At 39.8% G+C, this 1151111-nt stretch overlaps 19 protein-coding genes and 5 long non-coding RNA genes across 45 annotated transcripts; 12 read left to right on the top strand and 12 right to left on the bottom strand.

Moving 5' to 3' along the window:
• Positions 1 to 6466: 6466 nt before the first annotated feature.
• Positions 6467 to 9738, bottom strand: LOC134220532 (uncharacterized). Its single transcript, XM_062699612.1, has 4 exons — positions 9482 to 9738; positions 7579 to 8941; positions 7325 to 7519; positions 6467 to 7022 (listed from the first exon to the last, which is right to left on the bottom strand). Exons 1-4 carry the CDS (start codon positions 9580 to 9582, stop codon positions 6903 to 6905), a joined length of 1779 nt encoding a protein of 592 aa, XP_062555596.1. The 5' UTR covers positions 9583 to 9738; the 3' UTR covers positions 6467 to 6902.
• Positions 9739 to 14458: 4720 nt separating this feature from the next.
• On the top strand, positions 14459 to 15896 carry LOC134225003 (actin-related protein 10). The gene is made up of 2 exons (XM_062704732.1): positions 14459 to 14658; positions 14723 to 15896. The coding sequence occupies exons 1-2, from the start codon at positions 14588 to 14590 to the stop codon at positions 15792 to 15794; spliced, it is 1143 nt and encodes a 380-aa protein (XP_062560716.1). The 5' UTR covers positions 14459 to 14587; the 3' UTR covers positions 15795 to 15896.
• An 88-nt stretch (positions 15897 to 15984) lies between these two features.
• On the bottom strand, positions 15985 to 17440 carry LOC134225004 (cytochrome c oxidase assembly factor 7 homolog). Its single transcript, XM_062704733.1, has 2 exons — positions 17228 to 17440; positions 15985 to 16925 (listed from the first exon to the last, which is right to left on the bottom strand). The coding sequence occupies exons 1-2, from the start codon at positions 17325 to 17327 to the stop codon at positions 16225 to 16227; spliced, it is 801 nt and encodes a 266-aa protein (XP_062560717.1). The 5' UTR covers positions 17328 to 17440; the 3' UTR covers positions 15985 to 16224.
• A 7310-nt stretch (positions 17441 to 24750) lies between these two features.
• LOC134220531 (uncharacterized) lies at positions 24751 to 25380 on the bottom strand. The gene is made up of 3 exons (XR_009981942.1): positions 25317 to 25380; positions 25039 to 25255; positions 24751 to 24979 (listed from the first exon to the last, which is right to left on the bottom strand). It is a non-coding gene; the product is annotated as an uncharacterized LOC134220531 (long non-coding RNA).
• Positions 25381 to 28827: 3447 nt separating this feature from the next.
• LOC134225000 (zinc finger protein 883-like) lies at positions 28828 to 49076 on the top strand. The gene is made up of 8 exons (XM_062704728.1): positions 28828 to 29081; positions 29140 to 29647; positions 29711 to 29844; positions 29919 to 30098; positions 30157 to 30538; positions 30598 to 30711; positions 30818 to 31107; positions 48556 to 49076. Exons 1-8 carry the CDS (start codon positions 28953 to 28955, stop codon positions 48712 to 48714), a joined length of 1896 nt encoding a protein of 631 aa, XP_062560712.1. The 5' UTR covers positions 28828 to 28952; the 3' UTR covers positions 48715 to 49076.
• LOC134219708 (uncharacterized protein K02A2.6-like) lies at positions 36875 to 41257 on the top strand. Its single transcript, XM_062698546.1, has one exon. It carries the CDS (start codon positions 36875 to 36877, stop codon positions 41132 to 41134), a length of 4260 nt encoding a protein of 1419 aa, XP_062554530.1. The 3' UTR covers positions 41135 to 41257.
• Positions 48773 to 62188, bottom strand: LOC134225001 (protein DDI1 homolog 2). 2 transcript variants are annotated; one of them, XM_062704729.1, is made up of 6 exons: positions 61935 to 62188; positions 60701 to 61040; positions 59285 to 60024; positions 59012 to 59213; positions 49953 to 50015; positions 48773 to 49516 (listed from the first exon to the last, which is right to left on the bottom strand). In XM_062704729.1, exons 2-6 carry the CDS (start codon positions 60978 to 60980, stop codon positions 49248 to 49250), a joined length of 1554 nt encoding a protein of 517 aa, XP_062560713.1. In that variant the 5' UTR covers positions 60981 to 61040; positions 61935 to 62188; the 3' UTR covers positions 48773 to 49247. The 2 variants fall into 2 exon arrangements, with proteins under 2 accessions (XP_062560713.1, XP_062560714.1); XM_062704730.1 differs by lacking the exon at positions 49953 to 50015 and having other exon boundaries at positions 61935 to 62185.
• Positions 62189 to 68312: 6124 nt separating this feature from the next.
• LOC134220530 (CD2 antigen cytoplasmic tail-binding protein 2 homolog) lies at positions 68313 to 70229 on the top strand. The gene is made up of 3 exons (XM_062699610.1): positions 68313 to 68634; positions 68712 to 68860; positions 69445 to 70229. The coding sequence occupies exons 1-3, from the start codon at positions 68492 to 68494 to the stop codon at positions 70194 to 70196; spliced, it is 1044 nt and encodes a 347-aa protein (XP_062555594.1). The 5' UTR covers positions 68313 to 68491; the 3' UTR covers positions 70197 to 70229.
• Positions 70230 to 77536: 7307 nt separating this feature from the next.
• On the top strand, positions 77537 to 80052 carry LOC134222606 (uncharacterized protein K02A2.6-like). The gene is made up of 4 exons (XM_062701764.1): positions 77537 to 78124; positions 78246 to 78458; positions 78672 to 79200; positions 79250 to 80052. Exons 1-4 carry the CDS (start codon positions 77537 to 77539, stop codon positions 80050 to 80052), a joined length of 2133 nt encoding a protein of 710 aa, XP_062557748.1.
• Positions 80053 to 80987: 935 nt separating this feature from the next.
• Positions 80988 to 81848, top strand: LOC134222605 (uncharacterized protein K02A2.6-like). Its single transcript, XM_062701762.1, has one exon. The coding sequence runs from the start codon at positions 80988 to 80990 to the stop codon at positions 81846 to 81848; it is 861 nt and encodes a 286-aa protein (XP_062557746.1).
• Positions 81849 to 84064: 2216 nt separating this feature from the next.
• LOC134224994 (probable citrate synthase 2, mitochondrial) lies at positions 84065 to 117195 on the top strand. Of its 4 annotated transcripts, none has more exons than XM_062704715.1 (6): positions 84065 to 84203; positions 84548 to 84663; positions 91903 to 92061; positions 106182 to 106308; positions 114095 to 114786; positions 115136 to 117195. In XM_062704715.1, the coding sequence occupies exons 2-6, from the start codon at positions 84616 to 84618 to the stop codon at positions 115508 to 115510; spliced, it is 1401 nt and encodes a 466-aa protein (XP_062560699.1). In that variant the 5' UTR covers positions 84065 to 84203; positions 84548 to 84615; the 3' UTR covers positions 115511 to 117195. The 4 variants fall into 4 exon arrangements, with proteins under 4 accessions (XP_062560699.1, XP_062560700.1, XP_062560702.1 ...); XM_062704716.1 differs by having other exon boundaries at positions 84182 to 84287; XM_062704718.1 differs by having other exon boundaries at positions 84183 to 84258.
• A 12550-nt stretch (positions 117196 to 129745) lies between these two features.
• On the bottom strand, positions 129746 to 133677 carry LOC134224992 (kinesin heavy chain-like). Its single transcript, XM_062704713.1, has 5 exons — positions 133519 to 133677; positions 133120 to 133451; positions 131611 to 131771; positions 130170 to 131551; positions 129746 to 130108 (listed from the first exon to the last, which is right to left on the bottom strand). The coding sequence occupies exons 1-5, from the start codon at positions 133534 to 133536 to the stop codon at positions 130001 to 130003; spliced, it is 2001 nt and encodes a 666-aa protein (XP_062560697.1). The 5' UTR covers positions 133537 to 133677; the 3' UTR covers positions 129746 to 130000.
• Positions 133678 to 134030: 353 nt separating this feature from the next.
• LOC134224993 (vacuolar protein-sorting-associated protein 25) lies at positions 134031 to 134797 on the bottom strand. Its single transcript, XM_062704714.1, has 2 exons — positions 134617 to 134797; positions 134031 to 134558 (listed from the first exon to the last, which is right to left on the bottom strand). The coding sequence occupies exons 1-2, from the start codon at positions 134664 to 134666 to the stop codon at positions 134087 to 134089; spliced, it is 522 nt and encodes a 173-aa protein (XP_062560698.1). The 5' UTR covers positions 134667 to 134797; the 3' UTR covers positions 134031 to 134086.
• Positions 134798 to 145108: 10311 nt separating this feature from the next.
• LOC134224991 (uncharacterized) lies at positions 145109 to 176132 on the top strand. The gene is made up of 3 exons (XM_062704712.1): positions 145109 to 145744; positions 146550 to 148503; positions 174725 to 176132. Exons 2-3 carry the CDS (start codon positions 146602 to 146604, stop codon positions 175379 to 175381), a joined length of 2559 nt encoding a protein of 852 aa, XP_062560696.1. The 5' UTR covers positions 145109 to 145744; positions 146550 to 146601; the 3' UTR covers positions 175382 to 176132.
• Positions 154543 to 157659, top strand: LOC134224989 (uncharacterized). The gene is made up of 2 exons (XM_062704710.1): positions 154543 to 156227; positions 156762 to 157659. The coding sequence occupies exons 1-2, from the start codon at positions 154739 to 154741 to the stop codon at positions 157517 to 157519; spliced, it is 2247 nt and encodes a 748-aa protein (XP_062560694.1). The 5' UTR covers positions 154543 to 154738; the 3' UTR covers positions 157520 to 157659.
• LOC134219703 (uncharacterized protein K02A2.6-like) lies at positions 161013 to 164193 on the top strand. The gene is made up of 3 exons (XM_062698539.1): positions 161013 to 161810; positions 161885 to 162193; positions 162799 to 164193. Exons 1-3 carry the CDS (start codon positions 161013 to 161015, stop codon positions 164191 to 164193), a joined length of 2502 nt encoding a protein of 833 aa, XP_062554523.1.
• A 13393-nt stretch (positions 176133 to 189525) lies between the features above and the next one.
• On the bottom strand, positions 189526 to 192284 carry LOC134224987 (uncharacterized). The gene is made up of 2 exons (XR_009983129.1): positions 192145 to 192284; positions 189526 to 191961 (listed from the first exon to the last, which is right to left on the bottom strand). It is a non-coding gene; the product is annotated as an uncharacterized LOC134224987 (long non-coding RNA).
• A 23142-nt stretch (positions 192285 to 215426) lies between these two features.
• Positions 215427 to 1064254, bottom strand: LOC134224978 (solute carrier family 12 member 7). 11 transcript variants are annotated; one of them, XM_062704686.1, is made up of 26 exons: positions 1064141 to 1064254; positions 1063614 to 1064055; positions 975992 to 976370; positions 453491 to 453561; positions 423521 to 423641; positions 422674 to 422807; positions 398225 to 398307; positions 383665 to 383767; positions 343949 to 344054; positions 323497 to 323626; positions 323182 to 323303; positions 322982 to 323064; positions 322541 to 322676; positions 311662 to 311818; positions 311038 to 311430; positions 300196 to 300315; positions 299219 to 299581; positions 298929 to 299118; positions 288392 to 288607; positions 253121 to 253228; positions 247755 to 247814; positions 245619 to 245651; positions 230644 to 230772; positions 230026 to 230222; positions 229589 to 229728; positions 215427 to 216114 (listed from the first exon to the last, which is right to left on the bottom strand). In XM_062704686.1, exons 3-26 carry the CDS (start codon positions 976086 to 976088, stop codon positions 216023 to 216025), a joined length of 3384 nt encoding a protein of 1127 aa, XP_062560670.1. In that variant the 5' UTR covers positions 976089 to 976370; positions 1063614 to 1064055; positions 1064141 to 1064254; the 3' UTR covers positions 215427 to 216022. The 11 variants fall into 11 exon arrangements, with proteins under 11 accessions (XP_062560670.1, XP_062560672.1, XP_062560671.1 ...); XM_062704688.1 differs by lacking the exons at positions 1063614 to 1064055; positions 1064141 to 1064254 and adding exons at positions 1040440 to 1041166; positions 1062406 to 1062496; XM_062704687.1 differs by lacking the exons at positions 1063614 to 1064055; positions 1064141 to 1064254 and adding exons at positions 1040440 to 1041166; positions 1062145 to 1062471.
• Positions 904318 to 905626, bottom strand: LOC134220516 (uncharacterized). Its single transcript, XR_009981934.1, has 3 exons — positions 904964 to 905626; positions 904838 to 904907; positions 904318 to 904755 (listed from the first exon to the last, which is right to left on the bottom strand). It is a non-coding gene; the product is annotated as an uncharacterized LOC134220516 (long non-coding RNA).
• LOC134220517 (uncharacterized) lies at positions 905724 to 906498 on the top strand. Its single transcript, XR_009981935.1, has 3 exons — positions 905724 to 906020; positions 906078 to 906121; positions 906181 to 906498. It is a non-coding gene; the product is annotated as an uncharacterized LOC134220517 (long non-coding RNA).
• LOC134220515 (uncharacterized) lies at positions 907889 to 908737 on the bottom strand. The gene is made up of 3 exons (XR_009981933.1): positions 908565 to 908737; positions 908439 to 908508; positions 907889 to 908355 (listed from the first exon to the last, which is right to left on the bottom strand). It is a non-coding gene; the product is annotated as an uncharacterized LOC134220515 (long non-coding RNA).
• A 6109-nt stretch (positions 1064255 to 1070363) lies between the features above and the next one.
• LOC134220503 (uncharacterized) lies at positions 1070364 to 1071691 on the bottom strand. Its single transcript, XM_062699570.1, has 3 exons — positions 1071479 to 1071691; positions 1071173 to 1071383; positions 1070364 to 1071108 (listed from the first exon to the last, which is right to left on the bottom strand). The coding sequence occupies exons 1-3, from the start codon at positions 1071619 to 1071621 to the stop codon at positions 1070548 to 1070550; spliced, it is 915 nt and encodes a 304-aa protein (XP_062555554.1). The 5' UTR covers positions 1071622 to 1071691; the 3' UTR covers positions 1070364 to 1070547.
• A 9907-nt stretch (positions 1071692 to 1081598) lies between these two features.
• LOC134224985 (uncharacterized) lies at positions 1081599 to 1149871 on the top strand. Of its 8 annotated transcripts, XM_062704705.1 has the most exons (6): positions 1081599 to 1081797; positions 1083860 to 1083875; positions 1146134 to 1146410; positions 1146479 to 1146705; positions 1147549 to 1147659; positions 1148957 to 1149871. In XM_062704705.1, the coding sequence occupies exons 1-6, from the start codon at positions 1081771 to 1081773 to the stop codon at positions 1149004 to 1149006; spliced, it is 708 nt and encodes a 235-aa protein (XP_062560689.1). In that variant the 5' UTR covers positions 1081599 to 1081770; the 3' UTR covers positions 1149007 to 1149871. The 8 variants fall into 8 exon arrangements, with proteins under 8 accessions (XP_062560689.1, XP_062560683.1, XP_062560684.1 ...); XM_062704699.1 differs by lacking the exons at positions 1081599 to 1081797; positions 1083860 to 1083875 and adding an exon at positions 1111691 to 1111916; XM_062704702.1 differs by lacking the exons at positions 1081599 to 1081797; positions 1083860 to 1083875 and adding an exon at positions 1111949 to 1112182.
• Positions 1081804 to 1084880, bottom strand: LOC134224980 (fibrous sheath-interacting protein 2). Its single transcript, XM_062704693.1, has 6 exons — positions 1084475 to 1084880; positions 1084280 to 1084408; positions 1083451 to 1083581; positions 1083235 to 1083384; positions 1083070 to 1083172; positions 1081804 to 1082996 (listed from the first exon to the last, which is right to left on the bottom strand). Exons 1-6 carry the CDS (start codon positions 1084799 to 1084801, stop codon positions 1081809 to 1081811), a joined length of 2028 nt encoding a protein of 675 aa, XP_062560677.1. The 5' UTR covers positions 1084802 to 1084880; the 3' UTR covers positions 1081804 to 1081808.
• Positions 1149872 to 1151111: the final 1240 nt, after the last annotated feature.

The raw sequence follows: 1151111 nt of genomic DNA, 5'->3' as shown, positions 1-1151111 counted from the left end.
GTCGTCGATATCTGGATCTCGGGGAACTTGGGACACTTGGGCATTTCTCCTTCTTTCTCTTCTTTTCACTGGGAAGAGCTATAGCTTTACTAACAATTCACCAGCAAATTTGTTCGTCAGTCGGTAAGGCCATAGTAACGTGGGCCATTGTTCCAGGTCCGGGGAGCGGTACACTAACACGCGCGATTACGAGTGGTCCTTCAAGCGAGCATGCACGAACACGGACTATATAGCCACAGACTCCACTAAAACATTTGTTTTTCAGCACTTCTAGCTAATTTTTGTGTCTGCTCGACCACTGTTACTTAATGTTCTTTCACTGCAGTTTTTTTAGAATACCACGTTGCTCGCTTGATCATTGTTCGAATGCGTATAGTCAAAAAGGGAGATTGGTTCAGTTAGAGATAACTAATGGTGCACTAATCTAACCGTTCGTGGTAATTTTCCCATATGACATGCACTTATTATCAACTTCGGTGTGTTTTAAATTTCAACGGTTTTCTTGGCTGCGGTTTAATTTAAGTCATACACCTCTTAAATAATTAACAATTATTGTAAGATTTACAGTAGATTTAATTGTTCACTGTGTGATAGTCCTACTCACTTACACGGAACTTAAGACGGTTAATATGGTAACGGATTAACACGTCTACCGACACTCACTCTTCGCTCCCTCCGGACCAAATTTACTAGAGACCATCCCTATCTGGGGAATCCCTTTTATATCCTTCCTGATTACTCATTATCATTCGATGACTAGGCAATCCCCAGACGACGATGATGGCGGCCACGAAATAGATCATGGTTGTAGTTGCGATGATGAATGCACGAACACTAACAGGAACCTTACACTACAAAATATTTTGGTTGATATCCTATACTAATTTACATGTTTACTCCGACATTGGCTGCATGCTAAGCCCTAACAATTTAAAATACCCTAACACTTGTTTCCGCACAATAATTAATAAAAATAAACAAAATATGGATGAATAAATAAGTAAAGAAATAATTAAATGCACAAAATAAGTAAATAAAGAGAACTATGTGAACAAAAAAAAATGAATATATAAATGAATGAACGAATAAAATAAATAAATAAATAAATAAATAAATAAATAAATAAATAAATAAATAAATAAATAAATAAATAAACTAAAGTCGGAGTAAAAGAAACGAACAAAATAAATAATAAATCTGAAGACATCAACCAAAAGCTACTGAACACAAAATAAATATCACTCAAACACTACAAAAAGTGGAGACAGACATTTATTGAATATTCAGACATTTACAACAACACAGGACATTCATAACAATGTTTTATTTGGGCTAAACCACTAACTGGCCTTCCCACCAAATATTTAATTGTGACCCGAAAATGAACGGTCACAAATTTGAATAAAATGTGTCGAACCAAGTTCGACCCAAAAGAGGATAAAAATCATTATCACCGATGGACCGATGGTCCAGGTTTATAAGATTCCACTATGTTTACTGTGTCTCGATTCAGATTTTTCAGCTTAAAACACTTTTTCCTTATGTGCCCTTTTACTCCACAGTAATTACAAATTGATTGGGAATAATCAGGTCGTTACCATTGACGTTGTCCATATGCTTGATTATCCCGACGGAAGTTGTCTGTTCCGGTACCATAGCTAACACGACCGCCTCGAGTTATTTGTGATGCTCGTTCGTATGGCCCAAACCCTAAATGGCTCTTTCTTCTTCTTCTTATTGGCATTACATCCCCACACTGGGACAGAGCCGCCTCGCAGCTTAGTGTTCATTAAGCACTTCCACAGTTATTAACAGCGAGGTTTCTTAGCCAAGTTTACCATTTTTGCATTCGTATATCATGAGGCTAACACGATGATGCTTTTATGCCCAGGGAAGTCGAAACAATTTCCAATCCGAAAATTGCCTAGACCGGCACCGGGAATCGAACCCAGCCACCCTCAGCATGGTCTTGCTTTGTAGCAGCGCGTCTTACCGCACGGCTAAGGATGGCTCTTTACTGGGTCTCTATTATTCACATTGTTATTAGGTGATTCCTGATACTGTCTTATTGCTAGTTCGTAAACCCTGGATAATCTTCCCATACTAGTTCCTTGGCTCACTGGCCCATTATCAACCGCTGCTACCAAATTAGGAATTTCCCTATTCTGAGATTCAGTAGTCCCGGCATTTGCCTTGGCTACTTCCCATGTTGCAATTATTTTTTCTGCGTTAGTCAAAGACAGTTTCTCTTCGCTCAACAACCGTTGCCTAAGATTTTTATCCCTGAGACCCGCAATAATGCGATCTAGTATTGCGACCTCCTTAAAATTATCAAAACCACAAAACTCGTCTTGGAATTTCAAACTCAGAACGAAGTCCTCTGTTGACTCGTCAGGGTTCTGTACCCTGGTACTAAATTTGTACCGTTGTACGAGATCTGGCTCTATTTTGTCCAGGCGGTTTTTGAGCTAAGAGATAAAGTCATCTAAATGAGCTTCCTCGAAATTTCCGGCAGGATATAAGATATAAGGATATAAGAGCTTTTCCGCAAAAATAACTGGCCCACTCATAGTTATAAAAAATGCCATTTTGTCGTCATCATTCACTTTGTTCACACCGAAAAAATATTTCAATCGTGTGAACCAGTCACTAAATGATGTTCCTTTTCGGTATGGTTCCAAAGTGAACGCCATACTGGAAGAAGCCATTACTATTACAAAATATACCCAGAAGAAATAAAAATGGTCAAGTTGAATGTTAAGAAAAAAGTTTGCCCCAAAAAACAATACCGTATTGTTTTAGGTTTATAATGAACAATAAAAATATGAATATTGGGTTTATATATTGTTTTTATGATTTGAAAATTAAAAAGAAGAAGAAAACAAATGAAAATATCAAATAAGATTTTATCACTTCTTTACTGATTGAATTGTTAACTTTATCATAAATAAATATCAAGATAATTCACTCACCCTTAAATGGAACTTATTTCAAACCTACACCGGTTCACGGTTTCACTGTACGATTGTCGATCCGAAAATACGACCCTCGCCGATGTTTGCTGTGGATGAATATTAACAAGAGGACCCTTGCCACGCTGTTCTGGTTGCTTAATAGAAAAAAGAAAACCCTGATTAATCCACCTAGCGGTGATGGTGGCTTTCTCGTGCATTATAAAAATAGTATTTTGGCCATTACTCATGAGCCCATAGTCCGATCTGGCCAATTTTCAATAGGAAACAATGGGAGTATTCTGCGTCGAATGCAACTTGTTGCGAGTAAATCGGTTAAGGATAAGTACCTGAAAAATGAGTGACATTTTTTTTGGTCGAGTGCGCACACACACACACACACACACACACACACACACACACACACACACACACACACACACACACACACACACACACACACACACACACACACACACACAGCAGGGGCAGCAGGGACTTTGTCCAAGGGCTTGACGACCCCTCCCCATGGCCACTGCGAGTTAGACCGGGACCACCGTCCCTAACCCCTAATCCCAAGGCGTCAAGCGACCCGTGCCGAGGGGATGCATGGCCAGGGGGTGAAATAATATGCTAGGCCTTTAACGGAGCCTGTGGGGTACCTGGGCACCCTCCACAGTAATTGTCCCTTACCGCGTCATGCTGGGCTCTGGCGTGGTGGACCTCTTTTCCCGAGCAACTCGTGGGACCAAAATGGAAAACCAAGTCAATTCTTCAATTAGTGGTAGTAGTGTAGGCGACAACCCCTTCGCAAGAGGTGGGTTGTTCAGGTCTCCGCCTAGGAAGCCAGAGGCAATAGTCGGCAGCTCAGTGCGCAGCGCCAGCGTGGATCACTCAACCTTCCTCTCGGCTATAAAAACGCCGGTAGGGGTTATTGACGGCCCATGGCTTGTGGAGGCGATGAACCGCAAACGCGATGGGCTTTCGGCCTTCGAGGTGGCGACGGAACAGCTGGACGCCATTATCGACTTTGCGTCATCGAAGCATAATATCAGCAAGGACCTCAAGAGGAGCTTGCAGAAACTTCGAAAGTCGATGCTGGACGCCAAGCTGGAGAGGGCGGTCGGGACGGCCAAGTGTAAACCCGTGAAATCGGTGGAGTCGAGGTCTACCCAGACTGAGGCCCAAGGATTCGCGGACTCGGGCAAGGTCGAATCGACCGAAGGCGTGCCAGCGAAGACGGTGGTGCCAAAGTCTACCCAGACTGAGGCTCAAGTATTTGCGGGTACGTCGGGGGTGACTGCTCCAACGGAGCAGACACAAAAACGGGGGAGACAGTCTCCAGAGGATGAGCTCCCTGGGGGCCGCTCCAAAACGCGTAGGGTTACTACCCCGAACAAGGGTAGTGGGCTGGGAAGCTGAACCCCGGCCAGGTACCTCCAAATCCGGGGGAGGAAGGACTTGGAAAGGTCTATCCACCAAGGAAAGACGGTGGTAAGGGGGTAAGGGGTTACGGCAGGCTGAGAGCTCTCAGCCGCCCCAGACCAGGGAAATAGAGGGGGATGACGCCTCCTGGACCCTGGTCAAGAACAAGAGGAAACCGAAGACGTCAAGGGCTGAAAAGAAGGCCCAGGCGAATGAGGGTAGCAAGAAGTCTAGGGTAGGCACCAATCGCTCCAGGGGCGATGCCCTAGTCATCAAAACGGACGAGGGTAAATACTCGGACGTCTTGAAGGCGATGAGGAGTGATGTCAAGCTCGGTGAACTCGGCGCCGACGTACGTCGAATAAGACGTAGCCGCATGGGCGAGATGATCCTCGAGCTGAAGAGGGGCGACTCGCAAAAGGGCGCCGCCTACAAGAAGTTGGCGGAGGAAGTCCTAGGCGAGACGGTCAAGGAGAGGGCACTCACGACGAAGGTGAATCTAAGGGTTAAAGACCTGGACGAGATCACCGAAGTCGAAGAGCTCGTCACGGTACTGCGGCGACAGTGTGAAGTGGAGACGCCCACCACAATGTTACACCCGCTATCAATCTACGCACTTGACTATATACTGCCGATCTGTTGGACATCATTCGGAGCAAATGTTTGTCTTTCCGTGTGTATGTGTGTGTACGTGTGTGCACAGAAGCTAATAAAACATTAGACAACTTTTCATAGTAATTTTTAACCGATTTCCTCGCAACAAGTTTCATTCAAGAGACAAAGCCTAGTTGATCACTATTTGATAACAATCGACCGTTGTGTTTAAAAGTTATGTAGAAAATGGTACATTGAACCAACCATATTAGCACCATATAATGTTGGTGTCTCTCATGTCCGTTTGTTGACAAAAAAGAACGAGCAGCACGGGAACAACTTTTTTTTTCTGTGTAGGGTAGGACGGGGCAAGATGAGCACCCTAAGAATGATACTTAATACCTTCTCAGCAAGCATACTTTTCTATATTACAATACAACAGTTCTTTTTTGTTGCATCTCATCTAACATCTAGACTAGAACGCGAATTTCAAAAAGAACGGTAATCCCGATAAATGTGACTTAACTAAGACTCTGTTTTTGACTGGTTCAAATACACTAAGGGGCAAGATGAGCATCCTTACGGGGCAAGAAGGGCACCCTTCTAAACATCATTTTTCTGACTGAAATGTATTAGAGCACCAATATGCACACAAAAATAATAGCTTTTAATGCGCATTGGCCATATTAGAACAATAAAATAGTTTTTGGGATCGATATGTTATTCATTGATATCATCAAAATTACATTGACTAACAAAAATCAGTTTAAATTTTCAGTAAATTTGATAATGTACGTTACTCAACAGATTCAGCGCATAGTAAATCATCATTGTAAGTTGTTCAAAAGAATTTTAGTATTTTGTGTATTATTTGATTGTTTCAAAAGGTGGTGCTCATCTTGCCCCATATAAGATAAATTATTTAAATCTTTTTAAGCTTGGTCAGACATTTTACTGTGAATATTTTAAATGGCTCTAAAATATTCTTTGAAGACATATATGTAATTGATCAAGATTTTCATTAAAAAAAATGTTTTTAAAAACCTTATTTTCTAATGCTGATTTCCAATAAATTTTTATTTTTTTTTTATCTTTATTTAGGTGTTTTTTTTTAATTCTAGATTAAGTTCAACACCGAGATTTCTCATAAGAAAATTCATGTTTTCACCAACTTTTGCTAATTCATCTGTTTTTCAGAATCATTTTATTTTTATAATATTTTCTCAGTGTCAAGTCTTTTGTTGGACTATACTTTAACGGCGTGCGGGGTTATTTAGAGAGAAAATAGCACAATAGCGGTAAAATTATGGGGTGCTCTTCTTGCCCCGGATGGCGATCTTGCCCCGTCCTCCCCTACGGGAATGTATTTGGTGTTATACCAAATCCAATATATTCCAAATTTTGTGAAGATATGGATAGTCGCAGGGGAAATTACCAGGTTTAAAGAAAAAAAAACATTTTAGTATGTGGATTACTAATAATATAGCTGCTCTTACTTACGAACAAACAAATATTACCAATTATTATTTATTGTGTCTTCAGTCGTGACTAAATCGAAATATATTGGTCATGGTATTCGGAATCCGAAATGCTCGCTTTCTAAAACCTATTAATACATTAAAATTACAACAACTTCCTGATCTTATACATATTGATAAATCGAACACATCGAAGGATGCTATAGCAATATTTTAACAATAACGAAATTCGAGCAATACATAGTAAGTATTTAACATATTCTAATAAACGACTTATTATTTTCTAGATTTTCTTCAAATAGAAAAATGTTTTTAAAAACATTCATAGGAACTTACGATAAATGCGTATATACGATCCGAAAACCTAGTAATTTTATGTTTAAATATAATGTAAAATCAAGAATTATTTCAGACCGATTCTACACAAATCGATTCACACCACGCGCGAGGCAAATCAATGCAATCGGAAATGTTTGAAGGGAGCCACTGCTTCACGGAATTCATCCGTTATGCCCGTTTTATGCCACTTTTGGAACATATTTTGAAAGAGGACACCATCAAGGTAGCACTCGTCCTGCAAAACAAAGATTAGGTTGATGTAAAAGTTGAATATTTTGTCGTACGTACCAAGTCGAGTGAATAGAAAAATATATTACAAAGGTGCAACAATTGGAAGAAAAAAATAGGACATGCAAGATAAAAAACAGTAATATAAATAATATTAAGAACAATGTTTTATAGGAATTTAACAGTTTAAAAAGACACTGATTCTAATTTAAATGAATACCATAATCATACGAAATTGATATGTGCAATAGAAATAGAAAGAAAAATATGACAAAATATTATGCTGTTTTTTCCTTCGAATAAACCTACCATGAACGTATCATCCAGTCCAGCACCATAGAAACTGTGTTTCATCAAGGCTCGCATTTTGATGTACGTAAAGTACAGATGAAAAGCCCGTAGATTTATATTATCTGGCAGTGGATGTGGCTGTGGGGCTTCTCGTCGACAACGCTGGATCCCCAGCTGGAATATATCCGCCTCAAAAGTGTCCATCATGTTAATCTGAGACAGAAATAGCGAATTAGATTTGGAACTCCCAGAATTATGAGTTTTGAAACTACCTTCACCATGTAGCGTAATGTGAGACTGTCCTGCAGCTGCGAACGCTGGTCAGTCGTCCAGAAGAACTCCAAAGCCGACCGATCAAGGTTCATCCCTGTTATGAATTCCAACAAGCGAATGTTGAAGTCCGGCACTATTTTTGACGGTTCATCCGCATTCGAGAAGATAGATTCCAAAGAAGGGACGTAAATGCCTTCCGGGTATTCCGGTTCCAACTCAACGGTGCTGTATGGATCGTCATGATTCCGTTTGATATTTACATACCGCATCAGAGTGGGATCCTTCTTGTGCTGCAGAATTACACCGCTAATGCGCCTGTAAAGACCCATGCAGACCTCGTAGATATCAACTTCATGCTGTGCCCAATACCGGTAGTCAACAAAAGTAATAGAAAATGTAAATTTAATCCCATGATAGATGTCGTAGTTGAATGAGTCCTGTTTCTTCAACTGGACGTTGACGGAATCGTTGTTTTGCTCCGTCGACAGTGTGATCTTATTGATGTCATAACTCTCGCAAACCGTCTTAAACTCTTCGAACTTCTCTATGTATTTCTCTTCTCCGAAAAGATCCCGCGCAATTTTGAGGTAGTCCAGCTCCTGCAAGTTGCCAGCCGTTTTTCTAATGTAACATACAAGGTTTGAAAAAGCATTCCGGAAGTGTTGATTGAATTTCATTCGTTCTGCAAAATTGAGGAACGTCGGAGTGGCATAGTACCGATCCGAGAGAGCTGCCAGCAGTCTCATCTGTTTGGTGGAAAAACGCAATGATCGTCTGATGGCCAATGGATCAAACTCATCCGTTGTCATAGATTCTTCCGAGCAGTTTACCAATGACCACAACTTGTACCGTGGAAAGGATAATCCACTGTACATCAGCACGGCAAAGTTCTTCGATATGATAGCGAGGGCATCGTTAACGGAAGCGAACTTCACAATCTCCTGATGCCGAGTGTTGTCCCAGGCACACAGAATTCGCCCATACCGTCGTGCAATTTTCGTCACCGACTCTGTCCAGATGCGTTCGATCGGAATGAAACGAGCGTCTTCGGCGGCCTTGCTGTAGTGGTCGTTGTTCATGTAATCAATAATCGCGCACTGCAGCTCATAACGCCAGTCCTTGCTGCTACCCTTCGAGTCGTCTTCGTCCGGAATAATCTGCCCGCTGGTGTCGAAGTACGGTCCATTGGTTATGAAGATCAGCTCCCCGCCCCAGCTTTTCATGTTCGCCACAAAGCGTTCCAACTTCTGCAACCGCATACGAGAAATGCCGCACAGGTCACTCATCTTCACCTCGGTACTGGTTCGCATCAGGTATCCCTCGAGCTGGTCGTAATACATCAGATCGATGATAATCATCGGGCTGTGGGGAATGCAGATTTGAATAAGCCAGTTGAACTAAAAACATGTTTAGAACAACATTATTTATAATAGGTTCCGAGGAAATTCGAAGGTTTTTCCATAGGAGCAAACGACAGCGTGTCTTCATGTTTTGTTTCGGCAGTGTAATAAAAAATGCAAAAACAAAAATAATTTAAACCAGTTTTAACTGCTATGCTATATGATAATTCAAGACAAAATTTTCAAAACGACTTATCTGCTTTTGTAAACAAAAGTTCAAACGTCGATTTGACGAATCTGATAGCACTCCCACGCAAACCAACACGACCAACAGGTAGCAGAAACCTTCAGCTACCCGTTGATGAAGTTGATTTGCGTGGGAGTGCTATCAGATTCGTCAAATCGACGTTTGAACTTTTGTTTACAAAAGCAGATAAGTCGTTTTGAAAATTTTGTCTTGAATTAAACCTTGTTTTTATATTATTATAAATACTTTAAAACAAAGATTATAGTAGTGATATTACCGTTATCAGATCACAAAAATTATTTCGGAAAACATTACCTTTTTCCCTGCAGTTTGCTCTCCTTGATCCGCTGTTCAATGGAAACGGTCGTGGAATATCCATTTTGTCGCAAGTAATGAGAAATAGCAGGGGAACTCATTGTAAATAAAAACGGATCACTTTATATTTTAAATTAAACTGTTCCACAAGTGTCCACAAAACTGCATAAAATAATTTTAAAATAACGAAAAAATTAGAAACGTGCCTCCATCTTTCACTACCAAAAACACGACTGCTTTTTGCTTTTTTGATAAATATTGGTCGAAACAACAAGAATGTATCGATCAGGGTGGCCAGACCTACCGAATTCTCGGTAGTACTACCGATTTTTGACTCACTTACCGATTCACAGACGAAAGATCGAAAACTTTTTCAAAATTCCTACACGTAAAAAAATTTAATGTTATATATTTATTAAAATTTAATTAAAATTCAACTTAACTATATCGATTTTTCTCATTTTTCTATAATACAGTCAAGCTCAAGGCACATACTCAAGGTCAAGCTATATATCCAGCTTTCCACGCTCGGTAATGGCGGCTTTTCGGCGTGTGAAAATCAATCGTCACTGTACTTTTTGACACTAGCTGGAGGAAAACTCACTGGCGAAAAGGCTTTTTTTCCCTTCCCCTAATCCAGGAACGCCAGTGAGCTTTCCTCCAGCTAGTGTCAAACAGTACAGTGACCGATTGATTTTTACACAGCGACAAGCCGCCATTACCCAGCGTGGAAAGCTGGATACTTATTAGAGTGGAACGCAGTTGTATGGAAAAACGCAAACTTCGTCCGATCAAGTGAGATCAAGGTTTTTCGGAATCGTTTTGAGACCCCTATCAACTGTGCAGAATATGGGCCCGATTGGTTGCGACCTCGCATGCCGCATCGTGTTTTAAATTTACATGGAGATTAGTCTAAGAAAAGTTACTTTTTCACATTTTTGCTATTAGCGGTTTCAATTTATCATCAATCACGTGACTCAATACGTTAGCATATAGTCTGAAAGATGCCGCAAGACTTTGCCGAAGAAAGCTCGGAAGAAAGTACGTAGCTGGAAGGTCTACAAAAAATGTTATTACGTTTCGAACATTGATTGTTCAAACCATATGCAAGAAATCAATATTTCTGCCAGCACTACCGGACGACCTATATGGTTATCGAAAGGCAAAAACCCATTTTCCTTCTTGACGGTTTTTTTCTTTGTGAAATGATTCAGGATAGCTCCCATGAGCTCTAAAACCCAAAAAGAACAATTATTTTAAAATAACACTCAGTTAAATTCAAGACAAAATTTTCAAAACGACTTATCTGCTTTTGTAAACCAAAATTCAAAGGACGATTTGGCGAATCTGATAGCTCTCCCACGCAAACCAACACCATCAACAGGTAGTGAAAACCTTCACCTACCTATTGGTGGTGTTGGTTTGCGTGGGAGACCTATCAGATTCGTCAAATCGTCGTTTGAATCTTTGTTTACAAAAGCAGATAAGTCGTTTTGAAAATTTTGTCTTGAATTATTGGTCTACGTAGTTCGGCAGTGCTGGCAGAATAAACGAGTTTTTGCATACGGTTCACTGCCAAAAATATCTATATAAGATATATGTGTCGCCGTTATAGATTTTTGCAATAGCGTCACCCTAATATAATCGATATAGAACCACACATAAATTAAATAATTGCCAATTCGAGACCACACATAAAGTTTATTTGGACATATATTTTATTAGTAATTCGCGTGGAGAATGGTTATGTGTGCGCTGATATACATCATAAGTTAAATCTATGGATTTTTGCCAATAAATATGTTATAACTTTTTTCGTAGACGTTCCAGCAACGTGCCTTCTTCAGCAAAGTTTTTCGGCATCCTTTGGGTTATACTTTAACGCAATGTGCCACTTGGTTTACGTTGAACTGAAACATCTAGTAGTATAAATGTAAAAATATACGTTCTCCCATACTCATTTCCATACAAACTTCAAACGCGATGCGGAAAGCGAGGAAGCAACCAATCGGTCCCAAATTCTGCATAGTTGTTCAGGACCAAGAATGACTTCGAAAAACCATCGATTTGAAAAAATGACCATGACGCCCCACTCTAATACTTATTTCTCGAGCAACATATGATTAGGGCCGAAAAACCAACTATGCTGAACCGAGAAACATGAGGTTCAAGTTTTCTATGACTAATTTCATTCATTTATTGAAGTAGAAACTCATTTCATTGCCAAAACAATGTCAATGCTATACGTAAATGGTTATATTATAACAGCAGATTGAGATTAATTGAAAAACCATTCGAAATTTCTACAAAATTTCAGCTAAAACAAAAATCGCGCCGTTTACTCGCATTACCGGCAACAGGTCTGGTTTTTAAGCCGTTTGCTCAAAGCTAGTAACACCATCGGATTTGTTTAGATTTGTTAGCCAGAGCAGTTCTGCTATGCGATATATCGAAAACCTAGTAAGGACATACATTTTAAAACAACTTGAAGCTAGTTTTTCTAAATAAACAATATAAAGTGAATGGCCAGCAATCATTCCGCATGGTAGCTAAGGGCGCCAACAAAGGACTTAAAAACCACTTATAGTGCAAATGGTTCATGAGATGTTGACTCAAAATAGCAATAAATGTGCTTTTTAAGAGGTATCAAGTACGGCGTTTTACCTCCGATGAAGGATGAAGAATCATTTACAAAGCAATCGTTTCTGCTAGAAAATCTATAATCATCGTTTAGGTTTATAAGCCGTTATCGTATGTTACGCGAGTTGATTCAAAAGTATAAGATTGCTAATGTCGTTCTTGTTCGCGTGACTATAAGAACTAAGTTACTCCGACCTGGCAGCCAAAGTACCGGCACTACAAGTGTCAAGCCCAGGGTTGTTAATCGTTAATTTATCGTTATCGCCGATAAAGTTGATTGTGATCAACGTTATCGGTTGCTACGATAACGATGAATCAACTGAATTATTATCGGAGTTCGATAATTTAACGTAAGTTAACTCGATAATTTTGCGATAATGGGGTTACTAGATTACGCGAATGAAGTTGGTGTAAAATTTTGACAGAAGCCGAGAATGAAATAAATTGTTTGCAGCTGGTTGATGAGAGTTAATTTTGATTGAAGCGGGGCACTCTAAAAATATTGCTTAATGCCTACTAGGTACTCTACGAAACGATGAGAAGTGAGGTGCTCTGTTGGTGGTTTAGAGTTTTTTTTTCACTATGCAGCATATATGTTGCAATAAGAAGATCGCAAAAATTTGCAATTCCCCGGGCGGACTTAATTGTCTGAGACAGTGACACTTAAATATAAATACGCTTTTAATGAGAGAGCATGATGACTTTTCTTTGCTAATGCTTATCGTATAAGCAAGAATATTCACCTGGAATCGGAGCCCCTCGGCAATATATTGGGATTCAAGTACTAGAAATTTATTTGATGCAGCGATCTGTTGTGGTGCATTCAAGGCAGCACCAGTAACGAGTAAACATTCTCTCAACAGTTTGGTGGACTAACTTCGTCACCTTTTTAATATGATTTGGTTGGACTAAGCAGTTTAGTCTTTGAGTCATAAAATATTCATATAACTGGATGCTCCGGATCTTCAAAACAGAAGTTTTGTTAATCATGCTAGATTGAACAAGTAAGGGTAGACATTCAAAATGCTCTCAGATTCTCTACTATGAACAACTGCGACTCTGTAAGAACTTTAATGATTAAATAAAAATGATTAAACCAAATTTTGGTCAATTCGGTAACCTCCTTGAATCCCAATTCAATTCCAGAATTTAAAGGCGTTTCTGAATATTTTAAGGCGATACAATATTTGTTAAATAGATATTGCTAATCCAACTTGTGAATATTTGTACTTTGAACTATAGTACATTTTACAGTTAACTCGATAATTATCGATAAATCAACGAATACTCGATAACGATAACGTTAGTTCAACGCTCACTTTATCGTCAACGAAGCATTATCGTAAAAGCGTTATCGTTATCGAAGTTGGCGTTAACTTAAGGACGATAATTTATCGATTAACAACCCTGGTCAAGCCGATGTTGGTGATGGATTTAAACATGCACTACAACATGATGCATAAATTATGGCCAATTGATGCTTGTTAAAGCATAATTTGGCAAAATAATTTAAATGAATACAGCGCCACTAGCATTCTAGTACTTACACTGCCAAAAATATCTATATAAGATATATGTGATGGCTTTATAATTTTTTGCAATAGCTCCACCCTAATAGAATCGATATAGAACCTTATAGAACAACACATAAATTAAATAATTGCTCATTCGAGACCACACATAAAGTTTATGTAGATATATATTTTATTAGCAGTTAGCGTGGAGAATGGTTATGTGTACGCTGATATAAAAGATATTTTAGTTACTAGATAAAGATTGTCGCTTCGGTTCCCTTTGTTCTGCTGTCCGAAACATGTGTGGTACATACCTGGTCAAATCGTATGGATTTTCCTTCTTTGACATTTAGCTCCCCTATCCTCGCCAGCAAAAGATGTTTCGGACAGCGACGACAGCGACAATCTTTATCTAGTAACTAAAATATCTTTTGCTGATATACATGATAAGTTAGATCTATGGATTTTTGCCAATAAATATGTGTGGATTTTTAGTAGTGTAAGCTATCAGTACACTGTTTGTCATAATGACAAATATTTGTCAAGTCAGCCTGATATCCATGTCGATTTCTAATCGGTTTGATAGATGTCCGGATCAACTTGACAAATATTTGTCATTATGACAAACAGTGGACTGCGGGCTTTATGCTTCTACTGTTACGCGAGATTTATCAAAATATAATCTGGCCACCCTGATATCGATATATCAGAAAATATCGATTCTTGTCACACGGAACATATGAAATTTGCCACATGGACATCAAATGCCATCAGTAGCGTTGCGTGCGTGTCGCGACATGCAACATCATCATCGCATGTCATCGATGTCATCACTGTTGTTTTGTTTCCTATAATTTTCACTTCGAGACTTTTCATAAAGATTTTTTAATTAATCTTGTAAAACATAAGTGATTTTTTCAAAGTTCAATAACTTGATGCTTAGCGCCTAATAATGCCGCTATTTGACACGGTTCTACAAGAAAAACCAGCAATCGTGCTGGAAATGGGTTACGCATTCACCAAGTAAGAAGTTCTACCGAATGGAAGAACGCAGAACAAAATTGCTCATACAAGAAATTCATTCCAGATTGGGATTCGCTGGCGAGCCGCATCCCCGTAGTATTATACCATCGGAGGTGCTGGACCACAAGACGAGAAGTTCGAGCCAAACGACACCCAACAAGAAGCTGTTTGATTATGCCACAGAATCGGAACTGTACGATCAGCTGGTAGAGTTTCTGAAAACTATTTTCTTCAAGTACGTCCTCGTCAGCCCGAAGGAACGCAAAGTAGTCATAGTGGAGTCGGTTCTATGTCCAACACAGATACGGGAAAATCTTGCCAGGGCACTGTTTTGTCACTTTGATGTCTCTTCTGTATTCTATGTTCCGACGCATTTGGTCGTTTTGGCAACATTGGCAGTGGACACGGCCCTGGTGGTCGACATCGGATACAAAGAGGCGGCTGTTGTTCCGGTTTACAGTGGAGTTCAAGCCGTGTTTGCCTGGGAAGCACAACCCCTGGCCGCAGAAGCCGTCAACGAACACATCAAAGGGGAACTGATTCTTAACGGTGTAGAAGAGCACTTGTTGACGGATTACGTCATTGAAGACATCAAAGTTCGAACGTGCTTCGTGACAACAAAAGAACGCGCTAGGAAGTGGCGTGAAGAGGGAACATTCGAGGCATGTCCCGATGTAGATTATCCCATAAAAGGCGACGAAGTGATTAAAATCTCAGGTGCACTGCGAGAGACCGCGTACGAAGTTTTGTTTCCAGAGGATAACGACCATCTTAACCTAGCGAATATCATACTCAATTCGATACTGAAGTGTCCAAAAGATATGCGAAAAGCTCTAGCAGAGAACATTGTGCTCGTCGGAGGTACAACCATGGTGCTGGGGCTGGCATCGCGTCTCAAAGCTGAACTGTTGGCACTGTTGCGAACTGAGCAATACAGGGATAAACTGTTCTTGAAAGCGTTCAAATTCCACAATCCACCGTCGAAGGCTAACTTTACCGCCTGGTTAGGTGGATCAATCTACGGAGCGACGGATTTAGTATTGTCGAAATCTATCGCTCGGGAAACCTATTGCAAGAATCAACAGCTACCAGACTTTACTAACTACGATGAAACGCGTTCTCATGGAAGAATTTAAGAACATATACTATATGAAAGATCAGTTAACCTCTATAACTATTGAATTAACTCTATGCACACTATTGGTATAATAAATTATTATTCATAAGTACTAACTAAAGCAATTCCATGTTATCGTTGATTATGCAAGAGAAAAAAAAAATTACAACTTTCAATCACTTACCACTTGATAGGATATAAAAAAAACATTTTTCAAACTGTTCTACGTTTTTATTAAGGTTATTCCATTGAGTCTGGACAACCGTCAATTTTTAGTTAGTTCCATTCCTACAGTCACTTTTCTCAGTATGCACCTTCCGACGATTTCGATAATAATATATTTATGATACAAATTAAAAAACATAAAGGATAGCTTTGCCAACATGAATGCCTTTGTGTTTCTGTCTAGTCTACAAGTCAGCTACATGCCATTAAAACAGTTGCTCATTTTAGGACGCATTAAGACCTTGCTGGAAATTGAGCTGCTGCTGTTTCTTGATCTCGTCCTGCATCTCCATTGCCATTTGTTTGTACTTCTCCGCTTTCTTCTCATCCTTGGCTGTTCCGTCACCGTTGGCATACATCTGACTAAGATTGGCACAGGCATACATATTCCGCAGCTCGCACGCTTTGTAGGCAAACTCGAAGGCCTTATGCATGTCTCTTTCCACGACATACGCCCCCGCTGGAAGCGATGATCCGCTCTTACCGGGGGCGGCTTTCTCCTTCTGTTCCAGCTCTTCCTTCACCTTGGCCGTATTGAACTCGTCTCTGAGGACTCCGGAAATGTGCATCCCGGACAAGTAGAAGCAGGCATTGGCGTTGTTCATACTGCAAGCCTTTTTCAGGTATTCAAACGCCTTCGGCACATCCCGCTTCATATCCTTAGGAATGGACTTCGAAACCAACAGCAATCCGGAATGTAAGCACGCATCCGGGTCGTTCAGTTCGCACCCCTTTTCGTAATAGCGGAATGCCTTAACAGGATCACCTTTGTCCGATGCACGCCCCTTTCCTAGAAAGCTATAGTTTCCGTACTTGAGACAGCTCTTCGCAAAGCCATAGTCGTCGCAGTTGGACCGATATACTTTGGCAGCTTTATCGAAGTCCTTTTTGATTCCCTCCAGATAATCACCTAGAAGGTGGCACACTAAAATAAAGTGGGGATAAATAAGCACATTTAGATAAAACTAAAAAGGATTGTAAAAACAGTAAAAGGAGTTAGCTGCACTTTTACCCTACTGTTTCTTTCCATCGAATTACAAGAATTTTTGTAAATATATCGTTCCGAACAGTAGAGTTTATCAAAAGAAATCTAACCAGAATGTCGGTGTTACGTCTTGTTAACCATTCCATTTTCGAAAAAACAATGGAAGCAATCTCATGTTTCCGATTTCATGTCCCGCCATAGCCGGGTGGTGTTGTGTAATATTTGTTTTGTTTTACACTTACCTTCTGGTTTTTTCTCCGAATAGCATCCGAATCGATACTCAATTCCCAGATTCTCCAGGTACTGCTTAACATCCGACTCGTTTTTTAAGTCTAACGACATTTTGCACTGTATTCAATTTTATATATATTTTTAAATTTTCGGATCCTTCCTCCGGGAAAACGTGAAACGATCCGACCGCAATATTGTTTTGCCTACTAGTCTGGTTCTCAATCAAAAGCACACGCGTTCCATCGGTTTTGCATTCCTTTCATCGAGCTTTTTGACTTATACAAAAAATGTCGTGCAACATCATTATTCCCAGGAGGCGCTTTTTACTTTTGTATTGCGATTTGCAACAAAAATTAACTTATTGCCGATTTCACCAATTTGAAGAGTTATGCACGGTAACCGCAAAATACTCAATAATTGGTAAAAAATGCGCATTTCGGTGACCAACTGGGACTACCCAATAAATGGGTAAACCTCTTCTACTCATAAATGCGCATCATAGCTATATGTCAAAAATTGCGTACTTTTAATCCCTCCAAGAAATACGCTCATGAGTGAAAGCTTCTCAAAATTTTCCTTGTCCAGAATTTTCGACAATTCCTCCATTTTCACCTCGATTTTCACTGCGTGGTTTCACGGAACAAACCAAATCAAATGCAAAATGGCGATCACACTACGCAATCGAAAACGGTTTGGTACTATTTTTTACGCATTTTCAGGTTGATGTGAAATTTATGAAAATGCATATTTTCTACTCCCTATTGATGAGTAAAAAGAAGTCATTTTGTGACGTATACAGGGTAAACTAAAAATTGTGTGAAATGTACTCATAAAAAGAGTATTTTGCGGTTACCGTGTGTGTAGATTGTGATTTGCCCGCTTCTTTTTCTCAAACTCACTCTCATTTAGAGTTGATCGATTTTTGTTACTGAAATTTACCCAATTATAACCCATTACTCGTGAGTCACATGTAAGCGTGTACACTAAATCGATTCCCGCCATGATTTGACGTCCGTTTGTTTTCAGATTGAGCACTCACACACAAATATTATACACGGAAAATCAAACTTTTTTGAGTGTATTGAGTGTGAGAAAAAGATGACTGTGAGAAAAAAAATCTCGCAAAACTCTTATACAGTGAACGTTCGCTGGTTGGGGCACTTTTTAGTTGGGGGTTCGCTAATTGGGGCGAAACCCAATTAAAAAGCACCTAAACGTCAGAATGTGATGTCAAAAACGCGTTGACGTTTTGTTTCCGTGTTTGCACGATCGATATTTTCTGGCGCGTAAAATTTTCTTTTGTTCAATGCAAAAAGTAAACAACATTGACGCTTGTCAAAACACCCCAATTAGCGAACGGCATTCGCTAGTTGGGGTGAGGTCGTGCCCCAATTAGCGAACGATCACTGTAAAGTGAAAAAAGCGCAATAATATATAAATCTTTTACCCGCATAATAAAAAACAACATGTTATATGGTCAGAATCATTATTACGATGTAAGATATAGCTTCACAGTTTACGTTGCGGTTATCGAATATTTTTCGATCGATTCAACCATAACTGCTCGCCATCATCACTAAATGTCAACATATAACATGCTGTCTCTAAAATGTTCTTTATTTCCTGCACGGCTTTCCTGTTCGGTAATTTTTTTTACGGTCTTCGAACCGTAAAACGTAAAAAATACCGAAAACTCCAAGGGGTAAACCACTCGGCACAATGTGCCCGCGGCACAGTACGGCACACTTTCGGCACATTTGGGCACCCTTTCTAGTTTTGACAGTTAAGTTGTCAGTGTCAAGCAAGGATGTCATGCTTTTGAAATGAAACAAGAATGGCATAAATAAACAAACACAAAACCACTCTGCTGAGGGTGTCCATACGTGATTCCGTGAAGTTAACTAGTACCCACTTTAGTACCTATATAGGTCATCCTGGACATCCTGGAATACGACATTTTACTGTCTTCCAAGTCGACAGAACAAAGCAAAAAGACGGACATGTCATACATGTGCTTGCGGAACCTGACAAACTTTTTGGAGCTGTTCCTTCTGCTGCCAGGCACCGACGTGAACAAACCAAACATCGAACACAACACACCGCTTCACAAGCTGGATCGCAGACGTTGTGAATATGTTGACCATACAGTGCCGGAATTTGATAAATGACCCAAAGAGCAATCCAACAATTTTACCTTAGCATGAAGACTGTTCTCCAAGGAAGAACTCGATGTGCCAAACTGCTATTCGCTGGGGAATCTCCGGTCGAGAGGGATGCCGGCAGGAGCTTTTGGACTGAGCACTAATAGTGGGCTCGTTTATGCGGAAAACACACGTGTGCCATAACAATAGAATAGTGCGCTCGTACACGGCTGCTGGATATAAGTAAACACCCTGTGGGTAAGTGGTCACCTGACATTGTACTTCCCGAAGAAAGCAACGCCCTGCGACCAGGAGCAGCAGCATCGCGGAGCAGACAGCTTACCAAAATTGGCTTCGTTCCTTATTTCCATTCATTTTTCCTTAAAAGAACAGGTCAAGAAAGTGTACGAAAACTACATCAATAAATTGATCCTAAAGTATGTCAAATCGATCACAAGCTACGTCAGCGGCCTGGTCTTCCAATAGAATTTTTCATGCGCTAATAATTATAAAGGCGGTACCAAATAACAATAATGCGCTAATCAAATACATAGTATGCAGCTGCTGATTACTATGGAACGAAACCAATATTGACGACCGACAGGATACGATGATGAGTGTATCAGTAGGCTGAGTTCGGATGGTTCGGATGGCATCATGAAACAAAGTAAATAATCTACTCTACACCGTGTATACCTATTAGATATCTAACCATGTAGTTGAATACGAAACAAAGATGATCCGTTTTCCTAATAAACAACAATTACAATTACAATTACATATCCGAAGAATTAAACCTTTACTTAAACTGAAAAACATCGCTAACATTTCATTCACAAATTACATAACGCCAAAATTGACCATTTGTAATCCTTACCCTCCCCCATGTTAAATTTTATTTGTATGCAAGGTTTCAAAACTATGCAGCCGCAGACACAGTGACAAAACGCACGCAAACGTATCCATTGTGTTTGACCCATTAAAGCGTTATTTTCTTCTTCTTCTTCTATGCCTTTACATTCCCACTGGAACGTGGCCTGATTTTCAACTTATTATTTTAGCATTTCCTCAGTTATTAATTGATAACTTTTCTATGCCCGCCACTACATGAGTATAAGATACACTATGCTCAGGGAGTCGAGTATGTTTCCCACCAGAAAATATCCTAGACCGGACCGATAATCGAACTCGCCATTCTCGTACTTGCAATCCTACGCCTTTGCTTGCAAGGCTAACTGGAAATGTAATTTGTGAATTACCCTAAGGGCCGATGTCCACGTAGCGGTATTTTACGCTGCGTGCACGCCGCGTTCACGCAAGGTACCCAGCATCAAATGGAGCAATGCACACGTAATCGCGTGCACGACTACATTTGATGCTGGGTACCTTGCGTGAACGCGGCGTGCACGCAGCTTGAAAAAACGTTACATGGGCATCGGCCCTAAGGAGAACAAATTTCCTAATGCTTATTAAAACGTTTGCCCGTCAGGAAGCATTTCACATTGGAGTTGCATTGGGTTTTTCAAGGCTACGTTCTTACTCATCCGGTTTCTGATGGAGGCGACAATAAGGGCCGATGTCCACGTAGCGGTTTTTTAAGCTGCGTTAACGCTGCGTCCACGCAAGGTACCCAGCATCAAATGGAGTAATGCACACGTATACGTATACACGACTACATTTGATGCTGGGTACCTTGCGTGGACGCGGCGATAACGCAGCTTGAAAAACCGTTACGTGTACATCGGCCCTAATGGTAATAGTTATAGTGGTATGTATTCAATGGTCTAATCAAGTCATTCAATCGTTCATCCCACAATGTATTGAATAGCTTTATCACTAAATAAAAAGCATGTTTATGTCAGGGATCACATATCTTATTTTCAATTATTTAACATGAAGGTAGTAAAAAGGTCGGAATTTGAACAGGATGTATAAATAATACATGGAGGATTTGCATTTGTCTTTCACCTTCCACGGTCACCTAGTGCTAGTACCCTAGTCTGTGACCTAACTTCATTTTCTATAAAGGCAGTTTTATGTGGTTTTATTTTCACATTCTTATTTTTATGCTGCTACTGTTAAAAACAACGACTACGTCAATTGTTCCTCACCGGATCCTCTTTGTCGTCGGATCCTACGCTTATCTGCCACATTGATATTTCCTTCTGAAGGTGTTCAAATAGACCAGTGCAAGATGACGTAGGTTGACAGTTCACAGAGCTTGTTTACAGGGACTTAGTCTCTGGAGCAGCTTCCGGAAAAACTGCTTTGCGATTGATTAAGAATATTGATGTCTTTCGTGATTGATTTATGGTAGGAATTAAAGCATATCACTAGAATATTCGGATCAAAATGATTTTGAGCGAAAATTACGGATTTTTATTTCCGGCTGATCGATTTTAATTCTAACACCCTGTAAACAAGCTCTGTGAACTGTCAAATAAGTGAGGTTAAGTCAAGATCTTGCATTGGTCTATGGTTGCTTTTGGTCAGAAACGATAATCAAAAGTGTTAGTTTCGGTTGTTGATGCTTATTGGCGCATTTAGACAAACGGTTCCGCATAAGTCGACAAGGTTTACTCGGCGATGGATCGTTCCAGAACACCTCCGAAAAGAGTAGGCATGGAATTCCGGTTGGACGTGGGGAATAAAAGACGCTGGCACAGGATAATGCGCCACCACAGGATGGATGTGCTTCGTGGTATAGATATAATGTCCCGTATAATGCATTCATACGGAGAGGCAGCAACATATTGCCTGCTTATTCCGGGTTGTTCTGATGAATGGAGACTGGTTATTAAACTGTACGGCGGATTAATTCAATGAAACTTACTTGTGGGAATAGTACTATGCCGGTAACTTCTGTGATGAAACCGAGGATAAAACCACCCGCTTTCGATGGCCGCTATGATCCACTTGCAAAATTCCGTTGTGTGTGGTGCGTGTGAGGCCAAGGGTAGCGAAAAATTAAATATATTTCATGGTCAGTGAAATGACCTCTACGGAGCTGAATGCGGTTTTATACGGAATAAATATGTTATTTAACAGTTATGATTAATAATTCCTTTCAAAGGTTCGAAGCTTTTCGAAGGAGTTCCTCTTGTTTTTGTTATTTATTTACATTATTTCCCCCGTGATGCCAACATTATGAAAGCCAGTGCCGCCAAGCTTTTTTTCTCGGCACGTTTCGGCACACTTTCGGCACAATTGGGCACAATTAGACATTTTGAAAGTGTGCCGAGTGGTTTACCCCTTGGAAAACTCAGTAATTTGACAAAATATTACCGATGGTCAGATACATGTTTCATGAATTACTGAATTCAGTAATGATTGATACCGACTTTACTTTAATACATGATTGTTTACTAGTGTTTACTGAATAGATTGAAGAGTCAGCATATTGTTATTTGTCAAATAACCGTACCACAAACTGTTAAAACTTTATATGAGATTGTTCATTTACAGTTGTCAACAGTAAAGGATACTGTTGTCGACCGCACGGGAAAATATCCATGTACAGTTTGTAATTATGCGGGCAGTCATGATTCGTAATTCTCACTATCACGACTCGTCGGAATACCAAAGGATTCCCTTCGGAATCCTGAAAGAACTCCTGTCTGAATCCCGAAAAGATTGTTAAAGGATTCCCATCGGAATCCCCAAAAAAAAGTATTCCTCCAAAGAACGACCATCGAAATCCCCAGAAGCTTCCTGTCGGAATCCTCATGAAATTACCGTCAGAATCCCCAAAGAACTCTTGTCGGAATCCCCAAAAGATTCCTGTATGAATACCGTAGGTATCTCGTCGCATGGGTCGTGATGAAAATTGCATCTTATTAAAGAATGTTGTCGTTGCAAGGTATAGGATTCTGTATGTGCTCATAGTTGCTACCGGAGGAACTGGCGGGACATGGTGACTCGCAGCCAGCTCTTCCACCGTTTCCGGATAATACAAATCGCCTTTTCTCGGAAGTAATGGTGGAGATTCACTCTTGGTACGTAGTAGGCTTCGGATCCACCGAAAATTGAATTGAAGTGTCGCCCAGTTTGGCGGAATCGTTTTGTTGCCGGATATCTGCTTCCCTGTTGACGCTGGTTGCCTATTTGGCTAGTGGTTGCACTAATGCCGCGGATTTCCGGATCTCTTCCGCGAAATCCCGAGGGGCGATTCACTGTTATTGAATAGTGAATCGAAAATACGTATATGAAAATAATACATGAAAATACAAATAATACTCAAAACTCCAAATAATACATCAAAATACAAATAATACATAAAAATACAAATAATGCATAAAAATACAAAAAAATGCATAAAAATAAGAATAATGCATAAAAATGCATCATTACACGTGAAAGACAAAAATCATATATTAATGCAAATAATGCGAAAAAATAGCCACATTACGGATGAATACGTCATTAAATCAATATTCGGATAAAAAACATATCTATTTTAATTTGAATCCGATATTTGTAACACGTTTCGGGGACCTGCCATTTGCACTGCATTCCGGATTATAAAGATAATCTAAGACCTTTGATAAACTACGTTTTGAATCAAGAATTTTGTTCCAGCCTTGGTTCCAGCAGAAATCAGAAATGCCCACAATTAAATGCAATGCGACAGGTGAATTATCACCAAGACGTGTTCAAATTTTCAGTGTGTTGCAGAGGAAAACATATAAATATGCACCATATTGGTTCGATGATTATAGAATAAACAGGGATTCACGTGGATTTCTCGAACCAACCTACATAGGGATATACGGATCTATGAAATTTTTCACAGAATTTTAATTTATGTGACTTATTCGGTCTAGGTGGTCTATCCACTCATTGTTTTATTTAACGGGACAGTAATCCAAGAAAGTATAATATCGGAGACTAGCCAGTCTCGGGCTGAAAGTCTCCCTAATAAAGTCAATAAAAAGGTTAAATATTAGTTTTATCATTGGGAACAAAGGCGTAGCAATGCCAATCCGGAGACGGCGAATTCTTGGTCCGGTCTAGGATGTTTTCAGGTGGATAACATTCTCGACTCTCTGGGCATAGTGTATATCCATTGTACTTGTCACACAAGATGCATACTCATGCAATGGTGGGCATAGAAAAGCTTTCAATAATAACTGAGAAAATGCTAAAGAATATTGAAATGTAGTTATACAAGAAGAATAAGAAGTTTAATCATTGGAATGTTTCATCCATGTATGTAAATATAATGTATTAAAGATTCGTGGCAATTCATTCAGTAAAATTATATTTTTACAATTAGAAAACAATTTTGGTTTGATGTTCCATAAATTTATTATTGTTTATTTTTTTGCCAGAATATTGCAGATTTGGGAACCATGTAAGAATTCTGTTTTCACGGATAAAACACTATCGCCTGATTAGCGACCGCCTGCCCAACGATGATACGCTTTCGGAGCGCACATTATTCCTCTCGAGATTCCTCTATCATCTGGGCTAAGTTGACGGTGATGCCTTCAAACTTGATCGGTTGAGACATGATAATGGCAATTTACTTTGATTGCTCACCCATATCGTCTAGCAAAACAAGTTGATTCCGATTAAGTTGACTTTCGCATCTATGTTGGCATCGCTTCGAATCCGGTGCTCCTGTTGGAAGGAATCATCAGTGAAATTAGATCTTTCAAAAAGCCTTCGCGTGTTCTTACCTGTCACTGCACCGGTATGTCCGGGTAAGGATCACCTCCGATGGACGTCTCCAGCTTGAAGTAAATGCTGTCAGGATACATTTCTATAAAACCACTGACCAGAGCGGCCGTAGGCGTAGGATCTTTGGCATCCTATTCTGGATTTCATTTTACCTGCACGCATCAGGAGTTTTTGAGGCCATGATTTTCCGATCAACATGCTCCATAGCAGCGAAATCTGCGGAAGTTTGCTTTAGATTTTTAAGCTGGAAGGGAATATTTGTTTAGTGTTTGGTTACCTGAGACAACTTGTAGTACGCAGCAGAAAAGACAACGGTAAAAGCAATATGTACTATTTTTTATTATATGAACCTGTCTACAGCTGAATAAAACAGAATAAAACTTGTGGAAAATGTCTGTCCACTTCCTAGCGAATTATGTTTAACAAGCCTGACGAATAAATAAACAGCTAATAATGAAAGATCGTAAATAATTTCATAAATAATATGGTAAATTAAATATTTAGTTATTATTTCTCCGAGAAAACACTTGTTTCGTTGAAAGTCAAAATCGATGTCAACATGTACGAATATTCGATTTTATTCCGTTGAAATTAAAAAAATACACTAATACAACATTAATGCACAAAAAATACTTTTATTCAACTTAATGCATTATTACATCTAATACGTGAAAATACACAAAAAATACGAAAATACATCATACAATACGTCAGACTGAATCGAAAATACACAAGTGAATTGCCCCTCGCGAAATCCTTCTCCTCGTGCTGGTATACCGCATGACTTGACGTTTTTCGACGTTTCAGAATCAAATCAAACAACATTCTTCTTTGAATTATTTTTGTTTTGATAAATTTGGAGCGCAGGTCGAATTCTGGTCCAAATGTGAAAAAAAATGAAACAATAGTGTATGACAGATTCATTTATTTGAAACGAAACTGTTCGAAAAATAGATTTAGACCGCCCCGGTGGAAATGGGAAATTTAGATTTGGTCTATTCTACTGTCAAAATTTGGAATAGACCAGTGCATGATGACGTAGGTTGACAGTTCACAGAGCTATTTCACCAGGACTTAGTCTCCAGCGAAACTTCGGATAAAATTGTTTGATCATTTTATTCGCATGTAGATGTCCTTTGCGACTGATTTCATGCTGAATGCAAAAAATATCACTGAAATACTCGGATCACAGCAATTTTAAACTAAAAATATGAATTTTAATTTTCTCCTCATCGATTTTTCTTCTAACACCTTGTAAACAAGCTCTGTGAACTGTCAAAATAAATGAGGTTAAGTTAGAGTTTGCATTGGTCTATAGAACGCGACCAGTGAAAACGTCCTAAATAATTTCTAATTAGGCTTTCAGCGATCGTGTACGTACACGCACGTTTCACTCACACTTTTACTCGGTTTGTTTACAACCACGAGCAGCTGTCACGGCAAAATCAAATGGGATTGTTTGCAACCACGAACCTGCGTTCGTGTTGGTGAGAAATGTCGGCGAGACCCTAATTGGCGCTTTGATGTTGCATGAAGAAGAAGAAGCAGAAAGATGATAATCGAATTTTTTTTTTTTTTATTTTCTTTATTAGAGAGGCTTTCAGCCCTAGGCTGGCTCACCTCTGGAATACATATATTTAAATTTAAATTATTAACTCTTAACGTTTATCAGAAACTGGTTGAGAAATGATGCGAGAGCCATGGTTCAATTTCTTCCGCTCCTCTCCATTCTTGGTTGACAATCGTCGCTTTTTAGTTACTTCGCTAGTGTGTGATGATGTGCTGTTGTTCCCGTCGTCGTCGTCGTCGTCACTGATATTTTGCGGTTTGGATCGGTCATCGGTTCGGTGTTCGTCGATTGCTGTTTGCTGTATAGGAATGGTTGTTCTCTGCAACAAAATAGCGCACGGTACTATCGGAGGGAATGCGCTTGGATCAGTTAGACAATGGATCTCTTCACTATGAACTGCTAATTGATGCGAGGTTGGATCGTTCGTTTGTTTGGTTTGGATATCAGTCGATATGATTTGTGGTGCTTGCGTATCGGTGATAGCTGTTTTCGAAACTTCCGAGCATTTTTGATTCGGGTGGGCAGCGTTGAAGCAATAGCGACACGACTTCGGCTGATTATGATAAGAAATTGTTGTCTCATATCCACCAATAGTGACGAATGAAGGGATTGCACTTTTGACCTTCATGTGTAGGACTCGCACTCCATTATATACTCCAGGAAAATAATGTTTCCAGCGTTCTCTGGTAACGGATAGGATCTCACCATACTTCGACAAGGAGTCAAACACCGTGGTGTGTTTTATTGCCGGTGGTAGATCATGCACCCGGACGGCTACAATATCACTGTCCACATAAACAGGTATTTTGAAACCTTTATCACCGTGGTATATCAAATGCCGATTATTGTTAGTAAGCTTAGTAAGAGTCTTTGATAGCGAGCTGCTGTCTCGCTATCTTTCACTTCGATATACACACAGTTGCGAATATTATGCAACTGTATACTTTCGGTCTCGGCCAAATCGAGCTGGATCTCCTTTTCTAGAAACTGATGCACTTTAACAGCATTAGGCCGCACTGGCAAAACGCTGAAATCGATTATCACCGTATTTTTTCTCAATACACTCATATTAGAACGAATGCTTTTCAAAAGCGAGGCGAAACTGGTATTACGTCCGACGTCTATGAGCGATGAATGTCAACTGAATCGAAAAAATCTCCACGGGAAACCATACGGAGAAGTTTTTAAAACTCTTCTCAAAAATTCTAGACGCAATTTAATTAAAAACGGTAAGCAGTATGGGGTTGGACTTTTCTTATACTGTGTATTAAGTGTAATATAACAGAATAAAATTTCGAATAGAAATATTGTGTTTATTATACAGTAGACGAAAAGTCCAACCCCGTACTGCTTACCGTTTTTAATTAAATTGCGTCTAGAATTTTTGAGAAGAGTTTTAAAAACTTCTCCGTATGGTTTCCCGTGGAGATTTTTTCGATTATCATCTTTCTGCTTCTTCTTCTTCATGCAACATCAAAGCGCCAATTCTTCATGGAAATTTTATTTTGCTGCCGTATAAAAACGCTACATGGGATCGGTCCTGTGACATGCACGGTGTGACAAAATTATTGGTTACATGTAACATAAATCGGGACCGCTTTGCGATTTGGGCGTAACTTATTTTGTAAACAAACATTGGAAGGCTAATTCCTGCTCCAGGAGGCATTTCCCGAGAAAGCCACGGTGTGTATTCGACAGAGTAGGCTTTCCTCTATCACATAGGGGGCCGTTCAAAAATTACGTCCAAGGTTTGAGGGGGGGAGGGGGGTCAGAGTTTTGTGACAGTTTGTGACAGGGGGAGGGAGGGGGGTTCGTCTTATGTGACGTCCGTTCACAAGAAAAAAATACTGAAAGCATTTTAGAAACAACTTGCATTTTAAAAACATTCAAACTGTTAGTAAGGGACATAACTCACTATGTTATTGTGAAAATAGTGTACGAAAAAGATAAACCACAGTAATCGCTAAAATATAAATGAGACATGTACGTACAGGGGGAGGGGGGGGGTCAATTATTTGTGACAGTTTGTGACAGGGGGGGGGAGGGGGTTGAAAATGCCGAAAAACGATGGACGTAATTTTTGAACGATCCCTAGGGGAACTAGTTTTGGGGAGAATCGCTTGCATTCTGCTGAATCCATGAAACAATGTTTGTTTACAAAATAAGTTACGCTCAAATCGCAAAGCGGTCCCGAAATGTTATTTTTGTTTAATGTAAATATTTACTTATTTATATAAACTCGCAGTCTTTCATTTCTTACGAACATTTTTTGTTATTGTAGCTTTAAATTTTAAGTGTTTAGACCGTTTAGACTTTCTTAAAATCTGCTGGTCGCTTACTAACATGAACCTAATTCCGGAACACATTAACTTCGACGAAATCTGCCGGAGTTGTATGACCAAGAAGGATCGCATGCGGCCTCTGTTCGGTTCCAGTTTGGATTCGATGCTGATGACAGTGGCAAATGTTTCGGTAAGTGCAATCAATACTTTGAGTTGAAAAATTTAATTTTGATTTTTACCTTCGCAAGGTCTCTCTCAACGATGGTTACCCCGCCCAGATGTGTGTTCAGTGTGTGCTGCAGGTCAGCAGAGCTTTCACATTCAAGAAACAATGCGAGAAAACTGATACAACTTTGAAGGAGTATCTTAGCCGAATTCTCCAGGAGCCGGCGGGCACTGTGGACTTCATACCAGCAGATGAGGATAATCGGGAAGAAAGAGTACAGCTGATCTCAGTCACGTCGCGAGATCAATCAATGGCATATAGATTCGATGGACATCACCGGCAGGACGAGTGTGTTCTAATATTGGATACCGACGACAGAGATTTAAAAGATTTGTATCAGGGCGAACAGAAAGAGATGGTCGAATTGCCAATGACCTCAGTTGTTCCCGGGGTGGACGAAAGCGAACAGCTTGATACAGTGGAAGAATGTAAGCAAATTGAACTTATCGACACTTTTGACCATTCACAAAATATTCTGGAGTATGGCTCAATGGCCATAGATGATGATATTGTGGAAGATGATCATTACGGTATAAAATTGAAAGTGGATCAACATTAAATTTAAGTGACTTATTAGCCTCTTTGAATTGCAGATGAAGCATACGAACATATGAAAGAGACACAGGAGATTTCATTCGAAATTAATGGAAAATCAAATTTGTTTTTGATAAATACATTCAGGTGTCAGGACTGTCAAAAACATTTCAGAACTAATGTGGAGTTGAAGGTATGCGGATGCAGAATGTTTCGTTTGATTATTTAGATTTTCATTGATCTGTATCACTCACACACATCTAACAGGAACATCAAATCACCTGCTTGAAAAGCCTCAGCAGCTTTACACCTGATCCAAAGCACTTGTCGGATAAATCAGAAAAAATCAAAACTTTAGACAAACCACCTTCGTACGATAGTACCGTTTTGTTAAGATTTGAGTGCACTATCTGTAACAAATGGTTTTCGAACACCAGCAAATTAAGGGTAACGCTCGAATTGACTGATAGCATGTGCGTTTGTATTCATTCATTTAATGTTCCAGCGCCACTCTCGAACTCATCTAGTGGACAAACCTCACGTGTGCAATGTTTGCGGTATGTCATTTGCGGAAAGCTCCAACCTGACGAAACACCACCGCAAGCACACTGGTGAGCTGCGAAACGTGGTCGGAAAGCCGAACCTCTGCTCGGTTTGTGGCAAACGGTTCAAATGGGCCACCTCGCTGTCGAAGCACATGAAGCATCACACGAAACGGAAACTGTTCACATGTCCGTATCCCAATTGCGACAAGTACTACGTGGAGCAACGCTCGTTGGATATTCACATTTACTCGCACGATGGCAAAAAACCATTCTCGTGCAGTTATTGCAGCAAAGGCTTCACGCAGAAGTGCAATCTGGAGAAGCACGAACGAGTGCATACTGGTTGGTGGTTGTAAGTAAAAAATATCGGCTGTTGGAATTTAGCGTTTGCTATATTTCAGGTGAAAAACCATTCAAATGCAACGTTTGCCACAAAAGTTTTGCCCAAAGTGGATATCTGGTCATACACCAACGAATTCATAGTCAGGAGAAACCGTACAATTGTGATGAGTGTGGTGAGTATAGAGAATAAAAAAATCGCATCCCAAAAATAGCGTAAGCTGATTCGCAAATAAAAAATAATCTTGTTTTAAATAATTCCGTTTTATTTCTCACATCCAGGAAAACAATTCGCCGCATCAAACGCCTTGACGGTGCATCTGCGATCGCACAGCGGAGAGCGCCCTTATGCGTGCGACATGTGCAGCAAGCGCTTTTCGCGCCAAGAAACGCTCACCATCCACAAAACACGGAAGCATTTAAACGATGCGTCGCATCCGTGTACGATGTGCTCGGATAAATATTCCACAACCGAACAGCTAACGGAGCACCTCAAGAGCCAACACCGTGATCGCTGCTATCACATGTGTCCAACGTGTGGGAAAGTGTTCGCATCCATGCAGAGCTTGAAGGTACTGACTAGTCATTTTTCCACGATATTATGCTCAAGCAGTGTTGTAAGATGCTATTTTTCAAGAAATTTCTTAGCAGCCAATAATTTATAGAGTATAACAAACTTATGGCGCTGAAATGTGCCTAAAATGTTGTCTAACATTATGTATCTAGGGGGCATGCCTAGAATGTGGCGAGGTTTGACTTCTATAAAAAAATCTGCATGGATCCGCAAGCAGGGCGTACCAAAGCGTATTTAAAGCGCACTAGCCCAGTCATTTAGGGGGGACTCCAAAAAAACATGTATGATCGTTTGTTCGCCATGTTAGGGGCGGTCCGTAACGGCCGGCTGAACCAAGGTTCTGAAAAAAATATCTAAATTATTTTACAAAGGTAAGTTTCCGAGGGATTTTCTTTAGAAATTTCTGATGGATTTGTCCGAAGAATTTCTAACGGAATCTAATCGATTTTCTTCTCTAAAAGTTTAGTAAAGGAATTTCCCCTAGCCAAGGTCACGGGGGTTGACGGCACTGAAAATAATATTCATCTGTGCATCATATCACATTTGGAACACTTTAGTGCGCCTCTAACGATTCACAGTGGATCGGCTGCTTGGCAGACTGAGCACCTGATAGTAAGTCCCGGCATACCTTTCAGGTATAGCTCTTTAAACAGAAACTCTTTTTTATCATTCCGAGCAATCGCGTAATATAAAAGAAGGAATGATATCCCCTTTCGCATTGCACCGAGCAAACGCGTGCCGAGCAATCACGTAAATTAAAAGAAGGAATGATCTCCTCCCTTTTTGCATTTCACCGAGCAAATGCGAGTTTTATTTAAAGAAAGCAGCATCAATTCTTTTGCATTATCGCAAACAATCGCGTAATTTTGAAGAAGGAATGATCTTCTTTTTGGATTGCTCCGAACAAACGCGTGCTTTTAAAGAAGGCATCATCATTTTTTTGCATTATCTTGAGCTATGCGTAATAAATTAAGGAATAGTCTCCCCTTTCACATTGCACCGAGCAAATGCGTGCTATAAAAGAAGGCATCATCAACTCTTTTGCAATACCCTGAGCTATTGCGTAATATAAAACAAGCAATGATCTCCCCTTTCGCATTGCACCGTGATTTGAAAGAAAGGCCACATCACGTGTTTCGCCTTATCTCGAGCATCCGTTTGATTTTTTAAAAAATGATACGAACAAAGAATTAATAAAATAGAATTACTTCTACTTTCACTTTTTGGCGAATAATACGTTCTGAGGAATGGTCTCCGACGGCAAACGACTATTATGACAAATTATTTTATGCCAAACGGCGTACCCCCGGGCAAATGCGAGCATTAAAGAACGCAGAACCCAGTTTTTGTCTTGTATCGAGAAAGCGCGTGTATTTAAAGAAGGCCAATCCAAAGATTTCCAATACACGTGGACATCGTAGCCGTGCGGTTAGCAACGTCAATCGTTAACTAGAAGCATGTGCTGTGGAGTGTGGGTTCGATTCCCGCCTCGGTAACGAGAAAACTTTTCGTAAAGCGGCTGCGAAATGGTGAGTTGACATCCGGGAAGGGGCGCTTAACATAGCTCTGGTCCTCACAAGTTCCAATACTCACGCTTCCACGGGTCTTCCGATGACAATTGACCGCCAGCTAAGGGTTGCGTACTTAGCTGGTAGTGCAGCCTGGGCACTGTTGTCCTTCTGACATCAGCTAGAGTGAGAGGGTGCGTCCTGTGGGGTCTGCCTAGGATGTGGTGGGGTTCGACAGTGGGCTCTGTTGAACTTCTACAAAAAGCTGCATGTGTCCCCAAGCAGGCCCTATCAAAGCGACCGTGTGCCGCTCAAAGCGCACTAGCCTAGTCCTGGTGTTGGGTGGGACTTTAAACAAATTTGACCCGACTGACCGAGCGTCTGTTCACCAAGGAGGTGCGGCTCCAATAGCGTCTGTTCTGGCATCCAGCGGCTGAGTATGAAATGCTATTCCCCGGAAGCTATACCTAAGATGGCAGCCCCATCCCGGTGGATAGGGAACCTTGGGTCAACAACCTACTGTTCCCGAAACATCAATTTGTTCGAGAATCCGATAATGAAAGAATACGGACTGATTTTACGGCGACGACTCTTAGCGCGAAACAACGGACACGAATAGGAACATGGAACGTTTTAACCCTAGCCCAGCAGGGTAAATTGGCACAACTTTCCAATGAGGCACGCCGCATGAAGCTTGAGATCCTGGGACTGAGTGAAGTCCGTTGGCCAAAATTTTGGAGAACACAGAACGCCGTCGGGACAAGTTCTGCTATACTCTGGTTTACGAGGTGAACACGCTCCCCGGCATCGCGGAGTTGGCTTTCTACTAAGCGCTCAGGCACACTCTGCGCTTATGAAGTGGGAACCTATAAGTGAAAGGATAATCGTTGCCAGATTTAGAACACGGGTCCGAAACCTTACTATAATCCAATGTTATGCGCCAACCGATGCTGCCGATCTGCAAGACAAAGAGAACTTCTACAGTCAACTCAATGCCGTCGTAGATAGAATTCCGAAGGGTGATATCAAGATCTGTTTGGGCGACTTCAATGCGAAGATCGGAACCGACAACTCGAACCATGAGCGCATTATGGGACGCCATGGTCTCGGAGAAATGAGCGAAAACGGAGAGCTGCTCGCAGAATATTGTGGTAATAACGACATGGTGATCGGGGGATCGCTCTTCCCTCTTCGACCGGTTCACAAGGTCACGTGGGTCTCCCGTGACGGCTTTACAGAAAATCAAATCGACCACATCTGCATCAGTCGAAAATGGAAACGGAGCCTTCTTGATGTACGGAATAAACGTAGTGCCGATATCGCGTCTGATCATCACCTCCTCATCGGCGAAATACGCCTGCGCATTGCGCGGATTCGTCGGCAGGAGGAAAGAGTTGGACGACGATTCAACACACGCCGACTGAAAGATGCCACGATGAAACGGTCCTTCGTTGAAGAACTGGAGACGCGTGCTGCAGATATTCCGGAAGGTGGCAGCGTGGAAGACCAATGGACCGCCATCAAGAATGCCTTCATCGCCACCAATCTGGGCGAACTACGCACCCAGAGAAAACAATGGATCACCGATGAGACCTGGAGGAAGATAGAGGAGCGAAGAGAAGCCAAAGCCGCGATAGAGCGATCGAAAACCAGAGGAGCCAAAGTCTTAGCCCGTCAATAATACGCGGCTCTTGAGAAGGAAGTAAAACGCTCATGTCGACGGGACAAGCGAGCGTGGGCAGACTCTCTGGCCGACGAAGGAGAGAGAGCCGCCGCATCCGGGGACATTCGCCTCCTCTACGATATCTCACGCAGCTTAAGCGGGGCGAAGATGAATGGAACGATGCCTGTGAAAGACGCGAATGATCAGTTATTGACCGACCCAACTGACCAGCTGAAACGCTGGTTCGAGCACTTCGAACAACTTTTTCAAGTGCCAGCCAGGCCATCACCACCTCGGCATGATCTGCCTAGGATCGTATAACACGCGTCGATGCCGAAGCTCCATCACTGCTAGAGATTCAAACAGCCATCCAAAACAGCCATTCAAACAGCATGAAATCGAATAAAGCACCAGGGGTCGACCGCATATCAGCCGAGATGCTCAAAGAGTCCCTTTACTTGGTATTCATTGATTACGAAAAAGCTTTCGACCGTCTCAATCACGAGAATATGTGGGGCGCCCTGAGACGCAAGGGGGTTCCTGAGAAAATCATCGGCCTCATCGAAGCACAGTACGAGGCCTTTTCGTGTAGAGTGCTGCACAATGGGGTCCTGTCCGACCCTATCCGGGTCGTAGCTGGTGTGAGACAAGGATGTATTCTATCACCGTTACTGTTCCTCATCGTAATCGATGAGATTCTGGTAGATGCGATTGACCGTGAACCAAACCGCGGGCTGTTATGGCAGCCTATAACCATGGAGCACCTAAACGACTTCGAATTGGCGGATGACGTTGCACTACTCGCGCAACGGCGCTCTGATATGCAGAGTAAGCTCAACGACGTTGCCAAGCGCTCCTCCTCGGCAGGTTTAGTCATCAACGTCAACAAAACCAAATCGTTGGATGTAAACACGGTGACCTTTTCCAGTTTCTGATAGAGTTATGCAGGTGGACGGAAATGAAACACGTCTTGTTTCAGTGAGTTAAGAACAGAGAATGAAAATTTTATTTATTTAACACAACAAGGTAACTATGTTACACCGCTCTACGGCAATGTTGCTATGTTGCTACGATGTACATTATGTTGCTCTTCAACAGTTTCACAGTAGCCAGGCAACCAGTGGAGCATGTTGAAAGCTTCCAATATCTTGGTAGCCAAATGGCGTCAGACGGCGGTACCCAGATCGACATAGGCGCACGGATCAAGAAAGTAAGGGCTGCCTTTGCGAGTTTAAGAAATATCTGGAAAAACAGGCAGATAAGTGAAGGCACCAAAATACGAATTTTCAACTCTAACGTGAAATCTGTGCTGTTATACGCTAGCGAAACATGGTGTGTATCAGTGGAGAACACTCAACGGCTGCAGGTGTTCATTAACAGATGCCTGCGGTATATAATTCGGGCCTGGTGGCCTCACAACTGGATCTCAAACAACGAGCTCCATCGTCGTTGTCACCAGAGGCCGATAGCAACAGACATTCGGGATCGGAAGTGGGGCTGGGTAGGGGCGGAAACGAAATCTGTAAACAAGCATTAGACTGGAACCCAGCGGGACATCGCAGCAGAGGCAGACCCAGAGGCTCATGGCGGCGAAGCCTCAACAAAGAAATAAAAGAAGTCGACCGAAATCTAACCTGGCAACAGGTTAAAGCGATAGCCGGGCAACACTCAGGATGGAGATCTTTCAAGTCGGCACTTTGCACCACCAGAGGTGTACAGGATCGATAAGTAAGTAAGTAAGTTGAAAATCGAATTTCGAACTCGCGAAAATCGATTTTATTCACGTTCAACTTATAGCGCATCATTGCGCAACTAGTTCACATTGTTGGCAACCAGATGCGCTATACAGCGAACCAGATGTGCAGTAATAAAACTTGCGATAAATTGGACAAAAATGGATTGTCGTGAGTTCAAAAATTCGGTTTTGAGCTGCACACATAATATCCAAATTATTTCATTGAGCAGGTACATTTGCATAAAACGATCAGTTTTTTTTTGTATTTTTGTATTTGTTGTGTTCTCAACATGCTCATCTTCACGCGCTTTAAAATAGTGGCGTTTGAATGTGTTTGAAATCAATCGTTCCCTGTATATTTTAAGAATTTTGAAGACAAAAATAAAATTCGTGAGCCATCTTGTATAGATGAAACTCTGAATGGAAAGGTATGAAAGTAAGGATGAACTTCAACTTGCGTGACTCTTGGCTTATTTCAGGTTTTCCAGGTTTTCAGAATTGAACGTCAAGCAGTACGATATGACACGGCCGGTTGTATACAACAACTTTCTGTAAAAATGATCATCCAGTGTTAAATTCTTAAAGCTCACAATCATGCGACAAATTTATTATTTGATGCTTTCATGTTTCGAGGAAAATAAAACCTAAAATAATGTTGGATCGTAGTAATCAATGGATTATAATTTTTTATCTAAGTTACCTTTGCTCTACTATATAAAGAAAACCAATATGTCATTCTTATGCAGTATTGATTTGACTTCCAATAAAGATAGTTCTTTTTAAGAAAAGTCAAGTCCATTTTATTCTGGAAGTAATCCGGACATAACAATTGGCGACGAGGACTTAAGAACCGGAGGCAATGGCAGATCTTCAGCAAGCAATCCTTCAAATGGCGGAGCTCCTGCAGAAGCTAGCGCAGCCGACACCAGCACCTAGCAACCCGGAGCAAACAATCGAAGCCTTAGCAACGAACATTAGTGAATTTTCATTCGACCCGGAAAACGGAATAACCTTCGAGAAGTGGTACAGCCGTTTCGAGGACCTTTTCGATTCCGACGCCAGGAACTTGGACGATGCCGCCAAGGTCCGACTGCTGCTGCGAAAGTGGGATACACCGGCACATACCCGGTACGTCAACTTTATCCTGCCAAAGCTGGCAAAAGACTTGAATTTTGCCGACACTATCAAAACCCTCAAGAAAATTTTCGAAGCGCAAATGTCCATATTCAGCAAACGGTACCAGTGTCTGCAGCTAGTAAAAACGGAAGCAGAGGACATAATCAATTACGCTGGCAAAGTCAACCGTGCTTGTGAGGATTTTGACTTCAAAAACATGAAAATTGATCAATTCAAATGCCTGATGTTTGTCTGTGGTCTCAAAGGTCATGGCTACGCGGACATTAGAGCAAGACTACTCTCCAGAATCGAAAACGAAGTAGCAGGGACACCCGTCACTCTTCAAACCCTGATCGACGACTATCAACGGCTCGTCAATCTTCAAGCGGACACTTCCATGATCGAGCGTCCATCATTCTCGAAATCAACGGTGCACGCACTTCAAGAAAAGAATGACAGAGGAATCCATCGTCAGAAACAGCCATCGAAGCCGGAAAGTAAAACTCCCCGCACCCCTTGTTGGCAATGTGGACAAATGCACTATGTTCGGGATTGTTCATTCGCAAATCACATGTGCAAAGAGTGCAAACGGGTTGGCCACAAAGAGGGTTATTGCAGCTGCTTTTCCAAGCAAAAATCAGTGAAACCGGAAGAGGAGAAAAAGTCATCATTCAAATCCAGCAAATCCACCAGAAAAGCAAAATCCCGAGGCGTATATGTTGTGAACCACATCGCTCAACATTCAAACAAGCGAAAGTACGTGCCCACATTCATTAATGGCGTAGCAACCAAGCTACAATTGGATACAGCGAGCGACATCACGGTGATCTCGAAACAAACGTGGAACTACTTGGGAAGACCTGCAATCAAGAAACCAACTATTCAAGCCATGAACGCATCAGGAAAGTCGCTCAAGCTTATGAGCGAATTCCATTGCAAAATATGCATCAACGACAGAAGCACCCAAGGACGCTGTTTTGTAACATCTACTGCCAACCTCAACCTCATGGGCATCGACTGGATAGAATTGTTCGGACTATGGTCAATTCCCATCGACTCGGTCTGCAATCAAATCAAGATGAAGTCGCTCGATCAGCAAGTTCGTGAGTTCCGAGCAAAGCACTCAGAAGTATTCAGTAAATCTCTAGGACATTGTAAGAAGTTGAAGGTAAAACTCTATCTGAAATCAAATTCCAAACCAGTATTCTGTCCAAAACGACCGGTTCCATTCAACACTATACCATTGGTTGATGCCGAACTCACACGGCTACAATCATTGGGCATCATTCAGCCGGTCGATTTCTCTGAATGGGCTGCTCCTATCGTGGCGGTACGCAAACCAAACGGCCGAGTCCGCATCTGTGCGGACTACTCGACTGGACTCAATGAAGCGCTGGAAGCCAATCATTATCCGCTTCCAACTCCGGAGGAAATTTTCGCTCAACTCAACGGCAGCACCATCTTCAGTATCGTCGACCTTTCAGACGCTTACCTGCAACTCGAGGTAGATGATGATTCCAAGAAGTTACTCACGATTAACACCCATCGTGGCTTGTTCCAGTTCAATCGCCTAGCACCAGGGGTAAAATCAGCGCCAGGAGCTTTCCAACGTCTGGTAGATGCAATGATTGCCAACATACCAGGAGTCCGTTCATTTATCGACGATGTTATCGTATTCTCAAAGGACATGGAGTCACATTTGGCATCAATCAACCAACTGTTCCAGCAGTTAAAGAAGTATGGGTTCCATGTCAAAGCTGAGAAATGTAGTTTTTTTCAATCACAACTCGGCTACTTGGGACACATCGTGGACAAGCAAGGCATCCATCCTGATCCCGAAAAGGTAAAAACAATCGCTACAATTCCACCACCAACCAACATCTCCGAGCTCCGGTCGTACCTGGGTGCAGTCAACTTTTATGGAAGATTCGTGCGCAACTTACAAGCATTGCGCCATCCGATGAACCAGCTCTTGAAGAAAGAAACAAAATGGCGGTGGACCCCAGAATGCCAGAGGGCTTTTGACCAGTTCAAGACAATTCTCCAATCAAATTTACTTCTGACGCATTACGATCCCAAACTACCGATTATTGTGGCAGCAGACGCATCCAGCAGTGGAATTGGTGCAGTCATATTCCACCAATTCCCCGATGGTGCCATGAAGGCCATACAGCACGCATCCAGAACACTTGCTCCAGCAGAATGCAACTATGGACATCCTGAAAAAGAAGCACTTGCGTTAGTTTATGCAGTAACCAAATTCCATAAATATTTGCTCGGACGTCATTTCACGCTGCTGATTGACCACAAACCGCTACTGTCCATATTCGGTTCCAAAAAAGGCATTCCGTTGCATACAGCAAACAGATTACAACGTTGGGCCCTTACAATGATGAACTACGACTTCGAGATTAAACACGTATCCACGAACGACTTTGGTTGTGCAGATGTGCTATCCCGGCTGATCGATAAAACCATCCAACCAGAAGAAGAATATGTCATCGCAGCGCTCACCCTCGAGGAAGATTTGTCAAGCATTCTTTCCGATGCAACGGAAAACGTTCCCGTCTCATTTGCAGCATTGAAGGAAGCAACATCAACAAATGCCACGCTTCAAACTGTTATCAAGTACATTCGTGACGGATGGCCCGACTGCTCCAAGAATCTCCCCACTGCTGTTCAACCATATTACAACAGACGAGAATCACTCAGCATAATCGACGGTTGTGTAATGTTTGGCGATAGGGTCATTGTTCCTGAGATATTCCGAGGTCATTCCGGAATGGTACGTATGAAAGCAATATCGAGGAGCTTCGTATACTGGCCCGGTATTGACAACGACATCGAGGACTACGTGATACACTGCACACCATGCTCAAAAACAGCTAAAACTCCTACTAAAACAACATTAGAATCGTTGCCGATTCCCGCCAAACCCTGGTCAAGGATTCATATCGATTACGCAGGACCTGTAGATGGCGTATATTTTCTAATAATAGTCGATCCATACTCTAAGTGGCCTGAAGTACACTCAACGAGATCAACGACAACCAAAACCACCATCAAAATACTTAACCAAACCTTTGCAACATTCGGCATTCCGGAGCTAATCGTGTCCGACAATGGCACTCAATTTTCGAGCCATGAATTTCAAGCATTCTGTACAAATCAAGGCATTCGTCATATTCGCATCGCACCGTACCACCCACAATCAAACAGGTTAGCCGAAAGATTCGTGGATACCCTGAAGAGAAGTCTTCGCAAAATTCGGTCAGGAGGAGAAGCATTGGAAGAAGCACTCAGCACCTTTTTGCACGTATACCGTTCGACTCCATCCAGCGACTTGAATGGCAAAACTCCCGCTGAACTGATGTTTGGAAGACCGCTTCGTACCGTATTGTCATTGCTCAAACCTACCGAACGTAACACAGGCTCCATATCAAGAGACAGGAAGAAGCAGAACAATATATTCAACAAAAAGCACGGCGCAGTCCAAAGAGGGTTCCATCAAGGAGATACTGTCTACGTCAAGATTCATCGTTTGAACTCCTGGCAGTGGCAACCTGCAACCGTGATAGAGAAGATCGGCACTGTCAACTATAACGTGTTCCTGGAAAATCAACATCGTCTGATTCGTTCACATGTCAACCAAATGAAGGCTCGTGTTTCAGAAGAATCCCTGCAATTTCAACAAAATCCACTATCAATTTTCTATGACAATTTCGGGCTATCAATTCCGGAAGAAATTGAACCACATCAGCTTGAAGAGCAACCTCAGCTTGAAGAACACCACCAGATTGGAGAACCACCAGAACCATCAGAAGATATTCCTGACGACTCCTATCTAACAGATGACTTGTCAGATAATGGAGATGAAACCGTTGAAGAAACCCAGAATGAATTAGCAGAAGCAGTACATCCTGTGACACCAATCATAGAAAGAGGACGACGAGTGATTCAACTACCAGCCCGGTTCAAGCCCTATTGGATGATGAAGCCGTAAGGGGGGAAATGTTGGATCGTAGTAATCAATGGATTATAATTTTTTATCTAAGTTACCTTTGCTCTACTATATAAAGAAAACCAATATGTCATTCTTATGCAGTATTGATTTGACTTCCAATAAAGATAGTTCTTTTTAAGAAAAGTCAAGTCCATTTTATTCTGGAAGTAATCCGGACATAACAAATAATAAAAAAAAATGTTATAAGGTCTAACAAGTAATGGACGTTTACGTTTTCGACTGCATCGATCCACTTTTTCTTCTACTTGTGTGGGGCGAGACAGCCCTGTTGTATACCACTCTATATTATATGCTGTTTATGCCGTCTTGGTGTTGGTGACAAGCAAGCAGCCAAGCATCGTTCTCCCTCAGTCAGAGTCCAACAGTGATCCGAGTAAGGCGATACCTTCGCCGAGTGCAATAATGCGCAATGGGTGATTTCCTGGCGCAGCAGCGAGCTACACATTTGGCGACAGTGGCAGGTTTTACTGCTCATTTTTTGTTAGTATCAAGTGGAGTAATGTTAATACTAATGTGCCTGATAAAAATACTGCGTCATGGAAATCACCCACTGCGAAATCTCAGACAAAAAGGTAAATTCCTGAACCAAGAAGGATGTTTGCTTTTTGCAGTGTTTACGTGGGGACCGGTGCTCCAAATTGGGAGAGACGCGGTTGCGTAAGTAAGTTAAACGGAGAAGAATCGAAATTGTTTGCGTGTCTTGAGTACCGCAATGGGCAATGGCGTGTTTGGAGGACCGCCAAGAAAATATGAAATGATTGGCGAGTTTTGAGGACCGCAATGGCGAGTTTGGAGGACCGCCAAGAAAAGATGAATTGTTTTGCGAGTTTTGAGGACCGCAATGGCGTGTTTGGAGGACCGCCAAGAAAAGATTAAATGATTGGCGAGTTTTGAGGACCGCAATGGCGAGTTTGGAGGACCGCCAAGAAAAGATGAATTGTTTTGCGAGTTTTGAGGACCGCCAAGAAAAGATGAAATGATTGGCGAGTTTTGAGGGCCGCAATGGCGAGTTTGGAGGACCGCCAAGAAAAAGATGAATTGTTTTGCGAGTTTTGAGGACCGCAATGGCGTGTTTGGAGGACCGCCAAGAGAAGATGAAATGATTGGCGAGCTTTGAGGACCGCAATGGCAAGTTTGGAGGACCGCCAAGAAAAGATGAATTGTTTTGCGAGTTTTGAGGACCGCAATGGCGTGTTTGGAGGACCGCCAAGAAAAGATGAAATGATTGGCGAGTTTTGAGGACCGCAATGGCGAGTTTGGAGGACCGCCAAGAAAAGATTAATTGTTTTGCGAGTTTTGAGGACCGCAATGGATGGCGTGTTTCGAGGACCGCCATGAAAAGATGAAATGATTGACGAGTTTTGAGGACCGCAATGGCAAGTTTGGAGGACCGCCAAGAAAAGATGAATTGTTTTGCGAGTTTTGAGGACCGCAATGGCGTGTTTGGAGGACCGCCAAGAAAAGTTTAAATGACTGGCGAGTTTTGAGGACCACAATAACGTGTTTAGAGGACCGCCAAATAAAGATGGAATGATTTGCGAGTTTTGAGGTCCGCAATGGCGTGTTTGGAGCACCGCCTAGTAAAGATGATTTTTTTTGAGGGCCGCTATGACGTGTTGGGAAGACCACCAAGTAGAGATGAAATAATTTGCGTGTGTTAAGAACTGCTGTGGCATGTTTGAAGAACCGCCAAGTAAAGATGAAAGAATTTGCGTGTTTTAGTACCGCAATGGCGTGTTTAGTGAATAGCCAAGTAAAGATGAAATGACTTGCGTGTTTTGAAGACCGCCAAGCAAAGTAAAAATGATTAGCGTCGTCGAGTGAAGTACGAGACACTGAAGACGACCACACAGTTGTGGTCGAAATACGTATCTGCAAAGATATCGAAATAATTGGTGGAATTACATGGAGTTACTTAACTCATCTTAGACGGTTGATGATAAGCGTGTTTTAAGGACCATAATGGCGTATTGGTATGCTCGCCAAGTGAAGCTTGAGTGATTTGCGTGAAAGAACTGAAATGTCGTGTTAGGTAGACCGCCAAGAAAAGTTGAGATTTTTTACGTGTTTTGAGAGCCGTAATGGCGTGTTGGGAAGACCGCCAAGTAAAGTTGGAATGATATGCGAGTTATGATGACAGCCAGATAAATTGAATAGCTGAAGGTTTGCGAGTGAGAACACAGTTCAAAACATGTCGTGGGCGATTTGAAAGGTCCGTTCATAGTTGAAATGGTTTGATGACGAAAAACTCAGTGGTGTGTTAAAAGCACTAGAAAACACAAAGCAAGTTTCTGAGGAAACAATGGGGCGTTGATCCTAAAGTATCATGCTATGTTTTAACCGAGGTTTTGACAAGGCAAGTATTTTGATCATTTCAGTAAAATTCATTTGACTTGCCAAAGGTTGAACATGTTCAACTTTCTTTTCGTGCAAGTGAGTTGAACGGAGGAGTTTAGACGTTCAAGTCAAGCGACTTGCTCAATTCACTTGCGTAATCTAAGTTCAAGATTACCAATAACTCACCTGGTCACGTATCAAATATCTAGTTAACCTCAGCCTAGCAGCCAAAGTACCGGTACCATAAGTGCCAAATCGATGTTGGTGATAAAACAAAACACACACTACAACATAATGCATAATAATCGACCAAATTCAGTTTATTGTAGCATGGTTTGATAAAACTGATGAATACGGTGCTACTAGCGTTCTAATGTCCACGATTCTGCTGAACCACCGGATAAAAAAATGCGAATTAAAAAAAACTGCAAAGGCACGTTGTAAGAAAGTAATATTGAAGTTGTGGATGCCGCAATGACGCTTTTGAAGAGCCTTGATTTCAAATTGGTAAATAAAGTCATGTTTAGCAATTGTGATATCCCATCTATGGCTCTGCATTTCAGCTTCGTATTCTATAAGCATTTCCTCAGTTATTAATTAAAAGTTTTTCTATGCTCGCCATTACATGAGTATGTATCTTGTGTGGCAAGTACAATGGATACACTATGTCCAGGTAATCGGGAATGTTTCCCACCCGAAAACATCCTAGACTGGGACTGAGAATCGAACTCGCCATCTCCGGAGTGGCAATCCTACGTTTTTGCTCGCAAGGCTAACTGGAGACCCCAACTTGGTGCAGCTAATATCGAATATCAGGAATAATATTGAATGTATCTCCAACCATGGTGGTTAAATAATACCCAGATCCCTGCCCAGATCTTAATATTGGAGTCCAAATGTTTTGGATAACTTGCTCGCAAATTTGAGGAAATGGATTATGCTTGAGTTTTAATTTAAGCGAAATCACGATGTTTCGCTTCAAAAGCGAATAGAATTAGTCGAGGTTTTTGTCTTATGAGAAGAAAACTGCATTAACAAAGTAGAGCATGAGCATGATAACCTTACATGTCGTAGTTGCTACTCCGTGTTTTACCAGCACAATCGCAATTGCATAGAGAGCCAGTGGCTAGGACATGGGATTTGCGCTGAGCACCTCAATGTGCTCAGTTCAAAAGCTCTAGGAGGGTTAACAAACGGCGCTGGCCACGTCCTTTCGGGCTACCGTGGATGTAAGGGAATTGATAAAAGATGCAGTCACTCGCCACATTGTAAATCAAGAACACTTCTGCACTCGCCACAAGAATATTATTGGAATCTAGGGGGTAGGTTCTATGGAAGAGGCTCATCTTGATTAACAGGTTGCAATGGATGCCAAAACGAGCTTTCTTTCGCTCTTTTCGATTTCTAACAGTTACGGCTAGAATTAGTCAAGTTGTAGAAAAAGAATAGAAGATGGGCCCGGTATTCAGTCTATTTCTAATCTTAGCGATTGCTAAAACATGAGAAATATATGGAGAGAAAAAAAGGAGAATTGAACTTGGGATTGATCCTACGATCAGCTGCGTATGAGGCAGAAGTAATTATCATATGATTACCTTCCCTTACATGTTATGAGCACACTACAGAATAGAATACTAAAAATAAATCTGTATTGTTTTGTTATGTTCGTTTGCTTTGGGATTTAATGCACGAATGTGAACTTTCGGATAAACTAACAAGATTAGTCAAGGCGACGTTGGAAAGGGGAAAAACGAGTATTTCAAATTACATGAACGCTTTCGATCCTTTCGGGAACATTCAGAGAGTTACGCTTTGGTATGGAATAACTCTATTAGTATGATTTGTATAAGGACCGTTTAGCAATGTCGGAATTGGTACTTTGACACCTGCTACAGTCATGACCACCTGGAAAACGATGTACATAACAGGAAGAGACATAAAAGAAGACAATGTAGCTGCACCATGAGTTTGCATCGATGGTGATGCCAGTCTTGTCTTGAGATGTATTTATCATTCAGATACAGTATCATATAAAAAAGAATTTGATATTTCGCTAGCTCTGATGCTCCCTAAAATATTACGATAGACTGGGATACCTTCGAGGTGGTCTAGGTATTCGTCTACCTTGGATCCTTGCTAACGGCTGATAACAATGTTAGTCGTGAAATACGAAGACGCATCTGTAGCGATTGAGACGGGCATGGTAAATGACATAAACCGAATAAAGGGCATATATATTAGCCATTAGCATTAGCCCTAGGTGGGAAAGTGACAGATAAGAGAGTGGAATATTTGGTAGGAGGTCGTGGTGTTGAGTTGATCTGCTTCGCTCAGCAGCTGGAGATTGACGTGCCAAAATTGTAGTAGAAAATCGTACTTACAACCACCTACAAAGTGCGATGGCCCTCTATGGGTTGAAGACCAGGAAGACCAACGTACAAATTGAATCTTGGAGCATATGAATGAGGTGAATGAACAACCGTTGGAGGAAACTTCATCTATTCAAACCGGAAATATTTGTTCGTTGCCTGAATATAAGACAATATTCCGTAGAAAATGGTTTTCGATTTCCTTGGCCTTTGAATGGTGCCTTCGGCGAATAAATCTTTGTAGTGGTATTTTCACCGAGTGTTTAATTAAATATAAGCTCAATAATACATTTACAATAAAAGAGAAAATCAAGGACAAGTTATAATTGCAAGAGACTAATAAAAAAGCCGGAGAGAAAGGGGGATGTGTGGGGCGAGACAGCCCTGTTGTATACCACTCTATATTATATGCTGTTTATGCCGTCTTGGTGTTGGTGACAAGCAAGCAGCCAAGCATCGTTCTCCCTCAGTCAGAGTCCAACAGTGATCCGAGTAAGGCGATACCTTCGCCGAGTGCAATAATGCGCAATGGGTGATTTCCTGGCGCAGCAGCGAGCTACACACTACTATCAGTAAATAAACAAACCGAAATGGTTGCTGAGATACGGATCAGCGTTGAAATTAGTTGAGCGTCGGAAGCAGTTTACTGTCAGAATATTTTATGGCAGCCGCCATTATGGCGACCGTGGAAAGCTGGATGGATGCCTAATTTGGTAAAACTAAACTTGTTTAATACCTTAAAAATGAGTTAGATTTATATGGTAGTAAATTTCAGAATTTGCACACAGACGCACACATACATTCATATAAGTAGTCTATTAGTGTCTCAAAACATGCTCACATTTGCTATCTAGCTTCCACAGAAGAAATTTAGAAACAAATCAGAAAAATAGGCATATTTCCATATCAAATAATTTGTTATAATTATATTTTCAATATTAAAGTAAATTTGTTTCATTTACCATACATTTTATTTAATAATTTACGATATTTATTGATAGATTAATACGTAACACACCTGCGTAACGCATACAAAGTGAAATTATAGACACTTCCGAAGGAAGGGTCAAAAAGCTTATAAAGCATTCTACCATCTATGTGACTTTTTGAAGAAACATCCGTAGTTGCAAACTTTCTGGGCGGACACACATTTAACAACAAAATCAGGGTTGCTAGATTAAATTATTGCGGACATATTTTAAGATAACGATAACGAAGGAATCCTTAAAGAGGAAGGTCGGCTTAAACATGGCGAATGTGCATAAGGCAAGACATTGAAAGGAGTGGAATAAATCTAGACCAACATTTATAGCTATATATGTAGACGAAGAATCAGAAGGAATCAATTTTGACTGTTACGCCCTTTTAATATGTGGGTCTAGAAATGTACATATTTGGCAAGAGGATAAATCAAAGATGAAGCAGATGACAAGAGAATTATTGCACAACATGGTAGAATCCAAATATGAAGTAAGCGATAGCGAATCGGATAGCGACAGTACGGGTAGCTCCATAACTCCATCGGAGTTTCTTGGCTTCAGCGAAGAAGAAGACTGTTTCATTGAAGAAGACCTATCTCAGCCTTTTTATCGTCAGCAATAAGTACACAAATCAATATGTTCTTTATTTTATCGATAACAGCTACTAATTTCACAACACACAGCAACGCAAGTAAGTTAACATAACCAACCAATAGTGAAATTTTATATGCGTTACATAAAAATGAATTACAGAGAATGAGAGAGAGTATGAGATTAAGGAGAGTTTTTGGGCGAGAGGAGGGAAGAAAGTACATGACCAGAATTACAATCATACAACACCGAGATTTACAATCAACAATGACCATGACGAACCCAAACTAGACTACAATTTACTAATGAAAAATTTCGAACGGATTATGTGAGCTGATTCCCACAGCCCGGTGTTTATTTGGTCAAAGTAGACTAATTCTTCCGACATCATCACTTTTTAATTTTCAAACACGCAATCCTATGGGGCAAAAAAAAAGAGTTTAGTAAAGGAATTTCCGAATAAAATATTGAAGGAAGTTCCGAAGAAATACATGGAGGGATTTACGATGAATTTTCTGAAGGAATTTTTGATGGTACGGGTGAAGCAGTTTCTGGGCGAAGGAATCCCTATAGTGGTATGCCCTGGAAAATTGCTCAAGTAATTTACGAGAACAAATGTCTATAAAGAAATTCCCTAGAAATAACAGAAATTAAAAAAAAAGTACCCTGATGTGCCCTAATTTCGCGCGCGCCCTAACTGCGCACAATATAAAATTATATATTTTTTACATTTTTTAAATACCTTTAAAATAAATTTTTTTTTTCGATTATTAAGGTTTACTTCAGATTTCTAGCGTGCTGAAGAGGAAATGTAGCATAAAGTGCAAAATTAGCGTATCTATTAGCGAGAGAGCGCAGCAAAGGGAGAATGCCTTTTGCACATGCGACATATTCTCAGAGCAATCTAGATTAATATCTTTAGATTTAAACCCTGATCTGCACTTCTATATCTGAATATGCTCACTAAGTGGATCGGAGTTGCTGTTAATTCATTGTCCGGAACATCTGTTTTTGCCCATTTTAAAATAATAATCTATTTGTTAAAGTATTTTTAATATTTTCTATCATCAGAGAAACAAGAAAACGAGTAACCCAAAAAAATCCTTATAAATCTTCGTTTCAGAATCACCAAAAAGTTCACCTAAAAGAAGGAATTATTTCCGAGGATCAACCCCAACCGATGATCCAATTCGTGGTGGATCAAGAAATCATTACGCAAACCGTAGATTTGACCGCCCTGGAGGAACCGCCCACGAACAACTCGACAATGACAATAAGCTAAAAACAATGTCAACGTAACCCATTGATCGGTTTCTCTAAAATTAAGTATCACGACATAATTTTCGATTTTAATGTACTTTATTCGTTTCATTCTTTAAGTCGCCTTTCCTTATGATCTGAATTCAAAATCGTCCTCACTCCAGCCACATTCTTTGTAAATAATCTGATAATTTCAAATTTCGCTTCTAGTCACTATTAGTTAATTCTTAAGATAAATCTGAACTCAATATTTTGAAACTACCCTTTCCCATTTTTATAAGAACGTACATAGATCAAGAAATCCTCTGCGAGTTAAACGCAAGCTTTATGATGTTTGTTTCTTACCAGAAAGAAAAAATCACCCATTCTTCAAACCAAACGAAATGCACCTTTTGTTGTAAAAAAGAAAAATAGTACGACCAACATCTTCCACATCCGATGCAATATTTGTCGTACAAAATTGTTCGATTCTAATGTTAGAAAATGAAAGTACAACTATCCTAGTGCCTACGGAACAAACCATGCGCAGTTGTAAATGTCCTTGTCGTGGCCCTCTTATCCTAGCTTAGCAAACAGTCCGGAAGTGGCCTTACTCTTGTCACCGTTGGCGGCTCTCAGTTCGCTGATGACCATCTGCCGGCTGAAGCCCATCGATTCCAGCTCGACAACGTCCATCTCGGTGAACCGATCCGTAGGCAGCAGTACCAGGGGAACGTCTTCCGGCGACTCCTGTTGCGGTGGCTGGCCCGACGATGTTGGCGAATTGTTGCTACTGTTGCCACTGCCGGTGTTGTTGTTACCACTGCTGGTGCCACTGGTTGATGCTGGAGAATTGAAGCAGTGATTAGTAATGGGTAGGTCGCACAGGAGAGAGTGTTCTAATTTTACAACTTGGGCCAAAGGGTCTTCCAAATGTATGAAATTTTATCCATGCAAATTTGTAGACACGTGTAAAATGGTCTATTAAAGTTAAAATTAGAAAAAAGGTTCGATATGGCGTTGAATCTAACGACTGATCATGTCTGATATTTATTAGTAAGCAAAAGTCGAGGTGGTCAAATTCATTTATAAAACTAGTTTATACTCAAAGCAATAAATTCCACCTATGTGCAAAATTCAAAATATTTGGAATACCCTTCGGACCAAGCAATTTGAAAAAAGAAATTTCTATTCCTAAATTACTACAACACTATTATATATACGCTAAGAAACTACGATAGCAGGCAAAAATCAACGCGTCAAGTGATATTATACACTTACGGGATCGACGCCGCTTCAGCTGCGAAATGCTTCCAGGTGGTTGGTTCTCTTCGTTACAGTTTTCTTATAGTCCACATCAATTTTGGATTTTTTTTGTTCACGCCAAACGTTCAAATTGAAACGAGCACGCACATATAACGATTTTTAAAGTAAATTGTTTAAATATTGCAGCTTTATTTCAAATATTTACAAAAATGATATTTATAGATGATTCGAAACGATTGTGGAATGCAAGTTTATGTCATCTTTTGGATTTGAACTAATTTGATTAAAGTGTTAGCCATACTGTTGTTCCTGGGCTAGCAGTATTGGGGATGACTGTCGTCCGGTACTAGGCGACAATCTTTTTGAAAAGACTGGAGGCTGTTAGGCTGGACGACAAAGCGAAAGTTTGCCTAATGTGAAAATTGGACTTAGCGGAACACGAAAGGTATACGTAACTTTTACTTTTCCTAAACTTTCGGAAGAATGTATCTTCGCGCAAACAGTCGCCAAGCTAAAGTACTTTTGCTTGTAATCAGTTGACGATACCGATGCCTAAAAAACTCGTTCGATGTTGACGTTTCTGTAGATATAAACGAACAGCTGGGAGCTCGTGTCGTAGTGTCGACGAGGCACAAGCTGGTTTATGAGTTTAGGACCTATCATGGTAAGCACGGGACTGGAGGCTGCCACTGATGCTTGAGTCGACTCGGATGTGCTTGGAATAGGCGACAGTGCCTGACTACCGGGTAATACACTTGGGACAGCTTGGGACCAACGCACAATATACGGCGGTACTCCGTTTGGCATAATGCCGATTTTCATAATGGTTAATTGATATAATTTGTATGCGATGTCAAATTGAAGGCCGTTTGGCATAATGGTCATTTGGCATATTGTTCGTGCGGTGCCAAATTGAAGGCCGATTGGCATAATTTACAAATAGCTCCAAATTAACTGTCGTTTGACATAATTCATATGCAACACCAAATGAAAAGTCGTTTGATTTGAAGGCCATTCGTTATAATTCATACGAGATACCGAATAAGAGGCTCTTTGATATAATAATCATTCAGCAGTGAGCACATTAATGGTCATTTTTACAGAACTCAAAGAAACTGCTTCATCTTTATTGGTTTATACATCAACAGACATTCTAGTGCCCCAATAATGTTTGGTCTTATTATAATCTTAATTCTATTTGCCAAGTCAAATCGATACACAATTTAAAAAAAGTCAATTTTCAGTCTCCAAAATAGGTACACTGAAGAATCGTCGAAGCATTTGACGAAAAACGTTGAAATCAAAAAATGAGGCCACCCGGTTAAAAAACTTATGCAGATCCATGACAGCTTTGGATGGAGTAATACGAAGGGCAGGGATTGACACTTGTGGTACAATTTTCACGAAGTCCGTCCATTTATTTGGTTTTGCCGACGACATTGATATCATGGCACGTAACTTTGAGAGATTGGAGGATGCCTACATCAGACTGAAAAGCGAAGCTAAACGGATTGGATTAATCACCACTACGTCGAAGACGAAGTACATGATAGGAAGAGGCTCAAAAGAGGTCAATGTAAGCCACCCACCACGAGTTTCTATCGGTGGTGACGAAATCGAGGTGGTTGACGAATTCGTGTACTTGGGCTCACTGGTGAACGCCGATAACAGAGAAATTCGGAGACGCATCATGGCAGGAAATCGTACGTACTTTGGACTCCTCAAAACGCTCCGATCGAATAGAGTTCGCCGCCGAACCAAACTGACTATCTACAAAACGCTTATTAGACCGGTAGTTCTCTACGGACACGAGATCTGGACGTGCACTGGGAGTTTTCGAAAGGAATGTGCTGCGTACCATCTATGGTGGGGTGCAGATGGCGGACGGTACGTGGAGGAGGCGAATGAACCACGAGTTGCATCAGCTGGTGGGAGAACCATCCATCGTTCACACCGCGAAAATCGGAAGACTGCGGTGGGCCGGGCACGTAGCCAGAATGTCAGACAGTAATCCGGTGAAAATGATTCTCAACACGACGGGAACAAGGTGGGCCAGGTGGACAGAAATGACAGCGGGCAAGGTGGATCGATCAAGTGGAGGACGATTTGCGGACCCTCCGCAGACTGCGTGGTTGGCGAAGTGCAGCCATGGACCGAGGTGAATGGAGAAGTCTTTTATGTATTGCACAGGCCAGTCCGGCCTTAGTCTGGTAATAAATAACTCATGATAGCTCCGTGTAGGCTATAGATTGTGCGTCGAAACGGTGGACGGAGCATTATGTTGTTGCGTAACGCTCGAGGTGCGACATTAGTGATAATCTGGTCCAGGATTCTTGGGCAGTCTACGCGACCTTGTAGAACATCAGCAACAAACAAAGCCTTTGTCACGTTCCTTCGTACGTGGAGCGGTTCCAGACGAATTATAAGACAATGGCTTTCATAGTTGTGAAGGATTCCTCCATGGGAATCTACGGAGCGCAAAGCGTAGACAACGTCGCTGCACAGATTCAATCCTCTCAATGCCATTGTTATAGCGACACTGTTGTTTCATAAGGGCCAATGTCGCAAACGTGAAGAATGCCTTTTCCTGCAAATTCCTCATCAACTAGGACCGCTCTCAGCTAACAACCACTTGGAACTGGTGGCGCTCTGCGCCTTCTATCGAACGCCGGAAGTTTCTAATCTTCCTGAAATCAGCAGAAGAAGTCAATGTTTACGATTGCGACTTTCGCCCTTTTGAAACAATAATGTCGATAGTTCAGAATCCAGATTTCCGAGCAGTATTTAACCTAATTGATGTATGGTTTCGTTGAATGGGAGGTTTACAATAAATCGATATGAGTCATCGCGCTGGAAAGTAGCTAGGAATAAATTGATAGTATGTTGTTCTTCCACAGTTATTAGCTTCGGTTCTTTCATCTCTTCGACCTTTCAGAACTGCCGGAGAACTTTGTCAATGTTCAATTCAACACACATGCCGACAATAGCTGAATATCGATCGTTTGTAACACCGATGTGGCCAGCAACAATCCAGCCAAGGGTAGAATTCAAAGCCACTGGAAATCCCGCGTTGTCTTTCACTTTTCCATCTTCAATAACAAATAAAAAAAAAACATCCACACCAAAAATCCAATCGATCTTGGATGGCTTGTCAAACTCTGGATCAGCCAGCATCAACGATTCCTCGGCTTGGTAAGTTTGTTGTCAGTTTGCTCAGCACATATGCTTTCGTTCGAATTATAGGTTCGTCGTTGAACCGAAAGAACAGGTCCAAGTCAACCATCCCTCTAGTGATCTCCGTTGATCCACTAGCAATGCCTGATACGACAAGTTTTGCGTTCTCTCTTCTCAACCCTAGCACTCTAACACAATGTTCTGAAATTAGCGACGATTGAGATCCACTGTCGATCGTGGCTCTCACTGCGTGAAGCTGCGAACAATAGCAGTCGGTATTGTTCCAACAACGAGAGACGCAACTGTTTTGACATTTGCTGAATAGGATGCTGCTTGCTTGGTAGCTTCATCATTTCCTACATTCATGGTGAATGGTAGCTCTTCGACGGTTGAGATGTTGCTAGAAGACTTAAATTACTGGTCAGGTATAGCATAGTGTGGTGCCTTTGCTGGCAATTCGACGTACGGCATGAAAACTTGGAAGGACATGATTGCACACCGTGGTTAGGACGCAAACAATTAAAGCACAGCCTTGCGCGTTGTACCATTTCCCACCTGTCCTTCACTGAAGCTTCTTTGATAGTGGGGCACTGATAAATGGCATGATCAACTGAAGAGCACAAAGGACACAATTCTTCGGCAATACCAAAACTCCTCATCTCCTTTTTAAACGCAGGACTTTTCCTTTCTTCCTTGCAGATCCCCTTCTTGACGTGTTTCATTTGTTTTCCTCCGAATTTGTGAAATGCAGTTCCTGGAAGGTTTGGTTGTCTATATCAACGATATGTGTAGCCCATTGTGATCGCAGACTGTCATCAAGTTTCTTGACAATTAGATGAATGAGCCATGGGTCTCTGGTCCCATACATTGGACCCAAGGCTTCGAGCTGGCGGATCACCTCGTCGGAGGTTGATACAAGCTTCCGTAAGTTGACAAGAGTGACCACTTTGATCACTGGCTGGTCACAAAACTCCTGCACAAGTGATGACACAGCGAATTCCGGCTTGTCATAATGTTCGACCCGGGCTGCGTGAGTTGACATCCGGGAAGGGGCGCCTAACATAGCTCTGGTCCTCACAAGTTCCAATACTCACGTTTCCACGGGTCTTCCGATGACAATTGACCGCCAGCTAAGGGTTGCGTACTTAGCTGGTAGTGCAGCCTGGGCACTGTTGTCCTTTTGACATCAGCTAGAGTGAGAGGGTGCGTCCTGTGGGGTCTGCCTAGAATGTGGTGGGGTTCGACAGTGGGCTCTGTTGAACTTCTATAAAAAGCTGCATGTGTCCCCAAGCAGGCCCTATCAAAGCGACCGTGTCCGCTCAAAGCGCACTAGCCTAGTCCTGGTGTTGGGTGGGACTTTAAACAAATTTGACCCGACTGATCGAGCGTCTGTCCACCAAGGAGGTGCGGCTCCAACAGCGTCTGTTCTGGCATCTAGCGGCTGAGTATGAAATGCTATTCTATCCGGAAGCTATACTTAAGATGGCAGCCCCATCTCGGTGGATAGGGAACCTTGGGCCAGCAACCTACTGTTCCCGAAACATCAATTTGTTCGAGAATCCGATAATGAAAGAATACGGACTGATTTTACGGCGACGACTCTTAGCGCGAAACAACGGACACGAATAGGAACAGGGAACGTTTTAACCCTAGCCCAGCATGGTAAATTGGCACAACTTGCCAATGAGGCACGCCGCATGAAGCTTGAGATCCTGGGACTGAGTGAAGCCCGTTGGCCAAACTTTGGAGAACACAGAACATGAAGTGGGAACCTATAAGTGAAAGGATAATCGTTGCCAGATTTAGAACACGGGTCCGAAACCTTACTATAATTCAATGTTATGCGCCTACCGATGCTGCCGATCTGCAAGACAAAGAGAACTTCTACCGCCAACTCAATGCCGTCGTAGATAGAATTCCGAAGGGTGATATCAAGATCTGTTTGGGCGACTTCAATGCGAAGATCGGATCCGACAACTCGAACCATGAGCGCATTATGGGACGCCATGGTCTCGGAGAAATGAGCGAAAACGGAGAGCTGTTCGCAGAATTTTGTGGTAATAACGACATGGTGATCGGGGGATCGCTCTTCCCTCATCGACCGGTTCACAAGGTCACGTGGGTCTCCCGTGACGGCTTTACAGAAAATCAAATCGACCACATCTGCATCAGCCGAAAATGGAAACGGAGCCTTCTTGATGTACGGAATAAACGTAGTGCCGATATCGCGTGTGATCATCACCTCCTCATCGGCGAAATACGCATGCGCATTGCGCGGATTCGTCGGCAGAGGTCGGCAGGAGAAAAGAGTTGGACGACGATTCAACACACGCCGACTGGAAGATGCCACGGTGAAACGGTCCTTCGTTGAATAACTGGAGACGCGTGCTGCAGATATTCCGGAAGGTGGCAGCGTAGAAGACCAATGGACCGCCATCAAGAATGCCTTCATCACCACCAGCGAGAACAATCTGGGCGAACTACGCACCCAGAGAAAACAATGGATCACCGATGAGACCTGGAGGAAGATAGAGGAGCGAAGAGAAGCCAAAGCCGCGATAGAGCGATCGAAACCCAGAGGAGCCAAAATCTTAGCCCGTTAACGATACGCGGCTCTTGAGCAGGAAGTAAAACGCTCATGTCGACGGGACAAGCGAGCGTGGGCAGACTCTCTGGCCGACGAAGGAGAGAGAGCCGCCGCAACCGGGGACACTCGCCTCCTTTACGATATCTCACGAAGCTTAAGCGCGAGAAAGATGAATGCAACGATGCCTCTGAAAAACGCAAATGATAAGTTATTGACCGACCCAACTGACCAGCTGAAACGCTGGTTCGAGCACTTCGAACCAGTGGCGTCGCGTAACCTCACTTTTTACCTGTGCACTGACCCAAAAAATGAAAATTTTGTTATTTTGACAGCCCAAATGGAAAATAGAATTATCAGAGTCGTTTAAACTAATCAAAATCTAGTTATTCTTTGCATTTCCGCACACTAATTCCTTAAATTTAAGTCCAGTGCACAGGTAGATTGAGGTTAGGGAAACGCCACTGCTTCGAACAACTTTTTCAAGTGCCAGCCAGGCCATCACCACCTCGGCATGATCTGCCTAGGATCCGACGTATAACACGCGTCAATCCCGAAGCTCCATCATTGTTATAGATTCAAACAGCCATCCAAAGCATGAAATCGAATAAAGCCCCAGGGGTCGACCGCATATCAGCCGAGATGCTCAAAGCTGACCCCATGACATCAGCTCAACTACTGCATCGTTTATTTCGTAATATCTGGGACACCGCAACTTTCCCAGTCGACTGGATGCAAGGTATCTTAGTGAAGGTGCCCAAAAAGGGTGACCTGACTGTATGCGATAACTGGCGAGGCATTATGTTGCTGTGTACCGTTCTCAAAGTTCTGTGCAAAATTACACTGGCCCGGATTCAGGAGAAGATCGATGCGACTCTCCGGCGGCAACAAGCCGGATTACGTGCCGGAAGATCCTGTGTGGACCATATTGTCACGATCCGCATCATTCTGGAGCAGGTCAACGAATTCCAAGAGTCCCTTTACTTGGTATTCATTGACTACGAAAAAGCTTGACATAATCTGCTGTTATGGCAGCCTATAACCATGGAGCACCTAAACGACTTCAAATTGGCTGATGACGTTGGACTCCTCGCGCAACGGCGCTCTGATATGCAGAGTAAGCTCAACAACCTTGCCGAGCGCTCCTCTTCGGCAGGTTTAGTCATCAACGTCAACAAAACCAAATCGTTGGATGTAAACACGGTGACTCCTTCCTGTTTCACAGTAGCCGGGCAACCAGTGAAGAATGTTGAAAGCTTCCAATATCTTGGTAGCCGAATGGCGTCAGACGGCGGTACCAAGATCGACAAAGGCGCACGGATCAAGAAAGCAAGGGCTGCCTTTGCGAGTTCAAGAAATATCTGGAAAAACGTGAAATCTGTGCTGTTATACGCTAGCGAAACATGGTGTGTATCAGTGGAGAACACTCAACGGCTGCAGGTGTTCATCAACAGATGCCTGCGGTATATAATTCGGGCCTGGTGGCCTCACAACTGGATCTCAATCAACGAGCTTCATCGTCGTTGTCTTGTCACCAGAGGCCGATAGCAACAGAAATTCGGGATCGAAAGTGGGGCTGGGTCGGCCACACTCTACGTAGGGGCGGAAACGAAATCTGTAAACAAGCATTAGACTGGAACCCAGCGGGACATCGCAGCAGAGGCAGACCCAGAGGCTCTTGGCGGCGAAGCCTCAATAAAGAAATAAAAGAAGTCGACCGAAATCTAACCTGGAAACAGGTTAAGTAAAGCGATAGCTGAGCAACGCTCAGGATAAAGATCTTTCAAGTCGGCCTTTTGCACCATCGGAGGTGTACAGGATTCATAAGTAAGTAAGTAAGTCTACAGAATACTTTAATCGAACTCTTTAGTAACAATTGTTTAGTAATCTAAACGAGACCAATAAATTTTCATTCTTTGTTCAGACTTTGACCAACACGCAAGTGTTTTATTTCCACTTACAAGTTCATCTTGGACCGTTTCTGTTTGTGGACAATCTCTATCTTTTAACTAAAATATATTTTGTTCGACCAATATTGGAATATGTATTCCTCGGTCGTCTGATCCCCGTATTATCAGAACGAAATTCAGCGCATCGAAACTATCCAACGCAAATTTGTCCGCTTTGCTCTACGACATTTGAGACGAAGAGATCCAGTCAACCTTCCCAGCTATATTAACCGTTGCATGATTATCAATCTCGATTCGCTTGAGGCAAGACGTAATGTGGCTATGCTTCATCGGCGACCTTTTTCAAGCAGACATCGACTGTCCAACACTGCTTAGCATGATTAACATCAACACACGTTCTTCAATCTTTTTTTTTCTCTCTTGTTGATGGCTCATGGTTCTTCAATCTTCCTGCATCCGGAACTAACTATGGGCACACGAGCCCGTACGAAGCATGTCTCGTCTATTCAATAGATGTTATTCTGTGTTTAATTTAAATGTGTCACGAGAGTCAAATGCGTGCAATTTTAGACGTGTTTTATGTTAATTTTGACAATACTAATGTATTTAGTTTTAGGTAAACGGTCATTGGGGTGACCTTTTAAGCTGTTGACAATAAATAACAATACAATACAAAACCTACCTAAGCCGTAATTTCCCCTATTTCCCTTTATTCATAAGCCATTTAAACTCTATAGAGAAATGACTGCCGAAAACCATAAATCTAGAAACTGAAGTCCGTATATACCTAATTATAATACTGATCCGACAAATTTTGTCGCGACAAGAAATGGCCAATCGTATGACATAAGTGCTGTTCAATGAGCAGCTCGAAGTAGCTCGAAGTTGTTCCCGTCCTGCTCGTTCTTTTTTGTCAACAAATGGGCATAAGCAGGACAGGGAGAAACTTCGAGCTACTTCAAGCTCTCATTGGACAGCACTATAATCTGCTCGTGAATTTTAATGAAATTTATGAAGACACTCGTATTGTATAATGATGTGCTTGCACTTATCCTGCGCAACGAATAACCGACCAAACATTATTCAATATAAAACGATGATGGAAGCTTCCCGAATTATAATGGTGATAAACGCATTGTTTATGTTTTTAAAATATAAGTAATAATGGAAAAATGGTCAATTTTGACATAGCTTTCAATAATGCTGTCCAATGAGCAGCTCGAAGTAGCTCAAAGTTATTCCCGTCCCTCTCATGTCCATTTGTTTACAAAAAAGAACGAACAGGACGGGAACAACTTCGAGCTGCTCATTGGACAGCACTAATCACATGCATACATTCCATGCTACGCATATGTTTATGATGTGATCATTCGATTTCGAAAATATAATGAACTCCAGAGACTAACCTTGATCTTGTTGGCTTTTGACAACTGCTTCCTTCAGCGCCAAATCCTCGGCTATCCGTGCCGATTCAGCTAGAGCTTTCTGTTCCTCCTCAGGACTACCCGTCAGTCGAGCACACTCTGGAAGCTCTCCTTCCGCCAAGAATCGCGTCTCGGTACCGGTTGTTCCAATTTTTAGGATATTATTCTTGAGATCGATGTTACACTGAAAAAGAAAATGAATCGAAAAGATCGACTACTGATCGCTTCAAAACGTGCTGAGCCTGAACTAAATACCTGATGACGTTTCAGCATGTCCAGTCCCAAAAGCATATCCATCGGTTGTTCTTCCAGTACTGAGAAACTTGAGGTAAGGAAATCGTTCTCAATCTGAATCTGTACCATGTGGATACGGCCGATAATTTTCTGCACACCAACGCCCTTTGCAATGCCGGCCCATCTGGTGTCCACCAAGCGCATAATGTTGCACCGTTCAGCCGCAGCGGCGCTCATAATGGTCGCTTGAGCACCCGAATCGATAAATGCTTTCACCGGATGGCCGTTGACGCGACAATTGATGTACAGCATCACAACCGTGCCAAATGTTTCCGGATTGTACTCCATCGCAGCTTCCATGTTAGCTTCTATGTTCTTCTGCTTGATCTCCTCGGCAATTAACCGTTGCGCTTCGGCATCGAACGGGCTAGCCTGCAGGATTCTCAACCGTTGCTGCTGCTTTTCCATGCGTTCCTGAATTTGCTTTCGCAGCACCGTTGCGAATGTTTCCAGATTTCCCGAGAGCAATGCCTCCGCCAAGCGCGGGTTGTTCTGCTTAAGCAGTGCCAACTGATCCGGGTTAGAGAGAAACATTTCCCGCACAGCGGCCGGGTCATCTTCCGAAGCAACGGTAGGCGAGGGTCGATTGTTATTCAGAAGTCCGGAATTCCCACTGGCAGTGCTGCTGCTGGCGATGCCGGAACCAGCTGCCGCTGGTATTTGGATTGAACTAAAATCCAAACTGGCCAAACGAGATGGTTCTGAAAAAAATACGATTAGGAGGTAAATCACTTTGTGATAATTTTCATGTGGATTTGTTGCCTTTCTCATGTACTTGTGTAAAGGCTATAAGATCGCTCCAAAAACAAACTTTTTATATGCCCAGAGACTTTAAGTTTTATATACCAATCCAATTAAATTGACTCAGTCTGATCAACTGAGGTCAATTGACGGGGAATCCTATCTCATTGTTTCCAATTGAAATCGGACTAGGTATAATAGGTTAACATTTAGGCTTATTCTGAGGCGTTTCGAATAAAGTGACAATTGTCGATTCGAGACGCAGAATAAGCACAATTATAGCATGAGAAAGGCATAAACAACACTAAGTGGATTTATCAGATTTTTTTAATTCAAACTCAACCTAGGCTAATCAGTTACTAGTTAGCTACATGGTCCAAAGTTCATTTTCTTTCATGAGGTGCAATAATTATTTTTAGCTACGAGAGAACCTCCAGTTTTGCATTGTCTATCCGCACGAGACGTAAATACTTCCCGCCTTCGCAAAAATGAAAGAGATTAATGCAAATTTTGCACTCATGACCAAAAACAAACCAAACGTAGTACTTTGGAAAGCGCATTTTAGTGCATTGCGAGGGCAAAGACCCCATGACCGTATTTGCGTTTCTGACAAATCTCAAGAACGATGATACTCACCGGCAGCAGTCTGCTGCTGTCTGGCACGAGCCGCTTGGGAAGCCTGCTGAGCGGCCTGCATGAAATGCTGCAGCATCACCACGTCCCCATCCCGGATACCCAGCTGGGTCAGCGTCTTCTTATCGTCCAGCAGGGGTTGTCCATTGAACGAAATGACGATCTCCGAGGACGGAAATCCACTTTCAATTTCGCACAGAGCCTTAAAATTCTCCAGTTCCATGTCGTCGGAAACCTCCAGCGGAAAAGTATAGTCCGCCGGGGTAGTCACAGTGACACGCATTATGCTACGCACTGTCGGTCCTTCTTACCCTCCTGAGACTTTTCGAGAATACAGTGGAATCTGTAAACAAAAATCTATATGAGAACCGATTTTCATGTACCGTGGGGCATCGAAATCCGTACACTTAAGCACCTTAGTATATGAAAAAGTCATTAGAAAATAGGAATCGAATGTAAATAAAACATTTGTCATCGACACATTAGCATGAAGGCTTCTACTTTTGAACTGTTTCACATTTACTCATTGAAAACTACGAAAAACATCATAAAATAATGAATTAAATCAACTACTCCTGACTCGAAATCCGTTCACCGTGGACGGATTTCGAATCAAAGGATCAAAATCCGTACAGCTATTTGTTAACTAAATATTTAAATTGTAACAGTCTGATTGACCGAACTACCACTGTAAATAGTTCGATACACACCTTGAGAAGGGATCCCTTTGATTTGTATTCCGCTGATCTTATATAATGATTCGCAATAAGCAATAAAAACACAGTTACTTTTGGTGCAATTATGCTCTACCCGAAAACAAAATGGCGGCACAAACTCCGTGTTTGGTGGGTGAAGATTTGTTTTTGATTTTTGTTGTTTTAATTTCAAAGCCTTCTTTCCAATTCTATGCCCTAAAAGCTTACTGCCAAGAATCTGAACAGGATAAGATTAATTATTTCTACATTAATTACCTTTAACCCCCTTTAATTTATTGATATCTCATGAGGTGGACGGATTTCGGTGCTGTACGGATTTCGGTCCCGCACGATACGTCAGCAAAATAGCCATTCGAAAGTGAATTATTGCCGTTCGAAGACAAAGAATTTTTTTCGCGATTTTGAGATGACGAATTTTTAATCCGCAGCAGATCACAGTCAGAGGACATTCGCCTCCCCGTCGTCGGCTCCTTCTCCCACGCTTTGACGGGACCTTTGTATGTAGCTGCAGCTGTACTTACTTTCAAGTGCTTGTTTTCTCTATCCAAATTGGGAATGTTGTAGGTATTTGTTGCCCAGTGAAAACGACACTGCAAGCTTGTATGTCCAAATTATGCGCTGTAAATGCACTGCTTTTGTAACTAAGTATTAAACTTGTTTAAAATCGCCGAAATAATGATTGGAATAATAAAGAATAATCTTATTTGCGACTGAATGGATCTTAAATGCAAAGATACGATGTCACCGTTCGGCCTGGTCACCGTTAGCGCCGTTAGCTTACTGGCGACACTACGCGAAGTAAAAAGGTGAACGGATACTGATTGGATGATGATGATGACGATGGTTGTACCGACATTCATTCCCGGGAATGCTACAAATTTTAGCTGATGGAATTTGCATGGGAATGATGCTTGTCGCCGCGGTTCCATTTCTAGACCAACATTTGAAAAGGGCGTAACAGCCAAAATTTATTCCTTCTGATTCTTTGTGTACATATATAGCTTTATAAGTAGACGAAGAATCAGAAGGAATAAATTTTGGCTGATACACCATTTTCAAATGTTAGTCTAGATTTGTTCTCGTTCCCAAACATGTTGGGTACACATCTGTCAAAACGTACTGATTTTTCCTTCGTTGACATTCAGCGCCCTATCCTCGCCAGCAAACGATGTTTCGCCAGTGACGGAAGCGACAGTCTTCCTCGAGGTCTTCCTCACACTGCTAAAAAAGTTTACACACAAAAGACTTTGAAGTATGCTTTTTTGACTATTAGTATTCAATCAAGCAAGCATACTGTCTGTAACGTATGATGTAAAGACACAGTAGATTCGTACATGTAGAACGTTTTTCCATAAAGCCATGTTGTTCGGTACTGATATAATGTTTACAGTGACCATTTAGAGAATCCATGACGACCAGCTCAAACAACTTCGATACATCGCATAGCGACGTGATTCCTCGATAATTATTTATATCGCGCTTGCTTCCCTTTTTGTACACAGGAAACATTTCAGCTGTCTTCCAGCAGGACGGGAATACACCATTAGAAAGGGAGAGCTGGAAGATTCGATGAAGTGGATCCAGAAGGCAGGAAATGTTCGTTTTTAGGAAAACCGACGGAACACCGTCAGGTCCCGATTTGTATACGACGTTTTTAGCCACGTGGTTGCTCTCGCTATGGCATCTGTACTTACATCGACAGCGTTTAGCGTTTGATTCGTTAAGGGTACATTACCCGCTGCGCTGGTTAAGGCTACCTTACACCTCGGGAAAAGTTTCCGCCGGATTTTGGTCCCCGTGCATTTTAAATAGGGCCGGGATTTTGATTTTCCGTGCCCAAATCCCGAAAACATCGCATATGTAAAAATGCATGGGGAAAAAATCCGCGGACTAAATTCCCGAGGTGTGATGCTACCTTTATGGAGTCATTGGAGAGGCGCTCATTGACAAACACGCTAGCACGCTGTGTGTAGTCCCATTTTCCCACGATAGAGCGTACTTTGAAGTCATAATTGAATCACAGACAAACAGACATAACACTCGTCAAATTTCCATCGTTCACTGATTTACTGGTTAATTTAAATAATCATTAGTTGGCCAATCACTCACAAGTGGCCCGCGCATCGGATTTGCTCGAGTTTGACGTTTGCCCACTAACGCCATCTCGTGCGTGATTTGCCCAACTAAGTGAAAACAACAGTTGTCGTTAATGTTTGTACGACGATGAATTTGATGAGTGAATGTTCAATGTGTTATGTCTGTTCGTCTTTTTTTTTGGACACACCTGTGGTGCTTGTACCATGGCGAGGGGCGATTCACTGTTATTGAATAGTGAACCGAAAATACGTATATGAAAATAATACATGAAAATACAAATAATACTCAAAACTCCAAATAATACATCAAAATACAAATAATACATAAAAATACAAATAATGCATAAAAATACAAAAAAATGCATAAAAATAAGAATAATGCATAAAAATGCATCATTACACGTGAAAGACAAAAATCATATATTAATGCAAATAATGCGAAAAATAGCCACATTACGGATGAATACGTCATTAAATCAATATTCGGATAAAAAACATATCTATTTTAATTTGAATCCGATATTTGTAACACGTTTCGGGGACCTGTCATTTGCACTGCATTCCGGATTATAAAGATAATCTAATACCTTTGATAAACTACGTTTTGAATCAAGAATTTTGTTCCAGCCTTGGTTCCAGCAGAAATCAGAAATGCTCACAATTAAATGCAATGCGACAGGTGAATTATCACCAAGACGTGTTCAAATTTTCAGTGTGTTGCAGAGGAAAACATATAAATATGCACCATATTGGTTCGATGATTATAGAATAAACAGGAATTCACGTGGATTTCTCGAACCAACCTACATAGGGATATACAGATCTATGAAATTTTTCACAGAATTTTAATTTATGTGACTTATTCGGTCTAGGTGGTCTATCCACTCATTGTTTTATTTAACGGGACAGTAATCCAAGAAAGTATAATATCGGAGACTAGCCAGTCTCGGGCTGAAAGTCTCCTAATAAAGTCAATAAAAGGTTAAATTTTAGTTTTATCATTGGGAACAAAGGCGTAGCAATGCCAATCCGGAGACGGCGAATTCTTGGTCCAGTCTAGGATGTTTTCAGGTGGATAACATTCTCGACTCTCTGGGCATAGTGTATATCCATTGTACTTGTCACACAAGATGCATACTCATGCAATGGTGGGCATAGAAAAGCTTTCAATAATAACTGAGAAAATGCTAAAGAATATTGAAATGTAGTTATACAAGAAGAATAAGAAGTTTAATCATTGGAATGTTTCATCCATGTATGTAAATATAATGTATTAAAGATTCGTGGCAATTCATTCAGTAAAATTATATTTTTCCAATTAGAAAACAATTTTGGTTTGATGTTCCATAAATTTATTATTGTTTATTTTTGCCAGAATATTGCAGATTTGGGAACCATGTAAGAATTCTGTTTTCACGGATAAAACACTATCGCCTGATTAGCGACCGCCTGCCCAACGATGATACGCTTTCGGAACGCACATTATTCCTCTCGAGATTCCTCTATCATCTGGGCTAAGTTGACGGTGATGCCTGGATCGGTTGAGACATGATAATGGCGATTGCTCACCCATATCGTCTAGCAAAACAAGTTGATTCCGATTAAGTTGACTTTCGCATCTATGTTGGCATCGCTTCGAATCCGGTGCTCCTGTTGGAAGGAATCATCAGTGAAATTAGATCTTTCAAAAAGCCTTCGCGTGTTCTTACCTGTCACTGCACCGGTATGTCCGGGTAAGGATCACCTCCGATGGACGTCTCCAGCTTGAAGTAAATGCTGTCAGGATATATTTCTATAAAACCACTGACCAGAGCGGCCGTAGGCGTAGGATCTTTGGCATCCTATTCTGGATTTCATTTTACCTGCACGCATCAAGAGTTTTTGAGGCCATGATTTTCCGATCAACATGCTCCATAGCAGCGAAATCTGCGGAAGTTTGCTTTAGATTTTTAAGCTGGAAGGGAATATTTGTTTAGTGTTTGGTTACCTGAGACAACTTGTAGTACGCAGCAGAAAAGACAACGGTAAAAGCAATATGTACTATTTTTTATTATATGAACCTGTCTACAGCTGAATAAAACAGAATAAAACTTGTGGAAAATGTCTGTCCACTTCCTAGCGAATTATGTTTAACAAGCCTGACGAATAAATAAACAGCTAATAATGAAAGATCGTAAATAATTTCATAAATAATATGGTAAATTAAATATTTAGTTATTATTTCTCCGAGAAAACACTTGTTTCGTTGAAAGTCAAAATCGATGTCAACATGTACGAATATTCGATTTTATTCCGTTGAAATTAAAAAGTACACTAATACAACATTAATGCACAAAAAATACTTTTATTCAACTTAATGCATTATTACATCTAATACGTAAAAATACACAAAAAATACGAAAATACATCATACAATACGTCAGACTGAATCGAAAATACACAAGTGAATTGCCCCTCGTACCATGGTACAAGAGGACAAGAAAATTATTCCAAGACTGTCTTTTATAAAGACAATAATCGGTACGGTACTCATTTCAAGATTCTTGTACTATGGTACTTATACCATCAGTGTGTCATTAGTTATAACCTGGGTGCTGCGGATAGAGCAGCTTTTCTGCGCTCAGGCGAGCAGAGGGATATTTTGAAATCACTCCCATAAACAAAATTATTTTGCAGTTACTTGGCTGTCAAACATTTCCCGCTCTTCGAATTTCTCTTTCCACGCTGCATGAGGGCGCACAAATGCGCTAGACTCTACATGACTTTACGATTGTTTACATACATTCATGCTCCAATCAGCTGCTGAATCTCGTGAAATTTCGTAACGAGTGCTTTTTAGTTGCATTCCCACTCGAAATATAATGTGAGAATATTTGTTACAAAGAATAAATACAAAGTTTATTTTTATTTTTTCCCAAAATAATAACAATACTTCTCAATATTAGATCAGAAACGAACATAACCACAATTTTCAATGTTTGGCTCCGGCACAATAGAAAATTTTGGCTTCAGTTTGACAACCAAATCGATTCTATCCGCGCACCACCCATCAGGTTATAACTTAATAAAACTAACGAGCCTGGAAAAACAAAGAGACGCAATACTCCTACCTTTAACAACCTTGTGCTCGATTGGAACAACTGATTTGACAGCAAATGCGCTGTTCCAATTTTGACACTTCGTCTCTTTGTTATGAGTGCAGCCTCTTTAAATAAAACCAATTGAGATTTATTTTAGAAATCCCGGCCCGGCAATAAAATTCTACACGGTTAGAAAAAAGTACCTAATTTTAGGTACTTTTTTTCTCTTGCATCTCCCTCCCTTTTCTCTTTGTTGTCATAAAATGAAGAGCAAAACCACTCAACAAGAGCATTAAAGTGTGGGAACCCAACGTTGAGTAATCTCATGTTTACAAAAGTTAAGTGAAATTTACCTAACTTGGTTAGTTTCTATTTAAAATTAAGTATATTTTACTTAATATTAAGTGAATTTTACTTAATTTCAAGAGAAAATTACTTAATTTTGGGTTCCCACACTGAACCCCCGATTTGAGTGAAAAGTACCTAATATTAGGTACTTTTTTCTAACCGTGTACACTGTGATTCGAAACTATCCAAAATCAAGATAAAAAGTGCTCAAATTTAAGTACTTTCTCAACACTCCCATTTTGGATACAATTTTGTTTTGGTTGATGGGTGCTTTTAACTTAATTTTAAAGTTTACCCCCAACACTCCCTATTGAGTTATTTTGTTTATACGGAACTATCCAAAATGAAGTTTTGGAGCGATACCTGATTTTGGCTGAAAATTCACTTGCAAACATTTCAACGACGCTTTCGTTTGTTAAGATTTTAAAATGTGAAACATTCAACTGAATTTGATGATTAAATTGAAAGTGGAAATGGAAAATGGAAAGTCCTTCGCTTCGGGTGAGTTAAATATCTCGTGAGTTACAATCGATTCCTCATCAATAAATAAAATAATACAGTTTTAGGATGAAATACCTAGTTTCCATCAATCAACGAGGGAGACGCGGACGACAATTCCGCTTTTATGAGGAAAACAATCCCACAAAATATCTGTTTGATTCTGCCACACGTTCCACAACGTAAGTACAACATTATCAACACTATTTTTCACATGTAAATACATATGCCAATAAATGTAAACGGCAAAGCGTTATCTAACCTCGAAATATTTAGTCATTTGCTTTTAGTGGCATAATCCAATTAATTTCGATGGCCTCTTCTCATGATTGATTCACCAATGTTTCTTCTCTTTTACAGATCGAAATCTTTCCTTTCGTGACAGCAGCGGACATCTTTACACCTTGCTGAATCCTCGACTGAATAATTAAAAATCATCAATTCATCAATGCCATTCATTTGCCAACAGAAAATTTTTCTCATTTTACGATATTCTGGTAAAATAAATATAAACATGTGGATATTTCTGGGTTTTGCGAAACAAATTCCAGCAAACTTTTAGCTTAATTTTGGCTACATTGGAAAACCAGCTTTTTAAGTACTTTTCACTCAAAGTCGACTCCTTGGCAAAAAGTAAAATTCACTCAACCAAAGCTTTTTCAAAATAACTCAAAATTGAGTTCTTGCTGAAAAACTCAATTTTGAGTGGTTGCACTTTGCTGTCAAGTTGAGTTAAAAAGACTTAATTTTGAGTTGTTTCGCATCTCCGTGATACCAAAATTTGTGCGATCATCCCTCGTGTGTCATCATTCAATCATCAAAACAAAAATTTGAAAGAAAAGGAAAGAATATCATTAAGCGTTTCCTATCTCTGTTTATCCGCCACGCCAAATGCATGCGAGAAAGACGGTATCTGTCATCTCGCGAAAACAAAATCAACAAAAATAAAATTGATTTTCATTCGTCGATCCGGTCGATCCGCTTTTCAGGATTTTATAAAATCTTTTGGTCTGAGAACTTCATCGACCATAAATCAATTTTATCGAAATAGTCCAAATGTCTAAGCGAACGGCAGCGGAAGTTGCCGAAGAGGACAACTACCTGGATGACCTGGTAAGGGACAAGCAGAGCAACCGGCCGTCCACAAGCAAACACACACTGGACTCGGACGAAGAAGACAGTGGCGACGACGAGGCTCAGTGAGTATGATTTCTGATTACCAGCGAGACTGGAAGTGGATTTTTACTGATTGGGCATTTTTTTACGTCCGCTGTAGATACAATGTTTTGGATGGAAATGATATTGAAGGGGAGGAAGATGGCATCTCCCGAGTGGACGATGAAGTTAAAATCACTCCGTTCAACATGAAGGAAGAAATGGAGGAAGGACATTTCGATGCGGATGGACATTATTTGTGGAAGAAAGGTGAGTATGTAGTCCATGGAAAATCATCAGAAAAGGATCACGGCTTTAGACATGAATTGCAAATTTGTTGGTATACGAGATCGATCTTTATAAATAGAGCATAGAATAAAATTAGATTTAATCCTTTATTTAATTGCTAACTAGAAACCACATAGCACGCGTCATTGTTCAGGATAATGCATAAGAATTGATGCTGCTTTCTTTCAAGCTTCAAGTTGATTATTGAAAATAAGATCATTTTCATTGCTTTATGCCAAACGGGGTAGTCCCCACTATGATAGTACCTATAAAGTTTATCAAAAGTTTATTTGAAACTAATTTGTGATAAAAGGGTCGTATGCTGAACGACGTTCAACAAGTTGAGTAAAAAATATTTGTCGACGCATGGCCTTGTCCCAACTACATACACATAAGCATACAGACATTTGCTCAGTTAGACGAGTTGAGCCGATTTTTTTAGTATATCATACGTCTCCGAGCCTTCTATAACAATTTCGTGTTTGAAGTGAAATGATAGCCTTTCAGTACCTTTGTTTTACAAGACATACAAGTGCATACATAACGTACGATGATTCATCATTCAGGTGCCGAAATACGAGACAACTGGTTGGACAACATCGATTGGGTCAAAATCAAGAAAGACCCCAACTACAAGGAGAAGAAGGAGGGAGAGATGAGAGGATTGGCAGATTCGGATTCGGACGACGAGGATGAAGATGACAAAACTAAAGCATTTGATATCACCAAAACCTACCAACAGATTCTCGAAATGATGGAACCGAAAGAAACCATTAAGAAGGCACTCCAGAGGATTGGCAAAAAGACAGCAAAGCTAACAACGGCACAACGTTGGAAGATGAAAAAGGCTGGTACGCTGGATGACTCCAGTGAAAAGGTTACCCGTTTGACCGAGTTGGCCAATGAAATTCTCACACGGGAAGGTAACATGGACATCTATGATGAAACCTACGAAATGATACAGAAAAAAGTGAATGATTCAAAATCGAAACCAAAGGATGAGCTGGATATGTATGCAGACGATTTCGACAGTAAGGAGAAGCACAAACTAAAAGACGACAATTCGGAGGAGTCAACAAGTACTGCTCAGCCATCAATATCCGCTGCTGATGTAAAGCGAGAAGAGAAAGATGAGTTAATGTGGGAGTATAAGGATCAACAAGATGCAGAGAAGATAAATGGGCCGTTCAACACACAGCAAATGCAAAAATATGCCGATGAAGGACGATTCAGTAACGGGGCATTTGTAAGAAAGGTAGGTGCTTCTGATTCACGCTTTTATTCAGCTGCCAGAATTGATTTTGATCTATACTTGTGAATGTCTAAACACAGCTTATTCCGATCTGTATAATCTGTTATGTATAATATGCATTTAGAGTAGAAAGAAATCCAGAGAATAGATGACGACTTTATTTAATTTCTCCATTATCGGATACGTGTCAGAACTGTCGTTCGTGTTTGCGCGACTCTCGTTTTTATAAGTAAGGGTTCTTTCTCAAATTACGTGACGCTAAATTTGATGATTTTGGAACCCCACCCTCCCCCACGTAACACTTTATATATGGAAGGTTTAATTTTTTGTATGAATCGTAACGCTCAACCTGACCCCCTCCCTCCCCCTACAGCTTTACGTAATTTGTGAAAGACCCCTAAGTATTCCCTGTCCTGTTTATATCGGTTTGCGGTTTTGCTTGCTCACACATGTTTTCTGAGCATCCCAAATGGGTACATAGGGTAGGATGGAGCAGTCTGAACAGTACCGCCCGAAATTGGACGATCCTCAAGCAACCAGAAGTTCAGATTTTAATTAAATTTACTCTTAAATTTACTCTCCTTACTACTCCGAACTAATTGGTTCACTATGGTTCACATCAAGTTCCAAGCATCCTTAACGGAACTTTAAAGTTCACTTTATGCTCCCACCATACTAAAAATTACTTAAAAAGAGAGTTGATTAAGCCAAAACAGCCCTTCTTATCCGCACTTCTGGTTGCTTGGGTCGGATATAGGGTGGTCTAACCGGTAGTACCGAAACCGGTAATACCGGTATTACCGGCCAATTTTGGGTACCGAAAATACCGGTATTAGAGACGAAAAATACCGGTATTTTCGGTATTTCAAATGTTGCTATCAGTATCAAATATCTCGAATAATTTTCATCTATTATATCACTTCAATTGCCTGTAATCGCATATTAGTCCCATATAAACAGGAAATCCAGCAAAGATGAGGCAAATTTTCGGTTACAAGCAGTAAAGACTCATCGAGCAAAAAATACAACAATTAAATGCGTGCATGAGTAACTTTGCCCAAGTAAGCATCATTGACGACGTTTACACTACAACAAAAATCGATCAACATCGTCTTTAATCATACCTGTTGCTTAATTCTCTTAGCCATCTGTCAAACTACGAATGACTTTTTCTTAAATGAACATTGTGGATATCGTTGAGAATTTTCCCGCAATGTATGAAATTGTGAAAAATGTACGAGCCGTAATAGTGCTTTTCCGGAGATCACCTGTGAAAAACGATTATCTGCAAAAATATGTCCGATCTGAATTCGGAAAAGAATTTGAGTTAGTGGCTGATGCCAAGGCACGCTGAAATAATTCAAGTCCTCGAACCTGTTCAAGCTGTTGTGGAGCTACTGCACTGTGAGTCCTGCACTCTATATGAAGCCGACGTAGCGTTCCAATTTACGTTGGAACTATTATCAAATCTAGCCACAGAAATTTCCGCCACTATTTCGATGCTTTTAAGTAATGAATCCAAGAGAGATGATCCAAATACGCCGATATTTTTGCTTTTTTCAATAATTCTGCCCTGAAGCAATTAATCAGAAACGATTTTGGCATTTTCTTCGAGGCATCCAGAACTACTTTGATTAGGCAAGCGTCTGGGATCTTGAAGCGTCTAATCATTCCTGATGTAATGATGATTGTAATGTAATTGATGATTGTAACTAAGACAACGGCCATACCTGATCGGTACGAAGAAGATGCCTATATGGATATTTTTCTGGTTTATCGGTTAAAGAAGAGACTTTAGCGTTGCTGGTGGCAAATACGCCAGGATACTTGCATACAATCCGTAAGGAATTCTCCTACTATGAATTGAGCAAGTATTTGACACTGATTTTCGATGGTCTTGGAACCATTCGTCCTACTTCGGTTGAACCAGAGAGGGCATTCTCAGTAGTTGGCAACATTGCTAACAAAATCCAATGCGGATTGGGAGATGAGTCGCTCAGTACGTAATGTCTACTTAAGTCTCGCATTGCCCAGCTCACAAGCAATGATTTTAACATTTGAAGTTTGTCAACAAATATTGTTTTTCATCCAAAAGTCAAAATCAAAAGTTTTTCTTTTACAACCTGAAATTTTCACAAAACCGGTATTCTACCGGTATTATCGGTATTGACTCCATCAAATACCGAAAACCGGTATTTGACAAAAATGGCCAATACCGACCACCCTAAGTCGGATAGCAAGTTTCGCCACTCGAGTGTTGCAAAATATTGTCGGCGTATCACCAAGTTAGAATTCGGAAGTCGGGACTTCCGAACCGAACTTTCTTCCGAAGTTTTATTTGTCAAACTTATTGATGCGTTGTTTAGCGCATCTTTAGGCGAATCCAGCGCACTACTTCCGAAGTTGGGAAAGTTGCCTGTATCTGGAGAAAAATCCAACTTCGGTATAAAAAGCGGTAAAAATTTATTCCGGATACACAATAGGTACTGCTGATTGACATGCCTAGTAACAGGAAAGACCACAAGTCGCAGACCATTATCGTTGATAGCGGAATGAAGGCTTTCAATGACTGGACGAAAGAAGCTCCGATCTGCACGTTTGAATCTCCGATGACGATCTTTTCATCTTGTGTTGGGCACTGTTTGTAGGGCTTATCATGTCTCTCATTGAACGCATCCTTTACGTCACATCTTATCGTTCTTTTGTCATAAGACGAGTTTGTACTATCCCAATTAATTCCACCACTTGATTGTAACTCTAACAGATACGTATTTCGACCTCAACAGAAGGTAAGACCGTCTTCAGTATCTTGTACTCCTCCTATTTTGTTTCGGCACCACAGAACGGTGCAGACCCACTTCTCCCCCGCCACCCCCCACCCCCGTTCGTGCTTCTCATACAATTAAGTTTTGTGGTCCAATTATTTAGAGCTTCCCAGGTACAGGTAGGTATTTAGAGCTTCCCCTACTCACTTTATTCGATGTTCTTAATGCCGAGGATTGATTGAAAGTCGAGTCAAGTACGAGACACTAAAGATGGCCTTACTGTTGAGGTCAAAATACGTATCTGTTAAAGTTACAATCAAGTGGTGGAATTAAATGGGATAGTACGAACTCGTCTTATAACAAGTTAAGACATTCCACTAAGAGCTCAACATAATTTTATTATCTTATCGTTCTTCCAAGACTGGCACGGTCCAGGATCGTTAACCCAGTTGTGAACGACAAACGTGCTTTTTTTTGGATGACTTTTTACAAGGGTGCGAGCCCCTGAAGGTTAAAGCTTACCCTCTCATGTACGTTCAAATGATGCATACACTGTTTAGCAAAATCGGCGACACCGTGGATTTTGCGGACTACTGGATGCAAGGCGCCCTTGTGAAGGTCCAAAAAAGAGGATATGACTGTTCGACAATTGGCCAGGCATCATGTTACTATACATTTGTCTTAAAGTTCTGTGACACGACTCTTCGACGGTAGCAGGCATAATCATGCACGGACCATATTGTCACGCTCCATATCAATTATACTTCTGGAGCAGGTCGACAAATTTTAAGAGTTTCTATGATTTACATCTATTGACTACGACAAAGCTTTCGATCGGCTGAATCATGAACATCTGTGATGAGCCTCTAGACGCAAGCTCAGCCGGGTAGTCGTTTGGGTAAGGCAAGGATATATTCTATTTCCGCTACTGTTCCACATCGCACTAACGTAAAGGTGCTCATGATCCTCTACGTTCCTCTACAAGACCAAATCATTCGATGTCAACACGAACAACGTTTCAACATTACAATTACGGTAGCGGGGCCGGGTTAGCAGTGGAAAAATAGGAAGCTTTCAATGTTTTGGCAGCCAGATGACATAGAAGCACTGGATCAGATCTTTAACCTACAGATGATCCTTGATTAATTCCGGGAGTACAACCTGCAGACTCATCATATGCTCATTGATTTCAAAGCAGCCAGCGTTCGATTCAGTGAAAAGGAGTGAGCTGTGTGCAGGTGATGTCTGAACATGGTTTTACGGAGAAACTAATTAGACTGCTACGCGCAACGCTTCATGGCTCGAAATCAAGTATTCGGATTGCAGACGAAGTGCCAATCACGTGTGTGGCCTCAGATTGAGTGAAACAGGGTGATGCACTTTCGAATTCATTGTTCAACAATGCACATGGTCGCATATGCTCCTGGGCTCTGTGGGGGACATCGACCTCATTGGAATCGATCGCAGGACAGTAGTGGAGTCTTTTGTCCCACTGAAGAGGGAGACGGCAAGGATAGGCTTAACTATTAACTCAGCCAAGGTAAAAAACATGGTTATAGGTAGATATAGAAGTAGACCTGGTGGTGTAGGTTCTGAGGTAGTACTTGATAAGGATATTGTTGAAGAATTTGTTTACCTTGAAACGCTTATGATATGTGTGGGGTTTGAGAATGTTACTTTCAGCGTGTGATTAATTAACATCTCAGCGTGTCAATTGATGAGCAGCAAGTCATGACTCGGCCTCTTATATTTCCTTTGACTATGATTTCCTAAGACTATTGTACGAGAGTAGCATCACTTTCATCCGTTACCACAGATAATGATTTAGGACTAATCACTATCTCTTGGATGGAAGCCATGCACTTTCCAATAGTCGAGATCTGTACTTGCAAATGCAGAGGAAGGGTAAGGATGGTTAGTTGGACACCTACTTAAGAAAGATGCAGGGAAATCTACGACCTCTCATAAGTGCCACGGAAGGTTTTGGGATTGTGTGGAAGTTTATAACAGTAGGAATCGTTTTGGTAGAACGTGAAACACAGAAAGAACTAAGATAGAAATACAAAGTAGGAAAGGGACGAGCCTGGAACCCACGACCTCCTGCTTATAAGGTGGCAGCGGTAGCCACTAGACCACTGAGCTCGTCTACCACGCGTGCTTAGTCAAATTACAACCAAATCTCCCAAGGTTGTTACTCTGTTTCTGCCAGGCCAGCTGTAAAAAAGAGAACCAAGAGATGATATTTGAGACTAATATCACCTTTAATGTGTTGTGTAAAAACGGGTGACTCAAATTTAAATAATACCGGCGCCGGCCGTGTCCGAATGCGGGCCAATTAATGAATGGGTAGGAATATGTTGACGTGATACTCGCATTAAAAAGGCCGACGAGTCTTCTGCACTTCCACGAGTAACCATTGGGATGTTGGATATATGGGGTCGGGAGGTAGCGAGGTTCGTTTTGATAAACGTTTTGCCGCGTGTAATGTGTAGTTTTTCCGCAAAAAAAATGTTCGATCGCGCGAAAATTCAATTATATTTCGAACAAAATTGTCGTAACTCAATATATGAAAATGGTTGGATATGGCAATTAAAAATTTTCATTTAAAAACCCCAAATTTATTCCGCAGTGGGGGCATCACCCTTCTCCGACTGTTGTTCGACTTAGAGTGATAAATGCATCTCAAAGTTAATTGCCTTTTAAATGGCAATTAAATGCTTTGAAGCGTTATTTCAAGGGGTGCTGCCTAAATAGTAAGATAACTTTGTTCGAAGTTGATAATCAATTTTAATAATCACCTCTTGCTTACATGAACATGTCCAGCATTTGTAGCACTTTTTATAAACACTACTTTTTTGCCCCGACTGCGCCGACTGTCCCGACTCTGGTTCTATTGTACTTTTTGTGCGAATCACCGCACAAAAGAAGAGCGAAAGAACCAACCGCACCAGACGGCGGTCGTAACGAAACTTTAAAATTTTACTAAGTTGATAAAGAATTGAAATTTTCAATGTTTTCACGTTGATGATCAATAGTTCCAATAGGCTTGAAAAATTGCTGGAGAGTTTCTATTAGCGTTTGAAATCTCCTCTAATTTCGTGACGGTCTCGAATTTGGAAATTTTCATTTGTCACCCTGTATCCGAATCTTCCCCTTAGACCTAGTTTACGTCAAAAACTTCGTGGAAGCCACGAACGCGCTGGCTGAACGCGATAGAGTTAGATCTGATTGGATCTCCGATTGTGGAGCTTAGAAGTACGCCTGACATAGGTGTATCGACATAGCCAATCAGGTAGGTATACGTCGCAGCAAGCTTTAAATAAGTAGATGATAGCTGCTCCACGCTGCTCGTTACTTCAACATTGAGGTCCATGACTGCATGTCGCCAGCCAATCAGTCTGCGGAGGGTCCATGAATCGTCTTCCACCTGATCGATCCACCTATCGCTGCGCACCTCGCCTCGTTCTCGCCTCGAGAACCTTTTTCACCGGATTATTGTCCCACTTTCTGGCAACGTGCCCGGTCCACCGCAGTCTTCCGATTTTCGCGGTGTGAACGATGAATGGTTCTCCCAACAACGATTAATGGTTCTTACAACTCGTGGTTTATTCGCCTCTTCCATGGCCGTCTTCCATCTGCACCCCCCATAGATAGTACGCAACACAATTCCAAGTGCGTGTTGATCCTCTACGAGCATTGTCCAGGTCTTGTATCCGTAGAGGACTACCGCTATAATAAGCATTTTGTAGATAGTAAGTTTGGTACGGCGGTGAACTCTATTCGGTCGGAACGTTTTGCGAAGTTCAAAGTATGTACGATTTCCTACCATGATGCCTACCGAATTTATATGATGGTATCGTTTTCGGAGGTCATCAGCGAGCCCAAGTACATGAAATCTTCAACAACCTTGATTTCGTCACCATCGATACAAACTCGTGGTGGGTGGCTTACATTGTCCTCTCTTGAACCTCTTCCTATCATGCAGCAATGTCCTACACACTTGGCGAAAATCTACTCTTTTTTTACAATTTCTAACAATCAAATAAAATTAATTCAGTGGGTGCAACTAATAGTTGGATATTTGAGTTTTCTAAATGTCACTTTGATCTGGCAAAATAATACACACCGGAGCTCAGTGTTGTCCTACACTCAGTGCAAAAAATTCTGCTCTTTGAGTTTATTCCATTTAAACGTTTTGATAATCTTAGCTAAGTGTTGCGACAACGGTAACTGAAGCGCTGGGAACACGGTCCTCGGAGCGTAACGCGTTCGTCGCTTTCTCGCTGGGCTCATCGGTGGCAGCTGAAGGCTGTCACACGATAGACGTCAAAAGCATAAACCGGATACCAATTAATGTTGTTGTTTGTCATTGTTTTAAGAGTTCTTAGAGTAACCTTCAATCCGTACAGTCGTGTGTCGCAGTAAAGTCTGTTTAATTACGTTTACGTTCGCGTTTTATTTTGAGATGTGATAGCAATCACATTCAGGCCACCTCCCACGAACGCGTCGTAACAGTGGCGACTCGGGTACGCGAATTTTGTTTCGTTTGTTTACGCGGAGTGAACAGGAAAAGAACTCAAAATCGCGCCTCCCACGCGGAAAAAGCGCAAGCTTTCATCTCCGGCACTGGAGGATTTCACGATGCGAAATGAGGATAACCATCCTCCGGCACCATTGGCCACAGATGCACTCATCCTGCAGGTGCTGAAGCAGCTTCAACAACAACAACTCGTAACTAACGAGCTCCTCCGTAACCAGCAGCAATCCAACGAGCAGCAGCGCGCGTTCATCCAGCAACAGGAGAACGTCCTCCGGAACATCCAAGTGCAGGTTCCGCCGAATCCCGAAGCGATTCTCGACTCGTTGGCGTCGAATGTGAAAGAGTTTCGGTATGACGCCGAGAACAATATCACCTTTTCGACGTGGTTTTCGCGCTACGAGGAGTTGTTTGCCAACGATGCTGCACGGTTGGATGAGCAAGCAAAGGTTAGGTTGCTTATGCGAAAACTCGGCATCGCAGAGCACGAGCGTTATTGCAGTTTCATCCTGCCGAAGACAACGAAAGATTTCACTTTCGATGCAACAGTAACCAAGCTGAAAGGGTTATTTGGAGCAGCGGAATCTCTGATCAGCAAACGCTATCGGTGCCTTCAGACTGCTAAAAGCTTGACCGAGGATTTTATAACGTACACCTGCCGAATCAACAAAACGTGTGTGGAATTCGAGCTAGTGGGAAGAGCAATTTAAAGTGCTAATTTTTGTTTGTGGTTTGACATCGGAAGCTGATGCTGAAATCCGAACTCGGTTGTTAGCACGCATCGAAGAAAATACGGATATTACTCTCGAGCAGTTGTCTTCGGAATGCCAGCGCTTGCTGAACCTGCGGCACGATACTGCCATGATTGAAACATCGAACATCGCAGTGAATGCAATCAAACAGCGGTTCCACAAACCAACACGAGCATGGAAAAACACATCAAGTACGTCGTCATCGTCGTCCTGTAGTGAAAAAGCGAAGAAAGTGCCACCCAGTCCTTGTTGGAAGTGCGGGTCGATGCACTACGTACGTGACTGCAGGTTTAAAGACCATAAGTGTTCAGTGTGTCACCAGTATGGACATAAAGAAGGATACAGAAAGTTCCATAAGAAGCGGGTGAAAAGACGATTGAGAAACGTCACAGTAGAAACTAAAACTGTACAAGTGTCAGTGAACAATGTACGAGAAAGAAGAAAATTTGTTCCAGTGTTTTTAAACGGTGCCGCGGTCCGATTACAGCTCGACTCGGCGTCCGATATCACCGTAATATCCAGCGGAACCTGGAAACAACTCGGTGAGCCACCAACAAGATATCCGTCAGTGAATGCCAAGACAGCATCGGGTGATTCTCTGCAGCTGCTATCAGAGTTTGAATGCTCGATCACCATCGATGAGGTAACGCAAGTGAGTACAATCTACGTCGTTGAGCAGGACCTGCATATCCTGGGGCTAGATTTGGTGGAGAAATTCCAGCTTGATGCCGTTCCGATGAATGTTTACTGCCGCCAGGTGAACAATTCTACCCCCATAGTCGAGCGGCTCAAGGCCGCTTACCCGCAAGTTTTCAGCATCAGTCTAGGACGGTGCACCAAAACAACTGTGAAGCTAGACCTCAAACCAGGACAACGACCAGTGATTTGCCCCAAACGCTCCGTGGTATACGCCATGTATCAAGCCATAGATGAGGATCTGGATCGTCTGGAGCGTTTAAAGATCATTACTCCTATTGACTATTCCGATTGGGCCGCTCTGATTTCCGATTGTGGTCGTGCGTAAAGCCAGCGGCGCTACCAGGATTTGTGGGGATTATTCTACAGGTTTGAACGACGCCCTCCAGCCACATCAATATCCATTGCCACTCCCACAAGACATTTTCGTCAAGCTCTCCAACTGTACGGTGTTTAGCATAATCGACATGTCAGAGTCTTACCTCCAGGTTGATGTCGATGATTCAACGAGTACGCTCCTCACTATCAACACCCACCGGGGTCTCTATAAGGTAAACCGCCTAGCACCCGGGGTCAAAGCTGCACCAGGGGCATTCCAACAACTCGTTGACACCATGCTAGCTGGGCTCAAACAGACTTGCGGTTATATCGATGACGTGATCGTCGGAGGCGAAAACGAGGAAGAGCATTGGCATAACTTAAACGCGCTTTTTCAACGCCTGCAAGAATTTGGATTTACTGTCCGTTTGGAGAAGTGCTCGTTTGGACGCAAGCAGATCAAGTACCTCGCACACATGCTCGATCAACATGGTATTCGCCCTGATCCGGCGAAGGTAGAGGCCATCAAACTAATGCCAGCACCCACAAATGTGTCGGAAGTTCGGTCGTTTCTCGGAGCCGTAAACTATTACGGAAAATTTGTACCGAATATGCGTGCCCTTCGTAGCCCAATGGATGATCTACTGAAAACAGGAGCGAAATTTGTGTGGACGTCTCAGTGTCAGCGAGCCTTCGACGAATTCAAGACTATTTTATCATCCGATTTGCTTTTGACCCATTACAATCCAAAACTGGACATAATAGTTTCGGCTGATGCATCGTCAGTCGGACTGGGAGCGACAATTAGTCATTGCCTCCCTGATGGATCTATTACAGTAGTCCAGCAAGCCTAAAGAGTCTTGGCACCCGCCGAACGCAACTACAGCTAGATTGACCGAGAAGGATTAGCCATTATCTATGCGGTAATCAAATTCTGACTGACCACCAACCGTTACTGCGAATCTTCGGTAGCAAAAAGGGCATCCCAGTATACACTGCCAACCGTCTACAACGATGGACTCTAACGCTACTCTCGTACGATTTCAATATGCAATACGTGCCCACCGAGAAATTCGGAAACGCGGATATTCTTTCCCGTCTCATCAACCGCCACGTGAAGCAAGACGAAGACGAGACTAATCGCATCTGTTACATTGGAGTGTGACATTAGGTCAGTAGTATGCAATACTTTTAATGCGTTACCTTTAAGTTTTAAGGCAGTACAACAAAGTACCAAAGCGGATCCGGTGCTCAAAAAGGTCTACCGGTATATCCAGGACGGCTGGCCAAAATCCCTGGTCAGTGATGCCAATCAAGAACTTCTCCGTTTCCATAACCGTCGTGAGTCGTTATCTACGATGCAAGGCTGCATCCTTTTCGGTGAAAGGCTTGTTATTCCGTCTCCCTTACGCAAGCAGTGCCTCGACGAGCTCCACCGGGGACACCCTGAATTCAGCGGATGAAATCATTGGCTCGAAGTTACGTATATTGGCCGTCACTTGATACAAAGATTGTCGATTTTGTAAAAGCGTGCTCGCCATGCGCTTTGACAGCCAAATCCCCGCTTCAGCTGTACCTGTGCCATGGCCCAAGTCCGTTCATCCTTGGCAACGTGTCCATGTAGACTACGCCGGTCCTATCAACGGTGACTGCTATTTGCTCGCCGTAGATTCCTTCTCGAAATGGCCAGAAATCATCCGAACCCGTCAAATCACGGCGTCTACAACTATCACCATTCTTCGCAATATTTTTGCACGACTAGGAATGCCGGAAACGCTAGTGTCAGACAATGGCACTCAATTCACGAGTTCATTATTCGCCCAGTTTTGTTCGACAAACGGGATTGAACACGTTACCACTGCACCGATCCGCCCTCAGTCTAACGGCCAGGCGGAACAATTTGTCGATACATTCAAAAGGGCGCCTAAAAAAACTCGAAAAAGGGAAAGAAACAACCGACGAAATTTTGGAAACATTCTTGCTGGCCTACCGAAGTACACCAAACCGATCAGCACCAGAAGGCCTATCACCATCGGAACATATGTTCGGGCGTCGCATACGCACTTGTCTCGAGCTGCTACGTCCACCAACCAAACAACAACCATCAGCACCAGTACAGGTCGACCCAAATAAGCCCAATTTGAGAACGTTCAACACCAGTGATCCCGTCTACGTCAAGATCTACTCCAAAAACGCCTGGAACTGGGTTCCCGGAAAAATCGTAGAAAAATTAGGCCATGTTATGTACAACGTTCTTACCGAAAAGCGTCGCTTAGTTCGGTCGCATCTCAACCAGCTGCGCAGCCGAATATTTCATCAAGATTCTGGGAATAGCGTCTCACCTGGATCGAAGCAACGCCAACTGGATTTGCTTCTCGATATTTGGGACCTACAACCTTTGAATAGAGTGAGCAACGAAGTATCTGCGTCCAGATCAAATTCAAGCGACGTAATTCGGACTCCATCGTTATCACCACCTGTTAGTCCGGCAATTAGCTCGGACCCGTCGTCTTCGTCCTCAACTACCACCTCTTCAAGCTTTGAGTCGGCTGCAGCTAGCACACCGACCGTACAGCCCGCAATACCTCGCCGATCTTCCCGAACAAGAAGACCACCAGCGAGGTTTTATCTGTATCAGCCGAGCCGGTGACAAGCGCGGTGTCATCATCATCAATAGACATAGCCCGCTGTCATCATTGAAACGCAGTATGAAAAAAAATTATAGCCCGGGACATCCTGGCTACGATCTGGCAATGGGCTAAACAATAGGATGTCAATAGCCTGGTATCAGCAGTTCTAAAAGGGGAGATGTTGCGACAACGGTAACTGAAGCGCTGGGAACACGGTCCTCGGAGCATAACGCGTTCGTCGCTTTCTCGCTGGGCTCATCGGTGGCAGCTGAAGGCTGTCACACGATAGACGTCAAAAGCATAAACCGGATACCAATTAATGTTGTTGTTTGTCATTGTTTTAAGAGTTCTTAGAATGTAACCTTTTTAATCCGTACAGTCGTGTGTCGCAGTAAAGTCTGTTTAATTACGTTTACGTTCGCGTTTTATTTTGAGATGTGATAGCAATCACATTCAGGCCACCTCCCACGAACGCGTCGTAACACTAAGTAAGTGTAACTAATAGAGGGATATTTGAATTTTCTAATTGTCATGTCAAACTATTGAAAAAATGCACACCAGAGCCACAGGAGCGCGCGCACTGAAAATACACTGGAGTGTTTTCACTGGAGTGTATTTTCAGCGCGCGCGCTCCTGTTGCTCTGACGTGCATTTTTTTGACAGTTTGATATGACATTTAGAAAATTCAAATATCCTTCTATTAGTTGCCCTTACTTAGTTAAGACTATAAAATCGTTAAGATGGAGTAAAATCAAAGAGCAGATTTTTTCGCACTGAGTGTAGCACAACACTGCCGGAGCCACGCAGACGCGCGCCCCCGCATGTACAATTTAGTGTCTACCATTTTGTCAGATGGAAGTGACATTTCGAAAACTCAAATATCCATCTATTTAGTTGCACTCAATGAATGAATTTTATTTAATTGTTATTTAATCTCTGCTATCATGTGCTTCGGTTTCGACGTGTTGATTTCTAGTCCAATCAAATTCTGTTTAGCTTGTCTTTTCAGTCTGATGTAGGCTTCCTCCATCTTCTCAAAGTTATGTGCCATAATATAAATGTCGGCGAAACCAAAAAAACTGAACGGACTTAGTGGAAATCGTACTACTTGTGTCAATCCCTGCTCTTCGTATTACTCCATCCAAAGCGATGTAGAATAGCAGGCACGAAAGATCATCACCTTGCCGTAACCCTCTGAGCGTTTCGAAGGGACTCGAGAATGTTCCTGAAACTCGAACTGCACACAGCTGATCGTATTACCCATAAACTGTCGTATACGAATGTAATGTAGCTCCCGTCCCGTTTCATGTTAGAAAATTAACGAAGGCAATATATGAAGTTCTTCGTCTGCACCATCGAACATCTATGGCCACAAGCTTTTGCACAATCACGTGCTGTTTTAGCCGCGCTTTGCTCACGCGGAACTCTCATTCGAATGGAACGAAAGCTTCTCTCACAATCTCATACAATCTAAAGATCGGTCAGACAAAAATGTTTCAATTTATTATGAATATTTTATAAAATATGATTCTAACGGCAAGCATAAATGTTATATTTATTTGTGAATATGTAACATCCATTATAAATAAAAATTGAAAAATTAAATTTCTTATATTGTTTGAATAGCAAAGAAATATGTTTGTATTTTTATTTATTTATAACTTTCCCATGAGTTGATGTTCTATGACTTGATATCGACTCATGGAAGCAAATTGAGCCACATTAAAACATGTTTTCTGGGTTACTTTGATGGTCCCTTCAAACAGCCTTCCAAAAGGATTTTCTATTCCACATCTCGATATTTTCATGAGTCGATGGTCCCTTCAAAATCGACTCTTGGAGGTTTGATTGTAATCTTCATCTATAGCATTAACTTTTAAAATGAATGTTAATAGTACAGATATTTTGGAGTGCTTTGGATTTTATAATGTACAGAAAAAGCTTTCCCCATATATTTGTTTGAGTAATTTTTAGCGCTTGTGAGCTTCCTTGTCTGCAAGTCTCAGCGCTCACGCGAGAGTACCGTAATGTGGTAGTGAATGGAACACCGGTTAAAAAATCGCAAACTTCGATATGTATAGGTGCAAGATAACCTCGTGCATATACACAAACACTTATCACATTATGGGGCGAAATCCTTTGATTCCGATATATTTGAGAAATCGAGCTGATTTATGTCCCTGAAAACGTTATAAAATGAGTGATAAGCTCGAGATTAGGACATTTTCAGAAAAAAATGTATTTTTTTGGATAGTTGATTCGTGACGGCGTGTATGGTCGATCTGGAGCCACGCCGCCAGCGCGGGCCGTTTTAGTGAGCGGTACTCTCTCCTCGATTGGTCAGTTGGTTTGGTGGCAGCAAGCAGCGAAGAACAGTTAGTAGAGTCTCTTCTTCCTTCTAGATCCGCGAGCCGTGGTCCCCCGTGTGTGGTGTGTGGAGCAAAAGTGTTGTGCAGAAAGTGTGAACTACTGAAAGGAAAATCTTCTGTTCATTCGAACGTCGATTTTCCGCCGATTTATTTTGGCTTTGAAGGGTGTGTGATCCGCGAGATTTTCGGTTCCTTTGACTATATGCTGCTGACGGGCGGACGCGAGAGAGAAAGAAGTGAACGCGTGTGCTTTGAGAACCGGAACTAGCCCCCCGTGTGTCGTGTGACCGTGGATCGGGGCAAATACTGCGAGAATCTCCTTGAAATGTCCCATTTTTCTTCCATTCTAGGTTATAGTAGGCGGTAATCTGTTTTTAGTAAGTGTTGCGAAAGAAAGCTCGATTTGCGGACAACGACAATGGCTCTTAGCCGTATCTACTCGTCAAAGTTGGCCAGCGCCAATAAGGTCAGTGGAAAAGTACCGGATTCCTCGGATATATGGGATTACTATAGGGGCAATAATGGCAATGTGTGCAATCCTTACCCGGGAAGGAACCTTTTTGTTTCATGGAAGAGCGAAAAATCTCGGAAAAGTTCCCCACCTCCCGACAGCCAACGTTACGTAATGGTTGTGCATATTTTCCTGTGCTACAAGTAGGGAAAACATTTCCCTTGATGCTGGATTTTCAATTGAGGCCAATGTTTTTAGCGGCTAGAAGTGATAATGTTATTAAATAGCTTTTTTTGAATGCAACGACGGTTCACTCTATTGTTTGCTATAAATACCTAAGTTATTGGATGGATATGCCTATATAGGTACCATGTCAGTAATGCGATGGTGCTGCTAATGAGGTGTGCGCGTTAGACTGGTTACAGTTTGATTCAGTGGGAGTTAAAATAATGTGCCTATTTTATCTTTTAGATTGGTTAGGTATTTGGAAATATGGAAAAATTGAAAATTGCTAAGTATGTAATATGTTGGTGTTCTCTAGTGTGAAAGCTTCAACATATGACTGATTACGTCACTTTCAAAAAATGCTTTAAAAAATCAAATTAATTTTCTTTTTGTTTTTTTTGTAATTGTTTCATTGATTATGTTTTATTGTTTGACCCTTTGATTACTTGAATAGCAGTAGGTTTTTTTTTTAAATTGGTAATGGACGTATTTGCTTCGGAATATTTAAAAAATGTCTAATGCTTATCGAACCAATAGATATCGAAGCATCTGGTCAATATTATACTCTGTGTATGTGTCATATTAGTCTAATGAATGTGACTCGACTTTGAAATATTACAAAAGCCTAAAGTTGCATCATACAACGTGGCTTCAATCTTAAATACAGTCATCTCTCTACATCGAGATAGGGAGAGCTCGAGGAATGTAAGAAGCCTTGAAATAAAAAAAAACTCGTTGCTATGAAAAACGACAACAAAACAAATGTCATTTCTTATTTTTGATGTGTTTGTTGTTGCTCAAATATGGTCCAGAAGCCTTGAAATTTGAAGTAATTCAAATATGAGTGAGTGTTGATTTTGATTAAATGGCTTTTTTGATTTAATAGAAATAAATTGTTTATGTACAACACCTCCAGATATATGTACAATAGGGTGGTTCAAAAAATCGATTTTGCTCCACAGTGCTTATCTGATTATTTATCATATTCTGAGTGTCCCCTGAAAGTTTGAGCTCATTTGGATTAAAACTGATTTAGCACAAGCGATTTCAAGTTTGCATGCAAATTAGTATGGGGAAATTTATTTTTTCAGTATACTATAAATGACGCTTCCGCATTAAGCGCAGGTTAAAAGAAAACCTACATAGCTAAAAGGAATACTCAACAGCTTTCACCCAACGAAAACCGCATGTTGATTGATCGCCCCAGTAATTAGTAATCGATTTTAATACAGGTTGCGAATCTTTAGTCATGATCGTTAAACTTCTTTGAGGGCATCACTGAATTGTGCAGTGCAACATAGTAGCCTGAATTTGTGTGTGCTATCTTTCGCGCCACGAGCAGCAATGTTGCCTGTTGAGGAGTTATGCAATTAGCTCCAGAAAACCATGGTATAGATTAAATTCGATTACTAATTATTGGAACGATCAATTAAGATGCGGTTTTCACTGAGTGAAAGATGTTGAGTATTCCTTTTAGCTATGTAGGTTTTCTTTTAACATGCGCTTAATGGGGAAGCTTCATCAACAGTATAATGAAAAAATAATTTTCCCCATACTAATTTGCATGCAAACTTGAAATCGCTTGTGCTAAATCAGTTTTAATCCAAATGAGCTCAAATTTTCAGAGGACACTCAGAACATGATAAAGAATCAGATGAGCACTGTGGAGCAAAATCGATTTTTTGAACCACCCTAATGTACAACGTACAACAGCTTTGTATTTCATACAAAATTGTCATGTTTTAGGATCACTATCTCGATTCCTAGCGATTAGATTGATTTCATTTATATCTTCCAGCCATAAATTACTTGAATTTAAAGCCAATGGATGTTATTTGTATGCAATTTGGTTTGTTATGACCTTTTCAACGTTGAATATGGTCTGGTCTAATAACGTACATTAATTTTGAAGTGAATTTCATATAAAAGGTATGTAGGGGGAAAGACGGCTTTGGCAGGTTTTGTTCTATTATTGGCAGGGGGGTTTTTGTCGACCAAATTTTATGAAATCTGGCCACAATATTCTTTGATATGCAAAGAATGCTTAGACCAAATTTCAGCCTAGTCAGTCATAAAAAAACCCCTGCCAATAATAGAACAAAACCTGCCAAAGCCGTCATTCCCCCTACCTAAGTTATAATTATTTTACCCCGAGAAGGTCATTAGCAACCAAATCGCATACAAATAACATTCATTAGCCTAAAATTCAATTCATTTTAGGCTGGCAGTCAAAAAATGAATGAAACCAATCTCAAACATGACCATTTTGTATGAAATACAAGGCTGTTGTACGTTATACATAGGTATATCTGGGGGTGTTATAAGCAGATTCGTTCTCTTAAATCAAAAGAGCCATTTAATCAAAATCAACACTCATATTTGAATTACTTCTCATGAAAGAATGACCAAATTCGAAAAATCTTACGTCATTTGAGACGTAGAATAACATACTAACAGACGAGAATATCCATGTTTCAACTTTATATTTTTGGAGTGGTCTAATGCGCAGCAGCAGGCACCGTATATGAAAAAGTGCGAGTTTTCCCTGGTGCCTCGTGATACCCCCAGCCGGATGGTTGTATATCGTCAGTCGTCTGCTGTTTGGATGTATTATTCCGAGCGCCTTAGTACGAAAAGTGACGCAAAAAGTCTGTAGTTGAGTGTTTTTTTTTTCATTGCCGATTCATGCTTTTCGAAACGGCTGTACAGTATAGGAACGAATGTATCCAGTAATGTGTGTTAAAAACGGGGGTTTGTTACCAGATTGGTAGTAGAATCTGTGAAAACTGATGTCCGTCGTGTGTAAATGGATGTGACGTAAATGTGTTGTTATGAAAAAACAGAAAATAGAATCTGTTAGGTAATAAGCATTTCTTTGGCTTTGCAGAAAATATGTTCGAAGGCATTTCGCTAATCAGTGCTAGATCTGCTATGACGTAGGAGCATTGTTGTTCAACTCTGAGACGTTCAAATTACCTTATCTGAAACACCAATAAAACTGAGTGTTTATCACTTACGTTGCAGTTGTAACCATTGTGATACATCACACCTTTTCTATTTAAAATAGCAATCGCTCCATTCATTATATCTACCGACGACAACGTCAATGGTTAAGAAGCTATAACAGTATTTTTATTTTATTGATTCATTAATTTTGGTTTGTTCGAATTCAAGATTAAGACTAACTTTACTATACCTCTCGATACAGCTCATTAGAAGTTTTATAGTGACGGTGAAACATATTCAAATGTAGGATAACGGAATGTAATGTAGGCCTAGGATGTAACGTTGGCCCATCACGCAAATTAATCAATAATTCTGCGATAATGCATCGTTTTGTAGAGATATTTTTCACTGCTTCTTTAAAAAAGGTGTATCAAGCAATTTTAGTTACATTACGTAAGATTCATGCACTTCTTCAACTGATAAATGCAATAAACTTGCGTGAAAAAGCACTTCGACTCGGTTTTTTAGCAGCCACAGCAGGCAGGACGTGGAAGAGTTTTTTTTTCTTTTGCCCAATAAAGTAGTTTTTTTGAATAGACTCACCCATTTTCCTACATTAGATGAACGGGTAACAATCACACTATTTTGGTATTCATTTCATAAAGTCCATTAGTGTAGCGACAAAATTAACCAAAACTTTTTGGGACAATATTAGGAACACTTGTTGCCAAATTTCAGCATACGATTTTAAATTGAAGCAGCACATTATAATTGCCTACCTTACGACTTTTAAAAACGATTTACATATACACTCTAAAGTCACTAGATATAAAGTCTGGCGGAGTGAAAACCGTGAGATTTTCCAATCAGAAAAATTCTTGTTAGATTTTGGCAGCCCTTGAAAAAGTTCAAGCTCTCGCGCGATTGTTAGCTTTTATGAAGTAGCGTTCACAAAGCAAAAACACTTTTCCACATTTTATTCGCGAAAAATCAAGTAGAATGTTGTTCAACTAGTAAATCCAAGAACAAGTTCATTTACCTTGTTATTTGGACTAGCTTTTTATATTTTTGGAATAATTTTCCAATATTTTTATCAGCACTATCTCAATACTATCCATTGCTTCAAGCCCATTTGAAGCATCATGTTCGATTGGATCCCGCAAATGACAGTTCGATTGGTGACCTGTCAGTGTCTTCGCCAGACTTTGTATCTAGTGACTTTAATTCTGCAGGGAGGACATCGCGCTTGAGTTTTTTTTAGCTCATTTGCCGAAAAATGATTTCGTTCCAAAAACTGTCTAAATCCATCCAAAGCGTATTTTATGGTTTCGGATGAATTTATTATCCATTGTTTTAAGCAAAGAAAGTGTCTTCGATGAATTCAAAGAAAGCGAACAATGATGCAAATCATGAGTTGAATCATGAACGATTCTCTCTTTTTTGTCTTTATTTGAGAGGTTTTCAGCCTAGCCCTAGGGTTAAATTGATACTTAGTTGAAAACTACAACTTTGCTCATAATACGCACATAGAGAAGAATGTAACTAATGTAAGATCTAAGATTCAACTTGTTAAATGGAATTAACGAGTTGTTATAAACAATGAGCTTGTATATGGCTGGAAGAAGAACAAGATTGGACAAAATAGTTGAATAATTTATACCAAAATTTCCTCTGTCCTGTCCTTATCATACACGTCATATTAGCAACGAAACGATTTCGACTGCTCTGAGTCGTTATCAGTAAAACACATGATCAGGCGACAATCGTTGCAAATTTTGCGAGAAATTCCAAATCGGCGTTACTCATATTTTACCAGAAACTTCCACTAATCTAAAAGCAGAAGTTAAATGTACATTCCCTACCTGTGTCCAATAAAAGTAATGGCACTCACGCATAATCAATGGTACTACGACTAGCACAGAGTGGAACCGCGTGTACGAAGCAGTTATGCCAACTCATTCATTAAGTTTTGCTTAAGTTGACGTCACTCGTTCACTCGCGAAGAGAAGCATAACTGCTCCGTACATGTATTGCTGCTGCTCATATCTTTCGAAAAAAGGGGCTAACCAAGAGAGCACGCGGGCTTAAAAAAACCGGTTCGATCAGGAAATCCAGATATGCGCGCGCGGCGAACAGTGCTATGAACTTGGAGAACTGTCGGTCAAAGCGTTCATGACCATGTGTTTCGCCAATTCGACACTGGCGGTGGAGTGAGCAAGAGATTAATGAATTCTGCTCTGACGGAACCAAGTGTATGTAGGTATGTTAAATACCACCTCCGGGAGAAGCTAACGATGAGGGTGAAGAGAGCATATTAAATACCTACTCTTGCGCTACAATAACGTGGCCACTGGCCGAGCCTCCAAGCCTCATGTGTAGTGCTGATTGCACTTTCTTTGCTTTTTGGCTTCCTTCTTCACGTAAGCGCGGTCAGTTGGTCGGTTGCCAGGAGGATGAAGCCGGCATTTTAATGTCGACATTGTCTACGTCGATGCTTACTGGTTGCTCTGTGCAACTTGGAAAGCTGATGCACAATTTTACTGCATCGCGTAGAAGCTACATGACTACGAAGCCAACACGAAATGTTATGGTAGGGTAGGACCTATGACACAAAATAGGACCAGTGATACAAAATTGGTAATTCTATTTGGTGTGTTACAAGTTATTTTTCTCATATTCCGAACAACGGTGTCGTAAATCAAAATTCCAGATTGGGGATGATCAAGATCCCAAACGAATTATGATCCTCTGCGATAAAAGTTTAAAAACGTGTGGTCCAAATAAAAGTCATGAAATTAATCACAAGAAGAATTTCTTTCCATCTTTTAATTGTACATATAAATGCGATAATTAGGATTTATTTATATGAACAATCTCTATGACAACGCAAGAGATCTCACCAATTTTGGATTACCTCTCTATTTTAAAGACTTTTCAGATACCAACTGATTTATCTTTGATTTTTAGTGGATATTTTGGTGGGGTTAACTCAATGTTTTATTAAACTCAAAGGCCAGAAACAACCAAAGCACAAACCAGGTAAAAAGCGACCTCGGTGTAGTCGATTCCTTTTTTAAATGGCACATAGTTGAGATTCACAGCCATTCAGAAAACGATAAAAAGAATTTCCCGTTTCTGTGTGCGTCAAGAAAGTTCTTTTGAGTGCCACTGGTATTGCATAATCTCTCAGTATAGACGAAAAACGATCACCACCCAATTCGAAGTATGTAACGTATTGAATCTCACGAGTCATCCCAAAATAAAACCACATCTTGTTGCTCGGGTAGACTCCCAGTCTTATAGATATAGCCCAACACGGTTGAGCAGAATACGGAACCTAATCGATTGACGAATATCAACTGATAATCACGTCTTGCTATTTTTATAGGTTTGTTATTTATATCGATAGTTGGACAAATCGAATCTCTGTGACCAGTGACTTTCATTGCAAGATTGTCTGCAATTTTATAATAGATTTATGTTTGAGTTGTTGACTAGGTTTTGCTTTCAGATTTCATTTAAGATTGGAAAATTCTAAACTCGCCGAATTTTTTATGACTTACTCAATAATAACAACGATAAAGCACTGGAATCACGAAACTATGTGCTGATACATGCGATCACCTGATCGATGGTGCACGGCTTGTCACGCCTTCCCGCGTGCGCTGACGAATAAAAGCGTCTCGATTAAAGCGTTTGCCAGTCAGAGCGATAAGACCTTATCTTTCGTACTGCCGCTGCTGACATTTGTCTCTGCTCTAATCATTGGAGCAGCATTGTGATTGCAGTGTCCTGCCTTAGCTTATGACTCCTAGGTTTGCGGGAAGGAGGCTGAACCTGAGTCTCTGAGATAAGATAATTCGTACCCGTAAAATTCCACATGCATCAAGGTTGATCGAGCACTTTCCGGCGAACTTATGCCACTCAATGATAGCGAAATCTCGCTTTTTTGTTGTTTGATTCCATCTCTCCTGGGTGTTTATGATTGCGCACATTGCACAAAAAAAGTATATTTATAGCTTCAGTACACAAAAACACGAATAGTATTCATTATCGTTTTCTTCTTATCGTCTTATTTCCCAGAACCTCCTGCCGGTGATTACCACCTACGTGCGCAATGCCTCCGACAGCACCGACCTGAAAGCCGTACTCTCCGAAAAGATCCCCAAAGAACAGGAGCGCGTCAAGAACTTCCGCAAGCAACATGGTGCCACCAAAGTTGGAGAAGTCAATGTCGACATGGTAAGTCGTCCCCCCTATTCTCAGTTCTCTATTTTTAATGCTCTATGAATGCGGACAACCGACGTTTAGTCTTCATTTGGGAAATAGTCTGCGCACGCACAAAAAGTAGATATTTTCATCATGCGTTCTAGAATAGATTAAGCATTTGAATCAAGCGAAACGAAATGCAAATGCAATATGGAGGAACAAACATTCGAAAGAGCCTCAAATAATCTTCCTCTCTCGGTTGATGATATTTTCGGATTTTATTTTTTTCTTTCGCAACGATCAATGCATTGATGCGTGAAAACTGTAGATATCCCACAGATTATAGCGCGACCATTTGGACAGCGATCATGTGACATCATCGCGACCCGGTAGTTCGTTACCGGACGCGGGACTTCATAGTCGAAAGACGATAGCGCCTCCCGGTTCACTCTCGCTCTTCAATTGAATTAAATAATGTGTGCGGAGGAACCGGTCTAACCCCCCATATATAGTTTGAACCGAGGCCCATCCATTCACATGGCGTGACAACAGCGCCGTGTCTGCTGTGTGAAGAGGTCCTCAATTGGCAAATTTATTTAAAACGGTTGGCGCGCGCCGCTTCAATTATGCAGTTTCTAAACGGACTGTCGTGTATTTTAGTCGGAACCAGTAGTCTAGAGACGAAAATCTTGGGTTCAATACCTTTGGATAGTTACATTGCAAAAAAAAAATTCTCCTATTATGTAAATTGTAGATAAGGTAGTATTACATGACATCTGTTGTCTACACTTATCGAGTTATTAGCATAGGAAAATGGATCAGATTTAGACGAGTCATAACGCAAATTTTTCCGGGGATGGTTTCCCTAGTTGTTTAGCTCTCTTACGATCATTCCTGTACTGATGCAGGTACCGCTTCCGATGCTTTGGCATTCTGAATGAGTGCAGTCTTGAGCACTATTAGGTGTCCATTATTGTGCTACATCTACGTCGACATTTTAGTAAAATCTCATCCTTCCTCTTGATCTAGGACATGGTTTCCCAAACTGTGGTTGATTCATACTTTCGTCTATATTTTGTCCCACAAATCTTTATCAGTTTTTAGATAAGGATCTAAGTAATGAATGATTCATTAGAGAACAACAAATTTTACGAATTTTTTGTACGAGATTTTCGCAAATAAAATTAAGTACCCAAATCCGATCCAAATCTAATCCAAATCAAATACAATTAAAAATTCAATTCAAATCGATATTCAATTTTAATATAATCCAAATCCTTTTCGAATCCTATCCAAATCCAATCTAAATAGAATAAAAAAATGATAAATTGATAAAAATCGCAATCCCCACAATTTCAAGAATTTAATTCTTATACGTTTGATTCATATACCTAAATCATTATTGAGATTTTTTTTGTTGGATGATTATTCGCAAGGAATACCCGTAAAAAACTATCAGTTGAATCGTTCCGAAGAGTCTTCTGAAATCCAAAGTAACCACGAAGCCCAACTCTCGATTTCATCATTGCCGAGACAAAATCGTAGAAGGTGAGTTCCCAATAACTTCGATCAGTCCTTTTGGTATCCACCCCTATTCTTGTTTACGGACGAACGAAACTTTCGAACGAATGCAGTTCGTTCGAATCGTTTCCCCATTTGATTTTGCTGGCGTAAACGAGAATGCGCATCAGCTTTCGTTCGAAAGCGCGTTCGTACGTAAACAAGAATAAGGGTGATCATGTCTTCGACGCGTTCATTTCGCTCCATTCAACTTCAATAATCTTTAGTCAGATGTGCGGTCTCATCATTGTGTCACGTGTTACCTTCTAGTTACAACCTTCGAACCGATGTACAATGGCAGCGCAGATAGGACAGCCACTTCATGATACACAAAGACTCGAGAGAATTTCTAAAATCCGAATTACGCATACTACCCGAACAATCGTCACCAACGGCCACCAGTTTGTTACTGCAACACAAATCCTACTTTGAATGGTGATAACCGACGAAAAACCTTTAGAACAGTAGGTACACTGTAGTAGCTGGCATACACCGGTATAATGCGGTAAAATTTCCATAATCCACGGCTTATCAGCCCCTTTTTGTAGATGTGACACACCTTCCATCCAACTTTCTGGCAATATAATCGTGCTTTGGTAGCTAGGCAGTTAGTCTTAGTCAATCTCTGGGGCTTTGTTCGTTTTTAGCCTGATGGTATCTTCCTCCGCACTTCCTTGAAACTGAGGCCTATGAATTAAATGTTATCCGTGGGTGCTCTAATTTTCATTACATGCCACTTTACCTACCGGTGGGGTAATTTGAAAAAATTGTGCTGCTACGTCTCTGATGACTCCAGAATGGTCGATTCCTACAATTCTCACGTGAGACGCCCGTGTAATTCTAGTAGGGTGTATGGACAATTCTCATTCGATCAGTTACTATTATTGTTGCTTTTCTTTAAGAAGCTTTCAGTCCTTGGCTGGCTCACCTCTGCACGCGATCAAGGGTTGGCCGTCCTTGTGCTGTGCAGTATTGACAAACGGACAGATCATTGTTTACTTCACTGGACAAACTTTCTAAAAAGCTCTCAGTGTATGAACATTTTTCTTTGGCATCGGTTTAGTGCCGAAATTTTGAATTATTTCTAAATATGAGACAGGTTAAAGTCACAGCGTTATGGTGAACCAACGAAGTTATTAGTGCTGTCCAATGAGCAGCTTGAAGTAGCACGAAGTTTCTCCCGTCCTGCTCGTTCTTTTTTGTCGACAAATGGGCATGAGCAGGATGGGAATAACTTCGAGCTACTTAAAGCTGCTCATTGGTGCTGTCCAATGAGCAGCTCGAAGTAGTTCCCGTCCTGCTCGTTCTTTTTTGTCAACAAATGGGCATGAGCAGGACAGGGAGAAACTTCGAGCTACTTCAAGCTCTCATTGGACAGCACTATTATTAGTGTTGTCCGATGAGCAGCTCGAAGTAGCTCGAATTTGTTCCCGTCCTGCTCGTTCTTTTTTGTCGACAAATGGGCATGAGCAGGATGGGAATAACTTCGAGCTACTTAAAGCTGCTCATTGGACAGCATTATTGTGATTTTGTGGATAGTGTTCTTACTGTTATAACCATCCACACTAACAATTCCAAAACCTTCCGTGGCACCTACGAGAGCTTGTAGAGTTCTCTGCATCTTTCTTAAGTAGGTGTCCAACTAACCATCCTTGCCCCTTCCTCAGAATTCGCAGGACGGACGATGGTCAGGACAGATCTCGACTATTGGAGAGTGCATTGCTCTTTTTTGACAGGCTCAGACGTGTAAAACACTCAACGGAGCCGCGACTCTTTATGATATTTACAAACTATATCATTACTATCAACAGTTAGTAAGAGGAAAGGGACGTAGACCAAGATGCTCGTGGTAATTCAAGGTTAGATTGCGTAATTTCAGGATGGACGGGGTTGGGACGTCATTAACGGTGTAGCGTAGCATCGTGCTCAAGTTGTGGTTCGTCAGGGAGCATCTTCCGGATAGCCAAAGCTTCATGGTACACGGAACATTAAGACAGAGACAAGAAAACAAAACTGAGAGAGAAAAAAAAATAGAATTATTAGACTTTTATGTCAGACGAGCGAAGAAAGGCATAAATAGCCTGCACATTCTCCACATCGCGATCCCCCAAAACACCTCTACCTCTCACTTCCCTGTAGGGTTGTTTACCTCGGGCCACAAGGGTATCCAATAGTTGCTCTCGGGAGGCGCCGTTTTCCGAGCAATACCAAACTACGTGATCAAGTACGTGATCGATGTCATCGTCATCGTCATCATCGATTCATAAGTTTATTCTGTAGAGATGTGAGTTTAGTGAATAGTGATTGGACATAAGCTTCGACATCGTGCGAATGAAGCCTCGACTTAAGTCCTCGCCTCTGAACCACGCTCGAGCAGAAACTTTAGGAACTATGGAAAACAGCCACCAAGTTCATTATGTGACCAAATCGTTTGCAAATTTTGAAGAGTACTCTGATGGATTAATGGGAAAAACTCGTTGTTCGAGATTTGTCTATCATAAACTTCACGTTCCGTGGGGCCCATCTTTGCTAGCGAGTCCGCCGAGAGTGCATTGCTTCCATCTAAGTCCAAACCAATATTTGTGGTAACGGATAAATATAATTGCTAGTGGATTACGACTGTGAAATTTGTAACTTAATTTTCGGATTGACTTTCAGTCACGGGTAATAGCGTTGACAGTTTTACTTCATCGCCGACGTTTCGATCCGGGATGGGATCTTCTTCAGGGCCTGTGGTTTATTATGACAAAATTTAAATTAACAAACTCAATCTACAATCTTTCTCACAAACTTACTCGATGGCAGTCAATTTGTTAATTACCGCTACTTTCTTACGGAGATTTGTCCTGTTCGGTCTCATGAATAATGTTTCTGGCCTCACTGTAGGAATAATAACTATTGCAATAAAATGTTTAGTCTGACTAAAAATGCCTTACTTGACAAAAATATAGATCACTTTTCGAATTTGTTCACTATCTTTTGTCACACACTATAGTGGGTGTTTTGCAGCCGGAGGATGGGCGATTACTGTGGGTTATGTGTATTGGGTGGTGGATGGGTGGCTGGATATGATTGTGTTGATTGAGTGGGGTAATCATTGTCGGCAGGTTGTGTACTACAAAAACGGGTTGACGACGAAATCCTCTCTTCTCTCATGTGTTGGATTGTAGCGAGAAGATTGGCGTACGCACAGCTGAGATTATCGGTGTCTGTCCGACGATTGACGGTGTTGGGTGTAGTAGCGATGTGGCACATCTCCAACACTTGAAAAGCTTGCTGTTTATAGGTGATGTCCACGATGGACGGGTTGTTGATATTGGCAAATCTCCGTAAGAAAGTAGCGGTAATTAACAAATTGACTGCCATCGAGTAAGTTTGTGAGAAAGATTGTAGATTGAGTTTGTTAATTTAAATTTTGTCATAATAAACCACAGGCCCTGAAGAAGATCCCATCCCGGATCGAAACGTCGGCGATGAAGTAAAACTGTCAACGCTATTACCCGTGACTGAAAGCCAATCCGAAAATTAAGTGATAAATATAATGCTACTCTCTCTTATACAATAGTCCAGGTTTGTACCAACTAAGAATTTGTGCGAATTACTTAATGCTGATAGGTACTAATGTGTGACTTTCAAATGCTGAAGAATTTTGCTTCGACTTCGCGAATGAGGTTGATTGGACGGTCACGTTTGGGTGTCCAAAACGTCGGATTTTCCATACCTGAGATAACTTCCGCTTTGATTTTTTTATTTGATTTGATCGCTTATACTGATAAGCAAAATATATGCACATAACATATAGGCATCTTTGCCGTGAAATGTGGTACTTCCATTGTTTTTAAAACGCTAACGAACCCAATTTTGTCACTCCTCGATTTTGTCTACACCCGATTTTGTCACGTCCCGTTTTTTCACGTTTTCGACCCGATTTCGTCACCCCAAAAAATTTGAAAATTTTTTAGTCGTTCTTTTTATTTTCGTAAATAATACCGCAAGCATCAATGATTTTCATGAAATAACTTTAACCGCGTGTGTTTTTTTTATCATTTCTGAGCAGGGCTGACAATCGTCATCGTCATAGCACGAAATGCCACAGTAGCGACGAGTTGCATTGTCTTCATTGCTACTCTACACATCGTCAATGACGCGCACGACGTTAGCTTTCGTCGTGTAACCAAATCGTCCTGACGACATCGAAGAACGAAGACTTCATACCGTTATTCTTCGAGCGGCAGCTGCCATGCGAAGATTTTTACTAATTCTTTGTAATAATGAATTTGAAGCAACGTATGAAAGCGTTATGAATGTTTTCGATACATTTATGTTACCAAATTTCCTACTATTTGTTTATTTGAGACGCTATTATGTTTTTACCAGTCCGTCTATAATGACGTGCAATCAATTGTGTGAAGAAGTGACGACGAAAATCGTCATAACTTTTGGCTGCGCGACTATCGTCGTGGTACGCATGCAGCGCGAAGAAAACGAATAGGTGTTGCGTCGTGCAATGTTATGACGAAGACTAATTTTTTTTCGCTTTCTTCATACGACGAGAATGACTATTGTCAGCCCTGTTTCTGAGTGCCTGTTAAGGATTTTATAAGCCTTTTCGATAAAAAATAACGGGTACCGTTCACGCATTTTGCAGGCCTGGTAGCGGGTCACTTTTTTCGGGCTAGTCACTAAAAAGTCTCTTTTTTCGACCTCAAGTCACTAAAGTCACTTTTTCTCGCAAAAAGTCACTATTTTCAACTATTTTGAAACTATTGACCAAGATTTTTTTTATAAAGCTTTATGTATCCATCGGATGATGCTTTGTTCATGGCAGAAATGAAATTACGGATCTTGGAAAAATTATCGCTCGGAAACTTCGCGAGCCATTTAACTCACTGCTCTTATTGGCATTTCACCATTTCATTGAAGGTGTTTTATGTCACAATTTATAAATTGGTATACAGTCATGCAAGCAGAAGACCTGTCGATTTCAAGTTTTTTTTAAAACTCAATCTTTATACAGTAGGGGAAGGTGGGGAGACAAATGATCGTTATGCGGCGAGTTATTTGATAGACAACCTTATTAACTCTATTATTTACTGTGTTTTGTTTCTCCTAAAGTTGTTTTTAGTGGCCACGCAAAATTAGAAAAACTTCTCCCGATAATGACCAAATGCTATCATTTTTTCACAGCAAAAATCCATAAATATACTTAATGAAGAGATAAAAATTCCAACACTCCACTGCAATTTCAGGATTTTTGGATTTTGAGTTATTGCCTCAATTTGAGGAGACTTGATCCCTCATTAGTTATCCATATATAATATAATATAAAAATTTGTCTAAAAAATTCAAGAAAATATAATTTGTTCTCATTTTTTTGTAATTGGACAGATGTAATGAAGGGTTTGCTGTAAAAAGTATTTATTGAGTAGATATCATAGAAAGGAGATCAAGTCTCTCCAAATTTGAAGATTGCATGCACTGTCGAATTCCATAGCAAAAATCGTTCATGAGGAAAAAATTTAAAAGTTTAGAGAGCATGGTCCTCATTACAAGCAGAAGGTCGAACGTTCAATCCCAAGCTCGTTGTAGGGGGAATGACGGCTTTAGTAGGTTTTGTTCTATTATTGTCAGGGGGTTTTTATGACTGATTATGCTCAAATTTGGCCTAAACATTCTTTGCATATCAAAAAATATTGTCGCAAAATTTCATAAAATTTGTTAGACAAAAACCCCCCTGACAATAATAGAACAAAACCTGCCAAAGCCGTCTTTTCCCCTACATGAATCTTCATATTTTTTGTTTCGTTGTCTACCAAAACGATCCGTACTGTTGTTCCTGTCGCACTAAAAATTACAAAAACTTCCGTGGCACCAGTGACAAATCGTATTATTCTCTGCATCTTTCTAAAGTAGGTGTTCAGCTAATCCAATGATCGTAATTTTCACTCATTCTCAAGAGAAGAAAATGCTCATTCACGCAGATTTTCGCCGAGAAATCATTTTCGGGAAAGAAAAACAGGTGTTATGAGTGATAACTAGAGGCCTGAATAAGAGGAACGCGGATAGGTATGTGCCGCCAATCGAACCGTCAAAAAACAGCAGCCAATCGAGCAGGAGACCTGTCAAGCAGCCAAGGAGACCTGTCAAGAGACCTGTTGGCTCGAATACTGAAAACGGCCAAATTCGATTTTGTGTCATTTTTCAATAAACAAAATTGAATGTAATTTACATTAGTTTTCAATAATATATGCAAGTCATTAATAGATTATGAAATGAAATTCCATTGTTTATTGGATTCTATTGTTATGTGATGTGGACACATAAAATAGCGGATTGTGAGATTTTATCTACATAAATCATTTCTTCCTTTTCATGTGTTGTTCTTTGATGAAGAAGATTGAATGCAGTGTTGGCAAAGTCATATTTTCTATCCGCGTTTCTCTTATTCAGGCCTCTAGTGATAACCATATTTCGCTCACTTCCAGTGGCGTGAAACTTTGATTTGCTTGCAAGACTACTCATAGTTTTGAGTAGTCCTGCTTTTGACTGATATTGAGTAAAATTTTCGTGGGGTTAAAAGAGAGGGCAATACAATTTTACTTAGTCACTGAGTAGATAAAAGTTAGCGTGTACGATTTCCGTTTCTTTTCTGAGTTTGTTCTAAGAGAAAAGAGTGGTGAGTGAAAGATGTTTTTCGCCACAAATTATTCTCTTTCGACCCAAAAACGCTTGATTTCGTCTCATTGAACTTGCAACTGGAATTGGAAGTCACTATTAGGTCACTTTTTCTGCAACTGAAAGTCACTAGGGTAAAGTGCCCAATAGTGGACCCCCAACCAATAGTGGACCCTCCAGCCATTTTTGCATTATTACAGCACAATGTAAACATTTTGCTATGAAATTCCATCGGGAGAACCTACCTTACAGTCCTATGATTTGATTACATGCATTGGAAATGCTATGGAAAGCAAAATTAGATGATTTTTTACAATTCTATAAAAAATAAACACGAGAGTGTCCATTATAGGAATATTTTGGGGGGTCCATAATAGGGAAGAAGAACATCACGAAATGGAACATGAAAATCAAATGAAGTGTCGACTATAGGGAAGCAATTTCCTATTATGGACCCCCAGGGGGTCTACTATAGGGCGAATTTAGTCAGACTTCAAAATGTTAATTTCAACGAATAACGTCGTGTATTTGAGTGTTTTATGTATGTATCGTGAAGAGAAGATGCAGAACTTGTTATTCAATATCAAGCAGAATTAATATGTTGAAAATTTCTACTCCTTATGCCAGGAATAGCCATGGACCGCTACTAGGTGGTCCACTATTGGGCATTTTACCCTATTTGGTCCCTTTTTTCGTCAGCTTTGGTCACTAAAGTCACTATTTTGAATGGCTCCGGTCGCTACCAGCCCTGTTTTGCCTTTCCAATTTGCAAAATGAATTTTTTTTCCGATTTTGTCCCATTCATTCCCTATTTTATCACCCCAAATTCACCAGGGGGTGATAAAATCGGATTATTACTGTAATACCTATTGATTCCTTCAGCATTTTCTCATTCGCACTCATGCGCTGAAACTTAGCCTATATCAATAGTCTTTTTCAGAATCTTAGCCTAACATATTCTAGCTGATCATTTATTTTTAAAATTCTCAGATTCGAAAATTAAACCAAATTAGGCCGATACAAATATTTAAAAACAATTTCGCCCCCTCGGATTTTTTTTGCCAAAAAATATGTTTTTGAGGAGGCAACAAAATAAAATTCGGATAGTTTTGAGGATTTTCAAAACATTCTTTAAGAAATCCGAGGAGTTTTTTGATTTTTTTTTTTCATTTTAATATTTCGAACTTTCGGAGACCAGTAGGGCAAAATGTTAATTAAATATTTGTAACGGCCCTTAAAATAAATAAAAACATTTAATCGAGACTATGACTATTTACACATTAGAAAAACTTGCTTTTTTTAATCGACAAAAAGTAAAACTACTTTTAGCCAGAACCGCGTGTACGCGCGCAAGATAAAAACAGCTTTTAAGGTCAAGCCTCCCGGAATCCAAAACTAAATGCACTCGCGTTTTCAAGGGCACCCATTCAAAACGGAAGCCACCCAGGCCTGTCATTTTTATTATTCCACCCATGCTGCGACGTAGCAAAGCTGGAATAATAAGTATGACAGTTATGCGTGGCTACCGTTTTAAATGGGTGCCCGTGACAATGCGAGTGCATTTAGTTTTGGATTCCGGGAGGCTTGTCCTTAACATTCCGATGTTGCTGCTTTGAACGCCAGCTGACAGTTGATTAATATTATATCAAGATGAAACAAATTCCAATAAAATTGTATAATCCTTCTGTTTTTTTATCGCCAAGCAAAAGTATTCTCTTCATTGCTTTACAAACCTGTGAAGCTACATTCAAGTGGTGGAATTAATTAGGATAGAAATAACTCGTCGTGAAGACATTCCACCAAAAAGCTGAAATAATTTACAATACTGAAAAATAAAGGCAAAAATGTATATTTTTCAAGAACAATCTCATCAACACTCAAATTACTGATTAAGATGCATAAAAAGTGGGTGGTAATCCAGTTGCGGCAAATATATCACAAATACTATGAGAGGAACAAAGACGCATTTTTCTGGCAAACTCAACGATAACAATGCTTGCCCATAAATAACTCTACCCACATGCATGAACAATTAATAAACAAGATAATTACCTATTCTAGAAATATTTTTAAGGCACCATAACAGTCTAATTAAAAGCTTCGTGGTGGGTACACGGGGGTAATGCAGTTTCCGCCCATGTGGTTGCATCCGTTATTGATTCAAACGTTTTGCGCCTCCACCGGCGTCACATGTTTCGTAGATGAGGTAATATTTGCCGATAAGCACCAGGAGTTATCAGTTTTTCGCTGTTTAACACCTGCCTGCCACCGAATGTAGCGCGTGCCTGGTAATCTGCAGAGATAATTATCGTATAGAGGATGACATTGAAACGTGGGTTGTTCGTATAGGAGTGCAGAGTTTATCAGTGCATGAAGACGTAAATTGGCGAAGAATTCCCCTTCCGCCGAAACCGCGCATATAGGAAGTCCCATGTGATATTGTGGCTGCGTAGAAGATATTCTTTTTTGATTTGTTTGAAACAACCTAATACCGCTTTTATTTAGTTTTTTTCTCGGAACGTTCATAATCGACCAATGTTTAGCACCTCGCAGAACATGGAGCACGCATTTCGATGCCGAACTCAAGAATGTGTTAGCGTTGCATCACATGATGCTGGTTATCTGTTGTTTGTCTATCTGGGAATATCCAAATATTTTTTGGGACGGAATCTTTGATTATTTGTTAACTTCTTCTTCTTCTATGGCTCTACATTCCTACTGGAACTTGGCTGGCTTTTCAATTTAGTATTCTATTAGTATTTCCTCAGTTAATAATTGAAAACTTTTTCTATGCCCGCCATTGCATGAGTATGTATCTTGTGTGGCAAGTACAATGGATACACTATGCCCAGGGTGTCGACTGTCGAGAATGTTTCCCACCCGAAAACATCCTAGACCGGACCGATAATCGAACTCGCCATCTCCGGATTGGCAATCCTACGCCTTTGCTCGCAAGGCTACTGGAGACTCGATTATTCGAAAGTGGGTTAGTTTACTTTCTGATATTTTCATATATTCATTATAATAATAAAATCTGTATACAAATCACTATCAGTTCGATCGCTTCACCGATAGTGATTGATGGCAGACAGTACAGTATTGCGTGTGCTTGTGCTCTAATGCACTCTGTTATTTACCTAATACCTACTCTGGAAATAGAATGGAGATTCAAATGCAAATGTACACTCTTTTGACGTTTTCCAAACAACAATCACGTACCATTGTTGGTCAAAGATGAATATGTGGTGGTCATGATGCAACCACATTGAAGAAATTATTGTTTGATTATTGTACAAACAGCAAAAACATTCTGTAATTTTGTGAGATCATTGTTAGCGCATGAGAGTATGTTAGTTTCGAATAATAAACACAAATTCAAGTCGAACGGATATTTGCAAAACTAGACATAATTTAGAGCCCATCTTAATTAACATCGAATGAGGTAAAAATTGGTTCATAAGAGTTGAGAAGATTAGTTGACAAGCACTCATATGGGGCTGTACCAAGTCTGTCGATGTAATAAGTAATGAATAAGTAATAAATAAGTAATGAATAAATAAATATGGTAAAAAAATATTCTACAAAACAATTATTGTTGATGATTTATGATTATGTGGTACCCACATAACTTCGCGTACTACTTCTTATGTCTTAAATTCAGCTCTACATGATTCCTAAAGAAATAAATCTTTTTTGGGGAGTTTTTTTTTTGTACAGAATGAATTGTAAAACAATTTAAAACGCATTATCAGCAATTGAAGTTTTTTTTGAAGAATTTTTCATGGAACATCTCCAAATCCGTTCATTATTGTTACAGTTTGTGATATACATCTCTTACGATATGCTCCATGTCGTAAGTGCATAATGAGCAAATAAGGGAGAGATTATTTCATCTCTCACTGGACTCAATCCCAGTTCTAGCGTTGAACATTATACGATGTTGGTTTTCATTAATTTTTCGATCTACTTTTCAAATACCATTGAAATCGACGGCTATAATGGCTATAATTGACAAAAACAAAACGCGTAATATGGTTTGGGTAGAAATAGCCATTTTGGTCCACCCTATTATAATAAATACACACATGCATACCCATTATGAGGAAGTACAACATGCGAACTCTGAGCTCAAACTGATAACCTTTAGCTTATTTTCTTATTCACGTTCACAATTCCAGATTCAGTGGTCGATACGAACACCACATCAAATAAATTTGAATAAGCTATTGAAATGCGATCGAAATTTCGATGGCGGGCTGCACCGTTGTTGACCTGATATCTGAAAAGAATTATCACTATAAAATAAATTTCAATTCGATAAAATTTTGAAAAGCGTCATCAACGGATGAATAATGCTTAATCAATCATCATCATGCCAATGAAAAATCACACGCCCCCACGAGTTGGAAACAATTGTGCCATGCCCATGCCAAACGATATCATCTAATAAATGCGGCTAATTCAATTGTACTGCAGCAGCGATAGTAGTACGCGCGTCACTCTTTACATGCCGAGTCGTGATGAAGCCGCCAAAGTCAGACGACACTTGATGCTCATATGATCTGCACCATCATCATCATCATTAGTGTGATACCGAGTGGGTAATTGAATCACGACGACAAATTTCCGCTTGATCAATGCGCGATCACATGGCATTGTCTGTCATGGTATCCAATGGGTTGGAAGAAGGGGAATCCTTTCAAGCAGGGGATCTCTCTGGTCTGGGTTAGAAAAAAAGGTTTTCCAAGGTAGGGGGAAGTTGTCAATAGAAGGCGCTAATGTGGTTCTGTTTAACAGACTCCAATGACTTCGATGAATTGAGACTTGTATTAGATAATAGTATGGTAGTTAAATGGAAAATTGTGTGGATTCTAGTTTAATGTTTCCATTACTACCCTATTTTGTGCCGGGCAAAAATAGAAATACAAGCAAGGGCGTTGACTCCACTGTGTATAGAGTTTTGAATCACAATTTCAACCAAATAATAAAGTTGTAGACTGCGATTTCTGTTTTGAATGACTGAATCACGCTATGTCAATTGTCCAGGGTTTTTCCTTACTCGGTCAATACCCTCGGCTCGATATCACCACAGTACTTCCCCTGCATACCGCATAGATAAAACCTGTTCTCGAGTCAGTGTGTCAACACCTCTGGTAGGGTAATAAATTCTCCATCTGGCCGGCCAAGTAACACACTGATCGTCCGGCGCCACACTTCATGTTATTGCTGTGGAGTGATCTTGCAATCAGCCCCGCAGGATCGCACTCTCCCTCTCATTACTGTTAATGCCATCATCGCATTGCGCATCTAACATTGAGATACATCAAGGCGCAACACGTGCGGTGTTCTGCAACTATTTTGCCCGATTGCTATAAGCCAGATCACTATAAGCAAATGACTTCCCAGAAATGCAATTATCGTATACGCTAGTCTCGACTGCATCCATGCAGCGGAAGCCAGTTAGAGTTAACGCAAGTCACGAACGAAGCCAAGTTCAATGACGGTCGACGAACGCCGCATCAGCGGCAGATCGATGTCGTCACGAATGGTGCGGTAATCGCTGCATTGTGACAATAAATTAGCACTACTTCATTATGAAGTCAAATATTTATCGTATAGCAATGTTGAGACCACCCCCGATAGAGAAAAGGAAAGTATCGAATTGACCATTCTAATTCAATTATGTTACTGCTTATGACATTCATAATAAAACATATTTAGCGAGGCAATCATGTTTTCTACTAGTCCATTGAATGTAATTACTATTCTGCTCATCGACATCGTCGTTCACCTTGAGAGCTAAACTATAGAGCATTAATGAGCTGACTAATATGATTATCTCTTCGATTATGTAAAAGCAAGCTGTTGATCGAGGACTTTGCTATTGATTTCAATATTTCAACTTTTTCCACTTCTAGATGTATGGTGGTATGCGAGGCATCAAGGGTCTGGTGTGCGAAACCTCAGTGCTGGACCCCGATGAGGGTATCCGATTCCGTGGATTGTCCATCCCCGAGTGCCAGAAGGTGCTTCCAAAAGCCCCAGGTAAGATTCTTTAGTATATCATTGAGTTGTTCAAAGGCTTTAGGCATCCGTGTAATTAGGTAAATAACGTAGTAATTGAAGGTCGTTTGCAAGTATGCATTTTACTGCAACGATGCACAATCGGTAGGGTACGCAAAAAGTCCCACTAATCCCAACCATAGTACTATAAAAACTAGTAAAGAAGCTAACGTCCCCATGACTTTGAGATGCACATACAGCGTCAATGAGCAGTCAGTCAGTTGTGTTCGCAGTTAGTTGGTGTGACTTTGCGATACGAGTCATACTTTGGCTAGCTTTTGATGACGAGCGCGCGTCCTTAGCACCGATTCAATGTTTCAATAACTCAAATCGTCGAGTTGTGTGCACTGTTAGGCAATCATGGGCACCTTACTTATACCGTTGTAGCAGTCGACAGTGGGTGTACATTCAGTTTTTATGGCTCGGAAAGTATTATCGATATTTCATTTCGAATTTGGGCGCGAACACTGACAATTATTTTGTTTTCGCGATATTGGATAATAATTCCATTAGGGATGTTTTATTATCTTAACCTTGAAAACACGTTGAAGTTTTAATAGCTTATGCCCATGATCGCAAATTTGTAACATTTCCTAAGGATCGCTGCTGCTCACCACGTGATGAAATTAATTTATTGGCTTTTTTCGGTGAAAATTATACTAGATATTCTACGCGGTAGGGAGTAGATAAAAGTAATGAAGATTGAGATTCGATAAATACCTCAAGCGAGCGGCAAGTGTGAAATGAATAGAAACTGAAACTTAGCTGAGGTCCAGTTTTGGGAACAAGCATTGTTGAAATCGTTGTTATTCTGCCTAACGTCCACCCAGGAACGGCTTGGGTGGTAGCATGACAGGTAAAATAACAGCGATTTCAACCTACTAATGTGCTGTTCGGCAAGCATGAACAGTTCTATTGATTCGTGGCATTTTTTTTTGAGATTCATACAAGAGTTGCGCTCAATCTCTTCACGCATATCTATGGTAAGAGTAGTCACCATGCTAGTACCCAAGCCGTTCCTGGTTGGACATTGATAGTGGGATAGTACGTTACTACTTGGTTCGACCTGATGCAAAACGCTCTTCAGGTAGTTGAAAGTTGGTGTCGCCAATATGGCCTTTCAGTTAATCCGAATAAAACATCTATTGTTCTTTTCAAAATCGTAACCGTAATGGCTTTTGGTTAAACCTGGGATCTCAAACCCAAATATATCAAAAGAATTTACCCAACGTTCTTCGACCAATTTTGGCTCATGAATTTCTTGTGTGGTGGCAAAAGGGTAAAGTGAGGATAACTTCAAAGAATGTGCCTTATAGCAAAGACTGGTGCATTCTCTTCAACTTCTACGGCTGCTCCCGAAGTTCTCTTCGACGTGGCCACACCGCACATACATCTCAAACAAGAAGCATTTTCTTGTTCTTACCGATTACCGGTTACTCGGTTTTATAGAAGAGAATCCTGTAAACCGCAGATCTACACTAACTTCGTTGTTACCGCTTATGGTTAATTGGGACAAAATTGTGCTTGCTCCGAGGCTTGCTCCAAGTGATCTCACACACGTTAGTAGTTTTTTGACGTAGGACTTACGTCTCTCTTTACTATACCGGGTGTCATTTCAAAATATTCAAATCGACCGCGTTACGCTGTGTTGAAAGATTTTAAACGTTAATAGCGTTCATCTCATCAGTGGACGACTTTCTGCGGTAAGCCCCTCAATCGACAGATTTCAAGTATGCCTTCCATGTCCATGCTTGATAAGACCTGAAAAACTTGTTTCAATAGGCATGAAACTGTTTTCAATGAAAAACATTGAGATCAAGGGAACCTATAAATATGGGTACCGCATAATTCTTGCATCATTCCATTATCACGTTCTGCTTGGTGCAGACACCAGCGAATGAGCAGCCGCTGGGTCTGCCGAGAAGCCATAAAATAGCGCAACGCGATTTTTTCCTTTCATTCTGACCGAGACAAGCGAAGCAACCGCATCATCGATTGAACAGCACTCACACCTTTTAGCAGGGAATGAAGTCGAAGCGACCATCATCAGCCGAAACCTAGCCAGTACATCAGCAGTCCACCCTACAGACCCGACAAAGCAGCAATGCTGAGCAGATACAGGCAGCAACAGCAGAGTCGAGCCGAGACCGGCCGGCATCGGTTTTGAGCCGAGACAGGCTGAAGAAAAGCCACATGATGCAGCATGTATATCCAAAAACAAACGGTTCTTCAGAGAGCCAATAATAGAGATCAATATCAATGCTTTCAATACCCTTCGGGATAGAAATTGTACTTGGGTGCAAAATCCAATATTCTAGAGATAAAATTTTATGCGTGATTTTCATAAATAGCGTCAAAACTAACGCTAAAAGTGGATAATTTTCCTAATTTAACCGCGAAGTAGACGAAGGACTTCGCTTGACCATGCCTTTAAAGATTCATAAGATGTCCAAATCTCTCACATAATCTTATTTGGATAAAAAACACCGATAACAGCTCAAACATTAATAAACTATCAATCGATTTTTCATCAAATGTTGGATTTTTGGCATTGATAAAAAAATATGTAGATAAACATTGTTTGATACTGACCGCACACAAAGCGAACGTGACTGAATGATCGTCCCATGTTACCAATTCTAAATCTTATCACCCGAAATCCCATGTCCGGGTGTTTCCTTCCTTCTACTACTAACAATGTTGTCTCAGAAAAGAACACGTACTTCCCACCTGAACTGCAATTCTAAGCTCGCTTGCCCGGCTTATTGGCCTGTATCTAGCAAAAAGTCCCGATAGGAAATAGATGCCAGCAACGAGCAACAAGCGTAAAAAAGAAGAAGCCCTCTCGAACGCGTTGATGATGATGACGCTTTGGCTGACAAAGAAGCGGGATACAAGACACTAGCTGATTGGCCCAACAATTGGGAAGCAGAGAAGATTCAAAATAAGGTATAAAAGAAAAGTGCATTCGCTCGCAGAGCATTCAGTCTTTTTTATACCATCACTAGAAATTCGCGGTTATTTGAAAAGATCGTTTTCTTACTTTTTGCACTTAGCCGAAGCCAAGAGCCTTTTTCAAGGCTCTAAGAGTTAAAAATAATGTTCTCCTTCAGTCGCTATCGCACGGATTAGAAGGGTCTTCAGTGGAAGGGCTGAGATACAGTATACATCCCCTGCTGAGCCAACTTGTGGTTTATTTCAGGCAGTCCTTTAGTGGGAAGGTTGCCACTGTCGAGGCTAATATTTCGTGACCAGACAGATACTTCCTGAATTTTTTTTTTGATGATTCTTGTTCGAGGTAGATTTGATTTCTGTGTCGGTTTGATGAGAAGATTTTGCCAAGGAATGGTATGCAACGCCGATTATTTATCCAAAATAGTTGATTTGAGAAATTTGGACATATTATGTATCTTAAAGGCATGGTCAAGTCAAGTCCTACGTCCACTTAGCGGTTATGTCACAGACATTACCCATTGTTCGTTTTTTTTCTTATAGGACATTTGCAACAAAATTCCCCTCACGGGATGAGTGGACATCTAACTATTTGGAGAGAAGTATGTCGGACAGCATTGTTCGGCTCCTTCCTCAAATATAGAGCAGGTGCAGTAGGGTGGACCACACTTAGGTCTTGCCTTGTCTTAGACAATCTAGGACAACCAGTATTGAAAAGCATCCTACAAATGTCGGCTGTATATCCGATCATTTTCTTGTCAGTATTAATATTTACAGCACATTATGAATATGACACAAATATTAAAACGGCCAGGCCCACCGTGCAGGCTTGAAATGAATCGCTTGCTTTGAGCGTGCTTACAGCGGCACACTAGGAGTTAACTTTCTGAAATCAGTATGGCGAAAGGCATCTAAGGTTAGATTTCTCAAAATTAAGCACCTTCATCAAAAAAATATTTGGTAGGTGTAGTAGAGGACACCTTCCTACATAACCGGTACCAAATAGTTTTTCGTGAAAAGTTCCTTATTTTGAGAAAACCTGCGTTAGATGTCTTTCGCCATACAAATTTCTGGTGGTTAACTCATGCTGGCTATTTTGCGCATATACGATAGTGCCTGGATGTGACAGCGGCGGGTAGAAAATCAGCCCCTGCCAATAATTCATTGGGAGATAATTTATTACTCAACGGTAATCAGATTATTCAGTACATGCACGAAAAACATACTAAAAGTACTAAACTCGTCATAGACGGTTGAATACTTTCCACTAAAAAGAGCTTAAAATATTTTTTCTGATTTATGGATCGTTCATTCGCCATCTTCCTTGAGAAGTCTAGGAATTTATTCGGGAAATAAATTAGGGATTACTTTTTGAATTCTTTTGAGAATTTCTTCGGAAATTCTTCAGGAATGTACTAAAAACATTCTTACTAAGGATTTTTCAAACCAATTACTGGAGGAACTTCCGAAGAAATTTTTGGATCAATTTTCAAACAAATTTTCGGAGGATTTTTCAAAGGAATCACTAAAGGAGTGTTCACAGGAAATATTTCCGTAATTTTCAAAATTATTCCTGGAAGAATTACCAAGATGAGTCCTCGGAAGAATTTCTGGAAGAAAATCTAAAGTAATTTGTAGAGGATTTTGGCTAAAGAGAAGTAATTCCGAATGGATTTTCAATGAAATTTCTTAAATTTCAAAGGTATTGTCGAAAAAAAAATCTTTAGAGGGATACCAAAATAAATTTCTATAAAAAAATTTAAAAAAACTTTCAAAAGTTCAAAAGAATTTCTTGAAGATTTGCTAAAATAAATGTCTAGGAATGTCCGAAGGAATTTCCGATTAAGTTACAGGAGGAACTTCTAAAGAAATAGGGGGAAAGACGGCTTTGGCAGGGGGGTTTTTGTCGACCAAATTTTATGAAATTTGGCCACAATATTCTTTGATATGCAAAGAATGTTTAGGCCAAATTTAAGCCTAGTCAGTCATAAAAAAACCCTGCCAATAATAGAACAAAACCTGCCAAAGCCGTCATTCCCCCTACCTAAAACAATTTCCTTTAGGAATTCCAGAAAAAAAAATCCGAATAAATTCCTGAAGTAATTTATTAAAATTTCCAAACCAATTCGTTTACGAATTTCCCAAGGAACCTGAAGGAAATTTCCGTATGAGTTCCTAAAAAATCCAAAAGAATTCCAAAAGAATTTCGGAGGCATTTTTCGAAGGTATTTCCAATAGAAGCGTTTAGTAAAAAGATATTTTTGTTACAAGATAAAGATTGTCGCTTCGGTTCCCTTTGTTCTGCTATCCGAAACATGTCACTGACCAAACTGTCAAATCGTATGTATTTTTCCTTCATTGACATTTAGCACCCTATTCTCGCCAGCAAAAGATGTTTCGGACAGCGACGACAGCGACAATCTTTATCTTGTAACTAAAATATCTTTTGTTTAGTAGGGACACGGCAGGTATTTTCGTCTGTTCGTCATAGTCTCGAAAACCAATAAAAGAGACAAGAAACGTTCTGCTATAAAAAACGTAAAACGTCCTATCGTTGTGGTATGTCCTAATGTTGCGGTAGTGTTAAATTAGTCCATTCTGGATATAATAGCATTAAAAACAATTGTGGATACGCTAAAACCACCCCCCTGGCGTCCTATACTATCTCAAGACGTTTGACAATAGCCACCATGTCCACGGACGGTAGCTCGTTACCGTCCGTTGTTATTGTTGAAAATAAACATCATGTGTTTTGTTTACTCTTTGTTTTGGTTAAATCTGAAAATTGTTTTCGAAATAATTTGTAAGATTTACATCTTTGACCATGGGAATTATGTTATTTGATGATAAAATATAATGAACTTTCGAATTGGAGTGAATCGGTAGGTGAAATTAAACGCTACACGAAATCATATTTCGTAACTTGTTCTCATGCTGTGAATCAAACAAAAAATATTATTATTGTTTATACTGTGGTGTGCATCACAATTGAAATGGTCCGGGAATGGAAATCGAACAACATTCAATAGTGAAATTGAAATGAAATAAAAGGTGTGCAGAAAGATGTTTTAGGATTATATTTACATGTTCATAATAGCTGGTATTATTTTAAAACAAATTGAAAATGTGTGGTCAGCAATATTTTGGATAAAATCTAGTTGTTTGTAAAAGCACGATTCGGGATAAGTACTTTTCAAAATGTATGCTGGACATATTCATGAAGATGTTCGCTACGCTGAGAAGCATCTCTTGCCACGGGGTTGGCTAAAACTCATCGAATTAACGACAAGAACAGCTTTTGTTTGACAAAATTCCGTTCAAAAATATGAAAAATCAACGTTTTTCATTAAAAATTTTAATCTTTTGAGCCTATTATTGCGGTAGTGCTAAGGTCCTATTTTTGTGGTATCGATTTCCATAAGAATTGCATGCAATACCGCAACAATAGGACTGACCTTGGAAAAATGTCGCAACGATAGGCAACTGCGTCCTATTATTGCGGTAGTTTATTTTTATTGTGATAAAAACAAAACAACATAAGTTTGTGTCCCTACTTTTACGCTAGTAGCGCTTCAAACATTAAAATTATTTAGCCAAAATATGCTTCTGATGAAAGCTAAGCTTTTAGGGCGTTTAGTATCCATCATGTTGTAGTGCATGCTCGCTTAGGTTTTATCACCAAGATTGGTTTAACACTGCCGGTACCCGTATTTCGGTGCACGCCAACTGAATGTTGGCCACACGAACGGGAACGACGTTAGCAATCTCATGCGTTTGCATCAACTGTATTTCCGAATGACTTTTCGAAGGAACTCAACATTTCCGAGGAAATTGCTAAATAGATTTCTAAAGGGGTCTTCCTAACCCACGCGGTAAGATGCGCGGCTATAAAGCAAGACCATGCTGAGGGTGGATTCGATTCCCGGTGCCGGTTTTCGGTTTGGAATTTGTCTCGACTTTCCTGGGCATGAAAGTATCATCGTGTTGGTCTCATGATATTATACGAATACAAAAAAAATGTAACTTGGTTTAGAAACCTCGCGGCTAATAACTGTGGAAGTGCTGCATGAACACTAAGCAACGAGGCGGCAATGTACCAATTCTAAATTCAATTTTCGAAGAAATTTCTAAAGGAATTCTTGAAAAAAAATTAAGAGAATAGCTGGAGAAATCTCTAAAGTATTTTACGGAGGTATTTCCGAAGGATTTTCTTAGACATTTTTTGAAGCAGCTTCTAAAAAAAATCCAAAGAAATTTGTAAAGGAATTGCCATTGGCATCTCTAAAGGAATTTTCTAAGGAATAAATTCCCGGAGGAATTCCGTGAAGTGTTTTCTTAAGTTTTTGTTAGGATATTTCCGAATGAAATCCTGGAGGAAGATCCGAAGGAACTCCAAAATGAAATTTCGAAATAGTTCTCAGAATGTGATAGTTGTGGGACTTCTTATCATCTGATATGTAACTGCCCAGTTATTGCGTAATTACGTTTTCAAATATTTGATAAACACTTACTCTACTTCTACATTTTTATTTTCTACAATTGAATCAATTAGGAGTAAAACAAGTGATAGAAAAATATTGAGTATTGTGAAAAATAAATGGGAGACTTTTTAAAAATTATCAACCATAAACCTACGACTTCCAAACAGTTTAAATCATTAGTTTTCTGTGCAGTGAGCCGGGAACCGGGTCCATAGGCCCACGTAGTGATTTACCCTATCTCACTTCTCACTCCACACTTCACACTTCTCGTAATCTGAAGAATATGAATTTATCAAACTCACTAATTGTGTCGGTCCGTTGTTCTCTCCCAACAGGTGGCTCTGAACCACTGCCCGAGGGTCTGTTCTGGCTGTTGATCACCGGTGATGTTCCGACCAAGGCCCAGGTTGATGCCCTGTCCCGGGAGTGGGCCAACCGTGCTGCCCTGCCATCGCACGTCGTTACGATGCTGAACAACATGCCAACGACGTTGCACCCGATGTCGCAGCTGAGCTGCGCCGTCACCGCCCTCAACCACGAGAGCAAGTACGCCAAGGCTTACTCCGAGGGTGTGCACAAGAGCAAGTACTGGGAATACGTGTACGAGGACAGCATGGATCTGATTGCCAAACTGCCAGTCGTCGCTGCCACCATCTACCGCAACACCTACCGCGATGGCAAGGGAATCGGTGCCATCGACCCCAAGAAGGATTGGTCCGCCAACTTTACCAAGATGCTGGGCTACGAAGATGAACAGTTCACCGAACTGATGCGCCTGTACCTGACCATCCACAGTGACCACGAGGGTGGCAACGTATCGGCTCACACAGTGCATCTGGTTGGATCTGCCCTGAGCGACCCTTACCTGTCGTTCGCAGCTGGCATGAATGGATTGGCTGGCCCACTCCATGGTCTCGCTAACCAGGAAGTATTAGTTTGGCTACAGAAGCTGCGTAAGGAACTTGGTGACAATGCCAGCGAAGATAAGGTCAAGGACTTCATCTGGAAGACCCTCAAATCAGGACAGGTATGTGTGATCCTAGTGCAGGATGTTTTTGTACTTTTTGGTAAAGAAAATCATTTCTCTGTTGAACAAAAATCAATTAAAATTTGGAGTAAAGCAAATGTATGGCGATTAGAATGAATTGAGTTACAACATGCTCTAATATTGATTGGTCCACGTCCACTAACTGGCCTCCGCTTGAGATATTTATTGCATAGTGTTTCCCAGCACAGGTTGATTGTGGTTGGAATAAAACCACATAGAGATATGACTTTTTTCCGCCACAGAATTTGCTTTCCAAATGATTGTTATCTTCTATCTTCAAATATCTATGCTTAAACATTTTTCATTAATTTATTATTCATGACTTTAGGTCGTTCCTGGCTACGGTCACGCCGTACTGCGTAAGACCGATCCTCGCTACACTTGCCAGCGTGAGTTCGCACTGAAACATCTGCCAAACGATCCCCTGTTCAAGCTGGTATCCAACATCTACAAAGTCGTGCCCCCAATCCTGACCGAACTCGGCAAGGTCAAGAACCCATGGCCAAACGTAGATGCTCACTCCGGCGTCCTGCTGCAATACTACGGACTGAAGGAAATGAACTACTACACCGTGTTGTTCGGCGTGTCCCGTGCCCTCGGTGTTCTGGCCTCGCTTGTTTGGGATCGTGCCCTGGGACTGCCAATCGAACGTCCGAAATCGATGTCCACCGATGGACTGATTAAGGCCGTCGGTGCCAAGTAAATTGGCTATCAACCAACCCTCCTTTTCTTCGAAGAACCAAGTGCGACATGAATCAGCGAACCCCGCCTACGGAGAATGCAAACACGAAAAGAGACAGTGCTTTGACATCTCGTTCAAGAGAATGTCGCTTGCGCAGCTGGCAAAAAAGAACAGAACCGAAAAATTACCAAATTTTCAATTTTCCTTTCCTACTCATTCTTACTTGCGTCTTGTCCTTGATTTCAGTTTTCATAAAAGTTCAAAACAAAGGAAAACTGAATCCCAAACCTTCACACATATACATTTGTAATAATTGTATGATTTTAATTAAGATGTTAAGAGCATTAGTAACTTAATTAGTGTTAGGAATACAAGCGATAAAGCGTGAAGCTTTGCTCATTTTCGGGCATCCCACGTAAGATAAGGCTCACCTCGTCATCTGTGTACAAACTCTGTAAAAAAAAGAATCAACACCAGATATTTAAAGTTGGGAGTCTTGCTTATACGGAAAGCAGAGAAAAACATGTTTTTTTTATTTATTGTCTATTTAAAACCAACTAATTTAAATGATGATAAGTGAAACGAAAGCTTTCGAACTACTACAGCAAGGAAAAGAGTAAAAATTCAATAAAGAAGACCAAAACAGACGAAAACCCCTCGTTGTTTATGCGTGTGTTCTAAAGACGAAAATCAATCATCTCTAGGAACGGCTCGCCGCCATACAAAACATGTATAAATGTAGTTAAAAAAATGCTACCTCATAATCATCTCACTCTGGATCTGAAGCCGTTTAATCATGCTTGATGAATGCTCTATCGTTGATTCCCTCGCATACCGATTGTAGAGAATACTGTTGGCATGAAATTTAAAATAATTACAGTACCTACGCCTGAAACTAGAAACGGAGACTGTTACCGCTGCCTGGTAACTAGTGTCAAACGTATTCTCTACATTACAGTGTACAATGTTTTCCACAAACCTACAATATTTTCTACTTTCCCGCCAACTGCTGTTCAGAATAATCTTCAACGTGTTTGTGCAATCTTCTTCGAATATTATATAAGTCCTCACATCGACATCCCTATACCGCATAACTAAGGTTCGTTTGCTTCGTTCTTCGACTGGCTCTTATAACAAGTGATTGCAAAACACATAGCTTTTTCCCTGAGGCCCAGAAACAATAAGTAAATTAATAACCGCGCAGAGCAGTGTAAAACAAACCCTAGATGAAAAACCAATGATAATAAATTAGTAAGTAGTACAAGCAAAAATGCAACAAAAGTCGAAGTTCAATAGTTTTAGTGTAGCGCAAAATCGTACTCTATTGGCGTACTTAATGCGAACCACTTAAAATATTGCGATTAAAAGTGATGCAAGCCAAATTGGACGAGTCACACGCTGCTATATTGGTAGGTATAAGGAGCTGCCATCACCAAAATATTTAGCACCGATAAACGTTTGATATTAAAATCAATTCAAAGATCTTTTTTCTTTTATGCACATCAATAGATACATATAGGTACCTCTTTAAGGGAAAATTCTTTGTTTTGTTCTCTTTGTTCAAAAGTGAAAGCAATATAGCAGTTCTGCCGATTGCATTATGTCAGATTTTTTTTTTAAATTTGATTGTTTATTTTCGGCAATAAGCGACACCATGGAAGAAAGTGAGAAATAATTTATTGGAATACATTAGATGGTGAAATGAAGTCTCTTCAATATGCATTTATTGGAAATAGTAGAAAGAAAATATAATGACCATTGAAATAATAATGGAGATAACTCTCACCAGTGGCGCTCGTAACCTCGTAACCGTTAAGAGTCATATAACATTAAAATCATGACATTCCTTGACATTTTTGTAGTTTCGGTAGTTTCACTCTCATGCATGTACATATGTATTTACAACAATGATCTGTTAGACATTGTTTTACATAAAATCCTTGAAGTATTGCATGCTTATCAAAAATATCGAATTGTAAATAACTTTTGAGAAAAGTGATGAGCGAATTAGCAATTAGTTATCCTATAACCACAAACAAACAGACGTATCAGTTAGAACAATTTCCTGAAAAATTCATCGCCCAGTTACCTTATCACCATCTCGCGTGCATGTTGCCCGAAATGTTGTTTAGTACGACAATGTCAACAGAAGGCGCTAGTGTCAGATGTCAAATCTAAAGGTAAACGATGCGCGCCTCTAGGTGTGAAAGGAATAATTAGTTAAATTGAAAACGACCGTTTATAGCATGGACAATGGGAATTTCATCAGAGTTAGCGTCTGTTTGTCTGTCCTATAACATGTATAATCTTCTTCTTCTTTTTCTATCTCTATATATAAAAATGAGTTTGCCTTTGCTTTGAGGCAATATAACTAACAAACGGATGGACCAATTTGCAATATTTCCTCACTAATCGATTCGACTTGAGGTCAGCTGTGTTTGTACACACTAAAGAGTTGATCAATTTGACGAGGAAATATGAAAAAAAATCAAAATGCAACGGTTCCATGAGTTCTGAAGAAAGTCATCAAGCTGGAACTGAAATCGATTCAGAGTGCGACGCTGCAATCAATAAAATGATTAACAGATCGAAAATAAAACCCGAGCGAGATCGGAAAGGTTCGTTAGTTATAAATTATTTTCTAAATTGTACTTCAATCAAATCGTATCGTATACATAAATGTTTGCTTATATATTTACAGGATTGAATAGTGGAATAAACTCAGATCGCTGCCCAGAAATACATGCAAAGCATTTACAATAAATTCTTGTTTGCACTTCCCTTGGCACTGCCACATAATAGTTATTTTACAAACTTTACAAACTTTACTTTATTTTACATCTTTACAAACCCATTATAAATCGAGTTATGACAATGTAAACCATTTTCAATAAATATACATAGTTGAAAAGCTCAAGAAATTTATATTTATTTACCTCGATAAAATATTTGGACTAATATTTAATAGTCAACGAAAAATAACTTATATTTTAATCAAAATATTTATACTATTCACTGAAGCATCATTTAAAAGCTACCGCATCATATCGTGTAAGTCACCAAAAAATCACGTAGCTGTTACGTGACACTCTGATGAAGGGAGTGTTCATGAGTTCATTTTTTGTTGACTCACGTTTCACGTAGCAGTTACGTGGAAAAGGTGATGGAAAAAAGCCACCTATGTTTTCACGTAGTAATGACCGTTATCGGAGAACGTACACTCTGAAAAATCTTCACGTCATATTTACCTGAAAACAAATGTGGTTCTCATCCACCATACTTTTCACGTAAGAGCGACCTGAATGACATGTAACCTGAACGAAGTTTAGCTTCGTTGAGTTACGTGATTTATCCGGTGAATCTGACTGGATTTTCCAGTACTAATGACGTGAAGTTTGAAAGTAGTTACGTGTTTGATCAGGTGAACCTTACGTGAATTCTACGTACCGGTTACGTGAACTTTTAGTGAAAGCTACATGAAATCAGGCAACCACTACATGGTTTGAAATATATTGCAAAAATGTTTTTTTTTAATGAATACAAAATAAGTTAGTGACGCCCGCAGCCGTAAAACGGAGACCTCTTCGCATGTTGATGTGTTGAAATGCATTTGATGCAGAACGATGTTTTTATCATTAGACAGAGAATGCTGTCATTCGGCCATTACGCTTCGAAGTTATCGCTAAAACACTGTTGGAGAACAAATCAAAGTTACTGACGAATATCGAATGGAATTTATCAGATTTGTTGAGAAATGATGAAACTATTCTTTCTCGGAAATTGCTGCTATTTCCTCTGTAAAATCATTCAAAAAGTAGTCCACCCTTGGAAGACTAAAATCTGGAATAACATTTCAAATTAACGCTATCGAAAAACTGTAATTTCTATCTTCATGTAGCTTCGTCTTCTTCCATATCACTACGAATCTTATAAATTTCATCCGACTTCCGTTGGTATTTTTTTCAAAATCCCCGCCTAGTTGCTCCTGAAATATCGCTTACTTCTGCGAAGCCTAAATATGTTTAGGTTATGTGTCATTCATTCGTACGTGAGTGTCAAGTCAATCTCACGTGAAAAGTATGGTGGATGAGAACCATATTTGTTTTCAGGTAAATCTGACGTGAAGTTTGTTTACAATGCTGTTTTTCCGCAAATACCGAAGCTGCAATCACACGAACACAATCTCACTTAAATTGTTTACGAGTACATACAAACATATTCACCATGATGTTTAGTACAAGTTACGTGAATTTCAGGTGAACATTACTAACATCACGTAACAATCGTCGTTTGTTCAAGACAGATCAGTTACGTGATTTTTCACGTGAATATGACGTGATGATTTTTTAGAGTGTATAAGAAAAGTAATGCAGAAAGGAAGAGATCTCACATCACCAGTACAGACCAATAGTCGTGTCTGACTGCACAACCATTCAAGGCTCCAAGACTGAATGTCTGTTGGATCCAGGGCTGACAATCGTCATCGTCATAGCACGAAATGCCACAGTAGCGACAAGTTGCATTCAGTGTTGCCACATTTTTATCTGTACCATGTGCTCAAAAATCTTTTTCATCTGTAATAAAGACAACAATAATAATAATAAAATAATTTTCTGGAGCAAATACCTCTAAAAAATTGCTAGTGTTTGAAAGAGTAAATTATTATGTAAGTCGGACACAATTATCCGGAAATTTAAAAAATAAATTGCCAAACAAATTTTATAAATAAAACATGTTAATTTCCATCTGTTTCTGATTGTCATCCTCTCATATACAATCAAATATAAATCTCGAGTACTTATTCAAAAGGACGTATGTGATTTTGTAAACAAAGATTCAAACGTCGATTTGTCCGATCTGATAGCCCTCCCACGAAAACCATCACCATAGACAGATAGGGGGAGGCTTCGGCTACCTGTTGGTGGTGTTTGTTTGCGTGGGAGTGCCATCAGATTGGACAAATCGACGTTTGATTTTTTGTTTACAAAATCACATACGTCTTTTTGAATAAGTACCCGAGAAATGTAGATTTAAGAATCTGGAATGGTTGTTTTGTAAATGTAATAATACAAGCGATATAGTCAAGCATTTTTTTACGGATAATCGAGCCTTCCAATAATCAATACTGAAATGTTGTTAGAATTTAAGGTGAAGGTGGGTTGAGTACCAAAACAAAGCTTTGATAGTATTGGTACAGTAGACGTTCGATAACTGCAAGTCATTTAACTGCAATGCTTTTTAACTGCAATTCGATAGTTGCAACAGTTTTGCAGTTATCGGACCGCTAAACTTCAAACTGATGTCAGACTCAACGACAGCTGCATTGCGCTGCACATTTAGATGCACTTTTATTGCATCTGACGTCGATTGACAACCGTTTGACGTCTAGAATGCGTTGCAGTTATCGAACGGCATTCGATAACTGAAAAGTAATCATTTTGCAGTTATCGAACGGCTACTGTACAATAAAAACTTTCATATACTGTAGTAGTATTGGTGTAGTATTTATAAAAAAACAAAGAATATTAGTAGAGTGGTTCAAAAAACGACCCAGCACCACCATGCTCACTCGATTCCGTCCCATGCTCCGAGTGTCCTCAAAAAACCGATTTGAACAAAAACTGGTTGAGCGCAAGCCGGTTCAAGTTTGTATGAAAACTAGAATGGGAAACTAAACCTTTTATTACACTGGCTACGGCGCTTTCCCTCCAAACGCTGGCGAAAAGAGAACCCACATAGCTTAAAGCAACATTCCAGAGACTTCAGTAAATGAAAACCGCACCGCAGGAAAGATCCATTGATTACGTAACGCAAATATAGCATTTTATACTCCACTCACCCTTATGTCACACTTTTTGTATGAAGTATCTGCCCCTGGTGCGATAGATATCACAGACAAATTCTGGGTATTTTGTTGAATTGCACGTTTCACTGATGCCTTCTGAGACGCCTAATTATCATGCGAAAGAATCGCAACCTCGATTAAAATCGACTCCCAACTATTGGAACGACCATTCAATATGGATTGTCTATGGAGTTGAAGCTCGTAAATATTTCATCCAGTCATATGGTCTCCCCCCTCGCCATCGCCCAATGACGGAGTGCCAGAATCAGAATAATGTTAAATTCAACCTCGCCATATCAACTGTCATACAAACCTGAAACGTCCTGCGCACGGTAAGCCTCTATTCAAACCAGCCCAAACCATTGGATGACACCCAAATTATAAATCATAATCAACTGAGCGTGGCGAAGCAAAATTATTTTTTGAGCCACCCTACTTATTAGTTTGGTGCTGCCGGTGCCGGTGCACCGCGGTGTTTACATTCGCTCCGCGATCAGTTTTTAATCGTTTTTTTCGGGCAAAACTAGCAGTTTATACTAAGTTTTCGGTTCAAATAAGTGACTGATTTCAAAAAGTGGTGTTTAATTTGCATTCTATCAACATTTCGGGCTGCTCATGTGCGGAGCAGTGAGTAAAAACTTGATTTTTCCAATGCCCTTTGAGAAGAAGTGAAGTGCAGTGATGAACCCACCAAATCGCGAACGGCTAATAAATTGGCACAAAACTGCTGATTTATGCTACAATTCGAGCCGGAATACATAGGATTTATTGAAGAAACATGTTCATTATCACGGGAAGTATGGAAATATGCTGTGAACAGGTTAGTAATTTGAATATTAAACTTTTGTTCGATGCTGTTCGATGCATTCGAATGTTGGTGGGAGAGGAGTGCGGGAGGTGTGGGGTTGGCCCGTGGAAGGTCCGGTGCCATATTGGCTGCCATCGTGGTACTCTTCCAACTATGTCCTTAAATATTAACAAATTTGGATCAGGATGTTCGTCTGAATTAATAACGATGAGTTGACATTTCTTATTTCTTTAATCACGAATTAACTATCGAGAGGATTATCCGGTTTTCAAAAAATTACTTCTTGTCTCCGTAGTGTTTATATGTGAATATAATCTAGGAAAAAATAAAATATGTATGACTGTAGTATGAAATACGTTGTCACGATACTATTGAAACTGTAAAACAAAATATAATACGAACTCTTCGATTTGATTTCCATTAATTAAATATTTTTTATAGCAGAAGCAACTATTTGAAGAAAAATGCAATGAAATACTTTTTTCCAAGGCTTGGTTTTTAAAAAAATCTGTACCAATCTGTACTTATTGGAGAAAATCTGTAATCTGTGCCGTACAGAATCTGTACCAAAATTTGCCAAAAAATCTGTACCTTTCAAGATAAATTTGTACATGTGGCAACACTGGTTGCATTGTCTTCATTGCTACTCTACATATCGTCAATGACGCGCACGACGTTAGCTTTCGTCGTGTAACCAAATCGTCCTGACGACATCGAAGAACGAGGACTTCATACCGTTATTCTTCAAGCGGCAGCTGCCATGCGAAGATTTTTACTAATTATGTGTAATAATGAATTTGAAGCAACGTATGAAAGCGTTATGAATGTTATCGACACATTTATGTTACCAAATTTCCTACTATTTGTTTATTTGAGACGCTATTATGTTTTTAACCGTGCAATTTGACGTGCAATCAATTGTGTGAAGAAGTGACGACGAAAATCGTCATAACTTTTGGCTGCGCGACTATCGTCGTGGTACGCATGCGGCATGAATAAAACGAATAGGTGTTGCGTCGTGCAATGTTATGACGACTATTTTTTTTTCGCTTTCTTCATACGCCGAGAATGACTATTGTCAGCCCTGGTTGGATCACATCCGTAACATCAGGGCGGTACCCCGTTTGGCAAAATGCTATTTGGCATAAGGGCCATTTGCCATCATTTGTATGTGGTGTTAAATTGAAGGCCGTTTGGCATAAGGGCCGTTTGGCATAATGGCCATTTGGCATAATGTTTATGAGATGTCGCCGTTTGGCATAAAGGCCATTTGGCATAATTTTCATATGATTCTAAATTAATTGCCTTTTGGCATAATTCATATGCAATACTAAATTTAAAATCGTGAGTTGATCGTAGTGTGCCGCGTGCGACGGGCGGATGTGAAAATTTTTGACAGCTCGATTTTTTTCCGTTTTGGCTGATGGTACCAGAAGAATAATGTTTCTCCTGATTGTTCGCTTAGTGAATCCGTGATGTTGAAGCATATGCTGTCTCGATTTATGCGGAACTAGAAAAATGACGCATGGTGTGCATGGTGCAGCAAGAAGATTTAGCGGAAGAAACCCTCAGAGTGCTGATTTCAATGCCAGAACATCCCAACATGGACCTTAACAAACTGTTTAAACTATTGAAGCTGGCAAAAAAGGCAACAATGCAACATGTGGAACAATCGATCGACGGAAGATCCTATGAAGCTCCAGTATTTCAGAAAGGCTTCATGGCATAGCTGCACGGAAAAGTAATACAGGGTTTAACTGGAAGTAAAGGAGGATAGTGGACGGTGAGGATGAGGATGGTGAGCACGTTCCAATTATTTACTTTCTCCATATAAAATTCAAACTCCTGAAATTTGGTTACTGGTTCACGCTTTAGTAAGCAACGGTGGCTCTTCTCTACCTTCTATTCCCTGTGTAGTTATAAGGGCGTCCTTGTGAAGTTTTGCTGTACCTGTTATGAACAACTAGTACATCCCATTCCCTACACTCGCTGAAGAAACTTGACTTATTTATTAGCGTTTTACTCTACCCTGCGTTTCGACCATTGAATGTGGTATTTTCCAGGGCAACTCATTTTTTCCCTTGAAAAAGACCACATCCATTGGTCGAAACGTCGGGCAGAGTAAAACGCTAATCGTTTAATGGTTTTATAAGACTTTAAAAGAAGATGATTTTTCAGTCGTCTCCAATACCATAAAGAGATAGATCCCATTATTTCCACAAATTCCTTATTATTTACATTAATTACTATGGTTCTAACTCCGGTTCGTATTAACCGATTTTTGGTCGAATTTGAAATTGTTTTTTTTTTTAAGATGTGGAGACCCTTGGGAAAATACTGATATTGAAATAAGTCCGCAACGCAATGAACGATCCAAGTTACAAGAAAAATGCCGGATAATTTTTCCAAGTGCACCTTGTAACGCCATGGAAAGTTTTGAATAAATTCACTTGTTGTGGATGAATGCTTTTATTCAACAGAAAGTAGAAAAGATTTATTTTGGATAATATCTAGAACTATTAGAAGAATTTATTCTAAAATTGTTTCAGAATATTGAATAGAAGGTCCTTCATAGGGATCCTATATTAAGAGATGTGCGAATACTTTTTCAGACGATTTAGCAACACTGTTACTTTCGTAAACAAACGCTGCCAGCACTTGCCGTGGCGCAAAATGTTGGAGCTCGAACATGACATTGCGTATAATGGCATTTACAGATTCCGTTATATAACGTCCAACAGTGCATTATCACTAAAAAAAAAGTGCAATACAAAAGAACAAAGTACCATGCATAAACTAGATTACTTCAACTTACCAATGTAAAACAAATTGTTTATTCGACAATACTTTTCGTAAAGTCTTTTTCATTACAATCGCAATACCTTTCAATCCGCAACAATAACAATGTTCATTTGGCTCAGATTCTGACAGCTCTCAATGCTTGATTGGCTCAAGATGGCCGCTTTCGCATATCTCTGAATGTAGGATCCCTAGTCCTTCGAAAATAATACATAAAGCTTGTCATGAGACGACATGACATGTAAAAACATTCCAAAAGAACCTTTTAAATAATATTCTTAATTATGATTGAGAGTATTAGACAATTTCGCTGCAGTTTCCAGTACAGATAGAAACAAATTTTTTGAATATACATTTTCAATATTGGATTTTGGTACTTTTTTCCCTGACCTCAATCTAAATTCCCTGACTTTCCCTGACATTCCAGGTCCAAAATCAAATTCCCTGACTTGCCAGGTTTTTCCAGGTAGTCAACACCCTGTTCTAGAGCCTGGTTCCCTTGGGGAAGTGGCCAATTTTCGTTCAATCTTGGAACCCATCTTGCGACATGTCAAACTTCATGATTTTGCAAAACAAGAAAACTGGAGTACATTTCGGGGATTTTCGATCGAATTGGCCACCCTCATCGGATACTTCCAGGGCCTGGTTACCTTGAGGGAGGTGGCCAATTTTCGTTCAATCTTGGAATCCATCATGTGACATGTCAAACTTCATGATTTTGCAAAACAATCACTCTTGACCACTCTCCGGATACTTCCAGGGCCTCTTCAGGAATTCCTCCAGAAGTTTCCTCAGGAATTCTTCCGGAAGTTTCTCCAGGAATTCCTCCGGAAGTTTCTCCAGGAATTCCTACGGAAGTTTCTCCAGGAATTCCTACGGAAGTTTCTCCAAAAATTCCTCCAGAAGTTCTTACAGGAATTCCTCTGGAAATTGGAATTGGCCACCTGGAATCACGGGAATTCCTGGAGGAACTTCAGGAGGAATTCCTGGTGAATACCCTGGATAAATCCTGGAGGAACTTCCGAAGAAATTCCCGGAGGAACTTCCAGAGGAATTCCCGGAGGAACTTCCGGAGAAATTCCCGGAGGAACTTCCGGAGGAATTCCCGGAGGAACTTCCGGAGGATTTCCCGGAGGAATTCCCGGAGGAACTTCCGGAGGAACTTCCGGAGGAATTCCCGGCGGGACTTCCGGAGGAACTTCCGGAGGAATTCCCGGAGGAACTTCCGGAGGAATTCCCGGAGGAACTTCCGGAGGAATTCCCGGAGGAACTTTCGGAGGAATTCCCGGAGGGACTTCCGGAGGAATTCCCGGAGGAACTTCCGAAGAAATTCCCGGAGGAACTTACGGAGGATTTCCCGGAGGAACTTCCGGAGGAATTCCCGGAGGAACTTCCGGAGGAATTCCCGGAGGAACTTCCGGAGGAATTCCCGGAGGAACTTCCGGAGGAATTCCCGGAGAAATTCCCGGAGGAACTTCCGGAGGAATTCCCGGAGGAACTTCCGAAGAAATTCCCGGAGGAACTTACGTAGGAATTTCTGGAGGAATGTCCAGAGGAATTTCTTGACGATCTTTTACAGGGTGTCTACTACCTGGGAAAACCTGGAATTATCAGGGAATTCCTCCCCACCTGGAAAATACCTGGAATTATCAGGGAAATCCTGACATAATCAGGGAAATTTCAATCCCCGGTGACCATGAGTGAAATTCTTTCAAAAGATGAAAAATCCTTAAAAGTATTTGAATAAAATATACCAATCAAATCTATTGAAAATGAACGTTAATGGATCGATGTTCCGCAAAAAAAATTTGCTATCTTCTAAAGAATTCCTGGAGAATTTCCGAAGCTATTCTTGGTGAAATCTAGGAATTTATTCGGGAAATCAATTAGGGATTGCTTTGTAAATTCTTTTGAGCATTCCCTCGGAAATTCTTTAGGAATATATTAAAAAATTCTAAATTAGTTAGGATTTTTCACAGCAATTCCAGGAGGAACTTTCGAAGGAATTTCGGGATCAGTTTTCCAAGGAATTATTCAAAGAAATGACTAAAAGAGTGTCCATAAGAATGATTAGCAATTTTCTAAATTATTTCTGGAGGAATTTCCAAGATAAAAACAGAAAAGAATTCCCGGAGGAATTTCAAAACGAATTTCCGGACGATTTTTCGTATGGTTTCTTTAAGAAATTCCCGAAAGGGAACCTGAAGGGATTTAAAAAAAAAGTGTAGAGTGATTTGTGAAGGATTTTTGCTAAAGGAATTCTTGAAAGAATAGTCGAATAATTCCCGAATGGATTTTTCAAAGGAGTTTCTAAAGGTATTCTCGAAGTATTTCCAAAGAACTCTTAAAAGTAAAATATCCGGAAAAACTCCTCCAGGTGTTATATAAAGTTTTCCTCAAGATACTTTTGAATGAGTTCCTAAAAAATCCCAATGAATTAAAAAAACATATTCGAAGTATTTTCCGAAGGTTTTTACAGTAAAGCAGTAATCTCGGCAGTAATAGAACGCTAGCCTGAAACGCCACTAGCCTGAAACCATTGAAATTATTCTGCCAAAATATGCTTCAATAAGCTTAATAGCCTATTCATATTACGATTAGATTATTTATCGTAATAAATATCGTGTTAAGGCTCAAGAAACAATTGGACAATGGGAAGAGGTTTCCGATCGAACCACCATCGGGAGTGTGTCGTTTGTCTTTTTTCGTCTGCAGCAAAATTATAACTGTGGTAGTGCAACACCGAGCGGCTGCACAAACACTCACTTGAAACACGTGATTGCTGGTTGCCAATTTTACTTCCTCTTTAAAGCGGAGAAAGAAAATTTAATGTATGGGGATGGCATCAGGTTGTTGTTTTTCATGATATTTATGATCATAAATGGCATAATCTGAATAGGCTATAACTTGGCCGTTTGACAGTTAGGTATAGTACCGGTACATTGGCTGCTCGGTCCAAGAAAACTAGATGTTGGTCACACGAACAGGTATAAGGACGTTATGCATAAATGATATTAAGCATAAAATGCCCCAAAAACAGCCCACGCCATAAAGAAGGTATTATGCCTAACGTCATGGACCCAGAAATATCATATTTTTGCATCAACCATTTTCTGAAGGAGTTTTCGTAAGAATTCCTTAAATTAAAGTCCAGTGCACAGGTAGATTGAGGTTTGGGAAACGCCACTGATAAGAAGTTCTGAAGGATTTCCTGAAGAAATTCCCAAACATATTTCCGGAACATTTCCTTAAGAAATTTTCTTAAGCTTTAAAAAAAACAGCTGGAAAAAAATTCAAAGAGATTTCCGATAGAATTGTTAACCAAGTTTCCAAAGAAATTCCTAAAAAAATTCAGAAGAATATCTGATGAAATCTGCAAAGTATTTTATAAAGGTTTTTCCGAGGGATTTTCATTATCGAACAAACACCTAAAGGAATTTGAAAAAAAAATCGTAAAGGAATCGCCAAATGCATCTCTAAAGGAATTTCCGAAACGATTCCTTGAGATGTTTTATCAAAGAAATTTTCCGATGGAGAAATTTTCAAAGGAATACCTGGAGGAATTTCCTATGTGATTCCTCAAGGAATTTTGATTGAATGGCTAAAGCAATTTCTGGGTGAACTTGTGAAGGAATTCCTGGAGGAATTTCTTAAGTAATCAAAATATTCTTTAAAATAATATTTTTTGCAATTTTACTTTTTTGAATTGATCATTTTGCTGCTAAAATCTATATATGACACGTTCGTTTTTGCCTGGAAATTAATGTAAAACACCTGGAAAAAACCTGGAAAAATCAGGGAATTTTGTTTTTACAGATGAGTAGACACCATGTTTTAAAAAATCTCGTGCAGGAACTTCTGGAAGAATTCCTGGAGGAACTTCTTAAGAAATTTTGGCGCTTGAAACTGGTTCACGCCGATCCACCGCCGGTAAAATTTCAATCAGCGTACAGGTCTACCTGGAAGTACCCTGAAGGTGGCCAATTCGATCAAAAATCACCGAAATAGACTCCAGTGTACTTGTTTTGCAAAATCATGAAGTTTGACATGTTGCAAGATGGGTTCCAAGATTGAACGAAAATCGGCCACTTCCCCAAGGAAACCAGGCCCTGGAAGTATCCGGCCAATTCGATCGAAAATCGCCTAAATGTACTCCGAAACCATGGTCATTGCACAAAAATTGACCTCGGTTCCTAAAACTATAGGAATTTTGTGATCGATTCCAGAAGATTGCTTGAAAATCCGTTAGAAATTGACTGAGCTGCGTGGTTTTGAATTTTGAGTTTTGTCGTAAAATGGGGGTTGGGGACGTACGTGTTAAGCACTTCCGCAGTTATGAACTGCGAGGTTTCTAAGCCAAGTTACCATTTCTGCATTCGTACATCATGAGGCTAACACGATGATACATTCATGCCCAAGGAAGTCGAGACAATTTCCAAACCGAAAAATGTCTAGACCGGCTTCAGGAATCGAACCCAGCCACCCTCAGCATGGCCTTGCTTTGTAGCCGCGCATCTTACCGCACGGCTAAGGAGGGGTTCATTTCGAGCTAAGAGCGACCAGAGAGTTCGCCAGACCTGAACCCTATGAATTTCACTGTCTGGAGTATGTTGGAGGCGGAGTCTGCTCTAAAACATCATGGCTTATGTGCAATTCTAGCAGCATCATCTGAAGTCATATTGAATTGAAGAAACTTTAAAGCATGTACAGTGAGAATAGCTTTCTAGTCCCAGGAAGACTATTCATTTGGTGAGCTGTGCATATTTGTTGTTTCGTGGCCAACCAAGACAGATGCTCAGCAAAGTTTGAAATACGAATTTTTATTTATAATTCAAAACACAATGAATAAGGAATAGTGGTTATAACATAAACGAACTCACCGTGTGTTATAGTAGAGGATAATTCGAATGAAACCCTTATGTTTCAAAACATATTTTGTTCAACCTCCAACTAGATAATCTGTTTTGTTGTTTCTCCTTCGAATTTAATGAATAACATTAATGAAGGAGGGATATTTCGCCAAAAAGAGAAAATTAAATACTATCGAGGATGAGATAGTTTACTTCTTTTCCGGTTGTCTGCGGAAGAATGGTTTCACAAGTGGGACCGGCGAATCGCTGCTAATGTTAGCAGTCTCTAGAGGCTCTTCATCCAGATTTACGGTACTCTGAAAGGTACGTACATTTATAGCATCGTTATAATTTACAGAACAAAGTCGCTCTACTTACCCCCAAACTAATCAAATCGTCTTCCGAATTGAGTTTCATAGATCGATTGAAGAAACTCTTTGTGTCGTCCTTTCGTTTCATTTGGATAGGCGACTTTCTGGGGAATAGTCGACCAGAGTCCCGTCTCCGTTCAACGTTGCCCTGGAAGCTGGTATAATTGGAAACGCTTGATTGGATACTAATCGCATCGGTGTCGATTATGCGCATTCTTTTTGGCGGTGGATGACCAAGACTGTCGTCGATAGAATTGCTAAGGCGAAGCGGCGTGGAAGTGATCTGAGCGGTGGAAATGTTGTTGATATTTTCCTCATTCGCTTTAATCTCTTCTTTCATTATCGATTTCAGTTTGTCTTCTAAAGCGTTGATCGTGGATTGATTTTCAGCGATTTGTACTTTCAGCTGCTTCAGTTCATTTTGATCCTTTTCGGCTGCCGTCAGCTTCTCCTGGATAATGATATCCTCCTTATCCTTCTCCGAAATCTTCAATTCCATTTCACTGATTTTGGTAGATTGAGCCTTCACATCCGCTTCGAGTTGTTCTTTCTTCGATTTGTGTTCTTCGGCTTCTTTTTGAATGTTTGTTAGTTGACTTTCGAGATCCTGGATTTTCTTGGCGTTATCTTCATGAAGCGTCTTGAGCTTCGAATTGAGCTCTTCGATTTTCTCTCTATCCTCATCCGAACGTTTATACTCGCCATTCAATTTGCCATACAGTGAACAGATTTCGTTGTTCCGATCTTCTAGCATGGTTTGCATATCGCCAATTTTAGTCTCTAGTTCCTTTGCTCGATCTTTCTCTTGTTCAACATTTCTTGCGGACGACTCTAAATCTGTTCGGATTTTCTCAATTATTTCATTCATTGCCGCATTTTGTTTTTCTGTCTCACTCTTTTGTGCTTTCGCCTCGGTGAGGTTGGCAACAGCATTCTTCATTTCCTCATCGTACTTATTTTGCCACGCTTGTTCTAATTCGGCTATCTTTGCATCATTCGTCTGTTTCAATTCCAATAGCTTAGAGCTCGCAGATTGCTCCATCTGCAGAAGCTTTGCTTCGTTCGCTTGTTCTAGTTCAGCAATTCGGTTTTCCATTTCAAGTACTTCCGTTGCCAGTTGGGTTTTCTCTGACAGGTACATTTCGACGTTTTCCTTCAATTTTGCGTTTGTTTGGACTTCCAACTCGATAAGTGTCTGAGCTTCACGAAGCTCTTCCGTTAACTTAGCCTGCTCGTTCATATGCTCTGAAAGAGAGGAAGCTAACGATTGACGAGCTTCATCGGTTTCGGCTTGCTTTTGTTTTAGATCATTGTAATTGACGTACACCGCATCCAATTGATCTTGTAGTTGTTGAGAACGATTCACTTCTTCTTGGACGCGTTTCTTTACTAAAATTTAGATTATGAAGAAATTATATAAATTTCGGTTGGTAATTTAACATACATACCCATCTCGTCGCCTTTGGACTTATTTTCTACGAACTGGTTGGCCAATTGACGAATTTCTTTGATTAATTGAACTCGCTTCATGTCCAAATCGCTAATGAAATCGGACGTTATATTGATTTGTGTAAGAAGCTTCTCATCTTGTTTGCGCTGTTCGGTTAAACTATAATTGGTAAAAAGATGCAATTAATATTTATACATACATTAGTGCTGTCCAATGAGTAGCTGGAAGTAGCTCGAAGTTGTTCCCGTTCTGCTTGCTCTTTTTTTGTCAATAAATAGGCATGAGCAGGACAGGGAGAAACTTCGAGCTACTTCAAGCTCTCATTGGACAGCACTATTATTAGTGAGGTGGGGCAAGGCTTTCAAACTGAGGAAATGCTAATACACTGGATTCTGTTTTTACACGATTTACATTTTCTCAATTTTGCACTCTTATTAAATTTTTAACGCATATTATTTATCATATAATTTTTCTTTGATTTATTCAGGATTTTTTGAAACATGTTGCAATGATTTTGGTGGTAAATTGAAGTCACACGAATAAAAATACGAGCGAAAAAAAAAATCGTGTAAAAACAGAATCCTGTGTATTTAAAAAACAGACCAAGTTCCAGTTAGAATTCAGATGAGTTTGTTTCTTATGCCTATGCAATGTGTAATCTTGCAATCTGAACATTTTCCGAAATATAGATAATGATTCTTTAGTATTATAGTACTGATTGTATACATGCACTTGAAAATGGGTCAGCATATGTAAGCTACAGGTCAATACGACGATTGGTTCGACAAAGATAACAGACAGATTCTGGAGAAGGACGCAGCGCGGGCGTTTGCGCTGCAACAAGGAACCTGGCAGAACGTGGGACGCTACAGACGGAAACGGAGACACCAGACCTGCCTTTTTCTGGAGAAGAAACGGCGCCTGAAAGAAGCGGAGGATGATGAGCTGAAACAGCTGTTTAGTTATCAAGAAACACGAAGTTTTATCAGAAGCTTAACGCATCCCGCAAGGGCTTTGTGCCGGGAGCCAAGATGGGAGCATCTTGACTGACGAACATGTGGTGATCGAAACGTGGCGAGAAGTGCTTCGAGGAACACCTAAATGGCGTTGAGAAAAACAGGTAGTGAAGGTCACAGTAGCGGAGGGGAGACCAACAAGACCCCACCTTGAGGGCTGTTAAGGATGCTATCCAACAGCTTAAAAACAATAAAGCAGCTGGTAAGTATGATATTGGAGATTAACTCCTAGGTATGGGCCTAAGAATCTGGTTACTTGTCTGCACAGACTGGTAGTCAGAATCTGGGAAACAGAACGATACCGGAGTCAAGTTATAAAAATCAAGTTATTAAAAAATCACTCAAATAAAGTAATTTAAAAAAAGCTACCTGAGAAATGCAGGAAAGAAAGGCTGGACAAAACTAATATGAGAGATTATTCAAAACTTACGAATACCCAAATGAGACCAATCTGAAAGTAATATATTCTTTAGGATCATGGAAATACTCACGCTTCCTTTAACACTAGCAGCGTTTTAGTGGTAAGAGCCAGATCCAGCTGGAGTTTCAGTTTCTCACCACCCAGAATATCGAAGGCATACTGAAACACTTCTAGCTGCCGGTAGAGTCGCAGCTGATCGGTGCGGCTTTTGACGAGCTCGATCAAAACTTCGACTTTGTCGCGTTTTGCCAGATCGCGAACGTCATCCACGATATCGCGGCACATCTCATCATCATCGGAATCGTATTCATCTTCGCCGGACGAACAGTGGTCCGAGTTCTGGTCATCCGTAGTGTCGCTCTCTTCTCCGTCGTGCTCTTCCGATGAATATGGCATTTCGTTCTTCAGCAGAATCAAATGTAAGAATGGAGGATCGCTAGGGGTTTATTTCAATATAATATGTATTTACCTGCTGTGATTGATCCATGATCGTTTAATAAGCAACAATGCACTTTTAAAATTAAAAATTGCAGTACAGCAGAACAAAAACACTGGATGAGCTACGGAAATCATGAAAAATCGAACAATCAACGTATTTTTTCTTTGGTTTGCTTTGATTAATTTTCAAGAACGCAGCCAGATGAGAGAACTACTAGAGCAATGATAGAAGGTGAGGAAGCTTCTGCAAGTGGTTGATGGAAAACGTAAACAAAAACTGGTGACGTCACTGATAACAGATATTGAGGCTGTGGGCGTACCCAGTGGAGGTAGCACCAATAATATGGGTAGTGGGATTTTAATATTTTTTCATAATTATACACTTTATGATGGATTCAGTTGATGTATCGTGCTTTAAATATCCTGTCCTAAGGTTTCCCTTGAAAAGCTATTGAAAACAACGATTTTCCTTAATAAAATTGACTCCTTTGCACCACAAAATATCTGTGGTACAACTTTGTTCTACACGAAGGCAAAAAACAATTCCCACATAACACATATTTATTTACACAGTTTATAAGGAGTTTTATAATATCATTTCAGTAGAATTTCACCCCTTCGTTATCATCGAATGCGATAAGTTCACATTTGCCCCTGGACTCTAGCACTTTCAGTGCTTTTTTCAACACTGCCTGTTCTAACCCGTGGAATTCTTCCCCAATGGTGTGATCTCCTGCTACTAGCTCATATAAGGTGCACACCGTATTCGTCATCCCGTTCGCAACGGCCCAGCTGTGCAGAAGCGTACTCCACTCGTCTAGGGTGTGCCAGTAAATCTCCCACTGTTGTTTCCGCTTGTCTATCGGGGAAGCATTTGCACTTTTTTCCAGCGCTTCCATCACCCAGAGACGGCCCTCTGGGGGCAGCTTCCGGGAAATGGCATCATTTGCGAATGGGGCACAGTCTTCGTTAATATTTAGTACCACCTGTTTGGTGTGCTTTTGATAGTCTAGAATTAGCGATTTCCATGTCGATAACTGCTGTTCTTTTGTATTCCCGTGAGATTGAACGCTGGAAGATGAACCGAGATTTTGTTGCAGCAAAAAAAAGTAAGACGAATAATACTTACGTGAAGAAAGGCGGAAAATTGTACTCCCAAGGCCACTGATAATCAGCCATCTAATTGAATGTAAACAGTAGAATTTTAGTAATTTTAGAGATTGATCAAAATTTGAGACCAGATTAAAAATATTAAAATTGCTGTTGCTCGGGTCAATCCCAGAGACCGGAGTTCAAAATATGTCAATCTGAGTTGAGCCAACCTGCACCCAGATCAACCATGAAAAAGAGGGAAATTTTACTTCACGCTTAGTTCTTTTTACGCAAATATATATATTATTATTATCCCGGTAAAAATCATTTACTCATTAATGAGTACTTTTTATCTGCTATCTCTTTCTCTCTGTTGAAAAAATTACCCATTTTGGAAGAATAAGGGCCGATGTCCACGTATAGCGGTTTTTTACGCTGCGTGCGTAAAGTTCACGCAAGGTACCCACACAGAAAAAACAAACATTATTTTTACAAATATTTTTAGCTTTCTATTTAAAAAGTAGTTTTTTTGAAAATAAAAGTTTTTTTTTCGGAATCGAAAGTTTTGCTTTTGGAGAAAAATTATTTTTCGTCGGATTCCAGTATAAATTTAAAAGTTCATCTTTACAATCCAAAAATTGTTAAACGATCATTTCCCCAGACGAAAACATATCTTCTTTGACAGATAGTAGTTGCGCAAGAAAGAGAGGAAACATGTTTACACTGTTTGCGCAAAAAAACAGTTCGTTGTGGAATTTAGCACGGTTTTGTGTTTTTGTACAAGTCCCGGAAAAAAGTACGTCGAATAAAAATGGTACCCCTTAATACATCAAATATCATTGCCAGAAAACACCAAACAGCAGTGCCAAACAATGCTACAAGTCCGTAACGCTGATAATCTTACGATATCAAAAGGTAGGTGTTTTTTACGATAACAAAAAGTGTGGCAGGCGTTTTGATCATATAGGGGGAAAGACGGCTTTGGCAGGTTTTGTTCTATTATTGGCAGGGGGGTTTTTGTCGATCAAATTTTATGAAATTTGGCCACAATATTCTTTGATATGCAAAGAATGTTTAGGCCAAATTTGAGCGTAGTCAGTCATAAAAAAACTCCCTGCCAATAATAGAACAAAACCTGCCAAAGCCGTCATTCCCCCTAAATAGTGTGGGAAGTTGTCACGAAGGCTTCCCACGGCAAAACAGCGGAACCGATCTACACTCCCGGCGGGGTATTTCGGACGCGATCAGTGGAAGTAAACACAAGCGGTTACTCTCTACGCGGTGGTCAATTTATTACTATTATTTACATACATTCAACATACATTCACAGGGCTGGTCACGGATTATAAACATCGACAACATATAATAGACTGGCCCAAAGTCAACACTCCTCCTCGAGGTTTATCATCACGTAGTTCTCACAAAGTTTTACAAACACAAAGTCAACACATAGTTCTAGATGGGCACTTATCGATCTACTATCTACATTACCAGCTCCTGGGTCGTCTTATTCACCGCTTCGGCTTTGTCAAGCGATTCATCCGGCACTCAGCATCGGTTTTCTTCTTAGTTTTCCACACAGTCATAAAATTTGCTTACGTCCTTCATCTCCTCCTCAACGAAACGCCTGTCACCAGCTTGGCTATGCACTTCCCTGCTCTCTTGCCATTTTCCACAGCAGCGCTCGGAGTTCCAGCGTGGATCCCTTGCTCGGACCCGATCCAGTCCTACTGGAAACTCTCGCTTTTCTTCTCCCTTGGCACTTGTCTTCAAGCTCTTCGCTATTTGCACAGCATACAGGTCACCACGAAGTTCTGCTACGGCTTCTACTTTTCCTCTGTTATTAATAATTTCACACTTAGACTCCACAAAGTTCACTTTATGTCCATTCTGTGCTAACATCCGGACAGAAATAAGTCCACTGTCCAATTCCGGGACATACAGCACATCTCGCACTAACACTTCGTTCAATCTGCCGTTACCATCCACAAATTTTAGCGAGCTTTCACCAACACCGGCGGATTTCACGGCGGAACCATCCGCCAACGTAACATCCAGCTTTACACTCTCGTCAATCTCGCTAAAGAACTTCCGGTCGCTGGTCATGTGGCTGGAGCAGCCACTGTCCACATACCAGCTCCCCTGTTGCCGGTCTCCTCCTACGCCAAAACATATTCAGAATTCTTCTTTGCTGCCGTCTTCGCCTCCAGCACATTCTCCCTTTGCAGCACCGGGCAATTTATCCGGATGTGTCCCGGTTTTCGGCATCCATAGCAAATGCGGTCCTTTACTCTCCGCCAGCCTTTCTTCTGCGCTTTAAGCGCACGGTCTTCACGCTCACTGTACCCTTCCTTTTGTTTCTCGGTCCTCCGGTGGTACTCATCCATCAGCCGCTGCTTCGCGAATTCAACCGTCTGGTCTGCGTCTGGTCGGCTCTCCAGAGCAGTCACCAATCCATTGTACGACTCTGGTAGACTTCGGTAAATCATTGCCACTTGCAACGAAGCTTCTATCTTCTGTCCCGCGCACGAAAGTCGGTCGAATAACTCTTCGATCCGGAACAGGTGCTGTTCCATATCAGCACCTTCGTCATAGTTCAGGCTACACAATTTCTTCAGTAGTGACACTCGCGACGTAACTGTAGCCTTCTCGTGGTAGTTTTTCAACTTTCTCCACACATCGATCGCCGATTTGGCATCTTTCACCAAAGGCAACTGATTGTCCTCGACATACAAAATTATTGTTGCCTTGGCCTTTTGATCCTCTTTCGACCACTTTGCCGTCACTGGCTCCGGTTTCGGATCACTCACTGTATGCCACAGATCGACACTAATTAGCATCATCTCGATCTTTATTTTCCACGTTTGATAGTTCTTGTTGTTCAAACGTGCGATCAGAACTTTCTCTGCCATTTCTATTTCTTTTCGCTAATTTTAGCGCACCCTGTACTCGATCTAAAAACACAATCGAAAGTACACAGCACGTACCTACACACCAACGGCAGGCACAAGAACGGCAGAGACACTATCGATCACCACTAACAATAGGCTACAGCTACAACAATCGCGACACAAAATGGCACTCTGATTATTAGTTCACAGAACATGAAAAATACTGAACTAACAGTCCACCAGAGTCCAACCAGACGGGTTTCACACAGCCCCAAACAATTGTCGCGAATCACTGCTGTAGCACCACTCAGAAAAAGTCCACCACCAGGCAGAAAACGAGCAAAACAAATTTGCTTCTGCCGAACGGCACACACGGAGGATTTGCAAAGAAAATTTTTCACACTCCGCGGCCGATTTACGAGGAACTCTCACGCCGATTTTAACGGTTTCTTCCACCTAAACTGGGCCGATAACCTGTGGGAAGTTGTCACGAAGGCTTCCCACGGCAAAACAGCGGAACCGATCTACACTAACGGCGGGGTATTTCGGACGCGATCAGTGGAAGTAAACACAAGCGGTTACTCTCTACGCGGTGGTCAATTTATTACTATTATTTACATACATTCAACATACATTCACAGGGCTGGTCACGGATTATAAACATCGACAACATATAATAGACTGGCCTAAAGTCAACAAATAGAAGTCGAAGTACCTTGACTGGTTGGAATTGCGATCAAAACGATATTTATTTGCCTTTCTTTTCTTATGCATTTATAGATACATATTATCACCGAGAGGAAATTGATGTTGCAATCCTCACAGATAACTACGAAGCGCACCTTCATCCTGTCCAGGAGCTGAATCACGGACTGTGTGAGGTGCTGCAGCTTGCACCGTCTGAGAAGTGAGGAAAAATGTTAAAAATAATTAAATAAAATGTAAAAGATATTCATTGTTATTTGATTATTTATATTTAAGATATAAAAATGACTAAAGGGTACGAGGTGGGGAGGGGGGTTTGCTTTAGTTGAAATGAAAATATTTTGCTCTATTTGTTACAGTATAAACATTTGCATTTGACAGATCTACTATTTTATTTTGAATGTTCAAACTTTTGATTTCAGAGCGGCATATGCCACTTTTGGACCATGGTTATTGAAAAAGTTTGCGTACTTTTATTTTGAACATGCGGTACTCTCTACGAAAAAGAACCAACGCAACTTTTTAAATTTACCAATGGTTTTTTTAAATTTTATTAATGAATTTTCTTCTCGGTGCGATTGTTGCCTCGTTTTCTCCATGGCAGCAAAAGGGCTAAACTGTTTTTCATTTTTGCATTATGACACTTCGTTATTGTATCAAAAACACATGTCTAGGAACTTTTTTCAAATGGGCGTAATTGATTCTGACCTTGATTTTTGGAACGGCGATTGTGCTCTTAATTCAAACTATTTTGGTCAACTAATGTACTCAACAGAAAGAATAGATTGCGGACTATCTGGTAGTAACGTCAGTTGAACGAAATTTGGTGAATAGACAGAGTATGAGTCGATTCAAATTTCAAGGTCAAATACAGTTAGGCCTATTTGAAAAAAGTTTCTAGATGTGAGCAAAAGGGCTAAACGGTACTTTGAAAACACAAATGCTGCCCAATGAGCAGCTCGAAGTAGCTCGAAGTTGTTCCCGTCCTGCTCGTTCTTTTTTGTCAACAAATGGGCATGAGCAGGACAGGGAGAAACTCCGAGCTACTTCAAGCTCTCATTGGACAGCACTACAATGGGGCGATGCAAACAGGCGATACTGACAAATAAGTTGACAGCCGGGCGAGGAATTTGGGCGAAAAGCGAGGGGCAGATCACTCACGCATTTTCGAAGCAGTCATACGTATTGCTGAACGCATTCGCGTATTTTTGGTGCATTGAAATTGCATTGAAGCATTGTTGCATTTGAGTACGCATTGAGGCATTTCACTGTGCATTGATGCATTACTGAACGCATTTGGATTATTTTCCACGCATTCCTAATTAAAAGAGTGTTCTTATTGGTTTGACATGCCATATTTGACGTACATTTGTTGTGGTTTCAACTCGAACTTGGATTATTGTAGAAACAAACTATTTTATTTCCAAAATTTTAATATCATCAAAATCGTTGTAAAATATCGCAGCTCGTCATATCAAGCTTTTATATACAAAACATCGTTTCGGTTGATCCCACAAGCCCATCCGTCCATTGACGAAGCGTTATTTTCTTTCTTGTGTTAACTTGCGTTCCGAGTTTGACAAAATAAAATTGTTGATATGGCTGTTCAAAAATAATATCAATGAACCGTAGTCCTATCTAATAAGCATCTCGAAGTTATTCCCATTCCGCTTGATTCCATTTATTGACAAAAAAGAGCTAGTAGGATGGAAGAAAATTCGAGCTACTTTAACCTCCTCATTGGACAGCACTGGTGTTGATTACACTTTTCTGGGCCAAGAGTTTGGCCAATTATTTAACTGATTTCCAGGTTTTCTCATTGTAGTTCTTAGATAACTTTTAAATAGGTGCATATTCGAACACAAACATGACTCGGAGGTTTTAGATGACAAATTTATATCATGAATATCTAAAAGAACAAAGAACAAACAAAAACATAAGTCGCTATCCAGGATCCAGATTTGATAGAAAAGTGGCCATTTCAATCGGAGAACCAGCATTTCTGGATGTTCAAGAATTTTTCAAATGCACCAAATAGCCTCTGAACGCATAACATTTAGCCAAAACAGGAAGGTTTAAGAAGTAGCCTGTTCTTCTTCGGAATCCGCATTCTGCATTTCAGCAAATTCGGAAATATTTAGGAACAATCTCTGCCAACTACCACCGGGAACAAGTGATGTTCAGCGCCTTTTGTTAAATGGCGACGGAAAAATCGTTGAAAACATCTAATTATCCTGAAATTGTTAGCAAAAATTAATGTTTACGACTATCGCTGCTGCAAAACAACAATGTCAAAATATGGAGCCTGCATCTGTCAAATCAGTCAAGCGCACTTCGTGAAAAAACGTATTTTCTAACGAATTGTTGCATTTGTAACGCATTATGTATTTTATACCAACGAGCATTTCCTTACGCACTTAGTATTTAGATGTATTTTCGAACGCATTAAGATTTCAGTCGCATTTCAAAAGCATTTGTGCATTTTTTAACGCATCATATTAATTGGCATATTTTTGCCGCATTTTTATCAATACGTATTTTGGATTCAGCTAAATTTCATAGTGATCCGCCCCTCGGCGAAAAGGATGTTGTCAAAAACATTATGGCACATTTCTGAAGGGCGCAAGTGTAAACTGATAGAAAAAAAGGACGACTAATTCTTTAATCATATTTTCAAATCGAAATAAATCTGAAGTAAATTTTATTTATATGTGGATTCAATGATTAGATATGGATGATGTTCATGCAAACTATTAACATTTAAAATAACATCTACTCTTTGAAATATAATTGAAAACATGTCATGGAACATTCGAACCCTGGGTACTGCGGATAGAGCCGCTTTTCTGCGCTCAAGCGAGCAGAGGGATATTTTGAAATCACTCCCATAAACAAAATTATTTTGCAATTACTTGGATGTCAAATATTTCCCGCTCTTCGAATTTCTCTTTCCGCGCTGCATGAGAGCGCACAAATGCGCTAGACTCTACATGACTTTACGATTGTTTACATACATTTATGCTCCAATCAGCTGCTGAATCTCGTGAAATTTCCTAACGAGTGCTTTTTAGTTGCATTCCCACTAATTTTCCACTCGAAATATAATGTGAGAATATTTGTTACAAAGAATAAAAAACTCAAACAAAGTTTATTTTTATTTTTTTCCAAAATAATAACAATACTTCTCAATATTAGATCAGAAACGAACATAACCACAATCTTCAATGTTTGGCTCCGGCACAATAGAAAATGTTGGCTTCAGTTTGACAACCAAATCGACTCTATCCGCACCACCCAGTTCGAACCCATTTTTCTCCATTCGAGCTCATATGGTTTCACAGTGTGACGTCACACGTATGTAGCCACGGCTGCGTCCTGGTGAATTTCTTCCATATTTGACAGGTATCGGTGATTTGTATATAAACAAAGGTTCATCCGCTTGCTGCGGGAGATAGGATGAACCTCATGAACCTACCACCGATAAATGTCAAATTGAGTTCATTCGATTGAGTTTTTGAGGTTATGTTTATTTGATGTAAAACCTTATTGCGACCAAGATTTTTTTATGTACAGGTTATCCGACTTGTAAATATCCCCAACTCAGCCATCTTGGATTTTTGTATGGAATTTATGCTCGTTTGTTTACGCTTTGCACTGAAAATTTATGTTTCCCCCCCGCGCTGGTTATTCCCATCTACTGACGAAGTCATATAACCTGTACATAAAAAAAATCTTGATTGCGACATTGGCCCTTATGAAGTAACTGTGTAGAATTTTTCAGCAGAGAGAAAGAGATAGCAGAGAAAAAGTACCCTTCAAAATGTTTTCGCGAAATAATTAATGTCATCACAGAGATTCAAATCTAGGATAGGATGTGCCAAGTAGTCAGTACAAATCGTACCGATTTGCTGTGACTATCGTACCGGTTGCTGATTGGTTGAAAATGACAATCGATTAGTTCTATTTGTGCCGGCGCGTTTTTCGTATAGGGCAGCATGTTGTTAGTTTGGCCGTGTTGCAAGTTTGTAAAGTTGATATTAGGCAAAATACGTTAATGCACAGATAACAGATATTGAAGCTAGAACAAATTTTATTGAAAATCCTGTGTAAACTTTTGAATTGATATACGTTGGCCCACTACTGCCATCTACTCAAGTGATTGCGGCAGTACCTAAGGATGCAGCTGAATTACAGCCGTCGAACGCAGCCAATGCATTTGACAGCCGCATTCGGGCTGCGTTTTCAATAACAATGATCCTTGCGCCATCTCCAATTGATTGCCAAACGCGGTTCCAATTTAAAATACATTTGAATTAACGGTTGCGGATGTTTACACACGTATGGTATGCCAGCCTCAATATCTGTTATCTGTGGTTAATGTTTAAGTTCCACTTTTTTGGTAAAAAAAACTCAAATGTGCAGCCCAATCGGGTTGTACGCAAAGGTGACGTTGAACTACGTAGCTGTATGTAATGTGAAGGTTTTCGACTTTTCTGTTCGATGAGACCAAAGCAAGCGTTTTTCGAGCCCAGGCTGAATCTGTTTCGTTGTTTATCCTGTGCTCCTAGGATTGAGTGAGCATTACGATCCCTGGTGATGATAGTGCTTAGACCAACGTTTGGAAAAGATAATAAAAATAAAATTTTCAACGTTATGGAATCAACGGGGTGCATCACGCCACGCGATGCACCAATCAGAAGCTAGGTGTAGGAATGTGCTTGGTAGGCAGAATTAGGCTATAAAACTCGAGTGCCAACGTGTCTCGTTCTCTTTACTTGTTCATTAAGCCGTGTGTAGTGGTCTTACGTTAATAAAGTGTTTATTTATTTATTTATTTATTTATTTAAAAGCTCGCTAGAGAGTAAGAATCATTAGATAATTGTATCTCGATTCGAAGCATTATTGGTAAATGCTACTTTTGAACTTATTTTCCTACATAACGCCAAAACACAATGCCAAGCATCCGATTGAACTTCATTGATGAGGTTTACATTAGTGCTGTCCAATGAGCAGCTCGAAGTAGCTCGAAGTTGTTCCCGTCCTGCTCGTTCTTTTTTGTCAACAAATGGGCATGAGCAGGACAGGGAGAAACTTCGAGCTACTTCAAGCTCTCATTGGATAGCATTATTAAAATGATAATTCTGTGTTTATTATCATTTGATCACAACATTTGAAAAGTTATCCCGATGATAACTCGCCTACTTCGCACACCTGAGGAGTTCTCAAATGATAGTTCCGATAGTACCCTGGCTGATAGTGTACCGCTGCTTGACATTTTGTCGGTTTATTGATATTATTCCTTCACGTGAGTTGCGTCGGACTTTGCGTTTATGCTACGTTTTGACAGAGCAAGTGAATTGAACAACTCAGTTGAATTCAATTGACTTGCCAAAAGTTGAACATGTTCAACTTTCTTTTCATTCAAGTGAAATGAATTAAGGTGTTTACACGTTCCATTCGCGTCCGATTCAAGCGACTTGCTCAATTCACTTGCCTTGTCTAAACGTAGCATTACTCCGGCAAAAACCAAGGAATCAGCAAAAACGAGCAGAATAAATTTTACCAAAACGCATCCACTGCGGCAGCGAAGAAGATTCCGAGCCTCTCTACTGACATCAATAGACGTTAGCGAGAAGCTGTCGTCAAACACCCAAAAGCTTTAGAGATAAATCACGCGTGCAAGTTAGCAGAAACAAGCTGCACCAGTTAAAAGCCCTGTAAGTTGCATTAATTTGAAGCCTTGTGAATAAAGGCGCAGAATTCGGAGATGGCAAGATCGATTCTTGATCCGATCTTGATCCGACATATTCTCGACACTCTGAGCATAGTGTATCCATTGTATTTGTCACACAAGATACATACTAATCCAATGCCCGGCGTTGAAAGCTTTCAATTAATAAGTTAAAGAGCAGGCCAAGTTCCAGTTGGAATGTAGTGCTATGGAAGTAGAAGCTTTCAATGCAATTACGAGATTAACTGATTCAGCGAATCCGATTGCTAAACTGTTAGCAAGTTTTCAATAGTAAATATTATAATACGTAAATATTGTAATACACTGGATTCGGTTTTTACGCGAAGGATATGGGCCGCGTAAATTAAAACAACGTTAAAAACTGCGTAAACATCAAAATATGTCTGAATAAACCACGTAAATCCCATAATCCGCCTAAAAAAAAATCGCATGAAAAGCGATTCGTGTGAATAGACCCGCGTATAAAATGACTTCAATGTACATCGGGTATGAAGCGTCTAATGGTCCAAGAAAAGTGAAAATCCATCGAGAAACTGCTGAGAAATTAACGATCAAAGTCTATCATATTTTCGTGACGTTTTTCGATTTTTTGCAATCGTAAAGTGTACCTCAATATAGAAAAGACAGACGTAGTTCTACGTCAAAATAAATTTATATTGAACTTAAATTTATATAGACCAATGCAAACTCTAACTTAACCTCACTTATTTTGACAGTTCACAGAGCTTGTTTACAAGGTGTTAGAAGAAAAATCGATGAAGAGAAAATTAAAATTCATATTTTTAGTTCAAAATTGCTGTGATCCGAATATTTTAGTGTTATTCTTTGCATTCAGCATGAAATCAATCGCAAAGGACATCTACATGCGAATAAAATAACGAAACAATTTTATCGGAAGCTGCGCCGGAGGCTAAGTCCCGGAGAAAAAGCTCTGTGAACTGTCAACCTACGTCATCATGCACTGGTCTATTGAATTTAATTAATGTATTTAAATCTGGCGTCGCTGGTTTACTAGTCTACTGTGTTCCAATTTCATTGATAGTTCGTTGCTTCGGCGGCGTCGGCGGCTTGCTCAAAAATATCCCTCTATTTTATGCTGCGCCCGAAGTTGTCCAACAAAAACAAAAGCTGTTTGGTTCGCAATCGTCAGTTTGCGTGAGTATTGGTAACAGATGATCTTCTCTCCTCAACACCCGATCCGACCGAAGTACTTGCAGTGCGGTGGTAAATGTACGCGTTTTCGTTGCGGATCGCAAAAAAAAAGAAAGCCATCACGGCCACCATCATTCTTGCCGCGAGTAACTAACAAAAGAACTGGACACAGCTGAATGAATTTCGTTCGCGCTCGGCCATCAGTCCAGGCAACGACGTAGAAAGAAAATAGCTTGTGTTGCAAATCTTTGGAACCTGGGAACGTCCATCGTCGTGTAGTTTGGTGTTGTGTTGTTGGATTGAAATAAAATCAAAAAAACGATTTGGTACATTACATGGTCTTTGAAAGTGGCTGCACATAGCAAGTTTTTGGTCGTCCTTATTGCTGGGTGGAACGCTAGGAGATAGCGGATCATTCTCCACTTAGACGAATCAGGAAGGTTATTGGTTGAAATGACGAAGGACCCTAAGTGCAGTGTTAATGCGTGTGTTGTCTTTCCCGTGTCCTTGTAATTCCTGTTTTGTTGGAAGTGCTTTTTTGGAAAAAAGAGAAAAGATCACGATAACATTGTGTGTAAAATTGGTGCGCCCATTCTCAGCCGGAAGATTCTAGTAGAGATCAAGAAATCAAACAAATCGAAATCTTGTGCATGTTTTTGGAGTTGGTAAGTTTGTTGAGGGGTGCATTCTGTTGACGAAGGACTATTTTGTTTTTCATGTATAGGAAGATCAAAAATGCCGTTTAATCCTCAAAGATTTCAAGAATAACTAAGTACTAGGTCTTATTTAGTACCAGCAGACCCGACGAACTTTGTTTCGCCTAAAATTGATTTATTCACTGATTAGTTCTCAAGTTAAGCAGAAATTTCTGCTTCTTTTGTATGTGAGCCCCCCTTTCCAAAGGGGGAGGGGTCTCAAACCACCTTAAGAACCTTCCCTGGCCCCGAAAACCTCTCCATACAAATTTTTACGCCTATCGGTTTAGTCGTTTTCGAGTTTATAAGGATCAGACCGAATTTTTATGTATATAGATTGCCAATTACTTGAATATTAGTACCTAATTGTAGGAATAAGATAAAATATATTACATTTCAATTGAGAGAGACTTCTACACTAATATTTTTTTAAATTAGTTATTTGGCATTAGCTATATACAGACCCTATTCGATTTTGGCAACACGTTCAAAACGTTTGCGGTGCCAAAATCGAATGGTTTTTGTTTTTTTATGATAGGTACTTCACTTTTCTTCACTTATTGTGACATGACTCTCACACTTTCTACGGGGATTTTAGATTTTAGGCATTTTTCTTAAAAAACGTTTAAACGCGATTTTTTTGTTGTTGATTGCAAGTCTTCGAAAAACTCCCCAGCTCTCGTAAGCTTTAGAAGGCTTAAAATATTTTCATTCTTTTAAAAATAAGAATTCTCCTGGCATCCCTTGATTAAAACCCGTTTTCTCCCTCACGCAGGATTTTGCATGTTAGTGGCCGCTAAAAAAAGAAAAGAAGAGAGGAAGCAAGAATGGAGGAATCGCAACAGCTGCATTTTCCCATCCGTCTCAACCATAATGGATTGGGCGGTGGTAACATCAACAACAAACCGCTTAATGTCAGCGGCGGAAACGACGGAAGCGGCCATTTAGCCGATAGTGGATACACCTCCTACCATTCGATCAATGCATCATGTTCCGTTGTTCGCTCGGTGCTGGCCACAATCGAGGAAGATAACGAAGCGGATAGCAGTTTCGAAGAAGCACGATCCTCGGAGGATATTTCGCAACAGATGGGAGGAAGCAATGTCTTGACTCCTTCCACTGCAGCAAGTATCGAGAGAATATCCAATTTTCATCTCACCACGCCGAATAGTACTGGAAAACCGTTCGACCAACGTCGTCGCGGTCTATCCCGGAAACCGACACTGGAGAATTTGTTTCAGGAATGTACACCGAAAAAAGCGGACGATTGCATTAGTTTCTATGGGTCTGCTAAAACTCCCCGTTCGGGGCGAAAGATTGAGCTGGGCAGTGTCACCCCCAGAAAGAATAAAGCTTCAGCCAAACGGAAGCTGGGCGAATTTAGAGAAAAATTGTACTCAGATGGTGATGTACGGGAAACAAATGATCCCCTTGATGGAGCCTGCAAGAAATTGGACCAAGAGGACATTTCACCTATACTTCATGCGAAACGTCGAAGGAATTCTGTGATCGATTTGATTCGTTCTAGTACGCCAAAGACAGCAAGTCTCAGGTCCAACTTTCACGTAGAAGCACGAGAAAATATTGATTGGGATGCCGTACAACCGGGGAAACCCATTGGCGCCATAGCAAAATCCCGTACTTTACGTAAGTTTCAAAGCTTCAGTCCCAGCAAGATGCATAGCTACAAGAAAAGAGATGCTCTACAGGAAAAATCAGTCATCACAAACCGTAGAGTCCCACTACAACGGCAGGATGCGTTTTGGAAGGCCTCGTTGGACCAACAAACGACTCCGCACAAATCACTTGAATGTACGCAAGATAAATCTTTTGAATTGCCTGAAATTGTCGTAACTCCGACAAAAGAAGCAAACCTCGGAGTACTTTTGGATGCGCCCATTCTGGTTCATGCGACATCCGAGGATGTCGCCAAACCAACTGATCTTGATCAACAAATATCGCAGCTCTCTTCTTTCGATGAAAGCGCTATCTCCACAACTCCCAGTAAACAAATTCTCTCTTTGGATGATTCTGGTATCATTCGGCATGCTCCCGTTTGCATCGAAGCCAACAAGTCCATTCCGTCTATTCTCGAGAATGAATCTCCGTCTCTCGTCTCTCTAACCATCCCCAAAACACCAACATCGGCGAACAAATCTCGCTCCAGACTGAAGCGTTTGTCTTCGACGAAGAAAGACAAACCCAGAAGCAAGCCGCCTTCTCCGATTCATCGCGCTCAGCCATTCATCCCCGGCTCTTACCGTCGATATTACGCCAATGTTGAACGTCTCAATATCCTCAAGCGCCTGAATGAGCATGACAAGGATGCGCTCGGAATCGTGCTCAACTACCTCACGGACAGTGATCTGGTCCAGGTGGTGGCCGTTTCCCGCGGATGGCGCAGCATTATCGAGCAGCATGCCCAATCGTATCGTCGGCTGCGCGCGCATCTGGCTCGGGAGGCGCACGTCAAGGAGAATCTCGATCGCACTATCTACTCCACGTCGGTTTCCTCGCGCGAATGCAGCCTGCTGGGGAAAACTGGATCGTCTCTGAGCGCTTCTACGGATTCGGGGAAAGAGCTGGTGGCATCGGCTCCCCGTCAGCCGTTCAGTTTGTGCAACTCGATCGATGACAACCATTCGGCCGGGGAGCCGAGGCGTTCTGGGTCGGTGCAGAAATCACCGCCGGTCAGCCCGTCCAAGAGGAAGTTTCGGGATAATCAGAAGGTAGGTGGTATTGATGTTGAAATTGAAACCTACGGATGTCAATCATTCGACTGCATAAACACTAAATTGTTATTAACATAAAAATAAACTACATAAACATTTTAAATGTTACGTTAAATGCTATGTAAATTACGTTTTCCATATGCTGGGTAAATTGAACAATTCTCAAGAATTTCACATATACACATCCTTCTTTAACTCATTTGGACATGGGGAAGGTTGAATATGTTCAACAATGGATTACCTGCCATCGCTTTGAGAATGATCATGGATGTTAAATTATTGACAGTTTAACTCATTAAGGCCGTTCATCCGGATATCTATCAGACTGATTAGAAATCATTATGGATATCAGGCTGACTTGAATAATATTTGTCATTAGGGGCCGTACACTAATTACGTAAGCATTTTTTCTTAGTTTTTCAACCCCCCCTCCCCACATGTAAGATTTTACCCATACGAATATTTTTTTAATTCTATAGAACGTAAGAAAATGGCAGACCCCCCTCCCCCATAAGTGCTTACGTAATTAGTGCATGACCCCATTATGATAAATAGTGTACTGATGGCTTTAATCTTACGCTGAATTACCTATTCTGAAAGTTCATACAGCATCAGCAGTGCTGCGCATTCAGAGTTGCCTTATACTTTTGTTGGTGCAGGGATCAGATTTTGCGTCTCACTGTATTGTGTCTTTTGATTTGGTCCCCTGGCAAGCAAACGCGACGTGCGATGCGACGCAACGCGACTAGATAGTCAATCTATGTTATCTACATTAACTAGCAAAACGAACACTACGGTACGTGTCGATCATTTTTGATCTTTCAAACAAGACCCTTCTTGGCTATTTTGGGCTTTCGAAACGAAACTTTTCTGCGCTTCTGAACAAAGTCCTCTTTAGCTTCCGAAAGAAATCCCAGAAGGATTCCGCTAATGAAGCCCAGAAGGGTCCACTCTTTACTCGAAAGTCCAATGTATTCCTTTGGAAAAAGTCCAAATAATTCCGTTTTGAACCCCAAAAACGGAATGGACTTTTGGGTTTGCGAACGAAGAAGTAATAATCAGATCGTTTGGTCTTACGAACCGAACTCTTTTGGGGCTTAGAACGAAACACATCTGCATAGGTTCTCGAACCGATTCCTCTTGCGCTTCCGAACAATATCCTTCAAGGGCTCCCGCAAGAAATCCCAGAATTCGGTCGAAAATTCCAAAAGAACTCTATTCAGAATCCCATGTCCAGAAGCAGGAAAGAATTCCGTTCAGTAAGCAAGAAGGCTCCCGAGCAGCACACAAGTTGTAAATAAGTTCATATTTCTCATATCCATACGATCAAACTCAGTCATCTATGAGCTACCGCAACCAAATCGGTCTGAATTGTGCTGATTTAGGGCTCCAATCGGAAGTCCAAAAGTATCCCTTCCGAAAGTTCAAAAGGATTCCATTCGGAAGCCCAAAATGATTCCATCCGAAACCCCAAAATGATTTTGCTAAGAAGCCCAACACGATTCCGTTCGGAAGTCCAAAAGAATTTTGTTCAGAAACTCAAAAGAATCCTTTTGTAAACCCAAAAGGATTAAGTTTGAAAGCCCTCAAAATTCCGTCAGGAAATCCAAAAGAACGAAACGGAAATCTTTTGGGGCTTCTGAAAGTTTTTTTTTGGGGATTCCAACAGTAATCAAACAAGGACAAACAAGGATTCTTTTCGGAACTCAAAAAGAATTCAGTTCAGAGGCATTAAATGCTCCACAGAGAAGTCCAAAAGGATACCGTTTGGAAGTTTTATGTAATGCAGTATGATGGCCCTAAAGAATTTTGTTTGAAAATCCAAAACAATTCCATACGAAAGCACAACAGGATTCCGTTTGAAAGCCCAAATTTTTCGAAAACAACGAATGTCTGTAAAAGTATGTAACTTCAATCAAAAGTCTGTATAATGTCTGTAATCTGTATGATGTCTGTATGCAAGATCGAATGTCTGTATTAGAGGCCTTGATAAGAAACGCGGATAGAAAATTTAACTCTGCCAACACTGCAGCCAATCTTCTTCATTAAAGTGGTTTATCCATCAGGTAACATTTTACATGCCACTATTTAATGTGTTCACATCACATGACAATATAATCCAATAAACAAAGCAGTTGCATTTCAAAATCTATAATTGATTTGCATATATTATTGATAACAAATGTATAATACATTCAAAATGTGTTCATTCATAAATGGTATTAATCGAGTATTTGAGCCGATGTTTTGGCTGCTTGACAGGTCTCTTGCTCGATTGGCTGCTATTTTTTGACGGTTCGATTGGCGGCACATGCCAATCCGCGTTTCTCTTATCAAGGCCTCTAGTCTGTATGAATACAGACATGTCTGTATGCCTGGCATCCCTGAGAATAACAACTATTATCATTATCAAATTGCACTGTCGCATCGCCAGTCTTTATCTTGTGACTAAAATATCTTTTCTCTGGCTCCACCCGAACTGTTGTTGAATTTTATCGCTGTTTTTTCGCCGTGTTTTACTCCAATTTAAGGTGAAGGTTGCACCAAGCGATCAGATTTGAATTTTTGTTTCTAAGGTAAATTAATAGTTCATGCTTCTCTTTCTGGAAAATCTTTGGCAAAAATACCTCCGAAAGCATTTCGACTACTTTTAAGTGAAGGATGCTGTCAAGTCCTTTGAGGATGTAATGCGTCATTTTATCTTCTCCAATTGCCGAGTAATTTTTATATCTTCAAGGTTTTCCTTAATCTTTTTTAGTGAACAAAAAACCTTCAAAGCTTGTGCGTTTCGATTGCAGAGTAGCTTAGCGGGGAATGTTTGTAACCGAATTAGTCGTTGACAAACTCTGTACCAGTTTCCCGACATTGCAATTCCGATTTCCTATATATCCCTTTGAATATAATAATAGTGCTGTCTATTGATTCAGCTCAAACTTACTTGAAGTAGCTCAGACTTACTCGAGAATTTTTGACAACAAAGAGCTGCCAAACTACTTTGAGTAGGTTCTCAATGGACGCTCACCTAGCACAAGAAAAATGAATTTGGTATTTTGCTCGGACTACAGCTTCCAATCTGTTTCAAACGACTCAAAGTAGGTTGGAGTCGACTGAATGGAACGCCAATACAACCAACTTCAAGTTTATTTGAAGTAGCTGAATGGACTCCAAAAATGAGCCTCAAAGTGATAGCAATCTACTTCGAGCTGCCATTAGACAGGACTAAGAAAAATATTTTTGACCACGTAAGAAGCCTCTATTGCTTGGTCGAACATTTCCTGCATCGCATCATGGTTTTTCCACAGATAACAGATATTGAGGCTGCCATACCATACGTGTGTAAACATCCGCAACCGTTAATTCAAATGTATTTTAAATTGGAACCGCGTTTGGAAATCAATTGGAGATGGCGCAAGGATCATTGTTATTGAAAACGCAGCCCGAATGCGGCTGTCAAATGCATTGGCTGCGTTCGACGGCTGTAATTCAGCTGCATCCTTAGGTACTGCCGCAATCACTTGAGTAGATGGCAGTAGTGGGCCAACGTATATCAATTCAAAAGTTTACACAGGATTTTCAATAAAATTTGTTCTAGCTTCAATATCTGTTATCTGTGGTTTTTCTATGAATTGCGGCCAAATTGCATTTAGTTTAGTTTTGTCGCTTTGTCTTTATTAATAAAATTGACTTTCGTGGTACTTAATCTCTCGATTTCCTCGCTAATTGTTATTCTAATTGACTTTTCCCGTCAAGGTAAGGTCAACTTTCCCGAAGAACCCAAATTTTTTGAAGCCCCTACCTATTTAAAAAATCAAAAACAAAACCAAAAAAAGTGCGCACGTGTGAACTGGCCTGAAAAATTCACCCGATGTTCGTTCAAAGTTGGGCAAATATTCGGCCAATCTCAAACAGAACTTCTTTAATTTTCTGCTTAAAATTCTAAAAATACTTAGAGGCGTCAAAAAATATGGGTTTTTTGGGAAAGTTGACCTTCAAAACGACTTAACTGCTTTTGTAAACAAAGATTCAAACGACGATTTGACGAATCTGATAGCTCTCCCACGCAAACCAGCACCATCAATAGATAGCTGAAGGATTCCGCTACCTGTTGATGGTGTTGGTTTGCGTGGAAGAGCTATCAGATTCGTCAAATCGTCGTTTGAATCTTTGTTTACAAAAGCAGATAAGTCGTTTTGAAAATTTTGTCCTGAAATTAAGAATTGATTGAGCGATTCAACTTTTTTTACGGGAAAGGTCAATTGAATGCGTTTGTCGCACGGTGTTGAACTTAATCTAGAATTAAAAAAACTCCTAAATAAAGATTAAAAAAAATGCGTTTGTCGCTCCCTTTCTGGCAATCTTGTTCCGTTCCCATAGCCGATCATAGCTTCAGAATGGCCCTCATTCAGTTCTTTCTAATATCGATTCTACTGGAGTAGTATTCCTGATCTGGAGTTGAGTCCCGGTTCAGTTTCGTTGTCTTTTATTTGGTTTTCTTCTCTGCCAACTACTCAAAAGATTTGCTGTTGTTCGATATCCAGTAATTTGAATAGGTTTGATTATCTTTGGGAAATGAGTTTCTGTGGGTCGTGGGTTCGAGTCCCATCGACGGGAAACCTCCAATACATTTTTCAAATCAATATCTTCCACATATTTACATATGAGTTTTCAAAACATTGTAAATTAATGTCCAAGAATCCCAGAATACCGTCGTCGGGGGTGACAATGGGTCAAATGGGGGTGAGAATGGGTCACTGTTTCAACTACTTGGAATGCTTGTGGAATAGATTGAATGTATCTGAGGGCAAGAAGACAAAAATATAAGAGACCTTTTTGAACGATTTTGCTCTACGACCTCCAGACTGCCGGTGAGAGCGATGACCCATTCTCACCCCCCAGACCCATTGTCACCCCCGATGGCGGTACTGCAACTTATATGTGACCGAATTCAGTCATAATTAAGTTACTGCAATCGTTTTTGTCTGACTTGTGCTGCCCGGAAACTAAAACTAAACCATTTATGAATATTTTTCCACTGGCGTGCTGCAATGCATAACATGTAAGGGGTCGTACACTAATTACGAAAGCACTTATGAGGGGAGGGGGGGTCTGCTATGGAAGGAGGGAGGCAAGATTTTTTTATGTACAGGTTATCCGACTTCGTCAGTAGATGGGAATAACCAGCGCGGGGGGGGGGGACATACATTTTCAGTGCAAAACGTAAACAAACGAGCATAAATTCCATACAAAAATCCAAGATGGCTGAGTTGGGGATATTGACAAGTCGGATAACCTGTACATAAAAAAATCTTGGAGGGAGGTTGAAAAACCCAGAAAAAATGCTTACGTAATTAGTGTACGGCCCCCCACCATGGCTCAATTCATAAATCTCTGCAAAAAATGATAAAATTACATACATACACCGGTATGTTGCAGATAAGTCACTGCAGCATTTTTATTTTTAAGAGACCAAATAAAAATGTAGCGTGCTTCCTTTCATCTGTCACGTTTTAAGTGCTCATGGTGGGGATGTTTACTTTGTAATAAATTCAAAATTTCAAAAGAATATGAATAGATTTGAACAAACAACGATGACTAGTCGATCAAATGATTATATTGTTTCGGATTTCGAGTTGGAAGTAGTACTAATAATAATAACATTGTTTATGTAGAGACATCTTGATTACAATACTTTGAGACTCTTTCACGAAATAAACTGAGGAAATTCTTTGAAAAGAACTTAATTTAAAAAGCAGGTAAAGTTTCAGTTGGAATGTAGAGCCATTTAAGAAGAATTTTTATTTATTTTAAGTTATTTTACATTTTTTTTATTTTGTAATGATCCTACGTCAACATATCAAGTCGCTTCAAAACAAAAACAACCGCTGTGTTTTGCGTGCTCGTTTGGTGCTGTGTGTCGTCGGTTGTGTTCAGGTTATGTTGCACTATCGGGTTTACTTCGGGAGCGATCCTTTCGGTGGAATGAGAGGGAAATTTTTCCAACTGTAAATGATTTTGATAGTGTGCGTGTGTGAACATCGTGTTTTGTTCCGTTCCTCGTTTTAGTTCGGTTTGTTTGGGCGTCCTCGGTAGCGTTTATTTTGATTCTTTTGATTTTTTACCAGCCCATTGTTCACCGTATTTTCGTATTCTATCATGTCGGTTATGTTTGGTTTAATAAAATACAAAAAAGTGAAAAGTATCTAGGTAATAAGTTTCAAAGTGCAACCACACAATGTCCCGGGCGGAAAGTTACCTCGCGCTGTGTCTGTTAGACGCACTGGACGATCAAAACTTGGAGTCGTTGCGAGTCTTGCTGGAGAAGCACAAGGCCAACCCGAATGCCATTGTCATGGAGAAAAACGTTGCCCCTGTGCACTTGGTGCAGGGGGCGGAGAACGAGAGATTTGCCGAACAGGCAACCGGTCTGATGCTGCGACACGGGGCTGATCCGAATCTACGATCAGACGAGGAAGGAATGACTCCGTTGCATGTAGCGGCCAATCTGGGACGGCCCCGGTTGGTCGAAATGTTGCTCAAAGCCGGAGCGGATATGGACTTGCGGGATGCTGATAGTAAATTAGCGGTGGAATATGCCATCGAGGAAGGCCATTTCGAGGTAGTGAAGGTGATGCAGAATTTTGTGTTCGAGAAAAAGTTTGAGGATAAGAGAAAGGAGTTAATACAGAGGGAACAACATAATGGGAACGTCTGTGGTGGATTGGTAAAATGCCTTGGCGGCTATTTGAGGTTGGACACTCCTACCAAAAAGAGTATTTTATTGGATGAATCGAAGTTAACCCCAAATCGAGTGCATTACAATTTCGATGCTACTTCCCCTTATTATATTAATATTACCCACCGCAAAAAAGCAAGTCCTAAACGAACGAAAGATGACATGAATAGGGCTATAGTTCATATGCAGGAAACTCTCGTAGCAGGGGAGTTAACTGATGATGATGAAGATGGTGTTGTAATCGCCCGAAAGAATCTATTCGAACTGACGGAGAAAAACTTAGCCAATTTTAGTCAGAACATGTCGAATTCAACGAGGAAAAGCCGAACATCGTTCATCGAATGTTGGAGAGATAAAATAGCTTGCCTGCGGGATCGAAATAAGTTAAGCACAAATATTGAAGACATAGAAAAAATTTTGTCTGGTTTCTCAGATAGCACGCTTGAGGACAACATTGACCGAGAAACATACACAATTGATTCGAATGATTGCGATCCAGACCTGAACCAGGATCTCTCAAGTCTCACTTTCCAAACTGCCATAGAACAGCAGCCGGTTCAATGCGAAGACAGTTTGCGAACGAACGAATTTGCCCTTGCTCTGTGTCCGTCGTCGCCTGATGATTCGCAGCCACAAGAGAAACCCTTCACCGAGGCACACAACCGGCTTGTTCAAATTACGGAGGAATACGTACACACCGATGACGAAGCCGGTTTGGTTTTCTACGAGAAAAAGTTTCTCGCCGCTGCACATCCGACAGCGAAAAGTAACAAACAAGCCAATGGCAACGTGTCATTGTCCAGTCAGTCCACCGCTATTACATTGCCGCCGCTAGATTACGATACGGATGTACTTCGGGCTGAACTTACCAATTTCGGTGAGCCGCCGGGTCCGATTACGAAGCATACGAAAAAACTGTACATAAAGAAGCTGATCAAATACAAACGGGATCCAGAACGTGCCCTAGCGCAGGTCAAGGGAAAATTGAGTAAGTTTTTGATTTGTGCTACTACAACAGTGTATAATTATGCAATTTCATGCGTGAAACTATATTAGGCCTTAGAATTTGGTTATCAGTTCGCCTTTCCTTTTTTAGGAGATTGCGCCATTTCCCTTCATGTAATTTTTTTTCGTTATTTGTCGGTTCCAAGAAAAAAGTTCATATGAAAAGTAGATGATAGTAAAAATAAGTTTTTTTTGTCAAGATTCCTTCTAAATAATTTATGCTTGCTTGTAAAATTTACCAAGCAGCTTATTAAAACAGAACATAATGGTAAAACTGCAAGACGTGTGCCAGATTTCAAATGCAGGAGTTAGTAAAAGACTCGCGTAAAAGACAGTATTTGGGCTTAGTACGTGACGTTTTGTTACAATACAGCTGTTGAAGGTAATGCATTTTTAAACTTGCCTAAAGTTTCAGCACGTTCTGGCATAGTAGTCGTTGTACTGATCTCCATGACAACAGAAATGCTCCAAATTATAATCCGTCAATATTCATCAAAAATCCGTTCCCTGCATCTAGATTTCTCCGTTGAGCTTCTCGCGACCGTACGCAGCGAAGATGTCTTCGGTAAAATACCTCATCATCAAACCCTTGAAGCCGAAATGTGCAGCGAGTTCGTCACAACCAACGACAAAACGTGGCGCGAAGGTCATCTGAAGAAGAGCTTTATCTATCTGCTGATCGACCCTAGGGTATCGGAAAATTTGCCAGCACAACAGACCCTATATCAGCAGCACGATCTGTGGAAGCGCTTTCTGCAATCAATTTTCTATGTTGGCAAAGGAAAGAGTAGCCGCCCCTATTGCCACCTATACGATGCCATGAAGTTGTATCAGCAGAAGTCTAGCTGCGTGAACGCTCTTAAACCGCCGGACCAAGCGCACCAGCTGCAGGTAGAAGAGGAGGAAATCATCTTCCAGAGCGAAGAACGCATCGAGCGAGTTTGTCGCGCGACCAAGATCCTCAACCGGAAGCAGATGAACGATAGTGCCAAACTGAATAAAATTATCGACATTTGGCGCGCTCAGCGTGGTGTGATTTGCCTGCATGTGTTCCACAATATAATGCCGGCGGAAGCGTTCACACGGGAGGCGGCGATTATCGATGCCTTAGGGGTGCAAAACTTAACCAATCTGAAGCGAGGTGATTATTACGGCAAGGCATTGACTTGGCCGATGAAGCGCCGGAAGCAGTTGGGCGTGTTGATGCTGTACAAGGCGATGCTGATTTATTTGGCCGAAGGCGAAACTCAACTGCTGCCAAGTGATTTGATATGAGCTCTTAGTAGATGATGAGTCGGATTTGCGAGTGAAACGAGCAGATTTCGGCGGGATAAGAAAGTGTGTTCATATTAACTATCGGATATTTTGATAAAAAAATGTTACACATTGTGATAAATAAATTATTGTATACTTTGTTTTTATCTGCTTGACACTTTATTACGGATTGAAAGAAGATAGCAATTAAAGTACCGTCAAACGGGGTGACTTGCAACACTTGCGTTGTCCACAAGTTTTTGTTTTTTACCCAAACATCGACTTACATATGTCATCACGCGTCCCTAGTTTACATTGTATTTTTTGTGCCTAGTTGGTATTTAGATGAAAATATAGCTCACTGTTGTTTTTTATGTTATTTTGTGAAACTGTTTCGGTAATTGAAAGACGAACGTACGTCGTTAATCGTAAGTTCGTGTAGTAAATTGAAAATAATTTCACCAAAATCGATCCCATCTCTAATTACAGTATCTAATTACGTATGTAATTCCGCAAAAACTATAAAATAATAAAATTGTTTGTTTTTGAAATATCAACTTTTTTGAAATTTGTCCCTGTTGACTTGCAACAGCTGAAACACGATATAGTTTTATTTTTCAAACACTGCTGATTCAGTTTTAAAACTGTGGTACCTAGGTGCGGGCCTGAGTATATGAGAAGGATGATTCAAATCGGGGAGATCAGAGGATGTCATGGGGTGAAAAGTGAAATGTGAAATGGGAGTTTGAAATAAAGAATCTTGTTAAAAGCAGTTCAATTAATCTCGAATAATAAATCTAAAACTGGAAGTATCACATTGGCGACGAGGAATAACGGAAGGTATTGGAATATTTTTATAACATTGATTGTAAAACCTCGATTTCCAAAATATGGAAAGGTAGGATTTTTTTTTCTATGTACCGTGGAGGCACCATATTTGACGCAGTTAAGAAAATTTTAAAAAGAATCATTATTTAAAAAATAATTCCAATATGGATTCGCTTAATATTCTACATAACGAGCTTTCTACTATTATAGAATGTGTATAAATAATGAAACTTCGAAATATAAGTTTATTTCTTAGTTTTTTAATCTGTTTTTATGTAGTACTTGAGGTGCTCAACTTGACGCACTAATTTTACTATGTTCCTTATTTGACGCAAAGTTGTTCCTAATTTGACGCACTTCAAAACTATGTTAAAACTCAATCAATTAAATGCCTTTTTTTATTATTATATAAAGACAGTGTAATAGAACTTGGTACGATATAAAATAACAAGTTAATTAATTATACAAAGAGGCATTTTTTTTGTTCAGTTGTTCTGCAGGTTATATGCTCTGTGGCATGTAAGTGTTTTGTTAGTTTCATGAACCCTGCACATCATTCAAAATGGTTCTCATTTAGGTGTAAGAATCGTGTCAAAATATATATTTACGGGAGGATTAACTTTTACATTTCATTACATAACCAGCCTACCATAGTCTGTTGTATATGTAATAAAAAAAATAACTTTCTTTGGTAATCTGCAATTTTGAATCTATAAACTGAGAAGTTCGTATAGCTTCTGTCTAAACTGAGAAGGATACAGAAAACGCAACTTGTATATGAACGCTTTCAGAACCACATTGAAGCTACCAATCTGCAAGTGTTACGTGACCGGCAGATATATCTCAAAAAATATGAGCTGCCCGTCTTAGACATTTTTTCAATAAACTATTAACATAAACTGAAGCTTATATGAGAAAGGCAGCCATATTTTTGTTTGATTTCATATTCAGGGTTGCACGACTAGTAGCGACAGAGTAACAAATTGAAAATATGTTTATTTGTTTTGGCTTGTTATAATTTCGTACAAAGAAAGTAAATTGAATTATATGATACTAATTTATTATAAAATATTGTTTTCTCGCAAGAATTCTAAAACTAGCATATGAAAACTGCATAATTACCAAATACCGGTAAGAAACGCGTCAAATAAACGCATCAAAATCGAAGGCAGCATAAGGCATACTATCATGGGCTGGACACTCAGTGGAATGATCCAATGTTGACTAATATTTAAAGTAGTTGAGAGTTAGTTAAAACTTAATGAATACATATTGCTTTTCCTATGACTATTATTGAGGTTTATTAGCACTGCCTTGTCTATTCGTATGATAAGATTAATTAGGAACATCACAATGCATTGTGAGCCAAATTTGACGCAGAACATTTTGGGTTGAAAAATGCGTTCGAATGATGCAATGTTCAACGTAAAAGGTAAAGCTTACTAATAATGCTCAGCTGTTTGTAGGTAGGGTAAAAGATTCTCACAAAAGTTATTTTGCGTGAAAAAATGATCATTCGATCCTTAGCATTGTGGCTAAGAAAGAAAAAAATTGACGCATTATGAGTATGACTTCCATATATTTTATTCGGGTATGTTGATTTTTCATCAATAATATGCTTTTTATGCCATATATGCAAAGAAGAAGAGCAAATAAAGCCATCTAGCTTGATTCGTTGATATATTTTTGGCGAAAATAGGTTTTCTGCATCATTTGATTTGAGAGTGCGCCAAGTTTGGACCTGCGTCAAATATGGTGCTTCCACGGTACCTAGTTATGTGACGATGGTGTTTTTTTTTCATCAAAAAAAAATTGTATGCGTATATATATGTTTGCGAGAAAAGATCACAGAGGTGAACCGCAAAATAGCACAGTATTCAGCAGAGGCGAACTACTGCACCTAAAGACCGCAGAGGCGGACACGTCGCAGTACGTGGAATAGCCGCAGAGGCTTGCGCAGAGGCGGTAGGCTCCTGGAAGCGACTGCTTAGCAGTGAATCAGAAAAGACAGAGGTCATATATCGGACAGAGGTCATATATCGGACAGAGGTCATTTGCTGAGAAATCATTGCCAGAGGGCGATCAAAGACAGGTATGGAAAAAAATGATTAATGAAAATGCACAAAACTTATTGAATGTAATGGGATTTTTAGAAAACGCTTCGCGATGGAGAAGTGGGAAATCGCTCAGTTCAAATTCAAATTGTTCCCCCCCAATGCCGTGCGGAGTGAATGGATCAAGTACAAAAGGAATTTTGATTACATAATCGCAGCAACGGGAGAAACGGATTGCACGAGAATAAAACACATAGTTTTAGCGAAAGCCGGGCCGGACCTGCAAGAAGTCTTTGCATCAATTCCCGGAGCAGATGTAGTGGAGGATCTGGAGGAAACAGTCGATCCATTCAGTGTTGCGATATCTAAGCTTGACGAATATTTTTCGCCGAAACAACACGAGACCTTTGAACGCAACATATTTTGGACATTAAAGCCAGAGACGGGAGAATCATTGGGGAAATTCATGCTTAGGTGTCAAGATCAAGCGACTAAGTGCAAATTTGGTGACACTGCAGAAGAGAGCCGTGCAATTAGTGTAGTAGACAAGATAGTTCTATACGCACCGAATGAGCTCAAAGAGCAACTAGGTACTCCAGAAAGAAGTTTTGAGTCTCGACGACGTAACGAAAATGGTAAACTCGTACGAATCCGTAAAGCAGCAAGCGCAATCAATAAGTCTGCCAGGTACAAGCTTCTCTACCGAACCGGACTACGGATCTTCGTCGAATGTCAACAAGATTCAACAGCTATCACGAACCGAATGCACTCGATGTGGTCGGATTGGTCACATGGCGAACGATTTTAAATGCCCAGCACGATCCAGGGAATGTATCAAATGCAAACGTATTGGGCATTTTGCCGCACAATGTCGATCGATCCCGGCAACTAAGCGCAAACAGTTCTCTAAGGCTGAATCGAGATGGCCGAATAAAAGGTTTAAATCGGAGCAAGTAAACAAGATTGACACCGATGGTGCCAAGGAAGAAACTACCTTCTTGTTCAGTATCAGCGACGGAGGCGAAACAATTCAGATCAAGCTTGGAGGAGTTGTATTGCAGGTACTGATAGATTCTGGGTGTAAGAAAAACATTGTCGATGAGCGCTCTTGGAACTACATCAAAGCGAACGGAGCGAAAATATGGAACCAAAGAAAGAATTGTGATGAAATATTTCTACCATACGGGGAAAATGCGAAACCGTTGACTCTTTTGGGAAGGTTCGGTGCGACGGTTTCCATAGCCGACGGAGCGAAAATTTTAGAACTGGTCTCTACATTCTATGTGGTCAAGGGTGGTCAGCAATGTTTATTAGGCCGCATCACAGCCACAGATTTGGGCGTGTTGTTTATCGGGTTGCCGAGCACTCACGGAATCAACGCAATCACTAATACCGGAGCTCATCCGTTCCCTAAAATTAAAGGTATTCAGGTAATGACATGAGTTAAGATTTTTTTTTCTATTCAATAAAATGTTCAAACGTGAGTGGCTTAACTCCGTTTCAGGTAAAAATACCAATCGATGAATCTGTTCCGCCTGTTTGCCAACAACCAAGGCGGCCTCCTATCGCGCTCATGGTAAAAATTGAAGATAAGATAAACTCTCTGCTTGCTAATGATATTAATGAGACAGTTGAAGGCGGCTGTCAGTGGGTCTCTCCGTTGGTAACCGTAGTGAAGGACAATGGGGATCTACGTTTATGCGTGGATATGCGCAGAGCGAATGCAGCAATCATTCGTGAACGACACATTATGCCAACGATAGAAGATTTTCTATCAAGATTTACGTCTTCAAAGTGGTTTAGCCGGCTTCATGTAAAGGAGGCGTTCCATCAAGTGGAATTTGAGGCTGAAAGTCGTTACATAACCACAATCATAACACACATGGGCCTATTTCGCTACAAGCGTTTAATGTATGGTATTGCTTGTGCCCCGGAATTGTTCCAGAGAATCCTCGAACAAATTTTGAGTCCGTTTAGCAAGAAAGTGGTCAATTTTATAGATGACGTTCTTATTTTCGCCAACACTGAGGTGGAGCATGATGAAGTACTCAAAGCAGTGCTGTCGACACTGAATTAATATGGCATACTGCTGAATCAAACCAAGTGTGTATTCAAGGTTCCAGAGCTGGAATTCTTAGGACACGTCCTATCTGCAGATGGTATTCAACCGTCAAATAGTAAAATTGAATCCATTCAAAATTTTCGGACACCAACTACCTCAAAAGAAGTTCGCAGCTTTCTTGGTTTGGTAACGTACGTTGGCCGGTTTTTGCCAGATCTAGCAACAGTTACCGCTCCACTGCGTGAATTGACACACTTGGGGGTTTCATTTACATGGGGCAAAGAGCAGCAGGAATCGTTCGCTAAACTCAAAGAGATGATTGGAAACGTAGAGAATTTAATTTTTTTGACAATAAGTTGAGAACTAGGGTTATCGCCGATGCTTCTCCGGTGGCTCTCGGAGCCGTTCTTATACAGTTCGAAGGTTCTACCGATGTTGACCCCCGTCCGATTGCTTACGCCAGTAAAAGTTTAACGACCACAGAAAAGCGTTATTGTCAGACGGAAAAGGAAGCTCTTGCGCTGGTCTGGGCAGTGGAGAGGTTTTCCGTCTATCTTATTGGACACAGGTTTGAGCTTGAAACGGATCATAAACCACTGGAAGCGATTTTCAAGCCAACAGCTAGGCCATGTTCGAGAATTGAACGATGGGTACTAAGGCTGCAGGCGTTTACATTTGAGGTCAAGTATCGTAAAGGTACAAGCAATATAGCGGATCCACTATCACGATTGGTTGATGAACATTCACCTGAAGAGTTTGACGCTGAGAGTAAATTTATGGTATTAGCAATTATGGAATCAGCAGCAGTTGATATTCACCAACTCCAAAAATTATCTGGCACGGACGTTACGTTAGAGGCGGTGAAACGCAGTCTTCAAACCGGAAACTGGGAAACTCAACTAGTTAAATCTTTCACTCCTTTCAAGAACGAACTAGGACTTATAAGAGACTTAGTTGTCCGCGGGAATAAACTAGTTATACCTGATTGTCTGAAAACACGTATGCTGGAACTTGCCCATGAAGGTCACCCGGGAGAATCGGTGATAAAACGACGACTGCGTGACCGGGTTTGGTGGCCTGGAATGGATCGAGATGCAGAGAAGCAGGTTAAATCGTGCGAAGGTTGTAGATTGGTGAGTCTACCAGCTAGGCCAGAGCCAATGATTCGGCGTGAGATGCCCTCCAAGCCGTGGGTGGAGGTGGCCATAGATTTTCTCGGACCCATGCCATGTGGAACCTACTTGCTTGTTGTTATCGACTATTATAGTCGATACAAGGAAGTGCAAACAATGACAAGAATAACAGCAAAAGAAACTGTAGAAAGACTAGACAGAATATTCAGCCGCCTTGGATATCCACAATCAATTACATTGGACAACGCGAAGCAGTTCGTGGGCATAGAATTGGATGAATACAGCAAAATAGAAGGAATTATTCTCAGGCATTCAACCCCCTATTGGCCGCAAGAGAACGGATTAGTAGAGCGCCAAAACCGGTCCCTGCTGAAACGCCTTCAGATTAGCAACGCACTCGGCAGAAACTGGTGGCAGGATCTTCGCGACTACTTGCTGATGTGCTATACTACGCCTCATTCAATCACCGGTAAAACCCCCACTGAATTTTTATACGGTAGAACGATTCGATCTAAAATACCTGCACTGGAAGACATTGAAAACACACCAGTTGATGAGGATGTACGTGACAGAGACAAGTTACTGAAGGAGAAAGGAAAGCTGGCAGAAGACCTCTGACGTCGTGCTAGAAAATCGTCATTGTCCGAGGGAGATACTGTTCTTATGCAGAACCTTTTGCCAGGAAACAAATTATCAACGACATTCAACCCAAAAGAGTATACTGTTGTTCACCGCTCAGGACCACGTGTAACCATCGAGGATCAAGCTACAGGCAAATCGTATGACCGGAACGTTGCTCATCTCAAAAAGGTGTCTGAGCCTGCAGCACAGACTGTTCCAAGTGAAGGATTCAGCTTTAATGAAGATAACCAGCCGCCGGTGCCTACCAATGACACCGATGACGAATTCTACGGATTTGACCTTGGAACGGATTACAGCGCGGCGTCTAAATCGGATCCATCAAAACGTCAGCGAAGTTCAGTCAAGAAGCCATCTAGATATGCAGATTAGCAACTATAACAATTTCATTGAAGAGGGGAGATGTGGTACCTAGGTGCGGGCCTGAGTATATGAGAAGGATGATTCAAATCGGGGAGATCAGAGGATGTCATGAAGTGAAAAGTGAAATGTGAAATGGGAGTTTGAAATAAAGAATCTTATTAAAAGCAGTTCAATTAATCTCGAATAATAAATCTAAAACTGGAAGTATCACAAAAACATTTTTTTTAACTAGCATTGATTTTCTGTTACAGAATTCCTTTACCATGCCACGAAACTATATGAAACCTGAAAGAAGCCGCATGTACCTATGCTAATTTTCAAAGGAAACTGATGAAGGTAGCGGTAGAAAATAAAAACACAAATTGCCTTGAGAGGCGAGTCGGAACTCCGAATGAAGTCAAGTTTTATTTAACGGATTAAAAGTTTATTAACAGTACGGTGTTCAATGTAGGAATGATCGTGGACATTATTTTTCCTAACAAGTAACTTGTATTGCTATGTAGCTCCCATAACAACGTAACAGCGCTACGGCCAATTGATTATTGCGCCAACACCCCCTCTCAATCGGATAATCCGATACCTTGGCACAGTTTCTTGAGGTGTGTAGTAGCGTCCACTGGTTTGGTAAACAGATCCGCTAACTGGTCCTCGGTTCGCACATACTTCAATACTATTCGATCGTTCGCAATATGATCCCTAATAAAGTGATGCTTGATATCTATATGCTTTGATCGTTTGTTTTCGCAATTGTTTGCCATGTCTATCGCTCCTTGGTAATCCTAGTATATTGCGACTGGATCCGATGGCCGCTTCAGCTGGAGGTCTTCCATCACTCCTGAAAGCCAGATAGTTTTTGAGACAGCAGAACTAAGGGACACGTATTCTGCTTCACTTGAAGATGTGGCAACCGTCACCTGCTTCTTACTCGACCATGACACAGCGTTACCGAATACCGTGAACAAATAACCGCTGACTGACTTCCTGTCTTCTGTATCCGATGCCCAGTCGGCGTCAGCATATCCGACCAACGGTTCAGCTGAGTCATCACGAACGTATTTCAGATGCTTCGCTTTCGTTCCTTTCAAGTATCGTACAACTCGCTTGAGGCACTGCCAATCAGTTATTGTTGGATTTTGTTGGTAACGGCCCAGGAATCCGACGGGATAACACAGATCAGGTCTGGTGCACAGCATTATGTACATGATTGTACCCAGAAGCTCGCGGTACGGTTCCTCGGTTGTTTCACCATCTCGCGAAGCACGCAGGCTCTTATCCATAGGCGTCTTGGTAGGGTTACAATCCACCATATTGTAGCGCACCAACAGTTTTTCGATGTTCGCTTCCTGGCAAAGGTTCATTGAATTTTTCGTCCGGTCGTACTTCCGCTTCATACTCAAGAAACGATCGACTTCTCCCGAGACTTCTCCGCAGTCTGTCATGGAAAACGTTGAACTTAATGCTTTCTTCAGTTTCTCTATCGTTTCCAGCTTTCTCCCAGCTATTAGCAAATCGTCCACATAGAGTATGATGTAGACTTCATCTCCTGGTTGTATACGTACATAGAGGCAGTAATCATGTTGTGATCGCTGGAATTCCAAATTCAATAGACGGTTGTTGAACTTTTTGTTCCAGCACCTTGGAGATTGCTTCACTGCGGCACACTGTATTGGGAGGAGCTGCGACGCCATCCGGAATCTTCTTCTTCTTCTTCTTCGTTGGCATTACATCCCCCACTGGGACATTGCCGCCTCGCAGCTTAGTGTTCATTGAGCACTTCCACAGTTATTAACTGCGAGGTTTCTAAGCCAAGTTACCATTTCTGCATTCGTATATCATGAGGCTAACACGATGATACTTTTATGCCCAGGGAAGTCGAGACAATTTCCAATCCGAAAGTTGTCTAGACCGGCACCGGGAATCGAACCCAGCCACCCTCAGCATGGTCTTGCTTTGTAGCCGTGCATCTTACCGCACGGCTAAGGAGGGCCCATCCGGAATCACCATGTATAATTCTTCTTTCAGCTCTCCATGCAGGAACGCTGTCTTGACGTCCATTTGATGGAAGTGGAATTCTTGCTGAACACTAGCTGCGAGTACAGTCCTGATAGAGGCAAGTCTTGCAACTGGAGCAAACGTTTCCTTGTAGTCAACGCCAGCCTTCTGCAAAAATCCTTTAACGACCAGTCTTGCTTTATACTTCGCTGTATTTCCGGTCGCATCTTCTTTCAGCCGGAACACCCATTTTGTCTTCAGAGGTTTCACTCCCTTGGGACAACTTGAAAATCGCCAGACCTTGTTCTCCTCCATGGAACGTAATTCATCTCGTATGGCTGCCATCCATTTGGTCCGGTCAGATCGTTCGGTTAGCTCATCATATGATTCGGGTACATCTGCGGATATCAATTCACCAGAAACAGCTCTATACCCGATACTTTAATCGTATAACTTACCGGGGAGCCTGCGCTCCCGTCCGCTATGCCTCGACAACAATTCACTGGGAATTTCGTGTCTTTCTGTGGGCGAAGGGAGCGCGTTTTCTGGTTCATCAACATCATTAATTGACTCTTCATTTTGACTGATTTCAGATTAATTTTCGGCTTGATCATCCTGGGGGACTAATTCATCGACGGTGTTCTTGTTTTCGAAGCTTGGCTGGTTGTATTCTCCCTCTTGCCCGAGGGAAAGATGAACAGTCAAAGGCACATCATCTTCCTGCTTCATCTTATCATAGGGGAAGCTTAATTCATCGAACTTGACGTCTCGAGCAATTGTAACTTTTCGAGTCACCGGTATCACACGGTATCCATTGGGAGCATACCCAACCATTATCATCTTTTTACTAGTGGCATCTAACTTACGTCTTTTCTGCTTCGGGATCCAAACGAAACTCGTACAGCCGAACACACAAATTTTCTCTAGATCCGGTGTACGATCGAACCACATCTCAGCAGGGGTGACAACAGAAAGCAGCGCGCTTGTTGGACTTCGGTTCATCAAGTAAACGCACGCCAGAGCTGCTTCTGACCACAAACGCTTCGGCGCTTTCGATTGAATGAGCACGGAGAGTCGGTTGAACCTCTCCGCTACACCATTTTGTTGGGGACTATAAGCAACCGTAGCCTCCAGTTGGATCCCTTTTTGCTTGTAGTACTCCATTTGAATTGCAAAACAGTACTCCGTTCCTCCTTCCTCTTATTGATTTTTCATTCATGCCTTTCAGCATACCTTTCCTGGCCAAGATGTCCAATCCATGTTGGCCAATATGCCCGAATCGACGGTGCCACAAGTTTTCAATTCCTACCTCACTATGGTTTGCTTAGACTTGAAACGACAGATCGAGTTCATACAAATTTCCACGGAGGTGTCCAGTAGCCAACAGCTTTCCGTCCTTCTTCAACATTGCTACGTTCTCGGAAAAAAGCACATCTATACCTGCATTTGTCATTTTCTTGACCGACATGAGATTATCACGTATTTCAGGGACGTAGAGCACGTTTTTGATGTTGAACGGTACGCCCTTGTTGCTCATTGCGTTAATTTCACCAATTTGACCTTCCTTTACAACCTTGTTCTCCACAGGATTTGACAAATTTTTCAGACTAGTGAATACGGTCTTGTCGCATACCAAGTGGTCACTGCATCGAAATCGAGCTTGAATACGATGCGTCTTCTTCAGCCAAGAAACTCACGGCACTCTTCTTCGCTGAATTGGCTTCCCGTCTGGCAACGTTAAAAATAGTTGCGATACCGGATCACTTGCAGCCAACGTCGAACCAGCGGTCTTCAATCTTCTTACCAGTCCATCAAATTCCAACAGATGTGTCCTCATATCAGCGCCTTCCTTCAACCTTAAACGAGCCAACTGCTTCCGAATGATTGTTTGGCTTGCCACGGATTTCTTTGCATATGTCGTCTCTAAGCTGTCCCACATATCCTTAGTGGTCGTCTTCTCTCGAACGATTTCGAGACACTCTTCCGATAGACACCCCACCAGCAACACTTTTGCAATCCGGTCTTTCTCCTCGAACATGGCTTTATCTTCTGCTGCTACCGAAGCCACTCCGGTCAAAACATCCGCAACGCCTTTCGCTTCGAGGTATACCTTCACTCGATAGCTCCAGTTTTGGAAATCTGCCCCACACGCAGAGAAATGTTTTTTAAACTCAATGATATTACCGTGGAAGCACCATATTTGACGCAGGTCCAAACTTGGCGCACTCTCAAATCAAATGATGCAGAAAACCTATTTTCGCCAAAAATATATCAACGAATCAAGCTAGATGGCTTTATTTGCTCTTCTTCTTTGCATATATGGCATAAAAAGCATATTATTGATGAAAAATCAACATACCCGAATAAAATATATGGAAGTCATACTCATAATGCGTCAATTTTTTTCTTTCTTAGCCACAATGCAAAGGATCGAATGATCATTTTTTCACGCAAAATAACTTTTGTGAGAATCTTTTACCCCTACCTACAAACAGCTGAGCATTATTAGTAAGCTTTACCTTTTACGTTGAACATTGCAACATTCGAACGCGTTTTTTAACCCAAAATGTTCTGCGTCAAATTTGGCTCACAATGCATTGTGATGTTCCTAATTAATCTTATCATACGAATAGACAAGGCAGTGCTAATAAACCTCAATAATAGTCATAGGAAAAGCAATATGTATTCATTAAGTTTTAACTAACTCTCAACTACTTTAAATATTAGTCAACATTGGATCATTCCACTGAGTGTCCAGCCCATGATAGTATGCCTTATGCTGCCTTCGATTTTGATGCGTTTATTTGACGCGTTTCTTACCGGTATTTGGTAATTATGCAGTTTTCATATGCTAGTTTTAGAATTCTTGCGAGAAAACAATATTTTATAATAAATTAGTATCATATAATTCAATTTACTTTCTTTGTACGAAATTATAACAAGCCAAAACAAATAAACATATTTTCAATTTGTTACTCTGTCGCTACTAGTCGTGCAACCCTGAATATGAAATCAAACAAAAATATGGCTGCCTTTCTCATATAAGCTTCAGTTTATGTTAATAGTTTATTGAAAAAATGTCTAAGACGGGCAGCTCATATTTTTTGAGATATATCTGCCGGTCACGTAACACTTGCAGATTGGTAGCTTCAATGTGGTTCTGAAAGCGTTCATATACAAGTTGCGTTTTCTGTATCCTTCTCAGTTTAGACAGAAGCTATACGAACTTCTCAGTTTATAGATTCAAAATTGCAGATTACCAAAGAAAGTAATTTTTTTTATTACATATACAACAGACTATGGTAGGCTGGTTATGTAATGAAATGTAAAAGTTAATCCTCCCGTAAATATATATTTTGACACGATTCTTACACCTAAATGAGAACCATTTTGAATGATGTGCAGGGTTCATGAAACTAACAAAACACTTACATGCCACAGAGCATATAACCTGCAGAACAACTGAACAAAAAAAATGCCTCTTTGTATAATTAATTAACTTGTTATTTTATATCGTACCAAGATCTATTACACTGTCTTTATATAATAATAAAAAAGGCATTTAATTGATTGAGTTTTAACATAGTTTTGAAGTGCGTCAAATTAGGAACAACTTTGCGTCAAATAAGGAACATAGTAAAATTAGTGCGTCAAGTTGAGCACCTCAAGTATTACATAAAAACAGATTAAAAAACTAAGAAATAAACTTATATTTCGAAGTTTCATTATTTATACACATTCTATAATAGTAGAAAGCTCGTTATGTAGAATATTAAGCGAATCCATATTGGAATTATTTTTTAAATAATGATTCTTTTTAAAATTTTCTTAACTGCGTCAAATATGGTGCCTCCACGGTATGTATAAAAACAACAAAAATAATTATTGTGTCCCGGCTAATAATTTTATTTGTTGAATTCAACAAAAAAAACAGATTTGATTAGACGAAAAATATTGTTGTTTCTACAATGTTCCAAAACAGCACTCAAAATAAAAATTGTTGAATCTTCTTATATATAAAAATGAAATGGTCTGTGTTCGTATCCGCATAACTCAAAAACGGCTGGATGGATTTTTTTCATTTCTTCAGCAGAAACATTCGTTACAGTTTCCGACGGGTTTATATGATATTTCCTCAAGTAAAAATTACGAGTTAGGTTGAGTAAATCGTGAAAAACTAGAATAAAGATTTGTATTAGAATTTCGTATGGGCATTTTCGCCTACTATGCAGGACAACGTCTGCCGGGTCGACTAGTTTACAATATATTTTTTTGTTTGTTCAAAAAATATTTTTAAACCAAAAAGAAAATTTTTTGCTTTCAACAATATTTTTCTTAAATTCAATAAAACTAAAATATTGTAATCAAAAAAAAAATGTTGAATGTTATATTAAATTCTTGTGATTATCAATTATTTTAATTTTTGATTAGGCGTCGTGTGGAAAATAAAACTACAATAATTATATTCGTATTTTTTTCATATATTTACTTTACAAACTAGTTTATAATATATTGTATTATTCATACTGGATTGTAGTAGGAGCAACAATTATAATTTTTGAATTATATATATTTCAGTTTTGATTTTAAAGATAAAATATTTGAGTTTAAAAAATATTTCAATAATTTTATTTTTTAGTTCAAAAAGGTAGATTTTCTCTGCGTGCACTTCCTCGTAATAACGGGATGTTGCAGGTCACGTCTTTCGCGGTGGTGCCCATAACCTCTTGAGAGTCGGAACTCCGAATGAAGTCAGGTTTTATTTAACGGATTAAAAGTTTATTAAGCAAAACGTTCTTAACAGTACGGTGTTCAATGTAGGAATGAGCGTGGAAATTATTTTTCCTAACAAGTTACGTTTTTAAAACAACTATCTAGGGAATGACTGATGGTGCACGCCATTCTCGAACCCAAGATTTTTTTATGTACAGGTTATCCGACTTCGTCAGTAGATGGGAATAACCAGCGCGGGGGGGAAACATAAATTTTCAGTGCAAAACGTAAATAAACGAGCATAAATTCCATACAAAAATCCAAGATGGCTGAGTTGGGGATATTTACAAGTCGGATAACCTGTACATAAAAAAATCTTGCTCGAACCGACATAAAGCACTTTCAAACCGATGACTTAAACATATTAATCAATCCGTTGAAATCGTAAAAAAAAGCAGAATGAGAGGAGGGGGGGAGGGGTCCCTTCAGTAAGGTCCCTGCATTGACAGTGGTGGATGAAAAATCACTTTGATTAAGTTGTTCTAAAACATCCTATGATTGAATTCGATGTAGTGTTGCAAGTCACCCCCGGATTAGGGGTGGCTTGCAGAACCCATCATTTTGATGTTATTTTCATATTTTTATTATTGTTGTATATCTTATTTATTTATTACCAGACTAAGGCCGGAGTGGCCTGTGCAATACATAAAAGTCTTCTCCATTCAGCTCGGTCCATGGCTGCACTTCGCCAACCACGCAGTCTGCAAAGGGTCTGCAAATCGTCCTCCACCTGATCGATCCAACTTGCCCGCTGTGTACCTCGCCTTCTTGTTCCCGTCGGATCGTTGTCGAGAACCATTTTCACCGGATTACTGTCCGACATTCTGGCTACGGGCCTGGCCCAGTCTTCCGCTTTTCGCGGTTTGAACAATGGATGATTCTCCCAACAGCTGATGCAACTCGTGGTTCATTCGCCGCCTCCACGATCCGTCCGCCATCTGCACCGCACCATAGATGGTACGCAGTACTTTCCTTTCGAAAACTCCCAGTGCGCGTTGGTCCTCCACGAGCATCGTCCAGGTCTCGTGTCCGTAGAGAACTACTGGTCTAATAAGCGTTTTGTAGATAGTCAGTTTGGTACGGCGGCGAACTCTATTCGATCGGAGTCCAAAGTACGTACGTTTTCCTACCATGATGCGTCTACGAATTTCATTGCTGGTATCGTTATCGGAAGTCACCAGTGAGCCCAAGTACACGAATTCTCGTGGTGGGTGGCTTACGTTTTCCTCTCTTGAGCCTCTTCCTATCTTCGACGTGTTGTTGACTAGTCCAATCCGTTTAGCTTCGCTTTTCAGTCTGATGTAGGCTTTCTCCATCCTCTCAAAGTTACGTGCCATAATCGACGTGGGACACACAACACCTTCAATCCCCTCCTGCGGCAGGACCTCATCCTCCCAAACCTTGGTAATTACCCAGTGCAGCGCTCTAGCCAGTGCCTCACCAGCGTATTTGAACAGCTCTCCTGGTAGTTGGCCAACTCCAGGGGCTTTGTTGTGTTTCGGCCCACCGATCTCCTCCTGAATTTCCTGGAGATTCGGTGCCGAAAGTCGTATGTCCTGCGCGCGTGCTCTTAGGTTCATTACCATACCGTCACCGTTGTCTGCCACATCGCATTCAGCTGCTCTTCGTAGTGCTGCCGCCACCTTTGGATCACCTCACGCTCGTTTGTAAGAAGGTTCCCGTGTATGTCCTTACATATCGGGACTGATTTGCGATTTGGGCGTAACTTATTTTGTATACAAACATTGGAAGGTAAATTCCTGCTAAAGCAAGCATTTTTTGAAAAAAACACCGTATGTATCCGACAGAAGAGGCTTTCCTTTATCAGATAAGGGAATTAGTTTTGGAGTAAAATGCTTGCATTCTACGGAATCGTTAAAGTAAAGTTAGTTTACAAAATAAGTTACGGTTAAATCGCAAATCAGTCCTGATATATTGGGCTGTGGCACGTGGCCCTTGCGCGCGTGAACGGTTTAACTTTTCATAGAACTTTCGTGCGTTATTAGCGCGGTACAGTTGCTCCGTCTTTTCACGGTCTCGATTTTCCTGCTGGTGCTTTTTCCTCCGAAAAATCGAGTTTTGACTTCGTGCGGTGTTGGAGCAATCTCGCCCATGCTGATTCGGGGGCACCGTGCCTAGTGCCGCGGTTGCGGTGCAATGGCGGATCGAATATCTCTCCAGCCTTCTTCAAGAGACGCTGCACCTAGCTGCTCTTCCGTTTGGAGTACCACTTTCAGCTGCTGCGCGTAGTCTTGGGCTAGTCTGCCGTCTGAGCGTTCATGTCGCCGATGACGGTGTTGACGTCCCGCAGTGGGCATCCATCGTATGTGTGCTCAAGCTGTGCATAGAACGCTTCTTTCTCGTCATCGGGTCTCCCTTCGTGTGGGCAGTGCACGTTGATGATGCTTTAGTTGAAGAAACGGCCTTTTATCCTCAGCTTGCACATTCTTGCGTTGATTGGCTGCCACCCAATCACGCGTTGGCACATCTTGCGTAAAACTATGAAGCCGGTTATCAGCTCGGTGGTGCCACAGTTTTGGTAGAAGGTAGCCGCTCGATGACCGCTTTCCACATTTAATGTCCTGTCCAGCAGATTTCCTGCAGCGCTACCACTTCGAAGTTGTGGGGATGTAATTCATCGTAGATTACCTTGTCGCAACCTTGTCAAGCCTTTGGATATAGTGCTTGCTTCTCGAGATGTTCTTGAAAAATTTTATGTTTACATATCTATTATCTCCAGTGTTGGAAAATGTCATTTGCATTCGTTTGTATAATTTTCCCAGAACTTTTTTCAGTAGTTAGCTATCAACTATCAAGTATGGCGAACTTATAGCGCTTAAATGTAGCTACAACTTTGTCTAACAAGACATTGCTGTAAATGTGTAATTTGGGGCGTGGGAGGCAAAATGTCATTCAAATGACATTATGTCAAATGACACGTGACATTTTGGAGAGATTTCACTCTCTAGCCTCAGATGTTATATTTAGAGCAATGTACCCTTGGACAAAAACATAGCACTACTCAAGCGTTATGCGTACATCTAAAATTATGAAATAAATTTGACTTCTGAAGAAAGTTATGAACAAATTAGTCAAATGACATGCAGATGACATTTTACAAGACTGATTATATCCCATGCCAAACTAGAAAATTAGAAAATAAATACTCTGCGATCGATTTTACACGTTTCTATACTCGACTACTTGTACGTAGGAGAATTTTAAGATTTACGCACTTTTTATTTACGTTTTGATACGTATCCCTCACGTTAAACCGACTTCGGTGTAAATTATTCATACATTCTATTCTATTCGTATGTTCGTCGGTTCATTCAATTCAATTAATAAACTTTGTATCCTTTTAATTTAATCCCAACCGCAGATCGCTTCTCATCTGAAAAAATCGGAAAGACTGAAACCTTGCCCCCGCTGTGAAAAACCCAGTCGGGTGGTTCTGAACAAATCATCCATTAGGCTGGCCCTAGCTTCCGGTTCGCTGGATTCATCAATCATCCGAACCGGCCTAGCCGGTGGAAAGTTGGACCGCTCCTATACGTTACCTGATTCACTAATCGGAGGATGTGCCTCGACGTCGAGCATGATCACCGCTGCCGTGCTCGATTGTACCTCAACCGCCATCGATAGCCCCCAGTCACCCAATAATGCGGATCGCATCCGTAGGAATTTATTCTCCACAAGTTTGCTGCCTTCCGCCCAATCCGTGGATGGACAAACTCCGGTGGGCCGAGTTCCACGTAGACGCAACTCTGCAGATGTGTTGGGATCGTCCCTGTTGGAGCGTAAACTTACGACCAAAAACGGTAGGAACAAACCCGCCGATGCGAACCAATGTGATTATGCCGTCTGCAGTGGGAAAAACTGCGGCTTCGTTTTCTGTATCAAGTGTTTGTGTGAGTATCATCCGAATTCGGTGTGCAAGGACTTGGCCCCGAATTCGCCAAGCAAAGAGGACGAACCGGTGCACAATGTGGCTTGTAGTAAGCAAAGCCGCCGCTCTTTACAGCGGCTGCGGAAGTAGTAAGACTGCGTTAAGTAGAGAACACTCAACTAAAAGGTATTTTCTAGTGTTTTTAAGCAGTAACAGTTATTTATTGCTATTTTTAGGATAGGTAAAATACCATGTTCCATTTTTTCCCAGTAACTCTTATTCGTCTATTTTTGTATACATTTTTTAAAGTGTTTTTTAATATGTAGAAATTGAACGAATTTTGATTTTATTTAAGTACGATCATATTTGGTTTCACTATTTAAGGTATATAAGCAAATCAGTAGCTGAAGTGTGAGCACGCTTTAGAAAGTTAATATATAATATCAATGCAATTCCTGATTTACATTCCAACCTTTTCAATCGCCTTTTAAATAGCTCAAGGATCGTTTGACCCAGTGATCATGAATAGACGGTTTCTTGTGATCAACAAATAAAAGACTTATGAGGAGAACAAATTTTAAACTTTTTGTAAAGAGTAGCTATTCCTTATTTTCTATTGAACATATTATTGGCAGAGTAGATCAGTATATGGAATGAGTAAAAATTGATTTCCTAAAAAAACGATATCAGGAATTGTAGCATCATGACAATTTCGGCTATTTTAAGTACATAGTTTTTTTTACCATACAAACATTTGGATACCTCATTGTTCTACGAACTGGTAGTTCGCATGAAAAGGAAACTGAACGTTCAATTATTATTGTGTAGTATGACATCACTGTACAAGCGCCGGTTTTTTAAAAGTTTTTTTTTCTTAAAATAAAACGTTGTTAAAAATCTAGATACACTTCAGCCAAATATTTTCAGATGACAACCCAATTCTAAATTAATAATAATAATAATAATAATAATAATAATAATAAAATAATAGGTGGGAGCTCAGGTGAAATACCCTGGGCGTCCATGAAAAACCACCATTTCGAGTAGGTGGGAGCTGAAGGCCCAATTCCTAAGCACCAATGAAAAACCACCCTCGGGCGAGCACTGGCGCTTGAACCTAGCTATTTAGCACTGTAAAGAATTAAATAACTTTACAGAACCCGTAGCTTCCGGGAATGAAAGCACACCCAAATATGGAGTTACGCTCAAGAACAATACCACCCATGCGATTGCCCGAGGAGGGAGCCCCTACTGGAGCTGGTCCTGGAACGGGGGCAGAGCGAGCGGCCAGCGGCTAGAGGAAGGAGAGGTGCAACAGCGACCCTCTAGTCATCGGGCTCAGCCCGTGCCGACAAGGCAAAACAGAAACGGCAGCAGAAGAAATCACCAAGGCAATGCTGCACCTGCTGATGTTGCTGTGGTTGATCGACGTCAATCACTCACGTTAGCGGGCCGCCGACGGCAACGGATCATGTGGACAAGGGAGATGAATCAGTACGTGATCCGTTGCTACTACGTTTGCACCAGGATGGAGACGGATATGTCCGGCAGACCGGCGATGCTGGAGATGTTCAATGAGAGGTTCCCTCGGTTTGCACCCCAGCTTGACCAGAACAAATTGTACACACGCCAGAGAGCTATTATGTCACATAATATGCTGACTCCAGAAGATGTAGAGTACATCAAGCGGGAAGTGCAGAGGGAATTAGGAGAGGAGGAGGAGGCAAGATCGAGCGATACGTCGAGAAGGAGTTCTGTTGGGTTGGATGCATCAATCGCAAGTAACCGTCGCGATTCGATTGCACCCGCCGCTCCAGGACCAACAGTGGAATTGCAACGACAGCAATTAAAGGACGAACTAGCTAATCATATGGGCACAGCAGTTACACAGTTCCGTGGGACAGACCCCATGTCCCGACACCGGATACCCAAGTTGCAGTACTCCTATCGGTTGACGAGTACAGTAAGCATCCTTAACCAGGATATTTTGCCACAGTACTTGGAAACCGTGGAGAACCTTGAGGAGCTGCAATTTATCGTGTATTCGGCTGCAGTGGCTGTTGTAAGAACGTTGGGATTGCGAACGCGCCCACAAGGTGAGAGTGATGGACGCGCACGCCCCAAAGCACGAAAACCCGCGTGGATGCGACGTCTGGAGACCCGCATCGCCACACTGCGGTCAAAGGTTGGTCGATTAACACAGTACAAGAAGGGAATCGATCAACCAGGCTAGTTCGGAATGTTGCTGAGATTGTGAAACCCACAGAACTCCGTGATCTCACCGAGGCGAACATAACTGAGATCCTCGACACCCATGTACAGCGGTTGAGTGCTCTTGCTAAGCGACTGCGACGTTATGGAGAATGTTCGAAGAGGAAGGAGCAAAATCGAATGTTCAACATCAACGAAAGGGAGTTCTACAACCACATCCGAAACGACAAAGCCGACTTTGGCGAGGGCCTTCCGGAGATTGGAGAAGTCACGCAGTTTTGGTCCAATCTATGGGAGAACCCCGTCATACACAACGGCGACGGGGTGTGGATGGCAGAAGAAGAGCAATATTGTGGTGGAATTGGAGACATGACCGCTATCAACGTGACCGCCCAAGACATACGTGAGGCTACTCGGTATACCAGGAATTGGGCTGCACCAGAACCCGATTTTGTGCATAATTTCTGGTATAAAAAAACTTACAACGGTCCACGGGCGGATGGCGGAATGCTTCAACACGGTACTAGATAACCCCGGGCAGCTACCGGAGTTCATCACTAGTGTCACTTATCTTCTGCCGAAGGATCGGAATACTTTGAACCCAGCCAAGTACAGACCAATAACGTGCCTTTCGAGTCTGTACAAAGTGCTGTCATCGGTAATAGCGAGGAGGGTGCAGAACCATTGCGACGTCAACAACCTGATGACCGAGGAACAAAAAGGTTGTCGACGCAACACACGAGGCTGCAAGGATCAGGTCATCATTGATGCAGTCGTTGTTGGGCAGGCCACCCACAAGCAAAGAAACCTGAGCATGGCGTATATCGACTATAAAAGGCATACGACTCAGTACCTCACTCGTACCTTCTTAAGGTACTGCAGTTGTATAAGATAGACGGTAACGTCATCAGGCTAATGCAGCACGCTATGGGGATGTGGAGCACATCCCTACACATTACCGACGGAGAAAAGGTGTTACGGTCCAGGACTCTCAGCATCAGGAGGGGCATATTCCAAGGCGATACCTTTAGTCCTCTATGGTTTTGCCTTGCCATGAACCCTCTTAGCAGAGCACTCAACCAACACAACTATGGCTATCATTTGAAGAGTGGGGAAAGGAGTACAAACATTACCCACACCTTTTTTATGGATGATTTGAAGCTGTTTGCGGAATCTGTGGAGAAGCTGCACCAATTTCTGCGGCTTGTAACGGTATTCAGCAACGACATCCGGATGGAGTTTGGTATCGATAAATGTCGATCCATACATCTACACCGGGGTCACCTGGTGGATGCCGACAGTTTCCGCGTCAACGAACAGGAGGAGATTCGAAACATGGTTGAAGGCGAAACGTACAAGTTCCTAGGTTTCCTGCAACTGAAAGGAATTCGCCATACGACGATCAAGAAAGAGCTGCAGGAAAAGTTCTTGCATCGTGTCAACGGTATTTTGAAGAGCCTCTTGTCGGCCGGCAACAAGGTGAAGGCGATAAACACGTTTGCTGTGCCCTTGTTGACATACAGTTTCGGGGTGGTGAAGTGGACCAAGACTGGCTTGGAGGCGTTAGAACGAGCAGTACGAGTGGCGTTCACTAAGCATCGCATGCGTCATCCAAAATCGTCCATTGAGAGAGTCACCCTGCCACGTACAGTAGGAGGAAGAGGCGTCACCGATATACAAACACTATGTGTTTCTCAGATCCAGCAGTTGCGAAGATACTTCGTGGAAAGCCAGAACCGCCACGAAATCTATCGCGCTGTGTGTGAAGCTGACCACGGATTCAGTGCCCTGCATCTGGCGCAGGAGGACTATCAGCTGAATTGCGACATCAAATCTGTCGACGAGATGATCGCATCGTGGAAGCAGAAGGAGTTACATGGGACGCACCCCATCAACTGGAGCTGGAATATATCGACAAAGCGGCGTCGAATACGTGGCTGGTGCGGGGTGAACTCTTCTCGGAAACAGAAGGATTCATGGTAGCCATCCAGGACCGGGTAATTGCGACGAAGAACTATCGGCACTATATATTGCACGAAAACGTGGAGGACCGCTGCAGGAAGTGCAATTCAGTAGGAGAGACGATCGAACATATCGTGTCCGGGTGTTCAGCCTTAGCTGATTCAGCCTATCTCGGTCGTCATAACGAAGTAGCCAAGATTGTGCACCAACAGCTTGCTTTAAAGCACAACTTGGTTAACCAGTTTGTCGCCTACTACAAATATGTGCCTGTCCCGGTTCTGGAAAATAGTTTCGTGAAGCTGTACTGGGATCGCGAGATCATAACGGATGTCCTCATTCGTGCCAATCGGCCCGATATTGTGGTCTACGACAAAAGGATGAAGCGGGTAACCCTCATCGACATTGCTGTACCGCTAGACCATAATGTCCAAACAACATTCTCCAACAAGATAACGAAGTACCACGACTTGGCGGAGGAGTTGAAGCAGATGTGGCACCTGGAGGACGTGCGTATAATTCCGGTTGTTATCTCAGCTACCGGAATCGTCCCGAAATCTCTTCTGAGATCCTTAGGAGAGCTGGAACTATCTCATAACCTCCATAGCATCCAAAAGACAGTGGTTCTTGGAACTTGCAGCATCGTAAGAAGATTCCTGAACCACCATAACTAATACATCCGGTGCAAACGTTTATTATAGGATTTTAAGTCAACCGGCGAATGAGATCCACAGAGCCTAATCCCCTTTGGCATTCAGATTGCCCGGGGTAGGTGAAAATTCCCAGCACGCTTGCTGAGGAAGTGCCAAAACTCTATAATAATAATAATAATGATGATGATCGCATCGTGGAAGCAGAAGGAGTTACATGGGACGCACCCCCATCAACTGGAGCTGGAATATATCGACAAAGCGGCGTCGAATACGTGGCTGGTGCGGGGTGAACTCTTCTCGGAAACAGAAGGATTCATGGTAGCCATCCAGGACCGGGTAATTGCGACGAAGAACTATCGGCACTATATATTGCACGAAAACGTGGAGGACCGCTGCAGGAAGTGCAATTCAGTAGGAGAGACGATCGAACATATCGTGTCCGGGTGTTCAGCCTTAGCTGATTCAGCCTATCTCGGTCGTCATAACGAAGTAGCCAAGATTGTGCACCAACAGCTTGCTTTAAAGCACAACTTGGTTAACCAGTTTGTCGCCTACTACAAATATGTGCCTGTCCCGGTTCTGGAAAATAGTTTCGTCAAGCTGTACTGGGATCGCGAGATCATAACGGATGTCCTCATTCGTGCCAATCGGCCCGATATTGTGGTCTACGACAAAAGGATGAAGCGGGTAACCCTCATCGACATTGCTGTACCGCTAGACCATAATGTCCAAACAACATTCTCCAACAAGATAACGAAGTACCACGACTTGGCGGAGGAGTTGAAGCAGATGTGGCACCTGGAGGACGTGCGTATAATTCCGGTTGTTATCTCAGCTACCGGAATCGTCCCGAAATCTCTTCTGAGATCCTTAGGAGAGCTGGAACTATCTCATAACCTCCATAGCATCCAAAAGACAGTGGTTCTTGGAACTTGCAGCATCGTAAGAAGATTCCTGAACCACCATAACTAATACATCCGGTGCAAACGTTTATTATAGGATTTTAAGTCAACCGGCGAATGAGATCCACAGAGCCTAATCCCCTTTGGCATTCAGATTGCCCGGGGTAGGTGAAAATTCCCAGCACGCTTGCTGAGGAAGTGCCAAAACTCTATAATAATAATAATAGGTGGCGTTTTTGTTCCATTTTAGCAAGGGTATACGGAAATCTGCAACAAGCCATCTGAGAAGATAACTCGGATACTGTGGGCCCCTTTACCTAAACTATTTCTGATCTCCCGGCCCCTAAACAAGTATTTTTTGGTGGGGGAACTATCGAGTATGACTCTTCCTTATCTCAAAACAAATAGTCATGTCTTGTGGAATGGGATTCACCTTGTCTTGTCTTGTCTTGTATTAGCACATGCACAGCCAGTATTGAAAAGCATCCTGGAAATGTCGGTTGTATTCCCGAGCATTTTCTTGTCTGTATTAATATTTGCAGTATATCATAAATACGACACAAGTATTAAAACGGCCAATCCCACCGTGCAGGCTTGAATTTGGGAGACAATCCATAACTCCCCGGCAATCAGATTATTTAGTAATAAATAACATGATCAACGAAGAGTTTTGAATCTACGAAAGGAAGAAACGACGACAGCCGTACCAACCGTTTCATATTCAGGGGGAAAATGATTGACGAATCGGTCTAGGCTAAAGCGCCATTACTCGCTCTCTGGAACGAGAAAAGAAAAAGAAACAAAAGCGATGAAAAACAAGCGAAAACTCATAAAACGATAAAATTATGCCATATTTTACTTATACACTCTGACTTTCACCTACTCAGTGACTGAGTAAAATTGTATTGCCATCTCTTTTCTTCCCACGGAAATTTTACTCAATTTCCGTCAAAAGCAGGATTACTCATAGTTTTGAGTTGTCCTGCTTTTGACGGAAATTGAGTAAAATTTTCGTGGGATAGAAAGAGAGAGCAATACAATTTTACTCAGTCACTGAGTAGGTGAAAGTTAGCGTGTAATCTCCATATTTTCCGTGCTTGGAATCGTTCTTTTTTTTATTATTCCCGTCAAAACACAATTTATTGAAATTGCTTACCACAAATTTTCGTGAAAGGTGAGTGAGGAGTAAAAATGAAGAAACGAAAAAAAATCATCAAGAAAGTCGATTTTCGTCTATCTCCCAGGTTCATTCTAGAGAAAAAAGGAGTGAGTCTAAGATGTTTTTCACCACAAACTAGGAAATATTGTCCATCGGCCTGAAAATTGCATGATTTCGTCTCATCAAACGAAAAGTACGAACCCTGCATAGAAATATATTTTTTGGGATATATCATTGTCCTAAAGACACCTTTACCATCTGAAGTGACATCTTAATAAAAATGTATATAAAAGAACAAGCTTGGTTTCCGTTTAAAAACTTCTCGTAATTGAAAAAAAATCACGGGTGGATTTTAATAAGCCACAAAACTCAATTACAAACAGGTTTCGAACATCTTCCAAGCCAAACGTTTTCAATTGCGACTATACGTGGCGATGCTCAAGGTATATTCTGACAAAAATAATACACAGAATTTGAAGTCAAGACGCGTATCTGCCGAGCCCAGGCTACAGTGACATTGGCCCTGACGAAAGCGAGAAAACAAAATGGGGGTCGGCTGATGCTTTTTTATTTCACCCAGCAAGGGATATAGGCAGTCAATTTTAAAATGTGTCAAAACACATTTTAGCCGAAAATTGTTCATTTTTTTTTGGGTTAGAAACTTAATTTACTTTTATATAGGTTGAAAACACGAAAGTTGAGTAAGAAATGTTGTCATCCGGGAATAATTTTTAAAAAACTTAATTATCACTTTTACACATTTACATCTATTCTTAACCGGAACAACAATTTAAACTACCTGACACTACACTATCAGAAGAAAGAGAGACCGAGCCGCGTGGCGCTGGCTCTTTTATAATTTAAAATTGCTTACCAAGCTTTCCTACACATCTGTATGAAGCTTGGCACGCAACGTGGCATGATTTACCGGCAGAGGTTCCTAACGGCTCCTCCCTTTGAAGAAAAGCTGTCCTCAGCGTATTGATCCATGGTTTTGATTCATTCCTGTGGTATGAATGGTATGTCCGGAATCTTGCTCCTTTTCATCTCGTCTTTTGGATTCGCGTCTTCAGAGATAACCAACGTTGTCCTTTGTGGGATGAGTGATTTGATTATATAAACTGCAAAAATGGCTATTAGAAGTACAGAAACTGTCGATATTCCGCCGAAGGATAGCCATCCCAATAAATGTATGTTCCAGTGGAGGTTTTCAGTGAGATGTTTGATGTGTTTGCGCTGTTCCAGATGAAGTTCCTGCAAGTACTCTAAAGGAATGCGGTTTATGATGACGGTTGAATTTACCTTTACTCCTATTGTTGGTATAAACGGTTTTACTGGAATTTCTATGTTGCTGTTGCTATACTCTTCCCCGTTTAGTTTTAGCATACAACTCGAAAACTGTATAAGGAATGATCCTTTCAATTCCCGTTGTTGATTTGAGCAGTTGGATGCTAATTGAATATCCGCGTTATTGATGAAAATGCTTCCGTCATCCACTTTTCTGATGATGTTGCCTTTGTAGACTTTCTCCATAGGGCATTGTGCTGTTTCACCTTTCATGATTTGTTGGATGCACTCAGTCGCGGGCTCCAATTGTGACGTGGGGCATATATGAATGTCCCTGTATTTAGGACATGGAGATTTGGTACTGTATAATGTTGGGCCATTCAAATAATAGTGGGAGGTCAGGAAAATCCTGGTATTGTTTGAAATTACTGATTCAACGTAGTTCAAGGTATATTCCGCATTCTTGACTCGGGGTACTTTAAGGATGTATAGGATAGTGTCTTTGTTGTAGATAATATAAGCGCTAGCGATATCCAGAACGTTTTCTACAAGAGTTGTTTCCAGACCCTGGTGCACTAGGAACTGCTGTACTGCTTTCAGCTCCGCCAAACTGATGATTCGGCTGCTCGGTATATTGCGCCTGGCCAAATCTATAGCTTCTTCTATGTATTCTAGCTGTTTAATGAGTTCGTCAATATTAAACAAGAAATTTACTATATCGAAACCAGTTAAAGTCCTTGAAGTTAATGAATCCATACTATGCATCATAGTTAATATGTAATTTGAAATATTATTGATTCTATTTTCAAAAATATGATTAATATTGATCTGTTTATTATTCTGATCTATAAGTGAGTTCGAAGTTTTGTTTATAATTCTCGAGTTCTCTGCATCAGGACTCCCGGAGATGTATTTCCAAAATGTCCCTAACGATTCCCATCTTCTAACTCTAGAGGGTTGTAATTTCTTGAAAGTAAAGTTCAATTTTACAATTTTGGTTTTAACTAAAGAACTCATTAGACTTTGATTACCCATTCTATCCTGAGCTTGGTCATTTAAATCCTGAACGGTTCTGCTTATTAAGTTAAGGTTGATCCGGTGAACTAATCTGATGTAGTCATTACTGATACGAGCTGGTCCAAGAGATATGATTGCCAAAGGATTCTTGTTTAGGTCGTGTATCAGGAGGTCCGTCCGTACTGTTGTTGTCCATAGACAAAGTCTGTAAATAATTTTGAATAATTGGACTTAAGTCTTTGTATGTTTCTTGTGAGTTTTTATGTCTTTTTCGTCGGTTACGGTCTTGTCCGTCTGTGTTTTTATTTATCTCAATTAGTCTATAGCGATGGCCTCCAGGTGAAGATTTAGCTTTGCCTTTAACTAATATCGTTGGTCTAGTCAATTTTTTGAAATTATCGTAATCCATAGTGGGCAACTTTGCATTATGATTGTCTGCTGAAATTTTATTGTGATCTCTAGCGGTTTGTGTAGTCTGCTGTTTTGCTAGGTTTATTTCGTCTAAATTTAGAGATGTCGAATTTCCAAATATTATTTGTCGTGTAGTCAAATTCGTCGTCGAGTGTTTTGACTCGTTGTAAATTGCTGTGATGAGGGCAAGTCCCTCATACAAAGTTAAGTGTTCTACTTTTCTTCTATTTGTCAAGTACATTTCTAACAATGTGTTATGGAAACGTTCCACGATTCCATTGCTATTACTGCAGCTGGCAAAATGAAGTGAAATATTGTGATTTTTCATAAAGTTCTTGAATTTTGCGTTATGAAAGCTTTTTGCCTGATCGCAAGTGATCATTTTAGGAAGTCCAAATGTTTTAAAATATTCTGCCAAAGTTTCTATCAGCTCATCAGCGGTTTCGTGAATTATTTTATAGATCTGAGCGAATTTTGAAAAAGAATCTACGAGTGTGAGAAATTTTTCGGTGTCCTTGACATAAACGACTATATACACATTTTCGAATGGTTTCTCGTAAATTCTTCTGGATATGGGAATTTTAAATGGTTTTCTCTCGTACTTGGAAAATTTACAATCTTCACAATTGCTTATGAAGGCTTTAACTTTTCCAAGCATGCCTGGGAAATAAACTGATTTTTGTATTTCGCCGTAGGTCAGCTTGTATCCTCGGTGGTTGAAATTGTGACATTTTTTATTGACCCTTCCTTCGGAAGTGTCTATAATTTCACTTTGTATGCGTTACGCAGGTGTGTTACGTATTAATCTATCAAGAAATCTCGTGAATTATTAAATAAAATGTATGGTATTTTAAACAAATTCACTTTGACATTGAAAATATAATTATAACAAATGATATGACATGGAATTCTGCCTATTTTTCTGATTTGTTTCAAAGAAACAAAGGATTTTAATTGAGGAACATATAGAAGCATGTACAAAAAATCTTCTCAGAAAAGTAAAAACGTAAAAATTGGAAGGGATTTCAAAAAAATTTTCAGTGGAAACTAGATAGCAAATGTGAGCATGTTTTGAGACACTAATATATCACTTGTATGGATGTATGTATGCGTATGTGTGCAAATTCTGAAATTTACTACCATAAAAATCTCGCTCATTTTTAAGGTGTTGAACAAGTTTAGTTTTACCAAATTATGCATCCATAAGGCGAAATATATGTTATTATTGAACGCTATTGAGTTTCGCTCAGATCAATGACTGATTTAGTTAGTTCTGTATTAATTAATATCGAGGTCTCTGGAAATTACGAGTACAATATATGCAACCAGCGTTACGATATTTACTAACCATGTCACAATAGTTATTCAATCCGATGAGCGCCTTATAGATAGTTAGCATGAAGCACAGTACGTTATCATTCGTTGAGTTGTCACTCAACCCATGGCATCCGCCTTTGGGTAGGCAATTATTTTATCACTTTCACGGTAAATCGCCGTGGGAAGCTGAGTAGTTTTATCTCGTTTTAAATACTGAAGTCTGGAAAAAATTTCCTTATAACTAAGGAAGGGTCAAAACCTCACTGTAGGTGGATTAATCTGGGTTTTTAATGAACTCCTGTTGGTCCTGAAACGAGACTAAATCGGGCAGTTTAATATTAGAGAATTCTACTTTAACCTTTTTTAAATTTTGCTCAATCAGTTTTTTGCAGCTGTTTACCACTTCTATTGGGGCAAATATTCCATTAACCGCTCCGGGATCTAGGTAGGCTTTTAGTACTTGTAGAAGATCTGCATCTGTGTATTCCTTTCTATAAAAAACATGTCTAGTTTGACCAGGGAATATGGTACATCTCAAATGAGGACTTTTTCTGTTATCGTCGGAAATTTTGATTATCAATTGATTTTTATATTTATTGATAATGTGCGGTCCATAGCTTATATTATTTTCGAAGCATTCATTTTTCAGTTCTTGCAGATTTAGTTCCGGGTTTTGAATTCTGGAGAGTCAACGAAGCTGGCTTGATAACTTCCCACGAACTCATTCACTAATGGTGACAGACGTCGGAAGATGATCTGGGATATCACTTTGTAGGCGGCATTGAGGATGGTGATCGCTCGAAAGTTCTCACACTCCAGCTTGTCGCCTTTCCTGTAGATAGGTCATATAACCCCTTCCTTCCACTCCTCCGGTGGCTGTTCAGTTTCCGAGATTCTGACTATCAGTTTGTGCAGGCAAGTGGCTAGCTTTTCCGGGCCCATCTTGATGAGCTCAGCTCCGATACCATCCTTACCAGCTGCTTTATTGGTCTTTAGCTGTTGGATGGCATCCTTAACTTCCCTGACGTAGTCATCTCCTCCGCTACCTTGACTTTCACTATCTGTACTCTCAGCGCCATTCAAATGTTCCTCGTAGTGCTGCTTCCACCTTTCGATCACCACACGTTTGTCCGTCAAGATGCGTCCATCCTTATTCCGGCACATTTCGGCTCGCGGCACGAAGCCTTTGCGGGATGCGTTGAGCTTCTGATAGAACTTGCGTGTTTCTTGAGAAAGGCACAGCTGTTCCATCTCCTCGCACTCCGCTTCTTCCAGACGGCGTTTCTTCTCCAGAAAAAGGCGGGTCTGCTGTCTCCGCTTCCGTATATAACGTTCCACGTTCTGCCGGGTACCTTGCGGCAGCGCGACCGTCCGCGCTGCGTTCTTCTTCTCCAGAATCTGTCTGCACTCTTCGTCGAACCAATCGTTCCGTCGACTTCGTCCCACATACCCGACGTTGTTCTCCGCTGCGTCGTTAATGGCTGCTTGGACTGTATTCCAGCAGTCCTCAAGAGAGGCCTTCAATCGCTCTAGGTCGTACCGCGGCGGTCGTCAGTACCGAACATTGTTGATGACGGATAGGTATGGGCGCAGTTTAACCATCACCAGATAGTGGTCAGAGTCGATGTTAGCGAAACGATATGTCCTGACGTCGATAATGTCGTCAACCGTTGTACGATGATTAAATGAACTTTTCCTCAGCTTTCGGCTGATGTATTAGGAGCTGGGTTGTGTATTTTTGGATTTATTGATCGAATCGAATCAGCCGAAAACTATATAAAAGTTCATTCAATCATCGTACAATGTTCTGTGAAATTGTTCTGTAACATACCAACTGCCATTTTTGCAATTCTGAGCTCAATTGAGCAATCAGAACCAATTTCCAGATCGAATGAGTGACGGAGGTGTATTTTGTTATATATTTTGGCTGAAATCCCCATACAAACTTCAAATCAAATGCGCCAGCTTATGCAACAAGCGATTGAGCTGAAATTTTGAGATATTGATTTTCTCACCAAAAATCACAATCCTGGGGGGTCCCACGTGGAATATGACAAAGTTTTTGTTTCCTGGGCCAGTCTAGTGCTAAATGCTGAAAATAAAACCACAAAAATAATGAACAAACCAAATTTCTTTCCATTGCTTTGTTTTTTATGGGATGAACATCGGAGCCATGAGCTGAAATCCAGGAGCAGATCCCCTATATACCTGTTGGTAAAATAAAGAGAGCTACTGGCAGAAGTATCAGTCAGTAGCCTGCCGTGGAAAGGAGAGAAGGGAGCTTCAGTATTGTTTTTTTTTGCTTTGTGAGGGGGTTCCCTTGTTTTCCAATATAGTAGACTGGTGCTGTTCTTTTTTGATGCCGTGTGCTACGATGTTCCTCGCTGTATTCTGATTTTATTGCTCGATGTATCATGTAATTGCTGTTTCAATATTCACGTTGATCTGTTCCACGTCTAATTTTTGTGTTATCGCATATCGTCGTTTATTGAAGTGGGCTAGTTGTTTCCCCGTAAAGTGCTGCGTCGAAAGGTTAACGGCGAATCCTTCGATGATCTGCGGGTTTATCGGTTTGGAATTCCTCTGTTCATTTCGGTTAGTTTTTTTTTGTGAAGTCTTTTTTTCCGGTCTGACTCGTATTCCTCTGCCCTCTTTACCTTCTTCAAGAACAAATTTACTAGCTTCAAATGCAGATTGTAGCACTCCATGGTTACTCTTTCTAATTCAGCGTAATGCCGCTTTATCGATGTCTTGATGAACTCCGTCTCTGCCTCCTTATAGATACGTTTGTAACGTGAGATCCCATTTCAATCTTATGGCTAACGGAATAATTAGAGCTTGTCGTATGACAGGTGAAGACATTTGACTAACACAGCCTAATAATTTTCATTGTAAGACTTTCCTAATTCTTCCTTCGATTTTGATCGCATGAAATCCCTAGATCGCATTTTCCCCTCCCAACGATTGAAATTCATGGAACAGTTAATCCGTTCGGATTGCAGCTTACAGCTACCTGCCAATCTATCTCGAAAAATATCAATAATGGTATTTGTTAGGACTGTTAGGATTTGTTAGGACTGATATTTGTTAGGAGAACACGTAATGAGTAACTTTGATAAGATGGATACATCACACTGACTGAAGAGAGAAGCTAAGCGGATCTCACGAAGTACATAAAAAAGAGGCTCAAGAGAGGACCTTAGCACTCCACAAGACGCTCAAATAGAGTTCGCCGCCGTACCAAACTGACTATAGATATATCTACAAAACGTTCATTCTGTGCTGCGTTCCATCTAGGATGGGGTGTAGATGTCAGACGGTACATGGAGAATAAGGAGGTGATATAGTCTCGGGATTCTAATCGTCGAACAATGTGGCTGTTTTGAATTCCAATTTATTTTTCCTATTTTTCTCTTATCATGTTATTTCGAACTATCTCAATAACTGTATTTTTTTTTGTTTTCCATCACTCAAATGTCGAGCTTTTCTTTCTGTTCATTCTCGTACAGGGCTGTCTATTTTTCAATTGTCTTTTTCGTTTTGTTTGTTATTTGTTATCAGCTTTTTTGTTGTTTTCTAATAAAATTCTATAACTGGTTTCAGCGATTAGCTTTGCTTTGTTCATACTGGTTTTGTTGTATGTGCTATACTATTCGAAGACTTCCTAACATCCATTTAGTTCTGATAAATTGTTTTGTCTGTTGTTTGTGTTTTTGTGTTGACTTACCTATCGATTTATGACTTTGGATTACCGTTGTTTCCATATTCGACCACTCGATCCACAAATCAATGCCTCGTTGAGATTTTCCTCATCTTCTGATTAGCTTGTATGTGACTATTGTTCGGTAGTTATTATCGATTATTTGTAGAATGGTGGTTTTAAGTTTGCATCTGTTATGTTTTCGCTCTGCAACTACTGTGTTTTTGTATCGCTTGTAGGCTGTATGTCAATGTTTCGTGTTGCTTCGGAAAAGGTAGACCTTCGTCCGACGCTCGTCTTCTATTACGGTTCGCAGGTAAAAAGATAAACTTTCCAAGTCTGTGTTCCACACTACAAAGATGACTTTGTCACTTAACCTTATACGGGGATAGAACGTACGAGAGGTTCGCTTCCGTCCCTACTTATACTTTGCTATTAATCATATCAATATACGTTAAACTTTTGTTTCCCATCACAATAAAAGTACTCACTTTAACGAATCGATAGAGTTTTCTTCCTCAGCTTTGCTTGTAAAAAAATAAAATCTACAATAAATCCTCAAATAATTCTATCAACAACAACAGATATTTGTATAAAGTTAATAATATGTTGTTTTTTTTCACGTGTTGTTTCACACGTGTCATAAATATAGGCATTCGTGTATGTAGTTGTGTTTGTGTGAGTATTTTTGAAAGATGCTCTACGTTCCAAGAGTGTGTGAGTGAGTTGTTGTGTATTGTTTTTTTCCTTTGCTATAGTCAGGTTCAGTGTGAATTTCACATAAGTACAGCGCATTTTCGGTACATTCGTCAGCACAGTTTCATTTGATTTCAGTTGATTATATAAAAAAAATATCGACTGAATAATTTTCCATCAGTATCTTGGTATTAAGAGAAATTGTGTTTGTATTTTTGTTATGTTGGGAAAGGAATAAATGCACACGCTTTCCTTACAACAATATCCTTCTAGTTGCAAACGACAACGGAGGTTTCCATCTTTCTTTTGCATGTGGTTGTCTAATGATTGATCCTGTTGTTATCTAACTTGACGTAAGTAGTATCAAGATTTGTAATTTTAGTTTTTCTTTGTTTGGCAACTTCGATCATTATATTCTTAAAATGATTATATGACTTCGGCTACAGTTACTTTTGTGTGTATGTGTTTTTTTTCTCTTTGTAGAAGTTTGCTGAGCGAATTGCTAACATCCAGATAAAAATGGGTATTCATTGTTATTAATCATTACTGTTAGCGTTTGGTTGCTATTCGGATTGGTTATGGTTTTCTTATTTCTTTATCGAGAATAATGGCTGAAATGGGGGCGTGTTGTCCTATAACATGATTGAGAAAATTGTTTAAATACTTTTACAAGTGTCGTCTATATTTTCCACTACAGAGAACTGGTGCTGGGAATATCGATCGTGATGGTTGCTCAGGTTAGCATCTAAACACGTTGAATGTACAATTTGGATGCTGTCGCTGTTATTTGCTTTGAATGGTTATGGATTATAAAATACTGATATATGCAAAGGTTTCTGTGTCGTTCTATTGAATAAGCTGGGAAATGGTTAATTACAATAAAGTTTCAAATGGATAGTTGAGTTATTTGTAAAGGTTTTCGTTTCGTTTATTTTCTTTAATCATTAAATTTATAGTTGACGGCAGTGATAAAAATCTCTTCTGTTCATGCTGCATGCACCGCATGCTTGCGGTTCCTATTTGACTCAGTACCTGTACCTTAAAAATTGGCTGGAAATGTTATGGCGATGTAGCTGTACATTCCCAAGAGCGGAAAACTAGACGCTATTCACTGAAAATATACTTATCTTGAAAAACAATCTACAGCACAAATTAACAGGAGGCTTAGCTTTGCGAGGATTGACGATCCATTCGGAGATGGCGAGTTTGATTCTCGGTCCGGTCTTGGATGTTTTCGGGTTGGAAACGTTCACAAGATACATACTTATGCAAAGGCGGCATAAAAAAACATTCAATTATTAACTGAGGAAATGCTAATAGAATAGTTGAAAAGCAGGCCAAGTTCCAGTTGGAATGTAGAGCCATAGAAGAAGAAGCTTAAATTATTAACCAATAGAGAGGTGTAATAAATCAATTTACTTCAATGTGTTTTGTTGTTATTTTCATCAATAACTTAAAATGTAATATTCTGAATAAAGACAAATGGATAATAATTATTTTCAGTATTTTTGATTCCGTTTGTGTTATTTAATTTGAAAATCTGTTGATAATTTTATTGAAATGAGTTCACATTGGTGGTAAATGGTATGTTAATAATTAACCTTTCCTGTCAAAAATTGTATCACGTTTTCAATGTCTCCGTCAATTCTTTGATCCATTTAGGGTCTACTTTCGCAAAGACTCCATACTTTTTTAAGCCCATAACTATTTTAGAAATCGAAAACAAAAACTGAAAAAGTGCTGCACGTGCGTACAGCCCTGAAGAATTCACTTGATGTTGCTTCAAAATCGAGTGAATGTCAGGCTAAGCTTGAATAACAGCGCTTTTTTAATTTTTTGTTTTAAATTTTTAAAACTGTTAGGGGTGTCAACAATATGGGCTCTTTACGAAAGTTGACCTTAACCCTTAACCGAAAATACGTTTAATGTTAATGATTTCAATGGTTATTTACATTAAAAATATGTTCGGCCTTTAATTCAACCCGGCGATTATAAAATATATTGAGCACATGAATTTTTTCACGGCACCTTCCCGTTTGTAATAATCATGGAAAAATAGTCGACATGTTCCACATATGTTACTGCAACTTATATGTGACCTGATTTAGTCACAACCAAGGTAGTGCAACCATTTTTGTCTGACTTGTACCGCTCTGGTTGAAATATCCAATGCCAGATCTAAATATCTAAGAAGACGGATGAATTCTTGGGAAGTACAGCGTACAACTTTACCACAAATGGATTGAAACTGTAGTTTGTCCAGGATTTCATAGACGTATGTGTTTCGGGTGAAATTGAGTTCTCTTATGATTCCAATTGATCAAACATATGACGTATTTTTATTAATTTCTGGTATAATTATTGTAGTCGTTATCTTTGTGAGTTATACTGATTGATACTAATTTGACATATTTTTTCAATATTATCATTTTTAGGTACGGACTGTTCAGAACATCTAACAAGCAGATGACAGATTTTGATACAGTTTTTTAGTACAATCGTTGTTTTGAAATCCAACAATTTTGTATTTATTGTATTAGCATTTATCGCCTCGCTCCACCACGTGGGGCCAAATACTCAAATGTTATCTAAGTCAGTACTGGAATTTCTCATTTTCAATAAGAGATGTCACGCGATGTTTACATATCTGCCCCTTTCAAAATCTATTGAAACGCGAAGGATGAATGGCATGCTACGAAAATCTCAAAAAATATTTGTTCCGTGACAGGTCATGAAAGTGTGCAATATCTGCTTTATTTTTGTGTTTATTTTCACTTTCAATTCGGTGAATTAAAGAAGTATGATTAATTTATCGACTAGTCACTATTTTCCGCATATATCTATTAAAATAACTTAGAAATTTTAATTTTAAAATAAAGCACAATATCCTTTCATGACTGCCTTTCATGCGAAATTGATCAAAGTACCCACGATTCTTTCATTTGGTCGCCTGAAATAGAAAAAGGCGCTTTGCTCTCTGTCTTATGACGATCACGACCTTTTCCAGTACTGATCTAAGTAGCCTTTTTCTCTAGGTTCGATTTCCTCACTGCCGTAATCTGGAAAAGTGACGTATGCGCCATTTTACAACATACATTTTTTCCATCTTTCTGTTAAAGAGTACGATGAGTACTACTCGTCAACACCATTTTTGGAAAATGGCGTATACGTCACTTTGCCAGATTACAGTCGCTATTACAGACTTCTTCTTATTATTGGCATCACATCCCCACACTGGGACAGAGCCGCCTCGCAGCTTTGTGTTCATTAAGCACTTCCACAGTTATTAACTGCGAGGTTTCTAAGCCAGGTTACCATTTTTGCATTCGTATATCATGAGGCTAGCACGATGATACTTTTATGCCCAGGGAAGTCGAGACAATTTCCAATCCGAAAATTGCCTAGACCGGCACCGGGAATCGAACCCGGCCACCCTCAGCATGGTCTTGCTTTGTAGCCGCGCGTCTTACCGCACGACTAAGGAGGGCCCCTATTACAGAGGCTATTACAGACTATCTGGCGCTTATTTTAGGCTGCGATTCAAAATGACCCGTTTGCAAGCCCGTTTGTTTGAGAAATTGCATACGTAACATTTTGGCCAAAATAAGTATCTTATTACATTATTCTGAATCCTCGTCCAATATACAGTAGAAAGTACGAGTCAAGTACGAGACACTGAAGACGGCCTTACTGTTGAGGTCGAAATACGTATCTGTCAAGATACAATTAAGTGGTGGAATTCAAGGGGATTGTACAAACTCGTCATATGACAAGTGAAGACATTCCAATAAAAAGCTCAAAATAATTTTCTTAACAGTAGAGAGTATGTATATTGTACAGTAAAAGAAAAGTCCAACCCCATACCGCTAACCGTTTTTAATTGAATTGTTTTTGGAATTTTTGAGAAGAGTTTTAAAAAATTCTTCGTATATGCTTTCCCATGGAGATTTTTCCAAATATCTTTCTGCTTTTTCTTCTTCTTAATGCAACATCAAAGCGCCAACAGACATGCTAAATATGTAATGTGAAAAATCTTTTGTGTCGAACAAAGATGTCCCGTGCGACAAAATTATGATTCTTGGAGACTTCAACTTTGCGGGAATTGTGCGGACACAAACTTTAGAAGGTTTTCCGGCTTTCAGTCTCCAGCGGAGTGTTCCCATCCTGGTGGAAAATGCTCGAAATGTAAGTACAAGAAGAGTAATAAGCCCGTCGTAAACATTTAACTGAGGCAAAAGTACATCGCTATGCGCCGTTTCAAAACTATTTGAGCATTTCAATCAAAGTTAATTGCCTATTTCCGGGGATTAAACCACCCGACTGTGACGCAGCAAAGCTAAATCAACAAAAATGACAGTTGTGCGCTGCCTCCGTATCAAGTGGTGTGCCCCCGAAAACGCGAGTACTTTGAAACTTAGATTCCGTGAGGAGTGGTTTTAAGTAGATGTCATACCATCATTTCTTTCCCTCTCCCTTGTAACGACGAGTATGAGCGTGACCGGAAAAGGTTGCTTTCATGCTTTATCATTTTGGACCTCCAATTGGATATCCATTAAATCCCAAATGGTCATCCATAACAACAATTGGGGTTTGTAAAGACGGTTTGTAAAGATGTGGCTAAAACAAAGCATGTGAGCAAGACTTTCGTGCAGAATACCAAAAATCGAACCGGACTACGTACGTTTTAGGTTCAGAAATTCTCAAACTGAGACGATAAACAGAATACAGTCGCAAAAAGCCGTTCCCGGAAGTTGTACGACCAGAAGTTAACGATACCACACTGCTGCTTAATGGATGACGAGACATATGTGAGGGCGGACTTCAACCAGCTTCCTGAAAACCTGTCTGTGACTGCCAAGGAAAATGTGATGTTCCGAGGACTTCCGCACACAGCAGATCTCGATGTTCGTCAAGAAGTTCTTTTCGGCAAGCGATCTGTACTTGCGGAATGCGCCCTTTTGTTACCGCATGAATGGACAAAGTGCCTCCAAAAGGGACTTCTTCCTTTCCTGAAGCGCAGGTTAAAAGAAAACGTACATAGCTAAAAGGAATACTCAAGAGCATTTACTCAACGAAAACCGCATCTTATTCTTAATCAATCGTTCCAATAATTAGTCATCGAATTTAATCTATATCGCAGTTTTCTGGAGCTAATTGCGTAACTACTCATCAGGCAACAATGCTGATCCTGGCGCAAAAGATGGTAGACACCAATTCAGACCATACCGTACGAGTCAGTGAACGTGATACCGCTAGTGACTAACGATGAGCTTATCGTCGGTACAAGCTTAACGTTAACGTTACAACTTAAGCCAAATAAGGCGTCAGGGCTGGACTGAATTTCTAACCTGGTCCCTAACCACGCAATTCTTGCCGCTCCAGATATTTTCAGGAGCTGCCTCCATCGTTGCCTGGACGAAGGAAACTTCCCAGATCGTTGGAAACGGCAGAAGTTGATGCTATTGCCTAAGCCTGGGAAATCCCCGGGAGAGCCTTTGGCATACAGACTAATTTGCCTACTTGACACAATCGGTAAGTAAAATTAGAGAGGGTGATCCTGAATAGATTGACGGACTAAACGGAGTGTGCTGGTGGCTTATCAAGCAACCAGTATGGGTTCCGCAAAGGCCGTTCTACCATCGAAGCAATTCGGTTGGTGACGGAAACAGCTAAGATAGCGCGTGGTTTGAATAGGAGAGGTATTAGGTACTGTGCATTGATTACACTAGATGTAAAGAATGCATTTATTAACGCTAGCTGGGCAGCTATAGCTGATTCCCTGCATCGCTTGAGAGTCCCAGATTATCTGTGCAGGATTTTGAAAAGCTATTTTCAGAACAGGATATTGCTATTCGTCACCGACTCTGGTCAGCAGTCGATTGAAGTGTCAGCAGGTGATCCTCGGACCGGTTCTGTGGAATATCATGTATGACGGAGTATTACGCTTAAATCTCCCGGCTGGTGTGAAAATAGAAGGCTTTGCGGATGATGTAATGCTAGAGTATTAATTTCGACTGTAGTTTAATGCTTCGGAGATGGCTTTTCAGTCTTGACAAAATCAAAACACTGTTATTTAATCTTGTCCAACGTTTCGGTCCGTTTGGGACCTTCCTCAGGGACTCAACTCTTACAGGTTTATCCTCAACTGTGGTTCTGCTGAACCATTGATTGTCACAAGGTCAGGATTTCCCCACATAAACGAGAACGGTTCGAGCACCGCGTTTATGGTAAAACCCTTTCCGCTTATCGTTCGTTGGAATTCAGTACCTGGCACAAGATCGATCACCATACATGGTGGCAAAGAGCATGGAACACTGTAGTCAAAGGTCGTTGGACCCACAGACTGATTCCGGAGGTATCGAATTGGATTAGTAGGAAGCATGGTCAGGTCAACTTCCACCTATCACAGGTGTTGTCTAAACATGGCTGCTTTATAAAGTTCTTGCATAGGTTCGGATTCGTAGATTCTGCGGAGTGCCCGGAATGTGTAGGTGAGGTAGAATCGGCAGAGCATGTGATGTTTGCATGCACGCGATTCGATGTTGAACGCCATGCCATGCTGCTTGTCAGCGGCATGGATACAACTCCGGACAACCTCGTTGAGAGGATGTGTCGGAAAGAGGTTATATGGAATGCGGTGAACACAGTATCTGAACAGATTATGTCGAAACTACAGCGCTGGTGGCGTCTTGAACAAAACCAGAAGCTGCAGTAGCACCTACTGTGGTGCAGTGAACACCATGCTCACCCCAACTACAAAAACGTCGCGGGTGGGCTGCGGGGACCTCCGTTTGTAGATATAGAGGTCATTGCGGTTCACGCGTGGCGTTTGTTGTCGGGGTGCTCGTCTCCTACTAGAGATGGGCAAAACGGATCACTTCGTTGAACGGATCAGATCTGGGTCATTCAATCTAATGATCCGGATCTTTCATACGGATCGGATCTTTGGAACAGTACGTAAGGAAAATGCAAAATAGTAAAACGGTCGTCATTCAGGACTATGCTTCTGATCCGTGCATACAAAAATTTCACCGCTCTCTCGCTCATAAGAATGTATTACATGTATAAAGAACCTACGATAAAATTTTCATTTCGACATTTCCCTACAAATGGTCAGATAATTTGCCGATCTGGAGAACCGGATCCTTCAAAAAGTGAGCTACGGACCATTCACTCACAACAATGATCCGGATCATTTGAACGGTTCCGGATCTGAACGCCCATCTCTATCTCCTACGCGAGTTTATGATAGAGACCGATAGGTTACTATCATAGCTTGCGATCGACGGGTGGTGAGGTTACCACCCTTGATGTTGCGTTATAACGTCGAGTGCGTTAGCATAGGCGTGAGCGTTCTCAATACAGTCGGGATTCGCTGGTTGGGATTTTAATACTTGGGTCACTTTTTAGTTGGGCCTCCGCTGGTTGGGTCATGGCCCAACTAAAAAGCAACTGTACGTCAAAATTCGATGTAAGCTCAGAAATCGGGATTGGGCGTCACTGGACATCATTTGTGATGTTCAAGTCAAAATACACGTGTTCAATTGGCTGTCAGTTGGCCCAACTAAAAAACCGAATTCGTTAGTTGGGTCGAGGTCGTGGCCCAACCAGCGAATCGCGACTGTAGTCCTTCCCTGATGTATTGCTTAATTGCGGGCCAGGGGATGCGGACTGGCGAAAGGGTTTTGGTTTTAGTGGCTCGGGTGATCCCATCCCTACACTACCTGAGTTAACCTCCTCAAGTGTCTGTTTGCAGATTTCCGTTTACCCTTGCTAAAAAAAAGAGCCCTATATAACGCTCGAGTCACTTAAAATCAGGACATACTGTTTATTTTCTTCCAGCTAGTGGTCCAGAAAACCAGAAAAATCTGGTTAAAACTTTATATGGCTTTTGTGTGCTTTGTAGAATGGTAGAATTTTTTTGTTTGTCGCTGGCCAAATTAGAAATTTTCTAGCAAACTTATCAAATTTAATTTTGATGGTCACATAAAATTTTCACCTTGATGTTTTTTTCAACGAATTCGCATTTTTTTAAAACTTGACCTCATTGCATTTTTAACGTCGGTGTTTAAAATCAATCTTATTCTTTTGTCATTCATTTGTCACAACTTTTTCAAATCGTAACCGATCGTAACAAAATTGTTATCACTGAAAAAACAATCCAAAACAAAGCACAAGAATAGCTGTAAGTAAACGGTGTGACCAAATATAAAATGACTAGAACTTTACTTAGAACGAACTATGGGCTGCGAAATGGTGAGTTGACATCCGGGAAGGGGCGCCTAACATAGCTCTGGTCCTCACAAGTTCCAATACTCACGCTTCCACGGGTCTTCCGATGACAATTGACCGCCAGCTAAGGGTTGCGTACTTAGCTGGTAGTGCAGCCTGGGCACTGTTGTCCTTCTGACATCAGCTAGAGTGAGAGGGTGCGTCCTGTGGGGTCTGCCTAGGATGTGGTGGGGTTCGACAGTGGGCTCTGTTGAACTTCTATAAAAAGCTGCATGTGTCCCCAAGCAGGCCCTATTAAAGCGACCGTGTGTCGCTCAAAGCGCACTAGCCTAGTCCTGGTGTTGGGTAGGACTTTAAACAAATTTGACCCGACTGATCGAGCGTCTGTCCACCAAGGAGGTGCGGCTCCAACAGCGTCTGTTCTGGCATCCAGCGGCTGATTATGAAATGCTATTCCCCGGAAGCTATACCTAAGATGGCAGCCACATCCCGGTGGATAGGGAACCTTGGGCCAACAACCTACTGTTCCCGAAACATCAATTTGTTCGAGAATCCGATAATGAAAGAATACGGACTGATTTTACGGCGACGACTCTTAGCGCGAAACAACGGACACGAATAGGAACATGGAACGTTTTAACCCTAGCCCAGCAGGGTAAATTGGCACAACTTGCCAATGAGGCACGCCGCATGAAGCTTGAGATCCTGGGACTGAGTGAAGTCCGTTGGCCAAACTTTGGAGAACACAGAACGCCGTCGGGACAAGTTCTGCTATACTCTGGTTTACGAGGTGAACACGCTCCCCGGCAACGCGAAGTTGGCTTCCTACTAAGCGCTCAGGCACACTCTGCGCTTATGAAGTGGGAACCTATAAGTGAAAGGATAATCGTTGCCAGATTTAGAACACGGGTCCGAAACCTTACTATAATCCAATGTTATGCGCCAACCGATGCTGCCGATCTGCAAGACAAAGAGAACTTTTACAGTCAACTCAATGCCGTCGTAGATAGAATTCCGAAGGGTGATATCAAGATCTGTTTGGGCGACTTCAATGCGAAGATCGGATCCGACAACTCGAACCATGAGCGCATTATGGGACGCCATGGTCTCGGAGAAATGAGCGAAAACGGAGAGCTGTGCGCAGAATTTTGTGGTAATAACGACGTGGTGATCGGGGGATCGCTCTTCCCTCATCGACCGGTTCATAAGGTCACGTGGGTCTCCCGTGACGGCTTTACAGAAAATCAAATCGACCACATCTGCATCAGCCGAAAATGGAAACGGAGCCTTCTTGATGTACGGAATAAACGTAGTGCCGATATCGCGTCTGATCATCACCTCCTCATCGGCGAAATACGCCTACGCATTGCGCGGATTCGTCGGCAGGAGGAAAGAGTTGGACGACGATTCAACACACGCCGACTGGAAGATGCCACGGTGAAACGGTCCTTCGTTGAAGAACTGGAGACGCGTGCTGCAGATATTCTGGAAGGTGGCAGCGTGGAAGACCAATGGACCGCCATCAAGAATGCCTTCATCGCCACCAGCGAGAACAATCTGGGCGAACTACGCACCCAGAGAAAACAATGGATCACCGATGAGACCTGGAGGAAGATAGAGGAGCGAAGAGAAGCCAAAACCGCGATAGAGCGATCAAAAACCAGAGGAGCCAAAGTTCTAGCCCGCCAACGATACGCGGCTTTTGAGAAGGAAGTAAAACGCTCATGTCGACGGGACAAGCGAGCGTGGGCAGACTCTCTGGCCGACGAAGGAGAGAGAGCCGCCGCAACCGGGGACATTCGCCTCCTCTACGATATCTCACGACGCTTAAGCGGGCGAAGATAAATGCAACGATGCCTGTGAAAGACGCGAATGATCAGTTATTGACCGACCCAACTGACCAGCTGAAACGCTGGTTCGAGCACTTCGAACAACTTTTTCAAGTGCCAGCCAGGCCATCACCACCTCGGCATGATCTGCCTAGGATCCGACGTATAACACGCGTCAATACCGAAGCTCCATCACTGCTAGAGATTCAAACAGCCATCCAAAGCATGAAATCGAATAAAGCCCCAGGGGTCGACCGCATATCAGCCGAGATGCTCAAAGCTGACCCCATGACATCCGCTCAACTACTGCATCGTTTATTTCATAATATCTGGGACACCGCAACTTTCCCGGTCGACTGGATGCAAGGTATCTTAGTAAAGGTGCCCAAAAGGGTGACCTGACTGTATGCGATAACTGGCGAGGCATTATGTTGCTGTGTACCGTTCTCAAAGTTCTGTGCAAAATTATCCTAGCCCGGATTCAGGAGAAGATCGATGCGACTCTCCGGCGGCAGCAAGCCGGATTCCGTGCCGGAAGATCCTGTGTGGACCATATTGTCACGCTCCGCATCATTCTGGAGCAGGTCAACGAATTCCAAGAGTCCCTTTACTTGGTATTCATTGACTACGAAAAAGCTTTCGACCGTCTCAATCACGAGAATATGTGGGCGCCCTGAGACGCAAGGGAGTTCCTGAGAAAATCATCGGCCTCATCGAAGCACAGTACGAGGCCTTTTCGTGTAGAGTGCTGCACAATGGGGTCCTGTCCGACCCTATCCGGGTCGTAGCTGGTGTGAGGCAAGGATGTATCCTATCACCGTTACTGTTCCTCATCGTAATCGATGAGATTCTGGTAGGTGCGATTGACCGTGAACCAAACCGCGGGCTGTTATGGCAGCCTATAACCATGGAGCATCTAAACGACTTCGAATTGGCTGATGACGTTGCGCTCCTCGCGCAACGGCGCTCTGATATGCAGAGTAAGCTCAACGACCTTGCCGAGCGCTCCTCTTCGGTAGGTTTAGTCATCAACGTCAACAAAACCAAATCGTTGGATGTAAACAAGGCGACTCTTTCCAGTTTCACAGTAGCCGGGCAACCAGTGGAGAATGTTGAAAGCTTCCAATATCTTGGTAGCCAAATGGCGTCGGACGGCGGTACCAAGATCGACATAGGCGCACGGATCAAGAAAGCAAGGGCTGCCTTTGCGAGTTTAAGAAATATCTGGAAAAACAGGCAGATAAGTGAACGCACCAAAATACGAATTTTCAACTCTAACGTGAAATCTGTGCTGTTATACGCTAGCGAAACATGGTGTGTATCAGTGGAGAACACTCAACGGCTGCAGGTGATCATTAACAGATGCCTGCGGTATATAATTCGGGCCTGGTGGCCTCACAACTGGATCTCAAACAATGAGCTCCATCGTCGTTGTCACCAGATGCCGATAGCAACAGAAATTCGGGATCGGAAGTGGGGCTGGGTCGGCCACACTCTACGTAGGGGCGGAAACGAAATCTGTAAACAAGCATTAGACTGGAACCCAGCGGGACATCGCAGCAGAGGCAGACCCAGAGGCTCATGGCGGCGAAGCCTCAATAAAGAAATAAAAGAAGTCGACCGAAATCTAACCTGGCAACAGGTTAAAGCGATAGCCGGGCAACGCTCAGGATGGAGATCTTTCAAGTCGGCCCTTTGCACCACCGGAGGTGTACAGGATCCGTAAGTAAGTAAGTAAGAACTTTACTTTGACCTTGCTTGGCAATATTTTTACGGATTAAAAAAAAATATTTGGAAATTTTTAGTGGAATGTCTTTACTTTGCCATAAGCCGGTTGGTACTATCCCATTCTTGTTTCGTAAAGAAGACTCCCATCTATTATTTTATGTGTTTTCACTTGTTCCAAACGAATCTTTATATAGGCTGTTGAATCGCTACCCTCATGACTAGTCCAGAGAGATCGACTAGTTAGGCATCGCCTTCGTCAACAAAAGGCTATAGGGGAAGATGCAATTTACATCACTCGAGGTAAAACTATCGAAATAGCAGACCAGAAGCGATCTTTCAACCGACTACACGAGGCTACACTAACCTGTGACGAACCATGCGCCTCCACACGCATGAACGCTCTGTCTGTTCCAAAAAAAGACAACACCCGGTACGTCGTCGTCCTCTAATAATTTCCAGCTAACAAATGTGTTACTTCCATACGAGTTTTCCGGCTACAGAACGTCACTATTTTTCGGATATGTGGATGGTATCTGCAACTTTAGGATGGCATCAGTTAACTATGTATGCTTGTTAATTGTCGCGTTATGTAAAAATATCTATGAAAATCGTTACAGTGAACATGAACATTCATCATAGAAGTATTTGCTTAGGCGAATTTTGCTCAATCTGGCGAACGCAAAAACCAGGCGCATAGGATTACTAATGACTTTCTGAAAGTCTCTTTCCTGTTATTTAAGGCCATGGCATTATGAGGGAAAAGTGTGAACAGAAGTTTCTGGTATTTGAGCACACAGCTCCAGTCTTCCTGAAGTTCGATAACATACGTGAAGCATTTTCGTCTAATTCGTCTGAAAACGTGTTTTCTGCTTGGATTTGAGATAGCATTTAAGTTGATATGCAGTCTGTGTGGCCAGAGATGTTGCGAATAAATAATTCAATAATAGGAATCAGCCGAGCGATGACGTATGTGAATCATTTGTTAATTTTTCTTTGACACTCTGGGCACAATAATAATAATTCAAATTTGATTGAACAATTAAAGTAAGAAGGATTTTCCAGAGCTGAATCCCTTTCCTGAACCACATCCGAGTGGTATGACAAAATATGACAAGAAAAACTTATATCAATCAGTATAACTCGCTGTTTACTCAACTATCATTTCTCCAGTACCCACCGTTATTCTAAATCTAGCAACAACTCATCACCTCCAGAAAATCCCATTGTTTTCCTCTGCGGTGTACCTGTAATGAACTTGCCAAAACCTGTGCGCTGTTTATGCTGCTATTCTAACGTTCTGTCACCATCATATTAATTCATGTTTTTTTTGTTAGATTTCTCAGTTTGCATTGTAGGATTTCAATTTATTGCTTTTTTCAGGAGGTTGGTTCCTATATCGCATTTTGTTTGCCGATTCTCTCAACACGTGCCCTTCTTCCCTGTCTTCCTCTGTTCAGATAATTTGATTTGCTTTGCGTAGATTTAACCTACAAGATAACACATGCGCCCTAAGATGCTATTTTTTTTTGTCTCATTTTCAAATGTTTTAAAAACTTGTTCAAACTTCTAGGCATACTTACGGTCTACATTTCAAACATTCATTTTTGTTGAGTCAGTTTATCTACAGACCAAATCACTTATTTGGATTTTTGGATTACTTTGTTGAGTTTATCTAAGATATAATAATCCTATTCTCTAGATTTTTTTTTATGAATTGTGTCCCTCCCTTTTAAAATAAATAAAACATGTTTTATAGAGAATATGAAACGATAATACTTTCAGGAAGATGTTTTCCATAACTTCTGTTGTTGAAATGCGCTTAGAGAAGTAGATTGAAATATAAAAACAATCGGCGATGGGAAATGTCAAATTCTTATACCTATACTTCCCTAAAATGAGCTCATTCTCGATAGAAAAACGAATCCTCCTGACCATGAATCCGAGATGATCCCGGACCCAGAGTACGGAACTGCCGAAGGTAATCTCCCCGGTGCCGCAGTGCACGCACGCACGCACGCTTACCTTAGTCAATCGTAATATTCTAATATAATATACGTACTTTTCAAATTTGATTTTCACAGTAAATGAGCTATATTTTTCCTCCGGAAACACCAGAAGTGTCTTGCTCGAAGAAAAACTTCATTCCGACATTCGCCCTCTCCGGTCCGTTGTTGCATTTTTGTTTTTTGATTGTTCGTTCCCAATTAATGATGTCCAACTTGGCGGTGCAGATTCGCAATATGCCCACGCACAGCTTCGCTAAAGTCTTTCTTTGATCAACGCTTTGGTGTTTAGAGTTTTTTTTATTTGTTTTTTTTTTGTTTCACTTTGGATTCTGTTTTAGTACTTACTCGCTATAAGTTAAGTATCTGCGCATTTTGTATGTTATATGATAACTCGTTTCTTATTAAATCTTTAATAAATAGATACACTTAGTTTCCTGAAAAAGTACGGGTTTTTATCCTTAGCGCTAAGTCTAATTGTAAGGTTATTTGCTAACTCGTCTCCATCTAGACTCATTCCGTGCTCACGTTCTGCGCTATCTTATGTTACTCCGTTCTTTCGCAGGTTTGTACAACCGTTGCGTTGTCCTCAAAATAACCTGTAATAAAATTATGTTAATTTTTTGAGTGTGTCTTTGTCTTCTTTCAAACATACAACGCTCGCCGGGGGTAGAACCCGGCCAGTTGTGTTATACATTCGTGAAAGATAGATAGTAATTAATTATAGTAAATAATTAATTTTCTTTAGGGTTTTTTTATAAAGGTTTTTTTTTCTCCTAGCACATTTATATTTTGTCTTCTATATCATTTTAAGTTTAATCGAATCACCTCCGTGCGTAGCAACGATTGTAAAATGCTTGTGTTTGCTATCTTTGTGTGTTTGCTACTTTATCACTTCTAAAATTGTTTGATGTTCCGATTTAGTTTCACTGCTTTTTTTTTCGTTTATTTTACTCAGTGGGACTGCGGTGCTTTGTTTTTTTCTCAGTATTTGACCTACGAAAAATCATTGATTCAACACAAGTCTAATATAATCGAATTAAATAATTTTAACTGTTTTGATTGGAATGTATAATTTATTCCAGAAAATGAAAAACAAATGACAATATTTAAACTAATAGTTTCTAATTTTACTAAAGTTGTTGTTTTCCAATTAATATCGTATGAATTTGAAACAAATAATGCATAAAAAAGGCAACAGGATACTGATTGAATTATTTGTAGTGATTTATTCAAAAATTCGCTTTGTTTACTAACAAATCGAGGAGTATATTTATCTTTTAAAAGGGATGGTCTAACAAGCGATTGAATCGGTTAGCAAGTTCAGGAGACTCGACTTAGTCAAATCACAGAGAAAGCGTCGGAAATTCTATTCTCATCTTTGGCATTTTAACCGACTTTGTAGAAATCTTGAGCGCTTTCGAAATTTCACGACAATCGAAATTCAGGTGCCGGAAAACCATAATCGTGGTATCATCTGACATCACATCAAACTCACAATTGCAGGAATTAAAAAAAAAATCAAAGATCACAGAGGTCGACGGAGGTCCATTGTTGCTCAAAGGACAAGTCTGGCTTACTGAGAGTTATGGGTTCGAATTCCATTGAAGGTAAGTTTTTGCCTCCAATACATTTTTTAAATTAAATCTTTCACATACTTTGCATAAGCACATCAAGTTTTCAAACTTTGTAATGAATGTGCATGTCAAGTGGTTAATATCCGGAAAATATGCAATTTACTTTGATTGAACTCATAGACTTATTTTTGGACCTCAAATGGCCGGAGCGAAATAATGTTTCCCAAAACACATGTGACGCGACTGTTCTCTTCAGGGGACTGAAGAGAAGGCTAATACGCCTACCCACCATTCGTTCAATATGGCGTACAATATTTTTGTTTTAATTCCGTTGATTTCATGATAACAAAGCTTCGGAAGTATCGACGGGCTTCTTTTCGACATAAAAAAGCCATACTAACACAAAATGCTTGATATACCTCAACCAATTGCAAGTTTTCGCCACGAAAAGTCAGTTCCCGACAATTATTGGCATAGAAGTGTAAATGGAACATTAGGGTAAGATGGTATAATGCGCCCCACCTGGCCAAAACGCCCCTCTTTGATTTCTAGAAAACTATAACTAACTGAGGGCCAAAATCAGTTGGTACCTATAAATATTTGTAAAACCATCGTACTATGTGAATGTGGAAGAATTTTTGTATTACATAATGAAAATTATAGCAAAATACAAAAAGTGACAGTTTTGATGTAACTTTTTATGTTTGTTTGCTCAACATTCTGGAGCGACGCTAGCATACTGTCCGCAAAACTTGCACTGGAATACTCAGTTGGGCAACAAAATAACTTTTCTCAGTGGTTAATATGATATAAAATTGCTTCCATCTTCAAAAACCTAACGATTTTCGAAAATATGTTTTACTGGCCAAAACGCCCCAGTGTAGGCAGGACGATATGCCCTTACCAACTGGACACAAGCGCGGCGAGCTTGCAGCAGTTGCTTCCAAATTGTATGGACATTATTGAAATGTAATTAAAACCTGATTAAATGGACTTATGTTGGTTTTTTAATGTCGGGCACATAAGGATATGTAACCTTTTTATTATGGGATTGATGAAATACTAATGAAGGGCTATGGAACGTCTCTGGCTAAGGTGGGGCGTATTGCCCCACGCACCTTTTGAAATCCATTTTATCACGACTTTTCAAAAAAGCATTATTACGTGTTATCTGTAATATTTTTATAAGACTACTCACGGGCAATGTATTTGCGACTTCTTGCACTACCAAATAAGACAAAGTTTGCATAAATTGCGATGAAAAGTAAAAAGTTATCAAGGTTTTGCCTTAGGGGGGGCATATTATACCAGTGAACCAGCGATAGAACCGCAGCAACTAGTTGTCGCCATCGCGGCAATGAAAATCGCTTAGACTTGGGGGGACCTGTTAGGTGGCAGCGGCTCACTGTGGATGCGTATCAACCCCCCCACAACTTGACATTTGGCCTTAGTTTCGCGTACCCACTTGCAAATCGCAGATGGCGCTTCGAAACATAAACAATGGGTCATCCTACACTGCCGCCACACTTTTTCTCCGTAGAAACCATGTTTTTTTGTTTCGTCATTTGTTGTCAACAAACAACGGACAGGAGCGTCATATGGATGGGGTGAATTTGTAATTGCAATTAATGAATCTTTTTGCGTGAGGAAAGTCGAGAAACTTTCCATCCCAGAATTTCATATTACGGGAGCCTCACACCTCGGGAATTTGGTTCGCGAATTTTTTCCCGCGTGTTTTACATGTTATACGATGTTGGGCACTAATTATTCGAAATTGAGCATGGATAATCACAATACACAATACAAATACACGGGACACGGGGACCAAAATCCGGCGGAAAGTTTTCCCAAGGTGTAAGGTTACTTTTACCTCAAAGAAAGCCTCTCGTTAGTCTCGTTAGTCAAATTACACTGACCAAGCTGAAAGGTTACATCCAGCACGTTACGTCTGATGATGGCTGAAGGTCAGTAAGCCGAAACGCGTCACGAAAAATAATGCTGTGAAGTTTAAAATATCACCGAGAAAAGCCAATCTAGCGGATTAATTAATTAATAAACGCGCGGTGATTAGCACAAACAATAATTCAGATTTTTCCAGAATAATAAGTACAAACACTCATTTAAATATATTATTATGTCCGTTTTCGAATAGCTGTGGATTTATTTTGGTTCATTTGTATGAATTCGACAATCGGATTAACTAGAGAAATATTTCGCAGGGGTTTACTATAAAATAAAAATAATAAGGTTGATGCTAGAATAGATTTTTATAAGCTATCTTGAAAAGCAACATCTCCCGTGCTTATTTATCCAATAACGTTGCTTTCCTCCTCTGTATTTCCAGCCCAGTTCACCCATTAATACTTCACATAACATATTCTATCTGCGAAATCCTTATAAATTTCCAAGTTATGCGACATTTAAGCGCTATCGATGAAAATGAACCCTCGGTAAAATTTCCGCCATTTGATTTGTTTTGGCAATCGCTCCTTCAACCTTCAGTCGGTCATCTTAGAGTCATCAGCTACCGCCTCTTAACTAATATGAATACTAGTTTGGATTGATTTTTGCAACGGTATTTAGTATTACCTTCGTTTTCGCTTTTTTTCATAAAATGATTCAGATAATCACAAGTTTGACAGAACCAATTAAACTTATTAAACCAAAACTTCTGGGTACAGTGGCATCGTACTACAGATGTCAAGTTCTACCCAAGTTGGTGCCCCTATAAATAGTTGTTTCGAATAATCCAGCAACAAACCACGTTGTAGTTTTATTTATATTTTAAGCTCTCAGCCCCGTAGTGCTTGAGTATATACGATCCTATACCAAAATAACTAATGAGTAATGCAATTGTGTTATACTAAACAATAATAAAAAAATAGGTTTATCTTTAACCTTTACGCCATAATCGAGAAAAGCTCCCGATATAAGTAAGTTTGACAGAACCACCTGAACCAATTTTTCGGGGTACATTGACAATGTACTGGAGACGTGAAGTTGCTCACGGGTTGATGCGTGTGCACGTCACGGAGATCTGACAACAAGAGACCGAGTCCATGGCTTGCTGCTCACCGATTCACACGTTGAGAGGTGAATCTATAAATACACGGTGAAGGTAACTTACTCAAACCCCACGCTTATTAACAAATATCTCAGAAAATAGTTCCGAAATTATGTTTGTTGAAAATTCTTATACTCATATTATTAGATTTACTAAGGAATTTCCGAGGGATTTGCTTCGAAACGTGCATAATACCGTAATCATGCAAAGTAATTAAAAACGACTCATGGAAAAGCAACATAATGTCAGCCATACTTGAAACTAATGCTCAAGGGTTTGTTGATTTGATCAATCGGCAGCGAGTGATCATCGGATGGGAAAGGTGCAGAGTTGTGGAGGCCACGGATGTGATGCGCTGTTTTAATAGCTCAGAATACGGCCACCAAGCTGCATCCTGCAAGAATCCTGCTTGTCGCCTGAGGTGTGTTGGTGGCCATCAGGTCAATGAGTGCCTTGCTGAGTATTTAAAATGCAATAACTGTCATGTACTGAACATAAAACGGACTACTTCATACGACCACTCACGCTTCTTGGAGTATCGACTGTCCCATTTCTGCTAAACGACTAAAGTCAGCGCGGCAAAGGATAGATTTTTCGACCTAGCAATTAGAAGAATATGCTCCCAGTGTGAACCTTCTTGATTCCAGCCAGCATGCCGCAACGTTCATCCAGCTGAAAATCTCTTCGATAGGGAACCGGGACGCACAATTGCCACTAGCCTTGTGGAAGGTCCTTATCCGCTCATCACAGTCGAGCCAATGCTATCTTCAGCCTTCCCAGCCTTGTGCTTGAGGTAGGTGACAGCAATTCAACATCAATTTTTAGGCAAGTACGTTTTCTATACGATAAGTAAATGTCCTGCAAAGATGTGCGATTCCAGCCGACGTGCAGCAACGCCTCATACAGTTGAAAATCTTCTCGGACACTGGGACGCATAATTGCCACTGGCCTTCTGGAAGGTCCTCTCTTATCCGCTCATCAATGTCGAACCAATCCACTCGTCCCACTCCTTTAGAATCCACGTCTCCGGATTTAAGTAGCACTGATGCCCCTATGCTTCCCAGAATCTATAGCAACCTTTTCGATCCCATATTGACTTCATCGAATCTATCATGTCTGATCTAAACCAAACCTACTTTGCCTTTCTTCTGGGTGACTACAACCATCTCGAAATGCAATAGACTCGCTTTGAGGACGGCGGCTTTAAGGTTAATGTAAGTAGCTCAAGACTCACACGACCCGGGAATGCACGACAACATAACTTCATAACGAACACTAGTAAAAGGATTTTTGATTTACCTCGTTTCGGAAGTAAATCTGCGTTTCGGAAGCAGAGGAGCAGATATCGCTCATCCATTAATCGAGGTCGGCATAAGGATAGTACTACCGCTACAGTTTCAACAATCTTTCGATAGAACTCAGCTTGACTTTCGTCGGGCCAATTATAATCTCCTAACGTGTGCACTTTCATCAATCGATTGACGATTCCCGGACTCTGCTTGTGAACTAGATGAGGCGATCGCCATATTCAATCATGAAATTCAGCCAGCCTCCAAACTTGCCTACCTTAGACTCGAGTAGAGCACACAGATGGAGCTTATCCAGATCAATTAAAATTCGGAGAACAATCGGGGATTGAGAAACCAGGCCAGCTGTGAAGTTCTATGTACCACTCAAGCGTCCTCCGCTGAAACCTCCTTGGACAAACAGAAATCTCCGTAAACTAAAAAGTTGTAAGCAGTCTGCCCTTCGGAAATACCGACACAATCGCGATCCGTACTTCAAGCGTTGCTTCGTAGTAACAAGCAGGGTAACGGTTCGGCAGTTCATCCCATAGCTCCTATTTCCATCCCATCAAAAATAAAGCAATGAGAAGGAATTTGGTTTGTTCCTTATTTTTGTAATCTTTTTCACCAGTAAGCTCGTAAAGCTTAGAGTGTCGTCTGGAATAATACGCTGGTTTGAATCATACCTAACCGACCAGTGCATAAAAATGAGAATTGGTTCGGAGCTCTTGGAGAGAATCTTCCGAGTCTCTCCAAAGGCGGCTCTCGAGCCCAGGGCTTGGATGAATGGAGCAATGAAGATGATGACCGATGCTTCAGCACCAGATATACTTCCGAGCAAGGTAGCTTCATGCGGGAACAGTTTCAAAGTGCTTAGTGAAAAATGCTTCCTCGCACTATATGGCACTATTGTACGAAACAGTTGGAGAGTCAAACCAAGCACCCGCTAGCACAGGACGCCTCTGAGCTTCTTGAACGTTGGCTTCCAAGCCTCTAGAAAGATGAATTCCGAGCCCCTTGAAAAGAGGCTTCTGGGCCTCTTGAAAGGAGGCTTCCAGGCCTCTTGTAAGGAGACTTCCAGGCCTCTTGGATGGAGGCTTCCAGGCCTCTTGAAAAGAGGCTTCTGAGCATATTGAAAGGAGGATTCTGAGCCTCTTGGAAGGAGGTTTCCGGGCCTCTTGGATGGAGGCTTCCGGGCCTCTTGAAAAGAGGCTTCTGAGCATCTTGAAAGGAGGATTCTGAGCCTCTTGGAAGGAGGCTTCTGAGCCTCTTGAAAGGAGGCTTCCGGACCTCTTGAAATGAGACTTCCGGGCCTCTTGAAAGCAGGTTTCCGGGCCTCTTGAAATGAGGCTTCTGGGCCTCTTAAAAGTATGCTTCCGGGCCTGTTAAAAGGAGTCTTCTGGGTCTCTTGAAAGGAGACTTCCAGGCCTCTTGTAAGGAGACTTCCAGGCCTCTTGTAAGGAGGCTTCCGGGCCTCTTGGATGGAGGCTTCCGGGCCTCTTGAAAGGAGGCTTCTGAGCCTCTTGGAAGGAGGCTTCCGGGCCTGTTCGTGATCGAACAAGGAGTCTTCCGGGCATGTTAAAAGGAGGCTTCCTCTGGGCCTCTTGGATGGAGGCTTCTGAGCCCTCATGTAAGGAGGCTTCTGAGCCTCTTGAAAGCACGTTTCCGGGCCTCTTGAAATGAGGCTTCCGGGTCTGTTAAAACAAACAAACAAACAAACATGTTAAAAGGAGGCTTCCTCTGGAAAGGAGGCTTCCGGGGCTCTTGGATGGAGGCTTCTGGGTCCTCTTGAAAGGAGGTTTCTGAGCATCTTGAAAGCAAGTTTCCGGGCCTCTTGAAATGAGGCTTTCGGGCCTGTTAAAGGAGGCTTCCGGGCATGTTAAAAGGAGGCTTCGTCTGGAAAGGAGGGCCTCTTGAAAGGAGGCTTCCAAACCACTTGAAAAGAGGTTTCCGAGCTTATTGAAAGTAAGCTTCCCAGCCTTTTGAAAAAAGATTTCCGAACCTCTTAAAAGAGGCTTCCGGGCCTCTTGAAAGGAGGCTTCCGAACCACTTGAAAAGCGGTTTCCGAGCATATTGAATGTAGACTTCCCAGCATCTTGAAATAAGGTTTCCGAACCTCTTAAAAAAGGCTTCCGGGCTTCTTAAAAGGGGCTTCCAAGCCTCTTGAAAGAAGGCCTCTGAACCTCTTAAGGACACCTCACGGAATCCAAGTTTCAAAGTGCTCGCGTTTTCGGGGGCACACTAGTCGATACGAAGGCGGCGCACAACAACGGCCCGGCGAAGGTACCCCCGGAGGTACATGTACCCTAGGTTGAGAACCGCTGCTGTAGATAATTCGAAGTCGCTCCTCTATTTGTTCGTAGCATTTATTTATTAAAGTTCACGGCTATAGGTCCTCCAAACTGTCCTCCAAAGCTCCATCTGTGTGCCTACCTTAGATCCCAAGCAGCACAAGTTAGATAAAAATGGTTGCAGAAACTTGATTGTGACTAAATCTGGTCACATATGAGTTGCAGTAACCTCTGTTGAACATGTGTGTTGCTAGGGATTCGAGTAGAGCACACAGATGGAGTTTATCAAGGTCAATTAAAATTCGGAGAACAATCGGGGATTAAGACACCATTTAGGTGGTCATACCGATTGGTATTTTTTTTGAAAACAATATATTTTTACGATTAGATTGGTTCATTAACTGTACGCACTTCTTTCAGCTGGTATCATCATTCGCTCCTCGGATGGAGATTTGAAAATTGTATTTCCGCGACGCCTGCCAGCCATTCCATGTTCGCCGTCGAGGTTATCACTAATGGTTCTGATACACAGCAGGCATCCAGAAGCTCAGCAACTGAGTTCTCTACTGATGTAGAAATAGATTTTCGTTTAAGGAAAGGATGCGGTTTCTAGTGTCGAATCTCCAAAGAGAACCATGATGGGCACATCCCAACAAACAATTTAAGCTGAATAAGCTAGTTTTTTTTGGCTGAAGAAGACTATTTTTGGTTGAATAAGCGATCTATCAGCTTCCAATGTTTGTTGGTGTTAAAACGCCTTCAAACCGTCCATGGTGCTAGGCCGTGGTCTTTGAGGTACAATTGACATAGTTTCCATTTCTTTTAATGATTTCAAAACTTTCACGAGTTTAGCAATGTCGTCGCTCCGCTCCGGCTACATTATGTGAGCTTTTAAAAACTCCTTCTTGCCTTGACTATTAGCGTTTTCCAATATGGTTTTCTGGTTCTGCTAATTCGTACTAGGGACTTGTTCTCCAAATATAAGAGGATTCTATCAGCTCCTATATTCTTTCTTGAGTTCTTCCAAAAAAATCTTCCAGAACATTGAAGTTCCTTCAGGAAATCCTGTAGAAATTGAGGTTGATTCAAAGGGAATCCCTTTTTAATTTTCTTCTTTTTAGTATCTATCTGACTGTCACATGTCACTGTCACATTGAATAGATTTTCTTATTCACATATCATGAAGAGAAAAATGCGCCCGAAAGCGATAAAATTATTTCTTAAAGTTTATTCAAAATCAGATATTTTTTTTTAATCTCTGATAGTCTAGTCAGCAAAGACACGGAATCATCAAGCCAAAAAGGTGGTGAACTCGATTTTCAACTCGATGGTGTTGATCTTCCAAATGTCGAATGTCGCTCGAATTCATTGGGTATAGTCAAGTCACACAATAACTTTCATTCAATTTATGTAATAGTTCGCATTGGAAGCAGTCAAATAATAACGCAATCAATTGCTGTAAGCCTTGATGCAGATCACAAAATCAGTTTAAATCGCATCTGTGGTTGAATAAAAAAAAGAACTTTTACAGTACATTGATTTAGTATACCAGTGGAGGCGCATGGAACATCGGCTCTCATCCTTCTCCTTGAGTAGTACTTCTGATTTTTTCATTACTTGTGGAACCCCGTAAGGACGTACTCTAAACCGTATGTTACAGAATATTTGACTCATGTACCTTAAAACCGAAAGGTAGTCTAAAAATTTCGTTTGTTGATTCCCCGCTCAACTCTACTAGATCTGGTCAATCACGACATATTAACTGAATTGGCCAAACAGGTTGAAACTTATATGTATTAGTATTCGCGTACCGGGGAGTGTGAGTTTGATTCCCGCCCTAGTAAAAAGAGGTCCACTTGGTGTTGAATAAATGCCCTGTGCTGGTTTAAGTATTCAGTCTGTGCGACCTCTGGTCGAAGACGGTAATCCTAGCTTTCCAAAAGTACACATATCCCGGATTGAAAACCACTGCTTTATAATACCGATCCCATGCGAAAAACGAAACCAAAACCAACGAAAAAGGACGTTCTTTGAAATTCTAAGCAAACGGAAGAAAACCCACGAAACTCATTATAACGTAAAACATAACACTACATTGTTCTATGTAATCGAATTTGTTTACCTCGCGCACAATGTGCACCATTTTATGGAGCTAATAATACTAAGAAGAAACCAAAAACGATCAAGTGAAATCTATACACGTTCAACGGTTTTTGTATACTGAATGATGAAAATAATCGCGTGACAATGACAGCAAACATCACCCTAACAAGTAGGTACTAGAAAATGGCCAACAGTATTGCAGTGTCCTATTGTTTGATGAGTTCTGTAGAAAAGATGGCACAAATACGAACGAATTTGCTTCGCTAATCGACTCTACTGTTTTCCCATTTCAAAGAAAAAGCCTGATTAAAAAAAAATATTTTGGGTAGTGGTGAAAGACTGGATTATAAATACGATTTCTTGTTGTTTTATGACACTGTGCTGTTTCTGTCCTTAGACATCCTCAGTTAGAATTGATTCATTTGACTTTTTGTTTGTTTGTTTGATTGCATTTTGCTGAAGTCGTTACTGTTGCAGTTATTGTTGTTGTTGATTCTTTACTCGGTTGCATACAGTTTTCGTTTTCGTATTATTTTTTCAGAATTGTTTCACACGAAGCCCAATATGTTTTCATTTAGTGTAAAAAAGCAACGATTTGTGTTGTGAGTATGTGTTCCGTATTTGTCGATTCTGCACATTTAAAAATATTCTACATTTCTTCTCACCATTGGACTAAATTATTTTTTAAATAAAAAAGCAGAACACATTATGTCAGTTTCTAATTTCTCCACGTTCGATCACTTAAACGAATTAAGATTTTTTTTCGCATACAAATAGACAGTTTGATTCGTGTTACTTCCGTTCTGAACGAAAGTACATCACTTTCCTAATTCGCTTTCACTTATCATCTTCATCATTTGTAATCTACTGGATTTGTTTGTTTATTTGCTAAACCCTAACGCGATACGTACGTTCACTTGCGGAAGTATAATACTTCCTATTAACTAATGTTTACTTTATTCTCTTTTATATCCCCGATGCTGTACCCTAAAACTAGTAGAATTCACAGTTTGACTATAATTTCTAACTTTTTGGTTTCTCAACTTTTGCTTTCTTATTTTTTTTTTGTTTTCGAGTGTAGAAAAATGTTATTGTATGTGTGATTTCGCGATCTTGTGTTCTTTGTTCGTTATGTTAATGTATGTATATTTTTTTTCTCGAATTTGTGTAGTACGTGTAGTATGTGTGTGTGTGTATTTCGGCGAACGACGACGACGATAACGACGACGGCGACGACGATGTTTGAAGCGTATTTAAGACCCTCGGATCTAGCAGCCGCGGGAGAATTTCTATCCTCCGCCAATCGACACCGGCCAGGCGGAGGACAAAGGAGGGATGGTGGTGGTGGTTCGCTGCAGAGTTCTTCTTAAGAGTAGATGGTGATGACCTCTCGTCCACCTCCTCGCACCATCAGCACTCGTTCCAGACCTTCGGTGAGGACCTCTAGGAATTCCATGTCTGCGTTTTCAAAGTAGGATATTGAGTTAAGGAAAAGTAGGACATTGTCGGAAGGAAAAAAGCCCTAAATAAAAAGAAATATATTTCAACCAACATCAGTACGGTATCTAGTAGTGTAATAATATTGAGATTAGAACCTTTATTATGTTATTATGTTTATGAATTTGGAAAATTATTAGATCAATTTAATTGCCCTAAACATTGCCCACAAAATGATACAAAAATCTGTCAACCAGAGTTTCTTAAATCTCGGTCCAAATTATCTATACCTACAGTTCGATTAGATACTTTGTGCGCATGGTATGCAACATATTGAGTGTCAGCAAATGGGTGAAAACAGTTCAAAATCGATAAATTAACAGTACCAAACAATGCTTCCAAAAAAGACAAACCGCATACTGGATTTGAAAGCAGATTTGAAAATACTGCAAGACGATGTTTTCCCTTAAAATCATAAGACATAAACACCAAAACTACGAAACAGCAGGATTGTGCAGGATTTATGCAGAAGTTCCGGGTATACTTATTCTTGATGAAGTTGACGATGAACACGAAAGAACAGCAAATATTGAAAAACCACACAATAAACTAAAAAAAAATATCATTTCTAAGAATACTACTTTCAATAACTCTACTAACACAAATAGTAAATGAAAGTAATTTCTTATGGATGTATACTTCATTTATTCTTCATTAACTCATAAACGCCTGGAGTGTAGTTGAAGCTCGCTGAACGTTCACAAAAGTTGTCTTATTCGTAGGACGTTGGGATAATATGCGTTAAGGTACTTGAAGTACCATGCGCCTCCATATTAATTACTTCCACACGCGACCGAAAATATTCTCATTCTCTATCGATCATGTTTCTCTTGGCTTCAATTGAATCAATTACTTCTCTTTACTTGTAAAATCTCTACACATTTCAAGACGAAGTGTGAGAAATAACCAACCCTGGATAGCGGCAGTAGAATCGAGTACCTATTGTCGCGTCGTGTGTGTTTGAGGAAAACTTTAAAGCTCCCTCGAACGCACGCGACGCGATTCTTTCGCTTGGTGACTGCGATTCTGCAGACAAATGATCCATTTATGCCTTAAAGGTTCCCTCAAACACATGCGACACGACAATGGCGACTCGATTCTATCGCTTGGCGACTGCGATTATGTCGTCGTTGATATCGAACATTGCCTGCAGCGACCCAACGATAGAATCGCGGCGATGAAATCGTTTATATCTGGGGGAGCCTTAAATCTTCATAAAGCCAAGGCAAGTGTTGAAAGAAAATAATCAGGGTTCCTAATGCTCACTCAATGTCAGGAGCACAGGATGCTCCCTCACGTAAATTTTCGGGAAGAAATCGCTTTTCGGGAAAGAAAAACAGCCTGGAGAGTGATAACCATTTTTCGCTCACTTCGATTGCCGCCAATCGTTGGGTTCCTCTTTTTCTTTCATATTCGAGTCTTTTCGTGGCATCATCAATGCGAATTGTAGTAGCTTATGTGGAACAAATAACTTAATGCTTTCATACAGATAGCGTGGTGGTGCGGCTAGAGTAAGCGCATCCCGAAGACTATTATTGTTACTATTCTGGGTTCGAATCCCGGCGCGGCCATACAATTTTGTAATTGTTCTGCGATAATTCTCGCGAAAAGTGAGTGAGAGATAAAAGTGATGAATCGAAAAAGGATTTTCATCTTATAGGCAAGATTTTCGTTTATCTTCCAAGGCTAATTCTAGAGAAAAGATTGATGGGTGAAAGATGATCACCAACATAAACAACGAAAAAAGATTCTCCCTTGGCCCGAAAAACGCTTGCTTTGGTCTCATTGAAACGAAAAGTTGAAACACTGAAAATAATTAATATGGAGGCGCATGGTATTTCAAGTACCATAACGCATATTGTCCTAGCGTCCTATGACTAAGACAACTTTTGTGAACGTTCACCGAGCGAATCTGTCGCCGTTGGTATGGAAGCGTAAATAGAATCGCGTCGCGACTGTTGCATCGCGTGTGTTTGGGGGGAACCTTAATGGAACATTGCATGCAGCGACTTACTGTTGCCGTCGCGGTGATGAAATCTCGCTTAACTTTTCAAAAGGTCCTAAGTAACATTTTTTTCATGATTTAATTTGAGTATTGCAATCGACAGATTAACATGAAATATGTTGATTGCATTATTCAGATTAAATCATGAAAAAAATGTTACTTAGGACCTTTTGAAAAGTTAAGCGAGAAATCGCTTACCCGACCAGTAGATGGTAACAGATTTATATCAGAGCTTGTTATTCTGTTACATCATTTTTTTATAACAGCGGTTGTAATAAAACATGTACCATTAGTAGTTAAAATAACACAAATTGTAACAAAATCTCTTCTAATTTTAACAAAAATATTACTAAATGTGTTATTCATTAAACAAAAATATAACTCGTTGTGTTACATAAATAGAGGTGAAAATCGCCTATACTGTAACAAATTGTGTTCTTGAAAAGATGACGATTATCCATAATGTAGGCAATTAACTTTGTCCAGCTGGTTCATGTAGGTTCAAGTTATACTGAAGGTGGTACCTTCGTTTTTTTTCAATTCCTATCTACCAAAAATGTAGGCATTTTTTTTTTCGAAAATAAACATAACACATTATGTTATAATCATGTTATGATGAGCTTGAAATTCTCTTTCCTCCATCTTGGACAGAGAATTTATAACAAAATGATTGCAAGTTTTGTTATTTATAACACATATTGATATAATTGTGATAAAATTTTGTTATGACTAACTGGTCGGGTAGGCTTTAGGGAGTAGAAGTTACACCATACAGGTATTGTGATCAATATAACTCCACCATAGTAGCCAAGATTTTACATTGAAGAGTGTGATATGCACTTTGAATGTCAAATTTATTGTTTTGGTTTGTTCTCAAGTACGAAAATTTGGCTACTGTGATGAAAAACAAGGACTTTTGACAGGCTTGAGCAAAACATGTTGATCACAATATTCACAGCGCCATTTAAGCTCGATTTGAATCAAGTGCGAGTCAAATCGAACCAGCCTCATAGCTCAGAAAGTCTATCATTGTAGAATTTTCACGTGTTCTTTTTTGCCGAATGCATAGATTTATTTTTTTGCCTGGAACAATAAATAATAAATCCATATATAAACATAGAACACGTCTCGAATGGGATTTGACACCTCTGGGAGCGGAATCATTTTTCGACGTATGAGATAAATGATCCGATGCTGTTCGAAAAAATCAAGCTCGCCCTGCAGCGAGTTAACTCGCGCATGAGGCTTTGATGATTAATTGCTTTAACAGAGCCCACTGTGAAACCCCACCACATCCCGCAACTCACACGAAAGAACTTGTCATGCTACTAAAATTGGCAGCTAAGCGGATCGGACTAGTAATTAACTCGTCGAAATCGAAGGCCATAATGGGAAGATGCTTAAGAGAGGGCATCGTAAGCCACCCACCACGAGTTTGTATCCGGGGGTGACGAAATCGTGGGGGTTCAAGAATTCGTGTATTTGGGCTCACTGGTGACCGCTGAAAACGATACCAGTACAGACATTCGGAGACGCATTGCATTGCTGCAGGAAATCGTACGTAGGTACTTTGGACTCCACAATTCGCTCCAACCGAATAGAGTTCGATTCTTTGTTGTCATTCATTTTTTATGTGGCATTTTCATGTCGTACTATCCAGCACGAAAAAAAATAAAATTACGTCTGGCGTCATATAAAGAATATTGGTAATAACTATTGAGGACGATTGTCACAGCCGTCACTGGCGAAACATCTTTTGCTGGCGTGTACAAGACAATAAATAGTAATAGGATAGGAATAGTATTAGTAATAGTAATCAAATCATTGTGTTTCGACAGTTAAGTACCTACCCAGACACAAGACTTTCCCGACTAGTTAGTCATAACAAAATTTTATCACAATTATATCAATATGTGTTACAAATAACAAAACTTGTAATAATTTTGTTATAAATTCTCTGCCAAAGATGGAGGAAATAAAATTTTATGATAGTCATAACATGATTATAACATAATGTGTTATGTTTATTTCTACCGAAAAAAAATTGCCTACATTTTTGGTAGATAGGAATTGGAAAAAAAAAGTGAGGTACCACCTACAGTATAACTTGAATCTACAACCAAAGTTGAACCAGCTGGACAAACTTAATTGCCTACATTATGGATAATCATAATCTTTTCAGGAACATAATTTGCTATAGTACAAGCTATTTTCACCACTTTTTATGTAACACAACGAGTTATATTTTTGTTCAATTAATAACATATTTAGTAATAACTTTGTTAAAACTAGAAAAGATTTTGTTACAATTTCTGTTATTTTAACTACTAATGGTACATGTTTTATAACAACCGCTGTTATTAAAAACTGCTGTAACAGAATAACAAGGTCTGATATAAATCTGTTACAATCTACTGGTCGGGTTAGTTCTAGTTCCTGATTCTTTGTTTTACGCAAGGACCAAGTTATCAAACAAAATCAATATCATATGGAAAGAACCACGCAAATACAGTTGAAATAGCCATGGAATGCGAGTGTTCGGAATATGAGTCATGTTCGGGATTTGAGTCAAAACGGTATAACACACGTTACATATTTTCTTTGATTTGTATAAGCAACATATACACCCCAAAAATTAACCAACATTTTTCTCGTGCATCAAGCGATAAGACGTTTGCGGAATACTCTCCGATAGTCGACCGTCGGATCCCGGATCCATTCAGTCCTATCTACTCGCAATATATTGTGGCTACAACGAAAATAAAAACACAAAACTAACTGGGAATCGAACCATGGGATTCTCAACCTTCTACATTTGAAACCTTTTGAGGGGACATAGGGTAAGGGAGGTATTTTGGACCACTTTAGGAGATGGCCGAACAATTTTGTCGAATAAAAGTTAGATTTTGTAATAATACTTGATCAATGCCCTATGCAACTAAAAAGTGGTGAATGCTAAGTAGGATTTGTAGGTAAAAATGTTGTAAATCCCACTGAAAGCACCAAACTACCATAAATTCTGAAGATATGTAAGATTTAATTTTGGACCACCTGTTTTTATTTTGGACCACCTGTTGAACATATTTTGGACCACTCGAACAATTTTGTATTGCTTGCAAAGTTATGTTACTATTGGATTAAATTAGCGATCTCCAGCATTTTCGGCGTTTTCATCCTGAAAGTCCTTGTGAAGCAATACATTTTATAGGCATTCAAAGCTTAGAACAATATCTACAAGCTTAGGGTATTGAAACTAATTTCAATGTCAGTACCACTCGGTACAGCATCATCAAAGCAAAACAAACTTGTGGCCCATTGCCGTGATGTATACACCTGCATACATACCCTGCATATTTTTTATGTAGTTTGTTAGATCTGTTCCATTTGCGCCATTGATAGTAGTGGGTTGCCTGGTTCTTCCTTGCTCATTGCATATTCTTTTTCAAAACGAAACATAATCGTAGAACGCGGAACTCTGTTGCATTGGCAAACAGCACGGACGGAGAGCTATAGCAAAGATTGGTTCTTGTCGAAGAGATTTCTCAACTATTCTGCTCACAATCGCATATTATGGGACAAATATGGATAGGAATTACAGCAAAGGTGGGACTGATAGGCGATCATAGGCAGTATTTTCGTACGGAAATAATAAAAGCAGTTACATGTTGGGTTAATAGACATTTTCTAGGGCTTACATCAATGAACGGTAATTTATAAATGCGGTATGAACAGTAATTTATGAATGGTTTGATACTAGAGAAACAAATGGTTTAAAATAAGAGTTTAAGAGATCTAGAACTTAAAAAGAAGATATGTCGAAAATATGTTCGGTTCAATAAAAAATGAACCTATTTTGGACATGCCTCAGATTACTATTTTAAACTTACAATGTTTCGTTCGAGATATGAAACTGCTTCAATTAGGTTTTAATGAGTCAACAACATCATTCACGTGGTTTAAATCTATGTACAAATAAACTTACAGCTTTTGAAAGTTGACTTAAATTTTACAATGTCGTCTTATTTTTGGTCTAATCCAGCCGGCATGGGTAAATACGTGAAAATATTCTTAATAATTGCAATATTTTATAAGAAACAAATGTAGGAAATACCTTATGGATAGTTTCTTTGTGCAATAAAATTTAAATATTGCACGTTTTATTTAGTTTTGTGTGATATAAATACAAAATTCAGCTAGGTGGTCCAAAATAAGAGCCCGGTCCAAAATACAGCCGTTACCCTACACGGGACTGTTAAAAATAAAAAGTACTTTGCAACATTGTGACAACAGTAATGAACTGAAAAATTATTATACATATGTCCAGCTTATGTATTTCGTTTTTGATATGCAACATATTGAACCCCTAATAAAGTCAACTGCTAGGCAGATTGCGATATCAGTGGAACGGAAATGAAAAATTGTGTGTTTATGAAACTGAAAATTGCTTCTTATGAAGCTTGGTGTATTGTCAGAGTCTTGAATGCAGTTTATTAGGAACAAGCAGCTAAATATTTGAAAGATGTTGCGCGTGTTATTTGGGAACCAATCCCGTGCGTGGCTTCCGATGGTTGCTGCTTAGAGTTCAACCTCAACGCGTGTTATTTGGGAACCAATCCCGTGCGTGGCTTCCGATGGTTGCTGCTTAGAGTTCAACCTCAACGTCTGCTGCAGTTTAGAGGGTAATCATCGTGTGATCGGCTAGCGAAAGCACAGCAGTGGATTTTTTCTTCGCAAGTTCTATACTAAGATTTGCCTGCTAATGAGTTAGTGATTGGTAAGACTCATGATTAAAAATTAGTCTGGAGAAAAAGGGAGAGATCGAGAAACATTTTTGAAGAATCACAATCAGATTGAATGCAATGAAGCACCTTTTTGTTATTTTGTGAAAAATCATCAGATGGTTATTTTGGAGGAAGCACTCAAGTGACATTTCCTCGTATGCTTTTAGTGGTTTCAAATAAGCATTATTTTAAAAAATCGGTCCTTTTTCAGGATCCCCATTTTACACAGAAGAAGGTTTAATTTCCTGTTTTTGACTTTGACTATCTAGTGACATTTTCTCGCAAAACTGCAAAAGAATAGAAAGTTAAATTGGGAGGATTTTCTGCACACTTTGTATTGTAACTCATAGCGACTCCAGAAATTCCATTAACGACGCGTCTGTAGCAATTCAGCGGAAGTTCATCGAGTGACTGTCGTTGGCGTCAGCAGATTTCACAATATTCCGACTTTGGTTTTGTTGTGGTTAGTGATTGAAAATAATAAATTTTAACCTTCCTAATGCATAAGAAAAAAGTTACACATTGTGCATTGGGGTCCATTTGGACCCAAGATTTCATCACGATCACAAAAACTCAAATTACAACCGATTTTCGATCTTTAGGCACCAAACTAAATTGACCTCTCTAGTCTCCGGGGAACCTGCACTAAAGAGGAACTGTTTGAGCTTCTCAATTTGGCACCAAATTTTCGAGTTTCGTGTTATGAAACATAAAATTGCTTGCAAATATGTGCTCTGATGATCCCAACTGTATTTGCTATCTTGTATATGCCATTTCTGGGGAAATTTATCCCTCTAGCGGTCATCGGAGAGCCCTCTGGAAGATCCGGAACATCCGTAAAATGGCCAATTCCAAAAGTTCATCCCAGAGCTTCGCGATTTTTTGGTAACCATTCATTCTGGAAAATTGTGGGTGCAATCAATACTGAAGTCTTCAGTGACCTACAAACGGTCACCCAGATATTACGGAAAATCCGTAAAAATGGCAAGTTCCAAAAATTCATCTCAGCGCTTCGCGATTTTTTCGAAACCAAAAAGCTCACGAAACGGTCATCCGAAAGATCCGGACCATACGTAAAAGTGGCTAATTTCCAAAAAAACATCTCAGAGCTTCGCAATTTGTTCATAACCGAATGGCCTGTGCAATCAATTGTACAAGTCTTCTGCGACCCGCAAATGCTCCCGAAAGGGGCCGATACCACAAAATCATTCCAGAGCATTGCTATTTTATTCGTAACCATCCATACAGGCAAATTTTGTACGCATTTTGTACCTGGCTCTGATCTTATCTGGTTGGACGCCAAATTTCGGTCAATATTGGATATAATTCATCCGACTATTTATCGAATCTTTCTGGAGTTCCATAAGGTAACACCCTTGGACCATTGCTATTCTCGCTTTTCGTCAACGATGTAACCCTTATTTTACGACGTGGAGGTATGCTGCTGTTGTTTGCCGATGATCTAAAAATGTTTGTAGTTGTTCGAGGTCTAACTGACTGCTATGAACTACAGAACCTTCTTAAAATCTTCCATGACTTGTGTATTCGGAATATGATGGTTCTGAGCATTCCTAAGTGCTGTGTCATAAGTTTACGACGAACGGCTAACTTCATCCAGTTTAACTACTCTCTTGTTGTACTGCTCTCTGGTATGCTCAATACTAGAGTTTGCATCTGCTGTTTGGAATCCATACCAGGCTGTATGGAGTGAGCGGTTCGAATCTGTCCAAAGAAGATTCGTCAGATATGCTTTGCGCCACCTTCCATGGAATGACCCGTTGAATTTGCCTGCCTACGCTGATCGCTGTCGTCTACTCGAGTTAGATAGTCTAGCCAAACGGAGGAATGTTGTTCAGTGTGTTTTTATTGCCGAATACTACATCCCTATTTGATTTCCACATTTCAACATCCAGATTTCGCTGTCGTTTGCTGAGCCGTATGTAATGTTTTTAATGTATGACCACCACTAGATATAAAAATTTCATGTAGACAGCACAGTCCGATGAGTAAATTACAAATACAATACATTACAATCTCCCATATTCACCTTATCATAATAAAATGAGTGGAAGACAAATGAGCTTGTTTCTCATTTCTGAGAAAGATTCATGTGTGGCATTGAAATTGCACTTGGTGTTAGTTAGGAGAAGGCAATATCTAATCGACAATAATGCATCAAAGTAAATTTGATATGAACAACAACGAAGGGCTACCAAAATATCTATCAAAGCAATCGTGGTATTATGCCAGCAGTCAAAGACATGTGGTCAACCATCACGGACTGGAGTGACAGTTTTCCAACAGACTTCCGCTTGCCTAGCAGCCGAGAAGGATTCTCATCAGAATCCGAGAGGAATTCTCATAAGAATCTTCATTGAAATCTCTTAAGAATTCCTTTCAGAATCATCGAAGTATTCCAATCGGAATACAGAAGAAGTCACATTGATTTTTTTCGGTATCGTTGAAGGATACCCTTGGAAATCTGTGGGGGATACCCTTCATAATACATGGAGAATTTGCTTCAGAATCTTTAGTTAATCAGGTTCGAAATTTCTCTGGAGTTGTATGAAGATTTGTTTCGGAATCGTTCGGAGATTTGCTTCGGAATTCCTTAACGATTTGTTTCAAAATACTTCAACGATTTACTTCAGAATCCCTTGAAGATTGAATTCGGAGTCTCTCGACGTTTTGTCCCAGAATCCCTCAACGATTCGCTTCAACATCCCTGGAGGAATGCCTTTGGAATGCATAGAGGATTCTTTTCGGAATTCTTGAAGGATTAATTCGGAGTACCTCTACGATTTGCTTCGGGATCTTTCGACAGATTGCTTCGAAATCCTTCGATGATTTGCTTCTACATTCCTGGAACATTGCCTACGAAATCCCTGAAACATTCACGTTGGAATTCCTGGAGGATAGAGGATCTCTAGAAGATTCTCATTGGAATTCCTGGAACATTCCCGTAGAAATCTGTGGAACATTCTCGATGGAATCTCTGGAATAGTCCCGTTAGAATTCCTGAAACATTCCTGTCGGAGTGCCTGGTGGATTGCCTTCAGAATCCCTGGAGGTTCCCTTCGGTATGCTTGGAGGATTCCCGTCGAAATCTCTGGAGGAATGTTGTATTTTTTGTTTTCATTTTGGCTATAAACAGAATATTTATGAAATAGGGTAAAATACCCAATAGTGGAGGAACTAAGCATGTTCAGTCACTATTTCTTCGCTTATTCCAAATCTGTACTTTATTTCGCTTACCTTAAGTGTGCATTCGAAAGCTTATTGATTCTATTTCAAACGAAGAGTAATCCAATCGTAATAGAATCCAACATTGTTACCTAAAATGATATCTACAATTATTGATACAGTGTTCATTAGTACACTTAGACGCAATGGACATACGCTATCAATTTGAGTCGTTATAGCAATCAACAGCTGGTAAACAAACACACTTCGATACTGTGAGCTACAACAGAAAGCACGTGCTTGAGAAAAGAGAATATGGATGAGTGTGATTGATACGATTAGGTGGTTGGACCGTATTTATAACAACCCACTAAGATAAATAAATGAGGTGGTAAATTGTTCGAGATTTTTTGAAAAGAAGCTCAAAATAGAAAAAAATAGATGAAGTTGCTATTTCCGGTTATTCCGGACCATTCTCGATTCCGAAATCGGAAGCCTTCCGTCCAGTCGCCACTCTCTCCGCATCTTTAGTTTCGGCAATATCGTTCGAACTCGACCCCCGTCGCTGCGCGCCAAACTGCAGCATCTGCGACGAAAACAATCGGTCGCCACAACCTGGTAGGAGGACATCGTCGCCATCTTCTCGGCGGAATCCCAACGCATCGTTTGCATCGTGAAAAACCTGCGCAGGTATGTGAGCTTATTGTTTCATGGCCATGATTTAGCTCTATTTTCCATTCCGTATCGATAAAAATAGTCCAACCCGAATGGTAGAATAAATGTTGTATAGTAATTCGAAGTTAGCTTGAGTGTTTAATTTGTATTGCGTTTCACGGGGCTGGGAAAATTCACTCCCATGGCGTTGGCCGTTGCTACAGTTTCTCGAGTTCACTTCGGATATTGCTTTTCGTTTACAGTACAGCGGTTTGAACGAGTTCAGGTAGGTGGGGAAAAGTAGAGTATTCTAGGCGTAAGTAATTTTAGAGCCAGCGACCGTTCGAGAGTCCCCAGACGTAAAGGTTCTGAAAGAGTCGGACAAAAAGAGAACACGACCTGTGATCCCTCTTCGAGAGATCACCTCGAGAACAATTCGCGAACGGTTACCGACAGTTCTGGACATAACCATAAAGCACTGATTGCCTCCCAATTGCCCCAACTGCCTAGAAACCTTTTCTCTCTAACCTTTTCTGAAGAATGTCTGCAACCAAGGACCACAAAAGTGGCGAAAGGACACAACCTTAAGGGCATCATTTTGGTGCCCTCACTGTGATAGACAAACCTCAACTAAGACGTCCTACGTTACATTTGCGTACAACCCGATTTAAACTTTTTCATTATTATTTTTTTATTTTGTGTTTTTTATTCTTAATTTTTTTTACTTGTTCAACCCATTTTTGTTTTATTTTCCTAGTTTCAGATACTTGATATATGGCTTTTTGATACTTTCAGCCTTTCCTGATTATGTTTCAACATTTCATAGGACAACCATAAAGTTAGGCTTGGTAAAGCCGGCCGATGAAGATGATATTCAAATAGCATAGGAGTTTCTTAAGAGCTATATTCCGCAGATGTGAATTCAGCTGGATAGGAATTCGTCATAGTGTAGAACAGGTGGGAGGTATAATACTATTTACTCCATAACTATAATTTCCGCTTATGTGAACGCCTTTCGGTCATGTGAAGGCTGAGAGCGCATTAGATGTCAACTCTACACTCATCCTAAAATTAAAAGACACAAATAGTGTGGCACTTATGTTTCTTTCCTTGGCGACAAGATGATTAACCTGTATGTTCTAAAACGATTTTAACTAAATCAATCAGGAATAAATACAAACAAAGCTTCTTGCATCTTATTACGAGCTTTGCGGCATCATTCATCTTAAGTATGGATTTGATTGCCGCCTCAGTGAAGGGAAGCGTGCCCTTATCGTGGTCTATTAGGTGTCTTGCCAGTTGTCTAATGCTGAATGTTCAATCCTAAATATTTAGTCTGTACCACCCTCGATGATGGGGCCCTCCTTAGCCGTGCGGTAAGATGCGCGGCTACAAAGCAAGACCATGCTGAGGGTGGCTGGGTTCGATTCCCGGTGCCGGTCTAGACAGTTTTCAGATTGGAAATTGTCTCGACTTCCCTGGGCATAAAAGTATCATCGTGTTAGCCTCATGATATACGAATGCAGAAATGGTAACTAGGCTTAGAAACCTCGCAATTAATAACTGTGGAAGTCCTTAATCAACACTAAGCTGCAAGGCGGCAATGTCTCAGTGGGGGATGTAATGCCAATGAAGGAGAAGAAGAACCCTCGATGACGTTCATACCATCTTTAAAATAACTGGCGCAAGGACGTGGCCAATGCAGTTGTGTATATGAATGTTGAGCCACTAGAATTTGTACATTAAAAATGTTCAAGCAATCCCGGGGAAAACTTGAGATCAAATGAATAACTCTTTTTTATGTTGAGGAACCGCTGATTTTGATTACTCAGCTTGATATATTTTTAGTCGTTTTAACGGTTAAAATAACAAAATCTGCAGCAGAAAAATCTTACTGTGATATCAAATTGCAAACTATCACTACTGTCTATGAGAGCAAATTGAAACCTGATTTTGATTACGAAATATGTAATCCGTTTATTTAATTTAGAAATCATCGTCGATACCAACATATGTTGTAATATGATGCAAGACTTTGCTCGGCATTTCATTCAGTTATTCATGCTGTGGTAAGTATAAACTCTCCATTAAGATTTTCGAATTTTCCATGAAATATTCATAAATAGTGTTTTTGGCCATAGAATAAGAGCATTTACATAAAGGTTGCCATAAAACAAAAATTGCAATTATGAATAATAAAATTGCAACGAAAAAATCAACATTTTTCAGTAGAAAACGAAATTTTCATAAATAAATCAAAAGCAGAAATAAATGATTGCACAGTTTCCCAACAATAAAAGACATTTTCGGAGTTCCAGTGAAAGTGATGCTACACTCATACAATTGTGTCCCCAACGAATTTATGCAAATTTCCTAATGCTTATTTCTAATGCATAGTTGCATAGTTTTTCAATGCATAGTAGTATAAGCTAATTTCCTTTAGGTTCTTGGAAAATTCTCATATGTGAAGAGTAAGTTGTAAGCGGATTATGCTTCTCTTTTACGGTTCCTCATTATCATTTGAGAATAAATTCAGGTTGAGGCCATTATAAGTATAAGGTGGAAAAGGTTAAGTGGTGGAAGCTTCGAAATATTAGACGGTTCTCTTTCGCGTCCTCTTTCCAGTGCTGATCATCAATAGAGCGGGATCACCGCGATTATTTTTCAGCTTATTTTCGATCAGCCAATCATTCATTCCGCTCATATTTTAATGAGAAGAAAAAATCTTCTCTACATGATGTTGGTTAAAAGCGAAAACTATAGAAAATAAAAAAGATAATAATATTGAATTTCATCAATTGAAAAAGGATACAATTGCTTTCCCGCTCCATACGCGTTTCCTTCGGCGGGCCGGGCAGGTTCAGTATGACCAGCTGAGCGTCGTGTGACTTGTTGACTATAACCTCGTTGAGTTTCACAGCCGTGTGCATTCGTCTCACGTTGCCTTCGTCACTGTAATTGAGAATGAAAAAAAAAATCGTTCAAACGGTTAAAGAATGCAATGGACGGAGGGTGACGACAGATGCAAGTACGGGAGAATAAACAACTCGCTTTCGGTAATTTCCTGGTAAACGATGTAAAATATGGAGCTAAACGACCGACTAATAATGGCCACTTCCGGAAGCATTTTTTTCCATTCCATTTTGCATAGATATCCAAAGCAATCAGCCGCGTCGAGTGACGATGGCGATGCCACACCGCGCGGTGGCGACCGATGACGGTGAGATGGTAGAATTTTAAATAACTTACGGCTTATAATTAGCTTTACTAGGCGATTTGGGCGTTTCATCCCCGGCGGCGTTCTTCTTGCTGTCCTTTCCGGGCGAGACCACATTGTTGGCCACTGGCTGGGGCGATTGCTGTTGATCCTTCTTTTCGGAATTTTCATTGTTGGCATCCTTGTCGTTCTCACTCTCTTTGGTGTCCTTGTCTTTTTCGGATTCAGTCTGTTTGGAGCAAAGATGCCGGAGAATAGTGTTTAAAGTTAAACTGCTTAAAATATACCTGTTTTGTCAACGAGTTCGTATCATAGTATTTTTATATTTTAAGAAAAGGTTTGAACATTAGTTTCGTTTCAATGGGAAATTTGGACGTGAAATTCTTCCAAAATTATTCGATATTTTAACAGAAAATTTTAACAAGAAATTCTTCTCAATTCCTTCTTTGAGAAGAAATTCTTCTTCCAAGACTTCTCAATTTCCAGTTTTTAAGAAATTTGCAAAAAAAATCTGTAGTGATTTATGGAAACAAAACATCTTGAACTCTTAAACACTTCGATACTTTCTTGAGCTATCCAATGCATTTGAAAAATATGATATGATATAACGAAACGATGACAAAACTGTTAATAATCAGTTAATAATATACCTCATGCTTCTCTTCACGATCTTCGTCATTGAAGATGTCCTTGTTCTCGGATGGATCAGCGAATCTGACCTTCGACGCCGTTTTGGTATTATTCTCGATATGATGATGGTGGTCCACGATTGCTTGCACCTGGTGTTATACAAACGGATGAAGATGAGAAAGAAAACGTATCTAATGTTAGTGAAATTGAAGAAAAACCATAAAGCGCAGAAAATGGCATTAATTTTGTTGGCGCAGTTGTTTGTTGCTTTACATTTCCATTAGTTGAAGTAAATTATCGGCTTATGTGAATGGTTTGGATTAAATACATCAAAAATATGTAGAAAAAGAAGCACATACGGATTATTCTTTCAATTTATATGCTGGAATATTATAATCAAGTGATGTAGTCCATAAAATAGTCGCAGGGTGAAGTTAGATAATTGAAACAGCTTATATAAATTAAGGTTCCCCCAGACCTAAGCGATTTCATCGCCGCAACGGCGACAACTAGTCGCCGCGATTCTATCGTTCGATCGCTGCCGTCAATGTTCTATTTACGATTCCATACCTACGGCGACAGATTTAATGTCGTCAAGCGATAGAATCGCGTTGCGACTGTCGCATCGCGTGTGTTTTCTGGGAACCTTTAAGCATCGCAGCTTTTTTGGTTTCGTGCATTTTAATCATTCAACCATGCGTCTCCATCATAAACCATTGAGTTGGACAATTTTGTTTTTGAAAACTTTCGCAACATTAAAGGAGACGCATGATTAATAATGATTAGGCATCGCGAAAACCTACATAGGGGAACTGTTCGACACTTCATCTCGTAGCTCCTATGTTCATTCCATCAAAAACAAAGCATTGGGATTTTTTTTAAATTTTATTTGTTTTTCATTTTTGTGAATTTCTTCAGCAGTGAACACGCATGTTAGTAAACAGAAGCAACGAGATTGGTGCTGTATTTCTTTGTTTTACGATGAAATGAATATATGGTCAGTGAGATGGAAAACGGAATAGTTTCCCTATGTACTTTTCATCTCCGAAGACAATATTCATTATCATCTTCGCCAGTTAAACATAGCTGTCTAAGTTGCAAATATTCGCTATTTTACTGTAAAATGATTTCTGCTTATTGACATAATTCTATTTAAAATGGAAATTGAGAGTATTTTTTAATGATTCAAATTTTCTATTTAAGGAAAATTTGTCATTTTTCTCTGCAATTTTGATAATAAAATGACACATTTTCCACCTTTGTGTAGTGCTTCTTATTCTCGTATTATTTTTGTTCCGGATCACAGCCGAATTGTCTGAAAAATACACGCTTCATAAAAACAAAAGAAACAGAGTGTTTTGTCACCAAAACTGAAGTCTTATTTTTCTAGACAGAAACGGTCTTCTTCCGGCGATGAGATGGAAATACTCTCATTACACTCTACTCCAACAAACTAAATGACGAGACAATAATAGTAACGATGAAAATGTAACCAAATTAGGGACCGACTGAAGAAAGGTACAACAGACATTCATGGCGAAAAAATAACCAGGAAACTGCTGGGCACTAACGAGAACGATGATATCTACATTACGTTTTTCTTAGTACAATTATGCTGGTGGAGAAGTAAAGTTGGGGGAACAAAAAAAATACACAAGCAAACTGTAAGGTAAAAAAAAGAAAAACTTTCTAACGATTGTGAGCGCAACTAAGGAAATTGAAACTGTTGAAAATGAAATTTTATTCCTTTCTTGGGGCGGTGGCTCGTCTTGGTTTGTTATGCTTCCCGCTTTCGAAATTAACAATGACTGGGATGATGTCTACTCACAGGTAGTTTTATTTGAATACTCAGAAAGTTGTTGGTAGAAGCATACGTACGTAAACAGAGGTGCAATTCATCATCTTGAACCCAATTTGATTTCCAGTGATCCTATATTGAGTTTTCATGCAAAGCATCATGCAGAGAATAATATTTTGTTTCATGTGGATTGAGATTTGTGCAGTTCGTTTCACTTTCCAGTTCCAGAATTGCTGTTTTAAACTATTAATGAAACTAAATATATATGAAATATGATTATGAACAATCTCGTTAAATCAATACTACTTGAGATGTTTTCAAAACATTAATAATGGTTTCAATATTGAGTTAGACAACATGTCTGGCAGTAAACCGAACTTTTTCGATGTCAAAAAACATAATTCCAACAGTTACCAATTACGAATAGCACGAAGCGAATTCTTTCTTTAATCAGCGGCAGGTGCTGAAAATATGGAGGTTGTTGCTTAGCAAAATAGCTCGCCGTGCTCTGAACCATTATACTGGAACTTAAATAATTAACTTTTAAAAGCGCCGCCCATGACCGGTGCCTCCAACTTGGGGCCATACTTGAACGCGCCATGTACACCATGGGTAAGTAGACGTAATTTGATTGTTTCATTTTCTTCGGGAGTTGAAACGATTTTTGGCTTGGTACCTTGGTACTTGGGCACCAAGCCAAACTTCGGCCATAAATTTTCAAGATAAACAAGCGGAAGTGTGTGTGCTCAGAAGTTGTCTCCCCTCAGGAGGGGTAACTGTAGTGCAACGATGAAGCTGTTAGGAGCAGGAAAAAAAGTGAGCTAGGGATGATGTTTCTCAATCTGATTATGGTCGTGCCACTTGCCTAAAAATGTGTGATTTGCATTGATCACAATGTCAAAATATTTGGCAAGCTCTTTCAAAAAGGCATTCGATGGTTATTGGGTATCTTCTCCCACAGATTATTTGAAAAAAAAGTAAAACTTCGCTTCACATTTTTCAAGGTAAAGTCTTCTCGACACTAATGATGAATTCGTTGTTTCTCATTGCCAACCTAATTACTGACAAAACATTTTTTTGTGTATTAATCCAATTCGGCATTTGCTCGTAAAAGTCCTGGATCTCCTTTAGGAATTCTTATAACTACTAGGTTAAATCTTCCGAAATTGAAATCAATTGGTTCTAGATTTCCTTCAGAATTTGTTTCGAGAATTTCTCCAGGCACCCCTAAGGGAATCCATTCTGGGATTCTTTAAGGATTTTATGCAGGAATACTATGAGGAATTCTTCAAGGAATTCCTTCGAGATATACTCTAAGAATGCCTTTGTGTTTTCCTCCCGAGTTTCCTTCAAAAATTTCTCCAGACGTTTTTTCGGAATTTCATTCAGGATTTTATTGTAAAGCTTGTCCAAGAATTCCTATAGGAATTACTTCAAGAATTCCTTCAAATTTTCCATGTGCTATTTGCAAGGAAGTTAATGGATACAATTTCTGGAGAATTCTTGGAGTAATTACAAGCGAACTCTTCCCGTAATTCCTCTAGAAGTTTTTCCGATAACTCCTCTAAAAGTTTCTTCATAAATTCGTTCAATATATATACATTGAGCTATTGCGGGGGGAAATCCTAGAATAATTCCAAGGGTAACTCCTCGACAAGATTCTTCAGGAACTCACTAAAAAGCTGGTTTGGGAATTCACCTGCATTTTTTTTCAAGAAATCATTAGTGATTCTTTCGAGAAATCTTTTGTCCTAGATTTCTTTCGGGAAATCATCAAGAATTTCATTATGAAATTCTCAGTATCTCATTTTTTTTCTGGAATACATCCAGGGGTTACATTGGAAGTTCCTTTAGTAGTTTTTTCGTTAATTACTCCAACAGTAATTCAAGAATTTTTTTTTTCTTCATTAAAGAGGCTTGCAGCCCAAGGCTGGCTCACCTCTGGACAAAATTCAAGAATTCCTTTAGAATCCTTTTCTTGGGATTCTTCCATAAGTTATTACCAAGGAAATCTGGATAAATTTCCAGCGTTATTCCTAGTATAATGTTTGAATGGATTTCTTCACAATTCATTGAGGTGTTTCTTCGGGAATTGCTAGAGAAGTTCCTTCAGAACATCCTTTTATGACTTTCTCGAGAATTCATCCTTTCCATTAGAAATTTCTTCAAAAACTTCTGCGGGAATACTTTAAGGAACTCATTCAAAAAATTCTTTGGGAATTAATTTAGAATTTCCGTCGGGAATTCTCCAGGATTTTCTTTAACAAATTTATTATGAGTTACTTAGATGATTCCCCAAGACATTTTTTGAGAAATTCTTCCATGAGTTATTTCCATGGAAATTCCTGAAGAAGTTTTCAGAGTAAATCCAGAGAGAGTTCCTTCTGGAATTTACCCAGTTTTTTAGAGCATGCCTGTTGGGGGAACACCTTTTTGACAGAAAGTAATTCGGTTGGAAGCCGTGAATATGCTATTCAGCCGAACAAACCATTACGCCGAAACCTATCTGGCCAAAAGTTATATAGCCGAAAATGTCATTTGACTTAAGGGGCAAGCCAGAGTAAACGCGACGAGCGATGCGACGCGACGCGACAGTGCAATTTGACAGCCTGTTGATAATGATTGTTATTCTTTCACGTGAGTCGCGTCGCGTCGCATCACTCGTCGCGTTTACTCTGGCTTGCCCCTAAAGCTGAACATATAGCATATATTTGACTTAATGTTTGACTCAAAGCTGACATATAGCTGAAAATGTCGTTTGGCCGAACAGGTCATTTGGTAACTTTTCACTCCTCATTTTTCGCTCTTCACTGCTTATTTCAATTTGTCATTTTTCACTGTGAAAAGTTAGTAGCGTGGAGTGAGAAGTGAGAAATGAGAAGTCTCTCTCTTTTCACTTTTCACTTTGAGTAGTGAAAAACGAGAAATTGAGAAGTGGTAATGAGAAATAAGGACTGTGAGGCCTCACTATTAACTCATCACTTATCATTTCCCATTTCTCACTTGTAATTCCATCTTGCTTAAAGTGAGAAGCGAGAAATGAACAGAGATATGGTGGTGAGTTAGACGTTAGAAATGAGAAGTACGAAGTCAGAAAAAAAGGTTTGAGAAGTGAGAAGCGAAGAGTGAAAAAGTTTAAAATGAGAATTGATTTTGCCAAAATTTTTATCATTGTTTTCAACGCATTAGAATAGCACCAGATATAACGACTTACTTCAAAGTAACCAATACAAATACACAACATTTTGTACAGATTTACTCTCTGCGATTTTTGTATATTTTTTTTTGTAATGTGTTTGTTTTTATCTGCTCTAGACCTAATCTGCCTAATTTTTTTGTTGACCAAACCACATGTTCGGCTTAATCTGAAATGGACTATTGTGCCATTTTCTGGATCATACAATTTGTTTGGCCTAACGACATTAACGGCCACTTGTTCAGGAAATGACATTCTCTTTGTCGGGGCGGGAACCGAACCCATACTCCACAGCAGATGCGTATAGACCAGGGGTTCTCAACCTTTTGCTTGATAGGTATCCCTTCTAACTTTTGCATTTATTGAGGTACCCCCTATTTTTTCGCTGTATGTAGTAATAATCGTAACTCTCAAGATATATGTATGCAAAACGGACCTGAAAACTAATGGGACATATGGCTCTCCAAAAAGTTGAAATGTTCGTTATTCCGTGGAACTTTCCAATTACGTTTATACATTCCTACAAGACTTTGAGGACTTTTGGAGCTTTCCGAGCATCTTCAAAAAAGGCTTCTGAGCATCTTTGAAGGTGGCGTCAAAGCCTCTTAAAGAGAGCTTCTTGAAAGGAGGTGGCCGAGCCTCTTGAAAGGAGGTGGCCCAGCCTTTTGAAATAAAGCTTGCGTGTTTCTTGAAAACAGATTTACGAAAGGAGGCTTCCGAGACTCTTGAAAGAAGGTTTTCGAGTTTATTGAAATGAGGCTTCCGAGCCTCTTGAAAGGAGGCTTCCGGATCCCTTGAAAGAAGGTTTCCTAGCCTCCTTCAGGAGGCTTCCGAGCTTCTTAAAAGGAGGCTTCCGGATCCCTTGAAAAATACTTCCTAGTCTCTTTCAGGAGGCTTCCAATCCTCTTGACAGAAGGTTTCCGAGCCTTTTGAGAGGAGGTCTCTGAGCATCTTGAAAGGAGACTTCCAAGCCTCTTAAAAGGAAGTTTCCGAGCCTCTTGAAGGGAGGTTTGCGAGCCTCTTGAAAGGATGTTTCTGAGCCTCTTGAAAGAAGACTTCCGAGCCTCTTGAAAGGAGGCTTCCGAGCCTTTTGAAAGGAGGCCTGCGAGGCCTCTTAAAAGGAGGCTTCCAGGCCTCTTGAAAGGAGGCTTCCAGGCCTCTTGAAAGGAGGCTTCCGAGCCTCTTGAAAGGAGGCTTCGAGGCCTCTTAAAAGGAGGCTTCCAGACCTCTTGAAAGGAGGCTTCCAGAACCTTTGAAAGGAGGCTTCTGAGCCTCTTGAAAGGAGGCTTCCAGGCCTCATGAAAGGAGGCTTCTGAGCCTCTTGATAGGAGGCTTCGAGCCTCTTGAAAGAAGGCTTCCTGAGCCTCTTGAAGGAGGCTTCTGAGCCTCTTGAAAGGAGGCTTCCAGGCCTCTTGAAAGGCGGCTTCCTGAGCCTCTTGAAAGGAGGCTTCCGAGCTTCTTAAAAGGAGGCTTCTGTGCCTTTTGAAAGGAGGCTTCCGGGCCTCTTGAAAGGAGGCTTCCGAGCCTCTTGAAAGGAGGCTTCCGGACCTCTTGAAAGGAGGCTTCCGAGCCTCTTGAAAGGAGGCTTCCGAGCCTCTTGAAAGGAGGCTTCCGAGCCTCTTGAAAGGAGGCTTCCGAGCCTCTTGAAAGGAGGCTTCCGAGCCTCTTGAAATGAGGCTTCCGAGCCTCTTGAAAGTCGAGTCAAGTACGAGACACTGAAGACGGCCTTACTGTTGAGGTCGAAATACGTATCTGTCAAGATACAATTAAGTGGTGGAATTCAATGGGATGGTATAAACTCGTCTTAGGACAAGTGAAGACATTCCACTAAAAAGCTCAAAATAATTTTCTTATCTCTTGAAAGTGTTGAGGCCGCCCCTGTGCATTCGACAAGCAATGTACAATCGAATAGTGTACCGATAAATGTCTGTATAACTAATACTACCTGAAGCCGATGGGCTCCGAAGATAATGCAATAAATTTGCCTATCAGTCGATACTGATAGCCCAAACCGATCATACCGCTTTTTCTTATCCATTCCGTTTATCACATCTTTTCATCTCAGCTAAGCTTCATAATCATAAATCACATACACAATAGTGGCGACGAGGTGGATTGTTTAGTTAAACCTTCACGTGCAACAGACTAAAAATCAATCAAGTTAATATCGTTGAACGGCGTTGAAATAGAAATTAAAAGTTGGTTTGTAACAAATTCAAAAAATATTCTATTCAACATTTGCATTGTCGGCGCAATAGTAAAGGTTCATCTCTCGACAGTGTTGTAGACATATTAGAACATCTATTGATAACTAAAATTGACAATAACTCGTAAGTTTTATATATAACATGCGTTTGGTTTAACAGCTTGGCCTATGGTAGTTAAATCGTGATTCACCTTATGTGATTATGTCAATAGTGTTCTGTTATACAATGTTGCGAATTCAATTATGACAAAAAAAAAACTTTTATACCGTGTATGTGAGAAGATACAAAAGCTTAACCAACTTTAGTATAACAAAAGCCAATTGTTAATAGGCGAATCATATTATATTATTCCATTGAGAGCAGAAAAGTGGCTAAGCCTCTTGAAAGGAGGCTTCCGAGCCTCTTGAAAGGAGGCTTCCGAGCCTCTTAAAAGGAGGCTTCCGAACCTCTTGAAAGGAGGCTTCCGAACCTTTTGAAAGGAGGCTTCCGAGCCTCTTGAAAGGAGGCTTCCGAGCCTCATGAAAGGAGGCTTCCGAGCCTCTTGATAGGAGGCTTCCGAGCCTCTTGAAAGAAGGCTTCCGAGCCTCTTGAAAGGAGGCTTCCGAGCCTCTTGAAAGGAGGCTTCCGAGCCTCTTGAAAGGCGGCTTCCGAGCCTCTTGAAAGGAGGCTTCCGAGCCTCTTAAAAGGAGGCTTCTGAGCCTTTTGAAAGGAGGCTTCCGAGTCTCTTGAAAGGAGGCTTCCGAGCCTCTTGAAAGGAGGCTTCCGAACCTCTTGAAAGGAGGCTTCCAAGCCTCTTGAAAGGAGGCTTCCGAGCCTCTTGAAAGGAGGCTTCCGAGCCTCTTGAAAGGAGGCTTCCGAGCCTCTTGAAAGGAGGCTTCCGAGCCTCTTGAAAGGAGGCTTCCGAGCCTCTTGAAATGAGGCTTCCGAGCCTCTTGAAAGTCGAGTCAAGTACGAGACACTGAAGACGGCCTTACTGTTGAGGTCGAAATACGTATCTGTCAAGATACAATTAAGTGGTGGAATTCAATGGGATGGTATAAACTCGTCTTAGGACAAGTGAAGACATTCCACTAAAAAGCTCAAAATAATTTTCTTATCTCTTGAAAGTGTTGAGGCCGCCCCTGTGCATTCGACAAGAAATGTACAATCGAATAGTGTACCGATAAATGTCTGTATAACTAATACTACCTGAAGCCGATGGGCTCCGAAGATAATGCAATAAATTTGCCTATCAGTCGATACTGATAGCCCAAACCGATCATACCGCTTTTTCTTATCCATTCCGTTTATCACATCTTTTCATCTCAGCTAAGCTTCATAATCATAAATCACATACACAATAGTGGCGACGAGGTGGATTGTTTAGTTAAACCTTCACGTGCAACAGACTAAAAATCAATCAAGTTAATATCGTTGAACGGCGTTGAAATAGAAATTAAAAGTTGGTTTGTAACAAATTCAAAAATATTCTTTTCAACATTTGCATTGTCGGCGCAATAGTAAAGGTTCATCTCTCGACAGTGTTGTAGACATATTAGAGCATCTATTGATAACTAAAATTGACAATAACTCGTAAGTTTTATATATAACATGCGTTTGGTTTAACAGCTTGGCCTATGGTAGTTAAATCGTGATTCACCTTATGTGATTATGTCAATAGTGTTCTGTTATACAATGTTGCGAATTCAATTATGACAAAAAACTTTTATACCGTGTATGTGAGAAGATACAAAAGCAACCAACTTTAGTATAACAAAAGCCAATTGTTAATAGGCGAATCATATTATATTATTCCATTGAGAGCAGAAAAGTGGCTAATGATTGTCGTTGAATTCAAATTATGATAGGCATGGGAGAAAAGCAAAAGTCTTATTTAGTTAATCCTGAAAGTGATGCAGTGTATTTCCTCAATGTGAGTGTTTATGCAACCATGTTAAGAAACATAGCTTCCTTCATTTGAATGCTTTATTTGTACTTGAATAAAATACCTTGAATTGTATTCGGTAAAATTACTGCCAATAAGTTAAAAAAAAATAAAATGTCCAAACAAATGTTTAAAATGTAGCTCTATGGAAGTGTGAGATATGTCTCAGAATTATTAGTTGACACTGGCTTGCGATAAATTTATTGATAGAGAGTACTTGCGAACAGATAATAAGAAAAGGCTATTGCTATATTAAAAATATTGATGGTTCCGGGAGGAATACAAATGGATTTCTTTATTGTGAGCGCAACGGTACATCAAGAAAATGTTAGTGAAATTTCATACGAAGTCAGATTTAGGCAGGACAACACTACGACAAACGTTTGGGAGCTATTTGAACGATCATTCGACCTAACTAAAAAGAAAATTAACAGTAGAGATATACCGCAGAAACGCCAGAATTCGAATTATATTGGCGACCAGTGCAAAGAATTTATAGATAGAAAGAAAAGTTGTTGTGATTATTGTCACTTAGCGATATTTAAAGCCATCAGATTAATCTATGTTTGTTCTGAACTTAAAGTTATGATATATTTAATTGTTTTAATTTTTGTTGTGTATTCGACTTGTGAAAACCAAGGTTTGATATGTGTATCATTAATTTTGAAAAGGGGAAGAACTGTTGAGGCCGCCCCTGTGCATTCGACAAGCAATGTACAATCGAATAGTGTACCGATAAATGTCTGTATAACTAATACTACCTGAAGCCGATGGGCTTCGAAGATAATGCAATAAATTTGCCTATCAGTCGATACTGATAGCCCAAACCGATCATACCGCTTTTTCTTATCCATTCCGTTTATCACATCTTTTCATCTCAGCTAAGCTTCATAATCATAAATCACATACACAATAGAAAGGAGGCTTCCGAGCCTCTTGAAAGGAGGCTTCCGAGCCTCTTGAAAGGAGGCTTCCGAGCCTCTTGAAAGGAGGCTTCCGAGCGTTTTGAAAGGAGGTTTCCGAGCCTCTTGAAAGGAGGCTTCCGAGCCTCTTGAAAGGAGGCTTCCGAGCCTCTTGAAAGGAGGCTTCCGAGCCTCTTGAAAGGAGGCTTCCGAGCCTTTTGAAGGGAGGCTTCCGAGCCTCTTGAAAGGAGGCTTCCGAGCCTCTTGAAAGGAGGCTTCCGAGCCTCTTGAAAGGAGGCTTCCGAGCCTCTTGAAAGGAGGTTTCAGAACCTCTTGAAAGGAGGCTTCCGAGCCTCTTGAAAGGAGGCTTCCGAGCCTTTTGAAAGGAGGCTTCCGAGTCTCTTAAAAGGAGGCTTCCGAGCCTCTTGAAAGGAGGCTTCCGAGCCTCTTGAAAGGAGGCTTCCGAGCCTCTTGAAAGGAGGATTCCGAGCTTTTTGAAAGGAGGCTTTCAAGTCTCTTGAAAGGAGACTTCCAAACCTCTTGCAACGAAGCTACTGAGCTTTCCAGAAAAAGGACTTCATGTCTCTCAAATGGAGGTTTTCGTCTTTAGATTCTTGATTTTAGTACAGAAATATATTCCTTAAATATTATTCAACATTTTATCTCGATCAGGTAGATATGTCTTTTTGATATTTTGTCACACAGTCCTTCGTACACTGTGCTGGTTGGGATAAGCTGTATTTAAAAGTCTTTGATTTACTGATCGCTATGTATATTATGTACAATACAAAGTCTTAGAATCAAAAATTATCAGAACTTCATCAAAAAGTTTTTAATAAAATTATTATACATTCGCCATTACGCATTTTCGACCGAGGTACCCCCTAGGGCCAGCGAAGGTACCCTCAGGGGTACATCCCTAGCAGCACACATATTCCACATAGGTTACTGCGACTCATATGTGACCGGATTCAGTCACAATCCAGTTGCTGCAACCATTTTCGTCTGACTTGTGCTGCTCGGGATGTACCCCATGTTGAGAACCGCTGGTATAGACGATTGACGTCGCTAACCGCTCGGCCGGGAAGCCCATTAGGAGCTGCCGTGCGTATTGGAAGCGTGTGGAAACCGAAATTATAGCGAATGAAAACTTATTCGATGATTAACATATTTTAAGATTCTCAGAAACATTTGAGAATGTTTACAGTTTTGATAAATCAAAACAAACACGGTATTTCCTACATAGGGAAGGTGAAACTAAAACGAATTTCTTTTATTTAAATAGGAAAACAGGACCTATACTCTTTCAATGTCTTTCTTAATCACTGAAGTAGTGATAAACGGATTTGATAAAGATTGGGGCAAAAGTTTGTGGTCATCCATAATGACACACCATTATAAGTTTGGGGTCATTCTTTAAACATAGCATCATTCTTGTATTTCAATCATGTTAAGTTGAATTTGAGCATTTTATTTCAAGTGGTTTGTTTATTAAGGCTCAAATGTTTTCTAAAAACTTAACAGAGCCGAATGCATCAACTTCAAAAAAAGATATGTATTGTTGAGACGAGAACTTTTTCGACTAGGAATGTGTTCGCTGATCCCGTTGAAGCAAATTGGGCCCGACGCTGCACAATGGGAAAATCCGATTTCAAAGGTGGAAAAAATTGATAACTTTCTTTACGGACAACTTATAGAAGCGATCAAGGGCTTATTCAAAAGGGAATTTTTCAAGGATTTCAGTGAGTGTTGTTCCATGGACGTGGAAAACTTCTGTATGTAGTTTTGAGCTCGTTTTTCCCAAATGTCCCATATATCAAATTGGAAATTTAAGAAATTTTGGGGTTAAATAAGCATCAAAGTGGATTTTATGTGTAATTATGAATTCACATGAATTCTGTAGAAATGTATAATATTAATACAGATAACTGTTGATATTATTGTCCCAAAGTGTTGAACAGATATTGATAAATGTTTTCCGAACAAAAACTAGTGAAGGAAGACGTTTCGCAAATGTTTTATTTTGTTATTTTTTGAGTTCAAAACGATTTTTTCAAAACCGATGCCAAACATTTACTAACTTTCCCCAAATTCACTAATGAAATAACATAGCTCAATGATTATGAGCCAGGAAATGATGTAGTAATATACATTTAACTGATATTTGCCAAATGATATAATGAAAATAGCGAAAAATCATATTATTTTATGAAAAATATCGAATTATTGGGAATTTTGGGGTCATACAGCTAATTAATGTTAGTTATTGAGTTCGTTTTGCCCCAACGTCCCATATATCGAAATTTTTCATATTATTTACCTTTTATCTTTCAAATATTGTACTAAAGTTATGTTCTTCTCTTCATTATAGATCCATAGAGAAGCGCTATACAGATTTGAGGGATTTTGGGGTCAAATAAGTAAAAAGAAAAGAATGCACTTTACGTGAATTTTTCATGTACTCTGCAGATTGAGAGTAAACATTTAGGATAAATAATGGACAAAAAATTAAACTTTAAGTTTCAACATGATGTACCTAGTTTCAGCTTGTTATATCTGGAGTTTAAAATTCTACTTATTACTTTTCGAATAAGCCGTGAAGATTGCAAATCGGACATAAGACTACAAAGATATGAACAGAAAACTTCGTCATGTTTTTGAGAGGGTGACCCCAAAATTATGACCATGAGAGTCAAATGACTATTTATGTCCATGCGAAACAAAATCGATGGTACCAGCAATGATAGTTGTCAGATGAGGAATAAATTTTCATGGAAATAGTGACATTAGATGGATTTGATAATCCAAATATTTCATCCTTTAACCTTTTGTCTGTGCTCTGGGGTCAATATGACCCCAGGCCACTTTAAGTGGCTACCATTTTTTCAGTTTTCAACCGATTGTCCTAATTTTTGGTAGTTTGGTAAAACTCGCCGAGATCTGTTTCCCAGGTGCAAATTCGCTTGAACATTCTTGAAAATATGCGCTACAGTGTACTTTTTTCAAAAAACTTACGTTGTCTGTGCTCTGGGGTCAAATTGACCCCAAATTGAAATTGCTATAACTTTTTTAATGTTTGGCCAATTTTGGATTTTTGGGGCTGTTTCGAAAGATAAATTAATCATCTTTCAGGTCGTTACCAAAGATTGACTATAGGTGGGCGGGTACATCGCGGGGAGGGTTTTTCGTAAAAAAGGGTACCTGAACAGTGTTTTTTCATGCTTATTTTACTTATTTTGAAAATCCTACCCATTTTGAACTGCACCTTTTCAAAAAGGTTATGCAGAATGGCGTGTTATTTGATATGAGGCATTGATTAATTTAGAGCTTGGTCGCTAGGTGGCGGTATATTTGAATTCATTATTTTAGACTACTCAAGTAATTCCGATATATGGAATTTTCATCATTGTAAATATTCTTATCGCACAAATTTGAAATTTGTAAAGATGACGTCTTTAACAAAGCTCGTCTGGTGGGAATGGACTGTCATGTGACGGAATAAATAATTAGGAAATTTACAAATAGGCGGAGCTAGTGTACTTGCAATATTCTTGCATATATGAAATATTGCTTTAGCTTGAGATCCCTCATACCTACACCCAAGTTGTATTCGGCAATATTGTTCAGGATGTCTAGCACTACAAAGCGGTGCTCAATATAATGAGCACTTCTTCCAATTTTTAAATTTGTACGATAAGAATATTTACACTGAGGAGAATTCTATATATCGGAATATCTTGAGTAGTCTAAAATAATGAATTCAAATATACCACCACCTGGCGGCCGAGTTCTAAACTTATCAACGCCTCATGCCAAAGCACATGCCTTCCTGCATAACCTTTTTAAAAAAGGTGCAGTTCAAAATGGGTAGGATTTCCGGATATAAGTAAAATAATCATGAAAAATCACTGTTTTTGTACCCTTGTTCACTAAAACCCCTCCCCGCGATGTACCCGCCCACCAATAGTCAATCTTTGGTAACAACCTGAAAGATGATTAATTTATCTTTAGAAACAGCCTCAAAAATCCAAAATTGGCCGAACATTAAAAAAGTTATAGCAATTTCAATTTGGGGTCAATTTGACCCCAGAACACAGACAACGTAAGTTTTTTTGAGCACAGACAGAAGGTTAATAATGCCCTTATAACACATTTCCATGAGCTTGTTTTGTGAAATCATGAAGATTGAGATGTTGTAAGTCAGATTTCGAAACAGTAAAAAAAATGATGAACTGGAATACAACAAGATGAACGAAATACTCTCAGCATATGCTCCGCAAACTGTGTTTGCGGCTCGATCAGGAAGTGACCATTTTTCTGGGACGGGAGGTTACCCGAGTACTCCCAACAAAATCTCCGAACCATCACTATTTACAAAAAGCCTCAAAAGCAATATGGATTTTGTGATGTTGTAGAAAACAGAACCGGATTCCGATTAAAGACCGCTGAGAATAATTCTTTTGAAAATTCTCACGGAATTGGGGATCAGGCACATTGATAATACTGAATACTAAGCTGCGGGACAGCCAAGACTCAAACAAGAGGTGCAGGTAAAGAAAAAAAGGACATAAAAGTATATCTCCTTTAGGCCATCTTTGGGTAATTAGTGTGCATAGAGCACAAAATTTAATGCTCTCCAACTAACATCATCAGTTTGTTTAAAAATTGAGCTTACCGTATGTTGACATACAATTTTTCATTCAGTTATTATTTTACAGTGATTTCAAATGTTTGTAGAATGTATGTAAAATGGAATTCGAATTTTCGTCATGCAAGTTTTAGTTAGATACATATTACATTAATTAGCTCCCTTCGTGAGCCAAAATCCAGATTGAGAAACAATGTCGAACATATTCTTTCGCACAGACATCATCGATATTAGCGCTTTTTCGGTGAAACTAGCCAATCAACAAACAAATGTGTGGACTCTTGGTGCGAAACACTCAAAACCATAAGCTATTTGATTACCGTATCGAATACGTATTCCTTGAGATCTGAGTTCTGTAAAAAAAACGTAAAAGAAGATAAAACAATATTTGTCATTTGGTCAAGGCCACACTTGGCAAAGTTCACACAGCGTTATCGTCGCAAGCGGTCAACTGTAGCACGCGTGTGTTATGTAAATATGACGACGACTGTAGAGCAAAAAAAAATGTCAAGCGTTTAGCCACGGCGGCATTTTGAATTCCACCGGAAGGCTTCTCTGGATGAGCCTAATTTAAACGGTGCACCTGCCTTGTTTTAGCTCATGTTATTCTAGCCGAGCGTTTGTGATTGTGATGGTCGTGAAAGTACCAACACTCCAGTTGGCATTCTTTTGTCGTCTGTAATGTACGAAACTACAACAAATTGTAGCGTTTTGTAGTAGCTTTGCCTTTTTATTTGAAGTTAGTTAGAGCGATGTACGATGAAGATTTCATTTCAAGAAGATTGGTTATTTTCACTTTGTGTTATGCGTGCATGTTATACCGACGGATTGTAATTTCTATTTGCAAGTCATAACAATCTTGATACAAATCTAGGCAAGAATCCAATCTTCTCGATCCGAAATCTTCGGCTTGATATATACAAGGTAGCTTGAAATGGCTTTTAATGAGAACAGCAGGTTCTAAGATTGCTGGGCAGGGTGCTCTGTACAAGACAAGGCTCACCATAGGCAAGTGAAGGTGGAAAAGTGGTGGAAAATGAAGAACGATGACATTGTCATGCACAACATGGGCAGAGCATACACTGACACGAAATGTGTACTTCTACGATCTTGAGCGTGCGAACAGCGAATCGTGCTATGTGTCTTATGTGCTATAGCGCCTTGTTGCTACATGCGGACTTCTTCCTACATATGTTGTACAAGTAGTAGAAGGTAAATGTACTTCATAAAGGCAGAAAATAGCAGCTTTAATAATAACAACAACAGAGGTGAGTTGTGCTTTTTTTGCTGCCAAGATTGCTGTACATTGGCTAACAGCCGAGCCAGATGACGATTGGGTGGAGACAAGGGGGAACAACGTTGGGGTAATATTGATACTGATGATGATTATGAAGCCGATGAGGTTGGATTGCTCGCTGATGGAGTGGAGACTGAATGCGTGTAATCGAAACTGCTTGGTCGATATGGTACGATCTCAGCATTTGACAAAACCTCGGCAAGAAGAGCGTTGTTTTGTGAGTGATAGGCGTTCATGATGTATCATGATGGATTTAGTGGGAAGTGCGGATGGTAATAAGTGAATGAATTATAGATGATTAACTGTCGAAAAAATGAACTTATTGGTGGAACCATTCAGCTATATTATGTTCTGGAATAGAATTAATTCACTTTGGATTACACACATTTGATTTTCGGTTCCATGCTTTCATTTCTACTGCTTATTGCTGATGGAGACGCACGATCGATGGTGTGACAATAAATGGTCGTCATAATTTCACTAACGTCTGCATCAGAAATTTCGGACAAAGCTAGAGAATGCGCATGCAATGTATGTGTGCGACTACGATTGAAACAATCGAAGCATCGAACAAGACGGATTTATGTCTAAGTCTCATGTTATAATGATTTTTTTTTGCATAATTGTCTCATTTTTTTTAATCGAGGTCAGATTTTAAACTATTGATTAATTTTTGTAAATAGATTTAGTAGTTAATGAGAACTGAGACTTGCGAAAAATATTATACAATTATCATTTCTAACTTCGTTAACTTTTATTACAATATAATTGATTTGAGATTGAACAGCGATATGTGATGCGAAATGAGATGATTTGAAATGGCAAAAAATGGAACAAAGTTGAATGTTGGAAGTCAGGCTTAAAACACGAACATTCAAACATATACTAACTAAAATACATAATATCCTTCTATCGCATCGGCTATTTAATAAAGACTACGATAGAATAACTTTAAAACAAGAAATGGGTCTAAGGAACATTTTGAAATGGATTCTACTTTAGCAGTGACGTGGGGAACGGAAATAAACCAAATTGAAACTAGACAAACAAGTAGGAGATGAAAAAAAAAACGACTGAATCAGCTCCATTTTCTAACTATTGTGAAAACGATTCCTGCATAGTTTGTGACGTGACCTGACGAGACTAAGTTTATCTTTACCAGAGGTGTTCGATCCTCTCCGTTGGCGGCACCTTGGCTAAAGTCCACTGCATGTTCCACCTAATGACAGTTATTAGTTTCAAAGTGGTTTTTACGTACGTTCAGTGTTTGTTGGGATTTGCGCGAATTGTGCATTTCCAAGGCAAAGTTGTGGGGGCGAGAGGGAGAGAAAAGTGAAGAAAGGAAACACGGGAAAGAGATACCAGAGAAAAAATACAGCACTTTAGTTTGGCAGTTTGATCGCTGGGTTAACTTGCACTTTATTATGGTCATTTCTTAATTTTTGTGAGATGGAGAAGTGTGAATATGATGGTGCATTGATGATAAAATTGAAGATCCCTCAAGGGATTAGAACTATTTCATGCCGGATTCTCATGAGCAATGATAATATTGTCAATTCCAATTGATATATTAAAATTTGCTGGTAGAAACAACAAGTACAAAATATTAAAATCAAATAATTGTAGACCGTAAATTAATATTGAAGAGAAAAAATCGAAGCACAACAGATTGAGGAATTAAATTTGGCACGCAGAATAAATTATTTTTCTGCCACAAGAAATATCTAATTTGAATAACATATTGAATTATCCATGTAACATATTTCAATTTATTCCAATCCGAAATTTATATTTTATACGGTTTTATCTTCATATTTTATTTGATGTTGCCTCTACCATGATCCCTTATTGGGTATAGATCTGATAACGAGAATATCCAATTTTGCGTTGGCGGTAAATTGGCTACCGTGTTATTTTCGATACATTTTTTTGCAACCAGAAATGCCCACTGCTGAGGACGGCGAACAAAGTTTTTTGTTTCCGCATTCCATTTCGTTTAATCGTTAATCCATCATTTGTTGGTGTTCATATGTCTCCCATGAGACGCCGAACAAGCTGGGCAATACATATTATTTTTCCACATTTTGTCGGTGCCAATTTATGGTGTGATATGTTTTTGCGCCATGTGTTGGGAAATGATGGAAAAGTTCTGGTTGCAAAAAAATATACACATATATGAAGGGATTTCGTTATCTTTTTCTTTTCCGAAGTACATAGCAAACTTGAAATGATTTTTATTTTGTTTCCGGCTCAGCTCGCCTGAGCAGACGGGATGAGCTGGTAAAGTTTTTGCTGCCGTATGCGAAGATTGTTTTGTAGAGGAAATAACACTGGTGTGCGCGAGTATCAAACTAGGTTCAATTTAAATAACTCGATAAAAAATCGCTTTCAACCAAAGAAGTATTCTACTGAAAATCCTTCTGGAACATCATGTTGTTTCGGCGGAAATACAGCAGGGCGAAATCCTACAATTATTTTAAATGGAACTCCATGGGAAACATTGGGTAATTTTCAATGGATGACATTGGAAATTTTTGAAGAATTTCATTTAAATCATCTAAAAATGTCATTGAAAACCCTAAACGAATTTTGATGCTCAAATGATTTTATTGAAAAAGTTCCTGGCGATCTTTCGTCTATGCAGTCTCATGGTTCTAGAACATTTTTTTCAAAGATTCCAATGGAAATCCTGGAAGGATTCCAATGGAAATCCTGGAAGGATTCCAATGGAAATCCTGGAAGGATTCCAATGGAAATCCTGGAAGGATTCCAATGGAAATCCTGGAAGGATTCCAATGGAAATCCTGGAAGGATTCCAATGGAAATCCTGGAAGGATTCCAATGGAAATCCTGAAAGGATTCCAACGGAAATCCTGAAAGGATTCCAACGGAAATCCTGAAAGGATTCCAACGGAAATCCTGAAAGGATTCCAACGGGAATCCTGAAAGGATTCCAACGGGAATCCTGAAAGGATTCCAACGGGAATCCTGAAAGGATTCCAACGGGAATCCTGAAAGGATTCCAACGGAAATCGTGAAAGAATTCCAACGGAAATCCTGAAAGGATTCCAACGGAAATCCTGAAAGGATTCCAACGGAAATCCTGAAAGGATTCCAACGGAAATCCTGAAAGGATTCCAACGGAAATCCTGAAAGGATTCCAACGGAAATCCTGAAAGGATTCCAACGGAAATCCTGAAAGGATTCCAACGGAAATCCTGAAAGGATTCCAACGGAAATCCTGAAAGGATTCCAACGGAAATCCTGAAAGGATTCCAACGGAAATCCTGAAAGGATTCCAACGGAAATCCTGAAAGGATTCCAACGGAAATCCTGAAAGGATTCCAACGGAAATCCTGAAAGGATTCCAACGGAAATCCTGAAAGGATTCCAACGGAAATCCTGAAAGGATTCCAACGGAAATCCTGAAAGGATTCCAACGGAAATCCTGAAAGGATTCCAACGGAAATCCTGAAAGGATTCCAACGGAAATCCTGAAAGGATTCCAACGGAAATCCTGAAAGGATTCCAACGGAAATCCTGAAAGGATTCCAACGGAAATCCTGAAAGGATTCCAACGGAAATCCTGAAAGGATTCCAACGGAAATCCTGAAAGGATTCCAACGGAAATCCTGAAAGGATTCCAACGGAAATCCTGAAAGGATTCCAACGGAAATCCTGAAAGGATTTCAACGGAAATCCTGAAAGGATTCCAACGGAAATCCTGAAAGGATTCCAACGGAAATCCTGAAAGGATTCCAACGGAAATCCTGAAAGGATTCCAACGGAAATCCTGAAAGGATTCCAACGGAAATCCTGAAAGGATTCCAACGGAAATCCTGAAAGGATTCCAACGGAAATCCTGAAAGGATTCCAACGGAAATCCTGAAAGGATTCCAACGGAAATCCTGAAAGGACTCCAACGGAAATCCTGAAAGGATTCCAACGGAAATCCTGAAAGGATTCCAACGGAAATCCTGAAAGGATTCCAACGGAAATCCTGAAAGGATTCCAACGGAAATCCTGAAAGGATTCCAACGGAAATCCTGAAAGGATTCCAACGGAAATCCTGAAAGGATTCCAACGGAAATCCTGAAAGGATTCCAACGGAAATCCTGAAAGGAATCCAACGGAAATCCTGAAAGGAATCCAACGGAAATCCTGAAAGGATTCCAACGGAAATCCTGAAAGGATTCCAACGGAAATCCTGAAAGGATTCCAACGGAAATCCTGAAAGGATTCCAACGGAAATCCTGAAAGGATTCCAACGGAAATCCTGAAAGGATCTTAACGGAAATCCTGAAAGGATTCCAACGGAAATCCTGAAAGGATTCCAACGGAAATCCTGAAAGGATTCCAACGGAAATCCTGAAAGGATTCCAACGGAAATCCTGAAAGGATTCCAACGGAAATCCTGAAAGGATTCCAACGGAAATCCTGAAAGGATTCCAACGGAAATCCTGAAAGGATTCCAACGGAAATCCTGAAAGGATTCCAACGGAAATCCTGAAAGGATTCCAACGGAAATCCTGAAAAGATTCCAACGGAAATCCTGAAAGGATTCCAACGGAAATCCTGAAAGGATTCCAACGGAAATCCTGAAAGGATTCCAACGGAAATCCTGAAAGGATTTCAACGGAAATCCTGAAAAGATTCCAACGGAAATCCTAAAAGGATTCCGATGGAAATCCTAAAAGGATTCCGATGGAAATTCCAACGGAAATCCTGAAAGGATTCCAACGGAAATCCTGAAAGGATTCCAACGGAAATCCTGAAAGGATTCCAACGGAAATCCTGAAAGGATTCCAACGGAAATCCTGAAAGGATTCCAACGGAAATCCTGAAAGGATTCCAACGGAAATCCTGAAAGGATTCCAACGGAAATCCTGAAAGGATTCCAACGGAAATCCTGAAAGGATTCCAACGGAAATCCTGAAAGGATTCCAACGGAAATCCTGAAAGGATTCCAACGGAAATCCTGAAAGGATTTCAACGGAAATCCTGAAAGGATTTCAAAAGAAATCCTGAAAGGATTTCAACGGAAATCCTGAAAGGATTCCAACGGAAATCCTGAAAGGATTCCAACGGAAATCCTGAAAGGATTCCAACGGAAATCCTGAAAGGATTCCAACGGAAATCCTGAAAGGATTCCAACGGAAATCCTGAAAGGATTCCAACGGAAATCCTGAAAGGATTTCAACGGAAATCCTGAAAGGATTGCAACGGAAATCCTGAAAGGATTCCAATGGAAATCCTGAAAGGATTCCAACGGAAATCCTGAAAGGATTCCAACGGAAATCCTGAAAGGATTCCAACGGAAATCCTGAAAGGATTCCAACGGAAATCCTGAAAGGATTTCAACGGAAATCCTGAAAGGATTCCGATGGAAATCCTGAAAGGATTTCAACGGAAATCCTGAAAGGATTTCAACGGAAATCCTGAAAGGATTCCAACGGAAATCCTGAAAGGATTCCGATGGAAATCCTGAAAGGATTCCGATGCAAATCCTGAAAGGATTCCGACGGAAATCCTGAAAGGATTGCAACGGAAATCCTGAAAGGATTCCAACGGAAATCCCGAAAGGATTTCAAAAGAAATCCCGAAAGGATTCCAAAGGATATTCTGAAAAGATTCCAATGGAAATCCTGAGGATTTTAATTTAAGGCGTTCACAAGTTTTCATTGTAAATCCAATTAGGATTTTATTGCAATTCTTGTATTAAGGACAAGCCTTTCGGAATCCAAATTTAAATCTTTTCGCGGTTTCAAGGATAAACCACTCAATACGGAAGCAACACATAACTGTCATTATCCTATTGCAGCTTTGCTGTGCCGCAGTACGCGTGATCAGTTGTGCGTTTCTTCCGTATGCAGTGGTGTGCCCTTGAAAACGCGAGTGAATTTAGTTTTGGTTAGTTAGTCCGGGAGGCTTGCCCTTAAACATTCTCACAGAATTCCATTAGAAGTTTTTAGATGAAATCTATCACAGATTATTATTCTTTGGAAATCATTGGATGATTTCATTGGAAATCCTCGATTTTATTAGAAGTTTTTGTAAATTACGTCGAACATACGAGACGAGCCAGCCTCGGGCTGAAAGTCTCGATAATAAAGACAAAAAAAAGTCGAACATTTTCAGAAGATTCTGATCAAAATTCTTAAAGCAGTTCATAGCTAGAAAGCAGAACACGGCTTTTGTATCACTACTGTTTTTGGCTTGCAACATAGATGCTCGAAAAATTTCATTGTTTTTAATATGATTTCACGTGCTACTCATTCTCCTCAACCTCAACAATGTATCTTCTAATTTTTATACTCTGCACACCAGTGTGTACGATAATGGCGAATAAACGGCTGATGAAAAATTTATCATATATTATGGCATATGATGGAAATGAGCATGTGAGTTGGAAAACAAACCGAGGTATAACGTAAAAACGACAGGAATAAATGAATATTCACAGAGATATTTGCTTCTCGGGATGAGAATAAAAAAAAATCAGAAAGCACGACCACAGATACTTACGACGCTCTCCTTTTCGCGTTTGTTGAGCCGCAGCTTCCGGAGCATCTGGTTGCGCTGCTCCATCATCAAAGTCCGTTCGTAGGTGTACGCCGAGATATCGCTATCCATCTGAAACGGAAACGGAGCAAGGTGAAGAAGACAGTCAGTCGATGAGAATATGAATAAAAACTTTTCTTGGGTTTGCGCGCTCCGTCGGATTCTTTATTTTTCATCGCCCCTCTATCTTACGTAAGACGTACTTGAAGATTCATGCAAGAAGTTTTCCCCGGGACCCAGCCCAGCCAGCGGCGGAAAAGGAGAACGTTTCTGTAAAGATTTGTACGTGGGTAGGTCCGAAGTCGAGTGGGCGCGGTCCGGAATGATGTGGAATTAAATTAAGGGAAAGCGATTGTGGGAGCAGGTTACGTGGTCGAAGATTGATGAGAGTGCTGAGGGTAAAGACTTTACCGCAACACTGGCCACGAATCGGTGCGTGCTGAAGTGTGATAGGAAAAGAGAAGTCAACAACGACGCCGATGAGTACCAACCGCCAGGAAGACAAAGTTTCAATTTGAATAAATCGTTATCAGATTGGAGCGTGATATGGAAGAGAACTTTGGACTGGTTACAATAGGTCTAGGAATTGTTTTATGATGAATGGATGCTGCTTAGTTTGCATTTTGGATGCGTCGGCCAAAGTTAGATGATTCAAGCAGAAATACGGATAAATATCACTTTTTGCTTGCATCAGTGATTGGGTAACAATTTCGTCCCAACATGTGGATTGCAAGAGAAACATGACTGTGTGAAAATTCAAAGGATATTATGGTATTTGTGACAATATATCTACTTCACTCGAGGAGATTCGGAAAATCTCCAAAAAACTCTTAATATTTAAAACATTATACGCTGCTTTTCTTTAACTTGATCATTCAAAATTGCCCCTATGTTAGAGCACGTATCCATGTCTGATTTACTAGATAACATGACAGTTAGACCTGTGCGCCGGTCATTTAATCGGCGGCGGCGGCGTGGTGGTCACTTTTGCCCCGGCGGCGGCGGCGTCACGGCGGCGCGCCGTTGGCTTTTATCGGCGGCGGCGGCGGCGTGAACCGGCGTGAATGAAAAAATCATTGGCTAAAAAATCAATTTTAACGCGGATTTTTGAATTCACGTGGATTTGATTCACACGGTACGAATCGAAAAAAGGATCGTAGCAATCGACGAGGCAGGATGTGATTTTGTCATTTCTCTGCGCTGAAATTTTTACTTTTTTTTGCGTGGATTAGATTTTTTCGTTGCTTTATGGCAAGCTAGAAGTAAAATTTTTCGAGTGAAGCATATTTGAGTGTGCAGTTTTTCATCGTCCTACTTGCTCCGAAAATTTACAACACCTGGATTAGAAAGCTCAAGAAGGATTCAAGAATATAGCTTTGTCGGAACCCATTTCTTCAAAAGTTATTGGATTTTTATTCGCGGTGGATATCGGAATTTGAAAACTTCCTATTTCTTCAATCTTCCTTGAGGACGACGGTTTGGATTTCTGGAGAGCAACACGGAGTTTTATTAAGTATAATTGTTCTGTAATCATTATTCTTTCCAGATTCCTTAAAATTTTAGCGCCCATAGAGGTGCGATAAACATAAGTACATATATACCACAACTGTAGCAGGTCACTTTATTGCTACTTTTTATTTGTCTAATATGTACTTTAGAGCACACCAAACCAGTTGAAATTTGATCATTGGTTGAACGCCTTATTCAGAAAGTCAATGCTCTTATTGTGTTCAGTTTACATTAACAACAAAGTAAATATTATTCCAAAGTTACTTTGGTTGATTTGACTACGCAAAATTTTTATTAGATTTGTTGAAAGTTCCTTTTATACATGAACCAATTTTTTTTTAAAATAGTAGTGCATTGAAAAATACTGTTTTCCAAACAATTAACATCATCAACCATTCTTTACATTATGCTTGTTTCAAACAATTGACATCATTACATATTTTATTTTGCCTCTAAGCTCCACTTACCATCAAGCCAAGATTCAAAATATGTTACAAATGTTTCAAATATTTTATGTTGTGATACTTTCCAAAATGTGAAATTTTAGAATGGTATTAATTCATTTTTATTACTTTTATGTTGTTGTTTTAGTTGTTTGAGGAATTACATAGCTGGAAACGTTTTCATATACATTCCTTCACGAAATCTAGACACGAATAAGGCACTATTGTGGTGTGAAATGTCCAAAATAAATAATAATAATAATATTAATAATAATCATTTGCGAAATCAACAGTGTCGAATAAATACAGTTGCAGGAAACTAATGTTTTTCTTGCAATAAAATCTACATTACCTTTACTAACCCATCAACTAAAAGAAAAAATCATAAAAATACCCCCCTATATTTATAAGCAGAGTGTGATGGATTGATTTAGAAAATGATTGCTTTTTCTCGTCCATCAAAGTGTAAATTAAGCCCTAGAATAATTTTAAAATATATACTTTCCAGAAAATTGTTTTCAACCTCATTAATACATTATTGGCTAGGATGTAATAAATAATGCTTAGGATGTAATAAAAATAATATATTTCACAATGGAATTGTCAAAGCATCCTTTTAAAAGTTATTGTATTAAATTTTTAGGATAATAATTTGTAGATGGTATTAAGAATAGTGTCCTATCAAATTATTGATTTTTTGTATACACTAGGAATGTACATAGGAATGAATATGTGTTTTTAACGTAAGTATAAAGTGGACATAGAATTATATATCATTGCCATCTTCGTCGGTTTCAACACAATGTGCTATTTCAAAAATCGCAACATTATTCAAGATCTGGAGTCTGAAGAATCTTACCAGATCTGATTTTTTTGACAGCCGATGTCGGATCTGTTTTTTTTTATACCATCATTCTATGGCGTTTCTATTCAAAAAATTGGAGTCCTTTTAGCATAATTGAAAATGTTAATATCTTTCTTAGTTTTCATTACTATGAATAATCGAAAAGAATTATCATTACCTATTATCACTACTGATAAAAAAAAGCTTCTAAAACGATACCATTTTTAGCATAGTAGTATGGGACATCTTCAAAAAATGTGTATTCTGAGTGGACAGTTAATGGTATATTTATTTTTATTATTACTATTTTTGTTTATTTATTGAATAGTTTTTTACATTTTTATGTATGTATTAGGGCGTTACAAATATTTAATTCCAATTATATCCTACTGGTCTCCGACAGATCAAGGGATAATAAAAAATAAAACGATAAAAAAATTGATTAAAATGATAAAAAATAAAAAAAAAATTCCTCAGATTTGTTAAAAAATGTTTGAAAATCATCAATTTTTTTTGTTGCCCCCTCAAAATATAAATTATGGGCAAAAAAATCCGAGGAGGGGAGATAATTGCTTTTTAATAATAAAAAACTGAAATTTTAATGTTTGGCTTCAAATTCATACAGACTGGGAAAACAGATTTTTTTTATCAGATACCAAGTGCATTCTAAATTTTTCAATGAGGTTATAGAAGCTTCTTGGAAATTGTTACAAAGGATTAAGGACCTAAGAGATATCATTATTTGAATTCAAAATTTACTAATGATATACATTGTTAAATTCCTATAAACTGAGATAATCCCATAATGTCTGGCGCACATGCATTATTTGCATCTGAACAGTAGGGTAAATTTTTGAAGGCGTGAGATACACATGATTTGTAACCATCTTAAAGTCACTGATAAACGTCAATTTTTATTTACTTGTAGAGAACGTTATTCAGGAGAATGAATTTTTGTCAATGAGTAAAATAATATTGCACGACTCAATGAGAGCGCACTGTGGTATGTGTTGGCCTGAACCAATTTAGTTGCGGCAACGAAGGTAGCAGCTTTGACACTAACAGCTATCGGAAGATCCACGGAAACGAACCCTATAAGAACCTTGCCAGGTGCCAAATCGGCCACAGTTGGGTATTGCGGCCACAGTTCCAATGGAAGCAAAGGAGGAAAAGAAGATAATATATCATCTCTTGGATATTCTTGATACGTCCTGTTCACAAATGGAGCTGCTTTGGTAGTGGATTAACTCAACTGGTGAGCACGTTCCAATTCTTTCCTTTCTATCATTATATTATAAACTTAACAATTTTAAAATTCAAAATTGACCACTAAATACGTACAGGGCATCGTTTGCTTCTATTGCCGCGGATATTGTGGGAATCCCAGATATCCGGTTCACGCTTTAGTTAGCAACGGTGACTCTTCTCGACCTTCTATTCCCTGAGTAGTTAGTACGAATAAGGGCGTCCTTGTGAAGTTTTGCTGTACCTGTTATGAACTACTAGTACATCCCATTCCCCACACTTTCTGGAGAAACCTGTTTTTCCTCAGAAGTGAATCCTTTTTGTAGTACTCGTCTTCGTAACAAAAAGGGCACCATTACGGAGCATGAGATATGATCAAATTATTCGTAGTACTACTTGATCAACACCCCCAGTTGGGTGAGGGGTAGAGTATGACACACACACACACATTTGGTTCACACGGTACGAATCGCCCGTATAGAAGTCGACTTCAGTGGATTAAATTTGTAGTATTCTATGTTTGTCGATCATCAAAGAGCACATTCCATAGTAAATTACCAGCAAAACTAATAAGTGCCAGATCTCAAAATGTTATTTAAAGTAGAACTATTTTATTTTTCTCTGATGTTGATGAATTAAAATTTAAAAACGAATCCTGCTTCACTTTTCGTAACCCTTGAGCAGTATTGAGAATGAGACTTCGGTGTCAAAGGACTAATTTGTTAATATTTTTTCCAAAAGTTTTCCTAATTCAGGATTTTGATAAACTCCAGTCGATTTCCTTCTCAATACATCTAAATTTCAGAAAAATTCGAACTACTATTCTTTGAGTTACATATACAATTAGGCAATGTTTAAGCGGCTGCATATCTAGTATATTTAGAGAATTTGCAGTTCGTTCACCTGCTGTGACCCTTGGATCCTGGAAGGACATTCACGATGGAATCCAATTGTTACAACCACAATGGACAGTTTACTCCCCACCTTGCACTCTTGTATGCAGAAATCTCAATAGATGATCAACATACTAAAATGAGCTCTGGCTGAGTAAGACTGGGGCACGATAACCTACCAAATTGAATATTTTCCTCAAAAGTTGGTAAAATATGACAAAAAAGTTCTTGGTGGGATTTCCTGAAGGGATTTCCGGAGGAAACTACGATTTTTTTACGTTTCATTAGAAATTCCTTTGTAAAACCCTATGGAAACTGCGGAAACTCATATAGGCATTTCTTCAAAAACCATTAAGATTCTCGTTGGCAAATTCTTTCAGTAAAACCACAGGTAAAACCATACAATATTCTTTTAGGATTTCATTCAGAAAATTTATTAAGGAATAAAATAGTTTCCGAAAGAACTCCTAAAACATTTTTCGGAAAAATTGCTGGAAATCTCCATATTAATTTCCAAAGAAATTCCTAAGCAAACTATCAAAGACTTAGCATATTTCCGAAGGAATCTATAAATGAATTTCTGAAGGAATTTTTAGAGGAATTCTAAAATATTTTCCGTCGATATTTCAAAAGGAATTTGCGAATGATTTTTGGAAGGTATATATGGAAGAATTTCTAAGGGAATTACGAAAGAATTCCTAAAGGATTTTATGAAGCAAATCCTAAAGCAATTTCCTACGAAATTTTAAAAAGAACGAACTGTAACGAATTTCCTAAGGTTTTTTAAACAAAGGAATACGTGGAGGGAATTCTGACGTAATTCCTGAGGTAAATTTTATAGAATATCCGAAAGAATTTCCGTAGAACTTTCTGGAATTCGTTTTTGTAGAACTTTTTGAGGAAATTTCCTAGGGAATTCCTTAACGAATCTTCAAATGAATCTCTGGAGGAAATTGCGAATAAATTACTGTGGAAAATTCCAAAGGAATTCTTGAAGAAACTTTGGAATTACATCACAAATACCAGTAGGCATTTTCTCTGAAATTCTATTAGGAATTTCTTCGTAATTTCCTTTGAGAATTCATTCGGGAATTCTATCATAAAATCCTTCAAAAATATCTTTATGGATTCCTCTGGAAATTCCTTTAGGAGTTCTTTATGGAAGTATTTTACCTTCAAAAACTCTTTTAGAAGTTCCTTCAGGAATTATTTTCGAAAATGCATTAAGGTTCTCTTTTGGGAATGCCTTTAAAAATTTATTTGGAAATTCCTACACTAAACCCAACACAAATTTCTTCAAAATAGCCTCCAAAAATTTATTTGGGCACTTCTCCAGAATTTCATTTCTTAAATAATCGAAAAAATACCGCCCGAAATTTCATCGGATATTCTTCCAGGGACTTCTTTAAAAGATTATTCGAAAAACCTCCGAGATTTCCTTCGGAGATTTCTCCAGATTTTTTTTTTCGAAAGATCTTCCAGAAAATCCTTTGAGATTTATTGAAAATGAAGTAGTTTGCGATGTAGTTACTTATTGAATTTTCGAAAAAAAAAATCCAAAAATAAACAACAAGCACTACTGAAAGACTTTCGGAAAGATGAAGGCATTTTCAAAAAAATTCCTGCAGGAAGTTCCAGAAGAATTCCCGGAGAATGTTTCAAAAGAATTGCTGGAAGAAGTTCTTTAAAAATTCCTTAGGCAAATTTTGAATGAATTCCTTGTGGATATCTAGAAGAATTCTTTCCAGCGATTCAGGAAAAAAATTGCCGAAACAATTTCAAAAGGAAAAATTTCCGAAGAAATTCTCAAAAAAAATCCAAATACATCCTCAACGAATGATTTTTTTAAGGAATTCCTTAAGAAATTTCCGCAGGAATTGCTAAAGAAACTTCCAAAGGAATTCTTCAAGGAGTCTCCGAAGGAGAATGTAAGGATTCGTGGAACAAAATCCGAAAGCATTCCTTAAGCAATTTCGGAAAAAAAATCGTAAAGGATTTCTGAAGAAATCCGTTATGAAAATTCTTAAGGAATTTTCGGAGAAATTTTGTAAGGAATCTCCGAAGGAATACCCAAATTCCTAATTCCTTAATGATTTTCTAAGGTTTTAAAAAAAAACTTTCGGAGGAATATCTGGAGGAATTATCAAATAAATTTCTTGATTTATTTGAAAAACAAATTTCTGGAGTATTTTTCGATGGAATTCTTAAATGAATGTTTAAACGATACTTCTTTGAATATTCTCAGAAAATCCAGGAATTTTACAATAAGGCTTTTACAATACAGTATTAAATAATTTACAGACAATACAATAAAATTAAATTTTCGTAATGTTTGAAAATACCTGACGTTTTAACTAAATAATTTGACTAAATACTATACAGCGAGGCGACAACGCCCCAGTTCTGGGTTACAATGGCTGTGAATAATAAAATAAGAGGCGTTTATAACAAAAAAATCGATAAAGCATTCACAGTTGGGATTTAATTATTTTGCCAAATCAGTTTGTCTTATAAGCCAACTGTCCTAGTAGCACAAATCTAAAAACAAAGAAAACTGACCAAATAAATTGATTTAAATAAATAAAAAAAAATGTCAAAATAACTAATGTGCAAATTACAATAAATTTCTAAATTGCAATAATTTATCTGCACCAATGCCAGATGCTTTAACCCTTAAGCACAGACAAACAGACGTAACAGTTAGAACAATTTGTTTTAAAATCCATCGCCCAGCTATTTTACCACCACCTAACGTGCATGTTGTACGAAACAAAGTTTAGTACGACAATGTCAACAGAAGGCGCTAGTGTGAGATGTCAAATTCAAAGGTATACGATGCGCGCGCCCCTGAACGTGAAACTCGCAAGCAGTTGAATTTAAAACGACCGTTGAGCTCATGGTCGATGGGAATTTCCTTAGTGTTACGTCTGTTTGTCTGTGCCTTAAGGCAGTGACAACTATATTGCCACCAACAATTCATCTGTTTTTCTATTTATTAACAAGAGCTCTACTTATTATTTCCCATGTAGTGGCTTTATTTGCTTCCTAGTAACACCCCAGATGAATTTGAGCCATACAAAAAAAATGAAATGTCAGTTTTGTACGAACAGATCGTAAGTTTCTGAAAACAAGGATTTTCAGTGATAATTCGTTAAAAAAACGACAAAGGTATATTTTTTCCTGTTGGTATTAATTATTTTGAATCTTCTGTGTTAGATTATTACGTGATTCGCGTGGAAAAAGCTTTGCCTTTCTGTATATTTGGTTTATGGATTTTTGACGAAATTGTGTTTTTTTCCCAAGGGAACCCCTTGGGAACAAAAGCGCAAATTTTTTTTTCACTTGTGATGCGTTTTCCGATTAAGACTCTTCACCAAAAAATGTAACGTGCCTTGACTTGAATGGTTTTACGTAGAACCTAATTTTAAAAATTCTTTTATTTATTTTTGTTGTTGCCTGTTTTCCCGCTTGCCGGGCAGTGGCAACTATATTGCCAGCAATGTTGTCCCGCTTGCCGGGCAGTGGCAACTATATTTCCACCAATTTTTCAATGTTTCTGAACTGTTTAATGTATAACAAACATACATTCGAGTTTAATATCATGTCAACATTGTGTCCTATTGCTGTTTTTGTTAATTTATTGTTTAGATTCGTCTGACTTATAAAGGGTTAAGAATGGGGACGATTTGGGCATGTATCCAGGCCCCACAAAAGCTTATGAACCACAACAAACCCATTTTGCGAGTCACCTACAAATTTAGGTACCCGACTGAATCAGGCCTTGGCTTAACGCATTCCAAAGATCAGTTTAACAAGTTTTGTATTATTATACTAGATAAAGCCTCATTCAAACTGTCAAACTAATCAAACATCCTATTAATTAACCAAGACGATGTATGTCACTACACCGACTTAGAGACACCATCGCTTGAGGTAGATTTGAAATTGAATTTTGACGAGATCCACATCAACAACATTTATGTACTGTCATAAGACTAGTTTAGTATTATTCCAATTAACTCCACCACGCTGTATTTCTTCACAGATACGTATTTCGACTTCAATTATCAGGCCGTTTTCAGTGGCTCGGCTCGACTTAAGTTAAATGATTTTTTTTTATTGCGATTAGTCATCGGCGTGGCAAAATTATGATCGGCGGCGCGCCGACCCAAAATCGTCGGCGGCGGCGGCGCGTGTAAAACGGGGGTCTGATGTTTTGGTTGTGTTTTCGTAGTATGGATGCAGTCTCTTTTCATCTGCTTTTCGTTTATGGAAATGTCAGTGTGGATCGCACCTATCTCTTTTCTTCCCGTGATTACGCTTATGGCTGTCAGTGCGGAATTTTCAATGCTGGCTACGAAACAAACTGTGGTGGAGGTATACAAGTGTCAGTCCCGTGGTGTAAAACCACCGGCGGCGGCGGCGTGGCGTGGCGGCGCACAGGTCTAATGACAGTAAATTTGTTGCAATATTGTTTTTTGTTTTCAGAGGCTAGACAAGAGAGTGGTACTCTGCTCTGAAATAACGATCACATTTTTGAGTGTCTTGTTTACATAATTGTGTAAGAGATATTTTAATTTAAGTAAGACAATGTTTTCATACTAGAAACCGATCACTGTAGTTCCTCAATCATAGGAAATACAATTACTTGATTTGGTTGGTCGCCATCGTATGTTGGTTCCTTTTGTTTGTGAATACATATTACGAAAGCTGCTACGCCCGGTAGTGTTAAATCCACTTTATTTTAGTGCCTAATAAATTGAACAATAAGTTGCCACTTACAAGGAGCACATAACCTTTAAACATAGTGTCTGGTTTTCGAAATCCATTTCTACACAATGGGAAGCCTCATAAAACTGTCACGTCCAGCTGCGAAATATATGGTCAACTACTACTTCCCCAATCAGGCGCACTCTATGTGGCCCACAAGTTAACTCTGAAATTGGATACAGCCGAATCGCCATTTTTCAACATCTAGTTGCTGTTGGCAGAATTGTGCACTCAACACTCTCGTTGACCTCAATGGTCGACTTTCCATTCATGCTACTGGGCTTACAACGTGGGCACAAATATAAAAGCTAACAAACTCGTACACCGAAGCGTAAAATTTATTATTTTAATTCTCAGAGTAGAGCCAGTACCTGGCTACCCACATCGGATGGACATTTTGCTTCCAAATTGTGAGAAAGCGGAAAAAAAAGAATGATTGCGCGAAAATTTGGAAACCTTTGCGGCGAAGTTGATCCCCACTCGGCAGGCGACAACTAAATTGAACCTGAGCGAAATCCTAATTAGATGCCGGGAGCTGCAGAACAGAAGAAAAATGATTAATCCTACAATGAAAAGGTCGCGCTCAACTCACACTTTCGATTAAAATTGACCTTTATAAAACGATGCTAGTATTTTGCCTCAAATATAAAAAGAGGTTTGATAAGTTGACTGGGACACTGTATGTAGCATAGCAGAAATGATTCAATAAAAACAACAAGAAGCCTTTTCTCCTATATAAGAACGGTACAGAAATTACGAAAACGATTAATGTAGGGAAAGTTTTTGCTTAGCACTTTTGCGGATACAATAAGCACTTCTACCAAGCATCCCAATAATAGAAATTACAGGAAAAAGCCCGACGAACGGTACGTGGGATAGCATTCGTAAGATGAACCTTTTTGCCTTTCTCGTATACAAAGTATACGTAAAGGCTATAGGATCACTCCAAAACTGAACTTTTGATAGAAGGCCCGGGGACCCATAGTGTTATATACCAATCGACTCAGTTCGACGAATTGAGGTGATGTCTGTATGTGTGTGTGTGTGTGTGTGTACAAAAATGTGAGACACACTTTTTGGTACTTAGCATTATCCAATTTGCTCGCAACAAGTTCCATTCGACGTAGAATTCAATCCCATTGTTTGCTATTGAAAATTAGATCCATCGGACATTGCGTTCCGAAGTTACGGCGAAAAAACTGTTTTCACGTGCAAAAAAAAAGCAAAACGCCCTACCTCGGATTCGAACTCGTGATCTCTGGGGTGGGAAGCGCATACTATACCACAGCACCATCAATACTCTTAACTTGTGAGAAGATACATGCAAATATAAATCATCGAATTGGCGATATGTTTATTGCCTCTATATAGCATTAGAGTTTATCCTGCTAGGGTAAATGTTCCTATACTGGAAATATTAATGAATTGAGAAAAGAAAATATTTGTTTTTATCGTTTGTTGATTGAAACTATACAGTTTCAGCTAAGCTTAGCTTAGCTTAGACTGACTGTACATATCAATGGTTGCTACTCCGTTATTGATCAGAACTGGTGCAAATTGCACTACGATCCAAGTTAATAGTGGTTTGGATTTACCAACTATTCTCGAAGTGCACGTTTCGTGATTGAAAATAAACAGTTTCATTACATTAACTAATAGATAAAATATTGATTTTAAAATAAGATTTATTCCACCTAACCAATTATTCAAAATAGCTTCGTAAAAGTTGCTTCACCATTGATGTGAGGAAGTCAATTTTGTTATGAAAAATTATATTGGTGTGATGGCATAATTACATCAGACCGCAACGAAAGAAAACATATGTGTATAATAATGGGAAATATATAATAAGAACCCACTACCTACACTCAAGGTACGGGTGCCCTATGGAAATTACAAATATCCGTTATCCGATATCCGTTCAGTAATTGAAAACCCTCTCCTATGTTAAGGTGATTATAGAATGAAGCCAGAAATCGGCCATTTTGTTAACCACGTGCTTTTCCAATACTTTTTTCAAGCGCACGAGATGAAAGAACAATAACGCGTATGGGGCTGAAATAATGGCAGATCGATTGCTGAGTTATGCTGAACAATCATAATTTGAGTATCGGCACTGTACGAAAACTATTCCGCCAGATTTAAGCTTTTTGAAATGTATGTAGATAAACGTGTGGTGAATTTGAAATTCACCACGGGCTTCATTCTATAATCACCTTAAACGTCATACATAACTTTTCTCATGTCTTATTGCTAATGCGCTAAGTCATGTGCTAAGAAAAACACAAGTATCTACCCTATATCACATATTCATGTTCATGTATAGCAATTTCAAAATGCATCGTGCTTTGTTCAACGCTCTCCCGTACGAATGCGGGTGAAAAAAGGAATGGCAATGTGCCGTCGCACAGTGGCGGGCCCCCATATAAATGTCAGACTAAAAGAATTTTTCGAATTTAATTTGCCCATACACATTTGTTTAGGAGATGCTTTACAGCATCAACTTTTTAACACCAAGTTACCAAAAATTAAATTAACAAGCTACAATCAACAAATTAAGGAATTAGCTCATTCATAATATGTGTGAGCTTCGCGAAAAAAAGAATCTTTCTTTGTACGGGTTTCCGCCACTGCGCATCGGTCGGCATCGCATCGTAGCATCAGCAACACAAGCTTTGACTGTTTATTTTCAGCTTGCATCAGGCATCGCATTGTACACATCCCGTACAGCGCGTACAGCAAGCCGTGCTTCTGTTCTATTTTTAGCACTGATAGAAGTAAATACCTAAATGAGGCAAGAAAGCACATAGGTAGTAGATCATTTTGACGTCTGGCGGTCGTCACAAGAACCACGAAAAAAGTGCTGTTGGCGCCGAAGTGCTTGAGCAGCATAGGGGGGTGTATGTTTCTTGCGTTGTCTGCTTGTAAATTGAATGAATTTCAGGAATTTCAGGAAACATTCCCGCATAATAAAAAACAACATGTTATATGGTCAGAATCATTATTACGATGTAAGATATAGCTTCACAGTTTACGTTGCGGTTATCAAATATGTTTCGGTCGATTCAACCATAACTACTCGACATCATCACTAAATGTCAATATACAACATGCTGTTCCTAAAAAGTTTTATATTTCCTGCATTATATGTCAACATTTTATCATACTGTCGAGCGAAAATTTTGCACGCGAAAACGGCCGATTTTTTATGGTGACATAACTTAACAACCCATTCAACATACTGTTATTTGTCAAATAACCGTACCACAAACTGTTGAAACTTTACATGAGATTGTTCATTTACAGTTGTCAACAGTAAAGGATACTGTTGCCGAACGCACGGGAAAATATCCATTTACAGTTTGTAATTATGCGGGTTCGCAAAGTGATAGAAAATGTTATGATGGAATAAAATTTAATTTTAAATTTTTTAAATGATTTCGAATTTAAACAATCGATTAAACAACTATATAATAAAATAACATAATTATTATGATTTGCTTTTTGCAGATTCCAAAAGACGAATTCGAGAACGTTTTTGTGGTAGAGTATGCTGTTGGAGATTTGGAGAAAAACTCCCACAGCTTCTACCATACCACAAAAACGTTCTCGAATTCGTCTTTTGGAATTAGCAAAAAAGCAAATCATAATAATTATGATATTATATTATATTGAAAATTGCTTTATTGCCTTTGTACATAATTGCATATTTGTACCATCTTTATTTTTAATTAATTTTCCAGTCCATAAATTGTTATTAAAAGCTTTTTAGTATATCATTGATTACACAATGGAATAATTTTTATTCATACGGCGTAAGGCAGGGCGAATATTTTTCTGAATTTTGTCTACCCCTTGAATGTATCAATTTGAAAGAAATACAGTAAAAAGTATTGGTAATTCAACGACATGTGGTCGGGGCTTAGCCAAATCGCACCAAGCGGCTTTTTGACTGACTTGTGGTACTTCGTTCGCAAAAATAAAACGAACATCATACAATATCAATTTTTATGTATATTTGTTGTAGGATATCCATACGATTTGTTATCAATTAAATCTGCTAATCGAAAATTTGAGTAGAAAAATAGGTTACCCCGGCCATGTGAAAACACAAATATTCCCAACAAGTGAATATTCATTATTATCGATTAAATTAGATAAATTCTACAAGCGACAAATTTATTCGCATTATAAATAACAGTTAGTTTGATTGAATATTGCACTTTTTCGCATGCCCCAAATATGTGCATGAAAATTCATTTAAAATTACAAAACACCTTTATCTGAGGAATTATTTACGAAAATTTATTTCTCGTTGGGCTTGTAGACCAAAAGTGTCATAATACAAACGATTAAGTTCGAACAGAGCTGCAAGTCTTTATAATAAACGCACAAAATGAAAATATGCACATTCCAACACTCGATCCAATTGTATGATCTTATTGATTGGGTGACAGAAGCCTAAGCTGGATTCTGACTTCAAACTGGGAAGCACTCGAATGTTTGCCAACTGGAAACATTTTTTGTTCTATATCCCGGGATTTTTTTGTAATACTAAAATAAAACGTCACTGCATTCGCTTCAGTCGCTTGCCGTTGGATGAATATTGCAGAAGGACGCAACACGCCCATTGGACGCATTGGCCCATCACCCCGGCAAGGGTGAAGGGCGTCAATTTTAAAATGATTGTTAAAATGTTAAAACACATTTTAGCCGAAAATAGTTAGATTTTTCGGATTTGAAATTTAATTTTCTTTTAGATTGGCAACATGAAAGTCTAATTATTTCGATTAAAAGACATGTGTAGATATGTAGTCTAACATATAGGTAAATACTTCGGCTACCTGTTAGTGGTGCTGGATTGCGTGGGAGTGCTCTCACCTCTCAGATTTGACGAATCGATGTTTTTAACTTTGTTTACAATCGCAGAGAAGTCGTTTCAAAAATTTGGTATTGAGTTTTAGAAAACAAAAATTGTTTATAAATATGTTTTTGAAAAAAAAAATGAGAACCGAATGAGCGTCGAACACAAACTCTATGAGTGAGAGCCTAAAATGTTACCCCTCAGCTATCTTTACTTCTTGGATGAGCGGTGATCGAAGTATAACAGGTTATATGCAATTTGCACTTATCATCGGCTTGTGCATTCGTGCGGCAACGCACCTGGAGCTGTGTTTTTAGGTTCCGTGGCATATTTAAATCATCTGACGTTGAAAAACATATACGATTGAGTTTACGTCATGTGCTTTTGTGTCAATTCATTCAAATATATCGCATAATATTCATAATGTTTTGGTGTGCAGGGAAGCAACTTCAGAATCAATTTCAACATTTATTTTGAATCCTCTGTAATGCATTCTTCCTGGCGTTTCAGCAAATAATTCATATTGGCACAGTATATGTAAACATGGCTGGTCTAACAATTAGTTTGTAAATAAAACAATTTATTTTAGTAAATGGTTTTGATTTTCTATAACTACTAACTATATTCGTACCTTTTCGCTTGTATACCTTCGGTGTGGTTTTTGATAGTTAATTAATTCATGCTATACATAAGTCCTAAATCTTGGACTTCGCTAGTCTAATTGGAACCCCATTCATAGTGACAACACATCTGTTTGAAGATTTCAAATAGCACTCGGACTATGTGGGAGAAGCTGAGTTTCGGAAGGATTTGAAGAAAAAATGTTTTTTTTGGCAGGTCAATGGAAAATGTGTCCAAACTTTTCTACAATCCAAGCATGTTTTGGATCATGTAGTAATCTAAGTTCGATCATTTAGTTTGTCGATTACTCATACCAGAAGTTAAATTTTAAAACGTGTTTTATGGTGGACTTCTAGTGCGGATATTTTTCGACATTTAACCTCTGGAATGAGTTATTGACAAACTACTGAATTATCGAACCTATATTACTAAATGATCGAAAACATCCTTGCTATAATCCATAACAAATTACTCTAAGGCAATCAACGATTTTTGATTTCCTGATAGAATAATATCAGGTATGCAATCAGTATGATATAAAGTATTAGACCAGCTCTGTCACGAGTAATCTATCAGATTTTGTACAGGGATAGTTTACCTGTACAGAGTGATCTGATAAATAATTTTAGATCAGTTCATTATAATATATACAAAAACAAATTAATATGAATCAATTTTAATAAAACCTTCACTCCAAAATGCTCTCCATATAAAGAAAAGCAACCGTAGTAGAATTCTCTTTAGATTTTATTAAGTCGGATCAAATTCGTAAATCTTAGTTGAAAAGTGGTTGAATGTCAATGACAAAAACGGAACTGCTCATCAGCAAAAAATGAATTCTTATCTATATGAAGAATCATACTATTCAAAACAATAATTTTAAAAAGGCTATCTTATTGATTGGGTGCCAGAAGCCTAAGCTGGATTCTGACTTCAAAACAAGAAACACTCGGAAGTTTGTCAAATGACCAATATTATGGATCATATGTCCAAAACTATGGATCATATTACCGAAGTTATGGATCATAATCACGATAAAAATTGCACAAAATTGTATTTTTATGGATCAAAATGTAGTTTTCTATGGATCATTTTCCAAATGGATGATGGGAAAATATGTAGCAGGAATGATATTGTTTTTCTTGATCATATTTGAAGGTACATACTTATTTTCCAATTATTTGGTTTATTTTTTAGCTTAGTTATGGATCTTAAAATTAATCTTTATGGATACTCCTGAATTATTTTTTGGATTTAAGGTAGTGTTTTATGGAACATTCAGATGTTATTTATGAATCGTCTTTCATTTTTTTTTTTTGTGGATCGTTTTTCATTTTTTTTATGGATCGTTTTTGTGCATTGAACGGTACAAAGTAAAGCTGCCATACACAAATGTGAAAAATAAGCCCTTTTTAGTGTTATATAAGACTTTTCTAATATGTTTGTCAACCCTTTTGAACGAGCGAGAAAGGCATCATCACCGCTAGGTGGATTAATCAGTGATATTTTGATCGTACAAGGACAACGGAAATAGTTTCATATCAATTTAAACCTAAATTTGCAGTACAATATCCTCAGTTATGGGGTTGAGGGATATCCGATACGATTTGCGGTCAATTAAATCTGCTAAACCATGCCTGCCCAACCTTTTCAAGCCACGGGCCAATTTTTAGAATTTACACTTGTGGCGGGCCAGAAAATATTTTGTACATAACCTGCACAATTTTTTTTCATTTTCTATAAAAACTAAATACGATTTAATTGCGTTTAAACAATCTTTTTTGTTTATTTTGTTTTCGTCGTTGCATTAGAGAACCATTTGCAACTTTAAATTAATCTATTTACATCGTTTACCGGATGTTAAAAAATAGAAATTTCGTTACTTTACCAGCATATTGAACAGATATGTATGAACTGTGTTTAACAGGATGAGAAGAATGTACCAGATATCAAGTCATTGAGATGTTTGGCGATATGTGCTAGAAAATCCAAGTCACTCATCTATTCAGAATCATTCAGCTAGGGCATTGGTTTTCCTTTATCTTGTAGAAATAGTGCCATTTTCTTTTCGAAAAGATTAAAATCTCTCAAGGATGATACCAAAACTTAGTCAATGAAATTCGCAATAATACATCATCAAGTATCCATATTCGCCTTTCATTTCCGTCAACATTATTTGTAATTGGTGGGGATTTAGTTCCCTAATGTTTATAAAGTTGTTGTCTTAATAACGATCGTCAATACTTGAGGAATATTGATCGTTCTCGCAAATCGATTTTTTTTGGTAAATATGGAATGGCAGGAAAATGTCGCTTTGCAGTGCAGCTCTATCAATCGTAAGGTCACTTAAGTTTTCGAAGGAGAAAAAAAGTTTCTTTACACATGTCTTAACAGCCCTCAGGTTTTCCCCGTTAGTTGTTCCCTGCATTGGGAATAAAGCTGCCAATTTCTCTGTCATTCAAAAATGACCATGAAGACAGCCACCTTTACCACGTTTTTCGTGATGGTATTTTCATCGCTTGCGAGAGAGTACACCCAAAAAACAAATCTCAATTATTGTATAAAATCTGGGCATATACAATTCTGTAAGCTTTTTATACAAATATTGTATTAAAATAATACAAATTGTATTAAAATCTTCCGAAATTGTATATGCCCAATTATTATACAGTTTCTGTAAGGTTCTTATGCAGAACTGTATTAAAATCTGCCATCCGCTGGTTGGGTGTAGAATATGAAGCTTTCGGCTTCTTCACGTTACGTAGTTTTCAAATCTCTGCGAGAACTTTTACTCTTCACCGTGTTCCATGCAAACTATACTACAGAATGAGGCTGTTTCCTTAGGACACGATGTCAACATTAACCGAAATGCATTCCTTAACAAGCTCTCCGTCCTGGAAAATGTCATCCGTTTTGCCAAAATCGTACTAACAGCAAAACTGGGTAAATTGCATTTTCTGCATCGTACTGCATTTTCTGACTTCGTATTAGCTCGAGTAAAAAGAGTTTGATGTTTCTATAATCCATTGAATCAATAATTTGAGTCAATAAATGGAAATTTAAATTGAAACCTTTGAAATTCTATCAACTTTTGTTTCCTACCTGGCCACTTTCAAATGTCATATTTAGAATGCTTGGATTTAGATTTTATTCCTTTAATAAAGCGAAACTTTCCGAACAAATTGAGCAAACCGGCTTTCCTTTTTTCAACGTGGACATAAACCACTTTGATCAATCTTTATTGGAAACGCGATGTTCCACATCAAACTTTTGTTTCTTGCGGTCGCTTATGCAATCATTTCAAATTATGTAAAATATTATTTCTTGGTTTCAAATTCAAATAATGGTTTTGCAGCGCGAGCTTTGAATTAAAACTTACATATTGAATAATGATTAATAAAAAAAACTTCTGGAGCCAGAGAGAAAAATTGACGGGTCGACTATGAGGTTATTTTTCTTACATGCCGCGGGCCACAAAAAAAGGAGCCGAGGGCCGCATCCGGCCCGCGGGCCGTATGTTGGGCAGCCCTGTAGCTAAATGAAACTTTTAGCAGAAAAATCGGTTATTTTTCGTTGGCGCTTGGTGCGATTTGGCTGAACCCTGACCAAATGAGAAATGACAAAACAAGTGAAAAAGATTTTTTTAGGGTGCGCTTGGTCATCCAAACTGTCCTTGAGTCCAGAATTTGTGAGCATGAGGTACAATGCGACTTTGTTTCGAACTCTAAGTTTGGATATGTATTTATCCATGTACATAACATCTTCCAGAAGATCAACAAATATGGTATGATGGTTTTGAGATGCTTTGGCTCATCCGGACCATTCTGTCCTTGAGATCAGAACTTCTGATCTATAGATACTAAACCAGCTGTTCTCGTCATTCCATTTTTCAATATGTATTCAGTTTCCGGCCCTTCGACGAGACAGGAGGTTTACGCAGGCCACCGACTTTTTCTTCAATAAACATTGTTTACATCTTCGAGAATATTCGAGAATATATAAATTGTGAAAAAGGTTCGAGCCGTAATAATTCTCTTCCGGAGATCACCTGTGAAAGATGATTTCGTGCAAAAATCTTTCTAAATGCAGAAAATAACTTGTATTGGTGACTGATACCAAGACACGCTAGAATTGCATGTTATCCATGCTTAAACGGGTAAACCAGCTAAAGCGGCCGTTCGAAAAAAAAACTCTGATCGATTAAAAGTTTCAACTAAATTCAACTTCACTGAGAGTGATTTTTTGGCGGTAGGTGAAATTATTTAAGCCCTCGAAACTGTTCAAGCTGCTGTGGATCTATTCTGCCATGAGGTCTGCACTCTATAAGAAACCGATGTGAGGCTCTCCTTAGCCATGAGGTAAGATGCGCGTCTACAAAGCAAGACTATTCTGAGGGTGGCTGGGTTCCATTCCCGGTCCGGTATAGCAAATCTTCTGGTTGAAAATTATCTCGACACTACAGGGTGTCTGCAAATTATCCGTACAGATTTTGATAGTTTGCTTCTACAAAGCAAAAAACAGACAATAATGGACTGAATCGGTAGCTATATCGGCATAACAACTCAGCAGGCTGTAACAGATGTATATTCTGAGAACACTGAGCGTCATTTCATGTATAAAAAAATAAGTCTTTGTGAATGCTTTTTTTCCGGTTTTCCGAACAAAAAAGAATTGCCTTCCTACTCACCCGATTTGGATTGAATTTATCATTCGGTATGGTCCATCTTGAAATCAACAGCCATAAAAAAACGGAACATATTATCGAGACATTTGAAATCATGTCACAATCGTCAAAAATGTGTGAAAAGTATCTGTATAGAAACCTGCGGCCATCGTGTTTTTTGCCTTTCTCGTATACAAAGTATACGTAAAGGCTATATGTTCGCTCCAAAAACGAACTTTTGATAGGAGTCCCGGAGACCCATAGTGTTATATACCGATCGACTCAGCTCGACGAATTGAGGTGATGTCTGTGTGTGCGTGTGTGTGTATGTGTGTGTGTATGTGTGTGTGTATGTGTGTGCGCAAAATAATCTCACTCATTTTTCAGGCACTTATCCTTAACCGATTTGCTCGCAACAAATTGCTTTCGACGCGGAATCTTGTCCCATTGTTTCGTATTGAAAATTGGCCCAATCGGACTATGGGCTTCGGAATTATGGCCAAAATATATTTTTCTATAAGAAAAATTCTCACTCACTTTTTAGGTACTTACTCTTAGCTGATTTACTCGCAACAAGTTTCATTCGACGTAGAATCTTGCCCAATTGTTTCGTATTGAAAATTGGCCCAATCGGACTATAGGTTTCGAAGTTATGGCCAAAATTCATTTTTTTACATAATAAACAAGTACATTTTTCAGGCACTTATCTTTAACGGATTTTCTCGCAACAAGTTGCATTCAACGCAGAAACTTGTCCTATTGTTTCGTATTGAAAATGGCGGAATCGGACTATGGGATTCGGAGTTATGGCTAAAATACATTTTTCAAAATCTCACAGCCGATTTGCTCGCAAGAAGTTGCATTCGATGCAGAATCCGGTCCCTTTTTTTCCTGTTGAAAATTGGCCGGATCGGACTATAGGCTATAGGCTATATATAAGTTATGATCAAAATACTTTTTTTTCACCAAAAGTGCGTAGAAATTACTCACTCGAAAGAAACGAGAAAGGCACCATCAGCGCTAGGTGGATTAATCTGGGTTTTTTGCATTTGTGTTTGCATCTCATTAAAAAAACTGGCTTCGTGTAGAAAGGTTGGGATTTTCTCACTTCGCAGACAGTTGGTGCTATTACCCAACGCTGCAGGCAATACCGTTTTAAGCCGAACACGTGGTGCGTAGTATTAATTACTTTTAAAACTGTCGATGAATATGTGTAGTTTATTCTGTTAACAAACAACCCTGAGTCTCCAGGAAGCCTTTCAGCTCATGTGACTGACAAACAATTACCCCCTCCACTTGGATTATGCTTAGTTCGACTATCAGGAGCATGCCTATGCCCAGTTACTTCGATAGTTTCAAAGCCATTGAATATTTGCACTTTGATAAACAGCAAGTGCTATTTCACTGCCACACAAATTAGACAACTTTTTCAATTTGCAAATCTGGTAAACCGGTTCTTGTTAAAAGTAATCATTCACTTATATATATAATAGATTCGGATCATTGTAATGGTTTCGAATCTGAACGCCATTCTCTAAAATGGAGTTCTATCAGATTTTGTTTGACGCTGGCAATGTTACTCTGTATAACCACATAAAAGTGTCTACTCGTCGCTTTGTGAACTATTTCGTCGAAACGGTTATTAGCATTAGCATTAGCATTGCCCAAGTTGCAGAATATCGTAGGTGGTACTACTCAAGACCATTGTTAAGAGCAAATCAAACTCTCCACCCGTTTTTGGATAAATAGGTAATAATTTGGGATTAATTATTAACTCTTAGGCAAAGACATTACTTGTTCCAACAGCCCTGAATAGTCCGGGCCACGTCCTTGCAACTGGTGAGGATGGGAAAGGAATGTTAGTTCAACATTTACTTGAGAGAGATGCAGAGAACTCTACGACCTCTCATAAATGTTACGGGAAAACAGGGATTGTATTAGTAGGGTAGGAATTCGGAGTAAACATATATCAGGTGCAGCAGGACCGACGTAAAGATGAATCAGATGAACTGCGTCTCCTTGTTGTTCGTTGGCGGTTGAATCGATGCACCGTAGGTATGAGAAACACACTTCGATGTTGTCTTGCCTTCCGAATCCAGTCCAGATCCAATCCATTGAATCACATCAGGTTAATGAGCAACGATCTAGAAATAGTCTTTATATGGACCGAAAACAGTGCGAGTAAATACCTTGGATAAATACGTCAACGTCACCAAATAGAGAAAAACAAACACTTTTTAAATGTTTAGTATTTACGGCCTAGCTTTTAATAATCTTTATATAGTTCAACATTAACATAAAGGACATAAAGCTTCTAGGATTAAACATAATACCACAACTGAATCATTATATAAAAATTATCGATACTCATTCATCCTCTGATTCTGACTCTGGCAAGTTGTATAGTTCTTTCATTTTATTTTCGAATAGTTCTTTATTTTCAGCCAACTCATACCATTCATCCACACTTATGTTTTCGAACCTCCACATACTGTCGGCGATGGAGTCCCACCACGTGAAAGCTGGTCGACCACGTTTCCTGTGAGGTAGTTTATATTCAGCTGCAAGCTTGAGCAGATGATTATCTGGTCTTCGTACTATGTGTCCCCAATACCTGAGCTAAAGAATTCGTATCCATTTTGTAATAGATCTTGGTCCGTCACAGGTATTTGAAGAATTGTCTTCCTTGCACATTCCCTCTATTTGACCATATATTTGCTTCTGATATCTTCGTAGAGATTGCCGGGAACGTTTTGTAAGTACGGTTGCTTGTGTTCCGTAAACCATTGTTGGGGCTACCACAGTTTCGTATAGAATGGTTCCAAGTTTTCTAGATGGTTTCCTTTCCTTAATAAACTCTAAGATAACTTTCGATGCAATGACTGCATCTTTGGAACGCTTCCTCGTAGTCAACTGGTGATTTAACTTCTCCGTGATTGGAATACCCAAATAGTACAAGCAGGATGATGTCTTCAAAACGCATTCGCCGATTTTTTTCTCTGTAGGCGCTTTCCCAAGAGGTGTTCTAACCATTATTTGACTTTTTTCCATGTTCAGATGAAGGTTCACTTCCCCCAAGTAATTTTCCAACGCAGGCAGCAGTTTGTTTAGCTCTTCCACCGATCTTGCAATGATCAAGACGTCGTTTGCATATACCAGAATTATTGGAAACTTGAGTCGTCCTGTTTGGTTGAGTTTTAAAAATCCGTCCAACTCGTCTTCCACCGTGATCAACACTTCTTCAATTAGTAGGTCAAACACGCAAGGTTAAAGAGGACATCCCTGTTTCACTCCTTTTGATCTGAATTGAGGTGCTGTTTTCTGGTCGTTCCATAGAATCTGTTGTTCTTTCGAATTTAGACAATTGATAACTCTGTTGGCAATCTCTATTGGTGCCCCTTTAGCTAATAATATATCAGGGAGTGCCGTTAAGCTTACATTATCAAAAGCTTTTTCTAAATCCAAAGCCATCACAATAAGATCACCTCCGGAATTCCACTTTTCTTCAAGAATTCTACGCGCTGTGAAAATGTGATCCTTTGTGGGACGCTGATTAAGAATGCCTGCCTGATGTGATCCTATAGGCATTGTGTTTTGTGTCAGGTTACCCAGGAGCCAGCTCGCATAAATTTTATAACCTACACTAGCTAACACTATTTTTCGGAAATCTTTAACATTCCTCGGTTGCCTTTTTTTTAGGAATAGGAACGACGAGAGTTTTTCTCCAGCCATCTGGGATGCTGTTTTCAATCCACACTCGTTTCAGCAGATTTTTAAATTTTTCCAGAACCTTCGTCTGCGTATTTCAGCAATTCACCTTGGATTCCATCCGGTCCTGCCGCTTTTCCGTTCCTACAGCCCTATATTCTTGATCACATTCTTGACTTGTATTTTCTATCAGCTGTGGGAGCAGGTTAATGGATGGTGGTTCCAGAAAATGGTTCAATGAGATGTCTAAGTTCCTTGAAGGTTTCTTTTTCTTGAACTTTTTTATGTACTTGAATGTTCTGTTAATCCTTTCTCCAGGTTTGAAACGCTTCAGATTGAGCTTGAGCTTGATTGACTGCTCGTAGTTGCTACTCCATTATGACCAGATCAGCTGTTCTTGCACAGGGAACCAACAGATGTTTGCTTGGGACTAGCACACATCTTCAATGTACAAGTACTGGTGATCTCATTTGTTAAGTCATACTGGCGCCTGCCACATCAGAATGCAAGTCAATGGAAGGAAGGGGGAGGAAATGATGATGCAATCACTCGCCCACTGCAAGCCGAATATACCTCTGCACTTGCCACGAGTACATAAGGTACACCGGGGCAAGTTGAAATGCGGGGTAAGTTGAAACGGAAGCTGTAATTTGGATAGGAAATAACCCAATGCCCTGATTATTTTTTACAACAAACTACTCCCCTGAACGCGCCTTCTGACTGCCATTCCCGGAAGATTGCAGCTACAAAAACGCAATCCCTGCCTATGTTTATTTTTCGCCCTTTGTAAAATTTGAACTAACTTTTTGACGTGCCAATAAAACAGGTCTCAAAATGATGTTTGGAAGAGTGCTTTCCTTAAATTTTCACGGTAGGTAATCATTCAATGTTGAACAAACATAATGATTATGAAAAATCGATAGGAGATCCGTTTTCGTTTGATCCGGAGATCCGGTCGTTTGAAATTGCTCCGCAATTTAAAACCATCGGGGCAAATAGAAATGTGTGGTGCGGGGCAAGTTGAAACAACGATTCAAAACGTCTCCCTCGCAATTTTTTTCTAAAATTCAGATACTTGTTAGTAAGCTTTTAGGGCAATGAAATGGAAAGTAGGCTTTGAAATTAAAACAACAAAAATCAAAACAAGTCGCCACCCACCAAACGCGGAGTTTCTGCCGCCATTGTTCTACGGGTAGAGCATAATTACACCAGAGGTAACTGTTTTTTAATTGCTAATTGCGAATCATTACATAAGATAAGTGGACTACAAAACGAAGGGATCGCTTTTCAAGGTGCGTATTGAACTATTTACAATGGTAGTTTGTTTAATCAGTCTGCTTCAAATTAAATATTTAGTTTAAAAATAGCTGTACGGATTATGATCCTTTGATTCAAAATCCGGGCGCGGTGGACGGATTTCGATTCAGGAGTAGTTGACTTAATTCATAATTTTCTCATGTTTTTCGTAGTTTTTATGTGTAAATGTGAAACACTTCAAAAGTAGAAGCTTTAATGTTCCCTTGTCAAAGACAAACATTTCATTTGCATTCGATTTCTATAGTCTAGTCTAGAGTACGGATTTCGATGTCCCACGGTATATATTGATATGAGACAATTGAATGGACCATATTTAAGTTTATTTTTTTAATAAAAGAATATCAATATCTGGAATGTGACTTTTATGCGAGTAAATATCAAGATGAGGCGACACAATTTGGGATTTGGTTTTAAAATTTTTAGAAGAAAGCCTACTATGTTATCAGTTTTTCTTAAACAGGAGACAATTTTAAGCTAGTTTCTAGAAAGAAAATCAAAATCATCAAAAAATTACATGGGACTCTTATGCGAATTCAGTCACCTTTACAACCTCATGCATCCTAAGTCTCACTGAGTACATATATTGTGATTTTAATACGGAAAAAAAAGCTTATCTCTGTATGTAGCGCAGTGTTTCAACTTGCCCCGATACGCGGGGCAAGTTGAAACGAAGCACATAAAAAAGTAATTTCAATATACAAAATATTTATAAAAAAGTTTGGTGAGGTTGCTTATTTTTTATGTATAATCTTTAGCCCGAACTAGCAAACACCGCAAACGGATTCAAAATTTATTAAAAAGCGATTTTTTTTATAGCACTTCAAAGTTCAACTTTGAAAAAACCGTTTCAACTTGCCCCGGTGTACCTTACGGAATTTGTTGGAATTTTTGGATTAGGTTCGAGAGGCAGAAGTCCGTCTTGGTTAACGAGCTGCCAATGTGATAGTTAGGATAAGGCAATTTATGGAATTTCAAATTCATCATCATTTCCAATTCTAGCAGATTACTGTTAGAATACTGAAGTTGAAGGTATAGGAATAGAAATCGAAACGGTATGGAAGTCCATTTCCAGTTCTAGCGATTGCTAGAACATGAGAAATATAGAGAAAGATACAAAGATTGAACCCACGACCTCCTGCGTAGGCAGAAGCAGTAGCCATATGGCTACCAAGACCGATTCCAGGTTTGAAACGCTTCAGATTATCGAAAAACTCGAATTCTTCTTCCTTTTCTTTTTCTTCACAAACGATCCTGTAGTTGCGTTCTGCTTCGTAAAAGTTCTCGAGCTTACGTTTTTTGAAAGGACACCGATTTTTCCAGAATAGACACTTTTCAGCTTAGCCAAAGCTAATCTCTGTCTTTGAGAGTTTGGAATTTTTGCATATTTGTGAATCGACTTTTTTGCAGCCGATTGTAATTTGCATGCAAGACGATCCCACACTTCTGAGGTTGATATTGGCGGGTCTTCAATATCGATCCTTACACTTGCCAATTGCTCTTGGTATTTCTTCCTGAAGACAGCATCTTGTAATAATTTCACGTCCCAAGTGATCGGCAAATTCGTATTCTTCTCACCGACCCGTAAAGCTCTTTGTTCGACAGTAGAAAGAGGATTTTATCTAATATGAATCCTAAATGTAATTAGCTTATGTTCACTTGGAAACTCCTCTATCAGTTGCCCTCTCAATTTCTTTACGAAAACTCTGGAGCAGATGGTATTCAATATGTGATCAATTTGTGAAGCTTTATCCCCATTTCGCCGAAACGGTTATTAGGCCAAAAGCAGAGCGATTAAGCCGAACAAGTCAATTGGCCGAAAGAGCGATTTGACGGTACATATCATTCGACTGGAAGTGTCGTTTGGCCGAAAATGACTTCTGGCCGAAAGGGAACATACGGCCAGAAATATCATTTGAACGAAAATGTTATCTGGCCGAAAAACTAATTCAGCCGAACGGGTCCTACAGTCGATAAGACCACACATCACATAAATGTTTGGCGAAAAGGACATTTTAGAGCCAAATGGCTCTTCCTGCCAAAAGACCATTTCTACCAAACGACATTTTCAACCAGATGATCTTTTCGGAAAAATATATTCAGCTCTTTTAGTGGAATGTATTCAACTGTCTAAGACGAGTTAAGTACTCTCCATTTAATTCCACCAATTATTTTCGAATCTTTGCAGATACGTATTTCGTCGAGTCAAGTACAAGACATTGAAGACGACCACACAGTTGAGGTCGAAATACGTATCTGCAAAGATTCGAAAATAATTGGTGGAATTAAATGGAGAGTACTTAACTCGTCTTAGACGGTTGATCTTTTAGGTTGAACGATATTGTCGGTCAAACGATATACCATTTCGGTCAAACATCTATTTCGGCCAAACGGCATTTTCAGCAAATTGACCTGTTGGAGTAAACAATTATTTCAGCCAAACAACCTGCTTTCTCCCTTTCAGTTTTATGTCGCTTTTGGTCAAATGGCATTTTTGGCCAAACCATTTTAGCATAATAACCGTTTTGGATTAACGTTCAAATCAGCCTAATGAAATTCGGCTAGATGACTTTCGGTTTAACATGTTATTCGGCCAAGTAGCATTCGAACAAATGGTTTTCGCCATTGCGGAGGCCACAAGGTCGAATTTATCATTTGGCTGGAACTCATCTGCCTAAAAATGTCGTTTAGTCCTTTCCGTCAAACGACCATTTCATCCGAACGGCATTTTTGGCCAGACAAATTATTCGGCCAAACGGCCTGTTAGAGCAAACGCTTTGGCCAAATGAAAGCCAAATGATCCTTCCCCTTTTTAATAATTTCTCATGGAATTGCTGTATTTTTAAATTTGTTTTATATTTTAGCCGGGGTTTTCACATAAGAAAATATTTGATGAACATTTTGATGAGCAAATTTGCTGAAGAAATGAAGAGAATCTATCCAGCCGTTTCTGAGTTATGCAGAATACACACCAATTCATATTTATATATAACGAGAAGAAGAATAAAAATATATCCATACGGCACTTGCGGCAAGCTATGTCACATATGTGTTGCAATGCATCCTTTAGTGCTTGAGTTATACTTCCCATTATCTAAATAAAATACTGCCCAACTTTGCTTCTAAATGTATGCAGTTAATCACAAAATAATTATTTTTGAACCAAAAATCCTCAATAACTTCGTCAATATTGAAAATAAAAAGAAACTGTATTCGAAAGGTTTGTGTTTTTTTTATCGCGACGGACAACTTTGTAGAACATTTGAAAAATCTGAAAAATATATTGACGAAAGTACTTATAGTGAAAAATCTGATTTTTGGTGGTCGTTCATAAATAACGACCCATATCTCGACTTCTATAGCAGACAGACCTAAATTTTATATGGCAAAATTTTTCACAGCAGCTTTTTCTACAACTTTCTCGAAGTCTTTGGTGTGATGTATCTTCACAATCATCTCAATTTTAAGGGAATTGACCATAAAATTTGTTTTTTCCAGAATATGGAGCCTAACATACTGAAACAGTCTCTATAATCAACATTTTCGATCACGAATTATGGGTTTAAAAAACACTGTGCGATGTTTCGTTTAATTTTCGATTATGAGTGAATTAAGTGTGAATGAATCAGCAACTACAGCAAGGAAAACAATAGGGAAGGAGGGGGTAATTTCGGTGTGGAATGGACAATGCCTTTTTCAAGATGATAATGCAATCGCTAGTTGAGTAATTAGTCCCCAGGTGCCTGTTCGTATGATGAAGCAATGTAAGCTGTTTTCAAAATTAATTTCAAGTTTTCATCACACGCCTCTCTTTTACTATGAGGAAATAAAATACGCAAATTTTGTAATTGGAGAACAGTTTGAATCTTACCAAAAATCTTGAAGAATTCAATACAGAATATTATTACCGTCCAAAAGCAAACCAATGTTTTTCGATGTTTTTCTGCATACATTTTCCATATAAACTTCCAACGCTAAAGGCCGTGCTAAAGGCCCAAACGTTGACCGATTTGGCTAAAAATTTGTCCAGAGCATCAGGGCATCAAATAGAACCGAATGAGAGGGCGGCCCATTTTTTTTGCAGCTGCAAATAGGGCTTATTACGGACTTCGTAACCAGCTTAAGTCCCGTAGTCTGCAAACGAAAACAAAACTCGCGCTGTATACTACTCTGATTCTTCCGGTGGCTTTATACGGCCATGAGACATGGACGTTAAAGGAGGCCGATCGGAGAGCTCTCGGAGTGTTTGAGCGTAAGGTGCTGTGGACAATACTCGGCGGTAAACAGGAGAACGGTATCTGGCGGCGTCGCATGAATCACGAATTGTACCAGGTGTATAAAGGGCTGGATATTATTAAGCTTATACAACACGGCAGACTACGGTGGGCTGGTCACGTTGTTCGTATGCCTGAAGAACGTCAAGTGAAGATAATATTTAGTAGAGAACCCGGAAGAGACCTCAGGCTTCGTGGAAGGCCGCGTACACGATGGCTTATCGCAGTTGAAGAGGACCTGAGGGCGCTCAATGTTCAGGGCGACTGGAAGCGATTGGCCCAGGATCGAGTCCAGTGGAGAAGGATACTCCATTCAGCGTAGGTTCATCGAAGAGCTGTAGGCCATCAAGTATCAAGTAAGTAAGAGGGCGGCCCATCAAAAAAATGAAAAAGATTTTTTTGGGCCACCTTAATGAACATTCGACCTGTAGTGCATTTAAATAGGCCTAATGCAGATCTCTGAACCGATGATGAATATACTTAACAGGAATTTGATTCACTTGTCATAAGACGAGTTATACCACTTAATTGTACCTTGACAGATATGTATTTCGACCTCAACAGTAAGGTTGTCTTCAGTGTCTCGTACTGAAGACCACCTTACTGTTGAGGTCGAAATACGTATCTGTCAAGGTACAATTAAGTGGTGGAATTAAATGGGATTGTACAAACTCGTCTTACACACTTAGTTTTTATTTCTGCAGCTCGGCAAAAATCCGCACAGCCGTGCGCCAGCAAAATGAAAAACTGATATTCCGGCAAAAATGTCGTTTGTTAGCTGATTTTCGGCAAATTATTTGTTGATTTTCAGCAACTTTGACATAAATCTCGGCAAAAAACATGTTTGTTGGGGCACGGCTGTACGAAACTCGGTAAAAGTTCAACATTTTACTGAGATCCCGGTAAAAAATTGAGTGTGTATGACAAGTGAAGACATACCACTAAAAAGCTCAACATAATTTTCTTAACAAAAGGAATTTGATTATTGAATGCTCTTAAACAGCGTACATGGCAAGTTGACGGTAGACAACGAATTATGTTGAAAACTTGTTGTCAAAAGAGCGCCAAAACTCGTGTTTTTTCCTCGATACGAATGACCATAATTATGCTAAGTCGATTGACATAAAAACTTGTTACTGAAACTTACATTTTTTTTACAAGAATTTACCCGACCCAAACTGTTCGAACTGGGTGAACAGTGCACAGGTGACGTCAGGGTCAAGAATAAATTATCATTTAGATGGAAACCGGTGTGGTTGCACAGGTCGACCCTTTCGGCTGGCTGGCTGGTTGGAATGGACGAGAAATTTCCGATTGCGCATTCAGCGGAAGTGATGAGAGAAGGATCAGGGAAAGTGGAAAACAAAACAAACAAAAAAATGAGGGATCATGCACAAATGATGTTATGACAACATTTTTCAGACCCTATCCTTATTCGTATGGTCACGTACTTTTCGTATGCGTACAGGTTGTCGCGTTTTCTAAAGTCCTCTTCCCCTCGAACACATGACATCATTTGAGAATAATCCCTTTAAGTCCACAAATGAAAGTTGTTGATGATGATGCGGTTGGCGTAGCTGATGAACGAAGGTATCTCAGCAGAAAAAAGAATATTGTACGTAATCCAGAAAACGAAGGCTTGCGAGGGCAATGGCGTAAAACAACTGACACATAAAAAATATTTCTCAAAGAAAATTCGTCTCGGATTACGAAAATGTCTGCAAAATTGGAATAAGGATGAGCTAGGATTGATACAGACGCTGTTTTCGCTGTAATTTGTTTTTGTTTGCCTTGTGCCATCGAACTTTAAAGAGTTTCCAAATCCGAAAATAAAACCTACTGTGGGGAGAAAAGGGTCTTTTATTATATAAATTATAAATGCTGTAATATCAACCCCGTGGCAAGAGATGCTTCTCAGCGTAGCAGACATTTTCATGAATATGTCCAGCATACATTTTGAAAAGTACTTCTCCCGAATCGTGCGTTTACACGCAACTAGATTTTATCCCAAATATTGTTGGCTACACATTTTCAATTTGATCCAGCTCTTGATATAAATAATGCCAGTTATTAATATAATAACTTAAAATTAGCTTGAAAAATTCAAACATTATACAATGTAAAAGTAGCTTGTGTGGTTTCGAAAGGAGAATACAACTTGCTCCGAACGTTCAATTTACCCCCGGATTACAATAGATCATCTTATCCCACACGAACTGGGGACCGGTTTGCACACTTAATAATAACGCGAAGTGGAGAAAAGGATTTTTTTTCCTCGAAGATAGGCGGGTACTTTGGTTACGGTTCGGGTGTGCTTGTGCCTAGTCGAAAAAAGGATAAATTAAGCTTTTCCGGAGCCGACGGAAGTGATGTAGGATGACAATGGTTGTTTGCCTTCAGCTTGAATGGATTTCATTTTGCTTCTGATTTAGGTACAGAATGAGGAAAGTGCTTATCACTGTTTTATTGAATTGAAGCTTGGACGTAATCTTAAAGAAAGAACATAAATTAATCCTAAAACGTATGTGGAATAATGTTTGTTATAAGTGAAAGTTTTTTTTGTCAAACCATATAAATATCGAATAGTTAAGAGATTAATCCACTACTATAGAGCACGCAAAATGCGTATGGATTTAATGTATTTTATACAGATGAAGAAGTAAAGAAAAACAATCAAGTTGGGCAAATCGAAAACAAAATGCGGCTTTTCAGAATTTCTCACCGATGCGTTTTCTGTTATATGCCCAGAGAAGCAACGCCTAACAATATACTTTTTGCAGAAATCGCTCTCAATAGATAATGAACAACGATAAAGGAGAGGCAAAAACTGTTTCGAATCATAACAAGGCATGATAACAAATTTATCAAACTTGTATACAAGTGCGAAAAAACAGAATCGGATAGGCAGCTCCCACAGAAAAATGGTGATTCTCGCTTTGTTTCTGCTCCTTTCGTGTTGGTTACTGCACAGCTGTGTAATGGAACGTACACACGGTCAAGCAGTTTGACCAACATTGACTCCACCTCTCGTTTATTCAAACATCCATCAAGTTTTACCAACAGCTGCACGAACAATCAATTTATTCGACCAACAATATCACACACGAACGACCGAAGCGCCAACTTGAGCACCAACCAACAAAAAATATATGGGGGTTAGTGCAACTTCACTACAAATGCTCAAACTTGTTCGGCGAACCTTGACTCCACCCCCGACAACTCAAACCAAAATCAAACCGTTTTAATTTTTTCCAACCGAGCCGCCAACTGTCAAATGGTTGTTCGAACAACTTCACACACGTTCCAACAAAGCAGCAACCGAAGCGTTTTCTTGGGGGTGGAGTCAATGTTCGTCGAACTGCTTGACTGGTGTGTACGTAGCATAAAACATGTTGAAATGCATCATCAGAGCCAGTGCTCCCCGCATTTGGAGCTTTCTAAAAGAAATTTATCATGGGGTATAGCCTCCCAAATCAGTTCTCTATCATGACAGCTTGCAAAAAAAGTCTCTCACGGTATGCTACATATCGTATATACGTATACAGAGATGATAAGGGAGAGACTTGTTATTTCTCTTTAGGATTCAATCCCTGATAACAGGATAAATTTGCCTTACAGGCTCTGATATTTCCGAAAATACGATGCTATTTTTATATTCAGTGTTAGATTCTCGAATCTATAAAAGCAGAAACTGTGATAGGGTTAAGGCAGGCATTTTCGTCTTTTCGTCATAGTTTCGAAAGCCAATAAAAGAGACACTTTTTTGACAAACTCATCCGTATCAAATTGTAAGCTCAGAAGATACGTTCTGCTATAGTGGAGTTCTAGCAAATGGACGTTACTTTCGATGGTTTTAGCCCCTATGACGATGGACGGAAATACCTGCCGTGTCCCTAGCATGAAACCGAAATTTGCTGTTGAGATAATGCAAAATAACGGGATGAAAAGTTAGCAACAAAATTATCTTCTTTTTTGTTGCTGGAAAACAAAATTCGGATCTTTGTGATAAAAACATAGCTTTGTAGTTCAATCAAAGTTAATTGCCTATTTCCGGGGATTAAACCACCCGACTTGGACATTAATTTACAATGTTCTGAAAACTCATATGTGAATATGTTCATATACTATTTCTTTCCGGATTCCTGCGCTTATGGCGATGCAGAGCTTTCCTCTGTCTCAAAAGGTGGCTCAAATAATATTTTTTATGGACCGCCCTCTCATTCCATTCCATTTGATGCCATGATGCTTTGGGAAAAATTTCAGCCAATTCGATCAACAATTAGGTGGTGCTAAAATCATTGGAAGTTTGTATGGTAAAATGTATGGAGACATATCGAAAAACAGTGATCTGAAGTTAGATGGCACCATTTACGATGAAGAACTGTGATAAAAATAGCAGATTTAACAAAACTGATCAAGGCCGTAATGGTCGACCTCAGAAAAAATGATTTTTTCAAATGCACAAACGTTTTATTATTTTTATATATTAAATGAGGTTTCGAAGTGTTTTAAAGTTAACACGCTGATGCCCTTTTCCTAATTTATGGTCACGGGTCAGAACGAGGCTGGTGTTGTTATTGATTTGTCTATTTGATTAATTGAAAGGCATAACGAGGTAAATAAATCAACACATTTTTTTAATTTGAAGTTTTTTGTTATCCATTATTGATTTTGTAGCCCTGCCCTGTCAAGTACATTATTTACATTCTGAATTGAAAATTGTTTCAAGTCCCCAGAACAATAAACGGATCAAAAATGCCTTCCATAAATATTTACCTGTGCAGTTCTTTAATTTATCGACACAGGTACAATAACCAATTTAATTGAATTCCGAAAATATGTTGCCCGTTAACCCGTTCACGTGTCCAAAGCTCCCAAGGCCAATCGGTGTGCTGCTGAAAGCCGAACAAAAAAGCAAAGCCTTCCGCCCTACTGGTGAAATATGAAACAATAACATGAGTTGGTACACATCGCATAAAATAAAATGTTTGCACAGTTTTTCGTCCGGGGCGTTCAAGAGGATCAAGCGACCCGACAGTCCCCGGCCGAATGCCTACCGCGCTCCTCCCCATCGGCCGGCGTCGCGCAGCAGCACAGTAGCCGTCCATTCTACATCATCGCGAGCCATCTGTCTGCCGGTCGGTTGGTCTTTTGATTCGCTGTACGTTTCGAACCTCAGAGCAAGACCAACCGGAACAAACAGACCAAGAGTGAATGGAAAGCGCGCCAGCGGAAAAATAGAATCCAGAGGATTTTGATGCCCGAGAAGTTTGTGGGCGTTGTTCTGTAGGTACTGAAAATTCAATTATAATAACCACCGTCACCCAGCGTCGCGCGCTGCTGCTGTGTGCTCTGTCTTCCGGGAAGTTTCCGTTTATTGGTATTCTCATCAACAACAGCAACAACGATTATAACGAAGGACCCATCTACGCCAACAATGTGCTTCTTCTGTTTTGTGAGAAACAACTCTTCCGTATGAATATGGGTAGCTTTTGTGAACATTTATCATGTGAATGAGGCAAGTTATGCGAATGATTTATTACAGTACCTGTCATGAGACTGGCTTTATATGGCTCTAAGTTAAGTTTTTGTTATGTCCATACTATTCATAAAATGGACAATAAAAACTTCGCTATGTAAGAAGAGTACTCTTATCGAGAAATGTGTATTCCGAACATAGCAACTACGATCAAGATTGGGGGAAAATAGTCGTAATTGTTTGATTAGTTATTAGTTTTAGCTTTCGACGTGAATTTATCAATTTGTTTCTTATATCAATATGGTGTACGTATATTAATGTAAATATGATAGGTATATAATTATGAAACGAAAGTGTTTTTATCGCTTTTCTATAGTTTGGCTCTGGATGATAAAAATACGGTATCCAGTTGAACTGTTTTATGAGAACCGAATCAATTATTATTACCAATTTCCACGTTGTCGTAAGAGGCATTCATCTTATCTAAGCTATTGTAAATTCTGTATATCCGACATTGTGCTTACATAAATGTGTGTGTGGCAATTATCTTAGAAACCAGAATCCAGAATCCTATTACTAACCATCAATTAAAAGTTCAAGCTACTCACCATTTCGACGACCTCGACTTCGGCTTCGATTCGCAAATGGTACAGGAACATCTTCAGGTCCTTCTTGATCTGGATCGAGTTGTCCTCCATCTGGGCGACGGTGAAGATGCGCATCTTGCAGTTCTTCCAGGAGCGGTGCTGCTTCAGCAGGAACGGCAACAACATCAGAAGGCCACCATCGTGCACTATCCACCAGATGTCGATGTTGCCGGAGATCTGTTTTCGGAGGATGGGAGAATGTAAACTGTTAGATAAAGAGCTCGGAAAGTCGTTTGAAATTATTTCATGCGGTAGTTTATTAGGAACATGAATCACCGGAAGAAATCTATCAAATTAAAAATCGTGTCAAACAAACTGTAGATAATTTATTGGGCATTTTAAGGATTATAGGTTTGTGACGTCTACTACTGTGGGTGTAGTGTAGTAGTTATAAACTGTGATTACTATTACTGGTGAGCAACGGAAGCCCCCCTTCCACGATAATTCACAACGACACCTCGAATAGTAGACGTAACTTCGCTACAACTACTTTCAACAGACTGCAACCGCCAATCGCCTTAAATTTGGTCGAAGTAATCTATTTTAGGAAGTGTTGGAAAACACGCTTTCTATCTTGCTTCCTTCTTTGATTATTTATTGGTAAAATCAAAAGTGTAAAGGGATTTATCTGAAGTGAAAATAGTTGAAATTAGTTTTCTAGTACATGCTCAAACTCATACAAAGTTGCTATTGAAGTTACATAAATTATGTCATGCTGAATCTTTGAAACCATGAAAATGATCAGGAGAAAATATCTCAATAACAAGATTTTGTACTTGTAATCGCTTTTAAAGCCAACATACCGTCGTAATTTATGTAAGTTTCTATAACGTTCAATATCAAAACAGGATAGGGAAAGCTGATACTTAATAAGATACTAAAAATTCGATAGACGAGGATAAATCGTTTGCTTGCACTTATCGCGTACTCCTACTGACGAATTTTCAGTGTCTATTACAACAATAATGTGTCACTAAATGCATCAACAATATAGGCCTTTCATCAGTAATTGGAATTAAGTTCACACAAAACTACAACATCATTAAACTAGATCGTTTCTGAACAACCCATTAGGAAATTCGTGGGAAACGCTTAAAGTTGACGAAAGAGCTATATTATTGTATAATATCCTATTTTTATTGTTCAAGATTTTAAGCAGTAAACGTTAGTCAGAAAAAAAAACAGACATACAAAAAGATAGAAGCATATCAACTCGAATCAGTACGTGATTTTACCTTCTTACAGATTGATTTTCATAACATTTGGAACAATACGCGCAAATGGGAATAAAGAAAACAAGATAGTTTTTTTTAGACTAGAATCTCAATCGATATTTGTTCAAAATTGTTCACTAAAACTAATTTCAATGTCATGGTTTCGATTTTTTAGAGGCAAATACAACAAATCTGTTGGGAATTGTTTCGATTTAAAACTTTTTTTTTAATTGATCATAACTTTACCAGGCTGGCAACTAAAAATTTTTATTTTTGTAATTTCAATTTTTTAATTATGTTTTATAAATCTCTCAACTGAGATCAACTCAGATAGAAAATTACCAAGGAACAAGTTTTCGACTTTATTTGACAAAAACTGCTTCTTATTGTTCAAGAACCCATCGTTTTATAGATTCTTATTTATTTATATTATTCTAGTCAACAGTGTTTTACTCCTTTCAACGATTCTCAGTGTACTTGAAAGATTTTTCTTCACTGAATTCAGTCATGTATTCAGATTTTTTGTAACACGTCCAGTTTTTGAGAAAAACGGGTTTAAATTTACAAAACTACGTATTCTTATGGGAATTTGGTTTCTCTGTTCTGTAAAGCTGGTTTTCGGTTTATAACTTTAAGAAAGAGGTTTGAATTATATAGAAGAAATCGTACAAGATCTAAGTAAGTTGTTGAATCTTATTTGACACGTTCATTTGTTGTGAAAAACGGAATTTATTTCACAAAAGTACGTATTTTCAAAGAAATTTGGTTTCTCTGGTCTGAAAGAGTTCAATTTTGGCTTCTCACTTTGAGAATTAGGTTTGAATATCGTAGAATAGGCCTTGCATGATGCAAAGTTTGTTTGATTTTATTTGGCACCTACTTTTGTTGCTAAAAACGGAAATCAATTCACAAAAGTACGTATTTTCAAAGAATTTTGGCTTCTCTCCTCTGCACAGCTGAATTTCGGCTCCTTACTTTCAGAATAAAGTTTGAATTTGGTGAAATGGGTCTTGTAGAATGCATGTGGGTTGCTGGATTTCATTTGGCACGTTCATTTGTTGTGAAAAACGGAATTAAATTCACAAAAGTACGTATTTTCATAGAAATTCGGCTTCTCTGTTTTGTAAAGCCAAAAAATCCATTTTTCACAACAAATCAATGCGCCAAATGTCATCCAACCAACCATATGCATTCTGCAAGGCCCATTCTACAAAATTCAAACTTTATTCCCAAAGTGAGGAGCCGAAATTCAGCTTTACAGAGCACAGAATCCAAATTTCATTGAAAATACGTACTTTTGTAAATTTAATTCCGTTTTTCACAACAAATGTACGTGCCAAATGAAATCCAACAACCCACATGTATTCTACAAGGCCCATTTCACCAAATTCAAACTTTATTCTAAAAGTGAGGAGCCGAAATTCAGCTTTGCAGAGGAGAGAAACCAAATTTCTATGAAAATACGTACTTTCGTGAATTAAAATGCGTTTATCTCAAAAACTGGACGTGTTACAGAAAATCTGAATTCAGAGTAAAAAATCTATTGAGTACATTGAAAATGGTTGAAGGGAGCGAAAAAAAGTTCAATTTTGTTGGATAGTGTATCTATTTGTAGATGAGTTTAAATTCAAGACAACGATTAAAAATAACCTCGAATAGAATCTCACAGCGTTCTTAGTTTTACATAATTTCTTAGGGCTTTTTCAGCCCTATTTGTCTATCTAAGAAATTTGAAAATTCATTCTAATGATAGGGGAAGAGGTTCGGTTGTGGGCACCCTTTCGTCTTTGGTCCATAACTTTGGCCCTAGTTGACCTTATGCTGACATTTGTATACCAATGGAAAGCTATACTAATAACTCTACTACTACTAGCGAAGCAATTAGCTTGATACGACGATGCTTATTTTGCTTATATCTGAACATCCTACCCATTTCGAACTGTACCACCATCTAGCGGCCAAGTTTTCAAATAACCAATGCCTCATGTGAAAGCACACGCCTTCCTGCATAACCTTTCTGAAAAGATGCAGTTCAAAATGGGTAGGATTTTAAGATAAGTAAAATAAGCATTAGGGTGGACCACACTTATATGAAAAAATTCAAAATCATTTTTTCGAGACATATGCCCTCTGAAAATAAAGTTTTTTGCTCCCAGGTGGCGCTGTAGTCATTCAATGCCACTTATTAGTAACACGTTCAATGTTTACCTTATTATGAAGAGGCTCCAGAAAACTGCGAGTGATTTCGTCAAAAAATAAAAAAGTCATAGTTTTCAGAGGGTATATGTCTCGAAAAAATGAGTTTAATTTTTTCATATAAGTGGGGTTCACCTTAATAAGCATGAACAATCACTGTTTTTGTACCCTTATTTACAAAAAAAAAACTCCCCGTGAGGTACCCGCCCACTTATGATCAATCTTAGGTAACGTCCTGAAAGATGATTAAATTATCTTTCGAAACTGCCCAAAAATCCGAAATTGGCCAAACAATAAAAAAAAAATTATAACGATTTCAATGTGGGGCCCCAGAGCACAGACTGCGTAAGTTGTTTTTTGATAAAGATACAGATCCGATACTGCTGACTAGCTTGGCTTGACCCTCGATAGCAAGCTTATTTTACGGCAACAGGTTGACAAGACGGTGACAAAGTGTAACGTTCTGTTTAAACTGAGGCTGTACCCTCTGATCAACCGTCATTGTCCCTGAAGAATAAGCTTGCTGTCTACAAGCAAATCGTCCTCCCTGTGATCGAATACGGCATGCCGGTCTGGGAGAGCTGCGCCAATACTCATCATCTGAAACTCCAGCGAGTACAGAACAAATTCCTGCGGATGATTTTGAACACCCCTCCCAGGACTCGAAATTCTGAGGTCCATCGTCTGGCAGAGATGAAAACACTCGATGAACGCTTTGAGGTGTCGAAGGAGAAGTACAGGGTCCGTTGCCAAACCTCGGAGCAACCCATGATTCGGGATTTGTTCCCACGCTAGGTTATCAAATTTTGTAAATAGTAGTATAAGTGTAGGATTAGTTAGGTTATCAAATTTATAAAAGCCAGCGCCACTTCAAGGCCATTATGAAATATTCGATTTTAAATCAAGGTAATAATTTAGAAATAAATAAAATATAAAACTAGAGCTGAAGGGCCAAATCGGCCGAACACTCAAAATGTAAAAACATTGTTAAAAACCAAACTGAAACGAATAAAATGATTTTTTACTACTAAAAGCCATCAGAATCTGAGTACCAACCTCCACCGCGGTTAGCACTTTTTCGCAATTGATGGAGTTTGCTTTATCGTATATTATAATACACAGTAAATGAACTATAATTTTTGAAAAGAGATAAAACAGTTTAGATCCAATAAAATGGGGCCTTTTGTCAAAGCTTCTCAAATTTCGCGTAAACATAAGCTTTCCAAGAGAATTTTTTATAAGCAAAATTTACAGTTCGTAAAATAATTGTAAATCGGCATGTCAACAAAATCAAGAAGATCAGAAAGAAACACACTGTTAATGATTTGTCGATATCTAGAAACAGTAAAGCCTGTGGCAGCCCGAAAACGGAATATAAACGTTTAGAGCTGTTGAAAATCCAATTAATTGAGCTTGTTATGAAAATCCCTAATTTCTTAGTTAGAATTTCTTCGTTGATAATTGGATTTTATTTCTAGAAGGTCAGATAATATATTCAACGGAAAGAAATCAGATTTCGAAAAAGCTTGTGGTTTCAAAAAAACATCGACAATACAAAGTGCCATCTTTATAAACTGAACAGTCCTTAGTTTGTTTTTGATGCGTAGGACATGAAAGCTATCAGATAATGTCCGGGATCAAACCCTGTCACATATAGAGAAGATGTGTGTTTTCATGAATAGAAACAAACTCCATAAACCATTCTCCGAATCTAATTTCCTCGAATGGAACAATTCCCCGAAAAGTAAACATGAGTAGCATGTTTAGTTGCAATTAAGAGTTGATTCGAGAGCTTACCCGGTATAAGGCAAAAGTGCATCAGGTGCTTTTTTGTGACTGTCCCATTTTTCTCACAATGTTATGCAAATGTTATTTCGAAAGCAAGATCATCGTCTTTGACCAGAGGTCACACAGACTGAATACTTATCACCTAACATTAGACAACGGACAGGACAATTACACAACACCCAGTGCACCAGTGGAGAGTTTCCCGCTTTACGAAAAGTTTTCTCCGCACGGCCACGAAGCTAAAAAATATTTTTATCAAGGAAGGGATATTTCTGGAGAAATGCTATTTTCGAGGAAATGTTATTTTCGGAAAAATGTTATTTTTAGGCGAATGCTATTTATATTATATTTCCACGAAAACATATTTCCATGGAAATATTTACGGAAAAATGATATTTTCGTGGAAAGGTTATTTTCGAAGAAATGTTCAATTCGGAGAATTGTATAATAAAGAGTGGACATTTTTATTACCCCTTGCTTCCTTTATGTCTAACGTAAATTGTGTCAAACGTAGTTATGCCTAATGTCGCGTACCTGTTAATAGTCGTGGCGTTGCTCTTCTCGCGGTAGTATATTTTTGAAAATATAAGAATTAACCGCAGGAACCCACTAGCCAGTCAATGATTTTTTTTTCAAAAACATGTTCATTTTTTTTAATCAAACGATAGAACAGCTTTATCTGAGCTACAACATATTTTTTCACACTCATAGACCGTAAATTTGATGTTTAAAATCCTTTTTAAAAGTTTTTGAAAAATTGATTGATTGGCAGTTAGCTCCAGGTAAATTGTTGATAAGAAATCGTTTTGCGAATTGCGCTAAAACTTCTTTAAACAGTATCTATTTGAAACCTTGGTCTCAAAAAATAAAAAATAAAATAAAAATCAGTATATTTATAAGAATAGTTATTTCCAACGGGGAAGGGTCGTTTGGCCGAAACCCATTCGATCGAAACCCATTTGGCCGAATGCCACTAGGCCGAACAAACCATTAGGCTGAAACCCATCTAGCCGAAAGTCATTTGGCCGAACAAAATCCCCCTGACAATAATCCAGTATTTTGCGCACGATAATGGTGGCGTGAGTTTCCGCCTAGTTTGACATTCAAGAGGTGAAAAACATTGGAACTGATCTAGTTTGCCATGATGTATTGAACACTTGTTGGTAAATAAACAAACGTCAACGAACTAACGTAACGGGAGTAAAAATTAGTGCCTATATAATGTTATTTGTGTAACTTTTTTTAAGCGCCCTCGGAAGCGCCTCATATTTACGCCTTAATTCTCTTTTACTTAAAGACGCTATTTAAGAACATTTTTTTGAAGCGCCCTCGGAAGCGCCTCATATTTACGCCCTCATTCTTTTTTACTTAGAGACGTCTCACTACTCACTTCGTGCTTCTCATTTTTTACAGTGCATTTCAGCGAAACGACCCTTTCGGCCAAACGAACCTTCTGCCAAATGACCCTTTCGGCCAAATCACTCTTTCGTCCAAATGACCCTTTCAGCCAAATGACCCTATCGGCCAAATGACCCTTTCGACCAAATGACCCTTTCGGCCAAAGGACCTTTTCGGTCAAATGACACTTTCGACCAAATAATCCTTCCGGCATAATGACCATTTCGGCCTAATGACTCTTTCGGCCTAATGACCCTTTCGGCCAAACGACCCTTTCGGTCAAATGATCCTTTCGGCCAAATTACCCTTTCGGCCAAATGACCCTTTCAGCCAAATGACTCTTTCGGCCAAATGACCCTTTCGACCAAAAGACCCTTTAGGCCAAATGACCTTTTCGGCCAAATGACCCTTTAGGTCAAATGACTCTTTCGGACAAATGACCCTTCCAGCCTAATGACCATTTTGGCCTAATGGTTCTTATGGCCAAATGGCTCTTTCGGCCAAATGACCTTTTCAGCCAAATTACCCTTTCGGTCAAATGACCCTTCCGGCCTAATGACCATTTCGGCCTAATGACTCTTTCGGCCTAATGACCCTTTCGGCCAAACGACCCTTTCGGCCAAATGACCCTTTCGGCCAAATGACCCTTTCGACCAAATGACCCTTTCGGCCAAATGACCCTTTCAGCCAAATGACCCTTTCAGCCAAATGACCCTTTCAGCCAAATGACCCTTTCAGCCAAATGACCCTTTTGACCAAACGACCCTTTCGGCCAAATGACCTTTTCGGTCAAATGACTCTTTCGGCCAAATGACTCTTTCGGTCAAATGAACCTTTCGGCCAAATGACCCTTCTGGCCTAATGACCATTTAGGCCTAATGACTCTTTTGGCCTAATGACCCTTTCGGCCAAACGACCCTTTCGACCAAATGATCCTTTCGGCCAAATGACCCTTTCGGGCAAATCACTCTTTCGGCCAAATGACCCTATCGGCCAAATGACCCTTTCGGCCAAACGACCCTTTCGGCCAAATGACCCTTTCGGTCAAATGACTTTTTCGGCCAAATGACCCTTTCGGCCAAATGACCTTTTCGGCTTTTCGGAAATATCGTTTTTACTCAGTTTCCGAACATGATTCATACTCTTAACACTAGCCTTTGAATGACCATTTCAATGTTTTTCACGTAATTCTCTCCGTAGGATAATGATTTGGTTTGTAATCTTAATCCTCCGCAACTAAAACCAATAGAAATTTATGATTTGGAGCGCTAAAACGCCAGTGTTCGGAGAATTGAGTCAAAACGGTACAAATGACTAGCCTTTTGTCACTTTGTAGAAAGCATCACACTGCCATGCAATTTTGAAAAAAGTCGAACAGTTTTGTGACTGAAGTGGAAGTCGATTCCAAACTCCGACGCGAGGAAAATTAATTTTTATTTACATTTTCGAACAAACAACATTTACATGATATTTGAATACTTGAATATCATAATCGGGTGTAAAAATCATAGAATAATGTAGGTACATAAAACAAAACAATTACAAAACAAAGTCAGAACAAAAATATGACAATTTATAAAACGAAAAATAATTTTACAAATATTAACATTGCGTTGGTTTTTAATTTTGTGAATTTTGGGAATAGAAAGTATCGTGTGTGTTTAATGCCAACACTGTCAAGTTCGACGAAAAACAAAAGAAAACATCCCTTGAGGAATTTCATTAAAGCTATTCCAGCCAATAATGTTCTCAACCTGTTTCATTACTTTCATTACTTTAAAAAACTGTTTCTTTCTCCATCTCACTGTAACAAATTCATCCCACCGTTAATAAAATAACGAATCTATACCATTCCGTCGAAAGACATTTCGTCGAATGACATTTAGTCGAATGACATTTGGACGAAGGGACATTTAGTCGAGAATGAAATTTTTGTTCCACTAGAGACGTAGGCCATTTGGTCGAATGACGTTTGGTGGAAAGGACATTACGTCGAATGAACATTTAGTCGAAATCAAATTTTGGGTTGAAGAATCTTCGTACATTTGGTTGAATGACGTTTGGTCGAAAGGACATTCGGTCGAATGAACATTTGGTCGAAAGCAGATTTTCGAATGAATAATCTTGATACATTTAGTCGAATGACGTTCCTTCGAATGCATATTCGAAAAAGGGGCTCATAAAAAGAATAAACAAAGGAAAACGGTGGATATTGACTGTGACGAACCCCTCTAACCAACTACGATGAATCTATGCCTCCTTGTTAAAAAGATATTTAGTTCAATGATGTTTCGTCAAATGTTATTTGGTCGGAAAGACATTACGTCAGATAGACATTAGGTCATATGACCATTTGATCGAAATTAAGTGTTCGGCCAATAATTAACGAATTATGGTTTGAAGTGAATTTTATACTGAACTAATTATTGTATAAATATTGTGCCTTGCAACAAAATGACAATTATTTAACAAGGCTCTCAAAAATGTGTGAAATTTATCCGCAGAATAAATATCATTGTGCAATCAAAGCATTCTCCACCAAAATCCTTCACATGACGGCTAATTTTTTTCAAACAATATATCGAAGCAGCTTTTTTCTGGAGGTATGTATTCCTAAGGCGATTATCTGGCGCTTATTTTTCGTTGCGAGTAAATTTGTTTATGAGCAGTAAAATATTGAGTGAAAGAAAGAGTATCAATGAAAAGAATAAAAAACTATTTCCATTCGATCATATGTCCCTTTGACTAACCGTCCTCTCGACGAAATGTCATTTGACCAAATGTCATTTGACTAAATGTCAATGAACGAAATGCTCCAAAGCCGACCACGATAATGTACTGGCAAAATAACAATGATATGGTTTTGAGCTTGTGCCAAAAAATAGAATAGAGCGTATTTCGCCATCAGTACCTAATATTTTGCTATTTCTGTAGGATTTAAATTTTTCTATAGTCCATCAGGGTCTTCTGAAGTTTCCATTTTCTCTGGTGAAAAATCCTCAGTAGCTCCCGTATTTGTTTCTTCCGCTGCTGATTGAAATTCATCACGCCCATAAATTCCTCTAATCAGTTCATCCATGTCTATGTGAATTATTTATTCAAATTTAACCAAATCAATTGACGAATTATCCATTTTACTAAATTACCTATTACCGGCTGAAATTCGCTTTCAACATTCGACTAAATTTCCATTCGACTAAATGTCCTTTCGACTAAATGTCCATTCATCCAAATATCCATTCGACCAAATGTCCATTCGACCAAACGTTATTCGACGAAATGTCATTCGACGAACTGTCCCAAAGCCTAAAATAACAAAGATCTAATTTAGTCGGATCTTTTTGAAAACATGCGTTATTGCGCAAAAAAAGACATTTGCATATGTGCATGAGCGTCTCATTCGTTTGATTTTCATACGATGAACACAGTATTCTAGTGGTGGGGGGATGAGAGGTAAGATCTCTTATATTTGGAGATGTAAAGGATAAGTGCGAGCCCTTAGGAGCTCTTGAGTTCTAAGACCGAGTATGGTCACACTCTGGTAATGTATAGCAGTTTTGTTTATATCCCATCTACCCAGGATTGCATTAGCTACATTATACTTATATACAGTCCAAAAAATACGTAATACAAATTATTATCATTCCCAAACTTCTATTTTTTGAATGGAATTTCTTAAAATTATTTGTTTAAAAATGTGACGCATAGAAAATAATAGATTTACAATGTTAAGAGATTTCACTTTAACTACATCATTTATCTGAACACATGTCATTCGAGAATATATTACCCACATAAATTGAACTAGCAGAGTGCATTACATAACACCATAATACCCACATAAATAGAACTATTCGAACCAAATACATAAAACCGTAAAACACTATCTTTATCAAACTCACCTTATCCTGCGACGTTGGGAAGAAGTTGATTCCCTTCGGCACCAGCAAAGCCATCCGAGCGGCACTAACGTTTCGGACAGTCTGCAGGAACACATGCCATGTGCGATCGTCTTCACTCTGGCGCCATCCGTACGGCCAGCCAAGGATCACAGTGTTCGGCTTCATGCCCCCGAGGCCAATGGTTTGGACGCTGTCGTTCGGATTAGAAGCAAAAGAATATTTATGTTTTCATCCTTCGGTTCGCCCCCCCCATCCCCATCCATAGGAATGGCCAGAGTTAACACACTTACACATGGGACAACCCATCGGCCACATTGGACGCCACCATCACGTCGCAGAATCCTTTCACCCGTTCGTCCTCCATCAGCTTCCGGAGACTCTGCTTGGCGGCTGCTGCCTCGCCGGCTCGTTTGGTAAAATCGCCCTTCATCAGCGAAACGACCACCACCAGACCTTTGCCGGCTTTCAGCTGGGAAACCAGCGAGAACAGCTTGCGATACTTGGGTGTGAAATCGTCGTTCAGCTTGGCCAGCATCAGGATCTGCGGGCGCCAGTTCTTGGTGTGCGGTGGGCCTTCCTCTAGCCGGAGCAGCGAGTAGCGGGCGGCCGACAGGGCAATACCACGGATACCGTCACCCCATTCCTTCTCGGCTCTGATGGTGGCGCGATACGGCGAGAAGCGTTCCAGAGTGGGAAAAAATTGAAAGGTACAAAATGGACATTGGATTACCAGGTGTGTGTTCCAGATTGATGGTATCGGTAGTCGCCGGTTAATCATGGGGCATCAATTGCATCCATTGTGTTGGACACAATTGAGGCGTTAACCGCAGGGATTTGTTGTACATTGGTTTGAAAGTTAACCCTGTGATGATAACTTTGGATACGAACTCATTTATTTGAAAGAATGAAATAAATTTAATAGCGAACTTCTTGGTAGGTATCCTTGGATATAAGGTCGGACAATGCATAATTAAATGGGCATTTTAAGTACTAATAGCATGGGAAAATTAATTAGAAAATATTACAATTCATATCGGAATAAAACAGACAATTTGATTCCACAAGATGTCTTATACGTAGACAACGTATTATTAGTTTAGTGAAACAAAGATGCTGAATTTCATTCTGAGGATACCATTCCAGAGTTAAAGTGTAGAGCTGCATTGAGAAAACATTCCATCAAGCGCTGTCATTTACAACATTGTGGGATGTTTGTTATACTGATGGATCACGGATAGCATACAATTCAAGACTGGAAGGTACTTACCCTCGGTATTCGATGTACTTGTAGATGAGCACCGCCATTACCATTGCAATCAGGGCAAAGTACCAAGATGTCATAAACATAATCGACATGCACAGCGTTAGACCAATCAGCGAGAGTGACCTATTGTTGCAGCAATCAGTGGGGCGTCAAAGATGAGACGATTCATGTGATGACACCCAGGTAGCAGCGATGTAAACCGATAACGTTGTCCGGGGCAGCCGCATCGACGGATGAAAAAGGAGCAGAAGGAAAAAAATGTGTGTAGTAATTGTTGCACCGTGGGTCGATTGATAACGGATTATGGGATGCTGGCGAACTGTTGGGAATCAACAACGCAACGGTGGATCAGGAGGACGCGTAACCACGTGACCATGTCGGGCGTCATTATGTCAAGTGTCATTCAGAAGGTATTAAAAAGTTCCGTTGTGTCACGGTTGCAATTAAAATAGCACCGTAACGATATGACTTGTTCGATGGGAAATGATTTCGTTTTATATATTGCACGTGTTTGGCGTCTGTTCAGTTTTGAAGGCGCGTACACAATCGAATAGTATTGTAGATTCTAGGATTTCCATAAGAATATTAATATCCGAAACAACTAAAATTCAAAGCATGTTATGGCCGTTCCTAATATTTCATTCTGGAGTAATTCCTGTAAAAACTCTCTTCGACTACAAGAGATTTTGATAGTTCATGTAGTTTAAGAAGATATGTGCTAGAGAATTTCAAAGAAAATTTTTGAAATTTTTTTTCCAGATTTCTGCTGATCAATATATTACTATAATAACTTATATACTGCCCATAAAAGCTTAACTGTCCCATATTGATATGAATTTCATATCAGTTATGTTTGCAGTGGCAGTATTCTTTTTTTCACTGTCATTCACAAGTTGTTTTTCTCACCCCCATTTGACCCACTGTTACCCCCGACGACGGGAGCATAATCTGGTTTCATTCATCGTTGATTTGCATAAACTGCCAATATGTTCTGTCTTTTCAAATTAAGATTTTGCTAATATGATAATGGTCTGTAATAAAATCAGTTTGTCAAAGAATTTAATTGTATAAGCATAAAATATTATTGAAAACAGGTATTCACTGATAGCAAATTATTTATATAATTTTTATTATAGTTTTCAGTACTGTACTCTTCAAGAAATCTGTAAAATCTGTAATTTTGTCAAAAATCTGTATATCTGTATATGCAGATTCTTGGTCATCCCTCTACCCCAAAAATCTGTAAAATACAGAATAATCTGTATATGTGGCAACCCTGCTAACAACATACCTTTTGTCATCAACAGTGTTTGTTACTGACAAACGCACCTTGCAACAAGTCTTTGTCAGAACCTGAACATAATATGACAAGAATCATTTGCCTTGCATGCTCTGATATTTCCGAGAATACGGCGCTTTTTTCTAATCACAGTTAGATTCTCGAATATTTCCATGAAAGCAGAAACTACGATAGCATAAAACCGAAATTTTCTGTAAAGGCAACAAAATTGTTTTGTTTTTTGTTACGGACAAAATTTTTCGGATCTTTGTCATTATTATCTCCGACAAAAACAAAGCTTTGTCGTTGGTTCTCTTTTGTCGCTTGTTTCGTATGCGCATCGAAGAAAAATTGATTCCCTGGCATTGCACAAATAAATGCGTGTGAAAGAGTTGGTTTAAAAAAAATATTGCGAGAGTTCGGCTATGTGCCTGGTGTTGGAAATTTGATCACAATCTACTACAATGACACGAAGGCTTCGCCCTTTGGCGGAGAGGTCAGTGCCATTGCAAACAAACATTTTTGACACCCTGGTGGTAAATCAGGTAAGTCAGTAGTAAACATGTTATACAATAGGGGAAGATGTAGCCTTGGGCTAAAAACCTCTTTAATAAAGATTTTAATAATAATAATAGGGGAAGAGGCCCCAAAACGCCCCCCCCCGATGCAAAACGCCTTTTGTGGTTTCCCTCATATTTACCGTCATTAATATGTCCGTAACAAAACTAGATCTAAAATTATGTAGGATAGGCGAAGAAAGTTTCAAAATAGTGCATGGGAAGGTCGGAAAAACCGAAAATTTCCACATTTTGAAGAAACATCTAACATTTTGGCGAGGCAAAACGCCCTAGTGGCAATAACCTACAAAGTACTTGCGTCTCCACGGACTATCCATACTAGGATGCTGATTCGCCGACGCGTGGTACTTTGTTCCCTAGGAGCCGCCAGCTGAAAGGCGTTTTGCCTCATGAGTTTTCCGGCAACAAAATATCACCACTTTTTTTTAATGTGAATATTATCAATATGATTGAGATTTTTGACAATTTTTGAATGGCATCAACTAGCTATCTTGTTTAACTGATGCATAATGTAAAAATACCCATGAATAGCGTTACAAATAAGACAATAGAGCAGTGTTTGCTTAGCTAGGGCATATTGCCCCCCCCCCCTTCCCCTATGGGCCCCAGTATGATACCATGGGGAACACCAGCTCTTACAGGTAATCTATCCGATCTCGAATTCTGATAGTTTATCTGTAGTGAGCGATCTGGTTAATAATGTTGGATCAGTTTAATAATGTACAAAGAAATATTAAAATTCATCAATTTTACAATCAAACTTTCATGCCAAACACTGTCAAATGATTTCTCTATGTCAAGAAGAGCAACTCCAGTCGAATATTCCTCAGATTTGTTGGGTCGAATTAAATTCGAAATTCTTAATAACTGATGAGTGGTTGAATGCCCATGGCGAAAACCAAATTGCTCATCAGCAAAAATAGAATTGTCAATCATATGAGCCATCATTCTATTTGAAATAATCTTTTCAAACAGTTTTCTCATTGAAGAAAGCAAACTGATTGGGCGATAACTTGAAGCCTCAGCTGGATTTTCGTCCGGCTTCAAAATTGGAACAACTTTGGCGTTTCTCCATTTATCTGGGAAGTATGCCAATTGAAAACATTTGTTAAATAAATTAACCAAAAAGGATAAAGAGCTCTCAGGAAGTTTTTAGATAAATATGTAGAAAATACCATCGTCACCGGGGGCTTTCATATTTTTAATTTTGTTAGTGATAGATCTCGCTTCATCCAAACTAGTTCCAAACGAAAGGTAAAAAACATTCTCTTGATTGAGAATGTCTTCGAATCTCAATAGGACTAGTGAGACTTAGACTAAAATTATGGGCACTCTCAAACTGCTGAGCAAGTTTTAAGCCTTTTTCGCCATTTCTTAATGAAATCTTATTTCCCTCTTTCAGCGCTGGAATTGGCTTTTGAGGCTTAAAAAAAAAGAATTCGTTAATTTCCAAAATGGTTTCGAACTGGGATCTAAGTTTGGGACATTGTTATCAAAGTTGGTATTTCTCAGAATAGCGAAACGTTTTTTAAATTTCACTTTGCAAATCACACCTAATAACTTTTAAAGCGAGATCGCGAGTTCTTTGGTATTGCTTTCGCCTCACATTTTTAAGACAGATAAGTAGCTGTAGATCGTCGTTAATAATAATAGAGTTGAATTTAATTTCAAATTTAGGAATTGCAATGCCTCTGGCTTCGACATTTAAATTTGTCAAAGTTACGAGAGCATTATCAATATCACTTTTGGTATCGAGCCGAATATCAACATCAATAATCCTATCGATATACATTTCATATAAATCCCAATCAGCTCTATGATAATTAAAAGTAGAGCAGATTGGATTATAAATGGCTTCTTGTAAGGTTTCAAGGTGATCAGAGTCAAAATCAGCATGAGTTCGTTAAAACTAAATCAATTATCGAAGGATTTCGACTAGATAAAAGTTGGTCATTGGATTATTGGGATATTGAATAATGTAATACCCGCAAAATTTTACCGTTGGGATTGCTTTGAGCATTATTTGGCATTGAAGTCATCAATTATGAAAAATTTAGATTTGTTGCGAGTTAGAATTTCAGCTCTCAGCAAATTCCTCTGCTGCCCATTGCACTGGAAAGGCAAGTAGGCAGCAATGAAAGAGAATTGTTCAAAATTTGTATCAACAGAAACTCCCAAACTTTAGTTTCGAAAGAAGAATATAGTTTATGTTTGATACGTCTATTAATGACAATGGCGACCCCACCACAGGCACTGTAAAGACGATCATTTTAATGGATAGTCCAGGTTTTAAATAAGTTTCAGTTATAATGGCAATGTGCACATTGTGAACTGTTTGGAAGTTGAATAATTCATCTTCCTTACCTTTTAAAGAGCGGACATTCCAATTTAAATTTTTCATACAAATATTTGAGTCCTTTAAAACGAACTCCAATAACAATATTTTGAGTAAATTTGATACCTTCAGTTTTGGTATTTGCTTTTAACATTGAACATGAGACGAGTTCAGAATGATTATACTAAACTCGTCTTATGACAGGTGAAGACATTCCACTAAAAGAGCTGAAACAATTTTCTCAAGAGAAAGTTGATCCAAGATGAACTTTTTTAACAACATAATCGCTTGGCGGTGGCCGTCAGCGAGTGGTTGCTCACGAAAAGTTATTCTAATCAATGTGGGTGTCGTCGTCGGTGAATAGTGAAATTTCCTCGAGAGATTTTTGCTTTGATTTTGTTTCTGTTAGTGATTGGAAATAAAATTGTGTCTTATATGAAATGTTGATCAGAGATGCGTTTTCTTCAAAGTGCTAAACATAATCGTTTGGTGACGGCAGGAAATTACCACCAGTAGCCGAATCACAAGCGCGCGTCGGAGAGAGATGGTGCAATTAATTTATCCGAATGGATGGCGTCTATAGTATTTTAGCAGGCCGCATACCCATAGTGCTATATACCGATCGACTCAACTCGACGAACTGAGGTGATGTCTGTAGTATGTGTGTGTATATAAGTGTATGACACACTTTTTGGAACATAGCATTGTCCGAACTACTAGACTAGGTTTCATTCGACGGGGAATCCTGCCCCATTGTTTGCTATTGAAAATCGGCCAGATCGAACGTTGGGATCAGAAGTTATGGCCAAAATACTATTTTTATGCCCAAACGCGCTGAACATACTCATTTATATGGCTCCCCCCACTACCCCGAATACCATTACCTCGAGGGGGGCACTACTCCGAAATCCCTAACCTTGAAATGCCATTACCTCGAAAACATTTTCCACAAACAGTATTCCATTATTATGTTTATTACCAACAGATATCGATGAATCGCATCGTAAAATGACAACGTTTTTGCAAAAATAATAAAAATTGAGTTACTTAGAGAAATGCATTAAAGATTCTGTTTGACCAACAGTTTTGAATTTTCGTTTAATTAACTTAAACTGTTATTCTGCCACTGAAAAAAAGCCTGACAAGATACTTTTCTACGAAATGGAGTAAAAGAGCCTTCTTCAAATGGACGCGTTTGCACAGTATTGTGTACACAGAGGAAATTATGCCTTTTAAAAATAACGCGTTTGCCCGATGTAAGACAAACAGAGACAATGCCTTTTTTAAGTCAGCGCGACTTCCAGAAGACAAACAAGATCTCCTTCTCTATCTCATACACACACCCCCTTATTCACTCACTTTCTCTGCCTTCCTTATTATCAATCACTCACCCACTCTTATTCATTCACCCACTCTTACTCACTAGTCCACTTTCATTCACTCATTTACTCTCAATCACTCGCTCTATCTTTCATGCTCATTCTTACACCGTAACTCTTACTCACTAACTGTTACTCGCTCACACACTCACTCTTACTCGCTTACTCAATTTATTACTCACTCACTCTCATTCATTTACTCACTCACTCTTATTTACTCCACTCTCATTCACTCACTCTTACTCATTCTCACTCACTGCTTTTACTACAGCGACCAAGGAACATTTTCAACCTTGTTGCCCTTGTAGCCATGCTGACGTGGACCGCAAATGCCTCCGACTCCCTGCGTTGTGCATGAGAACGTGCTGCATAATCTCCCCCTACCCTTTAGGGTTCCACACGAAGTGGATCGGGATTTTACGAAGCAAGTTCTATACTGCATTGAAACAGTTCCAGGTGAAGGGCAAACTATTGTTCATTCAAATGAATTCTGAATAAACTTTAATTGAGTAACATTTTTTCATGGAAATGAAGTATAAACTCGAAATAATGTCCCATTAGGGGTAATTGCATTCTGGGTAGTGACTCATTCGAGGTCGTGGCGTTCGGGGTAGTGGCCTTCGGCAGGGCTGGCATACTCCTCAGAGTAGTTGAAATGTGCGTGTCTTTTGCACTCCTCAAAAAGACCACAGAGAGTGTGTTTCGCTTATCGCTCATTCTTTCTCTTCCACAACGCAGTGAGTCCTCTTTGTGTTTCTACTCTGCATCGAATGCATTTGTCAGACACGAAGAGTTGAGGATAAATGATGAAATGTGTTCCTCAATGAGTTTTGACAAAACGGTGAATCATACAGAATGAAAATAAACATTGTCAAAGAAAGTTGAACGTAGCTGTTTATACTATTTATACGTAATGAGATATTTTTGTTTTTCCTGGCTTTTGGGATGTCTGTGGGCCAAACTATTAAGAAGCAATTGTACTACCAGCATTATTCCGCCCCACCTGCTTTAAAATAAGTTACTGACGAGACGATTTCTAAATACAATTTCCGTCAGGTAATCTAATCTAAAAAATATAAAGGTTCTAAATTCGGAATAAAAACAGAAAACATTGAACTTATATAGAGTTCCATTATTTCATTTCAGTGCAAAATTTGTTCTTGATGTTAGCATCATGCCCAATGTACTCCTGCTGTCTACAACCTTCAGAATAATGTTCACGGCCGTATGAAAGTTTTCACATAATTTCATTGAAAAACACTGTTAATTTTGCACAATTCTGTGTAAAATAGTTTTAGAAAAGATTTATGATTTACGCCAAGCTAAAAATAAACAGTTTCAATTCCCCTTCCGCGAATAAAGGTTGCATGAAGAAAAATAAGCCGATAGATATTAGAAAAAAAATGTCACGGGAAAGTACTCGGTGAAATTTATAAAACTCTTCTCACAAATTCTAGACATCAGTGCAATATCACAAAATGAAATTCAAAATAGAAATTATGTGTTTTTATATAATATAAGGAAAGTTTATCTCCGTACTGCTAACCGCATTTATCTAAATTGCTTCTAGAACTTTCGAGAAGCGTTTTCAAAATTTAACCGTTTGCTTTCCCGTGACATTCCTTTCAAATATCATCTTCTAGCTTCTTCTTCTTCTTAATCTTTTTATTCAATCTTTATTCGCCAATTTAGCATGGAGCTCCAAACTTTATTAAAACCTCGTCCTTTCTAACTGAGACAATAGTTAACTATTTTTCAAAAGCGAATTATGTTTGTGTTTCAAAAAAAAATCAGTGAGCTTCATAGAAAACGAAATCGTTTCCAAGAATATTGCACTAAGTGGCACAATATTGTGCTGGCCCAGCTCTCACCGGCATGAATCTCTCACTCTTCATCGTCGTCCTCACTCACCGTGTGACTTTGTTACACGTTGAGTATCAGCGTCACTCTCTGTGGTGTGTATTAAAATCTCCTCATTGTGCACAGTGTGTGAGGAAATGCCAGCTCTGACCTTCGGGGGAAATGGCATTATGGGTAACGGAATTATGGGCAGTGTTGTAGAGTCCATTTATACATTTTTTGGTATGTTTTGCACGAGAAAAGCACCAACACTAGGTGGATTAATCGGAGTTTTTTTTTAAATGTATTCTATCATCGTTACTGTTCCTCGCTGACGAGCTTCCCGAGGAGCACACATGTTGCACATAGAGTCCAGTAACTTGTATATGACTGGATTCAGTCACAATATAGTTCCTTGGGTTCTAGTAGGTGCGATTGACCGCAAGCCAAACTGCGAGCTGCTATGCCAGCCTATAACCATGGAGCACCCAAACGACTTCGGAATCGCTAAATGGCATTCTTATATGCAAAAGTAAGTTTGGGTACATAATTCGGGCCTGGTGGCCTCATAACTGGATCGCAAACAACGAGCTCTATCTTCCCCCGTAACGTTGGGTAGACACCTTTGCGTGGTGTGTTACGGTGTAAGATCTACCACGGTCACATTGCCAGCTACAGGCAAATCCTGACCCAACGAATACCTTCCCCAATATCCAACTCCGTAGTACTTATGAGGGTGTCGCTGAGTCGGGGGCCTCTCGTTAAGTAAGTACTACATCAACACTTCCCTCCCCTCCCAAGTTACGGTGAAGATGGGCGTGGCCAGGAGTAGTAATCCTCATGCTTTTGTGATTTTTATCCTAGATTGGAATCAAGGACCACACCCACCTTGATTTCTGATAGCAATCTGAATAAGGATTTCAAAAGAAAAACATGAGTATCACTAGTGTCCAATCTACGAAGTACACCGTAACTATGCTATGCTATGCTATGCTATGCTATGCTATAATTCGGGCCTGGTGGCCTCATAACTGGATCGCAAACAACGAGCTCTATCGTCGTTTCCACTAGAGGCCGTTAGCAACAGTAATTTTGGTTCGGAAGTGGGGTTGGGTCGGCCACACCTTACGTAGGGGCGGAAACGAAATTTGTAAACAAGCATAAGCCTGGAACCAAGCAGGACTTCGCAAAAGAGGCAGACCCAGAGGCGGCGAAGCCTTAATAAAGAAATAAAAGAAGTCGTCCGAAATCTAACCTGGCAACAGGTTAAAGCTATAGCTGGACATCGCTCAAGATGGAGATCTTTCAAGTCGGCTCATTGCACTGGAGGTGTACAGGACCCAAAACATTCATCTTCTAATTTTGGAGAATTTAACTGTAAATCGCACTTTTGCAATAATATCACTAAAACATCCAGGGAAGAAAAAGGAGTATCAAAATTCGTTGATAAGGTACAGCGACGCCAACTGGGACGTTGGGGGTCGTTCAACAATGATGTCACAGGTTTTAGGAGGGAGGGGTCTAAGATTTTGTGGGTGCATATATTAGATATACAAAAAAGCGTGACCGAGGGAAGAGGGGGGGGGGGTCTAGAAATATCAAAAAGGAGTGGACGTCATATTTGAATCGCTCCTTGACACGACAGACAGGAAGTCCACCAGCGGATTTATATACCGTGGATAATCAAGATTCGGACATACTCAAACTTCGGACACTTCAATTCGTATGGGAGGTTTTCAGAAATATGTCATTGAAATGTTTCATCCAGCTGAATTGAAAGTGCTCATAGTTTTAGCTTTATTTACGATAGTTTCATTCTAGTAATCCATGTTAATTCAATGTGACGAAATAATTGAATGTCAGTCTGAGCTATCTAGTGATAATTATTTGCAATATTTCTTCTCAATATTGTGTAATTTGTTGTCCGAAGTTTGAAATGTTGTGTCCGAAATATGAATCCAATGTTGCTGCTGTCCGGAGTTTGAGTAAAACGGAAGCCGGACTTTTTTATTAATCGCAAGGATTCTACACAATAATTCGTACATGTTAATCCCGTTTTACAAAGATTAGCGATATGCTTTATGATTGTGATGGTAATTAGAACGGTGAGACTTATAATGTGTGTTAACAGACTGATCTTATAGCAAAAAGTGCTTAAGCGTCCGAAGTTTGAATTTGCACGGTACCTGTTCGGTATAAGCCATTTCATAGAAAGCTCAAATGACAGGAGACCTAACACTAATATTTACATTTTACAAGGAACATTTGGGAAAATGAAATGAAATGGTTTGCATGCAAATTTACCAAAACAAAGACCTCAAAGACTCAAAATTTCGATCAGCTGTTCGCATCTGTCTCATAAAATGGCTTATAGGGGAAAAGAGGGGTCAGGCTGAGTGTTATAACGTTATAAAAAACTAAACCTTCCATACAAACATTGTTATGAGGAGGATGGGGGTCTAAAATCATCAAGTTTTGTGAATAAACCCTTGGCTGAAAGTGCGATTGGCGTCATAAACGAAGTTGAAAAAAAAAACAAAGTAAAAGTTGTAAACACTCAACGAACAATATGCGCTCGTGGAGTGATTGAATTATGCAATTGTCCATCGGTCAATATGTTGGCTTACGTTTTGAAGAAGCTACCACCGGTAAATATTATAGATAGTAGAATCTATAGATGAGCGAAAGCATGGCTGAGTCGATTTTTTTGCCCGTGCACACGCGCATATGACGTCACAGCCCTTAACGTTTCCATTGAAATCGTGACGTCATGCTCGTTTGGAGACACGTTTGACAGTTCGTTTGGAGACAGAGGATTTATCTTCGCTCATCTATATATTCCACTATCTATAGTAAATATGCAACAATCTAGAGACAAGCTTGGATAACATCAGGATTAGTTTTGTAACGGTTTTCAAAACCATAAGTTGCTCTTCATAACTTCTATAAAACCAGCATAACACCAAAATGTTACTGGGGAAGTTTTTTTTGGCGGTATCCTCATATTATTAGCTGAGAAAAATAATAATAAAAAAGTGCTTCTCTCAATGAAGGCAACTTAGTTATATGTATATCGCAGATTTTGTGTAGTTGGTAATTTTTTCAAATTCCGGATTTATAATTTTCGTCTCGGACACTTCAGTCTTCCATCGGATAGAAATAAAGCCGAAGGTCTTGGATCATGTATTGATAAAATATGTAGGGGCCAGCAGTGTAAAAGTCGTCTTCCAGGGGTCGGTGGTAGTCACTCGTAAGGAAATATAAAAGCAGATAAAAAAGCAGGAGTTTCCTTTGTAATAACTTCGTTAGATGCACGCAGTAAAACAACTGATTTGGCACAAGAAACTTGTATATAGACAGAGAACTCAATTTCGCAAAAACTGAGCATAGAATGTGTGCCAAAGCCCCGGCTGTCTGCCCTTATTTGTTACTCACCAATGGTAGAACTTGAAGCGTGGACGCCAGTTGGGCGTTCGCAGCAACGTTTGGACGGCACAAGCCAAATTCACGAACCCGTAGCACATCAGGAAGAACATGGACAGCAGCGGTGCCAGCAGATCGACGTTTCCTAGCAGGATACCACTTTGGCAGATGAGTAGTGTGAGGATGAGCGCACGGGTTGGTTCACCACGCTTCGATGACACGGCAAACGGTTCCAGGAAGGGAATGATACCGTCCCGGGCGATGGCTTGCAGCAGACGGGGGGCACCCGTCAAGCTTTGCAGACCGGCACCGAGCGTCGACAGGAACGATCCAATCAGAATGACCCACTGGTTGGGCCAGGCCATGTTCGCTACCACTAGTTTCCCTCCTATCGATTGACCGAATCTGTTGGATGGGAGTGAGTAAAACGTAAATTAGAACGACAGATGACTTTGTAGAGAGAAACATAAACTGCACTTCTATGCAAATTCCGATCCTACAGAAGTTATTTATAGCGGTGTTTTTACACATATTACTTTTGTTCTCTCAATATGGACCCGAATGTGCATAAACCCAAACAACGTTAGGGTACACACGAGCTTTAGTTGGGTGTTGCAGGTCGTGGACGATACTCACTTATCACGCAGTAGCAAATTGTCGACCGTGCCGGCAAACAGCATCACACACGATAGATACACGGTCGAGGTGGTTAGGATGGCGCCTATGGTACCGATGGGAATACTCTTTTGTGCGTCGGCCAAATCACCGGACCGATTGGACCCGGCCATGATACCTGGCGGTGGGAAAATACGCGTACATGAATGGAACTATTAGTGACAAATATTGTTGGGGAAAATGGTGCTATTCAAATTTTATTCTGCACTGAACATTTGGTCAATATCATGGGCGTCATAAAAATGTAATCAAAGACAAGAATGTTGCCTGAGTTAGTTTAGTGATTTATTCATATGTGACAACATTTTAGATATTTATGTTAACTATATTCATATTTGTTATGTCAACATTTCATTGCAGTGCAAACTAATAAGGAAATAGGTCGACTAAAGATAAACCAAAAGTCTAGTGTTGATCATGACCTAAAATGATTCACACATTTTATAAAGACGCTAATACCTTGCAGTGATAGTAAATCGATGAATTGAAAATATAATTCTTTTTAGATTTGATAATATGCTTTCGACTGTTGTGCTCAATTTTGTTTGACTATTATTGGCGCTTTCAGTTTTATAAAGCAGATAAAATGTTGTTGCGTCTTTTTTCAGAGATTTAGACAAAACGTGTCCTCTAAATCCCTGAAGAAGGTGAAATGTACACCGAAACGTCGGAAAATAGACGTAACAACGTTTTAGCTGCTTTAAAAGATTGGAAGAGCCGATAATAATGAAACATAATCCATGTTAACAGTCAAATGTTCGGTTCAAGTTTTTATCTTCTTCTTCTTATATATAAAAATGAAATGGTCTGTGTTCGTATCCGCATAACTCGAAAACGGCTGGATAGATTTTCTCCATTCCTTCAGCAAATATGTCCGTTATTGTTTCCGACGGGTTTATATGATATTTTCTCATGCGAAAATCACGATTAAGGGTGGAGAAATGATAAAAACCTAAAATTAAGATATTTCGCATGGGCAGCTCAGAACGCGCATTTTAGCCTACTATGCAGGACAACGTCTGCCGGGTCGACTAGTAGTTGTATATAATTACATGGTAGGTATCTTTGTATTTCGCGTTGCTATTGTTAATATTATCGTATACCGAGCATAATTGATTGGATAAGTTGAAATATATTGAGATAATGATAATTAATAAAATTAAAATTTTCATAATTGACATATATAAGCGAACTTCGAATTTCTAGCTTGAACTAACAATTTCGTATTTTGAAGAAATACATCTTCCATTATTATTATCCGGTATAGCTTTAATTTAAAATTAGTCTCACTGATTAACATTTTTCAATGCAAAGTTCCCCCCGGGTTCTATTTTCGTTGCATAAATAATTCCTATTTTCCGGAAACCCTTTTCTTCAACGTGGCTTAAAAAGCTCATCATGGTGCTCAAACTTTCGTTCGGCCATCCAAAGTCGCCTGAAACACACCGTGAATTCAAAAGCAGCATGCTGTGTGAGAAGTATTTGGTGCTTTTCCCGTCGAATCCTCCTCCCTCCCCACCTTGAGCCATTAGCGAGTGGGTCGAAACATAACTGCCAAAAGTTGTAAAACGTAGCTTGTCTACTCGACGGATGAGTGTGTGGAAACACATCAGTTAGGGACTGCAATAAATTTCACCAAACTAGTTTGTCAAACCTGAGTCAAGAACCGGACCACAAAACTCTTTAACCACCCCCGACTCCCGCCGGCCGATCCAAGTGGAAAACTTTTGGCTTTTATGACACTCGGTCGGTCGATCTGCACCGGCTCGTCTCCCGGAGTTCACCCGTTGATGGGTTGTGATTCGAGCTGGCGTGATGTTGTTATCTCATCTCCGAGCCAAGATTGGGGAGACGACGATAAGGAAGTGCGGGCAGCCCGACGAGACGCGGCGGGTGCGATACGGATTCCTTAACTGCCAAAACATCAACGGTTACGGCAGGCTCATTTACTTTATGGCCTTCCAAACTGACTCCACGATGCGATGTGGTGGTACGGTTTCGGCAGGCAGCGGAGATTGTGATCAGAGCGCAGCGGATACAGCTGACGGGGCGCTCCAGATGTGAGTGGCACTTCTGATAAAGGCTGTGCGATAGGGGAGCCGAAATTATGTGAAACTAATTGGCGAGTGGATTGATTTTGTCAGCTGAAAGTCGTAAAATTTGGCAGTGATTGGCTAAACGGCTGCTGATATGATAATGATACTGAGAAACTTCGATATTGAATACGCAAATGTCGAGATAGTAGTATTCAATGATAAGGTTTATTTATAAAAAGTATCGTTATTTAATGGTCAACTAAAGTGGTTATATTCGCTCACCGTCAAATGGAAGTACTTCTTTTCATTCGTTTTAACATTTAACTAGCCTTAATATCTAGGACGGATGCTTCAGTAATTTCCTTCATTTTGAGCTACTTTTGATTTTCTTTCTGAATTTTTAAAGGTATTGCATAATTTTCAAAAGAAAATAGTGACGATCCTTTTTAAGAGAAGTATCTAAAGGATCTATTTTCTGAAGAAACTTCTTGAGCGATGACCAGAAGAATTTCTTAATTGAAGCTCAAAAAATAAACTCTGTTGGGTTTTTAGGAATTCCTAATCACAGTAGCAATTAATTAATTATTTAGAACCATGATTACGGGCAAATCGGGACTGGGCAGACTAGAAGGCTGTGGCAAGGTGGAGAAGAGGATATATACTGCTTTCTCATGCTTCCATATACTACTTCCATATGTATAGTACCAAACGCATGTCACATGAGGCATGGGATTGCGCACTCGGTGATAGAGTGGCAGGAAGGAAGATAGACAAGCGCGCCAGGAACTCGTCCGGGAATAAGCGCTACCCACAAAATGCAAGAAGGCGTTGGGAGAACGCAGACCAGGAGAGCAAGCTCATGAAAGTCGCAAAAAGGGAAGATGCGCGTACAGCATGGGCGAAACAAACCAGTCGGCCACCGGAGGCGGGAAGCAAACCTGACCAAAAGAACCAGCAGTCGGACGGTCCCTGGCAAACGGTAACCAGGGAATCGAAGAAGGAGAAAACGGCATCCACGCGGCCGGCGAGAGTCAGGGAGAAGAGGAAAGCGCTGCTTATTTAAACACAGGAAAAGACCGCTACGTCGACGTGCTCAAGCGCAGCGCTGAGAAGCTGGCAGACCTAGGCAAAGAGATTTGCAGGATGAGGCGAACGAGATCACGACACGCAGGATGAGGCGGACGAGGTCATGACAGTGAAAGAGATAGTCTCCAAGGTGGAGTGGTGGTATCACATATGTCTGCGAAGAGGAGCGCAGGGGACGTAGATTTCTACGATGAAGATACCGGCCACCGAAACCAACAAAGTAATCCAAGTTGGTAAACTGCCTCAGGACTAGAAGAAGACTGCAAAGGACACGCTCGGTGTATGTGAGGAAGGAACGAATCGAGCTATTTAAAGCGGCGAGGCTGGCCCTAAACAAGGCCATCAAAGAGAGCAAGAAAGTCTGTTTTTACAGACTGTGCAAGAGCAACAAGTGCCTGTTGAACGGAGATTGCGAACTCGTTGCTACAGTTGTGTGTTGTAGGGCTGTGCAAAATTCTGGGAAGATTCTTTCATAAGCGAGTACTGATCTGCGAGACAGAGGAAGGCCTGGCTAGTGCTCTCATCACAGCAGTTGTCTTGTAGGGATCAATCCTGATTCCACTGCTAGTAAAATTCACCTATGACGTAACGATGACCGTGTACGAAGAGTCCATCAAAGTGGTCGAATTGACTGCAGACTATTCGATTAGTCTGGGTGAGTCGAGAGGCATGCATACTCACGGGCATGTTGCCCATCAAACTGGTGGTGTAGGAAGAAAGGGAGCGCTACGTCCGGTATTGCCCGAAGAAATATCCAGGCAGCAACGGTAGCCGAATGGCAGAGGGAGTGGGACAATTCGACCAAGGGCAGGTGGAGCCATCGACTGGTCCCAAGTGTATCGACATGGATTAACAGACCTATGGAGAGCTAAATTTTGGCTTGACCTAGTTCTTGACAGGTCACACATACTTCAGGTGGTACCTTTACAGGTTCGAATATGCGACTTCCCCGCCTGTCCGCAGTGCCCAGACGTAACAGAAACGGCTCAGCACATCTTATTGCCATATCCCCGGAGCGGAGTGTGATGTTGGATGCATGCGGATTGCGGAATGAATACAGCCACCGATAATATCGTCGAAAGAATATGCCAGAACACAGAACAGTGGAGTGCTGTCGCAAGGATGACGACCAGAATAGCCGACATTCTACAACAAGGCTGACGCACGGAGCAGTAGCAGACCGCCATAGAAGAAAGCGAACCATGAGGGTCAGAGAACACCACCGATAGATAAATGTCGATATTGAACGGGAACGCAGCGCCAGCTACCAACGTCGCAACTGTTGCCAGCTTGCATCGAGCGAGTAGCCGCAGAACGTGGCGTCACGGTCAGTTCCGGGGGAGAACCCGCTGGAGCTGGAGCCTAAGGAGGGTGTAGTGGGTAGGACCAGTCACAACTGGAGGATTTTCACATTCTGGTACATTGGCGTGTGGTAGCTTGGCAACTACTAACCACGTGTGCTGGGCAGTGCATAAAGCATTACTTTTTATAGAAAACACCCGAGTGTATCATACTTGCTAACTGATGGACCACGCGCTGATCGACGCATCGCACATCTTGGACGTTATAGATGTAAGGTTCTCCAGAGGCCCGAAGGTGGTTGAGTTCGCTTCCCGGTCCAGTCTAGGAAATTTTCGGGTTGCAAATTTTCTCAACTTCCTGGACATAAAAGTATCATCGTGTTAGCCTGACTTAGCAACATCGCAGTTATTAACTGTGGAAGTGCTGAATAAGCTGCGAAGTGGCAATGTCCCAGTGGGGGATGTAATACCAATAAGAAGAAGAAGAAGAAGATCCAGCTCACGATTTCACGAAATAACAGAACGATGCGTTTCAATATCCGACGCCTGGTAATTGAAAGGGCTGTTGAGCAGTACCGGATAAGAGATGCCAACGGATCTGGCAACGTAAACAGATTGTGGGAGAATATCCACGAAATTGTGATTACAATAGCATAGGAAGCTTTAGGCACTGCACAGCGACGAAGCCAACGCAAAATGGCATCTGATGCAATGGGGAAATGGTACAGTGTATCAAGGGCAGAAGAGAAACGAATCCACCGCAGAAAGAAAAGACGTACAAAATTATGTCGCGTGTTCTGTTTAACTGAGATCGCATGAGGTGTCTTTCGTCGACGAATATCAAACAGGTTTGCGTTGGAGCCGATCAACGACGGATTAAATATTTAGCCTGCGGAGGATCCTTGGTACATTCCGGAAGTCCAACGTGCAGGCCGACCATCTGTTTATTAATTTTGAAGCAGCGTACGTTTCAGTGAAAATGAATAAACTGTGGCAGATAATGTATGAACATGGTTTTCTTGGCTCCTTCCGTAGCAGCTCGTAAGCCTCCTTACAAGAGGGTTGGAAACCTCCCTTTTTGAAACTTGGGAGGTGTCTTGTTTCAAGAATTCTTCAGAATTCTTCATTCAAGGCTCGGAAGTTTTCTTTCAGGAGGCTCGGAAGCCTCCTTTCAAGAGGCTCGGAAGCCTCCTTTCAAGAGGCTCGGAAGCCTCCTTTCAAGAGGCTCGGAAGCCTCCTGTCAAGAGGCTCGGAAGCCTCCTGTCAAGAGGCTCGGAAGCCTCCTGTCAAGAGGCTCGGAAGCCTCCTGTCAAGAGGCTCGGAAGCCTCCTGCCAAGAGGCTCGGAAGCCTCCCGTCAAGTGGCCCAGAAGGCTCCTGTCAAGAGGCCTCAAGCCTCCTGTCAAGAGGCTCGGAAGCCTCCTGTCAAGAGGCTCAGAAGCCTCCTGTCAAGAGGCTCAGAAGCCTCCTGTCAAGAGGCCTCAGAAGCCTCCTGTCAAGAGGCTCAAAGCCTCCTGTCAAGAGGCTCGGAAGCCTCCTGTCAAGAGGCTCAGAAGCCTCCTGTCAAGAGGCTCAAGCCTCCTGTCAAGAGGCCTCAGAAGCCTCCTGTCAAGAGGCTCGGAAGCTTCCTGTCAAGAGGCTCGGAAGCCTCCTTTCAAGAGGCCTCGGAAGCCTCCTGTCAAGAGGCTCAGGCTCACTTGCAAGAGGCTCAGGCCTCCTTTCAAGAGGCCTCAGGCCTCCTTTCAAGAGGCTCAGGCCTCCCTTTCAAGAGGCTCAGGCCTCCTTTCAAGAGGCCTCAGCCTCCTTTCAAGAGGCCCGGAAGCCTCCTTTCAAGAGGCCTGGAAGCCTCCTTTCAAGAGGCTCAGAAGCCTCCTTTCAAGAGGCCTCAGCCCTCCTTTCAAGAGGCCTCAAGCCTCCTTTCAAGAGGCTCAGAAGCCTCCTTTCAAGAGGCTCAGGAAGCCTCCTTTCAAGAGGCTCAGAAGCCTCCTTTCAAGAGGCTCAGGAAGCCTCCTTTCAAGAGGCTCAGGCCTCCCCTTTCAAGAGGCCTCAGAAGCCTCCTTTCAAGAGGCTCAGAAGCCTCCTTTCAAGAGGCTCAGAGCCTCCTTTCAAGAGGCTCGGAAGCCTCCTTTCAAGAGGCCTGGAAGCCTCCTTTCAAGAGGCTCAGAAGCCTCCTTTCAAGAGGCTCAGAAGCCTCCTTTCAAGAGGCTCAGAGCCTCCTTTCAAGAGGCCTCAGAAGCCTCCTTTCAAGAGGCCTCAGAAGCCTCCTTTCAAGAGGCTCAGGCCTCCTTCAAGAGGCTCAGCCTCCTTTCAAGAGGCTCAGAAGCCTCCTTTCAAGAGGCTCAGAGCCTCCTTTCAAGAGGCTCCGGAAGCCTCCTTTCAAGAGGCTCAGGAAGCCTCCTTTCAAGAGAGCTCAAGCCTCCTTTCAAGAGGCTCAAGCCTCCTTTCAAGAGGCTCAGAAGCCTCCCTTTCAAGAGGCTCAGGCCTCCTTTCAAGAGGCCTCAAAGCCTCCTTCAAGAGGCTCAGGCCTCCTTTCAAGAGGCTCAGAGCCTCCTTTCAAGAGGCTCTGAAGCCTCCTTCAAGAGGCCTCCTTTCAAGAGCTCAGAAGCCTCCTTCAAGAGGCTCAGAAGCCTCCTTTCAAGAGGCTCAGAGCCTCCTTCAAGAGGCTCAGAGCCTCCTTTCAAGAGGCTCAGAAGCCTCCTTTCAAGAGGCTCAGGAAGCCTCCTTTCAAGAGGCTCCGGAAGCCTCCTTTCAAGAGGCCTGGAAGCCTCCTTTCAAGAGGCTCAGAGCCTCCTTTCAAGAGGCCTCAGAGCCTCCTTTCAAGAGGCTCAGAGCCTCCTTTCAAGAGGCTCAAGCCTCCTTTCAAGAGGCTCAGAAGCCTCCTTTCAAGAGGCCTCAGAAGCCTCCTTTCAAGAGGCCTCAGAAGCCTCCTTTCAAGAGGCTCAAGCCTCCTTCAAGAGGCTCAGCCTCCTTCAAGAGGCCCAAAGCCTCCTTTCAAGAGGCTCAAGCCTCCTTTCAAGAGGCTCAGAGCCTCCTTTCAAGAGGCTCAGAAGCCTCCTTTCAAGAGGCTCAAGCCTCCTTTCAAGAGGCCTCGGAAGCCTCCTTTCAAGAGGCTCAGAGCCTCCTTCAAGAGGCCTGGAAGCCTCCTTTCAAGAGGCTCGGAAGCCTCCTTTCAAGAGGCTCAGGCTCTCAAGAGGCTCAAGCCTCCTTTCAAGAGGCCTCAGCCTCCTTTCAAGAGGCTCAAGCCTCCTTCAAGAGGCTCCGGAAGCCTCCTTTCAAGAGGCCTGGAAGCCTCCTTTCAAGAGGCTCAGAAGCCTCCTTTCAAGAGGCTCCGGAAGCCTCCTTTCAAGAGGCTCTGGAAGCCTCCTTTCAAGAGGCTCAGAAGCCTCCTTTCAAGAGGCTCAGAGCCTCCTTTCAAGAGGCTCAAGCCTCCTTTCAAGGCTCAGGCTCAGGCCTCAGCCTCCTTTCAAGAGGCCTGGAAGCCTCCTTTCAAGAGGCCTGGAAGCCTCCTTTCAAGAGGCTCAAGCCTCCTTTCAAGAGGCTCAGAAGCCTCCTTTCAAGAGGCCTGGAAGCCTCCTTTCAAGAGGCTCAGAAGCCTCCTTTCAAGAGGCCTGGAAGCCTCCTTTCAAGAGGCTCAGGAAGCCTCCTTTCAAGAGGCTCAGAAGCCTCCTTTCAAGAGGCTCAGAAGCCTCCTTTCAAGAGGCTCAAGCCTCCTTTCAAGAGGCCTCAAAGCCTCCTTTCAAGAGGCTCCAGGCCTCCTTTCAAGAGGCTCAGAAGCCTCCTTTCAAGAGGCTCAGAAGCCTCCTTTCAAGAGGCCTCAGGCCTCCTTCAAGAGGCTCAGAAGCCTCCTTTCAAGAGGCTCAGAAGCCTCCTTTCAAGAGGCTCAGGAAGCCTCCTTTCAAGAGGCCTGGAAGCCTCCTTTCAAGAGGCTCAAGCCTCCTTCAAGAGGCTCAGAAGCCTCCCTTTCAAGAGGCCTCCTTCAAGAGGCTCAGAGCCTCCTTTCAAGAGGCCTGGAAGCCTCCTTTCAAGAGGCTCTGGAAGCCTCCTTTCAAGAGGCCTGGAAGCCTCCTTTCAAGAGGCTCAGAGCCTCCTTTCAAGAGGCTCAGAGCCTCCTTTCAAGAGGCCTCAGAGCCTCCTTTCAAGAGGCCTCAGAAGCCTCCTTTCAAGAGGCCTGGAAGCCTCCTTTCAAGAGGCCTGGAAGCCTCCTTTCAAGAGGCCCGGAAGCCTCCTTTCAAGAGGCTCAAGCCTCCTTTCAAGAGCTCAACCTCCTTTCAAGAGGCTCAGAAGCCTCCTCCTTTCAAGAGGCTCAGAGCCTCCTTTCAAGAGGCTCAGAAGCCTCCTTTCAAGAGGCCTCGGAAGCCTCCTTTCAAGAGGCCTCAGAGCCTCCTTTCAAGAGGCTCAGAAGCCTCCTTTCAAGAGGCTCAAGCCTCCTTTCAAGAGGCCTGGAAGCCTCCTTTCAAGAGGCTCAAGCCTCCTTTCAAGAGGCTCGGAAGCCTCCTTTCAAGAGGCTCGGAAGCCTCCTTTCAAGAGGCTCGGAAGCCTCCTTTCAAGAGGCTCGGAAGCCTCTTTTCAAGAGGCTCGGAAGCCTCCTTTCAAGAGGCTCGGAAGCCTCCTTCAAGAGACTCTACGGCGAAAACAATAAACAATAAAAGCATAAGCTCGAATGGGTACCTTTCAAGTAAAAAGTTGAGAACCGCTGCTTTACAGGATATTAATTAGAAGAAATGCCTTCAGTACCAAGGAAAGATCGAAATTAAAACTTACTGCCCATATTCATTCGATAATTGGCAGTGCAAAGTTGAGTATAAATTGGTTCAAACCTTCCATACTTGTTAGCATTAAAATCTTGATCACATTAATTGTATTGCAATACGATATACTTGACATTATGCACCACACCATAACGGTATGATAGGCGATTGATCGTGTTTGATAGTTTCCTCGATTCGGTTTCAAGCTGCGTGGTGCGGTTGGAAAGTTAACTAATAAGTTTCAATTGGCATCGCTAATACAAACCTCTACACAATCATGGAGATGCAGAGGTAAACTCGGTTTTCAGTAGCAACGAGAGTCGAACAAATCCCAAATGACCGTAAAGACATTGCCAGTGTCATTATTGACTGGAAATATATGAGCTTCCACTACTTGTACATACATTAAAAATAGAAAGCTAACCTCAAGTTCCATTCATTTGGTTCTCTGTACTTGCAAGTTCAAATGTATCAACTGCGAATTGTACGGTCATCATGCTTATGCTTAATCTTCATACCCTGTAGCAACGAACTGGTTTTGTACGTTTGTCGCTTAAATGTTACATTTTAAATCACATTCACCAGTCGCTTTAAGTTGCAACTGTTTCCTGCTCATGTAGATGTTACTACCCCTCATTGTTTCCATAGACGGCACACTTAGTCACGTTCGACAACGTAAGAGGTTTACAGCAGTCTGATAGCCACCCAGCTAGTTGTACCAGTTTCGATGAATGAATAATTGAACTTGAACTTGATGTTCTCCGTCCCAGAACCTTTACTCGTAACATACATAGCTGCTGAAGAACATGGTCACCATGCTGCCAAAGAAAGAGCTTTTCCGATTGCATGCTCGTACCTTATGTAGTGGGTAGCGGAAAAAGGCTTGGTTTCGCATCCCTCGTGAGACCAGCATCAGCGTGCTCGGTGCTCGAGTACGACAACTATACGGACGATGAGCCACTCAATATTGATCTTCATTAACATTCATTGAATTCCCAGACAACAATAAATGCCAAAGGCATCGAGCAACCGGGCATAAGTTTCGAAGAAATGAACAACTATCTTCAGTCTTTGTGTGTTTGTACACGATGGTATGAGATCTTGTAGCCCGTTGAAGCTCTTGTCCATTTTCTGTACCGTGCAGCTAATGAAGGAAGGTGACGCAAAGGGCTTCTCCTTAACTTCGTTCTACTATAAAGAGTACACTTTCTGCAATGCTGAATATAAATGCTGGACTCAATATCCAGGAGATTCTCAGCCATTTGCTTATGCCACTTTGTGCATTTAAAAAAATATTCACAAAAAATGAACAGTAGCTTTCTAATATTCAAGCTGCATTTTGTTACACTTTCTCCTGCCAAAGTTGGAAGGGATCCATTTTTCATCTGGGCTGGGCTCTTGAGCTGGCGAGTTGCGAAACAAGAAATCGGATTTCGAAAAGTAGTTGAAGGGCTAATTGATGGCATTTTCAACGACGATGCGCTGGTCTACCATTCGCAAGAACGGTTATAAGTGGACGTTCCGAAGTAGTTTGTGGCCTACAAATGTGAAGAATCGGCAACAAGACAGTTGCAGATGATGGAATTAATGTTTCATTAAGCTTGTTCAAGATAAGTATCGCATATTCATAACAAAATTTTCTGAATGAATGTCATAAACAAAGTCACTCACCTGTTACCGATGGGAAAAAGATACCGATCAATATCGTGAAAGCGGTGGTGCAATCAGCGTAGACCTGATTGTAACTGGGCCTGTCAAGCGGCTCAATATGCTCCGGATCTAATCCGTATGCAATATATTGCCCTTCCTAGAGAGTAGAAAAAAAAATATGAAAATGCAATTAGTTTCCTCACCGCTTTGGTCTGCGCTCAAACTGATGATGCTACAGTGGATGACGTCTGTGAAGTCCACTCAATCGGCACTGTTGGACAGAACCAACTCAGATAACTAACATAGTATGTGCTTCACATGCTGAACAAAGTTACGCTATCTATGTTGCTTTCGTCATATCATGTAAGATTTTTTGCATCGCGTTATAGGCACATTGTTGCTATCCCCATTTTACAGTCTAGAAACAAAGAACCATGGAGGTGTGGGAAAATGTTCACTCACTTGCAAAAACGACGGGAAAATGTTGTCGAAAAATACTCCACTCTTCAGTCCCTTGATACCTCGCACCAGCGACACGTTATGTTCTGGGAATTAGAAAGAAACGATATGGTCAGATAAACAAACCAATATGTTTGAGGTTTTAAAGAAACGTTTTTGACATTCCAATATTGCCACTGAAAAGTAGACGTAATAGGATTTACCTGCAAAATAAGGATCACATTCGCCACCCTGACAGAATGTGTTGTAGAGAGGTCCACCCACTTCCTTAGTACAATTGTCGACCGCAATATCCTTCAGAAGACGCTTTCCGAGAACGCACATGCTGAAAAATTAAACATAATTGGGAATATTATTAGCATAATTCTGAGATGGTGGCTAATGTATATTTAGATACGGTCCCTATTTATACTTGACATTAAAAGGAACAAATTGATATAAAGTAGCACTCCCGTTCGCGAAAAAAGAAACAATATTGCAAGAGACTGTTCAAGTACAGCTGGAATATTTATACTCACAATAGTTTATCGTTGCCATCGACGTTGTGGAAGATACCGGCGTACACCGCAATAATGGAAAAGATGACACAGGCCAGCGCAACCGTTGCGAACTTGTTCACGAATTTCACGCCCAAGTACACGATCAGACCTATCGACGAGATAAATAAAACCGAAACAGAGTGTAAGTTATGGAGATACACCGATATACGATACGATTGGCGAAGCAAATTGCAACTATGGGTACATTTTCACTGGTCTACCTCGAAAACCGAAGGAACGAATGTGGATTGCGGAAACGTGACTATGGTTCCACATTGCCCGCGCCCGACAATTCCATCTATATCGGTTAGATTGGAACCGCTTTGCGTTTGGTTTTGCGTTTTGGGAATGAAAGTGCTTTGGCCGGATAGGGCAAAACGAGAATGGAATATATCATACATGTGAGCCGCAATTTTCAACCAAATAGTAAAATCAGATTGAGCTTCCCAATTTGCCGTAGATACGTACGGTTGGGTGGATTTGCATGATAAATTGATGATACTGAATTGCTTTTGCAGAATGGGAAAATCTGTTCGGAAATAAGAAAGGATGATCAGGGGTGACCCATTTACTTTGATCAAAGGAAGCTCTAAAGAATTGACTGCCAGAGAAACTCGCACTTTAGTTTTATGTAGGAGAGAATCAGTCGCATAATCAATTATTCTAAACTTGTTCTTACAATCCAATCTAGCTTCGATCTGTATTTATCAGATTTATAAAACTCTGTATCAGTGCCTGCACCCACTTCACACCACCCAAGCAGTTTTAAAAGAACATCCCCATTGGGGGAAATGATTCGCATTGGGATAGATCGAATTCAATCGATTTATTTCATGTTGCGGTCTACCACGGATCTCCCGAATGAAGAAACATAACATTGCATTCATCGCTTCTCAAAGATTGCTACGTACATATGCTAAGTGAATGTGTGTGCTCAATTGCACATAGTTCGAGTTGCTTGGAATTGGTGCTTCCTTTTCAATTTAAATGTCTTCTGATGTTTTGTAAACAAAATGTTGCTCATACACCAGTAAATAACAGTCGCAAAGTAATTCATACTTAGTCTATTTGAAAGATTCTCATAATCCAGGTATAATAAATACCAGCTGCAACTATCGAAATATTTGACCAACCAGTTGGCTAGCTGAAAAATTACTCACACAACATCTACTTAATTGGCGTGCTTGCCGAAATAAAGACTTCTCTAATATAATAAAGTCTTCTCTTTTTCACTGGATTTATGTGAGCACAGAAATATTTCCTGTGGTGAGGAATTTTTTTTCTAACCTTCTTCGCTTGATGTTTGTCAGTTGGTTTGCAGTTTAATATTTTGAAACATCTAACGTTATTCAATAGAAGGCTATACAGTATGGTCCATAAAAAAATGCGAAAACATCAAAATTATAATTACGTAGTTACATAGGTGAGAGACTATGTTACATAGTAACAATTTTTTTCATTAATACATTTACTAGATACAAATGTTTTTTTCATGATACGTTTGCTTACACACATATATATGAATAGTAGAAATAACCCTTTAATGTACAAAAACATAAGTTAAAAAACATTTTCGCATTTTTTATGGGCCATACTGTAGTGGTGAATGATACACTCTAAAATATTTATCCAGCTTTTTACACAGAAAAAGGAAAAATTACCTCTGAAAATTAAAAATTGAAATTAGTCAACATTGAATGAGAATTTTAAACTCCAAATATGTTGAAGAATCAAAAAAGCACAAATAGATTCAAGAAATTATTTTGTTTGCCTGTTTTATCGTGTTTCTGTCCAGTAAGCAGATAGTTCGCGCGGTCGAGTAAGTAAATTAATTGGTTCGCGTTTTCGCGTTTGGGATTTCTTTTTAAAAAAGACCCAAGTCGATTGACTACTAAACTTAAACTGATTTATTGTCTTAATGTAACCTACCACCTAACCTAATAATGCCATGTCAGCACCCTACACCTGGCCTCGATGCCAATCGATGATACTGCTGACCGAGCTCCGTGCCGTCGCCGTTGCCGAGGGCACCCAAATCGCTGACGTCGGTGGTGCCATCGATGGAATGTGCTAAGTCCGGGTGGCCGGGCGTTAACTCGACCTTCCTTAGAGATGAACCTCCTGGTTCATAGTATCCACTATGGAAAAGGTTTTGAAATTTTCCAAGCCCTGCCTAGGCTCCTTTGCTCCATGATGTTCCTTGTTGCTTGGTACCGTCTGCAGCTTGATCTTGGTAGTCCTATGGAAGAAAATACTGAAGAAAATAGCAATACTGATTATGATGGGGAGGATTGCAATTCCTCCAAACAGTGGCCAATGTGGAAAATGTAGGCTTTTGGTTTCCAAGCGAAGTAGATCCAACTCCTTTCGGGTTTCTGACTGGAGTTTGTGGAGATGTTCCATGCTGATGTTCAAAACGTCTCCGTTTTTAGAGATGGTTATCCCGTCCAAAGGGAGATATATCGGTTTTCCGGCAATGTTTCTGGTTTTACTTGTGTATGGGACACCATTGATCTGTATGGTGCAATTCTCGTACTGGATTAAATACGATCCAGAGAGGATCCTCTCAGAACCGCTGCAATCGGATGAAAAGGTGAAGTTTTTGGCGGTGTTGACAAGTATATGGTGTGTGTCAATTGAAATGACTTCTTGTTGGATAGGGTTTGATGTATAGTTGCAGACAGCTGTTTTTCCGTCCAAGAGATTGGGTATACATGAGGAATCGGCTACTTCAGTATCTTCCAAATTGTAAATTGTTGGTTCTAGCGTGTGGACTGTAAATTTTTCAGATGGGTGGATTAAGAAATATTTCTTGGTCGTGTGTATTTGTTGTCGATTGTGGAAGGTTGGGCAAACAAGGATCTTATGAAAAACTCGAGGATCCAATTTCGGCAATTTGATGAACAGTATGATCTCCTGGTTGTTGGTGGCTATTGAAGTAGTGGCATAGGTGACAACTTCGGCTGACGAATGGACAGTTACATTTTCCTCTCTAAATCTTTCCTAAACATTTCCTTCTCATTTTTAGTTAATATTTTCCCATTTAAAATCCTAATTTAGCTAACATTATCGTATCTATTATATCTCCAATTTTCTCGTTTAAATCTTTAAGGTTAAAGAGAATGTTTATTGAATATAGCTCTGAAGATTTGTTCTTGAATAACTGAATAGCTTCTTTAGTCTTGAAAACGGATTCCTTTAGCTGAAGAGTCATTTCTCTGTTAATTTTGACTTGCTTGTTATTATTGTAGATGAGATTGTTAATGCTATTGTTAATCAATTTTAAATCATTTGCATCAGGTGACCCAGCAATAAATTTCCAAACAGTTCCTACAGCATCCCATCTTCTTTGCCTTCTAATAGGGATTATACTTTCCAAAGACTTATTAATTTCATCGAATTTTTGTAGTATTATTTCCGAAAATTGGTTTTTATCTATTTCATCAAATCTATTCCTGAGATCTACGACATGTGTTCTTAATGACTCTATGCTGAAGTGATGGATGTAACGATACGATGAATATTTTAATCTGCTCATTCCGTGGTCGAAGACGAAAATAGGTTGTTCCAGTCGTTGTATGTGTAACGTCCATGTTTCTGTCAGTAGGGATGAGATTCTGAAAAAGGTTGGAGTTTGTCAGTCAAATTTGTCTGATTTTTATGTCGTTTTTGTGGACACGTCTACCGTCATCTGTTTTTATTGTACTTTTATTGACCTTAGCTATTTTAATCTTTTTATATCGTGGGGTCGTTTTTACTCTACGTCTTGTCTTTTCGTATGCGTCAATTCCTGCTTTAATTTCTGTATGTTTTGTCTTTTGATTGTGACGTTTCAGGTCTTTAGTCTGTGTCGCCAGCAAATTTCTATAAACGGTTTCACATATTGTCGAGCTTTGAGAGCTGGGAATGACTACTTCGTATGGGGTATGTTTCGTGGTGGAGTGAATGGTGTTGTTGTACTTTATTATTGAAATGTCCATGATTTCTTGTAGGGTTTGATTTGGATTCTCAGCTTTGCTTATTCGATAAATTTCTAGTAAAGTCGAATGGAAGCGTTCTACGATCCCATTCATCTCGCTTCGACCAGTAGCCACTATATATGGCGTGATTTTGTTGGTGTTATAAAAATTTACTAGCTCACCCGTCATGAATGACTTTTCCTGGTCCATGACCAAGGTTTCAGGAAAACTAAATTTTGATAACACTTCCTTTACAGCCGGAATAAGGTCTACAGCGGCTCTCGATTCAATTAAACGAGCTTGAGCATACTTTGAGAATTTATCGACATAAGTTAAGTACTGAAGATTGTCTATGAAAAGAATGTCGATGTGAGCTATTTGAAACGGTCGATTAGGTATTGGGGTTTTTTGGATAGGGAAGTGAATAGGGCTTCTATCATATTTATTTTCATGACAGATTCGGCAATTTTTTATAAAGTCATGCAATTTTTGAGAAAGCTTTGGAAAATAAAACTTCCTCAAAAGCTGCCATTTATTTTCATCTGCGCCGCGGTGCGCACGATAATGTTCTTTGTGTATCAAATCCCACTGCTCGTTCTCTTCTCGGACATCCTGGAGTTGACGTTGAGTGAAACGGATTTTTAACAGCTTTTTATCTCCAAAGTGAGTTTTATACACTTCCTGTAATTCACCCATAATTTCCTCAGTTGTTAAGAGTCCGTTTAACTTATTAACATCAAAATGGTTTTTCAATACCTGCAATAGAGAATTGTCGTTAATATCACTGATAAAAACATTTACTCTGGTGAAATTTTCAAAGGTGTTCTGTATTGACTTTATCAGGACCTTTGTTCAAAATAACCTGGTGTCTAAATACATTAATAGGAGATTCCGTAGATTTGATATAGAAATGATCACTATTTTCTGCTGAGTGTTGTGTAGCAGTCATGGAACACACTATTCGACTCAAAGCATCAGCAACCACATTGCTTTTGCCTGGCTTGTATTCAATGGTATAATCGTGTTCTTCCAAATATGCCTTCCAACGCTTAAGCTTTGCATTTGTATTTTTTGCTGATAGAGAAAAAGTTAAAGGTTGATGATCTGTGAGAATTTTGAATTTGGAACCGTATAAATAGTTCCTAAACGTTTGTAGTGCCCAAAATATGGCTAACATATCCTTTTCTGGTACTGAGAATCCTTCTTCGGATTTCGAGAGAGTTCTGGAGGCGAAATGGATAGGCTTATCTTTACCTGCCTCACCTTGCGACAAGACGGCTCCGATGGCGAAATCAGATGCATCGGTTGTGAGAATGAAAGGCTTGCTATAGTCGGGATAAATTAAAATGTCTGAGGAAGATAAAATACTTTTCATTTTCCTAAAACAGTTTGATTCCACTTCGTTAAATTTGATCTTTTATTTGAGGTACATCCTCCCCTCTCAGAAGGCTTGTAAGGGTTTTGCGATTTTCGCAAAGTCCTTTACGAACTGTCTGTAATAGCCTCCATCATTCCTAAGAATGATCTCAGCTCTTTGATTGTTGATGGTTCGGGATACTTCTCTATCGCTTCAATTTTTTTTATGTTTGGTTTAAGACCCTTAGATGTGATGACATAACCGAGAAACTCAATTTCTTTATGTAAGAATTCTGACTTATCCAATTGAATTTTCAGATTAGCATCATTCAGCGCCTTTAAAATTATCTCGAGATTCTTAAGTGCTTCTTCGAGTGTTTTGCCAAATATGATTACGTCATCAATATAGACGTAACATATTTTCCCAATATGTTCGCTTAATATATCATCGATTGCACGTTGAAATATCGCGGGAGCATTCTTGAGTCCAAATGGCATACGAGTAAACTCGTATTTGCCATTATTAATCGAGAAAGCAGTTTTCTCGATGTCACTCTCTTTCATCTTTATCTGGTGAAAACCAGATGCCAAATCGAGGGTGATAAAATATTGTTGACCTTTAATTGGTCAATAACATAGTTTATTTCAGGCATCGGGTACCTGTCTGATAAAGTTTTTCATTTAATTTTCGGTAGTCTACTACCATTCGAAATTTCTTCTCTCCGGAGGCATCGGATTTTTGGAACAATCCATACTGGGGACGTCCAAGCGGATCGTGATGGCCTTATAATTCCATCATCGAGAAGTTTTTTCACTTGTTTATTTACCTCTGTTGCATATGCAGCAGGGTATGGATAAACTTTTTGGTGGATTGGAATATCATCCGCGGTGTGTATAGCACACTCAATTACGGTACTGCAAGTCAGTTTTGCATCGGGCTGATGAAACACTTCTTGATGCCGTTCAATCACCTCGAATAATTTGTCCTTCTCGTCGGCTGAAAGATGAGCCGTTCTGAGCATTTTGTCTACGTTGCTTGCCCGTGGTTCGAGTGCCAATTGTTGGGGTAGGCAACTGGATGGTCTTGGATTTGTTTCCAGGAACTAACAATTTGTGTGGGGAATATTGAAGAAGGGAATAGTCAGAAATTCATTGTCTTTACTTAGCTGGAGAGTGTTATTTTTGTGGTCAATCTTTGCGCTGAGTACGTTTAATTTTCCGGTACCTCTTATCACGTGTAAAAATGGATGAAAATCATGTAGTAGAAATTGTGCTCGGTAATGTATTTTTGGTCTAAAAAATTCAATATCAATCGCCGAGTTAGCGCTGAATTTCCCATTAGCGCTACTGATACCATTTGCCGTGAAAGGATACGGTTTTGTTAATGAATAATTGTATGCTAGCATTGGATGTATTAGGTTTATATTTGCCCCTGTATCAATTAAAAAGGGGAATTCGCCAATGTTTGTTTGAAGGTTTATGTAAGGCATCGTTGGGGTTACCAACGGGGGAGCCATTCTAAAAAATTTGCGTGCTGTTCTTGTTGTTCAGTAGCATTCTGTTTTGGCGGAGCGGTACCAGAGGCTTCTCCTATTTCAAAGCTGTCAGCAGGAGGCGCTTCGTCATATGAGCCGTCCTGCATGGGATATGGGCTCGGATAATCTGGATAGCACTCGTTGTAGCACGGTTGATCGTACTGATAAGCATACTGGTTGTAATTATCGTAATTATCATAATAATCATAAACAGGGTATGCGTTTTCTAACGGATGTGCTTGTCGTTTGACATTTTGGTGATATTGTTGAGAAGCTGGCCTTTTAAATTCATTGGCGGCCGATTACCATAATTTACGAATTTCGATTGTTGACTCAGGTCAACTTCCATGGCTTCTACTCTTTGGGAAGTTTGAGGTGACCTGAAGGGGTTTTTGTGAAAATGGATTGTATGAGAATGCATTTTGGGAAGGCTGATGCCTAAATGGGTTGGTTTGCAAGGGGACTCTGGGAGGTAAAGCATAATTTTGAGGCACACTAGGCCTTCTTTGAGGTAATGGTGGCGGTAGTAGAATTTTGGGATTTAAAACTGTGTCCTGGGAGGTATTTTGGAGGTTCCTTTGGCTTAGGCAATGATTGGCCACCATGTTCGTTTCGGAAGGGGGCAGAACGGATATCTAAATTATAATATTCGGTGCAGAAGTTGTAAGCTTGACCCAAAGTTTTTGGGTTTGTACTTTTTAACAGGATGCTCAGAGGTTTATCCAATCCTCTGATAAATGCATCGAGTGACTTGTCACGGAAGTAGTCGATATGTGCTGCGGCATTCGGTCGCAGTTTATCGTCCGTTTGTATCTGAGCAATTATCAATGATAATAACTCATTGACGCGGCTGTAATAACTGCTGAGGCTTTCCTCGGCAGATTTTCTTATAGATGTTAATTGGAAATCTAACGTCTTAACATCGCGTCGGTCACGATAATACAGGATTAACGTGTTTTATATCCGTCCAAGAGGACGAGACATTATTCGCATTCAAAATATCGGCAGCTTCGCCATCAATTTTCCGGCGCACTGACCGTTCAAGGATATTAATTTGCGACGGTGTCGCACCGTTGTCGCGGTAAGTTCTGAGAATGGAATCAACATCGGTGATCCAATCAATAAGTCTGGTAGGATCACCCTTGAAAATTTTAATTTCCTTGACAAAGTCTGGAACTTTGCCTAAATCAATAAACTGTTGAATGCTCATAGCAGGAGGCGGGGGCACTGGATTAGGGTTAGGATTCATCATATTTGAGTAATAGAAATTTACTCGCGATTTCTTCTTCGGTAAAATATTGAGCAAATCGGGCAAGAGCTTGAGGAGAACTTCGACAAAATCACCGTAATAAAAAATATCACTAAGATAGGAGCAAAAATTAAAACTTTTGAGATATTGGAATAAAAATTTCACTCACACTTTTCGGATTTAACAAACTATCACTAGCACTTGTTTGATTGAATAAAATAAAAGAAACTTACAGTAAAATTGCCAACATCCTCCGTTGGACTTCCTGGGTTTTCCTGGGATGATTTTTGATAGCGGGACTCCGTCTATGGGGGAGAACCAGGCAGTTATTTCGGGTTGGTCCGTTTTGCTGCTGACGGCTACTCCGGGCCCTAATAACGATCGATCCGGCTGGATGCGGTGTCCTGATCCTCGCTTCGTCCGTAGGGTAGGCTCGTTGAACCTTGGGTGTGGTGTTTGGCTCCTTCCACCAATGGTGTGATAGATTACTTTGAGGATCTTTACACTTCACTTGTTGAACGATTTTTCACTACCGGACACTTATACTATTCCCACGTCGACGTGTCCCTATTCGGGCGCCAGTTCGCGTTTTCGCGTTTGGGATTTCTTTTTAAAAAAGACCCAAGTCGATTGACTACTAAACTTAAACTGATTTATTGTCTTAATGTAACCTACCACCTAACCTAATAATGCCATATCAGCACCCTACACCTGGCCTCGATGCCAATCGATGATACTGCTGACCGAGCTCCGTGCCGTCGCCGTTGCCGAGGGCACCCAAATCGCTGACGTCGGTGGTGCCATCGATGGAATGTGCTAAGTCCGGGTGGCCGGGCGTTAACTCGCGATCGGACGTGTTTTAGGTAGGACGCAGAACATTCGCGAAATCCGAGTTTGTGGATAAGTGTGCGATTGAACGTATTTGGATATGATGCGAAACATTTGCAAGATCCGGATTACTTTGTTCTGCTTTGGACGGTTCGTAAGTAAATTGATAAATATATTTCAATAATTTTTCAGCGGATTTGGCACAACGGAAGAAACGAAAACGGAAGCTAATAAGGTTTTTTTCTGAGCCTGAGCAAACGGAAGCTTCTGGATGCGCTGGTGGACCATAGATAAACTTGTAGAAATAGCGTTGGGGAAAAAACCATTAATTTATTATTTTTTTTTTTTTTTACATTTCGTTGATTGACATTTAGTCGAATGAAGTTTGGTAAAATGACATTTCGTCGAAATTACGTTCAGTCGAAGAGCCATTTGATCGAATGGATAGCTTTCCTTATTCTTTCCATGGATGCTTTTTCTTTCACTTAATATTTGAACAATAAATAGTTCAGCATCAAATTCACTTTGAACTTTAATTCCTTAATGATTGTCCGAAAACTTAATTTCCGTCAAATGACCAAATGACCTAATGTCTATTTGACCTTTTCGACCAAGTGTAATGCGACGAAACATCATTCGACTAAATTTCTTTTGACCAGGTGGACGTAATTTCCTTTCGACCACACGTAATTCGATCAAGTGTACGAAGATTCGCCATTCTAAAATCTTCTCTCGTCTAAATGTCCATTCGACCAAATGTCCATTCAATGTAGTGTCCTTTCGACCAATTGTCATTCGTTTAAATTGTATAGTCGGTTAGAGGGGTTCGCTAAAGTAAATATCCTTTGGGGAATATTAACCGTATTCTTGTTACTTATGCTTTACATGAACCCATCATTCTTTTGACAATATTGGAGCAAAAATTATTATATTATTGATTAAAGTTCCTTTCTTTTAAATATCCATTCGACGGAACGTTTTTCGACTAAATGTATCTAGATTAATCATTTGAAAATCCGCTTCCGACTAAATGTCCATTCGACCAAATGTCCTTTCGATCAAACGTCATTTGATCAAATGTACGAAGAGTCTTCATTCTAAAATCTGCTTCCGACCAAATGTCCTTTCGATCAAAAGTCATTCGACCAAATGTAAGAAGGTTCTTAATTCTAAAACCTGCTACCGACGAAATGACCATTCGACGTAGTGTCCTTTCGACCAAATGTCCTACGTTTCTAGTGGACTAAAAATTCATTTTCGACTACATATATGTCCATTCGACGAAATGTCATTTAGACCAAATGTCATTCGACTAAATGTCATTTAACGAAATGTCTTTCGACGAAATGGTAGAGATTCTTTTTCAGCATATAGGGTTACTGCTCCTGGACTTCATCTCATAGCTCCGATATTCATCCCACGAAAAACAAAGCAATGAAAAGGTATTTGATTTGTTTCTTATTCTTATTTTGTTTCGACTTCCCTGGGAATAAAAGTATCATCGTGTTAGCCTCATGATATAAAATTGTAACTTGGCTTAGAAACCTCGCAGATAATAACTGTGGAAGTGCTTAATGAACACTAAGCTGTGAGGCGGCTCTGTCCCAGTGTGGGGATGTTATGCGAATAAGAAGAAGAAGAAATAGCCACCCATTGTATAGCGAAAAAGTCAAAATTTGAATCACTCTAATAATCCATCCCTTTATATGTATGCAAAAGAGTTTTCCGAGGAAATGCTTAAAAATTTCTCAAAAAAATTCCAAAGAAAAAAAATCAGAGGAAAATCCTAAAATTTTGGAAATGCCAATAAATTTCTCGAGGATCATTCGAAGAATTTTCTTAGGAAATTCAAAAGAAAGTCATAGAATTTTCCGGCAATTCCCAAGAATTTTCCAAAGGAAATTTTGTAGAATTTCCCTAAAAAAAAAATCCTTTAAATTTTCCGAGGAAATTCCAAAGAATTTCCCGAGGAAATGCCAAAAAAATTCTCGAGGAAATGCCAAAGAATTTGGCAAATTGTTTGAGGAAACCTCGATAAATGTTTCGAGCGAATTCCGAAGAATTTCGTGAGGAAATGAAAAAAAGTAAATTCCAAACAAATCTCAGGAGATTATCCTAATAATTTTACTTAGGAATTTCCGAAGATCTATTTTGAAGAAGTTCAGAAGAATTTTTCGTTGAAATGCGGAATAGTTTTTAAAGCCTATTTCGAAGAATTTCTGAGGAAATAACAAATCAAATTTTGAGGTTGTTCCGAAAAAATTCCGAAGAATTATCTGAGAATGGTATTGCAATACGATATATCTTGTTCAATATCCGGTTTCAATCTGCTTTGTGTGGTTGGAAAGTAAGTTCGCTTTTGACCGTGTTTTTGATTAACACGTCAATTGGATAGGGAGGAACGTGACTAATATTTACAATGTGCATTAATAAAGGGGATGGACAGAATGAACGGGACAGGCAAAATTTCATCAAAATTCAAATGACCACAACTCTGTCAATTGGCAACTGATTTCTGCAGTGTAAACAATATTATTGGGCTATTTTTGCCCATGGGTGCATTTTAGATCATTTTCGCCCATACCAAATATTGTAATGGCGGGAGGGAGCATCTGATTAAAAAAATGTATATGTCAAGATGGGCCGAAACCTAGCTGTCAGTGTGAGCTGAAAGCAAAACTGTCGGCGAAACAATTTTCTAAGGGAATATAACAACAATGACACTTAACACGCAAAACAAAATTTGGATTTTTCAGGAGACGCTTACGTTGGTTTTTCTTGTTAAAAAATTGCATGACGACAGTATTTATTTAACGGCCATTAATGAGCCACACGCTCATTCAGGATCTATAAAATTTGGACATTAATTTTTCGATTGGTACCACTACTTAGTCAACGAAAAGCAATAATACAGCAAATTTCCGTATTCTGCCTCCATTTCCGACAACATTATTTAGAATTGGTGGTGAAGGATTCCTCGCGTTGGTAAAGTTTATTGGCTTAATGTCGAGCGTCAGTATTTCAAGAATATTGATAGTTTTCGCACAAAGATTTTCTTGGTGAATAATGCAATGCGCGGGGAATTATAACCATACCACTGTGATTGTTTTTCCTTTCTTGGAAGTGTCACGATGCCAGCGTTCTTTCCTGTAATTGCCGATGCCAGCTCCATCAGTTGTAAGGCTACTTAAGGGTGTCCAAGCTCCTTCATACTGGTCTTTACAGTTCCCCTCAGGTTTTTTCCGGTCGTTCCATTCGTTGGGATCAAAGTTGTCTATTCCTCAGTTATTTAAAGATGATCACCAACTTTCCAAGCAACACTTTCCTTATGAAGACATCTACCTGCACCATGTTTTAACATCAGTTTCATCATCGATTGTGAGAGAGTAGAATTTGAAGCAGGCAGCTTTTTCACGTAATGTAGTTTTCAAATCTTCTGCATGAGCTTTTACTCTTCATCGTGTTTCGAGGCAAGCTAATGCTACTGAAGAAGACTTTTTCCTTAGGATACACAATGCCGTTATTAGCAGATATGCATTCCTTAACAAGTTCTCCGCCCTGGAATAGTTTCATTCGTTTTGCCAAAATCTTACTGACTGCAAAACTGGCCCGCGCTTCGTTTCCCGACTATGTGTTTGTCAGAGTGAAGAGAGTTTGTTGCTTCGGTCAACCACTTCCTGATTCAGTCTAAATTTCGTATTTTGTAGAATGCTTGGTTTCGTAATGTGGTTTCAGATCATACTCCTTCAACACAGCAACACTTTCCGAAGAAAATAGGCAAACCGGCTTTCTTTTGTTCAACGTGACAACGCAATTTCCCACATCAACCACTCGTTTCATGGGGCCTCTCTCGAGTCCTTTACTTTTATTATGTTCTAATAATTCCCTTTTATTTGAATTCGAAAAAAAATATCTCACATATTTTGAAATGACTGCATTTTCAAAATATGTGAGATATTTTTTTTTTCGAATTCAAATTAAAGGGAATATTAATTAGCACATAATAAAAGTAAAGGACTGTATTAACAGACTTTACTTTTTCAAACCAGTAATATTTTACAGTATTAAGTAATAAATCATAAAAAAAAGCTTCCTGAGCCACGTAGAGAAGTTTGTGGGCCGGTTATGAAGTATTTTCTGCCACGGCGCGTGGGCCACAAAAAACGTAGCCGATGGCTGCATCCGGCCCGCGGGTCGTACGTTGGGCAGCCCTGATTTAATTTGATGTGTAGTATCAAAACCTCCCTCTCAGATTATGGCCTTTAAAAATCATGAAGTTTGATACCTATGTTGCTTTATTTGAAAAAGTATAACTATGGCCGATTTGCTCAGAATCGGTTTCACGGATTTCACAGAAACGGCCATAACTCTGGTGTTTGTTGACTGATTTGTGACATCAATATATCAATCAACTCAGGAGAAGCTCTAGATTCGGTCTTCATTAGCAATGAGAGTCGAGAAAATTCCCGAGGGAGTTCCGAAGAATTTTTCGCGGAAATTTAAAAAAATCCTGAACTTCTTAAGAAATTTCCGAGGAAATGGCAAAGAATATCCAGAAGCAATTCAAAAAACTTTCTTGATGAATTTCCCGAGGAAGTTCCGAAAAAAATGTCGAGGAAATTTTAAAGAAAAAGCCGAATAATTTTCCGAAGGAATTATAAAGAATTTCCTGTAGGAATTTCCTCGAAGAATCACCAAAGACTTGTCCTAGGAATTTTCTGAGGAAATTTCGCATTTTCTAAGAATTTTCTGATGAATTCCTGACAATTTTTTCGAGAAAATTCAGAAGAACTTTTCGAAGAAATGCCGAATACGTTTCCAAGGAAATTGCGTAGAGTTTGCTGAAAAAGTTTCAAAGAATTGCTCGAGGATATTCCAAAGAGCTTTCCAGGTGAAATATCACAGACTTCATCGAGCAAGTTTCGAACATTTTTTTTTTGAGAAAATTCCGAAAACTTTTTAGGTAAATTCCGAGTAAACTCCAAAGAATTTCCCGAAAAAAATCCAAAGAATTTCGAAGAATTTGCTAAGAAAAATCCAATGAATATCGTTAAGAAATTTCCAAGCTTTTTCAGAAGAATTTTCGAAAAATTTCTCTAGGAAATTCCGAAGGATTTCGAAGAAATATTACAAAAAAAATCTTAGGAAGCTCCGAAGATTTTTTCTAAGAAATTTCGAGAAAACTTTCTAAGAAATTTCGAATAATTTTCGAGAAAGCCCCGAAATATTTTCCGAAGAAGTTTTCAAGAACTTTTCGAAGATATTTAAAAAAAAAATCCGGTGAAAATCCGAAAATATTCGGGATGTTGGCTTGACAAATGCATTGCGAGTGATTCGACTATGCGTTCAATTTGGGAATCTTGGGCTTATTCAGTTGCGAAGACCGACGTAGGTCCTTCGTAACTTAGTTGCTTAAAGCACCAGTCTATATTATTGAGGGTCGTGGGTTCGAAGGAAAGTAGTTACCTCCAACAAGTATGGGAAAAATGGGTTCATTTAGCGCTAATCTTTCACTCACATCTACACACAATCGCAAATTAGGCAACTGTACACGAGCCTTTCCAAAACTTTCAATTTCGATTGTCTGCCGTTCGGCTTCAGTTAGTAACGAATCATGCCAAAAAACAAACAGACCAAATTCATCACCGAATCTTTCCCACAGAATGGAATCGCAATTGAGTGGTGAGTGAGGATTCGGCAGAAAGAATCAGGCCGCAAAACGAATCATTGAGTCTAAATTGAATCAATCTTCTGAGTCCAACTCAGTGTTTTCTGCTGCACTCACTACACATCGGTTCACTCTCATCTCTCGATTTCTTTTCGTACTATTTTTGGTTTCACTTCTCCCTGCTGGGGGGCACTCAGTAGGTATGAATCGTTTGTTGGTTCGCTGTTGGGTTGAGTAGCATTCGTTTTGCAATCGCGTGTTCGCTGATGGATAGGGATTTAAAATTGGTGTGGTTCGTGTGAGTGAGTTTTCCCATAGCTGACCTCCAATACAATTTTCATATCTCAATCTGCCATATAATGTACATATTCACATCTGAGTTTTCAGAACGTGTTTTTATGTTATGAAAATACACCATGAAAAAAGGTCTTGGAATCATGAATAATTTTACCGTAACGCAACCCTGGGGTTACTTCTTCGATATTAAATGACAAGTGGCAATCTGAGTCATGATATCATGAAGCATGTAACCATTAACTGAGGTCATAAAAACAGAATCACAGTTTATGAATTAGACAGCTGTCATTTATGATTCTGATTTGTTTACCGAAAAGTGGGAATTTTGTTCTTGACACCATGATCATGCAAACTGAAACCATGAACTAAGGTCATGACAACAGAATCATTATCCATGAACATGAATTCAAATCTCAGAATAAAAATCGTTAACTGTCCAAGTCAATTTCCCACATAAAAAGCACTAAGACATATTTGTTAATTCATTTTCATTCCAAATTGAAAAATGTACCAGCCGCTTAGGGGGCTTTTGACTTATAATTCTTGATGCTTTGACCTATAAAATAATCTATTTTTAGTTTTCTGTTGAAGAAGAATAGTTTTACAATTATTTATTTTTAACGCATTTTTTTGGGCATAGAAAACTTAAAAAAATAAGCATTTGAAAGTCTTAAAATCTACATTTTTATATGTACTTATATTTTTACACTCTTAGATTTTAAGATTTTGTTTGAGTCCTATCGTACCACCTTCTATTGATGAAGAAGCGCGAGGGATATGCGATTTCTGTAAAGCATGTCAACAGGTTCTATCTGAAATATCGGGTCCATATCACAGAGTCCATAGCATAGGATCCATAGAAAAATTGTACAAAATAATTGTTTCCGAAGTGTAAGTCAGTCGATATCGTTTTAATGTGCAATTTAGTGTCATAATCAAACAAATTTTACAGAATGTACTACAAATATCCATACCAGACAGTTATCGTTAGACCAAACATTAGACAAGGAACAAACATATTATTTTTCCCCTGAAGAAGACACCAACCCCGTGTCGAAACGTTGGACAAATAAAAATCTTGTTCCAATCTTTAAAGACTGCGTAGCCAGTTTAAGTTGAAATTGTAAGAAGTATAAATAACAAATGAAACAGCTGACAGACCGTCAGATGGCGGTTAACATCTTTGGGAAAGCATTTGGTTGACTATGCATCTTCAGCGTATGATAGGGTATTGGACCGCTGGTATAATGGCATTTTGGATTTGAACCACGGGACTGAGAACAATATCCGTAGAACGCTTTTCCCCGGTGTTGGAATTAATTTTTAAGCAAACACGATAATGAAGATTGAAAAAACGTAGTACGTGCATAGGCATCAGAAGAAATAATCGCTTCCGGAAAAAAATATACCATCATCAGCAGACCGTTTATGGTAAGGAAGATCAGCGAATAAGTTTTTTTTTTCAATAAACGCAATATATTTGACAGGCTCAGGCGTGTATAACACTTAACGGAGCCGATACTTTATGATATTTACAATCGATATCGATATCTTATCATCAACAGTTAGTAAGGGGAAAGGGTATAGACCAAGATACTCGTGGCGACTCAAGGTTAGATTGCGTAATTTCAGGACGGACTAGGATGGGATTTAGGTTTGAGGTATTACAGCTGCTCATCCGGGTATTTGACGTCATTAACGGTATGGCGTAGCGTCGGGCTCAAGTTGTGGTTCGTCAGGGAGCATCTTCCGGATGGCCATAGCTTCGTATTACACAGAACAATTTAGCGAATAAGTTTATATTCATCTACTTTCAAAACATACTTTTCCGGAATGGCAATCGACCACTTCACACCAGGTGAATAGGATGATAAGACAGACTAGAACACGTGCTTCTTCGATGTAGTGGAGGTTATCTAGGTTTTTTGGTTGTTAGGCACAGGAAGGTGTGCCAAGATCGCATTGCTGGCAAACGCTTCCACTAGTTCTGGCTTGGTAGAATAATAAAATTCAGAGCTTCTGAAGCAATACAAAAGCCGTGTATTGCTACCCAACCAACGAATGGGTCTTCGTTCGACTCACAATGCTGCATTTCAAAAAGCTTCTAGTTTTGTTGAATTTGTTTTGTAGTCGGTTGACACTAGCAGAGCATTTTAGCAATAAAACTACAAAATAAAGCAATAGAAAATATTAATAACTGGCCAAAAATACCTAGCTTAGCCCGGGTATTCATGTTGCAAATGTCACATAGAGACTGAACTATTTGCAGCACCGCCCTCTAGATCAATTACCGTGCAATTGTTTCGTTTTCATCAAAGACTGACCCAAATTTGTATTCTAACGATTTTTCACCATTCCCCGTCGAATTCATCAGCTTTTTGTATATACAAACCTTACGAATCCCAAAACGAATCGATTAGGGAGGAAATTATGCAAATCGGTTAACCCGTTCTTGAGTTAAATCGTCAGGAAAGGATTTTAAATTCATTTTTGTTATATAGAAGAAGATAGAGAAGAAGATGGAAACAGGACGCTCTGCTCTATACATTAGAGAAAAAAAATTGACAAGTTAGCATAACCCTGATTACATGTTCATGACTCTGAGTGATATTTCCGCGTCTCAGCTTCATTTTTCATGAAAATGCGTCATATTTTTTTTCATGAAAATGCGTATAGCATTTGGATAACGCTAATGGCATTATCTTTTTTCATGAAAAAGGCTGTTATTATTACGATGAAATCATTACTTTTTAGACATGAGTTTTTCAACGGATTTTTCCCGTGAAGTTTTCAATGATTCAATAATGGATCACCGACTCCACTATAATTCTTCATCGACTTGAGTAGATCAACAAATCATCGGACGTATTAACTGATTGCGAATGGGATTAGCAGAACTGGAAACTATTCACAGGCCCGACAAAAGTAAAATGTTATATGCCTACGCTTCTGAAAAATAATGGTCAACAAGTACACAATCAAAGCTTGAATTACAGCATTTAAATGCAATTTTTTATGAGGCTTTTACAATCATGTTTATGACAACTTCTTTTGGATTTAACAAGCTGATTTATCCGGTGATCTAAAAATATTCATGATCCTGCACAGCATTGAAAACTGCTCTCATCTGCAAACGCTGATCAATATGTTTGCTCTCTGGTGTCAAGACAATAAGCTTGTGATCAGTGTTTCGAAATGTGCGGTTATGACTTTCCATCGTTCTAAAGATCCGGTAATATTTTATTACCACATAGATAATTGCAGCCTCAAGAGGGTGGATCATATAACAGATCTTGGCATTGTGTTGGACGCAATGCTCAGCTTTCACTCCCATTATCCGTCGATTATTTCCAAGGCTAATCGCTACTGAAATTGCAAAAGAATTCACATTCATCCACGTTGTCTTAAAGCTTTGTATTGTTCTCTGTGAGGCCAATTCTCGAAAACTGACCAAAAACGATTCATCAGGCTCGCATTGAGACATCTTCCGTGGAGGGACCCCGCAAATCTCCCTGCGTATCCTGATAGATCCCAATTGCTTGGTCTTGAACTTGATACCTTGGATCGGCGACTAAAAATCTAGTAGGCCACTTTTATTGCGAAATTGCTGAACGGAGAAATCGATTGCTCCCATCTCCTCTCGCTGATTGGTTTCTGCGTACCTGGAAAAATGTTTTTTTTTTAATTCTTTATTTAGGTGTTTTTGCCTTTCTCGTACAACTAAGTTGTACCGAAAGGCTATCATTTCACTCCGAAAACGAACTTTTTATAGAAGCCTCTGAGACCCATAGTATTATATACCAATCGACTCCACTCGACTCCACTCGTGTATATGTATGTGTGTATGTGTGTGTGTATGTGTGTGTGTATGTGTGTGCACAAAAGCTATAAAAAACATTAGACAACTTTTCGTGCAGTAATCTTTATCCGATTTTCTCGCAACAAGTTTCATTCGACAGGGGACAAAGCCTTGTTGATCACTATTGAATTTTATAACGATCGGTCATTGCGTTTAAAAGTTATGAAGAAAATGGTACATCGGACCATATAAACCCCATATAAGGTTGGTGTCTCAACTAAATGCGAGAAAGGCACCACCAACGCTAGGTGGATTAATCTGGGTTTTTAATTCTAGATTAAGTTCAACACCGGGCGCCTGGAAGAATGCTTAGACAGCTGACTTTGTTGAATACAGGATTTCATCGCACTGCATTTGGTTATAACCAGCCCATTTGCGCCATGATACGTTTGTTTTAATCGGTTGAAGCAGCTTTCGATTTTGGAGTTTCCACATCCCAGTTTGTAAACCGTATAAAAAGACAGAACCTAATTTAGGACAATAGGCATGTTATTCATTAAGACTGTTGAGTGTCAGATTAATTATATATATAAAAAAAAAACAAATAAACAAATAAGATCGAAACATCGAAAGATACTCTCTATCCCAAAAAAAGACTGTTCTTAAATAAACTGGGTGAACCACGAAATCCATTTCAAGAGATAATTTTGCAAATTCTCTCGTCTGTTTCCGGTTTCCCTACACACATACAGTAATTCACATAATACTGCCAGTGAGATTGGTTTATAATTAATCAAAATAGGCGAACCGTAATCCATATTTAATCGCTTCCCTATGTCCGTTCAATTATATTTGCAAGTCGACCCAGATATGCAGACTATCCATACGCACTAATGGAATCGACGCAAGAACTTCACAATCAATTCCATACGGCACGGACGAACGCACGTAGTTCTCCATTTATTGCCGTACCGCAATACTCACTGCGATGGTGTGATTTATTTATCGCTTCCGCGATACGCATTAATACATAAGTGCCATTCTGAACCGCTATTTGGCTAGCTGGCCTTTGCAAAGTAGTTCGGATTGAACTTATGCCCCACACCACACGGGCGCTGCCCCGATTGCCACAATCCACACCACGGTCCTAAAGTTGTCCGTTCGTGTCACGGCGGTAGGACGGCTGCTGCTGCTGCTGCTGCCTAGTTTCACATGATTTATGGATGGGACCATGAATATCTGTTCTTCGTATGGGATGCCGATGATGAATAGGAAAACTCTGATTCACAAGCTTTTGGCGACAGAAATAGGACACGCACATTTGAATGAAAGTGTTTTGGGGGCATTCGGTCGTCATCATCAGGCTAGTTTCGAATGCTGTCGGGTTTGAAAGGGTGGTCAGTCACGCTAGAGCCGGGTGGGAGATTATTCGTGCAAATTGTGCGGCGTAATAGCCATCGAGATAGCTGTCTGATTTCATACAACGAATTTTGTAATGAGCTTTCTATCACAGTACAGTTGATCGCCGGAAGACAAATGGGGGAATTCAATTGGAAAATTGATTGATACGACGAGCATCTGAGCGATGGCTAGAGATGGATTTCCATTGAAACATGCGAGTTTTCCGGAACGACCAGTGAAAATAAATAGAATTGAATGTTGAAACAAAACGCTATTGCTGGATTGTTTGGATTCAATTGAGCATGTTTGTTCAGACGTACGTTTACGGATGATACTTACCCATTACGCAGAGCAGACCCGTGCCGTAGACGCGGAAATTGTTGTACATAGCTGAGGCGTCTTTTGTGAAATCTCCGAATATCGATAACCACGGGGCCATGTAAGTCTGAAAGTATATTGGAAACGTAAAATGCGAATTATTATTTTGCTTCAGATATTTCGTCTGTGCGATTATGGTTAATTGGTTTTACTTTTGAATTCTTTATAGATAAAGCAGTTTGCTATGGGTGTAACACGCAATCGTTAATCTGTGCTAACAAAATTTAATCGATTCAGTTTGAGTGCACATCAGACCTTATAATCCCTCTCGAGTAACATGTCAAACCCACCAACTTTCACTCTCCGCCGTAATCGAGGCCACAACAGCGCTTTCTCATCCGTCGATGCTGATGCGGCTGCCGACGGCGGTTCATCAACATCTGCACATCTATTATTCACTAACCATCATCATCAGTTCAGGGACTTGTCATCCTGCTACTACAGTGACACACAGACACACCGACAAAGACACAAACAACTAGTGGAGAGCTGATTCCCTGTAAACCTCCAGCTCATGGTTCACCACCGAAGCACCAAAGTGGCACTGCCACACAGGATAGTTGAATTATAAACCAAGCACCTCTCACCTACATCCACAATGTGTGGCGTGGTTTCTGGATGCCGATGAAAACTAAGAGGGACATGCTTCTTGTGCTCTCAAGACGGCATCGCACTAAAAAAAACTACCACCCACTAGCTGTTGTCTACACATAAAGTGTACAAAACCGTACTTGAGGGATCTGGACCATCCCCAGCAGCAATTTGCTGACACACATTTGCTTTTCTTAACCATAAGCCAACCAGAGCAATTGCCTCCACCTTTTTTTACGTACTCTCCGGAACTCCGGACGTTCCTACATATATGTGTGCAGTGCACCCTCTGGTGCCGAGTGACAGATACATATCATCCCACCGAACCGGTTGCCGGGCCCGGAAGAGGAAGTCTCGTTGGTGACATGCTCTTCATTAGATGAGTTTCACTGAGGTCGACTGTTGGTCGACAGTGGATTTTGTTACACTGAAGTAACGAAAAGCATTTTTTTTTGTGACGAACGCTGGATAGAGTTTATGAAACACGTTTTTAGAGTTTTTTAATTAATGCACCGATACAAAGCAGAGCGGAAGTGATGTTTCCGTGTGGAAGGGAAATTCATTACTTCACTGACAAGTGCAGCGATAGTGGATGATATGAATGAATGTATTTCTGGGAAATTTTTTGGAATGCGAAATTGCAACCAAATGAATGACGTTCTGGTTCTGATAGGCTCATTGATGAATCAGGAAAACTATATTTTCTGAAGAGAACTTTGATGCTTTTCTACACTTGCCGGTTGATAGTTTGGGTAAAATATTATCTGCTCGTGTGCAATTAGGATCAACTTTATGCTGATATTACTTTAATATTTATTCATTTATTTTCAGACTAAGGCCGGAGTGGCCTGTGCAGTGCATAGAAGTCTTCTCCATTCAACTCGGTCCATGGCTGCACGTCGCCAGCCACGCAGTCTGCGGAGGGTCCGCAAATTGTCCTCCACTTGATCGATCCACCTTGCTCGCTGTGCACCTCGCCTTCTTGTTCCCATCGGATCGTTGTCGAGAGCCATTTTCACCGGATTACTATCCGACATTTTGGCTACGTGCCCGGCCCAGCGCAGTCTTCCGATTCTCGATCACTCTAATATGATGGCAATAATTGTTTAACAATTTTTCTGTAGTATTACACACTTAATTTTTTTTCGCCGAGATCTCAGCATTTTTTGTTTATTTTCCCGAGGTGGGCACCGCCGAGTTTCAGCAAACATGATTTTTGCCGAGATCTCAGTAAAAGTGACGTTTCAGTTGCTGAGATACGGTAAATATTATGCCGAAAATCAGTAATAAACCAAATTTTATGCCGAAGTTCAGTTCTGTAATTTACTGAGCTACAGCGGTGCCCGATTTTGCCGAGCTCGAGAAAGAAAAAGTTAGTGTGTACATACAGGGTTTGCCCCTTTCTGTTGCTGCAACCTTTGTAAAGCATCTTGAAGCAGAGAACAAAAGAGATCGGGATTCCTATTATATTAAATGCGGGTGTATCGATATTTTTTGCCTTTCGCAAATCTAACCCGACTGATCGAGCTCCTGTTCACCAAGGAAGGGCGACTCAATACTCCGAAAGCAATATATAAGATGGCAGCCCCATCTCGGTGGGTAGGGACCTTAGGCCAACAACCTTATGTTCCCAAAAATTAACAAATCGTTGTTCCAGAAAACGACAGAGAACCGACCGATGCTGCCTAATTGAGGTTAAGGAGAATTTTTATAGTGAACGGAATGTCGTTGTGTGTAATGTTTCGAAGGGTGACATCAGAATCTACATAAGCTCTGACATCACGGACTATAAACGTTTCATAGGACGTCACGGTCTTTGAGAAATTAGTTGTTTGCAGAATTCTGCGGCAATATCGTCTTGATGATTGGAGGATCACTCTTTCCCCATCGACCAGTGCACAAAGTCACGTGGGTCTCTCGCGATGGACATACTAAAAATCAAATTGGCCACAACTGCATCAACCGAAAATGGAGACGGAGCCTTTGGCGCTAAAAGCGTCCGTCAATTGTACGCCAGCTCTATGTGGGTAGATGTTCAAATAGTCGTATAAATGTTCAGTTTTACAGTAATGTATTGGTTCACGAAATCTAAATAAAACTGACTGATATTAATTGACAGTGTTCTGCCGAATATGAATATGTTACGAATATAACATTCAATTATTTAAAGCTCTGGATCCAATTACAATTTAAGAGGAGACAGCCGCAACAACCAATGATATTCGCATCATCTCTTATCAGTGGCGTAGCCAGAAAATTGGTCTGGAGAGGGTTTTCTCAATTGCGTTTGATGAAGCAATTTCAATGCTTCATCTCTGATACTGATTTAATGGATTTTATTCATACTTTGATTCTGATACTTAGCGTCCTGAGACTCTCAAATACCATCATCCAGAATCTTTGAGTGCTCTCAGCTTCTTGAGCTTGAGCTTGATCCGTAGTTGCTACTCCATTATGATAAGGTCAGCTGTTATTGCACAAAGAACCAACAGATGTTTGATTAGGACTAGCATTCATTTTCAAACGAGCTGTTTTACGTTCATTCCCAATTCTAGTAGTTTCTGCTAGTCTAGATAAGCAGTTCTCAACCTTTTTCTTGAGAGGTACCCCTTCAAATTATTGCATTAATTGAGGTATCCCCTATTTTTTTGTAGAAAATGAAAATAAGCTTAGATAAGATATATGAAGAAGGACCCTAAAAACTAACTGGATATATGGCGCTCCATGAAGTTTGCATTATTCCGTGAAAAATTCCAATTCAAAGTAAATTTATACATCAAGTTTCCTACAGGACTTTTTTTTGTCTATTGGAGGCTTCCGAACCTCTTGAAGGGAGGTTTCCGAGCACTTTGAAAGGAGATTTCAGAGCCTCTTGGAAGGCGGCTTTCGAGCCTCTTCAAGGGAAGCTTCCAAGCCTTTTTAAGGGAGGCTTCTGGGCCTCTTAAAAGGCGGCTTTCGAGTCCTTGAAAGGGGGTTCCAGAGCCTCTTGACCAGGGTTGGTAGAATCATGCTCAAATTTCACTCACCGAAGCCTCAAGCGCGAGCTGACTCGCTTGCGATTCTGTATGGAGAGCATCGCGCATGAGTTTTTCACCCAAATCGCATCGTTTCGCGTATTCGCCAAAAAATGATTTCGCTCCATAAAGTGTCAATACCCAATCGAAACGTATTTTACGTTTTCGTATGGATTTGTTACTCATTGTTTCAAGCAAAGAACGTTATTCCGATTAATTTAACGAAGGACACGCAAAAATCACGCAATGATGCAAATCCCGAGTCGAATCATGGACGATTCCCTGGGCCATGAGTCGGGTGATGTTAGCCTCGCGCTTGATTTGAATCGTGGATGAGATTTGAGAATTTGAGTTTTTACCAACCCTGTTCTTGTCAGGAGGCTTCCTATCCTCTTGAAGGGAGGCTTCCGAGCGTCTTGAGGTACGCTTCCAATGTTCTTGGAAGATTTATTTCGTACCTCTTGAAGGGAAACTTGCAAGCCTTTTGAAGGGATGCTTACGAGCTTCTTGAAAGGGGGCCTTCGAACCTCTTGAAGAAGGTTTCCGAATCTCTTGAAAGGTGGCTTTGAAACAACTTAAAAGTAAGCTGCTGAGTTTTTTTTTGAAAAATTTGCTTCCAAGCTTTTTGAAAGAAGAATTTCGAGCCTTTTCAAGAGAGGCTTCTTGAGGGGAGGCTTCTGGGCCTCTTAAACGGCGGCTTTCGAGCCCTTGAAAGGCTTGAAGATAGGCTGCCGAGCATCTTAAAGGGAGGCTTCAGAGCCTCTTAAAAGCGGCTTTCGAGCCACTCAAAAGGTGGCTAGGTGGCTTCTGAGCATCTTGAAAGTACGCTTCCAAGCCTCTTGTAAGAAGAATTTCTCTTCCTCTCTTGGAAGGAGGCTTCCGTGCCTCTTGAAAAGATTCTTCCGAGACTCTCGAAAGAAGGCATCCGAGCCTCTCGAAGTGAGGCTTCCGAGCATCTCGAAGGGAAGCTCCAGAGCCACTTAAAATCCAGGAATACTGGGTAATTAGGCCGAACGGTCATTAGGCCGAACGGTCATTTAAGCCCAAACGGTCATTAGACCGAATGGCCATTAGGCCAAATCAACAGTTAGAGTGAGAAGTGAAGAAGGAAGAAGGAAGAAAGAGAAGGAAGAAGGAATAAGGAAGAAGGAAGCTTCCGAGCCTCTTGAAAAGCGGCTTTTTAGCCACTCAAAAGGAGGCTTCTGAGCTTTTTGAAGGGAGACTTACGAGCTTCTTGAAAGGAGGCTTTCGAACCTCTTGAAGGAGGCTTTGAGCTGCTTGGATGGAGGCTTCCGAGAAGCGTAGAAGGATGCTTCCAATTCTCTTGCAACGAAGCAACTGAGCTTTTCGGAAAAATAGCCTTCATGCCTCTCACATGGAGGTTTCCGTACCTTCAGACTTTAGATTTTAGTTCAGAAGCATGCTGTTAACATATTATTCAATATTTTGTTTCGAATAGGTAGATTACACTGACGATTTTTTAAATTTTTCTTTCAACGTTTTGTCCTTTTGATCTTTTGTCGCACAGCCCTTCATACACTGTGCTTGTTGTAGAAGGCAGAACTCAATAGGCTTTGATTTACTAATCGCCATGCATACTATGTATGTACAAAACAACTTGTTCCAACCGATATAGTGCTGTGTTATTAGAATGCTAATAAACTGAAAAAAAATCATATGTTCTCGCTTCATTTTGAAGAATGGAAGATTTTTTTTTATTTCAATACATAGGCATTGAATTATTTATTTGAGAAACCGCAGTTGCCCGTTTTAGAAATGTTTTGCAAGGAATCAGGAAAAACTGTTTTCAAACAAAGTGTCATAAATTCTTTTCATTACATCGAGTTTAACCACCACTCAGCAAAAATATTTGAAACATGAGTGTAAAGGCAAAATCAATAGTGAATTTTAATTTAAACTAACTGAACCATTACAATGCATTGTAAAAAGCACAACATCATCAGAAAAAGCATGTTTGCTGGACATTACATAGACCAGCATGCAATACTTGGTATTTTGCGAGTTCCTGAAGGTCAGATTCACTCAATCAAATCTAGATCATACATTTTTTTTTTAATATTTTGTACACATTGGTGCGTTATTTAGTGGAGTCTACAGCAGTTATATGGAGCCCCACTTAGTTCAGCAGTTCAGAAAATATTTTTTCGATTTACCTTGAGACTTGAACCTTATCTTGAACGGTGTCAGCTCTTGAGCATAGAGAGTCTTGAAAAAATAAGGAATATTTCGAGGGCTGTATTTCTAGCCAAACTCTTGAAAGAAGAAATTGATGCTCCGAATTTTACGGCACATCACACCGATTACGGACAAAACGAACCTTTTAGAGCTATGAATGTTATATTTAATACTAATTATCATTTGCTTGATTTTAATTTGTTAAGTAACATTTTTAAGAGCAGACTTTTGAATAGTGGGATAATGTAATATATGTTTAGTTTATAAGTGTAGTTTTCATGCAGACTCTAGGATGTCCGATGAAATCCAATTTGTCGAATTCGTTTTTAAACCTGGGCCAATGCCAACTCGAACCCTGAATAAAAAAACGTTTTCAGTCATCTGTCGTTTGATGTGGTAGTGTGCATGGCATTGTGTTTGTTTTGATTCTAAACATATGATCACGGACTTTACCAGTGCTTTGGCAGTTTGTGGGCCACAGCTAATCAGATCATGAGAAAAACGATCAAGTACGCGCTCTGATTTTCGCGTATTACGAAATTTACTTTTGGATGGATATATCTACCCGGATTCTCTATTCCTTTCTGTTCCTTCAGGAATTCCTTCACTACTTAATTTAGGCGATTGCTCGAAGTTTCCTTTTGGAATTCCTCCGAAAGTTCTTGCAGACCTTTATTCGAAGTTTCTCTTCGGAATTCCCCCGGAAGTCTCTTCAGGTATTCCTTGGGAAATTTCTTCAGGAATTGCTCCGGAAGTTCTTCCAGGAATCAATTCTGAAGTTCATCTTCTTCCAATGTTTTGTTCGGAGCACGGGAGTTCGTTGGGAAAGTTTCGAAGTTCCTTCAAAAATTCCTTTGGAAGTTCCTTCAGAAAATCCATGGAACATTCTTTCAGGAATTCCTTTAAAAATTTCTTCAGGAATTCTTTCCAAAAATCCTTCGAAAATTCTTCCGGAAGTTCCTTTAGTAAATCATTTGGAAAATCATCCACGAAATCCTACTCAAATTCCTTCAGGAATTCCTCCAGAAGTACCGTCAGAAATACCTCCGGAAGTTCCTCCAGAAATTCCTCCAGCAGTTTCTCTAGAACTTCCTCCAGGAATTCCTCTAGACCTTCTTCCAGGAATTCCTCTAGAACTTCCTCCAGGAATTTCTCAGAAGTTCCTCCAGAATTTAATCCGGGAGTTCCTTCAGGAATTCCTCCGGAAGTTTCTCCAGAAATTCCTCCGACTATTCCTCCAGGAATTCATCCCGAAGTTCCTCCAGAAATTCTTCCGGAAGTTCCCCCAGGAAATTCTCTGGAAGTTTCTTCAGAAATTCCTCCGGAAGCTCCAGAAATTCCTCCGGAAGTTCCTCCAGAAATTCATCCGGAAGTTCCCCCAGGCACTCGTCCAGAAGTTATTACAAGAATTCCTCCGTTGGTTCCTCTAGTAATTCCTCCGCTGGCTCCTCCAGGAATTTTTGAGGAAGTTCCTCCAGAAATTCCTCCGAAAGTTCCTCCAGGAATACCTCCAGAAATTCTTTCGGAAGTCCCTTCCGAAATTTTCTCAGAAGGTCCCTCTCCAGCAAGCACAAGATCGTTTATCATAGCGAATAAGTGTACAAAGTGGAGACCATATACGTACACTTTGCATGCAGTCAAATGGAAGCATGTGCCTATATCGCCTCTCTCCACCTTGTATACTTATTCGCTATTATATGACTTTGGCTGGGTCCCGAAATACCTCCGGAGAAATTCCTGGAGGAAATTTCGGAGCAAATCCTGGAAGAGCTTCCGAAAGAACATCCGGGGAAATTCTTGGAGGAACATCCGAAGGAATTTCTGAAAGAATTTCGGGAGGAACTTCCGGAGGAATTCCTGAAAGAACTTCCAGAGGAATTCCTGGAGGAACTTCTTCCGGAGAAATTCCTGGAGGAACTTCCGGAGGAATTTCCGGAAAAAATTCTGGAGGGACATTCGGAAGTATTTCTGGAGGAACTTCTGGAGGAATTCCTGTAAGAACTTCGGAGGAGAGGACTTTCCGGAGGAATTTTTGGAGGGACTTCGGGATCCATTCATGGGAGAAATTTTGGAGGAATTTCTGAAGAAACTTTCTGAAGGAACTTCTAGAGGAATTCTGGAGAAAACTAAGGAGAAACTTTCGGAGGAATTTCTGAAGGAACATTCGGAGGAATTTTTGAAGGGACTTCCGGAGAAATGTTTTGAGAGACTTCCGGAACTCCGGTACTTCCGAAAGAATTTCTGGAAGAACTTTCAGAGGAATTCTAGGACGAACTTTCGGAGAAATTCCACTTCCGAAGGAATTCTTGAAGGGACTACCGGAGTAATTTCCGGATAGACTTCGGGTGAAATTTCTGTAGGGATTTCCGAAGAAATGCCTTGAGGGACTTCCAGAGGAATTTATGGAAGAAATTTCGTAGGAACTCTTGGAGGAATTTCCAGATGAATTTCTGGAAAAAATGTGAAGGCATGCCTGTATTATTACTCTAATGCATTCCTGGAAGAATTCGCAATGGAATGCATACAAAAATTCAAAGAGGAATAACTGGAAGAATTATGTTTAAGAATTCTTAAAAAAAAATCCGAATGATTTTCCGGATTTCGATGCGCATTCTTTATTAAATGCACAAAGAGTGTCGTTTTTACTCTGGTTTGTGTTTCCTTTCGGCTTGTTTATTCCACCCATATGGTTTTGACAGTTGAAGTGCGACAGTTGAAGTGCGAAACTGTGAAACAACACAGTGCGAACCCGCCAATTTTGGGGTTGGAACTAGTGCAAACCTAGTTCCAACCTGAGTGAATAAAAAAACGTTTTGACAGCACTTTATAACGAATTCGACATAAGAAAAAATACAAATACAAATAACTCGCGCCAGATGGCATCACAACTAGATCTCGAATGCTGAGCTCCTGGAGCTGGAGGTGAGTTGATCACACATTACAAAAGAGCGGAGAGGAAATTTTCAAGCAAACGCTGAACTCAATACCAACACGTCGATTTGAAGAATCTGTTAGCACTCCCACGCAAACCAATATCATCGACACGCAGGGAAGGCTTCTGCTATCTGTTGATGGTGTTGGTTTGCCTGGGAGTGCTATCAGATTCATCAAATCGACGTTTGAATCTTTGTTTTCCAAAACAGATAAGTCGTTTTGAAAATTTGGTATTGAACTGGAATCTGTGTCAAAAGGTTGAAGGTCAAACGGCCGAAGAACAAAAGGTCGAAAGAACAAGAGGTCGAAAGGACAAATGTCGAAAGGACAACAAATCGAAAGGACAAAAGGTCGAAAGGACTAAAAGGTTGAAAGGACAAAAGTTCGATGGTCAAATGGTCGAAGGAAAAGAAGGTCGAAAAAATAACTGGGACAAAATGTTGAAGGAAAGAAATTCTGAAAAAAAACTGGATCAAAAGGTCGAAAGCACAAAAGATCGAAGAGACAAAAGGTCGACAGAACAATAGTCGAATAGACACAAATTGAAGGTTTCATTCTATTAATCGTAGGCTGTTCTTACGAGTTATGCCTTATATTTAAAACAGGCGTTATTCTTTAGAGTTGACTTAACCTCATATACCAATTTTTTTGGTTTTCGCTCAAAATCACTATTTTGCTCTCTAAAATCGATCTGAACACATTTTAGACAAAACATTTAAATGCACAATTTTACATTTTTAGAATTTTATTTTTCTAGTTAAGAAATTTGAAAATTAATTTTCAATCACATTTGAACAAGCATTGAAGTTTATATTATTGATCGACATCAAAAACTTTTTTAAATCTGAACAATAAAAATTATAAAAAATAATCAAAGTAGTACATTTCTTATATTTGTTTACATTTATTTCAAAACAAATTTTACTTTCGGTGAAATGTATCGTCATTCGAGCAGATAAAGAAGATGGTATGTTGAACAAAATTCTTTTCAGATCTTACCGAGTCGAGTCGTCGCATGAGAATGACGGAAAACATCCACTATTAATCGATTCAATTTTCTGATGGATAGCAACAGGAAGGTTCCGAATGTTATGTTATCTTCCCACCCGTTGAATAAAACTGAATAAGAAACATCCTTAACAATGGGGATATAATAAGAGTATGAAATTATTTTTTTAACTATGACGAGGTAGCTGATGATGAACAGATCCAGAATAACGGATTGAAAACTAATGTCAATTCACTGAAGCTAAGCTTCGGGATAGTCATAGGTTAACATAACTAAGTATTTTCAAGTTTGAAGCTATCGTCTCACCACACCAGGTTTTGTGAGAGCAATAAAAATTCAACTCACAGTCATAGGTTGAACAATTCAGTGTTTTAATGATCATATCAAATCCAGATATTTCAACCGCCATTGTATTTTACGACGTGCTGAAAAGTTTCCAATACAACCAGAAGGTCATTGAAAACAGAGGGAAATAGGGTAAACGTCGGTTTAAATGACGCCATGACAAATGTTAATTCGATATTTTTGTGAGCATTGTTATGAACGTGTTTTATATCGATGATTAAGCTGACAGGCTTTTGAGTGCTACTTAAATATGTACATCCGTAATTTATTACACAAATACCCTAAAATACACCACAACACACGAAACAGTAATCTCGAGAACAATGGTTTATAAATATGTATGAATGAAGAAAATGGATAAAGATACTGCAGAAACTCGTCTGGGTTAATACAATTTTCATCCCAATCCATTATTGCCAGAGGGATATTCCACGTCCTCTTTTTTAGCTAGTCTCGCCGACCTACGCCAAAAGATTGCTAAAACGGTCAAAACACTCGGTGTCATGATTTGAAAGGGGACATGGCTAATAGGAGCACGGAAGGTATTTTTATTGGCCAATAAAATTGTTATCATACTTCCGTTTCTTGACTTAGCAGGTTTCGGAATGGAGAAGGTTTCTTTTTCGTCTATTCTATGCGTAAGTTTGGCGATGCTCTAGAGGAAAAAAAGAAGCAAAGTTCCCGCTGCGGACTGAATGGTAGCTCCCATCACGGTCAGCCCTGGGAAAAAGTTTCAACTCTCTGCGGTCGGGTGGATGAGGTGAACCTTGTCGTCTCACATACATACACCCGAATAACCGTTCGGTCTTGTACGCCCAGTCAGCAGGGAGTCACAATGACACGGTTCTCAGGAATTGATGAAGCTTTTTTATGATTCTATCGAGCAAATACACTCGTGTGAAGTGAGCTTGGCCGCCTGCCTCATCGTCGAGCGTCTTGTGCTGATGCCATTTTGACGATACCAGAGCAGCTGCAATAAAGCTGCTTTGGTTGCGGCGGCTGGCGGTGACCTTCCTGTGGTTGGATGGAGCTTGGAAGGAGAAGAATTTTCTTATTACAGGGGCTGCGGTTCGTTTAAACGTTGAAAAATTGTCGTCTGCCACAGCAGCGATGCGATGTTGGTGAGGATATATTTTGCGGCTTTCACTTCGAGGAGTTGCCGGGGAATGTGCAAGTTGTTGGTGTACTTAGCAGGTCTAATTAGTTTTATCTTGAAATATATGATTATAGGAGCACGTTTTCTTACGATTTTGTTGGAACTTAACCATAAAAAATATTTATGAAGGAAGTTAATAACCTCGCCGAAATAACTCCTGCAGTTTAAAAAAAGAATGTGAGCACTGTAGTGAACACCATGATTATATAATCCTCATCGAACACATAAAAAATACCCTGAAGAACCAGTCTAATTCAATCAACTACCACCACCATTTTTGCGACGGCATGGAAACAACTCGCTGGATTGAATTATGCTCACCGCAACAAAACGTGTTCAACAAGCCAACAACGTTTCCACCACGAATAATAGAAGCAAATGAACCCTTAGTATTGGTTTTCTTGTCAGCGTCATCGAAGGTGGAAAAAATGAGTATATCCAGCAAAAAAGAAAAAAAAACTCTTCAGGTGTACGACGCCCATCCGGTGGGAAAATAGAACCACCTTCCTTCATTGGAATTCAAGTGTTGTTATCAAGGTCGTCTTCGCCCTGAAGTAGTATCGAAATTCAATTCGTACATCGTGTCTATCTAGGGCTGTTTTCGACAGGTTCCGATATTCGGGGACAGCAACCCAAGAAGTGATTGAACAATAGTGAAAAAAATGTACATCGGACAAAAGAGGTAGTAAACAACTGCTACTCAGCAATTTTACCGGAATCACATCTAAGATTAAGCTTTTAGTTATTCCCGTAATGCTTCATTCATAATAAAGTACGATCGTACATCGTACTGATCAGATTTAATACATATCTTGTTACAGCATTGAACACTTGGTTTAGTTTTCTTGAATTTCGCTTAGTTACAAGGCCGTATAAAGTATCACCATAATCAAACAATAGAACTAAGAGAGACCTGCCAATTAAATCTGGATATATTGGGGAGTCAATGATATCGTTTCGCCCAATCGGTGGTACATTCACAAAAACAGCCCGTTTTGTGAGAAAAATAATCGTTTGAGTTTTTCCTCCGTTAAGGATCAGTCGCACCATAGCCAGATTCTCCGAATTTCAGAGTTAATTTGATTTATTATTTCGGATATTGGGCCAGGCTTTCCAGATATGTATAATTGACAGTCGTCTGCATATAAATGAAATCTACAGCATAACAGATTTAATGGTAGGTCATTGATGTACGTTGAGAATTGAACCTTGTGGCTTCCTACTTAGGACAGGAATCAGTTCGGATTGATGGTTGTTGCGAAGAAACTTATTGTCGGAGGTTCTGAAACGCATAGGACTTAGCTCGACGTGTTGAGGTGATGCGTCAGTAAAAGGCCGGCAGGGTACCCGGGTACCCACGAAACTAAAATGCTTATATCTCTGGAAATTTACAACAGATTTTAACAATTTTGGGCATATTCGATTCAGAATTTTCTCTTCTATACAGATGTTACAAGGATGAACCGATCCGGCCAATAAAATTCATGGAAAATCCGGATTTTCCGGATCCGGCCAATAAAATTCATGGAAAATCCGGATTTCCAGGAACATGTCCTGCATAAATGATACTGATCGTGGATTTCGATAGCTAATCAGCAATCCGGGTATCAAACTTCAAGAAATTTCATCAGTAGATTGATTCTTATCAATTTGGGTCCATCAGAAGTGCAGATTTTTGATTGGCCATTCCACAACAGGTTCCTCGAGGGGTCATAGGTGGCCATGAACATTGTTCAATGGAACATCAACGATATGGGTATCAAACTTCATGAAATTAACTCTTGCGTATGTCCTTAATGATCCTAGGCTCACCAGACAAGTTGACTCAGGAGTGGCCATTCTGGAACAGGTTCCCCGGGAGCTGGGGTTGGCCAAAATTATTTCTCATTGGAACCCCAACAATATGGGTGTCAAACTTCTTGAAATTGTCTCAAGCGTTTATTTCTGATCTGATCTGATCTGATTCTAGGTTCATCAAACAAGTTCACCCCGGATCTTTAATTACGGAATAGGTTCCCTGAGGAGTCAAGAATGTTCATTAACATTTTCAGAGTTCATTTTTTTAAATCAATTTATCAAGCAATGTGAGTGCTAAATAAATGCAAGGACCACTCATTGACGCTGGGTGACCAGCAGGAGACCCACCATAAGATTCCGGACACTCGGAGATATGATCGATTCCAGAAATTCTTCTAGACAGATGTGACTTTTCATAATGAGAGCAAAATTAATGCAAGGGCTACCTGGTGGTCCCCAAATGGTGCTCCAGAAGTGCAGAGGCATCCAGAGCAGTGCTCAATTATTGCAGTTAGTTCTAGAAACTTTCGAAAATCATTTGTAATAGCAGTATAGAAGCAGTCTTTGCTCGCGCTTAGAATCATAGGGGCGTAACTGGTATTGATCGATTTCTCTTCATCGATTTTATATTTGCTTCAGGTAGAAGATGCAATCATCCTTCATTACAACCATGAACCTTCGGCAAAATACCGCAATTCACTACATTAATAAAAGGAAAATATCGTCTAAGATAAATCCATCAATACAGTTACGCCCTAATGATTCTAAGCGCGAGATTGCGAATATCATTCATTGGTCCCGAGTAGCCACCAGGAAGTTTTCCTGAAATACCGGAACTCCCGAAGCAATCGTCATTTTTTACATTTTGTTTTCAACAGTTGCGTAATCGTGAACATTTTTTTTGTAACAAAGTAAAAAAAGAAGGAGAAGAGAACGGGCTTGGTAGTCATAAGGCTACTGCTTCTGCCCCATACGCAGAAGGTCGTGGGTTCAATCAAAAGTCCGTTCCATTCTCCTACTTTTTTTTCTTTGTATTTATCTCTAGCAATCGCTAGAACTGGAAATGGACTTCCATACCATTTCCATTTCTTTTCCTATACCTTCAACTTGACTATTCTAGCCATTTCTGCTAGAATTGGAAATGAACTAAAGAGCTCGTTTTCTGCATCCAATTAGAAATTCCATCAATTGCTTTCTATCTATAGCATTGATAGTTCGTCAACCAAGACGGACCTCTGCCTCTCGAACCTTAACCCAACAATTCCAATAAATTCCGTACGAACAGAGGTATATTCGGCTTGCAGTGGGTGAGTGATTGCATCATCATTTCCACCCCCTTCCCAACATTCTGAGTCCACTGATAATCTGTGTGAAACAAACATCTGTAACTAGATGCGCTCCCTCAGTAAATGAAGAAAGTGGCTAGTCTAACCAGTTTCGTCGTTCCAGTTGCCTGTCTACCTGTCTGGCCGTGAAGGCCGATGAGATGTCGACGGATGAGATATTTAGCCTGAAGATGATCTTTTATGAATTTCTGAAGTACAACTTGCAGACTCACCGTCTGTCTATTGATTTCAAAGCAGCGTACGATTCAGTGAAAAGAAATTAGCTGTGGCAGATAATGTCTGAACACGGTTCTCCGGCAAAGCTGATTACGAAATAAAGTATTCTGGTTGCAGACGACGTATCAACAGCGTTTGTGACCGTGGAGAGATTGGAGCAGAGTGATGCGCTTTCAAATTTATTGTAAATACAGGTCGGACTCGATTATCCGGAGTGTCGATTTTTTTCACTCCGGATAATCGAATCCTCCGGAATCACTAGAAAAAAAATCAAATCTGCAATTAAATGACGAAAAACTTATGTTTTATTGTATTTGCAGTGGTGTAGTCAGAAATTATTTTGGAAAAATCCTGATTAAGCCGCCTAACGGTATCGGTGACTTTCTGGTGTATAATAGAAAATGGTACTTTTGCCATAACTTTTGATTTCATAGTCCGATTTATCCAATTTTAATATGAAATGATGAGGAAGGATTCCCATTCGAATCGAATTTGTTGGTTAAGAATAGGTGCCAGAATAATAACTAGGCTATTCACGCATTTTTTGTAGAAAAAATAGTATTTTGGCCATTATTTTTGAACCCAAAGTTTGATCTAGACAATTTTCACCAGAAAGCTATGAAAGTTTTGAGTCAATTGTCCGAACTATTAATTTTTCAATAGGAAGCAATGTGAAGGCTCCCCCAGACCTGAGTGATTTAGTCCGGCGAAAACTAGTCGCCGCCAGTTACTCTTCCACTAAAACGGCGACAGAATCGCATTCGCCAAGCGTTTGAATCGCGTTGCGATTTTTCGGTCACGTTAGGGGGAATTTTCCATTAAATGCAACCATTCGCAAACAAATTGAAGAAGGATAAGTGCCAAAAAATGGTTTAGATTGTGTGTATTCACAGACAGCGCCCCAATTCACCGACCATAGATGATCGGTATATAATACTATGGAACTCCGAGCCATCTAAAATATGTTTGTTTTTGGAGCCTTTCGGCACACTTCGTGTCCGAGGGAGACAAAATAGGGTCTTTAGAATAAAAAAAAAGGCAATGATCCGCACCTAAAATAACCATTTACAGGTCCTTGCAATCTCTGCTGGGTAACGAGTTTCCGTTTGTTGCTGAAGATTTTGCTGAGGAAATGTGCGATTTTTGAGTTACGAAACTAATGAATTATTCCTCAAAGGGTTGATATTCTGCAAGATAAATTACCTTAGAAAAACTCCAATTGTAAGGACATTGGCGCTGATGGAGCATTTTGACTTATATTACACATGAACCTCAATGGCAATTGTACTAGAACGAAGCGTTTTATCACAACGTCGGTGGGAAATATTTCTCTGCCGAGAAGTTTGTGGACATATGCTAAAGAAAATAACTGATTTATGGAAATAAAATTGAATATATAGACCACCCCTATTTTAGTACCTCGCTACGTTCATATTTCCTCAAATAATCCTATTTTGTAGGAATATAACAGTAATATAATCATTTGAATTCATGAAGTTGATATACAAGCCTATAGTTAAATTTCAATATACAAAACAACCCCTTTTTCAACCCCCTCCCACAAGCTAGATACGTCCCATTGTTAAAATAATCATATTGCATATTATAATATTGAAAATAAAAATTTAGAACTAAAAAAAAATCGAAGGAAAAAAAGTACTCCGGATAATCAAGTCTAAAATTCCGGATAATCGAACCCCGGATAATCGAGTCCCCGGATAATCGAGTCTCCGGATAATCGAGTCCGACCTGTATTGCACTTGAGGGGGTGATTAGGAGATCCGGTGCGTAGAAGAAGGGCACTATCATCACATGGTCGCATATGCTCCTGATCTTTGCGAATGACATTGACTACATTGGTAACGATCACAGGACAGTAGTGGAGGCTTTTGCCCTAATGAAGAGGGAGCAGGCGAAGATAGGCTTAATCATCGACTCTACCAAGACGGAGTACATGGTTGCGGGTAAAGATAAAGGTAGGCCTATTGGTGTTAGTGCTGAGGTAGTGCTTGATGGGGAAGTTGTTGAATAATTTGTTTATCTTTGAACACACGACATGTGACATGTGACAATGACGTTTCCTGTGAAGTGAAAAGACGTATTGTTGCTGCGCATAGGGGCTTCCTCGAATATTCGAAACGAAATTTTCTCTGATTCGTTAGGATGTAAAAAGAGGTGGACCGGAAAGCTTTTGGGGTTTTCGAGCGAAAAGTGCTACGTACAATTCTCGATGGGAAATTAGAAAAAAAAAGTGTGGCGCAGACGCATAAATCACGAGCTGTATCAAGTGTATAAAGAAGAAAATATTGTGAATCGTATAAAATACGGCAAACTCCGGAGGGCCGGTCACTTAGTGCGAATGTTGGAAGAAAGAATAGCAAAAGCAATATTCACAAGAGATCCGGATAGAGGCCGGCGACTTCGTGATTGCTGCACGCGGTGGAATCGGACCTGGGAACCCTAAACGTTTATGAAAACTGGAAGAATATCACCCAAGATTGACAATTATGGAGCTCTACAATACGTCAGTCAAAGGTTGTTTAGAGCTTCTAGTGGAGTATCTTCACTTGTCATAAGACGATTTCGAACTATCCCATTTTATTCCACCACTTGAAAGTCGCAGCATTATTGGATGTATTGTGGCTATCCGTTTAGATTGCATCAATCATGCTCTCACATTTCTCAACAAGCGATTTCTAAAAACTCAAAACTTTCTAGGACGACTTAAAAATTGGCACATCTTCGAAAGTTCCGAAGCTTCCAGATGCTCACCTAACGGTCACACGGTGTCAATGAATGATCCTCGAATTGATTTTGATCACACACAACTACAAAAAAAAGTCGCAGTTTTTTAGGGCGAGTTTATAGAATTGATTACCTTTTCGGCTATTCCGGAGCTTCTGGAACACAGCTTAGTGGCTTCTGGGGTCAACGCTTGGTTCTTGAAATAATATTGCTCTCATTTTGATGCATAAATCGTTTTGTGAAACAGTACGGTTTATGAGGATTAATTTAAAAATTGTCCCTTTTCTCAGAATGTTCCGGAGTTCCCGCAGGACCATTTAGCGGAGTTTTGCTCTCACATTCATAACAAACCACTGTATTCTAGGACGATTTTCAAGAATTTGTTTTTACTATGGGTGTTCCGGACATTCAGCGCCAGATGACCAATGGTGGTCAATGCGTTGGTTATGCAATGATTTTACTTTTACAATGCTACAACAAGTAATAGTTTTTAGGGTTTCCAGAATTGGCATTACGCCAATAAAAGATTTATAAAAAAAAATCGCAACTTCAAAATATAATCTTCTACACATCAGGTCATTTCTCCTGATGTTCCAGAACTTTCTAAAACCACTTAGTGGCTATCCGGGATGAATGAGTAGTCTTTGTATTGATTTTGTTCGCTCATTGTTACAACACTAAAATTGTAAAAAGTCTCAGTTTTCTAGGATAAACTTCCAGAATCGGCAACTTCTCCGGATGTTTCGGAGCTTTCGGTAGTCCACTTAGTTGCCTTCTGGTGTCAAAGGGTGGTCCTTGCAATGATTTGGCTCTTAACACACGCATTACAAAAAAAAAACTGCGGGTTTCTATTTTTTTATTTATATTGAAAAGAATTTATGGCCACTCAACACCCTACGGGGACCTGTTCTGCAATGGAAAAAAGTCAGCACGTCGGGTGGCTCTAAAACAATCAGAAACAACTGATGAGGCAATTTCAAGTTTGATGCCCATATTATTGAGGTTCCATTGAAAAATGTTTATGACCATTTCTGGCCCCACTGGGAGCCTGTTCCGAAATAGCCACTCAAATTTTCACACATCTGTTGGAACCAAGATAATAAACAACAGCCTGCTGTGGAAGTTTCAAGAATATTGACATCCATATTGTTGGGGATCCAATGAGAAATGTTTTTGGCCAACCTTGACCAAACCAAATCCCTCCCCACCCTGGAAACTTGTTCCAAAATGGCCACTCCGGACTCAACTTGTCAAGAACACACGTTAGAAATAATTTCAAGAAGTTTGATACCCATATTGTTGATGTTCCCTTGAAAAGTGTCCGTCCATGGCCACCTATGACCCCTCGAGGAACCTGTTCTGGAATGGCCAATTGAAGATCTGCACGTCTGATGGACCCAAATCAATAAAAATCAACCTGCTGATGAAATATCAAGAAGTTTGATACCCATTTTGCTATTTACCTATCGAAATCCACGATCAGTATAATCTATGGAGGACATGTCCCTAGAAATCCGGATTTCCCGGTGATCCGAAGACTTGAACCGGTCCAATCCTAAAACAGCATGATAAAGGACAAAATTCTGAATCGAATGAGCCCAAAATGGTTGAAAACGGTTGAAAATTGCCTAAGATATAAGCATTTTAGTTTCGTGGGTATCCGGGTACCCTGCCGGCCATTTAAAGGGCAAAAAAATGTCGGAACCCCTCCCTCCACCCCTTCTTAATCAAAATTTCAGTTAACCCGTACAATCGATTTTGGCCGTCATTATTGTGGATATGACAGAGTTTCAACCTCCTACTATGAAAATTCATTTAGATATCGCGAATTGAATTCCAAAAAGGTACCCGGGTACCCAGCCGGCCACACGAGGGTTAAATGAAGAAGTGGGAGGTCTTGGACATTAATTTACAATGTTCTGAAGACTCAGATGTGAATATGTACGTACTTTATGTGGAAGATTTTGATTTGAAAAATGTATTGGAGGTAACTACTTTCCTTCGATGGGACTCGAATCTGAGGGTTGTGAGTTCGAGTCCCATCGAAGGAAAGTAGTTACCTCCAATACTTTTCTCAAATCATAATCTTCCACATAATGTACATATTCACATCTGAGTTTTTATAACATTGTAAATTATGTTATACTATTTGTTAGAAGTAATCAATACCATGTGTTATTGGCTTGTTCTTATTCATGACATATCTTGATTTTGAAATTATATTTCGGTGCAATTTTTTGATATTTTTGCCTGTTCTTTTATTTCTTATAATCAATCAACTTCAAATCATGTTTTGTTGTTCGGTTCATGGCTTCTGCCCGGAATGTATCACCGCCACTTGCTGATTGACATGATCTTCATCGGAACGCCGTCACTATTAACGCCGTCACTGAGCCATTGAGTTCAATTACTACAAACGGTTGTATACTATTTCGCCGAAAAATATTTGGCGGATTTTTTTTCGCGGTACGACATTCCGTGGAATGTATCAACTCTCCGAAACACATTCCGCAAAAGGGAAAATGGTAAATGCATCATGAAACAATCATGATTATCCTTAAACAATTGAAAAATGCTCCTTAAAAAACTGATCATTTTTCCTTAATGTATTGAACAAATTACCTTGAAATATATAAAATGCTCCGTAAACATTTGAAAAGTGTACCGTAGAAACGAAAAAAATGTACCGTAAACAATTGAAAATGCTCTTTAGAAAAACAAAGATTTGCTATTTAACTAATGATAATTGCGCAGTATATTGATATAAGAATTATTGTGAAATAGTTGAAAAAGTACCTTGAAATTGTATAGCCCCTGGAGTATGAAGCTAATTGTTTTGCTTGGTAACCCTATTCAACAGAAAAATGCTCCGAAAACTAAGGAAAATGCTCCCTAAAAAGAAGAAATACTCCTTAAACCAATAAAAAATGCTCCTTAACCTGAGAAAATGCTCCTTAAACTAAAAACAGTGCTCCGTAAAAAAATGAAATGCTCCATAAACTTATACAAAATGTAATCTTAGCCTACAAGCAATTCAAAGCATTGTTAAAGAAATTGTGCACCAGACTGCTCACAGACAAACAGACGTACCATACAACTGCACATCGCTTAAACATGCTCGACGATACGAATTTCATTAAAATCATGTTGCATATAATGCTAATAGGTTTATTCATCAATTTCCTTGCATAACCACAAAAGATATCTTAGTTACAAGATAAATATTGTCGCAAATAAGCATTTTCAATTGTTTACGGTACATTTTTTTCGTTTCTACGGTACACTTTTCAAAAGTTTACGGAGCATTTTATATATTTCAAGGTAATTTGTTCAATAATTTAAGGAAAAATGATCAGTTTTTTAAGGAGCATTTTTCAATTATTTAAGGATAATTTCATCTGTTTTAATGGACAATTTTTGGGCTGCCTCCGCAAAATCCCATTTGGCGGAATTCAGTTAGAATAACCCGAAACGCGACCATCTCTAGTCTGCCCCCTACTTTAAAATAGCGCGTCTGCTCGGTATAAAGCGAAGAGTGGGTAACGCTTTCTTTAAATGAATGCATCTTCCCGGTATAAGGCGGAAGGAGTTGATAATTCTCATGCAAAAGGAGAAGTAACGCCTTCTTTAAATGGATGCATCTTCCCGGTATAAGACGAAAGGACTTGATAATGCCTTCTTCGAATGGATGCGTCTGCCCGGTGTAAGGCGAAAGGAGTTGATAAAACCTTCATTAAAAGAACGAATCTGCCCAGTGTAATGGCTTCTTTAAATGGTAGCGTCTGCCGATACAAAGCGAAGGAAGAATATAATGCCATATTTAAATGAATACATTTTTTCGGTATAAGGCGAAAGGAAGAAATAAAGGATTATTCATAAAAACGTCTATCCGTAACAAAGTAAAGAGAGGAGATTAATCCCTTCATTATATCTGGCCCGACTGTCAGATATAATAAAGGATTTGTAATTCCGCGAACACCGTGTTATTGAGTGAAACGTACAAAATGTTGAATGTAGAGTTGTTTTAATGAAACGAATTCGCGTTGGACTTTTCCAGCGCATTGCGCTTTTTGGTACGAGCTGGAGTTTGTGTATTCGACCGGAGTCGGATACGGGAATACGTGTGGCGTCTACAGGGCCCGCCATTTCGTCCAACGGACAGAGAGCTTGAGCGTACGTTAAGGCCCGCCTGTGAAGGTAGTCAAACGGAGTAGGAGTGAAGTCGCTCCTCAATAAGCGAAAACTCGGCGGTCGTCAATCAACTGTCGAACCCGAACCCGAACCGACGGTTAGTAGTTCTTCTTTTAGTCCTCGCTCGGTGAACCGGAAAGGTACGCGAAGCTGGGTCGTTAGGGAAAGGAAGCTACTAGCTTGAAAGAACAGTTATTCCGAGGTCGAGCTCGACCTCCATTGCTGCACGTCAATCTGCAGCAAAGCCAATCAGCCGCCATCGACACAACCTGGTCGGAGGACATCGTCGCCATCTTCTCGGCGGAGTAATTTCATCGCATCAGTGCATCGAGAAGCAAAAACCAGCGCACCAGCTCATGTGAGCTTGTTGTTTTATGGCCATGATTTAGCTGTATTTTCCATTCCGTGTCAATAAAAATAGTCCAACCCGAATGGTAGAATAAGTGTTGTATAGTCAGAGCCTAAAATATTCATCTTCATGAAGCAACTTCGGTCCGACTTCGGCAACTTCGGTCGCATGAATATTCAAAACATAGAATGACATAGTCAGACGACTACTCCACGAACTCATTCATTCGACTGTCACTGAGTGTGTTTACTATGTGCAGAAAAAAACATAATTAGCATTGTTTATGTTGATGATTACCGTTGAAAGTGCCTCGCGGATGAAAATCGGATTCAGTCCTTTACTTTACTTTACTTTACTTATGTGAAACGTGTTCAGATTTCAGATAATTTATCAATTTGTAAAATGTGCATAAATATTCAATGACAAGTATTCAACTGAATATTGACTGTCCAGAGCCGACTATGAATGTGTCGGAAGTGAACTGTGTCGAATGTGTCGGAAGTGAACTTTATAGTCCCAAGCAAAACTTTGAATTTCGATGATATTTTTAAAATAACTTTAAAATTACTTTAGAAATTCGAAAGTCCTTTAGAATCTAAAATTTTAAGAAATTATTAGGAAATCTGAAATTGTTATACTATGCACTGCACATTGAGCCTTCTGTAGCTCAGGGATAAAACGCGTCGCCACAAATCAGATTGCTGGATGTGACTGAGTTCGATTCCGTCAACATTTTCTAATGGTTAACTTTTAGTAGGGTATCCAATCATGGTTTGAACTAGTGAAAAGCGTATCATGGTTTGAACCATTTTGAAATCAGTAGAAATTACCATCTCATTGGCAGGAAATGAACCTAAAACAGTATGAATGGAATATTTAGGTATACTGGAAGTGATAGAGTTTATTTAAACATTCGTACATATTGTTTAAGTAATAAAATAAAGCGATTTAAAAACGTCCTGAATTTGCGCCAAATCCCCCCACCAGTGGCATAATTTCAAAAAGCTCGTAAAGGACGCATTTTATGACACAGGAGTGAGATCAATATATCAAAAGAACGCTATTTTCATCTGTAATCGATTGACGTCATCATATAATTGAGAAACAGTTTCAAATAGTTAAAATAGTAGCATTTATACAAGGTAAAAACTAATCATGGTTTGAACTAAATTCGTACCATGGTTTGAACTTGTAAATGCAGTCATGTTCTGCTGCTGTCCGCTAGGAGCGCTGCATGCGCCTAGCTGGAGCATTTTGTTTACATTTCCAATATGAAAAAATCGCAATTTTCATATCGATAGTTTAGACGATTTTCATATGTTTCGAGTTTCTAAACGAATGCGAGAAGATGAATAGTAAAACAAATTAGCTTTTCTTCAGATTTCCTCAGCGTTTCATGCATGTGATTAGTATTATATTTAGGAGCTGCTAGCTGCTGCAGTAGTTCAAACCATGGTACGAATTTAGTTCAAACCATGAACAGTGTAGTTCAAACCATGGTACGAATCAAAGTTATGTAATTATTAAGTTTTTTCAATGAAACTAAGCATAAATATGTGCACCCAGGATGTTTTTAGAAAGATAATGAGCTAAGCTTTCATACAAACTAGAAATCGCAGTTCTAACATGTCCCGTTAATGAAATAAATCAATTTTATTTTAACGGCTCATCTGAAACCCGCCATTTGGTTCAAACCATGATTGGATACCCTAATACTTTTGGAAATACCACTGATGAATCCATGGACCCAGTATTTTTTTTCTGGATAATCCACAGATTTCTCGGTTCAATCAAAGTTAATTGCCTATTTTCGGGGATTAAACCACCCGACTTGGACGTTAATTTACAATGTTATGAAAACTCATATGTGAATATGTATGTTATGTGGAAGATATTGATTTGGAAAATGTATTGGAGGTAACCACTTTCCCTTCGATGGGACTCGAACCCATGACCCTACAGTACGCTAGACTGGTGCTTTAACCAACTAAGCTACGAAGGACCTCCGTCGGCCTTCGCAACCTAGCGGCTACTGAACGAGCTCGAGATTCCCAAATTGGACGCATAGTCAAATCACTCACAATCCATTTCTCAAGCCAATACGTGTATGTATATACACATGTGGAATACATTTTATAAATCATTTACATTTTCCAAATCAATATCTTCCACATAACGTACATATTCACATATGAGTTTTCATAACACAGATTTCTATCAAAAATATTAGCATCAAATTAGATTTATAGTTGTTATAATCTTTTAATTAAAGGCTCAAGGAGCTTTTCCAAGGTTCTCTCCACACATGCATCAAAAATTGATTAAAAAAAGACCTCTCATAAATTTCTCCAAAAAACTCGATTTTTCCTATCACAGTCATCTCACAAGTTGTGAAAATACCTACACATTTGATTTTTTTTACCGGGATCTCAGCAAAATGTTAAACTTTTACGAGATTTCTGTCAAAATTGCTGACAATCAGCAAAAAATTTGCCGAAAATCAGCTAACAAACGCTATTTTTGCCGGAATATCAGTTATTGGTTTTGCTGGCGCACGGCTGTGCGGATTTTTGCCGAGCTGCAGAAATAAAAACTGAGTGTGTACACATTTGATTTTTTGAACTCTTGTAGTAAGTCATTTATTTATCAGTTTCACCAGGAATACTTCGTGGGGGTGGTTTGCGGAGTATCCACCGCCTCTTCAAAAATTTGTTTTATTAAATCCATGACGAAATGCTTAAGTTACCCGTCATTGAAAAAGCTCACTAGACTTTTCGACGCACTCAAAATAATATGAAGAAGATATTTACAAAGTTGTTGGAAAATTCTGCACCATTTATATGGGTTTGAATGACAGTCTTGTAGATATTTTTTGGTGTCTAATAAAACTGGAGACATTAATACAATTGTTTTCCTGTTGAGCATTAATAGGCTCTTGACCCTGTTATACACTTTGTAAATCCCAAAGGATCTATTGGTATTTTATTCATTAATCGCAATATATATTATGCGAAATAACTTTTAGTAATAATAACTTTTTATTAAATTGTAATGCAACATCCGCCAAGCCGATACCTAGCTCACTCGAATTGATAAAGATGCAAAAGCCTGGATAATAAAAGTAAATGGGACACGGTAATTATGAAAAACATGAATGATAACGAGCTGGTAGCGTCTGGTGCCATTTTTTTGTTCTTGAATTGTATACACTCAGATTTCTTTACGCGGTTGGAATTGATTTATTTCTCGGTTAATCTAAACTTTCACAGCTTTTAAAACTCCATTTTTATTTTCTTCGATTTTTTTCGATTTTTTCTTGGGGTTAACTCATTGCTTTATTTACTCTAAAGGTTTTAATGGACTAAAACCAAAGCGTGTAAAAAAGCTGAGTGTACTGCTATCGTTGTTGGAATTTTCAAAAATGGGAGACATTTTCCTGATTGATTTTCTTCAATTTGTTATGAACTCATGCGTTGTTTGCTACAAAGAATAAAATGCTGCAAAGAAGAAAATGCTTTTAGGAAACATAATATCGCTATGTAGTTTATGTTACGCAGGAATACTAAACCGAAAGGTTCTCGTATCGCGTAAAATTTGAATAATCCTTCTCGTCAGTTTCACATGCAATGAAGCGATAAAAGCCACCGTGAAGTTGAGGCTTAGATTAAATGAAAACAAAAATTTTTACCGAGCGCCGAAAGCAAGCAAATTGGAAACGTTTTATTCTATTACATAGACACGATGTGTCTTGCTTGGTTCGAGATTTCCCCCCAACAAATGCCCGTATATAAAAACGGCTAAATGTGAACCAAACAAAGGAGAACAAGCTTTACTTAACCAGCATTTCTAACCCACAACAACGTTCACAGGAGCATGCCACAAATTGTGCTCGACTAAACTGATTTTTTCACCGATAGAAGCACGCTCAAGTAAATACATTCTTTACCCCACCGAATGGTGACGTGGTGTGCCAAAGGATAATCTGATTTTAAATCGAGCTTCAAGGTCGGATATCTTCATGTTCAGAAATCCGGTCTTTTCTTTTTCGGTTGTGTATATTTATATAAACAGCAAGATGAGCATTTTTTCGATTACTTTTAATGCTCTAACTCACTTTCCCTAAGTGTACTGAAAAGTGACAGTTAATTGATTTTAAACCGTTTGATTATGTTACAACCTTCATGAAATCGAATAAAGTGAGTTAACTCAAGTATCACATATCATTAACAAGTTCCTATTATATCTTAATGCCTCCACTTCTAGTGTTGTTCGAGATTCTGCATTTAAATCGAACTTATCTGTTGTAATTATTTTTGTAAAATTTGGTAAGCACTAGACGTGTTATATAAGAATACAAGTGAGGATTCAATCAATATTTAGTTTTAAAAATAATTCAATGTTATGCACGACTTGGTAAGAAGGGGCTCGATTACCTACTTTATGTTATTAACAGTTTTGATTTATTGATTTATTTATTGATATATTTCGCCATTCGCGTATACTAAGTGATTGAAGATTTTGATAGAAGGCTCAGAGACCCATAGTGTTATATACGCATCGACTCAGCTCGACGAATTGAGGTGATGTCTGTAAGTGTGTATGTATGTATGTATGTGTGTGTACAAAAAAGTGAGGCGCACTTTTTTGTACCTACTTAGCCTTATTCGATTTAATTGCATTTGACGCGGAATCCATCCTTATTTTTCGCTATTGAAAATTGGCCTAATCGGCCTTTGCGTTCCGGAGTTATTAGAAAACACATTGATGAAAATAATGAAACTAATGAAACACCAATTTCTTCATAACACGAGACAAGCAAATGAAACCAAATCTGGAGGTTTTGATGGGGAAGATATGTTTCTGAGGTAGTTCGAAACCCCTTCCCCTTCTGGAAAGCGGGCTCCCATACAAATGAAGCATAAATTACGGCAATAATTCGAGAACTAAGCAAAGAATAAATCAATTTAAAACGAAACGAAGTTTACTTTATTCTTTACTAGCAGGGTACATGGAGACGCTAGTGCTAGTAAAGAATAAAAAGAAATATTAATCTTTTCTAACGGCAATGTTTTACCAATGCCACATTTCAAGCAACGGGAAAATCTTTACTCAATCTTTTCCTATATCCAACTCCGTGACAGACGAGGACGATTGCAAAGCTTTTTCGGTGTGTATAAGCCGGCTTTGACTTTTTAAACTATATAAATTATTAAAAATGTGGTAAAAAAGAACCTTGTGCAAAACTCACTATGGGTGGTGCAAGCATGAGAACTAAACGTTGAAAATAAACCATAGCGAAAAGGACGAAAATCTTACGGGCGACTTGAAAGAACCGTAAATTGTGGTAAATTGCTAATTTTCAGCGAAAACAATTCTGTGGCCTATTCTGAATAAATCTTAAAAAATAATTTACGTTATCTGATGGCTAACCATTTAGTTCACAGTTTCAATCGTTGCAATTTACTCAACACATGCTGCTATTTGTTTAATTGCTTAACGCAGATTTTCTAGCATCAACAAACAAACACTCGCTCTCACGGTGGCAGTAACGATCCAATAAAACCAAGCCATACCCCGGCTACTGCAATTTCCTCTGAACTTATGCAATTAAAACCACCGGCACAGAAAGTAAACAAACAATCAGACGCAACACGACGAATGTGACGACGTATTTGACCTTTCGACCGGATCTCCGCTCTGAGCTTTTCTTCCGCTGGTCACAAATATAATAAATGTGTGTTAGCGTTGGCTCGTTGACTGTTATTCGAAAGGCAACATCCGGCTCGTGCTTTTTAATGTTCGACCATTGAAAGAACTGGGATGGGTCCCATCGAAAAGAACTGTAAATACCTTTCTTGGGATGGTAGCTGACAAGATAACATGTCTGCTTACAGCTATTTTATGCTTTGGGGTTGAATTCCGGTGATAAATTTTGGTTAAGAGCCCTCGTCAAGAACTAGTTTGAAGGTCTTCTTGGAGATCATCGACTGAACAGTTTTTTGAAGTTCTGCATTTTTTTCAAAGCCCAATAAGCATAACATTATTTAACTCGAAGGTGAGAAAGTTTTTCATCAGAAAATCATGAAAGCTGCCACATAGTACCACATTCTGCTTTATGCCTATGGCAGCTGAAACATTGGAAAGTATTTTGATACTGTAGTTAACGTGGATACTAGACTAATGATATATCAATTCATGGAATGGTTGGAGGAAAATATTTGACATTGTACAATTATCTACATAACTGTTGTTACTCAAGTGACGATTAGTAATCAACCACGCGTCTCCATGTACCCTTATATGCGCTCGATTCGTAATAAGAAATCGTTTGCAGAGTTTGAATGTAGGTTAGGTAGAGAGATCTCTCTCACTTTTCATCGCTGTATTGGGCGAACGATGTCCGGGAATTGTAAACGTATCGATGCTGATGATATGTTTAGTTTGTAAGTCTTCATCTTCTGTGGCTCTAAATTCCCAGAGGAACTTGGCCTGCTTTTCAGTTTAGTATTCCACTAGCATTTCCTCAGTTATTAAAGCCCCAAACGCAATACAACGGAACGGCGACGGAAACGGCAAATTTGACAGAAAATATATGGGCTAACTGTCAAATTTTCCGTTTCCGTCGCCGTTCCGTTGTATTGCGTTTGGGGCTTAACACTCTAGAACACAAAGTTTTGCTTCTGCTCAAAATTACTATTTTGCTTTCTAAAATCGATCTGAACACGTTTTGGGCAATTAAATTTTTTTATCCGCTATTTTATCAAGTTCACATTTTGATTTTTATAAAATTTATTATTAGAGTTTTTTTTATCCAATTAATAAATTTCTTGAACCAATTAATTTTTTGATCTTCCAATATGTATATTTAGTATAGGCCCTTTCCTATATTAGTGTTAACGGACACTACTCATCGTACACTTTAACAGAAAAAAATGAAAAACCTTTATCTCACTTTTTCAGATTACGGCAGTACAGCACTGGACACAACACAAAAAATAACGCATCGTTTACATATTCGACCCTTAAGCTCCGTTCAAAAACATAATAAACAGAATATGTTTTACCAAATTTTTGTCGATGTTTACGTAATGGAAGAGGATATGAAAGTGTTTTAAGCGATACGCGTTCAGAATTATAATTAGCGCTAGTTATGGCTCCGAAAGCTAGAAAAATGTGGCCATTCCGTTGACTAGTCATCGTTATTCTGCGATAAAAAGTACTTTTTAATTAAACCTATAAAAAGCATTTTCAATGCGAATGAACATGCCATAATACTATAGTGCAATCTTGCACCCTATATTAAAACTTTAAAACCTTAATAAAACCTCGACCGTATCTTATATTGAGGTACTTTCACGAGACTATTCCACATTTAAATAAAACGCATTATGCAGTTAAAAAGAAATTATTCAGAGCACCTCGAGCGAACCGACTCCCGGAAGTCAATTTGAGAACAATTTGAGTGCCGCACGATGATATCGTCGTCGTCCGCAGTATGAGTAAATTACCTCCCCCGGACCGCACCCTAACTGGGTGTCCCTAATTCAGCTCTCCACTGGAAAAAATAATATGGTGCGGAAAGTGCGGCTGTATGATAATTGAATTTCACCGGGGTGGGAAACGTCTCTATATTCTTCGTTCGGTGTCTCTCGAACTCGTACCTTCACCATCAGCGTTTTGTCCGGAGCCGTGGTTATGGCCATACCAAGCCAATGCAATGCCTACGTTGCTACAGTTTCAAGAGTCTCACTTTATCTATAAAAAATATGTGCATATTCAAGACTCCGCACTTGTATGTTTGTGATACACCAGATACCATACCATGCATTCACAAGTGGAAAGCATTGGACGGTATCATAAATATTCGTTGTATGCCGCAAAGGGGAAACTCACAGCTCATCGATATGCCAGTTATTGTGTCCATTAGGCGACGGTCAGCTCTTCGATTGTTGCAAATTTTCAAATCTAGGTTTGACGGTGATTCGATTATCTAGATTTCGTTTAGAGTGACGTGATTTTCTCTCGTGTTTTGTATTGTATTTGAGTAAAGTAGCTAAGTCTAACCGTTCGATTAAAATATTATTTATCAACTATGCCCATTGCAAAAAGAGGGGTGTTGAATGGATGCACATTAGGGCAGTTCAAATTTCAAAAATGTTCGAAAATTCCAACTCCCATATGTCTATTAGCATCATTTTGATAATATAGGAGTCCTGGCAAAATTTCAGGCGATTCGGTGGCCATTTAGGGGTGGCGCGAAGTCAATTTATGTTTATATGGAAATTTGTATGGGAAAAACTTAAAATTTATTCAAGTCTCCCTACAACTGTCAAATCGTGATGAATTCAAATAAACATACCCAACCTCCCTTTTTGGAATCTATATAAATGAGACCTCCGGATAACACATTAGTTATGAGTGGATTGGATGGTCCTGGTAATAGTGTGAATATGGGATAAATGGCTATAATGGTGTAATTAGCCTCAACGTAGAAGTGGAAATATAAATCAAAATTAATGAGTTACCCACTGATTGAGCTCAAATAGATTCCAAAAATGGAGGGTGGGGATGTTTATTTGAATTCATCACGATTTGACAGTTGTAGGGAGACTTGAGTAAATTTTAAGTTTTTCCCATACAAATTTCCATATAAACATAAATTGACTTCGCGCCACCCCTAAATGGCCACCGATTTGCCTGAAATTTTGCCAGGACTCCTATATTATCAAAATGATGCTAATAGACATATGGGAGTTGGAATTTTCGATCATTTTTGAAATGTGAACTGCCCTAATGCACATATAAGACTTAAAACTCTAAAAGGTTATTTTAGCCTTGAAATCAAATGCGCAGGATTGTCAAATATCGGGTGCTCTCTAAACGACAGTGCCACAGACAGACCCTGAAGCTAGTCACCAGTCGAAACAAGGAGCCTTGAAAAAGAGTGGTAACCATTTCTGGCTGTATCGTTAGCGCAAGTAGATGAGAAACTTACTCGATGATCTACAGTTCAACGGACCAATCAAAGTGGTACCTTTGGTGAAGAAGTGTTCAACGTCGGTATTTCTTGCGAACTTAAAGAGGCAGTTTTGAATGCCAACTATTGGCCCGAAGGTATTCTGCAAGCCTTTTATATATATTATATATATTTACATATCACTCATACGTTGGCTGATGAATTCTACTTCAGTTACTATATTTGCGAACATTTTTAAGGGCCGCTTTTAGAAAAAAATACCATAAAAAAATTCAAAAAGATTTAAATATAAGAAAGGACAGATTAATCCACATAGCGATTATGGTCCATTTCTCGCGCTCAATAGGGTCAAATTAGCTTGCATTCGGGTTGAATTAAACCAGTTGCGAGCATGTGTTAAGTATAAAACCCATCTTAGATCACCGAGTAGTCATAATGCTCCCATTTAGTCAAGACACCAACCCTATATGGTGCTAATAAGGTTCGATGTACCATTTTTGACCCTTCCTTCGGAAGTGTCTATAATTTCACTATGTATGCGTTACGAAGGCGTGTTACGTATTAACCCTTTCGGGACGGTTGAATCATATACGTCCAGCGTTTTAGATTGGATGTGTAAAATCACACAAGAGGGCCAGGTCTTCGCGTTCTTTAGCAAAGTTGTTCATCAGGATGTTGGCTTTACAGGAAAAATATCGGCGGTCAAGTGTGACTATACCATGAAGATCCATATATCCGAAACCTTGGAAAGATTTTGCTTGTGAAAGCATGCAAATCAGTCTGAAATATTTGAGCCCTATACCACATTGTTTGATCATTTTGAACACTCTACGAGATGTTCAAGGTACTCCAAACCGTTTACGACTTCAGTCCACGGTATCTACCCGGTCAACCAAGGCTTATGAAATGTTGTCATCGTCGGTTTATACCCAATCTGGTTAAATAAGCATATGCGCGTCATGAAAACTGAATTTTCTTAAGAGAGATTCTCAAGGTAGTCTAAAAGATTCTCGAGTTAAGCTCACGGTATCTACCAGAACACCCAAGGCTTTAACAATGTTCTCATTATCATCATATACCCAATTCGGTTCGAAAAGCATATGCGCATAATGTTAACCCATTTTTTTTTATTAATACGAGGTGTTCAAGGTACCCTAAAACATTCTTGAGTTCTGTTCACGGTATCTAACTGACCAACCAAGGCCTTTGCAATGTCTTTATCATCAGCATTTATTCAAACTGGCTTAATAAGCAAATTCCCATATGAACTCAATTTACTCGAAAACGAAATGTTCGTGGTACTCCAAAACGTTTTCGATTCCCCTCTTTCACTAACTTCATAATAAGATGATATTGATTTTACATATCACAAAGAACCATGGCTCTGTAAAGTGTTATACACGCCTGAACCTACCAAATAGGGTAACCGTACCCTTAGTGGAGGTAGCACCAATAGTGGAGGTAGTGGGGTTTTAATGAGATTTATCATATTTATACACATTACGATGGTTTCAGTTGATGCGTCGTGCTTTAAATATCCATTTGAATGCAACTTATCTTAAGATTTCGCTTGAAAAACTATTAAAAACAATGATTTTCCTTAACAAAATCGACTCCCTTGTACCTATAGTGGTGCAACTGTACCAATAGTGGCGAGTCTCATAAGAAACCAATGGATAGCACCACTATGGGAACCAAAATTAATTTGTACCGCCACTAAAGGAACAGTGTACCCATAGTGGTGCAAGCAATATTTGGTAATTGTTGAGGTTAAATGACATCTATCTTATTTTTGTTAGAAAATTTATTAGTTTATCTATTGACTAAGATATTAAAGCAGTAAATTTCTCATAATTATCAATTTTTTAAAAATAGTTTCTTTTGTGGATCTACTAATACCTCCACTATTGGTACCGTTACCCTATACGAAATAGAAAAAAACTCAAAGGTGCAGCCCAATCGGGTTGTACGAAAAGGTGACGTTAAACTACGTAGCTGTATGTAATGTACCGGTTTTCGACTTTTCTGTTCAATGAGACCAATGCAAGCATTTTTCAAGCCAAGGGTGAATCTGTATTCGTTGTTTATCCTGTGCTCCTGAGATTGAGTGAGCATTACCAACATTGGTGATGTATATAATTTTAGACCAGCATTTGAAAAGAAAGATAAAAATAAAATTTCGAATATTGGAGTATGAACAACACTCTCAAACGATCACATATCCAAATTATCAATTGTAAAAAACTCGCTAGAGAGTAATGGGCCAAACACAATTGATACGTTTGCGTGCGTTTTGACAGTTTCTCCACAGTAAAACTGTCAAAACGCACGCAAACGTATCCATTGTGTTTGGCCCATAAGAATCGTTCGATAATTGTATCTTAACGCCTAGCATTGGTAAATGCTACTTTTAAACTTATTTTCCTACAGAACACCAAAACACAATGTCAAGCATCCGATTGAACTTCATTGTTGACATCAAATTGGTATTAGTATTAATAATTATTTGCGAGGGTCTTAGTGGAAAATGTTACACGGTTAAAAAAATGGTCTTCCTTTTACTTCCACTAATTCATTTTTTGGTTTTTTGGTACTTCAGTCGATAAACAACACACCGGAGATGTCCACAAGTGGTGGATAAAATACGTATTTGTGTGAATACCAAGAAACGAATTAGTGGAAGTAAAAGGAAGACGATTTTTTTTAAGGGCACTCCTCACGGAATCTAATTTTCGAAGTACTCGCGTTTTCAAGGGCACACCATTCTATACGGAAGTAACGCACAACTGTCATTCTTATTTTTGTACGCATGCTGCGACGCAGCAAAGCTTAAACAATAAAAATGACAGTTATCGCGGATGACAACTCGCCTACTTTTTACAGCTGAGAGGTTATCAAATGATATAACTGGTCTATATTGAAATGGATTTCATATCAACATGAGAATTATGCTTTCAGCGGCAGTATAGGTAGAATATGCATCGATTTCACAACACCAGAACGGTTTGTCAAATAGGAGACAAGCTCAGTGGTCGCTAACTGCACGGCCACGAAGTTCAATTTAAGCTGGAGGTCGGGGTTTGATTGCAGGCTTGTCTCTCTCCTAGTTTTCTGTTATGCCTTCCACACTAACAGTTGCAAAACCCCCTGTGGCACCTACCCTAGCAGCACACATATTCTACATAGGTTACTGCAACTCATATATATGTGACCGGATTCAGTCACAATCAAGTTGCTGCAACCATTTTTGTCTTACTTGTGCTGCTCGGGTATGAGACGTCGAAGAGTTCTTTGCACCTTTCTTCAATAGGTCTCCATCCTTTCTTCTAAAATATTCGCAAGCACGTGGCCAGGACAGATCTCGACCACAGTCTAGGCTTGTAACACCTCCAAATTTATGCGAATCGCTTAATGCTATGCTATGCAAATTCGCCTTTCCTTATCCAGTTTTCTGCGACCGGTAATGGCCGCCAGCTTGTCTGTCTCTGATTTGATGTTTGTTAGGGTCAGCTGCACCTACCGTTCCGAGCATTTTGATTAATGTGGTAAATAAGAAGGCTTAATCTACTTCATCAGCACCTTATTATTTATCACATTGGTCAGAATGCTGGGAGCGGTGGGTGAAGTTGACTTCCATAAACGTCCATAAACTAGTCCATATGCAAGCCAGCGGCCATTCCTGCTCGCGGAAAACTGGATTGTACTACCCACGACTCGGAATGTGGATGCGCCTCTGACTGCGGCAGTCCAACGCTGGTGATTTAAAAGCCTGACATCATTGCTACACTACAATACATTGAAAGGCCCCAATAGATTCGGAAAGGTCGCAAAGAACAGAATACAATTATATTTAAATAGATGCTAGAAAAGATGTTAGGATTTTTCTACTTTGTCTGGACAAATTAATTTTCAGGAAGATAGTCCTGAAGGTCATGTGTTGGTCCGTCTACGTCCTGAATTTGTATTTTTATTTCCGAAGCATGTCACAGCCGACCTCGAGGTAGAGGCTCCGCGAAATACCCAAACGAATAGTTACAATATCTGTGGCGGTTTTAAGACGCATGAATGCATTGTAAACAAAAACTCTATTTCCTATTCCGGGTTTCCCGGATTGATAAAATGATGTGCGGAGAGATTCAAACTTAATCAAATCGTCATTTAAACAATTTGGCCAAAGAGAAATATAACAGGACTTCAAATGATATTTCGGAGTTGGTATCGTATTTCATTAGCCGAAATTCCTTACGTAGATCAAGAAATATGGATCCGTGAATGTCTTCAGCTGGGCTTATTAAATGGACAGTTCTTAAGTCAAGCAATCATATAGAAGAAAAAGCTTCATATGATATCCATGAATATGGTTTTATCTCCAAAACATCTAAAATAATTGTTGTTTGTGAAACTAGTTGCGAAAAGATGATTTTTTCAGCACGAGTTGTACGTTTATCCAACGAGGCTTGCCGACGCTATTGGAACTATTTGAACACTTACCCAAGCTAATTCAGTAAAATGTAGTCATGTAACTACTGCACTGATGTTGGTTTTCCATTATAGCACCCAAATATAGAAATATAGAATATAGAAAAGACAAACGTAGTTCTACGTCAACAGTTTTCCGAGCACCTTAAAGGAGAAGTTCGAGCCTCCTAAAAAGAGGCTTTCAAATATCTTAAAAGGAGGCTTCCGACCCTCTTGAAAGAAGAATTCCAAACCTCTTGAAAGAACGCTTCCAAGCCTCTTAAAAGAAGGCTTGCGAGCATCTTGGAATAAAATAGGCTTCCAAGCCTCTTGAAAATAGGTTTACGAATCTCTTGAAAGGAGGCCTCCGAGCCTTTTGAAAAAAAGGCTTCCGAGCCTCTTGAAAGAAGACTTCCGAGCCTCTTTAAAATATGTTTCTGAACCTCTTGAAAGGAAGCATCCGAGCATCTTGTATAAAGGCATCCGAACCTCTTGAAAGAAGACTTCCGAGCTCCTTGAAAAGCCCTTCATACATTGTACTCGTTGGAGAAAGTAGGATTCAAAAGTTTTTGATTTGCTGATCGCCATGCATATTATGTACAATACAAAGTGTTAGAATCAAAAAAATACCAGAAATTGTTTGAACAGTTTTTTTTTTAAATTTTTATACATCCGCCATTACGCATTTTTATCCGAGGTACCCCCTAGGGCCAGCGGAGGTACCCCTGGTTGAGAACCGCTGTACTAAATGAACATTCCTTCTATTCATTTTATCATTATTCATTCCCCTGTAAAAAAAAGTCAAATTCAAATATTTGCTCATCGAATTATTAATACATTCACTTTGAAACCAGGTAGGTTAAGTAGTACCTGGAGGGATAAGTCCACTGGGTTGAATTAAATGATTTCAAACCGATCAATTAGGGGTAAAAAGATTCGTTGTACAAACATCATGACGAGCAATTGTATCTCTGTATTTTTCACTTTTTGTGTTTTGTAAACTGTGATCTTATGATATATTGTAAATATTTACAAAAATAAAATCACGTAAAGCTCATTGTAAATAATAAAAGCAAGCTTATACGAGTATTAGAAATATATTAATCAAGGTACGTTACAAAATGTTCACAAGTTGCCATGATATTTGCTTAAAACTTTTCTTAAAAATAAGAAATGTAATAAATAAATATGAGATAAAATTCTGCTTTGAAGTATTATTATCATTATCTTATCACTGCCAGCTCAAGTCTACGTTAAAATCTGCATATGTTTGCTTTCATCATCGTTATCTTCATGACCTTCGCTACAAGCTTGAATGGTTGCTTTCTACTCCAAAACGACTTTTTTTTTTTTTTTTTTTTTTTTTTTTTTCTTTACACAGAACAATGGCTTTGATCGAAGTAGACAGCGCGTGTGGATGGCAGTTTTTCAATTTAGCTGCCTGTTTTTTTTTTGTGATTGTTCAAGAATTCATCAATTTCATCGCCTCAATCTGTTGGAGCCTAAATAAAATCAAGACCTATAAGAAGTTCTATGAAGGATGTTCTTTGCTTGTAGCAGATGATGAAGGACAATATATATTTCAAGCTCCATTACCTCCAGTTTGACGATGAAATTTTTTCATAACACAAATTCGGTGAGCCCTTTCCGATTTATACTTCTGTTCCACTCTGTTAGTTCTCTCGTCATATCTTTATCCCAATTCGATTTTCTTAAATTTATTAGTAGCATTCCCACGGAGTTGTGAAACTTGTACAACATTTGAACAAGACAATTTTTTGAAGCTTTTTGTAGTGGAATGTCTGCAATTGGCATAGGACAGGTTGGGTACTGTCTTATTTTGTTCCGCCACTTGATTGTAGTTTTGCGGATGCGTATTTCGGCCTCAGCGGTGGGGCCGTCTTCGGTGTCTCGCACTTGACTCAATTCTAGAGCGAGACAGTGGAGGCTGCCTTGCTGAGGTCAAAGTGCGTGTATGTAGAGTCGGAAGGTGGAATTGTGTTTTTTTACAATACCAATAATATTTTTGGCTTTTGATTTGTTCGCATGTCTTGTCTGAATCTTGGGTTATTTTTTCCCAAAAACAAAAAAAAAATCCGAAATTTATTGTAGACATGAATGTAGATATTTCAATATCCATCAAATTCTTATGATAAATACATACACCTTAAGCTACATTTTAAGATAGCAAACTGTGTCCCTGTCCTGAAAAAAATGATAGAATTACTGTTCATTTTTTTTTTCGAGACGTTTTATCGAGTCAAAACAAAAATATACTGAATTAGATGAAGCTTAACATCCTGAAATGATTCGATATGTTTCATTTTCCGCAAATCGATTTCATTTCCCTTACGTTTCCGTAATATTACGATTAATAACATTACTTTATATTTACATACTTTTGCACACATCACCATACATTTTTAAATGTTCCAAATACAAGTCATATAAGGCTAGTCTGATTGATTTCTCCATACTGTATATCAAATATCTCCTTCCTCTCTTTAACCCTCTCTTTCCCACGACTTTTTTCAAAAATTTCAATTGGAAGGAATCACATATGAAAAAGATGCTAGCACAAGAGTTATTTGACATAGCTAAAATTAGTGGAAAACAAAAAAAAAAGTTTTTGATTGTAAATCAATTGATACTTGATTGTTTTCAATATTTCAAGACAAAATTTTCAAAACGACTCCCACGCAAGCAGACACTACCAATAGGTAGCTGAAGGTTTCGGCTATCTGATGATGGCCTTGGTTTGTGTCGAAGTGCTATCAGATTCGTGAAATCGACGTTTGAATCTTTGTTTGCAGAAGCAGATGGGTCGTTTTGAAGGTTTTGTCTTGATTTATTATATTTCAACTATTTTTACACTAAATTGATTATATTAGCAGTCTAATGCTACCATCAAGTTTTGCCAAATAATGCTTTTTGTTGTTGAAACAATTCAATAAAGGTTGGAAGGTGCAAAATTTTATGGAGCTCTACACTGCTGTTATAGGCATAACTGTCCCATGCACATAGGAAATCCCAGCAAAAATGGGAAGGAAAGGGTTGTTGTTTCCATATATTTACAAATACAGATATTTACTTTTACTTAAATGTTTTCATATATTTACAAACCTTCAGGTTTTTACAGTTTTGAAAATATTTTCACTAATTTCTGTATATTCTCAAACATATTAATGTGTTTTAATTTTTTATAAAAGACAAATCTAAATATTACCAGCGGGTGCCCTGAGATACATTCCGCTGTCTATACTATATTAATAATTCAAGTTTATATTTCGAGTTAACAGATTAGTGCGCGTCGATTCGGTCGGAGTAACACGATTCTCAGTATGCAGAAGCGACCGAGCATGCATTGTATTATAGTTTTTGTTTTCTCTTCGTCGAAGAATCATGACGGTAAAAAGTGCAAGTTTGTTCGTGTTTTGTGTTGGACGCAGTACGCGGTCGCGCGGTTATCAAAATGTCTGATTCTGCTATGTGGACGAGTAAATTGAGAAAAGTGAAACAATCAGTTCAGTGCAGATTTGATCGTGTTTTGTATTGAACGTAAAATGATCGGAGATCGCGTGCAAACGTATTTTCTTCAGTAAGCAGAACGATCGGCCGGTCATAAAAATTTTGTTGTGCTTTGTGGGGTAAGCAGAACGATCGGCCGGTAACCGAAATTTTGTTCTGTTTCGTGCGTGTGAGTGAATTAATTACAAAATTAAAGTTTGAATTGCGTCCAGACATGTTTTCTTCAGTAAGCAGAACGATCGGCTGGTCATCAAACTTTTGTTCTGCTTTGTGCGGTGAGCAGAACGATCAGCCGATCACCGAAATTGTGTTCTGCTTTGTGCGGCCTTTAATAAAAAAAAAAGTTTTGTTTTCATCGATCAAACTACACGCTATACTCGGCATACCGTTTACCAAAACGAACCCTGCCACACTCCCTACCCCATATATCCAACATCCCAGTGATTTCTCGTGGAAGTGCAGATGACTCGTCGGCTTCCATCAAAGCGAGTATCACGTCAACATTCTCCTACCCATTCCTTAATTGACCTGCATTCGGACACGGCCGGCGCTGGTATTGCTTATTTTTGGGTCACCAGTTCTTACACATTGAAGATGATGTTAGTCCCAAACTTCATCTGTTGGTTCTCTGTGTAATTACAGCTGACCTGGCAATAACGGAGGAGCAACCGTGGGCGGTCAATCATGCTCATGCTCATGCTCATGCTCATGCTTTACACAGAACAATGGCTTTGTAGATGATTCATCATTCACTCATTTTTATCCTTGGTATAAATGTAAGCTCCCAACCCAAGCAACGATGAGAACCATAAAAGCTTCACTTACCAGCACGATTTCAACCGCACCGACGATGTACATGGCAGCCGCTAGGGTCGTTCCCGTGTAGAACAGCATCCCGACAGCGCCACCGAATTCGGGCCCGAGTGATCTGTAACGATAGAGACGGAGAGAGAGAAGAAAAAAAATTAGAATACACAAATTCAGAAGATGCAAATATAGCAAGCAGACTGGTGGAGGCCCCAACTGAGACGTCCGAGTAAATGCGGTTCATTTGGTTGTCTAGGCTTTGGCCTTCCATCGCCCTCCCATCGGACAACAGGGCAGGCAGAACTTAATTAAGTCGAACTAAATTTGTTTGCACAAATTATGGATGGACAGTGCGGGATGAAAAGTAGGAAAGTAGGAGTAGGATGAAACCTAGCAGAAAAGACTATGGCTTGGTGGGTGGAGGTAGAACCGTTCTTATCGTTTAAAAAGGCTGCGAGTACAGAGTAAAAAGGACCAAGACCATCACGAGATAAAGGATTTCCGCAACGATCAGCATTAATAGTAAACGATGCTAAGTGCTTGTTGTAATATTGATGATGTAGTAAGAAACATTTCTTGACTTTTTATGAGTTTTAACCTTTACTAGCAAATAAGCCAATGCTGTTTCATATTGTAGGTTGGCCAAGTTGGACAAATAGTGTGCTGAAGAAATCAAGTTTTAGGATGATTGGTCTTCCGCTATAGCACTCTAATGAGTGATTTATTGATTATTTACAACTCATTTAAGGACTGTAATGATCATAGTAGCAAAGAAGAAAGGCGATCCGTTTAAACACTCGAAAACAAACGGTAAAGGCTGCGAGCTGTGATTCGGACGTGTCAACTTTTTGCACACTTTTAAATAAAGAAGTTTCGTATTGGGAGTTTTCTTGGAATAAATTGATATTTTCCCTTTTCCAAGTTCTACCAAATATAAAGCCACCTCGAAGTTGATTCAAAAGTTCATATGAGAAATTAAGGCATAAGTAAAAAACGCCTAATGCATAGTCAGTCAGTGATCCCATTCTTTTCTCTTGGAAACGACTGAAACTTTTAAACAAAACACTTGTTTCTTTCCATACAACATCTATTGCAAGAAAAGTTTAAACAGTGTATATTATTCACTGTATGCATTTCTTACGCTTCGTCTAATGCGATTCGTTAAACTTCTCCGGATTCAAAAGTTTTGAGTCCATTCCATTGTGCCCAGTCACCTGGTTTTTCCAGTTCGGCTACACAAGACCAGCTAGACTTTCTTTGGATATAAATATAAACTTCTGCATTAGTTGAGATGAAAATTCTTTCGCTATTTTCTTTCTACACCGTGGACGGCAGCGTGGTCCGCCAGTTGGTTGGAATAGTAAGCGGTGGGAATCCTTAAGAAAGAAGTAATTTTTCGTGTAGATTTTTTTTACATTGTATAAGGAACAATTTGAAACTTGGCTATATACATTACACAACAATCGTCGAGCACGAGGACGACGAAAAAAAGTATACAAGTTGAAACACAACATTCAGTTACTATTCTTGTCTCCTAAATGAATACAGAGTAGAGGTATCTCTGAAAGCCCAGAACAATCGCTACATTTTAACAGTCAAGGGGATATTCACAAATTTTGTTACGCAAAATTGAGCAATTTCAGACCGCTTTTCCGCTCCATGTAACATTTTTTATATTAATTATTCAATTTATTAGTATGAATCATAACACTTTTAACATATTCCCTTCCTTTGTAAGGGGAAGTAATTTGTGGACAGTCCTCAAGTGCTGTCAGTTATCATAATTGACATTTGGATTCAGATGACTTGTTTAATCCAGTGTTGTAAATTTCAGCAGAATTCATACACAGTAGTGTCAATAGTCATGGAATATAGAACACGAGAGACATCAAATATCACAATCTTATTGAATAGAAGAATATTGTTAGCAAGAATGGTTACAAAAAAAAAAGAAAAATATTCAAAAATCTTTTAAAATCGAATATGGTCGAATACACTAATAGTTCTCTTTGCCAAACTAGAGAAAATGCAATAATAGTAAGTTCTTACACGATAAACGAACTTGCAATGACAGATCATCGGCAGCTGTAGAAAGAAATTAAAGGATTTGGACAACGCATGACAAAAAAATGTACATATTGTCATTTGTTTGTTCACAAAAAGTTTCCGTCAATTTATAAGCTGTTTGAATTTCCTGTCATGTGCTGGGATGTCACAGAATGGAATCATTGGAAAATAATTGTACATTTATGTTGCAAATTGAACAATATACCAGAAACTGTAAGTGGATGGGTGAGAGATATGTCTAAATATTCTAGCGTGAAAAAGGTTTTTTCAATGTCTTTTTTTATATTTGCAAGTTCAAAATGATGACTAATGAATTTCTCATAAATTGTTCCTCAAATCCCAATATAAAATCATTAAAAATCTTACATAATGATAATGGTTATTGTTTCAGTAAGTTAGTTCTTCTTAAGAGCAATGGACGCTTCAAACCTTCCCTTACCGGAAAATCAGTTTTACAGAATTCTGCAACACTACAAAGATGAAAAATCGACTTTCTTTTTGAGATTTGCTTTTTTTAGTGTGACGAAATTGGTTTCTAACGGGCTTCAGTGGAATTGTCTTTAACGTAACCAGCGTAATTACATGGTAACTATTCCTGAATTGAAAGAAAGATGTTGGAATGTAAGAATGGGTAGGCATTAAGAAAGCGTAAACCTTCTTTGTTTTATTCAATTTGACATCAGAAACTTTATCGCTTAATAATAGTGTACTAAACAATTCATGAACAGATCACGACATTTATATCGAAACGGAATAATCCTTGCTAATCATATGAAGATTTAAAATTCCGCATAATATTACGTAACCGAAAGTTGTGTTGCTTTTTTCTCGCATCACAAATCCCATGGTAGCTTCTTACGTTGTTGGCTTGTTGTCGTTGTCGTCGTCGTCATCGTCGTCGCCGGCAGTAAGACGATAAGACAACTAGGGCATGTCTGCGCAGTCTTACATGCTGCATGGAAATAGAGGCAACAGCAAAAAAACATAGGATAACAATAAAGTTACACTACTCGAGACAAGAGGTCCATCGAGAAGAAAGGCATACTCTCTGGAAGATTGTCGCTACCGGCTCGGTTGGTGTTGCAGGGTAATAAAGCATGCTGAGAAGCTGGGAGCTGTGTACGAAGAAAGAAGTAAACATTCAAAAGTAAATGTGCCCCAAGGAATGTTGAGTAGTTTATTTTGGGAATTGGATGAGTATTCCCGAGCACAAGAAAATGTCGTTATTGATATTAAAAGATATTGAAAATTCGATCGGTATAATAATTCAAAATTTATCTATTTATGTGAACAGTTGTGATTCTTAAAACAAGTTTTTTTTTGAACGAGTGAATGAACGGGGATTACTCAGGATGTGGTGGGGTTTTAAAGTGGGCTCCGTTAAACTTATATGAAGGCCCTATATAAGCGACCGTATGCCATTCAAAGCACACTAGCCTAATCAAGAGCGCCTCAAACAGCATCCAGAATATCTTTTTCCTTTGACGACAGCTTCATTTCGGTGGATAAAGCATAGACCTGACCAAAATTCGTCGGAGCAGTTCGTCAAAATCGTAGTAAAGAAATAAACAGACATGGTCACATCACTTATCATGGTGAGTCCAGATCCAACGATCCTAGTAACAAATATACCTTCTTGTGGTTTTTGTGGAGATCCAGAGGTAAACACGGTCTCAAAACATCAATAATAATAATATTATTACCATCTTCCTAACTGACTACAAGAACGTGAACGGTCCCGTTTTTGATCATTTCGAACGTCTGAGGCGTTGAAACTTGCACAATGACTGGGATTGATCAATGCCAGTCAGCCATTCACTTGATCCTTTGTGCAATTTTACGGTGTAGGAACCATAGATTTGTGTAGTCAGTCAAAGCTAAGCTTAAGTGAAAACGAAAATACCAACAGACAAAGAGGAAGAAATCAAAGATCAAGATCCAATGAATCGGAGACTGCAGAAGAAACAATGCTACTAGCTCCGGCAACAACAGAAGAATATTCCAACAGCGCAACAAGTGAATGTGATTCAAAAATCATAAACGAGTCCCATGGATCCCGGTTCTAGCAGTTCGAATTCTATCCTGAAGTGCGTCAACCGATGTAGCAACAATAGTTCGAAGACGAGTAGATTACAGCAAAGAATCGAGGACGATCTACAAACGATCTGAAACCACAATTGCAAACGGATCAGATTTTTCGGAACCGGAGTCAGTGCCCAAGCAGCAAACAGTAAGAAGTTACAGTAACTCATATACATCAAAATTCGGTCATATTGAGCTTGCTGCTACCAAATCGGTGTGAAGCAGCCCAGGGTTGAAAATTTTAAAAAAATCTTTTTGTGTTGTGCCGCCCGAGTGGAAGAAGAGTAAGTCAGTGTAGCATTGTAGAACTGTGTAATGAATTTAGTGAATAATATTGCCGTTCTGAATCTAGATAGTATTGACACAAGCATCATCAAGGCTGTTCAAAAATTTTGTCATGAACCATGATACTGATGTAATGTTCCTAAAGGAGATTGATTTTGGAAATTGTTCGTTCCTTAGTATGACGCTCTTGTAAACTTCGGTGAAAAAAATGGAGCAGGAAATCTGTAAAAAAAACTTTATGCTACAACTCACCAATATTTGACCTTGATTTTAATCACAGCAAGCAGTGTGATTGGACGCATTTTGGACATTGGACAACGTTACTAGGTTAAACCTAGCTGTCAAATCAGAATCTAAGATTGGGTACAGTCAAGTAATTATGGGGGGGTCCGTGGAGTAGTTGTCTACACGTCTGACTCTAAATCAGATGATCATGGGTTCGATTCCCATCCCCTCCACACCCTTTAATATTAAAGAGGTGATAGTCTATATGACTTTAAACGAACGAAAAAGTCTACGGCCATAAAAAAAAACAAAACATTCATTGTAAGACAATTTAAAAAAATACAATACCAGCCGATAAAGCAGAGCATGATTGTAAACTCCATAAATAGAAATAGGTGGACATATGGCCTGCGATGCCGGTCCAGATAGGTGGGTGGTGCACAAAAGAAAGCACCACCCAATATTTTGAACGTTAATTGGTAGCGCCTTCATCTTTCGATGGATATTGGAAATTTATATATCAATCGACTCAATATAGAAGGTAGCTAAAGCTGGAAGGGTACGATGGGCAGGGGATGTTATAAGAATACCGGACAGCAACCCTATAAAGATAGTGTTCGCTTCCAACCCGGCAGGTACTGGAAGACGTGGAGCGCACTGAGCGAGGTGGGTTGACCAGGTAAAAAAATACTTGGCGAGCGTGGGGCACAATTGAAGTTGGAGAGAAGTGGCCTCGAACCGGTGTATTGATTGTGTCGTCAAATTATTGATTCAGTATTATCTGTTTTGATATTAGATAATGACAAATTGAATCAATCAACTTGGAAACTCTCCACCAATTTGTCAACTTCATTGAAACTGCTGATTATCAACAAGAAACTTTTAAAAATTTCATTTCCTTCCAAACCCAGTAAAAATTTCAGAACCAATAAATTCCGTTCATGTTTTCCCAACACAGACATCAGATTGATACAGTTAACGGGCCGCAATTTATATGTGTTCAAAATGTTTTAGGCCGATACAGTTCTTTGCCCAAAAATAGTATTTTTTGGCAACCAAAAATTTAGGATATTGTTGAAGATTATTAATTGAATATTTAAATATTCTTTAACAAATCCCCCCCCCCTTCGACCTTTCGGGAATCAGTACGGCATAATTTCAATTAAATATTTGTAACGACCTTACTTGGGTTGGCCCACCGGATCTCCGTGCATAAAGAGACCAGTCTCTGGCACGCGTCATTTTCGTTCAAGATTTCACGGACGATGGCGTTCGGTAGCGATCGGGAGGTAGCAGTGGTGGAGCCGCGAAGAAGCAGTTGTATTCAGATTTGTTTCGCAAGATTCGTTCTATAGATCGGTTGTTGATAGTGATTGGAGATTATTGAAAATGAACTTCTGTTAGTGATAAGAAAAGAAACCGGTTCTTTTCTGGACCACGATTTTATACAAGAGAAGGATGATTCTAGATAAATTTTCCTCAAGATGTAAAACATAATCGCTTGGTGATGGCAGGAAGTTGCCATCGCCAGTGGAATCACATGCGCGCATCGGAGGGCGATAATGCAATAAATTTATTCGAATGGATGGCGTCCAGTGGCGTAGCCATGGGGGTGGTTTTGGACATAACACCCCCCCTCCAGAGACAAAATTTATAGTAGAAATTTTTTCTTCGCAAAAAAAAATGTTCAGAAACCCCCCCTCAGACCAATTTTCTGGCAACGCCACTGATGGCGTCTATAGCGTTTCAGCGGTTGACGTAAGCGCCAATATTTAACAGTCAAAAGAAATTTTCGCAATAGATTCTAATGTTGGCTTTATTGCTGTTAGTGATTGAAAACGGTACATTTATTATCATTTACTATTATTTTACACGAGAGAAAGTTGATTTGAGACGACTTGTCTTCAAAGTGTAAAACATAATCGCTAGGCGATGGCAGAAAGGCAAAGGCAAAATTGTATTGAATGAAGTGCAGTGAACGAATACGCTAACGAAGATTGTAACATCGTTTGGAGAACATAAGCTTTAAGTGTTAGCATAGGACCATTGTATTTATGTTAGTTGCGAGTTACGATGTTACTTACACTGAATATGTAGTCCAGAAACAACGACATTCGTAACTGAACAAAATTGCCTTGATGGTAAAACTTGAAATCTTTGCCAATTTGGCAACATTTTGTACAGACAAACAAATGAATAGCTTCAAACAAAAAGTATCTTTATGTTTACACACTTAAAATTGTTTTTACCAGGATCTCAGCAATTTGTTAAACTTTTATCAAGATTCGCACAGCCGAGCTTTAGCAAATATGTTTTTCGTCGAGATTTCTGTCAAAAATGCTAAAAATTAACAAAAACATTGCCGAACATCAGCCAACAGACATCATTTATTCTGGCGCAGGGCTATCAGTTTTTAAAACTGGGCACATGGCTGTGCGGATTTTTGCCGAGCTGCAGAAATAAAAACTTAGTGTGTCGAGAAACGTTGTGTAAGTTGGAGCACAAAACTCCGTACAAGAAGTCTGTTTTGTTTCCATTTGTTTCCTCTGTGCAATTTCGATTGTTCTGATCAATATAATATAAATTGAATAGCCATCAGCTTTACGCCCATTTTGACGCAAGACTACGTCAGTGTTTTATATACTAGAGTACATTTTCGTTTGCGAAAAAAGAAAAGGAAAATGTGATGATTTAAAAGTTAAAATCTCAGTTTCTGGATGGTTTTTAATTTTTTCCTTCGAAAAAAGAAGAGTCAACGCTTCTACCCGGGCAGAAGCCATGAACAGAATAACAAAACATGATATGGACTTGATTGATATAAGAGATAAAAGAACAGGCAACAATATCAAAAATTTGCACCGAAATATCATTTAAATATCAATATATGCTATGAATAAGAACAAACTAATGGCACATGATATTGATCACTTATTACAAATAGCATAACTTGATCTTCCCATGATATTTTAGTGCAAAATTTTGATATTATCGTCTGATCTTTTATCTCTTATATCAATCATGTCCATATCTCATTTTGCTATCTTATCAACATTTGATATTAATGAGCTATTCTCGTCTACTCGGGTATATAGCCTTTTAAAACTATTGAACGCGGAACGTTCTCGTCCTATACAAATAGAAGCACTAGAGATTAGGCTGTCAAATGCGCAGCCCGTTTTTGTAGGAAAGTTACTTACAGAAGATATCAACTGGCCTGCTCTGCTAACTCAGTTTAATTTGTACGTTCCGTGGACATGATTTTTTGTACCTGAACCCACAGACTATGCTCTTTTTTATAGAGGGATGAAGGCAAATCTGCAAACAGACACCTGAAATTATCTCTCAGGGAGTGGTGTTGACAGATAGCCGACCCACTAAACCCACCCAAGTAGTGGAAGGTTACTTGATTTACCCTCTCTGTTACTATTCTGATTCCCCCAGGAACTGCCTCCCAGCATTACTTCTAGGGGATAGGCAGTACTTAATGCACTCGGTCATTCACGCTCACACAGGCACTCATCCCGTATGAGGCTTACTTGGGTGCTCTCTCTAACATACCCTCTGACACACCCTGACACTTTTTCTGACGCACCATATGAGTCTTACTTGGATCCTCACCCTTTACGCACCATGTAAGACTAACTTGAATGCTCACCCTATCACCTGATTCACGCTCTAGCACACCAATTTGAGACTTATTTGGATGCTCACTCTAGCACACCCTGCCACTCCTCCTGACACACGCTCTGACACACCATGCGGGACTTACTTAGGTTCTCACTTCTGACATGCCATGCGAGGCTGACTTGGGTGCTCACCTGTAACATGCCACGTAAGGCTAACTAGACCTGTGTCCCGATTGAAAATTTATCAGCGGCAGCGTGATAGATTATTTTCAGCCAGCGGCGGCCTCACGCTGTTGGTAATCAGTGACGGCGGCGTTAGCTTATTTCAAGCTATAGAAATTTTCCGAAATTATTCACAAATTCCTCCGTAAATTCCACCAGGAACTGCTCTAAAAGCTGCTCCAGGATTGGTCCGAAAGTTCCTCCAGGAATTCCACCGGAAGTTCCTCCAGGAATTTCTACGAAAGTTCCTCTGGAAGTTCCTCCGAAAGATCCTTCAGTAGTTTCTCCGGAAATTCTGTAAGAAATTCCTCCGGCAGGTCCTGCAGCAATTCCTCCGGAAATTTCTCCAGGAATTCTTCCAAAAGTTTCTCCAGCAATCCCCCCGGAAAGTCCTCCAGGAATTCCTCCGGAAGTTCCTCCATGAATTCTTCCGGAAGAAAGTACAGGAGTCCCCCCAGGAATTCATCCGGAAGTGCTTCCAGGAATTCTTCCGGAAATTCCTTCAAAAATCCTTCAGGAATTCCTCCGGAAGTTCCTATATAAATGCTTCAGGGTGTTTACTCAGGAAATTCCCGAGAAGTCCTGTACCTTCTCGAGCAACACAATTCTTACTGATTTGGTTGTAGCAACTCCAATGTGATTTGATTTGGTCACATGTAAGTCACAGAAACATAAAAATCTGTTGAGAATATATCGAATCAGTTTATGTGATGTCTGTTAAAATATATGGGGTTTTCATGCCTCTTACAGTACAGCACTTCGCTATCACAAAGAAGCTTTTCCGCACCGCATTTTCAACCCCCCTCCCACCTGTGTCACACTTTTTGTGTCACACTTGGCATTCCCCTTGAGCGTTGCGTAATTCATGGATGCTCCCTAAGGCAATTTCTGTCAGATAAAATTCAATAATCAAAATAAAAATAAAAAAATATAAAATAAATTACTTTGCAGACACTACAGAAATTACCAAGAGAACTTCAGAAATTTCTTCTGAGTTCTTTCCGAAATTTACATGGAATTCCACTGAACTCGCTTTTCGGGATTTTTTTCCTGAAAATTGTCCAGGAATTCTTAAAGTACTTCTTATGGAAATTAATCTAGATATACAAAATGGAAATCTAGATCTACAAAATCTTACGCGCATTCCTCTGAGAATTCTTCCAGAAATTTCTACCCCAAAATTCCTCCAAGGGATCTCTCGGAAAGTCGTTCACAAATAAATTATTCTGGAAATTATTTGCTCTGGCTATTTGTTTACGAATTCTTCTGAAATTTTGTCCAAGAACTCCGTAACAAGAATAATATATAAGAATATACGCGAAAATTCCTTTAAGAACTCTTACAGAAATACCTCACTTGTTATTAGGATGCACTCAATGTTAAAAGCATGCAGACATATGGTGAAATTTACAAAATTTGGAAGTCGTTTGTTGTAAGCTTCAAATATCATATGATTTATGTTCTGTTCGAACAACTTGTTTGAAGAAATCCTAACGTGCAAATTTATGACAAATGTTCAGCTTCTGATTTTTAAGAATTTCACAGTAAATCGCACATTGCCAATTATATTACTCGAATGTCCAGGGAAAATAGAGGAATAATAATATAATAAATAAGCAATCATTTGTCATAAATTCAAGAATTTTGTAGAAAAACGGATTTTGGAGGAAACAGTGTTTTTATGCACTTAAAAGCTTGAAAATCACTTTAACATGGACAAAACGTGAACGGAACGAATTGCAATATTCACAAGACTTATTGAGCACACCAAAAGCTTCCGTATAGAGGTTGTTGCGATGATTTTTGACGTTAATATCTCTTGTTAGATATTTTCCAAATTGAGCCACCTCGAAATTTTATCCGAATTAGCTGAAAATTTGACCGGAGGCTTATTTTAGCATAAGAAGAGAAGAGGTCTACTCTATATGTTCTCCTGTAAATTTCTCTACACAATTCCTCCTTCATGAAGAATTCACGACAGAATTTTTGTGGGAATATCCGAAGGAGTGCATAGAAGATTTTGATGATCAATGCATGAAGTATTTCTTGAAGGAAATAAAAATTCTTGTTTGAAACTCAGAAGAAATGTTTATATAAATTCTTGAATGAATTTCGTGTGGATTTCCCGATGGATTAACAGGAGAAATTTTCGAAGGATTTCTTTAAAGAGTGTCTGTAGAAATTCTAGAAGTAGACGTATTAGTTCATAAAGTATTTCATAAAAAGATTGTCGAGTTTCCAAACAATTTTCAAATGAAATTCTTAAATATTTTCAGACCGGAATATTCTAATACGTATTGCCGAAGAAGTGCTAGAAGCAATTCCTTGAATTCCTGAAGAACAATTCTCTTATTTTATTGTTTTGTTTGACCTAGCATACGTTGTCTGAAACTCGATTATGCATATGCACAACATATGATAGATTTAGTTCGAAAAAGGTATTGGAGGGTAACCGCCCCTTCGGTGGGCTTTGATCCCACGACCCCAGTACGCTAGACATGGCTTCCCTACTAAGCTACGAAGGACTTTCGTCGTCCTCCGCAGCTTAGCGAGTACTGATGAAACCAAATTACCGGGCCACCACCCAAACTCTAGCAATACATTTTCAGAACTAACTAACTAACTAATTTTTGTACACCTGCCAACCAAGGATGAGTATTTAGTATTGTCCGGCTCCTACACACTTGCTTCATCAGCAACGGCGCGAAAATTTGACTGGTGGCCCGGTGCTGGGAATTTGGTTTCATCAGTACCCGCTAAGCTTCGTTAATAAAAAAGAGAAAATTTCTCGCGAGTTTTGGACTAAAGTTTGGCTGATGTTGAGTGCATGATTAAAAGCAAATCGGTCGTTTTCAGGACCAAATACTTTACAATAGAAAAGGAGAGAGTGATACTGGGTCTTTTTTTGTTTTGGGGCTAATCATCGATTTGGAGCAGCACTCAAGCCAAATTTACTCGCATGTTGTTAGTGCTTGCAAAGGCGCATTATTGAAAATAAATCCTTTTCAGGTCCACCATTCTACACAGCAGAAGGTTTTATTTTCAGTATTTGAATCCGACGATCAAGTGAAATTTTTTCGCAAAATTCTAACCCGTTGATGACTGAAAAAGATTAACATTTGAAAATATTCGGTTCGGTTATTTACAAAAAAAAAAAGTTAAATTAGGGGTAAATTTCTCCACACTACAATACTCAATCTAATAGTAACTTGATGGCGTTGGTTTCGATTCCAGCGGTGGCCGTCGGCTCCTGACTGTTGCAGAGAATTTAGCCTCAACGTGGGCGTCTGTTTCGGTTGCTGTAAATATCGTGTAACCGTTATAAGCATCAGCAGCACTTTTTTGAAAACTGTGGACGAGGGTCAATTTTCCGCAAAAAGTAAAATATTCACGCAAGAGTCGGACAATCATATGATTGCTTTTCTTCTTCTTCTTATCGGCATTACATCCCCACACTGGGACAGAGCCGCCTCGCAGTTTAGTGTTCATTAAGCACTTCCACAATTATTAACTACGAGGTTTCTAAGCCAGGTTACCATTTTTGCATTTGTATATCATGAGGCTAGCACGATGATACTTTTATGCCCAGGGAAGTCGAGACAATTTCCAATCCGAAAATTGCCTAGACTGGCAGCGGGAATCGAACCCAGCCACCCTCAGCATGGTCTTGCTTTGTAGCCTCCGCGTCTTACCGCACGGCTAAGGAGGGAGGCGATTGCTTTTAGTGGTTGTAAATGTGCATTGAGTGTAAAATCAGGACTACCATTTTGAAAGGAAGAGAGTTGATTTGAGATGAATTCTAGTGATAGACAATTCAATGGCAATAATGGCGTCGGTAGCGGTCCGACGACACCAGTAATGGCCGTCGCACAGTGTTTTATTTTGTCATTTTCATGATCGAAATACAAAAACTCGAAAAGTGTTGATTTTGGATATAGTGTCAAAATATTCAGGAGCGCATCTATCGATAGAAACAGTTTGATGATTAATCCCCTTAAAAGTGAGTTGAGAAAATTTTTTTTCCACCAGAATGAGATAGACATGTAGTGTCTTCCGCAAAGTTGTAGCAAATGTTAATACGAGCAACTTTGCTAAACATGCCGAGTCTCAAAAAACAAATCTGTCAATTATTGTTTGAAATCATGGCATATACAATACTGTATGCTTTTTATACAGATATGGTATAAAAATAATACAAATTTGTATAATAGAGTCTATAAGAGTCTTCTCGATTGCTGTATTAAAAACATGCAAACCCATGAAAAATGATAATAGGTATTTGAATTACATTAGGTTTATATGAGATAGAAACTTTGCCTATTAGAAAGTAACAATGTTCAGCCAAAACATGTATTTTTGCTGGTTTGACAATTTCGTAGAAGAGACGGAAAAATCACCATAATTAGTTCTAGCTAGAAGAATGTTTTCAATGGGTTTCATAACACACATTTTCTCCGAAGCGCTGATGAAACCATCCACTAGAGACATTTGCGATAACATACATTTACTTGCTGACGTTGAGTTTTCTGATTTTCTTCAAGCCGAATGGCTTGACGACATTTTACGATTAAATTGTATACTTTGAAAAAATACTGCTATTTTTATAGTAAAAATGTGAAAAAATGTGCCACAAATAATGCGCCACTATAGACACTAACATCAAACAAATGATTGTCCGAATCTTGCACGAAAATCTCGCTTACTGTCTACAATGGCCACTCGATGATTGGTCACAAAAGAACAAATCAAGACCAAAATTAGAGAAGGGCGTAGCAGCTAAAATTTATTCTTTATCGTTCTTTGTCTAGGTATGTAGACGAAGAACCGGAAAGAATAAATTTTGGCTGTTAGGTACTTCTGAAATATGGGTTTTGAAATGGCATCTACGTTGTGTCAATTCAATAGTTGTGATTCATTGATTATTTTTTTATTGTCTTTTATTAAGGCCCCAGGCTGGCTTGTCTCTGGCGATGTAATTTACTTTAAGTCAAATTATCTTTCCATTGTATAAAACATTTAATAAATAAATTAAACCTTTTCTTCCTTGAGTTTATTTTTTATTTTTATTTCTACTACAATCACGAAAAGTTATGATAATTCGCAGAAAATTTGATTTTTACTGTGATTCAATTTGCACGGATCGGAGAAATATGAAAAAACGTTGCTTAAATTTCGGTTACATACCCCTTTGCTTCAAACACTTTCTAGTGAGAGACATTCTTAATAGTCCATTGAATCATAACGTTCGCCTATAAATCTCGCCGAGTATGGCATTAAATTTAGGGAGTAAGTATCATGAAGATGGCGTTCAGCAGTATGATCCCGTGGTAATTGCAACAATTCATTTACATTGGATAATCTCCTTCTATCATCCATTCCACCGGTGGAAACACCTCCTTTTAATTTTTGCTTGGATGTGTTTCAGTGCAAGGCGATAAAAGTTAGGTTCTTGTTGCCTTAACGTATGTTATAGTTTTCTACAAGTATTCGCATTCCAGTAGAGGTTTCGAGTGGAATTCCGGAAACAATTTAGGCAGCAAATAAGCTTGATAATTTAGAGCGCTAATGACACTGATGGTCTTTCTTATAACCACAACAGTCAAATACATGAAAAATGTTATTGCAGATTTCCTCTAATTTTCCGGCTCGCTAGATACCAAATCTGAAAAGCTTTCATTCCCCAAGATTAAACCCGCTCCCCTCTTGAGTAGAAAGTTGGTACTCCATTCATTATAAAATCTAATACCCAGAAAAGCTACCCTTAACGCACCCGACTATATTGCTTTAATCCCGAGCCCATCCCATGATCAGCTAATTTAATCTGGGAAACTCCATCACCCATGCTGAAAAATGACCCTTCCTCGCCTATAAAAGTTAAACGAAAAGCACTACGGAATCGAAAGTGGCTTGGCTCCGCACTCACTAGTTCATTTTCCACGGTATGGTGAAGGGAACTTCTGTGGAAACTAAATAGACCTTTTAGACTCCAGCACTTTGCACAGCAGTTTTGCGCCACACAGCAGACCACTCTCGAAATAATAAAAATCAGAAGAACAAATTTTTCCACTTACCTCGATATCATGAAGTAGCTCCCGCCCGCAGGTACCACCCCGTTCGTGGCAATCGCAGACATCGAAATGGCAGTTAACATAGTCTGGATCGCCCCGTTTTGATTGTGTAATATCAGAGTGCGGTGTGGTCGAGGGAAGGGAAGAGAGCAGAAAAAATCCTATTAGTAAAATCAGTTCACGACCCTATTCGAGGGAACGATTTCGGTGAGATTGCTAGATGAGATGAAACTATTTACTCCAACTATCCTACTGATATGGGTGATATTTTAGTTATGATATGCGGCATGCATGAGAGAATGAATCGCACTGAATGATTAGCTCTTTTCTTGTGAATACGAACAATTACAAATATAATTTTGCGACATTGATCAAAATTAACGAAATTTGAAGTCATGTTGTTTATTTTCTTAGATTAATAAATACGGTATTAACGATGGTATTAGCTGAGCATCTTGCATTCTTTACCAGACACTCTGGTATTATTGCAAATAGTCGTTGAAATAATAAACATTATCAGACTTTTTAAGCATTATATTTGCTTAAAAGCTAACTGAAAGGTATAAAAGAAATACAGACACATTTTCGATGTATCATTTGAGAAAAATCCGAAAAGACCACTCCTCATTGTGACGCAACGAAAGTAAGTGGTCTTCCGGCACAGCCGCCCCGCATAGATGGGGTCCGGTCAGTAGTGGTGATGCTGTTGGCCATGTTGGAAGAGGAAATGAATTATGTCACTCGATATCTATTTGGGCTGTGACTTTGACGACGAGGGCGAAGACGGAAAATAAATCAAATTCAAATTGGAAGTACCACACTCAGTGACGACCGGTCGACATTCATGTCGCCCGGGTCTGGACAGGGTGGAGCTTTCCTCTGGTAATCTTCGGTGGTGGGGAAAGCACCGAGAATGGGCATGTCCTCAATCGGAAATTGGGAATAAAACTTATTCTGAAAGGCGTTTCTTTCTTGCCGTGTCCTTGGAATGTAATCTGTTGTCACACAAAATGAAATGGGATATCTTTTGCCTGGTCGGGCTTTTTCCCTTTCGAATAAAAGGGTTCCCAAGAAGAATTAAGTGTTTCCGAGTGGGCATTTTTTTGACAAATGTTCTCATTGTTAGTTGGGGAGAAGTTTTTTTTGCCGTTGGATATTAGTTTGCTTGAAGCTTTGAACGTTTTTAGAAGTAGAGATGAATTATCGTTCATTGATACCTCCAATAAATCAATATCTGTTCATGTGTTGATGAAGAATGTCTGTGTACCAGTTGAACCAACTGATACACCTGACACGTATCGGAAGCAAAACAAAAACTATATTTTCCATGACACATGATAATGACATAACGATGGGAAAATCAATCCTACTTTGGCTTCTCCTGGCTCGATTTTTACAAACGTATAAACGCTATCGAGTGTGGCTGTGGATCAATCCTTCAATTTAATCGGACGGCGTTCGAGAGTTCCCATGAGGAGTCGTTCAAACAGGAGACGGCGGTCAAACAAAAGCGTAGACGTGATCGATACTGCGCCGTGTTTACTATGAACGTGAAAAACGCGTTAAACAGCGCCAGTTTCGAGGTCATCGACCCAACGGTGCACGGAATACGGGTGCGGACTATATGCTCCGAATTTAGAGAAGCTACTTCCACGGCAGCGTCTCAGTGTAGGTACGAGACGAACGAAAAGCAGAAGTCTGATGCAGATCCTACTTACAGCGGGCGTTCCACAGGGGTGTATCCTTTGCCCAGCTCTCCGACACTGCGGTTGCCCAAGAGAGTGAAAATCGAGGGTTTTGTGGACGACGTGTAATTAACGATGATGGGCGAGAGCTGAATGAATAAAGTTACGTCACAGATAGCTCAGCACTTAAAGAAAGTCTTATTAGTTAGTAACTGCAGGGTAATCCAACGGATGAAGATCGTCGTCGGAGGTCATGCGATTGCATCGAAAAGACCACTAAAGCACCTGGGAATGACGATTGACGACCGGTCGTACATAGATCAACAGAAGCAAAGATCATACTAATTGTCGGCGGTTCAAGAAGCAGTACGAGGCGTCTGCTCGGACACGATTACTCAAGCAAGTATTGATTCGTTTCAGCTACTTGACCATTGTGCGTGGAGTGTGTAAGCGTCGTGGAAACGCCTGACCATGTGGTCTTCGATTTACCAAGGGAAATACACGGTTTAAGCAAGCGGAACGTCGTAGAAGAAACATGCCGAGAGGTGTAATCACGTAGAATGCAGTTGACAATGTGCCACACGCATTTTATCCAAGTTGCAGATGAATTGGCGTAACGATCGAGAGAATCGGTTTCGGGAGAACTTCTCTCTTTCTCTCTTCATTGACATTACATCCCCCACTGGGACATTGCCACCTCGCAGCTTAGTGTTCATTAAGCACTTCCACAGTTATTAAATATAAGGTTTCTAAGCCAAGCTACCATTTCTGCATTCGTATATGATGAGGCTAACACGATGATACTGTTATGCCCAGGAAAGTCGAAACAATTTCCAATTCGAAAATTGTCTATACCGGCTCCGGAAATCGAACTCAGCCACCCTCAGCATGGTCTTGCTTTGTAGCCGCGCATCTTACCGCTAGGGAGAATTTCTTTTCCGGAAAACTCGTCGTAAAACGTAGGCTAGATCCAGCGTTGAGGACTAGACCAAGTAGATCGTCACGAAATACCATCCATACAGTTTCAGAAGAACCTTTTTTGTCAGAGAATACTCTGCTGGAGTAGACTCCATCCATCGTCAGGAACTATACCCAGTAGATTGCGACGAAGAAACGGTCTTGTCGGGGCGACGGAACGAGGGAACCGGACGCAAAACATTGACCGATCATCCTGTTTAGTAACATACTGATGGCGGACCCGCCGTGACTAGCATACTCATAAACATTAATGTGCATGCTGGAGATACAGTAATATCCCGATTTCATCACCCTCCTGCTGAATTTTGGGGTGATAAAACAATAAAATAGGGAATGTGACGATATCGGATTTTTTTCATTTTCAATTTATTTATTCATTTCATAAATAGGAATCAGCTTCTGACTTCGAAAGGTAAAATGCGTGAACGGTAGCCGTTATTTAATAGCCTATATATAATAGCCCTGTTTGTTTGTCCGGTGACTAGCCAACCAGACGCAGCACGCTCACAAAAAAAAACAAAATATTCGACACTTCAATTCTTTTTTACTATCAGTTGCAGAAAACAAAACCAGTGACAACCTTAGACAACCAGACACAGCATTTGATGAAAAAAATCACAGACAACAGACGTTGAAAATTTTGTTTTTTTAATGCATGAATTAATGAACCGTTCATATTGAAAAAAAAAACGCTTGCCGCGGGCGCTACTGCGTCCACAAATAAACTAGTTTATAATAAAACACAGGCGGTGAAAGTTATTTAATAAAAATCATTACTGATTGCGGTATTATTTGCAAAAATGAAAAGAACGACTAAAATTTTAAAAATTTTTTTGGTTGCAAAATCAGGTCGAAAACGTGACAAAACCGGGCGAGATTAAATCGGTCGAAAACGTGATAAATTCGGTAATAGACGGAATCGGGGAGTGACAAAAGCGGGTCAACTCTAATTAGGCGAAGGATATGGTGCTCAACAACACAACATGCCGACTCCCCGAAGCAATCCCAGGTTGTGTCAGAAGTTTTTCTCTTCGTAAGATTTTCTAGACTTCCTGATATTTTTCTGTACAATTGCTCTTCATATAGATTGCTTCTAATTATTTTTCCTCCAGTTTAGATCGAATTTTTTTTAGATGCCCAAAGTATTCCTTCAAAATTGTTTCAACCTGATTAATAAACTTGAAAAACTATCCTGGAGGATAGCCAAAGGATTTCTTTTGAAGCAACCTCAGACCTCAACAACCTCAATATATTCTGTCAGTTGGTCCCTTTTTTTTTTCTTAAATCTTTTTGTCAGTTGGTAATTTAGATTATCAGATTGAATTGAATGTGATAGGATTTGGATAGAATTTTGATTGAATTTGAATCAGATTTAGATTGGATTTGAATTGGATTTAGGTTTGGATTGGATTTAAATTCGATTGGAATTGGGTTGGATTGGAGTTGAATTAGATTCACTTCGAATTTTACTTCGATTTAGACTTTTTTGTTCGGAATGAACCACTGCGTCCATTTCATTGAACTTTTGTAGTATACCCGTGTCATTTGTTTAGTGCATGTCTTTCTGTTCCATTTCTATTGAGAAGAAATGAAGAAGTCGTTTTTTATTCAGATATTTCTCAAACTTAATGTAAGGCATCTTTAGATTAAGGTACCGCTATTTATACCCTTCGAGAAACGGCTTATACCAACTCTCAAAGGCGCGCCCCTCAATTAGTTTCGGCTCAACAATAACTGAGATAATACTGATTTTGACCATGCATCCGATGTTGCTTCTTCTTATGAGTCCCGAATTCGTTTTTGTACAGAGATCTGATTTCATTGCGTTTGGCATATCTGAATCTTACCTTTACACAGAGCTCTAATCAGTCAGAGAGTTCAGCAGATCCACCAAATTCGGATCCGCTTCTTTCCTAATTAATCAGCACTCTGGAGCTTGGAAATTCATGTCGTCGGCTTCGAAACCAACCTAAGATTGAGTTACGTTTTTATAATTTACTCCGACTCCATCCAAAAGGAGCAAAAGGTGGGTCATCTAAAAGCAAATTATAGTCATTCCATACTCTTCCAACCATCACTCATAAGTATTACAAGAATAGTAAGAACTAGAGCCCAGTGTGGTAGATCTTTATCCGTAATGCAGCACGAAAAAGTGTCTACCAAGCATTACAGGCTCGGTTAACTGCCTGGCTAGTTGTTTCACCCCCAGGCCATTCATCCCCTCAGTACGGGTCGCCTGACACCTTGGGATTCAGGGTTAGGGACGTCATACTGTCAGCTTCAGTTTCGTACCGAGCCTGGCGATATGACCAGATTTACACCGTTACGCACTACTTCAGAGTATCCATATCCCAGCGTAACGGGAAAATCGATTTAGATTGTATATGAATTGGATTCGGATTGGATTTGGTTTGCTTTGTATTGGATTTAGATTGAATTTGCATTAGATTTTGATTGAAATGGGTCTGGAGTTGATTAGTGTCTTTGGATTCGATTTGAATTGGATTTGGATTGAATTTGGATTAGATTTGGTTTGGGTTCGGGTTGAATTTTGATTGGATTTGGCTTTGATTTGGTACATATTGAATTTGGATTAGATTCGATCTGAATTCGAATTGGGTATGGATTAGAATTGAATTAAGATTGATTATGGATTTTAATGCAGTCGGATTAGTTTGTTTTGGCTTTGATTTGAATTGAGTTGTTTTGGATTTATATTGAATTTGGATTATATTTGGACTGAAATAGATTTGGAGTTTATTAGGATTTGATTTGGTGTTGAATTGGAATAGATTCGAATTAGATTGGATTTGGATTAGATTAGATTTGAATTAGATTGAACTAGGATTAAGTTGGATTTGGATCAGAGTGGATTTTGATTAGATTGGTTTTAATTAAGATTTGATTTGGATTACGTTGGATCTGATTCGGTTGGATTCGAATTGAATTTGGTTTGGGTTTGGATCGGATTTTGATTGAATTTCTATTAGATTTGGATTGAAATGGATTTGGAGATGACTGGGATTGACTTTGTATTGGATTTGAATTGGATTTGGATTGAATTTGGTTTTGGTTTTGATTGAATTTCGGTTGGATTTGGCTTTGATTTAGATTTGATATTGAATGTATTGTATTGGATTTGAATATGTATCAAATATTGAATTTGGATTAGTTTTGAAATGAATTCGGATTGGGTTTGATTGGATTAGGTTGATTTTGGATTTGGAATGGATTCGGATTGAATTTTGAATTGGGATTAAATTGCATTTTTATAAGCTTTGATTTGGGTTGGATTGGATTTGGATTCCATTGAATTTGGATTTGGATTACATTGGATTTGAATTAAGACATTGGATAAGATTGGATTTAAATTAACCTTAGTAAGATGTTGGGGTCAATATGACCCAAAACGAAACTTCAAAGTAGAATAACTTTTTACCTGATAATCCGATCGTTCTGAAATTTCTTGACTTTTAATATTTTGTGGAAATGAAGCATCTGACATGAAAAAAGTATTTTAAGGTGCAACAGGAACGACCCCACAAAAAAAGTTACGAATAAGATGTTGGGGTCATATTGACCCAGAAATGTAAATGCTTATAAAACAGTCAAATTATAACCGAATTACAAAGTTTATATACCGTTCGAAAGATAAACTCATCAATTTTGTGGCTATGTGGTGATATGCTGGTTCTGGAGACAATGGCCACCGGGAAACGACTTCCACGGGGACCTTGTCGGTCATATTAGGGGAGCATAAAAATCGCTCCATATATGCCATTCGATCGCTAATTCTTCATATATTCTCTTAAAACGGTAATGTATGGTCCATGAGAGGGCTTCCGACGAAAGTGGCCACTCCTGGTACATGCAAGGTGCCCCCGGGGAACCCGCAGGAAGGGACATTTCCGTTTTAGCACCAAAATATGCCGTGCGGCGGCTCTTTCGTCATGATTTTCCACCAAACAGATGGTTATGCGCTTGAAATCGATAAGTGACCACATTGGCCACTCCTGGTACATGCAAGGTGCCCCCGGAGAATCCGCAGGTGGGGACATTTCCGTTTTAGCACCAAAATATGCCGTGCGGCGGCTCTTTTGTCATGATTTTCCACGAAACAGATGGTTATGCAGTTGAAATCGATAAGTGACCACATTGGCCACTCCTGGTACATACAAGGTGCCCCCGGGGAACCCGCAGGAGTGAACATTTCCGTTTTAGCACCAAAATATGCCATGCGGCGGCTCTTTTGTCATGATTTTCCACCAAACAGATGGTTATGCGCTTGAAACCGATAAGTGACCACATTGGCCACTCCTGGTACATACAAGGTGCCCCCGGGGAACCCGAAGTAGTGAACATTTCCGTTTTAGCACCAAAATATGCCATGCGGCGGCTCTTTTGTCATGATTTTCCACCAAACAGATGGTTATGCGCTTGAAATCGATAAGTGACCACACTGGCCACTCCTGGTACATGCAAGGTGCCCCCGGAGAATCCGCAGGTGGGGACATTTCCGTTTTAGCACCAAAATATGCCGTGCGGCGGCTCTTTTGTCATGATTTTCCACGAAACAGATGGTTATGCAGTTGAAATCGATAAGTGACCACATTGGCCACTCCTGGTACATGCAAGGTGCCCCCGGGGAATCCGCAGGAGGGGAAATTTCCATTTTAGCACCAAAATATACCGTGCGGCGGCTCTTTTGTCATGATTTTCCACCAAACAGATGGTTATGCGCTTGAAATCGATAAGTGACCACATTGGCCACTCCTGGTACATGCAAGGTGCCCCCGGAGAACCCGTATGAGAGGACATTTCCGTTTTAGCACGAAAATATGCCGTGCAGCGTCTCTTTCGTCATGATTTTCCACAAAAATGTTGATTAGGCCCTTGAAATCGATAAGTGACCACATTGGAAACGCCTGGAACCTATGAGGGTCCCCAGGGAACCCGTAGAAGGGGACATTTGCATTTTTACACCAATATAAGCCGTGCGGCGGCTCTTTTGGTGTTTTCTCATCAAACAGATGGTCGTGCGCTCGAAATCGATAAGTGACCACATTGGCTACATTTGAAACCTATGAGGCTTCCTCGGAGAACACGGAGAACACATTTCCATTTTTACACCAACATATGTCATGCGGCGGCTCTTTCGTCGTGATTTTCGTCCAAATAGGTGCCCTCGAAATCGATTATTGACATATTGTCCACCCTTAGAATTTATGAGGTGCCCCCGGGAGCCCGTAGAAGAGTACATTTCCATTTTAACACCAAAATATGCCGTGCGGTGGCTCTTTGTTATTTTTTACCATTGGTCATGTGCTTTGAGTTGATTAGTGATATTGTCTACTCTTGGAATCTTTGAGATGTCCTGCGAACCCGTAGGAGAGGACATTTTCATGGTTATATCAAATGTACTGGCCGCTTGCGGCAGCTGTATCTTCCACAAGTCTTCAAAAAGTTGGTTATGCGCTTGAAATTGTTCTTCATTTGAAATTGAGTACTGAGTCAAATTAAAAAAATAGTTTCTGGGCTACTGTGATGATTCCTTCGAACAGCTCTATAAGGATTTTCTATTCTGCATCTAGATATTACCATTAGTCGATGGTCCCTTCAATATCGACTCATAGAAGTTTGAGGTTTTCACCGATCACCGTGGACAATGATATGAAAACGCAACATTTTGATATAAAAAAATCTCTCCTTCTGCGAGACTCCTGCGGGTACCTTGTAGGTTTTAGATATTAAGTTCAGAATGAATGACCTATTTGATAGAAAAAAAAATGATTAAACTACCTCGTGGTGATGGTGCTTTTATCGCTCGTTCAAAAGGGTTGAGAAATATATAAGAAAAGTCTAATATAGCAGTAATAGGTAGATAGTTCTTATTTTTCATATTTGTTTATTTGCATTCTAAAATTTTGAGCATAAGTGCCAGAAAAGTGATTTTCCCATGCAGCTGCTGATATTAGTATTTTGGCCATTCGGAGCCCATAGTCCGATCTGGCTAATTTTCAATAGGAAACAATAGGGTAAAATTTTCGTCGAATGCTATTTACTGCGAGTAATTCGGTTGAGGAAAAGTTCCTAAAAAGTGAGTGAGGTTTTGTGTGCACAGACACTTTCAATGGATTCTTCACGGCACTCCACAATTACCGAAACTGGATCTGGGGCTCCCCCAGGTTGATATTAGATTTCAAGAGCATAACCAACTATTTGATGGAAAATTATAGTGAAAGAGCCGCTGCACGGCATGTCTTTAAGGACCGATGTCCACGTAAAGTATTTTCACGCTGCTTGCACGTAAACGTGTGCACGACTACATTTGATGCCGGGTACCTTGCGTGGACGCGGCGTGCACGCAGCTTGAAAACACGCTACGTGGGCATCGGCCCTAAGTAAGAGTAAGCACGGAAATGTCCTCTCCTATGAGCTCCACGACGGTACTTCATAGGTTCCAAAATGGAAAATGTGGTCACTTATTCATTTCGGTATAAAAACGGAAATGTCACCATCTACGGGTTCCCCGTGGGCATCTCATTGGTTCCAAGAGTGGCTAATGTGGTCACTTATCGATTTCAAGCGCATAATAATCTATTCTGTGGAAAATTATGACGAAAGAGCCGCCGCACGGCATATTTTGGTGCTAATACGGAAATGTCCCTTTCTACGGGTTCCCCGGGGGCACCTCATAGGTTCCAAGAGTGGCCAATGTGGTCAATTATCGATTTCGAGCTGAATAACCATCTCATTGGTGGGAAAACACACCAAAAGAGTCGCCGCACGGCATATTTTGGTGCTAAAACGGAAATGTCCCCTCCGGCGGGTTCCCTGGAGGCCCCTGTAAGGTTCCAAGAGTGGCCAATGTGGTCACTTATCGATTTCACTTGCATAATCATCTATTTTGTGGAAAATCATGACGAAAGAGCTGCCGCACGACATATGTTGGTGTCAAAACGGAAATGTCCTCTTTTACGGATGCCCCGAGGGCACCTCATAGGCTCCAAGAGTAGGCAATGTGGTCACTTATCGTTTTTGAGCTGAATAACCATCTCTTTGATGAGAAATCACACCGCAAGAGTCGCCGCACGGCATATTTCAGTGTCAAACGGAAATGTCCCTTTCTACGGGTTCCCCAAGGGCACCTCATAGGCTCCAAGAGTGGCCAATGTGGTCACTTTGCGATTTCGAGCGCATTATCATCTATTTTGTGGAAAATCATGACGAATGAGCCACCGCACGGCATATTTTGGAGTTTAAACGGAAATATTCCTTTCTACGGATTCCCCGAGGGCACCTCATAGGCTCCAAGAGTGGCCAATGTGGTCACTTATCGATTTCGAGCGCATAATCATCTATTTTGTGGAAAATCATGACGAAAGAGCCGCAGCACCGCACATTTTGGTGCCAGAACGGAATTATCCTCTCCTACGGGTTCCCCGGGGGCACCTTGCATATACAAGAAGTGGCCAATGTGATCATTTATCGATTTCAAGCGCATGACCATCTGTTTGGTGGAAAATCATGATAAAAGAGCCGCCACACGGCATATTTTGGTGTTAAAACGGAAATGTCCCCTTTTACGGGTTCCCCGAGGGCACCTCATAGGCTCCAAGAGTGGCCAATGTGGTCACTTAGCGATTTCGAGCGCATTCTCATCTATTTTGTGGAAAATCATGACGAATGAGCCACCGCACGGCATATTTTGGAGTTTAAACGGAAATATTCCTTTCTACGGGTTACCCAAGGGCACCTCATAGGTTCCAAGAGTGGCCAATGTGGTCAATTATCGATTTCGAGCACATAATCATCTATTTTGTGGAAACTCATGACGACAGGGCCGCCGCACGGCATATTTTGGTGCTCAAACGGAAATGTCCCTTCCTGCGGGTTCCCCGAGGGCACCTTGCATGTACCAGGAGTGGCCAATGTGGTCACTTATCGATTTCAAGCGCATAACCATCTGTTTGGTGGAAAATCATGACGAAAGAGCCGCCGCACGGCATATGTTGGTGCTAAAACGGAAATGTCCCCTCCTGCGGGTTCCCCGGGGGCACCTTGCATGTACCAGGAGTAGCCACTTTCATCGGAAGCCCTCTCATGGACCATACATTACCGTTTTAAGAAAATCTATGAAGAATTAGCGATCGAAAGGCATATATGGAGCGATCTTTATGCTCCCCTTATATGACCGACAAGGTCCCCGTGGAAGTCGTTTCCCGGTGGCCATTATCTCCAGAACCAGCATATCACCACATAGCCACAAAATTGATGAGTTTATCTTTCGAACGGTATATAAACTTTGTAATTCGGTTAAAATTTGACTGTTTTATAAGCATTTACATTTCTGGGTCAATATGACCCCAACATCTTATTCGTAAGTTTTTTCTAATATCCGAAGAAGGTTAAATTGTATTTAGATTAGATTGGACGCTGAATAGATTGCATTTGAATTACATTGAATTTGAATTCGATTGGATTTGAGTTTGATTGGATTCGATTCGATTAGGATTAGATTGCATTAGGGTAAGATTTGATTTGATTGGATTGAATTTAAGTATTAGATTTAACTTAGATTGGAATTAGGTGAGATTTAATCTGGATTAGATTGTTGAGATTAGAATAGATTTCGAATAGATTGGATTTTGATTAGATTGATGTTGAATTAGATTAGATTTGAATAAGATTGGATTAGGATGAGACTGAATTTTAAATAGATTGGATTTGAGTAAGGTTGGATTTGAAATAGATTGGATTCAAATTGAGTTTGGTTTGAGCTTTGAATTGGATTTGGATTGAAATGGGTCTGGAGTTGATTAGGATTGCCTTTTTTTGGATTTTAACTGAATTTGAATTCGAATGTTTTGGATTTGGATTGGCATAGGTTTGGATTTTGATTAGACTTGAATTTAATTTGGATTTGATTTGGTTTTAAATTGGATTGAATTGGGATTAGATTGTATTTAGATTAGATTGGATGTGGATTAGATTGCATTTGGATAACATTGAATTTGGATTCCATTTGATTTGAGTTTGATTGGATTTGATTCGATTAGGATTAGATTTGATTTGAATTAGATTGGATTAGGATGAGATTGAATTTAAAATTGATTGGATTTGAATTGAATTTGGTTTGGCTTTAAATTGGATTTGGATTGAATTTGGGTTAGATTTGGATTGAAATGTATTTGGAGTTGATTAGGATTGACTTTGTATTGGATTTGAATTTGATTTGGATTGAATTGGGATTTGATTTGGTTTGGATTTGAAATGGATTTGGATTTAGATTGATTTTGGATTTGGAATGGATTCGGATTGAATTTCGTTTGGATTTGGATTGAATTTGGATTGGGATAGGTTTGGATTTTGATTGGACTTGGATTTAATTTGGACTCGATTTGGATTTGATTTAGGTTTTTCATTAGAATGGATTGGAATTAGATTGAAATTGGATTTGGATTCGATTGGATTTCAACTAGATTGGTTTTGGATTTGAATGGATTTTGATTAGCTCGATTTTGTTTAGTTTCAATTAAGACTTTGGATTAGATTAGATTTAGATTAGATAGGATGTGGAACAGATTGCTTTTGCGGAGACGAGCCAGCCTCGGGCTGAAAGTCTCCTTAATAAAGACAAAAAGATTGCTTTTGGATTAGATTGAATTTGGATTCGGTTCGATTTGAATTTGATTGGATTTGGATTTGATTCAATTAGGATTAGATTGCATTAGAGTTAAATTTGATTTGAATTAAATTGTATGTTGATTAAATTGGAATTAAATGAGATTGGAGAGTTTAGAATAGATTTGGATTAGATTTGACTTTGATTAGATTAGTGTTTAATTAGATTAGATTTGAATTAGATTGGATTAGGGAAGATCGATTAATTACGTAACGCAAAAATTGGCCATTTTCAACCCCCCTCACCCTCACCCGTGTGTATGAAGCAGACGAAAATTTTATATGGATCGTCACACTTCGAACTACCCTCCCCCCTCTAAGCGTTACGTAATTTGGGGATGTTCCCTTAGGATGGGATTGAATTTTAAATAGATTTGATTTGAAATAGACTGGATTAGGATTTGATTAGATTGAGATTAGTTTGGATTTGGATTAAATTGGATATGAATTAAGTAGACTTGAATCAGGTTGGATTTGTATTAGATTGGATTGGGATTAAGTGGATTTGAATTAGATTGGTTTTTAATTAGATTGGATTTGAATTAGGTTGGATTAGGATTAGATTTGATCGGATTCGGATTGGATTCAGTTTGGCTTAGGATTAGATTTGGATTGAAAGGGGTCTGGATTTGATTAGGATTGATTTTGGACTGGATTTGAATTGGATTTGGTGTGGATTTGATTTGGTGGACTCTACCTAACTTAATGTTCTGTAACTAGATATTTTCCCTTACTCGATGGAATTCATGAAATAGTAGTAGCACACTTGTCACATATCAGTAACTGTGACTCATATGTGACCAAATCCAGTCACATTGGAGTAGCTGCAACCAAATCGATCTGAACTGTGCTACTAGGGTTCCGTTTGGCCTAGAAATTGTCGAAATAGGAAGTGATTAGTGAAAGATAGGAAGTGAAATGTGAGATGCGAGAAGTGAAAAGTGAGAAGTGAGAAGTTAGAAGTGAGAACTGGTAAGTGAGAAGTGAAAAGTATGGAGTGAGAAGTGAGAAATGAAAAGTAAGAAGCATATAATAGCAAATTCGAAATGAGAAGTAAGAAAAGTAAAAAGTGAAAAGAAAACTGACAAGTGAGAAGTGAGAAATGAGAAGTAAGAAGTGAGAAGTGAGAAGTGAGAAGTAAGAAGTATGAAGTGAAAAGTAAGAATTGAGAAGTGAAAAGTCAGAAATGAGAAGTTTGAAGTGAGAAGTAAGAATTGAGAAGTGAGAATTTAGAAGTAAGAAATTTCAACACTTAGAAATGAGAAGTGAAAAGTGAAAGTTGAGATGTTAGAAGTGAGAAATTTGAGAAGTGAGAAATGAAAAGTGAGAAGTTAAAAGTGAAAAGTTAGAAGTGAGAAGTAAGAAATGAGAAAAGAAAAAAGTGGAAAGAAAACTGTGAAAAGTGAGAAGTGGAAAGTATGAAGTGAGAAGTAAGAATTGAGATGTGAGCAGTGAAAAGTGAGAAGTAAAAAGTGATAAGTAAGAATAGCAAAGTAAGAAGTGAGAAATGCGTAGTGAAAAGTGCGTAGAGTCTTACTGAGAAGTAAGAAGTGAGAATTGAAAAGTGAGGTGAAAATTGACATTTTTAACTTAATCTTTATTCATTTCCATCATTTCTTTTCCTTCCTTCCTGCTTTCAATGAAAAGTTAGAAGATATTGTAGTAGATCTTTGGATAAGTAAACAGAATAAAATGGCAAACAAAAATAGCAGTGCACCATTATTACGCATTGCAAGAAAAACTTGGAATCCCGGATAATTAAATAAAAGCGCCTCCAATGAATATTTTCATGGCAAATGATCAAAGGTAGCTTTTGTGAAATTTGCAATGTTTTGCATTTTGCGATATCGACTCATGGAAGCAAATTATACCATACTTATAAAATATTTCTGGGTTACTGTGATGGTCCCTTCAAACAGCTTTCCAAGGATGTTTTATTCCACTCCTCGATATTTCCATGAGTCAATGGACCCTTCGATATCGACTCATGGAGGTTTGACTGTGTTTACATTTATGACATTTCGTCCTGAATCGCACGGCGCGAAATGAACAATTGCAAAATAGGAATATTTCACTGGCCAAACAACAATGCCTTGCCGAATAGAAAAGATAAATTCAGTTATATTAAACGTTTGCGAGTTTAAGGGGCCAGAAGGAACGATGTCCAAGGTTGTTGTAAACTATGTGTTGGTTGGGACCTGACTCGATAGCCCCTCGGCAAGAGGTGGCAGGCCCAATAAACCGCCTATAAAACCAACCGTTACGAACACATAAGAGTTCAAATTAAATTTGTATGCAGTAACTAAAGTCGATCATAAGCAACATGTGTGTGGTAAAATTGTTTTCAATTATAAAGTTTTTGTAATAAACTGGGGTATAACCCGCGAAAAAATCAACTCCAGCGTACATCGGCAACTCGGTTTTGGGTTAATTTAATCCTCGGCCAGGTATTGATCTTTTCATGGCTGTTGTGAGAAGCAAACATAGGAAAAGTTCATCTCGGGTCGACAAAAAAGAGATCACTACATCGGAGATCACTGCATGCGGGCTAGATAACATACAGACACCTACCGATGCAAAAGAATACGTGTACTTTAGAGAGACATAGTTTTAAGGAAAGTTTGGTTCAGCTATGTAGAACTTGGTCTGGTTCTGATGCGCAGGCCGTCCATTGGTAAATGATGTTGCAAAAGCACGCGTTCCATATTTTTGATATAGTGTGAGGATTGTTGACGAACATAAAGCAAATACTTCGAAGGTATATAATGTGCTAAACCGTTATGTAATTAGGGCGTGGTCCATAACAAGAAAACTGTAGTGGAGAGTAGTAAGACTTTATTATCTGTTTCTTTTTATTCAATATATTGCGTCCTAAAAAGTAATTAGGCGGAGCCATATTCGACCTCTCTGGGAAGCATAAAATTTTAGTCTAGAAAGTTTGTAAATTATTGTAAATATTCACAGTCAAAATAATTTTGAAGCACTGTATGCAATGAAATTAAAAATATTGGGAAAAGAATTAACCCTTCGCCAAACCTTGCTTGATTACAGTTTAATTAGGAGAGATTTGATGCCAAAAACTACTTTGTTTGCGATAAAAAGACGCAGAAACGAGTCTTCCTATAAAACAAGCCAACCTTTCCCAATAAGTGTGATGCAGATTAGACTGGCCCAGGAAACAAAAAGTTGTCTAATTCCACGGGGCACCCCCCAGGATTGTGGCTTTGGGTGAGAAAATCAATCTCTCAAAATTTCAGCTCAATCGCTTCTTGCATAAGCTGGCGCATTTGATATGAAATTTGTATGGGGATTTCTGCCAACATGTATAGGAAAATACACCTCCGTCACTCATTCGATCTGGAAATTGGTTCTGATCGCTCGATTGACCTCAGAATTGCAAAAACGGCAGTTGGTATGCTACAGAACAATTTCCCAGAACATTGTATGATGATTAAATGAATATTTATATGGGTTTCGGTTGATGCGATTCGATCAAAAAACCCAAAAATACACAATTCAGCTCCTAATAATTCAGCCGAAAATTATATAAAAGTTCATTTAATCATCATGCAATGTTCTGTGAAATTGTTCTGTAGCATACCAACTGCCGTTTTTGCAATTCTGAGGTCAATCGAGCAATCAGAACCAATTTCCAGATCGAATGAGTGACGGAGGTGTATTTTCCTAACATTTTGGCTGAAATCCCCATACAAACTTCAAATCAAATGCGCCAGCTTATGCAACAAGCGATTGAGCTGAAATTTTCAGAGATTGATTTTCTCACCCAAAGACACAATTCTGGGGGGTGCCCCGTGGAATTCGACAACATTTTTTTCTCCCCATAGTAATCTGGGCCAGTCTAATGCAGATATTACCTTCATCTTTCCTTACATTTTTATAACATCTCCAACCATGATTCAATTAACCACGGTTATACGATCCTCCTTATTTAACCCTTAACCTTCCATTGACTTCTATCCACCGTTTCAACTTCAACCGGTAATGCTAAGATTCACCCGCCATATCACACCACACAGCTGACCCTTCGCGGTGTCGTCTGTGCTCTGTTACAGACATTTGATGTGGGTGCGCTATCCAGCCAATGTCGTCCGTATACCTACATCTGGCTGCCACTCAACTGGAAGATATTTTGCCAGATCCAATAATAAAGAAAATGAAATAATTGAGCAATGACTTTCCTTTTCTCATGAGACCGGCGGCGGCGGGGGCACCGTGTCGTACCACAGCTCCCCAATTCCCTCGTCTCGTTTTGGGTCTTGCCTTTACTGAATGCTGCGGGTGTTCGCTTTTGATAAGCTGCGAGGTCAACATGAACTTCTTGTTCCTTTGTCTCGTGCTGTCGGTGTGGAATTTCAATTCTGATTTTTGCACTCAAGAATGTTGGTGTACGGAGGAGGGGGTTCATATTATAGGGTGCCGAAAATCAGTTGGGTTAATTCGTGATGCCATCATATGAAGTAATAACCGTTTATTTAACGAAACTTCATAGGGGTCTGGGCTGTTATGCAAAATTTGCATAAATTTTATTTAATAATGATTTTCAAGGCTCTGATTTTGTTACGTAAATTTCAATAAAGAATGCACAATATGTGTTCGATGAATTATGGAAGGGAAATTGGCTAATAACTTATTCAAAAATCTTCTTACCAATTCCCGAGTAGTCTTCTTGGAAGCTCTAGCGTTGGTTGCAATCAATATTGACATCTTTTCTAAAAAGCAATTATCAAATTCTCGAAAAATCTGTGACCCATTCTTGATTCAAGCAATAATAATTGAAACTGGAAAGCAATGCTATAGATGAAATGGATGTGACATCGCTTCTTGCGAACCATCACCCGTCGATAGAGATTTGAAGCCTTCCACGAAATTGGGAATTCATTTATTGATACCACACGATCCGGAAAGCCTTTTCCCGTGAACCAATCGTTTATGATGATGTACATCCTGCACTTCAGAGTTCAATAATAGATAATGTATTTTTAATTCATCCGATTACGTATAATTCATCCGAGAGAGTGTATCAACCGGCACTATATGGATTTTGAATCACATTCCAAGTGCCCCTTTGTTCCGGAATATCGCAACCAGCAGCGTGAGCTTAAATCAGACAGAGGAAAGCTCATGTTGCCAATGGTTTTGCATATATGTTAAACCGGATCTGACCCACCACCACCGAACAGGTCATGTGATGTATAATATATGACGACAATAAAAAATTAATCATGGCTGAAGTGGTGCCGCTTGTGGAGCTTTCGGTGGTGGGATGGAGGTAAGAGTGGTCGGTTAGCAATTCCAGATTGATTTATTCATGTCCACCACAGTCAGAATGTCGCTAACGCTGCTTGGATTTATTTATGTAGGTTCCATGGCTTGATCAAAGTTTTATGTTTAATATACTTTATCAAAGGAATTAAAATTAACCTAATTTACATATTCTGAATAACTTCAAGACAAGAGAGAATGGAGTAGGACCACAGTTTCATCAGACATTTATCAAATCTGGTTCGTTGGTTGATCATAAATTGTAACTGTAGGTAATGTTGTTTTTTTTGCGTACGTAGCTTGAATAAGTCCGAAAACGGTATTTTGTTAGATAAGAATATTAACATACGTTTCTATCATTATATTTTCACATCCTACGCAACACACTTATTTCTATGAGTTACTAAGGGATTGATTTTCCGATGAAAACCTTTGATGGCTTCTGCCATACTGATTCAGAAATTTTAGGAGGGCCGTTATAAGAATGATTATGAAAGGCAATCAATTTGGGAATCATTTGAGAATATGTTAAACGAAATCTTTTGATAGTTTTAAAGCAATCTCATTATTTTCCGAGCCATATGTTTTTGCGGCTGATAACAAAAACAAGTTGTATAATATTTTGAAGCGATAATGTTTAAACTGTTCTTGATTTCTGTAACTGGTATCCACAACTACGACAGTAATTTTTTCGTTATTCATTCATCAACTGGACAAAACTCAACAGCTACTTCGAGAATATCTGTTGGAAACCCATCGGGAAATCCACCCGAAATTAATTCAAGTATTCATTCAAAAACTTCTACAGTGATTCAAACACGGAATTCCTTTACGTATTTCTCCAGAAATTTCGTCAAAATTTTTTTCAGATTTTTTTTTTGAAAATCCTCTAGGAAATCTATCGACAAATGAATTTAAGGCTTTCAACCAAAAATTCCTTCGCAAATTTCTTCGGGTTCTTTTTCAAGAAATCATACATGACTTGTTTCATGGTACATTTTAAGCACTCCTTCGAATATTCCCACGATAATTCCATCGTGAATTGCGTCAGGAGGAGTATACCAAAGCAGTTCCTGGAAGACTTTATTACTGTAAAAGTTTTTGTAGGAATTGCCGGAATAAATATAATTTCAGGGGAGTGTGCATTCCATTTCTAGAGGAATTTATTCAGAAATGTCCAGGAGAATTTCTAAAGGAATTACTGAAGAATTTCAAAACGATTTATAGGGGCTTTTGGGAGGAATGTTTTGAGGAATACCTGGAACTAAATTTCCACAAGTATTCCTAGTAAAACTACTGTAGATATTTCCGGGAAAATTCCTGGGGGTGAGTGGATTGGCTCAGAAATTCTTTGTGAGTTTCGAAAGAAGTTCAGTGAAAATTTTTACAATTCCTGGAAGATTTTTCGGAGAAACTTTCGGACGAATTTCTGGGGGAACATCCGGAGGAACTTCTGGAGGAATTCCTGGAAGATTTCTAAAGGAAGGAAATCCTGGAGGAACTTCTGCAAGAGTTCCTGGAGGAACTTCCAGAAGAATTCCTAGAGGAACTTCCAAAAGAATTCCTGGAGGAATTTTTGGAGGAGTTCCTGGAGAAACTTCGTCGTAGTTCCTGGAGAAACTTCCGGCGGAGTACCTGGAGAAACTTCCTGTGAAGTTCTTGGAGGAACTTCTGGAGGAGTTCCTGGAGGAACTTCCGGATGAATTTCTGGTGGAACTTCCGGAGGAATTTCTAAAGGAACTTCCGGAAGAATTCCTGGAGGAATTGACGCAAGAGTTTCTGGAGGAACTTCCGGAAGTATTCCTGGAGGAACATCCAAAAGAATTCCTGGAGGAAAGTTTTAAAAGAATTCCTGGAGGAACATAGGCGGAGTTCCTGGAGAAACTTCCGCCGGAGTTCCTGGAGAAACTTCCGCCGGAGTTCCTGGAGAAACTTCTGCCGGAGTTCTTGGAGAAACTTCCAGTGGAGTTCCTGGAGAAACTTCCGGCGGAGTTCCTGGAGAAACTTCCGGCGGAGTTCCTGGAGAAACTTCCGGCGGAGTTCCTGGAGAAACTTCCGGCGGAGTTCCTGGAGAAACTTCCGGTGGAGTTCCTGGAGAAACTTCCGGTGGAGTTCCTGGAGGAACTTCCGCTGGAGTTCCTGGAGGAACTTCCGCTGGAGTTCCTGGAGGAACTTCCGCTGGAGTTCCTGGAGGAACTTCCGGCGGAACTCCTGGAGGAACTTCTAGAGGAGTTCCTGGAGGAACTTCCAGAAGAGTTCCTGGAGGAACTTTCAGAGGAGTTCCTGGAGGAACTTCCAGAGGATTTCCTGGAGGAACTTCCAGAGGAGTTCCTGGAGGAACTTTCAGATGAGTTCCTGGAGGAATTTTCAGAGGAGTTCCTGGAGGAACTTCCAGAGGAGTTCCTGGAGGAACTTCCAGAGGAGTTCCTGGAGGAACTTCCAGAGGAGTTCCTGGAGGAACTTTCAGATGAGTTCCTGGAGGAACTTGTAGCGGAGGTCCTGGAGGAACTTTCGGAGGCGTCCCTGGAGGAACTTCCGGAGGAGTTCCTGGAGAATTTTCCACAGAAGTTCCTGGAGGAACTTCCGGAGAAGCTCCTGGCGGAACATCACGAGAAGTTCCTGGAGGCACTTCCGGAGAAGTTCCTGGAGGAACTTCCAGAGAAGCTTCCAGAGGAACTTCCAGAGGAGCTTCCAGAGGAACTTCCGGAGAAGTTCCTGGAGAATTTTCCAGAGAAGTTCCTGGAGAAACTCAGGAGAAGTTCCTTGAGGAACTTTCGGAGAAGTTTCTGGAGCAACTTTCGGAGAAGTTCCTGGAGGAACTTCTGGAGGAGTTCTTGGAGGAACTTCTGGAGGAGCTCTTGGAGGAACTTCCGGAGGAGTTCCTGGAGGAACTTTTGGAGAAGTTTCTGGAGGAACTTCCGGAGAAGTTCATGGGGGAACTTCCGGAGAAATTCCTGGGGGAACTTCCGGAGAAGTTCTTGGGGGAACTTCCGGAAAAGTTCCGAGGGAAACTTCCGGAGAAGTTCCGAGGGAAACTTCCGGAGAAGTTCCGAGGGGAACTTCCGGAGAAGTTCCGAGGGGAGCTTTCGGAGAAGTTCCGAGGGGAACTTCTGGAGAAGTTCCTGGGGGAATTTCCGGTAAAATTCCTGGGGGAACTTCCGGAGAAGTTCCTGGAGGAACTTCCGATGAAGTTCCTGGAGGAACTTCCGGAGGAGTTCCTAGAGGAATTTACGGCGGAGTTCCTGGAGGAATTTCCGGCGGAGATCCTGGAGGAAATTTCCGGAGGAATTCCTCAAGGAACTTCCGGAGGAATCCCTGGAGGAACTTCCGGAGGAATCCCTGGAGGAACTTCCGGAGAAGTCCCTGGAGGAACTCACGGAGAAACTTCCGGATGAGTTCCTGGAAGAAGTTCCGGAGGAGTTCCTGGAGAAACTTCCGGCGGAGTTCCTGAAGGAACTTCTGGCGGAGTTCCTGAAGGAACTTCCAGCATAGTCTAGCAGTTCAGGTAATCCAAGAAACTGTTGAAGAATAGAAATAACCAGCATGGACTTAATACTTGTGAATTCTAGCGAAATAGCCCCATTCTGGTCAATAGACACACGCTGGGTGCTCTTTAATCTTTTTAAAGTTTTTAAGTCATCCAAAAACTCCTTGGAGTATAGACCGCGCAATCGTTTCATCGCACTTTTTCCCTTCAGAAAAAATATACTTTAGTAAAAACCCATTTTAATTCAACGAGTAGTGATGCTGCTTTTCTCGCATTTTGTCAAGACACCAACCTTATGTGGGGCTTATATGATTCGATGTACCATTTCCTTCATAATTTTCAAACGCAGCGGTCGATCGTTATGAAATTCAATAGTGATCAACAGGGCTTTGTCCCCTATCGAATAAAACCTGTTGCGAGAAAATCGGTTGAAGATTACTGTATGGAAAGTTGTCTTTGCTTTTGTGCACACACACATACACACATACATACACACGGACAGACAGACATGTACTCAGTTCGTCAACTGAGTCGATTGGTATATAACACTATGGGTCTCCGATGCTTCTATAAAAGTTTCGTTTTCGGAGTCAAATGGTAGCCTTTCGGTACAACTTTGTTGTACGAGAAAGGCGAAAAGGCCCTCCTCTGCCGTGCGGTAAGATGCGCGGCTACAAAGCAAGATCATGCTGAGGGTGGCTGGGTTCGATTCCCGGTGCCGGTTTAGACGATTTTCGGATTGGAAATTGTCTCGGCTTCCCTGGGCATAAAAGTATCAACTTTGCTTAGAAACCTCGCAGTCAATAACTGTGGAAATGCTTAATGAACAATGCTTAATGAAGCTGCGAGGTGGCAATGTCCCAGTAGGGGATGTAATGCCAATGAAGAAGAGAAACATATACTTTCTGAAAATTTTGCAACGTCGGCTGGAGTTATTGAATTTCGAGCCTTTTGCATTCGAAAATCCCCAGTGAGCATCGTTCACACCGCGAAAATCAGAAGACTGCGGTGGGCCGGGCACGTAGCCAGAATGTCGGACAGAAATCCGGTTAAAATGGTTCTAGACAACGATCCGACGGGAACAGAAGGCGAAGTGCGCAGCGATTTATTATTTATTGCCTGACTAAGGCCGGAGTGACCTGTGCTGTACATAAAAGTCATCAGCTCGGTCCATGGCTGCACGTCGCCAACCACGCAGTCTACGGAAGGTCCGCAAATCGTCCTCCACCTGATCGATCCACCTTGCCCGCTGTGCACCTCGATTTCTTGTTCCCGTCAGATCGTTGTCGAAAACCATTTTTACCGAAGGTAAAATGGACAAGTGAATACAGAAACTTGGATTACAAACATACCAACTTTCGATATACAATTGAATAAATTTATTGCAAGTTACTGTCGAGTCGATCTGTCTTCTTGGTATGTTCATTCAATTCAAACAAATAAACCAATTTCTTCATGAGTAGTAGAAAATTTGTCTCATTAAACATAATTAAACATGTAAACTTTAATACGACTGAGACAGATGCCTATCCTATCAAAAACTTGACAATAGCTACAACCGAGATGATCCAGAGAATGTAATTTGATGATTACTTCACTGCATACCTCTTCAAATACGAAACTACATACTTCAGGCTACGGTAATCATCGTCGGAAAACAAGCGTTTCAACTATTCCATTATTATTTCCATGTTTGCCACCAACTTTGACTCTCAAATTTCAATGTCGGAACACATACACAACATGTCGAGGAACAATGGTTCTTATGTGTGTAGCTGACATTTGCTGTGTTTGCGAAGAAGATTGTGAACCTTCATATTTCGGTGCCGCGTGCAACGCTTCGTCAGCCGGCTGCTGTTCGCAATATTCATGCCGGAGCAAACAACTTGGGCTTGGGCAAACTTTCGCAGGCGAACACACGGTCGGAAATTGTTTGCTCAAATCAAAGGATGTGCGAACACACACACACGCACGGGCGACACCACCGGAAGCTTTCCTTATGAAATGTACATTCGTGTACACATTTGGCTCCTTGCGCGTGGCGCGCTGGCGAAGCATGTTCGTGATATTGATTTATCAGCGATTAACAATCATCCTTGTCGGAATGGTGTGCCGGAACACCTTTATAAAGGACGGCCTGCACGGATTAACGGAATCCCTAATTAGGATCGGTGGCACCTGCCCGTCCTGTTTGATTCTAGTTTCCGGATGGTAATTAATAGCGTTCCTTCGTCACACTGATTTTCCAGATTGGATGATGTCAGTCCGAAGTAATTAACATTCCGCGTTGAGGCGGCAAACTTTTTTGGCTCAACTTGGGTCATGCTATAAAAAATGAGAAAATCCTAGGAATGGAAGGTGTTTTAAGGAAGCTGCTATCGGTTATATCAAGCAAGTGTACATTTCACTGCATTTAGGTTCAAACATGTTTTTTTTAATCAAAGATAATTTTTTTCTTGGATTAAAGATATTATTCCGATAGACCCAACTACTAATCATAAATTACCTAACGCAAAAATAAGTTGAACTTAATGTCTCAATATCGTTCGTTTATGTGCCAGTGCTTTAATTAATGGTCCCAGCGTTCCCCAGCTAGCTGCGGGTACGAGAGAGCCAACCGCGATTAACACCACCAGGAGCTCGTACCAATGAATAGAGTAATTTATTGCCGATTGAATCTACAATAAACGACATATGCACACAGTTTTCCCCATTCGATTTACTAAATATTTAGCTCTCGTACATCTATAACAAGGCTCAAATTGGTTCGAACTCAGTGATAAATTGTACAAGCAGATACCTTTTTTCAACCACTGGCAAACGGATGTTTGTGTCTTAATTTTTTCGCACAAAATTTTCAAATTTTACTAATTGCTACTTTTCTTTTCAAAATAATTGGAATCAGTATTAGTTTTTTTGTTTAATGAAATATAAAATTTAATTCAATTTCTGTATTTGATGTTTAAATTATTCTATCTGCTGGTTATCCATTACTTTTCATAGATGACGACAATGACTTCAATAAAATAAAATTATCACGACTAATTATCTGTGTTCTGTGGCATACCACAGCGTCATTGTAGAGTACGCTCAGGTTGGTGCGTTGGTTTCAAATTGCTAATGACAGTTTGTGCGAATGTAAGTAATTGTGTGTTTGTACGTGGGTGCGGATGAGCTTTCCAGATCAATTTATGTTGTTATGAAAGTTGATATTAATGATATTATCAATATGTCGAGCTTAATGCGGATGGGGATCACGGGATGGATGGTGATTACATGGCGGGTGGGCGCGTATGAGGATGTGTTAATAAATATAAATATTCTTGTGAACATACCACGCAACAACAACATAACACAATTAGAAACCCAAATATAGCTCCGGCTGTACCGACTACCCATGTTAAACGGATGAATAAAATTACACCAAAAATATTCTGTATACACGGTAGAAAGACACCGATCAGTGTGCCTGTGGTTGTCAGTTGTCGTTCCGTCAGCCAGGATTTATATTAGCGGAGATGATGAGGTTGGTTGTTTTTGTTTTCGATTTTCATACGATATCGGTTGATTAAGTGGAGCATGTAACACCACAGGGAAGTGTCCGTTTCCCATCATGCCAGATACCATTTACCCGGAAAAATGTGATGTGGATATCCATTGGTTAGGAATGCAGTTAGGGGGGAAGACAATAAAAGAAAGAGAAAAAACCACTGTGAGCTGAATACCAAAATAATGAATAATATATGTTGAATCCGGTATTGTTATTGCTTCCCAGAAATTGCCGTATCAGAACATATTGGATAGAAAAACAGTTTAACACTTGAGATTTCAATTGCCAGTTTGAGAAAATAATTTTAGTGCCGATTAAAACTAATTGATAACATAAACTTCTCAATCTTATTAACAAAGTATTGTTTTATAGAATATTCAAATTAGATTTCAATTTAAAAATTATTTAATTTTTATTTATTTTATTTTATTTTTCTTAATTCTAGATAGGGAAAACTAAAATTCGCAAAACTTATTAGGTGCTGAAAAAAATCTTATGTTCGTATGTCAGATATGGAGCAATTTCTGGTCGCATGTCCGTCTGCCACCAATTTGATTCAGAAAAATCCGAAGCAATTCAAATAGCATGCTGCTTCCCTACTGCGGTATGACTTTCAATAAATTCAGACTTACCCATTTGGGCCGAGGCTTGGGCTGGCTTTGCATCTGGATCCGTTGCGGCGGGTATCGTGTTGGAGTAGTTTGCCAGGGACGAAATAAGGGTGGTGATCTGTGGACGTTCCTGGATTTCCTCCTGCAAGAAATAATGGAGTATTTGTTGTGTTAGAGATATTTAAGCTTGAGATGATTCAGCACCTAAAAATTTAAGAACGATTCAATGTATACATTTTTACTAAAGTTGCACAATGTCTTACATTGGAACTATTGATTTATTACCGATAAAATATTAAAAATTTCCATTCTAATCACAGTAAACGTTTCAAAACCAACAAATCCCGTTCAAGCATCCCCAACGTGGATATTGGAGTAATGTAAATTACGGTCCTTTCGGCCCACCGCATTATTTTTGGCATAAAAAGACTCATTCCAGTTCGAACAAACAACGCTACCGGTCATGTTTTTGGCTGCTCGTTTACTTTCGTTTGTCATCCCGTGGTCTACCACAGGGTGGCCACTGAAACTCGATTTTCAAATTCCCGGTTTTTTCCCGCTTTTCCCGGTATTTTTTGTCAAATTTTCCCGGTTTTAATTTAACTTGAAAAAAATCAGGGTAAGAGTTTTTATACCTTTTTTACTTAAATTATCAAATAACTAATTTGAACAAAGATTTAACCCGAAGACAATCTTCGTTTCCGACCAAAATAATGATTCAGTTTTCTAAAAAAGATTTATACACATTTTAGGCAATCATAACATTCGATTCGTAATTATTCAATTTTCCTTTTTTAATTTCTAGAATTAATGCCTAGAAAGTGAATCTTGGATTTTTTTTATTGAAAACTTTGAAAGTTCCCATTCAATATTAGTATATTGAAATGCTCTAAGCTATGAAACCTATTCATTATTCCCCGTGTAACAAATTAGAAAACTATCTTAGAGTATACTTTTCACCATCATACCATTCTATTATATTAGGTTAGTTGTGGAAAAATATACTAAATTATGATGAGTTCGGTGGTCTAGTGACTAACGCTTCGCCTTATAAGCAGGAGGTCGTAGGTTCAATTCCAGACTCGTCCCTTTCCTACTTTGTATTTCTATCTTGGTTCTTTCTGTGTTTTACGTTCTACCAAAACAATTCCTACTGTTAAATCCTGCCACACTAACAATTCCAAATTCTCCCGTGGCACCTATGACAGGTCATAGAGTTCTCTGCATCTTTCTTAAAAGGGTGTCCAACTAGCCATCCTAGCCAACGTGGCTAGGATAGATCTTTTCTATTGGAGAGTGCATTGCTTTCATCTAAGAGATTAGTCCCAAATCAATATCTGTGGTAACTTGGCCTGTGGTCTTGGCTTGTACCACCTACGAATTTGTGCGAATTGCTCAATGCTAATGCTAGTTGTGAAAAAATACTAAATTAAAGATATTTTACTCTTTAGAATGTTAGAGACATATTCACGAAGTATTAAAAAATTACCATTTTCAATGTTTTGTAGAATTTTCAAATATAATTCCAACAACTCTTGAACATGTGTTAACATATATATTATTTACCATATTCATTTTTTTTCGAATTCTGTGCAATTGGATATTACAAATAACAGAAGTACATACAAAGGCAAACTTGGACATTAAAAGAATAACTTAAAGATGAAAACATTCATTTGAAAAAATGTTGATAGTGCGCACCACAATGTCTTATGATATTTATGATATATGGTAAATTACTCAAATTTTTGCCCAAGTTTTTGTTTAACAGATTTAATTAATCACAAATCGTTTAGGTCCTATACTAAAGGATATCCCTCAACCCCATAACTGAGGATATCATACAACAAATGTACGCATACGTACAAAATATCGCAAGTCAGTCAAAAAGCCGATTACTCGAAATTGGAATCAAAATGATCTAGAGGCAAATGGATCTGGAAAAAAGACTATTTTTTTTTATACCTCACATTATATACTAAAATTAAATAACTCAGTTAGAATGCGATTGAATAATAAAAATTAAAGAGTAAATCTTTCCATTTATATCAGCTTCATTAAAAACTTTGAAGAATTTTGAATGTAAGTTGTCAAAAATTTATTTTTTCCCGGTTCATGTTCTGAATTCCCGGTTTTTCCCGCTTTTTTTCCCGGTGACTTCAATTTCCCGTCTTTTTCCCGCTTTTCCCGTTTTTCCCGGTTCGGTGGCCACCCTGCTACCAGGAATTCTCCGCAATTCAGCGGTATCATGATTTATCGCCAGCTCCTGGATATGGCATCAAATCGAGCTGCGCCATTGCAAAAGCTACCGGTTCCAGCCTCCTCTAATCGAGAGATGCTTAGCATAGAAATTTGTCGAGTTGACGGTATCAAAAATCCAACCGAAAGAAAGGGTTTCGCCACTTTTCGCTGCAACGCAGGAAGATCTTGGCTTGGTCCACTTCCAAAATAATTTGTGGATCTATCTTCGAAGTAATTTCCTGAGAATTTGCCGACAGAGTCTATGGAGAAAATCCAGAAGGAATTCTTGGAGGAATGTACAGAGACATTCAAGAATTTCGGAAATTTCTTCAGGAGTTCCTTCATAAATTCCTTCAGGATTTTGTACGCAAGTTTCTGAAAGAACTTCCTGTGGAATTACCAGAGCCGAGGAAATGGAAGATTTTTTGATAGTATTGCCAAAGGAATTTCCTAAGTTGCTGACTGAAGGAAATTCCGGAGTATTTTCCAAAAGAATTCTTGCACAGATTTTAGAAATTTTTTTCGAAAGAATTGCTTAAGGAATTTCTGAAGGCATTTCTATAGATTTATTTAAGGAGGATTTTTAAAGAAAGTTCTTGAGGAATTTAGTAATTAATCACTGGAGGAATTTCCGAAAATATTTATGAGAATGCGGACAGCATTTGCATGAGATTTTTTGTTTCGGCTCGTGCGAAGTGCAAACAGAACAGAATAGGGTTTAATTACCTGTGGCACAAAGCCTAGAGAGAGTGCTAATAGTAGGTACTGATTTATTAGTTCTAATCTCTAAAATGAGCAAGTAGTGATGAGATGAATATCTGCCACCAAAAACGGTTAAATGTCATGAAAATATTGTACGCAAATGTTTATTGTGGGGAGAGAAAATAGTAAAAACAAGTGCTGATTGAAAATTCTAGGAAAATATTTTTTTCAACTCTATTTTCGTGATTTTTTTATAGTTATTTATAAGTTAATCGCATACCAGGAGAATCAGTTTTTTCCTCAGGACAATTTTGGCGTATAAAGCCTGTCCACGTTAAATTTCGGACACCCATCTTCCAACGCGATTTTTAAACATTTTTACCAAACACTGAGACGAACTATTTACATGACAGCTTAATCTCTTCGCTTTAACGCTGCTTTCAGCATGTTCTAGCTCTCGTCGAAATTGATGAAATCTCTCTACTCTTCGGAGGAAATCACTGAGCTCAGTTTGAGCTTCCGTTATTGAGGCTGTGGGACTTGACATTGCAACTGCCGTCCGTTCTATTAACATCATTGAGGCCTGATCTGTTGGCACACAGGTTGACCGAAGGTAGTTGCAGCAACTCAAATGTGACTGAATCTGGTCACATATAAGTTGGAGCAACCTTTGTGGGACGTGTGTGCTGCTAGGAGAGGAGATGAATAGGCGGTAACTTGTTAACGATCTTCTTCTTCTTCTTCTTCAATGGCTCTAAATTCCAACTGGAGCTAGGCCTGCTTTTCAACTTAGTATTCTATTAGCATTCCCTCAGTTATTAATTGTAAGCTTTCTATGCCCGCCATTGCATGAGTATGTATCTTGTGTGGCATATACAATGGATACACTATGCCCAGGGTGTCGAGAAAGTTTCCAATCCGAAAACGACCTAGACCGGACCGAGAATCGAACTCGCCATCTCCGGATTGGCAACCTACGCCTCTGCTAGCAGGGCCATTGGAGACCCCAACTTGTTAACGATACATCAAATGAATTCAGAGGCTAGAACGATGCGTAATCAGAGGAAACTTAAATGCAAAACATCAAGCCTGGGGGATGAGCCAAAATGGCGTTATCCTGCAGAAAAATCTAGAAGAGGGACACTACACCTTCTAGGGACCAGATTTCTCCACAAAATTGAGTCGTTTCGGAGATCATGCAGTGCTTACAATATGGACAACAGTATTTCTTAGCCGGTGGTCTACCAAGAATTGAACCGGTGCCAGCAAAAGTGGTACATGTTACAATGAGTAAATTTTTCAGGAGACACATTTTCCCAAAAACATCGAATAATAAATTCAGATTTGCAATTTTTTGCAACTAAACTGTATCGACATGTTAGGACTGATGTGTCTAAAGATAGTAGTGAAAAATAAGCGAAGTTTATGACAAATTTCAAGTTTATTGGAACAAATTGCACATGTACCACTATTAATGGGAACAAAAGGAAACAGAAACCGAAAAACGGCAGTAAACTATCTAGAAATTCAAAATAGGATTAAAATCTGTTGTGAAAACAGTCATGTTGCCAAATTTTCTTTTAAATAAGCTGATTTTAGTGGGTGGAACTGTACATTAGGGTGGCTCAAAAAAAACACTTTTTCAAATTTTTTAATGGGCCGCCCTCTTATTCGGTTCTATTTGATGCCCTGATGCTCTGGACAAAATTTCAGCCACCAAACCACATGAAGCAAAAAATCCTCATCAGCTTACGGACAACTTCTCGGAAGAGTCGAGAGAGTTGACTATGACAAAATATAAAGAAAAGAATTTGGAACTCAAGTACATGAGTGAGCAGTCTACCTTGCCATGGGTTTAAATTAGTGCCTCCGGCATAGCTCCTTTCCCTCTATCGGAGAGTCAGCTTAAGTGATCCCAATCAAGAAATCTTGGAAGGATGCAACCAGGGTCAAGAAAAGGGCCGGGCCTTACATTGAGCAAACATATTTCTTTAAAGAAGGCATTACCTCTTCCTTCACCTTATACCGGGAAGACGCATCAATTCAAAAAAGGTCATTACAGTCAAACCTCCATGAATTGATATTGAAGGGACCATCAATTCATGGAAATATCGGGATGTGGAATAGAAAATCCTATGAAAGCTGATGGAATGGACCATCACAGTAACATAGAAAACATATTTCATTATGGCATAATATGCTTCCATGAGTCGATATCGAGTCATAGAACATCGACTTATGGATGTTTGACTGTACCTTTCCCCATATTTTTATACCGGGCAGACGCTACCATTTAAAGAAGGCATTACTCCTCCCTGGGGCCCTCCTTAGCCGTGCGGTAAGACGCGCGGCTACAAAGCAAGACCATGCTGAGGGTGGCTGGGTTCGATTCCCGGTGCCGGTCTAGGCAATTTTCGGACTAGAAATTGTCTTGACTTCCCTGGGCATAAAAGTATCATCGTGTTAGCCTCATGATATACGAATGCAAAAATGGTAACTTGGCTTAGAAACCTCGCAGTCAATAACTGTGGAAGTGCTTAATGAACACTAAGCTGCGAAGCGGCTCTGTCCCAGTGTGGGAATGTAATGCCAATAAGAAGAAGATTACTCCTCCCTTCGCCTCATACCGGGCAGACGCGTTCTTTTAAAGAAGGCATTACCCCTTCCTTCGCCTTATGCCGGGCAGATGCGTTCTCTTGAAGAAGGCATTATCTACTTATTTCGCTTTATACCATTCTAAAGCATCCATTCATAAGAGGCATTATCTAACACTTTTGCTTTATACCGGACAGATAGAAGGCATTATCTATTCCTTTCGCCTTATACCGGGAAACGCCACCATTTAAAGATGGCACTACTCTTCCTTTCGCTTTATAAAGCGATGACGCGTTCTTTTAAAGAAAGCATTATCTATTCCTTCGGCTTATATCGTTCTGACGCATCCTTTCAAATAAAACATTATCTTCCTCCAAACCGAGCAAACATTATCTCTCGGGTACTTAATCAAAAGGACGTATGTGATTTTCTAAACAAAGATTCAAACGTCGAATTGTCCAATCTGATAGCCCTCCCACGCGAACCATCACCACAGACAGGTAGGAGAAGCCTTCGGCTACCTGTTGGTGGTGTTGGTTTGCGTGGGAGTGTCATCAGATCGGATAAATCGACGTTTCAATCTTTGTTTACAAAATCACATACGTCCTTTTAAATAAGTACCCGAGAGGGTTAGGGACAAAAGGTCGAAAGACAAAAGGTCGAAAGGACAAAAGGTCGAAAGACAAAACGTCGAAAGACAAAAGGTCGAAGGGACAAAAGGTCGAAAGGACAAAACGTCGAAAGGGACAAAAGGTCGAAAAGACAAAACGTCGAACGGGACAAAAAGTCGAACGAAAAAAATATCAATAACATCAAAAAGGCGAACGGGACAAAAGGTCGAAATAGACAAGAAACTGAAACGGAGAGAATCAATCTCACACCAGAGTTACACAGTTGTCAAAATAAATTTGCCCTTTTATTTTTCACAATTTTTAACAATTAAATAAAATTCATTCAGTGAGTGCAACTAATAGATGGATGTTTGAGTTTTCTAAATGCCACTTCGATTTGTCAAAATGGTGAGCGCCGCACATTTTGATGTGTATTACACGCAAGTGAATTTTTAATGCAGGCGTCTTTTTTATCTCTAACAGAACTATCTAGATATTCATAATATTGTTTCATAGTCATTACTCCTTCTTTTAAAATTGCTCATTCTTCAACTTTGATTAATGAGATGAGTGTTATTTCTGCTTGAAGTTAAATGCATTTCAAAAATTCCTTTGGAATACACAAAATTTCAACTTGTTCATTACATGTTTTGTCCCTTTCGACCTTTTTGTCTTTTTCGACCTTTTGTCCCTTTCGACCTTTTGTTCCTTTCGACCTTTTGTCCTTTTCGACCTTTTGTCCTTTCGACCTTCTGTCCCTTTCGACGTTTTGTCCTTTCGGCCTTTTGTCTTTTCGACCTTTTGCCTTTCGACCTTTTGTCCGTTCGACTTTTTGTCTTTCGACCTTTTGTCATAGATTCTACCCGAGATCTCCTCACTATGCCTTATATTGGTCAGATGCGCTCATTTTAAGAAAACATTGCCTTCTTTCATATTTATTATTTAAACCACAATCCAATAGTACATCGGATTCTGTTTTCACACGATATTTCAATTTTCCACCAAAATCATTGCAACATGTTTCTAAGAATCCTAAAAAAATAAAAAAATAAAATCACATGGTAATTAATATGCGCTAAACATTTAGGATGAGTGCGAAATTGAAAGAATGTAAATCGTGTAAAACCAGAATCCAGTGTATTTAAACCGGATTGCAGAACACTAGCACCATGTGATTAAGTAGAATTCAGTAAATATTTCAATGATATGTATACCTAACTGAATTCCGCCAAATGACATTCCACGAAATGACTTTCGGTGAAAAAGTACATTCCACGAAATGTCTTTCGGTGGAAAGTATTATTCCGCAAAATGTCCTTCGGAGAACTGGTGCATTCCGCGAAGAGAACTGGTGCAACAAAATTCGCGAAGTGTTTTTCGGCGAAAAAGTCTACCATTCCTAATAGGTCATTTGGTCGGATAGACTATTTGGCCAATTAGGTCATTTCGCCTAATAGGTCATTCGGCCGAATGTGCCATTTGGCCAAATGGATCATTTGATGTGTCACTTCTCACTTCTCACTGTGAAAAGTGAGAAATGAGAAGTAAGACATATGATGAATGAGAAGAGAGGCGCCTCTTTTCTCACCTTGCTTTTCTTACTTTTCGCAGAAGCGAGAAATGAGAAGTGAGATGTCTTACTTCTCACTCATATTTCTCACTTCTCACCGTGAGAAGTAAGGAATGAGAAGTAAAAATGACAAGTGAGAAAGGAAGCTTGAGGAATAAGAAGTGAGAGGTAAGAATTTGTGAAAAGTGAGGAGTGCGAAGTGAGAAATGATGCGTCTCATTTATGCGGTGTCAGAATGAGCGGTGAGAATTGAGTCATCATATTTCTCACTCATCATTACTTTCATTTCTCCAAGGATGTTATCGATCATTTAGTGGTTTGTCAATAACTCATTCGATAGGCTAAATTGCAATATGTGTTGTGTGGAGGCCTTCTAGAGCAAAGGTTTATCTACAACTCTACCTAACAGTTCGTTATATGATTTTCACTAATAACGGAGCTATAGCTCCAGTAGCAGTAATTTATACTAAATGATTGAAATTTTGTTACTGTTACTAGCGTTATAAGTTAAAAGCAAACATTGACCAGTTCGAAAAAGTTGTAGAAAAACCTTCGCACGAGAAGTCCACCATACACCCCTTTTTGAAATTTAGCCTCTGTAATAAGTTATTGACAAACTACTAAGTGATCGAACGCAGATTACTAAATGATCGATAACATCCTTGCATTTCTCACTAACTTCTAATTTTTCACTTCACATTTCTTTCTGTCTGAATGACCTATTCGAAACGACTATTTCGCTCAAATAACCTGTTCGGCCAAACGGAATTTTCTGTCAAATGTCCTATTTGGCCAAACTTCCTGTTCGACCAAATGATCTTTTCGACTTAATAACCTATTCGGCCAAATGACTTCTCGCTTAACTTCTCAACAGGTCCTAAGTAACATTTTTCTCATGAAATGTGAATATTGGAATCAACAGAACAATGTGAAAGCATTTGATTGTAGTACTCAAATTAATTCATGAAAAAATGTTACTTAGGTCTTTTTGAAAAATTAAGCGAGACTTATTCGAGCAAATGACCATTCGGCCAAATGACATATTCGGCTGTATGAACATTTTGGTCCAATGTTATTCGGCCTAATGGTCTCTTCGGCCGAATGGTATCTTCGGCCAAACAACTTTCGAAACTGTCGAGGAAAACAATATCTTCTCGGAATTCAGTTTGATTTTTGCTGTGGTCGATCAACCGTTCAATAAAAGTTTAGGGATTTGAAAATCTTAAAAATTGGTCAAGATATTTAATGTGCTAATTTAGTTTTGTTTTGTGAAAAATTCTCAAATTTATAGATAGTTTGCATTATTTGTGTAAATTTTATATTGTTTTGTTGCTCATACCCTGATTTCTTTATTGTAAATTTCCAAATTTTTTATGAAAAATTTCTAATTATTCATGGAAGTTTAATTTTGCTGCCTTTTCGCAACGGTGGCGTCTGTAGAACTATCGAGTGGCCATCATTAATGAGAGCAGCTCTCAAGTCAACTATTTTTTCGCAAGATTCAAACTATTCAAATCTATTGAGTGGATGCTGTTTGTGATTAAGACACATTTTTGGAAATAATTCGATTCTTTTCAGGACCACCAATTTCTACAAGTTAATTCGAGAAGAGTTTTGCTCAAACTGCAAAGTACAATCGTATGAAGACTTCAGAACATTTGATGGCGTAAGCATCGGTCTTAGTGGTAACCGTCGGCGCAGAAATTTATTCGCAAATAAATATTCGGGTGACTTCTTCTTCTTTCTCTTATCATTATTGGCATTACATCCCCCACTGGGATATTGCCGTCTCTCTGCTTAATGTTCATTCAGGACTTCCGCAGTTATTTGCTGCGAGGTTCCTGTACTAAGGTACCATTTTTGAAATGAGAAGATTTCTTTCCAACCTATAACGCAGTGCACAATCGCATGGTGACTGCAGAAAATCAGATTATAAAACATCAAGTGGCTCGAGGCTGCGTCAGCAGCTCTCAATTGAAGTTTTTTTTCTAAAAATCTGGCGTTTGTTGCTCTTGGTGATTGAAAATTATCCGGTTCTTCAAAGAACCACCACAGGAGAGATCGAGGAATGGAAGGAAAATTGAAATGGGTACTAGATCCAAAAAAGTTCGTTGCTATGAAAAACGACAACAAAACGAATGTCATTTCTTGTCGTTGATGTGTTTGTTATTGTTCAAAGGTGGTCTAGTTGCCTAAAAATGTAAACATATCGACATAAGGAGAGCGAATCCTAAACAAAATATGATCCGAACGCATTGAGATAAAGAGATATCGAGATAGAAAGGGTAATGGAGATGTAGAAGGCCCAAATGTATGTAGATTGAAAGGACCGATAAAATCATCGATATAGGAAGAGATATCGAGATGTAGAGAGTCGACTGTACTAAATAAAGTTGATCCTAGAAGAATTTTCTTTAAAAAAACGAAAGCAATAAGTTCAATCCCAATGATGGTCTTATGTTGTTCAATGACTACCTTGAGGGTCGTGTCGTGTATAAAGCCTTTTCTGTATACAAGCGCAAACACGACACCCAACCGACAAATCGCAGATGGAGTTGCAGAGATAAACATATCCACGGTCATTGCCCTGGCCCCCGCAAATCTTATGTACCAAAACTAACCTTTTTTGTACATTTTGACCTTCTTCCGGCTAAATTCGGCCCTGCAGTAACTGTATTGATGCTTGCTTTTCTTGTACTGAAACCTTGCAGAATTGTGTACGATTTGCTTTTTGGTTGTATGCCCACGAAGTAGAAAGTTTTCCCATCCGCCGAACTGCGGAAGATCAATTTCTTAGATTCGAAGTTAACTGGTAAAAATCAAAAACAGAAACATCAAAAATAGCTATTGCTATATATTAAAACAGTTGGACCCAATTTCCTCCAAATTTAACGACAGGCAAAAACGGCAGTATTAGAATAAAATTGAATCAATTAGGCACATTATACCTTGGCTCATGGTACTGAAATATGGGGTCGTGCTTAAAAAAGAACCCTTCTTCGTGCTGTGTTGCCATAAATCAGATGTAAAATGAGACACTTGACTGCCCATGATCACATAGTTGACGTATAAGCCAAATTGACCAAAACACACTTTTTTGCGGATATGGATTCTTCGTACGATTATACATATGCTCCATGAAAAAATATTCATGTTTTGTTCGGAAACATTCGAGTTATGGCGATAATTGTTTTTGGGAAAATGGTCATTTGATCGCATAAGTTGACGTACCTCCATTACCTGCTGCAATATGGAGCAAAAACCTGTCTCATATTTTTCGACATTCACAATCCACTAATTAAGCACAACATAGGTTCTAGTTTTACTTTGTCGTATTTCAGGACTACTTTATGATTTGGGCGTAACTGATTTTGTAATCAAAAATTAATAAGCAAGTTCCTGCTAAAGCAAGCATTTCTCGTGAAATCCACGGTATAATCCGACAAAATAAGCTTTCATTCATCGAGGTGTAGCTCTGGAGATAAACGTTTACATTCTTTTGAATCAATAAAATAATGTTTGTTTGCTAAATATTGTCGCCAAAAGTTTTGATTTAAGACAATCGCGATCATTCAAGGGAAGTATAGTATAAAAAAAATAATGAAAATCCAATAATAATGTAACGCAATGATTAGCTATTTGTGTCACACTTTTTTTAAGCATATCAAAATTGTGTATGGGAAATCACACTTATCTGAATCCCCATTCCTCCTCTAAAGTGTAGTAATTTATGGGTATTTTCTAAAAGTGCATATCAGAACCAAAATCTAGCTTGATTTTTTGGTTAAATGGCTTTTTATGTGTACCTCAGCTTGATAATATTGGTATGTATATTTTGAGCACATTTACCGGGAAGGATCCTAATATATTCCACGGCTGTTATTTTAGTTTTTACAATTGCAATGCAATTCTTATTCATTTTTTCATTACCTTACCCGGACAGAACTGAATTATAAAACATGATATGGACTTTGATGTAAGATTAAAAAAAGCAGGCAAAAATATCAACAAAAAACGCACCGGAGTGTTATTTAAATATCAAGATGTGTTATAGATAAAAACAAACTAATAGCTCGATATATTAATCCCTTCTTCCAAATAACTTTAACTGATAACCTCATGATATTTCAGAGCAAATTTGGATATTGTCGTCTGATATTTTGTGCATTTATATCCTACATATAAATCAGACCCATATCTCATTTTGCAATCTAATCACGGTTGATTTACTTATAATCCTCGTCTACTCGGGTATTTTAAAATAGGGATTGGAACCATTTTTGCTTAAAATTTGGTTGGAACGAGAGCTTTGGCCAATACATGAAAACGGTTACTGCTTGCACACTTTGTTACAGAACCATTCTAATGCTGTAATAGTGCAAAAATCCCTGTTCTTCTTCTCCTTGGCATTACATCCCCACACTGGGACACAGCCGCCTCGCAGCTTAGTGTTCATTAAGCACTTTCACATTTATTAACTGCGAGGTTTCTAAGCCAGGTTACCATTTTTGCATTCGTATTATCATGAGGCTAGCCACCTCTTGCTTTTGTAGCCGCGCGTTTTACCGCACGGCTAAGGAGGGCCCAGTCCCCGTGCCGTACTGATTAAATTCTTTGCAACACGAACTCTTCCACACATAATTTTATCTTTACCACATAATTTTAATTTTCACGGAAAGAGCTATCCGAAAAACCTTTCCCGGAAACTCGAACTTTTCAAAAAAATTCCCTTCTTCAATCAATAAATCTTAAGAAAATTATTTTGAGCTTTTTAGTGGAATGTCTCCACTTGTCATAAGACGAGTTTGACTTAAGTCGAGTCAAGTACGAGACACTGAAGACGACCTTACTGTTGAGGTCGAAATACGTATCTGTCAAGGTACAATTAAGTGGTGGAATTAAATGAGATTGTACAAACTCGTCTTATGAGAAGTGATCAATAAATCTTTGGAACTAACTACAATTATTCTTAAGCGCTATATAACCATGGCGCTATGGTTTTTACGCCATGTTATGGGAACAAACATTTCACAAAACGATTGTTTGATCGCATAAACTGTCGTATGCATATTTTGACCACTTCAATCAAAGGAATGATAATTAATTCCCCGCGGCCTTCAAATAACTACTAATATTGTCCATTTAGACAGATAAGTTCCTGTATTTTGTTGATTGATATGATGATTTGGGTAAAATTAATAAAAATGCGTTTTCCCAACATCGATGGTGCTGGTTGTTACGTCAACTATGAAATCATGGGCAGTTGAGGTGACTTAATTTTTGCCGGCAAATTCTTGTGCTCACCAAATTATTCGCGACCGGGTTTGCCTAGGAGGAGCATTTTCACTACCCCAGCGTCAAAAACATCGCCCCGCATATATAGGTATATAAACGATTGTTCGTTTCCACCTGACTGCTGGGAATATTAGCAGCCGGAATTTTCCGAGTGTAAAATGTAGCCATAAATTCTCATTATTATCAGTCGGCGTTGGTTGACTGGGATGGGAAAAAGGCCAAGTCTGTCAGCTGTTTTCTTAATGAGGTGTACGATGCTGTTTGGGATCCATGTCAAGTGTTTGTGAATAGATGAAGCTTTTTAGAATTCATGTTATATTGACCGCTTCATGATAATACCGAGTATAAAATATGTTTATTAAAAAATAACTGGATAACTATTCATTTCCAAAGCACTTGGCTTCGTTACCACATTCTACACGGATTTACGATCAATCACTCCTTTCATAGTGCTTTTTCTTGAATAAGCTTTCGAGTTTTCCTTTAACAAGCTTAAAAAGGCACATCAATGCTTATATCAACTTTGATGGTGCATTCTACAGCAAAGGAAGTGAGCATAATTTCTAGCAACGGTCAGCGCTTAACACCCAATGGACGGCCATAAAGGTTAAGCGGTCTGCTACTGTTCGGAACCGTTCAGTCCTTTTGCACGCATATAGCAAAGGCGTGGGAGCGCCTTTGGCAAAAAGCAACCAAGGAGTAGCTGCAGCTTTCAAGTGCACTCCTGCTACCAACAATCATCGATTTTACGGAGGCACTTGCTCCTGTATCCATGCACGCTAACCGCTCGCTTTGGTAAGTCAACAAAACTCCAATTCCCAAGCCCTTCCGAACTCGACCTCAGCAGTGAAAGAGGTTTCAGTGGCATCCGCTTTCAAGTGCCATCATCCCGAAGCGAAAACGTGCACCCAGCGCGCTCGTTTGCTTCTTGAAAGTGTACGTACACGGCAATGAAATGATCCCACTCGGCTCGATTCCAGCAAGAAACTCAACGCGTACCGACCGATTATGGGGAAGTGAAGAGCCACCAGATGGTAGCTCCTTTTGCAATTTTCCTTTGGCAGCGAGGGACATATGGCGCATATTATTATTAACAATAATGGCAGAATGGTAGTGAGGGTGATGAGAAGAAAACCAATGCAGCCACGAGACGTTACCGGGGGTCAAACGGAAGTTAAATTAATAATGGCTACACAATTATGACTGCCTTTCTATTGGCTGTGAAGTGACTTCAAGTGTCGAACGGCTGTGCCAGTTAGTGAGGAAATTGTGCAATGAATCCATCCATTTCTTCCATGTACTGGTTATTATCAGTAACTGAAGTAGAAATTTTCCAAAATGAATTTATTCAGTACAAAATGTTGAATAACCGCTTGGCTGGTGTACGCTGATGAGAATGCTCCTGTCCATATGTTTCAACCAAGAAAATGTGATATGCTGGCAGACATAGTTTTAAATTTTGTGGGCTGTGGTGTGAGTGTGAGCTCGGTTCACGCCTTATTGAGGTGGACACTTTTCATAAAGCAAAAATTCTCAGAAAAAATATTTTAAGCTCTTTTTTAGTGAAATGTATTCAATCGTCTAAGACGAGTTAAGTAACTCCATTTAATTCCACCGATTATTTCGATATCTTTGCAGATACGTATTTCGACCACGAGAGTCGAGTCAAGTACGATACACTGAAGACGACCACACAGTTGTGGTCGAAATACGTATCTGCAAAGATATCGAAATAATCGGTGGAATTAAATGGAGTTACTTAACTCGTCTTAGACGACCAAAAAATTCTACTGTGTCTACTATGTGTGTTGTGGGAATGATTATTTATGGTACTTTATTGGTTCAAGACATCAACTAGTAACCCAAAAATGTTCACTTTTTTAAAATTTCTATTCCATTTATCAAGTCAAATCGATAAACATTTAGAATTTTTTTCCTTTCCCAAAAATAAACTGGAGAATCGTCGATGAAGCGTTTGATGCTTAACATTAAAATCGAATAATGAGTCCACACGATCTTATGCTAGATCACCTACCTTTACGTCTTGGACTTCTTCGAACCATTTGCTCCGTCGAATGGACACCGGCAAATACTCCTTCTTTCATCAACGCCGACAAGAGAAGTCCAAAATAACACTAATAGTTGGATTTGGTGGAGCCATTGTTCATACATTTGTGTAAACTCTTTTGTACAAATTCCTGCCAAACGAAACTTGTTGCAAGCAAATCGGTTAAGCGTAAGTCCCAAACAAGTAATATTTCCCAGATTTTTTTTCTATCTGGGCTATCCATGGTCCATATACCACGTGGACAATTTAGTGGAAAAAGGGGTATGGCGAATATCCACGGTTCACATACAATTTGAAAAAAATATATAAGCAGATGTATACGTTGAGGAAGGAGGATATTGAAAACTGATCAAAACCTGTCTACATGTACATAGATAGCGACCATGTTGTTGACAACGATTGACCGCGTGGAATAAGACATCCGAATTCACCAGAAGAAAGCATCCCAGTCCAATTTGTAATTGCGATTGCGATTTTCAATATTTATTAGACTTGTAGTTTTGTTTGTGTGTGTTGGAGCTGACGCTGAAACGTCTTTGGTTCCAAGGTATGTCACGGTAGATGTTAATTCCAAACAGCGGATATTACAGGGCGCCTTTTCCGGTACTTGATGATATTCCGGATTCTTGGGTCAAGAGGGCCGCGATACGAATGTCCGATGATTTGGGTGGCTCTGTAGGTTCAGGCTTATGCTAACGGATAGAAGCTTCTTCTGCCTCATTTGGCAGTTAACCTTGCAGATAACACTTTTGGATGTTAACAAATGCTATCTTTCTTCTAGAAGGAGATTCTCTATTCATCCCGTGGATTCGCATAAGGAACCACCCCACCCATTGTTGGCCCTTCATACAGGAGTTTGATGAAATACAAACAATAGTATAATCATGATCAAATCGTTTATCAGATATGGCCAGTGCTATCGGCAGGTGCCTTGCTACAATAGATGGTAGTATCATCATCATCATCATCATCATCATCATCATCATTTAACAACGTGGTTATCATCATCATCATTTAACAACGTGGCGGGTACAAAAATGAGGTTAGAAGGTTACTAGAGGGAAATTAATGTTTATGTGTCCCTACCGGACTCATTCATTTGATACCAAATCGAACAACAGCGAATCTTTAACTCTTTAAGTGTTAAACAAGTTTCAGTACACTTCACAAACAAACTTCTGCTCCTTGCAATAGGAAAAGTTTCGGTACAAGAGTTAAATTTGAGGAAAAGACATGAAACAAACTGTACTACGTTAAACTCATACCTCCTTCTATTTGTGGCAGTGTACTATTATACATATGGCAATCTGTTTTGCTATTTGGCGTATCGGCTGTATGCGTGTCTTTGAAAAAATTGAATTTGTTTCTATTTTAATTTTACTATTTCTACATTCCAATTAATTCTGCATTCTGCAAGTACGCATGCAGATAATATGTTGTCTCTACATTTTTAGGTTCAACAATGTTTTTTCCTGTACACATGTGACCGATTAAAATCGATTTTTATTTGTACAATCCGGCTAGGAATCAAATGTCTCAACGGTAACAACGGTAACACTTAAGCCCCAAATGCAATGCAACGGAACGGCAACGGAAGCGACAGGATATGACATAACATGTATGAGCTATTTGTCAAATCTTGCCGTTTTCGTTGCTTTTCCGCTGCAATGCTTAGGGTGTAACGGATGAGACAAAGTTAATAGAGGGTTGAACTTCTTTCTTCGAAGACCAATGCGTATACATGTGGGGCACATATGTATCTAGTTGCTATCAAACCTTTTCGTATAGCTATGGTGTTTGCTTCCATTACTGCTCTAGTAAATGCTCTGTCGTATGTAATTTGGGAATTCAAAATAATCGTAGCGCCAAAGGAAGCCTCTTCCAGACATGCAACAACATGCGTTCCGTTGTCTCCTTCATTAGTTTATTCCTTCAAAATTTTGTACAGTTCTGTATCTTGAAAACCGGAACAAATATGCAAAGGGCAATGCTGGTATGGCTTAGAAAATTTCTCGATCTTTCCGTATACTGTTCAACCCAGATTAGTTTTACTTATAACTAACTGTTCTGAGGGTGGTTCTGCGCTTTATTAGTAGCTCAGCGTAATGTAGTTCTATTTTTTGAGGCAAAATCCACTTGCTACTGTAATGCACCGAAGGTATGGAAACATTTGAACCAGTTATTTGAGGTATAAAGGCTGTACTAGCAAATGTAAACTACCGAACGTGTCTTTAGGTTTTGAGCTATAATGTACTGTGGTACCGATAACGGGTGGAAAACAAGTTTGAATAGCTGCAATAGAACAGAGGCCAATCGACTATGCTCCGTTGCCCACATAGAGCTAGTCTACGTAAAGACCATAGAATAATAGGTAATAGAGTTAGGAGTTAGAAAGTTCAATTTCAAATGATGTTTTAGGAATTTCCGAAGAACATATATGAAGACAATTCGAAAACAAGTTGGTTGTTCATTTGAGACGACAAGCTTGTTCAAAACAAATTGGACAACGATTGCTATAGACTAGGACTTCAAGTTTAAACAACTACGCACGGTGTGTTTGTCCGAAGAGGCTTATTTTCAAAAAATCAGTATCTCTAAAACACTCACTACACGAAAGTATAGGATTTCCTCTTTCACGTAGGTGCATTTTTAAAATGTTCTATCTGGGGTAATTTTTTCATATATTTTGGAGGGGGGGGGGGTGTGTTAAATCGGCTATCATTTGAGATTTGGTGGTGGGTGTTTCAGAGATACTGATTTTTGAAAAATAATGTTTCCCCATAGACACACCGTGACTACGTAATCAGCGAAGCGTTACGAGCTCAGTTCACCAGTGATGGGATTTCCAGAAATAAGTGGACAAGTTGCGAACAGAATAGTACTCGTCGTCACTCCCAAAAACATCCCGAGAAGAATTAAAGCGAATAAGTTGGTATTGATCAGCGAATTCCGCAATTGAGTTCCGCCCGCACAGGTCATGGTTTTCTCAGGCCAGTCTTGTAAAAGCTTCTGCTGGATTCAACTTCGGTAAATATACCATTATTGGATATTTCCATTCAATGAATCAACTGCTAAAATCGAATAATTTGTTATAAAGATTGTAACCCACCATTTTGAGGTTACAATGTAAACCACTGATTGCTGAGCCAATTTGGTTCATGTCAAAAAAAAAAACTGTAAATAATATATTCCATTGTTAAATTACTAATGAACTTTAAAGGTTGTTTAGAATAATCTGCGTTAAGAAAAGAAGACGTATGAGTCCAGTTTTGTCGTTAAACCAAAACAGATTATTTTAGACCTCCGGGTTGATGACCTTAATTCATTCAATTATTTATTTATTCGTTCATTTTATTTATTTGTTGGTTGTTTTATTTTTGTATTGATATATTTATTTATTTCGTCGATTTATTCGTTATGTTGTAACAATTTACTTCAAAATCGTACAAACATTATTACAAAAAGGGAACAAGCGCATAGATAAAACATTGTAACGATTTTGCATGTAATCGTCCAAATTTTCGAGTACCATCATAAATAACATTTAAATTCAAAATTATAAAAGTCATCAACCAAAACCCCTCGGTTATTACTAACACAAAACAACTGCGTCAAATGTCCGCAATCATCTATATATTGCCAACCGTTGAGATGCTGTATGCGGTTATGGACTTCTTTCGGAATATGAGATACGAAAATGGGTATAAATAGGCCAAAAACGATAAACGTGCTCTCTTGGTTTATCTGTCCGAAGGAGTGAAGACTTGGTGTGAACCGATTTCGCACGTTCAACGCGTTTCGGTAGTGTTCCGTGTTAGTTTGTCTTATAGCTAAATTCTAGAAATTAGTTAACTACAACTTACAAACTAGCTCGAACTTAAAACTAGGTGAAAGTGTTAAAGAACAGCCTAAATACATCACGAGTGGATTCCTAGTAAAAAAAAAAGTGTGTGCGGATCTCTGCGAGGCGGCATCACGGACGATCAGTGCAAAGACACCATAAAGCCATATTTGCCATTGCTGATCGAGTTAGGCCCGCATTGATCATTTTTCGTACATGAAATATTATTTCGAGCGAGCCGTGGTGCAATTTTGTGTAAAAGTGGTCAGAGCCGACGGGTTGTGTGACTTGATTTGAATCTACCTGCCCATGTGATACAAACGTGTGTAGAACAATAGTGGTGTATTGCAAAGACTGTTCCCCGTTGGCTCATGTGGTGTCACTCGCTCGAATAGACCACATATGAACAAATTGTGCACAGTGTACCGCTCCTCGGACAAAATCGGAACGATGACCTACGTCAAATTATGGTCAATGTGTCACACCCCTGTCACCCGAGGTGTTACCGGGTTTTTGCAAGCTTGATTGGCCCTTTTCGTACCAACGTGAAGTTCAGCACCGCCACCGAGGAAGCCTACCTATGTCGACCACCGTTCATCAATCGGCCGCAACGATATGCATGTGAGAGAATGGTTGTGAATTAAACCGCAAGTATTGAAAACTATATCCCTATTATTATTATTTGCCCCATGATCCCCTGTGAAAAGCCTAAAACGAATATTAAGAAAAATATAATGATAAAATGTATGGTCTGACTGAACTAAATTGACTTAGGTAATAATTATTAGAAATCCCAACGAAATTATTTTTTGTCTTAAATGCTTGTTTCCCAGTGTTCTATTGTAAAACAGATATTAGCTCAGCAATCAAGGGTAAGTGGGATGTAAGTCCACCGAAATTAATGAAATCTTTCCTTCACTCGAATGGTAAATGAACGACCCTGTAACGAAATCTAACTATCGCTCAAAAGAGGCTCTTGTAAAGTCCACCCCAGACGGACACCGTGGCTAGACCAGTGTCTAGGGGATTAGCCAGGGGTCCATCTGACCCTCGTTGAATTCCAGATAGTTTCAAGATTGGCTGTAATTCCACAGACAAACAGACATAACACTTATGAAATTCTCATCATTCACTGATTTACTGGGTAATTTAAAAAATCATTAGTTGGCCAATCGGTCACAAGTGGCGTGCGCATCGGATTTGCTCGAGTTTGACGTTTGCCCACTAACGCCATCTGGTTCGTGATTTGCACAACTAAGTGAAAACAACAGATGTTGTTGATGGTTGGTACGACGATGAATTTGATGAGTAAATGTTCAATGTGTTATGTCTGTTTGTCTGTGGTAATTCGTTTTGAAAGGCTCGCAGATAATCACTGTAGTGGCATACTTTTTTGTCTTTGTCCTTCTGTCCCTATATCATATGGCCAATGATTCAACCTAAAATAAAGCAAAATTATTAAATGACGAAGTAAATCATAAATTTCTCCAATCTGTTTCTAAAAACACCACCGACATCGACCGAAAATAATAAATAAACAAATACGACAAATACCCATGACAACGGTAAAAAATTAGAACAAATTTAAATTCAAATTGAAGGATTTTTTTTTGCTCCGACCCCAACATCTTGATAATTATATCTATGGTACAACTTTGTTGTACGCGAGAAAGGCAAAAACGGGACTCAGCAATAAAAGTTCCGAATGAAATAATTTTGGCAATAAAACATGCAAACAACACACTTAAAATAAATCGCAGATTTCTGTGAAATTTCACCGAAATCTCAACAGCAGAAAGAGCTGAGCAGAATGGATACGTTTGCGTGCGTTTGTACGCAAACGTATCCATTCTGCTCAGCTCTGAACTGTTCAGTGAATAATTTTACAAATTTTCGGTGGTTTTGACAGTTAAACAAAGGAAACATCGCCGAAAATTTTGTGAAATAATTATCGAACAAATCTGCTGTTGAGATTTCGGTGAATTGAAGCGAATTCACCGAAATCTGTGAAATAATTCAAGTGTGAAAACAAAACTTGAAATCCATTTTGATTCATTTTTTTATTTATTGTTTACCTAACACAAAGTTTCATATAATACAACTAATTTGAAAAGAAATAGGGTCCGAGACAGTGACGGAGAATTATCAAACCAAGCGAACGAGTTAAAATTTACTGCCATATATATGCACAGAATGATGGCTTAGAACAGAGTTGATCGGTAATGTATACTACCGAAACTCAGTATTCCCTTCAAACTACTGAGACATCGTTAAAATTTTATTTAGTAAATTCTTCTCATTTAATTCTCTCAGTTCAAATTCTCTTTTACCGAACAACATTAGTAAAAATATTACCGAAATAGTCGTTTGACAGAAAGGGCCATTGGCCGATAATGTCATTTGGACTAACCAACGGGTCATGCGGCCAAATGTATATTACTGAACGGATAATATTTTCAAAAATATCCACCCGTTTGATCAAATGGCATTTCAGCCGAATGGCATTTCTGTCCAAACGGAGTGTTTGGAGGATCATGTGTTAATGTTGCGCGTCGTCTCGGTCAATTCGGGATCTTGTGCAGTTTTCATATTCCATTGGGCGTGAACGGTGTTCTTTTTTTCTCTACGAGGGGCAGCGAAGGTGATTGATCAGTGTTTGGTGGATCGTGTGCAGTACTGCAAAGGGTCATGATCGTCATCAGAGGCGGCGATTTAAATATGACGTCTACTACTTTTTGAGATTCCTCCCACCTCTGTCATGCTTTTGTGTATACCTAGCATGTATAATGTGGAGTGCACGTTTGGTCGTATTCATGATCGGTTTTTGGAAACATTGCACGATTTGATATCCGTGTGCTTTGTGCGGTCAAAATGTAAATCAATTGTTACGCGATTGTTCGTGTTCCTGCTCAGTGTGCAGATAGTTAGCTCGATCTTATCAGAACGAATGCAGATTCAACGATGCCTACCGACTTACTGATATTCCTTCCTGTGGTTTTTGTAGAGACGCAGAGATAAACAAGGTCTTCAAATAGCAAATACCACCTAATTTTATTCGTTTCCTCTTCCTATCTAACTTCAAGGACGTGGCCGGCACCGTTATTTATCATATGAACATTTGAAACTGAAACTTTTTTTTTTTCTTTATTAGGTTTTCAACTGTAAAAGTTCTTAAACTGTGCCCAGTTGACTATGTAGTGAATACGATAAGTGTAGAGTGTTGTGTATTAAAATTAATTTACTTCAATTGTGTTCATTACTTAATAAAGCCCTATTTGACCAACCACCACTACTACCAACCATTGACCACACCTGAATTTACGGCGACATGATGGACATCGTTTAAAGTGCAGCAGACTGGTACCATGCATCAGCTTAGTAGGAATACCAACAACCTTAGGAGCCCAGATACGTAGGATAATGACTCCGGATGGAGTCCCGCGCCTACACGCGTTACTTTTGATTATCCTAGCACCTAACCAACGATAATCGTACCAGCTATATACAGCACGGTTTCTCAATTGAGAAAGGTACTAAAACATACTGAATTGACGATAAGTGATTAAACAGATACGATCTTAATTTTGATTTAAACATATTGAACGAACGCTCATCTTTAATACTCTGTGGGAAGGAGTTGTATAACTGAATCCCTTTAGATATGACACTATCCCTAGCCATACTAGTTCTTGATGGATGCACTTAGAGTGATTCAAATTTTGACTTTTTTGCCCCCCGATGCTTAAACGATTGTATTTTCCATTTTAATAATCCTCCTAAATTTTTAGCAATTTTGGATGTAATTTGACTGTGCACACGTCATTTGAAGTTTGTATGGAAATTACTGTGAAAACTGACCCTTATGTGGAAGACCGTTCTGTGAGGTTGCCCATGAACTATTTAAATTTAATCAACACATTGCCTACACAGAATACTTCTCAAGCTGAAAGGCAGTTGTCGTTGCGAAGCGATTTCTCGTTTGGAGGCAAAGTTATTAAGAAAACAAAAATGCTCATTATTGATATTGATGTTAATCTTTTACGTGTTAAATTGAATTTCCCACGATTCAGTATTTCCTTAATAACTTTTCTTGCGAGCATCAAAACGTTTCGCGACAAAGACGACCTGTTTCCTTGTAACATTTCTTATGTTGCCGATGTACTCATATGTTTTTAGAGCTTAAAGGGTAGCGTTGGGGAACGGTTTTCCATGAAAGTTACTGTTTTCATAGCAATTTTCATACAAACTTCAAATCGCGCGTGCTCACTCAATTTACATCCAAATTAGCTAAAAATTTAGGAGGGTTAATAAAAAGGCAAATGCAATCGTTTAAGCATCGGGGTGCAAAAAAGTCAAAATTTGAATCACTCTAATGCACATGTAGGTGCGTACGTTGTCGCGTATTATGATTATGCACCTGAGATACTGAAATCAGTGTGAAATTGCATTTTAATCTTCCATTGATAACTTTATAGAAAAACACACAAATCTCAAATTTATTGAGCTGTGACACTGTGACAGTTGTAGCAATGTTTCTGAATACAGTTGATTTGTTGGGAATAACCTAGGAAGCTTTTTTATAGTTTTTATGATTGAATTTTGAATTCGCGCAAATGAAAATCTTACAGTAGTTTTAGAACAACCCCATATTGAGTTCATGTATGATGAATATAAGCATAATATATATTCCAGGCTACGTCTAGTGATATATATTTTCGAATTTTTCGCAGAGCAAAAGCAATAGAGTTTATTTTACTTGTGACTTTCAAAATGTGCGTTTTCCACGTTAGACCTTGATCGATCCATAAACCTAAGTAATCAACACAGTCCACTTGAGAAATATTTGTGTCATTCGATGATAAATTGATTAAAGGAGGTGCACCTCGTAAGGAAAACACAATGAAATTTGTTTTTTCAAGGTTCATGGATAATTTGTTTTGCTCAAACCATGAGTTTATAAGATTTAAATCGTGGGTCATAGCATTCGTTAATTCATTGACATTTTCAGCGTCGTAAGTAATAGCTGCATCATCAGCATACAGCTGCAATTTACCCTTCAGTGGTAAATGATCGTTTATGAATATGATGAACAATATGGGGCCCAATATCGATCCCTGTGGTACACCATATTTAATAGCGTTGAAGGTAGATTTAGAATTACCTATTTTAACGCACTGAAGGCGATTTGATAAATAAGACCTAATCAAATTTACAGCATTGATGGAAAATCCAAAATTTGGCAGTTTATTCAACAATAGTGTGTGATTTACACAATCGAAAGCTTTTCGCAGATCAATGAACAGGGTTGATACGGTTGATCCACGATCAATGCTGTTTATGATTGTGTTCATTAAACTGATTGCTGCAGCAGTTGTACTCGAGTTTCTCACGAAGCCGAACTGACTTTGATGTATCAACTTGTTTTGATATAAATAGTTTTCAATTTGATTGTACAGTACTTTCTCGAAGGGTTTTGATGTGGAGTTTAAAACAGATATTGGTCGATAGTTAGAAACATTCGTTTTATCACCACTTTTATAAATTGGAGTAATCTTAGCAGATTTTAGTTCGTCAGGAAAAGTAGCTTGATCAATGCAACTGTTTATTAGCTCAGTTAGTTTTGGCACCAATATATCTTTATATTTAATAAGAAATTTGCTAGATATTAAATCAATTCCGGTTGCGCTTTGAGGCTTTAATTCTTTAATATATTTAATCAGTGTTTCTTCTCGAACCATAGTGAAATTGAATCGAGCTGTGTTGGTGTTATAATCCATATGTACAAGAGACTTTGCGCTATGGGGTACTATAGATTCTACTACATCAATAAAATACTTATTGAATTCATTGCAAACCAATTGCTCATCGTTAATAATCCTTCCAGCACTCTTTAAGGTGAAAGTTTGAACTATTGATGTTTTGTTGAAAACTAATTCTTTAATAACCTTCCACAGGCTCATAATATCTTTTTTCTCCCACTTGATGCGATTACTTACGTTGTTCCTCAATAGCAAATATTGTCTACGCAAGGCCGGGTTTACTCTTGAAGCATTGTACAGTTCATTTTTACGTTTGATCATCTGAAGTAAATCAGATGTAATATACGGCTTACGCATTGTATGCTGCTTTTTAATTTTGAAAGTTTTAGTGTTTTCCATTATTCTAGTTCTAAGAAGACTAGTAAAATCGCCAAAACTATTAACTCGCGAGAGATCTAAAGCTCTCGCGGATATATTTTCATATGATAGAACTGTTTTCAATTTATGATTTTCCGAGATGCAGAATCTTGATTTTTTTACTGAAACCATAATCGTTCTATGATCAGAGAGATCAGGATCACTGTCCAACAAGAAAAATGCATAGTCATGTGAGCAAATGTCCGAAAAAACATGATCAATTAGTGTTTTAATACAATTGGATTCTCTAGTATAAAAATTGCTAATCAAGGGATTAAGGAAGAGGAACCCATTATTTTGTACAGTAGATGTGTAAATCGAGACAATATTGTCTGTGCTGTTCAACAGATTTATATTGAAATCGCCAAATACGAGCATGTTTTGATGTGAGTTTAAAATGTTATCCAGTTCATTGACGAATGCTGTCTGTTCTCTACCTGGGTTATAGATAGCAAAAATTTTCAAATTATAGTTTATCAGCTCTACTATCAAATAACTGTTGATACCTTGTTGAGTTTTCAAGATTGTATGCGAAGAGAGAGAATTGTTCATAAATATTGAAACTCCTCCACCGCGATCTGTATCACGGGTACAGTGATAGGAATCATATCCATGTAGATTAAATAATTCTCCTTGGTATAACCACGTTTCGGTCAATACAATAACGTCTACTTTCGTATGTAAAGTGTTTGGGTTTGCTAATAGACATTCAATAGTGTCAAGTTTGTTCCTGCAGCTCCGAATGTTCATATACATGCAATTAAGAGAAGAAGAGTTCAAGGTGTAAGTATTTAGAACTTACACCATGAAGGATTGAACAATCCCAGTTAATCATTCAGTTGATTGTGTGTGCAATTCCACTGTTTCTGGTCAACCACAGAGTAGCAGCCATAGATATGGGAAGTTAGTCAAAGCTAAGGTAAGTTAGATTACCAGTACGACCGAACTGTCGCCCCTATGCATATTTCTGTTAAATGAAATTTTCGGCAGCTGCGTTTTGACTTAATGCTTTTTTCGGCCATATGACACATTCAGCCAAACCTCTTTCGTCCAAATGGCCCTACTTGTTATTTGCCCGAAAGTCATTCAGCGAAAAGTCATTTGTTCGAATATCACTAGGCAGTTTGTCTGAAACGGTCATTGGGTCGAAAATGGCGAAAATGCCGAATGTCCATTTCGGTCAAATGCCCCTTTCTGCCACATGACCATTTCGGTCAAAGCTAGGGTTTGCAGAAATCTCTCTCATTAGATAACGAACAAGGATAAAATAGAGGCAAAACTGTTTCAAATTATCAAGTGCGAAAAAATAAAATCGGATAGGCAGCCCCACCGAGAAGTGATGATAAAACACTCAATTATTATTGGGGACCATATTTTTTTCGTACAGCTGTGTAAAACAACGCCCCGCGTTTTAAGCCTTTTGAAATTTAACAATTTAACAAGATCTACAGCCCCTCGAACCAGTTCTATATCATGACAGCTTGCGAAAAAGTCTCTCAAGTCGTAAATATATACAGAGATGATACGTCATTCTCTTTTGGATTTAATCCCTGGCCATAGCACATTTTTGGCCTTTTGAGCTATTCGGATAACTGTTCTTTGGAGCCAAAGGAACTGTTCATGAAAATAGATGGACTTAGGCAAAATGGTTTGTTTGGTCAATCGACATCTTCTTCATTCTTCTTCTATGGCTCTACATCCCAACTGAAGCTTGCTCTGCTTTTCAACTTAGTATTCTATCAGTAATCCTTCTGTTGATAATTGAAAGCTTTTCTATGCCCGCCATTGTATGAGTAAGAATCTTCTGTGGCAAGTACAATGGATACACTATGCCCAGGGAATCGAGAATGTTTACCACCCGTACATCCTAGACCGGACCGAGAATCAAACTCGACATCTCCGGATTGACAATACTACGTCATTGCTCGCAAGGCTATTGGAGACTCATGGTCAAACGGCATATCAGGCCAAATAACTTTTTGCTTTCCCAACAAACAGTTTTAGCTAAATAAGCTCGTTTTTAAGCTGAAGAAGACGATTGGTCACATAAGCGCTTCATTCACCTCCAATATTTGTTGGGTTGTGTCCTTCGCCCAAATGGATTTCTGCCAAACGACTCTTCTTGATTCGAAAATTTTATTTCAATGAGAAATTCTTTGGATTGAAATGGGAAATCCTTCGGAATTTCCACTCGAATATCAAATATCTGTAATCGTGTGTGCTCACTGGAAAGTAATCGTTGCAACTAGTTGAAATTGAATTTAAAGATGCAATTGCGAGGTGTGCCGAAGCAAACGACGTTGGCATCAGTAGCTGTCAAATTTACTCGCATGAAGCTGAAATTTTCACTGCACCAACATATTTTACGTAGTTTACTTCGGGAGGTCGTGTCCTGTATACAACCCTTCTGATTTTTTCAACCTTTATTACCGTGATATGGAAATGCTGATATCATCTTCCAAACTTAGACGTACATGTTCATGATATAATTAGAGGCGAAAGTATAGAATTGATAGTTTCGTTAGGATACGACAGTCATGAAAAATGTTTTTTATGGAAGTCGATTTGAATGCGAGCAGAGGTCAATATTTGTAATGGCCACTAACCAGTGGAGATATATCAGTTTCCACACTGATATTCTTCCCTCCCCCTTCATTCGGGAGTTTGGCAGAAGGAAGGTCGTGCGATATATGCCATCACAAATATTGCCCTCCACTCGTTTTCAAATCGACTTCTATAAAAAACATTCTTCATGCCTGCCGTATCCTAACGGAACTATCAATTCTATACTTTCGCCTCTAATTCTATCATGAACATGTGCGTCTAAGTTTTAAGATGATATTAGCATTTCCATATCATTGTAATTCGTTTAACTTTACGTAGAAGTAATATACTCAAATCATTAATTAGCTTTAGTATCGTACTTTATTCTTAAATGTCACTTCAACTGTAAATTGGAGAATGAAGTACCATCCTGGGTGGTGCGGATAGAATCGATTTGCTTGTCAAACTGGAACCTGAATAGCTTTTTGTGTCGGAGCCAAGCAGAAAAGATTGTGGTTATGTCCGTTCCAGATCTTATTATTTGGCAATAAAATACAGGATCACCGTCTTCGACCAGAGGTCACACAGACTGAATACTTAATACCTAGCATTAGACAACGGACAGGACATTTACACAACACCCAGTGAACCAGTGGAGAATTTTCCGCTTTACGAAAAGTCTTCTTCTTACCGGGGCGGGGATCGAATCCAGCTTCCTGACTGATACTCTTCCCTCCGTCTTCATACGGGAGCTTGGCAGAAAGCAGATCTTGAGATTTATTCCATCAAATCGACTTCTATAAAAACGTTCTTCATGTCTGACGTATCCTAACGGAACTATCAAATCTATACTTTCGCCTTTATTTCTATCATGAAAAAAGTACGACAAAGTTTGTAAGATCCATTATTACATGAAATATGTATTGGAAATAAACAAAACAAAAATATTTTAAAAAATTGGATAGCCCTCAAAGGCTAAAAAACAATCTGTGTTGAAAACTTTATTATTCCTTCAAATAAAGTATGTTGAAAAAAAAAACATTTTTTTAAACAATATTTTTGTCCTTCAATTTGTATGAAAATTCCTCATAGTGGGCGCTCGTCCTGAAGAAAGAGCCAGCCAGCCTAGAACTGAAAGATGTATAAAAAAACCGGCAGAACGCGGAACGCTATCGACGGGAATGAAGACAGCATCAGATCCGCCTCCTTCAGAAGAAGAAACGTCACCTGGAAGAAGTGGAAACGTCACCTGGAAGAAGAAGGTGATGGAACAGCTGTGTCGTTCTCAAGAAACACGCAAGTTCTATCAGAAACTCAACGCATCCCGCAAAGGTTTCGTGCCGCTAGCCAAGATGTGAAGGAATATGTCCGGGAGCATCTTGACGGACGAACGTGTGGTGACCGAAAGGTGGAAGCAGTACTACGAAGAACATTCAAATGGTGCTGAGAGTATCAGGCAGTGAAAGTCAAAGCAACGTAGGAGACGTCTACGTCAGTTCAGCGATCGATGGAAACCAACCAGTCTCCAAGTTGAGAGAAGTTAAGGATGGTATCCGACAGCCTAGGAACAATAAAGCAGCTGGCTGGGATGGTGTCGGAGCTGAATTCATCAAGATGGGTTCGGAATCCTGTAGAAAATGTTTCCTACACAGATAAAAATATGTTGTGATTTTAAATTTATTTGCATGCACATATTTGGAGCATGCAAATAAACGTAACAATCCATCGATCTCACTGTTCTTTTAAATCGAAATAAATTTAAACTGTGCTTGTTTGTAAAATTCAGTCAAATTTAATTTAATATCGAATGTTAATTCGTTTGATGCGTAGGCAATTCAAAAGAATTTCACGTTGATTTACAGCTGCGTTTCTGTGTTCTCCGTAACTTTTATATAACAAATCATTGCATCAGAATACGAATAACTGTAATTCTTAAATTATAATGATAGCACGCTTTACGTTGTTTCCTTTACCTAAGATTTTTGAAAAGGTTCTTGGGAGCAGAGATGTCCTACACCTTTAGCAAAAAATCTGCCGGTGTATTTGCCGTGCGCACGCTCGCGTTGCTCCGGCGTGTATTATTTTGACAGATCAAAGTTACATTTCGAAAACTCAAATATCCATCTATTAGTTGCACTGTCTGCATGAATTTTATTTGATTGTGTAAAATTGTGAAAAATAAAAGAGCAGATTTTTTGCCAACATCTTAGGTTAGGAGACGATATTGAAGTTACTCTCTTACAGCCAACTTGTTTCCAGTAGTTAAAAAAGTGGTTGTGGTTTATACTCAGTAAAGCTAGTTTTCATAACATAGATCTTATAAAACATTTTATTTAATTTCAACTTACCGAGTACAGATACAGGTTAGCGCCCACTTTCCCATCCTTGGACACGAAAGGCTGATCATCGGTGGGTTCACCTGCAAAAAGACGATAAAACAAACCATAATGAATTTCATAAAGCAGATATTTATAGACGTTATGCTGTAATACAAGTTTTTCTCCTGTTCCATCGACATTGTTCATAAAATTCAGAATCTTTTCCAAGTAGAAATCCAGAGAAGATTGTAAATTTTTGCGTGCAAAATTTCAATGGACACGAAATAGTGATGAGTGTTTCAGCATTTTCCAAACTCGCACGCAATTGAAAACTTCACCCGTTGATTTATAGGAATTGATTGAAATGTTCATAAATGAATAATAGCGACGAGTTATTGCATCCATAGTAGGGGAAAGATAAACTAATTTGCAGAATTTATGTTTTCGCCCGAAAAGGGCGATGAAATGAGGTTATGAAACTTTCATGCCTCATAATGATTTATTGACCTGTGAAATTGCTGGAAAATACAAATAACAAAAAGAGAGAAAAAAAAAGCAAAGCTTTAATTGATTATCGAACTGGAAAATGTGCGATCGTGCCAGTACTTCACTGGGGAGTAGGATGAGCAATGAGTGCGACTGGGTGAGTGTTGTCACGGTCGAATGCATCAACTCGTCGGATTAATCCGTGAACCGAAAACAGCACGTACTCATCTCCCACGCCAAAAGGTATCGGTACGGCTACATAGCTGGCGAAATACCACAACGATCCGACGCATTAAATTTAGCAGCATGATTCGTAGTGACGGCAGGTGTCAGGCTTGGGGACGTCGCCATCACAAAAGGGGGGTTTTCGATGTTTGTTCAAATGGGTGTGTTTGAAAAAAGGATAATGAGAGGAGAACATTCGTTGTGATTAGTGCGTTGGAGCATGACAATGTATGTGTAAATTGAATTATAGGGCATATGATTTAGTAATAAATTTCGAAGTAAATTTTAATAATGTCAGTGCTCGTAGTATATAATTAAATATCCAAGAATTTGATAGAATTCATACTATTTTAACATCAATCGTTATTATTTTTTAACCACACATCTAATGACTACAAAAGCGATCATAATTAATTTTATTTTTAAAGTTGCGGTTGTATGACAAACATAGTACTATACGTCTTCAATTATTATATTTATTCTAGTCATTCTTACTCATTCAGATTTTTTTCTATCACTTTGGCTCCGTTCCGTCTACGAGCCCCACTCCCCCAAAAATGTGCATGTGGGTATGTATATTTGGTATCCGTTCACCGATCTGCTCTAATCCAATAAACACGTATTAACCTAACGATTACATCATTAATCATCGTGTCGTTCCCCACTTTCTCCTCCCCAAATGCCGACAATCCGCACATACCGATTGTGTGCCACTTTTGAAGCTCCCAAGGTTGTCGTTAAAATTTCGGCCCCATTTCACTTCGGTACCACCGCGCCATATGGTTCGTTCCAGTTAACCTAATTCTTCGGGATCAATTGGAAAAGCGCTCAATTTCATACCAACAACAAACAGCGACCGGGAGGTGATATTTTTCATCTTCGGATTCGGGGCAAATATTTCATAAAAACGTTTAACCACGTCGTTCGATCGATTTGCCTTGTGTTATTGCTGGCTGGTTGGGTTTGCCTCCCGCCAATTTTGCCATTCGTCAGCGAGTGATGTGGGGCTAGGCGCACAACCGCTCGGCAACCATGTCACGGTCGAAGCTTTCCCCAAATACGTGGGTAAATCTTGACGTGCTGATGTCGTTGAAATTTGATATCCTTGTCGTGTTTCCCTTCGGCGCATCATCCTGACGTATGTTTGCAGTGGGAAGAAAATTACGCGCCCATTCAACAATCGGTATAAAATTTGTTTGGAATTCACTTGAGAACTGTGTGACTGATGTTTCTCCCAAACGGTCTCATCGCAACATAAAGATTTGACAGAATCGATGAAGGGATTTAACGGAATCCCTTCGGGGAATTGAGATTTTATTGGCGTGTCTGTATAAGCCTCTGGGGTTTCTCTGATGGAGCGGATTGGAAAACGCTTTTCGTTAAATATGCATCTCACTCGCTTTATCATTTTTGTTTGTTGCTGAAACATATCAGAGGCGATGCAGTGGGGACGCATGGTAAAGAAGGCAGAACATCCTGCTTATCTATCATCTATTGAAGTTACTCGTGGGTGGATTTGTGTTCAATCTACCCCCATGAAATGATATTAAAGTTACCACAAACACAAGTGACGAGACCATCGCCGTCGCATGGCTTGCAATTCTGTGTTTGGAGGTACCTTTATGAAACAAAATTGTCTGTCCGTATTAAAACCAGTTATAGATAGGGAGTAAGAGAGTGTTGACTTTACTGCAATTCCGGTGACTTATTTCATACTAACTAGTCCGAAGTCACTAGTACAATAAGTCGGCTGGCTACGACATATCTAATATTGCGTATTAAAGTTAGGACCTGCTCTATGACCGTGTCATGGTGAAATTATTGCTCAAATTGAATGTCACTGTATGGCGTACATGGTTTTTAACGATTCGTTTCCTTCTATCAGTTTCCGTTTTCAAACTTCTGACTAATCGTTTCCTTACTCCTACATTTTTTGATCAGAGATTGTTACTGTCGACTCCCTACATCTCGATGTTCTATATTTCGATATATCTCCCTATGTCGATGGTTTTCTTGGTCCCCACATATATTTGGGCATTCTACATCTCGATAAGCCCCTATCTCGGTATCTCTCTATCTCGATGTGTTCTGGTCATATTTTGTTCAGAATTCTTTCTCTCTATGTCGATATCTCCTTATTTCGATGGTCCCTTAAATATCGAGATGTACCGACTAGAAAGTCATATCAAAATTATATCATCCTATGTTATTATGTTATACAATATTTTTATAACAAAGTTTGCTAGAAACATGGTGCAAGATGATGTTAAAATATCTAAATTTCTATCAAAAACTACACTACTGGAAACAAAAAACTATAAAATTTTGTTACAATTTTATCATAAAAATAACATATTTTGTTAGAAATTTATAACAGAATCAGATATAAAATATATTGTTTCTGTGGAGTTAGAATTTTTACAGGTCGTGATAGGTCTCCAGATTGTGATCAACAATCATAATTTTTTGTTTGAACAAGAATATTTTTCGAGCACATGAAATTAACAACATTACAAATAAGGCAACCTTCTCAAATTATATTGGCGCTTTGATGTTGCATGAAGAAGAAGAAGCAGAAAGATGATAATCGAAAAAATCTCCACGGGAAACCATACGAAGAAGTTTTTAAAACTCTACTCAAAAATTCTAAAAGCAATTTAATTAAAAACGGTAAGCAGTACAGGGTTGGACTTTTCTTTTACTTTATAATAAACACAAAATTTTATTGTGTAATATTCAGGGTTTCGACTTTTCGTTTCAATGAGACCAAAGCAAGCGTTTTTCGGGCCAAGGGAAAATCTTGCTTCGTTGTTTATGTTGAGGATCATCTTTCACCCATCAATCTTTTCTCTAGAATTAGCATTGGAATATGAACGAAAATCTTGCCTATTAAATGAAAATCCTTTCTCGTTTCATTACTTTCACCTCTCAATCATTTTTCGCGAGAATTATCGCAGAACAATTACAAAATTGTATGGTCGCGCCGGGATTCGAACCCAGAATAGTAACAATAATAGCTGTGGGGATGCGCTTACTTTAGCCACACCACCACTCTATCTGTATGAAAGCGTTAAGTTATTTGTTCCACATAAGCTACTACCATTTGCATTGATGATGCCACGAAAATACTCGAATATGAAAGAAAAAGAGCAAACCAACGTTTAGCGGCAATCGAAGTGAGCGAAAAATTGTTATCACTCTCCAGGCTGTTTTTCTTTCCCGAAAAGCGATTTCTCCCCGAAAACTTACGTGAGGGAAAATCATGTGCTCCTGAGATTGAGTGAGCATTGTGAACCCTGGTAATATTACACTTAAAACACAGTATAAGAAAAGTCCAACCTCGTACTGCTTACCGTTTTTAATTAAATTTCTTTTAGAATTTTTGAGAAGAGTTTTAAAAACTTCTTCGTATGGGTTCCCGTGGAGATTTTTTCGATTATCATCTTTCTGCTTCTTCTTCTTCTTCATGCAACATCAAAGCACCAATCAGCGTTTTGATATCTATGGCTGGGAGACTTTGCTACATCTATTTTATTTGCCTACTGTTGGGCAATTCGGTGCTGAGCATTTTTTAAATCATATTATGATATAATCCTGTTACAACATTTGAAAGATAATGGCTACTGAGAACAAAATTGTATCAAAATAAGTTATAAATATCACAATATGTTAAAATTGTGTTCAACTTTTGTTATGCTCTTCTTGTCGGGTAGAGAGCCGACTGTAGTTGCATCGATTACTTTCGAGTGAGCACACACAATCACAGAGGATTTTTGTCAAAATGATGGACTTTGGTTTTCAAGCCTGAGCCGTGAATAAAACCCTGTCGGGAGTACCATCCATAACCCTACCAATAATTTCCTAAAAAAATCCTTACAACTTCCCGTTGATATTTTGAAAATCTCTCTGTAAAAACTAAGAAAAACTTTTAGTGGAAATTCTGAAGGATTTTCCGTTTCAATCTAATGAATTTCTCGTCGATCGAAATAAAAATTTTCGAATGAAGAAGAGTCGTTTAGCAGAAATCAATTTGGCATGACCAACAATCATCTTCTTCAGCTAAAAACGAGCTTATTTAGCTAATATTGTTTGTTGGGGAGGCCGAAAGTTATTAGCCTTTCCAGCATAGGCGTAGGATTTACAATCCGGAGATGGCGAGTTCTATTCTCGATTAGGTCTAGGATTTTTTTAATCTCTCGTTTATTTGGAAGGCTCATTTGCCGTGAAGCGTTACGGAGCCGAAATCAATTTTAACAATACATTTCTTGATTCTTATACATAGTGTTAGTTTTGGGGAACCGAAAGACTCGCGGTTTAGTCGAGGTTAGGGAATACAATAATACAGTAGGAAAGGAAAGGATTTTAGGGTACTTAAGTAATTACAATGCTGATGTTCACAAAGTTGACATTCCTCGCGATGTTTCACATCTGTAACGGGACAAACAAACTTTTTTTGGAAGACAACAACGAGAGGAAGTCATACGGAAGAGATTAACGACAGACATTGAAATGTACAACAAGAGGAAGACATTTGTAATAGGGTTCGACAGAGAAGGGAATGGGCAGACAATGATTACAGTCTTACATTAGCAACTTTCAAAAATTGGTGGACCAGGGACATGTACTCAAGATCAAGGCCCGACAACACTTCACCACAACACCACTAATAGGCTTTGGTTGTTTTCATCGGACCCGGAGATGCTCAGTTAGCGCAGATCTGGGGCCACGATGCTCCTCGCACGCCCACACGACATGATCGATGTCCTGATAATCCTCGCCGCAAACACAGAGATTTCCTTCCGAGAGCCCCAATCTGAAAAGATGTGCATTTAAAGTGTAATGATTGGACATTAGACGACACATGGTTCGAATGAAGTCTCGTCCCATATTCAATTTTTTGAACCATGGACGCTTCGACACCTACGGGCGAATTGAATACAGGCATCTACCCAACTCCACATTTGTCCATTTCTTTTGCCAGCTGTTCAAGGTTCCCTGACAAACTAATGTGAAAAATTCATCGAAGGTGATTTTCCGATCGTAAATGTCACCTTCCATAGCGCCCACCTTAGCCAAAGAGTCCGCTTTCTCATTTCCCGGGATCGAGCAATGAGAAGGGACCCAAGCCATGGTGATTGAGTAAGACCGTTGTGATAAGGCACTCAAAACTTTCCGTATCACATTCAGAAGATACGCTGAGTGCTTAAACGGTTTCATTGACCGAACATCCTTCAATGAACTTAGACTGTCGGTGAAGATGAAAAAGTGGTCAGGAGGTAGGGATGCGTTTTGTTCGAGTGAATAATGTACAGCTGCTAGCTCAACAGTATGCACGGAACTAGGCTCTTTGAGCTTAAAGTAGGCGCTATGAAAACGTTGAAAACACCGAAACCAGTGGAGTCATCCATTTTTGACCCGTCTGTGTAAAGCTTCTTTCCTCGCTGGCGTGCCCGTATTTGCTTGCAAACAATGGAGGTATGACCTCCGCACCAAGGAAGTCTGGTATTCCATGAACCTCCTGCTTCATGGACAGATCAAAAGTAACAGAGAAACTGCAAGAGTCTAAGAAGTTAGCACGATTGGTGTCAACCGAAGATGGGCTTACCTCCAGCGTCATATACCAGTGGTAAATACTCATGAATCGAGAAGGAATAAAAAAGAAGGAATGAGGAAGATGTAAAGATGACAGAAGAAGGAAGAAGTAATTCCTGTTCGACATTTTTGTTTCTCGCGACCTCTCGCGACGTTTTGTCCATTCGAGATTTTTTTTTATACGAGAATTTCTTCTCAGAACGACGGAGTATGCCATGATCGAAAGAAGACGTGAACAATTTATCCAGCTTTTACGTTAGCTATAAATAAACTGTGGTGCTCTAAATTTGACGTATGATGTGTACAGATTTTATGGTTTTATCATGGTAGCCATGGATTTGTGCTTAACATTTCACCTGTCATCTTTGTTTTTAAACGTGTTCGAAATACCCGTATTAATTCGATAATTTATTTTCTGATGCATTACTAATATTTAATAAAATATTTCAGGTATATTGACCCATTTGGACATGCAAGATCATCTACTCTTTCATAATCCGGGCCAAACCGGAGCTGTGCCCATTACTAACAGCCAGACTAGGTCAGAAAGGCGCATCATGAGACGTTTTATTTAGTATTATATATGATGACCCACCCGAGATTGTATGGCGTGGTAAAGCCAGAAAATTTCTGACCAGAGACGTCCACGGACTATCATTCAAGGATGTTTATGGACACCAAAACTGAACTTTGGCTCCTTAACATAAATATATCACAAGTTGTTTACGAACATATACTGGTGGGAATGGTGTTGTGGATCTCAACGTAAAATGAGCTGACCAATTGGCCCCTGGTTTTACTTGCTTTTTGGTCTTCGCCCGCCATACTGTCTTGGTGTAACTATTAAGGATTCTTTTTGAACTCATTGTATATAAATAATGTCCTTAGCGTAAAACAATTTTTGGTCACCTGCTGGTATGGAGCTACTCCATTATTCCCCGTTTTTGTTGAGCGCGGGGCTTCGGACACGCAAAACATATCCACATCGCTGGATTCAATTGCCACTGTTTTCACAATCAGTAAATGTTTTACCTGTCTCGTACACAGTGTACCTAATTTTTTAAACGCCATAGCTCTGTAGGACGTCGGCTCCAATATTGCTCAACAGTCTTACTTAACACGCATCGTGCGCTCTGATATTACAATTCTTTAACGTTATCATTCACAAGAAAACCCTTTGCTCAATAAACTACTCCACAGAATGTACCATTGCCCGTATTTGTTTTCTTTTTTTAAATCTTGTTCCAACATGTATAACAAAAAATCCTAAAACACACTTTGACTGTCAAACAGCAATTTATATTACTCATGTGAAATTCTGTTCAAAAAAAAAAATCCCGCTCATTCACTCTTGAGTTTTGGTTAATCCGATCTATCGGAGCCATCAGACGATTTGAAAAAAAATAGGCGAAGCCGGGGTGATCGCCACCCATTAATGCACATTCGGCGTACACGGTTTATAGCTGCATGCTTATAACTGACAAGTCCTGAATTTTAATTAAATAAATCCAATTTCAATCCACCTGAAATAATAAAAACATATATTATTAGACACAAATGAAATTTTAAAGAGTTATAAGAATTCGTTCTCGAACCAAACACTAATTTGTTTGACATGAAAAACATTCGACAGGTTTCCAAGGCAACTAGGATTCCGCTATAAATCTGTACACAGCATGTGTCAAAATGATAATGCCATAGTTGATCCGTGGCTATAATAAAAAGCTGGATATTGTAAAAAATTTAGAACAAAATTTCCAAAAATCTTCGTTTCAAGATTTGCAAAGCAAACAAATAGATGGACAGTTGCAGTAGTCTTTTGAGATATCGCTCAAACCGCAAATGAATGTAATCAAGCATGAAGTCCGTTTTTCAATGGAGACGCTTGGTCTGTGACTAGTTGTATGGCATGATCTGTCTGGCACTGTCTTATTGGCATCCAGCACAAACATCCGAGGCAGCGAATTGAGCAGCTAATAATTTGGGACAATGCGTTCTATTGATGTTGGCCACTAAAGGCACGACCAACAATCAATATAAAACTGGCGAATATTTTATGGTTCCAGTTTCGTAAGCTATGGGCAATCCTCGGTACCCAATACGTAGTTTTTTACAACCCCTTTAGCACGCGATTTAGAACTGGCGTCATAGCAACGCCCGACCAGATATATTTTTCATCAAACAAAAACAACATTGAAAAATTAAAGCCGTTTTTCAACAGAAGTGTCCATTGAATATCCAACTCTGGCTTGAAATTGAACTATTAATAGTTATTTTTATTTATTTCAGCTCAATAATATCTCCAACAAAATAAAATTTTCCTCAAGCATGCTGATAAAAAAAAAATACGGTCTTGGACTCGCTTAGTGTGGTAGAATCACGGATCAAAATTTTGATTTCAAAGCCGTTTACAAGCCGATGCATTTGAATGTGTAAAACCCCTCACACAGCTTAGTTATTTTTCACGATCTTGAAAACTTGGGTTTACAAGCACGAAAGTGTTTTTTTGGAGAAACACCGCTAACAAAGGTTACCCGACATCGGTAGGTGTTCCGGTAGGCCGATTTCTTCACTTCTGCTACAGACCCTAAATCAAACAAGGGGTGCTGAAGAATCAAGTGGAAATTGCCCTGAGATTGAAGTATTTCTGCAGTATCACCTCAGATGCCCGCTCGGAACAGTTCATGTTCGTTTCTCATGTTTAGGTTTCTTCATTATGTCGCTATTAATTATTAACAATATACTCAATCAAGTTGAAACCCGAAATTGGGTGCTAGCGAAGTTGGATTTTTCTCACAATCCGTATGTTAAACCTAACTTCGGAAGTGGTGCGCTGAATAGCTCTTCGCGATATGAAAACAGCGCACCACTTCCGAAGTTAGGTTTATCGTACGGATTGTGAGACAAATCCAACTATCCAAAGCTATCCCCCAATTCCGGTTTTCAACTGGATTGAGAATATAATCATACAAGCGAACCATTAATTATTATTAGCTGTTAGCATTATAGTTAAGTTAAATATCATTTATTTGGACTACACTGAGGTTGGGCGAAATTGTCCTACTCCGAATGAGTGGATGCAGGTACACGAAATGCTCAAATTATTGGGCATTTTCTGCAGGTTATAATAATAAAAGTATAATGAAGAACAGCATGGGAAAGCAAAGAGGAATCTATCTGCTTTTTATTGTTTGATTCTTTGTACATCTAGAGAACATGGTTATAAAATACACATGCCAAAGACATCATTCCCGATATATGGCTGAGTAGACCACCAGTGATTGATTGAGATAAAAATTCCTTTGATGTAATTGCTGCCAATTATCAAAAACATTTTCTGTATTTTTTGCCTAGTTTTCAACTGCAGACATACATTTTAGTAGCTTGTTGGTTCCACCTTAAGCCTTATCTTACAAGCTTGACAATCCTGCAACCATACGATTCAAACCCGACAATGAAGAGCGTCTTCTGCTCTATGCGGACAGAAGTTGACGCTATCATGACCATTCCAGTGCAAAGAAAGCATATTTTCTGTCGTATACTATCGAAAGCCCAATCGCCGTCGAACCCGGTATACCGAGCCGCGAGTCCGGCAAATCCCTATCCATAATGAACCCTAACATTAAGGGTTTTATTTGCCAACATTATCGGTTGTCGCCGAAAAAGCGAATCGAGCAGCAAGTTCGTCAATACGTTAGCTCTTTAGGCCTTCAAACGCGGCACTGTTCGCCGGAAACATCCACCGTCGCCCTCAAACAACGAATTCAATGTCGGTTGGTGACGAGTAAATCGTTCACCCGAGCAGCAAACCCGGGAGATCCACTCGCAGGTAATCTTACCGACGACCCGGTGAACGAGTTGCGGACTCGGACACTGGATCGGTAAATGAACCCAGTAGATTAGGAAAACACGGGTCCACTCGACGATGCCATCACACACCAAACTAAGCAACAAGACAACCAGAATCACCAAGCACAAGTAAATCCTAAATGTATCGCATCGCGTCTATATACTGAATGTCCAAATTGGCAAATAAATAGCTAGAATGTAAGCATGTTTTCGTTTCATAAAAAGCCGGATTTGATTATATTAATTTTCCGTACCCGAAAAGCGAGTAATCAAGCCACATTCTCCGCCTGAAATTTGGTTATTTACTGAACTTCCCAGTGAAATATATGCTACAGATAATAAGTCAGTCGCGCCCCATTTATATCGTCTTATTGTTGATCTAAAAATGAAATAAAAAATGTTAAATAAAATCGAAATTCAAATCAGGAGACGATACGCATTTCACCAATTGAAAATAAATAAACAATTCATTCTGAAACTATGACGACAGGGGAAATTAGAACTAATTCTAATTGAACGGTGAGGTTGCTTTGTTTCATTGGGTACCGCTGGGTACTGGAAAGCTTAGTACATTGGAACCTGGGAGGGAGCTCTCGATACTACACATCAAATAAACAAATACTGTCGTCAGGCAACAAGCAAATTTTCTGCAAGATTAAATAATCAACGTAGGCGCCACTTAAAAAGACCAAATTTTGTTTTGTGTGTTATTGTTGTTATATTACCTTAGAAAATTTTCTTGTCGAGAGTTTTGTTCTCGGCTCGCTCTGACATGTCATGACAGCTAGATTTCGGCTCGGCTTGACACACACATTTTTTGAATCTGTTTCTCCCTCCCAGATTGGAACCATAAAATGAGTACTAATTTGCACTGACCCCAACATCTTGATAATTATATCTATGGCACGACCATCATTTGCGATGCCCGTACGATGCGCTTTCTCCAAACTCCGCGATAGGAGATAATATGTATATTGGTGGCAAGGAAAAACTTTCCAGGGTCTCCTTGCCATGCGAAGTAACTGTGGTTAGGCGCCTCCAGACTACCACTCTCGTTGAAATGTGGGTTCACCAAGATTAGGGCTTTTAACAAGTGCGTTATTGCCTTTGTTTTGATTTGAAAGCTAACCAATGTGAATTACAAATCATTTCAAACCGGGATGAGAATCGCCATTTCCGTAATGGAAATCCTACCCCTTTGCTAGTAGGGCAAGCTAGTAACTTCCGACATTCGCACTAAGTGACCAGCCCATTGAAGTCTGCCGTATTTCATACGATTCACAATATTTTCTTCTTTGTATACTTGATACAGCTCATGATTCATGCGTCTGCGCAACACACTATTTTCTAGTTTCCCTCCGAGTATTGTACGCAGCACTTTTCGCTCGAATACCCCGAAAGCTCTGCGGTCCGCCTCTTTTAACGTCCATGCTTCATGTCCATAAAGGGCTACTGGTAGAATAAGAGTTTTGTATAGAGCAAATTTCGTTTCCGTCTGCATGTTGCGGAACCTACGCTGGTTATTCACAGCAGCAAAAGGTCTTTTCACTTCACGGGAAACGTCATTGTCACATGTCACAAGCGTTCAAAGGTAAACAAATTCTTCAACAACTTCAAACACATCCCCATCAAGCGCTACCTCAGCACCAACACCACTATCTCTACCTGCCACCATGTACTTTGTCTTGGTAGAGTTGATGGTTATCCTTTCCTCGCCGTGTACCTCTTCAGTGGGACAAAAGCCTCCACTACTGCTCTGCGATCGATTCCAATGAGGTCGATGTTGTCCGCAAAGCCCGAGAGCATATGCAACCGTGTGATGATAGTGCCGTTCCTCTGCACGCCAGATCTCCTAATGGCGCCCTCGAGTGCAATGTTGAACAATAAATTCGAAAGTGCATCACGGTGCTACAGTCCATTTAAGGTCACAAACGAGGTTGACACTTTGTCTGCAATCCGAATACTTGATTTTGAGCCATCCAGCGTTGCACGTTTCAGTCTAATAAGTTTCTCCGGAAAACCATGTTCGGACATTATCTGCCACAGCTCATTTCTTTTCACTGAATCGTACGCTGATTTGAAATCAATGAACAGATGGTGAGTCTGCAAGTTGTACTCCCGGAATTTATCAAGGATCATCCGCAGGCTAAACATCTGATCCGTCGTTGATCGGCCCTCACGAAAACCTGCCTGGTATTCATCGACGAAGAACTCCTCAAGCGGTCTCAGTCTGTTAAACAGGATACGCCGAGCTCAGAAGGGTGATCCCTCTGTAATTGGCACACTCTAGTCTTTGCCCTTTCTTATAGATTGGACATATGAGGCCATCCAACCATCCGTCAGGCAGTTCTTCATACTTCCATAATTTCTGGATCATGTGGTGAATTGATTTATGCAGCTACAGGGGTTAGACAAAAAGGTTGAGATAGGCAAAATTTTGTCGAAGTTCAAATCAGCATGTCGTACTTTGCGTAGAAAAATCCGATTTCGTTTAAATTGGGACCATTGGACGCGGAAACAGTTATACTATCCCCATGCAAAACCTGAGATACGTCCTTGGCCACCGGAGATATTTCGTTTTTTCTGAGAGTATGTGAAATAAGAATTTTTCTTCTGCTTGTCATTTTATGTGACGTTTACTGACATCTTGTTTTATACTTTCCCCAGAAACTAGAACTAATATGCTGATCAAAGCTGGCTGCAGATCCAAAATTCTTTAGGTATACGCAAAGATATGGCCATTTTCGTGAAAACTGTGCGGGATTGTCCATACACCCTGAATAAATATCACTTTCGCAGAACATCCGGAACCTGTTACAAATTGGCCAGAGAGTCTTACAGTCCTCAAAATATATCTTTAATAAAGATCCTATATTCATCGTCATGAGAAAACATCAATTTTGACACCCATATATGCATGGTTCCAGCTGGTGCCAAACCGACTCTTCAGGAAGGCCCTTGGAACCTGCTATAAGGGTGGCAGTGGATACTGTCATTTTGGAAATGTTTCTGTAATCATCGTCTCGCAAAGCCATGAAGTTAGATATTCACATTTGCATTATTTCGATCTGTTATCATTTCATCATGTTCCCGGGACCAATTTTACGGAAATGGCCGTATCTCTGCGTGGTTTTGATAGATTTACGATCTACAGCCACCATTGGTCGGCATATTAGTTCTAGTTTCTGGACAAAGCATAAAACAAGATGAAAGTAAACGTCATATAAAATGACAAGCAGTGGAAAAAATGCATCTTGAACGTACCCTCGGAAAACCCGGAACATCTCCGGTGGCCGAGGACCAATCTCAGGTTTTGAGATAGAGATAGAGAGAGATAGTATACTAGAAGAGTTTCCGCGTCCAATGGTCCCAATTTCATCAAAATCGGATCATTCTACGCAAAGATATGCTGACTTGAACTGCAGCAAAATTTTGCCTATATAAACCTTTTTGTCTAACCCCTGTACTTCCGTATTTGAGAAGTTCGACTGGGATCTCGTCCTTCCCAGCAGCTTCACTGTTTTTCAGCTCATTTAGAGCCTTCTTAAGCTCGTCTAGCGTTGGCGGTTCCACAGCTTAACCGTCGACGACTATGTCCATCCTGCTCCTCAACACACCTTCATGTTCACCGTTCAACAAATCTACGAAGTGCTCCTTCCACCTGGCTGCCACCATAGGCTTGTCTGTCAGCAAATTCCCCTCTCGGTCATTGCACATGGCGGGCACTGCCATGTTCTCCTGTGCTTCAGCTATCACACTCTCTTCGTGTTGCCTTTTTTCCTGCGGTGGATTCGTTTCTCTTCTGCCCTTGCTACACTGTACCGCTCTCTGTTGGAACGGGTACGAGCCACTAGCATTCGACTCCTAGCAACATTTTTCTCGTCCGTCACTCGCTGGCACTCCTCATCAAACCAACCATTTCGTTGGCGTCGCTGTGCAGTGCCCAACACTTCCTGCGCTGTTGTAGTCACAGCTTCGTGGAAATGTTCCAACAATCTGTTGACAATGCCAGATCCGATTGCATATCCTATCCGCTCGTCCAGCTTCTGGTGGTACTGTTCAGCAACTCCTTCAACTAACAAGCCTTGGATATTGAAACGCATCGTTCTGTTGCTTCGTGCATCGCAGACCATTATCGTTGGTAGCGGAATGAAGGCTTTCCGTACCAATGACAGGGCAAAAGAAACTTTCTCTTCCGATCTGCGCGTTTCTCCGATGACAGTCCTTACATCATGTGTTGGGCACTCTCCGTAGTACTCTCCTACTCTTATCAAGGTAGAACTCATCATTCACGTCATCAGGCTAATCGTTCGTTGGGGCATAGATGCTGATCAGGCTATAGTTGAAGAATTTGCCCGTCGTTATCAACACGCAAGTGGTCGCTTATCGGCTTCCACCGGATAACACGCTTCATCTGCTACCCGATCACCACGAAGCCAACTCCTCGTTCTGCTCTGTCACCGCGGCTTTAGACGATACCTTCAATATTTATAAGAATATTGTCCCGTTACTATTAGCTTACACAATAGTGCCTAATCTTGCAGAATTTTGGCGCATTTTTTTTTTTCTAAAAACTGAGAGACAAAACACGTAATATTAGTTGAGTCAAGTAAGAGACACTGAAGACGGCCTTACTGTTGAGGTCGAAATACGTCTGTATTTACAATCAAGTGGTGAAATAAATGGGATACTACTAACTCGCCTTATGACAAGGATACAGATTATTGTTTCTCATCCTATATGATTCCACAAAACCCTGCAAATAAAGTTTCAAGCAATTATCTTTTTTGAAGATAAATAGTTCGGCGCAATTTTAATATAGTAAGGGGCTTTTGTGTAATATACTTTAAATAGGGGTTATTCGATTATGTCACAAACAAAAAAATATATTAACTAACAAACACGAAGCGGGTACTATGGTCATTTAAACGATTAACTGTGGAATTTTTGAAACGCATAGAGCAACAGTAGTGTAAATTTATGTGCTACGGATATCGTGACCATCACCATGTCTCAGGCTTAAAATTTAGTTTTCATGGCATCAAAGCGCTTCAGTAAACTGCATGGTGACCTATTTTGGCGTCGCTGTCCGTGCCTGACCGGGATAGCTTTCAACTTCCGGCGCTGCATGGAACGCTTCATGTTGAAACACACAACCAAGCTGCATATGAGACTGCCTTTTCATCTTTATCATTAAACTGTTCTATATTATGCTTCAAGGCGTTCGATATAAATTCCAGTTATAAATCTCTCGTTATTATGATTCTTTGAACACATCATTACACCCACTAATAAATATAAATGATTAAGTGCGGGAGGGTTCCCTCCCAATGATTACCCTTTCCGAAGCTCGTATTCGTTCCCATAGTAACATCGTACCTTTTCTCCGTACCTACCAAAGAAACACAATCAACCCAACAGTTGACCGACAATTGGAGAAGTATTTCAAGTTGATTCAGAAATCGACCCATTCCCGACTGTACTCGTATGCTTGTGCCAATTAAGTGAAAAAAGAACTCCTAAAGGTAGATCTAAGCTTCCAGGAGATTCTTCGCATCATTGAACCTGAACCGGTAGGCTATCTGCAATCAGTATTTCCTTTGTTCTTGACTGTTACTGAATATGTCTATACATAGCAGGACAGCATACATCGCCATAAGGTCAGCTCAGTATGTGTGTAGGGGTTGGCAGATATTCGCAATCCATAGAGGCATGAATCAAATGAAAGTTTGCCTCTTTGTTCTTGTTTTCTGATAGTTCCGGGCTATCGGGCAGTGAACAGTCCAGTCATGCATTAGATTTGAAAATGGTATGGTGGAGAACTTTCAAGCCGAAGCAGGAATGGGTAACAAGATTCGCCTCATGCTTTTTCCCGTCGTTCTATAGGCCGGTAGATCGAACCCGAATCATTTTTGCTCTCTACTGGTCTAGCAGTATGTTTCGGGATAAAAGTGGATGATAACAGCGGCTGATAGGATTGCCATCTACAAAGAGCTTGAGTTTGGTGAGCTTTTCCAACCATTCCTTGCACTATTGAAACATGCTCTTAAGTAGATAATGGATTTTTCTTTCTCAGATTCTTAAAATTATTTCAGATTCATAATTTTAGAAAATCACATCCAATAATCGAAACTTCCAAGATTTTTGAGAAGCATCTCTTCGGCATGTTTATATAATAGTCAGATTCGCAATCAGTACTGTTCAAACCTTATTACGTGTTTGATCTTCCGACTCCATTGATTTCAGTTAGTACGCTTACGATTTATTATGTGGGTCGAGGTGAGAAAACAACTCGGATGAAATCTATTTAAGTAAATAATTCAAAAGGCCGATCTCTTTACATAACACACTCGACATGATGGAAGCAAAGTCATCCGCAAACAACCTGACGTGACTGCGTTAATATGTATCTTGATGAATTCTTAATGGTTCCGGATGCCTCCGGCATTCGGGGACAAAAAGAAAAAAAAAAGAAATGTGAAAATCTCTGCGAATTTCCAGCGAAATTGCTCGAATTCGCCAAGCCACAACGACACGACACTGTCAAAAGCACTCGCATGCCATTCATTTCAATTTTGCTCACTCTCCTGTCCGTTTCTTCAGCTTCAGATCAAATCGTTCTGTATAGGCCACGCTCCAATTCTACTGCGAGGACGACGACGATGATGATGATGACTAGCCGACCTGCTTTTGACAGTGCCTGAAAAATTACTCGCATCTGAATTTTTGCGAAACGCAAGAAAGAAAAGAAAAAAAAATCAAAGAGAAGTGCCACGTGGTTCAAAAATTCATGTAGCATATTTGGGAGTCATCTCATCGTCGACGTGAGATGTGTGCGGTTATCCTTTCGGATGTGTGATTTTAGAGTCAGAATGAGATGTTCGTTTTTTTTGCTACACGGTTAGAAAGAAAGAAAGAATTATCGAGCAATTTTTTCTTTAATCTTTCAATTTCTCAAAAAATATGATAATTTCACTCATATTTAGGTCATAATTTATTTTTGATATCCTTCACTCAACTCTCGTGTTGCATGTACCTGAACTAAGATACACTTTTCTTACCGTGCATGAGTTTATGATTCTTTCGGAATCATTTTATTTAGGACGAATGGATCGTGCCCTGAATTCATGAATGCGAAATTACACAGGTCCGGTAATTGCTGGGCTGCTGATTGTGCTGAGATCACCACCAGGCCATCGAGCCAATTTACTGGAGTCGTGTTCCAAGATTTAATTACCGACTGTTCATGTCCAGGTTTTCTTTTTCTCCAAGTTCAACGTGCTTGGGTCTCTACGAACGTATACAGTGGGTTAGTGCACAGAAGCAACTTAATCATCTGCAGACTATAAAACAACATCAGCAGATATCTACACTATGGTTCTATTTTTGTTACTCACAGCGATTTCGTGGGAACTAGACTTGAGTCTACTGGCTAGCACACGCTGGGAGTGAAAGCTCAATTCATTCGCTCTTTTGAGCTAGGGAAAAGGCTACGCTAGGAAAAAAGTAATCAAATTAAATATTCATAACATGTTTGCTGGAAAACGTTTTGCACATCAAAGCGTGGAGCAGAGAGGAGTGCTCTTGTGATAAACTTTATTAAATGTAGTATAAACAAATATGAAATTTAGACTCACGAGTATACATTTAGGGTAACCTTTTAGATGAGCATGGAGGTATATTGACCGTATGATTTGTAGTTGCTTTTTCGTAAATAACTATGAGATTTTATTTTTCAATTCTTTATTATACGGAACAACCTTATTAAAAATTTGGTTCTTGAATTATAGATATATTTGTTCTACATATTCATTTTTGAAAGTTACAGACTTATACAGACATCAGTTGTTCTCGCCCTTGAAAAAAAATATGAAAAAAGACTTAAAGGTTATTCTTGAAAACAGCTTTTGGCATAATGTTTTAAAAAATAGTAAGCTTTCTGAAACAAGCTCAAAAATGCAAACTGAGTTACTGAAAAAATCATTATTTGATATTATTACGGAAGTGCCCAATGCATATTTAGCTGCGAGTCAGCAATGCCGTTGTGAGAGATAAAATAATAATTAGAAGAAGACGTGTTTGTGGAGGATTCTCAAAAAAATAATACTTTTAAAATAAATTTGTATCTGGAACAAAATAGCAATCAACTTACCAAACTTCCCGTTTAACCAGCCTTTCATCACTGATGAAATATCCATTACCCTCTTCAGGAATAGTGAGAAATTTTTTTGACCAGATGGGATAGAGTACTCTATGCTGAAAAACCATTTTACAAAAAATCTTGTTTTTCGATTTGGTCAACCAAGCCTAATCTTATCATACTTTCGCGGATGAGTGGCTGTATTAAGAAAAACGGCAATGAAGCGTGTTACACAAAATTTTAAAAGGATGGAAAACTGGGTGGCTGGTTGGACGACCTCATATACCCATCAATGAGAAAGGGCGCAACCTAGAGTGCACTAATTACAGAGGGAGATGAATTATCTTTTTGAGCCTGGCGTATAAATTTTATTAGCATTAGCATTAGCATTATTACGATGTAATTCGTAGATTGGACACTAGTGATACTCATGTTTTACTTTTGAATTCCTTATCTAGAATGTGGGGCCCTCCTTAGCCGTGCGGTAAGACGTGCGTAAGACCATGCTGAGGGTGGCTGAGTTCGATTCCCGGTGCCGGTCTAGGCAATTTTCGGATTGGAAATTGTCTCGACTTCCCTGGGCATAAAAGTATCATCATGCTAGCCTCATGATATACGAATGCAAAAATGGTAACTTGGCTTAGAAACCTCGCAGTTAATAACTGTGGAAGTGCTTAATGAACACTAAGCTGCGAGGCGGCTCTGTCCCAGTGTGGGGATGTAATGCCAATAAGAAGAAGATCTAGAATGCTATCAGAAATCAAGAAGGGGAGTGGTCCTTGATTCTAGTCTTAAACAAAAATAACAAAAGCATGAGGATTACTACTCCTGACCACGCCCATCTTCACCGTGAGCTTGGGAGGGGAAGGAAGTGCTAATGTAGTTCTTACTTAACGAGAGGCCGCCGACTCAGCGACACACTCATAAGCATTAGCATTAGCATTAGCATTAGCATTAGCATTGTTACGGTGTAATTCGTAGATTGGACACTAGTGATACTCATGTTTTACTTTTGAGATCCTTATCTAGAATGCAATCAGAAATCAAGAAGGGGAGTGGTCCTTGATTCCAGTATCAAACAAAAATAACAAAAGCATGAGGATTACTACTCCTGGCCACGCCCATCTTCACCGTAACTAGGGAGAGGAAGGAAGTGTTGATGTAGTACTTACTTAACGAGAGGCCACCGACTTAGCGACACCCTCATAAGTACCACGGAGTTGGATAATGAGGAAGGTAATCGTTGGGTCAGGATTTGCCTGCAGCTGGCAATGTAACCGTGGTAGATCTTACCCCGTAACACACCACGTAAAGGTGTCTACCCAGCATTACGGGCCTCAGCGACACCCTCATAAGTACCACGAAGTTGGATATTGGGGAAGGTATTCGTTGGGTCAGGATTTGCCTGTAGCTGACAATGTGACCGTGGTAGATCTTACACCGTAACACACCACGCAAGGGTGTCTACCCAGCGTTACAGGGGCGTTACAGCCTGGCGTATAAATTTTATTGCATATTAACAGATTGAGGCGACTTGAGAAGTCCTTCGTCGGCAAATACCAGGCAGGTTTCGTGAGGATTTTTGTATAACTTTATTAATGGTAGTTTCGGTTTTCACAACCAGTTTTCCCTGGTTTAAAAGGCCAATAGTCAGCGGGGTTCCGGCAAAAGAGGGGGTATGCTATACTTGGTGCAGCTTAGAGTAACCTGGGGGATGTCGGAATAAAATATATTCATCTTCTTATTAACTATTAAGCATAAACAATTGACACTAAAAAACAGAAGCTAAGAACAAACACTTAGAAACAAAAAACAGAATCCCTAAAAAATTAAAAGCTTGTGCAAATAATAAAATGTAACAAAACAACTTGTAGTGATGAAACGAATTGGTTTCTCTGAGGATATTTATTGCTCCATATAGCAGGTACGTTGACACCGGGTCTGATAATTATTCGTGCGCTGATATCCGGTGTTTTGAGTAACGGTAAATTAGGTGGAACGTGGTCTTCAATTGCTTTTGGGTAAACTTCCTTAGTTTGGTTGGTCATGTCAAATTCATTTGAAAACCACATCGTCCGGAGGCAGATAGTGGAATTAGACCGCACCTCAAGCAAGCCAGAGTATTTTTTAAATACTTCGGATAAACATTCGATTGCATGTGATGCAGTGGTGGATTCAGAACTTGAAACCTTCGGAAAACTGTGAGTCATGAAAGAAGGGAGTCCATAAAAAACTGTTTGTCTGGGCTGGGAATAAGTTTATCATTTCAAATTGTTTGATAGAAGGAAATTTGGTTCTACGGTTAAAAACAAGGAAATATTAAAACCTATTATTTTTTACTTTAAAAAGTTCTTAATTGACCTTTCTCGTCAAAAATTTGTATTCACTCAATCAATTCTTCATTCTATGTAAGTTCAACATTCCCCAAGAACCCATATTTTTTAACGCCTGACGTATTCTTTAAATTTAAAACATAAGATCTTAAAAGTTCTGTTTTTCAAGATTGGCCCAATATTTGCCTGATTTAGAACGAACACTGGGTGAATTTTTCAGACCGGTTCACACGTGTTTCACTTTTTTTTGGTTTTTGTTCTTAATTTCAAAAATAGTTAAAGGCTGCAAAAATATGAGTTCTTCAAAGGTAAATTCCACATTTTCGCATTTCTTTCAATATGATGTTACAGAAGTGTGCCTGTCAGTTACTTGCCTTGTCTATTGATTCTAATTATCCTTGATAACAAATTGAAATCAACAAATCTATGAACTTTGACTTAAAGTTAAAGTTAAAATTAAGTTTGTTTGGAAAAACCATTATAGGTAATGGCAAGTACCTACGATTATTTTGCTTACGCCGCAGCTCGATGGGATGAATTCCAAGGTTTTTTATTCCTTGCGAAAACCCTGTGGAATGCAACCTGAGGTCAAACTTCTCGGAATCGGTTTGGGAATTCCACCGAATTCGTTAAAAACCATTCTTCTGGCGAAATTTTCGGAAACTTCCGGAATGTGTGAAATAAATAAAATGAGTTTTAGGCAGTGTCAAACTTCGCGAAATTCCGTGGAATTTAGATCCGAATCTTCAGAAATCTTTAAAAATGTAGGAATTCTGCAGATCTTCACTCAACATTTAAAGACTAGCTTTCCTGCTGTAGTAGAATAGTTTCCTTTTCAATGCATTCGAGCAATCTTGACTTTTAGGATAAGGAAATTAGACGAAGATTGTTTGTGACGGTTGTGTGATATACTAAATAATGTTGTAATGAATGTTCATTTTGTCAAAAGGAGGACATTTTTAGATGAAAGGAGGACGAAAGGACATTGTATAAAAGAGGAGGACATACCCTCCCAAAGGATACCATCTGGTAAATCTAGGTGGGAAGCATGTGGGCAAGTTTAAAGAAGGTAGAAACTCCATCCTCCTCCCTCCAGCTGATCATGGACAGGAATTGAATCCGGATCCGGATCCACCGCAATTGGGAGAAAAGTGCGTGCGACCGATACAGAGACGGGAAATGATCTGTTGATTGCTGTGGTTGGGCAACTCATGTAGTACCCTTTACTCAGCGAAGTTGTGGTGAGTTGGAAGCAATCCACTGGTTTTCCCTGGCTTTGCTTGAACCTAGTTTTGGCATCAGTCAGTGGGGCCTAAGTGGTAAAGCGCCGAACTTGGTACCCTACCCTAGCAAGAAGGTCCGTTCCTCAGAACCCCACAATTCTCCGGGATCCAAGCGAAGGTTGCCAAATGTGCATTGGCGAGGATGGCTTGAATCCAGGGGTGTCTCGGTTGATCGCTTTGGAGAGCAGTGATCGCGCTGGCAGAATCAGCGAGGACTAGAAATTGATTTGGAAGGCGTTGTGGTGGCGACAAAAAATCTCTGTCGAAAAATGCTTAGCTAGCACTGCTTAGCTAGACTTAGGTAGACGTTAAATTGCTACATATGACTGCTACTACTGTCTCAATACGTCAGTGTGGCGATGCTCCTGAACTCCATGTTAAAAAGCTCTACCACTGACCAGAGCCTAAAATATTCATCTTCATGAAGCAAATTCGGTCCGAATTTTGACAAACATCGCATGAATATTCAAAACATAGAATGACATAGTCAGACGACTACTCCACGAACTCATTCATTCGACTGTCACTGAGTGTGTTTACTATGTGCAGAAAAAACATAATTGAGATTGTTTATGTTGATGTTTACCGTTGAAAGTGCCTCGCGGATGAAAATCGGATTCAGTCCTGTGTGTTAAATCACTTTACTCATTTGAAACGTGTTCAGATTTCAGATAATTTATCCATTTGTAAAATGTGCATAAATACTCAATGACCAATATTCAACTGAGTATTGACTGTCCAGAGCCGACTATGAATGTGTCGGAAGTGAACTGATAAATGAAGAAAAGTGGACTTCACCAAAAAATTTCGATTATTTTACACTCTGCCACTGACTATTGAAGTCCCTCCGTGAGTTATTTATGTTGGCTATTGATTAGTGCCGGCTACCTGCTCCATGCCAGTGGATTCCACTATCTATCCTCAGATTTTATAGTTAGAGCAACGTACCTTTGGACAACAATATATGACTACTCAGTCATGATGGGGTCATCGACCGACGCCGGCCGCCGCAACATCTGGTCTTCTTAAACAAGGAGAGGAATCCTGTGTTATCCGAACAAAATTGCGGCGAAAGTAGCGGCCTTACGGAAAATGCCGCGCCAGCACACAGGAGGAGACCGAAAACTATTGAAGTTTGCTGACAGGGCATTGACTAAGTTACGATAGAAATACATGTTAGACCGTACAGTAACTTGCTGTCGATGATTGCTTGACCAACCTGAAGACGAAAACCCTGTTGCTTATCCTGTGAGGCTTCGAGAGCGTCTGGATTAGGCTGACTCTGGGCCAGTTGATTTTCATGAAGTGGATGTGAGGATAGAAGGTTAGGTCCCCGTCGATGGACACTCCTAGATATGTAAATGTTGGTCGGCAAAGATGGCAAGACCTCGCTCAAGGTGATCAAGAAGAGTGTGACTGCCAGAATAGACCTTGGAACGACTTTGAAGTATCATTTCCGACGAGAACTCGGAATTAGGGAATTGTGAATAAAGGCGAAATTATTACCCGCAAATCTTTATTTACTTCGGGCGTCCATGTGTGATCGAATGCCTTCTAGATGTCTAAGGAGACTTTTTCGGTATGCTTACCCTGTTCTAAGGCGTCCTGGAGCACAGTCTTCCGTCAGCTTCTACCTTTTCATGTAGACTGCAATTTACCAATTTATCCATGATCTTGCAGGAACAGGAGGTCAGGAAAATTGGAGGGAATTTAATGAGGACTGATTAACAACGAATCAGACGTTCAGCAAGCAGATAGTGCCTGATAATTTCCGGAAGTACGACTTTCAGATTCACTATATTGATTTTAATGCAGCGTATAGGACTACGATACAAAAATATTAGAAAATTTTTACGTGCGGTAGGGAGATTTGCCGTGCGGAGGAACACAATCGCAAGTGCTTCTGGGTGTGTGGCAGTGAAACAGCATTTCTCGGGTACTTATTCAAAAGGACGTATGTGATTTTGTAAACAAAGATTCATACGTCGATTTGACCAATCTGATGGTACTCCCACGCCAACCAACACCACCAACAGTTTGCCGAAGCCCTCGCCCACCTGTCGGAGGTGATGGTTTGCGTGGGTGTGCCATCAGAGGGAGGAAATCAACGTTAGAATCTTTGTTTACAAAATCACATACGTCCTTTTGAATAAGTACCCGACATTTGCAGTTTACCATATCAAGACAGAATTTTCAAAACGACTTATCTGCTTTTGTAAACAAAGATTCAAACGACGATTTGACGAATCTGATAGCTCTCCCACGCAAACCAACACCATCAATAGGTAGGTGGAGGACTCCGCTATTATATAAAGCAATATTCAATTGCATCAAAGCCATCGAAGTAGGCCTTATGCAAACCACAACTGATAGTCACATTATTAGCAATCAAAGCAGTCGGGCAACGCAAAGCAAAGTAAGACTAAGGCCGGATCGGTCTGTGCTGCACATAAAAGTCTTCTCCTTTCAGCTCGATCCATGGATGCATGTCGCCAACCACGCAGGCTGCGGAGGGTCCGCAAATCGTCCTCCACCTAATCGATCCATCTTGCTCGCTGTACACCTCGCCTTCTTGTTCCCGCCGGATCGTTGCCGAGAACCTTTTTACACCGGATTACTGTCCGAAATTCTGGCTACGTGCCCGGCCCACCGCAGTCTTCCGATTTTCGCGATGTGAACGATGGATGGTTCTCCCAACAGCTTATGCAACTCGTGGTTCATTCGCCTCCTCCAGCATCTGCTCCCCGACCCCACCATAGATGCTACGCAGCACTTTCCTTTCGAATAATCCCAGTGCACGTTGGTCCTCCACGAGCATCGTCCAGGTCTCGTGTCCGTAGAGAACTACCGGTCTAATAAACGTTTTGTACTTGTCGACAAGCAAGTCAATAATCAGTGGCATAAGATGTTTTAAGAGGCTCCCGCTTTCCAACAGTCAGAATCAGGGATTGAATCCTAAAGATAAAGAGCAATTCTCTCACTTATCATCTCTGAATACATATACGATATGTAGCATGCCGTGAGAGACTTTTTTCGCAAGCTGTCATGATAGAGAACTGATTAGGGAGGCTATACCCCATGATGCATTTCTTTTAGAAAGCTCCAAATACGGGGAGCACTTGCTCTGATGATGCATTGAACTTGTTCTACACAGCTGTGCAACACGAAGAAGCGAAAACATAGCGAGAATCACCATTTTTCTGTGGGGGCTGCATATCCGATTCTGTTTTTTTGCACTTGTATACAAGTTTGATAAATTTGTTATCATGGCTTGTTATGATTCGGAAAAGTTTTTGCCTCTTTTTTATCGTTGTTCATTATCTATTTAGAGCCCTTTCTGTCTACAGAAGTTGATCGCTTTACAGTAGACGGAGGTTTCGTTTCACTCAAGAGAGAGATGGCGAAGGGAGACTTACTCATTAACTCTACCAATACAAGGGCTCGAGTAGAGACAGAGGTATACGGTATTGGTTTCTGGATTAATTTCAAAACATCTGTATTTGCGACTAGGTCCAGTATTCGTAAAATTACTTCTTGAGATTGTTTGGAGACTACTTGGGAATCGGCGATCGACATTTTTCAAGTACATAATTCTTAGGTATACGACGGTGGAACTTCAAAAGAAACACCTTAATCTCAATTCACTCAAAATCTGGACGCACGGCATTATTGTTTACAGCGCTTCTAGTGATCGGAATTGTTTGAGAAGCTCTGCTCTGTCATTGGTGAACGATGTAACGATCCGTTAAGAGTTAAAAAAATTCTATCAAAAGAAAGCCGAATTAAAAAAAATCGGACTCCTTCGAACATGGTCAAGTTAAAAATCTGCATATTTGTTGAATTCGTAAGAGTTTTTTGTGTGTATGGCTGGATGAGATGTTCCTGAAAGGTTTAAATTTGTGGTTGCTAATAAAGATTTAATTTTGTTAGTTAACATATGCCAACGGGCTAGCATGGTGTAATTTTTTTTCTCGTTGAGGTACTGCAAAAGTAATTTATTAGTGTTTAAAGGATTAAGGCTACCCTAGACCAAAGCGATTCCATCGCCACGAAGGCGACAGCTAGTCGCCACGATTCTATCCTCATGAAGGAATTCTTAGAACAAAAAGAATTCCTAGATGAGGTGATTCATAAATTTTGAATAATGTCAGGAGAGTTTTTCATTAAAGTTAAGAATAATTTCTAGCAAGGTTTTTGGAAATTTCCAAAGATCTCCTGAAAGTATGAAAAATCCGGTAGACATTTCTAAATAAATGAACAAACGAAATTTATGCAGTTTTTAAATTTATCGCCTGTGAAATCAGCGAGTACTCTCAACACTTGTAATGATTGCAACAAATATTGTTGCTGATTTTATTACATACTTTCCTTCGACGTTTTAGCATGTTTATAGTAAAACCCGACTTAATCCACCTACAGTGAACGCAACCCTTCTTACACTTTTGAATGGTTGTGTGTGCCCAGTGCATATTACAATTTCTATGCATATGACCTTCAATTGAATGTAAAATAACTGATATTATCATGCTTTTAACGATTTCAAAATAAAAAAAAGGATACTTCTGGAAATTTAACAATTAAAAAAAAAACAAAAAGACTGCAGATTTGATTTGCCGCCTTAAATGGCAATATTACAGCTTCTGTTTAAGCCCAAAAGAGTTCAAATCGGGTCATAGACGGCTGAGATATTGGTGTGACAATTCTTCATTAGTAGTCTGAAAATATGTCTCATATTCGTATTTCACAGATATCTCTGAAACCGAATTTCCAATTGCAGAAAAAAATGAATGGGTCCAATGATAAAAACATAGCTTTCGTTTAAAGATAAAATCGCACAAATCGGTCCAAGGACGACTAAGATCTTGATGGGACATATTTTACCAATGTGTGAAGTTGATACGTCTAATGCTTTATGTTCGTATTTCAGAGATATCTCCGGAACCCAATGTCTAATTGCAAAAACAAAATACAATGGGTTCAATGGCAAAGTCATAGCTTTCGTTTAAAGATAAAATCATGCAAATTGGTTTACAGACGGCTGAGATATTCATGTGACATTATTTTGTTAGTTTTCTGAAAATGCACTTCATGTTCGTATTTCTCACATATCTCTGGAACCATAGCTTTCGTTTAGTGTTAAAATCGTGCAAATCGGTCCACGGACGGCTGAGATCTTGATGTGAGATTTTTGTAACGCACACACATACGCACACACGCACACACGCACACACACACACACACATACATACATGTGCTCAGTTCGTCGAGCTGAGTTGATTGGTATATACGACTTGGGTCTCCGAGCCTCGGATAAAAAGTCGGTTTTTCAAGCGATCTTTATACCCTTCTTAGGGTGTAAGAAGAGTAAAAAGGCACGAAAAATCATCGTAGCGTACAGCGTACAAAACGGCACTGTATCTTAAATTCGTTTCCTCCGATGTATAAAAAGAATCGATGAAGAAAAACACCGAACCGAGGAAATTTATTTATTTGAGTGGGGCTTCGCTTGAATCTCGAATGCGTCCGCGTATTCGATCCGGGATCCGTATTCGATGGGTAACCAGATTATGTGTTTCGGTAGGGCTGTCCCAGTGCCCCGATAGACCGTTATAAAATAAAAATGTCAACAAATCAAGTATATGACTCAACTCCTATGGTTATTCTGGATCTCTGGACCAATTTTAAAAAAAACCCTAGGAAGAATTCCGAGGGATTTGAAGTTTCTAGCTAAAAAAAATCAAAAGAATTTATATATGAATCCAACAATATCACCAAAATACCTTTGAAAATGGTCAAATAGGTATTCAAGTGGTACTCATCTAGTATGTCTTTGTTATTGCAATTATAAGTTAAGAATCTTTCTTCCCGAGCAACTTGAAAACCGTATTAGCGACTCCAAGCTTGATTTTTAGTGGCGTTGACTATCAAAAGTATAATATGTTGTCTTTGTCGTTACCGGAAACCCAAGGAGCTTGCAAACAGCTTGCGGAATTCTTTCCTTCTCTTGAGCATAGCATAGCATAGCATATCTGACCGCACACTATCTCGGGTTGGTTGTCGATAGGGACGTTAGATGCGCCAGAAAAACAGCCTGGGGCTTGGCATGTTTTTCATTCAACGATCCCTTTGTTCAACACCTGGCCAGGTCCTTACGATCAGTGGGGATTTGGGTGGGAAGTGTTGATTTGTAACCGTTCGGGGAATATTCTCGAGGTTTTACTAATTCGATGGCTTAAGCGCCACTCTCGAAGAGAGACCACCGGTCGTGTTTGGTTTGCCCGACTTTTTAGAGACTATTTCGCTCAGGGAAACTCTCGAACGGTTCGCGGAACAATGGTAATAAATCTCGTAACGCATGCACTTACTCCAACTCGTTATCCGTACGAAACATAGGGAACTCAGTAGGGAATGCTCGCTCATTCGAGCAATAAAACGGAACGAAACGTAATTTAGTTTAGTGAGTATGTTTTATTGCCAACTGGCGTTAAACGTAATGGGAATTCAACCAACTCAACAAAATTCATTTAAAACCTTTTATATTTTAGAGCATTCATTCGTACTGGACGCGATTAAATCGTACGGAATGGGAAAGAGCAAAACATGGCCATGTAACAAAAAGCTCTTCACGTACCTGCGCAGGATTTTTGTTGACTCGATGCCGGCAGGAACGATGAGGCTTCGATGTCGTTGACGATGGCGACGATAGCTACGAAGATGGCGGTAACACGATGACGATCACCGGCGTGTCCGTACTGCGATTTGGCGCGCAGCGATGGAGATGACCCGTGTGCGATATGGCCGATCTAAAGGTGCGGAGTGAGTGGCGGCTGGAACGGAAGCTCCCGATTTTGATCGGAGAGAGTGTTGTGGCACTTGGCCTGGATTTCCCCGGGACGATCGGCTCCGCCAAATAGAGGCACACGTACCCAAGCGACCCGGCTTCGCGTACCTTTCCGGTTCACCGAGCGGGGAGTGGTGCGTCCTCTATCCTTTGGTTAGGATCGAGGTTCGTGGCGTGCAATTTACGACACGCAGAAAGACGAACCTACACTCTCTAAACACTGGTCCGAAAATGTAACGGGATGGACCTTTCCGTCGGCAGTTAACGACCGACGTGGAAAATTCGCTACGATTGACTTAGCGACCTCACTCACCTCCGTTTGGCTACCTACTTGAGGCGGGCCTTCGCTTGGCACACGGGTCGGACGGTCCTCGGACGGTCAACGGACGAAGTCGTGGTGGGATACCACGAACGGAATCTCGATGAGATGATGAATGCCGCCGATTAGCGACAGAAAATCCAGCCGTACGAAAAAAGCGCAGGGCGCTGCGTGTCCAACACGAAATCACATTAAATTTAAGGAATTGCTCAACATAATTAGATTTAATTACCTTTTTTCGTATCAATTCACTTTAATAAAATTATCTGAGCAGAAAACGCAATCGATTGGACCTCGGTCCACTAAGCTAGGAAGAAAAACACAGAACATTTAACACCACTTATTTTTTTAAAACTCACTCACTAATTTTACCTTCAAATTAAACTAAAATTACTCAAGCAAAATCTTAAACTTTTAAGACTTGAACGTAAGTATTTAATTCGCGCACTTCTGCTCTCCAGCCGATTCGTAGACGAAATGAGCGAGTCTGAGTCGTACTTGCGCCAAGAAATTTTGAATCTTTTGAAATCATTTTACTATTCAACTATTCAAATCTGAGCTATCATTCAATTTGATTGTAAAGCATATTCAACTAAAATTGCGCCAACCGATTGGCATGGCGATCGGAGGCATGGCGCCTGTTTGCCGCCTATTTGCAGCTCACATGCGTGCCATAATGAGTTGAGCTTTTATAACAAATACTATAAACTTGAAATTGATACAGGAACGAACAGATTTTACGAACGCAAACGAAACACGACACACGATCATAAATTAAAACAAAATTCAAAATTAATTTTTGATTTATTGGTAAAAATTAAATATTTTTATTTAAATTTATATCCAAATAAACGTAAAACGTTACAGATTAGATACCTACTTAAGAAGATGCGGAGAACTCGCGCGACCTTCATAGGTATCTGGAGTTGGAGTTTGGATGGGTTATTAAGGGGTGCTTTTCTTGGCGGCTTTCTTGACTATCTTGCGGAATTCTTTCCTTCTCTTGTGCAATTCTAATTGCTGTTTTTGGCACTCGAGATGTCATTCGATATGCCTCTTGAAAATAGTAATTTTCTGCGAGATTTGGTGAGAGTGCAATAACAAAGTGCTGTTTCATACTACCATCCTTGAATTTATTGCCAGTTCAATGATCCGTTTGCAGACAAAGTGATCAAGTATAAGCTCTTATCCAATTCCAATTTTTACGGCGTCCGACGAAGATCCATCTTTTTATATAATGCTACACAAATGCACTACTTCAAACAAATCGTTAAGCTGTCGATTCCTTTTCACCAATTTCTTCCGTACTCCAGGTTTAATCTTTACTTCCATTTCTCGAATACTTTTTATCAAATTTAAATAATAAAAAAATTTAACTAATTACCAAAGGTTTTGCCAAGGTCAGTATGTTCTCACCTTTGGCGAACAATAGGCGAATGATCTGACCGTAAGATCCTGAGACGTACCGTTCTTAATGATGCACGGCTTCAAGCTATACAAAAAAACATACCCAAGTCAGTTTAATCAGTTAAGTCAGTTGTAAATACTTATAATTGTAATAAAAGCTACAAATATAAAACTGGTTGAAAACGACTTTGACTACTTATTAAACCGTTTTTACGTATTGTGCTGATAAACAAGAATCAACAATTATGGATTATTTTGAAATTTCTTAGCTGAAAATTTCAAATAGAGATTTCTCGAGATTCCTCCTAGGGATTTTTTCCAAATTGGTCCAGAGTTGCAGAATGACCACAACAATTGAGCCCTGTACTTGGTTTTGATGGACATTTTTATTTTATAATAACGATCTGTCGGGGCACCGTGGCAGTATAACTAATCATTTATTCGTAAATTTGATTTTATTTCATAAATCATAGTCCCGTCTGTTCTCTACTCGTTTGTAGCGTACATCGTTTGCTCAAGTGTTCTAGATTATTTTGAAAAGGGTGGATAGTGATCGTCAAAACAATTATTTGCGTATCCATAGGATAGCGTAAGTATCGAAAACTATCCTCACATTGGATCGCTAAAATGTATGTTAATATATAGGATGTTTGCAGCTTTGATTGTGCAATGTGCAATACAATAATATACAGTGAGTAAAAGTGCTCAAATTGTTTTGTAAAAAATCTTCATATGTTTCACTATTGTACAGTTTTTTGTGACAAGCATTTTCCTATAATCTCTTTTCTTCATTAGAGCATTGACCCCACAATTTAAAACTCCCTTTAATCTTCTAAGACTCCCATTCCAATGCCCAAATACGCAGGATCATTATAATTTCCACTAATGATGTCACCGGTAATGCACTTCGCTACCCCGGATGAAGTTCTGTGTGGCTCTGTTGGCAGAGCTTTCTCAGATGCCATCAGCAGCATGGTGACGATGTTGATGATGATGATGATGATGATTACGATGATGGCATGACCTCCGGGTGCTATCTAAAACAACCGTGGCATCACCATCTGAAACAGGCGTGGCACCAGCAGCAGCTATGAGTGCTGCAGACGACAACGACAATATCAAAAATATTTGCATTTCTGGGCGTTAGGCAAAACGCATCCGGGGAACCGGTCTCTAACGAACTGCAAATTTACCTCACACACATACAAATACACACACACACACACACAGACACACAATCACAATTAAGGCGAGAAAATTGATTGTAGTCCAATAGTTCCGTTTCAATACCGGTGGCGGTGCCTCCAGCAGCCTCGTTGAAAGTCCAACTTGGGCGGCCGAGACCCGTTCCGTTCCGGTATGTTTGGAATTTTTCATCAATTTCCATACTGATAAAGTTCCTGATTGGCAGCACATCCACCGTCCGCTACAACCGCAAAAAGCATCGAAACGAAACGTTTCCGGCTTTTTCCTGATGGCTAGCGTTTAGGTCGATCTCGGTGTTGGTTGATTTCCAATGATGAACTTCTGAATACGGTTCCTCAATTGATGAAGCGCTCTGTATGCATGGAATGTCGCTTCCGGGAAATTAACGACTGTAGGAATGACACAAAGAATTTTCGATTTTCCGATCCCGTTGGACCAAACTAGTGGATAGATAGTTGGAAGAATTCTTTGCAATGTAATATGATTTTTGATGCGTAAGCTTTGCCTTCTGTGTGCTATATTTAGTTCTTTTCTATTATTAACTAAATTGTAAAGTACTTCTATGCAAAATGACACAAAAGTTCACAATGTGTACATTTAGAATTCTCATATTTCTGGAACCTGTTTTGTTCAAATTCTGTCAAATGAGTTGACAACAGCATGTTTTTTTACATACATAACTATCTCATAAACACATTTTTCAAAAGATGATGAATGTATGTTCATAAAAAAACATTCACTCACGTCCATAAATACCTTTTGGAAGCGGTATCATCTGATGCAAACTCTCGTACCCAAGGACACATAGTTCCTTTGCACACAAAGAATGAACCATTGTATCTAACGAAAAATGTGCTCTGTTCATTTTTCAATATCGTTCCCAAATTGACGCCCGGAGGCAAAGCAATTTGTTTGTACGGCGCCACTACTGTCTAGGTATAGGAAAGTACGTTGTCCTCGTCGTCCGTTGCTAAATGAATGAAAATGACCCCATTGTCCGTTCCTTGATCGTTTCGATCCAGCAGCGTCGTAAACACAAGCGCAATATAAAAGCATTTACGGATCAACAGAGCCATTGTAATTCATCCACTGCTCGTGCTGCTGCTGCTACTACTGGTTTATATGGCTTTATGCTGTTAAACGACTGTCGTAAAAAATGAAATCATGTGCATGCATGTACTAAATTGATGTACTTGATATGTAGAAGCTCCAACCATTATTGTTAAGATTATTTATCATAGGAACGTTCTGGCTTACATCATCAAATATATTATTGATAACTCAATTACTGGAATAATTTGAAAGATTGATATAAATCTGCATCAATAATGGAGAACAATGTTTGGAAATATCATCAATTTGGTCTGTTTTTTACACTCTAGAGTTTAAAGGAACAAGCATAGGAAATATTTTACAATTCAAATTAGCGAATTGACTTATTTAACTGCGAATGGATATATGGAAAAGAGCACGTCTCGGAACGGAACAATAGTGTTGATATATGTAATGCGAATACCTAGTAGAACAGTTCATCTGAACACAAAAAACCGGCAATAGCTTGTTCATCAATAGAGGACAGTAGTGAGATAAACAAATTAAAACGGAAATCCAAGATCTTCTCGACAGTGAGAGCATCTCTACGTTTCATAGTTGTATCGTTTGTTTCTGTCTGTAATCCAACATGCTCAAGCTGCAGCAACAAATTCGGTTGAATCACAAGCCCATGCTGTGGCGATCTGCCATGGAGAATGCATCTTCGAAAAATTGGTACGACAACATTATTCAAGAACAACGCAAAGATTTAATCATAATGGAATCATGAATCTGTTCGATTATGAACGCCAGTTTCAAGTGAGCTTATTTAAAGCTCAAAGATTTAGGAGTAAATATCTGTAAAATGTGGATATAGTTTATGAGATTCAGGGTTGTTGGTACTCGAATTTGGATCATTTTCGAAGCACATCCTTCGAAATACCCGATAGAAAACCTTCTGAATTTTCGAGGGAAAATTTTCCACTGATAATTCTAAGAAATTTTCATTGGAAATAATTTGGAATTTTAATGGGGAAATTCTTCTTTTGTTTCTGCTATGGCGAGCCCGATTCTTGTTCCGGTCTAGCATGTTTCCTGGTAGGAAACATTCTCGACTCTATGGGTGTACGGTATCCATTGTGCTTGCCAAACAAGATACATAAACATGCAATGGAAGGTGTAGAAAAACCTTAAATTTATAGCAATGCGAATGATAATAGAACACTAATTTGAAATACAGTCGCATCGCGATTCTATCGCTTGGCGACTGCGATTCTGTCGCCGTGGGTATGGAAGCGTAAATGGAACGTAAATTGCCTGCAGCGACCCAACGACGACTATTTGTCGCCATCGCGGCGATGAAATCGCCTTTGGTCTGGAGGCAGGGATTGAACTTATCATATCATTATCATTTAGTATTCAGCCAATAACTCTGACTTCTGGCGCTATTATCCCTCTACAACTTTGTCTAAGGGCACATTGCTCTATGTCTAATATTAACAAGGTGAAACGCTAATATCATTTAATAACTAAATGATGATAATACACTTTTGGGAATTCCGCTTCTGGAATGAGTTATTGGCTGATGATAATGAAATGATAAGTTCAATCCCTGTGGAGGAATCTTTATTGTTTATTTTGTCGTCAATTGGGCATGGAGGTGCATGATACATTGTTCATTGAGACGCGAAAAGTATTAGTCTTAAACAATCGTTAGATGTCTCAATCAGTTTCTTCAATACTGTTTTTACTGTTTACTGTTTTTCAATCTAATAAAATGGCTGTGCTTTAAGCTGGACAAAGCAACCAACCAACCGGTGCCGCGCCGCTAACAATGTTGAGCGCCCAGAGTGAATTTTATTAATTAAGCTGCAAACAGGTTTATAATGATCTCGTCCGTTACTCACTCACTCACGTCGCGTCGGCATCGGAAGCTGACGCTGAATTCTTCTTGCGTGCTTCCGCTGCGCTTCTGTTGGTTGGTGGTGCTGGTATGTGACAGGAAGGACGGTCTGCTGAACTGACCGACATGCGCCGCGCGCCCTCCCGTAGGTAACTGATAATTAATTTCCGCTCGTTTTAGTTGTAAATCCGGGGGGTGGCGAAAAAGGGTGGATGTGGTTACCTGGTGCAGGTGGAAAATACATGCTTGATCGAGATGGGGGAGGTTGGTATGATTTTAATTAAGTACGTAAAACTCTGTTGAATAATGGGAATTAAACGGTGATTTATTTTCTGGTACATAGGCATGGAATAATTATATTTTAATCAACATGAAGGTGTTTTGAATGATAAATAACAATGGCAAACATAATTTACTTATTACTACAAAATTTATTCATTGTAATGCCATTTGTAATAAAGAATTAGAGCATCGTATTGAATCAAAGGGTTTATAAGAAAACAACCGATTGTACTTTTTTTTCTGTTTTGGATTTCTTCGGTCAAAACCTTCAATAATAAAATTGTGAAAAATTCAAAACATTCTTTAACAAATCCGATAAATTTTTTATTGGATTTATCATTTTAATGCTACCATGCTTTTTACAAAAGGCATTGGACATTACTGGCACTTCGCACCTAGTCCACATAATGCCAGTGGGTATGACTTCCTTCTCCATTCCATAAGCAAATGAGAATTTTCCACAAAACAAATATAAATTTGCATTTTTAAAAGCAAAAATTGTTAGATTTTTCCATAAAGAAATCAAAATGTTCCACGAAAAAAAAAAAAAAAACTTCCATGAATAAATCAATATTGCAACTCAATTCCATAAGTTAATGAAAATTTTCCACAAAACAAACATAAATTAGCACTTTTAAAAGCAAAAATTGCAAGTATAAATGAATTTTTTTTCCATAAAGAAATCAAAATGTTCCACGAAAAAAAACTTCCATGAATAAATCAATATTAGCAACAAACAATTACAAAATTTTCCACAAACTAAATATTTTGTTCCTAAAAAATTGAAAATTTTCCACAAAATAATCAATGAAGAGCAATAAAAAATAAGAAAATTGCCATAAAAAATACAAAAAAAGCAATAAAATGGATAAAATTTTCCATGAACTTTAAACGCTTTTAAAGAAGGTGTCTCCTAAGAAAAAATGCTGAGTTTAAGTGCTTTTTTTAATTTTTTTATGGAGGGATTTCACGCCAACTCGAACAAATGTTGGCAGCACCCTCTCAGATTTCAATGAAACTTTCTGGACATGTGAACTGACTTTCTGGACAATAAACTGATTTTTTAAATACTATGTTCAGATGGTGATAGACATTCGTTTAGCCGAGCTCAAGATTTGGTAATAAATTCAGAAAAAAAAGTCTCAAACATGATTTTATTCGGGATACTTTTAGTCTTAGTGGTAGTGTACTTGAACCGCTTTCATGAGAAGGAAACGAATCGCGCGCACACACACACACACCGAACCAGTAGCGGCGAATGTAAACATTCAAACATCGTTTTGAGCCTAGACATTCGTTCAGCCGAGACGCAAAAAAAAAAATTTTCCGTAAAAATATCGCAGCTTTTCAGTGGATTAGAAAACATATCGGCAGAACAACTAATAATAGTTAAAGTGCGTTAATAGTACGGTGTTTATTTTTTGTTGATAGATGATAACATATTTTTTTCAGGAATGGCGAAGGGTACTCGGCTACACGCTAACTTTCACCTACTCAGTGACTGAATAAAATTGTATTGCCATCTCTTTTCTTCCCACGGAAATTTTACTCAGTTTCCGTCAAAAGCAGGATTACTCATAGTTTTGAGTTGTCCTGCTTTTGACGGACATTGAGTAAAATTTCCGTGAGATAGAAAGAGAGAGCAATACAATTTTACTCAGTAACTGAGTAGGTGAAAGTTAGCGTGTAACAGAAGAAGAACGGCGTATTATTAAGTTATTCAAGGAGGAAGGTCTCTCTAACGCCTCAATCGCACGGAAAATTGGTCGTTCTGAGAAAGTGGTACGTAATTTCCTTAAAAAAGGTTCAAAATATGGAATTAAACCTGCTACCAAAGGACGAACCAAACTGTCTTTGAGGCTGAAAGGTCAAATCAGACATGAAGCCACCCAAAATCGGTTGTCCTGCTCGCAGATAAAGGAGAAATTGGATGTTCCGGTGACTCCTCGGCAGATTGCTCGGATTCTAAATCAATCGCCGAACATCAAATGGAAGAAACTGCAAGGAAAACCGAAGCTCAATCTCACTCATAAGCAGAACCGGCTCAAGTTCGCCCGGAAGTACATGGAGTGGAAGACAGAATGGCAAAACGTTGTGTTTTCTGATGAGAAGAAGTTTAATTTAGATGGTCCGGACTGTTATAGTTGCTACTGGCATGATTTGAGTAAGACCACTGTCGTGAGATCGAAAGGAAACTTTGGAGGTGGAAGTTTGATGGTATGGGGTGTCTTCTCCTACCATGCAAAGCTTCCGATTTTTTTCATCTCGACCCGAATGAATTCTGGAATGTATCTGGAGCTATTGGAAGATGTTTTAATCGGTCATATTGAAAATGACGCGAATGATGACATCATATTCCAGCAGGACAATGCATCTATCCACGTCTCCAAACAATCCAAGGCTTGGTTTGCTGAGAAAAACATTCCGCTCCTGGAGTGGCCAGCTTGCAGTCCTGATTGCAATCCCATAGAAAACCTCTGGGGAATCTTGGCTGCAATGGTTTATGCAAACGTACGTCAATTTGACAGCAGTTCTAGTCTTAAGACAGCAATTCAAGAGTGTTGGGCCAAAATAGACATGGCAACACTGCGAAAGTTGTCTGATTCGATGCCATACCGCATTTTTGAAGTAATCCGAAAGGATGGTGGCCATACAAAGTATTAGCTATCGATTATCTTCGAAATTCGCTTTCACATTTCTTATTTACAGTGAAATTTGACAATTCGGCTAAACGAATGTCCACCCAGTTTTCAATATTTTTTTCTTTATTTTTACCTAAATGTATTTTAAGTTAAGTTTTAATGATGAATTTGTTGACAATAAAAGATATCCATACTATAAGCTCAAAAAAGCATTGGGTTTTGTGTTTTTTTGTTCCCAAATACAAAGAAAAAATGGGGGTCGGCTAAACGAATGTCTACCACTGTATAAACAAACTCCCATTACAAATTAAGTTTTTTGTGTTCTGATTACTGGTTAAATTTCGGATGAAAACACACTGAAAAAAAAATCAATTCGAACTAGAACAAGTGTTTGTTACAGAAACTTTGTTTCCTTAAAAGTTACCAGCTTGCGATGTATGGACGGTTGGTAGGGAACATATTTACCTATATTGAGGCAAAATTTCGTCCAAATCAAAAGGTATGTTTTTTTGCAAATCGATTATCTTCTTCTTCTATATATATAAAAACCAATCTATGTATGTATGTTCGCTAACTACTTCTGAATCACTTGGCCGATTTCAACCAAATTTGGTACATACATTCTCCATCCTCAGAGGAAGTTAACAAAGGGGTGGGATGGTCATGTAGAAAAGAGAGAGGGGTGGTGGGAGGGTTTTGTTCAGAAAACGAACAATTCTGTGTAACTTTCAACTCCCAGGACCGATTTCAACCAAATTTGGTACAGACATTCTCTATCCTCAGAGGAAGTTAACAAAGGGGTGGGATGGTCATGCAGAAAAGCGGGAGGGGGGGAGGGAGGGTAGTTGTTCAGAAAACGAACAATTCTGTGTAACTTTCAACTCCCAGGACCGATTTCAACCAAATTTGGTACAGACATTCTCTATCCTCAGAGGAAGTTAACAAAGGGGTGGGATGGTCATGTAGAAAAGGGGAGGGGTGGTGGGAGGGTTTTGTTCAGAAAACGAACAATTCTGTGTAACTTTCAACTCCCAGGACCGATTTCAACCAAATTTTGTACACATATTCACTACGAGGAGGTAATCATATGGGAGGGATTTGGGAAAGGGGGAGGGTCTGGAGGAGGGGTTTTGTTTAGAAAACAGGCAATTCAAAGTAAATCATGAACCCCTGTACCGATTTCAACCAAATTTGGTACACACATTCTACATCATAAGGAAAAGATAACAAAGGGGATGGGATGGTCATTGGAAAAAGGGAGGGTATAGGGGAGGTGTTGTCTTTGGAAAACGAGCAACTCAGTGTAACTCCCAACCCCAGGACCGATTTCAATCAAATTTTGTACACATATTCACTATGAGGAGCCGATCGTACGGGAGGGAAATTTGGATAAGGGAAGTAGGGGTCTGAAGGGAGGGGTATTGTTCAGAAAACGGGCAATTTAGTGTAACTTCTGAACCCCTGTACCGATTTCAACCAAATTTGGTACACACATTTTCTATCCCTAGGAGAAGATAACAAAGGGGGTGAAATGGCCGTTGAGAAAAGAGGAAGGGTAAAGGGAAAGCGGTTGTCTTTAGAAAACGGGCAATTCAGTGTAACTCCTGACCCCCAGGACCAATTCTAAGCAGATTAAATGATTAAATCATTCAACTCTATGATTAAAGATTATGATTAATGAATTATAATTTTTTGAAAATGATGACTGATAATGATTAATGATTAAATTCATTTTGACAATAATTAACGATTATGAATAATAGATGAAAAAACCGTTGGATTATGATTAACGATTACCGATCGTGATTAAATGTTGACACACTATGTGTATGGTTAATGATTAACGATCGATATGATTAATGATTGATGATTATGAATGATCAAATTGCATAGTGATCCATAATCGAGTAACCTTTATTCCAAATTTTAAAAGGTATGATAATTATATGATAATGATTCAAGATTAATAAATAAAAGCAAGGTATGCAATGATCCAATGTTCCAGCATAACTTCTGTACCCCTTGCCCGATTTCAACCAAATTTGGAACAAACATTCTTTTTCTTAAGAAGGCGAAGATGACAGGGATCGATCAACTCAACACTTCATCGAAATCATGGTTTGCCCAGAGAAAAGCAATGATTAAAGTGTTTCCTTCTGGACGGTAAATGTGATCATTTCTTTAAAATAGACGTTTTTCCGGAATAAGGCATCGGTGTATGTTTTTCCTTCTTTAGAAATAGACGTTTGCCCGGAATAAAGCGATTTTGGGTTTGATCCCATTTTCAAAATCAGTCAATGTTTTCAAATGTAATCTACCTTCTTTTAATCAAATGATGAAATATCAATAAGAAAACACAATTATCCTTTTGACCTATTCCAATTCCGATGGTGAAAAAAACTGCGAATTAAACTGGCAACTCCGAGCAAGGCCGGGTACATAAAGCTAGTTAGTTTTTAAAATCTAGTTTTTTTTTCAGTTTGTGACACAATTTGAAATTTTTTCCATATTTTTATTTAAAAACTTGACTGATTTTGCGATAGTCACCCATACAACACTTTTCTGTAGGATGCGTCGTTTTACGATTATATCCATTTGAAAAAATCGATAAAAAAAAACTTTGGTCGTTTTCAAAAGATAGTCTAGGTCACTTTTGGAAAAACTAAGTATGCAAAGTGGCTTTTTGTAACAAAGTTTACATGTTCAGAAAGTTTCATTCAAAACTGAGAGGGTGCTGTTAGTCCCATATACGAGTTGGCGCGAAATCTCTCTATGGATATTTTTTTTATTGCTTTTTATTGATTTTTCTGTGGAAAGTTTCTGTTTTTTTTGTGGAATAAAATATTATTTTGTGGAAAATTTTGTAATTGTTTATTGCTAATTTTGATTTATGTATGGAAATTTTGTATTTTTGCCTTGGAACATTTTGATTTCTTTATGGAAAATTCTTCTTTTATAATTGCAATTTTTGCTTTTAAAAGTGCTAATTTTTTCTTGTTTTGTGGAAAATTCTTAATATTGTTTATGAAAATTTTGCATTATTTGTGGAAATTTTTATATTTATTTATGATTATTAATACAGAATCCTACATGCGATTAAATGCCCATTCGACCCTAGGATAGGATGTGACAACTCAATTAAGACTGCCTTGTTGTTTTTTAGTCGGTTGCTCTGACGAGGTGGTCGCCAGTGCAGCCAAAGTAATTTGATACAAAATCTTCCAAATATTATGTATCAAAACTTGATGTTTTTCTTCCCGTTCCATCCATTATTCTTGTCATAGAAGCGAAAGACTAACAGAGAGAAGTTTTCGATACTGAAAAAACGACTTTGAGGTCGAAAATTACGGAAAGGTGAATGATAATGCTTAAAATCAACAGTTTTAAACCTTTACAACCCTTGAGAATAATTTATATGGCATTTGCAGTTCAATATAAATTTATTTTTTATCAAAAAACTGGAACATAAACATTTTCGTATTTTGCTTAATATCAATTTTACAAACCTGCAGCACGGCCAAACTATCAACATGCTGCCCTACGAAAAACGCGCCGCCGCCAATCAAAGCAATCGATTGTCATTTTCAACCAATCAGCAACCGGTACGATTGTGACAGCAAATCGGTACGATTTTTACTGACTACTTGGCACATCCTATCCTAGATTCGACCAAATGTCATTCGAACAAACGTCATTCGACGAAATGTCATTAGTCGAGCTGTTCCGAAGCCGCTCTGGCGATATGTGTGACGATCCAAACGATGCGACCACTGCATATCCGTATAACTGCATTGTCCATCGTCATATCAGGTGCGGAACTCACAGCCCATTCAAGCAGCATTGTGACGAGCTGTCAATACTCTTGGCTTACTTGGTTGCTGCAGCTAGTGCGTACTAGTCGATGCTAGCTGATCGCCTTATTAATACTTTCCAACCATGAATACAGCATTTCTATTAGCATGCACGCAGGTAGCAAGGTAGTCAAACACGACAAATCAATACCAAATGTTCAAACCGACTTATCCGCTTCTGTAAACAAAGATTCAAACGTGGACATGACGAATCTGAAAGCACTGTCACGGAAACCAATACCATAAACAGCCCTAGCAGCACAAAGCAAATGGAACTGGTTACACTAACTTATTTGTGACAGAATTTGTAGTAGCAGTAATCTTTTTATAACATGTGTGCTAGGGAGGTAACAAAAGCCATCATCTACGTATTGATGACGTTGGTTTGCGTTGGTGGGAGTGCTATCAGATTCGTCAAATCGACGTTTGAATCTTTGTTTTCAAAGGCAGATAAGTCGTTTTGGAAATTTGGCATTGAAAAAAAAAAACGAATATGTGTTTCATTTTACATGAATGTAGTAAGGAAAAGCTGTTCGTCCGAAATCCTTTTAGTCGAAGGCCGGATGACCCGTTCAGCCAAATAACATTTTAGTCATAGGACCCAACTGACCAAATGAAATTTTCGGCTCGTTCGGACCAAATGACTCGTTCTGCCAAACGACCATTTTGGCCAAACGAAATTCTCGATCAAATGACCTGTTCAGTCAAACGACTTTTTCGACCAGTTTAGCTGAGCGACTTTTTGTCCGTATATCCCTTTCGTCCAAATGGCATTTTCGGGTGAATGTCTTCTGCGATCATATGACTCGTTCTATGGATACTGCGGAGAAGGGCCGTTTGGCCGAATACCATTTGGCCGAAGACCACTAACCCAACAATTGTCTATCGAAATCAATTTATTGGCTTTTTTCGGTTATAATTGTACTGCTCGAAGCGAAAGGGAGTAGATCATCTACTTCCTTTCACTTTGAGTAGTATAATTATAACCGAAAAAAGCCAATAAATTAATTTCGATAAAGTTGCGCGGTGATCCAAACTATCCTAATTATAGAATCCAATTGGCGAAAAATTGATGAAATACAGTTCGAATGAGATTTCAGTTGGGCTTAGTATGGGCGTGCGAGAGATACCTCATTGGCGTAACTAGCCCTGAGGTATGGGGGGGGAGGGTTATAGCTCCTTCATCTATTTTGAGCTACTTTTAAAATATTCTTGGACATTATACCACCTCATTAAGTTATCTGAGCGGTAATGTGATACATACCAACCACCTAAGGCGATTGCGGATCAATAAAATTCATCCATTTTTTCTCTTTTCTCAAGCAGGTGCTTTCTATTGTAGCCCACAGTATCGAAGTGGGATTGTATACCACATACCAGTCGATGTTTGCTACAACGTCTCAAAATGAAAACGTATGACAATTGCGTCTAAGTTGCTACCGTGTCCCGCACACTCTAAGGACGATACCCTAGCAGCACAATCCGGACCAATTTGATTGCTGCAACTCACATTTGACTAATTTAGGTTGTATATGGGTTACAGAATCCTTTGTGCAACATGTGTGCGGCTCGAATATGTGACGGATCACATACAGGTCAGGTTTATGCAACATTCCTCCTGCGACTTCGAGGGAAGTCCTCGAAGGATTCAGATGATAATCCCTTAGAGAATCTCCAGAGATTTTGACCAGAATCCTCAAAGCATACCGAAGGTAATCCTCAAGGGATTCTGATGAATACAAAATGGATTCCGACGGGATTATTCCAGGAATTTAAACGGGAATGTTTCAGGGATTCGGACAGGAATGTTCCAGAGAATCGGACGGAAATGTTTCAGGGATTTTGATGAGAGTCTTCTTAAGATTCCGATTGAAATCCTTCGGAATTCCAACGACAATATTCCAGTAATTCCGACGGAAATGTTGCAGGAGTTCTTACGTGAATTTTCCAGGGATTTCATAAGAAATGCTCCCGGAATGTAAACGCAAATCATCGAAGGATTCTGAAGCAAACCAACAAACATTGGAGGCGGGCAATGCGCTTATATAACCTTAAATAGTCTTCTTAGCATAGCATAGCATATGTGATTGTACCAATCGTGGGTGGCTATACAATGTTCAATTGAGCAATCTACTATATACTGTCGCAAATTGGTTCTTGGGATTAGTGCATTTTCCTATACAGTAGCAGTCGTATACCTGGCCACGTCCTTACAATCACGGAAGGAAAGGAAGGAATGTTAATTCAACATCTACTGGTAAAGATGCAGGGAACCCATACTACCTTCATAGATGTCTCGGGAAGGAAAATTTGTGTTAGTGGGTAAGGTGAATAATAGGGAGCTCTATTCGACAATATAAAGCGTTTGTCAATAATGGTATATGCTGAAAAATAATACCAAATTTTCTTTACTTTAAAAATGAAATTAGAAAAATGTTTGAATCCCAACTTTTTTTTTTCTCTGTGTATCATTTACAGTCCAGCATTAATTTATTTTACACAAAAAAAAAAAAAAAAACTTTTGCGTATTTTTGATGAATATCAATTTTATGCACCAGCAACACGACCATGTTTAATATAAGTTAGAAACCGTATAACCAGAGACCGGGGGGGGGGGGGGGGGGGGAAAACTGTCGAAATGGCAACGTATGAAATTGCATGAAATTGTGAAAATAATACTGGCAGTACTTGAACTTTTTGTCGAATTGGAACCGCTTTTGACGGTTCGATTGGGAACAAGATGGCGTATTTCTACTATAAGCTAACTTTCTGAGAATGTGCCATTGCCGATCGATGTAATCGATTGTCATTTTCACCTAATCAGCAACCGGTAGGTTACTGACAGAGAATCGGTACGACTTTTTATGACTTATTGGCACACCCTATCCTAGGGCTGAGCTGGTCATTTTTGGTGAAACATCGTTTACCGGAAAGGTCATTTTGGCCGAAAATGCCGTTTGGTCGACTGGTTGATTGGCAGAAAAGACATTTTCGGGCCAAATGGCTCTCTGTACCAAATGGCATTTTCAGCCAAACGACCATTCCGGCTAAACGGCATTTTCAGTTGAATGACTTGTAGGACAAACAACTTTTTTTGGCCAAAATACTAGTTTGGATGAATGTCTAATAAAAATTTGGTGTGAATGGACCTCGGCTAGATGACTTGCGGCTTAATGTGCTATAGACCAAGTGGCATTCGATACGGAGGTGGCGGACAACTGTCATTTTTGTTGATTTAGCTTTGCTGCGTCGCAGCGTGCGTGAAAAAATAAAAATGACAGTTGTGCGTTGCTTCCGTATCGAGTGGTGTGTCCCCGAAAACGCGAGCACTTTGAAAGTTGGATTCTGTCAGGAGTGACCTTAAATAAATAGGTCACTTGACCGAAAATACTGTTTACCGAAATGCATATTTGGCCGGATGACTTATTCGGTCAAATTCCGAAGTTTTAGTGGAATTTCCGAAAAATTCCCCGTGGAAATTCTGAAGAATTTTCCATATGAATTTAAAACAATGCGTGCAAAATTTCAAGGAATTTTCTTTTGAAATTTCGAACCATGTTCCGTTTACCAGATTTTTTATGAATCCACATTCTGAATTCTGTGCAATTTTCCGTGAAAATTTTGATGAATTGCTTGTGAAAACTCCTTAGAGTTGCCCATGGATATTTCCAAGAATTGTTTGTGTAAATTCAGAATAATAATCAACAGACTTTCCGAAAAACTTTCCGTGCATTTTCTGAAAAATTTCATATAGAAATTGGGAACAACTTCCCTTGAAAATTTCAAAACATTTTCCACAAAAATGCCAAAAAAATTCCGGAAACTCGAAGTTTCTCTTGGAAATTCCAAGAAAAATCTCGTGAAAAAAAACTTCAAAGTAGTTGCTGTTGCAAAAATATCCTTCAAACAAATATTTTTAAAAACTGTGATTTTTTTTTGTGGAGGTTCGAAAGATTATCCCGGTAATGTCTTGAAAATGTCCAGTAAATATTTAGGAAACGATCGCAATGAAAAAAATCCCCACGCCGATCCACGCCGCCGCCGTTGCCGACGATTTTTGGACTGGCGCACACCTCTAGCCAGAAGTCCTATTCAGCCAAATATCCTTTTCGGCCAAATGTCATATTCGGCCAAATATCCTATTCGGCCAAATGACCTTTCAACCAATGTACTATTCGGTCAAATGGCCTTTTCGGCCAAATGAACTATTCGGCCGGATGACCCGTTCGGCCAAATGACTTTCAGACAGATGATTTTCGGCCTAATTGTTTGTGGCCTAGTGGCATTCGTCCAAATGACTTTCAACCGACCCTTTCGGCCAAACGACCAAATAACTGTTTCATCCATAGGATCTGATCGACCATACGACATTTTCGTTCCGTTCGACCAAATGACTCGTTCCAAGCGCTAAACGACTTTTTAGGCCAAACGACCATTTCAGCAAAATAATCAGTTTAGCCGTACGACATTTTTGGCCGAATTTCCCTTTCGGTCAAATGATCTGATCAGCCAAACGTTTTTTCGGCCAAATGACTAGAAGAGCTTCTTCGAAAGTTAGTTTTGGTTTAATAACCATTTCGGCCAAATGGAATTCGGCTAGATGACTTCCAACCAAACGTGATGTTCACAGGAATAGCATTCGGTCAAATAGTTTTTAGTCGAATTATTGTTGGCCAAACGATGCTTCCCCCAATTTGCTGAGTAAAATTTGTTGCTATTTATTTTGAAAAACTAGGGTCAGTGTAAAGGTCTATGCGCCTCGTTTCAAAAGAGCAAAAGAATTTAACGAATATCCTGTCAAAAACTTTACAGGAAAATATTACACATTTGTGTTATTACTATTAGGGGCAGCAGGGACCAGTGTTGTAAAATGTCATTTGCATTCGTTTGTATAATTTTCCTAGAACTTTTTCCCGAAGGTAGCTATCAATTCATGATGTATGGCGAACTTATAGAGCTTAAATGTGGCTACAACTTTGTCTAACAGACATTGCTGTAAATATGTAATCTGGGGCGTGGGAGGCAAAATGTCATTCAAATGACATTATGTCAAATGACACGTGACATTTTGGAGAGTTTTCACTCTCCAGCCTTAGATGTTAAATTTAGAGCAATGTACTCTTGGACAAAAATATAGCCCTACTCAAGCGTTATGAGTACATCTAAAATTATGGAATAAATTTGGCTTCTAAAGAAAGTTATGAACAAATTAGTCAAATGACATGCAGATGACATTTTACAAGCCTGGCAGGGACTATGTCCAAGGGCTTGACGATCCCTCCCCAGGCCATCTGCGAGTTGTGGGGCTTGCCTAGGATGTGGTGGGGTTTGACAGTGGGCCCTGTTAAACCTCTATAAAAAGCTGCATGTATCCGCAAGTAGGCTCCACCAAAGCGACCGTGTGCCGCTCAAAGCGCACAAGCCCAAGTCCTGGTGTTAGGTGGGACGCTAAACAGCCCTGACACGACGGCCCTCCGACGAGACAGGAGGTTTGCGCAGGCCCAATAAGCCGCATAGAAAACCAATCATTACGAACAATATAAGAGATAATGCGACTCGATATAATCGGCAAAGCCCTAGGCGACGAATACAGGATCACGATTGGAAGCTTGGAACATGGAATTGCAAGTCGCTAGGTTTCGCAGGTTGCGACAGGATGATCTACGATGAATTACATCCCCGCAACTTCGACGTCGTGGCGCTGCAGGAGATTTGCTGGACAGGACAGAAAGTGTGGAAAAGCGGGCATCGAGCGGCTACCTTCTACCAAAGCTGTGGCACCACCAACGAGCTGGGAACCGGCTTCATAGTGCTGGGTAAGATGCACCAACGCGTGATTGGGTGGCAGCCAATCAACGCAAGGATGTGCAAGCTGAGGATTAAAGGCCGTTTCTTCAACTATAGCATCATCAACGTGCACTGCCCACACGAAGGGAGACCCGACGACGAGAAAGAAGCGTTCTACGCACAGCTGGAGCAGACATACGATGGATGCTCACTGCGGGACGTTAAAATCGTCATCGGTGACATGAACGCACAGGTAGGAAGGGAGGAAATGTATAGACCGGTCATCGGACCGGATAGTCTGCACACCGTATCGAATGACAACGGCCAACGATGCATAAACTTCGCAGCCTCCCGCGGAATGGTAGTCCGAAGCACCTTCTTTCCCCGCAAAAATATCCACAAGGCCACATGGAGATCACCTAATCAAGAAACGGAAAACCAAATCGACCACGTTCTAATCGACGGTAAATTCTTCTCCGACATCATGAACGTCCGCACTTACCGCAGTGCGAATATTGAATCCGACCACTACATCGTTGAAGTATGCCTGCGCTCAAAACTCTCGACGGTGTACAACACGGGTCGAAGTCGGACGCCGCGGCTTAACATTGGGCGGCTACAAGACGGTAGACTAGCCCAAGAATACGCGCAGCAGCTGGAAGTGGCACTTCCAACGGAAGAGCAGCTAGGCGCAGCATCTCTTGAAGATGGCTGGAGAGATATTCGATCCGCCATTGGTAGCACCGCAACCGCTGCACTTGGCACGGTGCCCCCGGATCAGAGAAACGACAGGTATGACGGCGAATGTGAGCAGTTAGTGGAAGAGAAGAATGCAGCATGGACGAGATTGCTGCAACACCGCACGAGGGCGAACGAGGCACGATATAAACAGGCGCGGAACAGACAAAACTCGATTTTCCGGAGGAAAAAGCGCCAGCAGGAAGATCGAGACCGTGAAGAAACGGAGCAACTGTACCGCGCTAATAACACACGAAAGTTCTATGAGAAGTTAAACCGTTCACGTAAGGGCCACGTGCCACAGCCCGATATGTGTAAGGATATAAACGGGAACCTTCTTACGAACGAGCGTGAGGTGATCCAAAGGTGGCGGCAGCACTACGAAGAACACCTGAATGGCGATGTGGCAGACGAAGATGGCGGTATGGTGATGGACCTGGGAGAACGCGCGCAGGACATAATTCTACCGGCTCCGGATCTCCAGGAAATCCAGGAGGAGATTGGCCGGCTCAAGAACAACAAAGCCCCTGGGGTTGACCAACTACCAGGAGAGCTATTTAAACACGGTGGTGAGGCACTGGCTAGAGCGCTGCACTGGGTCATTACCAAGATTTGGGAGGAGGAAGTTTTGCCGCAGGAGTGGATGGAAGGTGTCGTGTGTCCCATCTACAAAAGGGCGATAAGCTGGATTGTAGCAACTACCGCGCAATCACATTGCTGAATGCCGCCTACAAGGTACTCTCCCAAATTTTATGCCGTCGACTAGCACCAACTGCAAGGGAGTTCGTTGGGCAGTACCAGGCGGGTTTTATGGGCGAACGCTCCACCACGGACCAGGTGTTTGCCATTCGCCAAGTACTGCAGAAATGCCGCGAATACAACGTGCCCACACATCATCTATTCATCGACTTCAAAGCCGCATATGATACAATCGATCGGGACCAGCTATGGCAGCTAATGCACGAACACGGTTTTCCGGATAAACTGACACGGTTGATCAAAGCGACGATGGATCGGGTGATGTGCGTAGTTCGAGTTTCAGGGGCATTCTCGAGTCCCTTCGAAACCCGCAGGTGATGGTCTTTCGTGTTTGCTATTCAACATCGCTTTGGAAGGTGTAATACGAAGAGCAGGGATTAACACGAGTGGTACAATTTTCAATAAGTCCGTCCAGCTATTTGGTTTCGCCGACGACATAGATATTATGGCACGTAACTTTGAGAAGAAGGATGAAGCCTACATCAGACTGAAGAGGGAAGCTAAGCGGATCGGACTAGTCATCAATACGTCGAAGACGAAGTACATGATAGGAAGAGGTTCAAGAGAAGACAATGTGAGCCACCCACCGCGAGTTTGCATCGGTGGTGACGAAATCGAGGTGGTAGAAGAATTTGTGTACTTGGGCTCACTGGTGACTGCCGAAAATGACACCAGCAGAGAAATTCGGAGACGCATAGTGGCTGGAAATCGTACGTACTTTGGACTCCGCAAGACGCTCCGATCGAATAGAGTTCGCCGCCGTACCAAACTGACAATCTACAAAACGCTAATTAGACCGGTAGTCCTCTACGGACACGAGACCTGGACGATGCTCGTGGAGGACCAACGCGCACTTGAGTTTTCGAAAGGAAAGTGCTGCGTACCATCTATGGTAGGGTGCAGATGGCGGACGGTACGTGGAGGAGGCGAATGAACCACGAATTGCATCAGCTGTTGGGAGAACCATCCATCGTTCACACCGCGAAAATCGGACGACTGCGATGGGCCGGGCACGTAGCCAGAATGTCGGACAGTAACCCGGTGAAAATGGTTCTCGACAACGATCCGACGGGCACAAGAAGGCGAGGTGCGCAGCGGGCAAGGTGGATCGATCAGGTGGAAGATGACTTGCGGACCCTCCGTAGACTGCGTGGTTGGCGACGTGTAGCCATGGACCGAGCCGAATGGAGAAGACTCTTATATACCGCACAGGCCACTTCGGCCTTAGTCTGAATAAATAATAATAATTGTATTATTACTGACAGAACTTTTTTTAAAATCAATGACGGAATTCTCAAATAACTCGTATTGAGATATATTCTATGAAAGGTTTGATTGTAGTCACCATGCCTAAAACTAAATCTGCTGTTGTATTTACAAGGTCCACATGAGCTTCTATTCTAGGATCGGTTGGGGTTCCATTTTGCTTCCATCGATTGCGTTCTATTAAGTAATCCAAATAGCTTACCTGAAATAAGAGAGAAAAGCAGAACAAGAATTATGTTAGAAAACTGATAAGCATTGTGAATGTTCAAACTATGGAAAATAAAAACATTTACAATTACATCAAGTGAATTTCTCCTATGCTATCGACGGCACAAAACCATCAGAACAGCCAAGCAACTCTTCGTTAAAAGGGACTAAAATATGTGCAACGTGTGTACTTGGCTTTCGAGCGTCCTGTCGGTTCACTCGCTACGTACCGAAACCGGAAGCAGAAAAACCGCGGGAACAGCGACGCACGTGAATGGACCAACGATGGTGGTGCTGAGAAGCAGCAGCAGCAACAGCAGTGGTAGCCACCCAGATCATGTTGTAAATGGGAACAACCCAACCATCAGCACAGCAAAGAGCAACCCCTCCATCAGCAGCAGCAAGCAGCATCACCCGCACCAATACCGGTCGGTCGGATGAGAAAAGTATTACATAACATCCTGTAGGAGAGCACTGGACGTTGTTGGTCCCCCGGTCCTTTATTGTAAACGACATGTAGCTAGTTGTGCAGCACCATACGGAGGAGAACACGAACAACGGGTGCTTTAAGAGTTTAACTTTAACACGACCAACCAGCCAGCCAACCGGTAACGTCCGGCTGGGAGTGGGAGCTTGGTGCAACAGCAGAGCAGAGTGGCTGAATCGCCCGAAGAAACGACCAACTTTTGTACAATTGACTTTACCCTAGTCCGATTAAGTTATTATCGGAATGTCGTTCGAAATGTTCCACCAACAACGTTTGGAATGTGGTTGGTTCTGGTTGGCATTCATTTGGAAGAGGATGATTCTTTTTTCTAAACCAGAAATGAACTTTTACTGCGGTAATAAATTTCATTGAATGTTTGTTGAAGCGAAAAAAACTCTATCTGAAAAGCGGTGATTGCGCAGCAAAATGGATGAAAAGCTGCACATATTTTAGGGGTAATATCCATTATTTTTATGAGAACATCATATAAAAAAATCAACTTAATTTAACACCTGAGCGGTGCTTAAGTACTCATACGCTTAATTCTGGTTCAGTGACTAAGCTATATAACAGACGTACCTAGAACCCAATATTACTCCTAGTTTAAAGTTTGAAAACCCAAGACCTAACCGCCTTTGAATAAATCATGGCAATCTCATAACTAATTATACATCATTTTTTCCTTTATTATGGAGAGCGGAGGCTGCTCTTACGCCTTCATGCACCAAATGGTTACCATGTCACATCAAGTTCACAGGAGCATTTCCAAAAGCAGGCCAAAATATGCACTACGCATCTTTCCAGTGAGTTACACAAGTGTGCCGTCTTAGAGTTTTATTAGAAGTTATAATTTGTAGGTATTGGTGGTATATTGCTGAATCGAAATTGTTATTCTAATGAATTTTCCAGCTTTTAGGCTTTATGAGCCAACTTCCTTTACTGTTCATTAAAACCCGCTTTGGCTGGTTAAAAATTCTAAAACACCTCCTACTATACAAACACAGCCTCCAGTAGATTGTACTCCATTATGATGGCACAGAGGCGACAGCAATGGCGAATGAAAAATATCACAAATCGACATTGCCTTTTGTGTGCTGAAGAGATCCTTTGAAACTTTGATGCGCATAAATTATGGTAGCGTCGTTGATTATGTAATTATGTAAATGGCGCAAACCACCTCCCCTCCGCGCGCTGACTGACAGGAGCCCGAGTGGGCGATGACAAAGGAGAAGATAAACGGATTCCGAGTTCTGATCCACGTGACCAGGAGTGAAGAGGACCGACGATGCGACTTGCTGGTGAAGTAGCAAAAACCAAAAAAAATAATAACAATATCAATCAGATAAGCTCACCCTGGATATTTAAAAAGATTTCGTTCTCCAACGAAAGTAAGACAAGAATGCGATGGGAAGTGGCGAGCTGTGTAGTCCATTTCTGGTTTTACAGTACCCATTTTTTCGGCGGTCGTTTGACCCAATTCCGTTCCGATGATCCTGTTTGCGAGCAACTTTCCGCAACTTTGACGTGTATCGACGGCAGACAACGGAAGATGCAAATGGTACCTCGTGCTTTCTATGGTAATTTGCCCGTTACGGGTATGAAACGGGCGACAAATTAAGTTCTGCACTGATGGCGTAATGAGAGTGTTGTGCCGTATAATGGATGACCGTCCTGCTTGGAGATTCTCTGTCGTGGTTAGTTACCGTGTTCTTGGAGGTGGAACGCTTTAATTGCTAGTATTCTGCATTGCTTTCATCTGGAGATTCCGAGTGTGCGATAATAAGTAGAGCGTTTTGTTGGTAATGAAGCACTTGGTGGAGTAAAGGAGCGATTCGAGGCAAAAGATTTAATTAATGTGTCTATGCATATGCAAACAACAGAAAATATTTTTCTTATATCAGAATGGTACACTCACCACAATAATACATAATTTTGTCAAGGTGCGTGACCAGGATTAAGTATATTTTTGCATGCTTTTAGAGGCAAATATTTGCCATGAAAATCGATAGACTCAGCTCTGGTTGGGTATGGTCAGCATGTTTTATCTTTCCTTTTCCAGAGCAATCTAAGAAGAAAAAGCCAATCGTGTTGAACAGCGATTTAAATTCAGATGTTCAGGTCATAAAATAGTTTATTATAATGTTTTTTTTTCGCGAAAAGCTCTCCTTAATCTTTTTACTCTTCTTGAACAACAAAGTCGTATTGAAAAGCCATACTCTCACTCCTAAACATATTTCATATATTGTTCAGATCAGCTCAACGGTTCGAAAAGACATGCCTGTGTGGGAGCATTTCACCATGATGTAATGTTCCCATGAACATAATCTTAATCATCGCGAATCGTTACGCATTATCCTTACTAGATGGATAAATCCTGAATTTTCCTGGTCGCTTTTACTCCCAATAGGTTCGTGGCAGAGGTTCGGAAAAATTAGCTTCTGAATTATTCATGCTTACTGGTATCGGACATTTTTATCCCGTTTCCTTCGTCCTTTTCATTAATAAAGCAATATCTAGAAAGGCGATTAGAATTAAGGCCGGAACACGGTTCTGGCAACCTTGGGGCAACCATAGTTGCGTCTATGAAAAATGATATCCCTCATTCATTACCGGCCTCCATGGCTACCACATTAATTTGTGAGAAATGCTAATATTTGCGAATCAACAAAAATTCAATGGCTTTATTCTGGGATGAAGTCGAAGGAAAAAGGTGCACGCTACTGCCTGTGCCTTTGCCGGAAACATCCAGCGAATTGTTTCGTGGTAATTTAATCATGTACTAACGAAGCGAATGCCAATCGCTGCTACTATAGCGGGCTGCGCGCTTTATGGAAATAAATCACATGATTAATGACCATTCCGAATGTACTGCTATCGAAATCACTCCGAAAGAGTACTTAGCGGACATGGGAAGCATATTATTCGTATTAAATTTAATTCCACTGTAAATTGGGTTTTTCTATGGAATCGAGTTCGTTGAATTTTGGTTTGATGATTTCTATTTGTAGTCGTTCGTAGTCGATTCATGACGAGATAATTGAAATCGATTTATATCATGCTATCATGGGATGGAACGTGAATGTGAAAACGCTTTAATGAACAATAAGCTGCATGGCTGCAATGTCCCAGTGGGGGATGTAATGCTCACAAAGAAGAAGTAAAGCAGATGAATGTGCAGAATTATCTTTACGACATGATTTTCCAACTAAGATAGCCTGGCCATCAACTTACTATAGTTATTATTTAAAGAGAATTTTTACTTACAGTCAGTGTTGTAAAATGTCATTTGCATTCGTTTGTATAATTTTCCCAGAACTTTTTTCAGAAGGTAGCTATCAATTCATGTTGTATGACGAACTTATAGCGGTTAAATGGGCCTACAACTTTGTCTAACAAGACTTTGCTGTAAATATGTAATCTGGGGCGTGGGAGGCAAAATGTCATTCAAATGACATTATGTCAAATGACACGTGACATTTTGGAGAGTTTTCACTCTCCAGCCTCAGATGTTATACTTAGAGCAATGTACCCTTGGACAAAAATATAGCCCTACTCAAGCGTTATGAGTACATCTAAAATTATGGAAGAAATTTGGCTTCTAAAGAAAGTTATGAACAAATTAGTCAAATGACATGCAGATGACATTTTACAAGCCTGCTTACAGTTATAGTTACTATAGTTTAAACCGGCTGCGTTACATTTCACTACGACATTGAAATAACAATAATCGGTTGTATGACATAACACATATTTTCGTCTGCGATAGTGAATGTCATCTCTAAACAAAACTTTATTGACAGTTGTCGTACTGCTGTTCAAAAATAAAACTATCTACGCTCACTACAAAATTCATATTCTTAGTCAAGCAATAGCCACAATCTCATCCTCTTCATGTATTTGCTCGGTAGATTCAGTTAACGCTGGCATCACCGGATCATCCCAAACTGATAACCCACCTGGTTTGGAGAGTATCATCTGCTTCGTCTTGCTCCGAGTCAAACGGTCCTAAGCATCACTCACTACAGTACCGTCCGTGGTAACTAGTGTAGTCTGCTGATCTATATCTGTATTGGAATTCTCAGAGTCTCAGCACTCGTTTTCTGCCCCTTGCTCCTCGATTTATAGCCCCTCTTCGACAAGTTTTTACCATTACTTTGATTGGCTCTTTCACAACCGATCCTGCGTCTCCATCTCCATCGACGACATTTTGATTTCGCTCCATCGTTTCTCTGTACTACTTTTTGCAAATGAGTGTCTCACATCTCAGCTACATTGGGATGCTCAATGTCAGTGACAGCATCGTCTTCACCAGCTGTTGTCACTGTGTTAGTTAGAGTTTTATCCACATGCACAGATTGCAATGTTGGTTTAACCCATCGATCAGCACTTGTAACGACTCCACTGTACGTAGGATGACCAGTTACTCTAAGTCGCTCATTTACCATTTTCTTCTGCAGACACTCAGCTTTCAAGTGCTCTGTACTGCCGCATTAGTAACACTTGTTCACCTACCCTTCGTGAAAATTTAGTCAATATAAAGTTGCTACAACCATTTTTTCCTGGCATGTGCTGCTCGGGTATCTCCATACTTCCCTTGAACCATTCGTACCACTTTTCCGTATTTACCGAACACCGCAATTTCGTGATCTTCAATGACTACATTAGTTTTTGTATGGAAATTCAGCAATTCCTTGTGAAACGCCTAGGTAGTTATACTACATCTCACATTTTCGCAATATTTGGTAGATACATTCCTTTCCAAAAATAAATAAACACGTGTTGTCTTCGATATATAGCGAAAATTTAATCATTACTTTTAACTACTGGTTCGATTTTCAATGCGCTCTCATGAAACGAATTCTAAGCAGGGAATCAATATTCGAGCAACGCATAACAATATACTCTTTGTCATCAACAGAGTTTGTTACTGACAAACGCATCTAGCGACAAATCTTTATCAGAACCCGAACACAATATGACAAGAATCATTTGCCTTGCATGCTCTGATATTTCCGAAAATACGATGCTAATCTCAAATATTTCCATAAAACCAGAAACTATGATAGCATAAAACCGAAATTTGCTCTAGAAATAAAGCAAAATAACGGGATGAAAAGTTAGCAACAAGATTGTCTTCTTTTTTGTTGCTGACAAATTGTTTCGGATCTTTATCATTATTTTCTCCGACATAAACAAAGCTTTGTCGTTAGTTCTCTTTTGTCGATTGTTTCGCATGCGCATTCCAGTAAAATTGATTCCCTGATTCTAAGTGATTCACCATACAAGTCCTTATGGTTATTTACCATGCATCTCCATAAAGATTTAATATCGGTCAGGTAGTTCAAAAAAGTTAAGATTTTTTTAAATTTCTATTTCATCGTCTTCGTCTAGGACATCCTAACTTCATAAAACACGGGTTTATTTATTTTCGAAAAGGAACAATTCTACCAAGTATTGCGAAAACCCGAGAGATAAATCCAAAACTAATGTGGCCATCAAACAATGTTGGTCAAAGATAGACAAATGTGATATAATGGATTTTATAGGCCTGAATGTATTGTTTCAGAATACGATTATATATTTTTTTTGCTAATATCCAGTTACCGCTCAGCTTATGAGACGAGCAGACGTGTTTTCGATTGCGCTCTCCGAAAGTCAAGCGAATTAAATCCGGTGGTATATTTTTCATCCGCTCGTGCCGCATCGCGCGCTCTTAATGTACAGCGATGAGGCGCGAAAACACTTTTCGTATAGACTATTCGCGCTTCCCGGTAAAGCCGTCTTTCGAAAAGGTTCATGGCTTTTGCCGCACAGTTCTTGGGTTGAAGAAAGAAGATGTTGTGATACTCCAGTGCCACCGCGGTTAACAATGTGCGTTCGTCAAGGTCAATGATCTGACGCTTGCACAAAAAAAACATCTTTGACGAACACGACGAAAAACATGAAGTGGATATTACTGGAAGACACACAACTTGTGAATAACGATGGAAGATAGAAGTGTTGAAGTGAAGGTGCACGATTTGCCGGAAAACGTTTCCGAAGAGAAAATCGTCGAGTTCCTCAGCGCGTTCGGGGAAGTGATCTCGCTGCGCGAATCGACGTGGGGTGATGGATTCGAGTTTGGTGGAATTCCGCTCCGGATTTGGTCGGCTCCTATGCTGATCAAACGCAACATCGATTCGTGGGTCACGAATCACGATCGATAGTCAGCAAGCGTATATCCACTACAAGGGACAGATTTCTTCCTGCAAACACTGCAAAGAGCAGACTCATACTGGCATTTCTTGTGTGCAGAACAAGAAGCTGCTGGTCCAAAAGAGCTACGCAAACGTAGTTAAGCAAACTACGCCACGACAACTACCGAATAAAGCGAACAGTGTGAAACCCCCGAACGCCAAACCGGTCGGACAGCGCTCTGTCGCTCCACTACCAGCATCGCTAGATGCTTTCCCCGAGCTGCCACAGCCGACGTATCAGACCGTAAGCCAACCGACCGTGAGCAACATACGAACGGTGTCCCCCAGCTAGTTGTAAAAACAAAGTGCGCGTAGTTCATCGTCACTCACATAACCATAGAACGCTGAAGTGGTCTTGGTTGACATTTTTTTAAAATCAGCAAATGCGATGCGATCGCAAAGCCGAACCGCCGGCAACGATACGGACGAATCGTCTACATCGACTAGAAGTAGCCGAAGCCGAGGCCGCCCGCCGGGTAAGAAACAACAATGCGACGACGAAGACGACGAGCGGGACGAGAACGAAAATCCATATATGGCTCTCACGTCCTACAACCTCGCGTCGATAAACATCGGAACTATCACGAATAAAACGAAACTGTGTCTGCAGGAAGTAGAGAACGAACAGCTTTCCTTGCCAGGCTATGTCGTCATCCTAGCTGGTGACTTCAATTGTCTACTGCGGTCATGCGACTCATCCAGCCCAAACACAAGCCCGTCCCTCAAAACAGCCGTCCAACAACTGCAGTTGCATGATGCGTGGGAAAAGCTGTGCCCGCGTGACCTCGGAACGTCAATCGGAACGCACAATCCCGACTTGACCGCATGCACGTAAGCTCTGGCATACAAAATAACCTGCAGTATGCATACATGTACGTCTGTTGCTTTACCGACTACAAGGCGTTGACGGTAAGACTCTGTCTCTCCCCACTGGGACATGAGTCTGGGCGCGGCTTTTGGGCCCTACGGCCCCATCTTCTGACAGAACAAAACGTTGCCGAGTTCCATTATAAGTGGCAATATTGGACTCGGCAGCGCAGAAATTACGGGTCGTGGATGGTGGTGGCTGTCGTACGCTAAGCCAAAGATAAAATCGAGACGCACCTTGCGGGAGAGCCCATGTCGATATTCCAGCTGGGGAAAAGACGACGTAAAAACAAATCATCGCGCAGCTGCAAACGGATGAAAACGAGATTGCAGATCATCCAAAAGCAAACGAAACCAATTTGTTTGCTTTTTACTCGAATTTATACTCGGAAGAAGCAACAAACAACAAGAAGGGCGGGTTTGTTTGTAAAAGGTTATCCCACCGGATGATCCACAGAGGAGATTACAACAGCAGAGATTTTGTCTGTGATCAGAGCGAACGCACCGAAACGACCCCCGGTAGCGACGGGGTTCCACGAGAGTTTTACCTTCGAATGTTCAACGTCATCCACAGTGAGTTGAACCTGCTTCTTATGAAGCACTCACCTGTAATCTGCCCAATGCCTTCGTGGAGGACATCATCGTGCTGGCTAAAAAGAAAGGTGGAGACAACACGGCACGAGCATACCGGCCCATAACACTGCTCAACAGCGTTTACAAATTACTCTCTCGCATCCTGAAAAACAGGATGGGATGCGTCAGAGCGCTATATCTTCCAGGCCACTCTCGCGCTGAAAGACCGAATTGCCAGTCTCCGCCATCACCGTCGCACCGGTAAACTAATCAGCTTTGATCTAGATAACGCCTTCGATCGGGTGCGTCACTCGGGTTCAACGAGGAACTCATCGCTCTTCTCGCGCGCATCGCAAGTTGGTTCACTTCCCGGCTACTTGTGAATGAACGTCTCTCTCGTTCGTTTGAAATTACTCGTTCGGTGCAATAAGGGGATCCATTGTCCATGCACCTTTTCGTCATTTACCTCCATCCTCTGGTGTGCAGGCTCGAGCAAGTGTGTGGGGATGATCTTCTCGTTGCCTACGCCGACGACATTAGCGTGATCGTGACGTCACCGTGGCAAATCGAGGCAATGAGGGAAGTTTTTCCTCGCTGTGGACTTGCCGTCGGTGCGAAATTGAATTTGCGCAAAACAATTGCGGCGGATGTGAGGGTTTTCGAAGGAAACCAAATTAACAACCAGTGGCTGCAAACAGCAAATTTAGTCAAAATACTGGGTGTTAGCTTCGCGAACGCTATACGGCTAATGACAACGATTAATTGGAACGCATTGGTTGGAAAGCTTGCGCAGCAAATGTGGCTACAGTCCTTACGCATGCTGATCCTGCACCAAAAGGTGATCATGCTTAATACATTCGGCACATCAAAACTGTGGTACCTTTCGTCTATGCTGCCTCCATTTGGTATCCACACGGCGAAGATCACTGCAACGATGGGGACGTTCCTATGGAGAGGAATATCAGCTCACGTTCCTATTATGCAGATGATTAGAAAGAAGGAGCAACACTGGCGCTGAAAAGTCGCAGTTTGGCCATCAATAGGCACATCAAGGAGATCAATTCTATTCCCTATTATAAATCCTTCCTACTCCACGCAAATCCTCGCCCTGTAATTACCATAGATAATCCCGACATAAAATCAATCCTTGTAAACATTTTCCAAATTCCAATCCAAATCCGCCGATCAAATCCACCATCACTTTGTTCACCAAACGGAGTTACCAAAGGTGGAACGAAACAGTCCAGAAGGTGACTGACCACGCGCGTGGCGTAACATTGCAATGAAGGAGCTGTCGTCTGCGCAGCGATCGCAACTTTTTTTTGCTAGTAAATGGTAAAATCGAACACCGAAGATTGCTGCACGTAATGCAACGAGTATAAGACGAAAACTGCCAACACTGTGCCATACAAGCAACGGAAACTCTCCAACATAAATTTTCTTCCTGTGCTCGTGTCGGATCGGCTTGGATGGTTCTTCAGCAGAAGCTCACGGAAGTCATGGACGGATGGAGACGGCTCTCATTTGAAGATCTCGTGAAACCTGTTCTTCCAGGCATATGGAAAACTACACGTGTAAATACTAAAATATTTTATTAACTACATCCGCTTTGTTAATAGCTGTAACAATAGAATCGATGTTGATGCTTTAGTTTTTCACTTAGAATTAGATTTTTGAATTACTTCTAAAACGAAATTTTGTAAAACACTAATATCAATCTGACAATAAACTGAATATCTTGGCTGTGCATATGCACAGCATATGTTTCGAAATGGACAAATTGATATGAAATTTGCGAAAAAGAATCCACGTGTCTTGGAGGGACTCGAACCCTCAACCTCCTACTCTCTAGATAGGCGTGATAACCCCTACACAACAAGACCACTTAAAGGTCACGTTTGCGGAAAAGCCATCAGAATCCGAGTACCAACCTCCACCGCGGTTAGCTCTCTTTTTTGCAAATTGAATATCTTTCGGATGCTTGATTTGCCCAATCTCCACATGTGCTTTACTGTTGTATATCCACAGCCAAGCGAGTGCACATTGGTTGGTACTCTGATTCTGATGGCTTTTCCGCAAACGTGACCTTTAAGTGGTCTTGTTGTGTAGGGGTTATCACGCCTATCTAGAGAGTAGGAGGTTGAGGGTTCGAGTCCCTCCAAGACACGTGGATTCTTTTTCGCAAATTTCATATCAATTTGTCCATTTCGAAACATATGCTGTGCATATGCACAGCCAAGATATTTAACAAAAAAATGGTTTTCGTATGGCCGAGTTGCCGAATAATATGCAATTAATTGTAATAAACTGAATTTTAAAGCACAAAAAAAAAATTTGGTACTAACTACAATAAAATGATCAGAAAAATAAAATGAAAGACCGTTCCGTGAGGTGAACCTTAAACTATTTAAATATAATCGACCCACTGACTTCATAGAATATGTCCTAAGCTAGAAGACAGTTGTTGTAGCGAAACGATCTGACTTTTGTAAACAAAGTGTTAAAGACAACAAAAGGGCTAATTATTGATATTGGTATTGATGTTATTCTTTTACGTGTTAAATTGATTTTCCCGCAAATAATAACTAATTATTAACTTCTATTGCAAGGAACAAATCATTTCGCAACAAAGACTGGAGGAATTCTTGAAAGAATTTTCGAAGGAAGTTCTGAAGAACTTTCATGAGTAATTCCTGGAGAGAATTGAGGAAGTACTCCTGGAGAAATATCCGGAGGCATTTCTGGAAAAAAATAGCGGAAGAAGCCTTGGAGGAATATCCGAAGGAATTCCTGGAAGAATTTCTGAAAGGATTCCTGAAGGAATTCCTGTAGGCATTTTCGGAGGAATTCGAGGGTTCATTTCCGGAGGAAATCCTGGAGAAATTTCCAGAGGGATTCGTGGAGTCAGAAAAATCAATAAAAGAATTCTTGAGGAAACTGGGAAATTGCATGAAGAATTCCTGGATGAATGTTTGATGGAGCTCCTGGAAGAATTTCAAGAGGAATTGCTGTAAGTGTTCGTAGAAAAAATCATAGAGGTGCTTCCGGAGAAATTGCCGGAGACTCGTTGAAGTAATTCCCGGCGGGATTTTTGAAGTAATTGTCAAAGGACTTGCTGCAGGAATTGCGGATTATGGGAATGCTGTCACGAAATCCCGCGTAAATATATCGTCATGAATAGTGATGAACATCCTAATTTTTTTTTAAATCACTATAACAAAGATTTAAAAGCACCGTTAAAACAAAAAAAACAAGTATTCAAAGTGAAAAATAACATCTATCAACTTTGCTGATTGCTTCCAAAATAAAAACAAATACAAACTGTCAGTCTATAAATAGCTTTCGTTGCTCACGCATACAATTACAAACATAACGTATGCTGCCAACCGAACTGTTACCGGGGTGACCAAATATCGTCGGCAAGAAATTTATTTGACAACCCCGGTGTCGCCCCGGGCACTGCAATGTTCAATGTGAACGATTGCATTGAAAATACATGCAATCAATTGAAAACATGAAACGGCCGGCACGGCCTCGGCCCGGCACGGCGCAATGAGAATAGCGCTTTATGGACCATGGGACCCAGGGATCAGGATCCAGCTCTCACGTACTGTTCGAAGGTCGGTGACAGGGGAACGATGAGATTACGATGGGTAAGCATGAGCATGAGCATTATGACCGCACAATGGACCAATCAATAAACAAAAACTGCCGCTATGAAATGAACAGATTGCGCCACCGTAGACATGTTCTGTCAAACACACATGAATATAAATATGCGTATACAGTGCCGCCGTTGTTTTGATGCGGTGAGTGCAAAATGAGTTACCTTGATTGATCCATTCGTCGTTGCTACTCCGTGATTGACCGAACTTGCGAAATTGTACAGAAAACACAATGAATGGGGCTTGGGATTAGCTACCCATTCTCAATTTACACGTTTCGGGAGCTCAAATATTTAAAGTCAATAACGGCGCCGGCCACGCCCTTACGGTCATATAGGAATGGAAGGATTGTTATGGGCCAAACACAATAGATACGTTTGCGTACGCACGCAAACGTACCAATTGTGTTTGGCCCATTAGTCCGACTCTCGTTGCTACTAGAGGATACCAGTATTTTGCGCTCGGTAATGGCGGCGTGAGTTACCCTTAGTTTGACATTCAAGAGGTAGAAAACATTGGAACTCATCTAGTTTGCCATGATGAAATAAAAATTTGTTGAGAAAATAAACAAACGTCAACGATCGTATGTAATGGAAGTTGAACCATAGATATAATAATTATTATCGTTAAATTTAGTGTCTATATAATGCTATTTATGTTCATTTTGAATTTTTTAAGGAGCTCCACAGTTCAAGGCAATGAGTTGATGTTATTCCAACATATTCCGACCTGAGAATATCAACTCTATTTGAAGAGGAAAAGGTCTGATTAATAAACGCCTCTATTTCCGACCAAGATTATGAAAGGTTTTTACATCACTAGAAATACGTAGAGATGAACCAAAAATTGTTGAATGCAACTTAGTAAAAAACAGTACGGATGAAAATATAAATGCTAAACAAATATTCTACCAACAATCTCTAATTTTTATTCATCGTTCTCGTTGAATTACATTTCCAAACAGAACAGAAATTTGAATACGAGACATTAATATGTAGTATCAATCCAATTTGAAAAAGATCATGTACACATCTTTCAATATTTATAATTTTTAGGAGAAGGTATTTAAATGCCAATGTTTTTTTTTTCAGCTCGTTTGTATTGAGTGAAATTATCACGTAAATTTATTGAAAACTTTAAAAACTTTTAAACGATTTTGTTTGAGATTTTGCGTTTTCAGCAGACTTGTGGGAAGTTCTTGCGTTTGCTGTGTTCGTAAGTAATGGCAAAAAAACGGGTTCAGAATGTATGCATCAATCCCCAACAGTTCCACATAAAATCGAAAGACCTAAGTCAGAGCAGAAGTGTTGGCTGTGGTTGCGAAGAATTCATGTATGTTTGGTAATCCATTATGTCGTGATCCACATCTATTAATTATTCATTTTCTTTGGTTTTGTTAATGCGTTGTGGTCTTCACATTCCTAGAAAATAAAATTATTAGGAAAAAAGGAACTAAGACAATTACAAAATTCTTATAGAACGTATGTGACGTTTGCTTGTTGTTAAGAATCCCGATGAGTGCCAATATTTTTAAATTAAGCGAAGCCTACATTGATTAAAGTATGTAAATATTTTCTACCTCTTGAATGTCAAAAAGGAACTCACTAGACCGCCATTATCGAGCGCAAAATACTGGATACCTTTGCATCTCCACGATTGTCTTTGGATAGGGTATCGTTTTAGTCACAAAGGGTCATTTATCTGGATTCGCTTTGGTAAGCGATGCGATCTATGGAATGGGAAATAACACTAATACGAGTTAAAATTTAAAACATGCACGCCCGGTGGCATATGAAAATTGAGAATATTCACGTTTTGGATGATCGCACGGAAGCGCCGCACTCTGTACTCACTTGCTCGATGGCTACAGCAAACTATTGAAAAACGCGCTTTTTTTGACCGTGCGCGATATGCGCATGAGCCACCGAACACAAGATAGATATTTTATTTCTTCCCGACGACTAAATCACGCACTGCACTTTCTTGTTCGATGGCTACTCTTATTACCGGCCGCGCAATGCAGAACACAATATTTAGGCCGATCGCGCGATCGTTCTGCTGTCCGAAGCAAGAGAAATCACGCACTGAACTGATTAACTTTATTACCGGCCGCGCAATCACGATGAGGTTACGGTGGGTGAGGCAGATTAATTCCAAGACAAAGAGAAGGCGACTATTTCTGATACCATATCCTATTCACAGGTGGAGGTCAGCGAGATAGGCCAGTATTTGAAAGCATCCCGGGAAGAGACGTTGCTCATCGGGATAGGGAAGTTGTTGGTTTAATGGCAAATGGGCTGCTCCCAAGAATTATCGCTTTAGGGGAACCGTGATGTGGTCTATATGCAAGCCATCTATAGTTTTCTTTGTTCCTCTGACATAAAAGTCTAATACTTTTCTGTTTTTTTTCTTTTTCTTCAATGTTTTTTGTTTGTTTGTCCTTGTCTTTCTGCCCCGTAGAGCACCGTAGCTCTGGCCATCCGGAAGATGCTCCCAGTCGAACCATTCTTCGAGCACGACGAAACACCACATACATATCACAAAGAAACGTGGCTCCGTAAAGTGTTATACACGCCTGAGCCTACCAAATAAACAAACTTGGAAAAAAAAGAATTATCGCTTTATGTGGGTAATTGCGTATCTATGTGGTTAATTGCGTCCTTTACCCGGGTAAATGCACTCGCAAAGTGGAACATGACAATCATTTATATTCCGGATTTCGTATTGCCAGAAAAATCTATTAAAGATGATTAATACTCAGGAATGTGCATTCCGTCGAATAGCTTTCTGGTAAATGGTCCATTCTGGCAAGTAGTCTTTCGACGAATGCCACAAAGGCTAGATCATTTAGAAATGGGGCACTTTCAAATGCGTGTATTTATCAAACTTTTCTTTTAATCAAAAATTTGTCTAACAATGAAACAAAGGTAATATTGTTTTAATGAAATCTTTCAAGAATTTCCTATAAAATCATTAAAGATTTTCCAAAGAAACCTTTCAAGGGGGTTTATAAAATTAAATCTTTCAAGGATTTCCAATGGAATCCTTCAAGAATTCCGTATGAAAACTTTCAAGGATTTCCAGAGAGTCCTTCAAGGGTTACTGCTAATATCCTTCAAGGAATTCCTATGAAACCCTGTAAGGTTTTCGGATGATATATTATATATTCTTCACGGATTTCATATAGAATCAAGGATTGCCGATTAAAAAAAAAAAAAGATTCTCCAAGGATTTCCAATGAAATCACTCGATATTTTTTGAAGAATTTCCGATGAAATATTTCAATGGCTTACCGTGACATCACTGAAGAGCTTCCATTGCACCCCTCTTAGGATTACTGATGAAATTTCCCAAGGGTATCAGATGTAGCCCTTCAAGAATTTCCAATGAAATTCTTCAAGGACATCCAATGATTTCAAAAAGTATATCAGAGCTCATTAAACAATGTTGAAGAAGTCTATCGGAAATCCTTGAATAATTCAAAATTGTTGTTATCTAATGATTTTTTTTACTTGCCGACATTATCGTAATAAGTAATTAATCAACTTTCCAATATACTCTCATTTTGACAATTGGATAAGATAAGCTATTCAATGTTTAATTTGTTGGAGGAAAAGTATAATTTGAAATGCAGAATGTCGGTCAACTAAAATGTTTGAAATCAAAGGGTTTTAAGCCAGTTCCAATATGAACATGTTAACACCACAGCAAAAAGTCCTTTCACCCCCCTAGAAAACCCCATACTCAATTCACATCCACAATGCAGTACTCACTGTTGGGCTCCTCGTTTCTAATTTATGATACGCTTTCATTTTCCAATAGCTTTCACACAGCTTGGGCGCCACCAGAGTATGTATGTGCATTGACGATGACAACAAAAAAATATCCCGGAGAAAATGCTGAACCGGAGGGGCAGCAAAGCGCTGCTGCACATTTCGATGCTCAGCTCCAATTTTCTCGACTTTGTTTTTATCGGTTCTACTTCCCTCCCCTCGTTCCGATGTTTGATTTGTCTCTATGGAGCCGATCGGTACATATACACATCCCCGGCCCGGTGCACAATGTGCCTTATTTGGTACATATTGAACAAAGAACACAGAACTTGCTGATGATGCTGGGCTGTCGGTAAGCATTGCAAGCTGATGAGCGATAGTCGGCCTGGGCTAGGTGCAAACATTCGACGGAGTTGTTTGATGAAAATATTTTTTTGATTGCATATAGGATTGATGAATTGTTGGGAGCTTGCGAGTGGAAATCAGATGAGCATTTGTTTGAAAGTTATCATGAATACAATGTGTGCATTACTAGTTGTCGTCGATATGCACAATATAGTCATGAGCTTGGGAGATTCATAGAAAATGTGGAATAGAATTAATTCAAATGTCTTTTCTTCTGATACCGTAATATACCGCTTTTTAGATTAGTTTTAATATGACCTTATTTTAAAAACGTATGCATCAATCACTCTCCAATCCCACGATGATAATTATCAAATGGAACTTAATTTGACGTCTATGGAATAAAAGTTTCTGGGAGGAGTACCCATTCAGAAATAAATTTAGCATCGACGTATTAGTCTAGCGAAAGTACACATAATCTAACTCGTGACGGGTTTCTATCTAATTCCATTTCAGAATGCTCTTCAAGCATCCATTAGATAAATTTGCGAGAAACTTTCCGAATGTTTTCTTATATCAATTTGTTCCTGGATTAGGAGCAGCTAATGCAAGAGTTTTCAGGGTTGTTTTTTTCTTATTCGCGTACATCAAAGTTGTACTAAGAGGCTTCCACAGCAAAAACAAACTTTTATTAGGATCTTTCAAGAGTCAATTATTATTGAGCATTGAGCAATCTATTCAGTTCGACGAATTGAGATGACGTCTGTGTGCGTATGTGATTATGTCTATAAGATCAATTTTTCAATCGGGCACATTACCTTAACCGACTCCAGCACAATAAGTGACTTACGACTGCGAATATTTCCCTACGTAGGCAATTGAACATGTAGCGTTGAAATTGTGTATTGATTACCATCAATGTTTGCTGTTCTTACCTGTAACGAGAAAGACAGTAAAACACTAAGTTAGTAAATTAGGCTTCATTTCCACATAATTTGTAACATCAACTTTATTTAATACTAGGTAAAAGCTATTGTTCTTTATCGCAGTGATCTTGCATTCATCACATCAGAACAAAGAAATTATAAGCAAATAGACTCGATTCTGGTTAATTTTATAAGTGCTTTGTGATATGGAAATGTGACATATTAAATGGAATATTCATTCAGTGGTAAAGACAATGTTTAGTCAGAGGTATGTTATCGTTCTGCTTTCAAATATTGACACTACTTACATCAATACCGTATTAACCACAACTTAGATCTATTTTCTCTTCCATTATGTCAATCTTGGTCATCGCAAGTAGAATGTTGTTGACTCGATTCGTCGAACGTATAGTCTACGTAATAAAGCCGATTCACTGCGAAAGGTCGGCCAAGTGGAAAGCTGATTATCCCTAATTCCTATATTAATTATGCTGGGGGCGTAGGTGGCACAATCGAGTCACCTGTTTCCTAGAGCCAACGCTTCGGTAGTAAGCTTATAACGTGCTCACTGTTGAGCAAAAGTTTGACGCTAACAACATTCGAATAGAGCGAAAACGTCGCCTAAGCTGGAAGACCTAATCACAAGTTCATGAACCATTCACTTCGTCCAAGGTTATTTTTTCGCTACAAGGGTGAAAGTAATAGTCTAGAAAGTATTGCAAACCAGCCGTCTTAAGCGAGGTAAGATTGATTTATCGTACACACGTAGGATTATTGTGCCACAGAGATATATTGCTGAGATTTAGAACTTTGTTTTGTTCAGTTTCAATATGATTATAGTTCCAAACAGGTGGGTCCTACAAAACATACATCACCTGGTGGCAGCTCGAGTAAATTATAAACTCCCATATGGCTCCAAGAACCGTTCGTTTTGTTCATCAAAATATTTTAATCTCGACTCAACCGTCGATATAACCGTTCTTTGAGAGTAATGGTTGAAGACTTTATCTTCTAGTACAGAGGTTCTCAACCTTTTTCATGAGAGGTGCCCCTTCGAACTTTTGCATTAATTGAGGTCCCCTATTTTTTGTTCTTTAGCCTTTTGAAAGGAGGCTCCCGAGCTTCTTCAAAAGAGCTTTCCGAGCCTCTTGAAAGACGCATCCGATCCTCCTGAAAGGAGGCTTCCGAGCCCTTTGAAAGAAGCCTTCCGAGCCTCTTGAAAGGAGGCTTCCAAGCCACTTGAAAGGAAACTTCCGTGCACCTTGAAAGAAGGTTTCTGAGCCTCTTAAAAGGAATATTCCAAGTCTCTTGAGCTTTTTGGAAGAAAGCTTTCGATCTCTTAAAAGGAGGCTCCCAAGCCTTTTGAAAGTAGGCTGCCAGGTCATTTAGAACGAGGCTTCTGGACCTCTTGAAGAAGGACTTCCGGCCTCTTGAAAGAAGACTTCCGGGCTTCTTGAAAGGAGGCTTCCGAACCTCTTGAAAGGCGGCTTCCAAGTCTCTAGAAAGAAGGCTTTCAAGGCTCTTGATAGGATACTTCCAAGCATCTTGATAGCAGGCTTCCACGCCTCTTGATAGGAGGCGTCCGGGCCCCCTTAAACCGAGGCTTGAGGGCCTCTTGAAAGGAGCCCGAGCAGCATAAGTCTGACAAAAATGGTTGCAGCAACTTGATCGCGACTAAATCTGGTCACATGTGAGTTACAGTAACCTATGTGGGACATGTGTGCTGCTAGGGAGGAGTCCGGGCCTCTTGAAAGGAGGCTTCCGAGCCTCTTGAAAGGATGTTTCCGGGGCTCTTGAAAGGAGGCTTCCGGGGCTCTTGACAGGAGGCTTCCGGGCCTCTTGAAAGGAGGCTTCCGGGCCTCTTAAAGGAGGCTTCCGGGCCTCTTGAAAGGAGGCTTCCAACATTTTGTTTTGATCAGGCAGACTCAGTGTTGGGAAATGTACATTAAACACTTTGATTATGCGAATGTTTATCTTTTTTTCAGTCAAATTTCTTGCGCCAAACAAGCCGAAACAGTTTGCCAAAAAAAAAATGTACGCGACATCGTGACATTTATTTTTCCGATGAAGCAAACTGTTTGCTTGCTGCTACGTTAGAGTCGTGCCGGCGCGCAGTCAACATTTGCGTGAGATTTTTTGTTTCGGCTCGTGCGCAGCGCAAACAGCACAGAATCGAGTTTAATTACCCGTGGCGCAAAGCCTAGAAGGAGTGCTATCCGTAGATACTGATTTATTCGTTCTTGTCTCTAAGTCAAGCAAGTAGTAATGAAATGAATATTTCCCACCAAAAACGGTTATACGTTGAGAAATTATTGAACGAAAACATAAAATTGTGGGGAGAGAAAATGGTAAAAGCATGTGCTGACTGTCGTCTGCTTGGCGTGGCTGCTGCTGTGGCTGCCTTGGTTTTGTTTTTATTTTTTTGCATAGAAGAAGGAATGGTAAAAAGAAATGTCAACCATTCCCGTCCCTGGGCAGACTGCATAGAAGATTTTTCATCCGTTCGATCTTTTGTAGCCATAGCCTTTAGTTGTGGAGGTCAGGATTCAATTGGCTTTAACTTACTGATCGCTATGCATATTACGTACAGTTACGTAAAGTTTTGAAATTAAAAATACACAATTATCAAAACATTATCAATATGGTTTGATTGGCATTGTACTAAGTCCGCCATTACACATTTTTGCCCAGGTACCCCCAGGGGTACATGTACCACAGGTTGAGAACCGCTGTTCTAGTAAATTCTTTCACTGTATCAAATTATCCTTCATTTATGTGAAGTAGCCCTTCAGTATTAAAGATGTTTTGATTTTAATTCAGTACTCACCTGGGAAAAAAGAAATAAAAAGTAAAGCAATTTTAATTTTGAATCACCATAATTATTCCATTGAATACTCAAAACGCGAGATACCATCAAATATTCAGCCAGTAATAAAAGCCGATAATCATCCGCCATCGTTGCACGGACACGGAAAATAAAAAGTATAGCCCTTTCAAGAGCAAAAAATCCGACCGGACCAAACAGATGATCGGAGTTCTGGGTCAGCTTGGTCAGTGCTTCATTAAAATAAATCCCGAAACGAACGCTACCGCAGCGGAAAACGGGCTCCAGATGCAGTTTCAACGTTTCTGAGAACGGAAAAAAATATAGAAAACATAATGATAATGATACCGCTGATGCTGACGATAATAGCGAAACCGCATGCACTGCACACCTCCTGGACCGCCTTCTTTCCGAAGGGGGAAGTTCAGTTACAACAGTCCAGGCGCTGGTCACAGCATCGAGCGCGAGAAAATAGGTGAAATTCGAAACGATGAATGCAAAAAAAAAGAGAAGTGAAACTCATTCCACCTGAATGCTACGTTGTCTGTTATTTAGCATCAGCTATGGTAAACGGGAGGTAACATTCCTATACTGTGCTGTGGCGTGAACACTTTGATTGTATATGACACGGTTAGGGTTACCATTAGAATGGTATCTTCGTTTGTAAACCCAAAACCAAGTCTGCATGTTCCCACACGGAGTGAGAGCTGACGACAAAAAGGAAGCGTTCTATGCGCATTTAATTTTGAATAATGCTAATGAATCTCCAACGTAAACTTTGCATCCTACGGTCGAATGGCAGTCCTACTTACAGATAGCCTCAACCAGCTGGAGCACGTGGTCTCTTTTTACCGTTGAAAACCAAAAAAAATCTCGTTATAATTGAGTTTTTAAACGGAGAAGAGTCGGTGAATAAAACGCTTATATGACCAAAAGTAGTCCTCTATAACTTATATACTGCCGTGAATCGCATATTTGTCCCATATGAATAGGAAACCCAGCAAAGATGGGACAGATATAGGATTCACGGCAGTATAGTTAAAATTGTTTGTTGGTAAGGCTGAAAGTTGTTTGTCCTAATTTAACAATAAAAAGACGATCATCTTGACTAGCATCTTGATTCGTGCAGCTGTGTAAAATCATGTGCTGGTCATTTTAAAGTATGTCGTTATGCCTCCGTTGCGCGGCGCTAGTGTGATGGAAATTTGCCGTATTTTACTTTTCAGCGCTATTGTTCATTCCGATTTGCCACTAGATGATAGCCCCACTTTGTTTACGTAGTGTAGATCAACGCCATCGCTTGGTGAGATTAAGTTTGTATGTCAGGCAGTCTACGTTGACAGCGCTGATGAGCTTTACACACGTTTTCAACAAATTTTTTTTGTGCTTCTATGTTTGTTCTCTGTGCTAATATGTCCTTGCACCAAACAAACCATTTGGCTGAAGCCCATCTAGTCTAAAATTATTTTGTCGAAAATGTTATTTGGTCGAACAGTTCCTTTGGCCGAAAAAAAAACGGTTGGCCGAATAGCTCAATTAGCCGAAATGATCGTGCGGTAGACGAGGTGGCAGAAAGAGTAATTTGGCCAGAATGGGCATTTGGCTGAAAGTGTTGTACGGCTGAATTGGTCATTTTGCCAGAAAAGCCGTTCAGCCGAATGGGTCGGGCCATTCAGCAGATAATTCTGTTTGGCCGAAATAGATTTTTATTGCAGACAGCAAGTTTTCGGGCCAATTGACTCTCTGTCTAATGAATATTTCTACCAAACGGCACAAGACCGAAAGGTGTTTGGCCGAATATGGCATTTGGCCGAACAAATCATTAGGTCAAAACCCATCTGGCCGACAGTTTTATTTAGCCGAAATATCGTTCGGCCGACTGGCCATTTTGCCAAAAAAGTCGTTTGACTGCGCAGACGATGTGACCGAAATGGTCGTTTGGCAGATAGGCCATTTGACCGAAAATTTTATTCGCTTGGCCGACATTTTTATCCATAGTATTCGTTCAGTAATTAACAATTGGTCGTTGGACCAAATGATACTTTCAGCCAAATGGCCCTTTTTGTCAAACAACCATTTCGGCCAAACGACATTTTCGGCATTATAACCTATTCGGCCAAACGACCATTTCAGCCAAACGACGTGTTAGGGAAGAGTGCTTTTTTGGCTAAATTATCAATTCGTCCGTATGTGGGTTTGGCCAAATGAATTTTTTGGCCAAACTGTTTTCCGTTGAATTACTGTTTAGACCAAATGCAATTCTGCTTAATGATTTTCGATGATTGCGTATTATTCGGCCAAACGACCCTTCTCCTTTATTAAATTATTTTTCATTGAATTTCCGTAGAATTTCTTATGGACAATACAAAGATTTTTCGGGAGATGTTCTCTAGATTTTTCCGACAAAATTCAAAAGATTCAAAAGCCAAAAAAAAATCTTTAAGAAACGAATGAAAAAATGTCGACGAATATTCACACCGTCGCCGGCAAAAAAGGCTTTCAGTGTGACGCCGCCGACCAAAACTATGACAATCGCTACCGCCGCCGATTTTCGGACCGGTGCACACCTCTACATGTGCTTTGTAAAAGTTTAGGTGCTTGATTACTATTTTTCTGATTCTGATGCTTGGAGGCCATACACATATTACGTAAGCACTTATGAAAGGAGGGATCTGTCGTTTTCTTACACACCATGTAAATAAAAAATCATTCGTATAAATATAAATCTTACATGGGGGGAGGGGGCTTCGAAAAATCCAGAATAAATTCCAACGTAACAAGTGTACGACCCCTTGACGGACTTTATGAGCGAGAGAGACTCTGAGGCTTTTTTGTTCGAGTGTATTTTTTGTTATTCAGAAGCGAGAAGGAATTGGATGCATCTTTTGTTATTCCGGTTCAATTGCGACTGCGAGGCCCTTTTACTCAATTCCGGAGCGAGAAGGAAGAGAAAAAGAGAAACTCCGAGGCATTTGTGTTATTTCGGAGTGACATATTTTGTAATTTTGGAGTGGGAGGAGTTTTTTTTGTTATTCTGGAGTAAGACTCTGATGCATATTTTGTTATTCCGGAGATAGTGAAATTCCGAGGCGTTTTTGTCAATTCCGGAGCGAGATGGACTTCGAGAAAGTTTTTGTTATTCCAAAACGAAAATAACAAAAGTAACGAGTAACGAATTCTGAAGCGAGACTCTGGAGCGAGTAACTTTTTGAATCATTTTTTGTTATTCCCGAGTAAGGGGGACCCCTAGGAGTTTTTTTTATTCTTGTTAGGCCGATACAAATATTTAAAAACTATTTTGTCTCCCCCCCCTTCGAATTTTTTTTTGCCAAAAAATAATATTTTGATGGAGCAACGAAATAAAATTCGGAAAATTTTGAGGATTTTCAAAACATTCCTTAACAAATCCGAGGAGGTTTTTTTAATTTTTTTTCATTTTAATATTTATTTTTTATTATTCATTAACAAATCCGAGGAGTTATTTTTATTTTTTTCATTTTATTATTTATTTTTTATTATTAACCCCTCTTGACCTTTCGGAGACCTGTAGGACAAAATGTTACTTATATATTTGTAACGGCCTTATAGAAGAAAATCCAAGAAGTAGGGCAAACGTGTGAAAATTTCCGTAAACCAGTTGTTTATTTCCATTTATTTTCATGTTTAAGCCCTTGAAAAAGGTTAAATAAACTAACCGAAACTTCGGATATAGGAGCAAAACACGCATTTTATAGTTATTAAGATTGCTAACCTCGTAATAGTACAACTTCAGTCGTCAACTCCCAGATAACAAAACGCAAAATTATATGTACAGTACATGTTACCATAAAATAATTGGACATTATTAAATAATAGGCTAGGTTCTAAAATGAAGTCAGTTTCTGGCGGTATACTCAATACTGTTGTGAATCAGAGTCTATTTTATAGAGTTGCACAAACAGTGGAGCCAAATCTACCTATGCTTGTTGGTAGAACAGAAGTATTGTTATCGCCTGATCATTATCTAGGATAATTGAAATGCAAGAATGAAATGCAGGAGAGAGTTATTTCAAAAACAGCTAATGAAAACTTTATAATACACCTCTCAATAAAGCAGCAACAAGAAACTCACTTGTTTGTAGTTTATGAATAACTTGAATTTCGAATTTATTTGCGTAACTTCACTATCAAAATAAAATGAATAATAAATAATTGTATTCTATATAGTTTTCATCAAGAATTCCGTATGAAACAACATTCTACCGGAATTCATCCAATAATTTTTCCAACCGGTAAATTCTTTCGAAGTTGCTCTAGTCTTTTTTTTCCGAAATTTTCCAGGATTTTCTCCTCCAATTCCCAAGAAACTTTGGAAGGATTTTTTATGGGTTTCCTTCAGAAATTCTTCGAAATTCCTCACGAAAAATTTTTGGAAATTTTTGCCGTAATTCGTCTGGAGATTTTTCAGTTTTTCTCTTCACGAGATTCCATCCGGAAATTCCTTCATGAAATCTTCCTTCTAGTGTTCTCTAGAAATTCTTTTAGCCCTACGAAAGTTCTTTCAGGAATTACCTCCGAAGTTCATTTAAGAGTTCTCCTTCAAATTCCTTCAGGCATTCACTCAAAGTTTTCTTCAGAAATTTCCATGGAATTTTCTTCGGAAGCTTTTTTTTTGTCTTTATGTAGGAGACTTTCAGCCTCCGGTCTTCGGAAGTTCCTTCGAGAATTCCACCGGAAACTCTTTCAGGTATTCCTCCGGAATTTCTCCGAAATTTCAGGAATTTTTCCGACAGTTTTTCAAAAAATCATCCGATGAAACGATGAAACGAAACTTCTTGAGCAATTCCTTACGAAACTTTGGGAGAAATTCCTGAACAAACTTCTGGAGGTTTCATAAGTTTCTTCAGGAATTCTCCCGAAAGATCCTCCAGGAATTCTCCCGAAAGTTTATCCAGGAATTCTATTGGAAGTTCCTCTAGGAATTCTTCTGCAAATTCTTTCAGAATATCTTTAGAAAGGTCCTCCAGGAATTCCACCGGAAATTCCTTCAGTTCTCCCAGAATTTTTTTTTGGAAGAATCTTTTAAGGAATTCTTGAATTTTTTCTTAATTTTGTTTAAGAATTCTCTACAGTATTCCTCAAATAAACTTTTCTGACAGTATATAACACATTTTTAGTGGATTTTCTGTACGGGTTTCAGGTGGAATTCTTGAACTAATTTTATCTACAGACCTTCATATTTTTTATTAAACTTCCCAATTTTTTTTTTTAAAAGTTTGAACTGTACCCTGTGCTCCTCGAGCATAGTTTGACCACTTCAAGGACCTTAATATGATAAAAGTCATTATGAGCACTGTCGTCTAATGGACAAACCGGTTCATCCAGACGTTACCAAATGCATTAGCCTTTTTTGTTCGGTCCTGGAATTCGGAAATGTTTCATGCATGCTCGATGCTCCCAGTGCGTCGGAGACCACGGAGTAGATTAATGTGAACAGATGGAGAAAGCGAAACCCAAGTGCCCCGACTGTGGGGACGAGCATCGAGCAACCACGAAAGGCTACTCGCGTGTGGAATTCTATGAAATCCGCAAGACGACCCCTACGTTCCTAGTACATGTTCCACAAATATTGCAGCGACTTATATGTGACCAGAGTCACATTCAAATTACTACAACCATTTTTGGTTGATCTGTTCTGATCTTGGGTTCTGAACCATCTACCAGCGAATGCTCGCCGCTCCCTCCTCATGAATTCCGCCGACAACAAGATAACCTCTTTTAAGAAGCCAGAGCAGCTGGCTCCAATCTTCAACCAACGTGTGGCTCGTCCGAAGCTGCATATCGCATTTCGACCAGATATGGATTGGGACCAGTCAATCACCGAAACGAGGTAACATCTCTAACCGCCTGACACCAAGCGTCAAGTTAAAGTGGAAGTTACCACCTTTGTCTTGCTGGCAATAAAATATCAGCCGATCTAAGAAAAGTCATCGTCAAGCTTGCAATGAACTCCTTTGACGTCCTCACATCTGTGGAGCGGACGTCCCTAACTAGCTCACCTTCGTATTGATCTCAGGGTCGACTCACTTCCTACTCAAGGGGCACACGCAACCTCCCAGATGGACGCAACGCTTAAGAATGACCATGCAAAGGACTAGCTTCCGTAAAGAAAAGAAGCCGGGCGTAGGTACATTTTATATCATTTTTGCCTTTCTCGTACAACAAAGTTGTACCTAAAGGCTATCATTTCACTTCGAAAACGAACTTTTTATAGAAGCCTCGGAGACCCATAGTGTTATAAACCAATCGACTCAGCTCGTCGAGCTGAACAAATGTCTGTCTGTCCGTATGTATGTGTGTGTGTGTGCACACGAAAACCGAAAAACATTAGCCAACTTTTCGTATAGTAATTTTCAACCGATTTCCTCGCAACAAGTTGCATTCGACGGGCGACAAACTCTAGTTGATCAATATTGAATTTCGACCGTTGTGCTTTAAAGTTATAAAGAAAATGGTACATCGACCCATATTAGCACCATATAAGGTTGGTGTCTTGGCTAAATGCGAGAAAGGCAGTATCACTACTCGGTGAATTAAGTTGAGTTTTTTTATTGAAAAAGTTTTGGGTTAGTGTTAATGGTTAGTACCGTTGCGGCCGTTTGACGTGGGCATACCTTTACCCGATGGAATGGGGTCGCCTTTGGAGTTGGGCGAGAAAGTCTAGAGATGATTGCAGCCGCGGGCCTGAGCCTCTTGTTGAATTTGTTGGGTGGGGTTCCGGTGGTTGAGCCGCTGGCAGGATGACGATGGTTTTGGACGAATAGATTTCTCCGCCCCGATGACGATGATCTTGAACAATGGTAAATCTCCGCCACGATGATGAGGAGCTTGCTTGAACGATGGGAAATTTCCGCCACGATGAGGAGGAGCTTGCTTGAACGATGGGAAATCTCCACCACGATGACGCGGAGCTTGAACGATGGGAAGGACGATCTGCCGATGGTCGCTGGTTGGCAGCCCTGGCCAACGAAAGCGGGAAAAGCGCGGCTTCCCCTACTCGCCTGTCGTATGTCGGAAATTGTGGGGCCTTCCGGCCGCCGTTGCTTGACTGATGTTTAACGCTTGGCAAATCCTGGACTTTCCTGGCCGCCTTGGCCTATACGAAATCATGGGGAATGTTTTTTCTTCTCCTTGCCAGACCTCGTGGTGGCGCCCTTACCGGTTTTCCGCTACTGTACTTCCTCCCGTACCTGTCCAGCCCACTGGAGGAATTCACGTGTTTACGTGTGGCCTTCCCTCGCTGTCGGGGGTTCGCCGGGGATGCTTTCGCACCGAACTTGATAATTTTTTTCAAAGTCAGATGGTGGTCCTCAAAAATAGTGATTTCTAAATAGGATCCGCCCGATTTCAGACTCTGCTAAACCGTTCTGGGAAGGAATCAAAATTTCAAAATCCTAGTCTCGGCCCACTCCACATTTGATGGTTCTACTCCTGTAAGTGATAACTCCTGTAAGGAAGGTCGAGAAACATCCATTTGAAATAGGTGAACAACATTCATCTGACTCCCAACAACTATTCAGGGCAATTGTTGAAGATCTCAACTGACGAACTGACGACCCATATCAAATCATAAAAAAAGGACGTGGAGGCCACTACTTCTTTGTTCTTAGAGCAACTTCCGCTGATATTTAATCAATGCCTCCAATTCAGCTCCTTCCCATCGTCCTGTAAGTCAGTAAGAGTCATCTCCACCCGAAAGTTTGGGAAAATCCTTAATTTTCAAAAAGCTATCCCATCATCCTTCTCTCGAGATTATGAAATGATGATTAATCGACGTCTACTTGAGGCAACCAAACTAAAATCTTTCTCGAGAAATAGTTTGGTTTTTGACGCGGTCGATCAACTGTACACCAACTGACCTGAGTTACCTACGTCCTCAACGGAACAAGTTTTTCTTCGAAACCTCTAGCATTAGCTTACTCCTAGGCTTACTCGACGTCAAAAAGGCATTTGACCAGGTTTGGCATGATGGTATACAAACTACAATGCTACATTTTACCAGATATCTGGTGAAAATCATCCATAACTGTTGGCCAGAACATTCCGAATTTCAATCAGCGGAGCAACTTCCTATGCACATGACATCATCACAGGTGTCCCCCGGGGTAGTGTCCTGCCAAATCTCCCAGAAGGCGGCGTTTTGTCTCTGATAATGTGTCTCTCGTATTGCTGTATCAAGGAAAACTTTCCTCTTTCTGGTTAAATTTTCAAACTTACGCAGCTGTCCTTTCATACTTTACATCTGCTGTTTGACAAGGCATGCTACGATGACAACGTCAAATATCAGATTTTTGTTTCAGTGTATTGAAGATTTTAAGGCTTGCGACAGAACTTGGTAAAACTGTTACAGCTGCGGAAGAAGTTTGCGGAATCCGCAAAATGGAAAATTTTGTAAATATCCGCAATATACAAAGGCAAAGGGACCAGAGCGCTAGCGTCAAAAATCCACCGAGCCCCGGATATCTTATCAGATTTTTATACCAACTTGAAGATTTGATCATTCTTTCCAACTCAAAATCCCGCAGACTTGTTCAGGGGTCACGATAGTGCACCCAACCAGCGGATGGCAGATTTGAATTCAGTTCTACATAAGAACCTTTCAGAAACTGTATTTCATTTTGACATACATATATACCGTTTCGGAAGATTTTTAATTCAACCATTGTATTAAAATCTAACAATGTTGTATTATTTTACTACAGTATTTGTATACAAAGCTTACATTTTTTTGTTTCAAAACCTTGCAGAATGGTATATGCCAACATTTTATATTATAATTGCCAGATTTCTTTTTTAAGTCCGGCTATATCTTGACTTGACCCTAGATAGCAAGCTTATTTTCAGGAAACAGGATGACAAAACAGTGCCGAAGTGTAACGTTCTGTTGAAATTGCTGTTACCCACTGATCATCGTTCAATCGAACGACAAACCCCCTTCTTCATGCTAATTCCCTTATTAGTCAGTGGTCACCCTAGAAACGGAGTGCAACTATACTTCTAGGATTAGGTACACAACTTGTGCAACAGCTCTACGACCATCAGGTCCATGGTTTTTCCGCTTGCAAGCAGCCAGTGGAAATGAGGATTACTTTTGTCCCCGATCTGGTCCTTCGTACGTTGCCGGTCGTTTCGTTTCCAGCGCCATCATCGCTGCCTGCCATGTGTGTTTGTGAAAACTGGAAAAAGTTGTTCCATTTGAAGCGCCTGTAACTCGTAACTGAACCGTCCCATTCGGTCGGCTGGATTGTGGTGAAATAATTAAAAATAATTTATTTGTTTGCTGCTTTCATTCCGGTCTCAGTGAGTTGGCTCTTGGAGCAAACTTTCAATTCCAGCAGTTAGCATTTCACCGAGCAGCCTGGAGGCTGAAGCTGGCGACCGGCTGATTATGACAAACGTTCCGTATGGCAACTACGAAGTGAAGGGAAGCTTTCTGCGGTCGACCACAATTGTCATGATCCATGGTTATGGGGACTTTACTGGCTGCCATCGGTGACTGTTTGATGATGGGTATTAGTGTGGCTGTCCTCTGCTTGGATGTGCGGGTTTCTTGGTTGATGATGAGTTTCCGGCCATGGTAGGTGATGTGTGTGTTGCGAGTTGACCACCTAGCGACGTGCTGCATTGATCAGTGTTGGTGAAGGTGGTGATGCAAAATGATGCCGCAATCCCTCGAGGCATAAGTTTGTCGAATCGCCGACAGGCAGTGGCCGTGAACTGATGATGTGAGTGCTAAGAAATTAAAATATGGTACATGAGGTAATAAAACACTCAAAATTACTCACTTGACACCATGCTGCACCATAATCAGAACGTGGCTAACATATGTTATCTTTCTGATGATATGAATTTAATTATTCCAAGACAAGACGGTTCACGACAGTACATCGTCAGGTAGTCATATATCACGTACCATTGGACACAAAAATTACGACAGAAGTTTATGTCGATTCGGTTGACTTGTGATGCCCAAATTTAAGTACATCAATCCAATTTATGAATCAACTGGGAAAGATGTGAAATCTTTTGCTAGCCTTACTACAGACTGAGCCAATATATTAACCTCTAATGACCCGCAATGCGGTTCACGTGAGATCATGCAATCAGAGAACCTCGTGAAGCTCTGGAATTTTCATCTCTTATGATTCCACTCCATCGTACCACCGTATCCAAAAAAAACTGATTCAGACCACATCCTTCGCTCGTTTCTGGCTCACTAAACTATGTAATCAATAGTCAGAGATTCAATACTGTTCCGCATCGCAGCAACTACCACAGGACGAGGACTGGTAATGATGGGTTTCGTTGGGCTGAAGTTGAAGGATAGTGCCTCCACTGATGACTGCCTCCTTTGCATGGCACGGTAGTGCTGCTTTGGTGTGTATTGATGATGGCTACGCTATGCTGGCTGAGCATCTCCTCGGACAGGAATTCCTATAATCGACAATGAGGAGGTCCATCCGGCACAACCGGCAGCCAGCAGAAAACCACCATGTAGAACCTTAGTCAAACAAATTCATACACTTCCAACGCCACGAATGGACGTGCACGGATGAACGAGCTTACGATAGTCGGTAGGCTTGGTTTGTGTTGCGTTGGCGGCGCACGGGTGCGGCGTTTCAATGAAATGGATTGGCACGGATGGTAATGAATGGCGTGTAATGGAATGCGAATAAACGTGGCACGTTGCGGTTTTTGGTGAATGGCATCAGTGAGTGGAAAGATTATTTTGGCACGGTGCTGGGATAATGTATTCGGAACAACAACAAGATGAAGGTGTGGTGTACATTTTCATGTGCAGTATTTTCAAATAACTGGCACATATGGAAATGGTAAATAGCATTTAAAAGCTTTTTATTGATAAATGTGAATAAATGTGAAAGTGTTATCCATCCAACCTTATTTCATGTGATATCTCATATTTTACATATTGTATACAGTACACAAACGGCCGAGGTTATGGAGCATTAGGTGGATAGAAACATACTCCATGATTCTACCGTTTGAGTTTACTCTGCGGATAGAGGGTTGGCTGGGTTCGATTCCCGGTGCCAGTCTAGGCAATTTTCGGCTTGGAAATTGTCTCGACTTCCATGAGCATAGAAGTATCATCGTGTTAGCCTCAAGATATACGAATGCAGAAATGGTAACTTGGCTTAGAAACCTCACAGTTAATAACTGTGGAAGTGCATAATGAATACTAAATTGCGAGGCGGTAATGCCCCAGTGGGGGATGTAATACCAATGAAAAAGATAATAAATCTTGATTAGATCTCTTTCAGCAATATATACAGTTAGATGGGACCATATCGATGAAGAACTATGATACTCATCCAGTTAATGTGGAATTGAATACAAAATGTTGTGCTGAAATGCGCGAGAAGATTCGAGTTCATGCGGCAAAGTTTTTAGTGTTTTACTGGAACGAAATTTGCTCAAACTACAACGCTTCAGTAAAATGCTAATAACTTTGCCGAGTGAACTCTAATCTTGTCGCGGTTTTCAGCATAACATTCTATATTGAATTCTGCAAGAACTGAATGAGTATCACAGTTCTTCATCGTCAATGGTGCTTTCCAACTGCAAATTACTGTTTTCCGATGTTCCTCCATATATTTTCTAATATGAACTTCCAACGAGTTTTGCACCGCCTAAACGTTGACCGATTTTCCTGAAATTTTGTCCAGATCACCAGGACATTCAATGAAACGGAATAAGAAGGCGGCTTATCAGAAATTTTGAAATAAGTTTTTTTTTTCATACTAATTTGAGCCAGCATAGGAATCGATCGTAGCGCAGTAGTAGAGGATTTTGTTAATTTACCATCATCCTAGTGGTGTTGGTGCTGAGGTAGTTGATGGAGATGTGTTTGAAGTTACTGAAGAATTCGTTTACCTTGGAACGCTTGTGACATGTTACAATGACGTTACCTGTGAAGTGAAAAGTCATATTTCTGCTGCGAATAGGGCCTTTTGCGGATAACATGACCTGCTTAGGTCCCGCAATATGCAGACGGAAACGAAATTTACACTATTTTGAACTTTTGTTCTACCAGTGGCCCATTTACGGGCATGAAATGTTGTTGTTTTTTCTCGTGCCGAGACAGTGAATTAGTGTTATTCCCCATTCCATAGATCGCATCACTCACCGAAGTGAATCCTGATAAATTATCCTTTGTAACTAAAACCATATCCTATTCCAAGACAATCGTGGAGATGCAGAGGTATACTCGGTCTCTAGTAGAAACGAGAATCGGACTAACAATCCTTCCCTTCCTATATGACCATGAGGACCGTAAGCCACATTTATTGTGTTTTCTGTACAATTTCGCAAGTTCTAGTCAATCACGGAGTAGCAACTACGAATTGTGCGGTCATAATGCTCATGCTCATGCTTAATAGCTTAGCTTAGCTTTAGCTTAGCTTTAGCTTAGCTTTAGCTTAGCTTTAGCTTAGCTTTAGCTTAGCTTTAGCTTAGCTTTAGCTTAGCTTTAGCTTAGCTTTAGCTTAGCTTTAGCTTAGCTTTAGCTTAGCTTTAGCTTAGCTTTAGCTTAGCTTTAGCTTAGCTTTACCCTAGCTTTAGCTTAGCTTTAGCTTCGCTTTAGCTAACTTAGCTAGCTTTAGCTTAGCTTTAAGCTTTAGCTAGCTTTAGCTTAGCTTTAGCTTAGCTTAGCTTTAGCTTAGCTTTAGCTTAGCTTTAGCTTAGCTTTAGCTTAGCTTTAGCTTAGCTTTAGCTTAGCTTTAGCCTAGCTTTAGCTTAGCTTTAGCTTAGCTTTAGCTTAGCTTTAGCTTAGCTTTAGCTTAGCTTTAGCTTAGCTTTAGCTTAGCTTTAGCTTAGCTTTAGCTTAGCTTTAGCTTAGCTTTAGCTTAGCTTTAGCTTAGCTTTAGCTTAGCTTTAGCTTAGCTTTAGCTTAGCTTTGACTGACTACATATATAGTGCCCCCGATCGCATAAATGTAACATAAGCGTTTTCGTTGATCATTTAAATATTTGAGAATTCATAAAGAATGTCCCGTCCGTTATCTAATACTAGGTGTTAAGTATTCAGTCTGTGCGACTTGTGGTCGAAGACGGTGTTCCTGTATTTTTAGAAACCATTGGATGGCAACAGTATCTAGCATGGAACTGATTTCTAGAAATTAGAGCGAAAAAAGTTGTAAGAAAATGTTAAATAGCAAGGGATCCAGTATCCAACTTGGCCACTAGATCCCTTGCTATTTAATGGACAAACATAAACAATTTTTTTTTCTTGAAAGATCACCTCAATGTTTCTTAAAATGTCAAAAATTGTTCTTCAAAATTTTTAGGAATTGCTTCTAGAACACCTTCGAAAATGTTTTCAAGAATTTCTTCGGTATTTCGCACTTAAATTACTTCGGAAATACATGTAAAATTTGTTTAGGAATTCAGCAAGACTTTTTTTTTTTAATTTCGCATAAACTTTCTTCAAAAATATTTCAAATTCTAGATTAAGTTCAACAACTTTTTCAGATTTTTTTTTTAGAATTCCTCCAGTAAGTCTAAAAGTCTAAAAAATCCACATATGACATAGAAAATTCATTCAAGAATTTATTCAAACAATCCTCTAGGGATTCAAACCAGAATTGTTTTCGAGATTTCTTCAGTAAATTCTTCAGAAATTGTTTCATAAAAACTTTCAGGACCTCCCTCGGATTTTTCTACTGTGAATTCTTCTAAGAAAACAAATATCCCAACACCATTGATTGAATTTTCTAAGGAATACCTTGAGGAATTTCTGGGTGAATTCAAAGAGTATTTTGAGATTTCTTGAGGTAAACTTCGTGGAATTCCGGGATGATGGAGAAATTCCTGAAGGAATTTAGAGGAAGAAAATCTAGAAGATGTTTCTGGGCGATTTTTTGACGAACAGTTGCGAATATTTAAGGGGAATATCGGCAGTGAATTCTGGAGAAGTAACCCCCATATAGGGGGTTGATGACTAGAAATGTACTTTTGAGAATGAAATCTTTCGACGATAGGAGTTTTAATAAGTATCAAATACGTTTTTCGCTCCGATATTTCGTTTATTTGGATCTAGGAGCGAAAATCGCTACTTATTATGACTGCTACAGCCAAATGAAATCAATAATTGTTTCGGTGGGGGGAATTATTTAATAAATAATTTCTAGAGACACTACCGGGTGGATTCTCATAGGCACTTCCGGAGATGTTTTTGGGGACATTTGCGGAAGAATTATTGTAGTAATTTCTGTAGAAATAACCGGAAGAATTGGTGAAGGAATTCTTTTAGGAATTTGCCGAAGAAATCCAGAAAAAAAAAACTTCTGAAGAATTTCTAAACGATTTCCAAGTAGAATTCTAGAAATAATTTCAAGTAGAATTCTCGGGAGCTCCTAAATTCAGATGATCTTCCGGAAGGATTTCCCGAAGGAACTTCCAGATGAATTTCTGGAGGAACTTCTTAAGGAATTGCTGGAGGTTCTTCTGGAGAAATTTCTGGAGGAACTTCCGGAAGAGTTCGAAGGAATTCCTGGAGGAAATTCCGGAAGAATTCCTGGAGGAACTTTTGGAGGAACTCCTGGAGGAACGTCCGAATGAATTCCTGGAGAAACTTCAGAAGGAATTTCTGGAGGAACCTTTGAGGGAATTCCTGGAGGAACTTCCAAAGGAATTCCTGGAGGACCTTCCGAAGGAATTCCTGGAGGAACTTCCGAAGGATTTCCTGGAGGAACTTCCGAAGGAGCTCCTGGAGGAACTTCCGAAGGAGCTCCTGGAGGAACTTCCGAAGGAATTGCAGGAGGAACCACCGAAGGAATCCCAGGAGGAACTTCTGAAGGAATACCAGAAGGAATTACTGGATGAAATTTCGAAAGGAATTCCTGGAAGAACTTTCGAAGGAATTTCTGGAGGAACTTCCGTAGGAGCTCTTGGAGGAACTTCCGTAGGAGCTCTTGGAGGAACTTCCGAAGAAATTGCAGGAGGAACCATCGAAGGAATTCCAGGATGAGCTTCCGAAGAAATTCCAGGAGGAACTTCCGAAGGAATTCCAGAAGGAACTACTGCATGAAATTCCGGAGGAATTCCTGGAGAAGCTTCCAGAGGAATTCTTAGAGGAGTTTCCGGAGGAATTCCAGGAGGAACTTGTTGTTGTAATTTCTGTAGAAATAACCGGAAGAATTTGTGAAGAAATTCGCAAAAGAAATCCAGAAAAAAAAACTAAACCAAAAAATTCCTAAACGTTTTACGAATAGAATTCTTGAAAGAGTTTCAGGTTGAATTCTTGGGAGCTCTCAAATTCAGATTAGTTCCTGGGTTATCTTCCGGAGGAATTCCCGAAGGAACTTCCATAGGAATTCCTGGAGAAACTTCCTAAGGAATTGCTGGAGGTACTTCTGGAGAAATTCCTGGAGGCGTGACGCCACCGCCGCTGGCTAAAAATGATCTATCACGCCGCCGCCGATAACATTTCAATCGGCGCACAGATCTACAGTCAAACCTCCATGAGTCGATGTTGAAGGGACCGTCGACTCATGGAAATATCGAGATGTGGAATAGAAAATCCTTGGGAAGCTGATTGAAGGGACCATCACAGTAACCCAGAAAATATTTTTTAATATGGCATAATTTGCTTCCATGAGTCGATATCGAGTCATGGAACATCGACTCATGGAGGTTTTACTGTAGTTGAAATGGGCGGACCGGAGAGCTTTCGGGGTTTTCGAGCGAAAAAGTGATGCATGCAATACTCGTAGGAAAAATAAATAAGTGTGGTGTGGTGTGAGTACAAAGAAGAAAACGTTGTAAATCGTATAAAATACGGCAGACTCCAGTGGGCAAATCGATTAGTGCGAATGTCGGAACCGCAAATAGCGGAAACAATATTCAATAGAGAACCAGGTAGATGCTGACGACTCACGATCACGCTGGCTGCACGCGGTGGAATCGGATCTTGGGACCCTAAACGTTCGAAGAGGAATATCGCCTAAGACCGACGATTTTGGAACTCTACAATACGCAAGGGATAGGTGTGTCTACGCTGTAGCCAACCAGATATCCAGGTAGGTTTCCTGAAATGGCTTGAAATTTCTTCTTGAATTTCTTTTGGATTTTTGCCTTTCTCGTATACAAGTATACGATCACTCCAAAACCGAACTTTTGATAGAAGGCTTGGAGACCCATAGTGTCATACACCAATCAACTCAGTTCGACGAATTGAGGTGATGTCTGTATGTGTGTGTGTACAAAAATGTGAGACACACTTTTCGGTACAGTGAACGTTCGCTAATTGGGTTTTTTCTAGTTGGGGCGCTTTTTAGTTGGGGGTTCGATCCCATTGAATTCCACCACTTAATTGTATCTTGACAGATACGTATTTCGACCTCAACAGTAAGGCCGTCTTCAGTGTCTCGTCGAGTCGAGTCGAGTCAAGTACGAGACACTGAAGACGGCCTTACTGTTGAGGTCGAAATACGTATCTGTCAAGATACAATTAAGTGGTGGAATTCAATGGGATTGTTTAAACTCGTCTTATGACAGGGGAAAAAAACATTGTTTTTCTCCCAAGGGTCCCCACTTGGAAAAAAAAATTTCAAAAACGAAAAAAATTTTTTTTTTCAAAGATTGCAGCAATGCATTCAAATGACCGCAAATGCATATGAATTGATGGAAAAAGTAAAATCTATCCCCCTAAAGTGCTATTTCGACCTCTCTTATGTGTTTTTCTTGTTTTTAATACGCGAGAAAGGCACCACCAACGCTAGGTAGATCGATCTGGTTTTTTTTTGTAAAATCGCCGAAGTCTTTGAAATTTCTTCTGGAATTATTTTCTGAAATTTTCTTTGGGATTACTTTGAAATATCGTTTGAAGTTTTGTCTAGAATTCCCTTTCAAATTTCTCCTAAGATGTTCATTCGAATTCATCCAATAATTCTCTCTCAAATGGATTCGGGATTTCCCTTCTGAATTCCTTCTGGAATTCACTCAAGAAAACCTTCCGGAGTTGCTCGTGAATTCCTTTTTTAATTTTTGAAATAATTGTTGCATTGTCCTCAGGTATTCAAATCAGTTAGTTCTTTGCAAGTTTCTGCATTTCTGTTGTAACCTTACACGTTCCAAACTTCGTGTTATTTATTCAACCTAACCCTACTTATTTATTCACAGGCCGGAGTGGCCTGTGCAGTCGGCTGTACATCACCAGCCACGCAGTCTACGTAGGCCTCCTGTAATTTGGTAAATTACATGCTCAAACCATACCCATAAGTATCCATCACAAGTTATGATTCCAAAACTGTTCCTCCGACAATTAAACGCAGAGTAATAGGCGAAAGACACTTAACGATACCCCTCCTGAAAAAGGCCAAAACCAAGGGTTGAAACATCGGATGCAATAAAATTAATATGCTTTTCAAATTCTCTGACAAGACAAAACAAAGAGATTATATATTACTGTAGGCTTCGTGGCCGTGCGGTTTGCAACGTCAATCGCATAAAAGTGTGGGTTTGATTCCCGCCCTGGTACGGAGAAAACTTTTCGTGATCGAAAAATTCTCCACTGGTCCACTGGGTGCGATGTGTCCTGTCCGTTGTCTCATGCAAGGTGTTAAGTGTTCAGTATGTACGACCTCTGGTCGAAGACGGTGTTCCTGTCTTTTTTTATATCGTTCATGTTTCCAAAGAGGGTGAGAGAGACATGTATGCGTGGCACTTGGCGTGACATCTTCAATTTGAATTGCGAACATATAGCAAGCCTTGCATATTTGAAATGTTGATTGCCATATACGATTTTCTGTGTTTCACTGTTGACTTAGGGTGGGTGTACCAATTGTCGCCATACATAAGAACAACTATTTTTAAAAAAATAAGTAAAAGGCATGTGGGTGGACTTTATATCCACAGTATAAAAATGTTACAGCATATATGACGTAACAAAAAGGCTCCGTTCGATTCGACTCAATTTTCCATCACTTTTCAAAACTACAGATCGTCATTACTATGGAGCTTGTATTCAATATTGCGTACAAGAAAAAGTTGGATGTAAAATTATAGGCTATTGAACACAAAAACATGCATTTAAATTTTTCCATGGCGTGTAATTTTCAGAATTTTTAACTGTGTATCAAGCGAAAGGTTTTACTTCCTGCTCCTTAGAACAGCTGTGAAAACCACAATAAAATTTGTTATTATCCTCAAAATTGATTAATCCATAATAGGAACGCATGCACCAGTTGTTATTTTGGTTCCTTATTTGGCAAATCCCATTGTTTTCTTATGTAACTGTGTCTGAAACTTGATTATGCATATGTACAACATGTGATAGATTTAGTTCGGAAAAGGCATTGGAGGGTAACCGCCCCTTCGGTGGGGTTTGATCCCACGACCCCAGTTCGCATGACAGGTGCTTTCCTTACTAAGCTACGAAGGACCTCCGTCGTCCACCGCAGCTTAGCGTATTTGAGTGGTACCGTATTTGAGTTGCTGCAACACAGTCGGTCTGAATTGTGCATGTGTGAGTAGTCAAAATTGGTCGTACAGCTATTGTGTGAATCTATTTGATATAGGGGAAATGTTCCGATCTCCATCTCACTGTACATATATCCATCTTATCGCTAAACAAAGAAATACACCAAATGCACCAAATTCGTCGCTTTTTTGTCAACATGCGTGCTCACTGCTGAAAAAATCACAAAAATAATAAACAAACCAAATTCCTTTCCATTGCTTTGTTTTTGATGGGATGGAAATAGGAGCTTTGAGATGAAGTGGCGAACCGTTCCCCTACTTAGGTTTAAGACCCCAAGTTTTACCAAAGGATTGTTGACATTGGACAAACGACATACACACCTTTTTGACTATGAACTCAATTATATAAGTGCCCAATTGCTGTGAGGTATGGAATTCTCTCTAGAAATCTTTCTGGAATTCCATCTCAAGGAATTTCTCCTTCAAGTTCCGCTAGGATACCTCCTAAAGTTCCATCTGGGGTTCCTTCTAGAATAAGTTTTTGGAACACTTGAATTCCAGCTAGATTTTTTTTTCTTAAAACTCCCTCTGGAATAGCTTTTAGAATTCCTTCACTAAGCTCTTGAAATTTGCTATGGGGATCAACCTGTACTTATCTCTATGATATCTCCTGATTATTTTTCTTGGAATTCCAGCAGGAATTTCTTATGGAGTCCCTCCTAGAATTCCTTGCGGTATTCCTCCTAGAATGTCTGGTGCCTAAACAAATTTTTTATTCGATATCATCAAATCTTCAAGGAATCAAAATTATTGGAAGTGTCTCTTAAAAGTAGAAAAAACGCGTTGAAGGATTGAACTATTTACCATCAATTAACAGTGATAACTGCTTATGAGAATTAGTTCGATCTTATTATTACATATTACTGAATAAATCATTATTTTTAATTTTTAATCAAGGTACAACTGGTGCACAATTAGATAACTTTAACAGCAATCCGTGAAAGGCTCTCTATTACAAGTTCCAATCGCTATAACTTCCAATGCCACGCAATAGCAAAACTCATTAAACTTATTTTAACCTGAGGCTATGGCTGTTGGAACGACACATCATCAATGCCGTCGTTATACCCACTATTCCACCGTAAAGGCGTACTTCGTGTCCCGCCATAATCCGCAAGGATTTCCATCCGCAAATACCTACTCGTTCCGTACGGGGTTAAGCCTTCTTTTGCGATGGGTGAGTGTCTGTCGTACTCGTCGTCGTCGTCGTCGTTGCTATGTTTTGTGTATAGTTTTATGCATTGACGAGTGAAAGACGACGCTGACGCGCGGTATAATGCAAAAATACTTGAAACTTCCACTCAACTCAATCTCGGTCTTGTTTTGTGTTCGCATCTCTTCAGCAGCCAACGTGGCTTTTGTAAGGGCCGTACATCAAAATGTCTACCGGTGCGATGTATGGTTGCGCGCCGGTGCACCGAAACTAGTTTTGCTGTGTACTGCATATACGTGCGAATGTCTTACAGTGCCACCCTTCCGAGGTCTCTTCTGCTTGACTTGACAGGACACGGAACACCAACTCACATGAGAGGAGCTTGTCACTCCGTGGAAGTTTGTTTGTTCGTGCTTTTTCGCTAGGGTTATCGAAAAACTGCGATCAGAATTTTGAATTTTGAGCATATTGTCCTTCAATTGCTATAAGAGTGCAATTTATTTTGTTCTATTACATATATAAATCATATGAAACAATCTGAGGATACCACAACCACAATTTATAATATAGCTTTAGAGTTCTGCGAAAAATTGTCTTTGAAAACCAAATTACATGCAAACCAGACATTTGCCCAGTTATCGAGCTGAAAAGGTAGATTGAAAATCTACTACCAGCCTTTTAAAACAGTATATTTTGCGTGAGTTTACAAACTTTTGGTACAACTCAGTTTTACTTATCAAACCATTGTTAAACTCAAATACCTGTTGCAACAGTTCTCCAATGTGTTTGCTGTGAACATAGTTTCCAATTGGTAACAGCAATACTCGAAAACATGGTTTCGATTTTATTTGCTTTTTATGCTTGTCGAAGGAGTCGGGACAATTATTGCGACTCTGCCGCTCGTTAAAAGTTATATTTACAGCCTTCCTTCCCAATCTTCCAATAAATCGGCTCCGGAACGAGATGGGTGTTTCGAAATCCGCATCTCGCCTGCAAATGTGATTATCGATTTGACTCCAGGTCCCGCCGCAGCATTCAACGGACAAAGTGACTGGAAGATAAAAATAGCGCTCACTCGTGTAAAGCCATTTCACGAGAATCCCTTCTCATATTAAGATCACAAGTGTCGCCAAAATGGATCGCTCAGCTCACGGCGGCGATGCCCTATCTTAACATCATGGCACTACTGTGCGTGGAACGAGCGGAAGGCTCCAGCACACGGCGCAAATAAAAGCGTTTGATCCCAAGTGGCTTTGCGATGGACGACAACATCATCTACCCGTGCCATCCAACACCCTCCTTTCGCAGGAACTTTTTTCTTTTCTTGACTCTTATTTTGGAAGTTTTAGCAGGGCCATCTTCTTTTTTATCCGGCATGAAGGATGAAGGACTAACGACTCATCAAATGGAACTGAGCTGATGTTACCGAGCTGTTGATTGATATGAAAAAAAAAAGTTTTGCGAATACAAGTGGTGCGTCTCCTAACATTCGCATTATCTTTGCTTCTTTGACTCGGAAATTTAGGTTTGTCATGTTAGACAACACAAGCGTAACAGAACATGAACGTTAAGCATGTGTTATGGCGTATTCTGATTTTGTAGCTTTGACTTAAATATGTAAAAAAAATCTCCAAGTCCGAGGCTTGTCGAAAAGCTATGTACAATTCAAGATATTTGACGCATAAGTAACGTTTAAAAAATCACATAGGTTTGTCTAAAAGATCATCGTTCTAAATACGAATTGTGGGATTATTCCCTGTTGAATGAAAAATCGCTATCATAATCATGATGAGCCAATTGTTTAGAGTTTATCTAGTGATATCTGTTTTTTTACTCCCATAGATTATAGAACATAGATCATCATCATCATCTCAGGCAACCAGTAAAGGATTCGATCAAAAATATGGATTGGAAGACTCACGTGTTTACAAATGAAACATTTAAACTTGTCCGGGAGAGCAGAAAAGGCAGGAAAAAGGCTTTATCCATAGGCCTCTGAGTATGAAGGCACTAAACAAAAATGGGTTAGCACCGAGCACCGAGGCACAGTACGAGGCTTTCTCGCTGCACAATGGGATCTTATCCGACCCGGTTTGTAGCAGGTGTGAGGCAAGGATGTATTCTATCACCCAAACTGTTCCTCAGCGTAATCGACGAGATTCTGGTAGGTGCAATTGACCGTGAATCAAACCGCCTATAACCATGGAGCACCTAAACGACTTCGGATTGTCTGATGATATTGCACTTCTCATCAACGTCAACAAGACCAAATCATTGGATTAGAACACGGCGACCCTACCTCTTCCAACTTCACATTAACTGGGCAATCAATGAAGAATGATGGAAGCTTCCAATATCTTAGTAACCAAAAGACGTCAGACGGTGGTACCAAGATAGACAGGGGAGCCCGAATCAAGAAGGCAAGGCTGTCTTTGCGAGTTTAAGAAATATCTGGAAAACCAGTCAGATAAGCAAACGCACGAAAATCCGAATTTTCAACTCTATTGCTAAATCTGTGTTGTCATACGCTAGGGAAACATGGTGTGTATCAGTGAAGAACACTCAACGGCTGCAGGTGGTCATCAACAGATTCCTACGGTACATAATTTATGACTGGTGGGCCCCACTACTGGATCTCAAACAACGAGCTAAATCGTCGCTTGGAGGCTTGGAAGTCTCCTTCCAAGAGACCCGGAAGCCTCGTTTTAAGAGGGTCGGAAGCCTTATTTTAAAAAAGCTCGGAAAACTTCTTTCAAGAAAGTCGGAAGTCTTCTTACAAAAAGCTCGGAAGCCTTCTTTCAAGAGGCTCGGAAGGTTATTTTCAAAAGGCTCAGAAAGCTCTTTTCAAGAGGCTAAAGCCCGGAAGGCTCCTTGAGGCTCGAAAGCTTACTTTCAAGTGAATCGGAAGCCTCTTTTCAAGAGCCTCGGTAACCTTTCCTTCATACTTTCTAGAGGCTCAGAAGCATCCTTTAAGACGCAAAGAAGCCTCATTTTAAGTGACTCAAAAGCCGCCATTCGAGAGGCACAAGACTCTCAGAAGCATCTTACCAAAAGGTTCGGAAGCCCACCTTCAAGAGATCCAGAAGCTTCTTTCAGGAGGCTCAACCACCTTGCAAAAGGAAGCCTACTTGTAAAAAGCTCGGAAGGCTTCTTTTAGGAGGCTCGAAAACCTACTTTCAAGTGAAACGGAAGCCTAGGAACGGCTCGGATACCTTCCTTCAAGAAGCTCGAAATTCTTCTTTCAAGTGGCTCAGAAGCGTCCTTTCAAGAGACAAAGTAAGCCTCCTTTTAAGTGTTTCGAAAGTCGCCATTTAAGAGGCTCGGGAGCCTCTTGTCAAGAGATGCGAAAACCTACTTTCAAGAGATTCAGAAGCTTCTTACAACAGGCTCGGAAGGCTCCATTCAAAGGGCCCGGAATTATTCTTTCAAATGGCTTGGAAGCCTACTTTAAGAGGGGGTACCTCAATTAAAGCGAAAGTTTGGAAGGGGTACCTCTCAAGAAAAAGGTTGAGAACCGCTGCCATAGAACATAGATCATCATCATCATCTCAGGCAACCAGTTAAGGATTCGATCAAAAATATGGATTGGAAGACTCACGCGTTCACAAATGAAACAGGGAGAGCAGAAAAGGCAGGAAAAAGGCTTTATCCACAGGCCTCTGAGTATGAAGAGTGCCAATCCCACCTCTTCTAAACGCTATTGTTACGAATTTGAGATTATGCCGATATAAATGTAGGAGTTTTTTCTCGGAGTGCAGAAGAAATTGAATAAAAATCTCCATATCCAGAACGCAACGTTATTGAACTTCCTCTCACACACTGCCCCAAAGCCGCATCAGTAGAAAACGTCCACTGGGGATAGAGACAATGCTCATTGTTGATCGAATAAGACTCGAAAGTGGTGGCTATATACTCACAACAAAAATAATAATTCAGTGCATGCAAGTGATTTAGTGCAAATCGTTCATAATTAACGATTCTCCTAAACCGGATTTCGGATAAGTTGTACATCGCAAACCAGAAGGTAAAATGTTAATGTTGCTGCAATCTTGGTATTGACGGTATGCCCTATTCAATACACAGATCACAAAAGGTCGATTAAGACACGTGTTAGCAGAAGACATGAAAGCTCTAACATCTTCAGAGGAGGTAAAATTAGTGCTTTTTACATGCTTAACGACGAACTAATGAAGCCATTTCTAGTCCGGGCATGCATATGACCAGTAGAATCCACCGGGCTGGATAAGTTGGCTTCGCTTGCCGCGCAGTAAAACAATAGACGGTGCAATCATCGCAGAGGATAGGTAATGGCACTCAATTATAAAGCGAACTTTCACTGAATCCTTCCCATTCACATCTAGTTGTCAGCCTGTTTCGATATCACATCCAGTGCGAGGAACTCAAGCACACAGAAGGCCTTCGAAAGGTAAATATAACGTGTGAGTCAAATGAACGTGGGATTAATTTGGCCCATCCTCATAAGAGGGCCTTTTGTTTCCAGTCCTGCACACCAAGCCATTCGAGCATCGATTACGACCAACGCATGTCCAGCTCGTTAAGCACACACCAATTCGAATTCGCCGCATCCCGTAGTTGAGCTACCTGCACTAACGATCGTACGAGTGACCTTCACAAGGTCGACACAACGAAGGCTCGTCTCTAGAAATCACGGCCGACAGGAAGATCAGTTGTCTGCGAGTGCAACGATCAGCACCGGCGTGACGCACGTGCAACGAGCAGCGAGAGGCAACAACCGAGCCAAGATTTTTTTATGTATACAGGTTATCCGACTTCGTCAGTAGATGGGAACAGGCTTGTAAAATGTCATCTGCATGTCATTTGACTAATTTGCTCATAACTTTCTTTAGAAGCAAAATTTCTTCCATAATTTTGAATGTACTCATAACGCTTGAGTAGGGTTATATTTTTGTCCAAGGGTACACTGCTCTAAGTATAACATCAAAGGCTGGAGAGTGAAAACTCTCCAAAATGTCACGTGTCATTTGACATAATGTCATTTGAATGCCGTTTTGCCACCCACGCCCCAGATTACATATTTACAGCAAAGTCTCGTTAGACAAAGTTGTAGGCCCATTTAACCGCTATAAGTTCGTCATACAACATAAATTGATAGCTACCTTCTGAAACAAGTTCTGGGAAAATTATACAAACGAATGCAAATGACATTTTACAACACTGGATGGGAATAACCAGCGCGGGGGGGGAAACATAAATTTTCAGTGCAAAACGTAAACAAACGAGCATAAATTCCATACAAAAATCCAAGATGGCTGAGTTGGGAATATTGGCAAGTCGGATAACCTGTATATAAAAAAATCTTCAACCGAGCCACGTTGGGGCAACCAGCAGTGAAGTATAAGGCTGACAATTGCTCTGCCCGACGCGACAAGCAGCCATCCGTGCGACAAGCGGCAATGTGGTGATGTGAGCAGCCGGTGTACGACTCTATGGTGCATCCTTCTGTGCAACACAAGGGTGCTACACAGCAAGCAGCAGCGTTGCAGTCAACGCAACATCATGGGGCCCCCAAGGAAAGGAGAAGGGATTTATGTATGTACTAGTTCGTAAGAAGATTCAGAGATTTATTGAATAAGATTAGTAAACATGCAGCAAATTTTGAATTGTTGATTTTGAGCCACTATGCGATTGTTCGTTAATCAGCTGCACACCAGAGCGTTAATGAATAAAGCTTCCAATGAATTATTAAATTTGTGATGATTAAATCACTCAACTCTATGATTAAAGATTATGAATAATGATTTATTCGTTTTGGACAATGATTAAAAATTATGCTTAACGATTAAATTAATTTTTGACAATGATCAACGATTATGATTAATGAATAAAACGTTTGGAGTATGATTAACGATTATCAATCATGATTAAATGTTGACACAATATGTGTATGATTAATGATTAACGATCGATATGATTAATGATTAATGATTATGAATAATCAAATTGAATGATTTGCATAGTGAACAAAATGCAAGCAACCTTTCTTTCAAATTGGGTTATTAAAAGGTATAGAAATTATATGATTATGATTGAAGATTATTGAATAAAAGCGATGTATGTCATGATTAAAATTGATGATTAATGAATAAACTCAAAACAATTATGAATATGATTAGTGACTAATGATTAAGTTTAAAATTCTATGATTAACGATTAGTGATTAATGATTAAATCGTATTTTTTGTATGATTATGATTAATGAATAATGATTAAATAACCCATTATTCATTAATCATGATTAAATATATGATTAATCACTAATGCTCTGCTGCACACCTCATGATCAGAAAGTAGCTAGCCGGTTGTAACTGTCGAAAGTAACAGGTGTGCTGCCACCTGATGGAGACGCACAGTTGCGCACAAAAGGGTAATAATTTCGTTAAAAAATAGTCTCGTTACAACGCTCGAGGAACGACCTGGACAAATACGTTTCGGAGGGCACTAAACAAAAATGGGTTAGCAAGAACTGGGGCCTCATTGCGCATATTCTTTTGACTGCTCTTTCGTATGACAGTTTGCATGGTTTGCTCGTTTCGAATCGAGGTGCGCAATGCTATCCCTGAATACGCGCTTAACAGACCTCAGGCCTCATCGAGGCACAGTACGAGGATTTCTCGCTGCACAATGAGATCTTATGCAACTCGGTTCGTAGCAGGTGTTAGGCAAGGTTGCATTCTATCACCGATACTGTTCCGCAATCGACGAGATTCTGGTACTAGGTGCGATTCACCGTGAGCCAAACCGCGCGTGTTGCTTTGGGAGCCTATAACTATGGGGCAACTAAACTGCCGCTAACCGCAAGTCGAGCACATCTGTATATGGACTCCCATATACAGATGTGCTCGACTTGCGGTTAGCGGCAGTAAACGACTTCGAATTGGCTGATGACGTAGCACTCCTTATCAACGTCAACAAGACCAAATCGTTGGATTAGAACACGGCGACGTCTTCCAGCTCCACATTAGCTGGGCAATCAGTGGAGAATGTTAAAAGCTTCCAATATATTGGTATCCATCCACATGGCGTCAGATGGCAGTACCGAGATCGACATCAATCAAGAATGCAAGGGCTGCCTCCGCAGGTTTAAGAAATATCTGGAAAAACATGGAGTGTATCAGTGGAGACCACTCAATAGCTGCAGGTGTTCATCAACAGATGCCTGCAGTTTATAATTCGTACCTGGTGACCTCACTACTGGATCTCAAACAACGAGCTCCAGCGTCCGGCTTGCATAGCTGGAAAATTCCCAGCGTTGATTAAAAAAGAAGAGTATACACTGATTTCATCCAAGGTAGAAATTCTTAAGGCGAGTCTGGCTTTGGGGCAAATGTCTAACCATTGGTGTCAAGTTCTGGCGGTTTTCATCCTGAAGGGTAAAACTAATTCATACTCAAAATCATGGAAATGCGATTATACAAAAATAACAAAGTTATGAACGTTCCGAGTGGTTCAACATAGTTCCAAAATGATAAATCGGACATACTCCTGAATCTATGGCCCTGAACCAAAAGTCTCTGTCCACAGTGGCCCACAGTGTTTCATGCGGAAAAATTAACAAGAAAAAAATGCTGGACGACACAATCAGAAAAAAAAATCTTATATTCGCGATGCTCATGTGTTGCTATTGTAGTTTTCGACCTCTAAAATCGACTGGTGACTGACATTAGTTGATTGACTGGGAAAATTCCGAGATTTTTTGGTCACCTCCTTCGTTGCTTTAACGGTGTTGAAGTTATTTTCATGTTTGCATATATGCATTATGCAATCATACTCATATCCATAGAATAAGCATAGAAGTTAGAAAAAGAAGATTTTCGAGGAGTTTTGGGACCTCTTCCCCTAAGTGTGCTAAAAAAATGTTCAGCAGCATACAATCATAATTGCATATGGAGACGCATGGTACTTTTGTGTAATGATGCATCTGGTTAATTATTAAATAACTTGTACGTGTGCAAAAAATTGTATGGCAACTTGTATTAAGGGAAACCTGTACCTGCGTTTTTGGTTAACATGTTGAATACCGCGATCATGAAATCATGAGAATCATGATTTCAAACAGCTGGTTCCCGGACATCTTCTATGCGATTCCCACAATCCCTTCACGGTTGTCTTATCCATTTTCTGTAGTTTGTTAGTTTTTTATGCTTCCAGGGATATTCTGTTCATCTTTCTTTTCAAGATCGGATGGGGTACGGATGGTGTTATAAAGATAGTAGAAAATTTCGTTCTACCAATTTTAACGTAAGAAAAATTTACAGATTCAAAAGTATTTCATGGCGGATATCAACTCAGCATACCCATGCAAGTCCCTACACCCAACTGTCGGTTGTTAGAGTTTCCAACAATTCTGTATAAGATTCTAATAAAACCTGTATAATAACTGGGCATATGCGAAATTGCTAGATTCTTATACAAACATTGTAAGATCTTACAATTTTGTAAGTTTCCGACATTATTTTTTCGAGAGCTTACATTTTTGTATAAGAATCCAGCATTTTCGCATATGCCCCGATATTATACAGGTTTTGGTAGATTATTATACAGAATTGTTTGATGCTGGGTTACTTTTGGTTTGATATCTAGGCAATTGACCTGGTGGACTAATTGGTCTGAATTTCAGAGCAGTTAGAAGTACATAAAACATCTGCGTCAAACTATTTTGATCTACATATTATATGGGTCCCAGTAAGCCTACCTAGTAGGCAAAGGCGCAGGATTGCCAATCCACAGATGGCGAGTTCGATGCTCGGTCCGGTCTAGGATATTTTCGGCTGGGAAACATTCACGGCTCCCTAGTCATAGTGTATTAATTGTACTCACGATTACAAACATTGTTCACAAGTTACATAACTATGCACTGGCGGGCATAGATTAGCTTTCTTTATTCGATGGTTTTACATTCCAACTTGGCCTACTTCTCAACTCAGTATTCCATTAGCATTTCCACATACGCCATGGTCTCGGAGAAATGAGTGAAAACGGAGAGCTTTTCGCAGAATTTTGTGATAATAATGACATGGTGATCGGGGGATCGCTCTTCCCTCATCGACCGGTTTACAAGGTCACGTGGGTCTCCCGTGACGGCTTTACAGAAAATCAAATCGACCACATCTGCATCAGCCGAAAATGGAAACGGAGCCTTCTTGATGTACGGAATAAACGTAGTGCCGATATCGCGTCTGATCTTCACCTCCTCATCGGCGAAATACGCCTGCGCATTGCGCGGATTCGTCGGCAGGAGGAAAAAGTTGGACGACGATTCAACACACGCCGACTGGAAGATGCCACGGTGAAACGGTCCCTCGTTGAAGAACTGGAGACGCGTGCTGCAGATATTCCGGAAGGTGGCAGCGTGGAAGACCAATGGACCGCCATCAAGAATGCCTTCATCGCCACCAGCGAGAACAATCTGGGCAAACTACGCACCCAGAGAAAACAATGGATCACCGAGGAGACCTGGAGGAAGATAGAGGAGCGAAGAGAAGCCAAAGCCGCGATAGAGCGATCAAAAACCGGAGGAGCCAAAGTTCTAGCCCGCCAACGATACGCGGCTCTTGAGAAGGAAGTAAAACGCTCATGTCGACGGGACAAGCGAGCGTGGGCAGACTCTCTGGCCGACGAAGGAGAGAGAGCCGCCGCAACCGGGGACATTCGCCTCCTCTACGATATCTCACGACGCTTAAGCGGGGCGAAGATGAATGCAACGATGCCTGTGAAAGACGCGAATGATCAGTTATTGACCGACCCAACTGATCAGCTGAAACGCTGGTTTGAGCACTTCGAACAACTTTTTCAAGTGCCAGCCAGGCCATCACCACCTCGGCATGATCTGCCTAGGATCCGACGTATAACACGCGTCAATACCGAAGCTCCATCACTGCTAGAGATTCAAACAGCCATCCAAAGCATGAAATCGAATAAAGCCCCAGGGGTCGACCGCATATCAGCCGAGATGCTCAAAGCTGACCCCATGACATCCGCTCAACTACTGCATCGTTTATTTCATAATATCTGGGACACCGCAACTTTCCCGGTCGACTGGATGCAAGGTATCTTAGTAAAGGTTCCCAAAAAGGGTGACCTGACTGTATGCGATAACTGGCGAGGCATTATGTTGCTGTGTACCGTTCTCAAAGTTCTGTGCAAAATTATCCTAGCCCGGATTCAGGAGAAGATCGATGCGACTCTCCGGCGGCAGCAAGCCGGATTCTGTGCCGGAAGATCCTGTGTGGATCATATTGTCATGCTCCGCATCATTCTGGAGCAGGTCAACGAATTCCAAGAGTCCCTTTACTTGGTATTCATTGACTACGAAAAAGCTTTCGACCGTCTCAATCACGAGAATATGTGGGGCGCCCTGAGACGCAAGGGAGTTCCTGAGAAAATCATCGGCCTCATCGAAGCACAGTACGAGGCCTTTTCGTGTAGAGTGCTGCACAATGGGGTCCTGTCCGACCCTATCCGGGTCGTAGCTGGTGTGAGGCAAGGATGTATTCTATCACCGTTACTGTTCCTCATCGTAATCGATGAGATTCTGGTAGATGCGATTGACCGTGAACCAAACCGCGGGCTGTTATGGCAGCCTATAACCATGGAGCACCTAAACGACTTCGAATTGGCGGATGACGTTGCACTACTCGCGCAACGGCGCTCTGATATGCAGAGTAAGCTCAACGACCTTGCCGATCGCTCCTCCTCGGCAGGTTGAGTCATCAACGTCAACAAAACCAAATCGTTGGATGTAAACACGGTGACTCCTTCCAGTTTCACAGTAGCCGGGCAACCAGTGGAGAATGTTGAAAGCTTCCAATATCTTGGTAGCCAAATGGCGTCAGACGGCGGTACCAAGATCGACATAGGCGCACGGATCAAGAAAGCAAGGGCTGCCTTTGCGAGTTTAAGAAATATCTGGAAAAACAGGCAGATAAGTGAACGCACCAAAATACGAATTTTCAACTCTAACGTGAAATCTGTGCTGTTATACGCTAGCGAAACATGGTGTGTATCAGTGGAGAACACTCAACGGCTGCAGGTGTTCATTAACAGATGCCTGCGGTATATAATCCGAGCCTGGTGGCCTCACAACTGGATCTCAAACAACGAGCTCCATCGTTGTTGTCACCAGAGGCCGATAACAACAGAAATTCGGGATCGGAAGTGGGGCTGAGTCGGCCACACTCTACGTAGGGGCGGAAACGAAATCTGTAAGCAAGCATTAGACTGGAACCCAGCGGGACATCGCAGCAGAGGCAGACCCAGAGGCTCATGGCGGCGAAGCCTCAATAAAGAAATAAAAGAAGTCGACCGAAATCTAACCTGGCAACAGGTTAAAGCGATAGCCGGGCATCGCTCAGGATGGAGATCTTTCAAGTCGGCCCTTTGCACCACCGGAGGTGTACAGGATCCATAAGTAAGTAAGTAACACCTTACTTGTTAGTTGTTATATAGAAGGTTTACCAATGTTTAATAATATAATATAATTTAATAATAATACAAACATTTATTAGCAAAATTATTATGTGTTGCAATCATAGAATAGATATTCATATCCATAGAACATGCATAGAAGTTGAATACTAAGTTAAAGTCAAAACCGTAACTTATTACGAAATCTGTATTTCAGATAAAAATGGTCTTCCCAGGGCGAACGGTAAATGTGTTCAGTAGAAATGTTCAACAGCATATAAGCATATCAACATATGGAGACGCGTGGTACGTTTGTGCAATGATTCACTTCCGTTGAATAAAATAACTTGTTCGAATGCAAGTATGTATGGCAAATGTATTGAGGGAAACCTGTACCTAAATACATGTTGGGAGGTTCGCGTTTTTGGTTAACATTTTGAATATGTTATGCATCCAGGAAAGTTCATTTTTCTTTGCAAGATCGGATAGAGTACGGATGCTGTTACATATAAAGATTGTGAAAAATTTCGTTCTACCTACTTCAACGTAAGGAAAATTTATTCAGATTCAAAAGTATTTCATGACGGAAATTAATTCAGCATGCCCATGCAAGTCCCTACACCCAACTGTCGGTTGTCAGATTTTCTAACAATTCTGTATAAGAACTTGGCATATGCCAAATTGCTAGATTCTTATACAAATATTGTATGAGGTCTTACAATTCTGCAAGCTTTGTGACACTATTTGTTTGAGAGCTTAAATTTTTTGTATAAGAATCTAACAATTTCGCAAATTCCCCGTTATTATTGGGTAGATTCTTATACAGAATTGTTGAAAAATCTAACAACCGCCGGTTGGGTGTATAGCCCTTGCGTAATATGTGCAGTTCAAAATTGTTTGATGCAGTTGCTGGATGTTTTTTTGGTATACCTTAAGGAACTCCTGGAGGAGTTGGATTTGGGAGTTGGGTTAGAAATTCTATGTAAGATTCGAAAGGAGTTCAAAGGAAACTTCTGTAGAGTTCTGAAAGTAATTTATAAAGAGTTCTTAGGTGAATTTCAGGTAGGATTTCATGAGAAAAAACTCCTTGAGGAATTAATGGTGGTCATTCTAGGGTATTACCCGTTAAAAGTATCTAATACTTCCAAATTGCTTAAGGAACTTTTGGATGGACTGTCTGAGGAACTTCCGAAAGAATTTTTGAACAAACTTCCTGGGGAACACCTGGAGAATTTTTTAAAGAAACTTTTGGAGAACCGAGAAAAATTTCGAGTACGCGATCAATCGTATTTCGCGATCAATTGTATTTATTACTACCAAAATAAGAACTTAAAAAGAACGCGGTGCGTATGGTACGGTATGTCCACGCATCCTTCAACCCCTGTAGATTCGTGATATGTATCATTTTGAAGTGAATACTTGAACACGATACATCTCTAAGAATCATCTCTGCGGCAAACACAACGCAGTGGGCCTGGCCGCTTTGAAGTTTATGTCATACCACTGGTGTACTGTGAGCCTCAATATTGACAAAAAAAAATTATTGGGCGTCATCTAACTCAATGATTTTCCAGGATGCTTTCTTTGTACTGGCTGCGTTTGTGTTCGATTAGATTAGATTAGATTAGAACGTTTTCGTGATCCGATTGATTTTGTTCTGTTTTGAGCGGTCGGTAAACAAAGCGATTAGTACGCGATCGATCGTTTTTCATATAAGAGTAGGCGCACTTTAGGGACCGTACACAAATTATGTGATCACTTATGGGTGAAAAGCCCAGAAAACTTGGTTAGGTAATAAGTGTAAGACCCTTTACCGTGTAGAGCGGTCGGTAAGGTTTCGTTTGACACGCCAGTTCGATAGGAAGAAATATAGGATATTTTAAATGCGTGTTAATATATCCCTTCTCACAAATCGTTCCAGGAAAAATATCCTTTGTAACTAATACAATGTTCTCTTTCGAGACAATCGTGGAGATGGAGAAGTGCTCGGTCTATAGTAGCAACGAGAGTCTAACTAACAATCCTTCAACCGTCTAAGACGAATTAAATACTCTCCATTTAATTCCACCAATTAATTTTCGATATCTTTGCAGATACGTATTTCGGATATTTCGAATATCCGAAGATACTCTGGGGGAACTTCTAAAAAAATTCCTAGAGCAGCTTCTGAAGAAATTCCCGGAGGACCTTCCGGAGAAATTCCTGCAGGAACTTATGGAAAAATTCTTGGAAGAACTGGAGGAATTCACGGGGAAATTTCTATACAAAAAAAATATATAAACGAAATTTGGAGAAATTGCTTGAGGAGCTTCCGGAAAAATTCCTGGAGGAACCCCCGGAAAAATTACCTGACTTCCCGACGAACACCCCGATAAACTTCTGAAGAAATTCTTGAAGAAACTTTCTGAGGAATTTTGATGGCGTGTTTGGTGGAATTCCAGGAATAATTCTTGGAGGAACTTCTCGAGAAATTCCACGAGAAGCTTCTTGAAGAATTCCTGGATTATCTTTCGAAGAATGAATGAAATAATTTATCAACCAATTCCTGATGGAACTTTCGGAAAGATCTTTAAAAGATCTTCCGGAGGAATTTATGGAGGAACTTTTAAAGAAAGTATTAATAAATCTCCAGAGGAATTCCTGGAGGAACTTCCGGGGAAATTCCTGGAGTTATTTCCAGAGGAATTCTTGGAGAAACTTAAACCGTTAGAATTCCTGGAGGAACTTTCGGGGGAATTCCTGGATGTACTCCCGGAGAAATTGTTGGAGGAACTCCCGGAGAAATTTCTGGACGTACTTCCGGAGGAATATCTGGAGAAATGTCCAGAGAAAATTCCTAATGAACTTCCCAACGAACACATCGAGGTACTTTCTGAAAGAATTGTGTAGATTTTTTGACGCATAAACTTAGTTCACGCCGACCCACGCTGCCGATCACCAACGACGTGACGCCGCCAAAATTTTGCGTAGCAAGTACGATGGATACGCTGTGCCCAGAAAGTTGAGAAAGTTTGATAATTATCAGGAAAAACACAAATACATTTTCAACAAATTGTGGGTTCTTTCTTAAGATCAATAATTTTGAAAGGGAATTTTACTTAAAATTTACTTTGTACATGGCCAAGCGTATATTGTTCAGCGCTGCCAAAAGGTTTGCTTAATATAACATGAAAGTTATAAGCATTTATGTTTCATGGGAAACCAAATATTAGCTTTGCGAAACCAATATTTTTGCTTGGAATACAATGCTATGAAATCGATAGCCATGTTCACCAGATAATAGATACGTTGAACTTCCAATAAATTTTAAATTGATTTTTTCATTAACAGCGACGTATCTGATTTAACACATAACATTTTAGGGCTCTGCATTGCCAGACATAGTAAGACAGCCGTTAAAAATATACAGCGTTCATCCCTTCAGTAAAACAGCTATCCATTTCGGGGTCTTCCCCGACCGGAGAAGAATATATTGCATTCCGCATACTCCAAAAGCTCGTCCGCCGTGTAGGTAGAAAAAAAAGTTCTATAGCTGGATATCAACCGTCAGCTGAACCGGAACGGGGAGGGGCAAGCGGCGACTGATATTGCAAACAGAGGGAGAGCTCGATAAGACGAAGCTGTTCGTGCGATAAATTGACTCCGCTATCAGACTGGATGAAGAAAAATGTTCTTGGTAATATTTCATGTGCTGGGAGAAAAAAGGGAGGGTAAAGGCAGATTCAAGATCAAGATAGTTCTACTACTATCAACCATCCTGTGGCCGTTTGATAATGTGAAAGTTTGGCTGCATAATTTCTTCATTTTTTGGAAAACTTCTCTTCTTTTTAAAACAATTTAATTTGAATATTTATGGCACTACTTTGAAACAAACGGAGGGCATGTTATTTATTCCAAATAGGTAATTCATTGGACGATAGATTCTCTGTTGAACCATGTAGAATAGGAAATAAATCTGCCAATAAATTTTATTTAGTAACTATTCTCCTGTATATCTTCATTTTAGTACTTGGTTAACACAAGTAGTTTAGTAGTCGATAACACAATCCTACACGTTCTTTCCTTTTCGGTATCAGAGTGTACATGAAAGAGCCCACTAAATAATCTTGTTGCGCAGGAGTTATTACATCCATCGAGATACCAGGAGGTTGTGGGTGCAAGTTACACTAAGATACGTGGATTCTTTTTCGCAAATTCGATTGATTAGACAGATACTTTGAAAAATGCACAGAATTGCACGAGCTTTGTAGTCAAGTATCTCAGCGCTAGGTAATTGATTGCCCCATAATAAGGTACATATATGGTAAAGGCACAGCATTACCAAGCCTGAAGTGACGGGTTCCATTTAATTATTATGCAAGTGCATTTAGAACACTAATTTTCAGATACAAGCGCTACTTACAATAAGTAATGAACATGCTTAAACCTAAAGTTGAATAAAAATTGAAAACTTGCAAGAATGTAAAATATTTCCAATTAATTTCAAATATTACATGATTGCAGACAACTACAAAATATTTGTTATGCCTGTATGTTTGAGTTACTCCTTAAATGTTTCTTTTTTTGTCACTAAATCTTGGCTTTTGAATTTCTATTTCTCATCACTTTGCATCAAATGAAAAAAAAATCAAATTACATTATATTCGCACTGCACCTCCGGTTCACAAAAAAACAGCATCGTATTCGCTGATGCGATAAATTTGCTAAACTTGATGAAGAAAAAAAAACCAAGACCACCTTCAAGCTAGCAAAACGGTATCTCCGCTATATTGCTCCACTGAGCAAGCGAACAAAGCTACCATGATGGAAGTTCCGTCTACCCATCTATTCAAAGCAATATATTCAGGATGATGGTTTGCCATTTTCAGGTCGAGATGTCCCCTCACCATGAATAAGCACACCCGGACCGTGGACTTCCGTTTGATGAATGGGAGTAAGGGAAAAGTTGCTTCTGTACAGTACGTTGCCGACTTTGAACTCGGTCGCACACCGGATTTAAGGGGGAGGAGGATAATACATCTCCTTAACTGGATGTCAAACGACTTGTGTGTGAATGCCACGGTGCGAACGAGATGTTGCTTTCACTTTGAAATATGTCAGGCGGATCTCGTCCGGCCTGTTAGCTCATTCGGGGAGAAAACGTGGGGCCCAAGGCACAATTATAATACTTACTTGTCTATGTTAGTCTATGTGAACTTGATTTCAGATTTAAAAATCAAATTTATTTTTACCTGAAATGAGAATAGAAAGCTAGCGTTAGTATTATTTTGAGGAAAACAAATGCAAGAATGATCACAATAATTATTATTTATTATAGTTGGGAGTAAAACAAACAAGTGATCAAAATAAAATCTGTCTATGAAAACAAAATGACAAACTATCATTCAACAGTACTTGTAATGTTTCATTCACCTCACTAACTCGAAAAATATGAATTAATATGAACAGGCTTCATATGCCAACAAATTATATTTGCAACCTTATAAATATTTAAACGCGCAAATAATGGCTTCTGTTGTGGTTTCCACTTTCCATCAGAAAATATATACCTATGGAGCTATTTTTATCACGGCTTTTATATGATGCACAATGGAGCCCTTTGAGAAACGAACAACAACATCTATCACAGGAAGCTCACCGGTATTCGTCGTGTGCTCTGTGGCTTAACGCTCCAACTCTAACTTGTTGTGTTTTCAACATTTAGAATTACTTATTCAAAACATCTCATTTTCAGTTTTCTGGAAGCCACAAAGATCGCCTCGACCAGATCTCTGTAACGAGGGTTCCATCACTCAATAGTATCCTGTAAAGCACTGCCGCCGTCAAGTTTCGTAACGCTATTTTTCCATGCTGTTCCATATTTGGACAAACAACCGCTACATGACAAGCCAGGATCTCCGTGTTGTCATGCGATTGCCACTATATCCATGGTGGCAACAATTGCAACCTACCGACCGACAGCGCGAGGCTCAGTACATATCAATATTGGATTCTTTTCGAGGAATCTTTCTCTCTATTTTCCGTGCTCCACATGTTATTAATGAAGTTCCCTGTTTGCCTGAAAGAAGCAGAACATGCTCCCCGCACTAATGTGATTGTGAAACAACCGAAGTGCAATGTACAGCGGAAATGAATCTACGATACGGGATACGGGCTCTATTTCAGGCTCTTGTGGAAGTGTTGCAGCTAGTTGCAATACTGACTGACGGATTAAAATCTAATTTATCGTAGTCGGATCGAAATAGAATATTGACGCGCGGTTCAACATAGTGTAGTGGAGGGCCCTGGCGAATTGGAGCAAAATAGATGAGCCACCAAGGCGGGTTTCATTCAGATATCGAAACAGCTTGAATTAAAAAAAAAATCAGGATAATCCGTACAGCCTTTTTCGTGTTTAGCTAAGACACAAACTTCTGTGAATTGTGTTGATGGCATAACTTCCAAATGCAGTGATTGATCGTCTCACAATGATAAGAGTTGTCGCTTCGGTTCATTTTGTTCTGCTGTCCGAAACATGTTGGGTACACAACTGATAAATCGTATGGATTTTTTTTTTCATTGTTCCTATCCTAGCCAGCAAAATATGTCTCGGACAGCAACAATCTTTCTCTTTCTTTCTCGTTTGGCCTCAAATTTCAAACATAACTCCTATTCCGAACACTCAAATTTAAATGACCATTTCGACATTATTTACTTAGTTCTTTCCATAGCTTTGTAATTTTGGTCCTCGTGAGAAAAACTGATGAAAATTTTAATTTTAGGAGGCTAAAACGCCAGTTTTTGGAATATGAGTCATGTTTGGTCAGTCAGAAGAATGACCGAAAAATGTGGTATCCGAATCTATGACAAAAGGTCGAAAGACGTAAGGTCGAAAGACAAATAGTCGAAAAGACAAAAGGTCGAAAGGACAAAAGGTCGAAAGGACAAAACGTCGAAAGGGACAGAAGGTCGGAAGGACAAAAGGTCGAAAGGTACAAAAGGTCGAAAAGGACAAAAGGTCGAAAAAGACAAAAGGTCGAAAGGGACAAAAGGTCAAAAAGGACAACATTTCGATCAAGTACAAGTTGATAACAAGTTGGGTGTTTGTGCTATGCATTGAACTCCAAGCAGAAATAATATAACACTCATCTCATTAAACAAAGTTGAAGAATGAGCCATTTTCAAAGAAGAAGAAATTACTATGAAACAATATTATGAATGTCTAGATAGTTTTGTTAGAGATAAAGCAGATTGTTGATTTTGGAAATGAATAAAACTTGCATTGCGCGAGACAGAGTTGTCCTATACAGTTGATAAAAAAGATGCTGGGTCATTAGGCCGAAGGCCGTTAGGCCGAAGGTAATTAGGCCGAAGGACATTAGGCCGAACGGTCATTAGGCCGAATGGCCATTAGGCCGAACGGTCGTTAGGCCGAATGGCCATTAGGCCGAACGGTCGTTAGGCCGAACGGTCGTTAGGCCGAATGGCCATAAGCGACCGTGTGCCGCTCAAAGCGCACAAGCCCAAGTCCTGGTGTTAGGTGGGACGCTAAACAGCCCTGACACGACGGCCCTCCGACGAGACAGGAGGTTTGCGCAGGCCCAATAAGCCGCCTGGAAAACCAATAATTACGAACAATATAAGAGATAATGCGACTCGATATAATAGGCAAACACCTAGGCGACGAATAAAGGATCACGATTGGAAGCTTGGAACATGGAACTGCAAGTCGCTAGGTTTCGCAGGTTGCGACAGGATGATCTACGATGAACTTCATCCCCGCAAGTTCGACGTCGTGGTGCTGCAGGAGATTTGCTGGGCAGGACAGAAAGTGTGGAAAAGCGGGCATCGAGCGGCTACCTTCTACCAAAGCTGTGGCACCACCAACGAGCTGGGAACCGGTTTCATAGTGCTGGGTAAGATGCGCCATCGTGTGATTGGGTGGCAGCCAATCAACGCAAGGATGTGCAAGTTGAGGATTAAAGGCCGCTTCTTCAACTACAGCATCATCAACGTGCACTGCCCACACGAAGGGAGATCCGACGACGAGAAAGAAGCGTTCTATGCACAGCTGGAGCAGACATACGATGGATGCCCACTGCGGGACGTCAAAATCGTCATCGGTGACATGAACGCACAGGTAGGAAGGGAGGAAATGTATAGACCGGTCATCGGACCGGATAGTCTGCCCACCGTACCGAATGACAACGGCCAACGATGCATAAACTTCGCAGCCTCCCGCGGAATGGTAGTCCGAAGCACCTTCTTTCCCCGCAAAAATATCCACAAGGCCACATGGAGATCACCTAACCAAGAAACGGAAAACCAAATCGACCACGTTCTAATCGACGGTAAATTCTTCTCCGACATCACGAACGTCCGCACTTACCGCAGTGCGAATATTGAATCCGACCACTACCTCGTTGCAATATGCCTGCGCTCAAAACTCTCGACGGTGTACAACACGCGTCGAAGTCGGACGCCGCGGCTTAACATTGGGCGGCTACAAGACGGTAGACTAGCCCAAGAATACGCGCAGCAACTGGAAGTGGCACTCCCAACGGAAGAGCAGCTACGCGCCGCGTCTCTTGAAGATGGCTGGAGAGATATTCGATCCGCCATTGGAAGCACCGTAACCGCTGCACTTGGAACGCTGCCCCCGGATCAGAGAAATGACTGGTATGACGGCGAATGTGAGCAGTTAGTAGAAGAGAAGAATGCAGCATGGGCGAGATTGCTGCAACACCGCACCAAGGCGAACGAGGCACGATATAAACAGGCGCGGAACAGACAAAACTCGATTTTCCGGAGGAAAAGCGTCAGCAGGAAGATCGAGACCGTGAAGAGACGGAGCAACTGTACCGCGCTAATAACACACGAAAGTTCTATGAGAAGTTAAACCGTTCACGTAAGGGCCACGTGCCACAGCCTGATATGCGTAAGGACATAAACGGGAACCTTCTTACGAACGAGTGTGAGGTGGCGGCAGCTCTACGAAGAGCACCTGAATGGCGATGTGGCAAACGAAGATGGCGGTACGGTGATGGACCTGGGGGATCGCGCGCAGGACATAATTCTACCGGCTCTGGATCTCCAGGAAATCCAGGAGGAGATTGGCCAGCTGAAGAACAACAAAGCCCCTGGGGTTGACCAACTACCCAGGAGAGCTATTTAAACACGGTGGTGAGGCACTGGCTAGAGCGCTGCACTGGGTCATTACCAAGATTTGGGAGGAGGAAGTTTTGCCGCAGGAGTGGATGGAAGATGTCGTGTGTCCATCTACAAAAAGGGCGATAAGCTGGATTATAGCAACTACCGCGCAATCACATTGCTGAACCGCAATCACATTGCTGCCGTCGACTAGCACCAATTGCAAGGAAGTTCGTGGGGCAGTACCAGGCGGGTTTTATGGACAAACGCTCCACCATTTCGCGAATACAAGTCTATTCATCGACTTCAAAGCCGCATATGATACAATCGATCGGGACCAGCTATGGCAGCTAATGCACGAACACGGTTTTCCGGATAAACTGACACGGCTGATCAAAGCGACGATGGATCGGGTGATGTGCGTAGTTCGAGTTTCAGGGGCATTCTCGAGTCCCTTCGAAACGCGTAGAGGGTTACAACAAGGTGATGGTCTTTCGTGTCTGCTATTCAACATCGCTTTGGAAGGGGTAATACGAAGAGCAGGGATTAACACGAGTGGTGCAATTTTCAATAAGTCTGTCCAGCCATTTAGCTTCGCCGACGACATAGATATTATGGCACGTAACTTTGAGAAGATGGAGGAAGCCTACATCAGACTAAAGAGGGAAGCCAAGCGGATCGGACTAGTCATCAACACGTCGAAGACGAAGTACATGATAGGAAAAGGTTCAAGAGAAGACAATGTGAGCCACCCACCGCGAGTTTGCATCTGTGGTGACGAAATCGAGGTGGTAGAAGAATTTGTGTACTTGGGCTCACTGGTGACTGCTGAAAATGATACCAGCAGAGAAATTCGGAGACGCATAGTGGCTAGAAATCGTACATACTTTGGACTCCGCAAGACGCTCCGATCGAATAGAGTTCGCCGCCGTACCAAACTGACAATCTACAAAACGCTCATTAGACCGGTAGTCCTCTACGGACACGAGACCTGGACGATGCTCGTGGAGGACCAACGCGCACTTGGAGTTTTCGAAAGGAAAGTGCTGCGTACCATCTATGGTGGGGTGCAGATGGCGGACGGTACGTGGAGGAGGCGAATGAACCACGAGGCGGGAGAACCATCCATCGTTCACATCGCAAAAATCGGAAGACTGCGGTGGGCCGGGCACGTAGCCAGAATGTCGGACAGTAATCCGGTGAAAATGGTTCTCGACAACGATCCGACGGGAACAAGAAGGCGAGGTGCTCAGCGGGCAAGGTGGATAGATCAAGTGGAGGACGATTTGCGGACCCTCCGCAGACTGCGTGGTTGGCGAAGTGCAGCCATGGACCGAGCTGAATGGAGAAGACTTTTATGTGCAGCACAGGCCACTCCGGCCTTAGTCTGGTAATCAATAAATAGGTGATATAGTCCCAAATATCATCTGTTGGTTCTCTTAGTAATTACAGCTGGTCTAACAATAACAGAGTAACAACCGTGGGCAGTCAATCATGGTCATTAGAGTGATTAATATTTTGAATTTTTTGCTCCCCAATGCCTAAACGATAGTATTAAATGTTTCAATAATCCTCCCTAATTTTTAGATAATTTGTTTGTAATTTGACTGAGCACTCGCAATTTGAAGTTTGTATGAAAATTACTAAGAAAACAGTAACTGTTGTGGAAAACCGTTTTGCAACGTATTGCTCACAATGTTCTAAAAATATATGAGTGCGTTGGCAACATAACAAATTTAGCTAGTGAACAAATCGTCATATGTTGTTGCGAAACAATTTGCTGCTTGCAAGAAAGGTTATTAAGGAAATAATAAATCTTGGGAAATTCATTTGAACACTTAAAAGAATAACATATGAATAAAGAGCATTTTTGATTTTTTATAACTTTTGTTCGGATTAACCTTTAGGAAATTTTCCACCTTTTCTGAGCAGCTTCAATAGCAGCTAAAACTGAATATTATAATATTTTAGTTTATTATGCCTTAGTAACGCTCATTAGAACTAGTTTCTATTCCAAGACCTCGTGCTGTGAAAGTGGTCTTCGGGACTGTTAACGGCCTTTTAATCTGCATGAAATCAGTCGCAATTAGGAATTTTCATTTTGGTTTAAGTAGTTATCACCGTTCCACTTACGTACACAGAAAAAAAAATATGAAAAATAAACAGCGCGTAAAACTTGATATGCGGAAATTTACGCTACTCTACGCTGAAATGATCATCTTCCTAACAAGATTGCTTACAACTTGTATGCAATATCGACGATTAACGTCAAATATTGCATACATTTAGGCTATATCACGTGTGGAATTACGCTAATAATGGCGTTCCATTTATGTGCATGATTTTTAGAGTAAATTTCAGTGGATTTTTCTATCTGTGCAGGAATAATTCTTAGCTTATTTTGCCTAATTTAAGCCTATTTCATTGACCGTTTTGACTCTCAACGTCGCCTCTAGAACTAATTGTAGCTTTCGGTTGTTTTTGCACTATATTTGTGAAATGATGATAAATTTACCCTCGATTTATAATTCTGACTCCGAAACACTTCTTCCGTTTTTATTTCAGTAATCTTCTTCTTCTTCTTATTGGCATTACATCCCCACACTGGGACAGAGCCGCCTCGCAGCTTAGTGTTCATTAGCACTTCCACAGTTATTAACTGCGAGGTTTCTAAGCTAAGTAACCATTTTTGCATTCGTATATCATGAGGCTAACACGATAATACTTGTATGCCCAAGGAAGTCGAGACCATTTCCAATCCAAAAATTGCCTAGACCGGCACCGGGAATCGAACCCAGCCACCCTCAGCATGGTCTTGCTTTGTAGCCGCGTGTCTAAGGAGGGCCCCTTACTTCTCACTATTTACTTTTCCCTTATCAGTTTTCAAAATATTTGCCCATACGGAATTTGTTAAAAAACGTAGAAATTCTAAATAATTTCCCATGCAAAACGAGCAAAAAATTTCGTGAACTTTCAGAAGCATTTTCTCTGGACAATCCGAATAGTTTCCAATGGGAATTCCAAATAATTTTCCATGGGAATTCTGATGAATTACAGGGGAAAATTTCGAATAATTTCCCGTAAAAACTAAGAAGAATTAATAGAGAAACTTCGAAGATTTCTTCATGGAAACTGCGAAGAATTTCCCGTGAAAATCTCCGAAGAATCCTTCGTGGCATTCCGAAGAATTTGCCTTGGCAATTTCTATGAATTTCTCCTGGACACTCCGAAAATTTCCCATGAAAAATCCGAAAAGTTTCTGGTCGAGACCAAAAATAAAAAAAAAGTGTATCAGACACAGCCCAAGCAAAGCTTGGGAGCAAAACGATACCTTATTACGATGTTGGGAAATCGCCGATTATGATTACTTAATTTGGTATCTTTTTGGTCGTTTTAACGGTTAAAATAACAACACGTAGTAGAAAAATCTTACTGTGACATCAAATCGAAAACTATTCCTGCTGTCGATGAGAGCAGATCGAAAACTAATTTTGATATTGGGTCCGATAGCAAAATAAGTACTCAGTTTGATGTCAGATCATACAATTTAGAAATGTACAGCAAAATGAGATCAAAATATGTAATCAATCATTATGATTCATATTTGAAAACAAATAATGATGTCAAAATTAAAATAAGTTTTCTATATGCTCTCGTTGTTTTCAGACTTTGCTCGGGAGGGTTGTGCTGTATCATTTTCATACGATAATGATTGGAATTAGGAATTATCATTTGATAACTTCTCAGATGTGAAACTTTTCAGGAATCAATTGACAATAAACACAAAGTTATCATTCAAATGTGAACCCTACCAGTACCAATTAAATGACAATATGTAATGAAATTTAATCTGCTGTTTGGCATTGTATGTTTGTGTTATGTAGAGAAACACGTTCAGAAAGCGATGGTAAATGCTTCAAATTGAGATACAATTATCGAACGATTCGTATGTACTCCCTAGCGAGCTATTATCAACTGATAATTTCGATATGTTATCGCGTGAGAGTGTTGTTCATCCTCGATTATTTTGAAATTTGATTTTTCCCATCCCTGTATAAACATTAACACGGAAAAGCATATGTTCTAACTAATTCATCATTCACATAACAACGAATGAACAGAAAATTGCAACATTGATCATTGCAAATTGTCAGAAGTATTCTAATCTAATTGGATCCAACCCACGCTAATTAAATTGCACATGCTGCCAGGAGGTAAATTTCTCTCCCACATATGCTTACATCAGCACGTGGGTTTAGGATTGCATGCGCCGAATTTCCCTCATTAATTATTGACAGATTGTTCTCCATCAATCATTTCAAATTAGATTTCGTTTTGCCTGAATCAAATGTACACTGGAAAAATCTTTTCATTTGCATATGACTTTGAACCATAGCGAATGAATTTTTAATCATCAACTACCAAGGAGCAGCATAAAACAGTTGATAGCAGCAGGGATTTAAATAGCTTCAGAAACCATGATTGCGAAATTTCCCGCTGTCTGTTATTCTAAATGTACATTTCTTCTTAACGGTGGTGCACCTCTGATGTGAGCAATATGAGCACTAAACGTATGAAGCAGAAGTATGTACATGCAAACCAATTTGCCGTCGTTCAAACAAAGCCACACAGCAATGTGGTGGTTTTTGATTATGGTCTTATCCTCGCCACGCTTATGGATGCGATATGTGCGGATATATGCGGCTGCCTTCGTCAGCACATATCGCCTATCGGTTCTCGTCGGGAGGAAGCCAGCCACCAGGATCGACTTGGTTCGATGGGGAATTCCTCCAGATGAGGGTATAATTAAAAATTCATTAATCGTGTACTTTTGTGACATACACGCGGCCTTGTACTTCCACCCTACCAATGGCAAAGCGATTGATAGCTGCTCCACTATGCTGTGGGTTCAATGCCAGCATGCACACTCACACGCTTCAAAGCCGCAGCATAACAGGATTTCGCTGTCGAAGTCGTAACCTTGAAGGGAAGGCAAATTAATCATTATTAGTGACGAGATTCAGCTCCATTATACAATCGCTAGCTATCCCGCTGCCAGTGATAAGAGAGGGTGTTACGAGACGCACAAGAATATAAAAAAAAACTTCGGCGCCTTAATAGTTAATAATAGAAAAATAGCGGAAAAACCACACTCCAGCTTCAAAGCAGGACTCTTTCATCCTGGAGTCTGACAACATGTTTTAAAACTAAATACTAATATTCATAAAAATAAGAAAATTATACAAAATTGAAAAGAGTCAATCTGTTGATTACCAAACTAAAACTTTACCACAGAAATACTGTTAGTGCTCGAGTAATTTAAATTTTATTTATTGATAATCACAGACTTAGCATTCTTGTAGATTCATTACGACAGACTCTTCCCTATTTTTCATTTGTCAAATGAGGCTGCTATTCTATCGATCAAATTTATGGTGGCCGGCTGGAGTTTTATGCAAAGGTATCCGCTCACCTTCCATCAGCATATTGACGTGATTGATTGCCTCAATAGTTCAAAAAGATGGATGATATTACGGTTTTTCAAACAGCGTGCGACGACGGACGCCTAAATTTCCCCAGACCACTCTCGATCGGATGCGAAACAGTTTTCTTGAAAATATTGCCTGATAATATGATGGGACACTAACTTTATCCGGAAGAATGTACATACCCCCTGGCTGGCCCCAAGCTTATCGTAACGAGGCCATCGCTGCCGAGACAAAAATCTACGATTTATGTTTCGTTCCCTTGCCAAAGTTGTCCCATTTATATAACTTCCGCCTATGTGGGGTGGAGGTGGTATGCCATAAAAGACATTCTCCAAGGAAACACACCCTGTTGTGGGCAAGGTAGAGACAGGCCTGGTTGCCCTGGTTCGGGAAATTTATGGTAAATTACTTTATGCTGTCTGCGTTTTCGTCACGTACCATCCGGTGGATAATATTTCCACCTACAAATGCGTAATAGCGATGGTTGTTTACAAGTCAGCCACAGGACATGTATAGTTAATGACAGATTGACATTAATGTTGTCCTAAGTGGTCGTGCTGCATTGTCTCCCTTGGAGTATGAAAATATGATGCGTTTCTTTGAAAATGGAAGCATATATTATATCTTCTTTTCCTATCTTCTATATCTATAAAAACCAATCTATGTATGTATGTATGTATGTATGTATGTTCGCTAACTACTTCTGTACTACTGACTGATTTCAACCAAAATCGGTACACATATTCCAAAATCAAACACATATTCTTCTCCTCAGGTGAGGGTTATTAGGAGAAGGAGGATGGGTGAGAAGGGGTTATGTTTAGAAAACGAACAATTCATTATAACTTTCAACTCCCAGGACCGATTTCAACCAAATTTTGTACACATAATTATAATGAGGAGACGATTATATGGGAGAGGAAATATATTGAACATAATAATAAATAAATTAAGGAAATGGGGAGGGTAATTGAGGAAAAGGGGAGGGTCTGAAAGGAGGCGTATTCTTCAGAATACGGACGATTCAGTGTAACTTCGGAGCACTTAGACCGATTTCAACCAAATTTGGTACACATATTCATTATCCTGTGTAGACGATTATAGAGGGTCAGAAAAAAGGCAGGTGTGGTGGAAACCTCTTGAATCTGGAACCTCACAACCGATTACAACCAACATTGGAATACAAGTTCTCTGTTCTGAGGAGACGATTATAGGGAGTAGGAGTATTATTGATTAAAGCGTGAGAAGTTTTTTTTCAGGAATCAAGTAGTTGTTTATCAAGTGAACGCACAGAATGATTTCAATGAGTGAAGAAGGTAAAAGAAAGATGAAAGAAAAAGAAAACGGAAAAAATAAAAGAAGAAGGAACAAGTGAAAATGAATAAGAGAGACGAAAGAATGAGGAAGAAAGGGGAAAGATAGGAAAAAAAGAAAAGTAGTGAAAATAATCCTACGTCAAAAAGGAATAACAAAAAATGAGAAAACGAAGGCCCGAGAGATGCGTTTTTCAACCTATTGTAGTATTAAGGCAAAATGGCCTAACATCAAATGGGACACAACGTACAACGTACGGACATATCAGTACAGACTTTCCCTGTAGAGAAACCAATCATAGTGTACACACAAAGTTGCATCTATGTATCAATTTATCTTCCATCAATCTTCTAAGATATTTGAATTGCATAATTTCCCTTTCAATCCCGAGCAAAGCCGGGTACATAAAGCTAGTGTTATATACATTTAAGTTTGCATTTGTCAAGACTTGTGGGCGATTGTTAACTTGGCAACTTGTGACATATACTGTGTCAAATAATTGTCCGTACAGCATATGCGCATATAAAAATCAGTTATAAATTGTTATAAAATACATAATACTCTACCAGAATTGCAGCACCCTTGATTTATTCCACGTATAATTAAGCCCCTTTGGTTTGTCAGTACTCGAAATATCAAAAATTACGCCCAATCAATGAATTAAAATTATTTAATTTAAAAGGTGTCAATACCGACGCAAAAAATTGTCCGTACACTGAAGAGTTTTATTAAATTTGTCCAGTAAACAATGATTTGTCAGTTTATCAGTAACTGGCACATACAGAGTTTGGTAAAAAAGTTTTATCTAGTGATCAAAGTGATTGATGAAACTTTCTTTGAATAATTTTTAACACCAAAGTGTTTGAACTGTAGGAAAATGGCTGTTCTACTTAGAAAAAACCCGATAGTAACACGGCAAATTATCAATAATGGTAGCAAAAGCTTGCCGAAAATAGCAGGTATTGATAATCTGTTGTGATCGTCGGTGCAGTATATGATACATAACATTCAACGATCAAAATCATTAGAAACTGCTTCCCACACTGGCGGTATTTCGACTCTTACTGACCATCACAACCGCACTCTTCTCCACGGAATTAGGCAATATCCTAAGGATAGTGCCCCTAAAGTGTGCGAACAATATCAGTCCGCAAATCATTCAAAACTATATCGGATAGCATAGTCGTTGAAGGATACCGCGATCGCAATTCGCGGAAGAATATCATATCTGTCAAGAATATGAGGAAGCGACTTGATGAGTATTCTCAAAAACGTATGGCTGACGCGCAATAGCAGAATGTCATATTCATGGACGAAAGAAAATTCAACTATTCCGGGACAGACGGACTGGTTAGTGAATGTCGCACACCGGCTACAGGATTGGATCCAACAAAATTTTCTTATTTGCTTATTAGGCGGGGAAAGGTCGTTTGGTCGAACAGGTCATCCGGCCGAATAGGTTATTTGGTCGAATAGGTCATATGGCCGAATATGTCATTTAGCTGAACTGGACATTTGGCCAAATAGGACATTTCTCGCGTGATTTTTGAAAACGTCGTAAGTCCAAAAGAGAGGCTCTCTTTGTTTACTTTCTCTTTCGACTATTACTAAGCCATACTAACATTTACATTGGATTTTCCAGTACCGACCTGAAGAAAATAGCTTTGTCTAGTGTGCTGAGGTGAAAATATTGCAACAAATTTTAAACTAGCCTAGATATTAGCAAAAGAGAGCGTAATGAAAGAGAGTCTCTCATTTGGACTTACGACGTTTTCAAAAATCACGCGAGATTTGGCCGAATAAGACATTTGACCGAATAGGACATTTGGCCGAATAGGTTGTTTGACCGCACAGATCATTTAGCTAATAGGGCCAAACAGGTTATTTTGCCGAATAAGTCATTTGGCCGAATTGGTCATTGAGCCAAACAGGTCATTTAAAAAGTGAAAAATGAGGTGTGAAAAGTGAGACGTCTTACTTCTGACTACTTATTTTCCACTTCTCACTGTGAAAAGTGATTCGTGCGAAGTAAGTAGTGACACCAAATTGCTATTCGGCCAAATGACTTTTCCGACCAAATGGTCTTTTCGGCCAAATAGCCTATACGGCCATTGAGTCCGGCACAAAATTTGTATCGAGACCGGCCGTGTTTTCTCCAGTAAGCAGAATGACTCGCCGGTCATCGAAATTTTGTTCTGCTTTGTGTGGGTGAGAAAATCAATCAGAAAGTAAAAATTTGTATCGCGTCTTGTCGTGTTTTCTTCAGTAAGCAGAACGATCGGCCGGTCATCGAAATTTTGTTTTGCTTTGTGTGGGTGAGTAAATCAATCAGAAAGTGAAAATTTGTATCGCGTCCGGTCGTGTTTTCTTCAGTTAGCGAAACGATCGGCCAGCCGGTGGCATTCAGCTGAACGGTTTACGGCCAAACGACACTTCCCCATATTAGGCAATCGTATCAGAACAGCCTCTCAAGACATCCCGAAGAGTAACCATCGAGCAAGAGATGCAAAAATCAATACGAAAAAACTGCCCCCTTGACCAGAACTTGCGAAATTGTACAGAGGTCCAAATGGAGTTTTACCCATTCTCAATGTACACGTTTCGGAAGATCAAATATTTTTAGTATAAGAAGGAAAGGATTGTTAGTCCGACTCTCGTCGCTACTAGCGTCCGAGTTTACCTCTACATCTCCACGATTGTCTTGGAACAGGATTCAGAACAAATTATTCCGAATGACCACGCTATCGTTCTGTGCACTTTTCGAAATTCAAACACACACTAATTAATTCATTTCCAAGCCACACAAAGCAGAACACATTATTTCGGATCGCGCGATCGTTCTGCGTCCAAAACAAAACACGAACAAACCGGCACTGATGGTTTCACTTTTTATTAATTTACTTATTACTTAATTTACATTTCGATAACCGCGAGATCGTTCTGAGTCCAACTAAAAACACAAACAACCCAACAAACATTCACTAGTTGAACTAACATCAGTGTGATGATTTAATTCAGCGCTGTGTTGAATTATGTCTGTACTATTTCTTATCACAACTTCTGTTCAAGCTTTGTTCACACAATTTTGGCGAAGTTATACAACTACAATATCTCATTTTGAAAAACAACTTTATTAACTGATTCTTTAAACCTTTAATAAGCATTTTACTAAGCCTCAATTCAGCTACATGTGAATTCTTCGAAAATAATAACACATAGAAGGTAACATCATTAAGATCTCCAATGAACGTATTTTAAAGTAATTGCTATTTTCATATGATCATTTTAAAATTTTCCTAAATCGGGTCTCGAACTGCTGTCATTTGATCATCTGCCGGTAACGTTGTCATCCGCGCCATCCTTGATTTGTTAGATATGGCTCACTCAATGCATAACATAAATAAACTTATTGCTGAATATGAATCATAATTGGACTCTTATTCAATAAGTCGATCTGTCAAACTACAGTTTGTTAATAACTGTACAAGATTTTTATTTCAACCATTGTTCAGCCTAGTCATAACCATTGCACACTAGGAAAAATACGTCAAAATAATGTCGGTAGACGATAAAATAAAATCCATCCCCAATGCTATTTATGAATTTATGAAAATAAAATCAATGTATATTCGGCCTTCCTCAGAATCTCTTGAAAAACGGTTGCGATATGATTGTCAAATGCTAAGGTTATTCCAATACATCCATGCGATAATATTGGGATTCCACACATCAAAGATTCAATAATTTTCCGACGTTATTCAACGGCGTTATGTCCGGCTTTTAGTAAATTTAGTTGCGCATGAATGCATGATTTTTTTCATTGCTCCAGCAGTTTTGTTCGTTCCGACAGCTTAATAAATCACGAATATAAAAAGCATGTCTTGAAAATAATTCATTATTTTCCTATAAATCATATTTTCCAGATCTAGAATCCAGATTTTCTTTCAAACTGAAAAGCATAATGTTTTTTACCACTGTGCGATAGATCAGATAAATGTGAAATCCAATGGTTAAGAAGGACAACGGTTAAGGTCACTCCTGACGGAATCCAAGATTAAAAGTGCTCGCGTTTTCGGGGGCACACCAATCGATTCAGAGGCGGCGCACAACTGTCATTTTTGTTGATTTAGCTTTGCTGCGTCGCAGCATGCGTGAAGTAATAAAAATGACAGTTGTGCGTTGCTTCCGTATCGAGTGGTGTGCCCCCGAAAACGCGAGCACTTTTAATCTTGGATTCCGTCAGGAGTGACCTTAAGAAGGATGTCTAATGCTTGCTTATTAACTTACTATTCAAACTCAATTCGACCACCCTTTCAGAGCATCACATCATAGTCGAACAGAGAACTTTAAAAATCATTAATTCAGCATATTGTTAAACTTCCCTAATATGCTGAAATGTGATAAAACGAAAACGTTAGTTCGACTTCAAATAAAGGTAGTAAACAAATAAATAGGCCATGTCGAATATTAGTTAGATTAAATGCTGAAATGAAATCTGTCTAGCGAATTATTCAGCATCCATTTTATTCAGCTACGAAGATCACAAATTAACAATAATTCAACCTAGATGCTTATTTGTAGCTTGTCGTTGTTTGTTGGGAAGCCTGCACTGCGATGGTTTCACTTTCTTAATTAATGTACACGGCCGCACAGCAGAACTTGACATTTCGATTTCCGCGTAATCGTTCTGCGTCCAATACAAAACACGAACAAACCTGCACTCGCAATATGAAAAAAAAAACTGCGCCCGTGGAAGTTGTTGCAACTAGCTAGCTAGCGAGGCGTAGAGTACATAAACGAGTCAGGTCATTAGAACGCCTGAAATGATTCAAATAGAAATTAGGGCTTTTTATGTGACACTGCCGACACTACACTTGTTTACATCTGCTGAACAGACCGCGCAAACCCGAAACTGTCACTTTCATAGAAGAACTGTCAATTCTCGCTTAACTTTTCAAAAGGACCTAAGTAACATTTTTTCATGAATTAATTTGAATAGCGCAATCAACAGAACAACATGAAAGCTTTTGATTGCAGTACTCAAATTAATTCATGAAAAAAATGTTACTTAGGTCCTTTTGAAAAGTTAAGCGAGAATTGACTATAACATTAGCTGATCTTAAACGTCCCATAAAAAGGCCTTTTGCGCCAGCCACATCTGACCATTTCTGCAAATGGACATTCGGCGACTTCTACGTCTGAAATTTGAATTCTGAAGAATTCTTCCGAAAATTCCGGAAAACTCTTCCGCAAATTCCAAAGCATTCGGAAATCCTGTAGAAGTTCTTCTTAAATTCTGGAGTGATTTCTCCAAAAATTCCACAAGAAAAGCTTTCATGAATTTCTTCAAAATCAGTAGTGATTCAGTTTCATAGCAACTTTTCGAACACTAGTCTAGTATGAACCAGCAGGGTTCTATTCATGTTAAAAAATAAAATAAAAATGCAATCATTATGTTGCTGCCAATAATATGAAGGTGCCGTAGTTGCAAACTGGATTGATCCGCAGATAAAATGACGCATTCCTACACTTAAACAATTGATTTTTTTAATCTTGCGATTCATTCTTGGATCAAATCTGTCAAAAATAGATTCCATAGAAAATTGTCCTGAATTTTAACAAGAAAGTGACACTCTCTACTTGTTTAAACCATTTTCCAATTATTTAAAAAAAAAAACTTAAAATACTTGCGTATTTTAAATGTCGTTTCCTTCTTTTTTGCAGGAATTTCGTGACTTCATAATTAGCTACTCGCGTCTGCATATTTCTATGCTTGACAGTTTAGTTGATCAAATTTTCGCCTGTTCAATAGTGATCACCATTCAGGCGGATCTGACTGCTCCAAAGAAAAGCAATTAGCATTCATCTTCGTTGGTGCAAGCGAACGGCTCTGATGAATACGGCATTCAGCATCCAAAACGAATATACTCTTGTTAACCCCTAAAAAGTTTCCAGCTCCCGCCGCGTCGGTCGGTTCGCTTTTGAAATCGGATGAAAGCTTCTCCTACCATTCTGAAGCATAAATTTTCAATTTTAATGCAATTACCCCTTTCGGCTACAGCACAGAACGTGCTGGCAAAATTTCGCATCCCGGGAAGCACGAAAACTGACGGAAACCAATGCTAGCAGTAGCGCCACTAAGTCGCAAAGGTCGTATTTCAAGTTCCAGTTCTGGGATGGTATTAGAGCGGCGCTGTGCGCTGCGAATATAACATGTGGCGGAGGGCGATGGGGTTAACATGGACATGGGATTAAGAGCACAGGTCGTTCTAACATGATAGTCGCTTAAAACGTTTCTGCTGGAACCAAACAGTGGTAGCGCTACATTGTCTAATGGATGGATCACCCCACATCATGGAGCGAAAAAGTTTCTCGAATTGCAAATTTGAAAAGTCTAAATACTCTTCATGTAAAAGTTATGATGGCGTAGTTTGAGATAACATTTCAAACATTAAATTTCAGCTAATACGATTCAGTTCAATTCAGTGCACCAACAGCTTCACCCGATTATAAGCGTTTTATCCGTACCTCTCTTGGACATCACATCAGTCGTGCTCGCAAGTGCTTGTCAAAAGTTTATCTTACATTCAGCCCTCGTCATCCCTTGGTGCCTATAATTTACACTTTAGCTGCAAATCGGGAGTACCAGCAACCGAGCCAAATGCATTCGCATAGATTACACTGAAGACGACGGACGTACCTAATGAACTGAAAGGATGAAAGCTTTCATACTGCGTATGAGCGTATGGAATCAGATCAATTTGCTGACTGATGATGTAAAGCGATGTCATGGTTCACATAATAGCAGAATGTTCCATAAAATTGGTAGATATGCTTTGATGGATTGATTAGATTAGATGCGACCATGAACTATGCTATGCCATGGACATTAGACATGCTGTGGACATGTGAGCCTCCTGAGTAGAGATAAAGATGGTTTCATATAAAAAATGTTTTTAATAATTTAACATACCAATTATTATAGCCAAGTATTATAAACCAAGTATTATAACGGAAAGAAATTTGCTAGAAAATATTTCAAAGACACAATTTACTAAAGTTTTGCATTTCCATCTTAAATCAACAATGGCGCAAACTTAAAAATGAAAAAAAGAGAATTTGGTAAAATTCCATCAAAATCTGCGTAGCAGAACCGTTAGGTAAATAATTTTACAGATTTTCTGAAATTTTGAATAATCAAAAAGGTCACAGAAATTCTATAAAATAATTTTACTATTTAAATATCGATGGAATTCAAAGAAATCTGAAGAAATAGGTAAGCTTGATTTTAATCATGCGGCATCAAATGATTAAAAAATATCACAATACTAGCAGACCTGGCAAACTCTGTCTCGCCAAAAATTGATCAACTTTCTGATACAGTTACCTCCGCACATCTCGATATACATAGAAGGGAGATCGGAAATGGGAAATTGAAATGGGTACTAGATCGAAAAAAGGCTCGTTGCTATGAAAAACGACAACAAACAGATGTCATCTCTCGCTTAACAATTAATGAGGGCCACCAAATAAAAAGTAAAAAAAATCCAATTTCAATAGCCTTATTTTTTTACGATTTCGACACATTTTTAGGGTTATGGATGGATGGAATAGGATGGACGTAATCCGCACTTGATTTGTTTAATTTCCATGGAAATCAATTTCTTCGGAACTTCCACTAAAATTCTTCAAAACTTCTACATATTTTTTTTTCCAAATTCGCACAGACATTTTTCCAGAACATTTTTCAGAATTTTAAAAGAAGTTCTTTGGATATTGTCCATAATAAATTCTTCGGCAATTTCGGTTATTAGATCAGAAACGGTTCAGGTGAAAATTTCATTTGGTCAAAGCGTTTGCCCTAACAGGTCGTTTGGCCTAAATGGTCGTTGAAGTGAATAAGTCATCTGGCTGAAAATACCGTTCGGCTGGAATGTTCGTTTGGCAGAAAGAGCCTTTTGAATGAAAATGTCATTTGGCCGAACGGGTAATATGGTCGAAAATGTCCACCCATTTGGCTAAATGACATTTTCGTCCAAATCTCGGCCAAAGGATCATTTCGACAAACGACAATTTAGATCCAATAACCAGTTCGGATATTCGACATTTTCGGTCAAATGGGTTTTGGCCAAACACTATTCGACCTTCTTGCCTTTCTTGGCGGAAAGCAATTTGTGTGAATGCCACTTGGACGAATAATACGTTAGCCAAGCAGCACAAGTTGTTTCAATACTGAATAATTCACTGTGCTGCGACTATCCAGAAAAAAAACAGTTCTTGGTAATGAGCCATCAAATATATTGTTCTTGCAATTTAAAAAGCGCAAGGGGTGGAGTCTACGGAAGCATTCCTCGATTGCAATAAAATAACAATAATGTTGCAAAATACTACAGCGGAATAGAAATTAAAAATTATATAAAACTGAATTCGATGAATAGATCTTGTGATTGATAGTCCTTCACTCTACCCCAGCACCATTCAACACTTCGAAGGGACTGCTTGTTAACTCACCATAAAAACCATACGATTTTGAAGTTTCGCACTCGTGTTTCCCGTAGCTTGATTGCACCATCGCCGGAATTAATTTTAAGTTGTAAAAACGTTGAGCGATGCTAAATCAAACATGAAGATTCTCTCAACTTGTCTGTAACTCAGTATAAACAAACGATTTTATTCTGAAAGTCGCATTGAAGTTACATCTTCTTCTATATAATAAAAATGAAATGGTCTGTGTTCGTATCCGCATAACTCGAAAACGGCTGGATGGATTTTCTTCATTCCATCAGCGGATATTTTCGTTACAGTTTCCGACGGGTTCATATGATATTTTAAGGTACAAATTTTGGGTTCGGTTCTCCAAATCATCCTGGAGTTCAGAATATGTGATCTACCCGAATACTGGACGATATATTCGTGCATCGCTAAAGAATTTAGCAGGACAATTGAGTCAATAGGGTGTCACTCATTACTTTTACAAGCCAGTATAGACCTTTTTGATCCTCCAAAGCGTCAAAGCAGAAAATGCGATCTACCCGATCAAACAAGTCCTGAACGATGTATTCGTGCATCGTTTAACATCATGGCAGGTCCATTAAGCCGATAGGATGTCACTCATTACTTTAACAAGCTGGAACAGGTCTGTTTGGTTCTCGAAAACGTCCTGGAGTTCAGAGCATGCAACCTACCTGATCAAACAAGTCCTGAATGATATATCCATGCATCACCAAACATCCCAGCAGTTCCATTTAGCTAGTGGGATTTCACTGATTTCTTTTACAAGCTACAGTGGACCCTCCATGAGTCGATGTTCTAAGAGTCGATGTCGACTCATGGAAACAAATTATGCCATACTAAAATATTTCTCGTTTACTCTGATGCTACTTCCGAACAATTTACCAAGGACTTCTGTTCAGCATCTCGATATCGGCTGTATTACATCTCGAGGGTCGACAGCCTCTGTTTTGGTTCTTCAAAACGTTTTGGAACTCAGATCACTTCAATCATCACTTGTCCTAGCCCTTTAAAAAAAAACACATAAATAAAGCTAAAGAAAACTTGTCCCACCCATTGCAGGCCTTTATGGTTGGCTAAAATATCATGGTTGTCGTATTCTTTGATGTAATCATCCAAGTCCGTAAACGCAGTGCTTCTATGCCCCATGATTTGACTCGCGATTTGCATCATTGCATGATTTCTGTGCGTTCTTCTTCGTTAAATTCATCGGAATAACTTTTTTTACTTAAAACAATGGATAATAAATACAAACGTAAACATAAAATACGCTTCGATTGAGATTTGACACTTTTTGGAGCGAAATCATATTTTTGCGAATGAGCGAAACGATGCGATTCTGCGTGAAAAACTCATGCGCGAGGGTTAGGGACAGAAGGTCGAAAGGACAAAAGGTCGAAAGACAAAACGTCGAACGACAAAAGGTCGAAGGGACAAAAGGTCGAAAAGGACAAAAGGTCGAAAGGACAAAACGTCGAACGGGACAAAAGGTCGAAAGGACGAAACGTCGAATGAGACAAAAGGTCGAAAGAAAAAAGATATTAATGTGATCAAAAAGGCGAAACAGACAAGAAACGGAGAGTCTCGCACCAATCTCGCACCAGAGTTACCGCATCGCTCCAGAGTAGAATCAAACTCGCACCACCTACACAGTTGTGTGTGCTCTTTTATTTTTCACAATTCTTAAAAATTAAATAAAATTCATTCAGTGAGTGCAACTAATAGATAGATGTTTGAGTTTTCTAAATGTCACTTCGGTTTGTCAAAATTGCGCACGCCGCACATCAAATGCACCGTCGTGTCTTGAGCGCAGGTGTATTTTTAATGCACGCGTCTGCGTGGCTGAGGTGTGCACTGTTTTGACAGATCAAAGTAACATTTAGAAAACCTAGATATCCATCTATTATTTGCACTCATTGCCAACTGTATAGTTCAACTCTGTCTCGCGCAATACAGGTTTTATTCATTTCATAATTCAACAATCTTCAACAATCAACAATCAGAACTATCTATATATTCATATTATTGTTTAATAGTCATTATTCCTTCTTTGAAAATCGCTCATTCTTCAATTTTGTTTTATGAGATAAGTGTGGTGATCTACCACTACATTGTCCTTTACCAACTACCCGTCGAGGTAGTTTAGGATGATAAAAAAAAGGCAGCTCATCGACGGGTAAATAATTATGAATATTTACCTCTCGATAGTTACCTGATAATGTATATATAGCACGTAATTAGAATTAATAAATGAGAGTTAAGGTAGAACTTGTTCTTCTCTCCACCGACCATATCACATTCCCTAGCAGTGTTGGTAACAACTCAAAATCTCAAAACTCATGGATGATTCAAATCAAGCGTGAGTTGAAACGCACCCAACTCAGCACCTAAAAACTCATGGATGAGTTGACCCAGTAAACCACATATCGTATAACAAACAGCAAATAAAGTCGCATTTGCGACCATTAAAAATCTAAATCGCACTGCATATCAAACTTTATCAGTTTATTGTCGACAAATGTTGTATTGAACGTATCATATACGATAATTTTTACCATAGTGAAAATCAATCGTAATTGTGTAAATAAAAACTCATAATGACTTATATTCCTTGTAATATCCTATATCAGTGCGAATGAATGTCTACGTGAATCGTAATACAATCGAAACCACCTCAGTCCAAGTGGCTTGCAGAAGTTTCAAGCAGTTGTAAAGATATAAATTGTGTAGTTTATGTTGGACAAAAATCCGGCTCACTTCAAGATGTGCACTATGGTGCCGTGGTAGAGTATCCGCCTGCAGATCCAAAGATCGCATGTTCGAGACTTGGTGCTGGTAAGATTTTTTTTTATTTTTCATATTTTAATGTTTAATCGTAATACTGTTCGTATGATGTCGGGAAAAATCGTGAAATAAAACTCGTATGTATCTATATCGCCTCCACTTTGGTACGTATATAGCCATTCTGTGCATTATATACGATTTAGTTGGTTCTTATATAATAACCTATATCAAGACTTATAGGTACCAAAATGTTGACTGGGGAATCATCCATTTGAATCATCGTAGGGTTACTTTTGTTCTCCTCCGTCAAAAACAGTGAATTGACGTTTGTCGCATAAAATATTAGACACTCTTTTATGTATAAGCAATAAATTGCCCCCAAATTGATTTCAAATGCGTTTTTAAACCAAAATGATTTTTTGGCAAATGAGTGAAATGATGCGTTTTAGCATGAAAAATTCAAGCGTGATGCATTCCTTTAAAATCGCAGACGATTTCGATCGCACGGGAGCGCTCGTTGATTGAGATTTATGAGTGATTTTACCAACACTGTTCCCTAGGAGCTGGAGATGGCTGAGGCCACTCCAGAGAGGACTCGGCTCGCTTCATTGGTGGCAGCGGTGAGATGCGTTGAGCAGTTCGCAGGACGTTTGAGGACAGGAAAGATTCATCACATCGTCCAGCAGCAGCGCATCCAATTATCAGCGACGGATTAACTTGGCGAGATGCCTTTAATTGAATTAATTGTTTTTTTCTTGTATTTACTCTAGGTGTTTTGCAGGGTGTAATGATCCTTCTCGAGACGAAGTCGTTATTACAACCCTTTGTTCACTGCCGTGCCTTGAGAGGTGCCTTTGTAGTGCAGGATCTGTAAAATAACCAATCTGCAAATTTGTTTTACCATTATTCACCTAGTCATTAATTCCTAGCTGAAGAAGCAGCTAATCTGAAAAAATAAATGATTTAAATAGTAAATCATTTATTTTCTCATAGGGGATGAGTAATGTGGTGATCTACCACTACATTGTCCTTTACCTTACTTGGTGCGCATAATTATGAATATTTACCTCTCGATAGTTACCTGATAATGTATATATAGCACGTAATTAGAATTAATAAATTAGAGTTAAAATAGAGCTTGTTCTTCTCTCCACCGACCATATCACATTCCCTAGGAGCTGGAGATGGCTGAGGCCACTCCAGAGAGGACTCGGCTCTACCTTAACTCTAATTTATTAATTCTAATTACGTGCTATATATACATTATCAGGTAACTATCGAGAGGTAAATATTCATAATTATTTACCCGTCGATGAGCTGCCTTTTTTTATCATCCTAAACTACCTCGACGGGTAGTTGGTAAAGGACAATGTAGTGGTAGATCACCACATAAGTGTGTAATTTCTGCTTGAAGTCAAATGCATTTCACAATTTCCTTTGGAATACACAAAACTTGTTATCAACTTGTTTTTAATCGACATTTTGTCCCTTTCGACCTTTTTGTCCTTTTCGACCTTTCCGACTTTTTGTTCCTTTCGACCTTTTGTCCTTTCGACCTTCTGTCGCTTTCGACGTTTTGTCCTTTCGACCTTTTGTCTTTTCGACCTTTTGTCTTTCGACCTTTTGTCCTTTCGACCTTTTGTCATAGATTCCATGCGCGATGCTCTCCCTGCAGAATCGCAAGCGAGTCAGCTCGCACATGAGGCTTCGGTGAGTGAGATTTGAGCATGATTCTACCAACACTGGTAGATATGTCAATCTTAACTCAAAACCATTTTGAAGGACCTTGGACATCTTATGTTCAAGGAAACTATTTTGAACTGGATTGAGTTAACGAAGAACACATTGCAAAAGTCATGATTGATCTGTAGATACTTTGAACTGAACTCGAGAACTTTTTTTAGAACCATGAACACCTCGTATTCAAGAAAATGGAGTTTAAAATATGCGCATAAGCCTAGTGGACCGGATTTAATAAAGCCAAGATCATTTAGAAATGGGGTACTTCATTATTAGAGATAGTGGCGTTCCTAGTAGTCGGATATGCAAGTTTTTCACAGCGTTTCATAATTAGGTAATCATTCTTCTCGGTCTATTTTTTTCACAGTTTGAAACTAACGTGATTTTAAAATATTCACTATGCAGGAAGAGAAACGATAAATAATTCTGCACAGTCCTGTAAAAAGCTGGATTTTACCTTACTTTCAGTCCCATGATGGCCCATTTATGTTTTTGTTTGCATGCTGCGCATATACTTATGGAATCAGATTGTGTACATATCGATGATGACGGCATTGCCAAAGCCTTGGTTGATCCGGTAGATGAATTGGGTTGAACTTGAGAACGTTTAGGAGTATCTTGAATATCTCGTATTCAAGAAAATTGGGATTGCATGGTGCGCATATGCTTATGGAATCAGGTTGGGTACATATCGATGTTGAGGACTTTGCCTAAGCCTTGGTTGATCTGATAGATTACTTTGGTTGAACTTGAAAACGTTTTGGAGTACCTTGAACATCTTGTTTTCAAAAAAATTGGGTTTACATAATACACATGTGCCTATTGGATCAGATTGGGTATATGCCGACGATGAGAACATTGCACTGTCTCAACGATCAAGATGACTAAACTTGATTGAGTGTGTATAATTGTCAAACAATGTGGTATAGGATACAAACATTTCAGATTCATCTCCATGTTCTCAGAAGTGATATCTTCCCGAGGTTTTGGATATCTGGGTCTCCAGTGTATAGTTAAGTTTGACCTCCGATATTTTTTCTATGAAGCCGACTTTCCGATGAACGTTTTTGCTGAAAAAAGTGGGGACCTAACTCTCTTCTGTGATTTTTCACAGCCAATCTAAAACGCTGGGCATATATGACCCATCCGTCCTTAAAGGGTTATGCCGAAATGCATCTATTCGACTATAATTTGTCTGAATTGATTAATTGATTCTCATAATTTTCCTTACACCGGAATTGAAACACATGTTTGTAACTGTTTCATATTAAGCTGCCCGGCTATTTCGGTACGATCTTCAAAGTGGAAAAGTCTTTGCAAAACAAAAATCATGCGGAATACTTTATGTTGCATACCAATACTTTCACACAAGGCTGCTGTATGCATCTGATACCTAGTGACACCGATTGCATGGCAGCAGATGACGTTACAATTTTCCTCTTTTCAAGTCCCGTCCCAGGTCATTTGGCTGAAAACCCCGTTTGACCGAAATAGTCGTTTTACATGAAATGTTGTTCGACGAATAGACCTTTTGACCGAAAATTCTGTTTCGCAGAAATGGTCTTTTGACAGCAAGAGCCATTTGGCCCGAAACGAAACTGTCCTTTCTGTCAAACAATAATTGGGTCAAATGACATTTTCGACCAAATGACCTATTCAGTTAAATGACTTTTGTTTTCCAACATGACCAGTTCAGCTGAACGACACTTTCGGCCGGATGTAAATTTTGGCCCAATGACCCTTTCTACCAAACGACCAGTTCGGTCAAATGGCATCTTCTGGCAAATGACATATTAAGACAAACCGGGAATGGGGCTTGCAAAGAGGAAAAAATGTAACGTAATTTGCTGATAGGAGTTTTATAATGTTGTGAAGAAATCAATCGGGAAATTCTTCGTAAATTCCATGCAAATTGTACGAAAAACCATTTCATCAAAAAGATTGAGTTTTTATTTTCAAGTATTCCAGCTTTATCATAACATATTTCCTCGTTAATAGAAGAACAAAACGAATATAATTTAGTAAAAATTGGGCTGCCTATTTTGAGTGATGCGTGGTCGTTTAAATGCCAAGTTTGCCTGTTTATGTTTTTCTTAGGCGACTATCTGGTGCTTATTTTTCGTTGCGATTAAAAATGAAACGATTAAAAAAAAACAGTTTTTTAGGCACGGTACAATGTATAGAAGCCATGCGCGGCTATAAAGCAAGACCATGCTGAGGATGGCAGGGTTTGATTCCCAGTACTGGTCTAAACAATTTTCGGATTGGAAATTGTCTCGACATCCCTGGTCATAAGAGTATCATCGTGTTAGCCTCATGATATATGAATTCAGAAATGGTAACTTGGCTTAGAAATCTCGCAGTTACAGGGTGCGGTAGAAAATAATGCGAAAATTGATTTTATTTCTTTCAAATCCCATTTGAACTGCTGCAAGCCATCAACCTTTTCAAGTTCGGTTATCACTATAAGGTCCTTTCAAAAAAATAAACTGAATGTGTGCTTTATTTTTATTATTAATATCTTCAAGACGACGCCGGAGCTAAAACACCCCTTTCAAACCTAGTCCACCGACATCAACTCCCATGTGCATGTGCGATGATTTGCAGGCTTGTACTTCAACATACGCCCCAATCGTGTAGCCCAACCGATTAAGATCTGGACTGCTAGGGAGGCACAAATCTTTCGACCAAAATTTCATTTTGTTCTTCAGCCATTGTTGGGTCGATTGGACGTGTGACATGGCGTTCCATCATGTCGTAGAACAACGTTATGATCATCGGAGAATTGGACCTTCACCCTGGGAAGCACTTGATCCTTTAAAATACCGATAAATAATTCAGTATTGATTTTAAACCCAACATAAATGAAAAGAGGCCACAGTTTCAAACCGTTGTGGCCACCAAGCCAAGCATCATGACATCTGCCGGATTGGTTTGAAATTCAAACTTCATTTTCTCCAGAACATCCACAATTTTAATTAACCCAATATTCAAGTTTAAACTTTTTCGCATTATTTTCTGCCGCACCCTATAATAACTGTGGAAGTGCTAAATGAACACTAAGCTGCGAGGTGACAATGTTCCAGTGGGGGATGTAATGCCAATGAAGATGAAGAAGATGAAGACAATGTATAGAAGCATAAATATGAGTAACCGGCTAGGCATTCTCATTAGGGTGTCCCAAAATTGGACCAAGTCTGGGATTTTTGGGGCTCAACCTTCAAATGAAAGCCTAGGGTATAACAAAAGAAAAATTGTTCTACGACAACTCTGGGAAATGACGTTTAGGGGTGGCCCCGACGCGTTTTATGAAAAAAGTGCATTTTTTATAGGTAACATCGAAAATACCGGTATATCGGAAAGAAATTCGATGAAACCCATCCATTTTATATTTTTTACATTTAACTTAGGGTCTATACTTTATGGTAAAACTTTGATAGCGCATGTTTTAGCTCTATATATTTTTCACTAATGCTTTAAATGCCCAAAATGATGAATTTTTCTTAATATTTTTTATTAATGCATCCAAAACGGGAATCCATCATAATGCTTTCGAAACTAGATATACATAGAAAGATGGGGAATTTTATAACGAATATTTTGCTAAAAATAGCAACCTCCTATCTCTATCCGTTTAAAAGTTATTCACGATTTACTGCAGCTTGGAAAAAGACTTTTTGAAATTTCGGATCATAATACCTGGATCATGTTTAAGTAAAGAAACGCCTACTTTTCCATACCAACCAAATGAGTGCTTTAATAACCAATATAGCATTCATATGAGTTGCATAATAGTAGTTTGTGCAACTAGTTGCAAAAAGATGATTTTTTCAGCACGAGTTGTACGTTTATCCAACGAGGCTTGCCGAGTTGGATAAATACTACGAGTGCTGAAAAATCGAGTTTTGCAACGAGTTGCACACGCTATTTTTGCAATGACGAAAATGGGCTTTAATATGATAAATCTTTACCAAAATTGAACAGTCGAATTTATTCCACAAGATCATTCATGTCAATAAATTATGTTGCTGCAGAGAACAATAAGATTCCATCTTATCGTGGCAAATTGCATTGCTTGAAAAGCTATGAAGCGATTGCCTTTGGAAAATTGTGATGTTATGTCCAACAAACCATTTCATTTTATTACGAGACGCTTAGAGTACACTATATAAACACTCACCCAAACTAATTCAGCTAAATGTAGTCATGTAACTACTGTCCCATTGCTGGTTTTTCATTATAGCACCCAAATGAGTGCTATAATGAATATTATGCAACCCATTTGAGTTGCATAATGGTCATTAAAGCACCCATTCTGTTGGTATGGAAAAGTAGGCCGTTTTATCACTCAAATGACAACTGTAAACCAGGTTTTATGATCAGGAATTGCAAAAAAATGATTTTAATACTTATTTGAGTGTTATAATGGAAACCCAACGATGGACCAGCAGTAACATGACTGACTACAAATTGTTCAGTTAGTCTGGGTGAGTACTCAAATAGATTGATGAATATGATTTCAAAACTACCCATAGGTAGGTTCAGCTATCGTTTCATGGTTTGGTGAGCTGTGCAATGTTTCACGATAACATGGAAATTAATTGTTTTCTGACCAACTTGATTTTTTAACCAGCACGATCATGTGAAGTTAATCCGGCTGGATCATTTTGGTCCCGATTTATCGATGCAATCAATTTATCATTGTATTCAGTATTGGCAGGCAAAACAGTTCGTAATTAGTGTAGATTGTTCTTATTTCCAGAGATTCCGTAGATGGTAGATGCCAAATATTTCAATATGCATTATAAAATACTAATGATAATAGTAATTTGTGTAACTAGTTGCAAAAAGATGATTGAATCAGCATGGTTGTACGTTTACCCAACGAGGCTGGCCGAATGAGATAAATACTACGAGTGCTGATAAAATCGAGTTTTGCAATTAGTTGCACACACTATTTTTTGCAATGGCGTAAAATGAGCTTCAATATGGCGTAAAATATGACAAATCGATATCAAAATGATCTAGTTGGATTTGCTTCACATGATCGTTCTTGCAAAAAATCAAGATGGTCACAAAACAACTAATTTCCATGTTATCGAGAATCATTGCACAGTTCGACAAACCATGACACGAAAACTGAACCCACCTATGGGTAGTTTTGAAACCATATTCATCAATCTATTTGAGCACTCACCCAGACTAACTGAACAATTTGTAATCAGTCATGTTACTGCTGGTCCATCGTTGGGTTTCCATTATAACACTCAAATAAGTATTAAAATCAATTTTATGCAACTCATATGAATACTATATTGGTTATTAAAGCGCTCATTTGGTTGGTATGGAAAAGTAGGCGTTTTTTACTTAAACATGATCCAGGTATTATGATCCGAAATTTCAAAAAGTCTTTTTCCAAGCTGCAGTAAATCGTGAATAACTTTTAAACGGATAGAGATAGGAGGTTGCTATTTTAAGCAAAATATTCGTTATAAAATTCCCCATCTTTCTATGTATATCTAGTTTCGAAAGCATTATGATGGATTCCCGTTTTGGATGCATTAATAAAAAAATATTAAGAAAAATTCATCATTTTTGGGCATTTAAAGCATCAGTGAAAAATATATAGACCTAAAACATGCGGTATCAAAGTTTTACCATAAAGTATAGACCCTAAGTTAAATGTAAAAAATATAAAATGGATGGGTTTCATCGAATTTCTTTCCGATATACCGGTATTTTCGATGTTACCTATAAAACCCAGATTAATCCACCTAGCGGTGATGGTGCCTTTCTCGACCTTCGTAAAATGTGTGTGCTTGAAAATAGATGAGCTAGTAGCTAGGAGTAAAAAAGAAAAAAAAATCTTTGTCCGTTCTATGAAAATCGGATTATTTCGGATGTCGCAACTGCATCGCGAGTGCTGCACGACTATGGCATAGATGCGCACCACTCGCGATGCAGTTGCAACATCCGGAAATGCCAGAAAATGCGATTGTCGCGAAACATCGGTTCGGTTTTCGACTTGATCTACAATATGCTAATAAGAATTTCGACAATTTTTATCCTTTTCCAATCTTTTTGACGTACATACCTCTGTTTTATTTTACCCAGTCATATATTTTAAGGATATTACTTTTGGATGTTTGTTAAACTGAAGCTCCGGCTACACAAAAAGAAAACGAAAATGTCATTCCCATCAAGCGAGCGGAGGGCAATATTTGTTATGATATAAATATCATGACCGTCCTTCTGCCAAATTCTCGTATGAAGAGGGAGGGAAGTGTAGCAGTGTGGAAGCATCCGACAGTTCGTTTTCGGAGAGAAATTATAGCCTTTCGGAACAACTTTTTTTCACAAGAAAGGCAAAAATGGTGGCCAATTTCTAAGGTAATAGTCCAATCTGGCCAATTTTCAATAGAAAATAATAGAACAGGATTCCGCGTCTAATGCAATTTGTTGTGAGTAAATGGATCGAGGGTAAGTGCATTAAAAGTGAACTAGGCTTTTCTACGCGCTTTTTTATAACACAAAGTATTTTGGCCATAATTTCTGTGCCCATAGTCCGATCTTCCAAATTTTCAATAGAAAACAATACGACAGGATCCCGCGTGGAATGGAACTTGTTGCAAGTAAATCGTTTCGGAGGATAAGTACCGAAAAAGTGAGCTAAACTTTTCGCACTTTTGTTGGGCGCATACACACACAGAGACATCATCTCAGTTCGTCGAGCTGAGTCGATTGGTATATAACACTATGGAACTCAAGGCATTCTGTAAAAGTTTGGTTTTGGAGCGAACATATAACCTTTTTGTATACTTTTTAGGCAAAAGGCAAAAATGGTGTTTCAGCCATAACTTCCGATCCCATATTTCGATCTGGCCAATGATCAATAGGACACATTGGGACAGGATTATGCGTCGAATGCAACTTGTTGCGAGCAAATAATTTGAAGATAAATGCCTAAAAATGAGTGACATTTTTTAAGCGATTTTTTCGTAAACGTTAGCATTGGAATCTGCGTCGAATGCAACTTGTTGCATGTAAATCGATCAAGGTTAGGTGTCCGAAAAATAGGTGACATTTTTTTTTTGTGATTTTTCTATTAAAAAACCCAGATTAATCCACCTAGCGGTGATGGTGCCTTTCTCGACCTTCGTAAAATGTGTGTGCTTGAAAAAAGATGAGCTAGTGGCTTGGAGTAAAAAAGACAAATTTCTTTGTCCGTTCTATGAAAATCAGATTATTTATGGCAAAGATATTGTAGATCCAGTTGAAAACCGAAAATCATATTTTGTCCCATTTCCGGATGTCGCAACTGCATCGCGAGTGGTGCCCGACTATGGCACAGTTGCGCACTACTCGTGATGCAGTTGCAACATCCGGAAATGCGAGAAAATGCGATTTCGCGGGACCTCGGTTCGGTTTTCAGCTTGATCTACAATATGCTAATAAGAATTTCGACATTTTTGTTTCCTTTTCCAATCTTTTTGACGTACATAACCCTGTTTTATTTCACCCAGTCATATATTTTAAGGATATCACTTTTGGATGTTAGTTGAACTGAAGCTCCGACTATACAAAAAGAAAACGAAAATGTCATTCCCATCACGCGAGCGGAGGGCAATATTTGTTATGATATAAATCTCATGACCGTCTTTCTGCCAAACTCCCGTATGAAGTGGGAGAGACAGAGACATCATCTCAGTTCGTCGAGCTGAATCGATTGGTATATAACTCTCCAGGCCTTCTGTAAAAGTTTGGTTTTTGGAGCGAACATACAGCCTTTTCGTATAAAAAGGCTAAAATGGTGTTTCTGCCATAACTTCTGAGCCCATAGTCCAATCCGGCCAATTTTCAATACGAAACAATGGGACAGGATTCTGCGTCGAATGCAACTTGTTGCGTGTGAATCGATTAAGGTTAGGTGTCCGAAAAATAGGTGACATTTTTTGTGATTTTTATGAAAAAAGGTATTTTGGTCATAACTTCCGATCCCATAGTCCGACCTATGCAATTTTCAATAGGAAACAATGGGAAAGGATTCTGCGTCGAATGCAATTTGTTGCGAGCAAATCGATTGAGAATAAGTGCCTGAAAAATGAGTGACATTTCTTACGCAATATTTTCGTATGAATTTGTATTTTGGCCATACCTCTCGATCCCATAGCCCGATCTAGCCAATTTCCAATAGGAAACTATGAGACAGGATTCTGCGTCGAATGCAATTTGTTGCGAGCAAATCGGTTGAGGATAAGTGTCCGAAAAATGAGTGACATTTTTTACGCGATTTTTTCGTATGATTTTGTGTTTTGGCCATAACTTTTGATCCCATAGTCCGATCTGGCCAATTTCAACAGGAAATAATGGGACAGGATTCTGTGTCGAATGCACTTTGTTGCGAGCAAATCGGTTGAGGATAAGTGCCCGAAAAATGAGTGACATTTTTTACGCGATTTTTTCGTAGGATTCTGTATTTTGGCCATAACTTTCGATCCCATAGTTCGATCTGGACAATTTCAAATAGGAAACAATGGGACAGGATTCTGCGTCGAATGCAACTTGTTGCGAGCAAATCGGTTGAGGATAAGTGCCCGAAAAATGAGACATTTTTAACGCGATTTTTTTGTATGATTTTGTATTTTGGCCATAACTCTCGATCCCATAGTCCGATCTGGCCAATTTCAAATAGGAATCAATAGAACAGGATTCTGTGTCGAATGCAACTTGTTGCGAGCAAATCGGTTGAGGACAAGTGTCCGAAAAATGAGTGACATTTTTTACGCGATTTTTTCGTATAAATTTGTATTTTGGCCATAACTCTCGATCCCATAGTTCGATCTGGCCAATTTCAAATAGGAAACAATGTGACAGGATTCTGCGTCGAATGCAACTTGTTGCGAGCAAATCGGTTGAGGATAAATGCCCGAAAAATGAGTGACATTTTGTTGAGTAGTTTTGCGCACACACACACACACACGCATACACACACACACACACACACACACACACACACGCATACACACACACACACACACACACACACACACACACACACACACACACACACACACACACACACACACACACACACACACACACACACACACACACACAGACATCACCTCAATTCGCCGAACTGAGTCGATTGGTATATAACACTATGGGTCTCCGGGCCTTCTATGAAAAGTTTGTTTTTGGAGCGATCATATAGCCTTTACCGTATACTTAGTATACGAGAAAGGCAAAAATGCACTTTTTTAATAAAACGCGTCGGGGCCACCCCTAAACGTCATTTCCCAGAGTTGTCGTAGAACAATTTTTCTTTCGTTTTACCCTAAGCCTTCATTTGAAGGTTGAGCCCCCAAAATCCCAGACTTTGTCTAATTTTGGGACACCCTAATTCTCATGTAATTGAAACGAGTTTTATGTTGCGTCCGATGTTTCAGTGTCTTCTTCAGGGAAAGAGTAATTGGTTCGTTTTTAGTCCTGTAGGAGACACTAAACCCGTGTCGAAACGTCGAACGAATAATAAAACTCATTTCAATTACATGAGACTGCGTAGCCGTTTTACTCATATTTATGATTCAATGGTACAGCCGACCCCACTACAGTAACCTACACAGATAGAAAAAGTTGTTGAAATTTATATGAAAGTAATGCACATAAAGGGAATGCCAAAAATTAATTTTAAACGATATTTTCGCTTGAATGTGTGCATTGCATTATGTCACTATTTATTCGATTAAGTGCCATAATGCCACATTGCATACATATAGGGCGAAATTGAAGATTCATGTACGCTCAGAATAGTGTAATTTTCCGCGTCTGTATTTTTTACGAGCTGATTACTTTTCATTATTTTTGTCTGTGTATGTATAGAAGAAGATAATGCGAAGATATAGAAGATAATAATTTTCCAAACTGATGTCGATTTGGTGCATACCGTTTCTATTCATATTCCGAAGCACATTTTTTCACTTCGTAGGTTTTTATAGCACATGTAATAAAATATTTTAATAGATCATTAGTTTACATCACCTAGCGAAAAAATTTAACGTCCATATAAACGCTTGATATTCATATTTTATTTATTGTAATAATCAATAGGTGCTGAATGATTTTATCTGCCTAACTTTGTCTCAAATGCCGAACACCCATAGTAAATTTTGACTCAAATTCCTTTGGGACCTTTTTTTATTCAAAGTATTTTGAGTGTCTGAACCATACTTCCGATGCGAAGGTTCGTAGTACCCGAAACTGACCCTCTACTGGTATTCAGCAAAGTTTCCATAAGTTTCTTGAAAGTTGTGAAAGTTATCTCCAAAAAATCAGTCAAAAATGCTTAAATTATTATTCAAATTTACGATGGATTTGTTGAATAAAATCTGAAAGAAAACGATTTTCTTTTTGAAGCACTGCCTCATAACAACAGATTGTAAACCCATATAATTTTTAAAATGTTCAATCAAGTGATTGATTGCCCCTTAATTATGGCAAAGTTTTGTTCATAAACACATGTTGAATTTTCACACTATTATCGAATTAATGTTTGATCAAAACTTACCTGTTCCACCGGTCGCGGCCTTGTTCGGCGATGCAGCAGCAGCGGCTGTCCCTCCTGCCGACTTGAGCTGCGGAGCAGGACTCGGCTGCTTGCTCGAAGCCTTTTCCACATCCTCACCTTTGCTGGCGACGGGATCCTTATCACAATCTACAGCCATGTCGCCAATGAGTCGTTAGCTTGCGTGCTCTAAACTAAATGGGGCTTCCTACTGCTTCTTCACTTAATTTTCTAACGACAAGAAGGGTTAAGTGCGCTTCGATCCCAGTCGTTAGTCGAGACGCGTTAATTTTCAATCGCAGTTGCAGATGCTGAACTTACCGAAAAACACTCAAAACACCTATTCTTCCTGTTCCAAAAGTTTTCAAATTAATATCACTTGTTCTTCGTTCAGCTGGTTCTGCAACCGACGACACCTGTTCCGATCAAAATAGCATTGCTTTCGTTCACCCCGGTTCTGCTTCTCCCTCCTGGGATCACTTTCTTCACACTTACAGTTCACCTTTTCCACCTCCGGGGCCCAATCAGCTGGGGTCACCCCTTCAAGCGGTCCGCGACTGCCACAATCCAGTTATTCACAGCACACGAGTGTTATCAAATTCAATTTTCCATTTTCACGCAGTTCACACACTCACTCTCACGTCGGTTCTTCGCTTCGTGTCGACTGTTCCACTGAGTGATGTGAGGCCGAAAATGTTCGCACCGTTCAACGTTCCGCAGAAAATTGCTATTGACAAACCTAATAATGAGGGGGCAGACGAAACTGCTACAGAAATTGAACTCGAGACACTCTTTCGCAAGACACGAGATATTAATAATACATCTTCATGACCACCATCCAAGATTGCATTTTTCGCCGTTTGGCCCATGTTTCCATCCAATTGGGATGGTGTTCTAATTTTATGTGGCCCTTGGAGTACAATCCCAATCATGGCACTTGAAGCAACACGCTGTCCACGTCACTGCACGGGTTCGCACCTGGGTATGGTTTCCTTCTATCATCACCCTGAGCACACCATTGTCGTCCGGTTAGCCGTGCTCGTCGTCTATCGAATTCAAATTTGCCAAATCTCAGTTCCTCTATCCTTCACCAGAGCTCACAGGAGGATGTGAACAATTTTAATCCAGAAAAGTTTTAAGGAACTACAAATTATAAATTATGTTGAAAGTTAAACATTAGAAGGTTCAAAATTCCCCATCATCAAGTTTTTACGTAACTTTAAAAAATGAAAAAAAAAATGGAAAAAAAAATAATTTTTGTGGTTGAACAACCATCTTTTTGTAAGCAAAAGCTCGAATCGAGATTCATACAGCCCAGATTGCTGAATAATTTCCAAATGTTTCCCAGCAATTCTAAAGTATCCACAACTGGAAGGTTAAAAAATATTATAGAATAAATTTAGTCCGACTTATACCCGAAGACCCACCACTGTGCGCCGGGTGTGAGAACCGTAATAATTAGTTTGGCAAAGTGCTTCGGCACTGTTTCCGGAGTGACGTAGCTGCAGCGACCCTATAGCAAAGAAGCTGTGGTGAGATTTTTCGGTAACGCCACCACCTGTTCTCCCAAGCTTTACACCTCCATTTCAATAAACGTACCCACATCTGACTCTTACTGAACAAATTCGGTTCGGACGTTTGATTTTGTCTCCCTTCATCGCGTAGTCCCACACCCCGACGACGGGAACGTAGACGTCCGGTGGAGGGGGCAGTTGATGAGGTTACATTGCACTCGACTGACTGCCAGTAGGCAAAACGACGACCACGACACAGCGACATTTCTGACAGCAACCGCTTGGAAATGACGGATGATGTTGACGGTCGCCGCTCGGAGTTCATAGGTAGATTGAAGCAACGTACATATGTAGGTAGCTGCCGCCGCGGTAGTCGTCGATGTCGTGTAGAACTGTAGTTGCAACGGGAGCGCGACCTTGACGACGTTCGTTACTCAAATAAATCGGAACCGAGACGTGGACAGTGTGCTTCGTGCTAATTCGTTTTTTTGCTTTATTTTGGGCACAAAATTAAATTTTATTTTTGGCAAACAGATTATGGTCATGGCACAGATGTTATTAACTTGTTTTCTATTGATCTGACACGGAGGAAGCGAAGACACTCGTGATTTTGTTTTGACGATGGAAGAAATGGAGAAGCTTTCCAAGATGCGTATTGTTTTGTCTTACATGTTCTATTTTTAATGTTTCTTGGATATGACCGGTAAAGTTTACGGCTCTGGCTTGTTTTGTTTTGTCGGCACAGGGTGTAAGTCGACCAAATAAAATGATAATTTAATCTTTAGATTCCTACTCAAGTCAATAGAACAAAACCAGCCAAAGTCGTCTGTTACCCTACCTTGATAAAGGAAAGGAAAATGTTCATTAATGAAGCTGGAAAATCTTACTATTAAATAAAACTAACTATTACTGCTGTTGGATGACGAATTAGATAATGCATTTATGTATCGAACATTATTAAATGTATGTAAATTATTTAAAAGAAGTTTTATTCGCTCTTCACTATGATATTTGTTAAAACATCAATAACAAAGTAACACCGAATAGGAGAATCTTTGAAAAGCTTTTCAGCGATATGGGATCTTGGAAGTTAACGATCCGACGACATTCGTTAGTAACAATTCCCAGGGTACCAACTAAATTTCCATACACGAACTCCCGTTGGCCACCAGTTGCCCCAGTACATAAATTTCAAATCTTCAGTGTGTCGTGTGTCAAGATAAGAACTTATCGAAGAATAGACAGCAATTCGACAAGTAAGTCAACAGCTCTTAAAAGATTTTTTGTATAATCTAAATAATACAATAATCTATTATAGAGCAATTTATTCCATTTAAATCATTACAAAACTTGTTTTTGGTAATTATGAGAAATAATTTTGAAACCACCATTTCAAGACTAATATGTTTGAGGAATATGAGAAAGGAAATAAAAAAAAAAAGCTTATGGATTCCTGGAAAATCGTTTGTAATCAACGGTGAAAATTGTTTCACAGATTTAACCACGGATTCCGAGAAGCTTCTACATTTCAGATGGCCTTCTAGGATAACATTTGATATCTTAGTTGTGGAGTGTTTTTAAATGGCTAGGAAAATAGGAAATTCGTAAGGTATGATATTTGGAAAAGATCAGATCTTTAATTAATCTTTCCCATCAAAAATCTCAATTCGTTGTCTCATTCGATCCTCATCCAAGGGCAAATTTTCCAAAGAACCCAGCCTGCTTTTCAACTTTTCAACAAGTACCTATTCTATTTGCATTTCGTTACTTATTAATTGAAAGCTTTACGCCATTGTATGAGTATGTATCTTCTGTGGCAAGAACAATGAATACACTATGCCTAGGGAGTCAAGAATGTTTGGACATAACCACCCCCCTCCCCGAGACAAAATTTGTAGAAGATTTTTTTTTCGAAACCTCTCAAATTAAAAAAAAAAATGCTCAGAAACCCCCCCTCCCCAGTCAAATTTTCTGGCTTAGCCAGTGCGTGTATTAGTTTGTTAATTGGGTCCATGAGGACAGACTCCTTTTCCTGGGTCAACTAGAGTCAAAAAGGGGTCAACTTCATGTTTATAACTAATCCAAATACATAGTTCCCAATAATGCGGTGATCACATGTTGATTATTTCCAAAACTCAAAACGCTTTTCCAGAGCGTCTTTAACATCACAAGTCGAAAACGATGAAAAAACAAATCATTTATTCCGGCTTTCTTCCAGAGCATCATCGACCTCGTAAGTAGAAACCGATTCCTTGAACCGGTGATCTTCCAGAGCACCTTCGACATCACAAGCCGAAACCGATGAAAAATGTATTAATCACTCCCTACTAATTACAGGATACTTACAAAACAATAATTTTCAATAAGGAACAACCTGGCAGGATCACCAAACGTGTGGCCTGATTCCGCTGTATGATGATGCGTGCAATCCCGTTGGTTGCCCGACGAAGAAATAGGAAAAGTCATGGCCTGCTATTATCGAAGATATCCACCGGTCCGTTATACAGATCAGGGTTGTTAATCGGTAAATTATCGTCCTTAAGTTAACGCCAACTTCGATAACGATAACGCTTTTACGATAATGCTTCGTTGACGATAAAGTGAGCGTTGAACTAACGTTATCGTTATCGAGTATTCGTTGATTTATCGATAATTATCGAGTTAACTGTAAAATGTACTATAGTTCAAAGTACAAATATTCACAAGTTGGATTAGCAATATCTATTTAACAAATATTGTATCGCCTTAAAATATTCAGAAACGCCTTTAAATTCTGGAATTGAATTGGGATTCAAGGAGGTTACCGAATTGACCAGAATTTGGTTTAATCATTTTTATTTAATCATTAAAGTTCTTACAGAGTTGCAGTTGTTCATAGTAGAGAATCTGAGAGCATTTTGAATGTCTACCCTTACTTGTTCAATCTAGCATGATTAACAAAACTTCTGTTTTGAAGATCCGGAGCATCCAGTTATATGAATATTTTATGACTCAAAGACTAAACTGCTTAGTCCAACCAAATCATATTAAAAAGGTGACGAAGTTAGTCCACCAAACTGTTGAGAGAATGTTTACTCGTTACTGGTGCTGCCTTGAATGCACCACAACAGATCGCTGCATCAAATAAATTTCTAGTACTTGAATCCCAATATATTGCCGAGGGGCTCCGATTCCAGGTGAATATTCTTGCTTATACGATAAGCATTAGCAAAGAAAAGTCATCATGCTCTCTCATTAAAAGCGTATTTATATTTAAGTGTCACTGTCTCAGACAATTAAGGTGAATCGCGTTGGAGTCCAATTAAAATTCTACATAGCGCTTTGAAGGGCACATAACTCGAAAAGTAAACGACAGACATAAACGGAAAGTAGTTTTTCACCTTTGCTCACTTGCAGCATACACGAAAAAATGGTTTCCAGATGTGCTAACCGCCTAAATATTCACATTTGTGCGAGCAAAAACGCGAGGTGAGGGATAGCACGGCCATTGTGGCTGCCATTTTTGGACGCCGCCGTAACTCACCTTAAGTCCGCCCGGGGAATTGCAAATTTTTGCGATCTTCTTATTGCAACATATATGCTGCATAGTGAAAAAAACTCTAAACCACCAACAGAGCACCTCACTTCTCATCGTTTCGTAGAGTACCTAGTAGGCATTAAGCAATATTTTTAGAGTGCCCCGCTTCAATCAAAATTAACTCTCATCAACCAGCTGCAAACAATTTATTTCATTCTCGGCTTCTGTCAAAATTTTACACCAACTTCATTCGCGTAATCTAGTAACCCCATTATCGCAAAATTATCGAGTTAACTTACGTTAAATTATCGAACTCCGATAATAATTCAGTTGATTCATCGTTATCGTAGCAACCGATAACGTTGATCACAATCAACTTTATCGGCGATAACGATAAATTAACGATTAACAACCCTGATACAGATGATATTTGCATATCAGTCATCAATAAGACTAGTGTCCTTGATGATCCAACTTCCAGGGATGGGACATAGGCATTTCATTTATTTTTTAGAGATTGTGCTCACGTAAGAACTAATGAATGAAGATGAAGCGCCAATAGCATCTTCCCTCTTCCACTAGACGAAACAAAAAATAATGTGAAGCCATCTCTTTTCGAAGTGTACTGTGCCAAGTACAAAAATGTAATCGTCCCTCTTTGTAATCAGTTGGACCACGTCCTGTAGCTCAAAACCGGTCGACAAAAAGGTTATTTAAAAAAAAATTTTTTTCGTTTTCAACAGCCATAAGTGTTGTGTCCAGTCTCGCGTCGCGTTTCATGTATGAAATATGCATTTCTTGAGACGCAAGACGCTAATAAGACCGGTTGTCCTCTATGGACATGAAACAAGGACAATGCTCGAGGAGAACTTGCAAGCACTCGGAGTATTCGAGAGACGGGTGCTTAGGACCATTTTTGGCGGTGTGCAAGAAGACGGTGTGTGTGGCGGCGAAGAATGAACCACGAGCTCGTCCAACTCTACGGCAAACCCAGTATCCAGAAGGTAGCTAAAGCCGGAAGGGTACGATGGGCAGGACATGTTGCAAGAATGCCGGACAGCAACCCTGCAAAGATGGATCTACCACACTGTGCTCTAGTTCTTACTATTCTTATCAATACTTGCGAGAGGTGGTCGAAAGAGTATGGACTATAATTTGTTTTTAGATGACCCACCTTTAGAACCTATTGGATGGAGTCAATGGAGTAAATTTTCTAAACGTATCTCACTCTTAGGCTGGTTTCGAAGCTGACGACATGAATCTCCAAGGCTCCAGAGCTCTGATTTATTAGGAAAGAAGTGAATACGAATTTGGAGAATCTGATGAAACCTTTGACTGATTAGAGCTCTGTGTAAAGGTGAGATTTCGAAATGCCAAACGCAATGAAATCAAAACTTTGTACAAAAACGAATTCGGAACTCATAAGAACAAGCAAAAATGCGTTTAAACTGCAGTACTGATGCATGGTCAAAATCAGTGTTATCCCACTTTTTGTTGAAGCCAAAACTGATTGAGGGGCGCTCCTTTGAGAGTTGATATAAGCCATTTCTCGAAGGGTATAAATACCCTACTAGAACGTCATATCAAAATTAAATCAATGATATAGCTCTATAGCGTTATCTCAATCTAAAGAGGCTTCACATTAAGTTTGAGAAATATCTGAATAAAAAACGACTACTTCATTTCTTTTCAATTGAAATGGAGCAGAAAGACATGCACTAAACAATTGATACGGGTATACTACAAAAGTTCAATGAAATGGACGCATTGGTTCACAAAAAAAGTGTCGGTGTAGTGTGTACCTGCCCTCGACTGAGCAAAAAAAAAAAAGAATTGCACGATAACGATCATCAGCCTGTTGTGTACTTCTAGACTTCTATTCATTGTTGCCAGCCAACGCTATTACAATTACTGCAATTTCTTGAATAATCGGCAAGTACAACGACCAGAAACAAGTCATCGTACTAATCCTAAGAGATTTTAGTCATTGGTCAATGTCAGGTCTGAGAAGCACCTTAGGCAGAAAATCTCATAATTAAAGACAAAATAATAATGAAGAATCAGGGCTGCCGTGCTCAACTTTTCTAGGAGACAACGGCAAAATGCAATTTTTTTAACAGTTGAACGAAGTTTTTCGACTCACTGGGTTCTTAATGTTTCCAATCTACAAAAAGAATACACATGATGTATTGTAAAATATCGGGGCAATACATTTGTTATGCTCATGCTAGTTATTTGATGTTATGTGTAGTGAACGATTACTTGTTATTGCGTGATAACACTGAATCAACAATTTGATAATTCCACCACTCGATTGTAACTTTGACAGATACGTTTTTCGACCTCAACTGCAAGGCCATCTTCAGTGTCTCGTACTTGCCCTCACATTCCATGTTTACTCCAACCATGTTATCACTAGAGCTATTCTTCAACTTGGCTTTATGTTCTAAATCGTTGATGAGTTCAGTGATCCGTTATGCTCTCCTGCTCAGGATTCTCTATTACTCCTTTGTGCGATCATTATAAGAATCAAGTACTGTGTGTGGTAGATTTTTCAGAGCAGTTGGATTTTTCGAATAGGAGGCGTTGAAAAACTAATTTCGTACGGTATGCACTACGTACGCTATACAATAATATCCCGATTTTATCACCCTCTGGTGAATTTTGGGGTGTTAAAGTAGGGGTGTTAAAGTTTGCATTCAGCATGAAATCAATCGCAAAGGACATCTACATGCGAATAAAATGACGAAACAATTTTATCGGAAGCTATCGGAAGTCCCGGTGAAAAAGCTCTGTGAACTGCCAACCTACGCCTACGTAATTATGCACTGGTCTATGGGATTTTCCACCCTATACGGAAGAAAAAAAGTACCCAAAATTGAGTATTTTTAAACTTACTTTCGAGCTATTTTTTCTCTTCTCTTTCATCCACTCTTTCTTTTGTTGTCAAAAACAAAAGAGCCAAACAATCCAACGACGCCAGTTCAATACGGGAAGCCAAGTTTTAGTTTTATTACCTGAGGTCGAAATTGAGTTAATTAAACTTACATTTGGGTAAATAAATTTACCGTTGGGTACTTTTTTAACATGCGAGTAAAGGCAAACTACTTCAACCCTACTTACTCAATTTTTCCCGTACGGATGTTCGAGGTTGGGTGAATTAAACTCACTATTGGGTAGTTTATTTCTTCCGTGTACGAGAAGGGCTGTCGTCTTCAAAGAATCGAATGACTTCATGCGAGAAGAAGAATCACCCTGGCATCGCAGACAAATTCCTCACAGGTTGAGGAGCAGTTACCATTGACTGGAACAATTCGTCCAATCCGTTGGATTTTAGTATGGGACAGTTTGAGTTTGTTCACGTTTTGCACTGAAATGTTTTTTTTTTCTCACCCGCTCTAATCTCTCCCATCTACTGTCGAAGCGAGTAAACCCCGGTTTGAACTCCTTTTGTAATGTGCCTAAAACATAAATAATAACTACAAAAATGACAGAACTTCAGTCAAACCTCCATAAGTCGATGTTCTATGACTGGATATCGGCTCATGGGAGCAAATTATGTCATACTAAAAAACAGCATCCCAAGGATTCTTTATTCCATATCTCGATATTTCCATGAATCGATGATCCCTTTGAATATCGACTCATGGAGATTTAACTGTAGTTAACTCTATTATTTTCCAGGATTCTTCCAGGAGTCGGCTGTGTATGTGTAAACTGGATCAAACTAGACTTAAACATGAGAAAGCCACGAAATTACACGATTAACAAAATAAGTTACAATCAAGGAGAATATAGACAGGTGTTGCAGTATGCCAATTTCGTGATTCAGCCATCTTGGATTTTTATATGGCAGCCACTGAGTTTGTTTATGTTTTGCACTGAACATGAATTTTTCACCCCGCGCTAGTCTACTGTCGAAGTGAGTGAACCCTGGTATAATTGCGCATCTCGATTCGAACGTAATTCTATCGAGTCGAACATATTTGGCATTATGGCTTTCGATTCGATCTCGAAAACGACTCATCGTTCGAGTATGCTCGAGGAGGTACAAGAATAACGAGATGTTTTGGCATTATGGAAGCTCGATAGCACACTGAAAAACGACTCAATTCGAATGAAAAACACTCGTCACCTTTATAGCTTTCGAATGTTGTTCGAGAGTAATTTCTTTGCTGAAAGTTTTTAATTAAATTTGTTATTATTTCTCTACGGGAAATGACAATATGCAATATCTAATTATCCCGAAATCCGCATAAAAACGACTTCAGCTAAAATAGCTTTTTTTGCAGTTTTCACGTATTTCGTGTATTTTACGTAAACCGCGTGAAAAAATCTTTGGGGAAATCTGCGTAAAAACGTGTATATTTCAAAATTTACGTAAAAATTAACTGCATTTAACTGAAACACATGGAAACATCAAAGTAATTTATTATCGAATCCTTCTTTAGCTTTAAATTATTAAGCTCAAAATTGGATATGTGGTATAAACTTGAATAAACATAAAGCTTATAATTTGTGTCGTAACTATATCTCAATTTACAAAACATATGGTATCGGCATAATGTTTTAATCGGTTGCAACTGCTCAATAAATAATATTGCTTTTTATAGTAATTGAGCACAATTTGCTTGTTTATAAATTAACTACCAATCGAAGGATTCCTTTCCAACAGGCAACATGCTACACGCAGATAAAATTACTCTTTTTCTCTCTGTTTACTCACATTCGCCATGCGCTGAAGGTTGTCTCTCTAGCGTGCGGCATACTAAACACGGAGACAGCTATCTCTTATTCTCTCTGTTTACATTTCGTTTGTTTTCTGTTTTTTCGTATTCGAAATCTTGTACTGCGACTGAATGAAGTCGAACGAAATACATAATGCCGCATTTTTTTCGAAACGAATGCAAAAACGTACGAATCGAGTGATTCGATTCGAGATGCGCAATGCCACCCCTGGTTACAATTATTTTGTTAACACGGTTCAGTATCACTTTCCAGTTGGCAGTCCCCAGTCTGAAACCAGCCTGGACTGAAATTGTTATCTTTTGAAGCACCTGGGGACTGATTTATTGCTGGTTGACAAGGTGTACAAAACGGCACAAGATCGCTTAATGTACCAGTTTTTTAGGGAATCATTCCCTCGGACGAGTCAAGTACTCTCCATTTAATTCCACCAATTATTTTCGATATCTTTGCAGATACGTATTTCGACCACAACTGTGTCTTAGACGGTTGAATACATTCCACTAAAAGAGCTTAATATATTTTTCGGATTCCCTCGGAATTCGGTCCGAGACACCCGTACACTGGAGCTCGTGATCTGCAGATGGAAGTCGAGAAAAGTATTCCTCCTTCAAATGGTGGAGCCTATATGAAAGAATGAATTTTCTATGACGAAATTAAGGAAACATTCTTGTTGTGCCGAGCAGTTGGTTATCGGAGAAAATCATGTTCTCAACAAGGGCGGAGAAGATCGAGAAAGCGAGAACAATGTACAACATATGCTGGCTATGTATTTGGAAATGAAGGAGAACAGGCATCATCTGTAACCATGGATGACGAGAAGCAATCGTAATAAAGTAAGCAATGTCTCATCCTCCAGCAGGTGAGCTATTGACTATATTAACAGTTTCGTGTTCCGGTTGAAATACTGGTTCAGAAACATGCCTGTAAAAGAGGTGTTTTTAGATCTAAAATGTTTTAGATGTATAAAATGTAATTTTTTGCTTTTGATATGTGCCAATAACGTGACCTAAACCTTTTGCCCATTTTTGTCTTTGTAAATTCCATTTTGGCCAAAACTTTTAAGCGCATAGTTCGATCCGGGAAACTTTTAATAGAAAACGATTAATAAAGCTTTAAAACACAATAGGAAACGAATGCAATCTGTCCTGTAAAAAGTTTGATTTTAGAGCGAACAAATACTTTAAGCGTAACGTAGGGGGAGATATATTGCTATGTCCCATGAGAAAGTTACAAGTATGGTAACTTTCCTTGAAGGAAAGAAACCGGAGAAGTATTTTTTTGTGAGAAGTTAAGTTTTCAAAATAATACGGTAAAGGTAAAATAACATTCAGAAACAGCGACTCACCAACACAGCAGCTTTGGATGAAACATTTATATGAAAATAAAAATATTTTGTGATTTTAAATGTATGTTTATTAGGGTGGTTCAAAAAATCGACATTGCTTCACAATGCTCATCTGATTCTTTACCATGTTCTGAGTGTCCTCTGAAAATTTGGTTTCGTTGGGTGAAGGCTGTTGAGTATCCCTTTTAGCTATGTAGGTTTTTTTTAACCTGCGCTTAATGGGGAAACGTCATTAACAGTACAATGAAAAAAATAAATTTCCCCATACTAATTTGCATGCAAACTTGAAACGGCTTGTGCTAAATCAGTTTTAACCCAAATGAGCTCAAATTTTCAGAGGACACTCAGAATATGGTATGGCACTGTGGAGCAAAATCGATTTTTTGAACCACCCTAATGTCTATGCACATACTTATGTGAAGCATAGATTATACATAAAAAAATAAGCAACCTTACCAAACTTTTTAAAAATATTTTGGATACTGAAATTATTTTTTCATATGCATCGTTTCAACTTGCCCCGCGTATCGTACAGACATAAGCTAATTTTGCCGTTTGAAAAACTAAATATATGTACTAAGTGAGACTCAAGATGTACGAGATTGTGTAAGGGGTACTATACTACCAGGATTCGCATAAATGTCCCATGTAAATTTTTGACGATTCTGATTTTCTTTCAGAAATTAGCCTAAAATTGTATCCTGTCCTGTTTAAGAAAAACTGATAAAGTAGTAGGCTTTTTTTTTCTAGAAATATGAAAATCAAATCCCACTTGTGTCGTCTCATCTTGATGTTTACTCGCATAAAAGTCAGATTCCATATTTTGGTACTCTTTTACACAAAAAATAAACTTAAATATAGTCTATTTATTCGTCCCATGGCAATATATACAAATAAAGAGTACCATGTAAAATTTTTGGAAAAATTGCATTTTTTTTTTCATTTTACTAGTTTTTTTTTTTGTTTTTTCTCCATGTAAAACAAATTTGAAAAAATTAAAAGGCAAGTTAATCAAGTAGAAGAAAACATACATGGGACTATTATGCAAATAAGGGTAGGATACAACTAAATCACAAGTGTAATATTCAGGGATCAAATTCAAGGGAACACACTACGCCGAAAATTTATCAGATTGATTACCTCCTACTGGTGACCACTCGGACTGCTTTTCAGGATGGTTCAATATTTGGTTCACTTGAATTGTGCGCTTGATTAATTCAGTAGTGGCTTCCTCATAAACTCATAAATAACTAGCGTATCTCTTATAAATTCCTCGATTGGAGAAAGAGGGGCTGGAGAAGTGAAAGGTAGAGTTAAGGAAATATTAACATGCTCAAGTTTTATTTTTTTTAAGACAGTGCTCACTACGAAAAAAATTAAATTGATAACCTCAAAACTAGACCATGCAGATTGAACATGAGCCTTTTTCATTCTATTATTTACTGGAGATCAGCTGCAGATTGTAGAAGAGTTGCATTCATGACGGGATTGGCGGAAATTTATTAAATTTATTTTTAGAAGTTTTTATAAATTAATGTTTTCCAAATGTATTTACCAATCATGTTGAATTCTGAAAAAAAAATTACTTTCAATTGCGAAGGTGACGTTTTGAATCGTTGTTTCAACTTGCCCCGCACCACGCATTTCTATTTGCCCCGATGGATTGAAAATGCGGAGCAATTTCAAACGACCAAAATACAAAAAATAAACGAGTCTTCCATAGATTTTTCATAATCATTATGCGTATTCAACATTGAATGATAATCTACTTTGGAAATTTGATGAAAAAACTCTTCCAAACATCATTTTGAGACCTGTTTCATTGGTACGTCAAAAAATTGGTTAGGATTTTGCAAAGAGCCAAAAATAAATAATGACAGGGATTGCTTTTAGTGGCTGCAATCTTCCGGGAATGGTAGTCAGAAGGTGCGTTTACGGAAGTAGTTTGTTGAAAAAAATAATCAGGGCACTCGGCCTCTTCCGATCTTAATTACAGCTTCCGTTTCAACTTACCTCGCATTTCAACTTGCCCCGGTGTACCTTACTGTGAATTTCTAACTTTTTGCTGTGTAGAACGGATAGCTTATATCATCGATTCCGTAGGAATCCAGGGCATCCCGCGATTTCGAATCCGGAATTTGAGAGACAGAGACCTGTACGATGGGAGTAATTCTATTGTAGGTCGTTCATTGTGAGCAATTCCATTGAAGGTTTTGGCTAGAAAGCCAGATTTCAATCCTTTTCTTATTAAAAAGTAGTTCTAGGTACTATCGTTTCTACGTATATTTGTCTTGCACGTTTCCTTGCAACACACCAATTCCATTAGTTAGCATTATATACAAGAACATTTGAAGCTAGACAACTGCTACACCCAACCAGCGGATCTCGGATTTTAATACAGTTCTGCATAAGAACCCCACAGAAACTAAAATTGTGGAATATTTTAATACAACCATTTGTATTGAAATCTTAAAATTTAGTATTATTCTAATACCTGTATTAAAATTGTATAAAAAAATACATTTCTGGCATTAAAGCTTGCAGAATTGGGTCCGCGACGTTAGGCTTAAGTACGTTAGGCATAAGGACGCTAGGCATAAGTACGTTAGGCATAAGTACGTTAGGCATAATGGACGCTAGGCATAACGGACGATAGGAATAATGTACCTTAGGCATAATGGACGTTTGGCATAATTCTGCCTTCTTTATGTCATAGGCTTTTCTTTGAGTTAATTGATGCCTAACGTCTTTATGCCTAACGTACTTATGCCTAACGGGGTATACCCTGCAGAATTGTACATACCAAGGTTCTATACAATAATTGTAAGATTTGTTTTTTGTGTATACCGATTAATGAGATGTCAAAACTATTCAAGTTTTTATTTTTCAGGCTACTGTGAGAATTTGATTTACTCTCATTATTACGCCGATTATAATATAGGAAATGTAAAAAAAATAACTCCAGAAAACAAATAATCGTTAAGAGAATAATTTTATCAATAAGCATTTTTTCACTTTTTCTAAGCCAAGGTTACCAGACAGTTTGCCTATCCACAAAAAATGAACTGAAACATAGAGAAAATTTCAATCTACCAATTCTCCCTCATCCCGTTGTACTAATGAGTGCACAAGCTTGCCAGGAATGTTTCCAAAATTTCCAGTGCAATGAGATACAATACGAATACAGGCTTTTATTGCTTCACGGCGCTTTTCATTACAGTGCATCATGTTTCCAAACACAAACAATTCACTTTGCCAATCTTCTTCCCATCTGCATGCGCTACTATCCCCTTTGCCATGGCATGCCAGTTGTTTAACGTTGTTTCTTGTTTTAATTTGCTGCTCGTAAAATCTGTAGAATTCCTATCCATCATAAACTGATTTATTTTCATGCAATCTTCTTTCCGCGCGTTCGAGTGGTACTGAGACTGCCAGCTAAAACTACGCCCAATGGTGGGTGAGAAATTCAAACTGAGCTGGGTGCTAGCAGATCGACAGCACTATTCTTTTCGTCCGTTACACTTGGTTTGACGTCAAACCAATAAAATTTTCTTTCCCTCAACGAGCAACCACTTTGGTTCTCGTGATCAGCATCTCACTCGGCATGTGTTTTACAACGACCGGGAAAGCAGTTCCATGAGGTTTGATATGAGTTTTACGCCTCTGTTTCACGCATTATCGCACTAATTCAAATGATCTTCATTTTTGGCGGGATCCAATTCAGATTATTGTTTTCATAATTTTATTACCAAAGCTTCGAAGAAGAATCACCCTCGGGATAATAACTCTTAATCACGGAACGAACCACTCAAGATGCAATGCAATTCAATTCGCGGTAACCGGTAGACTATCGATGTCCAGCGATAGGCTGCTGACGAAGTCGACAATCAGAATCGATTCCGTCCTCCCCCTGAGGCCTAGGGTGGCAATGATGATGAGCCAACCAACTGAACGATCAATGTGGCTGATAGTGACCTCATGTGATATTTGCTGGCATTGTCTCTGTGGAGCATGGATGAAAGAGACATAACAAAATAGAGGCTGAAGTTTGAGAAATGGTTAAACAACAAAGGTTTTTACATTAAAAATCCCAATGCAAATTGTGGATTTTTTTTTCGTGTGCGTGAAAAGACAAAATTCACATCGTATTAATTTTTAAAGATTCGTCACTAGACTTATAGGATTTTCAATTAAGCTGTTGCGATTCAATTTTTGTCATAGTTGACATTTTTTTGGTCAAAACAAACGATAGATGAATTTGAATAAGGAAAACTTAATTCGTTTTTTCTTGAATAATCATTATTAAAGGTGTCGAAAATGAAACCCTCGGAGAACCAACAACATTTTTGTCAAAGAACAAAAATAAATCCACACAAAAACAGAAAAAATATTCAATTTAAGAACTTTATATGTTTAGTCATTAAATTTAATGTTACTTCCCAAAGTGCACAGTCAGGGCAAACAGTGCGCAACTAACGCGGAAAAACAATAGCCGCCAATGGAGTGATAATGGGCAAGGAATACTGCTAGATTTGATATTGCACTCATTTTGCAGAGAAAGGTCAACAGTTAGACTGTTTTTGTTTTTCTCACCGACCGGCCGGGAGGGTGCCACATTTTTAAGCACATATTTGGTGCGAGTTTTGCAAGTGCATCGTCACTCACGTGACCGCCGCCCCGGAGTGCGAATGAATTAATGAGGGCTAACTGGTGGCGGTCACCGCAGCAAGACAATGATCGCGGAGACAATAAAGGGGGGGGGGGGGGGGGGGCGAATGCAAATTCCCACGACGGCGACGACAACGACGTTTTCCATTGCCCGTCACTTCGCGATGCATCAGTTTGTAAAACAATCTACAACGGACAAGTGCGGAGACGATAAGTAGGGTTGTGTCCGATCAGAAAATCATTATGAAATAGAAATAATTTAGTTCGTAAGATGATGAAATTCAATTAGTTAAAACAGGTATGGCTATATAAAATAAGTATCGATTGGGTGGTATTGACTATTACGCAAAAAATCGGAAAATTAGACCGATACGTAATTTTACCTCAAATTATGTAAGTTTTATTTTTTTCCAGTCGGTTTTTGACGTATGTGGTAAACGTCATCATCCTTGTAATCACTGGACTTAAACAATTTTATTTCTTCTGAAACACTGGAATGGTTTTGTTAACATAAATGAACTTTAACCATAATTTATTTTGCACCTACGATTGCGATTTGCATAATGTTAGTATGATTTTCTATTCGGAATGCAATGGAGTAAATGTGATGGTACTTCGTCGTTGAAGTCAAATATTAGGTAGGGGAAACCGTCAAATCTTGAACGGCTAATTTTGTCGCCTATTGTTGAACTCCCATAAGAAATGCACGTGCGTTCAACAATAGGCGAAGAAATTAGCCGTTCAACATTTGGCGAAATACCCTATATGCTTTGTTTTCATCTTTGCATAAACACATCTGACTGTTGGTTCATTCAGATGGAACTAACTATTTGAGCCCATACGTGGGGGATTGTGTCTCCCGTTAGCAAAAACATGGAAGATCTTTATTAAATTCCTTTGAATTGAAATAAACTCCAAATTGTTTCTAATGCAAATAGGTGAGAGTGGAGATTACATTAATCCAATAACCGCATGAGAAGGAGTGCTTATTCAAAGATTCCGCATTATGTACATTTTGGAAAACAGCATTTAATAAATCAACATTTACAACAAACATCCCTCCAATATGGTTTCATATTTCATATTTTTCATGGTTGTATAAGGATATTGTAGCAGTGTTCTAGAGTGGAACTAGGTTTTTATCGTTGCGGTACATATTCTTTTTGCATTCAATTTTGTATCTAATTTCAAATATTAGAATCCCCAAGAATTTCTAGAACAAAACGTCAAAATTTAACAGTGGAGGAAATCATGCGTCCGATACCTCAAACTCTTCAAAATTGTATGAGTAGTCGAGCAATTCTCGTCTGTTTTCTCTCGGAATTCAACAGATTAGCTGGTAGCCACTCAGCATGCTCCGAAGCGCCTGAAATCTCCAGCATGAGAGGTCAAAATTTTACGAAGTTGGAAATAATTCGTCCGAAACCTCATACCGACTCTTCAGAATTTCATGAGTAATCAAGTAATTCTCAATGTTTCGTCAAAAATGAAGTTGAAATTGATTCCCAATATCCAGAACCTTCGCTAGAGAAAGACAAAATTGAACAGCGCATGAAACTGTTCGTCTGACAACTTAAACTATTAAAACATTCTTGAAAAACTAAAAAAACGGGAACATAGTTTCCGGTGGTCACAAAACACGTACTGGATCCCTTGGAATCTCTGGTAGAAATGTACAAAATTGAACTGCAAAGCAAATTCATCCTTCCGAAACCTAAAAGTCTTCAGAATTTTACGAGAAAGCACAAGGATCCCATTGTTTTTTTTATCCGTAACAGGTTACTAAATGGCTACGTAACATGTACCGGAAATCCTGGATTCTCCGGTATGAGAAATTAATCAGCGTTGGATATTTTGTCCACTTCAACTCGAACTCTTCAAAATTTACAAAGAATGGTGCTGGTGCTGTTACGTGTAGACTGTTGGTTGGTGGGGGTTCAAAGGTGCTCAATCGTTAGAGGAGTTGATAAGAAAACTATTTTGAACTTTTAGTGGAATATCGTTACTTGTCGCGTTAGAGAAATCTTAAGAGTACCAGAACGTAATTCTTGGAATGAATCCCTTGTAAGTAAATTAAAATTTCAACTACATGAATCAACACTAATGATGGCTACTGCCTTTCTCGGTCGGATGAGGTTGAAATGGAGACCACTCTAAGTCAACCTGGACTTACTGAAGATTAACTTATTTCAACCTGCAGGATGCAATGGAAACTAATCCTCAAGCATTCGAAATTGGCAATAACCTCCTTACAATACCGCAGTATTCTCAACATGCAGGTTCGATCAAAACCAACAAACTTGATTTGAATGACGACGGAAATGATGGCTTCAATGTCACCATCATTTCCACAGATATACTTCTATCAAGTAAAGAATCTGAGGTTAACTCTGACCTTGCGAATGGTCAAACAATTACATGCAACAATGTAATGCGAGCACAGACAAGGAAGCCCTTGGCGCAAACCAATTAGATGATCTATCAATGAACGAGTGCAAAATATAATGGCGATCGAAAAAAGGTTCTCATCGAGAGCGAAAATGACCTATTAACGGAAAACTAGTGGATCCTACAGCTTTCCAAACCTAATAAAATGATGACAAAAAATTCCCAAAAGATCGATTAAAGATAAATCATAGAAAGCTTCTAGTAAAAATCTTCAACAAGACACAGCCATACAGGCCAGCTCATCTCTTTTAAAAAGGAAACACTCATTCTCGTATCCTCTTTCTGGTCCTATTAATGCCAAAATTATGGCGCTCAAGTGGAAGTGCCAATGGTTTGACCACTAAAACTACTAAAACTAATTCTAGTTTTAGATCATTTAAACACACAGTCTTTGAATCGAACGGGGGTCTAACGAGGTCAGGAGATCATTAAGTCAGAAAAACATGCCAAACTCTCTTCTCATTAGAATTTTCTCCACAAGTTTCTGACAGATTACCAAGAAGAAATAAGGCGATCGTGTGATACACTATGGCAGCGGTTCTCAACCTGGGGTACTTGTACCCCTTGGGATACCTTCGCTGGCCTCAGGGAGTACCTCGGCCAAAATAAGTAATGACAGATGTTGTTGCCCTACAATTTAAAAAAATTATGAAGTAAAATTTTATTTTCAATCTTGTGCAGTTATTGTATAAAGTCGTTTTTACACAAATTTTTGGATTCCCACGGTTTTTTTTACCGCAGATTTTTTTGTCACGAGTTTTTTACGCTTTTTTATAATTTCAAAAGCGGGTGCAATTTTTTATTACTCTGTGAGTATTTTTTGAGGTTGAGGTTTGAGGTTTATCAATTACGTGTAACATACGTATTACATTATGATTTTATTTAACTGAAAATCTTTGGAGAGACGAAGCATATTTCGTATTGATTTTTGGAAAACGGTTGAGAAATTTTGAGGGAATTAAGAAATATCATACGTAGAATTGAGATTTCTGGATAAATTTATTAGAGGTCTTTTTTTTACCAAGCCTACAAGTTTTACATTTTTCTGTTGAAGAACTCGCTGAGCACTACTTCTCTTTAACATCATTCCTGGAAAATGGCGTAACCGTCACTTTTTTAGATAATGGCAGTACATAACAGTTCTTGATGCATGTTTTGGAGAAAATCTTGGGGAAGCTCTTGGAACTTAAAAATATTATAAGAACTTTTTTTTTGGAAAAGATGTTAAATTTTGATACACATAGTTAAGTTTGCCATTTTAGGGTGTTTTTATGAGATATTGCGAAAAAAGATTCGGCTGCCGCGCCGGTGGGACTTGAACCCACACTATTCCATTTAGTACACGGACGTATTACCAATTATACAACAGCTGCCCTTGCGAGAAGTTGTTCCATAACCAGCTAATAACGATGGGATATCAGTCAATTCCCCGTATCTACCAAATCTGCTTTGGCAACATTTACACCCTGTTCTCTCTACCCAACTATGTTTTTTTTTTTTTTTAATCTTTATACCCAACTATGTGTATCAGAATTGAACAACAGTCGGTTGCGTTTGAATCACAAACATGTGCTTCTATTTGTCGTATTGAGGCGGGTTTGCTTCTGCAACGACAATAGAGGCTCGCTTGCCACCGAGCGTCCGACCAGCTGCGGTGTGTGATACTGCAGGGTATCATCGTTTCTCTTTTTCTTGATTGATGACTAGATGATCAATGTCAATGATCAATGATGATGATGTCTTTTTTTTGGGACAAATAAAAATTCATCCTTATTTTCAAATTTCAGAAAACTGTTTTTTTTTTGGTATAAGCCATGTGAATAGTGAAATTATTTTTAGTTTAAGTTTATTTGGCTTCGTACAGCAATCTAAATCTATTCAATGACTAATAAGTTTTGCCTTCCCTTTCGTTTTGTTTAACAGGTTTTCTACTCATTATCAGTATAAAATATGTTCATTGAGAGAAAAAATGTGCAGCGCCGTAGTGTTCGGTTGGCCAGGTTGGCCCCCGCCAAGGGCGCCAGCCTTTAGGGGGCGCCAAAATCAAGAATCACCCTATGAGAAGAAAACAGTTGTATGAATTAAAGGGCCAAAAAAATAAGAAAACCGTTTAGTCCACAGATCTATATTTCGATATTTTAAGTAATGTAGAGCAAACCAAAATATTTCATCAATTCCACTTCCACATTTCATATGTAGTGGATTTTTAAGTTTCAACATCTATTCTGTTTTTTGAGGACTTTCAAAAGCGATTACAAGGATCAGTTTAATAATAAATTTAAAAGAATCATCTTGAAATTGTTATTTGAATGTATTGAAGTTTGATACCCATATGCGTGATCGGATTAGTTCCAATAGCTAATACCAGGAAACGTTTATTATAGAGACTACCAGCCCTAGGCTTGCTCATCTCTGATTCAAGATAAGTTTGTTTGTTTAATTCAGAAAATCTTTAAATTGATCATTTCGGGGGCAATTGAATTTTCGACTTTTTGGACCCAGCAAACCAGAAACTTGTACTAGCACCACCGACGAACTAGCACAGTGGTAAAAAACAAAGTAAAGCCGTTGAATATTAGATTAGCAGTGATAATTAGAATTTGACTTCTCCATTGGGACCAATAAGAGTTAAAAAGCTTAAAACGAGAATGCGAATTTGAACTAGTGGTACTCATCAGACAATTTGGCCAAATAGAAACATCAAAAAATATCAAAGCGAAGGATTTCGACAACAAAATATTTGTTTTATAAAATTGTTGGCTGGTATTAGATGATTAGAAAGTAATGCTGCTACCGATAGCAACTCCGACCATCAACCTACGACTTGAAGGCTGAATTTCATTAACCCAACTATTTCCAGAGACCAGTAGTGCCTCCTTAATCCAAATCGACTTCCCGATCATCGATCTTCTCACTCCACAACTGGATTTCATTGAAAAAACTAACTCATTTCAGGGACGGGTAACTGGGTTATTGTGGTTCCTTTCATCGACTCATGTCAGAGTAGGATTATTTTGACGCAACGAAGTCCAGTAATATTCCTTCAAACCATCGACCGGCTTTGGATTTTTCTTGATCTGAATAGGTTCGCTGGCGGTTCCGGCCACAGGGTTTTTGATCCGACTGGTCTAATAACAACTCTTACCATCATGCATCGACAATCTCACTTCAGAGTTGGATTTTATTAGCCCAACTAGGTCCAATAGTGGTTCAAAACTGCCGATAGGCCTAAAGGTCCAGAGTTGGGTTTTTTTCTTAGTTGGAATGAGTCGAGTCCATTAGCGATTCGATCGATGCATTTCCGAATTGGATTTTATCGACACGAAATCTCTTTCTTTGCGTATGGTTTTTAAATCTTTGAGAAATTTGTAAAAATATCAAGAGTTATTTTTTTTAGGAATTTTAAGCTATTATCAATTGTTACAATCGATACAAATATAAAATATTGATTTCTTTTGTAATTAAAGGGCGCTGAGAGTCCACGCTACGGCTGTGAAAATGTGTATTAAAAAGAGAGGAAAGGAAAAGCTACTTAGACACTGAGTTTATTGAATTTTCCTTCTGAGTTAAGCTTCTACCAGAGAAAAAAATGGGGGTAACTGCAGCGATGCAGAAGCATTAAGGGATACCACTCAAGAGAAACGTTGAGAAACGCTGCTCTATGGTTTACATACACGCTAGTTCTAGCAGACAATGCACTAGCTGACAATATTAGCGCGAAATTAGCATAATGTAAACGCTTATTAGCGAAGGCAGTTCCTGTTTACATTGTGCTAATATCACGCTAGTACTGTCGGATAGTGCTAGCTAGCTAGAACTAGCGAATATGAAAACGGGCCAATAGGTACAAGAAATCATGAAATTCTCTCGTAAGATCATTTCAATGGTTTGAGTGGTATTTGTAAGGTAGTCTATCACTCATGGTAGATCCTAATGAAATGATGAGGGACAATATGAGAAATCAAACTAAAAGTGATAAAAAAATAAAATAAAAAAATCGGCATTTCCCGTGGAACTGTTTCCCTATCCTATCCAAAAATTTATGAAGCATGTCCTATGCAAACTTCTAGTATTGACATCGAAAGCTGATACTGAAAAGAGAGCTCGATGTCAGATCGTTGATTTAATATGACTTCTTATTCTTTATTTGTGTGGAAACCGTTGAAAATCAATAAACCAAAGTAACAATTCATAATATCGGAAGCAAAATTTTTCACCTCAATGTCCTCAAGTGGATAAATTTAAAATAAAAAGCAGGTGGCACGAGGAAATGATGCAACTGTTTCGTCGCACCAGAAGAACCGGAAGCATCGTGGAAATTATGTGGATGTCACATCGGAATAGTAGGTAATGAGGAAGCCGATCGCGAAGCAAAACGAACACTAGATGAACCATGCGACACTTTGCCACGCATTAACTATAGAGAAGTCAAGACAGTGCTTAAAAATAGTATAATATCCCAGTGGCAATCTAGATGGCTTGCAACGAGAGAAAACAAGCTGCGAGAAGTGAAGTATACAGTGACGCCTTTCAAATAAGCGTTCCTCGGAAATAGAAGAGAAGACATCATTCTCGCCCGCCTTCGTATCGGGCACACCAAGCTTACACACCGGTTTCTTATGGAGGGAGATCCTCCTCCCCGGTGCCAACATTGTAATGCTCTGCAGTCAGTGAGACATCTGATCGTCGATTGTCCAGTTTTAGACGAAGAACGAACAAAAGCAGACATCCCAACAAATATACGAGAGGCTTTAGCAGACGATCCAGAGAAGGCGAAGAATGTTATTGTGTACTTAAAAAATATCGGATATTACGACACAATTTAAAACAAAAAATTGTAACTCGTTAGGGTAAAAAAAAGAAAAAGAAAATACTTAAAAACAGTGGACTCGAATAACCAAATGTTAAAAAGTCCACTTTAAATATGAAACAATAAAAAAATAAATACACTCAACCCTCTTTTTACGGCAGTTTTTTTTACGTCACTTCGTTTTACGGCCTCCTTTTTACGGCACGTAACGTAAAAAGAATTTGAAACATTATTGACATCCAAAAGTAAGCCTATAAGAAGGCACTCTTAGAAACCCAAAGAACGAAGTAGATGCTTTGTATACACATCATTTGCCTTCAACAATTGTTCCGATCAAGGTCATCCAAGAATTTCCTGGAGTCTACACGCGTAACCGAGGACCTAAGGTCTACAAGCGTGGCGAAAGAGCTGTTATCTATTGTAAAAAATGGTTTATGCCCAATTTGATATATTGAACCAAATTCCGTTCCAGGTCATACAAGAATTTCCTGGATTATAGGTCTTGAGGTCTACCCGCGATACCGAATAGCTGTTATCTCTTTTTTTAAATGGTTCATGCTCTATATGATCTATTAAACCAAACTCAATATGCCTTAAGCAGCCGAACCTTTCATGGTCATCCAAGAATTCCCTAGACTCCTCAGCCGCGGATTCATCCAAAATATGTCCTCCAAGTATTTGTCTTTCACTTGCGTCTCAAATGTGGGCATATGAGTTGTTCTAAGATCTCCAAATTGCCCTTGAGTTTGAATCAAATGGTCTGCCGAATCAACCAAAGCTTTCATGATGTCCCCAGCCGCGGTATCAACCCAATCATGTCCTTCGAGTATTTGTCTTTCACATGGGTTTCAAATCCAGACAAATGAGATGTAGTAAGATCTCCAAATCCTCCTGGAGTTTGAATCAAATGTTCTGAAGAATCAACCAAGGCTTCCATGATGTCCATAGCTGGGGTAATAACCCAATTATGTCCTCCAAGCATTTTTCTTTCACTTGCGTCTAAAACTCAGACATATTAGATGTAGTAAGATCTCCAAATCCCCCTGGAGTTTGAATCAAATGGTCTGCCGAATCAACCGAGGCTTCCATGATGTCCTCAGCCGCGGTACCAACCCAATTATGTCCTCCGAGTATTTGTCTTTCACTTGGGTCTCAAATCCAGACATATAAGATGTAGTAAGATCTCCAAATCATCCTGGAGTTTGAATCAAATAGTCTGCCGAATCCACCGAGGCTTCCATGATGTCCCCAGCCTCGGTATCAACCCAAATATGTCCTCCGAGTATTTTACTTTCACTTGCCTCTCAAATCCAGACATATGAGATGTAGTAAGATCTCCAAATTGTCCAGGAGTTTGAATTAAATGGTCTGCCGGATCAACCAAGGCTTCCATGATGCCCCATGCCGTGGTATCAGAACAATTATGTTTCCAAGTATTTGTCATTCACTTGCGTTTCAATTCCAGGCATATGAGTTGTTGTAAGATCTCCAAATTGTCCTGGAGCTTGAATCAAATGGTATACCGAATCAACCAAGGCCTTCATGATGTCCCCAGCAACCCCAGTAACGACCTGCGCAGCACAAGTTAGACAATCATCACTAGAAACATTTTTAGTTCTATAACGGTCATGAAAACCATTATTTGCTCTACATGATTTCGGTAAAATCAGCATAAAACTAAATTTTTTGTAGGGATGGTTCTAGCTATTTGATTGTGACTAAATTCGGCAATTCATATGGGCCATGCCCTTTTTGATCCATAGAACTAAAGTAAATACGGCTTCAACTATTGTTCCATTGCAGATCATCCATGAATATCATCCATCCCTGAAATATAAGCTTTACGGTCAACACGCGTAACCAAAAGGCTGTTATCTCTTTAAAAAAAAAAACTTGCTCATACCCGTTTTGATCCATAGGACTAAATTGGATACCTCTTCAACTATTGTTTCATTCCAGGTAATTTAAGAAAGTCATGGAGTACTGGTCTTTAGGTCTACAGGATTATTATTTTTAATGATTCATCCCATTTTGATCTATAGATCCATATTAGATACGCATTTAACAATTATTCCACTCCAGGTCATCGAAGGAATATCTGAAGTCTAGACTTCGTTGCCTGGGACATAATGGAAGCATTGATTGATTCGGTAGACCATTTGATTCAATCTCTAGAACAATTGGGAGATCTTACAACATGTTACATTTCAGAATTTGAGACGCAATTCGCAAACTATCAAAATTCCAGGAAAACTTTGAGATCTTACAACACCTCATATGCCTTGATTTAAGACGAGTGAAAGACAAACACTCGGGGAATATAATTGAGTTGATACCGCGAGTGAAGAAATCATGAAAGCCTTGGTTGATTTGGTAGACCATTTGATTCAAACTCCAGGACAATTTGAAGATCTTACAACATCTTACATGCTAAAATTTGTGACTCAAGTGAAAGACTAATACTCAGAAGACAAAATTGGGTTGACACCGCGGTTGGGGGAACCATGGTAGCCTTGGTTGATTCATTAGACCATTCGATTCAAACTCCAGGACAATTTGGAGATCTTACAACACCTCATATGTCTTGTTTTGAGATGCAAGTGAAAGAAAAATATTTAGAGAACATATTGGAGTTGATACCACGGCTTAGGACATCATGAAATCTTTGGTTGATTCGATAGATCATTTGATTTAAGCTCCAGGACAATTTGGAGATCTTAGAACATCTCATATACCTGTATTTAAGACGTTAGTAAAAGACCAATGCTCAGAAGACAAAATTGGTTTGACACCGCGGCTGGGGACATCGTGGAAGCCTTGTTTGATTCGGCAGAACATTTGATTCAAATTCCAGAACAATTTGGAGATATTAAAACGTATCATATGCTTGTATTTGAGACGTAAGTAAAAGACAAATACTTAGAGAACATAATTGAGTTGATACCACGGCTTAGGACATCGTGAAGGCTTTGGTTGATTCGATAGACCATTTGATTCAAACTCCAGGACAATTTGGAGATCTTACAATATCGAATATGCCTGTATTTGAGACGTTAGTAAAAGACTAATACTCAGAAGACAAAGTTGGGTTGACATCGAGGCTGGAGACATCGTGGAAGCCTTGGTTGATTCTGTAGACCATTTGATTCAAACTCCAGGACAATTTGCAAATATTAAAACATCTCATATACATGGACTTGAGACATAAGTGAAAGACAAATACTTGGAGAGCATGAGTGGGATGATACCGCGACTGAGGACATCATGCAAGCTTCAGTAGATTCGGTAGACTGATTCTATCTCCAGAACAATTTGGAGATCTTAAAAAATCTCATATGTCTGGGTTTGAGACGTAAGTGAAAGACAAATAATCGAAGGACATAATTGGGTTGATACCGCGACTGGGAGCACCATGGAAGCCTTGGTTCATTCATTAGATTTTTGATTCAAACTCCAGGACATTTTGGAGATCTTACAACACCTCATATACCTGGACTTGAGACGTTAGTAAAAGACTAATACTCAGAAGACAAAATTGGGTTGACATCGTGGCAGCCTTGGTTGATTATGTAGACCATTTGATTCAAACTTCAGGACAATTTGGAGATCTTACAACATCTCATATACCTGGACTTGAGACGCAAGTGAAAGACAAATACTCGGAGGGCATGATTGGGATGATACCGTGGCTGAGGACATCATGCAAGCCTCAGTAGATTCGGTAGACCATTTGATTCAAACTCCAGGACAATTTGGAGATCTTACAACTTCATACATGCAATAATTGAAGACGGACGTGAAAGACAAATATTCGGAGGACAAAATTGGGTTGACACCTAGACTGGGGACATCATGGAAGCCTTGGTTGATTCGGTGGACCATTCGATTCAAACTTCAGGACAATTTGGAGATCTTACAACACCTCAAATGTCTTGTTTTGAGACGCAAGTGAAAGACAAATCCTCGGAGGACATAATTGAGTTGATACCACGACTTGGGACATCATGAAGGCTTTGGTTGATTTGGTAGACCATTTGATTCAAACTCCAGGACGATTTGGAGATCTCATAATATCTGGTGGATTCGGCGAGATCTTACAATACCTCATGTAAGACGCAAGTGAATGTATTTGAAAGTATCCTCACTATCAATAAATTAAGTGAAATACTAGAAACTTTAGCAAAAATTCTTTTTACGTCACATTCGATTTACGTCCCCCCATTAAGTGACGTAAAAAGAGGGTTGAGTGTAAGCGCTTGCCAGGATTAAGGTGCCCTAAATCTAAATAATTGTCACCTCGAATTTCAGAGGCACCAATCTACAAAAAAATGGCGCTTGCCCAAATTATGGCAATGATGAATGTGATTCGTCCTTTAGATGTAGGCGTTTTCCTGGAAAAGATGGTGGAAATTTAATCCTTTCTTTTAGAATAAGCGGAAACAACGGAAATTGGGATTTTTTTATGTAAATGTTTGTCTGGAATAAGTCAATGACGGTTGTGATCCCTTGCTCGAAAGTAGTTTTGCCGTTTCGTTTGTCCGTCCTTCCGAAAAATGTCTACCATCAGTCTAAATCTATCATAACATACCATCGATCCACTCTAACTATGTGAAACAATACATTAAATAACTCTTTCCCTTTTACACTTCCAAATTATGCCATATGCCCATTATGCCAAATGACCCACTTTTTCCTTGCAGTTCAAAATTATGCCAAATGGCCTTTACCAAATGGCCTTATGCCAAATGACTTAAAGCCAAATGATAAAAACTTGCCGAAGTTATCCATGTGTGGCCTAAAATGAAGGACCCTAAGTGACCAACAATATCAGAGTTACAAAAGATTGAAAAAGCCTAGGAAAATACAAAAAGGAATTGACTCTTGTCACAAGAGTCTTGTGTGATCAGAAGTGGTTCATAAGTGACTATGAACGATCAATAAGTGACCGAACGCGAATCCAACTGACTCATAAACGATCGAAAGATTTTTCTAGCTCATACAAAACTGATCACTGCGTGTTCTGATATGTTTTGATAAGAACCATATCTATGTCCAAAACTTAGCAGAATACGAATTTTGACTATCTACAAATACAGTCAACTCTCTACATCTTCTTCTTCTTATTGGCATTACATCCCCACACTGGGACAGAGCCGCCTCGCAGCTTAGTGTTCATTAAGCACTTCCACAGTTATTAACTGCGAGGTTTCTAAGCCAAGTTACCATTTTTGCATTCGTATATCATGAGGCTAACACGATGATACTTTTATGCCCAGGGAAGTCGAGACAATTTCCAATCCGAAAATAACCGATAACCCTCTATCTCGATGTGTTCTGGTCATATTTATTCAGGATTATTTCTCCCTAGGTCGATATATTCATATTTCTGGGCTACTAGACAATTTTTGGAAAATAACAAACAACAACAAGAGATGTTTTGTTGTCGTTTTTAACAGCAACGAGCTTTTTTCGATCTAGTAGGTACCCATTTCAATTTGCATTCTTCGATCTGTCCTCATCTCGATGGTCCCTTCAATATGGAGATGTGGAGAGGGCGACTGTAATAGTTAATCACCGAATTTCTTGAAAGCCATTAGGCGGATCCTGCTTTTGATTTAATTTTCTCCTTTCCGAAGGGTTTTCCGGAAATTTATGTGGGAAATGTTCTTGGAATTACTTCGAAAGTTCTTAGTTTCTCACCCCTAATTTTCTGCGGAAATTCACATCGAAACTCTTTGGAAAAATTGATTTTTTTTTTCTCGGAAATTTGTCCGAGAATATTTTAATATTTCTTCCGGAATTTCTGCTCCAATATTTTTTGCGTAGTAACCTTCATAGATTCCGTGATGTTCTGCGGAAACTCTTCTTGAAATCCTGCGTAAATATCTTCGCAAATACTGGCAGGAACTTTTGTCGATTTTTTCCCCGAAAATTCCTTCGAACTTTAATTGAGAATTTATTCGGAAAATCCTGCAAGAGTCCTTTGGAATGTGAAATTGAAAATTCCTTTGTATTTTTTTAAATGAATCTTTAGGACATTTTCCAGGGTTATTCAACAGCAATGCGACATGTTTGGTCATGCCTCCGGAGATTCATATGAATCCCAGGCCTTGTGATTTCAGGCTTTGGGACAGAAAGTCGAAAGACAGAAAGACGGAAAACAAAACAAAACATATGAAATCAAGTTTGGGAACATGCTTCTAATACAAAATCTAGTTTTTTTGTTAAATATCTTGGCTGTGCATATGCACAGCATATGTTTCGAAATAGACAAATTGATATGAAATTTGCGAAAAGAATCCGAGGTTAAGGGTTCGAGTCCCTCTAAGACACGTGGATTCTTTTTCGCAAATTTCATATCAATTTGTCCATTTCGAAACATATGCTGTGCATATGCACAGCCAAGATATTTAACAAAAAAATGGTTTTCGTACGGCCGAGTTGCCGAATAATATGCAATTAATAACAAAATCTAGCCTATTCCTTTTTTTCTAGTTTTCTTTTCTACTTTTTTATTTCATGGGCAATTATTTAAAAAAAATTACAGTGAGCATGCAGCAGTCACACGGCGAGCATTGTATGATTTTTATCAGTTTTCGGGACGATGAAACTGATTTATTAGTACTTGGAAGACAGTGCACTTTTAGCACACGTTGTTCCTGTCAAAAGAAGTCCAATCTACCATAATGTGCAGAAACCACCAGGCGAGCATTATGTAGTTAGATTGTGCGATGAAATATGTAATTGCGTATTAATGCATTGCCCATTAGGGAGGAAGTAAGTTTAGCAACCAACCACCACGTGTTTTGACTGAGTTTTCGTGCTGCCGAGAATCGAACTCACCATCTCTGGATTGGCAATCCTACGCCTTTGCTCGCAAGGCTACTGGAGGCCCTAACTGCAACTCTACCACAGTAATCATTTAGCGGAAAACGGAAAGAGATAAACAATACACCAGTAATGATGAGTCGATCGGAAAGTTCTTTCCTTCGTTTCCTCTTGGTTGAGTTGTCGTTATTGGTTTTTATTCACAAATAAACTGCAAAACATGTACAACACGAATGGTCTTTTAATTTAATTCCAATAAAACTATTTAAAATACCTGTGAAGGGGTTCATCAAATTCACTTGACATTTGAGCGGGGCTTTCACTGGAACAAAAGTTTATGTTGCCTTCTGTCTGTAAGTCGCCTAACTAAATCGTTCATAAAAATTCTCTTATATTATAGTTACCTTGCTCTTAGATGCATCAATTCCACTTTAAAGACATTCTAACTTGTTGAAATCGTGGCCTATTCTCACCCCTATTTGGCTCATTTTCAACCCCAATGACGGTACTTAAATTAAAGTTTTACTTTGTATTGTTCTCAAGACTATGGCTCTTCAATTTTAACATGTTTCTGCAATTTGGACCTTTTTTTCTTTCGAGCTGTTGTCCCTTCCACCTTATGTCCATCAGACCTTTTATCTATCGACCTTTTGTCATAGATTCGTGATTTCAATATTCGGGCTTCTGTAAGGCATCTTTGATATCAACAATTCAACTTTCATTGAAGCAACAGAGTATATGAATTTCACAAGCGCAGTTTTCAGGGAATCAATTTCTAAAAAAAAAACTATTATATAATTGATTTGGAATTTTCTTCTAGAATTCCGCACTCTTGCTGTTGTTAATGTTCTGGATGTCAGGGAACTTTTTTGGAAACTTCTTCCTTGTGCTTCTAGAATCTATCCGGGAATTCCTTCTAGTATGCACATTCAACCTATGATTGATTAGATTTTATATCAATTCTGTATAAGAACCTACCAAAACCTGTATAAAAACTGGGCATTTGCGAAAATGCTAGAATCTTATACAAATATTGTATGAGACCTTACAGCTTTCCTTGCAATATTTGTTTGTGAGTTTACATTTCTTTGTATAAGAATCTAACAATTTCGCATATGCCCAGTTCTTGAACGGGTTTTGGTAGGTTCTTATAGGGCCCTCCTTAGCCGTGTGGTAAGACGCGCGGCTACAAAGCAAGACCATGCTGAGGGTGGCTGGGTTCGATTCCAGTCTAGGAAATTATCGGGTTGGAAACTGTCTCGACTTCCCTGGGCATAAAAGTGTCATCGTGCTAGCCTCATGATATACGAATGCAAAAATGGTAAACCTGGCTTAGAAACCTCGCGGTTAATAACTGAGGAAGTGCTTAATGAACACTAAGCTGCGAGGCGGCTCTGTCCCAGTGTGGGAATGCAATTCCAAGAAGAAGAAGAAGAAGGTTCTTATACAGAATTTTCAAAAAATCTAACAGTCGCTGGTTTAATGCACGAACAAACTACTCAGAGAGAATGTATCGAGTATTATAACAGAAGAAGATATTTCCAGTGACTTTCCATCAGAAAGGATGCAAGGGCATCCCTGAAATTCACAAAGGAATTTTTGCATAAATGCTCGAAGAAGTAGGAAGAATTTTCTTAGTATCTTTTCTATGATGGACGAAAATCCTAAAGAAGCTCCCAGAAGAATTTCTGAAAAACAAATATTTGAGATTTATTAGCTGAAATTCTTGCCGGATTCTGTGCCTAAATCTTCGATTACGGTTATGGTGGTCAAATGACATTAATTTCTGCAGAGGTTCGGAAGCCTCCTTTCAAGAGGCTCGGAAGCCTCCTTTCAAGAGGCTCGGAAGCCTCCTTTCAAGAGGCTCGGAAGTCTCCTTTCAAGAGGCCTCAGGAAGCCTCCTTTCAAGAGGCTCAGAAGCCTCCTTTCAAGAGGCCCGGAAGCCTCCTTCAAGAGGCCTCGGAAGCCTCCTTTCAAGAGGCCCGGAAGCCTCCTTCAAGAGGCTCAGGAAGCCTCCTTCAAGAGGCTCTGGAAGCCTCCTTTCAAAGGCTTGGAAGCCTCCTTTCAAGAGGCCTCGGAAGCCTCCTTTCAAGAGGCTCAAAGCCTCCTTTCAAGAGGCCCGGAAGCCTCCTTTCAAGAGGCCTCGAAGCCTCCTTTCAAGAGGCTCAGAGCCTCCTTTCAAGAGGCTCAGAAGCCTCCTTTCAAGAGGCCTCAGGCCTCCTTTCAAGAGGCCTGGAAGCCTCCTTTCAAGAGGCTCAAGCCTCCTTTCAAGAGGCTCAGGAAGCCTCCTTTCAAGAGGCTCAGCCTCCTTTCAAGAGGCCTCAGAAGCCTCCTTTCAAGAGGCTCAGGCCTCCTTCAAGAGGCCCGGAAGCCTCCTTCAAGAGGCTCAGGAAGCCTCCTTTCAAGAGGCTCAGGCCTCCTTTCAAGAGGTCTGGAAGCCTCCTTTCAAGAGGCTTAAGCCTCCTTTCAAGAGGCTCAGAGTCTCCTTTCAAGAGGCTCGGAAGCCTCCTTTCAAGAGGCTCAGAGGCCTCCTTTCAAGAGGCCCAGGCCTCCTTTCAAGAGGCTCGGAAGCCTCCTTTCAAGAGGCCTGAAGCCTCCTTTCAAGAGGCCTGGAAGCCTCCTTCAAGAGGCCTCAGGCCTCCTTTCAAGAGGCCTGGAAGCCTCCTTTCAAGAGGCTCAAGCCTCCTTTCAAGAGGCTCAGAGCCTCCTTTCAAGAGGCTCAGGCCTCCTTTCAAGAGGCTCAGAAGCCTCCTTTCAAGAGGCTCGGAAGCCTCCTTTCAAGAGGCCTCAGAGCCTCCTTTCAAGAGGCTCAGAGCCTCCTTTCAAGAGGCTCAGGAAGCCTCCTTTCAAGAGGCTCAAGCCTCCTTCAAGAGGCTCGGAAGCCTCCTTTCAAGAGGCTCAGAAGCCTCCTTTCAAGAGGCCCGGAAGCCTCCCTTCAAGAGGCCTCAGCCTCCTTCAAGAGGCTCGGAAGCCTCCTTCAAGAGGCCTCAGGCCTCCTTTCAAGAGGCTCAAGCCTCCTTTCAAGAGGCTCAGGCCTCCTTCAAGAGGCCTCAGAAGCCTCCTTCAAGAGGCCCAGCCTCCTTTCAAGAGGCCTCAAGCCTCCTTCAAGAGGCAGGCCTCAGCCTCCTTTCAAGAGGCCTCAGAAGCCTCCTTTCAAGAGGCCTGGAAGCCTCCTTTCAAGAGGCTCAGAAGCCTCCTTTCAAGAGGCTCAGAAGCCTCCTTTCAAGAGGCCTCAAGCCTCCCTTCAAGAGGCTCGAAGCCTCCTTTCAAGAGGCTCAGGCCTCCTTTCAAGAGGCTCAAGCCTCCTTTCAAGAGGCCTGGAAGCCTCCTTTCAAGAGGCCTCAGAGCCTCCTTTCAAGAGGCTCAGAAGCCTCCTTTCAAGAGGCTCAGAAGCCTCCTTTCAAGAGGCCTCAGAGCCTCCTTTCAAGAGGCTCAGAGCCTCCTTCAAGAGGCCTGGAAGCCTCCTTTCAAGAGGCCCAGCCTCCTTCAAGAGGCCTCAAGCCTCCTTCAAGAGGCTCAGAAGCCTCCTTCAAGAGGCCCAGCCTCCTTTCAAGAGGCCTCAGAAGCCTCCTTTCAAGAGGCTCAGGCCTCCTTTCAAGAGGCCTCAAGCCTCCTTCAAGAGGCTCAGAGCCTCCTTTCAAGAGGCTCAGAAGCCTCCTTTCAAGAGGCCTCAGAAGCCTCCTTTCAAGAGGCTCAGGCCTCCTTTCAAGAGGCTCAGGAAGCCTCCTTTCAAGAGGCTCGAAGCCTCCTTTCAAGAGGCTCGGAAGCCTCCTTTCAAGAGGCCTCAGAGCCTCCTTCAAGAGGCCTGGAAGCCTCCTTTCAAGAGGCCCGGAAGCCTCCTTCAAGAGGCTCAAGCCTCCTTTCAAGAGGCCTGGAAGCCTCCCTTCAAGAGGCTCAGAGCCTCCTTTCAAGAGGCCTCAGAAGCCTCCTTTCAAGAGGCCAGAAACCTCCTTTCAAGAGGTCTGGAAGCCTCCTTTAAGAGGCCTGGAAGCCTCCTTTCAAGAGGCCCGGAAGCCTCCTTTCAAGAGGCTCAGGAAGCCTCCTTTCAAGAGGCTCGGAGGCCTCCTTTCAAGAGGCTCAGAAGCCTCCTTTCAAGAGGCCCAGCCTCCTTCAAGAGGCCTCAAGCCTCCTTTCAAGAGGCTCAGAAGCCTCCTTCAAGAGGCTCAGCCTCCCTTTCAAGAGGCTCAGAAGCCTCCTTCAAGAGGCTCCAGAAGCCTCCTTTCAAGAGGCTCAAGCCTCCTTTCAAGAGGCCCAGAAGCCTCCTTCAAGAGGCTCAGAAGCCTCCTTTCAAGAGGCTCAGGCCTCCTTTCAAGAGGCCTCAGAAGCCTCCTTTCAAGAGGCTCAGAAGCCTCCTTTCAAGAGGCCTCAAGCCTCCTTTCAAGAAGCCTGCAAGCCTCCTTTCAAGAGGCCTCAGCCTCCTTCAAGAGGGCTCCTGAAGCCTCCTTTCAAGAGGCTCGGAAGCCTCCTTTCAAGAGGCTCGGAAGGCTCCTTTCAAGAGGCTCGGAAGCCTCCTTTCAAGAGGCTCGGAAGCCTCCTTTCAAGAGGCTAGGAAGCCTTTTTTCAAGAAGCTCGAAAGCTTCCTTTTATGAGGCTAGGAAGCCTCCTTTCAAGAGGTTTGAATGCCACCTTCCAAGATACTCGAAAGTCTCCTTTCAAAAGGCTCCGAAGCCTTCCTTTAAGAGGCTCGGAAGTTTCCTTTTAAAAGAGGCTCGGAAGCCTCCTTTCAAGAGGCTCGGACGCTTCCTTTCAAAAGGTTCTTTAGCCTTCTTTCAAAGGTTCGGAAGCATCCAAAAGTCCTCAAACACTTATAGGAAGCCTGACGTATAAACTTAATTTAAATTGGAAGCTTCACGGAATAGCGAAAACTTTAGACAACTTTTTGGTGAGCCATATACCTAGTTAGTTTTCTGGTCATATGCCTTAAGTGATGCTTATTTTCATTTACAGCAAAAATAGGTCAATGCTAGAAGGGGTACCTCTCATAAAAAAGGTTGAGAACTGCTGTGTTAGACAAAGATCTAGGATTATGCAAGCGTTGCATGTTTATCAAAAAATTCGAATTGAAAATAAATTTCGAAAATAGTTATTAGCAGATAAGCAGCTAGAGCTCCGGGTTGTGGATATCTAAATTTGATCATAAGCACAGCAAATAAGTTTTCTTTGCGGTATTGGCTATGGAAAGACTAATTACAAACCAGAAATTTCGAAAATGTTCCCAATGTTTTCTGTTCTATTAGAATATTATACTTTTCTTCCCACATATTTAGCATTTGTATGATTAATTCGCTATGTAGACAAAAAATGACTAAGAATTAATTTCATTCATCCCATTTCCCATGTACCTACTTATTTTACTTCTCCACTCCATAACGATGACGTAGATTTTTTCTCTCTACTTTGTCTATGAAACATTATCGCTTTTATTTTTTTGCCAGGCTTCAAAAAATCTTTTGTGACAAATCTTCGCCACGCTATAGGCGGTCCGCTGGTACCGAATCCTCTTTTTTTACTTCAAATGTACGCACATTTATCTTGCTGGCGACAATAGTCCTTTGGTTCCCATCCAAAAAGAAAACCCTCGATTAATTCATATATAATGCCGATACTGTCTTTATCCGCAATTAATAAAGACATTAACCGTTATTGTTTGACGCACCGATTTCATCATAACTTCTAAACGAGCCAAACAACTGTAATCAATTAAATAACGAATACTTGGTGAATCGACTGATTCGAGTAGCTGTTATTACGACGTTTCCCTTTTCTAAGCGAAAGTAAAACCTTTCAGGAAAGCTTGATTGTAAGTGAAACTCAGGAAAAAACTCGATTTGTCCAATAGCCCCCTGGAGCCGTTATTTATTGCGACAATATAACAGCTAGCCATCATCCCATTTCCCAGTCGAAGGATTGTGCTGAGCATCTACTGGAGTGTGTGCAAACATCCGTAAAACTCTCACTTGGCGAGGAATTTAAAATGAAATCGAAACAGCTTGGCGCCTTCGATCGGCTCTAAATAATGGACGCCCATTAAAACCATTGATGGCCAATTGCTGTTTTACTCGACCGAACCAACAGTAAACTAGAAGGGGGGAGGGTGTAAACAATTATTACTCACTCGTTGTAAATGCGATGGCGAATGAATATGACTTAATACTGCGGGCCGACAAACGGACCCGAAAGAGGATCAATAAAACTGGAAAAGAAATTGCTGATAGGTTGGGAGGAAAGTTTCACGAAACTGCTGTATGGACGGCAAGATGGTCGAACCGGAAAATGGATGGCTTCATATCGCGGTGCGGGTGTTGTTTGTTGTTTCACGGTTCTTTTTTCACTTTCTAGCTGATGTGGGCTGACAATAAGGCGACTTACTTGACGAAGTCCCACAGTCTTAGGAAGCAGCTGGTCATGATTATCGATAGCCGAGAGGAAGGCTATTGTTTATTTAGGTCAGTAGCACTTTGGGTCTGAGCTTGGAAAACGTGAGGAAAATCAGGGGAATCCAATCACTGTATGAACCAATTGGAAGAGCTTCGTTGTATTGTCTGAATAATGTCATTTTCTACTGCACCAGACTGTTTCGTAGCAGGAAATTCGGATAAAGCTTCTTAAATGTTCATGATTCCTTTAAAAATGTTATCATCATTGAGGTGGTAGATTTTCCAAGTAAAAACTTAGAAAGATTAGACGAGAGATTGTTTGTATTCAAAAATAATTTGTAAATAAGCGTGAGCTTATGTAACAATCTCAGCCAAGTCACAATAAAGAGCATGCTTACAGTAAGAGACATTAGCATTTCTAGTGCTTATCTTTTCATATCTTTGCTGACATCCTGACAGTGATTCCACTCATTGACACATACACTGACCGGTTCAATAATGAAACCCAATTGGAAAGGTTTGATTCTATCGCAATTCATTGTATTGCCAACTTTCCCGCACCGGCCCGTTTCACATATCCAACATAACATAAATATGCATGATATCAAACCATTTGCCATAACCATCGTCATCGTCTTCTTCGCTGTCGTCGTTATCATATGTTGGATATTTTAATCCACTACTGACGATGTCTTCTTGAGATTCTCACAGGGCGGTGGCTCACAATTTTCCCGCCACCACACACCGTTCGAACGAACGAACTCAGTGATTGCCAACAAGACGACCAACGCAGCGACGGCAACGAAGGACGACGCTTTTGCTTGGCAGCCTCATACTCTGCAGTACCACCGGCAACCGAGACTCTGGGGTGGTGGTCGGTGTGGCATTGTTCAACCGTGTAATCTGGGAAATATCCAGTGGGTGAGCTTTCATCGACGCTAGAGAGCATCGAAGATAAATTGGTTACAGCGAAATTGTTATGACTCCCCACTCAGTGTGGAAAGGGTAGGTCGGGTTGGCATCGAACCTTTCCGCAAATCGTTCCGCAGTGTGAGAGGTGTTCACGTTGCGTAACTACGTACCTACAAAAACAGCACACTGAAGGAATCATGCCAACTGGAAATATCCAGTTCTATGTTTTTGTTTCCGCTTCGATTGAACAGTTTGTGTAAAATGCGAGGAACTATGTCCGAATGGAAGGGTTACTTTTCGGTTGATTCGATTTCCTGCATAACTCGAATGCTGACAGTAGTCGGGGATTCGTAAAAATGCGAACCGAATAGGTCAAGAATTTTTCCAGTTTGGAAAACAAACAAATTGCGAAACGGTCCCGCACGGGAGGTTGGCATGCACGTGGCTGGAATAAGTGCGGCAACATAATTTCAACTTTGTTTAACTTGGCATCCGTCCTGAGCCGATGTCATCGAATTTTTTTTTCGGTCGACTCGTTTGCCAAAAAGTTTTTCCGTTCTTAGACCATGCATACCTCCAGCCAGCCAGCAGCAGGGAATTTAAAACGGAAACACGAATTCCAAGAGCGATTCACCTTGATTTGATTTAGTTGGCTGACGCATACTGCTTCGGATTAGTTCAAACAGCTCGCTCGGTTTGAGTTTGCTGAATGCGAAAGTTGTTCTTATCTTTGAAATAGTAGAGCCATCCATCTCTAAAATCCAGAGTGCTGAAAGTTGTGCTTTGGTAATTGAATTAATTTGACCACTCCATTCGAGTGAAACGTGATCGGAATTTTATGGCACCGAAATGGATGTCAGGAAATGACTGAAGTCTTTGTTCTGGGGAATTCCTTTCTGTATCAATCGGAAAGTAATCCACTTCTTGATTTATTTGAATCCGCGTTTAGCTCCTTAATTTTTATAATAGTCATTAATCGCACAGCATCAGAAGAAATCCATGATATTGGGAAATGAGTTTTTCCGTGCGCAGATTACTGTTGGTCTGCAAATTATTTTTCTTCAGTTAACTGCTAGTGTAACAGATTTTAGCGTGACGTTGTCGCTGACATTTCTACATAGGCGAGCAGCTATCCAAAATCTTTCACGCAGGAGTTTTCCATTCAGTCTTCATTATTATGACTTTCAAAAAAATTTCCCGTGAAAATTCCGATAACTTGACATGGAAATTTCAAGTAGTTTTCCGAAGAAGCTTAAAAAATCCTTAGGAAATAACGAAGAATTTTCTTATGAAATTCCAAGGCATTTCTAAAGAGAATTTATACAAAACTCACGGAAACTGAAAATTCAAAAGAACTTCTCGAAAACGCGAACCGCGAAAATTCGTAAGGATATGCCATGAAAACTTCCAAGAATTTCCCAAGAAAAAACAATTTAAAAAAAAATCAGAGGACAAAAATATTTACCCAAGAAATTTTGAAGAATTTTCCAAATAAATTTCGAAGAGTTTTTCAAAGGAATTGTGAACTATTTTTCAAGGAAATTCTAAAAAATATTTCAAGAAAATTGTGAAGATTTTTTTTAGCAAATTTCAAAGAATTTTTCGAGAAACTTCAGAAAAAAAGTGTACCAAAGAATTTCTGTCGAATTCGCTGAGAAAAATTCGAGAAATGTCCCGAGCAATTTCCGAAGAATTTTTCAAAGATAATCTAAAGCCTGCCCAATCTTATCTAGCCACGGGCCAATTTTCAGGACTAACATCTTCTGGCGGGCCACAAGATATTCGCTACATATTTTTAATATGTATTACTAGCTGACCCGTCGAACTTCATCTCGCCCAAAATTATTTAAGACGATGAAGTGAACAGAAGGGCATATATAATCGCAGAGCAAACGTTAGAAATGTTATTTTCACATGCCAAATTCGGTTCCATTTGCTTGATTAGTTCGCGAGTTATGCGGAAATCTGTGATCACTTGTATGTGAGCCTCAGAAACATATCTTGCCTTAAAAAACCTTCACATGCCAAATTTGGTTCCATTTGCTTGAATAGATCAAGAATATGCATATTTTTTTATATACTTATATTTGTATAAGAGACGCCCTTCCCCCCTTCTAGAGCGAGGAGGGTTGTCAAACTATCAAAGAAAGATTTTTTGTCATCTAAAACCTTCACATGCCTCATTTGTTTCCGTTTCCGTTTGATTAGTTCTCGAGTTATGTGGAAATGTGTGTCTCATTTGTATGGGAGCCCAACTTATATATAGGAAAGGGGTCTAGAATCATCTTAAGTACCTTGCCCGGCCCGAAAAACCCCTGTACACAAAATTTTACGTCGATCGGGTCAGTAGTTTCCAAGTCAGACCAATGGTCAGACAGACAGAAATTCATTTTTATGTATATCTAGAAGAACACAGAAAAAAATATGAAAAATAAACAACGCGTAAAACTTGACATGCGGAAATTTAAGCTATTCTACGCTGAAATTGTCCTCTTGTTAACAAGATTGCTTACAACTTGTATGCAATATTGACAATTTACGTCAAATATTGTATACATTTAGGCCATATCCCGTGTGGAATTACGCTAGTTATGGCGTTCCATTTATGTGCATGATTTTTAGCGTAAACTTAAATGAATTTTTCTATCTGTGAAGATTTATATAATCTTTTCTTCGAATGGCCTATAATTCCTTAGAGAAAATCTAAACACGATTTTATTCCGGTAAAAAATTATTGTTACTGGGCTTCTGGTTTAATGAGAAACATGGAACTGTTTGCTACTGTCCAATACTCGATACATATTGAATTCGCAATCGGTGACCGAAACTCCCAAGCAGGGTTTTAAGTTTTTTACTGGTTTTCATTTTTGAAAAAAGTTGTTAACACGAAGATGTGTTTCCGAAGAGGAAAAATATCTTATGATAGATGTTTCCTTCTGACATTTATATTTGAGAGCGTCGTTTCATTGTACATCACTAATCTCCATTTGAAACATGGCAAATCAGCAATGGAAAACAAAATTTAATTTAGTTTTTCTCGAAAATCGGCGAATAGGTTTGAAAATTCCTGTTAAAGTGCTTCGAATTTACAACCATACATATCTAACAGATTTGCATGAACTATTTTCAACAAATGAAATGACGTGTTGGGTTTTGCCTTGTAGCTTGATGTTCAGTGAACACGTTTGTTGATATCTACTAGAAAAGCAGCAGCAGTGGTGCTAAATGATTTTTAGATATGTTTTGGAACACAATTTTTATAAATCCGTTTATATAAAGTATTAAATATAAAATAATGGAAAAGGTGCTACTCGTGCCAAATAGAAAAGCTTTTGGGCCGGTTATGAAGATTTTTCTCTTACAAGCTGCGGGCCTTAAAAAATATAGCCGAGGGCCGCATCCGGGCGGACCGTACTTTAAACAGCCCTGATCTAAATGAATTTCCCGGGGAATTTCCAAAGAATTTCCCAAAGAAATTCCAAAGAATTTCCTAAAGAAATTTCAAAGAATTTCCCAAAGAAATTCCAAAGAAATTCCTGAGGGAATTCCAAAGAGTTTTCCGAGGAATTTCCAAAGAACTTCCCAAGGAGTTTCCAAAGAACTTCCCAAGGAATTTCCAAAGAACTTCCCAAGGAAATTCCAAAGAAATTCCCGTAGAAATCCCAAAGAATTTTACAAAGAAATTCCAAAGAATTTCCCGAGGAAATTCCAAAGAACTTTCCAAAGAAATTACCGAAGAAATCCCAAAGGATTTCCCAAAGAATTTCCAAAGAATTTCCCGAGGAAATTCCAAAGAATTTCCCGAGGAAATTCCAAACGATTTCCCAAGGAAATTCCGAAGAATTTCCCGAGAAAATTCCAAAGAGTTTCCCGAGGAAATTCCAAAGAATTTCCTGAGGAAATTCCAAAGAAGTTCCCGAGAAAATTCCAAAGAATTTCTCGAGGAAATTCCAAAGAATTTCCCAAAGAAATTACCGAAGAAATCCCAAAGAATTTCCAAAGAATATCCCGAGGAAATTCCAAAGAATTTCCCGAAGAAATTCCAAAGAATTTCCCGAGGAAATTCCAAAGAATTTCCCGAAGAAATTCCAAAGAATTTCCCGAAGAAATTCCAAAGAATTTCCCGAGGAAATTCCAAAGAATTTCCCGAAGAAATTCCAAAGAATTTCCCGAGGAAATTCCAAAGAATTTCCCGAGGAAATTCCAAAGAATTTCCCGAGGAAATTCCAAAGAATTTCCCGAGGAAATTCCAAAGAATTTCCCGAGGAAATTCCAAAGAATTTCCTGAGGAAATTCCGAAGAATTTCCCGAGGAAACTCCGAAGAATTTCCCGAGGAAATTCCAAAGAATTTCCCGAGGAAATTCCAAAGAATTTCCCGAGGAAATTCCAAAGAATTTCCCGAGGAAATTCCAAAGCATTTCCCGAGGAAATTCCAAAGCATTTCCCGAGGAAATTCCAAAGCATTTCCCGAGGAAATTCCAAAGCATTTCCCGAGGAAATTCCAAAGCATTTCCCGTGGGAATTCCAAAGAATTTTCCGAGAAAATTCAAAGAATTTCCCGAGGAAAATCCATAGAATTTCTCCAGGAAATTCCAAAGAATTTCGAGGAAATTCCAAAGAATTTCTTGTGGAAATTCCAAAGAATTTCCCTGGGAAATTCCAAAGAATTCCCGAGGAAATTCTGAAGAATTTCCCGAGGAAATTCTGAAGAATTTCAAGAAAATTCCAAAGAATTTCCCTGAAGAAATTCCAAAGCATTTCCGAGGAAATTCCAAAGAATTTCCCGAGGAAATTCCAAAGAATTTCCTGAGGAAATTCCAAAGAATTTCCCGAGGAAATTCCAAAGAATTTCCCGAGGAAATTCCAAAGAATTTCCCGAGGAAATTCCAAAGAATTTCCCGAGGAAATTCCAAAGAATTTCCCAAAGAAATTATCGAAGAAATCCCAAAGAATTTCCAAAGAATATCCCGAGGAAATTCCAAAGAATTTCCCGAAGAAATTCCAAAGAATTTCGCGAGGAAATTCCAAAGAATTTCCCGAAGAAATTCCAAAGAATTTCCCGAAGAAATTCCAAAAAATTTCCCGAGGAAATTCCAAAGAATTTCCCAAGGAAATTCCAAAGAATTTCCCGAAGAAATTCCAAAGAACTTCCCAAAAAAAATCCAAAGAATTTCCAAAGGAAATTCCGAAGAATTTGAGGAGAAATTCCGAACAATTTTCTGAGGAAATTCCAAATAATTTTCTAAGGAACTTCCAAAGAACTTTCTGAGGAACTTCCAAAGAATTTGCTGAGGAAATTCCAAACATTTTTCCGAGGGAATCCCAAAGAATTTTTCAAGGAAGTTCCAAAAAATTTCTCAAGGAAGTTCCAAAAAATTTCTCAAGGAAGTTCCAAAAAATTTCCCAAAGAAATTACCGAAGAAATCCCAAAGAATTTCCAAAGAATATCCCGAGGAAACTCCAAAGAATTTCCCGAAGAAACTTCAAAGAATTTTCTAAGGAAATTCCAAAGAATTTCCCGAGGATAAAACAAAGAATTTCCCGAGGAAATACCAAAGAATTTCCCGTGGAAATTCCTGAGCATTTCCCGAGGAAATTCCTAAAAATCTCCCGAGGAGATTCCAAAGAATTTCCAAGGAAATTCCAAAGAATTTCCCAAGGAAATTCCAAAGAATTTCCTGAGGAAATTCCAAAGAATTTCCTGAGGAAATTCCAAAGAATTTCCTGAGGAAATTCCGAAGAATTTCGAGGAAACTCCGAAGAATTTCCTCGAGGAAATTCCAAAGAATTTCCTGAGGAAATTCCAAAGAATTTCCGAGGAAATTCAAAAGAATTTCCTGAGGAAATTCCAAAGCATTTCCCGAGAAATTCCAAAGCATTTCGAGGAATTCCAAAGAATTTCCCGAGGAATCTCCAAAGAATTTCCCGAGGAAATTCCAAAAATTTCCCGAAGTAATTTCAAAGAATTTTCTGAAGAAATTCCAAAGATTTTCCTGAGGACATTCCAAAGAATTTCCCGAGGAAATTCCAAAGAATTTCCCGAGGAAATTCCAAAGAATTTCCCGAGGAAATTCCAAAGAATTTTCCGAAGAAATTCCAAAGAATATCCCGAGGAAATTCCAAAGAATTTCCCAAGAAAATTCCAAAGAATTTCCCGAAGAAATTCCCGAGGAAATTCCAAAGAATTTCCCGAGGAAATTCCAAAGAATTTCCCGAGGAAATTCCAAAGAATTTCCCGAGGAAATTCCAAAGAATTTTCCGAGGAAATTCCAAAGAATTTCCCGAGGAAATTCCAAAGAATTTCCCGAGGAAATTCCAAAGAATTTCCCAAGGAAATTCCGAAGAAATCCCAAAGAATTTCCAAAGAATATCCTGAGGAAATTCCAAAGAATTTCGAAGAAATTCCAAAGAATTCTCATGAGGAAATTCCAAAAGAATTTCCCGAAGAAATTCCAAAGAATTTCCTGAAGAAATCTCCAAAAATTTCCTGAGGAAATTCCAAAGAATTTCCCAAGGAAATTCCCAAAGAATTTCGAAGAAATTCCACAGAATTTCCTGAGGAAATTCCAAAGAATTTAAGGAAATTCCAAAAAATGTCCCGAAGAAATTCCAAAGAATTTTCTGAGGAAATTCCAAAGAATTTACCGAGGAAATTCCGAAGAAATTTCCGAGGAAATTCCAAAGAATTTCGAGGAAATTCCAAAGAATTTCCAGAGGAAATTCCAAAGAATTTCCAGAGGAAATTCCAAAGAATTTCGAGGAAATTCCAAAGAATTTCCAGAGGAAATTCCAAAGAATTTCCAGAGGAAATTCCAAAGAATTTCCAGAGGAAATTCAAAAGAATTTCGAGGAAATTCCAAAGAATTTTCGAGGAAATTCCAAAGAATTTCGAAGAAATTCCAAAGAATTTCCTGAGAAAATTCCAAAGAATTTCGAGGAAATTCCAAAGAATTTCCTGAGAAAATTCCAAAGAATTTCCCGAGGAAATTCCAAAGCATTTCCCGAGGAAATTCCAAAGAATTTCCCGAGGAAATTCCAAAGAATTTCCCGAGGAAATTCCAAAGAATTTCCCGAGGAAATTCAGAAGGATTTTCCTGGGATATTCCAAAGGATTTCCAATTCCAAAGAATTTCCCAAGGAAATTCCAAACAACTTCCGGGAGAAATTCCAAACTATTTCCCGAAGAAAGTCCAAAAAATTTTCCGAAGAAATTCCAAAGAATTTCTCAAGGAAATGTCAAAGGATTTCCCGAGGAAATTCTAAATAATTGTCCAAAGAAATTTAAAAAACTATTTCGAAGGAATTCCAAAGCATTTTCCCGAGGAAATTCCAAAGAATTTCCCGAGGAAATTCCAAAGAATTTCCCGAGGAAATTCCAAAGAATTTCCCGAGAAAATTCCAAAGAATTTCCCGAGGAAATTCCAAACAACTTCCGGGGGAAATTCCAAACTATTTCCCGAAGAAAGTCCAAAAAATTTTCCGAAGAAATTCCAAAGAATTTCTCAAGGAAATGTCAAAGGATTTCCCGAGGAAATTCTAAATAATTGTCCAAAGAAATTTAAAAAACTATTTCGAAGGAATTCCAAAGCATTTTCCTGAGGAAATTCAAAGAATTTCCTGAGGAAATTCCAAGAATTTCGAGGAAATCCCAAAGAATTTCCAGAGGAAATTCCAAAGAATTTCGAGGAAATTCAAAAGAATTTCCTGTGGAAATTAAAAAGAATTTCCTGAAGAAATTAAAAAGAATTTCGAGGAAATTCCAAAGAATTTCGAGGAAATTCCAAAGAATTTCGAGGAAATTTCAAAGAATTTCGAGGAAATTCAAAGAATTTCCCGAAGAAATTCCAAAGAATTTCCCCTAAAAAATTCCAAAGAATTTCCCGAAGAAATTCCAAAGAAGGAAAATTCCAAAGAATTTTCCGAGGAAATTCCAAAAAATTCTTCGAGGAAATTCCAAAGAATTTCCTGAGGAAATCAAAGAATTTTCTGAGGAAATCAAAGCATTTTCCAGGAAATTCCAAAGAATTTTCGAGGAAATTCCAAAGAATTTTGCGAGGAAATTCCAAAAAATTTTCGAGGAAATTCAGAAGGATTTTCCTGGGAGATTCCAAAGTTTTAATTCCAAAAGAATTTCCCAAGGAAATTCCAAACAACTTCCGGGGAAATTCCAAACTATTTCCCGAAGAAAGTCCAAAAATTTTCCGAAGAAATTCCAAAGAATTTCTCAAGGAAATGTCAAAGAATTTCCCGAGGAAATTCTAAATAATTGTCCAAAGAAATTTAAAAACTATTTCGAAGGAATTCCAAAGCATTTTCCCGAGGAAATTCCAAAGAATTTCCCGAGGAAATTCCAAAAAAAATTCCGAGGAAATTCCAAAGAATTTCCCGAAGAAATTTCAAAGAATTTCGAGGAAATTCCAAAGAATTTCCTGAGGAAATTCCAAAGAATTTCGAGGAAATTTCAAAGAATTTCCCGAGGAAATTCCAAAAGAATTTCCTGAGAAATTCCAAAGAATTTCTAGGAAATTCCAAAGAATTTCCTGAGGAAATTCCAAAGAAGGAAATTCAAAGAATTTCGAGGAAATTCAAAGAATTTCCGAGGAAATTCCAAAGAATTTCCTGAGTAAATTTCAAAGAATTTCGAGGAAATTCCAAAGAATTTCGAGGAAATTCAAAGAATTTCCTGAGGAAATTCCAAAGAATTTCCTGAGGAAATTCCAAAGAATTTCGAGGAAATTCAAAGAATTTCCGAGGAAGTTCCAAAGAATTTCCCGAGGAAATTCAAGAATTTCGAGGAAATTCCAAAGAATTTCCTGAGGAAATTCCAAAGAATTTCCTGAGGAAATTCCAAAGAATTTCCGAGGAAATTCCAAAGAATTTCCGAGGAAATTCCAAAGAATTTCGAGGAAATTCCAAAGAATTTCCTGAGGAAATTCCAAAGAATTTCGAGGAAATTCCAAAGAATTTCGAGGAAATTCAAAAGAATTTCCTGAGGAAATTCAAAGAATTTCCGAGGAAATTCTAAAGAATTTCCGAGAAAATTCCAAAGAATTTCCTGAGAAAATTCCAAAGAATTTCCTGAGAAAATTCCAAAGAATTTCCTAGAATTTGAAATTTCCAAAGAATTTCGAGGAAATTCCAAAAGAATCTCGAGGAAATTCCAAAGAATTTCGAGGAAATTCCGAAGGAAATTCCAAAGAATTTTCCGAGGAAATTCCAAAAAAATTCCCGAGGAAATTCCAAAGAATTTCCCGAGGAAATTCCAAAGAATTTTCCGAGGAAATTCCAAAGCATTTTCCAGGAAATTCCAAAGAATTTCCCGAGGAAATTCCAAAGAATTTTGCGAGGAAATTCCAAAGAATTTTCCGAGGAAATTCAGAAGGATTTTCCTGGGAGATTCCAAAGGATTTCCAATTCCAAAGAATTTCCCAAGGAAATTCCAAACAACTTCCGGGGGAAATTCCAAACTATTTCCCGAAGAAAGTCCAAAAAATTTTCCGAAGAAATTCCAAAGAATTTCTCAAGGACATGTCAAAGGATTTCCCGAGGAAATTCTAAATAATTGTCCAAAGAAATTTAAAAAACTATTTCGAAGGAATTCCAAAGCATTTTCCCGAGGAAATTTCAAAGAACTTCCCAAGGAATTTCCCGAAGAAATTCCAAAGAATTTCCCGAGGAAATTCCAAAAAAAATTCCGAGGAAATTCCAAAGAGTTTCCCGAGGAAATTTCAAAGAATTTTCCGGGGAGTTTCCCGAAGAAATTCCAAAGGATTTCCCGAAGAAATTCTTAATAATTGTCCAAAGAAATTTCCTTAGCAAATACCAAAGATTTTCCCAAGGAAATTCCAAATAATTTCCCAAATAATTTCCAAAGTATTTCCCGAGGCATTTCTCGAAGAAATTCCAAAGGATTTTCCGAGGAAATTCTAAATAATTTCCCAAAGAAATTAAAACAAAATCGAAGGAATTCCAAAGCATTTTCCCGGGAAATTTCCAAAGAGTTTTTCGGGAAATCCCAAAGAATTTCCCGAGGAAATTCCCAAGAATTTTGCGGGAATATTCCTAAGAATTTTCCGAAGAATTTCCCTAGGAAGAATCGAAAAATTTCTCGAAAAGTTCCACAACACAGACTTACGAAGAATTTCCTAAAGAAGTCCGAAAGAATTTTCCAAATATCCAGGTTCTTAAGAAAATTCCGAAGATTTTTTCAAGGAACATCCGAAGACTTTCCCGAAGAAATTCTAAAAAGTTTCTCGAAGAACTTTCGAAGCATTTCCCGGAAAAATTATGAAGAATTGCCCGCAGAAATTCTACAGATTGTCACGAAGAACTTATAAATAATTTCCCGAGGATCATTCGTATACTGAGTAGAATTTGTTGATTCTATAACCAACTGCAATTTAATAGAAGACTTGGAGGATTATAGCACAGATTGTCTGTGCCTATAGTTTTACATATCAATCGACTCAATCATGTCTGTATGCGTGAGAGACCATTTTTCGTATTTAGCATCATCCGATTTTCTTGCAACAGGCTGAATTCGGCGCGTTATGCGGTCCTGAAGGTACCACCTCCAGTATAACTTGAACCTTCATTCAAAGTTGAACCTGCTGGACAAATTTAATTGCCTACATAATGAATAATCGTAATCTTTTTAATAACATAATTGGTCATAGAATAAGCTATTTTCACCACTTTTTTATGTAACACATCGAGTTATATTTTTGTAAAATAATATAAAACTAGAAAAGATTTTGTTACCATTTTTGTTATTTTATCTACTAACCACTGTTGTAAAAAAACTGCTGTAACAAAATAACAAGTTATGATATAAGTCTGTTACTATGTACTGGTCGGGTAGGGCGAATATCATGTTTTTGTTTTCATTTGTTTCATAATTCTAAACAGACCTTGAGCCTTTTTTCAATGTTTCCGGATACGAAGAGTTAAATGAAGGATACATGAGTAGCAGGGATTTCAAAGTAAACTTTAAGATTTTGTAAAGAGATTTCTGAGATTCCAATTTCTGTGATTACGAATGGCTAGTGGCAATTCGAAAGGATCCTGAAATGAACAAATCTTGGAATAATAAATCTTGGAATATTTGGGTTAGGTTCGAGGAGCAGAGGTTCGCCTTGGTTAATGAGCTGCTAAATATGACAGATAGCAGAAAGCAGATGATAGAATGTCTTATTGATTGTAGGAAACAAGCTTTTTCGTTCATTTCCATTTCTAGCAGTTTCTACTACAATAGTCAAAGTCAATTTCCAGTTCTAGCTATTGCTAGAACATGAGAAATATAGAGAAAGATGTAAAGCAGGATAATGGAACGGACCTAGGATTGAACCCACGACCTCTTGCGTATGAGGCAGAAGCAGTAGCTATATGACTACAAGCCCGTCCCATAATTATAATAAATAAAATAATATTGAAAAAAATGCCCATCTTTCAATGTGGGAAACATAACTATATATCTTGAGACGAATTTTTATTCATTACAAAAATAATTTTAAAATCAACCTATTTTTATTTCGATTGTAGGACTCAATTTGGAAATTTTCAATATTTTTATTACAGAATTTGTCAAATGATAGTCACGCATTCAACACAAAAAAAAAGTTTTAAAAGATATTAGTTTTGGAAAACATTCCCAAAAAGTCCCATTGAAATTTGAGAGGTTGCTGTCAATTTCGAGTTCGATTTGGTATCTAACTAACCATCCTTCCGTTATATCTTGGGAAATCCCACCGGACTCATGGCCCAGCCAGAGAGTTCATGATTCGATTCGCGGTTTGCATCATTGCATAAATTTTTCGATTTCGTCATCGTTGAATGCATCGAAATAATTTGCTTAGCTGATAAATCCAAACGTAAACATAAACTACACTTCCATTGGGTTTTGTCGCTTTTTGGAGTGGAATCATTTTCTGGAGAATGGGCAAAACGATGCGATTCTGCGTGAAAAACTAAGGCGCAATGCTCTCGCTGCAGAATCGCAAGCCAGTTGGCTCGCGTATGAAGCCTTGATGATTGAGATTTGAGCATGGTTCTACTAATGCTGCCCGAGATACTCTTTTTCGAGGATGTATAACTTCCATTTAAGGGGATCCATACACGCTCCGACATGTTTTACCACTTTGACTCCGCCCCAGGAAATTTGGTTCAGTCGGAGTGAAGGTGGACCGTCTGTGGGCAAGTTGTACTGTCCAACAACTTGCCCACAGACGGTCCGACTTAACTCCGACCGAACCACATTTCCTGGAGGCGAATTCAAAGTTGTACAACATGTCAGAGCGTGTAATGGGCCCTTAAGACAGGGCTGCCCAACGTACGGCTTGCGGGCCGGATGCAGCTCTTGGCTCCATTTTATTGTGACCCGCAGCGTGTAAGAAAAAATACTTCATAATCGGCCCGAAAGCTTTTCTATCTGGCTCGAGCAGCTTCTTCTTATTATGTATTAATAAAAACGGTAGATTATTACTAATTAAAAGAATTAAATCTGGGCAAGCATGGAATCGAATAATGCAGCACGGGCCAGTTTTGCTCTTAATGAGGTGTTGGCAATACGAATGAAACTTTCCCAGAGTGGAGAACTTGTTAGAGAATGCATATCGGCTACTGTTGATATGGTGTGCTCTAAAGAAAAGCCTCCTTCAGTAATATTAGTTTGTCGTAAAGCATGGCAAAGAATTGGAGTTTTCACAGAAGACTTGAAAACTACGCTACGTGAAAAAGCCATCTGCTTTTGATTCTATCAGCTCACATCCGATGAAAATAATGAATGTAAAAAACACATAGGTAGCTGTCTTTATAAGGAGAATCGATGATCATCTTCAAATTACAGAGAATTAGCAGCTTTGATCTCAATGAAGGAGTCGACTACCTCAGACCTGTATGAAGAAGCTTGAACTCTTCTTTGAAAACTTAAGGCCTAACAACTGATGGATCTCCGTCAAGAACGGGAAAGAACACAGGCGTTATGACACTTGAAAATAAAAGCAATTTGTTTATTTGCTAATCGATTGTTTATCAGCCACAAAAGTTAATTTGTGATATATCTCTGCAAATTGCATTTTTCACCAAAAAAGATCTATGTGCGAAAACGATCAATATTCTTGAACAGCAACGCTCATTATTAAGATAATCAGCTTAAACTATACGAGGAAACTTAACCACCAATAATTCCAAATTATGTTGACGAAAATGGAATCAGAATATGCAGATTTGCTGTAGTATTGCAAAGTATGTTGCCTAACCCGTGTTATCTTGCTTGATATATTTTATTCTCTTCAATAGAAATTCACTCTATTTTCATACGATAAAGCAAAACCAATGGGTGAATGGCTTGGCCTCTATTGTAGATGTCACCGAACATCCCAATGACTTGAACATAAAGCTACAAATCAAGGATCAACACGTCGAACTTTTATCATCCATCATGCAAACTATTGAAGCAAAATTGAAGCAATTTGGCACAATTAATTGTCGAAAACTGATACATTTCTCTAATCCTGTAGAATACAATCGAAGCTTTTCCACGGAAATTTTCTATTCGCTAATTTTTGAGATCACAATTCCTCAACACCGTTTACTGATGTGAATCATGTACTTGGAATGTTTCAAATGGAGATAATTGACCTCCAATGCAACAACGATCCCAAATCTAAATTTCAAAAAGATACATCTTTCGTAAGATATTTCTCTCGCCAGAAGTACATATTTGTGTAAACATCTCTTATGAAGAATGGAAGCAGTAAAAAGTAATTGTTGATCTTTATTATCTGCTTGTGAAATTCGATCACCGACTGTGAAATCAATATGCGGCGAGTATTGGAAAGAAGCTAAAAAATCCACATCCTGTTACGTAAAGAGAAAAAGAAATTAAGCACACACAAAAAAAGATTTTTCAAACGTAATCAAATAGTTTTTTTTCTTTAAAACATTTTTTTTAAAATATTTTCTGGCCCGCCATCAAGTGGTCATTCTGAACATTGACCGTGGCGTGAAAAGGTTGGGCATGCTTGACCTAAGAGGTAGTGTGTAGTCACAAAACATTATCTACGGTAACGGATTGAAGCGATGTTTTTCTTATACAATTTGTCCAGATTTGAGAAGAATAGAAGCAATATTCGAGTGCCAACAACTTTTAGCACTTTTTTCGGTTAAATCGTTTGTGCAGCAGATGTTCCCTAATTTGTAAAGTTGCTGTAAAGTTATTCAATCGTACCATACCAACCTTATTGCAAAATTGTTATGTGCCGCAAGTAAAGATTGTTCATGTGCGCTTGCGAGCACCAAACCCATAACCGGAACTACCCTACTGGCAACTTGTTCCATTCAGGTGGAAGGTGGAAACGGAAAGAACTTGAAAATAAACCATCATCACATAGGAAGCAACTAAAGAAAAAATCTGCAACGGCAGCTGTAACAGTATATCGCACAAATACTCTACAAATGATGCCAACACTAACGAAGAGGACACAGTGGAACGGCATGAAAAAAAATACGATGGTACTGTTTGAAAATCAAGATTATGATGTCATTTGCATACTAAATGAACGAATGACAAAAAAACATTTTTACTTAAAATAAGCATCCCATTATTGAAGTAGTATCTTTGACTTAAATTTTGAGTTGTCCCATTTTTAATGAAAATGAGTCAAATTCGACTTAATTTTCAGTAGGTCAAACTTTTCGTGTATGTTCAAGAATTCATAAAATACGTATACCTATTATTCGTTATATTCAATGGTATCACTGTATTTCACCATATTTCTTGGAACTCTGCTCCACTGTGAGCAAGTGGCAATAATGATCACGTGAAAAGAACCAAACCGTATGGATAAAATAAAATTTCCCTACCCTCGCATCTACGTACGTAGCAGAACGCAAGCAGTCAGATCGCGTCAGGTTGCGTCAGATTGGTGTGTTTGTCTGTAATAAAATGCAATTTTCTTAGCCCCAGGAAAGCAGTCAGTCAGCCAGTCAGTCAGGCGGGCAGGCGACGCGACGTAATCACCTACCGTTAGTAGTCGAAGAAGGAAATCCTGAAAAATTTCCCACGTTTCTCAATGCGACGGCGCCCCCGACGAAGGAAACGACAAAACGAGAACAAATCTCGTGATGATTTGCGTTTCTGTGAAACGGGGTGACGACGGGCGCGGGCGTCGTCGTCGCCGTCACCGGCGAAAGGACTGAAATCTGACATGGGAATTATTTATTGGAGTGGAAGTGGAACATAAAAGGTCTACCGAAGGCTGAAAAACTATGCTCACCAAGATTTGTTTGTTTTCCTGGCAGCTGGCAGTTTTTGAATTAATGAGATTGAGCGGCAATCGTTTTGTGCGAATTGTTGAAGGGAAAACAACGATAACGACGCTGGGTTGACGAATAAATCGAATTAGTGAAAATTTATGATCTTCGTAATTAGGTGTTATTACAATGATAATGATAAAAATGACGATAATTGGCATAAGAAAATAGCTAACAATGGTAAGGTTCATGTTGTTCACTTCTGTAAAATTTGGGAAATTTGAGGAAGGCGCGATGGAAATAAATAACCGTCATTATTGTTGTGGTCACCACAATTGTGAATTTATTTTTTAATCATCTATATTAAAAGAAATTGACTTGCATACTGCCGCTAACCGCAAGTCGAGCACATATGTATATGGACGCCATATCCAGATGTGCTCGACTTGCGGTTAGCGGCAGTAATAGGTCTTACGAAGAATTCCATTGTTATTGTTTTATTGTTCCATTTTTTATTTAGAATTTTTTCTAGTCTCTGGTTGCTCAACGGTATAGAACGAGTTTTATATATCCGGATTCGTCAGAATCAAACTCCAAAAATGTTTCAAAATGAAGTATGGCAATTCATATTTCGTTGCAAAACCACGTCAAAATCTATGTTCAAGTGCATGCCCAAGTCAAAGATGAAACCTTTGTCTAAGTCCGTCTCCAAGTCCAAATCATAATCTTTTTTTTCCTGTTCGGGTGTGCCACTGCGACCAATTATTAGATCTATTGAAGCGTTACCCGTAACCTTAGTGTTTAAGTGCATGTCGAGTTACTCCAGTGCTATTGAGAAGCAATGCAGTATCGGTTTCGATATAGTTGTTGTTTTGTTTTCTCAAGACCATCATGACAAGGTCCCGCTATTTAAACCCATCATAGAGAGCAATCCCATTGAAGGCGCGCCCCTTATCAATAGGAAATCAATCCTTTCTTGAGAAAACAGAACAGTAATACTGTTTTTGGCCATGCATCGGAGCCCTAGCTACATCCTTGTCTTGCCTCTAGAATATCACCAGTGAAACTCTTAAAATCCGGGATTTAGCTCTGTCTACAAGACCATTTCAAGCATGAGAATTTGTTCAGTAATAAGAACTTCCGTGTGTTCCTCTCACTACCATTGTTCACCAGTTCAAGAAGAGTTACTACGTATTTAAACCCCTAACTCGATTTTTCCAGCAGTCAGTTCAGCCTAGGACCGGGTACCGAGGTTTTTAAAACTAATTGCTTGAAAAGTTGTTTCCGCTGCATACAGTTTAGCCTCAAACAAGAGGAATTCGAGTCTTTCAACTGTCTGCAAGGTAACATTAATTATGTTTTATTTCTGAGACTGCTGTTGGTAGCGGGGACTAAATACGAATCCTTAATTACCACAACTTGTTGCCCTAGCTAGAAAAATGAATTAGGCTCTGTTTGGTAGATCTTACACCGCAATACACTGCGTCAAAGTGATCTACCGTGTTACGGGAATCATAATCTTAGTTTAAGTCCAAACCTAAACTCTAGTTGAAACACAGCCCAAAAGTAATTCGAAACCATAGTCTAAGCCCAAGTCCAAATTATTCCTTAAGTCTAACCAAGCCCAAATACAAGAAATTCAAAATCCTTGACTTATCCCAAGTTCCAGTCCAAGTCAAGTCAAAGTCCAGGCCGGAGTTCAAGTCCACGTTTTAATCAAAGCCCAAGTCCAAGTGAACCGTTTGTTTGAGAAACTGCATATGTAACATTTTTGGCCAAAATGAGATTTTTATATACTCTGAATCCTCTTTCAAAAATACGTATTCTGGCAAAAAATACGAAAAAAAATTTTTTGTTCAGGAATGTATGAAATTTTTTTCGTTTGTTTGAGAAACTACATATGCCCACGCACTTTGAAGAGCAATTATGGAGTACTGCTTACAGTTTTTGCATTGAAAGTGCCCCAGGCTGTTGAGTTTTGCCGAAAACTATTCATCTATGTCGAAGAAATCGAAAGGTTCGGTGCCAATTTGTTCAAAAACAGTTTTTTGTTGTTTTCTCGAAATTGTGTAAAATGGACTTATGCAGTTTCTCAAACAAATGATTCAAGTACAAGGCCATGTCCAAGTCCACGTCTAAGTTTGAGTCCTAGTACAATCCAACCCGAGTAACACACATGTTACAAGTTAGTTGTCGCAACTGTAACCGAATTCGGTCACAATTAAGTTGCTGCAACCAAAAATGCTCAATGTTACTTGGGAAGTCAAAGTACAGGCCCAAGTTGAAGTCCACATTTCAATCCAAGCCCAAGTTCAAATACCAGCCCATGTCCAAATCCAAGTCCAAGTTCAAGCCCAATTCCAAGAAAAAGTCCCAATACAAGCGCAAGTCCAAGCGTAGTTCCTACTGCAAGCCGAAACCCAAATCCAAGTTCAAGTCGAAGTCATATTAAAAATCAAAGACATAGCCTAATCTAAGTCTAAGTCTGAGTCATATCCCAAGTCCAGGACCAAATACAAATCCAATTCCGAGTCCAAGTCCAAGCCCAAGTCCAGACCCAAGTCCAAGTCTAAGTCTGAGCCCTAGTCCAATTCAAGTCCAAGTCTAGGCCCAAATTCAAGTCCACGTTTAATCTAAGCCCAAGGCCAAGTCCAAGTTAAAATCCAAGATCAAACCCGATTTCAAGTCCAAGTCCAAATTCAGGCTCAAGGCCAAGTCCAAATCCGAGATCATGTACAAGTCGAAGTCATATTCAAAGTCATGAACATAGACCTAATCTAAGTCCAAGTCTAAATTCTAGTCCAATTCAAGTCCAAGCACAAGTAATTAGCCGTGTTCAAATCCAGGTCCAAGTCAGACTGCATAGACATCTCCCCAATTCATCGAGTTGATTGGTATAATACAACAAAACGTTTTTGTGCTTCGAACTGAAATATGTTTTAGTTGTGAACATATAACTTTTCCGTTCCATCTTGGTGTACTAGGAAGGAAAAAAATAGGGACAAAACAGGCGTACAGTGCGTAACACAACTAACCAATCACTAAGGCAGCTGTGGGATTTCAATCCATGATTGCACCATCGCATCGATAATTGAAAAAGCATGCTTATTAAAAATAACGTTTGTCATGTTCAACAGTAGGTGGAGATTGAAGCCTTGCCTTGCAGCACATGCCACATCGACACAAAAAACTCATTATCACAGACGTGCTTTATCCCACATGTCACAAACACACACTGGAACCATACCGCCAACACGTAATCGAAATTCATGTCTTAAATCCAATCAGTTTCCGCTGACACGTACCGACAAAAATTTGTCACACTGAATAAATCAAATCACGCAAACTTATGGCAACCAATCCCGTTCGGGGCTCACACACACGCTTAGAGCAAGCGTGCGAAAATTCTCAAAAGTGTACCGAAACATTTCCACACGACGTCGCAACAACTTCCCTGAGCTGACGATACGTCGCCGATTTCTCATCGACATTGTGACAAAGTCATAGCTCATCCAGCCTTCCATCATCTCTGCCGTTCTGTTGGTCGCATCCGTCAGAAATTAAACGTCTTAGCGCCCCGCAGCAAACTTGAACCATCAGAATCCACTATCAATCTTATACTACATGTCCCCGGTGCGATGGATCCGGGTTTAACCGCTGGTCATAAGAATGTGGGGAGAAATGATCTAATATGCAGTCTTCAAGCTGTTCCGTGGTTGTACCAACTTAAAATTCGAATCTCTGAATTTGAAAATGAGCTTAGCTTATAAAAACAAGTTGCACGTGCGATACTGACCAACATAATATAATATGTAAACTGATAATAAATTTCATCGATTTCATATCCGAAACGTAAGCCTCATGTAGTTATTTTTTTCTCTTATGGGTCTATGGTTTCTATATTATGAATATTTTAGAAATGGAGTTTTCAAATCAAACCGTTGATATCTTGAACCATTTGCTAAAATACTTTCATTTTATTAAAATACTTTCATACATTCAATGTTATTGACTGACGCATTTTTTATTATTCTCCCCCGCCAACACGAAAACGTCCATCACCAGAGAAATATCTCCATCTCCAGGGGGGTTTATGACGACGACGACGACGACGACGAGGATGATGAGGACGTATATTCCATCGTGTTATCCCATCTAATCCTTGTATAAATTGTACAAGATGCGAATTGAAAATTAAGACTCGCCGGTGCTTGAAAATCCCTTCGCAGTCCGGGTGGACGGATGCTGGTTGGTTGGGGCGCTCTACCCAACAGCAACGGATCGTATATTTTATCCGGGGATGTTTATATTTCAGAGAGCTACCACGGTGTACGGTCGATGTATCCCTTTGCATCGGGGGACGTTTGTTTGGAATGGATCCTATATCACATCCGATCCTCTAAGCTGAGCATCTTAGCCAGGAAACTGTAATATGGTCGCGCTGGGAGGAAACCGGGCGGATGGCTCGATGAGTTTTGTCAATTCCCGGAGGGCCGAAGAAATCCCATTTGGGGTGGAGATATGTGTAATGAGAAAGAAATATAATTTTCAAATTTTACGCTCATTTATGCAGTCTGAGCGAATTGCATGGGAAGTGCCGCATTTCGTTGGCTGCAGTGGTCGTTTCATTTTTCAATTATGCCAATCTCACTATATTGACTTCTTCTGAATTGGCTTTATATTACAAATTCAACTTGGACTGCTTTTAATTTTAAAGTTCTATAAGCATTTCCACGTAAAGGGTGCGTGACGAATTATCGCAGTAAATTTAAAATATGATTGCAGAACAAGATGCAGATACACCAAGATGCAGCACTGGCCATTTTTGCAGTAAATTTCAAATACCTAGTTGTATTTCTTTATGATTGCGGAATAAGATTTAGATATATGTAGGAAGACTGAATATTTGACTAACTGTATAATACAGGGTATGATTGTAAGTTTATTTTACTTGCGAATTGCATGATTGTGATTATGAAATGTTGAAAGTAAAGTGTCCAATAGTGAACCCCCAACACATAGTGGACTCTCCAGCCATGTTTGCATTATTACAGCACATTGTAAACATTTTGCTAAGAAATTCCATCGGGAGAACGTACCTTACAATCCTATGATTTGATTACATCCATTAGAAATGCTATGAAAAGTAAAATTATTTAATTTTGGGAGGTCCATAATAGGGTCTACTAAATGGCGAATTCAATCAGACTTTAAAATGTCAATTTCAACCAAAAACGTCGTGTATTTGAGTGTTTTAAGTATGGATCATAAAGAGGAGATGCAAAACTTGTTATTAGATTCTATTCCCGTTGAAATTACAAAAAAAAAACACCGTGAAAATTTGGAAGAATTATCCTTGGAAATTTGTTAGAAGAATCTGAAGAATTTCTCATTGAAATAAAAGCAAAATTTGCACGGATTTTTGAACATCTTCTCATGTAAACTCTAATAGAATTCCTAAGAATCACAGCACAATTCTGCATGGAAACTTTTAAGTATCTCCCATTATAATCCAAAGAATTTTCCGTTGAAATCAGTTTTTTGAAGGGGGAAGGGTCATTTGGCCGACACCCATCTGGCTGAAACGTCGAAATGAAAATGTTATTTGGCCAACATAGACAAAAACGTCGTCAGGCCGATAAGGTCATTTGACCGAAAATGCCGTTTTGCTGAAATGGTCATTTGACAGAAAGGACCATTTGGTCGACATTTTGGGCCGTATTGACATTTCCTATCTGTCAAACGACCTTTTCGTGGAAGGCCGCGTACACGATGGCTTTTTGCAGTTGTAGATGACCTGAGGGCGCTCAATGTTCAGGGTGACTGGAAGCGATTGGTCCAGGATCGAGTCCAGTGGATACTCCATTCGGCGTAGGTTCATCGAAGAGCTGTAGCCCATCACGTATCAAACGACCTTTTCCTTGAGCCTCCTACACAACTTTCCTTCTGCCAGTGAGAGCCTAATTCCATGTTCCATAATAATTCAAACTGCCAGCCTCACTGGTATGGCAGCCGCAACCTAGTTGTCAAAAAATGCGCAGAGTCGTCCATTTGCTTTGAATTGCATTCGTGCCAAGTACTCTCACACACACACATACACACGCATTTGCAGCAGTATGGGTTGAGGTAGAGGTAACTTGAAGACTCAAAAGTTGATCTAAATCTTTTTTGGAAGTATGGCCGAACTTTGAGCAGAAGGATTAACTGGTTGTCAAGTTTCGTGTAAGACAGCGGTTCTCAACCTTTTTCTTGAGAGGTACCCCTTCGAACTTTTGCATTGATTGAGGTACCCCTTCTTGAAACTAAGCTTCCAAGCCTCTTGAAAGAATAATTCCGAGCCCTATGAAGGGAGGCTTCCGAGCCTCTTGAAAGGAGCTTCTGAATCTCTTGAAAGTAGGCTTCCGCAGCTCTTGATAAGAGGCTTCTGAGCCTTTTGTAGAGAGGCTTTCGAGCTTCTAAAATGGCGGCTTTAGACCCTCTTGAAAGGAGGCTTTTGAGCCACTTAGAAGAAGGCTTCCTTTGCATTTTGAAAGGACGCTTCTGAGCCTGTTGAAAGTATGCTTCCAAGCTTCTTGAAAGAAGAATTCCGAGCTTCTTGAATTGAGCCTTCCGTCTTAAAGAGAGGCATCCGAGCCTCTTGAAAATAAGCTTTCGAGCATCTGAAAGAAAACTTCCAAGCATCTTGAATGGAGCTTTCGAGCCTCTTGAAAGGAGGCTTCCGAGCCTCTTGAAAGGAATCTTCCGAGCCTCTTAAAAGGAGGCTTCTGAGCCTCTTGAAAGGAGGCTTCAAAGCCTCTTGAAAGGAGGCTTCTGAGCCTCTTGAAAGGAGGCTTCCGAGCCTCTTGAAAGGAGGCTTCCGAGCCTCTTTAAAGGAGGCTTCCGAGCCTCTTGAAAGGAGGCTTCCGAGCCTATTGAAAGGAATCTTCCGATCCTCTTAAAAGGAGGCTTCTGAGCCTCTTGAAAGGAAGCTTCCGAGCCTCTTGAAAGGAGGCTTCCGAGCCTCTTGAAAGGAGGCTTCCGAGCCTCTTGAAAGGAGGCTTCCGAGCCTCTTGAAAGGAGGCTTCCGAGCCTCTTGAAAGGAGGCTTCTGAGCTTCTTGAATGTAGGCTTCTGAACCTCTTGAAAGGAGGCTTCCAGGCCTCTTGAAAGGAGGCTTCTGAGCCTCTTGAAAGGAGGCTTCCAGAGCATCTTGAAAGGAGGCTTCCAGGCCACTTGAAAGGAGGCTTCGAGCCTCTTGAAAGGAGGCTTCCGAGGCCTCTTGAAAGGAGGCCTGAGCCTCTTGAAAGGAGGCTCTGGAGCCTCTTGAAAGGAGGCTCTGAGCCTCTTGAAAGGAGGCTTCTGAGCCTCTTGAAGGAGGCTTCTGAGCCTCTTGAAAGGAGGCTTCTGGAGCCTCTTGAAAGGAGGCTTCGAGCCTCTTGAAAGGGAGGCTTCCTGGAGTCTCTTGAAGGGGGCTTCCGTGCCTCTTTAATTAAGAATTCTAAGCCTCTTGAAAGGAGGCTTCCGAGCCTCTTGAAAGGAGGCTCTGAGCCTCTTGAAAGGAGGCCTGAGCCTCTTGAAGGGAGGCTCCAGGGCCTCTTGAAAGGAGGCTTTGGAGCCTTTGAAAGGGGCTCCAAAGCCTCTTGAAGGAGGCTTCCGAGCCTCTTGAAAGGAGGCTTCCGAGCCTCTTGAAAGGAGGCTTCCGAGCCTCTTGAAAGGAGGCTTCCGGGCCTCCTGAAAGGAGGCTACCGGGCCTCTTGAAAGGAGGCTTCCGAGCCTCTTGAAAGGAGGCTTCCGAGCCTCTTGAAAGGAGGCTTCCGAGCTTCTTGAAAGGAGGCTTCCGAGCCTCTTGAAAGGAGGCTTCCGAGCCTCTTGAAAGGAGGCTTCCGAGCCTCTTGAAAGGAGGCTTCCGAGCCTCTTGAAAGGAGGCTTCCGAGCCTCTTGAAAGGAGGCTGCCGAGCCTATTGAAAGGAAGCTTCCGATCCTCTTGAAAGGAAGCTTCAAAGCCTCTTGAAAGGAGGCTTCCGAGCCTCTTGAAAGGAGGCTTCCGAGCGTCTTGAAAGGAGGCTTCCGAGCCTCTTGAAAGGAGACTTCCGAGCTTCCGAGCCTCTTGAAAGGAGGCTTTTGAGCCTCTTTGAAGGAAGCTTTCGAGCCTCTTGAAAGGGGGCTTCCGAGCCTCTTGAAAGCAGGCGTTCGGGCCTGTTGAAAGGAAGCTTTTGAGCCTCTTGGAAGGAAGCTTCAAAGCCTCTTGGAAGGAAGCTTTCGAGCCTCTTGAAATAAAGCTTTTGAGTCTCTTGAAAGGAGGCTTCCGAGCCTCTTGCAAGGAGGCTTCCGAGCCTCTCAAAAAGAGGCTTCCGAGCCTCTCAAAAAGAGGCTTCCGAACCTTTTGAAAGGAGGCTTCCGAGCCTCTTGAAAGGGGGCTGCCGCGCCTCTTGAAAGGAGGCTTCCGAGCCTCTTGAAAGGAGGCTTCCGAGCCTCTTGAAAGGAGGCTCCCGAGCCGCTTGAGAGGAGGCTTCCGAGGCCGTTGAAAGGAGGCTTCCGAGCCTCTTGAAAGGAGGCTTCCGAGCCTCTTGAAAGGAGGCTCCCCAGCCTCTTGAAAGGAGGCTCCCGAGCCTCTTGAAAGGAGGCTCCCGAGCCTCTTGAAAGGAGGCTCCCGAGCCTCTTGAAAGGAGGCTCCCGAGCCTCTTGAAAGGAGGCTCCCGAGCCTCTTGAAAGGAGGCCCCCGAGCCTCTTGAAAGGAGGCTCCCGAGCCTCTTGAAAGGAGGCTCCCGAGCCTCTTGAAAGGAGGCTCCCGAGCCTCTTGAAAGGAGGCTCCCGAGCCTCTTGAAAGGAGGCTCCCGAGCCTCTTGAAAGGAGGCTCCCGAGCCTCTTGAAAGGAGGCTCCCGAGCCTTTTGAAAGGAGGCTCCCGAGCCTCTTGAAAGGAGGCTCCCGAGCCTCTTGAAAGGAGGCTCCCGAGCCTCTTGAAAGGAGGCTTCCGATCCTCTCTGAAGGAGGCTTCCGAGCCTCTTGAAAGGAGGCTTCCGAGGCTCTTGAAAGGAGGCTTCCGAGGCTCTTGAAAGGAGGCTTCCGAGGCTCTTGAAAGGAGGCTTCCGAACCTCTTGAAAGGAGGCTTCCGAGCCTCTTGAAAGGAAGCTTCTGATCCTCTCTAAAGGAGGCTTCTTTGTCTCTTGGAAGGAGGCTTTTGAAAAGAACCTACCGAGCCTCTTGAAAGGTGGCTTCCGAGCCTTTTAAAATGAGGCTTCCGAGCTTTTTTTAAAAAAAAATCCGATCCTCTTGAAAAAATCGATCCGAGCTTTTTGAAAAAGGCTTCTGACTCTCTTAAAATGAGGCTTTCGGGCCTTGAAAGGAGGCATTCGAGCTACTCTGAAGAAGTGTAGAAGGATGTTTCTAAACCTCTTTCAACGGAGCAACCAAGCTTTTCAGAAAATAAAACCTTCATACCTCTGAAACGGAGGCTTCCTAACCATTAGATTCCAGATTTTAGTTCAAAAGCATGTTTCTAACATATTATTCAACATTTTGTATGGATCAGGAAGATTGCATTGAAGATCTTTTAAATTTGATCATTCGATGTTTTGTCCGTTTAATCTTCTGTTCCGCAGCCCTTCATACGCTGTTGGCTTTGATCTACTGATCGCCAGGCATATTATGTACAAGACAAAGTTTTGAAATAAAAAAATACACAATTATCAAAACTTTATCAATAAGCTCATTTTGAAATTGTAATACGTCCGCCATTATGGATTTTTGTCCGAGGTACCCCCTAAGACCAGCGAAGGTACCCCCAGGGGTACATGTACCCCAGGTTGAGAACCGCTGGTGTAAGAAGTTAAATAACCACGATTTTTAAAGCTTTTTTTTCTTTCTGTCTGCAGCTACTGATGGTGGAAGTGCACGTCGTGTTACTTAAAAGTATTGTTAGATAAAATACTTAAAAAACATTAAAAAAAAGTTGTTTTCTTAGTACGGCTTGTATGAGAAAAATGAAAAGTTGGTAAATTAGTAACCTAACCATGTGCTTATTTTTTTAGACATAATAGGCCTTGTGAAATCATATTGCAAGCATGTAGAACAAGAAGGCAAACTACAAGAAAAGGTAAATCATTTATTTAAAATAATAGAAGTGGATGTGTACTTGTGCGGTAAAAAGTAGTAGACAGTGTGTCAAAAGATGACATAATTGGGGTACTAATTACTCTTGTGTAGGTCCATTGGGCCTTTTCTTTTTATTTTGACCGCTGGGAGGTGTTCCATTCTACGTAGTACTCCACAGACCGCCATTTTTTTGTGTGGCATTGAGGAACAGAAGCAGCAATCTTGAAGGAGACGTTAATCCTACGCCATATTGGAATTTTTTTCGGACAGACACGTGGGCCGGGTTGGAGACGAAAATCAATCGCTGTATCACGTCTTCGGTCACCTGAGTGGACTCAGAGACATTACCAGCCATAACGATAATCTGGAGCCAAGTCGTCCTCCTTGCCATCGAACAATTCCGGCCAGCCGCCGCACAGTAGGACCAATCTTCAAAAAGACGGTCAAAAGCCACTTTTCCAAAGTGATCTTGGGTCACGAATCGTTAGTAGAATACTTGACGATGATGTAAACACATTTGAAAATCAAGTCGTTTTCGGCCGTTGCAGTCTTGTAAAGCAGCAAAAACATGTTTACTTCTGCATCCGACGGTTTCGGTAATTTATTTTACCTTTTTCAAGGATTTGAAGCTTGTTTCGTTGTTAGAATGGTAGTGTTACACACTAATGTAGTCCATTCAATGAAAAATGGCGCCCGCTTCGGTGCATAGGTTGCAGTTATTTTGCGCGGCACTGTATCGTGGGTGGCTTTTTGCTATAAACCTAAAGCTTCTCTTCTTTCGCTATGCTTTCCACTATAATTCTTCACCTACGCTTTTGAGCACTGCAGCCGGTGGCTGCTGCGATTTTGAAATTAATTTTAAATTAAAATCGCGGCACAACGAAACAAGCTTCAAATCCTTGAAAAAGGTGAAAGCTGAACGGAAAAACTGACCAAATAAGTTTTCCACAGTCGCCAAGAGTTATTTCGATGTAAACACAGTTTTGAGTTATTTGAATCGGATGGAACTCTGCCATTGATATTTGATGGGGCTCCACTTGGTGCAAGCACGTTGTCTTTGAGAACTATAGCGTACTTGTGACGACTGGTGCCTCACCTCTGGCTCCGGTAGCGAAATATCCCACTATGTGACCTGCTAGACCATTTTGTTTACTTCTAACATTTTGGACTGTCTTTTTGGAATTAGTCCCACAGTGCGCCGGACGCTCGAAGTCGCTCAAGGGAGCCAAGCCATCCTTCTCGTACCAAACTGATCCAGCCAAACCACCCGTGGCCAACTGATCGCCTGGTAATCATCCGTCCATCGTCATATCTGCCAGCCGTCGGACGTCTAAAGCCGCTCCAGGGAGCCAAGACATTGGGTGCTTGGAGGCTCACAGCCGTCGGATCGAACTACCGCCGAGGACCATCGACCAAACGAGGGCCCTCCAATGACGTCATCGAAAACTAGCCAACGTGAGGTGAGTGGCGAAGGAGTGTTGCAAGGGTTTGTGACGTTGCAACTCATAACAAGCGACCCCGTGCTCGAGGTTCCCAAACCACAATTTTCCAATTGAGCAGCCAGGGGCTTACACAACTCTCCGGAATACATTTCGCGGAATGCACCTTTTCACTGGAAATCATTCCGCGGAATTCCATTTGGATAGTTATACCGCACAGATAGAAAAAGTTGTTAAAATTTACACGAAAAGTAATGAGCATGAGCATGAGCATGAGCATTAGAGTGGGGCGCAGTTGTATGGAAAAACGCAAACTTCGTCCGATCAAGTGAGATCAAGGTTTTTCTGAATCGTTTTGGGACCCCAATCAACTGTGCAAAATATGGGCTCGATTGGTTGCAACCTCGCATGCCGCATCGCGTTTTAAATTTGCATGGAGATTAGTATGGGAAAACGTACTTTTTTACATTTTTGCTCTCAGCGGCTTCAATTTATCATCAATCACGTGACTCAATACGTTAGCATATAGTCTGGAAGATGCCGAAAGACTTTGCCGAAGAAGATACGTAGCTGGAAGGTCTACAAAAAATGATATTACGTTGCGAAAATTGATTGTTCAAACCATATGCAAGAAATCAATGTTTCTGCCAGCACTACCGGACAACCTATGGTTATCGAAGGGCAAAACCCATCTTCCTTCTTGCCGGATTTTTTCTTTGTGAAATAATTTCGGATAGCTCATATTAGCTCTAAGGCCCTATCAAATCAATTATTTTGAAATAACACTCAGTTAAATTATTGGTTTACGTAGTACGGCAGTGCTGGCAGAATAAACGATTTTTTGCATACGGTTTGAACACTCAACACGGAAGAAATAAACTACCCAATAGTGAGTTTAATTCACCCAACCTCGAACATCCGTACGGGAAGCCAAAATTGAGTAAGTAGGGTCGAAGTAGTTTGCCTTTACTCCCACCCATGTTAAAAAAGTACCCAACGGAAAATTTATTTACCCAAATGTAAGTTTAATTCACTCAATTTCGACCTCAGGTAATAAAACTCAAAATTGGCTTCCCGTATTGAACTGGCGTCGTTGGATTGTTTGGCTCTTTTGTTTTTGAAAACAAAAGAAAGAGTGGATGAAAGAGAAAAGAAAAAATAACTCAAAAGTAAGTTTAAAAATACTTAATTTTGGGTACTTTTTTTTCTTCCGTGAATGTTCGAAGCGTTATATCTTTTTTCGTAGACGTTCCAGCAACGTGCCTTCTTCAGCAAAGTTTTTCGGCATCCTTTGGGTTATACTTTAACGCTATGTGCCACTTGGTTTACGATGAACTGAAACCTCTAGTAGTAAAAATGCAAAAATATACGTTCTCCCATACTAATTTCCATACAAACTTCAAACGCGATGCGGAAAGCGAGGAAGCAATAAATCGGTCCCAAATTCTGCACAGTTGTTCAGGACCCAGAATGGCTGCGAAAAACCATTGATTTGAAAAAATATCTGTTTAGCCGTTGACGAAACGCGGATGAACTGATGTTGAAGTCGAATTGGTCCGACACCTCGTTGAAATGGCGGATCATAGCGACAAAGCAGCTATTGGCAGCATAATTAGTGTTATGCCTTTCTTCGAAGAGCAAATCTCGAGGTCGAAGGGATCGTGAGGGTGCATACAATGGAATTTTTTCCAACAAATCTGGCACGTCGTACTCGGATAACAGAAGTTTGGCGATGAAAACGGCTTGCGCCACGTTTCTCCGCTTATCAAGAGCATCTAGCCCCAACAGACTACAGCGATCAGCATACGGTGGTAAATTCAGCGGGTCCGTCCATGGGAGATGGCGCAGGGCATATCGTATGAACTTGCGTTGCACAGCTTCGAACCGAGCAGTCCAAACAGCTTGATATGGATTCCAGACAGCAGAAGCAAATTCGAGTTGAGAGCGTACCAATGGGAAGTATAAGGCTTTGTAGCATAAAGGATCGCGGAATTCATTTGAGATTTTAAAAATAAAACCAAGCTGGCGATTCGCTTTGTCGATCGTAGTTGAAAAATGGCGTCTGAAAGTTAGCCTGTCATCCAACACGACGCCTAGATCTTTAACATGATCCACACGTTGTAAAGTTGTTCCTGCGATACTATAATCGAAAACCACGGTTTCGGCAGTGCGATGAAAGCTTATTACGTAACACTTTGAAACAGCCAGGACCATCATATTACGCTCACACCAACATTTGAATAAATCCAGGCGCTTCTGCAATTCTTGGCAGTTCGCCAGATTTCGAATAACGGTGTATAATTTGAGATCATCTTCAAACATCAACAGCAGGCCTCCACGCTGCAGGATAAAAGTTATGTCATTCACAAAGAGCGAAAATGTGAGAGTAATGAAAGTATGGTACACGCTTAAAATCAATAACACAGAGATGTGTTTGCATCACACAAAACGGACCTAATGTGGAACATCCCCTAGATGAGCGACAGTTACACAGACACAAAAATGCCTCGTACGGTCGTGATAACGGTCCTTTTCAACATGTAAACGTTTGTACAGATTCCTTGTTTCATGATGAACCAAATACTGTTGAAAATATTGAAATCCAAGCTTCAATAAAACCACACGAGCTATTTTTGTGGCTGTGTAACTATCGCTCATCTAGGGGATGTTCCACATTAGGTCCGTTTTGTGTGATGCAAACACATCTCTGTGTTATTGATTTTAAGCGTGGATATTCTAATTCGATGTCGAAACGAGCTTTTCGTATTCGAACAGTCACCTGCTAGAACTAATCAAGTTGTAGCTATAGGGATAGAAGATGGAAACGGTATGAAAGCTTATTTCCAGTTCTAGCGATTGCTAGAACATGTGAAATATATGAAAGATACAATGTAGGAGGATGGGATGGAACCCACGACCTCCTGCGTATGATGCAGAAGCGGTAGCCATATGACCACCAAACCCGTTTGATGAAACTTACGCGACAAGTAATGCACATAAAGGGAACGCCAAAAAAAAAACGTATATTTAAACGATATTATTGCCTGAATGCATGTGATTTTCATTGCATAATGTCAGTTTTTATTTGATTTATGCTGTTGGAATTGTCATAATGCTATAGAAATTGCATACTTTTGGGGCAAACTTGTTGGAAAAGATCTATGTCCGCCCGGAATAGTATAATTTTTCACGTCTATATTTTTTAAGCGCTTATTAGTTTTCGTCATTTTTTTCTGTGCAATTTCTGCTTAATTATATGCAATCCGGGCCAAGTTCTTTTGGATTGTGATTTAAAGCAATGAAAGAAGGTAATGCTTTCTTTGAATGGCCGCATCCGGTCGTTATACCGCAAAGTGAAGGAACAATACCTTCTGGAAATGGACACGTTTACTCGGTATAAAGAAAAGAAAGGAGGTGGTCCCTTCTATGAATTAACACATCTGCCCGGTATAAAGCAAAGGGAAAATATAATGTCTACTTTAAATGGATACGTCTGCCTTGTATAAGGCGAAAGGAGTTGATAATGTCTTCCTTAAGGTGCCCGCCAGAGTAGACGCGACGTGCGATGCGACGCGACGCGACTCGCGTAAAAGAATAACAATCATTATCAACAGGCTGTCAAATCGCACGTCGCGTTTACTCTGGCTTTGCCCTAAAAGAACGCGTCTGCTCGGTATAAGGCAAAGAAAGGAGTAACGCCTTCTTTAAATGGGTGCGTCTGCTTGGTATAAGGCGAAGGGAGTGGTAACGCCTTCTTTAAATAGATACATCTGCTTGGTATAAAGCGAGAGGAGTTGATATTGCCTTCTTCAAAAGAACGCGTCTTCCCAGTAAAAGGCGAAAGAAAGAATAATGCTTTCTAAATTGATGCGTCTGTCCGGCATAACGCGAAGGAAGAGGTAATGCCTTCTTTAAATGGTAGCGTCTGTCCATTATAAGGTGGAAGGAGGAGATAAAGCGTTCTTTAAAAGAACGCGTCTGCTTCTATAAAAGGATCCGTCTGCCCGGCGTAACGCGAAGGAGTAATGCCTTCTTCAAATGGTTGCCTCTGGCCGGTACAAAGTGAAGGTAGGATATAATGCCATATTTAAATGAATACGTTTTCTCGGTATAAGGCGAAAGAAGAAAATAAAGCATTATTTATAAAAAAAAACGTCTATACGTAACAAAGAACAGAGAGAGATAATATTTTAATTTCATCTGGCCCGTCTGGATTTGTAAGATGTAATTGAACTACTTCTACATATTCTGGGAGGCCTTTCTAAGCCATGCGGAGAATGCGTGCCTGCCAAGCACGACTATGCTGAAGGAGGCTGGGTTTATCTCCTGGCCCGGTCTATGAAATTTATCGATAAAACATTTTCTCAACTTTTGTAAGCATAAAAGTTCCAACTTGTTGATCTCATGTTATACGAGTGCAAAAAATGGCTGACTTGGCGGATTACCTCGCAGGTAACAATTGTCAAAGTGCTGATTGAGCACTAAGCTATTATTATTAATATTCCACGAAATGGTACATTCCACCAATTTTTTTTGTTTGAAATTTCGAAGATTTTTTCGTGAAAATATCAAAGAGTTTCTGTAAAATCGCGGATATTCCGAAGAATTTTTCGAGGACATTTTGGACAATTTCCTGGAAACTCTGAAGAAATTTCTAAGATTTTTCACGAAAATTACAAATATTTCTTCTTAGGAAATCCAAACATTTTCATTTTGAAATTCCGAACCCTTATCTTTAGGAATTTGAATGAGCTTCCTTTAAACAATTTGTAGTGGAAAAACCGAAGAAAAATTCCAAATGAATACTTTAGGAAGTTTATTAGATATCGGTGTGTCGTCGACAACATCTTCGCCGACAATTTCTGGACCAGCACACACCTCTCGAACGGCTAGTGCGGTTTGGTATGTGGTAACGATGTGACGGAATGAGCGGAAGCTTGCGAAACTCACCTCAATGAGAAAATTACCCGAAATCCGTTTCCAAGTGTAACGAACTCCTTTTCTACTGTACATAAGCAAAAATAAAACGTTATGAGTAAGGTGTTTAATAATACGTCCAAATTCTGTTCTTCGATTGTTTCACCTCGACCGTCGTGGGTGGGGATCGTTAAGCTCGTGAAGCAATTGGAATGGGATGTGTCGCATGGAGAAGCTATTTACAAGCTGACAGATAACCGAAACATTTGCATCAAGTTTATTTCGGAGGCTGTGGATGCAGTTTTAACATAAGACGAACTCGTCGAGTTTGAGAAAGAAATTTTTGGAGATCATCAGGAAGAGAAAATAAGACAGAAACACCAAGGGATGCCAGAAAACTAGAGACCGGGCATCGATGACGAATACATCCAAATGATGATCAAAATTCCCAGTTATTCGCAGTTGGTCAACGACTTCATTGTGGTCATGCAAGAAAATACACGGAAGCTAGAGGCAATCCAGTGTCGGGCTTAACTCGCTTCATCAAGATCCACCGAGCACTGTCCATCTAGGATGAACTTTTACAAGATCAATTAATAATTTCATTTTAATTGTATTCGGTTCCGTAAAATTATAAGTTAACGCCTGAGCCCTCATAAAGAAATGAGGTTTTGGATCTCAGACATCCTTTTGTCACAACAAGTAGAGATCGTTTTTTTTTCAGAGCCTAATCGACGACCATTGTTGATTGACTATCGTTTATCTACTGAAAAAGAAGTCACAGGCCAAGTACAAAGTAAGTGAAATCCCTCTTGGGCCAAAATTACTTCGGGAGGAGACCTAAGTTTATTGGATCGGACGACAACGGTGAGTATATAAACAATGATTTACAAATCTTAACCACTTGACCGATTTCAACTAAATTTGATACACACATTCGCCAAGCACCAACTAAAATTTTACCATTCTTATTCCCAAGCTTTACAGACAACTTATTCCACTAAGGAGCTGCCCACAAACCACGTAGGCTAAATTTTCACATTTTTAAAACCCCCTCCCCCTAGTAGACTTTTGCAGACTTCTCCGAAACTGCCCTCCTCCCTATGAAGTCTACGTAGACTTTTACAAACTATCATATATGGTGTGCATTTGAAATAATATGGAGGCTAACCACGTGTTTTTTTTATTTCTTTATTAAAGTGATTTTTTTAATTAATTATAAAGTTCATCACTGATTAATCACGCGTTACGTTATTCAATCAAATCCACTTTAGTTTAAAAACAGTTATGTGATTATGGGCGGTATAGATCTCCAAGCTGATTAAAATTAGTGGAATACCGAACGATTTTCAGGACAGTAGAAACACATATTTGAAAATTCCAGAATTCTGGTTTAAATTATGAAAAATCACCCGTTGGAATTACAAGACCTTCCTTCTAAAAAAATTTTACCGTCAAAGGTAATTTCGTGAAAAATTAGAATATTTTCCAAAAGCTTTTTTTTAGAAAAAAAAATCTCAGCTTAATTCAGAAGATTTTCCTGGGGAAATCGAGGACAGTTTAACGCCGAAATTTTGACTTTTAATTCAGTGAAATTCATCAAATATTTCTGGAGAAATTCAAAGGGTTCTTCAGTTATAGTCTTGCAAAACATTCCAGAAAAATACAAAAAAAAAAAATGAACGCGATACATTATTGTTACGACTATTTACGCCGCCGCAGCTGGCTACAATGGTTACGGAGTGAATCCAAAAACGCAGCCGATTTTTGGACTGATAGGATTTCTTCTGTACTGCTCACTTGTTAAAAAAATAAAAATAAAATAAAAAGTCTAAGTAGAATCTTGGAATACCTCCCTGTCATCCACCGTGAACTAACCTAGACTTTCTTGAACCTCTCTCCCTCCTATAAAGTCTACGTGGTTTATGGATTAGTTTTTAAACCTTCATCTTCCCAACCATTATACAATCAGTTGGAAAATCACTTTCATATAGCGTCAAAACATGACCGGAAGCAGCAGCAAGTACCTCGCCTTCCAAATCTCAACTCTTCCCAGCGCTACTGGCACACAATCATCCGAAATCTGCCCCAGCTCGTGGATAGAATCCCGGATAGTTTTTCACCGCATCAAGAAGTCAAACACACCCGCAGAAGTGGGGATTTCAGAAAGAATTATTTGCTTAGCACAAGACGAGTTCCGGTATAGGCATCCCTTCAGCAGCTGGCGTCTCTTTCGTACAAGCACAAATTTGCATAAAACACGAAGACTTTTCATCATCGCTATCCGGTTTTCCTGGCATCGTTTTTTTCCTCGTTTTCTTGTTCTCTCCAGTCGACACCACAACCACGCGACGAACAGATTATTGTTTTTGGTGCATAGGGTTTGCATTTCGTTCAGCAAATTCGATTTGAAAAATTGGATTTCCACTGAAAAATCAGAAAACATTCACACGTTGTTGATTTGAACTGATTTTTTTGTTTTATGAAATTAGGTGACGAACATGAATCGAACATTGACGAGAATATTATAAAACTAAAACTCCAACTATTTTACCATTATCGTCAAATGTTTCTAAATGGTGTCACACCCTACGTAGTTCAACGTGTGTGCTATGAAGAGTAAGGAGTAACAGGATTGATAGCAGCACGGCGCTTCTTTGCTAGTGGGTTGATTCGCGGCTTCATTTTTTCCGTTTTGCTTGCATTCAAATGATGAAGTAAGACCGGAGATTATACTTTTTGCTTCGGAAATGTGGAAAACATAAGGATTTGCACCGAGCTTATAGGTCTTACTGATGAGTACAATGTTCACGGAACGAGAATGTTTTTCACTAGAATTTTCTTGGTTCGTTTGAGAAATGGTTGGTATCCGTACGAGCTCAGCGTAATGATCCATACTTACTGAGGTCGTTTATTTGGTTGATGATGACATCGTGAAATAAATTATTCGCAATGAATTTTAACATTCATAAACAACCAGCTTAGATCATAACACATACATAATCTTTCAATAATTGCTGTTCTTCATGAATGTCCAGTAAAACAGAGAATTTAATTTGTTTTAAATCAAGATCATAGAAAATCAGAAAACAATTTTATTTTCGCTTCCAGTGCGGTTTATTGGGCTGTTTATGAGTCTAGAATAAAAGCCATCAAAGCATTGACCTCGTTCGGTACTGCCAGAAGCAGCAATCTGGCAAAGGGTGGTAAACAGCGATTGTGAATCGGTAATGCTTGCTCAAGTGAGCTTGGACGGTAAAATCCCAAAACGGACAATAATACACGTACCTACCAAACAGGCCTCCCCATCGGACTCACCAGTCGTCGCCTGGACGTGCCAGCTCTTCGCATTCGAATCGTGCTGAGCTACAAACATGTTTGGTGGAAGAGCTTTTAGTAAAGGGTTGACTAGCGTGGCCAGTGTTACTAAACATTGTCTGAATTTAAGAACGTACGTTACGAACAATCGAAGCATGGAAAACAGGCACAGAATTAGCTGGCAGAAGCGGCACGGAAGCAATGGCAGAGACGGGAATATGGGATTGCTCTTTTGCCATGCTTCTTCGCTATTAGAGCAAAAATGGGTGTGGTACCGACGATGAGGGAACGTTTTTGGACCAGGTTCAAAAACAAATTTTCCGCAACTCTGGAAACAAGGACGTGACGCGTACGACCTTATGGATGGAATCGACGAAAACAGCGACATACAGTGGTGACAAACGGTTGCTTTCAGGCTCGTGGTGTGTGACAAATATGGGAATCACATATTAGGGTCAATTTGGAATCCTATGTGCACGCTTGGAGTAATGATAGGAGCTTAAATTGAATTGTTATTATGAAACGTTCTTATTCGCAATATAATATTTGTACCGGGGTTTCCTCTACACTTTTCTTAGCTCTCGATAAGGGAATTTAGGGGTTTGATTCTCGGACCGAGGATTGATTTTGTAATGTCCAACTAGCCATCCCACCAAGAATATTTTTGTCGTTGCTTAATAATCCACGCGAGACGAACAAACAAAATATACCAAATAAATGGGTCGAGCGAAGAGATAGCGAACCTTTCGTTAGCCTTTCGTTACACTTAATGTACGAGAAATGCAAAAAGATTTTATATAATACAATAGAACAAAAAGTTTTATTCTTTCGTGTAGGTTTCTCAATTTCTATTTCAAATTTAAAATTTGTTTGATTTGGAATATATCTTCTGATTGAAAAACTTGAATAGTAAATATATTCAACACTGAGAGAGTAAGTTTGATCCAAAAGTCAGGGTACTGTTAAAACATGTTGCATCTTTGAATATATGGAATCTAGATAAATTCCAATTAAAACATTTAGAAAAGGCGTTTATGTTAAAGAGGTGAACCAGCCTTAGGCTGAAAACCTCTTTAAAACAGAAAAAAAAAAAAAAAAAAACGTTTATGTGTGGGCACTCTCAGTTTTCCAAAAAAAAAAACAAAATTCAAAATAGTAACAGCACATAATTCAAATTAATTTAAATCCTCAATATTCAAGACATTCTATTCATATCCTTTCTTTAATATGGCTTAGCTAATTTAACATCCAAGCTCTACCTACAAATAGAGGCAATCATACGCAAGCCAAGCCACCGAATGAGATTCCAAAATATTGTTATTTTATCCCACGCAAGCCGCTGAGAAGATAAAATCGTTTTCTATTTCTGGCAGACCTTAATGCAAATCTAGTCGAGTCCCGTAAAATTAAGATCCAAAGTTGCGTAACACACCAACCCACTTCACCCACCAATTTACTTCCTCCCCTGCCTCGGCTCGGACCGGTGGAATCCATTCAAATCAGCCAGCAATTCCCAGAAAAAAAAATCATGAACACCATGAAAACGGAATCAATACTACAAACAAGGCGATGACGACGCACAGAGAAGGACTCCCATCATCAACCGCACCGCGCCATATTTTTACGCCGCCAGCTATTGCCCCGCCCTTCCCGTTGTCCGACAATTGGTCTCTATTTCCCTTTCGGGCCAAGTCCACATTCCAAACGCACCAACACACACAATCATGGAATCTGCCTTTTTTTGGTGAATTACGTCGATGGCAGTTACGTGTTCAACTGTCGAAACCCGCAGATGAAAAAGCTCACTATCCGAGACCGGACCATTTCCTCCGGTCGGTAACTGCTTGAAAGTGCGCTACTGCGAGTGCTGATATTCGGCTACTAGGGATTTAAGCTGATGGCGATACGATATTTAGGACACCAACAACCGGGCCCTGGCAGCCGCTTTCGCAATCAACGAAAACTGTGTTTGGACGCGCATGGTACGGTCGTCCCTAGTTTCAGTAGTTCATAGTAGTCGTTTGTAACGACATTAACCGTTGGCAATGACAGTAGCGATGGGTGGGTAGAAATGTTTGGAATTTGGATTGCTCCATTCACTAGCTTGAGTTTGGGGTAGGTTAAAACATGATAAAATAATAAAATAATAAAGTAAATAAAAATGTAAGTTTATTTGGATGGTGATTACCATGCTGCAACCAATCGTTAATAATTAACCTTCCTAATGCATTATAATAAAATTGCGCAACATGCTTCAGAGTCGAAGATTGTTAGCCATGAATTTATATTGATATGGAAATGCTAATATCATCATATCATCATCATCAGTTTGTTCATGATAGAATTAGAGGCGAAAGTATAGATTTTATAGTTCCGATAGGATACGGCAGGCATGAAGAATGTTTTACAGAAGTCGATACTACGAAGAAGTAATACACTCATATCATTAATAGTGCATGAAGTCATAGTTATTTTAATTCTCCTTTGGCAGTGTGTAATACATATCCATAATATTCATTGCCGATATCTATCTTATCGTCTCACGTGACTCGCCATACGCAACCGCGCCATCGCGACATAATTTGAATTGAAGATCAGTAGCCCATGACTTTCAACACGTTTGCAAAGCAACCAGTTTTTCCCCTGATTAGTTACGGACGACACGTAAGTAGGGGAGGAGGTTCGGTTGTGGGCACCCTTTTGTGTTTGGTCCATAACTCTGGCCCTGGTTGATCTTATGTCGACATTTGCATAGCAATCAAACTTATAACCAGCAAAGCTAAACTTATAACCTTACTACTAGCAAAGAAATTAATATGATTTCATCGATTTAGAAAAAAATATTGACAATTTAGAAAATTTGACATTTTTGGACATTTTCATTTCGTGGTTCGGTTGTGGGCACCCTTGAAAACTTAGCTAAAAATAAAGAAGCATGAATAAAAACCACCCAGATTTAAAGACAAGGAATAGTTTATTCATTCTAAAAGCCAGGAGACAAATCAATTCACCTAGCAGTGATGATGCCTCCCTCGGTGCATTAAGGAGGATGTTGAAAAAAATCACATAAGAAAGGTCTAAATAGCACTTTAGGTAAATGGGTTTTAATTTTTCATTGTTTTACGTTTTATTGGTATGCATCACAGTCAAAAAAACCTGATTAATCACCCTAGCAGCAATAGTACCTTTCTCGTTCAATAAAAAAAAATATTTTGGCCATAAATTTTGATCCCATAGTCCGATCTGACCAATTTACAATAGGAAACAATGGAAAAGGATTCCCCGTCGAATACAACTTGTTGCAAGCAAATTGGTCAACGCTTTGTTCCAAAAAGTGTGTGTATAATGACTAGACATGTCCAAAGAACAAAAATATTAAATAAACTCATTATTTCGAACAATTATGTCAAACTAATTATAAAAACTGCCTTAAAACGTTATTAAAAATAAGTTAAGGGACAAGTAAAACGATATTGAATGATTTATCAATAAAATGAGGGTGCCCATAACCGAACCCATAAAGGTGCCCAGAACCGAATTTCGCAGCTTTTTTGGAACGAGAAGAAAAAAAAATTCGCGCTAAAATTTTGATGGCAATCGACATTGGGCCTCAAAATAGAATAAATTTACCACTGTGTAAATACGCATTAGAACTCACTTTTTGAATTAAATCCTTTAATTTATGACACTTTGAAATAGGCCAAAAAAAACTTTCGTGTTGTTTTTCTTGTACGAAAAATTTATTTGTTTCTAGTTCAAAGTAGAGATGCCCATCCGGTTTGATATTGAGCACAAAACATCATGCTATTATAGCAAACAAATGACGGTTGTCAGAATGACAGTATCTCTTATCTGTCAAAAGATACATAGGGGTGCCCACAACCGAACCTCCTCCCCTACTATATTGTCCCCGATAGTTACCTTAGTATTCGGCTGGTCCCTTTCCGATGGCACGAGGCCACACATTTGGCGATTCTTGCCAGGCATTATCTAGACCTTACCTTAATTTTTCGATTCACTTGATAACCTGGCTGTTCATCAAATTAATAAAGTCCGCATCGGAAAAGGATGGACCTGTGCGGCCTAGTTCTGCCGAACGAGCTATCACGGGGTGTGCTGTCTAATCGCGCGTGCGACTCCGTTCGTTGTCCCACGAGGAAAGAGGCAAAGTCATATGAGCGCGAGTGGTGCTCGCAAAAGTGCTCAAAAAGTATTGAAGTCGCTAAAACATTTTGAGCGCGAGTAGTTCTCGCTGAAGTGCTCAGTGCGTGTTAATAATCGCTAAAATATTTTGAGCGCGAGTGGTGCTCGCATAAGTGCTCAATGCGTATCCAAATCGCTAATAGCCTACCCAGATTACAACTATTTACGAGGTAGGGGGAATGACGGCTTTGGCAGGTTTTGTTCTATTATTATCAGGGGGGTTTTTTATGACTGATTATGCTCAAATTTGGCCTAAACATTCTTTGCATATCAAAGAATATTGTGGCCAAATTTCATAAAATTTGGTCGACAAATACCCCCTGCCAATAATAGAACAAAACCTGCCAAAGCAGTCTTTTCCCCTATTTGGTGTGATAATGGACAATGAGAAATGAAATGAAAATAAGATGAGTGAACTTTAACATTACGATACTCTTTATCATGTCAATAAATTCGTAATCTGAATGGGCTTTAAAACATTTTAAGCGCGAGGGCAAAATAAATAAGGGCATAAATGGGAGAAAAAACTATTTGGCCTTGTAGTGAACTCTGCATGAATCGCTGTTCTGTAAATCGGTAGCGACTTTAAGGAAGCATTTGATGACATATTAAGGTGAAACTGTTTAGAGTCCAAATAAAATTTAACTCGCATTTTCAGAGACACCAGTCTCAACAACGAACCAATTTTTTCAGATTTTTTTTTTCGAGATCGGCAAAACGATTTAAGTGTAAATAGTGTACACCCAACCAGTGACTGTTAAATTTTCTAACAATTCTGTATAAGAAGCTACCAAAACCTGTATAAGAACTGGGCATACCTATGAGAAACTGTTAGATTATTATACAAAAAGTGTAAGCCGAAAAACAAATATTGTAAGAAAAGCTTGCAAGATTATAAGATCTCATACAATATTTGTATAAGAATCTAGCATATTCGCATATGCTCAGTTCTAATACAGGTTTTGGTAGATTATTATACAGAATTGTTAGAAAATCTAACAATCACCGGTTGGGTGTATAATGAACGAGCAATGCAATATTTTTTATCGCGATTATCAGTACTCGGATGTTGTTATTAGGGTGTTAGAATTAAAATCGATAAGCAATAAATTATAATTCAATCATTATATCTATATTAAATGCTATCAGCTTGAATACAGTCGCGGAAGCAATCAAATGCTGAAAGGATATGATGGACAAGGCATGTTGAACGAATGTCGGACAGCCGTCCTGCAACTATGATGGTGTTAGATTCAAATTCAGCAGCAAGCTAGATGGGCATTCCAGGTGCAAAACGACATGGCGAGTTCTCTGCCTTCTGAGAATAAACTCTCCAAGTTCCTAGAAGCCAATTATCATTAGTTCTGAGAAGGAATTGATCGAGAAGCAAATTATCCGCGTTCCGAGATGCACATCCGAGCTCCGAAAAGCAAATCAATCGTGCAAGTACCGGAAGTTTCGTACCGGAGTTTCGCAAGTAGCTAATCATGAGAAGGAATTCTCCACGTTTTGATACGGAACTTATATTCGTGTCCCGAGAAGGATTTACGAGTTCTGGGAAACAAATTCTACAAGTTCCGAGCAGCAAATGATCAAAACTTTGACAGTACATTCTCAGAACATAATTTATCGGAACGCATAAGCAGCTATCCGTGTTACAATGAAGAATTCCTAGGGGAATTTTAATCATTAAAAATTAAAATTATTGAGTTCCTAGAACCAAGTTCGGAAATGCAAATTGTTAAATACGTACTTTGCAATTTAATTCCGTGATAAGCTGAAATTCAGCTTTGCAAAACAGAGAGTTTTTATGAAAATACATACTGTTGTGAATTCAATTCCGTTTTACACAACAAATAAAATCCGAAAGCTCACATGCATACTGCATGGCCTATTTTGTGAAATTTAAACTTTGTCCTCCAAATCAGAAGCCGAAATTTAGCTTTGCAGAGCCAAATTTCAATTAAAATTCGTAGTTTTGTAAAGTTTAATTACGTTTTTCTTAACAAATGTACATCTTCTTCTTCTATATACATAAAAATGAATTTCTGTCTGTCTGAACCTTATAGACTCCGAGACTACTGAACCGATCGGCGTGAAAATTTGTATGCAGAGGTTTTTGGGGTCGGGGAAGGTTCTTAAAATGGTTCGAGACCCCTCCCATACAAATAAAACAACAATTTCTGTATAACTCGAGAACTAAGCTAAGAATAAATCAATTTTAGGCGAAACGAAGTTCGTCTGGTCTGCTAGTGTCAAATAAAATCCAACAACTTATATGCATCTTGCAAGATCCAAAGAAACCAAATTCCTATGAAAAAACGTTCTTTTGTGAATTAAAATGTGTATAACTTATAAACTGGGCGTGTTATAGAAAATCTAAATATAAATACATACGCCATAATCGTTTTAGTACACTGAAACTGGTAAAACAGAGCGGAAAAATGTTCAATTTTGTAGGATAGATATCCGAGACGGATATACTCCGAGTTCCGATAAAGAATTCGCCGCGTTCCAGAAAGAAATGGTCAGGGTTGAGAGACAAAAAGTTCCGGAGAAAAAATGAGTTTCGAGTAGCAAATAGATGGATTTCCGAAAAGGAATTTTCAGGAATGAGTTCCGAAAAGCAAATTTTTCGAGTCTCGAATAGCAAATTATCTGAGTTATGAGAATTCCAAAAACGGAAATTTTCCACGGTCAGACTTTCGCGAAAAGCAAGTCGTGCGGGCTCCGTGAGTAGTCGTCATCTGAGAAAGAAAAAATGTTAACTCTCTTCCGAGCAGCAAATTGTCCGAGCTAGATGATATAAATTGTCCGAGATCCAAGAAGAGGGAGCTCCGCGTTGCAGAAACAAAATTGCCTAAGTTCCGGTTGGAAAATAGTACAACTTCCGCGAAGAATGTCTCTGCGTTCCGAAGCGCAATTTACCAAGTTCTTAGAAGCAATTATAACGTGTTCTGTTCAAATTGTTCGAGTTCAGAGACACAAATCATTTAAATACCGGAACGCAAATTGTCCGAATTCTATTATGTAAAATTATCAGGTTTTGAGATACAAATGTCAAAGTTACGAGAAGGAAGTTTCGATTGGAAATTCTTCGCGTTTCCATTAAAAACTGTCCACTTTTGAGAAGTAATTATCCGATTCCCTAAACAAAATTCTCGGCGTACCGAAACGCAAATTATATATTTATTTCCGAGTTTTCGAGTTTTAAATGCTTTGTTTCGAAGAGAAAACAAACTGTCTATCTTTCGAGATCGGAGGGAAAATTCCTTGAAGCAGATTGTCCGAGCTTCGATGAGTAATTGTCCGAGTTTCGAAAAGCAAATTGTTTGAGTTCCGATGATACGTTAGAGGGTCGTACACTAATTACGTAAGCACTTATGGGGGAAGAGGGGTGTGCCATTTTCTTACGCTTATTTATATGGGAAAAATCTTACAGGGTGGGTGGGGTGGTCGAAAATCCCAGAAAAAATGCTTAAGTAATTAGTGTACGGCCCCTTAGTAGAAGCAAGCCGTCGAGCTTAGAAAACAGTTCCGAAAACACTTTTTTCCGCGCCCCAAGAGAGTTTTCCGAGTTTTGAGAAGCAAGTTATTCACGCTCCGAGACACAAATTGTTCGCGTTATGAAAAAATATTTTTTTACATTTCGAAGATCAAGCGATCTTCGAATATGGATTTGATCGAGTTTTCAGATGTCCTACATTTCGTGGGACAGAGTCGTAATTTCAGCATTTGTGTCCCAACATAAGTGTCTCGCAGAACATCCCGCATTTAATCTTTTTCCAGTTTTGGATATGTTTCTTAATGTTTCAAAGAAGAGAGCCATTTTTGAGGTATTTTTTAGCTCCAATAGGAGATACACCACTTAATACTGTTCACTTCTATACTGTTTGAAACTGATCGATTATTTTTGAAAAAATATGTATTTTTTAGGGTTGACCAAAATAGCCAATAAAATGATCAAAAACCGGTACATTGACCCTTTAGGATATTTGGATTTGATGTTATCGAAAAAATGGCTATCACTCAGCAAAATAAACTCGCACGGAAAGTATTAGTTTTTTTATTTGAGACGATGAATCTAGGGGACGTTTCCTTGTTCCATAAACCATAGCAACGTCTGTCCTTATTTAGTCCTTAGGATTCAGATAAACGATAAGCATGTTTTACAAAAGATGCAAAGATTTACAGAGCCTGTAATATAGGTAATCGATCCATTAATTTATATGAATAGCTTAAGCTTGGCTTGATTGACTGTACACATCGTAGTTGCTAGTCGTGATTGGACGAGAAACAATCAATATGTACAACTCAGTGAGCTCACCAATCGAAAGTCTGCTTGAGACTAGAAAGCTACTCTCACTGTACATTAGGGTGGCTCTAAAAACACTTTTTCAAATTTTTTGATGGGCCGCCCTCTTATTCGGTTCTATTTGATGCCCTGATGCTCTGGACAAAATTTCAGCCAAATCGGTCAACGTTTGGGCAGTGCTAAACTCGTTGGAAGTTTATATGGAAAATGTATGCAGAAACATCCAAAAACAGTGATTTGCAGTTGGACGGCACAATTTACGATCAAGAACCATGATACTCATTCAGTTCTTGTAAAATAAAATACAGAATGTTATGCTGAAAACCGCGAGAAGATTAGAGTTTATTACGCAAAGATATTAGCATTTTACTGGAGTGTTGTAGGGGTGAATTTATTTCTTTCAAAGGTAAAAGAAACGAAATTTGCTCAAACCCCACTGCAGAGAAATGCTAATAACTTAGTCGGGCAAGCTCGAATCTTCTCGCGGTTTTCTGCATAACATTCTGTATTAAATTCTCCAAGATCTGAATGAGTAACATAGTTCTTCATCGTAAGTTGTGTAGTCCAGCTGCAATTTACTGTTTTTGGATGTTTCTGCATACATTTTTCCATATAAACTTCCAACGAGTTTAGCACCGCCCAAACGTTGACCGATTCGGCTGAAATTTTGTCCAGAGCATCAGGGCATCAAATAGAACAGAATAAGAGGGCGGCCCATCAAAAAAAATTTAACAAAGTTTTTCTCATACTAATTTGAGCCACCCTACTGTACATGCTTCGGAGTTTCTTTAATTCCAGACCAATAACGATGCTGGTCACGTCCTTATAGCCAATTAGGATAAGGGGAAGGAAATGAGTTCGACACTCATAGCTGCAAGAGACCGATGATTCCTCTGCATCTCCATGAGCGCACTGGAAAGGAATAGTATGTTAGTTGGAATGGAACAAAGCATTCTTTATCGCGACAGACAAACAGACATAACGTTCATTCTCTTCTGAATTAGTTCCAGAAGTTCATTCAACCATTTCAATTAATTTCCAGTCGTTTGCGACGGAATTTCGACACGAAAAGGCAAAAATTTTACCGATGTGTAAGGCTTTTGTTCCCGTGTTATTTCAAAGAGGCTGGATTGACGAAATGTCTACACGAAAAATCAAAAACACAAGGGGGGCCAAAATAAGCCAGAAAATGTTCCAAAGGTGTTCAATACTCAATCTAAATTGAATGTTTCGAAGTAGCTTGGTTTTTGCTTTGTCTCGAGCGTATAAAAAAAGATGAAATGAAATCAGCTTTTATAAATTATTTGAATGATTTAAAAATGATTCAATTTTTGATTTTTTAAATGAAGCAATCGATGTGCCAACTGAGGTGAAACTTTTCAAAATCCAAAATAGTATTAGCCACACCACAAGGCATCGCGCATTTCCAGAGTCACCAATCTAAACAGATTAAAGTTTCCCCCAAACACACGCGATGTGGCTGCGATTCGGTCGCCATTGGTGTGGAAGCGGAAATTGGACAGAATTGGACGTATGTATGTATGTGAAAATAGACTTTGACCACCTTCCCAGCTAAAAGTTTGATTTGGCCACGACTCGAGGAGATGTCCTCAACAGATTGTTTTCGATTTTGTTAAAAGCCAGCTCATTTTTTTTTTTGATTTTCATTTTGTCCGGTAGGAAAGCAAATTTATTATTTTGCGATTTATCATGATTCGTATCGAAGTGGAATTTTTCCGAGCTTCGGGTGTTCAGTTCTGTTTTGTGCGGAAACAAATCAATTAGTGCGTGCTATACGCGTTTTTCGTTTCGCACGTAGATTTTTTCGAGGTCCGGGTATTATGTTCAGCTTTCTACGGTCGGAAAGGAAATAATTTAAAACGCGATTGATCGTGTTTCATTTTGGATCCAGCATCAGGAATCTTGCGAAAGATTCGGGTGTTTGGATCTGTTTTTCGTAAATATTTTGTTTTGTTTGTGCTGCCAATAAGTTGAATATCTGTGGTGTCAGCTAGCAACACTGTTCGATAGCAAGGATCGTGGGTAAAACATTTTAAATGCGCGTTGATATATTCCATCCCATAGATCGCATCACTTACTGAAGTGAATCCAGATATAATATCCCTTGTAGCTAACACAATATTATTTCCCAAGACAATCGTGGAGATGCTGGTCTCAAGTTGGGCTTACAATCCTTGATTTGATTTGATTTGGAGTAGCAACTATGAATTGTACGGTCATAATGCTCATTTTCGTGTTCATAAGTTCGCTTATTTTTTTGGTTTAGAAAACGATTTGTAGCTGCGAACAAAGTATTTGTTACAAATTACATTTCTTTTAGACTGAATGGATCGTAGTGCGCCGTGCTTCTGATTGAACGTGTTTTTATTTCGCTCCCGTCATTTTTTTTGCATATGCATTATGATTATTTCTTTCCAAATGTATTAAAAATTTAGATTTTTTTCAAGTGCCTTATAAAGTGAAGTGCAGTGTTTTGTATGTGTCATATAGGAAAAAGACGACAATTCGGTGAGTTTGTTCCTTGGTACCTCTGTTTAATGACAAAAAACAATTAGGGCGTTAGATCCGATGTGTAGAAAATATCCAAAATTTTACTGCTTTCACTTACTTTAGAATCAATTGGATAAATGGATTTGCTTGATTTTCAATATTTCCAGTAATTTAAAATAAGCTGCGAATCTAAAGCATTATCACATAAATGAAAAAAAAAAATTTTTGTTAAAGTAAACGAACTAGCGAAGCTTTCAAATGTACAGCAGTTTTGTTAGAATTTGACATCATATAAAATATACCTACTCCCTTTGTAACAACATTTCAATACCTTTTTTTTCTTAACAAAAATTCTGTTCCATTCCATGTATTTTATTACTTATAATCAATCTTAATGTATTGGCAAACTGGAAGATCACATTTATTTAACAAATAAAATTGCTGATGCATTTTGCATTTTTCTCTTGCTCAATCTCTTGTTTTAATAATTGCTTCAAATATTTCCTTTCTGAAATCTCTCTGAAAATTTTGCTAAGATTAACCAACAATCATAATCGTAGCGTTTGCAATCATATCATAATTATCATTATTTTTTTTATATATATAATAACGTTTTATATATATAATAACGTTGCCCCATCCCAGGACGACAAAGGAAAACGGAGTTACAATAATTTTCTTAGCAACGTAACTCCCAACGTATTTACGAAATGCATTCTGTTATCACTTGCTTATAGTGATGATTCCCGTACAACATCCCTCCCAACCATCCAACTCCTTGACATCTATGAGGGCGTCGGTGAGTCGCTGGCCTCTTGTTAAGTAGATGTCATATCATCATTTCCTTCCCTTTCCTTGTAACGGAGAAGATGGGCGTGGCCAGCAATGGTAGTTTTCATGCTTTCTCTTCTCGGACCTCCATTTGGATTGCTATTAATTCCCAAATAGTATTCCATAAGCATTTGGAGTAAGGAAGTTAAAGATATACATGACAGCTATCAGTATGCAATCTACGAAATACTCCGTTACCAACGCAACGCAACGCAACGCAACGCAAATTACATTTCTTTTAGACTGTCCGTGTATTTTCATTGTATCGACTCTCCACATCTCTATATCGAAGGGACCATCGAGATAGGCAGAGATCGAAGAATGGACGAAACATTGAAATGGGTACTAGATCGAAAAATGCTCGAGTATCAAAAAACGACTACAAAACAAATGTCAGTTCTTGTTTTGTTGGCTTCAGTGTTGTCCTACACTCAAGGCGAAAAATTCTGCCCTTTGATTTTACACCATCTAGGGGAACTGTACCGGTTTTGGCCATGTTCCTAATTTTTTTCCGGATTAGCTGAAAATTTGACAGGAGGCTTATTTTAGGATAAGAATTGTGATTCTGGGCTGAATTATTCGCAGCCCACATTGGCCCTGTAAAGTTTTGGCTGGATTTGGTTAGCTGCCGCTACAGTCGAAGAATTCTTCTGTGGCACCGTGACAACAATCAATCCACAAATAGCACTAAATTTCTCCAAATTGTGAAACATAGGGCAACTGTTAAACGCAAGCTGAAAACCCGATACAGTAGCTCAGGAGCGGTATGCTGCATAGATGAAGGATGGTACCCGGGTAGACGATAACAGCTCATTAACATTAAAACAAATATCATAAGAATATCAGGTTTTACTATTAACAAGAACTTATCAATAGCTTGAGCTATTAAGCTTTTTAGCTGAGCAAAACCTGATATTTTTATGACATTTCGGTGCATTTTTTTTGTTATATTCCCTTGTTATTTTTACTCTTATTTCAAACAAGTTCATATTATATTTTGTTATCAATATCACGGCTTCTACCCGGGTAATGTCAGTTTAACGAACTGAGTGTCCAAAGATGAGTCGAATTATTTTAAGAATAGAGGAACAAACTTGCAAATATCTCAAAGAACCATATGTATCAGTTTGCAAGCGCGTGCCGTATTCGGCTTATTATGATAATTGAGTTTTTCCCTTTCTCGCATATAAAGTATAATGAAGACTAAAGGATCTCTCAAAAGCCGATTTTTTTTTATAGAAGGCTCGGAGACCCATAATATTATATACCAATCGATTCAACTCAACGAATTGAGGTTATGTCTGTGTGTGTGTATATTTGTGTACAAAAATGCGGGATATACTTTTTGGTACTGAACATTTTCCGATTCCCTCGCAACAAGTTGCAATCAACGGGAATGCGGTCTAGTGGTTTCCTACTAAAAATTGGCTCGATTGGCCATTGCGTTCCAAGGTTATTAAAAATACATTGTTTTTATGTCAAGTGCCCACCTTTGAGAAAAAATGTCAGAATCGAAAAATAAATCAGGACTACTGCAATGCATTAAAATAAACGCAAAGAGATATGAATTAATGGAAATAGTAAAATCCATCCCCTAAAGTGCTCTCTAATGAGTTTTTAAAATTTTATAATGCGCGAAAAAATAGTATGGAAACAGAGTACACACTTTTTTCAAATAGATTCTTCGGTTATAATCTCATCGCACCTTTATGCTATAAAATATGTACAAACTTAAAACGTTAACATTTACAATATATTTGTATATAATTATTAAATTTCCTTTCAAAGCCACCTTTCAATATATGAAAAATGAAACTATAACTACTGTTTTGAACACATGTAAAGCTTTTATATGACAATCCACCGAAAAGGAAACCTCGATTCCGTCGGAAGTTATTGGATAGACAAACTGTCCCAGCAAGCATCTTAGCTTCCTTTGTACAATCACTGACTACAGATACAAACCTGTCAAACCATTGTCGACGGAATAGATCCAACAATAGTAAACGAAAGATGTGCTGCGGAAAAGCATTCCCTTCCATTTCTATCTCGAAATAGAATATCCACATACACGGACGATAAAAAGCTGTGTATCACATGCTTTCCAACTTTCCGGCGCCACATTTTCGCTTTCTCTACTATTCTACACCTGCATGGGCAGCCGAGTCGCTCAACAGAAGCCATAAAGAAATGAGAAGTATTGTTAACCCATGCAGCGACGTACGTACCGCTACCAGAAGGCTCGGTTGTAAAATCTCATAGTTTAAAACCCTTGCGTCTGGGTGGGCTGGACTTCTTGGCAAGCGAAGCAACTTCGCCACGATTATCACATTTTTCATCATTATCCTGCTTTCCTGTTAAAAGCTAAAATTTAGAATTTTCAACACGCCACACAAAGTCGCAACCACCCACATCCACGCAGAGCTTTCCCCCTACTCCGTAAATATGGGTACATACTGCTGTGCTCTGGTGTGGATTTTCGTAGCTCAGCAGCTTCCAACCGTGCTAGCTGTTGGCAGGGAGTAAGCGAAATAGCACATGAAAAGAGAACCCATCTCGTATACCTTTGTAAGATAGAGAAGAAAACTGGAATATACGTTCCATAATATTATGGCCTACATAAAGACAAACAACATGAAAACTCAACTCCTGTCTCATCCGGACAACCCAACGCCGATGATTACTCGTTAGATTCTCAATATTATACCCATTGGCAATGCGAATTTCCGGTCATCCGAGGATGATTTCGGGTCCCATCCAGCATCAAAGCATCACAAAAGCACTTCAAAACATTCACCCTACTCGAAATATTGATTCAATGTTTTTCTTCTCGAAACATTACTTAAATTACTCATTATCCGAAAGCTTCTTTCATCTCTTCCTTCGTCAAATGTACACAATCCTTCAGTTCTGTCACTTTTTTCACTTCCATTCTAATCATTAACCTTTTCAGGGATTATTCAACCTGAAAAAAGTCCTTCCCTAGGAACCCACGTCCACGAGAATCTTCGCTTCCTTAGACTTCTGAACTATCTGGCACTTTTAATTCCGATTCCCAAACGATTCACTCACTTGACACTGTATCTTCCTGCTAGATCTCACCAAAAAGTATCCTCCAGAAAATCCCTTGTCAAACACTTTCACCAAGCACAACCCAGCACCCTTAACACGGGATTTTCAGACCGGACAGGCCACAATCGTGCACCCGAGGACAATTGCACATCCACTAGAACGGTATAACTTCCAGAGTTCCCGGGATTCGACACCAGCAGCACCTAGTGAGGCACCAAATCTTCCTCAGCAAAGGGACACACACAGCACAGTACCACCACGGATGGGGAAAACTCCGACTGCGGATATACCCTAAGTGACGTCAGCGCTCCGACTGAAAAGAACTGGGCTTCCAAATTTGCCACAACCCGGAGAATGCGATGAGCCTCCCAAAGTTATAGCGGTTCACACGGGGACTTGCACAACACGGTACAACATTCAGCACAATACAGCATCGAAGTTAGACAGCTGCTGCTGCAGCATCCCAACCCAACCCAACCGAAAAGTGGGAGAGCACCTGAGAGCAATCCGGGCTTGAGCTTCTCTCGGCCAAGGATTTCGGAACGTTCCCTCCGGATGAAAAACACGTTGGCTGAATGACAACTATACGGGCGGCGGATCCAGCGGTGCTCAAGCTCTGCCTGGGGTTTTGTGCTGGCAAGCACGTTTTGTTCACATGTTCACGCACACACACCCAGCCAGCCATAGGATGAGGCCACGATGGATGCGGGGTAGGGGGAGCTTTCTCGCAGCATCCCGGTCGGAGGATGGCAAAGCGTGGCAAGTAAACATACATATAATAGGGTGGAGCTTTCGTTGGGTGGTGTGCGGCACAAGCTCTGCGGGAAAACACCTGGGGTGAAGCAGCGAACAGGACACTTTCATGGCGCACATTTTCCGAAGTTGAGATAGGTTTCGAGCACAACAGAGAATTTGATGCTCTATTTTTATGTGCGGAACCATGGTAGGCTCAGATGTTGCTCTCCGAGACTGCTACCGCTGACAGCAAAATAAGGAATCTGTCACGTGGAGAATGTGGTGTTACAATAATTCGAAAAACTTGATATGGAATTTATTATAAAATTGTGAAGTCATTTGATAATTTTGTCAGTTCAGATCATTTATATAGCTTTCGGCTATGAAAATGATAGTATTTGGTCAGTGTCACGGCATACACAAAACAAGGCAGACTCAGTACGTATATCTACATTTAGTTTGTGACGTCACTACTATCTTTGCACAAGCCAAACCAGGACGATGTTCTATGGTTTCAGCATGCCTACAAGAGTGGGGCGTTTTATGGAAAAGCGCAAATTCCTTCCAATCAAGTGAAATCAAGGTTTTTCTGAATCGTTTTGGGAACCCAATCAACTGTATAAAAGATTGGCTCGATTGGTTGCTTCCCTGATTTCCGCATCGCGTTTATAATTTATATGGAAATTAGTATAGGAAAACGTACTTTTTGCATACTGCTCCAAGCGATTTCAATTTATCGTCAATCATGTGCTCATTATGTTAGCATATAGTCTGAAAGATACCGAAACACTTTGCTGAAAAAGGTACGTTGCTGAAATGTCTACTAATTTTTTATAACGCTTCGAAGATTGATTGTTCGAACTATATGGAAGAAATAAATGTTTTGCATACAAACAATAAAGACGGATCCATAAAAAATGAAAAACGATCCGTGAATAACATCTGAATGGTCCATAAAACTCTACCATAAATCCATAACATAGTTCAGGAGATTCCATATGATCCATAGGTTTTTAAAAAATGTGTGGATCAATTAATATAGTTTCATTGGCCTTCTTTCCAAGCATTATGGACCACATTATCAAAATTGTGAATCATATAAACAAAGTTATGGATCATATTACTGAAATTATGGATCATCAACATGATAAAAATTTGCCCAAATTTGAAATTTTATGTTATTAGATTAGAATAAGATTTAATGGATCATTTTCTAATGGATTATAAAATTATTCTTCATGGAATATACCAAACTATTTTATGTATGATTAGAATTAGATTTAATGGATCATTTTCTAATGGATTATAAAATTATTCTTTATGGAATATACCAAATATTTATGTATGTTTTATGGAATATTCAGATGTTATTTACGGAAAGTTTTTCATTTTTTATGGTTCGTTTTTGCACATTGAGCGATGCAAAGGAAGGGCTGCCGTTTCTGCTGGCGCTACAGGGTAACTTATGGTTGTTTGTGGGCAAGCCCCTTCTACCTTTTTGTCCAGATTTTTACGATGAAAAATGGTTCCGAATAACCAGGGGCGGATTTAGCCGGATGGGGGCCCCGGGGCCGAAAGCCTGTGGGGGCCCTAAAATGTACAAAAAACGTTGGTTTTGGTACAGAAGATTTGTGGGGGCCCGGGGCCACGGCCCCCCCGGACCCCCACTAGATCCGGCCCTGCGAATAACTCTAATTTGCATCCCAGCCCTACAAGATTAATAATTTTAAAATAACACTCAGTTAAAATTATTTGTCTACGTAGTTCGGCAGTGAAGACAGAATAATCATTTGTTTTGCGAATGGCTTGAGCAAACAATCTTCGAAGGGTTATAACTTTTCTGTGGAGATTCCAGCAACGTACCTTCTTTAGCAAAGTTTTTGGCATCCTTCGGGTTATACTTTAACACAATGTGCCACTTGGTTTACGATAAACTGGAACCTCTAGAAGTAAAAATGCTCAAAAATACGTTTTCTCATACTAACTTCCATACAAACTTCAAACGTGATGCGGAAGGCGAGTAAGCAGCCAATCGGGCCCAAATTCTGCACATTTGTTTGGGACCCCGAATAGTATCGAAAAACCATTGATTTGAAAAAAAAATACCTTGATGCCCCATTCTAACCTACTGTTGTACATGTGGTGGTAAAATATGTGTCACTGTTGAAGTGTCATTTTTCTCACGAGCCTACCTTGTCTTCTATATACCGTGATCACTGTTAAAAAATCTAATTTGAGCCAATCATCGTGGAATTCATAAATTCATAGCTGATATCGGAAACTACACCCATAAGACTTAATAAATTTAAATATTGTTAGGAGATGATATTCATAATAATTATTAAGAACTACTAGCTATGTTAGTCTGACTGAACAGCTAGGAGGTTGCCAGCTAGTAGCGTCTGATGATGGCTGAAGTGTAGGGTAACTCGCCAAATGTTGAACGGTTAATTTCTTCGCCTATTGTTGAACGCACGTGCATTTCTTATGGGAGTTCAACAATAGGCGACAAAATTAGCCGTTCTACATTTGGCGGTTTCCCCTAGTAAGAAAAAAGGCGCAACGCTAAATTACTGTCTTGAATTTTTCTTCACCGAAAAAAAAGCCAATTAAAACAGCATATAACTATATTTGGCTTAAATCATTTAGATATGGGGTACTTCATTTTAGATGGGGTACTTCATTATAGTTGCATTCCAAGTGGTCGGATATGCAAGTTTTTGATATGGAAACTATCGAAATGTAATTCAAACATGCTTAAATGGACCTATGCTTGTTTTTTTTTAATGTCAAGCGCATAAGGGCTTGTAACCTTTCTATTAGGAGGTAGATGAAATTCTACTGAACGTCTTTGTAGTGGTATACCCATTTTTTCATGACTTTTCAAAAAAGCTTTATGAAGTGTTCTCTGTAATATTTTCATATGATAACTCACAGGCAATACATTTGTAACGTTTTCTGTCTCTTCTAAGGGGCTTTAGTTAATAAAAATAATTTGCAATAAACTTAAAACTAAATAATTTAGTGGCTGCAAATATTTTTCCAAGACATATTCCTGTAGTACCGAGATCCGAAGCGCACGCGTCTAACTCATAGAATGCCTGACTGAGCTTGCTCGCCTGATAGTCAAGCGTTGAGGATAAGGAAGCATTGCATTAGCACTAATACACATTCATCACTTATACTAGAAGGTGGATTATACTTACGGTCTGGAGTATCTACCACATCTCCCTTTTTATAAATAGAATAATGTATTAGTTTTAATATTATTCATTTCAGAATAATTTATATTTTTATATAAAACTATACTCACTGATTTATTTAGCATAGTATGTACCTCAACAGTGACTGTTAGTTTGCGTACGCAATCTGACTGAACATCGAAGAGTTTTGTCATTTGATGTCTCTTCAGGAACCTCGATGTGCTCGGCGTGGTCTGTAGTCTGCAACCTCCTCCCAATCCAAAACATTCCGCTCGTTCGACCTCTCCGTAGTCCATCACCGATCGAGATGTCACTCAGCTTTACCTGGCGATGGGTATTATCTCGCTGTATTCCAGATGATTTAATTGCTTTATCTCGGTCAGCTAAATTATCGAAAGTCACTGCTATGAAAAGGGCGTTCAGGCCTGGAAGCTTTGAGAGCAACTTTAAATTTTGGAGGAGCTCATACTAGCTTAGAGCCTCGAAGATCAAGTTTGTTTACATACGAGAGTTCGGTACGAAATGCAGAACAAGATTTCACATAATTTTTCACCCAGTTGTCATTCACTATAGAGGCATTCCACGGGGGCATGTCAGTCGATCCTGAGCGACCATTTCGAAAATATTTGAAACTCTGCACAGTTTTTCAATTTCATCTAAATCGTCATTTTTCGATATCAAATCTTCATATTGAGTCACGACTAACTTTTCAAAAGGGTGTATGTGAAAATGGTTCAAAAATATTTAAAAAGCTGCACAGCAAAAACGGAATGTTCGATTGTTATGATTTTTTCAGCAAAGTTAGACAACTAAATGGTGATTCTGCACAGTGCACAGTAAAAAAAAAATTTTTTTGCCTTTAAAAATATCATTTTTGTCACAAAAACTCAAATATCTCAAAACCCTATCTTTTTTCGAACGTAATTTTTTTAGGAAAACGGTCCATTATATTAGTTATCTACCATAAAAATTTTATGATGGTAAACTAATAAACAAAAAAGTTATGACATTTCAAACATTTCACAATTTTCACATTTAGTAAAAAAATTTTTTTTCTGTGTAAGTTATTTCGAGAATTGCAGTTTGATGCAGATTTTATTGTTAAGGGACGTGATTTAAACAAGTTGTTTTCATGATATTTTGATTTAATTATTCATAGCATCTATAAGAAACTTAGACACGATCCAGTGTTGTGATCAAAAGTACTGATAGTGTCATAATTTTCATTGCACGTGACTGGCGAAAAATTCTTTTAATAGTGTTGAAACCTGTTGATAATAACGTTGATAGAAACATATCAGAAATGTTATTTTTAAGACAAAAGCTGCAAAATCAAAGATTTATATACACGTGTACGTCTATAGTTTACCTGCAAAAAATATACCTCTTAGAGAATAGACTTTATGATCGGGAGGAAACAGGTATCTTCAACAACAACAAATGCATGATAGGTACATACCATGACAATGCTCACGAAAAAGCAAAAAATTACTACTACTAAGGTTGTTAAAGATCTTATAGTAATTTTTTCTTCAGTCAAAGCAAATGACACCAAACTAGTCAGTAAAAACTTAAAAGTGATTTTGTTTATTGAAATATTACGAACAACATGAGTAGCCGCTTTCTCAACTGTTGTAGGCCGTTTGATGGAAAAAGTGTTCAAAAGAGTTACGAAATCTCACCGAAAGCACCATAGATAAACTGAAAGCGACTGGTTATGCTCCAATGTCCACATTGAATACAAATTTACGCATTTGCACGTCCTGCCGTCTAAACGTTGACAAAAGAGCAATCTGTATATCATCGGTTGAGCAGAGCGCAGGAAGTTCGAAAACGACAGCAACTGAGGAATTGCCAGATGTATCGACAACAACTGAGGAATTACCAGAAGTATTAAGTGCTGAGAGCCTTGCCACCGTACCATCAGCGAAATCTGTTTCAACAAATCAATCGGAAGATGAGTGTATCCAAAAGGTCAACATCGAACGCTTTAACGAGGGCATAGCTGGGATAAAAGTGACTCCGATTAAATGGAGTAAGATGGACTACGTTTATTACCCGGAGAAAAAATACCGTGAAATAAACGAAGCTGCACGAAGAAACCTCTTCAAATTAGGACCTGATGATGTGGAAAATACAGACTACGATGAGGTAATTATAAATATGAAGGAAAGGTTCTCGAATGCAGCCACGACAAGGAAAGAAAAATTATTGATTTTGTCGATGCTGCCAAGTTCGTGGTCTATTCAGGATGCCATTGATGAGTTCAAAACCAATAGAAATACAGTAAAAGAGGCAAAACAACTGAAGAATAACTGTCTTTCAACCAAAAATACTAGGTCTAGTACTGCATTAACAGATGAGACAAAAGAAATAGTAGTTCAATATTTTGAAGATGATGAAGTAAGTCGAGCTATGCCTGGTCAAAAAGATTATGTATCAGTAAAAAAAGATGGAAAGCGTCAAGCAATCCAAAAACGATTAATGATGACGACTTTGAAAGAAGCGTACACACGCTTCAAGGAAATTCACGATAATATTAAAATAGGTTTTTCCTCATTTGCAAGCCTTCGGCCAAGGCAATGTAAGCTTCTTTCCAATTCAGGAACACATAATGTGTGTGTGTGCACAACCCATGAGAATATTAATCTTATTTTACATAGTTTGAAAAGAATCAATTTAACAAAGGATATTAAAATGTTAACTGGTGGTCTTTTGTGTGAAAATACAACATCAAATTGTTATCTACGATCTTGTTCGGATTGTCCAGATTCTTCATCATTGGAAAATACTTTATTCGCTGAGTTTGAAGAAAAATATATTGATCAGTTATCATTTGAGCAATGGGTGACCACGGATAGGTGTGACATAGAAACTATTGTAAAACCTGTAGATGAGTTTGTGTCATATTTTTGCTTGAAATTAGAAAGTTTAATCCTCACGATTTCATTAAAACAGAACAATCCAGCTTTTAAAAATACGAAAATACATTACAAAATGGTGAATTTTTAGTCATTTGTGATTTTTCTGAAAATTACAGCTTTGTATTGCAAGATGAAGTGCAGTCCCATCACTGGAACGTACAACAAGCTACAATTCATCCATTCGTTATTTATTTTAATGGAAGTACGCATATTGAACACTTAAGTTTTATTATAATTTCCGAAGATTTAAGACACGATTCAGTATCCGTAAACTTGTTCATTGAAAAAATGATTAACTTTTTACGCGTTGATAAGCATAAAGAAGTCAAAAAGATATATTTCATGTCTGATGGAGCAGCGTCGCAGTACAAAAATCGTAAGAATTTTTCGAGCCTATGTCAATTTAAATCAATGTACGGAATTGATGCAGAATGGCATTTTTTGCTACATCACATGACAAAGGTCCTTGTGATGCTATTGGAGGAACAATAAAGCGCATGGCCACAAGAGCAAGTTTAGCCAAAGAACGTGAGCATCCAATTAAAATTGCGAAAGAACTTTTGATTGGGCAAATCGTAGAAAAGAAAAGATTTAACCAAATTATCATTTTGTTTTACTACTACTGAAGAGTACGAAATAAAGGCTTCAGAGCTCAGCGAGCAATTTAATAACGCGAAAACGATCCAAGGAACCCCAAAAATTTCACTGATTCATTCCATTGTCGGAAAATAAAATTAAAGCAAAACTATACTCAAACTGTGCTGATAATAATTCAAAAGTGTTCGATATTTTAAAAATTTGAATAAAAATAAATAAAAAATAAGTATTAATAAACTGTTTTCATGATATCATAACCCATACCAAAATTCAAACCCAAAACTCTTAGAGTTTCTATAACAACATTGTGTAACTGCCACATTTAATTTAATACTTAGGATAATATTAATTCATTTTTATTTATTTATACATATAATATTTATACATATAATATACATAATATCGATGAATACATAAATATGGAATATCATACAAAAAACTTGTTTAACTCACGCAAGGCCCTTAACAATAAAATCAGCATCAAACTGCGATTCTTGAAAAAAAAAAATACGGAAATTTTTTTGTTTACTATATGTGAAAATTGTGAAATGTTTGAAATGTCATAACTTTTTTGTTTATTAGTTTACCATCACCAAATTTTTATGGTAGATAGCTAATATAATGGACCGTTTTCCTAAAAATTACGTAAAATAAAAGATAGGGTTTTGAGATATTTGAGTTTTTGTGACAAAATGATATTTTTAAAGGCAAAAAAAATTTTTTTTACTGTGCACATTTTCTTAAGAATCACCATTTAGTTGTCTAACTTTGCTGAAAAAATCATAACAATCGAACATTCCGTTTTTGCTGTGCAGCTTTTTAAATATTTTTGAACCATTTTCACATATACCCTTTTGAAAAGTTAGTCGTGACTCAATATGAAGATTTGATATCGAAAAATGACGATTTAGATGAAATTGAAAAACTATGCAAAGTTTCAACTCAATAGAAAATCATGAATTAAAAATTTTCTTAAATTTTGATGCTGTTGCTTGGAATCGCTCTATAGCATCATTTAAAGCCTGTAATTCATTATCATTCTCAGTAGCCTCAGTAACTTCAGATATATTCATCTCAGTGGTTTCTTAGATTGATCAGATCGTACTTTCGATATCTCTCGTCATATTTACTCTAAATCTCATGTTTTACCTGACAACCTAACCATCGTAGTAATAATTGACTCTTCTTGCTTGTGATATGAGCCACTAAACGTGACAACCAATTAGCGATGTTTCATTTCCGGTTCGCTAACAGTGTAATTTTTCTTCTCACAAAAGTTATTTGTTTTGAACGCGAAACCTAACTTAGGTGATCATATCATATCATATTTTTATACCTCCCATCAAACATGATTTTTTTCCTAGTTCGTTGATTTGGTAGGCTCAGTCATGTATACAGAGCCAAGGTTCCTTGTGATGCGCAATCGCTATCATCTTATTATTAAATCAGTAAGAAAGGAACAGATATGGAAATATCGGAGATAGTTAATAGAACACCTTCACAAAAAATATTAGATTCTCCTATACCACCAAATGGAGGGCTACTGACCGATTATTTTTCCAGCAGCTACAGCTCTCTATTAATTAAACGACAAGTATCTACAGTACAAGTATAGCTACATATGTTTGGCGCCTGCTTCCTACCCATCTCCCGTCTACAGCGAGGTTGTGCACACTAGCTGATATTCGCCTTGCTAATCTCCTCGCGCCGCCCAACATTGAGTCAGTCTTCCTGAGCTTCTTGCCTCCAAAACAATTCTTGATCCAATTCATGTCCTTCCAATCGACGTCCGTACAACAAACTTTCCAGCACATGCGCAAGTACAAGGGGTCCGACCCCGATGCTCTGCCTAATTTTTTTCAAAATCAACTCTGGTCAACAGGCTGCAATCAATCGTTTTCCAATTCTTGGCTTCTACCAACTTTAATCGCGTAATCTATTAACCCCATTATCGTGAAATTATCGATTTAACTTACGTTAAATTATCGAACTCCGATAATAACTGATCTTTTCGCAGAAAGCGATTACGTTTAACACAACTAACTTTATCGGCGATAACGATAAATTAACAATTAACATCAAGATTAGGAAGCGATCTGTTCAAGATTAGGAAGAGCTGCAGCTCTTGGCAAAAGTATCAATTAGTAGCCTGACATGGGTTACGATTCTACTGCGCATCTTCCATCTTTCGTCACAAGGGTATTGAATGCAATCCCAGCAACTGCCTAAACCCAATTCATATTTAAAACCAAGGATGTTATCGATCATTTAGTAATCTGCCTTCGATCATTTAGTAGATTGTCAATAACTCATTCCAGAGGCTAAATTTCAAAATGTGCAGTCTACCACCTTCTAGTGTAAAGGTTTATCTACAACTCTGCCTAACAGTACGTTGTTTGAATTTCACTTATAACGGAGCTATATCGCTAGTAGCAGTAGCTTAGACTAAATGATTGCATATTTTGTTATCATTTAGTATGAGTACAGCAACTAGCACCGTAACTCCTTTAATAGTGGAATTCGAACATCGACCTGTTAAGAAGAGTTGTAGAAAACCCTTCGCACTAAAAGTCCACCATACAATACATTTTGAAATTAGGCCTCTGGAATGAGTTATTGACAAACTACTAAATGATCGAACGAAGATTACTAAATGATTGATAACATCCTTATTTAAAACAATGCAAACAGTCAAGCCGACTTCAACCGCCAGTGAACCCTTCTTCTCGGACTCGGCGATCATACATTCCAAAAGGGTACTCTACCTTCGAGAAAAACGTGAATATTATTTGATTCTTGAAGTCGTTTTATTTCGAAAGAATCGATTTAAATTAGAATTGAATTGAGTTCCATTCTGTATTATCTGACCTTTCTAAAATATGAACTTTCCCCTGAACATTGAATAAAATCGTTTTTAAATGAAAAAATAAGGAAGCAAACATCGGAAACTCTAAGGAAACATCGAAAAATCCCGGGATCCCGGGATTTCCCGAGATATACGAACAAGTTCATCCTGAATCCCGGGACAACAAAAATGGCCGGGAAATGGAAACTGTACTTGCAGCCTTAGCAACCATCTTTCATTTCTAGTAGTTGGAGCTCGTGAACAAAGCCTCTTGTAGCTGATGATATGTCTCTAGCGTGAATGATATTTCAATTTGATAGAGCTGAAAGCATTCGATTCCCCAGATAGTTCCGAATGTCTCCTTCACGGTTTAGAAATAATGCTGTTCAGCTTATTTCAAACTATGCGATGCATAGCCTATATCCTGAGGCTGCTCGTCCTTTATTTGCAACAGCACTGCTCCGAGCCCTACTCCTGAAGCATTCGTCACCAAAATAGTTCGACCATTTGGTTCGAAATATCCAAGATTTTCCAAACTCGCACTTCTCTGATTGAGCTTTTCAAAACATTTATTATATGAATCTCTCGCAAAGGGTGCCCTATGGTTTCCGATTTCGAAATGTAGTGAGAAACATATGTAACGAGCCGTAGGAAACTGCGCAGCTCTTCCTTGGTTAGTGGTGATCGAAATTCAGATAGAAATGTTATCCCACTAGATGAGGGAAAGTTTATGCTCATCAGACGAATTTGTTCAACATATCAGCTCCAGATCAAAATGTCGTCGTTGAAGACCACCGTATGAGGACAATCGGCCAGTACCTCTATCAGGTTCCAGAAAAACTTTGTACGTAATTAAACTCTGAACGCTAGGCGGGTATAGCAATTTAGACTCCAGTTTGTTACTATGTCTGAAACTTGATTATGCATTTGTACAACATGTGATAGATTTAGTTCGGAAAAGGTATTGGAGGGTAACCGCCCCTTCGGTGGGCTTTGATCCCACGACCCCAGTTCGCATGACAGGTGCTTTCCCTACTAAGCTACGAAGAACCTCCGTCGTCCACCGCAGCTTAGCGGGTACTGATGAAACCAAATTCCCAACACCAGGTACCAGCCGATCTTTCGCAATACATTTTCAGAACTAACTCTCTCATATGTATTTTTGTACACATGCCAACCAAGTTTGTGATAAAAGAGGTAACGTCTCGACTTCGCTAGCTCAACCTGATGAGAAGCTTGTTTGATGTCTAGCGTCGTATTTGCTCCACATAAACTTGAAAAGTAACCGGCAAAAGGTGATTCAAACGTTGAATTCCTTGGTTTGCTCGTCCTTTATCGACACACAATCTATCATCTACTATCGGATCGGTACTAAGGATGACACCTAGGAAGATGGTCTTGTTACACTTTGATGATGCCCATTTTTCTCAACTCGCTAGCTTTGATTTGATCCGATAGAGAAGGCGAATGGGACTGAAAGAGGGGAGGAACTATACTGCCGCTAACCGCAAGTCAGACTTATCTGGATATGGGGTCCATATACAGATAAGTCTGACTTGCGGTTAGCGGCAGTATACGATCAACTGGCAAAATCTACTGAAAATCTTTGAGTTTCGCTAACTTCTTTATGTTTTATGTTGGTAGACATTCTTCCCAATTGTACTTGGCAAACCGACTTGCAAAAGCCCTATCTTCCATGCTGTTGCTTTCGTTATCAGGGAATGATGGTCACTTCGTTGTCGTTCAACGTGGTGTCTGTTGGAATTGTTTCGGAGCCATCCCTAACCTTAAAATCAGTTTCAGTGATATTCATCTGTACGCCAGAAACCTTGGTTCCCCCTCTATCTGCACTGTAACGTGGCATCTTTCAACTTCAGCAGTTTCTAGGTTGCATCGTCAATTAGGTTGTACGTGGATCCAAAATCGACGAGCACATCGGTTTATCACTTGATAAATTCGTTCTGCTTATCAGCGATATTGCAGACAGACAACTTCTCCTGTTTAGCATCGTCTTCCTTAAAAATACGTTTCGACATTTCTCAAGTTCTTCAACGCTTTTCATTCAAGGTAAGGCTTGCATGTGGATTGGAAATAATCTTCCATGCGGCAAAACTGGCAAATTTTATCAATAGCTAGTCGTCTTTTCGGTGTCGATATCTGTCGAAATAAAAGTATCTGGCTTTATAAACCAGAATTACACTGTTTATGTAATACTGTAGCTGACTACAAGACCAGTGTTGGTAAAATCTCAAATTCTCAGATCTCATCGGCGATTCACATCATGCGTGAGTCAAATCCCATCAGAATCATGACCCAGAGAATCGCTCATGATTCGAATCGAGAATTGCATCAATACATGATTTTCACGTTTTTTCATTGGTGAATGCATTGAATTAACGTTTTTTTCACTTGGAATTTTTATCCTCGTCGCCACTTGTAGTACCGAGATCCGAAGCGCACGCGTCTAACTCATAGAATGCATGACTGGTAAGGATTTATATCACAATAGATCTAACAAATGGTCGCAGTGATTAAAATACCCAACAAGGAAAAAAAAGGATAAGGAAGCATTGCATTGGCACTAATACTCATTCATCCCTTATACTAGAAGGTGGATTATACTTACGGTCTGGAGTATCTACCACAATTCCCAATCAAGTTAAAAAAAAGGGATATCGGATCAAGTAAAGATGGCATATGAATTTGAAAATAGTGGACTCGTATAAATTAAAGTGTGTTTGTATTAACACTGATATTTTTTGGTTTTTGTTGGACATTTTCTGCAATGTTAATTTTTCTCGTTCTTTTCCGAAACCCATCGATTAGAGAACATAAGTTAGTCACCGTGGTTCCTAGCCTTTACTTTTTTAAATCATGGTGTGTTATTATTAAGTTTAAAATTTAAGTCATGCTGTTGAATTTAAATTAAACATACCTAAAATAATTCAAGATAATTGGGTCCTAAAATGAAGAATCGATTTTTGATTTTCTTTCAGAGAACGATGAAGTTAATCATCCTGAACGCATTAGTTTTTTTACAACTCAATAGTCGAAAGGAATGTTGTACAATTAGATGGAAAATGCTTCCTTGACATTTTTGGTCTTGTTTGACGTACGGAATAATATGATTCAAACGTACTAACAAAACACAGCAGGGCACTTGACTCAACCTTTGACAGTTTATATATGCCTAAAGTTTTGGGGTGATGGCTCATTCGTTCTGATATGTTGCCTTTTCAGCAACAGACGTTGTTCAGCCCAAAACATGTCTTAAAAAGTCTCAAACACAAAAATACCATTTTTACTGACTTAGACTATTATTAGAACTTATGTAATATCGGTTCATGTATTCTTGACCGATGCACTATCGTTTGCAATCGAAAACAATGTAGGACTTTACTGCCGCTAGCCGCAAGTCGAGCACATCTGTATATGGGACTCCATATACAGATGTGTTCGACTTGCGGTTAGCGGCAGTTTAGGACCCAATTAGCAAAATGAAGTGATTTAAAACTACATAATTTTTATATTTATAAGTAATTTATTTATTTTCCGTTTTATATATACCACAAGTGGCAACATTTTTGTTCTTGTGAGCTTTTCTGCTTTGTAAAAGGTAACTATGCTTTTAAAACTCATTTAGGAATATTATTTTAATTCTTTTGACGTTGGACGATAGCGATAGAGACTCAGGGATCTAGAGATATCCGCCATCTTAATTCGGCTTCTGCCCATGTGGAAGGTTTCTTCGGCGACAGCTCATTCCGGTTCGCTAGTTCATGGTAGCTAAACGGAGTAGAGAAGACATTTCTCCGGCATACCTGCCTGCGGTTTACGTACGTGAAGCAGAAGCAAAAGTGACACTCATTTTTCAGGCACCTATCCTTAATAGACATGGTTTCCTGCCAGAGGCGTAGCCAGAAAGTTGGTCTGCGGGGGTGCCATTGGTTCTAAATTGCACTCGATGAAGCAATTTTCATATGTCATTTCTGAAACTGATTATGATATTTGTTTCCGTTTGACTTTATGTCCCTCGTCATACAAATACAATGATCCAGAACCTTTGGATTTTCCCTATTCCCTTCCTAGCAAATAAAATAATATGCACAACGCATCGTTTTCCAATTTTGAAGAATCTTTAGAACAGATTTGTTCAAACAGATATAGTGCATGATCTTCGATGTTTGAATAGAATAGAAATTAATCACTTCACAAATTCACGTTCTATGCATAAATATAAAACTATTTTAGTTTGTACCACAACTTGGTTGTAGCTTTAGAGATACGTATTTTCACTTTGAATGACTTCAATTTCTCATGCTGACTCGACAAATCATCGGGTTACAATCCGGAAAAGCACTACCTCAAGCACTACGTTTTACGAGCAGGTGAAAGATTTCACTATCTAAACTGTAATTGTAACTAAAAATGTTTAGTTCTTATATTTCTACTGTATGCAAATGATACATGACGCGGGAAAAATCATTTTCACTTTATTTCATCATATCTCATGCTCCGTAATGGTGCTTTTTTATATGAAGACTAGTACTACAAAAAGGATTCAATCTGGAAGCAAAGAAATGTGTCTTCGGGAAGTGTAGGGATTAGTGAACGGGTTGTATTAGTTGTTCATAACAGTTACAGCAAAAATTTACATGGACACCCTTGTTCGTACTAACTACTCAGAGAGTAGAAGGTCGAGAAAAGCCACCGTTGCTAACTTAAGCGTGGACCGGATACTAAAGCGTGGACCGGATAACTACTCAGAGAGTAGAAGGTCGAGAAGGGCCACCGTTGCTAACTAAAGCGTGGACCGGATAATGGGACTCCCACAATATTCGCACAATAGTGCTCGTGCTCATAATAACGTTCTCACCAATTCAGTGCGATTTAATAGTCCAAATGGGCACCAATCCTGAACAGGAAACACCAGGGATATCCGAAAAGTCCTCAGAATGTTTCCAGAGCTTTGCATTTCTCATCCTCTCTTGCTTTCACTTCCATTGGAACCATGATCACAATGCCCAATTGTCACCGATAATGCGTTCGTAGTTGTTGTAGCTCCGAAGGCTGTTAGTGTCATGTCTGCTGCTGTCCGCTTTCGTTTACCAGTTGAAGGGAATGAAGTGCGTTGAGATTGGCAATCCAGCGTTTTCACATGAAGATCAGCTGCAGGAAAACGAAGCGCTTCATACTTTCCTCCCCAAACATCTCCTTAGCTTTTAAAATCGAGACCACTATTTCTATGGATCGTAGTGATTCACTACAAATCGCATGATCGTCAAAACATCTTTTGGGGAGTTCAGAACCCCATTGCGCTCCAGATTCCATGCGGGCTTAGAGGGATGTTTGTGGTTCCTTACATTTCAATAAATCCTTTCAGTGGTCCCTGCCAGTATGATACATTTTTCTTTGTCAATAGAAACACTGGAAATTATTTGTCTTTTTTTTGTCGCTCATTCCTCTTGTTATTTAGATTACAGAATCTACGCAACAATCAACTGATTTCCAATAATTCTGTGATTGCATCAGCATGTCATGTCTACTTTACATATCTATATTCCATAATAAAATTTAATTAGGTCAGCCTATTGATCTGGAATAAAGCTATTATAATAGCAAATGACTTATTTTATCGGGGTTTCCCCTTGAACCATTCACATTTAATCTCAATACTAAATGTCAAACCCCAAACGGCAGACAGCACTAACCTCGCCTCTCGCAGCATCCAGTGAGATGTGCTGAATTCCAGATCTGAAATTCCATTTTCCTCCGCGTTCCTCTCCAGGGAAGGTCCATGCTCTTGAATTCATCCCATGCCAGGCAAGCTGCTGCCAGTAGGGCCTACTGTGCCTACCTCTCGGTTTATTTTGTTCGCTCGAAATGAGGTCAACCCCCGCATACCGACACAAGGAAGGCTCCCAACGTCGAGCCACCAACAAGCCTAGCTAACACCAACACATCGTCAGGCGCGGTATGTTTTGTTCGGTAAAAGGGCAGTCATCTGCCAGGAAGGATCAGACGGTCGGATTTCGGCGCAGTGAGGGGGGAGGAGGTTGGCAGACAGATGAAGACACGAAAAGCTTGGCGGAACCCATGTGAGCTGGCCATTCTAGGTGGAACTTTGGGATGTATAGATTTGTGTGCGAGATAGAATTTCGGATTGAGTGACTTTCTTTGTTTAAAGTGCCTCGGGGTGTGTACGCTAGATGGGCCTTCAAATGCATTTAGTTATTGAAGGTCACTGAGGGGGAAAATTTTGAGAATACATTTCTTACCGTCATCGCTAGGAATGGTGCTTGTATTGAAGGAACTGTCGATAATGAAACTTACCTGAAACGATAAATAAAAATAAAAGAACATTAACATTGTTTTATCTGATGAACATAATTGGTTTTATTTCTCAATTCAATGTTCTGGAAGGTATGGTGAGCTGGAATAGCTACAATTTATAGTTTGATAGAAAATATTCAACCTGTGAAATCGGTTTTTTTTAATTTCTTATGCTAGTTTACCATGCATCGGAAATTGGATATCAATAAGGCTGATACAAATATTAAAAAAACAATTATGTCTCCAGCCCTCTCGAGTTTTTCTGCCATAAAATAATATTTTGAGGGGGCAACGAGAAAAAAATTCGGACAATTTTGAGGATTTTCAAAACATTCTTTAACAAATCCGAGGAGTTTTTTTTTATTTTTTTCATTTTAATATTTATTTTTTATTATCCACCCACCTCCCCTCCTTGACCTTTCGGAAACCAGTAGGACATAATTTTAATTAAATATTTGTAACGGCCTAATATCTCATAAAATGATTGTTTTATGGATGAATAAATATGTTTCAAAGTATCTTATGTGCAAAGTAATGTACGCCTTTCTATTCGAATTTAAATGTTTGAAATCAAACGAACTGCAATATGTATTAACAATGGATGATTCCTCAACTGCTGATGCAATGCATATACATCTCAGCATGATGGAGATCATCAGTTTGAATCAATAGGTAAACGGGGAACCAATGTTAGACATAATTAAACATAGAAACCAATGTTAGACATAGTTAAAATGAATAAAATGCAGATAGGCAATTCCATAATTCATTCAACATTATATAAATTTTGCTAAAATACTGGTGGTAAGCTTTCATGTTATAGTCAAAAAGCTTCAGATTGTAGGGTTGAACTTCAGATAGATTCAAATGATACACGTTGGATCATTCCACCCCACAGTGTACGTAATTTATCCAGAAATAGGTGCATTCATCTCGCAAATGCATATTTCAGCTGCCCCTTGTCTCATTTCATCACATAAACGCCTCTCCATCAATCTACCGTACGACAGGCTGGCATGCTCTGCCCCCAAAACAGGGCCCACCTCACGAGCAAACGCAGAGCCACCACCCCAAATGAATCAAAACAAACTGAGCTCATGCCGTGCATTGCATGCCAGGCCACAACATGAACTAGCTTCTCCACGCTGTCAGATGTTCATGACGACGCTGACCGTTGTCCTTCGCCAGTGTCAAGTGCTAGGCTAGTGTGAGGCTGATGGCGATGCTCCAAGGCGCATGCTCCGAAAGTGTACTCCCCTTGGTGCGCTGCATGGAAGATATACGCTTATTTATGTTGTGGAGTTCAGTGACAGTAGCGTGAGTGCCGTTCGGGGGGAAAACACGACAGAGCTTTTCCTATGAGGAACGAAATAAAAATGGAACTTGACAAACACGTGTTGGTATTGGAGAAAGACTGCAAGGAATGGATAGGATATGTCGAGTGAAGCGTCAGAGACGCTGAGTGAACCCAACGCAGTCAAAAGGATTAGATTCTGCAATGGGGTATTATGAGAGTAGATAGAAAGTTCATCAAGAGTTTATTACCTTTTCTGCTAGGTGGCACTCTGCGAGACTGATTTACGACCGAAAGCTCTAAGTTGAACTTTCAATTATAATCACTAACTAATAAGACACCGTGAATCTGGGATTACGAACAAATTATTGAGTATTATTTGCCGGTGCATATTTGTATAATATCTAATCATTCATAAATGAAGAAACCAGGGAGAGTTAAGTATGGGCATTCCTTATTTAGCGTTAGCGTTGTTACGGTATACTTCGTAGATTGGACACTAGTGATACTCATGTTTCTTATGGAATCCTTATCCAGATTGCTATCGGAAATCAAGGTGGGGAGTTCGAGTTACCCTTGATTCCAATCTAAGATAAAAATGGCATAAGCATGAGGATTACTATTCCCGGCCACGCCCATCTTTACCGTAACTAGGGATAGGAAAGGAAATGTTGATGTAGAACTTACTTAACGAGAGGCCCCCGACTTGGCGACGCCCTCATAAGTTCTACGGAGTTGGTGGTTTGGTAGGGTAAGGTAGGTCATGGAGGTTTGCCTCAAGCTGACAATTCGACCCACAGACTATGTTGTTTACCTGTTTTTATTTAAACTCTTGCCAGCCGGCTGTCGAAAGAGTATGCTAGTATCGATTTTATTTACAGTTTATTCTTTAAATAATTTACAGACGATTTCTTAACCTCAATCTATCAACAACTATCCGTTGAACAAATCTAAATTTACCAAATTTGTACTTTCTGCTCAGTGAGCAAAACGATTCTTCTAGGTTCATCGAATTAAAATCAAACCATGCCTTTTAAAGATAATTATACTAAATATTTTACAAAGTTTTATTTCAAGTATTTTCGCGATTTCTGATATTAAATTCAATAGCTCTGTGACGTAAACGGCCTAAATGCACCACCACCAGAAAATATTCATCACGCGCTGATCTACCTAAACACATATCACACATAGTAATAGAATCCTTTTGCGTTGTACAAATATGTTGCATTTCACAAAGAACATGACTCTTCTCTTTTCTCCATTCCATCAAACGTTTCACTCAAATTTCAATGATTCACTTCAATTTCAATAAAACACGTCACCGGACAAATAAAATAAAATAAATAAATAAATCAATAAATAAATAGATCAATGAATAAATAAATAAATACCACAATCACTCGCGAGCGCGTCACTTGTTTGGGTTTTTTTATACGGTAAAGGCTATATGATCCCTACAAAAACAAATTTTTTTTGCCCTCTCTTGCGTTATGTGATGCTGAAAATAAGCTCTTAATCATTTGATGGCAAAAAATATATATAAAAAAAAACAATCAAACAAAATTAAAATATTCTAGCTAAATTTTACTATTTTGGTCGAGCATCCGCGTTGAAAAATATGTTCCATGCTTGCCTCCACATAAAATAATAACGTGTGCTAATCACTAATGATACTAAAAGATTTAAATGAAATTAGGCATTGTTCCCGCTTATCATTTTAGCACCGCCAGGGGGAACTTGGCCGATACCCACTGCACTTTTCTTTCCCTTTCCACAAACAATTACCATCATTTGTGATATTTCAACGGAATCTTATTGGGAATTCTGAAAAGGCAGACAATCAATGCAGTTAGATTGCCAGGTAATATTGTCGGCGTAGCACCAAGTTAGAATTCGGAAGTCGGGACTTCCGAACCGAACTTTCTTCCGAAGTTTTATTTGTCAAACTAATTGATGCGTTGTTTAGCGCATCTTTAGGCGAATCCAGCGCACTACTTCCGAAGTTGGGAAAGTTGCCTGTATTTGGAGAAAAATCCAACTTCGGTATAAAAAGCGGTATAAATTTATTCCGGATACACAATATGTGCACATCGTAGCACTGGTGATGCATCACAATCGTATATATACAGGAGTATATGCACTATATGATGACATTGACCGGAAGATTAGATAAGCATTTCCCCCCCTTAAGTATGGGCATTCCTTATTTCACAATTAAATTGAACGGTTAAAAAGCCCAACAAAGAATGGAAGAAACACTATGGAGACATATATTAGCTATCGTTAGTATTCCCCAAACTAGAGCAACACTTCTATTAATCGTACAGAAAATAAGCAAGCAACTCGTCTATTTAAGCTTAACATTGGAGAAGATCAATGTTTATATATGCGAGAAAATATCTGGTGTTGTGCAAATTGTACAAACAGCGCACAAAAAAAAATACATTACAGAGATCACAAATCTAGTAGAGCTAACATTGCCACCTCGGGAAAAAATCAATCGCAACGATTTTGTTTAATATTTCGGTACAATTTGCATATAGTATTACTGTCGCTGAGATTGTATGTCCATGTAGCGGAATTTGGGGCAAGTCAGCCATCCGCCATTTATTCATTCTTCTTCTTCTTATTGGCATTACATCCTCACACTGGGGCAGAGCCGCCTCGCAACTTAGTGTTCGTTAAGCAGTTCCACAGTTATTAACTGCGAGGTTTCTAAGCCAGGTTACCATTTTTGCATTCGTATATCATGAGGCTAGCACGATTTACAATCCGAGAATTGCCTACACCGGCACCAGGAATCGAACCCAACAATATTTTGAGACGTAGAACCACTGCGTCCATTGAGTTGAACTTTTGTGGTATACCCCAGATTACTATTAACTATTCGCATCTTGTAGGTTGATCATTATTTGTCAAGTAAACAACCTATGTCGCGTATTTTCCCAGTCCGGTATAATTGAGTTAATAAAACCCACTACCTTTCCAGGATTTGCGGTCCAAATATTTCCTGGTTGCATAAAGCCACTATTTAGAAATTTAGATCTACCCTTGTAGATGTTCTGATGTTCTGAGGTTTCACGTTCCATGTTACAGAAACGACAGATATCATTCTGAATCTGGCCAATATTTTTCAAATAATATCTACTCGGGCAGTGTCCGGTTATTAGGCCAGTAAAGGTGCAAAGAACTCTCTTGCTGAGCTCTAAGAGCTTTTTGGTTACTTTAACATTGGGAATTTAAATCTCTTTGATTGAGCACACTTTTCGGCAACCAACCAATTGGTCATCAACCTTTGTGCTTCCCAGGATTTTAATTCCATTTTTATGGTACAGTATTATATACCGCAGAAAGGTTCTGGGCCAATAAACTGTGTTTGAACCTCGTTTCGCAAGCTCGTCTGCCTTTTCATTACATCCAATGCCACAGTGTCCTGGAACCCAGTACAGATTTACGGAGTTCTCTTGGCACACCTTTCGCAATGAAAGAATGCAGTCTTAGACAAGTCTTGACGTACATTTAAAGCTACTCAACGCTTTGAGCGCCGCTTGACTGTCTGTGAAAATAAACATATTTGCATATCTATATTTCCTTTCTACACAGATATTAGCACATTTCATTGTAGCAAAAGTCTCCGCTTGGAACACCGTTGGATAGTTTCCCATTGCCACTGAGATCGCTATCCCAGGGCCGAAAGTTCCTGCACCCGTTTTTGTTCCTATTTTTGAGCCATCTGTGTAGAATTTTATGGAACCGTCTCGAACAGTGGGACCTCCGACATCCCAAACCATACGTGATGGTTCATATATGTTGTAAGGAATGTCATAGTTCTCCACAGGTTTCATCCAGTCTCCATTCATATTCATCACTGGCCCATATTGAAAACTTTGTGAAATACTCAAGTGGCCCACTAAATCGCCTGACTTGAATAACTTCAATCGTTTAAGTTTTTGCATATTCTTTTCCGATTCTAACTGCACGAATTCATACAATGGTAGGGTAAACTGGGGTAATATGCACCCCCGGGGCAAAACGACCTTTTGGCATTTTTAGCGGTGTTCCAGAGATATTTTTAAGAATGTTTACTACTGGACTGGTAGTTCGAGATCCGAACTACATGCTCTGTGGTAAATACTCTCGAGAAACTGCCGAAAATGTATTCAAAAATGCCAAAGGGTCGTTTTGCCCCGGGGGTGCATATTACCCCAGTTTCCCCTAGCAGATTAAGAATTGCATCTGAAGATTTTGAAGGGGTGCTACGCATCGCTCCCGTTATAGCAATGGACACTAATCTTTGCAGTTTTGTCAGCTTCTTCTGTGCAGTAGCCTCTTTTGTTTTTGGCGACCAGACAAGAGCAGCATATGTCAGTTTTGGACGAATAATGGAATTATAGATCCACTTCATCATTTTTGGTCTTAAGTCCCATTTTTTTCCAAATGTTTTAGAGCATATCCAGAAGGCACTATTTGCCATTCCGACCGCACATTCCAGCAGTTCAGTTCAGTTTAGAATGCTTCCCAGGTATTTGACCTGTTTACTAAGCTGAATTTCTAGTCCTCCAAGCTTTAGAGCTTTTAGATCAAGTTTCCTTTTCCTAGTGAATGGTACAATTACAATTTTTGACAGATTAATGCTAAGGCCTTCCTGAATACACCACGATTGGGTAAAATTTAGAGCCCATTGCATTCTTTCAGAAATGATATTGTCGAATTTCCCCCTCACTATAATGACAATATCGTCAGCAAAGCCTACAACCTGGAAACCTTTTTCTTTCAAGCTTCCTAGAAGATCGTCTACAACTAAGGACCACATTAGTGGTGAGAGGACCCCTCCTTGAGGGCAACCTTTAGTTGCCCATACTGTAAGAGACGAACTTCCCAGCTCTGAAGAGATTTTTTTTTGCAAGTTTCTTTTCTTCATGGCACGATCCATTGACGAATAAGAAGCGTTATCGAAAGCTCCTTCAATATCCAAGAAAGAACAAAGTGCTATTTCGTTTGCCGATAGCGCTTTTTCCACTTTAGATACTACTGTATGAAGTGCCGTAATTGTTGACTTACCGGACTGGTAAGCAAACTGGAACTTAGTCAGTGGATATTGACTGGAGTTTAATCACCGTGGAAACTTATTTGTTGTTTTAATTGGCTTTTTTCGGTGACAATTAAATCAAAACAGCAAATTTAGCGTTACGCGTTTCGGCTTACTACGCTTCAGCCATCATCAGACGCCTAAAATCACATTTATTACAATTTTCACAATCAAACAATAATTCACACAAAATACACTTACTACTAGCTGGCAACCTCCTAGCTGTTCAGTCAGACAAACATAACTATTTTTCTTTCTTTCCTTTCTCGCTAATCTCTACCACCCAAATCACAACCCATCGATTACGTAATTTTTCTCACTCTCAGTCATTCGTCCATTCTCTCCTCTCAGGTACTCTTCTCAATTCCGCCAATAGACCGTTGTAGGTTGTATCAAATATACCACACTCCCGCTGTAGGTTGACCGTATGCGCCTCGCCTTGTTTTTTTTTATTTGGAATACTTCCGCAATTGGGTAACTTTTACATGCCTCATGAGAACGATCGCGCGATTTGCCGAAATTTTGTGTTTTGCATTACGCGGCCGGTAATAAAGTTAATCAGTTCAGTGCGTGTTGGTTCTTGTTTCGGACAGCAGAACGATCGCGCGATTTGCCGAAATTTTGTGTTTTGCATTACGCGGCCGGTAATAAAGTTAATCAGTTCAGTGCGTGTTGGCTCTTGTTTCGGACGGCAGAACGATCGCGCGATTTGCCGAAATTTTGTGGTTTGCATTGCGCGGCCGGTAATAAAGTTAATTAATTCAGTGCGTGTTGGCTCTTGGTTCAGCGTCAGAATTATTGAGCAGAGGTAAGGTTTTGATAAACTGTAAATTTATTCAAATACGTACGCACACACACACATTCACTACACATATAAACCCACATACACACTCATATACACACATAAATATATACACACATAAACAAACTTATATACATCATACATAAATACGCACACGATCTTTATCATATAGGTATCTATATTATTGGAAGCGTTTGGTACGGGAGGTCCACGCTTTCTTCCTTTCCCCTCGATTCCAAGCTATTGAGTGACTTTAGGTATTCCTGAAGTCGCTCAATATCTAGGAGTCATCTCTGCGGTACATACTGCGTAGTTGGCCTGGCCATATGAAAAGAAAAATGACGAAATTCAGAAACCGTCATTTTCCAGGATGCTTTCAAGTATTGGCTACGCAAGTATGAGATTAGAGATTAGATTAGATTAAAAAGATAACTTTTACATGCCTCCATGAAGATGGAATATAATTGAGTCTTAGACTTGCCGTAAAAATCTCAATTAACGGCGGAATCAGCACTGTTTCGCCGTTTTGAAGCATTGCTGGAATTATTCCGTCCGGTCCTGCAGATTTATAAGGCTGAAAAGATTCTCTACCCCGGCTTTTGTAAAGATATCGTCAGCCAAGGCTTGTGTAACATTTTTTGAATCATCAGACTGGTCTTGCTGAACATCTTTGACTTTCAACCGAAGCACTTGTTGTTGGGTCTACACACATAATCGATCCAGGAAAATGGGTTTCCATAATCAACTTTAATGTTTCACCAGAAGTTTGTGTGGAAAATCCATCCACTTTTTTCAGATTCCCTAGTTCATTAGTATGATCTTTTTCAAGTGCCCTCTGAAGTCTCGCGACTTCTGGAGTATTGCTAATATTTTCACACGTTTGAACCCAGGATCTTCCTTTGGATTTTCTTATTTCGTTATTGTACTCAGTAAGTGCACTCCTATACGGAGTCCAATTCGAGGTTCTTTTTGCTTTATTAAAAAGTTTACGGGAAGTCTTCCGCAGTTTTTCCAATTTTGAGTTCCACCACGGAACGTCCCTGTTAGAGGACGACTGTTTAGTAGGACAACTATTGTAGAAAACATTTAAGATCTTATCATTTACCTTTTGGGAAAAACATTCCAGTTCTTGAACTAAATCAATCTTTCCACCTTTTGTAAATGGGTCTGAATTTAAATGTTGCTTAAATTGTTCCCAGTTCGTTTTTCTAGCGTTTCTAAATGAAGTTGATGATCGTTTCCCCAACTCCATTCAAACACAATATGTCTATGATCTGACAATGATGTTTCCTTGGAGACATGCTAGTTTGCAATTCTTTCATAAATCGCACCGTTGCACAGTGTCAGATCTAAGACCTCTTGTCTAATTGCATTAGAAAATGTTGGATCATTTCCCCTATTGCAAATATCAATATTATTGGATGAGAGATATTCTAGTAAGCATTCACCTCTACTGTTTATATCCGTACTACCCCACACGGTATGATGCGCATTAGCATCACAGCCAATGATGAATGACTTGTTATTCTCTCTACAGTATTGGACAAATGATTCGACCTCAGGAGGAGGGGCCTCAGGATCATCACCCGGAAAGTAGGCTGAAGCCACAGCGACCTCAGTTTTTCCATTGGTGGTTGGCACCTCAACCATGATCGCAAGCATGTCCCGTTTTAAAAAGCTTGTAATGGGGTAACAATTCAATGTTTTATCGACTAAAATAGCAGTTCTTGGCGAACTTTGTTTTTCATCATAAAACAACTTACAGTTCTGTATGTCTATACCATTTACTCTGCCGCATATCGAACGCACTCTTGCTGCAAAAACTCGTTATTTATAACCATTTTTAAAACGCTCCAATCGTTAGTGAAAAATTAAGTGTAAATTGGTATTAAAAGCATATCCAAATTTGAACAAGGTTTCTTTCAAAAGTTACAGAACAAATCGCTTCAGATGGCACACGTGCCTCAAACTCCACTACCTTTTTTGCCCTATGTGTATTAAAAATATGTACAACGGTGTAAAAAACATTCCTGAATCCTACACCAAAATCAACAATAATACACGAAACGTTGGACGTTCAAACCTAAAAAAATGTCTAAAGCGGGTTCTCTGTCGTTTCATATGTGTAAAATTCGTTTATTTGATGTTGTCCACTTCGCCATCCTAAGTTCGTTCTCCTCTAAGTTGGTCTCTCTCTAAGTTGGTGCATTGCATATCAAACTACATATAAAGGCTTACTCAAACCTACGATTTTTTTTTTGCAGTGACGAAAGCTGTCCTGTTGCTGCAAACATAACTGTCCTATATTGATATGGATTTCATATCAATATGGGGCAGTAATGCTTGCAGCTGCAGTGTCTGTCGTTGCAATTTATCATCCGTCTGGAAATACTTTTTTCTTCTTCACTTCACATGTTTTGCCCGCTACAACCGTCTGCCTTTGATCAATCAAATATTTTATTTTTCTAATAATATCTTGTGAATGTGATTTGTGACTTAATGCAATGAAGTGCAATAACGCTTCATAAGTACACTTCAAAGGATGTGCACATAGGGAGAAGATTTCAGCCGCATAGCAACAAAATGGCTTGATTTTTTAACATCAATTGAATTCTACAGATAGATGCTAACCATATTAAAGTAATTTGGTTTCAAAGCGGTCGAGTGAAAAACATATGGGACGGAAGAAAAGAAGATGCTTAAATAAATCTGGGAAAAGCGTACCATTGATACTTCACTTACAAGAAGAAATAGAAAATACCCTATTTCGCGGTCCTTGGCCACTTACTCAGCAACTCCTATCCCAACCTCCCCGCGGTTCCAGCCGGAATACGAGCAACCTTAGGGAAGATCGGGTAACCAACTCCGGTGGAAGCTATGGTCGTATGCTGACACGGAAGGAGAATGTTTGCTTCTCTTCGGAGGTGCAAGTCTGAACGAGCGTCTGTTCCCCATGTTAGGGGCGGCAGATCACCGTACGAGTACCAGCGAGCAAACTTGTGCACACTGTGCTGCATCGTGCCAGAGTGACCCCTTCAACGCGATATGGGTAACGCAACGCAGCTTATTGAAGATTCTACAGTTGTCAAGAAAGGTAAAAGTAGAGCAAACGGATGGATTCAACGGCAACAGATCTGGCAACGAATAAAGGACAACGATTGAAAAGTCGGATCTTGGAACGTGAGAACTTTGAATGAACCAGCACATGTTGGGCTCCTGGCTCGTGAGTTACAGAAGGTCGACGTAAGTGTGGCAGCATTCCAGGAAATACGGTAACCCAAACCTGGAGAAAGTCAGTTCCGTGGGATCCAATTACCAATTACTATAACGGCGATGAGAAAGCAGAACCAACACCAGCAGAGGGGCATCATTATGAAGTGAAACACCATGCGTCACCAGTACAGGTGTACGTACACGAGCAATGGAATTTAAGGGGAATCGCGTTGGAATCCAATTTAAAACTACATAGCGATTTCAGGGGAACATAACTAGAAAAGTAAACGACAGACAGAAGCGAAAGGCAGCTTTTAACTTTTGCTCACTTGTAGCATGCACGAAAAAGTGGTTTCCAGATGTTTCAATCGTTTAAAAAATTATATTTGTACGAGCAAAAAACACGAGGTGAGGGCTAATACGGCCACCTCAAAGGCTAAGCATATTTCGTCCCCGCGACGGCGACAAGTAGTCGCGTCGATTCTATCGTCCGGTCGCTTCAGGTCATGTTCGATTTACGCTTCCACACTAACGGCGACAGAATCGTAGTCGCGAAGCGATAGCGTAGCGTCGCATTGTGTGTGTTTGGGGGAACCTAAAATACAAAATGTGAGAAGAAACCGACGGGGAAGGAGAAGATTCGGAATCGGAGCATAACGATCGTAGCGATGCGCCGAAAGGGGTTATGACGAGATACAGGACGAAACAACTGGAACGTTTGTAAGGTAAGTGAGGCATCCAACGCTATGGATGATCTTCGCATGGAAAACAGAGAAGACATAGAAAAATGAAGATCGCAGATCGAGTGATAATATATTAAGTTAGCGCTAATGATGAATTTTTTTATAAGATAGGAAGTGTTAACCTCGACAAAAGTACTACAATTGTAAACAAATACTTGTTAGCACTTAAACCCAATTATTGCGAAGCACCCATTCCCAAGTAACATTTTAAGTTTCATAACGCTCTTTAAGACCATAATTTACTCTACAAGAGTGCAGGGATGTCCTATACAAATCTTTTCTTTTATTTTTTACAATTTTAAACAATCAAATAAAATACATTTAGTGAGTGCAACTAATAGATGGATATTTGAGCTTTCGAAATGTCACTTCAATCTGACAAAATGGTGCACGGTGCATGGTGATCTCGACATCATATTTTTACAAGAAGTAACACACAGCAATTTTTCTTATGATAAGAAAATTATTTTGAGCTTTTTAGTGGAATGTCTTCACTTGTCATAAGACGAGTTAAAACCATCCCATTGAATTCCACCACTTAATTGTATCTTGACAGATACGTATTTCGACCTCAAAGGTAAGGCCGTCTTCAGTGTCTCGTACGAGTCGAGTCAAGTACGAGACACTGAAGACGGCCTTACCTTTGAGGTCGAAATACGTATCTGTCAAGATACAATTAAGTGGTGGAATTCAATGGGATGGTATTAACTCGTCTTATGACAAGTGAATTTTTCTTATGTTCTATGATACATTCCATATATCAACATTTTTGAACATGGTTCCGGAACAGTCATTTCGGTTAGAAATACACTTGAAGTGGAACAGCCGTTGCATGGCTTGAATGGACGGATGTCTTCGGTAGTAGCCAATGGAATTTTATAAATAACTAGCGAAAGAAACCCAGCTTTGCCCGGGTGTTGCATATGTCACAATGAACTATTTGTAGCACCGCACTCTAGATCAGTTTCCATGCGTTTATTTTGTTTTCTCCAACAGCGGACCCAAAATTGTATTCTAATAATTTTTAACATTTCCCCGTTAAATTCATCAAGTTTTTGTATATACAAACCTTGCGGATCTCAAAACAAATCGATTATGGGAAAAATCTTGCAAATCGGTCGACCCGTTCGCGAGTTAAATCGTCAGGAAGGAAATATCAACTCATTTTTATTATATAGATTCTGCATTCTCTGGCTCTGGTCGCAAAAAATAACGTAAGAATTTATTCGCAAATAATTTTGCTCCTCATATTGGCAAAGCAGGGATAAATGCGACTGTTTGTGGTTTAAATTGTGTTGTTGATGGTAGTAGTCGAGAATAAAAGTTTTAGTCCAGGGTAAAAATATCTAAAAGGATCATTATATTGGAAAGATGTAGCAATAGATCTTAATAAAAAGAACTTTACATTTCATCGGGGAGCTTCTGCGTCTAGACTTGATAGGTTTTATGTGTTGAACGTGGTTATCAGGATAATGTTCAAAATGAAAACGGATCGAAATGCCGTTACTACAAAAGGTAGAGAATATCGGAAGATAAATAGTACGATACTTGTGTGTGAGACAGTAGCGCATGCTTTCGAAAATAATTATGAGCAATGGAAGCTAAGAAGCCAATATGTAACAATATGACATCTTTTCTTACTTGGAAAACGATTGATTAAGTTTCCATTTTCTTAGAACCAAAAAATTAGGAGTTGAATGGTAAAATTGCCGCAGAAAAAAAGTTACTTCCACCAAATAACATATTCGGCCAATTGACTTGTTCGACCAAATGACCCATTCGGCCATATGACCTATTCGACAGTATGTCCCGATCGGCCAAACGACTTTCGGCCAGATGGGTTTCGGCCTAATGGTTTATTCAGCCTAGTGGCATTCGGTCAAATGGCTTTCTGCCGAATGAGTTTCGACCCTTCCCCTAATAATGCTAAATTATTGTGGACGTGAGTGATTTCAATGTGAAGAAGCAGCGAAAGTACGGAATGGTTTCAATAGGAAGTAGCAAATGGTTCCCCTGAATAGTATATTGAATCAACTTAACGATAATGATAGAGAAACCCAAATGTGTCCCCTTACAATAAGTGAATTAGAAAAATGGCTAAAGCCTGGTTCAAAAAAACATCACCGGGGCTGGATGGATTAACGCACTTTTTTATATATTTTAACGTTATAAACGATGATCTACTACACATTTTTAATCATTATTAATCTGAATCATTTTGTACACCATAAGGTTTTGCAGATAATATTATCTCTTTTATTCCTAAATAAGGAAATAATGGTGGATCACTAGATGATTACCAACTGATAAAGATGATGAATTGCGACTATAAACTTTTTATGAAAATTATTGCGAAAGAATTACACCCTTTCTCAATAAACTGCCCAGCTAACCAATAAGCATTAAAGTAAGCACTATACTGCCGTCGAACGCATAAATGTCACATGTTACAAACGAGAAAAATGAGAAAAACGCATTTGAAGTTTTAAAATGCATTCATCCTATTATCGCAAAATTTCGCTTTTTTATTGACTTTAACGCAATAAACTATAAAAGAATATTCATATTCGTTGGGCCGGGCTGAAAAATTGCCAAAAACAACTATTTTTTCCACGTTTTTTCTATCAAACCCCGGATGTGACACTTATGCCGCGAAATTCACTGGTCAGGCGAAAAATGTACGCATATTTGTCACACCGTGAACTGAGAGATAGTTGGTGTTAATTTGTTTTTACATTTCGCGAGCGACGATTGTATTTCTTTGGTGTGATTTTTTGCTGTCGGTAGAAGTGGAACCGGGAATGGAATATCCAATACAGACAATCCAGTGGCGCGGAATCGGAAGAGGACTTCCTCGGGTTCGATTTAAAAAAAGAAACAGGTGATCGTTTTCTGTTTGCGGAGCCGGCAAACGTTCCATTATCGGTCCAAGAGGTTGAACACCCGGTTTTAAACGGCTGGCGTAGTTTCCTTGCCCGGGACAAGGACATGCACTACATCTTCAACGTCCAAAGGAATAACGATTGTCTTATCGAGATGATTTTGACAAAGTGCAACCAGGTGAAGCAGTTTTTTTCTGTGGATTTGAAAAAAGTTCTCAATTATTTGTAAGTTAAGAACAGACTTATTTTCTAGGTCATATGGCTTCCACGGTTGGATTGCTTCAAGAGCATTATTTTCTCGTAAAGGCTGCAGCCAACGACATCCTTAGCTGTTTCTTCAAAGTTAATATGAAGTACGCTGTCCTGAAGACAATTATCTTTTGGTCGGATAATTGTTGTTCGCAAAATAAGAACTGGAATTTATTCCATCACATTACCCTACACAGTGATGAAATTCAAGTCGAGCGCATATTGTTGGAGAACTTTGAATCGGGACATACGTTAAAGGCCGCTGACTTTTTCCATGCGGCGTTTGATTCCTAAATGCGCCATGAACGTGTCGTCAGTTATGAAAACTTCAAGTCTGTGGTTGGCAATGCAAAGAACAATGTTGACGTACTTGATATGCAAGCAACTGACTTCTTCAATGCTCACCGTTTTGGAGTATGCGATAAACCACTGTGGTGTTTGAAAAAAAAGTCGTTATGAACTTGGATACGCAAACAATATCAACAGTAAAGACCTTAAATACTGCTCGTTGTTTTCCAAGAAGGAATTAATGTTGGTTGTAAAGGATTCATCCTCTTTTGATTTGATACAAATGTACGTTGGCAAAATGCTCCTCAAGGAATTGAAGAAGAAAAGAAAACTTTTCAATGAAAGTGGTTCAACCTGTTGTTACCGAAGAGGAAAAATCGTTTTTCATTGATCGTCCGACGAAGCAAGAAGGTCCTGATTAATTTTTGTTCTTGTTTCATATTTGAGTAAATTTTATCGCCATAACATGTCACAATAATTGAGTTTTACAAAAAAAACGGGTTTGCTTTCCCTTTCCCGCTTCCCCCTTTCCCAAGAAACCCTTTCCTCTTTATCACATTTTTATGGTCTTTGAATTTATGTCACAGTTTCATTCTCTTATTCACGTTATATTTGGAGAGGTTCTGGACAATATAATACCTCCCCTCTTCTTTCATGGACAACCGTCCATATACATTCTGAAAGTAGGGAAAGACCTTGCATACTTACCAGCCACCCTTCTAAAATATTTACGTGGATTGTAGATGACCCTAAAAGCATGGTATATTTTATGGACGGACCTCAGGATACATCACGCAGTGCTATGTGTCTTTTTATGTGATTGTTATATCTCTTTTTTTTAGTGTGACAAATATGCGTCCATTTATCTCGGTGTGACAAGTATGCGTCCATTTGTTCGAATGTGACAAATTGACTTCAGATTTTTTTCGAGTTTTCTAGAATAAAACCTATGTTTTGACAAAATATTTCAAAAACACGTATCAAATTATGACGTTAGACATCAAAACCTCAAAAATGTTAAAATGTAACATGTGACATTTATGCGTCCAACGGCAGTTAGTAGCATTATACTAACATTGCATATGCTCCATGCTGTAAATAAGCATTTTGAAAACCTGGCTGTTCTAAATAAGCATTCTCAAAGCAATCATGAGAGGCATAGTCTTATAATAGCATTTTGAATGCACAATGCTCTTTTTCGTTAAGTGCAATGGAACAGCTACATTAGTGCCACTTTAAGGCCTGTAGTGTTCATACGTCAAACGTTTTCCAATATGGAACCATATAGCGGGGACTATTTGTCCAATGAACTTACATTTGAGAATAGAAATCGGTACGTGCAGAATGTTTTTTTCCATTCCGACCATTGACAGGAGTACTTGTCGTTAACCTAACTCTATCACTAATTACATAGTTTAGCTACATTTAATTATTCCATTGCACTATTTTCGATAGATGCATGATGCATTAAAGCAGCACTACTGTAGCTTTGTAGTTTCATTGCAACTGAGTATAACGTTTATGACGGTTGCATTCTGAGATGAGTTAGATTAAGTTTCAATGTTCCTGAAAGGGGGTTTTGTTTATGTTGGGCAAAATCATTCCCACTACCGTCTCTCTCTTATGGGCCAGCTGGTAATGGCGATGACAACTACAGCGTCGGGTAGCAAGAGCACGAGTTCGAATCCCGCTCGAAGAAAGTAAAAAATTATGTTCCATTTCAAATATGAAAAAACAATAACGATATAATATGAAAAAAAAAACTTAGAGAATTAGAAAAAAATAACACTAAAAAACCTTTTTTCTTGTTTTTTTTAAATTAGGCATTTATTCAGCATTTCGGAAGCTGAATAAATGCTACTCAGCAAAATTTCTACTTTATCGATAAAGTAGGATTGAGCATTTAAGCAGCCATATATTGGGCCAAAACCTGCATTACAATAGCATTAAAGGCGACTATAGGGCTTATTGGCATTTAATGTTTTGCAGTAAAGGTGCATATAATGTCACTATCTTTGGACAGTGCTAGATAAATTTGGGTTTCCTCAACCTCTTATTACATGTCAGCAACTTCAAGAGTGCAAATCAATGGGTTCTTGACAGAAGAAATAAAAATTAATAGATCAGTTAGACAAGGATGTCCTCTAAGTGTGAATCTTTCCGCATTATATATTTAAACACTAATAAGAAGATTATCTGATAGCATAACTGTTTTTTTATCTACGATAAATTTATTAAAATCATTGTATACGCATATGATCCCAAGATTATTTTTTAAAACGATGACCCAACAAATGAAGAAGCATATTTTCTATCAAATCAGCCTTTTTCTGCTTTCAATGTTTGCTGGGGAGGAATATGATAAGCTGCTATTCTGGAAGAATTTTCTATAGGTGCTAGAATCTGTCGAAATCAGAGTACATGAGAATTTACCGAGCAAAAGTAGGATCGCAAAAAGAAGTTGATAGTTTAAAAAACTTGGAATAACATTTTTCAGAAGTTGGTATATGACGGCTAGTAATAACTATAACGCAGCAATTAATAAGATGATTTTTTTTTTTGCAAAAGTAGTATATTATTTTTATAATTTAAATTTGTATCAGATGTGCTGGATTATTAACACTTTCATCAAATGTATTCACCATTGAACAAACATGTTGCTTGAGTTAAATCAATCTGTGGGAAATATCTATGGATTTTTTTTAATTTGAAGTAGAACGAAATCAGTTGTATCTCGATTACACGACAGGTGGTTTAAATCTAATGGACTCAGCAGCTAAAATAACAGCTCTGTTTTGAGATATATTTTATATAGGGGAATTGTGGGTAAAACCGACACTACGGGTACTATCTGTTGGAAATGCAAAATACCCAGAGAATAATCAAAAATGCAAGAGAGTGGATATTTTTTTATTATTATTGGCATTACATCCCCACACTGGGACAGAGCCGCCTCACGGCTTAGTGTTTCACAGTTATTAACTGCGAGGCCAAGTTACCATTTTTGCATTCGTATATCATGAGGCTAACACGATGATACTTTTATGCCCAGGGAAGTCGAGACAATTTCCAATCCGAAAATTGCCTAGACCGGCACCGGGAATCGAACCCAGCCACCCTCAGCATGGACTTGCTTTGTAGCCGCGCGTCTTACCGCACGGCTAAGGAGGGAGAGAGTGGATACAAGAGAGAAAACAGCTTAAAGATCGATTCGAATAAAACAGTTAACTTTTTAATGAATATTTTGTTAGTTTGAACAAGTATACACCTAGAGTAGAATAAACATTTTATTTAAGCTGGACTAAAATTAAGTTCCAAAATATATCCAAAATATTTCGTCAATGATATAATTGCAAACGGTAGTACACTTTCCACATACAACATTCGCAGAAATCAAGAAACATGTCGTAAATGTAAAATCAGCATAGATTAAACAAATGTCCAAAAGCAAGAATCATTTGGGAATAGTGTAGCTCTATAGTGAGATTGCGATGTTTTCTGGGGTTTCCTATGTACATAGGACAGTCAGGGTCGGATTCAGCCGGAAGGGGGCCCCAAAATGTACAAAAAAGGTTGGTTTTGTTGGCCCGGGACCACAAGAAGGCTTGGAAACCCATTGTGTTATATACTAAGTTATTAAGTTATTAAAAACATTGTTTTTTCCTCATTTTTCCTCAAGAATCCCCCCTTGGAAACAAATTAAAATCGATTTTTTTTTTTCGAAAACTGCTCCAATGCATTCAAATGAACACAAATAAATGTGAATCGATGGAAATAACTGAATCTATCTCCCTAAAGTGCAATTTCGACCTCTCTTATGTGCTTTTCTTGTTACATTTCATAATACACGAGAATGGCACCATAACCGCTAGGTGGATTATTCTGTTTTTTTTTGCAGATTCTTATACAGTACTGTATTAAAATTTGTCGTTTGCTGGTTGAGTATTAAAATAAAGCACAATTTCAATGGAACTTTCAGCACTAATCAGATTAGATTACCGAAAATTCAAATCATGAAATTATTATCACAACCCACATACGGTTGAACCGTAAAACATTGATGTTTTCATTTGTACGATAGTTAGGTTAGGTATGTGCTATTCAGGTGAAATATATGCGCATATAAAATAGCTGCACCTGTGTGCGAGGATGGATAAGTACGAAACTCTGTCGAGATATTATTGACTCAAAGTAATCAATTTGTTATACCTAAAAGCATTATCAGATCAGTGCACTTTCGGCACATATGACTGATATGGCACTTCCCACACAAAATTATTTAATCGAATGTTCCTGTTGATTGATAAGAGACAGATGCAATGGGAATTCAAATCATTCAAATTGTGTGAACGATTTGATTCGAATTTGTTCACGCACGACGCAATAATCAATCTGAGAATAAATTTTAAAATCCAGAAAATCTTTCCTTAGTTGATGAACAATTGTTTGTTCAAACTGAATAGCATCTAAGCTGAATAACGTGGATTAATTGAAACGGCTCCAACAGGAAAAATCGTTTTTGAATAGAATTCCCATGAAATCAACATCCAAAGCACCAATAAAATGTGCCCCTTGAACTGACGAAGGTGTATGAATCCGACAGGCAAACAAGCCAAGCGCAATTTTGCGCTCCACCATCATCATCTTTGCGATCTCTGCTGAGCCCGCCCCGTCAACACAACGACGAGGAATACAAATTACCACGTTTTATACTTTTTCCCAACAGTCACCACCATCGTCGTCATCGTCAGAGACGTCGCCGCATCGTCATAGTTCACGCGATCTTCATATCAGCTCCCATTCAGCCTTCCGGGTAAAGAAAATGAGAATTTCAAGACACAAATTGAGTTATTAAAGTGTTTTCTTCAAACCACCATCGGCGGAGCTGGGAGCAAACCAAGATAACTGTAGTCAATGATGCTGCATACGATTTACCATTGGAACCACTGGGACTGAGTTTATTTGCATGAAAATAACTAAAACTGATTTCAAGCCATGGATTTGATTTAACCCCCAACGCCCAGTCACGTTGGGAAATGGTGTAATTTTGGAGGTTTCAGTACTTTGATTTGAGCGTTCACCAATTAAGATTCGCTCGCTGTAGAGTACCACAAATGGGAATTGACAATTTTAATGTTTAAAGCAACATAACTTTATCGAAAAGACTGACAAACAATAATTTTTGTAATCATCTTAGCGTTAAAGACAAAATAATAGATTCCACAATTTTTACTTATCTTCTTCAGTGTTTCTTGTGTAGATAGCATGAAGTTTGAAGTAGAAAATGGAAGTTATTTGTTGATACAAACACGTACTGAATACTAAGTAGAATGATGGAATATTGCGAGTCTTCACAAAAATTTACACATTACTACGAACAAAACTTCAGTTTGTCTGTGAAGATCCTACGATATTATGGTGTATGCGAAATGCAAAAACTCCATTTGTGGTCCGGAACGGATCCAGAAGAAAAAACATTGTGGGAAAGATGAGAAAATTTGCACCTAGTTAAACATACTTTGACGCTAGAGCAGAAGCAGAAAAAAGGACTTTGTAAGCCCGTCACATCGTGACGAGAAAAAATGTCGAACAAAAGTGCTTCAGCTCTATCGGCGTGGTTCTGTTTTTTTGCCCATCTAGTTCCAGCATCTGCCATTATCGTTTTCCGTGTAGTTACAAGTCTTTGAACAATCATTTGCTTCATATAACTATCAGCACTTTGAGAAGGTACTGTTATGCTGTGGTTATGTTGATATTCCCGGTCGATTCTGTTCATGTCGTAAATTGAAATGGAATAAAATCACAAACTTATTTCCTTTTCTGGTGTTGATATAATATTCAACAGGGGGAAGGGCTGTTTGTCCGAATAGCGTTCGGCCAAATGCCATTTGGCCGCATGCCACTAGGCCGAAAGTTGTTTGGCCGAATGTACCATTTGGCCGAAAAAACCATTATGCCGAAATGGTCATTTGGCCGAAAGGGTCATTTGGCCGAAAGGGTCGTTTGGCCGGAAGGGTCGTTTGGCCTAATGGGTCATTTGGCCGAAAGCGTAGTTTGGCCGAATGGGTAATTTGGCCGCAAGGGTAATTTGGCAAAAAAGGGTCGAAAAGTGAGGAATTAGGAATGAAAAGAAGGGCGTCTCAATCCTCATTCCCCATTTTTCGCTTCTCTCTGTAAATAGTGAGCAGCGTGAAGTGAGAAGTGAGATGTCGCACTACCCACTTTGCACTACTCACTTTTCACATTGAGAAGTGAGAAATGAGGAGTGAGATGTCTCACTTCTCACCCCTCATTTTTTACTTCTCGCTGCAAAAAGTGAAAAGGGCAAAGTGAGTAGTGCGTCTCACTTTGTGCTCTTCTCAATTTTCACAGTTAGAAGTGAGAAATAAGACGAAAGGTGAGAAATGAGAAGTAAAAAATGATGAGGCGTCTTACTTTTAACGGTGAGAAGTGAGATGTCTCACAATTATACTCACTACTCATTTATTATTTCTTAATTACACTTCTCCCGGCAAAAGTGAAAAATATGATGATTAGTGAGAAAAGAGGCGTATGAATTCTATCTTCGCTCTTCTCATTTTGCACTTCACGGTTTTCCCAGTGAGAAGTGAGGGATGACGAATGAAAAGCGGAACGGCTCACTTCTCACTTTTCACAGTGAAAAGTAAACACCCAAGCAACACATTTTGTATATGATATAATATGGCTTTTGTACAACAAACGCACAATTATTGTGTCTCAATGTTCGAGACTTTCATTTGTACTTCTGTACGACTGAAAAAGCGCAGAAGGTGGAGCGTATGAAACGTATAAGCGTATGTTTCAAGAAACAAACTGAAACATGTATGTAGTGCAAAAAAAAACATTTATGGCTATTAGGAGATTCGAACTCAAATCCACGAAGTTTTGGCCGCAAAAATGTTGCACTATACCAAATTTGCTTACACAAATATCATTATTAAAAACTTATAACTATTCGAGGATACAAATGTTAAAATTCAAAAGTAAATAACTCCAATGGTACTTGTTTGCCTCTATGCCTTTAGTGTAGAAGAATCTGAGATTTTTCGTACACAGATAACTAACCGTTTTTCCATAATTAACATTGTAACGACAAAACTAATAATTAAATTTGTGCCGAAATGTTTCGTTCCCGTCTTATTTTTCAGGGCAAACTATTCAAAATAAGTAGCACAAGTCATCCGATGTAAACATGGTTTTCAAAAAGCATTACAAAAACATTTTGTCACAGCTCCCTTATATAAGTTTATTTTAGTAAAAATGCTACAGAACTTGTTTGTGCATACCGAGGAAAGACTAACATATTACTAAAAACAAACTTCTTGTGGCTCAATTACAGCAAGTGTGGAAAAGATCTAGTTCGCTACAAATTTGTTTTGTCATACACTTTTACGACTAGTTTTAGACAAATGTCATATACGCTTATTCAAAGTTATGTTTTCGGTGTTACTTGGGCACTCCTCATTGAAGTATTTCTTATTTCTCAATTCTCTTTGTGGGAAGTAAGAAGAGCGAAGTGAGAATTGGTACGCATTTTTCGCACTAATCATCTCATTTCTCACTTTTTGCAGAGAGATGTTAAAATTTGACTGAGTGGAAAGAAGAAAGACGCACATATTAGGGTTTTTTTTTACTGAATTTTGCAAAAACTAGCATAGAAAGAACACAAAGACATTGAAATATTTTTCTCGGATGTGCTCGGAAGGTCATTAGGCCGAAGGCCATTGGGCCAAATGGTCATTAGGCCGAATGGCCATTAGGTCGACTGAGAAGTGGGGAGTGATAAGTGAAAAAGAAAGAAGAACGAGTGAAGAATGAAGAAAGAAGAAAGAATAAAAAGGAAAAGGGAAGAAGAAAGAAATAATAAGGAAAAAAGAAGAAGGAAGGAGTAAGAAGAACTTATTCCTTGTTGGATTCCTTGGAAGAAGGAAGAATAAAGAAGGAATAAGGAAGAAAGAAGAAGGAAGAAGAAAGAAGCAGGAGAGAAGAATGAAGATAGGAGAAAGAAGAAAGCAGAAAGAAGAAGGAAGAAGGAAAAGGAAGGAGGAAGAAGAAAGAAGGAAAAAAGAAGACCCAGAAGGAAGAAGAAAAATAATGAAGAATAAAGAAAGAAGAAAGAAGACAGAAGAAAGAAGAAAGAATAGATAAGAAAGAAGGAAGAAAGAAGTGAAAGAATGGAGAAAGAAGAAGGGAGAAGGAAGAAGGAAGGAAGAGGGAAAGAGTAAAAATGATGAAGGAAAAAAGAAAAAGGAAAATAGAAGAAGGGAGAAAGAAGAATGAAGAAGAAAGAAGAGAGAAACAAGAAGAAAGAAGTCAGAAGGAAAAAGGAAAAATGGAGAAGGAAGAAGAAATAAAAAACAAGAAAAAAGGAAGACACAATAAGGAAGAAAAAAATAAAGAAGAAAAAAGTAAGACGAAGGAAGAACAATTTGAGTGAAGAAGAAAGATTAAATAGCGAAGAGCTAAAAGCAGAGAAGAAAGAAGGGAGAAGAAAGAAGGAAGGAGAAAGAAGGGAAAACTCGGCCTAATGACCATTCGGGCTACTGACATTCGGCCCAACGGCCTTTGGTCTAACGGCCTGACACTGCTAGGACGTCGGAATTGTTCTACAGTACATATCTTGAAATGTAAAAGCGAATATGTCTAGAAATAAAGGCTCACAAGATAATAGTATGTCCAAAAATACTTATGTGATTATAAGCAGTGGTGCGAATTCTCCGTCTCAGTGCCTGTGATTTTGCTTCACTCACCACTCACTCACTGGGAGTGAAAACTGAAAATGATTAGCAGCAACAATCAATGATAAAGTAAACAAAAGACCTCATCGCACACGCAGTCAGCTGTTACCATTCATTTCACTCACTGGCGCGTGAAAGGGACGGCCCTATATAAATGCATGAGTGAATACTATCACTTGAAAGAAAAAGACAGGATATTTGTGTCGAATGATCATCAGCTTCAGCCTGCTGTTGGCAAACCGAGTTAGCTAAGCTATTCTTGCTTTGTGGTTCTGAATAAGTTATAAAATTATCGAGTTTGGAATAAACGCAGAATGAGTATTGAATAAACGTCCTGGAATTCAGAACATGCGTCCATCAGTTCACCCAAGTCGTCAATCCGCTCTCGATCAGTTCGGTCACCTTTTTGCTTCAAAGCAAATCTTTTTTCTGCGATTCGGTAATCCGACAACAATGGCCGCCGCCATCATACGGAAAAACACGTTGGTCATTGATTTCAGTGTGTTACCCGCGCGACTAATTGCTGGGGACGTTGAGAAGTTTATTCGCGACAATCTTCGGATTGAATCTGCTGCCATCAAAAGCCTTCAACTGCACACCATACGAAAATGTGCTCTGATCGAAATGCGTACTTTAGAGGTGGCAGAACAACTGGCTGCTTCTAATCATCTGCAACATTTTTTGATAGTGGGAAAGAAGAAGTATAACATTCCAGTCTACGTTGAAGATAATGCTACAAATGTCCGCATCCATGACCTTCCCCCGGGAATTACTAATGAAGCTATCGCTGATTACATGAAACAATACGGAAAAGTTAAGTCAGTAGCGCGTGAGTTGTGGAAGAAATTTTTCGCAGGTATTCCAAACGGTGTTCGTGTAGTGAGGATCATACATCAGAATTCAAGATCAGTTAACTACTGTGTCTTACCGAACTCAGATACCCACTTGCCGCCGGTGGTGTGGTAGAAAAGTTCACCCTAAACAAAAATGCTCTGAAGCAGGAGCTGGTGGAAAGGAAACCAATGCATCGATCATTGTACCCGTTGGCGATACTCATGCAGTGCGTCAAAAACAACAACAACCAGACAATGTGAATGTGACTGATCATCAAGCGCAGATGGACGACGAAATTCAAGTGAGTAACGAAAACCGTAAAACAATCGAACAGCCGAAACGAAACGTTCGCCCGCTGAATACGGAGACCAGTTCACCACCGCGCAAGAAAGCCACTTTGGAAGAAGCAAACGTAAACCCAACTCGATCCGATACACTTTGTGAGATCGACAACGGAGACAACGACGATGACGAAGTGGATGACACCGAGAGCGATACGGAGCCTGCGGCAGATGATATCGACGGATGGATATTGAAATCTAGAAGGCGTGGAGAACGACAAGATAGAATGATTGCGAAATGGCTAAGTGAATTATAAGTTTGATAATAAATGAAATGTAATATTTTTATTGTAAGAAAATCATGACACGAATGCATTATTTTGATGTGAAGTGTCATTAATAAACAAACAAACAAACAAACAGTTCACCCAAGTGCCGATGGATGTATTCGTGCAACGCTTGTCGGTCTTTTAAAACGTCCTGGAGTTTATAACACGCGATCTACTCGTACAAGTGAGTCCTGCATATCAGAAAGGTTCATTGAGCTGATAGAATTTTACTAATTACTGTCACAAGCTACTGTAGACTTTTTTGATATCCAAAACGTCCTGTACACTGGCTTGGCATTTACTTTCACAATGTGCTCAAATAGCAGAAAAGTACATCAAAATTGAGCAACGTGACAGCAAAGCTATGATCGGTGCATAAAAAATGTTCTTCGGAGCGGCTCTCTTTGAGTAGTTCCTGAAGTAATTCCTTGGTTTTTTTTAGGAATTTCTGTATAAACTTCTGAAGGTATTTTTAAATATATAGTAAACATCTTATAATTCAATCATTATTCTTAAGGATTGTCGGTAGAATTCTCCTGAATACTATAGAGTTGATTGGATTTTTGATGATAAATTCTTGAAAAACTCATCCAGAATTTCTGAGCAATTTCCATAAATTTCTGAAGGAAAAATTCAGAATACACAAAGGAAATCTCTAGAGTTATTCTCGGTGGTGCTTATCGCCACGTTCACCTGAGAAAAGCAAGTAGTGAAAAAAAGGAACGATTCAGGACGTGTTTGAGGGAAATCTTAGCATAGTATAGAATATTGAACAAATCGTGGGTGACTATGCAATGCTCAGTTGAACAATCTACTGTATATTGTCGCAAATTGATACTTGGGATTAGTGTCTTTGAAATGTTTGAGGGAAATCTTGAACGTAAACGTCGAGTTTTACCAATACAACCACCCTTGCTTCTAATATGAGTAAACACACAAGTAACAGCAGTAACATCCAGGGCAGGTTAAACAAAACCCCGTATATACAGCCCCGTGTACACAGTTTATAGAAAGAGATTAGTAAAAATGTACACAGGCTCAGAACCCAGTCAACACAAAATCGTATATGATGCAACATTAGATGTTAAAGTGGAGGCGAAATACGTACATATTGTATGAGGAAATACGTATGGCCTCGACTTTAACATCTTATGTGACATCATATACGATCTTGTGTTGGCTGCGAAGTTGCTAGACTTCCCCTATAGACAGGGAATTGATGCAAAATCGCTGCGCTAAAGACCGATATAGAGAAGCGCGCCGACAATGGCTCTGTTTTATGCTATCTTAGTTTCTGCTTTTATGGAAATATTAGAGAATCTTACTCTGATTACAAAAAATAACATCGTATTCTCGGAAATATCAAAGCATGCAAGGCAAATGATTCTTGTCATATTGTGTTCGGGTTCTGAAAAAGGCTTGTTGCTAGGTGCGTTTGTCAGTATCAAACTCTGTTGATGACAATGGATAGGTATATATTGTTAGGCGTTGCTCGAATATTGATTCCCTGCTCAGCTCTGATGAAACAGAGAAACACAGCACAGATCCATTGAATGCTAGTAAGCAGAAAGGAACGTTGGAAGGTGCATTACCGCCTCACAGCGTAGTGTTTACTATGTACTTCCACAGTTATTAACAGAAAGGATTTCTAAGCCCGGTATTTAGAGGAACAATCTTGTCACAGTTTATCTTAATCTTGGTCTATCTATAATAGAGCCAAATCCCGGGTTTTTCAGCGTTTTACTGGTGATATTCTGGAAGCAAGACAGGACGTGGCTAGGGCTCCGATGTATGGCCAAATAACAGTATTACTTTTCTGTTTTCTCTAGAAAGGATTGGTTTCCTATCGATAAGGGGTGTGCCTTCAATGGGATTGCTCTCTGTGGAGGGTCTAAATAGCGGGATCTTGTCATTGAGAAAATAAAACAAGAACTGTATCGAAAACGATACTGACTGCTTCTCAATAGTAATGGATAAATTCAACGTGCACTTATATATTAAGGATACGGGTAACGCTACAATAGATCTAATAACTGGTTGCAATGCCATATCCGAACAGGAAAAAAAGCCTAGTTACATGATGATACTTCTTTGCCAAGGGATGTCGAGAAAATTCACTAAACATTCACCTTCAGCATCTTGCTTTATAGCCGCGCATCACTGCACGGCTAAGGAAGGACGAGTCAGTGGTATGTAATTCAATTCCACCATTAGGTTACATATACATTCAGTTATACGTATTTGGGCCTTGAAAAGTAAGCCTTGTAAACAAATCTGACAAATCCTTAAAATTTGTCAATTTAGTTATGGATCTATGGTTATCTGTTTTGATTTATTTTCCAACCTATCAACATTTGACCTGAACTCAACAACCATAACTTAGTCACATTACAAATGAAAGCGAAGCAGCTAAACCAGGGAATATAAAATAACGCGCGAAATGAATCGCAGTAAATCGACAAACTAATGAAAATAAATCGATAGCACATAACAATATAACCTGCCAAGCGCTCTGCCTGGGGAGCTATTTCTGTGCGATTGAATTTCCATTCTTCGCACTCGCTCGAGGCAATTTATTGTGGATTCGATTTAATGGCGGGGAAGATGACTTAACCGGTGTTGGTGGTGGTTCTATTATGTGGGCTTCTTTCGGCGAAAAATGTAAATTAGATTATGTTAGGCGATTTTTTCAGCACGAGCTGAACTAAGATGTGAGGATGTGAGGCTATGATCGAGTTTGTTTCTACCAAGAAGTCTGTCAAATTTGCTGAAATTTTAGCAATGCATGCTTGGAAATATATGAGCAATATTTTCATCTACCACGTTGGGATTCAATTAAGCGTAAAAAAGATAAGTGTCGCCTAGAATATTGTTATTTATTAGGCCATACAATTTGCAATTAGTTGTATTAGGATAACTAAAGAAATAAAATGGTGCATTTGTCGAATCTCAGTGCACCAAAGACTAAGTTTATTGTATTTCCTTTTAGTATGAGAAAGGCATGAACTATGATTCAAATAGTAGCTTCAAGAGTAAGAATTATGACAATAAATTCACATCTATTATTTTTAAAACATAAATGTAGCAACATTCCTGATGCACATTTGTAAGTTGTAATGCATTTGGGACACAACGCATCAGTGGTTCTGTGCTGTTCACAGAAACCCGTTTGTTGGCCCACTTCCAAGTAGTACGTAGTGTAGGCAGGATCCACCACCATAGCCGTCGACCTCGAGCCAAACGCTTCAGTCTACGCCGTCCCCGCATATTGCCATCGGATAGGAACACTTGCAATGTTAAATTTCCTGTAAACAAGTCATCCGACAACTATTGGGGCATACTCAAATTCGAATTACTCTTCTGCGAACGCATATAGCACACGACGATGCGATGCGATGGTGGGTTGTTCCATGGGGTGGTAGTCCCATCCACGATCCACACCAATGCAATGGCACGGCTGCTGGATGACGCTGTGTCTCGTTTGCTTATGTGCCTCGGGTAGAAGAACATTGCAAATGATAATCAAGTTTTACCATTAGCATCGAGTATCTGAACGAAAAATTATATCAGATTGCTTGAAACGAGAACCAAACAATCTTAGGTAACAGCCGATTTTTTTCGAGATGAAAAAAAACATAATAACTTGAAAACACCATGTTTTGGAATTGAAAATAGAAAATGCGTTATGATAGCAAAAAAAAGTTTTCCACAATTAGGAAAAATGTTAATGTGGTATTATTATATGGTTCCAATCTCTAATTGTTGATGGTTTATTATCCATTTTAACCCGGGGTGTGAACGTGCATACCAGTATCATCCAACCATTTGCGATGTGGTCGTGCTCTGTAAGGTTCAATGCTTACACGGCTTCCTCGTTAACAAGTTGATAATGGTCGTGTGGAATACGCATATTCAATTTTTGGAAATTTTCAAGGATAAGCCCGTAAAGGTAGGGGAAGAGGTCCCAAAACGCAAAATTTTGAAGAAACATCTAACATTTTGGCAAGGCAAAACGCCCTAGTGGCACTAACCTACAATGTACTTGCGTCTCCACGCACTATTCATACCAGAATGCTGATTCGCCGATGCGTGGTGCTTTGTTCCCTAGGAGCTGCCACCTAAAACGCGTTTTGCCTCATGAGTTTTCCGGCACAGAATACCACCACTTTTTTGAAATGTGAATACAATTATCAACATGATTGAGATTTTTAACAATTTTTGAATGGCATCAACTTGCTATCTTGTTTAACTTATGCATAATGCAGAAATACCCATCAAAAGCGTTACAAATAAGACAATAAAGCAGTGTTTGCTTAGCTAGGGCATATTGTCCCCTCTTCCCCTACACTGTTTCTCACATTACATGCACTGCATGCATACTCATACTCACTATAATGCTTGATATCAATACCAATCGAACATTACCTGTGAAGAAAAAAGAGATTGACGATAGTTAGTCGATTATAACAAACATAAAAAATAATTGGAATACACTGAAGGTTTTTTTGTTTTACGAGATACACTAAAGATGGCTTTTGGTATTGCTAAGTTTAGCAAAACCCGGCCCCTTTATGGGGTAATATAACAATAAAATGCATAGAAGTAAACTATATCTTTGGGATTATGAGAGTAAAATTAGTTCGACAATCTTTGTTACAAGAAACCGAGGATCTGCATCTCCGTGAGCGCCTCGGCAAAGGAATATGTAGTATGTGGAGAAGTTAATCAATCACCTTGGGGGGCATCCATAAATTACGAAACGTTTAGAGGGGAGATGGACAAAAATTTCAAATGATTCGTACGGGGGCCCTCCTTAGCCGTGCGATAAGACGCGCGGCTACAAAGCAAGACCATGCTGAGGGTGGCTGGGTTCGATTCCCGGTGCCGGTCTCGGCGGTCTGGCTTAGAAACCTCGCAGTTAATAACTGTGGATGTGCTTAATGAACACTAAGCTGCGAGGCGGCTCTGTCCCAGTGTAAGGCCAATAAGAAGAAGAAGAAAAAGAAGAAATGATTCGTACAAAAAGTGTGCCATAGGTGGATGGGGGGTTGAAAATGGCCAATTTTTGCGTTACGTAATTAATGGATCTTATCTTGTATGTGACTAATTTTTTTTTCAATGTTCTTTGTCTGATAAACGATCCAATGCAAGCTCTACACAATGCATTGTATAGATTACTTTGAATCGCAATGCTAGTACGGTGGTCTATGTATTCAACCATATTCAGTCATTCAAGAAAGTCAGAAGACATCGTACAATAGATTTGGGATATTCTGGCTCCTCTAAACAGAACTTGCGATCTACAGTTGTAACACTGCAAGCAGTGTATTTCGCCTCCACGCGGTACCTAATGGAAACGATAGGCGGTCAACGCTAGTTTAGTTGGCTAAAAGGCGAAATGAACTTTAATAACGCAGGGAACACTCATTAGGTCCCAATTACGATTTCGCTGGACATAAGCCATGAAAAGATTAACAAAACATGATATGGATTTGATTGATATAAGAGATAAAAGAACAGGCAACAATTTCAAAAATTTGTATCGAAATATCATTTAAATTTACACTCAACCCTCTTTTTACGGCAGTTTTTTTTACGTCACTTCGTTTTACGGCCTTCTTTTTACGGCACGTGACGTAAAAGAATTTGAAACATTATTGACATCCAAAAGTAAGCCTATAAGAAGGCACTCTTAGAAACCCAAAGAACAAAGTAGATGCTTTATATACACATCATTTGCCTTCAACAATTGTTCCGTTCCAGGTCATCCAAGAATTTCCTAGAGTCTACACGCGTAACCGAGGACCTAAGGTCTACAAGCGTAGCGAAAGAGCTGTTATCTATTGTAAAAAATGGTTTATGCCCAATTTGATATATTGAACCAAATTCCGTTCCAGGTCATACAAGAATTCCCTGGAATATAGGTCTACCCGCGATACCGAAGGGCTGTTATCTCTTTTATTAAATGGTTCATGCTCTATATGATCTATTAAACCAAACTCAATATGCCTTAAGCAGCCGTTCCTTTCCTGGTCATCCAAGAATTCCCTAGACTCCTCATCCGCGGATTCATCCCAAATATGTCCTCCGAGTATTTGTCTTTCACTTGCGTCTCAAATGTACGCATATGAGTTGTTCTAAGATCTCCAAATTGCCCTTGAGTTTGAATCAAATGGTCTGCCGAATCAACCAAGGCTTTCATGATGTCCCCAGCCGCAGTATCAACCCAATTATGTCCTCCGAGTATTTGTCTTTCACTTGGGTCTCAAAACCAGACATATGAGATGTAGTAAGATCTCCAAATCCTCCTGGAGTTTGAATCAAATGGTCTGAAGAATCAATCGAGGCTTCTATGATGTCCTCAGCCGCGGTATCGACCCAATTATGTCCTCCGATTATTTGTCTTTCACTTGGGTCTTAAATCCAGACATATGAGATGTAGTAAGATCTCCAAATCGTCCTGGAGTTTGAATCAAATGGTCTGCCAAATCCGCCAAGGCTTCCGTGATGTCCATAGCTGCGGTATCAACCCAATTATGTCCTCCGAGTATTTGTTTTTCACTTGGGTCTCAAATTCAGACATATAAGATGTAGTAAGATCTCCAAATCCTCTTGGAGTTTGAATTAAATGGTCTGCCGAATCCACCAAGGTCTCCGCGATGTCCATAGCTGCAGTATCAACCCAATTATGTCCTCCAAATAATTTTCTTTCACTTGCGTCTCAAATCCAGACATATAAGATGTAGTAAGATCTCCAAATCGTCCTGGAGTTTGAATCAAATGGTCTGCCGAATCAACCGAGGCTTTTTTTGCGAAAAATTGGTTACGTACAAGTGCTTGAAAATAAGTGATAATATTAAACGTGTTTTGCGCACACACAGACATACAAACACGCACACATAGACTTCTTTTTAATTCGTTAAAGTACGTCAATAAGTTTATAACACTTTATTTTTTCTATACAAAGTCTCATTTTTCCTATACAAAGTTCATTCTTGGGGCGAACATCTAGATTTTACAAACACAAACACAAACTCGAGAAGGCAAAACCAGCCTTCCACTAACTATTACGAGAATTCCTTGGGGATCTATTCCGTTAAGTCAATGAAATTATTCAAAAAAGAGATACTCCGAGAAGTAATCGCTTTGATTTTGATTATATGTACCTACTTATCACAATTGAATGTCAAGGTAACTTGGGGTTTCCACTTACCCCATTCCACTACACCAACACTTCCTTCCCCTCCCAAGTTACGGTGAAGATGGGCGTGGCCAGGAGTAGTAATCCTCATGCTTTTGTGATTTTTATCCTAGATTGAAATCAAGGACCACACCCACCTTGATTTCTGATAGCAATCTGAATAAGGATTTCAAAAGAAAAACATGAGTATCACTAGTGTCCAGTCTACGAAGTACAACGTAACTATGCTATGCTATGCTATGCTATTCTTCAGCTATCATCAGACATAATTCGCTAATGCGACCATTTACCTTCCTCGGTCAAACTAAACTCTATAGTATAGACCCCATCTTTCTGATAAGATATGCTAATTACAAACTCGAATTAGTCAACAAATCATGCTTAAAATATTTCATTTTTTTATTAACGTAAAACAATTGAGACTACGTTTCATTTTACGAAATAAATCAAATTTAAAAAATGTGGCGGTTCCATTTCATAGATAGATAGATAGATGTTAATATGATAGATAGATGGGTTAACCCTTTCAGGCCCACGGGGTCATACAGGGGTTAGACAAAAAGGTTAAGATAGGCAAAATTTTGTCGAAGTTCAAATCAGCATAACTTTGCGTAGGAAAATCCGATTTTAATAAAACTGGGACCATCGGACGCGAAAACTCTTCTTGTATATTGTCCCTATGCAGAACCTCAGACTGGCCCTTGGCCACCGGAGATGTTCCGGTTTTTCCAAGGCTATGTTAAAAATGCATTTTTTCTTTGGCTTGTCATTTTATTTGACGTTTACTTTCATCATGTTTTATGCTTACCCCTGAAACTAGAACTAATATGCTGATCAATGCTGGCTTCGGATCGAAAATCCGCCAGGAAAACAGAGATATGGCCATTTTCGTGAAAACGGTAGGGGATTGGCCATACACCATGAACAAATATCACTTTCGCAGAACACCCGGAACCTGTTACAAATTGGCCAGTGGGTCTGGTGGTCATCAAAATGTATCTTTAATATAGTTTTTATATTTATCGTCTTGGGAAAAGATGAATTTCATCACCCATATATGCATGGTTCCAGATGGTATAAAAACCGGCCCCTCCTCGAAGGCCCCTGGAACCTGCTATAAGGGTGGCAGTTGATACTATTACCATGGGAATGTTTCTATAATCATCGTCTCGCAAAGCCATGAAGATAGATACCCATATTTGCATTATTCCGATCTGTTACCATTTCATCATGTTCCCGGAGCCGTTTTTTGCGGAAATGGCCATATCTCTTCGTAGTTTCTAAGGATTCTCGATCTACAGCCAGCATTGGTCGGCATATTAGTTCTAGTTCATGAGAAAAACATAAAACATGATGAAAGCAAACGTCACATAAAATGACAAGCAGTACAAAAAATGCATTTTGAACATACCCTCGGAAAATCCGGAACATCTCCGGTGGCCAAGGGCCAATCTAAAGTTCTGCATAGGGACAGTATACTAGAAGAGTTTCCGCGTCCGATGGTCCCGGTTTTATTGAAATCGGATTTTTCTAGGCAAAGTTATGCTGATTGGAATATCAACCAATTTTTGCCTATCTCAACCTTTTTGTCTAACACCTGTATATGACCCCAAAAGAAAAATAGATGTATAAAATCGCACGATGGATAAAAATGCACACTGTCTTCAGCAAAATTGCTTGAAATTAACTCCCCTATCAGGGACAAATATCAGGCAGGGTCGATTAAGACCTTACGACAACCTAGAACGTCCTGAACACGGTGAAGTTAGGAAAGGGAAATTATTAGGTTTATTTGTAGCGAATGGTCCTGTTTTTAAATAAGATTTTATTCAAACGTATCCGTAGAGTTACCGTGATATACAACAAAACTATTTTTAATCTTCCTTGGACGTCCTAGGCTATCTAAACTGTCCTTGAGCTCGAGACTTGAGATCTACAGCTACAATAAATTCTTTTCTCAGTCCTCAAAGTTTCAATACATTCAGTTGAATCCATTACAGCTCCTAGGAGATCAACAGATATCGTGGGATAGTTTTGAAATATTCTGGGCCATCCAAACTGTTCTTGAGTTCGGGACTTGAGATCCACAGCAACCAGAAAGTCTTTTTTCAGTCCTCAAAGCTTTAATATGCATTCAGTTGTATCCATTACAGCTCATGGGAGGGCAAAAGAAATCGTAATATAGTTTTTAGATATTCAGGGTTATCCAAACTGTCCTCAAGATCGGGACTTGAGATCTACAGCTACAATAAAGTCTTTGCCCAATCCTCAAAGCTTCAATATATAGGGGAACTGTACCGGTTTTGGCCATGTTCCTAATTTGGCCCATTGTGCGAATAACTCCAAAAATAAAGCAATTCACGAAGGTTTTATTAGTTCCAACAAAAGGTATATCTCTCACGATTCAGCGCTGCTTTCAACTGATCGATTATTTTGGAAAAATATGTATTTTTCAGGGTCGGCCAAATTAGGCACTAAGTTGGCCAAAACAGGTGCACTTCCCCTATTCAATTATATCCATTACAGTTCCTAGGAGTTCAACAGATGTCGTAAGACAGTTTTAAGATATTCTGGGCCGTCCAAACTGTCCTTCAGCTCAGGACTTGAGATCTACAGTCACAATGAAGTCTTTTTTTAGTCCTCAAAGTTTCAGTACATTCAGTTGAATCCATTACAGCTACTAGGAGGTCAACAGATATCGTGAGATAGTTTTGAGATATTCTGAGCCATTCAAACTGTCCTTGAGTTCGGGATTCGAGATCTACAGCAACAATAAAGTCTTTTTTAAGTCGTCAAAGTTTCAGTACATTCAGTTGAATCCATTACAACGACTGGGAGGGCGAAAGAAATCGTAAGACAGTTTTGAGATATTCTGCGTCATCCAAACTGTCCTTGAGTTCGAGACTTGAGATCTACGGCTGCAAGATTTTTTTTTTTCAGTCCTTAAAGCTTCAACATGCATTCAGTTGTATCCATCACAGCTCCTGGAGCTGGAAAGGCAACAGATATTGTGAGATAGTTTTGAGATATTCTGGGTCATCCAAACTTTTCTTGAGTTCGAGACTTGAGGTCTACAGCTACAAGAAAATGTTTTTTTTCAGTCATCAAAGCTTCAATATACATTCAGTTATATCTATAACAGCTCCTGGGAGGTCAACAGATATCGTGAGATAGTTTTGAGATATTCTGGGCCATCCAAACTGTCCTTGAGTTCGGGATTTCAACAAGAAGAAAGTTCGAGATCTACAACAAGAAGAAAGTCTTTTTTTAGTCCTCAAAGTTTTAATATTATTACTATTATTTATTCAGACCAAGGCCGAAGTAGCCTGTGCGGTATATAAGAGTCTTCTCCATTCGGCTCGGTCCATGGCTACACGTCGTCAACCACGCAGTCTACGGAGGGTCCGCAAGTCATCTTCCACCTGATCGGTCCACCTTGCCCACTGCGCACCTCGCCTTCTTGTACCCGTCGGATCGTTGTCGAGAACCATTTTCACCGTGTTATTGTCCGACATTCTGGCTACGTGCCCGGCCCACCGCAGTCGTTCGATTTTCGCGGTGTGAACGATGGATGGTTCTCCCAACAGCTGATGCAACTCGTGGTTCATTCGCCTCCTCCACGTACCGTCCGCCATCTGCACCCCACCATAGATGGTACGCAGCATTTTCCTTTCGAAAACTCCGAGTGCGCGTTGGTCCTCCACGAGCATCGTCCAGGTCTCGTGTCCGTAGAGGACTACCGGTCTAATGAGCGTTTTGTAGATTGTCAGTTTGGTACGGCGGCAAACTCTATTCGATCGGAGCGTCTTGCGGAGTCCAAAGTATGTACGATTTCCAGCCACTATACGTCTCCGAATTTCTCTGCTGGTATTATTTTCGGCAGTCACCAGTGAGCCCAAGTACACAAATTCTTCTACCACCTCGATTTCGTCACCACCGATGCCAACTCGCGGTGGGTGGCTCACATTGTCTTCTCTTGAACCTCTTCCTATCATGTACTTCGTCTTCGACGTGTTGATGACTAGTCCGATCCGCTTGGCTTCCCTCTTCAGTCTGATGTAGGCTTCCTCCATCTTCTCAAAGTTACGTGCCATAATATCTATGTCGTCGGCGAAGCCAAATAGCTGGACGGACTTATTGAAAATTGTACCACTCGTGTTAATCCTTGCTCTTCGTATTACCCCTTCCAAAGCGATGTTGAATAGCAGACACGAAAGACCATAACCTTGCCGTAACCCTCTACGGGTTTCGAAGGGACTCGAGAATGCCCCTGAAACTCGAACTACGCACATCACCCGATCCAATGTCGCTTTGATCAACCGTGTCAGTTTATCCGGAAATCCGTGTTCGTGCATAAGCTGCCATAGCTGGTCCCGATCGATTGTATCATATGCGGCTTTGAAGTCGATGAATAGATGATGTGTAGGCACGTTGTATTCGCGGCATTTCTGCAGTACTTGGCGAATGGCAAACACCTGGTCCGTGGTGGAGCGTTCGCCCATAAAACCCGCCTGGTACTGCCCCACGAACTCCCTTGCAATTGGTGTTAGTCGACGGCATAAAATTTGGGAGAGTACCTTGTAGGCGGCGTTCAGCAATGTGATTGCGCGGTAGTTGCTACAATCCAGCTTATCGCCCTTTTTGTAGATGGGACACACGACACCTTCCATCCACTCCTGCGGCAAAACTTCCTCCTCCCAAATCTTGGTAATGACCCAGTGCAGCGCTCTAGCCAGTGCCTCATCACCGTGTTTAAATAGCTCTCCTGGTAGTTGGTCAACCCCAGGGGCTTTATTGTTCTTCAGCCGGCCAATCTCCTCCTGGATTTCTTGGAGATCCGGAGCCGGTAGAATTATGTCCTGCGCGCGTTCCCCCAGGTCCATCACCATACCGCCATCTTCGTCTGCCACATCGCCATTCAGGTGGTCTTCGTAGTGCTGCCGCCACCTTTGGATCACCTCACGCTCGTTCGTAAGAAGGTTCCCGTTTATGTCCTTACACATATCAGGCTGTGGCACGTGGCCCTTACTTGAACGGTTCAACTTCTCATAGAACTTCCGTGTGTTATTAGCGCGGTACAGTTGCTCCGTCTCTTCACGGTCTCGATCTTCCTGCTGACGCTTCTTCCTCCGGGAAATCGAGTTTTGTTTGTTCCGCGCCTGTTTATATCGTGCCTTGTTCGCCCTCGTGCGGTGTTGCATCAATCTCGCCCATGCTGCATTCTTCTCTTCTACTAACTGCTCACATTCGCCGTCATACCAGTCGTTTCTCTGATCCGGGGGCACCGTGCCAAGTGCAGCGGTTGCGGTGCTACCAATGGCGGATCAAATATCTCTCCAGCCATCTTCAAGAGACGCTGCGCCTAGCTGCTCTTCCGTTGGGAGCGAGTCGCATTATCTCTTATATTGTTCGTAATTATTGGTTTTCCAGGCGGCTTATTGGGCCTGCGCAAACCTCCTGTCTCGCCGGAGGGCCATCGTGTCAGGGCTGTTTAGCGTCCTACCTAACACCAGGACTTGGGCTTGTGCGCTTTGAGCGGCACACGGTCGCTCTGGCGGAGCCTACTTGCGGATACATGCAGCTTTTTATAGAGGTTTAACAGGGCCCACTGTCAAACCCCACCACATCCTAGGCAGGCGCCACAACTCGCAGATGGTCTGGGAAGGGATCGTCAAGCCCTTGGACATAGTCCCTGCTGCCCCCAAAAAAGTTTTAATATGTATTCAGATATATCCATTACAGCTCCTGGGAGGGTAAAATATATCGCAAGATAGTTTTGAAATATTCTGAGTCATCCAAACTGTTCTTGAGCTCGGGACTTGAGATCTACAGCTACAATAAAGTCTTCTTCCAGTCCTCAAAGCTTCAATATGCAGTCCAGTCTTCAAAACTTCAATATACAGTTATATCTATTACAGCTCTTGGGAGGGCAAAGATATCGTTAGATAGATTTGTGATTTTGTTATGTTCTGGGTAATAAATACTGTCCTTGGATTTGGGACTTAAGATCTACAACTACAAGAAAGTCTTTTTTCAGTACTCATAGCTTCAATGTGCATTCAGTTATATCCATTACAGCTCCTAGGAGATCTTCCGGCTCAAAATTGCGATACTTGGAAAATTGTAGGTCATCCAAACTGTCTTGTAGCACATAATCTACATTCTTAAGCTTGCAAACTAGCGTTTTTTTCCATTCAATGTCTTGATTTACGTTCAACTCTGTTCATCACATCTATTGGAAGAAGAAAAAACCGCTAGATTAATCTGAGTATTCCAAACTGTTCTTGTGTTCGTGACGTGCGATCATTATTTGTGACAGTAGCTTTTTTCCTTACACAAAATTTTGATGCGAGTTCATTCACACCCGTTACATCTCCTGGAAGTATAAAATGAATCGGCAGGTAGTATAAATGTTCTAAGTCATCCAAACTATCCTTGAGGTTCAGTAAATAGTTGTAGCCATGGCTTTTTCCACTATTGATACGTATTCAAATATATGCATTGCATCTCCTGGAATTCTACAGACATCGTTATATAGTTTTGGATATTCTAGCTCCTCTAAACTATGCTTTTAACTAGAGAATTATAGTTGCTAAGAAATATTTTCCCAACACTGCTATATGTATGTGATGGGTATACCCCGTTAAGCATAAGTACGTTAGGCATGAGGACGTTAGGCATAATGTACGTTAGGCATAAAATGACCCAATGAACAGCCTATGACATAAAGAAGGCAGAATTATGCCAAACGTCCATTATGCCTAACGTACTTATGCATAGCGTCTTAATGCCTAACGTTGCGGACCCGTATGTGATTATTACAATTGTTTTAGTTCTGAAGTTCTGAACTCAAGGACGCTTTGGATGACCCAGGATTTCCCAAAACCATCTCACCATGTCTCTTGATCTTCATGAATGTGTTATGGATATGGTTGAATGCATATCGAAGCTTGGAGTGACGAAAAAAGCAAGTTTCGGGCTGTAGATCGCAAGTTGTGCACTCAAGGACGGTTTGGATGACCCAGGATATCTCAAAACCATCTCACCATGTCTCATGATCTTCAGGAATACGTTATGGATATGGTTGAATACATATCCAAGCTTGGAGTGACGCAAAAGCTTGTTTCATGGCTGTAGATCGCAAGCTCTGGACTCAAGGTTAGTTCGGATGACCCAGGATATCCCAAAAACATCTCACCATGTCTCTTTATCTTCAGGAATATGTTATGGATATGGTTAAATGCTTGTCCAAGCTTGGATTGACGAAAAAGCAAGTGTCGTGGCTGTAGATCACAAGTTGTGGACTCAAGGACGGTTTGGATGACCCAGGATATCTCAAAACCATCTCATCATGTCTCTTGATCTTCTGGAATATGTTATGGACATGGTTGAATGCCTATGCAAGCTTGGCGAAAAAAGCTTGTGTCGTGGCTGTAGATCTCAAGCTCTGGACTCAAGGATGATTTGGAAGACCTAGGATATCCCAAAACCATCTGATTATGTCTCTTGATCTCCAGGAACATGTTATGGAGATAATTGAATGCATATTCAAGCTTGGAATGACGAAAAAAGCTTGTGTTGTGGCTGTAGATCGCAAGTTCTGAGCTCAAGGACAGTTTGGATGGTCTAGCATATCGCAAATATTTATCAACTTGTTTTGTCATCTCATCATTATTAATTACGAGAACAAGTGAAACATATATATATTTTTTTAATTTTACGCACTGTCACTTTTAAGTTTAGTTTGAGTTTAATTCGATAAATGGGACGTCGAAATATTAACCTTTAATCTAATGGTGCACAGGATGAAGAACTGATCACGCGACGCCTCTGCATGAAATGATATTTAACTCCAGAAAAAAGTTCTGGGAAAATTATACAAATGAATGCCAATGACATTCTACAACACTATTAATAATATAGATTATAGTGTCATGAAAAATTTCGGCTCCATAAAGTGTTATGCACCCCTAAGCCTGCTAAATAAAAAAATGGTTAAGGACAAGTTTCCTGGAATCCAAAACTAAATTCACTAACATTTTCAACGACACTCCACTCAAAATGCATTGAATGGTATGGTGTGCCCTAGAAAACGCTAGTAGATTTAAATCAGGGTTCCGGGAGGCTTAAGCCTTGTCCTCAAAATGTCCTCAAAGTACCACATTTGAAGCAGAGTAATAGATCTATGGTTAAGCTTTAGTCCATATTTTTTGATGACATATCTGAACTCAAGGACAATTTGAAAAACCCAGAATACCCTTAAACTATCTCGCGATGTATGTGCTACCGGAAAATGCCGTAAGTATGGTGGAATATATATTAAAACTTGGAAAAAGCTACTATTGCAGGTGTAGATCGTAAGCGCTGAATTTGAGGCCAAAATGGATAATCAACAATAGCCCATATTTAAGATAGGTATTACGATGTCTGGGAAACTGTTTCCCTAAAAAAAAGTAGACAAGCCCATCGACGTTTCATGATTCAAGATTTTTATGATATATTGCAACAACAAATAGACATCATACATACAAAGACATCCTCTTAATTTGTCGAGTTTAGTCAGTCATCCGCCCTTCACCGGCTACGCCTTGGCACGAGAAAGGCAAATAATATTGATGATCAAAATCTTAACATTCGGCCCATTGTGCTACGGAAGAAAGAATATCTCCTCCGAGTGTATTTGTCTTGGCATCTCCAAGCAAACAAAAAACTTTCCTTTATTGTTGTTTGATGGAATGTGACGGGTGATATATGAAATGAAACCATTCACCTGACATACTTTTCCAGATTACTCCGAAGTTGCACATCTTCACATTAGATTGTCCAAGATCCCACAATATATTATCGAGTGGATAAAGGATGTTTATCGCCTTGGATCATCATTTCGGTGGATTAGGATTGTTCGTAGCTCACCTGTCCTCATCTGGGCTGTACACGTTTACACTTATATTGATAATCTATTTACAATAAAAATACTCATATTGAAAAATAATAATACCCTTTTTTAATTTTTTGAAATTAAATCATTCAATAAAGTTTGAAGTTTTTCTAAGCCTTTTGTGTTATGAATTCGAACCACTGCAGCTTCCATCGTTCCGCAAAAGGAAATTCGGTAAAAGACATGCCCATGTAATTTATCAAACTGACCGGGTCACCGTGACCCAAAAAAAGGAACAGACATAGATTTGAAGCAAAAATCGATTCGATTGCCACTCTGAGACCAATCAGCTCTAATAAATCACCGCAGTATCAACATCAACTCGCCGACATCTAATCCAGCCACTTACCTTCCGTATCGTAGACGTCCATTTCAATAGACTGTGAATGGCACTGATAATGACGTGACGACGACATGGTGAAAAATCTTCGCTTGGCTTTTGATAGCAGTGGTGATGAGACGCTCGGCGCCGGGGTAATATTATCTTCCTGCGATCCTTGAGTCACTGATGACGGCGATGGTTCGGGGTCTACGCCGCCAAACAGTAGATTCAAGGGACGACGCTGCCGTTGATGATGATGATGGTGCTGTTGATGGGGATGATGAGAGGATTGATGGTCCCGGCGGCCAACGGGTGCCGCCGTAGAACTGTGGCGTTCACGTTCGAGGTCCTCCTCCTCCTGGCGTCGGGACAGTTGGAACAGTAGCAGAAATAAAAGCAGCACGAAGAGCACAAACGGCGATAATGGTAGCAACAATACTAAGCCCTTGTGTTATCGACTCACTTGGTTCTGCTTTTCGGTCTTATTACGTCGGAGGAAAGATAGATAAAACTGTAATGCTAAAGTGTCGATGAACCACTTTTCTCCGACCGGGATAGCAATGTGAAGCTATTTTCCAATTACATACAATTCTCACTGTTTCACAACTAGAAATTATTCCGACTTATTTCACTCTACCGTACGAACTGCTATCATCGGGTACTATTTCTCAGCATAGAAAGTATTGAATTTTCAATTTTCTCTTCACAGATTTTCTACAGTTGCGCTGCAAGCAGTAGATAGCCTTCTTCACTGATTTCCACAGCTCAGTCGCTGGAAAATAACTTTCAATTCCAAATGGCACACCCACCGGTCGCTGCTTGTCGGATGCTGCTGGATTGTGCTGATATCTCCCACTGAGTGGGGTTCGTTAAGTCAAACTTGGAAACTTTGCATCGGAACTTCGAAACATTTCACGCTGCAGGTGGACACTGTTCTACGGCGATTTTTTTTCGTATTTTTTCTCTATAGGTATCACTTTCGTGCACTGTATCCAACTTTGGCTGGTGCTGGTTTTGTCGATGTCACACAATGGGAAACCACAACACTTGAACTATTTTCCGGACTGGCTGCAATAGAAGGGTGGAACATGGCGATTTTTTGTCCAGATTCGTAGAGTTTCACCGAGTTCACGCTGCCGCAGAACTGGGATTTGCAATTTGGCGAAGAAAACTTTTCGGATCATGAAATTGTGTGGAAAGTTTGTCATGCTTATGATTCGATTTTTAAACTAGTATGAGATAGTCCGAGCAATGATGCCGTGGGGGCTTTTGTGTGGTTGTATTGAAAAGTTTTCGACGATTATGGAAGACGAAAGATGAGGATTGGTTATTAACTGATGAACAATGAGTGTAAACTGCCAACCTGGTAGTAAGCATAAAATTGATCAGGACTGTTTTCTATTCTGCTAACTCAGTAATACACAACAAGAATTTCAAAAATCATATTCTCAAGCAGTGTTGTCCTACACTCAAGGCAAAAAATTCTGCTCTTTGATTTTACTCCATCTAAACGATTTTATAGTCTCAACTAAGTAAGTTCAACTATTAGAAGGATATTTGAATTTTCTAAACGTCATGGTAAACTGTCAAAAAATGCAATCTAGAGACACAGGAGCGCGCGCACTGAAAATACACTGGAGTGTATTTTCAGCGCGCGCGCTCCTGTGGCTCTGGAGTGCAGTTGTTTGACAGTTTGCCATGACATTTAAAAAATCCAAATATCCTTCTATTAATTGAACTTACTTAGTTGATACTATAAAATCGTTAAGATGGAGTAAAATCAAAGAGCAGAATTTTTTGCCTTGAGTGTAGGACAACACTGTTCTCAAGCTTAACAATAGATTTTTTTTGAATGGATAAATGTTACATAATTATCTTCTATTGGGTGAAATATACAAATTCCGAATTTCGCCGAAAAAATCGTTTAAAAGATTTTGTTGCAAACCTCCAAAATCTTCAGTGGAAATACCTAAAGTTATTATCGCAAAATTCTTTAAAGAATTCTGATCATAAATCCTTCGGAGATTTGCGCTGAAAACTTTATTTGCTGTAATGTTTGTAGGATTTGTTCTGAAATCTACTAATGATTGCTATCTTTATATCTTCCAAGTATGAGTGCAGCTTGTTTTTTCAATGATTTCATCTAGCATTTTATTCAAATCCTAAAAAGATCCTCGTTTAAGGATTGGAAAATACAAATACAAAATACTACCCAACTAAATTGGAAACAATTCTAACTTTGTTACTAATATTCTGATGCATTGTATAATATTGCAATTTTATCCATCCCTATCCATCATGCGCTGTAACGTTTGGCATTCAACGACGTCTTTTTGGTTCGTTTATTTTTTATTAGATTTGTCACTGCTTCAAGAAAACTGAAGCACAGTTCGTGAATAAACTTGCATCAAGAATGCATAACACAGTAAGTTGATTCAGCTGTCTCAAGGTCAACAGTGATATCCAGTGTTGCAAAATATTCCGTTGGGACTGCAATTATGAAAATATTTCAATCGTCTTCGAGTGATTACTAGATGAGGATTATTCCATGTTTTTTCAACTAATTTTTGTTGACAATGCTGAGGATACACTTGTGCGAAGTTTTTGATTATAATATACAAGTACGCCATCACTGCTCATATTGCATTCCCATTTACCAGCATCCGCGACAAGTCGTACGGTGTCTAAAGCAATGACTTCCCGCGGGAAACTCACGAATGTAAATTTTATGTAAATCACCTTTGAACCTTCTCCTTCTCCATGACAGCACCAGCGCCAGGACGTAAAACCAACCAAGCTGATACAAGACGGCAAAATGCAACGAGAGAATAATGCCAGAAACGTGTTTCCGCGTCAAGTGTTTCTGTAAAAGATGCATCGCAATCTTTGCATTCCCGCACTTGCTTGGCTGGCACGACGACCGACGGTGGAGAAAAGTGTAATTCTTCGATATATCTGCAACGCGCTCAAGATGCAAATCGCTGTCTCTTGTTTTCCCGTACCCACTTGTTGTTGAATTTGGATTTTCCAGCTGTACTATTCTTTTCCGTCGCTGAGTCCCGTAGATTGATGGGGCAGGGGATTGGGGAGCAAATAAAGTTACCGAACTTAACCCATCAGTCAGGGTTTAATCAATGGCTACGAAAGCCAAGGACTCGAATGTCACTGCTCTCTGAAAAAGAGTAATTTGTTAGCGTGTTTAAGGCATCGTAGCATCCAAATTGTATACAACCGACAGGATATTAGTTTTCTTTATCTTGCCGTGAGGAATGTAATGATTATGGAACGTGAAAAGATGGAGGAAAAGTAGCATTTGTTTTACTTGGAACTGAGTTTCTCAATTTGCGTGTTGATAGGATCATTGGCATTGGCTTAAACTTTTTTTGCCATATTTTATCACCAAAATGACTATTCGTTCCCTATAAGTTAAAAAGAAAGTAGTCCTGAAGATCGAATTGAACGATTTTGATAGAATGGCATGTTTTCAATATAGGGGTAGATCCCCCAGTACCGGACACATAAGCCATTCAACGAAAGTCTCTCTGATTATCCGGATTATGTTTACTTGTTCACCATCTACATAAAATATGATCATCGAAGATTCATAAAAATTATATTTGAACATTCGAACACATTTTTGAACCATGTATTTTGGACATTTTTTGTAGACCTTCCAGCTACGTATTTCTTCGGCAAAGTGTTTTGGCATCTTTCAGACTATTAGATATCGTATTAAGTCACGTGATTGATGATAAATTGAAGTCGCTAAGAGCAAAAATGTAAAAAAGGATGTTTTCCCATACTAATCTCCAAATAAATTTAAAACGCAATGCGGAAAGCGAGGACGCAACCAATCGAGCCCTTATTTTACACAGATGATTGAGGTCCCAAAATGGTTCAGAAAAACCTTGATCTCACTTTATTGGATGAGGTTTGCGTTTTTCCATACCACTGCGCCCTACTCTATAATGTATCATGTTCAAATATGACCAAGTTTCTATTACATGAGTGTAGACATCATTGAAATAGAAATATTTCTCACTTGCTTCAAGTTGAACATATTAACAAACTTGACTTGAATTGAAGTAAGTTCAACAAAGTAGGTGCAAAGATTTGCTATTTGATCACATGAAAAAACTCAGTGCCCAGACCCAGGAGACAGCTACCGGATACAGAAATCGTGAACGCTATTTGAAATATGTCCAATATTGACCATCTCGACATAATCAAAATGCATTCAAATGATTTTAATATTGTTTATTTAAACATCCTAAACATGAACATTTTCAACATTTTTGTTCAATTTAAAATTTTGTACAAAGTTTACAACATGAGGATCTGATATTCCATGCAGGTAAAGGACTTTTCAATAACTTTGTTTTGTACTTTTGTACAGCACCAGCGCCAGGACGTAAAACCAACCAAGCTGATACAAGACGGCAAAATGCAACGAGAGAATAATGCCAGAAACGTGTTTCCGCGTCAAGTGTTTCTGTAAAAGATGCATCGCAATCTTTGCATTCCCGCACTTACTTGGCTGGCACGACGACCGACGGTGGAGAAAAGTGTAATTCTTCGATATATCTGCAACGCGCTCAAGATGCAAATCGCTGTCTCTTGTTTCCCGTACCCACTTGTTGTTGAATTTGGATTTTCCAGCTGTACTATTCTTTTCCGTCGCTGAGTCCCGTAGATTGATGGGGCAGGGGATTGGGGAGCAAATAAAGTTACCGAACTTAACCCATCAGTCAGGGTTTAATCAATGGCTACGAAAGCCAAGGACTCGAATGTCACTACTCTCTGAAAAAGAGCAAATTGTTAGCGTGTTTAAGGCATCGTAGCATCCAAATTGTATACAACCGACAGGATATTAGTTTTCCTTATCTTGCCGTGAGGAATGCAATGGTTATGGAGCGTGAAAGACGGAGGAAAAGTAGTATTTGTTTTACTTGGAACTGAGTTTCTCAGTTTGCGTGTTGATAGGATCATTGGCATTGGCTTAAACTTTTTTTGCCATATTTTATCACTAAAATGACCATTCGTTCTCTATAAGTTAAAAAGAAAGTAGTCATGAAGATCGAATTGAACGATTTTGATGAGAATGGCATGTTTTCAATATAGGGGGAGATCCCCCAGTACCGGACACATAAGCCATTCAACGAAAGTCTCTCTGATTATCCGGATTATGTTTACTTGTTCACCATCTACATAAAATATGATCATCGAAGATTCATAAAAATTATATTTGAACATTCGAACACATTTTTGAACCATGTATTTTGGACATTTTTTGTAGACCTTCCAGCTACGTATTTCTTCGGCAAAGTGTTTTGGCATCTTTCAGACTATTAGATATCGTATTAAGTCACGTGATTGGTGATAAATCGAAGTCGCTAAGAGCAAAAATGTAAAAAGGATGTTTTCCCATACTAATCTCCAAATAAATTTAAAACGCAATGGGGAAAGCGAGGACGCAGCCAATCGAGCCCTTGTTTTACACAGTTGATTGGGGTCCCAAAATGGTTCAGAAAAACCTTGATCTCACTTTATTGGATGAGGTTTGCGTTTTTCCATACCACTGCGCCCCACTCTATAATGTATCATGTTCAAATATGACCAAGTTTCTATAACATGAGTGTAGATATCATAAAAATAGTAATATTTCTCACTTGCTTCAAGTTTAACATATTAACAAACTTGACTTGAATTGAAGTAAGTTTAACAAACTAGGTGCAAAGATTGGCTATTTGATCACATGAAAAAACTCAGTGCCCGGACCCGGGGGACAGCTACCGGATACAGAAATCGTGGACGCTATTTGAAATATGTCCAATATTGACCATCTCGACATAATCAGAATGCATTCGAATGATTTTAATATTGTTGATTTAAACATCCTAAACATGAACATTTTCAACATTTTTGTTCAATTTAAAATCTTGTACAAAGTTTACAACATGAGGATCTGATATTCCATGCAGGTAAAGGACTTTTCAATACCTTTGTTTTGTACTACATAAGATGATGAAGCGATCTCTACAAGTGCCGTTTAAGAAGTGTCCGGTACATATTGGGAGGTGTCCGGGGTGGGGGATGTCCCCCTAATAAGGATGACAGGTGTTAAAACTGTTTTGAAAGCCAAACAATAAAATATCTAGACAACTTTAATCCGCTCTTTATCGATCAATTTTCTCCTAAAATGCAATCGGTTTGAACTGTGACCAAGAAGAATAGTAGTTCCAGGAAAAAGTCGGGTAAAATGCTCAGGATACCCTCACTCTTTTAGATGGGGGAGTTTTGAAGTGTGGCAGAAGTAATTGTTTGACCTAATGTTTAATATTTTTAAATGTTTAGCATCATGACAGATGTTTAAGTATAAGTGATTAATGGTCAATGTATATGATTGACAACAATAGCCAAATATACATAAATTGGCTTCCAGAAGACCACCGAACAGGTTCCAGAAACCCGCAATATCGTGTATAAAAGGCCAACATAGAACCACGGAATAAATCGATCTAACGACACCACGAACTTCACAAAATCCCATGAGTAACTTAAAAAACGCCATAGTGTCTTTGTAGGGTAAAACAGGCCGTGGCCATGCAATGTCCATGGACCAGGTTCCGAAAACCCGGGATTTCCAGTGAAAAAGTTCTAAATATGTAAAAACTTTTCAGTGTCTATCGCATGGTCAGTTTTACCTTACAAAGAAACTAAGGCGTTTTCTAAATTACTGATTCTGAGAAGTTTGTGGTGTCGGTGTCCTTAGTTCTATGTTGGCTTTTTATACCGAATATTCCGGAACCTATTCCTTGGCCATCTAAAGGCTGGTTTTAGGCTGGCTAAGAAACTAAGGCATTTTCTAGATTACTGTGGTTTTGACAAGTTTGAGGTGTCAGAATACTAAATTTGTTTTGCAGTTTTATGTTGGCCTTTTGTACCGGATATTTCGGGTTTCCGGATCCTGTTTGGTCTTCCGGAAACCAATTGATGTCTATTTGGCTATTGTTGTCAATCATCCTCATTTCCGATAAACATCTCATACTAAAACACCTGTTATGACGTGAAACATTAAAAAATATTGAACATCTGCTCAAAATAGTACACTTGTCATAAGACGAGTTTGTACAATCCCATTTAATTCCAACACTTAATTGTACCTTGACAGATACGTATTTCGACCTCAACAGTAAGGTCGTCTTCAGTGTCTCGTACTTGACTCGACTTACGAGACACTGGAGACGACCTTACTGTTGAGGTCGAAATACGTGTCTGTCAAGGTACATTTAAGTGGTGGAATTAAAAGGGTTTGTACAAACTCGTCTTATGACAAGTGAAGACATTCCACTTAAAAGCTCAAAATAATTTTCTTATCAAAATAGTAGTTTGTGCAAGGGAGCGGGCCATTTGGCATAAAGTCATTTGGCATAACGCCATTTGGCATAAGGTCATTTGGCATAAAGGCCATTTGGCATAACGGTCATTTGGCATAATGGACATTTGGCATAATTGTGACCAGCGTCAAAAGTAAGGGTCTTTTGGCATAACGGACATTTGGCATAACTTTTCTTTGCGTTCGCTGAATGGTGACTAAGTGGTGCGGGAAACACCCCGGAATAGTAAATATAACACCCGTCGATAACAATATTAAAAGGACATTATCCTCTCGTGGAAAGAATGCATTTGCAATGCAAAAGTAGGCGCATGCCCGGATTAGAGCAATGGTGGATGTAATTCCTTATTTAGAAGTAGGCGTGTAGCCGGATTATGGCAATGGAGGATATGATACCTTCTTTAAAAGTAGGCGTGTGGCCGTATTAGGGCAATGAAGGATGTGATCCCTTCTTTAAAAGTAGGTGCTTGCCCGGATTAAGGTCATGGTGGATGCGATCCCTTCTTTAGAAGTAAACGCTTGCATGGATTATGGCAATGGAGGATGTGATCCCTTCTTTAAAAGTAGGTGCTTGCCTGGATTATGACAATGGTGGATGTGATTCCTTCTTTAAAAGAAGGCGCTTTCCCGGATTGAGGCAATGGTGGATGTGATCCCTTCTTTAAAAGTAGGCGCTTGCACGGATTATGGCAATGGAGGGTTTGATTCGTTCTTTAAAAGTAGGCGCTTGCCCGGATTGAAGCAATGGTAGATGTAATCCCTTCTTTAAAAGTAGGTGTGTGGCCCGAATTGTGGCAATGGTAGATGTGATCCCTTCTTTGAAAGTAGGCCCTGCCCGGATTATGGCAAATGGTGGATGTGACTCCTTCTTTATAAGTAGGCGCTTACCGGGATTAAATCAATGGTAGATGTGATCTCTTCCCCGAGTAGCACAATTCAGATTGATTTGGTTGCAGTTACTCATATGTGACTTGATTGGTTTCAGTAACTCGTCTACGACAAGTGTATTGCTTGAGTTTTTAAAGTTAGGCGCTTGCCTGAGGCAATGGTGGATTTGATCCGGTCTTAAGGCGCATGCCCGGATTGAAGCAATGGTGGATGTAATCCCTACTTTAAAAGTAGGCATGTGACCGGAATAAGTCAATGATGGATGTGATCCCTCCCTCGAAAGCAATTCTGCCGTTTTGTTATTTCATTCTTCCGGAAAATGTCTACCATCAGTCTAAATTCATCAGAAAACAGCCTCGACCTACTTAATCTACGCTAAACATTACATGAAATATCCCTTTCGCTTTCACAGTTCAAAATTATGCCAAATGTCCGTTATGCCAAATGACTCACTCTTTTCTTGTAGTTCTAAATTCTGCCAAATGACCATTATGCCAAATGGCCTTTATTCCAAATGACCTTATGCCAAATGGCGATTATGCCAAATGACCCAGACCCTTTGTGCAACTAGTTTCAAGAAGATTATTTTTTCAGCACGAGTTGTACGTTTAACCAAAGAGACTTGCCGAGTTGAAAAAAATACTACGAGTGTTGAAAAAATCGAGATTTGCAACAAGTTATGAACGCTTTTTTTGCAATGACGAAAAATGGGCTTTAATATCATTAATTTGTACCAAAATGGTACTGTCTGACTTATTTCGCATGATCATTCTTGGCAATAAATCATGTTGCTGCAGAGAACAATCAGCTTCTATATTATAGTGCCACATTTCATAGCTCGACAAACCAAGAGCTGTTTTAAGTTCTCAAGATTCGTCCCGGCAGTTTGAGGTTAATAATATTTGATAATCTTGTAAAAGGATAAAATTTTAAAAAATACGAAAGGAATGCGGGTGTTTATCAACAGATGTCTGATATAAGGTAAACCAGGGCAAGTTGAAACGGTTTTTTCGAAATTGAACTTTGAAGTGCTGCAAAAAATCATTCTTTCATAAGTTTTGAATCCGTTTACGGTTTTTGTTAGCTCGTGCCGAAGATTTCCCCGTAACGCTGGGTAGCGTGCTTTGCGTGCTGTGTTACGGTGCAAGATCTACCACGGTCACATTGTCGGCTACAGACAAATCCCAATCCAACGAATACCTTCCCCAATATCCAACTCCGTGGTACTTATGAGGGTGTCGCTGAGTCGGGGGCCTCTCATTAAGTAAGTACTACACCAATATTTCCTTCCCCTCCCAAGTTACGGTGAAGATGGGCGTGGCCAGGAGTAGTAATCCTCATGCTTTTGTGATTTTTATCCTAGATTGGAATCAAGGAGCACACCCACCTTGATTTCCGATATCAATCTGAATGAGGATTTCAAAAGAAAAACATGAGTATCACTAGTGTCCAATCTACGAAGTACACCGTAACTATGCTATGCTTGGCTATGCTAGCTCGTGCCGAAGATTATACATAGGCATAAGCAACCTTACTAAACTTTTTTATAAATATTTTGTATACTAATATTATTTTTATATGCACCGTTTCAACTTGCTCCGCGTACCGCTGGTGACTATACTGCCAGGATGTAACTTTTAAACGATTTTAATTTTATTTCAGAAAATAGCTTAAAAACTGATAACATATTAGGCTTTGTTGTAGAAATTTGAAAATCAAAACCCACTTGCGTTGTCTCATCTTTATATTTAGTCGCATAAAAGTCACATTCCAGATTTTGATACTCTTTTACACAAAAAATAAACTTAAATTTACTCAACCATTTAATTGTCCCACAGCAATATACATATACAAATTAAGAATATTATGTAAATTTTTTGAAAAGATTGCAATTTGTATTCATTTTATTATATTTTTTTGTATTTCTCCATGTAAAAGAAGTTTGATCATTCAACTGCAAATTACTCAAGACGGATAAAACTGACATGGGGCTCTTATGCGAATAAGGGCAATGTACAACAGAGTCACAAGCGTAATTTCCAGCCGGACCAAATTCTCAAACGCGCAATGCGCAGAAAATTTGTCAGCTTGATTACATCCCACTTGTGACCACTCATATTACTTTTCAGGATGGTTCATTATTTGGTTCACTTGAACTGTGCGTTTGATTGATTCGGTTGTGACTTTTTTTTTATAAATTCACATTAATTAACCAGCGTATCTCTCATAAACTCCTCGATTGGAGAAAAAGAAGGCCTGGGAAGTAAAAAGTGGAGTTAACGGAGTAATTTCAAACGTCCAAAATGCAAAAATTTAAACGGGTCTTCCATCGATTTTTCATAAGCATTATGCTTATTCAACATTAGGGGTCGTTCAAAAATGATGTCACAGGTTTTAGGGGGGGAGGGGGTCTACGATTTTGTGACAGTACATGTACTAGGTATGCAAAAAAGCGTGACAGAGGGGGGGGTCTAGAAATCCCAAAAAGTAGTGGACGTCATATTTGAATCGCCCCTTAATTGATTACCTACCGGGCCCTCCTTAGCCGTGCGGTAAGACGCGTGACTACAAAGCAAGACCAGGGTGTGGGGGTGAGGGTGTGGGGATGTAATGCCAATAAGAAGAAGAAGAAGAAGAAGATGATTACCTACCGTGAAAATTTGATAAAAGAATTCCAAACATAATTTTGAGGCCTGTTTCATAGGCACGTCAAAAAGTTTGTTTGGATTTTGCAAAGAGCGAAAAATAAACAATGGTAGTGATTGCTTTCAGTAGCTGCAATCTTCTGGGAATGTCTGTCAAAAGGTGTGTTTAGAGGAGTAGTTTGTTGAAAAAAATAATCAGGACATTCGGTCATTTTCGATCTAAATTACAGCTTCTGTTTCAACTTACCCCGCATTTCAACTTGCCCCGGTGTACCTTACTTACAGCGGTAAGGACAACTTACTGATTGATGATTATTCATTATTATATCTATTAATACAAAGTGATTATAGTTGAAGTAAATGGAATAGTGGAGCCTTTTTAAATTTGACAAATTACTCTCAAATTCGTTGGTTGTAAAAGGATTCCTTCAGGGAATACATCCATAATCAACCTGTTGTCTGCGTGGATATTGTATAGATTGAAGATAAACTTGTCTGTTTTATTTAGAGAAACTCCATGTGATCCGATTCCAATAAATCACTGGGGCTACAAGAGTTAAAACGATAATAAATAAATAAATAAATAAATAAATTAAATGAAGGATTTCGGCAACTAAATATTGATTAAATTATTTTTGAGCCTCTTTGGAGAAATTCACACAAGGATGATAAACGGTTTACATAAAATTTTCCTGTCACTTTTTTTGCGCTCTTGCAAATTGGATTTTTAACTGATTTTATATCGCGATCAAAATATCTCACTGGAGACGTTTGAACACCTTGGGACAAAAGCACATAACAAAAGTCGATGCCACAAAACATTTGAAGCCTGAAAACTGACGGAACGATTGACACATATTGGTAATGGAGATGGAAATGCCACCGCGGCGGTGGCGCACCGGTGATCCCCAAACTTTGACCTGGCGCAGCAAGTCTTGGCAAACCTGGAAGCTAAATTTCAATGCTAAATCATCCCATTGAGTTCGTCGTAGTCTGCTGCAGTGATGCATGGAAAACATTACTACAGGGTGTTTGCGGAAAGCGAAAGTATCATCAATCAGAATTATTTTTTCTCATATATTTTTTAGTATTTTCTATTAGATTCTATTTAGTATTTTTTGAATAATGTGCTAATAAAACACATACATATATACATTAGACTGGCCCAGATTACTATGGGGAGAAAAAAATGTTGTCGAATTCCAAGGGGCACCCCCCAGAATTGTGTCTTTGGGTGAGAAAATCAATCTCTGAAAATTTCAGCTCAATCGCTTGTTGCATAAGCTGGCGCATTTGATTTGAAGTTTGTAGGGGGATTTCAAACAAAATGTATAGGAAAATACACCTCCGTCACTCATTCGATCTGGAAATTGGTTCTGATTGCTCGATTGACCTCAGAATTGCAAAAACGGCAGTTGGTATGCTACAGAACAATTTCGCAGAACATTGCATGATGATTAAATGAACTTTTATATAATTTTCGGCTGATTTATTAGGAGCTGATTTGTGTATTTTTGAGTTTTTTGATCGAATCGCATCAGCCGAAACCTGTATAAAAGTTCATTTAATCATCATACAATGTTCTGTGAAATTGTTCTGTAGCATACCAACTGCCGTTTTTGCAATTCTGAGGTCAATCGGGTAATCAAAACCAATTTCCAGATCGAATGAGTGACGGAGGTGTATTTTCCTATACATTTTGGCAGAAATCCCCATACAAACTTCAAATCAAATGCGCCAGCTTATGCAACAAGCGATTGAGCTGAAATTTTCAGAGATTGATTTTCTCACCCAAAGACACAATCCTGGGGGGTGCCCCGTGGAATTAGACAACTTTTTCTTTCCTGGGCCAGTCTAATATACATATATTTAATCATAATAGCTTCGACTAACGGCCGTTAAAATAAGTTGTGAATCACGTTTAAGTGATGCGTCGTTTTTCGACGTTGAGGAGTCAGATGTACAAGTGCTTTGGACATAGCTTTCTTTTCCTTTGCATGATTTTCTGTAAATTATTTAAGTTTCTAATTACGCGTGTGTTCTCAAATTGAAACATAAGCGTTTATAATATCGGTATGTCTAACACATATGTACAATTATAGATATTCCTAGAGTATTATTGCAATTTATACCCTCATATTCATCCCTTTAAATTATCGTAGAACTCTTGATATTTACGGATAGTTTTTTTTTCATTTTGGGCACACTATGCCATCGTCGGTGGTAATACTGTATACTCCGGCCAATTCAGCACCGAAAGTTACCAGAGGTTTCAAAGCATATCTTATTCTTATTCTCAGACGAATTCTCGTTTATTATTTCGTACATTATCAATAGGTATGCAAACACCCCTCCAGAAGGCAAAGTCTAAAGAAGGTCTAAATGGAAAATTATTATAAAATATTAAAAACTTTTTATGCTACGTAAAATAATATTTCTTCTTATTGTAACGTACTTTTATAATATTATTCATACTAATTTCATCTTACTATATAATCTGGTGCTTCCTATGATACAGTGAAGGTATTTCATGTAATTATATTTTTATATTCCATCCGCTCAATACTTTTATCAAATCCGAGAATTAAAAAAAAAATTCCATTTTATTATTTATTTTTTATTATCCCATCTTTACATTATGGAGACCAGTAGGACATAATTCAATGTTTAACTTCTATTTCTATGATGTTTTCATGAATGGATAATATTCTAATTATGTATTATTCTTAATATTATATTATACAGGGTGTCTACTCATCTGTAAAAATAAAATTCCCTGATTTTTCCAGGTTTTTTCCAGGTGTTTTACATTAATTTCCAGGTAAAAACAAACGTGCCATATATAGATTTTAGCAGCAAAATAATCAATTCAAAAAAGTAAATATTGCGAAAAATATTTTTTTAAAGAATTTTTTGGTAGCCTCACATAAACAATGTTGTAAATTACTTAAGAAATTCCTCCAGGAATTCCTTCGCAGGTTCATCCAGAAATTACTTCACTTATTCAATCAAAATTACTTCAGTCATTCAATCCAAATTCTTTCAGGAATCACATAGGAAATTCCTCCAGGTATTCCTTCGAAAATTTCTCCATAGAAAATCTTCCGGATTTTAAGAATTGCTTCAGGATTGCTTCCTCCAGGATTTAATTTGAAAATTTCTTTGGGAAAACTTTAGAAAATATCTCAAGGAATTATTCCGGGAATTCCTTTAGAGAAGTATTTGGCGATTCCTTTACGATTGTGTTTGTTCGAAAATGTCTTGTAAAAACCTCTCGGAAATTGTACCTTTATAAAATACTTTGCAGAATTCTTTAGACATTCATCTAATTTGTTTAGGAATTTCTTAGGAAATTTGATTGAGAATTCTTTCGAAAATTTCTTTGAAGCTGTTTTTTTTAAGAAACTTAAGAAAACTCTTAAGGAAATGTTCCGGAAATACGTTTGGATATCTTCAGAAAATCCTTCAGAACTTCTTACGAAAACTTCTTCAGGATGTTGATGCAAAAATATGAGATTGCTGAGTCCATGACGTTAGGCATAATACCTTCTTTATGTCGTGGGCTGTTTTTGGGGCATTTTATGCTTAACATCCTTTATGCCTAACGTACTCATGCCTAACGTCCTTATACCTGTTCGCGTGACCATCATCTGATTTGTTCTAGATTGTGACCAACATCAAGTTTGTTTGGACCTAGCAGCCAAGGTACCGGTACTATAAATGTCAAGCGACCAAGTTATATCCTATTCAGATTACGCCATTTATGATCATAAATATCATGATAAACAACAACCTAATGCCAACCCCATACATTTAATTTTCTTTCTCAGCTTTGATATTTATTATATTTATTACGATAAATAATTCAATCGTAATCTGAACAGGCTAATAAGCTTATTGAAGCATATTTTGGCAGAATAATTTCAATAGTTGCAGCGCCACTAGCGTTTTATTACTGTTTTATTGTAAAAACCTTCGAAAAATGCTTCGAATATTCTTTTGAAATTCCATAGGATTTTTTAGGAGCTCATTCAGAAAAAAAGGAAAGGAAAACTTTAGAAAACACCTGGAGGAGTTTTTCCGGATATTTTGCTATTAAGAATTCTCTCAAAATTCTTCGAGAATACCTTTAGGAACTCCTTTGGAAAATCCATTCGGGATTCCAAGGATTTCAAGAATTCCTTTAACAAAAACCCATCACAAATCACTTTACACTTTTTTTTTAAATCCCTTCAGGTTCCCTTCGGGAATTTCTTAAAGGAACCATACGAAAAATCGTCCGGAAATTCGTTTTGAAATTTCTCCGGGAATTCTTTTCGGTTTTTATCTTGGAAATTCCTCCAGAAATAATTATAAAAAATTGCTAATTATTCTTATAGACACTCTTTTAATGATTTCCTTGGAAAACTGATCCCGAAATTCCTTCGGAAGTTCCTCCAGGAATTGCTTTGAAAAATCCTAACTAATTTAGTATTTTTCAATATATTCACAAAGAATTTACAAAGTAATCCCTAATTGATTTCCCGAATAATTTCCAAGATTTCACCAAGAATGGCTTTGGACATTCTCCAGGAATTCTTCTGAAGATGGCAACACGTTTTTTGCGGAACAACGATCCATTACCGTTCACTACAATTTCAATAGATTTAATTGGTATATTTATTCAAATATTTTTAAAGATTTTTTCATCTTTTGAAAGAATTTCACTCATGATCACCGGGTATTGAAATTTCCCTGGTTATGTCAGGAATTCCCTGATAATTCCAGGTATTTTCCAGGTGAGAAGAAATTCCCTGATAATTCCAGGTTTTCCAGGTTTTTCCAGGTAGTAGACACCCTGTTATACTTTTTCGTACCGCCTTCGGGGGTGACAATGGGTCTGGGGGTTGAGAATGGGTCATCGCTCTCACCGGCAGCCTGCAGGTCGGATAGCAAAATCGTTCAAAAAGATCTCTTATATTTTAGTCTTCTTGCCATCAGATACATTCAATCTATTCTACAAGCATTCCAAGTACTTGAAACAGTGACCCATTCTCACCCCCATTTGACCCATTGTCACCCCCGACGACAGTACATCCATCATACATTAACTGAAACTGACTTTTATGGAACGGAGTAATGAACTCAAAGAACTGTTTATATTACATTTACACAATTTTATTTATACTATCTTATTTTATATTCACTGTTTCCTTATTACCAAATTCATGATATTCATAATTTAATCATTAAACAAAACACCCTGGGCTGGACCAAGCATGAACTCGTCACCTCCGGTTTGAATATGCTAAGCTATAAGAATTTCGGCGGCATGATATTCATCATATACTGTATATTAATTTCATTAAATTAAATTAAATTAAATTTTATCACATTTCTTCTAATTAATGGTTTCCTGCTATTGAAATCAAGATTCCAAACACAGTTCAACCCAACTCGTTTTTGCAATATTCAATTTTGGCTACATACGATTTTGGCTACTTACGTTTATAAATCCTTAAATTATCACAAAATTAAAAAAAAATGTGTTCGAAAGAAGAGCAGGGGAAGAGGTGGTAAAATGAACAGTTGGCTATATTTATATTAAAACACTATTTAGGCGTATGTTAATCATGCACACGTTTTCCTCGAAATAAAATAAAGTACCTGAGCTAATATTTTGGCTTTGAGACCGAACGAATAGCTTCTTCTTCGTTGGCATTACATCCCCCACTGGGACATTGCCGCCTCGCAGCTTAGTGTTCATTAAGCACTTCCACAGTTATTAACTGCGAGGTTTCTAAGCCAAGTTACCATTTCTGCATTCGTATATCATAAGGCTAACACGATGATACTTTTATGCCCAGGGAAGTCGAGACAATTTCCAATCCGAAACGAATAGCTATTACTATCCAAAATACCAAACGAGGCCGTAAAAATAGGGTCTGATGTAATTTTTAACCATTTTTCTGCAAGCTTCAATTCTTAATAAATTAATAATAACAATGATTTAAACCTGTTCTAACCACAGCGGCAAATAGGACAACCTTCACAAAGATGTTGCAGGGGTAAATAGTAAAATTATTGGTTTGCATAGTTGGAGGAAGAGTTATTTATCACAAGGCACGTATGGGGGTAAAATGAACACTTGTATCAAACTTTCACAAATTTATGGTAAAAGTTGTGCGATTGTGAAGCGGAAGTTCAAGAAACAAACCATATCAAATAACCAAGATAAAACTTTGAATATGTAAATTTAATTTAAACATAATTGATATTTTCAAACTTTTTTCATTCTTTTTATTAGTTTGATAATTAAGAGCTTTTCAAAACTTATACCAGATTTTTCAAAAGGCTCTCGTAATCTCAATTAGTTGTATATACAGTGCCAGAGTAAAAAAATGAAAATTTAATGTTCCAAAAGGGTTTAAGAAGCGATGTTCATTTTACCAACAGGCAATGTTCATTTTACCCGCACTATTTTTTGTACATACGAAATTTCGATGTTTTTTATTTCGATGAAAAACTATATAAAACAATGTTTATTAACGAAAAAATTGTTCAGTGCAATAAGAATATGAGTTAAATTGCTGAACCAAGTGGTAAACCTAGCAAATTATCCTCGTCTTATGATAGAATTTAACGCAAGTCCTTAACGTGTTCATTTTACTACCTGTTCCCCTATAGTTTATATAGACAATAAAAAAAGAAAAAAAGGGTGTATTATAGTATAGTATAGAGTATATACATATTCATTTTAATTTCATTTTTAATTATTCAATTTTATTCGAATGCTCATGCTATTATGTATGATACTGCCATCCGTCTTTTTATTTCATCTTTTCAGAAATCAAGAAGTCTATTTTTCGATCTTTGAACCAGAATGAAATATACTCTGAAGATAGCATAAATCTAAAACTAGCTAGTGTTGAAGAAAGATCCTCCATCATCCAGGACATACGAATGGAAACTTGGTGAGAGAATTCCATTATATATATTTACCAAATTATATTGAAACTATATGATTATATACCATAAACCAAAAAAAAAACATCCATCAGGGCACCCGATTGAAGCGATTTGGATAGGAAGAGTGGAATCGCCAACTTCCTATTGTTAACATCTCGTGGATAAAGGGCGGGCTCTTCTCCCCATCTATTGGGTCAATCTGGGAAACGAGGGCTAGATTATAATATTGTATGTACGAACTTTCTTCTGGAAGGAGATTCTCTAATCCTCCCGTGGATTCGCATAAGTGTCTCTGCTTATGGAACCACCCCACCCATTTTTGGCCCTTCATACAGGAGTCTGATGAAATACAAACAGTAGTATAATCATGATCAAATCGTTTGTCAGATATGGCCAGTGCTATCGACAGGTGCCTTGCTACAATAGATGGTAGTATCATCATCATCATCATCATCATCATCATCTTTGGAGAAATTCACACAATTTATATGATTCTAGAAAATGGAAGAAAAAATCGTATAATTGTGAACTAAATATTTATTGTTAGTAAGTTAGTAAAATTGTTAGTAAGGCATTAATTAATTGCACGTCCTTAATGACTATCTGTCTAGTCCAGAGTTAGATTTTTTTTCGTGACTTGACTATTTTTCTTACTTCTGATGGCAATTCCGATTATCGACCAACCCACTTCAGAGTTGGATTTCATTAACCCAACTATGACAGAAGTGACTCCGAACCTCCAACAGACATGGATTATTCTTGATCCGTATAATGTTCCATCGATACAAGTTTCGGCCACCAATCAACCCACTCCAGAGTTGGGATTTTATTGATCCGATTAGGCTCTATAGCCATTCCGACCGTCTACCATTCACTCCATTCAATCAGCAAAGTTAGAATTTGTAACCATAATCAAGTCCAGTTGTGCCTTCAAACTATCAAACAAGCGACAGCAGTTTTGGATTGTTCATGATGTTTTGATTAGCACTTATAGCGAATTCAAAAATCGATCAACCCACTTTAGAGCTGAGTCTCTAAACCACCAACAGACTAACTTCAGAGATGTTTTTTACATTGTTGGTACATTTAGCTACCCTTACTCCTTATTCATGTTTGGTCATAGGTCAAATCATAAATGAAAATTAAATAGGGGAACTGCCCCGATCTCCATCTCACTGAACATATATTCATTTCATCGCGAAACAAAGAAATACAGCAGCAATTTTGCCGCTTCTTTTTGCCGACAGGCGTGCTCACTGCTGTAAAAATCACAAAAATTATAAACAAATCAAATTGCTTTGCATTGCGTTGTTTTTTATGGGATGAATATCGGAGCCATGAGATGAATTCCAGGAGCAGTTACCCTATGTCTTGCAAAAACTGTCCAGCGCAATAGAGGTCCTTACACATTTTGCAAATAGTCAAAAAAATTTACATAACATGAAAAATTCCTAAGGGTATTTTCTGCATTCGACATTGACTTTCAGGTATCAAGTTCCTGTACACCACTGAATGACTTTTATTTGAACCTTCTTGAAATTGCTCTCTAAATGCAAAATACATATTGCGATTTTACCATGGGCGCTCTGGACCGTACTACGGCTCCGTACTGACGTGATTATGTACTTCCTCGATTAGCATCATTGAGGCCAATACAGCCTGTTGATGTATCATATAAACAAATAAACAAATTACCGTTCGAATAACAGCCGGGACTTCAAGCAGATTGTGCTTACCCTCTGCGACTTGGTCGTAGTGATGAAGTGTTGGACTTAAGGAGGCAGAGTGAAAAACTCGCGGTTGCGGAGTTGCGACGACACGCCTGGCTGCAGCACAAGTGCTTCTAAGCTGAGTAAGGTCGTGCAGTTTGACAACCCGAAGAAGAGGAGAGAGCCGGTACCGCTCACAAGTGAAGGTGCTGAAGTTCACCAAGAGGAGGGTTCGCCTTGGAGACTGGACTGGTCGTATATTCCAGAAAAAAAAGGTGAAGGCCCAAGTGTGTAACCGTTTGGTTCCAATTTTGTTTGTTGGCTCCACCACAAGTGCCTAATTTTCCCTTCCCCTGAACATGCCCCTGGAAATAAGCAACGACAAACACTCAGTCGCTGTAAACATACAGTGAATGAATGTTCGTTCCGCTTTCATGTGGACCCTAAATTGACTGTTCTGAATGTCAAGCAGTTTGAGTGCGCACAGAAAAAAATTCCATGGTAACAATTACTATTTTGTAGACTACGCCATGTTTTTAAAACAACGACAAATTTTCAGTTAAATTAACCATGCATTCGGACAAATTCACCACTGATTCAGTTCATGTAACAACATTCCACCACGACCACAGTTGATTTTTACTGCGCGCATGGTAAAATCAAGCGGGTTTGTTGTCTGCTGAAAATCGTCGGTGCGTATTCTTAAATTAACCCTCGGAATGGTAGTTTCGACCGCAACATTTTTTTGTGTGTGGGTAAAACATCAACACCACTGTTACTTGAACGCCTACTCACAGATGGAGCGCAGGTGAAATGTAGAATAGGGTGTGTCGTCAGAATACATATCGGTGTCAGTTTCTAAGAAACGTCATTTTGTATAAAAGACGGGGGATTCGATGAGAAGCTTCCTTTTCCAACTGTGATTGTCGAACGGAGTCGAAGTGCGCGCGTGTGTAATTTCCGTTTCGAGGTTAGATTTTGAAACCTCTGTTTTGTGAAAACTTATTGTTTAATGTTGTTCTTTTCTATAGTAGCTAGGTCCAGTTGAAAAGTCTGATCGTTAAAAGATTAAGTGTTAGTAACGATTAGAAAAGATTACAAAGAAAAGGATTAGTAATTGGTTAGTTTTGTCAAAAACGAGTCAAATTAATGTGTTAATATTACAGTGAAAAGACGAATTTACTACAAACAAAAGAATCGTCCACAACGCACATGTTAAAACAATAAGAAAAAGGTAAAATTGACAAAACAAAAGTGAATAAGAAAAGGGTTATCGTAGGACGTCACAGGGTATTAATTCTGGGTGCTTAGGTCCGTTCAAGGGGCCTTTTTCTTCTGTTATATTTTCAAGTTCGTCTTCGGTGGTTCATGGTGGTGCAAACTCGTGCCGAATAACTACAACCCCCGGCGGCAGTGCAACAGTCGACGTAAACACGATAAGCGAACCGCGAGCAGGATCGAAACGCTCCCGACCATTCCCGACATTCTTCGCCGACGCCGCCATTGTTACCGCGAGCGAGATCGGACAGATCCCGGCCATTCCCGACATTTCTTTCCATCTACGCCGTTTTGAGACCGTTCAGCATCCGCCATTGCAATCCGCTTCGCGGATAGAGAAATCCGCCATGATACCACCAAGCATCTGAGGTGGTTTAAGAAAGCACAGGACCATCGAGAACAACCTATCATCGGGATTCCAACCAGTGTTTCCCGACTACCACGATTCGTACCACAAGGACCAGTGGTTACCCAGCATCGAACCCCAGCCTACCATCGAAAGCTTTCGCACCGATCATCGAGACCCCCCCAGATCCGGATCCGGCAGCAACTAGCGAACAGCAAGTATACCCTTTGTGACGTCGTAAATAAATATTGTTGATTAGTATGTCGATAAACGATAAACGACCCTCAGATACCTGATCCGTGAGCTTGCGAGTTTCAAGTGGAACAAACCGAAAAAAAAATGTGAACGAGAAAACTACTGCGGCCAAGTAGGAATGTGCCCGTAGAGCTAAAAGCACATCATCCAGAGAGCGTAGCAAACTAATAGATGAAGGCAACAAGGCAATTATTGTTAAAACGGTAGGAGCAATGCCGAAGTCTTTAAGACCATGAGAAGAGAGGCTCTTTTGCTAGTAGTAGTAAAATTCTTCTTTATTTACACATTTTTTTGTTCTACAATTATTTTTGACATGTACAGTGATCGGCCGACTTGGCCCTCCAACTTCAATTTTAAATATTATTATTATAGAGTTTTGGCACTTCCTCAGCAAGCGTGCTGGGAATTTTCACCTACCCCGGGCAATCTGAATGCCAAAGGGGATTAGGCTCTGTGGATCTCATTCGCCGGTTGACTTAAAATCCTATAATAAACGTTTGCACCGGATGTATTAGTTATGGTGGTTCAGGAATCTTCTTACGATGCTGCAAGTTCCAAGAACCACTGTCTTTTGGATGCTATGGAGGTTATGAGATAGTTCCAGCTCTCCTAAGGATCTCAGAAGAGATTTCGGGACGATTCCGGTTGCTGAGATAACAACCGAAATTATACGCACGTCCTCCAGGTGCCACATCTGCTTCAACTCCTCCGCCAAGTCGTGGTACTTCGTTATCTTGTTGGAGAATGTTGTTTGGACATCATGGTCTAGCGGTACAGCAATGTCGATGAGGGTTACCCGCTTCATCCGTAGTCGTAGACCACAATATCGGGCCGATTGGCACGAATGAGGACATCCGTTATGATCTCGCGATCCCAGTACAGCTTCACGAAACTATTTTCCAGAACCGGGACAGGCACATATTTGTAGTAGGCGACAAACTGGTTAACCAAGTTGTGCTTTAAAGCAAGCTGTTGGTGCACAATCTTGGCTACTTCGTTATGACGACCGAGATAGGCTGAATCAGCTAAGGCTGAACACCCGGACACGATATGTTCGATCGTCTCTCCTACTGAATTGCACTTCCTGCAGCGGTCCTCCACGTTTTCGTGCAATATATAGTGCCGATAGTTCTTCGTCGCAATTACCCGGTCCTGGATGGCTACCATGAATCCTTCTGTTTCCGAGAAGAGTTCACCCCGCACCAGCCACGTATTCGACGCCGCTTTGTCGATATATTCCAGCTCCAGTTGATGGGGGTGCGTCCCATGTAACTCTTTCTGCTTCCACGATGCGATCATCTCGTCGACAGATTTGATGTCGCAATTCAGCTGATAGTCCTCCTGTGCCAGATGCAGGGCACTGAATCCGTGGTCAGCTTCACACACAGCGCGATAGATTTCGTGGCGGTTCTGGCTTTCCACGAAGTATCTTCGCAACTGCTGGATCTGGGAAACACATAGTGTTTGTATATCGGTGACGCCTCTTCCTCGTACTGTACGTGGCAGGGTGACTCTCTCAATGGACGATTTTGGATGGCGCATGCGATGCTTAGTGAACGCCACTCGTACTGCTCGTTCTAACGCCTCCAAGTCAGTCTTGGTCCACTTCACCACCCCGAAACTGTATGTCAACAAGGGCACAGCAAACGTGTTTATCGCCTTCACCTTGTTGCCGGCCGACAAGAGGCTCTTCAAAATACCGTTGACACGATGCAAGAACTTTTCCTGCAGCTCTTTCTTGATCGTCGTATGGCGAATTCCTTTCAGTTGCAGGAAACCTAGGAACTTGTACGTTTCGCCTTCAACCATGTTTCGAATCTCCTCCTGTTCGTTGACGCGGAAACTGTCGGCATCCACCAGGTGACCCCGGTGTAGATGTATGGATCGACATTTATCGATACCAAACTCCATCCGGATGTCGTTGCTGAATACCGTTAAAAGCCGCAGAAATTGGTGCAGCTTCACCACAGATTCTGCAAACAGCTTCAAGTCGTCCATAAAGAATGTGTGGGTAATGTTTGTACTCCTTTCCCCACCCTTCAAATGATAGCCATAGTTGTGTTGGTTGAGTGCTCTGCTAAGAGGGTTCATGGCAAGGCAAAACCATAGAGGGCTAAAGGTATCGCCTAGGAATATGCCCTCCTGATGCTGAGAGTCCTGGACCGTAACACCTTTTCTCCGTCGGTAATGTGTAGGGATGTGCTCCACATCCCCATAGCGTGCTGCATTAGCCTGATGACGTTACCGTTTATCTTATACAACTGCAGTACCTTAAGAAGGTACGAGTGAGGTACTGAGTCGTATGCCTTTTTATAGTCGATATACGCCATGCTCAGGTTTCTTTGCTTGTGGGTGGCCTGCCCAACAACGACTGCATCAATGATGACCTGATCCTTGCAGCCTCGTGTGTTACGTCGACAACCTTTTTGTTCCTCGGTCATCAGGTTGTTGACGTCGCAATGGTTCTGCACCCTCCTTCGCTATTACCGATGACAGCACTTTGTACAGACTCGAAAGGCACGTTATTATTATTATTATTATTATTATGTTTTTACTTAATTTTTAAAATATAATGTATCATGACGGCCTTCAGGAGGCGCTAGTGTGTTTTTTTTAAATTTGATAACCTAACTACTATGTACACTAATATTTACAATAGCTCTTTTGCTTAGGAGATGATGTCTTCTTAGAACTTCTTCATAAGCTAAAAGAAGCGTCAGAACAAAGGAGGACAGATCAATGACGCCAACAGAAACCTGAAGAACAAAATCGAGCGAAGCAATCGAGCCTGCTACGATGAGCTGTGCAAGATGATGAACGATACCCCTTTGGAGATGCATAGGGTAAAGTCCCCAATAGTGGACCCCCAACCAATAGTGGACCCTACAGCAATTTTTGCACTATTACAGCACAATGTACACATTTTGCTATGAAAATCGGGTGTTGTTACAAGGTTCGCAAAGGCGAGAAATTCGTAATTCTTGAAGCAGCTCGGTTTATTTTCAGCTCAAACTGAAAGTAGTAAATTAGTGAATAATTCACTTGATAATAACAGTTCAATTTTACGTACAATTAATACTTTTCTTTTCTAGTCAAATGCAACAACCTGTCAATAGTGCGTGGGTGTCTTGACGTAATCAGCTCTATTATAGAAAGAAAAACAGTATACTATTTGTTCTAATAATCCACTACAACTGCTTACTCACTGGATCCTACAGAATTCACCAAGCAACTATAATAATCCGTAAATAATTAATAGCTACACTCCACGTTGTTTAACTATGCTTTCCTAGCCTTTAGTAAACAAAGTTGTTTCCCAATACTTCCCTTTCCTCCTGTCATTATTCTATCTGTTTCTTTGGTCGCTAGATTCGCAATCAATGTCATTGGAGTCTAGTGGTGCCAACATCGGGAGACCCTACCTTACAGTCCTATGATTTGATCTAGCATTGGAAATACTATGGAAAGTAAATTTAGATGATTTTTTACAATTTAATAAAAAATAAACACGGAGTGTCCAGTATAGGAATATTTTGGGCGGTCCATAATAGGGAAGAAGAACATCCCGAAATGGAACATGACAATCAAATGAAGTGTCGACTATAGGGAAGCAATTTCCTATTATGGACCCCCAGTGGGTATACTATAGGGCAAATTCAGTCAGACTTTAAAATGTTAACTTCAACAAATAACGTCGTGTATTATGTATGTATCGTGGACAGGAGATGCAGAACTTGTTATTAGATATCAAGCAAAATTAATATGTTGAAAATTTCTACTCCTTATTACAGGAAGAACTAAATTCCGCTACTAGGGGGTCTACTATTGGGTATTTTACCCTACTGGGTTGCAATAGCACTAAAAATGCAACCCAAGAGAAGTCCACTTAAATTTTGCCCAGGAAAGGGAACAGTCAAACGACTCGTCGGTATCGCCTCCTACGTCATATGAATTTGACGATGTAGTACAGCTAGTGACAAACGATGAACTCATCGTTACCGCATAAAACTTAAAAAAGGCAAGGCACGGGTCCTGTGGGGACCCCAAACCTTGTCTCAAATGATTAATACTTGTATATCTGGATATTTTCAGGAGTAGCCTAAAACGCTATCAAGACGAGGGTAGCTTTCCAGATTGTTGGAAGCCTGGGAAACCCACGGGGGGTTTCTGTTTACTCGACACAACTCCATATTCGCTTGGATATCAATCTTCTTACGCGACGAAACTGGTGAGTTGCTGGAGAGGATAATCATGAACAGACTAGAAGTGTACACCGAGGGTGCTTGTGGGTTATCAAGTTCGGTTTCCAGAAGGGCCGATCTACCGTCGATGTAATTCTGACCGCCACGAACACAGCCAAGGTTGTGCGGAATTAAATAGGTGTAACATTCGGTACTGCCCATTGATTACACTAGATGGAAAGCATGCTCTCAACTGTGCCATCTGGGAAGCTCTAACTTTATTTCTTCACCGTTTGAAAGTCCGGTACGGTGAAACATCATGTACGATGGAGTTATACGTCTGAATTTCCCTCCCCATGTAAAAACAGTTTGCGGGTTTGTGGATAACGTAACACTGAATATCGCTGGAGTCACGGTGCTAGCACACCATAAGTCATAAGTAGTGGTGACACACAATAATTATTGCCTTTGGTTGCAGCAAATCAAAATCGGATTATTGTACGCAAAGCTATGATTATTTGAATTTCGACATAATTTTACCTATCTGAACCTTTTTGTATAACCCCTGTATACGAGAAAGACTAAAACCAACAGGTTCTATTCCGCCTTAAAACTGGCCACAACTAGGAAAGTCAACCTATACCTGTAAACCGTCATCATCACAAATTTGATAAGGTCCTTAACCAAACAAAAGACTGTTTTACAGCGATTGAACGACGCGACGTCATCTTTCACCTCAACTAGTTTCAAGTGAAAACAACTTCTCCACTTTCCAGGAAATACACGTGCATATACTATTCAATCTCTTCGAATTAAAAACAATAGTGTACAGCGATCAAAAGGCACTTGATTTATGAACATTAGGCTGCATGGCGACAGTAATCTGGTTGAGGCATGCAACACAAGAAGAGGGAAAATTAACTTTTACATATGATGAAGCTCTGTGGACAAGATTTCGACTTATGAAATTGTCAAATTAAAATCTTGATAACTTCCGTAAACTATTTCATCGATCAAATTGAAAACCACTAAAGTTGGTATACGCAATCAACAAAATAGTTGTCTGCGCCTTTTTAAGAGGGCAAGAATCGAACACCAGGCCTTCCTCCTGGCCCACCCTTTTTCCAATATGCAGGGTGTGAGAACGATTTTCACCGTTTCTTTCAATAATCGCCTTTATCTAGGTTACTGCGGTGACTACGACGACGGTATATCGCTTCTGGTCGCCATCGACGGATTAAGGTCTAGGTAGGAAGGTCTATGTAGAGAAAGTTACCGATGGCATTGCCTTATCCTTTGCGAGTCGAAGGCTGAAAAGCGGGCCAAGGTGATATCAATTTTCTATACTAATTGACTTATTTAATTATTCATGGTTCCGCGGCCGACCGTTGTTGTTGGCAAAGATATACGTTTAACGGAAAAGGGAAGCGACCGTTTTTACAACACAATCAGGCTGCAAATGTTTGTGGCTTCCGTAAAGCACCCCACCATGCAGTTTGATTGTATGCGTTTTTCTCGTCCAGTTGCGCACCCAACCGTGATAGGAACGTGTTCGGGTCAACCTTCGGTTGCTACGTGACATTTACAAATTAAAACTGAAAATCGCGACAGGGGTGGAAAATTGCCTCATGCGATTCGCTGACTGGCTGGTTCCCGGAAATAAAATTCATTTTGTTACTCAAAAATTAATGAAACTGCACCAATCAACGACCGGGTGTCACAAAAACAGATGAAGACTTCCTAAATCCAAAACACGGAATTGCTTTCAATTTAACACGCCATAATTGCATCAACTCGGCGTGCAGCCCACTTCACCGGTCGTCATCGCCGGAAAGCATCACGAAGGGCCGCTGCTCATACCGTGCAAAGCTGAATTTCCATTTGAACTGGAAATAGCTTTCCGCTACATACGCATACCTATACAGGACTACGGGGGGAGCATAACATGCCTATCGTGCAACCTGATGCCGGCGTTAATCAACAGGGGGAATAATAACAAACCGCTTTTCGTGCATCATATAGATCAGTAGGGTCCATCAAGAGGATTAACCTTTGCAAGGGAGGTTAGGAGCTTAGGTTGGGGCAGAGGCAATAAATATTCAACAGGAAACTAGAACCGGTAATAAAATGGTTGTACTAAAATGGAATTTCGTTTCTGCTGTCTCTTGCAAGAACTAAAAATGGAACATAAAATTAGGCAAAGAACACGAGATGACGAGCCGATAAATGAGAATGGGCATGTGACGGACGGACAGGGTCGACGTCGTTTTCGGTGTGAATAATGGGGAGAAACTGTGTCATATAACCGTTTCGACGGCGCTATGGTTGTCAAAACAACCTATTAGAAACATGCATGTTCTTTCTTCAGCGAAATTATTCGACAAAGTATTAATCACGTATCAGGTTCTCTTACATGCAACGATGGAGCCTCGGAAACTTTGGGAAACGCCTCACATGACTCGTTTCGTTTAGAGCTGAGTGCCGCCGGTGGCGCTCGGCTGCAATTTTAAGGGCGCTGTTGAAATTTTCACCGTCCATGCATCCCTTCATTTTTGCCTTTCTCGTAAACCAAGGTATAACGAAAAGGCTATGTGTTCACTCCAAAAGGAATTACCACATAGCTCCGCTTGACGAATTGATGTCTGTGTGTATATATGTGCGTGTGTATGTGCGTATGTGTATGCTAAAAAAATAACTCATTTGTTGGGCACTAGTACTTAACCGATTTACTCGCAAAAAGCTGCATTCGATAAGGAATCCTGTACGGGGCTGTCTGGGACAGACTGACTTTTAGCACAGACAAACAGACATAACACTCGTCAAATTTCCATCGTTCAATGATTTACTGGTCGATTCAAATAATCATTAGTTGGCCAATCGATCACTCGTGGCGCTCGCATCGGATTTGCTCGAGTCTGACGTTTGCTCACTACCGCCATCTGGTTCGTGATTTGCCCAACTAACTGAAATCAACAGATGTCGTTAGTGTTTGAATGACGATGAATTTGATGAGTAAATGTTCAATGTATTATGTCTGTTTGTCTGTGCTTTTAGTATCCTGCTGAAAATCGGTCAAATCAGACTATGTGCACAGAACTTTTTTTTTATATTCATCATTAACGAGTCTTCCAGTCCCTGGCTGGCTCATTTCGGGAATAACTCAAAAGTTATGGTTAAAATACTGTTTCTAAATTATTTTTTAAGTTTCTAAAATACGCTAGGTCCATTAATGAAATTTATCCTGTCTTTTAGAAATAATATTTTATCACTGATGGAAGACATCTTGATGTAATGTGCTATTAGAGGATGCAATACGGTCATCAGTTTGACATTTTGTCCTATTTTTTGTGCAATCCCAAGGGGGCGCTCAAGGAGCGTGGAGTTTGTAAGGGAAAACAGGAAGAATGTATAAGAAAATGCGTCCCATTTAGATGCTGCTGTAGTTACTCGTTTGTTATAATCTTTACAATATTATGGCGAGATATTCCACACAAAAAAGAGCTAGAAATATCAGCAAACACCTTCCATTAGGGTGGCTCAAATTAGTATGGGAAAAACTTTTTTCAATTTCTTTGATGGGCCGCCCTCTTATTCGATTCTATTTGATGCCTTGATGCTCTGGACAAAATTTCAGCGAAATCGGTCAGCGTTTGGGCGGTGCTAAACTCGTTGGAAGTTTATATGCAACAATGTATGCAGAAACATCCAAAAACAGTGAATTGCAGTTGAACGTGCCGAACTTACGATGAAGAACTATGATACTCATTCAGATCTTGAAGAATTTAATACAGAATGTTATGCAGGAAACCGCGAGAAGATTAGAGTTTGCCCGGCTAAGTTATTAGCATTTTTCTGAAGTAGGGTTTGAGCAAATTTCGTTTCTTTTACCTTTGAAAAGAAATAAATTCACTCCTACAACACTCCAACGAGTTTAGCACAACTTCCAACGAGTTTAGCACCGCCCAAAGGTTGACCGATTTGGGTGAAATTTTGTCCAGAGCATCAGGGCATCAAATAGAACCGAATAAGAGGGCGGCCCATCAAAAAATTTGAAAAGGTGTTTTTTGAGCCACCCTGTCCTTCCTACATAACTGGTTACAAATCAGGGAAGAAATTATGGAAAATTCTTACTCCAAGAAATCTGGATTATTTCATCCTCAAGATTTCTGTGAAATTTCATTACCAGCAATTTCTTCTTCATGATTTTAGGAAATTGTTATTCTCGCAAAAAAAATTTGAGAATCCTTCCTCCAAGAATTTTTGGGAACTTTTCCTTCGAAGATTCTGCGCAATCGCTCCCTCCACTCCAAATATTCGGGGGAACTTCTCAATGAAGTATACTGGACACTTCCTTCTTCTTCAATTCTGAACAAATCCTTCCCCAAATAATTTGTTTCTCATCTCCAGGAATGCTGCAGAATTCCCCCCAAGGATTTTGGAGCATATGGATTCCGGGAAATCGTTCTCTAAAAATTCCTCCTTCAGGATTGTTGGAAAATATCCTTTTCAGAAACTCTGGGGATTCTTCCTTCAAGAATTCCTTCCACAGGAATTCTCGAGAATGCTCCTTAAAAAATGGGGAACCAGTCCTCCAAGTTTTTAGGACAATTCGTCCGTTAGCCACATGTTCAGAGGAATTCCTTCTTTAGGAATTTGGAGAAGAATTTCAATGAAATTCTTGTTCAAAAATTCTAGGAAGTTTTTTCTTCTAGATTTTTTAAAAATTAACTTTCCAGGAATTCCTTATCTAAGATTTTTGGATTTGGAGCCCTGAGACATGAATGAGACATTTCTTAAAATTGAACAATTATTGACTTCGAGATGTTTAACCCTTTTCCACAGTTTTTTTTTCATTCCTTTGTCGTAGAACTAACTTGATGATGCGTTGATGCATTCCTACACCGTACCATTGAATGAACCTAGTCAACTTTTTTGGCATAACGGCATAACCTAGTCAACGGCCGTTTGGCATAATGGCCATTTGGCCCTATTTCGGAACTTATGCATAATATGTTCAATTATTTATAATTATTATCGCTTGAATATTACGAGAGAGATGCTTTGCATTGTTTTTTATTAAAGATTATATCAAATCACTGCTCGAAGGAACATTGGAAGACTTCATAAAATTTTTATTATCTGCCTTTTCCACTTTACTTATTTCAACGGAAACTTCAACAACAAAATTGTAAGTGCTCGAGAGCAAAAACAATATTATTAGTTATTTCTGCAGAAGATATGATAATTTTTTAAAAAGCACATCTTGTCGTGCATAAGTCTAAAAAGTATACGCTTCCTTCTTCAATGCACGAATGTTTCCGACATATGACATACGATTCCTTTTTTCAAATAATGCATTTGTCCAGCATAACACAAGGGAGAATATACATATGCATTTATTTAGTTCTAGGAAAGGGAAGATATAATTCCTTCTTTCAAAGGATGCATTTGCCCGACAGAAGGCAAAAGAGGATATGATTCATTTGTTCAATTAAGACAATTTCTCGGTTTAAGGCAAGAGAATATATGAACCCAAGTATGAACCCTTCTTTCAAAGGATGCATCTTCCCGACAGACGACAAAAGAAGATATGATTCCTTCTTTCAAACGATGCATTTGCCCGGCAGATGGCAAAAGATGATATGGTTCCTTCTTTTAAATTAAGAATTTGCTCGGTTTAAGACGAGAGGAGATATCTTCTTCCAAATGATAGCAGAAAGTACAGAAGAAGATGATTCCTTCATCCAAAGAATGCATTTGCCCAGCAGAAGGCAAAGAAGAATTCTACCAATTCAGGCATTTGCTAGGGTTTAAGGCAAGAGAAGACATGATATGATCCCTTTTTGCAAAGCATGCATTTGCCTGACAGACGGCAAGAGACGAAATGTTTCCTTCTTTCAATTTAAGTATTTGTTCGGTTTAAGGACAGAGAAGTAATGATTTCTTTTTTCGAAGAGTGCATTTTCCCAGCAGAAACCAAAAAGGCATTGACTTCTTCTTTCAATTTAAGCATTTTCTCCGTTCAATGCAAGGAGAGATATGATCTCTTCTTTGAAAGGATGCATTTTCTACGTTTAAATCAAGCGAAAATATAATCCATTCTTCAAAATGAATTCTTTTCAAAAAATCTAGCTCTTTTGGATTCTTCATTTTAAAGCATGCATCAGTCCTGCCTAAGGAAAGAAAATATGGCCTGATAGAAGGCATGAAGTTCCATAATGCTATATACCAAAAAACTCTGGAAGGTGTGTCAACAATTGGAATGTTCCCGTTTTTATAGGAAACTTCTTTATTAGTTTACCACGCCGTACAATCCTGTATCCAATTATCATGTATTGCACATATGGTGGAAACAACGTAACTGAATGGCTCGACAAATCTTACTTATTAATCACAAAGCTCAAATAACAAATAACCTAATGTCAAACGGCCATTATGCCAAACGAGTTGAAGTTTAGTTAACAACATCAGAAAAACTAAATTGTTGTTTGTGACCAGGTCAATCTGAGAAAATCTTCCAAATTTTCAAGAAATTTCAGCGGAAGTTTCTATTCAGTTTCCACTGGAAATATTTTTGAAGCTGCACGGAAGTTCTTATGAATTTCCACGGTAAAATCTTCAACAACAAACGGAAACACGACTGTCACCAAGTAGAGATTGCAAGAACCTGTGAATGGTTATATTGTGTGCGGATCATTGCCTATTGTTTGATTCTCATGACCCTTTTTTGTCTTTCTCGGAAACAAAGTGTACAAAAAGGCTATACGTTCGCTCCAAAAACAAACATATTTTAGATGGCTCGGAGAACCATTATATACCGACCGTCTACGATAGGCGAACAAAGGTGATGTCTATGTGTTTGAGTGCACAAAATCTAACCCATTTTTTGGCACTTATCTTTATCCGATTTGCTTCCAGCTGGTTGCATTTAATGGGAAGTCCTATTAAGGTTCCCCCAAACACACGTGACGTGACAATCGCGTGGCGAATGCGATTCTGTCGCCGTTGGTGTGGAAGCGTAAAAGAAACATTGCCGTAAATGGAACCCAATGCTAGATAGTTATCACCGTTGCGGCGATGAAATTGCTTAGGTCTGGTGGATCCTTTGAATTTTTTCCTTTTAAAAATTTGATGGATCGGACAATGGACTCAAAAGATTCGTTACTTTCTGTTGAAAATTGACTAGATCAAGCTTTGGGTTTAGAAATAATTTCCAAAATATTTTTTTTGCACAAGAAGTGCGTAAATTAGCTGTTTCTTGACACCTGTTTTCAGCCAAAAAGTTGCATTCAAATGGGAATCTTGTTTTATCATCATTTCATATTGCACATCATATTGCAAATTTGTTTTTTTTTTTGTGGTGATTCAATTATCCGGAGGATACGATTATGCATAGTGAAAAGTCCGACCTGTAAACACAAAAACTATAGCTGATTTTTTTTTCTCTCTTTTAAAAACGCATACTCTCTCGCCACATTACAGATTAAAAATTGACTGCGCGCTCAATACCATTTAGGTGATTACCGAATATAGTAGGGGAGACTAAGGTGACTTGATCCCATTTCTCATTTCCGATGTCTTCTTCTTCTTATTGGCATTAAATCCCCACACTGGGACAGAGCCGCCTCGCAGCTTAGTGTTCATCATTCTTGCATTCGTATATCATGAGGCTAGCACGATGATACTTTTATGCCCAGGGAAGTCGAAACAATTTCCAATCCGAAAATTGCCTAAACCGAGACCGGGAATCAAACCCAGCCACCCTTCGCATGGTCTTGCTTTGTAGCCGCGCGTCTTACCGCACGTCTAGGGAGGGCCCCAATTTCCGATGTATCACAGCGAAAAAAATTACTCACGCGGCTGTCGAACAAACTCTCTGAGAAACATATAGGGTAAAAGTTCCGATAGTCGTGGGTGTTCCTATAGTTGCGGTAGTACGGTTTGCAGGGAATCAACTAATTAAACGCAGTAGGCCACATTACCAGTCAACTAGTTAACCTGTCATAACACGATAGAGACAAAAACAACATTGGAATTCCATTTAAACTGGTAAAGTATCTTTAAAATTCTTTATATTTTTCGATTATGATAGGAGTTCGACTGATCAGGGTAATTATGATACGTTTCGGCTATGCAGTCCCGATCGGGACCCGAAAAGTGGTCGAAACGTTGGGATAAAATCAAAATTATCGTTTGATTACTGAGACTGCATAGCCGAAACGTATCATAATTTATATTTTTCTCTCCCTTGCGCCAATAGTTGCGGTAGAGTTCCAATAGTTGCGAATCCCATATAAAACCTATGGGATTCGCAACTATAGGAACACGAATAACAAAATACCGCAACTATTGGAACAGTGCACCAATAATTGGAGGATTGATTTCAGGTAACAAAACAGGATTATGGTACAATTATGACACGCTCTGGATAAAATTGAAATAATGAGCTTTCGGATGCACTCTCAAGGTAAGGGAAATGAAATATAGATTAGAAGCTATCGAAAAATTAGTGTTGGAACGTGCTTAGTTCCTCCACTATTGGGTCTTTTACCCTATGGTTACTGCTCCTGGACTTCATCTCATAGCTCCGGTATTCATCCCACGAAAAACAAAGCAATGAAAAGGAATTTGATTTGTTTCTTATTATTGTGATTTTTTTTAGTAGTGAGCACGCCAGAAAGAAGCGACAAAATTGGTGCCGTATTATTTGTTTCGAGAAAAGATGAATATATGCTTAGTGAGATGGAAAACGAAAAATTCCCCCAATTTAACTTTACTTATGTGCGTCAGTATGTAAATTGTTTTGTTATTGTGTAACGATGAGTAAAGCCGATCTAAAAAAGTGTTCTTCTCTAAAAAAGTTAGGTAATGACTGAACTACACATAGACTAAACAATATATAATTATTGTATCGGGAATAACGGTTTTGGCAAGTTTTGTTCTATTATTGTCAGGGGGTTTTCTATAACTAATTAGCATTAGGATTGAGCAATTCGCACAAATTCGTAGGTGGTACAAGGCAAGACTGTATGAGAATAGCATCAGTGTCATCCGTCACCTGATTTGGGACTAATCACTATCTCTTAGATGGAAGCAATGCACTCTCAAATAGTCGTCCTGGCCACGTCCTTGCGAATGCTGAGGAAGGGTAAGGATGGTTAGTTGGACACCTACTTAAGAAAGATGCAGAGAACTCTACGACCTCTCCTAGATGCCACGGGAGGTTTTGGTATTGTGTGGAAGATTATAACAGTAGGAATCGCTTTGGTAGAACGTGAAACACAGATAGAACAAAGATAGAAATATAAAGAATGAAAGAGACGAGCCTGGAATTGAACCCACGACCTCCTGTTTATAAGGCAGAAGCGGTAGCCACTAGACCACCGAGCTCGTCAGGGGGGCTTTCTATAACTAATTATGCTCAAACTAGGCCTAAACATTCTTTGGATATCAAAAAATGTTGTGGCCAATTTTCATATTTTTTTAGGGCAGCAGGGACTATGTCCAAGGACTTGACGATCCCTCCCCAGGCCATCTGCGAGTTGTGGGGCTTGCCTAGGATGTGGTGGGGTTTGACAGTGGGCCTTGATAAGCCTCTATAAAAAGCATGTATCCGCAAGTAGGCACCACCAGAGTGACCGTGTGCCGCTCAAAGCGCACAAGCCCAAGTCCTGGTGTTAGGTGGGACGCTAAACAGATCTGACACAACGGCCCTCCGACGAGACAGGAGGTTTGCGCAGGCCCAATAAGCCGCCTGGAAAACCAATAATTACGAGCAATATAAAAGATAATACGACTCGATATAATCGGCAAAGACCTAGGCGACGAATAAAGGATCACGATTGGAAGCTTGGGACATGGAAATGCAAGTCGCTAGGTTTCGCAGATTGCGACAGGATGATCTACGATGAATTACATCCCCGCAACTTCGACGTCTTAGCGCTGCAGGAAATCTGCTGGACAGGACAGAAAGTGTGGAAAAACGGGCATCGAGCGGCTACCTTCTACCAAAGCTGTGGCACCGGCTTCATAGTGCTGGGTAAGATGCGCCATCGTGTGATTGGGTGGCAGCCAATCAACGCAAGGATGTTCAAGCTGAGGATTAAAGGGCGTTTCTTCAACTATAGCATCATCAACGTGCACTGCCCACACGAAGGGAGACCCGACGACGAGAACGAAGCGTTTTACGCACAGCTGGAGCAGACATACGATGAATGCCCACTGCGGGACGTCAAAATCGTCATCGATGACATGAACGCACAGGTAGGAAGGGAGAAAATGTATAGATCGGTCATCGGACCGGATAGTCTGCACACTGTATCATCGAATGACAACGGCCAACGATGCATAAACTTCGCAGCCTCCCGCAGTATGGTAGTTCGAAGCATCTTCTTTCCCCACAAAAATATCAACAAGGCCACATGGAGATCACCTAATCAAGAAACGTAAAACCAAATCGACCACGTCCTAATCGACGGTAAATTCTTCTCCGACATCACGAACGTCCGCATATACCGCAGTGCGAATATTGAATCCGACCACTACCTCGTTGCAGTATGCCTGCGCTCAAAACTCTCGACGGTGTACAACACGCGTCGAAGTCGGACGCCGCGGCTTAACATTGGGCGGCTACAAGACGGTAGACTAGCCCAAGACTACGCGCAGCAGCTGGAAGTGGCACTCCCAACGGAAGAGCAGCTAGGCGCAGCGTCTCTTGAAGATGGCTGGAGAGATATTCCATCCGCCATTGGTAGCACCGCAACCGCTGCACTTGGCATGGTGCCCCCGGATCAGGGAAACGACTGGTATGACGGCGAATGTGAGCAGTTAGTGGAAGAGAAGAATGCAGCATTTGCAAGATTGCTGCAACACCGCACGAGGGCGAACGAGGCACGATATGAATGGGCGCGGAACAGACTCGGGAAAAACTCGATTTTCCGGAGGAAAAAGCGCCAGCAGGAAGATCGATACCGTGAAGAGACGGAGCAACTGTACCGCGCTAATAAAGTTCTATGAGAAGTTGAACCGTTCACGTAAGGGCCACGTGCCACAGCCTGATATGTATAAGGACATCAATGGGGACCTTCCTACGAACGAGCGTGAGGTGATCCAAAAGTGGCGGCAGCACTACGAAGAACACCTGAATGGCGATGTAACAGACGAAGATGGAGGTATGGTGATGGACCAGGGAGAACGCGCGCAGGACATAATTTTACCGGCTCCGGATCTTCAGGAAATCCAGGAGGAGATTGGCCGGCTGAAGAACAACAAAGCCCTTGGGGTTGACCCCCCTTCCCCCATGTATGATTTTTCCCATACAAATCATTTTTTATTTATATGGAGCGTAAGAAAATGGCAGACCCCCTCCTCCCATAAGTGCTTACGTAATTAGTGTACGACCCTCTGATCAAAATCATTCTCAATGTTCACAATACTTGTAGAGCTCGCCAAAAGCTTTCGTTTAGAGGTTGTTGCAATGAATTTTGACGTTTATAATTCGTGTTAGATGTTTTGAAACTTGAAAATATCCCCAAAACACTAAATTGACTCGAGCCACTTTGATATTTCATCCGAATCAGCTGAAAATCTGACAGAATGTTTATTTTAGCATAAGAATTATAAATCTGGGCTGTCCGGATGAGTTTCCGATACTTATTGAAAACGAGATTAGTTCTAATATATAAACTTTAATTATACAGAAACGATCATTTCCGAATTATTTTTGAGCTAAGATGCTTATAACATGGTTTCGAAAGTTGCAAAATGTTCTTAAGAATCGCCCAGTAAACGAACCTAAAATAAAAATCTCCGTAAAGTGATCAGTGGATCAAAAAACTTGTTGGAATATCAGGTAGTATGTGACGCTTCGCAGTAGAACGTACATGGATGAGAAGCAGGCGCTGGTTAGTTGTAGTAGCTCTCTGGTATAGATTAACGAAGTTTGTTATTGGTGATTGTATAAAGAGAGCTGCAGCTGCTGGCAGAAGTATCAGTCTGCAGCCTGCCGTAGAATGGAGTAGAGAGGGAACTCTAGTATTGTTATTCTTTGTGATGGTTCCCTGGTTCTGGCCAACAGGTTATGGGCCCAGAGCGGTTCCAGTTCTACAAGTCAGTGAGATGGATAGGCCGTCGACGTTACATCAGTGGGATCGATCGAATCGATTGTGCTAGAAGTTAAACATGGTAATAGAAATAGCAGACGTTGAGCTTCTTCAGAAGATTGACGAGATATGAATATATGTCATTGTTTCCAGGAAATTTTATACAACTGGTTAGAAATGTATCAAAAAAGTATGCGCTTGTTGTTTCTACCAATATAGGTAGAAATCAGAGATGCAGAGATACAGACTGTAAAAGCTATCGCAGCGAACAACATTTCTGCAGCAACCATCCCTGACAGCCATCACGTTGTTGAATTTTCTGTCGATTTGAATAAAATTCATCTTGAATCAACTCTTCTGTTAAATATGGCAAGAAACGATTTACGCTTCCTGATGCGCTTTTACAACCACTAACAACAACCAGACGATTGTTAGCATTTTCAAATACAATGAATACACTATGTCAGGGGAGCCGATAATGCTTCTTATCTGAAAGCATCGTAGGCCGGATCGAGAATCGAACTTGCCAACCAAATTTTGTACACACATCCTCTATCCTAAGGAGAATGGAATGGTCATTGGATAAGGAGGGAGGGTATGGGGGGAGGGGTTGTCTTTGGAAAATGAGCCATTCAGTGTAACTCCCAGCCCCCAGGACCGATTTCAACCAAAATTTGAACACATATTCACTATAAGGAGCCGATTATATGGGAGGCTAAGTTGGGAAATTGGGGTAGGGACATTGTTCCAGAATCGGGCAATTCAGTGTAACTTCTGAACCCCTGAAACGATTGCAACCAAATTTGGTAAACACATTCTCTATCCTAAGGAGCAGATAATAAAGATGGAGCAGAGAGTGGGATGGTCATTAGGGAAAGGGGGAGGGAGGATGGTCATTGGATAAGGGGGAGGACCCCCAGGTCAGATTTCAACCAGATTTGGAACACACATTCTCTATCTCCAGGGGATCCCGCGCGTCTAAACTGCACGGCTAAGGAGGGCCCCCTTCGAATATGCCATTCCTTAAAAAAAAATCCGCAATTATGATATTTCCCCGAAAATGTCATTTTCTTGAACGTGACATTTCCCCAAATATAACGCAAGTTTCCCCAAAAAATGACAATTTCTTCAAAATGATATTTCTCCGAATGTGACATTTCCCCGAATTTGACAACTCCACGAATAGGGACACGGCAGGTATTTCCGTCCATCGTCGTAGGGGCTAAAACCATCGAAAGCAACGTACATTTGCTAGAACTCCACTATAGCGGAACGTTTCTCCTGAGATTACGATTTGGTACGTATGAGTTTTACAAAAAAGCGACGAACAGACGAAAATACCTGCCGTGTCCCTATGACATTTCCCTGAAAATGACAATTTCTCGAAAATGACACTGCTCCGAATATGACAGTATCGGTAAAGATTATTTTTCTTAGTAATATCATTTCCTATAACAAGAATTTATTTGTCGGAATTAATATTTTTAAAAGTGATATCTACCTTCTTTTAATCATTGGATGTTCTTTAAACAATCTTTTGATCTTCTCATCAATTGAGGAAGTATCAACAACAAAACACGGGGGTTATCGATTACCAACTGGTTTTAGCGAAATCAAATTGGTAATTCCAACAGCTGTGGAATCAAACTGGTAATTCCGGACAAGGCCGGGTACATACAGCTAGTACTTTATATTTATTACGAACTACCAAAATACATATTTTGAAGATCGATGCTGGAATCGAAGTGAAATAAAAACTGCTTTACATATGTACTCTGTAGCTTTTATTGACTTTTCTACTAAAAACAACATACGAATATAAATACGTCAGAATTCACGTCAGCTTATGAGCTTTGAGTACCGATACTTTCTCTGTGCAATCGGCACCAACAGATAATCCCATCTATTATGTATGCAGTGCCGGTACTTAGAAGAAGGGTTGCTCACTAGAAACTTTATCGGTGACGGAAGTAACGGCATACACCCACACCATAATCCATTGTTCTATCGCGGAGCGGTCTATATTTAGATTAAAATTCTCATCTGACGTACATATCCACCCAACTTGTTGGAACATTCAACAGCAATAGCTACAATAACAATCGCACCGTTCGAAGAATATCCAACTACAAAGACAAACCCAGTCCTAGACATCATCCAGTGTCGTCGACGAGCGACTAACAACTGTTGGTTCTTTTTCATGGTATCGCCGGGTGTTGATGTGGAAACGGGGAACGAAAGCATTTCGTAATTTAAGTTGTTTGTCTTAGGACTTATGGCGACGCTCATTGGCGACGCGCACGTCGTTATGCTAATGGATGGTAGGCAGCATGACAATAATGTAGGGGAATGTACTACTTGGGCTGCATCCTCCATTCCGGTCCCCGGTTTTTGTTACTCAGTTGCAATCCAATTGAATGATTTGAATTGTTGTTCATTACTAGAAACCTATAGATGCTAGCCATTTACTTAGACAAGTGACGGGAATAGGATTGTTGCCCAAATAGAACTTCTCCCTATGTACACCATCGCATCGCGAGTGACGTCGTCGACCAAGATGATGGTTTCTTTTCGTTTGTGTTTGCACTTCAGTACTGCTGAAAGAAGCGACAAAAGCGAAAATTTGTTTCACTGATAGGGTTACGGCAGTGTCTAATTCTCGTCACAGGCTCGTAAATCAATTAAAACAACATTTTGTTGCAATTACTCCACCGCATCGAAGAATGTTCTTTGAGCGGTTGTTCAAATGTAGAAGTTATGTATAGCAAAATTATGATAGTAGTCAATGACGAAAATAAAACCCGGATAGAAGTTGCTTCTGTAACCGTACCGCTGGTTCAGAAGAAAAAGCATTGAAACCAAAAGAAAACGATAATGATAAGACGTTTATCTATTTCCAGGAAATTTAATCTGATGCAAAGCTGAAAATAAAAATTACGGGCTTTTCATGGAAGTTTTAAACCGAAAACCAAGAATTTTCGATTATATCTACCGTGTGATTTGATGTTCAATTAACATTAAATCTTAGGTCTGAGCCCGTGATGGCTCACCGAAAGTTTGCTCACTCCTACGTGATCTATTTCAAAGCATTGCTCAATTTAACTAACTTCGGATTTCCTGGAACATCCCTTCTTCGATCCTTTGAAAACAAAACCCAACCATCAACCTTGGTAACATAATTTTCGTCAGGCTGTTTCAAACGGTACGACCAAGACACACATAAACTACGAATCCGTTCTTGGTCCCTTCCTGATTGACATTAACCTTCACCGCCGGATGAACCTGCCCGCCATGATACTACGGTTGAAATTCTATAACAACTACGTAGACTGCCAGGACACCGGGTTTCACCTCACGCTACTTTGCGGTTAAATAATTAAACCAACTTTCCCTTCTAATTGAGTTTCAATCAACGGAAGACACAACTTTCATACGGTTTTGCGGAGAATCAACAGCTTCCTGCTTTGCATCTAAGGATATCGATAGTCTGCGTTTCGTGATGGTGCTTTTAGTCGAGCTTTCCGTTCTACCTACCAATCCCCGGCCATTGGAATGGAAAAACTTATCGATGGATATATCCATCCACCTATCCATCGTTGTCGTAACGAGCAATGTCGGAAGATAATGGTTTTTCCGAGGCATGTGGGTGTGTGTGTTTTGATGGTAGGTTGGAATGAAGTTTTATTTATATTTTTAACTTGTGTTACTTCCGCTTGGGATTCTGCTCTGTGGGTTCTTCCTTCAGAAGATGAGGTGTTGTGTTGAGCCAGTTGGAAAATTATCGATAGAAAGTTGCACACGCCAGGCAGGAAGAATGAGTGGTTCAGATTGAAATTCTCGGTTTCCTTAGCGAGGCATTGTATATTATCTTGGGAAAGTCAATAGAATGCGAAAGTTACAGCAGGTAGTACTATCTCTACAAACTAGGCGTGGTTTTGATACGAGTAAAAAAAAGCACTCATGTGAATCCCATGTTTGTAATTGAATAAATTATTTAAAAACGTATATTCGAATAATGTAATTAAATGGTAGAATAACACAGCCAATAAACTAACAGAATATGTTAAAGACAAATGAAGATAACTGCGAAGAAATTGTATGCTCACATTCACATATTCAATCGAAAATTTTGTTTGCATAATATAAACAGAATTTAAAACTTTATGATTCTTTTGTAATTCAATCGAAACTTCAGAATCACACAGAAATCTCATTTACATTTCAGGAATTGAAAGTGCAGTCCAGTCGAATTGTACGCAATGGATATTATTTGTAATAGAATTATTTATTTCAGATACAACAACAACAACTACAAACTGGGACATTTCCAGGTGAGAAACTGCAAGCAGTGCTCCATAATTGCTCTCCAAACTTACGTAGTTTCTCAAATAAGGGACATTTTTTCAGTACATTATCGAACAAATATTTCTTTATCATGTTTTTATCAGAGTTCATATTTTTGGAGAACTATTCAGAATAAATAAAACCCCCTTTTTTCGAAAATGTCAAATATGAAGGATTTTGCGTCAATTCGAACAAATGTTGGCAGCACTCTCTCTAAAGAAACTTTCTGGACATGTAGACTTTGTCACCAAGACACTTTTCTGTAGAATTTGTTCCCTTTCCAATTTTATCCATTTCATCCAAAAACTCATAGACGATTTATTCAAATTTTAATCAGGGTTTCCTTTTATTCTCCTTCGTTACAAACAGCAAATTGACGTTTATTGCATAGAACAATGGGTACTCTTGCATGTGTGAGCAAAAAATTACCCCCAAATTGGTTTTAAACGCAGTTTGGTGCGGAATGATATTTCGGCGATTTGGAATGAAAAGCTCAGCTGTAATTTTTTGTTTCAAATTCGCAAACAAGTTTGGTCGCGCGGGAGGACTCGATGATTGAGATTTGTGAATGTTGTTACCAATACTGCTGCGAGCTCCATATACGATTTGGCGCGAAATGCGTCAGATGCAGTATTTAAAAAACCGATTCTAATATAGTGATTTATATTTCAATCCATTAGGGATATCATCGCTGAAAATCATCCTTCTGACAAAGTTGGTGACATATGGTGCTGTTTTAAACTAAATGATAAAAATACTCTCAAATTATTTTTCTTGTACAAAATACTAGTCCTGAAAAGGTCCGATTTATTTTCAATGATGCGCCTTTCAACCAATAACAGCAGAAAAACAAAAATCTGTACCTAACGAAAAAAAAATATCACTTAAGTCACTGTTTTCGTCGACAAGATAGTTCCTGTTGCTGCAGCAACCAGTGCCACTAATTTCTTTAGGGCCCCTTCCGACGCCATTGTTGTGAAAAACAAATCTGCAGCGTTGTCCACAAAATAGCTAAAGACAAACACTAATTAGGTACTGCCACTTTTGCTAACGATTTTTACTGCACTGGGACCACTACCGATGCCATCATTGCGATTCAATCATCTGTAGTAGTCACCATGAAGTTTGAAGATGTTTTCTGGCAAATTAACTTTCTTTTGTGTAAAATAGTGGTTCTAAAACGGATCGAATCATTGCTAAGAAAACGTCTTTTAACACCTTACAGCAACAACACAATGTCCATGGCTTGATTAGTTTCTCACCAATTTAAGAATTTTCAGTAGAAAAGCTGAAAAAAAATTTCTTGTTGAAATTCAAAATAATTGGTGGAATTAAATGGAGTTACTTAACTCGTCTTAGACGATTAAATACATTCCACTAAAAAAAGAGCTTAAAATATGTTTTCTCACAAAATATTCCCGTAATTAATCGTGAAAATATTTTTTTTTAAATCTGAAGAATTCAGAAGCACACTTCATAAAAAGAATTCGGTTAAATTCAAAGAATTTCTTCTTGCAATTAAATCTATTGAACGAGAAAGCGCCGTTTGGACGCAAGTTAATCGACCAAAGTATTTCGGCCGATGGCCACCACGCCAAAAGTTATTTGACCGGACAAACCATTAAATAGAAAGTCATTTCACGAAATATGTCATTTGGTCAGAACTGCCGTTTACGAACTTGAGCGAATAGGTCATTTGACTAAAAAGACGTATCACGTCTAATTTCTCACTCCCGGTATTTCTCAGTTCGTCGTGACGAGTGATCTTGTGGATGACGACATACTTGAGACGGTTATGCACTCAGCGTCGTATCTTCTGAACGGGATACGGAAAGCTTTGAGCGCTTTATCAAAACGATCATTCACAAACACCATGGTCTGGGTCCCTTCTCATTGATCTATCCCGGGAAATGAGGAAGCGGGCTCTTTGGCTAAGGTGGGCGCTATAGAAGGTGATATTTATGATCTCATTAGTTCGTCAGGAATCCTTGATCAGCTGGCAGCAGCAATGGAAAAATGGGAAGTTGGGTAGATGGCTATATTCAATTCGCCCGCAGGGGTCGAAGCGTTCATGGTTTAAAAAATTGAATATGGGATGAGACTTCATTCGAACCATGTGTCGTCTAATGTCCAATTACTAAACTCTAAATGCACATCTTTTCAGAGTGGGGCTCTCGGAAGGTAATCTCTGTGTTTGTGGCGAGGATTTTCAGGATATTGATTACGTCGTTTGAGGATCATCGTGACCCCAGATCGGCGCTAACAGAGCATCACCGGGTCTAAGGAAAACATCCAAAGCCTATTAGGGCAGTGTTGGCGGATCTTGATCTCGATTGCTGTCCCTTGTCCACTAATTTGTGAAAGTTGCTGAAGTAAGACTATAATCATAGTCCGCCCATTCTTTTGTCTGTCGTACCCCATCGCGAATGTCTTCCTCTAGTTGTTTGTTCATCCCGCTACAGAAGTGAAACATCGTCAAGAATTTCAACTATGTATATGTAAACAGCATGTATGCTTATATATCAGTCATATTATCAAAAAAGAATTTCTTGTTATTGAATATGCAATAAAAAATATTTATTAGATCAGATCTAAATTAAATCATCATGGAAAATAGGGTATTAGAGTATAAGAACTGTTAGTGAACATTGTGGCTGAATTCCATTTTTCTGTTATTAAAAAATGCCTTACATTCTGTACGAGTTTGCATATAGCTCACAGAAGTATTCGAATTCTAAACTTGTTTATCATGGTGAGGTATCGCGAAGTTTATTTTGGAGTGCTAAAACGGGGAGGAACGGATAGTTTTTTAATTTAAAATTTTGTTCTAATTTCGCAAATATAAAGCAGTGTATGGATTAATTCTGCACTTGTTTGAACGGTTCTTGTTTTTATTTACCATTCAGACTTTCAACAGTTTGGCTGAAATATTGGAATGATTTATAATAAACAACAGACAACAGAGAATAATGTTGTGGAAATCATTAGATGTTTACAGGTTTATTACCAAGTGTAAAAATCTGGCCATAAAGAGTGAAAAAATGAGAATGGGTATGAGATGTCAGCTAATAAACATGAAAGTGGATGAAATCGGAGACAGATAAAATCAGGATGTTATAAATCGGGTATACAGTACAATATCTTTCTCCGTATCGGTTTGGGAGTCCACTCGAAGCGAACTCTGAATAGTAGAGTTGAAATATACAATATACTCAAAATTATTATTACAAAGGACTTTATATTCAAGTCTCAATTATAACTTCAGGTAAAATTAAATACAATAGTTGAATTATTCGCGATATATGATTCCGTTTTGAGTATTCATGCAATTCATACAACTAATGATATAGATTATAATTTGATCGTTAGGTTGCATTATATGTGACCTTTGTACAATTTTCCATGACTTTCGTTTGATCCATATATGATTACGATTTGATCTGCGAACATATATGATTTTTTTTTGTACATTCATATACGATTGCTGGTTTGCTGGGCTGTGCGGTATATAAGAGTCTTCTCCATTCGGCTCGGTCCATGCCTACACGTCCGCAAAACATCTTCCAGCTGATCGATCCACCTTGCCCGCTGCGCACCTCGCCATCTTGTGCCCGTCGGATCGTTGTCGAGAACCATTTTAACCGGGTTACTGTCCGGCATTCTGTGCGTCGTGCCCGGCCCACCGCAGTTGTCCGATTTTCGCGGTGTGAACGATGGATGGTTCTCCCAGCAGCTCATGCAACTCGTGGTTCATTCGCCTCCTCCACGTACCGTCCGCCATCTGCACCCCACCATAGATGGTACGCAGAACTTTCCTTTCGAAAACTCCAAGTGTGCGTTGGTCCTCCACGAGCATCGTCCAGATCTCGTGTCCGTAGAGAACTACCGGTCTAACGAGCGTTTTGTATATTGTCAGTTTGGTACGGCAGCGAACTCTATTCGATCGGAGCGTCTTGCGGGATTGAGCTTGCGTTACTTATTGTTACATGGAGGGAGTAATGCAAATAGTTACGTAACAAAATTTAGAAATTGAAATCCTATAAACCTAATTTTCGTGACTATGAATTTGCAAAATTTCGAGCTGCAATCGAAAACAGCTTTAAACAAAGAAACGCCACTCAAGTTTTGGGGACAGGCAAGTACTTCGGAGCCGAAGGTCGTGGTAGCTGCTACACCACATAAATCTCATTCAGACCCGGTAGACGTGCCAGATTCTGTGGAAAATACAGGCAGTGACGAAATATCAGGACTGACGAAAAACGACAGCAGGATTCAATTTAAATTGAAACTCGCAAACATCGAATCTAAAATCGTAAGTACACACAGCGTTAGTTGAGGCTAAAGATTAAATGAAATTAATTAATTTTTCGTATGTAATGTTAGTTGAAGCTCCGAAACGAGAAAGATTCCGGACTGCCAACTGACGAAAGCAAAGCATCCTTGACTCGATACTTGAACGAGCGCAATCAGAAAAAAATCTGCCTTGAAGTTCAGGATTTTGGCTCAAGAGCGCCAACAACGATTCCGGGATGAGAAGGAAAAGTAAATGCAGAACTTATTCTCACAGATTCCCGAAGCCAGACATCATTTGAAACCTCATTTGATGTCGCATCGCCAAAACAGCACCGAATGAAGACGCCATGTTCAAACAGTACCTGTGAAGTTGCTTAAGTCGAGAAGCGATAGTCACAAGGAACATCAAGATGGTAAGTTCTGCACTGCTACCATATATATGCTTGAGCAACTGACTTCGTTATTGGGACTGAACGAGTTATGTTTTTTTAGTTTGGATGATAAGGCTCGCGTTGTACTGGGCCTTACCGTCGCGAATAAGCAGAGGCCATTTTAATGAATCTTGAATACCGCATAACGCTTCCGGATCATGATTTTCCTGTATCTTGTAAGCATAAGCTTGCTCCGTCCGTTATCACAGGATGCGTAATCAAGCGAGGAATGCTCGGAAGTGGTGAAGCTGTGGGGTTTAAAGGTCTATTTTATTTTGCCGTTTGCTCAGGAAAACAATGTTCTTTACTCGCATTTTCTCATGGCGATTTTTTCGGTTGAAGGAGCTACCTGAATTCGATTAAATAAATAATGGGATATGAAGGAAGTTTCAAGCCAATAATCATCATCACCGTGGACGAAGGACCAGATGAGAACTCCCGCTCTCATTTTATCGAATTCAATATGGATGCTATATTTTTGGCCACGAATTCGCCGGGACGTAGTGCATTCAATCGGGTTGAACGCTGAATGGCTCCGCTGTCCCATGAGCTCTCCGGATTGATACTACCTCATGATCATTACGGTTACCATCTTGATGATCAACTCAGGACAACTAACCCGAATTTTAGATATGCTGGGGAAGCTCTTGCAGATGTGTGGAACGATATGACCATGGATGAATATCCAGTTATATCGGAATGCATAGAGTCTGCCAACTCTCAAATCGATGAATCTAAAATAACTTCATGTTCAGCAGAGTGGTTTTCCCAACATGTGCGTACTTCTAAATATTTTCTGCAGTTTTGAAATGCAGTGACATGAAGTGCTATAAGAAGCGACGGAGCAGCTACTTAACTACTATGTTAACCAGAACTGATTCATACCAGCCCCCGTATCGCTGAAGCAAACAGCTGATTGACTGAAAGCACCAAGTGCAATGGATGGAAACATTACTTTCCCTTCTCTGTTTGTTCGCAATTCGATGGACTTGAAGAAAACCCTTCCTAAATCACTACTTGGATATGATGATATTCTATATGACATATACTGTCCATCCCAACAAGCCGTTTTGAAAACCAGAATTTACAAAACATTTTCGCATCACAAGGAACACCAGAAGCTTCGCAAAACAAGGGTACTTGGAAAACGTCGTCACAAGAAGGCTGTTGCAAAACGCGGAACGGAGGTGCTAGTCTGATAAAGATTCGGACACGGAACTACAGCTTGCAGCAAAGGCAGATGAGTCTGATGTTTTTTCCGGTCATTACAATCGAAGACCGACGTGGATTAATGCTTGATCGCTTTGTACATAATTCCCACTGTTTTCATGGAACCAATAAAAAGGAAATCTGAGTTTTGTAATTTTTATCGAATATTGCGAAAAAGGGGAAAAGATCAGAAGGAAAGTGTTACGTAACTTAAGAGGAGGGGGTCTGGTCGAGTGTTACGTATTGCTATATGGTGGAGTAGAACGCGTTCCAAAAGCTGGATTTTTTGTGTTACGTAATTTGTGTACGACGCCTTATGACAGGTGAAACATACCGAACCATTTCAACGTGAAGATGCAACATTTTCCAATCTAGCTATATTTCACAACGATCTGTAATTCAAAGCAACGTTTTATGTTAAATATCTTGGCTGTGCATATGCACAGCATATGTTTCGAAATGGACAAATTGATATGAAATTTGCGAAAAAGAATCCACGTGTCTTGGAGGGACTCGAACCCTCAACCTCCTACTCTCTAGATAGGCGTGATAACCCCTACACAACAAGACTGTGTGGCAGTGAAACAGTACTTGCCGTTTCCTACATAAATCATATATTCATTTGCTTTGAAATCATCGAGGTAGCCCCAATGTTAACCACAACTTCGAGTAACATAATCAGCAATCACAGCAATCGGGGAATGTGTCGTCCGTCATATACAGTGAACAAACAGTGCGATAAGACGTTCCAAGTGGCTCCCGCTTGCCACAGTCAGGATGAACTCCACATTTGGCGATCCTGCTGGATTTTCAGCCTTTAAAAAAAAAAGTAGTATTGAGCAAGCGGGAGCACCCATAAAGAAATTGAATTGTTTGTGCAAGTGGAAGTGATGTGCTCGAATACTTGGACATTGGGTGAGTAAATTTTAGAAAATGAATTAAAACTGGACCTGTTATTTTCTGCAGATTTGAACCACTAAGGAATCACGAGATTCAATTATTTTTCAATTGTTTTGGTATCTGAATGCTTCATTTTATGTACGGATCAATCCATTTTGCGTTTCGGCGCCTTCCAGCATAGTAGTTTTATTTAATGGAAACAAGTTTCAAACATGAATAAAACCCTGCTGGAGAAGCCAGTGAGTTTGCTCTATTTTACCTCATATTCAAACTAGAATGGAGTTCGAGGGTTTGCAACGAGACTGAATCACTACTGATTTCACTCTATAAGTGATATGAAATCGTTGGTCCGTTTGAGAGCTGTAAAAAAAAAAAGTTAAAACGATGAAAGAATGAGATGTTAATTGTCTTTTCAGTTGTTAAACTTTTCTTCATAGGCCGCCGGTACATCTTTATTTTCGCATAGAAAACTATGAAATGTAAATTAAAAAAAAAAAAAAAGTTTTTTTGTTACAGATGCTACAATTTTCTAATGCATGGACATTTTTCTTAGGTTGGTCTCCTATTTTAAAACCAACTTAAGCAAATAAATGGACGGAATTAATTCTTCGATCAAACTTGTACTTCCAGAAAAGAAAGAAAAGGTAGGCCCAAGCACATGTATAGGGCTGTTTATGGCTACCAAACGAAACTTTTTCTGGTAGTGGTATCATTTTTAATACCAGTATTAATAAAATGTGTTTAGTACGACTTAGTATTATGCATATTTGAATATGCGTGAGTGAGTACGAGTTATTTTATGATGTTTTGAATGAGTGCGAGTGGTGCTCGCATAAAGTGCTCAGTGCGACTTAGTGTTGGTATTCTTCGTAAAGAGCACGAGTGGTGCTCGCATAAATTGCTCAGTACGAGTTATTGTAATGAATTTTTGAGCGCGAGTGGTGCTCGCTTGAAGTGCTCAGTGTTGCTACTTAGTGTTGCTAATCTTCGTAAAGAGCGCGAGTGGTGCTCGCATAAAGTGCTCAGTACGAGTTAGTTTTATGAATTTTTGAATGAGCGCGAGTCGTGCTCGCATAAAGTGCTCAGTGCAACTAAGTGTTGCTAATCTCCGTAAAGAGCGCGAGTGGTGCTCGCATAAAGTGCTCAGTACGAGTTATTGGAGATCTCATATCTGGAGAACAACACAATTTGACAAGCTGAATTCAACTTCGTCTCACAGTTGTTAAGTGATCTATGTAGTATGTGCCACATATAGTAAACGGGTTAATATTTTGGTTTCTTATAGGCATAATAAAACCACAAAGTTTTCATGTTTTTTCATTGAAAACCAATTCAAATGACAATTTTTTTTCACAAAAAATCCTGAGAAGAGGGGAAATGTGTGGCAGTGAAACAGTACTTGCCGTTTACTACATAAATCATATATTCAATTGCTTTGAAACCATCGAAGTAGGCCCAATGTTAACCACAACTTCGAGTAACATAATCAGCAATCACAGCAATCAGGGAATGTGTCGTCCGTGTACAGTGTACAGTGTACAGTGTCGTGTACAGTGAACAAACAGTGCGATAAGACGTTCCAAGTGGCTCCCGCTTGCCACAGTCAGGACGAACTCCACAAGGACCACTTAAAGGTCACGTTTGCGGAAAAGCCATCAGAATCCGAGTACCAACCTCCACCGCGGTTAGCTCTCTTTTTTGCAAATTGAATATCTTTCGGATGCTTGATGTCTGAGTACACGCGACCGCTTACGTAAAGGCAATCAAACTCATCAAATGCTTTAGCCAAGCAAGCCTTTGGCACAGCAGAGTGCGATTGAATTCGCATTCTATACCGTCCCGCCCAGTCCGTTACTGGGGGGCATGGAGTGCGATCCTCTCGTTTAATAAACAATGTGCACTCGCTTGGCTGTGGATATACAACAGTAAAGCACATGTGGAGATTGGGCAAATCAAGCATCCGAAAGATATTCAATTTGCAAAACAGAGAGCTAACCGCGGTGGAGGTTGGTACTCGGATTCTGATGGCTTTTCCGCAAACGTGACCTTTAAGTGGTCTTGTTGTGTAGGGATTATCACGCCTATCTAGAGAGTAGGAGGTTGAGGGTTCGAGTCCCTCCAAGACACGTGGATTCTTTTTCGCAAATTTCATATCAATTTGTCCATTTCGAAACATATGCTGTGCATATGCACAGCCAAGATATTTAACAAAAAAATAGTTTTCTTACGGCCGAGTTGCCGAATAATATGCAATTAATTGTTACCGTTTTATGACTTTCTAACACATTTAAAGCATGTTTTTAAAATTGACATGGGGCAAAATGCCCGATTGGTGGTGCCATACGACTCAATTGCATGCAATTGCAATTGCATAATGGTGTACGCATGGTTGTTTGTTTATCTTAGCGGGTTGAACGAAAATCTTAAGGGGAAGGTAAAAAATCGTAAATTGTTGAATTTAAGTGAAAATGAAAGGATATTGCTCACTCTTTTCATTGAAGCTTGATAATTAATAACTCATAAAGAATTGCAATGGTAATACATATTCGTTCATAAATGTTCTGCACGGTTAGAAAAAAGTACCTAATATTAAGTACTTTTCACTGAAATCAAAGGTTTAGTGTAAAAATCCAAAATTAGGTAAATTTTGCTAGAAATTAAGTAAAATTTACTTAATATTAATTAAAATATACTTTATTTTAAATAGAAACTTTTTTCTTTTTACTTTAAATTTTACGTAACTTTTGTAAACACGAAATATCCTAACGTTGGGTTCCCATATTTTACCACTCTTGTTGAGTGGTTTTGCTCTTCATTTAATGCCAACAAAGGGGAGAAGGAAGGAGATGCAAGAGAAAAAAATAGGTACTTTTTTCTAACCGTGTACAAACAATTATAAGAGTGCTTTTATCCAGGTTTTACGCTAGCTATAATTTTGGTGGGGGATTATTCGATCATGACATAATGTGTACAATTATAGAGCAATACTTCGAAAAAACATCAAGGTAGCCGTAGTTCGCGATTGTTTTTCCATCCGTCAAGCAAATCAATTATTTATTACGGTAAATCGATGTATATGCTTTTTTATAAGTATTTTTTCATTTTTCTAAACATTTGAATGCCACATGAAACCTTCATTCTGAGAGTCTTTGTCCCTTGCTTACTTAAAGTCAACGGTTGCGCCTCATTTCTCCCGGATCTTCATACAGGAAGGAAGAACTTTCAATGCAGTGGTCCGACTGAAACTAGAGTGTACCTTCTCTGAGCAGTTAAAAGATTGCTATCCTCAAACTTATGAAATCATAAAAAAAACCTTGCTGTTGTTATTACAAACGGCAATCTTCCAGTCGTTTGATTGTACCAATAGGTACTCAAAGTTGGCTTTACTATTATTTTCTGGAGAGCGATACTGGAGTGGACAACGAAGCCAGGATTTGGTAGCGGAGAGCCAGATGTCGACAACTAGCTTTTTTTTTAATTTCTTCATTAAAGTGATTTTTAAGTTGGACAAAGTTCATTACTTCATTGCATGAAAGTTGTATTTCAACCCATACTACTGGGTTTTAAAATTATTATTATTTCAGTAATCTTGAGAGCAAACTGACTATGTACCTTAAACCGTATAGACTGCAGACCTGACGTAGCTGACCTCCAAAGCATGATATCGCCTTGAATCCCTTTCGGGGTGGCTACACAAAACACAAAAAAACAACCTAGTTTGAATTCAAATTGCAATAGCTTAGTAGAACAATTCCCATTACCGCCATCGGGGGTGACAATGGATCTGGGGGGTGAGAATGGGTCATCGCTCTCACCGGCAGTCTAGAGGTCGTAGAGCAAAATCGTTCAAAAAGATCTCTTATATTTTAGTCTTCTTGCCCTCAGATACATTCAATCTATTCTACAAAAATTCTAAGTAGTTGAAACAGTGACCCATTTTCACCCCCATTTGACCCATTGTCACCCCCGACGACGGTACCTGTATGGAAATTCGCGGATTTTGATAATGAAAGTTTCTGTATTTTTTTTTTTTTTTTTATTGTTTCATGTTTCCCATAGACCCTCTACCCGTCTACAAAAACTGAAAAATGTTGAACGGCTCATAAGGAAGGGGGAGAAATGTGTCGTTAAACAACCGTTTGTTTGAGAAACTGCATATGTAACATTTTTGGCCAAATGAGTTTTTTTAATATATTCTGAATCTTCGTCCAAAAATACGTATTCTGGCAAAAAACTCGAAAAAAAAATTTTGTTCAGGAATGTATGAAATTTTTTTCGTTTATTTGAGAAACTACATATGTCCACGTACTTTGAAGAGCAATTGTGGAGTACTGCTTATATTTTTTGCACTGAAAGTTCCCCAGGGTGTTGAGTTTTGCCAAAAACTATTGATCTGTTTCGAAGAAATCGAAAGATTCGGTGCGAATTTGTTCAAAAACAGTTTTTTGTTGTTTTCTCGAAATAGTGTAAAATGGACTTATGCAGTTTCTCAAACAAATGATTCATATGTAAAATAACCCTAGTTCCTTAGTTCAAACTACTTCTACTATTTTCATAAATGTCTCTACAGAGTGCACAACCCGTTGTAGGAAATAACTCTAAATTACACCTTATCAGCCCTATCAACATTAGCAACTCAAGAGTAACCGATTGCAGCTTAGAAAATTCTTTTGAAAAGCTGGACGACCGATGCACACATTGTCCTTCCAAAGAATCCCTTTCGCTCCGCTATGTGACTATCTGAGTAGATAAGGTCAGCTAAGATTTCCCTCTCCAGGTAGGTCCTAGATCTACATCGACAACTTTTTTGCACTTCTCCTCAGCAATTAAATTAATACAACATTGAAAAAACTTCTTACGGTTCAATGTTATCAAAAAATCCAACCCATCAAAGCATTCTTTGATCAGATTTTTAAATATCATATAGTGGACACAGAAAACGTCAGAAAGGGATGAATCAAAGTTTATAACATAACCTGCGTAAAAAGATAGATAGGTTATAATATTTTGCCCCCTGGTGAGTGCGCTATGCACTGTTCTCCCCTACTATACCAGCCGCTTTGTTCAACAAATAAAAAAAATAAATTCAACTTGTGAAATTGTGTGTATCGCTCAGTACTAATAAACAAATTAAAATCAACAACTGTCGAGATATCAACTTTCTTCGACAGGTTATTTATAGTAGCAAGATGAGCACTTTAGCGTTAAATAAAGCTGTTTGTAGTGAAGTTCCTTGAATTAGGACTGATTATTATTTTTGGATGGACAAAAAGAGAAAACTCGTGACCCAATATTATCGCAACCTGGCAAATTCGACTAATCGAGGTCATTGTTTACTAGGGTGGCTCAAATTAGTATGGGAAAACCTTTTTTCAATTTTTTTGATGGGCCGCCCTCTTATTCGGTTCTATTTGATGCCCTGATGCTCTGGACAAAATTTCAGCCAAATCGGTCAATGTTTGGGCGGTGCTAAACTCATTGGAAGTTTATATGGAAAAATGTATGCAGAAACATCCAAAAACAGTGATTTGCAGTTGGACGGAACAACTTACGAAGAAGAACTATGATACTCATTCAGATCTTGAAGAATTTAATACTGAATGTTATGCAGAAAACCGCGAGAAGATTAGAGTTTGCCTGGCTAAGTTATTAGCATATCTCTGAAGTGGGGTTTGAGCAAATTTCGTTTCTTTTACCTTTGAAAAGAAATAAATTCACCCCTACAACACTCCAGTAAAATGCTAATATCTTTGCCTAATAAACTCTAATCTTCTCGCGGTTTTCAGCATAACATTCTGTATTTAATTCTAAAAGAACTGAATGAGTATCATTGTTCTTGATTGTAAATTGTGCCGTCCAACTGCAAATCACTGTTTTTGGATGTTTCTACATACATTTTTTCATATAAACTTCCAACGAGTTTAGCACCGCCCAAACGTTGACCGATTTGGCTGAAATTTTGTCCAGAGAATCAGGGCAATAAATAGAATCAAATAAGAGGGTGGCCCATCAAAAAATTTGAAAAAGTGTTTTTTGAGCCACCCTATTGTTTACACACCGTATAGCTAGGATAAAAGGAGAGCCATTTTATTTGCCCTACCTGCCCGATTCAATGAACCCACGCAATCTGATGTGAATAGGCATCGAAAGTCTCCATTCATTAGTTCAACATAATTAAGTGGCGGCAATCATTAGCAACGCATTGAAAACATTCACGTTGTACCATCCTGCCATTGCTTCGTCTGATTTTTCGTTTGAATGAATGAAGATATACGTTATTTGTGGGTGGCGTTCAACTGAATTCGAATTAATTTCAGCTTAATTCCTTCATGCACATTAGTCAGCGAGGAATCCCTCAACCGAAAGAGAAAACCGCAAACTACCGTGACGGAACGTCAATTCCACATCGACCTACTGCCATTTACTACGTAATAGTGGCCCACGGCTACCCACTCTTCCCGAGCCGGTGCAATATTCAAGGGAGTAATGCAAAGCACACAGCGAAACTAAGAACCTGACACTTCAATGGGATCTATCGAGGCTTTGCAGTTGTACCTGTCATTCATTGGAGAGCTTCGTTCTTTTTGCTCGGGTAGCTCAGCGTTGGCTTGCCGTATTCCAATTAAAGTCCTAGGAGGGGTTTGCAAATAGGCTGCTCAACGTGGTCGTATACGAAGCTATCCTGTGTGCCGGAGAAACGTGTGAAAATTAATTAAATTACGGTGCTTTCCAACTATACAATGTTGCCATCGCTCAGGATGGAGGTGTGTGAACCACAATTGTCAGTTCAGCTTTCTTCTGTGTCTCATAGGTCAGTGTATGAACTTCATTCAAAATGAGCGTAAAATATTTTAGCTGAAATCAATTTATTGATGATTTTTACTACTATTTTTATTCAGATAAGCGACTGAAAAAAATCACATTAAATGGCAACACTCAAATGAAAAATGTAGGACACTAAAGTTGTTTTATCATAAGATCTGTACAGACATTTTTGCTGTATATTATTCTACTTTAGTTGCTCGGTCCAAAGGCACTTCTGCATAATTAGGCATCTAGAATTCACTGGAGTTTAACCACACTCAACTACACAAACGAGGGTGGTAAATCATTTTGTTATGCTTTGTTCGACTCGTACTCAGCATCAATAGAGCTCCAATGAACACTTCACAAAGGAGAAGTTAGCGTAGCACTATACCTGATTACTAACACGATGAGCCAACAATCACTCTCTGTCAGAATCCTGAAAATTGCAGATTCCAGATAATCTCATCGCTGACAGTTGTTAGCCTTATCAGCCCATTTGCAAGCACCAATCTAACTGTAGCTTATAGAGTTGTTCTTCTGACTGCTGCCCACAATTGAATAACCCACCAGCACCAGAAACAGAAGCCAGAACCGTCCGCATCACGACAACTTCAGCGTGCCGCACCGAAAGCACCACCTTGCCACGTTCCACTTCTGCACTTTGCGAGATCAAGAAGCGAGTTCTGACGACCGTCAAACGTATAAATCAAAAACGGGTGGATAAAAGCTTGTCCGACCGTATCAAGCATTACCATCTAACTGAGGAGTTTGCGTTGCTCGTTCCTCGCTCGGAATCCCTGCTAAACTATCGAGCGTGCTTTTGTCGGGATGGATGAAGCAAGGGGTCACGCAGGAGATGATGGGATAGGGTGACCATGCAGTTTCCGGTACCGTCGGAACTCGAGCCGGAAGATACTAGGAAGCGATTCAACAATTTTGCACAACACTGAATTTCGTATATTTTTTATGCTTTGCACCATCTCTTTCTCTATTTCTGGAAAAAGCAACTGCGGCAGCATCCCACCAGTGAAGAAAAATCTTTGACAACGATGGCAACGACGACGATGAAAAGGTTTCTGTGCATCCCGTCAGTTCTATGTTGGAGTGATGTTTGTGTGTGGTGTGCAGAATGCACTCTACGAATGTCTCGCTATGAAGAATCATTGACTGGAATATACTCGTGCCATAGTATAGTAAATTTTCTGAACAGGAAGGCCAATATTGAAGTAAAATATTACAGCCTGTACTGACAGCACATGTGAATGGTTCCTCCAGCAATGACTTTTTTTTCAAGATTTTTATATTGATAAAACAAAAATTAAACTAAATTTAATGTTGGATCTTTCCTTAGTTTCACATCCTTACCACACTGCCCTGTTCACTGATGCCGGTAACTGCACATTTACTCAATGTTAACCAGCAAACAGCTGATTTGCAGTGGAATGGACCAGATGTGCTTCACTTTGCCACCAAGTGGAACTTTGAAATGTCGTCCGTACTACGCACGGACTGGGGTGTGCGCTGGATTCCCCATAAAGTTCAAATGAAGCAATTCGAAGGAAACGACTTGTCGTCCAGCACCCCGGCAGATGCTCGACCTAACGAGGAAGATGTTGGCTTGGTTGTGTTTAGTGAATGAATGGTTCGTCATTAATTGGAGAATGAGCGGAAGAATGGCTGATGGATGCAAAGTGACGTGATTATCTAATTCATGGCTAATGCAAACATGCAGGCAGCCAACGTTTTACAAGTTGATTTTCATGAGAGTGAATTGTTTCAATTTGGGAAAAGCTTGTTAAGGGATGCTTGTTTCACATTTCGTTACATCTATCTAAAATTTTCAAAATATAAACTATGGATAATGGCAATGGAGTCGTAAATTTAGCAACAATATGGCGAATTGATATGGAGAAGCAATTCAATGAACACAGTCACGCCATGAGGACTTAAGTATTTCATGCCATGATTGATGACATCTCTAGAGCCGTATTTGGTCCGAGTTCAGCCAATCCGCACCGAGCACCATTGCAAAATCACCATTTCTTACACAAAAAAAATCTTACAGTTATTGTACAAAATCCTAGCATATACAATTCTGCAAGGTTTTAATACAAGAAATGTTGGCTTTTCATACAGACTGTATTTAAATAATACAAAATTGTAAGATTTCAATACAATGCAATGGTTGTATTAAAATCTTCCAAAATGTAGTTTCTTTAATATGGATCATACTGGATTGGGTGTGTCAATCGCCCTCGCGGAATATTTTACCGGTTTAGTCTCCGTCAATAATTATCCAGCTGAGTGACAGCAGATCATCACCAGCAGATCTTCATCTCTCTTCAACTTTCGAGTCCCTCGAATTCACAGAACGCCAATTTCAATTCTCCAGAACGGAAAATCATCAGATCCCGATGGGATTGTTTATCCCATGATCAAAACCCTAAATCCCTCCATCAAATTCCGATTTCTGGATTTGATCAATTTGATTAAATATGACGAACCCCTTCGGAAGAAAAAAGAAATGATTGAGGTTTGATTAACAAAAAAAATACGAGGAGTATGCATCACAACTTCAACTTTTTTTAATTGATGGTTGTGCCCTACACAGTTTTTAACATACAATCATTATACAAAAATGTTGTTTTAATGAGATTTATATTTTTCCTTATCTGAATGTGCATATTGAATTTATTTTAGGGAAGCAGACAGGAACGATGATTATCTGGGTACTGCGGATAGAGCCGCTTCTCTGCGCTCAAGCGAGCAGAGGGATATTTTGAAATCACTCCCATAAACAAAATTATTTTGCAGTTACTTGGCTGTCAAACATTTCCTGCTCTTCGAATGGTAGCTTTCATGCTTTATCATTTCAGACCTCCAATTGGGTTACTATTAAATCCCAAATAGTAACCCATAAGCAATTAGGGTAAGAAAGTTACCCTAACAGCACAATTACCTCTGATTTAGTTGCAGTAACTCCTATATGACTCGATTCTATATGAGTCACATGAAGTCATTTAGGAAAAGTGTGGTGCTTGGGTTAAGAATATTCATGACAGCTATCAGTATGCAATCTACGAAATACTTCGTTACAACGCAAAGCAACGCGCATCGCAAATGGAAGATTCGGCTTTCGCCTATACGCGTTTCGCCCGGGATACGGCTCGAGCACATATTTCGCATACCTGGGAACGCCTACTGCAGAACGCCTACCTACAACGACGGCAAGAACATAGATCTTGTTTTCTTGGATATTTGCCGACACCTTCAACAGGACTTGGATCATTCAGGAGAAAACCAGAGTTCCACAGGACTCCGTTCTAGCCGTCATGTTATTCATCGTGGCTATGAACGGGGCGTTTCGTTCCCATCCCGCCAAAATATATATCTATCTATGCATAAGCACAGGACATCCTGCTGGTTGTTGTTGGCGACACGCCCGTACACGGATTAGGGCACAATCCACTGCCAATACAGCCCTTTGTACAACTCGGGTCGACTCGGTTGGCTTTACTATAAAAGTCAGCAAAAACGTACGATGACACGTCTGCAGGTGAAGGCAGCAGCTGTCCGCTCCGAGCCATGAGTTGGGAAAAGATTGTGAAAGTTCTTGGAGTCTCCATTGATTGGAGACTCTCGTTCCTTCTGCACTTCTGCGAAGTCAAAGTAAGTCAACCTGGAACAGATTCGGTATCTGTCTAAGCCTCATCAAACCAACAGGAGGCTTCGGCTAACGATCGGCGAGACTATCATTGATAGCCACCTATTCTACGACCTGGAACTGACCTGTATCGGCCACCGTAACACTATCTGTCGTCGAGACTCTGTGCGTAATTTTACCAATCATATCGAATAGGTAATGTTTGCTGTTTAGAAAGTGTATAAATTGAATATGACGAATGCTTTATTTAAGCAAATTCACGTCCACGTTTGATGTACACAAAACGGGCGAGTCTCCGTTCCTACTACCTACGACCATGCGAGTCCCGAGAGGTTACTCATCCTAGCGATTTTTGGTTGCAATAAGCACCTATACATATGTATGTATGTTTGTAAACCAAGTTATTAGCAACGAGAGCTTTGAGTCAATATCAAAATGGCATCAATTTTTGTTCATAAACTCTTTAATATTTTGAATCCGGAGATGAAGATGCAAGTTCGATTCGACTGGGAAACATTCTCGACTTTCTGGGCATGTGTATCCATTCTAGCTATACAAGTAGGTCAAGTTTCAGTTGGAATGTAGAGCCATATAAAAAGAAGAAGAAAAAGAAGAAGAAGAAGAGGAAGATGTGATGGGACATTTTGCGTTTAAGATCATTTTCCCCTATTCATTGAATTCCGTAATCAAACATGTGTCATAAGCGGTCCAAATGGATCAGACGTGCTTTTCGTCTCCCATTAACAGACTGATTGAAAGGAGTGAAACTATGCGATGATTGATTTTTTTGTGGGATAAACTGATAATTAATAGCTTGAGACCGCTTGAGAAGTCTTTTGTTGGCAAATAACAGGTGGGTCTTTGCGAGGATCTGCTATCAGATAAATTGCGGGAGTACAACTTGCAGATTCACTAACGTTTATTAATTTTAAAGCAGCGTGCGATTAGAAAAAAAAGAAAAGAAAATTTATTGTGCCAAAGGCAGATAATGTCTGAGCACGATTTAACGACAAAACTTTTCAGACTAATGGGTGCAACGCTTGAATAGTGGATATCAAGTTCTAAAATGGCAAACCGTTTGCGACTTCAACTTGATTGAGCTCGACTAAAAATTCGCTATTTAATATTGCATTAAAGGGCTCGATCAGAAGCAACAATGAATAAAGAGTAAGAAGGAGAGTTATTATGTTATCGACTTAAAGATATTTATCAAAACTCTTATGAATTATTGAATTTCCTGAAACGTAGGGTTGACTCTCCATAACTCGATTTTGAAGAGTTCATCGAGATAAGAAGAGTTCGAGATTGGAGTGATAGGTCTTCTTCTTCTTCAATAGCTTCAATGACTTGGTGACATGAAAAAGAAAATTCATGAAGTAAAGGTAAATGCTTCAAATCAAAGAACATGTTTCAAGCGATTCTTACTAGCTGGTGAAATTTTATTATTTGATAATTTAATCATATTATCACGTGCGCGTTGTGCCGTTGTGGCTCATCCTCGATTATTCGAAAAGTATTTGAAAGTTTTATTTCAAAAATATATCTAAAGTACCACTTTCCTTCGATGCGATTCGAACCGACGAACCCCAGTATGCTAGACTAATGCTTTAACCAACCAATAATATAGAATCAAATATAGTCAACCATTATTTTTCGCCGTTGTTTTCTTCCATGCCACTTGAGAGACAATGCTTTTCGATGTTTCTTCATACATTTTTTTTATATAAACTTCCAATGAGTTTAGCAATTCCCAAACGTTGACCGATGTGGCTGAAATTTTATTCAGAGCATCAGAGCATCAAATAGAACGGAATAAGATAAAACAAGTTTGAGAAATTATTTTTTGAGATACCTTAGGGGAAGGTGGGTAGACTTGATCCCCGGGGAGACTTGCTCACCCCCTGTTTTATCGAGGACTAAAGTAGTTTTGTTCTAGCATATTTTTTAGTATAGATCCTCTATACAAATGACCTTTATGTGGTGAGTTATTTTTTGGATTGACAACCTTATTTATTCTGCAGGGCGGTTTGTATGTTTTGACCTTCCTAAAGATTTTTTTATTGGCCAAGCAAAATTTTAACAACTTTTCATAACAATGACCAAATGCTTTCGTTTTTTCACAGCACAAAGCCATAAATACGCTTAATGATCTGTACTGATGAAAATGTTAACATTCCATCAAAGTTCTAGGATATTTCGATTTGAAGTTATTGCCTCAATATGGGGACACTTGATCCCCCATTAGTCACCCATACAAAAATTTGGCGAAATAATTCAAAAAAATATAAATCTATTCTCAGGCTTCTAATTTTTTGTAGATTTGACAGATTTGATGAAGGGTTGTCAGGAAAAATTATTCATTGCGTAGATATCATAAAAAGGGGATCAAGTCTCCCCAAATTTTAAAATTACATGTGCTGTCGAATTCAATAACAAAAATCGTTCACGTATACGCAGAGCAATTCGAAAATTCCGCGTATTTTGAAGGAAAAATATTTAAAAAATCTGAGGGCACCTTTCTAATTTTATCAAAGCAAGTTCATGGAGAGGGATCAATTTCCCCCGAATATTTTAAAAGTCGATTTTTGACAGCACTCCAAACAATCGATTTTGTATCAATAACAACAATAATTTAAGGACTGTCATAAATCAGTAAAGGTAAATACTATATTTCTTAGAGAGTCTGTGTGGAAATCGCGTATGTTTATTTATTTTTGGCTGTGCTACATCGGAAATCAGAAAAGGGATCAAGTCTACCCAGTCTCCCCTACTGTACATATACACAATATTCATGTGGAAGTTTTAAATTCAAAGCCCTGATTAATCCACCTAGCGGTGTTGGTTCCTTTCTCGTGCAAAAAAATCACTAAAGCATATGAGTGAGTGTTTTTAATGTGTTTTATGCATAGAAATAGTATTTTGGCAATAACTTCTGATCCCATTGTTCAATCTGGCCAATTTACGATAGCAAACAGGATTCCCCGTCGAATGGAACTTGTTACGAGTAGAGGTGTGCGCCGGTCCGATATTCGTCGGCGGCGGCGTTTGTCAGAATTTTGGTCGGCGGCGGCGGCGTTTTCGGCGTCACGCCGAAAGCCATTTTACCCGGCGGCGGCGGCGGCGTGAATCGGCGTGGCGATTTTTTTCATTATGTTTTCTAAGATTTTTTTTGCATTTTTTCGGGATATTTTCAAGACATTAAAAAAAGATTTTTTTAAATTTTCGCATGGAAAATCTGAAGAACTTTTCCAGAAAAATCTGGAGAAAACCCTAAATTTGGAAAATAATTTCGGATTGTTTGAAATTTCGAGAAATCTTTGGAATTACCAAGAGAAGCTCTTTTGAATTCCCAAATAAAATTGTTTCAAATTTCAGCAGAAAATTTGTCGCAATTTACATGAGAAACTTTTGAATTTTCACAAAGAAATGTTCTTAACTTCTACAGGAAAAACTTCGGAAATTTATGAAAAGTTCTTGTTGAGTTTGTGTTGAGAATTCTTCCAAATTTACACAGAACATTATTGATAATTGTAGTAGAGTGCGGCTGGTTGAATTGGTGTTTTACCGTTGGCTTTCTCAGTCTAGAATAATAAAGATGGCTAGTTTGGCATGGCGAACGATAAAACAGTCAATTCTTAAGAATTTCCGCGGGAGACTCTAAGGAGTTTTCGAGAAAAATTCTCTGGAATGTTCAGGAGAAATCTCCGTAAGTTTAACGGAAACTTCTTCAGAATTTCCGCGAATCCTCCTGTTTTGTTTGAAAATGATTCAACGAAAAATTGTTCGAAATTATTGGAATTCTACGGGAAATTCTTTGTACTGTGGACGTTCGATAACTGAAAGTCGTTTAACTGCAATGCTTTTAACTGCATTTCTAAAGTTACATCAGTTTTACAGTCGAACAGCTGAGCTTTATAACTATGTCTAAGTCGATGATAACTGCATAGCGGTGAACAATCAGATGCACTTCTATTTTGACGACGTCTGACAATTGTTTGACGTCCAGAATGCGTCATGTTGCAGTTATCGAACGACTAGTGTACTGTCCGTAAGAAATTCTTGGGAAATTCCATTGGCCGAAAGCCGTATGTCCGAACTGGTAATTTGGTCGAAAAAGTCGTTTTCCCTAACAGGTCGTTTGGCCAAATAGGTCATCAGCCCAAAAATGCCGTTTGGCCGATATGGTTTGACAGAATGGGTCATTTGTCCGAAAATATAGTTTAGGCCAACAGTCCATAATATCCATCCGTTTGGCCTTATGACATTTACGTCGAAAAGACTATTGAACGAAATTTTGAAACATCTCTACTTTTGAGTCGATACTGCCATTTGAGCCAAAAGCCATCTAACCAAATCCCATTAAGCCAAACTGGGTCCTAAAATAAAGAATCAGAATTCGATTTTCTTTCAGGGAACGATGAAGCTAATCATCCTGAATGCATTCGTTTTTATTCCAACTCAAAAGTCACAAGGAACATTGTTTAATATGAAATTTAAAAATAGATGGAAAATGCTCTCTCAATTTTTTTAATCTTGTTTGACGTACGGAATTATATGATTCAAACGTACTAGCAAAACACCGCAGGGCACTTGACTTAACCTTTGACAGTTTGGGTTGATGGTTCATTCGTTCTAAAATGTTGCTTTTTCAGCAACAAACGTTGCTTAGTCCGGAACATGTCTTCAAAAGTCTTAAACACAAAATTATCATTTTTACATACTTAGACTATTATCAGAATTTGTATAACATCGGTTCATGTTTTCTTGACCGACGTACTATCGTTTGCAACCATAAACGATGTAAGGCTTTTGGACCCAGTGGAACGTTTATCCCAAAACTGTTAACAGGTCAAAAATGGTTTGACCAAAATTGTATTTTTACCAAAAACGACATACAGCCGAAATAGATATTCAGCAAAACTGGTAATTTGGCCGAAAAAAATCGTTTAACCAAATTGATCATTTGACCGAAAATGGTATTTGGTAGGAATGATAATTTGGCCCGAAAATGTCCTTTCTGTCATTTTCTGTCAAATGACCTATTCGGATAAACGTCTTCTTTGGCAAAATGATCAATTCAGCCGAACGACACTTTTCAAAGAAGGTTGCAGAAAGGACATTTAAGGGCCAAATGGCTCTTTCTGTCAAATGCCATTTTTAACCAAACGGCATCTTTGGTCAAATGATGTATATTCGGTCAAACGACTTTTTCACCCGAACGGCATTTTCAGCCAAATGACCTGTTAGGGTGAAAAACTTTTTGCAAGTCCATACAAATTTTCCTTTTTTGCTGTACATCGCTTTCGGTCAAACTACATTTTCGGTCAAACCAATTTTGATCTGATAACAGTTTCCGTGAATCGTTTTGCTAAATGGTACCTGGCCTAAGGTCCAGTATCGATCTAAAAATACAGAGGTCACAAATTTTGTTCAATGGTCAATTGACAAAAAGACCATTTCGCCAAACAAGTGGCCATTTCTGACCATATTACCCGTTCAGTACGAGGTTCCGTCATTGAAATTTGGCTGTATGACCCCGTTAGACCAAACGACATTTTTGGCCAAAAGGCCCATTCTGTCAAAAAACTATTTCTGCTAAATGGCATTTTTGGGCAATGATAGTTTCGACCAGACGACCTGTTAGGGCAAACGGCTTTTTCGGCCAAATTACCAGCTCGGCCGTCTGTCACTTTCGGTCTTATTGGAATGGAATGAAACTTACCAAGAACTTTTAATCGAAAATAGAAAGAATTTTCTGACGAAATCCAAAAACAATCCTCAAAAATTCTGAGCATTTTTCCGATGTTTTAAAGTTGGCTATGCCAAACTAGCCGTTTAATGATGAACTTCTCCCTGCGAAAAAAAAAAATCACTCCAATAAAGGATAAAAAACTAACCGTCTTGATTAATTTAGATTGGGGAAGTCAACGTTAAAGCATCTCTTTCACTAGACAAAATTTTCTGTGTGAATTTCAAAGAAAACTCAACAGAGACTCAATAGGAACTTTCCGTGAATATTCCGAATATTTTCCCGTAAAAACTCTCTAGAGATTCTCATGTTAATCCCACTCAATTTTCCTTGGTAATTACAAAGTTAAAGCACCAGTCTAGCGTACTGTAGGGCCATGGGTACGAGTCCAATCGAAGGGAAAGTGGTTACCTCCAATACATTTTCCAAATCAATATCTTCCACATAACGTACATATTCACATATGAGTTTTCATAACATTGTAAATTACAGAGAGTTCTCGAAACTTGAAAGTAGTTCCCGTGGAAAATCTGAAAACAATTTTCAAATGAATAGGGTAAGACACCCAGAAATCGCCCTCCCCCCAGTTTTCGCCCACCTATTTTAAAACCTTCATTTCTCGAAAACTAGTTGTTGTAAACAGTCAAAGTTCAAGTTTTTTCGTAATTGATTGATGCTTGTATGGAAAAACTTCAACTGTAACTGTTTTCAACAACTAGTTTACGGGAAATGAAGATTTTAAAATAGGTGGGCGAAAACTGGGGGGAGGGTGATTTCTGGGTGTTTTACCCTATTCTGGAAAAAACTTGAAGAAATTCTGGGGAAGTTCATCAATTTTTTGAGGTGAAATTCTAAAGATTCTCCCGTTATTGTCGTGAAAATATCCAAAATGACCAATTCAGCCGAACAACACTTTCGACCGGATGTCCATTTTGACCAACTTGCCCTTTCGACCAAACGACTATTTCGGCCGAAGGACAAGTTCACGATTTTTTTAGCCAAAGGAACTGTTCGACCAAATGACATTCTCGAAAAAATATCTGTAGGCTACATATTCTACCAAAGTCTGAAAATATAATGAGAGCATATAGAATATTTTGATTTTGACATCAAATTGATTCATAATTTGTTTTCAAATATGTTTAAACCATTATGATTGATTACATATTTTGATCTCATGTTGCTGTAGATTACTAAAATGAATGATATGACATCAAACTGTGTACTTGTTTTGCTATCGGAAACCAATATCAAATTTAGTTTTCAATTTGCTCTCATCGACAGCAGAAATAGTTTTTGATTTGATGTCACAGTAAGCTAATTCTGCTATACGTTTTGTTATTTTAACCGTTAAAACGACAGAAAAGATATCAAATTAAGTATACATAATCGATGATTTCACAACATCAAAACAAGTTATCGATCTGCTCTTTGCTCGGGTAGGCTTCTACCAAATAATATTTTCGGTTAAATGATTCGGCCTATCAGCTTTCAGTCTTTCTGCCGAACAACTCTTTTCTGTTCAAAAATTCAATTTCAATTAGATTTTTTCTTACTTCAACGAGAACTCCTTTGCAATTTTTACGCTTAGTTTTTACGGAGAGCTCTTCAAAGTTTTAACAAGATATTGTATGGAATTTTCATGGAAATAATTGGTATCTTCACGAAAAATTCTCTGAGTTTCAACGTAATGTTGTAGAGATCTATCAGGAAATTATACGGAAAATCCAATAAATCTTAGGAGTTTCCACTGAAAATTTCAATCGGCGTTGAAAGTTATAGATCAGCGGCGTGACAAATTTTAAACGGCGGCGCGCCGATGCAAAAATGTCGGCGGCGGCGGCGAGCCAAAAACTGCCGGCGGCGAGCCAAAAACTGCCGGCGGCGGCGGCGTGGCGCGGCTGCGCACACCTCTAGTTACGAGTAATTCGGCCAATTCCAAGTTCCAAAAAGTGTGTCTACAAAATTTTGAACACATATACACACATACATACATACACACATAACAGATATCACCTCAGTTCGTCGTGCTGAGTCGATAGGTTTCCGAGTTTCAAAAGTTTGGTTTTGGAGCGATCATATAGCCTTTACGTATACTTACTATACGAAAAAGGAATAAAAAAAGTGTTGGAGGTAACCACTTTCCTTCGATGGGATTCGAACCGACGACACGCAGTATGCAAGATTGGTGCTTTAACCAACCAAGCTACGGAGGACCTCCGTTGGCATAAACGGTTACTGAATGAGTCAAGAATTCTCAAGCCGAACCAGTGCTCAATCATTTGAACGCTGAAAACCAAATCAAGTTATTTTTCGCCGTCGTTTTTTTAGGTCCTCTCAATTAAGATGCTCCTCTTGTCAATTGAGAATATTTATCTGTCAATTGAAAAACGGATCATTAGAATGACAGGAGCTGAGAAAAAACGGAAATTGCAGGGAAAACACATTTTCGTATATTCCAAAATATTATGCATTATTGCTGTCGACTGATGTGCCAATTGTGGCAAATATCGCACCAAAAATTAGTTTACGGCAAATTTTGGAACTGACATGATATGTAAGGGTCAGTGTTGGGAAGAACTTAAATTCTCAAATCTCATCCACGATTTAAATCAAGGACGAGTCGAACTTCACCCGACTCATAGTTCAGAGAATTGTTCATGAATCAACTCGCGATTTGCGTCATATCTTGATTTATACGGGTTCTTCTTCGTTAAATTCATTGAAATAACTTTCTTTGCTTAAAACAAGAGTCAATCGAATCAAAGCGTTTACTACTTGTGACACATATATGATACCAACATCACTGTACAGCATAAAATCATATGTCTGTCACCCAGAATCCCGCTGGTATCACGATAGCACGATGATTTCCGTACCCTGCCCTTCGACCGTTGTATTGTACGAAACAGAACATAATTTGTTGTTTTGAAATGTCAAATACGCTGTTTGACATATGAAATAAAAACAAACATTTGCAAGCTGACTGAGTAAAATTCGTTTTTTTGCAATTCCGGATGATATTTTTCACAATATTGGCAAAATCATTATTCGTATGCTTATTATTTGCTACAATTACGCTCTGAAGATGTCTTCCTATTGATTTTGCCAGTTCTTGGGTTGTTTCCGGGAAGATCTACCGTCACTTTTGCATGATATTCAATGGTTTGAATTCTGTATCGTGTGATTACGAACATTTTGTGCAAGGATCCCGTGGGTTTTAATTGGAATGAGGCTTGGGGATTGGGAAGGAGGCGGGATCTTTGATTTGCCATTAGTCAACATCTACTTTTTAAGATGGGAAGAATGATTTGTACCGTTGTTTTGAACAAATTCAAAATTGGATCTGTAGTGTTTGGAGAGGGAGGGAGGAGAGGAGAGAAGAATCTCGTGGAGATAAAAGTGGAGTGCAGAAATAAACGGTAGTCAGCGCGAAGTAAATAAGTGTTTGAAAAACCCGGAGTTCCGTGTTCGAATAAACCTTTTATGCAACGTACACACCAGTCAAGCAGTTTGACGAACATTGACTCCTCCCCCACGAAAACCCTTCGGTTGCTGCTTTGTTTGGACGTGTGTGAAGTTGTTCGAACAACCATTTGACAGTTGGCGGCTCGGTTGGAAAAAATTAAAACGGTTTGATTTTGGTTTGAGTTGTCGGGGGCGGAGTCAAGGTTCGCTGAACATGTTTGAGCATTTGTAGTGAAGTTGCACAAACCCCCATATATTTTTTGGTTGGTGCTCGAGTTGGCGCTTCGGTCGTTCGTGTGTGATATTGTTGGTCGAATAAATTGATTGTTCGTGCCGCTGTTGGTAAAACTTGATGGATGTTTGAACAAACGAGAGGTGGAGTCAATGTTAGTCAAACTGCTTGACCGTGTGTACGTTCCATTACAGGATCTATGACCCAATTGAACGGTGCTGGCTTTAACCTTCAAAATGTCCAAATGAATTAAACGATCAGTGCCGTTTGCTCTAAAATCACCCCAAACCATAGAATAAAGTGATTAACGTCGGCAGTATCAAAACAAGCTGTCAAATAGATACAACGGTGGAAAGAAAAGATGTGTGTCATCTTGTCACTGTACGCGTACAGCGTGATATGAAAATCATTGTGCAGAAATCATATGTCTGTCGATAGTATACTGCTATAAGATAGTGTGGACTTCAAACGTGTTGTGCAAATAGATAGGACAAGGAATGGTCAAGAAATTACACCGCTCATGAAATTGCTTGATCAGTACGAAGTTGACTAGTAGAACAAATTTCGTAACGCAAATAACGCCTGCTGTTCAACGTAAATGGAGCAGCCATTTTTCCAAGACATTTATTTAGTAGGCTCAGGCGTGTGTAACACTTGACGGAGCAGCAGATTGGAATACACTGGATTCTGTTTTAACACATTTTCTCAATTTGCACTCATCCTAAATGTTTAACGCATATTAATTACCATGTGATTTTTCTTTGAATTACTTAAAATCCTTCGACGATTTGCTTCCGCATCCCTCGATGCACTAAGGAGAGTTCTTCGCAGTGTTATTTACTAATTTAATGGACTTTGTCAATTGTCAGCTTCAAGTTTGAGGTATGTTAGATCATATCATGAAATAATAAGAAAGTTAATTTGATTTGTATATACACTCTAAGCATATTTTAAACACTTGTTTAGGCACGCTCCAACGCATCCAACCAGTTATTCTTAAAACTATTGATGTTTGGTGTTTTTTTAAAATCCTAGAAGAATTTGTTTGAAGTTCCTTGACAATTTACTTCGGAATCTCTTGACATATTGCTTCGGAATCATTTGACGGTTTGCTTCGAAAGCTCTGGAGAATTCCCTTCGGAATCGCTGGAGGATTCTTTTCGGAATCCCTGGAGAATTGATTTGTCGTCCCTCAACAATTTGCTTCGGGATCCTTCGACAGATTGATTCGGAATCCTTCGAAGATTTGCCTCTACATACCTGGAACATTGCCTACGAAATCCCTGAAACATTCACGTTGGAATTCCTGGAGGATTTTTGACAGAATCTCTGGAACATTCCCATCGGAATTATTCGAATATTCCCGTCGGAATCCCTGGAACATTCCAGTCCAAATCCCTGTAATAATTCTCTAGGAATTCCTGGAGGATGGAGGATCCCTAGAAGATTCTCATTGGAATCTCTGGAATACTCCAGTCAGAATTACTCAACATTCCCGTCGGGTTCTCTGAAATATTTATGTTGGAATTCCTGAAACATTACCGTCGACATCCCGTTGAATCCTGGAACATTCCCTTCAGAATCCCTGGAGTCGAAATCGCTCGAGATTCCCGTCGGAATCCCTAAAATCCAATCGAAACCACTAAAGGATTCTCATCGGAATGCTTGGAGGAATGTTGCATTATTTTTATTTTTCTATCATTAGAGATAGATGGAATATTTACAAAATATGCAAAAACATGCACTCCCTAACGATGGGAGCCTAATGACGATCCGTCACATATTATGCTTTGAGAGTGCGGGACATAGCCGAGCGATACTACACTTAAACGCGATAGCCATACGCAATCAATTTGAGACGTTGTAGAAATAATTTGGTAAACAATCACACTCCGATACTGTGGGCTACAACAGAAAGCACGTGCATGAGAAAAGAGATTTGAATGAGTGTGATTGACCCGCAATTGCCTCAGGTGGTAGAACCATACCACTAAAATAACTGGTCGTTAGCTGGATGGGGTCGTAATTTTTTTTAAAGTAGCTCAAAATAGAGAAAATAGATGAAGGGGCCATAGCTCCCCCCTAGGCATCGAGAATAGTTACACCAATGCTGGTGGCTAGTACAATCCGCTCAGCTTCCGTCTAACGTCAATGTTACGTGCCATAATATTAACATCATCGAAGAATTCTAATAGCTGAGCGGACTTTGGGAAACTGTTTATACCAATCCCCTCCCCACTCTTCGTATTACCCCATTTGAAATAGAGTTTCATCCCGGCACATCCCAGGACAAAATAATGTTATTTGGGAAAATTTGGGATTTTCCATTTCCCGGTACATTATTTTTGAAATGCAGAATACCCAAAACAAAACATACTTTTTCAGGTTTACTAATAGTGTGCTCACACGGTTTAAAAGACTGTTGTCTTCCTTTTACTTCCACTAATTCGTTTTTTGGTATCAACACAGATACGTATTTTGTCCTCCACTTGAGGACATCTTCAGTTTGTTGTTGTCGATAACAACACACTGAATATGTCCTCAAGTGGAAGACGAAATACGTATCTGTATTGATACCAAAACACGAATTAGTGGAAGTAAAAGGAAAACAACAGTCATTTAAATCGTGTAACATCTTCCCCTAAGACACTCGCAAATAATTATTCAATAGTGTGCTGTTTATGCTCACAAATTTTATTTGTTTTGAACGCACAACGTCAATTTAGGTAATATACCTGTTTATACCTCCCATCAGACATGAAAATATTGGAGATAATGGAGCACCTTCACAAAGAAAACACAATATTAGTGCCCCCTATTGACTAAGAGCTATTGACTTAATACGTTTTCCAGCAACTCCAGCTTTCTTAAAAAAAAAACAAGTATCTACTATACATCGTTACCAATATTCCTCAATGTAAATACAAAAGAGCACCTATATCTAACTGGCACCTGCTTTCTAAACATCTTCCGTCAACAGCAAGCTTTACAATCCCTGGTCCACTGCCTGAGCAAATTGCCTTCCATTCGACGTTCGTCAAAGAATCCTCCACCCCATGTACCTTGTACAAGCGGCCTGACTCCGACTCTCGTCAGCGCCTCTCGATAATTTGCCGACTACCTCCTGAATGTTTTGATACGAAGCTCCTCCTCGACTTCTGCCGATTAGCTCCTAGTCTGCCGATCAGCTAGCTAGTCCTGACCAAAGCTTCTCTTGGACTCCTACTGACCAGCCAGCAACCTAATAAAAATTCCTACTTCTCGCTATATTTCGTACGATGACTTATGCAGCCATTCATATTCTCACGATGCCACGCGACTTATGCGGCTGATCTATGGATCCCGGACCGCGGTTAGGTTCAATCCATCGACACTTTGTTGTAGATCCGAAACCTTTCTCGGTCCATAACCTGTTGAGAGTAAGGCAGAGCTGCAGCTGCTGGCAGAAGTATCAGTCAGTAGCCTTCCATGGAGTAAACGAAACTCTAATATAGTATTGTTTTTCTTTGAGAGGGGGTTTCTTTAACTCGAATACCTACGTTATGGGCCCACTGCGCATCTTCCGTTTACAGCGAGAGGTGTCGCACACTACCTGATATTGCGAAATATCTAAGTTCCAGTGATTACTTTATTACCTTGGTACATATAACCAGCGAATGTCAATGTTTAGTTCATTTCAACATGACAATAAAGTAAAAGCTGTATGAACCATGCATCAGTTACCATAAGGCGGATAAGAGTTGATCAGCGTGGTCTTAATTCACAAGTTCCACTACCAAGCACTACCACTTAAATTCAAATGGCCATTATTGAAATAAACTTCGCTATAAGCTGTGTATCATTAGAAATGTGGAAGTAAAATTTTTTAAAATCAATTAGAACATCATATCATTAAAATCGGAAACTAGAACTAGGTCACCAGATCATACATAAATCTAACTCTAACTAACCACGTATCCAATTGATACTATCCATCCTAAGACCTATACACAAAAATGGATGTGTTAACTTTCTAACGAGTTGATGTACAGTTCAAAGTTATCGGCGGATGAAGGAACAGCATACGTTCCATTCCAACGCCATCATTATCTGTCGCCTGTGCTAACATTGTAACTTGAAAGGATACTACAACTGAAAGCCAACAGAGCCCCACCGCATGTGGGGGCTGTTGTGATGGTACCATCATCCGTCAATGTGGTGTCGTCGTCGAACGCACTGAAAAGGAAGATCCTTTTCGTGGCTAAACCGTGTTCCAGCTACTTTCTATCGAGTGGGTCCCGATACAGTCAGTCAGTCAGTCAATCTGCTTAATCGAGCGGAGGTAGTGGCGCAAATGGGTCGGATAAGAAACCTTTATTTTTACACTGCTTCTTCGATAGAGGCTCCCTTAATGGAAGCCTTTGTTACAGCAGTGTTTTCCAAGTTGTATTGCGGCAAATGACAACTGTTGTGTTGATTGTGTGCAAAAGTATAAAATAACATGTGCTATGAAAACAATTTCACCACAAGACGATAATTATCTAAAGTGGGAAAGTTTGTTTTCAAGAGCTTTACAATAATTAACTCTTTATTTTCGAGTATTCTTAATATAAGTACTTAAAGTGAGGAACTTCACTTATACCCTCCTGACCAATCACGGATCTTAATTCGCCTGAGAACCACTGCGCTAAATCTGACAGTGCTGCTGGATTTGGTGCCATCAGTGGCAACTATGGAAGCCAGCAACGACACGAGCAAGGATAATCCCGACTTGTTTGAACCGACCGACCTACTTGAAGACGGGAGCACACATATGTATACCGGAATGCATCCCTCCGCTCAGATGTACGTTCGTTCGGTTCAGTTGATTGGGTTGGTTAGCTATGGGTTTCGAACGTGTCACGTTGAAGCATCCGTTGTCGTGGTTGTCGTCGTTGAAGGCAATCCACAATATTAGCAGGATTATCATGGGTTGCATGGAAGCATGCGAAATGTTAGCTATACGGCGGTGGTGGGTGACCCAATGTCGTCTGGTGATAGAAAGGTGCTGAACCAGGAGTTAATATGCATGCTCATATGTGTACGGGGTTGCTGCTACTTTTGCTGAATACGGAGCTTTCGTTTGGAATAATAGGGAATGAGTGACAACGTTTAATTAAATCTGAAACTCTGGTTTACGTGGGTGCTAACAGGGTGGTGAAAGTAAATAGTTATGAATGAGTGGAGTTGATTCGTTTTATTGGTTATACAATAGCTGCACTGTGAATGAGGAATCGAGCAAATATTGCATTGTTATTCAAACAGTGATTAACATGGACAATGGGCGACAGAGTTCAACGAACAAATAATGCAAATTGAAGAAGGTTTTTCTTTAGTAGTATGTTGATTATTGTATTGTTAATTGGAGTAAATCTCACTGAGTCAGTGCTGTGATTTTTTTTTTCGCACGGTTGCGACTGAGTAGTTGCCAAAATCTGACTAACATCAGTTTCTCCAGAAATTATAAGTATATTGTAGTATATTATCGGAAAAAGGAAAAATAATACAGTCGAATAGAATGTTCGGTTAAATTATCAAATTGTGGAATAAATCAAATTGTATTAACAAAAGCGCCCATTTCTATTTGGTGGTGATCTTCGAATATCGAACGAGAATGAGTGTATGCTGACCTGAAGGTTTACTAAATTACGTGGGCATCACTAACGCTACATGTTCGGTATAATGATAAATATTGGTTTTCTGACTCCGATTATTCAGTTTGTTAACGATTGCGATAACGAACATATCGCTGATAGAACCGGTAGCAGTTCAGCCAGGAAGCTGAGGCGGAAGCTGACTCACCAACGGTGAGTAAGCGGGTGGGACCGCCCACTTCCATCGGACCGTCGGCAAGCCTGCTATAATCCCTTATCCTGACGATGATATACTACAACTTGGTTTTATTATTTTACAAGTTTTCGGCTACGTATAGTTTATTATCTTGTCTATTTTCTTCTAGTGGCAAGTTTTTTCGATTGTATGGGATATCAGTCATATTTAAGTTTTTTTTTCCTTCAAACGGTTCTTAGATGTTTGTACAAAACAGTTTCAAATAATTTCTTCAAATTTCTCATCAATATCCACACTAAATGGTCATAATACTTATTTACTAAGTATTACACTGCACTGCCGCGTTTCGCATAAGAGTCCTATGTCGATTTTTAACGATTTCAAATTTCTTTCAGAAATAAGCTTAAAATGAACGCATCTTTAAGAAAAACTGAAAAAATAATAATAATTTGAGAACCAAAACCCACTTCGTGTTGTCCAATCTTGCTATTTATTCGCATAACAGTCACATTCCAGATTTAAATACACTTTTGCACAATAAATAAATATAAGTATGGTCTATTTAATAGCTCCATGGCAATGTATAAAGAAAAAGACTATTATGTCAAATTTTCAGAATGATCGATTTATTAGAATTTAAAAAAAAGGCAATTTGTGCAAACCATTTTTTCTTACCCAAAATAGAAGCTATTGTTTTCAAAATTTAACGCAAAATATTCATAAAAATTACATCACGTTTATTAAATGGATATTATCTATAGAATGCATCAAAATTTTCATGAAACATTACATGCATTTAAAGTTGCCGACTATTTTTTTAGTGTGCTTATAATTTCAGGAACAGTCTATTATCTCTATGTCTGATTAATCCACCTAGTGATTGTGCCTCTCTCGTGCATTCTAAAAAAATGAGTTTTTAGCCATAACCTTTGAGCCCATAATCCGATCGAGCCAATTTTCAATAGGAAAAAATGAGACAAAAATGGAGTATTTATTTATTTGGCTGTATGACCCTTTCGGAACATTCGGCCTAATGGTCTGTTCGGCCCAATTGAAATATTTGGCCAAACAACTTTCGGTCTAGTGGCCTTCAGCCAAATGGCATTCGGCCGAATGGTTTTCTGCCAAATGGCCTCTCCCCTTTTTTCATCATGCTCAGGGAATCATTTTTTTTCTAAAATGCGCATGCGAAACAAGTGACAAAAAAGAACCAACGACAAAGTTTTGTTTTTTTTTGTTTAAGCTTTGTTTAATGACAAATATCCGAATTTTTTTGTCGACAACAAAAAAGAAGACGTTTTTGTTGCTAACTTTTTATCCCGTTGTGTTGCATTGCCTCTACAGCAAATCTCGGTTTTAAGCTATCATAGAGGCATTCCACGGGGGCATGTCAGTCGATCCTGAGCGACCATTTCGAAAATATTTGAAACTCTGCACAGTTTTTCAATTTCATCTAAATCGTCATTTTTCGATATCAAATCTTCATATTGAGTCACGACTAACTTTTCAAAAGGGTGTATGTGAAAATGGTTCAAAAATATTTAAAAAGCTGCACAGCAAAAACGGAATTTAAACAAGTTGTTTTCATGATATTTTGATTTAATTATTCATAGCATCTATAAGAAACTTAGACACGATCCAGTGTTGTGATCAAAAGTATTTATAGTGTCATAATTTTCATTGCACGTGACTGGCGAAAAATTCTTTTAATAGTGTTGAAACCTGTTGATAATAACGTTGATAGAAACATATCAGAAATGTTATTTTTAAGACAAAAGCTGCAAAATCAAAGATTTATATACACGTGTACGTCTATAGTTTACCTGCAAAAATATACCTCTTAGAGAATAGACTTTATGATCGGGAGGAAACGGGTATCTTCAACAACAACAAATGCATGATAGGTACATACCATGACAATGCTCACGAAAAAGCAAAAAATTACTACTACTAAGGTTGTTAAAGATCTTATAGTAATTTTTCTTCAGTCAAGCAAATGACACCAAACTAGTCAGTAAAAACTTAAAAGTGATTTTGTTTATTGAAATATTACGAACAACATGAGTAGCCGCTTTCTCAACTGTTGTAGGCCGTTTGATGGAAAAAGTGTTCAAAAGAGTTACGAAATCTCACCGAAAGCACCATAGATAAACTGAAAGCGACTGGTTATGCTCCAATGTCCACATTGAATACAAATTTACGCATTTGCACGTCCTGCCGTCTAAACGTTGACAAAAGAGCAATCTGTATATCATCGGTTGAGCAGAGCGCAGGAAGTTCGAAAACGACAGCAACTGAGGAATTGCCAGATGTATCGACAACAACTGAGGAATTACCAGAAGTATTAAGTGCTGAGAGCCTTGCCACCGTACCATCAGCGAAATCTGTTTCAACAAATCAATCGGAAGATGAGTGTATCCAAAAGGTCAACATCGAACGCTTTAACGAGGGCATAGCTGGGATAAAAGTGACTCCGATTAAATGGAGTAAGATGGACTACGTTTATTACCCGGATAAAAAATACCGTGAAATAAACGAAGCTGTACGAAGAAACCTCTTCAAATTAGGACCTGATGATGTGGAAAATACAGACTACGATGAGGTAATTATAAATATGAAGGAAAGGTTCTCGAATGCAGCCACGACAAGGAAAGAAAAATTATTGATTTTGTCGATGCTGCCAAGTTCGTGGTCTATTCAGGATGCCATTGATGAGTTCAAAACCAATAGAAATACAGTAAAAGAGGCAAAACAATTGAAGAATAACTGTCTTTCAACCAAAAATACTAGGTCTAGTACTGCATTAACAGATGAGACAAAAGAAATAGTAGTTCAATATTTTGAAGATGATGAAGTAAGTCGAGCTATGCCTGGTCAAAAGATTATGTATCAGTAAAAAAAAGATGGAAAGCGTCAAGCAATCCAAAACGATTAATGATGACTACTTTGAAAGAAGCGTACACACGCTTCAAGGAAATTCACGATAATATTAAAATAGGTTTTTCCTCATTTGCAAGCCTTCGGCCAAGGCAATGTAAGCTTCTTTCCAATTCAGGAACACATAATGTGTGTGTGTGCACAACCCATGAGAATATTAATCTTATTTTACATAGTTTGAAAAGAATCAATTTAACAAAGGATATTAAAATGTTAACTGGTAGTCTTTTGTGTGAAAATACAACATCAAATTGCTATCTACGATCTTGTTCGGATTGTCCAGATTCTTCATCATTGGAAAATACTTTATTCGCTGAGTTTGAAGAAAATATATTGATCAGTTATCATTTGAGCAATGGGTGACCACGGATAGGTGTGACATAGAAACTATTGTAAAACCTGTAGATGAGTTTGTGTCATATTTTTGCTTGAAATTAGAAAGTTTAATCCTCACGATTTCATTAAAACAGAACAATCCAGCTTTTTAAAAAATACGAAAAATACATTACAAAATGGTGAATTTTTAGTCATTTGTGATTTTTCTGAAAATTACTGCTTTGTAATGCAAGATGAAGTGCAGTCCCATCACTGGAACGTACAACAAGCTACAATTCATCCATTCGTTATTTATTTTAATGGAAGTACGCAAATTGAACACTTAAGTTTTATTATCATTTCCGAAGATTTAAGACACGATTCAGTATCCGTAAACTTGTTCATTGAAAAAATGATTAACTTTTTACGCGTTGATAAGCATAAAGAAGTCAAAAAGATATATTTCATGTCTGATGGAGCAGCGTCGCAGTACAAAAATCGTAAGAATTTTTCGAGCCTATGTCAATTTAAATCAATGTACGGAATTGATGCAGAATGGCATTTTTTGCTACATCACATGGCAAAGGTCCTTGTGATGCTATTGGAGGAACAATAAAGCGCATGGCCACAAGAGCAAGTTTAGCCAAAGAACGTGAGCATCCAATTAAAACTGCGAAAGAACTTTTGATTGGGCAAATCGTAGAAAAGAAAAAGATTTAACCAAATTATCATTTTGTTTTACTACTACTGAAGAGTACGAAATAAAGGCTTCAGAGCTCAGCGAGCAATTTAATAACGCGAAAACGATCCAAGGAACCCAAAAATTTCACTGTTTCATTCCATTGTCGGAAAAATAAAATTAAAGCAAAACTATACTCAAACTGTGCTGATAATAAATTAAAAGTGTTCGATATTTTAAAAATTTGAATAAAAATAAATAAAAATAAGTATTAATAAACTGTTTTCATGATATCATAACCCATACCAAAATTCAAACCCAAAACTCTTAGAGTTTCTATAACAACATTATTAGTAACTGCCACATTTAATTTAATACTTAGGATAATATTAATTCATTTTTATTTATTTATACATATAATATTTATACATATAATATACATAATATCGATGAATACATAAATATGGAATATCATACAAACAACTTGTTTAACTCACGCAAGGCCCTTAACAATAAAATCAGCATCAAACTGCGATTCTTGAAAAAAAAAAAATATACGGAAATTTTTTTGTTTACTATATGTAAAATTGTGAAATGTTTGAAATGTCATAACTTTTTTGTTTATTAGTTTACCATCACCAAATTTTTATGGTAGATAGCTAATATAATGTACCGTTTTCCCTAAAAAAATTAGGTTCGAAATAAGATAGGGTTTTGAGATATATGAGTTTCTGTGACAATAATGATCTTTTTTACGGCAGAAAAATTTTTTTTTACTGTGCACATTTTCTTCAGAATTACCATTTAGTTGTCTAACTTTGCTGAAAAAATCATAACAATCGAACATTCCGTTTTTGCTGTGCAGCTTTTTAAATATTTTTGAACCATTTTCACATACACCCTTTTGAAAAGTTAGTCGTGACTCAATATGAAGATTTGATATCGAAAAATGACGATTTAGATGAAATTGAAAAACTGTGCAAAGTTTCAACTCAATAGAAAATCATGAATTAAAAATTTTCTTAAATTTTGATGCTGTTGCTTGGAATCGCTCAGCTTGAATTTTACCATACTTAAGTTTGGACAATGGATTTGTCTCATTTCCTGATTTAAAACAAAATTTAATTTAAAAATGATAGTTCGACCTAGGATAGTTCGACAATCCAAAATCACCCGGTTATATGAATCGCAGGTGCTTTTCAATAAGACGGATCTGTCAAAAACAAGTCTATGTCGATCAAAAGTGATCTCGTTATGTGTGCAGCGTTATTGGGGAACTGTTCATTCGGGAAATGAAATTATTTTTATTTTTACCCGAGCATACATGTACAGTAAAATCAGTTGAATGCTAGCTACAGTTGTAGATAGGTCGCCATCTAATAATTTTTGCATATTTAGAAGTAGATGACTTGACTGAAAATGTATTACCGATAGGATGAAATTACTACATAGTAAAATGCGCAACAAAATGTACGAAACTGGCTTAAGGACATAGTTGGAAGAGTACCACGATGGCAGTCAAGATGGCACCGGACCTTCCACGGGTCAACCCCACACCTCCCGCACCCCTCTCCCACCAACATTCGAATGCTTCGAACAGCATCGAACAAAAGTTTAATATTCAAATTACTAACCTGTTCACAGCATATTTATTCACTTCCCGTGATAATGAACATGTTTATCCAAAGAGTCCTATGTATTTCGGCTCGAATAATATCATAAATCAGCAGTTTCGTGCCAATTTATTAGCCGATCGCGATTTGGTGGGTTTATCACTGCACTTCACTTCTTCTCAAAGGGCACTGAAAATATCATGATTTAACTCACTTCTCCGCACACTCCCCGAAATGTTGATGGAATGCAAATTAAACATCAATTTTCGAAATCAGTCACTTGTTTAAACCGAAAACTTAATATAAACTGCAATTTTTGCCCGAAAAAAACGATTAAAAACTGATCGCGGAGCGAATGTAAACAACGGCACCGGCAGCAGCAAACTAATAAACAGGGTGGTTCAAAAATAATTTTGCTCCGCCACGCTCAGTCGATTATGATTTATAATTTGGGTGTTATCCGATGGTTTGGGCTGGTTTGATTAGAGGCTTACCGTGTACAGGTCGTTTCAGGTTTGTATGACAGTTGATATGGCGAGGTTGAATTTAACATTATTCTGGATTCTGGCACTCCGTCATTGGGTGATGGCGAGAGGGAGACCATATGACTGGATGAAATATTCAAGACCTTCAGCTCCATAGACAATCCATATAGAATGGTCGTTCCAATAGTTGGGAGTCGATTTTAAGCGAGGTTGCGAGTCTTTAGCATGGTCATTAGGCTTCTCAGAAGGATTTGCAATTCAACAAAATACCCAGAATTTGTCTGTGATATCTATCGTACCAGGGACAGATACTTCTAGTCTAGTCTAGTCTACGCAATCCCGCAAGGGGCAAATGCTTCATACAAAAAGTGTGACGTGGGGGTGAGTGGGGTATAAAATGCTAATTTTGCGTTATGTAATCAATGGATCTTTCCTGCGGTGCGGTTTTCGTTCAGTGAAGTCTCAGGAATGTTGCTTTCAGCTATGTGGGTTCTCTTTTCGCCAGCGTTTGGAGGGGAGACATTGCATTGTAGCCAGTGTAATGAAAGGTTTAGTTTCCCATACTAGTTTTCATACAAACTTGAACCGGCTTGCGCTCAACCAGTTCTTGTTCAAATCGGTTTTTGGAGTACACTCGGAGCATGGGTCGGAATCGAGTGAGCGTGGTGGTGCTGGGTCGTTTTTTGAACCACCCTATTAATATTCTTTGTTTTTTAATAAATACGATACCAATACTACTACAGTATATGATAGTTTTTATTGAACCAATACTTTCAAAGCTTTGTTTTGGTACTCAACCCACCTTCACCTTAATAGTTCTCCAATAGCCATCGGCGTGGCAAAAAAATATTCCGCGGCGTGGAAAATTTTCATGCAGCGGCGCGCCGATTCATTTTTGATGGCGGCTGCGCGAGAAAATCACCGGCGGGGGGCAGCGTGGTGCGACGGCGCACAGGATTAATTTGAACCTATTGGAACCGGTACCGGTTCAAAGTTCAATCTTGGGAAATAATTAAAACCCATCATGTGGTACATCAAACTTCATGGTTTCAAAAGCTATCTATGGCATTCTATGATGGTTTTGAAATTACTGGACCGTATTTGAACCAATTGGAACGGGTAACAAATTTACCGAGACGAGACGAGCCAGCCTCGGGCTGAAAGTCTCGATAATAAGGAAAAAAAAATTACCGAGTAACGGTTCAAGGGTGAAATAAGCAAACCCATCATGCGCCATATTGATGATAGTTTTGTACTTTCTGGACCATATTTGGACCGATTGGAATTGTACTGGTTCCAATGGAGAAATATTTTACCCAGAAAATACAAAGATATAATGCAATAACTTTTGAAAACATAATGCTTGCCATGACACATGATCTTCTTCTTCATTTTCAATAACTTCACATTCTAAGAGGAACTTAACTGCATTACATTACTGCAGTTATGTATTTGCATGAATGTGTATCTATTGCGGCAATTATAAGATTATATTTCATCCAAAAACATGCTGGACCGGATCGATGCCAATCAAACTCACCATCTCCGGATTGGCAGTCCGACGGTATTGCTCGCCAGGCTAACTGGATGCAGTGTTTGCCTATTTCCCAAAATAGACCTTTGAATAAGAACCCAGGTTCACCTACCGTTGTAAACAAATCCAATCGGTCCAGGAACTGCTGTAATCTGGCAAAGGTATTGTAATGAAAGCAAAAAACATCTGTGAATTCAATAATGTATTACAATGACTTATCTTAATAATCAATAGTCATATTCTCCGTCTAATACTTTATATTTATTACTAACTGAGTATAAGTATTCTGTTATTTAAAAGATCGATGCTGGAATCGAAGAGAAATAAAAACTGCCTCACATATGTACTCTGTAGCTGTTATTGACTTTTCTATTAGAAACAACATACGAATATAAATACGTCAGAATTCACGTCAGCTTATGAGCTTTGAGTACCGATACTTTCTCTGTGCAATCGGCACCAACAGATAATCCCATCTATTATGTATGCAGTGCCGGTACTTAGAAGAAGGGTTGCTCACTAGAAACTTTATCGGCGACGGAAGTAACGGCATACACCCACACCATAATCCATTGTTCTATTGCGGAACGATCTAAATTTAGATTAAAATTCTCATCTGACGTACATATCCACCCAACTTGTTGGAACATTCAACAGCAATAGCTACAATAACAATCGCACCGTTCGAAGAATATCCAACTACAAAGACAAACCCAGTCCTAGGCATCATCCAGCGTCGTCGACGAGCGACTAACAACTGTTGGTTCTTTTTCATGGTATCGCCGGGTGTTGATGTGGAAACGGGGAACGAAAGCATTTCGTAATTTAAGTTGTTTGTCTTAGGACTTATGGCGACGCTCATTGGCGACGCGCACGTCGTTATGCTAATGGATGGTAGGCAGCATGACAATAATGTAGGGGAATGTACTACTTGGTCTGCATCCGCCATTCCGGTCCCACGCTTTTGTTACTCAGATCCAATTAAATGATTTGAATTGTTGTTCATTTAGAAACCTAGTACTAAAACAAGTGACGGGAATAGGATTGTTGCCCAAAAAGAACTTCTCCCTATGTACACCCATCGCATCGCGAGTGACGTCGTCGACCAAGAGTTTCTTTTCGTTTGTGTTTGAACTTCAGTACTGCTGAAAGAAGCGGCAAAAGCGAAAATTTGTTTCACTGATAGGGTTACGGCAGTGTCTAATTCTCGTCACAGGCTCGTAAATCAATTAAAACAACATTTTGTTGCAATTACTCCACCGCATCGGAGAATGTTCTTTGAGCGGTTGTTCAAATGTAGAAGTTATGTATAACAAAATAATGTTAATAGTCAATGACGAGGATAAGACCCGGATAGAAATTGCTTCTGTAACCGTACCGCTGGTTCAGAAGAAAAAGCATTGAAACCAAAAGAAAACGATAATGATAAGACGTTTATCTATTTCCAGGAAATTTAATCTGATGCAAAGCTGAAAATAAAAATTGCGGGCTTTTCATGGAAGTTTTGAACCGAAAACCAAGAATTTTCGATTATATCTACCGTGTGATTTGATGTTCAATTAACATTAAATCTTAGGTCTGAGCCCGTGATGGCTCACCGAAAGTTTGCTCGCTCCTACGTGATCTATTTCAAAGCATTGCTTAATTTAACTAACTTCGGATTTCCTGGAACATCCCTTCTTCGATCCTTTGGAAACAAAATCCAGCCATCAACCTTGGTAACAAAATTTTCGTCAGGCTGTTTCACAACAAACGGTATGACCAAGACACACATAAACTACGATTCCGTTCTTGGTCCCTTCCTGATTGACATTAACCTTCACCACCGGATGAACCTGCCCGCCATGATACTACGGTTGAAATTCTATAACAACTACGTAGACTGCCAGGACACCGGGTTTCACCTCACGCTACTTTGCGGTTAAATAATTAAACCAACTTTCCCTTCTAATTGAGTTTCAATCAACGGAAGACACAACTTTCATACGGTTTTGCGGAGAATCAACAGCTTCCTGCTTTGCATCTAAGGATATCGATAGTCTGCGTTTCGTGATGGTGCTTTTAGTCGAGTTTTCCGTTCTGCCTTCCAATCCCCGGCCATTGGAAAGGAAAAACTTATCGATGGATCTATCCATCCACCTATCCATCGTTGTCGTAACGAGCAATGTCGGAAGATAATGGTTTTTCCGAGGCATGTGGTTGTGTGTGTATTTTGATGGTAGGTTGCAATGAAGTTTTATTTATATTTTTCAGCTTGTGTTACTTCCGCTTGGGATTCTGCTCTGTGGGTTCTTTCTTCAGAAGATGAGGTGTTGTGTTGAGCCAGTTGGAAAATTATCGATAGAAAGTTGCACACGCCAGGCAGGAAGAATGAGTGGTTTAGATTGGAATTCTCGGTACCCTTAGCGAGGCATTGTATATCATCTTGGAAAAGTCAATAGAATGCGAAAGTTACAATAGGTAGTATTATCTCTGCAAACTAGGCGTGGTTTTGATACGAGTAAAAAAAGCACTCATGTGAATCCCATGTTTGTAATTGAATAAGTTATTTAAAAACGTATATTCGAATAATGTAATTAAATGGTAGAATAACACAGCCAATAAACTAACAGAGTATGTTAAAGACAAATGAAGATAACTGCGAAGAAATTGTATGCTCACATTCACATATTCAATCGAAAATTTTGTTTGCATAATATAAACAGAATTACAACTTTATGATTCTTTTGTAATTCAATCGAAACTTCAGAATCACACAGAAATATCATTTAAATTTCAGGAATTGAAAGTGCAGTCCAGTCGAATTGTACGCAATGGATATTATTTGTAATAGAATTATTTATTTCAGATACAACAACAACAACTACAAACTGGGACATTTCCAGGTGGGAAACTGCAAGCAGTGCTCCATAATTCCTCTCCAAACTTACGTAGTTTTTCAAATAAGGGACATTTTTTCAGTACATTATCGAACAAATATTTCTCTATCATGTTTTTATCAGAGTTCATATTTTTGGACAACTATTCAGAATAAATAAAAACCCCTTTTTTCGAAAATGTCAAATATGAAGGATTTTGCGTCAATTCAAATAAAAGTTTGCAGCACTCTCTCTAAAGAAACTTTCTGGGCATGTAGACTTTGTCACCAAGACACTTTTCTGTAGAATTTGTTCCCTTTCCAATTTTATCCATTTTTAAATCTCGGTAAAAAAAAACTCATAGACGATTTATTCAAATTTTAATCAGGGTTTCCTTTTATTCTCCTTCGTTAAAAACAGCAAATTGACGTTTATTGCATAGAACAATGGCAATGAGCATAGATAGATAGTATCTATTTTCATTGGAACAATGGGTACTCTTGCATGTGTGAGCAAAAAATTACCCCCAAATTGGTTTTAAACGCAGTTTGGTGCGGAATGATATTTCGGCAAATGAGTAAAAACGATGCGATTTGGAATGAAAAGCTCAGCTGTGATGCATTGCTTCAAATTCGCAAACAAGTTTGCTCGCGCGGGAGGACTCGATGATTGAGATTTGTGAATGTTTTTACCAATACTGCTGCGAGCTCCATATACGATTTGACGCGAAATGCGTCAGATGCAGTATTTAAAAAAACGATTCTAATAGTTAGTGATTGATGTTTCAATCTTTTCACCATTAGGGCTATCATCGCTGAAAATCATCCTTCTGACAGAGTTGGTGACATATGGTGCTGTTTTAAACTTAAAATAAAAATACTCCCAAATTATCTTTCTTGTACAAAATACTAGTCCTGAAAAAATCCGATTTATTTTCAATGATGCGCCTTTCAACCAATAACAGCAGAAAAACAAAAATCTGTACCTAGCGAAAAAAATATCACTTAAGTCACTGTTTTCGTCGACAAGATAGTTTCTGTTTCTGCAGCAACCAGTGAAACTAATTTCATTAGGGCCACTACCGACGCCATTGTTGTGAAAAACAAATCTGCAGCGTTGTCCACAAAATAGCTACAGACGCCAAGATGGCGAATATATTTTCTGCAGCAACAAACACTAATTACTGCCACTTTTGCCAATGATTTTTACTGCACTGGGACCACTACCGATGCCATCATTGCGATTCAATCATCTGTAGTAATCACCATGAAGTTTGAAGATGTTTTCTGACAAATTAATTCTCTTTTGTGTAAAATGGTGGTTTTGAAACGGATCGAATCACTGCTAAGAAAACGCCTTTTAACACCTTACAGCAACAACACAATGTCAATGGCTTGATTAGTTTCTCACCAATTTAAGAATTTTCAGTGGAAAAGCTGAAAAAAAATTCTTGTTGAAATTCAAAAATATAATTGGTGGAATTAAATGGAGTTACTTAACTCGTCTTAGACGATTAATCCACTAAAAAAAAGAGCTTAAAATATGTTTTCTCAAAAAATATTCCCGTAATTAATCGTGAAAATATTTTTTTTTAAATCTGAAGAATTCAGAAGCACACTTCATAAAAAGAATTCGGTTAAATTCAAAGAATTTTTTCTTGCAATTAAATCTTTTGAACGAGAAAGCGCCGTTTGGACGCAAGTTAATCGACCAAAGGATTTCGGCCGATGGCCACCACGCCAAAAGTTATTTGACCGGACAAACCATTAAATAGAAAGTCATTTCACCGAATATGTCATTTGGTCAGAACTGCCGCATGCCGTTTACGAACTTGAGCGAATAGGTCATTTGACCAAAAATACGTATCACGTCTAATTTCTCACTCCCGGTATTTCTCAGTTCGTCGTGCGAATGATCTTGTGGATGACGACATACTTGAGACGGTTATGCACTCAGCGTCGTATCTTCTGAACGGGATACGGAAAGCTTTGAGCGCTTTATCAAAACGATCATTCACAAACACCATGGTCTGGGTCCCTTCTCATTGATCTATCCCGGGAAATGAGGAAGCGGGCTCTTTGGCTAAGGTGGGCGCTATAGAAGGTGATATTTATGATCTCATTAGTTCGTCAGGAATCCTTGATCAGCTGGCAGCAGCAATGGAAAAATGGGAAGTTGGGTAGATGGCTATATTCAATTCGCCCGCAGAAGTCAGAAGCGTTCATGGTTTAAAAAATTGAATATGGGATGAGACTTCATTCGAACCATGTGTCGTCTAATGACCAATTACTAAACTCTAAATGCACATCTTTTCAGAGTGAGGCTCTCGGAAGGTAATCTCTGTGTTTGTGGCGAGGATTTTCAGGATATTGATTACGTCGTTTGAGGATCATCGTGACCCCAGATCGGCGCTAACAGAGCATCACCGGGTCTAAGGAAAACATCCAAAGCCTATTAGTGCAGTGTTGGCGGATCTTGATCTCGATTGCTGTCCCTTGTCCACTAATTTGTGAAAGTTGCTGAAGTAAGACTATAATCATAGTCCGCCCATTCTTTTGTCTGTCGTACCCCATCGCGAATGTCTTCCTCTAGTTGTTTGTTCATCCCGCTACAGAAGTGAAACATCGTCAAGAATTTCAACTATGTATATGTAAACAGCATGTATGCTTATATATCAGTCATATTATCAAAAAAGAATTTCTTGTTATTGAATATGCAATAAAAAAATATTTATTAGATCAGATCTTAATTAAATCATCATGGAAAATAGGGTATTAGAGTATAAGAACTGTTAGTGAACATTGTGGCTGAATTCCATTTTTCTGTTATTAGAAAATGCCTTACATTTTGTACGAGTTTGCATATAGCTCACAGAAGTATTCGAATTCTAAACTTGTTTATCATGGTGAGGTATCGCGAAGTTTATTTTGGAGTGCTAAAATAGGGAGCAACGGATAGTTTTTTTAATTTAAAATTTTGCTCTAATTTCGCAAATATAAAGCAGTGTATGGATTAATTCTGCATTTGTTTGAACGGTTCTTGTTTTTATTTACCATTCAGACTTTCAACAGTTTGGCTGAAATATTGGAATGATTTATAATAAACAACAGACAACAGAGAATAATGTGATGTTTACAGGTTTATTACCAAGTGTAAAAATCTGGCCATAAAGAGTGAAAAAATGGGAATGGGTATGAGATGTCAGCTAAAAAACATGAAAGTGGATGAAATCGGACACAGATAAAATCAGGATGTTATAAATCGGGTCTGTACTGTATATCTTTCTCCGTATCGGTTTGGGAGTCCACTCAAAGCGAACTCTGAATAGCCGAGTTGAAATATACAATATACTCAAAATTATTATTACAAAGGACTTTATATTCAAGTCTCAATTGCATTATAACTTCAGGTAAAATTAAATACAATTGTTGAATTATTCGCGATATATGATTCCGTTTTGAGTATAAATTGCAATTCATACAACTAATGATATAGATTATAATTTGATCGTTAGGTTGCATTATATGTGACCTTTGTACAATTTTCCATGACTTTCGTTTGATCCATATATGATTACGATTTGATCTGCGAACATATATGATTTTTTTGTACATTCATATACGATTGCTGGTTTTCTGGGCTGTGCGGTATATAAGAGTCTTCTCCATTCCGCTCGGTCCATGGCTACACGTCCGCAAAACATCTTCCAGCTGATCGATCCACCTTGCCCGCTGCGCACCTCGCCATCCTGTGCCCGGCGGATCGTTGTCGAGAACCATTTTAACGGGGTTACTGCCCGACATTCTGTGCGACGTGCTTGGCCCATCGCAGTCGTCCGATTTTCGCGGTGTGTACGATGGATGGTTCTCCCAGCAGCTCATGCAACTCGTGGTTCATTCGCCTCCTCCACGTACCGTCCGCCATCTGCACCCCACCATAGATGGTACGCAGAACTTTGCTTTCGAAAACTCCAAATGCGCGTTGGTCATCCACGAGCATCGTCCAGGTCTCGTGTCCGTAGAGAACTACCGGTCTAATAAGCGTTTTGTAGATTGTCCGTTTGGTACGGCGGCGAACTCCATTCAATCGGAGCGTCTTGCGGGATTGAGCTTGCGTTACTTATTGTTACATGGAGGGAGGGGGTAATGCAAATAATTACGTAACAAAATTTCAATTGACAAAATTGAAATCCCATAAACCTAATTTCCGTGTCTATGAATTTGCAAAATTTCGAGCTGCAAGGAACGCCACTCAAGTTTTGGGGACAGGCAAGTACTTCGGAGCCGAAGGTCGCGGTAGCTGCTCCACCACATGAATCTTTATTATTAGCTGAAAGTCTCGCTAATAAAGACAAAAAAAACATGAATCTCATTCAGACCCGGTAGACGTGGACTGACGAAAAACCGACCAGCGTATGTGCAGGATCAATTGAAATTGGAACTCGCATTAATTGAAGCTAAAGATTAAATGAAATTAATTAATTTTTCGTTTGTGATGTTATGTGAAGTTCCGAAACAAGAAAGATTCCGGACAGCCAACTGACGAAAGCAAAGCGTCCTTGACTTGATACTTGAACGAGCACAAGCAGAAAAAATCTGACTTGAAGCTTAGGATGTTGGCTCAAGAGCGTTAACAACGATTCCGGGATGAGAAGGAAAAGTAAATGCAGAACTTATTCTCACAGATTCCCGAAGACAGAGACCATTTGAAACCTCATTTGATGTCGCATCGCCCAAACAGCACCGAAGGAAGACGCCATGTTCAAACAGTACCTGCAAAGCTGCTTAAGTCGAGAAACGATAGTCACAAGGAACATCAAGATGGTAAGTTCTGCACTGCTACCATAAATATGCTTGAGCAACTGGCTTCGACTTTGGGACCGAACGAGTTATGTTTTTTAAATCAGGAAGATACGGCTCGCGTAGTACTAGGCCTTACCGTCGCGAATAAGCAGAGGCCATTTTAATGAATCTTGAATACCGCATAACGCTTCCGGATCATGATTTTCCTGTATCTTGTAAGCCTAAGCTTGCTCCGTCCGTTATCACAGGATGCGTAATCAAGCCAGGAATGCTCGAAAGTGGTGAAGCTGTGGCGTTTAAAGGTCTATTGTATTTTGCCGTTTGCTCAGAAAAACACTCTTCTTTACTCGCATTTTCTCATGGCGATTTTTTCGGTTGAAGGAGCTACCTGAATTCGATTAAATAAATAATGGGATATGAAGGAAGTTTCAAGCCAATAATCATCATCACCGTCCGTGAGAGCCCCCCCTGTCATTTTATCGAATTCAATCTGGATGCTATATTTTCGGCCACGAATTCGCCGGGACGTAGTGCATTCAATCGGGTTGAACGCTGAATTGCTCCGCTGTCCCATGAGCTCTCCGGATTGATACTACCTCATGATCATTACGGTAACCATCTTGATGATCAACTCAGGACAACTAACCCGAATTTTAGATATGCTGGGGAAGCTCTTGCAGATGTGTGGAACGATATGACCATCGATGGATATCCAGTTATATCGGAATGCATAGAGTCTTCCGACTCTCAAATCGATGAATCTAAAATAACTTCATGTCCAGCAGAGTGGTTTTCCCAACATGTGCGTACTTTTAAATACTTTCTGCAGTTTTGAAATGCAGTGACAGGAAGTGCTGTAAGGAGCCACGGAGCAGCTACTTAACTACTATGTTAACCAGAACTGATTCATACCAGCCCCCGTATCGCTGAAGCAAACAGCTGATTGACTGAAAGCACCAAACGCTTTCTTACTTTCCCTTCTCTGTTTGTTCGCAATTCGATGGACTTGAAGAAAACCCTTCCTAAATCACTACTTGGATATGAACCGGTGCCAGCGAAAGTGGTACATGTTACATTGAGTAAATTTTACAGGAGACGCATTTTTCCAAAACCTCAAAAATTAAAATTCGAATTAGCTATTTTCTGCAATTTAACTATACCAACGTGTTATGACTGGTGTGCCTAAAGGTAGTAATAAGAAATATGCGAAGTTTCTTGACACATTTCAAGTTTGTTTGAACAAAATGCACATGTACCACTATTAATGGGAACAAAATGCAACAGAAACCGAAAATCGTTGCCAGTAAAAGTGGTACATGTTCATTTATAAAACTATTTTAAACAGCAGTAAACCATTTTGAAATTTAGAATAGAGTTAAAATCTGCTGCGGGAAACTCTTTGTTGTTAAATTTTCTTTTCAATAAGCTGATTTTAGTGGGTAGAACTGTACATGTACCACTTTTCCTGTCAACGAAATTGCCATTGTGATATATACCAGAAATTAAAAAGTGCATATCTCCAGATTTAGTTGTCAAAAATCACTTTTTCGTCATTCCCTTACCAGATCTTTGCTAATAGAAGCCGTTGGTGTAAAAAACACAAAATCGACAAAAATGGTTTATGTACCACTTTCGCTGGCACCGGTTCATGATGATATTCTATATGACATATACTGTCCATCCCAACAAGCCGTTTTGAAAACCAGAAATTACAAAACATTTTCGCATCACAAGTAATGCTCAAAGGAACACCAGAAGCTTCGTAAAACAAGGGTACTTGGAAAACGTCGTCACAAGAAGGCTGTTGCAAAACGCGGAACGGAGGTGCTAGTGGTGGAAATTGATGAATCGATCTGGACTGATAAAGATTCGGACACGGAACTACAGCTTGCAGCAAAGGCAGATGAGTCTGATGTTTTTTCCGGTCATTACAATCGAAGACCGACGTGGATTAATGCTTGATCGCTTTGTACATAATTCCCACTGTTTTCATGGAACCAATAAAAAGGAAATCTGAGTTTTGTAATTTTTATCGAATATTGCGAAAAAGGGGAAAAGATCAGAAGGAAAGTGTTAGGTACGTAACTTAAGAGGAGGGGGTCTGGTCGAGTGTTACGTATTGCTATATGGTGGAGTAGAACGCGTTCCAAAAGCTGGATTTTTTGCGTTACGTAATTTGTGTACGACGTCTTATGACAGGGGAAGAATACCGAACCATTTCAACGTGAAGATGCAACATTTTCCAATCTAGCTATACCTATTTCACAACGATCTGTAATTCAAAGCAACGTTTTATGTTAAATATCTTGGCTGTGCATATGCACAGCATATGTTTCGAAATGGACAAATTGATATGAAATTTGCGAAAAAGAATCCACGTGTCTTGGAGGGACTCAAACCCTCAACCTCCTACTCTCTAGATAGGCGTGATAACCCCTACACAACAAGACTGTGTGGCAGTGAAACAGTACTTGCCGTTTACTACATAAATCATATATTCATTTGCTTTGAAACCATCGAAGTAGCCCCAATGTTAACCACAACTTCGAGTAACATAATCAGCAATCACAGCAATCGGGGAATGTGTCGTCCGTCATATACAGTGAACAAACAGTGCGATAAGACGTTCCAAGTGGCTCCCGCTTGCCACAGTCAGGACGAACTCCACATTTGGCGATCATGCTGGATTTTCAGCCTTTAAAAAAATGTAGTATTGAGCAAGCGGGAGCACCCATAAAGAAATTGAATTGTTTGTGCAAGTGGAAGTGATGTGCTCGAATACTTGGACATTGGGTGAGTAAATTTTAGAAAATGAATTAAAACTGGACCTGTTATTTTCTGCAGATTTGAACCACTAAGGAATCACGAGATTCAATTATTTTTCAATTGTTTTGGTGTATGAATGCGTCATTTTATGTACGGATCAATCCATTTTGCGTTTCGGCGCCTTCCAGCATAGTAGTTTTATTTAATGGAAACAAGTTTCAAACATGAATAAAACCCTGCTGGAGAAGCCAGTGAGTTTGTTCTATTTTACCTCATATTCAAACTAGAATGGAGTTCGAGGGTTTGCAACGAGACTGAATCACTACTGATTTCACTCTATAAGTGATTTGAAATCGTTGGTCCGGTTGAGAGCTGTAAAAAAATGTTAAAACGATGAAAGAATGAGATGTTAATTGTCTTTTCAGTTGTTAAACTTTTCTTCATAGGCCGCCGGTACATCTTTATTTTCGCATAGAAAACTATGAAATGTGAATTAAAAAAAAAAAAAAGTTTTTTTGTTACAGATGCTACAATTTTCTAATGCATGGACATTTTTCTTAGGTTGGTCTCCTATTTTAAAACCAACTTAAGCAAATAAATGGACGGAATTAATTCTTCGATCAAACCCACAAACTTGTACTTCCAGAAAAGAAAGAAATAGTAGGCCCAAGCACATGTATAGGGCTGTTTATGGCTACCAAACGAAACTTTTTCTGGTAGTGGTATCATTTTTAATACCAGTATTAATAAAATGTGTTTAGTACGACTTAGTATTATGCATATTTGAATATGCGTGAGTGAGTACGAGTTATTTTATGATGTTTTGAATGAGTGCGAGTGGTGCTCGCATAAAGTGCTCAGTGTTGCTAATCTTCGTAAAGAGCGCGAGTGGTGCTCGCATAAAGTGCTCAGTACGAGTTAGTTTTATGAATTTTTGAATGAGCGCGAGTCGTGCTCGCATAAAGTGCTCAGTGCAACTAAGTGTTGCTAATCTCCGTAAAGAGCGCGAGTGGTGCTCGCATAAAGTGCTCAGTACGAGTTATTGGAGATCTCATATCTGGAGAACAACACATTTTGACAAGCTGAATTCAACTTCGTCTCACAGTTGTTAAGTGATCTATGTAGTATGTGCCACATATAGTAAACGGGTTAATATTTTGGTTTCTTATAGGCATAATAAATCCACAAAGTTATCATGTTTTTTCATTGAAAACCAATTCAAATGACAATTTTTTTTCACAAAGAATCCTGAGAAGAGGGGAAATGTGTGGCAGTGAAACAGTACTTGCCGTTTACTACATAAATCATATATTCATTTGCTTTGAAACCATCGAAGTAGCCCCAATGTTAACCACAACTTCGAGTAACATAATCAGCAATCACAGCAATCAGGGAATGTGTCGTCCGTCATATACAGTGAACAAACAGTGCGATAAGACGTTCCAAGTGGCTCCCGCTTGCCACAGTCAGGACGAACACCACAAGACCACTTAAAGGTCACGTTTGCGGAAAAGCCATCAGAATCCGAGTACCAACCTCCACCGCGGTTAGCTCTCTTTTTTGCAAATTGAATATCTTTCGGATGCTTGATTTGCCCAAGTCTGAGTACACGCGACCGCTTACGTAAAGGCAATCAAACTCATCAAATGCTTTAGCCAAGCAAGCCTTTGGCACAGCAGAGTGCGATTGAATTCGCATTCTATACCGTCCCGCCCAGTCCGTTACTGGGGGGCATGGAGTGCGATCCTCTCGTTTAATAAACAATGTGCACTCGCTTGGCTGTGGATATACAACAGTAAAGCACATGTGGAGATTGGGCAAATCAAGCATCCGAAAGATATTCAATTTGCAAAAAAGATAGCTAACCGCGGTGGAGGTTGGTACTCGGATTCTGATGGCTTTTCCGCAAACGTGACCTTTGAGTGGTCTTGTTGTGTAGGGGTTATCACGCCTATCTGGAGAGTAGGAGGTTGAGGGTTCGAGTCCCTCCAAGACACGTGGATTCTTTTTCGCAAATTTCATATCAATTTGTCCATTTCGAAACATATGCTGTGCATATGCACAGCCAAGTTATTTAACAAAAAATAGTTTTCGTACGGCCGAGTTGCCGAATAATATGCAATTAATTGTTAACGTTTTATAACTTTCTAACGCATTTAAAGCATGTTTTTAAAATGGGCATGAGGCAAAATGCCCGATTGGTGGTGCCATACGACTCAATTGCATGCAATTGCATAATGGTGTACGCATGGTTGTTTGTTTATCTTAGCGGGTTAAACGAAAATCTAAAGGGGAAGGTAAAAAAAGTGAAAATGAAAGGATTTTGGTTACTCGTTTCATTGCAGCTTGATAAATAATAACTAATAAAGAATTGCAATGGTAATATTCGTTCATAAATTTCCTACACGGTTTGAAAAAAGTACTTAATATTAAGTACTTTTCACTCAAATCAAGGGTTTAGCCTAAAAACACAAAATTAGGTAAATTTTGCTAGAAATTAAGTAAAATTTACTTAATATTAAGTAAAATATACTTTATTTTAAATAGAAACTTTACTTTTTTCTTGTTACTTTAAACTTTACGTAACTTTTGTAAACACGAAATTACCTTACGTTGGGTTCCCACATTTTACTCCCCTCGTTGAGTAGTTTTGCTCTTCATTTAATGACAACAAAGGTAAGAGGAAAGGAGATGCAAGAAAAAAAAAGGACCTAAAATTAGGTACTTTTTTCTAACCGTGTACAAACAATTATAAGAGTGCTTTTATCCATGTTTTTCGCTAGCTATAATTTTTGTGGGGGGTTATTCGATCATGACATAATGTGTACAATTTTAGAGCAACACTTCGAAAAAACATCAAGGTAACCGTGAGTTCACGATTGTTTTTCCATCCGCCAAGAAAATCAATTATTTATTACGGTAAATCGATGTATTTTTTCATTATTCTAACCATTTAAATGTCACATGAAACCTTCATTCTGAGAGTCTTTGTCCCTTGCTTACCTAAAGTCAACGGTTGCGCCTCTTTTCTCCCGGACCTTCATACAAGAAGGAAGAACTTTCAATGCAGTGGTCCGACTGAAACTAGAGTGTACCTTATCTGAGTAGTTAAAAGATTGTTATCCTCAAACTTATGAAATCATAAAAAAAAATCTTGCTGTTGTTATTACAAACGGCAGTCTTCCAGTCGTTTGATTGTACCAATAGGTACTCAAAGTTGGCTTTACTATTATTTTCTGGAGAGCGATACTGGAGTGGACAACGAAGCGAGGATTTGGTAGCGGAGAGCCAGATGTCGACAACTAGCTTTTTTTAAATGTCTTTATTAAAGTGATTTTTAAGTTGGACAAAGTTCATTACTTCATTACATGAAAGTTGTATTTCAACCCATACTACTGGGTTTTAAAATTATTATTATTTCAGTAATCTTGAGAGCAAACTGACTATGTACCTTAAACCGTATAGACTGCAGACCTGACGTAGCTGACCTCCAAAGCATGATATCGCCTTGAATCCCTTTCGGGGTGGCTACACAAAACACACAAAAAACAACCTAGTTTGAATTCAAATTGCAATAGCTTAGTAGAACAATTCCCATTACCTGTAGGGGAATTCGCGGATTTTGATAATGAAAGTTTCTGTATTTTTTTTTTATTATTTCATGTTTCCCATAGACCCTCTACCCGTCTACAAAAACTGAAAAATGTTGAACGGCTCATAAGGAAGGGGAAGAAATGTGTCGTTAAACATTTGAACCGTTAGTTTGAGAAACTGCATATGTGACATTTTTGGCCAAATGAGATTTTTATATATTCTGAATCTTCGTCCAAAAATACTTATTATGGCAAAAAACTCGAAAAAAAAATTTTTGTTCAGGAATGTATGATTTTTTTTCGTTTGTTTGAGAAACTACATATGTCCACGTGCTTTGGAGAGCAATTGTGGAGTACTGCTTATATTTTTTGCACTGAAAGTTCCTCAGGGTGTTGAGTTTTGCCAAAAACTATTGATCTGTTTCGAAGAAATCGAAAGATTCGGTGCGAATTTGTTCAAAAACAGTTTTTTGTTGTTTTCTCGAAATAGTGTAAAATGGACTTATGCAGTTTCTCAAACAAATGATTCATATGTAAAATAACCCTAGTTCCTTAGTTCAAACTACTTCTACTATTTTCATAAATGTCTCTGCAGAGTGCACAACCCGTTGTAGGAAATAACTCTAAATTACACTTAATCAGCCCTAACAACATTAGGAACTCAAGAGTAACCGATTGCAGCTTAGAAAATTCTTTTGAAAAGCTGGACGACCGATGCACACATTGTCCTTCCAAAGAATCCCTTTCGCTCCGCTATATGACTATCTGAGTAGATAAGGTCAGCTAAGATTTCCCTCTCCAGGTAGGTCCTAGATCTACATCGACAACTTTTTTGCACTTCTCAGCAATTACATTGAAAAAACTTCTGACGGTTCAATGTTATCAAAAAACTCAAAGGTGCAGCCCAATCGGGTTGTACGCAAAGGTGACGTAGGACTACGTAGCTATACGAAATGGATGGTATTGGCCATAATAATTTGTGTCTCTTTATTAACATTGAGCAAATTGCTCGGAGGTCAACTGAATCAAGAAGGCGAATAGTTGACCCCAGTTGGATGGACTTTGCTTCTTCTAACCATGGAATTAACATGACTCATCGGCAGCATCGCCGCTGAAATCACTCCACTGGCTTTCAGTGGAGGATTTCACAATCCTAGAAGACACCATCCTCAAAATGTCCGAAATAAAGGAGAAATAAGCAGAATCAGAAGTGGCATGAAACCAAACGTAAATTTATTTATTTGCGACGTTTGGTTTTCGCCCGCGATGGGAACGTACGTGGCAAAGTGAGGAGAACTTCAAGAATTAATTACCCATAGTTCTTTTCATGACTCGAACTATTTATTCAAGAAGAGGTATTGGCGTCTTCATCGATTATGTTGTCATTGGCGGAAAGTTAAATTTTCTACCAAAATTATTTGGTTTTGTTTCTGTTAGTCATGAGAATTGAAATCAGTTTTTTTTTCGAGCCACCATTCTATACAAAAAAAGGTCAATCCGAGATAAATTTTCTTCAAAGTGCAAAACTCGTAAAGCTTAGATCATTTAGAAATGGGACACTTTGAAATGCGTGTATCTTTTAAACCATTTTTTCAATCAAAACACTTTCTAAGAAAGAAACACGGGTAATCTTATTATATTTCATGAAAAAATGTGAATCATATCATTCATCACGAATTCGAAGAAATTCTCGTACTTTTCCGTTAATACCTCTCATTAGCCGGCGCACACCTCCTTCAGTCACGGTTTTGGCCATCCGGTTCCACCAATTCTTCATCTGACCAAGGTCGCTGATGACTGCACCCTTCATCCTCAGTTTCCGCTTCATTATTGTCCAATATTTCTCTATAGGGCGAAACTGGGGACAATTTGGTGGGTTCAACTCTTTTGGGATGAATTGGACTCCATTGTTGTTGTACCATTGTACCACATCCTTGCTGAAATGGCAGCTGGCTAGATCTGGCCAAAACGTAACTGGACCATCATGGGACTTAATGAATGGTAAAACCCGCTTCTTAAGGCACTCCCTGGTGTATACTTCCGAATTCATGGTCTTATTCGTCACAAAACGCTGGTCTTCTTTCCGCAAGAGCAGATCCCTTGCCAAATCATGAATTTTTTCGCGAATTTATCTGCGAAAATGAACTTGTATTTACCAGGAACCTTGCCGCGTGCAGGTGCCTTGTAGAATTTGACCCCTGGGATTTGTTGGAAATCGGCTTTCACGTAAGTTTCATCGTCGAGCAAGAGACACCCTTCGCGTTTCGTCAGCAGTCGGTCGTACAGCCTACGAGCTCGGGATCTGGCCGTTGTTTGCTGTTTGAGGGTTCGGTTTGGTTGCCTACTTGCACGGTAACACTTGTGCCTTTCCGGAGACGAATTCGCCGCACTGTACAGCGATCAGCATTCAGTTTTTTCGCCAAATCATCATCAGAGATGTTGGGATTATCCTTGACTTTTCGAATGACCTTCAACCGCAGTTGACGATCAAAAGTTCCACTCCGACGCTTGGTTTGCACTTTGCGAGCAGTCGTTAGGGTCTCCTTATACCGTTTTATCACTCGCGCCACGGTACTTTTGGGATAACCCAGCAGTTTTCCCAGCTTCCGGGCTGACGCAAATGGGTTTTGCAAGCGGTTGTGCACAATTATTTTTCTTCTCTCTTCCTGCATGATAAATATCTCGGAACTACGTTAGTTTTAGGCAGCGAAAAAAATTTACCGAGCAGTACTGTTTATAAACAACAAAACGCTGTCAAGAGCTTGTATATCTGACCAATGGGAGCGCCGCTATCGCTAAAAACAAGTGTCCCATTTCTAAATGATCTAAGCTTTAAATAGCGAATTTGATAGCGCGTCTGAGGGAGATGAGGCAGTAAATTTGACATGATGGGACAACTAACAGCAACCAAGCTACCACGCCAAACCCGATGCCACCGAAACAGTTCATTTTCGCAATTACCTCTTTCTTTTCATAAAATGTTGGTCCTGAGAAGAACCAATTTTCTTTTCCCAATTCCCATTCCAATAACTAACTGCATCCAATCGCTTGTCGACACCTAGCGTTGCAACTGTCCGACCGTCACTTGATGATTTTTCGCCAAGCCTCCAAAGGTTGAAATAAATTTGCAGTATTGCCACACTGCCACCCACTTTGTGCTGCTGTGTCCGCTCCGCTGCATCGAATGTCGAACCGTCTTCTGTGGAATCCCGATCAAAATGGCTCGCGCACGCCAAACAGCAGCTTTCTTGTATTTAATAAATTAAACCCGTAAGCCCCGCCCCTTTGTGAGCTGATATGGGTGTAAATATAGTGTGCACTCATAACGATTAATGAAGGGGCGGGGCTAATGGAATTACTGCATTAGATATAAGAAAGCTTCTTTTCGGCGCGCGCGAGCCATTTCGATCGGGATTCCGCAGACAACGGACCGTTCGGATAATGACAAATTCTAAGAATCCTTTGAAATTTTCTCGATTCTGAATTTGGTTATGAGATGTTGTTTATCTTAGATGCGTATTGTTACGAGGAATAACAGCAGAAATTTCATTCAAGACGAAGTTTCTCAATATTACCAAACATTATCTCTTGGCATCTGTCTGTCCGAGCGACGTTCACCGATGGGTGGTAGCTGTAGAAAGTTTCAAAGAAAGTGCAAAACTCAATCGTAAATAGCGAATTTGATAGCGCGTCGGAGGGAGATGATGTAGTGAATTTTAATGGATGGAATCACTAACAGCAACCAAGCTTCCACGCCAAACCAGATGCCACCGAAACAGTCCATTTTCGCAATTAACTCGATTTCTTTTCATAAAATGTTGGTCCTGAGAAGAACCAATTTTCTTTTCCCAATGTTCCTTTCCAACTTACTGACACCACAATTTGTAATAAATTTTCAGCATCGGCACTGGCGGTGCGGGATCGCCACAGTGCTATTTTTATGGTCAACATTTTCTTCATATGAAATTCTGGTTCGTTGAGGTTGAATGATCTGCAGCAACACATCGAGCACCACCACCAATGCGATGGATTTTCTTTGAAAATGTTATTAGCGCCTCCGTGATGCTGTGTCCGCTCCGCTACGATCGCTTTGATGCGTCTGCTATGCGTAAAATCTTATTCAAACTGAGGATTAGATCCAAACCCGCAAGTGATTGATTTTTGATGTCTGTGCTAGTGATGCATGTACATGATTGGTTAGTTTACCTATTTCTAAACTTTTTATCAATTATCGATAATAAATAGTTAAAAATCAGTATTTTCAAATAAATACAAAGAAGCGTTGACTCATCCTTGATCGAATGGTCCAAAAAAAAAAAAATGAAAATCCATCGAGAAACGGCTTAGATATTAAAGTTTAAAGTCTATCATATTTTCGTGACGGTCCCCGATTTTCGCAATCGTAAAGTGTACCCCAATATAGAAAACACAGACGTAGACCTACGTCAAAATCCAACACAGCAAAGCATTCTTTGATCTGATTTTTGAATATTATAGTGGACACAGGAAACGTCAGAAAGGGGTGAATCAAAGTTTATAGCTTAACCTGCGTAAAAAGATAGATAGGTTATAATATTTTGCCCCCTGATGAAGCGTTATGCACTGTTCTCCCCTACTATACCAACCGCTTTGTTCAGTAAATAAAAAAAAATACAAATTCAACTTGTAAAATTGCGCGTATTGCACAGTACTAATAAAAAAAATCAATAATTGTCGAGAGATCAACTTTCTACGACGGGTTATTTATATTACCAAGATGAACATTGAGCACTTTAGCGTTAATAAACCTATTTGTACTGAAGTTCCTTGAATTAGGACTGATTATTATTTTTGGCAGGACATAAAGAGAAAACTCGTGATCCAATATTATCGCAACCTGGCAAATTCGACTAATCGAGGTCATTGTTTACACACCGCATAGCTAGGATAAAAGGAGAGCCATTTTATTTGCCCTACCTGCCCGATTCAATGAACCCACGCAATCTGATGTGAATAGGCATCGAAAGTCTCCATTCATTAGTTCAACATAATTAAGTGGCGGCAATCATTAGCAATGCATTGAAAACATTCACGTAGTGCCATCCTGCCATTGCTTCGTCTGATTTTTCGTTTGAATGAATGAAGATATACGTTATTTGTGGGTGGCGTTCAACTGAATTCGAATTAATTTCAGCTTAATTCCTTCATGCACATTAGTCAGCGAGGAATTCCTCAACCGAAAGAGAATGGTGCAAACTACCGTGACGGAACGTCAATTCCACATCGACCTACTGCCATTTACTACGTAATAGTGGCCCACGGCTACCCACTCTTCCCGAGCCGGTGCAATATTCAAGGGAGTAATGCAAAGCACACAGCGAAACTAAGAACCTGACACTTCAATGGGATCTATCGAGGCTTTGCAGTTGTACCTGTCATTCATTGGAGAGCTTCGTTCTTTTTGCTCGGGTAGCTCAGCAGCGGCCCATCGCTTTGGGGCGACTTTCCCTACGCGTTGGCTTGCCGTATTCCAATTAAAGTCCTAGGAGGGGTTTGCAAATAGGCTGCTCAACGTGGTCGTATACGAAGCTATCCTGTGTGCCGGAGAAACGTGTGAAAATTAATTAAATTACGGTGCTTTCCAACTATACAATGTTGCCATCGCTCAGGATGGAGGTGTGTGAACCACAATTGTCAGTTCAGCTTTCTTCTGTGTCCCATAGGACAGTGTATGAACTTCATTCAAAATGAGCGTAAAATGTTTTAGCTAAAATCAATTTATTGATGATTTTTACTACTATTTTTATTCGGATAAGCGACTGAAAAAAATCACATTAAATGGCAACACTCAAATGGAAAAAGTAGGACACTAAAGTTGTTTTATCATAAGATCAGTACAGACATTTTTGTTGTATATTATTCTACTTTAGTTTCTCGGTCCAAAAGCACTTCTGCATAATTAGGCATCTAGAATTAACTGGAGTTTAACCACACTCAACTACACAAACGAGGGTGGTAAATCATTTTGTTATGCTTTGTTCGACTCGTACTCAGCATCAATAGAGCTCATTGGAGCTCCAACAAAGGAGAAGTTAGTGTAGCACTATACCTGATTACTAACACGATGAACCAACAATCATTCTCTGTCAGAATCCTGAAAATTGCAGATTCCAGATAATCTCATCGCTGACAGTTGTTAGCCTTATCAGCCCATTTGCAAGCACCAATCTAACTGTAGCTTATAGAGTTGTTCTTCTGACTGCTGCCCACAATTGAGTAACCCACCAGCACCAGAAACAGAAGCCAGAACCGCCCGCATCACGACAACTTCAGCGTACCGCACCGAAAGCACCACCTTGCCACGTTCCACTTCTGCACTTTGCGAGATCAAGAAGCGAGTTCTGACGACCGTCAAACGTATAAATCAAAAACGGGTGGATAAAAGCTTGTCCGACCGTATCAAGCATTACCATCTAACTGAGGAGTTTGCGTTGCTCGTTCCTCGCTCGGAATCCCTGCTAAACTATCGAGCGTGCTTTTGTCGGGATGGATGAAGCAAGGGGTCACGCAGGAGATGATGGGATAGGGTGACCATGCAGTTTCCGGTACCGTCGGAACTCGAGCCGGAAGATACTAGGAAGCGATTCAACAATTTTGCACAACACTGAATTTCGTATATTTTTTTATGCTTTGCACCATCTCTTTCTCTATTTCTGGAAAAAGCAACTGCGGCAGCATCCCACCAGTGAAGAAAAATCTTTGACAACGATGGCAACGACGACGATGAAAAGGTTTCTGTGCATCCCGTCAGTTCTATGTTGGACTGATGTTTGTGTGTGGTGTGCAGAATGCACTCTACGAATGTCTCGCTGTGAAGAATCATTGACTGGAATATACTCGTGCCATAGTATAGTAAATTTTCTGAACAGGAAGGCCAATATTGAAGTAAAATATTACAGCCTGGACTGACAGCACATGTGAATGGTTCCTCCAGTAATGACTTTTTTTCAAGATTTTTATATTGATAAAGCAAAAAATAATCCAAATTTAATGTTGAATCTTTCTTTAGTTACACATTCCTACCGCACTGCCCTGTTCACTGATGCCGGTAACTGCACATTTACTCAATGTTAACCAGCAAACAGCTGATTTGCAGTGGAATGGACCAGATGTGCTTCACTATGCCACCAAGTGGAACTTTGAAATGTCGTCCGTACTAGGCACGGACTGGGGTGTGCGCTGGATTCCCCATAAAGTTCAAATGAAGCAATTCGAAGGAAACGACTTGTCGTCCAGCACCCCGGCAGATGCTCGACCTAACGAGGAAGATGCTGGCTTGGTTGTGTTTAGTGAATGAATGGTTCGTCATTAATTGGAGAATGAGCGGAAGAATGGCTGATGGATGCAAAGTGACGTGATTATCTAATTCATGGCTAATGCAAACTTGCAGGCAGCCAACGTTTCATAAGTTGATTTTCATGAGAGTGAATTGTTTCAATTTGGGAAAAGCTTTTGAAGGAATGATCGTTTTGTATTTCGTTACATCTATCTATGAATTTTCAAAATCAAAACTACGGGTAGTCGCAATAGAATCGTGAATTTAGCAACTAAACGACGAAACGATGTGAAGAAGCAATTCGATGAACACAGTCTCGCCAGGCAGACGTAAGTATTTCATGCCCATGATAGATGACTTCTATAGAGTCGTATATGGTCAGGGTTCTCCAATCTGCAATTCAAATCAGGTCATCAATCATCAGGTCCCAATGGGATTGGTAATCCCATGATCAAAAATCTTACTCCTTCCGCCAAATTCCAGTTTCTGGAGTCGATCAACCAAACTTGGTCGAATCAAACCTTTCCAGATGAGAGGCAAGAGATCTTCATTGTACCCATTCCCAACAACACTTCCTCCCGAGATGTCACAAAGTACCGGCGTATTTCGGTGGCTGAGGGACAAATGGTAGGCTCGGCTTTCGCCAACATGCGTTCCGCCCTGGATACTGCACGGGCACATATTTTGTATACCTGAGAGATGTACTGTAGAACACATACAACGACGGCAAGAATGTGGATCTTGTTTTCTTGGATATTTGGAGATAATTTCAATAGGACTTGGACCCCCTTCGTCCTCCAACAGATAAAAGAGTGAAGATTTTCCAACAACCGACTTGTTTTTGTCCGGAATTCCCTCACAAAGCGCTCTTTTTAAGTTATGATTGATAATCAAAGTTCAAGGACCATTCCGGAGAAAACCATGTGCTGGCAGCCATCACTATTTGAAGGGGACTGGATTCTGCACACGATTGACGGCATTGGTATCCCCCCGTGGCCCGTGTCCACTGGCATGGAATAAGGAGCTGACACTCCTCATCAGCCACTATAAATAGCTCCATAGCTAAAACTTCCGCAGGAATGAGAATTCCGTGGCTCTTAGAAGGTTGGTGGCCGAACTCTTTAACAGAGATTTCTACAACCACGAACACATGTTTACGGATAGGTCGGTTTCAGGCCGTGGAGTCAGCATTAGGGTAACGATTTCAATGTCCGGAACCGATTTCAACTATTCAGACAGCCTCCCGAGTATGTGCAGTATCTTCTCGGTTGAAACAGCCGTGACATTCATCGCCGCAACTTACCCGTTCAGGAAACCCATCCTTGTCCTGTCAGACTCTGCCAGCGTCATTACCGTACTTAAGAGTGACAAGCCTAAACACTGCTGGATCCAAATCACCTTGCGTAAATTGCTATCAAATACGACCTTAGCTTGGATTCCGAGGCACTGCGGAGTACCTGGCACCAACACCTGTCAGATCTTCTTGCCGGAGTCGGGCATCAGGGCTACCGTTTCATGGCATCCGTCCCATTGGGTGACGTCAAAGGTTGGATAAGGAAGGCCGTACAAAGCAAAACTGAGAAAATTCGTGGATAGCCATCGCATCCGGATACCTTCGAAAAATTAAGGGGACTACATCGGCATGGACAGAGGGCAGAGGAACGACAAAAGGTAATATCAGGTAAGCTTGCGACTTCCGGGGTATGTTCCATACCCCAAGCCAACCTAAGCATCTCCGGAGAACAGCGCACTCTATACCATCATGATTCGCATCTTGTCGCATCCAGATTGTCGATTCCAACAAATTAAACCCAAGGCCTCAGACTGGAGTGCGTCAATTACCGAGGATTAACCTACTTAATTTGGCGTTCAAAATGATGTTCCGTATTCAGTTAAACAGATTTAGACCGGTTGAAGAGAACTTTGTCAGCGAATACCAGACAGGTTTTTGTGAGGGCCAATCAACGACGGATCAAATGTTTACCCCGGGAAAAATCCTTGATAAGTTGCGGAAGTAAAACTTGCAGACACATTATCTGTTTATTGATTTCAAAACAGCGTACGATTCAGTGAAACGGAATGATTTATGGCAAATTATGCTAGACTATGGTTTTCCGGCGAAACTGGTACGACTGATTCGTGTAACGCTGAACGGATCGAAATCACGTGTAAGGGTTGCGGATAAGATTACGACATCATTCTTAACTTTAGATGGATTGAAGCAGGACGAAGGAAGCACTCTCGAATTTACTGTTCAATATAACGCTCGAGAAAGCCATTAGCAGAGTTGGTGTACGAAGTAGGGGCACCACTGTAACAAGGAAGATAGTTAACCACCATTTTTACAGGACTGAGTGAGTTGACTCAAAAATTAGATGAATCAGCATGGAGTGTATCTTCGAACTAGTTAACGTACATCAAAATGCTCCTAATTTGATTTTATCCAGATGAGCCAAAGCCATTTAGGATTCTATTAGGCCCGGGCCATCTTCAAATCACAAAGAAGGAAAATGAAGTGCAACCGAATCATCTTGAGGATAAACGCATTTTACAATGATTCCATATCATGCTAATATCATCCTCCAAACTTGGACGTACATTTGATAGAATTAGAGGCGAAAGTAAATATTTGATGCAGGGTGCGGCAGAAAATAAAGCGAAAATGTTTAAACTTGAATATTGAGTTAATTCTAGCAGCTAGTTACTAATTTCTGTTGACAGTATAATTGTTTATGTTTACTTTCAAATGCACTGAGAGATTGTAATTGTTGAATTGAAAATTTGTAAAAATGTATACAAATAAACCCAGATCAATCAACCTAGCATTAAAAAAAATAAGAAAAACACATAAGAGAGGTCGAAATGGCACTTCAGGGGGATAGATTTTATTTTTCCCATCAGTTCATATCCATTTGCGGTCAATTAAATACATTGCTGCAAGCTGTGAAAAAAAAACGTTTTTGAATTTTTTTTCCCAAGGCAAAAAACAATGTTTTTTAAATAACTTTGGAACGCAATGACCGATCGGGCCAATTTTTAATAGGAAACAACTAGACCGCGTCGATTGCAACTTGTTGCGAGCAAATCGGATAATGCTAAGTACCAAAAAGTGTGTCTCACATTTTTGTACACACACACATACATACATACATACAGACATCACCTCAATTCGATTGGTATATAACACTATGGGTCTCCGAGCCTTCTATCCAAAGTTCGGTTTTCGAGTGATCCTATAACCTTTACATATACTTTGTATACGAGAAAGGCAAAAAATGATTACTAGTTTGTTGCTCGCCCAGAAGACGCCGAACGAGATTGCTATGGTGGTAGGATATCTTTTGGTCACAGTTTATCGCCTTCAAATGTCTCTGTAACCTGGGTATAGGAACTACGAGTGACTCGCAGAGATGTCCTACAAAGTTGGCAAAAAATCTGCTCTTTCATTTTTTACATTTTACAATTTAACAATCAAATAAAATTCATTCAGTGAGTGCAACTAATAGATAGATATTTGAGTTTTTAAATGTCACTTCAATCTGACGAAATGATTCATTCATTTATTTAGTTAACATCTAAACAGATAACACTGAATCAACAATTTGACGCCACAATGCACGGTTCGAGGCCGCATCTCTCCATCCTCGGATACGCCCCACGCTCGCCAAGTCGTTCTGCACCTGGTCTGCCCATCTCGCTCGCTGCGCTCCACGCCGTCTCGTACCTGCCGGATCGGAAGCGAACACCATCTTTGCAGGGTTGCTGTCCGGCATTCTTGCAACATGTCCTGCCCATCGTACCCTTCCGGCTTTAGCTACCATCTGGATACTGGGTTCGCCGTAGAGTTGGGCGAGCTCATGGTTCATTCTTCGCCGCCACACACCGTCTTCTTGCACACCGCCAAAGATGGTCCTAAGCACCCGTCTCTCGAATACTCCGAGTGCTTGCAAGTCCTCCTCGAGCATTGTCCATGTTTCATGTCCGTAGAGGACAACCGGTCTTATAAGCGTCTTGTATATGACACATTTGGTGCGGTGGCGAATCTTTTTCGACCGCAGTTTCTTCTGGAGCCCGTAGTAGGCCCGACTTCTACAGATGATGCGCCTTCGTATTTCACGACTAACGTTGTTGTCAGCCGTTAGCAAGGATCCGAGGTACACGAATTTCTCGACCACCTCGAAGGTATCCCCGTCTATCGTAACACTGCTTCCCAGGCGGACCCTGTCGCGCTCGGTTCCGCCCACAAGCATGTACTTTGTCTTTGACGCATTCACCACCAGTCCAACTTTTGTTGCTTCACATTTCAGGCGGGTGTACAGTTCTGCCACCTTTGCAAATGTCCATGTCATCCGCGAAGCAAATAAATTGACTGGATCTGTTGAAAATCGTACCCCGGCTGTTACACCCGGCTCTCCGCATGACACCTTCTAGCGCAATGTTGAACAACAGGCACGAAAGTCCATCACCTTGCCTTAGTCCGCGGCGCGATTCGAACGAACTGGAGTGTTCGCCCGAAATCTTCACACAGTTTTGCACACCATCCACCGTTGCTTTGATCAGTCTGGTAAGCTTCCCAGGGAAGCTGTTTTTTTATTCCTTTATTTATTTGATAGGCACTCTGTGTTACTTAACCGATACTGTGCCGAGATCTACTGTGGTATTCTGCAGCCAGAATCCACACAGAATCTATTTTTAGATTTTTCCATTATTCATTGTTGTTGTCGTTGCTGGTCCATCTCGTCGTGAGTCCATTGTGTTCCTTTCTGTCCATGTCGTGTATCCAATGATCGTTGCATTGTCCGGTTGCCATTTATCCGGGTAACGTTGGAGGAATGCCTCCGAGAAGAACAAGTTGTCAGTCGTCATCAGGCAGCCGTGACGGTGAGGCGTGCACCCCAATACGCCACCGCATAGGCTGCGCATCCGGCGACTGACGAGGGTTTTGGTGGAGGGGCTGGGAATCGAACCCATGACCATTCGGTTGAAAGGCGAACGTGTAGCCAACTACGCTACGGGACCCCCAACCAGGGAAGCTGTTCTCGTCCATAATTTTCCATAGCTCTACGCGGTCTATACTGTCGTATGCCGCCTTGAAATCAACGAACAGATGATGCGTTGGGACCTGGTATTCACGGCATTTTTGAAGGATTTGCCGTACAGTAAAGATCTGGTCCGTTGTCGAGCGGCCGTCAACGAAGCCGGCTTGATAACTTCCCACGAACTCATTCACTAATGGTGACAGACGACGGAACATGATCTGGGATATCACTTTGTAGGCTGCATTAAGGATGGTGATCGCTCGAAAGTTCTCACACTCCAGCTTGTCGCCTTTCTTGTAGATGGGGCATATAACCCCTTCCTTCCACTCCTCCGGTAGCTGTTCGGTTTCCCAGATTCTGACTATCAATTTGTGCAGGCAAGTGGCGAGCTTTTCCGGGCCCATCTTGATGAGCTCAGCTCCGATACCATCCTTACCAGCTGCTTTATTGGTCTTTAGCTATTGGATGGCGTCATTAACTTCCTTCAAGGTGGGGCCTGGTTGGCTTCCATCGTCCGTGACGTAGTCATCTCCTCCGCTGCCTTGACTTTCACTGCCTGTACTCTCTCCATTCAAATGTTCCTCGTAGTGCTGCTTCCACCTTTCGATCACCACACGTTCGTCCGTCAAGATGCTCCCATCCTTATCCCGGCACATTTCGGCTCGCGGCACGAAGCTTTTGCGGGATGCGTTGAGCTTCTGGTAGAACTTGCGTGTTTCTTGAGAACGGCACAGCTGTTCCATCTCCTCGCACTCCGCTTCTTCCAGGCGGCGTTTCTTCTCCTGAAAAAGGCGGGTCTGCTGTCCCGCGCTGCGTCCTTCTCCTCCAGAATCTGTCTGCACTCTTCGTCGAACCAATCGTTCCGTCGACTTCGTCCCATATACCCGAAGTTGTTCTCCGCTGCGTCGTTAATGGCTGCTTTAACTGTATTCCAGCAGTCCTCAAGAGGGGCCCCATCGAGCTCACCCTCTTCCGGCAACGCTGCCTCGAGATGTTGCGCGTATGCAGTGGCGACATCAGGTTGCTTCAGTCGCTCTAGGTCGTACCGCGGCGGTCGTCGGTACCGAACATTGTTGATGACGGATAGTTTTGGGCGCAGTTTAACCATCATCAGATAATGGTCAGAGTCGATGTTAGCGCCACGATATGTCCTGACGTCGATAATGTCGGAGAAGTGCCGTCCATCAATCAGAACGTGGTCGATTTGTGATTCTGTCTGCAGTGGTGATCTCCAGGTGTAACGATACGGAAGGCTGTGTTGGAAGTAGGTGCTGCGAATGGCCATATTCGAAGTCAAAGTAAGTCAACCTGGATCAGCGTAAACCTGGTTCGGAATATGTCTAAGCCTCATCAAACCAACAGAAGGCTTCGGTTAAAGCTCAGGGAGACTATCATTGATACCCGGGCAGAAGCCATAAACAGAATAACAAAACATGCTATGAATTTGATTGATATAAGAGATAAAAGAACAAGCAACAAAATCAAAAATCTGTACCGAAATATCATTAAAATATCAAGATATGCTATGGCTAACAACAAACCAATGGCACATGATCTTGATTACTTCTTACAAATAGCTAAACATGATCTCTTTGTGATATTTTAGTGCAAAATATTGATATTGTCGTCTGATCTTTTATCTCTTATATCAATCATGTCCATATCACATTTTGCTATCTTATCAACATTTGATATTATTGAGCTATTCTCGTCTACTCGAGTAGCCACCTATTTTACTACCTGGAACTGACCTGTATCGGCCACCGTAACACTATCTGTCGTCGAGACTCTGTGCGTAATTTTACCAAACATACCGAATAGGAACTGTTTGCTGTTTAGAAAGTGTATAAATTGAATATGACGAATGCTTTAATTAAAGCAAATTCACGTCCACGTTTGATGTACACAAAACGGGCAAGTCTCCGTTCCTACTACCTATGACCATGCGAGTCCCGAGAGGTTACTCATCTTAGCGATTTTTGGTTGCACCTATACATATGTATGTATGTTTGTAAACCAAGTTATTAGCAACGAGAGCTTTCAGTCAATATCATAACAACATCAATTTTTGTTCATAAACTCTTTAATATTTTGAATTCGGGATAAAGATGCAAGTTCGATTCGACTGGGAAACATTCTCGTCTTTCTGAGCATGTGTATCCATTGTAGCTACAAGTAGGTCAAGTTTCAGCTGGAATGTAGAACCATATAAAAAAAGAAGAAGAAGAAGATGCATTGGGACATTTTGCGTTTAAGATCATTTTCCCCTACTCATTTACTCCTTCAATGAATTCCGTAATCAAACATGTGTTATTAGCGATCCAAATGGATCAGACGTGCTTTTCGTCTTCCATTAACAGACTGATTGAAAGGAGTGAAACTATGCGATGATTGATTTTTTGTGGGATAAACTGACAATTAATAGCATGAGACCGCTTGAGAAGTCTTTTGTCGGCAAATAACAGGTGGGTCTTTGCGAGGATCTGCTATCAGATAAATTGCGGGAGTACAACTTGCAGATTGAGAAAAAAAAAAACTGCGGCGGAGATTTGAAAACTCCGTAATAGAAAATATTGAGAAAAATTCATCAACGTTTATTAATTTTAAAGCAGCGTGCGGCGATTCGAAAAAAAAACGAAAAGAAAATTTATTGTGCCAAAGGCAGATAATGTCTGAGCACGATTTAACGACAAAACTTTTCAGACTAATGGGTGCAACGCTTGAATAGTGGATATCAAGTTCTAAAATGGCAAACCGTTTGCGACTTCAACTTGATTAAACTCGATTATTTAATATTGCATTAAAGGGTTCGATCAGAAGCAACAATGAATAAAGAGTGAGAAGGAGAGTTATTTTGTTATCGACTTAAAGATATTTATCAAAACTCTTATGAATTATTGAATTTCCTGAAACGTACGGTTGACTCTCCATAACTCGATTTTGAAGAGTTCATCGAGATAAGAAGAGTTCGAGGTTGGAGTGATAGGTCTTCTTCTTCTTCAATGGCTTCAATGGCTTGGTGACATGAAAAAGAAAATTCATAAAGTAAAGGTAAATGCTTCAAATCAAAGAACATGTTTCAAGCGGTTCTTACTAGCTGGTGAAATTTTATTATTTGATAATTTAATCATATTATCACGTGCGCGTTGTGCGGTTGTGGCTCATCATCGATTATTCGAAAAGTATTTAAAAGTTTTATTTCAAAAACGTATCGAAGGTACCACTTTCCTTCGATGCGATTCGAACCGACGAACCCCAGTATGCTAGACTGATGCTTTAACCAACTAAGCTAATAATATAGAATAAAATATAGTCAACCATTATTTTTTGCCGTTGTTTTCTTCCATGCCACTTGAGAGACAATGTTTTTCGATGTTTCTTCATACATTTTTTATATAAACTTCTTATGAGTTTAGCAATTCCCAAACGTTGACCGATGTGGCTGAAATTTTGTTCAGAGCATCAGAGCATCAAATAGAACGGAATAAGATAAAACAAGTTTGAGAAATTATTTTTTGAGACACCTTAGGGCAAGATGGGTAGACTTGATCCCCGGGGAGACTTGCTCACCCCCTGTTTTATCGAGGACTAAAGTAGTTTTGTTCTAGCGTATTTTTTAGTATAGATCCTCTATACAAATGACCTTTATGTGGTGAGTTATTTTTTGGATTGACAACCTTATTTATTCTGCAGGGCGGTTTGTATGTTTTGACTAGAGCTTCCATTCCCGGAAACGATTTCCCGGGAAATCATATTTCCCGGGATTCCCGATTCCCGGGATTTATGTATCATGTTCCCGAATTTCCCGACAAATGAACATACTAAAATATGTTGTAGTAATTGTCTTATTTTTTTTTATTTGATGATAACGGATTTTGGGGTATCAATTACATTTTTCACTAGCATCGTCTAACTATTTATTTCACTTTTGAAGTTTAAGAATTCAAGTTATAACTTAAAATGTTACAGAATCATACGGTGCATTCCAACACGTGTTGAAGAGAGGCGAGACAAAGAACCAGTTTGTATCTATCGTTCGTTTATTCAGTAGTTTCAAACGTCGGTAAGCGTTGTGAAGTCGAATTAAAAATTTAGTGTCTGTGGTGAAACAACAGCGCTACCAATGTTCGCAGATATTCAGGCTACAGCAGTGACCGCTTTGGCAGGTTTGACCTATGATTGTCAAAGGTTTTTTAAGACCTTCAATCCTTTTTGATTCAATTCCCAAACAGACTCATATTCGAAAGACTCGTTTGTATTTTGCGATATTTCTGAAATATTTCATTTGAGTATTTTATAATATTGGTGGGCTAACAGATCTTGATGGAAAAACAGATTTTAGGTCTTTAGTATGCGATCATTACAACTGTCTTACAACAAATACTCGCAAAACTTTTGCATAATGCTGTTCGGCATTTCAAGCAAAGTTTGACTAAAAAAATTTTATAGTCAGGTTCATTAAAGTACGACAATCAAGTACTCTCCTGAAAACTCTTTTTTATTTCGAATGGAAGAATTCTCACTTCAAATATTTCATTCATCTGCTTTAAATACAAAATGTGTTCAAGTGGACGTACATGAATAAAAATGGTTTATCCGTCAATGTTGACCAGAAGATTCTATGCACTTAAAAAAAGTCATCGAGTATAAGAATAGTTCATGTTAGGAATATTTTGGCGATAATAGAAAAGAATCTCTCGAAGCTGCCGTTGCCCAACAACTGGAAAAAAATGCGGATACAACCTGAAAAAGTTTTTAAAAAAATTATGGAGAAGTAGCACATAGTGGAGCTCATCAGGACACTGCAGATCTAACTCTTGAGCCAGAGCAGATGCTGATACTTACGTCATGGCGAACGTTTTGTAGAACGATTTTCGAACTGAACAAAAACTTTCTCAGGCTTTCAACAACTCTTTCATCATTTGGGGACAAAATAGCAAGCCTTTCTGATGTCGAATGTATATTTTCAAAATCATTTTTTACGACAAAATTTAAACTACGATTTTGAATTAGAGTTTTTTTATTTCCCGGGATCCCGGGAAATCCCGGGAAATTATTATTTAATTTCCCGTTTCCCGGGAAGTTGGTTCCCGGGAAAAATGGAAGCCCTAGTTTTGACCTTCCTAAAGATTTTTTTATTGGCCAAGCTAAATTTTAACAACTTTTCATAACAATGACCAAATGCTTTCGTTTTTTCACAGCACAAAGCCATAAATACGATTAATGATCTGTACTGATGAAAATGTTAACATTCCATCAAAGTTCTAGGATATTTTTATTTGAAATTATTGCCTCAATATGGGGACACTTGATCCTCCATTAGTCACCCATACAAAAATTTGGCGAAAAAATTCAAAAAATATAAATCTATTCTCAGGCTTCTAATTTTTTGTAGATTTGACAGATTTGATGAAGGATTGTCAGGAAAAATTATTCATTGCGTAGATATCATAAAAAGGGGATCAAGTCTCCCCAAATTTTAAAATTACATGTGCTGTCGAATTCAATAACAAAAATCGTTCACGTATACGCAGAGCAATTCGAAAATTACGCGTATTTTGAAGGAAAAATATTTAAAAAATCTGTGGGCACCTTTCTAATTTTATCAAAGCAAGAGAGGGATCAATTTCCCCCGAATATTTTAAAAGTCGATTTTTGACAGCACTCCAAACAATCGATTTTGTATCAATAACAACAATAATTTAAGGACTGTCATAAATCAGTAAAGGTAAATACTATATTTCTTAGAGAGTCTGTGTGGAAATCGCGTATGTTCATTTATTTTTGGCTGTGCTACATCGGAAATCAGAAAAGGGATCAAGTCTACCCAGTCTCCCCTACTGTACATATACACAGTATTCATGTGGAAGTTTTAAATTCAAAGCCCTGATTAATCCACCTAGCGGTGTTGGTTCCTTTCTCGTGCAAAAAAAATCACTAAAACATATGAGTGAGTGTTTTTAATGTGTTTTATGCATAGAAATAGTATTTTGGCAATAACTTCTGATCCCATTGTTCAATCTGGCCAATTTACGATAGCAAACAGGATACCCCGTCGAATGGAACTTGTTGCGAGTAATTCGGCCAATGCCAAGTTCCAAAAAGTGTGTCTACAAAATTTTGAACACATATACACACATACATACATACACACATAACAGATATCACCTCAGTTCGTCGTGCTGAGTCGATAGGTTTCCGAGTTTCAAAAGTTTGGTTTTGGAGCGATCATATAGCCTTTACGTATACTTACTATACGAAAAAGAAATAAAAAAAGTGTTGGAGGTAACCACTTTTCTTCGATGGGATTCGAACCGACGACACGCAGTATGCAAGATTGGTGCTTTAACCAACCAAGCTACGGAAGACCTCCGTTGGCATAAACGGTTACTGAATGAGTCAAGAATTCCCAAACCGAACCAGTGCTCAATCATTTGAACGCTGAAAATCAAATCAAGTTATTTTTCGCCGTCGTTTTTTTCATGCCCTCTCAATTAAGATGCTCCTCTTGTCAATTGAGAATATTTATCTGTCAATTGAAAGACGGATCATTAGAATGACAGGAGCTGAGAAAAAACGGAAATTGCAGGGAAAACACATTTTCGTATATTCCAAAATATTATGCATTATTGCTGTCGACTGATATGCCAATTGTGGCAAATATCCCATCAAAAATTAGTTTACGGCAAATTTTGGAACTGACATGACATGTAAGTTGGGAAGAACTTAAATTCTCAAATCTCATCCACGATTTAAATCAAGGACGAGTCGAACTTCACCCGACTCATGGTTCAGAGAATTGTTCATGAATCAACTCGCGATTTGCGTCATATCTTGATTTATACGGGTTCTTCTTCGTTAAATTCATTGAAATAACTTTCTTTGCTTAAAACAAGAGTCAATCGAATCAAAGCGTTTACTGCTATAAGATAGTGTGGACTTCAAACGTGTTGTGCAAATAGATAGGACAAGGAATGGTCAAGAAATTACACCGCTCATGAAATTGCTTGATCAGTACGAAGTTGACTAGTAGAACAAATTTCGTAACGCAAATAACGCCTGCTGTTCAACGTAAATGGAGCAGCCATTTTTCCAAGACATTTATTTAGTAGGCTCAGGCGTGTGTAACACTTGACGGAGCAGCAGATTGGAATACCGCATCCCTCGATGCACTAAGGAGAGTTCTTCGCAGTGTTATTTACTAATTTAATGGACTTTGTCAATTGTCAGCTTCAAGTTTGAGGTATGTTAGATCATATCATGAAATAATAAGAAAGTTAATTTGATTTGTATATACACTCTAAGCATATTTTAAACACTTGTTTAGGCACGCTCCAACGCATCCAACCAGTTATTCTTAAAACTATTGATGTTTGGTGTTTTTTTTAAATTCCTAGAAGAATTTGTTTGAAGTTCCTTGACAATTTACTTCGGAATCTCTTGACATATTGCTTCGGAATCATTTGACGGTTTGCTTCGAAAGCTCTGGAGAATTCCCTTCGGAATCGCTGGAGGATTCTTTTCGGAATCCCTGGAGAATTGATTTGTCGTCCCTCAACAATTTGCTTCGGGATCCTTCGACAGATTGATTCGGAATCCTTCGAAGATTTGCCTCTACATACCTGGAACATTGCCTACGAACTCCCTGAAACATTCACGTTGGAATTCCTGGAGGATTTTTGACAGAATCTCTGGAACATTCCCATCGGAATTATTCGAATATTCCCGTCGGAATCCCTGGAACATTCCAGTCCAAATCCCTGTAATAATTCTCTAGGAATTCCTGGAGGATGGAGGATCCCTAGAAGATTCTCATTGGAATCTCTGGAATACTCCCGTCAGAATTTCTCAACATTCCCGTCGGAATCCCTGAAATATTTATGTTGGAATTCCTGAAACATTACCGTCGACATCCCGTTGAATCCTGGAACATTCCCTTCAGAATCCCTGGAGTCGAAATCGCTCGAGATTCCCGTCGGAATCCCTAAAATCCAATCGAAACCACTAAAGGATTCTCATCGGAATGCTTGGAGGAATGTTGCATTATTTTTATTTTTCTATCATTAGAGATAGATGGAATATTTACAAAATATGCAAAAACATCCACTCCCTAACGATGGGAGCCTAATGACGATCCGTCACATATTATGCTTTGAGAGTGCGGGACATAGCCGAGCGATACTACACTCAAACGCGATAGCCATACGCAATCAATTTGAGACGTTGTAGAAATAATTTGGTAAACAATCACACTCCGATACTGTGGGCTACAACAGAAAGCACGTGCTTGAGAAAAGAGATTTGAATGAGTGTGATTGATCCGCAATTGCCTCAGGTGGTAGAACCATACCACTAAAATAACTGGTCGATAGCTGGATGGGGTCGTAATGTTTTTTTTAAGTAGCTCAAAATAGAGAAAATAGATGAAGGGGCCATAGCTCCCCCCTAGGCATCGAGAATAGTTACACCAATGCTGGTGGCTAGTACAATCCGCTCAGCTTCCGTCTGACGTCTTCCTTCACAGTCTCAATGTTACGTGCCATAATATTAACATCATCGAAGAATTCTAATAGCTGAACGGACTTTGGGAAACTGTTTATACTAATCCCCTCCCCACTCTTCGTATTACCCCATTTGAAATAGAGTTTCATCCCGGCACATCCCAGGATAAAATAATGTTATTTTGGAAAATTTGGGATTTTCCATTTCCCGGTACATTATTTTTGAAATGCAGAATACCCAAAACAAAACATACTTTTTCAGGTTTTTTACTTCCACTAATTCGTTTTTTGGTATCATCACAGATACGTATTTTGTCCTCCACTTGAGGACATCTTCAGTTTGTTGTTGTCGATAACAACACACAGAATATGTCCTCAAGTGGAAGACGAAATACGTATCTGTATTGATACCAAAAAACGAATTAGTGAAAGTAAAAGGAAAACAACAGTCTTTTAAACCGTGTAACATCTTCGCCTAAGACGCTCGCAAATAATTATTCAATAGTGTGCTGTTTATGCTCACAAATTTTATTTGTTTTGAACGCACAACGTCAATTTAGGTAATATACCTGTTTATACCTCCCATCAGACATGAACATATTGGAGATAATGGAGCACCTTCACAAAGAAAACACAATATTAGTGCCCCCTATTGACTAAGAGCTATTAACTAAATACGTTTTCCAGCAACTCCAGCTTTCTTAAAAAAAAAACCCAGATTAATCCACCTACAGTGAGATTTTGACCCTTCCTTAAGCCCCAAACGCAATACAACGGAAACGGCAAATTTGACAGAAAATATATGGGCTAACTGTCAAATTTTCCGTTTCCGTCGCCGTTCCGTTGTATTACGTTTGGGGCTTTAGTTATCAGGATTTTTTCCAGACTCCAGTATTTAAAGCGAGATAAAACTACTCAGCTTCCCACGGTGATTTACCGAGAAGCTGACAAAATAATTGCCTACCCAAAGGCGGATGTCATGGGTTGAATGACAACTTAACGAATGATAACATACTGTGCTTCATGCTGCCTATCTATAAGACGCTCGTCGGATTGAATAACTATTGTGACATGATTAGTAACTATCGTAACGGTGGTTTAATATATTGTACTCGTAATTTTCAGAGACCTCGATATTAATTAATCCAGAACTAACTAAATCAGTCATTGATCTGAGCGAAACTCAATAGCGTTCAATAATAACATATATTTCGCCTTATGGATGCCTAATTTGGTAAAACTAAACTTGTTCAATACCTTAAAAATGAGCGAGATTTTTATGGTAGTAAATTTCAGAATTTGCACACATACGCACACATACATGCATACAAGTGATCTATTAGTATCTCAAAACATGCTCACATTTGCTATCTAGCTCCCACTGAAGAAATTTTTGAAATCCCTTTCAATTTTTACGTTTTTTGCTTTTCTGAGAAGATTTTCTTATACATGCCTCTATATGTTCCTAAATTAAAATCATTTGTTTCTTTGAAACAAATCAGAAAATGGAGGCGAGCCAGCCTGGGGCTGCAAGTCTCCTTAATAAAGCTAATAAAAAAAAATAAAAAAATCAGAAAAATAGGCATAATTCCATGCCATATTATTTGTTATAATTATATTTTCAATGTCAAAGTGTATTTGTTTAAAATACCATACATTTTATTTAATAATTCACTAGATTTCTTGAAAGATCAATACGTAACACACCTGCGCAACGCATACAAAGTGAAATTATAGACACTTCCGAAGGAAGGGTCAAAAAAACAAGTACCTATCTACTATACATCGTTACCAATATTCCTCAATATGTTTACAAAAGAGCAGCTATAGCTAACTGGCACCTGCTTTCTAAACATCTTCCGTCAACAGCAAGCTTTACAATCCCTGGTCCACTGCCTGAGCAAATTGCCTTCCATTCGACGTTCGTCAAAGAATCCTCCACCCCATGTACCTTGTACAAGCGGCCTGACTCCAACACTCGTCAGCACCTCTCGATAATTTGCCGACTACCTCCTGAATGTTTTGATACGAAGCTCCTCCTCGACTTCTGCCGATCAGCTCCTAATCTGCCGATCAGCTAGCTAGTCCAGACCAAAGCTTCTCTTGGACTCCTACTGACCAGCCAGCAACCTAATAAAAACTCAAAGGTGCAGCCCAATCGGGTTGTACGCAAAGGTGACGTAGGACTACGTAGCTATTCAAAATTGATGGTATTTGCCATAATAATTTGTGTCGTTTTATTAACATTGAGCAAACTGCTCGGAGGCCAACTGAATCAAGAAGTTGAATAGTTGTTCCCAGTTGGATGGACTTTGAGTCTCTAACCGTGGAATTAACATGACTCATCGGCCGCTGCAGCCACTCGACTGGCTTTCAGTCGGGGACATCACAAACCTTACTTTGCCACGTACGCTTACATCGCGGGCGAAAACCAAACGTTTCAAATAAATATATTTGCGTTTGGTTTCACGCCACTTCTGATTCTGCTTATTTCTCCTTTATTTCAGCCATTTTTGAGGATGGTGTCCTCCAAAAAGGTCTTTATACAAAAGAAGGTTGATCCGACAATCCGATATGAATTTTCTTCAAAGTGCAAAACTCAATCGTAACTAGCAAATTTGATAGCGCGGCGGAGGGAGATGATGCAATTAATTTGAACGGATGGAATCACTAACAGCAACCAAACTACCACGTTTAACCCGATGCCGCCGAAACAATCAATTTTCGCAATTAATTCTTTCTTTCCATAAAATGCTGGTCCTGAGAAGAACCAATTTTCTTTTCCCAATACACCTTCCAATAACTAACTGCATCTAATCGCTTGTCGAACCCTTGCGTTGCAACTGTCCGACCGCCACTTGATGATTTTTCGCTCAGCCTCTAAAATTCAAAATAAATTTTCAGCATTGCCACACTGCCACCCACTCCTTCGTGCTGCTGTGTCCGTTCCGCTACTCGAATGTCAAACCGCTCGAATCAAAATGGCTCGCGCGCGCCGGACAGCAGCTTTCTTGTATTCAATAGATTAAGCCCGTTAGCCCCTCCCCTTTGTGTGCTGATATGGGTGTAAATAAAATGTGCACTCATAACGATTAATGAAGGGACGGGGATAAAGGAATTACTTCATTAGATATAAGAAAGCTGGTTTTCGGCGCGCACGAGCCATTTTGATGGAAATTCCGCAGACAATGTCGGAGAATGTTTTTTGCCACTGCCTTGCAAGCGGGAAAAAATGCAAAAATAATGACATTTTAAAAAATTAGGCTTTACGTTAAACAAATCAAAATCAAGATGTTTAAATAAAATGTTTAAAATAAGGAAGAATTTTACTACTACTACGCGCGCGAGTCATTTTGATCGGAATTCCGCAGACAGCATACCGTTTGGAGAATGGCAAGTTCTAAGAATCCTATGAAATTTTCTCGCAAGATTCTGAATTGGGTATGAGATGTTGTTTATCTAAGATGCGTTATGTTGCGAGGAATAATTTTAACATCTCGAAATTTTACTCAAGACGAAGCTTCTTCATATTACAAAACATTATCTCTTAGCATCTGTCTGTCCGAGCGACGTCCACCGATGGGTGGTTGCTGTAGATAGTTTCCACTGAGGTGGCGTCTTCATTGATTTTATACAAAAGCCAACATTTTATACAAAAGAAGGTTGATCCGACTATCCGAAATAATCTTTCTTCAAAGTACAAAACTCAATCGTAAATAGCAAATTTGATAGCGTCTCGAAGGGAGAAGATGCAGTAAATTTGAATGGATGGAATCACTAACAGCAACCAAGCTACCACGCCAAACCCGATGCCACCGAATCAATCCATTTTCCCAATTAACTCTTTCTTCCATAAACTCCCGAGCAGCACACATGTTGCACAAAAGTTACTGTAACCCCTAAGCAACCGAATTTAGTTACATTTGAGTTGCTGCAACCAAATTTGTCTGGATTGTGCTGCTAGGGCTGTTGGTCCTGAGAAGAACCATTTTTCATTTCCCAAGGCGACTTTCCAATAACTAATTGCATCCAAAACGCTTGAAGGCACCTTGCGGTGAAACTGTCCGACCGCCACTTTATGATTTTTCGCTAAGCCTCCAAAATTTGGAATAAATTTTCCGCATAGCCACTGACACCCACGCCTTCATGCTGCTGTGTCCGCTCCGCTGCATCGAATGTCGAACCGCTCTTTGTGGAATCCCGATCAAAACGGCTCGCGCGCGCAGAACAGCAGCTTTCTTGTATTTAATAAATTATGCCCATTAGCCCCGCCCCTTTGTGAATGATACGGGTGCAAATAAAATGTGCACTCATAACGATTAATGAAGGGGCGGGGCTAATGGAATGACTTCATTAGATATAAGAAAGCTGGTTTTCGGCGCGCGCGAGCCATTTTGATGGAAATTCCGCAGACAATGTCGGAGAATGTTATTTGCCACTGCCTTGCAAGCGGGAAAAATGCAAAAATTAATGAGATTTTAAAAAATTCGGTTTTACGTAAAACAATTCAAAACAAGGCACGTTACATTTTTAGCGAAGAGTTGGAAAATGTATCACAAATGAAAAAAATTTCCAAGCAATTTCGTCAAAAATCCAAAACCCAAATATATAAGAAAGGCGAAGTATTTTTCACGCTAATCACGCTATAATCTAACGATTGAGATTAAAAATAATTATTACCAATGGGAAAAAGTATATCTTTGCCGTCATTTTTCAACGAATTATAACTGAAAATCCATCTTCCACTCGAAACTTACGATCTGTTCGTAAACAGCCGTTCTCAAATTCACTTTTCAATTTTTATGGCTCGAATTCATCTGGGGGATTACTAGGTAGTAAATATAGTCACTACATGGGAAATAATAAGTAGAGCTCTTGTTAATACACAGAAAAACATATAATTTGTTGGTGGCAATATAATGTATAGCCTAATAAATGGTTAAACCGCTTTTTGCGGAATCCAGATCAAAATGGGTCGAGCGCTGGAAAGCAGCTTTCTTGTATTCAATAAATTAAACCCGTAAATTTGAATGGATACAATAACTAACAGAAACCAAGCTTCCACGCCAAACGCCGATGCCACCGAAACAGTCCATTTTCGCAATTACCTCTTTCTTTTCATAAAATGTTGGTCCTGAGAAGAACCAATTTTCTTTTCCCAATTCCCATTCCAATAATTAACTGCATCCAATCGCTTGTCGACACCTTGCGTTGCAACTGTCCGACCGCCACTTGATGATTTTTTGCTAAGCCTCCAAAGGGTGAAATAATTTTTCAGCATTGCCACACTGCCACCCATTCCTTCGTGCTGCTGTGTCCGCTTCGCTGCATCGAATGTCGAACCGTCTTCTGTGGAATTCCGATCAAAGTGGCTCGCGCGCGCCGAACAGCAGCTTTCTTGTATTTAATAAATTAAACCCGTAAGCCCCGCCCCTTCGTGAGCTGACATGGTGTGAATATAATGTGCACTCATAACGATTAATGAAGGGGCGGGGCTAATGGAATTACTTCATTAGATATAAGAAAGCTGCTTTTCGGCGCGCGCGAGCCATTTCGATCGGGATTCCGCAGACAACGGACCCGACAACGCAGAATGACAAATTCTAAGAATCCTATTAAATTTTCTCGCAAGATTCTGAATTTGGTTATGAGATCAATCGTAAAAAGATAAATTTAATAGCGCGTCGGAGGGAGATGATGTAGTGAATTTTAATGAATGGGATCACTAACAGCAACCAAGCTACCACGCCAAACCCAATGTCACCGAAACAGTCCATTTTCGCAATTAACTCTTCCTTTTCGTAAAATGTTGGTCCTGATAAGAACCAATTTTCTTTTTCCAATTCCCATTCCAATTACTAACTGCCACCGAAACAGTCCATTTTCGCAATTAACTCTTCCTTTTCGTAAAATGTTGGTCCTGAGAAGAGCCAATTTTCTTTTCCCAATTCCCATTCCAATAACTAACAATAGCCATCCAATCCAATCGTGTAAATTTACAGCATTGCCACACTGCCACCCACTTCGTGCTGCTGTGTCCGCTTCGCTGCATCGAATGTCGTACCGCCTTCTTTGGAATTTCGATCAAAATGGCTCGCGCGCGCTGAATAGCAGCTTTCTTGTATTTAATAAATTAAACCCGTAAACCCCGCCCCTTTGTGAGCTGATATGGTGTAAATAAAATGTGCACCCATAACGATTAATGAAGGAGCGGGGCTAATGGGATTACTTCATTAGATATAAGAAAGCCGCTTTTCCGCGCGCGCGAGCCATTTCGATCGGGTTTCCACAGACAACCAATGAATCCAATGAAACTTTCTCGAAAGATTCTGAATTTGGTTATGAGATGTTGTTTATCTAAGATGCGTATTGTTGCGAGGAATGACAACAGAAATTTGACTCAAGACGAAGTTTCTTCATATTACCAAACATTATCTCTTGACATCTGTCTGTCCAAGCGACGTTCACTAATGGGTAGTTGCTGTAGGTAGATAGTTTTCACAAAAGTGGCGTCTTCATGGATTTTATACAAAAGAAAGTTGATCCGAAATAAACTTTCTTCAAAGTTCAAAACTCAATCGTAAATAGCGAATTTGATAGCGCGTCGGAGGGAGATGATGTAGAAAATTTTAATGGATGGGATCACTAACAGCAACCAAGCTACCACGCCAAACCCGATGCCACCGAAACAGTCCATTTTCGCAATTAACTCTTTCTTTTTATAAAATGTTGGTCCTGAGAAGAACCAATTTTCTTTTCCCAATGTTCCTTTCCAACTAACTGACACCACAATTTGTAATCAATTTTCAGCATCGGCACTGGCGGTGCGGGATCGCCACAGTGCTATTTTTATGGTCAACCTTTTCTTCATATGAAATTCTGGTTCGTTGAGGTTGAATGATCTGCAGCAACACATCGAGCACCACCACCAATGCGATGGATTTTCTTTGAAAATGTTAATAGCGTCTCCGTGATGCTGTGTTCTCTCCGCTAAGATCGCTTTGATGCGTAAAATCTTGTTCAAACTGAGGATTAGATCCAAACCCGCAAGTGATTGATTTTTGATGTCTGTGCTAGTGATGCATGTACGTGATTGGTTAGTTTATCTATTTCTAAACTTTTTATCAATTATCGATAATAAATAGTTAAAAATCAGTATTTTCCAAATAAATACAAAGAAGCGTTGACTCATCCTTGATCGAATGGTCCAAAAAAATTGAAAATCCATCGAGAAACGGCTTAGATATTAAAGTTTAAAGTCTATCATATTTTCGTGACGGTCCCAGATTTTCACAATCGTAAAGTGTACCCCAATATAGAAAACACAGACGTAGTCCTACGTCAAAATTCCTACTTCTCGCTATATTTCGTACGATGACTTATGCAGCCATTCATATTCCCACGATGCCACGCGACTTATGCGGCTGATCTATGGATCCCGGACCGCGGTTAGGTTCAATCCATCGACACTTTGTTGTAGATCCGAAACCTTTCTCGGTCCATAACTTGTTGAGAGTAAGGCAGAGCTGCAGCTGCTGGCAGAAGTATCAGTCAGTAGCCTGCCATGGAGTAAAGGAAACTCTAATATAGTATTGTTTTTCTTTGAGAGGGGGTTTCTTTAACTCGAATACCTACGTTATGGGCCCACTGCGCATCTTCCGTCTACAGCGAGAGGTGTCGCACACTACCTGATATTGCGAAATATCTAAGTTCCAGTGATTACTTTATTACCTTGGTACATATAACCAGCGAATGTCAATGCTTAGTTCATTTCAACATGACAATAAAGTAAAAGCTGTATGAACCATGCCTCAGTTACCATAAGGCGGATAAGAGTTGATCAGCGTGGTCTTAATTCACAAGTTCCACTACCAAGCACTACCACTTAAATTCAAATGGCCATTATTGAAATAAACTTCGCTATAAGCTGTGTATCATTAGAAATGTGGAAGTAAAATTTTGTAAAATCAATTAGAACATCATATCATTACAATCGGAAACTAGAACTAGGTCACCAGATCATACATAAATCTAACTCTAACTAACCACGTATCCAATTGATACTATCCATCCTAAGACCTATACACAAGAATGGATGTGTTAACTTTCTAACAAGCTGATGTACAGTTCAAAGTTATCGGTGGATGAAGGAACAGCATACGTTCCATTCCAACGCCATCATTATCTGTCGCCTGTGCTAACATTGTAACTTGAAAGGATACTACAACTGGAAGCCAACAGAGCCCCACCGCATGTGGGGGCTGTTGTGATGGTACCATCATCCGTCAATGTGGTGTCGTCGTCGAACGCACTGAAAAGGAAGATCCTTTTCGTGGCTAAACCGTGTTCCAGCTACTTTCTATCGAGTGGGTCCCGATACAGTCAGTCAGTCAGTCAATCTGCTTAATCGAGCGGAGGTAGTGGCGCAAATGGGTCGGATAAGAAACCTTTATTTTTACACTGCTTCTTCGATAGAGGCTCCCTTAATGGAAGCCTTTGTTACAGCAGTGTTTTCCAAGTTGTATTGCGGCATGTGCTATCAAAACAATTTCACCACAAGGCAATAACTATCTAAAGTGAGAAAGTTGACTTTACTGCTTTAACTCTTTATTTTCGAGTACTCCTAATACGATCTAAGTGCTTAATCACTCGCTCACTTATACCCTCCTGGCAAATCACGGACCTTAATTCGCCTGAGAACCACTGCGCTAAATCTGACAGTGCTGCTGGATTTGGTGCCATCAGTGGCAACTATGGAAGCCAGCAACGACACGAGCAAGGATAATCCCGACTTGTTTGAACCGACCGACCTACTTGAAGACGGGAGCACACATATGTATACCGGAATGCATCCCTCCGCTCAGATGTACGTTCGTTCGGTTCAGTTGATTGGGTTGGTTAGCTATGGGTTTCGAACGTGTCACGTTGAAGCATCCGTTGTCGTGGTTGTCGTCGTTGAAGGCAATCCACAATATTAGCAGGATTATCATGGGTTGCATGGAAGCATGCGAAATGTTAGCTATACGGCGGTGGTGGGTGACCCAATGTCGTCTGGCGATAGAAAGGTGCTGAACCAGGAGTTAATATGCATGCTCATATGTGCACGGGGTTGCTGCTACTTTTGCTGAATACGGAGCTTTCGTTTGGAATAATAGGGAATGAGTGACAACGTTTAATTAAATCTGAAACTCTGGTTTACGTGGGTGCTAACAGGGTGGTGAAAGTAAATAGTTATGAATGAGTGGAGTTGATTCGTTTTATTGGTTATACAATAGCTGCACTGTGAATGAGGAATCGAGCAAATATTGCATTGTTATTCAAACAGTGATTAACATGGACAATGGGCGACAGAGTTCAACGAACAAATAATGCAAATTGAAGAAGGTTTTTCTTTAGCAGTATGTTGATTATTGTATTGTTAATTGGAGTAAATCTCACTGAGTCAGCTGTCACTAGTGCTATGATTTTTCCTTGCACGGTTGCGACTGAGTAGTTGCCAAAAATCAAACAGATGATGTTTATGACTAACATCTGTTTCTATAGACTGTTCCAGAAATTATAAGCACACTTGGTTTTATTATTTTACAAGTTTTCGGCTACGTATAGTTTATTATCTTGTCTATTTTCTTCTAATGGCAAGTTTTTTCGATTTTATGGAATATCAGTCATGTTTAAGAATATTTTCTTTCACACGGTTCTTAGGTATTTGTACAACACAGTTTCAATCAATTTCTTCAAATTTCTCATCAATATCCACACTAAATCCATTGCATATGGTCATTATACTTATTTACTAAGCATTACAGGTGTCAAAACTTAGAACATTGTAACAAAAGGATGCCTCTAAATTTGAAATTCACAGGAAGCCACTCCGAAAATCGTCAAATAAATGAAAAGCCCACGTTTCCATGTTTTTCTCTTTATTTAATCAGTGCTCACTTAAGACTAGGATTCTAAATGAGCCGCAACCAAATGCCAAAGTAATCTGATTTTTATGCCACGCTGGTATCAATTTATTATTTTTACAGTACAGTGCGTGTGTTATTCGTCGTGGGCCTGAGAAAAAATATCTATTTGATATTCGGCGGATAATGCGCTTGTATTGCGTTTTGCTCCGGTCGAGACAAGTGCGATCTTCTATATCTTGCAGTAGCTATCAGGAAAGTAAGTACAGCAAGTGAGTTATTCGTCGCGGGCGGAAGAAAAAATATCCATTTCCACCGCTTTGCTCCGGTCAAGTAAGGGCAAGTCAGTACAGAATACTGTCGGTTCGGACGTCAAAAACGCGATCCTCCACAGTTCACATATGCCATCAGGCATGCATGGTGACTATTGTCTATTGAGATTCTCACGTCTGAATGTGTGAGTGGCGATAAAAGGAAAACAAACACTCCTAGATGGTGCAACTCAGCAAAGATTGGGTAAAAATGAGTATATTTCCATATATTTTTGACTCTTTTGAAATCATTGTGATGACCCGCTCATTTTGAGGTTATGAGCAGAAGGAAAACAAACATGTTTTTACACATGACGAATTGCACATTAGTGTGCGAGCGCTAAACGTCACTCATCTCTATATGCTTGGTTCATAGACACGTCGAACGATCTGGTATCGTTGTAGTTTGTGCGGTCGGGAAGTAAATCAATAGATATGCGTTTGATCGTGTTCCTGCACGGTGTGCAGCTAGTTTTTATTTTCTGCTTTGTGCGGCCGAATCATGGTTAGGTAAAATCACTGTGTATAAAGAATGGCACGGTCGTATCGCTTATCAGAGTGAATCCAGGTCCAACGATGCCTATCAACTAACTGATAATTCTTCCTGTGGTTTTTGTGAAGACGCAGAGGTAAACACGGTCTTCAAATAGCAAAAACCACCTACTAATATTCCTTTCCTCTTCCTAACTGACTACAAGGACGTGGCCGGCGCCGTTATTGATCATTTGAATATTAGAGTCACTGAAACTGGCACACTGAGAATGCTTGAACAATCCCAGTCAAGCATTCAGTTGATTCTTTGTACAATTTCACTGATTCTGGTCCATCACGGAGTAGCAACCATAGATATGTGTAGAATGACCCTTTCGGAGCATTCGGCCTAATGGTCCGTTCGGCCCAATTGAAATATTTGGTCAAACAACTTTTAGCCTAGTAGCCTTTAGCCAAATAGCATTCGGCCGAATTATTATTATTATTATTATTATTTTTATTTGGGACACTTCACACCAGAATATGGTGCATTCGTGTCTTCTTGTTCTTCTTGAGCTTAGTATCCTTATTTTTTTACTTCTAGTTTAATATCTGAATTTCATGTTTTTTCATGACTCTTATTTTGTCCTTTCTGCTCTCCTCCTCCTCTACTTAGTAACGATTCGTTGGTACTGTAGCTTTACAGCCGTCAGAATAAATGCCAGGACTACCAGCAACAGCCGGCACTGGGGAAAGACATTGTGTAGTATCGTTGGCTTTTGCGCTGCCGCTCCTCTGTTCTTGCCCTCTTTCTTTAAACTTGGTTATATAGATCTGTATCGCGTAAAAAGTTCCGCATTTTCGTTGTTGTTTCCTCAGTATTTCCTAGAGCATCGCGTAAACTGGTACTGATGTTATTGTTCTTTCTTGCTTCTTCATATTTTCTGCATTCAAGTATTAAATGCCGGACGTCCAACACCGTTCCGCAGCAGTCACAATTCGGTGGGGGCTCCTTTTTTAATAAGAACGTGTGAGTTAGTCGCGTGTGACCAATCCTCAGGCGGGTAAGTACACGCTGTTCGCCCGTACTCCCACGTTCTGTCCATCTGTGTGTGTCACATTTAATTTCTCTAAGCTTTGACTCTCTTAAATTGAACCACCGGTTGTCCCATAGAGAGCGTATCGCCTGTTTCACGGTTTTCACTGCATCCTCTGCAGGTATTGGAACGTTTATTACGGGTTGTCTTCTCGCCTCGTTGGCTAGCCGATCAGCCTCGGTGTTTCCTCTGATCCCAGTGTGTCCAGGAATCCAGCAAAATGTAATTGGCCTGTTTTGAGCTAGTCGTTCCACTTCCTGTAACCACGGGTGTCGAGAGTTTCCTGCCTCCAAAGCCATTAGACAGCTGGCCGAATCAGTGAAAATTACCAATTCATTGTGGAAGTTCGGGATTGCAGCAGCCATCTTTAGGGCGTAGGCCTCCGCCGAAAACACACTACATTCTTTTGGGAGACTGTAGGTTCCCGTAATCGCGTTGTTGAAGACTGCGGCCCCTACCGTTTCATCGTGTTTAGAACCGTCGGTGTAGACGACGGTTGATCGTTGAAACCGTGTCTTCAGTAGTTGTCTGACAATTGGCTGGACTTTCCAAGGTGGATCTCCAGCGCGCACGTTCTTCTTTACATCCCAGACAACAGACGGTTTCTTAGCATTCCATACACGATCGCTTAGTCGAACAAGCTGGGCAACAGCGGGAAGCGTTGAATCCGTCAATTCATGGAGGTGATTTGATGCTCGTTGAGTTATCGGTAAGATGTGATTGTTTCGATTTTTTGCCTGTAGTCGGATGGCTGTCCGAGCTACGGCTTGAGCAACAAGTAGGTCAAAAGGTAATGTACCAGCCTCGGCCATTACCGAATTAATGGGGCTAGTAAGGAAGGTTCCGGAAGCTAAACGGACCATTTTATTGTAAGCGGGGGCGAGGTTTTGCAAAGTAGTTGGTCCTCCTCTACTCACTAGTCCAATCCCATGGGTAAGTTTAGCAGTAACTAGGGCAGATCCAACCTGCAGCAGGGATGTTCGATTGCCACGAGGAAGTTTGGACCCAATCATCTGCAGAATTCGCAACCGAGATTGGCAGGCTTCCTTCACCGTTCGGCAATGGGGCTTGAACGTCAAGGTTCGATCCATGATAACACCCAAGATCCTCAGCCGGTTGGTTTTTGGGATGGGGACTCGGTCAATGGCGATTTGTAACGAGGATTCTCGACGTGCGTTTGGGCTGCAGTAGAAGATGTGCGACTTCGACGTGGATATTACGAACCCCACGCTTCGAGCCCATTTGTCGACAGCTTTGACTGCGATTTGCAGTTTCCGGTGTAAACTCTCGCTTTTCGCACCGTGTACTACAAGAAGTATGTCGTCAGCATACAGGAGAATGTTGACTACACTTGGTAGTTTCCGGAAAATGGGCTGCATTGCGACAAGAAATAGCGTCACGGATAGAACGGACCCCTGTGGTACTCCATTTTCCAGAGGATATTCGCGTGATATATATTTTCCTACAGATACTTGGAAAGTTCTCTCCGTGAGGAAGCTTTGCAGCAAATTCATCATACGACCACGTATGCGCCATGACTTAAGAGTGCGCAAAATACCATATCTCCAGGCAGTGTCATATGCTTTCGAAACATCCAAGGAAGCTATTAATGCATGCTCGTCCACGGTTGGCAGCGATTGTTCCAGCTCAGCGAAGTAAGAATCGACACCTTGTCCCGCACGGAAAGCATGTTGACGGTCATCAAGTCTTCCTTTAGACTCCAGCTCGGTGACTAATCGGCGGTTAATTATTCGTTCAAGTAGTTTCGCAATGCAGCTAGTAAGCGATATTGGGCGAAAAGCGGCAGGTCCGGTATCGTGGCAGTTCGGTTTTGGGATGGGTACGATTATTGCATTCCGCCAGCTGGCAGGAAATTCGCCATTGCACCAAATTTTGTTGAGAAGCCCGAGAAGTGTCGTTTTTACAGTTAAAGGAAGATGCTGAAGCAAGGGATACCCTATCATATCAGGTCCTGTCGAAGCGCTTCGGCCTTTGTCGATAGCCCACAAAAGTTCGTTAAGGGTAATGTCAATGTTGTAGACGTCATTGGTGTTTGGCGAAAGATCTATAGGTTTTCGTTCAGCTGCTGCCTTTACCTTCTGAAAAGATAAGGGATAGTTGGAAGTTGCTGATCTCTTGCTGTAGTGTTCTGCTAGTGCTTTTGCTGCTTCTTCCGGGTTATCAGTGAATCCATTCGTACACTTAATTACAACGGAGCGTTGTTGTCGGCTACCTCGTAGGGTGTTCACAGTTCGCCACAGTTCGGTCGTAGTACTACTCGGTGAGATTTTTGCAACAAATTTTTCCCATGATTGCTCCTTCGCCTGCTTAATCGCCTTTCTTGCCGCTGCTCTCGCTTGCTGAAACATCGCGAGAGCTTCGGCTTGGTCTGGATTTTTCTTTTGCAACCGCCGTAAAGATCGAAGACACTTCCGTCGCTGACGAATTGCCGCTTTTGCTTCGGGGCACCACCATGGTACCGCTTTTGGGCCGACGTGGCCGCTGGATCGCGGTATGGCAAGAGTCGCTGCTGCAATTATCTTTTCAGTGAAGTCGTTGACGTCCCACTCGATTTCTGGACGGATGGTTTCGGCGGTGACGCGTTCATACAGTGGCCAGTCTGCACGGTCATATATCCATTTTTGTCGCATTGTTCGCGAGTATGACCATCCGGGTATGGACAACGTTATCGGAAAGTGGTCACTGTTGTGCGTATCCGATAGCGTTCGCCAAATGAACTTGGCGGCTAGGCTCTCGGAGCATAAGGTCAGGTCGATTGCCGAAGTGTTACCCGTAGTCGGGTCGATGCGAGTCGGAGAGCTGTTATTAAGGATCACAAGTTTATTTTCCAAAGTCGTTTTGGCGATGAACCTACCCAACGCGGTCGACGATGGCGAACCCCAGGCAAGGTGATGAGCGTTGAAGTCACCCAGAAATATAATCGGACCTTCCAACTCATGAAATAATGCGCCCAAATCAGCTTGGCACTGGGTTGAACTCGGCGGAATATAAATTGAAACAACAGTTACCTGAATCGGTGCAAGGATGCGTGCAGCGACTAGATGCAGCGTGGTGTCTATTTGTAGTCGTTCGAAAGGTATGCCTTCCCGGATGGCAAGGCCTACTCCGTGTTGCCAATAGTGTACGCTATTCGACTCCAGGAGTAGCGTATAGCTCCTGCCGATGAAATTCGAAGGTGTAGTGGCTTGATTTACCTTGGTTTCTTGAAGTGCAATGACACAAGGTTCGAGGTTGGAAATTAGAAGCTTCAGCTCGCTGATGTTGGCCCTGAGTCCACGCAGATTCCACTGTAGTGCGAAACAGCCGCCAGAGTGACTATCTAGAGTTGACAGTATGGTGGACGACGAAGAGGATGCTGAAGAGTGCCGTATCGGAACCTTGCGAGTAGAGCAACCGGCTGTAATGGAGGAAGATGCAGCAGTAGCCTCTGCTAATGTGTTTAGAGATTGAGAACTTGCCTGTGGGACGCTTTGCCCCACAGTGCCAGCTGATGTCGAAACCATTACACTAGTTTTTCCAATACCGACAACAGCCGGCACTGGGGAAGCGCTTTGTGTAATGTTCTTTCGACGGATTTTTGAAGGGCCTTCTCCTGGTGAGAGCAGTATTGTGCATTGGGGGTCATCTGAAAAAGAATTGGGCGAAGCAGTACCTGGTGGAGGTACGATATAGGGATAACTGACCTGTGGGACTTCTTGCCCCACAGTGCCGGCCGTTGCCGAAACTACTACACGATTGTTTCCATTTCCATCGGCAACAGCCGACACTGTGGAAAGACTTTGTGTAGTATCGTTGGCACGTTCGGTGTTATGTTGTTGGTCGGGCATCTTGTCTTATTGTATAATATTTGTAGGGCGTTGGCTATGGAGAAGAAGGGCTGCCCCTTCACTCTGTCGCCTATCCAAGGTTTTCGGTATTGTGGTGGTATATCCAGTTCCATCGGCTACAGTGGTGAAATCGCCATAAACTGGTTGAGATAAGACGTCCCGGATGATTCCTGCAACCTGCTGTACTTGCGTCGGAAGGGGTACTCCACATTCCCCACTTCCGAACCGATTAATCTCGTTGTCCGTATCCGTGCGATGGTCACCATTGTTGTCCAAACGTTGTTGAGAATTAAAGCTATCGAAACTGCTGGCTTTGTGGTGTTTTCGACATCTCGGACTCTTGGGTGGAGTTTTCCATTTGAGAGAGGTCGTATGAATTTGTGGCGGTTTTCTTCGGAGGCGGGCTTGGGTCTGGTGAGATGGCCGGTTTATTATAGACGTATTTCGGTGTACGACCACGTTTCGTTTCTTGAACGGCTGGAGAACTATTCCGAGATCGCGTTACGGGGCCTGGCATCGTGTGTGTCGGTATTTGTTCTCGGCTATGCTGCGTTTTATCACGGTTCATGCTTTGATCTCTACAGTGCAAATTTTCCTGTTTAGCAACTTGCTGTTTAAGTTGTTCGATGATGTTTGACATAATTTTCATCTTATCGTCCTTGCGTTTGCTTTCTTCCCGCAGCCTTGTAATCTCCTTGTCCTTCGATTCCATCGCAGCTTCCAGATCTTTCAGCTTTTTCTCGAACTCATTTTGTCGTGCCGCTACCTGCGCATAATTGCCTCCTGCTTGTAGCTCAGCACGCTTTCTTGCCTCCGGGAATGTAACATTATCTCGAACCTTTATTTTAATTACCTCTACCTCCTTCTGGTAGACTGGGCATTGACGACTAGTGGGACGATGGTTACCTTTGCAGTTTCGGCAAAGTGACGCTTCGCCACATTCCTCCTCGCCATGAGGGTTGCCGGAACAATTGTGGCATCTTTGTGGTCCAGGACATCGGGTTCGAGTATGGCCATAGCTGAAGCAACTATAGCACAGCATTGGATTTGGGAAATATGGCCGGGTGGCAACATGCAGTAGACCGACTTTGACGAACTCTGGATATGTTGTTTTGCAGAACGTTAGGATAAGAGCTGGCGTGTTTACTCTCTGACCACCTTCGTTTCTGGTGATTCGTTGTACACGAATTACACCATCTCATGTCTTTCTCGTCCATTCTCATTAGCTCATAACAGGAGATCACGCATCTGCTGACGTTTAAACTCGGGTGGGGAATAACTTCGACATCCGTCTCATCGATAAGTTTTGTAAGCTTGAGCAACTTGGTAACTTGAGTAGGATCCCTGAGTCTCAGGGTGTACTTTGTTCCTTGGGCTTCAGATTTGGCGGATTCAATTGGTCCACCTGCGCACATTTCAACTGATTTCCCTATGATGAACGGGTTTGTTGGAAGAGTACCACCGTCTTTTCCGGTTAGTTGAAGGAATATCAATTCGCCGAATTTATTCGTAGGGTCCATGTATGCCGGTATTCTGCGTCCGTTTTAAGCGAACCTTAGAAAATGATTTTGAACACCTTCTCTAGAGTGCGCCTCTTCCGTCTTATAATGGTTTCAATGGCTGTCTTGGAGCAGGGTTGTAGAATAATTGCTTTTATATGTGGTTTTAAGGCACTAGTCTAGAAGTGTGCTTCAAGTGCACCATAAACTTAATTTTGTTACTTGGGATATTTGTGTCATCCTGTCGTGAGGATCACTCGACCTACGCAGTGTTTGGTTCAATTTCAACGTCAGCAATGGAAGCTTTAACATCCGAGCGGCTCTGAATTATTGGAAAAAAAATCAGAACGGTTGTGTACAAGACATGTAAGGTATATTATGGAATTGATTTTTATTATTCATTGTTCGAATTGATTGAAAAGAACCTATTCTATAGTAAAAAGAATTATTACCGACCATCATCACTCGAATCACAGGTTTTATTTCCATCCATGCGAATACATTTTTGCTGCTTCTCCTTCTGACATGCGCTCGTGATTTTACTACCAAACGGCAACATTCTGCTGTCGCCAAGCGAATAAAATTTACTCTTTAAACGAAATTCGTCTCGGCTAAACCTTCGCTTCCACAAAATTGTGATTCTGAGAATCGATTTATTTTCAATACCTATTCAATCGCAAACTGCAACAAAACCAAAAAATATCTTGAGAAAATTTGGCTGCCACTGCCATGCGAATAAATATTTGTAGCATCTCCCACCGAGAAGCCTCTTCTTCGTGATTCTGCTATGGACGGCAACTTTCTTGCGTAGCAAAGCGTTTAATGAGCACTTTGAGCAAAATCCTTCACACAACAACCTTCCCTTCCCTTGTATAAAATGGTGGTCATGAAAAGAACCAATTTATTGGTCCTGCAACAAAACCAGATCCAGAACCATGCAAGAAAATTTCACTTCAGTGCCACTGACGCCGACGATAGCCACTCTATAGTTTGCCGCTTAACTGCTACAGATGCAAAATCCACCGTTTCCTCTTTCCGTACAGAGTCATGGGTCTTTTTATACACGGAGAAAATGAAACGGTAGGTCATAAGACCCGTTACTGTTAGGAATGCATGAATGGGATTGGTTGGTTCTGATCATTTTACTGGGTAGGTTAAGAATTGAAATTTTCAATAGTTTATAGAATTTGCATAAGAAGCTTAGAAGACTTCCGTTGAAAGCTAAAAAAAATGTTTTGCAAGTTTTGAACAACTTTCATTGAAATACAAAAGACTTTATCGAAAAAAAACTAAATAGAGTTTCTATGGGAAATTCAAACAATTCCTGGTGAATTTTCCCTAGAATATCGAAGTTTCTCTCAGAAACTCAATGGATTTTCGCTTGGAAATGAGCAAGAACTTTCTTTGGTAATTTTGGTTTTCAGAAAATGTAGGAAAATCCTGGTTAATTTAGATGAAGTTTTCATGAAAATTAGGAAGAAACTAGAAACTTTTAAGAATTTTTCCTGAAAATGCTGGGAAAGGATAGAATAAAAATCATCCCGCTGATTTACACCACCACCGCCATAGGCTAAAATTGCTATCGGCGCAACGCCCATAACGCTGCCACTGCCGAGAAAAGTTTTAGGACGATTCAGGACGCGCCCACCTCTAGCCGATGAAGATCTTCTCCCTAACTGTCTTTTGCATAAAACAGTTCACGTTTGTTGTATGTGTAGCAATTTAAGAATTTGAGCATTAGGATTCAAAAATAAAAAACGCGATGTCATCCCAATCAAACGACAACAAAATCAGTCATCAATGAAGCTCACTCCTGCACTCTTGACAGCTTACCGATCGGATGCTCTTCATGGCTCTCAGCTCGTGGTTATCAGTCTGGACGTCACGTTCGCCACAGGTAATCACGCGTCAGCTTCAACATGTCATGATGCACGATTTTTGCAAGACTGGCTATCAACATTTTGTCTTTTTTTACCTTTTGTCCTTTCGACCATCTGTCCCTTTCGACGTTTTGTCTTTTAGACTTTTTGTCCTTTCGGCCCTTTGTTAAAGATACGCTTTGGTTATATGGAGAGCATTTTTGATATTTATGGAAATACAAACCGACATTTCTAGGATGCTTTTCAATACTGGGTGTGGATCATTGGCGTTGCAATGCCTGCTACTAGCTTTTGTTTTTCTCTGAATGTATTATCAAATGAGTGACAAAAAATAATGTCGACCATTCCCAAGACTGCACCAGGTCACAATTTAACTAAAATTCGTCTTCTACAATTTGTTCCTTCTCTCGTCCTAATGTTTACCTTTCTATAAAAACTTAATATTTTGTTACGGATGTAGACTACCTACCAGAAATACACTTTTAAACCCTAGTGCTGAAGATGATTGAAAATCAATTATTGATATAGAAAACCAATTTCTCCTGCAAATCAAATCATTGAATACCACCAAGTAGCGAAAACGCCGTAATTATCGTTCATTAATGAGCCCATACATATAATGAACCAAGCCATGACGCCATTGGCAGTAACCTTAACATATCACTACCAGAACCGGTGCGAATATGAAGCAACGAGAATCCCCCAACTCACACCAAACCGTGTTAAGCCCTGCAGTACTGCAGGCGCTCAACTGTAGCACGGCCCCCTTACCTCTTCGATAATTTCCCGGAAACTCTGAAACCACGACCACCGAAGAGCAACGGCGGCAACTGCAACCTGCATGCTAACCGTTACCGACCGGTTGCGATCGTCTGTCCCCCGTTCGCCACCCCGACTGCTACCTACCTACCTCCCTCCCGCCCATGAGAGCCCGTTATCATCGTCGTCGGACGAAACAGGAAATGAGAACAATTACATTTTCCTTTCTGTTATAATAATAGACGGGGAAAGCAGGTCAGCGGAATCCTTCCATCAGCCACACTCCACAATTCGGCCGAAAATCTGCCCTCGTGTGCACACTAATGCCAACACACAACCACACACTAAAGCCGTCCAGCAGCATCACCGGTGTTTGCTCTTTTAACTCCGTTTTTTATTCAACAATTAAATATTGCCACAGTAATCCACTTGGCGAACTCGCAGTCCGAATTGAAATATGTTTGAATGGGTTGGAACAGAGCACCGCAGTTGATTCCGTAGCCATTGTTTGGTGCAGTGTTCAACATAAAATGGCAATTGCATTTATGATAAACAAATGTGATTTTATTATATGCATCAGATAATCCAACTATTTTTAGTTTATGCATCCGGAGTAAGTTGGAAGAATTTACGTCTGTTGGATGACTGCTGCAAACATACTTTATAATCATCCAGTGTCACTATTATGTTTTTCTTTCTTTTTCATTGAGTCTCTATGTTTCTTCCAATGGATCTGACCTTTAACTCAAATTCACGGAAATCATTTGAAGAAATTCTAAAATCAAAGTCTGACGTACCATGCGCCTCCTTTTGTCCACTAAAGGCTCCCTCAGACCGAAGCGATTACATCGCTGCGACGGTGACAACTGGTCGTTCGGTCACTGCAGGAAATGTTCCATTTACGCTTCCATACCGATAGCGACAGAATCGTAATCGCCAAGCGATAGAATAGCGATGAGACAACCGCGAAGTAATTCTTTCGCTTGGAGATTTCAAGGGAGCCTTAATTCCACGAAGAAATTCTTACTTCGTCTTTATCCTATAATTTGGAGCTTATTAATTATGACTATTATCCGGGATTATAGAACACTTGTCGACAACAAGAAAAAAAAATATCAGGATGCTCATGGGTTGCAATTGCTGATCAATTTGCGCTCTTGCGCTGATTGGTCACAGAATTAGGACATCTAACATGGGGTTCGTCGCTTGTAGATTTTCGTTGATTCCATTGATAGTTATCTGCACGTTGCGAATGTTTACTGAACCAGAGTATTACACCCAACCGGTGATTGTTAGATTTTCTAACAATTCTGTTTAAGAACTCACTAAAACCTGTATAAGAACTGGGCATATGCTAAAATGCTACGCGTAAGCTTCTTTTACAATATTTGTTTGTGAGCTTACATTTTTTATATAGGAATCTAACAATTTCACACATGTTCAGTTCTTATGCAGGTTTGGGTAGGTTCTCACACATAATAGTTATATAATTTAACAGTCGCTGGTTGGGTGTATATGTTCGGAATCAATCATGTTGTTTGCCGCAGGTTTTGCAGTTGCATGATCCACATAAACTGTTCGGGTATTTCACGATCATAATGAACGAGATCTGTGCTCTGATGAAAAATGTATCGGCGACGTCTTGCAGTTTGTGATCAGCGAAAGCGTTTGAGCTAAATTAATTCAGTTTCTCTAGGAATTTCATCTGAAGGATCCTCTAAAAAATAATCCCGAAGTTTCTTCGAGATCTTCTTCAGGAATTCCTCCATTAAAAAAATCATCCGAAAATTCCCCCAGAAGCACCCTTGAAAATTCCTCCGAGAATTTTTCTGAAAATATCACAAAAATGCTTTATATATTTCCCCGGTTACATATCAAGAACTTTACCTGATTATTGCTATAAACTTCCTAAGAAATTTCTCCATAAATTCTTCCATAACACTAATCAAGGCTACACCAAAGAATTCCGTCAGGAACTGCTCAGAGAACTGCTTTATGCTTTTTTTCCGGAATTTTTTTTGTTGGAATATCCGAAGGAGATCCTGGCGAATTTCCTAAAGAAAAGCCGGAAGATATACGCAAAGGAATTTCTCTTTTGATCTCTTTGAAGAATCTTTTGGAGAAAACACTCTTGACCAATCAACTTGGCCGGAAGTTTGCATATTTCGTGTTTTTGAAGAATAATCGTCCCAAAAATCTTAGAATTCTTCTTTTGGGACACTAACACTGTGTGTTAGATCATTTATGTGTCACCGCCAGTGTCCGTGGAGCTCGTCTTCTGACATGTGGCATTTACAGACAAAACAGACAAAAGTTGACACCCGAACCTATTGATGAGCATGATAACGTTATTTTTGTTTATGGTGATTAGAGGTAATCAATCTTGATTTTTTTTTTTTAACGATGGCATTCGTGTAGTAGGTTGGCTGTTTTTGACTCCAACAGGCTCAGTCCTATTGAACAGAACAAACTTTCTAAACTTAAAGCAAGCTTACGGACTGTTTGGGTCGCACTCTGGGTTTGGTTTATTTCAAGCGAACATGATAATGCTACTGTTGTTGGAGTGTCTGCTACCAGTTTGCGTTTATCAACGGAATTGATTCACTGGTTGACAGTAAATTTGAATTCGCGATGCTCGTGTAATACATTTGTAGTTCTTGAACTTAAGGGCAGCAGGGACTATGTCCAAGGGCTTGACGATCCCTCCCCAGGCCATCTGCGAGTTGTGGGGCTTGCCTAGGATGTGGTGGGGTTTGACAGTGGGCCCTGTTAAACCTCTATAAAAAGCTGCATGTATCCGCAAGTAGGCCCCACCAAAGCGACCGTGTGCCGCTCAAAGCGCACAAGCCCAAGTCCTGGTGTTAGGTGGGACGCTAAACAGCCCTGACACGACGGCCCTCCGACGAGACAGGAGGTTTGCGCAGGCCCAATAAGCCGCCTAGAAAACCAATCATTACGAACAATATAAGAGATAATGCGACTCGATATAATCGGCAAAGACCTAGGCGACGAATACAGGATCACGATTGGAAGCTTGGAACATGGAATTGCAAGTCGCTAGGTTTCGCAGGTTGCGACAGGATGATCTACGATGAATTACATCCCCGCAACTTCGACGTCGTGGCGCTGCAGGAGATTTGCTGGACAGGACAGAAAGTGTGGAAAAGCGGGCATCGAGCGGCTACCTTCTACCAAAGCTGTGGCACCACCAACGAGCTGGGAACCGACTTCATAGTGCTGGGTAAGATGCGCCAACGCGTGATTGGGTGGCAGCCAATCAACGCAAGGATGTGCAAGCTGAGGATTAAAGGCCGTTTCTTCAACTATAGCATCATCAACGTGCACTGCCCACACGAAGGGAGACCCGACGACGAGAAAGAAGCGTTCTACGCACAGCTGGAGCAGACATACGATGGATGCCCACTGCGGGTAGTCAGAATCGTCATCGGTGACATGAACGCACAGGTAGGATAGGAGGAAATGTATAGACCGGTCATCGGACCGGATAGTCTGCACACCGTATCGAATGACAACGGCCAACGATGCATAAACTTCGCAGCCTCCCGCGGAATGGTAGTCCGAAGCACCTTCTTTCCCCGCAAAAATATCCACAAGGCCACATGGAGATCACCTAACCAAGAAACGGAAAACCAAATCGACCACGTTCTAATCGACGGTAAATTCTTCTCCGACATCACGAACGTCCGCACTTACCGCAGTGTGAATATTGAATCCGACCACTACCTCGTTGCAGTATGCCTGCGCTCAAAACTCTCGACGGTGTACAACACGCGTCGAAGTCGGACGCCGCGGCTTAACAATGGGCGGCTACAAGACGGTAGACTAGCCCAAGAATACGCGCAGCAGCTGGAAGTGGCACTTCCAACGGAAGAGCAGCTAGGCGCAGCGTCTCTTGAAGATGGCTGGAGAGATATTCGATCCGCCATTGGTAGCACCGCAACCGCTGCACTTGGCACGGTGCCCCCGGATCAGAGAAACGACTGGTATGACGGCGAATGTGAGCAGTTAGTGGAAGAGAAGAATGCAGCATGGGCGAGATTGCTGCAACACCGCACGAGGGCGAACGAGGCACGATATAAACAGGCGCGGAACAGACAAAACTCGATTTTCCGGAGGAAAAGCGCCAGCAGGAAGATCGAGACCGTGAAGAGACGGAGCAACTGTACCGCGCTAATAACACACGAAAGTTCTATGAGAAGTTAAACCGTTCACGTAAGGGCCACGTGCCACAGCCCGATATGTGTAAGGACATAAACGGGAACCTTCTTACGAACGAGCGTGAGGTGATCCAAAGGTGGCGGCAGCACTACGAAGAACACCTGAATGGCGATGTGGCAGACGAAGATGGCGGTATGGTGATGGACCTGGGAGAACGCGCGCAGGACATAATTCTACCGGCTCCGGATTTCCAGGAAATCCAGGAGGAGATTGGCCGGCTCAAGAACAACAAAGCCCCTGGGGTTGACCAACTACCAGGAGAGCTATTTAAACACGGTGGTGAGGCACTGGCTAGAGCGCTGCACTGGGTCATTACCAAGATTTGGGAGGAGGAAGTTTTGCCGCAGGAGTGGATGGAAGGTGTCGTGTGTCCCATCTACAAAAAGGGCGATAAGCTGGATTGTAGCAACTACCGCGCAATCACATTGCTGAACGCCGCCTACAAGGTACTCTCCCAAATTTTATGCCTTCGACTAGCACCAACTGCAAGGGAGTTCGTGGGGCAGTACCAGGCGGGTTTTATGGGCGAACGCTCCACCACGGACCAGGTGTTTGCCATTCGCCAAGTACTGCAGAAATGCCGCGAATACAACGTGCCCACACATCATCTATTCATCGACTTTAAAGCCGCATATGATACAATCGATCGGGACCAGCTATGGCAGCTAATGCACGAACACGGTTTTCCGGATAAACTGACACGGTTGATCAAAGCGACGATGGATCGGGTGATGTGCGTAGTTCGAGTTTCAGGGGCATTCTCGAGTCCCTTCGAAACCCGCAGAGGTTACGGCAAGGTGATGGTCTTTCGTGTTTGCTATTCAACATCGCTTTGGAAGGTGTAATACGAAGAGCAGGGATTAACACGAGTGGTACAATTTTCAATAAGTCCGTCCAGCTATTTGGTTTCGCCGACGACATAGATATTATGGCACGTAACTTTGAGAAGATGGAGGAAGCCTACATCAGACTGAAGAGGGAAGCTACGCGGATCGGACTAGTCATCAACACGTCGAAGACGAAGTACATGATAGGAAGAGGTTCAAGAGAAGACAATATGAGCCACCCACCGCGAGTTTGCATCGGTGGTGACGAAATCGAGGTGGTAGAAGAATTTGTGTACTTGGGCTCACTGGTGACTGCCGAAAATGACACCAGCAGAGAAATTCGGAGACGCATAGTGGCTGGAAATCGTACGTACTTTGGACTCCGCAAGACGCTCCGATCGAATAGAGTTCGCCGCCGTACCAAACTGACAATCTACAAAACGCTAATTAGACCGGTAGTCCTCTACGGACACGAGACCTGGACGATGCTCGTGGAGGACCAACGCGCACTTGGAGTTTTCGAAAGGAAAGTGCTGCGTACCATCTATGGTGGGGTGCAGATGGCGGACGGTACGTGGAGGAGGCGAATGAACCACGAATTGCATCAGCTGTTGGGAGAACCATCCATCGTTCACACCGCGAAAATCGGACGACTGCGATGGGCCGGGCACGTAGCCAGAATGTCGGACAGGAACCCGGTGAAAATGGTTCTCGACAACGATCCGACGGGCACAAGAAGGCGAGGTGCGCAGCGGGCAAGGTGGATCGATCAGGTGGAAGATGACTTGCGGACCCTCCGTAGACTGCGTGGTTGGCGACGTGTAGCCATGGACCGAGCCGAATGGAGAAGACTCTTATATACCGCACAGGCCACTTCGGCCTTAGTCTGAATAAATAATAAATAAGTTCTTGAACTCCCAATTCGACTAGTGATTGGCGAGAGTTGATTGATTGGAAAAATTCCGAGATTATGAGGTCACAAAGCAGGATATCGAATACTGCGATCAAGATCATGATTTCAAAAAGCAGGATCCTGGGCTTCTTCAAGCGTTTCTCACAATTCTTTCACGGTTGCCTTATCGACCTCATCTAGTTTCCTGTAGTTTGCTAGTATGTAATGTAATGTATGTTTCTCTTTTTCTTGATCGATGACTTGTGAGGGAAGTCAAATTTTTGGAAAAGATGTTTAATTTTGATACACATAGTCAAGTTTGCCATTTGAAGGTGTTTTTATGAGATACTAGTAGACCAGACGAAATTCGTTTCGCCTGAAATTGATTTATTCTCTAATTTGTTCTTGAGTTATGCAAAAATTTATATTTCATTTGTATGGGAGCCCCCTTTTTCAGAACGGAGAGGGGTATCGAACCACCACAGAAACATATTTTCCCTTACAACACCTCCACATGCCAGATTGGTTCTATATGTTTAATTAATTCTCGAATTATAAAGAAATTAGTGTTTCAGGGGCGCTCCTTAGCCGTGCGGTAAGACGCGCGGCTATAAAGCAAGACAATGCTGAGGGCAGCTGGGTTCGATTCCCGGTGCCGGTCTAGGCAATTTGCGGAATGGAAATTGTCTCGACTTCCCTGGGCATAAAAGTATCATCGTGCTAGCCTCATGATATACGAATGCAAAAATGGTAACCTGGCTTAGAAACCTCGCAGTTAATAACTGTGGAAGTGCTGGATGAACACTAAGCTGCGAGGCGGCTCTGTCCCAGTGTGGAGATGTAATTCCAATAAAAAGAAGAAGAAGTGTTTCATTTATATGGGAGCCCCCCTTTCCAAAGCGGGGAGGGGTCTCGAACCATCTTAAGAACCTTCCCCGTCCCCAAAAACCTCTGCATACAAATTTTCACGCCGATCGGCTTAATAGTTTTCTAGTCTATAAGCTTCAGACAGACAGAAATTCATTTTTATGTATATAGATTGCGAAAAAAGATTCGGCTATTGGTGGGACTTGAACCCACACTATTCCATTAAGTACACGGACATATTACCAATTATACAACAGCTGAAGCGGACGCTCGGTGGCAAGCGAGTCTCTATTGTCGTTACAGAGGCAAACCCGCCTCAATACGACAATCAGAAGCACATGTTTGTGATTCAAATAAAACCGACTGTTGTTCAATTCTGATCAGTACTGGTAGTTTTCGTGACTGTCATGTGAAAGCGAAAACATTTGCATTTTCATTTTCAAGAGACCAAATGAAAATGTACCTGTCTCCCGGTCACCTGTCACATTACAAGCAGTCATGAAGGGAATTTTGCTTTGTTTTGAAATCTAAATTTCGTAATATTTCTAATAGATCTGTGCAAATAACGATGACTGGTCGATAAAATGATTATATTGCTTTTGATATTCAAGTTAAAAGTAACATTATTGAAGAATAAACAGCTTGTTTGCAATAGTTTGATGTGCTTTCATGAAATAAAAATCCATGAAAATTTGCCAGAATTCCTGTCATTGTTTATGTTTTTATGAAAGCGGGAGAGAATAAAATGTAAATATCGCGTGACCTCTCTCAATGAAAATGAAAACCTCAGTACTGATTCTGATACACATAGTTGGGTAGAGAGAAAAGGGTGTGAAATGTTGCCAAAACAGATTCGATGGATACGGGGAATTGACTGATATCCCATCGTTATTAGCTGGTTATGGAACAACTTCTCGCAAGGGCAGCTGTTGTATAATTTGCAATACGTCCGTGTACTTAATGGAAGATTGTGGGTTCAAGTCCCACCGGCAGCCGAATCTTTTTTCGCAATATCTCATGAAAACACCTTCAAATGGCAAACTTAACTATGTGTATCAAAATTAAACATCTTTTCCAAAAAAGTAAAAATCTGACTTCCCTCACAAGTCATCAATCAAAAAAAAATGTATAACAATTTATGATATTTTTGTGACAAAATTGTAACAATATTTGAAAGGTTTTTGTTACAACTCGTTATTTTTGTTAGTTTTTTAACAACATCCTGAACCAAGTTTATAACACATTTTGTTATTAAAATTTAGTGTAACATAATAACATATGTTGACATTATTTTGATATGGCCTTCTAGTCGAGACCTGTCGTTTCCCTTGGGAGATCCATTTTTGCCTGAGAACCCCTTATGGGGACATACAGATATCGTAATAAGTTTGTATTTTAACTTATATGAACATCCGAGCATGCAAACATGCAGACAACTCCAACGCCGCATCGTTAAAATAATGATCCCCATCCTTCTTTGTAACCAAATAATTTCGGAAATTTACCAATTAATCAATTACCGCCAGTCACCAGTCGATTTTAGAGGCCGAGAAGAATAAATGCAACACATGAGCAGTATTGGTAGAAATTCAAATTCTCAAATCTCACCTACGATTCAAAACAAGCGCGAAGCAAACCTCACCCGACTCATGGACCCGAGAATCGTTCATGATTCGACTCACGATTTGTGTGATGCTCTTTATGCAGAATCGCAAGCGAGTCAGCTCGTGCATGAGGCTTCGGTGAGTGAGATTTGAGCATGATTCTACCAACACTGCACATGAGCATCGCAAATACAAAACAATCTTATTTTGTCATCAAGTTTATCGGAACTTTAAGAAGGTTTAAAAAAAACTCTCTTGCTCCAGTTTGCCGATATTCAAAATATGATGTCAGTTATTATTAATGAAAATTAACATCACATCATGTTTTCAGTGTGCATTTTTTATACCTTTCTTTTTCTTGTTTTTGTATCGTTATTAGAGTGATTTTTCCTCAAGGAGAAGTTCATCACTTATTCTCATACCTATGTTTTCATAATAAGTTATCAATTTGCTTTAATTCATGAATATTAAAAGTAGCATGCAAACAAGGAAGCAGCAGGGGGGCAGCAGGGACTATGTCCAAGGGATTGACGATCCCTCCCCACGCCATCTGCGAGTTGTGGCGCCTGCCTAGGATGTGGTGGGGTTTGACAGTGGGCCCTGTTAAACCTCTATAAAAAGCTGCATGTATCCGCAAGTAGGCTCCGCCAAAGCGACCGTGTGCCGCTCAAAGCGCACAAGCCCAAGTCCTGGTGTTAGGTGGGACGCTAAACAGCCCTGACACGACGGCCCTCCGACGAGACAGGAGGTTTGCGCAGGCCCAATAAGCCGCCTTTCAAAACAACTATTACGAACGACATAGAAGATAATACGACTCGATACAATCGGCAACGACCTAGGCGACGAATAAAGGATCACGATTGGAAGCTTGGAACATGGAACTGCAAGTCGCTAGGCTTCGCAGGTTGCGATAGGATAATCTACGATGAATTACATCCCCGCAACTTCGATGTCGTAGCGCTGCAGGAAATCTGCTGGACAGGACAGAAAGTGTGGAAAAGCGGGCAAAGCTGTGGCACCACCAACGAGCTGGGAACCGGCTTCATAGTGCTGGGTAAGATGCGCCAACGCGTGATTGGGTGGCAGCCAATCAACGCAAGGATGTGCAAGCTGAGGATAAAAGGCCGTTTTTTCAACTATAGCATCTTCAACGTGCACTGCCCACACGAAGGGAGATCCGACGACGAGAAAGAAGAGTCCTATGCGCAGCTGGAGCAGACATACGATGGATGCCCACTGCGGGACGTCAAAATCGTCATCGGTGACATGAACGCTCAGGTAGGAAGGAGGAAATGTATAGACCGGTCATCGGACCGGATAGTCTGCATACCGTATCGAACGACAACGGCCAACGATGCATAAACTTTGCAGCCTCCGCGGAATGGTAGTCCGAAGCACTTTCTTCCCCCGTAAGAATATCCACAAGGCCACATGGAAATCACCTAATCAAGTAACGGAAAACCAAATCGACCACGTTCTAATCGATGGTAAATTTTTCTCCGTCATCACGAACGTACGCACTTACCGCAGTGCGAATATTGAATCCGACCACTACCTCGTCGCAGTATGTCTGCGCTCAAAACTCTCGACGGTGATCAACACGCGTCGGAGTCGTCCGCCGCGGCTAAACATTGGGCGGCTACAAGACGGTAGACTAGCCCAAGACTACGCGCAGCAGCTGGAAGTGGCACTCCCAACGGAAGAGCAGCTAGGCGCAGCATCTCTTGAAGATGGCTGGAGAGATATTCGATCCGCCATTGGAAGCACCGCAACCGCTGCACTAGGCACGGTGGCTCCGGATCAGAGACACGACTGGTATGACGGCGAATGTGAGCAGTTAGTTGAGGAGAAGAATGCAGCATGGGCGAGATTGCTGCAACACCGCACGAGGGCGAACGAGGCACGATACAAACGGGCGCGGAACAGACTAAACTCGATTTTCCGGAGGAAAAGGCGCCAGCATGAAGATCGAGACCGTGGAGATACGGAGGAACTGTACCGCGCTAATAACGCACGAAAGTTCTATGAGAAGTTGAACCGTTCACGTAAGGGCCACGTGCCACAGCCCGATATGTGTAAGGACATAAACGGGAACCTTCTTACGAACGAGCGTGAGGTGATCCAAAGGTGGCGGCAGCACTACGAAGAGCACCTGAATGGCGATATGGCAGACAACGGTGGCGGTATGGTAATGAACCTAGGAGCACGCGCGCAGGACATGCGACTTCCGGCTCCGAATCTCCAGGAAATCCAGGAGGAGATCGGCCGGCTGAAAAACAACAAAGCCCCTGGAGTTGACCAACTACCAGGAGAGCTGTTTAAACACGGTGGTGAAGCACTGGCTAGAGCGCTGCACTGGGTGATTACCAAGGTTTGGGAGGATGAGGTTCTGCCGCAGGAGTGGATGGAAGGTGTCGTGTGTCCCATCTACAATAGGGCGATAAGCTGGATTGTAGCAACTACCGCGCAATCACATTGCTGAACGCCGCCTACAAGGTACTTTCCCAAATTTTATGCCGTCGACTAACACCAATTGCAAGAGAGTTCGTGGGGCAGTACCAGGCGGGATTTATGGGTGAACGCTCTACCACAGACCAGGTGTTCGCCATACGTCAGGTATTGCAGAAATGCCGCGAATACAACGTGCCCACACATCATCTATTTATCGACTTCAAAGCCGCATATGATACAATCGATCGGGACCAGCTATGGCAGCTATACGGTTGATCAAGGCGACGATGGACCGGGCGATGTGCGTAGTTCGAGTTTCAGGGGCATTCTCGAGTCCCTTCGAAACCCGTAGAGGGTTACGGCAAGGTGATGGTCTTTCGTGTCTGCTATTCAACATCGCTTTGGAGGGAGTAATACGAAGGGCAGGGATTGACACGAGTGGTACGATTTTCACGAAGTCCGTCCAGTTATTTGGTTTCGCCGACGACATTGATATCATGGCACGTAACTTTGAGAGGATGGAGGAAGCCTACATCAGACTGAAAAGCGAAGCTAAACGGATTGGACTAGTCATCAACACGTCGAAGACGAAGTACATGATAGGAAGAGGCTCAAGAGAGGTCAATGTGAGCCACCCACCACGAGTTTCTATCGGTGGTGACGAAATCGAGGTGGTAGAAGAATTCGTGTACTTGGGCTCACTGGTGACCGCCGATAACGATACCAGCAGAGAAATTCGGAGACGCATAGTGGCTGGAAATCGTACGTACTTTGGACTCCGCAAGACGCTCCGATCGAATAGAGTTCGCCGGCGTACCAAACTGACTATCTACAAAACGCTTATAAGACCGGTAGTTCTCTACGGACACGAGACCTGGACGATGCTCGTGGAGGACCAACGCGCACTGGGAGTTTTCGAAAGGAAAGTGTTGCGTACCATCTATGGTGGGTTGCAGATGGCGGACGGTACGTGGAGGAGGCGAATGAACCACGAGTTGCATCAGCTGTTGGGAGAACCATCCATGGTTCACACCGCGAAAATCGGAAGACTGCGATGGGCCGGGCACGTAGCCAGAATGTCGGACAGTAATCCGGTGAAAATGGTTCTCGACAACGATCCGACGGGAACAAGAAGGCGAGGTGCACAGCGGGCAAGGTGGATCGATCAGGTGGAGGACGACTTGCGGACCCTCCGCAGACTGCGTGGTTGGCGAAGTGCAGCCATGGACCGAGTTGAATGGAGAAGTCTTTTATGTGCAGCACAGGCCACTCCGGCCTTAGTCTGATGATAAATAAATAATAAATGCAAACAAAATATACTGTTGATATTTTGTAATCAATGCTTATAAGAATAATCTAACCGAATAGTCATTTCGATATCAAATCAGAAATCTCATGATTACAAACATAGAAATCATGTTGATTCAATGGCAGAACAATTTGTTTTCAGTTTGATTTCAGTATAGGCCTTAACAAATAAATAAATTACTAATTTAACGAACTGTGGAATTAAACCCACTTTAACACTTTGAAATCTTTAACAAAACATTTTTAGAATGGCGAAAATGAGCCTATTTTGTTTCCGCCATAGCACCATGCGTCTCCATCTGTTCATATGGAATGAACGTTTTGAAGAATCCTACCGACATCTCAGTGAAGCGCTTGCTCCATTTGAAAACTGTTATGGGGCGATTGTGCAATTCCACGAAAACCAATTTTCCCGAATAGAGCATTCAAGAAGGGGTTATTCTCCATTGAATAAGATTCTACACCTCAAATCGGCTAACTTCAGGGTGGGTAGGTTATGGCGGAGCATACATTCATTTGTCGTTATTCGAAAATGAAGGGCATCTCTTTGTAAATCCACATTTGCCTGGAAGGATACCTAAGAGCATATACATAGCTCTCTCGTTTAAAATACACTCGAGTATCACAAAGAGGATGTTATTCCTGCCTTATTATCCGTTTGTCACAATATCGTAAAAGGGATAGGTCGTGGATTGTGACCCTCCTTTATTTTCGTAACACAAGCGAACCTGGCGGTGGCTGTCCCTTTCTTACGCTTTCGTATACAAAAGAGACGTTCTACACATGTTGATGCTCAATAAAACTTGCATTTCGCTCTGAGTTCCCATGTTTTGTAATATTTCCAATTGGCATAATAATGATTGTCCTGTCAGAAGAAAAATTTAAAAAAAAGCTGTACGAAAAAAAATCATGGACTTCAATGGCATTTGAGCGAGAACGAAGCATTTTCGTGATGCATTACGGAGTAAGATCTACCACACTGTGCTCTAGTTCTTACTATTCTTGTTAATACTTTTGAGTGATAGTCGGAAGAGTATGGAACGACTTTAATTTGCTTTCAGATGACCCATCTTTTGCACCTCTTGAATGGAGTCAATTATAAAAACGTAACTCAATCTTAGGCTGGTTTCGAAGCCTACGATATGAACCTCCAAGCTCCAGAGCGCTGATTAATTAGGAAAGAAGCGGATACGAATTTGGTGTATCTGCTGAACCCTCTGACTGATAAGAGTTCTGTGTAAAGATCTCTTTACAAAAACGAATTCGGAACTCATAAGAAGAAGCAAAAACATGTTTGAGCTTCAGTATCGATGCATGATCAAAATCAAAAATTTAAATGTGTGACCAATCAATCTCGAAATTCTTCCAATCGATCAACATTTAATTGTAGACCAATGATTATAGCATCATAACACATTCTCATACGGTTGTTAAACATATTTTTATACAAACTTATGAGTTAATAGTCACTTCGGGAAGACTTATTCCACTTTGAATTGTACTTTTTACTTTCAATCACAGCATCGAAATACATTTATTAACCACAATGCTGTGCAAATGTACAAAAAGACTTACGTAAATTAATAACTTTTGTATGATGTGTTTGTCACACCAACTGAAGATTTTGAATGTGTCATATAGTTAACTTTTCATAATAAATCATTTCAATTCAAGACCATTTCAATAACTGCTCCAAAATGCGAAACACTTAAGAATCCAATTTTATTGCCATCATAAACACTTCAGCTTTGCCGCATTGCAGAAAATTCAACATACATAGAAGTAACAAGAATATTGTTCAAAGAATGATGAAATTTCGTTTCTCTCACACTTATTGAGATTTCTACCAGGACTGGTTCACCTCAGAATGGTGGGATTGGTACCTTTGACATTACTATTGTTCAACATCATAACATGTATTTGATGTCTTATCTTTACACTTCTTTCACCACTATGCTAGCATACATTCAATTCTCTAAATTAACTAACAATGCAATGTAAAACCATCAGTTAAGCAAATAAATTGTTCACCAAATTTTCAACATTTTAGCATGCAAGTAGCCTGAGCAATAAACCGATTTACAATTTTGAATTTTAAAATTGAAGTTTGGTAGCTTTCACAGTATCATTTCCTCGTTACTCGACAAACAATGTTTTTTTTATTTCAAACTCCGCAATCCATCGGCATCGAAATTCATCAGTAGGCAAATCGATGTTCAACACTATATAATTTTCCACTTATTAACCCGGCTATCACTGCCAGAAATCGAAACCTGTGATCTCTGTTCCTCACTTTGAACGGCGATCACCAACAGCTAACACGCAGCCCCATAGCCATAGTCACTTGTACGGCATCCACTGGTGTAGCACATGCTCGGGTGTTCCTCACGCCACAAGCATCTTTTAGTGTTGTAGAAAATCTATTAAAACTCACTCGTGAAGCACTTTAACCGTAACCATCGATTCCTCCGGAGGACTTTAAATCCACGAAACACGCGCCGCTATCGTCATCGTCATCTTCGTTACGGATACGCAAATCAATCCTTCGATATCGGAACTGGGGAGCGCGCCCGTAAAATACGACGGCGTACACACAACGCAACAGCAACAGGACGAAAAGCAGACTGCTGCTGCCCGGTTCGCCGTCAGGTTCGGTTGCCGCCTTTGACCCAAGCCATCCACCAGCACACACAGTGCCTGTGTTTGTTTCAATGGAAAAATCGTTGGGTTCCGACGAATGTGCGGCTCCGACCCAACCACCTGTACGACGGCGACGACGACTATACCACGGAGCGTCTCCTGGATGGTCGTCATCCTCGTCGTAGTCGGCGCGTCATCGCATCGGTGCTCGTCGGTTCTCTTTTCAGTGTGTAATACCTAAGCCTGAACCAACCGACGACGGATGATGATGAACGAAATGGGTAGACGTATATCCACATTGAGGCATCGAGACACACAGTGGGCTGGTACTGCCGGAATAGGTGTCAAGTGCGATGGGGGTGGTTTTGGGGTGTTCTCGATAACCGGAATGCAGGATCAAGAGGAATGTGAGAAATTGCGATATATTCATGAAAATTTATGGCATCTTAAGTAGGAAGAGGAAACAATTTTGAGTAATTCCATAGAAATGGAAAAAGCTTTTATTTATTTAGCTCGAAAAAAATGTTTCCCCTGTTTGACCAAACGTAATTGGAAACATCAACGATTAGTACACAGTTTGAAGTGGGTGTGCTAACATTTCATCTTTGAACTGTAAAAGAGTCAAAAGATCTTGTCAATTGTCAAACAGTGTAGGCGTTATTGGAAGAAGAATAAATGATATTGAAGCACTGGGGCTATGGTTTGAAAACTAAGTATAATATAGAGTTTAAAGAATATGAACACCAAAAATAGCAATGTTGTCCTCATGTTGCTAGTATGATGAAACGGAATAATCAAATATTAAACACTTATAATCTTATTTTGCGATCCAACTGCCAAATGTTATTATTATTTTCTTTATTAAAGAGGTTTTCGGCCCTGGGCCGGTTCACCTCGTAAAGAACTGCCAAATGTCTTAAAGCAGCTCCAAACACTTGATGAACTTTATGAACTTTATTGATTGATAATGAAATAATAATATCCTAGAAACATGTTTCAACCAACTTAAAGAAATAGTTCTGATTACTTACTCGAAACCTTTGAAGAATTTCATCGAAAAACATGGGATCCGTGTTTGTTTGATCTGTTACTATAAAACATTTACCTGTAAATAGAAAAAAAAAACAAATTCATATAATTTAGATCTTATTACTGTCATGTATATAGATGATGTTATCCGTTGATTGTATATCGATAATTGATGAATCGATGCAGTTTTTCTCAACAAACCAGAAAATATAAAGTTTTACGGTGACCGAGACCCCATCAAACCAATAGTAGGTATACTCACTTTAGGATTGATCTTGAAATTTTAAACGACTTTTATTCTTTTTATTCAATTTATTTCGTTCATGTACTACTACCAGAGAGATCATTTTTTTCTGTTGAGCACAATTGTTTTCCTGAATAAAGAGCACAGTTCTTATGAGGTTAGGGATTTTGATCTTCACCAGGACAAACTAATGTTTGCCTTTCTTTTACCGTTGTTCGTTATCTATTGAGATCGATTTCGACTGTGATCTAGTAACAACACTAGGTGGATTGAGCTTGATTGACTGATCGTAGTTGCTACTCCATTTTGACCAGATCAGCTGTTCTTACACAGAGAACAAACAGATGTTTGCTTGGGACTAGCACACATCTTCAATGTACAAGTACTGATGATCTCATTTGTTAGGTTATACTGGCGCATGTATGTTATACAGAATGCAAGCCAATGTAGGGAAGGGGGAGAAAATGATGATGCAATCACTCACCCACTGCAAGCCGAATATACCTCTGCACTGGCCACGAGTTCATACAGAGTTTATTGGAATTTTTGGGTTATGTTCGAGAGGCAGAGGTCCGTCTTGGTTAACGAGCTGCCAATATGATAGATAAGAGAAAGCAACTGATGGAATTTCTAATTGGATGTAGGAAACGAGGTATTTAGTTCATCTCCAATTCTAGCAGATACTGCTAGACTAGTCAAGTTGAAGGTATGTGAATAGAAATGCAACGGTATGGAAGACCATTTCCTGTTCTAGCGATTTCTAGAACATGAGAAATATACAGAAAGATACAAATTAGGAAAATGGAACGGACCGCTTTTCCCGGTTCTTCCGATATATCGGAATATCGATATTTTTGCTTCGATATCCGATATTTTTGTATCGATATTTTGCTCTTAATACATCGGTCATATCGATATTTTTGCTGTCGATATCGATATATTGAATCAGAACAAAGTATCTAAAAAAGCATTGATTTTTGAGAAAGAAAATACTTCAAAATGGATCTTTAATGTCGTATTTTTAATGGCTAAGATGATTTTTTAGGATAGCGCGGATGGTGTGAGGTGTGCGCGAGTTGCGTTTTGGCAACTCGGCAGTGCACTAAGGCATCGGTTCTCAGCCTGGGGTACATGTACCCCTGGGAGTACCATCGCTGACCAAATTGCTTAATGGCGGATGTGTAAAAATTTTAATAAAAACTTTTTGATAACGTTCTGTTAATTTTTCATTCTAAGGCTTTGTATTGTAGAATTGTAGATAATATGCATGGCGTTCAGTAAATCAATGACTTTTGAATCCTGCTTTTCCCAAGCGGCACATTGTAAAAGAGCTGTGGGACAAAAGATCAAAGGCACAAAACGTCAAATAAACAAATCTTCAATGCAATCTACCTGATCGAGACAAAATGTTGAATAATATGTAAAGAATAGATTACTGAACTACAATCAAGAAGAAAAGACGAAAGCCTCCATTTGAGAGACATAAGGTCTTTTTCAGGAAAGCTCAGTAATTTCGTTGCAAAAAAGTTTGGAAGACTTCTTTTAAGAGACTTGGAAGACTTTTTCAAGAGGCTTTGGAGCCTCCTTTCAGACTCGGCTTGGAAGACTTCTTTTAAGAGACTTGGAAGACTTTTTTCAAGTGGCTTAGGAGCCTCCTTTCAAAAAGCTTGGAAGCCTCTCTTCAAGGGGCTCGGAAGCCTCCTAGGAAGCCTTCTTTCAAGAGGCTTGGAAACTTGAATTTGGGTGCCTTCTTAAAATGCTCAGAAGCCTCCTTTTAAGAGACTTAGAATTCTTCTTTCAAGATGTTTGGACGCCGCCTTTCAAGAGGTTCCGAACCTCCTTTCAAGAAGCTCGTAAACTCATTTTCAAAAGGCTCGCAGCCTACTTTCAAGAGGCTTAGAACTCTTCTTTCAAGAGGCTTAGAAGTCTCCTTTCAAGGCTCGCAGGCCTTCTTTCAAAAAGCTCGGTGGCCTACTTTAAAGAAGCTTGGGAGCCTCTTTTCAAGAGGCTTGGAAGTATCCCCTCAAGAGACTTTGAAACATCTTTTAAAGATGCTCAGATGCCTCCTTTTAAGAAGTTTGGAAGCCATCTTTTAAGAGGCTCGGTAGTCTCTTTTCAAAAGGCTCGGAAGTCGGCTTTCAAGGCTCGGAGAGCTCGGAAGAGCTTCAAAGGCTCAGAAACCATCTTTGAAGAGGTTCGGAAGCCTTGTTTCAAGACGCACGGAAGCCTCTTTTAAGAGACTTGGAAGCTTCCTTTCAAGAGGCTATGAGTTCTTCTTTCAAGAGGCTCGGAAGCCTACTTTCAAAAGGCTCGGAAGCCTTCTTTAAAGAGGCTCGTTAACCTATCTTCAAGAGGCTCGTAAGCCTCATTTCAAAAAGCTCGGAAGCCTACTTTCAAGAGGCTCTCTTTAAGAGGCTTGGGAGTCTCCCTACAAGATACTTGGAAGCCTCCTTTAAAGATGTTTCATTCTTTCGAGTCGCTTGAAAACCTCCTCTCAAATTCACCTACCAGTGATAAATTACCTTTCTAGATATGTTCAAAAATAAAAACAGTGTTAATATAAACTGATACAAAAGCGACAGTTCTTTTGTTTACTCGCTTTTGTCCTTAATTCGCGTGGGAAACGTGAAATTGAAAAATCTCTAGTGGTATCTGATAGGGGCCTATTTCAGAAAAGTAAACATCAATCGATTCAAAACAAAACATTTGATTTTCAACTCCTATTTCACAAATTTATAATATTTTAAGCAGCGAAAGCTTCCAAGAACGTACCATCTACACTGATTACTCACGCATAACATCAGTTGCATCGGAAACTTAGAAATTGATCAAACAAAAGTCTGGCGTGCAATATGGGTAGTTTATAAACTCTTTGCTTGAATCATCTTGTTTACAAAAACATGGGATCAATTATTTTTGGACAGGAAATGTTTCTTTCTATGGACGATGACAATCCGGAAAATTTCTTGTTTTGGTCCTAATTAGAAGGCTGCCTCAAGTAGTTACTTCACTTAAGACCAAGTAGACTGCTTATTCGAATTGTTTCTATTTAGCTTGAAGTTGCACCTGTCCATTTTATCCCCTACCCCACATCTTATGTCGATGCACCCACTTTTCTTCATAATAACAACTATAATTTATTTAAGTTATATCGAGATTTACGTATCTGATGTCAATGCAATCGCTAAATTCAATACAATTGTTATTTTGAATGTTTGAATGTTTTGAAAGTTTGATTAGTGGGGAGGAGACAAAAGATAATGAAGCATGCGCAATGCTATGTAGTGATTTTAATAAGCAGCAGATGCCCCAAACTAACATTATTATCTGAGGGTTACAAAATTGTAATACAAAGTTTTTTTATTCGGCTCCGTAACGCCCGACAGCATTTGAGCCTACCAAATGCACGAATGAATAACAAGAAACAGAGTAGGTTACTATTGTATTCAATCATGTCTATGGGTCAAATGCCTCGAAAACCAGAAAAAGTTATCTGCGGAAATTCCTACTGTTGAAAACTATGGCGGAAAGTATGAAAACAACCTATTTTGAAGTTACTCGCAAATGCGTTTGCGGATGAGTGCGATTGGTCTTTAACCTGTAATAGATAGATGAAAGCCTATATTTTTATGTGCATACAATCTCGTAGCGGAATACGAAGGAATACTTCTACTTTTTTAATAATGAAGTTTGTTAAAAAAATGTCAAAAACTCCATGTTACTTATGTTTATGAAAAATATCTTAATGTTAAATATAACTTATTTCATCTCATGGAGATATATATAAAACTTCATTTAATCATCGTACAATGTTCTGTGAAATTGTTCTGTAACATACCAACTGCCCTTTTTGCAATTCTGAGCCCAATCGAGCAATCAGAAACAATGTCCAGATCGAATGAGTGACGGAGGTGCCTTTTCCTATATATTTCGGCTGAAATCTCCGTATAAACTTAAAATAAAATGCACCAGCTTATGCAACTACCGATTTTTTCACCCAAAGACACAATTCTGAGGGGTGCCCCATGGATTTCGACAATTTTTTTTTCCTGGGCCAATTTACTCGACACTTTGCATTAACGTGCCGTTGTGTCATGCTGTCATGCTGCTGTTCCTCGAATCCGTACGCGAATTCAGTTATATATTTGATGTGTGTTTATGATAAATTGGATAAATTAACTTTAGAAATTAGGAAGAGTTTTTTTTTTGAAGTGAGAATCGTAGGAAATAAATAGAATTTCCTTAAAATATTTCTATGGGTTTTCTGATGAAAATTTTGATTTTTTTTTTGCGGAAGTTTTGGAGAATGTCTGTTAAATTCGAAGAGAATTTTCTGCCGAAATTCAAGGGAATTTCATGTGAAACAAACAAAATTTGTCGTGAAAGTTTAAAAGAATTTCCTTTTTTGGTGGATTGGATTTTCACGAGAAAATTCTGAATTCCCTTTGAAAATAAAATAAATGAAAAAAGCTACCGTGGAAATTCTGAAGAGAGAATTATCTGTTGTTAAGAATCAGAATATCACGAGGTGAAAAACAAAAAAAGCCTGTCGGTGGAATTTCAGCAAATTTCTCAAAACTTAAGTTGATTTTATCGAGCGAACGAAAAATAGTGAGGTCAGTATTATGCCAGAAGCACCGCCGCTACCGGTTAAAACTACGATGAACGCCGCCGCCGATGATTGTTGGACTGGCACACTCTAGAAGCAGATCAGATTGAGTAGGGGAAGTTTGCCGGTTTTTGCCAATTTTTGTTTTGCCGGTTTTGCATATTTTTCAAAAACTATCGATCAGTTTCTACAGCGAAGAACATAAAAGATATATCTCCTGTTAAAGCTAATAAAACCCTCAAAAATTGCTTTATTTTTGAAGCTATACGAGAAAATGGCCAAATTAGAGACATGGCCAACAGGTTATTTTTAACTAGTTGTCTCGTCGAACTTCGTTTCGCCAAAGATTGATTATAAACTGTACATAAAATTTGTGTTTCATTTGTATGGGAACCCTGCCCTTCTAGAGCGAGGAGGGGTCACGAACCACCATAACAACATTTCTTGTATTCTAAACTCTACATGCCAAATTCGGTTCCATTTGCTTGATTAGTTCTCTAGTTATGCATAAATTTGTGTTTCATTTGTATTGTAGCCCCCTTTCTAATGCGGGGAGGTGTCTCAAACCATCTTAAGAACCTTCCACAGTCCCAAAACCTACAGCATACAAATTTTCACACCGATCGGTTCAGTATTTTCCGAGTGTATAAGGTTCAGACAGACAAAAATTCATTTTTATGTATATTTTATATAGATTTTTATGCATTGTATATAGATTTAGGGGAAGGAGGGGCAATATGCCCTAGCTAAGCATAGACTGCTTTTATGTTTTAGCTATAACGATTTTCATGGGTGTTTCTACCTCACACAACAGTTAAACAATATAGCTAGCTGATGCCATATGAAAATTTGAAAAAATCTCAATCATATTGATAATATTCACATTTCAAGAAAGTGGTGATATTTCGTTGCCGGAAAACTCATGAGGCAAAACGCCTTTTAGCAGGCAGCTCTTAGAGAACAACGTACCATGCGTCGGCACATCAGCATTCTGGTATGAACAGTGCGTGGAGACGCGAGTACATTGTAGGATAGTTCCACTAGGGCGTTTTGCCTCGCCGAAATGTTAGATGTTTCATCAAAATGTGGAAAATTTCAGTTTTCCTACATTCCTATCTATTATTTTGACACTTTTTTCGCCTAACCTACATAATTTCACGTCTAGTTTTATTAAGGCTATCTCAAACATGGTAAATGTAAGTGAATACCCGAAAGTCGTTTTGCCCCGGGGGGGCGTTTTGGGGCCTCTTCTCCTACACAAAAAATCTTCGAAATTTCCATAGGCAATTCTAAGAAGTTTTCTCAAGACATTCTTCGGAATTTGCACGGAAAATTCTACAGAATTCAAAATGTTGAGTTTGACTAAAAATCTGGTAAACGAAACATGGTTCAAAATTTCAATAGAAAATTCCTTAAAATTTGAACGCTTTTTTTATTAAATTCATAAAGAAAATTTTTCAAAATTGCAACGGGGAATTTTTCGGAAATTTAACTTCAACATCGGAATTTCTACGTGAAACACGGGAAACTTTTCGGTATTGGAACGTGATTTTTACCACTGAGTTTTCATTGTCCATAAGAAATTCTTTTACAATTCCACTTTAAGCCGAAAGTCGTCGAGCCGAAATAAACGTTCGGGCGAAACGGTTATTAAATCGAAAACGGTTTGGTTGAAAATTTCATTTGGCAAAAGCGTTTGCCCTAACAGGTCATTTGACCGAATAAGTCATCTGGCCGAATATCCCGTTCGACTGAAATGGTTGTTTGACAGAAATGGTCATTTGTCCAAATGAGTCATACGGCCGGAAATGTCATTTGCTGAACGGGTGTTATGGTCAAAAATGTCGACCCGACCCGCGACCATTTCGGCCGATGGACCATTTCGGCAAACGGTATTTTCGGTCAAGTGACCTATTTATTTAAACGACTTTTTCGACCAAATGACCAATTCGACCAAACGATGTTTTCGGCCGTATGTTCATTTTTTTAATTGGAATGAACATTTCGGCTAAGCGACAGTTTCAGCCAGATAGATTGCATTCGAATGATAAATTCAGCCAAACACCTTTCGACCATGTGGCCTCCACCCAATCGTCCCTTCCCGTCGTTTGACCGAAAGTCATTTGGCGGAAAGCCATTTGTTCGAATGCCACTTGGCCGATAGCATGTTAAGCCGGAAGTCATCTAGCCGAGGTCCATTTACCCGAAACTTTTATTAGACATTCATCCAAACTAGTATTTTGGCCAGAAAAGTTGTTTGCCCTTACAAGTCATTTAACTGAAAATGCTGTTTAGCCGGAATGGTCGTTTGGCTGAAAATGCCATTTGGTACAGAGAGTATTTTGGCAGGAAGAGCCATTTGGCCCGAAAATGTCTTTTCTGCCAAACAACCTGTCGGCCGAATGGCATTTTTGGCCAAATGACCTTTCCGATTAAACGATGTTTTCGTCACAATTACCAGTTCAGCCTAACGGCACTTTCGGTTGAATGTTCATTTCCACCAAATGGCCCTTTCTGCCAAACAGCTAACCTTCTACTTTATAGATAAACGTGAAAACCGCTACAAAACAAGACCACTTTGGTTTACTTTGCGGAAAAAGCCATCAGAATCCTAACCAACATTGGATGCTTGATATTCCCAATCGCCACACGGGCTTTACTGTGGTGAGTATATCAATCGGAAAACTCCACAGTAACTTCATAAAATATTTAGAATTTCTTCGGAAAATTCTGTGGACTTCTACAAATTTGAATCAGCGTGGAAAATTATATTTCAGCGGCTTGACAAATTTTGAAAGACTGAACGCCGATGCAAAAATGTCGGCGGCGGCGGAGTGGCAAAAACTGTTGGCGCCACACCTCTATTGGTGATATCGATACTTTGATTCGATTATCGTATCGATGAAATGACCATTAGATGAGACTACGTAGCCGTGTTACTCATAATTTATGCTATGACTAATGACGCACGACTTACGCACCCAATCCATAATCCCGTGGCGCCATGTAACATATGTGGCCGATCTTTGGATTTAATGCTAAGTTGTAAATCCATAACAAGGGTTTGCAGAAATCCGTTGTCTTTGTACGAACAAAATATCACAAGTAAGTCGAAAAGCCGCTTGGTGCGGTTTGGCTGAACCCCGACCAATTGATAATTTGGATATGTGATTGCATGAAAGTGTTGCTTTTCCACAAATATTTAAAAATTGCCTCCGAACATTTAATAAAACCTCTCCCAAAACAAAACAAAAAACGGCAAAACATCGAAAATCTCGGGATTGTCGCTGAAAAATGCAAAAAAAAAAGCGTCAAAAGAGAATAGCGATAATTCTTTGTCCTCATCTGCAGAGGATAAAGACAATGTTGCGTTTCATTTTATCTGCAACACATATGGTGAGGCAATTGTTGTGAACTTTTCAACAAATCATGTTGAAAGATGGCTATGTTTATGTCTAAACATTGATAATTGATACATTTTTAATCAAAAACAAAATTGAAAACCCACTAATTTTCTTAACGCTCGGCAAGCGATCATTGTCCTATTCTGTTGCAGTTTGGGACAAACGATTGTTGCGAGTTAAGTTTGTCCCAACATTTACAAAAGAGGACAATTCAATGTTGTTGTCGTTGCCAAAGTGGTAGTTTTACATTCACTGAGCAATATTAATTATATTGCCCGAATACAGCCCACAGTTCTTGCTGATTCTGTTTCAAACTTGCAAACGAGCCGTATTTTGCTGGAGCTGTGTTCGCTGTTATTTACCCCACCATCATCTATTTATCATCCGTTCTCAGCTGATTCTCAGCTGTTTCGGTTCGTACTAGCTCAATAGTATCGGCTTATCACTGCCAGTTTCCTACCTTCCTGCCGAAACGCCATCACCTCTATTGATGAAACCTCTCAACAGGACTACTCTACTCCATGGATAAAAATGGAACAGTGTAGTTTTACGCCCAACCACTCATTTTTCATATAATATCGACATCCATCATCGGAGGCGTACGACAGGATTTATTGCGTTTTCTTCCAACTTTTATTTTCGTCCATTTCTCCCGGAAAGTTATGGTTTGTTAATCCATCTTTGCTCGGCTTTCACTTTCACGTCATTGCCTACAACTTCCACGAATTGGTAGCATCAGGAACGGGGTGCCGGCTCAATCTCTGCACACTACCACTCTTCCCTCCCAATTAGCGCACTTCATCCATACCTTCATCCATCAGTAAACACGAAGAAGACGGACGAGAGGCTCGCGGAGATAGACTTTTAAATCATCGCTGCTGTGACCGGTGTCGAACTGGGCGGCCAGTAGTGTCGTCCCGGTATGGTCCGTCCTTCCATTCAGCACTATCCAAAAAAAAACCGGATGGCTATGAAATGGTTGTGTAATCGTATCCGGTTGAATGTCCGGTTTGTGCTTTAATGGTTTTGCACGATTTGCAACAAACGATTGAAACCCAACCAGACGAGTGGTGGTAGGCAACAGTAGATTGGAACTGTTGATAGTGATAATCATTTCGGTTATCAGATAACTGTTGGGTTATGGGTAGCACATAAAGAATCTTTGATCATTCTTTTTTAATTGAGTTATTTCGTGCTTTCAGTTTTCATTAAAAAAAATCATTTCGTTTACTAGTCAAGCTGCTTTGTATTTAGACGGGCATTTGCACAATCAAGTCAGCAAAAAAAGATGGTAATGCTAAATTTTTCAATTGAAATCATTTTTTTCACATTTTTATTTCATCAAAAATCGCTGGCTGATATCATCTGAAAATTATTGAAAATCGCAATAATATTGATAACATCCGTGTTCCAGTTGCTGGAAGACTCATGGAGGAAAAACACCTTTTAGCTGACAAATCTTAGAAAGCAACATTGCACGCGTCTTTGGATATTCTCTTCTTCTAATGGACAATGCGTGGGGGCGTATGGAGACGCGTGATACATTGTACGACAGTACCCAGACCGAGTTGGCTTGTCTGACTTACAAAACATGGAAATGCAATAAAACCTTATTTCCCTTCGAGATACTTTAACAATTTTAACCAGCCTGATTTATGGCGTTCCCTACTGTTGCTGCCCGCGAGGGACTTGAATTGAAAAAGATATTCAACGCACATTTCCATCAGATTGTTTGTTAAGCTCGTAATCACATTGCCCACCGCACCGATATCGGGTGAATTTGTAGAGGGGTGATTTATATATAGCGCTTTCTGTTGGAGAATCGTAACGGCCTTTGACCTACACTTTGAGCACTATGAGCTTTGCAACTCGAGCAATTGTCCAAAAATGTGATCTCTAGAGTAAAGTATTTCTTGTCAATCAACAAATCTGTGTTGCACAAATGTACTATCGTATTAAAAGATATCGTTAAGATTAATAACTGATATTTTATCAATACCACCTTTGTCTAATGACCGGATCCAGTATAATCCGCAACCTTGAAACTTCATTCTGTTGAACAATTGTTGCTTTATTCAATGAACCTATACAACAAAAACTATAGTATCTAAACAACTCACCCGAACATCGTAGAAGTGTAGCGAGCGCCTAATTCCTTCCTTTGCACGCTCATTCGCAATATCTCCCCGCTCGTTGCAATTTTTTCCGCATTATGCCACTTGGCTTCCTCAACCCAGACCGGGCCCCATGGACGCTCAACGGAAACATCTCCATCATCGATAGTTTCCGTACGTCACAGACTTGAGTAGGTAACCTATAAATAACTAACACAAACAAACGCAGCGAACGAGTCTTAGCTTTTTTATGTTTATTACACACAGAACTATAATCGTATCGCATCGCACGCTCCGTCGTCGTGTGTACGGATATAAGGAGCAACAGAAGTAGCAACTCCTCTACAAAACTAACCACTTCCCGTGGCAGCACTATTCAATTTACCAAGTTGCAGTAGTTTCCAATTGCGCTAACAACTGATCATCTACTTTAGCTGGCAGAACGTGGAATCGTTCTTTGTTTATTTTTGTTTAGAAGTCTCATAGATACATAAAGGATTTTCGCAGTTATTACTTAAAAGCTTTTCCATGATGATCGTAAATAAGTACTTGGCTTGACCCCCCAATCGCCCGATAGCTGAATAGCGCCAAGAATTGCTCCCCCATCTGCCGTAATCTCCAGATTTTCTCTAAACATAAAATCAGAAATGTTCTTCATAAATCAATCGAGTGAATCGGATCGAAATATATTTTAGAAAAAAACTTAAAGGTGCAGCCCAATCGGGTTGTACGCAAAGGTGACGTTGAACTACGTAGTTGTATGTAATGTACAGGTTTTCGACTTTTCTGTTCGATGAGACCAAAGCAAGCGTGTTTCAAGTCCAGGGTGAATCTGTTTTCGCTGTTTATCCTGCTCTCCTGAGATTGAGTGAGATTTTAGACTAACATTCAAAAAGGATGATAAAAATATTTTTTTCAAATAAACGAGGATGAATAACACTCTCAAGCGATCACATATCCAAATTATCAATTAATAAAAGATATCGCCGATAACAACTCGCCTACTTTTCACACCTGCGAAGTTATCAAATGATAATTCCAAAGATCTGGCTTATAGTGTACCGCTGCGTTGCCTTGGCCGCTGCTTGACAGTTTGAGAGTTTATTGATAATAATTATCATTCCTTCACGTGAGGAGTCGGACTTCGCATTTACTCCAGCAGACACCAAGAGCCGAAGAAAGATTACCAGAACGCATTTACTGCAGCAACGAAAAGATTCCGAGCCTCTCTACTGGCATCAATAGACGTAAATAGACTAAATATTATCATACGTAGACTAAATATTATCATACGTATATATTGTAATACACTGGAGTAATTTTTTATGCGGATGATATGGGCCACGTGAACTAAAGCAAAGTTAAACCCGCGTAAATTCCAAAGTATGTCTGAATGAACCGCAGAAATCCCAAAATTCGAGTGAAAAAAATCGCATAAAAGCGATTCGCGTAAAAACAACCGCGTAAAAACCTTCAGTGTACATCGGGAATGAAGCGTTGACTCTTCCTTGATCGAATGGTCCAAGAAAATTGAAAATCCATCGGGAAATGGCTGAGATATTAACGATCAAAGTCTATCATATTTTCGTGACGTTTTTCGATTTTTTGCAATTTTAAAGTGTACCCCAATATAGAAAAGACAGACGTAGTTCTACGTCAAAAAGTTTGTCATTGTACGCCACAAATCAGCTACGCGTCTCTTCAATATTGTTTTATTCAGAGGTACGGAATAACACACAATTACATTGCTGGCACAGTAGATCGTTTGATTGAATCGGGAATCAAAAACTCATGTGTACGAGTGTAAGGTTGGGGAGTAATGTTCCTTAGTTAAGCAAATAGGATATGTGTACATAATGCAACACTGATATGGACATGCGAATATCATCTTTGAAACCCCCCTAGCTCGGGTACCTTAAGGTTAAGGATCTACAGGGTCGTTATCGTTATTACCAAACTCACTATCCGTCTTTCTGTCAGCTGGTGTCACAAACGTGAACAGGAACCGATGGTAGAATCCTAGACAAACTGACGTGGAACATGTTAAGCGGAACACGGCGAATTAGCATGCATATTAAAGGGGGGGGGGGGGGTACTTAGAGAAACCTTCCATTCGACGGACTACCGGAACGACGAGGCTTGAATGCTCCTTTCAAGCACGGGAAAAACGAAACAAACGAAAACATTGTGGAAACGATAAGATACAGGGCTGATTCCAAAATAATGATCACAGAGGTTTTCCTTAATTACTAAGTACAATATTTATTTGTGTGACGTCACATGTATGGTTAGGGTACTTGCGCATAATTTGTATCGTTGCTGATGTTCGGGGTAGTTTTCAATTTGGCCGAGGAGTGGTACACTGGCTTTGGACGAGGAACGTTTCGAGGAACTGGGATTCGTCCGGGATTCGAAGGACGATTGAAATCTCCAGACGGTTCCGGAAACGGGATGCCGTTCATGCCAACGGATCGGGCTGGAAAATGATGGAAATATGGCGTCGCCGAGGCTTTGGTCGACGTCCAGAAAGTGGCTACTCTAATCCCACAAAATGGTGGACCACCGACGGTTCCGGAAAGCATTCCAAACCTGCTGCAAGGATACCGACCTTGCGCGTTTCTTCCGCTGTTCCCCTGGCCACGACGCGCTTCACTCCAAGGTCTTGATTTCGCCGTAGGTTGGCCACTTGTCGAGCTTTACTGCCGAGTAGAAGAAAAAGGCCCACTTCTTGGGCCTAAGCACACTATTAAACCCCTGTGTCTGTCGTTATGGCCTTTACACTTTTTAACACTTTTCTTTTATAATTGCGCATTTACCTTTTTCTTACAAGTTTCTCTGTTTAGTTTTAGTTTCACTTTTCAGATGCAGTATAGTAGGAACCTTTAGCTTTTAACAAATAATTAACATTAGGATAGGTTTTGATAATTACTAACACTACTAACCGTTTCAGTTTTTACAGATTAACACTAGTTTTAAGTTACTAACAAACTAGCTGTACAGGTGCTGAACCTATTTTAAGAAAATAACACTGAATTATACCATTTCCACAAAAACGAGGTATCACAATCTAACCTCAAAATCTTGGAGTATTCTACACACGCGCCCACTACTAATCGGTCCAGGATCACAAGCGAAAAGGAGAGCGTTTCCACATCAGAACCCTTCTTTTATAGGTAAATGCTGTTGCATTAAAAAAAACATTATGTGTGGACAATATTCGCGGCTAATGCACCCTATTCATCATCTCACATGCGCTCCATCTGTTTGTGGACGAGAAAGGGCCAAGTAAAGATTTGTCCCTTCCGTTCAAACTGGTCTACATATGTGTCAACCGCTGACAGTGACATTTTAGTATGAGATTACGGCACTCAATTGCTGAGAAATGTGAGAAATATATTTCTCACTGATTTCATTATGTTTGCAATAGGGGTGTTTTAGGATTATTTTTAGGGATTTTGTTTATTTTTTATACTTGTGGTGGAGCTACAAGCTTCTAATGGAACCTAACGGTTACAATGCCCCATCGTTCCACTTTCAAAATGAAGCATTTTCATTTTGAATGAGTTAATTGGTTATCTAAATAATGACTTCTTCTCCAATCAATTTTATGATCGGAGCAAATCTTTAGATTTTGTAAAATCTCTGTGCGAGAGTACTCTATAAATCTTCCTCACTCAGAAGAAGCAACGGTACTCACAAAAGTTGATCACCAACACACACAGGTGTTGTAAAACTGTCAAAATGACCTCAATGTTTTTGTTTACATCCGCGACGAGTCCGATAGTTCGCGAGGCTCCGAACTTTTTTCGCGTTTTTCCGCGGTTTCGCGCTTTATTCGGCTTTGGAAATGCCTTCCGTAAAACGAGCTTCCCGGCGCTTTCACGTACCCGCGATTCCGCTTTCATTCGCCGGTCGATATGCCATTTTATGTTGTGGAATCTGCGAGGGAATTGTACGCTGGGAAAGAGAATTGTTCGACGAAGAATATTTCATTGCACGGTAAGATCAGTTCACGTAAACAAACAATGGGTTTTAACTTTAAATTTTCACTTTTAGAATGGAATTTTCTTAATGGATGGTCCGGACCAATGGTATGAATGGTGAGTATTTAATAATCTACTGCGACCACTTTGAAGATTTTCATCGATGATTTTTTTAGGATTTGGGCTTCGTTCTGCCCTTTTGCAACGACGATGGGATAATTATTATCGCCAGTTCGCCTCGAAGACCGCAACTAACGCTTCCTACTGACGCTGTACGAATCATCTTTAAACTTTGGCGGACGGGCCGCTAGTGTACCCTCAGGACCTCTTCGAGACCTGAGCAAAAATATCATTATGATGTACCCTCAGGCTCTCTGAGACTAGAGCAAAATTTGTGTCTGATGTATTTTCACGACCTCTTATTGAGACCTGAACAAAATAGTTTCTCTCTGTTTCCAGGAGCAAATTGACTAATCAATAAATGTATATGTCTTTAAACCGTCTAAGACGAATTAAGTACTGTCCATTTAATTCCACTAGTTAATTTTCGTAATCTTTGCAGATACGTATTTCGACCACAACTGTGTGGTCGTCTTCAGTGTCTTGTACTTGACTCGACTTGTCGAGTCGAGTCAAGTACAAGACACTGAAGACGACCACACAGTTGTGGTCGAAATACGTATCTGCAAAGATTACGAAAATTAACTAGTGGAATTAAATGGACAGTACTTAATTCGTCTTAGACGGTTTAATACATTCCACTAAAAGAGCTTAATATATTTTTCTGTATATGTCTTTGTTTGTTTTATTTTGAAGCCGACCTTTATCGTTGGCGATTGTCGTAATTGGGATGATTGCAGTGCGCTCGCGGATACTTAGATCATGAATGGAGCTAATGTTTTAACGGACCGGTAAATTGGATTTGTCTTAATTGATGATTACGCGGCGAATAGTTGATTCAACGGTTATGTACTATTTGACTTCCCGTCTCTCGAGGACGGAGAGCCATGACGAACCAGAAATTGTTCATCAAGCGGATGTTTACGATTCCATTTATCCGATATCTATCTACTTCGATCGCAAATCGTTACGAAGATTTCCGATCCAGCAGAACAGGATCTGCTATACTCGAGATTTGCTTTCGCGCGACGGTTTTTAAAATTTGTTGATTCGCGCGACTACCAAAAACCTTTTAGGAGCCGGATTATTCTTCGCGATTCCGATCGAATTTTAAAATCCTAAATTTATTATTCTAAATATTCGATTCAAGTAACATGCCTTACGAACTATCAAATAATGTACATGCAAAAAATAATTTAATTTAATTGTCAATTGAAAAATCCTAGTTAGCTTCCTAGAAGTCTTGATGTTCAAATCTGCTTCCGAGAAGACTGTGCAATTTACAAAGCATTCAAGGTCGGAGAACGGACATGTCCTTAAAACAGGGACCTGTTTTCCGCCCCCTCCCTGGGAAGTTGGAACGAATGAGTATTGTATTTTAGTTGGGCGCCATTTTGAAACCCCCCTAGCTCGGGTACCTTAAGGTTAAGGATCTACAGGGTCGTTATCGTTATTACCAAACTCACTATCCGTCTTTCTGTCAGCTGGTGTCACAAACGTGAACAGGAACCGATGGTAGAATCCTAGACAAACTGACGTGGAACATGTTAAGCGGAACACGGCGAATTAGCATGCATATTAAAAGGTGGTACTTAGAGAAACCTTCCATTCGAAGGACCACCGGAACGATGAGGCTCTTGAATGCTCCTTTCAAGCACGAGAAAACGAAACAACAAGAAGACATTATGGAAACGATAATGTACAGGGCTGATTCCAAAATAATGATCACAGAGGTTTTCCTTAATTACTAAGTACAATATTTATTTGTGTGACGTCACATGTTTGGTTAGGGTACTTGCGCATAATTTGTATCGTTGCTGATGTTCGGGGTAGTTTTCAATTTGGCCGAGGAGTGGTACACTGGCTTTGGACGAGGAACGTTTCGAGGAACTGGGATTCGTCCGGGATTCGAAGGACGATTGAAATCTCCAGACGGTTCCGGAAACGGGATGCCGTTCATGCCACCGGATCGGGCTGGAAAATGATGGAAACATGGCGTCGCCGAGGCTTTGGTCGACGTCCAGAAAGTGGCTACTCTAATCCCACAAAATGGTGGACCACCGACGGTTCCGGAAAGCATTCCAAACCTGCTGCAAGGATACCGACCTTGCGCGTTTCTTCCGCTGTTCCCCTGGCCACGACGCGCTTCACTCCAAGGTCTTGATTTCGCCGTAGGTTGGCCACTTGTCGAGCTTTACTGCCGAGTAGAAGAAAAAGGCCCACTTCTTGGGCTTAAGCACACTATTAAATCCCTGTGTCTGTCGTTATGGCCTTTGCACTTTTTAACACTTTTCTTTTATAATTGCGCATTTACCTTTTTCTTACAAGTTTCTCTGTTTAGTTTTAGTTTCACTTTTCAGATGCAGTATAGTAGGAACCTTTAGCTTTTAACAAATAATTAACATTAGGATAGGTTTTGATAATTACTAACACTACTAACCGTTTCAGTTTTTACAGATTAACACTAGTTTTAAGTTACTAACAAACTAGCTGTACAGGTGCTGAACCTATTTTAAGAAAATAACACTGAATTATACCATTTCCACAAAAACGAGGTATCACAATCTAACCTCAAAATCTTGGAGTATTCTACACGCGCGCACTACTAATCGGTCCAGGATCACAAGCGAAAAGAGAGCGTTTCCACATCAGAACCCTTCTTTTATAGGTAAATGCTGTTGCATTAAAAAAAACCCAGATTAATCCACCTAGCGTTGGTGGTGCCTTTCTCGCATTTAGTTGAGACACCAACCTTATATGGACTATATATGGTCCGATGTACCATTTTCTTCATAACTTTCAAACGCAATAACCGATCGTTATAAAATTCAATAGTGACCAACAAGGCTTTGTACCCTGTGGAATGAAACTTGTTGCGAGAAAATCGGTTAAGGATTACTATACGAAAAGTAGTCTAATGTTTTTTATATCTTTTGTGCACACACATACACACACACATACACACATACATACACACGGACAGACAGACATGTGCTCAGCTCGTCGAGCTGAGTCGATTGGTATATAATACTATGGGTCTAAGAGGCTTCTATAAAAAGTTCGTTTTCGGAGTGAAATGATAGCCTTTCGGTACAACTTAGTTGTACGAGAAAGGCAAAACATTATGTGTGGACAATATTCGCGGCTAATGCACCCTATTCATCATCTCACATGCGCTCCATCTGTTTGTGGACGAGAAAGGGCCAAGTAAAGATTTGTCCCTTCCGTTCAAACTGGTCTACATATGTGTCAACCGCTGACAGTGACATTTTAGTATGAGATTACGGCACTCAATTGCTGAGAAATGTGAGAAATATATTTCTCACTGATTTCATTATGTTTGCAATAGGGGTGTTTTAGGATTATTTTTAGGGATTTTGTTTATTTTTTATACTTGTGGTGGAGCTACAAGCTTCTAATGGAACCTAACGGTTACATCTTCCAAACTTACACTTAGGCGTTCATTTTCATGATGTAATTAGAGACAAAAGTACAGATTTGATAGCTCCGTTAGGATACGGCAAGCATGAAGACTTTGGTATAGAAGTGGATTAGCTAAATTTGTAAACTGTTTCATGCAACAGTTTACAAATTTAGCTAATGATCTCATCCCAAAACTGCAAAAAATCTCAATAATATTGATAATGACTATTTACATTTCATAAAAGTGGTAATGTTCTGTGGCTATTAAGGTTCCCCCAAACACACGCGATAATCGCGACGCGACTCTATCGCTTGGTGACTGCGATTCTATAGCCGTTGGTATGGTAGCATAAATGGAACATTGCCGATAGATCAGCGTCGCGGTGTTTATACGCTTAGGTCTGGGGAAGCCTTTAGGGAACATAGCGTCACGCATCGGCAAACCTCTTTCTGGTATGGAAAGTACGTGGAGATATGGAGACTAGGGTGGTTCAAAAAATCGATTTTGCTCCACAGTGCTCATGCTCTGATTCTTTACCATGTTCTGAGTGTCCTCTGAAAATTTGAACTACCCTAATGGAGACGCCTGGTAGATTGTTAGACATCGCTACTAGGACTTGCTAGGCCGACAACATCCTGATTGCGGTTGTCACCAAAACGCACCTGAATCCTGGTGCTGTCAGCGCCATCCGCGATGGGCATGCAATGGAGTATGGTCATGGATTCCCAGCCGCTTCACCAAACTCTCCCTCCTTAGCCGTGCGGTAAAACGCGCAGCTACAAAGCAAGACCATGCTGAGGGTGGCTGGGTTTGATTCCCGGTGCCGGTCTAGACAATTTTCGGATTGGAAATTGTCTCGACTTCCCTGGGCATAAAAGTATCATCGTGCTAGCCTCATGATATACGAATGCAAAAATGGTAACCTGGTTTAGAAATCTCGCAGTTAATAACTGTGGAAGTGCTTAGTGAACACTAAGCTGCGAGGCGGCTCTGTCCCAGTGGATGTAATGCCAATAAGAAGAAGAAGAAGACCAAACTCTCGTCAGTCGCCGGAAGCGCAGTCCGTACGATGGCGTTTTGGGGAACGCGTCTCGCCGACACAGCTGCTTGATGACGACTGACAAATCTGTTCTTATCCTTATCTTTCCTCCATCGTACCTTGATCGTATTCACCAGATGGACAAATGGACACAATGGACTCACGATGAAATGAACTGGCAACGACAACAATAATGAATTATGGATATCTAAAAATAGATTTTGTGTGATTCTGTACAGCAGAATACCACAGTAGATCACGGCACAGTAGCGGTAAGAATCACAGAATGCCTGGCAAATAAATATATGAATAAAAATATGTATGCAAAGGCCTTCACCGCCTTCCTCTCCCACTTCAAGGCAGTCAAAACCGGGTGTAGAGTTGACATCTTCTCTATATAATAAAAATGAAATGGTCTGTGTTCGTATCCGTATAACTCAGAAACGGCTGGATGGATTTTCTTCATTTCTTCAGCAGATATGTTCGATATCGTTTCCGACGGGTTTAGGGGAACGGTACCAATAGTGGAGGTATTAGTAGATCCACAAAAGAAAATATTATTTAAAAATTGATAATTATGGAAAATTTACAGCTTTAATATCTTAGCCAATAAATAAACTAATAAATTTGCTAACAAAAATGAGATAGATGTCATTTAACATCAACAATTACCAAATATTGCTTGCACCACTATGGGTACACTGTTCCTTTAGTGGCGGTAAAAATTAATTTTGGTTCCCATAGTGGTGCTATCCATTGGTTTCTTATGAGACTCGCCACTATTGGTACAGTTGCACCACTATAGGTGCAAGGGAGTCAATTTTGTTAAGGAAAATCATTGTTTTCAATAGTTTTTCAAGCGAAATCTTAAGATAAGTTGCATTTAACAGGATGTTTAAAGCACGCCGCATCAACTAAAACCATCGTAAAATGTTTAAATATGATAAATCTTATTAAAACCCCACTACCTCCACTATTGGTGCTACCTCCACTAAGGGTACGGTTACCCTATATGATATTTTCTCAGTTGAAAATCAATAGTAAAGTTGAGTAAATAGAAAAAATCTAAAACACAGATTCGTATGGGAATTTCGCATGGGCAGTTCACAGCGTGCATTTTCGCCTACTATGCAGGACAATGTTTGCCAGGTCGACTAGTTATCAATATTATTTAGATTTTTGCATTTTGGGATGGGATCCCAAGGGTTAAAAAGGCCTCTATGTGCTAGGCATGTTAGCTCGATCCCATTAAGTGTCTATCAAGGCCATTCCTATACTAATAATTATTCACTACTCATTGCACGGTGCTTCATTTACCGTTATTATGAAAATAAATATACCATTCAATCTGCAGTCGCCATTCGATTCCTACTATAATTCTACGTTTCTGGACAAATTTTCAAAAAAATCGTTGGCTAGATTTTTGAGTTATGCCATTTTTAAGTTTTTTGATGAAAAATGCCTTGTAAATTAATTAAAAATCCATAGCACAACGTAATAAATTGCAAACGAGTTTTTTTCTAATGCAAAATCAATTAAATATCTATCTGCCTGTATATAATGGTCGTACACTCCATGTTATCCGGAGCAAAACCGACTGTAATATCTTGTTCTAGGTCGCTCGTTCTAGGGCCGCCAGTCACAGATCCCCCGGCACGCCTACAACACACGCATTTTACGCGCATCTTCCAGGATTGCACACAGCCAGCGAGTGCATGGTCTACCCTGAAGCCAATGTCCTCTTCCAGGTTCTATGCTAAACATGACTTTTGCTGGTCTCTCTTTCGGCATACGTGCATTATGTCCACCCCACTGTAATATGCCGTATTTTAAAAGCCTGCCAATTTCTGCATTTTTGTACACTTGGCGCAATTGATTCAAGCGTCTGAGCCATTCTTAATTTTCCACCGCACTGCCAAGTATTTTCCACTCAAATACTCCTAAAATTCTATGTTCTGCATCTTTTAACGACCATGCTTCATGGTCGTACATGGCTACTGGACGAATCAACGATGTATACAGAGGTAGCTTTGTCCGTGTTTATAGGCTGCGAGACTCTAGCTGGCTACGAAAATCATAGAAAGTTCTACCTGCAGCTGCAACACGTGACAGCTGCAACAGGTGAAAACCTCGCGGATAACGTCATTATCACATATAATGAGTGTTCCAAGATATATGAATTCGTCGACAACCTCAAATCGCATCCAACCCATTCAACCTCGGGACTAACACCGTTTGGGCTGCAACGCTCACTGCCAGCCACCAGGTACATAGTTTTGACAAAGTTCATGATCAGTCAGTCCTATTCTTCCACTCTTCCGTTTAAAAGATTCTTCCATTGCACTGCAATCTACACCAATGATGTCGATGTCATACGCAAAACCAAGGAGCATGTAAGACTTATTGATGATGGCTGCCTTTCTTTGCACACAAGATCTTCGAATTGCACCTTCCAGAGCTACGCACAGTTGTTCCACTATAGGGACAGGGGAGTAAATTTCATTGAGAAAAATCATTTGGTTTCAATCAAAATTTTATGAAAAGTTGTAATTAACATCATATTTTTACCATAATGTATCAACTGAAACTATAGTAGAGTGTATAATTACAAAACAAAATCATACTACCTCCACTATTGGTGCTACCACCACTAAAGGTGCGGTTACCCTATTGCTTCAAAAGAAAATGTTTATTTTTTTTGTGGGTATAGAGATTTAATTGATTTTGCACAATAAAAAACTTGTTTGTTTTTAAGTTATTACGTTGTGCTATGGATTTTTAATCGCTTTTTTGGGCGTTTTTCCTCGAAAAACTTAAAAATGGCGTAACTCAAAAATCCCACCAACGATTTTTTTGAAAATTTGTCCAGAAGCGTAGAATTATAGTAGGAATCGAATGGCGGCTGCCGATTGAATGGTATATTTATTTTTATAATAACGGTAAATGAAGCACCGTGCATTGAAGTGGTAATGAGCTGTCGGTCTTAGGAGCAAAGTACCATGCGTCGGCAAGCCTGGTATAGAAAGTCCGTGGATGTGTGGAGACGCCTTGTACATCATTAGGCATCACCAGGGAATCAATTTTTCTTCGATGCGCAAGCGAAACAAGCGACAAAAGAGAACCAACAACAAAGCTTTGTTTTTGTCGGAGATAATAATGACAACGATCCGAAATTTTTTGTCAGCAACAAAAAAGAAGACAATTCTGTTGCTAGCTTTTCGTCGCGTTATTCTGCATTAAGGCTCCCCCAGACCTAAGCGATTTCATCGCCGCGACGGCGACAACTAGTCGCCGCGATTTTATCGTTGGGTCGCTGCAGGCAATATCCTATTTACGCTTCCATACCTACGGCGACAGAATCGTTGTCGCCAAGCGATAGAATCGCGTCACGACGGTCGCGTCGCGTGTGTTTGGGGGAACCTTTATTTCTACAGCTTATGTCGTTTTTGCTATCATAGTTTCTGCTTTTATGGAAATATTCGAGAATCTAACTGTGATTACAAAATTAGCATCGTATTCGCGGAAATATCAGAGCATGCAAGGCAAACGATTCTTGTCATATTGTGTTTAGGTTCTGATAAAGGCTTGTTGCGAGGTGCGTTTGTCAGTAACAAACTCTGTTGATGACAAAGGGTATATTGTTAGGTGTTGCTCGAATATTGACTCCCTGGGCATCACCACTAGGACTTGTCAGATGTTTTATCCAAATGTGGAAAATATTAGAATTGTTGAGAGGCTACGGAATAAACTCGTATTTAGTCAACTCAAGGGATGTGGGCCTCCTCTCTGAAGACCTTCCGGGTGCTTAGCTACTCCAAATCCAGAACATACCGGGAGGAGATTGGGGTCCCACAACAATTTGTTCTGACGGTAATTGTCAGTATGAATGGAGTTTTCGGTGTGCTCAGAACATTTTTATTTTTTTCTGAGTTGACGACATCCTGCTTGTGGCTGCCGGGTACACACAAGGACGAACCAGAATCCGAACCAAAAACAGCTGTCAACGCCGTCCACCCAGTCTTGTACACTTAAACACTCAGTTGCTCAGTTTCATTAATGTTCTTTTTTTGCTAGTAAAAAACCTTTCTTGAATCTGTTGAGAAAGCTTCTAATGTCAAATGTACACAATTCATCATAGTGCAAGTAAATAGAAGAAAAAAAACTGATATGTAATTTGGTAACGCTCAAAAATAATTTAAATATTGAAATGCACCATACATTTGTGAAAAATGCTCCCTAAAATTGAGGGATTTTCACTTTAAACAAAGCTCAATGTATTGTAAATGCACACAACTTGGTTAAAAAGTGTTTTTAAATACTCTTATAAAGTCGACTCTCTACATCTTGATGTTCAATAGGGTAAATCCGGGTGAGATGCCACTCTTTTAAAATCCCTACCTATCGTTTCCCCTGGGAGGCCCATTTTTGCCTGAACAAAACACTTAACATTAGTGTCACATGATGGAGTTTGCTTATTTAGTAGCGTTCCAAGTAGTCGAATATGCAAGTTTTTCACAGTGTTTTATAATTACAGGGCTGGGCCGATTAAAATTGTGACTATAGTGACCAACACTGGTGAAAAAAGGGACCAAGTAGTGACTTTCAACTGCAGAAAAAGTTTCCAAATAGTGACTTCTTATTTTATTTGCAGTGACAAAAACTAACTTTTATATGAAGTTAATAAGGCCGGTATGAATAATTTTCAAAAAAAAGTCTCCTTCTAATAACATTATTCAACAAAAGCGATGAAAAGAAATATGTGTGCTGTGTTAGTGGAATGTCTAGTATCTACACAGTTATTTTATTCCATTACTTTGCAACCTTCACAAGTATACGTACTTCGACCGCAACAATAATGACGGTAATGACGTCTTTAGTCTTTGAAGTCGAGTCAAGAATAAGACACCGATCAAAGTATACAAAGTGATGGAATTGAATAAAATAGTTAGTCTTTTTAGGTTCGTTTTATAACAATTGTGACTTTAGTGGAATCTGATAAATCTGGTTTATGTCACTCTTTTTTATATTTATTTTTATATTTTCCATTCCAGTTCTGAAAAACACAACTTTGAGGTAAGTCATACAGAATAAGGTTAATATGAATGGTGCAATAAGGTGCAATAATGTTTACTATGGGTTCGTTACTTTATTTGGGAAATCTTCGCTTGTTTGTTAAAAAAGGCACTTTTTATGATATGATATTTTATGACATTTATTTAAATTATTTAACGAAATAGATTTATTTTTGGCTCATACACCAAACCCCTTCAATTATTGCTGTTGAAAATATGATAAGAACACCGATATTCATATCGAACTTGTAGTCACTAAGAAGTTGCGAACATCTTTTGGGTCAAAAAGTATTAAGTGGCAATTTTTTCCTAAATCCTTCAGGAATAAAGCATCTTCCGAGGAATAAAACTTGAAATTTTTCAACTTCTTGATTTCATTCCGAGAAGATGCTTTTAACGAAACCTAGTTTCAAAATAGTGAATTTTTCCGAGAAAAAGTGACTTTAGTGACATGATGTCGAAAAAAGAGACGATCTTGAAGACCATAATTTACTCTACAAGAGTGTAATAAAACCAGCATAAAACTAAAATATTACTAGGTTTTTAGTGACTGACGAAAAAAGTGACCAAGTCACTAAAAAGTGAACCGCTACCAGGCGTGTAATTAGTAAACCATACTTTTCGGTCTATTTTTTCACAGTTTGAAAATAACTTGGCTTCAAAATATTCACCATGCGGGAAGAGAAACGATAAAAAATTATGCACAGTCCTGCAAAATCCATCTTCGTCAAAAGCCGAATTTTATCCATCATTCCCATCATTTATTTCGTAACATGTTTTTAATAAAGGTTGTGTGCAATCGAGGAAGATGCGCGTGCAGCTGGCGTGCAGGGAGACTGGCAACTAGCGGCCCAAGACATTACATTTGGTTTTACTCCGAACAACACGGAGTGTACGACCATCATACATAGATTGATAGATAGTTGTTGATAAAGCTCCAAATATCAGGATTTCTCTAATCTCGGTTTAAGGCGAGGGGAGATATGAACCCTTCTTTGAGGGATGCATTTGCTCAGCAAAAGGCAACAGAGAATATGACTTCTTCTTTCAATTCACGCATTCGCTCGGTTTGAAGTAAGGGGAGATACGGTCCCTTCTCTCAAAGAATGCATTTGCCCGGCAGATGGCAAGATAGAATATGACTTCTCTTTTAATTCAGGCATTTGTTCGGTTCAATGCAAAGAGAGATACGATCCTTTCTTTCAAATGTCGAATTCGTTTTTAAACCTGGGTCAGTGCCAACCCGAACCCTGAATAAAAAACGTTTTCAGTTCCATCTGTCATTGGATATGGTGGTGTGCGTGGCATCGTGTTTGTTTTGATTCGAAACATATGATCACCATACCGGACTTTACCAGTGCACTGGCAGTTTGGGAGCCACAACGAATCAGATCTTGATAAAAACGGCGCTCTGATTTTCGCGAATTAGGAATTTACTTTTTGATGGATATATCCACCCCGGATTCTCTATTCCTTTCTACTTCTTCAGGAATTCCTTCACTAGTTTATTCAGGCTTCAGGCAAAAATTCCTTCGGAAGTTCCTTCAGAAGATTCTTGGAACATTCCTTCGGGAATTCCTTTGAAAATTTCTTCAGGAATTCCTTTAAAAATTTCTTCAGGAATTCCTCCCAAAAATTCTTTCGGAAGTTCCTTCAGTAAATCATTTCTTCAATTTCAAATCCTACTCAAATTCCTTCAGAAATACCTCCAGAAGTACCATTAGGAATTCCTCCGGAAGCTCCAGGATTTCTTCTGAAAGTTCCTCCAGGAATTCCTCCGGAAGTTCTTCCAGGAATTCCTGCGGTAGTTCCTCCAAAGATTCCTTCGGAAGTTCCTCCAGAAATTTCTCCGGAAATTCTTCAAGGAATTCGTCCGAAAGTTCCTTCAGGAATTCCTCTGGAACTTCCCTTCACGAATTCCTCTGGAAATTCCTCCAAGAATTACACCGGTGGTTCCTCCAGGAACTCCTTCGGAAGTTCCTAAAGAAATTCCTCCGAAAGTTCCTCAAGAAATTCCTCCGGAAGTTCCTCCAGGAAATCCCCCGGAAGTTCTTCTAGGAAATCCTCTGGAAGTTCCTCCAGGAATTCCTCCGGAAGTTCCTCCAGAAGTTCATTCAGAAATTTCTTCGGAAGTTCCTCCAGAAATTCGTTCGGAAGTTCCTCCAGGAATTTGTGTGGAAGATCCTCCAGAAATCTCCGGAAGTTCCTCCAGAAATTCCTCCGGAAGTTCCTCCAGGAATATCTCCGGAAGTTCCCCCAAGAATTCCTGGAGGAACTTTTGAAGAAATTTCTGGAGGGACTTCCGGTGGAATTCCTGGAGGAACTTCTGGAGGAATTTCTGGAGGAATTTTTGAAGGAACTTTCTGAAGGAACTTCTAGAGGAGTTCTGGAGAAAATTCCGGAGAAATTTCTGAAGGAACTTTCGGAGGAATTTCTTGAGACTTCTGGAACTCCGGTACTTCCGAAGAAATTTCTCGAAGAACTTTCGGAGAAATTCCACTTCCGAAGGAATTCTTGAAGGGACTACCGGAAGAATTTCTGGATAGACTTCGGGTGGAATTTCTGTAGGGATTTCCGGAGAAATCTCTTGAGGGACTTCCAGAGGAATTTATGGAGGAACTTTCGAAGGAATTCCTGGTTGGAACTTCCAGAAAAATTCTTGGAAGAAATTTCGTAGGAACTCTTGGGGGAATTTCCAGATGAATTTCTGGAAAAAATATGAAGGAATGCCTGAAATATTGCTCTAATGCATTCCTGGAAGAATACGCAATGGAATGCATACAAGACTTCAATGAGGAATACCTGAAAAAATTAGAAGAATTCTTTGAAAAATTTCCGTATGATTTAAAAAAAAATTAATGGGGGATTTTTCGAACAAATTGCAAATGAATTATTGATGGCCCATAATGTTCCGTTTAAACAAATTCTCCTGGGATTACTAAAAAAAAGTCCTAAGGAATTCCTCCCAAAAATATAAATATAATGCAAATGTAGACAAATATCATAGGGAGTAAATAATTCTCGTAAAACGGATATCGATGAGCATTGAACGCATTGAATGCACAAACAGTTTTTACTCTGGTTTGTATTTCCCTTCGTTTATTCCACCCATATGGTTTTGACAGTTGAAGTGCAGTTGTATTGGTGAACCTTGTGCGAAACTGTGAAACAACACCGTGCGAACCCGACAGCTTTGGGGATGGAACTAGTGCAAACCTAGTTCCAACCTGAGCGAATAGAAAAACGCTTTGACAGCACTTGACAGCACTTGGAAACGCTTTGACAGCAGGTTGGAACTTTTTAAAAACGAATTCGACAAAAAAATGCTTTTATCCAGCAGATAGCAAGGTAGAATATGGCTTCTTGTTTCAACTCAGGCATTCGCTCGATTTAAGACAAGCGGAGATATGATTTCTTCTTTGAGGTATGCATTTGCTCGGCAGCGGGAAAGAGATAACATGATTCCTTCTTTTAATTCAGGCATTTGCTCGGTTTAAAGCGAGGGGAGAAATGATCCTTTCTTTGAGGGATGCATTTGCCCGGCAAAAGGCAAGAGAGGATATGACTTCTTCTTTAAGTTCAGGCATCTGCTCGGTTTGAAGCAAGGGGAGATACGATCCCTTATTTCGAAGAATGCATTTATCCAGCCGATGGGAAGGGAGAATATAACTCTTCTTTCAGTTGAGACATTTGCTCGGTTCAAGGCAAGGGTAGATATGATCTCTTCCTTGAGTGATGCATTGCCCGGCAGAACGCCAGAGAGGATACGACTCCTTCTTTCAGTCCAGGAATTTGAACGATTTAAAATAATACTTTTCATGACTCGTTAGCGAAAGAGATTTCTTTAACTAATGAAAGGAATGGAATGCACAATGGGCAGGTTTTCCTGCATACCTGAATACCTAGATTTACCTTGCTAGTATGTGTGTCAACATTTGATATATATTCGGAACCTTCTTTATTCTTCTTTTACCGCATCGTACAATCATCCATCCAATTATCATGTATTACACTCATATTAGAAACAATGAATCTGAATGGCTTAATTTTATTCATCAATCACGCAGCTCCAATAGCCATTATGCCAACCGGATGTTATTCCGAACGACCATTATGCCAAACGGGATATCGTCGTTTTCTAAGGAATTAGGGCCCGGAGAACAGGCTAATGAGCATGAGCCTGAGCAGTATGAGCATTGATGACCATACATTTCGTAGTTGCTACTCCGTGATTGACCAGAACAATCGCATTTGCAACGAGAACCAATGAATGGAAACATGGGATCTGCTCTCCATCTTCACGGTCTATCGGCAGGAATCGTTGATGCAATCACTCGCCCACTGCAAGTTGAGAACACCTCTACACTCACCACAAGTTCATGCGGAAATTCTAGATTTCAGAGTTAGGTTCTGTGGCATACCCCCTCATTACTATCATATTGGCAACCCGTTAACCAAGACGAACCTCTGCCACAGAACCTAACTCCAATATCCATTGGATACCGAAACGAGCTTTTTCGCTCATTTCCAATTCTACAACTAGTACCTTGCTACCAGCTAGAGCATAACAAATATATAGAAAGATACGAAGTAGGGGGAATGGAACGGGCCTGTGATTGACCCCACGATTTTCTGCATATGAGGCAGAAGTGGTAGCCATATGACCACCAAACCCGTGGCCCGGAGGACAGGCTAATCACCTAAAACTCTGTAGTTATTTGTTCTGTAAAAACCTTGTTTTAGTCAAATAAAAGTTGTGAATCAGTGAACTATCAAGCTGGAAAGTTAGTTATGAAAAAAAAAATGACTAACACGTTTTACAATGTTCTGAAAATAATCCGATGAGAATATGTACATTATGATTTTGATTCGTTTTGAAGGTAACCACTTTCCCCCGATAGGTCTCGAACCCATGATACTCAGTATTTTTTTTTTGCAATGCGGCCAATGTGTTTACGATTGGGAGCCTCTGCGACATGTTATAAGCCACGGAATAGTTCTTCGATAAGCTTTAACCAACATCTGAAAGGGAAAATGAAATAGCCTGGAAAAAATGAACCGGCAACGAAAAGAACAACCTTGTACGTGCACTCACCCCCGCATGAACGGATACTCTCTATTTCAAAGGGCTAGGCCGCTGACTACCACTTCAACAGTTGGAACAAGTACCTTGGATCCTTGGGCCAGCAGCATACCCCTACCCCACCGGGATAATGTGCTCGTTTGGGATTCAAAGAAAACCCATTTGTTGGTTTGGAGAGCTGTAACCCTACGAAACTATTTGCACGAGTACCGGTAGGTAGGTACCAGCATGGACCTCAGTGTAGCATGATTAACGGGTTGTACTTCGGTCCGACGACGACGACGACCATGGTAAGAGCGCTTTATGCCCTCACATTTGAATATCTCAACCATAAAGTGATCCATTCGAATGTGGGTGCTCTCTCGGTGTGGCCAGGTTCGGGTTCCCCGGCTGTGACATACGACATCAAAAGATAAGTTGGCCGTGCGCCGGGATGATGGTGCGGGAACAAAAGAATATTACGACATGGGTGAACTGAGTGGTACCTACGCCTGATACTGGATCGACGGGGTTGAGACTTCGAATAAGGGGGTAAGGAATAAATAACAACAAATAGCAAACCACAGAAAGTGCGTCGGCTTACGCCTGATTGATATGGGTCACGATTCCAATGAAAGTGAGTAATTGAAACTGGCTTGTAGGTGGGCAAGGAACTGATTGTAAGTAACAGAGAAGTTTATTAGCATATTAGCATATTTTGGAAACTGAATCGATGGTTCGACAGGTAACTATATAAATACCAAAAAAATATGCAAAAGTAGAAACTATCTTTACAAGCATTTTGTAAATCTTCGAAAACTCTTGTTTTGTCCTACACATAAGCATTTTTTTTCCAACAAGCTTTTGCAGAATTATAGCGAAAATTACGAAGAATAACCCAAACTCTGTGGGTCAACTTCCATAGCCATAGCCTTATTGTCTTCAAAAATAAAAAGCCTTTTGAAATGCTTGGTTTCTTGATTATGATTGAAGTTCAAAGGTTTTACTACATTCATTCCCCCCCTTCCAAAGCAAGTCAATATAATAAGGTTTATATTTACATTTTTCATTAATATTTTCATTCTAAATTGTGACACTGTTGAAATGACTGTTTTTCACACAAAAAATGTCATATGACATTTTTTGAAATTCGATGCAGTAATGATCGATATTCTTTTGCTGAGAAATTGAAACATAGCCGCCTGTTTTTGAACGCCTGAATTTCTTAACAAGCAATGTACCATGCGTCCGCTTTTAGATGAGAGCAGAATTTTACAATCCACTCACTCTCAATTGATTATATTTCAACCTTTAATATATACTAATTTGCTAGAATACAACAGTGCGCTAGTCTTCAGAACAAACTGATTTTTCAAATTACAATTTTATTTACTAAATATATTTCAAGATATTTACGAGCCGTTACGTATTCCCAGGCAACCTTATTCCTACCTTCAGCGATACCATTCTAATGACAAATGAACCATACGCATCTTTTTATTACATCCGAACGGGTACCTTGATAAATCAAAATTCGCCCGACGTCCTGTATACCGTCATTACGAATTTCATTCACGCACATCACGAGTTGAATTGCTCACCCTTAATAATAGCACGTCATCATTTTCATCACTTTGTATGGGAAAAGCGATTTCCGTAATTTTACGAGCAAGAACGACCTTCGACCGTCTTGTTTTATGTCTCAACACTTGGGAGGGACTTTCGCGATTCTGTATGTTGCTTTTAAGGAATATTATTCCAAAGTGGAAGCACTTGTATTGATCCAACAAAAAATGCTTAACTAATGGGTGTTATGATTGAATTTCTAGATTAGATTTTCTCATCGAGGCAGTAGCCCATAATAATTGTAATTACAGCCATAACGCTCTGCAAAACCTGAAACTCAAATGCAAAACTGTGTGCAAATGTTTAATTTTATCGTATTAGTTCCGCTGCACACAAAAAAGCACATCTCGCAAGGAAGATCACCGCGGTGTTAATTTGGTCTTTTGCATGCCATCGTGACATTTTCGGTAGCCAGCACAGTCAGTGCACCACTGTATCGGGTCGTCGAGACCGAGCTCCGTTGCTGGGTTTGGTTACATCTTTCCGGACCAGGAGAAGTGGTTTTTCGACCCAGTTCCACACCCCCACAGAAATCAAGGACATTTCTCAGTGGAGTGGGTGGCAGTCTGCTGCTGGGGGCCGGGGATCTAGATATTGTTTCCGTCGCTGGGGCCTCATTTGCACATTTATTGTGGGCTGAAAAATAGCTGGGAGCAGGAATAGATGGACAACGGTAACTGTATTGTGACAAAATGTGTGAACTAGGCTGAGGAACTATGGTTCCACATTTCGGTCTATTTCGTTTCGCACAGTATGTGACCGCATGGGATAAATTCGATTTATGTGTTGTAAATTATGCATGCAAAAGGGGCGTCGGGCCAGGTGTAACTGTTAAATAACCGTTTTTACGCCTCGAACAAGTTATTTATTTTCAACAACGTTCCATTACAAATGACATTTTTTATGCTAGGAAATAGCGTTAAATCAGGGCCTCACCAAAATTCCTCATACACAGTATACTACCTATATAAACAAAAGTTCCTTTAAAAGTAAATTTTTCGCTTAATCAGCTCTGTCAATCTGATTAAACAAAAAACGAACTTTTAAAGGAACTTTTGGTTACTTGGGTATTGTGAAATTAGTTCAAACCTATAATAATAAAATGGGGAATTTCCAATTACCCCTGGGTATAGTGTATATATTGTACAGTACTTGCCACACAATGGCAATGGCATTAGCATTGAACAATTCGCACAAATTCGTAGGTGGTACAAGCCAAGACTATTGTATGACAGTTGCATACCTTTCATCCGTTACCACAGATATTGATTTGGGACTAATCACCATCTCTTAGATGGAAGCAATGCACTCTCCAATAGTCGAGATCTTTGCTGGCCACGTCCTTGCGAATTCTGAGGAAGGGGAAGGATGGTTAGTGTGACACCTTCTTAAGAAAGATGCAGAGATCTCTACGACCTCTCATAGGTACCACGGGAGGTTTTTGGAATGACTAGTGTGGAAGGTTATAACAGTAGGAATCGATTTGGTAGAATGTGAAACATAGAAAGAACTAAGATAGAACTATAAAGTAGAAAAGGGATGAGCCTGGAACTAAACCCACGACCTCCTGCTTATCAGGCAGAAGCGGCAGCCACTAGACCACCGAGCTCGTCTACTTGCCACACAATGGCAATGTCGGACATAAAAAAAAACTTTCAATAAATAACTGAAGAAGTGTTTTTTCCAAGTTCCTTTATTTGGTAGGCTCAGGCGTGTATAACACTTTACGGAGCCACTTTTCTTTGTGAAATGTACAATCGAGGAAGTGTTAATAGAACACTAAGTTAAAAAGCAGGAGAAGAAGAAGAATAAGTATAAGAAGAAGCAGGTGATAGTAAGAAGATAATCACATCCAGCGATTGGACTACTTACATCAGCACCATCAACGATAGTTGTGCAACTCCTAAAATTACTATTCGCTACCCTCTCAACCGAATACCACTTAAAGTTACTCACAAATAGCGTGGAAGGATGCCGTTAAATTCACCATTGATTACACAGAAAAAAATAATGAAAAATAAACAGCGCGTAAAACTTAACATGCGGAAATTTACGCTATTCTACGCTGAAATGTTCCTCTTCCTAACAAAATTGCTCACAATTTGTATGCAATATTAACGATTCACGTTAAATATTGTATACATTTAGGCTATAACCCGTGTGGAATGACACTAATAATAGCGGTCCATTTATGTGCATGATTTTTAGTGTAAATTTCAGTGGATTTTTCTATCTGTGTAGAATAAGTGGATATACCCCGTTAGGTATACACGACCCAAAGAACAGCCCATGACATAAAAAGGCAGAATTATGCATATCGTACATTATACATAAGGTCCATCATACCTAATGTCCTTATGCCTAATGTACTTATGCCTAACGTCACAGACCCAGAATAAGTACCCCTTAGCAGCTCGAGATATTGTCGCAACCAATACAGTACTTCAACGTTTTTCGTCAGTATTGCTAACAATATCAGTGGTTTTAGTGGAGGATGATGCAGGTTTTTCAGGTTATCAGTTTACTAAAGCATAGATGTACCAACGGTTGAACATTCAACGAAGGTGTTCGGATGTACCGTTCCGACTCAAATCCCAAACAGATTCGTATTCCGAACACTCGTTATATGAAGAAAATCTTTAATATGTGTTTATTATTGCATGCATAAGCGAATATTCTCTACAGGCGTACAGATCAAGGGCATAATAATTGCCCAACAAAGAGATAATGATGAAATTTTGCATTTTAGTGCATTTAAGGAGGTTAAAATACTATTATTCTTCCATTTACTTCCACTATTAACTGGAGTTAATAGTGGAAGTAAATGGAAGAATAATAGTATTTTAACCTTGTAGCATTTCCCCTAAGACGCTCTAAAATAATTAATTATTTAAGGAGGTGTTCAGCATTTGAATCAAAGTGTTCGGCTTTGGAGACAAATTTTGGCAGAATAAAATCATTCAGCATTGATAGTTACAATCCATAAAATATGAATATCAAGCACGTATATGAAAGTTCTTTTCTTTCGCTACCCTATTGATCTATTAAAATATCTCAATTGATGTGTCATAAAGACCTCCAAAATGAAAAATGTGCTTAAGTGCTCAACATATGAATCAAAACGGTATCCTTCATGGTTATACTACAATCCAATATGCGGGTTGAACATGAGGTTGTGGCAACGATCTAATCAAGAGATTTAGAGTTTTCTCATGTAATGGAGTTCCTCGTTCTGCCAAAGGTTACGATAAATATACCAACGACGAACACCGAATGGGCATGCTGGGAGATTATCCATGGTTTGAAGATGGCTTTCATTCGCGTGATTCTCGAAATCCAGCTTTTATTCGTGTGCTTCAAGACCGGTAATGAAATGGACGGTCTACCCACTTTAACGGAATCAGTATTCGACTGTATGTGAATCTGGATCCAGAATTTCCCTGTAACGTGGCGTCCTATCTCGCCCATGGGCCACCGAGGAAGTCAAGTCTCCTAACAATTACTCTATCATGGAAGAAATGTACGAGGTGCACAACAGTAGATCGAGCAAGCGAGGTGAGCATGAATGCGAGCGGTTCATAGTGGAATGCTTGGAGCTAGGATGAAAATATCCAGCACCCAAACTAAACTAAACCTCAATGCACCTCGCATTTTTAGAGGCACCAATCTCAACAAAGAAGCAAGGATCAATCGTTATTCTTTAGGTTTGTTTTGCTGCGTCACAGCAAGCATAAATTCAAAACATTAGCCTTGTTGATTGAAAATTAGTTGAGTGAAGTGCCTTCGAAAACATGAGGTGGAGCAGGAGGCGGCCATGTTTGAATTCTTAAAAATTCACCTTAAAGGCATATACACAGAGTGGAAGTGTTAATCAAAGCAGGCAGCGGATGTTATTTACATCGCCATAGGGCACTGCACGGACTGCTTTGTCTCTTTCTCGCTACAAAGAAATTAGAAAACAACAAGGCCAGTTAACGTCAAAATTTATGAGGAACGAAAGAGAAAGAGATGCTTCCGTGCAGTGCCCTATATCTCTTTCTCTTTTGTTCTTCATCAATTTTGACGTTTACTGGCCTTGTTGTTTTCTAATTTCTTTGCAGCGAGAATGAGACAAAGCAGTCCGTGCAGTGCCCTATTGGCCATACAATAGTATACAATAGTCACGACAGTCGCGTCATACAAATCTTCTTGGTGGCAAGCGCGGAGTAAAATGTTCCAAATAAATATATCAAATCAATTTTACTCAGTCACTGAGTAGGTGAAACTTAGCGTGATCCAACACAAACCTTTGGCTTCAGCCAGGGAAACGATGTTTTGGTTTGTCTATTCGGGAATACCCTTGGGTTCGGTGGCGGGCTCGGTACAGCCGATTGAGATAAAAATGCCTCTCTCTCTCTCTCTCTCTCTCTCTCTCTCTCTCTCTCTCTCTCTCTCTCTCTCTCTCTCTCTCTCTCTTGCATCCTGATGATCTCCAACTCGCAATCTTAACCTAGGAAGTGTAGTGGAGTATCAGTTTTTGCTGCTACCACAAGCGTGGCTCTTCATGAGTGTTAGTCCTTTTCGGGATCCACTCTCTTTTCCGCATACTATTGGATCTTTGCCCTCTTCGCATTTTTGTTTTCTAGACGCAATCGAATGTAGAAAGGCCACAATATCAAGGTTGATTTATTTTCGAAATACTATACTAAAAAGTACTGCTTAATATCTTCGGAGCACGGAGTTTCCACAGTATTGGTTTCTCTACGACATGAATTACTCAATGACACCAAATCTTGGTAATAAATGGAGTGTTATTTAGCAGTTCTTTTGCTTAATTGAAACACCCAATAGTGGAACAAATACCAAAATCGGATCCAGCTGGACAGAAGCTTGTATAAGATTCATCGTAAGTTAACCTGTGCATGGGACTTACAAAATGGAACTCAATAGATTGCTGTACATATATGGCCAATGTCAACTTATTTGTGTAGTCCTTTACGGGATGACAATCAGTAGTGACGATGAGAACAATGAGGGGCGTCACTCTACCCTGGACTTGTCATGGTCGCTTCTTTCTGAAAATCCAACTACTGGTGAGCTGAGCACACGCATACTCGCCGATGTGCTCAAGGAACGTGGATTCGGCATCGTAGCGCTGCAGGAGGTTTGTTGGAAGGGATCAATGGTGCGAACGTTTAGAGGTAATCATACCATCTATCTGCGCTGCGGCAACACACACGAGCTGGGAACAGCTTTCATAGTGATGGGCGATATGCAAAGGCGCGTGATCGGGTGGAGGCCGATCAATGAAAGAATGTGCAGGTTGAGGATCAAAGGCCGGTTCTTCAACTTCAGCATAATCAACGTCCATAGCCCACACTCCGGAAGCACTGATGATGATAAGGCCGCATTCTACGCGCAGCTGGAACGTGAGTACGACAGCTGCCCAAGCCACGACGTCAAAATTATCATAGGAGATTTGAACGCTGAGGTTGGCCAAGAGGAGGAGTTTAGACCGACTATTGGGAAGTTCAGCGCTCACCGGCTGACGAACGAAAACGGCCTACGACTAATTGATTTCGCCGCCTCCAAGAATTTGGCCATTCGCAGCACCTACTTCCAACACAGCCTCCCGCATCGGTACACCTGGAGATCACCACTGCAGACAGAATCACAAATCGACCACGTTCTGATTGATGGACGGCACTTCTCCAACATTATCGACGTCAGGACATATCGTGGCGCTAACATCGACTCTGACCACTATCTGGTGATGGTTAAACTGCGCCCAAAACTATCCGTCATCAACAATGTTCGGTACCGACGACCGCCGGGTACGACCTAGAGCAACTGAAGCAACCTGATGTCGCCACTGCATACGCGCAGCATCTCGAGGCAGCGTTGCCGGAAGAGGGTGAGCTCGATGGGGCCCCTCTTGAGGACTGCTGGAAAACAGTCAAAGCAGCCATTAACGACGCAGCGGAGAACAACGTCGGGTATATGGGTCGAAGTCGACGGAACGATTGGTTCGACAAAGAGTGCTGACAGATTCTTGAGGAGAAGGACGCAGCGCGGGCGGTCGCGCTTCAGCAAGGTACCCGGCAGAACGTGGAACGTTATAGACGGAAGCGGAGACAGCAGACCCGCCTTTTTCAGGAGAAGAAACGCCGCCTGGAAGAAGCGGAGTGCGAGGAGATGGAACAGTTGTGCCGTTCTCAAGAAACACGCAAGTTCTATCAGAAGCTCAACGCATCCCGCAAAGGCTTCGTGCCGCGAGCCGAAATGTGCCGGGATAAGGATGGGAGCATCTTGACGGACGAACGTGTGGTGATCGAAAGGTGAAAGCAGCACTACGAGGAACATCTGAATGGCGCTGAGAGTACAGGCAGTAAAATTCATGGCAGCGGAGGAGATGACTACGTCAGTTCAGCGGACGATGGAAGCCAACCAGCCCCCACCTTGAGGGAAGTTAAGGATGCCTTTCAACAGCTAAAGACCAATAAAGCAGCTGGTAAGGATGGTATCGGAGCTGAGCTCATCAAGATGGGCCCGGAAAAGCTGGCCACTTGCCTGCACAAACTGATAGTCAGAATCTGGGAAACCGAACAGCTACCGGAGGAGTGGAAGGAAGGGGTTATATGCCCCATCTACAAGAAAAGGCGACAAGCTGGAGTGTGAGAACTTTAGAGCGATCACCATCCTTAATGCCGCCTACAAAGTGATATCCCAGATCATCTTCCGTCGTCTGTAACCATTAGTGAATGAGTTCGTGGGAAGTTATCAAGCCGGCTTCGTTGACGGCCGCTCGACAACGGACCAGATCTTTACTGTACAGAAAATCCTTCAAAAATGCCGTGAATACCAGGTCCCAACGCACCATCTGTTCGTTGATTTCAAGGCGGCATACGACAGTATAGACCGCCTAGAGCTATAGAAAATTATGGACGAGAACAGCTTCCCTGGGAAGCTTACCAGACTGATCAAAGCAACGGTGGATGGTGTGCAAAACTGTGTGAAGATTTCGGGCGAACACTCCAGTTCGTTCGAATCGCGCCGGGGACTAAGACAAGGTGATGGACTTTCGTGCCTGTTGTTCAACATTGCGCTGGAAGGTGTCATGCGGAGAGCCGCGTGTAACAGCCGGGGTACGATTTTCAACAGATCTAGTCAATTTATTTGTTTTGCGGATGACATGGACATTGTCGGCCGAACATTTGCAAAGGTGGCAGAACTGTACACCCGCCTGAAACGTGAAGCAACAAAAGTTGGACTGGTGGTGAATGCGTCAAAGACAAAGTATATGCTTGTTGGCGGAACCGAGCGCGACAGGGCCCGCCTGGGATACAGTGTTCCGATAGACGGGGACACCTTCGACGTGGTCGAGGAATTCGTCTACCTCGGATCCTTGCTAACGGCTGACAACAACGTTAGTCGTGAAATACGAAGGCGCATCATCTGTGGAAGTCGGGCCTACTACGGGCTCCAGAAGAAACTGCGGTCGAAAAAGATTCGCCACCGCACCAAATGTGGCATGTACAAGACGCTAATAAGACCGGTTGTCCTCTACGGACATGAAACATGGTCAATGCTCGAGGAGGACTTGCAAGCACTCGGAGTATTCGAGAGACGGGTGCTTAGGACCATCTTTGGCGGTGTGCAAGAAGACGGTGTGTGGCGGCGAAGAATGAACCATGAGCTCGCCCAACTCTACGGCGAACCCAGTATCCAGAAGGTAGCTAAAGCCGGAAGGGTACGATGGGCAGGACATGTTGCAAGAATGCCGGACAGCAACCCTGCAAAGATGGTGTTCGCTTCCGATCCGGCAGGTACGAGACGGCGTGGAGCGCAGCGAGCGAGATGGGCAGACCAGGTGCAGAACGACTTGGCGAGCGTGGGGCGTATCCGAGGATGGAGAGATGCGGCCTCGAACCGTGCATTGTGGCGTCAAATTGTTGATTCAGTGTTATCTGTTTAGATGTTAACTAAATAAATGAAATGAATGATAATGAAAGTAAGATAAACTATCAAGTCATGTTATGTCTAGTCGCAATGGATAATTTCGGGAGAGGATTTTATTTTATCCCTTACTTCTAATTTTCCAAACTTACTCTGTAAAAATATCATGAGTTTTTCACATGAACAGGAATATCAAGTAATTGCGCCTCTACAGGTTTACTTCGGTTAAGGACGAAACAAAACCTATTCCATATGTTTACAATTTTTAACAATAAAATAAAATTTTCCTTAGCACTGCGGTGAGGCGGCTGAAATCGGTAATTAAATACCTGTGGAAATGCTCATAGAAAGAGAACTCTACATTGGCGGCGCCAGTCATTGATATTTAATGGACACCACTTGGTGCAAGCTCGTTGTCTTAGAGAACTATAGCGTGCTTGCAACGACTGGTGTCCCACCTCCCGCTGCGATAGTTGGACTTTAGCTTACGGATCGTTGATGCCGAGAAGAGGACCCATCTATTCAATGAAAAATCACAATATGTGGCCTGCTAGACCATTTTATTCACTTCTAACATTTATGACCGTCTTTTTGGGATTGGTCCCACTGTGCGACGCACACCTTTACATGTGACCTGCAAACAAAAGGTCATATGGTCGAAATTACATTTATGGCCGCATCGTTCGGCCAAATGGATTTTTTTGCCACGCGACCATTTCGACCAAACGGCGTTATTGACCATGCCAGCTATTCGGCTTAACGACTTTTTCGACCAAATGACCTTTTCAGCCATATTACCCGTTTGATAAACGTTCAGTTCGGGTAATTGGAATTTGGATAGATGTCTTCCAGCCTGGCATTCGAGCAAATCGATTTCGGTCGAATGAATTTTGGCCAAATGATCCTTCCCCGAATAGTACACTCATCCTAATGGGGCATAATGGCACAACACATAAGATCACTTTATACTACATTTTTGAGCGTATGTGCTCACCAGGGATAGGAAAATTTAAATTTTATATAAACCAATAAATCAATTCAATAAGCAATATTCACACGCAATCCTACTTTTAAATTTTAAATTGATAAAAACTCCCCAGTTTGTGTCGTTAGAGATAAACGCCAAAAGCTATCATCGAAACAAAACAACAACATCGAAATCAATAATATTATAACCTGAAATTGCCTCCTTTCAAATTATGTTTGAAAATCGCATCTTGACATGAAGCATTTACAGTTACTTTTCGAGATCACTGTTACCAAACCATATTGTCAATCAGAAGATGAAACAGGACAGTTAACATTCAGCAGAATAGTAAAATTTAAATTCGAATGATAACTCTGTGTTAAATGTTTTATTCTAAAATTTGGCAAGCTATCGCCGGCAACAACTCGCCTACATTTTTCAGCTGAAAAATTCTCAAATAAATACTGAAATCATTATCGTGTGAGGATGATTCAGCACAACATAGGCTCTCATTACAATTAAAAATTCCTCATGCGTTACCAATTTGTAACGAAAAGATTGGAAAAGGTTGCTTGCTTTCTCCTGAAATTCAATGAGTTGCGGCTCTTCCAACTCACCCGCAAGATTTTTTTCAATACATCAAGATAAACAAACAACCATGCGTTCACCGTTTTTTTTTCTTATGAAAATGTGTATTTTCCCCACTTTTTTCTCCTCCCAGGAAAGCTTCTCAAGGATCATTCACTGTCCACTTTTGGGGGCTTTTTGAAAATAAAATTGCTGTGCAATAAAATGTCCGGTTTGATAATTGTTATCAGTAGCCAGTATCAGATACGCTGTTCTTCAGTTTGTGCTGATAAAAATTTGCTGAAATAGTGGTTTTTATTGATAAAAACGGCATTTCCCTTAACGTGGGCGACTTACCCTCTAGTTCCCCTAATTTAACAAATTTATGAAACAAGCCTATTCCCGTTGAAAATTCTGTATTATACCATATTTTCAATATAAGCTAAAATATTTCAATTCGACCTTTTTTTTCCTTTTCGACCATTTGTTCCTAACCCATTAGCCTTTCAACCTTTTGTATTGGCCCTAACTCATGTTTAACAGTGTTGATTATTGTCTCTTCGTTAGAATAATTTATAAATAGTTTAGGTTGACAACAACAATAACTCGATTCATTGCAGTGGAGAATAATAAAACCGATTACCACAACAAATACACACAAAGACATAATAATGACGAAGTTATCCTCAATGCTATTTTAACGATATTATTGTTTATCCAACGTACAATAAAGAAACCTAATAAATTTGCAGAGAAACACAAATATGCGTAAAAAATACCCCGATGGGAAAAAAATATCCATAAGAAAAACAAAGCTTCGACGCTAAAAGTTCAATCGCTCATTCTGCCCTGTCACGGTATAAACGATCCAAAATGGTTATTGTTGCTCCCGAAAATAATTTTGCCAAAATACCCGTCATGTTCGTGTCAAAGAATAATTCTACCACCCAGCAAACCATCGACAATGCACGCGCATTCATTCCATCCCCGTAATACCCATAGAATATAACACCGAAAATCTGTTTATTCGCCTGTATAGATACCCGCATAAAATATTGCCATGTATTCTACATGTCTTTGCGACAACTTCCGTGACGGCCAAAACGGTGATGAAGTTTTTTTTTATGATTAATTAAAGTTTCAAATTTAATCTTCTTTTCCATCAGCAGATGCTTGTCTCGCAGTCTCGCCTCGACTCGTCCTGATCGTGCAACAGGAAATTTTCGTGCAGCTTAGCCATAGCATTAAGCCGGTGGCCCAGACTGCAGACAAACACTACCGGTAGGTACGTTACAAAGGAAAAACATGTAGCGTTTTTCTTTTTCTTTTATTATATCCTGACGGTGTACCAGGAAATAAGTAGGGTAACCGGCGGTAATGTTGGCCCTGGATGTAACATTGGCTCATCACGCAAATTAATTAATATTTCAGCGATAATACGTCGATTTGTAGAGAGATATTAACCATCACTTCTTAAGAAAAGTGTATCAAACATATATCTCCTTCATAGCTCTAGATTTATACACTTCTTAAACTATTAAAAGCAATTATCTTGCGTGAAAAATCACTTTGACTCGGTTTATTAGCAGCCATGTTTCGTTGACTTATGCACGCTGGCTGTGTTAGAGTTTTCTTTTGCCCAATAAAAGAGTTTTCTGAATGAACATACCTGCTTTCGCACATCAGATGAATTGACAACAACCACACTATGTCAGCTATCATTTTTATTTCACAATTTACATTAGTATAGCGACATAATTAACCAAAACTTTTTGGACAATACTGGGGACACCCGTAGCCAAATGGTGGCATGCGCTTTCGATTTGTAGCACTACGTTAGTATAGGTGAAACTCTGAAATCAAAACATTCTCACCAATAACCCGTACTGGAGAAAATAACTGAAAGCTGCAGATAGAATATCCGATGCTTGCGATTAGGATGCCAAGAATTTTGGTAAAAACAGGTTAAGTTTCATTCGCAAATTACATAACGTTAAACTCAACCCGAACCAAGCCTCTAGTAATGCTTCATGTATGGTAGGGTTCTAAAATTTATAAAGTCCTTAACGCTCAGACAAGAACCTTCCCACTACCTAAAACGTCACGTAGTAAATGGGCCCTCATGATGCTTTTCTCGAATCGCGATATAATCGCTTTCATTCGCAGGACATACCAAAAATAATTGCCTACCTTACGGCTTCCAAACACGATTCAAGCAAAAGCGATTCAAGCATCAACCTTTCTTGGTTCGATACACCATTTTCTTCATAATTTCGCAAATAAATGATTCAATTAGTGTAAGAATATTTAGTTTTATCATCTTTCGCACGAATCCTACAAACATTTTCTCATTTAATAATGGAAAGATACAATGGATCATATGTTTCATTAGATAAACTTTCAACGTCATTTCATGAGAATAATTTCAAGTCAAATTACTTGACAAATACCTTCATCATAATTTAGATTTATTATTGCTTGCAAAAAGTATTTTGATCTGTAAAATGATACCGAAAAAGTATTCTTTTAACTCGGGAAGTTGAAACACGTGAGAGTTTTGAGAGGATTCACAACAGCTGATCGATATAGAGAGGAGTGGAATCAAACGCACGTACCAATCATGAAATTTCAATGCAGGCAGAGTTAAAAACAAGCATCCTTTAATTGTATTTATTAATAATTGTGTAATAATATCAGGTAGTTGGCACAGTTTTAACTGTTTATGCACAGTACAAAGCAAGGAATTGCCTAGAATAAGTTTTACAATTGGCTTTCTTCAATAGTGCGTTATGCACCATCCCCACCTAAAGCATTGTTTACGTTTTGGAAAAAAGTTTCTTTGAGAGTATCGCGAGAGCGAGAGCAACACCACTGCCATGATTTCAACTAGCAGTAAATCTCAAAATTATGCGGCAGCCAATAATTAACGTATGCAATTTGTTTGAAGGCACAACATGAGGGCTAGAACATGTAGCCTTTTTGCAATTGCAGTTTTTAATATAGTTTTCATTTTTCTAAACTTCTTCACTTGCAAATATGGTAAATATTTGGGAAATAAATGATTCATATAATAGTATTTTCGTTAGCATGTCCTTGGTAAGCATGCTATTGGGGGAATCTGAAACGCACTCTCGCAATAGTGTGGTAGTATTTTACATGCAACCAATTAGAATTCACGCTCAATAAGATGATTTGATTTTCTCTATTTGTTTGCATGCTGCCTTTATTCAACGCAAGCAAAATGACTGGTACTATAAACAGCAACCCATCTTTATCTCTCGTATGTTCGAAATCAACACTCACTCGTCCCAAGTGGGCTGAAAAATTATCCACATGATAGGGACAAGGATGCCGACCTTTTGTCCATTTCTCTCGAGACTTTCGCTGGTTTAAATGAGATATTGCGGACATTCCTCGTCGTTTTTTGCTATTTGGCGTCAAAACCAAATGTAAGCAAGCCGGCTGGTGGAATAATTCTGGTTGCAAATGCAATATATAAAGATTTATAACGATAAATGTGCTCAACCGTAGCATAATGGGCCAAGGTTTGAGCCGTTACCCCTATCTTCTTATGTAGCGGTGCATCGCTCATAGACCGAAAAAAATTGAAATTATTTTTAAACCAGCCGCAGCGACTCGAAAGGGAAATGAACTCTGCTGGAAACCACGTGACTAAGGGCGGTGGACCCCCCTAATTTTTCCCACGAGAACGGTTACTTTGCGTGCAAATTGGTTAAATAAATAAAATGCCTAGGCAAATTGGGTTTAGCTTGGAACGAATTTTATTGCTACTTGAAACGGAAGCGTTTCCTTGTATAATATATAGCACCCTTCGTCCCCACCTCACACTAGCCGTAAGTCGGGCAAAAACAATTTTTATTTTAAAATTTTTATTTTTCTTCTAATATGCATAGCAATTGGCTTATTTTAGGCAACCTAATCTCATCAATTAAATTAAAATAACATTAATAATAATAAAAGTGAATACAGTTTAGGCAAGGCAATATGATATTAGAGTGATATTGTACGTTACAATCTTATAGATAAAATATGTCTGTCACATTAGCATGAGGCAACGGTAAGAATATTACAAAAGACGAGACACTAGTGGAGATTTTTTTCCAATCAAAAACTTCCCTTTGCTGGAGTGTGAATCGAACCGACACTGAATAGCATCTAAATATGCCTAGATGATTGATGCCGCCAAAACTGCAAAATTGGCTAAGAAATCTCTGTGTTAATAACTGAGAAATCCGTGAGAACAACTGTAGGTATAAATTATGAAGCAAAAATATTCCAGTTCGAGATTCAAATTCTCAAAATTAAGAAGTTTCCAACAAACAATCAATTGAGTTTTGTATTATATTTGCTGCAAGACTTACCACTGTGCGCTCGTGGATCACGAATGCTAATTTCTCATATTTTTATTTTCATTTTAATCTGCCAGGAACGCGTTCGAATGGGTGTGAGTTGACGAAAATAGCAGATTTATTCACAAGCGCACGAAGCTTGTCACTTGTCGCTTGTCACCGTTGTCGTTTTAAATTTTCTGCGGTTGGTTAGACACAATCCTTATCATGAACAATCGATTTATCGCTGTGATTGTTGTACCTCGCTGACAATAAAGAGGTGCTATTTACGCTCCGCGTAATTTTTAATTTCCGCCATAAAAGAACGCACGGTGCGTGTGATTCACGTCCATGATGGGGCGCCACCGCGGTTCGTCGAGGAGTGGTGGAAGGAAGCCACCGATGTGATGTGGCAGGTCAGGAAGCGAACAAACAAATCAATTGCCAATCAAAATGGGTTACTGTGGCACAGCTAACGGATCTATCAGCGAGATGATGATGTGGTTGAACAATATTGAATTACGTTCATTAACCCGTGGATTCATTCGCCGGGTTTCCAGTAAATGGTTGAGTCAACATTGTTGATGGTTCGCAAATGATGTTGACTATCGGTTCCAGCATTAATGACCCCTTATTTAAATAGGCGGCCAATATTATAAGTTATTTAATCGAAATACGTTTGCTTGTGTGTGCCTTTTCTTACGTATCTGTTGCAGCAAGTAGATCCATCTAACAATGTATGCATAAACTACCATAATAACAATGTGTTCATTGCGCATACGCGGAAAAGCTCTTCGGAAAGCTCGCACAGCAGGATATTGAAAATCATTTTGGTCTAATTCCAGCAGATGTCCTAGACTCTAGAGGTATGACAATGAAGCTTTCACTATTTCAAAACTTGATTCGTATAGCTTTCGAACTTAAAATTCTGATCATTTATCGAAAGTTTTCTAAGAGCTATTCATGAGCGTACATAGACAAGTATAAATCAATTGGGAGTCTGACTAGTAAGTTGTTAAAGTAACATTTGACCATATATTTGCTAAAAGCACTGCTATTTTTTGTCAATAGAAGAAAAAAAAACCATGCATTTTATATCTTTTATCAAATACCTACCACCTAATTATTTTTTTTCTGGTTTAAAGAGGTTTTCAGCCTAAGGCTGGTCCACCTCTTGGAAATATATTAACAAAATATTATATTTTAGAATACATATTATTGATTTTAAGGAAAGTAAGAACTTTTGCTTCTTCGGTAGGATCATTTTGCAAAATATTTCGTATACTTGACTGAAGATCTAAGGTGATTCTAAGGCTTCAAACTGAGGACAGTTTGCCAGAAGATGTTCGACGGTTAAAGGTTCATTGCAGATTGGACAAACTGGTCTGGAAGCTGATGATACGTAGTGCGGATGGGTTAGCCTGGTGTGTCCAACTCTCAAACGTGACAAAACTTGTTGTTCCTTATACGATCGTTCCATCTTCCAGTGTCACCTTTGATTTTCCTTAGAAAAGCGTCTCGGTTGGAGTACCATCGTTGTTGCCATGTCCGGTGAACTGCATGTATAATTTTTCTGCGTGCATCAGCTCCGGGTGTTGGTAGATTCCACATTCTGGAGCTTCTACCAAGACACGCCAAACGGTCTGCGGCTTCGTTTCCGGTTATACCACAGTGTGCTGGTATCCAACATAAGGTAGTATTTGCAGGGATTTCCGCTTCGATCTCTTGTATTAGTGGATGAGTTTGCCGCGAGTTTTCCAAAGCAGATAAAACACTCGCCGAGTCCGATAGAATTATCGTTGGTAAGTTAGCGACATCGATGTTTTTTATAGCCATTTGAATCGCTGCAGCTTCACTAGAGAAAACGGAGAATACATTGGGGACTTTACGTGCGATCTGAAGTGTGGAGCTGTGTATGCCAATCCCGACAGTTCCATTCGCTTTGGATCCATCCGTGAATATTTTCAAGTGCGATCTGTATTTGGTATTCAACAAATTATTGAGAACTGCCGAGACTTTGGAGGGAGGATCTCCGGCTCGCACTAGATGCTTAATTGACCAGTCGACTTTTGGTCCCGTATGATGCCATCGGCGATCTCCGATCTGATAAACTTCTGCTATCCGAGGGAAATCTATTCGGGCGTATTCTCTGACAAGTTTTATGGCTTGTTCTAGGACGAAGACGTTATCGCTATCACCATTAGTTTTCTCCAAGTAGCTTATGGCCCTATAAGCAGCAGCAGAGGTCAATACATGTGGGAAAGGAAGTAATCCGGCTTCAGTACACGTAGCAAGGCTGGGAGTGCTTGGAAGTAGTCCAGATAGGGCTGAAAGCATTGATCATGTCTTTTGATGCTCTGACGGTAATTTCTAGTCCGTACAGTAGTTTGCTCAATACGATACTGCAACTCACGTTGTATAACAACTTGCGATTGTTAGTTTTTTGTCTACAATTAATAACTCTCAGCAACCGTGTTCTGCATTCTGCTTCTTTCTTCGTATAGGAAAAGTGGGATTTGGATTTCCAGCGACGGTAATGAGGTTGTCCCACGGGTTGTGATGGTGCATACAGTAATGCATGATCGAACATTTCTCAGCCGCCATAGTGAACCCATTCTGTTCTGCCCATTTATGAATGGATCTAACAGCAGCCTGCAATTTTCTTCTAATGAGTTTTGGTTTCTTCCCAACTACAACCAAAATGAAGTCGTCAGCATAAATAAAGATGAATACTCCTTTTGGAAAGCCGAGTTCATCGTTATTAGAAATAATGTTACAGCGAGCACAGAACCCTGTGGTACACCGGTCTGGAGCGCGTGTTTCCGATTAATACTTGGAACGTTCGGTCATTCAAATATCCTTGGATAAACTGTCCTATGTTGCCTATAAAACCCCAATCGACAAGTTTTCTCAGGACCCCGGGTCTCCACACCCTGTTATACGCATTTGAGAGGTCAAGTGCAGCAATGTCGACGTGTAGGTCGTTCGTTAGAGCATCATCAATTATTTAACCTAGGGACGCAAGGTAGGATTAGACCTGTGCGCCGCCGCGCCACGCCGCCACCGCCGGTGGTTTCACTCGCACCGCCGCCGCCGACGACGATTTTGGCCACGCCGGTGACTAATCGCAATAAAAAAAATCAATTAACTTAAGTCGAGTCGAGCCAAGCACGAGATTCAGCGTCTCGGCCTAATAATTGAGATCGAAATACGTATCTGTGAAGAAATACAGCGTGGTAGAGTTAATTGGAATAGTACTAAACTAGTCTTATGGAAGTCAAAATTCAATTTCAAATCTACCTCAAGCTATGGTGTCCTTAGAGCATCATTATCGGTTGCGAGCATTTTAATTACCCGCGCAGCGCTTTCATTTTAGTTTCGTCACTCGTTTTCGTATCGGTCACTATTTTCGGCTCTCAATTTGGTTGCTGTATTCCGTACCGGTGACGTTTGACAGTTGACAGTTCATCAAATAGCAGCGCTCTTATCGCGCTACCAAATTTGGTCACCTGTCAGTCGCGCTACTGTTATAGCAGCGCGTTTAGAAGCGACCGGTAAAGTGTCAAGTAATGATACTGCGCTGCCAAACGGCTTTAACTCACCACCGGTAATCTTGCTCTTAGGTCAGTGTAGTGACATACATTGTCTTGGTTAATTAATAGGTTGGTTGATTAGTTTGAGAGCTTGAATAAGGATTTATCTAGTATAATAATACATAAATTATTAAACTGATCTTTGGAATGCGTTAAGCCAAGGCCTCATTTAGTCGGGCACCTAAACTTGTAGGTGACTCGCAAAATGGGTTTGTTGTGGAGCCTGGATACATGCCCAAAGCGTCCCCATTCTTGAAGGATCTGGCATTGGTGCAGGAAAATTATTGCAGTTAAGAAATTTAAGTTGCACATTAGTTATTTAGACATTTTTTTATTTATTTAAATCAACTTATTTAATCAGTTTTCTTTGTTTTAAGATTTGTGCTATTAGGATAGTTGGCTTATGAGGCAAACTGATTTAAATCCCAACTGTTAATGCCGAGGTTAATGCTTTACCGATTTTTTTGTTCCGACTCCCGAGTAAGTAATTCATATTTTGAAATCAATTTCTGAACATAACTGACAAATATTGCTGAGCAAATATTACGAGCATCAGTTAAAAACGCTACCCAGACGTAACCCAGAACTGGGGTGTTGTCGCCTCGCTGAATAGTATTTAATCAAATTATTTAGTTAAAACGTCAGGTATTTTCAAACATAACGAAAATTTAATTTAATTTTATTGTCTTGAAATTATTTAATACTGTATTATAAAAGCCTTATTGTGATATATATTCGGAGAATATTCGAAGAAGTATCGTTCAAACATTCATTTATGAATTTCTTCGAAAATACTCCAGAAATACGTTCGGAAATAAATCAAGAAATTTATTTGATAATTCCTTCCGATATTCCTCCGAAAAGTTCCTTTTAAAAAGCCTTAGAAGATTATTTTAGGAATTCTTCCTATTTTTTTGGGTATTCCTTCGGAGATTCCTTACAAAATTTCTCCGAAAATTCCTCAAGACTTTACGAATTTCTTCCGGAAATTGCTTAAGGAATGCTTTCGGATTTTTTTCCACGTATTCCTACAATCTCCTTCGGAGACTCCTTGACGAATTCTTTTGGATGATTCCTGTGAAAATTCCTTAAGGAATTCCTTAAAATATTCCATTCGTTCTTTTAAAAATTTCTTCGAAATTTTGTTGAGAATTTCTTCGAAAATTTTTCCTTTTGAAATTGTTTCGGCATTTATTCCATGAATCGCTGGAAAAAGTTTTTCTAGATATTCATAGGGAATTTATTCATATTTTGCCTAAAGAATATCTTCAGAACTTCTTCCAGCAACTCCTTTAAAAAAATATTCGGGAATTTTTCCGGTACTTCCTGCAGGAATTTCTTCAAAAATGCCTTCATCTTGCCTAAAGTCTTTGTTTGTTTGTTGTTTATTTTTGGATTTTTTTTTTCGAAAATTCAATAAGTAACAACGTCGCAAACAATTTCATTTTCAATAAATTTGATAAAAAAAAATCTGGAGAAATCTCCGAAGGAAATCTTGGAGGTTTTACGAATAATCTTTTAAAGAAGTCCCTGGAGGAATATCCGAATGAATTCCGGGCGGTATTTTTTTTTTGTTATTTAAGAAATAAAATTCTGGAGGAATTCACAAATAAGTTTTTGGAGGCGTTTTTAAAGAAATTTGTATTGGGTTTAGTGCAGCAATTTCCAAATAAACTTTTGAAGGGATTCCCAAAAGAGAACCTGAATGGATTTTCGAAAATAATTCCTAAAGGAACTTCTAAAAGATTTTTCCTAAAGGAATTTCCAGAGGAATCGATAAAATTCAAAAATACGAAGGATTTTATGATGGAATTTCCGAAGGAATTCTCAAAGGAAATTACGGAGAAAATCCTAATAGAGTTTCAGAGAAAATGCCTACTGGTTTTTCTGATGTAATTCCTAGGTTTCTCCAAGAATTCCTTTGGAATTTGTCTCAGTAATTTATTCGCAATTTCCTCCAGAGATTCCTTTGAAGATTCGTCCAGGAATTCCTAAGGAAATTGCCTCAAAAAGTTCTACAAAAACTCCTCCGTAATCGAATTCCAGAAAGTTCTTCGGAAATTCTTTCGGATATTTCTTAAAATTTGCTTCGGGATTACGTCAGAATTTCCTTCACGTATTCCTTTGTTTAAGAAAACCTTAGGAAATTCGTTAAGGTTCGTTCTTTTAGAAATTCCTTTGAAAATTTCTTTCTCTCATAAAATCCTTTAGGAATTCTTTTGGATATACCTTCCGAAAATCATTCGCAAATTCCTTTTGAAATATCGACGGAAAATATTTTAGAATTCCTCCAAAATTCCTCCAGGAATTCATTTACAGATTCCTTCGGAAATATGTTTAGTCATTGAAAGTTTGCTTAGGAATTTCTTTGAAAATTAATATGGAGGATTATTTTAGGAATTCCTTCGGATTTTTTTAGAATAAAAACGTTGGAAATTTTATAGAAATTCCTCTAGGGGTTCCTTAGCAAGTTCCTGAAATTCCCATAGGAATACTTTCAGAACTACCTTAAAAAAATCCTTGGGAATTTCTACAGGTAATCCTTTGAAAATTCTTTGGTAACTTTAGAAAGAAGTTCTTGGACATTTCCCTCAATAATTCCGTCACAAAATTCTCCATTTCTTTTGCATTTTTTCGGGAATCACTTCAGAAATTTATTCAAAGAAATTTCTTCGGAAATTGCTTTTGGGAACCATTCGGAAATTCTTCTAAAAATTCCCTAGAACATTTTTTCGAAATTTACTAAAAAGATTCTTTCTGATTTTTCTGCGGGAATTCCTTTGGTTCCCTAATGTAAACTATTTTTGAAATCGGTGCTTCCGGGCAAATTATAAAAAAATACATATAATAAGCAAGGCCTGCGTGCTCAAACCTTTATTCCTTATAACGAATAAACGAGTCCACATTAAGCAAAGTTTTGTATTTTCTTGGTGTGATTTGTGGGAAATGAGTCGTGGGATCAATAGTGAATCTTACACTAAGTTCTTTCTTCAAAAATTTTGCAACAAATGTCTTTATAAACTCTTTTCGCTATTCTCTCGGAGAGTGCTTTCTGAACCCCTTCAAAGACTTTCTCCAGCAATTTCTTCGGAAATTGTTTTAGGAATTCTTTCGGAAACTATTCATACTTTTTCGGAAACTAATAGTAAAAGTAGGCTTCCAAGTCTCTTGAAAGAAGAATTCCGAGCCTTTTGAAGGGAGGCTTCCAAGCCTACGAAAATAAGCTTTTTAATCTCTTGAAAGTAGCCTTCCGCAGCTTTTGATAATAGGCTTCTAAGCCTCTTGTAGACACGCTATCTAGCCGCTTAAAAAGATGATTCTTTTGCATCTTGAAAGGACGCTTCTGAGCCTTTTAAAAGTATGCTTCCAAGCCTCTTGAAAGAAGAATTACGAGCTTCTTGAAGGTAGGCTTTCGAGCATCTTAAAAAGAGCCTTCCGAGCTTTTTGAAAGAAGGCTTGTGACCTTCTTAAAAGGAGGCTTCTTCTGCATCTTGAAAGGACGATTCTGAGCCTCTTGAAAGTATGCTTCCAAGCTTCTTGAAAGAAGAATTCCGAACCTCTTGAAGGGAGGCTTCCGATTCACTTAAAAAATAGGCTTTTGAACCTCTTAAAAAGAGCCTTCTGAGCTTTTTGGAAAAAGCTTCTAGCCCTCTTAAAAGGAGGCTTCCGAGCCTCTTGAAAGAAGCTTCTGAAAGTATGCTTCCGCACCTCTTGATAAGAGGCTGCTGAGCCCCTTGTAAAGAGGCTTTCGAGCATCTTGAATGGTGGCTTTTGAGCTACTTAAAAGGAGGCTTCCTATGCATTTTTAAAGGATGCTTCTGAACCTCTTGAAAGTATGCTTCCAACCCACTTGGAAGAAGAATTCCGAGCCTCTTGAAGGGAGGTATCCGAGGCTCTTGAAAGTAGGCTTCCGGACTGCTTAAAACGAGGCTTCCAGGCCTCTTGAAAGGAGGCTTTGGAGCCTTTTGAAAGAAGGTTTTTGAGAAGGCTTTTTGAGAGGAGGCTTCCAAGCCCCTTGAAAGAAGGCTTCCGAGCCTCTTCAATGGAGGTTTCCGAGCCTCTTGAAAAGAGCCATTTGAAAAGAACCTTCCGAGCCTCTTGAATGAAGGCTTCCAAGTTTTTTGAAAAAGGCTTCCGACCCTTTTGAAAGGATCCTTCAGAGATTTTTGAAAGAAGGCTTCCGAATCTCTTAAAACGAGGCATCCGGGTCTCTTGGAAGAAGACAAAGGCCTCTTGAAATCTTATATGATGCAGCAAAATATGTTAGAATGGAGACGATATACTTACATGTTGTAAAGGGAAGTACCTACATTGCCTCCACTTTAGCATCTTATTCGGTATTATATACAATCTTGTTGTGACTGGGAAGGCTTCTGAACATCTAGAAAGGAGGCATTCGAGCTGCTAGGAAGAAGGCTTCCGAGAAGCGTAGAAGAATGCTTCTTATTCTCTTGCCACAAAGATACCGAGCTTTTTTGTAAAAAAAAAGCCTTCATGGAGGCTTCCTAACCTTTAGATTCTAGATTTTGGTTCAAAACCATGTTTCTAACATATTTGTCAACAGGTAGATTGCAATAAATATTTTTTTAAATTTGCTTTTTGTCCGATTGTTTTTTTTTTCGTTCAGCAACCCTTCATACGCTGTTCTGGTTTAGGAGGGCAGGGTTCAATTGGCTTTGATTTACTGATCGCCATGCATATTATGTACAAGACAAAGTTTTGAAATAAAATATACACAATTATCAAAACTTTTTCAATAAGCTCCGATTGGAATTGAAATACGTCCGCCATTATGCATTTTTGCCCGAGGTACCCCCTAGGGCCAGTGAAGGTACCCCCAGGGGTACATATACCCCAGGTTGAGAACCGCTGTTCTACGGTTTTACCTGTGGTTTTACTAAAGGAATTTCCCAACGAGAACCTTAATGGTTTTTGAAAAAATGCCTTCATGGAGTTTCCGCAGAATTTCTTATAGGGTTTTACAAAGGAATTTCTAATGAAACTTAGAAAAAAAAATTGTAGTTTCCTCCGGAAATCCCTTCAGGAACTCCACGAAGAACTTTTTTAACATATTTTACCAATTTTTAAGAAAAATATTCAATTTGGTTGGTCATCGGGCCCAAGTCTTATTCAGCCAGAGCTCATTTTAGTTATGTTGATCATCTATTGAGATTTGTGCATACAAAAACGCTAGGTGGAGAGTAAACTGTCCATTGTGGTTGTCATTAATGGACTCCATCGTGAATGCTCTTCCAGGATCTAAGGGTCACAGCAGATGAACGCAGTAGCACTACAAATTCTCTAAATATACTAGATATGCAGCCGCTCAAACATTGCCCAATTGTATACGTAACTCAAAGAATAGTAGTAATTTTTCTGAAATTTAGATGTATTGAGAAGTAAATCGACTGGAGTTTATCAAAATCCTGAATTGGGAAAACTTTTGGAAAAAAATATTAACAAATTAGTCCTATGACACCGAAGTCTAATTCTCAATACTGCTCAAGGGTTACGAAAAGTGAAGCAGAATTCGTTGTTAAATTTTGATTCATCAAAATCAGAGAATGATAAAATAATTTTAATTTAAATAACATTTTGAGATCAGGTACTTATTAGTGTCGCTGGTAATTTACTATGGAATGTGCTGTTTGATGATCGACAAACATAGAATATTTCAATTTTAATCCACTGAAGTCGATTTTTATACGGGTACGGTGTGAATCAAAACCACGTGAATTCAAAAATCCGTGTTAAAATTGATTTTTTTGCCATTGATTTTTTCATCCACGCCGGTTCACGCCGCCGCCGCCGCCGATAAAAGTCAACGGCGCGCCGCCGTGACGCCGCCGCCGCCGGGGCAAAAGTGACCACTACGCCGCCGCCGCCGATTATATGACCGGCGCACAGGTCTAGGTAGGATCCGGTTCCTTTCCCTTTGAGGAATGCATGTTGTCGTTGATCCAAAAGGTTGCGTTCCCGAAGTACAGTCACAAGACGCCAGTTGACCAATGCGTTCCATAGTTTTCGACATACAGCTAGTGAGTGCAATGGGACGGTAATCGCAGAGGTTGAATGATCCTGGTTTTTTATTTGGTATGGGAATAACTGAACTATGCCTCCATGTTGTTGGAAATATACCGTTTGACCACATTTGGTTAAGACTTTCCAAGAAGGAGGTTTTAACGCGTAACGGCACCGAATTATTATTAAAACTACCTACATCAAGCCTGCCCAACCTTTTTAAGCCACGGGCCAATTTTTAGAATTCACACTTGCTGGCGGGCCAGAAAATATTCAGTACACTTGTTTGTACATAACTTTTTAAATATTTTCAAAATAATTATTGTTTTTTTTTCCTTGAATTTTTTTTCTTTTCGTTGTTGTATTAGAGATCCATTTGAGACATGTAATTAAATTATTCACATCGTTTACTGCTTGATAAACAAAAAATGAAATTTCGTTACTTTACCAGTATATTGAACAGATTTGTATTAACTGTTTGTAGAAATGTGCCAGATTTCAGCCATCCACTGTACCAAAGTGCTTTATGTTCAAGTCATTGATATGTTTGGCGATATCCGCTAGAAAAGCCAATCTATTCAGAATCATTCAGCTTGGGCTGTGGTTTTTCTTCATCTTGTAGCAATGGTGCCATTTTCTTTTCAAAGGACAAAATTTCTCAAACATGTAAGTATTTTCATCGTTTTTCATGTCAGAATTTTCATCGTTTGCGAGAGAGTAAAATTAAGCGTTTTTTTTTCACGTAACGAAGCTTTCAAATCTACTGCGAGAACTTTTACTCTTCACCGTCTTCCGCGCAAACTAATGCTGCCTCAAAACTTTGTAGCCATATTTGAAGGAAGGGGGTGGGGTGTGGGTACAAAGTATTAGGTACCGGGAAAATAATAAAATATTGAGCTTTCATACGAAATTCTTTAGGAAACTGATGAATTTTTCGATTTTATCAAACTACGCCTTTCATTTTTATTTTCTACCCCCTTCATTATCGAAAGGTCAATGGAACGAAAAAAGAAATAAGTATTTGTTCCGGCCTAAATGGAAATTTAAATTGATTGAGCTTTGAGCTAGAATGCTTGGAATCAGATTTTATTCCTTCAATATAATTTCAGTTTTTATTCCATCAATACAAATTTTCTAACAATTTAAGCAACCAGCCTTCCTTTTTTCAACGTGAACATAAACTACTCTGACCAATCTTTATTGAAAACGCAATGTTCCACATCAACGTTCTGTATCTTGGGGTCGCTTAATGCAATCGTTTCAAATTATGTAAAATATTATTGTTTGTTTTGAATTCAAATAAATGGTTTTGCAGTGCGAGCTTTAATTTAAAACATACGAATAATAAAAAGGAGCTTCTCGAGCTTGACGGGCCGAATATGAGTTTATTTTTCTTACACGCCGCGCGCCACAAAAAATGGAGCCGAGGGCCGCATCCGGCTCGCGGGCCGTACGTTGGGTAGCCCTGACCTACACCATACATGATATGTGACTTAGTAAGGGTAGTTTTGGACGCTCCTTAGCCATGGGGTAAGACGCGCGGCTACAAAGCAAGACCATGCTGAGGGTGGCTGGGTTCGATTCCCGGTGCCGGTCTAGGCAATTTTCGGATTGGAAATTGTCTCGACAGCCGTGGGCATAAAAGTATCATCGTGTTAGCCTCATGATATACGAATGCAAAAATGGTAACTTGGCTTAGAAACCTCGCAGTTAATAACTGTGGAAGTGTTTAATGAACACTAAGCTGCGAGGCGGCTCTGTCCCAGTGTGGGGATGTAATGCCAATAAGAAGAAGAAGAAGAAGAAGAAGGGTAGTTTTGTATTTTCTGAGCCATATTTACGATCTACGTACGGCTACGGCAGTACTTAATTTGTATGCACAAAGCAATATCCTATCCGAAGGGAATATCGGTTCTATTTGATGCCCAATGCTCTGGACAAAATTGGTCAACGTTTGAGCGGTGTTACACTCGCTGAAAGTTTATTTGAAAAAATGTATACAGAAACATCGAAAAACGGTCATTTGCAGTTAGACGGCACAATTTACGATAGAGAACTATGATACTCATTCAGTTCTTGTAGAATTGAATACAGACTGTTATGCTGAAACCCGCGAGAAGATTTGTGTTTACCCGGCGAAGTTATTAGAACTTCTCTGAAGTGTAGTTCGAGCACTTTTACTATAGAAAAGTTATAAATGCTACTAAGTTTGCCTTATAACCTCCAATCTTCTAACGGTTTTCAGCATAACATTCTGTATTTAATTCTACAAGAACTGAATTCAATCATAGTTCTTTATCGGAAGTTGTGCCTGTTTTCACTGTTTTTCAATGTTTCTGTCTACATTTTTCCATATAAACTTCCAATGAGTTTAGCACCGCCCAAACGTTAACCGATTTAGCTGAAATTTTGTCCAGAGCATCCATCAAATAAAATCGAATAAGAGGGAGGCCCATCAAAAATTTCGAAAAAGTGTTTTTTGAGCCACCTTAATATGTATTCAACCATATCCATACCACACCCCAATAGGTCAACAGATATGGTAAGATGGATTTGGGATGCACCGGTACAATTAATTGCATATTATTCGGCCGTACGAAAACCATTTTTTTTGTTAAATATCTTGGCTGTGCAGTGCATATGCACCGGTAATTCGAATAGTCCTTGAGTTCAAAACTTGCGACCTATAACCACAATTCTTGTTTTTTCATCTCTCAAGGCTTCGATATTTATCAATCATATTCATTATATCTACTAGAAGATCAACCGAAATTGTAAGATAGGTTTGGTATATTTTGGATCATTCAAACTAACCTCCAGTTCAGAACATGCGATCTGAAGCTATTTACGACACGAGTTCTTCTCTTCACTCTTGAATATATGAATATATCAAATCCATTACATCTCCTAGTCTCCAGTTAGCCTTACGAGCAAAGCCATAGGATTGCCAATCCGAAGATGGCGATCTCGATTTTCATTCCGGTCTAGGATGTTTTCGGGTGGGTGACATTCTCGACTCCCATTGTACTTGCCCTACGCGGTACATACTCATGCAATGACGGGCATAGTAAAGCTTCCAATTAACAACTTAGGAAAGGCTAATAAAATACTTTCATCAGCCGTCCCAGTCCTGTGTATGAATCAGGAGAGAGGGTCTTCCGCCAACCATCCTCAGGCAAGTACTTGTTCAGCTCAAACAGATCTCTTCCTGATGCCTCTCCTGATCCCAGCTGCAGAGTGAATGCAGAGTCTCAAACCGTTACAACCCGTAATCGGACAAACGGACGCATTCTTGACGCTGGCCGTGAGGAAAACCCTTATCCGCTCATTACAGTCGAACCGTTCCAGTCTAGGTTCAACAGTCGTCCCGGTCCTGTATATGAATCAGGAGAGAGGGTCTTCCGGCAACCATCTTCAGCCAAGTACACTCCTAGTGGGATCGGCTCACTGCCTGACATCTCACGTGATTCCAGCCGCAGTGTGATTGGTGAACTTCAGGCCGCACCGTATATCGTCTCAGCCGGAAGGCCACCAAACCACGATTCACCGCCTCTGCCAGTTACGCCTACCAGCGCTCAAACCACATGATATCTGTTTACTTCCAGAGTACCAGATCATGAGAGGGTTGGGCACAAAAATTAGTCAGCTTCGTTTGGCGTTATCCAGCTATGACTATGACGTGCTCGTTTTCACGGAAACGTGGTTACGAACAAATATCAAAAGTTGCAAAATTTCCTCCGATTACACATTTTTCCTTTGTGATCGCAACGATTTAACTAGTCATCATTCACGAGGTGGTTGCGTTTTAGTCGTAGTCAGAAATTCACTGGAAAGTGAATGTGTATCATTAGCCATCTCAGAACAAATCGCAGTCCACATCAAGTCGACGTCTCGTTCTCTTTTCATTATTGCTGTGTGTCTTCCGCCAAACTCTAGTATGCAGTTATACGTAGGGATCCTACATTCAGAGATATGCGAAAGCGGCCATCTTGATGCCAATCGAGCATTGAGAACTGTCAAAATCTGAGCCAAATGAACATCGTTATTATTGCAGATTAAGAGGTATTGCGATTTTGGTGAAATAGATGTTATGGAAAGTTTTATAGAATAAACAATTTGTTTTGCTTTCGTAAGTAAAAGTATTCTAGTTAATGCCTTATATCGTGGTCATTCGTATTGCTCTTTAATTTTAGCGAAAATGCACTGCTAGAGGATAGACAAAATAATCAAAAAGTGTCTTCGAATGTAAAGTCATGTACAGGCCTAAACATTTTTCACTGCGGCAAGTGCTGGCAGCGTTTGTTTACAAAAGTAACAGCGTTGCTAAATCGTCTGGAAAAGTATTCGCACATCTCTTAATATAGGATCCCTAGTTATACGTTGCTCATGCGAATGCTGTACGTTCGATTGGTGACTATAACCTTCCATTCTTGCGCTGGAGTTTCGATGTTGATATTATCGGGTACATCCCTTCCAACGTTTCCACTGACACTGAGCTGAACTTCACGAAAGCATTGTTTACCAATGGCTTGAGGCAAATTACCATATTGTAAATATAAATGGAAGACTTCTCGATCTGATATTCACAACTCCCCCTGAGATCGTTGATATAATTGAGCCAACGTCTCCGCTACTGCCTATTGATATCCACCATAAACCAATCATCGTACTTCTTGACGAGAATGTCATGCCAGCATTACCTGACGACGTAGACTGTTTTATATATGACTATTCGGCATGCAACTTCGATCTGATTAATTCTACTTTTGACGACATTGATTGGACATCATATCTGCGGTCTGATACAGTGGACTATCGGCCCTCTATGAATTTCTCTTTGAAGTTATCAACACACACGTTCCTCGGAAGAAGCGTGCCTCAAAGTCTGATTTTAATCAACCTTGGTGGACTCCTGAGCTACGTAACCTTCGCAACAATCTCCGCAAGCTGCGTAGCCGATACTTCGTAACAAAGAACGTTTCTGACAGGGACAGACTTCGTGATTTCGAGCTGGAATATAAAGCAATTCTTCCTGCTGCCCACGAAAACTATGTGCAAGCAACGCACAACTGTCATTTTTATTATTTCACGCATGCTGCGACGCAGCAAAGCTAAATCAACAAAAATGACAGTTGTGTGCCACCTCCGTATCGAGTGGTGTGCCCCCGAAAACGCGAGCACTTTGAAACTTGGATTCCGTCAGGAGTGACCTTAAGCAAGGTTTTCGAGAAGCTGATTATCTCGAGCTGCCAGCATGGATTTATGAAAAACCGCTCAACAACAACAAATTTGATGTGTTACGTATCAACTAGAGATGGGCGCTCCGCTCAGGAGCTGTTCCAAAGATTCGCTTCCTTACATTGAGCTGATGAGCCATGGATCTTTTTTAAAGAAGCCCAGCTCAGCAGCTCACTTTAAATTGATGAAATAATTGTCAAACACGCGCCTAGAGAAACTCCCTCGAGCGTACGCACTCGAGTACGCGCGTTGTTGTATTTTGTACAGCACAAACGAAAATACCACGCTCGCGGTACACAACACAAGCGAGCTTGTATGAGCATTCCAGTCCAGTACCGCGCACGTGCTGATCGTTTATTATTTGCACCTCAAGCACCATCAAGCCAAACGACAGCACCATCTAGCCAAGCAACAGAAATCATTTCTCGCGTGATTTTTGAAAACGTCGTAAGTCCAAATGAGAGACTCTCTTTCATTACGCTCTCTTTTGCTAATATCTAGGCTAGTTTAAAATTTGTTGCAATATTTTTACCTCAGCACACTAGACAAAGCTATTTTCTTCAGATCGGTACTGGAAAATCCAATGTAAATGTTAGTATGGCTTTGTAATAATCGAAAGAGAAAGTAAACAAAGAGAGCCTCTCTTTTGGACTTACGACGTTTTCAAAAATCACGCGAGATTTCAGCTGCAGAGAGGAATAAGAAACACACAAGCAAAAATAATCTAGCTTGCCGCCTATTTCTCAACCCATACCCACATACTCGGCGCTACGAACGGACACACAAAAGATACCTAGTAGTGCGGTAGCGAACGAACCGTACTAAGCAAAAGATCCGAAGATCCGAACAACTCTCAGTTCCGCTCATGTCGTCGTCCAGCTCGAAATTGCTGTGACATGGAAGCGAGAGCTGTGCCACCAGCTCAGATCCGTGCGACACGGATCTCGATCCGGATCAGTCGCGACCGATTCTAGCGAGCGAACCGTGTGGTTCAAACGAACCGAACTGGGAGCTGTGTCTAGCGGATCTTTTACTTGCGACGGGTTTTCCCGCCAGCATACTGCTACATGTGCACTCGGTTTGTTTGTAGCACCGTGCTCTGTATTTTTTACTCTCTTGTTTTTATTTCTCTCGCATTTCGGGAACCAATATAGATGAATGGGCTCGCTTGTATGAAAATGTCAACTACGCATGGTTAGAAGGGTTAGAAGTGCGCGCAAACAAGGCATTGATTTACTGCACAAAGTATGAAGAGAAAACTTATGACACGTGATATGGTTCATATACATATCAGAGACTAGGGACTGAATTATTCAAATTAACGATTTGAGAAACGTTATCAACAAAATGTAACTTAGAATTATGAATAGAAAATAATGTTGAGTTAGTTTTTGTATAGAAATAAATGTGATGGTTCTAAATGAACTCCTAGACTTCAAAACTAGACGGTCAGAAAAAGCGTAATAAATGTTATTAGTTTAAAATTGTCGGTTTTTCAATATAAATTATTACCTCACTGTAGCTTAACATTTTAAAAATTTCGAAGAAAGGTAAATAGATTTTTTTTCCTGTTCGGGTGTGCCACTGCGACCAATTATTAGATCTATTGTAGCGATATAGATGTAAATAGATGAATGATGAATGAATGAATAAATTAATGAATGACATAAATTTTTCAAATTTTTGAACAATAATTAAAATAATAATATTAACAATTATGTTTTATTATATGTAGCATTAAAGAACTGAAGAGCTGATCCAAGGAGCTGACTCTTTTCAATGAGCTGAACGGATCAGATCCGCTCACTGCAATGAGCTGTTTTGCCCATCTCTAGTATCAACCATATCTCGAGAGCTTGAAGCAAAGCAACAATTTGATTCCATATATGTCGATTTTGCAAAAGCTATCGACACTGTACCCCATGATATTATTACCGACAAACTGAATCACATAGAATTCCCAACGTGGATCACAGAATGGCTGCACTCTTACCTATCCGGTCACAAGACTTTTGTGACGGTGAACTGCAGGCACTCCAATGTATTTTCAATGACATCTGGAGTACCTCAAGGCAGCGTCCTCGGTCCTCTAATATTTGTCATCTACGTTAACGACCTCGGTTTAGTGATTTCATCAAGCAAGATTTCATATGCTGATGACCTGAAGTTTTTCCGCGCAATTGCATCTCATGCTGATTGTGCTGCTATTCAGGACGACATCAATCGTTTGCTTGTTTGGTGTGGCGACAACGGCATGCGCGTAAAAAGTGCAAGGTCATAACTTTCAAACGTTCCGCCAACGCTATCCTGCAACATTATTCCATTGCACCGGACGGCTTGGAACGCGTCAGCTTTATTTGTGGCTTAGGAGTTACCATCGATGCGAAGTTGAGAATTAACGAATACATCAGCATCGTAACATCTAAGGCATATACTGTGCTGGGATTTAACCGTCGTCATGCTGCCGGCTTCAGCGATTCCCGATTCCCTCACGCAGATTGCGAAACTGATATTTGAATTTTGCACACCTGATTCACAGGAGCGCGAGCTGAAAATACACTCCAGTGAAAACACTCCAGTGTATTTTCAGTGCGCGCGCTCCTGTGGCTTTTTGATAGTTTGACATGACATTTAGAAAATTCAAATATCCCTTTATTAGTTGCACTTACTGAATTAAGATCAAAAAACCGTTTAGGTGGAGTAAAATCAAAGAGCAGATTTTTTTTTGCACAGAGTGTATGACAACACTGACTTCCAAGGAATGTAATGGATATAATTGGGCGACAACGCGCACTGGGAGTTTTCGAGAGGAAAGTGTTGTGTACTATCTATGGCGGGGTGCAAATGGAAGACGGTACATGGCATGGAATGACCACGAGTTGCAACAGCTGTTGGGAAAACCATCCATCGATCATACCGCAAAAATTGGAAGATTGCGGTGGGACGGGCACGTAACAAAATGTCAACTCGGTGAAAATGGTTCTCTACAACGATCCGACGGAAACAAGAAGGCGATGTGCGCAGTGAGCAAGGTGGATCGATCACGTGGAAGGCGATTTGCGGAACCTCCGCAGACTGGTTGGCGACGTGCAGGCATCGACCGAGTTGAATGGAGAAGACTTTCATTTACTGCACAGGTCAATCCGGCCTTAGTCTGAGAGATAATACTATTAGATCTCAAATCCTAAGCCCAAGTATTTTTTGGGTGGCCTAGGACGCCAAAGGAAGATTAAAAACAGTTTATTGTATATCTCGGTAATTCTACGGATACGTTTTGTAACCTTGCAAGTTCCAAGGCAGTAGAGGAAAATGTTATCGCGATTTTCACTATTTGGATAGTATATGGAACGGTGGTACGGTTTTAGAACCCTATTACGCGGGCATGTGCTACCAACGAATGGAGATGACAAACTCCTCAACAGATGGCGCTTGTTGGTGCTGGGTGATCGAATATACGACGGAAGTCGGGAAATGACACGAAGAATGTCGAGAATGGGGAGAAAAAGACCTGGATGACTGTATGGGTGGGGACAGGGGATTCTGAGTGGAGATTGCTTTCGGAGGAGTTGAATGTGAAGCCTCGTGGCGAACAGTCTTTTCTTTTCGTGGAAGGAGAATAAAATTGAAGCGATTTGCAAAACCTGCGATTCGAACAATAGTACGTGAGTCATCAAGGACAGTTCGGTCCAAGTTTCGGGAACCGGCCAATCGAATGACAGCAATAGATTTCGGCTTCCATTTATCATCCTGGCCGCCTGTACGACACGCCGACTGTGTAACCGCTTTTCTTCTGTAACCGTTTTATAGCCGGCCCAGCTATCGTCGCCTTTACGGTTGCCGTTGATTCTGACCGTCGCCCCGCAAATCTGCTGGTCCAGCTATCGCCGCCGTTGCCGCCATCGGAAATCCTGCCCAGTGCTCAGAAAGCCTGCTGCCCCAGTTACCGTCGCCACTCCATTCGCCGGTTAAGTTATCGCCGCCATTGTGACTAATCCTGGCCATCGCTAAGCAACACTACCGCCCCAGTTATCCTCGCCATCAGCATTCCTGCCCCACTGTCAAGACTGTCAACCTATTACCGCCATCGCGATTGTCGCTGATCCAGTGCGTCACCCAGTCAGCCTGTTAGCCTATAGTTGCTACCGCCATCGCGATTCTCGCCGTGATATCAGCCGTCCAAGCCCTGCCACTGCCGCCCTCAATAGCGTGTCATCTCCAACCTGTCAAGCTACGTTATTGGACCCCTCCCCCTTCATCAAAGGCTAGCGTTTCCATGAGAAGCACCACCACCCGGTCCGTCAATTAGGCCGAATTACTTGCCGGTCCTGTCAGGGACTACCCTACGGCTCCAGCCTTACCAATTCACGGCCTTGCCGTGTAGCATACGAGTGAGTAATATAAGTTCCAAAAACTAACCCACAATTCCGTTGCTAACCAGATCCGAACGCCTCCCCGCTTCCTCAAAACGACCCTGGGACTCGAGGACCAAAAGGAGGCCTTTCGCGCCCACCCCGTTGGCTGCCGTAGGTTAGACCAGTGGCCTGGGGTTTTAATCGGATTTCCCTTCTGGGTTCCGGACAGAAATCTTCGAGGGCTAAAAGAGCCGCACCAGTCGAGTATAACAGTTTGAATAAAAGTGTTATTTTGAAACAGTACATTGCACTGCCAGTGTACCAGTTCCTCCTTCAACTCCTTCACTTTGTTCAGGACGTTCTAGGTAGTCGTAAGGTCTTGATCACGCATGCCCAATATTTTTTCCTGATAGAGGAGTTATTTTCAAGCAATTTGGCTGAAAACAATGATTGCTTTATCCATCGTGCGATTTTATACATCCATTTAACTTTTGTGGTCATACATATATGACCCCTTGTTGGGCATAAAAGTACTAGTTTATCCTGCAACTCCTTCATTTCCTGCTTTGATGGCGTCTGCTAGGATGTTTCTCGCATTAGTCTGGTCCTGTTGTTCATGGTTTCTGAAAATTGCTGCCTCCATATCCACAATGATCTTTTCCACGTTCACTTTCTGTGTAGTCGCATGTCCTAATTCCTTGATGGGTTTACTTATTGTTCGTCTGTAAACTACTGTGTCGACCAGTCACGACGAATCCTTCGATTATTTGAACCGTGGGGTGGTAGTTCTCTTCAATCGCTGATTTCCACGGTAGATTGGTCAATTTGTTTTCGTGATACCTCTTCTTGCCCGCCTCATACTCTTCTGCTCCCTTTAGGAGAGAACAGTGCATAACGCACACCCGGGGCAAAATGGCCTCACTCATAAAGTCACATATATAATCTGCTTAGGGCATTTATGAACGAATATTTTCGATTTTCAATTCTTCCACCGCACCCGTAGAGACTGTCGATCAATCCATTAGGACAAAACAAACAACCATACGTTCGCCATTATTTTACATGCAATTGAGCTATTTTACACCACCATTTTGGTGTTTTGCCCCAGGCCCATTTTAAAAACATATTTTAGCACGGCAAATGTTGGGTAACGCGTACCATTGGTACTTCGCGTACCTGAAGGAATAAAATAGACTCTATCTCGCGGTCCTTAGCCTCTTACCCAGCAACTCCTATTCCTACCTCCTCGTGGCGCTGGCCGGGATTCGAGCAACCTTAGGGAAGATCGAGTAACCAACCCCGGTCGTGGTCGTCTATTGTCATATGCTGACAGGGAAGGGGGGATTTGCTCCTCTCCTGAGGTGCAAATCTTACTAAGCGTCTCTTGCGATTGCGGAAGGTGCCGATGAATTCCGATTCTTTCAGCAGATAGGAAGACTCATTTGTTCCTGAGGGTCAGCTACAAAGCTTTAAAAATATATTTATTATACAAACAATCTACAGAAATAAAATACTACTCACTCATTCGGTGGCAGAATATAATAGATTATCATTTTGTTCAATTCGCGCACCTCCTCACTATCGCAAATCAGTTTTCGTTCTGTCTAGATAATGTGCGATATCATAAAGCAGTATTTTAGTTTGCTTAGGGTCGATTTCTTCACCTCCGCTTAAGCCTTAAGCCAGGTTTAAACGTATGGGTAAGCACCGTTTAAGAGTTAAGCGAAGGTGAAGAAATTGGCCCTTAGGGATGCTAAAGTTACAAAATAATTTATCATTAAATTGATGTTCAAATTGACGCACATGATTATGCGCAACAGCGTCTGTTCTCCTTGTTAGGAGCGGCTCATGATTATGCGCAACAACGTCTGTTCTCCTTGTTAGGAGCAGCTCACAACAGCGTTCTCCGTGTTAGGGGCGACTGATCATCGTCCAAGTGCCAGCGAGGAACTCTAAGTGAAGGAACGTGAGTACGACAGCTGCCCAAGCCCCAACGTCAAAATCATCATGGGAGATTTGAACACTCAGGTTGGCCAAGAGGAGGAGTTTAGACCGACTATTGGGAAGTTCAGCGCTCACCGGCTGACGAACGAAAACGGCCTACGACTAATTGATTTCGCCGCCTCCAAGAATATGGCCATACGCAGCACCTACTTCCAAAACAGCCTACCGTATCGGTACACCTGGAGATCACCACTGCAAACAGAATCACAATTCGACCACGTTCTGATTGATGGACGGCACTTCTCCGGCATTATCGACGTCAGGACATATCGTGGCGCTAACATCGACTCTGACTACTACCTGGTGATGGTTAAACCGACGACCGCCGCACTACGACCTAGAGCGACTGAAGCAATCTAATGTCGCCACTGCATACGCGCAGCATCTAGAGGCCCCTCTTGTAGACTGCTGGAATACAGTCAAAGCAGCCATTAACGACGCAGCGGAGAACAACGTCGGATATATGGGTCGAAGTCGACTGAACGATTGGTTCGACGAAGAGTACAGACAGATTCTGGAGGAGAAGGACGCAGCGCGGGCGGTCGCGCTGCAGCAAGGTACCCGGCAGAACGTGGAACGTTATAGACGGAAGCGGAGACAGCAGACCCGCCGAGAGTACAGACAGTGGAAGTCGAGGCAGCGGAGGAGATGACTACGTCAGTTCAGCGGACGATGGAAGCCAACCAGCCCCCACCTTGAGGGAAGTTAAGGATGTCATTCAACAGCTGAAGACCAATAATCCAAGACCAATAATCGGAGCTGAGCTTATCAAGATGGTCCCGGAAGAGCTGGCCACTTACCTGCACAAACTGGTAGTCAGAATTGTGTGGCCTAATTCCGCCGAACGAGCAATCCGTTGATTTGATCGCTTGTGTACTGTCTTCTCGAGCGTGCAGCTCCGTGTGTGCTCGACGAGGAAAGAGGCAAAGTCATGGCCTGCTATTCACTGGTCAATGCAATCGAACCGTTATACGGATGATATTAACATGTCTGTCATCAATGCACGCTCAGAGTAGATTGCCCAATTTCTATTAAATCTTACCCTCACATTCCCCTTCTTCTCTCATCAAAAAACAGAAAAAAAAACATTGACTTGCGGTTTTCATAAAACAACTATTTACATCATTTTTTCCACGCATTTTTTTTTTAAATTACAGCCAAATTTAATTTTACAATTCAGTATCCAATATCCGTACTCAATTCCCATATTCAAAATCATCCTAATTCAAATATTTCAATCCTACGTTTGATACGATTTTCCAATTCATACGCAAGTGCATATTTACTAAACAAATTAATCCAGCCTTTTTTCTGAGCCTTCTGAACTGTCGAGCCGGCAGACCATATACAATACAATTTTGATGGCCTTCCAACAGGAAAAGTCAAAACAATATCGGTAGCTCTCCAAACATACTCTGTATTGGTCTTCAAGCTTAAGCCAATCAGTCCGGCACTCTCACAAAACACCTTTGAAATTCAAATTTGAAACGTTGCAACGTTGTGTTCTGCTGGTCCACCGCATTAACGTTTCTTCGACGCGAACAATTCGCCCCTCTTCTACACAACCATCAAAAGCTGCAACAACCCGATACTCTTCCAGAGCACCTTCGACAACACAAGCAGAAAACCGATGAGAAAACAAATCATTTATTCCGAAAACAAATCATGTTTAATCGAAACCGATAAGAACAACCAATCATTCTATCTGGTATTGCGATTCTCTTCTAAAATTAGCAGACTGGCTCACCGGTTACGCGCCGGGTCCCATGCGCCGAGTTGTGCGCCATGCAAAAAGTAAATAAACCAATGTCAAACCGATGCGAGCTTTCGGTGAGCTTTTCCACATTCGCTTCTAAGGTATGCAGCATATTGTCGTCCCTTTACGGAAAGATATTCTTCAGTGGAATTGTTCGAGTTTTAGTAGTTTTTTGCTTTTCTTTCGCCTCTGTTGAGTTTGTTATATTGGTTAAGTGGATCTTAGTGGTGAAATTGTGCTTAATTTGTTATGTAATATCAGTCTTCCCAAACGAACATCAAACACGCTGAGTACAGCTGTCCGTATACTCCATCTGTACCCTTGCTTCGTGTTTATACGTATACGCACGAAATGTATACTTGTACCCGAACTTGCGTCCGAGTTTTATTTTGTACCGATGTACTGTACATCTGTACAGTACACATGTACACTGTAAAATTTGCTGTTGAATAGCGTTCCAGAAGCTTCTCAAACAAAGCAAATGTAGACAGTGAACAAATTCATAGATGTGCGGATATAAGCAAATTTATTATATATCAATATTTTCATGAGGTTTTGTACTTTAGAAGGCTCAGTAAAATGGCCACCAAAAGTGTTCACGCAAAAATTAAGTTTATATCTTTCAAGTGTTATGCCCCTATTTTGTTGCAAAGTCAAAGTCAATCGCTTGTTGCGTGTTTAGTTAATTCTGAGAGGACAATGTTGTTGTCATTCGGAATGGTTCAGTTCTACATTCCTAGGTTATAGTCTGTACAGATTACGAGTATAGTCATTTGATATCATTTTAAAATAAAATGAGGTGTGTGATCTTTGATATCATTAAGTAGTAGTCTGTGGATGCTATTGCGCAATAGGTTATGTATGGTATATTCCAACACGAAGCCGGTTTTTGACAAAAAAAATGCTGTGCATCCATGGGGGCTGTGGATGAATTACGTGACGCTATATAGGGAGGAAGGGGATAGCCTCAAGGGTTACGATTCAGACAAAAGAATTAAATTGTCAATACATAATGTGCTCCAAAGAAGAGGACTGGATTCGCCCAATTTTATGTTACGTAATTTGTGAGCGGTCCCATAGTGCAACACGAAATGCTCTCTCCCGATGGAGCATTTCTAAAAGCGTGACAATACATAATTTAGTTTTATTAGGAGAGAGTCGAGAAATTGTTCCACTGATCTATGAGTATACATAGTATTTATATTTATGTGCTTTCTATTCCTTCCCTGTTGAGTGTACACGCTCAACAAAAGTTATAGCGTTATAACAAAAGCGGTATGTGAATCGAAGTCAAATTTATCAACATCTTCTGTAAACTTAATTATTGTTTACGTGATGTTGGAAGCCCATGTCAGTTGGTTACCAACGTCGTGAAAAAGTTTTGCAACATTAGAAAATTATTCGAAAAAAAAGTCTTCCAGATCCACCCACCACTGTGCATCTTCATTTCAGCGTGCACAGTTTTCGAATTCCATTTTGTTCATTCTCTTTGTCTCTTGCCGGTCGACTCTCGGACCTGAAAGCAAGTTTGTACATGTGTTTTGTACTTAAGTACAAGTTCGTTTAGGTAGGTACTGGGTATCCCTTTGTACTCGAGTACGTCAATAATCCATGTTCAGTGTTCAACACGAGTTGATGAAAATGTACTTGTGTTGAACATCACACATGTTCGTGGGAAGACTGTGTAATATTCTATACTTGAGTTGTGTAAGTACCACAATATGATAAAATACCTTAACGGCGCATAACTAAGCGAGGCAGAGGTGAAAGAGCAAAATGCATTAATATCTCGAGAATCACAATACCTTCGACATTACAAGTGGAAACCGATGAGAAAACGCATCATTTGCTTCGACGCTACTTCAGAGTTCTTTCGATATTTAAACTCGTTTAAGTCATACCGATAAGAAAACAAATAAATTATTGCAGCGCTCTTCCAGAACGTCTTCGACGTCACAAGCCAAAACTGATGGGCAAAACATTCAATTCAATTCAAGCCACAGCAGCTTATCACATCACATATTAAAACCGATGAGAAAATAAATCATTTATGCTGGCGCTCTTCCAAAGTGCCTTCGACTTTTTTTTTAAGTCGAAACCGTTGATAAAACAACACATTTTTCAATCCAGAGTGCCTTCGACATCACAAACCACAACCGACGAGCAAATCATTCTATCCGACGCACTTCCAGAGCGTCTTTGACATCCCAAGTCAGAACCGATGGACAAATCATTCAATCCGACGCTCTTCCAGAGCGTCTTCGACACTACATATAGAAACCGATGAGATAATCATTCAATCCAACGCTCTTCCAGAGCGTCTTCGACATGACAAGTCGAAACCGATGAGCAAATCATTTAATCCGGCGCTCTTCCAGAGCGTCTTCGACATCACGAGTCGAAACCGATAAGAAAATCATTCAAGCCGACGCTCTTCCAGTGCGCATTCGACACTACAAGTCGAAACCGATGAACAAATCATTTAAGCTAACGCCGTTCCAGAGCGTCTTTGACATCACAAGTCGAAACCGATGAGACAATCATTCAATTCGACTCTCTTCCAGAGCTTCTTCGATATCACAAGTTGAAACCGGTGAACAAATCATTCAATCCGACGCTTTTCCAGAGCGCCTTCGACAATACAAGTCGAAACCGATGAGCAAATCATTCAATCTGACGCTCTTCCAGAGCGTCTTCGACATTACAAGCCGAAACCGATGGGCAAATCATTCAATTCGACGCTCTTCCAGAGCTTCTTCGACATCACAAGTCGAAACCGATGAACAAATCATTCAATCCGACGCTCTTCCAGAGCATCTTTGACATTACAAGTCGAAACCGATGAGCAAATCATTTAATCCGACACTCTTCCAGAGCGTCTTCGACATCACAAGTCGAAACCGATGAGCAAATCATTCAATCCGACGCTCTTCCAGAGCATCTTTGACATTACAAGTCGAAACCGATGAGCAAATCATTCAATCCGACGCTCTTCCAGAGCGCCTTCGACACTACAAGTCGAAACTGATGAGCAAATCATACAATCCGACGCTCTTACAAGTCGAAACCGATGAGCAAATCATTTAATCCGACACTCTTCCAGAGCGTCTTCGACATCACAAGTCGAAACCGATGAGAAAATTATTCAATCCGACGCTCTTCCAGAGCGTCTTCGACATTACAAGTCGAAACCGATGAGAAAACAAATAATTTATTCCGGCGATCTTCCCTTCGACATCACAAGTCGAAACCGAAGAAAAATATGTCCCAATCACGCCCACAGGATACTTACAGAACAATAATTTCCAACCAGGAACAACCTGGCAGGATCGCCAAATGTGTGGCCTAATTCCGCCGAACGAGCAATCCGTTGATTTGATCGCTTGTGTACTGTCTTCTCGAGCGTGCAGCTCCGTGTGTGCCCGACGAGGAAAGAGGCAAAGTCATGGCCTGCTATTCACTGGTCAATGCAATCGAACCGTTATACGGATGATATTAACATGTCTGTCATCAATGCACGCTCAGAGTAGATTGCCCAATTTCTATAGACGAATCCAAGTAAAAATAAGAAGAAGACACATGACGGTGTTAACTTTGACAGATCCTACAGCACAGCATAGGGAGATCATTTTAAAATGCTTATAATAAATTCTAGACAAAATGTAATTAAAATCTGATAGATGTACGGTACGGAAAAAGTTCTAAATTACATATCTGGAAGCTTATCTCAATTTTTTGAATATTTTCCGAAAATGTATCTATCATACAGTTCGAAACTTTTTCCGTATCATACATCAATCAGATTTTAATTACATTTTGTCTAGAATTTATTATAAGCATTTTAAATTGATCTCCCTATGCTGTGCTGTAGGATCTGTCAAAGTTAACACCGTCGTGTGTCTTCTTCTTATTTTTACTTGGATTCGTCTATTAAATCTCACCCTCACAAGAATCTGGGAAACTGAACAGCTACCGGAGAAGTGGAAGGAAGGGGTTAAATGCCCCATCTACAAGAAAGGCGACAAGCTGGAGTGGGGAACTTTCGAACGATCACTATCCTTAATGCCGCCTGTCGGAAATCACTGAATACCGAAAACGGATAGTATATCAGAATAAACTAAACAAACGACTGATACTTATGCTATTTAAAAATCGCTATATAGTCAAAGATTCTGTGCAGCTCGTGTCACTGAACAGATGAATAATTATTTGTGTTCCTCAACTAGTCAGTCTTAGCCAATAAGCAACGAATGATTTATGACAAGGACACGTTACAGAACTGCCACTCCCGTTATACATTTTCTAACCGTCTATAGTTATTTAGTTTCAATGTATGTACTACCACAACAGACGGGCTCGCCCTCAAGAATCACTCTCGAGCAAGGCGCCGCTGGAAATTGCTTCTCCCCACACTGCACATTAGTGTTTACCGAGCGAATGTACTTGGGGCACGATTCGCAACCATCGCGCACCATCACCGTTCGCACTATATTGGCAATTCCGCAGCATATGGTATTAATAGTCGGCCGATAAACTACATGTACCAACAACAAGTCCACTTCCACCTGGTGGGAATTGATCCACAACGCCGGAAACACGAGACCCGTCCACTATATTGCGTCAACGTCCGCACCCATTCAGAAAAAGCGACGGAACGCGTAAATCGTACATTCGATTGTGTACATAAAGCGACCTCCATTTGAAATGTGGAATTAATTTTTCATTATGCAGCAAAAAAAGAATGTGCTGTTCTATCTGAGAGTTATTTTAGTCACCAAGCAAACAGCTTCTGCTTGTGAAAAGGAAACAGGTTTGGCTTTAGGATTTCTGTTACAACTAAATTCAGTTTGGTTCCGACTCATGTTTGCGAAGTTATCCTACTTCTGGCACCTTTTATAAATTGATTTAATTATTTTATTTTATTTAATCATCGAAAATGTCGTCCACGTAATGATTTCTTTTCAGAAGCAAAAATTTGGAAGCTTGATCTGTACTTATTGCTTTATTCTGGGAGACTTTATTTTCCTAACAAGTTATCACTGTAACGTTACATTTATTTTCTATGATAATCTTAAAAACGCTATAAATCGAAAGCTGCTTCAATAAAATCACCTATAATTGAAATGAAAACAGCTGATCGTATAATTCAATTCAGTAAATCTTTAAGCCCATTGGCAAAAACGCCGATGCACTTGACATTGCTTGGCATTTGCTCAAATTTGTTTTAAACCCAAATACTCTAGTCTTTGCACTCGCACCAATCGACTGCATTTAGGTGGTTCATCAGACAGAAAAAAAAATCGTAGAATATTTCCATTAGGGTGTCTCAAAAGCCAAAAGCGTGAAGTCTTTGTAATCATATACAATATTAGTATACCGTCGTCGGGGGTGACAATGGGTCAAATGGGGGTGAGAATGGGTCGCTGTTTCAACTACTAAGAATGTTTGTAGATTAGATTGAATGCATCTGAGGGCAAGAAGGCTAAAATATAAGAGACGTTTTTAAACGATTTTGCTATCCAACCTCCAGGGTGCCGGTGAGAGCGATGACCCATTCTCACCCCCAGCCCCATTGTCACCCCCGTTGGCGGTAATCATGAACGAGAAATGAACCAACATTACTAGAACCCCGACCTGCCAAATTTTACCTAGAGTATAAAAAAGGATGAATTGGTATTCACCCTAGAATCAATTATCAACTCAAATACAGTTCCACTTAGCCACTTAAGGTGATTATACAATCAAGCCATGTGGTGAATTTCAAATTCACCACACGATTTTCTACTCCTATTGTCAAAAGTTCAAATCTAGCGTAATAATTCGTAAAATGCTGAAATTAAAGTCGATTGTTAAGCATTAGTAAGCAAACGATCTACGGATGTTTCATACCCATGGGCATTGAGGTTTTCTCAATTCGTGCTCTTGAAAAATCACTAGAAAAAACACGTGGTTTCCAAGATGGCCGATTTGTGGCGTTGTTGTATAACCACCTTAAATAAAGAAGAAAAAAAAAGTTCCACTTAGCCTACTCAAAAGTAGACATATCCAATACGAAGACGACGAATTCGTTCTCGTTCCACTGGAGAACCATTACCAACTGGTGACGCAATTTCGTAGCATTTTTAGAACATAGTATGTATTAGCTTTCAATTAAAAACATTAGAGACAATCATCTCAAATAGCCCCTGTTTTGACTGGTTTCAAGCGATTTTTTTGCACTGGTTGGTGTCGCAAAAATCGTCGTTCGATTCTGCACCACGCCGGTTACGCTCAATTATGTGCAGATAGATTACTCAGTCGATGCTCAGTCAGATGTGACCGGACCGACCACTGACTTACTGGCTGGCTGCTGCCCTGCTTTCGTTTACGATGATAATGATGATGATGATGGTGATGGTCATTTCACGCCACAGTGCTGAATAAATTGGCGCAAAAATCGAATTTGACGGGTTCGGTGTTTCTAGTGAGCGGAGGCGCACGGAGTAAGTTAAAAATAGATAATCGTAATAGAAACAGCAAAATACGCCATGAAGTGGGAAGAAGCAGTTGGAAAATAGTTTTTCACACCGTTCACTCAATTATGTTAATTGAGGGTTGTTGGAGAGGTTTCTTCTCAGTACTATGAATTCGATGTTTAGTAAGTGAAGACCTCTTTCTAAAGTAATGATGTGATTTAAATCCGCTATTGTATCGTATATAGCCAACTTTATACCCTAACCATTAGTTGTTCATCAGGCCAAGCCTCATATGTAGTATTAAATATTTACCAACATGGACAACAAAACCCAATTTCAAATGTTAGTGGCAAAAAAACATAATTGCAAGCTTTGACAGTAAGTTTTCTAATACTTCATATTTGACAAGGATATGCTTTGTACATCAGAGAACTGGAACATTATACTTGGCCCATTTAAATTCATTCAATAAGAATTCAAAGTCATGCCCGAACGATGCAATTTTTCTGTATGTAACAATCTGCTCATTTTTCTGAACAACGCGTTGCAACGTTTAAAGGAGCCGGAAATCATATTTATGGCTTGTTCGTAAAACAAAATTGCAAAAAAGGACGACAAAATAAAGAACGAACATTCCGCGGAAATGTATTTACGTGACTCGTTCAGCTTGTTGGCTTTAGAGGCACAAAACCGAGACTTGGTCGACGAGGACCCTTTAACTGTTGATTTCGGTCGAGTTATTGTTTTCCGTCACGTTGCTTTCCACTTCCAATGACCAAGAAATTTCGGTAAGCACCAGGTGTGCCATTGAACGAGAACTATAATGCATTACCATTTGCATTTTTATGTCTGCTACACGGGGAGTAAATTTATACCATTTAAACGGAATTTAATGGATCCATTTATGCCAAAAATAACCGGTGATTGATTACTTATTTCGAACCCTCGATTGGCGTGATGAGACACGTTCATAGAATCAGATAATTTCTTGTTCTAATCAATTCAGCACTACAACTTGACCGATCCGAACAAATTGAAAAATTGATAATTTATCATCCGATTAGAAGTAATGGGGACTATCGCGCGGGCATCACAGCACAGCTGCGAACGATTGTGCACGCTTCTAAATTGAATCATTTGGATATGCTGTTCCACTCAACTTCAGTCCGTTTTTCGATTGGAGACATGCGAGTGGTCGCTGAATGTGTGGAAGACTGGTTCAGAAAAAAAGAATCATCTTCCTAGGCTTAATACATCTTCTTCTTCTATATACATAAAAATCGGTTTGCAATTATGTATTACAGAGGTTCTTCGAGCCAGGGAAGGTTCTTAAGATAGTCCCAGATCCCTCCATCGTTGCGGGGGGGGGGGCTCCAATACAAATGAAACAAAAATTTCCGCATAATACGAGAGCTAATCGAGCAAATGGAACCAAATTTGTCATGTGGAAAAAACAGAAGTTTTGACGTTTGCTCTGCGATTACATTTGTCCCTTCTGAATACTTCATCGTCTCAATTAATTTTTGGCATGACGAAGTTCGACGGGTCAGCTAGTCATAAATAAACGAAAAAGAGCAACCCATGGGCATTTTTTTTATTTCAACGAAATATTAATTCGAATGTCCACGAGAGATTCGTTCAAATTTCCACGGGTGGAAAATTCGTTTGACTCAGGAAAACTTGGTTAAATTTCCATGAAAAATTCATTAAAATTTCCTCTGAAATTATTTGAGAAATTTATTGAGTTTCTACAGCAAATTTCTTTGTATTTAAAAATTTACTTGAATTGTAGAGGAAATTTACATGACCTTTCACGGAAAATTCGCCTAATTTTCAAAAAAAAAAGGCTTGGGTAAAATTCGGTCCAACAAATTTCCAATTTCTAAAAGAAATTAATTTGAAGTTCCGCTGAGAACTTCTTTCATATTACACGATAAATTCGTTCGTGCTTCCACAGGGCTAATCATTTAAATGTCGGAGATAAATACGTTTGAATCCCACGGTTCCTGTACAGTGGTGCAAAGGGCCACATTGAAAAATCTTCAGCCTTGACCTTTTCTCCGACCCAGTTCGTGACAGCAGCGCGTACGGACGTGTTTTTTGCTTGCGCATTTTCTCCAAGTATTTTTTTTTCTCGTTCGTTCGCTGTTTACGTTTTTTGCGTCGTCGCGTTGGCGTTATTTTCTCCCGGACCCGTCATGGGAGACTCGGTGGCCGATTCAGTCGCAGTAAAGGGGCCTAAGCGCACTGCTCTTGGAGACGCGGGTAACCCCTCCAAGCAGAGCAATGTTTTCTCGCCGCCGCGCCGTTGCCGCTAGATGACGCCGGCAATCCGCGGAAAAAGAGAAAGAAGCAGCAATCACAGCTGCCGCAGGTGCAACCGGAGCGGAAGAAGAAGTGCCCGCCCGTGTTTGTGAAGGGCGATCCACTGGATTTGCAATCAATCCGTTGTGGAGTTCCTCGAGGTCCACAAGTATGAGTACTACACTCATGACCACCCTGGTACAAAGCCGCTCAAGGCTTTGCTGCGAGGACTCCACGACATGAAGAAAGAAGATCTAATTGCGACTCGAGAACTGCGGCCTGAAGCCAGTGGCCGTGCACAAGATCGCTCGTCACGACAAGACAAGGAGATATCGCGACCTGGTCCACCTGGAGCACGGCTCCACCACGTGGAAGGACCTGAAGCTGGCCGTCGTTATAAATTACACCGTCGTTAACTGGGAGCGATATCGGACAGTGTACCGCGACGTCACGCAGTGCACCAAGTGTTTCAACTTCGGGCACGGCACCAGGAACTGCCGCATGAAGCCGCCCGGCACAAATGTGGCGAACTCCATCCGACCGAAGAGTGCGACAAGATGGAGGTGGCTGATCCCAACTGCGGCGGCAAACATCGGGCTACAACCAAGGACTGTCCAAAGCGGGCGGCGTTTTTGAAAATCCGGGAGAAGGCCTCCACCACCGTGTTCCTGCTCTTAACGAGGTGAACTTTCCAGCCATCCCGGCTCCCCGTCGTGCGATTGTAATCCTCCCACCTTTGCAACTTCACAAACGGCTGGCGGCCGCTGCAGCATCGATTCAAGCTCCAACGCCACACGCTCCATCCACTAGCGAATGACCCCCACTTTCTCCCCCTGGATTCCGCCGTCAGGACAATGAGCCCCTTCCGACCGAGGGCGACCCACCGCTCTACACATCGGGACAACCAGTTACAATTTTCACCCAACTTGCAACCCTCTAAAAAAGAAGGCCTCTTGAAAGGAGGCTTCCGAGCCTCTTGAAAGGAACCGTCCAAGCCTCTTGGAAAGAGGCTTCGGGGCCTCTTAAAAGGAGGCTTTTAAGCCTCTTGAGCCTCCCGAGCCTCTTGAGAGGAGGCTTCCGAGCCTCTTGAGAGGAGGCTTCCGAGCCTCTTGAAAGGAGGCTTCCGAACCTCTTGAAAGGAGGCTTCCGAACCTCTTGAAAGGAGGCTTCCGAACCTCTTGAAAGGAGGCTTCCGAACCTCTTGAAAGGAGGCTTTCGAACCTCTTGGAAGGAGGCTTCCGAACCTCTTGAAAGGAGGCTTCCGAACCCCTTGGAGGGAGGCTTCCGAACCTCTTGAAAGGAGGCTTCCGAGCCCCTGGAAAGGAAGCCTTCGAGCTGCTTGAAAGAAGGCTTCTGAGAGGTGTAGAAGGATGCTTCTAATCCTCTTGCAACAAAGCAACCGAGTTTTAGTGAAAAAAAATCATTCTGTTCATTCGACGTTTTGTTCGTTTGATCTTTTGTTCCGCAGCCCTTCATACATTGTGCTGGTTGTGTCAATTGGGATTTATTGATCGCATTACATATTATGTAAAATATAAATTTTTGAAGTAGAAAAAACACAATTATCAAAGAAAATTATTTTGAGCTTTTTAGTGGAATGTCTTCACTTGTCATAAGACGAGTTTGTACAATCCCATTGAATTCCACCACTTAATTGTATCTTGACAGATACGTATTTCGACCTCAACAGTAAGGCCGTCTTCAGTGTCTCGTACTTGACTCGACGTATCTGTCAAGATACAATTAAGTGGTGGAATTCAATGGGATTGTACAAACTCGTCTTATGACAAGTACTGGAACTTATTTCTTTAGAAATTTTTGTTTTTCTTTTTGGAAAAGTGCCGTTGAATCCATAACACCATTTTTTTAAAGTACTTTTAGAATTAGAGGCTTTTGTTTAAATCAAGTCTGAAACTCAAACTGGTTGAATCAATAAGGGCAATGGTCAGATGTACTTTTGAAATCACAGATGTGTTGTCTGAACCTGGCTGTTTTATAAATTTCTTGCATAGGTTTGGAATTGCAGGCCTCCCAGACTATACGGAATACATGTGGAGTCTGAAGCAGAATCGTTGAAGCACGTCATATCAGCCCATGTTCCTCAAATTATTGGAATGCCATGCTACTTGTTGGTGGCATATATACAACCTCGGGTCAACCCGTAAAGAGATTGCAATGGGCGCTAAACTCACCCATGCAAAAGTCGTAAGGAAGTCATTTCGGCTCATGCACAGCGATTGCTGCCTGGGCGCTTCCAAACCCCCGCATGATCTGCGATGTCTTCTCAGGTATCTAGTTACAGCTTTTCGTTTACCTTACTCCATGCAAAGGTACGAAACACTGAAAACAACCTAGATTTTTGAGAGCTACAGTTCCACTTGTTTTATAAAAATAAAACATTCTTCCAAACAAGTTCTAAAATAAATCTCTATTACTATGTAAAAATAGCTAATCAAAGTTACACAATGCATTGGCTATACGACACTTAGATTGGTTTTCTTCTCAGTAGTCAGCAACCATGTACATGTGGCATTCGTCAAGTGAGATCCAATTTTCACATACTCACTATTGTGTTCTGAGCTTTAGGCCCAATGCCCTAAGGTACCCAGCATCAAAGGTAGTCGTGCATACGACACACGTATATGTGTGCATTACTCTATTTGATGCTGGGTACCTTGCGTGGACGCGGTGTGCAAAAAACCGGCCCTTAGGGGTACACAGGGCCAACGTAAAAGATCTCTACCCTTGACTTGGGCCCAAGTCTGATTTCTATCTACTGCGTTCATTTTTCTGTTAGGGTTTCAGAGCCAGGAGATCCTTGCTCTGCCTCTTCTGCGATGTCCTGCCGAATTCCTGTGTAGCGCTTGCTTGGAGATCTCGTCACCGTTCTTATGTGGTGCGTGGCCGGCCTACGTTCGTTCATACTGTGGAGTTGCTGTTGATATCGAATTTCGGTGGCATAGTCGATGGGGCTCAGCATTCGGGATCCAGTTGTAAGGCCACCAGGTCCGAGCTGTAAAACGTAGACATCGGTTGATGAATACTTGCAAATCTATGTGAACTCTGCTAATACGCACCAAGTCTCACTGGTCTAAACATCACAGATTTCACGTATTCGAGGTTTGGGGCACTGCCTGAACCGATTGGATCTCCATGTTTTATGTTGATCTTGTGCCGCCACCCGACGTTGGCTGGCGTTGGTTTTCGACCTCCTTTCCACTGTTTGCCCGTCTACCGTGGAGTTGGAGTTGTTCACATCCAATGATTTGGTCTTATTGACGTTGATGAGTGGGAGCGTACGAGTGGGAGCGTACAGTTTACTCTACATGGTAGAGCGATGTTGCATTGGTAGAGCATTATCATCATCTGGGTCGAGGTCATTCGATTGTTCTATGGTGATGAGGTGGTAGAGTGGCCAATGATTTCCTCGATTACGTTGGGCAATTGCAACAGAGATATAATACATCCATCCTTGCCTTACGCTAGCAATTCCATTGTGCAGGAGTCTGGATTTTGTCTAGACCTCCCTTGCTTCTAGGGACGTCCTGCAGTTTTTTTGTGATGTAGATGATTGAAGGCTTTTCCATGGTCAATCAGTAACACATAGAGGGACTCTTGAAATCCATTGTCCTGCTCCAGAATGACGCAAAGCTTGGCAGTATGGTTCTCACATGATCACCCGGAATCCTGCCTGCTGTCGTTGGAGACTTGTCAACCTTTCCCTATATCCGAATTTGAATAAGTCGTCAAAACTTGAAGAATTTGTGCTAAGGTCGAGCAACGTATCAGCTGATCAGTTAGATCGGTGAGTGACTGACATGTCGCGTCTTTCCCTGGCATCCACGGACTTGTCCTTGTTCCAATCAGGCGTCGTGAAATATCGAACAGTAGGCGATGATCGCCGGTTGTTTCGACTTTCTTTCCAACCGCCTCTCCCGTCTGCAGCCAGCAACTTACTTTTTTAGAACCGCTTTTAGTTGACATCGCCTTTGACTATCATCGTCTAATTCGCGAGATCCGACAACGCATTGCTCGATTTCAGCGGTGGGAGGAGATGCTCGGGTAACGAATCAACATAGACCAACTAGATGATCCAGCTGTGAAGAGATCGTTCGTTGAAGCACTTGAAACACGGGTAGTGGATGTTCTGGAAGGGGGCGACGAAGAATGCTTTATCTACGAGAACAACTTTGGTGAACTGCGCACTCAGCGAAAAGATTACAGAATTACAGAAATTATTATGATTACCCGTCGGAAGACTGAGAAGCGATGAAAAGCGAATCGAAGTATGAATCCCACAACGATTTGTATCTCTGTAAGTGGGAGTCGGGCGCTGCTGCAGACAGGAAAGGCGGGCATAGGTCGACTTCCCTACCGATGAAGAAAGAATGGCTGCTGCAACTGGAGATTATTGCTTCAATTACTCACTGACTTGGACAGCTGAAAAGTTGGTTCGGGCTGTTTGAACAGCTTTTTGAACTTGTCCTAAGACGAGTTTATACCATCCCATTGAATTCCACCACTTAATTGTATCTTGACAGATACGTATTTCGACCTCAAGTCGAGTCAAGTACGAGACACTGAAGACGGCCTTACTGTTGAGGTCGAAATACGTATCTGTCAAGATACAATTAAGTGGTGGAATTCAATGGGATGGTATAAACTCGTCTTAGGACAAGTGAATACATTCCACTAAAAAGCTCAAAATAATTTTCTTATAGCTTTTTGAAGAAAACTGGGACTTTATGTTTTCTTCAAAAAGCAGCCATCCGAGGCATTAAATCTAAAGGGGCCCCTAAGGTCGATCGGCTGTCGGCGGAGGGCTGAGGGCTGTTCAGGGCTGACCCTATGCTGTCTATGCGAATGTTGTAGCAACTATGATGCAATATTTTGCCCCGCTCGAATTATGGAGCAGGTAAACAAGTTGGAATTGGCCTAAGGATGCAAGGGATTTTCAGATAGGATCGGAAGTTTGTCAGACCTTATTTGAATAGTCGCTGATGTGAGGCAAGGATGCATTTCATCTCCACTGTTACATTTCAATCTATAAGATCTTGGTGGGTGCGATTGACCGTGTACCATACCTTAATCGACTCTGATCTGGCTAATGAAGAAGAAATACTATATTAGTGCTGTGACGCTCTTTTGTGCGGAGTGGACTCAACGAGCTGACCGTATGCTTCTTTGTGGCGGGTCTCACTATCAACGTCAGCAGGACCAGGTAGTTGAGTGTCAAACTGGAACAGCCCTCAAATTTTTCAGTAGTCGGACGATTGTAGGATTTCAATATCTTTACTATTTGATATCATCAGATGGCGAATTTGGGATCGACATGGAAGCACGAGTCAGAAAGGCTGGCTACCTTTGCGAGTTTTCGAAATATTTTGAGACTCAACCGGATTCATCCACGCACCAAAATTCGAATGTACTACTCTATCGTGAAACGTGTTGTATATAGACAGATAACGCAGATGATGTCTTAAATTTATAATTCTGACGACCTTACAGCTGGATATCGGACACATAAAAGCCATCAAATACCAATAAAAAAGATGTTTAAGAACGTGGATGGAAATGGGTCGGCCACATATTGCAAAGGAGCTTAAACGGAATCTGTAAGCAAGAGTCCCCTTAATATTTGTGAACTGATTTGATATAGAGTATTTATGCCAATAGAGATATACGCTCGTATTTCTATTAAAACACTTTTGGCGACAAATTTATGAACTATAAATGATGTATTTCGCACCATCACCAGTGGTGATGCATAATGTTCAAATTTAAAAAAAAATAAAACTCAAAAAAAAAATTTTTTTTGCCCCCTCAATATTTTTGGAAAACTGAAGGGGGGGGGGGGGTTGACATAAAATAAATTTAATATTTGTATCGGCCTAATCAATAGAAAACAATTTTCTATTATACAAGGTTGCAGGATCAATCGTGACGTGACCTCTAGAAAAATCACAACTTTTTTTTTGTTGGGGCGTAGATCCATTGCGGCATGAGCCAGTCTACCACCGCCGCTCACATGGACGCTAGATGTCAACAGAAAGAAGATCGTATCTGTGGCAGGATGACCAGATGACGGCAGATCTGAACGCAAATGAATTGCGTATCAACGAGTTAACTGTTGAGCGTTGCCCGATGATGATGCCGCCGCCGCCACCGTTTGAATTACTACAAGTGACACATTTTTGTCCGCAATTCGGTTAAAATGATTAGCTCGCGAAGCACGGGCCACTTGCCGCGCCTGTTTCTATTGAATGAAGTTGAGTGGTCTATATGGAGCTGTCAGCGTTTTACTGTACCAATTTAGTTACTAAATTTAAACACGCACGTGAATCCAGATGCGGGTGAGGTCAATTTAGGTTCGTTGGTTTTATTTCTGGGTATTGTAAGACTAGAACTCTTTAAGTTTTGCAAATGGCCTTGCCGGAGGATCAATTAATTACGGCGAAACCATTGTCAATATTTTTGAACACAGCGCTGTCCATGAACTCCATGACCAAGGGCCCATAAATCGTATTCCACTTGATTGATCCATTTTATTCAAGAAATACCTTTTTATTTATTGCTAGTTCAGATAAATTATTCATAATAATGGATGAAAGATAATTTATTCGCCATCTCCACGATCCACCATTTCACGTTCATAGGATTTCAAATTGTTCAAAGAAATTTGCCTGAGACCTAATTAACTGAATTGATTTCAGTAGTATGTACTGGACTCACTTAAGATCTCAGAGTTTATGTAGAAAATCAAGGATTACCTTGGCGATTAGCAAATTTTGAAGAAAAAAATGTCCCTGTTGTAAAACAAAGTGTTTCAAACTCAATTCATTTTGAAATCTTCATCAGCTAAATTAAATAAATTTCAAACATTTTTTCTATATATCCCGACATACTACTTATTAACAGAAAAGTGACTCAATTTCGTGAAAAACGTCAGCACCATGCATAGCCAACCATCATTGGAGTTGTCATTCGTTCCATAATACATATGCGGGCGGTCTGTTGATGCCTTTGAAGCAACCGTCCCACCCGTAATCGTCATAAATAATATTAATTAGACAAAAAAAGATAGCCATCTCCGAACACAACAGAAGAAAAGCAGCCGACCATCTCAATTCGTAATAATAAAATCATCATATTAGACGAATTGTTCTTCTAAGTATCTGCTGATGTGATGTCGGTATCCCGATGGCATATGCCGGTCACTGTTTGCGTTGCTCGTGGACCGTTATTAAGACGAGAAATTAACATTCCGTCGAGTTTGTCACCCCACAATTTCAATTCCAGTAGTGGATTGCACGCTTTTCAATGATTCCTCTGTGTACAAGCCGCTGGTTAATCATTGAAATCAATTAGTCCATTGGATTGCAGCGTGGTGAATCCACTGAAGGGGAGGTCGAATCACCAGAACAGTTTGGCCGCTTCAGCCAATTGAATAGTTCCTGACCTGCCATAAGACATTAGTCTTACACTGAAGCGCTGTCCACCATAAATGCTTTTAAAGCGTTTTTCCTTAGAATCCATTGAATGAATCTTACCACAAAAGCACATCATTAGTTGGCCTACATTTGCTTCTAATTCTAATTCTACTAATGCAAGCGACCAACACACCGTGGTTTGATTTCCTGCTAAACTCACCTGGAATCTTAGTCAAGTAACGATTCTCTTTTTTCTGCAGAAATTCTATTTTTAAACTGTTAATGTACTTGCGATGCGGAAGGATGATATTTGAAGTATGCTTTGAAGCAAAATATATTCAATTGAACGTCATTTGGTATTCCTATTAGAAATCGAACCACTGTTTCAAATGCACCCACTCCATAAGTTTTTCCTCCGCTTTGGTAGAAATAAATTCATCGTACATGGTAAAGCTCCATAATTACGGTCCCTTTTGAAACCTAGTACACCTCGCAACATCGGCACAGTAAACGACCCTCAAGCACGCAATTCCACGGTTTATAGTGCATCGAAGGAAAAGACGCCACCTTTTAGTGTCGGTGCCTCCTGCTACCCGTAGATGATGAAAGTAGTAAAAACAATTTCCTCCCGGCAAGCGGTAAATCAAACGCTTCTGCGTTTCACACTCCTTACCTTGCTTCTCGGAGGGCGACAGCAACCGGCCGGTGACCGCTGCGGCCTCTTCGTCCAGAGATGCCGCCGACTTGGTCACCTTGAAACGTTCCGTCATGGTGATGGGTGCGGTCTATCACTTGCCGCACAGACACTTTAGAACACGTGGTTTGACTTATTCTTTGGGTCGGAACTTTCACGTTTGTATTTATTTACGTAGAAACGATATCATAACAGAAATGATACACAGTAGGAATAACAAAAAACACTTATATAAAATTAAAATAACAAATGGCACATTCACTGTTGCTTCTGAAGATATCCGAATACAGCGTCGATGGTGATAAAACTGAGACGAATGTGGTTCGATGCTAAGCTCGCTGGGTTGTAATACAGAGTTCTGAAAAAAAAAGAAACGAGAAATTGGTTTTATTAAACGTAGGAAATGTTGAAAGTTTTTAATAGATTGGAAAAATATCAATTGAATCATTTATTTGAGAAATTTTTGGGAGAACTTCTGAAAGAATTTCTAGGAGAATTTCTGGAGATTCCTGGAGGAATCTCCGAAAGAATTCCTGAAGTAATTGCCAAAAGAATTCCTTGGGGAATTTTCGAAGTAATTCTTGGGAGATTTTCCGAAAAAAACATCTTGGGAGAATCTCCGAATTTCCAAAAGAATTCCTGGGAGAATTTTCGAAAACATTCCTGGATGAATTTCCAAACCATTTCTGGAAAATTTTCTGGAAGAATTTCTAAAAAAAAAAAAGTAATCTCCATACGGGAATCTCCGAAAGAATTCTGGAATATTTCTAAATGCATTCTTGGGGAATTTGTCGACGAAAATTTTCGAAGAAATTATTAATTTATTGGTGGAATCTCCGGGGCAATTCTTGGAGAAATTTCTCAAATAATCCCTGAAAGAACTTCTGAAGGAAATCCTGAAGTAATTTGCTAAGGATCCCAGCGAAAATTTCCGAACGAATATCTGGGGGAATTTCCGAAAGAATTCCTGATGGAATTTTCGAAGCAATTGCTGAAAGAATTTCCGAAGGAAAAAAAATGATTTTTTTCCAAGCAGCTCCTCCTTTCAAGGCTCAGAAGCCTCATTTCAAGAGTCTCAAAAGCGTCATTTCAAGAGTTTCAAAAGCCTCCTTTTAAGAGGCTCTGAAGCCTTTTTCCAAGATGCTCGGAAGGCTCTTTTCGAGAGGCTCGGAAGCCTCTTTTCAAGAGGTTCGGAAGCCTCCTTACAAGTGATTAGGTTCCCTCCTTTCAAGAAGCTCGTAAGCCTCCTTTTAAGAGGCTCGGAAGCCTGCTTTCAAGAATCTCGGATATCTACTTTCAAGAGGTTTAAAAGCCTCCTTTCAAGAGGCTAGGAAGCCTCGCTTCAAGAAGCCCGGAATTCTTTTTTTCAAGAGGCTTGGAAGCATACTATCAAGAGGTTCAGAAGCGTCCTTTCAAGATGCGAAGGAAGCCTCCTTTTAAGTGATGAGTGATGATGATACTTCCATCTATTGTAGCAAGGCACCTGCCGATAGCACTGGCCATATCTGACAAACGATTTGATCATGAATATACTATTATTTGTATTTCATCAAACTCCTGTATGAAGGGCCAAAAATGGAGGTGGTTCCATAAGTAGAGACACTTATGCGAATCAACGGGATGAATAGAGAATCTCTTTCCAGAAGAAAGTTCGTACATACAATAATATAATCTAGCCCTCGTTTCTCAGATTGACCCAATAGATGGGGAGAAGAGCCCGCTCTCTATCCACGAAATGATAATAATAGGAAGTTGGCAAGCCCACTCTTCCTATCCAAATCGCTTCAATCAGTGATGGTTATTTTTAAATGTAATTTTCATATAGCTTTTAATGTAAATAATAATATATATTGGAATTGGATCACCAAATGTCAGTTCTGGAGCAGTCGAAAGGCATCATAAAGGCACTATCAGCTTCTAGAACATATGCTAGAAACTGGGGTCACGCACTTCAGGAATATGTTGACAATCGCCACAACACACTTATTCTCCATTCACGGCTTGCTGCAACACCCACAGTTGATTGTAAGTTTGAGGCTCACCGTTTCGTTTCTGTGACTGTAGTGCGCTCCAAAACGAATAAAATTTTTGATACTAAACATTCCAGTAAACGTGTGTGGACTTGTTGCGGGGTGCAAAGGAGCCCGACATCAAAATTGGCAAGGTGGTATTGACCACTCGTCAGAAACGTTCCAAAACGAATTCAACTTTTTTGCCGGAGCGCTTCAGATTTGTGACTAGAGAAGATACAAAAGCGATTGTAGTAAGTAAATCATTAATAAAATATGCGAGGAATGTAAAGGAAGTTAGATAGAATCCTGCTTAGGAAATATCAGCGAAGTCAGACGACGAGGAACTTGACATCGGAAAGACTGCATTTGAAGCTTCAGTTTTTGATGTAGTACCAAAAGATTTGAACGGTATTACTAATTAGCAGCAGTAGTGGACCGCGAACTTTTTGAAGCAGTAACTTGATGGCACGTCTTTCCGGATTCAATAACTACTTCATATATTATGTGCTGCACTTTTTCAGCGGTACAGCCTTTGGAATTTTCCTTAATTTTGAGACAAGAAAATAAATCCCTCCTTCCTCTAGCTTTGCTTACCTCGATCTCTCAAGGAAACCTCCTTTTTAGTGGCTCGAAAACCACGTTCAAGAGGCTCGGAAGCCTATCTACAAGAGGCTCAGAAGCCTTTAATCAAGAGGTGCAGAAACCTACTTTAAAGGGATTCAAAAGCTGAAAGGAGCTTCCCTTCAAAGGACTCGGATTTTTTTTCAAGAGGATTGGAAGCCTACTTTCGAGAGGGAGTACCTCAATTAATGCAAAAAATCGAAGGGGTACCTCTCAAGAAAAAGGTTGAGAACCGCTGCTCTAAGGAATTTCTGGAGGAATTCCTTGGGAAATTTCCTAAGGAATTCATGTGGAAATTCCCGAAAAAATCCTGAGAGAATTTCGAAATGAATTTCTCGGGGACTTTCCGAAATAATTGCTGGAAGAATTTCCAAAACAATTCGTGGGAGAATTTTGGAATGAATTCCTGGGGTACTTTACGAAAGAATTCCTGGTGCAATTTCTGAACACATTCCAGGGGGAATTTTTGAAGGTATTTCAGAACGAGTTGTTGAGAGAACTTTAAAGGGAATACCGAAGAAATTCCCAAGGGAATTTTCGGAGCGATTTCTGACGATATTTTCGGAGGAATTCATTGTGAAATTTCCGAAAGAAATTCTGGGAAACTTTCGAAGGAATTACCAAATTATCATCATCTCATTTTTTGGCCGATACAAATACAAAAAAATATATATATGCCTCCCCCCTCTCGGATTTTTTTTTGCCCAAAACTAATAAATTAAGGGGTAACAAAAGAAATTTCTGGAAAATTTTGAGGATTTAAAAAATATTCTTTAACAAATCCAAAGAGTTTTTTGATATTTTTCTTTATAATATTTATTTTATATTACCACCCCCTCCCCACTTGATCTTCAGGAGACCAGTAGGACATATTTTTTATTAAATATTTGTAACGGCCTTTTTGAAAATTTCAATAATTCAATTGTCAAGGCGGCAAAAACTAGTAAATTTTTCCTTATTCTCGATTTAGAAATTACTGTCGTTTGTGGTTTGTGGTACTTAGATTCGCGGTTCTCAACCTTTTTGTTGTGTGGTACCCCTTGAGGCCTTGGCATTGCTTGAGGTACCCCCAAGATATTTTCACTTTGAATTTATATTCTACTTGAGAAATACGCTTCAAACTTTATATACGGCGGGCGGCTGTGTTGAACTTAATCCTAGAAAACACATTAATAAAGTAAAAAAAATAGTTAGGGGCGATTCACTCACTAATCGGTCAAATGAACCGATTCACGATTCAAACAAATCAATCAAATTGTCCTTCAGTCCAGAACTTGCGATCTACAGTTAACATGCTAGCTTTTTTCGTCACTCCAAGCTTGGATATATATTCAACTATGTTCATAACATATTCGTGATCGAAAGATCGAAAGACATGGTAATATTGTTTTGGGATACCTTGGGTCATCCAAACCATCATTGAGACCAGAACTTGTGATCTACAGCCGCAACACTAGCTTTTTTTCGCCATTCCAAGCTTGAATATGTACTCAACCATGTTCAGAACATATTTGTGAAGATCACGAGACATGGTGAGATGGTTTTGGGATATCCTGGGTTATCCATATCGTTCTTGAGCTCAGAATTTGCGATCTACAGTCACGACACTAGCTTCTTTAGTCGCTCCAAGTTTCAATATGTATTCAACAAAGTCCAGGACATATTCCAGAGGATCGAGAGACAAGGTACGATGGCTTTGGGATACCCTGGATCATCCAAACCATCCTTGAATCCAAAACTTGTGATCTACAGCCACAATACTAGCTTTTTTCGTCGAATATTGAATCCGACCAATACCTCGTTGCAGTATGCCTGCGCTCAAAACTCTCGACGGTGTACAACACGCGTCGAAGTCGGACGCCGCGGCTTAACATTGGGCGGCTACAAGACGGTAGACTAGCCCAAGAAAACGCGGCAGCTGGAAGTGGCATTCCCAACGGAAGAGCAGCTAGGCGCAGCGTCTCTTGAAGATGGCTGGAGAGATATTCGATTCGCCATTGGTAGCACCGCTGCACTTGGCACGGTGCCCCCGGATCAGAGAAACGACTGGTATGACGGCGAATGTGAGCAGTTAGTGGAAGAGAAGAATGCAGCATGGGCGAGACTGCTGCAACTCCGCACGAGGGCGAACGAGGCACGATATAAACGGACGCGGAACAGACAAAAGCGCCAGCAGGAAGACCGTGAAGAGACGGAGCAACTGTATCGCGCTAATAACACACGAAAGTACTATGAGAAGTTAAACCGTTCACGTAAGGGCCACGTGCCACAGCCTGATATGTGTAAGGACAAAAACGGGAACCTTTTTACGCACGAGCGTGAGGTGATCTAAAGGTGGCGGCAGCACTACGAAGAACACCTGAATGGCGATGAGGCAGACGAAGATGGCGGTATGGTGATGAACCCAGGAGAACGCGCGCAGGACATAATTTTACCGGCTCCGGATCTCCAGGAAATCCAGGAGAAGATTGGCCGGTTGAAGAACAACAAAGCCCCTGGGGTTGACCAACTACCAGGAGAGCTATTTAAACACGGTGGTGAGGAACTGGCTAAAGCGCTGCACTTGGTCATTACCAAGATTTGAAAGGAGGAAGTTTTGCCGAAATGTCGTGTGTCCCATCTACAAAAAGGGCGATAAGCTGGATTGTAGCAACTACCGCGCAATCACATTGCTGAACGCCACCTACAAGGTACTCTCCCAAATTTTATGCCACCGACTAGCACCAATTGCAAGGGAGTTCGTGGGGCAGTACCTGGCGGACTTTATGGGCTCCACGGACCAGGGGTTCGCCATTCTCCAACCACTGCGAAAATGCCACAAATACAACGAGCCCACACATAATCTATTTAACGACTTCAAAGCTGCATATGATACAATCGATCGGGACCAGCTATGGCAGCTAATGCACGAAAACGGATTCCCGGATAAACTGACACGGTTGATCAAAGCGACGATGGATCGGGTGATGTGCGTAGTTCGAGTTTCAGGGGCATTCTCAAGTCCCTTCGAAACCCGCAGAGGGTTACGGCAAGGTGATAGTCTTTCGTGTCTGCTATTCAACATCGCTTTGGAAGGGGTAATACGAAGAGCAAGGATTAACACGAGTGGTACAATTTTCAATAAGTCCGTCCAGCTATTTGGCTTCGCAGACGACATAGATATTATGGCACGTAACTTTGAGAAGATGTAGGAAGCCTACGTCAGACTGAAGAAGGAAGCCAAGCGGATCGGACTAGTCATCAACACGTCGAAGACGAAGTACATGATAGGAAGGAGTTCAAGAGAAGACAATGTGAGCCACCCACCTCGAGTTTGCATCGGTGGTGACGAAATCGAGGTGGTAGAAGAATTTGTATACTTGGGCTCACTGGTGACTGCCGAAAATGATACCAGCAGAGAAATTCGGAGACGTATAGTTAACGACGTATAATTAACACTATTACAAGATATGTATTCAATTTAAGAAAGTTTGACCACATATCAAATTACGCCAATCTACTTCTTGGATGCAGTTTTTCTAACCATCTTAAGATTAGAACATGCACACAAACGTTTAAAATACTTAACAACCCTCCTAAATATCTCGAAAACTTTTTCACTTATACGCGTTCAGCAAGAACACCGTCACTGATTGTTTCGAGATACTACACAAATTACTTGAAGGATTCATTTCGTCACCGCGCGGTCAAATTATGGAACGAGTTACCGTCAAATTGTAGGCTTGAAAGACATTTTCATTCGTTTAAAAATAGAATTACATCATTTTTCAACCGTAGTTAGAGTACAATGGCATTCTGCAATTAGTTATAGTTATGGTATCATATACTTTGAAAACCTTTAAAGGTTATTTATGTTGCTATATAGATTATTAAATAAATAAATAAATAAAATAGTGGCTGGAAATCGTACGTACTTTGGACTCCGCAAGGCGCTCCGATCGAATAGAGTTCGCCACCGTACCAAACTGGCAATTTACAAAACGCTCATTAGACCGGTAGACCTCTACGGACACGAGACCTGGACGATGCTCGTGGAGGACCAACGCGCACTTGGAGTTTTCGAAAGGAAAGTGCTGCGTACCATCTAAGGTGGGGTGCAGATAGCGGACGGTACGACGAGGAGGCGAATGAACCACGAGTTGCTCTCAAGATTCGTAACATTTCTTCACTTATTGTAACCATAGACATACTGTGCCACTTTTTTGAGCGAATTTTAGATTTTTTTGTTATTTCGTGAAATTTTTTACGCGTTTTTTTGCAATTTTGTTTTACGTCGGTTTCGGGCTCTAACCACTTTATTTGCTCAAATTTTAAAATCAAAGTGTTTTTTCCCAAAAAAAAGTCTCTTTTTTTACGATTTCTTTACGTCGGTTCAGGGCTCTAACCAAACTTTTTTACGAACGTTATGGGATTTACGCGGTTTACAAGCGATTTCAAAAAAAAAATGTGTTGCAAAAATCGAATGGCTTTGTTGCCGAATGTTACCAAAATCAAATGGGGTCTGTAATTGGATAAAGGCCGGAACTCAAAAATAGTTTGGATAACCCAGAACATTCCAGAGCTACCTTGCGGTATTTTTCTCACCTTCTATAAGATGCAATGAACACTGTTGAATACTCAAATAAACTTTGCTTTTTTGCAGTTGTAGATTTCAAGTCCTGAACTCAAGGATAGTTTGGATGGCCGAATACGTTTGAATAAAAATCTTATTTTGAAACAGTACAAACCGCTGCCAATATACCTAATATTTTCTTTTTCCTAACTTCATCGTGTTCATGATGTTCTAGGTTGTCGTAAGGCTAAGGCCGTTGATGCACACCGACGATGCCACGGCTCCAGCTCCACCTAGTAGCTCCTGTTCCTTGTCGCTCGGTCAGTTGGAATCGCCAGTTTCTCTTCCAGGTAACAGGAATTGGTATATGTCTAGCCGAAGTCAAGATACTGCTCCCTCTTTAAAAAAATCTAATGGTTCCAGCGAAACATACCGTTGATGCACACCGACGATGCCACGGCTCCAGCTCCACCTAGTAGCTCCTGTTCCTTGTCGCTCGGTCAGTTGGAATCGCCAGTTCATCTCCCAGGGAAACCTACCGTTGATGCACACCGACGATGTCACGGCTGCAGATCCATCTAGCAGCTGCTGTTCCTTGTTGCTCGGCCAGTTGGAATCGCCAGTTTCTCTTCCAGCGCAACCTACTGTCGATGAACACCAGACGATGACGCGGCTCTAGATCCACCAGATGGCTCCTGTTCCTTGCTGCTCGGTCAGTTTGAATCTTCTGTCGCTAAGCTACCCATCGAACCTAGGATCATTCATTAACGTTGCCCATGAAGTGACTTGAATAGTGTTGAGTTGCATTTAACATTAGTTAGTAGTAATTTATAGATTATAAGTCATTGAGAGTAGCATAAGAATTTATATATGTATTGATGAACTTATTGCACTTCCTTTAAAGAGAATGAATTCTCATTGGAAGTGCACTGAAATTGTAAAGAGGTTTGAAAAGAAGAGGAGGTTTTATGCCTTTGGGAGAAGTGATTCAAATGAATACCACTCCCAGGGGCTTTTCCCTGCTCCAAGCAATAAAGAAGATACGAAAGGCTTTGATATTTTTCCCTGATAGGGGAGTTGATTTCAAGCAATTTTGCTGTAGACAGTTTTTACTTTTATCAATCGTGCGATTTTATACATCCATTTTTCTTTTGGGGTCATATATGATCCCGTGGGCCTGAAAGGGGTAATCAAACTGAGTAAAGCGAGTTAGTTTGATAAATTTCTGTCGTTCTCAAGAGATGATGTGAATCTGCAAATTTCTGTCTTTCTCATGAGATGACGCGATTCTGCTGGGTAGTGAACCGAAATGCTCGCCTACTTAAAAATAAATTGGTGACTTTTGAGCTAGATTGCATTCCTACACGTTGTTTCAACTTTGGCACTTCTGGATTCAGTTTTAAATTTGGAAAAACATGAGTGGGTCATTGATCACTCAACAAAAATTCTCAAAATAAATGACCATGTCTCCGTGGAAATCTCATTGGAACATAACGTTTCACTTTCGAAAACTGCTGTTCTATCCAACATAATTTCAAAGCATGTACGACAATCCACTATTGATACGGATCTACACTCTGTTGTCAAGAAGTTGGCACAGCTATTACTGGATGGCTTGGAAAGTCGTTTTTCAGGAAGAGACGAAAACGAGCACATTTCACATCCGAAAAACATGGATTTAATGCGAAAATCAAGCCTTTGTAGACGTCCATAAAGAGCTTGTAGCAATTTTAATGACCATGTTCTGAAACAAACCTTCCCTAATTTCAATTGCAACCGAACGTGTACGAGCAACGTACGAGAAGTAGTCAGTTGGACATAGTCCTGATGATGAGCAACATCGCGCCCGAAACCGGTCGATGTAAAAGGTAATTTTTAGATATCATTACCTTAAACGCCAGAAAACATTTGTTTACAAAACATTTGAAAATATTGGGTCACCTATCATAAAGATCATAAATGACCTTTTTTAATGTTCAGGCGTATCTACTGGAAATGCAATGTAGGCAATGTAATGTTTTAATAGGCGCACAGCTCCAGTCATGACGACCTCTATACATAACCAGGTCATACATAAGGCCGCTAGCTCTACTTGGAATAGACACCACCACTCAGGGTAACAACAAAACCAACGCATGACTGTAATGCGATTCTCAAGTTGACCACGCAGAGGCTCAATGTTCTCTGTGATCAAGAAGTCTATAATGTAGTTGTAGTTGCTCAATACACCCAGGTTTTTTTTTACACGGTTTGGTTTTGGTCATTTAAGACCTTCAGGGTCAATGAAGCAATGAGTTAACCCCACCAAAAAATTCACAAAAAATCAAAGAAAATTCAGGGGGTATTTGGAAAGCTGTAAAAGTTCAGGTTAACCGAGAAATTAATGAATTTCAACCGTGTAAAAAAAAACCTGGGTGTACCTCACCAAAGGTGCAATGTCGACTGCTGAGTTAACTGAGTTGCAGATATCTATGTCTCGTCACATCCTGAGACGTCACATCCAATCGAAAAATACTAGAACTAGGGTGGTTTGCGCATCTCGACTCGCATCGAACAGACCATGTGAACTGTCATACAAAAGTGCTGTTATAGGTTCACCGTCTTCAGATACTTAACTGATCGCTGACATATTTTGATCAAAGGTTGATATAATTTGTTACAAAATGTTTAGGTACATGTTAGATTTTGTTCACGGTCCATCAAATAAAATTAAACTTCATCTCAATGTTAAGTCTTTTTTTTCTTCGTTTTCAAATTATGCAGTCGTCACAAAAAAAGAATCAAAAAGTCGCTGTATCAACCACAATGAAAATGTAGCCATGTAAGATATCACAAAAATACAAAAAAAAACTAGCAAAATGTGTCTCGAAAACTAGTTATAAACCAGTTACCACCCACAAATCTCCAATAATCAATTCTTGGATTCAAAGTAAGACAAGACACGTTTTTTGAATATGAACGGATTTGAGGATTTGATAAAGCCATCTACTACACCCCCATAAACATATTATAGCTTTGGCTTAGTTCTAATTCCCGTCAAAGCTTCGAATTGGTAATCAGTATGATAAAACCGGAACCCACGCCTCCCACCTCCAATTCGGTCCACCAAGGCTCAATTATGTCACACGATGTTTCATATATAAAGCGATGATATAGCGTTTGACACATTGCGGATTGCCGAAAGTTCCCGAATGCTAGATAATGTGCCAAAATATATATGCTGGGCGATCATAAATTTGTATTGCTCAATCAAACTATAAACTTCAAGATAAGATAAAAGCACCGCACTATTGACGACACGTCACCATCCGCCGTTACCAGAGGTCCATTTGATGTACCGATGAATGTGGACGAATTGCTTCACAAAACTTTAGAACCTGCAACTAATGTGTACCTCAACAGCAAACTCCAAGTTTTCTCGAGAACCTAATCTCAACCTTGATCAATCGAACGGCCACAGCAATATCACACTCCGAACTTGAAAATGCACGCTTGCCACGACCTAATCTACCGAACAACTGACGCAAAGTCAGGTCCCACCCGGTTAGCTTAGGCCGGCTCGCGCCGCTCGCGATATCAGAGACAATATACTTTTGAGGGAAAAATTACAACATCACTTATTTTCGACAGGCCCGCGTCCGGTGAATCGACCGGCGACGACAACGACGTGTGCAGTGCACCTTTTCTTCTACTATTCGGGCGTCGGATACGCGCAACAGGACCGGCACAGGGGGAGGTTCGGTGACTGAAAGCCGCACAGAATCAAAAGCAAATTTGGAAGATAAGGAAGGCTTCTACACTTTGAAGCCCATTTGCAAGCCTCCCGGTGATAAGACGCCGAACCGAACGGATCGCAGTTTCCCAACAGGTTGGCAAATTTATTTTCGAGCTCTTAAGCAGCCACTAATCTCCGATTTATATTTGATTTGAAAACTTATCTGCGTGTTTTTTTTTTCGGTGATGATTCAGGGTGTCTTCAGCTCACGAGACAGGCAAGTCGCATGATGTTCATAGTACAGTTGTAGATGGATTTCATAATTAGCGATTGCTTTGCTTGTGTAAAAAGATAACAATATCACATCGGTGTTCTTATTGATAGAAGTCGTAAACTAGTAAAAATTTGATATTTTTTCACCTCTCTTCTTGGGCAGCTTTCGGCTTATATTTTCCTCAGCCGGTTTCGGATACGTTTTCAACCAATGAGCTGTTTTTGAAGTCTACACATTTCGTATTTTCAGCAATAGGCGAGAAACAGTTAGCATCAAACGTCTGTATGTAACAAAGTCCGAATAATGATGCGCGCAATCGGGCAATTATTCCAGATTCGGAGAGAGTTATTGAAAAACAAATAAATATTATGAAAGATACCGATAATGTGAGCCCCTATATAAGATAATTTGCTTTTAGATTGATTATATACCTCGCTTGGGAACCACTGAACACGTCGCACTTCATACAGCTTTAATCGGTATGATTTTTCGTGTAATTGGTTGATGAGATCGATGTATTGTCGTCAGTATCAACGCATTTGTGATTCTGTGTCGTTTTACTCCGCAGAAGCCAGCTTGAAATCTCATGCATTTTAATCTTTATTTGCAGAAAAAAAATGTTAGTCACGCAAAAGATTACTTATTCGAGTAGCAATTTAGATGTTGTTGGTGATCTACGAGCATCGATGATTTACAAATTTATCGTCATTCTTTGCCCGAAAATTGTCAAACTGCCTGCTCGCTGCCGGCCGCACGCGCGTCTTTCTTGATCGCATACAATACCTAAACGATTGCGGAGTCTGTTCATGTCTGGAGGTCGAGCTGGTGTGCAAAGAAGCGGTACCATCGGGATTGATCGCCGTGCCGTGGAAGAGGATTTTATGCCTTTTAAGAGGGAGACAGCGAGGATTGGACTCACGATCAATACCAGCAAAACGAAGTACATGGTCGCTAGTAATAAACGTGGGTTCATTAGTAGTGGTTGTAGCGAAATGGTGCTGGATGGTGAAAAACTTGAAGTGGTGGAAAAATTTGTGTATATCGGAACATTAGGGTGATTATACAATCAATCCATGTGGTGAATTTTAAATTCACCACACGGTTTCCTACTCCTATTATCATAAGTTCAAATCTAGCGTAATAATTTTCGTACAATTGTGAAATTAAAGTCGATTGTTTAGTATAAGTAAGCAAATGATATATGGATGTTTCGTCCCCATGGGCGTTGTGGTTCTCTCAATTCGTGCTCTTGAAAAATCACTAGAAAAAGCACGTGGTTTCCAAGATGGCCGATTTGTGGCTTTATTGTATAACCACCTTAGTGACGTGCGATAATGATGTTACCCGCGAAGTGAAAAGGCGTATTGCAGCTGCAAATAGGGCTTATTACGGACTTCGTAACCAGCTTAAGTCCTGTAGTCGTCAAACGAAGACAAAATTGGCGCTGTATACTACTCTGATTCTTCCGATAGCTTTATACGGCCATGAAACATGGACGTTAAAGGAGGCTGATCGGAGAGCTTTCGGAGTGTTTTAGCGTAATATGCTGCGGACAATACTAGGCGGTAAACAGGACAACGGTATCTGGCGGCTTCGCATGAATCACGAGATGTACCAGGTGTATAAAGGGCTAGATATTGTTAAGCTTATACAACACGGCAGACTACGGTAGGCTGGACACGTTGGTCGTATGTTCGTATGGCCCAAGATCGAATCCAGTGGAGAAGGATATTCCATTCGGCGTAGGTTCATCGAAGAGCTGTAGCCAGTGCCGTAGCGTGTGGCAAGGGCAAGTATACTTGCAATATATGCAATATATGCAATATATGCAATAAGATTTTAGGGAAGCACATCTAGATGCCCTATCAGCACACATGTTCCACATGGGTTACTATGTGACCAGATTCAGTCACAATGAAGTTCCTACAAGCATTTCTGTCTGATTCGGGTTGCTCGGGTGAGGACTTTAATACGCCAAAGGAGAAACACAGAGTAGACTGCGAAAAACACGTAAATCGAATCCATGTAGCCCAGTGATCCAAAGCATGCGGCTCCCTAAGCCTCTTACTACGGCCCGCGAAGGATTTCTGGAAATACACTACAAGTTTTCTTCATTATTATGTCTAAGTACGATTTATATATCGTGAATAGTTTTATCATTATGATTCATGAAATTCATAACTTCAAATATAAATATTATGCAGGCTGACAGTGAATATACTTCGATGTTGTCAATGTATATTATGGAGTGGCAAATTTGGAAGGAATTATGCAAATTATGAATCAAATTTGTATTTAATCGCAGATTTAAAGGAACTAAAGGTTGAACTACAGGTAAAAATAATGTTATCATACACTGCTCCGTAATAAGAATGCTTTTATTTTGCAAAATAAGTTAGGTTTTGACGAAATTGAATTGAAATTTTGCTGGATTATTTACTCCAGATAATACGATGACTATGGATTCTGTTTATACCATTTGAATTCTTTTCAGAATGGCAGATTCTGTTCAGAAACTTCAAACAGAATCATAAACACGGTGTGTCTGTGACCATTATTAACGAAAAAAAATGTCCATCCATTCTGAACTCGCCTTTCGAAAGATATAATATCTAGGCGTCTGCTATGAAAATTTCAAAATCTTTCATCTAGGGAATCGAAAGTTATAGCAGTTACAAATTTAATGATTTTTGCGTTCGATATCTCACTAATATGCAACCATATATACCGTGAATTTCCTCCTGATTACATCCAAATAAATTATCATCAAATATGCAATTTGCAACCTCAATCAACCTAACCTAAAACCTATTCTTTGAATAATAGAAAAAATAGCAAAGAATGTTAGAGATAACATTGAACAAATATCGATGGCAAAATAGACAATACAACCAAAATACAGTATTCAAATTACAGAATTATTGCACTTCAATCTCCTAATCATACCAAAGCGTGAATATTGTCTATGACAGACAAGTAACTGCACTCTGTATGATGATTCTGCTTTTATTAAATATGATAATAGTTGGTAACATAGAATACGGCGCTAAAACAATGTTGTCTTTCATGGGTACTGGGTAGTTAGTAAGACTAGTAGGGTAAAACGGATCACTTTGATGAACGGATCAGATCTGGGTCATTCATTCTAATGATCCGGATCTTTCAACCGGATCGGATCCTTAGAACAAAACGTAAGGAGAATGCAAAAAAGTGAAACCTTCGTCATTCTGGCTCACACTTTTGAACCGTACTGACAATAACTTTACCCTTTACCCAAATGGTCAAATAATTTGCTGATCTGGTGAACCGAATCCACGAATCATTCACTCACTTTAGAGATCCGGATCATTTGACCGGTTCCGGATCTGAACGCCCATCTCTACTAGTAACCAACATTTAAACAACAATGTGCATCATTTGTTGTCAGTTATAAAACCATCATCCAGTTCGATTCAAACAGTGGTACGAAACGAGTTCCATTTGGAAAAAAATGGGAAGGGCTAGATCACAGGAGGAAAACCGCCTTTTCCGAGAACGGTTGACGGAAAGAGCATATATGCCCCACTTCGGGGCGTCTCAACAATTTAACTGACTTGTTGAACTACGATGCATTTACTTCATAAATTAATGCATTTACTACCTAAATTAACTGACGCAGGGAATACTAGTATCCGACTAGAAGATGGAAACCATCGCATTTCCATGAAGCCAGGTAAGAAAATGAGAGATTTCAAAAGACTGAAACTAGGGGGAAAGACGGCTTTGGCAGGTTTTGTTCTATTATTGGCAGGGGGGTTTTTGTCGACCAAATTTTATGAAATTTGGCCGCAATATTCTTTGACATGCAAAGAATGTTTAGGCCAAATTTGGGCCTAGTCAGTCATAAAAAAAAACCCTGCCAATAATAGAACAAAACCTGCCAAAGCCGTCATTCCCCCTATTTAAGAAATATTTCACTGTCATGAGACGATTTTAGTACAATTCCATTTAATTCCACCAAATCATATTACATATCGTATTTCGACCTCAACTGTATGGTCGTCTTCAGTGTCTCGTACTTGACTCGACTCAAGTCGAGATACTGAAGACGACCTTACGAGTCAACAGACTAAATACTCACGCTCCTCTAATGTGGACGTGTACTATACACATATGGAAGTGTTGGCTTGACAAATGGATTGCGAGTGATTTGACTATGCCTCCAATTTAGGAATCTTGTGCTAATTCAGTAGCCTCTAGGTTGCGAAGGCCGATGGAGGTCCTTCGTAGCTTAGTTGGTTAAAGCATCAGTCTAGCGTAGTGGTGTGGTGGTTCCAAAGTGGTGCATATAGGGTAACGATACCAATAGTGAAGGTATTAGTAGATCCACAAAAGAAAATATTTTTCGAAAATTGATAATTATGGGAAATTTACAGCTTCAATATCTTAGCCAATAGATAAACTAATAAATTTGCTAACAAAAATGAGATAGATGTCATTTAACAACAACAATTACAAAATATTGCTTGCACCACTATGGGTACACTGTTCCTTTAGTGGCGGTAAAAATTAATTTTGGTTCCCATAGTGGTGCTATCCATTGGTTTCTTATGAAACTCGCCACTATTGGTACAGTTGCACCACTATAGGTGCAAGGGAGTCAATTTTGTTAAGGAAAATAATTGTTTTCAATAGTTTTTCAAGCGAAATCTTAAGATAAGTTGCATTTAACAGGATATTTGAAGTACGACGCACCAACTGAAACCATCGTAAAGTGTATAAATATGATAAATCTCATTAAAACCATACTACCTCCACTATTGGTGCTACCTCCACTAAGGGTACGGTTACCCTATGCTTTTTCCGTCTACCGTTCTCGGAAAAGGCGGTTTTCCTCGGGCGATCTAGCCTTTCCCATTTTTTTCCAAATGGAACTCGTTTTCGTACCACTGCTAGAATCGAACTGGATGATGGTTGTATAACTGACAACAAATGATGCACATTGTTGTTTAAATGTTGGTTACTAGTCTTACTAACTACCCAGTACCCATGAAAGACAACATTGTTTTAGCGCCTTATTCTATGTTACCAACTATTATCATATTTAATAAAAGCAGAATCATCATACAGAGTGTAGTTACTTGTCTGTCATAGACAATATTCACACTTTGGTATGATTAGGAGATTGAAGTGCAATAATTCTGTAATTTGAATACTGTATTTTGGTTGTATGTATTGTCTATTTTGCCATCGATATTTGTTCAATGTTATCTCTAACATCCTTTGCTATTTTTTTCTATTATTCAAAGAATAGGTTTTAGGTTAAGTTGATTGAGGTTGCAAATTGCATATTTGATGATAATTTATTTGGATGTAATCAGGAGGAAATTCACGGTAGGGGAAACTGGACACACATGATCCCCGGGGACACATGATCCCCCCCTGTTTTCTCGAAAACTAATCACATTTTTATACCAGTGATATGTGCAAACGAATCCGTTAGATAGATTATTGAATCTGAGTAACATTTCATATTAGTTACTTTATGTATATGGGTTTTAGAGAGGTTTCATTATTTAAGCATTCTCAATCAGGGTTGTAAATTTTCGGCAGCACTGGATGAAGGTGATGTTTTTTTATATCATGTTTTTATTTTCTTCCTGCTTTGAAATCAACCTCACATTCCCGGAGAGGCAGAAAAGTAAACAACAGAACTCACATCACCCACTGCGCCGCGAAGATGAAATTTACCACAGCAAAATGTACACATTCACCCACCAAATTGAAAAAATTCACCACGCGTTTAAATGGGCCACTCACAGTCATACGGTACGGCGCGAACTGAGCAGCCTGTCAGAGCGACTTGTGAGTGGCTGATTGCGAAATTGAACTGTCGGTGTAGGAAGTGATTTTTCGGCTGCACCCAGTCGCACTCACCACGGCGGCGATGAAGGCGACTGCAGCTTATACTGAGATCCATGTTTTTCACTGCATTGACTGTGAAATATTTCTACCCTGTTCTCAATCCTTTTTTTCTTCAAAGGAGAAAAGTTTAATAACTTTAAATATGTCCAACCAAAACGTACCAAATTTTTACTGGACAAAGTTTTATTATTGTAGAATTGAATAAATCCGTTCAATTAACTATTGCTTATTTTCCATTGAATACAAAAAACAAAACAAGTAAATACTCAACATGGACACACTTGATCCCCCACAGTTTGGACACACTTGATCCCGATATTGCATATATTAAGGCGTTTGTTGTCTACCGTCGCATATTATTGTATTGTCTGTAACTAATTGATCTATTAAAATTCTTTTCTAGTTAAAAAGTATAAATAAATTTCATTTCTCTTTAATTTTGTTCATCAGACAATACACGCGAAATTTGATTTTCTCAATAGCCTTATTTCATTAACCAGAACAAAGTGGTTTTGAACATACTTAGTTTTGATTAGTTTTATTAAATGCATTTTAACATTATATTCAATTAAAAAGTGTGTAAATTAAGCTTTGAAAATACTCAACAAATCACAGGACCTAAAATCAGTTTTGTTCGATCTGGTATTATTTTTTTTCCGTTTGAACTAGGAGAAGTTTGCTTTCAATCAACATTTATTTGTAAATCTTCTTAGAGACTTTTTAATAATAGGCTCATTCAACATCTTTTGGTCAGTCGTTTAAGAGAAATCGCATTTGTGTAATAATAACATGCACTACAGAAATGATGATGCGTGATAGTACCATATTGATGTATGAAGTCATCATCCTGGTATGATCACGGTTGTGGTATTGGTAGTAGTCTGGCGATCTCGATGTACCATCGTCGGGAGAGGCAATGGGTCACTGTTTCAGCTACTTAGAATGCTTGTAGAATAGATTGAATGCATATGAGGGCAAGAAGACCAAAATATAAGAGACATTTTTGAACAATTCTGTTCTACTACCTCTAGACTGCCGGTGACAACGATGACCCATTGTCTCCCCCGATTGGTCCCAAAACAGGTACTCCATGGCATGGCATTTGCAGTGTGGCCAATTTTCAGAGATTTAATAGAATAATTAGATTCTAAAATTACAAAGATATATTTATGTATCGATCAACCATTTTTGGTATCATAACTGTATCAATCACAAAGAGAGATCCTCTTGGGAATATCATGGTTGTCGTGATATGACCATTGTCTTTTAGTGGAGTGAATGGTTAGAAAGAGAAGTGGAGTAAGTGGAGAAAATGGCCAATTGTGTTGCTAAAATACTTGCCTTGCTTAATACCAACAATATTTAACTTTCGCACGACTGATATAACGGCAGACCATGAAGAATTATTAGGATTTGAGGCTAGACCAATTCAACCTTTCATTAGACTTGGAAGAACCTAAACATGTTCAGCTCATAAAGGGATCAATTTCCCCCTATATGGGGATCAAGTCTCCCGCAAGTTTTGAAAATGCCAAATTTTCTATCTTTCGGCAAAATCGATTTTTTGGTTACTTTCATGAACAAATAATTGCTTCCAATGACGTTTTTGAATAGCTTATTAAATTCTTTATAAAGTCCATCAAAAAGCGTGCCAATCGGTGCATGTTACATCGAGAAATATCCTAAACAAAAAGTGGGGATCATGTGTGTCCAGTTTCCCCTATATATATGATTGCATATTAGTGAGATGTCGAACGCAAAAATCATTAAATTTGTAACTGCTATAACTTTCGATTCCCTAGATGAAAGAATTTGAAATTTTCATAGCAGACGCCTGGACATTATATCTTTCGAAAGGCGAGTTCAGAATGGATGGACATTTTTTTCGTTAATAATGGTCACAGACACACCGTGATAAATGGACTCTATTCAAATTTTGAAACAAACTCCAAAAGGATTCTTTTCCGAATCTCGATCAGAATTCTGTTCCTAATCCCTAACGGATTATATTTCAATTCCAAACGGATTCTGTTTAAAATTCCTAACGGATTCTGTTCAGAGTCCCTAACGGATTATTTTCAGAATCTGAAACGGATCTGTTCAGAATTTCTTAAAGCAGAATGTTTTAAAATGTTCGCGTTGTGCCAACAATCCCAATAAGGTTTTCCTCAGAACCCTTTCGTATTTTGCTACAATAAGTTATAATGAACAATAAATCTCTAGCATAAAAAAATAAGATCGAAATTACAGAATCGGTCGGCATATGATCATTTGGAATTGTATAGAATGTTTTCTGTTAACGGAGCTATGGTGAAAAACAATTTATCATATTCTCAGCTACGGAAATAAAACCTATAGAATGAAATGTCCTTACAAGTACATATTTTATTTGAAATATGTAGATTCACAGGAATACAATATTTTGTTTAAATATACAATGTTCAGTAATTCGCAATATGAACTTAAAAAACAAATGCCGCAAATATACTGCGGCCCGTTTCAACTACTCTAAATTTCTATGCAGCCCTTGATAGTAAGCATGCTGGGGACCACTATATAGCCTATATATTTTTTGTTCGCGATTAAGAAATTCAAACCGTATTTCAATGATAGATATACGGAAGAAGTGATAAGAAGTTTGAATGAATTTGGGATAAATCCTCTCATTTTAGGCAGACAAACTATTTGCGGTTCAAAAGACGGGCCATTACATTCGCATTTGATCCAGTGACATTTTCGATACCATTAGAACAGGTGGTCATTGATTCAACTCCAAAGAAGGGTTCTTCTTGATGCTACCAGGTCCGAAAGCGACCCAGTCACCGACCGGAAGTTGGATTCTATTAGCCTGGTTTGTTGTCATGAACTCACGCACTAATGGATATAGTCTTTTTTATTTGCGCCGTTGAAATCGTAAATTTCTAGAAAAGGGATTTTTTTAAAGGGAAAATGGTGAATGCATCATGAAACAATCATGATTATCCTTAAACAATTGAAAAATGCTCCTTAAAAAATCTGATCATTTTTCCTCAAATTATTGAACAAATTACCTTGGAATATATAAAATGCTCCGTAAACATTTGAAAAGTGTACCGTAGAAACGAAAAAAAATGTACCGTAAACAATTGAAAATGCTCCTTAGAAAAACAAAGATTTGCTATTTAGCTAATGATAATTGCGCAGTATATTGATATAAGAATTATTGTGAAATAGTTGAAAAAGTACCTTGAAATTGGCTGTCATAAAGTAGAATCTTATGCACCATTGTATAGCCCCTGGAGTATGAAGCTGATTGTTTTGCTTGGTAACCCTATTCAACAGAAAAATGTTCCGAAAACTAAGGAAAATGCGCCCTAAAAAGAAGAAATACTTCTTAAACCAATAAAAAATGCTCCTTAACCTGAGAAAATGCTCCTTAAACTAAAAACAGTGCTCCGTAAAAAAATGAAATCCTCAATAAACTTATACAAAATGTAATTTTAGCCTACAAGCAATTCAAAGCATTGTTGAAGAAATTGTGCACCAGACTGGTCATAGACAAACAGACGTCCCATACAACTGCACATCGCATGAACATGCTTGACGATACGAATTTCATTAAAAACACATTGCATATTTTTAATGCTAATTGGTTTATTCATCAATTTCCCTGCATAACCACAAAAGATATCTTAGTTACAAGATAAATATTGTCGCTTCGGTTCCCTTTGTTATGCTGTCCGAAACATGTTGGGTACCGAACTGTCAAATTGTATGTATTTTTCCTTCATTGACATTTAGCACCCTATCCTCGCCAGCAAAAGATGTTCCGGACAGCCACGACAGCGACCATTTTTATCTTGTAACTTGAATAGGGGAAGTGGGGGTAGCACGCCCATAGGGGTTAAAACGCGCCACCCCTGAATAAGGTTAAATATCCCCATTTTGATTATTTTCAATAGTCTATACGATAAAGCAATGAAAAATATTGCCATTGGATACATATATTTCATGATTTTTCTCTAGTTATACATGAAAAACTCGAAAAAACGATTTTTGCGTGTTTTGATGCAATTCTAGCTCGGTGGAATTTAGTCTTTCTGTCGCTGTTATACATTGATAAATTAATAATTGAGCCATGAGCCATGCTGCTTACTCGTGTTCTTTATGTTCCACACGAAATCGTCGTCAAAAATGGTTTTAAAACGATTTTATGGGCCTTCAAACTTCTGAGGTCGGTGTGGGGCATTACGCCCATGCTCATTTCGTATGACCGAAACAGCTGAAACATTCGGTTAATTGCCTTAATGTAGGCAATTAAAATGAAAATCAGTACGATAAGCACATGCGCGTTTTAACCCATCCACTGGCGCATCTCACCCCGCATGGTTTCAAAATCATTTTTTTTCGGGTGCTTTTTAAAAATCAAATTTCTGTGCAATAAAATGGACAATTAGATATCTGTTATCGGTAGTCAGTCGCAGATATGCTGTTCTTCAGTATGCGCTGATGAAAACTGGCTGAAATGGTGGTTTTCATTGATAAAAATGGCATTTTCCTTAACGTGGGCGTCCTACCCCCAGTTCCCCTATCTCTTAAATCCACCCACGGCTTGAGGAACTCGAAATTGTCGAAATCTGCGCTTACAAGATTTTCTAAGGAGCATTTTCAATTGTTTACGGTACATTGTTTTCGTTTTTACGGTACACTTTTCAAATGTTTACGGAGCATTTTATATATTTCAAGGTAATTTGTTCAAGGAAAAATGATCAGTTTTTTTAAGAAGCATTTTTCAATTGTTTAAGGATAATTTCATCTGTTTTAATGGACAATTTTTGGGCTGCGGCCTTTGAGTAATGCTTGCTTTTTATCTATTCGAATATATACACCATGTAGGTTAAAGAGGTTTAAGGAATTATTAACGCAAAAATACACCCATGAAAGTAAGGGGCGCCCAATAAAAGTTTCGCCAAGGGCGCTGGGAGTCCACACTACGGCTCTGGCTGTATAGCCTATCAAGTATCAAGTATCATGTAAGTCTGGAGGTCGATATCCCGAAAATAAGCAAATAACTGTGGTTGAACTGATAAAAAATGCCAGATATGTGAAGCATGTCCTAGAAGCTAAGCACTTTATGTTTGTTTGTTCATTTTTATGTTTCAAAAATAATCTAAAAAAAATGTTAGCAATAGGCTTATACCGATAGCAATCTTTTTTTAAAGTTTTTCTAGGTCGATTTTGTCAATTTGATGGAGGCAGAATAAAATTTTAGAAAAAATACCATTATTTTCTAATATTTTCCTATGTGTTTATATGATTTTATTTGTTATTTTTTATTCGTATTTTCCACCCCTTCACCACGCATAGCACAAGAAGCAATGACATACTTTTAATTAACTAATTGTAATAGCCTTACTAACAAGTAAAATATTAACAATTCCCAAAGAGACGCCCGGAAGTTTAAAAAATATGTGTTAGGCAAATCCCATTCGAATGCCTCAATTTAGGGAAACTTCGGTTTGTTACCGAAACACATTCTTCTGGACCACTACGCAAAGCATGTAAGCAAGTGGAACATCGAACATCGTAGGTTCGTGCCGCTAAGACGTTTTGGCTCGCCAAAAATGTTAGTCAAAGGTAAAACTGTTCCATGTTAACATATAGCAAAAAGAAGCAAAAAAATGCCATATCAGCCATTATGTTAAAAAAACATTATTTTGTTTGATGGTCCGTCCTCTTATTCCATTCTATTTGATACCTCGATGCTCTGGACCAAATTTTACCTAAACCTTCCAACGAACGCTTGGGCGATGCTGAACTCAATTAAAGTTCATATAGAAAATGTAAAGAGAAATGTAGGAAATCCGTATCTTGAGGTTAACTAGCGTTACTTACGATTGAGAACTATGGAAGGAAATTACTGTTGATTCGGCGAAGTTATTGGCATTTTGCTGATGTGTAGTTTGACTAATCAAAACGCTAATTAGCTTCAAAATGACTAAAATGAAAACGCCTCCAGGAAAATTAGAAAAATTTTAAAAAATGTTATAAGAGAACATTTTTCATTAAAAATGGTTAAAACATGAAAAATTCAAATAAAAGAAGGATAAGCAAAAACTTTGCAAAAAAATCAATAAATTCAATACAGACATCAACTTATCGAGGTGAGTCGACAAGTATAAATTACTTTAGATTTTCGGGCTTCATAAAGAACTTGTTTTTGGTCTAATGCCATAGCCTTCGCGTAGACTTAGTGTGAGGAAACGTTTAAAAATCCACAAATGAATTGAAATATTGATATTCAATGCTGTGGGAAAATCCCATCTATATTAAGTGATAAACAGCTTCAACCCGGATCGGGCGCTTATCACAAAACCAGTCTGCCAGATAATCTCAATCCGAATCGAATGAAAAAAAATTGAGCAAACTCTTGAAAAATCGGGAAATGACGCAACTGACTGGAGATACACAATCGTATCGAAGGGGCACTTTGTCACGTGAGACAAAATCATACAAATAGCCCTCATCATCAGCTTGTCATTTGTATATATGTACAGTACACACTTCCCGACCCAAAACTCTATTCTTCATCCATCAGACAGCGATAAAAGGGGAATGTATTATGAATGTATGACTGGCGTTTTTCATATCTACCACCGCCCTAAACTCTGTTGGTCCGAAAAGTTTTATTTATATATCGGTTCGCTTTCTTTAGAAGCCGAAAGCCGACGAAAAACCTTTCTGATAGATTCATTGATAGGTACACGACGATGTCGCTATCAAGAAATGGATTTCAGTTTGCAGTTCCTTTGCACGCCTAGCTCTGTCGTAGTAGGTGCGTGGCGACATTGAGGTATTAATAGTCACTGCTCTATATGCCGCAGGACGTAATCGATCGATTTGGCATTACGCTTTTTCAGAAATAACTCCCACGGCAAAATGTTTTTGTTTTATGTTTATGTCAGTTTATGCATTACGTGTCAGTCATATTTTAGCATATCGAAAACGTTATACAAGTGGCGACCGAAATAATGATTTGTTGCATGTAAGACATTTATGTTTTATGTACAAGTCATTAAAAAAGCAAACAAAGCTGATTTACAATGATATGGAAATGCTAATATCATCTTCCAAACTTAGACGTACATGTTCATGATAGAATTAAAAGCGAAAGTATAGAATTGATAGTTCTGTTAGGATACGGCAGGAATGAAGATTGTTTTATAGAAGGCGATTTGAAAGTGAGCGGAGGGAAATATTTGTGATGGTAAAGATCGCACGACCTTCCTTCTGCCAAACTCCCGTATGAAGGGGAATGGAAAGTACTCTAAGAGAATCAGAGATTTTTAATGACCTTCAATTTGCGTAAAATATCTTCTAGATAAAGGTGAACGGGTTCAGATCCCACGCCTTCCACCTGAAAAGGCTATCATTTCCCCAGCAGACGAAAATCGATCAAATCGTGAGCGTGGGCTGTAAAATGGTGGGTTGACATCAAGGAAGGAGCGCCCAACATAGCTCTGGTCCCCACAAGTTCCTATCTCACGCTTCCACGGGTCGTCCGGTGACAAAAGACCACCAGCTAAGGGTTGTGTACTTAGCTGGTAGTGCAGCCTGACATCAGATAGAGTGAGAAGGAACGCCTCGAGCGTCGGTTCACCAGGAGGTGCGGCTCAAACAGCGTCTGCCTGGTACCCAGCGGCTAATTAACGAAATGTTGTATCGCGTCAGCTATACCTAAGGTGGTAGCCCCACCAGCGCGATGTAGGTAACGCGACCCCGGTCATTTAGCTTACAGAAGCCTCTCAAATACCACGAAAAATGGAGATAGAAGAAAAAGAGAACGTTATTTTTGGCAACCGATCCGGCAACGAAATAAGGACTATGATTGGAAACTCGGTACCTGGAATGTCAGGACCCTAAATGAACCTGGACGAGTGAGCCTTCTGGCTTGCGAACTGCAGAAGGTTGGAGTGAACGTGGCCGCTATTCAAGAAGTCCGATGGCCTAGATCCGGAGAACGTGAATTCCGAGCCGTGAACCCCACGACCAACACTGCATTCAAATATAACATCTATCACAGCGGCAGCGGAAAAGCAGAGCATGGAGTTGGTTTCGTAGTGATGGGAAAGCAGATGAAGCGAGTGATGCTGTGGAAACCCATTAGCGAACGAATCTGTGCGTTGAGGATACGGGGCAAATTCTTCAATTACAGCCTAATCAACGTTTACGCACCGACAAACGATAAATCCGACGACGTGAGTGCCCAAAGCATGACGTGAAAATTGTTATCGGAGACGCTAACGCTTAGGTCGGTAGAGAGGACGTTCTCCGTCCCTTAATCGGTAGGAAGAGCCTTCACTCCACTGCCAATGACAACGGCCTACGGCTAGTAAATTTGTAACTTAAGCTAGAGGGATGCCCATCAGTAGCACCTACTTTGCACGAAAGAACAACCGAAAGCACACGTGGAGACACCCAAATGGTGAAACTTGCAACCAGATAGACCATGTTCTGGTGGATGGGTGCCATTTCTCGGATGTTATCGATGTGCGGACATTCAGCGGTCCGAACATTGACTCTGCTCACTACCTCGTTGTCAGTAAAATTCGATCACGGTTGTAAACTGTATCGAACGAAAGATCACAGCGAACGATGCGTTACAATATCCAGCGATTGTCGGCGGAAGGAGTATCGGCTGAGTACCGCCAGAAGCTCGACGAACGGATAAGTGCAATCAACGTTAGCGAGAACATCAACGATCTATGAGAATCGATCCATGGAGCGGTGAGCACAACAGCACGAGAAGTGGCAGGCACTGCACAGAAGCGATCCAGGACGGGTTGGTTCGATGTGGAGTGTTAGAGAGTGACAGACGAGAAGAACGTTGCCAGAAGCCGTTTGTTGGTGTCGGGTACCCGATCGAATAGAGATCGGTACAAGGAAGTAAGAGCAGCCGAGAAACGAAACCACCGCAGGAAGAAAAAAAGAGTACGAAAAACAAGTTATTAGTGAGGCGCAGGAAAGAATGGAGCAGAATGATATGCGAAGGTTTTATGAGACTGTCAATGGCGTGCGGAGAAAGACAGCGCCATCTCCCGTCATGTGCAACGACCAAGAAGGAAATTTGCTGACAGATAAAACCGAAGTGGCTAAGTCGAAAATGAGGGAAGACGAGGTATTGCCTGCTCGCTGGTTGGACGGCCTCTTTTGCCCTTTCTTTAAGAAAGGACACAGACTGGAGTGCGCCAATTACCGAGGAATTACCCTCCTTAAGGTCTGAGGGAAGCTCTCTCGCGGTAGGGCGCTATTTTCATACTAAAATGTCTATAACTCGGAATTGGGAACGAATTTCGCTTATCCCAACTGACAATCTCTTTGGAATTTATCAAGGAATGTTCCTTGAAAATTTTGTGGACCTACTATTTCCCAAATTTGAATTAGGCTCAAAATACTAAACAATTGTTCAACTAAAATTTTCGTTTCTCAGTACCTCTCTCCGATGATTTCAGGCATAAAGGAACCGAATTTTGCAAAACCCAACTGACAAAAGTTTTGAAATTTTTCAACTATCATTTTGATGTAATAAAAAGTATATGTGACCGCATTAAATTTAGCAGGAAGCTCTTTTTACTTCAACTAAGTTTTCCAAATTCCATACAAAAATTACCATTTCGGGAGAGTTTCGGACAGGAAAGAAACGATGAGAGCGATAGAGAGTCGGTCAACTTTATATGTAGCGTGACACTAGAAAAAAGCGTATTTCCATTTGTAAACACGGGAATATCAAAAAAATAAATAAAAATCAAATGAAGGAATGGGACGTGATAAATAATTGATGGTGAATGAGACAAGAAGCTCCTCCTGGAATCCCTCCGAAAGTTCCTCCAGGAAATCCTCCGGAAGTTTCTCCGAGAATTCCTCCCGTAAATCCTTTGGAAATACCTCCGGAAGTTTCTCCGAGAATTCCTTGGGAAGATCCTCTAAAAATTCCTCCGCTTCCGGAGGAATTCCTGGAGGAACTTCCGGAGGAATTCCTGGAGGAACTTCCGGAGGAATTCCTGGAGGAACTTCCGGAGGAATTCCTGGGGGAACTTCCAGAGAAACTTTCGGAGAAACTCCCGGAGGAACTTCCGGAGGAATTCCCGGAGGAACTTCCGGAGGAACTCCCGGAGGAACTTCCGGAGGAATTCCTGGAGGAACTTCCGGAGGAATTCCCGGAGAACCTTCCGGAGGAACTTCCGGAGGAATTCCCGGAGGAACTTCCGGAGGAATTCCCGGAGGAACTTCCGGAGGAATTCCCGGAGGAACTTCCGGAGGAATTCCCAGAGGAATTCCCGGAGGAACTTCCGGAGGAATTCCCGGAGGAACTCCCGGAGGAACATCCAGAGGAATTCCCGGAGGAACTTCCGGAGGAATTCCTAGAGGAACTTCCGGAGGAATTCCCGGAGGAACTTTCGGAGGAATTCCCGGAGGAACTTCCGGAGGAATTCCCGGAGGAACTTCCGGAGGAATTCCCGGAGGAACTTCCGGAGGAATTCCCGGAGCAACTTCCGGAGGAATTCCCGGAGCAACTTCCGGAGGAATTCCCGGAGGAATTCCCGGAGGAATTCCCGGAGGAACTTTCGGATTAATTCCCGGAGGAACTTCCGGAGGAATTCCCGGAGCAACTTCCGGAGGAATTCCCGGAGGAACTTCCGGAGGAATTCCCGGAGGAACTTCCGGAGGAATTCCCGGAGGAACTTCCGGAGGAATTCCCGGAGGAACTTCCGGAGGAATTCCCGGAGGAACTTCCGGAGGAATTCCCGGAGGAACTTCCGGAGGAATTCCCGGAGGAACTTCGGAGGAATTCCCGGAGGAACTTCCGGAGGAATTCCGGAGGAACTTCCGGAGGAATTCCGGAGGAATCCCCGGAGGAACTCCCGGAGGAACTCCCGGAGGAATTTCCGGAGCAACTTCCGGAGGAATATCCAGAGGAATGTCCGGAAAAACTTCCGGAGGAACTCCCGGAGGAATTTCCGGAGCAACTTCCGGAGGAATTCCTGGAGGAACTTCCGAAGGAACTTCCGGATTAATTCCCGGAGGAACTTCCGGAGGAATGCCCGGAGGAACTTCCGGAGGAATTCCCGGAGGAACTTCCGGAGGAATTCCCGGAGGAGCTTCCGGAGGAATTCCGGAGGAACTTCGGAGGAATTCCCGGAGGAACTTCGGAGGAATTCCCGGAGGAACTTCGGAGGAATTCCCGAGGAACTTCGGAGGAATTCCCGGAGGAACTTCCGGAGGAATTCCGGAGGAACTTCCGGAGGAATTCCGGAGGAACTTCCGGAGGAATTCGGAGGAACTTCGGAGGAATTCCGAGGAACTTCCGGAGGAATTCGGAGGAACTTCCGGAGGAATTCTGGAGGAACTTCCGGAGGAATTCCGGAGGAACTTCGGAGGAATTCCCGGAGGAACTTCGGAGGAATTCCGGAGGAACTTCGGAGGAATTCCCGGAGGAACTTCGGAGGAATTCCCGGAGGAACTTCCGGAGGAATTCCCGGAGGAACTTCCGGAGGAATTCCCGGAGGAACTTCCGGAGGAATTCCCGGAGGAACTTCCGGAGGAATTCAGGGAGGAAGTTCGGAGGAATGCAGGGAGGAACATCAGGAGGAATTCCCGGTGGAACTTCAGGAGGAATTCCCGGAGGAACTTCCGGAGGAATTCGGAGGAACTTCCGGAGGAATTCCCGGAGGAACTTCCGGAGGAATTCCCGGAGGAACTTCCGGAGGAATTCCCGGAGGAACTTCCGGAGGAATTCCCGGAGGAACTTCCGGAGGAATTCCCGGAGGAACTTCCGGAGGAATTCCCGGAGGAACTTCCGGAGGAACTTCCGGAGGAACTTCCGGAGGAATTCCCGGAGGAACTTCCGGAGGAATTCCCGGAGGAACTTCCGGAGGAATTCCCGGAGGAACTTCCGGAGGAATTCCCGGAGGAACTTCCGGAGAAATTCCCGGAGGAGTTCCCGGAGGAACTTCCCGAGGAACTCCCGGAGGAACTTCCGGAGGAATCCCCGGAGGAACTTCCGGAGGAATTTCCGGAGGAACTTCCGGAGGAATTCCCGGAGGAACTTCCGGAGAAATTCTCGGAGGAACTGCCGGAGCAATTCCCGGAGGAATTCCCGGATTTCTTGGAGGAACTGCCGAAGGAATTCCTGGGGGAACTTCCGGAGGAATTTCCGAAAGAATTCCTGGAGGAACTTCCGGAGGAATTCATGGAGGAACTTCCAAAGGAGTTCCTGGAGGAACTTCCGGAGGAATTCATGGAGGAACTTCCGAAGGAATTCCTGGAGGAACTTCCGAAGGAATTCCTGGAGGAAAGCACTTTATTTGTCTTCTTTGTCTTATCTATCTTATTTGTCTTGTTTGTCTTAGTTGTCTAATTTGTCTTATCTGTCTTATTTGTCTTTTTTACACCAGCACCACTGTTATTACCCAAATCCTTTTCAAAACTTGTGTGGAAACCTTGTACAGAAATCCTCTTACGATATTTTCTAATGTTGTTCTAGAAACGGCTCATGTTTTCATTTTCCAAAACCAGCTGGAGTTTGTTTATTTTGATCTCCTCATTGCGTGATTGGTCGGCGCTGCTGCTGTTCTCTCGCCGAACCACTGCATGAGTGATAAATTTCTTCCCCATTGTTGCCAATTCCTTTTTTACTCCGTTTACGGCAAATTCTAAAGCAATTGTAAACTGCATAATGATGAAATAATTTTGGCGACACTGACAGCGTCATTTTGGCGGGCTGAATTGGGCAATTTTCTCTCTCAGAGAGAGCTACCACGTGCTTTTTTAACGGAAAACCCTTCCCTCAGACCTTAATTCAGCGTACAAAATTATGTCCCGTATTCTGTTCAACAGATAGAGACCGCTTTAAGTGTCCTTCGTCGGTGAATACCAGGCAGGTTTTCGTGAGGGCTGATCAACGACGGATCAAATGTTTACCCTGAGAGATAAATCCTTGATAAATTCCGGGAGTACAATTTGCAGACACACCATCTGTTTATTGATTTCAATGCGGCGTACGATTCAGTGAAACGAAACGAATTGTGGCATATTATGCTTGAACATGGTTTTCCGGCGAAACTGATATGGCTGATTAGTATAACGTTGGACGGATCGAAATCAAGTGTAAGGGTTGCGGTTGAAATATCGACGTCATTTGTTACCTTAGATGGATTAAAGCAGGGCGATACACTATCGAATCTACTGTTCAATATAGCGCTCGAGGGAGCGATTAGGAGAGCTGATGTGCAAAGAAGCGGTACAATTATCACAAAATCGCATATGCTCCTGGGATTTGCGGACGATATCGATATTATCGGGATTGATCGCCGTGCAATGGAAGAGGCTTTTGTGCCTTTTAAGAGCGAGACAGCGAGGATTGGACTCACGATCAATACCAGCAAAACGAAGTACATGGTCGCTGGCAATCAACGTGGATTCAGTAGTGGTGGTGGTAGTGACGGCTCGATGGTGAAAAATTTGAAGTGGTGGAAGAATTTGTGCATCTTGGAATATTAGTGACGTGCGATAATGATGTTACCCGCGAGGTGAAAAGGCGTATTGCAGCTGCAAATAGGGCTTATTATGCACTTCGTAACCAGCTTAAGTCCCTTAGTCTGCAAACGAAAACAAAACTCTGATTCTTCCGGTGGCTTTATACGGCCATGAAATATGGACGTTAAAGGAGGCTGATCGGAGAGCTTTCGGAGTGTTTGAGCTGCGGAAAAGATGAGATGCGGAGATGCTGCGGAAAATACTCGGCGGTAAACAGGAGAACGGTATCTGGCGGCGTCACATGAATCACAAGTTGTACCAGGTGTATAAAGGGCTGGATATTGTTAAGCTTATACAACACTGCAGACTACTGTGGGCTGGACACGTTGTTCGTATGCCGAAAGAACGTCAAGCGAATATAATATTTAGAAGAGATCCCGGAAGAGGCCGCAGGCTTCGTGGAAGGCCGCGTACACGATGGCTTTTTGCAGTTGAAAAGGACCTAAGGACGCTCAATGTTCAGGGCGACTGGAAGCGATTGGCCCAGGATCGAGTCCAGTGGAGAAGGATACTCCATTCGGCGTAGGTTCATCGCAGAGCTGTAGCCCATCAAGTATCAAGTAAGTAGCAAATCGTGATATGATAGCAAAATGAGATATGGACAGGTTTGTCATAAGAGATAAAATATCAGACGGCAATATCAAAATTTTACAATTAAATATCATGCGGATATCAGGTTATGCTATTAGTAAGAAGTGACCAATATCACGAGCTATTAAATTGTTCTTAGCGATAGCATATCTAGATGATATTTCAGTGCAAATGTTTGATATGGTTGCCTGTTCTTTTATCTCTTATATCAATCAAATCCATATCATGTATTTGTTATTCAGTTCATTGCTTCTACTCGGGTTTCCTTACGTGAACCATGTATGAATGTATTACATTTCCATCAACAATAATCACTTTCTAATCATGACAGAAAGCTCAAGGGTTTATCGCATACGACCTGTGCTGAATATTTAAAAAGGTTATGAGAAAAACGAAAACCAATTTAGCAGACAAATCGCAAAGCAATCAAGTTCAGATAGAAGAGGTCATGGTTCAGTGTTCGCCTCTTAGTCCGAAATGGTACATGGAGTGTGGAGCGCTTCCCTACGGCAATTTAACCCACATTCGGGTGATTTATTACTGGCTGGTTGCATGTAAAGAAGGCTAATACGACGGCCCTGAAAGGGATGTTGGAAAATTGGATGGAAATTCACCTACACAGTGATGTTAGTTCCTGTTACACGATCGATATGCAAAACTGTGGGATACGCTAAAAGAAATTCATGAACACATCATACAAATTACTCACTAGCTAAGAGATTGAAACAGCCTTCTCAAATTTATTCAATACTTTACTCTTTGGAAACGAAACCATGAAATAGGGAAACCGTTTAAAAAATCAGAGAACATGATAATAAAAAACACGAAGGATAAAAAAATGAAAAGCTCCGGATATGTCAATTCGTTAAAAGATTAATTCAAGCAATTTTAAGACTTGCATTGAAGTGCATTGTGCAATAGCATGCAGTTATCATGTTAATTTTTTTTTATCTTTTTTAATAACATTTTATAAACGTCTTGTTTTACTTATTTTCGTAAATCATTAGAAAATAGGAGTTCAAATCAAATTTATGAAATTATTTCTTCAAAAAAATAAAACTCACTGGTGATTTAACACGTTCTCAATCGTCAGAGTGACGGTTGAATTTCCAATTTCCAATATCGTAGTACAACAACATGATGACCATAAATATGCGCCAATTTATGGCTTTATCGCTTCCCGGGACAAGTAAGCCAATGCCTCGTATCGTAATATAGATCACGTCCCAAAGCAATCTGAAACTTCAAGCACTTGAACGGATTCCCATTTGTTAGATAATATTGATTTCATTGTGGCACTACATTCCAAATAGATGTTTGCCTGTCTTATGTTACAAGCTACAGATTTTAATTTAAAACGTTCTTGTGTCTGTCACGGTAATCGCCAGTAGATAAAGACTCTCAATGAAGACGAAAAGATTCTTGAAATGATAAATTTTATTAAATTCCCTAGACTGTGCGAACATCTAATTTCACGTCTCCGGGTTGATAATCGCACGCCTTCTCTCACCAGACCATCCAGAGACCTCGTGCATACGTGAACGATATGTTTTGTTCAACGATGGTAAATGCCACACATTTTGCATTCATAATGATGATTGAGTTGCGATTACACATTCCCCATCATTATAGAATCACGCAACACAAGAGGTAAGTCCTTCGTATCAAATAGTAAAAAAGGGCCCTCAGCCGTTTTTTTTGCTTAAATATACTTCAGTAGCACTTCCACCAAGCAGGTATGTACCCGCCTAATGGTAACAATTTTATTTTCCATTGTCAAACAACCAGCAACACATTAAACATCGTCATATCTTGCCTATCAGATTGGGGATTATTGGAAGGGGTGTGTTGGTTCGCTTGAACTGGTTCTGTTTTGATGCGTCGGTCGTTAGTAGTAACAATCTAAATTTGGAAAATACGGTCGTAAATTTAATGCACTCGACGGTACATGAACGGTGTGCAAACTACGGATAAAATGTTCATTGTATACTGATCCGAAATTGATGTTACATTCAATGAACTGTTGATGTCGATATAGTAATCACGAAACGCTGCAACAAGAGTGCTTCATTCACGTTCATCACGATATGCGTTAACCAGTTCTTTATAATTGGAGTGTGTATGAAAACGAGAAGGGTTAAAATACAAATTCGTCCCTGTTGTAGAAGGATGTCGGTAACAACTAACGGGAGCATGAAAATGAAAAATCGATTTCTAAAAATAGAACCATAAGACTTATATTTTCAGAAACCCTTCTATCGGTTGGAACATCTTAGCTACAGTAATCAGTTAAACGTTCAATGGAGTTCTTCCGCCTTTGCAAGCAATTTAAAACATTTTTAAACAGACGTGGTTTCAATATTGTAAAAATTATAGATGTGGAATAATTTCCGAAATTCGTATTTCATGAAGTTGTTCCGAAATTGAAGTTTACATTTGACTTTCAAAAACTGGATGCCATAAAAGTGCCCGAAGCCCTTATTGAAAATGAATAAAACCTACACTGCCGGTGCACCCATTTTTAATGAATGCGGTAGCTACACGTGTAGGTGAAGGATATTCTTTATAACTGACAGAAATAGGACACGAATCTATTGCCACAGTTGCTTGCGATGGCGGAAGGTGTCTATTATTGGAATATCATTTTCTTGTTCGATCGCTCCCTGGAAGTATTTGAAACAAAATGACGGGTAATTTGAATCCAAACCGCAAACCGAGGTGGTATTTATTTGTTATTGATAGACAAACTGCACCCATCATACGTATAGTTGTTTCCGTTCGATCGGTATCGGAAAGGATATCAACGTCCGTTGCTCAGGTGTAACAGGTTTCAAGGTAAACAATAACCTCGCTGATTAACCGACCAACCTGTTTGCTTTCGGCGGTCGAATAGCACTCCCAACAATAGGCCGCGTTCCATGTACAAATGGGGCCGATCCTGTAGGCATAGGTTCTGCCCCAAGAATGAATCGAGTGCCCAAACCAACTGACAAGCGGAAATTATATGTTTGTTGGCATTCGCGTGTGGAATGCGCATGTCTTTTAGTTCGATTGATTCCGGTGGAATGCAATTCAATCAACATTACCGGCGGAAAACAGACGAACACCGACGAAGTAGCGAGCATACGTGCGGTGCTATGGTTTGTCGACGAACGATAGAAGAATGACAAAATCGGTGTCCTTGATAGATGTTTGATGGGTGAAGCGATGGATTGTTGATTGTTTATCAGATTATTGATATGTAGGCAATAGGCATACTTGGGGGCCTTTCTTAGCCGTGTGGTGGTGGTGGTTGAAGGTGGCTGGATTCGGTTCCCGGTCCGATCTAGAAAATTTTCGGGTGTGGAAGTGCTTAGAGAACACTAAGCTACGAGGAGGCAATGTCCCAGTGGGGGATGTAATGCCAATAAAATGAGAAGGCATACTTGCCGGGATCTCGTGTCTCGGCTTCGAATTGAGCATAAGCATGTTGACCGTATCATTTGAAGTTTCTACCGCATAATAAAACTGAAAATGCGAAAAAAAAACCTGATTAATCCAACTACACGGGTAGAAAATCGTTCCCCGAAATGAGAAAATGATTCATAATTTCGTGAATCTATCGTGTTTCCATGTTATGAAAATACACCATGAATATAATTCATGATTTCACGATTTATTATCGCGTAACGCATCCAATGCATTACGATTTGATTGTTGAGATTGAAAAAAAATGTTACCACAGGGCTCGAACTCGAGTTCACTGAGTGAGACTTCTTGCTGCTTAGGAACGAAGTGTTAGAAGTATAACTGGTTATGCAATCATGATTATAATTCATGGTACTTTGCACTCCCCACCAGTTGGCAAAATGCAATGCATCTTAAGTCACATGTTCTATGTTAATATTATCCACGGTATAAAGCATAAAACTAACAAAAGCATATGATTATTGCAACAGCGAAAAAGCATTTAACAATTGTCCGTAGGAGTGCTTGTTTAATGTGGAATAGTTTATGTTTAGTTCTGAGCAAAACCAAAACAAAATTTAGATTTATGTTTTACACAGAACATTTTGCAAGGCGAGTGGCCTTCAACACAATAAAACATTGCTTAAAATCAAATAGGGATAACATTAACAAAACTTTATCATGGCTGATACTAAGAAGATACTAACTTTTTTATATCAATATAAAATTGAAGATGTATAAAACCAAATAGCAACATCGGTGATTGCGATAAAACTTAATGAAACAATAATGGCTATCATAAAACTTCAATAGAATATGAATAAAGCCTTTGGGAAACAGGTATGTTACTTGGGATCGAAACAGAAACAAGGGGTGAGAAAGAGAGATGATAATTATGAAGTGAGAAGCGACATATTTAGTGGTGAGAAATGAGTGATATAAGACAGAAAATAGAAGGAAGAATAAAAAAGAAAAATAAAGAATCTAGTTTTTCACTTCTTGTTCCTCGATCCTCACTTCTCACTTCTTATTAATCTCTTCTCACAACTTACTTCTCACTCCTCATTTCTCAATTTTCACTTCTCACTACTTACTTTTTACTTCTCTCTTCGCACATCCAGCTTTTCACTTCACTTTTCCCACTACTTCTCATTTCTAACTTTTAATTTCACCCCTCTCACATCGCACATCTTATTTCTTACTTTTCACTTCTCATTTTTCACTTCTCACTTATACTTTCTAATATCTCACTTCTAATTTCTCACTCATCACTTTTCACTTCTAACTTCTTAGTTTCCACTTCTCACTTTTCTCTTCTTACTTTTCACTTCACTACTTGCTTCTAACTTCTCACTTCTTACTTCTCACCTCACACTTCTCATTTCTTACTTCCCACTACTCATTTATCACTTCATACTTCTCATTTCTCATTTTCAGTTCTCACTTCAAATTCATTACTTCTCACTTTTAACTTTTCACTTCTCACCATTCATTTCTCACTTCTCACTTCGCACATCTCACTTCTCACATCTCATTTTTCACTTTTTACTTACAACTTCTTATGTCTCACTTCTGACTTCTCATTTCTCACTTATCACATTTCACTTCTAACTTTTCATTTCTCATTTCTTCCTACATACTTCTCTCACTTCGCACTTCGAATTTCACACTTCTCACTTTGTATCTTTCACTTTCCACTACTCATTTCTCACTTCTTACTTCGCACTTCTTGCTTCTCATTTCTCACTTTCCACTGTTCACTTAGAATTTCTCACTTCTCAACTTTTCCAATTCTCTCTTCTCATATCTCACTACTCATTTCTCATTTCTCGCTTATCACTTTTCACTTCTAACTTCTAACTACATCATGCACGCACTGTTTCTGACAACGGCGAGTTAGAGAGGTGAAAATACATTGGAAAATTACTTCGACTTAGCGAATGTCGAGTAATCGAGATATCGACTCACGGAGGGAACGCAGCATGCTAGATTCAAGGTACTTTGAATTTCATCGAGTAAGGGAAAATATCGAGTTACAGAATATCGAGTTAGGGGGAGTTTACTGTAATACTGTCGCCATTCTGGCTTCAAATATCACCTCATGTTAAAATTTCAAAAATAAATGTTACATTTAATTTTGGAAAAAATGTTAATTTTTTATTTTATTTGTACATCTTTTTTTAGCTACAATTCATTATTTCACACACGCTTGTAGGAGTCTATTTCAATATTTAAAACCAATTTTGACAATAATTTAGAGTTTAATCAATATAAAAATATAAAAACAAGAAAGCACGATTGCTTTGCGGACGGTGCGTTATTCGACTAATCATTTTTCCTTTCTCGTACAACAAGTTGTACCGAAAGGCTATCATTTCACTCCGAAAACGAACTTTTTATATAAGTCTTGGAGACCCATAGTGTTATATACCAATCGACTCAGCGCGACGAGCTAATTAAATGTCTGTCTGTCCGTGTGTATGTGTGTGCACAAAAGCTAAGAAATTCAGTCACTGTATTGGGTTCCTGGTCATTGTGGCATTGAAGCCAATGAACAAGCTGATATGCTGGCCAGACTTCGTTCAACTCGACAATTCATAGGTCCCGAACCATTTTGTGGTGTATCTGCGTATTCTCTTCGAATGGAACTCAAACATTGGGAACATTCTAAAATAGAGGACGTCTGGAAAAACACCTTGATTGCGAGGCAGTCAAAACGTTTCATCACACCAAACGTATTTATCACTCGTAAAATTTTAGATCTTTCAAAAAAAGATCTTAACACTTACACAGGTCTTATAACAGGCCGAGCCGATATCACTTGAAGCTGTTAGGAAAACTTCAAGATGATGTATGTCGTTTCTGCGGCATACATGTAGAAGACTCGGAACATCTGTTATGCCATTGTCCGGCAATTTTTAGAAAGAGATTACAGTTCTTCAACAAGGGGCTGATAGAACCCTCAGAAGTTTGGGGAACAAGTCACAATATGGTAGTACGAATCATCAGAACCATAATACCGCATTGGGATAACGCTGGTAGTCAAGGTAATGCAATTGCTCTAAATAGTAATGATGCGTCAACTTGACAAAGCTAGATCAAATGGGGCATAATCACAATAGATCTAATAAATGGTCGCAGTGATTAAAATACCCAACATGGGAAAAAAGCTAAGAAAAACATTAAACAACTTTTCGTATAGTAATCCTTAACCGATTTTTTCGCAATAAGTTGCATTCGAAAGGTGGTAGAGCCTAGTTGATGACGATTGACCGTTGCGTTTAAAAGTTATTACCGTCGTCGGGGGTGACAATGGGTCAAATGGGGGTGAGAATGGGTCACTGTTTCACCATTTTACTCAAACTCCAGGACAATTTGGAGATCTTACAAGAACTCAAATGCCTGGATTTGTAATGCAAGTAAAAGACAAATACTCGGAGGTCATAATGAGGTTGGTAGCGCGGCTGGGGACATCATGAAAGTTTTGGTTGATTCGATAGACCATTTGATTCAAACTCAAGGACAATTTGAAGATCTTACAACATCTCAATTGCCTGAAACTGTGACGCAAGTGAAAGACAAATATTCAGAGGACATAATTAGGTTGATGCCGCGGCTGGGGACTTCATGGAAGCCTTGGTTGATACGTTAGACCATTTGATTCAAGCTTCAAGACAATTTGGAAAATTTACAACATCTCATATGTTTGGATTTGAAACGCAAGTGAAAGACAAATACTCGGAGTACATAATTGGGGTGATACCGCGGCAGAGGACATCATGGAAGCCTTGGTTGATTCGATAGACCATTTTATTCAAACTCCAGGACAATTTGGAGATCTCAAATGCCTGGATTTGAGACGCAAGTGAAAGATAAATACTCGGAGGACATAATTGGGTTGATACCGCGGCTGGGGGCATCATGAAAGCCTTTTTTTTTTTTTTTTTTTTTTACAAGGGAGAATGCATTTACACACTAACCCAGTACACGTGCATTGTAGTTGCCAAACTACCACACGGAAGTGTACTGGAGTGTCGGACTCGACCATACCGGTAATACCGACTAAACTCCCTTGGGCTCCACCATCGTTTCCCCCAGGAACTACCTCCCAGTACTACTTCTGGGGGATGGCAGTACTAAACGTACTCGCTCGTTCTCGCTCACACAGGCACCCGTCCCGTGCGAGACTGACTTGGGTGCTCGCTCTATCGCACCCTCAAACACACCCTACATACTCTGTTGCACCTCTGTCATGCCGTGCGGGTCTAACTTGTGTGCCCACCCTTCTCATGCCATGTGGGTCTAACTTGTATGCCCACCCAAACCCTTGATTCATGCTCATACACTCCATGTTTGCACACACGCTAACGCTCCTATGGGTCTGACTTGTGTGCCCACCCTTCTCATGCCGTGCGGGACTAACTTTTGTGCCCACCCTTCTCATGCCGTGTGGGACTAATTCTATGCCCACCTTTATCGTACCATGTGAGACTGCTCACCTCTTTCATTCAGTTCGCGCTGACACATACTACTCGAGTCATTCGACCTAACACTCCCTCTGGCATCCCTTGTGGGACTCTTCGCTTAGGTTCCCACTTCTGACATACCATGTGAGTCTGACTCACCTCATTCATGCCATATGAGACTAGCTCAACACGACTCAACTCATTCCTTTCGTACCATGTGAGACTGACTTGGATGCTCCCCCACACTCCTCTGCCACGCCGCGGGGTATCAGTAGTCGTAGGAACCAACATTCCTGCGCTACTCCCAGCGCGGCGTGTGCAGTCCATACATACACCTATTCATTCACCCTTCTGATCATGAAAGCCTTGGTAGATTCGAAAGACCATTTTACTCAAACTCCAGGACAATTTGGAGACCTTACAACAATTACTCGGAGGACATAAAATGGTTTATACTACGACTGAGGACATCATGGAAGCCTTGGTTAATTCGATAGACCATTTTTCTCAAACTTCAGAGCAATTCGGAGGTCTTACAACATCTCAAATGTCTGGATTTGAAAAGCAAGTGAAAAACAAATACTCGGAGGACATAATAGGGTTTATACTACGGCATAGGACGTCATGGAAGCCTCAGTTGATTCGATAGACCATTTTACTCAAACTTCAGGTCAATTTGGAGATCTTACAACATCTCAAATGCCTAGATTTGAGACGCAAGAGAAAGCTAAATACTCGGAGTACAGAAATGGGTTGATACCGTGGCTGGGGGCATCATGAAAGCCTTGGTTGATTCGGTAGACCATTTTATTCAAACTCCAGGACAATTTGGAGATCTTACAACATCTCATATAATATGCAATTAATTGTAATCAAGTGTCGGTCTTTCACCGTCATTAGTCGTCTGAGTACACGCGACCGCCTACGTAAAGGCAATCAAACTCATCAAATGCTTTAGCCAAGCAAGCCTTTGGCACAGCAGAGTGCGATTGAATTCGCATTCTATACCGTCCCGCCCAGTCCGTTACTGGGGGGCATGGAGTGCGATCATCTCGTTTAATAAACAATGTGCACTCGCTTGACTGTGGATATACAACAGTAAAACACATGTGGAGATTGGGCAAATCAAGCATCCGAAAGATATTCAATTTGCAAAAAAGAGAGCTAACCGCGGTGGAGGATTCTGATGGCTTTTCCGATAACGTGACCTTTAAGTGGTCTTGTTGTGTAGGGGTTATCACGCCTATCTAGAGAGTAGGAGGTTGAGGGTTCGAGTCCCTCCAAGACACGTGGATTCTTTTTCGCAAATTTCATATCAATTTGTCCATTTCGAAACATATGCTGTGCATATGCACAGCCAAGATACAGGGGTTAGGCAAAATGATTGAGATAGGCAAAATTTGGCCCAAATTCAAATCCTTATAACTTTTTGAAAAATTGATGCAATTGGACAAAACCGGAAGCATTCGACGGCAAATTTAGTCAAGATTTAGGAACATGCACGGTCACGAATACTGGCCACCGGACACCGGAGATGTTCCGGATTTCTGGAGGCCATGTCAAAAACACATTTTTTTTTGCCGCTTGTATTTTTGTGTAGTTTGAATTTACATCGATAAACACTATTTTCCTAGAAACTAGATCTTATTGAAAATCGAATGCGGGCGGTTGCGCTAAGATCCGTTGAAAAACATCCGAGATATGGCCATTTCAGTAAACCTGGGGTGGCATTGTGCATCTCGATTCGAACGTAATTCTATCGAGTCGAACATGTTTGGCATTACGGGTTTCGATTCGATCTCGAAAACGACTCATCGTTCGAGTATGATCGAGGAGGTACAAGAATAACGAGATGTTTTGGCATTATGGATGCTCGATAGCACACTGAAAAACGACTCAAGTCGAATGAAAAACACTCGTCACCTTTTTAGCTTTCGAATGTTGTTCGAGAGTCGTTTCTTGCTGAAAGTTTTTAATTATAATTTGTTATTATTTCTCTACGAGAAGAGAATAAATGTTTTATTATTGTTTCTTGAGAAAAACAGTGTCTTAAGTATACCTACTTTTACAGTTCCCTGACAATATGCAATCTCTAATTATCCCGAAATCCGCGTAAAAACGACTTCAACTAAAATCGGTTTTTCGAAGTTTTCACGTATTTCTTGACGATTTCGATAAACCGCGTGAAAAATCCATGAGGAAAATCTGCGTAAAAACGTGTTTATTCCACAACTAGCAGACCCGACGAACTACGTTTCGCCTAAAATTGAATTATGATCAGAGACAGTTATGCAAAAAGTTGTGTTCCATTTGTGTGGGAGCCCCTCCTTCTAGAGCGGGGAGGGGTCTCGAACCATCTTAAGAACCTTCCTCGAGCCCACAAAACCCCACCATACAAATTTTCACGCCGATCGGTTCAGTAGTTTCCGAGCCCATAAGGTTCAGACAGACAGAAATTCATTTTTATGTATATAGATAGAAGATAGAAGATCTACGTAAAAATAAATGAGTTAAATAAAAAAACGCGCATGAGATGACTCAAGTGCATTTAACTTATACACATAGAAACATCGAAGTAATTTATTATCGAATCCTTCTTTAGCTTTAAATTATTTAGCTCAAAATTTGATCTGTGGCATAAATTCGAATAAACATAAAACTTATAATTTGTGTCGTAACAATATCTCAATTTACAAAACGTGTCGTATCGGCATAATGTTTTAATCGGTTGCAACTGCTCAATAAATAATATTGCTTTTTAAAGTCATCGAGCACAATTTGCTTGTTTATAAATTAACTGTCAATTCATGCCATGAATGATGCCTTTCCAACAGACAACATACTACACGCAAATGAAATTACTCTTATTCTTTCTGTTTACTCACATTCGCCATGCGCTGAAGGTTGTCTCTCCTGCAGGCGGCATACTAAACACGGAGACAGCTATCTCTTATTCTCTCTGTTTACATTCCGTTTGACAGAACATACTCGATTGAACTAGTACAACACCATTCGAAATCTTGTACTGCGACTGAATGAAGTCGAACGAAATACATAATGCCGCAATTTTTTCGAAACGAATCGAAAAACTTACGAATCGAGTGATTCGATTCGAGATGCGCAATGTCACCGCTGGTTCCGGATACTATGGTCAATTATGTATATCCTTCCAATCACGTATATATTATCCGGTACCATATCAATATTGGTATTAAACTTCAAGATTTTTCATGGTGATGCTTCAGGGAGCATATGCAGGACGATCAGTTGCCCAGACCACTCTGTAGTAGGTTTCAGGTGCCTCGTGGGAAGTGGCCAATTTGAAAAACGTTCAGAACCCTATCAATATGGGTATCAAACTTCAAGTTTTTTCATGAAGATGCTTTGGGAAGCATATTCAGGATGATCAGTTGCTCTGACCACTTTGTAGTAGGTACAGGGTGCCCCGGGGGAAGTAGCCAATTTGAAAAACGTTCAGAACCCTATCAATATGGGTATCAAACTTCAAGATTTTTCATGGAGATGCTTCAGGAAGCATGTCCAGGACGGTTAGTTACCCTGACCACTCTGTAGTAGGTTCCAGGTGCCCCGGGGGAAGTGGCCAAATTGAAAAACATTCAGAACCCTATCAATATGGGTATCAAATTTCAAGATTTTTTATGAAGATGCTTCAAGAAGCATATTCAGGATGATCAGTTGATCTGACCACTCTGTAGTGGGTTCAAGGTGCCCCGGGGGAGGTGGCAATTTGAAAAACGTTCAGAACCCTATCGATATGGGTATCAAACTTCAAGATTTTTCATGGAGATGCTTCAGGAAGCATATTCAGGATGATCAGTTGCTCTGACCACTTTGTAGTAGGTACAGGGTGCCCCGGGGGAAGTGGCCAATTTGAAAAACGTTCAGAACCCTATCAATATGGGTATCAAACTTCAAGATTTTTCATGGAGATGCTTCAGGAAGCATGTCCAGGACGGTTAGTTACCCTGACCACTCTGTAGTAGGTTCCAGGTGCCCCGGGGGAAGTGGCCAAATTGAAAAACATTCAGAACCCTATCAATATGGGTATCAAACTTCAAATTTTTTCATGGAGATGCTTCAAGAAGCATATTCAGGATGATCAGTTGCCCTGACCACTCTGTAGTGGGTTCAAGGTGCCCCGGGGAGGTGGCAATTTGAAAAACGTTCAGAACCCTATCGATATGGGTATCAAACTTCAAGATTTTTCATGGAGATGCTTCAGGAAGCATATTCAGGATAATCAGTTGCCCTGATCACTCTGTAGTAGGTTCCAGGTGCCCCGGGGGAAGTGGCCAATTTGAAAAACGTTCAGAACCCTATCAATATGGGTATCAAACTTCAAGATTTTTCATGAAGATGCTTCAGGAAGCATATTCAGGATGATCAGTTGCTCTGACCACTCTGTAGTAGGTTCCAGGTGCCCCGGGGGAAGTGGCCAATTTGAAAAACGTTCAGAATCATATCAATATGGGTATCAAACTTCAAGATTTGGTCGATCCACCGTGACCGCTGCACGCCTCTTCTTCTTGTACCGGTCGGATTATTATCGAAGCATCATCTCAATCGGGTTATCGTCTGACATTCTGGCTTCTTGCCCGGCCCACTGTAACCGTCACAATTGTACCGTGTGAGTAGTTCTCCTAACCAAGGATGTTATCGATCATTTAGTAATCTGCCTTCGATCATTTAGTAGTTTTTCAATAACTCATTCCAAAGGCTAAATTTCAAAAGGTCTTGTATGGTGGACTTTTAATGCGAAGGTTTTTGTACAACTCTCCTGAACAGGTCGATGTTCGAACTCCACTGCTAAAGCAGTTACGTTGCTAGTTGCTATACTTATACTAAATGATAACAAAATATGCAATCATTTAGTCTAAGTTACTGCTACTAGCCCTATAGCTCCGTTATTAGTGAAATTCAAACAACGAACTGTTAGGCAGAGTTGTAGATAAACCTTTGCACTAGAAATTCACCATACAACACATTTTGAAATTTAGCCTCTGGAATGAGTTATTGACAAACTACTAAATGATCGGAGGCAGATTACTAAATGATCGATAACATCCTTGCTCCTAACAGTTACAACTCGTGGTTCATTGACCTCCACCACCACCTCCATTGTCTTCCATCTGCACCCCACCATAGATGGTCCGCAACACCTTCCATTCGGAAACTCCAAGGGCACGTTGGTCCTTCGCCAGCAACATCCAACTTTCGTGGCCATAGGCCGACCAGTCTAATGAGCGTTTTGTAGATGGTCAACTTCGTGCTGCGGCGAACTCTATTCGACAGGAGAGTCCAAAAGCATCTCCATGACAAACCTTGAACTTTGATAAAGAGTATTGAGTATTTGATATAGTTTCGAACATTTTGCAAATTGGTCACTTCCCCAAGACACCTGGAACCTACTACAGAGTGGTCATGACAGCTGCTGGTTCTAAAATGCATTAAGAAGTATCTCCTCGAAAAATCTTGAAGTTTGATACCCATAATGATAGGGTTCTGAACGTTTTTCAAATTGGCCACTTCCCCCGGGGCACCTGGAACCTACCACAGAGTGGTCAGGGCAACTGATCGTCCTGAATATGCTTCCTGAAGCATCTCCATGAAAAATCTTGAAGTTTGATACCCATATTGATAGGGTTCTGAACGTTTTTCAAATTGGCCACTTCCCCCGGGGCACCTGGAACCTACTACAGAGTGGTCAGTGCAACTGATCGTCCTGCATATGCTTCCTGAAGCATCTCCATGAAAAATCTTGAAATTTGATACCCATATTGATAGGGTTCTGAACGTTTTTCAAATTGGCCACTTCCCCCGGGGAACCTGGAATCTACTACAGAGCGGTCAGGGCAACTGATCGTCCTGCATATGCTTCCTGAAGCATCTTCATGAAAAATCTTGAAGTTTGATACCCATATCGATAGGGTTCTGAACGTTTTTCAAATTGGCCACTTCCCCCGGGGAACCTGGAACCTACTACAGAGTGGTCAGGGCAACTAATCGTCCTGCATATGCTTCCTGAAGCATTTCCATGAAAAATCTTGAAATTTGATACCCATATTGATATGGTACCGGATAATATATACGTGATTGGAAGGATATACATAATTGACCATAGTATCCGGAACCAGGTTTACTGAAATGGCCATATCTCGGATGTTTTTCAACGGATCTTAGCGCAACCGCCCGCATTCAATTTTCAATTAGATCTAGTTTCTAGGAAAATAGTGTTTATCGATGTAACTTCAAACCACACAAACATACGAGCGGCAGAAAAAATGTGTTTTTGACATGGCTTCCGAAAATCCGGAACATCTCCGGTGTCCGGTGGCCAGTATTCGTGGCCGTGCATGTTTCTATATCTTGACTAAATTTACCGTCGAATGCTTCCGGTTTTGTCCAATTTCATCAATTTTTCAAAAAGTTATAAGGATTTGAATTTGGGCCAAATTTTGCCTATCTCAATCATTTTGCCTAACCCCTGTATTTAACAAAAAAATGGTTTTCGTACGGCCGACTTGCCAAATAATATGCAATTAATTGTTAACATCTCATATGTTTGGATTTGAGACGCAAGTGAAAGATATATACTCGGAGGACATAATTCGGTTGATACTGCGGCTGGGCGCATCATGAAAGCCTTGGTTGATTCGGTAGACCATTTGATTCAAATTGCAGTACGGTTCGGAGATCCTAGAACATCATAATTTATTATCACACATGTTCTGTTCTACACGTTGCGTACTCATCCATATCACAGAAGACTTACAGGGAGAAACATCGTCATAAAAGAAGGTAAGAAAAAGTTTTTCGTCTCCGTGAATCCTTTGCAAACGGAATTAATTCCCTCAGAGGGAAGAACACCTCGATCAGCAAAACAGCACTATTTTGAACCCTCCCAAAGTCGCATCGGAGATTACTTTGCCCCCTTGGTCTTGGCAAATGGGTATTCGGCCGAATTTCGCTCTTCCATCCATACCAGATACCCAGCCTTGTAAAATATTCACTCTGGCTATGCACAGCCTTTTTCAGTCTTATCCTAAATACCGAATGGGATAGATTACCCTATCTTGAAGAAACTTCCGCTATCCAACAGGTTCCGGTTCCCTGGTCTAGATAAATGAAACGTTACGTGACCGTACCTTCCCAGAGCTATGTCGTTTCGATTCCCAAGAATAACGTCTTCTCACTGAGCCAAAGCCCGTCCAAATTTCCCTGACCTCCTGTGCCTGCAAAGTCATAGAAGATTGGGCTACCGACAGCATTCGTTTCGGCTAGGATATGGAACGTGTATGTACGTTTTGGAACTTGAGAATGTCTGCCAAGACGCCTTCGAGCAGGATAAGCATACCAACCTAGGCTCCCTAGACATATCGAAGGCGTTTAATCGCACCTGGTTGCCCCTAGTACTCCATCAGGACGCCCAATTTGCGGGTAATATCTCTGCCTTAATTCGACATTTCCTCGCGAAGCGGCGTACCTCAAGGGTATGGGCTCAAAGATGACAGCCTGTTAGTGGTACCAGCGATACAATCGGCCGCACCTCAATTAGGACAAAATCGACAATCGATGCCGTACTCCTTAACTGGGTTTACGATGCCAGCCAGTAAGTGTGTTCGTGGTTACATCTGTAAAGGCAGGATTCAGCCAAGTATTAAAATGGGCATCCGTCCTATTCCCAGACGGAAGATTGTTCAGGAGCCTTACCTTCTTGCGGGCTGCGAAATGGTGAGTTGACATCCGGGAAGGGGCGCCTAACATAGCTCTGGTCCTCACAAGTTCCAATACTCACGCTTCCACGGGTCTTCCGATGACAATTGACCGCCAGCTAAGGGTTGCGTACTTAGCTGGTAGTGCAGCCTGGGCACTGTTGTCCTTCTGACATCAGCTAGAGTGAGAGGGTGCGTCCTGTGGGGTCTGCCTAGGATGTGGTGGGGTTCGACAGTGGGCTCTGTTGAACTTCTATAAAAAGCTGCATGTGTCCCCAAGCAGGCCCTATCAAAGCGACCGTGTGCCGCTCAAAGCGCACTAGCCTAGTCCTGGTGTTGGGTAGGACTTTAAACAAATTTGACCCGACTGATCGAGCGTCTGTCCACCAAGGAGGTGCGGCTCCAACAGCGTCTGTTCTGGCATCCAGCGGCTGAGTATGAAATGCTATTCCCCAGAAGCTATACCTAAGATGGCAGCCCCATCTCGGTGGATAGGGAACCTTGGGCCAACAACCTACTGTTCCCGAAACATCAATTTGTTCAAGAATCCGATAATGAAAGAATACGGACTGATTTTACGGCGACGACTCTTAGCGCGAAACAACGGACACGAATAGGAACATGGAACGTTTTAACCCTAGCCCAGCAGGGTAAATTGGCACAACTTGCCAATGAGGCACGCCGCATGAAGCTTGAGATCCTGGGACTGAGTGAAGTCCGTTGGCCAAACTTTGGAGAACACAGAACGCCGTCGGGACAAGTTTACGAGGTTTACGAGGTGAACACGCTCCCCGGCAACGCGGAGTTGGCTTCCTACTAAGCGCTCAGGCACACTCTGCGCTTATGAAGTGGGAACCTATAAGTGAAAGGATAATCGTTGCCAGATTTAGAACACGGGTCCGAAACCTTACTATAATCCAATGTTATGCGCCAACCGATGCTGCCGATCTGCAAGATAAAGAGAACTTTTACAGTCAACTCAATGCCGTCGTAGATAGAATTCCGAAGGGTGATATCTAGATCTGTTTGGGCGACTTCAATGCGAAGATCGGATCCGACAACTTGAACCATGAGCGCATTATGGGACGCCATGGTCTCGGAGAAATGAGCGAAAACGGAGAGCTGTTCGCAGAATTTTGTGGTAATAACGACATGGTGATCGGGGGATCGCTCTTCCCTCATCGACCGGTTCACAAGGTCACGTGGGTCTCCCGTGACGGCTTTACAGAAAATCAAATTGACCACATCTGCATCAGCCGAAAATGGAAACGGAGCCTTCTTGATGTACGGAATAAACGTAGTTCCGATATCGCGTCTGATCATCACCTCCTCATCGGCGAAATACGCCTGCGCATTGCGCGGATTAGTCGGCAGGAGGAAAGAGTTGGACGACGATTCAACACACGCCGACTGGAATATGCCACGGTGAAACGGTCCTTCGTTAAAGAACTGGAGACGCGTGCTGCAGATATTCCGGAAGGTGGCAGCGTGGAAGACCAATGGACCACCATCAAGAATGCCTTCATCGCCACCAGCGAGAACAATCTGGGCGAACTACGCAATGGATCACCGATGAGACCAAAGCCGCTATAGAGCGATCAAAAACCAGAGGAGCCAAAGTTCTAGCCCGCCAACGATACGCGGCTCTTGAGAAGGAAGTAAAACGCTCATGTCGACGGGACAAGCGAGCGTGGGCAGACTCTCTGGCCGACGAAGGAGAGAGAGCCGCCGCAACCGGGGACATTCGCCTCCTCTACGATATCTCACGACGCTTAAGCGGGGCGAAGATGAATGCAACGATGCCTGTGAAAGACGCGAATGATCAGTTATTGACCGACCCAACTAACCAGCTGAAACGCTGGTTCGAGCACTTCGAACAACTTTTTCAAGTGCCAGCCAGGCCATCACCACCTCGGCATGATCTGCCTAGGATCCGACGTATAACACGCGTCAATACCGAAGCTCCACTGCTAGAGATTCAAACAGCCATCCAAAGCATGAAATCGAATAAAGCCCCAGGGGTCGACCGCATATCAGCCAAGATGCTCAAAGCTGACCCACTCACATCCGCTCAACTACTGCATCGTTTATTTCATAATATCTGGGACACCGCAACTTTCCCGGTCGACTGGATGCAAGGTATCTTAGTAAAGGTGCCCAAAAAGGGTGACCTGACTGTATGCGATAACTGGCGAGGCATTATGTTGCTGTGTACCGTTCTCAAAGTTCTGTGCAAAATTATCCTAGCCCGGATTCAGGAGAAGATCGATGCGACTCTCCGGCGGCAGCAAGCCGGATTCCGTGCCGGAAGATCCTGTGTGGACCATATTGTCACGCTCCGCATCATTCTGGAGCAGGTCAACGAATTCCAAGAGTCCCTTTACTTGGTATTCATTGACAACGAAAAAGCTTTCGACCGTCTCAATCACGAGAATATGTGGGGCGCCCTGAGACGCAAGGGGGTTCCTGAGAAAATCATCGGCCTCATCGAAGCACAGTACGAGGCCTTTTCGTGTAGAGTGCTGCACAATGGGGTCCTGTCCGACCCTATCCGGGTCGTAGCTGGTGTGAGGCAAGGATGTATCCTATCACCGTTACTGTTCCTCATCGTAATCGATGAGATTCTGGTAGGTGCGATTGACCGTGAACCAAACCGCGGGCTGTTATGGCAGCTTATAACCATGGTACAGTACGGTCTGGAAGTTACCAACCTTACCTACCGCAACTTCTACGTCATCGTGTCACCGGCCTCCAATTACTACGTTGGAATCGCTGCCTATCTCCTCCTCGAAGAAGTTTACGTGTCATGTAAATCTAATCTATCGTTTAGCCTGATGAAGTATTATCGAATCACCAAAACGCTCAACCTGTTACACCTTGATCGACTTGATATCTAGAAGTGGAAATATCTGAGAGACTAATACGTTAGTTTCTCACTCTGCGGGCCAAAGTTCGATTCTCATGCTTCACTCCTTTTTTTGTTTTCCAATCAAATAAGAAACTGAAAAATTCCAGCAGGCGTAATTTAAAACATCTTAGAACTTTTTTTTTATTCCTTCCTTTATTTGTTAGGCACTCTGTGTTACTTTACCGCTACTGTGCCGAGATCTACTGTGGTATTCTGCTGTACAGAATCCACACATAATCTATTTTTAGATTTCCATTACCATTATCGTTGTCGTTGCCAGTCCATCTAATCGTGAATCCATTGTGACCTTTTGTCCATTTCGAGCATCCAATAATCGTTGCATTGTTCGGTTGCCATTTATCCAGGTACGTTGGAGGAATGCCTCCGAGAAGAACAAGTTGTCAGTCATCATAAGGCAGCCGTCACGGTAAGGCGCGTACCCCAAACGCCACCGTATGGGCTGCGTATCCGACGACTGACGAGAGTTTAGTGGATGGGCTGGGAATCTAACCCATGATCATTCTCTTGTAAGGCGAACGTGTAGCCAACTACGCTACGGGACCCCCCAACTTATAACTTATAGTTTAGTATGGAGCAGATTTGTTACATCTACTTGAACGGAAATTTACAGGTTTTGTTCGTACTATATGGATATGGTTGATATTAGACATAAAAAATCAGACAATATCAATATTTTGCACTGAAATATCTTGCGGACATCAGGTTATGATATTTGAAAGAAGTGATAAATATCACAAACTGATAGTTTGTTCTTAACCATAACCATCTTGATATATGAATTTGAATGATATTTCGGTGCAAATTATTGATATTGTGGAGAACAGCGGATCTCTATATTTGTTAAAGGTTGTCGAATCCTGCGCACGGTGGCCAAACCCCCCCTCGTATCGAGCAAGGCGCTGGTAGTTCTGTTAAGCAAACATAAATCACCGCACATTCCAAAAAAGGAGACAACACAAGGACCTTTCAAAAGTCGGTGGCAGAAATTTTGAACGATGATATAGTGTCGAGGCAGGGGTTGGTTTAGAATTCACAGGTAGTAATTTATCCCGTATTGACCTGAGGGAAGGAAAATTTTAAGTTGCAGCAAAAATAACAGGACGCAAAATAGTCGCGAAATCCGGCTTTGTGCTGCGTGAATAAATTAATGTGTGCATGATTGGACGCGTTCAAGGCGAGCTCGATGGTCCAGTGACTACCGCTTCTGCTTTAAGAGCAGGAGATCGTAGTTTCAATCCCAGGGTAGCTTTTCTTAAAAAAAAGTCACAAAGACTACTTTCTTTTCAGTCTAAGCTAAGCAAATTACCAGTTCGGCCGAACGACATTTTCGTCCGTTTGTCCATTTCGGGTAAACGTCCTTTTCGACCAGATAGGCTTCGGCTGAACACCAGGCCTTGTGGGCTCCTGTTCAAAAAGGCTCTTCTCCGTTTGGTAGAAATAGCTTTTTGGCAGAAAGAGCCATTTGCCAAAAATGCTCTTTCTGCCAAACAACCATTCGGGCAAACAGCATTTTCGGCCAAATGACCTATTCAGCTAAACGACTGATCAGCTGACATCGGCTTTCGTAACTCGGTAGGCGAAACGGATCCTTCCAAGGTAGCCTACGAAGCGAAGGAAACGGCGTTTTCATATGGATTTATTATCCATTGTTTTAAGCGAAGAAAGTTATTTCGATGCAATAAACAAAGAAGAACACGTAAAAAACATGCAAAATGCAAACTGTGAGTCGAATCAGAAACGATTTCCAGGGCCATGAGTCTGGGGAGTTAACTAGCGTTTGATTTGAATCGTGGATGAGATTTGAAAGTTTAAGGTTTTTCCAACACTGAAAATGATCAGTTCAGGCGAACGTCTCTTTCGCTTAAAAAACCTATTTAGCCAAATGGCCATTTCGGCCAGATAAGCTGATCAAGCCAAAAGCATTAGCATTATTTTAGCATTATTAGCATTGTTACGGTGTAATTCGTAGATTGGACACTAGTGATACTCATGTTTTACTTTTGAGATCCTTATCTAGAATGCTATCAGAAATCAAGAAGGGGAGTGGTCCTTGATTACAGTCTTAAACAAAAATAACAAAAGCATGAGGATTACTACTCCTGGCCACGCCCATCTTCACCGTAACTAGGGAGAGGAAGGAAGTGTTGATGTAGTACTTACTTAACGAGAGGCCACCGACTTAGCGACACCCTCATAAGTACCACGGAGTTGGATAATGAGGAAGGTATTCGTTGGGTCAGGATTCGCCTGTAGCTGGCAATGTAACCGTGGTCGATCTAACCCCGTAACACACCACGTAAAGGTGTCTACCCAGCATTACGGGTTAGATAAGCTGATCAAGCCAAAAGAACTGTTCGGCGGCATGTCCGTTTCGACCCAATGACATTTACCCAATAGCCGAATGAATTTCATTTTAATCACTTGAACTATATATTTGAGCATATTTACAGCACACCATGAGTAAACTTTTTGGAACCATTATGGCGCATCTATAGTCAAATAGCTACCTAAAAACTAAAATACTTTCATCGCACAAATATTTGATAGCTTCAAACAGCTTCCTGCATAACTGATACCAAATATTCCTTCGAGAAAAATGTTCAGAAAAATCGAGTGCATAGGTACCAATGCACCATACAAAATCGAAACGTACATAATAGGTATAAACCAAATTGGAAAGTACTGTTTGAAGAAATGGTGGCTCTAGGTAGTATAAAAAAAACTTTGAGTGAAAATAATATCACCCAGGTACTTCGATTGCAGCAATCGCATCATTTGGTTCGATAGGTACCTATTGATGTTAGCACCTGACGAATGTGTATATAAGAATAAATTATGAACTCTAAAATCATCAAACCCAATAAAGTTTTCATAGAGTGTATAACAAAACCTAAGGATGGATTCCGAACTCGCTCGTCGTACCCTTAAATCTCAAACGGCAGAAATGTGTCGCCTTTGCTTGCAGCAGCGCTACCTCGTCAACATCAACGCTAACCAGTACTTGGGGATGCAGCTAAAGGAATGTTTTCCTCACATCGTACTGGATGACAAGGAACTTCCGCAATTTGTGTGCGGCGAATGCTATCAACTAGTCGAGATCACCTACCAATTCTCCGTGAGGATGCGTCGTACGGAAGTATTGCTGCGAACTTTCGTTCACATGGGAGGACACTTTCCTGAACCAGCGATGCTCGAGGCCGAATATCGAAGAACATCGAAAAGGACGGCATCACCGGAAAGACATGACGTTAGTGAGCCACCAGTCAAAAAGCGAGTGTCGTGGGAAGAATACTCCAAAACGAATAGGAAGGAACATAAAAACGCCAAAAAGGAGGATCAACAATTGAAATACACCGAGAAAGAACGTAAATCATCGAAGCATGCCGACAAAAGCCAATCATCATCAAAGCATGAAAAAAGGGACAGGAAATCATCGAAACGCACGGATAAGTCGAGTACCGATAACAAAGCAACCGGGAAACGGTCAGATTCTTCAAGAACCCAGGAACGCCGATACTACAAGTCTGATGTGTTCTTGTTCGGCGAAGTGCTGGAACTAGAAACAGACGGAAGGCGAAACGACTCAGTTGGAAAAACAACGGATGATGTTACTACAGCTACGCAACCAAAGATAGTTACAAGCAATTTGACAAGTATGAACTTGAAAATGTCATACGAGGATATGATGAATGCACTTCAAACAATTCAGAACATTGAGAATAACAAATTTAAATCGAAAAGTGGACCAATAACATATGTAAGTGTTTAATAAAAATGATTTAATAAATATATTAGGGGGATTCACTTAACGGCGTAGGTTGCTGTGTATCTGTTTATGGAAATGTTTCATAGGCGATTTGAAATATGTCCCTTGTGATTGAGTGTGAAACATTTCTATAATCAGATACGCAGCGACCTACGCCGTTAAGTGTATACCCCTATTATGAAAAAGAAATCTTTTATTTGAGTTTTTTAAATACAGTCAGACCTCCATGAGTCGATATCGAAGGGACCATCGACTCATGGAAATATCGAGATGTGGAATAGAAAATCCTTGGGAAGCTGTTCGAAGGGACCCTCACAGATATTAGGGACCCATAAAATATTAGCGGGTTCAAGTTAGTTATACTGAAGTGATTACCTCCGATTTTTTTGCAATGTCTACAAAAAAATGTAGGCAAATATTTTGTGAGAATATACATAACTAATGTTGTTATAATTTTGATATGAAATTAAACTTGCCGAAGACACATTTTTATCGAATTATCTAATTATAACACACGTTGTTTTAAGTAACAATTGATAGAATTGAGTAATTTAATAATTTTAATAATATAATTTTTTTATGCATTCCTGATCGGGAGAGAGGGAAATTTGCTGACAGACAAGACTATGGTGACAGCCAGGTGGAAGGAGCACTTTGAAGATTTGTTGAACGGTGGAAATGAAGGTGTATTAAGGAGTAGGATGGACATAGTCGGCGACAGTCAAGCTGTGGAACCATCAACACTGGACGAGGTAAAGAAGGCTCTAAACGAGCTGAAAAACAGTAAAGCTGATGGGAAGGACAAGATCCCGATCGAGCTTTTCAAACAAGGAAGTGAGCAGCTGCATCAATCAATCCACCACATTATCCAGAAAATATGGGAGGATGAAGAACTACCTGCCGGCTGCGCTGGTTGGATGGCCTCATATGCCCAATCTATAAGAAAGGGCACAGACTAGAGTGTTCCAATTACAGAGGGATCACCCTTCTGAACTCGGCGTACAAAATCCTGTTGCGTATCCTGTTTAACAGACTGAAACCGTTTGAGGAGTCCATCGTCGACGAATACCAGGCAGGTTTTCGTGAGGGCCGATCAAGGACGGATCAGATGTTTAGCCTTCGGATGATCCTTGATAAATTCCGGAATTACAACTTGCAGACTCACGATCTGTTCATTGATTTCAAAGCAGCGTACGATTCAGTGAAAAGAAATGAGCTGTGGCAGATAATGTCCGAACATGGTTTTCCGGCGAAACTGATAAGACTGATACGTGGAACGCGAGTATCCGGATTGCAAGATTGAAGCAATTTATTTTTATTGTCGACATTTATTTTCAACATTGCACTCGAGGGCGCTATTAGGAGATCTGGCGTGCAGAGGAACGGCACTATCATCACACGGTCGCATATGCTCCTGGGCTTTGCGGACGACATCGACCTCATTGGAATCGATCGCAGAGCAGTAGTGGAGGCTTTTGTCCCACTGAAGAGGGAGACGGCGAGGATAGGCTTAACCATTAACTCTACTAAGACAAAGTACATGGTGGCAGGTAGAGATAAAGGAAGACCTAGTGGTGTTGGTGCTGAGGTAGTGCTTGATGGGGATGTGTCGGAGGGAAACTAGAAAATGGTGTGTGGCGAAGACGCTTGATCTTGAATCATGAGCTGTATCAAGCATACAAAGAAGAAAATACTGTGAATCGTATAAAATACGGCAAACTTCAGTGGGCTGGTCACTTAGTGCGAATGTCGGAAGAAAGAATAGCGAAAACAATATTCAACAGAGAACCAAATAGAGGCCGGCGCTTTTTTATCCGTTTAATCGAATTGGATATGCCTTAAATAACTGTTCCGGTCCAGGTAGGTAACTGTTCCGTTCTTGGTTATCTAAGAATTGCCTGGAGTATATGGCTTAAGGTCTACACGCGTAACCAAAGGACAAATATCTTTTTTTATTTGGTTCATGTCCTATTTAATCTATTAAACAAAATGGGATACGCCCTCAATAGCTGTTCCTTTCCAGGTAATTTAAAAAAAACGCTGTAGTACAACAGACCTTGAGATACCCAAAATTCAAATGAACAATCACTTGTGAGCGATTGATTATTTATTCTCGCGATAGATGAATAATTGAACAATCAAAAGAAGATTTACTCAAATATGTAGTTTTGTAAATCGTTCACCAAAATGATCTTGATCCAACAAACCTGTCACAATTTCCAACTCCCAATGATTACTCGTGAGAGTACAGAGGACCCCTCGGTTTTCATACAATCGAATTTCATTACATACAATACAGGATTACCTTACCAGTATTCAGACAATGAGGATGTTTACTGAACCCAAGAATCATCTGCTAGTTCTTTGTGTAATCCGATAATAATTGAGTAGAAACCGCGAACGGCCAATCATCCTCATGCTCACCAAAAACTAAGACGGTGACGTTGACATGATTATTTAATCCAGCAAGTTAAAATGCATGGCTGCGAGCAAGGACTGAGATGAGCAGAAGGTAATGCTTCCTGCGGAAAGAAAATACGTATTCTCATGGGCGTAGCCAGGATTTCGAGTAGGAGGGGGCCAACTTTTTTAGGTCTTCTGAATCGTAGTTTTATAGTAGTTTTATAAAAACACATGAATATTATTGCATGGCACTATTTCCTTCTAAGTTCCAAAAACTTTGAAATCAAATCCACAACCAGCAGTGAAGGCTGGATCACAATAGTGCGTTGTGCCTCGCGTCGCGCTGGGTGTTGAAGAATTGAACGTCACGCATTCACACCCACAATGCAACGTTCGCGTTGTGCATTTATTTAACGACAATAATGATTAAAATAATAATAGATTTAAAATGCATGACTTATTGCTCATCAGATATTTTTAAATAGAGTGAGAAAATTATTAACGAACTTAGTATTCAGAAAGAATATAAAATCGGCTATAAAAATCATTATAAAAATCCTGCATTCTTAAAAAGTTTAAAAAAAACTAGAACCATACACTTAATTGCATATTATTCGGCAACTCGGCCGTACGAAAACCATTTTTTTGTTAAATATCTTGGCTGTGCATATGCACAGCATATGTTTCGAAATGGACAAATTGATATGAAATTTGCGAAAAAGAATCCACGTGTCTTGGAGGGACTCAACCTCCTACTCTCTAGATGGGCGTGATAACCCCTACACAACAAGACCACTTAAAGGTCACGTTTGCGGAAACGCCATCAGAATCCGAGTACCAACCTCCACCGCGGTTAGCTCTCTTTTTTGTAAATTGAATATCTTTCGGATGCTTGATTTGTCCAATCTCACATTTGCTTTACTGTTGTATATCCACAGCCAAGCGAGTGCACATTGTTTATTAAACAGAGAGGATCGCCTCCATGCCCCCCCAGCAACGGACTGGGCAGGACGGTATAGAATGCGAATTCAATCGCACTCTGCTGTGCCAAAGGCTTGCTTGGCTAAAGCATTTGATGAGTTTGATTGCCTTTACGTAAACGGTCGCGTGTACTCAGACGACTAATGACGGTGAAAGACCGACACTTGATTACAATTAATTGCATATTATTCAGCAAATCGGTCGTACGAAAACCATTTTTTGTTAAATATCTTGGCTGTGCATATGCACAGCATATGTTCGAAATGGACAAATTGATATGAAATTTGCGAAAAAGAATCCACGTGTCTTGGACAGACTCGAACCCTCAACCTCCTACTCTCTAGATAGGCGTGATAACCCCTACACAACAAGACCACTTAAAGGACACGTTTGCGGAAAAGCCATCAGAATCCGAGCTAACCGGGGTGGAGGTTGGTACTCAGACACGTGGATTCTTTTTCGCAAATTTCATATCAATTTGTCCATTTCGAAACATATGCTGTGCATATGCACAGCCAAGATATTTAACAAAAAAATAGAACCATACATCTGAATTTCTAAAAAAAACCTCTCAGAAATATTATTTATTATAAAACAGGCAGAAAAATCAATATGCATGCTTTCTCCAGGAATGCCTTCGACAATTGTTCAAGGCATACTATCCGGAATTCTATCAGGGATTCTTTGGGAATGCCTCCCGCAACTTCTTCGGCAACGTCTCCAGGAATTACATCATGAATTTCGCCGGTAATTGATCCGAAAATTCCACCATTATTTATTCCAAGAAATCGTTCACGAACTCGTTTATAAGTTCTGCAGGGAATTTTTCATATAATTTCGTGCTGTTTCTCTTAGTTTCTCCGAAAATTCCTCCGGGAGTTCCCCCGGAAATTCTTCCAGGAGTTCCACCGGCAGTTCCTCCAATAATTCCTCCAGGATTTCTTCCGAGAATTATTCCGGTAGTTCTATCGGCAGTTCCTAAGGGGGTTCCTCTGAAAATTCTTCCGGGAATTTCTCCAGAATTGTAATTTATTTAGGCTTCTTCAGGAATTTATACAGAAATTCCACCCGAAGCTCCTCCGAGAATTTCTCTGGGAGTTCCTCAGAGAATTCTCCAGGAGATCCTCTGATGATGATGATGATGGTCGAGCTACATACCCCTACAAAGGTTTCAGCTAGATGAGATTTGTCTATAAGATGAATTATAAGATGAATGAATGAAGTTATTTACTGGCAGTTCCTCCGGGTTTTTTCTTTAAAATTCTCCCGGTTGTTTCTTCAGAAATTGTTCCGGAAGTTCCTTCGAGAATTCCTCCAACAGTTCCACCGGCAATTCATCCGGGAGTTTCTCCGGGAATTCCTCCGGGAGTTCCACCAGTAGCTCAGGAAATCATTTAGGTTTTCTTCAGAAATTTAGTTGAAAATTCCTCCCAAAGTTCTTCCAATAGTTTCTTTGGGAGGTCCTCTAGGAATTCTAGGAGTTCCTGCTGAAATTTCTCTCCTCCTCATTCGGGAATTCCTCCGGGAGATCCACCAGCAGTTTCTATAAGAATTCCACCGGGAGTTTCACCTGCAGTTCCTCCGGGTGTCCCTTTGAAAAGAAACTTCTGGAGGAACTCCCAGAGTAATTTCGGGAGGAACTCCCGGAGGAATTTCTGGAGGAATGATCAGAAGAATTCTCGGAGAAACTGCCAGTGGAACTTCTGGAGGAATTTCATGAAGAACTACAGGAAGAATTTCCGGATGAACTCCCGAAGGAATTTACGTAAGAATTCCTGGAAGAATTCTTAGAGGATCTCCCGGAGGAATTCCCGTAGGAACTCCCAGAGAAATTCTCCGAGGAACTTCTGGAGGAATTTGCAGATAAATTCCTAAAAAACGAGCAATGGGTAATGTTTTCAGCATAACCGCGGGTAGACGTAGGACTTGTATAAACGTAACGTATTTACATTTAACTTCTAACTTTTGGATCTATGGAGTTTGATTATAGGTATTGATATTGGAAACGACAACTTCCATGCTGTGTAGAATTATTAGCAATTTGTTTATTCAAAACCTCTGGAAATAAAACTAATAATTAAATACATAATTAGAATTGCTTTGTTCCTAACTATAAAGCCCTTATTTACTCAAGCAAATGTAGGGCATTTATATATATTTTTTATTGTATATTATATATTTTTTATTATATTATAGTTTAAAAAATCTATTTATAAAATTGGGCACTTGAGCAAAATGTGCTATTTTAGGGGAACAATCCCGTTTTCCAAACAAAGAAATACAGCACCGATTTCGTTGCTTCTAACATGCGTGCTCACTGCTGAAAAAAAATCCCAACAATAAGAAACAAGTCAAGTAGCAGTAACCCTACTTAAATAAAGGAGGTACTGCTAATAACGTCAACGAAAATGTATTCAATGTTTTGATTCCAAACTCTACATCAAGCTTAATAAGTCTACATTAAGTTAAATAATACAATTCCTCAGAAAATTCAAAACAAAGGATAAGATAAAGTTTATTGAAATATGCTTTTGGAAATTATTTTTTGCGAACTTTTTTAAAACATTTACAAGTAATACAGCGAAATTTTCTAATCTAAAATGGATATTAACACTATGGTTGATTGTGCATCCTTAATTGATAATGCCTTCTGCAAACAAATGAAAGTTTTTAATTTTTGTTTAATTTGTTTCCTACGTCAAAAGGCTTAATGAATTCCTGAAAGAAAGCCTGAATGAGGAGGGATTCCCGGAAGAACTCTTGGAAAAACTCCTGGAGGAGCTCCCGAAGGAACTCCCACAAGCACTTCCAGAGAAATTCCCACCTGGAAGTCCTGAAAAAATTCTTGGAGAAGTTCTTAAATGAATTTCCGGAGAAATATCTGAATTAATTCCCGGAAAAATACCAAGAGGAGCTAATGCAAAAATTCCCAGAAGAAATCCTGAAAGTATTCCCAGATGAATTGCTGAAGAAATTACCGGATGAATTCCCGGGGGTTTGTTTTTTTTTGTGGTGGTTACAATGGCAGCTGTCCCTTGCTATTAATCTACACTGTACCCCGCCTATATTGGCTTCTATGAGCCTCCCGTTTTTCATCACCACACAGACGTTCCTAAGCGATGTTGCTCATGTGGTCACTGTTGTGGGCCGTGTTGATGAAAACAAGGATTTGTTTAACAGCCCACCCCCATCATTATAAGCACTTAGTATTGTCAAACTACCATCACTAACATCAACATCACTCTTTTCTTCTCTTTTACCTTAAAAAAAAAATATTTTTCTGACACTACTAATCACCTCAGTCACTTCACTCAGTATAAGCAATGAAATCATTCATTCTATTCACCTACTATCATTACGTAAATCTTGGCATAGTCATCGTGATCACCAAAAATATTGCGGTCACTATCACCGTTTCGTTCTTTCTTCACTTTCACAACTCCTCCACTATCATAGCTCTCTTAGGCAGGGAAACCATCCCCAGAAAAGGGTCACCGAAAAATCACCAAACGGTCAAAATTAAATTACAAAATCTTCGGAACCATCCTTGTTCAAAATCCCGTACAACCTTTCCAAATTCACAACACTCCCTAATAAGTATATAAGTCCCTGTTTACTATTTTGTTGAACATATATTGCAGTCGTGTGTTTAATGATGAGTTTATTCACTTAATGTAGACCCATGACTGCCAACACCATCTAACATCGCTTCATCAATTTTTACATTATTTATATTTTGCACTTCTCAGTCATCACCCAAAACACTTCAGCATAATTTTCCACTCATTTCCTAAAGCAAATTTTATGCTATATTGTTCTTGAAGCAGATCCAAATATTTGAAAACACAATTAATTAATGATAACTAGCTTGATGAGCGTATTAAACATTCAGTTCTTCATAGTGTGATTCACATATTAAACACACTCTTCAGATGATGATATATACACACACTCACAAAAACATACATACATTTTCTCACACATATTGATGCGGTGTGCCTATCTTTATGTCTTCTACCAATTGTAGTGATATCTGGTATTACAAGTTTTAATGGTCAAACAGTAAGTTTACTTCTAATTTTGTCAAGTATTTCGTAAGATGTCATTTGTTTTATCTTGTTTAATTCACCTATCACATTGTCTTTTTTAGTTTTTTGTTTTCTACTTAATGCAGTTTAAGTCGTTACTCATTGTAGATTATGTTGCGTCGTTCCTTCATTTCATTTGTCTAATACTAATCTCCCAGGGTCGTTTCTGCATAGATGGAAAACCAAGTTTTAAAGTTTGAAAGAGCATCGCTTTAAAGTTGAGCGAAGATAATGAAATTTGCCCTACCGTATCTAATCGTCTTAAATCCTTACAAGTAAAATAACTATCATTATCTAAGTCGTGGTCAGCTACAGGCAGGACCGGATTTAGCCGGAAGGGGGCCCCGGGGCCGACAGCTTGTGGGGGCCCCAAAATGTACAAAAAAGGTTGGTTTTGGTACATAAGATTTGTGGGGGCCCGGGGCAACGGCCCCCCCATAAATCCGGCCCTGGCTACAGGATTCACTTTTCGGTGGCAAAATAAAGCTCCCTATCTGTTAATAAAATCTATCGAGTATGAAGCCATTATTAGATTGTTTGTATACCATAGTTGTCAAGTGTGGTATTTTATATTATGGCTTTTTAATTTGAGACATAACAAAATAAGAGAAGCGCCACGCTCCTAGTTTTGAAAAAACTTCTACTCAGTGAATCCTATTAATGTCAATTTCCTATTAATGTCGATAAAGTTGATTAGATTTAAGCGTAGCTACGACTCATCATCAGGGAACACATCAGAAAAGTATTGCAAAAAATGAGGAGATCTCACTTCATTATTACTCAGGAAAGAAGCCCGCCTCACTGCATGACTATTCCAGGCTCCAAGACACGATGATGTCCGTTGGATCACATTCACATCCGTAAAATCAGTGCGTCAGTGCCAAATTATATGACGCGGCATTAAACAAAAATAGTCAACATGTGATACCACCACGACAGGATATGTCTTTGGTTGCCATATCAGTGCTAATGGCGTAAGCCCACCCATCGCGGCAAGATCACATATCCGAGGGGAGGGGAATTCCCGGAGGTTTGTTCCGAATAAATTCCTGGAAGAACTCTTGAAAGATATCCTGGAGGAACTCTCAAATTAATTTCCGAATGAAAATCTGGAGTAAATTCCGAGTGAAGTCCGGAAAGAATTCAAGGACGATTCCGTGGAAAATTTCCCGGAGAAAGGAAGGAAGGAAGGAATTCCCGGAAAAATACCTGTAAGAATTTCTGGGGAAATACTTGGACGAATTCCGGGAGAAATTCCTGAAGAAATTTCTAGAGGAATTCTTGAGGGATATTCTGAAGTAATTGCGAAAAGAATATCAGAATGTAATGCTAGAGGATTTCGCTATTGAATTTATGGAGGTATTCCCGGAAAATTTTCTGGAAGTAATCCCGGAGAAAGAGTTTCTGGAGGAATGCCCGAAGAAGTTCCTAGAAGAATTTCCGAAGGAATTTCTTATAGATTTACAAGTGAAATTATGGAGCGAAATCGGAGGATTTGCGTCATGAATTTCTAAAGAAACTTCTGGTGGAATTATGGGAAGAAAAATTCCGTATGTATCCTTGAAATAAATCTCAAATGCATTCCTGTAGGAAATACCGCAGATTTTTCTGGAAGAATAGCCGAAGAAATGTCTAGAAGTAAAACTTGAAGAGAAGAAAAGAAATCTTCATGGAATTTCCTCATGAATTTCCGAGGGGTTTCTAGATAAGGAGGAATTACAAATACATGAGAAGGATTTTCGAACGATTTTCAGAGGAATTTGTGGATAACTTTCCGGAGGAATTCAGAAGTTCCCAGGGGAGCTTCTAAAAGGATTTCAAGGAGAGTTCTTGAGCCCGAAATGTTTGGAGTTGTTTTAAACTTCCTATATACCCTACCCTAAATACCCTAATAAGTTTTGGGAATCTTTTGAATTTCAACCTCCTATTTCTGAATATGATTGGATCGTAAAGTGCACATGTTTAAGGGAATTTATTTCAGTACCTGTTCAATCTTTCCACCATTTAGGGGGGCTACGCCCTTGCGTATTCTGCCCTTTTAAGCATAACTGTCCCATATTTGCTTGATTCCTCGTGTATATTCGGTTTTCGTGTTGAAACTGAAAGACCTTATGCAGAATAACCTATCATCCCGTTTTATGGTGATTTGCTCACTTTTCTTTGGCACAGCACAAGTCAACCCATTTTAATTTTCAATTCAATTCAAACGGAAAATGAGTTGCCAACTTGTTCCATGAAACCCTTTTTTAACCATTCATCATCGCTCGATAAAGCTGAAAGTGACGTAATAGAGAAAAGTGTCTCCTAGCAGCTGCTGCCCCGATTCCTTATTTGACTGACAGCTTTCATAATACCCCGTGGCACCAACTACCACCTGGTGATTATGACATTGAAAAGTAGTTAAAATCGTGGGGTGGATATTCTATACGATAAAGGAGTATACTGCCGAGGACCGTGTATTTATTGACTTGTGTCATTATAGGAAAAAAAACAGGAGAACAACATGGGCGGCATGTCAAACCTAGACCCTAACCAGCCATACGGAAACGCAGTTCCAACGATCGCAACATGCGATGGGTTATAACATTGTGGCTGATGACTTTTTACCACATCGAACGTGTATAAAGGTTTACACGTTTGAACCTTATTGAAAATTATTACCTAAGACAAGTAGTTGTAATCTTGGTTAAACACTTTTTTTAATAAAGCAAATTGTTTCGTTATGAAATTAAATGGGCACTAAACATATTTATCCGGACATCAATTAGTGTCGCAACTACTATTCAGATACGCCAACCTCTAAAAATGTGAATCAATCACCATTTTCAAATCCGTTTTGTAATATTTTTCCCAACTTACTACCCTTTTACTAGTGCTACATACAACCTCCAGGATGCCATAATGACCAACACGAAATTGTTCACCTACTAGCAAACCAACCGGCAAAGCATGCAAGGTTCCTCCTCAGTACACATTCTTATTACCTATCCTAAGGGGACAACGTTCGCCTTTGCCGCCCAAAAGCACACCACAGAAGGTGTGCTCGTGGGAGTGTGCATGTCGTATATCAACTATAAACAGCACAAATATAGTTCCGCCTCGTCAACATGGCATAGTTGGATTTTCTGCACGACAGGAATCTGTCGCGAGGGGTAAACTTCCAGTTTGTTGTGCTATGTTCGTATTAAATTTGTCAATGACTTTGAAATATAATATTTATACATTAGGCATAGAAAAAATTATTCCATTTCCTTGACGAGTTCTAAAATGTTGTGGAGTCCAGAATGAAAAAAATGCTTCCCTTCCGCTCAATGCAAACCATGCTCTGCACCCAACAAAGCTCAGAAAGACGAACGAAAGCAAAACTTACCCCAGTTCTTGGCGCTGGTTTCCTGTTCTTCGCCGACTATTCTTCGTTCACTTTGTGGGGGAGTGAAGACCTATATAGAGCTGTCGTCGGCCCACCCACTTATAATCGACCGCCAATTCCACGCGCACTGCTACTCCTTCCAGCTGATTTCTACTGCTGCCGGTGACCTTGACTCAGAAAACTAACCGTCTTCGACGACGGCACGAGGAAAACCACGTTGCGTTTTCGTTGCTCGTCTTGGCTTTGGCTTGTTCCACTGGATTTGTTCACAGCAGGTCGGTAACACTGCAGCCAACGCGGGCGGACAATCGGAACTTGACTATGACTTCCACTCAGCTGGCATTGCACTATAAAACACTTTCCTCACCATGTTTGCCTTCTTGTGGAAAAGTTGTGAACTTCACTGACGCACGATTTCCAATTCGACGACGAAACCTATTGCACTGCGCATTTTAGAAGAGGTTTAATTTTGGAACTGGCACTGTGTTTAGGTTTTCTATCCAAACACCATCCGGAAGGGTTCCATTCCATTCACGGGGAATTCCTTTTATTTGTTATTGTTACGTATTTCAACACGTCGGCTTTAATCTCCGTCTAAGATAAACTCACTCTTCGACTGTTGCTCATGAACAATATTGCACTTGAACGTGTTTTTTTTCACCACTCACTATCCTGCTGAACATCCGTGGCGAAAATCAAAATCTTTCTTGGACGCCCGAAACGCGTGCTGCGTTAAAAAAACGACACAGAAACTGATAAACTTGGCACAGCATCAACTTGGTGAAAGCAGCATCGTATGAGGAGATACAAATCTAGGAGGGCGCGAAGGAATCAATACGAAGCCACCCACAAAACCCTCCGCCAACGCACAACCGCAATGACTATGACACACTTTTCGTCTTCCAATCGATGAAACAATCAATCGAAAGTGATGGGAAATGTCGCGACTCTGTAGGCAGAGGATTCTATTATTGATACCGATGGTACAGTGGGGAATCGAATTACACTCGAGTTACATGTGTAGATATGCGTTGAGCGCTTCGCTTTCGTGGAACCAATCTGTCCTGTTTATTTCAGACGAAGTGCTTCATCATCTCTCCTATACTGGTTTGGTTCAGTTTGGTCTGTTGATGTGCCACCGGAATGCAAAGAATTCGTTATTGATTCTCTGTAAAAATGGCTATTCTCTTAAATGAAAAGGGATGTACGAAAGTGTTTGGATGTCGATGGACTTATATGATTTTTCCTAATATTGGAATTTTTTTAAAGATATACCAAGGGCTCAGAAATATCCATTTAGCGTTTCATTCTGTCCGTTAAGAGTCCAATAAAATGTTCACAAATTGTTACCATTGATCATTCACTTGATGATCCAGTTGCACCATAATCCCCGGAAATTTAGGGGGTTCGTGTTAGAGCCTACAAACTAGCTTTTTTGTCAAAAAATAATATTTTGAGGGGCAACAAAATAAAATTCGGGTAATTTTGAGGATTTTCAAAACATTATTTAACATATCCGAGGAGTATGCCGAAGCCGTTCCCCAGCAGATCAGTTGTAAACACCCAGGAGTTCACCAAGAGGATATTGGAATCATGAAACATTGGAGAAGAGGACATCATGGTATCATTCGACGTAGCGGCATTGTTCCCAAGTGTTCCAGTGAAGGATGCTCTGAACCTTTTGGAGGATTGGCTACTAGAACAACGGACGGATACAGCATGGCGAGGAAAAGTAAAGATGTATCTCAAGCTTGCAATATTATGCATAAATGAGAACTACTTTACATTCCGTGGAAGCTTCTACAAACAAACGAAGGGTGCACCTATGGGAAATCCGCTATCACCGTTTTTGTGCGAATTATTCATGGCGAATTTGGAGGACAATCTAGAGGAACAAGGAGTACTACCCGAGAAATGGTGGAGATACGTGGATGACATTTTCAGCATTATCAACCGGAAAGATCTACCCAGGATTTTGGAAGCGATAAACAACGTGCATAAAGACATCAAATTCACCCACGAGGAGGAAAACGAAGGTAAATTACCTTTCTTGGATCTACTTGTTATCAAGAGAACAAATGCAACATTAGACTTCGAAATCTACAGGAAGCTTACCAACACCATGAGAGTCATCCCATACACATCAAATCATTCGTATCAGCATAAAATGGCAGCTTTTCATCACATGATCCACAGGATGCAGACGATCCCCCAGAGCGAAGAAGGAAAAACGAAGGAGCTACAACACATCATGGAAACAGCGAAGATCAACGGATACAAGGAAAGAACAATACAAGCAATCATCAACAAGAAGCAGAGGAACCTACGGAAAAACGAACTGACAACACTGGCACCGATCGATGAACCGCTGAAGAGGGTATCGGTCACCCACCAGCTACGCCATCGACCGAGGAAATTCAGCATCGATTTAGCATTCTCCAGCAGAAGCAATCAACTGAAGACACTGTTGGGCTCCACAAAGGATAGAGTAGAAATGTTAAATAAGGCCGGGGTTTATCAAACTAATTGTTCACAGTGTGATAAAGTATATGTAGGTCAAACAAAAAGATCGTTAGATGTAAGGTTCAAAGAACATATTGCAGAAGTAAGTAAGGCTAAGAGGGAAACTGATAAGGGATTAAATTATGAGTTTAGGTCTAAGGTAGCTGAACATGTATATCAGGAAAATCATTCAATTACGACATCAAACATTAAAATTTTAAGAAATGTCTCTTCTCCGTGGAAACTTGATGTTGCTGAGAGCTTGGAAATCTACCGACAGGTACAAACGCGGTTGTTGAATAAAGATCAAGGAAATGGTAGCTCCTGGCTCTTCAAGTTTATACCTAAGCATTAAGCGCAACAAGCGAGTAGAAGTAAGCACCGTAGTAAATGTACCTAGATAAATTATTATACCTACGCATAGCTTGAGCTTGATTGACTGCTCGTAGTTGCTACTCCATTATGACCAGATCAGCTGTTCTTGAACAGGGAACCAACAGATGTTTGCTTGGGACTAGCACACATCTTCAATGTACAAGTACTGGTGATCTAATTTGTTAGGTCATACTGGCGCCTGCCACGTCAGAATGCAAGTCAATGTAGGGAAGGGGGAGGAAATGATGATGCAATCACTCGCCCACTGCAAGCCGAATATACCTCTGCACTTGCCACGAGTTCGTGCGGAATTTGTTGGAATTTCTGGGTTAGGTTCGAGAGGCAGAGGTCCGTCTTGGTTAACGAGCTGCCAATGTAGGAGAAGGTAACTGGTGGAATTTCTAATTGGATGTAGGAAACGAGATCTATAGTTCATTTCCAATTCCATCAGATTACTGTTAGAATACTCAAGTTGAAGGTATAGGAATAGTAATGGAAACGGTATGGAAGTCCATTTCCAGTTCTAGCGATTGCTAGAACATGAGAAATAAAGAGAAAGATACAAAGTAGGAGAATGGAACGGACCTGGGGTTGAACCCCTGCGTATGAGGCAGAAGCAGTAGCCATATAAACGTAGCCGTATAAACCAAGCCCGCTATAAATTATTATACCTACGCATAGTATAAATAGTGTAAGCTGCGATCATTTTCTTCAAGTCGAGTCAAGTACGAGACACTGAAGACAGCTTTACTCCCACTATGGTCCAGGATTCAGATTTACGCGGAAAGATGCATTTTACGCCAAAACTAGATTTTTTAGAAAAAGCTGTTGTTCTACAAAATTGTTCGAAATAGTAAGGCCATCATTATGGTGCTACCAAAAAATATGGTGGCTCATCATATAAAAAAAAATTGAAAATATTTTTTTTATTTCTCGGAGTATTGACATGTTATGTTCTACAAAGTTGTAGCGCAGCTTATTTCAATCAATTTTTCCAAAAAATAACTTTTTCTGTAGCTCTTAAGTTGGCTGATTTAGAGCAATTTTACCTGATTGGATTAGGGTGTACCTCAAAAATCAGTATTTTTGATCTACTTTTTTGTTTTAGATTTCTCGAAAAAGTCGACTTCAGGTGACTTTTAGAGCTTAAAAAATGCAGCTTTTGATGGGTAAATATGCTCAATATCTTTTTTCGATCAAAAGTTATAATCGTTTTTCTGTCAAAATTACATTTTTTTCATAAATCGATATCTCCGGTTAGGGCAGACCAAAAAAAATTGTTTACACGGCATTTGAAAGAGAAATTCATATTCTTTATTATGTAAAAAAATTGAAGATATGTTATTTTTTTATCTCAAATTTTACCAATTTTACTAAAATCATGTTTTTTATATATAAATTGATATAACTCGACAATGGAAGAAGATACAGACAATATTCTTATAGCAAAACACGCGTTTTGAAAAGCACCAAAAGTCTCCAGAAGGTAACGTTCGTAAAAATTGAAAAATCAAAAATCTACGTCTTTAACACTTTTTATGAGTTTTATCATCATCACCGTATTGCAAGACTAACGAAAAAAGATGCATTTTCGGCCTAATGTATACTTTTAAGAAAAAAAAATTGTTCTACAAAGTTGTTATGGATACTTGGGCCCTTATTATAGAATTACCGAAAAATAGGGTGGGCCATTTTATAAAAATGTGAAATTTTTATTTTTTTTTTGTTTTGCGGAATATCGACATCAAGTGTTCTACAAAGCTGTAGCGCAGCTTTTTCCAATCAACTTTGCTATATAAATTTTTTATGTAGCTCTTAAGCACACTTGTTTAGAGTAATTTTACTTACCAGGATTAGGGTGTCCCTCAAAAAAAAATATTTATGACCTGCTCATTTAATTTTATATTTTTCACGAATGTCACCTGCTGAAGACTTTTGGGGCTTTTCAAAAAGCGTATTTTGCTGAAAGAATATCGTCTGTATCTTTTTCCGTTGTCGAGTTATGTCAATTTATTTGAAAAAAACATGATTTTAGTAAAATTGGTAAAACTTGAGATAAAAAAATAACATATCCCCAATTTTTTGACATAATAAAGAATATGAATTTCTCTTTCAAATGCCGTGTGAATATATTTTTTTGGTCTGCCCTAACCGGAGATATCGATTTATGAAAAAATGTAATTTTGACAGAAAAACGGTTATAACTTTTGATCGAAAAAGAATATTGAGCATATTTACCCATCAAAAGTTGCATTTTTTTTAGCTCTAAAAGTCACCTGAAGACGACTTTTTCGAGAAATCCAAAGCAAAAAAGGTAGATAAAAATATCGTTTTTTTTAGGTACACCCTAATCCAATTAGGTAAAATTGCTCTAAATCAGCCAACTCAAGAGCTACAGAAAAAGTTTTTTAGCAAAATTGATTGAAATAAGCTGCGCTACAACTTTGTAGAACATAACATGTCAATATTCCGAGAAATAAAAAAAAATATTTTCTAATTTTTTTATATGATGTGCCACTCTATTTTTTGGTAGCACCATAATGATGGCCTTACTATTTCGAACAATTTTTGTAGAACAACAGTTTTTTCTAAAAACCCTGATTAATCCACCTAGCGGTGCTGGTGCCTTTCTCGTGCAAAAAAAAATACTAAAAATATGAGTGAGTGCTTTTTAGCGTGTTTTGCGCAAAGAAAATAGTATTTTGGCCATAACTTCTGATCCCATAGTCCAATCTGGCCAATTTTCAATAGCAAACAATATGACAGGATTCTCAGTCGATCGGAATTTGTTGCGAGTAATTCGGCCAATGCTAGGTTCCAAAAAGTGTGTCTACAAAATTTTGTACACATACACACATACACATACATACACACAAACAGACATCACTTCAATTCGTCGAGCTGAATCGATTGGTATATAACACTATGGGTCTCCGAGCTTTCTATCAAAAGTTTGGTTTTGGAGTGATCATATAGCCTTTACGTATACTTAGGCAAAGGCAAAAATATAGTTTTGGCATAAAATGCATCTTTCCGCGTAAATCTGTATCCTGGACCATAGTATTGTCACCCCCGACGACGGTATCAATAGAATTGGCAAATTGGTGAAGGGTTTCCGAATGGATTGATAAGCAAATGTCGAAAATCCATCGAAAGATAAAGACGCTATTAGCGTTTGAAATCTATCCTAATTTTTGTGACGGTCTCGAATTTGGAAATTTCCGTTTTACACCCTGTATCTGAGTCTTCCCCTTAGACGTAGTTTACGTCAAAAAATCTGTAAAAACATCAATACTGACGCCATACAATTTTCTTCAGTCATAATGAGAATCAATTGTTTGCATGGTCTCCTTCCGATACTTGCTTGGGATTCAACTACCGACGATAGCGTTGCGCTTTGAATAAAGTTCATCTCGGAACCGATTTCTTTTTCAATCATCAACAGGAAAAATACAAAGTTAAAGTCTCGCGTGAAAATTTCATGTTGTGCCGACAAAATCCAAATCGTTGCAAACGTCACATTAGTGAATAAATTGCTGTGGCAATCTTTTGCTGACTGCCTATGCTTGGACCGGCACTAATGCTATGATTCTGCTACAGATGCCAAACAATTATGCTTTGTTCTATGCAGTGTTGTGCTGAATCATTATCAGACGATAATGATTTCGATTTTCATGTGAAAACAGTAGGCGAGTTGTCACCGGCGACAACTTCTCAAATTTTGTACTCAAACGATTTCATTCAAACATTAATCTTTACTAATATCAGCTAATTGTCAAAAGACCTGTTGTATCTTCTATTCTATGAAGAAAGTTCGTCTAATATCAACATTCTCAATCACTAAAATCATATAACTCCGAATTACGATAGAAAATTTCACCGAAGAATTTTCCAGTTCCTAGCGGTTGCACTTTAGAAAAATTATTTCAACTTAACCTTCCTCCCAAATATAATGATGGTCCTAAAAAGAACCGATTAATTTCCCACTTATGTGTCTTATTAACAGCAGCCACTGGATTCGGCTCATCGAACGCCGTCGATTGTCAGATCCGCCGAAGATGGGACACGGATGCAGATGATGTGCTGACAGAGAGACAGCCGTTGTCACTGGGACCGCTTCTGGACGCCCTGGTCCGCTTTCCGTGACATCCAGAATGAAAAAGACGCGCGCACGCGAAACACGGGGCTTTTTATACACAGGGAAAACGAAGCAGTGGATCAAAGGGCCCGTGCGTTACTGCAATCTGATGTCCGTGTTGGGGATTTATGAACGGGATTGAATTTTTCACCCGGTTTTGAAAGAAATAAAATTTTCAATAGTTTAACGTTGATAATCAATAGTATCAATAGAATTGGCAAATTTCTGGAGAGTTTCCGAATCGATTGATAAGCAAATGTCGAAAATCCATCGAAAGATAAAGACGCTATTACCGTTTGAAATCTTACATGATTTCGTGACGGTCCCCAATTTGGAAATTTTCATTTTGCACCCTGTATCCGAGGCTTCCCCTTAGACGTAGTTTACGTCAAAATCCATCGAAAGATAAAGGCGCTAGTAACGTTCGAAATCTTCCCTTTCAGCGTAACGCTCACGATTTCCAAAAATCTAAATGACACCCAGTATAGTAAAGAAAGACGTAAGTCCTACGTCAAAAAGCATGTGCTGACTGTCTTCTGATTGGCGTGGCTGCTGCTGCGGCTGCCGTGGTTTTGTTTTTATTTTTTTGCATGGAAGAATGAATGGTAAAAAGAAATGTCAACCATTCCCGTCCCTGCTCTAGTATCTACATTAACATTAAATTTAATCTATTTTAAGGTTCAATGAAGATTGCTATAAAAATATTGGCACGAACATTTTCTTCATCACATTCCAAAAAGGCTGATAAATTCGGTTGTGGGCACTCCTATTGGATCGGTTAAGGACACCGTCATCGTATTGACAAAACATTCAATATCGCTGTAGTTGTCCCCTAACTTATTTTTAATTAACTGCATGTTTTTATAATTATTTAAACATACTTGATTGAAATAATGAGTTTATTTAATATTTTTGTTTTTTCGGCATGTCTAGTTATTGTACGCACATTTTTTTGGAACTAATCGATGACCGATTTGCTTGCAACACGTTGCATTCGTCGGGAAATCCTGTCACATTGTTTCCTATTGAAGATTGGGCAGACCAAAGCATATGCATGAAATTGTAACCCGGTACTGAGTTGTAATAATACGGTACTGAATAATGTATAAATTTGAACTGTTGTGAGAAATTACAAATAAGCGGCGGTGTAGATTTCAGGGTGACCACTTAACTTCCATTTAAAAATTCCCGCATATTTCCCGATATTTTTTGAAAAATTCCCGATATAATTTCGAAAATTTTAAATGAAAAATTACATTCAAGATTTGAAAAAAAAATCATGAGTGATCATATTTTATTCCAAAAGTGCTTCTAATTGACGTTTACTGTCGGAAATTTTATCTAGTTTTGTTGTCTAAGTAAATTCTTTGACTAATTAATACAGTCGCCTCTCCACATCTCGATATTGAAGGGACCATCGAGATAGGGAGAGATCGAGGAATGGGACGAAAATTGAAATAGATAGGGAGCTGGACCATTTGGGCAGCACCCCCTATTCCCGTCCGCAACGTTAATAACTCGACCGCGTTCCAACCAAATGGCTTGGTTTTTTGTACACCACTAGATGTCGACAGAAACTAACCATGTACTAAAAAACAAGTAAGGTACCCCGGGGCAAGTGAAAATACGGGGTAAGTGGGTACTATGGCTGCCGATAAATAGGTGAACGTTTTTAATGGAAACAATGTTCTAGGAAGATGAAGCAGAATTATCAACGATGTCGCCTGACTCAAAAAAAAAATCGAATCAAAACCATTTGCGGCACCATACTAATGGTATTGTTTAATCATGACTTTAAACTACTGGCTAAATCTATTACTTTTATTTTAATTCAATGGATTTTCAACAAAATAGTCGTTTCTAAATTCATCATTGATGTGGAAAGTGAATATTTTGAGCAATTAAATAATTGTGTGACATCAAAAACGATTGAAAAGTATTGATTAAAGCTAAAATCTACAATTTTCATTTTCCCTTGATTTTTAACATACATGGGGCAAGTGGGACATATTTGAACAACATTTTCGATAGAGCCATTTTACTTGTTTTTAGATTGTTGTCTAGTGAAAAATAACTTCGACACTCATATATCATATGGATCTGAATCAATTGCAGTTGATATCGTTGGTTTAGTTGTTAAGAAGTAGTGTACAGTTGATTTACCAAATGTGAATTTTACTTTCTGAAAATTATCTCCCTAATGGAAAAGAGCAATGGTTATAACTATGCAAAATTTTCCGTTTACAGTGCAAACAATCTATTTATTCTACAATAGATCAACAGGTTTTGTCTTGTGTTTTGTTATTTTTAAACTTCGCATCAGATTAACCGATCTTCAGATAAATAAAGTGCTTAAGACATAAATTGGCCATTTCGTTCTATTACAAATTTACAACACCGCCTGAATAAAAACGTTCCTTTTGAAGTTTTAATTTATGTAATAATTTGTGTTAAACAGAGAAACATTCATTCGAAAAGTGAACAAAGATTTGCTCATCTCCTCCATCTTACACATTTGGTAAGAAAGTAAGCTAATGTAAAGCCAGACAACAGACAATTAAACAGTAAACCGGCTGTTGTCTTGTTTTTATATCTGCTAACATTTTAATACCTCTCTTTTGCCAAAAACAAAAATCGGACAATCAATAAACCCCCATCCATGATCTGAAATACTACGACTCGGAAATTACATGAACATTATATCTACATTCTTCAAATTAGTTTCGTTCGACAGTGTAGAGCATAATAGGTCCCACTTGCCCCGTTTGAAGGGGTAAGTGGGTCCCGTAGGTAAATTTATTTATGTCACTACCAATATTTTTGTAACTGAATAAATGGCTTACAACACGTCTACACTTCAACAACGGAAGCATATAATGATGTATCCGCGGTTAATGTCCTGAAATACCCTGTTTTCTAAGTCATCCGATTGAAGCGATTTGGATAGGAAGAGTGGAATCGCCAACTTCCTATTGTTAACATCTCGTAGATAAAGAGCGGGCTCTTATCCCCATCTATTGGGTCAATCTGGGAAACGAGGGCTAGATTATATTATTGTGTGTACGAACTTTCTTCTGGAAGGAGATTCTCTATTCATCCCGTGGATTCGCATAAGTGTCTTTGCTTATGGAACCACCCCACCCATTTTGGCCCTTCATACAGGAGTTTGATGAAATACAAACAGTAGTATAATCATGATCAAATCGTTTTCCACATATGGCCAGTGCTATCGGCAGGTGCCTTGCTACAATAGATGGTAGTATCATCATCATCATCATCATCATGAAATACCCTGTTTTCTAAGTATGCGTTAGCGATTTTGCTGAACTAGCGTTTTTTTAGGTCCCACTTGCCCCGGGGTACCTTAACTCGGTTGTAATGCGATCGAGTAATGAACGTTGTGGACGGGAATAGGGGGTACTGTCCAAATGGTTCTCTACCCTACTAGATCCAAAAAAGCTCGTTGCTATGAAAAACGACAACAAAACAAATGTCGTTTCCTGTTGTTTGATGTGTTTGTTATTGTCCAAAGATAGTCTAGTAGCCTAAAAATCTGACCATATCGACATAAGGGGAGAGAATCCTGAACAAAATATGATCAGAACCCATCGAGATATAGAGATATCGAGATAGGGAGGTTATCGAGATGTAGAAAGCCCAAAGGTATGTAGATTGAAGGGACTGAGGAAACCATTGACATAGGGAGAGATATCGAGATATAGAACATCGAGATGTGGAGAGTCGACTGTATCAAGTTTTTTTTAAGTTTCTAACTTTTATAGGAATCGATAGTTCTAGACAAAAGATATTTTAGTTACTAGATAAAGATTGTCTCTTCGGTTCCCTTTGTTCTGCTGTCCGAAACATGTGTGGTACATACCTGTCAAATCGTATGGATTTTCCTTCTTTGACATTTAGCTCCCCTATCCTCGCCAGCAAAAGATGTTCCGGACAGCGACGACAGCGACAATCTTTATCTAGGAACTAAAATATCTTTTTTCTAGACCAACACCAAAGGATGTAACAACCAAAATTTATTCTTTCCAGTTCTTTGTCTATCCGGAAATAATAAATTTTGACTGTTCTAGAGTTAACCTTGAATAATTTGAAGAATCCGTTGAGCGAATATTCATTTTGGCATCTGCCAATATTTTGGCATCTGCGAAAATTTTGGCATCCATCTTCTCCAACACATTCATGTTTCAGAAATGAGCCAGCCTAAGGTTCCAAATCTCTTCAATTAAGATAATTGTTGTGTATAGGTTGGTAACCCTACTGTTGGCATCACTAATACTATTATATAAGCAAAACCTGGGAGCGAGATTCAGATTCAAAAAATATGAATGTCAGTGCAGACCTAACTTTAGTTGTCATGAAACGTCACCGCAGACCTAGCTGAAAATGTTTAATAAATGGGGAGTATCGATACTGATCATTTGCTTGAAAACTATAAAAAGCAGAAAATTATATTGAACATTATCAATCTATATTTGAAACGACGGTTGTTGAACAAAAAAAATGCCTAATACAATCGAACTGTGAAACTCGTTTGAAAATGGTGTCCATTGTAAAGAGAAAAGGAGACGTCTAGGATACATCTTCTTGCAATGATTCCCTTTGCTTATCGCTTATTAATTCATTATCTGCATCGCTCGTTCCACGTTCTTCAAAGTCAACCCAATCCGCAGCTACAGTTAATTTTTTTTCGTAATTTTAATCGTGAATAGTGGGATTTTGACGATTTGAAAAATCTGTAAAGTGTTCGTCGTCCGAATCTGGCATACATTGTGAAAGAATGGAAGAGTGATTTCGCTTTGCAACTTCCGTCTTTTCCCACCCGTTATGAAACAAGCTACTTAGAAATGTAAAAAAAAAACAAAAACACATTTGCCATCATGAACAATCAATCCTTCCAACCATTTCTTTCTTTGTTTCTTCAAAATTCTTCATATCCAATTTTAAAACTTTTCTTATGAACCATCAATAGCGATAGATATCGTTTCATGAAGAATTTTAAATTACTCAAAAATTGCAAAGGATCTTTTCCAAAATATCGATACCGTTAAAACGGGTAAAACGATATGATTTTTCACCGTTATACTTTATCGATATGTCAGAATTTTTGATAAAAACTTTAATTTTAGGTTCTTCAGAGGAACATCTTTTATGCAGATTTTTATTTATTTATTTATTTGCTTAATCGTTCATCGAACCTGGAAGAAAGAATACTGTAGAACCTTTGCTCAGAGAACCTCATCTCAATCATTAGACCACAATGTAGTTTTGATTGGTAATAGCTAAATAAATTGCATTAACATTCTATTGCATATAATTTTCATTCAAATATAATCAATATGTAGGGGAATTATTTTCCTTACCCCATCAACATCAATTACCGGCAATGTTCTTGTGAAATGGTTCTTTATGACGCCAAGGCTATCCCTTCATAATCAAAAAGCTAATGTCGATAACGGAGATAAACAAACGCCAAAATACCGATGATTCGATGAACAAAAAGGGATAAAGGGGTAGTGGTGATCATTTATGAAATTATTTGCCAAAATATATCATTGCATTGATATCATACTTTACGAGAATTTAGATAACGATTCATTGAAATTTATATCATTATTAGGAATAAATTAGTGTGAAAAAATATCGACAAAATTATTAAATTTTATATTGCTTTTCTCACCGAAGAATAGACTACCGTGCAAATTTGTCGAAGTACCAAAACAAATGCTCACACGTCCAATTGTATAGAAATTAGCGAAAGCACAATCCAAAATATCATTCTTGCACCTTATCTCACACCCCAAACAGCTCTTTCTTGCAGTGGAGACGTCATCCATATATGGAGAAACTGGTGGGAACATATTTTGGTGGGACAATATTTTTTGCATGGGAGTCGAACACGGCGCAAAATTTGCAATATAAATGACTTTGAATGAGTCGAGATAGATGCTGACAAGAGATTCATATTTTTTTTATACCGAAACTCCATAGAGAAGCGAAAAATGACTATGTTCCGGACACTTCTTAATTCAATATGATGATGATGATGGTCCCACCACATACCCCTACAAAGGTTTGAGCTAGACGAATTATCTTTTAGATAATTAATTAAGATAAATTCAATCAGATTTGCCAATAACAAAAAAAAACGATCCGATTATTTTACAGATATAAATTCTAATACTGTCCATCGCTATACAGCAAAAAACTAAATTTAAAAAAAAATGAACTGCAGTTTTGATTCATCACTTAGCAAACACCGATAGTGATACCTCGAGGTCTACAGAAATGCAAAACTTGTGATACCTCTCGCACAGATTTCAAAAGCTTCGCCAGAGAGAGAGAGAGTTTCACAAAACACTTCATAATTCAATTCCCGCACTCGGAACGTTATATGAAACTTGAGAAAGTCACGCACCGGCTTCAATTAAATCAACGAAAACATCGACACTGAGGAAAATGGACGTATGATTTTCAATTAAACGCCTTATGAAAATTTGCCACAAGGAATCGGTATGAATTTCAATAAGTTGCCTTATGAATGATGATTTTTATTTGAAAAAAAGTGAAGTGCGGCAGACTGGGTTCGAACCATGGACGTCGGGGTCGGGAGGCCGGCATGTAGACCACACGCCCATCGACGCTTGATTACTCGGGACGGTAACTGCGTATAAGAATCACTGTTAGTGGAATAATCAGTCGAAGATTCATAAGGCGCCAGTTATGAATTTCGATAGTCCAGTTCGATGAGTGGATGACACGCAAAACAAAAATTGGTCAGTCCGTGTGACGCTTGCTTTGGTACATTTTGCTCGTCGATAATTTTCTTGCGTCATGACGTTTAATTTTATTGTTATTTCGTTATTTAAAACCATGTATCACATATTAGTCAAATAAAACCTTCATTCTTGTCTAGTCTCTTGAACTGAACGGTCATTTATTCAGTGTAGTCCGACATCATAAAAATGGCTACAAAGATTTGAAACAAAAATGGCGGCCGGATTATCATTTCGACAATTTGTACCCGAGGAGAAAGAATGGCAGCTTTTCCGGGAACAACTGGAGGAGTTTTTCAAATCAGCGAAAGTTCCAGCGGAAAGCAAAGTGTCAGTGCTGGTGAATTGTTTGGAAGCAAGGACCTACAAACTGCTTCGCGATTTGAGCATGCCGGATTTGCCATCAACGAAGACGTGCGAGGAGTTATGCAAGCTTTTGTTGGTCCATTTTACGCCGACAACAGTGATTCACAAAGAGAGGCGTCAGTTCTTTAACGCGGTGCGAGGCGAAATGGGCCGGAGACGGTGAAAACCTGGATGGCAAGAATCAAACGATTGTCGGCAAATTGCAAATTCGGTGCAAATTTGGAACATAACCTCACAAATAAATTTATCGGTGGTTTGAAAGGAAAATCGTTTGACCGTGTATGTGAAGAAAATGAGACGATAACAATGGAGAAGGCGATGACTTTAGCGTTGAAATACGAGGAAGAAGACCAGTGTCACGAGCAGGCTGTCAACTTGGTTCGCATAAGTCAGCCAGAAAGAGATGGAACAAAAATCGCTGAATGTTACGCGTGCGGTAGGAAAGGACACCTGAAACCCGATTGCCGTTTCAAGAACGCTACCTGTCGCAACTGTCGAAAGAAGGGCCACTTGCAGGTGGTTTGCAACGTGAAGACCAAGCATTATGTCGAAGAAGCACCACCACTCGACGTAGAAGAAGGCGATGACGGGGATACAATCGAGTTGGAGCACAATTTTTTGAGTAAGAACGAATCGATTTCTGTTTTTAAAATTATTGCACCAGACATGTAAAGCGCTCCTTTCAGGGCATTAGTGCGAATAGGGGAAGAAGAGATTGTCATGGAAATCGATTCCGGCGCAGCAATTTCCGCAGTATCAGAACGATTTTGTAAGGAAAAATTCAGTTCTTTAGAGGAGCGAGCAACAAAATTGCGGTTAGTGGGATGCTCTGGCGAACACTTAAAAGTGCAGAGTTGTGTCGAACCTGTTGTGTCATTCAATGGAATTACTAAACGTCTACAATTCGCAGTAGTACAGAAAGGTGGCCCACCTCTACTAGGGCGGAACTTTTTAAGAGTGTTTGGGTTGCATATTGCTCCGCTTAATTACGTATCGGGTGAGAACACAGAAGAAAAATTGAGCAAACTATTGAATCAGTATGAATGTCTGTTTTCGGAAAAGTTGGGGAAATATAACGGGATGAAAGTGGAAATAACATTGGAGGAGGGAGCAAAGCCGATATTCTGCAAACCGAGACTGGTTCCGATTTGATGAATAGGTTACCTTTTGGTATCAGGCCCGCATCAGGTATAGTACAAAGAGAATTATAGAAACTGTTCGCAAATGAGCCTTTCGTTGTGAATTTCTTGGATAATGTAATGATAACAGGATGTAACGACCAAGAACACTTGGAAACGCTTGCTAGAGTTCTAGAAATTTTGAAGAAACCAGGATTGACGTTGTGTTAGTAGAAATGTGTCTTTTTCAAAACGAAAGTGGATTATTTAGGATTTGAGTTCTCGGAGCGAGGAGTCAGTAAAACGGAAAATAGATTAAAGGCCATTATGGATACAAAACCACCTGAAAATGCATCGGAAGTAAGAACGTTTGCTGGCATGGTCAATTATTACGGTCGTTTTGTAAGAGGCAGGGTTCGTAATGCTCACTCAATCTCAGGAGCACATGATGCTCCCTCACGAACATTTTCGGGGAGAAATCGCTTTTCGGGAAAGAAAAACAGCCAGGAGAGTGATAACCATTTTTCGCTCACTTCGATTGCCGCCAAACGTTGGTTTGCTCTTTTTCTTTCATATTCGAGTCTTTTCGTGGCATCATAAATGCAAATGGTAGTAGCTTATGTGGAACAAATAACTTAACGCTTTTATACAGATAGCGTGGTGGTGTGGCTAGAGTAAGCGCATCCCCACAGCTATTATTGTTACTATTCTGGGTTCGAATCCCGGCGCGGCCAAACAATTTTGTAATTGTTCTGCGATAATTCTCGCGAAAAGTGAGTGAGAGGTGAAAAGTGATGAAACGAAAAAGGATTTTCATTTAATATGCAAGATTTTCGTTTATCTTCCAAGGCTAAGTCTAGAGAAAAGATTGATGGGTGAAAGATGATTCTCAACATAAACAACGAAAAAAGAGTTTCCTTTGGCCCGAAAAACGCTTGCTTTGGTTTCATTGAAACGAAAAGTCTAAACCCTGGTAAGAGGTTTAGCTACGATTATGTCTCCATTGTACGACCTTTTGAAAAAAGGCATCACATTCAATTGGTCGAGTGCTTGTCAAAACGCTTTCGTTAGGGCAAAACAGATGATTTGTGATGATGTAACGCTAGCTCACTTTGATCCCAACAAGAAAATTGTATTAATGCTGCTTTGAGCGTAATTACAGCGGCACACTATAGGAGTTAACTTTCTGAAATCAGTATGGCGAAAGGCATCTAAGGTTCGATTTCTCAAAATTAAGCCCCTTCATCGAAAAAATATTTGGTAGGCGTAGTAGCGGACACCTTCCTACATAACCGGTACCAAATAGTTTTTCATGAAAAGTTCCTAATTTTGAGAAAACCCGCGTTAGATGTCTTTCGCCATACAAATTTCTGGCGGTTAACTCATGCTGGCTATTTGCGCATATACGATAGCGCCTGGATGTGGAAGCGGCGAGTAGAAAATCAGCCACTGCCAATAATTCATTTGTGACGCTTCAAAGGTGGGGGTATTGGCCATGCTGGCTCATAGAGAAAATAACGAGGATCGTCCAATCGCGTTCGCTTCGAGAGTGTTGAGCCCGAAAGAGAAGAACTCAAGACAAAATTTTCAAAACGACTTATCTGCTTTTGTAAACAAAGATTCAAACGACGATTCGACGAATCTGATAGCTCTCCCACGCAAACCAACACCACCAATAGGTAGGTGAAGGTTTCCGCTACCAGTTGATGGTGTTGGTTTGCGTGGGAGAGATATCAGATTCGTCAAATCGTCGTTTGAATCTTTGTTTACAAAAGCAGATAAGCCGTTTTGAAAATTTTGTCTTGAACTACAGTGTACTCCACAAAGAAGTTCTGGCTATCGTCTATGGATTGAATAAAGTTTACATGTATCTAGCGGGTAATCAATTTGTGATTAAGACCGACCATAACCCTCTAGTAGTATCTATATTTGATCCAAACAAAGGCATTCCCATTATGGCTGCGGGAAGAATCCAACGTTGGGCTAATTTTATTTCTGGGTTTAATTGTAAAATGGAATATGTTAAGTCCAACCAAAATGTGGCCGATTATGCCTCTAGATGCCCAGTAGAGTCATGGGAAATGTGGAAAGAGGACGGAAACTATCTGAATTTTATTTCATCAGAAAAAAGTGTAGTATTCGAACAAGCGCTCTGAGATAAAAGTACCAAAGAAGATTCGGTTCTCCAAGTGGTTATTAAGGAAGTGCTTCGGGGTCGAAAACACTGTCTGAGGGGAGACGAATTTTCTGATTATCGTCTGTAGAGGAAGGAATATTGATGAGAGGATTCAGAGTGGTCGTACCGGCAAGTTTACGTATTAAAGTTCTTGAAGAGTAGCATTCGTCGCACTTAGGTATGGTGAAAATGAAAAGTCTAGCCAGGGGGTACGTATGGTGGCCAGGAATTGATGCAGCTATTGAAAACCACGCACGAGCTTGTCAATATTGCTTGATTGAACGACCGTCACCTGGGTTAGCTAAACTGATTCCATGGTCAGTGCCGGAAAAACCGTGGTCCAGGATTCACCTGGATTATACAGGACCAGTTAACGGAATATGGTACCTGATAATAATTGACGCGCTAACCAAATGGCCGGAAGTTTTCCCAATTGTACCAATTCACCATTGAGCGATTGATGGCTTGTTTAGCTCGTTTTGAGTTAGTGGATACAATCGTCACTGACAATGGAACTTAGTTTACTGCCCAGAAGTACAAGTCCTTTTTGGCGGCCAATGGTGAATAACAATGTTTGACAGCTCCGGGGCACCCAGCCACAAATGGTGCAGCGGAAAATTTCGTGAGAACATTCAATCATTGAAAAAGGCTTTGACAGAAAACAGCACAAGAAATCATCATGCAATTTTGAGTAACTTTGAGCAGTATTGCTCCTCAAGAACTTTTCCGTCTTTTGCTATGCTAGATCGGGAAATCATAACTAACTTCGATAGGGTGATCCCTCATAAACAATGTACTAGTAAGGTGAACGACGTTAAAGATAACATTGTCAAAGCTCAAAACAGTCAGCGTCTATACCATAAAGGTAAACGGAATAGTGAGTTCCACGTGGATGATCGAGTCTTAGTTAGAGACTATTCTGATCCTAATCGTACAGGTTGGATGAAAGGAGTGGTTGTGAAGGTTTTAGGGGAGCGAAATTATTTGGTCATTCTGAATGGAAATCAACGCAAGATTAAAAGGCATCTAGATCAAATCATTCTAGACACTTCTTGGGTAAATGAGCAAAACCTTTCCACACTTGTGGAGGATTTCGGACACTACCCCAAAAACTCAAGTATCGGTAGTAACGAGGTTTCGACTAAAATTGTTTTAGACAAAACAATGAATTATTGGCAGTGGCTGATTTTCTACTCGCCGCTATCACATCCCGGCGCTATAGAATATGCGCAAATAGCCAGCATGAGTTAACCATCAGGATTTGTATGGCGGCGAAAGACATCTAACGCGGGTTTTCTCAACAGTAGGAGCTTTTCACGAAAAACTATTTGGTACCAGTTATGTAGGAAGGTGTCCGCTACTACGCCTACCAAATATTTTTTCGATTAAAGTGCCTATTTTCGAAATATTAAACATTAGATGCATTTCGCCATACTGATTTACCAAAGTTAACTCTTAGTGTGCCGCTGTAAGCACGCTCAAAGCAGGCGATTCATTGTCTCTCGCCCGCTTCATTATCTAACGCATCATGCTCAGCGGCTCCCACCGAGGTCTTCCATGAAAGTACTAGTCCAATTGTTGCTTCGCAATTCAGTGATGAGGAAGAAGATGTGTTGGGCTTTAAGGACGGATGGTTGTTGAGTGGTGAAAAACGTATAATTCATGAAGCATTTCCTAGAAGTAATAGGGATGGTTTCGGATTTGAATCTGGCTGGGTTAAACGGAAAAAACGTAGGATTGAAGATGGGGTTTCAGGCTGTTTTATTCGAAGAACGTCTCCTCGTTTGAAACAGAACTAAACAATCAAACATACAAAGTTAATCTATGTCAAAATTCGTTCCATTACAGAATACTTTTTTTTTTTTTTTTTTTTTTATCTTTATTATAGAGGTTTGCAACAGAATACTCGTTATAGTTTTTAAACCGAAGATTAATTCAAGGCATGTAAAAAAAAACACAAATGTAACATACTAACAATGGGGCCCTCCTTAGCCGTGCGGTAAGACGCGCGGCTACAAAGCAAGACCGTGCTGAGGGTGGCTGGGTTCGATTCCCGGTGCCGGTCCAGAAAATTTTCGGATTGGAAATTGTCTCGACTTCCCTGGGCATAAAAGTATCATCGTGTTAGCCTCATGATATACGAATGCAAAAATGGTAACTTGGCTTAGAAACCTCGCAGTTAATAACTATGGAAGTGCTTAATGAACACTAAGCTGCGAGGCGGCTCTGTCCCAGTGTGGGGATGTAATGCCAATAAGAAGAAGAAGAACAATGACCGAGTGTTCAACGGTGTAATATTGGACCCCACCTGCCGTACAAGATTGTTAACACGCTTAACGTGGGAGTGTTGTGTATAGGTTGGTAACCCTACTGTTGGCATCACTAACACTATTATATAAGCAAAACCATGTATCACATATGAGTCCAATAAAACCTTCATTCTTGTCTGGTCTCTTGAACTGAACGGTCATTTATTCAGTGTAGTCCGACATCACAATAATAATAACCTTTATGTTTTTCATTGCTTCATTGTTACCTATCTCTATTATTTTGCTCAATCTATTTTCAGTTCTAAAGAATTATTTTACCTTGGCCAGTGAATTATGATTGATTTGATTATTTCTACTATTGCTATACACATCCTGATCTAATTATGGCATCATACTTTATTATTTACGCCAGTCGTCCCTTTATTCTTATGTTGGTTCACGACCAAACACTGTTCATGAATCTACAGCACTTCTCTACAGTGTTACCAATAGTATATTGAGATACCTGGAATTGAACATAATTGAATACACTCGACTACGGTCGACAAGTCTCCAGACAAAACTCGAGACACTTTCGAGAGAATATCGATCAAGCATTGTCTTCAAAAATCCACAAGCTGCAACGAAATGCTAATTAGCTAACTACTCGGGCTCTTGGAAATTTCTTTGGTCTTAGAAACCTTCCGAAGTATAGGTGGTATATGGCCTTCCATCATCACTACCGAGAAGTGCTATAGACTTGATATTACAGAATTCTGGTTTCAATATCATTTTCATTATATTATACTTTTGACAAATCCGATAGCGGCTCGCCGATACAAAAATATCGACGGCGGCGTAATGTCAAAATTGGTCTCCTAATTGTTATTAGAACATTAAATTTTCAACAATTCAAACACTTTCTAACTTCCCGCCATATATTTACATTCCTTCGCTCATATTAGATGCCCTTCTCTACACTGATTCCTACCACTGCTTCGCACATTTTCCCTATGCTTCAATCGGTGTGCGCGCTGGGCTGGGCCTCAAAGACACGTATCACAATCGAACGAATCGATCTGAATTCCACAATTGATTTCAATTGATTGTTTCCAAATGGCCCTATGTACCAACAATGGCCAACAGCAGGCAAACCGCAACAAAGCGCGCGCTTCATTTATTAATATAACTCATTCGGCGTCAACGACGAACGAAGCATGATGGCTCGAAATAGAAACACTAATGTTGAGGCATAATCATCATTCTGTTCGATGTCGTCGTCGCGTAATAGTGATTCCATACAACATTTCTCAAATTGTGCGTTCACGATGGAATTTAATCATTGATTCTCCCGAAATTTGTGAAAGCCATCAAAAGGATTCAACACTTGTAATGCATTAGGTTCTTACTAAAAAAAAGTTCAGATTCTCGCATGTTTCCAATGCATTTCTTTACGGTGATCAGTAGACACTGTTCAAGCGATTAAGATGATGTACAATGCAAGTTTTCCAACTTTCTTCCAGAGAAATCTCGCTTGTGTAAGGATTATCTTCGAGCCATGATTATTACAAGTTCTTCGATTAACTGCGGATATAGGTAAAATAGGTAGATAGGTCTGAAACTGTTATCAATAGTAACTTGAACGTCTAATCACAGAGTCCTCTAACACGAATACATGTTTTGGATTGGAAGATTTGACCTTGCACGAGATGGGTACCACTGAGTCCTTAGGCGATATTCAGTTTGAAATATCAATTATTCAACAGTATGACTGATAATGTCCCCAAAGCACGCAAGTTACGGTTGTAGCACTTTACGCCGTAATAGCAACAGCGTGCTTCACTGTTATCTCCGCGATATGATATTCCTACAGCCGCCCTCCGCCATTCATACATATCTTTCCCAGATAAACATTTCACAGAACACACAGAAAGTTAGAATCGAGCTTCTCGAGCTTGCCCAGCATATTGGATATTATGCATCAGAATACCTAGTCTGTTGACTTTAGCGCGCGCTGATTCATTCCACTTTTTAGCGTCACAATCTGGATTGTGTTTATATCTCAAGTTTAATCAAGGTGACACATTGTTTATGTGCGCTTGCTTACACTTCACACTCCCGAATTTTAGTTGGCTTCTGCGTCACCAATTAACCATTCACAAAATTTCACCAACTTGTGTAATTATCGTGACCTCGCGATATTACACAGCTGACAACAATATGCCGAATCTCCGAACGCAAGAAATCTAACCCGAATTCTACTGCCACCGCAGACGAATGACAAATACGCCGGGAACAGCGCGACGACAATGACGACGCTCAACAACACACCGATACACCCGGAGAGAATAATCCAGACTGAATGGGAAGACGCGGTCGCGTGAACGTATAAAACTGAAAACATGGCCAACCAAGCAGCAACCGGCCGACCGACGACGGCCGGCACATTGGCAGCCGCGCGCACGACGCATTCATTCATTCCTTCCCCATGCATCCCACTCCCGACGGGCCAAATAACCCAGTGCGATCCTCCATGGTGGGTATGTAATATACTGCCGTCGCTGTGTAATCTGGCAGAGGGGTGCAAACCATTGGAAGGCGCGAGCCATCCACAATCTTCATGTGGATAACCATTTTCATTAGAACTTTTTTCCTACATGCACGATTTCTAAGTATATTTGAAATTTTGATTTTGATTTGATATCTTTATATCTCATAATGAAGGGAGAAACAACGTAAGACCACTAAACATTGCGTGCAATGAATAGATGGAAACTTAATTCAGCTAAATGAATTACTATGTAGAATCTTTCGGTTGGGAACATCAAATTAGTCTAGACTGCATCATACTGCTATCCTGCTGATCGAACAACACACGACCAACTCTCTTGTGGACCAGCTCTCTCATATAGTTCATTTGCGAGTTCTCAGTTCTCTCCAAATCTGAGAAAGTTGGAAAAGTTGTGAGCCCCCTTTTTCCCGTGACGGGAACGGCGCCGCTTCCCTTTACTAACTGAATACTAACTACGGAGCGTCAGACGGCAGCCGGCGACGTCGCTGTACGTAGTAAGATGACTCTATTCGACTGTGATTGGAAGCGTTTTGTTTTCAAACACAGAAATTTCATTATGTTGGTAGGGGAAGTTAGACAAACTGGACAATCGAATAAAGATGATTACTTTGCTTGAAGAGTGCTTGGACACGATAGTCATTAATTCCATTATAAATTGTTGAAATTATTTTAATTTTGGCGACATTTTAGATACACCAGAAGTATTGCAGTTCCAACTAACTTTTATATGGAGATTGTAAGACCATATTTTTGGAACTTGACCTCAATTTCTTTGACATATAAATGTGTCAAATTTGGGTACAAAGACCCTCACAAAACCATATAAATTAACAATTGGATAAGGTTGTTAATGGTGCAGTAAACAAAACAAATCTGTAAGTACTGACCTTCAAATAATGGTGTTTCGCGCCTTCAGAACGATCTCCAATCGTCCGAGTTTACTTCTCTTCGGTCGCTTCCGCTTCCTGTAGCGATGTCCTCGTAAACGTCCAGTGAATGCGGTGCCTTCATTGGCATTTTCATCGTCTGCCGTGTCCCCATCGTCCGAATACCAACACTCGACCATTTCGACGGGATTCACTTCCACCGCTTCATCACCATTTTCCAACTCATTTCGGTCACATGCTGTGGTAACATTACCTCCGTTTTCTTTGTTCGGGCAGTCTTCGGAATGTTTAGAACTTCTAATTTCAATCGTCGCCGGTGATTTCGGTTTGGGGTTATCCTCGCCCGGTTTACTTTCAGTAAACAGCCACTTCGCCATCAGAAGAGCCGATCGTTCATTGGGTTTTTGCCACGGTTTTCTCGACATTTCTTACAACCTACCAGCTGTGAATATACATAACCAAAATTATTTCAAAGCTATACACTACAGTTTATAATAAAAATAAGTAATATTATATAGATTACATACCTAAACACTTATTCGGAACAGATTTGTATTAAAAATAATTAAGAGAACATTTTGGCGACTAGTACCAACAAAAAATGTTTGAATGTTTATCAACAAAACTTTACCAGGCCTTTTATGGTTAGTTTGACATCAGTGATGCCAGCAACAAAACGTGTGTCACTGTGTCGGAGTTTTAAGCATTCGTGCACGCAGAAAACAAACGGAAAAAATCTTGGAAAACAATCTAGTTTAGGGCCGATGCCCACGTAGCGTTTTTTCAACGCTGCGTGAACGTGGCGTTGAAAAAACTCATGTGTGCATCGGTGCGGCCACGCTGCGTTACCGCTTTTTCCCGATGCACACATGTGTCCTTTTAACGCCGTGTGCACGCAGCGTTGAAAAGACGCTACGTGAGCATCGGGCCTTAGGGCCGATGTCCACGTAGCGGTTTTTACGCTGCGTGCACGCCGCGTTCACGCAAGGTACCCAGCATCAAATGGAGCAATGCACACGTAAACGTGTGCACGACTACATTTGATGCTGGGTACCTTGCGTGGACGCGGCGTGCACGCAGCTTGAAAAACCGCAACGTAGGCATCGGCCCTTAAGGTGCCCTCAGACGTTGCAAGCAAATCACTCGCGACGAGCATTTTGCTCGCAGAAAGTGACATCTGTCAAAAAATTGCATGTCTGACTATACTGAACAGGGCTGCCATATATACAGATTTATCCGTATTATACAGATTTTTGAATACAGGTTTTTTAATCCTATACAGATTTATACAGATTTTTTTATTAAGGCCAGTATCGACTTAAAAAGTATATAGAGAGGTTACGGAATTTTGTTCAATATTACCAAGAGGAATTTTGACAACTGATCTGCATGGAGCAAATTGTCACCTTTACTTACGGAATAATCGAGCAAAATATTTTTCCGAAAGTAAAGTGACAGCTCCCATTACTTTGCGTGGGAACCTTACAAATGCCAATTTTGTTTTTTGTTCTTTTCATGTGGATACAGCTGTAAGAATTTTGTTTCGATTCTTTACTTTTCCGATTCAGTGAACGGAATTTAACATGTGATTGAGATAGAAAAAGAAATTTCTTTTGAACACGAAACCAACCTTTAAGAATGTTGTACATGAACTCGTGATCTGTCTCAACGCGAGAAGGATTCTTGCATTCTATTATTTATTCAGACTAAGGCCAAAGTGGCCTGTGCGGTATATAAAAGTTCTTCTTAACTCGTGGTTCATTCGCCTCCTCCACGTACCGTCCGCCATCTGCACCCCACCATAGATGGTACGCAGCACTTTCCTTTCGAAAACTCCAAGTGCGCGTTGGTCCTCCACGAGCATCGTCCAGGTCTCGTGTCCGTAGAGGACTACCGGTCTAATGAGCGTTTTGTAGATTGTCAGTTTGGTACGGCGGCGAACTCTATTCGATCGGAGCGTCTTACGGAGTCCAAAGTACGTACCATTTCCAGCCACTATGCGTCTCCGAATTTCTCTGCTGGTATCATTTTCGGCAGTCACCAGTGAGCCCAAGTACACAAATTCTTCTACCACCTCGATTTCGTCACCACCGATGCAAACTCGCGGTGGGTGGCTCACATTGTCGTCTCTTGAACCTCTTCCTATCATGTACTTTGTCTTCGACGTGTTGATGACTAGTCCGATCCGCTTAGCTTCCCTCTTCAGTCTGATGTAGGTTTCTCCAATCTTCTCAAAGTTACGTGCCATAATATCTATGTTGTCGGCGAAGCCAAATAGCTGGACGGACTTATTGAAAATTGTACCACTCGTGTTAATCCCTGCTCTTCGCTTCACCCCTTCCAAAGCGATGTTGAATAGCAGACACGAAAGACCATCACCTTGCCGTAACCCTCTGCGGGTTTCAAAGGGACTCGAGAATGCCCCTGAAACTCGAACTACGCACATCACCCGATCCATCGTTGCTTTGATCAACCGTGTCAGTTTATCCGGAAATCCGTGTTCGTGCATTAGCTGCCATAGCTGGTCCCGATCGATTGTATCATATGCGGCTTTGAAGTCGATGAATAGATGATGTGTGGGCACGTTGTATTCGCGGCATTTCTGCAGTACTTGGCGAATTGCGAACACCTGGTCCGTGGTGGAGCGTTCGCCCATAAAACCCACCTGATACTGCCCCACGAAATCCCTTGCAGTTGGTGCTAGTCGACGGCATAAAATTCGGGAGAGTACCTTGTAGGCGGCGTTCAACAATGTGATTGCGCGATAGTTGCTACAATCTAGCTTATCGCCCTTTTTGTAGATGGGACACACGACACCTTCCATCCACTCCTGCGGCAAAACTCCCTCCTCCCAAATCTTGGTAATGACCCAGTGCAGCGCTCTAGCCAGTGTCTCACCATCGTGTTTAAATAGCTCTCCTGGTAGTTGGTCAACCCCAGGGGCTTTGTTGTTCTTCAGCCGGCCAATCTCCTCCTGGATTTCCTGGAGATCCGGAGCCGGTAAAATTATGTCCTGCGCGCGTTCTCCCAGGTCCATCACCATACCGCCATCTTCGTCTACCACATCGCCATTCAGGTGTTCTTCGTAGTGCTGCCGCCACCTTTGGATCACCTCACGCTCGTTCGTAAGAAGGGTCCCGTTTATGTCCTTACACATATCAGGCTGTGGCACGTGGCCCTTACGTGAACGGTTTAACTTCTCATAGAACTTTCGTGTGTTATAAGCGCGGTATAGTTGCTCCGTCTCTTCACGGTCTCGATCTTCCTGCTGGCGCTTTTTCCTCCGGAAAATCGAGTTTTGTCTGTTCCGCGCCTGTTTATATCGTGCCTCGTTCGCCCTCGTGCGGTGTTGCAGCAATCTCGCCCATGCTGCATTCTTCTCTTCCACTAACTGCTCACATTCGCCGTCATACCAGTCGTTTCTCTGATCCGGGGGCACCCTGCCAAGTGCAGCGGTTTCGGTGCTACCAATGGCGGATCAAATATCTCTCCAGCCATCTTCAAGAGACGCTGCGCCTAGCTGCTCTTCCGTTGGAAGTGCCACTTCCAGCTGCTACGCGTATTCTTGGGCTAGTCTACCGTCTTGTAGCCTCCCAATGTTAAGCCGTGGCGTCCGACTTCGACGCGTGTTGTACACCGTCGAGAGCTTTGAGCGCAGGCATACTGCAACGAGGTAGTGGTCGGATTCAATATTCGCACTGCGGTAAGTGCGGACGTTCGTGATGTCGGAGAAAAATTTACCGTCGATTAGAACGTGGTCGATTTGGTTTTCCGTTTCTTGGTTAGGTGATCTCCATGTGGTCTTGTGGATATTTTTGCGGGGAAAGAAGGTGCTTCGGACTACCATTCCGCGGGAGGCTGCAAAGTTTATGCATCGTTGGCCGTTGTCATTCGATACGGTGTGCAGACTATCCGGTCCGATGACCGGTCTATACATTTCCCTACCTGTGCGTTCATGTCACCGATGACGATTTTGACGTCCCGCAGTGGGCATCCATCGTATGTCTGCTCCAGCTGTGCATAGAACGCTTCTTTCTCGTCGTCGGGTCTCCCTTCGTGTGGGCAGTGCACGTTGATGATGCTATAGTTGAAGAAACGGCATTTAATCCTCAGCTTGCACATGCTTGCGTTGATTGGCTGCCACCCAATCACGCGTTGGCGCATCCCAGCATCCCAGCTCGTTGGTGGTGCCACAGATTTGGTAGAAGGTAGCCGCTCGATGCCCGCTTTTCCACACTTTCTGTCCTGTCCAGCAAATCTCCTTTTTTTTTTATTGTATTTATTAATGAGGTTTTCGGCCCTTGACCGGTTCACCTCATGCAAATCTCCTGCAGCGCCACGACGTCGAAGTTGCGGGGATGTAATTCATCGTAGATCATCCTGTCGCAACCTGCGAAACCTAGCGACTTGCAATTCAATGTTCCAAGCTTCCAATCGTGATCCTGTATTCGTCGCCTAGGTCTTTTCCGATTATATCGAGTCGCATTATCTCTTATATTGTTCGTAATGATTGGTTTTCCAGGCGGCTTATTGGGCCTGCGCAAACCTCCTGTCTCGTCGAAGGGCCGTCGTGTCAGGGCTGTTTAGCGTCCCACCTAACACCAGGACTTGGGCTTGTGCGCTTTGAGCGGCACACGGTCGCTTTGGTGGAGCCTACTTGCGGATACATGCAGCTTTTTATAGAGGTTTAACAGGGCCCACTGTCAAACTCCACCACATCCTAGGCAGGCGCCACAACTCGCAGATGGCCTGGGGAGGGATCGTCAAGCCCTTGGACATAGTCCCTGCTGCCCCCCTGCTAGTTTGAACTATCCGTCTATCAAATGGTATACAAGACACGTCATTCAAAGCAAGTCAATTTTTCGATTTTTGGCCACTACTTTCCCCATAGTGTGCTGGTGGGTCTGCGAATATGCATGAAAGAAGTGGGCGCATTTTTTGTCATTCTGTGCTTGACGATGGTCGGATGCAGAGTCTATATATAGAGTTGCGCAAAGAGGATCTGCTTACACTGATGCTGAATGATGCTCATGTTATTATGATGGCAACTTGCATTTTTGTTCAACCCTCCAAGTGACTTCATGGGAGTGTTCACTTCTAAGGCTTTCAAATTCGAAAATCAGGCTTCCTACAGAGGGCAAAGAAGTTAGTTTCTTGTTACTACTTTATAAGGGGGTATATTGAAGTGTTTTTACGCTGCTTCTAAAACAAACCTAATATATTTTACTTCTTGTGTTTTAATTTGCCATAATAATCATTAGGCGATAACAATACTTCCGCCTTACCAACTAGCATTTGTTTACTTTGCTCGATAGGTAGACGGTTTGACAGTTCAATAGGTAGATTTGGCTTCACTCTTTGCGCAACTCTATATAATTGACTCTGGTCGGATGCAGTGATGTCGGTTGCGATGAATGCAATCGCCCATCACATCACTCGGAGTTCACGGCTAGAGGCCGTTGATGGCTGAGGCAGTGAGGGCAGCGGCGGTGGATGAAGAAGAATAAAATTAGAGAGATTTGGTCAGCTCATCCACGAAAAGTCATGGCATATGACTGGGTACGAGTCATGGCATATGACTGACCATATGTTAAGTTGTGCTTGGTACTAAACGACACGTACATTAAAACATGGTTTTACTATAACAGTTCTAATTTCCCAGCAAAAAAAATCAACTACGCTAACGAAAATGAAAATTTGATCGAAATAATTACTTTCATTTATTCGCAGAAGGCATTAGCAATTAAAAATGCACAATCAGCAATAAATAGTGTTAATATCCATTTTAGATTAAATGATCTTTCGTTGACGTATTAGCAGTACCTAGCTCCTCTATTTTAGTAGGGTTACTGTTTCTTGACTTGTTTCTTATTGTTGTGATTTTTTCAGCAGTAAGCACGCATGTTAGCAAAAAAGGCAACGAAATTTGTGCTGTATTTCTTTGTTTGGAAAACGGGACAGTTCCCCTAAAATAGCACATTTTGCCCGAGTCTGATTTTTTTTTAATAGAATTTTTAAACTTCAAATACTATCATCAATAAGAAATCTATAAATGCCTCACATTTGCTTGAGTAAATAAGGTTTAATAGTTAGAAACAATCTTATTATGTACTTAATTATTAGTTTTATTTCCAGAAGTTTTGAATAAACAAAGTGCTAATAATTCTACACAGCATGGAAGTTGTCGTTTCCAATATCAATACCTATATATATGATCAAACTCCAAAGAATCAAAAGTTAGAAGTTAAATGTTAATACGTTTCGTTTATACAAATCCTACGTCTACTTGCGGTTATGTTAAAAATATTTTTGCTAGTTTTTTTTCACAGGAATTTGTCTAAAGGTGATGTTTACATTTCGCTCGCCTGATCAGAAAAACTTGATCGCTTAGTTTATTAATATAAAAACAGCAACATGGGCAGGTTGCACACAACGCATACCACGATAATTCGCTTACTTGAATAATACCATTCTCGGAGGTGACAATGGCCCGAATTGGGATGATAATGTGCCACTATTTCAATCAAATTTCATATAAACCAACATTATTTCAATATAACTGGCATTTTTATTTTATCTGAGTAATGGCAAAGTACATCGATTAGACTATATTCTTTAGCTTAGGGGTTGTTCACTAATTGCGTAAGCAAATTATGTTTTTGTTTATATGAAGAGTAAGAAAAAGACAGGCGAAAACCCCCCCACCCCCTAACCCTATATGTTCTTACGTAATTATTGAAGGAGCCCTTAGATAACTGTTCTTTTTAGTTTTGCTATTCTTTTGATGAGATGCGCTTATATCTCTTGTAATAAGATTGATACAAAAACTATTGATCTTTGAATAATTTAATTGATTTCACAAATCTCATTGGGAAAGTAGGTTTTATATCATGAGAAAGTTGAATAAAATGTTCTGTCCCATGCCAAAGGAACATTATTTACCATGGATTACTGTGAAGCGTGTGGTGGAACCTAAAAACTGATTTCTGTTCATCTTTCTAAAGTAGCGGTGCAATGAAGACACAATGAACTCACAAACGAAGATTATCAAAGAGACCGACGACCCAATACCGAGAATGATTATTGATCCCAAGATATGCTGCGTTGTCAATGGACCAAGCCCATCCACCTCATTATGTCCGGCAGCAATTTCTACCAAGGCCTCATGAACTCGATGATTCAAATACTTTCGAATCGTCTGCTTCTCCCATTGAATGAGAAATCCAAACTGAATTGCTTCCAGGTTGAACTTGTTGAAGTACTCCATCAGTGGCCATCCACGTTGCGCATATCCGATGGTGTATGTGAAATAGAACTCTTCTTTTAATATGTCGAACGATCGGACATTATCTTCCCGGATGAACGATCCAAAGGCAAAACTACCGCCATTGAGCAACTCTACACCAAGGCCGTAGTCACCTGCCAATGATAGCTGGTACAATTGTTCATCTTCGGGTACGATATCAAATTTATCAACAACGCTCCTTATATCGTGCTGAAATAAGAATCATTGTTGATAGCAGTAGACATAAAATTAGCGCCTTTGCATATATACTTACATTTTCAACGCCTATCAGTGATAAAATCCAAGCAATGGCAGGAGCTCCCCATCGGTATGTGGTCTGTGAAAATTCATGTATCGTCTCTATTGGTTTTCCATACTTGGGTACTGTCAATACGCTGGCAAGGCCACTTGAATATGAATTACTCAAAACAACTCCTGATAAAAGTACGAATGATATTAGTACTCGGTACGATGAAGAAATAGAGCTGAAAGGGGTAGATATAAATCATCTAGAAATACGATAAGATCCTTGAGATCCTTTATATATCATTAAGAATATCACATATTAACATAGTGTTACTTGAGAAAAACTCCTTGATCCAAATATATTGATATCATATCAAATATTGATTTTTCTAGTGGTGGCTGTGATGCATCGTTACCCAGGTGTCTCAAGTTCAAGGTAGTGATCAAATGATGAACACCTGTCATCAATATCAACATAACGAAAATGTAAAACCAGACAGTATTTGAAAACGGATATATAACAGTTAAAGATGATGGCAATAAAGTGGCACCTGGAACCAATGCAGTGATGGTTGATTTGGCGACGTACTGGCTACCGTCCAGTAGATTAAGAAACCTGTCAAAATGTTAAGCATCTAATCTCATGTACACATATTTCCAAGTATGATTATTCATCACTTGTCATAAGACGAGTTAATACAATCCCATTGAATTCCACCACTTAATTGTATATTGACAGATACGTATTTCGACCTCAACATTAAGGCCGTCTTCAGTGTCTCGTATTTGACTCGACTTGAGACGTACGAGACACTGAAGACGGCCTTACTGTTAAGGTCGAAATACGTATCTGTCAAGATACAATTAAGTGGTGGAATTCAATGGGATTGTATTATTGCCTGATTTTCTCAAAATTGCACGCGGCGAACCCTTCATGAAAGGTACCGCCGCGCTTTCTGCACCCCGTTTACTTGATTCTTATGGGTGAATAGCATTGCGGTGTATCGTTTGGCGCGGCCGTACCTTTCGACAGTCATTCGCCGCGTGAAGTTTTGTGCAAGTACCCATTTGGGAACATTACAAACGCCGTGCAGTGTATAATATCCAGAAAATCTGACAATAACTCGTCTTATGACAAGTGAAGACATTCCACTAAAAAGCTCAAAATAATTTTCTTATCATGAATATTCATACCAATTGTAATACAAACAGCAGATTGCAAACTCGGTTTGTTTTGTGTACGTAGAATAAATTTCTCCATAGCCTGATCCGTTTGCAAAAATATCTCCCCAATCGCTTGGCCCATCTGAAAAATTATTTAAACTTGTTATTCATATGTAAAGGAAGCTTTCATGCACTTACATGGCCATAAAAGGATGTTACAATTGCGAGCTCGACAGAACTCCACAATTAAACTTCCTTCAAGTCCATCCAGATACAAATCTTTGGGTGATGTTGAGTTGAACGAATGAACATTCCCATTGTTTGCTCCCACACTCATTGTCGTACAATAAGGTACATACTCTGCAACAGCCATCGGTATTATTCTACCACCCAGATCATATAATTTGTCGTAGAATAGTAGACTTTCACTATTAACCTTATCAACAGTTATATTGTAACTTTGTATAAGCAGTAGTTCTGTTGTATTATTGATGGAATAATCATGCGAGTAGAACTTTAGGTTATCATTTTCAAATAGAGAAACGAACCACAAATTTGGGTAAACTTGAAACAAAATAAGGTAAGTTTGAAAACAGATTTTATTTTTACAAGTAAGCAAATTCTGCTTACATTTCATTGCTTCTTTTAAAGTCCACTCATTGCCACTAAGATAATCATTTTCCAGATACAACAGGAAATTTTTATCGCGAGTGCGTTGTACTGTTATTTCCTTCAGTATTAATTTCGTTTCCAAAAAATTACTTATGTTTTTGGAAACAACAATGTACGACTGAAAAGACGTAAAATAAATTTTAAGTTATGTCTGCATATTCTTCCAAATCATACTTGGCATCCTTGATTGATTGAATTTTCCAAAAGCGTATCTGTTTGCATTGATGTGATCCACGAAACTGTGTGTCCATCATCGATCTGCACCAATGCATCTTCAATAGCTAACAGAAAGCCACAATGCTGATCACATCCATATTGAGGATCTAACAGATTTTCATCATAATAAATTACTGTGCAGTAGTTTTCACTCACAAAGTACGATAAAACTAAAATCAATAAGATTGAATTTTGCTGCCAGAAAATATGCTATGTATTTCAATACTTATTTGGCGCAGAAAGCTCACTAATGCTGAGTTTGATTGAATATATGGCATCATTTTCACGACCAAGCACCAGTGCTCATCGGGCCTCTTTTATATAGTGCAATTTGTCGGGCAGTTATGAATAATAAGGTACCAAGTTGTGCATTTACTGACTGTGTTACATAATATTTGCGATGATTTGCAATTGACCCTTCCCAACGTTTTATTATTTTATTATTGCCACAGATAACAGATATTTAAGCAAGAGCTTGTTTTTAATATCTTGTGTATACTTTTGAACTGATATAACTTGACACACTACCGCCATCTACTCAATTGATTGCGGAAGTACATACGGACGCAAATGGTTAGCAACCATCGTACGCCAATACGTTTGACAGCTGCATTTGGGCTCCATATCCAATCGTACACAGAGAAAAAAAGTAATGGGTAATGTTTTAAACATAACCGCGAGTAGACGTAGGACTTGAATAATCGTAACGTATTTACATTTATCTTTTGAATTTATGGGGTTTGATTGGTATAGGTATTGATATTGGAAACGACAACATTCATACTATGTAGAATTATTAGCGATTTGTTTTTTCAAAACTTCTGGAAATGAAACTAATAATTAAATACATAATTAGAATCGCATTGTTTCTAACTATTGAACCCTTATTTACTCAAGCAAATGTAGGGAATTTATAGATTTTAGAAATTATTTTTGCAATTTCTGATCATAATACCGTCTTTGAGTAATGAAGGATTTAATTTTAACAGCCTCGTTGGATAAACGTACAACTCGTGCTGAAAAAATCATCTTTTCGCAACTAGTTGCACAAACTACTATTAATATTTTGGTTCCAAACTATGCGTTCAGTTTCATAATATAATTTCTCAGAAAATGAGAACCAAAGTATATAATAATGTTTATTTAAAATATTCTTCTGGAAATTATTTTTGCGGACTATTTTAAAACATTAACATGTAATACGGCAAAATTTCCTAATTTAAAATAGATATCAACACCATTGCTGAATGTGTATCATTTAATTGCCAATGCCTGCTGCGAATGAATGAAAATAATTATTTTTAATCAATTTCTAAATGTAATAGTGTTGTTGATTTTTTTGCTAAGGAATCAGAACTGTTATAGTTGTGGATTAACCAATCACTTTCCCTGGATGAGCAGACTAAATCTCTCTGGGCTAATTTTATTATTCTTCATCCACCACCGCTGCCCTCGCAGCCTCTAGCCGTGAACTCCGAGCAAGGCGATTGCATCGATCGCAACCGACACCACTGCATCCGAGCATCCGACCATCATCAAGCACAGAACGGCAAAAAAAAATTCGCCCTCTTCTTTCATACACACTCGCAGACCCACCGGGAGCTCTCCCGCTGGCGACTGCATGCTGTGTAGGTAAAAAAATGCGAGAGCGAAAAAGCACGCCAGTACACTCTGCTGTCACCAACTGTAATGACTCGCACACGGAAGGCACTGCTTCTTTTATGCACAAAGTAATTCTTGTGGTGGATCCGAAGGCACGTGGCAATGCATTATGATGTCCGTGTTAGGAATGCACGAGATTAATCATATATGAAATTTATATTGACCTTGACAAGATTTGAAATTTTCAAAACCTTCCGTTAAAAATCTTAGGTTTCAATGAGGTTGGCAAATTGCTGGAGAGTGTCCGAGTCGATTGATATACCTATGAATCTTGCAAATCCATCGAAAGATCAAGGCGCTAGTAATGTTCGAAATCTTCCCTTTCAGCGTAACGCTCTCGATTTCCAAAAATCTAAATGACACCCAGTATAGTAAAGAAAGACGTAAATCCTACGTCAAAAAAGTTGGGATTCCAACATTTTCTAATGTTATTTTTAAAACACGTTGAATTTGGTATTTTTCAGAGTGGAAACTTTTCAGTCAAATGTAAAATTGATTGATATGAAAGTTTTTTGTCAGTTTCATATTCTGATTTTCACAGTGGAAACTCTCAGAACAAATGTTTTAAAATAATCAAAAAACTTCAACATTTCACGTTTTTGGCAGCACTGACATGAAGAAAAAAAAGGAAACTGGCAGCTCTCGACTGCCAGTGACAGTTGCACCAAAAAATGAAAATAATATAATAATCATCCAACGTTCTGAAATCCGTAAAGTGCTCGATCAACCCGTCGAGCTACCCGTGTTGCGTAAACGGCCAGAAAAAGTTACTAGGCCGATCCGTTAATGCATCCGTTAACGACATCCATCCATACTGCAGTGAATCTGCTGATGCAGATTAAGAAGGAGTACATTCCGAGCGAGGTACATTCAGGAACCGTACGAGAGCGGCATCCAATAAACTTGGCCATCAAAATTGATTTTATCCGGTGTGACATCATGCATTGGAAATGCCGGTTCAGCGATCGGGGCGATCGCTTTTGAACTTGAACGGCATCAGGCTGCTTCCCCCGCAAATACAAGCATAAGATACTGGCTAGCTGGCAAAACATTTCAGAAACAAAATTCTGATCAAGGACAAACAAGCGGTAAAGGTAGCCTCACACCTCGGGAATTTGGTTCGCGGATTTTTTCCCCATGCATTTTTGCATATGCGATGTTATCGGAATTTGGACACGGAAAATCAAAATCCCGGCCCCATTTAAAATACACGGGGCTCAAAATCCGCTGGAAAATTTTCCCGAGGTGTGAGGCAGCCTTAAAGGCTACCTTACACCTCGGGAAAATTTTCCGCCGGATTTTGAACCCCGTGCATTTTAAATGGGGCCGGGATTTTGATTTTCCGTGTCCGAATTCCAAAAACATCGCATATGCAAAAATGCATGCACGGTTAGATGACTTTACCCATTAATGGGTACTCTGTTATTGTTGATATTATTCCCACCGTGAAAAATTCACCCATTTTCTCATAAAAGTGCCTCTCCCCATTTTAATGGGTAGAGGCACTTTTTAAAGAAAATGGGTGAATTTTTCACGGTGGGAATAATATCAACAATAACAGAGTACCCATTAACGGGAAAAGTCATCTAACAGTGTGGGGAAAAAATCCGTGGACCAAATTCCCGAGGTGTGAGGCTACCTTAAAGCTACCTTACACCTCGGGAAAATTTTCCGCCGGATTTTGGTCCCCGTGCATTTTAAATGGGGCTCGGATTTTGATTTTCCGTGCCCAAATCCCGAAAACATCGCATATGCAAAAATACATGGGGAAAAAATCCGCGAACCAAATTCCCGAGGTGTGAGGCTACCTTTAAGGCACAATAAATGGAAAATTATCTCCTTAATTGCTTATTTTTCTTCTCCATTAATTCCACAGGGGTTATATGTAGATTGAGAAGATTCAACAAAAGATGCCCGCCAACAACTAAACTACCACAAAACATCGAGTTCTTCCTTGAACGAAAGTCCAATCGACGATACAACGGGCCGAAATGGAAATCAAATTTTGTGTCGGCTTGCTCCAGCGCATCGAATCCACTGCGAAACTTGAACTATTCTAGTTCTCGAGGACATATTGTGTATTCCATAAGAAGAAGAAGCCGTATTCCGGCTATCAAACAAATCCCAGTCAACAATTCTGTTCATATAACTCATTTGCAATCCAGTTAAGTAAATACTTATTCGGTCAAAAAAGATCATATAAAATGCATAGATTCCACCTATACGTACAAATTTGGAGGCCATATACGTACATGCGGAATAAATTTTCTTTTTTATATGATTTCATATGAACTAAAAAGATCCTTAATACAACTTCGTTTATAACTATGTTTATCGTTTTTTATGACTTCGTATGTATCAATTTATAACTCAACATTGTAACTTTAACAACTTGAAAGTAGCCATACCTAAAAAATCTGTTTGGCAATATGCATTTTTTTCAGTAATATAAGGTAAATTGAACGACTGTGGCAAAAAAAATCACTGATCCATTGATGAAGCTGAATTCTCATAATGTTTTTAAAGTTCACTTTTTATTATTCTGCAATTACGAATTTCGAAATAACGGACTTGCCCAGTTTCGATTCAAAGATCTTCGAGATGCAAGTCCACCAACAATCCTCAAAGCCACATGAACACATACATTGCGAACAAAAAATTGCACAACGTATTATAAAGTTTGGATTTGTAACTCAATCTGACTTCAAATGGCTTCATTTATAATATTTCTTACTGATTCATATATAATTCAAAATAACCTTTATGCAATTTGATTCGGATATTTATTTAATTCTTTATGACTTTTTTTTAATTAGTTTGCAAACTCGCAATGACTATTGGTTTGTAGCGTTGAACAACTCCGCGCATATTGTTGTGCCATGAATCAGTTTTTTCATATTTCTACATGACAATTTCTTTTCATCGGAAAACACATCAATCGTAGAATACACCATTCTACTTAATATGTTTGATGTTAATTATATGATTTAAAATGATTCGAAATTACCTCATTTATAACTTTATTTATGTAAGAAGTTAAATAACTTCATCTTGACATACAATAAACACATATATAATTTCGTCATGGAGATCATAATAAAATTACAAATTCGTATCATATACAATTTTAATTAACTTTATATTGCATTCAATATGATTCTAACTTTTTCTGGATATTTATATAATTTCATTCTGACATCCTTATACGACTGCTGGTTTGCTGGGATCATATGCATTATTCGACAATAAAATATAGGAAAAAAATAATCAATTTTAAATTTGTTTATTTCTTTTGCAACCTAAATTGAAAATGCACATGTGAAAATAAAAGTGAAAATGACTTGTTGTTTTGAAAGTATCACTAGTTGATTCTAATGTAAATGCACATTTTGTTTTGAGAGGAAAATGTTATTTTGAAAGATTTAACGCTTGTCAATGTTTATGCAGAAGTGACAATTTTTGCATTGGTAGAATTAACAATCCTATACTTTCTACTGAAAATCACTAACTAATTTTCTTAATTTTACCAACGTTTCTTTTATTTGCACCAACGATTTTTTTGTGTGTATACCTAATGTTGAATAAAAGATATTTTAGTTATTGCCGATTTCATCAATTTGAAGAGTTATGTGTAGATTGTGATTTGCCCGCTTCTTTTTCTCACACTCACTCTCATTTCGGGTTGATCGATTTTTGAAAAGATATTAGTTACTAGATAAAGATTGTCGCTTCGGTTCCCTTTGTTCTGCTGTCTGAAACATGTGTGGTACATACCTGTCAAATCGTATGGATTTTCCTTCTTTGACATTTAGCTCCCCTATCCTCGCCAGCAAAAGATGTTCCGGACAGCGACGACAGCGATAATCTTTATCTAGTAACTTTTGATTTTTGTAACTGAAATTTACCCAGTTATAATCCATTACTCGTTAGTCACATGCAAGCGTGTACACTAAATCGATTCCCGCCATGATTTGACGTCTATTTGTTTTCAGATTGAGCACTCACACACAAATATTATACAAGGAAAATCAAACTTTTATGAGTGTATTGAGTAGATAAAGATTGTCGCTTCGGTTCCCTTTGTTCTGCTGTCCGGAACATGTTGGGTACCAATCTGTCAAATCGTATGGATTTTCCTTCTTTGACATTTAGCTCCCCTATCCTAAAATATCTTTTGTTGAAAATGCCGATTTGAATGATCTCTAGTCACTATGGCCATAACGTTATCAGACTATAGTACGATTATGGTTCAGTACCATTATTATAATTAAATTCGTATTATGGCTCAACTCTAGATTGCTTTGAGAATAGGTCGTATGTGCAAAAGAGAGGCTCTCTTTGTTCACGCTCTCTTTCGCTTGTACATAAGCTAGTTTTGCATATTTTGCTACATTTTCACTTCAGTACGCTAGCATAAGCTATAATCTTTAGATATCTGGCAAGAAATCCGAAGTAAAATTTATTATAGATCTGTAATAATCGAAACAAAAACATAATCGTAATCCATGCAAGTGCGGAACATTCTATAATTGAGCCTCAGCTCTGCGGAATGGTGATCATTCAGCGGAACGTCGACGGTTTCGGTTTTCAGGACAGCGCCGACCTGACAAATATACAGAGGCATCTTACGGAATTGGGAGGTAAGTAAAATTTGATAATCAAGAATATAAACAGTAGACAACAGTGTGTAAACTTACTACAGCCATCCAAAGTAGCCCCAACTCCGGAGCTTCGATGGCGAGGACGAAGTTAGATGCGGCTTTTTCTGGTTGACATTATGAGCATATTTTTATTACTGATGCAAGTTTCTTTTCTTACAGATAAATATTTCGTCATTTTTGATCGGAGAGAAAGAATTTATTTGCATGTCAAAATGCGCAGCCCAACAAGTGGCCCGGAAAAGGCCAGCAACAATTTCGGAAGTTTACCCAGTTTACCTTAGACTACAACACAACATGATAGAAAAGTTGCTATAAATAATTAAATAAAACAAAATTAAGATGATTGCGGTTAAATTACATTTTGAAAGAAAATATGAAAAAATGGTAATGGGAGGGAGGTTTCTTTGGGGCAAAATGAAATTCAATTTCCAAATTAAAATATCTGACAGTTTTTTTTACAGTGGGACCATTTGGATCTGACAGTTGTACAGTTTTGTTTTGAAAGTTTAAACTTTTGATTTCAGAGTGACATTCCACTTTTGAACCATTGCTGACGCAAAAGTTTCTGTACTTTTATTTTAAACATACGCACCTCTCTACGAAAAAGAACCAACGCAATTTTTCATTTAAACCAATGGTTTTTTTTAATTTCATTAATGATTTTTCTTTCTGTGTGGGTGAATAGCATTGCGGTGTATCGTTTGGCGCGGCCGTAAATACCTTTCGACAGTCATTCGCCGCGTGAAGTTTTGTGCAAGTACCCATTTGGGAACATTACAAACGCCGCGCAGATGTATCATATCCGACCAACCATTTCTTCAATTTTCTTCAAAATTCTTCATTTAGATCTTTAAAGGTTTTCATATCAACCGTCGATAGCGATCGATGCCATTTCATGAAGAATTTTAAATTAGTCAAAAGTCAAAACACGGAAAATTGTTATCGATCTTTTCCAAAATATCGATATCAATTGATACCGCCAAAAAGATATATTTTTTCACACTTCTACTTTATCGACCTGTCAAAATTATCAACAAAAACAAAAAAAAAATGGTTCTTCAGAGGTTCATTTTTACATTTTTTCCATTTATTTGCTTAATCGGGAATCGAACCTGAAGTGATGATATTATAAATTTGCCCAGAGAACTTAACCACTAGCCCACAAAGAAGTGATGACTGTAAGTAGCTAAATTGCATTAGCATTCTAAGCCTTGAAATTTTTATTCGAATATCACTTGCATATAGAGGAATTATTTCTCACTTTACCATTTTCATATTCATCTTATTTACTTAAATGTTAACATATAAAACGACTACTGCGGGTTATTTGTTCATAAATTGGATCTATATTATGGCTTTTACAATTGAAACCCGAATGTCGTTCCATTCAACATTCATTCAAATCATTTTTCAGAAAATTTCTAAATTTTCTGGGATATAAACAAACCGCAAAATGTCCATCGATGTTTTGGTATCCAACGATATGAATCGATGAACTAAAAAGTGATGAAGGGGCAGCGATGTTTAACAGTAAAATTCGATGTCAAAATGTATCATAACGTTGAGATCGTACTTCATCAGAAATCTGATAACATTTCATGAATATTTATATCGTTATTGCAATTTATTTAGTGGTAAAGATGTAGCGATGCTCATATTCGAAATACTTTGTCAAAGTATATCATTGCTTTGATATCATACTTTACATGAACTGTGATAACGATTCATTAAGATTTATATCTTTTTTTGTGAATAATTTAGTGTAAAGAAATACCGATAAAATCATTTTATTTTCTATAAATAACTTTGAAGGAGCTTGACGAATGGTTGGCCGGGAATCCAGAAAATCTGACAATAATTTTTATTTTGTGTAGTTTCCTTTTAACCTGTGCAAGAAAATGGCTTAGTAAAGCACTAATTTGTCGGAGTATAAAAGCTTTAAAATTTAAACTTTTCCTGTTCGCGAAGTCGACGCAAAATTCTCCTTTGTTTTGATTAGTCGAATTGGTCAGAGAAGAAAAATTAATTAAATTTAATTTATTTAATTAATTTTATTACTTATTACGTGCGCGATTATTATTTTTTGTAGGTATATTATTTCTATATTTTTTATTTTATTGTGTTGAATACGATAACGATTGATAGAAAACGTTATGCATTTTATAAATATCTGTGAAAAATACCATCGCTAAAATTTTACACAAAGTCTCCGAAAGTGATAACATTGAAATTTTGTGAAATCAGTCGAAATATGTTTCCACTCATTTCCCCAACTCAGGTAAGCAAAATCTACGGCGCATTCAGAATGTCCTCCAACTCGTCGCAAACTTCGCACACCAGCAGGTTTATGGTGTCCAAAAGTAGCTCGGCATATTTCTTATCCTCCTTGGGGAACACCAAAATGCATCGTGCCGTTTCGCGCGCAATGCTTTCCTTCGTCGTGGCCTCGCTTGGGCAGCGTAACTTCCGGCGGACGATTTCCAGTCGCATCACATCGATAGCGGCCAGCGAGCGAGTTTCCACGTTGCGAAGGATGATAGCCTTGAACTTGATCAGGTTCATCTCCAGGAACCGTTTCTGTCGGAAGGTTAGATGTATCAACGGGTGGTCGCCGGCCGTGGCTCGTCTCTCTATGGCAACCGCTACGAAGGAAGGCACTTCCAGGGTTTCACTGGAAGATTCCAGGATGGTCTCGTCGGTTTCCACAATGTGCTCGACAAGAGATGTAATGGATGTAACGGGGGTGGGTGGTCGTAGGCGAGATTTTTTGAAATGTTCTTGATCGGTTTCAATTTCGTCTACGATTTGGACATTTCCTATCGATACCCGGTGGCTTGTGGATCGACTCGACAGGGAGGAGCGTTTCCAGCGTGCATTCCAAGGGCCGCACAGTGTTGAGTGGCGTTGTTGTTCGTCGGATTCAATTCGATTGCGCATTTTAGTTGCCACCTGCTCGATGAGATAGCACCCGGCGCGTATCACTTGCTCTTTGGTTTGTTCCAGTATTTTCAGTAGGGCTTCACTGGTGTAACGGATGGTGTATTGATCCAGCGGTAGTTGCTCCTGAGGCATGTTGGCAAAGTCGCTGATCAGTTGTCTGGCAGTGTCGATTATTTGGGTGCTGCTGATGTTGGGACTGATGGTGGTGTGGATGCTGTAGGCAATGTTGACGGCCTGTTCAACCGAGGCGCGCGACAGTTGTCGGCTTAGGTCCGGTTGGCGAATGCGGACGTTATGCCATGCTTTCAGCATGGCTCGCATCATCGCAGGCCTGGAACGTCTGTCGTATTTGCTGGCAAGGTTTCGTGCCTTCCTGCTGGTTAGTTGCCGCTCTGAACGCTCCTGAAGTTTGGCCGATCGGATCATTCGTCGTTCGACATTGTTGTGCTTGTGCTTTATGAAACTTTGCAAAAGTGCCAACCGGTTGGCTTCTGCACGTTGAGCCGACATGAAAAGCATCTTGTGTCTCTCTTTCTTCTGTAAAGTTAATATTTTAGATTTGTCTTAAAAAAAAAACCTCTTAAAACAAGGAGGTGTTGTTAAGCTTTACCGTAATTTTAATTGATTCTCTTATCCGTTTCTTCATGACGGATAGTCTTCGGGTGCGTAATGAATCCTGATCACGAAGTTTTCGTTTCAAACGTAGACGATATCTGTTAAAATTCACAATTTATTACCAATGTATAACTATAGCATTGGCTTTTATTCCACTTACGATTTTCGAGATGCCTTGAGTAATGCATTATTGTAACGAACTTGCAACATGCGTAGGTGCCCTTCGTTTAGATTGGATAGTTTAAACGCATTTCGACATTCCATAAATCTTTTCATTTTCTTTTGATATTTGGAAATGGCCTTCAAAGCTCTAGACATGATTTGGTTATAATTTAGTTTAATATAATCAAAGAACATTATACTTTGATTCACATACTTTGTTCGTTTTGCTTCTCTCAAAATGCGTGCCCTGCATCGTTTACGCTCGTATTTGTCCTCAATGTCGTAGTGCTTCTTGATATGCAGAACAGCTTTCTTGTCGCGGTACTCTTCCCATCGTATTTTATCCTGAAACGTAAATATTGAATTCAATTATTATTAGTGTGTATTTATTTATTTATGTTTTTTTTTGCTTTTTAGAAAAAGATATTTTAGTTACTAGATAAAGATTGTCGCTACTGTTCCCTTTGTTCTGCTGTCCGAAACATGTGTGGTACATACCTGTCAAATCGTATGGATTTTCCTTCTTTGACATTTAGCTCCCCTATCCTCGCCAGCAAAAGATGTTCCGGACAGCGACGACAGCGACAATCTTTATCTAGTAACTAAAATATCTTTTTTTTTAGATACTGTGGCGAAAAGGTAAGAGATCCAGATATTTTATTTCTTTCTAGTAACGTAACTCATTCAGCAGTTCTAAATTAGCATACCTTTTAGCACGGGACAGGACATTTACGCAACACCCAATATACCTACCAGTGAAGAATTTCCAGCTTTACGAAAAGTTTTTTCCTTACCCGGGTGGGAATCGAACCCTCATTCCACAGCACATACGTCTACACGACTGGTTTCATTATACTGCTTTCATATTTATTCTACCAAAATAGTGAAACTTTTGAAGTCAATAGAGCAACTATTGACTTGATTGACAAATTAAATACTTTTTTTCGTTTTGTACTAGCCAGAATTTTTATCAAAGATGATTTACTTTCAATTTGAAACCTTTGAAAAAAAAAATCGTTTAAAGGAAAGCGTAAACTACTCACCAATTTTTGAAACTCTTTGCGAATTTCATGCTTATGTAGTTTCCAAAGATAAAACCGGTACCGATTGAACTCCTCCAGAGTGCAGATGGCATCATTTTCGTCGGTTATCAATTGTTGCTGTTTCAGAATCTAAATGTTGTTTAAATATTAATTTTAATTTTGTTTAATTCTATCCGGTGAATATCGAATTCTCACGTTGCGTATTTCAGAACCGCGGTAGAAATCCGCCAGCTGTTTATCGTGCAACGGTTGGTAAGCGTGCGACACACTCCGGCCGTGTGGATCGGTCAGGTCAAACCCAAAATCGATGGGTTTGTTGTCCCACAGGGGCTGCCCGAGGAACCCGCGCGAGAACGTCGGTGGATGGATTGGGCACGCATTGGAAGGGAGTTTTCGATCAAGAGTTAGTTTTTCCCATAGCGGTAGACCTCCGTGTCGGGGTAAGGCTCTCTCCGGTTTTGGCACCGTTTCCAACACTTTGGAGTAGGTTGTTGGGCGGCGAAGTTGCAAAAAGTTTGACATTTTCAAATGATGCTTCGTGTCGGTCGTCTCAGGACTACTTCGATGAGGTTTAATAAATCGGAGTGTGTTTCAATAGTAGCTAGGATATTTATTTAATAGAAGCATACTTTTGAATCAACTGTTTTAATCTGCGCTTTATTTTTTGAAGGGCAAAGAAAAGATTTGGCTAATGTCCGGCGTAGATGATTGAAGATTACTTTAGTTATTGGGACGGGACTGGACCATTCAAAGTTAACACCGTCGATTGTCTTCTTCTTATTTTACTTGGATTCGTCTATTGCCCTATGCAATTTACATGAAATTGAGTACGGTGACAACATGCGCGTATTAACTTAACAACCGGCGCATACAAAATCAAACGTCTACGCAATAAAATGTTTTATTATTGATAACTGGTAGGGTATATAACTCAAACCTTAGCGGTTGAGCATATTTATTGTTTTTGTTGGAGAATAAAATGAACAGTAGGCGTGCAGATCGAACGGTAATCTAAGCAATCATATGTCAATTAAATAAAATTTTCACTTCTACTTCTACCATTGCAACAAGTAGTTCGTTTTACTGCCATTCCAATAGGTTATTGGCCCAGTAATAGAAAAAGATTGTAGAAGCAAAATGCCAAACGAAGCTGCTGAACAAAATGCGGTTTCACAGCAAATCCAGAACCTTTCAAGAACCTTCAGTCGAGCGGTTGAGTGGCCGTGAGAACTGACCCATTTGGAAGTTCGCTGTGGAAACTTATCTTGAGCTGGAAGAGCTATGGATAGTTGTGAAGCCGACTCCCAATGCGGATGGAACTCTACCGGCGGTTGACGCGAAGAAGTGCAGAAGAGCTCGAGCGAAGATTATTCTTCTTTTGGATCCGGTAAACTACGTACATGTTAAGGACGCGAAAACGGCCCGTGAGGTTTGGGCGAAGCTTGAAGCAGCATTTGAAGACCAGAGTCTCTTAATTCTCGTGTATACATAGATGAGACAGTGTGCCATGAGCAACAAAAGCTCACGTAGCACAGATTCAGTGCAACGAGAGAAGCTAGCTCGCGAATAAAATAACTGAGTGGGCGTGTCTCAATGTACGCCTCATGAGACTCATCTCATGCGCTAGGAATGCATAGCTGGCGTTACTTAGGCGACGATATTATTGAATGAAAATTTTCCGCCCAAGCGGTTTTACGCACCTTTGCTGTTATTTGCAAAAGTTTACCATGGCAAACAGCGCATGAGCTGATCGCATTGAGATGTCTCAATACGACTCACCAATGATAATGTGAGGTTTACAAGCTTCGTGAGACTCGCGTGCGCTTAATTTTATCTGCGCATAGCAGTCGTTGCTCAATCTCATTTTTTTTTGTACGCGTGTATGGTGTCTGATTCGTCGGGTAGCGCTGCTCATGAAGCTCATCACCACGTCCCTTTCGTCGTGCGGAAATATGGAAGCGTATGTGACGGAAATCATTTCCACCGCCCACCGCCCGGCGTTTATCGGAAGAAAGCCATTTCAATCAAATTTGAAGCAAAGCGTAACCAAAAACCGGTCAGCTGAAAGGCCAAAAGGTCCGAAATGCAAACGTTGTCATAGATACGGGCACATTGCTAGAGATTGTCAAGTAAAAAGCGATAAGAAGAAGGGATCAGCATTCTACTCGATCCTCTCAACGAACCCCTGCAATTACAGCGAAGGTTGGGTGTTTGACTCTGGTGCGTCGGATCATTTTACTATTATTATTTATTACTAGTCGACCCGGCAGACGTTGTCCCGCATAGTAGGCGAGAATGTGTGTTCCGAACTGCCCATGCAAAGTTCGCATAGGAATCACAATTTTAGTTTTTCACGATTTGCTCAACTTTACTCGTAATTTTTGCATTAGGAAATATCATATAAACCCGTCGGAAACTATAACGAATGTTTCTGCTGAAGAAATGAAAAAATACATCCAGTCGTTTTCGAGTTATGCGGATACGAACACAGACCATTTCATTTTTATATATAAGAAGATTTAATCAGACTAAGGCCGAAGTGGCCAGTGCGGTATATAAGAGTCTTCTCCATTCGGCTCGGTCCATGGCTACACGTCGCCAACCACGCAGTCTACGGAGGGTCCGCAAGTCATCTTCCACCTGATCGATCCACCTTGCCCGCTGCGCACCTCGCCTTCTTGTGCCCGTCGGATCGTTGTCGAGAACCATTTTCACCGAGTTACTGTCCGACATTCTGGCTACGTGCCCGGCCCATCGCAGTCGTCCGATTTTCGCGGTGTGAACGATGGATGGTTCTCCCAACAGCTGATGCAATTCGCGGTTCATTCGCCTCCTCCACGTACCGTCCGCCATCTGCACCCCACCATAGATGGTACGCAGCACTTTCCTTTCGAAAACTCCAAGTGCGCGTTGGTCCTCCACGAGCATCGTCCAGGTCTCGTGTCCGTAGAGGACTACCGGTCTAATTAGCGTTTTGTAGATTGTCAGTTTGGTACGGCGGCGAACTCTATTCGATCGGAGCGTCTTGCGGAGTCCAAAGTACGTACGATTTCCAGCCACTATGCGTCTCCGAATTTCTCTGCTGGTGTCATTTTCGGCAGTCACCAGTGAGCCCAAGTACACAAATTCTTCTACCACCTCGATTTCGTCACCACCGATGCAAACTCGCGGTGGGTGGCACACATTGTCTTCTCTTGAACCTCTTCCTATCATGTACTTCGTCTTCGACGTGTTGATGACTAGTCCGATCCGCTTAGCTTCCCTCTTCAGTCTGATGTAGGCTTCCTCCATCTTCTCAAAGTTACGTGCCATAATATCTATGTCGTCGGCGAAACCAAATAGCTGGACGGACTTATTGAAAATTGTACCACTCGTGTTAATCCCTGCTCTTCGTATTACCCCTTCCAAAGCGATGTTGAATAGCAAACACGAAAGACCATCACCTTGCCGTAACCTTCTGCGGGTTTCGAAGGGGCCCGAGAATGCCCCTGAAACTCGAACTACGCACATCACCCGATCCATCGTCGATCCATCGGATCATTTTACTATGAATCGTAATTTACTGATTAACAAGGTGCCGGTAAGTGGCGATGTTGTAGCAGCCGATAAAGGTGTGATGAAGATAACTGCCACTGGAACTGTCAGGCTCTTCCCCAAAAGCTGTCCGAAAAATCCTCCGATCGATGTCAAGAATGTCAAGCTTATACCGACAATGTCGAACAATCTGTGAGTCAAATCGTTTGGCGTGGCCATGAAGTTCGGTTCACCAATCAAGGCGTCAAAGTTATTGATTTCGAAGGCGATGTAATTGCCACTGGATTCCACAACATGAAGAAAGGATTATTTCGATTTGAGGGATCCAGCGATCGAAAAACTTTGTCGCTTGCAGGAACACCGGTGAATTTGGATCTCTGGCACAAAAGAATGGGCCATTTCAATGTTCGTAGTCTGAAACAATCCTCTTGTCAGAGGAGTAGGGTTTCTAGGAATCAGAAATCAGCAATTGTACGGTGTGTGCTATGGGTAGGCATACCCGTCTCCCATTTCCTAAAAACGAACACCGGGCTACTGGACCATTGCAGCTTGTTCACACGGATATATGCGGACCAATGGAAGAACCCTCATTGGGTGGAAGCCGGTATTATGTGTCGTTTGTCGACGATTGGACAAGATTGGACAATTGGACAAGTTTATCTACTTCCTGAAGTCCAAATCTATAACAGAAGTTTTACACGCGTTCGACCAGTTCCGTGCCTTAGCTGACAATCAGACCGGATTCAAGCTAAAAGTACTTCGAAGTGACAACGGTAAGGAATACTGTAACCATTTATTTCAAAAACGTCTGGCCGAAGCAGGAATAATCCATCAAAAATCAACCGAATATACTCCGGAGCAAAATGGATTGGCGGAGCGAGTGAACCGAACCGTCGTTGCACGAGCGAAATGTATGCTGTTTGAGGCGAAACTACCGAAATCTTTCTGGGCGGAAGCGGTAGCAGCTGCAACGTACGTAATCAATAGATCCCCTTGCAAAGGTCAGGAATTGACACCACAAGAAGTCTGGTATGGACGCAAGCCTGATCTATCACGCATGCGAATTTTTAGCACGAAGGCACTGGCACAAATTCCCAAGCAAAAGCGGAGGAAATTGGATGTAAAATCGAAGGAGTGTATTCTAGTTGGTTTTGATGACCAGAGCAAAGCCTATCGACTTTTTGATCCGTTGAAGAAGGACGTTTTCAAGAGCCGTGATGTAATTTTCGTAAGCGAGTCGTGTCGTGACAATACGTTGGTACATCCAGTAGCTGTGAGGAGTAATTCGAATCGAGTGAGAACGTTTGTGAGTTTGGATTTTGAAAACAATTTAGCCGAATTAAATATCAAGATGCTCCAATTCAGCAAGTTCGTGAAGACTATGCAGGGCCGGATTTAGCAAGGGGCCGTGGCCCCGGGCCCCCACAAATCTTATGTACCAAAACCAACCTTTTATGTACATTTTGGGGCCCCCACAAGCTGTCGGCCCCGATGCCCCCTTCCGGCTAAATCCGGCCCTGACTATGAAGAATCTTCATTACTGACCGTTGCCAGTCGAAGGAAATCCATCGTAAGACACGTCGACGGTAAAACTGCATATTCAAACGGTGTACTGGAAGAAGCCGTATATATGCGTCAGCCAGAGGTTTATCATATCGGTGACGAGAGGACAGTCTGCCGATTGAGGAGGAGCCTGTACGGCCTGAAACATTCAGCGCGCGTATGGAATCGAAAGGTCGATACTGTTTTCAAAGCCATGGGGTTCCAGCCAACAGAATCGGATCCGTGTTTGTACGTACGACGTGAAAATTGTTCTGCTGCGTACATTTTAATCTACGTCGACGACATGATCATTGTAACTCAGACAATGAAGGAATTCAAAACTATTCTGAAAACTCTTCAAGAACATTTCACGGTGGCGGATCTTGGAAATATTCGTCATTTCCTTGGTATGGAGATCGAGAACAGCCCATCCGGATATAAGCTAAATCAGGAAATGTACATTCGAAGGTTGACAGAACGTTTTGGTATGGAACTAGCGAAACCGTCAAAGATACCACTTGACCCCGGCTACATACAGAAGAAGGAGATAGGAGGAGATCAGCTACCTTACAACCATGACTACATGAGCTTGATTGGAGGTCTCCTGTACGTAGCTGTACACACGCGACCAGATATCGCCGTCAGCACATCGATTTTGGCACAAAAATCAAGCTGCCCAAATTCGCATGACTGGACTAAAGCCAAGCGAGTATTATACTATCGACAGATATATGATTTCCGCACAATGATTTTTGTATCACGCTGTACGCGTACAGTGACAAGATGACACACATCTTTTCTTTCCACCGTTGTATCTATTTGACAGCTTGTTTTGAAACTGATTCTACCGCTTTCCAAAACTATATTTTTCATCAAAATGTATAGAAATCATAAACTGTCACTATAGTTTTTTTTTGAGTATTACACAATATTTACTCATATTTTTTGAATAGATTGTGAATTCGCGTCAGTGGTTCATTCATCGATATGAAAACGTCAAAGTTTTCCAATTATTCGTTTTGGTATTTTAGCAGAAATATGCGAGTTCTTGCAAATATTCCGCAGGACGATTATATCTGCGGACGTTAATCATTCTATTCTATGGTTTGGGGTGATTTCAGTGCAAACGGCACTGATCGTTTAATTCGTTTGGACATTTTGAAGGATAAAGCCAGCACCATCCAATTGGGTCATAGATATTCCGTGTATAGTAGAAAATCGAAAATTTGTTTTCAATAAAATGAAATATCTGCAGTTATCAGACGTCGCAACTCATTTCTGATTAGTGCGCATGATAGTACATCCATGCGTGCATGATGCGCACTACTAATGAAATATTTCAAATTGTCGCGACTTGCGTCGCAGCGCGAGTGCTCAATCGCGCGGTCCGGTTTGGTGCCGGCCCGACAATACAATTTTGAATTTGTCCAAAACAACGTTACAAAACATTCTTCCCATTTAAAAAGTAGATGCTGACTAATGGCAAATCAAAGATCCCGCATCCTTTCCAATCCCTAGACCTCATTCCAATTAAAACCCATGGAATCCTTGCACAAAATGTTCGAAACTACACGATGCAGAGCTCAAACCATTGAATATCATGCAAAAGTGACGGTAGATCTTCCCGGTAACAACCCAAGAACTGGCAAAATAAATAGGAAGTCATCTTCAGAGCATAATTGTAGTAAATAATGGGCTTACGAATAATTATTTTGGCAATGTTGTGAAAAATATCATCTGGAATTGCAGAAAACCGATTTTTACTCAGTCAGCTTGCAAATGTTTGTTTTTATTTCATATGTCAAACTGCGTATTTGACATTTCAAACAACAAATTATGTTCTATTTCGTACAATACAACGGTCGAAGAGCAGGGTACGGAAATCATCGTGCTATCGTGATACCAGCGTGATTTTGGGTGACAGACATATGATTTTATGCTGTACAGTGATATTGGTATCATATATGTGTCACAAGTATTACAATATTTGTATACCACCAGCAACAACAAGCTACAGCTAGGTACTTCAAATGAAGGATTGCAGATGTTCGTCGATCAGTCTGCATCGGTGATTCTCATCGGCTGGTGATTCTCATGACAAGAAGTCAAACTCTGGTGTACTCATTATGTTCGGAGGAGTATTAACTTCCTGGGGCTCACGAAAGCAATCATGCATTGCACTAAGCTCGACGAGGCGTGCACACTATGTAATGAAAATTAAATTACGCGTAAAATAGAATCGCAAAATAAAAAAAATAGAAATCCAAATATAAACTTTATTTGATGTATTAAAACTATTTTCACATCAATCAATGAATTAAATCAATAAGGATTTAAGATTAAAACGTTTATTTTTGCGTCTTTTTTATGCTCCAAATAGGGTAACGGTTCGGCACTTCATCCCATAGCTCCTATTTCCATCCTGTCAAAAACAAAACAATGAAAAGGAATTTGGTTTGTCTCTTATTTTTGTGATTGTGAGTGAGATGGAAAATGGAACAGTTCCCCTATGTGCATCAAAATGAATGTAAATTTACAAAATATTTCAGGCTGTGTGGAGAAATGTAGATAATTGTATCGGATAGTGTGCGACTCCTCGTTGTAGACGGAGGATAAGTAGGAATAATGCGCCAGTTAGATGTATCTGCTCTTTTATAATATCAAGGAATATTGTTAGCTAGTGATATATTGCAGATACATGTTGTTTAAATATAAGAGAGCTGCAGTTGCTGGCAGAAGTATCAGTCAGTAGACCGCCATAGGGTAAAGAAAACTCTAGACTTGTGTTTTATTTGTGAGGGAGTTCCCCTCGGCGTTGGGCGTTCAATGGAAATAAAAATTGTGAGCATAAACACTATTAATAAGCCTGAAGTAAAAAAATATTTTTTGTCCCGGGTATCCCGGTATTTTCGGGATTTCAAAAATCATATCCCGGGAATCGGGAAATCCCAAATTTTCCTAAATCCCGGGATTTTTCGTCCCGGGATGGAAACTCTAGTGCGGCTGGTTCCGAAAACTTCGTTAAGTGACCGACCTTTCTCCAGGCATTTCTTGCGTAGCTGCTCGTCTTTCGTTGTCGCGATGATTTGATCAACAATTATGCTTTCTGTTTGCTCTCCGTAGTCACAATTAACAGCTTGTTTTCGAAGCCACACAACGTAAGTGTCAAGTTTTTCTCTGATACAGGGACCCATTTGACGGAATTTTTGCCTCTCGTAAGCCTTAGATACACGTGGTATGAAGTATTAATCTAATAAATCCAAAGCTGCATGGTAGCGAATGTTGATTACATGCTCTTCATCTACTACAATCTTTCCAATTATTTTCCGCACATCCGGTCCTCCGAATAGCATTAGGGTCCTAAGTTACTCTTCACGATCCTCGAATTTTTTTTCCCAACAAATAGGCGTCGAAATGTTCTCTCCATTTCTCCCACCGAAGAGCAGTAGATCCACCAGCTTCCTCTACAAACGGGGGAATTATTTGATTCACCTGTACGGACAAAATCTAGACCAACATTTGAAAAGGGCGGAGTTCCATTAACATGAAACCGAGAAAATTGCTTGCCAAGTTTTAAGCTTGTAAATCAATTTCTATTTATGAATAGGGGGACTAGGGGCATTATGGACACCCTTAGCATTTTGGCAAGTTTCACTTATTGTAAATTAACTTACTTCTGATCAATACCATCTACATGCTTTTGTAACTAATTTAATATAAGTTAGATATGATAACTAGTTAAAAATATACATAAATTCAATTCAAAAAGCTAACTTAAAATTTAACATTTTTGATAACGTCGCGAGATACCCGGGGTAAAATGGACACCCCCATGGGGTAGAATGGACACCTTCAAAAACATTCAACAATACGTGCCTACCAGTACCCGGATAAAAAATTACAGTAACTTGAATTGTATAACCAATTAAATTATTGTAAATTATATAGGAGACAGTTCCTTCTATTGTACATTTGTTGTAGATTTTTGACAATAGAAAAATATTTCTACTGTACTTACGTCATAACAACAATGCATTTAATTGTTACTAATTCATTCTAATATGTTTTTATTGTTTTTTTGTTGTCTATCAAAAATGTACGAAATGTTAAAACTATCCTATTTCGTTATTAGCAAAATGTTGAAAATTGAAAAAGAAGTTGAAAGGAATATGAGTTTTGGAATATTTTTTGATTATGAAACTACATTTCAAAACAATAAACTTTTCATTGATCTTATTAATTTTTTTTTTTACTGTTTTCCATACACTAGAAACATCAATTATGTGCCTCAAATATATGTGTTCTAAATAAAATTACATTGAAAAAAAAGTATTTTTTTTTTTTTTTTTTGAGGTTTACTGGCGGGACTCTGAATAGAGTAGAAACCTCTGCACCAGGCCTTTGATGATACTGTTGCATAATTCCTTTCGAAGCAGTTTGCCAGCTGTACACGAAACAGGTCGTCCAAGAAGACGCTGTTGCAACGAATCGAAGGGAATTATGTTCATAATAGTCAGAGCGGTCTAATGCTAGCTAACTTCGTAATATTTTAAAGTAATTTTTGTCATTTTATTGTCAGAGTCAAACTATTTTGTCAGTTTTTATGCTATTTAGACGACTATTGTCATTGTACGCGCTCGAAATCGACCGAAGCAGTTTTTTCAACTCACATGGAACATGTTGCCCAATGCTTCATCGAAGAAACTGAGTCGGAAGTTTTTTTATCAAGTATAAGAAAGTGTTCAATCCCCGATTTATAAAAAATGACAAGTTAATTACTTTGAAGCAGTTTTCCAGCCGTACAAGGATCATGTCGTCCATTAAGACACTGTTGAACTGGCTCAAAAGACATTACATTTACAACTCTAATAGATATTCTCTCCCATTATCTCATTCCTAATCATATAGAATTTTTTTAAATCTTTTGTTTATTTTGGAGGCTCAATTGCCGAATCATATAGATTGGTCTGTACGATGTCATTTTTGTCTTTATGGTCAGAAGGTATGAAGTATGCGTTCCTTGAATTACTTTGTTTGCCTAAGTTATTGGTTCATCCTGTGTCAATACTATCAAACACAATGTAAGTTATGTCTTGTAAAAGTGGAAACTGTTCGTGCATTTAGTCTATTTTTTGTTATTCCTTTGTCAAGGTATTACTATTATTATGTTCTAATAAGTAGCTTGATCGTTTCCAAACTAACTGTCATTATCTATCATGTACTAATGATCAGTTATGAGTCAGCTATAGGATTCACTTTTCGGTGGCAAAGTAAAGCTTCATCACGCCTATTCCCTACTATTAGTAAAAATTATCGTGAATGAAGCCGGCATAAGATTGTTCATATACCATCATTATAATTTGCGGTATTTTTATTATTGCTCTTCGAAGTGAGTCATAACAAAATAAAACTGGCACCACGTTCCTAGTTTTGAAAAACTTCTACCAGTGAATCCAGCAGTCGATTCCCTACGAATATCTTGAATACTTAGTTTTTTTAATAAATGCCTAGCTAGCTAAATGTAAGCGTGGTTACGAGTCATCGTCACATGGAACGCATCAGAAAAGTATTGCCGAAAAGAAGAGGACTCACATCATTATCACTGATGAAAAAGGCCTCTGCATGACTGCACTACCATTCAAGGCTCCAAGACACGAGATCCGTTGGAACACATGCAAATGCCGTAAATTAGTGCGTCAATGCCAGATATGTAACGCGGCACCAAATAAAAATAGTCAACATGTGATACCACCACGACAGGATATGCCTTTGGTTGCCATATCAGTGCTAATGGCGTAAGCCGACCCACCGCGGCGAGGTAACATATCCGAGGGGAAGGAATTACATTGAAAAAAAAGTATTAAAAAAATATTAAACTTTGTTATTTAAATTTTGTGTGTTTTCCGTTGAGTGTGTATCGCTCAACTTTGACAGTCAACTTCTGGTGCTGCATCGTATTTAAACCGAGTCGTAAGGGGTCGTTCAACAATGATGTCACAGGTTTTAGGGGGGGAGGGGGTCTAAGATTTTGTGACACTGCATATACTAGGTATACAAAAAAGCGTGACAGAGGGGGGAGGGGGGGTCTAGAAATCTCAAAAAGTAGTGGACGTCATATTTGAATCGTCCCTAAACAACGTATCGCAAACAAAGAATGGAATTATTTATTTATATGCTTACACGAAGTGTCTTCCATTGCGGAAGAACATTCCATGATGATTAAGGTGAAGGTGGGTTGAGTACCAAAACAAAGCTTTGATAGTATTGGTACAGTAAAAACTTTCATATACTGTAGTAGTATTGGTGTCGTATTTATAAAAAACAAAGAATATTAGTAGGGTGATTCAAAAAACGACCCAGCATCATCACGCTCACTCGATTCCGTCCCATGCTCCGAGTGTCCTAAAAAAACCGATTTGAACAAAAACTGGTTGAGTGCAAGCCGGTTCAGGTTTGTATGAAAACTAGAATGGGAAACTAAACCTTTTATTACACTGATTACGGCGCTTTACCTCCAAACGCTGGCGAAAGAAGAACCCACATTGCTGAAAGCAACATTCCAGTGACTTCAGTGAACGAAAACCGCACCGCAGGAAAGATCCATTGATTACGTAACGCAAATATAGCATTTTATACTCACCCTTATGTCATACTTTTTGTATGAAGTATCTGCCCCTGGTACGATAGATATCACAGACAAATTCTGGGTATTTTGTTGAATTGCACGTTTCACTGATGCCTTCTGAGAAGCCTAATTATCATGCGAAAGACAACCAACCTCGATTAAAATCGACTCCCAACTATTGGAACGACCATTCAATATGGATTGTCTATGGAGTTGAAGCTCTTAAATATTTCATCCCGTCATTTGGTCTCCCCCCTCGCCATCGCCCAATGACGGAGTGCCAGAATCAGAATAATGTTAAATTCAACCTCCCCATATCAACTGTCATACAAACCTGAAACGACTTGCGCACGGTAAGCCTATTCAAACCAGCCCAGACCATTGGATGACACCCAAATTATAAATCATAATCAACTGAGCGTGGCGAAGCAAAATTATTTTTTGAGCCACCCTACTTATTAGTTTGCTGCTGCCGGTGCCGATGCACCGCGGTGTTTACATTCGCTCCGCGATCAGTTTTTAATCGTTTTTTTCGGGCAAATGTAGCAGTTTATACTAAGTTTTCGGTTCAAATAAGTGACTGATTTCAAAAAGTGGTGTTTAATTTGCATTCTATCAACATTTCGGGCTGCTCATGTGCGGAGAAGTGAGTAAAAACTTGATTTTTCCAATGCCCTTTGAGAAGAAGTGAAGTGCAGTGATGAACCCAACAAATCGCGGACGGCTATTAAATTGGCACGAAACTGCTAATTTATACTACAATTCGAGCCGGAATACATAGGATTCATTGAAGAAACATGTTCATTATCACGGGAAGTAAGGAAATATGCTGTAAACAGGTTAGTAATTTGAATAATTAACTTTTGTTCGATGCTGTTCGATGCATTCGAATGTTGGTGGGAGAGGAGTGCGGGAGGTGTGGGGTTGGCCCGTGGAAGGTCCGGTGCCATATTGGCTGCCATCGTGGTACTCTTCCAACTATGTCCTTAAATGAACTTTGATATAGTTTTCGGCTGATTTATTAGGAGCTGATTTGTGTATTTTTGGATTTTTTGATCGAATCGCATCAGTCGAAACCTATATAAAAGTTCATTTAATCATCATACAATGTTCTGTGAAATTGTTCTGTAGCATACCAACTGCCGTTTTTGCAATTCTGAGGTCAATCGAGCAATCAGAACCAATTTCCAGATCGAATGAGTGACGGAGGTGTATTTTCCTATACATTTTGGCTGAAATCCCCATACAAACTTCAAATCAAATGCGCCAGCTTATGCAACAAGCGATTGAGCTGAAATTTTCAGAGATAGATTTTCTCACCCAAAGACACAATCCTGGGGGGTGCCCCATGAAATTAGGCAACTTTTTGTTTCCTGGGCCAGTCTATTGAACAGACGGCATTCCATTCATATCATCTTCGAATCCTAAAAATGGTCCATCAGAATCACCATCATCTTCTATTGGAACATCCGTTACCATAGAAGGAGCGAAGTCGGTTTCGTTAAATATATACTTATTGAATGGCACGATGCCAGTTTTTCTGAATCCGTTTATAGCAGTGGCAGGAACAGCTGTCTGGGAAAAAGCATTTCCAAACAAACTGCTGATTTCGTTCAACGTTACAACCTTTCCGGGATTCTGTTTCAAATATTTTTCAATAGATATTGAAACATTAGTTTTGAAAGAGCCCATAAAGGCCACATCTAAAGGCTGCAGCTTGAGCCTGCAGTGAGGCGGAAAACAGAGGATGGTAACATTGTTATTACGAGCTTTTTCAATAAGTGTCAAATTTTTAACGTGGGATGCATGACCGTCCAATAGAAGCAATACAGGGGCCTGTGGACTAGGACGGGTCTGTGCCAAAAAATGGTTAAACCATAGGTTGAAATCGGCTATGGTCATCCATCCCGATCCATTACAGCTGAAAACGCTCTCCGCGGGTGCTCCTTTCTTTAACTGATCCGTTAAGCGTGATCGTGGGAAGATCAGCATGGGTGGAAGGAAATGTCCCGCTGCCGAAACGCACATACATGCCGTCGACAAAACCCCTCGATATGCGGAAGTAATACAACCTACTTGTTTCCTTCCTTTGAGGGCGAGCACTTTCGATTTCTTAGTTTGTACCTGTAAATAGTTTTTAACAATAAGAAAACTATTCTTAAATAATCCCTTTCTCAACTTACTGTCAACACGGAGGTTTCATCGACATTGTAAATACGACTCGGAGGAAATTTTCCTGATTCCAACTGTTTCTCCAGCAGCTCGAAAAAGGAATTATTGACACTCGATTGAATCCTTGAGCTCGGGCAGCCGATGTTGTCTCCGGTGTGCGTAATGAAAGCTCCGGATGTCGTTTTCTAAAAGATTGCAACCAGTCGGTACCTGCTAGCATTGTGGACTTGTTGAACGGATGTTTTTTTTATTGTTTTTCTCCGCGAGTTGATACGCCAAGCTTCTCGCATCCTTAGCAGTAATTCCGTAGCAAGTAGACGACGCAGCAATTAAATGTTGCATCAATTCGTTTTCTTCAGCCGGCGTGAAAACAGGCCCGAAAGCTCCAAGTGCTTGTATTTCTTCCTCCCGCTGAAGGTATCGAATCAGAGTCGCACGGGGAATTCCATATGCTCGAGCAGCTCCTTTTTTTGACGTACCTTCATATTTTACCGCCTTCACTGCGGCTTCCAATGCAGTATTGATCCACTTCCGGCGTTTTTTAGTAGATTTATAGTCGCACCATAACTATTGATTCTAACTTCAAACGAAACGAGCAAAAACACTGAACGCGTCAGATTTGTTTTGAATTTGAGGTTATGCTTGTCAACTATGAAGGTTTCAGCTCTACCCCATTGCAGAGTGTTCAATCCACCCAAAGGTGAAAGCATATTATAATTTCCATTTTTTTACATTATTAAGTTGGAAAACATATTCAAACATAGATTTCAGAATAGTAGAAATAATTGAAGATTTCTCGAAGCTGAAAATATGCGACTAAATAACCGTCATTTATTTGCTAGATCTTATTTGCTGATTGATGAAAATTATAACCCAACTAACAATTTTGGTGCTAAAAGCTTCAACTTCTGGCCTTTGGCTGTATAATATTTGAATAAAAGCAGCCAATGCAGAATAAAAGAAAAGCCTCCGCAAATAATCCCTTAAACTTCAACTCGACTATTAGCATAGCATAGCATAGCATATGTGATTGTACAAATCGTGGATGGCTATACAATGCTCAATTCAAGCTCCATCCGGAATAAGGGCGAATGTCGCAAGAGAAGACTCTCCCCGTCGACCCCTCTCCTTAAACAAAAGTGACAAGCAGCAGATCTCTCTCTGGTTTATCACTTCAGAACGAAAGAAAACAATGCGAACTTGCATTCTGAGGTGATAAACTGCAAAGAAACTCCCTGCCTGTCACTTTCATTCAAATGAGGGGAAGTCGACGAACAGAACTCTCTCCCGCGACACCCGCCCCCTTACCAAACAGAGCTTGAATTGAGCAATCTACTGTATATTGTCGCAAATTGGTACTTGGGATTAGTACCTTTTCCTATACAGTAGCAGTTGTATACCTGGCCACGTCCTTACAATCACGGAAGGAAGGGAAGGAATGTTAGTTCAACATCTACTAGTGAAGATGCAGGGAACCCATACTACCTTCATAGATGTCTCGGAAGGAAAATTTGTGTTAGTGAGAAAGGTGAATAATAGGGAGCTCTATTCGACAATATAGAGCGTCTGTCAATAACAGTATATGCTGTAAAAGTAATAAAATATATTAATCAATTTACTTACGAACCGTCCTAAGGGAAAACAAAACACAAAATTTCGGCAAATCGCGCGATCGTTCTGCTGTCCGAAACAAGAGCCAACACGCACTGAACTCCCCTTAAACTTCAACTCGACTATTACCCAAATATCTATCAGCTAGTCAGTTTGTGCGGAATATATTTCATCTTTTATCGTTTATGTAGCTTTCATATAGTCATAAAACAGCTCTGTCTGAATTAGCTCATTAAGAGCTCATTAAGATCGATTAAGAGCTCATGTATGTAATTGAGTTGCTTGTTAGCAACTTCCCATATTACGGTGAGTAGCATTCACAATGAAAACGTTTTCGCTGTTGTTATAGCAATAGCACTAACAATAAGCTTTTAGGCAACTTCTGTATCTTTGAAGATTACACAACGTTTAAGTAAACCTTATACTGCTTCTTTTAATAGCTTATCAGTATGGAACTATCAAAACCACAATGTTTACATTTGATTTTCGTTGCCAGAGCTGTGTATGAGCTATATTGATTTCTGTAATGCAGCTATGAAAGTATTCACCTGCTCTTATAGCAACTGACAGAGCGCTGTCATTAACGCTAGCAGATAGTGTAAGAAAACAAGCCATTTAGAAGCGATATTGCTGTTGACGGCTACTGTTAAACGATTAGCAGCAGAGTAGCATCTATACGGATCGAGAAAATGTTGCCTAAAAGCAATTTCAGCGATTGATGATGCATAAAAGTTAGCCTACAGAACATGCTATGCTGACAGATGTTTGAATAAAGGTTGAAATAATGCTGAAAGCATAATTTTTAAGCTTATATGCTGAAAGCAGCATGTAGGCCTCTTTATAACGTTTTTACAGCATGAATCTGAAAATAGCGTTAGTAAAACAACCTATAGGATATGCGAAGAAGCACATCCATAATTTTCTTTGCTATTTACATATGTCAAAGTGACGGTAATGACAGAGCAGCGGCCATTGAATCAGGAGATCAGGAGTTCGAGTCTAGGTAGCAACAAAATTGATATTTGAGTTTTCACAAAAAAAAAATTAATAGACTCCGAAATTTACTCTCCTCTCAAATAATATTTAATCAAATTGAATTCGGTGGCTGTATAAAACTTATTTAACAGATTCAAAAAATCTGAATAAGCGCCATTGAAGCGAATTATAGTACTAAATGGTTTAGTAAAGATTGAGAAAAAATTGTGTAACATGCTGTAAAGTAGTTGTGCAGGCACGTCAAAAACAGCTGAATAGATTCGCCAGATTTGCTGGTAAAAGCATTGAATAGAAGTTCTTGATCATATGTATAGCACACATATTCAGCTTGAAGCCGTATAGACGAGTTGAAATAACATTTACATTGACATTAAATGTTAGTTGGGAATTTTGTAGTGTCAAAGCAAAATTGCGGATTTTTTCAATAAAGCTTTTTGAATTATGAAATATTTTAACAAGAAATACTTATGAAATACTTATGGCATTTAAAATATTGTGTCTTTATACATTTCAAAAGATACGAAGGGTGCCAATCTGCCCCGGGTGTTCATAATGCCCCCAGGTCCCATATTCAATAAAAATTGATTTTTTTGCATATTATAGATGAAAACCACTTTTTTTTCGATGTGATGTATCAAAATATGCAGCTAAGTGTATATTGGCTTCAGAAATGGAAATTACATGTACTACGCCCAAAATCAAAGTCTCACTGGAAATACGCCATGGAAATTAGTCCTGTTACCAACTGCCGGTGTTGTTCCGCTCAACGTTTCAACGATAGATTGCCTACCTTCAGGTTATTTCTGTACAACTCGAATTGCGTGGCACGTTATGCTCAAGAAAAACATTAATACATTATTTTTAAAGCTTTTCATTATAGATTAAGAGAAAAACAGTTTTGATTTGGAACCACGTCTGTATTTTCTATCCAGTATTTTGCGCTCGATAATGGCGGCCGAGTGAGTTCCTTTTTGACATTCAAGAGGTAGAAAATATTTACAGTTTTTAATCAACGTAGGCTTTGATTAATTGAAAAATATTGGCACTCATCGGGAATCTACAAACAAATAGAAATGTCAAATATTTTCCATTGTGTTATTCAAGGATATGGTAGCTTTCTCATAAACATTTTTTATAATAATTTTTTGCAATTCCTGATCATAATACCTGGTTTACAGTTGTCATTTGAGTGATAAAATGGCCTACTTTTCCATACCAACAGAATGGGTGCTTTAATGACCATTATGCAACTCAAATGGGTTGCATAATATTCATTATAGCACTCATTTGGGTGCTATAATGAAAAACCTACATTGGGACAGTAGTTACTTGACTACATTTAGCTGAAACTAATTCAGTGTGAGTGTTTAAATAGTGTACTCTAAGCGTCTCGTAATAAATGAAATGGTTTGTTGGACATAACATCACAATTTTCCAAAGGCAATTGCATTCATCGCTTCATAGCTTTTCAAGCTATGCAATTTGGCACGATAAGATGGAATCTTATTGTTCTCTGCCGCAGCATAATTTATTGGCATGAGTGATCTTGTGGAGTAAATTCGATTGTACAATTTTGGTATAGATTTATCATATCAAAGCCCATTTTTCGTCATTGCAAAAAATAGCGTGTGCAACTCGTTGCAAAACTCGATTTTTTCAGCACTCGTAGTATTTATCCAACTCGGCAAGCCTCGTTGGATAAACGTACAACTCGTGCTGAAAAAATCATCTTTTTGCAACTAGTTGCACAAACTACTATTATTTTATTTTCTAGAAATGCGAAAGCTACAAGATATCGAAAGGAAATCTGGATGAGACGATACTCAAGTACTGTAACGATGAGTTTACTATACGCTGGACTCACTAAATTTTTTTCTGAAGTCAACTCCCCTCCGGGCTCCGGCATTACTTCAAGGAGCAACAATTGAGTATTGCGTGGATTATTGAGAGTGGATTTAGGATATAAATTTGCACCGGTTCCTAATAATAGAAACTCCGATAAATCCGCTGAGAATCAGCCTAATATAGTATGAGATATCTGTTGGAGATAGCGGCATGTCGGTAATGATGTGCCTGCCCCATGCCTATCCACGGCGGACACTACCGTCGTCCTGAATGAAGAGTGTTGTAGTACAGGTGGTGTCGGAATGTTTTTGTGCACAGGATGGCACCAATGTGCACGTTGTGCATGCAACGGTTATCAGTCACTTCATGAAGTCTTTCTTGATTGCTGGTCGGAGGAATAGGTTTGTGTCAAAGGAGTTGGTTTTAGTGAGTTCAGCCTATCTGAATATAGCCACAGAGAACAGACATACAAGTCCGTTCTCAATCGTGTGTAAGGAATTTAACTGACGTTTTAAAATGCAACACAAGTGGCAATCTCGTGGAGGCGCTGGCATCGCATAGTTTCTCTCATCAAGAAGCTGTCAAAATTTTAGGCGCCACCACCCACCATGGATATAAACAACAGATCCTCCTCCTCACTCTGGTTTCAATTCCATATAGGGGAACGGTTCGCCACTTCATCTCATAGCTCCTATTTCCATCCCATCAAAAACAAAGCAATGGAAAGGAATTTGGTTTGTTTATTATTTTTGTGATTTTTTTCAGCAGTGAGCACGCAAGTTGACAAAAAAGAGCGACGAATTTTGTGCCGTATTTCTTTATCTAGCGATGAGATGGATATATGTACAGTGAGATGGAGATCGGGACATTTCCCCTATGATGTTTCTTTCTCACACTAACGCACGCGATTTCTCTGTCCAGGAGCACATGGTTTGTTTTGTGATGAGGGAAGATCCATTAATTACGTAACGCCAGAACGATCATGTATGATCCCTCCTCTACCCAGTTACACTTTTTGTATAATTTATCTAGAATTTTTAGTGAATACCTCAGGCAACCCCGTCACTCCTCTAAGCGTTATGTAATTTATGGATGTTCCCTGAGATGTTTCGTTGGTGAACAGCAGCTACCACCTCTGCCTGTATTTTCAATTCTTTTGAATCTTATGAATCATCGTCACAGCCAGCAACGAAGCACTAAAATGATGATAAGGCCATAATTTGTGCTCAAGTATATTTATGATTTTTCTATCATTCATGTCCCGTTTTAGTATTTTAATTCGGGTTATGTATTTTTTTTATTGTTTATTTAGGTGTTTTTTCGGGTTATGTATAAAAATCTAACTAGCGTTTCCGGCAGTGAATAATTGCCTCTCTTCGACAGTAATTTTAACTAATTTCAATCGGAACATACTATTATAAGCATATATTTATTCACCAATATGGGAAGTGGCTATAGCAGAAACTCTACTTGGTAATACAATCAAATTGCTTGAAGGTACGAAAATGTGTTTGGCTGAATTTGTTTTTTAACCTTATTGGTTCCATAGTGCATGAAAAATAAACATCAACAGTTAGCATGTGCTGGAAGAGGCGGCAAGCTTGGTATCATTTTGGCGCGCAATGTTTGTTTGGTGGAATATGACAGCTAGTACGCACGACGTCATGAAAGACACCTAGCGCCACCAAACGACGTATTGCCACAGTCAGTATTCTAACGTACTTTGATTTACACAGCTTTTTAGCGAAATTTGTTCTAGCCTGGATGTCTGTTATCTGTGATATAGCTTCAGCCAGGAGTTTGCTTTCAGATTTCCTTTCCATTGATCATTATCATTATCGATTCGTCCATACCTTTGGCTTTCACATGCCTAGAAAATAAAATAAAATTATAACAAAATATGCATTCGAAAATTACCTACCTATATTCAAGAATATTTGACATTTGTTTGTATATACCGGATGAGTGCCAATGTTTTTCGATGAATCATGGCCTACGTTGATTAAAATATGTAAATATTTTCTACCTCTTGAATGTCAAAAGGCACTCACTCGGCCGCCATTATTGAGCGCAAAATACTGGATATTGGGATACATTTTCCGATTGCGAAAAATCGAAAAACATCACAAAAATATGATGTATTTGAACGTTAATATCTCAGCCGTTTCTCAATGGATTTTCTATTTTCTTAGACCATTCGATCGAGGACGAGTCAATGCTTCATATCCAATGTATGAAATAATATCTATTTAAAGTTATTTACTATCCAGCTTTTTACGCTAGCCATAAAATATTCAAGGGGTGATTTATACATGACATATGCTGTGTACAGATTTCTATAACAGCATCGTAGTAGCCTTGAGTAAAGTTTTGATCAACAATATGTCAATATTTTTCGCAATGTTTTACTCACGGTAAATTGTGTCTTTTCATACCTATTGTACAGGTCGGACTCGATTATCCGGAGTATCGATTTTATTTTCACTCCGGATAATCGAATCACCAGAAAAAATTAAATCTGCAATTAAATAACGAAAAACTCTAGACCAACATTTGAAAAGGGCGTAACAGCCAAATTTTAATCCTGCTGCTTCTTCGTCTACATTGATAGTTATATATGTGGACGAAGAATCAAAAGGAATAAATTTTGGCTGTTACGCCCTTTTCAAATGTTGGTCTAGAACTCATGTTTTTAAACTTGCAGTGGTGTTGTCAGAAATTATTTAGGAAAAACCCTAAATAATCCACTTAGCGGCATCGATGACTTTCTGGTGTATTATAGAAAAATAGTATTTTTGCATAACTTTTAAGTCCATAGCCCGATTCAGCCAATTTTCAATTTGAAATGATAAGACAGGACTCCCATTTGAATGCAACTTGTTGGTTGAGAATACGTGTCAAAAAAGTGACAGGACTATTTACGCGCTTTTTGTACAAAAATAGTACTGTGGCCGATATTTTTGATCCCAAAGTTTGATCTAGTCAATTTTCAACATAAAGCAATGAAACGTTCCATTGTCCGATCCATAAAACTTTCAATAGGCAACAATGTAAAGGCACTCCCAGACCTATGCGATTTCATCCCATGTTAAGAGGTGAGCCAGCCTAGGGCTGCAAACCTCTATAATAAAGATATAAAAAAAAAAAAAAAAAAGATTTCATCCCCATAACCAGAGTGAATGTAAATAAGAGTGGCGACACTGTCAGAATTGGAACAGAATTCATCTGTCATTCCCATACAAAATCGTGTTCCAAACGAGCAGGAGACCTGTCAAATGCGGCACATGTCGCCACTCTTAATTACATACACTCTGCCCATAACTAGTAGCCGGGAATCTATCATTGGGTCGCTGCAAGCAATGTTCTATTTACGCATACACACCAACGGCGACAGAATCGCATTCGCCATAATAGCGTCGCGATTGTGGCGTCACTTGTGTGCGGAGGAACCTTAAAAGGATTTCCCATTAAATGCAATTAGTTGGAAACAAATCGGATAAGGATAAGTGCTAAAAAATGGGTTAGATTTTGCGCACTCTAACACACAGACATCACTTCGATTCGTCGACCATAGACGGTCGTTATATAATACTATGGTTTTATAAGGTACATTTCTTGTCCAAGAAATACAAAAAGGGGTCTTGAGAATCAAAAAATTAAGCAACGGTCTGCGCATAAAATAACCAGGGTTGAAAATGGTCGATATTTGCGTTACAAAATAAATGGATTATATTTTAAGGAGGCTCTTCTGCAAGAAAACCTCCAATTGGAAGAACATCGGGTCAAGTACGAGAAACTGAAGACGATCTTACAGTTAAGGACGAAATAGTTGAGTTGAGGACGAAATACGAAAAAGTATTACGAGGTGGTGGAATTAAATAGAATTGTGCTAAACTCGTCGTATGACAGTGAAAACATTCCAATAAAAAAGAGCTAAATAATTTTCATGAGAACATCGGTACTGATGACGAATTTCGACTTATTTTACACATGGTCCTCAATGGCAATTGTACAAGAACGAAGCGTTTTATCACAACGTTTATTTATCTGCCCTTTTTTTCGCTTTTGTATCAAGGGCGAACATTTTTTCCTGTCTGGATATGATCAAAAACCCTTATGCTTCTCGTCTATCGCCGTAAATTATCAATTGAGATCGAAATCTGCGATACTTGTTATGCACGTTCTATGGTGGTGAGGTTACGTTTTTATCTTTCGAATGGATTGATATATAAATAAAAAAACTGAAGATTTTTTCTTAAATGCAACAGCTTAATTGACAAACGATTAAGTAATTGCATGGAAGAAAAAGAGAGGAAACGGACTACTATGTGAAAGTTCTTAAAGCGAGATGTTCGTGGACATGTTCTTGAGAAAATCATTGATTCATGGAATTGAGATTAAATATTTCCCATTCCAGCTGCGTTCATGTTTCTTTATATAATCATATTTTGTATCAATATAATAGTAATATATTAATTTGAATTAGTGAATTTGATATACAAGCCTAGCCTATAATCAAATTTATATATACAAAAAAAATCTTTTTCAACCCTTCCCACGCCCTAGATACGTCCCATATTGTTAAAATAATCATATTGTATAGTATAATATTGAAATTAAAAAAAAAAAAATTAAAAAAAATCGAAGAAAAAAAAATACTTCGGATAATCGAGTCTAAAATTCCGGATAATCGAACCCCGGATAATCGAGTCCCCGGCTAATCGAGTCTCCGGATAATCGAGTCCGACCTGTATATAATTTTTATTCTCTATTTCAGTATCCTAGATTTCAGTAAGCAAGATTCATGGTTGAGCAACCATTACATACAGCTACGTGGTTCTGCATCACCAACCACAACCCGATTGGGCTTCACCTTTGAGTTTTGATATCGTTATACAATAGATTTTACTAATTCAAATTAAACTTATATAAAATGCATATGGTGAATCACTTCTGAGGGTGACTGATTCTTAATGAACATCTATCAAATAATTGGTCGTAAAGCTTGCCTCAACTCGGTATAGGCACTGATCCATTCACTGAAAGGCTAGTAATGATGCTAATGTTTCATTTTTACATGACCTGACTGAAGTAGATCTGCTTCCAAATAATTTCATGTTACATATGCGCAAAACAGCTATTAATATACATTTTTATGGTTTCAACAGTAAGGCCGTCTTCAGTGTCTCGTACTTGACTCGACTTAACTCGACTTAACGACTCGACTTAATTATGATTTTTATGCATTATTAAGGTTTAATAGAAACAAACGTGGTCTCTAATCATTTCTATGCTATTCCAATGTACACATTGAACAAAGATTCATATAGGTACAGAGCTCTCGCGGGAGCCTGCATCTGATTATTTTCGAAAGGCGTATTTCAGTTTCTAAAAGCCAACCTGGTTGTCCAGGTTTCGAAACTGCAGCTCTGATCCACTCTACAGTAAACGGGTTCCGAATAATTCTAGGAAATCAGCCTGACTAGCAGGTTTCTAAAATATAGATGGAATTACTATCCGATTACTGTACACCCAGGTTTTTTTTTACGCGGTTGGAATTCATTAATTTCTCGGTTAACCTAAACTTTTACAGCTTTTCAAATACCCCCTGAATTTTCTTTGATTTTTTATGAATTTTTTGGTGGGGTTAACTCATTGCTTCATTGACCCTGAAGGTCTTAAACGACCAAAACCAAACCGTGTAAAAAAAAACCTGGGTGTACTTACTAATGAGAATCATTCTGTCTCTATCCCGGTCTCATTTTCTACTGAGGCATTCAGTGAATGCCTCACGTCTGCTCTTCGGGTTCTCAATGTTTCAAGCACATTGTTTAAGGAATTCCGGGGTCTCATTAGAAATGACTTTCTAATGCAGACTTCATCCATATGAATATCACCTCTCAACTGCTAAACAATGAGAAATCATCTCTGCAGAACCAGATATCTGACACCCTTTCCAGTAATCACCATGAGGTCTGTTAATCATCAAACTTTCTTACCTTCGGCCAAGCCATTTCGGTTCCTCCAATTTAAATTTTCGGTTTTTCCTCGTCGCCAAATGTAGAAACGCTTCCGATGTGGTTGACGATCAAATTCATAATGATTTATTCAGGAGCGATCCATTGTCAAGTATACTGGCAAAGGTTGCTATGATTCTACAGTGCGCTTAGCTGCGAATCATCTGTAGAAGTTGTCCGTTTCTCTTTTTTGATTTTGTCTCTATTTCTAATATTTCAAATCACTTGTATCCTCTCCCTTGCATGCAAGTTTCTTGCTCCTTGTAATCCGGCTGTAAGCATGCGCAGATAGTGGTGAGTTTGTAGTGATAAACGTCATGGAAGTAATCTATCTATCTATCTATCTATATCTTCTTCTATATAATAAAAATGAAATGGTCTGTGTTCGTATCCGTATCGAAAACGGTTGGATGGATTTTCATCGTTCCTTTAGCAGATATGTTCCATATCGTTTACGACGGGTTTATATGATATTTCCTCATTTAATTTCTCCACCTTAACACGATATTTATTATAATAAATGGCGTAATCTGAATAGGCTATAAGCACAAACAAACATAACACTCGTGAAATTTTCATCGTTAACTGATTGACTGGTCAATTTGAATAATCATTAATTGGTCAATCGATTTCCTTGATTTTGACGTTTGCTCACTACCGCCATCTGGTTCGTGATTTGCTCAACCTGATGAAAACAACAGATGTCGTTAGGGGTCGTTCAAAAATGATGACACAGGTTTTAGGGGGGGGAGGGGGTCTAAGATTTTGTGACAGTACATGTACTAGGTATACAAAAAAACGTGACAGAGGGGGGGAGGGGATCTAGAAATCCCAAAAAGTAGTAGACGTCATATTTGAATCGCCCCTTAGTGGTTTGAACGACGATGAATTTGATAAGTGAATGTTCAATGCGTTATGTCTGTTTGGCTGTGCTATAAGAGTGAGTAAATCGTGACACACCATTTGACACATTTCAATGACATATTTCAAGCAAATATCTGCAACTACAACGCATTTTAGATCATGATGCAAACGGTTGTCAGTCGATGTCGGATGCAATGTGCATCTGATTGTGCAGTGTATTGCAACCATTACGAAAAAAATAAAACTAATTAACGGTTAAAAGAAGATTGATTGATATTAAAAATCAATTATGCCTTCCCCCTTTGTCGGATTTTTTTTTCTTGCTTGCAACTTGCACAAATATTCTCCGATGCCACCGGTCGAAGCAGCCGCAAATCGCACAGAAATGGTAATGTTGGTGTTAGCGAGAGTATTGCACAAGCTTCGGCTAAACATATACTTGTTCTAACATACCTGACAGGTAGTAGAACAACGCTTTGATTTTTCCACAATCCTTGCTGAATCTTCCGAATTAATTCTAAATTTTGTCCCCTCACGCTCCACTGTGCTACGATGCGACGGCTTCAACAGCAAACAATAAACACTGCCTTGCGCCAAACGCCGCAATGTTATCTCCCCATACTCCATTGCACAGTGACGTCACGCACGACTTTTGACAGGTACTGGTCCTGTTGTTTACAGACGACTTTATTTTAATTTTGAGATACTTCTATCATTCTTTGGATTTTCTGATCGATAATTACCTAAACTTATCGATAATTACCAATATTTGAATGCGGAATGTACAGAATGTCTTCAACATCGTGAAATACGCAGATTTAATTTGGATAAAAAAAAATCTAAGTCCGAAACGTAAACAACAGGACCAGTACCTGTCAAAATAGTGAGGTTAGGTTTGCTCTGCGCAATGACCTATATCGAGTATAGGGGCAGCAAAAAGTGCGGTGCGTCATTTCCTCTGGGGAGCGCCGCGTGTACTTTTGTGCAAATGCGTTAATATATCTTCTTCTTATTGGCATTACATCCCCACACTGGGACAGAGCCGCCTCGCAGCTTAGTGTTCATTAAGCACTTCCACAGTTATTAACTGCGAGGTTTCTAAGCCAGGTTACCATTTTTGCATTCGTATATCATGAGGCTAACATGATGATACTTTTATGCCCAGGGAAATCGAGACAATTTCCAATCCGAAAATTGCCTAGACCGGCACCGGGAATCGAACCCAGCCACCCTCAGCATGGTCTTGCTTTGTAGCCGCACGTCTAAGGAGGGCCCCATATATAGAGTTGCGTTAATATATAGAGTTGCGCAAAAAGGATCTTCTTACACTTATTCTGAATGATGTTCTTGTTATTATGTTGGCAACATTCATTTTTGTTCAACCCTTCAAGTGACTTCACGGGAGTGTTCACTTCTAAAGCTTTTTAATTCGATAACCAAGTCACCCACAGAGTGCAAACACGTAAGTTTCTTGTTGCTACTTTATTGGGGGTGTATTAAAGTTTTTTGAAGCTGTTTCTAGAACAAATCTAATACATTTCAATTCATGCATTTTAATTCGCCATAATAAGCATTAGGCTATAACAATACTTCCGCCTTACCAACAAGCATTTGTTTACTTTGCTCGATAGGTAGACGGTTTGACAGTTCAATAGGTAGATTTGGCTTCACTCTTTGCTCAACTCTATATATATAATAGACTCTGCATCCAACTTTCTTTAGTCTACTAATATTCACGTCGGAAAGCATTCAGGTTATAAGTTGTTGATTCATATTAAACTAAGGGGCAAGCCAGAGTAAACGCGACGAGCGATGCGGTGCGACGCGACTCACGTAAAAGAATAACAATCAATATCAACAGGGGTCTCCAGTAGCCTTGCGAGCAAAGGCGTAGGATTGCCAATCCGGAGATGGCGAGTTCGATTCTCGGTCCGGTCTAGGATGTTTTCGGGTTGGAAACATACTCGACTCCCTGGGCATAGTGTATCCATTGTACTTGCCACACAAGATACATACTCATGCAATGGCGGGCATAGAAAAGCTTTCAATTAATAACTGAGGAAATGCTAATAGAATACTAAGTTGAAAAGCTAGGCCAAGTTCCAGTTGGAATGTAGAGCCATTGAAGAAGAAGAAGAAGATCAACAGGCTGTCAAATTGCACTATCGCGTCGCGTCGCATCGCACGTCGCGTTTACTCTGGCTTGCCCCTAAGTTTTAAATGAAACAGGGCGTGGTTAAATTTTACAGTTCGTATACGATTCAAAACATTCAAGAATATTTCTCTACAATTTTGTTTTCAGTGTCGGCAACAGTTATTCCCTTTTTGCTCTGTCAATTTCAATTCGTCAATACATCACTCGATACCACCACTACAGCCACGCTGCAATTCATAACAAACACCACTCACTACACCCCAGTAATACAAAGTGGTGAGTATTCAGCTGTCGTACTATCGTTGTCCCCCGACCAAAGTAGAAGTAAAAATTTTCACTCCGATCAGTACCGACAGATAACTGATACCGGAAAGCCGGCCGAGCGGGATTGTACTATTAAAAAATTCCATTAATGTTACTCAACATTCTCAAACGGGTTACCATTCAAACCTACAGTGCCAGTAATTTACAAATTTGCCAAAATATCGTCGAACGAGCTCTATCCCACCAGCGTCCGATATCGTTCAGTGTATTTACCAAAGGTAAACCCATCGCTGTCTGAATGTGGATTCCAGTGTGAAGTGCGTGTGAAAAATTGATAAACGTGCCAAATTTCATGTGGCCATTAACCATCAAGTACTAACTACCTCAACCATTACCACTGAATTTGGATGCCCCCTCATTGACAATCGTCGACACTAACGAAAAAGTGCAACAATTAACATCCAATAGCGCACTTAACTGCACCATAACTGGATTCATTCATCACCCATCAATATCCTTAACCCGCATCGTCAACTCTGCTCTTGACATATCTACATCTGCGTCCGCCCAACGAAGCGAGTGTGTGCGTTTGGGTATCTGCTTTGTGCATCTACTTGCCCCGCTACGTACGTACGCGCAAAGTAACGTTGTTCATACGAGGCGCAAAAACGAGCCGATATTTTGACCACAGATAGAGAATCATCACCGATCGAACGCATCCTCTCCACTTCATTCACAATGCTTACACTAACTGTCATGGTTGCTAAGGGTGAGTCTGTGGTGTGCGACCTTGTTACACTGCTTTCCTTTGGTCGGTGGCACATTGAACGAGTCATGTAGCGCGCTTGAACTTTTGATTAATGGGTATCGTTGTTGTTGCTGTTGTTGTTGTTGTTGCTGTTGTAGTTGCTGTTGTTAGTAGTGTAGATGCTTCAGTTGTAGAAATGATAGACTGCATGGGATATACACCATATACACATAGTGAAAATGAAACTCACCACTTGAAATTATATTTGCACATAGGTGACTGACGAAATGTTGTAAAAATTACTTTAAAAAATAAAAATGATTAAATTTTTCGAAACATTGTTCAAAATGATTACTCGTGAGACGATTTTAGTTATAATATTACAAAGCATTAGTCGTAAATTTATAATGCTATAGTCCCACTACAAGCATGTCTGATTATTCGAAATGAATATGCTTTTTCTTTACTTTCTGTCTAAAATATGTGTAGAACAAAAAATATAATCATCGCATTTTTTTCCTTATCTTGTTAAAGAAATTAAAAATGTTGTGTTATGTTGTTTTGATCGTTTAAATTATCATGCAACTACTGAAAACCACATTTTTGTTTCTGTTGAAATTTATAACATTTTATTTCATATTTTTACGATGTAAACGAAAATTAAATGTCATGTTGCACATATCACGTTACACGGAATAATACCTTAACCTTTAAAGATGTCGCCACCTTTTATTGCTTGTAGCCCATAACGGCGTGTCCATAGCGAAATTGAAGATTGTAGTAGTGAGCATTTATATAGAAGCGTGCCTTACACGATGAATTGGGGCACGTTCTCAGAGGCTTTTTGTTTTGATTCTCTCTGTAGCACTGCTTTTTATTTCGATTCTCGGCAGTTCATTGAAACAAGAAACCTTACATTAATTGATGGTTCTTACGTTGAATCGTACGTATGTTTTATTTCCGTCGTAAGATGTTATCTAAAAATAGCAGAATTGAATTATTGCTATTAAGTTACTAGCAAGGCATATTTGTGATTCTATTTTGGAGAACCGTGAGCGCGCAGTATATTTGCAAGCAATTGCGTATAATGTTATTATCCCTCTGTCGTCCAAATTTTTGTTTTCGTTCAGAATCATTATTTTTCTTTCCAAAGTCGATATGAACACGTTTTGACCAATTAAAAATTTTAATTTCCGATTTCATCTATTTCACATTTTGAATTTTTAGATTTTCGGTTTTCTAATTTTTAATCAATAAAATGATTTCTCGTATCTATCCATATTTATTGATTTTTCATCATAATAAAAGTTTGTAAATTCTCACTCAGTGCTAAATTATTTGTGTTTTTTTATTTTTTCCGTGTAAGAAGTTGAAGAACTATTTAAAAGTGTGTTATTCGCCACTATAACCTCCTATTGAATATGCTTAGTTGTGGAAAAATACTTCACTATACATATTTCACTCTTTACAGGTATACGAACAAAAACACGGATGAACTAATAAAAAAACAAAATGTTTAATAAATTTTGGTAAATTTGTAGAATTTTGAACCACATTGAAACTTGCATTAAAGTTTGTATTATTGATCGACATCAACAACTTTTCGAAATCTGAATATTGTGGATTTACTTGAGCAATGGATTCGAAGGTCGGTTCAAGATTTTTGCCTTTCTCGTACAACTAAGTTGTACCGAAAGGCTATCATTTCACTCCGAAAACAAACTTTTGATAGAAGCCCCTGAGACCCATAGTATTATATACCAATCGACTCAGCTCGACGAGCTGAGCACATGTCTGTCTGCCCGTGTGTATGTGTGTGTGTGCGTATGTGTGTGCACAAAAGCTATGAAAAACATTAGACAACTTTTTATATAGTAATCCTCAACCGATTTTCTCGCAACAAGTTTCATTCGACAGGGGACAATGCCTTGTTGATCACTATTGAATTTTATAACGATCGGTCATTGCGTTTGAAAGTTATGAAGAAAATGGTACATCGGACCATATATACTCCATATAAGGTTGGTGTCTCAACTAAATGTGAGAAAGGCATTACGAACGCTAGGTGGATTAATCTGGGTTTTTTATGTACAGGTTATCCGACTTCGTCAGTAGATGGGAATAACCAGCGCGGGGGGGAAACATACATTTTCAGTGCAAAACGTAAACAAACGAGCATAAATTCCAAGATGGCTGAGTTGGGGATATTGACAAGTCGGATAACCTGTATACATGAAAAAAATCTTGGGTCGGTTCACTTGCCTATTTCAAACGTTCCCTTCTCCCTTTTCCCTTTTCCCATTATTTCCCATTTTCCATAAATTTGCATAAACTTCTGGTTTTCCCATACATTTAATCGATTTCCAACTATCATTTTTCCAAGACCTCGTTGTGAAAATTCATAACCAAAGAGTAGCAGGTTTAACACAACAGATAGAAACGCCGCTTTCGCCACTCAGTGATGCGCATCATGAACTTTGACGCACTTTTCGCTGCTGCTGCCGCCAGCTGGGAGTGCATTTCATCGAAGTAAACAGTCGGTACCTCATTGCTTTATGACGTCTACTTTTGAACTTCGAAATAGAAATTTGCATGCCATAATAGACACTGCATGTGGTTGAAACTGACGTTGCGTTGAAAAAAAAAAAATCTAAAATTAGAGGTTGTCTAGGTCAGTAGCGAGCATTGCAATGTTGGATTGTCGTCAACTTAAATTGATGACGGTAGTTGGCATTCCCGTTTTTCGTCATAACGAGCGTGCAGAACGACGAAAATGCATTATGTTTGCTCTTTATTTAGTAGATTAGTTGAGACAGCACAACCTTCGTTTGTAGTCACAAACGAAATCGTGCATACTGTTTGTACAAATTTTGTATAAAACTGAGAAATATCTTCTCTTCTTCTTCTTCATTGGCATTACATCCCCCACTGGGACATTGCCGCATCGCAGCTTAGTGTTCATTAAGCACTTTCACAGTTATTAACTGCGAGGTTTCTAAGCCAAGTTACCATTTCTGCATGCGTATATCATGAGGCTAACACGATGATACTTTTATGCCCAGGGAAATCGAGACAATTTCCAAACCGAAAATTGTCTAGACCGGCACCGGGAATCGAACCCAGCCACCCTCAGCATGGTCTTGCTTTGTAGTCGCGCATCTTACCGCACGGCTAAGGAGGGCCCCCAAAGAAATATGCGAAGCTCAAATTATTTGGTCAATGGTGTACAGGATTTTTTTAAATTTTATTATTTGCTAATTATCTAATACATGCATTCATCAACGAGCTCGGTGGTCGAGTGGCTACCGCTTCTGCCTTATAAACAGGAGGTCGTGGGTTCAATTCCAGGCTCGTCCCTTTCCTACTTTGTATTTCTATCTTAGTTCTTTCTGTGTTTCACGTTCTACCAAAACGATTCCTACTGTTATAACCTTCCACACAATCCCAAAACCTCCCGTGGCACCTATGAGAGGTCGTAGAGTTCTCTGCATCTTTCTTAAGTAGGTGTCCAACTAACCATCCTTCCCCTTCCTCAGCATTCGCAAGGACGTGGCCAGGACAGATCTTGACTATTGGAAAGTGCAATGCTTCCGCCTAAGAGATAGTGATTAGTCCCAAATCAATATCTGAGGTAACGGATGAAACTAATGCTACTCTCATACAATAGTCATGGCTTGTACCACCTACGAATTTGTGCGAATTGCTCAATGCTAATGCTAATGCTAATTATCTAATACATGCATTCATCTCTTAGACTATGTGTTCCGTGTTTTTAACACTATCATCCTTATTTGCTATGTTACATTTTTAGTTATTATTAATACATTTTAATTGCCTCTGGCAGCTAGAATTTTTCCTCTGGTTGAATTGAACCATGTAGGAATTACAATGTTTTCAACTTAAACTAAACTTAACCTAATTTATACTAAGGGTACAAGGAGTTAATCGTTGCAATAGAAGATTGCAACGATTTTTTGTCTAAAATTGGAAATTATTTTTTTGGACGTTTGTTGCAATGTCTCAATATTAGAAATTCTATGAAGTTCATTGGTACTACACCACGGAGGCAACTTCAGAATCATTTTCAAAATTTTATTTTGAATCCTCTGAAGTGCCTTCTTTCTAGTATTGCAACAACTAGACCATATTGGCACAGCAATTCAGAGATGGCATTTCACCACAGTGTTTGCACTGTAGCGCATGAGAACTGCAAAAAATTGAGCCTACAAACAATACTCACCACACTTTATGCGACCCACTCTTTCTTTCGCTGGTGAGTTTACCGCACGCCGGTGAGTGTAGGTGCCTGCATGCTACAGTGCATGTGTACCAAACTTGTGCTTAGAAAAACGCTCGCACGCGCTCGGCTGCGTATTCACTGCCGTGTACACGCCAGTGTGCGCTCTTTCAGGATCGCAGCAGTAAATTGGTGCGATGTGGTAGAGATCGAATGTTTTATTTTAACCGTTAAGACGTTCTCGATCCTGAAACGCTCATGCAGGCTCGCTCGTGCTGTGTACCACGAGCGATGATTTTTTTCATAAATGTTGTACAAAATACAACATCACGCGTGCTCGAGTGTTAATTTCATTATAATGAATATTTAAGCTTTACTCCATAGAAGGTCAGACGCTGGATGAATAGAAGAATAATGTTAAAATGGATACATTCAGTCAAACTATCGTTTTCATCAAAAAAATGTAGCTGTTACTTATCTTATTCTTCTTCAATGGTACTACATTTCAACCAAAACTTGGCATGCTTTTCAACTTAGTGTTTTATTAGCATTTCCACAGTTATTAATTAAATGCTTTTCTTTGCCCGCCAACTGCATGAATATTGCGTGGCAAGTACAATGGAAACACTGTGCCCAAGGAGCCGAGAATGTTTCACGCTATCCAGTGACGAGTCAGCCAAGGCCTAAGGGCTGCAAGTTTCTTTAATAAAGACATATTGTTGTCATGTCTTCTGAAAACATCCTAGGCCGGACCGAGAATCGGCCTTGTCATTTCTAGATTCTCGCAAAGCTAACTGGATACCCCAAAAAATGAAATGTAGATATTATTCAATTCATCAGAGATTACAAGTTAATTGAACCAATGCATTATAAAGATAAGAACACTCTCCATCATCATGCGGATACAGTGGACAACGTTAACTTGACTATTGGTTATCCTCTTATGGCATGTTCAATGCATACACTAGGCCCAGGGAGTCGCGAATGTTTCCCACCCGAAAACATCCTAGACCGGACCGAGAATCGAGCTCGTTATCTCCAGATTGGCAATCCTATGCCTTTGCTCGCGGCTAACTGGAGACCCCTCACTCCATTCTAATTGACAAGAAATGAAGCACTCCTTTTATACAGATACATATTTCTTATATTCGAGGCTACTTTAGATTAAAGTTTCGCTATGTATATTCCTGGTTTACGCCATCTCCCAAAGGCACACGCCTTTTATTCAGTATCGGCTTCAATAAAATTTCTCGGGTTACAGCAATTCCTACAACTTTTAGGTGGTATTACCTAATTTTTCTTCGAATTGTGTATTGTTTCGTGCGGTCATTAGTGCGGATTAGCATTTCCTCAGTTATTAATTGAAAGCTTTCTATGCCCGCCATTGCATGAGTATGTATCTTGTGTGGCAAGTATAAGGATACACTATGCCCAGGGTGTCGAGAATATTTACAACCTGAAAACATCCTAGACCGGATGGAGAATCGAACTCGCCATCTCCGGATTGCCAATCCTACGCCTTTGCTCGCAATGGTACTGGAGACCCTGAACCCTAGAAAATTAGTAAGCTCTGGCCTATCATGAAGTATAGTATTTATGACGAATTATAACTTATCTAGCCTAGACTGAGCAACTGTTTTGCTTTCTCGTATACCAAGAAGTAGCGAAAAGCCAATATCATCTTCTTCTTATTGGCATTAGGGCCGTACACTTATTACATAAGCACTTAAAGGGAAGGGGGATCTGTCATTTTCTTACGCTCCGTATAAACGAAAAATCATTTAAGTGAGAAAAATTTTATATGAAGGGAGGAGGCAGGACCGGATTTAGTCGGAAGGGGGCCCCGGGGCCGACGGTATGTGGGGGCCCCAAAATGTACAAAAAAGTTTGGTTTTGGTACATAAGATTTGTGGGGGCCCGGGGCCACGGCCCCCCCGGCCCCCCCATAAATCCGGCCCTGGGAGGAGGGGTTCGAAAAACCCAGAAAAAATGTTTATGTAATTAGTGTACGACCCCTTACTGCCACTGGGATTACCAAATTACAATTTTTGCATTCGTTTGCATGAAGCTAACACGATGATACTTTTATGCCCGATACCCAAAAATTTCCTAGACCGTACCGGAAATCAAACCCATGGCAGCCACCTTCAGCATGGTCTTGCTTGCTCTGTGCACGGCTAAGGAAGCCCCGAAAAACCAATACAAACCCCATTCGATTTTGGCAAAACATTTTTTTTTATATTGCATATAAACATCGTAACCCTCTTAAAACAAATTGGTTAGACCCAAAAACCGACGAAAGAAAAGGTGAAAAATCGCTTAAGTTTTTTGAAGATAATCGCCTAAATGTCAAAATTTTCGTAAAAGAAATTGATTAGACCCGAAATCGACAAAAACAATTTAAGAAAAAATAGCGTGATTTTTTTTAAACGTTAAGATTTCTAAATTAGCGTTAAGAAGGGTCACAATGTGTGTAGCGTCACAAAAAGTGAAGAAATGTTAAAGTATAATGAGAAAACAAAAATCACACGTTCGGAAAATTTATGTTGCCAAAATCGAATGGGGTCTGTTTATTCAATCCAAATACAGACTATGGGTTCAAAAGCTATGGCCGAAATACTATTATTATAATATACGAGAAAGGCACCATTATCCCTAGGTGGATTTATCAGGGTTTTAAATTTAATTTCACCCATTTGTTTTTGGAATAAAAACGCAGTCGGTACTTAAATGGTCGGGATTGGTGGTCATATGGCTACCACTTAGCCATTTTCTTACGTTCCATATAAATAAAAAAAAATATTTGTATGGTAAAATCTTACATGGGGGGAGGGGGTTGAAAAACCCAGAAAAATGCTTACGTAATTTGTGTAAGGCCCCAATGCGTAAATGGAACCTTACCTTAAAAATGCCTTTAAAAATATCACTAGAAGTAATGAATCCTACACAGCAAATAATTTTGAAAATTCAACGACGTGTAAAACTGCAGGTTATCCCATCAAACGAATTAACATTCGATATTCAATTAAATTTGATTAAATTTTACAAGCAAACACCGTTTAAATTTATTTCGATTTAAAAGAATAGTGAGATCGATTGAATGTTACGTTTATTTATTATTTTATTTAATCAGACTAAGGCCGAAGTGGCCTGTGCGGTATATAAGAGTCTTCTCCATTCGGCTCGGTCCATGGCTACACGTCGCCAACCACGCAGTCTACGGAGGGTCCGCAAGTCATCTTCCACCTGATCGATCCACCTTGCCACCTCGCCTTCTTGTGCCCGTCGGATCGTTGTCGAGAACCATTTTCACCGGGTTACTGTCCGACATTCTGGCTACGTGCCCGGCCCATCGCAGTCGTCCGATTTTCGCGGTGTGAACGATGGATGGTTCTCCCAACAGCTGATGCAATTCGTGGTTCATTCGCCTCCTCCACGTACCGTCCGCCATCTGCACCCCACCATAGATGGTACGCAGCACTTTCCTTTCGAAAACTCCAAGTGCGCGTTGGTCCTCCATAGGGCTTCCAATTTTCCCGGGAATTAACTACCCGGGAAACGGGAAATATAATCGCAAATTCCCGGGATTTCCCGGGATCCCGGGAAATAAATTTGAGCGCTTTAATCGACAGAAATGCATTCAAAATTATTATCAAAAATAAAAGCTCAGATTATTTTGCCTTATGTTATAACTATTTTGAAGTAGATTTTACTGCTGCGTGCTCAATGTTGAAATACCTACATTACAAAAGTAAGACATTTGCCAATTTATTTTTCAACAGGGTTTAGACAAAAGGGTTGAGATAGATAAAATTCAAATCAACATAACTTTGCGTAGAATAATCCGATTTTGATAAAACCAGGACCATCTTCTAGTATGAGTTTGAGATTGGTCCTTGGCAACCGGAAATGTTCCAGGTTTTCCGAGGGTATGTCCAAGATGCATTTTTTTCCACTGCTTGTCATTTTATGTGACGTTTATACTTTTATCATGTTTTATGCTTTTTCCAAAAACTAGAACTAATAGGCCGGCCAATGGTGGCTGTAAATCGAGAATTCACCAAAACTACAAAACTACATAACAGATTAGAATAACGCAAATATGAGTATCTAACTTCATGGCTTTGCGAGACTATGATTACAGAAACATTTCCAGAATGATAGTATCCACTGCCACCCTTATAGCAAGATCCAAGGGCCTTTCAGGAGGGGCCAGTTTTGGCACCATCTGGAACCATGCATATATGGGTGTCAAAATTCAGGTTCAGGTGTTCTGCGAAAGTGACTTTTTTCAGGGTGTATGGCCGATTCCGCACCGTTTTCACGAAACTGGCCATATCTCTGGCTAATGTCGTTCCTGTTCGCGTGACTAACATCTTGGTTACTTCGACCTGGCAGCCAAAGTACCTGTACCACAAGTGTCAAACCGATGTTGTTGATGAAACCAAACATGCACCATTGAAGCTTGTTGAAGCAAAATTTGGCAAAATAATTAAAATGACTACAGCACCACTAGCATTCTACTACTTATGCTTCTACTGATATGCCGTATACTTTATCTCCATGTTTAAGTATTCCTATCTTTTGATAGATTCTTTTAGAAGTCTGAGAAGTCAACAACCAATCTATTTTAGTCACCTCGAAATTTTGTCCGATTTAGTTAAAAAAAATATGAAAAGCATATCTCATCATGCGAAAGCGATTATGAGCTGACGCGTTGAATCGCAGATATTTTTCGAAATCATGAATACGTCTAATAAAAATGAGAGCTTAGAAATAAAAAAACGAAGAATTAACTCTATGACTAAAGAAAAATACGAAACATAAACTTGAACGACTTTCACAGCATATAATTTCTGAGAATGAAAATAAGGGCTCAATTTCAGTGGATATGGCCTCATATAAACATAGAATTGTTGACGATTGTAAAAAAGATCTCAAAGACACTATGCTTTATTCCGACTCCACCTAAACGCTTCAAGATTGCATCGCACAAGTCATGCAACTCTTCTTATGCATGACTTCATTTCTTACCAATATGTGGATATAGGGGAATGAAAAGGATTTTGGTTTGTTTATTGGAAGAAGACATTTCCTCCATCAATTTTGAAAACGAAGTTATGTTAAGAGAACGAAGAGCAAATATTAGTAAAAATATAAAAAATCAGTACCTTAGATTAAGTTAATAAAACTAATATTTGTATCAAATTTAAAACCCGTAAAAACATTTCCCGGGAAATTCGGGAAACTAATGTTCATATCCCGGGAATCGGGAATCCCGGGAAATTCCATTTCCCGGGAAATCCTTCCCGAGAATGGAAGCCCTAGTCCTCCACGAGCATCGTCCAGGTCTCGTGTCCGTAGAGGACTACCGGTCTAATTAGCGTTTTGTAGATTGTCAGTTTGGTACGGCGGCGAACTCTATTCGATCGGAGCGTCTTGCGGAGTCCAAAGTACGTACGATTTCCAGCCACTATGCGTCTCCGAATTTCTCTGCTGGTGTCATTTTCGGCAGTCACCAGTGAGCCCAAGTACACAAATTCTTCTACCACCTCGATTTCGTCACCACCGATGCAAACTCGCGGTGGGTGGCTCACATTGTCTTCTCTTGAACCTCTGCCTATCATGTACTTCGTCTTCGACGTGTTGATGACTAGTCCGATCCGCTTAGCTTCCTCTTCAGTCTGATGTAGGCTTCCTCCATCTTCTCAAAGTTACGTGCCATAATATCTATGTCGTCGGCGAAACCAAATAGCTGGACGGACTTATTGAAAATTGTACCACTCGTGTTAATCCCTGCTCTTCGTATTACCCCTTCCAAAGCGATGTTGAATAGCAAACACGAAAGACCATCACCTTGCCGTAACCCTCTGCGGGTTTCGAAGGGACTCGAGAATGCCCCTGAAACTCGAACTACGCACATCACCCGATCCATCGTCGCTTTGATCAACCGTGTCAGTTTATCCGGAAAACCGTGTTCGTGCATTAGCTGCCATAGCTGGTCCCGATCGATTGTATCATATGCGGCTTTGAAGTCGATGAATAGATGATGTGTGGGCACGTTGTATTCGCGGCATTTCTGCAGTACTTGGCGAATGGCGAACACCTGGTCCGTGGTGGAGCGTTCGCCCATAAAACCCGCCTGGTACTGCCCCACGAACTCCCTTGCAGTTGGTGCTAGTCGACGGCATAAAATTTGGGAGAGTACCTTGTAGGCGGCGTTCAGCAATGTGATTGCGCGGTAGTTGCTACAATCCAGCTTATCGCCCTTTTGTAGATGGAACACAACACCTTCCATCCACTCCTGCGGCAAAACTTCCTCCTCCCAAATCTTGGTAATGACCCAGTGCAGCGCTCTAGCCAGTGCCTCACCACCGTGTTTAAATAGCTCTCCCGGTAGTTGGTCAACCCCAGGGGCTTTGTTGTTCTTCAGCCGGCCAATCTCCTCCTGGATTTCCTGGAGATCCGGAGCCGGTAAAATTATGTCCTGCGCGCGTTCTCCCAGGTCCATCACCATACCGCCATCTTCGTCTGCCACATCGCCATTCAGGTGTTCATCGTAGTGCTGCCGCCACCTTTGGATCGCCTCACGCTCGTTCGTAAGAAGGTTCCCGTTTATGTCCTTACACATATCAGGCTGTGGCACGTGGCCCTTACGTGAACGGTTTAACTTCTCATAGCTTTCGTGTGTTATTAGCGCGGTACAGTTGCTCCGTCTCTTCACGGTCTCGATCTTCCTGCTGGCGCTTTTTCCTCCGGAAAATCGAGTTTTGTCTGTTCCGCGCCTGTTTATATCGTGCCTCGTTCGCCCTCGTGCGGTGTTGCAGCAATCTCGCCCATGCTGCATTCTTCTCTTCCACTAACTGCTCACATTCACCGTCACACCAGTCGTTTCTCTGATCCGGGGGCACCGTGCCAAGTGCAGCGGTTGCGGTGCTACCAATGGCGGATCGAATATCTCTCCAGCCATCTTCAAGAGACGCTGCGCCTAGCTGCTCTTCCGTTGGAAGTGCCACTTCCAGCTGCTGCGCGTATTCTTGGGCTAGTCTACCATCTTGTTACGTTTATTTGCATGCTCCAAATATGTGCATGAAAATACATTTAAAATCACAACATATTTTTATCTGTGTATGTTGTGATTATCAAACACAATTCCACCCTGTAGGTATTCGAGGCCACTGTACATATATGGAATTTCCGTAGGCTTCGAAGAGATTTGATAAAAAATATGGGGTTGCGGGTGGTATTCCCGGATCCGGCTGAAAAACTAAAAATAGCAACATTTTTTTGTCAAAACTCCTCTGTACTCTGTACTCCTTCGTTGTGCCCACTCGAGAATTTATGTTACAGCTACTTGCAATGGAACTGAAATATGTAGCGCAATACCATGTTGGGAATACCGGCCGATACCCGACATTGCCATTTTGGTTTTTTATTGGGTGACTTGATGTGATTTATCAAGCGAGTTTTTATTATAAATTCAATATCATAAGTTACAGAAGGATTGTTCTTCAAATGCAGTGAAGTTTGTTGCATAATTTAACATGGACAATGATTTTTTTTTTGGAAGTATTCCAAAATTAAAATAATTTACCCAAAATGTAACACCGAACCAATTTACCCCATATTTATTAGCTAAATTCGAGAAAACTTGCGTGGCCTGTTGTTGTGCGTGACCTGTCGCAGTAGGGTCACTGTTCCGATAGTTGTTGGTGTACCTATAGTTGCGGTAGTGTGATATACGCACAATCTACGAATTTAACGCAGCAACCCGCACTTCTTATAGATTTCAAGACACGTCATAACATTGTGCAACGAAAAATAGTGTGAGAATTAGGTAAAAATCGGCAAAGTATCTGCAAATTTACTTATTAGTTCAAGCCCTTTGCTCCTATAGTTGCGGTAGTGTTCTTAAAGTTGCGAGTCCCGTTTGAAAACAATGGGATTCGCAACTATAGGAACACAAGTTAAAAAATAGCGCAACTATTGGAACAGAGTACCAGTAATTAGAGGTTCAATTTTAGAGTGTGGTGGCGAGTTTTGAGGCGGTGCAAGGAGTTTCCATGCAAAGATGATGAGGAAATCTTTCATATACATGCTACAGGTAAGCGAAATTCCGTATCAATTGAGACCAAGCGTATAAATAGTGTGAGAGTGTGCTTAGTTCCTCCACTATTGGGTCTTTTACCGTATGTCAGTCGCAAGAATCGTAAAATAAATTAATTTTCTAAGTGGTTGGTGATACTAGTGCAATTTACGTGAATTTTACTATTCATTGTGATTTCCAAATTCCAAATGTGGAAAAATGATTAATTTTCTCGGCAGGCCTTTGCGCTTTAGTACACTCCTCTAAGGTTTGATGTCCAATAATTGTCGAAGGGGATCATGAATACATTTGTTTAAACTCGGTTTTTATTTCACGATGCTCCACGATGCTTTTCGTTCAAGTGAGTTGAATGGAGGTGTTTAGACGTTCAATTCGAGTTCAATTCAAGTGTCTTGTCCAACCCACTTGCCTTGCATTATACGGCAGTTATAGAATTTGTAAATTTTCAGTATAGGCTAGATGTACCAGTTGTGGCTATAGCACCAGTTGTCGCACTAGTGCTTTATATGCCAAATTGACAATCAAATCACCGTAAACCAAGTTCATATCGATAAAGCATATTCATATGATACGATAACACCTTTGATCTCCTCCAAAACAAGCAAAGCATAATTGTAAAAAAATGATTTTGCTTAATTTTTGACGTCCTTTGCACCAGTTGTCGCACTTGTGGTCTCTATTTGGCCAGTCCCATAAGAAAACAATGGGATAAGAAAACAATAGGATTTGGGAAAATTAAGATTAGTGCCACAACTGGTGCATGCGTTCCTATTATGGATTAATCAATTTTGAGGATAATAACAAATTTTATTGTGGTTGTCACAACTGTTCTAAGAAGCAGGAAGTAAAACCTTTTCCCTGATAAATAAAGTTCACCCACATGCCTTTTACTTATTTTAAAAAAAAATACTTGTTCTTATGTATGGCGACAATTGGTACACCCACCCTAATTAGATTTTTCGTATGACCGAAAAAGTGCCGTGTGAGAAAATAATTCATTTGGGTAATCATAATGCTTTACATGCAAATGGATTAAGCTGAAAAACAAAAGACTTAAGAACATTCAATATTATTTCCGAAAAAAATTCGCTACGGACTGCTCGGTTAATTCTATTAGCTCAGCAGTAAAATTCACACAGAAATGCCACCGGCGCGTATACACGGCCGTGCGCGCGGCTGCGTATTTATCAGCGCTCACTGCAGTGCGTTTTAGGGCTCTTTTTCCACACTGCACTGTTCTGCTGTTGATTGTGCGCTCGGTTCATTTTGTTCGATCTTCTTTTATCACACACTTCTCCCAAGCTGTGGTGAATTCAAACGTAAGAGGCGCGCTCCCGTTCAAATGCAACGGTGCATGTGAGTGTATTAAAATTTCTTTTCACCACACTGAGGAGATGGACATGTCTGCACAGCATACAACATTTATTTTATTTATTTATTCAGACTAAGGCCGAAGTGGCCTGTGCGGTATGTAAGAGTCTTCTCCATTCGGCTCGGTCCATGGCAACACGTCGCCAGCCACGCAGTCTACGGAGGGTCCGCAAGTCATCTTCCACCTGATCGATCTACCTTGCCCGCTGCGCACCTCGCCTTCTTGTTCCCGTCGGATCGTTGTCGAGAACCATTTTCACCGGGTTATTGTCCGACATTCTGGCTACGTGCCCGGCCCACCGCAGTCGTCCGATTTTCGCGGTGTGAACGATGGATGGTTCTCCCAACAGCTGATGCAACTCGTGGTTCATTCGCCTCCTCCATGTACCGTCCGCCATCTGCACCCCACCATAGATGGTACGCAGCACTTTCCTTTCGAAAACTCCGAGTGCGCGTTGGTCCTCCACGAGCATCGTCCAGGTCTCGTGTCCGTAGAGGACTACCGGTCTAATGAGCGTTTTGTAGATGGTCAGTTTGGTACGGCGGCGAACTCTATTCGATCGAAGCGTCTTGCGGAGTCCAAAGTATGCACGATTTCCAGCCACTATACGCCTCCGAATTTCTCTGCTGGTATCATTTTCGGCAGTCACCAGTGAGCCCAAGTACACAAATTCTTCTACCACCTCGATTTCGTCACCACCGATGCAAACTCGCGGTGGGTGGCGCACATTGTCTTCTCTTGAACCTCTGCCTATCATGTACTTCGTCTTTAACGTGTTGATGACTAGTCCGATCCGCTTAGCTTCCCTCTTCAGTGTGATGTAGGCTTCCTCCATCTTCTCAAAGTTACGTGCCATAATATCTATGTCGTCGGCGAAGCCAAATAGCTGGACGGACTTATTGAAAATTGTACCACTCGTGTTAATCCCTGCTCTTCGTATTACCCCTTCCAAAGCGATGTTGAATAGCAAACACGAAAGACCATCACCTTGCCGTAACCCTCTGCGGGTTTCGAAGGGACTCGAGAATGACCCTGAAACTCGAACTACGCACATCACCCGATCCATCGTCGCTTTGATCAATCGTGTCAGTTTATCCGGAAAACCGTGTTCGTGCGTTAGCTGCCATAGCTGGTCCCGATCGATTGTATCATATGCGGCTTTGAAGTCGATGAATAGATGATGTGTGGGCACGTTGTATTCGCGGCATTTCTGCAGTACTTGGCGAATGGCGAACACCTGGTCCGTGGTGGAGCGTTCGCCCATAAAACCCGCCTGGTACTGCCCCACGAACTCCCTTGCAGTTGGTGCTAGTCGACGGCATAAAATTTGGGAGAGTACCTTGTAGGCGGCGTTCAGCAATGTGATTGCGCGGTAGTTGCTACAATCCAGCTTATTGCCCTTTTGTAGATGGGACACACGACACCTTCCATCCACTCCTGCGGCAAAACTTCCTCCTCCCAAATCTTGGTAATGACCCAGTGCAGCGCTCTAGCCAGTGCCTCACCACCGTGTTTAAATAGCTCTCCTGGTAGTTGGTCAACCCCAGGGGCTTTGTTGTTCTTCAGCCGGCCAATCTCCTCCTGGATTTCCTGGAGATCCGGAGCCGGTAGAATTATGTCCTGCGCGTGTTCTCCCAGGTCCATCACCATACCGCCATCTTCGTCTGCCACATCGCCATTCAGGTGCTCTTCGTAGTGCTGCCGCCACCTTTGGATCACCTCACGCTCGTTCGTAAGAAGGTTCCCGTTTATGTCCTTACACATATCAGGCTGTGGCACGTGGCCCTTACGTGAACGGTTTAACTTCTCATAGAACTTTCGTGTGTTATTAGCGCGGTACAGTTGCACCGTTTCTTCACGGTCTCGATCTTCCTGCTGGCGCTTTTTCCTCCGGAAAATCGAGTTTTGTCTGTTCCGCGCCTGTTTATATCGTGCCTCGTTCGCCCTCGTGCGGTGTTGCAGCAATCTCGCCCATGCTGCATTCTTCTCTTCCACTAACTGCTCACATTCGCCGTCATACCAGTCGTTTCTCTGATCCGGGGGCACCGTGCCTAGTGCAGTGGTTGCGGTGCTACCAATGGCGGATCGAATATCTCTCCAGCCATCTTCAAGAGACGCTGCGCCTAGCTGCTCTTCCGTTGGAAGTGCCACTTCCAGCTGCTGCGCGTATTCTTGGGCTAGTCTACCGTCTTGTAGCCGCCCAATGTTAAGCCGCGGCGTCCGACTTCGACGCGTGTTGTACACCGTCGAGAGTTTTGAGCGCAGGCATACTGCAACGAGGTAGTGGTCGGATTCAATATTCGCACTGCGGTAAGTGCGGACATTCGTGATGTCGGAGAAGAATTTACCGTCGATTAGAACGTGATCGATTTGATTTTCCGTTTCTTGGTTAGGTGATCTCCATGTGGCCTTGTGGATATTTTTGCGGGGAAAGAAGGTGCTTCGGACTACCATTCCGCGGGAGGCTGCGAGGTTTATGCATCGTTGGCCGTTGTCATTCGATACGGTGTGCAGACTATCCGGTCCGATGACCGGTCTATACATTTCCTCCCTTCCTACCTGTGCGTTCATGTCACCGATGACGATTTTAACGTCCCGCAGTGGGCATCCAACGCTTCTTTCTCGTCGTCGGATCTCCCTTCGTGTGGGCAGTGCACGTTGATGATGCTATAGTTGAAGAAACGGCCTTTAATCCTCAGCTTGCACATCCTTGCGTTGATTGGCTGCCACCCAATCACGCGTTGGCGCGTGCTGCCCCCTCTTTAAGCGCTGGAATTGGATTTTGAGGTTTTTTAAATGAATTTTCGTTAATTTCCAAAAGTGTTTCGAACTGAGATCCAACTTCGAGACATTATTCTCAAAGTTGGTATTTCTCAGAATAGCGAAACGTTTTGCCTTTCTCGTACACTAAGTATACGTAAAGGCTATACACACTTAAAATAAATCGCCGAATTCGGCAAAATTTTACTAAAATCTCAACAGCAGAACTGTTCGGTAAATAATTTTACTGATTTTCGGTGATTTTGACAGTTGAGCAATGGAAAAAATTACAAAAAATCTGTAAAAAAAAATTACCGAACAGTTCTGCTGTTGAGATTTTGGTAAAATTTACCGAATACTGTGAAATGAGTTAAGTGTGTATGTTCGCTCCAAAAATTATGTTGCTGAGAGCTTGGAAATCTACCGACAGGTACAAATGCGGTTGTTGAATAAAGATCAAGGAAATGGTAGCTCCTAGCTCTTCAAGTTTATACCTAAGCATTAAGCGCAACACGCGAGTAGAAGTAAGAACCGTAGTTAATGTACCTAGATATTGTACCTACGCCAGTGGCGTAGCCAGGGGGGTGGTTTTGGGCATAAAACCCCCCCCAGAGACAACATTTTTAGAAGAAATTTTTTTTTTCGAAAAAAAAAATGTTCAGAAAACCCCCCCCAGACCAATTTTCTGGCTACGCCACTGACCTACGCATAGTATAAATCTGATGGTAGCGACATGATTCGACTAGAATTATCGCGGGATTTGATTAGATTTGAAATGTTCGGTTTTGTGATTCGACTCGAAAGTTTACCTGATTCGATTTGAATTCGACGGGATTGTTATCCTACATGATACAACTCGAAATTAATCGCTCGGTTTTGTCGTCGTACGCGGCAGTCACCCTTTCTGGCAATCTGAAATGAAACCTTGATCCTCTTGGTTACTCAAAATCTCATTCCTAAAGCCATTCCTGTTTTGCATGGATCGAATCACCTAGGCTAGAGGTAGATTCGATTTGCTCAATTTCGTCATGAATCAAATCGAACTGTTCGGTAAATAATTCGATGGAGAAGACATAATAACGTTAGATTTAGAAGGAATATCTGAAGTCTCCAGCTTCCTTCTATTTTTTCTGCGCTTGGGCAGGACGGTTTTGAAACCTTGTTTCTTTGAAGGAAGTGGAGAATTCAGAGACTCCCCCTTCCTCTTGTTTTTATTAATGCTCCTGGCTGAGCGTGGAGACGTGACCTTCTAAGAGGTTTTTCCCAGAACGGTGTCCCTGCAGGATCAGTGGGTACAAATAGCGCTTTGAAATTATAATAGCTTCGGGTAGTAGGGACACGGCAGGTATTTTCGTCTGTTCGTCATAGTCTCGAAAACCAATACAAGAGACGCTTTTTTGTAAAACTCATACGTACCAAATCGTAAGCTCAGGAGAAACGTTCTGCTATAGTGGAGTTCTAGCAAATGTACGTTGCTTTCGTTGGTTTTAGCCCCTACGACGATGGACGGAAATTCCTGCCGTGTCCCTATTAAAAACTTCCTTTAGCAATGAGAGAAAAGAACCGCGCAGCACGAAAGCACGATTCGGTCTGATGGTGCACAGGAATTATTTGTTGGTTTCTTTTGCGGATCAAATATCAGCTACTAAATTGAGTCCACGGCACCGATTCATAATTATTTTTGACATAGGACTGTACTGTCGTTGGACGCATAAATGTCACATGTTACATTTTAACATTTTTCAGGTTTTGATGTCTAACGTCATAATTTGATACGTATTTTTGAAATATTTTGTCAAAACATAGGTTTTATTCTAGAAAACTCGAAAAAAAAAATTGAAATCAATTTGTCACATTCGAACAAATGGACGCATATTTGTCACACACAAAAAAAGAGATATAACAATCACATAAAAAGACACATAGCACTGCGTGATGTGTTCTGAGGACCGTCCATGAAATATACAATGCTTTTAGGGTCATCTACAATTCACGTGGATAGTTTAGAAGGGTGGCTGGTAAGTATGCAAGGTCTTTCCCTACTTTCAGAATTTATATGGACAGTTGTCCATGAAAAGGTATTATCTTGTCTAGAACCTCTTCAAGTTTACCGCGAAGAAGAGAATGAAACTGTGACATAATTAAAATATTCAAGGACCATAAAATGTGATAAAGAGGTACCCTTTACCAAACCCGTTTTTTTTGTAAAACTCAATTATTGTGAAATATTATGGCGATAAAATTTATTCAAAGTATGAAACAAGAACAAAAATTAATCAGAACTTTCTTGCTTCGTCGGACGATCAATGAAAAACGTATTTTTTCTCTTCGGTAACAACAGGTTGAATAGTGATGGGCAAAATGGTTCAATTAAGTGAGCGGCTCTGAGCCAAGCGTTCACTTGAATGAGCCGACTCATTTGAACGGCTCGTTGACTCATTATGAAGTATTTTTTGCGAATGAAGCATAAAAGCAAACTGTTTTATGATATCTTGTATATTCAACTGTGTTTTTATTGATGTTTAAGTGCTTGTTTACAAATCCAAATTTGAGTTTTAGCGAAATTCTTGTCAACTTCGATAATTGAATTGATCGATGAATCATTTGAATCTAGAATCTTGCTGAGCAACTCATTAACCATTCGCACGTCAATTCTATGACTGCCGCTATTTTTAGTTTTTTGAATTATCTACAAATATCCATATCACCTAATTAAGCCAGCAGCAGTTCATAATCATAACAAAGTTTCTTGGTGACTTCCGGCGTAAAGGCTACCTTACACCTCGGGAAAATTTTCCGCCGGGTTTTGGGCCCAGGATTCAAATTTTGCGTGCCCAAATCTAGAATCACATATGAAAAAATGCATGGGGAAAAATTCCACGGCCCAAATTCCCGAGGTGTGATGCTACCTTAAATGTGTCCACACCACGGAAGTCTTGCCCTTGGATTTTCCCCCATATTTTTAAAACGCAGGATGAAGGCTTTTGATAGGGTTCCGACACAGAGAATCAAAACTCCGGCCTGTATTTTAACGTGGGAGCCAAAACTGTTCCGGATAATTTACCCGAAGTATACTACAAAAAACAACTCTACTTTAGCGCATGCAAACAGCTACAAATCTTACTTGCACGTTAGTATTTTCGAGCAACAGTTACATATGTCATACAATCAGATCACGGATCCCAAATGTGAAGGAACAGATGCTCTTAGATAAACGGACAATTAAGTTAGCCACCCATGTATTCAAAATGGGCAGGATTTCCGACTACGAAAAAAAAAATTGTAAACAAGATTCTCAAGGTGTGAGGCTTCCTTGGACACTAAAATTGAACGTCTGAACGAAGGAACTAGCTATCGTTATGTTTGAGCTATTGAATAATTTTAACAGCAATCGTTCATTTGAGAGCCGCGGCTCAAAATTATAGAGTCATGGTTCGTTCGCTCTTTTTCGCGAACCGGCTCAAATGAACGGCTCGTGAGCGTTCGCCCATCCCTAAGGTTGAACCATTTTCATTAAAGAAGTTTTCTTTTCTTCTTCAATTCCTTGAGGATGATTTTGCCAACGTACATTTATATCAAAAGAGGATGAATCCCTTACAACCAACTTACATTGCTTCTTGGAAAACAACTAGCAGTATTTAAGGTCTTTACTGTTGATATTATATGCGTATTCAACGACTTTTTTCAAACACCACTTTTCGCATGGAATCCACGTACGGGCGTGACTTGCAGTGGTTGGTCGCAACTCCAAAACGGTGAGCTTTGTAGAAGTCAGTTACTTGCATATCAAGTACGTCAACATTGGGAATGCAAAGAATTGCCAACCACAGACTTGAAATTTTCATAACTGACGACACGTTCATGGCGCATTTTGGAATCAAACGCCGCATGGAAAGAGTCAGCTGCCTTTAACGTATGTCCCGATTCAAAGTTCTCCAACAATATGCGCTCGACCTGAATTTCATTACTGTTTATGAGTTGGGTAATGTTATGGAATAAATTCTAATTCTTATTTTGCGAACACCAATTATCCAACCAAAAGATAATTGTCTTCAGGTCAGCGTCAGCTGAGCGTTGCTAAAGATTTCGTTGGCTGTGCGACTGACTCGGACCAAATGCACGCAGACAATGGGAATGCTCGTATGTAGGGACCAACAGGCGCAAAGCTCTCGTTAAAGACCAGCAGCCTTTACGAGAAAATTATGCTCTTGAAGCAATCCAACCGTGGAAGCCGTATGACCTAGAAAATAAGTTCATAACTTACAAATAATTGAGAACTTTTTGCAAATCCACAGAAAAAACTGCTTCACCTGGTAGCACTTTGTCACCATCCTCTCGATAAGACAGTCGTGTTTCCTTTGGACGTTGAAGATGTAGTGCATGTCCTTGTCCCGGGCAAGGAAACTACGCCACTGCCGCTAAAAACCAGGTGTTCAACATCTTGGAACGTTTGCCGGCTCCTCAAACAGAAAACGATCACATGTTTCTTTTTTTAAATCGAACCCGAGGAAGTCCTCTTCCAAATCCGCGCCACTGGATTGTCTGTATTATTCCATTTCCGGTTCACACCAAAGAAATACAATCGTCGCTCGCAAACAAATTAACAACAACTATATCTCAGTTCACGGTGTGACAAATATGCGTACATTTTTCGCCTGACCAGTGAATTTCGCGGCATAAGTGTCACATTCGGGGTTTGATAGAAAAAACGTGGAAAAAATTGTTGTTTTTGGCAATGTTTCAGTCCGGCCCAACGAATCTGAATATTCTTCTATAGTTTATTGCGTTAAAGTTAATAAAAAAGCGAAATCTTGCGATAATTGGATGAATGCATTTTGAAACTTCAAATGCGTTTTTCCCATTCTTCTCGTTTGTAACATGTGACATTTATGCGTCTGACGGCAGTACTGCCCAAAATCGCATTATAATTATTGTCCCATATGAATAGAAAATCCAGCAAAAATGGGACTGATATGCGATCATAGGCAGTATATGTCTGTTTTTTTACCGTGATACACTTTCTCTATAACATATGTTTAGAGCTTTAAATCCAAAAATAAACATTGCCTTGTTTGCCTATGATAGCTCGCGTGATACTGTCTTTTGAAAAGTATCATGTTGTGTTATAGAGTTCAACATTTTTCCATGGTTGTTATGAACATAGTTCAGGATATTAATAACTAAATTTTGTATCAAAACTTTGAAACATAACCAATTCTTTTCTTTAAATTTTGTTAAAAAAAAATGACGAATAATATCATAACTCAGTTATATCAATGGTTGTTATAAATAACTGATTTTGTACAATTGTGTTATAATTGTAAGCCAATTTTACTGGTTTTGCAATCCAGATTATCAGATAGAGTTTCATTAGTTTTAGCTTGCAATACCGATGGCGCTCTGGAAAAGCATAGGATATATTTGCTACTGACTCAAGGTGCAAAATATGATGGGATGTATGTGGAAGATCACCAAATTTTGTATGGTTAAGACGAAGTCGAAAGCGTTCTGGATGATTGCTGGATCGATTGGTGAACCAAAAAAAGAGCACGTTTGGGAATCATTGAATATGTAACTGTTTCGGATTGCATGGCTGATAAATCGATGGGTTAAATTATTCTGGTTTGGTTCTACTTTCACTAGATGCTGGTGATGCGATGCTTTTGACTTCCAAAGTGGGATGCGCTCTATAAGAATGCTGCATTGATTTGACAATAGATGATGCGCTTGCCAATAATATTGCGTTTAGAAGTCAAATGCATTGCTCCAGATTACATGGCCGAATTACTTTGGCAATGAAAGTGAAAGACATGATTTTTTGATATTCAAAAGATATTTATTCATGATGAATAATATAAAATGATGATGCAATCACTCGCCCACTGCAAGTCAAATATACCTCTGCACTCGCCACCAGTTTATGTGGATTTTATTGGAGTTTTTAAGTTAGGTTCGAGGGACAAAGGTTCGAGCTGCCAATGTGATAGGAAAAAGCAAATGATGGATTTGTTTTTTTTTTTTTTTATTAGAGAGGCTTTCAGCCCTAGGCTGGCTCACCTCAGTTGGAATTTCTTATTGGATATGGGAAACGAGTTTTTTTTTTATTAAATTACTCTCGAAATTACTGCTAGAATAGTCAAGTTGAAGCTATAGGCAGGCTTTCCAAATGTACAGCCTTTCCGCTGCAGTCAGTTTGGAAGAGCACTAACTGTCGCATTGCATGCTATAAGTCGCTCCATGCTGCTTACTTCTCATTCAACCCGAAGTGTCGTGGCGACGGCATGCACGAATGCACGATGGACGCTGTTGCCAAACTTTCGGCATCACAGCAGCTAGTTCGACATTGTAGCGCCGTGGATGTAGTGAGTCGGATGGGCTGTTCATTGTAAATGTTGTCTTGTGTGCTTTGACGCTCATTCGTCGTCATGAAGACAGCCGGCATTACTCGAAGAGATTCTTCGGTTTTTTCGTAAGAACTGTCAATAAAACAGTTTGCTCGCGGCTGTCATGGGTGCCTATCTAATGTGTGTTAGTAGAGCTGATTTGACGCTCCAGCTAAATTTGGTACATCCTACTCTTCTTAACCATCCTTAATTTTCTTTTCTGCTTATTTCTGTGGTTTTCTGATACCAAGAGAAACAATTAAATTGATTTCACAAAACAGCTGTAAAAATGGCTATTTGCTCACATAACCCGTTCAGCACGCACGCGGTCCTGGAACGCTCATACAGGCTCGCTCGTGCTGTGTATCACGAGCGATGTTTTCTTGTTAAATAGTGTTGTACAAAATACGCGCGTGCTCGAGTGTTAAAATTCTAACTGTCCGCATGTGGGGTACAGCGGCTGGATTCCGAAATTGATTTTACATTACAATTTAACGATATATCCAGCAAAGTTAATTAAAATATGGCTCATTTTTACCATCTCCACATAATCATAATGCGTCCAATCAATTTTAATATTTTTGATTCAAACCTGCTTGTTTATAACATGTGGATCAGATATTCCATAAAGGCAAAGGACTTTGTAATAGCTTCCTTTTGTTCTGAAGGGATTTCGGCAAGTATTGTTTTAAGAAGTGTCCCGGTATTAGGAGGTTAAAAAGCGAATTTCAGTGACCACTAGGGCAGTTCACATTTCAAAAATGTTCGAAAATTCCAACTCCCATATGTCTATTAGCATCATTTTGATAATATAGGAGTCCTGGCAAAATTTCAAGCAATTCGGTGGCCATTTAGGGGTGGCGCGAAGTCAATTTATGTTTATATGGAAATTTGTATGGGAAAAACTTAAAATTTATTCAAGTCTCCCTACAACTGTCAAATTGTGATGAATTCAAATAAACATCCCCAACCTCCATTTTTGGAATCTATTTGAGCCCAACCAGTGGGTAACTCATTAATTTTGGTTTATATTTCCTCTGCTACGTTGAGGCTAATTACGCCATTTTAGCCATTTATCTCATATTCACACTGTCAATAGAACCGTTCAATCCACTCATAACTAATGTGTTATCCGGAGGTCTCATTTATATAGATTCCAAAAAGGGAGGTTGGGGATGTTTGTTTGAATTCATCACAATTTGACAGTTGTAGGAAGACTTGAATAAATTTTAAGTTTTTCCCATACAAATTTCCATATAAACATAAATTGACTTCGCGCCACCCCTAAATGGCCACCGAATTGCCTGAAATTTTGCCAGGACTCCTATATTACCAAAATGATGCTAATAGACATATGGGAGTTGAAATTTTCGAAAAATTTTGAAATTTGAACTGCCCTAGTGGCCACTGAAATTCGCTTTTTAAATTCCAGGTTTTTTCGCTTTTCCTGATAAGTTTCGTCAAATTTTCAGGGTTTTTATTTTACTTGAAAAGAAATCAGGGTAAGAGTTTATGAACTGTAACTTGGTATTTTTATTTGTGACAAAACCGGAGGTCAATACTTTTTACTTTTCGATACGGATGCAGGGTACACTTCTCAAGTTTGAAAAACGAGCGCTTCACGAAAAATGATAGACTTTCGTAGCTAATAAGACATTCACATTCCAATCGAATTTCCACACCAATTTGTAAGCATCATTTTTTTTCATCTTTAATTTGGAAGGCTAATTTGCCGTGAAGCATTATGGAGCCGAACACATGTTTTTTAATGCAATATTTCAAGATTCCATTACAATATTGGTAGTTTTGGGGAACCGAAAGACTTGCGGTTTTTTTTTCAAGGTGGTAACAATAAATTCCTCCAATTATTTGAAGGTACGAATATGTTGGATATTCCATTGGTTTAGGCCACACATTTTATAGTAGTTTCGTATTCTACTTCTACACTGCCGTAATCTGAAAAAGTGACGTATACGCCATTTTCCAAAAATGGTGTTAACGAGTACTACTCATCGAGCTCTTTAACAGAAAAATGAAAAACATACATGTTGTAAAATGGCTGTAACGTCACTTTTCCAGACACTTAACAGAAAAAGGGAAAACAATAAACTTTAAAGAGTTTTTTACCCTTCTTACACCCTAAGAAGGGTATAAAGATCGCTTGAAAAACAGACCAATCAACTCAGCTAGATGAACTGAGCACATGTATGTATGTGTGTGTGTGTGTGTGTGCGTGTGTGCGTGTGTGCGTATGTGTGTGCGTTACAAAAATCTCACATCAAGATCTCAGCCGTCCGTGGACCGATTTGCACGATTTTAACACTAAACGAAAGCTATGACTTTGTCATTGTACGAGTTCAATTTTTTTTGCAATCGGACATTTGGTTCCAGAGATATGTGAGAAATACGAACATGAAGTGCATTTTCAGAAAACTAACAAAATAATGTCACATGAATATCTCAGCCGTCTGTAAACCAATTTGCATGATTTTATCTTTTAAACGAAAGCTATGACTTTGCCATTGAACCCATTGTATTTTGTTTTGCAATTAGACATTGGGTTCCGGAGATATCTCTGAAATACGAACATAAAGCATTAGACGTATCAACTTCACACATTGGTAAAATATGTCCCATCCAGATCTCAGTCGTCCTTGGACCGATTTGTGCGATTTTATGTTTTTGTCATTGGACCCATTCATTTTTTTTCTGCAATTGGAAATTCGGTTTCAGAGATATCTGTGAAATACGAATATGAGACATATTTTCAGACTACTAATGAAGAATTGTCACACCAATATCTCAGCCGTCTATGACCCGATTTGAACTCTTTTGGGCTTAAACAGAAGCTGTAATATTGCCATTTAAGGCGGCAAATCAAATCTGCAGTCTTTTGTATTTTTTAAAATTGTTGAATTTCCAGAAATATTCCTTTTTTTATTTTGAAATCGTTAAAAGCATGATAATATCAGTTATTTTACATTCAATTGAAGGTCATATGCATAGAAATTGTAATATGCACTGGGCACACACAACCATTCAAAAGTGTAAGAAGGGTTGCGTTCACTGTAGGTGGATTAGGTCGGGTTTTTATTTTGAAATCGATAAAAGCATGATGATATCAGTTATTTTATACTCAATTGAAGGTCATATGCATAGAAATTGTAATATGCACTGGGCACACACAACCATTCAAAAGTGTAAGAAGGGTTGCGTTCACTGTAGGTGGATTAAGTCGGGTTTTTTTTCCTGAAATCAACTTCATTAAAAACTATGAAACGTTTTGAATGTAACTTGACGAAACATTATTTTCCCGGTACTTGTTCACATTGCCGGTTTTCCCGCTTTTTCCCAATGACTCCAGTTTCCCGTTCTTCCCGGTTCGTTGGCTACCCTGCTTTAAGAATTTCTCGGGAAATGTTGGAAGAATTGTCGAAGAAGACGTGGTTAATTAGGTTGACAATTCGATTCCGATTTGTTTAAAAGTCTACGTAGACTTCATGGAGCGGGAAAAAGGGGTGGTTCCAAATAAGTCTACACAAGTCTAGTAGGGGGGAGGGGATTTGAAAATGTTAAAATTTGGTCTACGCGATTCATGGACAACCCCAAATAGAAAGAATGAAATATTGGAATGTTTTTATTTTCACTTTTTGAACTCATTTCACAAATTTAAAGTTAACACTGTAAAATGTATGAACGGTACGCTCTTTTGTTAGTCTTCCAGGTCTCCAAAACCACATTCATAATCAGCCGCAAATGATTATTGAGTGGTTTACAGTTTTTTTCAAGTTATGAAAATCTGAAGAAATTGGGAGGTGAAAATATCGGGTAGAAAACTTGATAAAATCGTGATTTGACAAAATCGGATCATCAATATGTATGTCAGATGAATAGAAATTATTTGCGGAAATGCCATATGAGTATATCCACAAAACTGGATTTTTGCCTCTCTCGTATACAAATTATTGGTAAAGACTATAGGTTCGCTCCAAAGGCAAACTTTTATAAAACGCTTGGAGACCCATAGTACTATATACCAATCGATTCAAACTGCACTATGGATTCGGAAGTTATGGCCAATTTGTTACAGAAAAATGACTTAAAAAAGTGTCACTCATTTTTTGCCACTTATCTCTAACAGCTCGCAACAAAATGCATTCAACACAGAATCCTGTCCCATTGTTTCCTATTTAAAATTGGCCAGTTCGCACTATGACCTCGGAAGTTATGGCCAAAATACATTTTATTTACAGAAAAATCACCTAACAAAATATTACTCATTTTTTTGGCCCTTATCGTTCACCGATTTGCTCACAACAAATTTCGCTCATTCCTATTGAAAATTGGCCATATCGAACTATTGGTTCCGAAGTTATGGACAAAATTTAGTTTTTTACTCAAGAAATGCGTAAATAATCCTCAATTTTTCAAATAGTATTATCCATTACTCTTGTTGAATTACAGTTATTAAAAGCTTAATACCTTGAAATATTATTCCAACAGTGACTTGTTTGATGCTGATTGCATAGGTCATACTTGGTTTTCTAAAATGTAATGAAAGTATATTCAGATTAATGCTCGTAACATGCCATAAATAATCAACTATCCAACTGAATAGGTACTCAAAATAGTTTTATATGCACTCTCAATATTTTGAAAGTACTGTGTATTTTGAGCAGATTTTGAAAATTATATATTAACTTGAATTTTTCATTTTTTTACTTCTTTTTTAAATTATCAACGCATTTAGGCTTTTGATTGATTATTTTTTGCACAATTCTTAATAAAATGTTATTTTCAATATGTTGCAACGTTATTACAAACAATTTATAAACAAATATGTACAAGAAACAGTAATGACACGATTTCTGACATGTCCAAGTTTTGACTGCCGCTGGAATGAATTTTAAAAGTTTATAGAGAAAGAATTGGAAATTTTTAATTTTTTTAGAAGTCTATATTACAATCACAAACATGTGTCCGGAACAACGTACCGTATATACACTTTCAGCTATAAGTCATTAATTGCTTTTGTGCTGTTTAGACCACCCTAATGATTTTTTCTCGTTACATATTATAATGAGCGAGAAAGGCATCAACACCAATAGGTGGGATAATCTGTTTTTTTAATTAGTTTCTTTTATCTCACAGCTCAGGCGAAAAATTTATCTTTAATACATAATATTTTGTAATGTCAAGAAACCAGAAGCGATGACTAAGAGATCGATGGAAAACTGAGAGATTCGATTAAAAAATCACGGAGATAATGAAAATTTAGTTACACTTTTTTCTACACGAATGTATCCGTGTTAGTTTTTTTTAGCGGATGTATCCTAGTGTTAACCGATCTCTAATAAAATGTTATGAAGACCTTAAATTGTTTGACATTTCCTATGAAATTTTTCGTCTTTTGAAATATATTAGCATCCCAAGCCCAGTCGGGCAATGGAACATTCTAGCGTATCGGATAAACCTGTCGTTAGCTGTACGGCTACAAAGGAAATGCAAACTCAATTTTGTATAAGGTACCCCGGGGCAAGTGGGACCTAAAAAAACGCTAGTTCAGCAAAATTGGAAACGCATACTTAGAAAACAGGGTATTTCAGGACTGTTGCGAACAGCACAGAAGTCACCGATCTTTCAGCGCGGCAATAAATACACAATATATTGCGTCATGCTATAAAGCTACATTTATTTAATATTAATATTAAAGTACTTTAAACATAATAAATAAATACTTACATCTTCGGTGTTTCACTTTTAAAGCAACGGAAACTTCAATTCCGTCACTCCCGTGCTGCCGCTTCATTGTTTCTGTTTTATTTGATTAGCAGGCAAAACAACACCGAAGATGAATTCACACACAAATAAACCACATTTCTAATTCTACTTATGATCAGGGGCTCACAATTCCATTCTCACGTAACATTCCCCCCCGTAACACTTTGAGTAAGCTACATATAAAAGTTTTACTTATTTTGTACATCACACACAGATGTTCTTGCGTGAGAATTTCGAGTATATAGCTGCATAGTCGAACTAACTAACTGTTATTACGTTGGAAGATGCGTTTGAACTTCTACCTGTGGGACGTGCGTTGGTGCTGCTCTGTTCATGACCCTACGGTGCAGTATCGCTTTGTAGAACGGTCTGATTGATGCCGCTCCGCGTTGTCCAGTATATGATGTAAACATCTGTCCAGTGATAGCTTATTGTTCTTTGTTGCAGCAGCAATCCATTTCTCGCATTGAAACTTCTGCCCGCGTCAACGAAACGTATCTCTTGTGCGTCTTTATTCGATGATGTTCCTTAGTTTAGCGGCTTATGTCGGACCGAGTGAGCAACGATTCGGCAGATCTCCGTGCATCTCGCGGTGGAAATCTATATTGAAATTTGGTCGCATCGTCCAATCCTATGGCGCCATCCATGGAATCACCATGATGAACAAAACGCGTCGAAGACAAGATCGAAGATCTTTATAGTGTTGCGAACAGCACAGAAGTCACCGATCTTTCAGCGCGGCAATAAATACACATTATATTGCGTCATGCTATAAAGCTACATTTATTTAATATTAATATTAAAATACTTTAAACATAATAAATAAATACTTACATCTTCGGTGTTTTACTTTTAAAGCAACGGAAACTTCAATTCCGTCACTCCCGTGCTGCCGCTTCATTGTTTCTGTTTTATTTGATTAGCAGGCAAAACAACACCGAAGATGAATTCACACACAAATAAACCACATTTCTAATTCTACTTATGATCAGGGGCTCACAATTCCATTCTCACGTAACAAGGACATTAACCACGGATACATCATTATATGCTTCCGTTGTTGAAGTGTAGACGTGTTGTAAGCCATTTATTCAGTTACAAAAAATATTGGTAGTGATATAAATAAATTTACCTGTGGGACCCACTTACCCCTTCAAACGGGGCAAGTGGGACCTATTCTGCTTTAAACTGTCGAACGAAACTAGTTTGAAGAATGTAGATATAATGTTCATGTAATTTCTGAATCGTAGTATTTCAGATCATGGATGGAGGTTTATTGCTTGTCAGACTTTTGTTTTTGCAAAAAGAAAGGGATTTCAAGGTGAGCAGATATAAAAACAAGACAACATCCGGTTTACTGTTTAATTGGTTGTTGTCTGGCTTTCCATTCGCTTACTTTCCTACCAAATGTGTTTGATAGAAAGGATAAGCAAATCTTTGTTCACTTTTCGAATGAATGTTTCTCTGTTTAGAACACAAATTATTACATAAATTAGAACTTTAAAGGGAACGTTTTTATTCAGGCTATGCGCAGTGTTGTAAATTTTTAAAAGATCGAAATGGCCAATTTATTTCTTAAGAACTATATTTATCTGAAAATCTGTCAATCTGATGCAAAGTTTAAAATAATAAAACACAAGACAAAACCTGTTAATCTATTGTTAAATGAATATATTGTTTGCACTGTAAACGGAAAATTTCGCATAGTTATAACCATTGCTCTTTTCCATGGGGGAGATAATTTTCAGAAAGTAAATTACACATTTGGTAAATCAACTGTATACTACTTCTAAACAACGAAACCAACGATATCAACTGCATTTGTTTCAGATCCATATAATATATGAGTGTCGAAGTTATTTTTCACTAGTCAACTATCTAAAAACAGGTAAACTGGCTCTATCGAAAATGTTGTTCAAATATGTCCCACTTGCCCCATGTATGTTAAAACACAAGGGCAAGTGAAAATTACAGATTTTGGTTTTAATCAAAAGTTTTAAATCGTTTTCGGTGTCACACAATTATTTCATTGCTCAAAGTATTCGCTTTCCACATCAATGATTAATTTGAAAACGACTATTTAGTTGGGAATCCATTGAATGAAAATAAAAGTAATAGCTTTTGCCGGTAGTTTAAAGTCATGATTAAACAATACCATTAGTATGGTGCCGCAAATGGTTTTGATTCCAAATATTTTTGTGTCAGGCGAATTCGTTGATAGTTCTGCTTCATCTTTCTAGAACATTGTTACCATTAAAAACGTTCACCGATTAATCGGCAGCCATAGTACCCACTTACCCCGTATTTTCACTTGCCCCGGGGTACCTTATACGTATTAACTATAAAATAATTATTTACTCTAAGTACTGAAATAATATGTTAGAATATTCAATACATGTTCGTTAGGTGAATTGATCAATTAATTCGAACTCTTTAGTGTAAATACTTTCATAGCCATACTTCCCATAAACAATTTTAAGACACTCCTCAGGAAAATAAAAGCATGGAAGTGATCCAAGTGCAAGGCAATATTTAACGAATACTTAATTGACACTCTGTTTCGGAATCGAATTACGAACTAATTACGTTCGAAGATGCTAATTACTTTTTTCTGTATTAATATAAACATCTTCATTTTTTTAAATTATTTAACCCGCGAACAAATGACTCACATCTGTCGGTCTACGCAACCGCAGTACGGTGCGATGGAGTACCTAGTACCTTATAACTGGGAATTATCCATACATATCAGCACTACTGCATCGGCCACGGATGGATTCGCAATGAACGAAAAGCAGTCAGCGAGGCAACACTTACCTCTTTACTGCAGTAGTCAACATCCGTAGCAGCAAACGAAACGCATGTTAAACGCACGAAAAATGTGCCGAACGAACAGACGCTGCTGTCGGGAATAACGAACGACCCGAAAGCAAATGAATGAAACTGTCTTACAACGTCACCCGAGAGCAACGTTACCTCTCGTATGATTGCGTGTATGCAACTGTCGCATATGAACCGATAGCACGGCTGTCATGGTTAAACAAAGGCGACAATCATTGGTGGGCTGTAATGATGCGGTACATTTGGAAAGCCTGGAGGATAGAAATGGTCCAATGGAACATGAGAATTTTAGAGAAAGATACAAAGTACCAGAACGGAATGGACCTGGGATTAAATCCACGACTTCCTGCGTATGAGCTAAAGTCCGGCAAAAAATCAGGAATTTGTAAAATGATTTTGATTGGGTACCTTGAATTTCATTCCGTTTTGGTGTGTGCAACATGCGGTGCAAGTTGGAGCGACCGCCATTCAGTTAAAAAGGTGCAAAACAAAGAAACATTACAGCTACTGCTGTTCCATGCCGCTCTCTCGTAAACAAACTGGGCTGATGATTGGCGGGAAAAACCAATGGGATGCTTTGGCGAATGATTAAATTCCTCTCACTTAGGCTCACGTTGTTGGTTTGGTACATTTGAAGAACCCTGGGTGTGTATTTGAATTATGAGTCCGAACAGAGGTTTTAGCTCAAAATAATATTGGTTGCAGCTGGCGCCATAAAGGAATTTCATTAAATTGATCGACTATCGTGAGAAAGTTTGAATTTTCAAATATAGATTTTAATGATACATTATAATGAAGCAATTATTTAGGAGTTTGATGCGTGATGGGTATCCAAAGAAGATATAGGTAACATGTGTTATTGAATAAAAGAACTTCTAAAATTCCTGGAGATAATCCGATCTGCTGTCGCCGGAGATGGATAACACAATTTAAGATCCTTTTTCCACTTATATAAGTCAGACGTCATGTTTGAATTACCCTTTCCAGAATACTGTGAATCTTGTTGCAATTAAACTACATTCCAAAAATATATTTTGTTATTTTATTATATTTAACAAAATTCCTTTCAAACCTTTCTAATAAAATGCAATGATTTGTATAAATAATCATATGCGGATCTAATTTCATCACAACTAACTCCAACCTTTGTACCGAATCCCTTTTTAACATCATAACATGACTGCATTTAGCTTGATGACAGCTAGCTTGTGCATAACATGAAAATTCGAATCGTCATTCCGAACAACGTTGCAACGATCCGCATGGACCGTTGTGTTGTTCGCGCGGCCGGATGCTTTCGTCGAGTCGACGCAAACTTTCCGCGGCCCAACTGCGCCGACTCGCGTTTTCCTTCGCGCTCGTCTGCGGACAATTCGGCTAAATCTGTCGCGCAAAATTTCATCGTTCTGATCCCTGCTGGTTAGTCTGTCCGCAGCACTTGTTGAAGCCGGTCCCTGAGAGAGCCGGAAGCTTATCCACCCAGCGATCTGAGCCCCTGGCAACGTGGTCTAGTTTTTCCTTTTCGGTCGCCGGTTATTTTTACTCTCAAACGTAGTCAGTTCGTCGTCATTCGAAAAAAAATTGACCCGTTTATGGTATTACGAGTGGGCTGTTCTTTAGAGTGAGGGTTGGGAGTGAAGATTAGTCACTTGGTGTTGTCTCGATTCGACTAGAAGGTGTGGTAAATAAATACGACTTTAATGCACATTTGCTTACTCTTGAATCAATTTGAATGATTGACGTCCGTCCGGTCGCTTGAGGACAAACCTACTGTACAGTGAAATTGCGTGTTGGAAAGTGCTTTTCCCCATTTTCTTAAGTGTACATTTAGTGAGCGTTAGCTAGTTGCATGCTTCCACTGGTTAGATTAGTTCATTTCCCAACTAGTGGTGCTTCAGTTCGGACGTTTAATCGTAGTTTCGGTGTAATTACTAAGTGCCCAGCAAAACCAGTAGAGACATTGGAAAAACTTATCGGACATTTCGTCTTACTTTCGAAAGCCTTTTCGCAACTTTCCGGAATGGTTAAGCAAGGCCCACGTCCGCTCGTAATCTGCGGCCCGTCCGGGTCCGGAAAGAGCACCCTGCTGAAGAAGCTGTTCAAGGAGTTCCCCGACACGTTTGGATTCAGCGTATCGCACACCACCCGGAAACCGAGACCCGGAGAGGAGAACGGCGTACATTATCACTTTGTCTCGGTGGAAGACATGCAGGTGGCTATTGAAAATGGAGAATTCATCGAAACTGCCGTTTTCAGTGGAAATATGTATGGTACAAGGTAAGGCTGGACGCGGATGATTGATTGTGGGGAAAAATAAATTATTTATATCGCCATATCTTTTTTAGCAAACAAGCAGTGGAAAACGTACAGCAGCAGGGTAAGGTCTGCGTGTTGGACATCGAAATCGAAGGAGTCAAACAGGTGCGCAATTCGGATCGATTAAATCCACTGCTGGTGTTTATCAATCCTCCCTCGGTGGACGAACTCGAGCGCCGACTGCGGGGACGTAAGACGGAAACGGAGGAAAGCTTACAGAAGCGTCTCAATACGGCGCGGGTCGAGATTGAGTATGGTAAGTACCCGTCTTGATGAGGTGAACGATTTGAGATTTCATGGTTTAAATTGGTTAATGGTTTAATTGAGCTGTGATTCTGAATTGAATTTGTGAATTGAAAGCTGAATGGCGCATAATTGATTTTGTCCTTAAAATTATAAAAAAAAGTTCCGAGCCAAGGACGATACACAAGACGATCTTACTGTTGAGGTCAAAATACGTATTTGTAAGAATGATGAGTTTCCCGTGCTGATAATGTTCCCTTCCTATTCAATTGAAAAATCGTCAAAAGGAAAATTCCGATTTATATCGTCAACCAAATTGTTATTGTAGTAAACAACAGCTAAAGTTCTGGCAGCAGATAAATCACAATAAATATATTACTCAAGTAGTAATTTTAATTTCAAAGAGGCTCAATGGACCGGTAGCACTATGAAAGTTTGATGCAATCTTCAATGTGCATCATAGAGCTATAAATAGAAAACAATTACACAACGAAGAGAAAAGCACAAAGTTCTTGAAAGTAGGGTGAATACCATTGGTCTGAATACAATAAAAATGAACATCGATTAATTATTAATTGCGTTCTAAATAATGTGCATAAATAAAATGTGCAATGTAGCTACATGACATTGAGGAAAATGTTGCCTAAATGCATGCAACATTTGAGCGCCAATATTGCGTTCAAGATTTTAGCAAATTAGTTCTCCTTGATTTCATTAGAAATTCAGAGACACTCCTTCTCCAGTTTCCACGGAAAATTTTTGTGAGTCTCCACAAGAAATATTCTCGACTATCGTTTAAAATATGTTCTAAATCGCAGAAGAAATAAATATATCCTCAACATTATCTTCTTTTTAGGTTCCACTCCGGGTAACTTCGATATCGTGGTCCACAACAAACACCTGAAGCAGGCGTACACGGACCTGCGGGACTTCATCGTTCGGGAGCTGGAAACCCAACAGAATCAAGGTATCAACGTTAGTTTGACGCGTGTAACCCTGAATGAAGACTAAACCCGTTTGGTGCTCCCCTTCCCGTTTGATGATAAATGAGTGCATTTTTTTGTCGGCGATCGGCAGAATCCACCAGTACCGGAATGCTGACCTTTTTTGCAATGCTACATTTACTAACCCTAATCTTACATTTAAGCTACACAGTTGATACCCTTTTCTCCACCGTACCTAAACTCGATTGTATTATGAACGTACATCATTCCGCTTTTCTTAAAAATCTCTCTGGATAATTTAACCATGGTGCTAACTATCTAGTTCCGGAGCTCTATTCACGTAAGGTCAAAGCAACAATACAATTTTGTTTTAATTGAGAATTAACACGATGAATAATTAGATTGATATTAGACAGCGATTGTTCCCATATTTCGCGAAATTGGTTAGAATAAGTGTTTAGAGTTAAAATGAAATTGAATCAATATTTTCAATCGAGAGGACATTGAACTTTTTTATTTCCTTTTTCAAATCTTTACATTCCATTATTGTTTTGCATTTATTAAGAGATTTGCTTTTCTTTACATTAATAAAACGCATTATGATTTTTTGCGCTTATCGAACACTCTTGCATCAGTTTATAATAATAGTGCCAGAACAGAAGAGCTGATGGGGTATTTTCTTCAGTGTTGTGCTTGCTAACATTTATGATGATAGTGCTGCCGGATGTATCTCAACCGACACAACTAATGATCCCAGAATAATTATACTACCGAGTTAGGCTGTTGAAATTACTAACCTCACTCGTCTATTTGTATCAATAACCATTTAATTTGCATGAGTACCACTAATGCTGCGACAATGATGGATGGGCTCTCAACAGATGATGCTTGTTTTGCTCTATTTATTAGTGAGCTTCTTTTTACCTCTCAAAACACTTTCTGTCAGTCAGACAATATCACGATGGCCAATTGTTAAAATAAAATACATAACTAACTATATAGGAAGAATATAACATGATAGAACAAACGACAAATATGTTGTCGCTGAGACGGTTTGATTGTACTATCTGACGGAAAGTTAGTGTTGGTGCTGTGTTTTTTGTTTTTGGAATCCAATCAATAATGTGCTTTAATTACATAGACGTTTGTTCGCCAGTTTGCTTTCAACACCTTTATTTATGTTTTTTTCTCTTTCAATTTTCTTTTATCTCTCCATACAATTCCAAACACAATCATTACAAAATGTTGGTTCTTCGGGGTTATTGATGGCTCGCGCTTCCACATTTTCTCCCATTAATTACTACCCTCTGCAAACAACAGACAACTTCTTCATATCTTCCATAATCACACATAAAGGCTATGAAGTGTAAGCGCCTCATTAACCTTTCCTTCAAAACGCTTCACCTCTACTCTAGTCGTGGGTGAGGGCACATTGCACGCGCGCGCCAAGGGAACCGATCCCTATAATTTATGCCAATATTGCTTTTCGTGTTATGCACGCACGCCACATACACTTACACATAAACACATCCACAAAATCCTTCACGCACTCTCTCCTAGATTTGTAATGGCCAGAGATAGTGTTCGGCCACAGATAGTGATGAACCCCGCACTGATGAACTCTCAAACACTGCTACCCAACGGGAAATCATTTGGACTAGTGGCAACGAAAAGGTTCAAAGCAGTTAGCAGTAGGAAAAAATATATGTATGAAAAAATAATTACAACCTGAAGGATTACTCCATTTCCTTCTGCCATAGTTATTAAGTTTATCATTGGTAAACATAGACCCCGCCTCCCCTCACATGAAAGCTTTCCAAATGCAATGTTTTAACTCACAATTACAAATGTAACAAAACACGAGAAGCTTTTATCTGTTAGCCAGTCATGAAACAATACACCGAAGAAAAGCTGCTAGTATTACGGAACCTGGCCCCAAGGACGAAAGTTCAACCGCCGAGGATGTTTACCTGTCAATCTGATGTCATTAGGTTTTACTTTTCCGACGAATTTTGTACCACTTTACACACTCTATTAGGGATTGAAATAGATTCAAATTATCAGACCCGGTCGTAGTTTTTAAGTGTTTTAGGCTACTGTCGTAAATAGATGAACGTCGTCCCTTAGCAAACACAATGAGAAGGGAATCAATACAAATCCTGTAAGCATGATTATTGATACGAGGTTTGAATAAATGATACGCTTCTAGACAATGTTAGACAATGCGTAATTGGATGGGGTTTTTGTTTTTTCTTCCTACGTGGTAATATCATTGCACTAGAATATTTTCCAGAAATTTCTTTCCTCGAGAAATAAAGAAAAAAAAATGGAAATTTCTTCACAATTTTCATAGAAAAGTTCTATAGAAATTCAAAATATATTTGGAAATTTTATAGAAAATTCCTCTAGACTTTTTTTTTAAACACCATAGGAAAATCCTTCGGAAATTCCTTTTAGAATTCTTTCAATTTTTAGGAGTTCCCTTGAGAACTAATTTAGAAATTCCTTTTAAAATACCTCCGAGAATTCCTTTAGAGATTCCTCTAAAAATTCTTTGATTTGTTAAATATCTTGGCTGTGCATATGCACAGCACATGTTTCGAAATGGACAAATTGATATGAAATTTGCGAAAAAGAATCCACGTGTCTTGGAGGGACTCGAACCCTCAACCTCCTACTCTCTAGATAGGCGTGATAACCCCTGCACAACAATACCACTTAAAGGTCACGTTTGCGGAAAAGTCATCAGAATCCGAGTACCAACCTCCACCAGAGCTAACCGCGGTGGAGGTCGGTACTCGGATTCTGATGGCTTTCCCGCAAACGTGACCTTTAAGTGGTATTGTTGTGTAGGGGTTATCACGCCTATCTAGAGAGTAGGAGGTTGAGGGTTCGAGTCCCTCCAAGACACGTGGATTCTTTTTCGCAAATTTCATATCAATTTGTCCATTTCGAAACATGTGCTGTGCATATGCACAGCCAAGATATTTAACAAAAAAATGGTTTTCGTACGGCCGAGTTGCCGAATAATATGTAATTAATTCTTTGATTTGATTTTTTGAAAATTCGGTTTAAAACTTCATCGAAGAAGAGAATTCTTTGACTATTCCGTTAAAAACTCCATCACTCTACCAAACATTTTGTTGAAAATGAATTCATAAGTCCTTTCCGATATTCCCTCAATAATTCCCTCAGAAATTCCTTCGAAAAGTCCCACGGAGATTCCTTCATGAATCCCATCAGAAACTATTCCATTCTTCAGTATAGAAACTTTCCGGATAAATTCTTCCAACAAAATTTTAGATAGAATTATTTTGTATGGTTTTTCTGAATGAATCTTTGAAGGAAACCCCGATGGGAATCTCGAAAGAATTCCTAAAAGAATTTTCGAAGAAATACTCAAAAGAAATTCCGTAAAAAAACCTCCTTTCTCCAGATTTTTTTCGGGAATTTCCCCAGAAATTCGTTAAGAAGT

The sequence above is a fragment of the Armigeres subalbatus genome, chromosome 3 (genome assembly GCF_024139115.2).
Source record: "Armigeres subalbatus isolate Guangzhou_Male chromosome 3, GZ_Asu_2, whole genome shotgun sequence".
In the NCBI taxonomy this organism is placed as follows: Eukaryota; Metazoa; Arthropoda; class Insecta; order Diptera; family Culicidae; genus Armigeres; species Armigeres subalbatus.
This window is presented reverse-complemented; position numbering and strand designations above follow the sequence as displayed.

Coding starts and splice junctions, on each gene's coding strand:
- LOC134224980 (XM_062704693.1), bottom strand. CDS start 1,084,801: ATGTCAAACTTTTTGCAACTTCGCCGCCCAACAACCTACTCCAAAGTG. Junction 1,084,409..1,084,474: donor GCGGTTCTGAAATACGCAAC/GTGAGAATTCGA, acceptor AACAACATTTAG/ATTCTGAAACAGCAACAATT. Junction 1,083,385..1,083,450: donor AGAGAAGCAAAACGAACAAA/GTATGTGAATCA, acceptor AATCATGTCTAG/AGCTTTGAAGGCCATTTCCA.
- LOC134224994 (XM_062704715.1), top strand. CDS start 84,616: ATGGCTCTTAGCCGTATCTACTCGTCAAAGTTGGCCAGCGCCAATAAG. Junction 84,664..91,902: donor AGTTGGCCAGCGCCAATAAG/GTCAGTGGAAAA, acceptor CTTATTTCCCAG/AACCTCCTGCCGGTGATTAC. Junction 92,062..106,181: donor GAGAAGTCAATGTCGACATG/GTAAGTCGTCCC, acceptor TTCCACTTCTAG/ATGTATGGTGGTATGCGAGG.
- LOC134222606 (XM_062701764.1), top strand. CDS start 77,537: ATGCGAAATGAGGATAACCATCCTCCGGCACCATTGGCCACAGATGCA. Junction 78,125..78,245: donor CGTGTGTGGAATTCGAGCTA/GTGGGAAGAGCA, acceptor ACTCTCGAGCAG/TTGTCTTCGGAATGCCAGCG. Junction 79,201..79,249: donor TCTGATTTCCGATTGTGGTC/GTGCGTAAAGCC, acceptor ATTATTCTACAG/GTTTGAACGACGCCCTCCAG.
- LOC134220530 (XM_062699610.1), top strand. CDS start 68,492: ATGTCTAAGCGAACGGCAGCGGAAGTTGCCGAAGAGGACAACTACCTG. Junction 68,635..68,711: donor AGTGGCGACGACGAGGCTCA/GTGAGTATGATT, acceptor CGTCCGCTGTAG/ATACAATGTTTTGGATGGAA. Junction 68,861..69,444: donor ACATTATTTGTGGAAGAAAG/GTGAGTATGTAG, acceptor TTCATCATTCAG/GTGCCGAAATACGAGACAAC.
- LOC134225001 (XM_062704729.1), bottom strand. CDS start 60,980: ATGCGTGTCACTGTGACTACCCCGGCGGACTATACTTTTCCGCTGGAG. Junction 60,025..60,700: donor ACAGCAGCAGACTGCTGCCG/GTGAGTATCATC, acceptor TATTTTTTTCAG/AACCATCTCGTTTGGCCAGT. Junction 50,016..59,011: donor CAAAAGCCAACAAGATCAAG/GTTAGTCTCTGG, acceptor GTGGACTATAAG/AAAACTGTAACGAAGAGAAC.
- LOC134225003 (XM_062704732.1), top strand. CDS start 14,588: ATGCCGCTATTTGACACGGTTCTACAAGAAAAACCAGCAATCGTGCTG. Junction 14,659..14,722: donor ATGGGTTACGCATTCACCAA/GTAAGAAGTTCT, acceptor AATTCATTCCAG/ATTGGGATTCGCTGGCGAGC.
- LOC134219708 (XM_062698546.1), top strand. CDS start 36,875: ATGGCAGATCTTCAGCAAGCAATCCTTCAAATGGCGGAGCTCCTGCAG.
- LOC134224989 (XM_062704710.1), top strand. CDS start 154,739: ATGTCCCGGGCGGAAAGTTACCTCGCGCTGTGTCTGTTAGACGCACTG. Junction 156,228..156,761: donor GCAGGTCAAGGGAAAATTGA/GTAAGTTTTTGA, acceptor CCCTGCATCTAG/ATTTCTCCGTTGAGCTTCTC.
- LOC134225004 (XM_062704733.1), bottom strand. CDS start 17,327: ATGTCGTTAGACTTAAAAAACGAGTCGGATGTTAAGCAGTACCTGGAG. Junction 16,926..17,227: donor TTCGGAGAAAAAACCAGAAG/GTAAGTGTAAAA, acceptor ACTTTATTTTAG/TGTGCCACCTTCTAGGTGAT.
- LOC134225000 (XM_062704728.1), top strand. CDS start 28,953: ATGAACCTAATTCCGGAACACATTAACTTCGACGAAATCTGCCGGAGT. Junction 29,082..29,139: donor TGACAGTGGCAAATGTTTCG/GTAAGTGCAATC, acceptor TACCTTCGCAAG/GTCTCTCTCAACGATGGTTA. Junction 30,712..30,817: donor GTACAATTGTGATGAGTGTG/GTGAGTATAGAG, acceptor TCTCACATCCAG/GAAAACAATTCGCCGCATCA.
- LOC134220503 (XM_062699570.1), bottom strand. CDS start 1,071,621: ATGTTGATATTGATGACAGGTGTTCATCATTTGATCACTACCTTGAAC. Junction 1,071,384..1,071,478: donor GATCAAGGAGTTTTTCTCAA/GTAACACTATGT, acceptor TACCCCTTTCAG/CTCTATTTCTTCATCGTACC. Junction 1,071,109..1,071,172: donor CACTGATAGGCGTTGAAAAT/GTAAGTATATAT, acceptor TTCTTATTTCAG/CACGATATAAGGAGCGTTGT.
- LOC134224985 (XM_062704699.1), top strand. CDS start 1,111,706: ATGAAACAGGGCGTGGTTAAATTTTACAGTTCGTATACGATTCAAAAC. Junction 1,111,917..1,146,133: donor CACCCCAGTAATACAAAGTG/GTGAGTATTCAG, acceptor TACTTTCGAAAG/CCTTTTCGCAACTTTCCGGA. Junction 1,147,660..1,148,956: donor GGAAACCCAACAGAATCAAG/GTATCAACGTTA, acceptor TGCAAACAACAG/ACAACTTCTTCATATCTTCC.
- LOC134224978 (XM_062704681.1), bottom strand. CDS start 594,132: ATGGCTGTAGATTGTGATAAGGATCCCGTCGCCAGCAAAGGTGAGGAT. Junction 311,431..311,661: donor AATTTGCTACTGCGTGATAA/GTGAGTATCGTC, acceptor CCCATCCAACAG/ATTCGGTCAATCGATAGGAG. Junction 253,229..288,391: donor AAGTCGAGGTCGTCGAAATG/GTGAGTAGCTTG, acceptor TTTCCGTTTCAG/ATGGATAGCGATATCTCGGC.
- LOC134220532 (XM_062699612.1), bottom strand. CDS start 9,582: ATGAGTTCCCCTGCTATTTCTCATTACTTGCGACAAAATGGATATTCC. Junction 7,520..7,578: donor CATTACGCTACATGGTGAAG/GTAGTTTCAAAA, acceptor TTTCTGTCTCAG/ATTAACATGATGGACACTTT. Junction 7,023..7,324: donor GACTGGATGATACGTTCATG/GTAGGTTTATTC, acceptor TTTGTTTTGCAG/GACGAGTGCTACCTTGATGG.
- LOC134222605 (XM_062701762.1), top strand. CDS start 80,988: ATGGCACTCAATTCACGAGTTCATTATTCGCCCAGTTTTGTTCGACAA.
- LOC134219703 (XM_062698539.1), top strand. CDS start 161,013: ATGGTAAACTCGTACGAATCCGTAAAGCAGCAAGCGCAATCAATAAGT. Junction 161,811..161,884: donor CTAAAATTAAAGGTATTCAG/GTAATGACATGA, acceptor ACTCCGTTTCAG/GTAAAAATACCAATCGATGA. Junction 162,194..162,798: donor AGTGGTTTAGCCGGCTTCAT/GTAAAGGAGGCG, acceptor TTTGACAATAAG/TTGAGAACTAGGGTTATCGC.
- LOC134224991 (XM_062704712.1), top strand. CDS start 146,602: ATGGAGGAATCGCAACAGCTGCATTTTCCCATCCGTCTCAACCATAAT. Junction 148,504..174,724: donor AGTTTCGGGATAATCAGAAG/GTAGGTGGTATT, acceptor TCCCAACCGCAG/ATCGCTTCTCATCTGAAAAA.
- LOC134224993 (XM_062704714.1), bottom strand. CDS start 134,666: ATGGCTGATTATCAGTGGCCTTGGGAGTACAATTTTCCGCCTTTCTTC. Junction 134,559..134,616: donor AATTTTCCGCCTTTCTTCAC/GTAAGTATTATT, acceptor TTCATCTTCCAG/CGTTCAATCTCACGGGAATA.
- LOC134224992 (XM_062704713.1), bottom strand. Junction 131,552..131,610: donor GTCCAAAGGCGACGAGATGG/GTATGTATGTTA, acceptor TCTAAATTTTAG/TAAAGAAACGCGTCCAAGAA. Junction 130,109..130,169: donor ACGATTTGATTAGTTTGGGG/GTAAGTAGAGCG, acceptor CGTACCTTTCAG/AGTACCGTAAATCTGGATGA.